This window comes from Pogona vitticeps, chromosome 3, assembly GCF_051106095.1.
Source record: "Pogona vitticeps strain Pit_001003342236 chromosome 3, PviZW2.1, whole genome shotgun sequence".
NCBI lineage: Eukaryota > Metazoa > Chordata > Lepidosauria > Squamata > Agamidae > Pogona > Pogona vitticeps.
In genome coordinates, this window is record NC_135785.1 from 15,542,021 (window position 1) to 16,557,500 (window position 1,015,480).

At 41.4% G+C, this 1,015,480-nt stretch overlaps 8 protein-coding genes and 2 long non-coding RNA genes across 33 annotated transcripts in view; 7 read left to right on the forward strand and 3 right to left on the reverse strand.

Moving 5' to 3' along the window:
* Positions 1-61,031: 61,031 nt before the first annotated feature.
* SPATA16 (spermatogenesis associated 16) lies at positions 61,032-255,473 on the forward strand. The gene is made up of 10 exons (XM_020793822.3): positions 61,032-62,092; positions 104,707-104,852; positions 142,567-142,656; positions 167,327-167,411; positions 188,290-188,437; positions 191,757-191,903; positions 192,693-192,805; positions 213,495-213,659; positions 218,032-218,115; positions 255,161-255,473. The coding sequence occupies exons 1-10, from the start codon at positions 61,490-61,492 to the stop codon at positions 255,281-255,283; spliced, it is 1,704 nt and encodes a 567-aa protein (XP_020649481.3). The 5' UTR covers positions 61,032-61,489; the 3' UTR covers positions 255,284-255,473.
* Positions 255,474-270,776: 15,303 nt separating this feature from the next.
* On the reverse strand, positions 270,777-329,162 carry ECT2 (epithelial cell transforming 2). Of its 16 annotated transcripts, none has more exons than XM_072996203.2 (27): positions 329,027-329,162; positions 324,381-324,546; positions 322,849-322,928; positions 322,661-322,753; positions 322,023-322,205; positions 320,293-320,382; positions 319,434-319,541; positions 316,876-316,949; positions 316,590-316,720; positions 314,858-314,973; positions 314,648-314,710; positions 312,082-312,304; positions 311,622-311,966; positions 310,430-310,566; positions 308,987-309,106; positions 308,455-308,523; positions 305,829-305,939; positions 304,381-304,477; positions 301,106-301,187; positions 297,617-297,695; positions 293,059-293,178; positions 281,629-281,767; positions 279,620-279,774; positions 277,764-277,871; positions 274,573-274,719; positions 272,833-273,076; positions 270,777-271,886 (listed from the first exon to the last, which is right to left on the reverse strand). In XM_072996203.2, exons 2-26 carry the CDS (start codon positions 324,517-324,519, stop codon positions 272,846-272,848), a joined length of 3,240 nt encoding a protein of 1,079 aa, XP_072852304.2. In that variant the 5' UTR covers positions 324,520-324,546; positions 329,027-329,162; the 3' UTR covers positions 270,777-271,886; positions 272,833-272,845. The 16 variants fall into 16 exon arrangements, with proteins under 16 accessions (XP_072852304.2, XP_072852302.2, XP_072852303.2 ...); XM_072996201.2 differs by having other exon boundaries at positions 324,390-324,546; positions 328,961-329,106; XM_072996202.2 differs by having other exon boundaries at positions 311,649-311,966; positions 328,961-329,106.
* Positions 329,163-341,981: 12,819 nt separating this feature from the next.
* Positions 341,982-374,979, forward strand: NCEH1 (neutral cholesterol ester hydrolase 1). 3 transcript variants are annotated; one of them, XM_072996199.2, is made up of 5 exons: positions 341,982-342,043; positions 358,987-359,218; positions 366,138-366,207; positions 371,545-371,716; positions 372,849-374,979. In XM_072996199.2, the coding sequence occupies exons 3-5, from the start codon at positions 366,170-366,172 to the stop codon at positions 373,464-373,466; spliced, it is 828 nt and encodes a 275-aa protein (XP_072852300.2). In that variant the 5' UTR covers positions 341,982-342,043; positions 358,987-359,218; positions 366,138-366,169; the 3' UTR covers positions 373,467-374,979. The 3 variants fall into 3 exon arrangements, with proteins under 3 accessions (XP_072852300.2, XP_020649460.3, XP_078245778.1); XM_020793801.3 differs by lacking the exon at positions 341,982-342,043 and adding an exon at positions 342,172-342,624; XM_078389652.1 differs by lacking the exon at positions 341,982-342,043 and adding an exon at positions 352,593-352,705.
* Positions 374,980-420,117: 45,138 nt separating this feature from the next.
* On the forward strand, positions 420,118-438,358 carry TNFSF10 (TNF superfamily member 10). Of its 2 annotated transcripts, none has more exons than XM_020793817.3 (5): positions 420,118-420,443; positions 428,546-428,686; positions 430,166-430,223; positions 432,558-432,662; positions 434,295-438,358. In XM_020793817.3, the coding sequence occupies exons 1-5, from the start codon at positions 420,315-420,317 to the stop codon at positions 434,747-434,749; spliced, it is 888 nt and encodes a 295-aa protein (XP_020649476.3). In that variant the 5' UTR covers positions 420,118-420,314; the 3' UTR covers positions 434,750-438,358. The 2 variants fall into 2 exon arrangements, with proteins under 2 accessions (XP_020649476.3, XP_072852299.2); XM_072996198.2 differs by lacking the exon at positions 420,118-420,443 and adding an exon at positions 427,106-427,308.
* Positions 431,464-432,188, forward strand: LOC144587938 (uncharacterized). Its single transcript, XR_013543198.1, has 2 exons — positions 431,464-432,009; positions 432,062-432,188. It is a non-coding gene; the product is annotated as an uncharacterized LOC144587938 (long non-coding RNA).
* A 3,961-nt stretch (positions 438,359-442,319) lies between the features above and the next one.
* On the forward strand, positions 442,320-470,677 carry GHSR (growth hormone secretagogue receptor). The gene is made up of 3 exons (XM_020793825.3): positions 442,320-442,510; positions 444,711-445,605; positions 459,701-470,677. The coding sequence occupies exons 2-3, from the start codon at positions 444,846-444,848 to the stop codon at positions 460,006-460,008; spliced, it is 1,068 nt and encodes a 355-aa protein (XP_020649484.2). The 5' UTR covers positions 442,320-442,510; positions 444,711-444,845; the 3' UTR covers positions 460,009-470,677.
* An 8,349-nt stretch (positions 470,678-479,026) lies between these two features.
* FNDC3B (fibronectin type III domain containing 3B) lies at positions 479,027-830,410 on the reverse strand. The gene is made up of 26 exons (XM_020793802.3): positions 830,064-830,410; positions 748,130-748,268; positions 730,619-730,694; positions 648,781-648,857; positions 634,096-634,339; positions 628,738-629,034; positions 590,097-590,155; positions 581,753-581,910; positions 580,242-580,301; positions 571,829-571,967; positions 565,693-565,746; positions 559,472-559,596; positions 558,073-558,247; positions 555,100-555,186; positions 546,755-546,893; positions 545,578-545,649; positions 544,759-544,877; positions 543,607-543,712; positions 540,301-540,479; positions 538,666-538,779; positions 537,947-538,096; positions 534,451-534,731; positions 526,587-526,799; positions 502,920-503,086; positions 498,718-498,845; positions 479,027-481,666 (listed from the first exon to the last, which is right to left on the reverse strand). Exons 2-26 carry the CDS (start codon positions 748,238-748,240, stop codon positions 481,355-481,357), a joined length of 3,642 nt encoding a protein of 1,213 aa, XP_020649461.3. The 5' UTR covers positions 748,241-748,268; positions 830,064-830,410; the 3' UTR covers positions 479,027-481,354.
* Positions 830,411-830,706: 296 nt separating this feature from the next.
* On the forward strand, positions 830,707-918,955 carry LOC140706068 (uncharacterized). 5 transcript variants are annotated; one of them, XR_012085795.2, is made up of 3 exons: positions 830,718-833,385; positions 840,598-840,793; positions 918,090-918,955. It is a non-coding gene; the product is annotated as an uncharacterized LOC140706068 (long non-coding RNA). The 5 variants fall into 5 exon arrangements; XR_013543200.1 differs by lacking the exon at positions 918,090-918,955 and adding an exon at positions 899,031-900,838; XR_013543201.1 differs by lacking the exon at positions 918,090-918,955 and adding an exon at positions 876,458-878,300.
* On the reverse strand, positions 918,531-958,695 carry TMEM212 (transmembrane protein 212). 2 transcript variants are annotated; one of them, XM_072996196.2, is made up of 4 exons: positions 958,479-958,695; positions 936,207-936,266; positions 933,169-933,492; positions 918,531-924,174 (listed from the first exon to the last, which is right to left on the reverse strand). In XM_072996196.2, exons 1-4 carry the CDS (start codon positions 958,632-958,634, stop codon positions 924,154-924,156), a joined length of 561 nt encoding a protein of 186 aa, XP_072852297.2. In that variant the 5' UTR covers positions 958,635-958,695; the 3' UTR covers positions 918,531-924,153. The 2 variants fall into 2 exon arrangements, with proteins under 2 accessions (XP_072852297.2, XP_078245779.1); XM_078389653.1 differs by lacking the exon at positions 918,531-924,174 and having other exon boundaries at positions 926,358-933,492; positions 958,479-958,663.
* A 45,015-nt stretch (positions 958,696-1,003,710) lies between these two features.
* The window catches only part of PLD1 (phospholipase D1), a 132,215-nt gene continuing 120,445 nt past the window's right edge, over positions 1,003,711-1,015,480 (forward strand). Inside the window, exon 1 of the mRNA XM_072996193.2 lies at positions 1,003,711-1,004,115. The gene's annotated coding sequence lies outside the window, so the exon portion shown is untranslated. The remainder of the gene's footprint in view (positions 1,004,116-1,015,480) is intronic.

Below are 1,015,480 nucleotides of genomic sequence, written 5' to 3' on the forward strand. Positions count from 1 at the left end.
CATCCATGGTCATGTCTAGGATACCTAGGGCCAATTGTAATAGTGTTTTTCAAGGCATTTAAGGGGTGGATTTGCTATTGCTCTCCCCGCTCTCCTCCAAGGAGTTTCCATGGCCAGGCAAGGATTTGAACCCAGGTCTCCAGAATCCTAGTCCAACACTCTGTCCACTACACCACACTGGGTACCTTAGGATTCATTGCCTGTTTTAAATGTCCATGCTTTCCTCTGTTAATAACATCACTTGACAAGTTCCTTTACCATTCACGTCATGCCATGTCTGTCTCAATACGAACATCTTTCATCCTCAGTTTTGTTCCTTTTCCCCCAATTGCCACCTGCATTTTCTTCTTCTTTCATATTGGGTTGTAAGACTTTGTTCATATGGGGTTGCAGGACACTCAGATTTCTACACACTGGCCAAAATCCTTGAGGACAGGGGGAAGCTTTAATGGCCGGAAATCGTGGCAGATCCCTGCCAGCAGCCCCAATCCAGCAGTGATTTTTTGGTAATTAAAGGCTACTCTTCATCCCAAGGCTACCTGAATGTCTTCCTGCGGGCAAAAGGGAGCCTGAGGAAGCTTTGGAATCTCAAACGTGAGAATAGGAAGCATCTAATTAATTTACTGGCAATCGTTGGTGATGCCATCAGCTTTCACCACAAAAAAATTATCTGAGCAGGATTTAGGAACACATTTTTCATAATGTGAACATTTATTTACACATTTCAACTTATTTATACATTTCTCCCAGTGTTAAGTCATATTTGTGTGGTATTTTGTTTCAATTGTATGCAGTTTAGCCATTCACATTTTAACCTGTTTACATTGTTTTACACGTACCCATCCCTCCAAAATGCCTCTAAGCCGAGCAAACTTGCAGATTGCCGGGGCAGCTTCACAATGAGATGGCCATGCTATTTTTTTTCTGGGATTTATAGCAAAAATAAAAGCAGAAGAGTCGTGCCACTTTAAAATATAATAAACTTATTTCAGCGTGCACTGCCACGGATTGCAATCTGCTTCCTCAGAAAGCTCATAGCAAGTTGTGTTTCTTCTGGCTGCCAAAAATTTCAAGATTTGTGAAATGTGATGGTCAAGTTTATTGAGTTTCTCAAACCTCTTTGTTTTGCACTGGGTTGCGGGGCTTCATACTGACCCCAGATGTTCTAGGACTGCAATTCCCAGAAATCCTGGCCGGCACAGGAAGTGGTGAAGGCTTCTGGGAATTACAATCCAAGAACATCTGGGGACCCAAGGTTGGGAACCACTGAGCTAGTAAACCAGCTGAGGAACCAGAAGTCAGGATTTCGATTCCTAACTGTAAGTCCCAAGAGAAGAGGAAGCCTGTTCGGCTTTCGACAAGCTTCATGCTCAAAGAATGCCCTCAGAAAAAAAGGACTGGTAAACTACTTCTCTATATCTTTACTGGTATTCTCTATACCTAGAACAACCGTAAAGGATTGCCACAAGTCAGAACAGACCTAATGGCACATAATTATTATGAACTTTCATTTTCTCTGAAATTTGCTGCACATTTTTCCTAATGCACATGTTTTTGCTACGTGCACAGTCTCTTATATCCAAGAAAATTCTCTTCCATCCTTTCATGCCTGTCTTCTTCACTTCTGGCACCTGTCCTGTTTGCTCAGGGAGCCTAGATTCTTAGTCTGTGGTTCTTTACTAGAGAATCAAACTTTGTTCTTTTAATACTGGAAGCTGCCTAGGATCTTTCAGGAGAAAGGAGGCATCTAAATATCTTAAATATATAAATAAATATAAAAAATTAAGCTGAGTTAACTCTCTCCTTTTTTGTGGCTATCTACAGGCTGATGTGTGGACGTGGTGGCACTGCGGGCTAGACCGCAGAAGCCTGTGCTGTAGGGTCAGAAGACCAGCAGTCGTAAGATCGAATCCACGCAACGGAGTGAGCTCCCGTCGCTTTGTCCCAGCTCCTCGCCAATCTAGCAGTTCGAAAGCATGTAAATGCGAGTAGATAAATAGGTACCACCTCGGTGGGAAGGTAAAATGGCGTTCCCTAGTCACGCTGGCCATGTGACAACGGAAACTGTCTTCAGACAAGCACTGGCTCTATGGCTTAAAAAATGGGATGATCACCACCCCCTAGAGTCAGACATGACTGTACTAAAAAATGTCAAGGGGAATCTTTACCTTTACCTTACAGGCTGATGAAAGCACAGATGGCAACATGATCTTGGCTTTTCAGCCTTTACCTGATTGAGGAATGCTGCTGCTTTGTTCTCCATTTTAATGTGCGTTCATTACATCCCATTCTTCTTTGATTCCAAGCAGGGCCGAGCCTATTATTTGGCAGAAAAAAGGCCACCATCTCAGGTATTAGATTACTGGTGCCATAAAAGGACAGCAAGTATTGTTAGTACAGTAATTAATGTAAATTTGTCACTAGGAACAATTTCTTGCCTCTATCGCCAGAGTAATTTGGAGGGGTTTGGATACTATGCACCTTTGCCTTCAAGGTGGAGCCTCTGCCTCTGGTTGCAAAATGTTTTGGGCCAGCCCAGATTTCTAGGACCAGGAAGTTACATACATGAGAACACAATCCTTCAAATAACCCCTGCTTCAATCCAGTTAATTATTGAGAATCTGAATTGAGTCCTGAAATGGATTCAAAGCCACTCCAGGATGTGTGTTTGCACATGTACACATGTGTGTGTCTCATTAGCATAAGTCTATATTTTGAATGGTTTTTCATCAAAAAGAGACTGGATTTGCATTTTCTTTGCAGGAATCTTAGTCCCTGTTTGATTTACCTCCCCACCAGAAGGTGACTAAAGGATTAAATTCTTGTATAAGGTTGCCTAGTGATGGTATGTGGGCTGCAGTTCAGCGTCTCTCTCTTTATACATTTGTGCAGATTGATGTCAAGTGGCTGCCAGGCCCTTTTTGGCCCTTTATCGTAAAGGAAGGGAAAGCATAGCTGATAAAATATTATTTTATTTGCTGGAGTTGGCAACAATCCAGGATGGTGTCCTCCTGCTACAGCAAACCCAACCGAAATGAGCAACACAACAACGGTATCGTGCAGTCTGTGCACTTCCTGCAGTAGATGGTGCCCTTTAAATCCTAGCAGTTATATGGAGCTCCCTAAATTAATAAAAAAAGGGAACGATTCCTTCACTTCCTACAGCTATGTCAAGTTTATACAGAACATTTTCCATTTCCAAGAAGAGTCTTAACTGCTACAAGATGTCTCCTTTGGAATATTGCTCAAATGGCTGCAGGTCAACATATTTTCTTTCATATAGGAATTCCAGAAATGGCAGCTGTCATTAGGCACCCTTCAGTCTCGAAAGACCATGATAACGCGCTCCCTATGAGTGTCCTCTCCAGAGCACGAAGCCTGGGTAGAATAATATGGAGGATAGGCTGTTACCCAACCAGCAAATCTCCCCTCTCCACGTCACTGAAATAGTCCAATGGAAAGGCAAGAGCCAATACAACTGGTTCCAGCTACGTCGCAGGAGTTGGCAGAATGACACGATCTGCCTCCGGGACTCCGGCTCCAGATTTCGCCTCTAGGCTAACTCCTGAAGCCTTTTCCATGAGTGGATATAGCCACAAGGCAGTGGAGGTTTGAAAACAGCACAGGTAGACTAGGATGTCTGGGAACTGAATCTTAAAACAACATCTGAGAACTCAAAGTTAGGAACTAATGAACTACGTGGAATTCATCTAAACAAATTCAAAATAGTAGAGATACTCCCCTATGTTTTCTAGGAGATGCCCTCCAGTATCTTCTTTGGAGCCAGTCTCACCATTAGAAGCAGAAATAGGCCAACATTGATCTTTTCTCCAAATGCTTTGGTTTGGTTTGGTTTTTCTGTTGCTGCAAGTAGGAACAGCAGCAGCAAGGATGTTGGCACCATCACTACAATGTTTTGTTTGCCACAATGCCTTGGATTGTTCTGAAGCTGCAATCAAAGCAGTGGCATTTTTAAAGAGAACATTCTGCAGGGAGATCTCTGTTTTTAAATGAACGATGAAAAAGGAAAAAAAAACTCAGAAATTTTCACAGCAGGGGAAAATGTATTGGAAATTTCCTCTTTGCTTTCCTTCAAAGTTATTATGAACATTTTATAAGACAAAATAATGTATTCGATGAATGAACAGATAATGAGGGGAAAATTACTAACCATTTGTCCATTGCTGCCGTTACATTTTCCAGACTATATATCTGTCTGAAATCTCTCCAAAAATAAATGAAATGGTGCCATCATTTTGAAATATATTCATCTGACTGTCATAAATCATTGGTTTTATGGAAACATGGATGTGAAAAAATCTGCCAACCTCATTTTGTTGCATTTCTCAGAATACCACTGGCATTCTCAGAATTATAGGATGATAGAACCGTAGGGCTGGATGAGAAGCCAAGGGTCATCGAGCCCATCCCCTTGCCCATGCAGGAAATCCTGACCAGAGGTAGTCATGACAAACAGTCATCCAGCTTAAAACCCTCAAAAGAGGGAGAGTCCACCAGCCTCTAGGACAGTCCATTCCATTGTTGAACACAGCTACTCCAAATATCTCATCTTCCACATGTGTGAGCAAAGGAATGAAAGTGAGCCGTCCTCACAGACATCTAAAGAAGAAGCAAATGAGGGTGTGTTGTGGGGGAATTAATCAAACTGGACGATGATGAATGCATGACTAATAAAGCGATAGAGGTGTTTCTAGCAGAGAGGACGAAAGACTGGGGGGAGGAGTCAGGAGAGTGGAGATGGGATGAGGTTATAAAGGAGGAGAAGAGGGAGAGAGGGGCAGATGGAGGGAAGGAGGAAAAGAGTACACAGACAGAGGAGACAGGCGCAGAGAGAGAGAAGATCATAACATTGGTAAAGAATTTCCCGAACTTAATGAAGGAAGATGGTTTGTTGCCTCTACCAAAAGAGATAGGAAAGGTTGGAGCGGGTGAGCATCCAGGAGGATGGAAACCGGGAGTGGGTTTGGCTTCTCGCCCAGCGATGGACAGAGGGACCCTTGGTGGAGCCAGCCCTTTCCTACCCAGGCTGGAGGGTTCGGTGGTGGTCCATCCTTGCTGCAGGACTACCTGCTCAGTACTGACTGTGTCAACCGTGAATCAGAACGCAACCATTCATTTTGGGGGGAAGAAACAGTAAAACCCAAAGATGTGGGACCTGGGGTGAAACCCAAGAAGTATAACATGTTAACAAACGAAGAGTTACCGGACCCGTTTGGTCCAGAGTTACTTGATGGAAAAGTTAATAGAACTAATCCTTTTTTGACCATTACTTCGACTCCGGCTGTAATTCCTGCCGAATCCCTTGGCCCGCCCATCCTAGAAAAGGAACCCAATCACAACATGTTTACTGAAACTCTCCTTCTTTGTAATTGGAATCTCTTGGTATGGAACCTAACCCCAGGGCCCACAGAAAACAAGCTTGTTCTCTTCTCCATTCTATAGTTCAGATATTTGAAGACCTTACTATGTCACCTCTGAGTCTTTTCTTCTTCAGGCCAAACACATCCAACTCCTTCATCTATTCCTTATAATGTTTAATTTCCAGATCTTTTCCCATCTTGATTGCCCATCTCTGGACACATTCCAATGTGCTGATAACCCCTTCTTACAATGTGCTGCCCAGGAATGGACACACATGAAATGTGACCAAAACAGAATAGAGTTGTCCTTGATCTGAACACTATAGTAGTTTTGATGCAACCTAGAATTCCAGCTTGGCTTTTCCTCACCTCCCCATGTTTAGCCTCTGATGTACTAGATCTTCACATCCTTTTGACACATACCACTTTCAAGTAAAACATCATCTTGGTGTCTTGTCTTGGCCATTTCTGAATCAAATTCCAGGATTTCTTTCCTGCATAGAAGCTACTGCATATTTCTCTGTATTTTAGTTTACCAAATCTAGCTGTTTTTGTACGCAGTGTTCCTAGTGTATGCTTTTTAAAATAATCTGTATCTTTGCATACATTTCTCCATGGATTAAAGGTAACTTTGTGCACATTTTCAGCTACACAAATTATAGGTTGATGTCTCTTTTTCAGGTGAATTAATGGTTGTGTGTACATGATTTCTTCATTAAAACAATCTCAAGAGTGTATGGGTTTCTAACATAAGATTAACCTTTATTCTATTGCCAGTCACAGGTGACTTCAAATGGATATTTTTAATGGAGAGATTTAAGGCCAATTAATTTATTTTCCACCACTAGTAGAATTTGTATGTCCCCTCTTTATTACTATATTCCACAATCTATTTAAACAGTTTTTAATTATTGGAGTACATGTATTTGTGTCTTTCCACATTTTCACAAGATTAAGCTCTGCTTCTAATAGAATTTTTTAATTTATTTATTTATTTATTTATTTATTTATCTATTTATTTATTCATTCATTCATTCATTCATTCATTCATTCATTCATTCATTCATTGGTTTGTTTGTTTTTACTGTCAGTGTGTTTGATCCTGAAGAGGGTGTTAAGAAATATAAACTGGAAGCTACATTTTGAACATCTGCACTCCATTCTTCAGTGCTATGTCTTGCAAATTAATGGGCTATACCTAATTGTTAGTCCCAGTTAGACTAAAATGAATAGGACACATTAAGGCAACTGTTATATAAATCCCATTGATTCATTGTGATGACACTAACTAGGACTAAGAATTGCATTTTTAGCCCATTATATCTGCCCATTCACTTTGTGTAGCTGCATAGAAACTAAACTGAGGCATATCACAAAAAAAGCAAATGCTAACTGGAAAAGACAATAATGCTAGGAAAAATGGAAGGCAATAGGAGAACAGGAAAGTCTAGTGTGAGACAGGTTGAAAAAAGAAGCCACTGCCTTTAGCAGAAGACCTGAGCAGGCGTGTTAATGATGGACCTTTTGGAGTTCATTCATTCATTGGATCGCCATGAATCATAAACTGGATCTCATGTAGCAAAGGGCCAGAGGAGCTGACTAGTGATTGAATTACAGTTTGAATTTCTCATGTAGCCATTTCTTTCCTGTCTCACCCATGTGCTAAAGCACACATACCACACACACACCCCAGATCCTCTGAAATGAGTGTCTTAAAATATACAGCTGCCAGAATAAAGAAGAGAAAAGGAGATGATTTAGTACAAGGCAGGTGTGATTTCTAAGAGGCACACAGGTGTGGGGAAATATGCTGAATTCTAAAAGAATGCACAGCTAGTAGTCTGTAATTTATGGCCATGCTGTCAGTGATTCCTAGTTTTGCATCTCTTTTTAACTTTCTGGCATGGAAGAAATCAGTTCATCACATTACTGATTACTGTTAGGGAACATTACCACAGCTTGATTCTTCATTAAAGTATCAATAATCTTTCCAACACCATTTGCCCCAGAATCTCCCATTAAATTACAGCTTTAATTGTCTGCCTCCACTGACAGATAGGTAAAATGCAGAGCTGGCAACTGCAGTAATTGAGAGCATTTTCTTAATGTGGCATTACAGTGCAGGTTGGATTCTGCCCCCCCCCCTTTTTTGATATATGAGAAGCTGACATAAAACTTTGCTTGAGTGACATTTCTAGTATAGAAGGCTTCTGATATAGCAGGCAACATTGAACCGGCTGTGCTGATTGGCTGTCACCTGGCTTGGCACTGATTGACTCAAGGCCTTACATCCCCACATAATAGTGAAAAGGAAATTGTGGTTAAATTCAAGCTAAATTCAGAATTGGTTAAGATCTCATACAGTGGTTCCTCGCTTAACGACGATAATCCGTTCCAGGAAAATCACCGTTAAGTGAAAACATCGTAAAAAGAAATTAAAAACCCCATTGAAACGCATTGAAACCCGTTCAATGCGTTCCAATGGGGTAAAAATTCACCGTCCAGCGAAGATCCTCCATACGGCAGCCATTTTCACTGCCTGTATAGCGAGGAATCCGTCCCTAAACACACCGGGGAGCCATTTTAAGCACCCGGCAGCCATTTTGAAATCCTGACAATCAGCTGTTTTTGATCCACATAAAGCGAAATCGGTTCCCGAAGCAGGGAACCGATCATCGCTAAGTGAAATTCCCCCATTTAGACCATTGTTTTGTGATCGCAATTGCGATCGCAAAAAGATCATCGTGAAGCAGATTCATCGTAATGCGGGATAATCATTAAGCGAGGCACCACTGTACCTTTTAATCCACCACGTTTCCCCGAAAATAAGACAGGGTCTTATATTAATTTTTGCTCCAAAAAACCTCATTAGGGCTTATTTTCAGAGGATATTTTATTTTGCAGTTATGTCATATTCTTGTGGTTGCCTCACAATGCTGCACAATGCTTGGCCGAGGTTTCACTTATTTTGGGGGTTGGGCTTATATTACGAGTATCCTGAAAAACCATACTAAGGCTTATTTTCAGTTTATGTCTTATTTTGGGGCAAAAAAGGTAGTTACTAACATTTTAAGATTTTTAATATATTTAATAGATTAATAGATTTATATATACACACATATACATACATATATGTATTTCTAGGTAGAGAAGGCTCAGAAATAGTTTATCATTCCGTTCCTCCGGGGACGTCCTGAGACTGCGCAGCTTGCCCATGACTGCATAGGCTGGCTCTTTTCACAGATGTCACAGTGGAGAATCGAACTGCCAGCCTCTGGCTCTGCAACCAGATACCTAAACCAGTAAGCTATCCTGCCAGCTGCAACTTGAATTTCAGAGCTGACATTTGAGCAGAAACAATTTTGGTAGGAAGGGAAGAGAAACTTCACTTATGTTAAAGCTAATTCTCTTCTGGTTGAACACTGAGACATTTTCGGACAGGTTGCCTGGCTGACAACAGCTTGTGCTCAATTATATCTCTCTGGTTGTTTCGTTTTATTAGGTTTGCTAATGTTTCTGTGCTGTTTTTAATTAAGGAAATGCGGGTGCCGTAACAGGCTTCTTAGCAATGGATTACATGAAATACAAGGCTTTTTGTAATTCAGCTTTTCTCTGATGCTATTGAAAACCCCTGTTTATGCCAAAGTTCTAAACCATGTTATCCTTTACCGTTACCTAGCAATGCCACTGGGCAAGTGTGAAAACAGTCTGGATATTTCGAAGCTTGAAATTGTTATACTGATTCCACGAAAATGCACGTATGTTCATGGGGGAGGCTCTTTCCTTATTCCAAAGATAAAGATAGGCATGCAGTTTTCGAGACTGCTTTTTAGCATCTTTTAAAATATGTAGAGATTTTAATCTGAATGCCTTTACCAACTTGAAATCAGAACACAAATTCATTGAAAGGTGTTTAACTTATGTCTTAAAAAATTGTCAGGCACAGATTCTATTTGTGCACTACCACCTAACTCTTGCAGGACTGGTCAAAGGCATCTTATTGCCTGTGGTGAAAAATAGAACGGCTCAAACATCCCACATATCAAAGAACCTGGCAATTCAGTCTTGCTTTGACTGTGGTGAAAAGGGATGTGGTGGTGCTGTGGGTTAAAATGCAGAAGCCTCTGTGCTGCAGGGTCAGAAGACCAGCAGTTGTAAGATTGAATCTACACGATGGAGTGAGCTCTCGTTGCTTGTCCCAGCTTCTGCCAACCTAGCCATTCAAAAGCATGTAAATGCAAGTAGTTACATAGGTACCACCTCAGTGGGAAGGTAACAGCTTTCCGTGTCTAGTCGTGCTGGCCACGTGACCACGGAAACTGTCTATGGACAAAATCTGGCTCTACGGCTTGGAGATGGGGATGAGCACCATGCCTTAGAGTCGGACACGACTGGACTAAATGTCACGGGAAACCTTTACCTTGACCCACCATCATACTTGGTGCTCCCTTAAAACTGCAATAGGGTTTGTGTTGTGTGCAGAGACAGGGGTTGCTGTGGAGGCTAGACTAGGGGACAATGGGCTGGTTGCCTGCAACAGACAATTCTGTCCAAAAGCAGATGGGACTGGTCCTTTAACTCCCCCACCCCCTGGGCTCTGCTGCCTGGGGAAACTATCTCACCATTCTTAATGGCAAGACTGGCTCAGAGCAACAGTTATAGAAGGGACCTCTAGGAACATCAAGGTTAGCCCAATAGTTCAGATAGCACTTCTTCACTTTTACAAAATCTTCCAAGTCAGGCATGGTTGCTTCTTCTGATGGCATAGAGTAGTGTTGATCTTGATGGGGGTTGGAAAGACTGGATGCTTCTCTTGAACGTCACTGCTGCATCACTGCTTTCTCTGAATCCAGTTAGGAGCACCCTCCCACTAAAAAAAGTATGGCAAGCGAAGGTTGCTGTTCTTCCTCTTCCTTCTGCACTTGCCTTGCATGTTTGATTCCAGGTGAATCAGGAGCAACAAGAAAAGATGCTATAAACAGCAAATGACCTCAAACAAGCCCAGTTTAATCTGATTTCAGATGCTGAGCTGAGTATGGTTAGTTCATGAATGGGTGACTATTGAGCAATGCCATACGTTGTGCTGAGAATAGGTTGTAGCTCAGCTCTAGAGCATGTGTTTTGCGCACAAATGGTTCAGGGCTGGTTCTTATAGTCTCCTGTAGGATAGAATTCTACCTTAAACTTTGGGGAGCTGCTGCCAAAGAGTCAACAACACTAGGTTAGAGAAATTTTGTGATCTAACTCAATGTGGGAGAGTGTTTTCTCTCCCCAAAGGCAAAGGCAGGGGGTTCTGGAGGCAAGCAGTGACCCTCCCCCTGAAGTGTGAACCTCAGAAAGTAGTAGTTGCTACGTGTCATCAAGTCAACTCTGAGTTGAGGCACTCCTATGAATGAGTGCTCTACAAAATGTCCTATCCTCAACGGCCCTGGTCAACTCTTGCAGACTTGGCTTCCTTGAGGGAGATAACCCATCTCATATTTGGTCTTCCTCTTTTCCTGCTGCCTCCTATCTTTCCCAGCATTACTGGGGGGGGGGGGTTTCGAGATAAATCCGCCTTCTCATGATGTGCCCAAAGTAGGACAGCCTCAGGTTCAAAATTTTCACCTCCAAAGATAGTTCAGGCTTGATTTGATCTAGGAAGTGCTTGTTCGTCTTTCTGGCAGTCCAGGGTATCCACAAAGATCTCCTCTAGCACCTCATTTCTAATTAATAAAAAAATTTCCTGTCAGCACTTACCACAAAACACGGTAGCCTACCTCAATTTTTTGCCAAGGTCTACTCAACAAGGAGTTGAAACTAGTTTTGCCTCACAGTCAAGTATCTGCTGTTAACTTGTTTGCAAGCACGTCTTGACTATGTCCAGACTTCTGTGTCCTATCTTGAGTGATTGATAGCCATACATCTAAAAACATAATGTGTTAATTGGGCATTAGATTAAACCAGAGGTGTTAATCTAATGCCCAGTTCAATGCTATCAACTAGGCTGAGGCATTGAATCTAAAAACGTCTATATTGGAGGTTGTGTGGTGGTGAAGATGTGTTGGGGGGATGATTTAAAAAAACACACATAACTGTGGTGCTTCTTATCCTTGGCATATGTGATCAAGAACACTATAATCACATCATAATTATGTATCATACCTGAGAATTTTCTATTCATCCTACTTAGAAGTAATGCAATGTGAGTCACTGAAATTATGAAACTAAATTGCCATTTTAATTCTAGGATATTATTACCTCGACTTGCACAGCACCAAGAGATATGACTACGAATTATATTTTTAAAAGCATGTTTCTATTTACGCAAGCTTTTGAAAGGGAAAGAAAGGAGACGTGAAATGATTTAGTGGCTCATTGTTCGAAGCTGGTCTTCTTAGCACTGGGTTACTGGAGGTCAGGAGACGAGGTCATCCTGTGGTTTTGTGTTTCCCCATCTGTTCTCTCTGTTCTGGTGCCTTGCCACATCTTGCCGGCAACAAAATTCTGGTGGAGGTCGGAATCCAGCGATCTGAGTGGGTGATATCTATCAATCTCACGCCATGCACAAGCACTATTGCTAGGCAACAGAAGGCAACACGGCCGCCCACATCCTACAATTTCCTCCTGCTGATTTACTCTTTCACTCTTAATATATTAATTACACCAAACTTTCTTTTGTATACTTTGGGTGCCAACTTTGACAGATAAGAGTCTTTGTGGACCAAGAGCCCTTCCCATCATAAACGACAAGGGATGGCCATTGGGGTTGGGTGTCAGGGACACAAAATGCTTCAAAAACCTGCCAGTTGCCAATAGAAGGTCAGCAACTTGGATGCCTTTAAAAGGGGATAAACTTTAATAAAGAATAAGGTTATAAATGCTGATGCTGTCATGATGGCTATATACCACATCCAATATCAGAGAACGAATGCCTCTGAATGCTAATTGTTTTATTAACTTAAGTCAAAACTCTTGCATCGTTTTGAATTATTGAGTTAAATTCCTCTAGTTGTGCAGCAGAAGTGTAGGGATTCACAGAGCAGAATAACTTCAAGTTCCCTTTTTCTCATCAACTGGCACCCACAGTTTCAATAACTCACTTTGAGACATCATTAAGAGAAAGAAAAAAAACATTTTCTTTACTTAAGAGTTCTGAACAGATCAAACAACAAATTAACAAAACACAGCCGCCTGCAGCAACAGACCTCAACAGACCCACTGATAGCAACATACTACAGAGAGGGGAAAAGCTCAAAACGAAAGAGGTGGGCCTCTCTTTGAACTCAGAGACAGGTAAGGCACCATTGGTCAGTGTTATTAGTGATTGACAGTCACCACAGCCCAACAAGGTCACTCCCAGACAAACCTACCAAAGCAACATGCAAGACTGCAATACAGAAAAAACAATGATAGAAAAAATTGGATTGAATCCACAGCAACTCCTCTCTCTGCACACAAGACAAACCCTATTGCAGTTTTGAAAGAGCACCAATCTGCCCTTTTAAAACTTCATTAAGGATTCCACTGTTGGTCAGCCAGTGCTGGGAGGCTTTCCAGTTACCTTGGCACTGGCTGGCAAGCAGTGATGTTATTGCCTGAGGTGGGGGCAGCTCCAACAGCATGCAACTTCCTGCATGCGAAGTAGGAAGCACTTGCTCTGATTTTGGTGCAGTTTAGTAGCTAGGACGTGAAGGATGCAAACATCATCACATTATACAAGAACAACGGAGACAGTGGCATCTCTCTTCTCAGCGTTGTAGGGAAGCTGCTGGCCTGTGTTGTGCTGAAGAGACTCCAGGTGCTTGCAGACAGAGTCTATCCAGAATCACAGTGTGGATTTTGAGCTAATAGATCCACCACTGACATGGTATTCTCCCTCCGACAGTTGCAGGAGAAATGTAGGTAACAGCAACAACATTTCATAGATCTCACAAAGGCCTTTGATTTGGTTAACAGGGATGGCATTTTTAAAATCCTTCCCAAGACTGGATGTCCACCTTGACTTCTTAACATCATCAGTTCCTTTCATGAGGAAATGAAGGGCATGCACTGTAGTTTTTGACGGCTCAACATCAGATCCCTTTGACATCCGAAGCAGAGTGAAACAGGGCGGTGTCCTCACGCCAACCCTGTTTGGGATCTTTTTTGCTGTCATGCTGAAGCATGCCTTTGGAACTGCAACAGAAGGTGTCTATCTCCGGACTAGATCAGATGGAAAGCTCTTTAATCTCTCTGGATTGAGAGCGAAGACCAAAGTCCAGCTGAAATGCATGCGGGACTTCCTTTTCACCGATGATGCAGCCATTGTTGCCCACTCTGCTGAAGACCTCCAACAACTCATGAATCGTTTTAGCAAGGCCTGCCAAGATTTTGGATTAACAATCAGCCTGAAGAAAACACATGTCATGGGCTAGGGCGTGGACTCACCTCCCTTTATTACCATCCCCACACAAGAATTGGAGGTGGTTCATGACTCCGTGTACCTTGGCTCAATGATCTCTGACACTCTCTCCCTATATGTCAAGCTGGATAAACGCATTGGCAAAGCAGCTACCACATTCTCTAGACTCACAAGGAGAGTATGGCTTAATAAGAAGCTGACGGCATATACCAAGATCCAGGTTTATAGAGCCTGTGTCCTGAGTACACTCCTGTACTGCATGAGTCCTGGACCCTTTGTGCATGGAAGGAGAGTAAGCTGAACATGTTCCATATGCGTTGTCTCTGACAGATTTTTGGTATCACCTGGCAGGACAAAGTTTCAAATAAAGCAGTCCTAGAACGAGCTGGAATTTTTAGCATGTATACATTACTGAAACAGCAACGTCTATGTTGGTTTGGGCATGTTGTGAAAATGGCTGATAGTTGGATTCCAAAAGATCTCCTGTATAACTAGTGCAGAGAAATCGCCCTAGAGGGAGACCACAGCTGCGATACAAGGACATCTGCAAGCGGGATCTGAAGGCCTTAGGCATGGACCTCAACAGATGGGAAACCCTGACATCTGAGCATTCAGCCTGGAGGCAGGCAATGCAGCATGGCCTCTCGCAATTTGAAGAGACCCTTGTCCAGCAGGCCGAGGCAAAGAGGCAGTCCCTAAACCAGCAAAATCAGGGAGCGGGGGAGGGGACAGATTGCATTTGTCTTCAGTGTGGAAGGAATTGTCACTCTCAAATTGGCCTTCTCAGGCACACTAGATGCTGTTCCAAGTCCTCTATTCAGAGCATGTTATCAAAGTCTCTCGAGATTGAAGGATGCCTAATCTAATCTAAAGTAGCTGGTAAGGTTCCCAGCACTGGCTGAGCAGCTAGACCTATGTAATGCAAGGAAGCACATTAAAACAGGCCATGTGCTGCAAGCTGTTTTTTTTTTCCTGTTTGCAGGTAACCCACAGTAAAAACCTTTGCTGAGGGTTATTGAAAATTGTGGTTCATGCCTTAGAACAAACTATTATTTGTGCCAATAAAGGCTATAATGATCATTATGAGAGATTTCAGGCTTGCACATCTTTCTGGGGGAATAGAATATCTGCAAAGCTCTCCTCCAGTACCATATTTCAAATGGTCAGCTCTCTTCACTGTCTAGTTTTCAGATCTGTACATAGTAATTGCAAAGACAGTTGTGTTGGTGATCTTAGTCTTGATCTCCAGTGAACACTTGCTGGTCTTCTCTAGCTATTTCATAGCTACTCTCCTAATCTCAGACCTCTCCTGATTTCTTGGCTATAGGCTCCTTTTGATTTGATTATTATTAACTAAGGTATACAACATTTTCAAGAATGTCAATTTCTCTGTTGTTTATGGTACATACTGTTTTTCTGTAGTCATTTTTAAAATCATCTTAGCATTCAACTGCTGTCCTGCTTTTGCACTTTCTTCTCTCATCTTCATCAGGAGTCATTTCAGGTCATTGCTGTTTCTGCCAATAATATAGTATCATTTGCATTTTTTAATTATTGATCTTTCTTCCACCAATTTTCACACCACCTTCATCAGAACCTAGTTTAACTATCTGTACGCGTTCTGAATAAAAAGTGAACAGATAGAGAGAGAGATTACCATATATTTCCATGTATAAGACAATCTTTTTCTCTAAGATATTTAGATTAAAAATTTACAGTCATCTTAAACATGGAAATAAGGTGGGGGGAAGAATCAAAGCGCTTTGCTCCCTGCTTTTCCCCTCCACTTTCTTTGCAAGGAAGTGGAGGGGGAAAGAACTTTCTTGCAAGGAAACTGGAGGGTGAAATCCTTTTCCTTGCTTTCTTCGGAAGAAAGTGAAGGGGGAAAGCAGGAATGTGATCCATCAAAGCAATTCCTGCTTTCCCACTCCACTTTCTTCAGAAGAAACTTTCCTCACAAGAAACTGCTTTTCCCCTCTACTTTCCTCACAAGAAAGCACTTCATTGCGAAGAACGTGGAGGGGAGATGCACTTTCTTCCAAAGAAAGTGGAGGGGGAAAGTACTTTCCTCGCAATGAAGAGGAAAGAGCTTTATATTCTGCTTCCTGAACTCCATTGATTCAAATGAGCCCGTTCTAACTTATGTAAAGTAAGTCACAGTCAGAATGACTTTTGAATCAGTGGAACTTATGGACAAGTTGACTCACCAAATCCCCATTGATTCAGTGGGCCTACACTAGTGCAATTTACTACGCTAAACACCAAGATTTGGCCATTGTATCGTTGGAGCAACAGGCCAAGCTGAGTGCTCCTTGATTTTCTTTTCATCTTGATGTTCTAATGGGTACCATTGTGTGTTGTCTGTCAGCTGGCATCCTTCTGGGTGCCATAGCAACCAAGAGCAAACATTTCCTCCTTGTATTATATGAACTGCTAGTGCCTGATGCATGCACAGCTTATGATTTATTTATTTCCTGTGCCTTACAAAATTAACAGACGTTACCACCCCATCAGACAGAAATGACAGGATAACAAACAAATGTCATATTGACTTGGAAGTTTCCAATCAGGAAGCCACTGAAACGTATCCAGGCAGAAAAATGCCAAAACCACTGATAGCAACCATACTATAGCCATCAGTTAAGAACTACATTTTGGCTGCTCTTTGATAGTGCTCCAAATCAACAGCCTCAGGCAGCCGCCTCACTGAGGTGGGCTAGCTCAGCCTTTCTGAATTTCCAAGTGACTGTGAACAAGCAAAAAACAAAACGCTCTGTTTTCATTTTCCACTAACATAGGTAAATATTCCAGAATCAGGATCAGGCTACCTGTAGCAGTCAGGAAGAAGCAGAAAGTGCTAATGCTAGCCACCTCCTCTGAAAAATATCTAAGATTTTTTTTCCTTCTGAATTGCAAAAAAAAAAAAAAAAAAAAAAAAAAAAAAGGTCCCCAAAATTTCTTGGCCCATAGTAGTCGGGGGAGGCCACACGGAACACACCAAATGCAGTCTTCATACATTCTGTGCCAGAGAAGGGAAAGACATTTAAAAGGAGGAAGTAGATGAAATGAGATTTGTCTCTACTGTCATGTCGGGCAAAAACCACATTGGGCCAGCCAACATGCTTGTTTAGCTGTTCTCCAACCCTGTTGAACATGTTGTAAAATTTGAACGTGTTTCAAAGGGAAGTTGCCCCACCTCTGAGAAATTCAATAACGCCATTTGGCCACAGTTCTAGATTTTTACAGAGAGGAGGAACGCTATTTTTTAAAAGAGAAAAACCTGTCAGCTTTGTGTGACTGTGTAATGAAGTCATATTTCTGAAAGATGTCATAGAACATATGTGTTTTAAGCTCCTTCTATCACAACATACACCAGATTTACTTTTTTCCCCTTCACAGTGTCTTTCCATACATAAGAATTGATCTCTATGGAAATATGGCAATCGTATATTAACAGTATTTATGTGCTGTCTTTATAGCTGGAAGACATACCTTTCTCTGTCCTCTTGAATTCCACTGGCCCTGCAGAGCTACAGAGTTTGACAAGCCCATATAAAATTCAGGATACATTTTTTTTTATTAGGTTATTCCCTCCTGCATGTTTTCGGCAGGATGAGAGTCTTAGACCTGGAAAAGCATGATATGCTTCAGAACTCCTGCCAGCAGTCTAATGAGAAAATGATACCAAGCTCCTCCTGAATTATTGTAGAAAATGTTTTGTGGCTTAATGGTTTTGTTTTGCTGCTTAATGATTTTGTTTTTCTTTAATGTTTTTGAAAGCTGAAAGGGAAATGGTGGAATCTTCATGTGATGGTTTGGGTTGCCAACTTCTTCACAGAAACTGCTCTTGTACCTGTGATAACAGCTTGGCAGACAGAAACAAAGCAGGTGCTGTTTTTTTCTTAGTATGGAGATTGCTGGTTGTGAGGATTTCACTGGATTCCTTTCTGCCTGCTTTTACAAAGGGATTCAGTCATCTTCACAAATTTTGAGAACCTTCCAGGCTTTTAGCTACCCTACAAAAGGTCCATGGGCTCATATACTAAGAATTCGAAATGCCCTCTCATATTGCCAATATGAGTGATTCTGAACGCTGGATACCCTTCCTTAAGAGGCTGGAGCTGATTGTTATCAACAAAGCTACTTACCCATAATGGAACCAGAGTAATCATTAGTGGTCTTACACAGTCATTTTAGACTTGGGAAAAGGCTGGCCTATAGTTTATGTTGCCTTAGAAAATACTCTCCACTCATTTTCAAATGTACCCCCCCCCAATAAAGTGAAAGATAGAAGCTTGATGTTTATGGGGGGGGGGAATTAAAACTCAAATTTTCAAGTGTGTGAATAGGCTACACATGGGAAAATGGGATAGGCATCAGAATGTATCCTAGTATTGCATGACCAGTCAAAAACTGAATTTCTTAAGGCATTACTAATAGGAAAGGGCAGTCCAAACAAAAAAGTTATAACTTTTGAATTAGTTCTTTAATCAGGACCATATTTGGCCAAATGATAGTAAACTGTATGGGCTCTCTCCGTGCCGAAGGCAAAAAGAATGGATAGCTACAGTTAAAGTTTTAATTTAGATTTCTAAAAAAATCATCTCATCCCCATCTTGTTTGCCACCATGGCCTTTTGGGGAGGGGCTCATCGTGAAATCAATAGTTGTTTCCCAACTAAAGCATACAAAACCACATATATTATAAGAAACTGCATGTAAATTTCTGTGTGATTTTCTTTTTTAAAAAAAGTTGGCTTATTCAGAAATGGAAGAAAGTTAAGACTGGGAAAATGAGAAGCCATAGCCAATTCTTATAAACAAAACTAATGGCCCATCACATGCCATCAGGGTAATTATCAGCATTCCTACACAAACATTTCAGATCCTATACAAGGGTGGTTTAGAGCTGATGTTACCATAGAAAATATTCTCCACCCATTTACAAATTCTACCACCCCTAATCAAGTTCTAATTTTGTAAGCATTCCACACATGGACAAGTCTACGTCTGATCTTGCAAGATCAGCCAAAACAGCACCCCACAAGCTATTACAGAAGAAATATGCTGCATTCATAAACCATCCCATGGGTTGCTTTGTTTTTAAAGGATTGAATTGTAATAGGATATTACTTCATATTTTGCTAACTCGGTAAATTCTTGAACTACACAGAGATATGTCTTAGTTGCATGTGCAAACATTGTCTCGGTTGAGAACAACGTATTAGCACCTATTGTACGTATCTTGTATAGAGCATTGTTCCAGGAGGTTTTCGGAAACAATGCAGGAGAAGCTTAACTAAAACTCATTCATGCCAAAAAGAAGAGGAAAAAAAGAATTAGAGGAGATGAAGCATCCCTGAGAACACACATAGGCAAATGTATTTAATATGCTTTCCAACTACCATGGCCTTCACATTCATTTCAAGAAATAAAACAGACCCCCTATATTGCGATAGATTGATTCCATCTATTGAAATGAGTGGCAGAACTTGTACTTTAAGACACCCATCTGCACATTGGGGCAAGTATACATTTTTCTGATGAAATAACAGCAGACAACTGTCTGGATAGCACAGTGGTTTAAGTCTTTGTCTGCGGAGCTAGAGGTTGGGAGCTTGATTCCCCACCATGTCTCCTGTGAGTAGAGCCAACCTGTGTGGCCACGGGCAAGCTGCACAGTTCCAGGGGATCTACAGAAGAAGGGTACGGTAAACCATTTCTGAGAATTTTCTATTTGGAGAACCCTGGGAAGAGTCACCATGTCAGAACTGACTTGACAAAACATGATTATTGGTCATTATAACAGTAGAGTACAATTCAGTAATGGAACATATGAAAACATAAGAAGAGCCCTGTTGGATCAGGTCAAGGGCCCATCTAGTCCAGATTCCTGTATCTCACAGTGGCCCCACCAGATGCCTCTGGGAGCACACGAGACAAGTAGATACCTGTCTCCAGAAACCCCTCCCCTGCATCTGGCATTTTGAGGTATCTTCCTTTTAAGCCTGGATATTGTACATCCCCACCATGGCTTGTAACCTGCAATGGACTTTTCCTCCAGAAATCTGTCCAATCCCCTTTTAAAGGCATCTAGGCCAGATGCCATCACCACATCTATTCCTTGTGTGCAAGGGGCCCTGACATCTCCAAATTGTCCTGAGAAACACCTCTGACTAGAGAGCTATCAGATGAGCTAGGTCAGGGATAGGATTGAACCACAACAGGTTAGAGTCAATGGGAGTTGTAGTCCAATAATATATTGACAGAGTCATGTTTCCCGGACAGAAGTGTGACCTGCTATGAGGCAGCTTTCTAGGTTTATACCTCTGAGTTCCATAATGCTGAATATAAATATCTTTTGAAATAAAAGGGATGGAGATATTGAATTGGTTAGTTAGACTATAAAATGTATAAAGTATTTTACCTTCCAGTTTGCTAGTAAATTCTTATTGTATTTGACAAGCAGTTGTAAACAAAATTTCTCTTGTCTTCTTAAATTGCATGCTCCAAATGAGTTTGGGCTAGTTTCTCATCTCAGATGCATATAAATCAGGTTTAAATTGAGCCACATGCATTTAAAACTGGTAAGATTAAGAGGAGAATTTGACCTGTTTTATTCCTTCAGTCAGGTCAAATGTAGGGAAATTTCTCTCTCCAATGTTTTCTCAGTCATCCAACCAAGGAGCTTGATGTACTGTACTCAATAGTGTTCCTTTTCTGATAAAATGCATAGTTATATATAACTATATATATATAACTATATATATATAACTATATATATATAACTATATATATATATAGTTATATATATAGTTATATAGTTATAGTTATATATAGTTATATCGTTATAGTTATACAGTATATATGGCAATTCTCTTAATACGGCCTGCAATATGCATTAACACTTTTTGTTGTTTTGTGCTGTCAAGTTGGAACCAACCCTAATAAGGCTTTCAAAGTAAGTGAGACCTTTAAGGGGTGTTTTTCCCAGTTCCACATACCCTGTGAGCTTCCATGACTGAGCAGAGGTCCAAACCCAGTCCTGGTCTGTCACTCTATCCACTACACCACACTAGGTATACCTCTAACACTTCTTCTTGTTGTTGTTAGTCAATCAATCTCACATGTGGTCTTCCTCTTTTCCTGCTGCCTTCAACCTTTCCCAGCATTATGATCTTTTCCAGAGAATCCTGTCTTCTCATAATGTGCCCAAAGTAGGACAGCCTCAATTTCAACATTTTTGCCTCCAGAGATACTTCTCCTTTATTGCTTAAGACCTACTGAACTCAACTGGAACTTGCTATTGCAAGTGTTCATGATCAGATTGGCAAAAGCTGGAGTCCACTGAGAATCTAGGGAGGCCATACCCCACAGACCTGCTTGTCTGCATGCTTCTTCCCCTGAAGTTTGGGCAGCACTGATAAAAAAGCTGAAGAGAGAGAGAGAGAGAGAGAGAGAGAGAGAGAGAGATTATACTCTGTGTTTGTGGAACAATTCTTCATGCCTTCTTCATCTCCAGAACTGCTGTTTCTATAAAAGATTTTTTTTCGCCTTCTGTTTTCTAAACTTCTTGCAAATGGAGAGTTGAATCATGTCAACTCTTTTGATTCCCCACAACTGTCCCTTCAGCATACTGCACACTTATATGTCCACATTACCTCACAGCTGATACATGCATTGAGAGGTCAATATAATTAACTGCCTTGGGTCCTTTTTTTTAAAGGAGAAATGTAGGGTAAAATCATTTCAAATAAATAACAAGTAAACCATAAAAAATGGAAAACATGGACAGTGTTTTGTATAGTGGCAGGAATACTGAACTAGTGTTTGACAGATCAAGATTCAAGTTCTTGAGATTTTGGGAGATGTTGAGGTAGGCACTTTCTATCTGACTTACCTCACAGTTGATGTAAGAAATCGCTAAATAGCCCAGTAGGTATCTGGCTGTGGAGCCAGAGGTTTGGAGTTTGAATCCCCGCTCGACAGGGGCTGGACTTCATGATCCATAGAGTTGCTTCCAGCTCTGCAGTTCTAAGATTATTCTTCCTATTATAAAGTGAGGAACTGGGGAATCTACCTTGCACTTCTTGGAGGAAAGGTATGATATTAAAATTACTAACAAATAGCTGGTTGGATAGCTCAGTAATCAGAGTACCACGCTGTGAAGCAAGAGATTTATGTGTGTGTATGTGTGTGTGTATGTGTGTGTGTTTGTGTGTGTGTGTGTGTGTGTGTGTGTGTGTGTTTGTTTGTTTGTTTATTTATTTATTTGATTGATTGATTTTTACCCCGCCCTTCTAGACAATGTCTATTCGGGGCGGCTTACATCAGTTAAAACAAGTTAAAAAACATATAAAATGCATTTATACTAATTAGTTCTAAACAACAGATTTCCAAGATGGTGGTATACAAAAGAAAGAAAGGAAAAAGAAAAAGATAGAGAAAAAGAAAATCACTTAATTGACTGGGGGGTAGTCCTGTTTAAACAGCCAAGTTTTTAATCGGCTTTTGAAAACCCCCAGCGAGGGTGCCAGCCGGATTTCAGTGGGGAGTGTGTTCCACAGCCGAGGGGCGGCCGCCGAGAAGGCCCGGTTTCTAGTTTTCTCCTTCCGGGCCTCTCTCGGCGTCAGGCCCCTCAGCCGTCCCCGCTGGCTATGTCGGGTGATTCGGGTAGATCTGGGCGGGAGGAGGCAATCTGCCAAATATTGAGGTCCCAAACCGTTTAGGGCTTTATATGTAATCATTAATACTTTGAAGTCGATGCGGAAACGAATAGGTAACCAGTGCAGTGCAGCCAGGGTAGGGGAGATGTGCTGATATTTTCTCACCCCACTAAGAAGCCTGGCTGCTGCATTCTGGACCATCTGAAGTTTCTGCAACAGCCTCAAAGGCAGCCCCATGTAGAGTGTGTTACAATGGTCTAATCTCGAGATTACGAGCGCATGGACTAGAGTAGTGAGGGCCGCCCCATCAAGATACGGCCACAGCTGGGCAATCCGCCATAGATGAAAATAGGCGGAGCGGACCACATACGCCACCTGGGTTTCCATGACAGTTTGATTCTGCAAAGGAAGGATTCCCCAGGTAAACAGCCAGCTGATGTAGCCTTGGGCAATCTGCAGAGTACCAGAGTACTCACCACTTCTTTAGCTTTAGTATTATAAGGCAGGAAATATAAGTCAAACAGCAACATTTGCTCAAGAGGACTAGATAGAGTATGGGAATCTGTGTATACCTCATGTACCTGGAGAATGTATTTATTTACTTGACCAGTGATGACTTAAGTTCGCCTGTGAGAGACTGAAAGCCACATGGTGGATGAATTAGGATATGAGCTTGCATCTTTCCCATCCAAAGGGAAGGCTTACAATAAAGAAGCCATGAAACAATCAGAAAGGAGGCAAAATGTGCACAGGAGATTCATTTCTTTTCTTGTATCTTAGGTCCCCACTACCCGTCATTCTGTCTATAATGCTTGCACTTCTTTGGAAAAGGGTAGTACCGTGTGTCCCCGAAAATAAGACAGGGTCTTATATTAATTTTTGCTCCAAAAAAAAGTAGTGGGGCTGAATTTCAGGGGATGTTTTATTTTTTTCATGTACAACAATCTACGTTTATTCAAATCCAGTCATGTCATCTTCTGGTTGCTATACGAGTGGTGGAGGGCGGGCTTTCACTTAACTAGGGCTTATTTTTGGGATAGGGCTTATATGATGAACATCCTGAAAAATCATACTAGGTCTTATTTTCAAGTTAGGTCTTATTTTCAGGGAAACAGGGTAGCTTTTTGTAAACAACATACAGATGCTATGGGAAATAATAATAATCCCAACACCCAAGAATATTCATCGAGGGTCAAATTGCCTACTCATTTATGCCAAGCATTCTGACTAAGATATGGGTAAGGTCAGAACCCCATTCGTTGTGGAAGAGACATTTACGTGGGCAAGGATGCCAAATGATTTATGCAGGAAAAGTGAAGGGCAGACGGGGGGGCATTTGCAGATGGGCATGAAGAAGAGCCAACTGTGCCCAGTTAGGCAACTGCACATGTCTCTCCCTCTCTGCACCCAAAAAAAGCTACCTGCAGTAACAGTTAGTGCTGTGCCAAAATTTAATCTCATGAGTACTTTAGCTAATAGCATTCAAGGTGATAACAAAAGAAAAAAGCATTCTTGGAAAATCATTTCAGAGGAGAAGAGATTTCTGAGAAATTCTCATGGTTGACGTTCTGGATTCTTATACATAAGGGTACTGAGAATCATGTGTATGTCCCATCTTTCACTGCACAGTCATCTGTAGCTTCCCTGGCTTAAATCTGAGAAGAAAATGGCAGAAGGTAACTTCTCCTGCATGGATGGCTATTTAGGATCAGGCAGGATGGGCAGCCTGAGAAACTGTGAGGTGTTGAAAAAAATAGGAAAAATCAACCTAACACCTTTGACCACTTTGCTCTTTTAGGATAAGCTAAAGAAAATGTAGCCAAACTCTAAAGCAGTGGTTCCCAACCTTGGGTCCACAGATGTTCTTGAACTACAACTCCCAGAAACCCTGGCCAGCACAAGTAGTGGTGAAGGCTTCTGGGAATTTGAGTCCAATAACATCTCTAGGGACTCAAAGTCGGGAACCACTGCTCTAAATGGTCTTGGGAAAGAAGCAAAACATTTGGGGACCTCTTTCAGCAGGGCATAAACTTTTGGAAAGCTGGAGGACATTATGACACAGCATTAGGTTGATCTTTTTGTTTCTGGAGCTAGATGCAGAAGAGACTAAATTTATCTGAATTGGCCCCTCAAATATGTAACATTTAGGAGATCCCAGGGAAAATGCTAAATCCCAAAGAACAAGAAGTACTAAGCCAGAATTTATCAGGTTATCTTTCTTTTCTTTTTTGAAGAATCAATTTGAGGTGGTGTTTTTTGGGGGGTTTTGTTTTTATTTTTGTTTTTTTTAGCTTTTCTAACCCCATGTTATAAGTGAGCCAGGACTTACAAGGTCGAAGTACTGGGACTTTTAGAGTTGGAGGGATTATATCACACACACCGGGTTCCCTATTCCTTCTAAATTTAGTTGTGATCCTCAGAGTAGCTGGGAGAGAAATGGATTTTCCCAGGCATGGTATATTGTTGCAAGCTATCATTACAGAATGCAAAGTATTTGAAGGTGATTTGGTCTTGAATAGGCAATTTAGAACCATTAATTTCACAAGAAACACTCCTCTGTTCTTGATATGTACTGATCCAGCCATCTGCATATGCAGGCAGCTCTTATGGTGTGGGTTGATTATGGGAGATCATTATCATTTGTACATAGCTGTAGTAATATTAATTGTGTGCCGATTCAGACATAGTTTACCATTCCCTTCTTCCATGGGTGTCCTGGGACTGTGCAGGAGGCACAGCGGGGAGTCAATGTGAGGGTCCGTTATTCTTCGCCTCCCCCTTTCCCAATAAAACCTCAGACGCATTTAAACCAAACAACTTGTCTTCTTTATTTAACTGTGGTAACGGAATAGAAACGTCAATTAGGTTGGGGATAAACTTCTCCTGTTGAAGTAACGGTTCATACAGGGGCACCCAATCTTCGTCAAAAGGGTTACTGGACTTCGATGCCCATGGACCAGCCTGAACCTGGGAGGGTTCTTCGGGATCGAAGTCATCTCGCTCCATCGTCAATAATGGGGTCGTCTCCTCGAGCCCTGCATATCCCCAGGGTGAAGCTGCTGTTGCCCCGAGGGTTTCCCAGGGTCCGGATGATACCCCAGCCTCCTCAGCTCCTCCAGATGCCATCGGGTCTTTTCTTCTCTTTCTCTCTCTACCCGTTTCTTTTCCTCAGCTAGCTTTCGCCTCCACTCACGGGTCTCTCTTTCTCCCCAGTAAGAGGGACGGACCCGAGCCTCATTCCTCCTCCTCTCCTCAGCCTCTTGCCTGGTCATACACACCTGTTCCCACTTGCCCGACCAGGGATCCTGGATTGAGACCCATTCCCATTCGCCTTCTCTCCCCGCCTGCCTCAGACTGACTTCCCCCTCAGCTCCCTCTTCTGGAACTTTCGTACCCCTCCCTGCCCAGACTAGAGGAGTCTGGGTCGCTATGCTTAACCCTTTCATACCCTTTTCTAAATCAAAGGTATCCACTGCCTGGTGCAGCATCCGTGGTGGAAAAGGCTTGGGTGCGGTCTGGGTGCCCACGGAGGCTCTAGGGCGAGACGGCACTCCTAACATCACTTCACGACCCAGGGAACGGGTGTCACACATCCCCCCCTCCAAGAGTGCCGTCCGCTCTTCCTCGCTGCGCGCCCACGGACCCTGCCGAGAAAAATAGTCGACATTAGTATGCTCTTTGCCTTTTCTATATCTTACTTGAAAAGAGAACGGTTGTAGAGCTAAATACCACCGAGTTAAGCGTGGGTTGGTCTCTTTCATTCGTTCCAACCACTGTAGAGGGGCATGGTCGGTGACCAGGTCAAAGGGAGCTCCTAGTAAATAGTATTTAAGACTATGTGTGGCCCACTTGATGGCTAAAGCTTCTCTTTCGATGACAGCATATCTTTGTTCTCGGGGTGACAGCTTACGACTCAAATACAACACCGGGTATTCTACCCCGTCTTTAACCTGTGATAAGACAGCTCCTATACCCCGATCTGATGCATCTGTAAAAAGGGTGAAGGGTATATCAAAATCGGGTGCAAACCTAACTGGTAACTCACAAATGATTTCTTTTAACGTCTCAAATGCTTTCTTTTGGGAAGGACCCCATATTACTTTTACCGGGGCCTTTTTCCTGGTTAAATCAGTTAGCGGCGCCGCTATAGAAGCAAAGTTAGGCACAAACTGGCGGTAATAACCTACTAAACCTAAAAATTGCTGGACTTCCTTCTTTGTCCTGGGTTGGTACCACTTGGATATTTTAGTCACTTTCTCCTCCTGGGGTTGGATTTCTCCTTGTCCGACTTTGTAACCCAGGTAATCTACTTTGGGCAGCCCAATTTTGCACTTCTTGGGATTAACCGTCAAACCTGCTTCGTGTAGCCTTTCCAGTACCCTTCTAAGGTGGGCTAGGTGTTCTTCCCAGGAGCTGCTAAAAATTATAATGTCGTCAATATATGCGGCTGCACAGTCTTGTAAGGGTTCCAACACCCGGTCCATTAATCGTTGGAACGTAGCAGCTGCCCCATGGAGCCCAAACGGCATCTTCTTGAACTGGAATAAACCCTTAGGGGTACAGAAAGCCGTTTTCTCCTTATCTTGGGGTCTCAAGGGGATCTGCCAATATCCCTTTGTTAAATCGATCGAACTGAGATATTTGGCCCCTCCCAGTTTATCTAACAAGTCCCCTACTTTGGGCATAGGGTAAGCATCGAACCGGGATATGGCATTAACCTTCCTGAAGTCAATACAGAACCTAAGCGACCCATCAGGTTTAGGAACCATTACAGGGAAGCTTCTCCAAGGTCCATTGGATGGTTCTATGACCCCCAGTTTAAGCATCTCATCAACTTCTTGGTTAATTACCCCAGTTATGTGTCTGGGCCAAGACCTTCCACTAACCCTTACAACATTGCCAGGGGGTGTTTCTATAGGGTGTTCCACCAACTGGGTGCACCCAGGTACTGAGGAGAATACTTGGGGAAAGTCTTCCTTCAACTGCCCTGCTTGTAATTTTTGCTCCTCTGACAAGAGGTCTCCTACTACTATATCCCCTCCGGAGGTCAAGTCTTCCCTTTCGGGGCCCAACTCGTCATCGACCTCGGTCCCAAACAACACTTCTCTGTCTATCCACTCCTTTAACAAATTTACGTGGAACACTTGAGTTTTCTTTTTCCTATCAGGGGTCTCTATTTCATAGTCCACTTCATTTAATTTTCTTAGTACTTTGTAAGGTCCGTGCCACTTAGCCAAGAACTTGGAAGTCTCTGTGGGTAGGAGCACTAGTACCTTTTGTTGGGGTTCGAATTTCCTAGGACGAACCTTTTTATTATAGTAACCCCTTTGTTTAATCTGCGTTTGCCCCAGGTTCTCTTTAGCCATCTCCCACGCCAATTGTAAGCTATTCCTCATCTCAACTATCTGTTGGAGGGCCCCTTGGGAACGATCTTCCCCTTCTTCCCATTTCTCTCGTATTAAATCTAGTATCCCCCTGGGTCTTCGGCCATATAACAACTCAAAGGGGGAGAAACCCGTGGAAGCTTGGGGGGCCTCCCTAACTGCAAACATTAATGGGGCGAGGAAGGTATGCCACATCTTGGGTTTTTCCATTGATAATTTCCTGAGCATACCCTTCAAAGTCCGGTTAAATCTTTCGACTAGCCCATTGGCTTGAGGATGATAAACCGAGGTTCGTAAAGGCTTAACCCCCAATAGGTCCCACATCTGTTTGAAGGTCAGGCTCATAAAATTAGAGCCCTGATCTGTTAAGACCTCTTTTGGAAAACCCACCCGGGAGAACATTTCTAACAATTCTTTGGCTAAGACTTTAGCTGTAGTGGATCTCAGGGCCACTGCCTCCGGGTACCGAGTGGCATAATCAATGACAACCAGGATGTACTGATGCCCCCCCGCTGATTTGGTTAGCGGACCTACAATATCCAAAGCTATTCTGTCAAATGGCCTATCTACCAGAGGCATAGGTATGAGCTCTGCCCCTGGTCCCGACTTGGGTTGAGTTATCTGGCACTTGGCACAGGACCTACAGAACTCTTCTACGTCGTGGGCCATCCTGGGCCACCAGAACCGCTGTTTCACTCTATCCAGAGTCTTTTGGGTGGCTAGGTGTCCTGCCACCGGTAAGTCATGAGCCCAATGCATTACCCAGAACTGCAGGCCCTCTGGGATTACCAGTTGGGATTCTTCATCGTTGCCAGCCTTGGTTACACGATACAGCAAACCTCCCCTCAATTCAAAGCCTTGCCCCCCTTCTGGGGTGGTCCCTTCAGTCATCGCTTGCTGCAAACAGCTGTTAAGTCCCGCATCATCTTGTTGGAGGCATCGTATCTGGTCTCTAGACAAATTCATCACTTCTAAATCCCTGGCCTCCGTTTCTTCCTGAGCCCAGCCTATTTCCCCGGGCTCCTTAGCCAAATTGCTCAGTCCAGGCCAGTCTCTCCCTAGTAGCATTTCTCGGGTCATACCGGGCACTATTCCCACTTCCATGTCCCTTTTAAGGCCATCTACCTCGACCTCTGCCATGGTAGTCGCATATTCTTTCACATCCCCATGGATACACCGGATTACAGTGATCTCAGGTAAAAGTTCTCCCTCTAGCTCCTTTACCAGCGTTTTGCTGCATCCTGTGTCCACTAAAGCCTTCTTAGGATGTCCATTTACTCTCGCTTCTACTACCCAACCCGGGTGATTCTCCTCACCCACCTTGGTCATCCCGGTGCAAGCCTCTGCCCACGCACACTCAGTCACTGGGCAATACTTCCGAATATGGCCGAACTGGCCGCAGCCGAAGCAAGCGGTCATCTTCTCCTTCCCTAGGTTCCAGGTCGCCGCTTGTTTGGAGGCTGCCGGGTCGTTTGTCACCGTTGGTCTTGTTACCCTCGTTCCGACTGGGTTTGCGTATTCAATGCGGTCGGGTGTATTCTTTTTGGCCCCCGTCTGCGCCGCTCCGCGAAAATCCGCCTGTTTGTTAGCGTCCGCCATTTTCTCTCTCAGTTTGGCTCCTTCTCCTTGTGGCGCACTTCTAGTTTGCCACGTGTCCTCCGCTTCTAAGTAATCTTCCAGCAGTGTCACAGCGCCCTCTAGGCTGGAGGGTTTGTTCTTGATGACCCAGTTCCTAGCTCCGCTGTTGAGCGTGGATATTAACTGTTCCATAATCACGATTTCTACGACCTGCTCTGCTGTCTTCCCCTTTGGTTGTATCCACCTCGTGGCGTTTACCCTCAACTTTTGCGCTAGTGTCCTGGGGTGTAACCCGGGCTTCAATTTTAGTCCCCGAAATTTCCTCCGGTAGGCCTCCTCGTTTAAGTTGAGGGTATTCAAAATGGCCGTCCTTACCACGTCGTAATCTCCCGCGTCTTCTGGGTCTAGGGTATCTACTATTTCTTGAGGTAACCCCGTGAGGTATGGGGTCAGTATTAGTGCCCACTGATCCTTTGGCCACTGCGCGGAGATGGCGATCCTCTCAAACGTGTGTAAGAACGCTGCCGGGTCATCCTGGGGACCCATTTTCTGTAACTTAACCGGGGGCCGTGTTGCTATGGGTTGTTTCAGTCCTATGCTCTCTGAAGGCTGATTTCCCTGAGGTGCTTTTAACTGTTCGATTATCATCCGCTGCTGATCTGCTAATTGTTTCAACAAGACCTCCTGCCCTTCTGTTATACGTTGCATCCATTTTTCTGCGTCTGTGGGTTGCGGGGGAGGCCCCACGTGCTGGGCGCCAGTATGTGAGGGTCCGTTATTCTTCGCCTCCCCCTTTCCCAATAAAACCTCAGACGCATTTAAACCAAACAACTTGTCTTCTTTATTTAACTGTGGTAACGGAATAGAAACGTCAATTAGGTTGGGGATAAACTTCTCCTGTTGAAGTAACGGTTCATACAGGGGCACCCAATCTTCGTCAAAAGGGTTACTGGACTTCGATGCCCATGGACCAGCCTGAACCTGGGAGGGTTCTTCGGGATCGAAGTCATCTCGCTCCATCGTCAATAATGGGGTCGTCTCCTCGAGCCCTGCATATCCCCAGGGTGAAGCTGCTGTTGCCCCGAGGGTTTCCCAGGGTCCGGATGATACCCCAGCCTCCTCAGCTCCTCCAGATGCCATCGGGTCTTTTCTTCTCTTTCTCTCTCTACCCGTTTCTTTTCCTCAGCTAGCTTTCGCCTCCACTCACGGGTCTCTCTTTCTCCCCAGTAAGAGGGACGGACCCGAGCCTCATTCCTCCTCCTCTCCTCAGCCTCTTGCCTGGTCATACACACCTGTTCCCACTTGCCCGACCAGGGATCCTGGATTGAGACCCATTCCCATTCGCCTTCTCTCCCCGCCTGCCTCAGACTGACTTCCCCCTCAGCTCCCTCTTCTGGAACTTTCGTACCCCTCCCTGCCCAGACTAGAGGAGTCTGGGTCGCTATGCTTAACCCTTTCATACCCTTTTCTAAATCAAAGGTATCCACTGCCTGGTGCAGCATCCGTGGTGGAAAAGGCTTGGGTGCGGTCTGGGTGCCCACGGAGGCTCTAGGGCGAGACGGCACTCCTAACATCACTTCACGACCCGGGGAACGGGTGTCACAGTCAAGCTCACAACCACTGGCTCAGCAGCCAGACATCTAACTCACTGAGCTATCCAGCCAGCTTACAGTAATAATAAGCCTTCCTCAAAGAAAGAAGTGGGATGCATTATCCCACATCCAAGAATGAATATTAGGAACTGTATAAGAGACAGACAGCTGTGTTGACTCTTGCTAAAATAAAGTCAGCTCAAAGAAAGATGTTCAAGGTGCCATTTCAAGTCAGATATCGAAGGAAGGAAGGAAGGAAGGAAGGAAGGAAGGAAGGAAGGAAGGAAGGAAGGAAGGAAGGAAGGAAGGAAGGAAGGAAGGAAGGAAGGAAGGAAGGAAGGAAGGAAGGAAGGAAGGAAGGAAGGAAGGAAGGGGAAATCCCAATTGGAGTTCTGCAAAGCTAATTAATGCAAATATCACTGTACATAGTGTATAATGTTGGAAAGATGCTGCCTTCAACAGATGTGCCCACATGATGGGTTTGGGAGAATTTCCCTTTACATAGCAACAGTTCATGTTTCTTTAGCGGGGTCTGCATCATAGTTTAATAAGAACTGTTCTGTAGGCTGCTTCAAGGAAGGGATTATTTTCTGCAGGGAGAAGAGCTGGAATCATTTATTCAGTATGTCTTTCATAACCCTCACTCTTTTCTTATTTGTATAGTCTTTTGCATTGTGGAAATGGTAAGGTTATCTCGGCAGGTAACTTTGTGAGGTACATTTTACTGGATAATGCATAGCTTTTTTAAAGTATATAACCCTCCCTCCAAAGAGATCAAGACATTGAAATGGTCCCCTGCCCTTTCCCAAAGGACCAACACAGAGACACTGGCCTGAAATCACCAGGTGAATTTCCTAACTGAGTAGGGATTGGACTTCATACCTTCCCAGTACTAATCTGACATTCTAATCCAGAAGTAGGAAGACTTTAGCCTTCAGCCTTCTAGAAGCTGATAGATCCTAGCTCTCACCAACCCATCCAGTGTGGGCATGACTAGGGTGACAAAAAGGGTTGTTCAACAATATCTGAAGAGCTATATGTTTCCCACCTGCTTCTCTAACCATTGAATCCTACTTGCTCTCATATCACATTGGTATACAACCCACTTGCCCCCTGTATCTAAGCTATGGGTGTCACATCCTTCAGTCATCTACCACCCCAGGCATTTGATAAATTGTTAACTTTAATTTTTGGTGGTTCTCCTTTAGTAAGACTTCTATCTGCAACAAGAGCTCTTTAGCTGGAGCCCTGAAAAGCTCTCTGAAGAAGTCTGTGAGATAGAACCATCTGCAAATCAAACTCTAAAGTTTCATGATTTCCCTCATCCTCCCCCCTGCCAGTGGATTAAAAACAAACAAAAAAAAAAACCCCACAACCTTAAGATCCTTGGAAACAATTGCAATGTACAAGTAACTCTCCAAACACGAGAAAACTCAGGAAGACTTCTCTCCCCACCATAAGCAGTATTCCAGTGATGTGCAGAATCAAGTTCTCTCATTAATAAGATTCTGAAGTCATGGGAGTGTTGATGCCTGGAGGGGAAAACAGACATGGTGGTGAGTCAGAGCAGCACAGGAATCCCCATATAATGAGGATGACCATTCTCTTTGGGGAGTTCCAGTCAAATGAATATCTTTCTAGATCCAGAACTTTTTAGACAGTATGAATAATGTGGTCATTAAAAAAAATTAAATGGGTGAAAGAATACATATTGTATCTAAAACTCAGCATTTTAAAATCATTTAAAAATCATCAGAGATAACTGGCCAGAGCAATTATCTTGGTGCTAGTACATTGTTGTTGTTGTTGTATATGCTATCAAGTTGCTTCCAACTTAAAGTGACCTTATGAATGAGCAATCTCTGATATGTCCTGTCCTTAACAGCACCTGCTCAGTTCTTGTAAACTCAAACCTGTGGCTTCATTTAGGGAATCAGGACATCTCATATTTGGTCTTCCTCTTTTCCTGCTGCATTACATTAGATAGTGGGATTTTAGCCAAACATGTCTTTCTACAGTAGAGTATTCTTCCATTGACTCCAGTACCAACGAAAGGCCAGGTTTCAGGATAGATTTTCCTAAAATACTTTGCTTCTCAGAAACAGAGTGCCTGTCCTTTTGTTAAACAAAGACTATGCCGAATCACATGGCATGTTTATTTTATTATTTTAATTCTTAACTCTTTCAACCTGCAAAGAATACAGGACATGTAAATGGCTCTTTCCATGGGCACCTGTTGTCTAGAACGGGGAGGATGCACAATTTTGGCAGTGAGGGACCCCCAACCTTTCTTCATTAGATACCTCCTATTTTCTCCTCCTATTTCACCCTAGTAATCAGTCTCTAGGGTAGGGTACTAGTAAACTCCAGGACTGGTAAACAGCTTGGAGTCACATGGTGGGTTTTGTGCCTATGTAGAAATTTGATCCGGCATCTACCTATTTGTAGTCTGATATGCCAGCCTTTATAATTTAATGACACTCTGCCTCTTGGAGAATATCAAAGGGTCCTGGAGACAAGAGCAGTTTTCAGTACATCACAAGAAAAAATATCAGCCCGTGAATTGCTGTGAGTTAAGGAGTCAGCGGTTGTACTCCTCACCATGCAAACAATAGGATTCTGGCCCATTTATTCAGTTTCATTTTTCACTTCCTATCTGTGCTTTCTCCCAGTATAGGGATCAAGGAGGCTCACAAATAATTATTTAAAAAATAAAACTACATATAAAACTAAAATCATAAGTAATATTATGTAATATTAAAAGACCAAAGTTTTTTAAAAAAACTCTCTCTCTCAAACACACACACACACACACAGACAAAAGGAGCAGTACGATAGATGGCATCTGTCATTAAAACTACTTTTTCTGCTGTCTAAATCGCTTGCTGGAATCCTGCCTTTAGAAAAGGTCTTTGCTTGTCAGCAGGAATACATGGACAGGCCAATATTGCCTTCTGTAGGAGGTTTTACTACATGGGAGTAGCCATTTAATTTTTTTTTTTAATCACCGTTTGTCATCTTGCTTGCAAGAATTAGACTTCACTAAGAATGTCTGCAAATCTCTGGTCCCTGAGACATTAAGCAATAAGGGTCATATACTTTTGCAAGCCATTTGGATTATCTGTCTGTATAAAAGTCAGTGCCCGAGGAGCTGTCAAATGATAATGGAAACAAGAAACAGTATCTGGGATGAGTTCTGGTGAAGAGAGACACGGTCTACAGAGAAGATCGGAATCAATTCGAAAGGGCTCCCAAGAAATTCCATGCAATTCAGTAAAGGCTAAATGCTCTGCATGTAGGCACATACTTCTACTGTACAACTGAGGGTCTATGTTATATTTCGGGCCTTTCATTCATACATATACCAGTTATCATTTATGACAGGCAAACTCCTGCAGCTTGCATTCTGATTGACTTGCCATTTATAAGCACCATTGGAAAATGTGAAGATATAATATCAGGATTTCCAAATTGGTTTGCTTTGAGGGTGAAGAGGATCCAATATGAAAGTCAGTGCAGTGTGATGGAGTGCTGAAAGGTGATTTTAGAGAAGTAACTTCTCCCTCTGCCTGAGTCATGAAACTCATTAGATGGCCCTGGGCAAAACCCTCTATCTCAGCCTGACCTAGCTTTCAATGATAAAAGGGAAGGAGTAGAGTCGTGTATTTCCACCACTAGAGGAGGTATAAGTGAGGTATAAATATAATAGAGTCACAATGCAGATGGAGAATCTTATCAGCTGTCCTGATGTCATGGATGAATCACATCTCAGGAACTGCATGATTGTTTTAGAGCTAATTGGTTGGTTGATAAACTTCCCATGAATATCCCTCTCTCAGTCTTAATTTGGCTTTGTGAGCACCATTTTAATGACATATTATCTTGCCCTTGGGTGCACTGGCCATATCTCTTCTTATTAGGGAAGGTAGTCCTCCATTATTCTTTTTGAAAATGTCTTCCATGTGAAGGGCTATTCCATCCAACTCTGATTGAAGGATAAAGAACCATAAGGAGAAAGATTGGGAACTGGAATTTGAAAGCAGATTCAGCAGGATTGGTCAACTGCAGTTCTTTTTAAAGTACACAAATCTACACCTAGGTTTGTATCTGTACATGTAAGTTTGCATAGAAAATCTTATACACAGTGACATCCTCTTTTGTACTCCTTTCTGGTGATTTGTGTGTGGTGGCGTTATGGGTTAAAAACCACAGAAGACTCTGTACTGCAAGGTCAGAAGACCTGCAGTTGTAAGATCGAATCCATGGGACGGAGTGAGCTCCCATCACTAGTCCCAGCTCCCGTCAACCTAGCAGTTCAAAAGCATGCAAATGCAAGTAGATAAATAGGCACCACCACGGTGGGAAGATAATGGCATTCCATGTCTAGTCGCGCTGGCCATGTGACCACGAAATCTTGTCTTCGGGCAAACACTAGCTCTATGGGTTGGAAACAGAGATGAGCACCGCGCCCTAGAGTCGGACACAACTGGACAAATTGTTAAGGGGAAACTTTACCTACCTTGCACTTGGAGCATATGTTAAGACCTTATGGTATAATTCTGGATTAAAATACCTATTTTTTTAATTGATCATTAGTGTCAGTGATAAATACAGCAGATGCAATTTCAAAATACCTGCCTTGTGAGCTGAATAATACATTCTGTACAATCCATCATTGGAAGAGGTAATACTTCAACTGCTGAAAGCATCTGATTTTCATAGTAGGAGCTAGTTACACTGCCCATAATGTGCAGATTAGCTCGCTCTGTTTTATTATAGATCTTCAGGAACTAAGCAGCAGTTTTTGTTTTGTTTTGTTTGCAAATTTCTCAGATATTTAAGGTCTGCTAGAATCATATTTCTGAAGCACTCGTGTGATTTCAGCTATAATGACACTGTTTATAATGTATTGTTTAGTTTTCAAGAATTCTGATCACATAGCACAAAGTAGGCATATATGCAGTATTTGCTATTATCTGTGATTTCAACTGCAAGAGGGCCATTTTCACAGGCAAAGGAGCTTGTCTTAAACTATACTCAGATATTTGTTTGTTTATTTATATATTTATTTTTACCCCACTTTCTTCTTAAAATGACCCAAGGCAGCTTACATCATTAAAATACAATATTAAATCTAACAACAATGAGTATACAAATACTAAAAAGGGTCGAATTTGACCCAACTCCGGGAGGCAGTGGAAGATAGGAGGGCCTGGCGTGCTCTGGTCCATGGGGTCATGAAGAGTCGGACACGACTAAACGACTAAATGACAACGACGACGAAAAAGGGTCGAACAGGTACCATACAAAAACATAGGCAACACCAAAACACATTCAAAGCAGTAAGGTACAACCATCCATTTAAAATCCCCACTTGGGCAGCCAGTCACAGAGGGAAAGCCTGCCTGGGGGAAAAAAAGGTCTTCACCTGCTACAGAATGACAGCAAAGATGGGATCAACCTATCCTCCTGTGGGAGGAAATTCCAAAGTCAGGGAGCAGCAACAGAGAAGACCCTCTGTGTTTCAAGCCAAAACGGAGCTCCATGAGTTAGCTATCCGGCTGTTGTTGTTGTTTAGTCGTTTAATTGTGTGAGACTCTTCGTGACCCCATGGATCAGAGCACGCCAGGCCCTCCTGTCTTCCACTGCCTCCCGGAGTTGGGTCAAATTCATGTTGGTCGCTTCAACGACACTGTCCGACCATCTCGTCCTCTGTCGCCCCCTTCTCCTCTTGCCTTCACTTTTTCCCAACATCAGGGTCTAATGTAGCTATCTGGCTACAGAGTCAGAATTCCCCATTGTGCTTCCCAGAAGAACAGCTAGCCTGTGTATCCTTGGGCAAACTGCACAGTTCCAGAATGCCCCCCAGAAGAAGAGAATGGTAAACCACTTTCTGAGTATTCTCTCTCCAGAAAACCCTGAAAATGGTGACTCATAAATCAGAACTGACTTGACGGCATACTATTCTTATTGTTTTAAAAGCAGTAACTTGTAATAAAAGTTAGGATTTTGCTAATTTTTATAATAAAAGTATACCTATGAATGTTTTGCTCTTAATCTAAGACAGCTATTAAATTTCTTCTGCACAAGAAATAAAACTCGAGCAACTCTTTTCTTTTGCATTTGAACATTTTTTCTCCTCCTGCTTCCAGCGAGAGACATGTTTTTAATAGTTCCAGACGGAATACACAAAGCTGATGCTGAACATTACTAATTTTCAAAGTAGATTTCTTATCGCACAGAGATAGCGACCACAAGCATTTAATGAACCAACGAGAGATTTCTCAGTCAAAGCCAACATGCTAAAGCCTCTGACCTCTCTCGGTTGGTGTTTTGTTTTGTTTTTAATCTTTGACGTCAAGATGGCCAGAAATATAACAAGTACATAAATTTAGGTTTGAAATAATGGCTATATTAATATGTCCAAAGTAATATTCTCAGCCACAAGCCTGATTGACAATAAGACCAGCTGAGGTTATTGCCTGGTCCTTCTCAATGGATTGATTCTGGGATAATTAATTCAGCTGAAATGTCTTTCTCAGATAACTACTTTTTCAGCACAATCTCAAGCTCAGTTTCACATTCGGGAAAAGCCAGCCAGACTCTCTAGGGTGTTTTGACATATAAAAACAGCAATGCTGCTTGAAGTGAACCACACTGGCCCAACTATAGAGCTTATCAGGAAAATCCCTGTCCTCCAGAATTCCAGGTGAGCATCTATCAGCTGTCTTGATGTCATGGATGAATCATATCTCAGGAACCCAAATGGATTTTGGCTTCTAATGGCAGGATAGCTGTAGCATATAATGTGATCTGTGATGTTAACCAATCAGCATAAAGGGCTGTCTCTTCACCTCCATTTCCCACGGGATGTGCAGGTGTTGTTGACCATCGTCCTGATGTTGTGTCTTAGCTTCTTATCACCTCTGGCCAAGTCAGCTTCATGGAAAATTCCAGCTCGCTCTAGGAGAAACAGCTTCTCGAAGCATCTAGTTATGCTAACACAGACCAATATGGATTCCTTCTACACAATTCCATGACTACAAATCCCATTCAGAAATTACATTTTAGCCTTAATAACCTAAACCATGACATGATCCTGTGTGACTCAGGCTACGTTTACATGGCCAAATACTGTGAGAACAATTCAAACCGACTTTTCTCCATGTGGCCTGTTGTTTTGCTCTTCAAAAGGATAAGTATCCATGGTATTCCAGTGACATACTTACTGAGTGTGATATTTTGGACAAGGGGAACGTCCATTCCAATGACTTTTCTCCCTAGTTGCCCTGGAGTATTTTTAATTTTAAAAAAATCAACTACCAATTTTAGAGCTATCACCTCATCGCTTACATTGATAAACTAGTTTAGCACCACATCACCTTTATGTAGAAAAAAACCACAGAGACAACATTTATATGAAATAGAAACTCCAAGGAACTACAGCAGACTACTATGTTTCCATGATGTGTTTGTATGGAGAACTTTGGAAGACTCTCCCTTTCCACTAGTGGCATGCAACACTTTAAACAGCTCACTGGCTTTGCAATGGACCATAAAAGGATTACCCGGGATTGGCAGAGGGTGTGATCAAAGGAAGGGGGCAGATAGCATGGATAAATCTGCATCACTGGCACTGAAACAATCCACATTCTCAATGTGATCGCAAAAACATAAAACACGTTGCAATCAAGGTGCAACAAAGCCAATTGCTCTGATTCAGCCTGCCAGTGTTGGCGCAACCTCAGGCAGCAGTGGCAACTCACTTGGATTTTGTTCCTGGGCTCCCTGTCATTACCCTTTGTGGGCAGATGTTGTCCATCGTCAGCACTAAATTCATCTGCCACTCCGATTCACTTCAGTGTGTAGAGTGGCAGGGCCACCATCTTGTCTAGGCAACAAAATGACTTGGGCTGAAAGTGGGAGAAGGCCAGATCAGCCAGTATTTCCTCTACTAAGTTACCAAATTATGCTGATCAAACGGTAAGCCTTGTGATGCTCCATCCTCTAAAACATGTGCATGTGTCCCACTCCAACTTGACTTCTTTCTCTTCTGTTGCTAACTATTCAGTCATTCTTGGCCTTCAGCTCTACCCAGCATGGCCAGTGGTCTGTGAAGATGGAAACTGTGTTCCAGCAATATTTTGGGGCCTCAGCATTCCTCCAGATCCTGTCCACTCCTAGCATAGAGGATGAGCCAACCCAAGTAAGTTCATGGGTTCTTGACATTCCATGCCAGAAAAAGGGATTGTGGAATTAAAGGAGAATCACTATCTCTGTGGGAAGATAGGCAGAAATCATTCTGCATTCAGCATTTTTAGCAAAATAGTATTGGGTTTCCACTTGACCATTTGTGTATGGCTTTCTCAGTTGTTCTAACAATTGAGTTTGAGGGCCATAGTGTCATCACTAGGTGAATGAAATTGTTGTGCGGCAAATGGATTGGCTAATGAGATTCAAAAAACCTAGATCAACCCTCAGGGCCTGGGCTTCACAGAGAGAGACCACTGTGACCAGGAATGAACCAAAAGGCAACACGCAAGAGCACAGCTTATTAATCAGCAGCCTCAGACTCCACCTCATTCAGCAGTTCCCCAAGTGTTGCTCTGCTCGTGTAATCTTGTCAGGATATTACCCTGAACTACATGCATGGGATAATAGTTAACAAAAAGTTATAGGAGGGAGCTATTATCCTGCATGTGAGGTTTCCACTGGTTGGCCACAGCCTACATAAGTCTTCCATTTGATTCAGCAAATGCCTCTTGTTAAGTTCTTAATCTGATAGTGAGAGGTATGATTTAAAAAGAAATACTCCCCATCTTTGCAGGAGATGAAGAGTATTATCTCAAAATGCCTTCAGTAGCTTGAATATATGGATACGTGCTATATAAATACATTATCATCATTACCATGATCAATTTAATTCCATGTATATTTCTAAGTCCCCATTATTTCCACAGATCCAATTACAAGAAAGAAGATGACAAGTAAATGCTAGGAAACGCTTCTGGAGAGTAAGGGCTGTTTGATAATGAAACCTCTTTTGTCGGATTCTGGATGTGCCAGGGATTCTTTAGTCATGGATTTTCTGTATCAGCAAGGAGTTGGGCTAGATGCCCCTTGAATCTATTGCCACCCTACAATTTTAACTAGTCTACAATGTTTTCATATACAAGCTCTTTTTCCCCAAACATACAATTGGGAGCACAGTGTGTCCATGCAAAATTAAACAGAGTCTGATTATATTACAAGCAAATCGATTGGGGGGGGGGATGGACGCAAAGGTTGAGAGAGGTCTTAGGTATAGAAAGATAATTGAGTCTTCGTTTTGATGAACAGTACATGAACTGAACCAATATCCAGGCCATATGAGTCCAACCCAAAGATGGCCCACATAGCCCAAGAGTGTTCTGGTTTTTTAATGTCAAGTGATTGCATTAATCTTGACTCACACTGTAGAACCAAAGGCCAGTTTCATCAACTATTTTGTAAGGTGGTGTTTGGGTTAGATGAAGATAATTCTTTTCTTGTTCAGGCCATCATTGTATGGTTTTAATGAAGCAGAGGTTCTACCTTCTAAAAGCATTACTCACATTAGCAGTGCTCAAGAAGCCCCCTTGGCATTCTCAAAGAACACGTGTAAGAACAGTGGAAATTTCCCCACACTGTTGCACCCACTGGCCATGGCTTGAAGCATCCACATGTAATTGAGAACAAAAGCTTCATACATGCACAGCTGCACATCAGACCCCCTTCACGTTGACACTGAGTGGGCAGTCACCAGAATTTATGGCCAGAAGGTACATAAGCATGCAGGGTACCATGGGCAATGCATGTGTTTTTGCTACCTCTTTATATATTCAATGAATGTATGAGGATTTGATCTGAATATCTCTACTTCTACATGCCAAAGCAGAATGAGTAAAACAGGACTCTGAAACATCAAGACTGCATAACCTTCTAATGGTGTTACCAGTTGATTGGGAATAGTCACAGAACCTTTACTCCAGTCTATTTCCCAGGTAGCCAATATGATGTACAGGAGTTCACATACATGATCATCACTTGATGGCTCTGTATATCACCCAGCAATGAATATCATGGGAAAGACCCTTCACAGGTCATATTCAGATGGAACTTTCACATCACTTCACATCCCTTCAGGCAAAGGCTCTTCAGCGCAGTCAGTTCACACATTCAGTTGTGAGACATCAAGCCCCGTATAATCAAGACACAAGAAACCAAGTGAACCAAATGTAAATGTGAACATAATCCTGACAACAGTAGAAGAGTGGGCATGCATGGAGTTTACCATCTTAATGACTATGCTGATATCTCCCTCTAGTGGCAAACCTTCATCCACTCAAAGCAATATGTTCCTAGTGTTTATTTTGTTTAAAAAAAAACATAGAAAACAAAATAAATTGCACTTTCCTCTTCATGTACAGGAGGTAAGCATTTTTAAAAATGCTTAAAATTTGCCATATCCCCATCACAAAATATCTGAGCACAGAATGTGGATGCAAAGATAATAGAACAACGTTATGACACAACTGTGTACAACATGTGATAAAAGTGACCTGTTTTCGATCTTTCCTCCCTGCGCACCATCCCAAAAACCTTACTGAGTTTCTGTTTCAGGCTCTTATTCCCAAACAGTGGCCATGAACATACTCCTGGCTCTTAGAAACAAACAGGCAAACATGTTTGACAACAGGATTGTGCTCCTGGTGGCACACCCATGATGAAATAAGGAAACATGCCAGAAATACAAAAGTACAACAAAGATTTATGCAAGAGTTGTGTGGCACAATGGTGTTCTCATCAGAAGAGTCCCACTGGATGTTGTTTTTTAAGACCAAATCCATGCTGGCAAATGGATTCTGGAAGTTATAGTTCAAAAAAACTAACTTTTCATGCTCCAGTTGTGACAGTTCTTAATTATGCTTTTAACCAGCTCTGCTCATGTTGCTAACCAGCTGAATTTATACACATGTTTTCAAAAATTTAGCCAACTAGTTCAGCTTTAACCATCTGAACCAGAACCTATAAATATTACTTTGGCTATATGGCAGGTAGATTCTGGAAACTGTAGTCCACAAGTGACATTTCTAAGTTCTATAGAAAAGATGAAAGAAATGGAGAACGTTATAGTAGAGATTCTTGCTCAAGCAAAATAGTTGAAATCCTATTTGCCCAAGCACATCAGGAGCAGGTTGGTGATATCATGAGCAGATATTTCCTTTTTTCCCCCCCTTCAGCTCCCGTATAATTCCTTTCATTGTTTGGAAACTGTGGGAGCTTTAGGATGCAAGGAGGAAGCCTTTAATTATTGAAAACCACAGTAATGTTATTCTGATAGCAACCATTTCCAGTAACTGGTGACTTTCTCCTCCCATCCAGTTTCCACATGACAAAATGGGAGGCCCTGGGAGGCACAGGACAGAAGTAGGAAATATTTAATTTCTGAAAGTTACACCCCCCCTCACTGCTCATGGCATCATCTGCTTTCCACAGGCATAGTTGTATGAATAGGATTTTAGCTGACATCTCATACATGTTAAGAAATAAGAACCACTTCCATTTAGATTAGGAAATTCTTTTCAATGAGATTCATACACCATCTGTCCCTAGTTTTTCACCCATTTTAGTACCCTTTTAGTTCTCTACCCCATCAAGAGTGATGCAATACTGGTACTCTCCAGTGGCAAAGCAATTGTCTTCTTAACTTGCCTGAAAGAAACAAACACACTTCCATGCCTCTCCTCTAGGAAATATGGTAACAAGTCTGTGAAGGAAAGAGAGATTTATTCGGGATTTTCAAATTGACCTCACCGGAGTTCAAGCTTGGAAGTATTAAAACATTTATGAAAAGCAGTTATGGAGTCTGAACAGTATCCTCTCTTAAACATTAATGTCTAGGTAATATTAAAGGTGATTTGTTTTAAAATGGGGAAGGAGCCTGCTTGGATTAAGGCCCAAACACCTGCCAAGTCCTACTGGTCTTTTTAAAACCTGTCAAGGAGTCTCAAAGAATCCAGGCACAGAGGGGAGAGCAAGGCCAGTGAAAACGAAGCCAGACTGAAACACCCATATGGCAAAGCTACAGAAATGAGGGTGAATGTTTTTTTAAAAAAAGAAAGGCAAAGAGGAAAAAAATGGACAAAAAGACCTAGCCACCATGATAGAATCACCTTCCAGTCTGCTGTGATGAAAGGTCCACCATAGTTTGTTTAGACTGGAACATTATCCTGCCTCCCTTGGTGTATGCATGCCTTAGAATAGTGAGGGAGGGGATCTAGGTTTCAACTATTTCTTCAGTCAGCCTTATACAGTGAAGCAATTTTGCGGCAGTTAACAGGAGAAAATAATAGGTTAGGCAACCCGGTGTTTGGAGGATGGTATGAACCACGACCAGCATAGCTAATCGTTGATATTTATTAAAAATGTAGTCCAACATCGCATAGAGGGCACTGGCTTGCCTGCCACTTACCGATATTAAAGGAATACTCAAGTATCCCATTATTCAATCCAAAAAGTGGTGGATTTCTGCTGGGAAAATATTCACCTTACAAAGAGAAGGGGAATAGACGTTTGCGGTGGAGATATCAAGAGAGTTTGTTGAGACGTTTCAAAGACCTTCCTAAAAAGTAATTGAATGAGACTGCACTATAAGTGGGAATCTAATAGACCTAGGCATTATGCCTACAATCTGACTTGGGTATATTCTAGAGCTGGGGGTATTCGGATACGAATATCCCCGCACAAGTGGAGTTAATGAGGGTCCAGCCCCATGGAGCCGGATGGTCCACTTGCCAATCCACCGTGGACGCGGACGGCACGATTCTACCAATGGCTCCGCAGTGTGCGATTCGCTCGCCACTCCTGGCAGGAGCGGGAGGACAAGCGTCACTACAAGGTCGAAGAGTGGCAAGCGGTTTTTTGGGTTTGTCTTTCATTTTGTGCCCATCTCTAGTTGACAAATATTCTGTCACATTCTGCTTCTAGCAGAAGTTGAACCTCTAGCACTGCAAAATGGAATGCAATATTCAAGGATTACCGTTTTTACCATCTTGTCCAATTTAAATTCTGTTGACTTTGTTTCAAAGTTTGGAAGTTATACAGTAACAATTTGATGTTTAATATGCCACTTTCGGGGTAAAGGGGACATAACAATGGTTGTTTTATGCAATACTATGATTGATTAGTAATGCCATTAATTTTTTGACATAACAAGTAAATGTTACATTAGGTTGGCCATCGGGGCCACTTTTCTCTCTTGCATTTAATTGAAAAATAACACTTTCATACCATTTTACTAATGTATTACTTGTGTTAGTATTTAGCAATAATGTTCCAGAGTCTGTATTTTTCACTCAGTACACCAGGTTTGCTAATATGAAAACTGCTATGTTTCTCTTTCATTCTCTCTCAATCAAGTAACTTGCTTGTTCTTCGCTTAAGGTTAGAAATAAGGTCAGGTAACTATTGGATTTTACTTTTCAAAAATGTCAGGAATCAGGAGCTGTAGTTTGCAAAAATCCTGAGTGTAAGTCAAAACTGGTATGGTGATGAATACTCATGATAGTTTGTTCTGATTTTTTAATTATTTGATGATTTTATTATTGTTTCCTGTGTCTCTGCCATTTGTGTGTGTGTGTGTGTGTGTGTGTGTGTGATTTGTTTACTACCCAGAATACTGTCTAGCACTAATGGGGCAGTATATAAATTAAATAAATAAGTACATTTTTAAAAAGATAAATAAGGAAAGTCTAAACCATTTAGATTTGTACCTCCTGTTAAGATTCTGGCTTTATTATTAAAATATCAAATCAAATGCTTCTTTTATCCCTCCTCCTTGCCTCTGTTTTAACCCTGGTTTTGCTTTTGGGGGGGTTGCAATATATTGCCCACTGAAGAAATTTAAAAAGCTTGTCCACAATTTTGTGCATATTTTGTTAAGTCTGATAAAGATATTGATTTCTGAGGATTTTTTATATTTTTATAAAATCATGGACCACTACTGGCCCCTCCCCTTATTAATGATGATTACCAGTGGTCAAGCAGACAATACATTCAGCATGTTTCTCTAAAAGGTGCTCCCATAAGTGAAAAAGATGTCTATCTTAGCACCAGATTTTCCTTAAATATGTACCTTGTGTTTAGATGCTTTGTTGTGTGATTGGCCACTGAATGGTAAACACATTCTTAATTTTCAACTATTGAATATAAGATATCTATGAAAAAAACCCACTTGTGAGATGGGAAATTGGTTAACATTTGAGAAAATGCATTCTAATGAAGGTCTACTTTGGCACTGAAACTACCATCTCTTCTGCCTTCTGGAGTGTCAGGGGAATGGGCAGTTGTTCATGGAATGTTTGGTTTCAAATTGCAAGCATCTTGTTTATTTCAGGAGAAATAACTGAAGAAACCAACTGGTTGAACCAACAGCTCTTTTAGTTATGCCTCAAGAGGTAAGACAAGACAGAGGTACTTAAGAGTCATCCACCTACACTACAGTTCTTGTTCTGGCACAGTGAGTAAATGTGGGCATTTCAAAGATTATACAGATTTATTGCTTTATTTCTCAGTTTGGTTTGTATTCTGTCTCTGCCCCCACCTTTTTTTACTGTGATTCCCTACCAGTCATAAAATACAACTATTTCAATTAAAAGTCTAGCTAAAAAAACTCCACCAGTACGGCATTTGGGATCTCTGAGGAAATATATTGGCCTGGGTGTGGTGGAGATTAGAAAACAAGAGTTGGGATTGTGATGCAGAATTTTAAAAGACCAAGTTCATAAAGACAGGTAGCACGCTGTAATTTTTATAGAACTACATTGTAACTAGGCAAGGCTGAGGCTGAGGAGATTCCCACATGGTCTCTTCTCTCAAACAAGCCAGCCTTAGAAGGTTATTGAGAGGATAAAGAACAGAGGAGAGTAGTATAGTGCTCTCAGCTCCTTAGCCTCTGAGGCTTAGTTATTGTTTAGTTGTGTCCGACTCTTCGTGACCCCATGGACCAGAGCACGCCAGGCCCTCCTATCTTCCACTGCCTCCCAGAGTTGGGTCACATTCATGTTGGTAGCTTCAATGACGCTGTCCAACCATCTCATCCTCTGTCGTCCCCTTCTCTTCTTGCCTTCACACTTTCCCAACATTAAGGTCTTTTCCAGGGAGTCCTCTCTTCTTATGAGATGGCCAAAGTACTGGAGCCTCAGCTTCAGGATCTGTCCTTCCAGTGAGCACTCAGGGTTGATTTCCTTTAGAATGGATAGGGTTGCTGTCTTTGCAGTCCAGGGGACTCTCATGAGTCTCCTCCAGCACCACAATTCAAAAGCAGGCTTAGAGAAACACCAAAATTCAAATAAAAGCTAACACAACATTAGAGAGCAAGAGAGCGAGAGAGAGAGCAATAAGTCCAAGACATGGCAGTTATGCTGAACATGAGGCATTGGAAAAGACAATTCCAAGGTGATCTAAGGGAGGCTTACTTGATTCTTTTTCACTTGATTCTTTTTCACAGGACAGCTGGTCTATATGTTTTTCTCAGTTATTTTACAGCATTACTGTTTATTGTTCAGCAATTTGCAATACAAAAATTGTGGCTGGCCCATCTCACATTGACTGTATATATGATTTTTTGCTCCCAAATGAGTGGACACATCCCGGGCTGCTGCTGATAGTTTTATTGCAAGCCCAGTGATTGGGCCCCTGGAAAACAGCTTCTACAAAGATAGATGACAAACATCTTAGAACAATATTATCCAGAGATTGTAAATGAAAACATTGAGAGAAATACAGCAACAGTGACTGAAACTGGGTTGCTTAGCACAGTAAATCACAAGGATGTTGGCAGGTCTTTGGGTCCGAGTCCTGAGTTCAAGTCTTTGGTACCAACTCCTGAGTCCCAAGCTCTAAATCCAATCTCCCTTAAAGTGATCCTTCCACTTGTCAGGGAATCATACTGCACTAGCCCCTAAAAGTAGCTGCCCTACAGCTGGACCAAAAAGGTCTAGCTTGGGCATGGATCAAGGGTCAGGCTACACAGCACATTTCCCCATATGTTGTGTGATTGCTGGGAAAGAGACCACAGTGGACTGCTCCAGAAGTGGTCCAAATTATGATCTATTTTTCTGCATCTTCACATCCTAAGTCTAAATTGTATTTTAATTGTATTTTAGTCATTTTATTGTATTGAATTTTAATTATTGTAAGATGCCCAGAGACCTCTGGGTAGAGTGGGCGGCATATAAATAAATAAATAAATAAATAAATAAATAAATAAATAAATCTGTTCTGTGTGATGCTGTAAGAGTTTGCTGTAAGAGTAGCAGCCATCAATATTTATTACTTTAACCATCTTCAGGAAAAGTACTTCCCCATAACTGTAGCTGTTGGAGTGGTAGCTGTGTTAGTCCGTGCAAGCATATCAGCAAGAAACACAAACAAAAGAGATGAAAGGAAGAAAGACAAAGACATTGTGGCAGCTTTAAGGTGCCTCAATATCTTCTTCTTCTTCTTCTTCTTCTTCTTCTTCTTCTTCTTCTTCTTCTTCTTCTTCTTCTTCTTCTTCTTCTTCTTCTTCTTCTTCTTCTTCTCCTTCTTCTTCTTGTTTCTTGTTGATATACTTCTTCCATAACTCCTGCATCAGGATAAACTATATGCCTCAGAAAATAAATAATTATCTTTTCCTCATGTATTTAATATTACATTTTCCAAGTACCACATTCCTTATTATGCTACATGTGGGTTTTTTTGTTAACTCCCACATACGCTTGAGTTCCTATTTGTCAGATAAAGAAAAACTCAGAATAGTTGTCACTAGCACATACACTGAGCATATATAAGCGTCATATGACAGCTGAGTTATCCCAGTTCTGAAGTCAATGATAGCTACTAGACTGCTCTGTCAAAACGTACTCAGATTAGCAGAAAGAGGGAAAAAATAACAGTTCTAAACCTACAACTATGGAGATAAACTTCTCCCCTCTTCCCCCCCCTGCCAATTTTATCTTCATAAAGTTACTTTACCTAATTTAATAGTGTGTAACATATCTAATTATCTACACCAAACTTTGCTGGTTTGTTTTTTATATTTGTAGAAATAACGGCCGAGGGAAAAGAAGCAAATGTCCTGCCACCCATCAAATTTAGCAAATTTTAAAATATTGCCACTTACTATCATCTAGCTTACAGGAAAAAAAATCGCACTATAAAATTGTTTCCAGTAATCTCTTCCTGAATGAGACAAACAAGGCTTTCTTGGGCTTAAGGAATGAAGATGCATGTTGTTTTCCTGAGTAAACACTCATTAGGTGTTTTTTTTTAATAGGTTGTGGGGGTGGAGGCAGGGAGAAGAGATTCTAATGTTTCTAATATAATGACCTCTACAGTCACTGGAAAACTACAAAACAGATTTCTTCAGATCTCATCCACACATTGTTCTGAATGAAGTGAAGGAGCATATTATACCTAGTTAAAATGTTCCCCATACTAAAATAACAACAAAAATGTTGTTTCTGTGTGTCCAAATGTAATCTAATGTCTGCAGACATGAGGAAGAAAAGTTTAATACAGTCTTCTCCGATGTAGATCTTTTAGAAACAGCTAAATTACAATAATAATCATGTGCTGTCAAGTCGATCCTTACTTACAACAACCCTTTCCAATGTTTCCCAGGTAGAGAATATTCAAAAGTGATTTGCTATTCAGTCCATCTGGGGGGATCCTTGAGACTGTCCAAGGCCACAGAGGCTGGCTTTTCTTGGATGCACAGTGGAGAATCAAAGTCCCAAATTCTAGCTCCATGATCAGATGCCTAATTCCAGCCAGCTAACTCTAAATTAACTGAAATCAATCCATTAATCAACCAATTAATAGATTTAAAAGTGGATGATCAACTAAAAATTCTGTTCCTCATCCACTTGTTAATCTAATAGGCTGTGAAACATGAGTTTCTCAACATCCAGTTGGTACTCTCAAATTCTGCACTGTAGGGTCTTATGTCATTTTGCAAGCCAAAAGAAATTCCCAAGGTCCCATCTCCTACTAAGGAACAAATTAAAACAAGGTAATTTGGGAGAATCTCTCCACAGAGCTTCCCCAGAGAGAAAAATACTTTCGTAGCCATTTTGAAGGGTAGTTCAGCTGCCCCCTCCCAAGGCTACAGACACAGGCGTCTGAGTCACCTTCCTGCCAATTGAAATTCCAGTGACAACATCTTGTACCCCTTTGAGCCTGGTGGAATTTTCTGGGGAAGGTTGTCAAATGAAACATTACTGCATGCAAACGTAAAGGTTACAAAATCATGGGCTAAAGCAGAAGCATTAGTCTGCGACAATGTTGGCGTCCTTCCAACTGTCTGCAGGAGCTGAAAGGAAGGGAAGGGCTAAAGGGGGGGAACTACTTAAGTGAACAGCTGTGGCTGGAGACAGAGGATTTCTTTTCGGAAAATTTAAGGTGATACAATGGAAGCCTCTTTGCCTATGGTGTGGCCGTGCACACTCATAAGATTTGCTCTGTTGGACTAGACCAAAAGGTCTGCCTAATCCATTGGTTTGTTTCCGACAGTGCCCAGTGGCGCTGAGAGGCTAATAAAAAGAAATGGGCAAAAGTTGGACACTTTCCTCTGTTTATGTCCCTATCTTTCATTTGGAGGCATGTTACATGTGGATACAGAGATTGGATTAGTTATTATGGATAATAATACTGTTGAAATAAGTTGTCCTCCAGAAACCATCCTAATCCTTCTCTAAAGCATTTCAACCTGGTGGCCGCTGTGACACCTCAGAGAATTGTAAATTGCACATCTTGAAAGTACATGGCTCGGTTGTCCTCTTTGTGTGCAGGCTTTAAAGTGTGTGTGTGTGTGTGTGTGTGTGTGTGTGTGTCTGTGTGTGTGTGTGTCTGTGTGTGTGTCTGTGTGTTGAAACCTGCAAAACCAGCAAATTAAGTGGCTTTTTAAGGCAAATGAAGCAAACTATTTTTTTCTACTTCCAGCAGATTATGCTGATGAAAACTGCTCTTCTAGAGCACTGCACTGAGCTTGGATACCCAAGTTTGGAGACTGGCTGTAACCATAAATGCACAATAGAGACGGGTGCAAACTGCCAGTTCAGTGGTCCATGCCTGTCTGTTTATTGGCATCTGGCACTTCCCAGCCCCGCCTCTTCCAGTGAGCACCCACTTGTAGGCTGTGCCCCAGCTTCCCTGCCCACCTTCTGCAGGAACTGCCTCTGAGTGGGTGCCCGCCAAAGCGGGTAGGGCTGGAAAATGCCAAACACCTGTTTAACTAATAAACAAACCAGGATAAACTGCTGAACCAGTTTATGAATAGAGACCGTGCCCATCTCTATTGCACAATTAAATCCAGCTTCGCCTAGTCCTGCAGTGTGACCTTGCTGTGGTGGCGCATCCTAAATTATATCTTACATAGATTTTTGCAATGTACTCTAAGGGGGGGGGGCACCTTTGAAGAGTGATCAGAAACCTCAGCTGGTCCAAAAGATTGCAATCAAGTTTCTGACAGGGCTCGTTATAGGGAATATATAATTCCTCAGGAACGTCAGGTCCACTGGCTGCTGGTCCATGTCTAAGCCTAATTCAAACTGCTGGTTATTTATTTATTTCAAATATTTGTATACCGGACGACTTAAAGACATGCACGACTCTGGCCAGTTAACAATACGAGGTAACCCTTGCATGTCCCCCAATCACAAACACCCGTATAGCAAAGTAAAAACAAATTGGAAATTAGAAAATAACCCAGGAAATAATCCAGAACACTAACAAAGGCAGTGAAGATAAAAATAAAAACAAATCCCACTAGAAGCTCAGAGAAGGATTTCTGTGAACGCTTCCTTAGAAGCTCTGTCATCAGTATCTCTTAAACGTAGGCAAGCCTGTTCCAAAAAAATGGGAAAAGAACCCTCCCCCTCTGCTGAGGAGCAGAGGAAGTGTCCAGTTTGTTGATATCATGAAGGGGCTTGCTTATTAAGCCACTTCATGATATCGGGAATTCAAAACAAGGAGCTGGGCCAAACTTGAGCACCAGTATGTCATTTGAATACAAGAATCACATCAAATGGCATATCCCACCACACCCCAAGTAACCCTATATAGAAGCATGTTCCAAAATGAGCAGTATAGACAAGCCCTAGGATGCGATGTCTTATATTACTATTTATATCACGAACAAACAAAAGCAGGGATAGCCAAGTTGGCACAAAACGAATTCAAAAATCCATACTGAAGTGATATATTTTCAAGCCAGCCAAAAAGGTAGAAAAAGGTATGTAAGTTCTATATACAGTACATGATAGACTTGCTTTCAAAAGCTGAATATATAAACTAACAAGCACACAATTCATCCAAATTGGGGGCCCTTTCTTTAAAGGTGATGCGCTTTCTGGGTTTTTTAGTGAAGGAAAAACTGGCCACCATAAGACAAATCTAGCTGTCAGTTATCTGAGAACACAGCACTTGGAAACTGGCCAGCAGAACTGAATAGGGACCTGATCAAATACAGCTGATTAGTATTCACACTTTACAGATACAGAGCACCAAGGCAGAAAAATAAGCAATTAACACAACACTAGGTTTGGCAACTATTTCTGGTCCCTTGAAGTTTTATTTTCTCTGGTTAGAAACACTTGGAGTTAGTTAGTTAGAGAGCTATCATTGGATCTCCCTCTCTTTTCTACCCACCCCTAAATAACACAAACAACTCCTCTTTGTCCCTTAGTGCAGTGTTCCCAACAAGTGTTTTTGGACTTCAGTTCCCAGAAGCCTTCACCACCAGCTGTGTTGGCCAGGCTTTCTGAGAATCACAGTCCAAGAATAGCTGGGTTGTTGCCTTAATGAAAATTGTAATCCAATGGTGTGGGGAAACCAGAGTCTCTGTTTTCCTTTTGTTTCTCACTGAATGCTTCTTATCCTTCCCACTCCTTTTCCATGGTGATGTCTTGTGCCATGGAGAGAGTGAATCATGTTATACAGAATGACATGAAGACACGGCATTTTATTTATTTCTACTACAGAATGTCTACTACACCTTTCTGCAACAAGAAGGCTTAAAAGGATACTAGCAAGGGCAAGCCTACTGTGTACTCAGAAGAAAATCCCGGGGAGCAAAGAGTTACTTTCAACTATAAATAGGCATGAACCGCTTTTTTGGCAGTTCATGACACTTTGTATAGTGGCCAAACAGGTGTTCGGTGCTTCACAGCCCCACCTCCGCCAACAGTTTGTGTCCATCTCTACTTTCAGATAAACATGTACAGAACTGCAGCCTAAAAATAAGAAAATAATTTTTAAAAGGTAAAGGTTCCTCTTGACATTTAGTCCAGTCATGTCTGACTCTAGGGTGCAGTGCTAATCCCCGTTTCCAAGCTGTAGAGCCAGCGTTTGTCCAAAGACAGTTTCTGTGGTCACGTGGCCAGCCCAACTAGGCACGGAATGCCTTTATTTTCCCACCAAGGTGGTATATTTATCTACTCACATTTTTATATGCTTTAGAACTGCTAGGTTGGTAGGACCTGGGACAAGCGATGGGAGCTCACTCCGTCGCATGGATTCGATCTTACGACTGCTGGTCTTCTGACCCTGCAGCACAGAAGCTCCTGCAGTTTAACCCGCAGCGCCACCACATCCCTAATAATATAATAATCACACACAAAAATAAAATAAGTATAGATAGCATTCTAAAAAATCCAGATTAATAAAAATGCATGCAGTATGATAATTAAGCAGTTTGGAAGAATTACTTTTTAGATTACAACTCCCAGAATCCCCCAGTCATTATTGACATAGCCAATACTTCCAAGTTCTGTAGAGAGATAATTTTATACTCTCAGCTCAATGACCCTTCTCAGCCCACTAGATTTACAAACTATAGAAGGCTTCCTCTTGAGACGTCCATGTCTATAACCACAATACTTAAAGTGGAATTACTGGTGAGTGGGACTTTTTATATGGTAATATACATTATTCCTGTTGCTTTATATACGGTATGATAGATATTGAGGAAGTGATTAATTTGCCAATATCATGAAGTGGCTCTCTTCTTAAGCCACTTCATGATAGCAGAAGTGGCTTGCTCACATGCTCTGGAAATTGACCAAACCAGAGCGATATTATTTGCACCAAAATAGTGGAAACCCCCGACAGAGTCTAGAAAGGTGGAGGTAGGAACACTCTAGGTACAATTTGGTTTCCTCTAGCAATTATGTTGTGTGACTGTTGTCAAAACCCATCCCCACAGCAATCCAGACAGTCTGTTTGGTCGCTCACACCCACTGTTACTTTCAAAAGTCTTTTTAAAAGGGCTTTTTACAGTCCATTGTGCTGGATTTTTTCAGGTTCTAGGCAATTCTTTTATCAATATTGAATAAAAAGGGAAGTATTCTTTGGTTTCATCTTTTGTATTTCTATCATTGTAATATAAGAATTGGCCAGCAGAAAATATTTCCCAGTATTTTTTCTGAGTAGTTATGACAGCATACTAACCATTCATGTGATCAGAGCCAAAAATAACATTAGCAGGAACCTGGCTACCAAGAAATATTGGGTTCCTTTTACAACATAACATGCTGGGCACTGGCTGAAGCGCCAGAAATATCCTAGTTCGTATTTTAGGAACAATTGGCAAAATTCTGGTGGCTACTTCCTGGTCCCAGTTGCAGAAAAAACTATGAAAAGAATGCAGATGGAACAGAGGGAGAGGCCAGTGAAGTTCAATGCATTGAATCCAACTAGATGGTATGTTTTTCACATTTTTTTCCAAGTCACTTCCTCAAGTGGTCAAAGACATCATTGCCCCGTCATGTGAATTTCCTCACCTACGTATTCTGAAATTAACATGCTTCCTTTTGTATTAGTCAAAGACCTGCTTAATTTGCAAGTCTGATTACTGAGACATGAATCCCTGAGGAGCTGCTGTTTTGAAAGAGAAAACGACTTCACTTGAGAATACTCATTCCTCTTAAGGCCTAGTTTGGCCCTTAAGTTTAATGAACGTGTGGAATAAATGCAGTCACGATTTGAAGCTGACTGGATTTTTAAAATTTAATTTTCAAAAATTTCATGAACACCTGAACATTTAAAAATAAAAATCTATTCAGCTTCAAATCCATACCCGCTTTTACCCTGCAGATCCACACACACACACCCCGTCGTAAGACCCTTCAGCCATCCTTTAGCTACTTCTCACTACCAGGTGCTTAAAGATGCTTTTTGAAGGTTTCAGGACTTCTGCCCTTCTATTTCAGGAGATTCCAGGGTGTGGGTGTGCATCTGTCAATTCTACGTGTATGAATGCTTCAGTGCCCTCCTACCCGTTATCACTTAGATTACTATTAGGCAGCAGTAGCCAAGCAGAAGAATTCCAATGCTTACCTTGAAAGATCACCTGAGCGGAAGCGTCCGGATAAATTACATTGTACACAGCGCCCTGGCATTCTGTACAGTCAACCTGTCAGAAAACTGCCTAATTCTGTTGGTGGAAGTGTGAAAGGATTATGGGGTGTGACGTAGAGCACTTCTGTTTCTTTTCCTTCCGTGAAGCATGAACCTCTGATGACCACAATTAGCTTTACAACCCCTTTCACATGCTGTATCTATCAGGAGAGCCCAAATTTTGGGGGAGCTGAGATCAGCTATTCTTTCCTTTCCCCCAACTTTCAACTGGTTTGGTGTAGCCTTACTTTCTTAAGAGAAAGCAAGAGCAGATGGCTTCTTTGAGCTCAAGGGCTGTATTCCGTGTCAGAAAAATCTGTGGTGGCCACATTCCACTGGTGGGCAGGAATAAAGAGTGAAGGGTAAGACCAATATTCCAGCATGCTTTAACTTAAAGCTTTACTGTGAGTAACTGAGCCCTGGGATAACCTTTATATGCAAGGGGAGGAAGTGCATGTAAATTTGGGGTACCACCAAAGGATGGTGTCAAGTGGAAGAGCATGTGACCATCTGCAAAAAGCAAGGGTTTGGTTCCACAGCCAGTCTAAAGCCAGGTTGCTATTCAGTGGTAGAAACCATGCTTTATAGCAGAAGGCCCCCATATCAGAGTCTAGTTCAAGTGCTTCGGGTTAAGGATGCCTCAGGACTTCATTCCACGCACACTTTAAAACAAAGCAACAACACCTGAACTTCCCAGACTAATATCCTGATAAGAATGAAATTATCCATTCCATTTTTAGAAGTCTCCAGATTTTACTGCATGGTTCTCAGCTTGGACAATATTTGTCGTTGTTGTTGTTTAGTTATTAAGTTGTGTCCAGCTCTTCATGACCCCATGGACCAGAGCATGCCAGGCCCTCCTGTCTTCCATGGCCTCCCAGAGTTGTATCAAATTCTTGTTGGTAGCTTCGGTGACTCTCTCTCTCTCTCTCTCTAGGAAACAGTTCTGGTAATTGTTGTTGTTTAGTCATTAAGTCATGTCTGACTCTTCGTGACCCCACGGACCAGAGCATGCCAGGCCCTCCTGTCTTCCGCTGCCCCCCCCGGAGTTGTATCAAATTCTTGTTGGTAGCTTCGGTGACACTGTCCAACCATCTCATCCTCTGTCGTCCCCTTCTCCTCTTACCTTCACACTTTCCCAACATCAGAGCCTTTTCTAGGGAATCTTCTCATGAGATGGCCAAAATACTGAAGGATCTGTTTTTCCAGTGAGCACTCAGGGTTGATTTCCTTCAGAATGGATAAATCTGATCTCCTTGCAGTCCAGGGGACTCTCAAGAGTCTCCTCCAGCATCACAGTTCAAAAGCATTGATTCTTCGTGGTCAGCCTTCTTTATGGTCCAGCTCTCACTTCCATACCACAGGAAAATATACCACAGTGCATATATATATAACTGCATTTGAAGGCAAAAAGCATATGTAAATATTTATTTGAGGGACAAAATGTGTTGAAATATATGTGAAGAGTTTACAAGCAGGTTTTTGTGCAGTTTTTAATAATGGCAACTTGATGCTCAAGCAGGATAGAAGTTTATAGACCAGTCCTTGTGAAACTTACAGGAAATAGAGTGATTTATAATTTCAGATCCCATTATTTCTATCACTGATAAGGAATATTTCTAGATATTAACTGCACTGTGTTGCTGCCAATCATATGTTCTACTTGGCTAAAGAGATCAGTGGTCTTATTTTAGTGTTCTTTAGGAATTGGTGCCTGAATTTTTTTGCGTTTTTTGTTCTCCCTCCCCTTCTTTTTGTTTTACCTCTCTTTAGATTGTAATTCTTTCTGGAGAATTCCAGTGTGATACAGTGTTTAGCGTATTTGGCAGATCCAGTTTCTGGGCTCCCCCGAACCATGAGATTTATTAGATAACTGCAAACCAGTCACAAACACATGAAATGAGAGCTTGCAAATGCCCCTTCAATCCCAAAGCTTCCTGCTAAATAATTGAGAGACAACTCCTAGTCCTCTTTCTCCAACTGCTTTTATGGTTTTCACCACACAGGAATAGGGGAGGAAAAGTTTGTTTCCTTCCTTCCTTCCTTCCTTCCTTCCTTCCTTCCTTCCTTCCTTCCTTCCTTCCTTCCTTCCTTCCTTCCTTCCTTCCTTCCTTCCTTCCTTCCTTCCTTCCTTCCTTCCTTCCTTCCTTCCTTCCCCTTAAAATTTTTGCATGGTATTCATGGATGATACACCTTACCCTATCACCTAAAATGATAGAGTCAATATAACCTCTTCAGAATCATCTTACTCTCGTGCTGCTGAAGGTATCGAGACCAAATTGCCAACATGCACTGGATTATGGAGAAAGCCAGAGAGTTCCAGAAAAACATCTACTTCTGCTTCATTGACTATGCAAAAGCCTTTGACTGTGTGGACCACAGCAAACTATGGCAAGTCCTAAAAGAAATGGGTGTGCCTGACCACCTTATCCATCTCCTGAGAAGTCTATATGTGGGACAGGAAGCAACAGTTAGAACTGGATATGGAACAACGGATTGGTTCAAAATTGGGAAAGGAGTACGACAAGGCTGTATATTGTCACCCTGCTTATTTAACTTATATGCAGAATACATCATGCGGAAGGCTGGACTGGAGGAATCCCAAGCTGGAATTAAGATTGCAGGAAGAAATATCAACAACCTCCGATATGCAGATGATACCACTCTGATGGCGGAAAGTGAGGAGGAACTAAAGAACCTTGAAATGAGGGTGAAAGACAAGAGTGCAAAAAACGGTCTGAAACTCAACATCAAAAAAACTAAGATCATGGCCACTGGTCCCATCACCTCCTGGCAAATAGAAGGGGAAGATATGGAGGCAGTGACAGATTTTACTTTCTTGGGCTCCATGATCACTGCAGATGGAGACAGCAGCCCCGAAATTAAAAGACGCCTGCTTCTTGGGAGGAAAGCAGTGACAAACCTTGACAGCATCTTAAAAAGCAGAGACATCACCTTGCCAACAAAAGTCCGAATAGTCAAAGCTATGGTTTTTCCTGTAGTGTTGTATGGAAGTGAGAGCTGGACCATAAAGAAAGCTGACCGCCAAAGAATTGATGCCTTTGAATTGTGGTGCTGGAGGATACTCTTGAGAGTTCCCTGGACTGCAAAGAGAACAAACCTATCAATTCTAAAGGAAATCAACTCAGAGTGCTCATTGGAAGGACAGATCCTGAAGCTGAGGCTCCAGTACTTTGGCCATCTCATGAGAAGAGAAGACTCCTTGGAAAAGACTTTGATGTTGGGAAAGTGTGAAGGCAAGAGGAGAAGGGGACGACTGAGGATGAGATGGTTGGACAGTGTCATCGAAGCAACCAACATGAATTTGACACAACTCCAGGAGGGGGTGGAAGATAGGAGGGCCTGGCGTGCTCTGGTCCATGGGGTCACGAAGAGTCGGACACGACTAAACGACTGAACAAACAAACAAACAAATTCATGGATGATACACCTTACCCTATCACTTAAAATGATAGAGTCAATATAACCTGTTCAGAATCATCTTACTCTCCTGCTGCTGAAGGTATCAAGCCAACCATAAGAAGTGCACACTCTATCTTTTCCAATAAGAAAAATATTTTCAAAAAAGCTTTTAAGAAAAAGTAAAGGTCAAATTACAAAGACTGTGACAGGGTCATTTCTGAAAGCCCAGTTTCACAACATGGCCGTCAGAAGTGTCAGAGTGACTTAGCTGCAGGTGGTCTTTTAATGTGACCCTGGTCTTCAGCCATAAGAGAATGTACCGAAAGCATAACTACACGTGTGATTGAATAAAATAGCAGAAAAACACGAGGCTGGGCCGTCAAATGTAGTATTTAATCTGGAAGTATTTTATATTAAAAAAGGACTGCTTTTTCTCCTCAGAAATTTCTTCTCTTCCCTCCACCACAGCCCCCCTTGCTAGAGTGGAGCATGAAGGGAACTAAAATTAGATTGTTTTAAAAGGCAGGAGTACAGCTGCACAATTTCCTTTCCCCACCCCATTTTAAATGGGTTTTCAGCTGGCACTTTTCCATTTGGAAAGGGCTACACGTCTTTGCTGCAGTATTTGTCGTTATTGTGACCCATCATTGTCAGTCCAAGCAAAAAAAGAAGAGTTAATTCTTAAAAACACACAAAGATCAGGATGCTCAGTCGCAGCTGCCAGATAAAGGCACTTTGGAGAATGCAAAGTCGATTTGAAAGAAATTGCTCTCAGCAAATAATATTTGGTGGCCATCTCTCCTTTTCAGTCTCAACATGCTATATTCATTATGAACCTTTTAGATGGAAAGGAAGAGTCGTTTCTAGTTTATAACTAGAATTATGCCTTCAATGGCATACAGCTCACAAGGAATGCAATTTTACAGGACAACTTTTCTGAAAATAAAGAATGGTCAATTTGAGGGGAAAAAGTGATAAGGAAAAGTAAGTTCATCTGACAAAGAAAAAGATTTGCTAATAGTTGTTTCTTAAAGTTGTCAAGTGATTTCTTTCTGTAAACATATTGCATCTACAGAACAGTTGCTCCATATGTTTAAAGTGGCCGAGATTGAAAAGGTCTGGGTTTTGGACTACAACTCCCAGACTCCTCAGCCAGCATAGCCACTGAATGCCAGAAGTTACAACAACATGACTGCTACCCACAAGCCAGTGGCTCTTCTCCATTATTGTTTCCAGCAACTACTGTAATATTTAGTGGCATATTTCATCTACTTTTTACATGGTGTTCAGCTTTTCCTTGTAGGTCCTTGGTTCCTCTTTGGTGCATCTTTTCCATCTTCACAATTATTTCTTTTTTTATTTATTTCTTTTTTTAGTCAATAAATCTTCTGAAATCAATGTGCTATGGCCTGCCCTATATGTGGCTCTTTAAAAGTGCCAGTTGTCTATGATGGTAGATACAGAAATAAATGACTGAAGAGCATATAGCTTGTGGATGCAACCCACCCAACGTAAAGAGTTCCATTGATTTCAATGGGGAAATTAAGGGCATGCATTGACATCACTGAAACGTTAGCAATCCTGCTTGTGGTAGGGCCATGGCCTTTATTGTGCAGAACATGCTTCCTCACCATCCTCGAATCAATCTATACATTACAGAGACCGTGCCATTAGGAGAGCAAATTCCTTACATGCTGAAAGCATCTGATTATCACAACAGATACTCTTCATAGTTCCTTTAACTTGCAAATTAGCTTTCTTGGTTTTGTCCTCTGTTGAAATCACATCTCTGGATCACTAATGTTGGATTAGCTACAATTATAAATTGCAGCGTACAAGTTGGCAGTCAGCTGGATTCAGTCATACTGTGAGATACCTGGATATATGAACTCCTGGATAGCTCAGTGGTTTAGGCATCTGGCTGCAGAGCCAGAGGTTTGGAGTTTGATTTCCCCACTGTGCCTCCTTGACAGCGGCTGGACTTGATGATCCATAGCTCTGCAGTTCTAAGATGATGATGATTATTCTCATGGCAAAGGTTATATACAGAGATCTTTTCCACATTGCTCTAGTATAGACCCCTCAGGCTGGTTCAAGCTGAAACCGAACCTTCTAGCCATCTTAGGGTCTCAATTTTGGCCACCCGGAGTTCCCAAAATACTCACACCTCCTGTCTCATGACACCGTTGTTCCTAGCTTTTATTTCTACATATCTTTCCCCATTTTAAATGCTGAAATATATCTGCCTGGCAGTAAGAGCTTTAAGCTAAATTATGCTATCTATCTATCTATCTGTCTGTCTGTCTATCTATCTATCTATCTATCTATCTATCTATCTATCTATCTATCTATCTATCTATCTATCTATCTATCTATCTATCTATCTATCTATCTATCTATCTATCTATCTATCTATCCATCTATCCATCCATCCATCCATCCATCCATCCATCCATCCATCCATCCATCCATCCATCCATCCATCCATCCATCCATCCATCCATCACTTCCCATAACAACTTGATAAGGCAAAGTAATGAACTGGTATGGGCCTATAGCATGTTTATTTTCCACACAACAATTACTTCACAGGTTAACTTCAAATAACTCCTAACTCTGCCTCTCTGTCATATACATAAGGCAGTGTTCTGTCTGATTATTCTGCTCACCCAGGCCATCCTATGGGCAGAACATTTAAGGAGCTTACATGGGGTGTACCTCCTTGTACATGAAGAGCCCAATTATACTAAAAAGGTGTGCTCTTCAGTCTCTACCTGCACTACAGAGATCACGCTGAAGCTACCAAAGAGATGGGTGCAAACTACTGGTCTGACAGTTTGGCATGGTTTGTTTCCCAGTGAACAGCTGATCTGTGGTTTGGCACCCCGGCCACTCCAGCAGGGATCCAATCCGTGGCAGTGCCCCAGCTCCTCTGAATGCTGATTCTAAGGAGGCACTCACTGGAGAAGGCAGGGCACTGAACCGCAGATCCGATGTTCAGCCGGCAAATGAACTGCACTGAACTGCTGAACCAGATATTTGTGCCTATCTCTAATTGCAACCTTTTCCTAAAATCAACCATAATTCAGCTCAATGTCCCCATTAGCTCCTCACAACAACCTTCTGAAGGGACACTACCCTGAGTAATGGTGTCTGACCAGAAGTCACAAGAAGTCCATGTCTGTGTAGGTATCTGAATCTAGCTCTCCTTTTTCTAAGGAACAAACCAAATCTGTTCAACATACAAAATCTATACAAACAATATTAAAGAAAACAAAAGGAATCCTGCAGGTTGCAGGAGGAGTAGGTTATTTCTGTAAGAAAAGGAATTAAATATGTCTTGTACAATGCCTACAGTACAATAACTCTTTGGGCACCGTACTTATTTTCTTCTGTACAAAAGGGGATATAATTCTGAAGTCTTTAAAAGACAAAAAAAAATCCTTTTGCTCTTTGCAAACTATAAGTGAATTGGCACCATTTGAAGCCAACAGCTGTACGCAAACTGAATAAAACATTTGCTTCACATCATCTATTTGCACAGCTCAGAATTGTAAACTTTCTCACCTTTCCCTCCCCTCCCCCAACCCTTACGATTTTGTGTCTAGCGCCTTATATGAGTCATGGAAGCAGCGATCAACAAAAGTTTTGAGAATGTCACAAATGAAGTATGTCGAAAGGAGAATCTTGCTGAAGAACCAAGAGGAAAAATACATCGGCAAAATGATATTCTGGAAGCTTTGCAAGAGGTTAAAAGTCCCTCAGGGGGAGAAATCATAGAAAATGCAATGGAGAAACGAAAAGCTGAGAAGAACAGCAGCAAGGAAAAACAAAGTAATGATTTAGACAGGTTGAGCCTTAAACGAAAGTCAGAAAGTGATGAAAAACCTCCTGTGAGAAAAGAGCCACGCCTGCCGGAGCCAGAAAACCAGCCCATTGCAGTGTTTCTGTCTCACATCCCCTTGAAGAACCTCATAGAAGTAGAATCAAAACTGGTCTACGTGGATGAGGAAGAGGTTACTTATGAGTTTCTGGATCCACAGGAGACCACCAGTGCAGAAATAAAATGCCCGGGAGCCATAAGCATGGACTCTCCAATACCATCTGATGGGAGTGTTCTCCCACAGATGGACAAATGGCTTCACGTCTCTCTGAAGGATGCCAGTGCTTGCTATAGGCAGAAGAAATATGCTATGGCTGCAGGACAGTTCAGAACAGCTCTTGAGGTAAGAGACCCAAGCTTGACAAGCAAAGTTGTTGAGTAGCTATGACTGGGGTACCACACTTATGGTGCCCACCAATTCTCCTGTCCTTGTGTACTTTTACTACACAAGGAATCCATGTTCCTTTTCATGAGGGGGACTCCAGGAGGGAAGGCCTTCTGAAATGAGCCCTTTGGCCAGAATTTTATTAGATTTATTAAGCATATATACAAGCAATTGTGCAAGATAGCCAACTTATGTGGTCTGCATCTGTCATGCTCCTCTGCTTCCTTGGTCAAGGAAACAGTTGTGCACCTGGCCCAGTAAAATTGCCATTACCTACATGGTTTTTCCCAGTAACATTCTGTTCTTTATGTTCATGTAGCCCTAAACTTTGACAAATGGAAGACAGAAGCCCATTTTGGGCAGTCATTCATACAGAATTAATACATGTTGAGGTCGAGAAAGAAATACAGATTTGATACTCTTTCAAAACTTTTTAAATCAGTAACTTTAGGGGGTAGTTAGAAATCTAACATCCTCTAATTCAGCCTCTTCAGAACATTTGTAATAATGATGATCCAGTTCTTCCTCTAAGGAGCTCAAGATGACCCCCTTCCTACACCTTAAAAACAGCCCTGCAAGGTATATTAGGCGGAGAAGTAATTACACTAGTTATGCTATATTAAATATGTACCACTTTGAAGCTGAGTGGTATTTATAGATGGATGTCTGTCATGGAAATCCAGCATCCAAAACCAAATGCAAAATTAATTTATGAATAAATAAAGTCATTCCTTCAAATCTGTATTCCACTGAGAGACACTAATGGCAGCTCTTTATTTTACCCAGTCCCCATGAGATATGATAAGCTGAGAGGTTATGGCTTGTACAAGATCATCCAGGCAGCATCATGGCTGACTGAGGATTTTCACCTTAGTTTTCCTGGAAACAATCACACATGCTGTCTAAATTGCTGACAACACCTTTCCAGCTTTTGTGTGTTGATTCTCCTTTCTATTAAATCTTAATTTCATTTATTGGGGGAGCGGGTGGTTGCTTGGTCCTACCTCATGCCAGGGGAACAACTACTTAAAATATGTATGTACTACTTTCCTACAGAAAGCTCTCAGTCATGCAATAAAAACTGCAGGCACCTATTTACCAAAAATTCAAACAATAGAGCTATTACTGAAAGACCAGGTTTTTCAGGGGCAACCTGCTATTGAAGCAACATCCTACTGTACCTCTTTGTTGAGTAGCTCCTCCAATAACTGGAACACCTTGCTGGTAAAGAGAGGAAACATAAACCCCACAGTAGTACCGGTAATTTCAGTATGCTGAGGTGGAAAGTGTTGATTTTTCTACCTACAACTCACAGAGTTCTCCAGTTCATATGGCCATTCTGAGAATTGTAGGAATATTTTGAAGCTCTCAGAAATGGAATTTCATTCCTGGCACTGGGTTTCTCTCCAGTAGCTCCCAGCTGGAGGGAACTGACTGTTTAGAAGTTCTGGGTGATCTGGGTCTTATCCATGTACCTGAGGGAATAATTCGTGCTGCTTGTTAAGATCATCAGAAGGGACACATCTTTGTATATTATCTTCTGGAAGGATGAAACTTACTATAAAAGGAACAGTGGGTTCTGCTGCCTTACTCTTGATAGGCATGCCCAATCCACAGATGTGAGGAATCCATGTTCCTTTTCATGAGGAGGACTCCAGGATGGAAGGCCTTCTGAAATGAGCCAACTGCTGCCTCTTTCGTTCCAGTCTTCCATTCATACATGGTACCATTTCTGCTTGTAGGCTTCTGGATGCATCTTGCCCTAAACCAGTAGCAGCTTATTGTAGGTTACATTCTGAAATGCTGGTATTTATGGAGAGTGGGTAATAGTATGCTAATTTGTCTGAAATCATCTGCGTTGCAAGGTTGGCAACAAGCTCCTCCTCTTTGTTTCAGGCCTGTGTCTGTGCTATCAGAAAGGTGGAAAAGGTCAAACAAGGGATTAACTAAAGCACAACAGCGGAGGAGGGGGTCACTGTTGGTCAAGTGACATCCATAGCCAAAACAAGGAAGCCTTTGTTGCTTTTCCCATCTTAAAAAAAACCCAATGGCCAGCCTTGGAGGTGAAACCAGTCTAAAACCTAACCATCACCACCACCACCATCATCTTTGAACTGGGGAGCTAGAAGGACCCTATGGGTCATCACGTCCAGCCCCTGTCAAAGAGACACAGTCGGGAATTGAAATCCTAATCACTGGCTCTGCAGCCAGATATCTAAACCACTGGTTCTTAACCTTGGGTTACTCAGGAGTTTTGGACTGCAACTCCCAGAAGCCTTCACCACCAGCTGTCCTGACTGGGGTTTCTGGGAGTTGCAGTTCAAAAGCATCCGAGTAACAAAGGTTAAGAACCACTGATCTAAACCACTGAATTATCCAGCAGTCAGTTCACTACCACTTCGGCTACTGTCCAATACTCCATATAGAACCACAGGTTCCCAGTTCCTACTCTACTACTCTATGATATGATGAAAACTTAGAAAACTGATTTAATGGACTATATATCTCAGAACTCCCCAGTCTGAGGATTCTGGACAATGCAAGCCAGCAAAATAATTTTTCAAAGTTCTGGACACCGTATTTTTCCATGATTTTTGTTTAAAATCTTTAGACTAAAAATTGAGGGTCGTCTTATACACAGTAGTAAGATGAGGAGAGAACAAAAACAAACAGAGGGGAAAGCAGGGATCAAAGCTCTGCAGGATCACTTTGATCTCTGCTTTCCCCTCCACTTGCTAAGCCCCACTTAGATTTCTTAATTTTGGGTTATAAAAGGGGGGGGTGTCTTATATATGGGGGTGTCTTATACAGAGAAAAATACGACACGTCAGTGCCAGCACCTGTTCATACCTAGAAACTGAGTGTCATCGTACCTGGGTGGATTACTCAGATTCCCCCCTTTAACCTTTCTTTCTCAAGTTTATGAATCTTGAAAATAAAACTTTGTCCAAAGGTCTGTCAGGGAATTCTTAGGATCCCTGAGTTTCCACAGAGGGAGAGAGAAATGACAATATCTTCTTAAGGGACTTCAATGCGTGTTCAGAATTTATTCCTTCCAGGTGCACGTTGACTGGAAGCCAAGGCGATCAGCATTTACAGGAAAGCCATCATAAGGTTCCATCTCGCGTTCTCTGGTGCTGCCAATCTGATCTAATTATATTGGAAATCCTTTCTATCATAATGTTGTAACTCCTACTGTGCTGTGGCTCATAATAATCACATAATGGGTCAGGATTTAGGCATAATCAGATTTTAGCTTCCCTGTCATGTTTCTACAATGTTGCTATAAAACTGACATAATCGCCTAAAAAGGAGGGGAACAGCACCCATTATTTAAACATGTTTATCAAGTTGATGAATGGCAGTTTGCTCTCCCCATCTCTCCTGCTAGATATAGACATAGATATGTTCCTTAACAATGAAAAATAACAGAAATTGGATTACCACTGCTGGGAACAGGGCTATGATAAACTATCATGCTCATGTGCAGATTCAGCCTTAATGTTAGCATCATGCTCTCTTAATCATGGGCGATTGGCTTGTTAAAGCGCTAGCACTCCCCAAGCTGAAGGCCTTATCCAAAGTAGAGCTTGGGAAAGTTGACAACTTTCTGAATTTTCCACCCATTGACTCTTACCCGCTATGGTTGGGACTTTGGGTTTAAATGCCTGGTGAGGTTTTTGATACCATTGACCATGGTATTCCTCTGGACCATTTTCTCTGTGATGGGACTTGGAGGTACTGTTTTACAGTGGCTGTGGTCTTTCCTGGAAGGGAGAACTCAGAAAATGGTGCTGAGAGGCTCCTGTCCGATGCTTTGTCCTGTGGGGACCTTCAGGGTTCTGCTTTGTCCTCCTTGCTTTTTGACATGAGAGACGTCGTCTGGAGTTTTGGGGCTTGGTATGCTGATTCTGATGATACCTATCTCTATCTCTCCTTTTCATCTAATTGCAAGAAAGCTATCTTGGTTCTAAACCAGTGCCTGATATCAGTAACGGGCTGGATAAGGGCAAACAAACTAAAACTTAATCGAGACAAGACAGAGGTCAATCAAAAGACAGATCAGATGAAGGAATAGGGATACAATCTGTACTTGATGGGGTTACACTCCCCCTGAAAACTTGGATTCGCAGTTTGGGTGTACTCCTGGATTTGTCCCTGAGCTTGATGCCCAGGTTTTGGCTGTGGCTTTCTGCAGGAGTATTTTTGCACAATTAGAACTGATCTGCCAACTGCACCCTTTTCCTGGAGATGTCTGATTTGCCTACGGTAATGCATGCCTTAATTACATTCTTGTTGCATTACTGTAATGCAATCTATGTGGGGTTGCCTTTGAAGATGCTTCGGAAATTTCAGCTGGTTCAAAATGCTGCAGCCAGACTTCTGACTAAGGCCAGTTATAGGGAGCATATAATACCCCTGCTATAAGAACTGTACTGGTTACCAATCAGTTTCTGGGCCCAACTCAAAGTGCTGGTCATTACCTATTAAAGCCCTATATGGCTTGGATCCAGGCTATGAGAAGGATCGTATCTTCCCCTTATGAGCCTTCTCAGCATTTGTGATCATCAGAAGAGGCCCTCCTCTTGATCCCATTGCCACTACAGGTACGGTTGTGGGGACAAGAGAGTGGGCTTTCTCTGTGGCAACTTGTAGGTCATGAAATGTTTTCCCTCAGGAGATCAGGCTGCTCCCCTCCCTTTTGTCCTTCTGCCCACAGCTGAAGACCCAACACTTTAGGCAGGCTTTTAACAATCCTAATCAAATCCCGGAATGCCATTTTAGTTCAGATAATCCTTAATGTTTCAATTGTATTTTAATTATTGTATAATTAAATAGGGCTTTTAAAAATGTTTAGCTTATTATATTTTTAGTTATTTTAATACAGTGAGCCATCTTGGGTCTCCCTATCCGCAGAAAAGTGGCCTATAAATAAAATAAACACATGGGAGAAGAAAAAAATCAGAAGAGTCTCTTTCTTTCGTTTTCAGAGCATTTGTGGCTTTCCAAAAGAGAGCCTCTGAAATATGAAAGATTCAGGATTCCAATGGAGAGGTTGCTGGTTTATTTCCTATTACCCTGCTTTTTTGGCCTTTTATTTTATTGATGTATGGAAGGATATCCCACCAGTTTCCTTTATTGTTGCCTGGATTTCCTGGCTGCCTGACCTTTACTCTGTGGACTATTGCTGGATTGAAGCTATTGAAGTGGTAGAAAATGATTATATTGTAGCTGGAGGCTTCTGGAATTTTCAGTCTAAAAAGGTGACATTTCCAAGATCTGAGCAAATTCACACTGGCAGCCTACACTGGAGCATAATCCTCTAGAATACCACATCACAGTCCCTCAGCTTTGCAGTAAACATCCAAGTCCTCACTTCAGTTATCTAGAAATACTGGCAAATTCAGGCCTGGCCTGAATGTCTGGCACCTTCAGGCATCTGCCAAGGCATGATATCCTGAGTGGACCCACCAAAAGTGCCTGGAGTCCCTGTTGGGTGGCTGAGCCTGGGAGGAAGCCATTTTAAATTCCTCGCAGGGTCTCAGAATGGTGCTGCATCAGGGGCAGCGTGGAATATATTTAAAAGATGGCTTTCCAACTGCTACCCTTTGCTACTGCTAGACAAGTCAGAGAGCATGGACAGATGACAGCATTTTGCCAAGGACTTACTCATTTCTGGAGGCAGGTCTGAGCAAGTGTTTACAATCTGCAAAATCAAGCTTGCCCCCCCCCCCCAAAAAAAACTGTTTCTACAGTGTAGTCGGTGAAACTTGTGTGCAAAAGAAGAACCTGGCTGATACAGAACCAGGGCCAAGTGTTAATTCCAACGAAAGTAGATCCATTTAATGAATGGGATTTGTCACCCCTTATTTAAATCTCATTGATTCAGTGGGTTTTCTCTAATTGGAAATAACCATGGAATTGGTTCATTGGAGCTTGCTTTATGTTTGACCCATGTCATTGGTCCTTCTTGGTCAGAGCTGCCTGCTCTAACTGTAGAACTGACCCAAGACATTTTCTTGTCTGAGGTAAAAGAACTTACGGCATGTTCTATTGTACAGAAATGCAACCGGACTGCCTGTTGAGAACTACCTCATCTGTGGCACCTGGTGTTCCCCACCACAACTGGGGCATTTCTGAATGGGCTGATACAGGTACCAATGGTGGGTTGCAGAAGTGCTCACCCTTTCAGAGGCAGAGCTATGTAGCAATTACTAATAATTAACAGCAGCATTATTACATGGTTCAACTACTAAAGGACTTATTTTTATCTGGGTTCACTCTCAGTTATATTACTGCCATTTTTAATGTCCTTGAAACTTGTCATAAATTATAGCTATAATAACAGTGTAAGCATAATAGTGTCCTTTTCTGGCAAAGTAGACATTTTGCATGCACGCGTGCGTGCATGCGTGCGTACGTATGTACATACGTACATACATACATGTGCCTGGTATGCATATGGTTCAGGTAGTTGTGGCATCTAGGTGTGTGCAAGGGGAAAACTTTAGTATTTCTTTCACTTCCTTGTCTTTTGTGGGGCTCCTCTTTCAGTTTCCTGTTCTTTGGGGTACATGCCCTTTTGGTAAACCTGAAAGAAGCCAAGTGTCTCTGGTTCTTTCATTTCAGATTTCTCATTCTGGTATCTGATGCTACACCCAGGTTAGGTCTACAGAACCCTCCAACCTAGTCCAGAAAAAGCAGGCGCAAGGCACGAAGCGATCATCAACAAAAGTCAACAACAGCAGCAGCAAATGAGAAAGAAAAATCAATCATCCACAGACCTACACAGGCACTAACAGTACTTTAAAGTCCACATTTATCATCACATTACCATAGTCATCTTCCTCATCGATTCATCATGAGGAAACAATATAGGTGAGGGAGAGAAATCATCATCCTGATCATAATCAAAATAAAACACACATATATGCACAACTCCAGATTCTCACCCAAATAGCTTCAATCCAGCAGCACAGACGGTAGTCCACCAAGTAAAGGACAGGCAGCCAGTCACTCCAGGGAACGATAAAGGGGACTGGGAGAAAATCCCCTCAAACATCAATCAAATAAAAGGCAAAAAAATAAGCACAAAATTTCATACGAAATATGAAAGTCTGTAATTTTTGTTTACCTTTCTTTCGAAATCCTGACTCTTTCATACTGCAGAGAGTCTCTTTCCGAAAGCCAGAAAAGACTCCAAAAACGAATTAAAGGGATTCTTCCAGGTTTCCCCTATTTGGGCTGTTCCCCTATTTTGACATCTGAGTATGACTCTGGGGGAAGGGGAATCTGATACTGTACGTTTTCTTTCTCTAGAGAAGGGAGAGACAAGGGCTGGTAATTTTTGATGGCCCCACACCCTCACAAAGCTTGGAAGTAACTAATTAAAAGTAAATTGTTATAAGCAACTAATTACTTGTAATTAATTGCTTTTTGAGCAATGAAGAAATGACTATATTATCCAGACTTCACTCTTTAACAAGGGATAACTTCTCTACTTTTGTGCTCCAAAGATGATTTCTAATGTTTATGATTACTGGGGTGTGATCTCACTCAGTCACAGAGGAAAAGTTCAAGCATTGGCTTATGTTCTCTATTGTGCTGTGTCGTAGATGGAGATCTTTGAACTGCAGGGCTCAAACGGACCATATGGATCATCATGTCCAGCCCCTGTCAAGGAGGCACAGTGGAGAACTGAACTCCCAGCTTCTGACTCCACAGCCAGAGACCTAAACCTCTGAGTGTGGTGGAACCCCCACATCACGCCTGTCCATCATGGGAAACTCAAGGGCAGGAACCTATGAGAGGACAGGAGGGGCGGAACCAAGAGGACAGTTAGTTGAAGAGTTAGTTAGACAGACAGTTAGGGAAGAGAGTTGGAGAAAAGAGGTTGCAGATAGGGAATTGAAGAGAAAGTTAGGAGATTGAATTGAGAAAGTTATGACAGAGATTGGAAAATTGGAAGGCTAGAAAGAATAGCAAAGAGTTCAAATGCATAGAGAATAAGTAGATGGTCAAAGAATATTGTAAAAGTAAGTAAGAACACATACAAGCCCAAGTGAAAGCAAATGATATTTATTATTCTAAACATCTGTGATTTCTCCTGTGTTTTGCATAACATCTATAAAAACAATAAATCTGTTGAATTGGCAGCACGTGTCTTAGATTTCTCTTTTTGGTATTGAGGGAATAATATCTGGTGGCAGTGTGAAGTGAGGACTGGCATCCAGAGGGTGGACTTGTGTTTAAGGGAAAATAAACAAAGGACACGGGGTGTACGTCACACTGAGCAGTTCTGCTAACGAAGGGAAAGGAACGACCGAGCGTTTTTATACCATGACTTTGCAGCTTGTAGCAACCAAAGGTGTTCTCCAAAATTACTTGAAATTCTTTGCTTTTATTACTTCTCAGGAAGAAAAAAAAATACTTCTTGTTTTTAGGAGAGAGAAAAACTAACTGCAGCCTAATAATTTGGGTCTTCTTTGTGCTCATAACTAAGGGTTTTGAAAAAATTATCTTCCACGCTCCATGGCTCCTCATATTATTGTTCTGCAGCCTTCCTTGGTAGCAACTGCTAACCTTTACCCCTTCTAAAAGCTCAGACTTTTCCAGTTTGCAGACACGCCACCTTGTATTCCGTGTGACTGCCGGTTGCAATGTACAGGATGTGAACAAGCCACTTTTGACATCTAGCCTATTTTTCACCCTTTGACAATTAGTCCCACAGGGAGGCGACATTTGAAAAGCCCGTGCGGTTTTTTTTTCCCTAGCACTTTTGAAAACATATCTAGCCTGCTGGGGACTTGGCATTTACAGCTGTATGACCAGATCCTTCTGTGTACAGCAGCACACAAGGTAGTGCCATAAATTGTAAAATATGCACCGCAGAAGGCCATAGGCAACATCAGAACCCATTTTGTCACCTCCCTGTAAGCTTCTTGATGGCTGCTATGTTTGTATGATGTTGAAAATGTAACTCTGAACCTTTGGAAATGTGCCCTTTCTGGACCACAGCTCCCAGAATCCTTCAGCCATCATGACCAATGACTATGCTGGCTGGGGGATTTGGGGATTTGTCTCTTATACACATAGGTACATGAGAACTTCTGTTGTGGTGCCTTGGGTGCAAATTATTTATTTACTTACTTATTTATTTCCATTTCTATGCCACTCCATTAGTGTTACCAGTCTCTGGGCAGTTCACAATATACAATGATAGACTAAAACACTACATTATAAATTTAAAAAAATACATTAAAATACAGTAAATCCTGATTGCTACCCTGTTTCCCTGAAAATAAGCCCTAATATGATTTTTCAGGATGCTCATAATATAAACCCTACCCCAAAAATAAGCCCTAGTTAAGTGAAAGCCCGCCCTCCACCACTGTACAGCAACCAGAAAATTACATGACTGTATTTGAATAAACGTAGATTATTGTACATGAAAAAAAAATAAAACATCCCCTGAAAATAACCCCTACTGCTTTTTTGGGGGAGGGGGATTAATATAAGACCCTGTCTTATTTTCAGGGAAACATGGTAGCTAAAACTGCCTTTTAATAAAAAATACATAAATTAAAACCCATTTGAACATTCCGGGACAATATTCACACTATTATGAATGAATTTATTTATTACGGTCAGGTGACCAGCCCATAAAACATATTTATGGTTAAAATATACAAAATGCAGTTTAAAAATATGCAGCCAATTCATAAAACATATCATGTGGCTAAAATATACAAAATGCAGTTTAAACATATAAAATCAGTTCATAAAACATATTATGTGGTTAAAATACACAAAATGCAATTTAAAAAGGTGTACAGCCAATTCATAAAACATATTATTTGGTTAAAATATAAATATTTCCTTCCTTCGGTTGGGGCCACAACATTTCACACTAGTAGAAGACAGCTTTATATATATAATGGAGTCTCAATTAGCTTCCTAAAAACAGAGAGATGTGGTGCCTATTGGACCTCTGTAGGAATTTTATTCCAGAGGAAAGGGGTCATGATTGAGAAAGCTCGCTTCTTTGTCCTGGCTTATTTTGTCCCCCTTAGGTATTCCAATTCTTAACATCAAGGACTGTGAGGATTGTGTGGGATAGATAATTATTTTGTGGGAGAGACATAAGATATCAAGGTCCTAAACTCTTAATGGCTTTATATGTTATAGCCAGTGCCTGAAATTCAGCAGGGAAACTAACAGGGACCCAAGGAAGGTTGGCGAAGACTGAGGATAGGTGTCCATAGCTGCTGCTACAGTGGACCCTCGACTTACAGACGGCTCGACTTACAGACTTTTCGAGTTACAGACTTCTCTGGCTGCAAAATTTAGATTCGACTTGCAGCCAGAGAATCGACTTACAGACCAGAAAAAAACCAAAATGGAATAAAAATAGAATAAAAACCACTGGTTATGGGATTAATCGGTTTTCAGTGCATTGTACGTCAATGGAGATTCGACTTACAGACTTTTCGACTTGCAGCCACCATTCCAATACGGATTAATTCCTTAAGTAGAGGGTCCACTGTACCTGTAATTAGTCTGGCTGCTGCATTTAGGGCTATGTTAGGGAGAGGAAGGGGGGGATAGGCTGTGGGGATGGGTGGCTGCCTATCGACTCACCGATCAGCTGATCAGTGGGCCGGTAGGCATAATGGGAAAGCCATAGGAAGAAAGGGAAGGGTAGCCTTCCCTCTCTTCATTTGGGAGATGAATAAAAATGGGGCAATATTTGCCCCTTCGTATTTGTCAGGGTCTCTGGAACCCACGAATATGAAGGGATGAATATTTAATGAATCAGCTATTTCTGACGAATGGCAGGATCCGTTTTTTTTTCATTCGTCTCCATGTCTAGTTGCAATTCTCTACATTTGAATGAAGAAAATGTTTTTGTCTGAAAGAATGAAGCCACAAAGTTCATGGAGGAGTTCCAAATGATGGTTGGAAACTGTCTTAGTTACGGTAGTTGAATACTGTGGCCTCTGTTGGTGGCCTTCAGTTTATTCCAGTGTCTTCTGATTGCTTCCTGACAGCCACCAGATTGGATTCCCTGTTTTCCTCCATCTGCTCTCTAGCCTTCTTCATTGTTGCTCCCTCTCTGCTGTCCTTATGCCAGGAAACATAGATCTTTTTTACCAGGCAGGCCTTCAATATGTAAATTGCTGCTCAGGAAAGGATTTTAAAAGAGGAAATGTATTTTCATCTTTTAAATGTGTTTTTAAACTTGTTTCAAAACAGTTTTATTTAATGCCTTATCAGTAGCTGAAATCCTGTTGCTTATCTGTTCATACAGGAGGCAAACAACGTAACATTCATTTGCTTCTAGACAGCAGTTAACATTTGTCACTGTAATTGGCTTGGTATGTGCTCAGGTATCCCAGTTAGAACTCATTAAATACTATCTAAAAATGAGTGAATGTTACACTGTTTGCTTTCTGCATGCATAGAAAAGCAACAGGTTTCAGCCACTATGCTTAGTTGTTTCTAATGGTATAATTTATTATCTGTGTAATTGTCTTAATATTTGTGTGTTTAAAAACATTTGTAAGCTGCAGGGAGAAGAGGGGGGGTAGAAATTACTCTAAAACCTTGCTCAAGCATTATCACCTATTTCCATCTCTCTTTCTCCTCTCCCTCAACCTGTAAGGTTTATATTTTCAAACTGGGTGGGGTGTTTTGCTGGGTTGAAAAGGACTGATAAAGAATTATGTTTTAATTTCAGTCAAATTTTGATTCTGCACAATACTGAAGTGCAACAGTAAATAAATACAAAGATCCTTCTGTAAATCAAGAGCATATGATTATCAGAAATATTGTGAGCATTTCTGAGCATATACAGAAAAAATTGATGTTACTGAATAGCTACAGCCTCTGGTTTACATCTGTATAATTCAAGAAGCGTACTTAAAAGTAGAAATCAAATCCCATCATGTACAGAAAGAGAAAGAGAGAAACTCTTATTCCTTGTTGTACCTTGTTCTGCTACTAAAACTCGGGTGGTATCTTCTTCAAATCCTCCCATCCTTGTATTTTCAAAGTAAGCCTGTCTTCTGATTCCTTCCCCCTCCCATCTTTATAAAGGCAGTTCTTGTACTTTACAGGATACTTTATACTTTGTATAAAGGCAGTTCTTGTACATGTGTATTTCTTACACATACACACATTCTGTGCTTATTTCTATCTGTTTCTGGCTGCTCCCATGGAACAGTTTTGGTTTCATGCCATAGCCAAAGAATTTAAAACAAGAATCCCACCATCATCTGCAGTTGTTGCTGCTACAAGCTGTTCCTCTTCTCCTACTCCTGCTGTGGCTCAGATAGTGTAGCCCTCATTTCTGGTTTAATCAATTTCCATCCTAGTGCTAGAGATGGGAAAAAGTGGCAGTGGTGGGTTTTGGCCTACATCTTCCAGTATCTCACAACCGCAGCATGACCACTGGCCATGATGGCTATAAGATGGTGTACATCATAGGGTATGTCCAGATGGGTATATAGACTGATATTTGGATCACTGTTGGTATGGTTTGGTTTGAACCAAATTGTGCCACTCAAATGTGTTTCAACTTAGATTGACCAATCCTGATGCTTTTTAGAGCTGCCATGCACCTTTATGACAAAGGACTAGGGAGTGTATTCTTTTTGGTGCACTTCAGTGCACTCCTAATTAATTCATTGTGCAGCCTGTGTGGACAGTTTGCTCACATTCAAATGGAGAGATGGGTGGCATTATCTGAGGTGACAGACCTTTGATGCAATAGGTGGGTTGAACTTGTGACAATAAAAGAGAGGACAGAGAAACTCCCTTCTCTATTTTCTTCTTTTTTGAAAATCATTTTAAAAAAAACTACTACAGTGCAATTCTAATACCATACTAGGTGGACACATAACTCTTTCAATATGGCACTTACTTTATTTAACAACAAAAGGATAGCCAGTGCAGTCTGCTGAATGATTACTGTGAGGAAAGGCAGGGAAGGGGGCTATGTTGACTCCATGGGCTTCATCCTCACAAGGCAGCAACGCCCCATCCAATCCCCAGAGGAGGAAAATGGTGGGGTTACTTCCCTTCCGTCTATCTCTCCAACCTTCACCCAATATTTTCCTCTGATGCCAGTACTGCTCACACCGCTGTCTCCTTACTCAAGGGTAAACTTTACTCATGAGTAAACCTGATAAAACCTTACTTTTATAAACTGGGTACCCTTAAAGATGAGTAAACCTGCAATTCAAAGGCCTGTGTGGACCTTTCTCGTGGGGGCATGAATATCTCCAGTGTGAATCTGAAATGACAAGATCTCTCGTCTTTACAGAAGCAGCACTACAGGAAAGCCTCCTTTTCCAACCTGCCTCTTATTTGCACAGTTCCTTGCTGCTCTGTTGTATTATGGTAGGATCTCTGCTGTTCGAAATAGCTTAAAAGGTGTATTTTGTCATTCTGAGTAATCTAGTGCTCCCTGGAGGCTGTGAAATGGCCCACTTGTTGTGTGTGTGTTTATCAAACCATGTTCTCCATCTGAGGACCAAAATGTAATTAGCTGCTGTAATTTATCCCAAGAGGGAATATTTCCTCATCACCTAACCTCAAGAGAGGCGTTAGCTGCTCTTATGAGTAAGCAGGCTACAGCTTCCTTATGCAATAATTCATGTGTCTCTAAAACGTTTGATCTTTTCCTCTGTAGTCTAACATTGATTAAGTCTCAAAGTATAACAGCAAGGACAGAGGAGAAAGGTCTAAAATTCTATGACAAAATCCCAATTTGAGGGCAGTGGTAGGAACACATCAGCTATGTTCCAAAACTGTGGAAAGTGTCTCTGCGTGTCCATGCTTACACATTGATGCTCAGGCATCTATGCTCATAATGACTGAAAAGTACAGAAAGAAAAGAATCTCCTTGGATTCAATAGTCATTAGCATTTTTACACCTCATTGCAGGATGAAAGAAAACCACACCTCAAAAATTTACACATTTATGTGTCTTTAGGGGCATTTATTTTGAGAAATAAAAGCCAGAATCTTGTTACAAGTTTCAGCTTTGCAACCATTAGACTTCTGCTAGCAGACATAAGTTTTAAGATTCTGTTCATTGTATACACATTTTTAAATGCTGGTGACTAAAACTGGCTGGGTGCCTCAATGATTTTGGAGTACCTGAGGTTGGGAGTTTGAGTCCATCCTTGTAAGATGGGAACCAGCCTGTTAGCCTGGGGCAACCTATATGGTCCCTAGAGCAGTGGTTCTCAACTATCAGCGTTTCTTAACGCAAATCACGGTTTTAGCAGAGTGATTTGCAGTCCAAGCAGTCCAGAAATAACTCACACACAGTCCAGCAGCATTTCCTTCAGCAACGTGTATTTACAACAGTATTTACAGTATTCTGGCAGCATAACATGTAGAAGTGATCTTCAAGCAGGAAGAAGATACAACTGACTGTACAATTCACACATATATACATATACAGGACCAATCAGATCACACATTGCATCATCCCTGAGTTGCATCATCTATGAGTTGCATCAGCTCTGCTGAGTCATCCTGACTCAGTTTTAACACACTTGATCATTATGGATTCTCATTAATACACTCCATTCTGCTTAGACCTGTAATTTTCCTTGACATCAACCTTGGGTAACCCAGGTGTTCTTGGGCTGCAGCTCCTAGATGGTGGTGGTGAAGGCTTCTGGGAATTGCAAGAGTACCTTTGGGGAAGTTAGCATCAAAAGAGGAAGATTTCAAGGGGGTTCTTTGTTACCAGGGACGTGGTGGCGCTGCGGGCTAAAACCGCAGAAGCCTGTGCTGCAGGGTCAGAAGACCAAGCAGTCGTAAGATCGAATCCACACGACGGAGTGAGCGCCCGTCACTTGTCCCAGTTCCCGCCAACCTAGCGGTTCGAAAGCATGCAAATACAAGTAGATAAATAGGAACCACCTCGGTGGGAAGGTAACAGCGTTCCGTGTCTAAGTCGCACTGGCCATGTGACCACGGAAGATTGTCTTCAGACAAAACGCTGGCTCTATGGCTTGGAAACGGGGATGAGCACCGCTCCCTAGAGTCGAACACGACTGGACAAAATTGTCAAGGGGAACCTTTACCTTTACCTTTACCTTTGTTACCACTGCTGTTTGAAATCTCACTAATCCCCATGTAAATAATTGTAACTAAAATTGGATCAGGCTGCCTTATTTCAGAACAAGCGGGGGGGGGGGGAATCAATAATCTGTTATACATGGATGACGTAAAACTATATGCAAAAAGTTCCATGGAGATAGAATCACTGTTAAACACAGTGCGAATATTTAGTGAAGATATTCAGATGAAATTTAGAATTGACAAATGTGCAGCTCTTTCTGTACATTGTGGAACGATCCAAAACCAAGATAGAATAGAGTTTAAAAATGGCATTATTATAAAATCACTATCAAGTGATGAAAATTTTAAATACCTTGGAATATTAGAAGTAGATAACATCCTGCACACAAAAGATAAAGGTCTGGCCAAAAGGAATACATCAAAAGACTGAGGAAAATCTTAAAATCAAAATTGAATGATGGAAACAAGAATCAAAGTCGTAAAGACATGAGCATTTACAGTAATTTTATACCCATCTGGAATAATAGATTGAACTCAAAATGAATTAGGATAATTGGACTGAAAAACACGGAAACTAATGAACATGTATCACGTGCCGCATCCAAAAAGTGTTGTGGACGATTATGTTTACGACGAAAAATTGGAAGCCATGGATTACTGAAAATATAGCAGGTAGTAAAGGAGGGGGAAAAAGAAGACTAATTGATTATATTAGTGCAAGTAGAGAAAAATTACTTAAGACAGTGAAAATGGAGAATATTTTGAAAACAGCAAAACAGAGTTTCAATATAAGAAACAACAATTTGAAAATAAATTAAACAGCTGGAAAAATTCTGGGTATTGTATTCCAAAACCTAACAGGCTCTGGTCAATGTCCATAAGGACCAAAACACCCGCGTGTGATTTATAACATATGTTGCGGATCACTAGAATTTAGGATGTTAACTGAAGAATTGCTATGCTTCTCTAGTTCTTCATGTCGGGAGACATAGCTCAGGATGAGCAGCACACAAGAAAAAGAAAGTCTGAATTTTTTTAGTCTGTGTCTTTAAATCTCAGATGACTTTCTCCCCAATTCCCAGCCAGAGTTCATTGACTCATTATGAAGCTGTTTGTGTTGCTCCACGTATCAGAATGGGTCCAAGTTCATGGACCTTCTTGGTCCCTTCACTTGCTTGTGGCTGTTTTATACGCTAATGTCAAGCCTATCACACAATTTAGAACAAAGCAGGGAGTGGAGCACCACGGCCACAACTCATGGGCCTTCTTGATACACAATTCCTGGTAGCACTAGTCCAAAGCCAGAGGCAGGGGCAGAACTCCCTTCTCCCATCCCTTGCTTGCTTTACCTCAGTGAAATCACAAGAGTTCATTCCGTGGTTGCAAGTTCTGGCTCTGAAATCTCTGAGAATAAGATGCAGCTGCCCTGCATTCATTATTACTCAACTTAGTCATATTTAGGGACATGGTGGTGCTGTGGATTAAACTGCAGAAGCCTCTGTGCTGCAATATCAGAAGACCAGCAGTCGTAAGATTGAATCCACGCGATGGAGTGAGCTCCCGTTGCTTGTCCCAGCTCCTGCCAACCTAGCAGTTGGAAAGCATGTAAAAATGCAAGTCGATAAATAGGTACCACCTCGGTGGGAAGGTAACAGAGTTCCTTGCCTAGTCGCGCTGGCCACGTGACCACGGAAACTGGAAGAGGAAGGGGGACAAGGCTGCCACCGATCTCCACACAAATTATTGCTCTGTGGAGAGAGAGGGAGAAGGGAGAAGAGAAGATTAGAGAGAGAGCAGAAAGCCTGAGAGGTGACAGGAAATATAGACAAGGGATGGCAGCTACCCCTGAATGAGGAAGGGAGGAAGACAGGAGACGCAGGAGTTTCCAACAAGGGATAGGTGGAGGAAAGGTGCAGGGTTTTTTTTGGGGGGGGGAGCTGGACTCAACATCCCTGCTGTGGCTGCCTCTCTTCAAGTCCAACACACCCACCAAGCAGGGAGACAAAATTTAAGCAGGGTCATGGGGGAGGGCATCATCACTGAAGCATGATTTATGAACAGTTCCTGAGTCCGGTTATTTCTCCTTAAGAGGGAAGCCGAAGTTGGGCTTTTTGGAGTTACAGTATTGTAGGTAAAACACCTTCTGCGGTGAATAAATATGTTGTTGTTGTTAAGCATGATGTGACTCCCATGATAAGTTTGGAGCTGGGATGGGACTCTGATTACAGCAAAGAACCGAGTCACATATTAACTTTACCTTTTCCTGCCAAACTAGTAGTTTGAAAGCATGTAAAAATGTAAGTAGATAAGTAGGTACCAGCTCGGTAGGAAGGTAACAGCAGTCTGTGCCTAGTTGCACTGGCCATGTGACCACAGAAACTGTCAACGGACAAACGCTGGCTCTATGGCTTGGAAACGAGGATGAGCACCGCGCCCTAGAGTCAGACACAACCGGACTAAATGTCAAGGGGCACCTTTACCTTTACCTAATCATATTTAGAAATCTTTTTTACAACTATTATCTTCTTTAAAATGGAAGTGAGCACCTTTGTCAGAGCAAGGATAGGATAGTCTTGTGTTCTTGCAATTCTTTGGGGACCATGCAGATCACCCCGAAATATCATAAAAGGAAGCCATGCCCTATTTTAATAAATTGGCCCTACTCTTGGAATTGCAGAGACCTTATGGATCATCGAGTCCATCCCCTGTCAAGTAGGCACAGTGGGGAATCAAACTCCCAACCTCTGGCTCCACAGCCAGAGACCTAAACCACTGAGCTATCCAGCATATTGCTAAAAAAAGGACATGGGAGGTATTTTGTGGTATATTTATATTAGTTAGTTTCCTCAAATCTTCCAGGACCAACATCCCCCCCCTTAATAGAATAACAGAAGGCTAAAGAAGGGCTAGGATCCACAAAAACAAACTTAGGGGGCCCTCAGGCCAGGGCTGCACTTTACCCAAGCCTGCTTTAAAATTATTATTATTATTGGACACAGGAAAGAAGATAGATTGCCATTTTGAATGCTAGGAAATGCAGGAGGCATGTATATATGTATGTACTGTATTATTTATATGCTGCCTTTCTCCTCACAGGAGACCCAGGGTAGCTCACAACACCTAAGTCTATAAAATAATCAACAGTTTTAAAATGCCATATAAATATCATATGAAAAACAATTAAACATATATCAAGATTAAATACAAATTTAAAACATTTTAAGAAACAGGTATGAGACATCTGCACTTCCTATATTCCTCAGTAGATAGACCTGTATATATATATATATATATATATATATTTGCCCCACGGAAATAAAAAGGCCTCGGCTTGGCTAAACTGTGTGAGAGGGAGCTGTTAGCAAGATGTTTGGGGCAAGAGATCTCTCGGCAGTCAATTAATTATACTGATAAAGATGGCATACGAATTCTAGAAAGGTTTCCATGTGCCATAAATCTCTCCCAGAATTAAATTTTACACTCTGTTGTCCTGAAAATAATCTCCTCCAGGTCATTAAACAAACAAATGAAGTAAGTTAATGGTGGGTATGTTACTTTAGAACCTAAAAGAGCTCCAGCTGTATCGCTGAGCCGGCCGCTGCAGTTTGTCTGAGGGATATGAAATGAAGATCTCAAATAAAGTGTGATTAATTCACCAGAGGGCCATCGAGAACTCTTTTCATGAGCTGGATTAATTCCATAACTTGCAGCTGGTCATTACGGGCTCTGCTGATGTGATTGTGAAATAAACATCAGTGTTTCTCTGTTTGTTTATTTTTAAATGTAGTCTCAGGTTTTAGCTTAACTCTTTACAAGAGTTATTGGTACAATATTATTGTCCTAATCTGAAAAACAATCAGAGGTTTGGAGGTTCCTTTTTTTAAAAAAGATATTTGTTCCCATTGCAGAATCTGAAAACGAATTTGTTGCCCATTCTTACTGCAAGGCTGGAAAAGCAGTGACTGGTTGTTTGGCTTGGAACTTTGTTGTTAGCCTGCATTATCTTTTATAAAGAATTTGGGATGGGTGGGATGATTGGCTAAATGACAGAATCTTCCTGTGAAAATGCTCAAAATAATTCCATAGAACATCCTTTAAAATAAATCTAGAGCACTCTTAAAAAATTGCCTTTTGTAATGTAAGAAGTAAGGGGCAAAATCCAGGTATAAACTTTGGATGCTGGAAATAATTCATATAAATGAATCGAAATCTTCCGATCCCCGCTTCAGGTTCTGAAGCTACCTATTCTCCCTTTTTTCTGGGGAATACTGTGGGAACCTCAGGGTGAGGGAGAGACTTTAATAACTAGGTGCCAATCCCAGCGCAGTGATCCAGCCATATTTTTTTTTTCACCATTAAAGGTTCCTCACCCTCCTGAAGCTCCCAAAGGTTTCCTCTGGGCAAAACAGAGTTGGGGGGCAGGAGAGATAAGAAACTTCCAATTAATTAGAATTAAATACTGTATTTCCAGTACTTGGGTCCAATTTATGCTAGCATAACTGCACCAACAGGATTTTGCTCAGTGTTTCCTAAATTGCACAGGCCAAGTAACTTATTCTTATTTGTTACACTACCTTTTAAATGTTGCATCATGTTGCAAGAGTTTCTGGATTACAGTCTGCTTCTTCAGACTCATGATGTACAATAGTTAAGCCACAAGTTCATGTGCATAGGAACTCTGTATCCACAGAGTCAATATCCATAGTTTCACTTCTCCACAGTCTTACAAGGACATCTGCAAGCGGGATCTGAAGGCCTTAGGAATGGACCTCAACAGATGGGAAACCCTGACATCTGAGCGTTCAGCCTGGAGGCAGGCGGTGCATCATGGCCTCTCCAATTTGAAGAGACCCTTGTCCAGCAGGCTGAGGCAAAGAGGAAGTCACGAAAGCAGCAAAATCAGGGAGCTGGACAGGGGACAGATTGGATTTGCCTTCAGTAAGGAAGGGATTGCCACTCTCAAATCGGCCTCCTCAGCCACACTAGACACTGTTCCAAGTCCTCCATACAGAGCATGTTACCATAGTCTTTCAAGACTGAAGGATACCTAATAATAATAAAGTCTTAAAATATTAAAAATATTAAATGGGGAAATACCAGAAATATTTATTTATTTATTATTTTATTTATTTATTTATTCAATTTCTACCCCGCCCCTCTAGACAAGGTCTACTCGGGGCGGCTATTTCCACAATGTCATTACCAGTGAGAAGTGAGAACTGGACCATAAAGAAGGCTGACCACCGAAGAATTGATGCTTTTGAATTGTGGTGCTAGAGGAGACTCTTGAGAGTCCCCTGGACTGCAAGGAGAACAAACCTATCCATTTTGAAGGAAATCAAGCCTGAGTGCTCACTGGAAGGAAGATCCTAAAGCTGAGGCTCCAGTACTTTGGCCATCTCATGAGAAGAGAAGACTCCTTGGAAAAGACTCTGATGTTGGGAAAGTGTGAAGTCAAGTGGAGAAGGGGACGACAGAGGACGAGATGGATGGACAGTGTCATCGAAGTAACCAACATGAATTTGACACAACTCCGGGGGACAGCGAAGGACAGGAGGGCCTGGCATGCTCTGATCCGTGCGGTCACGAAGAGTCAGACATGACTTAATGACTAAACAGCAACAATTACCAGAACTGTTTCCTAGAGAGAGAGAGAGAGAGAGACAGAGAGAGAGAGAGAGAGAGAGAGAGAGAGAGAGAGAGAGAGAGAGAGAGAGAGTGTTATGTTTAGAGTTTCATATTATCTACACCCGAGCACTTTGGCATCTGCAGGGGAAGGGGGCTGGAACTGATCCTCCACGGAATATCACATTCTTTTGGTTCTTTTTGAGGAGAAAGGTGGGAGATCCTTGTCCAGCAGGCCGAGGCAAAGAGGCAGTCACAAAAGCAGCAAAATCAGGGAGCTAGACGAGGTACAGATTGTATCTGTCCTCTGTGTGGAAGGGATTGTCACTCACGAATTGGCCTTCTCAGCCACACTAGATGCGGTTCCAAGTCCTCCATGTAGAGCACAATACCACAGTCTCCCGAGACTGAAGGATGCCTATTCTAAGTTTTTTAAAGAATTGAATTAATATAGGCACTGCGCTAAGAATCCCTGATCTTTATTTAATGCTGTAGATTCACACTGGAATTTGTGGATGTAACCCACTTAATTTTTCCTCTCTCTCTTCTCCCTTTTTTCCACAAAAGTTGCTTTGAGATCTGTAAAAGATCTTGGAACAATGTAAGTGGCTTTTGTGTGGTGCCATTTCTGATGTCAGATTTGTGCGTTTATATTCTTTTGCATAGTCATGCCCTTGTACAAGCAGTTCCTTGTAATTCATTACACTCAAGTTCTGACAATTTGGAATTATATGTGTCCAGCCTTAAGCCCTGTATTTTTCTGATTCATATAGGGCACTTCTTTGTGCCTGAGCTTCCCCTGTATTTTTTTTAAGAGGAAATAGATCCAAGGGTATCAACAGTAAAGTACTCCAGCCCGCATGGAGGCCGTTTATTTTTTGGCTCTGCTAGGAGGATGCAAAAAGCTCTCTTTAAGTAAACTGTCATGTGACCAGCACCTGTGGCGCCTATATCAGCAGCAAATGTTTAACAGAAACAGAGACGGGATAATGACACCATCAGCAGTAGCTGCTGCCGACTCTCATGAAAAGAGAATGGCAACACTTACTTTTGTCTACAGTGAAAAGTTTTCAAAGCAGAGGAAGTTAGTTAATAGACAAAAATATCTCTTTTCTTAGTAGAAAAGGCAGCTATACCGATTACTTTTCAAAACTCAAGCACACAAAAGCAAGGAAATGCAAGCCAAGCCAAGCCAGCAAATTCTGTGTGACAATCATTGTGCATTGTATTATTTGTAATGCACAATGATTGCTGCGCAGTTTTTATCAGCTTTGCTTGCACTTTTTTCCTATTGTACATTTTTGAAGAATTAATGGATAGAGCAACATTAACCCTTCAAGTAACTGAGGGTTACTTTACCAGTAATGGCTACAAGCCTATCTATACTACTGGAACCCCACATCTAAGTAAATGAGCCTGGGCTCCAAATGTCGAGGGATCAATCCATACTAAAGGGAACAGCCAATTGTGCTTCCCTGCATTCCAGGTTTCAGCACCAGTAAAAGCTCCACTGATTTCCACTGTACTGAGATTTTGGGTCAAACTAGGTAACAGATTTAGCATATTAGAGGTGCTCTGTCAAGTGATGGAAAAGCTATTTGTCATGGCACATGGGTTACCTATGTATCTTGAGCTTAACATGTTTCAGTCAGTGATTGGACTGGTTGTTGAAAGGCCAACACAGGCTGAATTTGTACATATGTTCAGTGAGGTACATATTTCTGGGGAATTCCCATAGTGGCAGGAGAAATTAGATGAATTCATCATCGGGAACACACATTTCCTCTTAATGTATAATAGTGCCTTTCTCTCCTTGGCTGCTAACAAACTCTCTTTGTTGCTGGGCAGGGCTGGGGAGAGTAGATTGCATTCTTTCTCTTTCCTTTCCCCTCTTGGCCTACTTTCCTCACTGCACAATGATGAAAAATCCTACACAAGCCAGTAGGGAAGGAGAAAATGCCGTCCTACCAACACGGACTAAGGTTGCTAAGCCACTGTCTCTAAGGCACCACACTTCTCCTCACATTCTGAGCAGACCGCCTGCCGCCACAGAAACAGGCAGCGAGTGGCCCCTAAACAGTTTCTTTTGCTTTTTTTCCCCAGAGTGGTGGTTCACGAGGCCAGTCAGAAAAGTAATGTGTGGATATACATTGAGCATGCTAGGCAAAGTGGGTTGCTCACATGTACGGCCTTCTTTTCTGTGGACATGGAAGGTATTCTTTCCATTAACCGTGCCTTTCTGCTGGATAAAGCAAGGAAAGTTTCTAAACATTCATTTTTCAGACTACAGTTGTCAGAATTCAACAGCCAGGGGCCATATGGTATGAAGTGTTCTGGGAGGTTTCTCCCTCTTTCAAGGCATAAAGGAATTCACAAGTTCAGAGCAGCAATAAGGGAATTTTCTGTCAATTCTTCATAGAGGATGGGGACATCCTTGGCGCAGCTGCTGACCATGTTCAAACTAGAAGTGGAACCCTCAAAAAAGTAGAGGTTTAGGACTTCCTAATTTAAGGTTACATTATATTGCTAATCAATTGAGGCATATTTCAGATGTTATGTCTTAGCCTAGCAAACTAATTTGGCTAAACATGGAAACACGTGAAATTATGCATGAATTTGGTAAATATTCTCTTCAGACAAGATAATATAAATATAGTAAAAATATTAGAAAATCCCTTCCTTGGAAACGTGTTAACAATCTGGAATCGATATAGAAAACTACTTATTCCCCCAGTTTCCCTCATTATGTCCAGCAAGTAACCAGAAGACCTAAAAAGGCTGATTGTGTATTTGCTAATGAAGAGACAAGTTTTTTAGAATAAAGGATTGGTTAGTAAAAATTAAAGAATAAAAAATAAAAGACGTTTTGGATCAAGATGACGTTTCCTGGTACAATATTATTAAATTAGAGCAGTGGACAAAGAATTGAATAAAAAGGAAAGGTAAATGTAGGGAAATTACAAAGTATGAGGAAATTTTGCAATAGAAGGGAAGTGAAAGTCATAACAAGGTAGTGAAGGGTATATTAAGCATAATTTATAATAGATATTGGAAGCAGATGATCAGGAGGACTTATTCAAATCATTATGGGAATTTGATATGGGATAAGAAGTACCTTCCAGTGCATGGAACAACATATGGAATATTAGAATACTGAAATCAACATCAATAAGAATAAAAGAGATTTTTTATAAAAGATTTGGTGACGTTCTTAACCCCAGTGGAACTTAATCATATAGAAGGCAATTATTCTAAAATATGCTGGACAATATATCAGAAAACGTACAGATGTTCATATGTGGTCAGAATGTGAATATATATTGAAATGTTGGCAATTGGTTTTTAAGGAAGAAAATGAAATAATCAATTTAAATTTAGCTGTATGTCCTAAAATAGTGCTTTAACCAATAATTGAAAAGGAGGCAGGTTATTGGACAAGTTGTGGACTGGTTTCTAATTTGCTAACAGCTGGGAGATTGATTATTGCCAGGACCTGGAAAACGGCTCATAATATCTTGTTAAATGAATGGTCTAGAGAAGTCTGGGATATAGCAATTAACCACCAATTCACATGTGATATAAGAATTAAGAGAGGGATGTGTCTGTAGACTTATGGGGAGCATTTATTGATTCTGTAGTAATAAAGGGACAACACTCAACTAGGAGTCTATACAATTTTGGAAGGGGAAGGAGGGTTCCACAAGGGTTAATGGTACCCTTGTGGTGTTTTTCCCTAATGGTCCCCAGCGCTGGTGTACACTATGCATGTGGATTTTTCTTTATTTTATTAATTAGCTCTTTTTAAAAATTGTATGTGTATATGTTTTATGTGTTGTTTCTTTTTATTTGTGTTAAAATTAAAATTGATAAAAGAAAAAAAATATAGCCTCCTCGTGATTTCTTGTCTTAAAAAACTCTCAGTGTTTAGTATGGGATGTGCAACTGAGAATAACTGGGAAGCAAGACAATTTTTTAACTTAACCAAAAAAAAAATATCCCTGAATCCATTATTTATCACAGTGTTACCATCATTATATTTTAGGTGGCAGTGTCAAGGAATTGATTTTTCCACACACCACACTTCTTTCTGTGTTTTATATTCTCTTTTATTGCTGCAGGAGTTTTATTTTATTTTTAAAAATCATTATTATGATCTATTTCCCCATCCTTGCATTCGATAGCTGAATTATCAATCTAGCCATCTTTTTTGGCATCTCCCCTTTGTGCTATCATGCTCAGCATGGCATGTAGTTTGGTTATTTCTCCTCCAAAAAACTGGTTCCGCACCTCTTTTTAAATTATTTGATATTATTGGCATTGCGTGTGTGTGTGTGTGTGTGTGTGTGTGTGTGTGTGTGCTTGTGTATCTATGCAACCACATGTGCATGTGTTCACATGCCATTTTAATGTAATTTTATTACATTTTTACTGTGTGTTTTTACTGCTATTCGTTTTGTAATAATATTGAATATTTAATTTTTTATTTGGTCAGTTATTATATATCCTCGTCACTATGTTACTGTTTTTGTTTACCTTGTTATAAACCACCCAGAGTGACCTTGGTTGCCAGATGGGCAGTATAAAAATCAAATCAAATCAAATCAAATCAATCAATCAATCAATAATCTGAGGATTCTCCGAATTTTTTCAACCACATGTTCATAAGTAGAAGAATTCTCCCTTACAAGAAGGTAAAAAGAACTGGAACATCTTGGGTGATTTATAATTAGATCTCACACAGTGTCATTTCTGTCTCACACAGTGTCATTTCTGTTGTGTAAAGATGCCACCAAAAAAGATTTCGGCATCCAATGTCCCATCAAGACAGGAAAGGAAGTTTTGCTAAGATGATAGGCTACTGTTTCATTGTACAATAAATGTATAATCGTTGTGCTGATGGCTGTACACAACAAAATTATGCACTTTGACTCCCAGAGCTTGGTCCTCAGAAAGATCGAAGACTGAGTCAGTCTTGAGCTGCATCTCAGGATCAAACCCAGATCAAGAGCTGAGGCTTGACTGAAGTACTGCAGTTTAATCACTGTGCCATGGGGTTGATAACTTCTTGATATTGTTGCTGTTGTTGTTGGCCATGGCTGGGCAATTTATGGCCTTCCGGCCTCCAGGTTTTCTTAAATTTCAATTCCCAACAGCTCCAGTCACCAGGAGGAGGAGAGGAGCTGCGATCCAATGAAATCTTAGAGGGCCACGAGTTTCCCATCCTTCTGGCAGGGCAAGGAGTGGGCAGCTCTGGGGATGCATGGGATATATTTCCAGCCTTAGGATCCCCCCGAGATCCACATGAGCCCCTCCAGATGAAAGCAGAAAGTCATAGTCACATTTTTCTTTAAATCTGCATTCTGAAAAAGGATTTTTAGGTTTATTTTTACTTTTGCTAAAGCAGTCATCCTCATGCCAGGGAGAGATTCTAAAGGGAGGGAAGCCTTGTGTATGTGCGCACACATGCACACACACACGGACGCATGCACGCACGCACGCACACACACACACACAAAATGTTATGGTGGGGGATAGTGAATTATATTGTTGCTATCTTTGTAAGAGGCTGCATTAATGAGAAAGGTACAGCTGAGGTACCATTGTCAGGGCTGAGACATAAGGAGAAGTCTGGAGCAAAGCAGGATCTGGGAACCAGTAGTCAGGTCAAGAGAGCCATCTAGATCAGGGGGCATACTGAAACAAAGGACCAAAAACCAAAGAAAAGCAGCAACAGCAGCAGCAGCAGCAGCAGCAGCAGCAGCAGCAGCAGCAACAACAACAACAACAACAACAACAACAACAACAACAACAACAACAACAACAACAACAACAACAACAACAAGAAACAAAGACGACTCAAAGACTCAGGACAGAGGACCAGTCATGAACTAGAAGGGAGGAAGAAGCTGGGAGTTAGAACCAAGGAGTATTCATATTAAAGAGGAAAACATTCAGAATTAGAGGGCACAAAAATCAACCCTGAGTGCTCACTGGAAGGACAGATCCTGAAGCTGAGGCTCCAATACTTTGGCCGTCTCATGAGAAGACTCCCTGGAAAAGACCTTGATGTTAGGAAAGTGTGAAGGCAAGAGGAGAAGGGGACGACCGAGGATGAGATGGCTGGACAGTGTCATCGAAGTGACCAACATGAATTTGACCAAACTCCAGGAGGCAGTGGAAGTCGGGGGGCCTGGCGTGCTCTGGTCCATGGGGTCATGAAGAGTTAGACATGACTAAACAACAACAAATAGAGTATTGTGCCTCAGCATTGAATTCTTCATTTCACATCCCTCTTCTGAGCAAGTCTTATGTCAGCCCTGTAAGGCAGATCATTGTTGAGGCCACCTTGTCAACCTACAAGCGAGACAAGATTTGAACTCATAAGCCCCTGGGTTATACCTCTTTACCTTCGAATATTGGCTTTGCCTTCTATATAGAATCTAGAGAGAAAAACCTAGCCATAGATTCGACTTTTGCAGAGGCAACAGAGCAACAAAATGTGCATTTAAAATGGACAACAAAGAGTATGTTGGTTTGTAGATGCATAGTGTATTTTGTTATATTTTTACTGACATGCCCAGTCTAAAAGTTGGAAGTGCTGTGCAGAGCAGTACGAGGCAACAGTGGCAACGAAGCATGAAGTACCTTGTATTCCAACACCTTGTTCACAAAGTAACATAAGTAAGAGATTTAAAACTCATGATTAGGCACTGATTCTAATTAGCACTTTGATGCCTTGGAAAAAATGGCAAATAAGTGGTGCCTCGCAAGACGAATTTAATTCGTTCCACGGTTAATGTCATCTTGCAAAAAATTCGTCTCGCGAAACGCGTTTTCCCATAGGAATGCATTGAAATCTAATTAATGCGCTTCTATGGGCAAAAAAAGTCAGAACAAAGTCAAATTTGGTTTACAAAGGGTTTATTAAGTGCTCTTTAAAGCCATACATATTGTGCAGATGATTTCAAAAAATGCAATCAAAAAAACTTAACTTTTTAAACATAATAGAAAAACATTTAAAAATCAGCAAACATGAGGCAGGAACAAAAAACGGAAAACATTCGTCTTGCGAAGCACAGCCATAGGAACATTCGTTTTGCGAGTCATCAACCCCATTGCCAAAACCATTCGTCTTGCAAGTTTTTCATCCCGTGAGGCATTCGTCTTGCGAGGCAACACTGTACAGTGGACCCTCTACTTACGAAATTAATTCGTATTGGAACGGTGACTGCAGGTCGAAAAGTCTGTAGGTCGAGTCTCCATTGACCTACAATGCATTGAAAACCGATTAATCCATAACCGGCCATTTTTGTTCCGTTTTTGTTCCACTTTGGTTTTTTTCTGGTCTGTAGGTCGATTCTCCGGCTGCAAGTCGAACCTAAATGTTGTGGCCAGAGAAGTCTGTAACTCAAAAAGTCTGTAAGTTGAGCCGTCTGTAAGTCGAGGGTCCACTGTACTTGGTTTTTTGGCCTTTGGCTTTGGGAATCTCTTGGGCAGCATGCATAGCTCTAGGATTCTGGAAGCTTATGTCCTAAAATCCTAAACATTTTTCATCCCTGGTCCTCATCTTTTGGTTCCACTGGCAGGGTTAAAAGCTGAATTGTCTGTATTTTGCCAGGTTATAATCTGGCAATGCTATCTTGACTTCGGTCACCAAGAGACCATTTCAGCCATTATAAAAGGGTTCAGTTCATCAGTTGGCAGATCCCATCTCTGCATTTGTTATGAATGTCGAGTTTCTTCATGGAGTCTACTGAATCCATGAAAGTATGTAACATGTGTCATCTCTCACTACCTACCTCACTAGTTTGCACACCATTGGCACCAGACTAGGGAAAAGGGGACCTGGACCTTGGTAAACTCAATGGTCCCTTTTCCTTGCTCAGGCCCATCTCCTTCTAACTATCTACACTGCCCACTTACCTCTCCTTCCCAAATGGGCCTAATCCATATCATAATTCCAGAAGGCAGGACAAATGGAGGCTGCTATTTCTTCTGTGTACTTTTCACGACTTCTGCTTTTAGTGTGGGAAGGTGATAAGCAACAGCATTAGCTGGGGGAAACGTGGCCATCCTGGCAGCAGGATTGAGGAGTTGTACTACCAAAAAGTAACTTTTGCAAACTTGGTTCACAACGCATCTTGTGCTTTGGGGAAGGGACTGGATAGATGGTGTAGCGCTTCATCCTGCTTTGGCTCAGGTAGAAGATTATTTGCATGTACCAATGGGAGCTGTTGGGAGGCGGAGCCACGGAAACTAGAAGGGAGGGGTGAGTTAGAGTCTAGTTCGTTCAGTCAGAGAGACAGTTTTGAGAGAACTAGAGAAGAGAAAAAGAGTTTGGGGATTTGAGGCACAGAGTGTGTTTAAGGAGTGATTAGTCAGAGTGTGACCTGTATTAATTAAGATGGAAGAGGTTAAAGTAAAATACTGAAGCTTTGTGTAACTTTAAGAATGTGCTTAAGAACTAGTCCTAAAACAACCTGTAATCAATAAACCTGTTTCTGTTTAAAAGTTCAGTACTGAATGGACCTCAGGCTTTCAGAGGAAGTATAGAGGTTGATAAAGAGATCAACTGGTGGTAGCGTGTTAAAGGGCGTGAGCTCTGTGTTTGGTGAAACAAGCAGGGGCCACGTGAGTAAACATCACAGATGGTGTCAGAGGGACCCTCCCTGAGTTAGTTCATGTCCATACCCTGGTGACTATTTGCAGTTAGCTTGGTCTCTCCATCCAGGTTCATCCATACTATGACCAAGAAAGTAGCAACCAAGGTTGATAGAGTTTGTTAGGGCGGGGGGTTGCCTTTGGCTTGTCCTCTTATTAAAAAGGATCAGGGCCCTCCAAGCTCATTTTGATGCCTAGGGCACAGCTGCAGACGGCAAGTTATTTTTGCACACAAGGCAGAACATTCCAGATACCCTATCCACCCTGGCAATGAAAACACAAGAATAAAATTAAATACAAACAGTTTGTTGTGCTTTTCCGAAATGTCAAAATTAGCTGCCTAAAGCGGCTGCCTCGTCTCCTCTAATGATAGGACTGCTCTGGCACCAGTAGTCTTCAGTTGTCACCTTGTCACAGGTGAGGCCATGACAAGTGCCTAACAATGCTGACTTCTTGGTATTGGTCCCGGCAAACTCAGTTGAAAAATGCCAGGAGGAAAAAAAGAATCTTTCCCCAGTTGGATTCTACATGCTAAGCTCCATGTCCCCGGTGAGCTTCATGCCACAGAGCTTGTTAAATTCATTTACAGCAGGCATGGTCTTGCACCATACAATCTGCAGTGTTCTCCTTTATGCCATCAAGTTGCTTCTAACGTATGGCAACCCTTTCTGGGGTTTCCTAGGTAGAGAATACACAAAAGTGATTTCCCATTTCCTTCTTCTGAGAGCAGCCTGGGACTGTGAAGTTCGCCCAAGACTACTCAGGCCAACACTTCTCACAGGAAGCACAGTAGGGAACTGAACTCCCAACTTCTTGCTCTGCAGCCAGATATCTAAACCACTGAGCTATCCATTCAGCATGAATAATTCAGCATGAATTATTCAACCTCTAATAAGTCCTAAACTTGCGAAAGGTATTTGTTTAGACAACCATTTGGTGGCCATGACATCTGGGAGATTCTGGGAAGGAAGAGAACAAGCGGCAATGGAGTCCTTGGTAGGTTATGGAACTGCACTGTTGCCCAATTATGTCAGTTTCTGGTGCTGCCCCTTTTTTTTGCCTGAGACAATGTTGTGTGAGCAGGGCAGGTGAGTACAAGTAATGGGATCTCCTCTACCACTCTCTTTGGGGTGCATGAGCCTTACAGTATCTAAGGCTCAAAATAGACAATGCTGTTAGCTCATCAGTAGAAGTGGACCTCCTATGATGGATTCCATTTACAGTATATGTGTATTATAGTCCAAGTTTGCTCAGTTCTGCGAGCTAGAAATTAGCTTGTTTTTGTTTTGCCATTGGGAGCTAAGCAGAAGCTTTGTTTGCAAGCAGGGCTGCACAGTTATAAAGGGCTGCCAGCATCACGTCTCTGAAGAGGAAATGTTTTATCACCTTCTGATTGCAAAGCTGATGCCTCATCTAGTTATTCTTGCAACTCTCATTAAATTATCAACTTGCAGCCAAAGTACCTCCAGCCTAGACTGCCCATCAGGAGATGCCACATTGATAAAGCTGGGGGTGTGCTATTTGTGCCAGAAGCAAATGGATAATATTTTGAAGAACACTGGGGAGGAGGACCTGCTAAGACAGAAAATTCGTGGACTGAATTGGGAGACATTTTATCTGCAAAGACAGAATGGGGGTGGGTGAGTGGAATTGTTATTAAAGTACTTTACTACCCTTTAGGTGATTTGTATAAAGACACAGTGGCAGGACATGGTGACAGCTGTTGCCAGAAACATCTGTTATTTTGTAATGTCAGAAGATGAACAACAGTGGGAGGTGGGGAGAGATACTATTGAGAGAGACAATGAAAGGTGTGGGAGAGCCGTCTGGGATTTTAGGCTCTATTCAGGATGGGGGGGGGGCTCTTTTTCCCTTAGTTTGATTGTTTGCTCATAATGCATCTGAGATTGCTAGCTTTCTGCAGCTGAATGGGTAACAACAGCTTTTTTGGAACAATGCTTGTATAAATGGCAGAGGAGGCGTGTGGAGGGAGCCAGCTGCACACCTAATATCACATCCATACGCCACAAGGGTGTACAATAGTGAATCAAATCTGGCACATACATACGGCCAGACATACTTGCCAAAATCTTGTAGATTTTATTCCAGATTTCTGTATAATAGGCAGTTAACACTTTAGGGAGAATTTCCCTGTGTACTTGAAGCGAATTTCAGAACTAATTGGTACACAACTGCTACCTGAGGTGAGAGGGCAATCCTCAGGCATCTCAGGTGTGAGGCTGCAATCTTATTGAGTCTTAAAGTGGAGCTCTGGACTCCACCTTCTCTTTGGCTCAACTCATCAGAGCCTTCGGAGTGCTGTGGGAAGCGGTTGGAGACTGGAACAAGCATTACACAAAGGGAGAGACGTAGTGCTTGCCGTTGACCAGAGAGAGAGACTGGGAAGCTGAGTGGTGTAGTGCAAAGGGCTAAACCAGTGGTTCCCAACATTGGGTCCCCAGATGTTCTTGGCCTACAACTCCCAGAAATCCTGGCCAGCACAGCTAGTGGCAAAGGTTTCTGGGAATTTTAGTTCAAGAACATCTGGGGATCCAAGGTTGGGAGCCACTACACTAAACCCTGGGCCTGGAAGAGTTAGTTCATGGAAGAGTTTGGAAAGATCCAGTTTGATTGTCAATGAGCCTAGTATTGTTTAAGCTGTGAAAATAAAGTTTGACTGTTCTGTGTTTTTAATCTTTACCTGATTTGGTCAGGGTAGCTATTGGATTCCAGCCACGTACTGACAGAGCAAAGAAAACACATGGCCCTTTTCTTTGGTGGAACTTTTTAATTTCCTTTAGGAGCTCAAGCCTGGGTTCTGGTGACGAAAAATAAATTGGAGCATAGAGGCCTCGGGCATATATGAAGTGAATGCCAAAGGGATGCATGGCCACAGTCATCTTTTCTCTAGACCACAGTTGCAAGCATATCCCAGCTAGCATCGCTAGTGGCCACATCAGCTCAGGCCTCCTCAGAACTATAGTCCAAAAATTAACTTTACCTTAGAGGTCTTGTTTAATGAAAGCCTGCAGACCACATTCCACTGGGGCGTGAGCCTGGTTTCCTTGCAAAGTGAGATAGGTATTCTATGAACCTGAATGCCAAGTCAACTATAAATTGCATGATTTAGACAAACTGATTGTTTCTCCCTTGTAAAAATAAATGAATAAATAAATTTAAGCACTGCATGTATAGTGTGTATATATACATATAATGTAATGCCACTTTTGCACTTTCCCTTGTTAAAAATAAAATTAAAAGTCTCATAAATTGTGCAGGAGATAGCAGAAATATATCATGTTCATTTTTTCAATGACTGGCCAGTAAGTGATGTCTATAAGTGTGTTTTATAGAAGACCTGCACAAATGTTCTCAGTTCTGGACATAGCATAGGCATCCTTCAGTCTCGAGAGACTATGGTAACATGCTCTGTATCGAGGAGTGTCCTCTCCAGAGCATGAAGCCCGGGTAAGGTAATATGGAGGATAGGCTGTTACCTAAGCAGCAGATCCCCCCTCTCCACATTGCTGAAATGGTCCAATGGAAAGGCAAGAGCCAACACAACTGGTTCCAGCAAAGTCGCAGGAGTTGGCAGAACGACACATGCTGCCTTCGGGACTCCAGCTCCAGATTTTGCCTGTAGGTTAACTCCTGAAGCCTTTTCCATGAGTGGATATAGCCACAGGGCAGTGGAGGTTTGAAATCAGAGTTTTCCTTCTCCATGGCTGATAGTCCCACCTACCTGGCCTGCTCTCTAATAGTGTGGAAGTATGATCCGACCCTTAAAACTTTCCTGCCTCCCAGGTGTATGCAGTTCTAATTGGCTTTCCTATTTACCATATTAGGGTCAGACAACGGAGATTCTTGACAATGGAGAGGAAAACATGTATGCAAATCATATATAGAATGGATGCTTCCTAATCTTTCCTAACCTCTATCTGTTACATTGACTTTAACCCCTGTCTGCCTACATCTTCATGAAAGGACTGCCGGAGAATGCCTAGGTATCACAGTGTCACAGAACACTCCTGCTCCTCATTTGTTAGTATGGACTGGTTCCGCTACCTGCATTTTTGGATTGTCCGTGTGCATGTCACTTTGTTGTGGGGACTGTCCTGATTAACAGCTGTACTTCCAAAAGTACTACTGTTCTTCAGGTCGAGATTTGTATGTCCTTTTTGATACTATCCTCAATATGTGGGGTTGTTATTGCAATATTTGTCTGCACAAATGAGCCAGCAAAACTGGAATAACAATCTCTATGCCTAGATTTTACAAATCAAGATCCAACTCTGCATCACCATTAAATGCCTTCCACAACACAACTCAGCCAGACCTTTTTACTACAATTCTAGAATCCTTCAGGCAGCATCATCACTGTATTTGCTGCCTGGGTGGTGGAGAGGTGTTCTGGGAGTTTTAGTTCAAAATATTCTAACTAGTGAGTACTCCGGAGAGCAAGCTATTATCATGCAACCTAGACTTTCAGCTCACCCGATGCCCACCCAGCTCATTGAGAGCGCAATAACAAGAGCAAACAATAAAATCCTCAATGACAGCAATTGTGGAATGGTTCGCATAAAAGCTAGTTAATTTAGCTGTTCTTGGATGACAGCTGCATGCAGATTTAGTATAGAATTAACATGAAATGGAAATTTCAAGACATTGTGCAGGAAGTTATTTACACAACTCTCATTAACAAGAAAGGCAAGAATTTTTTTTTAAAAAAAACACAACAACATAGAATTCCTGCACACTCAGCTGAAAATACTGTACCGTGTTTCCCCGAAAATAAGACAGGGTCTTATATTAATTTTTTCTCAAAAATGCATTAGGGCTAGTTTTCAGGGGATTTATTTTTATGTACAACAATCTAGTATGTCATCTTCTGGTTGCTGTGGATGGAGGTGTTTCACTTAACTGGGGCTTATTTTTGGGCTAGGGCTTATATTACGAGCATCCTGAAAAATCATACTAGGGCTTATTTTCAGGTTAGGTCTTATTTTGGGGAAAACAGGGTATATGTCACATGGTTTGCTGAAATAATGAATTGAATAAAAAGTATGGAAGTTGGACAATGAGCACTGATAGTCATAAGAGCCAATTTGCTTATATTTTAATATATGTTTATGACACACACAAAAGTACATGCTCTGCCTTTAACTAGTGCCTCATCATACTGGCTTTGTGTCATTTTGCCTGGAAAACAAGATTGAGTGGCACATGCAGTAGTACTACGTGTTTGATACATTCCTCTTTGACTAGAACATTACAGTCTTTTTTGGATGAAGACCTCAGGGTAAAAAAGCTAGCAAGTAGCAGCGAGTAGCTTGCCATATTTGAGACAGTATTCCCTAAAGTTGCCTTCCATAAGAGGCACTTCTTGAAATCAAATTCACATCTTAAAACTCCTGCATCCTTCAGAAACCACTAAAGAACATTAATAGGAGCCATGAATGACCACAGCAAAAGTATATCAGGCCAAATAAATAAATAAATACATTTTAAAAACATAGAAAACAAAAACGTAGTGGCAACTTAAAGACTGTGAGCTTTTCTGAGCATGTCCACTGCCTCAGACCACAAAAGTTCCTATAAAAATATAGCAGTTAGTCTTTAATGTGCCACAATGTTTTTGTCTTCTTTATTTATCTTTAGCCTGATATGCTAGCACAGACTAACATGGTTACCCCTTCTAAAACCACAAAAAACCACATCTGTTCTAGCATTCTGGCAGTAGTGCCATTGGTCAACCAGATACATATGGGAAACCCACAACCCAAACATGACTAAGTTCATCTCTGTTTATTCCCTAGCAACTGGTGTTCAGAGCCATGTGGCTGCTGGTACTGGAGGGAATGTATATCCGTCATGAGTTACAGCCATTGGTGCCTGTATTATCTTCCATGCATTTTTCTAAATGATTTTAAAAGCCATCCAGATTGGCAGCCAGTGCTAGGTTGTATGGAAATTAATTTCATCATTTAAATAGGTACTGTATGAAGAAGGAAAGGTGGGAGTCCCAGGAGAGGTCTGGATGGTGTCAGTTTCCTTTCCAGTCCCTCACGGTAGGAGGAAACTTTCCAGTGCTTGAGGAAGACAACATTTGGCCAGCTTCCCAGCCCACCCACTGCTGTTCTTCTATCTATAACAGCTTAGCAATGGGTTTATCCCTTGAAAACTGTGTTCTCTTTGTCACATCTTTATTGGCAGCTTAGGCCTTGGCAAGATCCATTGTTGAATTTGGGGTAAGCATACCTAGCCCCATTTGGGGACTGACCATTCATGGAGGAACCTTCTCAAGCCACGTCCGCCTCAGCAGCAATCAGTCTAGCCTTATTCCCAGGTGGCAGGAAAACAACACCACGGCTATGCATCCATGTGGACTCAGACGTCCTGTCACTCTAAGGTCATTCCAGCTGATAGGTGGGATACAGGAGGATCAGGTTGGCAGGCAGGTTGGCCAAACTCTGTATCATTGCCCTACACTGCGCCAGAGTTCCTCTCCTATAGCCAATGAAGATGGGGCCATATTTCAATTCAACATTTTTAAAAAATCAATTTAAAACACTGATGTTTCAGCAGGCCTTCCCCTCAGCCAACTCCTAATCTTCCCTCTTCTTCCTCTTTCTTAGTTTGTCCCATCTTGTCTAAAGTTTTTCCCCTATTTAAAATTGTTTTAATTATATTGTATTATGCTTGCTGTAAGCCTCCTAGATGGTCTCAATGAGACTAGATAGGTGGGATATAAATAAAATAAATAAAAAAATTAAAATAAAATAATAAAAATAAACATTGTTTTCAGTGCAACTGCTTTTCTCCCAGTGCAACTTTGGAGGTAGGAGCACTAGGTGACTTTGCTTCTGTTCATTAGATTACATCAGAAACTCCCTGAAAAGGCAACTAGTCACAGTACCCAATTTACTTGTAACGCCTTATATCCAGACTTTCATCACAGTCCTGGAGAGCTGTTTAGTCTTCCCAAAAGATCAGTCAACAGTATGCCAGCTAGTGATGCCGAGTCTAATCTGGTGCTTGAGATTCAGGTTCATCGTTTTCTTCTCACATCAAAGAACCTCTGGGGGCAGGGAGGAACCGGCTCCTCAGATGCAGCTTTTAACAGTTTTTGCTTCTTTGAAAGGCTTTCAAAGGATAGTGGTGCTAAACCAATATTTCAAATTGGTAAAAATAAAATAAAGGATACCTTTTAAAAGTGTTCAAGGGCAGGGCTTTAACATAAAGAACCCAAATGATTCTATTTTTCTCACTAGCACATAATAGTTGGCAGTTTCCATTCTCCAGTTTCTATAATTTTTTGTGGGGCTGAGCTGGGGTTTGTCTTATAGAAGTGCATTAATGCTGCACTCACATGATCCTTCTCCCGTAAACCCCCCCCCGCAGGAAAAAAAAAATCCTGACAAGGCCTTTGCACTCACTGAAGTGTGCAACAATAATTTTCTGGCACTTTTAGTCACATATAGTATACATCTTCCGTAGCGAGGCACATCTGAGGAGGTACAGAACGGCAAGAGTAAAGTTAAGAGCACTGAATTCTTTCTATATGACAACCAGGTGATGCAGGGACTCTGAAATAAAGTTGTGTCTCATATGGCCCTCTCTTTTTTTTCCCTGACAAAGCTCAGATAAATTGAAGTAATTAATCATATATAGCCTTTACAGAGCACATTTCAGGTGTTGAAAGCATTTCCTCAAGCTTCAGCTAGAAGAGGTTGTAACTTTACCCCGATCGGATCCAGCAAACCATAAAAAGCAGGAGAGAGGGACTGAGAGTTGTAGCTCTGGCCCATGGGGTCATACTTGCCCCCTTAAAAGGAGGGAGAATAACTCAGCTTGTTAAAAATGGGAAGGGGGTGTTAAAAACGGAGAGCATCCAACATGTTTAAAAGGTGGCTTGCTACGCATAGTACTTTGTTCTCTGGACAAAGCCAGTCTTGTCTGATTTCAGAAGCTAAGCTGTGTCAGGGCTGGTCATTACTTGGTAGACAACTGGGAAACAGACAGGTTCTCCAAGAATGGCTAAGAAAGAATCCTGTCTAAAACTACAGAGAGGGACTGAGGCCCATGTGAAGTGCCCTAGCCTTTTGAACCCTCTGGGACTCCACCCCTACTGAGAAAATAAGTGAGTCTTTTGGCCGACCTTCCATTCTTGCAACATAGGAAATATAAGAAGCTGAATTTTGGCATTGCTCCCTCTATCCCTATATTGACACCTCATTCAGCAGCAAAGGGTCTTATTTTCATTATTTTCCATGCAGAAGTTCTTGGGTTCAACCCTTGTTATTTTTAGGTAACAGATGGTGAGAAAAAACCTTTGCCTCAGAGACCCTGGAGAAGCTGTACCAAAGAAAGATAAAGGGAACAGGAAACATCCTGTATTTGTATTTACGGATTACTGAGATGATATATGTGAAATACTCAAGCATCCAAAGAGCACTGTGTAATCCTAGGTATTAATAGTATTGAGAAAAATGAAACACACCTCCACTCCAGCTGGATTGGTATCCACCCAAAATATATCTACTGAAAATGAGGTTGAGAGGTAAGTTGTTGGTCAATGTAATGATATGAAGTCATGGATAACTTGATCTCCATGAATCTGACTAATTCCCCTTTAAAGCAGTCTGTGCTGGTGGCCATCCTTATAAAACTAGAGCATTTGGTAGCTTAATTACACAGTCAAAAGAACTCTTTTTATTTATTCAATTCAGCTTCAAAAGATTATTTTACACTTTCATTACAAGATGTATAGCTTTATATACATGGCACCAGAGGTAATGTAAAGTCATCATGATAGTCACCATGAATAGCTTTGGCAAAGAAAGTCAAATGGGGGCCAAAGTGGATGGAGGTAATGTTTAGGAGAAAAAATTAACTCTTCCTAAAATGTATTTTAATTAATGTATCGAAATTAAAAGACGCCTGCTTCTTGGGAGGAAAATGATGACAAACCTAGACAGCATCTTAAAAAGCAGAGACATTAACTTGTCAACAAAAGTCCACATAGTCAAAACTATGGTTTTTCCAGTTGTGATGTATGGAAATGAGAGCTAGACCATAAAGAAAGCTGACTGCGGAAGAATTGATGCTTTTGAATTGTGGTGCTGGAGGAGACTCTTGAGAGTCCCCTGGACTGCAAAGAGAACAAACCTATCAAATCTGAAGGAAATCAACCCTGAGTGCTCACTGGAAGGACAGATCCTGGAGCTGAGGCTCCAATACTTTGGCCATCTCATGAGAAGAGTCTCTGGAAAAGACCCTGATATTGGGAAAATGTGACGGCAAGAGGAGAAGGGGATGACAGAGGACGAGATGGCTGGACAGTGTCATCGAAGCTACCAACATGAATGTGACCCAACTCCGGGAGGCAGTGGAAGACAGGAGGGCCTGGCGTGCTCTGGTCCATGGGGTCACGAAGAGTCGGACACAATGAAATGACTAAACAGCAACAAAAATGTATCTTCCCCAGCCCAAGGCTTGGAAATTTCTGAAAGTCTTAAGCCTGTTGTTGTTCACCCCCAAGGTTTGGAGGGGTGTAAACCCCTTCCACTCTACCTCTCCAAAACACCAAAATGGCAAATAGCACCCCTAGAAAACACTGGATGGTGGGAATGTTTCCATTCTGATTCTATTTCAGGAGTTCCTGGGTTTGGGAGTTGAATTGATGTGGTCCTAAGGGCACAATTGGGTCCTGGGGCACCTGTGCAATTTGCCCACATCTGCCCTAAGAGAGACAGGCATAAACAAACATGAGCCACCACTTGTTTCCTCCGTTCGGGAAAAACAATCTGATCCATGAAGGTCAGGCACCTCACTTTCTAGAAACATCTTCTGCCTTTGCTGTGCTCACAAAAGGAAGATGTGGAAGAGAGAGAGAAATTACTATCTTCCTGTGGCACCATTTTAGACTGCTCCATATAAACGGAGAAAGAACCTTAGCCTTGCATTCAAATTTCAGAATGCTTTTAAAGTACGCAGTAATAAGGTGATTATTCTATATTAAATTCCATGGGAGAAGCACACAAGATGAAATATGAAAACAAGCCTATTTCATCCTTAAAGCATTCTGCAGGCCACTTTTCACATGATTCCCTTCCATTAACTGAGAATTAAGAACAGAAATTGCTCCCTCTTTTTATTATTTTTCTACTTATGTTCTTCCATGGTGTTCTTGATGGATGGATTAAAGCAGCTTCTTCTAATCTGAATGTTCTCTATTATTATTGGGCTGGGTGGAAGGTGGGGGGGATCATAAAAGGTATTCTCATATTTTTATTTCTTTGAGCATGACCTTTTTCACTGACTAAGGGATATGCAAATTAGACTTTCAATATGATCACTGGGAGAAAATGATTCTAAAGGGTCCCAAGATATATTTTCCCCCTTTAATTCATACTTCATGTGCTGTAATATGTTTTTTTGAAAAACTCTCATAATAGGCAATAAATAGCACCTTCAATCAAGGTGTATTGGGTCAGCCAGCAACTGTTCTGGAAACAAACTTTTAGTGTAGAATGTAAAACTCACAGATATCAGCAGTGAACTGGCAACAGATATGCCACATCTATCCATGGTGTAGTTTGTTTGTTTATCTGTTTCAGTCCTCCTTCCTCTTTAAAAAGGACACAAGTCAGTTTACATCAATAAAAGACAATATTTAAAAGCTAAAAACAGTTAAGTATACAAGTATTTTAAAAAAGAATCAAAGAAATACCACACTAAAAATGGCAGACAAAACCAACATCAAATACACATTCAAAGCAACAATAATCCACTTAAAAACCACACTCAGATTTCCAGTCACTAAAGGAAGGTCTGCCTAAAGAGAAATGTATTTGTCTGCTTGCAAAAGGACAGCAAAGATGGGGATCACCCTGGCCTCCAAACTCTTAGAGCAGTAACAGAGAAAGCCCTCTCCCATGTCTCCAACTTACAGTTTGATTCACATAATAATAATAATCATGTGCTGTCAAGTCAATTGTGACTTATGGTGACTCTTTTCAAGGGTTTTCAGGCAGAGCATAGAAATATTCTTCTTCTGGGGAAGGCCTTCGACTGTGTAGCTTGCCCAAGGCCACACAGGCTGGCTCTGTTTGCAGGACGCACAGAGGGGAATCGGACTTCCATACTTAAATCACTGAGCTATCCGGCCAGCTTGAGTCACATACTCATATTCAACTCTGTGAGATGATTCTAATGTGAAACCGTAAAACAACCTTTTAAAAAGGGGGCTAGTTGTGGGATATTTCTGTAGGCATTCTTCAGTCTCAAGAGGCTATGGTAACATGCTCTGTATGGAGGTCTTGGAACAGCGTTTAGTGTGGCTGAGAAGGCCAATTCGAGAGTGACAATCCCTCCCACATTGAAGACAAATAGACTGTCCAGCTCCCTGGTTTTGCTGGTTTCGGGACTGCCTCTTTGCCTCAGCCTGCTGGACAAGTGTCTCTTCGAATTGGGAGAGGCCATGATGCACCGCCTGCCTCCAGGCTGAACGCTCAGACGTCAAAGTTTCCCATCTGTTGAGGTCCATTCCTAAGGCCTTCAGATCCCGCTTGCATATATCCTTGTATTACAACTGTGGTCTCCCTCTGGGGCAACTTCTCTACACTAATTCACTAATTCTCCATACAGGAGATCTTTTGGAATCCGACCACCAGCCATTCTCACAACATGCCCAAGCCAACGTAGACGGCGCTGTTTCAGTAATGCATACATGCTAAAAATTCCAGCTCGTTCTAAGACTACTCTATTTGGAACTTTGTCCTGCCAGGTGATACCAAAAATGTGTTGGAGACAACGTATATGGAATGTGTTTGACTTCCTCTCCTGCCATGCACAAAGGGTCCAGGATTCGCTGCAGTACAGGAGTGTGCTCAGGACACAGGCTCTATAGACCTGGATTTTGGTCTATGCCGTCAGCTACTTATTAAGCCATACTCTCTTTGTGAGTCTAGAGAACATGGTAGCTGCTTTCCCAATGCTTTGGGATATTTACATTGGACGAATCAATAAGGCCCAGTCAAGAATTTTAAGAAATGTTTAAAACAATTTTTTACCATTCTGCACATTGCAGTCTAATAGGATATACTTTCTGGAGCAGTATAACAATATTTATAATTAGAACATCTTTTGGTATCCACATCATTGACCTTTGGCTACAAGTGCCACAGCGACTCTTGGAACTGGAAGTATTAATTGCATCACCAGAGAAACTGAATCCAATAACTATAGTTTATAAATATCTGTCATAAAGCACTAAATATGAGGTTAATGAAGTAAGAGCAGAGGAATAAAGAATCAGATTTTTCTGGGTGAGTTTGCCAGTGGAACTTTGCCCCAGCTTCAATATTTAAAAGTCTCTTTATATTTAAAATTATACTTCCTTCAGCACAAATTGTTTTTTTGGAATATTGGATGGTAATATATTTATTTAAAAAGAAATTGGCCACCTCAGCTAACTGCTGGTGATGCAATATAGGCCATACTTCCTTGAGGCATTTAATGTGAGCATTCCCGGAGGTGACCCATTATGACTGGATTTATTCCAGCAAATTCTTTTTCTATCAAAAAAAAAAATTGGTGTTTGTATTTTTAAATGGCAGTCCTGTGGCTTTGAAGTTCACGGGGCATCAATGTGCTTAAAAGTGCCTGCAAATCTGAATCTGTTAGGATGACCCTACTCCACCCCAAATTTTCATACAGTTGCACTCCTACAATGATGACTTATTCCAGGGCTCCTGTAGCCTGTGAGCCAGGAAGAGAGAGAGAAAGAGAGAGAGAGAGAACATTCAAATTAACTTTAGGAAAGAATTACTGTACAGGATTGTTTTAAGCTTATGGTAAGTAATAATTTACAAAATCCTTGGGGCATTACAAATATGAGATGATCTGGAAATGTAATCTAATCAGCACACAGCTCTGTATTATCAAAATGGCTATTTAAATCATTACAATTTGTTTTAAGGAATGTTTATGGTTTATTGCCTAGGCAACCCTGTGGGAGAGAAAAGTCATTAATAAACACTTCTAATAAATAAATAGTAATAAGGTATGTTTTCTTTCTTTCTTTCTTTCTTTCTTTCTTTCTTTCTTTCTTTCTTTCTTTCTTTCTTTCTTTCTTTCTTTCTTTCTTTCTTTCTTTCTTTCTTTCTTTTTCTTACAAGCTCTGCAGCAAAGGCGCAGCTTTAGGAAAGCCTTTTGAAGCCTCTCCAAAAGATATCTCAAGCATTGCCAGTTTTATCGAAACAAAGCTTGTAATCTGCTACTTGAAGATGAGAAAGCCCGACCTTGCTCTGAATCATTCTCACAGGTAAAAACAAAACAGGTAAAAAGAATAAGAAAAGGGTGCAGTAAACTTTTCAGAGAAAGACTTATTTATGTATTTATTTATGTGATTTCTATACCGTCCATCTGGCAGCCTAAGGCCATTCTGGGCAGTTTGCTACAACTAAAGAGTAACAACAACAGAATCCCCAAACATTAACCGCATCAATAAATTATAAAAGCACAGAACAAAATAACATAAAATATAACAAGAGACATAATAAAATACAATACAGTAAATAACATTAAAACATGGTGGTAAATTAGATATGACATTATCAGAAGCACTATTGCCTCAGGATGTTATTTGATCTAGAAAGGGCTGTCTAAATAACCAGGTTTTTAGTAGTTTTTTAAAAGTGCTTAGTGAGGGAGCCAGGTGGAATTTGGGTGGGAGGGTATCCCACAGTTGTGGAGCTACCTCTGAGAAGGCCCAGTTTCTGGTGGCTGTTTTCTGGGCCTCTCTAGGGGTCAGAACTGCCTGTGATTATCTTACTGGACAGGGAGACCTAAAAAGAAGGAGGTACTTGACTAGATATCGAGGTCCCAAACCGTTCAGGGTTAATACCATTACCTTGAAGCTGAAACGGAAGCCTAGATAGGTGGGATATAAATAAAATAAATAAACAAACAAACAAACAAACAGGTAACCAGTGTAAGGTGGCCAAAGTGGGGGAGATGTGTTGGTATTTTCTGACCCCACTCAGTAGTCTGGCCGCCATGTTCTGGACCTGTTGTGGTCTCCGTAGCATTCCCACATAGAAGTCATGCAGTAGTCTAGTCTCAAGACTACCAATGCATGGACCAGCATGGTGAGGGCTACCAAGTTGAGATCGAAGGTTTTAGCCCTTAGTCAATTTCAGCTCCTCTTCAGAACCACTATTCTATCAATATTATTCCCTATTAAAGGCTATGTTACCAACAAGACTAATGTTTTTAGTGACCTGATGGTCAATTTGAAACTCCAGATACACTATATTGCTGGCAGTGGTTTTGGGGCAGGGACAACCAAGAATATCAAAACTTCATTTTCCTCTTTCCTCACCATCTTTTTTTTTTAAGGTAGAGAAAGAAGGGATATAGATGTGCTTAAGGAATATAGATGCAAAGCTTGTAGAATTACGCAAGGCAACGTTGCCTGGATTTATTGCAGCAATGAAAAGATGGATACCTTGATGAATTTTGATATGATTAGGAATGATTATTGAGTTTCCTTCTGGAATTAACCCTTAACTGGGATAAATTCCAGCTGTGACAGACACCGGCTTTCTGAGCTCTCCCTAGAGGTCTATAAAGTTCTGCAGGGCTCATGGGGAGATATTGAGGCATCATAATCCCTGACGTGATAGACTTATCCTGAGATTTTAGAGCAGTTTCCAAATATCTGATAATCTATATCTATTACTATTTGTTTTTCCCTGCTTGGGGCGGCGGCGGGGATGTGTGGAATCCTTATGGCAGAGTTCAATTGTACACTAAACTGATTTACATTTAGGGCTAAACTAGCTATTTAAGGAATTGAATTTACATGGTCATTTAAAATAAAAAATAAAAAGCAACCCCATCTTGGCTGCAGCAGCTAGAGGAGAAGTGCAATGGGTATAGAAGAGATAATTTAACTTATGTCCCTTGCTGTCGTTTTAGAGGAAAGCTCTTCCTAAAGCCGCCGTTTGGCTCAGGAAGCAATGTTCCATTGGCAGCAAGAAACTGGTTGGAAAACACTCATGCTATTAAGACATTGACGATTATAGACCTTGACCAACAATTGGTCTCTGAGCAGAACTGCCACCAGTATTGCTTTGAACCACTCGGTGGTCTGGAAGCTCAGTCCTTCAAACTTACGCCAGGTCTCTTCTGCACCATTTGGTGCTTGGCACTCTCCATACATCAAGGGCTTTAGTGCTGGCATTGAACTCTGCTCCAGAAACAGCTTGGAAGTAACTTGGACCAATAATGTCAGTTGCAATTGAGTCTTGTTTCCTAGCTATCTGGTTACTAATAGATTGCTAGGTTACATTAGAACAAAACCAACAAAGATCCTGGTGGCATGTGAAATTTTTATTTGGCATAACTTATAATATGCTCCATGCATCAGAAGGATTGGGGCGCAGTCGAGGAAAGCTTATGCCACATAAAGCCGCTCAGAGTGGTCGTATAGACCAGTGGGCGGGATACAAATCAAATAAATAAATAAATTACTCTTTTACAAGAGACTTGAATGGTTTTGCAGCAACAGCTTACACTTGAACCTGGGTATGCATCTAAACATTTCTATGTTACATTCATGATTGTAACTTAATGAGGAATAACCTCACTCCTTTGGCTCTGCCATTTCTATCATTTTGGAGGGCATGGCCTCACTCAGTGATATCAGAGGAATATCACAGGGTTCACCTGCTATCTTTGCCAGAAGGTCATTTTGTTCTTTGTTGCTCTGAGATGAAAACAGGGCAGACAGGAAGATGGGGTCCGTTTCATTCCACAGCCTGAACTAGTGGCTCACAACATTCAACCATTTTTTTTTTTTTGCTCATAATGGTTTGAAGTACAAATGTATCACAGCCTTCAGGTTTTTTAAAAAAACAAGTAAATAAGCCACAAAGCAAAATGTTAGTTACTTTTGAGAAACAGGGATTGTGCTTAAGAAATTGCAATTAGCATGGTATCTGTCTACTTTGGGGACTTCAAATCTATAGATGCAATTAATTATTTCTTAAAAGTAGTTTTCCAGGCTCTGGAAAAAGACATGTATGATGATAACAGAAGTTTTGAAGATGGCGGCAAATATTTAGCACCTGGACATCAGATTGAGCAGACACACTCCGCTGCTGATCCCCAGGACACAGCTTTCCCCTCAGCTGTGAGCCATCGTAAAGATTAGAGACTTGGTTGGAGATAGTCTTAAAGGGGGGATTAGACAAGTTCATGAAAGATAAGACTATCAAGTTGTTGCTAATCATGGAGGGGGACAAGGGGATGAGTCTCCCTGTCAGTGCGCTGTCCTCTTAGCCCCTAGAAGCAGAAAGATAGGAGAGGTCAGGATAGAACTGACAGACTTAAACTCTCCAACCAGACCAGATAAGCCAGATTCAACCAAAGGCCCGGGAAGGAAGCAACTGACAGAAAGGGAGGGTTCAGGAAAGGAGATGGCTATAAAGGAGGGTGTGGGGAAGGAGAACACGAGAGAAGAGAGAGTAGTGGCAGAGCTGAGTGGAGAGAAGGAAAAGCAGTCCAGAGAAAAAGGAGAGAAGGAAGGAGGAGCGAAACCCATACCCAACTTGCCTGATGTTTGGGAGTGGATTCTGAAGGAGGATCTCTGGAATGGCAAATGGGTGACATTGATGGTCCCAGAGACAGAGGAAGAGAGACGAGGCTGCCATCGATCTCCACACAAATTATTGCTCTGTGGAAAGAGAGGGAGAAGGTAGAAGAGAAGATTAGAGAGAGAGCAGAAAGCCTGAGAGGTGACAGGAAGTATAGACAAGGGATGGCAGCTACCCCCGCATGAGGAAGGGAGGAAGACAGGAGACTCATGAGTTTCCAACAAGGGATAGGTGGAGGAAAGGTGCAGGCTTTGGGGGCGGGGGAGCTGGGCTCAACATCCCTGTTGTGGCTGCCTCTGTTCAAGTCCAACAAACCCACCAAGAAGGGAGACAAAAAATAAGCAGGGTTGTGGGGGAGGGCATCATCACTGAAGCATGATTTATGAACAGTTCCTGAGTCAAGTTATTTCTCCTTAAGAGGGAAGCCAAAGTTGGGCTTTTTGGAGTTACAGTATTGTAGGTAAAACACCTGCTGCGGTGAATAAATATGTTGTTATTAAGCATGATGTGACTCCCATGATAAGTTTGGAGCTGGGATGGGACTCTGATTACAGCAAAGAACCGAGTCACATATTGACTCCAGTACTTTACCTTTTCCTCCCAAACTAGTAGTTTGAAAGCATGTAAAAATGTAAGTAGATAAATAGGTACCACCTTGGTAGGAAGGTAACGGCAGTCTGTGTCTAGTTGCGCTGCCATGAAACTGTCAACGGACAAACACTGACTCCATGGCTTGGAAACTAGAGATAGACACAATTTGTCAAGAGCAACCTTTACCTTTAATATCAGAAACTCGATGCCTCTGAAAGCTACCGTATTTTTCCGTTTATAAGACGACCCCCCCTTTTCTAACCCCAAATTTGAAATTTTGATCGCTGCTTTCTCTGCTACTTCCTAAACCTGGGGCTTAGCAAAAGAAAGGTAAAAGCAAGGATCAAAGGGCTGCACAATCCCTTGGGCCGCTGCTTTTCCCTTCCTTTTATTAAGCCAAGGAGATGATTGCTGGAGGAGGCGATCGGGTGGCAGCGGAAGCCCCAAGAGTCACCTGAGCCCGGCTGCTTCTTTGCCTCAGTCTCCGCCTCCTGATGCTGCCTTCCATGTATAAAATGACCCTCAGTTTTTTCTCTAATTATTTTAGGGGAAAGTGTCATTTTATACACGGAAAAATACAATAGTTGTTGGAGCACATCAGTAAGAAGACCCATTTACATTGAAGTTTTGTGTAGGAGTATCCGTTAGGTACCTAGCTGGCTAGTACAGATTCAGAGAGTACTAGAGTAGATAAACCTTTAATCTAAACCTTCAGGGATCTTTACACTTTTTTAAGTCATCCTGAAATATACAAAACTAGCTGTTCCTGCTTTAAAGAGTGAATTTCATTTCAAGAAGTACCTCTTATGGAAGGCCACTTTGGGAAATACTCTTCAGAAAATTGCAAGCTGCTCACTGCCGCTTGCTGTGTTTTACCCTGAGGCCTTCATCAAAAAGAGTAGACAAAGAGGAATGTCTTAAACTAATAATTCTGCACATGACAGTCAACCTTGCTTTTGTGGCAAAATGACAGGAAACCAGTATGACGTAGTCCTTGTTAAGTAGGATGCAATATATAGTATGTATGTGGTATGTGGGTGTTATCTTCTGTTCATACACATCATACTTCACACTTGTTGAAAAACAGCCCTGACCATTGCTTTGTGTTTGGGTGAGAAGTGGATAACTGATGATAAAAGGACTTGGCTTCTGGTATTTTCCATTGTGTGGTTTCACATTGTGAATGGTAGTGAGCACAAGAGGGTATCCTGTACACCATGTTGACTGCTGCCATTGGGCTGCCCTTTGCTATGTAAAGCCTGGCATCCTTTTTTCCTGCTGGCAATATAGGCATGATATTGTGAAGCTATATTGGGGCATTTCCTGTTTTTTTTTAATTATAGGTACAAAAGCACAATATCCCACATTCATAAACCAGAGGTTTTTGAAAAATTGAATCTTATTGATGATGCATAAAAGGCCATCCTGTCTCATTTCCGTCCTTGCTGGACTTCCCATCAATTTAAACACCTTCCGTTAAAGATCTCATTAGGGCTTTCGAAAGCTGCTCTGATTCCTTTCTGAAATGTTTTGTTCATTTTCTTTCTCAACCTGTGATTGCTATCTGTGCTTCAAACTGCTGTTATGTGCATTTTTGTTTGTCTCACCACCAGTTGGCGTTTTTTTCATCAGTTTTTTTGTATTTGTTTTGACTTTGTGCTGAAGTTGTAAAACACTCCAGATATTCTGATAGACAAAAAGTGTTATGACTATAAAAAAAAATACTGTACAAGCACAAATTCTTATGGGGCATTCTCTCCATTAAGATACATGAGAAACACTGAGATACATGAGATACATTGAGATACATCTAGTTATCTACTGTCATTTTCCTTCACAACTACCAGACCCATATTTCAGAATAATGCTCAAAAGTATAGGCTGACATTCTCTATATTAATGCACATTGTTCCTGTTGTTTCTTTTAATCATATTATTCCTTACAAGCAGTCTTTAAAGTTCTCTCTCTCTCTCTTTCTGCTTTTGCCTGGTTTTGTGTCTCTCCCTTGCTGGAATCTGTACAGACCTGGACTTCAAAAGATTGGAATACCAAACAGAGGTCATAAATTATTGCACGTGTGAAATGCAACCATACAGCACTGTCTCTTAGAGTCTAGCATGAATGTTTTATTGTGTTAATATCTGTGTTCCAGCTCATATGTCTAAAGAGATGGATGAAGGCAGCCCAGGAAACCTTACATTAACATATGGCAATCTTTAAGATGCCACAATGTTTTTGTTTTTGTCTCTTTTTTGTTATTCTTTTGTTTTTCCATGAGAAATCATGGGATATATGAATCCCTGCATATCCTGTCTGCATCAGTTTCATATGTCATAAACGGTCTCTTTCATCTGATTGCTGCCTCATTCTGTAATTTGTTTTAATATCACAGAAGATTAGCATTACATGCAACATTCCCTAGTGTACGTGTATTCTGGGGACATATTCTCCCAATGGACAAATGTTTTGCAATTGTTTTGTTCATATACGCATTTTTACAGAATCTGTCTGCTGTACATTTTTTCTTTTTCTCTCTTCTCAACATTCAGAGAACAATCACAACATTCAGAGAAGGTCAGCATATTTCACAATTGCTGGTGCACACTGTGTGAATCCAACAGGGTTCCGGCCCAGGTGTTTTGCTCAGTGGTACAATTGGGAGCCATGCAATTATACAGATGAGCCTGCCTGGCTGCATCACAAAGTGTTACCTTGTTACAAATTGCTCGCCCATTAAGTGGTTGTAAGAGGTAAAATGGAAGATGCTGGGGAATAATGGCCAAATTCACACTTCTTGTTGTTCAGTCGTTAAGTCGTGTCCAACTCTTCATGAGCCCATGGACCAGAGCACGCCAGGCCCTCCTGTCTTCCATGGCCTCCCGGAGTTGGGTCAAATTCATGTTGGTAGCTTCAATTACACTGTCCAATCATCTTGTCCTCTGCCGTCCTCTTCTCCTCTTTCCTTCTCACTTTCCCAACAGCAGGGTCTTTTCCAGGGAGTCTTTTCTTCTCATGAGATGGCCAAAATATTGGAGCCTCTGCTTCAGGATCTGTCCTTCCAGTGAGCAATCAGGGTTGATTGCCTTCAATATTGATAGGTTTGTTCTCTTTGCAGTCCAGGGGACTCTCAAGAGTCTTCTCCAGCACCACAACTCAAAAGTATTAATTCTTTGGTGGTCAGCCTTCCTTATGGTCCAGCTCTCAGTTCCATACATCACTACTGGAAAAACCATAGATTTGACCATGCATACCTTTGTTGGCAAGGTAATGTTTCTGCTTTTTAAGATGCTGTCTAGATTTCTCATCGCTTTCCTCCCAAAAAGCAGGGGTCTTTTAATTTTGTGGCTGCTGTCACCATTGCAGTGATCATGAAGCCCAGGAAAGCAAAACTTGTCACTACCTCCGTATCTTCCCCTTCTATTTGCCAGGAGGTAATTGGACCAGTGGCCATGATATTACTTTTTTTGATGTTGATTTTTATGCTCTCTTCTTTCACCCTCATTAAGAGGCTCTTTAATTCCTCCTCACTTTCTGCCATCAGAGTGGTATCATCTGCATATCGGAGGTTGTTGATATTTCTTCCGGCAATCTTAATTCCGGTTTGGGATTCCTCCAGTCCAGCCTTTCGCATGATGTATTTTGCATATAAGTTAAATAAGCAGGGGGACAATATACAGCCTTGTCCTACTCCTTTTCCAATTTTGAACCAATCAGTTGTTCCATATCCAGTTCTAACTGTTGCTTCCTGTCCCACATATAGATTTCTCAGGAGATAGATAAGGTGGTCAGGCACTCCCATTTCTTTAAGGACTTGCCATAGTTTGCTGTTGTCCACACAATCAAAGGCTTTTGCATAGTCAATGAAGCAGAAGTAGATGTTTTTCTGGAACTCTCTGGCTTTCTTCATAAACCAGTGCATGTTAGCAATTTGGTCTCTAGTTCCTCTGCCCCTTCGAAATCCAGCTTGTACTTCTGGGAGTTCTCAGTCCACATACTGCTGAAACCTACCTTGTAGGATTTTGAGCATAACCTTGCTAGCATGTGAAATGAGTGCAGTTCTACAGTAGTTGGAGCATTCTTTGGCACTGCCCTTTGACACTGGGATATAGACTGATCTTTTCCAATCCTCTGGCCACTGCTGAGTTTTCCAAACTTGCTGGCATATTGAATGTAGTACCTTAAAAGTGTCATCTTTTAAGATTTTATATAGTGCAACTGGAATGCCATCACCTGCACTGGCCTCGTTGTTAGCCATGCTTTCTAAGGCCCACTTGACTTTGGTCTCTAGGATGTCTGACTCAAGGTCAGCAGCCACACTATCTGGGTTGGCTGGGATATCCAGATCTTTCTGATATAATTCCTCTGTGCATTCTTGCCACCTCTTCTTGATGTTTTCTGCTTCTGTTCGGTCCCTACTATTTTTGTTCTTTATCATGTCCATCTTTGCACAAAATGTTCCTTTAATATCTCCAATTTTCTTGAACAGATCTCTGGTTTTTCCCTTTCTATTATTTTCCTCTATATCTTTGCACTGTTCATTTGAAAAGGCCCTCTTATCTCTCCTTGCTATTCTTTGGAAGTCAGCATTCAATTTTCTGTAACTTTCCCTATCTCCCTTGCATTTTGTTTCCCTTCTCTTCTCTGCTATTTGTAAGGCCTCATTGGACAGCCACTTTGCTTTCTTGTATGTCCTTTTCTTTGGGATGGTTTTTGTTGCTGCCTCCTGTACAATGTTACGAGCCTCCATCCATAGTTCTTCAGGCACTCTGTCCACCAAATATAGTTCCTTAACCTGTTCTTCACTTCCACTGTGTATTCATAAGGGATTTGGTTTAGATTATACCTGACTAGCCCAATGGTTTTTCCTACTTTCTTCAGTTTAAGCTTTAATTTTGCTATGAGAAGCTGATGGTCAGAGCCACAATCAGCTCCAGGTCTTGTTTTTGCTGACTGTATAGAGCTTCTCCAACTTTGGCTGCAGAGAATATAATCAATCTGATTTCGGTATTGCCCATCTGGTGATTTCCATGTGTAGAGTCGCCTCTTGTGTTGTTGGAAAAGAATGTTTGTGATGACCAGCTTGTTCTCTTGACAAAATTCTATTAGCCTTTGTTCTGTTTCGTTTTGATCTCCAAGGCCAAACTTCCCTGTTCCTTTTATCTCTTGACTCCCTACTTTAGCATTCCAGTCCTCTATAATGACAAGGACATCTTTCTTTGGTGTCAATTCCAGATGGTGTTGTAAGTCTTCATAGAATTGGTCAATTTTAGCCTCTTCATACTAACTGAATTCGATTCACACTAACTGAATTCAATTTATAACAGGAGGATGCAGAATAAATCTGCTGTCCCTCTGCTTTATCACATTACTAAAAGCAGGTCAGCAGAAGCTGATACATACAGGACTTTAATATGAAACAACTCAGGGATGCAACATAGATAACATAGGCAGCAACTGAAGCATAATCAATAGATGCATTTTTTTCCAAAGGGAGGGAAAAAGAAAAATATATGATACAGAACATTCTAACTATAAATAGCACTCAGCCATCCGTTATGGAATCTTCTTTTTCTTTTCTCTCAACTTGCAACTCTCCTTGCTGCATTTGAATAGTTTGGTGGCAATTGCGGCTCAAGGCTGAGTCAGATCTTCATTTTCTGTTTCTGTTTGCTGAGTGATTCTTTGTTTCTCATGGGTATCTTAGCATCCTTGTGCATGTTAGCAATTTTAACTAAACTCGTCTCTTGGAGGAAGTTTCAAAGATACTGCGATACATATTAATAACAATCTAGGGAGGTAAAACAAGAAAGATAATCTTGTTTAATTTTATTTCCACACATACAGAGAAATGGCCCAGCCAAGTATTACCCATATTTATGCTTCTGCTTCTGTAGCCTCAGATGAACGAGGAATCTCACTTAAAGATGCTAAACAGCAAAACAGCAAAGTATAATAAATGTATTATCATATACAGCTTAAAAAAATCTGCCACATACATAACATCATCTGTGTTGATAGATATATTATCAACAAATGTTACTACGTGCTGCCAAGTTATCTCTGACTTATCCTATGATCCTATGAACAAGCAATGTCCAAATGTCATATCCTCAACTCGGGTCTTGTAAAACCAAGGCTGTGGCTTCCTTTAATGAATCAATCCATTTCTTAGTCTTTGTCTTTTCCTACTGCCTTCAGCTATTCCTAACATTATTGTCTTTTCTATAGAATCTTGATTTCTTGTGATGTGCCCAAAGTATGACAGCCTCAGTTTTGTCATTTTTACCTCGAGAGATAGTTCAGACTTGATTTGATGTAGGACCCACTTGTTAGTCTTTCTGGGTGTCCGCAAAACTCTCCTCCAGCAGCATATTCCAAATGAATCAATTTTCTTCCTGTCAACTTTCTTTACTGTCTAGCTTTTCCAAATCCATCATAGCTACCCTTGCCAGTCTCAGTCTCCTCCTGATTTCTTGGCTGCAGTCTCTTTTTGGACTGAGGATTTAACCAAGGTATACAAAATCTCTTAACTATTTCAGTTTCTTCACTGTCAATTTTAAAGTCACACATTTCTCCTGTGGGTGTATCTTTGTCCTCTTTATGTTCAAAGCAGTCCTGCTTTGGCACTTTCTTTTTTCAGGTTCATCAGAACTTCTGTCAAGTCATTGCTGCTTTCTGTCAATAAGACGGTGTCATCTGCATATCTTAAATTATTTACATTTCTTTCATCAATTTTGATTCCTCAAATTACCCTTTGGTAATTGTCTGGATGAAAATGTTCCATTGCAATCCACTTTAGTTCACTAACACCAAAACATTCCATTCCTTGCTTTACACTTTCCAAATTCCCTTGATTCATACTTCTCATGTTGTATATTCCAATTGTGTGTGTTGTGCAGCATCAGACTTTCCTTTCACCTCTGTGCATGTCAACCACTAGATATTCCTTTGGCTTTAATCTAGTTGCATCATTAGTGACACCGCTATTCATACTTGTCCTTTGCTGTTTCCCAGTAGCTAATTGGGTGGTTTCCAATGTGAGTGTCTCATCTTCCAATGTTATCTCTTGTGTCATTTTGGACTGTCTTATCATTGGGTTATCAAGGTCAGAAAGCTTCAGCAGTGGTTTACCATTGCTTTCTTCTGCACAGTACTAACAAAAGCCAGTTGTTGTCTGTGAGAGATCCTCCACCAGTGATATTCAGCTGTTGCTCAGTAACTGGCCTTCAGAAGTTTCTCCACACAAGTTTCAATTGTAACTATCCTTTCTCTTCTGTTGGTGTGTCCATTAGTCCTGAATAGGGCAGGTGCATCTTAGTCTGGTGCCTCAGTGGTGACAATTCCACCTTGAGTGGCCCTGCTAGGAGTCCAGGCTCATAATGGAGCCTAGCCTCCTAATGTCCATTGCCTTCAGCTCCTCAAACATGTTAAGGTGTGCATCCAAGAAGGGGTTATTAACAAATACTTGTGCAAATTTGTTTTAACTAACAGCCTTTATCAGATCCTGCATGAGATGAATCTGAATCCCGGGGATGGGGGTGGGTGGGAGGCGGGAGGCAGAGAATTGCTTGCAACTCTGCATGAAAATGTCTGAAGCTAGCATAAGATCTTTCTATTCTTGAAGAATTTTTAAGAATCCTTAAGAAAACTATTCAAGTGATCAAAATCAAGTATGTAACAGTCTAGCATCTGTTCCCTAATCTCATCGGCCAGAATGTGTGCTAAAGCAATATCTATTAGGAGTTAAAAGATTGTTTCTTTCAGAAGAACATACAAAGATTCTGAATCTTGCGAAATCTGTCAGGGAAGGGTGAGGAGCTTAGCCAAACACTAATCTACATTACCATCTGGTGTCAATGTCCTGTTGTCTTATTTTGGATATTTGCCATGATTGCTAGCTTGATATTTTATTGTTAGCTTGAAAAATGAAATGTTCTTTTCTTTGCTGGGTCCAAAATTATGTCTCGAATGGGACAGATTGATAAAGAGTCAGTCACCTCAAGTACAAATGTTGAATTAGGACATATGTGTTCTTTACATACTGTACATCAACTGAGGGTTGAGGGGGTGGGAAAGCAGAATTTCAATTTGGGAAGGGTCACAGTGGCTGCAATTCTGAATTGGGTGGAGCTAAAACCAGTAGGGACAGGACAGGGCTATGTGTGGTATATGAAGGGCCATAAAAAGGCAGAACAGAGAAGATGTAATTGCACATTTGGTTAGGAACGTGGATTGTATGAAGCAGATATGTGGCAAGAAAAAAACACAATACTGCAATAGAAATGAAGAGGGTGAATATTTGGGCTTAGTTATGTTTGTTGGCCAGGTTCTGACCAAGTGCAGAAAGATACATGTACTGAGCAGTAAAGATGCACAGCACTGTTGCTGAGTTGCAATTATAATAACAAAATACGTAGATGTCACCACCACCCTCATCATCTTAGAACTGCAGAACTGGAAGGGACCCTATGAATCATCAACCAGACCCTGATAAAGAGGCACCATTACCAGCACTGCTCCATTGTCACACCCTAAGAACATAAGAAGGGCCCTGCTGGATCAGGCCAAGGGCCCGTCTAGTTCAGCTTCCTATATCTCACAGTGACCAGATGCCTCTGGGAGCACAGGAGACAACTAGATACCTGTCTCCTGATACCACTCCACTGCATCTGGTATTTTGAGCTACCTGTGATGGACTTTTCCTCGAGGAATCTGTCCAACCCCCTTTTAAAGACATCTAGGGCAGATGCCATCACCACATCCCATGGCAAGGAGTTCCACAGACTAACAAGATGCTGGGTAAAGAAATATTTTATTTTGTCTGTTTTCATTCTCCCAACACTCAATTGGAGTGGATGCCCCCTCGTTCTGTTATTGTGTGAGAGGGAAAAGAGCTTCCCTATATCCACTTTATATATCCCCTGCATAATTTTATATGTCTCAGTCATGTCCCCTCTCAGGTGCCTTTTCTCTAGACTAAAGAATCCCAAACACTGTAGCCTTTCCTCATAAGGAAGGTGCCCCAGCCCAGTCATCATTTTAGTCACTCTCTTGTGCACCTTTTCCAGGTCCACAATGTCTTTTTTGAGGTGCGACGACCAGAACTGTACGCAATATTCCAGGTGTGGCCTTACCAGTGTAAAAAAAACTATTCAAACCAGGTAATGGTTACCCAGCTAGACGGAAATCCCATAGACGTCAACATTGTACAGGTGTATGCCCAATTAAAAATGCCAATGAAGGTGACGAAAACTCAGTAAATAGTAAATTCTATGAAAAATGATCGAGTGATTATAAAATTCTTGAATGAGTATAAAACATACAAAAAAGTACCACCTGTGTTTCATAATGAAAGGTTTTAAATTTTTGAGTTAAAGCAAGGAGTCTCCCAACATTTTGCTGGAATATATGGACCAGGAACCCAGAGAAGAAATTATCCAATTTTGTGCAGAACTCAGAATCAACAAAACTACATTCGAATTACAAACAGAGATCCGAACAGGAAATGTGGATCATATTGGAAATCACAAGCGCCTTAGAACTTGGTTGAATGAGCAGAGGGATGATGGCCATGCAACAAAGGTCAGAAAAGACATAGTTGGCAGCAACTTCCTTAGAATGGAGAAGGTAACATGCCACAAAAATGCTAATTTGGTTTTGAGAATGCACATTCTGCAGTACTCTGTATTCTCAGTTTCACTGCATGATATGGACTTGGATACTTTAATAAAGGTAAATTCCACCCACCCCTCCCAAAAAAGAGGTAGATCCATTGGGCCCCGATGGTAACAAACAAACAAAAAAGGAATAAACACCTTTTTAAAAAAATCATAAAACATCTAAAATGAAAAAAAACCTAGAATATTTGTGTCACAAAATGAGAAACAAAAAGTACAGATTGTATCACTGATCATTTGAGGCAAAATAAATGGGGGGGAGTGCAAGTTAACATCTGGATCAAATACGTACATCTATTTCCCTGTGAGGAAAGATTGAAAGAACTAGGCATACGTAGCCTTGAGAAGAGAAGATTGAAGGGAGATGTAATAGCACTGTTGAAATATTTGAAAGGTTGTCATACAGAGGAGGGGCAGGATCTGTTCTTGATCATCGCAGAGTGTGGGACATGTAATAATGGGCTCAAGTTACAGGAAGTCAGATTTCAATGGAAAATCCAGGAAAAAATCGTAATTGTTAGAGCAGTACGACAATAGAACCCATGACCTCACGAGGTGGTAAGTGCTCCAACATTGGAGGCATTCAAGAAAGAAAATGAACAACCTTCTGTCAGATATATGCTGATTTGGGTTTTTGCATTGAACAGGGAGTTGGATATGATGGCTTTACAGGCCACTTCTAATTCCATTGTTCCAGGATTTCTAGGTTCCTTTGAAGAAGGAGAAAAACATTTTGGATGAAGGACCTGCCAGGCTAGTTTGGATGCAGACAATGCCACTATATCTAGAGCTGCTACTGTACATCCAAAGTTGAAAGAGCTGTGATGATGTCCACTCTTTGGAAGGAGAAGAACAAGAAAAAGAATTGGCAGTTTGCATATTGGAAACACACAAGGAGACAGCTTTAATCTCCAGAATTTCTGGTTATAAGCATCTTGGAAAGGTCCATGTCTGCCATGGGGCTTTCTGAGCTCTTGCTTAGTAAATCACTTTCAACAATTGTACTGTATCCAAGTACAAGAAGTAATTTGCCATGTGGAAAGAGCTGCAGTTCAGGACTTTCTCCAAGAAGCTAATGCCAGCCTGAAAGGGGTTTTTTTAGCACCTCGAGTGAAATGTCAACATGATGTCTCTGGGTTACAGCTCACTTTTCACAATGCCAGATGGAGATGGATCTTGGGAACAAGGAAATGGCACTGCTTCTGGAGTCAACTGCCTGACAAAACTGATGCATGTTGCTTCATGGCATGGCCAGTCCTGACAAAACTGATGCATGTTGCTTCATGGCATGGCCAGTCCTTATACAGTAGATGGCCCTATTTGTATGTGCAAGTGAATATCTGTACATAAAGAAGCATACAGTGGTGCCTCACTAGACGATGACCTCACAAAATGATGAATCCACATGACGATGAGGTTTTATGATCGCTATAGCGATTCGCAAAACAGTGACTCCAATGGGCGATTTTTGCTGGACAATCTTTGGGTCCCTGCTTTGCAAACCGATTTTTGCAAGACGACGATTTTGCCACTGATCAGCGCTTCGCAAAATGGGTGTTTTCGGGACCGATGCTTCGGGAGGGCAGCCATTTTAAAAGCTGATCGACGCTTTGCAAAATGGCTTCCCTATGGGTGATCTTCGCAAAACGACGACGATTTTCCCCATTGGAACGCATTAAACGGGTTTCAGTGCATTCCAATGGGGAAACGGTTTTCGCAAGATGATGTTTTCACTAAACAGTGATTTCTATGGAACAGATTATCGTCATCGTGCAGGGCACCAGTGTATTAGATCACAACGGATATTGGTTTCCAAGCCTCTAGGCAACCTTATTGATTCTTGAATACATAGAGCAATCAATGAAATAGAAGTGCTGTGATCAAGCAAAAGGTGGAAGCATGTTTATATGTTTGATTTCCAAAGGAAATCATGTTTCCTTTAAGGAAATCAACCCCGAGTGCTCATTGGAAGGACAGATCCTGAAGCTGAGGCTCCAGTACTTTGGCCATCTCATGAGAAGAGAAGACTCCTTGGAAAAGACTTTGATGTTGGGAAAGTGTGAAGGCAAGAGGAGAAGGGGACGACCGAGGATGAGATGGTTGGACAGTGTCATTGAAGCAACCAACATGAATTTAACACAACTCCGGGCGGCGGTGGAAGATAGGAGGGCCTGGCTTGCTCTGGTCCATGGGGTCACGAAGAGTCGGACACGACTAAACGACTGAACACACACACATGTTTATATGTGCCACAAATGCCAGATCAAGAATTTCAGAAGTACAATCAGGTGTGCATTGACTTGCATAGACAGATGTTATCCGGCTGTGCTGTACTGATATTCATCTAAGGCTCATTGAAATTGGTGTCCATTTCCACGATGTGATATACCTAATAAATAATACAATAATCATTATATGCCATCAAGACAATTCTGACTTATGGCACCCTTCTCAGGGTTTTCCAGGTAGAGAATGCTCAGAAGTGGTTTACCATTTCCTTCTTTTGGAGGCTCCCTGGGGTTGTACAGCTTGCCCAAGGCAACACAGGCTGGCTGTACTTGCAGGAGACACAGTGGGAAATTGAACTCTCAACCTCTGGCTTAAATGTCCAAGTCACTGAGCTATCCAACCAGCCTGTGATATATCTAGAGCTGTGGTTCTTAACCTTTGTTACTTGGATGCTTTCGAACTGCAACTCCCAGAAACCCCAGTCAGCACAGCTGGTGGTGAAGGCTTCTGGGAGTTGCAGTCCAAAACTCCTGAGTAACTCAAGGTTAAGAACCAGTGATCTAGAGCTTGGGAAACTTCCCTCTTTTTTTGGACTACAACTCACAATGGCAATGTTGGTTGGTGGATTCTGGGAACTATAGTCCAAAAAGGAACTTTTTCAAACTCTCCTGATATAAAAATGTATTGTTAATAACGCATCTATAGTCGGGTTATTTCTCAATTATCCCAGGTAAGATGTTCATTTTACGCCTTGAATATAGTATCTACCCTCCATTCTCTGTACAGAGCAGGAGCCATATTCAGTCCAAAAAATAGATAACATTCATCAGTGTATACCATTTAAATCTTCCAAGAAAAAAAGAAAGATGTCATAAATCAGGGCAGGGGGCGGGGGGGGGCAGAAAAGAAAACCTAGAAATTGTGAACCAGTTATAACAAGCATCCAAGAATGTAAATCAGCATGCAATAAATTCTGCAAAGGGTATTTTTCACATGGATTTTCTTTTGAAGGGAAGGAGAGAATGGTAATTTTAATAAACAAAATTGTGCTTTGTACACAAAGCTATTAAAAGAAAGATTTATACTGATACAGGTCACAATCTGCTGGGAAAAGCATATATTTCTAAGCCAGTCTGTTGCCATGGGTTTGGATGGAAATATCTTGTTGATCAATTTTGCATAAAAAATGGCAAAGCCTGCAGACAGGGAAATTATGACTGGGGGAGACCTTAGCATTTTACCAACTCTGCTAATGGGCAGATTCTTCATTAGAAATATAGAATTAATCTTTGGCCAAGAGCAAAACCATCTAAAATTTATCCTCAAGATGAGCCAGAATTTCTCTCTTCACAACTCTGTAACATACGCATCAGGATAAATTGCATCCTGAATTCATTGTTTACAAGGCTAATAAATCCAGATGGATCAGCATGATCCATAATAAGCATTCTCTGGTGAGCCATAATGTTCTAAAGTAAAACAGACTAAGTGTAATCCAGTGTGTTTGCCCCACTGATTTCATTGATCAATTCATGGTACATCTACATCTCTGTCATTGAAAGAAATTAAGTGCAGCTGAGGTTTATGCATATTTTTAGGAACAGACTGGATTGAGTTCAGTGGACTGGAAACACCCTCACCCACCCACACCCACCCCACAATTACATGATCGCAACCCAGTTTTGGTCCATTGTTTTCATTTATTGCAGAGACTGAAATAGCCTTTGATAAGGTAGAATTTCCAAAAAGTGTTAAAGGTACGCAACTCAGCCTTCATGGTAAGGCATGTCCCAAACCTGTTTCTCTGCTTACTCAGATAGGTAGCCCGCTTTTAAATGTGCTGTTGTGCATTCAAACTGTAGTCAAAATGGATCAAAACATTCAAAATTAATCCCCTTTCCCCCTCAAAGGAGAAATGGAGATGCTATTTGTCTGTTGTTAAGAAAATGTGAGCTGATTAGTCAGTTTGAAATGCAGCCAAAGTAAATACCTACAAGTTTACCCCATTTTTATTCCATTGAAACGTGTGCCATATTTGAGAACCCATGACATGAAGAATACTTCATTCTCTACTGAAACATTGATATCTGCCTGTTGAAGCTTCTTGTATAAATAACCATTAATCTCTGAAGTCTGGCTAGATGACTCTCTTGCAGAAGAAATACAACTTATGTCCAGCTTCTCTCCTCATACAATTTGATCTAAGACAAGAATCACAAACTTCAGACTTCTATGACTTTAAGCCCCAACCAACAATCCCCCTTGCTTCTCTCCCCCTTGCTTTGTTTAGCACCTATCTGAGGTCCTGAACCACTGAGCCCCATGGTGCAGTGGTTAAACTGCAGTACTGCAGTACTGTGGTGTCGTTGTGGTGTGGTGCTAGAGGAGACTCTTGAGAATCCCCTGGACCTCAAAGAGAACAAACCTATCCATTTTGAAAGAAATCAACCCTGAGTGCTCACCAGAAGGACAGATCCTGAAGCTGAGGCTCCAATACTTTGGCCATCTCATGAGAAGAGAACACTCCCTGGAAAAGACCCTGATGTTGGGAAAGTGCGAAGGCAAGAGGAGACGGGCATGACAGAGGATGAGATGGTTGGACAGTGTCACCGAAGCTACCAATATGAATTTCACCCAACTCCGGGAGGCCATGGAAGACAGGAGGGCCTGGCATGCTCTGGTCCATGGGGTTACGAAGACTCGGATACGACGTAATGACTAAACAACAACACTGCATTAAGCCTCTGCTTACAACATGAGTTTGAGCCTAACAAGTTCTAGTAGCCAACTCAAGGTTGACCCATTCTTCCATCCTTCCAAGGCTGGTAAAGTGACCACTCAGCTCACTGGAGGCAAAGTGTTCCTTGCATAATGATGTTATAAACCACCCAGAGAGTTCTCAGCAAACTATGAGGCTGTATATAAATCGAAACAATCGATCAATAATAGTTACTCCAAACCTTGCTTGCTATTTTGTGATATTTTGGCAGTAATAAATGTTTCTGGCTATACCATTCTAGGAATTGTACTTCAAAAAAGTAATTCATCTGTTTATGCATTTTGTCTCATTCTTATAGGCTAACTGGATTGTTGATTTTTAAATTTTGATATGTAACCCTTCAAGGATACTTCTTCGATGTATCCTCAAAGGCTTTCACGGCCAGGATCTGAAGGTTATTGTGGGTTTTTCGGGCTCTTTGGGCGTGTTCTGAAGGTTTTTCTTCCTACCGTTTTGCCATTCTCTGTGGCCAACATCTTCAGAGGACAGGAGTCAGAACTTTGTGTTCTACCTGAAAAACAGACTGCAACCATTTCTTCTTCAGTTTTTGGTTTATGTGCATTCATTCCATCCATCCATCTACTTGCTAGTCTCTCACATTTTCTCATAAGAGTCAGAAAGCGGCTTCCTAGTTCCCAAACAATTTTTTTAATTGGTTTTAAAGGAAAAAAGATATAGCTGAAGCTTCACTGAAGAAGTGAGAAAATTCATGCCACTTCCCAGTCGTCCTCCAGCCTCCTCAGAGAAAACATGGGCATATTGATGCATGTCAATAGCAATCATAAAACCTACACAAAAATGTTTTTGCATGTGTCTTCTGATATATATATCTTTTTCTCCAAGGAGAAACACATTGGATAGAATTTGATATCAAATGGGTATAAGGTAATTGGTTGTGCTAGCAGGACTATAATAAATGCATCAGAAATTAAACTTAATGAATTACTACAGCATCTATATAATTCCAAAAGCAAGATGGACAATCACTGGTTCTGATGTCTCGGTGAAAGTATATCCCAGTTTGCAGTGTCTAGAGTCAGAGCAGAGAAGATTTTCAGAGGGACAGGGGTCTGTTGTTTTAAAGCAAACTTTTTCCTCAGAAGGAGGAGCAGCCGTGGTGGGAACAGAAATGATACAAACAAAACTCACAAGACATTTCTTTCTCACAATGCCCTCCGTTGTGAAGAAATTAACAAGGTTTGGGTAATTGAGAAATTAGAAATCCATTTATTCTGCTGGGAAATCAGTTAGCTGCATACTTCACAAACAAGAGAGAAAAGCAAAATCTGTCTGCCCATATTGAGTGTAATTCAGGACGCTGAACTGGAGGCTCAAAAACAAGGCTCCATACCTGTTTTCCAAAGGAGAGCAGAAAAACAATCTCCTTGTTCCCTTTCATAGTTAATGAGTCCAGAGCTGGTGGAAAGATTTATCTGTTTGTTTTTAATTCAGAATAGACACTCTTAGTCTCTCTTTCTCTGAATCTCTCAGAGGAACACACAGGCACATTGCCATATGCAACAACCAGAAGGGCAGAAAATGCCTTCCCTATCTAAAGGGGAGGGTGACTTGTTATGGGTGGGCAGACCATGGGTATACTTCCTTCCCACCAGGATGTAGTACCTAGACATGGGCATTCGTATAAGTAAATCCTTGTCCAGTTGTTATTTGGGCTGGGGAAAGAAATCCACCCTTTGTACCTATTTAGAATTCTTGATTTAGAACACTGTAGAATCTTTGGTACTTATGCAAGCAAAGTACAGCAGTTTAGTGCTGTGAGTATATGGATAAGGTGTGAGTACGCTAGGGTCTCAGTATTTAGGTAATTACAGAAAATGTACATTTATTGCTCTTTTAAATTGATGCAAAGGTAGTGAAGGAGGAAGAAAACCCAAGATTTGATTACACAAGTCCCTGAAAGTGGGACTTTCTATGTGTGTAGGTATGCTGCTGGCTATTGTGCTGCTGTGTAGTTATCTCCCCTTAACAAACAACAACTGCTAACTGGCTTATTTGGAAAAGGAGGAAGCACAGGAAGTGATGGGATTTTGAGGTATAGCTAGCTGGTCTGCATAGATGGCTCATGACTGGGGCAGCCTCACCAAGATCTTGGGCCCTGGCACTGCTCCGGCTAGTCTGATGTGTAAAACATAAGGTCACTATCATTTGGCCAGCTGTGCAACAGATTTGCAACTGATTTCTTGACTTTTACACTCTGATATGGACTCTGTCTGTCTCAACCCCTGACTATTGGCTCAGCCTATCTCTGTGCTACCACTGCCCGGCCTCACCATTAGCAGCTCTACCTTACCAGCTTCAGTAGGCACCTACTATTTCTGGCTGGGCTGGTGTGTGTGTGTATGTGTGTGTGTGTGTGTGTGCATGCGTGCGTGCATGCGTGCATGCGTGCATATGTGCTGCTTGGTCTTTGCTATTCCACTTTGCTCTTTGTCTTTGTAACTATCATTTAAAATATTCCTTAATATTGTTATATCTGGCTGTTTCTAATGTAACCCACTTGAAGAACTCCTGGAGCTCCAGAAAATTGCATAGAGGTACACCCTAACTGATGGTCAGCAGATGTAATGTTAACCCTCCTAAGTCAAGCCCCTTGTTGCGTTGTAGACTCGTGCCAGACTCCTATTGTTGTTTGCTTAAGGTTTGTGTATCTTCCCATTATCTAAGTGTGGCTATATTGCAAGGTGTTAGAGGACATATCATTTGGGTGCCTGGTCACATCTCCAAGTGCACAGTGAAAATGCACCCCCACACCTTGTTGTGGCAAACTGTGCCAAACGTACCTGAACACTCCAGGCTAAAATAAGGGTTTTGTTCCTGGATAGATTTCATGCCTAAAAATTAGCAAATAATTTTCTTTTTTCCAAACACCACTTTCCACTCCACCATTATTGCTGCACATGAGTGTAGCAATGATCCAGTGCTGGCACAGCAAACCAACATTCTATAAAGCAATTCTAAAAATGGGGGCAGCCAAAATACAAAAAAAATTAGAATTTTTAAACTGGGCTTCAGCAAATCCAGCAAAGGTGTAGCAGACGGTCTCCTCTTGCTCTTTGCCATATTTGGAGAAGGTTGAGCAAAGGGGTTTCATGTTATGGTGTTTTTTTTTTATTACCATCTTGGGCTCACTACCATTCACACTTGACAAAAACAGCCCTGATTATTGCTTTGTGTTTGGGTAAGAAATGGTTAACTGGTGAAAAAAGGAATCAGCTTTGGGGATGTTCCCTTGCTTGGTGTCTCTTTGTGAATGTTAGTGAGCACAAGAGGAGAACCTGTAGACCACCTTGATTGCTTGTTTTCAACATTTAGGCTGCCTTTTGCTGTGTAAAGCTTGGCATCCTTTTTCCTGCTGGCAACGTGGGCAAGATATTGTGCAGCAATATGGAGCCATTTTGAATCATGAGTACAGAAGCACAACATCCCACATTCATAAAATGGAGGTGGTGGTGGATTTTTCTCTCTCTGAAGAATTCAATCTCCTCTTTTCTTCCTACCCATCATGTTTTCCATTGCCTCTCCTCTCCTTGCAGCTGCAAATGCTTTGTGACATAAAAATGCGTTCGTCACAGTAGTCATATGAGCCAAGTTTTGAATGCCAGTGGGGATAGATTACTACTAGAATGATGGCTAATGCTTGAAAAGTCACAAAGCAGGTTGTTGTAAGTTAGCAGTCTCCTGTGTATATGAAAAGTAAAAATGAAAATAAAGACCCTTCCTAAAACTAGGGGTCTCTTCTAGATACTTATTTGTATGATTTGTTACTGTCTGGCAAAGGCACAGTCTCCACAGATGAACCGGGTAGCAGTCTCATGAAGTGGCAGAATGGACTGTACAAAAAGAGATGATGAGTTTTCAGGAATCCTCTGTGTACAAAGGAAGTTCCACAAGCAAGAAATTAGAATCAGAACCGTTTCCACCACTGGGTGCTTGTTTTGTGGACACGTGTTAACCTTCCACATGGGAAGCATACATAAATGGCATTTCCGTCTGTATAGTCTCAGGTTACTACAGCCCACTCTGTATCACCTCAGGAAGCTTCCACCTCATTGTTCGGCACATACAAAGCTCGAAAAAGCTTCCTTTTTTCTTTTTTTTCTTTTTTGGACCATGCCTCTCAGACACCATGGATCTTGAAGGTTCTGGGAGCTGTAGTCCTAAAAACGTAACTCTGCTAAGCTGTGTTATGTATAGGAGGTTTGTTTCTTTGTATTGAAAGGCTACCCTTTGTAGTTAGGGTTCTTCTGCTGGAGTTTTGTTTACAATCTGGCATGCTGCCTGGAGAAGGTGTAGCTGGGAGGGACCTTTCTGGGCAAGGGTGACTGTCAATCTATCGAAAACTAACCAATTGTTCCCTCCTGTCTCTGAATTCAAAGAGAGCCCCGCCTCGCTGCTCAGTGCTTTTCCCCTCCCTTTAGTCTGTTGAAGTCTGTTGCTTAATGTATTTCCAACTGTAAAGAAAATGATTTTTATTCCTTCTACTATTAATGCCTCAGAGTGAGTTATAGAGACTGTAAGTGCCAGTTAATGGGGAAGGGGTGGCCTCCTCCAGTGGTTTTTAACCTTGGGTTACTCAAGTGTTTTTGGACTACAACTCCCAGAAGCCTTCACCACCAGCTGTGCTGCTGGGGTTTATGGGAGGTGCAGTTCAAAAACACCTGACGAACCCAAGGTTAAGAACCACTGGTCTACTGTATGGACATTGGAGCTGTTCTGTTCTGTGAATCCCTACACGTCTGCTGTGCAGCTAGAGGAATTTAATTAAAAATTCTAAACTCTGCAACATCATCACCTCAGAAGGGGTGGGGAGATTCTCACGTATAACCCTCCATGCCCTTCATTCAGGAATTACAAATAAGAAGGGCAACAGAAATAGTTACCTCTGGGGAACAGAGATTATAGATTACTGGCTTTCAGGAATCTATTTTCATGTGGCCCCTCGGATTTTCTCACTGTATCAATTTCTTTGGAGTTGGACAGTCGACATCTACAAGAAGCTGTAAGAACAGAATGATGGCCTAATAGGAACATTCTTTATTCACATGCACTAGTAGCTTTTGCTGTGAAGAGGTGATGCCTAGGTGTCCTTCCTCCCATCCACTTTCATTCTTTTTCTTTTTTTTCAAAATGGAAGGAAAGATAATAAGGCCAACACCGTATTATTTTAAAGGTTTCTGAGGAGATGTCAAGGGAAAAAATGAAAATGTCAAAAAATGGGTTGATATACTGTATTACTTACAGGCTGCTTGGCTTAGGGAAAACTGACCAAGTGATTTACTGAAGGCATTTACGGGACAGTCTTTAGATTACAGGGAAGATAAAAAATAAATGAAAATCTATTTTGTGTTTACTTTAGTGCAGCCATTTAAGAGTGGCGGGAGGGGAGCCTTGCAAGTTGACAGATCTGATATTCATGGGAGAATCTGACTTGCCTATTGCTCTTAATTCAAAGTTCTGTGTGTGTGGTTGTATTGTGCACCCGTGAATATGGATCCACATATATGTTTGTCTGCATAATGTACAACTAGATATTTGACACACACAAAATGACAGAGAATGAATACAGATATCAACCATCAAAACCGTCACTGGATGCGTGCAACATTTTATTCTTCTCTTTCCCCATTAATGGTTCATTCTGCATAGAAAATTAAAGTTTCTGAAGCATCTCCCTTTTTATTACCTCCCTCCCTCCCTCCCTCCCTCCCTCCCTCCCTCCCTCCCTCCCTCCCTCCCTACCTACCTACCTACCTACCTACCTACCTACCTTCTTGCCTGTCTGCCTACCTACCCTCAACAAGAAATTGCAATATTCATGTGTCATCTTTTAACAAACTTTTCAATGTGATCCATGTGGTAAAATTAGAAAACTACTGTCATTAGTGTTGTTGTTGTTGTTGCTGCTGCTGCTATGTGCCATCACATTGCCTCTGACTTATGGCAACACTATGAATGAGTAACCTCCAAAAAGTCCCGTCCTATATAGCCCTGCTCAGCTCTTATAAATTCAAGTCTGAGGTTCCTTTAGGGACTCAGTCTATCTCATATTTGGTAGTCTTATTTTCCTGCTGCCTCCCACCTTTCCTAGCATTATTGTCTTTTCCAGAAAATCCTGCCAAAGCAGTTTCAGCATTTTTACTCCCAGAGGTAGTTCAGGCTTGATTTGATTTAGGACCCACTTGTTTGCCTTTCTGGCAGTCCAGGGTGTCCACAATGCTCTCCTCCAGCACCACATTTCAAACGAATCAAAAAAAATTCACTGTCAGCTTTCTTAACTGTCCAGCTTTCACACCCTTATATAGTGATCAGAAATACGAGTGAATGATTTTGATCTTCTAACCTTTTTCACTAAGGTTTTTCTTTTCTCTTCCTCAAGAAGAACCTCCCTTTAGTCTTCATAGGCTTTTCTTCCAAATGATAATTGACAGCTTTCCAGTCTGAGAGCCAAAGAATACCATACATGTAACCTACCATTAGAGCTGAAATTAAGGGCCTGATCACACATGGCAAATGTTCCCCACTTCTAACAATACCTTCCGTACCTCTGAATCACGTGGTATATATACCATGGCGATCATTCTAATGTGTTTTAACATTATAGATTCATTTTCTCCTACATGAATTGTTATGGATGGCTACACCATGGTACCAATTTATTTTCTTTCCTGTTTTCTGGGGCACTGCAGGCCCTTACTTCAATATGTCAGGAAAGGGTTGAGCCTCAGGAAAGGAGTACAACAAGGTTGTATATTGTTCCCCTGCTTATTTAACTTAAATGTAGAATACATCATGCGAAAGGCTGGACTGGAGGAATCCCAAACCGGAATTAAGATTGCCGGAAGAAATATCAACAACCTCAGATATGCAGATGATACCAATCTGATGGCAGAAAGTGAAGACTTAAAGAACCTCTTAATGAGTGTAAAAGAGGAGAGCGCCAAAAAACGGCCTGAAACTCAACATCAAAAAAACTGCTCCCATCATCTCCTAGCAAATGAAAGGGGAAGATATGGAGGCAAGTTTTACTTTCTTGGGCTCCATGATCACTGCAGATGGTGACAGCAGCCATGAAATCAAAAGACGTCTGCTTCTTGGGAGGAAACTAATGATAAACTTAGACAGCATCTTAAAAAGCAAAGACATCACTTTGCCGACAAAGGTCCGCATAAAGCAATGGTTTTCCAGTAGCGATGTATGGAAGTGAGAGCTGGACCATAAAGAAGGCTGACCGCCGAAGAATTGTGATGCTGGAGGAGACTCTTGAGAGTCCCCTAGTATGCAAGGAGAACAAACCTATCAATTTTGAAGGAAATCTACCCTGAGTGCTCACTGCAAGGACAGATCCTGAAGCTGAGGCTCCAATACTTTGGCCATCTCATGAGAAGAGAAGACTCCCTGGAAAAGACTCTGATGATTGGAAAGTGTGAAGGCAAGAGGAGAAGGGGACAACAGAGGACAAGATGGTTGGATAGTGTCATCGAAGTGACCAATATGAATTTGACCCAACTCCGAGAGGCAGTGGAAGACTGGAGGACCTGGAGTGCTCTGGTCCATGGGGTCACGAAGAGTCAGACACGACTTAACAACTAAACAACAACAATGAACTTCTCAGTGTAGAACTCGCACTAATGGGGAAGTGTAGAAATTGATTGATTGATGGAATGAATGAATGAATGAATGAATGAATGAATGAATGAATGAATGAATGAATGAATGAATGAATGAATGAATGAATGAATGAGAACTGGGGAGATTCGAAACGGCATTAGGCAGTGGAATTTCTTAGTAAATCTAAGGAATTAGATGTGCAGCACGGGATCCCTTAAGTTGTTTTATCTTTCAGCACACAATTTTGGCCAAAACCCACTAGAGGGTACAAAAAGGAGCTTTTAAGTAAAAAAAACATTGTTCTTAAGGAAAATATTGGTTGGGATGGGGTGGAGGACATATGTAATCCAGGAGTGGGCATATGGGGTTCCTTGTTACCCAGTCCTGCTCTACAGAACGTATCTTTCCATTCCAAGGTATGTCTCAAGTTGAAAGGTCTGTTATTTCTTTACACCTTCCACATGATCAGGGCTAAGCACAGGATTTTTTTTTTCCTATTAGGAAAAAAACTGATAAGAGTTTAATATAATTATGGACTACATAGAGAAAATGAACAGAGGTAATTTTTCTGTCTCTCTTTTTTAATACTAGAGCTCAGGTTCACTCAATTTAAATGATTTGGCAGTCAGAATAGTCTGTCTTACTTAATGGGTAATTAATTTTAAAAACTTACTGCCGCAAGATCTGACTTTTATGTACATAAGATTCTTATGTGCGTAAAATCCATATGGAAATCAAGACAGGTCCCAAGAGTTGCTGACCTTGATGGGGTGTTAGACTAAAGGAGCAAAGTCTGTCAATATCTATTAATAATTATGGCTGAATGGCGTCTCCATGTTGAGAGGCCCTATGCCACCAAATCCAAGTTGCCAGGGCAAGGGGAAAACAATGCTGGGACCTATGTGTCACTGAGAGGCTACCTAGAAACACCTGATGGGCCATTAATGGAAACAAATGGCTGGACTCAATTATCTCTTCTTACTCTGTGGTGGTCCCATGCTAGCAGATAAGGTCACACAGGTGAGAAGAGCACTGTGCAATTATCGGTGTTAGCTGAAGCTCCCTTTCCAGTGGAAGCAGGAGGAGACATGCTCTCTGCTGCCCCCATGACCTCTACCCGTATCTCCCACCAGCACTGTGCAGGAATACCTATGGAAGAAGAAGAGGAAAGCAGTGGCTGCCACAACTGTGCTAAGTTGTTTTGAATTTCCAGTAGTCACCTGGTGGCCTGAAGAGCGTAGTTTCTGGGCGGCAAGCTATTTGCTTAATACCTGCATTTTCGTGGCTAAAGCATTTCCAGAAAGGTGGCCCATGAGGTCTCCAAATACTTAGGCAAACAGACAGCCTTGCAGTAGCCATGCTCCAAAGGCAACCTGGCAGACAGTGGTGCTTCCAGATAACCCACAACCACCAACACCATTGGTCTCTTCTTCCCCATCCCGCAATAATTGTTTCTGGGCAGTGACATGCATGGGGCAGGCAGCCTTCTGCTCCACGAGGCAACCACCTCACTCTGGCTAATGGCTGGGCTGGCTTGGAAAATATTAACAGGAGCAAAGCAGAAGCCAACTACCTGTCCTTCAACAGAAACCATTTTCTGCACTTCCCAAGTTTCTCAAAGGCTTTATGCAGCTGATTCAGTTTTAAGCTCTTGTAGCTTTTGCAACATGTACTTGTTCTGAATGCTCACATTCTGGACATTTCCCACACAGCCAGATGGACCTTCCATCTGCTCTCTTGCTTAATGGTTAGCTTCACTTATTAATCCCTTCTTCTATAACACCCAGTTTTTGGTAACTGTCTGGTATTTTTTTTAATACTCACATACCAGAACTAGAGAGGGAACATGCATTAAGGAGAGTCCTGTGGTATTTTATTGACCTTGGAATTCCAGGATACTGAGGGTTAGCAGTAGGGTTAGGGTTAGATTTCATAGAAGGGTTAAATGTACACATCTTATATTTCCTGAAGCCACTGAGAATTTCAATACTGCCTTTGTCTAAATGGGGCCAACCTACTGAAAAGTGGAGATCATCCGTTCCACTTTTTAGTGCCATCATTTGTTAAAATTGGCACAGGACTTTTTGTATCCCAGTACATCCCATTAGCTGGGGGGGGAGTGAGTACCCCAATAGCAAAAATCAAAAGATCTGTTTGGACAATATTTGTCCCAGACATTTTTAAAAAAATAATTTCTTTTTATCTGTTGAAGAACATGGAGAAATTGTTCAGGCATCTACAGTCGTGAAAGTACCTGGCGCCCCAGAGGACACGCCCTCTGCCTTCTCAACAGGCAGAGGTTTATCAGGCAATGGGGATTTGGGCATGCTGGAACTCTGGATTCAGAGGCTTTGGAAAGTCTTGCCAAGTCATTTCCCTCTGAGTAACTTACAGTTTTTGCCCAGACCAGGACTCTGGCCATTCCATTGATCAACCCACAAGTTCCTTTCTTTGTTTATTAGAATCCCTGCCCACGACGCCCAGAGTTCAAGGAGCTGCACCATACTTGCAGAGAGCTTGTTGATGGAAGCTGCTAGTCCATCTTTCTGCCAGGAATGTGATTCCAACAAAGCTTTCGGCTGAGCAGTCATACCTACAAACCAGGCTTACCTCCCAATGACTGATCACCCAACAAAGTGAGCTAATTGTCAAACTGCATGAAGTGTACAAAGCTCGCGCTGTGACAATCAGGTATCTTTCAGCACCCAAAGAATTCCTCCTAAAGGTGACCTACTTTGACCGTAGAACAAGATGGCCTTTCCTCCTCCACTCACCCACCCCCTTTCAATCTGGAGGATGGTGCACCTGTCCAGTCTCATTGAACCGGCCTCTGCACCTCGGCCCTTGTTGTCACCAAAGTAAAGCTGCACCCCAGGATGAATTTGGGTTGGGTTAGTTTGGGTTGTTTAGCCTGGGCAGAAATGGTGACACCTCCCTCCTCTATGACTGGCTTCTGAAGTGCCTCACTATATTTCCATGGCTTTTACTCTTTTGTTAGTAACCCAGATAAACAGGGGTGGTAAATTAAGGACCCTGGTCCTACTTAGCGTCCTTCACTTTTGGCAGAAGCCACACTGCCCCTAGTAAGGGCTTCTGCTTGATTCATTATGTATCAGGCTGGGCCTCATCCTTTCTGTCTCCTTCCACTTCCAGGAGGAAGGTTTCAGTTTTAAAAAAAAACACCTCAAAGTGATGCAGCACATCAGTGCTACCCTGATTGTTTTTTTTTAATTGCTTCTTCCCTCTGCTCTGTGATGCAGAAGAAGGAAATTTTTAGTTTCTCTGCATCACTATTTATTTTACCAATTTCCTCCAGTCATTATATGGTTAAGATGTCTGTTTAATTCACTAATGATATGGCGATATTTTCACATAGGAAAGGACACTTTCTTTGGTTCGATCCCTGTAATACGATGTACTGGAAATGACCCAAAATGGAGAAATCCTACCCATACCAAAAAAGTGACAGCCCCAGATAGGGACCAAGAAGGTGCAGGTAGGGACATTTTGGTTCACTCCAGCAATTAGCATCATCTGGTCACTGGGAAAAGGAGTAAACCCGGCTGTCCAAAGAGTGGGACAATGCCCATCTGATCATACCTAAGTTTCTACCTGTACTTTTCCTGTGCTGGCTGGTGAAACAGCTCATGAAGAAAATAATGCAAGTGGACATACAGGTACATGAATCATGATGAGGCAGTTCTCTGAGCTCTAATAAGATTAATTAAATCATACATAAATAATGAAATAAGCAATCAACGTTTCCGCAGATTAACTGGCCCTGGGAAAATGTTAATTAGATGTACAAGGACATTTCCATAGCACTTCTTTTCTTTTCATTTTTTTCCAGCAGCAAGCAAAAATACAATTGACTTCTTATCCTAGTATCATTCTCTCCTTTTTGTGAGGTTTTGCTTATATTTTCTGAACTTTTGAAAAGTGTACCTCTTTTCTCCAGTGGAGAAGTGCATTTCTCTGATTAAAAGAAGGAAGGAAGGAATACATTTGATCCTTCTACACTGCGAAGCTCATCCCCTTGCTATACCGTTACACTACATTTTCCCCTTCCTTTCATTCCTGGGGGACGAGTTGGTGAGCCATTGCTTCTAGTTTTTCTTGAGACTCCTGAGACTAAACTACAGAGGCTAAACGTGGCCAGGGCGCACTTTGAACAATCAGCTGGATAAACTCTGAAACTATCAAATAAACAATAGTAGCTCACAGATTCAAGAAAGATATTAAGGTATTAGGAAATGCTCTCATCTTCATTCATAGAGAAGAGAGAGAGCACATACATAGATCTCTTGGTGATTCAGAGAGAATTGGTCTGAACAGGGGAAAGCCTGAAAACCAGTTTTATCAGAGTTTGGTACAACCTTGGAATAGTTGTTTTTTTCTGGACAGCTCAGTTGTTTAGATATTCAATTCCCCATCATGTCTCCCTAATAGGGACTAGACTTGATTATCCATAGAGTCCCTTCCGGTTCAGCAGTTCCAAGACGAAATTATTATACAGTGTATGTCTGTACATCTATTCACACCTAACAGAGCTCATGTCTAAGAGTACGATATGGACAACTACCAGAAGATGATTGACTTTTCCTGCCATGCTGTTGCTTAGCTGTGGTGCAGCCAATAACCCGAGCGGGGAAGAGGGGATCAGTATAGCTATTATGAGTTTGCAAAAACAGTAATCACTGTAACAGTCTTTTGTGATTGTCCTGGAAATCATCCAGTTTATTAGCAGGTTAGGGTCAACAGGCTTGCCAGTATGCTTACCTTTAAAATGCCCCCTCAAATCTTTTATCTGATTTTTAATTTTTAACAAAAGAAATGTCTTATCCGTACTCTGCTGTGACTCACTACTAAATAGAATCGACCAGGAAGTAGACAAAGTCAAATATCAGGGATTGGTATAAGCAATAACACTGGGGTGTCATCAAGTCAATTGATTTCATTCTCACAAGGGAAAAGTAAACATTTTAGACAGAAACACATACTTGTTTTAAAGGAAGAGTACAGAAGTACAGGAACAAAGTTTGCTTGCAGATTCAGTTCTTTGAAATTCAAAATGATTACCTGAACACCCTTCTCCTTTTCAAAAGAATTATGTCTTTACTTCTTCTTTAAAAAAAAATAAGAAAATGTGTGTTTATCAGATGGGAAAAGCGATAGAAGCCCTTGTTCTGGAGAGCTAAGTATGCAACTAGACAGCCGAATTATCTCAGCCTGGATGGGTGTTTGCTCATTTTTAACAAAGTGTCTTCAAGCGTCAGGACAACTCTTCAAACATTCAGCACATCCTTAATTTACCTATCTGTATTTCATTCATTTTGAACATACTTCTTGCCAAACTGAAGGTTCTTAAAAGGATCAAGAAACAGATAAAGAAAGTAAGTCAGTTTTACTGACTTTTCCCATCATGATGACTGTTTGAATCACTGCTGTGTTTGACTTTTATGTCTTCAGAATATTATCAGTTTATGAGTTTGAAACTACCTGCTCAGACTAGGTTTGTGTGGAAGACGTAGGGCCCTGTTTTAAACATTAGCCATCAACAGTGATTTAATGTAGCTAGGATTGAAGTGCTGGTTTGTTTTTCATTTGTTTGTTTGTATGATTGATTGATTAACAGGGACAATGACAGCCCATCAACATCTCTCAGGCTTCTTCAGTTTAGATACAGTCCTGAAAATATTTAGGGGGGAAGAGAGAGATCTCCCTGGCAGTAATACATTGCTATGAACAATCCTTGTTATAATGCAAGCTACTATGACTTTGTTTGAATGGGCAATTAAACTGAGGAGTGATTAGATTCATACAAGGACTGTTCCTAGAACCGGTTTGTTATCAAAGATCAATAGCTTGATTTTGGAGATTCTCTCTGGGGTACAGCTGTGGACACTGTCTTGATGCACACCTTAACTTCAAAATCCACCTTATCACACTGGCCGTGAGACCCCAAACTGAAAGTCTTACATTAATTACTGTATTTTTTGCACCATAAGACTCACTTTTTTCCCACAAAACAGGGGTGTGGAAAGTCTGTGCGTCTTATGGAGCTAAGAAAACAGATTATATTTTCCTGTTTTCTTCTCCTAAAAAATTGGTGCGTCTTATGGAAAGGTGCGTCTTATGGAGCGAAAAATACGGTAATTCTTCTGGGAAAATCAGTGGTGCTTATATGTGCTTAGCTTTGCATGAACTGTATCAGTGGGAACAAACTAGATCTGATCTGATCTGTGCGACCTTTCATTATTTCCCAACAACCTTGGAGAATTTCCTAAAACCAGCTTCAGTATTACCAGTACTGGGCCAGTACCGTGCCTTTGAAAGGGAAAGTTTAACTCTTCTCCCTAAACACAGCCATTCTGTAGAATCTCCTTCAAAAGTTGCAATTAACCAGGGCAAGAGAAAGGCAGAGCATAATACCACTTAAGGACCAATGTGGTATAGCAGATAAGAGGGTCAGACTGATATAAAACTATTGTTTATAAAGATCTAAGTTCACAATAATAAAGGGTTATGAAGGATGATTTTACAAAATGGAGTAATTTACAAAATGGAGTATAGGCAGTAAAGACTAATAAGGGCGTAGGTCATGTTGGCGTCGCATGATAGGTAGAATGCAAGCCTTCCGCCGTGACCGGATTGGTCAGAGGGATAGAGAGGGAAAATATGTGTTGGGTATAAAAGCTGTTGTTTGTGTATTGTAACGGCAGAGACCATACCTGCCAAGGTGTGCTCTCTCCATGCCTGCAGACATGAAAATAAAACCTCTTACTACTATCCTGGTGTGAATATTTTCATAAGAAGACTAGGATTTATGATACGTAGGTTCAAATCCCGCTTGGGCATGTAAATTCATGGCGATGTCGAAGCCATCAAGCACTCTTTGAACATCTCAAATACCTTGAAAGCTATTTTTTACAGGGGATAAAAAAAGATGGGGGAGTTTTCCCCCCAGAAAAAAAATGGAATTTTTTGGAAATTTTACATCTCTAGGATTGCCATAGGTTGGAAGTGACCTTACATCCCATAATACACACAGCCAAACAATACCACTTACTCACTTCATGTCTAAAGGTGCAGGAGAGTTATTGCGTCAGGGAATTGATATGGGAAGAAAACTCTTTTAAGAGGTAGCACATTATTCATTACTCACCACTACTCAGTAACAATAACATGTCATATTTCAAATGCAGGTGTAGGTCATATACCTTTATTTGAGCACTTAAAAAAATAAAATCAAACAATCAGCAAGTTTTCATGGGTCAAGTCCATTTCCTCAGGCCATGAACCAATGTCTTGTGAATGGTGCAGAAAAATTATAACTGAGAATCCCAAAAGCTCAGGGCAACTGTTTGTGCCAGGCTTGCTTCTTAGAGGTGAGTTAGAAAAAACACAGGCTGCGTTGGAGGTGTGATATTCAAACCACACCCAGGTAGCTGATGATTGGATATCACACACACACACCCAGCACCACAAACAGAGAATTACCAGGTAATATGCATGCTCTCCCCTGCAATACAAATAACCTTATTTTAAAACATTGAGTACCTATTTGGCTGAGGAACAGGGCAACACAAAAATCTGGAGTCTTCCATCAGGGAATTGGGGTTAAAATTTAGCAGAACTAATTGGAGCCAAATTAAAGCCAAATTAATATATTATCCGGGTGTTTTGAGTAGGCAACTCCTCCAGTTTGCAGTCCCGCTTGGCCAATGTTAAGAGTCCCTGTTGTATCCCTGGTGGTGCTGTGGATTTCTTCCCCCACCCCTTGGTATCCTTAATGGTTCCATTAAAAGCAAAGAAAGCCATGTGGTCCTCAATGCAGGTGTAGGGGATACCATCTTTTTAAAAAAATAAATCCAACCATCAGCGAGCTTTCGTGGGTCACTCTTTTTATGTCACTTTTCAGTTAAAGGTAAAGGTTCCCCTTGACAATTTTTGTCCAGTCGTGTCCGACTCTAGGGGGCGGCGCTCATCCCGCTCTTCAAGCCATAGAGCCAGCGTTTGTCCGAAGACAATCTTTCCGTGGTCACATGGCCAGTGTGATTTAGACACGGAACACTGTTTACCTTCCCACCGAGATGGTACCTATTTATCTACTCGCATTTGCATGCTTTCGAACCGCTAGGTTGGCGGGAGCTGGGACAATCAACAGGCGCTCACTCCGTCGCGTGGGTTCGATCTTACGACTGCTTGGTCTTCTGACCCTGCAGCACAGGCTTCTGCGGTTTAGCCCACAGCGCCACCACGTCCCTTTTACTTTTCAGTTACCCTTTTCAAAATAAAATGTACTAAAACAATACAAAAATAGGTGTCAGCCCTCCACTGTGCTCCAAACAGAATCTTGGCTTCCATTACTGATCTTCACAAGATCAAATAAGACATAACTTAAAATGCACCTTTGCATTTAAAAACACACACACACACACACACACACACACACAAACCAGTAGATTTCCATGACCAAGCAGGGGTTCGGATTCAGGTTCCTTAATCCTAGTCCGTCAGTTATTAGTGACAAATTTCAGCATCATGGAATTTGAGTAAGCAGGCTAATCCTTTGGTTCTGATAACAAACATTCCTCGGAAGCTGCCATTCACATAGCTTCCATTCCAAGGCAAGTAATAACTTGGGTGACCTATTTTTGTCATACTACAACAGAAAAAGAAACCATGGCATTTATCACCGCTGCAACCACCATCTATGAAAAACGACCATATACCCCCAAATGGCTGCTACATGCATTTTTTTAAAGGTACATAAAGGAGTGAGAGCTTAGGCCAAATAAAACACGTGAGGCTTTAATGTGCCTTGTTATTTCAGCTGCAACAGACTGCCATGGCAAGCCTCCTGGAAATTAATTGCAGACATACATTTAGCATTATGTCTCGCTTGGCCTTCATAGAGAAATATGTTTTCAGGAATCCCAAGGCTTCCTGAGAATACAATTTGAATGGTAACGGCTGTGTATGATGATCATTGCAAATGTTCTTATATAAACACACTTCCACATTCTATAAAAGAAAGAGGTGACCTCTCCCTCAGTCTAAAGACTAAGGCTGAATCCGGATAAGACAGAAGTTCTGAGGGTGGGTGCCCCCGTGGTAGGTGGCTTGGGTGGCTCTCTCACATTTGGGGGGACCACCTTGGCCGCGAAGAGTGGGGTCCGCAGCCTCGGCATATATTTGGACCCGACGCTCACCATGGAAACTCAGGTGGCGTCGGTAGTCCGCACCGCATTTTTCCATCTTTGGCGGATTGCCCGGCTGCGACCCTATCTCGACATGGGGGCGCTTACTACCTTGGTGCATGCGCTCGTAATCTCAAGATTAGATCACTGTAACGCGCTCTACGTGGGGCTGCCTTTGAGGCTGAGACGGAAACTTCAGGTGGTGCAGAATGCGGCGGCCAGGCTCCTTACAGGAGTGAGAAAATATCAACACATCTCTCCAACGCTGGCCGCATTGCATTGGCTGCCCATCTGTTTCAACTTCAAAGTTTTAATGCTTACTTATAAGGCTCTAAACGGTTTAGGACCTCCTCCCAACAAGGTCTACCCGGATCACCCGCGCAAGTCAGGAGGTGAGGCTGAGGAGCCTGACGCCGAGAGAGGCCCGGAAGGAGAAGACACGAAACCGGGCCTTCTCGGCGGTGGCTCCTCGCCTCTGGAACAATCTCCCTCCGGAGATTCGAGCGGCCCCCACGCTGGGCACCTTTAAAACCCAATTAAAAACATGGCTGTTTATTCAGGCCTTCCCTCCAGCCAACTCTTGATTTTTTCTTACTTTTCCTTTTTATTTTTACTGCTTATTATGTATTTGATTATTATGTATTTGTCTATGTTTTATTATTTGATTTTATATTTGGAAGCCGCCTAGAGTGGTCCGGTGGGCCAGATAGGCAGGGTATAAATAAATAAATAAATAAATAAATAAATAAATAAATAAATAAATAAATAAATAAAGCTTACAAGATTGGTTAATTTTAAGGAGAATATATACAAGATGTTTTATAGGTGGCATATGACTCCAGAAAAATGGTCGAAGATGTATACAGATATATCAAATGTGTGTTGGAAATGTGAAGCACATGTGGGAAGCTATTATCACATGTGGTGGTCATGTAGAGTAGCGAAACAGTATTGGAAAAGAGTACATGCTGTGTTGCAAGAAATATTGCTTTGTAAGGTGCCATTAACCCCAGAACGGTTTTTTATTGAGTATGATACCTGATAACATAGATAAGACAAAGGAGTATATAGTTATATACATAGTCACTGCAGCCAGAATTCTTTATGCCAAAAATTGGAAAAGTCCGACGGTACCAAAACAAGAAGATCTCATAGAGAAGATATGGGAAACAGCGGAAATGGACATTTTATCAGAAGTGATGAAGGACTGTCCTTTACAAAAGGCAACTGAAAGATGGGACTTATTCTATAAATGGATTGAGTTAACAGACAGCGTATGAAGAGCATACATTGAAACGAGATCTTAAATCTGGAAGGCAGAAAATAGTAAAAAGAGTAATTTGGAATTTTGATATGGCAATATGTATAGAAATGGATGTTAGTATGTTATTGTTTCTCCTCTTCCTTCTTAACCTCAATTCCCTTTTCCCTTTTTGTCACCCCTTGTTAAAAATAAAAATTAAAATTAAAAAAAAAGAGAAGGGACTGGAAACAGGTGTAGGTTATGCCTACGGAGCTATAATTAGAAGGGTGTTGTGGGTTTTTCAGGCTCTTTGGCCGTGTTCTGAAGGTTGTTCTTCCTACAGTCTCTGCGTTCCTACTCCTGTCCTCTGAAGATGCCGGCCACAGAGACTGGCGAAACATTAGGAAGAACAACCTTCAGAACACGGCCAAAGCGCCTGAAAAATCCACAACAACCATCAGCTCCTGATTGTGAAAGCCTTCAAGAATATAATTAGAAGGTTTGTCAGTAAAGCCGTATATGGCTTTATAGTACCCTTCCAGCCGGAGTAACTTGGCTTTAACAACACTTCTGGTTTCCGCTTTGTGCTGTCAATTTTTGTGTGCATAATATATGCTTATTATCACAACCTCAAAATGCAGATGACAGATAACAAAAGGCATTATTACAATAATGCATAACGTCTTGCTGATTTTTATATTCTCAGTAAACGTGGGGGAACATATGCTCACGGGAATTTTAACTGCTGCCTCTGTACCCGGCAAAGCTATGAATGAAATTACAGTTATGATACAGCTTTAATAGACATTTTAATAATGCCTGTTCGTCCATCTCAGCTGTCAACAGAATAGATGCAATAATTCATTGCTGGGTATTGGGAGAAATACAATCTCTATAGAACGGCTAGAAGAAACGTGTGCATGCACGCTATCTGCATGCTATCCAGAGTTAGGTGTTAAATTGTCTCAAAACAATATGTCACTTGAAGGCTTTGACGAACATATTTTTGCTTTCTTTTTCTGAAGGAGCATTATTCTAAATCCAGCCTATTTCCGTAACCACCTTCGTCAAGCTGCTGTGTTCCGATGCTTAGAGAGATATTCCGAAGCTGCAAGGTAGGGTTGAGCAGCTTTCCTTACACATAATAGATTCACTACTGCTCCCTCCCACCCCCACCATTTTGTCTGTTATTCCCTGAAGAAGCAAAGGAGAATGGTTGAAGTGACAAACTGCGTCATTCTGGAAGTTCCTACATTCCCCCCTTCCTCTGCCATTTCCAAACAAACAAACAAGTACAAATTTGCCACATTCAACATTAATCTCCAATCCTTCACCTTAAAAAATAATAAAAGTGGTACAAGCAGGAAATGTTTAATTAACATTACAAAGTGCCTTTGCTGAATAGGCCAATCCACATGAGCATTGCAATGGGCTGACAATAGGTGAATGTTGACATTGATGTTTTATTTCCTGTGTGGCTGTCTTAAATTGAATTGGCTATCTAAGGCAGGGGTCGTCAACCCCCAGTCCGCGGCCTAGTGCCAGTCCGTGGGCTTGCCGAAACTGGGCCATGGATACAGATCTCCACCCCCATTTGTGGTTTTCTATTTCACTTTCTCGCCTCACTCTCCATGGTTAATGACATGCTGATTCTTCATCACCAGACTATATGTGTGTGGTATCTCTGTAAACCACAAGGTTCCCCCCAACCATGCTTATACCTCTCATTTTTATTTCCTTTGTGGTTCCCTAGTTTGACTGCAGATTTTCTGGTTCTCAGAGTCAACGTCCAGATTTGCTATTAGAGAGGAAAAAAGCTCTTGCTCGTTCTTCATAGGAAAGACTGTCTTTTAACATTTGATTTTTCAAGCCTCATTACATGAATGCATCAAAATGAGGTCCAAAGTAGTTTTTCTTCTTTTGTAGACTCATCAAATGGAGTTGATCTCCATCAATGAACTGAAGTTATGTCTGTTTGTTCTACCAGTAAACAATTTAAGAGTACAATCTTATGTGAGACATAAGACTCAAAGAATTCAGGAGAACTTATTCCCAACTACAGTATGTTGGACTGCAGCCTCGTCTAGTTCTTGAAAATGGCAAAGAACGTAATTTGGCATAGTGTAATTACAGTTGTTTTAAAAGTAACAAGTATTCCTCAAAATTGTTGGATTTGAAAATATTTGTTAATATTTAATACTTGAATCCAGAGATTTGCAGAATTTCATATGGGGGAAAGAGGTATTCTGAAGGTCAAAAGCATTTCCTACCACAATTTAAAAATATAAGATATTTTTCAGTGCACTGTCAAAATTAATACCAGTACTGTATATAAATGGAGTACACAAATGTCTACCTCTATCCATTGTTGAAAACAAGACAGTAGGCTATAAATTCTTAAGTATGACCATGCTGGGCTCTGCTTGTGTTCCTTGGGCAATCTTAAAATCATTGCAACTCAGCTGAAATGTGGGAAACAGCATAGACTCCCACAGTACTTGTTGAGGATATCAAATCATAAAACAGTTGTGGAGGAGTTTCTAAATTGGGTTTGTTTGGATAGTGGGAGAGAGATGGATGAAATATTGTGAGGCAGACTCACAGTCTGACAGAAAAGTTAGTGATTTTTTTCCACAGCTACGATAGAATCCCAGGGGGACTTGGAAAGGAAATGGCACTGAGGACTTGTGCAAGAATTACAGTGGGAATAACACAGCCTTAAAGAAGGAACTGGAAAAACTCCATAGTCAGGAAATAAGAGGGCAGGTCCTCTTATGGATTGAAATTTGGTTGAGAACAAGGAAACAGAGAGTGGGTGTCAATGGGCAGTTTTCGCAATGGAGAGAGATGAAGAGCGGTGTGCCCCAGGGACTAGTGCTATTCAACCTCTTCATAAATGACCTGGAGACAGGGATAAGCAGTGAGGTGGCCAAAATTGCAAATGACACAAAAATTTTCCGGGTGGTGAAGACCTGAAGGGATTGTGAAGAGCTCCAGAAGGGTATCTCCAAACTGGGAGAATTGGCAGCAAAATGGCCAATGTGTTTCAATATAATAAAATGTAAAGTAATGCACATAGGGGCAAAACAATTTTTTATCAGCTGATGGGTTCTGAGCTGTACATGCTGGATCAGAAAAGAGATCTTGGTGTGCTAGTGGGCAGCTCGATGAAAGTGTCAACCCAGTGTGCAGTGACAGTGAAGAAGGGCAATTCCATGCTAGGTATCATTAAAAAGGGGATTGAAAAATAAAACAGCCAACATTATAATGTCATTGTACAAAATGCTGGAAAGACAGCACCTGTACACCTTGTGTACAGTTCTGGTTGCTGCAGCTCAAAAAAGGCATAGTGGAACTGGAAAAGGTGCAGAAGACAGCAACTAAAATGATTACTGGGTTGGGGTATATCCCTTGTGAGGAAAGGCTACAGTGTATGGGGCTCTTCAGTCTAGAGAAAAGGTGCCTGAGGGGGGACATGATTGTGACGTATAAAATTATGCAGGGGATGGATAAAGTGGATAGAGGGAAGCTCTTTTTCCTCTCACGCAATACCACAGCCAGGGAACATCCACTCCAATTGAGTTTTGGGAGAGTGAGAACAGACAAAATAAAGTATTTCATTACTCAGCATGTTGTTAGTCTGTGGAACTCTTGCCACAGGATGTGGTGATGGCATCTGGCCTGGAAGGGGATTGGACAGCTTTCTGGAGGAAAAGTCCATCGCAGGTTACAAGCCATGATGGGGATGTACAATATCCAGGCTTCAAAGAAAGGTACTTCAAAATGCCAGGTGCAGGGGAGAGGTATCAGGAGACAGGTATCTCGTGTGCTCCCAGAGCCATCTGGTGGGGCCACTATGAGATACAAGAAGCTGGACTAGATGGGCCCGTGGCCTGATCCAGCAGGGCTCTTATGTCCTTATGAATATTAAGGTTAATGTGGTGACTGTAAATCAACAGCCATATCCAAACTGTCTGCCTTTGGAATTAAGAGTCAGGAGGCTAGGCTGGCCCCATCTTTACTGTCCTTCAACAAGCTGTTGAAGACCCTTTTGTTCAGGAAAGCTTTCCTCAAATGACTGGATGCCTAAGTGAAGTTTGTAATGGATTGTTGTGTCTTCCTGCTTTGAATGTCTTTCGGTGTTGTATATGTTTTTTAGTATAGCATTTGTACTGCAGTCAAAACCTGGGTTCAATCCCAGGTAGCCGGCTGAAGATTCACTCAGCCTTCCATCCTTCCAAGGTCAGCAAATTGAGTGCCCAGCCTGCGGGGTGGGGATGGGGGCAATGCATAGCTTGCATAATTAAATTGCAAACCACCCAGAGAGTGCTTTAAGTGCTATGGGTATATAAGCAGTACTCTTATATATATAAGCAAACTGTGATTTCAGTAGATCATAGTTCATTACGTTTGATGTAACAGCAAACTACAAATTGCTAACAAAAAAGGAGGCTCTTTCTTTGTTTCAACACTTGAATGGAGAGGTATAGAAATGGGAGTGCACCAGAGCTTGAAACGTTACCTGTACAAAGGAGTTCCTGATATAGTAAACTTTTGACTTTTTGAATTTTCGTTTCTCAAAGATTACAAGAATAGTTATTTCACTTTAAAAGAATATCTGGATGTTACAAGCTGTGGGGCTGTGGGACAACCCCCCCCCCCTTTCTTCCTATATATTCACCGTAACACCCACAACAGGGAGAAAATGCAGCAAGAAGCATGTGATATTCCTCCTTCATTTCCTACAGTTACAAACATTGCAAGGGGGTCCCTTGAATCACGGAGTATTCTGTGGACATCTCTATCACTGTTTCAGCCACTGTGTCATATTTAAGTGTATATTCCTATTCAGGGCCTTTGATGTTATACAGTATAGTCATAAAGTTTAGTTGTCTCAGGCATTTAATTTGGAAATCCTTTTGAAAATAATTGAAAGCAGCTGGTGATATGCCCCTGCCCAGTCTGCACAAACATTTGGAATATTTGTTGGATAGCTTAGTAGCTTTGATATCTGACTGCAAAGCCAGAGGTTGGGCGTTTGATTCCTCACTGTGCCTTCTGTGAGTACAGCTTGCCTGTGTGGCCTTGAACAAGGTGCACAATCCCAAGATGCCCCCAGAAGAGGGGAATGGTAAACCACTTCTGCGTATTCTCTACAGTGATGCCTCGCTTAACGAGTGATTCATTTAACAACGAATATGCATAGCGATGTGTTTTTTGCAATTGCAAAAGCGATCACATAACAATGTTTTAAATAGGAAAACATTGCTTTGCGATGATCAGTAAGCTGTTTCGCTTACTGATTTTCGCATAGTGATGTTTTTTCTAACAGCTGATCGGCGGTGCAAAATGGCCGCCAGGGAAAAATGGCCACCCGCAGTGTTTTCGTGCCCTTTCCTCGCTTACCGGGCAGTGAAAATGGCAGCCGTATGGAGGATTTCCGCATAGTGGTGAGTTTTTTGCCCATAGGAACACATTAAATGTATTTTAATGCATTCCTGTGGGCTTTTTTGTTCCGCATAGCGACGAATCCGTATAGCGATGATTTTTTTGGAACGGATTATTGTCGCTATGTGGGGCACCACTGTACTTAGAAAACCCTGAGAAGGGTCACTGGAAGTCATAATTGACTTGACAGCACATGGTTGTTATTAATATACTAACAGAAGAGAGGAGAAGTCCACATGGACCTCAAGAGCAAACTGAAAGATGAAGAAACTTGACCAGAAAATGAAAGCAGTTAGCATCCGTTTGTCTTTGTGCAACAGTTGGCTAGAAGGATTTCTTTCCCCACAAACGTGCACTTTAAACAACCTAATTCAATATACTGTAACTATATTTCTGTTATCTGTGTAAATGGAGTAGTCTTGGATCAATGGAACCTGCCAAAATATCACAGCTGTAATATTCTGTGAGAAAGTCAGAGCAGACGCATCTCTCCCTGTGCTTTCCCACTTAAAGAACCATTTTTATTGCAAGCTGTGTGTGCCACCTCAGAGTCTTCAGTATCAAGCCTGCCTGTCATTTGCTGAGGGTCCATCAAATTGTGTTTACAGGTCTCCCTGGAGCAGAATTAGGCAGTAGTTTGGCAAACACATGTACACTGAGATAATGGGAATGCAGGGATATTGAAAGCTACTTTGAAGGGAAGGTGAGCATATAAGAGGGAGAAATACTTAACCTGGGGCCAGCCCTCCCATTAGGCAGGGTGGAGTGCTGCCTCAGGTACATTTTGGGTGTAATGAAAAACCAACACATTTTTCTTGTTCACTTTGTTGATCTTTTTACTCCCAAGGAGGGGGGGGGGCTTATGGAGTTTTCTGCCTCATGTGCAAAATATTATTTGTTTGACTTTGTGGCATATATATTTTGACATGGGTGAGTGGGGGCACTATTTGCTGTTGTTGCCTCTGGCAACAAAACGTCTTGCACTGACTCTGGCTTAACGCTGCTCATTTTTCTGAGGTATTTTTTTTTCTTTTAGCCTCAGTTACTTGCACTTTTAAAATCTCGTTGAGTGAAAGTTTAATTACACATTTGAAGAGAGGAAAAGCTGAATGAGGGAAAGGATTAAGCACCTTGCTGTCCACCATACTCATTCACAAATAACCCCTCCCCCACATATCAGTATTGATAGGGAATACCATATTTCTATCAAAATACCTGTGGACTTCAAGAAACCCCCTTGTCAAGAGGCCAGGGATGAGAAAAACTTTGATCTTGGTAAGCAAGAATTCTCAACAAGAGAAACTTGATAACAACAGTTAAATGTTACTCTTGGAAAAGGTAGATTTTTTTTCCATAAGATTCTCTCGTCCTCTCCCCACATTCTCTGGAATACGTTACAACTTAAACTGATTACTGGGATGCACATGCTGGCCCTACCTGCTCAGTACCTCCTTCCTTGGCAGGATGAACACCAAGGTATACAAAACAGCTCTACTCACATTGGCTTGAATATGAGCAAAGCTATCAGCACAATTAGGAATCCTGATAAAATTGGGCTCTCAGTCACGCTTGGATCTCTTAAAGGCAGAACATTTGTTCTTCTTAATGTGTCTGGTTCAGCACTGATGTTGCCATTGTTTTTCCTGCCATCCATAAGACATTCCTCTTGTCTCACTTATTACAGTGACTTTCCCCCTGACCTTTTGTACCTTTCTGACACTTCCTAAAAGGGATGTTTGGGCATGAATCCCAATCAACTTCATAATCTTTCATGGCTAAGTAAGAGAACTGGGGAGGGGAATGTCTGCTCAGAGTTGAACAGGCATTGAAGTGAAGGTAAATAGAACTGCCCTGCAGACTTTGCTGCCAATTCAACATGCTGCTGTTGACGTCTAAACCCCCAGTAGCTCATTGAAAACTTTTCTTCCCATGTCTGTCTACTTGAACACAAAGATCATCACTGAAGCCCTTTCTCCAGCTGCTTTTTCAAAACAAGGTAAAGAAGGTGGCTACAAGAAAAAGAATATTTCGGTGGCACGACCCTGTTCATAGAATATTGTCCACAAACAGACTCACCTAGTGTCTACTTTATGGTCTTTTTGATGGCAAGTTTTGGGCCCTTTATTGTCTTTGATAGTTCATTGTCTATGAACTATTTTATGGCTTTTAGATCTTAGCATTCTTCTGTTTGCTTTTGTGTTTATGTGCTACAGTGTTTTTAATCCTTCCTAATGGATTCATCTCAGTTTTATAAAGTCCATCATTTCATCATTTTATCGCTCGCTCGCTCTCTCGCTCTCACTCTCTGTCTCTGTCTCATACACAAACAGACACACAAACACACACACATATTTGTATTGCATATCATCTTGAGGATTCTGGTTGCTGGACAGAATAATTAATCACTCAGTCAGTCAGCCATATCAATCAATAAAGAAGGAGGTAGAGAATGCAATGTAGCAACAATAGCACCCATTTCACCATTTCCTCCATCATCCATCTCAGAGACTTGGAGCCCCAGAGGTAAAGCCTTGCATCCTGAAGCTTTTGGCCAAACTCGCTGACCGGTACAGTTTGCTGTCGGCTTTCTAGTGAGCTACAATGGCACGCAGTGATGTGGTGGTAATTGTAAACATGGAGGTCCTTATCTTGTACACCTCCCACCCCCACCACCAAGACAATCCATAAATGCAGGCAGCTTGAGCAGTCCATTTAAACAATTGAGGAGCATATTTGTTCTAAAGTTAACAGCTCTTAAACACCATGCAACTCTCAAAGCGTCACAACAGGGATAATTTTCAACAATATATTGTTTCTGGGAAAATCCATTTCTTCCCCAGGTACTGTGAAGATTTTTGCTAAGCTCAGAAAGAGCAGGGAAGCTTGAGAGGTGGCAGATGATGTTACAGCCCCTGCTGCTCAGAAAGTCTCAAGGCTTTGACCTCCTGAGACCTAGCTCCGCTACACAGCATGCTGGTGACACCATATCACCCTGAGTACACTTGAGCTTACCAGGTTTGGGGAGCTAAGCAGGGCCAAACAGGGTTGATATTCGGATGGGAGATCACCAGGCAAATGCCAGAGATATTGAGGTCGGGCTAAGGAATTATCCTGCCTGAAACCCTGAAGTGCCAGTGACAATCAATGTTGGCAACACAAGGCTGGATGGGCTAATAATGTGAGTGGGATAATAATGTATGTGTCAGTATCTGGCAGCTTTCCTGTGTTCCTATATGTAGTGGCTTTGCCTTTTCTTAGCACCATCTTCTGGAAATGTTGTGTATTTCAAATAATTTCTTTCCAGAACTCGGGAGGTAAGGAGACCTCGGCAGTGGAGAAAAGGATGAACACTGATAACCAGTTTGATCAGCAGTAAAGGAAAGGAAAAGGAGAGTGATTGAAGTGTTTTCTTCAGATGTGGAACTCAGAGTCACTGGGAGCATAACTGGCTGAGACCTCTATTGTTCTCAGGCAAGAATCCCAAAAACGCCCCCCTGCAGATTAAACCTAAAGCAGCTACTGTTGACATTCATCAAGATCGGCCATAGCCCATAGTGGAGCCTGCATGCATTTGACACCAGTGTATGATGTGAGTCCATATCCCACAAAATACCAGTTGCTTATTTCTATCCCAGGCTCATTAGGCTTCCAACAGTACAAGTCATTATGAGCTCAGAAACAATTGACTCAGACTGAGATGGGCCAGATATTCCAACTGTTTCGCTTATTGATTCATTTTGCCCCCTCTAAGCGATACGTTGAGCAGAATCCTCTTTGTTCCTTCTGCTTGTGCCGTCGTCTACTGAGTGAGCCCAAGGAGGTGCCCAGTAATGTGTCTTTCACAAGCTTAAAAACTATCCAGCCACTCATATGATGAATTGGGGAGTGAGTAAAAGGAACAAACACAATTCTATCTGTTATCTCTGTTAGTGCACTTTATGTCCGTAGAATTTGTTCATAATACCAACGGCATGCAACAGAACACAGATGGTACTTTAGGGTCGATTCCAAGGGCAGTAAGGGCTGACTCTTTGTCTTTAATAGAAACTGCCATATGTGATCAAAACAGGCTGGAACCCATGGAATTTTTGCTGGGGGACAAGAGCTGATCTTGGTAGTCACCATAGCCACATCCTCATGGAAACTCCATTGTCACCCTCCTTGAATATACAAATTTATATTCCGCCTTTCTATATTCCTAGAAGCAATCACTAGTTAAAAACTCTGTCGTAGAACATAGGAATTCCAAATCAACAACCTGCACATTAAATCTCGCTGCTGAGTTTACAGAAGAGATCTTGGAAAAGTTACTTTTTGGATTACAATCCCCAGAACCCCCGGACAGCATGGCTACTAGCCTGGCTCTTCTCAAAGGTCAGCAGCATGACGGCAATTCTATCCCATGTTTTTACCTGGGAGTAGGCACCCAGGTAATCTCAGGGTTGAACTTATTGTCACTTACTTCCAACTGCACAGGTTCGTCTTGTGAAACACATTGACCTTTAACGAGAGATCTTCAGCTTGTGGAAATTCAACCTCCAGCATTTAATTAGAAATGCAAACAATCTTTGCAGAGAAGTGTTACCATTAAAACACAAAGAGCCTTTGTTCATTCTACTCGGCAGAGCAAAAAGGGCTTGTTGATTACCCAATTTCTCTGGTCAATGAAGTTATCACACTTGCACGCACACATACACTCACAAACGTCCAGGAGCTACCTATATTTCTCTCCATTCCCACAACCACCACTGGAGGTAAATATGTGGTTACTATTACATGGAAGGTTTCTTTTCCCAACCTCTCACCCTTAAATGTTTGGGACTGCAGTTCCCACCAACATGGGGGCAGCAGAATGAGAGCTGTCTCCATTGAGGAGCTGAGAATGGCTCGTGTAGTTCCTCATCCATTGTTTCCTCCTCGCAATCGAGGTAAGCTGTGCTGAGATATTGCAACTGATTCAACATCATCCATTTATGACTACGAGTCAAACTAGGTGAGACACCACTTCCATAATTAGAAGTGGACACCATGTTTGACCTCCAGGCCTGTAGTTGCTTCATAACTCCATGCTTGACCAACCAGACATACAACTGAAGTTCACATTTATCTCTCTAGGTGACAAGCCCTCTCTCCCAGTTTTAAATGGAGAGTAGAATTTATGCAGAATTTTTTAAAAAACAAACAAACAAATGAATTTATCAGATGTTGATGTGAGGAAAGCTTAAGTAGATGTCTTTTATCTCATAAGGAAGCTCCATTTCTAATAGTGTGCTAGCAACAATATCTAATTTGACCCTGAAAGGAGATTTTAAAGTTGGTTTCTTGTACCTCTGGTTTTCTTAACTATAGCCTGACATTTTAACCCATAGATGCCAGCCTGTAACCTCAGTCTGATCTCTTGATCTAATTTCAAAAGCCCTCTGGGAACATTCAGTTCACAATTCTGCAAGAGAAATATGTTCCCTTCTAACCACCCTGCTGGTTGGGTGTAAGAGGGAGTAAAAGTGACACTATTAATAGGATAGTAGAAGAAGACAGAGAATGTGCCTCTCTACTGCTGGATTCAGTCCCGCCTATGGTTGGCTTACGGGGTGGGATGGGAGGCTCTACAATACTCTGATGCATTGTGGCCCTCAAAACAAAAACAGCTGCCGATGATGCTTTAACCACTAGATTGCACTTTGTGCTATTAGCACCATACCACCCTCAACTCACTTGATCTTGTCTGATTTTGGAAGCTAAGTAGGGTAAGGTCAAGTTACTGCTTGTGTGGGAGATCGTTAACAAATGCTAGGCGCCTCCAGGTGTGGCGAGGAAAGAATCCTTCCTGAAAACCCTGGAGAACCCTTACCACTCAAAGGGGGCAGTCAGACAGCTTCACGTGCAAATCGCACTGGAAAGGATTCCTTTAACAGGAGTGATCTCCCTTAGAGTGGCCCTTCCATCTGCAAGGGCAGTGTACCCCAAACTTGGGCCTCCATATGTTCTTGGACTATAACTCCCAGAAGCCTTCACCATCACCTCTGCTGGCCAGGATTTCTGAGAGTTGAAGTCCAAGAACATCTGGAGGCCCAAGGTTGGGGACCACAGGATCGGTCCATCCCAGCCCCCAAAAGAAGACACTCTGCTGAAGAAGCCGTGGGGAATGTGAGTATTAGTTGTTGTGGGTTTTCGGGCTCTTGGGCCGTGTTCTGAAGGTTGTTCTTCCTAATGTTTCGCTAGTCTCTGTGGCTGGCATCTTCAGAGCACAGAGTGCTGTCCTCTGAAGATGCCAGCCACAGAGACTGGCGAAACGTTAGGAAGAACAACCTTCAGAACATGGCCAAAGAGCCCGAAAAACACACAACAACCATTAGATCCTGGCCGTGAAAGCCTTCGCGAATACATTCAACATGAGTATTGTTTGATCACAAGGAAACAACTGGGACTGCCCGTCCTAGCCATACATAAGAACCTAAGAAGAGCCCTGCTGGATCAGGCCAAGGGCCCATCCAGTCTAGCTTCCTGTATCTCGCAGTGGCCCCACCAGATGCCTCTGAGAGCCCACGAGACAACTAGAGACCTGTCTCCTGATACCTCTTCCCCTGCATCTGGCATTTTGACATCCCATGCATAATGGCTGAGGATGCTGAAAGAGGCCCAGAGAGAGAAAACAAGAAATCAGTCCTTCTCAGCGGTTGCTTCTCAGCTCACACCTATCATCCCCTGCCCCTTTTGCTGGGGATTTTCAAGACACAAGGCTGGCCTTACAAACCATGTCATCTACGGAGTCCATTTAATTTGATGCTAACAGCTGATCATATTATTGATTACCGCCACCTTAAATGTTTAGGTATTTTAGAATACATTTAGGTATTTTAGAATGTATTTTATACTGTTTGAAACTGTTATATTTTGTTTTATAATTGAGTTGTTCTATATGATTTTTCTTTTGTTACTTTTATGTTGTGAATCCCGCAGAGTGGCTGCAGGCCAGATGGGTGGTATATAAGATGAACAAACAAATAAACAAATAAGCAGATTGCACTGCTGGATTGTGCCAGAAGCAGTCGAAATTGTGATCTGTTTCTCTGTGTGATCACACCTCCTGAATAAAACAGCTTCCTATATGCTAGGTTTTAAGTCCACATCCCTATGTAGCCGGCCAAAGATTCTGGCCATACCTGTCTCCTATCTTGCCAGCTCCATCTCCCTCTGACTTAACGCTGTGAATGGTAATAAATCTATAGCTGTCTTGAACTCTCTTTGCAAGCGATCAGCTCTGACGTTTTATCATACAAAAAGAAGCCATTGAGAAGCAGCATAAGGGTGTCCCACAAGGGCCTGAGCATGCTGTTTCAGTAATGTGCATATTCCCAGGTGACTTGAACAGTGTGAGACTGGACGGGAAAGATAAATAAATCTCCTGCAGGGCACCAGGACTTTAACTACCAGACCAGGGTCTCCACCTTCTTTTCGTACAGTAGCCAGCATTAAAACAGAAAGCCATCTTGGCATAATAAGCTATAATGTTTTTATTGCAAAAGCAAAATGTCACAGTGAGAGAAATATTGTGCAAGACCAACAATAGCAGTCCAAAGAAAAGAAAAGGACTTAAAAAATGACAGTCATCATGCTGTGCAAGAAAAGCATAACCTGCCCTAAAGTAAGACATAATGGATAGACTGCAAAAGCAGCAATCTTGAAGTGACAAAGCAGCCAGGGAACATAAAGAACAGTGAGTGTTAAGGACAACATGGTGCGCCTTCTTGATCCTTTCTGTCTAACAAATCAAGTGACGTGTTGCATTTAGTGTGCATGCTTTAGAAGCAGCAAATGGTATCTTTTGTTTTTAAAAGTTACTTATTGTGGGAGGTGTAACCCTGGGTGGTTTAGCATGAGAATCACATCTGAAGCTGGAGGAAATCTTGTATTTTGTTTAAATAAGATCCAAGTAAGAGCAATATTTTCACCGGGAAAAGATGCTGGGAAGAAAACAGTTAAACTCTCCCCCGAATATGCTGCAACCTGGATAATTGTCATCTCCCATCCTCACCTGTCTGACTGTATTTGCATTCGTTTTTAAAATATGTTACAAGTCACATCTAGCTTGGCCCATATTTTTTACAAACCGTGAAGATATATGAGGTCCATAGCACAGTAGTTAAACTGCAGTCCTGCGGTCAAGCCTCTGTTTACAATCTGAGTTCAATCATGATGGATTCACTTAGCCGGCTCAAGGTTGATTTATCCTTCCAGCCTTGGTAAAATAAGTATGCAACTTATTAGAAGTACTATGTGTAAGGTTGGTGATCAACCTCAAAAGCAAGAGTAAAGTAAACAAACCTGGTGTGACATCCACCCTCATGCCCCTTTCGCTTGACCTTCAAGCCTCAGAGCACACAAAGGCAAACACTATCCTCTTTAACACTGCTGCCACCAGGTGATCCCTAAATCACCATTACCTCAGAAAGATTCAGGTCCACTCCTCAAGTTCTTTTAAATAAAACTTTGGTTTATTGATTACAGGGATTGATTCATGAATATCTTCAGTAACTAATCACATCTCAGAATTTCCCAAACTACACACTCTATTACTCTCTCTGACTTTTTTCTCTACTGCCTGCCCCTTACATTTCTCTTCCTGACTACAGACTGACTCAGGCTCCACCTCTTATAGCATCTCTCTCAGCTCCACCTCTCAGCAGCATTAATATGCATGAACCATTATTACATAACAAACATAAACAATTACATAATATAACATGAACCATAGACCTAATAAATAGAGAACACTACACCTGGCTAGGTGTCACATTCCTGGAGGTTACAACAGCAGAGTCCAATAAGCCAGTCCTATGTCAGGAACTCAGGGAATGCAGAGCCGATATCCAAATACGAAAGCCAACTCACACAACGTAGTCCAGGGTCAGAGTCCAAAGCCAAAATGCACAACATAGTCCAGGGTCAGAGTCCAAAGCCAAAACACACAACATAGTCCAGGGTCAGAGTCCAAAGCCAAGGGTCCAGGGAACAAGGTTCAAGGTTGTCAGGAGCGTGGGTGCAAGCCAGAGGTTTGACTTGTTGCTTCCACAGATTTTCAGCCATCTGAGAGCTGTTTATATAGTAAAAACAGCCCTTGAACTGCTGGAAGTCTTTTCATCCTGTCAGAACTCGGGGCTAGTTGATCAGATGTTTCTATGGGCAGCCTTCAAGTGATCCTCTGAGTTTTTTGTCATAAGTCTTCCCCGAAGCCTGGCCCTCAGCGTGTCTACTGGGGGAGGAGAATCTGGAGGCGATTCAGGTGTTTGTATCTCTGATTGCTCAGCATTCTCATCAGCTACAGTTAACCCTTCAGGTTCCGGATCTTCGGCTGCACTCATGAGACTAGGCCATATTTTTGATGGAGATTGGTTTTTTTTCTGTTGAGGAGGGAGGTCAATTCCTGGCCAAAGCCAATGGACAGAAAAGTAGAAGAGTCATATGGAATTTTTGTCCAAATATTCGCTTCCAAGAGGAAAACAGCAGTATTCTCGAAGGCTTTCACAGCCGGGAGCCAATGGTTGTTGTAGGTTTTTTGGGCTGTTTGGCTGTGTTCTGAAGGTTGTTCTTCCTGACATTTCACCAGTCTCTGTGGCCAGCATCTTCAGAGGACAGGAGTTAGAACTCTGTCTGTGCTCTGGTGCAGTTTTGTGGGATAGTTGAGTATTTATAGCTATAGAATCAGCTTTTGTCCTGTTCAGGAGATTGGGTGATTGGAAAGTTTGAAACTCAACAAAACTTGGCTTCCAGCTCTGAAAAATATGGCGTGCAAAAGGTCAACGACCTCCACCCAGCCACAAGGACCGGGGATCACTACACACAAAAGACCAGCTAATGACACCCATCAATCACAGTAATGGATAATCTCTCCTCCTTATCACAACAATACACCCACAACAAGATACACTCATCACCCATCCCCTGAATAGGACAAAAGCCTATCTCACAGCCATAAATACTCCACTCCCAAGCAAACTAAACCAGAGCACAGAGTGCTGTCCTCTGAAGATGCCAGCCACAGAGACTGGCGAAACGTTAGGAAGAACTACCTTCAGAACACAGCCTAAGAGCCTGAAAAACTCATAACAACCATTAGATCCCGCCGTGAAAGCCTTCGTGAATACAATTTTTATATTACTTTTCCATATTTTTTCCCAGTCATCAATATTGTGCCCTATATTTTGCGCCCATTTCCATGGTCAATTCTTAATGTAAATGGAATATTTTTGTAAGAGGAGCTTTCTGTGAATGAGCCTTACACCTGAAGTCTAACAGCTTGTTTCACACAAATGTTTATTATATCAGAGAGAAACAGGACTTTGTCCTATGGATACAGTGCTAGTACTGCCATCTCTGCTTTGTTGCATGCCCTTATCATATTTTCTTACACTGTTAGGAAATAAATTACGCTAACAGAGATAATGGGCACATGGTTGTTTGTTCATTTTGTTTGTTAGATGGCTAAACCAGTGAACTGATTGCACAGGAGAGATATCTTCGTCGTCGTCTCCTTGATTCTCACTATGTTTCAGAAAAGTTATTTCATGCACCAAATGTTATACTTTTTCTTTCTTTCTTTTTGAGGTGTGACAGATCTATTTTATCTGACCTGACTTGCCCTGAGAAACATTACTTATGTTAACTACAGTTCCCAGAATCCTCCTCACAACCATGGTGGATGGGGCATTCTGGGACATGTCTTTTTCCAGACTCTGGACCTGGCTACATGTAACAGATTTTTAGTGTAGGCAAATAAGCAGGGAATCTTCTGAGAAAATAGCAACCTAATTCTAAAAGTACACAAACATCAGTGTTAGATGTCCACAATAAAGGCAAGGGAGTGCAGACCTTGGCTGTTGTGCCTTGCATTTTCAACTATGTAACATAGGGTTTTACTCCACCCAGTGGTCAGACAGAGCAGAAGAAATCCACATGTGAAATCTGGGCTTTCCCACTAAGGTGATGCTCCAGCTTAAAGGCCTTTGCAGTGCACAGGGGCCCTGTTTTTTAAATACATCTTCTTCCTTGGAGGTGTTTTATGGAACCAAAGCCATCTTCAGTTCTTGTCCCTGCCAGGCTGTCAAGTGTGTGTCTTCTTAAGATTTCATGAGTGGATGCTTGGAAGTCCATTTTTGATTCTAGGTGCCAGGCCATGGACTGAGGACACTTGAGGTAGAAATCTATTTAGACATAAGCAGCTTTGGAACTGGCCAGCACCTTTATGGGAGACCATTTAAGAGCACTTGAATGCTCTGACAGAACTGCAGTTCATGACTTAGACTTTTGAGCCCACTTACCTTTCTGTGTTGCTTCTTACAAATTGTCTGAGGGCCTCACTAATACCAAATATTAATATAATGGGTCTAAGTCCAATGTTACAAAAGTGGAATTTGACGTGTGGCATAGATGTTTCCCTTAGACTTGCCCCCCCTGAAACCACTGTACTGTACTTCCCCAAATCCACACCAAATCAACCCCAAGGATCTGCAGAACAATCTGGAATAAATCTGTGGACCCATGGCAGTCCAAGGGCCAGACTGCCTGTCAGTGGTGTCTGTTGGATTAGCAGAGAGAGACTATTGACTCTCACCCATGATTAATTAATGTTGAGAAAGGCAATCTCCCAGCAAATGGCACCTGCAATGCCTAGCTGGAAGGAAGGCCCATTCAAGGCCAAGCATTTGGGGCCTGGCTGACTGTGAACAGCCATGCACCACCCATGTTGGCCAACATGCCTCTCCAAAGCAGTGTGGGCCATACTGGTGAGAGTTACCATTTCTTATCACTTACACTCCACCACCTTAATGAGTTGCCACTCTCTATCTAATGGGAAGGTTATCAGGTCAGAAATTCTGATGCTTGAGCACATTCCTAAGAGGCCCATAGTCCTTATAGACCTCTAGGAAGAAGCCTGATTGAATTTAGTCAGACACCAAACATTTATCCCTAAAAGGATTAAATTCCAGTAAAAGGATTAATTCCAGTTATCATTTCCAAAGATATCAAAATTCATTTGGATGTCAAGGTAAAAGTTCCTTCACCATTGCAATAATTCCAGGCAGTACCAGCTTCATGCAAGCTTTATTCCTCTATATTGCTTCTGTGTTCCATAAGGATAAAATCACTTCAACGTTGTTGAAAACATGGAACATTTTGAGAAGTTATAAGCACATTTCAGTATCACAGAAATTAGTCTTACAGCTGTGAAGAAACTATAGGTGCAAATAGTTAAAAATATAATTCAGAATTATCTTGATAGGCTCCAGCACTTGTCTGAAACAACAAAATGAAATTTACCAGGGAGAAGTGCAAAGTTCTATATCAAGGAAAAAGAAAACAAATGCACAGTTATAAGATGGAGAATATTTGGCTCAGTAATACTATGAGTAAGAAAGAACTTGGAATTGTTATAGATCACAAGCTGAACATGAGTCAACAGTGCAATGTGGCTGCAAAAAAAAAAGGCAAATGCTATATTAGGATGCATTAAGAAAAGTATAGTCTCCAAATCCCATGAGGCACTTGTTGTTGTTTAGTCGTTTAGTCGTGGACCCCGTGGATCAGAGCACGCCAGGCCCTCCTGTCTTCCACTGCCTCCCGGAGTTGGGTCAAATTCATGTTGGTTGCTTCAATGACATTGTCCAACCATCTCGTCCTCTGTCGTCCCCTTCTCCTCTTGCCTTCACACTTTCCTAAAATCAGGGTCTTTTCTAGGGAGTCATCTCCTCTCATGAGATGGCCAAAATATTGGAGCTTCAGCTTCAGGATCTGTCCTTCCAGTGAGCACTCAGAGTTGATTTTCTTTAGAATGGATAGGTTTGTTCTCCTTGCAGTCCAGGGGATTCTCAAGAGCCTCCTCCAGCACCACAATTCAAAGGCATCAATTCTTTGGCGGTCAGCTTTCTTTATGGTCCAGCTCTCACTTCCATACATCACTACAGGAAAAACCATAGCTTTGACTATGTGGACTTTTGTTGGCAAGGCAATGTCTCTGCTTTTTAAGATGGTGTCGAGGTTTATCATCGCTTTCCTCCCAAGAAGCAGGCGTCTTTTAATTTCGTGGCTGCTGTCACCATCTGCAGTAATCATGGAGCCCAAGAAAGTAAAATCTGTCACGGAGGCACTAGTTCCTTTTTATTTGGCACTAGTTAGGCCTTATCTTGAGTACAATATCAAGTTACGGACACTACACTTTAAGAAGGAGGCAGATACACTGGAACAAGTTCAGAGGAGAGCAACAATTAAGATCAGGGAAGCAGAAATCAACCCCTTAAACCTTAGAGCAGTATGGCCATGGAAGCAAATGCTTCAGGAGGTGGTGAGTGCTCCAACCCTGGAGGCATTCAAGAGAAAATTATCCAGCCATCTGTTAGATATACTTTGATTTGGATTCCTGTATTGAGCAGAGAGTTGGACTCAGTGGCCCCTTCTAACTCCATTATTCTATGATTTTATGAAGACTAAACCTAAGTTGCAGGCAAATACCTAAATCAGATTTCAATCCAAATCGCAGGAGCATAAAAGGTACAATAAAACAATAACAACAAAAGGTCTAAAAATCCAGGAACCCGCAACCTCAAAAGGCAGAGAATGCATTTCTTAAATTATCATTGGTAAAAGTAAAAATATATGAATGTTAAAAATAATATTTCTTAAACTTTAAGCATATTACTGGACACGCACATAAAATAATTAACGATGTTCTCTATCCAGTCAAGCCAGTCATGTGCCGGTATGTATCTGTGGAGAAAAACCCATGACGTCTTTGCTGCTCTTTCCTGTTGCTTCGTGTCTGCCTGCTATTTGTGTTGTTGGCATCCAGTGTATATGGCATGTGTGTGTCTCTTGCCTCCCCATATTTATATTTGTCTCAGTTGTTTCTATTTCTCTTGCACCTGCTGTAATAGCAGATTGGTTCCATAGTATTTTACTTGGTTGAGCAAAGTGCAAGGAGCGCAAAGTGCTTGGAACAAGGAATACGTCTCAAGTCTGGGGCTTCACAGCCACAGGAAGACCTTCAGTGACATCCCAGAGTGCAGTACAGTGGACCCTCTACTTAAGGAATTAATCTGTATTGGAACGGTGGCTGCAAGTCAAAAAGTCTGTAGGTCGAATCTCCATTGACCTACAATGCATTGAAAACCGATTAATCCCATAACCGGCGGTTTTTATTCTATTTTTGTTCATTTTGGTTTTTTTCTGGTCTGCAGGTCGATTCTCTGGCTGCAAGTCGAATCTAAATTTTGCAGCCAGAGAAGTCTGTAACTCGAAAAGTCTGTAAGTCGAGCCGTCTGTAAGTCGAGGGTCCACTGTAAGTGAGAGAAATGGTGGTAGACAGAGGCCACCTGAGCACGGACATACCAAAGCCAACTACAGTTGACACACTCATTACATTCTTTTGTCTGTTCTCACGATATGGCCAGCCAGACATGGCGTCAATGTTCATTTTGTTATTTTTACTTCCAAAAATATCGACTTTTTGCAACAAAGCGGCGCTTATTCCCAAGGAAATATGTTCAGGGTAGCAGAAGGAAACTTAATTTTATTCCTGTAGCCTTGATGATACTGTGATTTGAATGAGTTTAAAATGCAAAACTGTACATACTCAAGAGTATTTCCCCTCCCCCTTCTTTTGTAATCAGGGTTGGCAAACAGAGGTATTTTTCCCTACATTTTTTTAAAAAAAATCAAATGCAGCAGGAATGTAAATGTGATTGCAAAGCACTGAATGGAAAAATGTTGGCAGGGATGGAAAGACAAGAAGAACGTCAGCTGTGTCCTGCAAAACTGGAGTGATAGGTATGGGATGTGGTTGAACCCACTGAATCCAGAGTCAGATATTAAAAAGCTGCAACACTATATGCAATCTCAGGAACACCTTCCTCTGCGATTCTCCAGCATTAAACTAAAAGCATTTGTTTCTTTTTCTGGAAGAAATCATGGATGGACTTAAGTGGTTTGCCTTGCAGATCATCTCTGACTAAAGATCCTATATAGCAAAGGCAAGTTCCCTTGACAAACAAGACCCGCCAACAAATGTCATGTGTGATCTCAGGCAAATCATTGAAGAGTCAATTCAGGAAGCATTTCAATAGTCCCTCTTGGCTCCACTAAATTGTCCCTTTTGTGACTTGTAAGCAAATCTCTCTGGTTTGAAACCCCACAGAGGGTTTCAAACCAATGTTGTAAGAAATACAAGGCTACTGAGTTGCATGCCCTCCACGCCTTCTGCCTTCTTTGCCCAGCTCTTTTACACCTACATAGACACCCACATACCTGCCATTATATTTATATAATATTACTAGCGTTACTAGGTCATCAACACTCCTTTCCTGAGGATTTCATGGCCAAAACCTGATCCCGGGGAGCAAGCTATTGATATCATAGGAACTAGGCTTTGTTGCTCCCCAAGCACTTTTGTGCTGCTGAAATGTACTGAAAATTCATGCTATTGACATTCAGCAACAAACTGGGGAAATGGTCTTTTAAAAAGAATATAACTTTTAATGACTTTTTCACTTTTCGGTCAAATTTCAGCAGCTTGTGGTATGTTTCACAAGATGAAAATGACTCCTAAGCTCACCAGATGCCTAATTTAGCTCTTGCCCTAAGTTGTCAGCATTCAGATATTGCCTAACTGAGGGCACATTGCAGGGTCAGATTCAACAGTTTGCAGTAACCTGAGATCAGCATATTGTAGCTCCCAATCTTTGTTGCAAGAGCACAGCCATTTTCATGTTGTGTAGACCTCCAGAAAACATCTGCATCAGAATAAGCAAGTTCTCAGTTTATAAAACTGGCCTGTGAAATGATATGCTGGCAATGGAATGGTGAGAAACTGTTGATTTCATTATCACAGGGGCAATAAAGCTGCTCCAGATGAACCGTCCCCCAGCTTAGGTTCAGAACCTTGAATAGCTCCTTTAAAATAAGACAAAAACATGGAGCAGATCCACCTGCACCCCTCCAATGAAATCAGAGTAACCATTTTCTACTGCTCGGCTTCATCAGTGTTCCTCAGATGTTGGTCTTTGGTCTACACGAGAACTGTGAAATGTCCCTCAGCATTATAGCTACTATCAACGAATTCAAGAGATGCCTGCATCTGTGCAAGGATATTGATCTTTTTCTGGGTTTACCATGGAATATCTTTGCAATATTCTTCCTCCACTATACCCAGACAACTCTGAACCATTTGTGATTTAAACCCTCCGTTTCCTTTATTTTCATTTCGACATATCTCATTAGGAACATAATGCAGCTTGAGAAAACATGTTCTAAAATGGTATTACTGCTAGCTTGGGATTAGGCTTTTATAACACATGTAACTGGGGAGAAGATTCCAAATTCAATTTACAGTAATGTCAAGGAGCAATAAATATTTCGGTGGCGGTAGAGGGGGGTTGACGGCCGACGACGTACTGATAGGAAGGCATCAACAAATAAACTTTTTGTGCTAGTAATTAGGCACACAAGATTATTATATGTTTAATTGACTAAAGTGACAATTTGGAATTACATCTAGTTGCATTTAATTGGATTTGGAACCTCAAGAGGGAAGAAAACTGAGAGGGGTATTGGAGGAGCAGCCATAAAAAGCAAACTGATTTTCTGAAGTCTGTTAAAGCCTGCATTAATATCCATTGCACAATAGTTTTTAATATCCTCCCAGTCTAATAAGAGCAATGTGGCAGTTGTTGCAAACATTCGGGGTGCTAAAGCATTTTCAATTAGTAGCAAAATGTGCCATCTTCCTTGCAGCCCCCCTTCCTCCACCACCCCATAATGACAAGGGTAATTTAATCAAAGGTGAACTATGTCTGGCTTTTCCACCAAGTCAGATATTCTTCTCTAACACCAGCATCACACTAGATCAAGCATTCCCCCACTGTCTGCAACGGTATATAACGTGTGAGAGTCCGTAAATAGTTTAAAGCGAGCCATTCAAGAATAAAACATTTTTTAGTGGCGATTAAATATTTGTACACAATAAAAAGAGAAAAGAACATCAATGCTTAGGGTCGCTTCTTGCCCACCCCCTTACACAAAGACAGTTCTGGCACATAATAAACTCTCTTCCTGGAATCTCCCAGTACATGCTCCTCTTTCAATGACTAATCGATATGAATATATGTTAATACAAATAGATGCATCTATACAGAACTGTACCGTGGGCAAGGTAACCAGGGTTTTGACTGACATTGCCAAATAGATACGTATTTACTGTTGGAAGGGTATGGCCCTATCCATTGATATCTACTGTAAGCCTGCCTGTCCTCATATACTGCTTCAAGCTGCTCCTTCCCAGGCGGAAAGAAACACCAGCAAGCTGACCCAGTGTGCAACCAATATGGCCATTATGTGCCCAGACCCAGGGCTTTGCCTGCATTCCGATGTCCTTTCTCTATGTGTATCAGTGTCATGTCACCCAAGTGTAACCAAATAGGGCAGCAAATGGCTATTTCCAGTTCTGCACATACAAATAAGCCTTAGTCTAGCTACTGGGTGGAGACATAGCTCAGTGGTAGCGCATATTTCTTGCATGCAATCAGTTTCAAATTCATTTGCTGGAGTCTGTAGGTCAGGCTGAGAGAGAATCCTGAGTGAAATCCTGAAGAACCACAGCCATGAGCTGTGATTGTTATCAGTGGAGTACTAGATAGACCAAAGGCCAGACTCAAAAGGAGGCAGCTTTTCTATCTATGGCCAAACCTACAGCAAGTGTGAACTATAAAACTGTGAACTGACTTGGCACAGCAACTCTGAAGATGCTTCACTCAGCACTTTGATTGGTGATTTGAAGACATTGGGGTGTGTGGCTGTATCCCTGGTGGCCACGCCTTGATCATCATCCAGATTACTGTAGGATATGGGGAGAGGATCTGGCTACTTGTTTTTGCTGAAAAGTTCCTTTGGCAAGAAAGCATGGAATTGTTCTGTCGTGAACCTATTCCTGCTCCATTCCAGTACAGAGTGGGAGGAATTGGCTGAAAAAGGAAGAACTGTGGGGCAAGACACGGATGAACAGTATATGGATCCAGGCCCTAACACCAAACTTCAGCCTGTTAACCAGGAGCCTCATGAGCTAAAGTCACATGAACAGGGGCCTAGATAAAGCATCTTCTGAGTCAGATTATTCTTAATACTCATCTCTCTTTAGACCAGAACCTCCAGACATCTCAAGAACTGACTGACCTGCTAGGTTCCAAAGGAGAGGGCTGTCACTCTAGAGGTTTCTGATCTTCAGGAAGCAACCAGAAACTAGGTAGAATAGGCTACACATTGCACCCATTTGTGTGCTTGGAGTAATTCATGATGCTACAACTCCAGCCAAACGTGACGCACCTGAGAAGCATCCTTGGTGTCGATTGTATGCTATGGGCTTTGTCATCAAGGCAGGATGTGATCTCCCTCCTCAACCAGGTTCTTATACTGTAGCTTCACTCTGTAGTCTTTTCCCTCTGAATTGTCAGCTGAGGGCTAGGAAAAAACACCTCAGTGGGTCATATTTGCTCAGATGCCACCAATTACTATCCAAATTACTGTACTTCTTTGGACAGTTACTTCCAAAATGCCCTAAGGCAGTATCTTTTCTGAACTCCCTTCCAAGTACCTCTGGTCCTAGACTTCATGAGTTGCCCATACTTTGGACACAGGAGCTCTCCCCCCCAAAAAAGGAGGTGAAAGGCACACTCTGTGGTCCTTGGCATGCACAGCTTCCATCCTGGAAAAACAAAAAGTAGCATGAAGATCACAAATGTAACGGCATCAATGTTCCAAAGTTCTGTGCTCACAAGGCAAAGCTGTGGAGTGCTGTGGTTAGATGGACTTCAAGGCCTGCAACAAAATGTCAAGGGATACCTTACCACCTTGAATGAGTTCAGATCTCCAGGGCTGGATGAACTGCATCCGAGAGTACTGAAGGAACTGGCTGAAGAACTCTCAGAACTGCTATCCATTATTTTCTTGAAATCATGGGAAACAGGTGAAGTGTCAGAGGATTGGTGGAGAGCCAATGTTGTCCCTATCTTCAAAAAGGGCAAAAAAAAGAGGAACCTGGGAACTACAGGCCAGTCAGACTGACATCAGTCTCAGGCAAAATTCTGGAACAGATCGTAAAGCAGTCTTTGTGCAAGCACCTAGAAAATAATGCAGTACTAACTAGAAGCCAACACGATATGTCAAGAACAAATCCTGCCAAACTAATTTGATCTCGTTTTTTGATTAGGTAACCTCCCTGATAGACAGAGGAAATGCTGTAGATGTAGTAGATCTTTACTTCAGCAAAGCTTTTGATAAAGTGCCTCATTATCTCCTGATTAGCAAGCTAACTAGGTGTGGGCTGGATAGATCAAGTGTCAGGTGGATACACTATTGGCTACAAAATCATACTCAAAGGGTGATGATTAATGGGTCCTTCTCTAATTGGGAGGAGGTAACTAGTGGGGTACCCCAAGGCTCAGTCCTAGGCCCAGTGCTCTTCAATGTTTATTTTTATTAATTACTTGGATGGGGAAGTGCAGGGAATGCTTCTCAAATTTGCAGATGATACAAAATTAGGCAGAATAGCTAATACCCTAGAAGACAGAAACTAAATTCAAAATGACTTTGGTAGGATGGACCACTGGGCCGAAAGCAACAGAATGAAATTCAACAGGGATAAGTGCGAAATACTGCACCTCAGAAAAAGAAACCAATTGCACAGGTACAAGATGGGGGATACCTGGCTCAGCAAAACTATGAGCGAGAAGGATCTTGGAATTGTCGTAAATCACAAACTAAATATGAGCCAATAGTGTGATGTGGTTACAAAAAAGGCAAATGCTATTTTTGGTTGCATTAATAGAAGTATAGTTTCCAAATCCCACAAGGTGCTAGTCTCCCTCCTAACTGTTAGAGCAGTACGACAGTGGAACCAGTTACCTCGGGAGTTGGTGAGTGCTTCAACACTGGAGGCATCCAAGAAAAACATCGATAATCACCTGGCAGATCTGCTTTGATCGAGGCCAACAGGTGGTTGAACTTGTAGGTCCCTTCCAACTTCACTTTGCTATGATTCTATGAATGTTGCAGCGAGGAATGCTTTGGTTTATAATTCAAGCCACTCCACCCCCTTTCCCTCTCTTGTGTTGATTCCAGTAGTTGTGATGCCTAAACAATAACATTTCTGTGTTCTAGCCCAAGACTCTATATTTCATTTTAATTTTTTGTACAATGATTTGGCCTTTATGCCACGAGCATGCCACTCTTGTAATCTCATCCATCTTATATCCTTTCCTCAATTATTCTACTTGCTTATTCTGTTTCCATCCTTAGGAGTGCCATGGTCGCTGATTACATATACTGGCTGTCTGGAGGAAAGGAGCAGCATACCAGCAAGCTCATCAAACTGTATTGGCAGGTAAAAATTGATGACCCAGCTAGGAAAGAGGTACCCGTCCTGGTGTTAGAACCTAAATGAAGGATTGGTGCTTAAAAGACTGCCAGCTAAGGTAACTCTGGGGCGTATCAATCAAGAGGCCATTATAGCACAGTAACGTATTTATAATGAAGGAGATTTTTCCAGGATTAATTTTAAAGGTAAAAATCAAGGTTGTTAACCCTTGGCTCATACTTCAGTTTTACAGGCTACTGTAAAATTTGATTGCTGATAGTGTATCATCACCAGTTCTAGCTAGCTAGCTACCTACCTATCTACCTACCTGCAGAGCTGGCTGGATAGCTCAGTGGTTTAGATATCTGACTGTGGAGTCAGAGGTTGAGTGTTCAGTTCCTCTTTGTGCCTCCCTAAAGAGCCAGCCTATGCAGTTATGGGCACAGTGCTAGGTTGCTTTAAACATAGGGAATGATAACACACTTCGACCTATACCCTGGAAAGGATCGCCATAGGTTAGAAATGACTTGACAGCATAGAATAATAATTATTTTCTAGCTGCATCTTGTGCCTGGAGGGGATGGTGCTTCCCAAACCCTTGGGGTGAATAAGACCCCTATTCAGTTTATGAGCCACTCATGTGTGTGAGTGTGTGTGTGTGAGAGAGTGTGTGTGTGCATGTATGTGTAACACACACTAAGGTGCTGCTCTAGATTTAGATACATCAGAAATTCCTGACCAAATTGGCCTCATATAACTTGTATGAGGTCCACGTCAAAGGAGAAAGGCCAGACATTGTTCTGGAATGATGCAAAGTCATTGTATTTGTGGTCCACAGCCCAAACTGAAACAGAGGGAGCACAAATCACAATGGCCACTTTCGTTTTTTCCTCTTTTTTTCCTTGTTTTCTCGTTTATATATATATAAAAGGAGATTTTAAAGGTGTCCTAAATAAATATGATATCTAATTAAAAGAATGGTATAGAGAGGTTTAATATAAGTATTGATAAAATAACATGTAATATTAACATTAAAGGAAGGTTGATAAATATTTGGGGAGAATTTATTGATTTTGTATTGATAAAAGGGAAGGGAGGTGCACCTGCCCAAAAATCAAGGTAATTTTGGAAGAGGAATAGGTATCCATGGAAGGAGGGAAAACTGGTTATATCTCCAAATGGTCCTGGTCGGAGGGAGTGCGATTTGTGTCTTCAACAGGCCTGCTCGGCTCTGGTATACCCAAGCCTGTAGTTTCCTAGATGGAATCAATCCATCTCTCTCTTTTTGGTCTTCCTCCTTTCTTGCTCATATGAAGCAAGAAATGCCTGGTGTTCAAACTGGATTCCAAAAACATAAACCCTCAATGGCATTTTGCAAGTATCCACTGGCTGCAAGAGTGCAGCAGAGAATTTCAGAAGAAGATACGTCTGCGCTTTACAGACTACAGCAAAGCTTTTGTGTGGATCATGAGAAACTATGGATTGTTCAGGAAGAAATGGCTGTGCCTCAATCCACGATTGTCCTGATGTGTAACCTGTATTGTGGACAAGAAGCTACCGTTCAGACAGAATATGGACAGAATGGTTTCCTATAGGCAAAGGTGTCAGACCAGGGTGGAAGAAACTTCAGTAATTTAATATATGCAATTCTAAGTGAGCAAAGACACTGTTAGTTATGGTACATGATTTTGCTCAACTGCATATATGGCATCAGTGGTTTAGGTATCTGGCTGAGGAGCCAGAGGTTGGCATTTTGGTTCTCCACTGCGCCTCCTTGACAGGGTCTGGTATTGATGATCTATAGGGTCTCTTCCAGCTCTGCAGTTCTTAAGATTATTATTATTTAGTTTGCTTCAAGTTTGTGAATGGCCTTTGGAAGATAAACATGGGCCTAAAGACTAACTCTTATGGCTGAGGCATGTGTTTCTGAAGAAGTTCTGTTCTGGGACAGAAAGCAGTCTAGTCTGAGGAAATAGATCTTGTAGCGAACAGCCCTGCCCTCATCTGTCCGTCACAGCTGAGCAGTGGAGAAGGAGCCAATGAGTGGATGGAAGGCGGTGCCAAGGGGGGAGGGGGCTGGATATAAAGGCTGGTGTACGGAGATTCTGTGAGATTCTGTGAGTGAGAGAGATTCTTGTAGTGAGAGACAGTGTGAAACTTAAAAGTGAACTTAGAGTGAGTTAGAGGCCTGTAAGAACGCTGAATGGAACAGAGAGTTGATAGAGCTTTAAAGTTAAAGTAGAAGCGATTCAAATATAAGTGATTAGCAACCTGTGATTTACCAATTGAAAATTAATCAGATGTTAACTTCCCTGATCAAATAAATGACTTAAGTTTTGAAAGCACACATATCTCCTTGATTAAGTGGTATTAAAGCAGTAATATCTGGTGGCAGCGAAGAAGGAAGAAGAGCGAGAGCCTCGTGAAGGCCTGGGGGGGAATAGGGGCTTCAGAGGGGATCGCCACAGATCTTACCTTCAACATCTTATTTTATCCTAAGCAGGGAAGAAACCTGCCTGTCACTTGCATATGCTAGCATTTTACAAGGGAAAATGCTCTTCCTCTTTTGATATTGCATTCACACCTCCCTCATTCTCTTTTTGTCCAAGTGTCCCCCTTTTACATTTCTGTTCTAGGTGCAAGAGTGTCATTTCATTGTGTCCGACTCTTCATGACCCCATGGAACAGAGCACGCCAGTCTTCCAATGCCTCCCGGAGTTGGGATAAATTCATGTTGGTCGCTTCGAGGACACTGTCCAACCATCTCATCCTCTGTTGTCCCCTTCTCCTTTTCCCTTCACATTTTCCCAACATCAAGGTCTTTTCCAGGGAGTCTTCTCTTCTAATGAGATGGCCAAAGTATTGGAGCCTCACTTTCAGGATCTGTCCTTCCAGTGACCACTCAGGCTTGATTTCCTTCAGAATTGATAGGTTTGTTCTCCTTGCAGTCCAGGAAACTCTCAAGAGCCTCCTCCAGCACCACAATTCAAAAGCATCAGTTCTTCGGCGGTCAGCCTTCTTCATGGTCCAGCTCTCACTTCCTCACTACTGGAAAAACCTTTGCCGGCAAGGTGATATCTCTGCTTTTTAAGATGCTGTCTAGGTTTGTCATAGCTTTCCTCCCAAGAAGCAGGCGTCTTTTAATTTGGTGGCTGCTCTTACCATCTGAAGTGATCATGGAGCCCAAGGAAGATATTTCTTCTAGCAAACTTAATTCCAGATTGGGATTCATCCAGTCCTGCCTTTCACATGATGTATTCTGCATATAAGTTAAATAAGCAGGGAGACAATATACAGCCTTGTCATACTCCTTTCCCAATTTTGAACCAGTCAGTTGTTCCATATCCAGTTCTAACTGTTGCTTTCTGTCCCACCTATAGATTTCTCAGGAGATAGATAAGGTGGTCAGGCACTCCCATTTCTTTAAGAACTTGCCATAGTTTGCTGTGGTCCACACAGTCAAAGGCTTTTGCGCAGTCAATGAAGCAGAAGTAGATATTTTTCTGGAACTCTCTGGCTTTCTCCACAATCCAGTGCATGTTAGCAATTTGCTCTCTAGTTCCTCTGCCCCTTCGAAATCCAGCTTGTGCTTTTGGGAGTTCTCAGTCCACATACTGCTGAAGCCTACCTTGTAGGATTTTGAGCATAACCTTGCTAGCGTGTGAAATGAGAGAAATTGCATTCATTCATTCATTCATTCGTTCGTTCGTTCGTTCGTTCGGTCGGTCGGTCGGTCGGTCGGTCGGTCGGTCGGTCGGTCGGTCGGTCGGTTGGTCGGTCGGTTGGTTGATTTGTACCCAGCCCATCTGGTCTAAAAGACCACTCTATAGTAAAAACTGTGAAATAATACAAAAAAATACAAAAAATTACATAAATCATACTGTAATAAACACAATACAATGACAGAATGGAAAATACATAAGGAGAGAATAAACAGAAAAGTCAGATATTAACTGGAGGGAAGACCTGAATGTATGGTAATTGGAGCATTCTTTGTCACTGCCCTTCCTTGGGATTGGGATGTAGACTGATCTTTTCCAGTCCTCTGGCCACTGTTGAGTTTTTCAAACTTGCTGGCATATTGAGTGTAGCGCCTTAACAGCGTCATCCTTTAAGATTTTAAATAGTCCCACTGGAATGCAATCACCTCTACTGTCCTTGTTGTTAGCCATGCTTTCTAAGGCCCACTTGACTTTGGTCTCTAGGATGTCTGACTCAAGGTCAGCAGCCACAGTATCTGGGTTGTCTGGGACATCCAGATCTTTCTGTTATAATTCCTCTGTGCATTCTTGCCACCTCTTCTTGATGTTTTCTGCTTCTGTTAGGTCCCTACCATTTTTGTCCTTTATTATGTTCATCTTTGCACAAAAGGTTCCTTTAATATCTTCAATTTTCTTGAACAGATATCTGGTTTTTCCCTTTCTATTATTTTCCTCTGTATTTTTGCACTGTTCATATAAGAAGGCCCTCTTGTCTCTCCTTGCTATTCTTTGGAAGTCTGCATTCCATTTTCAGTAACTTTCCCTATCTCCCTTGCATTTTTTTCCCTTCTCCTCTCTGCTATTTGTAAGGCCTCGTTGGAAAGCCACTTTGCTTTTTTATATTTCTTTTTCTTTTGGATGGTTTTTCTTCCTGCCTCCTGGTTACAATGTTACGAGCCTCCATCCATAGTTCTTCAGGCACTCTGTCCACCAAATCTAGTTCCTTAAATCTCTTCTTCACTTCCACTGTGTATTCATAAGGGATTTGGTTTAGATTATACCTGACTAGCCCAGTGGTTTTTCCTACTTTCTTCAGTTTAAGCTTGAATTTTGCTATAAGAAGCTGATGGTCAGAGACACAATCAGCTCCAGGTCTTGTTTTTGCTGAGTGTATAGAGCTTCTCCATCTTTGGCTGCAGAGAACATAATCAATCTGATTTTGGTAATGCCCATCTGGTGATGTCCATGTGTAGAGTCGCCTCTTGTGTTGTTGGAAAAGAGTGTTTGTGATGACCAGCTTGTTCTCTTGACAAAACTCTATAAGCCTTCCCCTGCTTCGTTTTGAATTCTAAGGCCAAACCTACCTGTTGTTCCTTTTATCTCTTGACTCCCTACTTTAGCATTCCAGTCCCCTCTAATGAAATAACATCTATCTTTGGTGTCAGTTCTAGAAAGTGTTGTAAGTCTTCATAGAATTGGTCAATTTCAGCCTCTTCAACATCATTGGTTGTTGCATAAACTTGGATTACTGTGATGTTGAAAGGTATGCGTTGCATTCGTATTGAAATCATTCTATCATTGTTGAGATTGTATCCCATTACAGCTTTTCCCACTCTTTTGTTGATTATGAGGGCTACTCCATTTCTTCTATGGGATTCCTGCCCACAATAGTAGGTATGATAATTGAATTCACCCATTCCCGTCTATTTTAGTTCACTGACACCCAGGATGTCAATGTTTATTCTTGCCATCTCCTGTTTGACCACATCCAGCTTCCCAAAGTTCATAGATCTTACATCTCAGGTTCCTTTTCTTTGCAGCATTGGACTTTCCTTTCACTTCCAGGCGTGTCCGCAGCTGAGCGTCCTTTCAGCTTTGGCCCAACCACTTCATTAGCTCTGGAGCTACTTGTACTTGTCTTCCGCTCTTCCTCAATAGCCTGTTGGACCCCTTCCAACTTGAGGGGCTAATCTTCCAGCATCATATCTTTTAGCCTTTTGTTTCTTTTCGGGGGGGGGGGTTATTGGCAAAGATACTGGAGTGGCTTGCCAATTCCTTTTCCCAGTGGATTGTGTTTAGTCAGAACTCTCCACCATGACCTGTCCGTCTTGGGTGTCCCTGCACAGCACAGCCCATAGCTTCTCTGAATTATTCAAGCCCCTTCGCCACAACAAGGCAACAAACTGTGTAGGGGTCTCAACTTCTTATGGAAAGACAAATGTTGGAGGAGTGGGGGGGGTGTCCTGCATCCTTGCTCCCAGCTACTTTCACTCACAATCAAAGCTCGGAAAATTTAGCATTTTTGACTACAACACGCAGAATCTTTCAGGCAGTGAGGCAGTTTCGCAAACACCCTTAGGCAATGGGGTCTGCACCACCACAAAGAAAAAAAAAGCATAGGAGAGAGGAAAGGGATTCTAGTGCACTAATTCTGACCTAGGCAATCAAAACTCATTCAAGAGAAAGAAGGCCTTCATTTAATTATCTGCACGATAAACACACACACACTCCATCAGAATATTTCCACAAGAAACACAAAACAAAGCAAAAGCAAAAAAAAAAAAAAAGACTGTTTGGTAAATTAGCTGAGCTGGATAAATTCTGGTGTAGAATCAAGCCCTGATTATGAGCTGTAGATTGTGGATTAGGTTATATGCACACTAAGGTGTAAAATCACCAGTTCATCTCAAAGCCATCATCTCCATGGGACCAATATTGACAGAGGCTAAGCTGTTGGCATTGTCTGTCCGTTTTAAACCATGATCTTTCCCCAAGTCTGGGTTCTTTTTTGAAAGAAAGAAATCCTCTGTTTGAGAAGCGCTTCTAATCCTTTTGTCCTTGGGGAGAGAAGAAGCAGAGCATTTAAGTAGCAGCCCTTTTTGCTAGGCACTGGCAGCTGTGTGAAATTGATGAGGATCATGAGTGTAGACCTGCCTGGCCTCATGCTTCTGCTAGCGCTAGAAGGCAAATCCTGCTGTAGAGACATCAGCTTCTATTAAAACCTGTTCTTAGGGCACTAAAATGATACCATTGTTCACTAGCCAAACATCTTGCCCGCTCATTTAAAGAAAAGAATAGAATTTTGGGACACCATGAACTATATTGATTATCGGTCAGTTAAACCTAACCTTGGGCCATGCTGGTTGGTGGATTATGGGAGTTACATCCCCATACCTTTAAAAAGCAATGTTTCCAAGCTGTGTTCAATCTCAACAGTCAGTAATAAACTCTCCAGTGAATAATACGCTTGGATTATGGATCCTACCTCTGGGCAATCCCCATTTTAGCTGTTCTTCTGGGGTCAAATTGTAGATTTTATTTTTAAAATGTCCTGTATGCCATCTTTTTCTCTCTCCTGATTTCTGCAATTATTTGGATTTTTCCTGCAAATAATAGGACAGCATGTCATTCGTCGATGCTGATGTTGGGAAAGTGTGAAGGCAGGAGGAGAAGGGGACAGCAGAGGATGAGATGGTTGGACAGTGCCATTGAAGTGACCAGCATGAATTTAACCCAACTCTGGGAGGCAGTGGAAGACAGGAGGGCCTAGCGTGCTCTGGTCCATGAGGTCACGAAGAGTCGGACATGACTAAACGACTAAACAACAACAACATGTCATTCGTAGAGGATTTCTGTGATATTCCCATGGGTCCATAGAGGGAATGTGGCAGGGTATCTGTCATCAATAAAAACTGATGGCAGATCCAACAACCACCTCATGAAAAGCCCACACGGTATTCCAAAATGCCATTCTTTATGTATCTACACATACCACCAGCGTACACAGCTATTTTACATGATTCCTTGTTTTATACAGCTCTATAAAGTAGGTTTGTGTGAGAGGTTGGCCCAGGGATGCCAAGAAAGCTTTATGATTAAGCTGGGATATTCTTCATATACTCTTTAAAGAACATGCCCAGTTCTTTTGTTTAACCTCAGAGGGCTTGGTTCCAGCCCCCTGATCAGCTTGTTGCCCTCCTCTGAGTTTGTTCCAGTTTGTCTGAATCCTTCTTAAAGTGTGGTGTCCAGAACTATATACTATACTCAAGGTGAGGCCTAACTAGTGCCAAATATGAGACAACTAGTACTTCATGGGATTTGGAGAATATTCTTCCATTAATGCAACCTAATATCACATTTGCCTTTTTTGCAGCTGCATTTTACTGTTGGCTCATATTTTGCTTGTGGACTACAATAATTCCAAGATCCTTCTCACATGTAGTATCACTCAGCCAAGTATCCTCCATCCTGTAACTGTGTGTTCGTTTGTTTTCTTTACGTGTAGAACTTTGCACTTATCCCTGTTCAATTTCATGCTTTTGCTTTCAGCCCAGTGCTCAAACCTATCAGGGTCTTTTTGAATTTTTGTTCATAAGCCTTCATCTGTCTTTGTCTCTGAGTTTGCATCTCCCCTCTCCCACCTTCCAATTCAGTTTCAAGCCCAACTGATAAAGTTCTTCACGATGATGGCCAAACGCATTCTTCCTAGTTCACGTGAGGTGCAACCCATTACTTAAGAGCAGTCCATCTTCCAGGAAGCAAAGCCGATGGTCCCAAAATCCAAATCTCTCACATTGGCACCACCTTTGTAGCCAGCTGTTCACCCAGAATATTTCCCTTTCCCACTCCCTAGTCTGGTGTCTCAGCTTTGACCCTTCTGCTTTGGTCGACACCAAGAGAAGCCCAGGCGAAGGAGGCTAACCTTCTGATAGCATTGTTCCTGGTTTTTCTGATGCACTCAGATCCCCTTAAGCACTTCAAAGGGGCAAGAGGGGGAACTGAGGGGCCCTGCTGAATCTGTGAAGTGTGTTGAGGTGTGGAAGCAAAAAAATCTCTCAAAATCAGATGGACACACTTTCTGAGAGCAGCGCTTTTCTGTCCACAAATGGCAGATCATGAAGCCATCCTAAAATGTAGAATTCAGTAGCATAAGCTGTAGTGATGGGGTCAACCTGCCTATTTATGAAAGAAAGAATTGAACATATTCATAAGGAATAAGACTAACCTAAGTTTTGTGTTAACTCTCGCACTGGAGCCATCCACATCCCTCTGAATACTAGTAGCTGAAGAATATGAGTGGGAGGGAAGGTGTTATTCAGCTCACATCATGCTAGTGAGTTTCCTGTATCCAGCTGGCTGCCTATTGTAGTCCAAGAATGCTGCACTAGATAGGCCTTGCTCTGATCTTGCAAGGTTCATACTTTCTTATGTTCTTTAAAAGGTATATGAAGAATATATGCTTATTGTTACACTCCTTTTAGGTTATTTTTATTTCCTACCGATGGGAACAACATAGAATGGCATAGTGCACTTTCCTCGTTTCCCCATTCAGTAGTGGTTATTCAATGAATAAAACATCCCGTGTACAATAGCTGAGAACATCTCGCTTATCTTCCATTTTATACTTCCACTAATATAGGTCACGTTGCATATCAGCTTATTATTTAGGTTCTTAAATGTGTTTAATAACTTAAGACGGCAGCTGTATTTCTGTACATGGTGTAGTTATTTTAAAACTGGTCTTGCAGAACAGCCAAAAATATATCTTTGTGTTCCGCTAAGCACTAAAAGGCAAAACCGCAACGGCTTAAGAGATTTATTTTAAAGTTCAGGGAGTGTTAGATGCTACAGCAAACTGTAAGTGTATTATTATAGAGGAAAGAGGATCCAGACTTAACACCTCTTCGATCTAGCAAAGGAGATATGTATACACTGGTAGACTTCCTTTGTAGATTCCTTTGTTTTATCAGGAATTGCCTGAACAGAGTGTATGTGGATCCAGAGGGGCATCCAGAAAGCATCTGATGTAGGTCCCACTTGTATGATCATCGTCTTGGATGGTGATGTTCATTTCCCGCATGTGTGGGAATATGCATCCCTATTCAGAGTTTAAGGTGGCTGGACAGCTCAGTGGTTTAGGTATCTGGCTGTAGAGCTAGAGGTTGGGAATTTGATTCCCCACTGCACTTCCTAGAAAAAGAACCAGCCTATGTAGCCATGGGCAAGCTGCACAGTCCCAGGGCACCTCTAGAAGAAGGGAATGGTAGACAACATCTGAATACTCACTATCTCAAAAACACTGGAAATTGTTGCCATAAGTTGGAACCAACTTGATGGCACACCATTACGGGATACTCAGTGTAGTGCATTGGACAGAGTGATGGGTTAGTACTCAGGAGGCCTGGGTTCAAATCCCTGCTCAACTGTAGAAGCTTGCTTGGAGTGTGGACCTGGTAAAACCACTCCTTAAATATCTCACTTCTCACAAGCCCTGTTAGGGCCATGATAAGTGGGCTCTGACTTGACATCACATCACATTACATTCAGAGTTTTAGGCTGCCTGCGGACTGTTGTGTAGGACGTATGCAAATATATTTTAAAGAGTATATGATGATGACGATAATCTTACAACTGCAGAACTGGTTCATCAAGTCCAGTCCCTGCCAAGGAGGCCCAGTGAAGAATTGAACTCCCAGTTTCTGCGCCAGATAACAAAACTACTGAGTTCTTGATATATGAAGAAAACATGTTTATTGTATTGCTCTCCTTAGGTTATTCAGGGTTTCTGTTTGATATTCTGGTGCTTAAAAAGCCTCACAAGGAAGGGAGAGGGAGAGGAAAGATCAGGGTGGGGGAAGGAGCATCATATTTCCCAAATGTACATCCCTGGAGGTGACTTCCTATGTAACAATAACTTTGTGTAGCATTATTAGCACTCTGGAGGGGCTGCTATTGGAAGAAAGGGACAGAGAAGGAAATTTCTGCCAAGCTAGTTGCACATGCATACATGCCTCATGAGTAAGTGATGAAAGAAGACAGGATTCTAAGAGGGACCTTTCCCTCTTGGGATGGAGGTGTGCAGATTCTTAGAAATCCCATTGCACCCCAAATTAATATTTTTATGTAGCTCAGTCCAGGATGTATCCAGGTCTCTATAGGATGCCATGGCATGTTGCTGCAAAGTCCTTTTTGGCCACCTTAACCACCAGCCACTGCCTTGATGCCTTCCTACCAGGCAAGACTGTAATAAACTATCAGGTTGTGTTACATGGGAGACGGACACATTTGAGGCCCAGTGAATCAGGAAAATACAGAAAAGCTAAGTAGACAAGTTTCATTTATATTACAATTCTTGTAATTCTACAAAGAAGACCAGTTCTTTTTCAGGCCTGCCATTCACCATTCCTTCACTGTAGCCCAATGGGGGAAAAACCTGGTTCAGGATCAAACTATAAGTTACAGATCATGAGAAACTGAGATCGCACTAGCTTTCCAGAGGCTCGATTACCACAAACCCTCATGTGGGAACAACCACAATTGCAAATGAAGGCCATACTAATGTTTCACAAAGCAATGCAAGCTGTCTGTGATTATCAGACATCTTTCAGCATCTAGGAATTCCATTTTCCGATGACAAGCAATCTGGAAGTTATAGTTCGAGCCACATTTACTTCAGGATGGAAATGAGCTGGACAGGATGGATAATCTTCACTTTCAGATGTTCCTGACACTTCACTTGTCTCACCTGATATTCTTCTACTTCCGCAGGGCAAGATCGCTCTCTCATAACTGTAACTAAACTAAACTCCCATTAGCAGAAGAATTGCAATTACAATGCCACAAAAGATGTGCCATAATCTGTCAATAAGCAGCAACCATACAGGCAATGCAGCTATAACATCATGATAGCTAAAATAAACTAATTACAAGGCCTTTATTATTTGTAACTGGTTACTTCCAAGCTCTGTTTGTAACAAATACCTATGGGAGACTTGACCTTCCCTACTCCTTCACCCAAGAAGTAAAGACAAAGAGCTGAATCCCTTTATTATTTCCTATCTGATATTCTAGCAGTTTGAGGATGCCTGGGTCCCATTCCTTTCTCCCACTACACACCTCCTGCGTATCCTATCTTCCCCCTCATGCTGACATCTCTGTTTTCATGTCTCCCACCCTCCTTGAAATAGGTTATCCACCTTTTTATTTTAGCTCATTCTCCATGGAACCGAGAGCTCGCCTATCTTAACAGTAAAATGCCAGGACAGGCAAGTCCGACCTTGTGCCTCTAGTGTTGTTGCTGTGCATGTTTGTCAGTGATAAGTAAGAAGTCTGTGCGCCTTGGGCTTTGGCAAAGGTCAGAAACCCTCAGCAATCTGATTGCTGCTCTGATTGTCTCCTGGAGCTTGTAAAGAAGAAGGAGACTCTGGAAAGAGTTTTTAGAGCCGTGGTGCCTTTGTTTGGGGGCACTTTTGACACAAAGCCCGTAGCCTTTTCTTTGCCACCCTAGACATCCCTTGGAAACTGAGAAAACCCAGGGCTGAGGAGAAGTACTTGTCTGGCTAGCACATGTGACTACCTCAAGGCACCTTCTCCTCCCCAGTTCCCAGACCGGTTTCGAATGTAGATATCAAAAGACTCCATCCTTTCTCCCTTTCTGCTTTGTGTGTTTGCAGCTGCCTCTCAGAACACCTTGACAGTCAGAGGTAGGCAAATATAGCCCTACCTGCAGCATCCAAAGTCCATTTTGGCGGGGACCCAAGTCTACATTTAATTCTTCCATTATCTCTTATGAGGGAGGACATTTGAGGAGGAATATGTGAAGAGGAGAAGGGATTAATCATAGGAAAGACATATTGCCTTGAACATCTGCCTTGGCCTGTTATTCCCTTGTTGTTTTTATGTTTCATCAAGTTGCCTCTGACTTACAATGACCCTATGAATGAGTGCTCTCTAAAATGTCCGGTCTTCAGCAAGCCTGCTCAGCAATTGCAGACTCCAGCCCATGGCCTCTTTTAGGGAGTCAATCCACCTTGTATTTGGTCTTCCTCTGCTCTTGCTGTCTTCCATTTTTCCTGGCGTTATTGTCTTTTATAGAGAATCTTCATGATGTGCCCAAAGTAGAACAGCCTTCATTTCAGTGTTTTTGCCTCCAGAGATTGTTCAGATTTGATTTGATTTAGGACCTACTTGTCCATCTTTCTGGCAGTCCAGGATATTCTCAAAGCACTTCTCCAGTACCACATTTTTTTTTAAAAAAAAATCAATTTTATTACCTTGTAACCAAGCCCAAATATCTGGAACAGAAGCAGCCACATATGGCTTATTTTCTCTTTCTCATTTTCACCAACAAACCAAGCCCTCTGTTATCTCCCCTTTGTCAAACCTTAGAGTTTTTTCAGGGCATGGCATATTACAGTCTGTAATACGCCATGCACACCCATAGTAGCAATTAATAGGTTGCTATGCACATTGTATGGTTGTGTTGATACATCCTTCTCAGTCAGTAGACGTTGGCAGTGTTTGCTAGGGCCTCAGCGGGCACCAAGTCACCTGAAAGGTACTGGCAAGGAAGAACATCACAACCTGGTTGCCCCTGCAAAGGGTCAGAAGATATTTTGCCATTTGAGGCAAGGCAGGAAATGAGGCCATCTACCCGTGCAATGCAAGGTACATAGTAGCCCAAGACAGCCATGTGGTGTTTGATATGTAAAAATGTGATACGATGCTTGCTTTCTGTTGCCTTTTTCCACTGAGCTGCTGGATGGCTCAGTAGTTTACTTATGGGGCCAGAGGTTGGGGGTTCAGTTCCCTCACTGTGCCTGCTTGGACTCGACGATCCATAGGGTCTCTTCCATCTCTGCAATTCTATAATGCTGATGTTGCTGCCAACATTCAGCAGTATAATCTACTGCTGTATTACAGTTACACCATTTTCAGGAGTCTTGTTCAAGTTGGTGCGGCTTTGAATATGTTATTGCTTGAGTTTACAGAGTCCTGTTCCATCCAGGAAGAAAGAAAGATTGCTTTGCTTTGCCCTTCAGCATAATCAGTATCTCGACCAGTGGACAATCTGCTGTGAATATTATCTCTCCTGGAAAGATAGTGCCATGAGGGTTGTGACCTCCATTTAAGAGATACTGGTTGAAATCCTGTTTGGCCTGCTTACGTTGCAACTATACTACTGGATAGCTCAGTGGGTTAAGCACTTGCATAAACCAAGTGCCTAAACCAAGCCAAGGGTTGGGAGTTCAGTTCCCCACTGTGCCTCTTCTTTGGGGTTGGACTCAATGATCTATAGGGTCCCTTCCAGCTCTGCAGCTCTAAGATGATTATTATTAAAGTAGGCCTGCTTGAGTCAATGGAACTTACAGAGGAGTTCACCTATCAAATCCCCACTGATTCAGTAAGCCTACTCTAATTCAACTTAACCCACTAAGCCTCCGTGTGGATGAGATACCTGGAATAAAACCATATGTACTTAAAAAAACAAAATAACTCTCCTTGTTCTGATTGCAACCCATTTATAGACTCAGTATTTTAGGATCATGAAGACTAGCTCACACATTAAAATCTGGAGGATGATAAAGCAAACAGCAGTAACATATGTGGCTGATACTGTGCAGAAAAAGCGGTTCATACTCTCCATGGTGATATTTACCAGCCTCTCAGCTCTTGCTGACCCCCAGAGGTGACCTTTAATTGAGGATCCATTCCAAACCAATCACAGTGTTTGTGTTGCTCAGACTGGAGATGTCATCCAGATTTTGTTGGCATGACCCTACCACTACTGCTACCAGGGTATCAAAGTCTGGTTACATGAAAAGTGAGTAATGCAATATAAGTGCTAGGAAAAAAACTTGTAAACTACAGAATCTTGTAAGGTAAAGGTAAAGGTAAAGGTTCCCCTTGACATTTTTAGTCCAGTCGTGTCTGACTCTAGGGTACGGTGCTCATCCCGTTTTTCAAGCCGTAGAGCCAGCGCTTGTCCAAAGACAATTTCCATTGCCACGTGGCCAGCGTGACTAGGGCACGCTGTTTTACCTTCCCACCGAGGTGGTACCTATTTATCTACTCGCATTTACATGCTTTCAAACTGCTAGGTTAGCGAGTAGCTGGGACAAAGCGACAGGAGCTCACTCTGTCGTGTGGATTCAATCTTACGACTGCTGGTCTTCTGACCGTGCAGCACAGGCTTTTGTGATTTAGCCCGCAGCATCACCACATTCTCACAGAGTCTTGTACATATGGTCAAAAGATCATGAAGCTTCAGAACCTGCGATATGTTCGTAAGTAGAAGAAGAGTACAATCAGTGATCAGATTGTAAGCACAATATTGATGTGAGTCTCACTTTCTGGGGTTGATGCATACTATGGCAGTACTGAAAGTGACCCCCACCCACCCATCATGTTTGCCCACCCCTCCTTTGGTCTGATTTAGGCTAAGTAGAGTGGCTACGTCGGGCAACAGATTTAGTGCATCATGAAAACGTTATTTCCTTTATTATTATTATTATATGTTTAGTGCTGAGGAGGAGAAAAGGAGCCTTCTGGATTTTAATGTCTTGTGTGCTCACAAGAACTGGACTGTTTTAGCATCTTGACTCATGGCAAGCTTTAAGCTGGCCCTATCTAGACATAAAAGCCACCTGTTTTAGCTTGTAGCTTCTGCTGTGCAGTGTATTTTTAAAAGGGTAGGTTTTTGCCTTGTTCTCACCGTCCTGTGTGTTTCATTCCCAGGAGGAATTGCATAAGGGCAAACAGATCAAATCACTGTTTTCATCGGAGGCAGCTTTCGCCTGAGAGAGAAGTGGCATAATGCACAGCAAAGTACCTGTTTATGTCCATTACAAAAGAGAAGACAAATACCAAATTACCTCAGCCTCTCCATTCCAGCCAAGCAGAGACAATTGTCTCAGCTTTCGGAAACATTACTCAGATTTACTCATAACTTCTTGAGCAATTTTACATTGCCAAAGGATGACCTTGAGATCCAAAATATTGTCTGTTCAGTCTGCCAGTAAAAACAGCGAGCGGTAATTTCTCAGTTCCACGCTGAGATTTTCCTGTTAGTCACTCCGGGATGAAAACCTTCACCTTCTTCCTTTGCCTTTGTCAATTTGTCCCCACTAAAAGCAAATCACTGTTAAAAAAAGCGGCCATTTGGTTAAATTTATCTCATCAACGATCTCTCCAATTAATGTGCCGTATCATTAGACACAACACCACCTACCAAAAGTAAAAAGAAAGCAAAGATGGCTTTTTTTTCTGAGTTTAGATATAAGACGTAGAACACAGCACACAGAAGATGCACACCATTTTGTTGCTGCCACCCAGAGCTAGCTTGCATTTGCTGGGGGATTCTGGGAGCTAAAAAACCATAAAAACCAGTGAGAGCGCCTGATCACATGAGGCAAATGTTCCCTAGTTGTACCCTCGTTAGATCGTTGTATAAATTTCTGGTCACACAACGCATGGCCATTATCGCATCATTTTCCCAGCCAGCAGTGTAGCTGCAGTTTATTTCCCCTTCACCGGGAGGGTCATGTTGTTTTGTTCTGATGACGTATCGAAACATGCCTTACCAGTATTGCATGTGTGAACATCAATCCTACTGGGGAAAACAGAGATGGGAGAGTGGCCAAGACCAGGCCCACCCAGCCTTTGCTAGCAGAGGGAGAGAGGGAGGGATGGGTTAGGGGCTTTTTACTTTAATATATATTAAATATATGAAGTAAGGGACTGCACCGCCCCAGGAGACAAGACAGAAAATAAATCAGTTCCATGATGTAGCCAGTCATAACATTTCAAATGGGAAGAAATTAATCAGGAATATTTTAAAAAAATGAGAAAGTTCATCCAGGTATATATATGGCTATGTCCCTGCCATCTGCAAAATGTAGTTGAAGATCAAACGTACAAATCTGATGGGCATACAGCTTGGATGTCCCACAGCTAGGCACACAAAAAAGTGATACTACGGAAAGTTGCAAGTGGGATGGGCAAGCCCTGCAGCAAAATGTCGCAATGTGCGGCGTGCATCTCCTTGGGATTCCCACCGTCCAATCCCACTCCTCCTTCCAGCTTGTTTCCAGTCCTTCAGCATTCCATGCCTGGAGCACGAACTGTTTTGTGGGTTTGAAAAATCAGAGAATCATAGAAGGGTACTGCTGGAAGGGACGCTAAGGGTCACAGCGTCCAACCCCTGGTGAAGGAGCAACCCACAGGTAAAGTACTCCTGACAAATAGGCTTCTAACCTGTAATTCGAGAGTGCCCATCTCCCCCATGAAGGCAGTCCCTTCCACTGTCAAACAGTTCTTGCCCTCAAGAAATTCTTCCTAATGTTTAGGTGAAAACTAATTTCTCATACTTTGAATCAATACTATTTCTCCATCCTCTCCATAACACAGATCTATCATTTCCTTGTTCTTCCTGGTGATTGTCCCCTCCTTCTGTTTTCTATACATGCTCCCCCCATAACCTTCTTTGGAATTTGTGTCCATGTGCTATTGAAAATGATTGGGTTTCCCTTATCCTGGAGACTCCATATCCATATAGTGCCATTTAGGACTAGACAACCATAAGTGTTCCCACTGGAACATTGTAGCTGTGGTGTTTACCCAAATCTCTTACTCTTGACCATTCGTTGCTATGGAAAGACTTTCGTAAAGGAAGGTTGTTTGTTAGTCAGACCTTTTGGGTGACAGGCAGCAAATAAGTTTGAAGTGATCACATTCTTTGCCTTCTTCTGTTGATCTTCTTTGGAACATTATACAAATTACACATACTCTCTCTTCAGTACTTAACCATTGCTGTGGATTTTTTTATAGCTATTGGCAGGTTGTATGTGTATATTATATTGACATTGTTAGCCACTTGCCTCGCCTCCCTCTCCTGTGTTGACTGCATCTCAATTTAGAATGCCTGCACAGAGTTTGTATTTCCAATTTCATGCGTGAGTTCCCCAAGTCACAAAACATTTGGCATGTGTCAACAGCAGATTCAGTGTTATTCTAGTCTCTATACTGGCTCCCCTTCTAGACATAGTTCAAGGTTCTGGATATATATGCTCTGGGCTGTGCACATTCTTAGTTCTAGGGAAAGCAACAAATATAGTCGCAAGTGCAAGATCCATTTTCAGAATTATATGAGTCCACTGGCTTGTTTTTCAAGAGATACTCTTTCTAGTCCTAACTGATGTGATCATGAGCTATACAGTGGTTCCCAACCTTGGGTCCCCAGATATTCTTGGGCCACAACTCTCAGAAATCCAGTCCAGCAAAGCTAGTGGTTAAGGCTTCTGGGTGGTTTATTCCAAGAACATCTGGGGACCCAAAGTGAGGAACCATTGCTATAGTATGAAAGCAAAGCTTGCTCACATCTCAAAAGCCAGGGAAATGGCTAACAGTTCAGTGCCTTGGAGAACACGTGTTTTTGGAAAGGGGAAGGAGAGATGTTGAGCAAAAAAATAAGCTCCAGCCTCCCGTTGGTCAAATTAAAAGTCTTCTACTGATTGTTCTGTTTTTCAATTCCAGGAAATGTGCACATAATTGTGCTTAATCTTTAATATGCCATTGGAAACCAATCCAAGATAAGAGTCTTTTACCTGGACCGAGAAGATCTGATGTCACTGTCACAGGCAATCAGCCTAAAACAGTTCACATCTTTCAGGGTCTATTACCTAGTCTGACCCTAGAGTTGGTATGTCATTAGAAGCAGAGCTGTCTTAAAAGATGATCATGCCTACATGTCCCTATATGAGCTTTCCTCTGTTCACATGTTGCAGCCTTTGCTGGTTCAGACACAAATCTTTGAAATAACATGCTTGAGAGGAAACAGTGTAATAGCAGGATATGTGCATTTCCCTTAACATATCATTTCATCAAGAATTTTAACTTGCTTCAGAGGATAGTTGTAAAGATAATAGAGAAGGAAACACCATGTACAAAAGCTGGAACAGGCATAGGATTACTAGTCATCCTTCAGCTATATACCTGCAGTTATTCCTGTATGGGCATTATAGAGCTGAGGAGAAATGCACTAGCCCTGCCTCTTTAGTCACTATTTCTGTCACCTTCTGCATGCAACAGGGAAGAAGCATCTTTATTCACAGGACTCTAAATGACAAAAAAACCTTAATTTTCCAAGATTTAAAATTGTGCAGAGAGTCTTGATGGGGAGAGGAGGATCTATCTTTTACAAAAACCATCCTCTAACACACACACGGGAAGGGTGGGGAAGGAGTGATGGAAAGATGGGCCATGTGTTGCCCATTGTTGGCCTCAACATGTTTGTAGCATCATTCGTTTGGTTGAGTGAAATGTTCACCTATGAGAATGCAAGGATGCCACCAAACGCATCAATCCCTGAATCTTTTTACCTGCTTTGAGGCTTATAAAATTATTCAGGGCCCCTAAGTGCATGGGCACATTTCTTTGCATCAGAAGAGAACCCTTTGTTTGAATGTATTCTTATTTTTATGGGCTCTCCGGATTTTTATTCTGCCTACAACTCTCATCGGCCTAAGTGAGGGATCATGGACGTTACAATCCAAAAACATCAGGAGGACCACAGTTCTTCCCTACTAAAGAGCTGTATTTGGAGTGCTATCTGGACAATCTCTGGCTTGAAGTTAAAGAACAGAAGTCTTGAAGATGTGCTGGATGGCGATGGTGGTTTCTTCTTAAATTATAGCATTTTTAATTTTATTTGTAAGTTCTGTTTCTAAATTTCCATCTATACCTATGTTAGTAATTATCATGAGGGCAAGATACTCAACTGTTCAAAATGGTGCCCACTGTTGTGTCTTCAATTTTTTTTTCCTTTCCACCTCCTTTCACACATCCCGAGGTCTGAATCCTTACTTTAAACCTGTATTTAAAATCACTCATCCAAAGAATCAGACATGTTACAGTTTTGCAAAACAGTTTTGTTAGACTGTCCTAAAGGAGGGAAGGTCAGAACCAAATTTGGGATATTTTAAATAGGCATTTCTGCAAAAACAAATAAAAGAAATAGTTACACGGAAGGTGGACCTGAGAAAGGCCTCCTTGTCTCTTGTGTTTCTGCTGGAGTTGGAAAAGTGATGCTGCACCTCATCCTAAATTCATTCATTTATTTTAATGTAGTTTAATGCACAAAAGCAGATGTACCAGCTTGGAGACGAAGGGAAGCATGTGGCAATCAAAGATCATATACTCTTTTTAAAAAATAAAAAAGTGGTCACTGGCAGGACACAGCATTCCTATCATATGACATCATGACATGCCCACCAAGCAACAATGTGCATGCCTGCCCACATTGTAGTGTCTCTCACCATTTGTATCAATATGAAAAATTAAAACAAAGTGTGTATGACAAGTGAGGTTGTGCCTGTTTGTAGCTAGCCCACAGCAATTACATGGTATTATTAAGGGTAAAGGTTCCCCATGGCAATTTAGTTGTGTCTGACTCTAGGGATTGGTACTCATCTCCATTTCTAAGCCGAAGAGCCAGCGTTTGTCCGTAGACACTTGGTCATGTGACCAGCATGGCTAGACACAGAACGCCATTGCCTTCCCACCAATGTGGCACCTATTAATCTACTTGCATTTGAATGCCTTTGAACTGCTAGGTTGGCAGGAGATGGGACAAGCAACAGGAGCTCACTCTGTCCCCTTTTGATCAATAGCCCAGTGGCACAGCAGTTTATCCTGCCACGCTACCCTGTATGGTGTTATCACAAAGTTGGAATTTAAGCAATAGAGAGGAAGCAAATTTCCAACCTCTGGCTCTACAGCAGGATACCTAATACCCATATTAGCAAAATGCAAATGTTCTTTTGGTTTGGTCTAGTTGGGTTTTTTGATGATGCATTTTCTGTTTTGTGGCCATGTGTTAAGTAGTGGCCTTAAAAGTAGACTTATTTGGGTCATAAAAGCATTTGCCTGTCCATTATACTGTGTGTGTGCTGCTTTGTCTCTGGATAATCCACATTAGAAACAACCTAAATTTAAATCAATTCTCCAAGCTTTGAACAAAATCTCTGGTGATATAGATATGACCTTCAGAGAAAGTAAAACTCATTTTCTTTTTATCTTTGAGATAATTTCTCTAATGCCTTTATTCTTCCTATTGAAAGCATAGGCTTGCCACAGTGAAAACTGTTTACAAATGTTCTTTTTCTACATTAAAATTGATTTTCAGAGGGTAAGATAGGCAAACCATTCTGGAATTAATTTAACTTTCTCTCTGATTAATATTCATCCCCCAAATATGTTATCATTGCATGACTGTGCAATTATTAAAGGGGAAATATCATTCATGGAGGTAATTATTTTTCGTTTTCCTCTTTATTTCCCCCCCTCTTTTTTAATAGCAGCTCATTTTTAAAAAAAAAAAAAAAAAGCACACCGTCTGTATCGTATCTTTCTTCCTTTTTCTAAAGGCTATGATTGAGGAAGCCATCACGCGAGCAGAATGCTTCTCGGTGATGTACACACCATTTGCAACTAAAATAAAGGCTGAAAATATAGACAAGCTGAAGGAAGGTTTTACCAAAAAGCATCCCGATTACGTGGAATACATCTATACAGGTGACATTTACTAACATTTACAAATGGGGCTTTTTGTGGTTTCCAGACAGAATTAAGCATTTTTACATCCATTGATTTTGATGTGATTGAATCGTGTTTTTTTCTTTTGGGACTTGACACAAGATGCTGCCTTATACCAAAAAAAGAGAGATCATTTTTCTGTCTAGAGTAATATTGTCAACTCTGCTATGATTGGCAGTGACTGTCCTAGTTATCAGACAGCACTCTTTTCTAGTCCTGTCTGGAGATCTCTGGTCTTCCATCCTGGTTAGGATGACCCTGACCCTGGTTAGCTTCTGAAGTCAGACAATTCTCCTCAAAGTAGTGCAGTGTTCTGATTTAGGTTTATGTAACCATTTCACCATTTATATCTGGCCTAGAGAGAGACCTCAAAAATGCAAAATGAACACCAATTCATAAGTCACTTGTGGGTCCTAACATTTGGCAGAATGACATGGCTGTCTCAGGCAACAGATATTGGGGGAGAAGGCAACAAGGCAAGCATGCTTTGCCTGGGCAGAGTTTCTTTGCTCTCCCTCCCAGGATAGTGCGAGACAAAGGAAATCTTGCAAATGCAACCTGAGAGGGTAGGGAGAAGGAGTGCCCTAGTTAAGTGCACTCCTTTCTCCCTCCTTTCGGCCTCAACGCACCCGCCCACCCTAGGTGCTAGTGTTAGTTTCCTGGTTGCCTTTTGGGGCTGGATAGGAATTTTTTTTTGACCCATCTCCTGATTGGCAGTGGGAGGCAGGGATTTTTTTGCCTATCCCACACTGGCCGAGGGGCATGGGCCATTAAAGGGTAGAAATCAGGACAGTCACACTGGCGGGTAGTGTGGAATGAACAAGGTTCGGTGAGTCTCCTTGCAATCACAGGTAATGTTATAGCACACCCAACGTCCCAGTGCTGTGGATCATGAGATTACAGTGTGCGGGGCGAAGGATGCACTGAGGCCACACCTGGGCCAAAGGTCACCAGTGGGATTGTGGCTCGGGGTCCGGGGGTGGTCAAACGTGGACCAGCCGGGGTCCCGCTGTCTTCAGGACCGTGAGACCTCAGGGCATGGGACTCCCCCCTTTTTTGGGATAAGGGGTCCACTGAGAGCCTGATGCATAACCTAATTCTGCACTACAGCAGCCTTCCCCCCCCCTTTTTTTAACGGTTGTTTATAATGGTTAACAGTAAAGTGTGGCACAGAGTTTATCCACTACAATCCTCTCAACTCATTACTATTCTGGGGTAGGAAGGCAATGAGAATCAACATTAATAGGCTGAGGATTAAAAATGTGTAAATCAAATGACCTGCACTCTGTTCCCTAAGCGAAGCCACCACACCCATGTGTGGATACCGTCTGGAGCCCCCTTTATATCTGGTTAGTCCCGTTTTGCCCTTGGCAAAAATTGAATAGGCCTTGAAAACAACAAAGGGGATGAAGCAGTAGTTGATATCCAAGAACATTAAACGCTTCCCTGAGCAGTCATTACTACTACTTTACATAACTGGGAGCTCCGAAGGAGAAAAAAATGTGGTTAATTTAGTGGCTAATACAAAATAAAGCTGAAAAGGGGTGAAGGTCTCTAGTGATGGGACAGCCCCCTGAAGTGGGACGCTGCCATGAAAGAGGAATTGGTGGGCTAAGGCAAGGCAGCCCAGCCAGAGCGCAAAATAAGAGGCATCTCAGGTGGGCCTTTCTGAGAGGTGACACGGAAAACAAGCACCTCCATAAATGAGTCGAAAGCTCACATTGAAGTGAATATATTAGCCTTTAACACAATACTTTTTGTATCTTTGGCTTCTGTTTGCAGAACCAAGTTATTTTTATGAAAGTGTTCGCAGTTCTGTACACACTCACTCACTCAGATGGGTATTGTATCATGTAGAACTGGGATAGTTGAAGTGTGGCGTTCAGATGTTTTGGGACTACATTTCCCATTACCCCCCCTCCAATCTGAATAAAGAAGGATGTCAGGAATACTGGGAATTGCAAGCCAACTTCTGAAGGACCACATTTTGCCCACCTCTGCTAGAGGGCATAATCTTTCACTCCAGTATGCACTGATGGGAGCCATTGTCCTTATAAACATACCAGTTAAGCTGCCCCGGGGCCTAAATATATAGCTGATTGCTCCCAGGCAAGTATAGCATCCCACCATTCTCCAAAAAGCAGGAGTGAGGAACCACTGACCTGGAGGTCAGATGCATCCGGTAGTGGCCCTGGGTCTGGCTTGTGGTTTTTCCCCAATCATGAGACTTGTAATGGGGAGGGTCCCATTGACACAAATGGGACCTTTCGTTCTAAATCACACTGTTGTGCAGGAAGGCACTTCTGAGGGCATGGTAGCTAAGTTAAATAACTAAGTTAATTAAGTTAATTAATTACCTAAGTTAATTCATGTTCTGCCACCACCCATGAAAATCTCTCCCCACTCACATACACAACAATGAAGCTGGCAAAGGAAGGCAGAGATTAGTTCACACAGATAGAAGCTTTTCCCTCCCTGAGCTTGATTAAAGCACAAGGAAGGTTTTCCGGGGGGGGGGGGAGAGAAAGAGAGGATGAACAATGGGGAGGAATAAAGAGAAGCAGGCAGGTAGGGAGAGATATGCAGAAGGAAGTGGACAGTGCTCACCTGGTCAACATTTCACTACAGCCTACTCATTCCTAATTCCTGTCCTGCCTACCCTTGTTACATATTCAGTCCCCAAAGATACTCCCCAAAAGGAACAAGGACAACATTTTTTAAAAAAAGAATTGCACATTCCTGTTATAAAATGAAGCCCTCACAAGTCTTTCTTACAGTACCCAATGACCTGCTGTGACTCGAAGTCCCACAGGGCATGGAAGCCTAGAGAGAATGGGGGCCACTGGATTTAAAAAAGCTGCTTTTTGATAACTGCAAGGACAGTAGAGGAAGATGGGGGGGGGGGCTGAACCACCATGGGAGGCCATGGAGACTGTAGAATCCACAGCCAGAGGTGATGCAACGCCCCTCCCCCGAAGACAGGAAAAAGAGTTTAGCAGCGACGCTATGGGAATCTCTACAGCAAGTGTACTGAAGAATTGTGTCCACAACTTGAAACTTGAATGTAGATGTCCTTAGCTGTTTCTGCAAAAAAAAGAAAAAGAAAAGAAAAGAAACCTAATTTGTTAAAGTATTACCCTCAATTATATTTATAATATTTTAATCCGAGACGGCTTTGACTTTTAAAGTTGCTTTCTGGAATTTAGAACAAAAATATGAAGACTGTCATCTTACACATTTCAAAGAAACCACTTGCATAATAATGGTAGTAGATATTCCTCCTCTTCTTACCTTTCAGACCCTCATGGACTACACACTTTGCCACAGACAGTTGACTGGTATAGTCCATCTCCACAGTCTTATTTGTTGACACTGGGTTTCAGAAACAAAGAGGTCGGGAAGTTCCTAGAAAAGATGTCTTGTAGGAAACTGCCAAGCTTCTCAGGTAAGCAGTGTGGGTCAGGTTCTGTCTGTTCATTCGCTTGGATTCATATTTGGATTGTATGTACTGCATTTGCTGGCATATAAGACTACATTTTTGCCCTGAAAAACATGCCTCCAAGTGGGGGGGGGTCATCTTAAACACCAGGTGCACTTCAGTTGGGATAGACATAGCTGCCCATAGTGGCCTTCCGATGCTCGGCCGGTGCCCATAGTAGCCTCCCGGTGCCTGCCCACCTCATTCTACATACTGTCCAGTATCACACGGTACCCAGCGCGGCCACGGCACGCATCTGCAGCAAGACAGGGGTGCCAGCGTTTTCGACGTGACTGGCCCGTTCTGCTCGACGGGAAGCAGCAGTGCTCCGGCCCGCCCTTTGTCTACGCAGACCTTACACATGCGCACTTGCACACTTGTGCCGGTCATAGGGAGATGCAGGGGAGGGCTAGAGGCGCTGCAGTCATGCTGCAGCCGTACAATGGTGACAATGAATATCACCTTTTATTTGGTGTGTGGAAGGTGTACGGAAGAGGGGGTAGTCTTATATGGCGAGTATATAACAAACTCTATATTTTGAGTGGAAATGTTGGGGGGGTCGTCTTATACACCCAGTCGTCTTATTCGCAGGCAAATACGGTATGTATGTATGTATGTATGTATGTATGTATGTATGTATGTATGTATGTATGTATGTATGTATGTATGTATGTATGTATGTATGTATGTATGTATGTATGTATGTATGTATGTATGTTTTTAGAAGCAAGTGTGACTTCTTTTAATTCCTTCTAGAGCACAAAGCCCCTTTTAGTCCTCTTACTAAAGAAGAGGCAGAGAGACACTTGGAGACCATAGGAAAAAGAATTTTGCCAATAATGGATTTCATTAGAGGCACCAAATTAACTGTGAGTACAATTATCTGTTTTGGGAAGGCACCTCCCCACCTTCTGGCCATTTCCATCATATGCTAAGGACTCCTTTGCAGTCAAATAATTAGGTGTCTTGGTCTTGATATATCAGACCTAACCTGAATTGTCCCTGATAGTCTGCAACAAGGATAAAGTGTTTGGGGCCAACTGCAAATTTTGGCTGTGCCCTTGTCAAAATGCAGTATTATTCTGGCAAATTTGGAAAACATAGTCATATAATCTAGAAGATTTAATGTTTAGCCCCTGAAGCAGTACCTCCTTCCAGTGCCATAGCTTCTATGGAGCTAAATTCAATTTTAGTCCCAACAGACCCGTTAAAATGAATTGGATTCACTGGTCAACAACACTACATAAATCCTATTGATTTCCATGGGTCTACTCTAGCTTAGGCTAAAATTGGATTTTGTCCAGTATGTCTTCTTCCACTACATCTAAAATAGATGTGATGTTTCTGATTTTTATTATTACCAATATCCTGTATATCTATTTCAAACAGCCAAAAATGCAGTATACCTATAAAAGCAGCTATCAGCTAAAAGCAAGAGTTTAAAAAACAAAAATCAAATGCAGCAATAAAAGCCGACCCTGCACCTCCTAAAGGATAAAAGAAATAGGTGAAAGGATTCAACTCTTTGATGGAGTACCAAGAACTTTGTCAGATAGCAGAAAATCAGCAAGAGAGCTATAGAATGCCTGAAAACTGGGATGGAATCAATAGTTTCTTAATAGTAGAACTTTGGGGTATACATCAAGGGTTTCATTTGACAACATGACCATGAGAGCCCCCTGTGACAAACCCAGACCTACTGGGATATGTCACACAGTTACACTAAGCTGCCACCAACCATTCCCTTTAAGAAGTCACACAGACCAGGGATGGATTTTTAAACAATAAAAAGAATAAGGTTTATTTTAAATACAAACAGGGTAAATAAAACAATCAGGTGAATCAGATAAAGTAACGTGGCTTAGTTTCACTCATACAAGCATACAGTTTGGTTCACACAGAACCTTAAGTTAAAGCCCAGACCCTGAACCTATCAGTTCTGGCTAACCAACAGACACCTGAACCTATCAGGTTGGTACTCTGACACACAGTAGTACCCTGTCTGACACACAGACTCCCACACCAACTCCTTCTTCCCAGCTGCTGCTTCGTCTGCTTAGCTTCTCCACACACGCATCACATATTTATACAGTACAGCCCCTCCTCCTGATGTCCCGCCTTCCACTCCCCATAGGATGGAACTTTCCCTCCAAACCCATGACAGACAGGTAACATCAGTGCTGTATGTAACACCTCCCCTCTTTAAAAGTTGTTTTGTAGGGGGAAAGCTAAGGTGCTTTTCACCAAAAAACAACCTGTATAAAATACACAAAAACAGTTATACATACCATATTATACTTACTCATACTTACACTCCAAGTTAACCATAGCAAATATGCATTTAAACATTTTACCATATACAGTACATCAATTTACCTTTATTAATACAAACCAAATTCAAAACCAGGTACATTTTACTTTTTATCAGCATTATATACACATAGTCCATGTTCTTTCGCCGTCTTCATTCTTCAGGTCTTCTTGATAAGGCGTCAGCAACACAGTTCACTGACCCTCTGACCACCTTCACTTCAAAGTCATAGTCCTTTTTGAAGTTTCCTACTCAGGTAGGACACTGGATGCTGGTCACCATTCTCATCCTCCTGGCACAGAACTGCTCCTACCCCGCTGTTAGACGCATCGGTGTAGATGATGAACTCCCGGTCGAAGTCTGGAGCGCGCAGGACCGGATAGTTGATTAACGCCTCCTTCAACCTCTGGAACGCCGCCTCACAGTCGCTGGTCCACGGGATGCGGTCATCAGCCCTCTTCCTCGTCAGATCGGTCAGCGGAGCCGCAATCTCGCTAAACCTCGGGATGAACTTTCTGTAGTAGCCCACCAACCCAAGAAATGATTTGACTTTTTTCTTGGTGTTGGGTCTAGGCCAATCACGAACAGCTTCTATTTTGGCCTCCAGGGGTTTTATCATTCCTCCCCCTACCATGTGACCCAAGTATTTTATTTCTGGGCTACCCAGCTGACACTTGCTGGCCTTTACTGTTAGCCCTGCTGCACTTAACCTTTGCAGCACTAACTCCAGGTGTATCAGGTGATCTTCCCAGGTATTACTGAAGATCCCTATGTCGTCAATGTAGGCCACTGTAAAGTCACTGAGCCCTGCCAAGGTCTGGTCCATCAGCCTTTGGAATGTGGCTGGTGCATTTCTGAGACCAAAGCTCAGGACTCGAAACTCATAGAGACCAAAAGGGCTGCAAAAGGCAGTCTTTTCTTGATCCCTGGGATCAATTCTTAATTGCCAATATCCCTTTACCAGGTCCAATGATGAGATGAACCGACAACCCCCTATGGTTTCAATCAGGTTGTCTAGCCTGGGCATTGGGTAGGCATCAGGAGTGGTTACACGGTTTAATTTCCTGTAATCGACACAAAACCTAATGCTCCCATCAGGCTTGTCCACAAGGACTATCGGAGAGGACCAAGGACTAGAAGAGGGGACGATTATGTTCTCCCTAAGCATCTCGTCCAGCTCCTTCCGCACCTTGTCCCTATAGGGTCCCGTTACTCGGTATGGGGATACTGCCTGCGGGGGTGCATCCCCTGTGTGGATCCGATGCATCACTCCCTTCACTATCCCCGGCTTGTTGGAAAACACCTGTTGATATTTGCTAAGCAGCATTTTTAGTTCTTGCTGCTGGTCTTGGGTGAGTGCAGGACTGATCTTTACCTCCTCTGGGTTGTATTTTACTTCCCCTCTACCCTCCCAGAAGGGTAATTCCGCTTCCTCACTCTCAGCTGCTTTTATCGCGAATAAAACCCTCTGTTCCCCTCTGTAGTAGGGTTTTAGGGCATTCACATGAACCACCCTCCTTGCTTGGTTCTCCTCCTGCTCTATTAGGTAGTTCAGGTCTGACATCTTGGAAATGACCCTATATGGTCCTGCCCATTTGAGCTGCAGCTTATTCTCTCTGCAGGGCCTAAGCCAAAGCACTTCCTCCCCTGGGTCAAAGTGCCTCTCTCTAGCTTTGTGGTCATACCAAGTTTTCTGTCTGACCTTCTGAGCTTGCAGGTTTTCTGCTGCCAGCTCTAGATTTCTCCTTAGGTCATTCATCAAGGTGTCTATGTAAGTCACAACGTCTTGTGGGTCATCCTGGGTGATCTGCTCCCAATTTTGTTTGATCAAATCAAGGGGCCCTTTCACCCTTCTCCCAAATAAAAGTTCAAATGGACTGAACCCGGTACTGGCTTGTGGCACTGATCGATACGCAAACAAAAGGGATTGCAGCTTCTGGTCCCAATTGTTTGGATTCTCTGCCAAGTAAGCCCTAATCATGCGCATTAGAGTCCCATTGAACTTCTCAGTTAACCCATTACTTTCCGGATGATAGGCAGTGGTTTCTTTGTGCTTAATTCCACAGATTTGCCATAAGCGTTTCATGAGCTTTGATGTGAACGATGCTCCCAAATCTGTGATTATCTCTGAGGCAAATCCCATCCTGGACATATACCCTACCAAAGCATCGGCCACTGTGTTAGTTTCAATGTTAGACAAGGGTATGGCTTCAGGATACCTTGTGGCATGGTCCACAATTGTTAGGATGAACCTGTTCCCCCTCTTTGTGGCCTTGGGCAAAGGTCCCACAATATCCACCCCTATGCATTTGAACGGAGTGTCAATCACAGGCAAAGGGCACAACTTTGCTTTGGTCCTGTCGCGGTTATTCCCCTGCCTTTGACACACATCACATTGTTTACAGAACTCCCTGATCTGCTTCCCTATGTCAGGCCAGTAGAAATTCTGTGTGATTCTCTGCTGTGTTTTGTTCACTCCTAAGTGTGCAGCAAACATGTCAGAGTGCCCCCTTTGTAAGATCATGGGGCGATACTTTTCAGGTACCACTAGCTGACTTCTGATCCCATCTCCCCCTTTTGAGATATTCCTCAGGGTCTCTCTATATAAAATCCCCTTTTTCTCCAGAAATCTCACTGGGGTTTCAGGTGTTAGCTGGGCGTCAGTCACCTGTTCAAAACACTTTTGGAGAGTGGCGTCTGCCTTTTGCTCTTGTCCAAATCTGCTGTCTGTGGTTAAGGTTTCCACCACAGCTTCTGAACTCCCCTCTGCTTCCGTCTCTGGCTCATCATTACCCCCTTGAACTGTCCCCGTGGTGGCTTGTGAGCGTGTAATCACTAGCACCCTTTTCACATGTTCAGCCAGGTCATTTCCCACGAGCACGGCTGCTGGCAGAGTCGATGAAATCGCTAGCCGCCAATCTCCCCTCCAGCCTTGAAAGTTGACAGGTACCTCTGCTACTGGCAGAGAGATTACCTGCCCCTCAATCCCTGCCACCTTCATGCTCTCATTTGGTATTATAAACTCCCTAGGGATGATATCTGGATGGCACAGGGTTACCTGGGAACAAGTGTCCCGCAGCCCCCTATACTGACGGTCAAGTATCCCTACGTCCACCCCTGCTGTCTCAAACAACTGGGAATCTGTTTTCACCAGCAAGCAGCGTTTTACCTCCACAAGAGGACCATTTTCCTCAGCCTGATCAGCAGAGGTAGCTGTTCCAGACTGAGTAGTCATGGCAACAGGCTCCCTCAGTGACACTGAGCATTGCTCTTTCTGGACACAGAACACAGCTTTTGGCTTGGTCCCACTAGAATTCTGAGGCACCATTCCTTTTAGCTGCTTTAATTTCTCACACTCTGAGATTAGATGACCCTTTCCCTGACAGAAATAACATTTTCTGGTGTATTTTGATTCTCTCTCATCTTGTTTTGGTTTTCCCTCCAAAATCTGAGGTCTTAGTTTCATGTCTGAGGGCTTCCCTTCACCATGGGCCCCTCCCCCTTGCTGGCTTTTCCCTAGTCCCTGAGAGTACTTGCTGTAGGTTTCTTTGGGTTTACCTACAGATTTCCCCTCACCCAAGGGCTTTCTTATTTGGGAAATAAAATCCGCGATCTCTGCGGCTGCTGCCACAGATTTCGGTTTCCTTTCCCTCACCTGGAATTTCAATTCCCCATGCAGGACTGAATAGAACTGTTCCAGTGCTATCAAATCTTTAAGCTGTTCATAGGTCTCTGTTCCCTCCTGCGATAGCCATTTCTCAAGCAGCCTCACCAATTGGGCCCCCACTTGGGTAAAAGTCTGCTCTGGCTTCTTGGTTAGGGACCTGAATCTTTGTCTCAGCTGCTCTGCATTTATCCCATGTCTGGCAAACACCAGTTTTTTAAACTCTGCAAAATCTTTCATCAGTTCCTCAGGCATCTCGGCATAAACCTCAGCCAGGCTACCACTGATTAAAGATCGCATGATGGTCATCTTCTCAGTTTCCCTCACTGAGAAGTCCACAAACGCTCTTTCCACTAAGGAAAAGAACACCTCAGGACAATCTCCCTTGTGGTACACAGGGAATTTCTTCAGGTCAGCTTTAGACAGTTGGCCTCCCTCAGAATCCCTATTGTTATTATTGTTCTGGTTCATCATTTCCAGTTTTCTTAATTCAAACGCCATTCTTTCTTTTTCCAGAGCAATTTTCTCTCTCTCCCTCTCCATTTCCATTCTCTCTCTCTCCAATCTTTCTTCCCTTTCCAATCTCTCTATTTCAAATTGCCTTTGTTTCTCTCTTTCCCTTTCCTCCATTTTTTCTCTCTCTAATCTTTCCTCCACTTCAAATTGCCTCATCCTCAGTTCATGCTGTTGGGCTATGAGCAATTTTCTGAGTTCTGGGTCTTGCTCTCCTGTGCTGTCACCTTGCACTGAGCCAAATTCATCCTCAGAACCTTGGTCAATCTGGGGGTCTTTCACTTTACTCATGTCTGCTATCTGGCTTCGAGTCAAGGGCATAATCCCCCCTCAGAACAGGCTGCTTTTAAAAGTCAAGCCTCAAAATAAAACGACCACTTTTTTCCTTCTTGCCTCAGAACCAGCTCTCCTATAGAGATTGCTGCTGTTCTTCAGCACTAACTTGCAACAGTATCGAGTCAGAGCCTACCCCCCTCTGCTGGGCCTCTCAGCTGGCAAGCTAGCTCACTGTTGCTACGCAGTTTTGCCTCAGCTTTTTCCCGCCAAAACTAGGCTGCCTCAGAGCACCTTAATCTAAGTCTCCCCAGTTGGCACGTTCTTCTACTAGCGCACCTCCCCGTGAGGTACACCTAGAAGATTACCTACGCGCCTCAGACTGTCCCTGACTAGACCCCCCTTGCTCTGGGCACACTTGCCAAGGCTTTGCTGGACCACTGGACAACTGGACCAGTCGTATCCCACACGCTGGACACCAATCAATGTGACAGACCCAGACCTACTGGGATCTGCCACACAGTTTACACTAAGCTGCCACCAACCATTCCCTTTAAGAAGTCACACAGACCAGGGATGGATTTTTAAACAATAAAAAGAATAAGGTTTATTTTAAATACAAACAGGGTAAATAAAACAATCAGGTGAATCAGATAAAGTAACGTGGCTTAGTTTCACTCATACAAGCATACAGTTTGGTTCACACAGAACCTTAAGTTAAAGCCCAGACCCTGAACCTATCAGTTCTGGCTAACCAACAGACACCTGAACCTATCAGGTTGGTACTCTGACACACAGTAGTACCCTGTCTGACACACAGACTCCCACACCAACTCCTTCTTCCCAGCTGCTGCTTCGTCTGCTTAGCTTCTCCACACACGCATCACATATTTATACAGTACAGCCCCTCCTCCTGATGTCCCGCCTTCCACTCCCCATAGGATGGAACTTTCCCTCCAAACCCATGACAGACAGGTAACATCAGTGCTGTATGTAACACCCCCAAATACAGCAGGTTGGGTTACTCTCCTTTGAGAAGGCACCATGTAAATTAAATCTAAGGTGCAGAATAGTCTAACTGCGCCCTTGGATGGTTTCCATTTTAATTGGGGGTTGTTGTTTTTTTAATTTCCACAAATTTCCACTATATTCTAGCTATCAGGCCTTTGCCATAACAATCTAGGAGATGGGTTTACTGGTAATTTGTGCACACAGGCCTCGTTGAAAGCAATGGCATAAATCTCCCAGTACTCTTCTATACGGGCATTGTTGGAAGTCGTAGTGGGTTCTTATTGCATCCTTTTAGTGCCATGGGACTTTAAAAGGAATGGGAACCTGCTGATCTATAGATGTTTAGATTACAGTTGTCGTAAACCCAATCAGTGGGCTTGTTGGCTAGGGCTGATAAGCTGAAAGGAACTATACTCCAATCCCTGTTTTTCATACCAACTAGTTGATCTACTATTTTTAATATTTTGTTGTTGTTATTTAGTCGTTAAGTTGTGTCTGACTCATTGTGACCCCATGGACCAGAGCACACCAGGCCCTCCAGTCTTCCACTGCCTCCCGGAGTTGGGTCAAATTCATGTTGGTAGCTTTGATGACACTGTCCAACCATCTCGTCCTCTGCCGTCCCTTCTCCTCTTTCCTTCACACTTTCCCAACATCAGGGTCTTTTCCAGGGACTTCTCTTCTCATGAGATGGCCAAAATATTGGAGCCTCTGCTTCAGGATCCGTCCTTCCAGTGAGCACTCAGGGTTGATTGCCTTCAAAATTGATAGGTTTGTTCTCTTTGCATTCCAGGGGACTCTCAAGAGTCATCTCCAGCACCACAACTCAAAAGTATTAATTCTTTGGGGGTCAGCTTTCTTTATGGTCCAGCTCTCACTTCCATACATCACAACTGGAAAAACCATAGCTTTGACTGTGCGGACCTTTGTCAGCAAGGTGATGTCTCTGCTTTTTAAGATGTTGTCTAGGTTTATCATTGTTTTCCTCCCAAGAAGCAGGCGTCTTTTAATTTGGGGGCTGCTGTCACCATCTGCAGTGATCATGGAGCCCAAGAAAGTAAAATCTGTCACTGCCTCCATATCTTCCTCTTCTATTTGCCAGGAGGTGATGGGCCAGTGGCCATGATCTTGGTTTTTTTAATGTTGAACTTCAGACCAATTTTTGTGCTTTCCTCTTGTACCCTCATTACGAGGTTCTTAATTCCTCCTCACTTTCTTCCATCAGAGTGGTATCATCTGTGTATCTGAGGTTGTTGATACTGTATTTCTTCTGGCAATCTTGATTCCATCTTGGGATTCATCGAGTCCTGCCTTTCGCATGATGTATTCTGCATATAAGTTAAATAAGCAGGGAGACAATATACAGCCTTGTCGTACTCCTTTCCTAATTTTGAACCAGTCAGTTGTTCCATATCCAGTTCTAACTGTTGCGTTCTGTCCCACATATAGATTTCTCAGGAGATAGATAAGGTGATCAGGCACTCCCATTTCTTTAAGAACTTGCCATAGTATGTTGTGGTCCACACAGTCAAAGGCTTTTGAATAGTCAATGAAGCAGAAGTAAATGTTTTTCTGGAACTCTCTGGCTTTCTCCGTAATCCAGTGCATGTTAGCAATTTGCTCTCTAGTTCCTCTGCCCCTTCGGAATCCAGCTTGTACTTCTGGGAGTTCTCAGTCCACATACTGCTGAAGCCTACCTTGTAGGATTTTGAGCATAACCTTGCTAGCATATGAAATGAGAGCAATTGTATGGTAATTGGAGCATTTTTCATGTTAGATTTGTTCAGTTGTTTTTTAAAACTCTAACAATTTAATATTCTTAGTTTTTAATACCGTTTTTTGATACGGTAAGCTGCCTTGTGTCCTTTTCAGGAGAAAGGCAGGATATAAATATCTTAAATAAATAAGCATGGGATTGCAGCTTCAGTCATGACTAACCTAAAACCCATAGACATCAATGCTATTCAGCCACGATTAAGTTTCACCGGATTGTGCTTTCCTTCTCCCAAGTCTATTGTATTGTACACTATTTGTCATAATCTTGTCAGGGCTTATTTAAAAAGCGCATTGCATTACTCATTATGTCTTAGCAATCAGGTTGCCCTTAACATTATTGTTGCTCCAATTGTGCAAGTCATTTGTTTTGTTGTGTATTATTGGCACATTGCTTTGCCATTACTGGCAGCCCAGAAAAAACAGGGATATACTCTCTGATTCTGATACGGCACCTTGTAATTTATTTTGTAAACCCAAAGGGGAAAAAAAAATCCTCCCACATAGGATTTATAACAGAATGGCATAAAACTGGAAAAATTGCTATCAAAGTTCTCCTAAAATGTCATAAAATGTCCTGTATGTGTAAATTTTTGACAGTAGCTATGTATTATTCATTTCACCTAAGTAACAATGAGGTGTTACCTGACTTTTAAAAGCCTTTATAATTACTAATTAGATTACTTGTAAACCAGTAGCGCAGATAACTATGTTACTTGTAACTAGTTACTGCCACATTCTGACACTTGTACACTGCTCAGATTCCTGAAAAATGAATCATGGGTTTCAAATATTTTAATACATATTTTAAATGGTTTATTTTTATATGTTGTTAGCCGCCCAGAGTAGTCAGTGGACTAAATGGGTGAGGTACAAATTCAATCAATCAATCAATCAATCAATCAATCAATCAATCAATCAATCAATCAATCAATCAATCAATCAATCAATCAATCAATCAATCAATCAATCAGTCTAGTGGACAGGAGAGAAGCAAAAGAGAAAGAGATGTATTCCACCCTGCATTCCTTAGAATAAATTGAGTAGGATAAATATATGATCAAATACCGCAACGTGTACTGCTTATATATCACCCCATAGTATTTAAAGCACTCTCTGGGCAGTTCATAATTATACAGGCTACACATTGCCCTGCCCACCAGATTTTACCAACCTTGAAAAGATGGAAGGCTGAGTAAACCTTGAGCCGGTTACTTGGGATTGAACCCTGGGTCATGAGCACAATTTTTGGCTGCACTACAGCAGTTTAACCAGTGCACTATTAATTTGCATGCAGAGCGATGGACCATTCTAGTAGCTATAGACCTCCATGCATGGAGGGGCCTTTCATTTTTCTATATAATAAGAACGTGTTCCTCAAGTACTCTTGATTACATGGGGAAAATATTCTGGCTAGGGGAAAAGTAAAAGGGTGATGTGTAGTCGTCGATCTAGAGCAGTGTTTACCAACCTTTTCTGAGTCACAACCTCCTTTTATCATAGTCAGGTTACCTGCACCCCTTCCACCATGTTTTCATAAAAAGGTATTTTTAATTGGGTCATCCATTCTCAGAATCTAGAAGCTTCTTTTGCCATAATAATCCAAGTTACTGATACATGCATATACGCACCATTTTAACGTCCTGCTCCAAAATGTCAAGGAAGAAATAATTTAACAAGGGCTACACCCCACCCCACCCCAGAAAATATTTTGCAAAACCCTTGGGGGTCACGCCTCCCAGGTTGGAAAACACTGATATAGAGGGAGGGCAACCGAAATGTCCAAGGAGAATTGGTGCCTGATCTGGAACTGACAGGTAAACATTGTATAAATTGATTAAAGAAATAAATTGTCAATAAATATGAATTATATCCATGGGCCACAACCAGCACACAACAGAAAAATCCTCAAACGCAGTATCGTAGAATCATAGAATAATTGAGTTGGAAGGGACTTATAAGGCTATCGAGTCCAACCCTCTGCTCAATGCAGGAATCCAAATCAAAGCAGGTCTGACAGATGGTCATCTAATTTTCTCTTGAATGCCTCCAGCATTCGAGCGCTCACCACCTCTTGAGGTAATTGGTTCCATTGTCATACTGCTCTAACAGTTAAGATGTGTTTCCTGATATTCAGCCTAAATCGGGCTTCCTGTAGCTTTACTGTAACCATACAGTACCATACTGTGTTTTTTTTTTTAAAAAAATCATAGTGTTACACATTACTCAGCTATCTTCAAGGATGAAGGCAGGATGCAAAATGTTTTTAATAGGGAATAATTAAATACCATTGGTTCAGTATCCGAGAGACACAGAACTAGATACAAAGCTAGGTTTTATGTAATACATAAAAGGTTTTACATAAATTTTCAAAGACGCACATGCAGAGTGAGTTTTAAAAGATGCTCCTTTTCTTCCCTCATAATAATAATCATGTGCTGTCAAGTCAATTCTGACTTCTAGCAACCCCTTTTCAGGGTTTTCCAGAAGTGGCTAACCATTTCCTTTTTCTGGGGGCGCCCTGAGACTGTGCAGCTTGCCCAAGGCCACACAGGCTAGCTCCACCCACAGACCATACAGTGGGGAATCATATTCACAGCCTCTGGAGACCTATACCACTGAGCTATCCAGCCAGCTTCTTCCCTCATAGACACCAATTTTATTATAGTTTTTCACTTAAGGTACACCATGGATTTAGAGGTACTTCTGCTTTTGATTAATCATTATCATTTTAGAACAGCAGAGCTGGAATAGTACGAAAGGTCAAAACTAAACATGTGGATGGAATTCATAATACAATCTTCTAATTATTCTCTGGGAAACAATGGGAGGGAAAAGTGGAATCTCTCTGTGGATAAAAGAAAGAATTTGGCATTTAGTTTTCAGTCAAAAATGACCATGTCTTCAAGAAGGCTTTTGATGGCGCGTGCTGGGGAGAAAGAAGAAACAGCTTAGGAGTGCTGAACTACAAAATCATATGACTTACAGGAAGTTTAGGGCAAGGTAGGCAACCTGGAACTCTCTGGCGATTTTGAGCTGCCGCTCCCATGAATCCCAGCCATTGGTCAAACTGGCAGGAGTTATGGGGAGCTGTAATCCCAAGCATCAGAAGGGCACCAGATTGACGTTCCCTGAATTAGACAGAAATGCATCTAATATACAGTACACTCAAAAAGAACAGAACCTATCAGTAACATAGGACACCTGTCTTCCTTTGTAAACATCTTTTTACCAAACGATCATCAAAGGTGAGCAACCTGACCCCAAAACCACATTATAAAGCAGTCTGGAGCTAGCAGTACAAGATACAAAGTGCTTTTCACTCCCATCTAGGCAGGGATGAAATTGGGCACTTCTGTTTGCTGTGAATGTCATTTAGTTTAAATTATATTTGCAGCTATTATTTATTGGCCTTAATACACATCCTGTGGAAGAATGTGCTTTATGAAATACTTTCTTTCATATTACCTGTTATCAGCTCTTTGGATTTCACTCAGATTTTTAGAAAAGGGTTGGTGGAAGGGAGGAAACATACTTCGGTTGAAAAGAGGCAATTATTTTCTGTACGATCCGAAAGGCTTCGGCTCGCTTTCTGTTGAAAGATGCTGGTGGAAGAATCTCAGGACAAGAGAGAGAGAGAGAGAGAGAGAAAATGAGAGATGAAAGCTAATTATCTGATCTGGTTCTGAGAGCTACCTAAGCCAAAGTGTTTGAAGATATAGACTGTTGGCAAAGTCAGTCTTGTAGACTTCAAGCCCATCATATCTTTTGAACCAATTTGTGAACTGGGGTTCGCATGGAGGATGTAGATGCAAAGTGGGGCAGGGGGAAGTCTCTAGCCAAAAACAGGAGCAAATTAAGGGCATGATCCAGTCAGTCCTTCAAATATAGATGTACACACGGAATGTCTTTTTTCATCTTTTGCCCTTCATTGAGTATGAGTAGTGTCAAGAACCCTGCGGTGCACCCAGCCCTGGTAAGTCTGCCTGGGTAAGCTAAAACCTCCCTGGAAGTTACTGAAGCTTGGAAGCACTCTAAGGTATTATTCTTGGAATTACAAGCCAAAATATTAGCTTTTCTCATCTTAAGGAACATTTTAGTTCCATCTTTTGCTTACTGCTACCAAAGTATGAAACTAAAAGATTGAATATGAATATTTCCATTCGATAAATAAAAGACATTCACCAGCACCTTCAGATTGAATCCAGACTTATTCATATCTCAAATAATAATAATCATGTGCTGTCGAGTAAGTTCTGACTTATTGCAACCTTTTTCTGGGTTTCTCAGATTGAGAATATTCAGATGTGGTTTACCATTCCCTTTTTCTGGGGGGGGGGGCTGGGACTGCAACTTGCCCAAGGCCACACAGGGTGGCTGTACTCACACGGGGCAGAGTGGGGAATTGAACTCCCAGCTAGATACCAAAACAACTGAACTATTCAACCAATGAAATGAATTGAGATTTATGTTTATCATAACTGTCCATAGTCCTAATGATATCAGTGGGTCTACTTGAACCTGAATCTAACCTACTGGTTTAGCAGTTTCTGGTTATAATCAGACAGAAATGTGCACTGGGTTCAGAAAACTCCCGATCCCTGAAGCTTGAGAGGTGTTTGAGGCAAAGTGATCTCCCTCCAAATTGCTCTGAAGTCTCCCCAAATCTTTCTGAGAGGTTTGAAAGCAAAGAAAGAAGCAGATAGTTAGCATTCACAAAACCCGAAATATATTCTGCCAAGTTCTCCCGTAAAATGCAAGGGTGAGGAAGAGACAGAGGAGATGGATGTTTCCAACTGGGGAACAAGTCTGTAAGAAAGCTTCTTTTCTATCCTAGTACAGTGGTGCCTTGACTTACAAACTTAATCTGTAACGGAATGGCGTTCAGAAATCAAAACGTTTGTAAGTGAAAGCACCATTTCCCATTCAAATGCATGGGAACGGGATTAATCCATTCCAGCATTTAAAAAAAAACCAAATAAAATAAAAAGAGCAAGTCCCGCACTGGGACTGCAAAAAAAAACAAAAAAAAAACCACACACACAACCACAAATCCAAAAACAAAACAACACTGCACAGAAACATAACCCCCCAATCCAAACCCGCCCACCAAGAACAGTTTTTTAAAAAAGGAAAAAGCAGCACCTTACCAGTCCGAAGCCTCCTGGGCTTCCACTGCTGCTGCCAGGAAGCTTCCACCACCCACTGCCTCCTGCTCTTCCGGAGCCCCAGCCTTCCCTCCGGGCAACAGCACTGCTCACTTCCCAGCCGGAGCCCAGCCCAGAATCAAGCAGTAGGGACGGAGCCAGCGCAAGAAGGCAGAGCCCAGCTGGAAGGCCATTTGAATTTCCCGGACTCCTGCCTCCCGGCACTGACTCTGTCCCTGCTGCTCGCTTCCCAGCCGGGCTCTGCCTCCTGGAGTCCAGCCAGAAAGTGAGCAGCAGGGATGGATCCAGCACTGGAAGCCAGAGCCCAGCTGGGATCCTTGCCTCCTGGCCGAACCCCCCCCCCCACACATCCCTTTCCCGAACCGTTGGGGCGAAAGAGGTACAAAGAAGTAGCCTCTTCGCCACCAACGGTTAGTATATTTGAATTTCCCACCCCTTTTCCCTGCCTTTTTTCCGTTCGTAAGTCAAAGCTCCATTCGCAACTCAAAGCAAAATTTTGCGAACGGAGCTGTTCGTAAGTCAAAATGTTCATAGGTCAAGGCGTTCATAAGTCAAGGCACCACTGTACTTGCCTTCTGAGAAGAATATAGGTTGAACTGTTTGTCTATGTTTCTCTGTAGCAGCAGAGGAAGTTAGTTTAGGACATTCTTTTCCCCTTCCAACCAGATGCCTACACTTAAATTCAGTTTCATTTGTTATGGTGGACATCTGGCAAATTTTGCAAAGAAAGATTTTTGCTGACTGTTTTCAGCATCGTTTCAAAGACTTTCTTCAGCTTAAGTCTCTGAGTCCTTGGTAAGCAGATGAAAGTATTGTGGCAAATCCAGAGCTTGGGGAAAGAAATATACTTTTTTAGACTGCAGTTCTCAGTGGTCATCTTGGGTTGGAAATTTTGAGAATTTTAGTCTAAAACGGTAACGTTTCCAAGTTCTGTTCAGTGCATGAGATCATAGTAGACCTCATGGTGCAATGGAGTAGGGAGCACTTTTCTTTTCATTTTATCTACCCTTCTTCCAAGCAATGCAAAATGCTGAAGAGATGCATGTTGGCTGGCTCCTACAAGAGTCATTCATTCATGTCATTACTGGCCTGTTCACTGTGGGTCAAAGTTGGCTTGTTTTACTTTTCTCTTTTCTGTCTTACACAAAGCACTGCCCACTTTTGTTGTGGTTAATATTTTTGCCGTTCCTTTTACACACACACACACACACACACACACACACACACACACACACACACACACACACACACACACACACACACACACACACACACACACACACACACACACACACACACACACGCAGAGCCAACAAATCTTTCCTTAGCCCATTTCATTCCTATTGAAAGGCCATTTTCAGAAACCTTATGCCGAGTTTGTTTCTTATGCCCTTGTTCCCATTTGTCAGGCATCCAGCTATTTCCTGTGCTAAATCATCCAATTCTGTCGGCCTAAAGCCTTCATTTAAGCTTGCTATTTACTTAACCTTCACTGTACCAGGATGAGGTGGTTTCAGCTTCATCCATGGCCACTTTATTATTTTCTTTACTGCAGCTTAGTCGCCTCTTGAACTCCACTGTAGCTCAGGTAATTCTCATCATGCGCTCCATATCCCTGTGGGCTCTTATTGCTGCCAGAAACGGTTATTTACACTTTCTTTCTGCATTTTTCGTTGCCACTGAAACACAACTCCTGACAGGGTCCAACCTGCTATAATTCCTGCTTTCTCCCCCTTCTCATTAAAGATGGGAATTAGGCTGAAAGTTATTTCATCCCTTAGTTTCTGGGCCACTGTCGGTTTCTCAAATATTGCCATGTCTATTGTTCCCTAGCTTGACCGACTTACCCAGCTGGGTTTTGTTAGCACTGAGGCTCCCCACCCTTATTAAATGGGCATAGCAAAAAGAAAGAGGTTGTTTCTGCACTATGCTTTTCCTATATATGAGGAACTTTGTGTGTTTATGTAAAATAGGAGAGAGCGATGTTCTCTCTAATTATCCACCAGTGCTGGGCAGGGACCCACTCAGCCTAGAAGGAATATCGGGGGAGAGCATTCAAAAATATTAGCGGCCCATCTACACTCTGATGTGGTACAATCCAGACTGTTACCACCAACAAAGAACCAGGATCAACACGGGAAACATCCCATTTGGGTACCCTAGGGAGATAATGTATATGAACATTTATAAAGAGATAACAAATTACTAGCCCTGCTGCCTAGTAGTTTGGCCTTTGGTTTATTCCAATGTTCTGCAATGTGGAGAACAGTTGGTCAAACCTAGGGGAACTGTGGCCCTTCAGATCTTAATCAACTGCAGCTTCCATCATCCTGTGACTTACCTGGCTGGAGCTGATGGGATATGGAGTCCAACATCATCGTGAAGCCCCAGCTCCCCCTACCCACTGTACATACTTTAAGAAGAGTGAGATACATCAGTGGAGAATAAATCTAAAGTTTAGAAAAGGTAAGGTACAGTACTTTATATCAGAGCTCTCAAAATCCACCAGCCAGCATGACCACAGAGGGATGCTAGCTGAAGGATTCTGGGAGTCATCATCCAAAAAGTAACTTTTCCAAATCCTGTTCATTGGAGATATTGTTGCTTTTCGTTCGTTCATTCGTTTAGTCGTTTAGTCTTGTCCAACTCTTCGTGACCCCATGGACCAGAGCACGCCAGGCCCTCCTATCTTCTACTGCCTCCCGGAGTTGTGTCAACTTCATGTTGGTTGCTTCGCAGACACTGTCCAGCCATCTCATCCTCTGTCGTCCCCTTCTCCTCTTGCCATCACACTTTCCCAACACCAGGGTCTTTTCCAGGGAGTCTTTTCTTCTCATTAGATGGCCAAAGTATTGGAGCCTCAACTTCAGGATCTGTCCTTCCAGTGAGCACTCAGGGTTGATTTCCTTTAGAATTGATAGGTTTGTTCTCCTTGCAGTCCAGGGGATTCTCAAGAGTCTCCTTCAGCACCACAATTCAAAGGCATCAATTCTTTGGCGGTCTGCTTTCTTTATGGTCCAGCTCTCACTTCCATACATCACGACAGGAAAAACCATAGCTTTGACTATTTGGACTTTTGTTGGCAAGGTGATGTCTCTGCTCTTTAAGATACTGTCAAGATTTGTCATCGCTTTCCTCCCAAGAAGCAGGCGTCTTTTAATTTCGTGGCTGCTGTCTCCATCTGCAGTGATCATGGAGCCCAGGAAAATAAAATCTGTCACTGCCTCCATATCTTCCCCTTCTATTTCCCAGGAGGTGATGGGACCAGTGGCCATGATCTTAGTTTCTTTGATGTTGAGTTTCAGACCGTTTTTTCCACTCTCCTCTTTCACCCTCATTACAAGGTTCTTTAATTCCTCCTCACTTTCTGCCATCAGAGTGGTATCATCTGCATATCGGAGGTTGTTGATATTTCTTCCTGCAATCTTAATTCCAGCTTGGGATTCCTCCAGTCCAGCCTTCCGCATGATGTATTCTGCATATAAGTTGAATAAGCTGGGGGACAATATACAGCCTTGTCGTACTCCTTTCCCAATTTTGAACCAATCAGTTGTTCCATATCCAGTTCTAACTGTTGCTTCCTGTCCCACATATAGGTTTCTCAGTAGATAGATAAGGTGGTCTGGCACTCCCATTTCTTTAAGAACTTGCCATAGTTTGTTGTGGTCCACACAGTCAAAGGCTTTTGCATAGTCAATGAAGCAGAAGTAGATATTTTTCTGGAACTCTCTGGCTTTCTCCATAATCCAGCGCAAGTTAGCAATTTGGTCTCGAGTGCCTCTGCCTCTTCGGAATCCAGCTTGTACTTCTGGGAGTTCTCGGTCCACATACTGCTGAAGCCTACCTTGTAGGATTTTGAGCATAACCTTGCTAGCGTGTGAAATGAGTGCAATTGTGCGGTAGTTGGAGCATTCTTTGGCACTGCCTTTCTTTGGGATTGGGATGTAGACTGATCTTTTCCAATCCTCTGGCCACTGTTGGGTTTTCCAAACTTGCTGGCATATTGAATGTAGCACCTTAACAGCATCATCTTTCAAGATTTTAAATAGTTCAACTGGAATGCCATCACCTCCACTGGCCTTGTTGTTAGCCAGGCTTTCTAAGGCCCGCTTGACCTCACTCTCCAGGATGTCTGGCTCAAGGTCAGCAACTACATTGTCTGGGTTGTCCGGGATATCCACATCTTTCTGATATAATTCCTCTGTGTATTCTTGCCACCTCTTCTTGATGTCTTCTGCTTCTGTTAGGTCCCTCCCATTTTTGTCCTTTATCATGTCCATCTTTGCGCGAAATTTTCCTCTAATATCTCCAATTTTCCTGAACAGATCTCTGGTTTTTCCTTTTCTGTTATTTTCCTCTATTTCTTTGCATTGTTCATTTAAGAAGGCCCTCTTGTCTCTCCTTGCTATTCTTTGGAAGTCTGCATGCAACTTTCTGTAACTTTCCCTATCTCCCTTGCATTTTGCTTCCCTTCTCCTCTCTGCTATTTCTAAGGCCTCGTTGGACAGCCATTTTGCTTTCTTGCATTTCCTTTTCTTTGGGATGGTTTTTGTTGCTGCCTCCTGTAAAATCTGTTCTTCACTTCCACTGTGTACTCATAGGGGATTTGGTTTAGATTATACCCGAGTGGCCCAGTGGTTTTTCCTACTCTCTTCAGTCTAAATTTGAATTTTGCTATGAGAAGCTGATGATCAGAGCCGCAGTCAGCTCCAGGTCTTGTTTTTGCTGACTGTTTAGAACTTCTCCATCTTTGGCTGCAGAGAATATAATCAATCTGATTTCGATATTGCCCATCTGGTGATTTCCATGTATAGAGTCGCCTCTTGTGTTGTTGGAAAAGAGTGTTTGTGATGACCAGCTTATTCTCTTGACAAAACTCTATTAGCCTTTGTCCTGCTTCATTCTGAAATCCAAGGCCAAACTTTCCTGTTGTTCCTTTTATCTCTTGGCTCCCTACTTTAGCATTCCAGTCCCCTAGAATGAGAAGAACATCTTTCTTTGGTGTCAGTTCTAGAAGGTCTTGTAAATCTTCATAAAACTGTTCAATTTCAGTCTCCTCGGCAGTGGTGGTTGGTGCATAAACTTGGATTATTGTGATGTTGAAAGGTCTGCCTTGGATTCGTATTGACATCATTCTATCATTTTTGAGATTGTATCCCATTACAGCTTTTCCCACTCTTTTGTTGACTATGAGGGCCACTCCATTCCTTCTACAGGCTTCTTGCCCACAATAGTAGATATGATAATCATCCTAGCTGAATTCGCCCATTCCTGTCCATTTTAGTTCACTGATGCCCAGGATGTCGATGTTTATTCTTGCCATCTCCTGTTTGACCACCTCCAGCTTCCCAAGGTTCATAGATCTTACATTCCAGGTTCCTATGCAGTATTTTTCTTTGCAGTATTGGACTTTCCTTTCACTTCCAGACACGTCCACAGCTGAGCGTCCTTTCGGCTTTGGCCCAACCACTTCATTAGCTCTGGAGCTACTTGTACTTGTCCTCCACTCTTCCTGCTGCTTACCTGATAATTTATTCTGACATAAAGGAGATGAATCAAGAAATTTGCATCTGCTGGGGGTCTTATCTCTCTTTCAACTTACTTTACCTTTGTTTAATTTACAGTGGACCCTTGACTTACAGACGGCTTGACTTACAGACTTTTTGAGTTACAGACTTCTCTGGCCGCAAAATTTAGGTTTGACTTGCAGACTGAGATTTGACTTATAGACCAGAAAAAAACCAAAATGGAACAAAAACGGCCTGTTACGGGATTAATTGGTTTTCAATGCACTGTAGGTCAATGGAGACTTGACTTGCAAACTTTTTGACTTGAGAACCGCCTTCCAATACGGATTAAGTTCTCAAGTCAAGACCCCACTGCATTCCCTTGAAAGTTGAATGAAAGAGCAAGAGTCCCAAGTGGTTAGATGGACAGAAAAGCAATACCCTGACAGGAACAAGCGGCTGTTTCACTGACTGCATCCAAGCTGATCAGCACAAATTTAAGTTCAAGGTGTCTATGTAATTAAGTTCAAATCCTGTCACCTACTAGTTTCTTGAGGTTTTGCTTAATTCAGACTGAAGTAATTCAGCAGGTTCACAAAGATAACGAAGAGAGCTATGTATTACAGGAAATTTTACCCCCCTCAATCCTAATAATATCAGTGAAATTGTTCAAGAAGGGTTTTTTTCCATCTCTGCTATAGAAAGAGGATTCTAAGAAACTGTCAACAGCAAAGAACCTACATTCTTCTTGCTATGAGTGTTGCATTTGCAGATGACAATCGTTTAAAAGATTTGGGTAAAGGATGTCATCTACAGTAAAAGGATTATAGAGATTCAAGGCAATAGATGCAATTGAAAATATTTCTAGTGTAATGTGAATTCACTGAAGAAAGCAGCATGGATGTGAAAAGCAAATTCAAAAGCTCTAACATCCCTTTGCCCATAACCATAGATTGTCAATATCAGGTTAATGTCTACTATAATTTCTTTCAGACGAGTCATGAAACCATGACTGACTAATATTACTTATTTAAACAAGCTACAGTTGCCATTAACCATAGTTTAGATTTTGGTTGATAATAGGCTAAACTGTGATTAATAGAAGTTATGAGTGAAAGTGAGAGGAGGGAAGCAAAGGAAAAGCACCAGAGTACAAGGCTTGCCAAGATTTATTCAAATGGCACTCAACAGTAGTTTGTCCAGATGAGCAAATGAGGTCCAATTGTGAGATGAGAAAGGCCAATTTGTCCAATCTGTTACATGATAGAGTGGAATGTAAACTCTCAAGCCTATCTCGTGTCTGTCCTCTAATCCGTTTGGTTTTTCTTTCAAACTCAGGAGAGTTTCTGTGCATGTTCTGGCATAATAGAGAAACTGCAGCATGCCAGCCTCCTTGGCCGAGTGCATCGTGTCAAGGAGCAGACCCAAGTCATCAATCAAGGCATGGCTGAGCTTGCTACCCTTCCCTACCTCCAAGATATCAGCCAGCAGGATGCTGAACTGGTAAGTATTCCAGTCTGTCTTTTAGTTCTTGTTCTGGCTTTGGTAGACAACGAGGGAAGAAAAGCAGAACATTTTTATTTTCTTTTGGCATTCAAAAAACATATTGGCTTTCAAAACATGGACACAGCATTTTGGCGGAGCAAGCGCTTAGACTAGAAGATGCATGTTGTGAGCAGAGCAAGCCACACTTAAGTTAACTTGTGGATTCAGCTCCTGAATATGGAAAGGTTAGCAGAGCACACTTTCCCCTCTGGATAGAAATCACATCTTCTGATTCCAAGAAAATAAGAAAAAATGCAGGATAGTTGAGTGATTTAGTTATCTGGCTGGGATTTCAATTCCACACTTTGACAGAGGCTGGTCCGTTCCAGCTCTTCAGTTCTAAGATCAGAGAAATACATTGAGATAGGAAAGATAATAGGAATCATAGTTTTAGTTGGCTATGATGGTGTGGTAAGATGTGTCCTATGTCCTTTCTTAGAAAGGACCAAGAAGAAAATGTGGGAAGGGAAAGGAGTGACATCAGCAACCCTAAGGACATCACTCTAGGTTGAAGGAAGGTCAGCCTAAATCCGAGCAGATAAAGAAGAGTGTAGGAAACCTGAGGCTCTCCCTTTCTTTATGTACTCCTTCCCATGCAGATACATGCACATCTTTTCAGTGCATTGCACGCAGTCATCTCTAACAAATGTAAAAAGTCAAGGGGCATGATTACATTTCAAGTGACTGCCCTCAAGATTCTACAGGGGAGGGAGGTCTTCAACCAAAACGTATTCTGAGACCAGGTACGTTAGAAGAATTGGCTGCCTTCCATTGTATAAATGCCACAATACAGAGAGTGACAAAAATAAGGTACCACCCCACTAGAAATAAAAGTCAATCAAGGGGCTTTTATTATTGGAGCTAATACATAGGAGGGAAGGAATGTTTGCTCAGTGTACTCTTCCCTGTGCATGAATCTTACAGATTCTTCAATCTATGCTACCAGTCTTTTTATCTCGGGACTCCCAACATCTGGTTCATTCATGTTATGCATTTCCCCAAATCATCCTGAACCTATTTCTCCTGCAATATGACATTTTTACTAGAGCTCTTCAACAAACTGCACATTCCAAAATGCCGTGGGTTGGTGCCATTCATCTTTAAAGTGGTATCGGCCCGCAAAGATTGGGTAGTAGAAGCACCCCTAACCTAAGGTTATTGCAAATTTTAAGGATCGGAATGGTTCACAGCTGACACCTTCTTTTGCAACATTTCCCCCCCCCCAGCTTTTCTTTTGACATGAGGTGGGGGAAAGAGGCATACTGTCCTGTCCTCTTTTTTGACAATCAAGATGGTTGGTCACCCTTCTATCCTCCTACCCAATGTTTCATGTGCAGGTGTGAATAATCACACACACTTCTTTATTTTAAAATCCACATTCCTGAATAGCTGTGCATGAATTTAGCAGTCCTGAGGCAAGAGCAGCAGAATCTTCCCCTTTCCCCGACAATTGCAGTGGGCTGTGCTATAAACACAAAAGGATAAAGCCTATGTGGCCTTTCCAATGTCTCCTACTTTGACCACTGTCATAGCGCTATGCACTGTATGTGACTCTTGACTGCATCATAAATATAGAAAATTCTGCCTTTCATTAATTAAAATGTGACCACAGAGCAGCAGTGGCATGTAGAAAGAAAGTATACAGTACAACCACGTTGAACGATAAAGAGAACTATAGGACTAATTCACAACTCCTACTTAATCTACAGTTCATCTTAAGTATCATATTCACTTACCACAAAGGAGCTGAGACTTTGCAAGGAACTCATGTTAGAATCAGGAGCTCCGCTTTTGAAATGCTTGTTCTGCTTATCAGAGCTTAGAGTGCCATTAAGATATGAAATCAGATGCTGAGAAACTGGTAGTGCAATCCAGCATTCAAAAAGAAACATGGCCTGTGTGTCACTCTAGACTTTGATTCAGCTTTGCTGCAATTTGATTCATGGCCTGTATTATATTTGAATTCACAATCAGTGTTCACACATGGGCATCAAAATGATTTAAGAGTTCACTATTCATACTGAATGTGGTTCAAGTTGCATTCCAGTTCACAGAGCTCCCCCCCTTCTTTCCTTCCTTCCTCTGGTCCTGCCTCTGCTGATCCCTTTATGGCTCACTATGAAGCCACTTTCTTAAAAGCTTGACACTACTTTGTTTCTCAAAAACTTTTCCATAGAAAAATAACATGGGAAGGCACTTAACAGTCTAAGAGTACAGACCATCAACAGTTTGAAAAGTAATTTTGCCAAATACATCATAAGTTACACATCAGAATGATTCCATAACAGGGATCTTTATCACCTTCCCCTTCCCATCCATTAAACTTTTTCCTTACTTTCAAGTAACACATGCAGGAATTACTTCATCTCTGATCACATATGATTTTTAACTATGGCATGATAAACTAGTCTATTTTCAGACCAGTCAATTAAGCAATTAGGAGCACTAGGCTTTTGCTCCACAACCAAACGGCCTCTTCACGTGATCTGAAGCTCACTATGTTTGACGGGATTCAGAACTAGCACCCTGTCCCCCACACTAATGTCACAGTGCTTTGTCCCCCTGGGTCTGAACATCTTGCCCCAACTGCCTACAGCACCAAAACACCACCTACAGACACATGCCTCATCTTTACAAGACTGTATCACAACTAACGACAGAGAAAAAGGTCTTTTTGAATCGTCCCAGCCTGAAAAAGTGGAAGCCTCCCAGCAGCAGAGTTTAAAAAAAAAAGGGCTGGGCCAATTTGAATCAGCCTTTGCATCACACAGTCAGTTAAAAAAAAATACTTCAGATTTGCTCATTTTATAACCAGAGCAAATCCCGCGATATTTGGCCACGTAGTTGCACTCTGACCCAATAAACCATTTTAAACGTATATGCACAGAAGTTAACTGTTCGATGCAAATAAGAAGTGGCTGGTGTTTTTCTCCCTCTGGGAAGGGTGGCAGCCCAATTCATACATCATAGCTTAATCACTTGCTGTGAAAACATTGCTTAAAAATCAGCTCTTCCAACTGCAAACTTCCCATTCTGGAGAATGCAGTGACCTTCTGGAGGGTGGAAACCAAGCAGGTCTCTGGAGGTGTGTCTGGGGGGTTTGTTTGCTTTTTGCAGTGCTTCCAATCTTTCTTTATCAAACTCAGCAGTGTCAGAAGCCCATTGTGAATATTCACCGATGAAGAAGCTCATCTTTCTTTAGGCATAACAAGCTGTGATGCAGCAGTAAATCCATGATCAGTATCCCCTGCAGTTCTGATTTTCTAAAGTTGACATGAAGCTAGAACTGGAGAGACCAATTAGAGACTGCCGCGGTGGGGGTGGAGGCAGGGGGACAGGTAGCATTTATCCAATTCCCTTACATTCTTCCCCAAATTTAAAACCATGAGCGTCCACATGAAATCCACAGTGATTATTCAAAGCAGCGCTTGGAAACTTGCACTCTTTTTGGACGACAACTCCCGGAGGTGCTCAGCCAGTGGCAGGGGGATAATGGGGGTTCACGTCCAAAAAAGGGGAATCTTTCTAAGTTGTGTCCCACCCCTAGATGAGTGTGTTCATTATTACTTCCAAGCAGAATGGATGCTGCTTCTGTATGAAGAAGACCCTCTAGCTCAGCCTTCCCCTAGCTGGCAACCTCCGGATGTGTTAAAGAAAGAATCCCATCATCCCCAGCAAGCATTATCATGCTCCTTGTCCCAAGACATCTCCTGTCTGGGAAAAGCTGCTGTTGGGCAAATTTGTGGTGCTTGTTTTTATCTATTTGACGGTTTTTGTGAAGCATGTAAAATGCTCCCATGGGGTTGAAATGTGTAGCTCTGTTTACTTAGTTATTTAATAAATAATGGACAATTATGGATAGAGTCCAACCGGTGATGTCCCTTTGTTTCATCATCCACTTGGGCAAAAGAAAATATTGCAGCAGTAGAAAGGTAAGCCTGCCATCAATGCTCGTATCAAAAGTAGTAGGAGTTAACCATGCATTTAATTTGTCCTCATTCATATTCTGCATGACTATTCTACATTTTTATAAAACATACTAATTAAGAACCTGCCTGTTGTAAACCCTAAAGGCTATATTCTAATAGTACACATTTTCCAATGTGCATTTCCTTTATTGCTGGACATTATGCATTCCAGAATAAAATGAGGCAAATGCGGATGAGCCCCCCCCACCTCAGAAAAGGTGGTGGTGCTATGCATTGTGTGCAAGCTGAGCAATAAAATCATCAGCGTACAAATGGTTTTTTAATTAGGTTTTAATCTACGTATTTAGAGAAGTTATTTCTGTGTGAATTCCCTTCCGATAATTTTTATCTTGGTGTCACAGCTGCAGTCACTAATGGCAGATGCCACGGACACCCTCGAAGGAAGGAAAAGCGATAAAGAGCGTGTCTGGAATAAAATTCAAAAGGTAAGGGAAAAAAGTCAACGCGGAAGACTCAGTAGAGATCTCTGTTGCCAAGAATTAAAGGTCTGTCTGAGGGGATCACATCCGTTCCGAAGGGTTGTGAAAAAGTTTGTCACATCAACCTTGTGGAAGGTTTACCTTGGCAAATTCATGACCAAACCACTTATCTTGAAAAGGGTTTTCTTCCTTGCATCCATAGGCTCCCATCTTCTCAGTCCCTCACTTTCCGGGCAGCCTCCTGAAACAGCACAGACAAGAGGCTTGTGATTATTAGTGGACATCTTCCTACAGCTGTCCTGAGCAAACCTGAAAAACTGGAGTAAAGACAGTGCTGCAAAATTAAAGAAGCTGAGAAAAATGAAGCAATCCAGAGAGTAGTGGAGTTATGCTGTGACTGTCTCAGAAGGTCACAACCTAGCCTCCTCACAACCCCTAGTTTGCACAGTATGGCCAAAGAGAGAAAATTTGAAGCTTCTTGTTTCCATTCGTTCGTTCATCTAGTCGTTTAGTCGTGTCCGACTCTTCATGGCCCCATGGACCAGAGCACACCAGGCCCTCCTGTCTTCGACTGCCTCCTGGAGTTTGGTCAAATTCATGTTGGTTGCTTCGCAGACACTGTCCAGCCATCTCATCCTCTGTCATCCCCTTCTCCTCTTGCCTTCACACTTTCCTAACATCAAGGTCTTTTCCGAGGAGTCTTCTCTTCTCATTAGATGGCCAAAGTACTGGAGCCTCAGCTTCAGGATCTGTCCCTCCAGTGAGCACTCAGGGTTGATTTCCTTTAGAATTGATAGGTTTGTTCTCCTTGCAGTCCAGGGGATTCTCAAGAGCCTCCTCCAGCACCACAATTCAAAGGCATCAATTCTTCGGCGGTCAGCTTTCTTTATGGTCCAGCTCTCGCTTCCATACATCACTACAGGAAAAACCATAGCTTTGACTATTCGGACCTTTGTTGGCAAGGTGATGTCTCTTCTTTTTAAGATGCTGTTGAGGTTTGTCATTGCTTTCCTCCCAAGAAGCAGGCGTCTTTTAATTTCGTGGCTGCTGTCTCCATCTGCAGTGATCATGGAGCCCAAGAAAGTAAAATCTGTCACTGCCTCCATATCTTCCTCTTCAATTTCCCAGGAGGTGATGGGACCAGTGGCTATGATCTTAGTTTTTTTGATGTTGAGTTTCAGACCGTTTTTTGCACTCTCCTCTTTCACCCTCATTACGGATGTAATGTTTCCATTAACTGCTGTTAAACTTGTCTTCTGAAATCCTAAACTGTGGTTAATCTTCACTTAGTTTGGTTAAAATGAGGCAACCGGTTTGAAAAGAACTGGCTCTATAGGGGCAATATGGCCCCTGAGTGTGAGTGTCCTGACATGTTTGAAAGGGGCCACAGACTAGAAACCCACACCACCTTATAAGGTTTTGGGAAATTTTTCCAACCCCACCTATATGCTGCAGACTGATCCTTGGACCTGTTCTATGTATTCCTGAGTTTACCTTCCCTATTAAGAGGAACATCTAGAGGAAAATTGGAGAAACCATACGACCCTCCTATTCATTGTCAAGCACTCTTATGCTACCTGTGTATACATCTATGCACACAAGCCAGAGAGCAGAATCTAGAGAAACATGACTGTAGTGAACCCTCGGCTATAGAAATAAACTGAGACCTGCACTCAGCAGTCGTTAGATATTAAACCTAACATTCTTGTGTTTAGTCAGTTAAGAAGATCAAGGTTTCTGGAATTAATTAAAATAGATAAATGCTGGAGAAATGCAATGGGATTTGATCATATTTTAGCATGAGTATTCACCAGGGGACTCATTTAAACCATGGTTCCAGGACTTACTGCCTCCACAGCACAGATATCTGAAAGAGATAAGAAAACTACCATGACTTGTTTTGTTTGACTAGCATCTCATAATACCTATATGGAATGCTTTCTTATGCAGAAAATGTTGTGATCCGTCCTGGGAATACCCAGAGAAGCAAACCATATTCCTTTTCTGTCTGTTTCATCAAGAGATAAAGGATGCAAACACAACAAGCCATTTTGAAGCTTTCCTCTGTCTGAGCTCTCATATGTGTACTAAGTCCAAGGAGGAGATCTTTAGAAATAATAAGAGCAACTCGTGTTTTGTTATTGATTTAATTAGTGGCATCAGAATAAATACAAACTAGATCAGATATCCTTCAGAATCCTTCTGTCTGCAGATAAACTCATAACCATTTCAAGAAGGCTACCACCGGCAACATCTATGATGTTTATACTGTACAGCAGTATTGCTGTGCCTAAAGGTTTCTGCAGGATTAATGAATTCATTAATTGATCTGAGATGTAAAGCTGAAATACGGCCATGTCGGCTGGGGGAATCCAGGTGCTATACTCACCCAGAGTAGTGCTGTGACACTAATGGGAGTGGGATACTGATTGATTGATTGATTGATTGATTGATTGATTGGTTGGTTGGTTGGTTGGTTGGTTGGTTGGTTGGTTGGTTGGTTGGTTGGTTGGTTGGTTGGTTGGTTGGTTGGTTGGTTGGTTGATTGATTGATTGATTGATTGATTGATTGAATAAGCAAACCCAAAAAGTGATTTTTGTAAAGCTCTGCTCTTGTCTCCAGTCATGCTAGAACTCATCACTTGATCTGGGATGGTCAAGTGTCCTATGTAATGGGGAGCAACCTTCTAATTTGGGTAACCTAGTTCAAATCTGGTTTGAACTGCGAGAAGGGAGTTGTGGAAGGGGCTCAAAGTTGCCCACCGATAGTTGACCCTTGGACGGCAGGTGGAGGAAGCACATAGATCACCTGGTCTCAAGGCATGCCTATTGCAGTAAGGCGAGTTTCCTTTCCATTTAAATTTCAGAAATTCTTTCTCAGTTTGTTCACAGAAATATAAGCTAATACATATCAATTCCTCTTTTTTTGTGATGCATAAGTAGGGATGGGGAGATATGTTGGTTTGGCTTTTATCTGCATTCACATTTAGTTTTGTTTTCATCTCACTGGATTTTTAAAAAAACATCAAAAGCGTGCTGCTTATATATACTGCCCAATAGTGCTTCAAGCTCTCTCTGGGCGGTTTACAAGTTAATTACGCAGGCTACACATTGCCCCCCCCCTCCAGCAAGCTAGGTACTCATTTTACTGACCTTGAAAGGATAGAAGGCTGAGTCAGCCTTGAGCCGGCTACCTGGGATAGAACCCCAGGTCATGAGCACAGTTTTGGCTGCAGTACAGCGGTTTAACCACTGCGCCACGAGGCTCAAGGCAAGGCAACACGGATGATATAATAGAATGAAGAAATGTCTGGATCATTGAACATTCCAATTCCAGGAGATGCCAGAGTTGAAGATTTAAAAAATTGGAAAAACTAACAAAATACAGGACCTGGCAACTGAAATACTCGTATCTTGCTTGTGGATGAAACATAATTCACTGGCCCACCACCATCATCAGGGCTTTGGGAACAATATCAGGACATTTCACACAGTGTTATAAGCAGTCGCAGATTTTAGAAATAATGTCATCAAAGCTGGAAAAAAAAACTTTTCAGAGTTTTCTGGATAGTGTGTACTCAGATGTACAGTAGTTTTATACTTCCTTCTTCTGGAGGTTCTTCTTCTTGTCCAAAACCACACACACCAGCTTTTCTGGGAGGCACACTTGGGATCTGAATTCCCAAGCGTTAGTTCTGCAGCCAAATACCTAACTCACTGAGCCTAGTTTCAAAAGTTGCTTGTGAGCAATCAGTTCAGCCAGATCTTTGACAAGAACAATCCACCCCTTCCCTATTATCCTACTGGATGGGAAGGAACATATAAAGAGTGGTCAGAAAGGCTAGAAAGAAGAGAGAGAGAGAGTAGAGTGGTGGAGAGAAAGAAGGCAATGGACTTGCCCATCTTTGGCTCATCCTTTCCCGCCACTATTAGGCATCTCTCAAGAGGTTAGTCTCAAAGAAAGACAGCTATTTGGGGAAAAGACTCTTGTTATGTAGTGGCGTGAGGGTGGAACCTTTAACCTGAGGATCTAAATCTGGCCCAGTTGTTGTTTAGTCGTTTAGCCATGTCCGACTCTTCATGACCCCATGGACCAGAGCACGCCAGGCCCTCCTGTCTTCCACTGCCTCCCGGAGTTCTGTCAATTTCATGTTGGTTGCTTCGCAGACACTGTCCAGCCATCTCATCCTCTGTTGTCCCCTTCCCCTCTTGCCGTCACACTTTCCTAAAATCAAGGTCTTTTCCAAGGAGTCTTCTCTTCTCATGAGATGGCCAAAGTATTGGAGCCTCAGGTTCAGGATCTGTCCTTCCAAGGAGCACTCAGGCTTGATTTCCTTTAGAATTGATAGGTTTGTTCTCCTTGCAGTCCAGGGGATTCTCAAGAGTCTCCTCCAGCACCACAATTCAAAAGCAGCAGTTCTTCAGTGGTCAGCCTTCCTTATGGTCCAGCTCTCACTTCCACACGTCACGACAGGAAAAACCATAGCTTTAACTATTCGGACTTTTGTCGGCAAGGTGATGTCTCTGCTTTTTAAGATGCTGTTGAGGTTTGTCTTTGCTTTCCTCCCAAGAAGCAGGCGTCTTTTAATTTCGTGGCTGTCCACATCTGCAGTGATCGTGGAGCCCAAGAAAGTAAAATCTGTCACTGCCTCCATATCTTCCCCTTCTATTTGCCAGGACGTGATGGGACCAGTGGCCATGATCTTAGTTTTTTTTTATGTTGAGCTTCAGACCATTTTTTGCACTCTCCTCTTTCACCCTCATTACAAGGTTCTTTAATTCCTCCTCACTTTCTGCTATCAAAAATCTGGCCCAGGGTGGTATACAAATCTGGCCTGCAAAAGATTCAGGTCCCCTGGCCCCTGTCAAAATCATACACACACACACACATCCAAGCTAGTAATGAACAAAAAAACTTAAATAAAAATAAAAAGTAAAAGTCAGAGATAGTGGGGAAATCTTTTCCAGCTCCCAGCCTTCATTCTCCTTCATTTAGGTATCTGCATGTATAAGGGCAAGAAACAGTAAAGATTGCTGCTCTGCTCTAGCATTTGGAAACCTATGCTTCACTGGTACTTTGACACTTGTACTCCTCTCCACCTCCCTCTTTCTCTAAAGAGGAGAAGGGGAAAAGGAGGCATGTTTGCTTCCCAGCCAAAGCCCTGGATGGGAAAGCTTTGGCTGGGGCCCTAGGGAGGTGTAACAGAGCTACCTTATTCTGAATCAGACCATCAATCTTTCTCTAGCCCCCGGTTGTCAACAATTACGGGCAACCAGGCCTTTGTGGGGTTTCAGACAGGGTGGGTTTCCTCCTAGTCATTCATTGCTGATCCCTGTTATTCATTGGGTTCCCTTCCAAGTATGAACCAGGCCGAATCCCACTTAGCTTCTGAAAGAGGATATGAACAGCAACATCGAGAGCAATACGGCAAACTAGATTGGAAAATTTTCCTTCCAATAGTTGCTGTCCAGTTGCGAGAACTTTTGACAAGGTGAGGGGCAACATTGCAGCTTGCTGTTTCTCCCCTCTACACACACACACACACACACACACACACACACACACACACACACACACACACACACACACACACACACACACACACACACACACACACACACACACACACACACACACACACACACACACACACACACACACACACACACACACACACACACACACACACACACCATGTTTCATCCGGCTCACATACGTGCGTATTCACAGTTGGTCAAAGGGATCCAAGTGGGTCCTCATCCTACATGGGGTGAGCAGGCAATTGCCAGTCAAGGTCCACCCTTTTCTCTTTATTGCTACCAAATTAATTTACACGTGTTGGAATAAATAAGCACAATTTAAGCCTGAGCCATTAGTGTTAAATGGAGAGTGTTGATACTGCCGTCCCCCACCTCAGGAAGTCTGGCTGCTGAAAAAGCAGCAGCTGTTGCACTTAATGAAAAACATTCAGCCTTTTCCTCTAAACCAGCAGAATAACTATTTCCCAAACAGTATGAAAGGGGGCTGAGAGAATTCCTGCAACATGCCGTGAGTTTTGAAAGCATTTTGCATCACTCAGCAGCCTGAGAGTCATAGGGAGGAAAGCATAGACAAAACACATGGTTACAGACAAGAAGGCCTTAAAACCTTTTCTGTAGGAATTGTTTTTAGAGTAAAACTGTGTCACATTGATCCCTGCTTTTTTTTTCCTTTTCAGTACATAATAGATAGATCGACAGATCAATAGATTGATAGATAGATCTCCTGCCACTGAGCTTAAGGTGGTGTATACAACTCATGCCTTCTTTATGTATACAATAATTATGTGGAGTAGGTCAAATTGAGAGACTGTGTAACTACCTCCAGGCCCACCAGTAAATTTCATGGCTCAGCGGGGAGTAGAACCCAGCTTCCCCCTCCAATCCCCAGTTCAGCAAACCACTTCACCTCACTGAAGAGGGAGTCCTTTGTGCAAATAGGAGGAAAGAAGTAACACTTTTGCTGCCAGCTGACCGTTCCATTCCCTGATCCCTGTTGTATGACTATTTCACCCTGTTTAGCTGGCTAGATAATTTAAATAGTTGGCTGCAGTGAAAAAAACAACAGAAACTGCAGCCAAACTGTGGTTGCATGGTGGGTTTGAAATCATTAAGAGGGTCACAAATAAGCCATAAAACATGGGTGAGGAGAGGAGATGGAAAGTCATGGAGGAAGCAATATATTAAAGAGAAAAGTGGAAAGGCAAAAAGTCTTTCAGAAGGGTTTTTTTTTAAACCTTATGCACTGAATCATGCTGTGCTGCAGAAACTGAGAAAAATCTAAATTTACTATGCATGTTATTCATGGAGACATTGAAAGTGTCAGCCACTTGCCATGTGTTGTTATGTGCTGGCTAGGCACTTCTGTTTACAGCAACCCTGTGAATTAGTGTCTGCCAAAGGGTCCTATCATTCAGCCTTGCTCAGGTCTTGCCAGCCTCAAGACTGTGGCTTCCTTTTTCAGCCATTTCATCTTATATTCACTCTTCCTCTTTTCCTGTTGCCTTCCAATTTACCCAGCATCATTGTCCTTCCCAGTGAGTCGTATCTTCCCATGATATGTTCAAAGTCAAATAGCCTTCATTTAATCACTTACAAAAGAAAGAAGAAAACAAATCATACTAACAACAAAACAGCTCCAAGAAAGAGAGGGGCCAGAATCCTATTGTATTTACACAGTCGAAATTGGAAATTGTATAACTGGTATGTGTTCTCATCCCAGTTGTCTGTCCTACACTCGGGCATATCCAGATCACATACTGAGTTGTGCAGTGAGCATTTTGGATAGCTCCTTCAAAGTTCAGATTAAAACTCAACACCGATTCACTGCCACACTGGCATCAGGGCAACCACAAGATTCCAATGACAGTAACAAACACAGTGCTGTTCTCCAACACCTTTCCACTGCTCTCCTCCCCAATGCGTGCCAGCTAAGGCAGCTGCTTCACTCTGGAAAAATCATTAGTGGAAAGACTGGTCCCAGGGATAGGGATAGTCTTCTGTAAGCACAGTTACCTCCCCATAAAAGTGCTGCTGATGGGAAGGCCCTCTTATTATAAAACATATTGTACCATGGGCTTACTGGGCATGCTCACTCATATTGCAGATGCAACACATGCAGCTCATAGAAAAAGGGCTCTCTTTGTACGTTGTGAAGTCAGTTGGATTGCTGCCCACAGCCAAGTAAGAAAAGATTAGGGCATTGGCCACGTTGAATATGCGTTGAGATGTCCATATCATACAGCTGCTGAACATGCAAAAACTCACCTTGACTTCAGTCAAAGACATCATCAGAGCAGTGGAAGCTGGTCAGTCTAATTTCATATCGGCAATGACTCCTGTCTGTGTCTGAACTTTATAGGAACTATCCAGAGTACTGAAAGTATTCTGGGGAAAGGGTTCAGCACCTTGGTCAGCACCTGCAAAGTTTAGACTAAAACCTGGAGCTGGCTTACTAGTGACATGGAACCTGAGTCACCAACTTGGAACTGCATAAGAAGTAAATGAACATGGTTAGAGTTATTCCACAGCTGTGTAGCTCCACAGGAACATCACTACATAAGATGCAGTACACCAACTACACATTCTGAAAATAGTTTGCTTGCAGACCAAGGTCCAGATGGTGTACCTATTGCTCTCCCCATTATTCAAACATAAAAGTACTCACTGTTCTAAAAGGAATGTGTGCTCTAAGCAGCTAGATATTTAGTACCTTTGTCCCCCAAAAAGAATGACTTGGGTAAGGAGGTGACAGACGATTAACATTGGTTCAAATCTAGTTCCCTTCATTGCTATCTATCCAGGCACATAGGTAGGTGGAAGAGGCACATTATTGCTCCAGGGATTCTGAAAATGCAAGAAGTAAGCAAAACGTATTAGAATCTGCAGGTGTGCTAAACCTTTAGCTCTGGACAATTTTCACCTCTTAAAATCAAGTGTTTTTTTCTTCTACTTTTTTCCTGCCATCTTTAACCTCTTCTACTAGAGGTTTCTAAACCTCATGCACCAAAATTTAAAAACAAAAAACTTATTCTGAGTGAGTTGTAACTATTTTTGACCCTAATTAAAATGCACCAATTATGAGTGTGTTCATGTACACACTTAGTCTTTCCTGACCCAGATGATGATTCCAATGCCTCACCAAGGAGCTAGCAACCAGAATATGCTGCTTCAGGGTTGTTGTTGTTTTAAATTTTGTTAGATATTTTTATTGTTCTGCCTTTCTTCCCTAGTGGGGACCCATGGCAGGATAAAAACACTTAAAATCTACAATTAATTAAAGCAAACTAATTGTATGCAAAACCTTAATATGCAACCATATAACAACATTGGTTGAAATCCTGTTACTTAGCATAGTAAGTCACACTAGAGTAGGCCCACTGAATCAGCTGGGATTTGGTAAATCAACTCTGCCCTACATTCCATTGATTTAAGGGCCTAACTCTAGCTGTGACTATGCTAAGCTACAGGATTCCAGCCATTATTTTAAAACTATTGATCAGATTTCGAAAGATCTCCCCATCTGAGTTGCCTGCTGACTGGCCCCAAGCCTCTCTAAAGAGATAAGTGTTCAGCTGCCATCAGAAAGGAAGGCGCCAACCACACCCCTTGAGAAGGGGAGTTTGTTTACCTGGGAGTAGCCTTTTCCCAAGGCCTCATAAGACATGCCTGTGAAAGTGGCAAGACCAAGGTGCATTTCCTGAGGATGAGGGGGCCTGTGCAGAGAGGTATAGTCTTTAGATAGGTTGGACCTGACCCATGTTCTTGTTCTTATGTGTTGCCAATTCACCTCCGACTTATGTCAATCCTATGAGTGAGAGATCTCCAACATGACCTGTCTTCAACAGCCCTGCTCAGCTCCGGAGATAGTTCAGCTTTGATTTGACCTGGGCCCCACTTCTTGTTTTTCTGGCTGTGCAGGGTATTTGCAAAGCTCTCCTCCAGCACCACATTTCAAACAAATCATTTTCCCCCTGTCATCTTTCTTAATTGTCCTGCTTTCACATCCATACGTAGTGATACCCTTCCCTGTAGAGGGCAGGGGAACGAGTTCTCTACCAGGTCCCTGTACAACTGCAATTTCTCAGCAATTAGCATTTAGGTAAATTGCAGGAAACAGAAGGGGAAAATATGGAGGCAGTGAGAGATTTTACCTTCTTGGGCTCCATTATCACTGCAGATGGAGACAGCAGCCACGAAATTAAAAGACGCCTGCTTCTTGGGAGGAAAGCGATGACAAATCTTGACAGCATCTTAAAAAGCAGAGACATCACCTTGTCAACAAAAGTCCGAATAGTCAAAGCTATGGTTTTTCCTGTTGTGATGTATGGAAGTGAGAGCTGGACCATAAAGAAAGCAGACCACCGAAGAAATGATGCCTTTGAATTGTGGTGCTGGAGGAGGCTCTTGAGAATCCCTGGACTGCAAGGAGAACAAACCTATCAATTCTAAAGGAAATCAATCCTGAGTGCTCACTGGAAGGACAGATCCTGAAGCTGAGGCTCCAGTACTTTGGCCATCTCATGAGAAGAGAAGACTCCTTGGAAAAAACCTTGATGGGAAAGTGTGAGGGCAAGAGGAGAAGGGGACGACCGAGGATGAGATGGCTGGACAGTGTCATCGAAGCAACCAACATGAATTTGACACAACTCCGGGAGGCAGTGGAAGATAGGAGGGCCTGGCGTGCTCTGGTCCATGGGGTCACGAAGAGTCAGACACGACTAAATGATTAAACTACTACTACAATGCAGGATTATTATTATTATTATTATTATTATTATTATTATTATTATTATTATTATTATTATTATTATTATTATTATTATTATTATTATTATTATTATTATTATTATTATTATTATTATTATTATTATTATTATTATACAGAACCTAACGTCTGTATAAAAGGCTGCACCTTGGGTGAAATGGTGGCTTGCAAACAGTGCACCAGGATACAATTAAAGTGATCTTGTACTGATAGTATAAAGATGCTTATCTAGACCAGTTCTCGTTTCGCTCAGCAAAACGTGGTGTTATAAACATGGCTGTGCAGTTTTATCTTTCCCATCGATTCAGTGTTAATTCCATGCAGCACCTGCAAATTCCAGTAGCACATTCATTTGGGTTACAACCAAACCCCACATTAGACAAGCTCCTACACTTTTTATGTGGGTTCAGAATACACAGAGACCCTGGATGGGATTTTTCAACAAAGGACACTTTCCTACCCCAAACACACAGGCGAAAAGTGTGGGGAGGAGACATCATCCTGTAGAGATCAGGGAGGACATCTCCGGGACTCTTTGGGAGTCCCATGGTTGGGAGAGGTAAGCATCATCTTGCCCCCACCCGGAGAACCTATGGATGTGGCAATCATTGCCAGAGGGGAGACTGAGACAAAGAAAGCACACTGAGCTTTGAATTGCATAAAAGGTACAAATGTTAACTTACAGGTGTAGATTAAAATTTTGTACAAATCACTATTTTTTTAAATAGGGGGAGAAGGAAAAAGAAGGCTCTATGTGCTGAGCAAGATAACAATTTATTGTAAGCCCAACAAGTTTCTGACAGTAATCTTTCTTTAGGGGCACTATAAGCAAACATATATAAACAAGAATAGAGGTAAAGTATGCAGTGGTAAAATATTTTAAAACACACAGTAAAACACAAAACCCAATAAAAGCCATGAAAACCTCCCAGATTAGGTGTTTGAAAATCAACCAGGCACTATTACTTTTAAAACCTCAGTAAAAGGCCAAGTGCTAAGACTCAAGCAGTCAATTAATAATTAAAGAACCAAACGCGAACCAATGATTTCGCCTACAAAAGCACAGCCATACAAGAGCATGCCAATAAAAACGGCTTACCTTCCAACAGCCACCACAGCATAGAAATATTTTGCATAACTGTTGCAATGAAGCATGCCTCCCACAAAATATTTTGTATGAAATAGGTAAAGGTAAAGGTTCCCCTTGACAATTTTTGTCCAGTCGTGTTCGACTCTAGGGGGCGGTGCTCATCCCTGTTTCCAAGCCATAGAGCCAGCGTTTTGTCCAAAGACAATCTTCCGTGGTCACATGGCCAGTGCGACTTAGACACGGAACGCTGTTATCTTCCCACCAAGGTGGTCCCTATTTATCTACTTGCATTTGCATGCTTTCGAACCGCTAGGTTGGTGGGAGCTGGGACAAGCGACGGGCACTCACTCCGTCGCGTGGATTTGATCTTACGACTGCTTGGTCTTCTGACCCTGCAGCACAGGCTTCTGCGGTTTAGCCCGCAGCGCCACCACGTCCCCCCTATGAAATATAGCCCTTCAAATGCCCATGTGATCAAGTAACCAAAGTTTTGTTTTTTAAAAAAAAGCCCCCTGAGACCCTGTATATATAGGTAAAGGTAAAGGTTCCCCTTGACATTTAGACTCTGGGGTGCAGTGCTCATCCCCGTTTCCAAGCCATAGAGCCAGTGTTCATCCAAAGACAGTTTCCATGGTCACGTGGCCAGCACGACTAGACACAGAACGCTGTTACCTTCTCACCGAGGTGGTACCTATTTATCTACTCACATTTTTACATGCTTTTGAACTGCCAGGTTGGCAGGAGCTGGAACAATGGATCACAAATCATCATGAACCACCATTTTTCAGGTTTGTGCCCATCTCTACTTAGGAGCCTTGTGGCTCAGTGGTCAAACTGCAGGACTACAGTCAAAATTCTGCTCCCAACCTGAATTTGATCTCAGTGGATCCAGGTAGCCAGCTCAAGCCTGGCTCAGCCTTCCATCCTTCTGAGGTCTGTAAACTGGAGTATCCAGCTTTCTGGGAGCAGGGGGACAATATGTAGGCTGCATAATTAAATTGTAGACCACCCAGAGATTGATTTAAGGCCTGTGGGTTGATATAAAAGCAGCACACTTTGCTTTTGCTTTATATATTTTTGGGTGCAGGACTCAAAGCAACTTAGATGTGAATTTAGACTGAGACTGGCATGGAGAAGAGAGAATCAGTGTGTGCTGCTGTCTTTTTTTGATTGCAGCACCCCCGAAATTGCAGCACCCCCGTAAGCCTGTTAAAACCAGCTGGCAAGACCCTCTGGGTTGCAGCCTACTGCCTATTTTGATCTGTTCGTCGCATATTGCAAGACAATTATGTTTTACTAAAATATCTTCATCTGAAAAATGCAGCGCCCTCTTGGCTTTGAAATCAGCAGAAGGCTGCCCATCAGCAGAAGGCTGCCCATGGCAGAATAAAGAAATACAGCAAACAGTCACGCCGTGTGAGGCTGGAGGGGGGGGGGTAAGGCAAGGAAAGTGCTTCTGGGTGCAAAACGAGCACGGCCCTATTTTCTTTTCTGGAGCGCTAGAGGATATGCTAGCAACATACTGAGTGTGGGTGGAATCAAGAATTTTTTTTCTCTTCAGCACAGAGGAAGCCAGAAATTGTGGCATTTGGCAGGCTTGATCATCTGCACCTCTCAGGGCCAAAGTAGATATGACAGTAAATGTGTCTTTGCATTTAACATACATTTTTTCAAAAATGAAAATAGCATCAAGCTGAGAGCAGTACTGCTGCCAGACATCTGTAGGCCTTCAAGCATGGAACAGCTGTTACCCACTCCAGCACCAGCCTGGCCCTTGGCTTAGCATTTGGGCCACCACTGCCTCCTCTGACTACTGTGGATACTTTTTGCTTTCATGACTTCAGGCATTGTGTTTTGGGCAGTCTAAGGAGGCAGCCAGCCAATGGTCAAGCAAGGGCTCACTCCCCATTCAAAAACAATGCCACTGGCTAATAGGTAGACACATCCAGTGCTATCGGTCACTCCCAGCACACAGAGGTTGTTTTTTGAAATCTTGGTTTCAGCAGACGTGCTGAATCAATAGCATTTATGTAAATCTTGACTTCTCATTACCGGGAGTCAAGTAGGGGGGTGGGGTAATGCTAAAGTAGGGAGTAGAGAGATAAAAGGAACAACAGGTAAGTTTGGCCTTGGAGTTCAAAACGAAGCAGGGCAAAGGCTAATAGAGTTTTGTCAGGAGAACAAGCTGGTCATCACAAACACTCTTTTACAACACAAGAGGCGACTCTATACATGGACTTCATCCGATGGGCAATACAGAAATCAGATTGATTATATTCTCTGCAGCCAAAGATGGAGACGCTCTATACTGTCAGCAAAAACAAGACCTGGAGCTGATTGTGGCTCTGATCATCAGCTTCTTATAGCAAAACTCAAGCTTAAACTGAAGAAAGTAGGAAAAAACCCTGGGCTACTCAGGTATAATCTAGACCAAATCCTTTATGAATACACAGTGGAAGTGAAGAACAGATTTAAGGAACTAGATTTGGTGGACAGAGTGCCTGAAGAACTATGGATAGAGGCTTGTAACACTTTACAGGAGGCAGCAACAAAAACCATCCCAAAGAGAAGGAAATTCAAGAAAGCAAAGTGGCTGTCCAATGAGGCCTTACAAATAGCAGAGAAGAGAGGGAAAACAAAATGCAAGGGCGATAAGGAAAGTTACAGAAAATGGAATGCTGACTTCCAAAGAATAGCTAGGAGAGACAAGAGGGCCTTCTTAAATGAACAGTGCAAAGAAATAGAGGAAAATAATAGAAAGGGGGAAAACCAGAGATCTGTTCAAGAAAATTGGAGATATTAAAGGAACCTTTTGTGCAAAGATGGACATGATATAGGACAAAAATGGGAGAGACCTCACAGAAGAAGACATCAAGAAGAGGTGGCAAGAATACACAGAGGAATTATACCAGAACCATTTGGATATCCCAGACAACCCAGATAGTGTGATTTCTGACCTTGAGCCAGACATCCTGGAGAGCGAAGTCAAGTGGGCCTTAGAAAGCATGGCTAACAACAAGGCCAGTGGAGATGATAGCATTCCAGTTGAACTATTTAAAATCTTAGAAGATGATGCTGACACTCTTAAGGCACTACACTCAATATGCCAGCAAGTTTGGAAAACTCAGCAGTGGTTTTTCCTACTCTCTTCAGTTTAAGCTTGAATTTTGCTATGAGAAGCTGATGATCAGAGCCACAATCAGCTCCAGGTCTTGTTTTTGCTGACTGTATTGAGCTTCTCCAACTTTGGCTGCAGAGAATATAATCAATCTGATTTCGGTATTGCCCATCAGGCGATTTCCATGTGTAGAGTTGCCTCTTGTGTTGTTGGAAAAGAGTGTTTGTGATGACCAGCTTGTTCTCTTCACAAAATTCTATTAGCCTTTGCCCTGCTTCATTTTGAACTCCAAGGCCAAACTTCCCTGTTGTTCCTTTTATCTCTTGACTCCCTACCTTAGCATTCCAATCCCCTAGAATAAGAAGAACATCTTTCTTTGGTTTCAGTTCTAGAAGGTGTTGTAGGTCTTCATAGAATTGGTCAATTTCAGTCTCCTCAGCACTGGTGGTTGGTGCATAAACTTGAATTACTGTGATGTTGAAAGTTCTGCCTTGGATTCGTATTGACATCATTCTATCATTTTTGAGATTATATCCCATTACAGCTTTTCCCACTCTTTTGTTGACTATGAGGGCTATCCTATTCCTTCTGCGGGATTCTTGCCCACAATAGTAGATATGATAATCATCTGAATTGAATTCGCCCATTCCTATCCATTTTAGTTCACTGATGCCCAGGATGTCAATTTTTATTCTTGCCATCTCCTGTTTGACCATATCCAGCTACCCAAGGTTCATAGATCTTACATTCCAGGTTCCTATGCAGTATTTTTCTTTGCAGCATCGGACTTTCCTTTCCCTTCCAGGCATGTCCACAGCTGAGCATCCTTTCGGCTTTGGCCCAACCACTTCATTAGCTCTGGAGCTACTTGTACTTGTCCTCCGCTCTTCTTCAGTAACATGTTGGACGCCTTCCGACCTGAGGGTCCCATCTTCTAGCGTCATATCTTTTAGCCTTTTGTTTCTGTTCATGGGGTTTTCTTGGCAAAGATACTGGAGTGGCTTGCCAGTTCCTACTCCAGGTGGATTGCGTTTAGTCAGAATTCTCCACTATGACTTGTCCGTCTTGAGTGGCCCTGCACAGCATAGCCCATAGTTTCCCTGAGTTACTCAAGCCCCTTCGCCACAACAAGGCAGCAATCCATGAAGGGGAAACCTTCTGGTAGAAGAAAACAAACAACCTTTAACTTTTAAGCGAGGTCTATTTCTAGCTACACAGCTTGCATCTCATATGTTTGTGCCCTATTGCAGTCAGCTTCAATGAATCGTGGAAATATTTGGACGGAAAATTGAGCACATAATATATGCACAGGATCTCTCATGTCCCCCACATCAGAGAACTTCAGGCTCCCTGGGAAGAGACAATAGCAGACTACTAGAAGTTTAAAGCTACACCCTCAGTCCTTTTTTGATTGACAAATTCTGCCACACACCCTTTCTATCTCTGTTTCCCTCTTTTATCTACCAGCCAACAGCTTATGTCCCTTATAAGATGCTTCTGTTGAGATAGGCTCATTCTTGGCCTGAAAGCTCTCTTTCCTCATTTCAAAGAAAGATTTTGTTGTTTTCTTATCTTCCAGCAGATTTAGAGCCACTTTCTACCCTAATACTGCTTGCTGCTTTCGGGGAAATATAAAAATTGTTCAGGATAAAAAAAACACACCCAAAACTCTCCTTTAAAGTGTTCTTAATTCATCTTGTTGGTTGAGGAGCATTTCCACAGTTCAGTGTCCTCAGCTTAATCCAGTTACCTTAGGAAGACACTTGGTTGCTTCCTGACAGGGCTTCACAAACTGCAGGGAAAATATTTAACTGTTTGTAATTTCTGCACATTATTGCAGACTAATATAATAGCATATTTGTTAAATGTGCACCGCTCTTCTCCTCTGTGGCTAAATGAACCATAGGCTATCTCCTTTTCTGTAGTCAATTTGGAATTAACATATAATGCAGAATAATTGACTTGTCGGCCACCCAGCCATTTACCGAGTGAATTATACCTTTCATCTTTTCCCAATGTGGGAGGATGAAAAAGTGCTTTAAAGTTTCTTCCTTTGGTGTGGAGCAGAAAGCAGGAAGATCCAGGTGCTCTATCTTTATAGCTGTGTTGTGAGGATTTAAAATCGGAAAAAAGAGGAAATATAAGACTGATTATAAATACCCTCTAACCAAAGCTCTTTGGTGACACATGCACCTTAGGAACCAGAAAGCAATGGGTAGGAGGGAAAGCAAAACAAAACAAAATTAAAAAATCAAGACCTGAATATTGTAGCAATTGCACTAGTATGTATCGTATTCCATTCTTCAGAGTAACCTGGTATTAGAGCCAGGAAATCTCCTGCACAACAAATCCTTGTTTTGGTGGCTGGTCTTTTGACCGTAATACTGTAAATTTTTATCTATCTATCTATCTATCTATCTATCTATCTATCTATCTATCTATCTATCTATCTATCTATCTATCTATCTATCTATCTATCTATCTATCTATCTATCTATCTGTCTGTCTGTCTGTCTGTCTGTCTGTCTGTCTGTCTGTCTGTCTGTTCGTTCGTTCGTCCGATTTGTATCTACTTCACTGCCTAGCGAATATGATTTAAACCAGGCTTGTCCAACCTTGGCCCTCCAGATGTTCTTGGACTTCAACTCCGAGATGCCTTCAGCACCACCTCTGCTAGCCAGCACCACCTCTGATGGCCAGGATTTCTGGGAGTTGAAGTCCAAGAACATCTGGAGGGCCAAGGTTGGACAAGCCTGATTTAAACTTTGCCTTACAGTTTCTTATTGTTTCTCATTTTCTCTTCTTCAAGACGGATCCAAAATATTCCGCTGCTTGAGGTGAAGTAGGAAGTGCTAGACCTCTGCAGCTCAAGTGAAGGCACATAACACTAAAAGCCAGCCAAGTTATTTTGACACACTGGGCAGAAAAATCCCACAGATAATACTAAACTAGATGGCCTAGTTGTCACGCGTCCCCTGGCAGAACCCGCCTCAAAGGATGAACAGCAGGATGACCTATCTGGGAGGGAAGGAATATGCACAGAAAAAGGTTCTCAGGGTCTCAACTCTCCTCCCACAGACACAGAAGACTGAGGTGGTGACTGCTCATTGCAGTGAGGGCCCAATCCTAGGTGATGGTGGAAATCCTAAACCCAACAAAAAGTGGTGACTCAGAGTGTAGGAGGACCGAGCAGAAGTGAGGTGAAGTGACCATCTCTAAGGACAGTCAGGGCTGAGCAGAATTGGAGGAGGGCCATTCCTTTAGAGACAAGGGGCAAATGGAGAAGGGATTAAGCATCTCCCTCCCGCACTACCCTGGCCCCATGCCTGTCTGAGGTTGCTTTCAGACTTAAAGAAAGACACTGAGAGATCCCGTCACAAGAATTCCGCTTCCTTTTGTAAGCTCAGGTCAGTAGTAGAAGAGAAGGAAAATGGGAGAACAATGTGCGTCAACAAACGGTAAAGAACATGCCATATTCAAAATGCAGTAGAATGGATGACGCATGTGATCTGTTTTATTCCGTACCTTTCTATTGTGAGGCTTTAGGCCAAGGTCACACTAGCAAAATGTTTCCCAGTTCTTTCTCACTGATTTTGATGTTGTGTGTGTCTGTGTGATCAGACAACACCCAGCCATTACAGGATCTTTTGGTGTGCCTCCATACTATCTCCAAATCAAATTCTGCTTGCCGAGAGGCTTCCACTTTTTGTTGTTGTGGGATTTATTGTGCAACAGTTTTGCAGTGGCATTCTGTGCCTACAGCTGTACCAATATGTCTTCCGGCCAGCTGCCTTGTGTTGCTTCCCTCGGTTATGTCATTTGCCTGTATGTGCCCTTTAATTCTATATATATATATACAAAGGCCAACTCTGGATATCTCTGCTGCAAGCATCACCAACACAACAGAGACATTTGTACCCATCTAAAAAATGTTACCAAAACATCAATGTAACGAAATTTATTTTAAAAGGGAAGGGGAAAGGGACCCTCAAAGACATAAACAACCCAGAGGGAATTATTCCAGTACTGAAGTGTTGCCAGTCAGTCATATCACATCAAATTTAGAGACATATTACAGTGATTCAAAAATGGCAGAACACACACCCTGTCACATGACTCCAATGCTCAACTGCTCAGGAAGTAAAAGATGTGAGAAAACATTGGGACATCATTTTGCTGGTGTGACCACAGCCTTACTTAAGACCGCAGATAAAAATTTTTTTAAAAAAAACTGTTCTAAAAACAACAGGAAGCTATTCGTCATACCATTTAAACTCACAATAAAGCACACCAAGAACCACAAATGAGGAAGACACATATCTCGGGCCTCTAATTTTAAAAAGCCGAAATAAAAATAGGTTTTGGCGACAACTGAAAAGCAGGCAGATAACAGATTATTTGGCTTCATTTCCCCAGGATGAATAATTAATTTTGTTCTTCAGTTTAGCCTCTGTGGAATCTAATAAATGACAAGTCTCTTATTGACTCTTAAGAGGACTTGGTTGCTCTTAAGGTTTTGCAGCCTTCCTTTTAATCATCAGGATACAGTGAGACCTACAGTAGTACCTCCCAAGACGAATGCCTCAGGCAACGAAAAACTCGCAAGACGAAAGCATCTTGTGAGTTTTAAACTGCCCTGCAAGACGAAGATATTTTCGTCTTGCAAGGTACATTTTCCCATAGGAATCCATTAAAATTTAATTAATGTGTTCCTGTGGGCCAAAAAACTCTGAAAAAGTCACTTACCAGGTAGGGAGCTGGGGAAGCACCATCGGAGGACTGGCGGGGGTTCCCCACAACCGCGATCACCGCTTTCAGACGTCCCCCGGCAGTCCTCCGATGGTGCTGGGCAAGGCTCTGGAGACTTCCCCTGCACCATCGGAGGACTGGTGGGGGACCTCTGAAAGCAACAATCTCAAGTACAGGGGACCCCCAGCAGTCCTCCAATGGTGCTGGGCAAGCCTCTGAACGGAAAAAGGCAGGGGGAAAGGGTGGGAAATTCAAAAATAGTGCTGGAGAAGTCTTCAGAGCCTTGCTGAGCATCATCGGAGGACTGCCGGGGAACCTCTGAAAGCAGTGAGTGCAGTTGCGGAGGACCCCCGCCAGTCCTCCAATGGTGCTTCCCCAGCTCCCTACCTGGTAAATGACTTTTCCAGAGTTTTTTGGTCCATAGGAACACATTAATTAAATTTCAATGCATTCCTATGGGGAAACGTTACCTCGCAAGACGAAAATTTCGCAAGACGACAGGACTCACGGAATGAATTGTTTTCGTCTTGCTAGGCACCACTTATGTTTTATTCACTCCTTCTATAGTTGAGTAGTTTAGATATCTGGCTGTGGAGCCAGAGGTTGAGAATTCGATTCCACACTGTGCCCCCAGGGAGAAGAGCCAGCCTGTGTGGTCTTGGATAAAGCTGCACAGTCCCAGGATGTCTCCCCCCCCCCCCCGGAGAAGGGAAGGTAAACCACTTCTGAGTATTCTCTACCTTAAAAACTCTGAAAAGAGTCACCATAAGTCAGAATTTACTTGATGGCACATCATCATTTTAAAATAAAAGGAAGAAACTTATTATATTTCATAAAGTTTCTAGTCCTTATGGCACCCAAGCAAATCTTAATGAGCCCATATATGCTGCTAACATAATTTTTTTAAAAGGAGGTGACATTGCAACTTCTGAATACTGTATTCCAGTCTTTAGAATTTCTCTGCTGATCTTTGCAGCCGGTCCATAACAACTGACCAATTTATTTATGCCACAAACTGCATCTTTCTCTCATTCTTGGCAGCCTGAGCCTCCCAGGAGCCCTCAAGATCCACCTCTGGCTTCCAAAACTGACAGTGTCTGCAGTACAGTTATGAGCTGTCAGTGCTGAAATCGGAAGCACCAGGGAAAATTTATAGGCAGCGTAAAAGGAATTGGATTTAATATCAAATTAAATAGCACAAGGAATAAACTGCACTGAGCCTATTATCTGTTTACATATTTCATACTATTAAAAATCTCAATTTTTACGTCTTGTGAAGCGGTCGTTGCACTTAGGACCTGGCGCCCAGCAGATGTTTTGTGAGAAAGGGACACCCTCGCCGCAGACGGTACGCCTCGCTTGCCAAAAATTACCTGAGGTCTCTTCCAGAGAGCACCATCTGTTCCGCTTGGTGGACAGAAAGCCAAGCCAAGCATTTGACTCTGGCTGCCATTCGGTAAATGAGAGTTATGCACTCCGTTACCGTGGTCTTGCCTTTTAAGCAAACAGTGTCCTCGGCCAATGTACAAAATTGCACAAGCAACTTTGTAGTGGTTTACAAAATAAAATAAAAAATAGCCGGCCATCTTGAGCTCTAGGAAGAAAACCAGTCACACTTGTCCAAGGAGCCAGTGTTATCTTTGAAGCTTTCCTTTTGTAATTTACCCTCGTTCTGTAAGTCCAGATGTTTTTCCTCCCCACCCCAATGGTATTTTCACAATATGCTGACAGATAAATCATGCTGGGAGGTAGCGACGGCGAGTTGCACAATTGAGTAGACTTGTTAATTCAGGTCTCTGTAATTCTAGTATAACTGCAAAAACACTATTCCCAATAGTTTTCTTAAGCTTCACAAACTGCTCCCAGTCTATACTAACCTGAGGTTAAACTCATATAATTTTTATTCTGTCATCTTCTTTCCTGCCTTCCTTCCTGCCTTTTTACCTAATCCATCAACTTAGCCTGAAGTCTCCAGTGGGAGCCAGGTGAGAGAGGAGCATCCTCCTCACGGATATACAGTATGTATAATACTATTCTGCCTTTTGCCAAAGCTGCATATTATCCTATGGAAGTAACATAAATGACATAATCAAAGAAGAAATGGGAAATTCATCAAAGAGACTTCTGCACCCCCTGGAATCCTGAGCAACATTTAAATTAATATAAGGTGAGAAACAGCTTAACTGGTCTCTGAGGAAATGAAACAAGCCCTAGTGCATCATTTCATGAGAGTTCTTAGCTTCTGCCCAGAACGGAAAGCCTTCCTAGCACTGATGCTTTGCGGGCTTCCTTCTTAAAGGGTCAAATTACAAGTTACAGAAAATATCAGCTATGAAAACATATTACGTACCTTCAAGGTACACAATTCCTTCAAAGCATAATCCGACTTGCAACTGAAGCCCATGTTTACCACATGATGCCCAGTTTTTAAAAAGCAAGCTAATTTGCAAAACAGTACTTGGCAATCGGAACATTTTTAATCACTTCAGGGAGCTCTAATTACATGCTAAATATATGGTCTAGCTTGGACCACAGACATAGTATGTACAAGAGATATACATATAAGAGATGAAAATTTGCCATGCCAGGAGTACCTCCAGAGCTGCCATGTGATGTGCCTCCCTTTGTTGTTCTTATTTAGTCATTAAGTTGTGTCTGACTCTTTGTGACCCCATGGACCAGAGCATGCCAGGCCCTCCTGTCTTCCACTGCCCCCCGGAGTTGTGTCAAATTCATGTTAGTAGCTTCAATGATACTGTCCAACCATATCGTCCTCTGTCATCCCCTTCTCCTCTTGCCCTCACACTTTCCCAACACCAGGGTCTTTTCCAGGGAGTCTTCTCTTCTCATGAGATGGCCAAAGTATTGGAGCCTCAGCTTCAGGATCTGTCCTTCCAGTGAGCACTCAGGCTTGATTTCCTTCAGAATGGAGTGCCTCCCTTTACATTCCTGCAACTTGATATTTGCACAAAATATTGGCACTTGTTACTTAAAGGAGAGATTCAAGACTCATTACAAGCTTGACGTGCTGAAGGTCAGTCTCTCTAAGTCCCTCTATGGTGCCTGTGATTATTCAGATCAGATCACAGCTGATGTGAGTAGCATCTCCCTAAAATTGTGTCAAGAGTATCCAGGCCAGCTCAATCCATTTTCTATCAATCCATTTTGTTGCCTGTGGGGCAGTAGCAAACAGTACTTCCCTTCCCCCAGGTTAAGCACAGCACTAATCACATTATTTTGATTCCTAAGGTAGAAATCTTTAAAAATAAAATAATTGTGATCAGGTTCTCTTGAAGCCAGAAGCAGTCCCCTTCTTTTGGTGGGAATAAGAGTCAGAGGTGATTTTAAAAATTGAACAGAATCCTCATTTATTCTCGGTAACCGCAACATCAAACAACTCAAATGGATCAAACGTACTTAACTCTGGTGAAATCGTGTAACCACGGACCTTCACATCTGGAGTAAATATATCTCTTCTCACATCGGGGCCTGACCAAAGCGCTCCCAATCTGTCATTGCCCACAAGGGCATGCTCCAGACCACGCAAACCGTTCCACAGCAAGGGTGTCTCGCCCAGTCCCCTTCGCACAGTGGTAGGTTGAAACGGGGACTGGGGCAAATCACCTTCCTCCCCCACACTGGTTGCGGGGGTAGACCACTACTGTCCATTCTAGTGGTTCAATCGTCACATTGCCCGGCTTGGCTATGGAAGGATCTGGGAGTAGGCCTCTGCCTGTCTTTAGATTGGGGAACTCCTTTATCAGCCTACTGACCCCCTCTGCATCTCCCTCATCTCTGGTCTGTACAGATTTATCTCTCATGCCTTTTGCGGTCCCATCCGTTATGATTCTAAATTCCCGTGCCACTTCTTCCCCTTTTATAATCTCCTCTCATACAATGAGGTCTAACTCCTCCCCTTTTTCATCTGCTAAGCACACTTAGTATTCCTCTCCTCTCTCTCATCCCTCTCTATCTCGACCAAAACTCCCTCCACGCATCCCTGGTTCTCTTTTGAGGTTTGCTTCGGTGAGGACGACACACTAATGTCTCCTCCTTCACAATAATAAAAAACACATTTCCCACCTTTCTGGCAATAATCATCAACAGCCATTTTATAACACCCTAAAGCAGCTGAGGGGGATGTGGTGGCAATGTGGGCTAAACCGCAAAAGCCTGTGCTGCAGGGTCAGAAGACCAAGCAGTCGTAAGATCGAATCCACGTGACGGATTGAGCTCCCGTCGCTTTTCCCAGCTCCCGCCAACCTAGCGGTTCGAAAGCATGCAAATGCAAGTAGATTAATAGGGACCACCTCGGTGGGAAGGTAACAGCGTTCTGTGTCTAAGTCGCACTGGCCATGTGACCACGGAAGATTGTCTTCGGACAAAACGCTGGCTCTACGGCTTGGAAACAGGGATGAGCACTGCCCCCTAGAGTCGAACACAACTGGACAAAAATTGTCAAGGGGAACCTTTACCTTTACCTTTAAAGCAGCTGAAGTGGCTCCCTTATTCCACCTTGTGAGCAGTAGACAAAATTAGCTAGATAGGAAATAGCCTGACCTGATATAAGACACTTTCCAGAGTTGCAAGAAATCTCATACAAAAACTTAGCTCTTGTATAGACCAGGCCACTTTATTTATTTAAATGTTTACACACTGCTTTTTGGTTCCATGTCAGCTAATCAAAGTGGCTTACACACTTCATTTTAAAAAGTAATCGTAAAATTTCTGCATGTTTAAAAGAATCAGTTGGGTTGGAAAAAGCAGCCACAATGAACAACAAGAAAAAGCTGATCACAATAAAAGCATCTCAGCAAAAGTGGTAAATGTTTGGAACTGTTTCTGAGGGCTCTCAGGGAAGGGGCTAAACAAGGTGCCACTATGAAGAAAGCCCTGCCCCATGTATTTGCCAAGCATACCTGAGAAAGTGCAAAGATGTAGAGCTGAGCTTTTCCCCCAAAAGGAGACATCTACTTTCCCTCAGAGCAGTTTCTTCCCATTTTAAGGAAGAAATATTTTCATCAGAAACAGCCCGATCTATGTGACCGTGGCGTTTGCAGCTTCAATGAAGACCCGCTCTTTGATATCCCCTCAGTTGCTACCTGCCAGCTGTGTTTCTTCAACCTGACATCCAGGTCTCGCACTTTGAAGACCTTTCCACAAAGTAAAAAATAAATAAAAATGCCAGCATTTCCCTAGGAGATGCATCATCATAGCTTTTCTCCTTTTTGAAGGCAGATAAGTGGGCATGTTTAAAAGGCAAAAGACAGGACAGGCTGGCATTCTCTCTCACCCCCAAATTTGCTTTTTTTAAAAATCAAAGAGGCAGGCAGAAAATTATAAAACAGCACTATAACTGCCAGGCAGATGTTTTTTGTGTGTGTTTGGGGTGTTGTTGTTTTTAAAATTTCTACTGTCATATCAAAAGATGGAGCTGTGTGTATTTTATGATTGTTCCCATTCTGTTCATATGATAATTTGATGCTTGTACAGGCTGGCTACATATAGCTTAATTACATGGTTTAGTTTGCTTCAGTGGTATGGAAGAAATATCATCAGATGTAGTGATGACATAAACATCAATTTTCACAGCCAAAGGTTCCTACCAGCTTTCATACACTACAACATTATAATTCTGAAGTTATTCTGATTATTCCAAAGTTTCATTTTGACAAATGAAATAAAAATTATACTGCTGCATCTTGATGTAAAGTACTAGGAATGGGATAACATAATTAACCACTTAAAAATGTGCCGGCTTGGTATAAAATCGTAGAATCAAACAACAATGGAGTTTGGAGGGTCCTATAAGTAGAATAAGGCCTTCAAGTCAAACCCCTGTCCAACGCAGGAATCCAAATCGAAGTACATCAAAGCAGATATGACAAAGGGTTGCTTCGCACCCTTATTGCTGTCCTGAGAACATGTATAGAATGCATCCTGCATATTAGTGGTTTTGAGCAACCATGTGCCAAAACAAACAAACCAGCCAAGAAAACAACCACACAGCCTTCAAATTGCAGACAAGGCAACATTTAACATGAAACTATCTTTTAATCCTGAAGATTGCAGAGTGAGTTTTCTTGCCTTCATTCTGCATATGCTTCGGTTTCCAAACATTATCTAGTACCATCCTGGAGTAAAGGGACTCACTATTCATCCACTCCAGGGTCAACAGGGACCATATAGTACTCAAAATGGCAGCAGCCAACTTTTGAATTTGAAACAAAGCTTTAGTATAGAAGAGGTGATGTTAATAAAAAAGATAGACAGAGTAAGAAGTCCTTATAATTACAATATTGTTGGACAATTATGAACTGTGCGATTGACTGCACAACTGCAACATGAACTGTGCAATTGATTGTACAATGCTGGCTGCCTGGGCTTAAAGCTTGACAAACTTCCACAGATGTAACTTTACATAATGGCAACTTAAACAGGATTTCAGCTGTTGAATGCCAGGCGTTCCAATCACATGGGAGAAGCCAGAATGTACGGAGTCTTACTCCTACATGCATCACCGGTTCAGAGCCAGAGGGATGCTGTATCAAGTTCTGTTGTGGCTTGTCCCACACATTTGTCACTAGTAACTTCCAACAAGTGGGCCTTAGAAAGCCTGGCTAACAACAAGGCCAGTGGAGGTGATGGCATTCCAGTTGAACTATTTAAAATCTTGAAAGATGATGCTGTTAAGGTGCTACATTCAATATACCAGCAAGTTTGGAAAACCCAACAGTGGCCAGAGGATTGGAAAAGATCAGTCTACATCCCAATCCCAAAAAAAGGCAGTGCCAATGAATGCTCCAACTACCGTACAATTGCACTCATTTCACATGCTAGCAAGGTTATGCTCAAAATCCTCCAAGGTAGGCTTCAGCAGTATGTGGACCGAGAACTCCCAGAAGTACAAGCTGGATTCCGAAGAGGCAGAGGCACTCGAGACCAAATTGCTAACTTGCGCTGGATTATGGAGAAAGCCAGAGAGTTCCAGAAAAATATCTACTTCTGCTTCATTGACTATGCAAAAGCCATTGGCTGTGTCGACCACAGCAAACTATGGCAAGTTCTTAAAGAAATGGGAGTGCCTGACCACCTTGTCTATCTCCTGAGAAACCTATATGTGGGACAGGAAGCAACAGTTAGAACTGGATATTTTTTTTCCCCTCCTATTTTCTTTCTTTTTTCCCCTGCCTATTGTCCCCTTTTACTATTAGAATTTTTTTTTTTTGGATTTTTGAATTTTTTTTTTTTTTGATTGGAAGAGACTAAGAGACATTATAGGATGCTGGAATAATCTGGTTTTTTTTTCTCTCCCTAAACACCCTACTTTTTTTCCCTCCTGCCCATTGCCCTTTTTTTCCTTTCCCCTCCCAATTCCCCTCCTTTTTTCTTCTTTTTTCTCTTCTCCTCTCTTTTTTCTTCTTTTTTTTTTTTCTCTTTCTTTTTTCTTTTTGGTAAGGGGGGAAATTTTGGGGAAAACTCTGTTTTTTTTGTTTGTTTGTTTGTTTGCTTGTTTGTTTAATTTCTCTTCCTTTTTATTTTCTTTTTTTTAATAAACAAAGAACTTGTGTGTTTGTTTTGGGTTTTTTTTTCTTTCTTTCTTCCCTTTTTCTAATTATAAGCATGTGTTTTACAAGTATGTGCACACATATATGGGTCAAGGGGGGGGAAGGAGGGAAAAGGAAAGAGAAAGGGGGGGAAGTTTTGGTTATTGTTATTGGTTTGTCTTGTTTTGTTATTGCTCTGGATTGTCCGATTAAGATGGGATTGAACAAATAAAAAAAGGAAGGCATTTGGATATATATATGTGAATAAATATATGATGTGGGGTGAAGGGGAGGTGGAGGTTCGGCTGGGGTCCAGACTGGTGGGAGTGGCGTCTCCCCCCCTCCCAGATCGCGTGTTCAACATTAGTGAGACGCGGGGAAGCTGGAGGGAGGAAAAATGTTTATATGTAGGGAGGAAGGGTAGGGATAGAGAATTAGAAAGAGGTGAATTTAATTTTTTTAGTTGTTTTTGTTTATGTTTTGGGAATTGCACAAAGGGACCAACTAAGAAGCAAAAGATTGAACAGACATGGGGAAAAACATAAGAGTAGCCACTTTAAATGTGAAAGGCCTAGGAGCTGTATTAAAGAGAAGGAAAATAGAATTATTATTAAAAAAAAGTAGAGTTGACATTATCTATCTACAAGAGACACATCAATTAAAGGATGGAGTCAATGAATTGAAATTGCAAAATATACATATATATGAAAAAACCTTTGGGACATCCAAATCTAGAGGGGTAGCAATATTAATATCTAAACATTGTGAATTTATAGTAAAAGAAGTAATAAAAGATAGTAATGGTAGATATTTGATAATCCAAGGACAAATGGGGGAAGAAGAATACACATTAGTAAATGTGTATGCACCAAATATGAACCAAGGAGAATTTTACAAACATGTTATTAAAGAAATGGAAAAAGTTAGGAAAGGATATGTGATTATGGCAGGAGATTTCAACATGGTCTTAGATAAGTTGAAAGATAAATCTACACATAAAAAAGATGAATTGCATAAAAGGGATACCCCCCTAAGTAAGATAATAAATACTACCGATTTGAAAGATATATGGAGAGAATTGAAGGGAGATGAAAGGAGGTTTACATATTATTCTGCGGTACATAAAAGCTACTCTAGAATAGATTTTATGTTTATATCACAAAATTTAATTTCAAAAGTAGTAGACACAAATATTAATGTGATAAAGATAACAGACCATGCATTGATGGTGATGGAAATAAAAGTGAAGAAAGATTATAGAGAAGCTAGGAGATGGAGGATAGACTCCAATATTCTTCAACATACAGAGGTGATAGACAAAGTCAAGAAAGAATGGTTGGAAATATGGTCATTTAATGAAGCGGGTGGGAATAAAATAGGTGTGTTATGGGACACCATGAAAGCTGTTATGAGAGGAATTGCTATAAGAGAATCTTATAGATTAAAAAGACTGAGAGAAGGAAATGTAAAAAGGATTGAAGAATCGTTAAAGGATTTAGAAACTAAATATTTTATAGATAGAGACAATAAAAAATTATTAGAGATACAAGCTAAAAGAAAGGAATTGGAAAGCTTAGAACTAGAAAAAGTACAGAGGGATCTGATATACACTAAAAGGAATTTTTTTGAACATAGTAATAAAAATTCAAAACTTTTAGCTAGAATGGTTCATACCAAAAGAACAAAAAACAACATTGGTGTGATTAAAGATAAAACAGGAAAAAATTGCAGTTTAATGAAAGAAAAATTAAAGATTATACAAGATTTTAATCAAAATTTATATAAAAGTAATAGCGCATCAAAAGAAGATATAGAAACTTATATTAAAGAAAATGTTAAGAGTGAAATATCAGAGAACGATAAAAAAGACTTAGATAAAGAAATAAAAGAGGAAGAGATTATAGAGATAATTAATAAACTAAAATATGGTAAAACCCCAGGTTTTGATGGACTAGGTCCGGAATACTATAAAACCTTTAAATCAATATTGATCCCTAAATTAAAAGTGCTTTATAATGAAATCTTGGAAGGAGAGAGGATACCAGATTCATGGAAACATTCATTGATAACTCTTATCCCAAAACCTAATAAAGATCTAACAGACCCAAGTTCATATAGGCCTATTTCTTTACTAAATCAGGATGCAAAGATATTTACAGCAATACTTGCAAATAGAATTAATAAATTTATTATAAAATATATCAAAGAGGATCAGAATGGTTTCTTGAAAGGTAGGCAAATGGAAAACTTAACAAGGAGGGTTTTGAATATTATACACAATATAGAAAAAAATAAACTGAAGGCAGGCATTTTATCATTAGATATATTTAAAGCATTTGACTGTGTGGAATGGCCAACATTAAAGACTTTGTTAAAGGGTTGGGGTTTTGGAAAAAAGTTTAGGGGGATAATAGATCAATTATATTTAGAGAATACCTCTGTAGCAATAGTTAATGATGGGATGACAGATCAAATAGCTCTTGGCCGAGGTACTAGGCAAGGTTGTCCTCTCTCTCCAGTTCTGTTTTGCCTGGTTATTGAAATGTTAGCAAATGTAATTAGGAACGACGATTTAATTGAAGGTATAGGAGAAAAGAAGACAAAGATTAATTTATTTGCGGATGATTCTTTATTGACAGTGAAAAACCCGTTAGAATGTATAGATAAAATTAAAACACACTTAGAAAAATTTGGAAAAATAACCGGATTAAACATAAACTGGCAAAAATCTGACTTAATGTTGTTTAATTATAATAGAATAGAACAAGAAAAGTTTACTGAAAAACATGATTTTAAAATATGTAAAACAATTAAATACTTAGGAATAGATTTAGCGAAAAATATTCAAAAGATAAAGGATTATAATTATAACAAACTAAAGGAAGTAATTAATAAGAAACTACAAGAATATGATAAGTTCAAATTATCTTGGTTTGGAAAGATTGCATTGGTAAAAATGAAAATTTTACCAAAAATTAATTTTCTATTCAGAATGTTACCAATGCAGTTAACAGAGGATGAGTTGAAATATTGGCAAGGAATAGTTAACAAATATTGTAATGAAGGGAAGAAATCTAGAATAAATAAAAAGTATTGGTATAAAACAACAAAAAAAGGTGGTATAGGTTTGCCAAATATAAGAAACTATTATTTAGCTAACCAACTGAGGTTTATTGGTGAAATTATATATAATCCGGAAAGGTTAATTTGGTGGGAAATAGAATCATCAGAACTACAAGGAAATATAGAAAAATATTTATTTGCTAAAGGTAAGAAAGATAAAATAAGTCAAGTTAATAATCCCTTTTAAAAGACACTGTTAAATATATGGTATAAGTATAAAAAGAATTTATGTTCATCATACTCTCCATTTAGATTAGTGACAGAAATAGAAGATTTTCCTACCAATATGAAGGTGTATATGGATCTATTTAAAGAAGAAAAAGTGATTAGACTAAAAGATTGGCTGTATAAAATGAGATCGATAGATCAAATGAAACAAGTATTTCAAAACAAGACTATTTCATGGTTGAACTATGCACAACTGGAAAGATGGACTAAGGAATGGGCAAATAAATATAATAAAGGTAGAGAGCACACAAAATTTGAACAATTTTTACTTTCATATGAGGACATTCAGATGACTGACTCAGTAAAAGGTACAGTAAGTAAAATTTATTCACTTTTTAATTTAGAGGAAGAAGAAAGTGAGAAAGAAGGATTGAAAATGGTGTGGGAACAAGATATTGGGAAAAGAATAAATGAAGAAGAATGGAGGAGGATATGGAAAATGAGGATTTTAAGACTGATGTCAGTAAGAATAAAGGAAAATTTTTTTAAACTTAGTTTAAGATGGTATTTAACACCGGTAAAATTAAACAAAATCAACACCAGTCATCCGAATGTCTGTTGGAAATGTGAGAAAGAAGTTGGTACATACTTTCATATGTGGTGGGAATGTGAAAAGGTACAAAGTTTTTGGAGACAAATTTTTAAAGAATTAAGTTGTATCTGTGGAAAAGATATAGAATGTAAGGCTGAGATTGCTTTGTTATCAATATATGAGAATGTGGAATATGACAAAATGATTAAAGAATTGATAACTAATCTAATAACAGCAGCTAGATTGATTATTGCTAGACAGTGGAAATTAAAGACTGAATTACAAATTGAAGAATGGTATAAAGAAATATGGAATATAGCATTAAATGATAAATTAACTTGTAATTTAAAGATGAAGAAAGGAGAGTTGAAAAAGAATAATTTTTATGTAATATGGGGTAAATTTTTGGAATATGTGTTAATAAGGGGAAAAGGGAGAGCTCCAAATCAAGAATCTATGCAGTTCTGGAGAGGAGGACAATAGAAGAAGAAGAATGAGAAGAAGAAGAAGAAGAAGAAAAAGAAGAATATGGCAAGAGGTCCCGTATATGGTGGTGGGGAACACTGTTATTGTGTTGTAAGCGTATATGTTTTATGTATATGATTTTTTTTTTGTTATAGTTAATAAAAAAAAAAAAGATTGAAAAAAAAAAAAAAAGAACTGGATATGGAACAACTGATTGGTTCAAAATTGGGAAAGGAGTACGACAAGGCTGTATATTGTCTCCCTGCTTATTTATTTGCAGAATACATCATGCGGAAGGCTGGACTGGAGGAATCCCAAGCCGGAATTAAGATTGCAGGAAGAAATATCAACAACCTCCGATATGCAGATGATACCACTCTGATGGCAGAAAGTGAGGAGGAATTAAAGAACCTTGTAATGAGGGTGAAAGAGGAGAGTGCAAAAAACGGTCTGAAACTCAACATCAAAAAAACTAAGATCATGGCCACTGGTCCCATCACCTCCTGGGAAATAGAAGGGGAAGATATGGAGGCAGTGTCAGATTTTATCTTCCTGGGCTCCATGATCACTGCAGATGGAGACAGCAGCCACGAAATTAAAAGACGCCTGCTTCTTGGGAGGAAAGCGATGAGAATTCTTGACAGCATCTTAAAAAGCAGAGACATCACCTTGCCAACGAAAGTCCGAATAGTCAAAGCTATGGTTTTTCCTGTTGTGATGTATGGAAGTGAGAGCTGGACCATAAAGAAAGCAGACCGCCGAAGAATTAATGCCTTTGAATTGTGGTGCTGGAGGAAGCTCTTGAGAATCCCTGGACTGCAAGGAGAACAAACCTATCAATTCTAAAGGAAATCAACCTTGAGTGCTCACTGGAAGGACAGATCCTGAAGCTGAGGCTCCAGTACTTTGGCCATCTCATGAGAAGAGAAGACTCCTTGGAAAAAACCTTGATGTTAGGAAAGTGCAACGGCAAGAGGAGAAGGGGACGACCGAGGATGAGACGGCTGGACCGTGTCTGCGAAGCAACCAACATGAATTTGACACAACTCTGGGAGGCAGTGGAAGATAGGAGGGCCTAGCATGCTCTGGTCCATGGGGTCACAAAGAGTCGGACACGACTAAACGACTAAATGAATGAACGAACTTCCAACATTAATGCAGTCATTAAGAATTGCACAACTTCTATATCACTTCAAGAGGGGTTTTACATGTCATTCAAAGCAATGGACTGGATTCAGAATATCAACATGAATACAATGAATTGTCTAGGATGCAAGATTGGTAGAAGGATAGGCATATAGTTTATTAAGAGCTGAGCCAATTTTTTTAAACAGCAGAAACAACTGCTGTAATTCCTCCTGCTCTTCTTCTATAGCTGACACTTTTTAAAAATGCACAATTATGTAACTGTAGAACAGGGATAGCTGGCTGGATAGCTCTGTGAGTTAGGTGGAGCCAAATGTTGGGAGTTTAATTCCACACTGTGCCTCTGTAGATAATAGCCAGCCTATATATCCTGAAGCAAGCTGCAGATTCCCAGGGCACTGTTGGAAAAACAGCAATCTTGCATGCACTAACACTGGGCATCAGTGGGAGATGGTTTTTGCAGCCTAATGTGATTGTCCCTTGCTACTAACTTGACTGGTAGAAATTTTTCGTCACCTCTGGCATTTGAGGCTCACTCCCTTAGTCTTCCTGTTTGTTAGCTTGCTTCCCTTGTCGATTACTGTTTTTTGACCTCCGAACAAGCATGGGAGGCTCTTCCACATGGTGAAGACCCCATATTCCCCCCTTTTTTTATTCTGCTGACTTTAACTACAGATGATAACTGCTTCTAGTACTTTTATCATGCAGCATGCAAGTTTATGTGGAAAAGAATCTAAAGGGGCAGGCAGGGCTGAGACAGAGCTGATCTCTCCATGTTTTCTCTGAGTTGTTGTCTTTCTATCTCATACTCTGCTACACAAAATTCTCTAATAATCCTCCCCATCAGAAAGAGAGAGTGGTAAAACACTTCTGAGTACTCAATACTTAGAAAACCCTGGAAAGGGTCACCATAAGTCAGAATTGACATGATAGTACATAATTTTTATTATTATTTGAACAGAGTTAATAGAATTATATCAACAGAAATAGGTTTTCAAAGTATCTTAGAAAGAATCTTTTTTTAAAAAAAATAATCAACTACCTCTTATGAAAAGAGCAAATGGAACTTCTAAGAAAGTTGATAACAATAAAATGAAAGCTGCAATCTTAGCTCATCAAAGGCTATAATTACGTTTTAGTTTGCACCTGGAAGGACAGAAGAGAGGGTGGCTGTCAAGTGAACACCTCTAGAGATGGCAGCCTATAAACAGGGCACTGCTGAGACAGAAGGACCAGTTCATGACTCCTTCTTGCCTGAGCTTTACTTAGAAAAGAGGGGCAATGAGAGCAGAGCTCACAATGAAGATCTTAACAAACCCAGCACCTTGATAATGTACCCTTCTGTTGCTATCTGCATTTGCTATCACTTGTAGGGTTGCCAGGTCTCAAGGCCCTCGTTGACATCTCTGGGAGTTGCTCTGATCCCTTGGCTTTTGGGAAGGGATACACAAATTACAGAACAAGCAAAGCTGGAAGAGAAGAAAGTTTGATTTGTGTGTATGAGGTATCATTCAAGCCTAGATACCCTTCTGTCTCTGTTCTGTGCTGGTGCCAGGGCTCACTGACTCTGCGCAGAAGTATTTGTACGTGTGCTGTGCTTGTTTCTGTCCCAATCCTTGCCTGGCCATCACAAGGGCCTCTCCCTTCCTCCCACCTGTCTCAGATTTTGGAAATCTCATGGAAAGGGATGCTGCTGACCGGGCAACTCTAGGTATGTTAGCAACAGCATTTTTGCATATACAGCCCTAAAGGTACAGGCCTGTAGCAGTCAAGAAAGAACAGCCGCATTGAGTCGTATTTTTTCAGTCTGAAATCTAGGTTCCACATTAACGTCTGAGTGATAACGTTCATTTGATTTTACTTTTTGGGGAAAAGGGAGTGAGCCATTTGCAGCCTACGAGGACCTGGTTTTTTGTACTGGTATCTTAGATCCAAACCAATAGTGTGGCTTTGTGTATAATTAATTGCAAACTCTCAACTAGCTCAGTTTATCAGCTTCTTTGAATTGCTGAAAACGGTGATGGGTATGAATAAGCATGCATGGTGATTACATGTAGCTTTGTAGGACTATGGGGAAGGGAACATATGTATATAAGGTGGTGCTGGTTTTTTAAAAAAAAACACTTTAGAACTGTTCATGAAATGGAGGGCAGAGGCGGGGATCGGCATTTCAATATTCCCCTTATTAAAATAATTATTGGTTTGTTCTTGAAGGAGATGGATGGCACCGGGAAAAATATTGTTTTGCATTCTTTATTTTTTTACTGAATCCTCTGCTGAATGGTATTTCTCAGGAAAATGTATTTATTCAGAACTTCATTTTGATTTAATAGAAAAATGGCTCCTGCCATGGCAGTGTGGAATGCACATTTTTCTCCCTGCGCTGACTTTCACCCTGAAAGCGCCGGAAGCTCCCAACTCTTCGGTCGGCATTCTCTCCTTATCAGCCAAACTTGCTCAAGATTAATTCTCCCAGCGTGTCTTCCTTTTAAAGTGGCTGTTTTTCAGTGCCAGTTAAAGACAGCATTTTGATAAATTCCCAATGGTAGGGTGCACAAGCTGAATGAAGGCACTATCATCAGGCTATCCTATGTCGGGAAAATAACACGTGCCTCATGAAGAACCACTTTGTCTGAGTGAATGAACACACACACACACACACATGCAAACACACACATACACAGCCTCTCTTACAACATTATTTGTCAAATGAGGTAGATAGTTCTATTTATCTCATAGGGGATCAGGCCATGCAGGGGGCAAAAGGCCACCTTCTGTATTGAAGAGGAGATTGTGGGTGGGTTGCATAAACAGATTTTTTTGTAAACAAGGAAGATGTACTTATAATGGGCCATGATCCAAGGATTGTTCCAACAAGCTCCTGCTTTAAAACCACACAGGAACTGCACCTATGTGCTTTTGTACACAGATGAGACCCCTATCTTACAGGTCCGAGTCAGTTTGAAGGACGTTGAATGACCTTTGCCTTCAAGCAGGGACCACTTCAGAGTCCAACTGTGTGATGGAATTTGTCTTTCGGGATTTGCCGTGATTGAAATGCCAAACGTGATGTAATGGCTTCAGTCTTGTTTAACTTTGTAATATGGAAGATGATATTTCTACTACTTACGTGCACCTTCTCAAAATATTTCTCTTACTGTGTTCTTTCAGCAACTGCCATGTGCTTTAGGCCACTAGTTCTTAACCTTTGTTACTCAGATGTTTTTGGACTGCAACTCCCAGAAGCCTTCAACATCAGCTCTGCTGGCTGGGGTTTCTGGGAGTTGCAGTTCAAAAACACCTGAGTAGCAAGGGTTAAGAACCACTGCTTTCGGCAACTGATTTTTTTTAAAAAAAATTCGGTTAATTCAGCTGCTTATCTATTATGTTAAAAGGTGTGTATTGGGGTGGAGGTGGGTGGGACTGATTTGGTTGCTTTGTGGGAGGCCTAGCAGGTAGAGTTTGTGACTGTGTTGGTGGACCACTGAACTATGTGGGTGCTGGTTGGTCTTAGTTGGACACAGCTTGGGACATTTAATTCATGCTGTTGTGTTGTTGTTGGCTGCTTGCCTGCCCCGCCCCAAAGTGCCCACGGGCCCTCTGCTGTCAAGAGCACCTGTGCGGCCCCCACCCCGTTCTGTTTAATTTTGCAGGTACCGGTGGGGGTTTTTCTCCTTTGACAAGGAGAATTCTGTGAGGGTTTTTTAAAAAAATTATGTCTTGCACTTCTCCCCACCCCGCTAGACGGTTGCCGGTGCTTCCTCCCTTCTCCACTTCATCCTGGTGGTGGTGGTAGTGAAGGAGCCGGAGGGGTTTGTGGCTGGCGACGAGGGCTCGTGCGCCCCTCCTCCTCCTCAGAGCCCCAGCTGGGCTAAGGAAACTCCTGGGTGGCTTACTCAGGCTCCACTTGGAAAAATCTGATGCGGCCCAGCCTCACCCAGATTCTGCCTCCAACGGCCCCCAGTTAAATTGAGTTTGAGACCCCTGCTTTAGAGTAATCAGAATGATAGAACTGTAGAGCTGGAAGGGACCTCAAAGGTCCTCAGGTCTAACTCCCTACCAAAGCAGCACATCGTCAGTTAAAGCATCCCTGACAGGGGGACACCTAACCTCTGTTTCAACACCTCCCATGAAGGAGAGTCCACTGCCTTCCAAAGGCAGCCCATCCCACTGCCAAACAGCTCCTCCTGTCAAGACATTCTTCCAAATCTTCAAGTGAAATCTCTTTTCTTGTAATTTGAATCAATTACCTGAGAAACTACCCTCTGGAGCTGCAGAAAACAAGCCAGCTTTCACATGACAGCTCTTCAAATATTTGAAGACGAGTATCTTTTCTTCTTGAGGTTAAGCATACCAAAACTCCCTCAGCCATTCTTCACAGAGCTTGATTTTTATAGACTTTTTTACTATCCTGGTTACTCTCCAGCTAGTTGATATTCTTCTTAAACTGTAGTGCCAAACTGGACACAGAATTCCAGATGCAATCTTACCAAAGCAGAATAGAGCGGCACTATTATTATTACTAATTAGGCAGTACAACTGAGACACCAATACCTATCTGTGAAATGGGAATAGCAGAGGCCTCTTTGTGACAGAGTTTTTCCCCAAAATAATAATGCAGTCTTTATAGATTCATCCTTTTTATTGTGAAGGGAGAGTCATCCATTTAAACAAGAATTCTGACTACTATCAGGTTGGTGGATAATGCATTGTTTGACAGCCGCTGTTCTTTGATGTTTGCCTGCAGGTTGGAATAATAGAAGATTTTTTATACCAATTAGAAGATAGTTTCTTAAAGACCAAGAAACTCAGAACAGCGAGGCGGCAAAAAATGAAAATGAAGCGGCTCCAAAGTGAACATCCATGTTAGGCCAATTGGGGGGAAAGGCTCCCATCCTGCACCAGAGATGGCAAGAGGGTCATTAATATTGCAGGAATTTGACAGCTGGGACAACAAAGGCTGGCCTTCGAATTAATGAGGTATCCCTTCCATATGGCTCCTCTTTAGTAATAAGCTTCTGCACTTCATTAGCCTCATCTGACAGGAATAAATGCTCAGAAGATGCTTGACTAGATTCTTATGCAGAGTGGTCTTATTTATTCAAACCTGGTAGAGAATTCGGTAATCACTGACATCCTTTTTTAAGACCCAGTCCAACTCACACAGGCTTCTCAGCCGAATTAGTGGGTCTTTTTCAGGAGATCCAGCTATGAAGTGCACCATCATATTTTTTTAAAAAAAATCCAGAATTATGCAAAACAGGCTAACCTTTCTACTGAAATTTCCCATGCTTAGAAAAATTATTTTACAAGAAGATAACTTCCAGAATTCAGTAGCCCACCTAAGAGGAATCTAGTAATCTTAAAAAAAAAAAATTCAGTTTTCATTTCATGGACATACACATCACACATCAGAACAGAGAATGGCTGTTTGCTTTCCATCATGGCATCCCAACATGTGGGCAATGACTGTTCAGCCCATGTCCTGCTGAGCAGCCCAGCAAACATTTGTTGACCTACCAAAAAACACCCGCAGGCAGAAATCAGAATGGACGTTTTGCTGAACTCTTGTTGATCTTGGCAGCTACATTTGGCTGAGTGGGTAAGGTTCAGTGCAGCCCCAGTGGAGATCCAATGATGGTACAGGATGCCAAGAGGTACCCAGCGGAGCAAATAATCAGATGTATATAAAACCCACTGGAACCTATTCAGAGCTTCCCCACCAACAAACCCCAAACACGGGCAGAAAGGTACCAACACTATACTGGAACTAGCATAGTACATTTCCTCTAATTGTCGTCAGTGGTGGTGGTGGTGAGGGCAGGAAGCTGATTCTTCGCTTCCTAGGGCTGTCATGCCAGCAGTTGCCCAGCACTTGCAGTTTCAAAGCCAAAACCTGAGACAGGGAACAGGCTTCACCGCAGAAGCTTCTGCCCTTTATGCCCATAAACCACCCTTCCTCTCAAAGGAAGGCGTGCGTTGATAGACAAGGAAAACCGATTCCACACCTGATCAAGGTGTGCAAGCTGTCTTCTGAACGTGGAAGCAGCTGGTTACAAGAGGCATTGTAAAACCCTTTTTAGGTTTAAAAGGCTGCAACTAAATAACGTTTGTTTGTTTGTTTGTTTGTTTGTTTGTTTGTTTGTTTGTTTGTCCGTCCGTCCGTCCGTCCGTCCGTCCGTCCGTCCGTCCGTCCGTCCGTCCGTCCGTCCGTCCGTTCATTCATTCATTCATTCAAAAGCAACACAATGGGTGAAATTCAGTTGTGCAGGTCCACATGAGCCAGCAGCAAATCATTGCTGATTAAAGGCAGCTTCAGACTGCCCCCAACTTGTATACAATGCAACACAGCTGCACGTACCCAAATATCACCAAAGCTTTGAATCAGTGGCAATTTGCTGCTGCTGCTGCCGCCACCATCACTGTTGTGTACATGAAGCTATACAACAGGATTTCAGCTAAATAGTTGTAAAGTTGCTTTTAGAGTAATGAATAATGTCTAATTATTTTTGAACATCACATTTCACATAGTAAGGCCTTTTAGAGATATTTTGAAAGGAAAATTTCAAGCTTTAGGCCATTTTCTTATCAATCCTAAGAGATAAACAAATATAATTCTCTTTACTCTTTTGGACCAGAATCCTGTCGAGGATTTATGCCAACATAAATTAACTATATCAATGACAAACATAAATTGCTACTAATTAAGAATTTGCTGCTCAAGTTCCTTATTGTGTGCCTGTCATGTAACTTGGTATGCAATGAGGAATGCATGTAATGTGACTAATTAGCAGCAATATGCCACCATGATTTACAAAATCATACTTGAATTAGCGTAAATCCCTAACAGGATTTTAGCCTTTGATTTACATTTGCAATGTGCCGTATCAAGGCAGGCCACTACAGGGAACCAGAGAATATATTCCTGCATTTTTCCATAGTGTCTTAGTAAGGTCAACTCATTAATAACATGCGCCACAACCAATTACTTGTAAAAGCACAGCAATTAACAATATCGACAACCAGACTGCCCCCTTTCAAATAATGAGTGATACAATGTATTTTTTTAACACTAAAATTTCAATCTATGGCCGCCTCCTACTCAGACATTCACCTTGCCAGTCCTGCTGAGCTTCAGATCATTTTCATCTGTATATTCAATAGTTTATCATTGAGTTCAGCCAGTTCAAGCTTTGGGAACACAGCTTGATTCCCCCTTTCTGATGCCTATGGCTTTTCTGCCATGCACTGCTAGAATATATTTCTCCTGAAGCCCAGCAAGATTTTCACAAGCTCTTAAATCAAAATCCATGCAAAGCAGATGAGCCCACCAGCATGATAACATCTTGATTTATGCAACTGTGACTCAAAGAAATTGTATAATGGAATCAAAAATTGATCAAATGTTTTCTGCATAATCTAGGCTATTTTGAGCTCGCACATTCTTCTGAGAGTATGCGGCAAAGTATATGGTACTATGGAGGCAAAGGTAATTGAGCCAAGATTTTTGGGGGAAATGGAATTTTATGACAAGCATCCCATTTTGATGAATGCAGGTAAGGTTAAATTGGAAGAATAACTTGCCAGGTCTCTGCCTCCTAAACATTTCCTCGTTATTCAAACCATTGGGTTGTAAGTAAAGCTCAAGTGGCTCACGACACCTCCCACATCATTGAGTTTAAAGTCAATCTTTTCTTCCTTAGTTTCTTTTAGACGTACAGTAGGACCCCCTCCCCAAATCCACAGGATTGGGATTGGCTGATTCGCTTATCCACTGCCTGAAAATACCAAATAAAACCCCCAGAAATATGTATTTTTATATGTATTTCCAGAGTGTACTTACCGGAACTAGTCACTAGAGACAGCCGGAAACTAGACAATTTATAGTGTTTGATACCTCCATGTTTTTTTGGCATCTGTGGAGCAGGGCTTGGAAACAACCACCCATGGATATTGCAATCCTACTATATACTGTTGTAAGAAGCTAACTGCATGTTCTGACAATCTATTGTGTCAGTTTTTATGACAAACAAGTTAAATACAAAGCAGAACAACAGGTCCCAAGAGTCATGTAGCCTAGGTCGTCTCAGCAAATAATGCTGCAAGAGTTGGTCGGTTTTTTAAATCAGCATACCAAAAAGAATCACACAAATGTCTTGAAATAAAACAGGCATGGGGCAAGCTATGTTCCTCCAGATGTTGCTGGATGCAGTTCCTCACATTCTGCAGTATTGGCTACACTTGATAAGGTTGTTGGAAGTTGTAGTCCAACAACATCTGAACGGCTGCACTTTGCCCACCTCTGATCAAAAGAGAGAAGGGAAAGGGTGGAGAGGAAAGACCTATGCGGCTACTTATGCATCACTAAAAGATAGAACTCCTGGATAGCTCAGTGTTTTAGACATCTGGGTATAGAGCCAGAAATTGAGAGTTCAATTCCTGACTGTGCTTCCTTGACAGGGGTTGGATTTGAGGATTCCAGTTCTGCAGTTCTAAGATTGTTGTTGCTAAATGCATCAGCAACAACAACAAAAATGAGAACACACATTTGTTGAAAAATTGCCATCCTGGAGTAAATTTTCGAATAACAACTATAATTTAAATAGCAACATATTTCACCACGAAGATTGCAACTGTGGCCTGCTCTGCCTGTTTGTGCAGCACCAACCGACACCAGCAAAACAGAGGTCTACTGATGTACTGGTTGGTTGCCACACAGGTGGCACCATAGGCATTGGGCACGTACGTTGTGTGGGCCTGCTTCTGAGCCTGTGACAGAATGGTCCGAAGCAAAGACAATTCTACCAGATATTTTGTAGAGACCAAAAATGAGAAGGCAGGTTTCTGAAGGCAGCAAGGTCCTCCAGAAAAACAGAATTCTCTTGTTTTGCTGATAAAAGTATGTTAAATGTCAGAAGGAAAATGGGTAGAGTGGGGGAGCCAGTCCTTTACACGAGAGGCTAAGCCTACAAAATGCTGGTGAAGAAAACAAGCGTGTGACAAGACTAAAATTATAGAAAGGCAAGGGTGGGGGAGGTGCGAACCTACGGAGAAGTCAAATGATTTGCCTAGTGGAGGCAGCATGAGGCAGAGAAGAAACAGGAACCCCAGAGGAAAAAAATAGGGCCGGGCCGCAATTATAATCAAAAGAAGAATTCAGAAAAATACATAAGCCCACACATGCTGTTATTAAGAATAGCATCTGGCAATCCTCTCAGAGGCACAAGCCTTCCACATCCTTTTAATCTGAAAGTCGGGGAAGGTGGGTTCCTTTCTTCCACATTCCCATTTTTAAACAACAGCCACTGTCACAAAGACCAGATTTAACTGTGAGCCCTTTTCTTCTTACAATCCATCATCGGGCAACACCAAAACTGGGACGCCTTTCTGCCGTCTGTGAGAGATAATAATAGAATGTATTACCCTGACCTTTTCAGTTTCGCCTGGCAAGGCTATTGGGAAGCCTTTTCTCTCCTCCCTTCTTAACCACCTCATTAACCTGGGAGGGAAAGGGGAGGACTGGACAGACAATTAGCCTGCAGCATATTAAAAAGGTTAACACTGAACGACACACTCTCCAGCCCGTCTCAGTCACGATGGGTGTTAGAGAAAACTGGTATCATGTTCTGCCTTTATAAACGACAAATGCCTCTTACATGTTTCCTTGGGTGGCCATGCATCCTTCTTTGTAGAGGACTGTGCTCGTTGTTGTTGCTTTTTTTAAAGTTTGCAGAAGATAGTCATCTGCTTTGAGGCAGTGTCTTTTATTTGAAGGATTATCAAGTCCAGGCTTAAACTTAAAAGATAAAAAGGAAGAGCAGGGACCTCCAAGCTACCCATCAATAGCTGAACAGAATATCGAGCAAGCAGTACTGGTCACAGAGTTCCCATTATGGTGAGATACACTGTCTTTCTAATTAAATTTCAATAATTATATCTAAATGTGTATCTATTTGTACAAGTTAAGATATGCTAATTCTATGTAACTCGGTGTCCTTCTTTGGTGAATCACACGTGGTTGCCCGATGCAGGACACTTCGCCACCAACTCTAATAAGCACTTAAATAAATCGAGCACAGAGGAGTGTTTCTTTATGGCACCATTTTAAAGAAATGAACATAGCTAAGATATAAAAAATATCTAGAATGAATTAAGTGATGACTTTTTGGTTCTTACAACTCTGTATGTACCAATGAAAGGTCCAACGTTCAACCAGGTCTTGGAGGAGAGTGAAATAGTCCTTGAATAAACAATCTTGAGTTATTGGCAACTCCCCCAAGTGTCTCACATCTATGAGATGGCTGGACAAAGCTCAGAAGAGCATGCCTCTGCTGTCTGAATATGGGAGGATAAGGTGATGAGGATGATATTCTATCATGCGAATCCAAAGAAAGTATTTAAATTCATGGGTTCTGAAATGGTCTGTACAAGTTTCAGTAGAGAGCAAACACCACCAACATTCTCTGTATTTCTAAGGCTCAAACCCCAACAGAAATTAAAATAGAATTCAGTGATTGGCATTTCTTCACAGATGAGTGCTTAAACAATTACTTTTGAAAATTAAGCCTGGGCTTACCTTCCAAAGAACAATCACAAACCAAATGGCACTAGAACACAAGATGTGGAGGGGACTCAAAAAGTGCATGCTGGTATGAACAAAGAAACCAAGGGAATTGACAAAGCATTTAAAAGAACCAATCGGTAAAACAAGTAAAATACAGTAAATTATAATGTTACAGGAGAGGGGGGGAATTAAAAACATTACAAATGAAAACTACTGGATAAATATAATCTAAGACAATTTAAAAGCATGTGTTAAAAGATTTTTAAAAAACACAATCCCCCTATTAAAGCCTATTTCTTATCAGCCAGGCGCTTACTACAATCCAATCTAAAAAAGAAATTCTTTTGCCTGCCTGCCAATGGCCATATGCGAGCTTTTGTGGATCAAGACCATCCAGTTTGCAAGGTGTGTACCAGTGTGGAGAATTTCAAGTCCCAAAGTTCATGGCAAGAAGATTTTGCCAGGCATGTCTTTCTTAGATGGAAGTCAGGAAAGATGCAGGCCACATTAGAGCTGTGGTTTTAAAGTTACAGCTGAGGCAGCTGTGCAATCATTGGATATCCCCCCCCCAGTTCTTCAAAACGTGCAGGTTATACACACACACACACACACACACACACACACACACACACACACACACACACACACACACACACCTACCTACCTACCTACCTACCTACCTACCTACCTACCTACCTACCTACCTACCTACCTACCTACCTACCTACGTATTTGGCCTTTCTTTGAAATGGACATGTTTCTACTTAACTAGGGAGGGGGAGATGACACAGAAAACCTGAGTCCTTCATCTGGGAATTGGGATAATAATTTAGTAAACTCACCAGATTTGGCCAATTCGAGTCACATTAAAGTCAAAATATTTTTACCTATTGGTTGCAGTCCTGCTCTGCTGAGTCCATGTGTTTTCTTCTCACTCTCCTGACAAAATCCATCTTACCCTGAATGTTCTGGACTTTAAATTCTTCACACTGGTTCTCGCCTGATGAAGTGGATGGTCCTGAGCCACAAACACTCACAGACCATATGATTTTTTTAGTGGTCTATAGTAAAGGTATTTCTTCCATTTGCATTTTGTAATGACCGCATGGCTCCCCTTTTATTTTAATACAGTGGTGTCTCGCAAGACGAATGTAATTCGTTCTGCAAGTAGCGCTGTCTTGTGAAAAGCGGCGTCCCATAGGAATGCATTGCAATGCATTCCTATGGGACCCTCGCAAGACGAATGCATTTTTTTCATCTTGCAAAGTATCAGTCTTGGGGGGGGGACCGTCTTGCGAAGCATGGCCATAGAAGAAGCCGTCTTGTGAGGCACCATAGCGATTGAAAAAGCCATTCGTCTTGCGGTTTGTTTGTCTTGCGCGACGTTTGTCTTGCGAGGCGCCACTGTAATTCAAAGTAGATCTCAGCCTGGTGGCCTTCAGATATGCTGCTCCCTTGTGGCTAGATGTTATGCCTATGGCCAATAAGGCTGCGGATGATGGGGTTGGAATTGAAATCATCTGGTCAGCAGCAGTTTGGAGAAGGCTGACGTACCACACTAGCAGCATTTCTTGGTATGTTTTCCTTTCCTTTCTCACTCCTGAATCACAAAGTCTGCAACTTGTTATAAGAATCAGGTTTATACCTCCCATGACCTGTTTGCTGAGGCTGTGATATTGGTTTTCTTTTTTATACATCACTGTGATAACCAGAGTTCATTGATTTATTTACTGGAGCACTCCTTGCATTAGTCTCAGCACTTAAAGCTGTGGACTCTGATCACTTCTTCGGTTTGGCCAATCTGAACAGGAAGCCAAGAATCGGCGCTGACTGAAAATCTTTAACACTCTGATGTGGGCTCAGTCTCTTGACACAGGAGATAAGTCCTGTATTTCAATAATTAACCAGTTCTCTTGGGATCTGTTTCCTAATTCAATTAGCTCCTTCACTGTATGCTCAAATTGTCAGCAATCTCCTTCAGATCCTGGGATCTTAGTACGTTTATGTACTGCCACAAACCAGATTACACAGTGAATCAGATTGTCCACCAGATTTCATTACTGAAAACCTAATTGAACCCATATGCAAATTGTTCCACTGTTTTTCTGGAAAGCAAATAAGAAGTACAGTTAGATTAGGCATCCTTCAGTCTCGAGAGACTATGGTAACATGCTCTGAATGGAGGACTTGGAACAGCGTCTAGTGTGGCTGAGAAGGCCAATTCGAGAGTGGCAATCCCTTCCACACTGAAGACAAATACAGTCTGTCCCCTATCCAGCTCCCTCATTTTGCTGGTTTCAGGACTGCCTCTTTACCTCAGCCTGCTGGACAAGTGCCTCTTCAAAATGGGAGGTAGTAGGCAAGCAGTCTTGAAACATCAAGACTGCTTGTCTACTGAATTAATGTTGGAGTGCTTTCATTATGGTACAGTATTCTGGTTTTGAATTCTGAAGTGTAACGGCCTTCTGGATCTAATTGTTGATTTAATGCACTGTTGATCCCAGAAGCTGGTCATGTAGTCTGAATCAGGAAATTGCAGAAAATCAAACTTCATGATTTAACTGCTGTGGGTAATCCTTCCAGTGATGCAGATCACAACAGTTTCATACAGTCATTGTGTTCATCGTTGCTGTGGCCAGTATGTCAACTGGTGGCTACAATTCTAGTAACAAGCCTCTGCATACTTAGCTAAATTGGTATTTAGATAGCACAGCAAGCACTTTCCTCCAATACGTACTGCATTTGAATTCTGACCCACATAGCTGTTGTTGTTGTTGTTTAGTCGTGTCCGACTCTTCGTGGACCAGAGCTTGCCACGCCCTCCTGTCTTCTACTGCCTTCCGGAGCTGGGTCAAATTCACGTTGGTAGCTTCGATGACATTGTCCAACCATCTCGTCCTCTGTTGTCCCCTTCTCCTCTTGCCTTCACACTTTCCCAACATCAGGGTCTTTTCCAGGGAGTCTTCTCATGAGATGGCCAAAGTATTGGATCCTCAGCTTCAGAATCTGTCCTTCCAGTGAGCACTCAGGGTTGATTTCCTGCAAGATGGATAGGTTTGATCTCCTTGCAGTCCAAAGGACTCTCAAGAGCCTCCTCCAGCACCACAATTCAAAAACATCAATTCTTCGGCGGTCAGCCTTCTTTATGGTCCAGCTCTCACTTCCATACATGACTACAGGAAAAACCATAGCTGTGAGTATGCAGACCTTTCTCAGCAAGGTGATGTCTCTGCCTTTTAAGATGCTGTCTAGGTTTCTCATCACTTTCCTCCCAAGAAGCAGGCGTCTTTTAATTTCATGGCTGCTGTCACCCTCTGAAGTGATCATGGTGACCCATGATCCCATGGTGACCCATGATCCCATGATGACCCATGATCCCAGTGACCCACATGGTAGAACCTGCCAAGGTTTGCTCTTCAGTGGTACAGTCCTTGAGCGCAGAGTCACGTCCATGTCTTTATGATGCTGCAAAGATTCACAGAAGGTTCATGGCTAGTTACCATTATAAACCTCACCTCCATGAAGTAGTCTAATTTGTTTTTATAGCCTTCCTATCTCCTTATAGAAACTTTCATGAATTAAAAGGTTGCGAATATATTATATTCCACACATTCGCACTGCTTTAAAGTTACATCCCATGGAAGTTTCTCTCCTTTGAACTCAGGCTCTCTGCATGAAGTTCAATTTGTTCTGAGCTAGTATCAGTAAAGGAAATATTTCATATAAATTTCCTTCCAGCCTTTATTCTGTCTTCTTTGGAGGACATCATTTTATCTTACAGAATTTACTATCTCACTCTGTAGTGATGGCTACTAGCTTAGATGGCTGTAAAATAATGTTTAATATGATGAGATTATAATTAAAATATTTGTAATGTTTTAATATGATAAGCTATGTAATTATTTTTTACAATGTTAGGAAAATCAATAGAGTGAAAGAATGCAGCAAAGTATCACGGAAAAGGGCAACTAGAACAGTGACCAATGTCTCTGTACTCTGCAAGTTTGTTGCTGATCAATTTATTGCCATGACATATTTGTCTGTCTAAATATTCAAAGGGCATCTACAGTTTGTGAACATTCAAGATTAGCCTTTCCAAACTCTTCCACGTCTTTTTGATCTCTGAGAAATGCTCAGGCCTCCACATCAACCCTTTATACCATTCTCCAACCCCCTTTGTACATAGAATTGAACTTATAATTGAAAATGAACACAACGTAAAAAATAAAAATAAGCAGCAAAGCCTTTTCCTATCACGAAATGTTAACAAAAAAACCTTTCTGTTCATGCCAGAATTTTGTTTTGTACATTTTTTTTCTCCTTCATGAAAATCTCAGTCTCACTTTGCCAGCTTGGGAACCAAAGTCCTAGATCATCAGGCTGGTGTTGGGCAGGGAAAAGGATGTTGGATTAAAGGGACCTTAATTGGATCCAGCACTGGAAAGACAGCAACTTTTTGTATGTGGAGCTTGGAGAAGTTAGTTTTTGGACCATCACTCTGAAAATTCCCTAGTCAGTAGCCGTGCCAGCTGGGAAATTCTAGGAGTTATGGTCGCTTTCTAGGGCAGAAAATCACTAGGTCCACCAATTTTTGTAGTGAATCTCTACGACATTCTACCAAGTAGCTCTTAGTTGCTGGAGCCTTCACAAAGAGACTGGTGAAACCACCAGCAGGCCAGGCTTTCATTCCGGGTTCCTTATATTGAGCAAGAGTTGGATAGTCTTCACTGGATGATTCTGTTAAACAACACTCATGTTATGTATATCCTGTGGACCTGAAGCAATCAGTGTTTAAGGACACAGCATTACTGAAGAAGATTTGCCTTTATAAACGAGAGGAAAAGGGAACAGGGAACAGCCTCAAAGCAATAACTTGCTATTACTTTTGCTGTTGCAGGGATTGGTGACGCAAGAGATTGGGTCAGACCTGCCCACCTTCAATCATGCCCTTCATTCACCACAGCAATTCTCTTATAAAAGCTTTTAGGGATAAGCATCATGAAGCTCCTGACATTACTCCTCTCCTGCTAGGTAACTGTGAAACGCGTAGGTCATTTTTCTACTTACACTGCCTTATGAACAATGCCAAACAAGGTAGAATCACACCCTGTTGCCTTTGAATTTTCAGGATGTAGATTAGACGGACATGGTTTTCTTTTAGGGTAAAACAGGGAGATCTCGTCTATATCAGAGGAAAGTCTAATTAAATCTGAGATGGTCTCGCCTTGGGATGGCCTGCCAAGCATAATGGCCATTTTTAATGAGCTCTGGATATAGTTTGAGAAAGGCTTTCACCAGCCATTTCTGTGAAGTGTTCCATCTAATATGGCTTCCCAAGTCGCTGAGAGGTCCTGCGTAGACAGTGGATGCCAACCATCTCAAAGAACCCCTACGCTTTATTTCATAATAGAAAACCAGAAAGAAAAGAAAATTTAAAATATGCCATTCTTGTTAGGAACGCTGTAGCAAATTAAATTGAAAAACAGATTCAAATCCTGGTGGTTCCTTTTTGCCCTTCACTGAGATCTAACTGAGGAGTTACTCGCCATAAAGTAACATGCCGAGTCACTGAAGCAATGTTAGACACTGCTGTCTCACCAAGACAGATAAATCTGAGCAAGATAATAGATTTCTAAAAGAGAATTTTATATTACGTTCCTAAGCTAACATGGCCTACAGACATTTGGCTTCTGCAAGAGCAAGAACATTAGCTGTTCAATAATCAAAGAAAGGAGAGGAGTTTTTTTTTTGGGGGGGGGGGAATCATACTGGAGTACAAAGTGCAAGGTTTTGAGGAAAGCAAGCCAAGTAAGTAAAGGAATTAAAAACACATGGGGGCCCCCAAATAGAGTACATCCCTGAGGACACCCTAAGCTGCCTATGGCTCTTTGACACAATCCTGATGCGAAAACAAGTCTTCAGACCAAAAGTAGGGATCCAACATTTTTTTAAAAAATGGATGTAACTTTAAAGCAAGTCAGACAACCAGCCTAGTTAGATTGAAAAGGAGACTAAACAATTCACAGAAGAAAAGACCATCAACAAGTCTTAATATATGCAATCTTACATATATTCAGAGACAGCATGTAGCTCATTGGGTCTAGATTTGGTCTAGATGGGCAGGGTAGAAATCTAATAAATAAAATAAAATAAATAATGTCCTCTTATCCTACTTGGGGTGTCCCCAAAAGGAGATGGTTGTCCATTAATATAGATAAGCCTTCGGTTTCATCCACTCTGTCTATGTTCAGTAGACTGTCAATGATAACTCCTTACAACTATGGACTGTTAAGTTCACAGTATTTTCCCCCACTAAATAATTAGACTGTGACCACTTGTGCTTTGCTAGTGTCATCGACTCACCTAGCAGAATCTTCTGACCTGGAAACAGAGCTAAAGGTGTGAAGCCTGTTACTTTTTAATTAAGAGCCTGATCCATTCACCAGTCCACTTGTAACATACAAAAAGAGTATAGTACAGAAGATAGAAACCAGCCCAATCAATTCTGCTTATATTTACATTCACCCCAGGCAGTGACACTGCAGAAGGAACCGAAATATTATCTTTACCATCACAGAGGAGCAGAAAGCATGTAGGCGCTTGCAATCCAATACAGTCAATAAATCACTTCCTCTTTAGGCAAAGAGAAGGTTTGCATATTTATAAGGATACTGATGCTGAGAGATGCTTAGTTTTCCCCACCCCCCAGCTCCAGACATCAACAAGTGGCAAATAGGTTCTCTCATTTTGAAAAGGTGGATGAAACAGAAAACCCAGAGCCATATTATTTATATTCCACTCCATTCCACTCTAGAAAACTCTATAACTAGGTTAATGCTAAGCATGCTATGCTTTTCAGATGAGGAAAAAGGGCAAGACAAGTACATACAGCAACTCAACATTTTCTTAAGAGACAGAAAAAATTTAAGTGAAAGGAGACTCCCTCCTCTGACTCGGGTTCATAAAAGCTACCAACACATTTATCCTCTCCAAGTTGCTCCTTGGCAAGGGCAAAGAGGACTAGAATATCCCATGGACTTCATAAAAGTAAATTTTAGAAGCAAAAAGTTAGCTACTATGCATTCGGATCTAACATAACCCTGGCAATCTGTTGCACGGCTTTGCATAAGAATTGCTGAAGTTATTTTACTTATAACCATGTGGTAGTTGGTCCACTCTTGCGGTTCAAAATTCTTCTGCTTTAGGGATTTTAAGCCACTTCACACATAATAGATTTTGAGCAAGGAACCTATACAGAGGAACCTAGATGTCTCAAAGCTCAGAACCATCATGACTGTACTTGCATCAAACACACACTTTCAATTGGAGAAGTTCTATACCTAGGCAATCCAAATACTATGGCAGAGAAATCTACAAATTGTGCAACCTGCATAATTATATCAGTTAGAATTTGCATAATTTCTCTCACTCCAGATTTCTGTGGCATCATTTACATTGTTTTTGCTAGACAAGAGTGAGACAAATACAATGGAATTTTATTCAGCCACTGTTCTCATTTCTGTGATTTCCCATCCCCTTTCAGTCACAACAGGAAACCAGCTTTCCAATTCAAAAACAGGTTAAGAGTCTGAGAAATGAATTCTGCACCACATTCACTCACAAAAACTAGAAACCTGCTTTTCAAAAACAAGTCAAGAGTCTTTGGAAGATAAATTCTATACAACTTTTTGTGCTTTCTCCAAGTCCCTACAGAACAAAAGCATTCACACTTATGATGAAAGTCAGAGGCTGTGAGCTTAGGGGTCTTACGTAAGACTACATCAAGGACTAAACTCCAATACTAATACTGACCCAAAAGAAAGGAGGTTTTTGTCCTAATTTTAATAGAGCAAAGCATCTGCTTGTAACGTGCCTCACTACTGAGATGCTTCTTAGGCATTAATTTGTCTCTGGAGAACACATAATACCATGCCATCTGCAGACAGTACACACACCTTGTTCAGCATTTGCTCCTTTCAAATGATATATAAGCAACAAACAGAACACAATGGAATTTCTATTCCCATTCTTATTATACTCGAAGCCCCTTTGGTTTTAACAATCTCAGGACAGTACAGACAAAAATTAGGAATCTCCATGTGATCTTGGGAGTACATACAATTTTCTGGGAAGTCAGCTTGAATCAAATATAGCCAGGATGAGTCATCTAGGCTTCTTAGAGCTGAAAGACGTACCAGAGCATTATGAAAGTTCTGATACCTTCCTCTTTTCAAATTAAACCCTGATAACAGTCCATACTTAGGACCAATTTAAACACTTTCTGGCTTGCTTGCTTGCTTGTGGTAGCACAATTCTCTTTGGAACAGTATTTCAGTATTCTCCAAATAGAGAATAATTTCTATGAAAGTCGTGCCTTGTGTTAGAACTTAACAAAGGTCAAACATACTCTAGTGATTTTCATTTTGAGGAATACTTCTGTTACCCCTTCAAGAGAGAATAATGGAAGCCAGCAGAACAAGCACTAGGTTGTCCTGAACGATGGAAGAATTGCTAATCACAAAACTATATACATGGTGTTTTTAGAAGAAAGTAATCACTTCCAACTAGTTTTATTCACTGTTTCTACCTGAACCTGGTCATTCATTCATTCATTCATTCGCTTTATTTTAAACAGCAAACAAGTGTGATAAATAACTCTTTCAGCACAAAGAAAGCCATCATAGCTCTAACACATGACATTGAGAAAAAGGTAATCCCATGACTATTCCCATCTCCACAGAGAACGTACAAATGAGTCACTGTACTGTAATCCATAAACACCTCAGTACCACGCAGTGAGAATATATATGCCTCTTCAAACAGTACTACGAACTTTAATTAAGATTGAGTTGACTGAACATCTAAGCAGATCAGTGAAGAAATGAAGACAGAAATCTTTCAAACCAGAATTCCAGCCAACCAGCCCACCAACCTCACCAGAAAGGCTTCTTCCCGTAAAAGGTGAGATTTTGATATCACAGTTTGTTACACGGCCCAGACTGCAAGTAGAAAAACAATTAGACTCTATGTATATATTTTTAAAAAGAAAACACTGCTCATATTGGGACCGTGGTGTCTAAAAGCAGTGGCTTAATTTCTCCCACCATGAGATCTTTTTCATTGCCTCAGCCAGTGCCCTATTCGTAGGTAGAATGGAAGGCTTTGGATCGAGTTAAACCTTTAGAACTTTGTTGCGGGTCAAGAAACAAAACTAATGGGTGCTTATAGCAACAGCATCTTTTACCACACCAAGCCAGTCAGTGTATTGTCAACTTTGGTAACTTGGCCTTCACTGAAGTCTTATTAGTAAGTTGTTTGAAAACATTTGCACAATACTTCTCTAACGTTTCACAACTACTGACATTTATGGGTCATATAGCCAGACCATCGCAAGAGAGCTTCTTGACACTATCCATTCCTTTTAATCCAATGTAATTTTTATATTGTCATTTCAGTCTCGGGTCTATCCTTTTTCTCTTTTGACTACAATGGAAATTAATGGACTCCAAAATAATACATTATTAAAGCCAACCAGAAATGTTCAGTGGTATTTAGGCACTACATTAGCAATAATGGCCAAATTATCAAAAGCATAGAAAAACTTAACAAAAAATCCAAAGGAAAAATGCTTTCACTATATATATTTAAAATATATAGCTAGGCATATAAGTGTCATTGATTAGATTTTACTTTATTAAGAAGCCAAAAACAGTTGAATATTGCCAAGGTTTGGAATAAATGTTATTTGAGTTCGTGTAGCAGCTCTCAAGATGGAATCCATGGGATTAAACATCTAAAATAAAGTTGACAAACAGTTCAGTTTATTCACAAAGTTTCCATCAGTATAGAATTTTTAAAACATACAAAAGCAATAAAGTGACACAATTTATATGTAGGAATCAGTGGCAATCTAAGGTTGAGGGAATGGGAAATTAGAAGTCCTACCGACCATCTCTCCCAAATAAAAGCAGTGAGAAATAGTTTAATATGTGTAGAAACTTAATTTTACAAAGCGAGTGTAGGAATATATTACAAAAACCTGATTATTTTAAAAATATTTGCACTGTAAAAGAAAAATACTAGAAGTATATGAAAAACCGAGTACTGTAAATGTTTGAGGAGTTTATATGAAAACCTATGAATAAAAAATAGCTGCAGATACTGAAGTCAGATCTATGTTTTCACTTCTACATGGCAATCTGTGCATGAAAAGTATATTTTAAAAGTGTTCTACTACTTTTGAAAAGATAGCTGATTTTTAAGATAGCTTCTTTTAAATGGCCACCACTCAAAGATCATAAATAAGGTTAACCTCCACCATCTGGAGAATATTCAGGCATCTAAAAACCTGCATCTTTTTGGAAATTTTTTAAAAGCTGTACTTTAAATATGAAGCAAGTTTTTCACTTTAAGTATTGGTGCATCCAAGAGTTATGAATAAACACCAAGACTATTTTAAAAACAAAATTCACCATCCACAGCCAGCAGAAACATCTATGAACAATTTTCATGTTTCAGTAAACAATTCCATGTAATAAACAATGTAATTTTATTCACAAAGTCTTTACACTGAACAGAATATTTCCATTATGCTGATAATGCAATTTGTACAAAGGGGGTGTTTATATCCCCCACCTGCCAAACCAAAGTCCGAAATCCGCCAACTCTTGGTGATCAGCTTAGTGTTATCTAAACATTTACTAATTACCACTAAGTGCTAACTAAGTACCATCATTCATTGTCAGTAAAGGGTTGTTGGGAAAGCTACTCCAGATTTTGGTTAGTCAGTTTTCCATTGCAACTCAATTCTGCATCCAGTTCATATCAAGTGAGTAGTTGATCGACTTAAGGTATGACTCCTCTTTTCAAACACTGATGGCAGGCTGATCAAGGAAGGAGAGTGGATGCCCTGTTAAAATAAACAAACAAACAAAAATGCTGACAATCTGATGTAGAGATTAACTACCCCACGTGTGTGGGGAAGAAATTCAAATAAATTCAAAGAAAGAAGTAAAGTGAGATCTTCCCCATGTTAAAGAAATTGGGCCTTTAAGGTTCTGGTAAGCTCTTTCAACATTGTAGAGAGGAACATATATACATTCTATCTGTGTAAAATCAGAAGTTCCCTTTAGACCTGTGAAACTTATATCTTAAACAAATAACATTTCTTTCCAGGTTTTCCAACCCAAGTGAGCCAATGAGAGCTAAAAATAAGAATTTAAACTGCCACTTAATCTATATAAGAATAGTTCTGTCCAAGCCTCCCAACAAAATGACTGAATTTCTTTTAACACAGAGGCAAATAAAACCTTTGTGGACTAAGCCAAATATTTTATTTCCATATACAGCGACATTCAGGACTGTTTAAAATTCTTGACCGAAAAGGTTATTGAGCGTCTTCTGAAGGTCACTTTGCTTACAGCCTTCAGGATAAACATCTGCCAATGATGATGCAGATCAACAGCACAAAAATAAAGCATTATATAAAACTTGTAAATAGGAAGATTAGGAGCACATACTTAACAACAGCGGCTCTGACCTTAACTCAAAAAAGGTACAGGACTAAGAAGATCAGAGCCCAAAATCAGTACACATTTTTTAAAAAATATCTACATTTTAAATATCAGAAAACATGGAAAGAAACCCACAACAAACCAGCATTTATGATGATCACACCTTGCCTGAAAGAGGTAGTGAATTTTTTTAAAAAAAGGAATTTCTAGTGCCTTGTGCTAGGAGTGAGGAAGTCCACACCAAACCAGAACCCAGAGGAACTTGAATAGATTGTGCACTTCATCTGAGGCAAGCCACTTTTGTCTGCAACACGTGCCCAACAAAGAGGTGAAGGAGCTCACTTTGGGTAGCCCGCTATTCATCACCCACTTCATCACTGCTGGCAGCTGGGCAACTACTGGCCACAGAGTAGCCATTTAAGTTTTCAGAGCTGGAAGCAATTCTTCCTTGGAGACCACGCGAAGCACAGAGCAGAAGTCGAGACATAGCACTTTGGGAGTTCCCATCAACAGAGTTGGAACGATGTACGCTAGAATAATTTTTAACTGGCCCACTTAAACTGTATGTGGAAGAGGAACGAGTCATCTAAAAACATGGGGGGGGGGGGAGGGAGACAAAGTTAACCTATGTGTTACATATTAAATCCTAGTTTAAAGGTAACTGCAAATAGGTAACTGGGGAGGAAAGTCAAAAAAAATTCTGAAAACTGTTTGCCAAAGGCTGCTTAATTAGTCCATAGGAGAGCCAGCAAGCAAATTAGAGATAGCCAGGCTTACAATTCAGTCTTAGCCACTGCCCTACACCACTTTCCAAGCCCACAGTATGAGTGATTAAATTCTATCTGCATAATCATTTCCAAAATTATACAGCAACCTATTCAAAGACCAGCACCAAATTCATCATGGTAATACTGATTTTAAGTCCAACTTTCACTCTAAGAGAAGCTTTATCCACATCTTTGGAAAATAACTAACTACACGGAGAAGGGGAAGAATAATTTGAGCATACAGCCTATAAAAGATCTTCATTCTCACTCAAGAGTATTGACGCTTCCTCCAAGAGGCTCTCAAGCCACTGTCAGAGGGCAAACTAAACAGAGACCGGTTGCCAATTGGACACAGTTCTTTCACAATATTGAATAAAACCCTTGGGAACTGAGACATGGGGGAGTGAGTGAAGGAAGAAATTCTCCCAAGCTTTGCAGAGTTAAGCAGTTTTCTTCAGAAATATCTTGTCCATGCACTTCAAATAGTAGGCTGTGTGACAAGATGGAGGAGCCTAATGTGGTTTTCAGAAGACAAAGAGCCTTCCCACTTCAAGAGCAGAGGAGGCATGAAGGAAACCCCCTGAAGCTTATGGCCCTGTGTGAAGAAAGGTAAAACTTGGTTATGCATGACCTGGTCACTAGAAGAGCCATGGGCCATGCTCAGGCACGTGAAAAGAAGCTGAATACAACTTTCAGTGGCTCACCACCATTTACCATGGTATAACACTAAGTACCATTCCTATAAAGAGATTAAATCGGCAAATTTCTCTTGGGCTGTTTAGACTGAAGTGCTTCATGCCATCTTCGTTACTACCTGTTCTAAGTGTTAGCTTCTCTTACTTTACTGTAACAGTCCTGTTTGCTGCAAGAAAAAATATTGTATTCCTGAACTATCTAGATCAAATGTCCCCTAACCTCTTCTGATCCCAACGAACACACATGCACATTTTGGCATCAGTGACAGAGGCATTTCCTGTGCTTACATTATTCTTTAGTAGCTGTAAAGCCCCCTGCAACTATCATAGCTAAGTATTTGTTTAATGCTTTGTTCTCTCAAAAGTATATATTCAACCATAAGGGGAGAGATTTCCGTCTACTTAACACAGTTTCCCCAATATCTCCATTATGTGTGCTTCCTTTGGGTTGACATTTATAATGCATTTCTCTACTGCAGTTGATAAGATCTTTTAATCGCATCAAACACACAGGTGTTATGACTTCAAAGAGATTAACAAACATGATACAATAAGCTTCATTACTTTAGGAGCACAGTTAACGAGTGAGCCTTTAAGACTTCTCTAAGCAAGTCACTTACTGCTAGGGATGAAGTACTGGCAAGACGTCCCCCTAAGTAACTTTCACTCATTGTGCCAAAATTCTTCCCTTCTACATTGCTATGTGCCATCAAAGCTCTCCGGAGTGCTCTCTTTGGTGTCTTGGAAAAAGAGAATGCTCGAGTAACCTGGATAATTTGACAAGAGTGACATTAAGTACACTGTAGACAAGATAATGAAGTTCAGTCACATCTTTTTTTAAAAATGAAATCAACTGCAAGTTTTTCAATACCTTTACACTGAGCTTTAGCTATGATATGGTCTCTTGCACTTCCCCCCCCCTCCAGCCATGGAGTAAGTAAGGTAATAATCTCCATTGCCATAAAGAGGAGCTTAGCACCTACAAAGAACTGAAGACAGTTCCATTATAAATACTAGTAAGAAAAAAATATATTAAACTATTCAACCAGGACAACTGGGGGTTGGAGGCAATAAATAGCTGCCCACGTCTTTTGGCCAGGATGCATAGCCAGGGCCATGGATGAAGTAGTAAAATCACCTCATTACTTCCTTACCTCCAGTACTTCACTGTCAATTATGACTGCTCTGTAAGTCACTTTTTAAACATATCTTAAAGGATAGCCAATTTACTATGGCATACCTTTTCAAAAACTTGAGTCCACTTCATCAGATGAATGAAGTGCTTTCCTGCATTACAGCAACTGGAATCTGCAACCCTGAGACCAAAAGCAGCTCTCAAGGCTTGTCTCTTTCTCTGGCAAAAATGTGTGAATTTCAGCTACTTGAAAACCTCCAGGAATGGCATATGTTGCTGGTTATAGACCCCATGCATCATTTAATAACTCAAATGCCTGTTTTGCAAAACTGGAAGTGGACGTCATGTTACAATAATAATTTTGTGCCATTAAGTTGATTTCAACTTAAAGCAAGGTTCCCTGGGCATAAAGTACTCAGAAGCAGTAAGTCTACAAAGATTTTCTCCTGAGAGGCATAGTCGGGAACTGATTCCTTGCTTCACAGCCAAGTACTCCAAATCACTGAGCTAATGCCAGGTATGTAAACAGGTAAAAAAAAACTTACAGGTGGAGTCTGCCTGCACAACTGGGATGACATAATCAAGAATGGCAACTTGCTGTTGATTAAAGGCTTTCTTTTGCTATTTTGCATGTTTTTGTTGCATGGTATTTGGATGTGCTGTGGACATGGCGAACTGATAAAGCCTTGCAGCAGCAGCAATCTGCCAATGCCAACATTGTCTTCTGTACTGTGCAGGCAGAGCGGTGCAGTAGGATTTCAGCTACCGCATGTGTGTGGTATGAATACATAAATTTTAGCACCCCTCGAATTTGCAAAAGGTTGCATCAGAAGACAATGAAAAAAATGCAGATTATGGCGTCTTTCTGCAATATTAACATAGCTATTCCCAAACACCTTCCATATGAGCCTACCTGGCAGTTAAGATCTAACCAGGGGGCCCTTTTGAAAGAGCCGTCCCTCAAGGAGGTAAGAGGGATGGCTTGTAGACAAAGGGCCTTTTCGGCAGCTGCCCCCAGACTATGGAATGCCCTCCCGACTGAAATTCGTCTGGCGCCAACATTGATGACATTTCGGCACCAGGTCAAAACCTTCCTGTTCCAGAAGACTTTTCATTGAAATAACATCAACTGTGGGTCCTGATAGCAATTTTAATTGTATTTTAATCATTTTATCTTTTATTGTACAGTGGTGCCTCGCATAGCGAGGTTAATCCGTTCCGGATTAACCTTCGCTATAGCGAAACATCGCTAAACGGAATAAAAAAAGCCATAGAAACGCATTGAACTTCGTTCAATGCGTTCCTATGGCTTGAAAACTTATTGTTAAGCGATGTTTCTCTATAGCGCCGCCATTTTCGCGCCCTTGGTAAGCGAGGGCAGGGCGCGAAAATGCGGCGTGGACCTTCCAGCGGCCATTTTGGAACCGCCGATCAGCTGTTCTCCCCCGCTTCGTTGTGCGAAAATCGCTAAGCGAATCGCTTAGCGATCATCGCACAGCGAAAAATCGCCATAGGGGCCATCGCTGAGCGAATGCTCCAGCGATGGCCCAGAGTGCCTCGTTAAGCGATTTCATCGCTCAGCGAGGCACTCGTTAAGCGATTTCATCGCTCAGCGAGGCACTCGTTAAGCGAGGCACCACTGTATTTTAATTGAATTTTAATTGTTGTAAGCTGCCCAGAGACCTTTGGGTAGAGTAGGCGGCATATAAGTTAAATAAATAAATAAATAAATAAACAAACAAACAGATTTTTAACCTAAAAATATTAAGGTGATCCTAGTGATCTTAGTCAAGCCCTCAGACTCTGCATCACAAAATAGGAACACAGACAATGTTGAGAGAAAAAAAATAAACATATGCACACACACCAATGCTTGAAAGCTCCCTTCAAAATTGTGGGCTAATATGAAGTATATCTGTGCAAAGGTAAGAATAGCATTTGTCAACAGGCAGCATTCTCTTCAATGTTACAGAATGTGTGAAAGTCTCCTTTCAAACTTAAAATGGTTTATTTCACTAGAACATTTGAAATGACTATTTGTATTCGGTGAGAATATGCAGTTTTTGGTTTTACTTTTTCTGTGTGTAATGACTGATAGAATTTTTACTATGAAAGGAAATGTTATTATTTCATTATAAATAAAATTAAGAAAAACTATGCTGGGAATGAAGTTGCTTGGATTTTGTCTCTGGGAACAGTTAATGTAAGGAGGTGATTTCACAATACCGTTACAGTGGTGCCCCGCGTTACAGTGGTGTCCCGCCTGACGACAATAATCTGTTCAAGGAAAATCACTGTTAAGCAAAATTGTCACCAAGCGGGGGGGGAGAACCCCATTGGAATGCATTGAAAACCGGTTAATGCGTTCCAGTGGGGAAATACCTCATCGTCCAGCGAAGATCACCCATAGAGAACCACTGATCAGCTGTTTAAAATCACTGTCTTCCAAAGCAGGGGTTCGGAAAACAGCCATTTTGCGAAGGGAGGGAAGCCATTTTGCGGAGCCGGAAAAAACATCGTTTTGCGAACAACTAAACATTGTTTTGCGAAGCAGGCATCTAATCGACGTAAAGCAAAAAAAAACCCATAGGAACCATTGTTTTGCGATTGCTAGTGATCACAAAAAACTCGTCGTCAAGTGGGGCACCACTGTACTTTATTAGTCATGCCTCTTACCTTTTTGGATGTCTTTTTTATGGCCCGGGATGCTCTACTCAATGTGCTATCCATATCTTTTGTATTTACTTCAATGGAATCTGGATCAGTTGCATAAATTAGATCTTCCTAACAGAAATAAATGTTGAGAAATTACTTATACATAAGAAAATAGCTTAAATATCCACATTGAAAAAAATCAAAATATAAGCCCTTAAGTTTCATCAGCAAAGTCTTAAACATATAACTTGCATTGAAATATGTACATTAGATGCTACATACTATAGATGCAAGTGCATCCACACAAAATTTACAAAATAATTACTACAGATTATTTTGCTGCTTAGCAAACAAGCAGGAATGAACAAAGTTCAAGTCTTTACTGCCACCATGTGGGATTTTTACATCACTGTAAACTTATCTTTTTTTAAAATGGGCTCCTTTCTATCCAAGGAACAAATGTAAGTCATACCACTTCAAGACAAGAAAAGATAGTTTGTGATTTGAAGTATAACAGAGTAAATAAATCTAGATGTCATTTATAAATCCATTCCAACCTGGAGATGGGATCTTGCTACAGAATAGCAAAATCCATACAGTTTCATTTTTCAATTTGTAGCATACAGTACCTTTATTTAACCCATGAAAGGCTTCAATATTTCACTCAGCAAATGCTACTGTTTCAAAACTAACTCTGCTTTGAGATCCAAATCCAAAAGAATCCCATAGAACTCAGCAGGACCCAATCCGCTACGATGCCTCTTATTAAAACAGCATTTATTGGAGCAATCCCTTTTCACAAGAAGAATGAATCATTTAATTGGTTCACCAGGAATCCAGTGGCTAAGATTTTTTTTAATGCCTTTAAGTCTCATATCCTTTTTCAAATCAACCTCAAGGCAACTTAATAGATTTACATAATGTGTAAGACAATAAAAACAATAAAAGCAGCAGTAAGCATTCAAGTACCACAGATTAAAAAGGAATAAGAAATTAAAAAATAGTTATTAAAAACAATTTTGTCTGGTGGCATCTAGCAAAACAAGTTAGTGAAACATCAACTTTCTTACTCTCATTGCCCAAAAGCCTCCAGGAAAGGATGCCTTATAGCCCCATTTCAAGTAGTTTACTTCATACTAAACAGGGCAGCTAATGAAGCATCTCCAAATAACATTAGTTTTACACACTACTGAACTCCCAGTACAGATGCAACAGAACTTGTAAAGTCAGTATCTCCAAACATGTCATGTAAACAGAACCACTACTGTCCCTATTACACTGGTGCCTCGCAAGCTGATTGCCTCGGCGGACGAAAAACGCGCTAGACAAATGGGCCCGGCGAGGTTTTTGGTGCCTCACAAGACAATTTTTCCTATGGCGGTTTTCCACAAGACAAATGTTGACATTCACGAGTCCTGGGATGGTGCAAGGGAAGCTCTGGGGAACCCCCAAAGCCAGTGATCACAGTGAGGGGACACCCCCCCCCGCCAGCCCTCCGATGGTGCTTCCCCAACTCCCTACCTGGTAAGTTACTTTTTTTAAAAAAATTCCCCATAGGAACACATCAATTAAATTTCAATGCATTCCTATGGGAAACTGTGCCTTTCAAGACGAATTTGTCTTGCGAGACACCACTGTCCTTTGAAACAACAATAAGTTGTCATGTGTTAGAATGGCTTATAGATGATTTTAGATAGTGTGGACTTGCCCATGTTCCAATTTGCCATTCTGCACTTGTTTATTAGCATTCCACTAGTACCAAAATGATATTGATAAGATTAGTCATCATATGCATCTCTCCTACATATCAGATCTATGCATTAACAGAAGAGGGCTCACAGAATTGTCTCTCCACAACTGCAATACAGAGAACTTACAGCATCTGCTTTACATATTGTGTTGGCAACATGCCGACACAGCATCTTCAGCCAGTCTTCCTTAGGCGGTTCTTCAGTTGTTATCTGGAAACTGAACAACAAGTTGGTCTGCTCTGTCGGTGGCCGCACAACCAGGGCAAATGCTTTATGGCAGTCTGCAAGGAGCCGCAACAGTGGTTATTAGAAAACCTTCTCAACAACTTTGGACTGAAGGAGGAAATCACTGCTAGGGTTTCACTAGGACAGCTCTGAGATCAAATTTTACTAGTCTGGAGGACAACAAACAAGTCTGCGGGCACCTTAAGTACAGAACCAACCTTTTGTACTCTCCTCTTGGTCACTCTCCCTAAATCTTCTGTGTGGCTAGGGTAAAAAGTCTAAAGCTGCTTCTTGTTTTTTGTGGTGACAAAGCCCCTCTATAAGAATCTACACTTTTGGAGCAGCTCCCATCTCTGCAGCCAACGGTGGGTAACCTTTTCCTACCCACAGAAAACAAGGGACAAAGTTCAGCAAGGCTCTGAAAGATATAGTGAAGCTGCTGGTTGCTTTATTTAACCATTATAAATCGGATGTAAGACAAGGTATAGAATCTCAGGGGATGAGGTCAGATTTAAAGCCATGTAAGCAGAATAAAAATAAAAAAGCAAAGAAGCCACAATACTGAGGCTTCACTGCAGAGAATTTGGAAGCAAAAAATGGATTTCTGTTTGGCACGCTTTCAATAACAGAGGTCAAACCCTTTAGGTTTTGTCCCCTTCCCCAGCATACTACAAACACGACAGGTGTTTGGGAGTCATTCCCTGAATCCTAACCACTATTAGACTTCAGGTATGGTGACACACTGATCAAAATGATCCTGCATGTTGTTCCTTGTATTGAGGGATTTATTTTGCTCCTTTAGTGTCTATCAGCTTAACGATTGGAGCTGAAGAATCTAGAGACAACTATAAGGTATTGTGAATATCCTTTCCCTGACGCTGAAGTGTAATTCCTTGCTTCCCTGCTTCAGTGTTTTAGTTAGCTCGGGATAACAAGTTTTCGTCCCTTCTGCACTTTTTCTTGACACCAAGTCATCCAGTGGTGAGCTTCTTGGCTGAGCAGGAAATTGAACCTAATTCTTCCTAGTGTTTCTGATGGCACGATCACCATTGTAACTCATGCTCCCTTTTTGCAGAACACTATCACGGAACAAAAGTAAAACGAAAAACACCTGGCAGACTTTTCAAAGCCACTTCACCTGTTTTTAACTAGCATGATGAGTTTAAAAATCACCTTGGTTGGAGTCATGAACAGTAGAGTCCCATGCCAAACTCACACAGAGGAGGAATTTCCAGATAAAGAGGGTGTGCATATGATGCTGTATCACTTCCCTGAACTCACATTAGATTTAGGTTTGCACTGAGTATATCCATACAAAGACTGCCACTTGATACCGAGCACTATTTCTAAAGTTACAGGACGAGGATCTTTCCAGCAGCATATCTTACTCCTCTGCTGAGCACTGTTGCAAGTTGTGGAAATTAAGACAACGTTCTCCATACAATGACACAATATTGATTTCATTAGGATTTTTAGAATCATACAGATAACATAATCTAGAGAAAGTTGTGCATAGATTTTAAGAAAGGAATATGAGCTTAACTGCTGCTTCAGATTAAAGTGTTACTCACACAAACCTTTGTTCATAAAGGTCAACGTGCCCACATGTTACGTTCTACTTTTAGACAAGTGCTGTGTCAAGGCATATGAAAACATTCAATGTACTCTAAAAGCTTTGAAAATAAGTTTGCTCAAAGTGCTCAAGTGCAAGCTCAAAGCTGACATTTGACTGCCTTGTCTCACTACTTTTAATGGTTATTTACAGTTCCATGACCTCCAGGTGAAATCTTTTTGGAAGAGATCTTGCAAACCAGCCATGCCAAAACGTTTCAGCATTTCAAGTCATCATTCCATGTATGAGTTCTCAAAACCACCCACACTACCCTTGATTCAGATGCAAATGTTCAAACCTTCTGTCTCTCGGATATCTAGTACTTTCTTGATCTGAGATAGGGGCATGAGGCTGATGTGCTTGAGACAGGCTGGGGGTCTGGTATGACCATGTGGACTCTTGAAACCACCAATGCCTTTGTGCCGTTTCCTTGCAATCTGTTAAAAAAATTAAAAGAACAGTATGGAAAATTAACACCAATATTCTCTGAGACCTTTCAGTGACAAGTTTAGCAAAAATCATGAACAATTCCAACATAAAGATTTATGTTTTGGCTTAAAACGGCACGTTCCCCAGTTCTTACAAGAAAGATTTGCAGTTTTTATGTTCCTTTCCACACCAAATGCTGAATTCCAGTACAGTACATCTCTCTCCCCTCTTCTAACTTGTACTTGTAAAATGTTCCAGAACTGCATATGGCAAGGGGTATGGCATTGCAACAGGGACCTCTAATTAAGGATGTTAATTTCCTCCTGCTGATATGTGCTGGATTACATCTGACCAATTCTGATAGAACTTTGAGGTAAACAGACTTGTGGCTAAGAAGATAACATCTTGAAGATCTCTGGTTTGGTGTCTGTTGTTGTTTAGTCGTGCCCGACTCTTCGTGACCCCATTGACCAAAGCACGCGAGGCCAACCTGTCTTCTACTGCCTCCCGGAGCTGGGCCAAATTCATGTTGGTTGCTTCGATGACACTGTCCAACCATCTCATCCTCTGCCGTCCCCTTCTCCTCTTGCCCTCACACTTTCCCAACATCAGGGTCTTTTCCAGAGAGTCTTCTCATGAGATGGCCAAAGTACTGGAGCCTCAGCTTCAGAATCTGTCCTTCCAGTGAGCACTCAGGGTTGATTTCCTGCAAGATGGATAGGTTTGATCTCCTTGCAGTCCAAAGGACTCTCAAGAGCCTCCTCCAGCACCACAGTTCAAAAGCATCAATTCTTCGGCGGTCAGCTTTCTTTATGGTCCAGCTCTCACTTCCGTACATCACTACAGGAAAAACCATAGCTTTGACTATGCGGACGTTTGTTGGCAAGGTGATGTCTCTGCTTTTTAAGATGCTGTCGAGGTTTGTCATCACTTTCCTCCCAAGAAGAAGGCGTCTTTTAATTTCATGGCTGTTGTCACCATCTGCAGTTATCATGGAGCCCAAGAAAGTAAAATCTGTCACTACCTCCATATCTTCCCCTTCTATTTGCCAGGAGGTGATGGGACCAGTGGCCATGATCTTAGTTTTTTTGATGTTGAGTTTCAGGCCATTTTTTGCACTGTCCTCTTTCACTCTCATTACAAGCTTCCTTAATTCCTCCTCACTTTCTCACTTTCTTTGGTGTCTACATTGTGCCAAATGCCAAAATGTGCACTTAAGCATAAGGCACATCAGTCTGCCTGTGACCACTGCAAAAGCTAATGGCAGAAGAACAGCCATTCACTCAAGTCAAGCAATATGTTTCACAAGTGTAGATTCATCCTATCTTACACCAAGCATCAGTTCCAATACAATAAGTTTAAGTAGTCAACTGAAATGCAGCATTTACTCACTATTAAATTCTTTTTTTTTTGCTTTGCTTTAAAAAAAATCTGTTTTATGAATGTGAGACATTGTGCTTCTGTATCCATAATTCTAAATGCCAGAAATGGCCTCATATTGCTGCACAATATCGTGCCTATGTTGCCAGCAGAAAAAAGGATGCTGAGTTTTACACAACAAAGGCCAACCTGAATGTTGATTTTAGCAGTCACAATGGTGTGCACAGGATTTTATTTATTTGTTTGTTTGTTTGTTTGTTTGATTGATTGATTTTTACCCCGCCCCTCTAGACTACATCTACTCTGGTCGGCTTACATAGGTTAAAACACATTAAAATAAACATATATAATACAATTATTACAGTTAATTCTAACCAGCACGTTTCCAAGATGGCAAAACTCAGAAAGAAGAAAAAGGAAAAAATCACTTAATTGATTGGGGGGAAGGCCTGTTTATATAACCACGTTTTTAATTGGCTTTTGAAAACACGCAGCGAGGGTGCCAGCCAGATTTCAGTAGGGAGGGTGTTCCACAGCCGAGGGGCGACCGCCGAGAAATCCCGGTTTCTAGTTTTCTCCTTCCGGGCCTCCCTCAGCGTCAGTCCCCTCAGCTGTCCCCGCTGGCTATGTCGGGTGACTCGGGTAGATCTGGGTGGGAGGAGGCAATCTGCCCTCTTGTATTCACAGAGTTATTAAGCAGGAGAAAATACCAGAACCTGACTCCTTTTTTCATAAGTTAATGACATCTTACCCAAACATAAAGCAATTGTCAGGACTTTTTCTACAGGAAAATATTAGAGCATTTAATTTATCCCAATCATATGAGTTAGACTAATTAAAAGTCATTTAATGTCAGAAGTTACTGTAGCAATATGCTGTTTATTCTTGATAGCCGCTTTGGCTTTTAATAAATGAATTAAATGATTCTGCGCTATTTATTCTATATCAACATTTTAAAGAGAAGACCTAGTTATGTGGGGGGGGGGGTGGAGATCTGATATCCGGTCTCAAGTGTATTGCCTACAAATTTCTAAGCATTTTCTTGCCATATTCACTATGATGACAACCACATTAGATTATTTAAATAATGCCTACATGAGACTAACTTTAAAAAGTATCTGAAACGTCCGCAACTTGCGAAACATTCTTCCTGAGTGCATAATACTAATAGTACATTGGCTCCAGTGTCTTCGAATTTGTTTTCAAGCTCAAGTCAATGTGCATTTATAACCTTGGAATAATCTTAGATCTGTGTCTAGCAGACACAGTAGGGAACAGAACTTCCAACCTCTGGCTCCACAGCCAGATACTTAAACTACTGAGCTATCCATCAGTTCTCTTGTCTGTTTGGGGCCTATGGGGTCACTAAGCCATTGAAATGCTATAAAACTATAAAATGCTATAACAGTTGCAACCTGGATAACTTAAACAGCATCTCATAACATAGACTTTCCACACACTTTAATATTCAGGTGTGGTTCATATCCCACATCATATTTCAGATGATGGTGAGTGTAATTGGCAGGACTTTCCCAGTGCTAGCACTTATGCTGTGAGATTTCTCCTCTAAATAAGAGCTGAACTTTTTCACTGTGCGCCATCAGAAGATGCATAAAGTCCATACTCTTCCTCTCCCTTACACATAACTCAACAGTGATTCCATGCAACTGGAGCAGAGAGAAAAACAGAAAGTGGGAAAGTGGGGCTACTCCATCAATTCTGGTGGGAGAATATGTCTTTCATCTCAGTCGGCTATTGTGACATGTCTACAACTTTAAGAGCCTGAGTGTGCTTTTTCTTTCCCCCTGCTCTAGACTTCCCCTTTTGTCCTGTACCTTAACTAAAGCTTGAAGGCAAGGACTAACTTGTTTATAAATCATTCTGTGATTTTTTTTTATTTTTTATTTTTGTTCAGTGGTGCTTAAATCAAGAAACAATACTGTTTAGATACACATTTCAGTTGGATACTCTGCTAATCTGGTTGGTTGACTGCTTTGCCTGTTCTTTTACACTGAGGCTATGCAATTTTATCCAAATGACTTTTTATGACTGTCAGCATCTTTGAATCTTTTTTAGAGGCAGAAAGGAAGAATGTTTTAACCAAAGCCTAAGGACTAAGAAGTTAGAATTCGAGAGAGAGAGAGAGAGAGAGAGAGAGAGAGGAAGCGAGGTAAGGGGGAATCCAAAGATCCTGCATCTAGTCAAATCCAATATAATCCTGGCAATTAAAGCTCATTGGGCCATCTGGTTAGGTATTTAACATCACTGATCAAGACCTAGGTTCAAATTAACACAAGGCTATTTAGGGCAGATTTGTATTGAATATTCTACTTTCCTAATCGTACAACTTGCATTTACTACAATAAACATGTGCTTTATGGTTTCTCCCATGCTAGACACAGATCTCTGAAACTTGATTAGTTTTTTTCCCCCTAGCTCAGTATCTTTCCAACAGCAATTATTGGTTATACTGCTTGTATGGACACTTTATGTGCACATTTTCTATAGCCTAAGCAGAAGCAAAACAGAGTTACTTGACACAGCCCTATTATTTATTCACATTAAAAACAAATAAGCCCCGTGAGCACTTGAGTGGTGCTGAGTCACAGCCTTGAGAACTTGAAACCCTGCCAGGACTGTAAGCAGCACCAAGGGACCCACTGATTTAGTTGAGGTACACAAGTGTAACCAAGATGCATCAATCCCCAAGATGCAAAAACTAATCTACTGTCTTCTCTTACTTGGCCTGTATCAAGTGGGCATTAGGGATAGCTAGATTATAGACGACAGGGGGGAAAGGAGGTTGTTGAAGAAACATGAAGTAGTTTTCTTTTTCAGGATCACAAGCACATTTAATCACAGAGTTACAAGAGCAGTTTAAACCTAAATTGTGAGGTTTAAAAAACCAAGTTCATGAAACACTAGATTTTAGAACCACATTACCTTCTCCCAGGCAGTGTTCCTGACTAACAGAGGTTTCAAACCTATGAATGGTCATCTAAGAGTAAAACCTCATTGCACTTTATTAGCCTATACTGTAACAGATAAAGGAGCATGCTAAGTATTTAATATATTAAATACACTGATATGGGCAGGCGATTCTGTTGAAGCCCTGGTTGGTCTCTGGAACGAGGAAATGGCCAAGGTTGTTGACACAATTGCTCTTAAGTGTCCCTTCCTATGAAATAAGAGTCAAGCTGTCCCCGTCCCCAGCTGACCAGGGAGCTGGAGGTGATGGAACGAGTGAGATGGAAACCAGAGTGATGATGGCAGACAACTTGGAGGGAATCTGACCCAACACAGGATAGGGCCTATCAGAAGGTCTATTTTGTAGCGGTGGAGGCAGCAAAGAAATCAGTCCTCCCTGCTACCATTGCGTCTGCACAGAGTTCTCCAGCAGAGCTCCTTCAGGTCATCAAGGGCCTATTACATGCTGGCCAACAGGAAGAGAATGCTGACCACATGTCTGCTGTAAAAAATCTGCTATGAAAAATCTGCATGACAATTCATAAGCAAAATCTCTCAGATCTCCTCTGACTTGGATGCCATAGTTGATATGGGTTATGTGGCCTCTTCTTATCCTGTGCTAATGGACAAGTTTAATTTTTTGCAGCCTGATGATCTGGGCGGAGGATAAAGGAAGGCTACCGCTAGCCTGCTTGACCCTTGCCTTTCCTGGCTTGTAAAAGTTGCCAGAGAGGGACCGGCCAAGTGTGTACAAGGAGCGGTGAATGTTCCTTGCAGCAAGCTAGGATCCAAGCATAGTTAAAGGAGGCCTCACCAATGGTAGCCAGACCATTGTTGAAAAAACCCTCCTTGGAACCCACCGCACTGGATAATTATGGATCAGTCTCTAATGTTCCATTCTTGGGCAAGGTTGTGGCTTCTAAACTCTGGGGTTTCTGGATGAGATGGATTATCTAGATCGCTGCTTATGCAACACAGACTGCTCTGGTCACCTTGGTAGACAACCGACACCAGAAACTGGGCAGGAGTAGTTTGTCCCTGTTGGTTCTGCTAGACTTCTCAGTCGCTTTTGATACCATCAAGCATGGTATCCTTCTAGGCCATCTCCCTGGAATGGGACTTGGAGACACTGTTATACAGTGGCTGCAGTCCTTCATGGAGGGGAGATTCCAATTCAGCTCCCTGGCCGTTTGCCTGTGGGATCCTTCATGGTTCTGTTTTGCCCCCTATGCTATTTAACATCTACATGAAACCACTGGGAGAGGTTGTCTGGGAGTTTGGAGTCATCAGTATGTGGATGACACTCAACTCTCTCCATCCTCCCATCTAAATCCAAGGAAACTGTTTCAGTTCTGGTGTTAGTAATGGAGTGGATAAGGGCGAATAAAGTGAAACTTAATCCAGACAAGACTTAATCCTGGTCATCTGAAAGGCAGATCAAGGAAGAGGGATGCAGCCTGTGCTGGATGGGGTTACTGTTGTTGTTAAGTCATGTCTGACTCTTTGTGACCCCATGGACCAGAGCACGCCAGGCCCTCCTGTCTTCCACTGCTTCCCAGAATTTGGTCAAAGAGTGGGGTTACATTCCCTCTGAAAACACAGGTGTGCAGCTTGGGGGTGCTCCTGGATTAGTTTCTGAGCCTGAATGCCCAGGTCTCAGCAGTGGACATATATGCCTCTTCACAGTTAAAACTGGTGTGCCATGGTGACACATGCCTTAATTACATCTCGGCTGGATTACTGTAACATGTTCTGTGTGGGGCTTTGTTTAGAAAATGCAGAGGGTTCAAAATGGTGCAGCCAGATGGCTAACTGGGGCTGGTTACAGGGAACATACAAGGAACATACTATAAGCATTGGCTGCTGGGCCATTTCCAGACATAATTCAAAGTATTGGTTTTAATCTATAAAAACCCTAAATGGTTTGGGTCAAAGATTTCCCTCTATGAGCCTGTCCAGGCATTAAGATCATCAGGGGAGGCCTCCCTCTTGGTCCCACCAAGCTCACAGGTGCCTTTGGAGGGACAGAGCTTTCTTTGTCACTGCACTTTTCGCTCCAGATAAGGTTAAAAAAAGAGAGGTTACTTACCTGTAACCCTGATTCTTTGAGTAGTCATCTGTGAATTCACACTAATGGGTTAACGTGCGCATGCGCAGAGCAGTCCTGGAATTTTCTAGAGCTCAGGCACATGGTGCCGGGATATTATATTTTATTTTATTTATTTAATTTATATCCCGCCTATCTAGTCCGATGGACTACTCCGGGATCTCCCCCACACTGCCTATAACTCTGCCCCGGCACCAAGTGCCTCAGTTCCATAAAACTGTCCGCCAATGCGCAGCATGCCAAAAGCACACGTGACGGCCAGCAGGGAGGAAGGGCGGGATGTGTGAATTCATAGATGACCACTCAAAGAACCAGAGTTACAGGTAAGTAACCTCTTTTTCTTTTTTGTGGTCTCTGTGAATGCACACTTTTTTTGGTTAGGCATCCTTTAGTCTTGAGAGACTATGGTAACGTGCTCTGTATGGAGGACTTGGAACAGCGTCTAGTGTGGCTGAGAAGGCCAATTCGAGAGTGATAATCCCTTCCACACTGAAGACAAATACAATCTGTCCCCCGTCCAGCTCCCTGGTTTTGCTGCTTTCAGAACTGACTCTCTGCCTTGGCCTGCTGGACAAGAGTTTCTTCAAAATGGGAGAGGTCGTGATGCACCGCCTGCTTCCAGGCTGAACGTTGAGATGTCAGGGTTTCCCATCTGTTGAGGTCCATTCCTAAGGCCTTCAAATCCCGCTTGCAGATATCCTTGTATCACAGCTGTGGTCTCCCTCTGGGGTGATTTCCCTGCACTAATGGGTGATTAGCAAGCTGACTTACCAGGTGGCGGGACATCACAAAAGGACAGATGCTAGGACAGCGCGGCCAACAGCAGCTTCAGCTTTGGCCCAGACGGTAATGAGCTGCAAACGTGGATGGCGTGGCCCATGTGGCTGCTTTACAGATGTCTGTCAAGTCCACTCCTCTGAGGAAGGCCGTGGAGGAAGCCACAGCTCTAATGGAATGGGCCCTTACGGTTCATGGCAAAGGAGTCTTGGCCAGCTCATAAGCCAGGCGGATTGCAGAAACTATCCAACGAGAAACTGTCTGTGAAGAAACCGGCGAACCCCTTGACTGTCCGTGGAAGGAGAGAAACAACCGCTGGGATGAGCAGAAGGCGGCAGAGCGAGAGACACAGTATTTCAAGGGCTCTCTTAACACCCAGAGAGTGAATGGCCTGTTCCAGATTAGATGTAGGGGACAGAAAAAAAGGTCAGCAGGACTACTGGCTGGTTTAGGTGAAAACCTGAGGCCACCTTTGGGAGGAAAGATAGATCTGGGAACAGAGTCACCTTATCTGGTGAAACTGGAGGAAGGGTGGATCGACTCGAAGGGCAGCAAATTCATTAGACCGCCTTGCAGAGGTAACAGCTAGAAGGAATGCAATTTTCAGTGACAGGGTCTTATCTGATGCGGTGACAAACGGCTCGAAAGGTGGACCCATGAGCTTGTTGAGGTTGCTGGATGGACCATTGAGGATGAGCTTGCTGGATGAGGTTGCTGGATGGACCATTGAGGAGTGGGAGGTTTGGAAGGGGAGGCGCAGATTTTTCAATCCGCACAAAAAAATCTTGAGCGTTGGATGTCTGAAAAAACCCGCCGCCTCAGAGGAAGGTGGATGGTGGGCCCCTATCACAGCTACATAAACCCTGAGAGTGGAATGCGAGAGGCCCTGACGAAAGAGGAAGAGGAGGAACTGCAGCACCGCATCCAGTGAGGTAGGCAGAACAGGACAACCATGTGCAGAGGAAAATGCCAAAAAAGCCTTCCATTTGCAAGGATACGTGAGGGTTGTGGAACTGCATCACGCATGCCCGTGGACATCAGGTACTGTGGGAGCAGCCTCCAGGCTGTGAGGTGCAGAGATTATAAGTCTCGGTGAAACATTGTATCATTGTGTAGGAAGCAGAGGTCTGGGAGCAGTGGGAGAACCATGGTTGGTGCAGCCACCAATGAATGGCAGATCCTCAGTCCTGGCACAAGCATCATTGCATATGCCGGCTGACCTCAACCAAGCGTGTTGCCGAAGAGATATCACTGAGGTAACTTGTTTGGATGCAGCAAACTCTGTGGAGTTGGCAGTGGTAAGCACCCATCGCCGCCGAGTAATCAGCCAACCTGAGTACGAAAGATGCTAAGGAATAAATCCGCCTACCAAGGATATTCAATTTTCGACCTTCTTTGTTGATAGCTATGGTGGTCGACTGGTTCCTAGCCCTATTCTGGGTAGCATCCACTACAAACAAATTGGGAAGAGGATGCTTGGAGAAAAACTCTGTTCCAGAACCATCTTGTACAAGTTTTCCACCATTCTGGGTAGCTGATAAGGGGTAGGCTTGTCCCAAGGTTCTTTGGCAAGTTTCAAAAGAGAGGAAGTGAAAGCCATGCGAAGAGGAAGGGACTGGTCCTTTGTAATGTCCTCGTACACTGTCCACCTCCTCCGCAATGGGCTGATCCACTGCCAGATCGTTAACTTTAGCAATCCTGCGTATCAGGTGCGAATAGGATGTATAATCCTCCGAGGGAGAAGGTGGGTGGTTCTCCGCAACCTCGGAGTCTGGCATGTTTAAATTTGGAGATGAGTCTTTCTCAGGCTCCACAGATGCATCTGAATCAGATGTGTAAGCTTCCTCCAGCCCGGGAGATGGAGTGAGTGCTCTGGGCTCCCGAGAAGGCACATTTGAATGGGGAGGACAGTCAGGTAAGAAACCCTCCTTGATGCCAGGGGAAGGGGTAGCTGGGACTGGTTCTGCAGGAGGGCGTTGTATAGGCGCCAGCACCGAGCGATATCGAGCAGCCGGGGTAGAAAGGGCGGGCTCCCCTGATGTTGGTCCATGAGCCCTCAACCCAGGGTCTCATGAAGGCTCACCTTCCATATAGTAGTATACGCTCGGAGGTTTTCAATGTCGAGGAGGTGACGGCAGAGGAGAATAGGAGCCATAATAACTGGACCACTGACAAAACCTGTAAAAGTCAGAGTCATAGGGCGCTGGGTACCAACGATGACCGAGCCCAAACTCCTCAGGCTCAAAGAAATGCCGATAGTCCTCCCAGCGAGATCTGGAGCGGTCTCGTCATGGTGAGAAGTCTTCCGGCCAGAATCGCCAATGGTGATAGCTCTCGGGCTCGGGCAGCAATTCCAGATGGCTTGCCTTTTGCCTCTTCTTTCTAGGCAACTCGGCTAGAGAGGCAAGTGGAGATGGAGACGCCTGTCTTGACATTGAGCCCGGGCTAACTTGCGCCACCGCCTGTACCTCACCAGAGGCATCCGTCCAGTCCGGGGAGAGGGACAGACGCGGAGATGGCACAGTCAACAGCCTGGAGCCCGCAGTATCCTTATCACTGGATGGCACACTCAGGCTGAAGGAGTCTCTCCGCAGTTGGGGCCGAGACGGTGGCAATGGCAAGGCAACAGATCGTGGGCCCGAGGGCTCCCGGGGCAATTTTCTCTTTTTCCTTGCTGTCGAAGCCAAGGGTTGTTTCAATACCAATGCCGAGCCCGTTGACTTTGAGCCCGAAGACGATGCCTTCACAGATTTTTTAGCCTGCTTGGGCGAAGAGGCTCCAGCTGACTAAGTCTCACCCGGAGTAGCCTGCGGTGGCTCCATAGCCAACTCTCGAGAGGGGCAAAGGGATTTCTCCCACAAAATATAATGTAAACACTGGAGTCCCTGCTTTAAGGGGCCCAACGAGTCCATAAACAAGTCCAAAAAAGACGAACAGGGAAACAAATCAGTTGTATGCTCTTTTGCCAAACTCACAAGCCAAAAGGGATGGTCAACAGTCCAAGGTCATAGAAACCGGGAGGTCCAAGTATATTATAGGGAAGAAAATGCTGCACAAAAGCTCCGATTTGCTGCTACAGCAGTGGCAGAAATGGAACTGAGGCACTCGGTGCCGGGGTGGAGTTATAGGCAGTGTGGGGGAGGTCCTGGCACCATGTGCCAGAGCTCTAGAAAATTCCGAGATTGCTTTGTGCGGGCGCAAGTTAACCCATTAGTGTGCATTCACAGAGACCACGAAGAAGAACTGTTGTTGCAACACTCTGTGCATCACTTTGCTTGCATGGAAAATTAAAGTAATGGTTGTGTAGTTACTGCACTCCTTGGCCTCTCCTTTCCCAGGAGTTGGAATGTATATTCAGCATTTTCAGTCTGTGTGCCAATGTTTTGTTTTTCATATTTGTTGGCACATTCTTGTTAGGATTTTGACAGATTCAATCTCTCTGGCTTGAAACAATTCTGTTTCAAAGAAAACCTGAATAATACTTTCTGTACACAGGAGTAAGACTTCACTGCCCCGGATGAGGATGCAAATGTGTTCGGTTTGCATAATTTATACAAGCTGTAAAATTCAGCCCCATAAATTCAGGTTTATCTTTATCTTCTTAGCATACAGCTTTGATTATGTCAACAATGCATTCAATACATATACAGTACATGCAATTTCCCCAAGAATTCATGCAGAATGAAAAGGCATTGCTGCAAGGCCCCTTCTCATTACTTCAATGACAGCACCTTCCCAGCTTGCTTTCTCTTCACCACAAAGATTTTACTGCCGATAACAAGACACAGTAGCAGAAAGTTGTTCTGTTTTTCCAACTAATCCCTCCCAGTACTGAACGACAAAGCATTATGTTTGTAGAAATAAAGTGCTCCCTCCGTGTGACAATTTGTGCAGTAGTTCTTACCAGCTGAATGAATGCCACATGTAGTGGAATGCTTTCTGTCAAGACAAGAAAAAAAGTGTTCTTCGCTGTCCTTCACAGAGTATAAGTATTTGGGCTGCTATTTATTCCTCTGAGCTGGAAGTCATTCTAGAATGTCACAGCCAAATGAATATCTATAGACTTACCTCCAGGCAGTCGTTAAAAAGGAAAAGAGTGACCTGTTCCCCTCTGTCACAAAGGTCATCACCAAGTGCAACCGTTTCCAGGCGCTGAATTAGACTTCGGTGAGATGACAAGAGATTGGCCTGTGGAGAAAAGAAACACATTTTAAAAAGCAGTAATTCAAGAGGTTGCTGCATCACTACAAAATAATGATGAAACAGAGTGATCTTTCAACCTGAATGATTTCTGTCTTATAGTGCCTGCTTTGTTAGTTGTTGTACAATTAGTGTATTCTGCGGATTAAAGACTCTATCCCAGCACTGTAAGGCAGATAACAAACATTGTGGATTTCTGTATGAATTAATTCACTGTCCCAAAAGTTCAAAATACACAGGATAAAATGAATCTATGAAGAAAATGCTGCCTGCTCCAAGTGTTTTTAAAGCTCCAAAAAGGAAATCTCTCAATTACTAACAACACCGTCCTGTCTCTAAATACATTAGGTTATGGGTGGGAGTAGGGAAGAGAGAGAGAGAGAGAGAGAGAGAGAGAAGATTCTCTTACCACCAACATTTTGTTTTTCTGCCTCCTCTTACCAGTGAGTGGCCATCTACATATAAAAATAGCCATTCTGAATCAGAGCAAAGATCTATCTAATTTAGTGCCCCGTTCTCCAAATAGTCAATTAGTTGCATATAGAAAGCCTACATGCAGGACTTTATTGGACTATCACCCTGTTACCAGGACTTGGAAGATTATTTTTAAAGGGAACTGTTGTGTGTTGCTCATTACTTTGTGACAACCAACTTATTTTTATTATTCCTGTTCCCTCTAGCATCCAATCTTGATACTGTATCTTGAAAATACAGTGGTGCCTTGACTTACGAACATCCCAACTTATGACCAATTCAAGTTATGACCAGCTCCGGCCGCAAAATTATGCTTCGACTTGCGACTGGCACTTCGAATTACAAACAGGGAAAAAAAGGTGGGGAAGGAAGGGAAATTGAACTGCTTTCAGTTAACTGTTGGTCAGCAAAGAGGCTGCTTCTCTGTAGCTCTTTCGCCCCAGCAGTTAGTGTGGGTTCAGAGAGAGACTTCGGACTGCCTGGTACTGTACTGTACTTTTTTTTGCATTTTTGTTTTTTAAAATGTTTGCTTTTTGGATTTCTTTTTTAAAACAGAGAGACTGCCTGTTCTGGGTGAGTACTGTATGTACAGGGTTTTTGCCCGTGAGTTTGGGCTGGGGGGGGGGGTATGTTTCTGTGCTGTGATGGGTCTTGCAGTGTGTAGTTGTAGCATTTTTAGTCCCTGCTAGAATGTGTTTTTTTTAATTCTGTGGCTCCTAGGGTTTGTGTACTGTGATCTCTCTTTTGTTTTAAAAGGTGTTGGTTTAAAATGTGTTTTAGACTCCAAAGTCTCTCCCCCCATTGTCTTTTCTCTCTCTTTATCCTCTCTTTTTGTGCTTAACAGCACAAACCCTTGTCTGAGGGGTTTGTGTGCCCCAGTGATGACTTTCTTTCTTTCCTCTTTTTCCCATTGTTCCTTCCCTCCCTCCTTTCCTGCCCTTTTTTTAACCCAAGTCATCTTAGGTTTAAAAAAAGTCTCCCCCTAGAGGTAGTGGACAGATTAACCACTTTTCCATTACAGTGGTACCTCGACTTACAAACTTAATCCGTATTGTAATGGTGTTCATAAGTCGAAATGTTCGTAAGTTGAAACACCATTTTCCATAGGAATGCACTGAAAACTGATTAATCCATTCCAGCTGAAGAAAAAAATCACCAAAAAATTAAAAAGAACACTCCGTGGCTGAGGTTTAAGAAGAAAAAAAACCCTCCAAAAACATAAAGAAAAGCCACCTCCGTTGCTGAGGTTTAATAAGAAAAAAACCTCCAAAAATAAACAGCAAAGCCACCAACAACACAGCACAGAAACATACCCGCCCCAGCCAAAACCCACCCAGAACAGGTTTTTAAAAGGAAAAAACAGCCACTTACCTCCCTGGAGAAACACACACACACTCTGAAACAGGAGGCTCTCCCAAGCCAATGATGACAACAACACACTCTAAGACTGCCAAAAGTGAAAGAGCTACAGTACAAAGCAGCCTCATCGCCACCTACAGTTAGAAATCTGAATTGCCCGCCTTTTTTCCCTGCCTTTTTTCTGTTTGTAAACAGAAGCTCTGTTCGCAAGTAGAAGCAAAATGTTGCAAATGGAGCTGTTAGTACAGTGGTCAGGGAACAGGAGTAAATTACCCCAAATGGGGTAAAAATGAAAATCCTGGGGGTAATGGGGATGGTCACTGCAGGCATTTTACCCCCAGGCATTTTATTTCTGACAATGCTGTGTGTAGGTGAGCATTCCATCATGGGGAGAGTGAGCCCTGGCGAGGAACTGCACAGGGCACCTGTGTGCCCTCCTCACCTCCAAAGTGGGGGGAAGGACAGTGGACCAGGCCAGCTGGACTCTTTGCCCGGCGGAGCCCTGGCCAGGGCTCTCCTTCCTGCCTGCGCCCACCTGCCCAGTGCACTGGCAAGGAGGCCCCCTTCCCACCCCGCCTCCCCTGAGCTCATGGCCAGTGGACCTGCCAGCCCTGCGATGCCCGCCTCGCAGGGCTGGTAGCTCTAGACTGGCTGCCTGGACGGTGGCCACAAGTCCCGGGCGAGTGCAGGAGGGGCAGGGGTCAGCCGTGTACGGCAAGAGCCGGGGGGGGGTTAATGTCAATGTAAATAAATTGGGGAGGGGGTGTAAAAGGTAAAAAAGTTCCCTGACCCCTGTGTTAGTAAGTCAAAACGTTCGCAAGTAGGGACGTTCGTAAATCAAGGCACCACTGTAGTTCCTATGGGAACGAATGCTTCAACTTGTGGTCAGCGCGTTGAGATACGACCAAAAAACGGCCGGAAGAGATTAATCGTGTTTCAGTACATTCCAATGCGAAATAGTGCTTTGGCTTACAACCGTTTCGAGTTACGACCATCTTCTGAAACGGATTAAGTTCGCAAGTCGAGGCATCACTGTACTTAGAAAAATACAAAAGACTACATGAAACAAGACTTCCCCTGTGGTTTAGGATTAAATTGCATTCAGCTTCAAGATCCTATGCCAAAATACTTTAAAATGTTATTTAAAAGTAACTAGTCGGACACAACTTAACAAATTAAACAACAACAACTGGAAGTAACCAAAGAACAGTGATCACTATTCCAAAGTAAACAACTTTGTAATTTTTGGTGTCTGAAGAAGTGAACTTATTTATTTAAAATATTTTTATCCCAGCTTTCTCCTTAAAAAGGTCCAAATCCGGCTTACATAATCAAAAGAACAATATTTAAAAGAAAAAACACTAGTATACAAATATTGAAAAATAAGTAAACAAATATTATATTAAAAATGGCAAATAAAATCAATACTAAAACACATTTAAAACAACAAAATACAACAATCCATTAAGGAATCTATCTAAAAAGAAAGGTCCTTGCCTGCTTGTGGAAGGACAGCAAAAATAGGACAAGCCTAGTTTCCTGTGGGAGCGAGTTCTAGAGTCTGGAAGCGGCAAAAGAGAAGGCCCTCTCCTGTGTTCCCACCAAGTGCACCTGTTCTGGGACCGATGAGAAGGTGGTGGGACCGATATGAAAGGCCTCCCCACTTGTCCACGAAAGCTCACATTAAAATATAGCAGTCAGTCTTGAACCCTTTTGCCTTCTTTATTTTTTTGTTTGTAACTAAGTGCCAGAATCCTATTATTTACTTATGTTGGCACAGGTTCAATGGCATATATTCCAGTGGTGAACTGCCATCAGTTGAGAAGTCAAAGCTTCTATTTCTTGTCACATACCAGTCATACAACAGGCATACAACAAGAAATACAAGCAACAACTTCTTTATTAGCAAAGATTTGCATGCTGTTGGACTTAACACCAGTATAAGAGTTCTGGCTATGAATATATCACTTTTGAAACATAACTTAGTTACATCTTTGTTATCCCAAAGTAACTCATTACATGTTACACGTAACTAGGAACTTCCAAAAATTTGCCTTTTGCTTACATTCCCTAGCAACTGACATTAAGGGGCTTATAGTGGTGCCTCGCATAGCGATCGCTCCGTATAGCGATGAAATCGCTATGCGATGGACTTTTTGCCATCGCAAGAGCGATTGCTTTGCGATGGCCCCTATGGAGAAAATTCGCTTTGCGATGATTGCGGGGAAGCAATCATCGCAAAGCCCCCATTTTCGCACAGCTGATTGGTGGTTCCAAAATGGCCACCGGGTAAACAAAACGGCCACCCACTGTTTTGCCTCGCTTTAGAGGCACCGAAAATGGCTGCCACAATGGAGGATTTTCGCTTAAGGTTAGTTCTGAAGCCTATAGGAATGCATTAAACACGTTTTAATGCGTTTCTATGGGCTTTTTAAAATCGCTTAGCGATTTTTGCTGCACGGATTAACATCGCTAAGTGAGGCACCACTGTATTGCCCTGGTGCTGGAGGTAATGTGCACATACTATGATAGCCTTATCTCAAAAAAAGATCACATCCCAAACATACTCAGCCCCAGCTACATCATTACTTACTGGACAGCCATCTACTTCATAAACAACATCAAAAATCTGCCTTTGAGCTTCTGTTTTTCTTTTATCTTCATTAATGTGCCTGGAGAAAAATAAAACAGAACAAGCCTTCACTTGCTAAGGTTCAGATACGGGATGAAAAGAACAGCCAATTATTTGATTCACATGATAAGTGAACATCAATGTAGAAAACTGCTGTACAGCATGAGTATATTTCTGTGTTCATACATCTCCTGAAAAAGTTTCCTTTCAGTAAGTCAACCGCTCCTAAACTAAAACAACTGTAAGAACTACATATTACATTTCTATTTTGCCCTTCTGCCAAGTTGCTCAGGGTCACATGCTTGGCTCTGCCTCATCACACTGTATCCTCATTAACTTTGGGAAGTAGTTAAACTAAAGGATAAACTAAAAGATAAATGATGGCCATAAGATACCCAGTGAGTCTCACGGTTTGGCAAGGATGTAAACCGAGCTCTCCCTGTCCTAGTCTGACATTCAAACCACTATATCACATCTGAGCTCCGTTAATAATTTTCCATTAACAACTTGTACAAGAAACTCCAGTCTTGCAGTATCATAGAAGAATGCACAAACACCACTATAGCATCTCTAATCCACAATCCAGTTCAGCTGTGGAATTAACACTCATCTTTAAAAGTCCTAAAATCAGTCTAGTCAGGTTCGATTTGTGAAAGGTACTGTATATACTGTACTGAGAATTAAGAAATGGGACACAAAGGATTTGTTTAAAAGGCTAGAAATGACATGAACTCTCTCTTTCTACTCCTGATTATTCTAATCCTTTTTCACTGCCATATATATAGGTAGATACAGATTCAATTATTCAAAACAACCTCCAGTTTATGAATGTGGAATACACTATTGTACTTTGCATCCACAACTCAAAAAGCCAAGAAGTGGCCCGGTATTGCTCCACAATATCATTTCATGTTGTCAAGAGAACAAAGGATGCCAAGCTTTACATAGCAACGTGCAACCTGAACATTGACAACACTAATGTCAGTAGTCAAGATGGTCTACAGCAGTGGTTCCCTTTTTCCCAACCGTGGACTGGGTTGGGGGGGTGACACACTCGCAGGGAGGGTGTGGTGCACCCACAGGGGTGTGTGGTGGGACTGCAGGGGGCAGAGCGGGAGCACATGCACTCGGCACGCTCGCAGAGGGGTGCTCATGCACATGGTGCACTCATGGGGCGTTCACGTGCATGCACATGGCACACTCGTAGGGGGGCTCACACACATGTACACAGCACACTCGCGGGGGGGAGGAGATCTGTGTCCGTGGCCCGGTCCTGCCTAGACCATGGACCGCTGCCAGGTCACGGACCGGGGGTTGGGGACCCCTGGTCTACAGGATACCTTCTTGCACATTATCATTCACAAAATGAAACCAAACAAGGGGAAATCCCAGTAGATGACTCCTTTTTTCATCAGTTAAGCACTTCTCATCTAAACTCAAAGTAATTGTCAGGGCTGTTTTTTGACAAAGATGCATGGTTCCTTGAAGAATGCTGATTTGCTCTGCTGCAAAAGAACATAGTGCAGTGATAACAGACATGTTGCCACTGCTTTTTTTTCTTTCGTCTGCTTTTATAAACAAATCTAGAAACATTTATCTACTGCATATCCCTTTTCCAGTAGATCCCAATCCATCTTCTATTCACCCCACTCTAGCTATAGGTTAATATGCCACTCAAATATATATTGCAATGCCAAGTATTTAAGAAAAATGTCCCTGTGGGGCATTCCATAGCCCATCATTTTCACATGAACTTTTCTTGCCTTGAGCAATGAGAGGCAGTTTAGAATACCTCCCATAGCCTTGAGAAATTCTTGCACCAGAAGAAAAAGCACTGACAAATGGTTTCTTTCCTTACAAGATTCTCAACAGTAATGAGTAGCTGTCTATTAAATAAAGCATCTTTCATTATAAAATGAAATATCAAAAAGATATTCCTTGCCAGAAGCGAGGAATGTTAAGTTTTCTAGGTGAATCAAGTGTTCAGGACTTATTGTAATCAATCCATTCGGAGACTGAAATACTGTTACTTTTGGCACAACATAAAGTTCACCTGTGAGCATAAAGACAGAGGATATTCATTTGTAGGCATCCTCAAGAGACTATGGCAGGAGTGGCGAACCTTTTTGGGCTCGCGTGCCCAAACTGGGAAAAAAACACAAAAAACAGGGGGCAGTGTACCGCCACTGCAGACCTGGAAGTGGTGGCGGCGGACCAGAAGTGGCAGTGGAAGGGGCAATCTCGACACGGAAGTGCCTCAAGACTCCACTTTGGATCCGCTGCTAGCACTAGGGTCTTGTACGCATGCACTAGACTAAGCCCTTGCAGAGGTGTTGTTCTCCTCCACCTCCTGCCTGCACCCAGCGCTGCCCCCTTTTCCTCTCCAGTGCCACCTGGGACTTTGTCGCTTTAAGGGAGGGAGGGGGTGTCCTACATCATTAGAGGGAGGCAGAAGGCAAGTTATTTTCTTGCATTCCTTTGTTTCCATCCACTGGTGCTCGCAGGATTCAAGGGAAGGCACCATCTCCTTACTACCCCCCCCCAGACATACACCTTCTCAGGTTTGGCTGTGCGGGGCGGGGGGAGTAGCGATATGGTGACCTATGGCTCGCATGCCGGCAGAAAGGGCTCCGTGTGCCAGCTGTGGCACGTGTGCCATAGGTTTGCCATCACTGGACTATGGTAACATGCTCTGAATAGAGGACTTGGAACAGTGTCTAGTGTGGCTGAGAGGGCCAATTCGAGAGTGACAATCCCTTCAACACGTAAGACAAATAAATCTGTCCCATGTCCAGCTCCCCGATTCTGCTGGTTTCGGGACTGCCTCTTTGCCTCGGCCTGCTGGACAAGGGTCCCTTCAAATTGGGAGACGCCATGCTGCACCACCTGCCTCCAGGCTGAACGCTCAGATGTCAAGGTTTCCCATATGTTGAGGTCCATTCCTAAGGCCTTCAGATGCTGCTTGCATATATCCTTGTATTGCAGCTATGGTATCCCTCTGGGGCAATTTCCCTGCACTAATTCTCCATACAGGAGATCTTTTGGACTGAGGATATACACTGGACATTACATATGCAATTGGATTACAAAAACAATTGTACAGTTCTCCCCATGACCATTGCACAGCACACATCTGGAATCACTTTCTGAACAGCACTTCGACCCTACAACACTTTTCACTACCAGAACTGTTCAACAGGATTTCCACCAATACATGTAATTTCATTTCTTTTCTTGGACACAGAAGTATAACTCAACATCTAATTACTTCCTCACCATAGCAGTCCTGCCATAGCTTTCTAAATTTTGCTTTCACAAACACAAGTGAGAAATATACCATGTGACAGACTGTAAGAAAAGTACATGCATAGTCAATAGGCCACACACATTATTTCCAAACTAACACTTTCAAAACTGGAAAACATTCTTCTCTAGATTGCATTGACTTACGTCATCACTTCCTTCAGAGATTCAATGGCTCTCTCTAAAGTTGTTTTGTCAGGATTGTCTTCCGCTGTGTGCTTTTTAATGTCTACAATAGGAAAATACTCAGAGTATTACTTTTCATAATGCCAATGTGTTTGGTATATCTTTGTTGAAGAGCCTGTATTTTTAGAGAACTTCTGAAGAGGCTGCAGATTTTAAAGAAATCTGTGCTCTAAGCATGGCATGTGGTTTTTAAAATGAGGGCTACAACAACTGATACCCACTAAAATCACTTACCTTTTCAAAAAAAATTGTACATCCCTAGTTTTCATGGTTCCCTTTTCCCAATAACTCTCCTACACAGTCCAGCCATCCGTTATTTTACAATACGGACAAGTGGACTCAAATTTTGGAAACTGTAATTTATATCACTTGAGAGCTCTGTTTGATAACTCTGGTTGTAAATCAGAGAACAATTGTTTAATCAAATTATTACTATCTCAGTTATCTGTAACTCATGACAGGACTTGTTTGAGTGGGTACTTTTTTGCTTTGATTTCCTTAGTCACTAATTGCCAGGTAGGTGGGACTCATCAGCCTTGGGAGGCATCCCATCTAGGAGAAGGAAAACTCTGATTTCAAAGCTCCACTGCCTTGTGCCCATATCCACTGATGGAAAAGGCTTCAGGAGTTAACCTTGAAGCAAAATCCGGAGCCAGAGTCCTGGAGGCAGTTCGTGTCGTTCTGGCAACTCCTACGATGTCGCTGGAACCAGTTGTATTGGCTCTTGCCTCTCCATTGGACTATTTCAGCAACATGGAGAGGGGGGATTTGCTGCTTAGGTAAAATCCTATCCTCCATATTATTCTACCCAGGCTTCGTGCCCTGGAGAGGACACTCCAGCTTCGCATACAGTGTTGAAGCACTAGATGCTGTTCCAAGTCCTCCATACAGAGCACACCACCATAGTCTCTCTAGACTGAAGGATGCCTATGAGTCAATGATTACCTGGAGATAGGAATGGTTTGTATATGAATTTAACAATTGACCTGTACTATAGTTCTTCTGGTACAGTGGTGCCTTGTTTAGCAATGTTAATCCATGCAGGAAAAAACGTTGCTAAGCAATTTCATCGCTAAACGAATTTAAAAAGCCCATAGAAACGCATTAAAATGCCATTAATGCGTTCCTATGGGCTTCAAAACTAACCTTAAATGAAAATCCTCCATAGGGGCAGCCATTTTCGGTGCCTCTGAAGCGAGGCAACACACCGGGTGGCCATTTTGTTTTCCGGCGGCCATTTTGAAACCACCAATCAGCTGGCCGAAAATGGGGGCTTTGCGGTGATCGCTTCCCTGCGATCATCGCAAAGTGATTTTCCCCATAGGGACCATCGCTAAGCTATTGTTTTTGCGATCACTTTAACCCCGTCGCTAAGCGATTTCGTTGCTCAACGGAGCGATCGCTAAGTGAGGCACCACTGTACTTTCTGTTTATTCTTAAATTTAAAAAATATATTCTTAAAAATATATTTTTTAAAAAAATTAGTTTCATGGCCAAGAAAAGATCTGGAAGTATAGACTAGTTTTACGGATGAATCATTGTAATTTACATAATGTCCACAAAGAAACCTGATAAACGACATTTAAAGTTTTGCGAAAGGTCTACAACTTTCAGACATGTTTCTAAGCCTGTTCTGAGGGACCAAAATTAAGATGGCTAGAGGATGTATAGTAGGGACTAGTCTATTATACAAGCACAGGAGGAACCTAAGTAGAGAACCTAAGTAGAGACAAGAGCAAGTTCACATCTTTTTTCCCTGTAGCCAGTTGTGTCTTCTCCTAACCATCAGCTTGGATCACTATATAAATGCTATAATGGCATTAGACATTAAACACTCAATATAACCTCCATAGGATGAAGGAGCATGCCTCGGAGGATTGGATGATGCAGATGGCTGTATTGTTGCATGCCATTCTTGTGAGCCTCCAGATACATTAAAAAGAGTTCCCAGTAGGACAAATTAGAGAGCACATGTAGCATATTTTTAGGAGAGGGACTCTCTCAGGTAAGGCAAGATGCCTGCTTACTACAGCATGTGCTTTCGTTAGCTTCCTGTGTTTCATTCCAGTAAGCTTTGTTCTGTGACTGTTCATTGGAGGATAAATATAACCTAATCTGCAAGCCCGGTTGCTGAAGCATGCCTTTCTGAGGAAACTGTGTTCTATAAGGGGAAAATGTATTCACTGTAGGAAATAAGTATTGAGTACTGTCGATAGCGTAACAAAAATATGTTCATTCCCCATGTTATTAGCTCATGTAATTTTATTAAATGTTATCGTTTTTGTTTTTGTGTTTTATTTTAAAGTTTATAGTTTCTAATGTTTAGTATATATTTATCCTTTTATATTATTTTGATGTGTATTTTTATTTTTTAAGTTATTGTTGTTGATTGTCTGTTTTGTTGTTGTTGTTGTTTTGTAAACCACCCAGAGTGGCTTTGGTAGCCAGATGGGCGGCATACAAATCAAATGCATTAATCCAGCTTGATGGAGAAATTATAGCTATAATTGCATGTAAAAGACTATACTTCAAATATACTAACAATGAATTTTAAAAGTTGCACGATACTTTTTAAAAACTGTCCAAAGTGACATTCCATTTTGCTTCTTCTTTTACACTGGGGGGTTTTAGGTCAAAAGTATACCACCATAAAAATGTTGCCTACCCTCTGGGAACTTAAAACAAGAACGGGTCTAGAACCAATTGTGATTTACAACTAGACTAGACTCACTGAACCAGTGGAGGTCACATAAGTGTCAATTCACTATTCAGTAATTGAATCAATGGCTAAAATCCTGTTAGTAAGCCTACTAAGTCACAATTACAGTAAGTCGGCAGAACTAATGGAACTTATGGAGGCGCTGATTCACCAAATCCCCACAGAGTCAACTGGCCTACTGTAGTTGCCATTTACTACAGTAAACAGCGGGGTTTTAGCCATTGCCTTTATTTTAGCAGTCTAGCCGCCTAGAGTGGTCCTGACCTGACCAGATAGGCGGGATATAAATAAAATAAAAATAAAATAAAATAAAATAAATAAATAGCAATTTGATGTAGGTCACAATACTGAAATACTCTCCACCCTTATAAGAATCTTTTCCAAATGGCATAAAATTTCTTGTAATTTGTTTGGCTCTCCCCAATGGAAGCAGCTTGAGTAAGATCTCAAATAATTTTATCTACAGAAGTTAGTGAATTTTTTTAAATCAACTCAATAAACACACCTACATACCTACCATTTAGAAGAAGGGCAACACTAGGCAGCCTCTGAACAGGGCGGATGAGGAGTTCTGCCAAACTCTGGCGCCCACATTCTGGTTTAGCTTGATTTATCTGTTGAAAGAAAATTAGTGGCATTATTTAAACAATAAAACTTGGGCTTGAACATCTTAGTCCTTGTCACTGTTAAGTGACAGGTTCTTTATTTTTTAAAGTTTGTTCTCATATTTATAGGTGACTGAATTAAGCTTTGAACACTCACAATCCAGATATGTTCTCTTCAGCTGCTAGTAGCTTGCTAATGGATGCCGTAGGGAATTTAAATGACTAAATCAATAGCCTGGAGGACAAGCACTCAGCACCACTGCTTATTCCCATTCTTTATCAAGGATAACAGCTGCAGAGGTCCTGCCACATCCCCTTTACAACTTTTTAAAATATTTTGAGACGAGAGAAACGGAACACTAAGACTAATCAATCAATTTAATTAAAAGTAAAAAAAAAAATCAGTCATCTTCTCAGCTAGCTCAGGTACCAACATTTGTATGGCTCAATGTACTTCAGAGTGCAGTATGACCAGTATTAGAACCAATATGACCAGTACCATCAATTTTGATCTTCACCAGCCCCATGGAACAGACATCTCTATGTTCACCACTAGCTATGCTGGCCAGGACTTCTGGGAACCCAAGGTTGGGAACCACTGCTCTAACCTGATGGAATACACTTCATCCTCATCCCTAACCAGCATACTCAACAGAAAAGGAAAACTATTTACAACACATGGAAGAACAGAAGGTGCACACCCCTGCATTAGATCAAAGATAGTCTCATAATAAAAGATAAATTCAGCTTAATATCAGACAAAATAATTGTTTCCCTGGACTATCAAACTACAATCATGTTCTCAAGTAACTGCAGTCTTACAGATTTCAGGCTTAGAAGTTCTACTTTGCTATGCTGTTAACACTAGAATCCACCCAGCGCAGCCTAGCAGAAGATAAGGGATAAACTAGATGTGAGATGCGGCCTCAGGGATTTAGTTATCTATTTATTACACCGCAAGAGCCACACCATGGAATATTTTTTAAATACAGATATACATCTCAGTTACAATAAACTAAAAATCATAACTACCTAAATTAGGAAAAAAAAGCCTAATCTTTTGTTATTGCCACTGGTGGGGGTGAGAAACATTTGCCAATCTACTGTAAATCATCCGGTGCTCTGCCAGTAAACCCTGGTGTACCTTCTGCCTACATTGTTCTAAAGGCATCAGAATCATGTTCTTATGCATTAATAAAGATCAAACCTCTACCACTGATTTTAACACTGAACCCGGTTAAACAAGACAAGGTTTTATTTTAGCATATTGGTGCCCAAATTGTTGTCTGTTTCTAAATTCAAATCTTTAAGAAAGTAGCACATAGCATTAGTCTGGGAGATTCAATGAACAAATCATTACCTTTAGGAAAGCATGAAACCTTGGCTTCTGTTTTTCACACTTAGTGATAGTTTCTTTGCTCATTTCGAAGAAGTTTACAAATGGAGGGTATGTTCTCAGCAAATCTTTTGACTGAAAAATATAGAATTTTCATTTACAAGATGCATGTAGCTGAAGGAAATAACAGCATTAAAACATATTGGTTGTTCAAATGAAAGCAGCTCCAATCAAACACTCAAGTAACTCAAATTACTGCTAAATCAGCCAAGAAACTCTTCCACGCCAGCTTGATATTTTAAGGTCAAGTTGTTCCTTGCTAAGCTGTTGTCAATTGTGTATGCTACTGCAATGTACCTTTCTTGCCAGCCCAACAGCTTTAGCCATTGAAAGATGCTGAAAGAGCAGTGCTAGCCTGTAATTGAAATAAAACACTTTGCCTAAAGTTTTTACACGCACACAAAGTAGAAACAACCTTAAACGACCTTGTAAGTCAGACCATTAGTATATCTTGGAAGTACTGTCGACACTGAATGGCAACAGCCCTTCCAGGTTTCAGATGGGAATTTTTCCTACTCCGACCTGAGACATAGAAGACTTGGCCTCGAACCTGCTGCAGGCAAGACAGATGCTGCATCACAGAACCACATTCAAACGTACCTTGGCACAAGACATGGGTGTGTGCTTTTCTAAATTTCTTTCTAACAGGAAAACCTGTCAACATTTGAGCAACATTTGCTCCTATGCTCGTTTACATAATCTAAACCAATAATGCTCTTCTGGTTAAGACTAGCATAGCCAAGGAAAATCAAATTAATCTAGTAAACTAGATAGAAGGATACTTCTAAGGAAAATGCCCACACATAGGTTATCAGACTCTAAATCATAAAGAACAGTTCAGTCAGTTGGAGCACTTGGCTGCAGAGCTAAGGTTTGGGAGTTGAATTTCCCAGTTTGCCTCCCAGAAAACAGGCAGCCTGTATGGCCTTGGGCAAGCTAGATGGTCCCAAGGTACTCCCAGAAGATGAGAATGGTAAACCATTCTGAGCATTCTATGCCTAGGAAAGCCTGGAAAGAGTTGCTGTATGTCTGAATTGACTTCACCGCATATTATTATTATTATATATAACCATACAACCAAAAGTGAGAGGGGAATCCTTGTGGGGAAATGGTAGATACCCCTTTTCTAGGAACAGTACCATGCAAGTTTCAATATGCATTTTATAATGCCATCACAGTTAACTAATGACCAGTATAGGCTGATGGCTGTAACGTTTACAGAGTGCAAGGATATTCATTGTATGCAATCAGTAAACACCCAAAGTAAGAGTTAAAATTGTCCCAGGAAAGTAATGTTATATTTACCTACTGTTTCAAGCAAAATAAAAACAAAAACATCATGACATCTTAAAAACTAACAGGTATATTTTGATGAGAGGTTTTGTGGACAAGTCCACTTCCTCAGACATAAAAGTGGGGTTTACATGATGTTGCTAATGTCTCAAAACACAGAATATTCACAAGTCCACTACCACAGAAATTCATCATGCATGAGAGATTGCAACAGTTCACTCTTTCCCTTAAAATCTTTCATTCAGGAGGGATCAAAAACACAGAATAAACCAACAGCACAAAAGCAAAGCTTACACAACAGTCTAGTACATGTCCAAGACTTAATATGTAGCTGAACTTTGCCTGCTGCCATATTTCTAGATACATGTGCTTAATTCCATTAAGTCAAGATAGTTTACCCAAAGTAATGATGGACAGCCTTTCACTTGTTATCTAAGTACAACTCCCATCTGTACCAGCCCTGGAACAGTCAATGATAAGGGAGCATGCAAGTTGTGGTCCTTTAGAGCACTGGTTCTTAACCTTGGGTTACTCAGGAGTTTTGGACTGCAACTCCCAGAAGCCTTCACCACCAACTGTGCTGGCTGGGGTTTCTGGGAGTTGCAGTTCAAAAACATCTGAGTAACAAAGGTTAAGAACCACTGCTTTACAGCAGGAGTCCCTAAACCCCGGTCTGCGGCCCGGTGCCGGTCCATGTGACCTTAGCTGGACCGGGCCGCAGAGACAGATCTTCTGCCCTCCTGCACACACTCCACCCCGCACACACACCCACAGTCCCTGCCTGAGAGCACACGCACCCTTTGCACATGCACGCGATGTGTATTTGCGCTTGCGAGCACCCCCTGCCCCTTCATGCATGCATGCAAGTGTCTGCACACCACACGAGCGGCCCGTTCCTTTGTGCATGCATGAGAGTGCCCATGCGCCCACACGAGCAGGCACTGACCCTTCACGCATATGCGCGAGCACGGAGTGGTGCCCAGCCCCCTGCACACAGAGCCCATTCCCCTCCCACTGGTCCGCGGTGTCAAAAAGGTTGGGGACCACTGCTTTAGAGGGCTAGAAGTTGTCCATCACTGGCTAAGCAGCGACAATAGTAAAAGACTGCATCCCAACGTTGTCCAGCACTGCTCAGACAAACAGCATACTGTAAAACTGGTTGAAGCTGCATGACCAAGAGACCCCTTTACAAATGTTGGAGAGATTGCAGAAATGCATATGAATGCATTTGGCCGTTTAGTCATCATGGCACCAACTAGTCACAACAATCAATCACAGTAAGGGGAACAGAACTTACATATTTCAGTATGACATCACCAATGCTTTTGCCTTCAGTCCAGTTTATCATAAGGTCCTCAAGGTCCTCCTAGAATACAAAGACAACACATTGCCATTTTCTTCAGGTACTTATAATACATAAAATGGAAGAATCTTTAATGGCCAACACCCCCTAACTCTCAAATGATTTCTAATTCGGTGCCACATTTGGAAGCAGACTGGGAGAGAAATAAGTATTCTTTTATTTAATATCTCGTGTGATGAGTTTCAGGGAGTTCACTAAGGGCCACACTTAGGAGAAGCACAATGTGTTCTGTAGAATGCTAAGCCTAAATGCTTACAATCAAAAATCTCTGATCACCAAAGGTTAAGCAAACCATCACGTTTTAAATGATTTACATAATAACACCGGAATTTCTCATAATTCTCCTAAGTGTTTAACCTGGCATTTATTTTATTTCATTCTTATCTTTATCAACTGGCCCAAGCATGCTGACATTCAGCAGTTAAGAAGCGCAGAAGATTTACGTTGCATATATTTGAAAGACAACCTTTATCTTAATGTGCACATCAAGGATGTCAGGAATACTGCCAAATATGGTTTTAATCTCTTCTGGTGCAAGGATGGGGCCTCCAACCTGCCCTTCTTTTTCCAACGGCACTTGAAAAACCTGAAAAAAGAAAGCAATACAGAAGACAGAACTTTTAAAATGTCCTTTTAAGATAGTGAAGACCAACATAATTAGAACTGATCTTAGCAAGGCAGATTCATGTTTTTACAGTAGATATATTTGCCCTATACATATACAGCCACTGATAAACTGAAAGTTCCTGGGTCATATGGGCTAGGTCAGTGGTGGCGAATCTTTTTGGGCTTGCATGCCCAAACTGGGGGTAAAAAAGACAACCAGGAGGCGTTGTGCTGCCGCCGCCGCAGACCTGAAAGTGGCGGCAGAAGGGGGAATCCCAGGCACGGAGGTGCCTCGAGACCCCACTCCGGATCTGCCGCCCAACACCAGCTGCTCCAGATCTTGACCTGCCTCCTATCCAGGCACCAGCACCACAGTTGCAGCTGCCTCAGTTTTGGCTGCGGGGGGGGGGGGGGAGTAGCGATCCAGCAATTTATGGCTCCTGTGCCAACAGAAAGGGCTACGCGTGCCAGTTGTAGCACGCATGCCATACGTTCGCCATTGCTGGGCTAGAAGGATCAACAATGTCTCATGTCTTATTCCCTCCCCACTCCCAGCTTGTGAATAAAAACAAGCTGTTGTAGAACTTATGGATATACTAGAAATAGTAAGCATGTCTATAAAATAAAAGTGACATCCAAGTCTCTAAACACACTGAAAACAGACCCAGTAAAACAACTAATGTTGAAGCATTAATTAAGATGAATCTGTAAAAAACTGATTGGGTGTCTGGGTGGGAAACCAATAGGAACCCCACGTAAAAGCCTGTTTCAACGTACACATATGTACTAGGCAAATGCTAGCCACTCATCAGCTGTGGCTCCCTAATCCTCTTCATCTTGATAGGCTTCCAATGGTACCCATGGAGCAATATTTGATGACTGGACATCTCCATTAATGAAAAGGAACAATTATTGCCACCCTGAAATTCTCAGAGATCAATTCCTGAGTGTTGAGAGCTTCCCAAAACAGCACGAAGGTACAGCAAAGAACCTCAAGAAGAATCAAGAAAAATCACTCCCCTCCTCTTCCATTAGCCAAGGGATCTAGTAGATCTAAAGCAACCCCATGACAGGTATATTATTACTTGATTTAACATATCCCATGTCTTTTCAAGCTTGCGTCTCTTATTCTTCAACTTTCACCAGAAAACACACATAAAAATATTCCTGCCACACAGATGATGACTGCTACATGACCATTTTATGCACCAATCCTTGAAAGGATCGTCGCAGAAAGTGATGTTACACAGTTTTGCAGCAAATTCTTAAAGAGTTACAGAAAATACAGCTTGTACCAACTTGCCTGGATGATGGTTGTCAGGATATCTACATAGTTGCTTTCTGTCTGATAGAGCTCCTTTGCAACCTGCCACCTTGCAGACTGCTTTGGAGGAAGAGGCGTGGAATTTTTGGATGGCTTTGCACATGATTTTGGAGTTTCTGTAAAGGAAGGAGAAACATTATTGAAAAAGTGAGAGGTGCTTTTTTGTTGTTTTTGAGCAAACAGGAAAACCACTGTAGATACCAAGAGATAATCTTAAATAGACACTTCCAATGAATATTAATCTATTTTAATGGGAAGACTAGCTATAATTCCATTTCCAAAGTTGAACAAAATAAACAGCCAAGGAAACCCACTAAGATGGCTTAGAATGCCATCATACACCTTCAGTTCTGTCTACCAATCCTCTCTGCATTGCCTCGTTATAAAATAACATCATAATAACATGAACTAGAACATATTAATTACTGAAAAGAAGTCTTTCATTCTGTTCTTACCTGAGAGGATTAATTGCCAGAAGTTTCAAGACTACAACAAACTAAAATTCTAAATGGCATCTGATCTAACTAATTTAGTTATCACCAACACTGTTAACAGTGTAAGTGAAGATCATATGTGAGTATGATTCAAAAGATGGTTTACATCTTGTTATTAACTCTCCCCACAAAATATTACATTTGCTGTTAGAGTACTAGTTCATAAAAGAAATACTCTCTGGGGAGGCATGAAGAAATTCTGAAAGTGGAAGACTGAGATTTTATCAGCTTAAATTTTTTTTAAATTTTCTAATTGCATACCATAAAATCAATTTAAATATTATGCATAATTTTGAATGTGCAATTTAACTTTTTTGTTGTTGTTAAAACAGGGATAAGGAGGCATAAGGGCGTCTCCAAAACAGAAAAAAGCATGTGATGTCAAAAAAGTTTAGGAACCACTGTCTTAAAGTCTTATTCTTCATTGGCTCTCTCACAAGTTTCTTGCACTTGAGTACTAACATCTGCACAAGTGGGAGGAAGGGTTATTTTCATCTGTGAGTTGTCTGCACCTCTAGAGTTCTTGAGATTATTGCAAATTTGATTATTTTCAAGTCAGCTTGGGCAAACAACTTGAACTTCGGTTTTGGATATAAGAACTATGCCCCATGTTATGCTTTGCACTGCCTAAATGGTGACTGCCATCTAAAACATTAAGAAACTTGACTTATCATCACCTTCTGCTGTTGTTGGTAAATCTCTACCTGGATGATGTTCATATAAGACAACACCTTTCAGAACTGGAAAGGAACAGCGCCTTATGGAGGTGTCCTTGCTTCCCACTGGGAAATCAATATACTTCTGAAGATTCATTTGAGATGCTCCATTAACTAGGCTTTCAGATGGCTTACTGCTAGCTGTCTTGATGATTTGTTGACGTCTTTCAAGAAAACTTGAAATGTTATCCAAAGATATACAATTGCGACGTCTGCATGATTTTCTCCTCCTCCGACTAAGTCTAACAACATGAGAGCTGTCTTTCTGTCTATCAGTACACATGCTCCTCAGTTCTATCTTTTTCCCTGCATAGAAGGGAAAAGCCTGTTATTGACATAAACGAAGTGATTCAGTAGCGGGGTCTTTTTTTGGATTTTTGTTCCAGGACACCTAACATAGACTGAGCAATTTTAGCTGTACCTCCATTAGTCAAACTTGATTCTGGTGTGTTGGAAATATCAAGCAGGGATCCCATAGAAAGGGAATGTTCAGCCGATGGCCGTTTCCGAGGTGGGAAAGGGGACATGTCAGTCTCCCTGGTCAGCTGAGCAAGAGTCTCTCTTAAGCGACGTCTCTTCCGATTGCTATTTGGAGTATTTAGAGAAAGTTGCGAGACAGATGTTTTCAGCTCAGAACTGTCAGGCTGTAACGAAAATCAAACTTTCAGTACAGTAACTTTATTCATATCCTTCGTCTTAGAATGAGGACTGTGCACAGGTCCCCAATTCACTTCTGGTGCAACTTCAGTTCCCCATACTGGAAACAATTTGACCCAGCACTGCCCAGGTTTCATCCACCCTGAAATGGACCTATCGAAACATTAGGGTTTCAAAGTATTTGGAATAGTCCCATTCACTTGATCAGCAACACACAAACAGCTGTAACTTTGGGGCAGCTTTACACAGCATCATGAAACTTAAAAACAGAATAGACTTCAAAGGCAAGAATCACCACACAAAACTTTAGACATGATGCTTTATAGGGTTTGGGGCCAGCCACCTTCAAAATTCTCTCCCCCATCCTATGTTCTACACTGTCCCTCTTACCTTTCCCACATGAATATTTACAGATAGAATCTGGCATCTACATCTTTCAGGACACAAGGAGAAAGCTGGTTCCCAATAGTGTTTTTACTAGCCCAGATTTCTGCTCTTTGACTGATCATAGCCTCACATGTATGTATGTATGTATGTATGTATGTATGTATGGATGGATGGATGGATGGATGGATGGATGGATGGATGGATGGATGGATGGATGGATGGATGGATGGATGGATGCGCGTGCGTGCGTGCGTGCGTGCGTGCGTGCGTGCGTGCGTGCATGCGTGCGTCACTTCATCCCCCATGGGGACACAAGGCACCACACCAAATTAAAACTATATAATAATCAACAGTTTTAAAATACCATAGAAACTATATAAAAAAACAAGCAAACCTAGATGAATATAGAAAACAAGAATAAAAACAATTTAAATATTTTTTAAAAAATTTAACATCTCCAAGTTTAATAAATACAGCATTCATCAGACCCTTATTGCTCAAAAGCCTGCCTGAAAAGGAAAGTCTTTGTTTGATGACAGAAGGACAGAGGGAGGGGGGTAATCTGGCTTCTTGGGGGGACTATAGCATTCCAAAGATGGAGAGCAATCACTAAGAAGGCCCTCTCTCTGTTATGTCCTTATCAAATGACTGAGAGGAGGACCTTCAAAGAAGATCTTAAAAACCAAGAAGGCTCATATGGGATGATGCAATCCTCCCTGGACCCAGGCTGTATAGGGCTTTATAGGTAAAAACCAGCATTTTGAATTGGGCTTGCAAACAGACTGGAAGTGAAGCTCTTGCAATAAGGGAGTTATATAACCAGTGCCAGTCAGCAGTCTGGCTTCAGCATTTCGAACCACATAGAGCGCATTGCAGCAATCCAAACAGGATGTAACTAAAGGATATATCACCATGGCCAAATCGGGCACCTCAAGGAACAGGTGCAGCTGGTGCACCAGCTTTCAGTCTGCAAATGTACTCCTGGCCACTGCTGAAACTGAGGCATTCGAGCTCAGAGTTTAATCCAGGAGCACACCCAAACTGTGAACCTAACTTTTCAGAGGGAGTGTACACCATCGAGTACATTGTACGGAGAAGGTACACTTGGGAACTTCAGGTTACGTTGTGGTTCCTTGGAGCAACAGGGGACAAAGTGGCTCAGGTTGGGCAACACTATGGAAAGGTGCTGCTTTAGCTTAATTAAACACTCAAATCCAGCAGAACACAAACTTTCAATATACACAAATTCAGCCCAAAAATAAACTATTAAAAAGAAAAATCAAAGCAGTCTGCAACAAGTGCCCTATCTGAGGTGGAAGGCTTAGCCAGGTTCAGGATAAGATATCATGCAAGAGAAGATAAGCACCAGGACCCTCCTCAGAGACCCTCCCCACACTCTGAAGAATGTGGGAGATGTCCTTGGTCTCCTTTGGGGGAGTTGTGAAGCTGTCATTCTTTATCTCTATTTTGTCATTTGTTGCTACCTCTGTGTCTACCATATTGGTATTGTTGCTTTTTGTTCCCCTTTCTCTGCTTTTCAGAACACCTTTTTCAAAACCATAATATTTTTAGCCCTCCAAATTCCCAATTTTTCTGGTGTGATAAGGGATAGTCTCATTCCACACTGAAAGCAAATCAAATTTCCTTGCTTTGATTTGGGGTATCACTGAAATAACACAAATACTCCTGATCTGAGCTGCAATTGAGCAATCATTCAAAGCCAGTACCCAGCTTTACCATCCAAAGCTCTAGGCTGACACTGCAATTTTAACAAATTATGAGCATCACTTTCAATTTGCAAACAGAAAAAAATATCATTTTATGTTGAGATTTCCACATTAATAGATAAAGGAGTAATGCAGCTCTATTATATAATTTTAAAAAGGCACAAATCTAACAAAATCCCATGCTAAAAGTCTAGATTTCCTTCGGCAGCTGCTCACCTTTTCAAAAAGATATATAGATTCTCCAGCTCTGGCATCCATCTGAATGCTCCCCCAAAACCACTAAAAGATGACAAAAGCATTTTTACATTAGTACAAGAGTCTGTCATCTCAACATTAAAGACGAGTGCACTAGCTAATTTATTAACAATGTTAATAGTTTATACAAAAAGAAAGATTACGAATCCAGTGTATTCTGTTAAAACTGACCTCCTGCTTTACAACATAAAGGTTTTCTGATGGTTCAAATGGAATGTCTTTGACTGTGTTTTCTTCGACTATGAGGTGAGTGCACTTTTCATCACCGACAGGCAAATATTGTCCACCTACAGCCAAAAGAGGACAGATAGGATTAATCTCTTCCTTCCTAAGCCCTATTCTTAATTTTCAATATAATCAATGCAGTAATGTGAAGAAAAATAAATATGGTCGTAGTACTATATCCCATTGGGAAATGGACAAAATATAGTTCCCAACAACCATTTACAAAATTTCATTTACAGACAATAAGCATGGCAGACATGGATAAATTCAGCAGATCTGACAGCCATTCTCTCCTATACATATTACAGAGTACACCTCACCAGAAATGTTCTGGCATTTTTTTTTATTTTTGTTTGCTTTACAATGTTTTAAAAAACACCTTAAAATCATGATTTTAACAAAGCAAGATTGCATGCTTTCCTCTAAAGGAATATCAACAGTTCTCCAGGATTTACATTAATAACAACAATTTTTTTCCTGGGCAGCAGCACAAGGAATGTAAATATAGGCAGGGGATGTATATGAATGTTAATCACCTCTGAGATAGAAATATTTGTATTTGCAATGCAGACAATCACTAAATACTAGGTAAAATCCAGATGTAATGGGCTGTTCTGTGATATTGAAACTTTTTAATTCTCAAGAACACAAAAGTGCCCATCTGTGTAACTGCCTCTGAAAATACATACAGTGGTGCCTCGCTTGACGACATTAATTCATTCCAGCAAAATCGCTGTAGAGCGAAATCGTCGTCAAACGAAATTTTAAAAAAACCCACTGAAACACATTGAAAACCGTTCAATGCGTTCCAGTGGGCTAAGTACCTGCTCGTCCAGTGAAGATCCGCCATACGGCAGCCATATTTTTGTGCCTGTCTAGCAAAAAAAGTCCTGAAAACAGCGGGGGGGGGGCATTTTCTACAGCTGGCAGCCATTTTGAAACCCGACAATCAGCTGCTTGCTGATCGTCGTAAAGCAAAAAATTGGTTCCTGAAGCAGGGAACCAATCAACGTTAAGCTAAATTCCCCCATTTAAACATCATTTTGTGATGGCAAAAACTTCAACGCTAAGCGGATTTGTCGTAGAGCGGGGTAATCGTCTAGCGGGGCACGACTGTACTAACATGCCATCTGCAGTAAACACCCAATATTTAGACCTACTTTAGATGGTTAATAAGCGTCCTAAAGTCAAAAGCAAAGCATATGAATCTACAAATGGGCAAAACCTACTGACAGTGGACAGCTTACTAAACACACCGTCACCTGCTGTAATATATCTGCAAGTACAAACATTAAGGTCAGTGCAAGGTCACCTACGTTCCTTCTAATTTTCAGCCCTGCTGGGAAAGGCTCCATCTCTCGTGCGCACAACTCCACTCACCCCCCCACGGGATTCTGATACAACCAGAATCAAAGGACCTGAAAATGATAGCTGTGGGTAAGCATAGGAGGAGGGGGAATGCTGAACGCAGGGGGCACATTCGCACACCTTAGAGGGAACCTTGGTGATAACAATAAAGAAAGGGTGGAACTCTGTCTCATCAACACCATAAGGACCTTCTGGCTACACACAATGTATCTCACAATTTCTACACCAGTAACAGTTTTTTCCATGTTCAGGTAAAAAGTCAAGAGTATCTCACAGCATTGTTTTATCACAAGAGCTCTTTCATACTTACCCTGCATTTCTGTCATTTCTTCCATATTCTTCTTCTCATCATCAGAGAATCCAAAAAAACTTAACTTGCAGTCCTGGAATGGGGGAACTTTAAATTCCTTCCTGAATTCCTCATTTGCAGCACAGAAGTCACTAATAAAGGAAAAGGAAAAAAGAGCATTTTCAAACCATCTGCACTTTTGCTATACAAAGCAGCGTTTCTGTTCACTGTCATGCTGATCGAAAGGAAGGACAAGTAGCAAATATCAATGCTACACAAGGCCTCACTTGAGAAAGTTTATACATACATGTCATTTCTTCTTTCCCAAGATTTATAAATCCACTCTGCTTTCATGATTGGTGTACCTAGACTCACAGCTACCTGTAAAGCAAGACAGGAACAGACAACAAGGCGTATTCTTTTATATCTCAGGCATTTAAACATGCACAAGAAATGAAACTGATTAATCCAGAAAAGATCTTTGCAAATTATAAGGTAATCAATTAGCAGTACTGACTAACAGAAAAGATCATCAGTTTGGTTGAGTGGGTAAAAGCCAACGCTCTATACTTAAAAACATTTTTTGTTAAAAAGCTTTTAGAAGATTTTTAACAATTTATTTAAAGGCAGTTGCTGCTGTTTTTAATGCCAGCTTAATTAAGAAAACTTTGTGTGTGTGTGTGTGTGTGTGTGTACACACACACAAAATTAATAACATTGAAATCAAATGCAAAAAATAGATCTTCCTGGAACTTTCTCCTCTCCATAGCCGTCTACTTTTTGCATTTGATTTGAATGATATTAATAGTCTCAAAGATATTTTTTGTTGAAATAGGAGATAGGACATCAAATGTGTTAACTAAATGAGCCTGCTCACTCGCAAAACCCTAAACCTCTCTTTTAAAAAAAGAAACCACAGGCAAGTATCACCTTTATGAGTAGCATTTGAATTGTGACACACATGTACATGTACATGTATGTATATTGAAGATGTTCAAAAGTAAGGCCAAATCAGAAAGTAGCATTGTATCAAGCTCACACTTTCCTCTCCTTGAATGAAAAGTTTAGAAGCTTAGTAACATACGAATGCCTTATATGGAGTCAGACCATTGGTCCACTGTCGTCAACTCTATCTGGCAATGGCTCTCAAGAGGGGAATTCTTCCAGCTTTATATAAGAATGCTGACAACTGATAGTCTGCATGTAATACTACTATTGAGTTACAGCTGAGTTCTCCATAATTTCTGACTCCACATGCAGGCTACAAGATTAAGGACTTGGAGTTATATATGTAAGATACATTAAGGTTTTGTTTAGCTGCAAAATTTGGTTATTTATTTATTTATTTATTGTCATTGTAAGTATGTACACAGTATACCCATACAATGAAATTCACAGACACCCAGAGACCAGACACATGCACACACATAAAATTCCCCAAACACTCCCCACAACTAATTAGTGTATACATAGTCCATCTGAATTAGAACAATATGAAATGTGAATTAGAAGTGAATCTACTTGATTTAAGTTTCCAAAAAGGGCAGATTTAATTCAATTTCATTCAATGATTTATATCTACCCAAGTTTTCAATAAATGATTTACTTCTATCCACCATGATATTTGGAAATGAGCCACCTCATTGTAACCTGGATAAATGCATCATGAACTTAAAAATGAACAAGTTCATTATTTGATTAGGACATAAACAGAAGAAAAACGCACACTTGCCCATGAAAGACTTTAAAAAAATCTTTTGCCCATCAGTAAACTTTAAAAAAAATTCAAGTTATTGTTTTAACTTTGATGGATTGTACATGAGAACAAAACAAGACTATAATTATTTATCAGTTGATGGCCAGCCAGCTTCATAAGCATTATTTCAGTTCAAGATCCCTAATAATAATAATTGTGTGCCACTGAGTTGATTCCGACTTATGACAAGGATCTGTAATAGATATGGGTCCCTATGAAAAGAAGTCAAACACTTTTATTCATTAATTATATTGTCAGGAGAGGAAACGGTGACAGAGCATGTGGTTTGCATGTAGATGGTCCCAGGCTCAGACTCATGCAGCTCCACAAATGGGTGGGGAAAAAACTCCAGACTTGAAACCTTGGAGAGTCACTGGCAGTTTGATGCAGAAAAACAGTGGGCTAGATAGACCAATGGTTTAGCTCAATATATAGCAGTTTCTTATATTCCTAAGTATGCAAGTTACTAAATGAAACATTTTTCACTTAAGTTTTATAGAGTTCTTCCTGACCTCATATTCTTTCAAGAGATCTTGCAAAATATTATGTCCATCTCTTAAATCTTATCATTATGATCAAGAGCCTGAAATTCAACATTATTCCATCCTGCACATATATCGGGTAGGAATGCCTTCACCTCCGGCTGATGGAATTAAAATTTAAGATATCAAAGCAAGTATTAAAGAAAGAAAGAAATCACCTAAACAACACTAAAACCCCTATGGCTTTTCATAGTAGTGGGGAAGAAGTAGTGATGGGGAAGCCTGAAGAACATAACAGCCCTGAAAAGCGGGCAAAGGTATCAGCAAATACAGTACTAGATGTGCAGTTGTGCTCACAGAGATAGATCAGATGCAGACCTGAGCATATTAACCCTGCATGAAAGCCTAGCAGCTATGTATTCCACATACCGAAGTTAATATTTTCAGGCAACTTTCCCTTGCTAGGTTACAGCCAGATCACCACAGCTTTTAAACTCTTCTATTTCAGACATCTGGACATCACTAACATCTACATTCACCAAATACTCACCAACACATGGCTTCTTACATGTGCTCCAAAGAAACCTTCTGCACCAAACCCCCAAAATTATAGTGGAATTTACATACTCTGAATTTGTCTCCTTGTGTAGAATTTGCTACCAGATGAGTAACTTTTGAGCTGAAATCCCGTCGAATAATGCCTCCCATATGGTGTACCAAAGTGACCATTTTAACCTATGAACAAAGTTGGAGTGCAGTTTATTTTCTATTCATTTTTGAATTACTGTTAAATGCAGCTACTGTGCTAACTAGAACACAAGCTTAATATGCCTTTTTTTCCTGGCCTAGTTCTTCAAACTGCTCTGCTATGGAGGATCGACAGTATCCCACAAAACACTAAGGCTAGATGCTACTAACTTTTATATATCACACTGCATTCATGCTCCTTGCAGGAAGATCTCATAGTGGAATACACAGTGCTATGTCCATGTCAGTTTCACAGCAGTACAGTACTGCAAATAGGACCAACATGCATCACTCAATTGAAGATTGCCCAATAAATTTCAAAACTGAATGGAAATTTGAACAATCAATATCCCTACCTCATATCCAATATACAATGTATTACGTAACTGGATTTTAGAGAAAATGTATACTCCTGGATATCTACTATCCTATACAACTGGGAAAGTTGGAGAAATTGAATTTTTGTTCACTAGCTAAATACTCATGTAACACTGCTACAACTGCTGGATAGCTCAACGGAGAAGTTGGGAGGTTCAATTCCCCACTGTGCCTCTCCTGACAGAGACTGGACTCAATGATCGAGAGGGTCCCGTCCAGCCCTGCAGTTCTAAAATTATTACTATTAATCAGTAGTGTGATCAAATAAAATGTCCAAGCACTTGCTATACACTCTATCCACCAACTTTCCAATTACTATCTGAAAGCAGAGGTAAGATGTGTGTAAGTAAGACTAACGTACCAGTTCTTCTTTCTTTCTGAAGCCTGTAAAGCACAACACAAGATTCAACATGCTTGTACAATACAGCGGGCGGCATGAAAAAGGCAGAGGCTGAAACAAAGTTAAAATGGCTAGTTATGATATTTTCCAAGAAAAAACAGCCACATCTATCTGTTGCTGCAGCAAGACCAAAGAGCCTTGAGGCATTTCAAAGATTAGTAATGCGTAAACATTTGAAGTTTCTTTGCTATTTTCATCAAAAATCTTAGATAATTTAGCTAATATAAGTGAAAACCACAATTCTGTAGGATTAACACTACAATGCATGGATCAACAACCCCAGCTCATTAATAGTATGGCAAAGGGGGTTGCTTCCCAATAGGTTCTTTCCATTCTGCTCTGATTAACATCCAGAAATCTCAATATAAGGCCATCATTGGCTTATCAATGGCTGCTTGTGGAAGAAATTCCACATAGATGACTATGCATGACCTCCAGTATTGGAAACATAAGTCTCACAGTAACAGGGTGCCACTACATTCATGTTCCATTTTCAATAGCATCTGTTCAGCCACTGCAGGAACAGAATTCTAAACTAGAAAAGCTTTTATTTTACCCAAGCAGCCTTACATTCTTAAGAGGTGAAGCCATATACACACAGTACAGCAAGAGTAGATAAAAATTAATGTGTGTGATTTTAGAATCCATTGGATTTAAATCACAATTTACATTTAAATTTTTTAACTTTAAATCATGATTTAAATCAATTTGAATTTGAAACCCTAAATACAGTGGTGCCTCGCATAGTGAGGTTAATCCATTCCGGATTAACCTTCACTATAGCGAAACATCGCTGAACAGGGCAGGAAAAGCCATTGGAACGCATTAAACATTGTTTAATGCGTTCCAATCAGCTTCTTTACTCACCGTTCAGTGATGTTCCGGGATGGCCGGCAGCCATTTTCGCGCCTTCCCCTCGCTTAACGAGGGCGCGAAAATGCTGCACACGGCCATTTTGGGGCTTCTGGTGGCCATTTTGGCCGCCGAACAGCTGATCGTCGGGGCTTCGTTTTGCAAAGATCGGTAAATGAAACGCTTACCGATCTTCGCAAAGCGAGTTTCACCCTATCTAAAAGTCGTTGAGCGATCACATTAGCGATCCCAAAAAAGGGATCACTATGCGATTTCGTCGTTGTTCGGTGCGCTCGTTAAGCGAGGCACCACTGTACAAGTTTTGTCTAGTGACAGATTCTTTGGGTTCAATAGCCCAAATATTCCTTGCAGATACTGTATGATGATTTGCAGTATTTGTCTCAAAAACAAGCTAAAGGTTTGTACTATACTTGCACCTATGTAGCCTCAATGGAATAACTGTACACATAGCAAACATTTCAAGAGTATTCCTCAAAGCTTCATTGTTCAGGATTTTCAGAAATCTTTGTGTATTTCTGTACATAAGAGTATGATAATGAAATGGAAGCCAAGGAAATGTATACTGACTGCTGTTTAATTGATTTATGGTGTCATAATTTATTATGCTTTTACTGGTAATTTTGTAAAGCTTTATCATTTCTGCTTGTTTATAAACCACCATAGATTACCTTGAAAATCTATGTGGAATTTCTTCTACATAACACTCAAGTAAGAAATACATTTTTAAAACAATAAAGAACCTTTACCGGGAATTAAACATATGCATGCTTTCTGTCTAAAACAGAAGAAAGCTATTTGAAGATCAGCTGCATTCTTACCTCGCCTTTTCTGGCACACTGCAATACTATTGGGGGACCAAGGACTCGACAGTCTGCCTTGCACAAGTGATTGAAAATGGAATCTTGAAAGTCTGTTGTCACAAAAACCGTCTCGAATTCTGGTGACTCAGAATCTTCATACTCTTCCACCGATTCAGTCTTTATGAAAGGCACTTTAATTTCCTTCAGGTATTTAGGAAGAATTCAAATGTTATTTATACAATATAGCCAGTATCAAATTACCCATCTGTCCCTGAATTGTTTCAGAAGGGTTAATCCTTTTAAAAGTATTTATTGAAGCAACCATTCAATTTGAAGCTAGTTCAACAGATATGTGATTGTTTTTCTCAAACCGAAACAAGTTGTAATACAAATAATTCAAGTTCCATTTCATAAGTATGAGATACATTACTTTAACAATCACAGTAACTCATAAATTCAGAGCACATGCCAACATGTGAACTATTTCAAAACTGTTCCAAGTTTCAGTTTAACTAGCTTTTCTGTGCACCATTTGCTTCTCGTGATTTTAATCTGATCCCTTTACCAAATGATGAAAGCAGTGATTCTCCCACGTCCGCCTCCGATAGTGCAACATGCTGCATGCAGACACATACACACAATTGCCCCCAACATACCATATGTATAATGCTTTTTATTAGTTTTTCTTCTGTTTTACCAGAACTAGATTCCTTTATCTTTATTACTGGAACTTCCATTATCCTAATGGTCTGCAGAAGAGGAGAACTACAGCATGAGAATGAGATTATAAGACCAAATCCCAATTACAACAAGACTTTTCAATACCAAAAATAATTCCACTTACCTCCAAAGCTTTCTGAAGCTCTTCACATTTTGCAGCTTCTTTAACTAGAACAACTCTGGTTTCAACCTGGGGCATTTCCTCTGTATATTAGAAGTGGGAAAATAATTATCATCCAAAACGTATTACAAATAAATTATTCACAGGGCTTTTTCAATCTTCATTCTCAACAAGTGGTAAAGATTTAGGAGAAGAAACCTATTCTTTCCAATCACATACAGTCTCTGTACAGAGCTTTTATTCCCAATTTTTATTTCTTTTAGAAAGTAAAGCTATTCAAGAATAATTCTTGTGATGAAATAGGAATCACCTTGCTGTCCTCTCACTACATTTAGAGAAAATATAGGCTACTCACTGGGCAATGCAGAAGTTCCTTATGCAAAAGTCACTATGGATGACAGGTATCTACTCAAGAACTAACTACAGAAGCAGAGTTATAAGTGTTCTGCCAAGAAGCTAGATTTCTGCTTCTTTTTCCATGGCTTAATAAAGCTACCCACTATCCCAGCACACACAAATGCAACAAGAAGTGTGCTGCAGAAAGGTTTCCATAATTCCTAATTGTTTAAGGCAAAAGAATGCCTTCATTCTGTTGATATGCCCCACTGCCCCACCTGAGGATTGTCTTCTACCCCTACTGTATCAACAGTAGCACCACTATATTCCTTTAAAACAGGGTGTGTGTAGAGCTCAAACACTGCTGTTAACACACACTTTTAAGTTTCATCAATTTTCTGGAAGTATGATCCAACTTGTGGGGGGAGGCTTATGATCCCCATAGGTAACTGGGTCACACAAAAAACTTATTCTTACAGCTCTGTAAAGATCAGTTGTCGCTGTGTAAGCCATCTTTCAGGGAATATTACCTGTCATTACTGAAGATAGCTAACAAAAAACTAAGGAACCTGTTTTCCAAATACAGTTTGAAAACGTCCATCTCAACTATCATTAAAGTCTTTGTGTCTATTTCCTCTTTACCACCTGAATATTTCTAAATGGTGGTTTTTCTTTCTTCAAAGAAAAAGCTAGTGTATGTCCCACCACTACCTGAGGAGTGATTGATGCACATAAGATAATCTTCTTGATAATGAAATCTTGATTATAGGATACATTGTTCCAAGGAAACAACCTCCCAGACCCCATCAGGCAACAATTGTGCACTTTCTTGTTCAGATGGCCTGCTCTTCAGTGTATATTCAACTTTATGAGTGTAGCTTTGACACTCACTGATTTTTAGGATTTGCTACTGTCATTTTTACTAAAATCAGCAGGTGCAGGTCTCCACTGGGAAGCCCAAAGGCAAGATAGCAATACTTTAATTAAATAAAATATTTCTGTAACTACAATGCCTGCATTACATTTTTATTTTGTATAGGTACAGGGAGCTACAAACACATATTGTCCAATAGTATGCAATTCACATTCTAGAATAATGAAAGTGCACTTTGTTTAGTATTACAGCATTGCAATGACGATATACTACAGGATAATCTTAATACAAGCAGCCACAGTCTAGCTTTGAAGTAAATGCTGACCTCTTTTACCTTCCACATCTGAAGCAGATCGAATGAATATGTTATCCTTGGAAGTTTCTGTAATTTTGGAGTCAAGAATAGAAGTGTCTGCCAAGAGACTCCTCCCTGTATCAGACACAAGTGTACTGTTGTCAGCCATGGTCAAAGTAACATTTCCCTTCTTCAGCTACAAGAGAAATATGCAATAAGGAAAATGTCAGGAAACACATACACATATTTATCACAAATATCAGAGGATTGGATTGACATGTTATCAACTGGCCAGTTACATGCAGCAAAAGCATTACAAATTGTAAACCAATGTCCAGACTTGCTAATGGGCTGGATAGGGACCGGTAAACTGAAGACAAATCCTGACAACACAGAGGTCATGTAACTACGTGTTTTGCACACTTGATAATCTGGTGTTCTCTAGAGAGGCTTATATTTCTCAGCACTGAACTCTACTAACATTGGTGGCTGGGAGTATATTTTACTGTCTTCAACAAGTTCATCAGCTATGATCATTCCTGGTTAGGGAAAGTATGGCCACAATAGTTTGCAATCTGATTACACTAATCCTATCAGGAGATTATGAGTTTCATGTAGGCCTGCACTAATGATGTCAAGCAAACTTCAGCTGGTATACAATACAGCATCTCGAACTGCAACCACCAGTACAGCCAAGAGGCAGCATCACATCACACTGATTCTGAAGGAGGTGAACTAGCTGGCTATTCACTTCTAAGCACAATTCAAGCAGCAGATGCGTACCGTTAAAGCACTGCACATCTTTAGAATCAAATATCTACAGCAGAAACGTCCTCTATAATATCTCCACATTACTTAAGTTGGCAGTTTACAATAATCTCCCAGATACCTGTGCTCCAGATCTTTTGGCAAGGAATTGTTAGCCCCAAAACCCACTTGTTTCCATGTAAACAAAATGGCATAATTCATCACACCACAAAAAGGAAGCTTTGCAGATCAAATGTTATTTGACCAGCTTTGTAAAACCTAGCTTTGCTAAATTTAGAGTAAAAACCAGGTGCCAAATCTGGTCTGCCCAAAAAGAGCATAATCATCATAACATGAAAAGCATAAGGACAAAACATTTCTTGAAACCATTTTTCAAACAATATTTTAAAGCTGCCACAATATCTAATTGCCAAGCAAAAAAGAAAAGAAAAAGAAATTAGACATGACCCTGCAAATACTGTATTATAAAAGGCTTGTTTCATTCATTATCTACAAAGTATGACAATCTTTTTTTAAAAAAACTCTTCTTTCCTGCAGCCACAGAGTATCTTCCCATTTCAGTATCTTCAGCCTACTGGAAACTCACAAGCTGCGTGAACCATGTGCTTAGAGTAGCAAACAAGTACCATGGAGCTCAACAACAAAGAACCTGCTTTTTCAGCAATTACCAGGCATATGAATTAGGCCTTATTCACAAGCTCAGTGAAGTAGAATGTCAGTGGACAATGGAGCAAAGAGAGGCAGTACCCCTGGTGATGAGATCAAAGCTTCCTGCAGCCAGATTAAAATCCACCATCGCTCAGTCTCTAACATTTCTTTTATGAGATCTATTCCACCACATTCCAACATTTCAGGTCATTCAACAGAATATTTCCCAAATCAAAAACAATCAGATGTTAATTACCATTCCACAAAAAGTTGCATTTGCAATGTCAAATGCCTACCTGCAGTTTTTCCAAATCTCTTTTTAAAGTATCATTGAAAGTATCCTCTTGAAAAACAAAGCTACATGTCAAAAGAATCTAAAGGTTATATAAAAAAAGAAACAGACTCGCTTTGCCAGGATAAAAGCCTAAGGCACAGCAACAATTTGAACACTACTCTCCCAAGCAGACCCAAATCAAAAGCAATGTTAGTAATGACAGAGATGTATTTATTTATTTATATCCCGCCTATCTGGTCTTACGACCACTCTTCCCAATACTAACATTTCTATATGTCAAGAACAGCCAATAAACGCATGCCAGAGCCAATGCTCTAATGTTAAGCGATGCCAACAAAGTATCACTTGAGAGATTCATGAAGTTACACAGCTTCCTGAAGAGACACCTGGGCAGGATTGCTAGATATCCTTAACTCTTCGATCCTAGAGAGTAGCTCTGGTGGGAAACTCAAAATAAGCAATAGTTAAGTACTTGGTAGGATATAAAAATTCACAAAATTGTCAATACAAGAACTAACTTATTCCAAAATATATAAGTCCTACAGACTCTAATATTTTGTATGCTACCCTGTCTTTTGGAGAACACATATGGCATAAGCAATTTCAGACCTCACAGCTTCAAAACATATCTTACTTCAGGATGTTTGTTCAGGTAATTAATATCTGCCGGTAATAGTGCATTTAGACAGCCTTTAGAAAGAAGAGACAGATTCAGGGACAGTTATCTCAAAGCCATTATTAGCCATGCAAGCAATGGTTCATTACTAGCCATGAAAATCTCTGCATTCAGAGAAAATGTCTCTCTGGGGCTAAACACGGTATTCCTAGAAAGCTTCCCTCAGGTATCTTGACTGACAGCTGTCAGAGAAAAAAGCACTGGATTACATAGACATCTGGTCTGATTTAGAGAGTTGATTTAGGAAGTCTATCACACCCATCTCATTTGCAGGCACACACAGAAAGCATTTTAAGTATCCAATTAAAAATGTGGTTGCAACACACATGTATATAGTACAGTCAAACAACTAGGCAGTAACAATCAAGTTCTTTTATTTGTACTGTACAGAGAAAGGCAATGATAAATCACTTTTGAATATTTATACCTCAAAGACCCTACAATGAGATAATCCAAAATGAAATGAGATAATGCAAAAATAGGAACTACTCAAAAGGAAACCATGGATAGGAATATTGCTATGACACAGAACTGGGACATGAAATGTGAGACATAAGAATAAAGGTAAACTTGAAACTGTAAAAACAAGAAAAAGATAATCTAACAATCTAATAATTAGGGTAAGTTACAGGGATGTGCCATTGTTGCTTTCTTTGACTCCAAATTCTACAAAAATTCTCCAGGAAAAATTCTGAGAGTTCCAGACAACAGACCCACACCTGCAGACTCCTACATTTTGTTCACCTGGACCTCCACATTGTCATCCAAAGGTCCATGGCAGTTTTGGGCTTTCCTATATGTTATCAACGTACAGAAGAAGAAGAAGCAAAGTCTGTGCATTCTAGGTCCTTGGGAGGTATCGTCTGTAGGGCTTCTAGGGCAGCTAGATTATGATATCCAGGAACCAGTAAATATTCCTAAACAATTTAAAGGCCATGTAAACAAATCAACTTACATTACTACATTCAGTTGCTCAGGAACCAGAACTATGGATCGAAACTGGAGATATTTCTTTGGATCATAGAAGAATGCAGAAAGTGTGCTTCCGTGATGAAAAGAAAACCCTTAATGGATGACTGATAAAAAGTGCCAAAAAAAGGTAACTTTTTGTTGACAATAAAAGGAAATAGTTTAAAGTCTCTATCTTAGTTCAGTCATTAATCAAAATGGAGCCTGGCAGACACAAAACAAGAAAAAGACAGAGACTTGAAAGACCTACTATGAAAAAACTAGAAAAGATGCTCAAGTGTAATCATGTATCACTAAGGTCAAAGATCAAGATCATCCTTACTATGGTATTCCGCATTACTATGTATGTGAGAGAAAGCCAGACAATAAAGAAAGCTCTCAGAAAACAAATCTATTCATTCAAAATAAGTTATTGGAAGAGAGCTCTTCAGATACCATGGACAACAAGGAAGACATATAAATGTGTTCTACATCAAATCAAGCATAAAATCTCACTAGAAGCTAAAATGCCTAAATTGGAGCTATCCTATTTTGGATGTACAGTACTGGACATAAATCAACCAACAGAAACCACACAGAAACCTGTCTCCAACCATTTCAATCTACCAGGACACTCTTCAGAAGACATGAAAGTTGCTATTCTGGAAAAGAAAACCTACAGAATAAGAATACAGAGAGAAACGACAGAGATAAAATGTATATGCACGATGGCCATCCATATAAAGTGATTGAATATAAGCCTAGGTTTCTAAAGTGGAAACAACAATAAGGCTGGTCAAACTGGAAGGCAGCCAGGAATGAGAAAGAGAAACATTAGATGGCTTGGCTCCGGCAAAGGAAGCCAGAGCTTTTTGTCTGCCAAAACTGAGCAGGGATGTTAATGAGAGGAGCTTTGGAAATTCAGGAATGCAGAGGGTCACCACTTTCCAGGAAAATGTTACACCAAGAAAACACAAACACACACAGACACACAGACACAGACACACACAAAATTTTGTCAGGGAAAGAACCAACCAACGCTTCAAATCAAGCCTCTTTGAACCTGGGAAGTTACTTTTCGGACCACACAGACTACAGTCACAGGACTGGAAAAAACTCTAAATCTAAAAAGTAACTTTTCTAAGGCCTGCTTTCCAGAAGAGCCCCCCTCCTTATTTCTCATTTCCGCAGGGAACCCTCCCCTGGCGCCGTTATCTAACCGCGTCTAACCCGGGCCCCTTTCCGTCACCGCTCCGGCCCCGGCCTTCTCCTCACCATCCAGTCCTTCTTTCCTCCTTCAGGAGAAAAAACCCTCACTCGGAAACCACCCGCGACACGCACCAATTCAAAAAGCGAGCGTCCGCTCCCCGCCTGCCGCTCATTGGCTGGCTTGACCAACGGAGGGAGAAAGACGGGGCGAAGCGTGGTTTTCTTGGGGAGTCCTATTGGTAGATATTTCCAGTGAGGGGGGCGGGGCTAGACGTCCTATCATGTTAGGCGCCGCTCCTCCTTTTGCCAGCCTCGGTCGTGAATCGCTATGGTTACCGGCTTGTTTTTTTGGAAGGTTGGTTGAGCGGCGACCTCTTGGAAAACGTTTTGCTATTGGTTGAGCTGGACCGCCTCAGTGGCTCTTTTCACTTCAAACCCGCCCTTGCGGGACGAAACTCACCTGAGGATTGGCTGATGCAGATTTAGCATGTTTTTTTTAAAAATCTATCTTTTTTAACGGCTGGTCCAAATATAAGGGTCTCTAGATACTGCCCTTTATCATTCGCCCCTCAGGGGTTGGCGGGTTCTTCCCCTCACCGAGCAACAGTCCGTCCGAAGCGAAGCTACGCCCCACCTTTGGTGTCCGTTTAAAAATACTATCCTAGTCTCATTCTGGCCACACCCCTTCCCCGCGCAAGGAATCTTGGGAAGCGTAGTTTTATTTAATCAAAACACAGCTGGAGAGGCTTACGAACTCTCTTCCATTCTACGTTGCGGGAAAGGCCCGTTCCTTATACATTCTCAAGTTACATTTGAGTGCTTTAGGCGCACGTGCTCCTGAGTAAACACTGTGTTTCTCTTTCATCCTTTGCACCGATGAAGTTATCTTGGCTGCAAAACATTTGAAAAGTTGTGTGTGTGTTGTTGTTTTTTACAACAACGTCTAGGTTTTCTCAGAATTGTTTTTTTTTTCCAAACTGTGTTACGTTTTTGCATAAGAGATCAATTCTATTCAACAAGTAGGAACTCATTCAAAGTGAACATTTTTACGATCAAATTCAGCCACAGTAGAAAACTTAACTGGTTTTTTTTTCTTAGCATCATAGGGCAGCCACGCTAGATAGGCAAGATTAAAATACAGTAACAAATGGTATATATTTCCAATCTGTACAAAACTGAGTGAAATTCAGATTACTATTAGGTATGAGTTCTGAATCTGATTACTGGAGTGACTGAATCATCTGTTAATTGTACAACCCACCGCGCAGACTTTTGCAACCTTAGCTATAGTTTCACTTGAGTCAGAGAGAGGAGAAAAGGGATATAAAAGATATCAGGTCTACCTAGATAACGGTTTAAAATTTGCGAAATATGTGGTTTGTGTGAATTTCCATAAAATGTGTGGTACAACGGGACAGTGGACCACGGTTTCCAACAGACCAGATTGGCAGGGACAAAGCACCTTGGTCATAAGGGATAGATGAACATCTTCCCTCTAAAAAGGCTGAAGGCAGAGCATTGAAATGAGCCAAGGTAAAAGCTCTCCAGTGCCTTTTCAATTGTACATTGTAAAGATAATTTGTTGGGATAAAGATCTTACTGTGATTCCCAGCCACTGCGTAGTCTGATTCTGTATCACAGAGCCACTTCCTAATAGTTTCTTTGGTTCTCATAAATCTCAAATGTAACAGTGTCCAAGGGGGACAGTAATAAATATCATTTTAGAATAGAGCCTACATATATTAATGAAGCCTCTATATATTTATTAAGATGTAGTCCTCACTTCGTGTAATAAGAATTACTCCAAAGTAAACATCCTATTCTGAGATACACATTGCTGTTTACTTACCATATTTATATTTTAGCCTTTCCTGAGAGAGAAGAAGTTTGGGGGAAATCTACATTTGTGTATTTGTATATTCCACATTTCTCCTCACAACAATTTTATGAGGCAGAATGAGTTGCAGGATAATGATTAAGCTTCATTTCTGTACGGGAACTGAATTCTCAATCTTAATCTAACATTCTGATTGTTAAATCCATCATACTGGCATAAGTGAGATATGTTTTAAAATAAATATACATATGGTCAGATTATGTGGCTGCATTCATACATCTACTGGTAAATCAGTCCCATTTAACCCAAATCCTAATTCTATGGCATGTTTTCTTGGAATTAAGTTGCAAAGATCTCAAGAGTGCATGGGTTTGCAGTGTTCCAAATGCAGACTTAGAGTAGCCACATTCCCTGGAGGAGTCTAAGAATTTTAGTCCAAAATACTGTGCTAATTTTTCCAGGCTTGGCCATTGTATTCACGGGGGGGGGGGGGGGGGAGAAGTTATTGGTTCACTTACACAAAACAGAGTACTTATCGATTCTAAAAAAGTAATTGTACACAGAAAATGAACAAAAGGCTAGATTAAACCATTTTTATTTGTAAGGCAAAGCACTATGTCGTGAACCGACAGACAAGCATAGAGGACAGGTGGTGTTAACTAGGCATTCCACAAATTACACGGCTATAGCTGGTGCAATACTAACTGCTGAAAGATACTGATGGCATTTGGTCTCCACCATTGGCAGAGCTGGGGCTGGGCCAAACCCAACCATTAGTTCAGTGCTTTATTAACCCCAACATTGCTGTAAAACTGAAGTTAAGGTGAATGTTATACATCTGTTAATGGCATCAATTCCAAACCCTAAAATAAGTACTTTCAAGGTCCTCATGTAGATGTTGAAAACTATAGGAAATAAGACTAAGTGGACCCTATAACAAATGGCATACAACCAAGCAGTAATGTTTCAGCACAACTTTCTAGAAATGGTCCTCCAAATACAAACGCTATGCTCATGGGACCTATGAAAACTAGCCACTTGTTGGTCTGAGTTATCACAACCCCTGAATTTTCAGATTCTTTGGGCTGTGGCTGTGAGGATTATGAAAATGCCTCTTGAAATTGTGCAATATGAAATGGGTCAAAGTACTGAATGATTCTTTATTGTTCATGCATTTCAAAAGTTTCTACTCCCTTAAGCTTATGTGTGGGCCATCTACACAACTGGTAAACAATAATTGCAAGTCTGTGAAGCAACTGCACTTAATGACCTGTTGTATATCAGGTCAAAGAAGATGTAAAATGATCTTCAGGACTAGGTCATGGAGAATTTTTATTTTTTTATTTTTCTCTGGGGTTGGCATTTACCATTCCCAGTTTTGAGAAAAAGGAGATCAGGAAGACAAACAAAACATGGATAAACTATCTTAACCCCATCCACCTATTCTGAAGTATATAGTTATATTTTCTTGCTCTCATTTCAATGGTATCCTGAAGCTGATATACTTAACACTGATCTCGCTCAGCTAGATCCACAAGGATGTTTCAGAGATCATTAACGGAACTCTTTGAATCATAGATCAGAAGACTCTGGAGTAAAGGGGGGAAATCCAGATTCTTTAGTTTATGCATATGTAGCCTACATCTGATTGCTAGTTCCAACTAGAGGAGACTATTTGAATCAATGGGATAAACATGGATCATGTTCAACAGATGATTCAAAGATTCACTTCAGTTGGGAGTAGGGCATTTAAGCCTATATTTCTGAGGAGAAAGCTATGCATTTCATCCATTTCTAATTATCAAATATAAGAATGCTTTTATTGTCTGAAATCCCGAGGGTTGAGTTCAAATACCTAATAAAGCCAGTCTTGTGTGTGTTTCTTTGCAAGTCTCACCAGTTTTCTATTAAAATTAATGTTTCTTCACAGGCAAATTTATAAGGTGGAATTTATCTCTTAAGAACATGTACAAATGAGCACAGGGAAGTGTTTGTAATAATACAATATTTACTATGATCTTGACTCCATGGCTGTGTTACAATACTAAAATCCGCAACATATATTATATTCTCTATTCATTTTCTTTTCGGGACCCAATCATAAAACATTTTCCAACTTTCCTTAACATATATTCTCGGGTTCTCATGTAATGCCTCCGACAAGCTATCAATTTCTGCAATATCTAATACTTTTTTTAAACAGGTCCTCTATCTTTGGATTTTCCTGATTTTTCAATTTTTGGGGCAAGATTAAACTTGCAGCTGTAAATATGTGGAGCAACATATATTTAATTTTTTTAATCAATGATTTCCTGGCATTATATTCAGTGGTTTAAAAGCTATTTTCAATTGTGTAATTTCTTGTGTAATATCTTTTATCTGTCTCCAAAATCTTTTTACTCTATCGCATGTCCACCACATATGGAAAAAAAAAGTCCCAGGTTGCTGAGAACACTTCCAACATGAGTTGTTTTGTTTTGTTTTAATTTCCTCCCCCCCGTATTTGTATTCCTTTGATTGTTGTTTCTTTGTTTGTTGTATAATAATAAAATTTAGAATAAAAAAAGAGCATGTACAAATGTGTAGCACAGTGGAAGGGAAATGAGTCAAGATCCTGTGATTTTGCTCAGTACTTTCTCACATTCTGAGCATATCTTCATCCTTAGGCATGCTAAATACAAACCAGAGTTTGAAACAAGGCGGACAAGATGTTAAACTCAATGTCATTTGGTGCTTTTTATCAATTGTTGTTAGGGGGAGGGGTTGACCAGAGAGAAGGTACATAAGATATTATAGGCAGAGGTCAATTCTAAGTAACACTTTAGTTGATTAAAATTTAGGTGGCTGTGCTTAGTGGTCCATTGAATCAATGGGACTTGCATAACTCTTCACTTAACAAATCCCATTTGTTCAAGGAATATGCTTGGGATTAAAAACTGGATTTAGTTGCTGATATTTAAGTTATGATTCATACTTGTTCACCACAAATTGTGGCTCCAAGTTCTTATATAGAGGGTCAGCAAACCATCCTTTGCTGATTCAAACATCACCACGATCAATGTTTTATTGTAAAGAGAAGGCTAAGGGGAGGGGAGGGAGCATGTGAGCATATAGCTAATTCCTAATCCCCCAAGCCGCTAGCTGAACAGGACTTTTCTGTCTTGTCTCTCGGCGTTCTGCTGTTTCTTCACCCATGAGCTGTGAAGATTCCACCAGCCAGTTATTTGCAAATGCATGCCAAGACTAGCACCAAGAGTTGGCATCATTGTGCATCTGTTAAAAGACAGATCCAGAGGGCGATGATACATCAATTAATAGTTAGTAACAGTGACAGTGAGGAGCATATGGAGGTTCAAAAATCCCAAATCCTGAAGCCAACTGTGCCACCAGCAGCCATTTTATTTCCTATGCACCATGTGCAAGGGCTTTTCTTTCAGTGCTTTTGTTTCTGACCACAATTGTTTCCTGAAATCATAAGATAAAAGACTTGTCCAAAATAAGGGCTTGTAGTAACCCTACAGAGTGACCTTCTCTTGGAGGGGGGGGGGGTAGGTCATGCCCTTCTCTTGGGGTCACCAAAGAGAACCAGGAGCTTAACTAACACCAAGTAAATCCCCTCTTACCGTGCCATTCAGCACCTATATTTTGGCTCTCATACAGGTTGCATCAGGCTTCTAAACAGAGCACAAGCTTTTCTTCCCATTTAATCCATTAAATACCTTTCGACATCTCTGAAAGTTATTTTTTTTTTAAAAAAAAGCACTAATAATTGCTTCAGACACTCTGGCAAAGCAGCAAAATATAAAATTAACAAGCTTTGCCTTATGTAAGACTGGTGGTTCTTTTCTGCCTTTTGGATCAGGAAGTGGAGGCAATGGATGATTAATCTTAAAGCAAAGAAGTAGGGTATGGAAAACTGTACATGAAACATGAATATATTCCCATTACTTAAGCAAAGGCATAAAACTGGCTGAACCTAATGCTTTAAAATTTTCTTCTCTTTACTTCTCTCTTGTACGAAAAAAAAATCTGTGAGCTGGAAAGGACCACTTCTTAATTTATTCATTCCTTTTATTGATAAAGAACCTATAGGTTTTCTTATAGTACAAACATAAGGGGGGTGATATTAAAAGTACACTGGGTCCAATTTCCAATTTTTATGCTGAACCTGAATACACTGGCGAGTATTAAGTTCAGTATTTATATGTCAGACTACGAGTGTGGAAGCTGCTGTGGTAATCTGACAAGAGACCAGTTTGTGCCTACTTGGGCACCTAATCAATTCACACTAGCAGCTACCACATTTGTTCTTCCTGGTGCAATGGTTAAACTGGAGCACTGGACTCAAAACTCTGCTCAGAGCCTGAGTTTGATTGTGGTGGATCAGGGTTAACTCAGCCTTCCATTGTTTCAAGATTGGTAAATTGAGTTCCCATCTCTCCCTTCTCCCCCCCCCCGTGTGTGTGTGCATGCGTGCACAAGCGCATTAAGTGCTCTGAAGCGGTATATAAGCAGCACACTTTGCTTTGCTTTTCCAGGCAGTATATGCATGAATACTGAACAGGAAACAGGCAACTGAGTAGTTATTGCATATAACTTTGCAGTCCCAGTTCTTACAAATTTATGACACTCTTCAGGTACTCTAGAGCAGGGGTCTCAAACATGCGGCCCGGGGGCTATTTGTGGCCTGCCAGATGATAGTTTGTGGACCCCGCCTTGGCTGCCCCCCCCAAAGTGCCCACACGTCCTCTGCAGTCAAGAGTCAAAAATAGCATCACCTCGCTCACCGGCTCTCTCCCAAAACAGCGCCTCTTGCACCCTCCATCTGGAAATGCAGCCTGCCAGCCAGCCCACCTGTCTGCCGGCTGGCAGGCTGCAGTTCCGGATGGAGGGTGCAAGAGGGCTGTCTTGGGGGAGAGCTGGCGAGTGAGGTGCGCTGCTGGCCCTTTTCCCCGAGCACCTGAGCCACCGCCTAGCGATGCCTGACAGTGGAGCTCGCTCCCGGCCCATCCTCGAAGAGCACCTCCAAGCCGCCAACAGCAGCTGCCGCCGCCTCCACCTCTTCCAGGGAAGCGGCTCTCTAGCTCTCTTTCTCTCTTGGCACCCCCAGCACCAGCCCTGTCAGTAGTCGCCTCAGCACCCGGTGGTGCTTCCTCCTCCTTGTCCTGCTTCAGCTGCCTCGGCTTTGGAGGGTGCCTGGGCTCGCCTCACAAAGTTTGCTCCTCTGTTGTGGTGAGGGTAACTGCTGCTGCTGAGTGCATCTTTTTTTGAGGGGGCCCTCAGAGGAAGGTTGTTGGACCTCCGTGTGTGCGTGCATGCCTGAGTGTGCGCACCTCTGGGCGGCCCACCCCGTTCTGTTTAATTTCGCAGGTACCGATAGGGGCTTTTCTCCTTTGGCAAGGCAATTCTGTGAGGTTTTTTAAAAAATTTTATGTCATGCCCTCCTCCCCCCCTGCTAGGCGGTCGCCATCGCTCCCTCCCTTCTCTGCTTTTTCGTCCTGCTGCTGCTGGTGGTGGTGGTAGTGAAGAAGGATCCGGAGGGGGCCGTGGCTGGCAACAAGGGCTCGCAGGCCCTTCTCCCTCTCCCTCCTCCTCCTCGGAGCCCCAGCCGGGCTAAGGAAATTCCTGGGCGGCTTCCTCAGGCTCTTGCTCCGCTTGGCGGAAAATCTGATGCGGCCCAGCCTCACCCAGCCTCTGCCTCCAGTGGCCCCCAGGTAAATGGAGTTTGAGTCCCCTGCTCTAGAGCCATGTAAAACAAATGTCCGAGTTAGACATGCCATCCTCTTTGAGCATTTCCATTGCCTTCTATATGTGAAGAGAGACATTCTGAGGCCCTCTCAGTCTCACGAGGAGTGCTATGCAATTTGAGACCCTCCTTGGCCAGAGGAGGCTCTCAACTTCAAGAAATCATCCCATACATACAGAGGTTGTCAGCAATGCATAGAAAGGGTTCAGGGCAAGCTCAGAATGCTACAATTTGAAGAAACTTCTTATGTCATTTCTCTTGACAGTCAAAGTTCATCATTGTTATCACTGCTTCGAACTTTCAATTAATTCTTTGTACTGTTGTTATGAAGTGACCAGGAAAAGAATTACATGGAAATACTCTCTGGTTCCCTCTAGTGGCCAATTGTGATATTGTACTCTGGAAATACAGGGACATGGTGGCGCTGTGGGTTAAACCGCAGAAGCCTCTGTGCTGCAAGATCAGAAGACTTGCAGTCATAAGATCGAATCCACATGACAGAGTGAGCCCCTTGTCAAGGAAAATTACAGGCCTGAACAGAATGGAGTATATTAATGAGAATCCATATTGATCAGGTGTGTTAAAACTGAGTCAGGATGACTCAGCAGTGCTGATGCAACTCAGCGATGATGCAACTCAGGGATGATGCAACATGTAATCTGATTGGTTATGTATATGTATACATCTGTGAGTTGTACAGTCAGTTGTATCTTCCTGCTTGAAGATCACTTCTACACGTTATGCTGCCAGAATGCTGTAAAATACTGCTGTAAATACACGTTGCTGAAGGAAATGCTGCTTGGACTGCGAATCACTCTGCTAAAACCACGATTTGCGCTAAGAAATGCTGACACCCCTGTTACTTGTCCCAGCTCCCGCCAATCTAGTGGTTCGAAAGCATGCAAAATGCAAGTAGATAAATAGGTACCACCTCAGTGGGAAGGTAACAGTGTTCCATGTCTAGTCACACTGGCCACGTGACCACAGAAGATTGTCTTCGGACAAACGCTAGCTCTATGGGTTGGAAACGGAGATGAGCACCGCTCCCTAGAGTCGGACACGACTGGACAAATTGTCAAGGGGAACTTTTACCTTTACCTTTTTACTCTGGAAATACAAATAAAACTGTAGAAGATTTTTTAAAGTGTATTGCCTCACTACTGCGGATTGCTAAGGGAACAGGACAAAATTTCTTTCAAAATGCCTTAAAGTTCCCTTTAAAGCAAACTTTGGAAAAACACCTGGAGTGTTAGCTCATTACTTCTAAGTGATGGTGAAACTCATTAAAACTAAAAAGGACTGTTGTAACTGCTACTTATTTTCCATGTAGGCCAAGAAGTAATTGAAAACAGATTACAGGTTACAGATATCAATGTTATTTGTAACTAGTTGCTTCCAGACTGTGTGAACAGAGTTAGCATATTCCCATCCCACACACATAAATAAAACATCCCCTGAAAATAAGCCCTAATGCATTTTTGGAGCAAAAATTAATATAAGACCCTGTCTTATTTTGGGGGAACACGGTAGCTAACTGCAGTCAGAATCATAAGGGAGTAAGAACAGCTGTGCTGAGTTTGGCTAAAGACCAGTTTAATAATCCTAAAAGCCATAATTTATCTAATTGTCTTATAAATTTGTCAAAGCTGGCATCCGTCATAGGTAAACAATCCTCCTGGATCTGAGCAGAGTTCCTTCTAGCGTTCATACAGTCCTTGTAAAAGGAACCTGTGTTAACAACTTTGGATCAGTAGCAACTTGTTACCATTCCTGTTGGCCTGTTTCTGAAAATGTCTTAGCCCCAGCTACTAAAACCTTACAGTTACTGTTGCTTGTACCACCATTGCAAAATACATGAAAATGTTCAAGAGGCAAGTCTGGCTGCAATTCTATGAACAAGCATTTCTTATGAGTATTCATTTAGTAAACAATCTGAACTGCCATAACAAAATACTTCTCCAGAGAACTCCATCAGCTTGGCACTTGCAAAGAGCACCAGGAACTCATGCTTCCACCCATGTTGGGATGGGTGCCAGTATGACTGGAAGAATGACCTCTTAAAGGAAGCTTCCATGTTCAGAGGCAGTATACTAGAATACCAGATACATTGACCAGCTGGTATGGGAGGCCTTGCTTATGGATCCTCCTAATGCACTACTACAGTGGTGCCCCGTATGACAACGATAATCTGTCCCATTGAAATCGCTGTTTAGCGAAAATATCGTCTTGCGAAAACCATTTTCCCATTGGAATGTATTGAAACCCGTTTAATGCATTCCAATGGAGAAAAATCCTCATCGCTCTGCAAAGATCGCCCATAGGGAAGCCATTTTGTGAAGTGCAGATCAGCTGTTAAAATGGCTGCCCTGCGAAGCATCGGTCCCGAAAACACCCGTTTTGCGAAGCCCCGATCAGTGGCAAAATCGTCGTCTTGCGAAAATCGGTTTGCAAAGCAGGGACCCAAACATCGTCCAGCGAAAATCGTCCATTGGAATCACTGTTTTGCGAATCACTATAGAAATCACAAAACCTCATTGTCATGCAGAGGTCGTCATCTAGCGAGGTACCACTGTATGAGACTTGCCTGCCCATCCTAGCCTCTGTGGGTTGATATGGAATATATTTTTCTATGCTTTGCTGCTTCCACATGTCCCAAAGGTTATTTCTAAAATTCAGTTCTAGCAACCACCTCTATCTTGGCCTTTTATGTCAGAAACTGTCTTGGGCTTTACATACGACACTGGCTCTCTGGCAAGTTACTTCAACCAGCCCGCCTTGCTAGTCGATGCCAGGGATGTCGGCAAGTCTTTAAGGTCCAATTCCCAAGTCCGAGTTTTTAGTCCAGAGTCCCAATCCTCAAGTCCGAGTCCCTATTAAAAACAATATTTTTCCTCCAGAAGAAAAGGGAGCGGGTTCCAAGTCATGAGTCAAGTCAGAATTATTGGGGTGGGGGGAGAATGAGTCACATTCATTCATTCATTCATTCATTCATTCATTCATTTGACTTATATCCTGCCCATCTGGTATATTCTACCACTCTGGGCGGCTTTCTCTCATGCATGCACAATCTTGCTCATGTGTTTTCGTGCATATATGCACTTTCTCTTACGTGTATTCTCTTATGCATGCACTGCACAATTTCTCTCTCCCTTTTCACTCCTTCACAGTCCTGTTGAGCATGCCTGCTTTGGGAGAGCAGGTTAAAGCTGAGGGGCCTTTCACCGGAAGAGGTGTATGTCTGTTTTCCTTGTAGTCTCTTTGGCCACATTTTTCCCTCCTTAGTTCTTTTCTCTCTGTGCACAAAGAAAGGCAGTGGGATATGGTAGTACTAAATTAACCACCCATGTGACTCTTCTTTTCCCCCTTTCTCACTGCTCACACTAACCACTACTAATTATTAATATTGCGTCCTCTTGTTGTTCCTTTGAAAAGTACTAAATTACAACTATGATCATTACAAGAATATAGTAACTTTGTTCCAAACTTGTTACTGTAGAAGGTAATTGTATCAAGGATATTACATCCAATTTGGCCTTCAGGGACCTTCTCTATTCCGCTTTCATTCTATACAGCCAGAAAAAGCAGGAGACTTACATTTTTTCCTTCTCAGGACTTTGCTGCATTTCTTTAAGGTGTCTCTTCTTCTTTTTCATGTGAGCCTCCCAATGACTTCATCATATAAAAAGGAGAAGGCTCCTGAAGAGCCAGATGAGTCATATAGCCAGAATGTGACCAGTACACTAAAAACCTGCTTTCCTCTTGGCAGAATAAAGTGTTACATGTCCTTGTGACCTTCGGTCTGGATCTATTGACTTTGTTCATTCCCTGTTGGTCACCAGTCATACCTAGTTGAACATGAACATGTCAGACTAGTTGTTTCAGTCAACAGGAAAGTTGGGTTTTTCTTTAGGTATTCTCTTGGGAGGGGGATCTAGGGCCTCTGAGCTTAGGAAAGTATTTTTATTTTCAAGGAATTTGTCTCCCCATATGAGCCTTCTTGGTGCTTAAGATCATCAGAGGAGGCATTCCTCTCAGGAGGGCTTCAAACTGAATTAGAAGAGGGAGATGCACACTCATTGGAAAAGAGAGATGAAAATGTATGCACCATAAGAGGAGCAGAGCAAGAATGCCAGGAGTGTTGGAAACAAACAAGAAGAACTTGAAACGTGGCTCCCAGCTCTCAAAAATACAGCGTGCAAAAGGTCAACAAACTCTACCCAGCCACAAGGACAGGGGATCACTACACTCAAAAGACCAGCTAATGACACCCATCAACCACAGGAACTGATAATCTCTTCTCCTTAGCACAAGAATACACCCACAACAAGACACACTAATCACCCATCTACAGAAAAAGACAAAAGCCTATCTCACAGCCATAAATACTGTACTCCCAAAGCCAACTACACCAGAACATAGAGTGCTGTCCTCTGAAGATGCCGGCCACAGAGACTGGCGAAACATTAGGAAGAACAACCTTCAGAACACGGCCAAAGAGCCCAAAAAACCCACAACAACCAGAACTGGAAATCTTCTTTCAGGAGGGTAAATACAGTAAGAATAACTGAAACTTGGTGAGTTGATTCCCATGATTGGCATATGGAAGCTGAAGGATATAAATTGTTCAAAAAAGAACAGAAAGAAAATAAAGGGAGGTGGGATTGCACTATAGGTCCAATACATAGTTCTGCACAGAAATACAGGAGGAGAAGATTGATTGTCCCATAGAGAGCATCTGGATTAATATAAATGGGGCAAAAATAAATGAAACATGGACACTGGAGCCTTCTACTGAACACCCAATCAAGAAGATGGAGATGAGACCTTTGAAAAACAAATTGCAACAATGTCAGGCGGGGAATGGGGAGTGGGAGAGAGAAGCAGCAAACTGAAAGCATAGTAAGGTTATAAATGGAAATTGACATCTGGACACATGATCTAAACTTTCTGTGAATGCAGAATCTAAACTTTCTGTGAATGCAGGAGTGAGATTTTACAGGGTCTGGCAACTCTGCCATTCCAAAATAATAATAATAATAATAATAATAATAATAATAATAATAATAATAATAATAATAATAATAATAATAATAATAATAATAATAATAATAATAATAATAATAATCTGTTAATAACAAGAGAAAGAATTGCTGCATTGCAGCAACCTAAGTGTTTGCGGTAAGAGCCATCCATTCGGAAGCACCCTTGTATGTTACCTTCTGCGAAGCTGCTTCTACGTTCTGCTGTCCTGAGTCTCACCTGTCCTGACATGTTGCAAGAATGGTTTATCATTTACCAGCAAGCTTCTGTGGTCAGACAGGGACTTGACCTCTGATGTCCTGAGCCCTAGATCAACACAGTAGCTGTTGCACCACACCCGCCACCAAACGCACTCAGGTGTCAGATCTAACCGAAAGGCTACAAAATACAGTAAGTGCAAGCTTCCAGAATCTCCAGCTCTCTTCCTCAATCTAAGAGTCACCAAAAAAGGGATCCCGAGATCTCAGAAGCTTGCACGGGTCTATGCTCTTCTTCTTCTTGGCCTCATGAAAGTCCCACCCGTACGGTATGGCTGTGGAGATGCTACTTAACCCGGGGGCTACTTAACCCTTTCAGGGCGGGCTTCGGCCGGAGGGAACCGGAGCTGCACCTCCCGGCTTTGGCCACGAGGGGGTCTCCTCGCGCGGCTCCGCGTCCGCCCAAACGAAACCAAACAATTGCAAGGACACGAGGCTGGCCGGAGCTTGCGGGCGAGCCGGGGAGGTGGGGGGGGGGAAGAGAGAGAGAGAGACGGAAGAGTCAAGACTTCCTCTCGCCTCTCCCCTCTCTGATTGGCTTGGGGAGGTTATGAAACCCTTGAATGGGGCGTCGCGAGCCACCTTGGCCGCAAAAAAAAAAAAGCCACCCGGTTCAAAAAAGCGGCGCTGCCGGCAGGCGAAGGCTCCGCGGAGGGAGGCGAGGCGAGGCGCCGGGTGAGGGGGCAGCACCACCACCAGCAGGAGCAGCAGCATGAAGTCGGCCGCCGTGGTGCTGGCGGGGCTGCTGGTGCTCGCCGCCTATTATGTCTACCTGCCGCTGCCCAGCACCGTCTCGGACCCGTGGCACCTCATGCTGCTGGATGCCTCGTTCAGGGTGGCTCAGAAAACGGTAAGGAAAGGTAGCCCGAGAACGGATCATCCCTCCTGCAGCCCGGGCGGGGTGCCGTCCTCCTGTTTGTTTGTTTTTCCCCTCGCCTTCCATTGCCCTCCCCGTCGGTCGGTCTGCCAGGCGGGCAGGGGCGAGTGGCTTTGCCCGCCGGGCGATGCGCAAAGCGGAAATGCCTCGCCGGCTGGCGGGTTTTTAATACCTCCCCCGGCCGGCTTCCCTCAAGAGGAATTATCGGCGGGGGGCTTGGATGCAGGGCGCCTGGCAGCTCTTTGATGGGGATGCGGCACTCGAGCCTCTGGCGAAGGGCGGGCAGGCGGGCGAGGGAGGGAACCGGGGCGCCTCGAAAGGGCTCCGCCGCCGCTCCCCCGTTTCTCCCTTCAGAACTCCTCGCGCCCACCCGCCCCTTTAAACCGGGCTTGGCTTCGGTTCCTAAAAAGCGACACACGCTCTCCCCCCTCGCCTCCCGCAGAAGCGGGGCGGGAGGGGGGGCGACCACAGGGGAACTCCCTTCGGAGCGCAAAGCCGGGTTCAGCCCTTTGGGGCGTTTTTTCCAAGACCCGGCAAACGATGCTGTCCGTCCTTCTCCTCCCCTTCCCCTCCCCTCCCGTGCTTGGTCCCTCGCTGGCTCCATCTTTTGAGGCTTAATCTTTCAGACCCGCCTCAGCTTTTCTCTCCCCCCCATCAGCTGCAGAGGAGTGGGCGTCAAATGCGCAGCTCTGAGGCCTTGGCGGAGAGAAGGGCTCTTCTCTGGGAGGGCGGTGGTTTAGTAAGGCTGCCCCCCCCAGGGTGGGTGGGGGGCTGGGAGACGGGGCGTGAAGTATAAGGGGAGCCGACCTGACCTGACCTTCGGTGACTTTCAGGGCCTTGGCCAAACGTGAGTTGCAGAGTTGAAGGCAACACCCCCCCCCACAAGACAGTACAAGGGCCATCGTTTGATCCCTCTAGAAATGCACTGGCCTTCCAGGCCCCCAAAGAGGTCTACTCATAAGTAAGCTTTGATGAGGGAATTTCTGTGGAACCTAAGTCATTGGCTGAAATTTCTGTTGCTCCCCATAGTGAATCACCCTCAAGTAGGCCTGTTGAATCAATGGGGGATTTGGGAAGTCAATTCCTCCATAAGTTCCCTTGATTCCAATAGGGCTACTCTTACTGTGAACCTCTTTAGGATAGTAGGTCACAGTTAGAATTTCCCCTATTTGAATCAATGGGTCTTACGGAAGAGGTGACAAACCAGGTTCCCACTGATGCAGTGGGCCTCTCCGTGTTAAGCAACCGGATTTTGGCCAGTGGCTTAGAATTAAATCCTGTTGGAATTCCCCCTGCAAAGCTTACTTGTGAGTAGGCGTACTTAAAACTACATTCTTTTGAGTCCGGAAAAACTCAAAAGAACATGAAGGCCAAAGTAAAAAGATGTGACAGGTATGGGTAAAATATCTTGATATGATATTATCCAGTTAGAGCAGTGGACCAAGTACTGGGTAAAAAGAAATGATAAACATAGGGGATTTACAAAATATGAAGAAATTATAATACAAAAGAAAAGCACAGGTGAAAACAAGGTAGTGGAAGGAATAGTAAAACAACAACAACATATAATTGGAGGCAAGACCTCTGGGCTGGTTGAGGACCTGAATGCAGCTGCTTGCTGCTCTCTCGAACTCCCATTTATGAAATAAATGCAAGTGTATTTCTTCTTTACCACTCCCCAGAATTTGAATTTTTCAGAAGTGCCTTAGGAGAAAGATTTTGTTTGTTTCCCTGCGTGGATTGTTACCTGCTATACTCACCTGCAAAAGAATTTGTAAGCTCTGCTGGCCAGCCATCGTCTTTCAGTTTTCTGTTTACGTCTCTCTCTCTCTCTCTCTTTGAATGTTGATAAGTTGTTTCAAGGACACAGATAACGGAACCAACAAAACTAAAATTCTTAGCTTATATGTACTTCCTCAACTGTGATATTTATGATTCTGGAAAGACTCTGCCTGACTGACCATCTGCTCCTTAATATTTACAACTTGGAAATATGATTATTAACCAGCTGGACACTCCTAACCCCTGTGCTAAATAGTGACTTAAATATGCAGAGAACCCTGAAAAATAGTTATAATTGCTGAGATTGTTGGAGTTCATCTTGAAGACCTGCTCTGCGATCTAGGTGCCTAAGGGAAAGTTGGAGGATTGGAATAGAAGACTCACTATCAATTGAAATCCTCAAAGGGAAAAGGAGAGAAGAAAGAGGAGGAAGAAGGGAGGGGGAAAATTGTTTAAAGACTAACATTAACTAACAGGTTAATCTTTTTTCCCTCCCAAACTAATAATATTAACAAGTAACTAGTAACACATATTCAGAGTTTCTGAACTCTTACCCTAAAGCCTGTGGTATTTGGATACAAAATATTCATTTTTACTTCCCTTTTTCTTAACATTTCCAGCTGTTAACAAACTTATAGTGCAAGGGAGAAAAACATTAATTCTGTATATTATTTTCTGTTATCTATGTCATGCTATTACTAAAGTGTGATTGAAACAACCTATTAATAAGAATACCTGTGCAACACTAAATATTGAGAATTGAAATGCTCTGTTGAATACTGAGTATTGCCAGAGAAATGATTTCCAATAAGGGAAGTAAAGTAGTTAAGTAATTGATTTATAACCAGAAAAGAGAAAGTATTGACAGTGTTGCTATTTACAACTGGAATACTAAATATTGAGAAACTGATATAAGAATGACACAAAGATCTAGAATTAACAAAGTCACTTCAGAGGAAGGAGATGATTTTGGAATATGTTCAGTAAATCTTTTTGGGGGGGAAACAAGATTTGATCAACATGAAAGTAATGCAAATATCAGAGCAAATTTTAAAAATCTGAGAAAGAAATGTAAGATGGATATTTTAACCCTGAAACAAGAACTAATGACAGGATTAACTGAAATAAATAAACAAGTTGAACAGTAGGCAGAAAAAAAATTGATACACAAAAATTGGATAGCAAGAATTAGAATTGGCCCAAGAAGTTCTAAACCAACAGTTACAAGCTGTCCTGTACCTCCAATATTTAAATTGAAAGATTTAAATATTGGAGGTACAGAACAGAAACTATAAACTGAAATTCAGAAACATCCCAGAAGACGTTGGAAAAACAGATTTAGAAGAGGAACTCTCTACATGAATACAAGACCATATTTTGATTGAAGAAGGACTACTAGACTGCGACCAGAACTTTAGAATTAACTCTAAATTTGCAATAAAGAATAAAGTGTCAAGAGGTATCTTAGTTAAGATTACAAAAACTAGATACCTTTATATTATTAAAACAAAGAACCAACCCACTGGAAGTGAGTGGGATAGAAATACAGATATTTTTCAAGATCTCCTATCAGACACATTGAGGGAAAGAAAAACATTTGACTTTCTTTCACAAGAACTTAAAAAAACAAAAAATAAAATATTTCTGGAAAATTCCCTTTGCACTGGAAGTGATGTTCAAAAAGGGGAAACATATTATACTCAACCTAAATCAAGCCAAACAATTATTTGAAGAAATTTCAAAGAGAGATAATCCAAAGACAGCACAAGAATTAGAAAAATCAGGAAATTCATTACCTAGGAACCAATATAAGATTGATACCATGGGAGATCATAATCCTGTAAAGAGGACATGGAGGGAGGAAGGAACTAGGAGAAGATAAGAGATTAAATGATAACTTACTGATGGAGGAGGATATTCTTAAAAAGAAAAAAAATACTTTTTTGTGTTTTATTTTTTATTTTTATTTTTCAAAATAAATATAGCAGATGAACTGATTACAACTGTTTGGGACACGAGCAAAGTATAAGAGGATGTCCATTGTGGTAAAGAAAAAAGAGAAAACAATTGAACAAACAAGAAAATTAATAGGTAAAATCGGCCTGTTAGAAAGACAAAAGAGTGATGCCAAACAGTGAGAGAAATCAAGAAGCTTAAAGGTCAACTGGATCTTTTACAAACTGAAGAGATGCAAAAGAAACTCTTATCTCTCAAGCAGAAATATTTTGAACATGCAAGTAAAGCAGGTCGATTTTTGGCACAATGTTTAAGAAAGGAAATGGAGAGAAAAAAGATAACAGGTGTGAGAACAATAAAGGGGATCACATATATGGAAAAAGAAATTCAAGAACAATTCATCTCCTATTTTACACAGTTATATAAGAAATAAAAGCTGTCAGAAGAAAGAATTGAAGAATATAAATATTCCAAAATTTTCACCCGAAAATAGTGACATTTTGAATCAAAAGATAACAATCCAAGAGATATACCAGGCAATAAGAAATCTGGAAATGGACAAACCACCAGGACCAGACAGATTGACAGCAATCTATTACAAAAGATTGCTTTTGGAACTTTACAAGGAACTTGTAATGCCCCTAGAAAAAGTAATGAACCAAATAAGTGGAACAAAAGAACAGACATCATCTTGGCAGGAAGAATATATAACATTGATCTACAAAGAAGGTAATGATGTACTACAACCACAGTCATACGAATCAATCTCCCTACTTAATGTGGATTACAAAATCTTTGCCTCAGTAATGGTGATCAGACTCAAGAAATGTATTACCAAAATAATACACTCTGATCAGATGGAATTTGTTCCTAAGAGATTCATGTGAGATAATGTAAGATTTGTAATAGACACGATAAAGTACGTAGAAAAAATAACAACAAACAGGATTTATGTTCCTGGATGCAGAGAAGGCATTTGATAATATTTCTTGGAACTTTCTAAGTAAAGTTTTGCAACATCTTGAATGTGGTGCAAAGTTTGGAAATAGGATTCAAGGAATTTTCAGAAAATAAAATGCAAAAATATTAATACAGTAAATGGGGTTTTAACAGAGGGATTTATTATTGAAAAGGGAACTAGACAAGGTTGCTCATTATCACCATTGCTGTTTATCTTAGCAATAACGTTTTTTGCAACCAAAATAAAATAAGATAAGACCGCCAAATTGAAGGACTGAAAATAGAGTTCAACTTAAGAAGTTATGGTGATGATGTGGTTTTATCTATTTCTAACTCCTTAGGTTCAATGCAATGAATAATGGAACAAATAGCAACGTTTGGACCCTACTCTGACATTAAAATTAATAAAACAAGAACCAAAATAATAGCAAAAAAATTTAACAAAACAAAAAGAAAATGATCTTACAAAACATACAGAGCGCAAAATCATGGCTAAACCAACAAAGTATCTAGACATTTATTTAAAGAGAAAAATATCTGCTATAAAAATGAATATACCCAAATCAACCTTTTGTTTCAAATGATTCCAATTACAATTGAAGATCAAATATTAAAAGACTGGCAAAAACAAATAATACACTTCTATGAAGCGGTTTAAAAACTAGGATAAGATTTTAAGTACTACGGGATGAAAAGAAAAAGAGAGAGCTGGCAGTGCTTAATATTAAATTATACTACCAAGCAGCAGTTTTAATATGGATTATAGGTTGGGTAAAGAAACCAAATGACAGGTTAATGAAACCAAAGTGAAGGCCTACATAATCTTTTATGGATACAAAAAGAACTAAATCTTGTTATAAAAGCCCTATAATTAGGGATAGCCTCCTGAAAGCATGAGACTTTTAAAAATTAAGGATTAACCCAATAATGTCTCCAATAATGCCACCCACAGATGCATACTACAACAAGCAAGAGAGAATATGCCACAATTTTATAGCTTTTCAGGATACGATAGACTCACAAGGGTGAAATAATTCATGTCAAGTAATAAAAGAAGGAAAAAAGATAAGCAAGCTATCCTATCATCAGTTAATTTCAAGATATAAAGAGGCGACACAAGACAATAGGTGAAGATTAAGAAATTTAACACATTTTGAGAGAATAATTGTACAAAAAAATCTGAGTGACTATTAGGACATATCTATAAGTTACTACTTCAATTTGACACAGAAGGGGAACCAGTCAATATCAATATGTTAAAGTGGATGCAAAATCTAGGAAAAGAGATAATTTTTCAACAATGGGAAAGATTTTGGACAAAAAACATAAAATTCACCGCTCATCAAAATCTAAAAGAGAATTGGTACAAAATGTATTATTGGTGGTACATAACACCAAAAGACATAAAAATATGGATAAAAGTTATACAGCTCTCAGCTGGAAGTGTCAGGAATAGAGATGGGGATGAAGCGCGAATTGAACCACAACCCCCCCCATGACACAAGCAACAACCAAAAATTCATCATTCCTCCGGTCTTTTTTTCTTTCTTTCTTTTTCTTTCTCTCAAGAGGAGGAAAAGCATGGATCAAAGCAATTAGGCTGTGGGATTGCTTTGATCCCTTTTCCCCTCCTTTTGCTAAGCCCCCTTGAGCAAGAAGGGGGAATGCAGGAATCAAAGCTATCCTGCAGCATTTTCATCCCCTTTCCCCTCCTTTTGCTAAGCCCCATCCCTTTTGCTTAGCAGGATCAAAGTGCTGCAGGATTGCTTTGATCCCTGCTTTCCCCTTCCACTTGCTAAGCCCTGCTAGCAAGTGGAGGGGGAAAGCAGGGATCAAAGCGCTGCAGGATTTAAATTTCCTTAAATGAGTTACAATATTATTGTGTAGTTTGGCCTGTTTCTGATGGAGAGTGCTTCTGATTCGAATCACAAACTTCTCACCTCCCATGCTGTGATCCTTATCACCTTCGCCTTGTCCTGTGCCAGCTGTTTAAAAAAGTTGTTTAACCAGCCCTGAATTGCAGCTGTACTAACCCTCTGAGTAGGCATGTATTAGAGGATTGCATGCCGAGTGCAAACATCTGGTCTCCCTTTGTTCTCTGCCAGTGAGAAGGCTAACCTTGCTAGTCCAGTTTTGTAAAATTGATAATCTTAGCAAGTTATAAATAGAAGCTGTACACACCTATGTTAGCCTTTCATTTTTTTGAACAGAAAGTTATATGTCTTGCCTTCCTTGAAAGCCAGAAGATGTTTAAGGCATTTGTGTGGATAGTGTTTTGAAACAAGTGGTGCTTGGGGGTAAATGAAAGACCCCTTTTAATGTGTTAAGCCAAATTAGGACCACATTTAAGAGTAACAACCAACAAAATGCTGGGGTTAGCTAAACTGTCCACATAATAACTGAAACAGCCCTGCTCTCTGGGGAATTCTGGGAGTTGTAGTCAAAATGCATAAATCTTCACACCTCTAGTACAAACAGTGTCACTGATAAAGCTAGTTAACACTTTAAACTGTATGTACAGCATGATACAAACATTTCAGGCTTCATAACAACATGGCATGCTTTTATTTTCCCCCACCATGGATTTACCATCTGCTCAACAACTCCAACTCCACAGCAATCTAATAAAGCATGTGAGCTGTACAGAGAGTCTGTATGGTATACAGTAGTTGCATTGTTGGACTGGAACATGGGAAATCTAAGTTGTGCTCATTGCAAAAATGTCAAACTCGGTGGGTTCGATCACACTTTCTCCAGTTGACCTACATCCCAAGATTGTTGTGAGGATAAAGTAAGAAGGCTGAGTAAACATGCAAACATCTAGCCATGAGTACTGCGTCAGCTCACTGGAGGAAAGACATAACATAAATGTAACTAATATATAAATACATCATATAGTAGTTATTACAGCAATGAACTTTGAATTAGCTTTTTGAAAGGGATGCAATTTTAGACACCCTTCTGAAGTCTGGTTTAGCCCTATGCAAATAGTGTTAGTGCATGTGACCACTACATATGAGGAAGGCTGCATGTGAGCAGAGACAGGCAGGTAGACTGTCCCAAAAATTCAGTTGCATCCTCATTCCTTTCCACAGGTATCAATATGCAGTGCAGAGCTCTCCCCAAAGGCTCTTTGACATTTAGAACCTATCTTCCCAGGGTTCTATACTGCACAGAGATTCCCAAGCTTAGCAGAGGCTGTCAGCTGCAACCCACTGATGCAATGGGTTGCAGCTGACACATGAAACTGTCAGGTCATTCATTCACCTTGCCCAGTTATGGTTATTTTGACTAGCAGTAAATCTCCTGATTAGGGATGTGCCATTGTTGTTTTTAAAAAACATAAATTCCCAGGATTCTCCCAAGAAATCCTTAGGCAATGTTTCCTGGGAGGAAGTGATGCAGTGGTTCCTAGGAGTGGTATTTCTTCCAGAGGTGTTTAAGAGCAGCAAGACTATCCCTCCCAGGAAGCTCTCTGACAGGAAGTGAAGGCCTATGATGCCATGGACTCCTGGAGGACTAGGTTCTGGGCCAGATGAGTGAAATGAAGATGTATTCACGAAGGCTTTCATGGCCGGAATCTAATGGTTGTTATCACAACAATACACCCACAACAAAAACAAACTGATCACCATAATCACCCATCTGAAAAGGACAAAAGCTGATCTCACAGCCATAAATACTCAACTCCCAAACAAACTGCACCAGAGCACAGAGTGCTGTCCTCTGAAGATGTCAGCCACAGAGACTGGCGAAACATTAGGAAGAAGAACCTTCAGAACACGGCCAAAGAGCCCGAAAAACCCACAACAACCATGAAATGAAGATGTCTGTAGATGTGTGTCTATGAACTGAAACTTCCAGAATTTTGCCTGGGGAATTTTTGGATAATTCTGGGATTAGTTTTGAGCATTCAGCAGGAGACTTTCCCCTCACTTGCACCCCAGAGACTGTTGCTTAGAATCCCCCACTGTCTATGCTGACTGTGGGATTCTGGGAGCTGTATCACCAAGAAAGTAACATTTTTTAGCCATGCTGCTATCCTGATTTTTTTTAACTCAACATGGGCCCTTTGCATACATGTGCCCTGCTGTTGAGCTTAGGTTCTTCACTGTTGGAATAATTTCCATTGACATCCTTAGAGCTTACCTCTGAGTAAACATGCAAACATCTAGGCTCTGTATGTGAACAAACGTAAGCCTAAGCTTTGACTCTTTGTACTGGGGACCTATAAATACTGGCCCATTGCATACAGTCTTTGTAAGAATTAAGGTGTGTAAGGCACTTTGGAAAAATACTATAATCATGCAACGTGGTTGTCTTAGGATAATTGTTAAACTTTTTATTTGTTTGTTTGTTTAAAATATTTTACCCGTCCTTTCTCCCAGCATGGCTCACATAATTAGAACCACAATATTACAAACTAAAAATAGTAGATTATTCAAATGTTTATAAAGAATTAATAACATTATGTTAAAAATATAAGGTAAAATCACTGTGAAAACCAGATTTAGAAACAATAAAACATGAACCATTCTGTTTATTGTCTCCTAGATAGTCTGTCACTTTAGTTGTTTTCACATTTTTGGGTCAGTAGGGTGTTGACATGAACTGAGCAGACAGTGTGTAAGCTCTGGAAAGAGAACTTGCTTCGCCAACTCGTTGAAGAGTTCATTAATTCTGCATTCCATCTGCAATCGTGGTCTAAGGGTTGCTCCTGGGAGCCTCAGGAACAAGGGTGGCTGGTAACAGCCATAGTTATTAACCTCTCTTAACCTCTGTGTCAAGTGCCTTCTTGAACCTTGAACAATTGATCGTAACATTTAAACCAAAGCTGTGATGTTCAAGGATAAGCCAGAGGTTGGAACCATCACTGCTTGGGACTACAAGTCCCCAAACTCCCTAGTGAACGAGCAAATAACTTTTCCAAAGGACGTGATTCTCACAGACTAGGAAGGGAATGCTTTTTGAAATCCCCACCTCCATCTGCAAGATTGTTACATCCAATAACCCAACCTGACACCCAGCAGCTTCTTTGTCCTGAACGAGAAAACGCATCCGAAACTGGATTCTTCTTCTCTCCCTCCAGCCTAATCTAATCCCAGAACAGAACATCTCTGTGCGTCTGATGAGCTGTACAACAATAAGCTGGGTTGCCTTTGTCATGAAGCAGAAGTCTTAATCTGTTTTGTTCAAGGATAAGGTGGCATGGCAGGGAATCAGAAGCGCACAAGCTATTTTGGTTCCATGCCGTTGCTGTAACAGAGAAGGAGGGAAAGAGGCAACTCTGTTAGGGAAATTGACCATAGTACAGTGGCAGAGCACACGGTCCAAGGTTCAGCTATCTCCAGATCAGGTTATGAAACCCATTGGTAGTTAGTGTTGCTAACTAACTTGGAAAGGTTAGAAGAATCTCCCTGGGATTCAGGGAGAAAGTGCTTGCAAACAGTTAGCTATTGCTTCACCTTGTTTGTTCTCTCAGAAATGGGAAGCCTCTGTCGTGTTGCTAATTAATCACCCAGGCATGGATGAGAAACGTAAGCCCCGGGGGTTGAATCCAACCTTCGTGGAGTCCCAGTCTGGCCATTTAAGTCAGTAGCAACTCATTGGTTTCACTAGTATTATATAATGCTTCCTCCGGTGCATTAGTTTGTTTTTGCTATGTTGTTCCTGTTTTGGAATTTTGCTGTATTTGATTATGGTTTTGATTGCTGTAACAGGCCTGCAGTGGTCCCTGGTCACCAGAATGGAAGAATATACGTGTTTCTGTGAATAAAGAAATGGATGGGTGGAGACTTGAACCCAGGTTTTCCTCCCCCCCCAGTCCAGCACTCTCATTAGTATACAAAATTATGTACTGTAGTTACAGCCCTAATATTGCCATTAGTTATCCAGTGTTTTAAGAACCAAGAAAACTTGCTCAAATTTTGAAAGTGACTGGAGTACTTTAAACCAGCCACTGCCTTACTGGGTTGTTATGAGGATAAAATTGGAAGGGGTATGTGACTTTGAGGAAAGGCAGGATATTAATGCTCAAAAGAAGCAACAGAAATGTTAACGCGTGAACCCACGAGGATCTAGCAGAGTGCTATTTTGGGTCCTGATGGCAAAAATAACTCACAGCTTCTTCAAGCATGACATGTGTATTTACAGCATACGTATATACATATATACAGAGCAGCAGCACAACAGCATGGAATCATCAGTAGAAGAGGGAAGGGGTACATCTCTGCAGAGTTCAAATATATAAACACTAAAGCACCTGCCCTTGCCCTGTCAGAGCAGATGTTGCATCATCCACCTGTCCAGAATCACTGTGACTCAGCATTTTACACACCTGGATATCATGGCAGCTCATTAATGCTTCTGTTCTGTTCAGGCCTATAAATTTTTTAATACTCTGACATAAGTATAGAGGCAGTGTTAATAATCAGTTTGGGTGGAAGAAATATTAGCATTTTTCAAGTACTATTTATTTATTTACTCTTTCAGCTTGGATACTCATACTGCAGTCACTCTCTGGGCCGTTCACAACACATTAAAACACATTAAGGTCACATTATAGTAAATGAAACCAAGTACAGTACCTAGCAATAAATACCATCAAATAGATTTAGAAACCTCCATCCCTTGCTAAAACCGATCTGAAATAAATTAAACAGAAAGTAACAGCAAGCAAAAGAAGCACAAATATTAAAAACAGCACTCTCTCGAGGAAGGGGGCAGCATGAGCTGATTCAGGTTAGTTGGGAGGAAAGGAGGTTTAAAAGAGACATTATTTTTGAAAATTGGGAGTTGGAAGGAAATAAAAGACAGCTAAGACATGAAATGGAAACAACATGTGCAACTCCCTGACCACCCTTGTCTCTGCTGTCTTGATCTCCCAGTGATTCTGAGCTAGGGCCACATGCTACGTCAGGATTCAATCAGTGGCCTTCCTTCCTTCCACATTCTCCCTCCCCTAAAACAGGACTGTGATGGTTCAATTTCTCCGCTAAATGAATGCTCCTAAGAATGTGTGTCGGTCACACTTTTATGTGTTGGACCACCAATCCCATCCCCTTGGGTGGGTGGGTGGACAAAGGTGATAAGGAAAGGTTTGCTTTTGGATGTGTTTCTGAAGCGTGTTTTGTGTGCGGTAAAGAGAATTGGCCAGTTGAGGAACCACTCAATATTTTCATGCATTTTCGAATGGCTGCTTCAGCAATAAGGACCGGTTAGCCTGCTGCTTTTGCATGTGGAGCAAAAGGACCTTTGATAACCTTGGTTGAGTGACAGAACACATTACGTAGGTGTTTGAAATGGTATTCTGAGCTCTGTGCAGGATGACATGACTCTGAGACAAAGGGAAAGGGGCCTCGGAATGAAAATTTGCACTATTTTTTTTTTGCACTAAATAGGAGACTAACTGCTCAGTTTCCTGTGGACATGATTTCTCAAGACCTTCTTCCTTAGACAGGAGCTGCAATTCTTCTTGAGTTGCATTTGTCTTGTGCTTGAGTAGCTAAAATGCCTTTTTCAAAGCTAATGTAAGTGGCCATCCTGTACTCTCTTACCTCATTTTGTTCAAAGGGATTTTCTTCTGGGGAAAAATGTGTATAGGTGTTCACTTTCAAGCGGGTGCTCTGTTGTATTGCCCTTTTGTGTCACACATTTCATGACTGACGGATACTTCTCTGAAGCATGACACCCATCGCTCCCGCCTTTGGACAACATCAGCTGGTTTCATGTTTCTTGTAATGTGACAATTGAACTTTTACCTATATCTAGCATGGACTTTCAGTCTACTGCTCTTTGCTGTAATATTTGCTCCCATAGGGTTTGGCTGGGGACAGAGAAGACCCAGGTTTTTCTAAGCCGTCTAGCTGTGTAAGTTGCGCAAAGCATATTATTATTATCTCCAAACAAAAAAATTATATTGTGCCTCATATTACCAAACAGCTCTTTCCAAACTGCCCCCTTAGGATTTATGGTTCAGACTTTCTTGTCTGTGTCTGTGTGATGACTGAAAATTATCTTGGAGGGTGGGAGATTTTTGTTCTTCAAAACTTATATATTTCTTGAAGTGTTTGGAAACTGCCTGCATTCTTACAGACACCGGGGCAGTTGTGTATATACGTAGTTGGAAGAGCAATAGTGGCAACAGTAAAAACTCCCAGAACAGAGAAAGGCAGGAAAAGCCAATAAAATAGATGGAATTAGATTGCCAAAATGCCTTGACAAACAAAAAGGTTTCGATCTGGTCCTGAAGCAATTATGTTCTGTGGCCTCAAGTCAGAACGGACTATTTATACTGGTCCTAATAGGTTTTTCAAGGTCAGCGAGTGGTTTTACCTGTTCCACACACAGCCCAATTAGTTTCCATGGCAGAGCTAAGAAATCGAACCCAAGCCTCCTGAGTCCTGGTCAAGGTTTCCTCTAAAGTGTGCGGCTGCATGAGCGCACAGTGCTATTCCTCCCTTGGTCCAACATTCCTACACCTCTACGCACCCACATTCCTACACCTCTACGCCCCTTTGGTTCCAGTTGTGACAGAGCCCCATGTGCAGCAACCAGAAGAAGATGACATGTATTTGAATCAATGTAGGTTGTTGTAAATCAGACCTGGGCAAAGTGTGGCCCAAGGGCCACATACGGCCCGTGAGCCGCTCCTGTCCGGCCCGCGGACAGTTGTGAACATCAAAGCCATTTACAGTGGTGCCTCGCTTAGCGATGTTAATTCGTGCCAAAAAATCGCTAAGCGATATTAAAAAGCCCATAGAAACGCATTGAAACCCCTTCAATGCATTCCTGTGGGCTTAAAACTCACCGCTGAGCGAAGATCCTCCATAGCGCCACCATTTTCGGTGCCTCTAAAGCGAGGAATCTGTGCCTGAAAACAGGGGGCAGCCATTTTGTTTACCCAGCGGCCATTTTGAAACCGCCGATCAGCTGTGCGAAAATGGGGTCTTTGCAATGATCACTTCCCTGCGATCATCGCAAAGTGAAAATACCCCATAGAGATCGCAAAAAATGTGTCGCAAAGCAATTTCATTGTTATACGGAGCGATTGCTATGCGAGGCACCACTGTATAGCTTTTTGTCTAAAGTTGATCAGTTGCTTATCTTTAACATACCACAGAAAACCTCTTTAGTATTTGTGAAGATTAACGAGCTTAAAATAAAAACAATCATAACATCATAACATCACTGTTTCATTTTATTTTTAAGTAAAGTTGGTTCGGCCCCCAAACACAGTTCAAATTTTTCATGTGCCCCCCCTATATAAATTAATTGCCCACCCCTGTTGTATGTGAAAAATAAAAATAAAACATCCCCTGAAAATAAGCCCTACTGCGTTTTTGGGAGCAAAAATTAATATAAGACCCTGTCTTATTTTCGGGGAAACACGGTAAAAGCAGTGGCATTTAATTGCCCATTCAGGATCAAGCCATGCTATAAAATCTAGCATTACAATCAGGATAATGCACAACAATATATTGGTACTAGGGAAAAAAAATCTATCTCTCCCTCCCCCATCTCTACCATGTTTCCGTGAGGATTGTAGTTATGAGAGCACAGAGTGCTGTCCTCTGAAGATGCCGGCCACAGAGAATGGTGAAACGTTAGGAAGAACAACCTTCAGAACACGGCCAAAGAGCCCGAAAAACCCACAACAACCATTAGATCCCGGCTGTGAAAGCCTTCACGAATAGACTGTAATTACAGTGGTGCCTCGCACAACGGTCGCTCCATAGAGCGACGAATCTGCGCAACGATGCCGTTTTTGCGATCGCAAATGCGATCGCAAAACGGCACCTACATAGGGGAAAATTCACAGAGCGAAGGTCGGTAAGCGGTTCGCTTACCGACCTTCGCTTTGCGACCCGCCGATCAGCTGTTCCGCGGCTTCAAAATGGCCGCCGGAACAGCCGAAAGGGGCCGGGGCGCAGCGTTTTCGCACCCTTGGTAAGCAAGGGGAGCGTGCAAAAACGTTGCGGAAGCCCCGAAATGGCTGCGTGCAACCATTTGGGGGCTTCCGGCAGCGTTTTTGCACGCTCCCCTTGCTTACCAAGGGCGCGAAAACGCTGCGCCCCGCCATTTCGGCTGTTCCGGCGGCCATTTTGGACCCGCCGGACAGCTGATCGCAGCGTTTTTGCGCCCTCGTTCAGCGAGGGGAGGGTGCAAAAATGGCTGCCGGCTATACCGGAACATCGCACAACGGTGAGTATTTGGCCAAATTGGAACGCATTAAACCATGTTTAATGCGTTCCAATGGCTTTTTACTTTCCGTTGAGCGATGTTTCACACAGCGAGGGTTAATCCGGAACGGATTAACCTCGCTGTGCGAGGCACCACTGTATGTTTAAAAAACAACAGGTACACCTGAGAGACCTGGCTTTTGATAATGTGCTTTGCTTTTTAAAAAAACTAGCACTCTGGCTCCCATAAGCCCTGGATCTAGTGCACCGCCATCTAGCATGTGCCCACACTTCCATGGTGGCGAAAGGGCTTATTGGCTTCCATGCCACAACCACACATATTGAAAGGCATTATAAAAGTCATTGTTCTGTTTCTTTGGAAGGAAGAGAAAGCTTGTGCCTTATCGGCCATTGTTACATTTTGCTAGAATGATTTTCTTCATCCTGCTTTCTTTGTTCATGTCAAGAGCACCACAGTACAATTAATAAATATAGCAGATAATTTTGAGCCAACTCCAGTTGTGACTTACTGTGTTAAAGTTAAGTCAGAGTTAGAGCAGGACCATTTGAATCAGTGGAACTTAGGGACTCACCAACTCCCTGGGCCTACGCTAGTGTGATTTACTATTCTAAGCAAGAGGGTCTGGGCCAATGTGTAACACAGCTTGGCAGGTTTGTGACTTTAATGCAACTTGTAGATCTCATGACCATGAGCTTGGTGGAAGGAGTGCTCTTTAATATCTGTTTTGAAAGTGGTTAGTCAGTCAATGCTCCTTGCATTACAGAATCTCTGCTAAAGTTTCTAACTTCCTCTTTATTTTTCACTACTTCCCCTTTATGTGCTTTATTTTTGTTTTCCAACTTTTCAGACCCTCTTACATGTTCAAAATCTCAAATCCTGGACATGTTCAGTATGGCATGCCAGCTTCTTCTAGCATCTGAGCTTTGAATCCTGAGAGAGCAACCAACCATTCAGCTGGGCATCCATAATGTATGCCTTAATGGTGTCTTAAGCTGCAAAAATCACCCAGTTAAGCTCTTTGCAATCAAGACAGCATTCTGGAGGTGCTATATGTTCATTCCAGAGATCAGAAATATGTCCTTTCCAGGAGAGTATAATTACATTTTATGCATTCTAAATCTCTCTCAATTTCTGTAAATCTTTATCAGCCAGGTGGTTTTAGAGTATTTATATTGTAACCAAATTTATGTTCAGGGACTATAAAACAAAGAATGATCAAGGACATAAAATACGCTTATCCACGTGGCAGTAATTTTCAGCTTGACTTTCTACCTTTTGTAGTCTTTTTTTTAAAATTTAGAAGCAAGAAGAAAGCACAAAAATAAATGGCCATACTAATCAGCAAACAATGTTAAATGTTTATATGGGTGTTTATATTCTTCTTCCTTCTTTCAAACCTTTCCTCATTCACATATTATCTTTTCCCCCTCCTAGTGCAACCTGGCTCATTCCCTGGGACTCGGACATCATCTGAGACTTTTGAATTTTGTGATTTGTTCCTTCGACAAGCTAAACACCCAGTCCTCGGAAAAAGTGAAGATAACAGATACTCAGTTTGATGGCGTAGAAGTCAGAGTATATGAGCCTTCCACAGGAGGAAGAGAGAAGACACTGAGACGCGGTGTGGTCTATGTTCATGGAGGAGGATGGGCATTAGCAAGTGCAAGTATGTGGTCTAAAAGGCACCATGATTGTATTTTTCCCCTGTTCCTATTCTGTGGTGGGATGAGATACAGTATATAAATTTAATGAAAGAAGGCGTGAGGTCAGGATCTGCCTACTGATAGGCCTCTACTTGATCGGCAGTGGATCAGACAAGGTTTCTGACTACCAGCTGCCTAACAATTACAATACGTAAATATGAGTTATTTTTCCTTCTAAAGAAGACTATGCAAAAAGGAACACTAAAAGAGTGTAGGAGCCCAAGAGTATGTTTTTATATGAAGGGATGTCCAGATAAAAACTGTAAAGGATAAATAATAGAACTTTATTTAAAAAAAACAGATACAATGATGACTAAATGTGGGCCTTCATGGATTATGTCCACTTCTTCAAATGTTGGAGTGAAAATTTATGACTGGTATATTTAGACACAATCCCATGCCTTTCAGCTGACCAGGAGCACCTCTGTCTTGTCTGGATAAAATTTCCATTTTCATCCAGTCCATTTTTGACATCTGCCACTGATCTAAAACTCAAACAGCCTCCTTGGATTTGGATGAAAAGCACAGAGATAGAGCTGGAGATACCAAACCCCAGACATCCAGACAGCTTCTCCTAGCAATTCCATGGAGGTGTTAAAGAGCAGAGGGGACAAAACAGAACCCAACGGCCAGGGTGTTGAACAGGAATCTCCCAGTTCCACCTTGAGTCCTCCCTTCCAGGAAAAACTGAAGCCACTGTAAAACAGTGCTTCCAAGTCCCATCCCAGAGAGGTGGCCCTAAAGGATACCATGGTTGATGGTATTAAAACCTCCTGAGAGGTCTAGCAGAACCAACAGGGATACAGTTCCCCCATTCAGTTCCTGGCATGGGTCATCCACCAAGGCGACCAAAGCAGTCTGTCCCATAACTAGGCCTGAAGCCAGATTGAAATGGGTCTAGACAGCCTATCTCATCCAGGAACCCCTGGAGCTGAGGAGCCACTACCTGTTCTAGCACCTTGCTCAAGAATGGAACAATAGAGACTGACTGGTTAGAGAGGGGGATATTCGTAAATGAATATGAATATTCCTGTCCCAGCAGCACCTAATGATGATCTGCCCCACCCACTCCCAACCAGCCCATCTACTCTTGTGCCCTGGCACCACCAGTATCTCATTCTTCCTGCCAGTTGCGGAAGTAGCTCCTCCGTCTCCATGCTCGGCTGGCCAGTTCAGGCAGGGAGGATGAGTCTCCCCACGTGGCTGCTGAATGGCCAGCTGAGCAGGGAGACAGAGGAACTACTTCTCCAATTGACAGGATGAATGTAATGCTAGCAGTGCCAGGACATGTGAGTGGATGGGCTGGTTCGGGGTGGGCAGCCCCACCTTAGGTGCAGCTGGGATGGGAATATTTGTATTTGCTTATACTGTACCTCCATTAAACATCATACAAATACTTCCATTTCAGGTACAGTGGTGCCTCGACTTACGAACTTAATCCATTCCAGAGGATGGACGTAACTCAAAATGGTCGTAAGTCGAAGCACCATTTCCCATAGAAATGCATTGGGACACAATTAATCCATTCCAGACCAAAAAAAAATCACCAAAAAACACTGCAAGCCCCATCGGAACGCATCGGGGCAGGAAAAAAATCACCAACCCCCCCCCCAAAAGCCATGCAAGCCCCATCGGGACGTGCTGGGGCTGAAAAAATTTTTTTAGAAAAAGAACTCAACAAGCCCCATCGGACCGCGCTGGGGCTGAAAAAAATCACCAAAAAAAACCACACACAAAACAGTAAGCCCCATTGGAATGCACTGGGGCTGGAAAAAAACATACGCACCAAAACACACACACAAAAATCACAACACAGAAACATAACCCCCCCCCAGCCCAAACCCACCCTGCAAAATCCTGTATGTACTCACTCAGAAGCAGAAAGCAGCACCAGGCAATCCGAAGCCTCCTCTGACACACACTCTAACTGTTAGGGTGAAAGAGCTAAAAAGAAGCAGCCTCTTCACCAACCAATGGTTAGTAATCTAAATTCCCCACCTTTTTCCCAACCTTTTTTCCAGTCGTAACTCGAACCTCCGGTTGTAAGTAGAAGCAAAATTTTGTGGCCAGAGCTGGTCGTAACTCGAAATGGTCGTAAGTCAGGACATTCATAAATCGAGGCCCCATTGCAATTCATGGAAATCGTAGAAAAGTGAAGTTGTAAGGGGCCTACAAGGCCATCAAGTCCAACCCTCTGCTCAATGCAGGAATACAATCAAAGCATATCTGCCAAGTTATTATCTAAGGTTTTTTTTAAAAATGCCTCCAGTGTTGAAGCACTCACCAACTCCCGAGGTAACTGGTTCCACTGTCGTCCTGCTCTAACAGTTAGGATGCTTTTCCTGATATTTAACCAAAATTGAGCTTTCTTTAAGTTGAGCCCATTGTTGTGTGTCCTGCCCTCTCGAGAACAGATCTTGCCCCTCCTCTGTATGACAGCCTTTCAAGTATTTGAAAAGTGCTATCATATCACCCCTCAGTCTCCTTTTCTCAAGGCTAAACATGCCCAGTTCTTTCAGCCTTTCCTCATAGGGCTTGGTTTCCAGCTCCCAGATCATCCTTATTGCCATCCTCTGAACTTGTTCCAATTTGTTAGCATCCTTCTTAAAGTGTGGTGTCCAGAACTGGATACAATACTCAAGGTAAGGCCTAACCAGTGCTGAATAGAGGGGGACTAGCACCTCGCAGGATTTTAAAACTATACTTCTATTAATGCAGCCTAAAATAGCATTTGCCTTTTTAATAGCCACATCACACTGTTTGCTCATATTCAGCTTGTGATCTACGACAATTCCAAGACCCTTCACGCTCGTTCTTTTGCTGAGCCAGATATCCCCCATCTTGTAACTGGTTTCTTTTTGGTTTATTTTTCCGAGGTGCAGTACTTTGCACTTATCCCTGTTGAATTTCATTTTGTTGCTTTCGGCCCAGTGCTCCATCCTATCAAGGCCATTTTTAATTTTGTGTATGTCTTCTAGGGTATTCGCTATTCTGTCCAATTTGGTATCGTGTGCATATTTGACAAGCATACCCTGAACTCCCTTATCCAGGTCATTAATAAAAATATTGAAGAGCACCAGGCCCAGGACTGCGCTTTGGGGTTCCCCACTTGTTACCTCCTCCCAGTTAGAGAAGGACCCATTAATCATCACCCTCTTATGATTCTGTAGCCAATAGTGTATCCACCTGACACTTGATCTATCCAGCCCACACCTAGTTAACTTGCTAATCAGGAGATCATGGGGCACTTTGTTAAAAGCTTTGCTGAAGTCAAGATCTACTATGTCTACAGCGTTCCCTCTGTCTATCGGGGAGGTAATCTGATAAAAAAAAAAGATCAAATTAGTTTGGCAGGATTTGTTCTTGACAAATCTATGTTGCCTTCTAGTTATTACTGCATTATTTTCTAGATGCTTGCACAATGACTGCTTTATGATCTGTTCCAGAATTTTGCCTGGGATTGATGTCAGGCTGACTGGCCTGTAGTTCCCAGGTTACTCTTTTTTGTCCTTTTTGAAGATAGGGACAACATTGGTCCTCCTCCAAACCTCTGGCACCTCACCTGTTTCCCATGATTTCAAAAAAATAATGGATGGTGGTTCAGAGAATTCTTCAGACAGTTCCTTCAGTACTCTTGGATGCAGTTCATCTGGCCATGGAGATTTGAACTGGTTCAAGGTGGTAAAGTATTCCTTGACTACAGTATTTGTTTATCTATCCCTAGCTGCAATCCTGTTCCCCCCCCCCCCCCGCCACTTGCACTTCCAATTTGTTTGGAAGTTCATGGTCTGTCTCATGGGAAAAGACTGAACTGAGTTATTCATTACTGTAAGATTCAAGGGAAGCTTTTTTCAACAATTGTCTTCATCACTGCCTCCTTTAGGCGTGCTTGGATCCAGCCCAGCTGCAAGGTGGTATTCATCACTCCTTGTACCCACTTGACCAGTTCCTCTCTGATAACTTTTATAAGCCGGGAAGGGTTTTATAAGCCATGTCCAGCAGACAAGTGGTAGCCTTCATCTCTCCAAGGGTCCTGCCCACATCGTCAGGCTGCCAAAACTGAAACTTATGCATTAACACAGGACAAGAAGAGGCCATATTTACATCCACAGGACTTGTATCATCTACAGCATCCAAGTCAGAGCAGATCCAAGCAATTTTGCCTGCAAAATACAGATTCTTCATAGCGAGCTACAGTATGGTCTGCATTCTCTTCCTGCAGGCCATGATGCAATAGGCTATTCACCACTCAAAAGAGCTCCTCCAGACTGTGCAAATACAGTGGTGGCAGAGAACAATGACAACTTTGCAGCTGCTCCTGCCGCTGCCATAGAGTAGGCTTTCCAATGGCCCCTAGCCTGTGTTTGGTTGGATTCCCTCCAAATTTTCCGCCATCGTCTCTCTAGTCAACAACCCACCGAAAATGTTCAATTCCAGTCCCCCCCCCAAAAAAAAAGATATGCCAAGGAATGCAGTAACTACAAAACCATTTCATTCATTTCCTCTGCAAGCAAAGTGATGCTCCCAATGTTACAACAAAAGTTTTTACCTTATATGGAGTGAGAAATGCCTGATGTTCAAGCTGGATTTTGAAAAGAAAAATATATTGCAAATATCTGCTAGCTCCCAGAGGGCACTAAGGAATTTCAGAAAAAGATCAGTCTGTGTTTTATAGACTATAGCAGGGCTTTTGGCGATGAACCAAGAAGTTATGGATAATTCTGAAAGAACTGGGTGTTCCTTAGCACTTGATTGCCCCAACACGTAACTTGTACTGTGGACAACAAGTTGCAGTTAGGACAGAATATGGAGACACAGAATGGTGCCCTGTAATTAAGACAAGGGTGTATTTAATTTCCTTATTTTCCAGTCTGTAATCAGAGCATAGACAGGAAACTGGACTAGATTCAAATGACGGAAGAGTGAACATTGGTGGAAAGAACATCGATTTAAAATATGCAGATGATACTTTCTTACTGGCAGAAAGCAGCAATGATTTGAAATTACTTTTGATGAAAATGAGCAAAGAAATTGGCAAAGCAGAACTGCAGCTGAATATGAACAGAACAGATTAGATTAGGTATCCTTCAGTCTCGAGAGACTATGGTAACATGCTCTGAACAGAGGTCTTGGAACAGCGTCTAGTGTGGCTGAGAAGGCCTATTCGAGAGTGACAATCCCTTCCACACTGAAGACAAATACAGTCTGTCCCCTGTCCAGCTCCCTGGTTTTGCTGGAACAGAACAAAAATCATGATGAAAGAAGAACTATACATCTTTAATATTTAAAATGAAGAAACTAAAATCGTTAAAGAGTTTTGATATCTTAGTTCAATTATAAGTCAAAAAAATAAATCCACCCAAGAGTGAGATTCAGAACAACAGCAATGAAGGAATTATAAAAGTCCATCAAGTGTCAGTATGTCTCAATGAAGACCAAGATCATCCATACTCTTGTATTCCTGATCATTATGTACAGGCATTAAAGCTGGACAGTGCAGAAGGCTGACAGGAAAAAAACTGATTGCTTTGAAATGTGATGCTGGAGAAGAACCTTGTGAATACCCTGGACTGTTAGAAGGACAAGCAAGTAGGTCCTAAACCAGATCAAGCCTGAACTAAGTCTGGAGGCAAAAAATGACAAAACTGAGGCTGTTGTACTTTGGACACATCATGAGAAGGCAAGATTCTTTGGGGGGAAATGATGCTAAGAAAAGTTGAAAGCAGCAGGAAAAGAGGGAGACCAAATGTGAGATGGATTGATGCCATCAAGGAAACCACAGTTTATAATAGCTGAGCTGAGCTGCTGAGGACAAGACATTTTGGAGATCCCTCATTCATAGGGTCACCATAAGTCAGTGTTGAATGAATGGCACCTAACAACAACCATCAATTACAAATTCCTAGACTAATAATCTCCTCAGAAGCATCCTGTTTCTTAATTCTTAGACTACACCCACATCTCCTCTGTTTTTCACTAGGGTTCTTGTGATAAAGACTGGGTTCAAAAGCCCACAATGTTTTATAGGCCTCTGCACTAAGGCATCTTACCTCCAGGGCTAGGAAGTAGCAAGTTACGGGCCATACAGTTGCATGCAAATAGTTACTTCGTGAGTAAAGAGAATATCACATAACTATATTTTAAAAGTAATCTAGTCAGTAGAATTCAAGTGATTTTACATTGGTATTGAGCAATGTGTTCAACTTCATTTCATAAGTTCCTTTTAAAGGTCATTTTAAGGCATTTTAGAAGCATTATGTAACAAATCTTTTTCATGTTTTATGCTATTCTCTTATCAGTTCAAAGTTTTCTTTTTCTTCCAGGTAATAGAAAATAATAAGCAGAATAAAGAAGAGTGTGATGAGTTACTTTTTCACCATTGTAACAAGCAGTGACAATTAGTTATTTTTTTAAACATTGTAATGAGTATTAGGAATGAATTACTTTTTAAAAGTATCTCCAAGTTCTCATCTGTTCCCCAAAGAGGAATAAAAGTAGTTGACATAGTTAGATGAACTGCTGGATATTTCAGTGTTTTAGTTATCTGGCTGTGGAGCCAGAGGTTGGGAGGTTGATTCCTCACAGTCTCTCCTTGACAGGGGCTAGACTTGATGATCCATAGGGTCAATTCCATGATGATGATGATGATGATGATGATGATGATGGATTACATAAGCAGTGACACACCTGCCCAAATGTTAGAAATAAAAGAAATAGTAATATGTCTGCTGCAGATATTTGTGTGAAGTAATGAATCCAATATAATGACTGGGATTTCACTTTAATTTCACATTTGGGTCTTGAAGGCTTGATGGAACGAATCTGACTGTATGTATCATTAATGTTTCATTGTTTCCCATCACTGGTCCTCTTTAATTCCAGGAGGAGGTTACTATAATAATCTCTGCTTGATTATGGCGGAATCTCTGGATGCTGTGATCGTCTCAATTGAGTAAGTAGACTGTGAAGAATAATATAAAATGGGTACATCTTGCTTTTTAATTGCTTTGAAAATCTTGGTGTTTAGGAAGGGGGGGGGATGGAAATTGTGACATGACACTATCATCAGTGATTAAAGAAAGAGATAATGAGCTCCAGCAGTCTGGGGACAACATCATTCTGTCCACACAAGATGGAAGGCTACTCTTGCAATGCCCACCCCGAAAACATTTTCTTAAAAAATTGTGTGTGGGAGGGGTGTTTAAGTGAAAAAGCTCTCTTGTCCCCTCTAGTGCCCCCGCCCCTTTCTAAAAGGAGATTTCAAATATGCTGGAGATGCTTCACAACATGACAAAGTGGCCTCTCATGCCCACTAGAAGGAAAAATGCAGAACCAAGTTTTCCTTTAAAACAAAAAGTTTGGCTGTTGAGGGGGGAACCAAAGGCGCTGGTGTGCTTCATTGATGTCTGCATGCATGACAGGGCAATTAGGAAAAGACAGCCTTGTGGGAAATAGCCCTGCTATCAAACAATATGCAATATATTTCATTTTGATGTTGTGGTTATGATCCTTGTGCAGGAAGTTCCACATTAGGTCATTCCAGAGACATCCAGACTGTCACTGTGCCCACTTCCATGGTACAGGGTGGTCCTCCCTGTACCATTAAAGCTTTCTCTTGTGGAACAAGACAACAGGCTACTCTGAATACACTAACCTACCTACCAGTGGGTTAGCTGTCCGGCTGTGGAGCTAGAAGCTGGAAGTTCGATTCCTTGCTGTGCCTCCTTGACAAGGACTGGACTCAGCGATAGCCATAGGGTCCCTTCCAGCTCAGCGGTTCTAAGATTATTCTAAGATTTCGTCTTAGAAGTCGAGCAAAATTATGATCATTATTTGGATTGACAGGAATCTTGTGCTGGCATGAGGCAGGAATCTCATTTGAAACCCTGATTTTCTGCTACCAGTCCCAGTTCATAGCTTGATGTCTCTCTCTCCAGTTTAAGCACAGCTTCTGGTGGCCAGAATCCTACAGGGGATTATGCATGTGCAACTGAAATTGCATAAGACACGGTCCCTTTCCAGGATAGATAGCACTCAATCGTGGTTTACTATTCTCTTCTTCTAGGAGCACCCTGAAGCTGTGTAGCTTGCCTGACATTATACCAGTTGATTTTTTCTCCCAGGAGACACAGTGAGGAAATGAACTCCCAACCTTTGGCTTCACAAGGCCCTGACGCCAAGAGAGGCCCGGTGGGAAAAAAACTAGAAATCAGGCCTTCTCGGCAGTGGCCCCTCGCCTTTGGAACAACTTACCTGTAGAGAGCTGCCTGGCTGTGTCACTGAGGGCCTTCAAGACTAACCTGAAGACATGGCTATCCAGGCAGGCCTTCCTACTACAGCCATTACCTAGCCCATCTCCCCTTTTCTTTTATTTTTTTTCTCCTTTGTTATCTTTTTTTTCTTTCCCATCTTGGGCTAATTTAGATTTTATCTTTGTTTATTTTTTTATATTATGTGTAAATTGCCCAGAGTATACACATTCTAGATGGGCGCTATATAAATCTAATAAATAAAAAAATAAATAATTTACTGAGCTATCCAGCTATTCATGTAGGCACCACTTAAAAACAGGCCTGTTTTAAGGAGCTGTGATAGTCCAGTGAAATCTGATGGTCCTTACTGGATAGCTCAGTAATTCAGGTGTGGTAAGGAGTTTGATTTCCTACTTTGCTTCCCCGGAAAAGGGCCACCCTGTGTAGCTTTGGGCAAATCAGCACAGTTCTAGGATGCCCCCAGAAGAAGAGACTGGCAAACCACTTCTGAGTACTCTTCACCTAGGAAACCCTCAAAAGGGTCACTATGAATCAGAATCGACTTGACAGCACATAAGCGTAATTATATTTAATTCTCCTGCTGGTTGATGCTGTTGTATTGATTCTGCTTCCTGCTGCTCCTTTGTTGATTATGCACAAAATAACCTTCACTAACAAAGAGGGCCTTTTCTCTCTTTTTGTCACTCTTTTTTGCTGCTCCCTGCATTCTTTGATAATATCACTTCCAATGGTACAAGCAATTAACTGAGAGGATATGCCATAATCTCATTGAAGAGATTCCGGAGGAAAACCACTTGTTAGATTTGGTCCCTCAGAGAAATCTTGTGCTCTTTTGGTTTACTCAGTGTCTCCTCCTTCTGAGCTTTTATCTTTACAATGTGCTTATTGTCTTCTGTCTCTACATACTGAGCTTTCTGTTATTTATCAAAATGCTTGGTAGAAATATATCTTGTAGCGCAGCGGTCCCCAACCTTTTTGACCCCACAGACCCATTGGGGAAGGCAGGGCACCCCCCCCGTGCTTCTGCGCATGCATGAAGGAGCAGGAGGGCACTCATGTGGGCAGTTGTGCGCATGTGCAAAGGGCGGTGTGGTGCTCATGCGAGTGTGCTCATGTGCATGCAGGACACTCAGGGAGCACTGTGTGCATGTGTGAGGGGTGGGGAGTGCTCACATGGGCGCATGTGCATGCACATGCGCAAAGGAGCTATGGGGGGAGTGCTTGCACGGGGGGAGAGAGGTATGTCTCCACGGCCTGGTCCAGCTCAGGCCATGGACCAGCACCGGCCCATGGACCTGGGGTTGGGGATCTCTGTTGTAGTGGAAGGATGGAAATGTCAATTGATAAATGTTTAAGAGGTTCTTCTCTTAACCAGTCAACCAGTCGTTTTTTTTAGAAAACATCACAGCTTGGAAATAATGCTAGATAATTCAGTGGTCTCAGTTTCTGGCTGCAGAGCCAAAGGTTGGGAGTTCAATTCCCCACTGGGCCCTCTTGATGGGCTAGACTCGATCCATAGGGTTCCTTCCAGCTCCGTAGTTCTAAGATTATTATGAATGTGTTGCAAGTAATAATATTGCCTATAACACCATGCTCTTCTTTTTTACAATAAGGGTGTAATTCTTTTTTCGAAAGTGACAAGGACTGGCAACATTGTTATGTACTGTAATATATAATGTTTACTTATTAATTCTAAAATGTTGTCTTGATAGAATATTGGGGGAATTTATTTATGTATTTATTAAATTTTTATGCTTCCCATCTGACCGATGGTCAGTCTGGATGGTGCATAGCAATGACAATAACATTAAAAAAAGATAACACAAGCGAAGTACAAAAAGTTGGCCATTTTTGTCTTTTACAGCTCTTTTTTCAAATGGAAAGGAACTAAAAAGTAATATATAGTATGTGATTGTTGCAGTCATTACTTAAGTAATGCAATCGTTTGGTGTGGGGTGTTTTTTTTTTAATGTTCCATGTTCTGGGAGACGTGGGGTGTGGAAGGAACACTGGTACTATTCAGTCAAGGATGAGCAACTTTTGGCTCTTGAAATGTTATTTGACCGCAAATTTCATCATCCTCATCATTGATTATTCAGGCTAGGGCTGATGGGAACTGCCTTAAGCCATCCCTTGACAAGGGAGGCTGAACTTGAGTATGAGAACCTGGCTACTTTCCTTTCTTCTCCTGTTATAAAGCATCTGCCTAAACTGTGGATCCTATAACTATGTTAAAATAGGAACCTAATATCTGCAGTGGAATGGCACAAAAGCTGACTAAGGACAGCATCCGTTTCTGACACAGCAGATTCTAGAGGAAACCTATATCAAGTTTTTCCCTCTCCCTTGGGAGAGGAAGGAACTAAAAAAACAAGGTCATTAAAAGAAGGCCTTTAAAATAGTGTGTGGGGAACCTGATTTTGTTTCTCCTCCGCATCACAACTGACTTCAGCTTGAAGTGGCCTCTTGCATCCACCGCCATCTAGCGGCAGTTTGTGTTTCAACTGTCCAGTGTTCTTGCTATTATCAACAGATTATGATTTTAAGTGAAAATTAGACTAGATGTAATGCACCCTCCAGGAGGCAGTGAAAGACAGGAGAGTCCGGCGTGCTCTGGTCCATGGGGGTCACAAAGAGTCGGACACGACTTAACGACTAAACAACAAAAGACACCATCTCATCTCCAACTTAGGATCCCTTAAAGTTTCCCTCTCCCTCTCCATCAAGGGTATGGAAATTTATTCCACAAGCATCTCAGGACTCAAGATTGACCCTGCCCCTGTCTGTTTAACCTTCCACTTTCCATGCCCTCAGACTTTTGAACTACAACTCCTAATTATCCCTAAACTAACCATGGCCCTGGGATATGGGAGCTATGCTCCCAAATAGTTAAAAGGCTAGTGATGGCTGATCTGCTTGATAAAAGCTAGGAAGTAGAGGTTGATCCAGATACAGTGGTGCCTCGCTTAACGACATTAATTCGTTCCAGAGAAATCGCTGTAGAGCGAAAACGTCATAAGGCCAAATAAAAAAGCCCATTGAAACACATTGAAAACCCTGAAAACTCACGCATTGAAAACTGAAAACTCACCCTCCAGCGAAGATCCTCCATAGGTGTGGCCATTTTCACTGCCTGTAAAGCGAGGAATCCGTCCAAAAACACCAGGGAGCCATTTTAAACAGCCGGTGGCCATTTTTGAAACTCAGTGATCAGGTGTTTGCTGATTGTCGTAAAGCAAAAATCAGTTCCCGAAGCAGGGAACTGATCATCGTTAAACGAAAAAAATACCCATTTAAAACATTGTTTTGCGATCACAAAAACCTAATCGTGCAGCAATTTCGTCGTAGAGCAGGACAATCATTAAGCAAGGCACCACTGTAATAGATAATCCCTAGATGCCATTGCCCTACATCTTAAATTTGAACTTGGTGAGAAGGCTGCAGTAGGGTGAGCCCTTTTCCTATGAACCCCCCTGCTCCTTCCCCTTGGTGGTTTTCTTCTTGCAATTGGGTGGTTTTCATTTTTATGGCTTCCACCCCCACTTGCTATTCATTTCAGGAACTAGCTTCCATGACCATCCAGAGAGGTTGGAGGAGGTGGGCTTGGTTTACCTCCCCCCATTCTGCATCCTTCTGCCTACAAAAGAGAAGCCTTTCCATGCATGCATTCTGTACAGGATTCTGGGCATGATGCCCAGAATCCTTTCTAAGGCTTTTGTAAAATCGCATGGTACCATCAGAAAGAGCAGATTTGTGGCCAGTTTATTGGGAAATTAACTTGTCTGGACCATTCCTCTCACACTCCCCATGGTGATTCTGGACGGTGTAGTAAAAAAGTAACATATAATCCTTGTGCTGGATAGGGAGGCTGTTGCTGTAGCACTAAACCTGGAAGAGCTGGCCAGCCATAGAGCATCTTTCTGCTCCAACACTGGGGAAGGGGCATCCTGGAAACCAGAGACAATGCTCTAAAAGTACAACAGCTTCCCTTCTTTAAACATGTCTTCTTTTTGCAGGTACAGGCTGATGCCCAACGTCCATTTCCCTGTGCAGTTTGAGGATGTCCTGCATGCCACAAAGCACTTCATGCGCCCTGAAGTCCTAGCTCAATATTCAGTGGATCCCAGCCGAGTTGCAATTTCTGGCGATAGTGCAGGAGGAAACCTGGCAGCTGCTGTGTGCCAAGAGGTAAGCGTTTCAGACTCCCACTGGCCTGTTTAGGAGAGCCACGGCTCCACCATGAGCCACCAGTAATGTAGTTGTGAATTCAGAAGTGCAGATTCTCTTTATGAGACTTACACACACACACATGCTCTTTCCTTCCTGATCAGGCACGAATCAACATTCACACACTTAGATTATGACTTAGCTGCAGTTGGGGTGTGTGGGAAGGGAGGAGAAGCAGGAATCCGAGGGGAAGGAGGAACCTGTCATGCAGAGACTAGCTCTCCCCCTGCTTCTACAGTTCATAATATGTAGAGGCAGCAGTAGCTGCACAATTTTCCTATTACTTTCCCCCATGCTTCTAGCTGCCCTCTCCCATTTCCTTTTGCAAAGAAACTGCATAACTTCTGCAGTGCTTTTGTTTGACATGAACAGTCGAAACTGATGTCCCTCCAATTCCACTTCCTCAACCACTGACTGAAGTCCTCCCCCCCCCCCATGTCCATTAGCAGGAGTCCCACATTTTATTCTCTCTGCCTTTAGGCATGAATACTAGGTTCATTCCCACACATGAGACTCCATCTGACTCTTGCATTTATTGATGCTTATCCATTACTGCTGTCACCGAAGCGACCAGCATGAATTTGACCCAAATCCGGGAGGCAGTGGAAGACAGGAGGTCCTATCGTACTCTGGTCCATGGGGTCACAAACAGTTGGACATGACTTAACGACTAAACAACAACAACAACAAATCCATTACTGCCAGGAATGACACACATTAGGAAGGCTTTCCAGGTGTTGATTAGGTGCAGGTAAGCTCATCCCCAGATCTCTTTCAAGAATAGTGGAGGTAAGAATAAGATCGTTTTAGCTACAATCCTTCAGTACAGTGAGAAGGTATCAGACTGACTCGGGTAACTGTGAAATGCAAGGGGCCTTCTGAAGAATTTACCAGAAGAGATTAAGTTTATTTGTGGTCTATAGGAACTACTCTTCTATGAGAGCAGAATTTACTGTAGGGAGGCTAAGCCTTTTGAGAAGCCTTTTGGAAGGCAGCCTAGGAAGGAAAAAGCAAACTTTCCAAGATTCCTTTGAATTATTTAGAACTGTATAAGACCCTGAACTATGAGCTGTTCCCTCCCTTCCTTCTACAGATGAGTCAAGAGGAGAATATCACCAACCGGTTTAAGCTGCAGGCTCTCATCTATCCAGTCCTTCAGTCATTTGATTTTAATACCCCCTCGTATCAGCAGAATGAAGTCACCGCCATCCTCCCCCGCTTTATCATGGTGAAGTTCTGGATTTACTATTTGAATGGAAGCTACGACTTTGCCCATTCCATGGTGGCCAACAACCACACTGCCCTTGACGTGAGCCAGGTTGGGCCTTTCAGAGAACACCTTGACTGGACTTTCCTCTTGCCTTCAAGGTTCCGAAAAAACTACCAGCCCGTAACACCTTCAGCAGGGGAGGCAGAAATCATCCAAGCCTTACCGGCGCTGCTAGACGTCCGCGTGGCTCCGTTGCTGGCCGAGAGAGAAGTTCTCCGCCTTCAGCCAAAGACTTACATCCTGACATGCGAGATTGATATCCTGAGAGATGATGGGCTGATGTATGCCAAGCGGTTAGAGAAAGCTGGGGTGGAGGTGACTGTCGACCACTTTGAAGACTGCTTTCATGGGTGCATGATCTTCACCACGTGGCCGACCGATTTCTCTGCAGGCCATCGCACGAGGGACAGCTATATCAAGTGGCTGAGTCAAAACCTGTAAAAAAAAAAAGACCCAGCAGCCTACAAACAGACATGCACACAAAAACCCCAAACTGGTTCCAGAGTTATGTGCGCCCCCTCCTTATGCAATCTTGTGCCAGCTGTTGAAGGAACTTCGTGGTAAAATATCAGTTGCAGAACTGACTTGCACAGCCTCTGTGCTGCTATTTTGTGAAGAAAGGCAATTTGTCTCCATCATGATCTTAAATGTACTGTAAGGCCTGATCAGTATTTTTGAAATGTGGGTTGTTGTGGTGGTTGGTTGGTTTGTTTTTGGACTACAACTCCAGCATGACTAGTGGTTCTGGCAGTTGTAGTCTGAAAAGAGATAATTTCCAGGCTTTGGATCTGATCTATGCGTGCAGGAGAAAGAGAAAGGTTCGTTAAGCTGTTTCACTTCAGATTTCAAGATATTTTAATATTCTTCCACATAAAACATAAAACGCCCTTCAAATGGAACGCCAATACATTGGCTGGAAATATTCTATCTAGTTCTCTGCCTACAAGGTAGGGTGGCACTTTAACCCCTACGATAAAGTGGTGCAGTTCGTTATACGCTACCATTCTGCAGCATCGCCAGGTTTGAGTTTCCTTCATATTGTGGGCCTGTAATGGCCAAATTTCAAATTGTGTTTAAGTTTATTTCTTTCACAGTTAATCTTTATTAACTTCAAGTAACCTACTAACTGTTGCAATTGTAAACTAGCAGCCCCTCGTCTGCAATGTTCCATCATGACCAAATTTGAAGAGGGGTGTAGCTACTTGCAGGCAACACCGTCAATGGTTTTTAACCCAGACTAGAAGGAACAGTTCATACATAAGGGCTGCCCAATGTGGGAAGCGACCAACCCAATGTAGGCCTTCTACTGCCTTTGTGGTGTGCTTTACACTGCCTGATCCCCTTTTAGATTTTGGGGCAGAGAGCACAAAGAAAAGGTTCACCACGCCTGAGGAGACCTTTCCTTCGCTTGGTGGGTAACAAGTTGGGCAGGCCTCATAGAAATGGAAGGAACTCCACCATATCTTATGGTGGTGGTGGTGGTGGGGAATGTTCCTATGTATAAATTCCAGAAGAGTCTTTGGTGGAAGAAACGGCTTGGGAAACTGTAGTCCAGAAAAAGTTACTTTCTCAAGATTGACACTTGCATTTTAAGCAGGGAAGTAAAGATCTCTCTTTACCACCTAGGAAAGGAAGGATTGTTGTCTTGACATTTGACTGACTCTAAAGGAGGGTAATAGTATAACAGTGTAACACATGTTCTACATGTAGAAGGTCGAGAGTTGAAATCCCATTGTCTCTAAGAAGGGCTTGGAAATATGCATATCTTAAACTCTAGACAACTGCCACTATTCAGTGTACATATGATGGACTGTGCTGTTGTTGTTTTTAATTTAACCTGAGGCAATTGCCCTCCCTTGGTTGCCTCTTAGCCACTTTTTGTCCTGAGATCAGTGCAGGATGAGGCTTCCTGGTGGAACTGTGGAGCCTTCTCTAGTAAACTGCATGATGTTAACATGTTTTGTCTGCTATCAAATCCTGTGATGAATGATAATAATAATAATAATTGTGTGCTGCCAAGTTGATTCCTAGGTGTAAAGCACTCAGAAGTGTTTTACCCATTTCTTCCGAGGCGCGCTCTGGAACCATGTAGGTGAAACGGCCTGGGCCTTCTTCAGGCAGGCACTGTACAGAATCAGGCTCTCAGCCTTTGCAACCAGGCCCTCCAACTCACTGAGCCATCCAGCTAGCAATACCTAATCTTTAATTCATTAGACTAATTCTGACCATCATGCGACTGTAAAACGTGAACTTGACATTGGGACTATATGAGGACTATATAAAATAGCCCCTCGACTCTTGATTTATGAGAGGGGTGAGCAAAATGCAGTGCACGACATATAGGCAGGCAGCCCCTAAAGTATTTTCACACACACCCAAAAAAAGCCCTTTGTGCCTTGGAGGAGAGGAGGCATCAGAGGAATATCACTGTATTTGACCCTATCATATCCTCTTTCTTCAGCTTTCTTCAAAAACAGCTGACATCACAACATCTTTTAAGCAGAGTGTTATACCTGTTTCTCCCTTTTATTTGCTGTTATGCCCTCATGCACTTTTTACTTTTGCTGCTTACATCTCTGAATTATTAACGGTAAGTATTGAGAAGATTCTACAGGAATAAGGACATATTTCAACATATAATGTGTTTACCCCTTAGGTTTGGATGAACTCTCAGCCCTCTGAAAATTTTGGACTTCAGTTCCCTGAAGCCCCAACCACAGCATGGCTAAGAGAAAACAATTACAAGAGTTCTGGGAAAGTCAAGTTATCTCCATCCTTTCATGTGGTATATATGTCTGGATGAATGAGAGGACCTGAAATTAGAATAAATTCAGGTTCCAGACCTTTAATACATTTCTAACGTGCCTGATACGTTTGAAAATTTACACTGCATTAAATTAGTCCTCTCTTTATATTCGATTTCCAGATATGCATCAATGCAGTTGTAACCTAATCGCATCCAGTGTTTATCATCAAATGAGCAGGCAGAGTCAGCCTCCAGTGACAGCAGTCAAATTTCCTGCCCCCACATCTGCCTCCTCCAGTAATTATATTTGAAATTAGAAAACACTGTGACCACAAATTAAAGTGTAAGTTGGAGTGGAGCACTTACAGTACTTTGATTTTTTTCTCTCTTAAAAAAAGAATCACAGTGCATTTCCAAAATAAAGATGAAAGGAAGATAATAGGTGCTTCACTGCATCATGGGATGATCCAAAAAAAAAAGTGCAATTGTTTTTCCCCATTTTCCAAATAAAGCATTATATTACTGAATGCATTATCAAGCAACACGCACACTTCCCCTGGAATCCTGATACACTGCACATGCACATCCAAGGGCACATTGTGCTCACTGAGAATCGCCATGCAACAGATTAAACAGTAGAAACAGAATCTAGCTTTAACAAGACAGACGTGTGTACTAATTACAGTGTTTGGCTGGGTCTCAAGAAACAGAAGGTTCAGGTCCTGAATCAACAATGAAAATTCACTGGGTGACTTGGTTCAGCCACTCTCAGTCTGACCTATGTCACAGGCCTGCTGAGTGAGAAACTGGTGGAAAACAAGAGCCATGTACACCACACTGAACTGAACGGAAAGGCAGGATAGACAAAAGAAGAGTCAGCTGATCTTTATTTCAGATGGATCACAGCCTGCATTTCTGCCTTCCTACGATGATGTTCAGGAGGGAGGGTGATATATCACCAGACAGCTAATATGAAAATCACATAAATTATAAAATTGGAGGCAAAAGATGGAGAAGCTCTATTCTTTCTGAAGAACCAACAGCAGAATATGGGTACATACCATTAAATGTTAATATCAACAACTAAAGCAAAGCTGAAGATGAACACTAAAAACACAATACCAAAATGTAATATAAGTAATATTCCCAAAGTATTTAAACACTGTAAAGAGCAGGTTTGCATTATTAAGCTCAACTGAACACGAAACAGAAGAACTGTGGATTGAAACTAGAACTATTGTCAGGAAATAATGCAAACAAAGTGTTCCCATAACCAAAATCAAAGAAAAGCTTTGAAACTAAAAATAGTTAACAGAAGATGAGACGTAAAAGGTGCATTAGCCACCTCCAAAAAGTCCTATCATTAACAGCCTGACTCAGCTTTTGCAAATTAAAGGCTGCATCTCATCTTGCTTTTTTTCCTGTGAATTTTGTCTTCTCATTATGTGTCCAAACCACTACAGTCTCAATTAAACCATTTTGATTCTAGGGAGAGTTCAGGCTTGATATCTAGCATCCACTTATTTGTCTTTCTGGTACTCCATGCTATTCATAAAGATTCTCTCCAGTCATACTTTTCAAATTAATCAGTTTTTTAAAATCTGAATCCATTTTTCATCAATCAAAATTGTAACTGCACCCTAGAAATGGGTGTCAGCGTCCTGTATTATATATTTGCCTAGAGACTGAACAGAAAGATGAACTGTACCCTCGTCTAGTACAAGAACCATGGAACTATGGAAAATCATCTCGTTTCTTTATATTCTTTCTTGCCATATATGGAGAGATAGATGTATGGTGCTTGATGTTCAAGCCAGATTTGGAAAAGAAAGAGGCAGTGGAGATCATATAGTAAGTACAGTAGTGTATGAAATTATTTGTGGGGGTGAAATCCATCCATGCTGTATAGATTACAATAAAGCCTTTGACTGTGAAGATCATTAAATGTTATGGATCCTTCCAAAATAAAAGTGCGTGCCACAACAGATGATTGTCTTAAAGTCTGAGTAAGAGGTGACTGTTGGGACAAAATATTGAAGAACAGAATAGTTTCCAATTAGCAAACATGTATTTCTCCTCATTATCTTGGTGTAATTTATCTCCCTATCTGTTACATGTGTATGCTGAACATACTGTGGAAAAAGTCAAATTAGATTCAGATTGAGGAGAAATTAAAGACTGTATTTCATCTCTCTTTTCTATTCAATTTTTATGAAAAACATACAAGGAAAGCTGGAGTATATGATGAAAACTGGTGGAAGAAACATAAGTAACGTTGTTGTTGTTTAGTCATTAATTTGTGTCCAACTCTTCATGACCCCATGGACCAGAGTACGCCAGGCCTTCCTGTCTTCCATTGCCTCCCAGAGTTGGGTCAAAGTCATGTTGGTAGTTTCAATGACACTGTCCAACCATCTCGTCTTCTGTCATCCCCTTCTCCTCTTGCCTTCCCACTTTCCCAACATCAAGGTCTTTTCCAGGGAGTCTTGTCTTCACATGAGATGGCCAAAGTATTGGATTCTCAGTTTCAGGATCTGTCCTTCCAGTGAGCACTCAGGGTTCATTTCCTTCAAAATGGATAGGTTTGTTCTCCTTGCAGTCCAGGGGACTCTCAAGAGTCTCCTCCAGCACCACAATTCAAAAGCATCAATTCTTCGGCAGTCAGCCTTCTTTATGGTCCAGCTTAAGATATGCCAAAGACCCCATATTTATTAGCAAAAAAGGGTTAAAGAGGACAGTGCAAAAGCATGGTTGGAAATGAACATTAAGAAGAAAAAACAGTGCATACAGAAGAATTAGATGACTTTAATGTTGACAGTGAAAAATTAAAATTATTGATTTTCTATACCTTGGTTGAAACATCAGTAAAAATGACACGTGAAGCCAAAAAATCAGAAGACTGAGACTCAGAAGAGCAGCTTTGCAGAAGACTAGGAGAGATATCACATGAAAGTAGAAAACTGAGCTCCTCATTAATGCCTAACGTCCATCTGTTCTGATGGTTAAATCCTTCACTTACCCATTTTAGTTTCCCACACCGGCTATAGGCAAACAGATAAGACTTCTCATGACAACACAGACACAGATTTTCAGACTAAAAAGCTTTACAACTTCTGCAAAATGAAGGTTTTTAAAAAAAAAAATTACATTTTCCTTCCTCCACAACACAGTTAGCTGTAGTATAATCATTTGTCTTCTCCAGTGATGGCAGGCAGCAACAGGAAATGATGCAAAGTTTGGTTGTGAAATGAAACCACAAGCCTTTCCTCCTTGGCTTTTTAGATAACACCTACAGTATTGTGTTGCTTTTAAAAATAGCTGACATTTTAACTGGTTTTTCAACACTGACCATGCTGAGTTCAGGATTTGTATTCCAGAAACCTACTCATAAGAGTGGTGTGTGTACGTAATTTCTGCTAGAATAGGTAAGGCAAGCTGGTGGTACTCTTATCTGCTCACTTGGTTAAGGCACAGTCCCAATAGAAACAAGATGTATTGGGTCTCCTTTTATTAGATTGTACTGTGGTAAAACTATGAGGCTCTGATAGCCTTCTGCAAATATTCTTTACCTAAGTCAACAAGACATGCTTCTCAGTAAGTAGCCAACTTGGTGCAGTGGATAGATCGGGGGTCTCCAAACTTTTCAGAGTGAGGGCCACAACATATATGTTTCAGATTTTTGAGGGCCGAACGCGCACACCCGTACACGTGCACTCCTGGCCTCCTACACTCACCCGTACGCCTGGATTAGAATTCTGGGTCATCTGCACATGTGTACTCTGCTATTTGCACAGAACATTAAAGGATTTCCATAACCTTGTGATTTCAAACAGAATGGAATGCCCATCTATTTTGGAACTGTTTTAAAATTGTACCAACACAGAGATGCTTTTGTAGTTCAATATATAACAAAGATTTGCATTGTTATGCTGCAGCTGATGAACTCCTGTGCAGGACCCTGACCTTTCTGGATGATGTAGTTCTGTTTGGAGGAGTTCTGAATGGTAAAAAAATGTTCAGTGTTCCAAATATAGCAGTTTTGCCCCAAAAACAAGCCAGAGTTGGTATTTTTGAACTCTGGATACATAGGGGAAAAACATTGAGGATGCTGGCCACAGAGACTGGCGAAACGTCAGGAAGAACAACCTTCAGAACACCGCCAAATAGCCTGAAAAACCCACAACAACCAACATTGTAATAGTTGTGCCAGCAGGTGGCGTTCTGAAAAAATGTTTTTAAATCCATGTTTTAAAAACTGCCCTGTGTTGACTAGAGACTGCTTAATGCAGAGTCTTCAGTTCTGATGTGTCTTTAGGCAATATAGAAACAACCTCAGTCTCAAAATATTTCTTGATCTCAAAATACTTTAAAAAAAAAAAAAAACAAGACTCAAGCAAAGCAATATAGGTGGGGAGAGAGAGTATCTTTTAGAAACAGCCACTATGCTTCAAAAAAAAGAACTAACAGTGAACATCTGGGGGCCGGTGTTCTGATGCTCTTTTTCCTTTGCTGCCATTATGTGTGGGTATGTGTGCATTTCCAGTTTTGATCAGAGAAGCAGTGTTGAGATGTGGTTTTTAACTCTTTCAACCTGCGCTGTTTCCTTTAATGGAATTGCTTGCCTCTCAAATATACAAACACTGTGTGTGTATGTGTGTGAGTGTGAGGAGTTTGATTCCCCACTGTGCCTTTCAGGAGAAAAGACCACATATCCTGGAAAAGTTGCCATAAGTCAGAATCAACTGCACAACACATAGTTATTATAATCAATTAACGTAATGATAATTCCCAGAATGTGGAAATTTAGACAATACAAAAATGTGCTGTTCTTGAGGACAATGAGGAACAAACCATGAAAATGAGCAGCAACCTTAATCCTTGAGGTCACCGCAATTTTTTCCTCTCAGAAAAACATTTTTCTGTTTGTGTTGTTCTTATATATTGTTAAAGCAACAACAATATTGTTATGTTTTGTTTAGCCACAGGCTGTGACAGTATTAGACACAACAGCACCAGATGAAACAACAATACACGTTCAAAACAGTGAGAGGAAAATGGTAAGAAAACCACAAACTAAGGACAGGCCAAAAAGAACAGAAAATCCTAAAATTCTTTCCATGAGCCATTTTTCTTCATTTCCAAGAGTCCCCCTTATTCCCATTTGAAATCCAGCTTCAAACTGCACCTGAGCCTCATTCAGGCATTACAATTTGGATAAACTCAGCATAGCTAAAGAGGACTGCTGTACCCAGTTTCCCCTCTCTGTCCTCCACATGTAGGAGGGTGACCAAAGTGGTGATGGTGGGAATAGGCCCTGAACAGTCCCTTCCACATCTAGTTTAAAGCAAAATAGGGCGAAAATGGTGGAAGAGTTGGAGTCTGGCTACACAGGAGTTTATCTTGCTCTGGAATGGTTGGGATCACTCTAAAAAAACATTGACTACATGGCGTTCTTATTACAGCATTCCAACCCATCCTTAATGGAGTCCTGTCCATCACAGATTAGTCTAAAGTTGGGATCTTCTGTTTACTTGGAATGAATAGGATCAGTCCAAAGAAACACAGCTTTCTTGCTGTGAAATCTTCTAGATGGCTTCACTGTGGAGTTGGGAGTGTGTTTTTCCTACTTATGTCTGTGGTGATCTGCAGACATGGGTGGGGCTTGTCTCTGACTGTGTATAACACCCTCCAGGCTATTTTGAAGTTGGGAAAAAGGCATTTTTGTTTTAATATTTTTAAGACCACCATTGTGCATTTTAAGACCACCATTATGCTGTATCACTTTAGCGCTATAAGGGATAGGGTTGCGGATGATGTCTTAGCTTACACTTATTGACTGCAAGTTTTGCAAAGTTGCTGTTGCTTAACAACTGTCAATTAAGACTAAATAGCGCCATAGTAAAGTCAGCAGTAATGTTTAAATTTTTTATTTATAAAATACAAATACTATGAACACATAAAACTTACTAAATACATAAACACAAAATAGAAGTGCACCCTTCACCCTAGAGACCATCATACCTTACATACTTATGCTCATCACCTTCTCTTTTATCCACCCCCAAAATCCTTCCAAGAATACACATATTCATTACATATATGTTCATTACATATATATTTATACATCTATTCATGTTTAATTTTTTAAAGATGGAAACATATTTTGGAAATGAAGAGGGTCAAAGATTACGGTTCTTGAGCAACGGAAACAAGTGCAGCTCTATGCCACTTAACAAAAAGGAATTTTAAAAAAGGAGGAACACAGGGCTGAAACATGGTACTTCATAACCCTGTTTTGTGCACAAAGTAACCCCAGCATTAATGCCCACCCACAAACAAATGTAAGCAGGCTGCTTCCAAACCAGATGAGAGCTATTTCAAAAGAGAAGGCAGTACATGGAGGGAGAGAACGGGAGAGGCACATTGCAACCAAAGAGACCAAAATGAAGCAATCTAATGCCAACATGTGGTTGACTAGATCAGTGATTCTCAAACTTGGGTCTCCAGATGTTCTTGGACTGCAGCTCCCAGAAATCCTGGCCAGCACGACAAGTGGTGAAGGCTTCTGGGAACTTCAGTCCAAGAACATCCATCCCAATTTGAGATCCACTGGACTAGATCACAACTACAGAGGTTACAGGAGCGATTTCCATGTGAACGGAAGGAGCAATCTAATCAAGCCCCACTGTTTCAAACTATTCCAAAGCAACCCGGACTGGGGTTGCTTTGGAATAGTTAATGTAGCCATTCCCTTATCATTCACAAACCTGGATAAGTCCTTAGTAAGGTTACCATTTTGGACTACAACTCCCAGAAATCCCCAGTTGTAAAAAGCAGCAATCCCCAAACAGAAATGACAGTGCCAAAATAAGGAGAGTGATTAATTGGAAAGGAGCACTGGGGAGCAGAATCGTTTGTAAATATTCAGCACTGGAAGTGTTCTCTGGTGACCTAGACTTTGTGCTGTTGCACAAAACTGCTGAGTAAACTCTCTAAAGTGCTGACAGTTTGGATTTTAATATATAAACAATCTTCTTTTTTCAAATCCCCGCTGTCTGGAAGAAATGATTCTCAGCTGTGGTAAACAAGGCTGGCCCACAACGTTTAGCTGCCAGAGACAAATAACAAGTCCATCTACAGAAGGAAACCAGGCTAGTAATATAGTTTGGGCAGGAGTCCCACTTAAGGATGAAGACAGCCACACACAGCTTGGCCCTCCAACAGAGGAAAGAGGCTTAGGGACTCAGCAGGAATGTCCAGGGGCTGCTGTGCTTGCCACCTCCCAAACATCTGCCACCTGAGCAAGCTGTTTTCTGTAACTACAAGAGGTATGATTCAAACACACAAAGGAAATAGACTTTATTATAAGAATTTCACTTATACCAAGCTAGTTATTTGGAGAGGCGTGATGCTTTTTGCTGGTACGATAGGCTGTTGAGTTGGGGATCCGGAGTTCAATTCCTGACTGCAGTTCCCAGGAGAAAAGCCAGCCTATGTAGCTTTGGGCTACACAGTCTGCTGCACAATCTTAGAGCACCTGGAAAAAAGGAGATATTTTCCCACTTCTGGGAAAATAGAAAACTCATGAAAGGGTCACTTTAAGTCAGGATCAGCCTGACAGTGCATAATTGATTATAACAGCTTTCTACATCTAGCAGGAGAACTGGAAGAAGACAGATGGGAAGGAAATAAACTAAAATGACACCGAAGAGTAGCAGGCTATATGCTAGAGGATGGACAGAAAGGATATGGCTTTTGTTCTCTGGCTTCTCACTAGTGCCCCCTGTAGGCTTTCTTGACTCTTCATGGAAAGCGTCATTAAACTACTCTTCTGTTCCAACACTTCCTATTCATCGGGTTAGTCCTGGTGCTAAGTGGAAAATTTTTACTACATTCTGCTGGTGAGGACAACTCTCCCACTAAGGCCAATGTTCTAAAAAAAAATTCCCTACCTAGTTCTTGCTTTTATCTGTTTTGCATCTTCAGTCCTGCCTGAATTAAGTCACAATGCAGATTGAGGATGGAACTAGAGTGTTTGGATGTGCATGCATGCAAAGAATGGGAAAACTTGCTGGTGGGCTGGCATGGTGGGAAACAGGGTGAAGCGACTCGACTTTCAAGGAAAAGGGTGGAGCAGGAATTGATTCAAGTAATACAACTGGAAGGAGAAGTGAATGGGAGAGTTATTCAGTGGCTAAGCATTGCACAGTCTGGTTATATGGATGGATGTGAGAATACAGTCTTAGGTATACTGTGCTGTTTCTCAATCCTTCTCAGTTAACTGCAGGCTTAATAGCTCTTCCAGCCCCAATGGTTTTATGGCTCCCCTGACATGCTGTGGCCCTACAGGGGTGTGCAAAAGGTCAACTGGAAACTGCATGCAGCCCAAGTCAAACACAACCAAAACTAACAGCCAGCTGCAATTCAAGAAATCTGATAATTTTTTTAAAAAAAATATAAACAATATCCAGAGTGTGTGAGGTTGCCTTTTGAGCACATTGTCTGCAATTTCCAAATACAAATAGAATTGGCAATGTCCTGTTGTGTTACATGATCATGCAGGAACAACTGCACACATGCCCTCTCAATTCCAGCAGGGCTCCCTTTGCACATCCAGTCTTGCTTTGCTTGTGAGGTTGGTTGTACAATTCAGGACCTGCTAGGGTGGTGAAATGCTTCCCTACTGCACATGCTCAGAGAGAGGATACCGAAGTGAAAGGCTATCCTATTAACTGCTTCTTTCTTGCAGATACAACATGGAGATCCTGCTAGATATGATAAACTGGACATAGAAACTGATATAGTAATGGTAACAACATTATAACTGCTGGGTATCTTTAGGTTTAGAGGTTGGGAGTTCAATACCCTACTGTGCCTCCTTAACAGAGTCCGAATTTGATGATTCCTTCCAGCTCTGCAGTTCTGTGATAATGATGATGATGATGTCTACTCAGCAGAGAGTCCTACTATTGAACCTAGTCCAGAGGTTTACGGGGTATAAATAACATCTGAGCTGCCAACTAGCCTAGAAACTGCTTTGTTTTTGTGTCTCCGACAGCCACTTAGGCTGTAGAGAGCTGCTGGCAAGTCCCAGCTGGTAAGGGGTTAACAGGTTTGGCTTTGAAATCTGAGATGTTTTATAGATTTTCTCAACCTTTTTTATTTACAAAAGGATATAAACAATGGCCAGCCACAGGGGCCTCAGAAATTCTAAAGAAGGAAGCTGGGTGTTTAAAAATACCTTCCCAGATAAACATAGCCTTCTGTCATGCATGCAGTTTCACATTTGTCTGCTAAAACTGGGCAGTGAAAACTCTTGACCTTCATATACATCTATAGTATCCAACTTTGTAGTTCCAAAACAAAAAGATGCTGCAGATGAGGTGCATTTTTTTCCTGTGTTCTGTTATCATTTGAGGAATGGATAAAGAAAGCTGGCCCATTCACTTTTGAATTCATCAGTATCTAACAGACTACCAGTGTCTTGGACTTTGTTACTGTACTTGTTTTCAAGTGGGGAATTCCAGATGTTTAAGATGTTGCCTGCATGTCTCCTGACTGTAATCCTTAGAAAAGTTGCCAGATCCTTTGCTTGATCTGTGAGATTAAAACTCCCTTTATACATACATTAAAATGTGTGATTGTTTGCCGTAGCACCTTTTCATAGGATTTTCACAGGTTTAAACTTCTGTTTTCCAACATGCCCTAAAAATAAGATAGTGGCATCAGCTGGAGAGGAACCGATGTGTTCAGTCAACGCTTTTCATGTGAAAGCCACCCATTCTAGTTAAACCAATGCTTTCTTTTGTTGCTGGTTCTCAGCAATCTATCCAGACATGGTTCTGTGTCCAAACAAATCAAAGGGGTACAGATTGTAGCCAGGACCCAAAAAATATATTTATAATGCACTGAGGAGGGGATTATTAGTACCATTGGGTGTGGTGGTTAGAATATTAGACTTGGGAGAACCAGGTTCGAATTTCCACACTGCCATAAAACGTAGTGGGTGATCATGGATCTGTCAAATCTCTCTCAACCTAACCTACTACACATAATTTTTGAGGATAACGTAAGGAGGCAACAAACCATAGATGCTGCCTTCAACTTATTGGGAGAAAGCACTGCAGAGTTTTGAATTTTTGGCTGAATTCCTCTAGTTGTGCAGAAAAGGATAGGGATAGCAGAACAGCTTCGTGTTCCCCAGAGTAGTCCTCTCCTTTTCTCATTAACTGGCACTTACAGTCTCAAGAACTCACTCTTTAGATATTATTAAGGGGAAAGAATTAGAAACATTTTCTCTACTTACAGCTTTGAACAGAGCCTACTGACAAACATGACTGCTTTCAACAAACAAATTTCAACAGACTCTAGAGAAGGAAAAATGCTCTGAGCAGAGAGGTAGGGCTCTCTCTGAAATCAGAAGAAGGGAAGGAACTATTGGTTAGTGCTGGATAGATTGACAGTTGGGTAAAGGTAAAGGTTCCCCTTGACATTTAGTCCAGTCGTGTCCAACTCTAGGGGGCGGTGCTCATCCACGTCTCCAAGCCGTAGAGCCAGCGTTTGTCCGAAGACAGTTTCCATGGTCACGTGGCCAGCACGACTAGATACAGAACGCTGTTACCTTCCCACCGAGGTGGTACCTATTTATCTACTCGCATTTTTACATGCTTTCAAACTGCTAGGTTGGCAGGAGCTGGGACAAGTGACGGGACTTCACTCTGTCGCTTGGATTCAATCTTACAACTGATCTTCTGACCTTGCAGCACAGAGGCTTCTGCGGTTTAACCCACAGCGCCACCACATCATAGATTGACAGTTACCCCAGCCCAAAAAGATCCATCCCAGTCACACCTTCTCCAGGCAGCATGTGAGGTTGATAGAAAAGATAGAACATGAAAATAAAAAGCATAGTTATTGTAAATTATCTATACGACCCTAATTCTATCTTCCCAGCCCTCCTCTGCCCCAAATGATCCTGTCCTTGTGTTATTTCCAAACTCCCCCAAGCTTAAAGGTTCCTAGGGAATTGCTTTCGTCAGGGGGAAGCCATTAGGTAATGGGATGCAGAGGAAGTCTTTAATTTCTGAAAATCACCATGGGGCTAACTTTCCTGGTCATGACAATTTTCTGAAAACAGAATTATAGTAGGGAAGAATGTAGGTAAAAATCATTCTGCCTTGACTATATGTTGTAGCTTGAAACAGGATTTTCCAAGCCACACTCCAGCCTAAGAAGTGAGCTGGACTCAGAAAACAGTGTGCTGTGCTTACAATCAGGCTCAGTGGGTAAGCCTGGGTCCATCACGTGATTAAAGTGCATAGCTTAGCCTATTCATAGGGTCATAACCTAGAGCAGGGGTGGGCAATTAATTTCTATAGGGGGGCCACATGAAAAATCTGAACTGTGTTCAGGGGCCGAACCAACTTTACTTAACTTTACTTTACCACAGTTCTCAGCATATCTACTCAGAAGGGCCACTGAATTCAGCATACTACTTCCAGGTATAGGATTGCAGGGTTTGAGGAACAAAACAAAGGGAAGGCCGTGGAAGGACCAAATCTGCCCTCACTTTTTGACAGACTTACGTGGCCACCTAAGGAAGCCGTGGTTGGCAGAGATGCAGACCAGTGGCAAAGGGCTGGAAGACAAAACTCTGTGCGCCGTACATAGGTCTCTGTCTCATCAGCTAGCTAGCTGCCCTCTCAGCCTTACTGAAGTATAGATTCATCTGCTGGGCCCGGTCAGCTTCTGAATCTGGAATGGTCGGTGGGGGTGGGGAGTCATTATATTGGTGCCTCAGGCAGCAAAACGTATTGGGCTGGCCCTGGGAAGGAACTTTTCTAACCAGCTCCTTTCTCCAGTCCGTGTAAACACTGGTACCTTATGAACTGCTGGATAGCTCGACAGGCACTGGAATCAATGATCCAATGGGTCCCCTCCAGCTTTGCAGTTCTAAGATGAAAATAATCCTATCGCCTTCTCTTTTTACATCAACAGGTCTGGAAAAAGTGGCATAGTGGTAAATTTTGAAGTGTATTTAAAGGGTATTCATCATGATAGTCCTCATACCAAACTCCTTCCCCATATTGAGACTCTGAAAATAGAAATGGTTTTGATGTTCAACTTGTTCAGTGAGAGAAATCCAGTCTGTCTTGGGCTTGAACAAGTGCTTGAACACCGGATTGGAACGATGACCGGCGGGCCGGACAGGAGCGGCTCGTGGACCGTATGTGGCCCTCGGGCCGCACTTTGACCAGGTCCTGCAATCCCTACCCTTCAGAAAGTTCTGGGGCTCCATTCCTGTGATCCTGGATCACAACAACAGGAGAGAATAAAATGCAGCTTGTGGATTTTGGGACCTCTAGTTCAACCCTCAGTAAGTACACAATTAACTCACACAAACAAGTCATAATGGCAATTACTCATTTCACCAGAAAAAGGGCTGAGCCTCCTTTCTCAAGCAAACCTTTTCAAATACTGTAGACTTAAGTTTCTGTTTCCCAGAACTCTTTATGCACTTTCATTTTCGATCCTTCTGGAATACAGTACTTGGCTAGATATCAAACTCTGCTGTAAACAAGTTGAACACACCTTATGAACTCTTTCCTCCCATTCTGTCTGTTATTATTCGTCTGTGTTTGCATTTCTTTTATTTTTTTTTCCAAAAGAAAATAAAGACAGGCTCTTATTAACTACATTCTATAGCTATACCTATTTCTAGTGACAGTATTTGAAAATGCAAGGTTGGCTTAATGTATTTTTGAACTTGTTTGAATTGTCTGAAAAGGAGTTTAGCCATACGCAGTAGATGTTGGACTCTGGAAACACAGCCTGTACTTAGTTAATTGCCTTCTGAACAGCAGATTTAAAACAATTAGGATACTGCCAAACATATCATTAGACTGTAGTGTTTTTTTATCAACACAAGTAAAACAATGGATAACTGATTATTAATTTGTCATGAGCTGAACACTTCTTTTGAGCCTAATCTCTCTGTACAAGGCCACATATTTCCAGTAATTTGAAAGGTTTTTAAGTAGAGTATGTTTACATTTCTCTTTCTTAGATACATATGTTAACATGGGGAGAGAAGTTGAGTGTGTTAAAAAAAGGCCAAGGGCAATGCCTCCAAGAGGTTAGACTCCTATTCCAAGCCCGGATTCCTGGTAGGGTCAACCCAAGGCAACAGCTGAGACACCAGACTAAGTTGTATCCACCTCTTCAAGAGCAAGGGCTGCATCAGCAGAAGAGAATAGATAGTTACAAAGGTGATAGCATGGAGACACTTCTGGAGGGCAGCTACTGGGCAGCAGTGGTAGCTGAAGGTGATGCTTGTGGAGGATCTTTGACAAAAAATGGCACTGATATTGAAGCTAAATTTTGTTAGTACAGCACAGAAGGAGGCAATGGAAAACATTGCTGAACCTTTCTTACCTTGAAAATCCTATGATGCAAAGTGCAAAGTGCAACAAGAGATAGTGCTGGAAGATGAGACTCCCAGGTAAGAAAGCACTCAATCGGCTTCTGGGGAAAAGCAAATAACAAATACAAAAAGTGCTGTTGCTAAAAAGCCAAAAGGATATCTAGTGGCTGGCAGGCACAGAAGTGAAAGGAAATTCTGATGCTACAGAACACAAACAATTGTAACATGGAAAGTTAGAAATATGAATCAAGACAAAACAGAAATCATAAAACAGGAAATGTGCTTGGTGTTGGTGAACTAAAGTGGGCTGGTATTGGACATTTTCAGCAGAGAACTACAAAGTATTCTACACTGGAAATGACAAATCCAGAAGAAATTGAGTGGTTCTAATACTGAGGCAAGATGTAGCACAGGCAACTAAAGGGCTATAATGCAAGGTCTTACCAAAAACTATCCTTCAGACTTCTAGGAACACCTATCAGCATAACCATAATTGAAGTCTATACTCCAACTACAGATACTGAAGATGTAAACATTCAAGAAGAAATTGATTGCACACTGAAGCAACACATTCTTATCATCATAGGTGACAAGAATACAAAAGCAGAAAAGCAAAGTCAAATGTTGTTGGAAATTTAGGCTTTAGGTCAGAAACAAAAGCAGAAATACTTGTAGAATTTATTGAAACTATATGCTTCCAACTGCCAGACTATAACTTAAACAATATTTCTGAGGAATTTGAAGTCTTCCTAAAAAACTATTACTAAACTCAATTGACCTTTAACCACAAGAACCGTGGACTCAAACCAGATATATTCTTAGGGAAGAATGCAAAAAGACAATTTATATAGTAAAAAGGAAATAAAACTTAGAAGGATGGTGGAAGAAACGCTTAAAATTGCTAAGGACAGGTGATAAGCAAAAGTAAAGGATGATGGATGCTTTTTATCTCCCTAGCTGTGCAACACATATGCAAAACATATACAGAAAGCTGGACAAGATTAATAAGAAGGAGGGGTGAAAATTGATGGAAGAAACAATTTAAGATGACATCATTGTACCCGCAGAAAGCAGTGATGACTTGAAATTACCTTTGGTGAAGTGTCAGAACAGAATTGCAGTTGAACATTAAGAGGATAGAGAGCATTACTTCTGAAGAACTACGCAACTTTAATTTTGACAATTAAGACATTGAAGATTTTAATGAGCTTTGTATCAATCCAAAAGGAGACTGAAGCCAAGAAATTGTAAGAAGACTGAGACTAGGAAGGGCAGCGATGAAGGAACTAGAAAAGATCATCAAGTGTAAGGATGTGTCACTAGAGACCAAAACCAACATCACCCATGTTATTGTATGCCCGATTTCTACATGCAGATGTGAAAGCTGAATAGTGAAGCAATCTGACACAAAAATATTGTTTCATCTGAAACATGGTGCTGGAGGAGAGCCTTGTGAATACCCTGGACCATGAGAAAGACAAACAAATGGGTCCTTGAACTTTCTCTGGAGGCAAAAATGGCAAAACTGAGATGCTGGCAAAGGTGAAAGGCGGCAGGAAAAGAGGAAGACCAATTATGAGATGAATTGATGCCCTAAAGGAAGCCATAGGGTTGAGTTTGCAAGAGCTGATCAGGGCTGTTGAGGACAGGTCATTTTGGAGATTACTCTTTCATGGAGTCATCATATGTTGGAAGCAACCTGATGGCACATAGTAACAACAACATGAAGATCTCCCAGTTTCTAGTCATCACCGATTAATTATACTGCTGGTTTACCTTGTGACAATCATCCACAGTCAGCCTAACCTACTTCACTGTGAGGCTCAAGTGGGGAGATGGAAAGCCATTTATGATGATAAGCAGAAGAGTGAGGTTTTGTGAGTTGTTCTCCAAAAAACACAAACCAGCACACCTCTAGTAAGTAAGAATGAACCAGTGGGTGTAAATCTAATAAGAATATGAGTTTCACAAGTGAAATTTGTAGTCAGTCTGCCTAATGGTAGGGCTGATTCTGGCACAATTGCTTGAAGAAGACAGGGAGGTTGAAAACAAAATGTGATGTCCTCCCACCATCAAAATGGTGATTGCCACTTAGCTCGGAAAGCATATAGTTGAACTATCTCACAGCATTTGTGTATGAAGTGCGACTACATGCAGGAGATGCTCCCTAGCTGAGCAAAATCCAAGTCCAATCTTACACTCCCTCCCACTCCACATCTGCTTTATTTGAAACTTAAAAACTGATCAATACCTAGTTGCAACTGCCTGTTATGCCTTTGTTAGGTAGAAGGGTAGTTAATAGGCCACTAGGCCAAGGATCTTTGGTTGATGTTTCATCACTGGGAGCTAATGATTAGAAGATGGTTTGCCTGAGGAAGGGGGGTGGGTGAGTTAATCTTTCCATGATTTTGAATGGAATACCCAGCAGAGTTCAGAAAAGGCTAAAAGAGTCCTTCTAAGGGGAAGAGGCAGATAAAGTTCTGGGGGAGAGAAATACCACCACACATTTTGTTTACAGAGTTGGAAAGGTTCCCTTTTTACCTACCTATCCCCAACCAATATGGCCAGATTCCTGAAGCTGAAATTGTGAAAACTCTCCTCAGTTAAAAAAAAAAAACTAAGAGATAGCTGTACAGAAAGATGGAAGGCAGAGTACTCTTGGAGTTCACAGCATCAGCCTCTAAGGCCTGATGGGAGTGGGAGTGGGAGATAGATTTCTTGCCTCTTATGAGTTCTGTACAAGGATATCTGCAAGTAGGATCTGAATGCCTTAGGAATGGACCTCAACAGATGGGAAATGTTGGCATCTGGGTGTTCAATCTGGAGGCAAGTGGTGCAGCATGGCCTCTCCCAATTTGAAGAGACACCTGTCCAGCAGGCCAAGGCAAAGAGACAAAGCAGAAAAATCAGGGACCTGGACAGGGACAGATTGTATTTTCAGTGTGGAAGGGATTGTCACTCTTGAATTGGCCTCCTCAGCCACACTAGACGCTGTTCCAAATCCTCCATACAGAGCATGTTACCATAATCTCTTAAGACTGAAGGATGCCTAATAATCAATCATCATGAGTGCTGACTCTTTCCCCTGATGGTCTTTCCATATATCTACAAGCAAGACAAATACTATAATGCTGTAAGTGTTAATGGTCTCTCATTCCTCAAAAACCCCACACCCAATATCACTCCCTAGAACTTCTTACTATTCAGCAAAAGAGCATGCAACCATGTTCTCGTTGACTATTTCTATGGCACTTCTAAAATAACCTTTACTTTTATTCATCTAATTTCTGCAAAGCATATTACAGTTATTCCCATTTCACAGACAGGAGGGAAGTAGGTCCATACAGCTCAATGCATTGGGGAAATGTTGTGGGAGGGGAAAGTCCACAGGGTTTGCTTAGTCATACTTTCTGAAATCTAGTCATGTTACTATTATACAAGGTTCATTGAGTTGACTGAATTTCTGGAGGAGATGACTCACCAAATCCCCACTGATTCAATGGGCATATTCTAGTTGTGATTCACTACTGGATTTCTACCTGATGAAGATGATGAAGAAGATGATGATAATGAAGATGATGATGATTGCATATCTTCAGGTCAATTCTGACATGGCTACCATTTCCAGAGTTTTCTACATAGGTAGAGAATACTCAGAAGTTATTTATTGTTGTCTTCATCTGGGGACATCCTGGGATTGTACAGCTTACCCAAGGCTAAACAGGCTGGCTCTTCCTGTAGCTGGTACAGCGCAGAATCAAACTGCCAATCTCTGGCTGTGGAACCAGATACCCATCTCACCTTCCTTTGCCCAATGAACTCAAGACAGTTCCTCTCTCTTTGCCTCAGAAGACCCTTGTGAGGTAGATCAGGTTGAGAAACAATGGTCTAAGGTTCAATTAGTAAGTTTCATTGAACAGCCTTCCCCAACAGGCTGTCCTCTGTGAGTTGAACTACGACTCCCATCATGGGTAAGATGATGAGACTAGTAGCCAACTCAGCCACTGGGCTTTCCAAGACCAACTTGGAAATTCAGCAGCTGAAATCCTGTTTCTTAGTGTAAGAAGTGGCACTACAGTAGGCCTACTGAATCAGTGGGGATTTGGTGAGTCAACTCCTCCGTAATTTCCACTAATTCAAATAAGCTTACTCAAGTTATGACTTACTTTAGCCAACAAGATTTTACCACTGGTTTGTAATGACTCTTGCTGGAGGGAAATTGTTGTTCCCTAAACATTGTGTCTTTTTAAGCATGAACCAACCGTGTTTTTTTTATTTTCTTGTGCATGTTTGCTGCATCCCACAGCAGTGAAGTTCCCCATCACCCAGGGGTCTTCTAACATCCCAATTTCAAAGAGAAATTCTCACCTTAACAGTCTTGTGTCTTTCACCTTCAGTTAAGCTATTTAGTTTGGACAAAGTTTATTTAATGGAGGATTTGTGTTTGCTTGGGCTAGATAGGATGAGACAGGGAAGCAAACAAATTTGCTGAAGACATTCCAGCTTTTCAGGGCTATGAATACAAAGAAATATTCAACAATGAGTAAGTTCGTATGAGTTTCTGTTTGTCTGGGATATGTCAATATACCCCTACAAAGAAGAAAGCTTACCTGTTTTCAATGGATTGAGGACCTTGCAACTGCAACACCAACAATTTTTGAATGCATGGCATGCATGGATGGATATAAATATTTATCATCATAATAATATTACCCTTCTTGTTTATCACACTGATGGTGTATGACCAAGGGCCAAACCTAAACATTAGGACACAAAATCTAAACGTTTGAGGTGAGGTGACATACTTGCAACATTTTTAATTTCAGGAAACAAATTAGCAGCGATTCTCCATTGGTTGTTGTGGGTTTTTCGGGCTCTTTCTCCATTGTTTTAAATTGGTAGCCAAAGATTTTGACATGACTCCAGTTGCTGAAATTAGCAGAGGGAGGAGAATAACCTGGTCTTACTCCCCTATTACTTTAACTTAATGTTTTGGTACTTAGCAGTTTTTGTACTTACTGTACTTTTGAGGTTACTTGTTGATGCAACTCCCACTTCTGTAAGGTATGTTTTCCCCTGTTGTTTATCCAGAAGTATGATATCCACCTTATTAAAATCAACAGTTCTATCCATAATAACTTGCTTGTCCCAAAATAGTTTTGAAGTTTCATTTTCTAAACTTAGAGGTGGCTGGAATTTAAAATAAGGAGGAAAAGATGTGAGTAATCCATTAAATTTAGTCATCTGCTGAAAAATATTAGCAACTTGCTTAAACAATATAATCCATTGATGGTAACTTAGGGCATATGGTATTATGAATTGTTTCTTTAGATTTGTAGCAGGCCGTACGGATACCACCTACACTTTGGTTTAGAATTATTTTCTGATAATATCTTAGTGCAAATAACTCGGTCTTGGATTGCACATATGAATCCCTCTGTTTCAGCTTAAAGACACTCTTGTTTAAGACACAAGTTTGATTGTTACTTATCAATATCATACTTCATATTTGGGATCCTGTCCATGTAAATTTTTTAAAGCAATTTTAAAAATTGCTTTAAAAACCATCTGATGAATGGAACCATGCTCCCATGGGAGCAGTTTCAAAATTTCATTACTTGATCCATACAGAGATTCTTGAGGTCAACAAGCCCATGACCACTCATGCTCCATGACAATAAAGGTGCTCTATATATGCCTTCAGACAATGCCACTGGGCTTTTGACGTAAGGACTCAGTTTTTCCTATTTAAATTATCAAGATCACTGTACTTCCAGTCCACAATTCCAAAATATGTTAATACTGGGGTTGGCCAGCTATTAAAAACAGTCATTTTAGCATCTTTAGTCTATCAAGGTACTTTTCCTGAATAATGATTTACATTATTTGTGCTTTATATTGAGATTTTTGTGGATGCCTAGATATTTATAGTTTTTTTTTTTTTTGCTTCTCTTACCATTGAACAAAATGCCCATTAGTGAACTCATAGATACTGCCATATGAAAATTATTATTTTCATGTGGATAATAGTATATTTATCAGCACCTAAACTCATATTGATATCTGCTCTGGTCCATGGGGTCAGAAGAGTCGGACACGACTAAACGACTGAACACACACACACTGTAAAACTCAACGGATGTTTAAGAGTCTACTCAGTTTATCAAGAGAGGTTGCAAATAACATATACATTAAGTGGGAAACATTAAGGCCATTTCTCTGATAATTAGACTTGTAGCCTTTTAATGCTATCAGATATTTACACAGGGGATTTAAAGCCAGGCAGAACCAGAAGAGGCTTAAAGAATAATCCTTTGGGGGGGGGGGTGAATCTTCTAATAAGGATGCTATTAGAGAGGAGGTCTCTGTACCTTAATTTTGTCTTCCACTTCATCATGAGATTAGATAGTAAAGTAGATAGATTAGGCATCCTTCAGTCTTGAGAGACTGGTATCGTGCTCTGCATGGAGGACTTGGAGCTGTGTCTAGTGTGGCTGAGAAGGCCAATTCGAGAGTGACAATCCCTTCCACACTGAAGACAAATACAATCTGTACCCCATCTAGCTCCCTGATTTTGCTGCTTTCGTGACTGACTCTGCCTTGGCTGCTGGACAAGGGTCTCTTCAAATTGGGAGAGGCTGTGATGCACCACCTGCCTCCAGGCTGAATGCTCAGATGTCAAGGTTTCCCGTCTGTTGAGGTCCATTCCTAAGGCCGTCAGATCCCTCTAGCAGATATCCTTGTATCCCAGCTGTGGTCTCCCTCTAGGGTGATTTCCCTGCACTAATTCTCCATACAGGAGATCTTTTGGATCTCATCATTATCATCAGCATCCCCATTATCATCATCACCACCATCACTATCATTATGATGACTACTGTACTTCTGACATTGTGCAATGGTCTCTGTCCTTTCTCAACAATTTATTACAGTCTTTCATAATAGAACATAAATTTAAAATACCCCTAAAAAAACAAAAGGCAGCATTTTATGAATTTCTTGTTACACAAACTTTGGGGGGCTTGGGGATTTTTTCTGATTTTTCATCTTCTTAGAACAACTGTACCATAGATAAGAGGTGCTTCCATCAGCTACTTTCATTGTAGCGTGTTGTGTGTGTATGACAAGAATTTAGTTCCTCATCCTGTCCTGGGCCATGATCCATGGCATTTCCCTTTCACTAGCTGATGTCTTTTTTGCCATTTGCATTTTGATAGATGATTGACACTTTTGCAAACATCTGATCACACCCTGAGTCCCTTGCTCAGGTTGCACCAAATGTTAGCCTTTATCTTTATTTATTTATTAGTTGCTGCACTTCAAAGTTCCAAATAGGGCTGTCATCAGTCATGCTGGCTAGAAGTGAATGTTGTCCAAGATGGTACCGTATTCCATCTGCAGAAGCTGGACATCTTTATCGTCCCTTCAGTGCTGGCAGTGGGACAGCATCTCCCATGACATCAGAAGATACCTTAGAAGATTGGTGTGTGTGTGTGTGTGTGTGAGATCATGGCCCAGCCACCTCTATTCTCCTAACACACCTTCCTGTTATCTCTGCCACCTGAGGCAGTCACCTCACACTGTCTCATGAGCGGCCAGGCCTGGGTGAACATTTTTCACTTTGACAAATGTAATGTCCTTTCCTGCTCATTTCTGAATTAAATGTCAGGGTCTCTAACTTAAAACAAGGTCATTTAGGGGTTCCCAATTTGTCCCCATTTTACTCTCTCTCTTGTCTTCATAATTCCCCATTTTATTGTGTAAATGGCCAAATTCTCTCTAAAATGGTCCCTTGAGGACAAAAACTTCCTTACAACACCTATCTAAGTTAACTGCCTTGGAAACAACTAAGCAGGTTTAGGCAGCATAAGGGGGGGATATTTTAAAATATACTGCTATTTTGTTTCAAATGTCTCCTATAGTTATTTTCTTCATGGTCTTTTCTGATTTAATTAAGGGAGCCAAAACTACAGGATAATTGCCCTGCCTTCCAGTGCCTTTGTTTGCAACATAATTCAAAGAAAGCACTTTGAAAGTGACCTGAGCAAAACAGATCACAAGGAAGCCATTTCATTGGCTAGACCATTTGGCAAAATTAATTGCACACAGCAGGACATAACGGAAGGCCCAGTGATGGTGATGGCAATGAAGTTAAATAAATCTCAGACAGACTCCTGTGAGCATCCAGCTCGCTTTTTCTCTCTCTCTTTCAGATCAATGCTTACTCAAAATATTAAACTGCTTGTGAATGGAGGGACAGGAGAATGATTCAGATGATCTATACCTCCAAGATTAATGTTTCTTATCACTGAGATGGTTGAAGTTCACACTAATAAAATCAACTTCTGCTGGGGGAAACAAAGCCATTTAGAATTAACACAGCCATCTTATTTCAGATCAAACAGCCATATTGAGGGAGGAAGCTGCTTTATGCCATACCCATCTTTTTGACCCCAGAGGTTCATTCATAGTCTACAACCCACAAAAGTGGAACATCTTGAGAGAAGTCCCATCTGGGCTCACTGGGCAAAACCGTCTTGCATAAAATTACATGGTGCAAACTAGATGATGTCATCATATGGTGCCAGGAATACTTAATTTACACTAATTAAAAGTGTCCTGTCTAGTGTGGTGTAGTGAGTGGAGTGATAGGCTTAGGACTCAGGAGGCCTGGGTTAGAATCCCCATTTGAATGGACCTCAACATATGGGAAACCCTGTCATCTGAGTGTTCCGCCTGGAGGCAGGCGTTGCATGACAGCCTCTCCCAATTTGAAGAGACCCTTGTCCAGCAGGCCGAGGCAAAGAGGAAGTCACAAAAGCAGCAAAATCAGGGAGCTGGACAGGGGACAGATTGGATTTGTCTTCAGTGTGGAAGGGATTGTCACTCTCAAATTGGCCTCCTCAGCCACACTTGACGCTGTTCCAAGTCCTCCATACAGAGCATGTTACCATAGACTTTCGAGACTGAAGGATGCCTAACTAATTAACAGAACTGGTAAAACCACTCCTTCAAACATCCCACTTACCTTGAAAGTCCTAATACAGTCCTTATAAGTCAGTTCTGACTTCATGGTTCTATAACATAACAAACTCCCTTCAGTTTCTGGGACTCGTTAAGCTTCTCTTCTGCCCCAAGAAGCTTTCTGAAACCTTGGGACAAGGGAGAGGGAGCCTTTAACAGACAAAAATCACCACTGGATGTTCCCCAGCAGAATCAAGACCACAATACAGCAACAATTTCTGACTACAGTATTAAAGGCTCCTGCCCATCCCAAGGTTTCTAAAGGCTCCCTCAGGACAAAAGGGAGCCCTTGGGATTGTCAGGTCATGGTGTGGAAAAGGAATAGAAAGGTTTTACCAAAGCTAAGAGCTCCAAAATACCAGTAGGTGTCAGGGTTGCTGCTATCCCAAACTTGGAAATTTTACTTTTTGGACTACACTTCCCAGAATCCATCGCCCAGAATAGCCAATAGCCCCATAAACTGAGGGATTCTGGGATAGATAATTCAAAAAGTAAAATTTCCCTCATTGCAGTATGCTACCCAACTAGATACACTAAGGTGCCTCAGGTGAAATATTCTTAGCATATTCATATGAGCCTACCCAGCAGTTAAGATCTAGCCAGGGGGCCCTTTTGAAAGAGCTGTCCCTCAAGGAGGTAAGAGGGATGGCTTGTAGACAAAGGGCCTTCTCGGTAGCTGCCCCAGGACTATGGAATGCCCTCCTGACTGAGATTCATCTGGCACCAACGATGCTGATGACATTTCTGCGCCAGGTCAAATCCTTCCTGTTCCAGAAGGCTTTTAATTGAAATAATATCAACTGTGGGTCCTGATGGCAATTTTAGAGTATCTATTTTAATTGCTTTATCTTTTTATTGCATTTTAATTGTTGTAAGCTGCCAGAGACCTTTGGGTAGAGTGGGCAGCGTATAAGTTAAAATAAATAAATAAATAAATAAATAAATAAATAAATAAATAAATAAATAAATAAATAAATAAATAAATAAATAAATAAATAAATAAATAAATAAATAAAGTGTAAACAATAATAATAAAAAATATCTGTCTTTAGTGAAATAAAAATGACATGCAGATGTGTTGCTGTTAAGTGTCATCAAGGACCCTATGAGATTGAATGAGCTCCAAGGGATCTCTCAAACTCAAGTCCGTGTTTTGTCTGCCTCTTTTCCTGCTTCCTTCACCTTCTAGGGTCATTGTTTTTATATTTATTTACTTACTTATTTAAAATATTTTTACCCCGCCTTTCTCTTAAAATTGTCTTTTCCATGATGTTCCCCACGTCCGAAAGCCTGTTTGCTTCCAGATAATTTGAGCTTGCTTACCTTTAGGCTCAAGGGAAAGATAAGAGCAGAGATTCAAAGGCTCGAAGCCTTGTAAAAAGAGTGTGAGTCTTGCGGGAGAGACCTTCGTGTTTCTATGACCTAGACAAATAACACAAAAGAAATTGATCTGAAAAGATATTTAGATGATGATGTCATTGAAACATCTTTCCATGGTCGAAGTATGGGCAAGAGATAAGGGAGCATGACAGGAAAACAGAGTAGTAGATCCAAACACCAGATATGCGAGCAAACTGGCCAATAACTGAAAGTTTCCCCCCAAATGCCTGAAAAAAACAGTGGGCCTCCATTTGCTCCTTGCAGGCTAGTGGTGAGTGAAATATGTTCTTCCAGATGTTCTTTGATGGCAGCTCCCAGCAACCCTCCCCATTGGCTATGCCGGTTCCTGTTGATGGGAAATTCAGTTTAACAGCTGTTGTTGATGTGACATGCTGTCAAGTCACCTCCAAGTTAGATGACCCTACCAATGAATGATCTCCAAAATGTCCTCTCCTCATCAACAGCCCTGCTGAGCTCTTGCAAACCCAAGGCTGTGTTTTTCTTGAGAGAGTCAATCCCTCTCATATTTAGTCTTCCTCTTTTTCCTGCTGCCTGGAGGAGCACACTTTACTCAAGGGGAGGAGGCAGGGTTTAAGCTCTTTCATCCCTGCCATTTTCTCCAGCAACAAATCACCACAATACTTACCATATATAACTTTAATTCTGTAAGCCACCTTGGATCCTTTTAAGGAGAAAGGTGGGGTAGAAATAAATATGTAAATTTACTTAAGATGCAGGGAAAGGTGCTCAAACGGGCAAACTGCTGCAATGACACCATCCCGCTCCAATAGGGCCAAAATACAAAAAAGATTGACTCTAAGAAAACAAGATAGCCTTAGCCAGGCCTGTATTGTATTGTGACTTTCTTGCTTAATTCTGTTGCTGCATGAAAAATCAAAACACTGCTAGGAGGTGCTTGAGCATAATTTGATAAAGCACAACTGTGATACAGGGAAAGGGCTGCAACACATCTGATAGCAGCAAGAGGCCAGGCTAACAGCTGCAATAATCACAATGAGGCTTCTCTTGGCTTGCGTGGAGGACCTGTTTAGCCTCCTTCATGAAGCAGCCTACTGGGATAGTCACAAAAGGAAAATACCCAACCATGGAGTAGGCATCCTCCAGTCTCAAGAGACTATGGTCACTTGCTCTGAATAGAGGTCTTGGAACAGCATCTAGTGCAGCAGAGGAGGCCAATTCAAGAATGACAATCACTTCCACATTGAAGACATATACAATCTGTCCCCTGTCCAGCTCCCTGATTTTGCTGATTTTGGGACTGCCTCATTGCCTCGGCCTGCTGGACAAGGGTCTCTTCAAAATGGGAGAGGCCATGATGCACCGCCTGCCTTCAGGCTGAATGCTCAGAGGTCAAGATTTCCCATCTGTTGAGGTCCATTCCTAAGGCCTTCAGATCCCGCTTGCATATAGTCTCGTATCGCAGCTGTGGTCTCCCTCTGGGATGCTTTCCCTGCACTAATTCTCCATACAGGAGATCTTTTGGAATCCGACCATCAGCCATTCTCACAACATACCCGAGCCAAGGCAGACGTCGCTATTTCAGTATAGTGTACATACTAAAAATTCCACTCGTTCTAGGACTACTCTATTTGGAACTTTGTCTTGCCAGGTGATACCAAAAATCCGTCGGAGGCAACGAATATGGAAGGTGTTCCGCTTCCTCTCCTGCTGTGCACAAAGGGTCCAGGACTCACTGCACTACAGGAGTGTGCTCAAGACACAGGCTCTACAGACCTCTATATGCCCACCCAAACAAAAGGGAAACACCCATCCAAACAGTCCAACCAGTTTTGTGGAGGTGGACGGCTCCTTAGTTTTCCTTTTCCAGACAACTTGTTTTACTGGCAGTTTTGGACCTATAAAAGGAAGATATTTTCCAACTGTCCTTTTGTGATGATGATAAAGTGGGTCCAATAAAGCAATTTCAGTCTTTCATTGCAGGGTAAAGTCTTCAGCATATTTATATGCCTATAATTCTGTCTTACTCAGAAGTTCCTTAATCAGCACGTATTCCAGTAAGGATTCCAGTTGCTCAAAAAGCAACTGTGTTAGTCTTTCTCAGGGTGTTGACAACATTTTAAAAAGAAAGGAATTAAAAACGCAGTCAACATATTGTCGCACTTTAAAGACTACCGGATTTGTTGCAGTGTGAGCTTGCATGGATTAAAACCCACTTTTCCCAGATCAAAACTCACACTGGAACAAAACTGGTCGAAGGAACTGAATCACCATCCAGGCATGAAAATCTCCTTAGGGTCCCATGTGTCAGAGGGACCCTGACAATATACTGTATACTAAAACACTCACTCTCATCGATCCACCAAGGTCCACTGTACGCTGCCCATCCTGGAAAAAAACCCCAAACACACCTGTTTTTGAGATGTTAATAAACTAATAAAGGTAATTAGGGAGACCGAGTTGACAGAGCAATGGACTACAGACCTGAATCCAAATCCAGTTTAGCAATGAAAAGTCACTAGGGAGATGGAAGTGATAAAAACATTCCTTAAATGCTTCACTTGCATTGAAAAACCCCATCAGGATTTCTGTAAGTTGGTGCTGACTTACCACAACTCTCTCTCTCTCTCTCTCTCTCTCTCTCACACACACACACACACACACACACACACACACACACACACACAGAGAGAGAGAGAGAGAGAGAGAGAGAGAGAGAGAGAGAGAGAGAGAGAAAGACCACCCTTGTTTTCATTCAGCTAGCATTAAAAGTTCACAGAGTGGTAATACAAAGCGCCAGAGACTGGAAAATCAGTGAAAAAGGTTTAACACATTAATTGTGAATGATCTTGAAATTGCCTTTTTAAAAAATAAAATACTGTATACTGTTGGTACAGTACTGTTAAAGTCAAGGGCATATTTTCCAAATGTTTCCCAAATGTTACACTTTGCAAAACAGGGATAGCATGTCTGCCCATCTCCTGAAAATTAATGTGAGGATTTACACTTTGCTTTGAAGCCAAAAGTGATGTTTTGGGAGTATTTTATTTCTTGCCTTTTTGTTTCATTGCATATAAGAGGGAAATAGACCCTTTACAAAGAGGTGTGATTCACTTCGGCAGGCCAGGCAAAGGTTACATCCTATTCTCATCACAGAAGGCAAAAGAGAAACCTAAGGGGGAGGGGGAATCAAACATCCTGGAATTCAAATCAGATTAGGGTGTGTGTGTTGTTTTGTGAGTTTCCCTGAGTATGTTAAATCCTGCTTCCAAGCCTGGGGGCTGAATATGCTAAATTTTCTAGAATATTTCTGAACTTTTCCAGTTCAGTCTAGTAATGTAGCCTTTTCATCTAGACACACATTTCATGGCCTACAAATTAAATTTCTAGGAGGATGTGCATATTTCTAACCTAATAGAAACGTGAGGAGCTGTGTATGAACTGGAAATAATCAGCACCCTTTGATTCCTCTCATAAATATCCATCCAGATAATTAATATTGCTGAATGTGTCTGAATTGCAGCTGTTCTACACAACAAAAAGTACAACAAGGTGAGAAACAAACATTTTAGTTTTGTTTGCTTTTATTTATTTATTTAATTTATATGCCGCCCACACTACCCAAAGGTCTCTGGGTGGCTTACAACATTTAAAATACAATAAAAATTTGTAACAATTAAAATACAATTAAAATATATTTAAAATTGCCATCGGACCCACAGCTAATATTATTTCAATTAAAAGCCTTCTGGATCAGGAAGGTTTTGACCTGGCGCCGAAATGTCGAATTTCAGTCGGGAGGGCATTCCATAGTCTGGGGGCAGCTGCCGAAAAGGCCCTTTGTCTACAAGCCATCCCTCTTACCTCCTTGAGGGATGGCTCTTTCAAAAGGGCCCCCTGGCTAGATCTTAACTGTCGGGTAGGTTTATATGGAAGGAGGCGGTCCTTCAGGTATCCAGGGCCCAACCCATTTTGAAGAAACGGTTGGAGTGCTAGAAGGCCAGGGCAAATGGCTGCAAAATAAAATGAAATGCAGATAGAGAAGGTGTTCTGGAAGGACGAGCTTTATAATTAAAGTGAAGTAGCTTCCCTGAGGGAGATACTGGAGAAGGAGCAGTGGTGGTAGCCCCTTGGCCTTTCCTGCTTCACCTCAGCCACTCCCATCCTCCTGAGATGGTATCTCAGCTCTAGCGCCCTCGTTGCTTCTTACTGAGCTGGTTCCTGGCCATCTCACCTACTTTCTTCCTCCCAGTGTGTCAAATAGTGCTTCTACAAAAATAAAAAATAAAAAATAACCCTGACCAAGGGAGCAAGGAGAGGAAGAGGCAGTGAGGCCAGGCCAGCAGCATTCCAAGAAGCATGGTGTGTGTTCTTGTGTTGCTTTGCTCTCATGCCACATACAGGTGCCACTGCTGCTGCTGCATGGCAGCATTTATTAGGACAGGTATCAAGCAGGGACTAGGCAGAATAATGAGCCTGATAGGGCTGCCAGATCAGCACCATTCCACTCCCTGAGATTTCAGGCCAAAATCTGAGATAAGAGGGTGAGGTAAATTAGATATTGGAAGAGTGCCTTTATCAGTGGGTTTCCATGGCTGAGTGTGGATTTGAACCCAGGCTATCATTTTGTTGTTTAGTTGTTCAGTCGTGTCCAACTCTTCGTGACACCATGGACCAGAGCACGCCAGGCCCTCCTATCTTCCACTGTAGTTGTGTCAAATTCATCTTGGTTGCTTCGATGACACTGTCCAACCATCTCATCCTCTGTCGTCCCCTTCTCCTCTTGCCGTCACACTTTCCCAACATCAGGGTCTTTTCCAGGGAGTCTTCTCTTCTCGTGAGATGGCCAAAGTATTGGAGCCCAGCTTCAGGATCTGTCCTTCCGGTGAGCACTCAGGGTTGATTTCCTTCAAAATGGATAGGTTTGCAAAGGGGACAAGTCATTTTTATCTTTCTCACTATTGTTAAAGTATTATGAATGAAAGTACCAGATATTTCCTTAGAGAACCTCACCAAGATTTACCCAGAATTCAGGAAACTTAATTTTTAAACTAAACTCCCCATAATCCACTAGATTTGAGGATTGTGGGAATGATACTCAAAGGCAATAACTTTGGATCTCTTTCCCCAGATTCTTTTCCCCTGTGTGTCAGAGGTGCATAAATGATCCTGTTTACATTCTGTGAAATGTGGGTGAGTATAATATTTGCATGTGTATAAAAAAAAAAGCCCATTTTACTATCATGGCAACAAAACCTCCTCTCTCTGTGTGTTCAGTGGGAGGATCCTGGGCCGTACTGCAAAACAATTTGTTTTCGTTCTGAATTGCACAAAACACTGATAATTTTGTCTTGGGTGGTTCTTTTCAGCGTGGTGTTTTCATGCCCAGTTTTGACCTCAAAGTCCTAAATAAGGAAATCCTGTTTGGGAGGAGATGAGGATGAGACTGTTTTAAGGATCACATCCTGAAGCTTGGTATTTGGTGAATGTCTAAATATTATCAAATGAATTTTTATTTTTTTAAGGGAGTGAAAACAAAGCATAGCCAACAGAACGGGAAACAATACAGGAAACAAGTGTTGAGATGCTGGGATTAATAATATTCTCAACAGACAAATAACACAAGACTAACCCAAAGGGAAACAACACGAGAAGTGTTATGGAAAGGGGTTGTTAACATCTTGGCATCTGGTTCTAACTGTGCCCTCTGGATTGTTTTTCAAATAAAGTTATAGATTAACTTGGGATATCTAGACTAGAAGCATGCTATAAATTCAAACAGTATGTCTTGCATGCTTCAGTCTACACGCCATTATTTATTAAATGGCAGTCACATCTTTTCCCAAGGAGTATAGGAGCTACACACATTTCCCACTCCCCATTCCATCCCATGTTGTAAAGTGTACCACTAGAGATACTTCTGCTTTGGATGGTTCTTGTTTATCCCCTTTGAGTTCTCACAGTGCTCTTCTGGCTCTGTCCAGAACATAGCAGGTAGCTTTATTTGGAGCCATGCTGAATCAGCTCTTATTAAAACACTCCACCTTCTCTGTGTTCATGTTATTAAGTTTACACATACAGTTTCTTAAACTCACAACAAATTATTGAGGTAGGTCAATCTGAGAGACAGGGAGGGGCCCAAGATCACTCAGTGAGCTGCAGAGGAATTTGCACTGATATCTCTCAAGTCCTTAATTGTGCTCCATTTGTTGGGGAAGCGATGGAATTTTAAATTTGAAGCCATATTACCTCAAGGGAAAGGTCTGGGGAGATACACACTGGGAGAGAAGAAAGGGTCAGCAGCCAGAACAGTGGTAAATGGAACTAAACGTTGACTTTTTATATGCCACCCAATTGCATCAGACTTCTAGTGACCCCTAATTTGCATGGTATTAAAAATATTTAAGGACTGGTTCTACCATTCCCGCAGCCCTCTGCAAGTTTCCATGGCCAGACAGGGATTGGATGCCAGATTTCTTGAGTCCCTGAGGGAATGTGGCCTCCACTGAAGAATTCCGCCCTTTCCTCAAAAAATTGGGTCCAATATGGATCTTGGAATATTTGTTACAGTCAACAGGGTTAGCTTTGCCTCCCCCCACTCTAACAGGCAGATGAAGAGTAGAAGTGGAAAGTGCGTAGAAACTGCATTTTATTTTGCAGGTTGGATGTGGAGAGAAAGAGATGTCAGACTAGAGATTTGAATGCACTGCACTGGAAAGCCAAATCAGAACCATTTGATTCGCTGTCTGTATTATATCTGAAATTGCAATCAGTACTTATGCAGGTGCCGTGGAGGACCTCACCCTTCATACTGGATGCAATGCAAGTTGCATTCCAGCCCACAGCCCCCTTTCTTTCCTTCCTTCCTCTGCTGATCCTTCCATGGTTCACTGTGGAGCTGGTTTGTCATTTAAAGATGACTATGTTTCTCAAAGACCTTTCTATAAAAAATAACATGGAAAGGTACTTAGTCTAACAGTACAGGATTTCAAAAGTTTTTACAGTTATTTTGCAAAATACATCATAAGTCTCGTGTCAGAATGATTCCATAACAAGGATAGCCTCCTTCCTCTTGCCATTCCTCCCTCTTTTCTCTTACTTTCAAATACTGCATGCAGGATTTATCTCTGGTCACATAGGGTTTTAAACTATTAGCATTATAAAGTAATTCACTTTCAGACCTGTCAATGAAGTCATTAACAGAATTAAGCTTCTGTTTCACAAAATGGCCTTCTTACACAACCTGAAGCTTAGCGTGTTTTACAGGGTTCAGGACTAGCGTTCAGTCCGCCCACATTAAAGCTATGGTGCTTTGCTTTTTGCATGTACCCCTGGGCCTGAACATCATGCCCCAACTGTTACCAAAACACCACCTACAAACATGCCCCTTGCATTTACAAGAACATACCACAACTACCTACCTGGGGGAAGTATTTTCAAATGGTTCTGGCTTGAAAAAGTAGAAGCCTCCCAGCCTGAAAGCAAACTGTTTTCAGAGTTTTTTTAAAAAATGGATCAATCTGAATCAGCCTTTAGATCATCTGGCCAGTAAAAAATACTTCTAATTCACCCATTCTATAAGGAGAATCAATCCCACAGTATTTGAGCACATACTCAGACTTGTAGTAAATTGCTTGTGCTCTCTGCAAGTACTAACAGCTGTTTCTGTATTGCAAAGCATCTCACCCACTCTGAATCCCCTGGAAAAGGCCATAGGTAAAGGTAAAGGTTCCCCTTGACAATTTGTCCAGTCGTGTCTGACTCTAGGCAGCGGTGCTCACCTCTGTTTCCAACCCATAGAGCTAGCATTTGTCCACAGACAATCCTCCTTGGTCACGTGGCCAGCGTGACTAGACATGGAACACCGTTTACCTTCCCACCGAGGTGGTACCTATTTTTATCTACTTGCATTTTTGCATTTGCATGCTTTCAAACTGCTAGGTTGGCAGGAGCTGGGACAAGCAACAGGGGCTCACTCCGTCGCGTGGATTCGATTTTACGACTGCAGGTCTTCTGACCTTGCAGCACAGAGGTTTCAGCGGTTTAACCCACAGCGCCACCACATCCCTAATGGAAAAGGCCGTAAGATACAATAAAGATGAATTTATTTTCTCTGCTTTCATCAACAGGCATGGCGCACTACCCTAGTTCAGAGATGTTGAACTTTGGCAACACCCAGAATTCCCAGCCTATACTGCCAATGATAAAGGACTGTGGGAGTTGTAGTCCAAACAATCCAGAGGACCGAAGGTTGCCCATCCTTGGCCTTGCTATTTATTTTGGAAATTGAAGAATGTAGTTCACCTCTCAGTGATATAAGCAGATGTTATGTTTCAACCTTCTCACACAACCCAAAGCCATTTTCCTCTTCATACATTACTGCCGCCCAGTTCTGTACATGACTAACATCTCTCACAGCTGATCTCACACACTTCCTTGCAAAACATCTGGTCCAAGACTCTGCTGTCATCAGCGTTGCTAATTTCCTGCACAGTCAGGATTTCACAATTAAACACAGATGTATTCTCTACCATAGGAAACACTGCACTCATTACAGTCCAAATAAGTGTGTGTGTGTAAGAGAGAGAGTGTGTGTGTGTGTTTCTAGCCCATCTGGTTATTGCACAGCTACAGCTGTATCCACATCAGTTACACAGCTCTCAGAACTATGAATGCTTTGCAGCCTGATTATTATTATTATTTATTTGCCACATTTGAGAGTCAATATCCATGGCTCTACTCTTTCCCCCTCTCCTGTACCCTCTCAACAGCCTTGTGAGATGGGCCAGTCTGTGAAAGTGCAACTATCCCAGTGAATTTCTTAGCTCAGGGGATCTGAATCCAGGACTTCTGAGGCCAACACTCTGACTGGGTTGATACTGAGGTGAAGCATGTTTGTATCATTGCCTGACAAAACAGGCTTAAAGTATCAAACGAGACAAGTGGGCTGGGAAACGCACAGCAGCTGTATGTAAATAAATAATGAGTGCAGCAGAGTTGCTCAGTCAGCAGCACCCTTTCCCTTAAGATTGGAGGGTGCCCTTCCCAAACTTGGTGCCTCTGCTGCTATGGTGTGTGCAAGCAGAAATAAGTCTCATTGTCCCTTATTGCCAGGAAAATGTATGGTAGAACCCCTATATCTGCAGGATTGGTATCTGCAGTTTCAGTTATCCACAGTCTACTGCAGCTCATTAGAAGGACAGATCCTGAAGCTGAGGCTCCAATAATTTGGCCATCTCGTGAGAAGAGAAGACTCCCTGGAAAAGACCCTGATGTTGGGAAAGACAAGAGGAGAAGGGGACAATTGAGGACAAGATGACTGGACAGTGTCATCGAAGCGACCAGCATGAATTTGGCCCAACTCCGCGAGGCAGTGGAAGACAGGAGGGCCTGGCGTGCTCTGGTCCATGGGGTCACGAAGAGTCAAACATGACTTAACGACTAAACAACAACTGTATCCCCATATACAACATGCAAGGGAGCTAGGCAAACTGTTTGCCCTTTTTAGTTTCCCAAATACCGTAGATCCCTGTGGATCTATGGTATCTTAGGATGTCAAGGGCAGTATTCCATGGTGGAACCCTGCTAGCAGAACTGCAGATTTCAGCAGAACTTGGGGGTGGGTGATTCCCCCATCGAACCCTTCGCTTTTAAAAATAACTTTTGGAATACAATGTCCGTAAACCTACAATTCTGCCTGGTGGATTATGGGAGTTGCAGTCCAAAAAGGTAACTTAGTTTTCTCTTTCTGTGTCTCAGCAGATCTCCCTTGATCTACTTTTGAAGCAGATTAACTGGTAATGCCTCATGCCATGCATGACAACTAATGGTGCTCTTTGTGCAAACAGACCTTATTGAGAGAGCAGAATCTTCTGAATATAAAGCATCTGCAAAATATAGGCCACTTGTATGAAATGTAGGGCATTTGTCACATATTTCTCTGGCTCCAATTAGCACAGTCTTTTAGGCAGAACCGAAAGCTCCTTGCATTATTTACATGATTACGAAGAATAAGCCAAAGTTGTTCAACCAAAAGATTAAACTGCGATGAATCATCATTTTCAGTCCATGTGCTGTGCGAAAACATGCATTCCAAAGCAGCAGTGTGGAAAAGAGACTTCCAAATACATTTGGTGTGTCCTGTGAATTCAGATCAGAAAAGAAGAGCATTCCCATGTTGTTGTGCACCTCATCTTACACATAAACTAAACGTTTGCTTGCTTCTCCTCCACTTCCTCCAATGGCATGTGGCAGGAGTCAGAAGCAGGGGTATCATGGATCCAAATCAGATATTTGTGGGATCTGAATCTAGACCTCTGGGATTTACTTGACTTCTCTTTCCCTACAATATTATTGGTGGTTTCCAAAGGTTTGTATGGTTCTCCCGCTACTTGGCAAGAGCTATGATTTATCTCAACTTTTTGCCTCCCCCCTTCCCACTCATCACTGGAATGCGGCCTCCTACAACTGAAACGTTTGCTATGAATTGAAAGAGCTTCCATGCCTTGTGGAGTCATAGTATATTGTCAGAGTTCTTCCAGACCAGGCTGACTTATTCATGGAATTTTATGTTGAAAATTTAGTTTAATATGTGTTCTCACGACATAAGCAGAGTTAGGAGATATCAGGTCGCATAGACACTGTAACAGCGAGAGAGTAAAATTCAGCTTAGTCTGTTTATACATATACAAAGAACATAGACATCCATCTGGTAGCATAACATAGCATGATACAACACATACTGTACCATAAAAATAAGTGATCTGACTTACAGTAGATAAAATGTCCCCTTTACACATGACTTATATACATTCTTGGGACAAATCAGAAAATGCATTACTTTATTTTCTACTTACATAAAGCTGCATCGTGTACAACAGCTATACAATATCAAGTCCTAAACCTTGGTACTCAGACCTTAATACATTCAGTAAATGACTCAGGTAAAATCAGTCATTTTACTTTCAACTATACGACATTTATATTTAATGCATTTTGAGATCAAAATCCCAACATTTTATGGAGGATCTAGATGGAGTTGTTTTCTACTAGGTAGCCTCTCAGTGCTTTCCCAGTGCTTTCTTGGTTTCCCCCACCCCCTAAAATCTGTTAAGGAAGAAAAGATAGAATAGCAATAGATAGAATAGATAGAATGTCAGTCCATATACTAAAAAATAAGGGGGTTGCAAATTCCATATTTGGCATTAATTAAAAAAAATATGCTGATTCATTAGAACAGGGATTCTCAACCAATACATGTAAGACTTTGAAGTACTGTGAGTGGGATATGGGGTTTTCATGACAGACACCAAGAATGGGTTCCTCCTCAATTCCCACGTCCTCTTGCTGGTAGGATGTGCGATCTCCTAACAACCCCACCTCCCACAGCTTATCTTGTTCTTACCTTTTGGCAAAAGGGACACCATAACTTTGGTCACTCAGTGTTTTTCTTTATTCCCCTTTCCTCTCACCCACTGTCGTTTATGCCAGCTCCCGTCACTTGTCCCAGCTCCTGCCAAACTAGCAGTTTGAAAGTATGTAAAAATATTAGTAGATAAATAGGTACCACCTCAGTGGGAAGGTAACAGCATTCCGTGTCTAGTCGCACTGGCCACGTGACCACGGAAACTGTCTATGGATAAACGCTGGCTCTATGGCTTGGAAACGGGTATGAGCACTTTGCCCTAGAGTCAGACACAACTGGACTAAATGTCAAGGGGAACCTTTACCTTTGCCTTACCTCACCCACCAGCATACCATTTGTGATCGATATAACAATGGAAGAAGCATATATAAAAAAGAAAGTGGCCTTTTTGTTTCTTTCATAGTGGGATCTATGATGCTGAGAACTGCTGCATTACAAGAAACTCAAAAGTGCTACTAGAGTCCTTCATTATGAGCAACTAATAATAACAAAGCAATGAGTATGATTTTGGAGTCTTCTAGGTGTCTTCTTGAGTTAATATTCAGCAAAACCAAGCTGGGGGAGGGAGTGGAAAAAAAACATGGAAGTGATATTAAAAAAACAACAACTGGAAGTCTGCAGCCTATAACAATAGTCCTATTCAGGCATTATAATTGTCAGTGCTGTGAATATCTTAGATGGGGTGCCTAACTTCATCCCTCTGTCACTGCATTCTTCACAGTTTCAGCACTAATTCTGAAAATAAAGCTGTGTAGAGGCTAGATTTAAGCAAGAACCCAGCTTTTCCAATGTTTTTGCCGATGAGTAGAGCCTGCACACAAGTAGGAACCTGTGATTCTTATGCAATTCAGACAAAATCTGAACACTTTCCCATCAAACAACAAAGCAGAGCTCACTTTTTGATCTGTCTGCTCAAGAGTAAACTTTTGTGCAATGCCTTTTTGGGCTGAAAACCACAATAATATAAAGATAATCATGTGCTGCCAAGTCAATTCTGAGTCATAGAGTTTTCCAAGTAGAGAAATCTCAGACACACACACACACACACACACACACACACACACACACACACACACACACACACACACACACACGTGCACGCGCAACGCACACACACACACACACACACAATTTTAATTCTCTCTCTCTTTTCCAGGCAGAAAGATGGATATAGTGCCTAACTTAAATAATCCAAGTGCTTTCTATGCATGATCTTCTCGAAATCCTTACAAAACAGTTCCATTAGAGTGATTACATGAGAGCCAATGTATCAACGGTGCTGGAAAAAAACCCAGGAAACGGGTCAAATGCCTGCTCAAACACAGACATTCACTGAATGACACTCTTTTAATGCCTCACATACAGTGAAAACCCTATGAGGATCGTCATAAGTCAGAATAAACTTGATGGCACATAAAAACAAGAGGGTATCCTTTGTCTGAATAGCTGTCAAATGGCAGTTTTCTAGCCCGAAATAACTCAGACTTGATTTGATCAAGGACCCACTTGTTTTGTCTTTCTTGTGATCCAGGGTATCTGTAACGCTCTTATACAGCACCATATTTCAAATCAATCAATTTTCTTCTTGTCAGCTTGCATTAATTCAATTCAATTAGGCATTCTTCAGTCTCAAGAGACGATGGTAACATGCTCTTTATGGAGGAGCTGGAGTGTGCTCTTCAGATCACAAAGCCTGGGGAAAAATAATATGGAGGATAGGCTGTTACCCAAGCAGCAAATCCCCACTCTGCACATCGCTGAAATAGTCCAGTGGAAAGGCAAGAGCCAATGCAACTGGTTCCAGCAATGTCACAGGAGTTCAGCTTTCACTGCTATACAGTACATAGTGATCGGGAAGACAATAGTGTGGGTGTTCTTGGTCTTGATCTCCAGTCACACATCCTTTAACTTTATGATCTTTACTAGTTCTTTCATTGCTGTCCTTCGAAATTTCTTGGTTGCAGTCTCCATTTAGACTGAGGGTTGAACCAAGGTATATAAAATCATTAACAATTTCAATTTCTTCATTGTCAGTATTAAATTCGTATAGTTCTGTTCAAATGCAGTCCTGCTTTGGCATTTTCACAAGTAGTGAAAGATGGTGTCATCTCCATAGACTATCTATGTTTCCCCCGCCAGTTTCACCCCTCCTTCATCTGAATCTCGTCTGGCATTCTGTACGATATGTCCTGCATAGATTGAATAAATAAGGGGATTCTGAAATTCTTTCATGAGCTCCAGTAGCCAGCGGATATTTGCAATATGATCTCAAGTGTCTTCATTTTTGGAATCCAGCTTGAACAGCAGGCATTTCTCGCTCCATAGGAGATAAAGGTCTTTGTTGTAATACTTTGTGCACCACTTGCTTGCATGGCAAATTAGAGCAATGATCCTAGAGTTACTATACCTCCTTTCTTGGAGACTGGAATGTATATTGTTTCCAGCCCGTGGACCATTGTTTTGTTTTCCATATCCGTTGGCATATGAGTACTATATAAAAATTTTGAAGATTCAGTCTCTGTGGCTTGAAATAGTTCTGTTGGTATTCCATCCCCACCTAAATGAGAGAAGGGCTCATGGATTTTCTTTAACTGTTCATACGCTTGTTGTGGGTTTTTCGGGCTCTTTGGCCGTGTTCTGAAGGTTGTTCTTCCTGATGTTTTGCCAGTCTCTGTGGCCGGCATCTTCAGAGGATGCCGGCCACAGAGACTGGTGAAACATCAGGAAGAACAACGTTCAGAACACGGCCAAAGAGCCCGAAAAACCCACAACAAACATCAGATCCCGGCCGTGAAAAGCCTTCAAGAATACATTGTTATTTAGGCACCCATTTAAAAAGCTTTAAATAGGAGCAGAAGGAAATAATAGGTGCAAATTAGAAAAAATGTTGGAGGCAAAAATCACAAAACTGAGGCTGTCCTACTTTGGGCACAACATGAGAAGGCAAGAAAAGACAATAAGGCTGAGAACAGTTGAAGACGGCAGGAAAAGAAGAAGATCAAATATTTATTTATTTATATTTATACCCTGCCTATTTAGTGGCCAAGCCACTACTCTGGGTGGCTTCTAAAAAATCAGATGAGTATACAGAAATAATTTTTAAAATGAACATATAAAAAGAAAATCTCCTAATGAAACCTCCAGTCTATCATATAATCCAAGATTCAAGAGTGGTGAACCATGGTCCGGCACAAACTTACTGCAAAATTAATATCACAAAGGAATGAGGTTTGTAAAGATAAAGGTTCCCCTTGACCATTGAGTCCAGTTGTGTCCGATTCTAGGGGCCGGTGCTCATCCCCATTTGTAAGCTAAAGAGTCTGAGTTTTTCTATACAGTGGTACCTCAACTTATGAAAGTCTCCACTTGCGAAAATTTTCAGTTACTAACGGCTCCATTCGCAAAATGTTGCTTCAACTTGCAAATGGAGCCTTGACTTATGAATGGGGGGGGGAAAAACTTTCCTGCCCCTTTTTTGACCTAAGTTCATCTTAGGTCAAAATTCTCCCCCTAGTGGTAGACTATGGATTAACCAGTTTTGATTAGTTCCTATGGGAACTAATGCCTCAACCTGCAAACAGCGCCTCAACATATGAACGAAAAACAGCCAAAACGGATTAAATGGTTTTCAGTGCATTCCTATGGGATATTTTGTCTTGAATTACAAACTTTTTGACTTATGAACACTGTTCTAATATGGATTAAGTTCGTAAGTTGAGGTACCACTGTAGACACTTTCCATGGTCACGTGGCTGGCATGACTAGACACAGAATACCATATCTACCCACCAAGGCAGTACCTATTCATCTACTTGCATTTGCATGCTTTTGAACTGGTAGGTTGGCAAGAGCTGGGGCAAGCAATGGGAGCTCACCCCGTCATGCAGATTCGAACTGCTGACCTTTTGATTGACAGCCCAGTGGCTCAGCAGTTTAACCTTCAGTGCCACCCATATCTCTTTTGAGGCTTGTAAAGGCGTGGGTAAAAACCCAGGTTTTAACTTGCTTCCAAAAGCTCAGGAGAGTGGAATCTAATTGCACCTCCACAGTAAGTTCCAGAGTGGGGTGGCTGCTACCGAGAAGGCCCAGTTTCTGGTTGACAACTTATAGGACTCTTTTGAGCATCAAAACTTATAGGACTCTTTTATAAGCATCAAAAATTGGGAGGTATGGGTGGACAGAAGGATGACTGGAGGGACAGGTAGCAATGTCCTAAACCAGGGGTCCCCAACCTTTTTCACCCCGTGGACCGGCTGGGGAAGACAGGGACCTCCCTGTGTTCATGCGCAAACACACACACTCTCGCACATATAAGCACATGGTCATGCGCATGCGCAAATGGCGGTGTGGCGCTTGTGCAGGCACACGTGTGCTCATGAGCTGCACTTGTGTGGGCATGCATGGGCATGCATGTGCAAATCAGCTGTGCAGGGGTGAGTGCATGGACGGGGCAGGGGCAGGACATCTGTCTCTGCAGCCCGGCCTGGCTCAGGCCACGGACCGGCACCGGGCCACAGAGCGGGGGTTGGGGACCTCTGTCCTAAACTGTAAATTGACATTAATACCTTGAATTTTGCCCAGATGAATACTGGCAATGAGTGCAAGTGGGCCAGGACAGGAGAAATATGCTCAAATTTAAATGTATTAGTGACCAACCTAGCTGCCGCATTTTGCATGTGCTGCAATTTCCGAACCGCCTTCAAGGGCAGCCCCATGTAGAGAGCATTGCAATAGTCAATCCTCAAGATTACCACATAGGAGAGGGATGGATTCCCTAAAGGAAGCCTCAGCCTTGATTTTACAGGAGCTAAACAGTACTGTTCATCTTGGAGACCTCTCATACAGTCCAGGCAACACTACCAGATATAAACCTGGAGTAACTTCTGACTTAAAATCCATTTGGCTTTTACAGATATGAAATCAGTGAACAAAATGAGTACAAATCTGTATGCATGACTTATGTTAATCTAAAAATGTCAATTAGTAGCCTCTTATTTATTTCGTAATTGACAAGCTTTTGACCTAGATTTTTAGCGTGACTGGGCTTGGGTGTTAAGCGGTGAATTCGTACTAACAATTTCGTCAGATGGAAGGCAAGTAGGAGCAAGTCTTTAAGAAGCAACTAGACTTGACAGATAGTTAGTGTGGTGATGAGTAAGCGGCTGCCTTATTTTTTGCGCTCACTGCTTCTAACTCCTCACCAGCCTAAACATTTTGAACAAAGCCGTTCTCTATATGCTGACTCAGAAACATGAGCCATTGAATTCAATGGAACCTCAGATACTGACTTGTAGGCACTTGATGAAGTGCACCTCCTATCAGACCTATCAGCCAGCACAGCTAAGTATGAGACATGATGAGGACTGTAGTTCAGTGCATTCCCACACCTGGGTTAATAATATACTTTCAAAATGATTCCCTTCAAACTATATAACATACTCATCCAGAGACAATCATTTCATATCATTCACTTGCCAGTAAGAGCCTGTTTGTTCCAAGCAGTTTACATTTTTCAGAACAAAATCAGTCAGAGGTCAACTGTGGCACCAACTGTGGCATTTCTTGAAGCTACAGTCCTATTAATCAGTTGCATGAAGTCAAGAGCTATGTATTCATGAAGGCTTTCACGGCCAGGATCTAATGGTTGTTGTGGGTTTTTTGGGCTCTTTGGCCATGTTCTGAAGGTTGTTCTTCCTAACATTTCACTAGTCTCTGTGGCCGGCATGAGCACAGAGTGCTGTCCTTTGAAGATGCCGGCCACAGAGACTGGCGAAACGTTAGGAAGAACAACCTTCAGAACACAGCCAAAGAGCCCGAAAAACCCACAACAACCATCAAGAGCTATGCATTATGGGAACACAGAGGAAAAGAGAAAGAATGTAGATTGAGATTTTTAACAAATGAAGATAAATGTTTGCATCCGTCCTTTCATAGAGGAGCCATGCACATCTGTTGCAGCAAAAGAACAAAATATCACATGACACCTACAAGAATATTAGATTAATACAGCATTGCTTAGAAATAACTAATTACAAGTAACGAGATTAAACAGTCATGAGGTGAGTAGTTAAAAACTTTCAGTAAAAGTAGCGTAACAAATAACTAGAGAATATTTAAAATGTAATAAATATTGCTTTTCAGTTACTTTCAGAAATTCCTTTTACATGCATTTCAAGGCATTTATGGAAGCATTTTGACAGAATTCTTTTTAGGCCATTTTCCTATTAATCCTAAACACTAGTGTTTAGTTTTGTATTTTGTTTTTACAGAGTGCAACATCAGAATTGGTCACTAGAGGCAACCATAAAATACTGCTTTGTATCTTTTTGTAGTTAACCACAAATCAATTATGAAACCAGAGTAATCATAAAGACAACTTCATAATAACAATAACTGTATGCTGTCAAGTCAATTCAGACTTTTGGTGACCCATTTTCTGGGTTTTCTAGGCACAATGTACTCCCTTTTCCTGAGGGTTCCCTAAAACAGTGCAGTTTGCCCAAGACCACACAGATTGGCTCTTCTGGATGCACAGTGGGGAACTGGATCCCCAGACTCTCGCCTTCTCTAACTCACAGAGCCAGCCAGCCAGCTAGGCAAAGAAAATGTGGTTCCAAGAAATAGTGTACTTCAGTAACTTATTTTTAAAATATAACCAGTGGTGGGATTCAAATAAATTAACAACAGGTTCTATGTCCTAATGATAGATAGATAGATAGATAGATAGATAGATAGATAGATAGATAGATAGATAGATAGATAGATAGATAGATAGATAGATAGATAGATAGATAGATAGATAGATAGATAAATAAATAAATAGATAAATAAATAAATAAATAAATAAATAAATAAATAAATAAATAAATAAATAAATAAATAAATAAATGCCAAGGACATTTTTTTAAAAAAGGTACCACATAAGCAACAGTCTTATGTGGTACCTTTAACTTGAAAAAATCATAGTAAAATTAGGACGGTTGGGTGTTTGACTGAAGCGGTCTCACCCCAAAACTTTTTCCCTCTGTGTCCTGCCCTCATGCCTTGTCAATCACCCCGCCCTCTGCCTAGAGGCCACGGGCTTTCCTCCAGTGACGTCAAGGACTCATCCTCCCCCCCTTTCCCCCATTGACGCCTCTACTCTTTCCAGGACTTTATTTCTCTCACCCACACCCCACCTCAGATGGCTCAGTGTGGCGCAGGAAGGGAGGAAGCTAATTACACCCCCTCCACCCCCCGCTCATCGCTGGTCACCTGGCCCCTCCTCCTTCATTCATTTCAGGCCAGCAAACGGTTCTAAGAATCAATAGTACATTTAGGAATCGGTTCTATAGAATAGGTGCGAACCTGCTGAATCCCACCTCTGAATATAACATTCCCATTATGAGATTGCACTCCTTCTGGACGCGCAGGTAGGCAGCCTTGAGGTCCTCCTTGATTCATCTTTATCACTTGAGACTCAGGTGAATGTGGTGGCTTAGAATGCCCGGGGCCATTTCTGATTGGCTCACCAGCTACAACAATTCCTTGACAGGGACAACCAGGCGATGGTCATTCATGCATAGGTAATGTCCTGGTTAGGCTACCGTAATGCATTTTGTGATGACCCAGATACTGCAGTGACATTGGTCATCAATACGCTTCTGGTCTGAGATCAAGGAGAGGATGATAACCTACAATGCTCTAAACAGCTTGGAACCTGGACACATGAAAGAACCCATCTCCCTGTATAGGGTGCCCCAATTACTAAGATCTGCCATGGGGTGAGGATCTCCTCCAAGTCCTACCATGCAAAACAATCCACTTTTGCAGAGATACGGAGGGCTTTCTCAGCTGTTGTTGTTCTTCTTGTTTAGTCGTTAATTTGTGTCTGACTCTTCATGACCCCATGGACCAGAGCACGCCAGGCCCTCCTGTCTTCCACTGCCTCCCGGAGTTGGGTCAAATTCATGTTGGTAGCTTTGATGACACTGTCCAACCATCTCATCCTCTGTCATCCCCTTCAACTCCTGCCTTCACACTTTCCCAACATCAGGGTCTTTTCCAGGGAGTCTTCTCTTCCCATGAGATGGCCAAAGTATTGGAGCCTCAGCTTCAGGATCTGTCCTTCCAGTGAGAACTCGGGGTTGATTTCCTTCAGAATTGATAGGTTTGTTCTCCTTGGAGTGCAGGGGACTCTCAAGAGTCTCCTCCAGCACCACAATTCAAAAGTATCAATTCTTCGGCAGTCAGCCTTCTTTATGGTCCAGCTCTCACTTCCATACCTCACTACTGGAAAAACCATAGCTTTGACTATATGGGCCTTTGTTGGCAAGGTGATGTCTCTGCTTTTTAAGATGCTGTCAAAGTTTGTCATCGTTTTCCTCCCAAGAAGCAGATGTCTTTTAATTTTGTAGCTGCTGTCACCATCTGCAGTGATCATGGAGCCCAATTAACTGTAGCATCCCTATTTATGACTGGTGCCAACACGAACTTCGTTTTGATGCCCAGTTAAAACATGTCAAGCAAAATTCAAAGAAACAAAACAAAACAAAAACAAACATGGGGCACCTTAAAAACTATTATATTTTAATCTGACCTTTCCTTTACACATCCTCTTCGTCAGACATAGGGAGACAGCATTTGAATTTTGCCTGATACCCTTGCCCAGACTTACACGCCTCCCTCTTGCAAAACTACAAGTTAAAACATGGTTACTTACTCCCCAAGGCCTTTGGGGATTAAGGGAGGAGGCTATGGAGGCTTGTCTGTGGTTATTGGATTTTTAATGCATGTATATAGTTTTAGATGCTTAAACTTGAAAGCGAAGTTGTTGTTGCTTTTAATAGCACAATCTTTCATTTGATGAAACGGTCGGTGGTACACAGAAGTGAAAGCGCCGCTGGACCTTGGAAAACCAACGCAATGGAGAACTGCCATTGTGGATTGGGAGAAAGCAAGGTTTCCTGCCTGCATGCGTGCATGTTTCCAGTGGAAGGGCTCCTCGCCCCCAACTTTTGCAGGGGTGGCAACCTCCCCCCCCCACACACACACACCCCACAAGGAAACTTGGGAGACCCGCCCCGTTGCCTGAAGTGGGAGGGGAAAGAGGATGAGTTGGAGGCGTTTTCAAAACGGAGCCCTGAGGTCGCCTTCGTTCCGCCTTGCAAACGAAAACAAACCAACCCCCTTCCCGACCGCCTTTTTTTGTCCCCACACGCCCCAGAGAGAGAGAGAGGGAGGGATCGCCAGGCTCCCTCTCCGGCGGGCAGACTCCGAGGCCGCGAGTGTGCCTGCCCGGCCGGGGTCCTTTGTCCCCCTGCCCGGTCCACGATGCAGTCCGGCGGCGGCGGCGGCCCCGGCGTGGCGCTCAGCTGCGGGCTGGTCTTGGTCTTCGCGGTCCTGCTCCAGACCATCTGCGTGGCCATCACCTTCCTTTATTTCACCAACGAGCTGCAACAGGTCAGTGGCCGGAGCCGTGGGCGGCTTTTGCGCTGGCGCTGGGGGGAGCCGGCTTTGCAAACAAAAGGAGGAGGATGCCTCGCGCTTTGCCGGGTCTCCTCAGGAGGAAGCCTCGCTTGCATCTAGCGGGGCTTACTCTCAGGGAAGCGGCTCGAGCCCCGCAGGCAAGCCACAATTTAAAAAAAAATTCCTTTTCACACTCGGACATTGTACGTTGCAGGTGCTTTGGTCTGGCATTATTCAGTGGGAATCCCTGAATTCAGGACCGGATCGAGGCCCCCCGATTCCTTTTCCCCTCCTCTGCTAAAAATTGCTGAGATTTCTTAAATTTTGGGGCTGAGCTAGACCAAAATTCGGTGTGTGTGCTTGTTTTTTTGCAAAGATCGCTGCAGAGTGATTTTTCGATGGGCTTACTTGGGAGTAAATTTCAGAGGGGATTTTTGTAATCTTGCTCCCAGGAAGGGCGTGGATCTTACGAACAACTGTTCGTCTTGCACGCTTTTAAAAAGCAGCAACTATGATTAACCCGTTTGCTTCCTTATCGGACAAAGACACAATGGCGAAAGTTACGAAACGGGATCATTTTGCCTCAACTCCGGAAAATCTGGAGTACCGCTTGCTATATGTTTTTGCAGTGAGTGCCATACATTTCAGGAGCCCTAACTTCAGAGTAAGCCTCTCCTGAATAGGATGGAAGCCTTGTGAGTGCCTATTTGTCAGGAATTCCGCAGAGCAAATTTGCACAGCTGCCTGCCTGGAAGTAAATATTCGCTAGACTTCCTTCCGAGGAAGCGCCATCGGATCATGAAGAGCTGCTTGTAATATAGAAGGACGACTAAAATCCTATGAACATCCTGTTTCTGCCGAGAGTAACTTCCCATGGGAGGCTTCCATTGAATATGTATTAAAAGCCCCTTTGCCTTTTCCAAATTTGGAAAAAAATTACTTACTTGGAGTTGGATTCTCAGATTTCCCCCAGTCAGTGTGGCCCATAACAAATGGGCACCTCTTTATTTCCCCCCTATTTTAAATGTGGGCTTTGAGTAATAAATGATCTGAAGCACTAAAGAGGAATCTTAAATGCACATCTATTGGGAAATGAAGGATTTCTTCAAGTTCTCCCCTTTTCAGTTCTTTCTCACTTCCCAACACTTTTATTTTCATATTGTAATTAAACTTTGTGCTATGAACGAACAGTCTTCTATTATGATTCTCCCTCTCCAGAAGTTTCCTTTTCAAAAAGGGGGCAAAGGAGAGAGGAGTAATTTTGGATTTGCTTTGTTGGGGGAAAACTGGATCCAAACATGCCTTGCACAACTCGTTTCATATCATGTTTCTTTCTCCTAAGTCATAAAAAGTGACCTTTCTCAGATAACCCCTTTTCTCTAACAATGAGTGATGATGGGTGAATTCCCTCTGCCTAAATTTGGAACTGTGTGTAGGGGAAACCTGTAAACAAACCTTTTGAGGATTGTTTCCAGGAAGAGCGCATGCGTGCTGATGATGCCACGTGTATGCTACTTTGGGGGATATGCAGTTTGGGGATATGCACTGCCTTAGATCAGCCACCAGGAAGAGATGCTTAGAAATCTAACCTCTTTCCCTTTCTTGAAGAAAAGAAACAAGTTTACATTTGGTCATTGAGTACTGATTGCATAAAACTTGTTGGTATTGTTGCGTTTGACAGAAGGATAGAAAAATAGCACAGCGAGTTTTCGAAAGTCTGGAAAGAAACCATGGGATCAGGTATGCTTCTGGAAAATATTATTTATTTGCAATAAAAGGATTTCCCAAATCTGTTTGTAAGTTATTTGCCATGGCGGTTGGGAGATTGTGGGGACTGTAGTCTAAAAGAGGAACATTTCCTTGTCCACTTTTCTTTCACCCAAGGAGGAATATAAACAGCAAGATAATTTTAAGATGGTGCCAGGATTGCCCTTTGCCGGACTAAATTGCAGAGGTGTCATAAACCACTCCCTCAGCCTCCACTCTGCAGTATGGAGTTAACAAAGACTAGTTGGATGTGCAGTTATCAGTTTCATTATAATTTAAAAAATACCATTAAGAAATAAATTTCAAATGTTAGATCATCACTAACATCCTAGGATTTCCCTCTTGCTTTTATGGGTATAGCGTTCACTTCTGCTCCTGGAAGAGGAAGCCAAAAGCATCAACCACCAGGAAGTTTTGTTTCCCCACATTCTTGTTTTTAACCCTGGCTTGGTGTTTTCCCAGTCTGTGTTTCCTGCATACCGGAAAGAGTAGGAAGGGCTGGATAAACCAGTAATTCATCTTGGAGGTACCTTTATACATTCCATTTTAAGTTATTAACCAGACTACTGTACTTCTTCTTTCTTCAGCTCCTTCATCATAAAAGAGTGCAAGTTTGTGAAGCTTCAGCCATTCTTTATAAGAACAGTGCTTATTAACATATTTTAGAGAAACATGGAGTTTGCCATCTTAAGAATCATCATGGTTTTCATTCTTTTTCTTCTCTTTAAAATAAATAAAATCCTCAACATCAATATTAGCAGACAAAACATTCCAAAAATGGGTGGTGAAACTGGCAGATTTTAACACATTTTGATACAGAATGTTGCAGGCCTGTTCCTTGCCTTGTTTCATTTAGAACCCTACTTCTATAGGGTGGAGGAGCAAGGATTTTTGTTTAAAGTAGACTTTGGAAGGGCTAGCTGGATAATTCAGTAGTTTAGGCATCTGGCTGGAGAGCCAGAGGTTGGGAATTGGATTCCTTTCTGTACCTCTTGTGAGTAGAGCGGGCTTGTGTATGCCTTGAGCTAGCAGCAGTGTCCCAGGATATCCCCAGAAGAACCAAATAGTAAGCCATTACTGAAAAGAGTTGCCGTAAGTCAGAATTGACTGGGCACTGGGTTGTTATTAGAATGTGGAAAAGTTACCTGGCTAGATTCCCAGAATCTCTCAAAGAACATGGCTGGAGATTCTTGGGAGTTTTCAAAAAGCAAAGAAGCAGAAAAGTAACTTCCCTTCTCTGCTTTAAAGTAGCAAGAACTTCCTATGTTGGTTGTCTGTTTCTTAGCTACGAAATCCAAGCTCTGTATGGACTCTGGTGCAGATAGGCCGCCAGATTGCTTTCCACATGTTTTAGACCACAGATCCCATCAGTCCTTGTGAGCACAGCCCGTGACCAAACATAATGACATTCCAAAGCATCAAGAGGCCAGGAGATGGTATAAGCCCTCTGAAGTGTTTAATACAGCTTTCCGTCAGGGCTGTTTTAATAAGGACCTGCAGTAAAGCTTTCTCTTACAAAGGAAAGAAGGATTTCTTCTTATTCTCTCTCTCTCTCAACAAAATCAACAATAAACCTCTTGGAAACCTTTGGACTGCAGCTTGGCATGGAGTGAAATAGGCTGGAATTCCAGGAAGGTCGTGCTGAGTAATGGCTGATAGTCTTTAAGGTTGACTGCACGCTTTGTAGGTTGTTGCTGCAGCAGACAACAGACCCAACATTGCTGCTTTCTTGGGAATTCATGCCCTTGCTCTTAAAGCTCTTAACTGCCTCTTTTCTAGGTCATTTATTCAACCCTTTATCAGTTTTTTGTATATTTTTCTGAAACTGTTTACTTGCATACCTAGACGCTTTATTTTTTGCCTGCTGTTAGCAAGAGTGAAACTGTAGCTCTGTCCAGAGTTCAGAATCAGCTGTTTCCTGGTATAAAGTTTCTTTGGAGCAGTGTGAATGGCTGCATCAACGTGCGCTCAGTATTTCTTCAGGGCGAAGAAACCCTTTATGTATGGTGCAGTATAGGAATGAACTATTGCACACGCACAGAGGGGTCCTATTTCACAATCAGATGGATCTGAGCAGTGGTTCCTATTTGAGAGGGTGGACTTGACTACCCCAGGCTGCTCTGTTTGAGCTGATGGGCAACGCTGGCTTGGGGATTCTGGGAACTGTAGTCCACAAGTAACATTTACCCAAGCGCTGTTCTTCAACAGCTATGCCCATGCTAAATGTCTGGATTCCAAATCTGTTCCATTTAGATTCTTGAAGCTATTATTTATGGTTCAGAGTATATTCTGGAACTTGGAAAAGTTACTTTTTCAGCTTCTCTGCTCATGCTATCTAGGGGGTTCTAAGTGTCTTAGTCCAAAGTAACATTTCCAGGTCTTCGCATTTTCAGACTACCATGAAAAGAAGCGGGTGGGTAAATTTAGTTTTGGCAATGTGGTTGTAGCCTCTTTGCATTTTGATCTGGTTCCATCTGTGTCTTTAAAACTGAGCAGACAAAAAAAAAAAATCAACAACCAGTGAGATTTCTCCCTGCTAGGCACCTTTCCGAGAACCAACCTGCAACAGAGTCTCCGGTAATTCTGCACATTGCAGACCATGTTACCTAAATAGAAAGCACTGCTTATCGCAAGAGGGTTAACTCCTCCGTATAGTGTTACAACTAATTGCAGAACTCTTTGTGGGCTGAAGCAGTGGTGAAAATAACCAGCCTTAACTGAAATGTGTCACAACTGTTGGTCTAGAAATGAGAAGGAGGAATTTACAACCGTGTGGGTTGGATCAGTGACTTTCATGTCTGGTTATAGAGAAGTTGCTACCAACCCTGTTTTCCAGAAGAGTTGACTTACCAGTCCTTCATCCCACGCTATCTGGAGATGATGGGCATGATAGAGAACACACTTCTGCAAGATATTAAATGGGGGAAGCCTCCTTCTTGCACACAGGCAGTGGATCTACAGGCAAGTCTGTTGATCTGTTGAGTTTGGTGTCCTATTTTTGGACAAAAAAACTGCCTGCATCTCACCATATGTTTAGATTCTGAGGTTTTCAAAAGAGATTTATTTATCAGTGGGGGCTTCCTGATAGGAAGCAACACGTTCCTTAGTCTCGGCAGCTTCCTCTCTAGGTTGGCTTTGCAGAAGTCTCTGCAAGTCTTTGTGGGGAAGGGGAATACGGATGCAATATGTATGTGCATGACAGCACTTTACACCTGTTGATGTGCATAAGCTGCAGCCCTCATTTGCAGGTTGCCACATTTCCAGTCATAACAGTTCTGTTTTTATATTGCTGCCTGCTGAAAAATCTTAAGGTGCCTTTCTGTGACATACATCCTATATATTTGATATCTTCCTTTTATTTAAAATGGCCCGAGATACAGTAAAAGTAATTTTTTCTCTAGGTGTCTTTTGTAGTTAGACTCTGCAGAAGAATTTAGAGTGTGGGAAATTGTTCAGTAGATGGGAAAGAAGAAAATTAATGCAAGGGGTGTTCTCATTTTGATTTTGAAGCATCAAGAAATACCCAAGGAAAGGTGTGGCTTTCAAGGGCTGTGTATTTTCTGGGCCAGTGGTTCCCAGCCTTAGGTAACAGGTGTTCTTGGACTTCAACTCCCAGAAACCCTGGCCAACACAGCTGGTGGTGAAGGCTTCTGGGAATTGCAGTTCAAGAACACCTGGGTTACCCAAAGGTGGGCACCACAGTTCCAGCCCAAAGCTGACACTAGATTGGAGTCCCTTGTCGTGGCCTTGTCCTTTCCTTTCTGCCCAGGATTAGTACAACCTTCTGACTCATATGTTGTGAGAAACCATCCACAGTCTCCAGAGGGCAGTAAATTTTCCGCTGCTCTGTCAGTTCTGAGATGAAATCAAGCCATAACAAGCCAGGCAAAATTGTTCGGCGACTGCCTTAAGCTTATTTCACAGTGAAGAAGAAGAAAAGTTAAAAGTACTTATGGTTTTAGGCTTTTTATTATGTAATCGCCCTGCATCGGGCACTTTCAGAATGAAAGTTTCCAGAAAATCTGCCTGCATGTCCAGTAGCTATACTGAATGGGTGATTCTGAAAGTTTATTTATTTATTTTGATTTGTATACCACTCATCTGGCTGCCAAGGCCACTCTGGCCGGTTTACAACAACTAAACAATAACATAATCACAAAACTCAACAACATCCATAAAATACGGTGGGGTCTTGACTTGAGAACTTAATCCGTATTGGAAGGCGGTTCTCAAGTCAAAAAGTCTGTAAGTCAAGTCTCCATTGACCTACAGTGCATTGAAAACCGATTAATCCCGTAACAGGCCGTTTTTGTTCCATTTTGGTTTTTTTCTGGTCTGTAAGTCAATTCTCAGGCTGCAAGTCAAACCTAAAGTTTGCGGCCAGAGAAGTCTGTAACTCAAAAAGTCTGTAAGTCAAGCCGTCTGTAAGTCAAGGGTCCACTGTATAAAGGTGCAAAACAAAGATACCATAAAACACAACGAAAAATAAAACAACATGAAAAGCACGGTGGTAGATTGGATGTTACGTTATATGTGTGTTGTGTACCATCAGGTCACATCTGACTTGCCGTGGCCGTAATGTGTTTTTTTGAAGGAATGTGAGATATTTAAAGAGTGGTTTTACCATTGCTACCCCCAGATCATCAAGTGTAAGGATGTGTCCCTGAAGACCAAGACCGAGATCATCCACACTCTTGTATTTCTGATCACCATGTATGTGTGTGAAAGCTGGATAGGAAAGAAAGCTGACGGGAAAAAATGGATTCGAAATGCGGCATTGGAAGAACGCTTTGCAGATCACCTGGACTACCAGAAAGACAAGCAAGAGGGTCCTAGATCAAAGCAAGCCGGAGGCAGAAATATTGAAGCTGAGGCTGTCCTACTTTGAGCACATCATGAGAAGACAGGATTCTCTGGAAAAGACAATAATGCCGGGCAAAGTGGAAGGCAACAGGAAAAGAGGAAGACCAAATAAAATAAATGGACTGACTCCTAAAGGGAGCCACAAGCTTGACTTTGCAGGAGTTGAGGAGGGCCGTTGATGACAGGACATTTTGAGATCACTCATTCCTGGAGATACCATATGTCAGAGGTGACTTGACAGCTCATAACAAAGATGTTAGCCTCCTTGAATCTTTTTTTTTTTTAAGGAGAAAAGAGGGGTATAAATAAATAAATAGTGTGCCTTTTTTTTTCTTGCCACTAAAATCCATGAAGGAGGGAAGGATAGAATCGCTGCAGAGTGTCCTTTGATTGGTGGCACCGGGAACTGTCCAGCTGAAAATACCCTGAATCATCTTCAGTCTGGAGCTTGACCCTCATATTGCTACTTTTCTTTGGCCACGATGAAGCACAATTTTAGACATCCCAAATTTCCAGTTTGTAATCTGTGCTGGATACAGAATCTGAGTGATTGCTAGATTTTTATATCTTCGCCCTGCAAAAAAAAGAGGATGAACTATCAGCCCTATATTCTCCCAAGACACAGTTAGGCACTCCACTATCTTTTGAACCCTGTTCTTTTTTTTTTTTTTAAACTCCTTTCCCTTTCTTGTACTGAGGGAACATTCTGTATACAGTAGTACCTCAGTTTACGAAATGAATGCGTTCTATGGGATGTTACATAAAGCGAAAAATTCGTTAAGCTGAAACGCGGATTGCCGTAGGAACGGGGGTGCCGTTACAAACCTTCAGGCACAATGCATCCTAGGGAAACGTTCTTCGTACTCTAAAAAAAAAAAAAGTAAACCGAGGCATTATTTTCAATGGATTTTGCTTCGTAAACTAAAAATTACATTCGTAAACCGAGGGACGACTGTATAGAACTCTTTAAAAGAGTTAGTGATATTTTAGTTTTTGCAAGTATGGTGCTGCACATGCTGGACTGGGATTTGGAAAATGAAAGGTTCCAGTCTCTACTGAGGCATGAAATTTGCTGGGCGAGTTTGTGCAGTAAGGTTTTCTCCTGACCTACCGCATAGGGTTGTTTTGAAAATGGGGATGAGAAGAGAGCCACGTATTTACACCTTGAGCTTCATGGCATGAAAAATTAATAGAAATGTTTAATAATATATATATTATTATAAAATATTGTGGAACTCTTCCCCATTAGATAGTATCCAAGCACAAAAAGGAGAACAAACAAGTTAAATTGTGGAATATCTTTTGGGTTGACTCAGGAAACTGCAAGGACTTTGCTACCTATATATATTTTTTTCTTCTGATAGTTGCATCTCTGTAATCATTTTATATCTTTCTGTTCCTTGTGATGCATTATTCAACTAACAGTTGCTCTCGTTTGCAATAAATAAATGCCTTTCTACCTGCAGCTTCGCAGCACTTACTCCGAGAGCAACATGGCTTGCTTCACCAGGGAGAACTTTTTCCTGGAGGACCTGGATCCGTATTACAGTGAAGACAGTGACCCCTGCTGGCAAGTCAAGCGGCAGCTCTCAAGATTAATTAAGAAGGTACTTGTCTTAATGACATCCACATGAAAAGAAGACACTTGACATTCACTTACGATAAACATTCCAGCTTGGCATCTTCCAGATGGGTTAGGTGATGACTCCCATCTGTCATCTCCTGTTGGTCGGGGAGCCAGTGTGATGTTGTAATTACAGCTGGGGTGGGCAATACAGTGGTGCCTTGCTTGACAAGGATAATCCGTTCCAGCAAAATCGCTGTAGAACGAAATCCTCGTCAAGCGAAATGAAAAAGCCCATTGAATTGTATTGAAAATGGGTTCAATGCGTTCCAATGGGCGAAATATCTCAGCATCCAGCTAAGATCCTCCGTAGGGTGGCCATTTTCGGGTGCCTTTCTTGCGGAAAAGCCTTCCTAAACACAGCAGGGAGCCATTTTAAACAGTGGGTGGCCATTTTGAAACCCAACGATCAGCTGTTTTCTGATCGTCATAAAGCGCAAAATCAGTTCCCGAAGCAGGGAAACGATCATCGTTAAGCGATTTTTGCCTATCAAAACATCGTTTTGCGATCGCAAAAGCAATCACAAAAACACATCATTAAGCGATTTCCTCGTCTAACGAGGTAATTGTCAAGCAGGTCACCACTTTATTAATGAATCCGGAGGCCCTATTTCTGCCCCCAGTGGCCACGCAGGGCCCTGAAATGTATATAAAAAAGAAACAGTGAGGGAGGAGGAGGAGCAGAACAGCATAGGTTGCCTTGTTCATTGGAGAGAAGGTAGAGTATAATTAACAAATAATGCACATTGCTTTTAAATTGAGAAAACCAACCGAAAAAGATGTATCTGAAAAAGAGTCTGTCACTCATTAAATAATCCTGTGCTGTCAAGTCAATTCTGACTTATGGCAACCCCTCTTTCAGGGTTTTTCAGGTAGAAGACACTCAGTAGTGGCTTACCATTCCCTTCTGTGCAGCTTGCCCAAGGCCACACAGGCTGGCTGTACTTGGCAGGAGGCACAGTGGGAAACTGAACTACCAACCTCTGGCTCTGCAGCCATATAGCTTAACCACTGAACTATCTCTCCACCTTCTTGCCAATTAAGGTGTCACAAGAGTGCATTGTGAATCAGGTAGGGTACTCTTAAAAAGCTATGTGCTGCTGCAGTAGAAAGTCACACATTCGTACTATGGCACAAATCTCAGCAAGCCGCAAGTATGAAGTCTTCTTCCCTTAAACTCCAATCTTGGGAAATTTTCAAAATCCTGGTTTGGTGATTCTGAAATATAGTTCAGTTTTTTTAAAAAAAAATCTAGTTGATGCACAGGGAACTTCAATCCCTTTGATTTTAAGTTTTAACTTGCCCGTCTTAAATAGCAGTTGGTCCCTTGATGGACCTTGATTTCCATTCCTTCCTAGAAGTTATTAATAAGCAAGAAGCGGGACAAATGCTGCATGCATTTTTTCTGTCAGCCTGATTTTGTCAGGGGGAAAAGCTAATCCGGTTATCCTTGCACTTACAGATGATGGCCAGGCACCGAGCAAATGAAGCAAGCTCATCGGGAGCATCCTCAGCAATAGGTATGGAAGCCGTGATGTGCTCATCAGCTGTGTTTGCTACATGCTTTTTGATGGACAGGATGTGAACACCTGTGCTGATGCACCACAGAAGTGAGGAATGAATCTATTAGAAGTGCGATGATTAAATTTACTAAAACTCTGAGCATGTAGATTGGCTTTAAGAGGCATTGATGTGCTTCGGGTAGAAGGCCTGGCTAAAGAACCTTAAAACTGGAATGAGAAAAGCTCAAGGACATGTCTGTTGGCTGGAATGTCTCAGGTTTTATTCTTGGATCCTCAGAGATCCAGTGTGGTGTAGTGGATAGTGTCAGACTAGTTGGGCTATTTATTTAAAAAACATTGTTACCCTGCTTTTCTCCTATGAAAGGACCCAAGATAGCTTACATCATTAAAATACAACATTAAAGCTAAAAACAGTGGATTATTCCTATATTAAACAAACAAATAAAATTATATTAAGAGCATAACTAAAACAGAGTTAGAAGCAACAACTGCAAACCATCTCATTTTGAAACCTTTCCTAGACAGCCTGCCTGAAGAGGACGGTCTTCGATTGTTTGCAGGAGGACAGCAATGATGGGGCCAGTCTGGCCTCCCATGGGCGGGAGTTCCAGAGTCTGGGAACATCAGCAAAGAAGGCCCTTTGCATGTTTAAATAGTAGGAGCCTCATGGTGTAGCGGTTAAACTGCAGTGCTGCAGCCAGAACTCTGCTCATGAACCAAGTTCTATCCCAGGTAGTTGGCTTGAGATTCCCTCAGCCTTCAAAGGTCGATAAATTGAGTACCTTTCTTGCTGGGAGGAGGGGGGCAGTGAGTAGCCTGTATGATTAAATTGTAAACTGCCCAGGTAAGACTTTCTACTGCTTTAAGTGCTATGGGACAGTAGATAAGCAGCACACTTTGCATTTTTTAAAATATGTGTGTGTATTTTTCCAGAAGATAGATAGATAGATAGATAGATAGATAGATAGATAGATAGATAGATAGATAGATAGATAGATAGATAGATAGATAGATAGATAGATAGATAGATAGATAGATAGATAGATAGATAGATAGATAGATAGATAGATAGATAGATAGATAGATAGATAGATAGATAGATAGATGGATGGATGGATGGATGGATGGATAGATAGATAGATGGATAGATGGATGGATGGATGGATGGATGGATAGATGGATAGATGGATGGATAGATAGATGGATAGATAGATGGATAGATAGATGGATAGATAGATGGATAGATAGATGGATAGATACGTACATACATGAATACATACAGTGGTGCCTCGCAAGACGAATGTAATTCATCTTGCAAAAAAATCGTCTTGCGAAAAGCGGCTTCCCATAGGAATGCATTGCAATGCATGCTTATGGGAACCTCGCAAGACGAATGCATTTTTTTCATCTTGTGAGGCAGCAGTCTAAAAAAAAAAAAAATCTTGCGAAGCACGGCCATAGAAGAAGCCCTCACTGCTGGTTTAATCAATCCCCATCCTAATGCTAGAGATGGGGGAAAGTGGCGGATTTTGGCGTACATCTTCCAGTATCTCACAACCACAGCATGACCACTGGCCATGATGGCTGTGAGACTGTGTGCATCATAGGGTACGTCCAGATGGGTTTATAGATTAATATTTGGATCACTGTTGGTATGGTTTGGTTTGAACCAAATTGTGTCATTCAAATGTGTTTCAACTTGCGAAGCACCATAGCGATCGAAAAAACCATTCGTCTTACGGTTTTTTCATCCTGTGAGGCATTCATCTTGTGAGGCACCAATGTAGGTAGGTAGGTAGGTAGGTAGGTAGGTAGGTAGGTAGGTAGGTAGGTAGGTAGGTAGGTAGGTAGGTAGGTAGGTAGGTAGGTAGGTAGGTAGGTAGGTAGGTAGAAAGAAAGAAAGAAAGAAAGAAAGAAAGAAAGAAAGAAAGAAAGAAAGAAAGAAAGAAAGAAAGAAAGAAAATGGTTGAAGATTCTGGACTGATAAAAAGGAATGAATTCTTCATATAGCACATAGTTGAACCCCAACACCCCGGAGCTTGGAATAGTTACTTTTTGGGCCACAGCACCCAGAATGGCAGCTGGCCATGCTGACTGAGAATTCTGGTGGCTGTAATTTAAAAGCAACTTCCTCACACTGTATGCTAATGAGAGAACTATGAGATAAATTCATGGAGAATAAGGCTATCTATTATGGCCACTGGTCACCATAGATATATGTTGCTTCCATAAACCCAGAGTGTAGACCTCTCTCATTGCTACAGCAGTGCTTTGGCTGTAACCGTAGTTGACGTTTAAATGTGGGCCTCTTTCTTTTTTCTTTCCATCTAGATCCCACTGCAACTGAAACAAGAGGTGCCTTTCAGAGTGTCATACCCAGAGTGGCCGCTCACCTGACGGCTAACCCAAACAGAAAGAGTGCTTTAACCACACAAAGTAAGACATGGTTGTTGTTTGCTTGTGTACAGAAGACCTGTTGGGTTTATTCCTATTCTAGCTTGTTCATGGTGAACAGATCCCATCCGTGCTTGAATATGCACATTCCCTGTTTACCCAGTTCTCCCTCAACTGGAGGAAATTGTTCTGTGAAAATGACCAGAAAATGGACTAGTGGCCCAAATTCTGTGACTGATTTTTGCTTGCTTACGTGAAATTGAAGACGACTTAATAGCAAATGGATGCTCGTTAACAAGGTACAGTGGTGCCTCGCTAGACAGTTACCCCGCATGACAGTTTTTTTGCTAGACATGGACTTTTTGCGATCGCTATAGCGATTCGCAAAACAGTGATTCCTATGGAGGGAATTTCGCTGGACAATGTTTGGTCCCTGCTTCGCAAACCAATTTTCGCTAGACAACGATTTTGATAGCTTCCTCCGTGCTCGCAAAACGGGTGTTTTTGAGACCTAAGCTTCGCAAGACAGCAATTTAAACAGTTGATTGGTGGTTCACAAAGTGGCTTTCCTATGGCCGATCTTCGCTAGACAACGAGAATTCTTCCCCACTGGAATGCATTAAACAGGTTTCAATGCATTCCAATGGGGAAATGCTTTTCGTTAGACGATTTCGTTAAACAGCGAATTCAGTGGAATCGTCTAGCGAGCTACCACTGTACTGGTTGCACCTTGGGAATTCCACGGATTCCCAAAAGAAGGAGGGAAGAGCTAAGAGGGCATGTGTGAACGACCATATCCAGCTGCTCCATAGCTTTGTTTTAATTATTTTACTTATTCCAGCCTCCTGAATCATTTCCAAGTGAATGCACAATGGGTGGTAACGCACGAGAACGCAACCAGCCTCTTGTTAGTGAGTGCCAGTTTCCCACAAAGAGTTGCACAGGTTTTTTTTTTAAAGCAAATATAAAATGGCCGTAGGCTTCTGGTCAGTCTTTCATTAAAAGTAGCCAAAACTTTGAAAAATTGCCTTTTTCAACTATCCCTTGGTCCCCCAGATAGTAAATAACTTTCACAAGTTCTGAGAATAATGACTGCAGATTTGTTATTTTCTGGTTCACTTCTTTGCAGGGTTTGCTGGTTTACAGAAGCTTTATTATATGCGAAAACTAATCAATATTAAAATGAGTTAAGTTCAGTAGTATATTTTTATTTATTTGCTACATGTCAATCAGTAAATTGGCATCATCCTTAACAGGATCTAGAATTTGTAGCTTCCAAAATTATTATTATTATTATTAAAAATATTTTTACACAGCCTTTCTCCTTAAAAAGGATCTAAGGCAGCTTACATCATTGAAAGACAATATTAAAACTGAAAATAAATATTTAAAAGGAACAAACAAATACCACTCTGATAAATGGTAAAGTAGCACTAAAAAACCTAATTAAAGCAGTAATACATAAAAAATCTAAAATGGCATCCAAGCTCTGGCCATTATGGTTTGTAAAAACTCTGGAATGAAAGCTATCAAGAATGAACAAAATGCAGATTTTCAGTTTCTTAAATATACCTTAAAGTTGTGGAATTTTTTTCTTCTATGCTTTATATCTGTCTGTCTTTATCTATCTATCACAAAATAACTTTTGTCTTTTTTTTTTTTACCCAACCATAGATATTGCACTGGGAAGCAATCTTGGCTATAAAATAAACACATGGGAGTCATCCAGAAGAGGGAATTCTTTTTGCTACAATGTAGATGTGAGAAATGGGGAGCTTGTCATACGACAGACAGGCTTCTATTATATCTACTCTCAAATATATTTTCGGTTCCGTGAACCTGAGGGGGTAGAACCTGATTCAGACCCTGGCTCAGATAGTGTCCGGAACCCAAAACAAATGGTTCAGTACATTTCTAAGTTCACTGACTACCCAGACCCCATCCTGTTGATGAAAAGCGCCAGAACCAGCTGTTGGTCCAAAAACGCAGAATATGGACTTTACTCGATATATCAAGGTGGCGTCTTTCACTTAAAAAACAACGACCGGATCTTTGTCTCCGTAAGCAGCAAGGACCTAGTAGATATGGACAGAGAGACAAGTTTCTTTGGGGCTTTCCTCGTCTTGTAGAGAAAGAATCCACGAAGCTTTGATAAGGAAGGATGGGGTGAGCAAAGTGTGTGTTGGATAACAATTCCCAGCATTCCTTCTCATTGGTTGTCCTGGCTAGGAATGATGGGAACTGCAGTCCTGCAAGTTTCTCATTTCTGCCGTGAAGGAATTGTGTGGAAGAGGCTACAGGGAGAGGATGTTAACTAGTGTTTTCTGCCTGGAGCAGCTATGGACACCTGTTGACCAGTGCCAAGAAACAAATGAATCTCATCAGTTTGGGCAAGGTTCCTTTCCATGAGGAAAACCAGACTTTTGGATTCGCCCTATACACAGGACTTGTAAGAAAGGACATGAGGTCCCTGAAGCATTTTTAAAGAAGCTTTGATTCTGGAGGGTTTTACAGCCTCTGGTCCAGAGACCCATCTCAACCAATATGCTGCACCTAATGCCTCATGGGAAGCCATACAGAACAAGGCCTAAGGCTTGGCCTACATCTGCACACAGCATTCCTCACTCTTTCCTTGTGTCTCTTTCTGGCACAGCAGATCACCTTTGCTGGAGTGTGGCTGCGATCTGTGGTAACATGACCCCTCAAGATTTGGATAAGAGTTATGCTTGGCTAAGTTCTGGCCATTATAAACCTTACCATGCAGAATGACGAGCTAAAAAGTCACATGGAAGTAGACATGGCCACTCTTAACTGTATGTGTCAAATCACCTACTGGAAAGCTGATACCCTTCTTGATGTGTTGCTAATCTTTACACCTTTCAAGCCCATGACTTGTTTCATTCAGTTTGTGACATGGTATCAAGATACTCTTAAAATTTGCTGCTTACTTCTGTCATGCTGGCAGTTTTGCAGAAAAACCAAGTTTACTTTTTTTAAAAAACATTGCAGAATAATTTCATTGTTTGGCTGACACAGAAGTGACTCTTTTTTAAGTCACAGGACTAGAACTCTTCTACCTTGGCCATGCAGTCCCCCTTTAAAACAAGACTCCCTTCTGTGATATTCTCTCTAATGATGTATGAACAGCACTAGCAAAAATATAGCCATGCTCACTTTCACAACCCATTCTGAGCCTAGTAAAAGATAAACACTGGAGATAGGGTTGCCACACTCAGCAAGCCTGAGCTGCAGAAATAACCAGATTTTTCATCATCTGTGCACTGCTGTTGAAGACAGAGAAGCAAGGCTGAGTGAAAAGGCAGGTTACTCTTTAACGGTGCTAACTTTTGTCTACAAAGTTTATTTTTTTAAGTGTTTTATTCCGCCAGAAGCGTCTTTTTTATGTCTTTTTGGTAGCAGGGAGAGACATTGTCAAGGTAGGAAAGCAGAACACAATTACTTAATTCAGTTCTGATAGCACCAAATGGAGTAGTCATGTTTTGACTAGCTCCCTGTCTCATCGCTGTGTCGGCACCATGTGAGCTGCGAGGGCCTTTGTACTTTCCAGATTAACATGGAAGGGGAAAAAATTGAAATCAGTGCTTCACCTGCAAAGTGCTCCCCACATGTGCAACTCTTTCAAGGGTTCTTTCATATTCTGAAGTTGGCAGACTTCACAATGAACACTGTAGGCACAAATTAGCAACGGAGTTCCTAAGACCCTTCGTTTCAGAAGAGCGCTTTGAAAGGAAGCGACACTGGGAATGATTCAGTACCAAAATGCACCAGTGAGAGAAGGTTTGCAGCTTTTCACTCAGTAGAGATGACTACTTTTTTTAAAAAGGCTAACAGATCATGTTTTAGCAAGTGTTTCAGTGCCTATGGGGAAGTGATTTCTAATTCACTCAAGCTCATGATAAAATAAATCTGTCGGTCTTAAAGGTGTTGCGGGACCCTTTCGGTGGCCAATGCAGGCTCCTCCAATCGTTTGTAGATCGTATGCACCAGCCTTTTGCCTGCTGTGGAACAAGGAAGCTTGGAAACCCACCCACCAGAGGAAATGGTTTGAGAAAGAGAAATCTGTTGAGCAGGAAAAGAACTTTTTTCCCCAAAACAAAGTCATCTGGGTGAAGTACTGGCAAGCTTGCATAGAATATTGATGAGCCACTGTGGATAATTTGCTTGCTTTCTGTGGTTCCTAATTCAGTTTCCTTAGCATATATTTGTAATGGATGGAAGCCTGCATCAGTTTTATTCAGTTTGTCACGAGATCAGCTTTATTTAGGCTCACAAGACTTTTCAGCAAAGCAGGATTAGGTGGGTTCTCCCTGCACTCGTCTGTCTGTGCCTTTCTAGTATTCACTGGTCCTGCTCCCTCAGGCTTATTGGTAGCAATGGTGAATACCCTGCTCCAAGGAAGCTGCCACTCTAGCAATCCCATAATGCCCAGAGAAAGTATTCCTCTGGGGCATTGCGGGAAAGCTAAAATTACAGTCCCCCTGCCCTGCCAACTTGTTGCAGTGAAAAGAACCTATGTGCAAGGAGAACAGGCAGGATTGCAGATCTGGCCTTGGAAAAGCCTCAAGGTCTGTCCTCAGCAACCATCTAAGAATGCCACTGTACCTCTCTCTTTTTTTAATTGTTAATTTCCATGTTCTTTCCCTGGATCTGGAGGGCAGCCCTTGCTGACCTCCAATCTAAAGCCATTTCTCCGCTGGGTGTCCTTTTATTTTATGGCCAAAGGATCTGCCTTCAACAATTCCGTGTGGAGATACACCCCTGGTGGAAAATGCTGATTTTTCTGTGAGCCAAACTGTGCTTTGTTTCACTGATGCAGGGAGGCTGACAGTGGAGATGGCAGGGAGTCCCTTTACGTACCCCTTTTGCTGTTTTTAGATTTAAAAATGCTAAATTGGCGAGGATTCCCTGAATGTCTGGCCTGAGTGAAAATTGCCATGTTTTTTAGTACTCTCTTGGAGTTGGTTGGAGCAACATGACCCTTTTTACCCACCCACAAACACTTCCTGGAAGCAGACCTAGAATAAAATGACCCTGTTGGTGTCTTTCCGCTGCTACTTAATCATTATTGTAGCTCAGTCTTCCCTGAGAGAATTTCAGGGTGGCATTTAAAAATATAACAAGAACCGAAAGGGTTTTTATTCAGTTTCCATTATTAAATCTACAGCATCATCCTGGGGATTTTATCCTGAGAGTTACTCCTCGTGAACATGGGAGTTTTATTTGATCATGTTTGATCGCTTCAAAAACTATTAATTTCCATTTGTAGCAAATTTTGTTATGTGTTGTATGTTTTTATATTTTTTCAGGGGGTGATAAGTTGCAAAAAAATCAAGTGGACAAAAAAATTATCAAATGGACAAAAAAATTCAAGTGGACAAAAAAAGTGAAATCATTTCAGGGACAAATGATCACTGATTTTGGGGGGGGGGGTGATTTTACTCCTGGTTGGTGCAATATCCAGTCAACAGCATGCCCGGTATCTGGTGAAGTACCTCCCTGTTCGTGGGCAAACATCTGAAGGCATATGTGCTGGACGAGGCTTTAGGCTCAGCCCAGCATGATAAATAAGCAGCAATCAAGCGCAGAGTTCGACACTCAACAGAAGCGCTGCAACCTACAGTGTTTTGTAAAATTTTTCTTCCTGTTCTATACCTGTGCTGTAAAAAATGGATTTTGATATTATTTTTAATAAAAGTTTTTCAAGTTTTTTTAAAAAACCAGGTAAGTTTGTCTTTTCGTGATCGGTACAAAAAATGTCATGTGGTTCCTCTACTGGCCAATTCTGATATTGCACCGTGCCAAATAAGATGAAAGCAAATGGAACCAGCTCCAAACTGGCCGGGTCTCCTTTCACCTTCGACCCAGAGAGCAATATTTGCTGTTCAGAATTGGTGACAGAATGAGTTAAAACAATTTTTCCTATCAACATGGCCTTGTGAGTAACACCATGGTTACTGCAAAAGTACTAGTTGCAGAAAACGAGTTACTTCCAAGTTAACTAGTCTGTCAATATGGTAAGATTTTGTGGAGAGCAAAAAAGTAAACATAATTTGTTCTGCCTAATATGTTGGTTCTTACTTCCTGCTCTCTCTTACCAAAAGAACAGCAGATACTAGGACATTTGAGTTTTCAGTGCTGAACATAAGAGTTCTTCAGTATCATGTGAGGGAGCCTCAATCTGTATAGGTGTCAACAGGTTTACTGCCCACACATCCTCAACAGTGCACAAACATGGCGATACTGCCCTTCACTTTCTCGGCACCCCTTTGCTCCAAATTATAGTGCCCTGGGGCTACTTTTAATCACTCGCTCGTGGGTCTCAAGGCAACCAAGGAAATTGCTTTGCTTTCACCCCAGCGAAGCATTTTGAGGGCACCAAGTGAAGGCTTTGCTTTCCAAAAATCTCTGCCACTGGGATGACTACCTGTGATGGCCATTTTAGGAAATGAAAAATTTCCCATGGCCCCAAATGGCTTCCCCACAATTCAGAGACGCCTCGGGATCTTCGGGTGGGAACTGGAATGTATTTCTGAAAACCTGTAGACAATGCGGCCCGTGCAGCATAAATGAAAGTAGCAGAATTTCGGCTGCTGTGTTTAATGTGTTATCTGCAACTATGCCTGTGGGGTGGGACTGATAGGAAGGATGGAAGAGTGGAGGCAAGATAATTCTGTAAACAACTTTTCAATACCTTAAAACTTGGTATGTACCACCCGCCTTTCCATTGAGCCCGAAGCTGCATATACAGCTCTTGTCCTCACAATGACCCTGTGAATCAGATCAGGCTGGGATCTTGCACACCACCAGTGGGTGAAGAGTTTCCTTTAACACTCATGGGCACCTGCACATGGCCGCTTAAGACCCATTTCAGCAGCCTAATTGCTTCCACTCTGGTATAATTGGAACAGGATTTCACCTACTGCTGCTTGTGTGGCCTGGCTGTTCATTTCTGTTCTCTGGCCATAGCATTTTTTTAAAAAAAAAAGCAGCATGAGCACATAGTGTTCTTGTGAGTCCATGGGGCTACGGTAAACCATTAGGACACAATTTGTAGAAAAGCATGTGCGGCAAAAGCAAAAAGAGTTAAATTCAGTAACCAAATAAGTCCAGCTCCCATTTGCTTTCTCAGGAACTAATGGAAGTATTTTTTGTTTGTTTGTTTGTTTGTTTGTTTGTTTGTTTGTTTGTTTGTTTAGATAGATAGATAGATAGATAGATAGATAGATAGATAGATAGATAGATAGATAGATAGATAGATAGATAGATAGATAGATAGATAGATAGATAGATAGATAGATAGGATTTCCCCCTCTGCCCATCCTCCTTGCCACCTAGTAGTCTTTTTTTTAACGACTGGATGAATAAAATAATGTTTCACAACTTACGTTCAAACATAGTTCTATGACAACAAATTATGAGGCAACAGGCTTCTCTGGCACTGGGGTAGAGATGGGTTGAGAGAGAGAATAATAAATGAAAGGGATAGAAGTTACTTTTGTAAAGGAAAACTTGCTGCCAATGTAACTTCCTCCCAGAAGTAATGGGAAGAATAGGAGAGGACCGTTCTTTAGTTTGGTTTGAGCAGAGAGTGTCTTTAGGGGCAGCATTTCTCAACCCCACTCCCCCAAGGCACACCGCTGTGGGGGATGTGAGATGCATTTATTAAATTTTAGGCCACAGTCTAACTGTCACCTCTGGCTGAGGAAAGAGGCCTTTAGGGTTGCTGCCCACAGTTTCCGAGGCCCAGCTTCTGTTAGTCCATGTTTTGCTCCCCTGGGAATTTTAGATTATTATTATTATTATTTCTTTAAAGCGAACATTTGCCGGCTCTGATCTGTGTTACGTAGGATCAGTATGAGTCAGTAGGGAACACTGGCAGGAGGACATGGGGTCTGAGGGACAGCGGATGCTTAACAGTTTACTCGTTGTTATGGAAACCATGTGTTCCACCTAGACTAGCTCTGTGCCATTGTTTTTCCCAGAGATTCTCACTATCTCATGTGATGTCCAAAATACACTACCCTCAATTTAGTCATTTTCATTTGTAAAGAAGTGTTGTTGTTTAGTCATTAAGTCATGCCCAACTCTTCGTGACCCCATGGACCAGAGCACGCCAGGCTCTCCTGTCTTCCACTGCCTCCCGGAGTTGGGTCAAAGTCATGTTGGTCGCTTCAACCAACCATCTCGTCCTCTGTTGTCCCGTTCTCCTCTTGCCCTCACACTTTCCCAACATCAGGGTCTTTTCCAGTGAATCTTCTCTTCTCACGAGATGGCCAAAGTATTGGAGTCTCAGCTTCAGGATCTGTCCTTCCAGTGAGCACTCAGGCTTATTTCCTTCAGAATGGATAGGTTTGTACTCCTTGCAGTCCAGGGGACTCTCCAGAGTCTCCTACAACACCACAATTCAAGTTTTCCAGCCCCTCTCACCAGCTTCTCAGCATACTGCTGATGCTGTGGCTCAATCCTCACCAGACTGATTTCATCCTGCTGCTGCTTCTCCTCCCCTTGGTAGCTGTTTTTTCCCCAGGTAATTCCCCCCCCCCACAACTACTACAACCCTTGGGCTTGCCCAGAATATGTGCTTCTCACTAAGCCTGGGGAAAAGTTCCTGTTTTGAATGACAAATCCCAAAATCCCCTAGCCGGCCGGTTTCTTTCCTCAGCAATCCTTTTTCAGGAGCTCCTTCTTTGTCCAAAAGTCTGCAAATTAGCACACAGTTGTCCAGCCAGACCTCCTTCAGCAGACTGACCTGCGGATCCTGCCTCACCCTAACAGCTCACCACATCCCGCTCTTTCCAACCCACATCCACCCTTTTTGCTGGCTGCGCTTCCTTTTTGAACCTTTGGAACAACTTATTGGGGGGCGGGGGGGGGCTCCTTTCTCTCCTCTCATCCCTCCAGGGCAAAAGCAACTTCGCTTGAACCATGACTGGGATTTGGGGAAGAAGTCGGAAAAGGCTGAAGAAGTCCTACTGCTGGATAGCTCCGTGGTTTAAGTACCACTGAGCCGGAGCCAGAGGCTGGAAGTTCGATTCCCCGCTATGTGCCTCCTTGGCCGGGCCTGGACGCGATGATCCATAGCGTCCCTTTCCAATCTTGCAGTTCTAAGACTATTTTCATGATCATTTGGGATCGGATCGTCGCCGCCTCACGTTGCCTCATTGTTGACAGTGGGTCTACGGTAGGAACGATTAACGTGGGTTCGAGCCCTTACAACGCCCCTCTAGTCTGCTGTTTGTGGTTGTTGTTGCTGCTGCTGCTGTTGTCGAAGGCTGACTTTCTCCGGGCGCTTCGATGTATTCGCATCTTTGAGGTGTTCGCATCATCTGTCGCTCCGGCGCGCCGGGACGCCTTGGGGATCGAGGCCGGAAAGGAAGGGAATGAATGCAGGAGCGCGATGCCAAATCTCGGCTCACAGGCGCCTTGACGCGCCCACCCGCGGCCTCCCCTTCACCCAGGGACACCCCGACCCTACCTCAGCCACCTTATATACAGACCTCCTTCTGAGATACCTCCCACCTCGCCCCTGACGCCTGCGATCGTCTCTCTCTCTCTCTCTCTCTCTCTCTCTCCTGAGGGGTGATCGGGGGATCTGTTCGCCCTCTGCACCCAAAGGCGGCGGCGGCGGGGGTGGGGGGCGGCAATAGAGGCGGGGGGGCGAGGGGGGGCGGAGCCGGCTCTTGCCGCCGCGCCGCTCCGCCGCCTTCCAGACGACCGCCGAGCCGGCAGAGGGGACGTGGTGGCGTCTCGACGGGCACAGGCTTCAAACGCCGAGAGTGGGTTCGGATCCTGCCTTCCCCGCCGGGCAGGTGTCTGGCGCTCCCTTCCTCGCCTATTGAGAATGGTGGTGCCTGGGCCGTATCCTGCCAGTAAGTTCGCCCTTCCTTCCTTCCTTCCTTTCGTCCCGTTTGCAAGTCCTTCTTCTCCTCAGATTTTGGCAGCGCCGCTTGGAAGTCCCGGGGGGGGGCGATGGAGGAAGCGCTCTGCACGTGCTCGGCGTTCCTCGAGTCCTCCCTTCTCTCGTCCTCCCTTTTCCGCGGCGCCTTGCCTGGAGCCGCGTGGACCAGGTCCTTAAGGAAACCTGCATCGGCTTGGCAGCCGCGGGGGGGGGGGGGGGCAAAGCAAGCGGATCGCGGGGTTCCCCCCCCGAGTTTCGCCCCAAAGGGAGCCGGTTCTGCCAGGGGGGCCCCGGCGCCGGTAGGAGGAAAGGTGGAGCTGGGACGCAGACCTTCCCAGGTGAAGGGAGGCCGAGGCGTGGGTTCGGCATCTTTTCAATACTGTATTTTGCAAGGCAATATTTTGCCCCCTTTGCCCGTTAGATCTCTGAACGGGAAACGAGATGCCTGACTCTGCCCCGAACAGCTTTTTGTTTTTAAAGAACTATAGTTACAGCGGCTAATAGGGGAATCCCATCCCTTTCAAATAAAGGTTGCGATCCCGTCGTCCTGTATGGATACAAGGAAGTTAAGTGTCAGAGAGTTCAACGGGGCTTTCTCCCGGGTGAGAAGTAGGCAGGCGAGGCGCCGCTTCAGGATTGCGAACTCGCTCTCCCAGCCGGGTGTCTTGTCGCTCAGCCGCTGTTTTGTAGCGATGGTCGCTTTGCTGCGATGGCTGGTGCGCATTGCTCAAGGGTGAATAAACAGTGGCGGTGATAAAAACATGGGTGGCTAAACACGCAAACACGTGTCTTTGATGCGAGTTGAAAAGTTCCAAGTAGGTTCGGAAGAGTTTTGCAGGTGAGTGACTGCGTCGCCTACTCTATGCCTGCTTTCCTTTTCTGTTTTTGTTTTTTTTTTAATTTCCTGCATGTATCCGCCACACCTTTCATTCAAAATGACAGTCACGTGGCACCTTTAATATTAACAGATATATTACGTTTTTCTTTATTATGATTAGTTGCTTTGCTGACAAATGATCTGATCCTAAGTTACTCTTCTTCAAAGGGCTCACTTAGCTTGTTGGTGTGTACCTCCTTCTTCACAACAGTCCTGTAAGGTAGGGCTTATGAGCAAAAAATGACCAAGCAAGTTAGCCAGTGACCTGGGCAGGTGCTGAACTTTAATCACTCTGGTTAGTCCAGCAGGTGTAATTCAGCCTTCACACTTCTCTTTTTGAATATGTCTCGGGTTTGAAACCCTACTGGCCCCCAGCAATAGTGGCTGAGAACAATGGGCGTTGTAGTCAAATGGATCAAGACGGTGTTAGGTTGGGAAAGGCTGCCCTTGTACCATTGTACAACATGAACACTGATGATCTGGTGTACCTGTGGAAATCAAAGAGGGGAATTCCTAATAATAGTGGTGATCGTGGTGTGTGTCTTCCATGCTGTATGTGGCATGGCTTGAACGTCCAAATGGTCTCTATCAACATTTTCTCTAGCTACCTGTGCTCTGGGCTGGAAGGGGCAGATGGCATGTGCATAGAAGATCTCACCTTGGGAAAGGAAGTTAGTCAGAGATTTTACGGAGTCTTTGATGTTATGGCCCAGTTCCCATTCATGTATTTGTTGCCCGAGTGCTGCAGCATCCATTGGGTGATGGTTTGTGTATGTAAATGGACCACCATAGACAGAGATAGCGTGTTGCATCCTCCTCCATTTTCACAAGGTCAGACATTGTTGCAGCAGAGAGAGAGAGAGAGAGAGAGAGGGAGAATATCTTGCAGGACTGAGAGTACATGTTTTAGATGTCTGAGAGATTATAATCCACAAGTGCTCATGTGAAAATAAAGCTGTTGATTTTAATGGTGCCACAAGACATTTTTTTGAAAAAATTGACACACTATAAATTGTAATTTTTTCTGAGGGGTGCTTTAGGAAGCCATCTCCGGCAGCTGGCAGACATCACTGAATGTGGAGTGATCAAGCAATAAACTTTACATGTGAACTAACCTATGAGTAATTTGAGGCATTCTTACAAACTGGGGAGATTTCTCTTTCGGATGGCTTAGTTAATCAACTGCGTATTTGGCCTCAAGGGAAGTCGGAGTCTGTAATTCTGCTTTACCTTGATGTATTTCCCCCCCATGTTGTTCATGACTTAGTTTGGTTTCTTTCTTTCTTTGTATTAGAGCACCTGCCGGGTACCTAACACCCCTTCTTACCGCTGCCGCTATTGCCTTGCTCCTCCCAGACATGATAAACAGCTGATGTGACACCCCCCCATGGGATTACCAGCTTAAATGTGTCCGGTTTAGACCCTAGGGATGTGCAACAACAGCAACCTGCCGTTTGTCATGGATTACGACAATGACACGTGGCCTGAGTACCCTCTGCATCTTTTCCCTGTGCCACTGCTCACTGCCGTCACCGTCACCTGCGGACTCCTCTTTGTGATTGGGATTCTCGGAAACATGATGACCATGCTAGTGGTCTCCAAATTCCAAGATATGAGGACAACCACCAACTTGTACCTTTCCAGCATGGCTTTCTCAGATCTGTTGATCTTTCTGTGCATGCCCCTGGATCTTTTCCGCCTATGGCAGTACCGGCCCTGGAATTTTGGGAATGTTCTCTGCAAGCTCTTCCAGTTTGTCAGCGAGAGTTGCACCTATTCCACCATCCTCAATATCACCGCCCTGAGCGTGGAGAGATATTTTGCCATCTGCTTTCCTCTCTGGGCCAAGGTGGTGATCACCAAGGGCAAAGTCAAGTTGGTTATTCTGGTGCTCTGGGCAGTCTCTTTTGTCAGCGCAGGCCCCATCTTTGTCTTGGTTGGGGTGGAGCATGAGAACGGGACTGATCCATTGGACACCAGTGAATGCCGAACCACAGAGTATGCGATCCAGTCGGGGCTCCTGACTATTATGGTGTGGACATCTAGCATCTTTTTTTTCCTACCTGTGTTTTGCTTGACTGTCCTTTACAGCCTCATTGTGAGGAAACTCTGGAGGAGGAAAAAAAAGGACATTGGGCCGAAGACATCCATCAGGGACAAGTACAACAGGCAAACAGTGAAAATGTTAGGTAAGGGGGTCTTGACCTAACCCATAATGATTCTGTAGATCCAAAGAGGTGAGGTAAGGAAGGTAAGTGGCGTCTCCTTTTGAACCAGCTGCCTTTGGTGTATAAACATACAAGGTTTGGAGTTACAGAGAAAGGCTCTTCCAGGTGAAGCAAGCTAAACAGCTTGTGCATTCTCACAAAACTTGGTGTGTAATGAAAGCCTCAACTCGTGCATTTTGGATTGTTTACGGCAGTGGTTTCCAACATTGGGTAAGCCAGGTGTTCTTGGATTGCAACTCCCAGAAACACCAGCCAGAACAGTTGGTGGTGAAGGCTTCTGGGAGTTGTGGTCCAAGAGCACCAAGGTTGGGAACCACTGGTTTAGGGCACAATGACGACACAGAAAAGGGAGATCAGCTTCGGTCCAACTTCTAGCCTCCACACGTTCAAGCATACAGTCTGCATTGAGTCTGCATGTGTAAAGTAAAATGTTCATAGTTCCTGGGGTCTGGTGCAGTAGAAAGGCGTGCATTGCAGACTGCACATTTTAGGGTTTCCATCTGTTTGAATTCACACATGTTCAAGCGTTTGTATGTGGGCTCCATGCAAGTAGTACAGAATACATGGAGGTTAGGGGCTGGATCAGTAGGCTGTAGCCTGCACCAGCTTCCCTGGTGAAGTTAATACCTCCCCTCCCCAAATTGAGATATTACAGGTAAAGCTCTGGAACATATGGAATATTACTGGTATTGTTAACAATGACAATAATAGCTAGAGGTTGCGAAAGTTTCTCTTTCTCTCTCCCTCCCTCTCTCTCTCTCTCTCTCTTTGGACTGTAACTGCCAGAATTTCCCAGCCAAAATGGCCACCAGCCATTGAAGGATTTGGAGAATTGTAGTTTTATAAAAGCAACTTTTCAAAGCTCTGATAATAATAACCACTACGTTTCTGCAGCCAGACAAAAGAACTTACAACAAGTCCTGCAGCATTAGAGTAAAACTGGGCAAGCATCTTAACACAGTATTTTGCAAGGCAGGTTGAGAAGGTGATAGACTAGAAGAGGATCCTGTGAATGGATCAGCTCAAAGGTCTGTCTTGTTCAAGGAAGTAATAATCATCTGAAAGCAATTATCCCAGAACTTGGAAATATTGCTTTTTAGATTCTCACTCTTAAAGTCATCCAGCTAGTATAGCCAGCAGTGGCAATGCTGGCTAGGAAATTCTGGCAGCTGTGAGCCAAAAAGTAACTTTTACAAGTTGTTGATGGTCCTCTCATGCAACCATGGGCTTGTCTACACAGCTCAATCGGAGTGGGCTGGAGTGGAGTAAATAGGGTCATTTGAGGTTGGGTAGGGGTTGGGTATGCCATTTGGTGCAGTCCTTGCACCCATATGGTATATACAGCACAAGTGACCCTATTTGGCCCACCTCCCTTATGAAAACAACAATGACTACAGCAATCTCCCTCCTTGCACTTTCCTTCTTCAGGGAAGAAGCTTTCAATTAAAGAAAACATTCTAAGCTATATAGCACATCAGTACTATTTTAAGAGACTTTGGGGAAAAAAAAACTTTTACTGCTTTTCTCTACCCTTCCACAGAGGGGAAAAGGAAGTGTTTAATTTCCCAATATTGTGAAGGGGCTAAGCTGTCTTCTTAAGTGGCTTAATATTGGGAAACTGAAAGGAGAAGGGTAAATTAAAGCCACAAACTCTGCTTTGGTTCAGTACCAACAATTTCATGTTCTGGAAACAAACCAAAATGGAATTATTCTACCTGCACCTAAGAAACAGTAGCCTCTGATCTTTGGTCACCTGGAAAAGGAGCGAACCTGCTCATCCTTGCAGTGGTCCAAACAGCAAGACAAATGTCCGTCTGATCACACCTTGATATTCATAGGGAATACATGGGATTATTTTAGGTCAAAAGAACATGTGACTGATAGGCCGTTTTCTGTCTCTGTAGCTCTTTCTTTTCCAGAAATCAACTGGAAAACACCAGTTCCAATGTTTTCAGGGCAGGTAATATTGTACAGTGCTAAGGATTCACAGGACTGGTCCTGCTGTCTCACCAGCTTCTGTGCCTTTAAGGAAGGCACTATTTTTTCTTTTCTCCCTAGGTAAAGGTAAAGGTTCCCCTTGACAAATTTTGTCCAGACGTGTTCGACTCTAGGGGGCGGTGCTCATCCCCGTTTCCAAACCATAGAGCCAGTGTTTGTCCGAAGACAATCTTCCGTGGTCACATGGCCAGTGCGACTTAGACACGGAACGCTGTTACCTTCCCACCGAGGTGGTCCCTCTATTTATCTATTTGCATTTGCATGCTTTCGAACCGCTAGGTTGGCGGGAGCTGGGACAAGCGATGGGCGCTCACTCCGTCGCGTGGATTCGATCTTACGACTGCTTGGTCTTCTGACCCTGCAGCACAGGCTTCTGCGGTTTAGCCCGCAGCGCCACCATGTCCCTCCAGCGCCACCACGTCCCCTTTTCTCCCTAGGCTGCAGAATATTTTGATGCAGGACTATACCAATGTATTTACTCAGATGTGAAGAACATACTGGTGCCAAGGGGCTGAGAACTTTTTAAAAAATTTATTTACAGGATTAGTGGCCATCCATCTTGCCAGAGTCCATTAGGCTTCATCCAGTTATAAAAAAACACCCTATAAAGGCCCATTGCATTCAATGGAAGAGTTAAATAGTGTATGTGCTTAAGTTTTCTGCCTGCTTCACTTCAAGCAAGCACTGCTGAACAACAAGGGTTGCACACTTATTTCAAGAAGTATGCACAAGTTCAGGCTTCAAAAGCCTTCTATTAAAAATCAATGGGATTTACGAGGATGCTGAAAATTGTTTGGATCATGTCTTTGTCCTCACAGGGGTGTCCAGATAGCCCTACCTGATTAGAATTGCATGCTTGCAGGAGGCAAGTAGCCCATTAGCTCCAAGGCTGTGCAGACGGGCTCCACCCTATTTTCTCCATCTTGGTAGCTCTTTGCCCTGCTTCTCTGCCAATCTCGAGTCCTCACTCAGTCGGGAACCCTGGCTGATCAGGGTTCTGACTCGTGGTAGAGCCCACATGCAATGCTGTAGCTCAAACGGGGCTTGCAGGAACAGATTGTCAGTGTTTGCTTGCTTGTTTAAATTAGAAGGGGCAGCCCCACATCATCTGCCAGCTGCTCAGCAACTCTTGTTCCTGCAGAGCTTAGTTGTAATCCTTATCCTATACTACCTAGGATGGGTGGATGAATGGATTTTTCTAGCAACACTATATGGCTGGAGCTGTCCCCCTTGTAATATCACATTGGAAAACGTTTGGCCTTGAAAAGTCCCATAAACTCTACAGAAGATCTGCCCTCGGTAGAGATAAAAAGTGCAAGAACTGATGTGCTGATCTACATAAAGACACTTGCCTGTGTTGCTTTGGTGACTCCTTGGTGACAAGCTGAGATCATGCTGCCTCGTGGCGCAGTGGTTAAACTGCTGTACTGCATCCAAAACTGTGCTCACGCCTCCAGGGTTCAATCCCAGGTAGCCGTCTCAAGGTTAACTCAGCTTTCTATCCTTCTATGGTCGGTATAATGAGTATCCAGCTCGGGAGGGGGGAGGAAGCAATGTGTAGCCTGCATCATTAACTTGTAAACTGCGCAGAAAGTGCTTGAAGCACTATGGGTCGGTTTATAAGCAGCACGCTTTGCTTTGCTTGCTGTCTGCACTTCAGACTCTGTCACGACATTGCTGTTTACAGTTTTATTACTGCGGACGTTAGCCTCCAACCTGAGATGTGTGACGGGCGTCAGAGACAGCACACCTAACTCTACCTCTCCTCCCACCATTGGGATATGAAGTCCCAAATGGGGCTTAAATGTTTCCCCGTAAATGGTACAATTTTATTTGTGGGCAAGTCACACATACCCATTGAATGATTCACTTTGGACGCTTTGGCTCTTATGTATGTATATCCCCCACTAGGAGAAGGAGATTCTTCAAGGACATCTTATTTGTCTGCCAATATATGTCGTCTTGCCCCTACAGAATAGGGAAGGGCCACCAAGCAGGAAACAACTGGCAGTTTACAGGAGCAGACGGGGGGGGGCGCTCTCTGCAAGGCATGTTCATATGTGCTTAGCACCCATCTGCAAATGCACCTAAACATCATAGAAGGATGATGTGCAAATTAAATCTTTTACCTAACAAAAATGAAAGAAAATAAAATACCAGAATCTGGATATAAGCCACAGCATGTGGTCCTGGGTAAGCAATATGTAAATTATTGGCACCCATCTATGTTACAATCTAGCTGGTTCGTCCATTGTAGCACGAGAGAAACCAGAGATTTTGTAGCATCTCTAGGATGAACTGCTTTTAACTTTTCAAAAAGTGCTTGTGTGTCCAAACGCACGTCTTCAGCTGAACAGAATGGCTGTGTGATGGGGGAGGTTTAGCCTCCCCCTCCCCCACTCATCAAGAACAGCCAGTCCATTCATCTGAAAAAGTGTGTTGGGACTCACCAGAGTTTATGAACAATAAAAATCAATTAATCTTAAAGGTGCTGCAAGACGTCTGGTTTTCCCTTCTTTATCATGGGTGTGTGCACAGACAGATTTGTGTAGGAAAGAAACTATATACAGTGGTGCCCCGCATAGCGACGTTAATCTGTTCCGGATTAATCGTCGCTATCCAGAAACATCGCAATGCGGGGGGGGGAACCCCATAGAAACGCATTAAACTTTGTTTAATGCGTTCCTATGGGGTGAAAACTCACTGTTATGTGAAGATCCTCCATAGCGCCGCCATTTTCGCCGCCTCAGTAAGCGAGGAAATCGCGCGAAAATGGTTGCAGTAGCCATTTTGGGCACCCAGCGGCCATTTTGGAACTGCCGATCAGTTGTTCCGCAAACATCGCAATGCGAAGATCGGTAAGCGAAACGCTTGCCGATCATCGCAATGCGATGTTTTGCCCATTGAAACATCACAATGTGATAGCATTAGCGATCTCAAAAAATAGATCGCTATGCGGATTCATCGTTAAACGGTGCGCTCGTTATGTGAGGCACCACTGTATATAAAAGTATAGTTTTCTGCCATTCTAAATTAAAAACTGAAATGTTAAAAATCTATGTTGTGTCAAGCGATCATAGTTTCAGGATGTGGTCCATTGGCATTTATATAGGCCACCCTTATGCATGGCTGCTTAACTCATAAGCCCTACTGAATTTAATGGGACTGAGTCCCAGGTATGTAGCACTTGCCAACACCCCCCACCCCAAGCGTCCCCATTCAGCCATGCCTCTCTTTCCTACCTATTTCTGGAACTGTGGGTGGAGAAAATAAATCTGACACAAGAAAGCCAGAAAGGCATTTTACAATAACTAAAATGGTACGCTATATTTTTCATCACCAATATTTTATAGATCAGTTATTGCCCATCTGATCAATTTAACTTTAAGTACTTAGGATGGTCATCCAGTTACTCAACATGATGTTTTTCTGATTATGGGTGTGTAGAATTGTGCTGTCATTTTACCAATAAAGCAACTCTTCTATAAAATCCGAAAAGAGTTATTTCTTCCTATGAATGTCATTAAATCAACAGAATGGATAAGGTCAGTCAGGAGAAACATGTGGCTGTCAAAATGATTTTGGACTGTAATTTCTATGATGGTTTACAACTGGAATCCTATCCAGGATGATGGGTAGCAAGAGAATTGATTAATTTTGACCTAGGATAATTCCCCCAGCCCCAATATCTACCTTAATAATGGGAAGAAGTAAATGTTTAAGTTATATTGAATTCTAAGCTTAAGAGGAATATAGATTTGATCCATCTGGATTTTCCTACCAACGATGTATCATTGTGAGCTATCTGTCTTGTAATGTAGAGTTTTGGGCTGGCTTGGTCTTGAATATGCCATTAAGATATGTTAGCCTTACAAAAGACCTGTTCCTGGAGGAACCAGTGTCCTTTGATATCAGCAACTAAATTATCATTGTATGAAATCTTGGTGCAGTTCAGCTTCCTTTCTTAGCTTTATGCATTTGAAAATGAAAGAAGGAAATGACCAGTGCAAGGAAGCAGGAAACATTATTCAAGAAACACAATATAGGGCAGGATCTAGCGAGAATTGAACAATATTCAGGTTGTTGTCCTGAATAATTACTTACCCAGTTACTTACCCAGGTATAAGACCTATAGAAAAAGGAGGATTTCTCCCCCATTAAATATTGTAAGAGGGCAGACCATAATATTATCAAGGGTAAGCTCCATTGAACACAGAGGGACATACAAAAGAAACTTTCAGTAGAAGAAATCTGGGCCTCTGTACACAGCTCTCTTGCTGAAATTAGTGAGGAAATAATTCTAAGGTTTGCCTGGATCATGCACGAAACAGCAGAGAAACTAGGTTCTAGTTGCATAGAGAGACAGTTTTGTGCTCATAGCTGAAGAGTATGAAAAAAGAGAGAGATTCTGACATGTTGTTCGATTCAAAGTATTAAAAAGGAACATTGCAAATTTACTGTAACATGGTAAGGGTGGATTTTTGTTCTTGCTTTAAAAAGGGCATTGCTCTAATGAACTACACAGGTATTATGGTTGATTTGTTTATCTGTGATTTACTTTTTGGCTGCCAAGAGTTTTGCAGCTGGTACTCTGTCAGGTAAAGGTAAAGGTAAAGGTTCCCCTTGAAATTTTTTGTCCAGTCGTGTTCGACTCTAGGGGGCGGTGCTCATCCCCATTTCCAGGCCACAGAGCCAGCGTTTTGTCCGAAGACAATCTTCCGTGGTCACATGGCCAGTGCGACTTAGACACGGAACGCTGTTACATTCCCACCGAAATGGTCCCTATTTATCTACTTGCATTTGCATGTTTTTGAACCGCTAGGTTGGCAGGAGCTGGGACAAGCGACGGGAGCTCACTCCATCACATGGATTCGATGTTACGACTGCTTGGTCTTCTCACCCTGCAGCACAGGCTTCTGCGGTTTAGCCCACAGTGCCACCACGTCCCTAACCCTAACTCTGTCAGAGCATCCAGTTTTTCTGACAAAAACTCTCAGAGCATCCAGCGCCGTCCCAATGGGAGGGCATGGTGTGATTTTTTTTTTCAAAAGGCGTTGTTTTATAGTAATTCTGTGTGGACTGCCATTTTTAAAGATTAACATGTGGGTATTCTCTCCAAGTCCAGGAACACTCAGTTTCAGTTCCATTTTGAAAAAGGCAAACTGTATACGCTGCTGGGATGCTTTCTGCTTTATAATCTCCGAGGCTGGTCCACAATTAATGAAAAGGAGCTAGACTAACCTAAGTACTCAGCTCAAATTAACAGCATTGTCTTAAACATATCTACTTGGAAATAAATTCCAGGTCACTGTATACAGGATTGCAATCTTATTTTGGGAGGAGTCATGAATGGCAGGAAAGGAAGGGAAAGATCTCTGTGGTATGAAACTGCTTTATATATGATTGGTTTTTAAAAATCAGATGAATCAGAAAGTGCCAGTACCTACAAGAGCAACCACTACTACTTCTACTAGAGACATTACTCTTCATTCTTAAGCGGTAAATGGAAATGCAATTGTTGCTCCAAACTGGGGTGGGTAAAGTGCACCCCCCCCAAAAAAATATCCAGCTATCACCCGTCCGCACTAATGGGTGAATGAGAGAGCTGGGAGTGAATAATCCATCTGAAACTGACATGTTTAAACCATTCAAACATTGTAAAAACCAGTTTTAAGATGTCTCTTCCCCCTCCCCCAGCACTACTAAGCAAATAGTTCTGTCTCTGTTTATAAAAGCAGACTAAAGAATGTTTTTAGCATAAGTTTAAATGTGAGGGAAGAACACATTTCTAAAATCAAACCAAGTGAGGAAAAGGAGATGTGGATGTTGTTTTTTAAGCCTGTCATAAAATGCCTTTTTCATTTCTAAGTGCACAGCATGCCTCTTCCAACAATTATACATTTTCAACAACAGCAATGTGCAACCATGTAATGGGAGCGACCTTATTACAGAAAATTGCAGCTAAAAGCAGAAATAGGTGTCTTCTATAGATAGTCTGAGAGTAGAAGAGAAAACTCTTCAGAGGGTAATACAGTTGAGTGTGATTCACAGCACAAGAGTTTCCGTCAGCTCCCAAAAGTTACAAATTAGCTTGCACTGTTCGATAATTGGCTTACAAAACCTAAGTGTGGTATTCGTCTGAGATCTAATTGAACAAAAGCCTCCCTGAATCACATATCACCAACAGGAGTGTGCTTTCAGCTCTAATTACAGAGGCTATCTATAACGTTCTGTTGCTATCGTTGCATTCTACAGCCCTTAGCCATCTTTATGGTTGCAAGAAGAAGTAAAAGACACTTCTTGCCAAAAGTTATATTCTTTCTTTTGAAGATGAAAATGACAATGAAAGGAAAGGTTTGTTTCTGGACTACAGGTCCCAGAATGCCCCATGCAGCATGGCCAGGACCTAATTTGCCTGGGGTTTTCTGGGAGTTGTAGTGCTCCCTCAAAGCAAATTTTATAATGTCTGCATAAGCCTAAGCAACAAGGATCACTCTACCCTGTTGTCAAGGTATATAGTCCCGGTATTTGGGCCCCGGAGATACCTCTTTGGCAGTAAAAACAGGATTGTAATAAACAGGGTAATTAACTAAAAGCAAGTATGGCCAATACCTTTATAAGACCATTAAAAAAATGCAAACATAAGTTATCTTTCAGCCTCATAAGGGTCTTCATCAGGCTGGGCACTACGGTACTGTGGGTGGTGCAGAAAGAGGTCCCAAAAACATGGCAGGATGTGCAGTACACATTCCTTAGTTCAAAGCAAGGGACTACAGGCTCAAGTCACAGGCATGCATTTGATTGTACCTTCGGGGTTGATTGGGATGGCTTTGACATCTGGCATGATTTTCTTCACCATGCACAGCACTGTGGTATGCAGTCTGATGAAAATCAATACCCAGCTTCTGTTTGCAATTTTTTAAAGTGATCTAATAAAGTTATCACCCGCTCTTGCCTTTGATTTGTGTACAAGGCTTTTTAAAACTGAACTGTAGAGTAATTAACCATTTCACTGTCATTTCGTGAAACTGGACATCAGTTGCTGTGCTCCAGTAAGCGTTAAGTCCTTTCCTGCTTGTTGTTCACCTGAGCCCAGTTTGTTAGATGCATTGAAGAGGGCAAAGGTAGATAGGAATGTCTCTGTGCATGTACAGCATAGGCACAGTGAAAAGAAAGGGGAATTTATTTTTATGTTTTGAAAGAAACGGCAAAAAAGGTCAAGCAAGCCTGTCGCTGTATCACCTGGAACTAGGGTTACCAGATCTCAGGGCACCAACTGAAGCCGTAGTCAAAATTGCAACATTTCCTTTGGTTTCCTGGGAGGGAGAGACCTCTCAGGACAACTTGGCTGGCGGGGAAGTAAATCAGGTTGTTAGTTTGTTTGCGTATTAGGTGTCTTTAAGATTTGGACACCCAGATAATCAGGGAGGCAGGTTACAAGGAGTCGTTTCATGTCTCTTTTTCAAGATTCCATTTAATGTGTGATTTCTAGAAGAATATAACAGTTTATACAGTGGTGCCTCACTTAACGACATTAATTTGTTCCAGCGAAATCTCTGTAGAACAAAAACATCGTAAAGTGAAAATAAAAAAACCCATTGAAATGCATTAAAACCCGGTTAATGCATTCCAATGGGCTAAAACCTCACTGTCCAGCGAAGATCCTCCATACAGCGGGCATTTTCAGTGCCTGTATAGCGAGGAATCTGTCCCTAAGCACAGTGGGGAGCCATTTTGAGCACCCAGTGGCCATTTTGAAAACCCAACGATCAGCTGTTTTGATTGTCGCAATGCGAAGAATCGGTTCCCAAAACAGGGAACCGATCATCGCGCAGCAAAATTCCCCCATTTAAAACATCATTTTGTGATCGCAATTGCGATTACAAAAACATCGTTGTGAAGCGGATTAGTCGTAATGTGGGGTAATTGTTAAGCGGGGCACGACTGTAATTATAATGTGTCCTTCCTTCTTCATATTCTCCTTGATCAGCATTGGCAGGTAGATACGTTAACGTCTATCCACAGTGCTGCCCCTGCAGTTCTTTGTCCTGCTCTTCCCAGCACTATACTTCTCATGATTGAAGGCTCTGCAGAAAATGTGCATTAGAAGATGGGCCTATATTAAAAGAAACACTCCAAGGGGCTTGTTACGGGCTTGTTTGACAAATTCAGAAGCTGTAAATCCTGCGTTTGAGCCTCAACCATTCAGCAGGAAAGGAAGAAAGAAAGAGCAAGATTTAACATTATGGACATGACTGATTAGGTGGTTGAAAAATGCTTTCAACTTGGACTCAATTTTCCAGCCTGGTAAGAAATGAACAAAGGGAAGGAAGAAATGTATTTATCACTCTCCTCAAAAGTTTAATGGGAAGGAGAACTTTTTGGCAGCTCCCTGATGACAGAGTGTCCGCAGCAGACAGTTTTGGCTAGGAGCACATGCGTTTTTTTTTGCTTTTGTTTGATGACCAATGGATACTTTATTTTTTTATGCTCCAAAACTTTTACTGGGTGATTTATGGCGGCTGCTTTTCTGGCAGACCTGCCCTGAGGCAGAAGGGTGAGATCGGCAGCAGTGCTATCTGGAGCCTCGGCAGACATTTTTTTCAAAGTGGCAGGAATGCTCCACGAGTGGCATGTGAGCGTAATTGGTGCACGCAGAGTAGACAGCTAAGAAACCACATCTTCCTGAGGCCATTAAAACAATTAGGACATTCAGAATTCGGGGTGGGTGGGGGTTAAGCACCTTCCTCTGACAGCCATGATGTCGTGGCTTCTGCTCCTCAAGAGTCAGAGCAGCAAATGCCATTTTCTTGGCCAGCCTTATACTTTTGTTGTTGTTGTTGAGAAACCTTCTCTTCATTGCAATATTTTGCCACCAGCACCGTTCTTGGGCTGTACCGAGGGAAGGAGGAGGGGGTCAGAGCCCTTTAGAACCATGGTTCCCCAGATGTTCTTGGACTACAACTGCCAGAAACCCTGGCCAGCACAGCAACTGGTGAAGGCTTCTGGGAATTTTAGTCCAAGAACATCACTGGGGACCCAAGGCTGGGAAGCACTGCATTAGATCCATGACCTCCCCATTCTGGTTCCATTATTACCTTCAAAATATTGTCAGTGAATATTGAGGGTCAGTGAAGGAAAAGCTACTTTTAGAACTAGAAGACCAACTGTCTCTTTGTCAGAATTCATGTAGGAATATTTGAATGTCTTCACAAGATTCCTGTTATACAAACTCCCTATCATCATCATCATCATCATCATCATCATCATCATCATCATCATCATCATCATCATCATCATCATCATCACAGGTATCTTTATTGATTGATTTGATGAAAATTGTTTGTATATACAGAGAGAAGTAGACATGCTCACACCCAGACACCCTGCTCTAAGAGAAGTTTTTCCTTGCCCCAAAAAGTCTTTTCCTGATATTGGTATAGAACAGTGGTGGGATTCAAATACATTAACAACAGGTTCTATGTCCTAATGACAAACAAACAAACAAACAAACAAACAAATAAATAAATAAATAAATAAATAAATAAATAAATAAATAAATAAATAAATAAATAAATAAATAAATAAATGCCCAGGACAGTGGATCCGATGAGGGTTTCTTCCACAGTGGTCTCCCAGCGGTATGCGCAAACAGTGTATCTGTTTGGGCATACCGCTGCTGTTACCCTCACTATGGGCATATGCCAAACACACACACACACAAACGCACACCTCACAGTGGGTGCTTATGACCAAGTTTGACAGAGAACTGACACATCTCTCCTTCCCTTTACCTCCTATTTCACCCTATAACTCACCAGCAAAATTTGCTTCCCTCCCCTTTCCTGCTCCTGAAATGACTGATAGCCCTGCTTGTTGTTACCTGGAGGCCGCCTTTATGCACCTGTTGTGGAGTTATTCCCTCCCCCCACACACACTTCCTTCTGGCTTGGAAGGTATGGTCTCTTTTCAATCTGTCACCACTCCACCTCAACCCCACCACCTAAATCAGTCCTTCAGTTACTGACTCCTCTGAGGTCTCCTCCTCCTCCATCTTTGCCCTCCACCCCGCACCCACCGCTTCTCCTCACCAGTTGCTTTGAGGGGTGTTGGTGTTGGTGGAGGCGCTGGTGGTGATGATGGCTTCCCTCAGAGCCCTGGCAGGCTCCACCTCCCCCACTCACCCTCAGCGGCCGCTTCTGAGAGAAGAGTTTCAATTCCCCTTATCTATTTATATGTTTATGTGTTTTCTTTTCTTGGACCTGGATATATGGCCTTCAAGAATAGTAAATCTTACTAGTGTTAAAATACTGATAGCTGTCTTCCTCCTTCTAACAGAGTGGGCCATATGTGTGCCATTTGTCTCCCAAAATTGTCAGTTTTGAGGCAGGAGGAAAAGTTCTTTGCTATTCTAAATGAGGCTTGGAGGTTTGATCTCTTTGTGGTGTGAGTGACTTTTCTATTGCATACTTGCTTGCGTGGATCAGTGAGACCGTCACTGGTTCATGCATTGGATATTCTCTCAGATATTTTTAAAAAAACTGTTTCTAGGCAGAGCAACAGTCTTATGTGGTACCTTTAACTTGAAAAAAATCATAGTAAAACGAGGACGGTTGGGTGTTTGACTGAAGCGGTCTCACTCCAAAACTTTTTCCCTGTGTCCTGCCCACATGCCTTGTCAATCACCACCCCTCAAGGAGTCATCCTCCCCCCTTTCCCCCCAGTGATGCCTCTGCTCTTTCCAGGGCTCTGTCTCTCTCACCCCCACCCCACCTCAGACGGCTCAGTGTGGCACGGGAAGGGAGGCAGCTAATTGTGCCCCCTTCCCCCCCGCTCATCGCTGGTCACCTGGCCCCTCCTCCTTCATTCATCTCAAGCCAGCAAACGGTTCTAAGAACCAACAGTACATTTAGGAACCGGTTCTATAGAATAGGTGAGAACCTGCTGAATCCCACCTCTGGTATAGAATATATATTTCTTTTAAAACTTTCAGCAGCTATCTTTCTACCAAATCTAAGCTTTTCACACTGTTTTTAAAACGCCAGTGGGATAAAACCATCATCACCACCAGCATAGACTAAAAGTTAGTGCAATGTAAGAACCGGAGGGGAAGCTGGGGGAGTAGATAGGGTCACCTCCCCCTCTAACTTTTTTCCCATATTGTATTTTCTGGGGGTTCTTCTTGTTGCTGGCTGTGGTTTCCCAGATGTATGTTTGCCATGGAGAGATAGCTGGGATAAAATGGTTACATGGGGAAAGCAGCCAACAGACAAGGATTGTACATTTCCATTCCTGTCTCCTGCAGTGGTGTAATGAAACTGGGCCCACAGCGTCAAAGCTCCAGGACTTTATGAGCAGCAGGGAGTATGGCATCATCTGCCACCACCTTTAGGCTTCCCTGATCCCTCCGAGGTTAGCTGCAATCCTGGCAAGTAGCAGGGAAAGAAATGGGTTTACCAAGAAACTGTACAGTGTGTTACTCCAAAGTATTTGAGGGTGATGTGGCTTTGCATGGGCCACTAGGAGCCATTAACTTGGTAAGAGATCTGTTCCACAACAGTGGATATGCATCAATCCAGCTGTTTTGCATGCCTGAGCTGTCCTTTTGGAGGAGTGGCCATGGAGACAGTCATGATCAAATATCTGCATTTCTAAATGGACCATAACATCCCTGATCTTCTGTTTCTCCCTATTACAATACCAGCTCTTCACTGCTTCCAAAGATAGATAACTAAGAGTCCCCGGTCAGCCACCATTGCCTTGGATGCCATCTTATAGCAGTTCTTAAAATCCTACATAGAAGGATTTTATGTTTCGTTTCTTTAATTTCCCATCTTGAGAATGTATCTATCCACTAGTTAGTTGATTGTATTATTAGATTTTAGTAAGTATATTATTCTATTGTATTTTATCGTTTTTTTGTAAGCCGCCCTGAGTAGACTTTGTCTAGAGGGGCGGGGTATAAGTCTAAATAAAGTAAAAGCAAAAGTAAAGAAAAATTAGCAAATTTCATAATCTCTGTAATGTACACCTCTGGTCTCTTTCTCTTTCTTTCTAGCTGTGGTGGTCTTTGCTTTCATCCTCTGCTGGCTGCCCTTCCACATAGGACGGTACCTATTTTCCAAATCCTTTGAAGAAGGATCCTTGGAAATAGCTGTCATCAGCCAGTACTGCAACTTGGTCTCGTTTGTCCTCTTCTACCTAAGCGCTGCCATCAATCCGATCCTATACAATATCATGTCGAAGAAATACCGGAAAGCAGCTTACAAGCTCTTTGGAATTAAGCCGCCCAGGAAGAAAAGACTCTTGGTAACGAAGGAGGGAGGATCCCACACTCGGACAGAGTCCAGTCTCATAGAAACATGACAATGTCAGCTGGTTGCGATTGACAGCTGAAGCCATAACATAAAGGGAAATGTGTTTTGGGTGAACAGGATGCTGTGCTGTTACTGTTTGTTTTTGCATTTTCTCTCCTCCAGGGTTCAAATTGGCTGCAGTTTCAAATGCAGAGGGTGATGGCCACGAAAAAACGTGAAAAGTGATGAGCAGATTATGATATGTTGCTGCTGAAGGCTTGGTTAGAGGTTGGGAAAATAGCAGCTGTCTGGGAATTGATCTTGGATGAACATGCTGTCCTTTCTTGTATCACCTGGTTGGGTGAGACTAGGGTAGTGGTAGGCACATGATGGTGTTCGTCAGGGTTTAAAATCCTTCCCTGCTGTAAATTACCCCCCTTGGCTGTCTATGCAGTAGCAGAAGCCGCAGGGAGAAAGACCTGGAGGGTGGGGAGGCAAAGATCTTAGGTGGCAGGTTCTCTAACCAGGTGCCCCACTCCACAATCTTTCAGTTTGGGATGTGTGTAGATGAAGATGGGCACCCGAGACAGAATTTGGATTCTGGCCCCTGCCCAAAAGTCTTACTTCCTGAACCAGATCTCAGAACAGTGCTGGATTTCTCTCAGTTTATTGTGTGGGGGAATCTCCTGTATCCATGTTGAGGCTACCCCACTGAGGATTGGCTCAGGATCCAGCAACTATGGATCTGTCCCACTCGGTCCCTACTCATAAGGCAGGACACACTCAGGAGTGTGGTTTTCTGTGCACAACGGATGTTTCTACAGTTTTATTGTCATTAATCCATCCCCTTTTGGTAGGGTTTAGTTGCATTGGGATATCAAGCCTGAGTGCTCACTTGGAAGGACAGATCCTGAATCTGAGGCTCCAATACTTTGGCCATCTCATGAGAAGAGAAGACTCTCTGGAAACGACCCTGCTGTTGGGAAAGTGTGAAGGCAAGAGGAGAAGGGGCCGACAGAGGATGAGATGGTTGGACAGTGTCATCGAAGCAACCAACATGACTTTGACCCAACTCCGGGAGGCAGTGGAAGACAGGAGGGCCTGGCGTGCTCTGGTCCATGGGGGTCACGAAAAGTCAGACACGGCTTAATGACTAAACAACAAAGTTGTATTGGGACACAGAACTGTTTCAGGGGCATGGAACTGATAAAAAATGGACTGCTTTAAGAGGCTAGGAGATCTGGATGGGATGGCTCCTGGTTTTTTTTTCCACCTTGTCACCTTGTCTGACAATTCTCTTGAAACTGTACAACAAGTAAAACAGTTTGTCTGGCAGACCAGTACCACGTCTGATCATCCCTTCCCAGAAAGTTGAGCCAATGTAGCTCCCTCGTTTTCTAGGGAGCCGCAGGGGGTGAATTGTATGAAACAGCCAGTAGAACAGTACTGACAGAAAAATCTGAGGGAGCCCAGTCTGAAGGCCTGCTCTGTTGTGTTGATTTCACCAATAAATCTCTCTTCTGTGCCGCTACTGCCAGTGCCATGAAGGCATCTGATAGAGGTCAAAGGTCCATCATGTTTTGGTCCCCAAGAAGAAAGTAGAACCCATTTGATAATCCATTGTGGGACTGATATTTTGATATATTTCACCTGACACTTTGCAAGTAAAACAAACAAACAAAAAAAAACCCCTGAACCATCTACCTGCATTGCATACCTTTCAGTTTGTGCACTGGAGTTGGATAGGATCCTTGTACAGGTGAGACTGAGGCTGCAGCTACACTTCACTGACGTTTGATTCGCAGCCTGTATTACGGCTGAATTCACAGTCAAGTGATTGCACAGGGACTGCAGATTGATTTCAGAGGTTCAGTGCTCATACTTGATGTGATGTGCTTTGCATTTCGCCCACAGCCCTGTCTTCTTTCCTTCCTCCCTCTGGTCCCACCTCTGACAATTCTTTTATGGTTCACTGTCGGCCACTCAAGAGTGTTCCAGAAAAGGTGGCAGAATACCATGGTTCTTCTTCATGTCTCCAGAAATACCACATACTACAGGCACATCTTTTGTCCCATCTGGGTTGTTTCTGTTTTGTTCATATTTTTTAAAAAATGTTTCTCATCCAGAAGTGATCTAGCACTTAACTAGTATATCAGTACTAGTTAAGTGCTAGTGCACTTTATCAATACTAGTGATAAAGTGATGGTGCTAATTCCATATATGTAAGAAATAAAACAACAACAACAACAACCCAGAAGATGATCATAGGAAAGAATGTAGGGATGGGTCCTGAATATCATGCCCCAACTGCCTACATCATTAAAACACCATCCATAGACATGCCTTCCTAGTCTTTACAAGAATCAACCGATCATACAGGAAAAGGTCTGTTCAAATAATTTCAGCTTGGAAAAAAATGTATCCCCCAGCAACAGAAAGAGAAAAAAAAAGCCATTTTGGGAGCAAAAAGGGCTAGACCAAATCAAATCAGGCTTTGCATCATATAATCAGCAAAAAACAAAAAGCAAAATAAACTTTGAATAGACCTGTAATAGAACTGCAGCAAATCCCACAGCATTTGATAACGTAGCCAAAGCCTCATACCATTTTTGCTTCACCCTTGCCTTTTCTGATTTATAAAAGGAGCTAGGTGGGTAGGCATTGCAGTGAACATCTGCTTTCAACAATGGAGAGGGGGGCTCCTGTGTCTAAAAGAGGCAGTAGTGAGATCAGTTTTTCTAAATGCACCCTAAAGCCCACTGCAGTAGGCTGATAGTCTCCAGTATTGCGGCTTTCTGCTTCTCTAAGGATTTAATGAATTTCCCCCTTGTGCAAACAGAAGCACAAGAACTGCACATGCACTGGACCATTCCATGCAAGACCCAGGAGAATATTAGGTCATTTCCTGGCATTTGTGCTTTTGTATCCATGATTCAAAATGCTAAGAAATGGTCTGAAATTGCTGCCTGTGGTAGATTATCTAGATCCATTATGTAGATTATCTAGGTTTCAGAACTGGTTATGGACCAGACACTGCTTTGATCATCTTGTTGCAGAAATCTTCCTGGAGAGAGGGAGTTCCTATTAGTTTTGTTGGTCCCCTTAGTTGGTTTTCATACCTTCAATCACAGGAACTGGAAGCACTGATTTATGGAGGCTCTGCACTTTTCTCGAGAAGTCAATTTAGAAAGCAGCACTTGAGACACTGCAACCATTGGTCCTATGGTGTTCCTCAGGTTTCCACAAAGTTTCCCAGGTTCTTTGTATCCTAAAGCTAATGCATGAAACTACTGGCAAACGTTGAGGTCTAGTGGCATCGCAGTATGCTGATGATGTACAGCTCTACCTCTGCTTTCCATCTAAATCCAAGGAAACTGTTCAGTCTGTTCTAGATCAGTTAAAAAACACACACAAACTCCATTTTATGAGTGTGGGATATGATGCTTTTGCATCCATGATGCAAAATGCCAGGGAATGGCCAAATATTGCCACACAATATTATGCCCACATTAACAGCAGGAAAAAGGATGTCAAACCTTAAATATCAAAGACCAGCCTAGATGTTGATGACACCCATGTCAGCAGTCAAGATGACCTACAGAATACCTTCTAGTGCTCATTAACATTTCTTCTAGGCATTTTGATTACTTTGTGGCTCCAAGCCATTGATATCTAGAGAACTGGTTGAAAAACAGCTCCAACAATTGCTTTGTATTTTGATGAGAATTGGTTAACTGGTAAAAAAAAAAAAAGTCAGGTTTGGTGTCTCTTGCTTGGTGTCTCTTTGTGAATGGTGTAGCGGTCACGCTGAAGCCTCTACCAACTCAGGCCTCCAGGAGTGCTCACTCTTCTTCTTCAGTTGCTGCCACCAATCTTATCCAAGATTTAAAAAGACAAGTGTTGTTTCAAAACAAAAACTTGTTTATTGGTTTAACAAAATAAAGTAAGTAAATCACAAAATGTTAATCAAGGTCTCGCACTCACTGACACACACAGACTCTTCCCTCACTGACTGTTTGGCTCACAGGCCCATAGACACACTCATCACTCACTCTCTCAAAATCTCTCTCTAATCTTTCCTCTCTCATCATACACCCCTTTATATATTTCAACTCCTCCCCCTTCTGCACCACCTTACATCCCCTCATTGGCTGATGTTCCACTGCCCAGCTGTGACGGACAGGTGAGGGCAGGGCTGAATGCTACAAATGGTAGTAAGCAGAAGAGGGTATCTTGTAGATCATCTTGATTGCTGATATGGGTAGCGTCAACATTCAAGCTGCCCTTTGCTATGCAAAGATTGACATCCTTTTTCCTGCTGGCAACATGGGTACAATATTGTGCAGCAATATTGGATCATTTTGTAGTGTTTTGAGTCATGGATACAGAAGCACAATATCCCACATGCATAAAACAAAGGTCAAATGAAGAACTGATTTTGATAGCTTTTTAAAAGGAAGGTTTAAGCATACATAAACTACACACAAATTCCACCAGCAATGTCCCTCACCCAGTGCTAGAGGATCCTGGAAGATGAGCGTATGATCCTTAATATGGTTGCTGAGGAAGGGCAGAAAGAACCAAGAATGCTGCTGCTGTCCTTCTGTGCCAAAGTATTTTGAAGGACTGTTTGCGATTCAATGAAATGGTGAAACAAAACTGTGAGTGAGTGTAACCTATACAACAGACATACAGTACACACACTTTAGCCTCTCAGGCAAACTAACGTTGCCATACCTGCTCTGCAGAATGCAGACTTTCTGATTTCAAAACCCTTGCTCTACAAACATGTTGCCTCCATAATTTCCAAAACATGTCCCATCATCTTTTGAAATAAAAAATGTGGCAGGGGACAGAAAGTTAGCATAGATTTTCACTTGAAATCAAATAAAAAGACTGACCATGACAAAAGGCAGGAGTTAAAAATCAAATCATTTGAAATGAGCAGTTGGTAAGATACCTTACAGATACCACAGCCAGCCATAAAGGCAAATAAGAGGGTGTTCAATTAAGTCAAGTCTGAATTCTCACTAGAGCAAAAAATAAGTAAATTGAGCCTATCCTACCTTACATATAGAGAGAATTCAGAAATTATTGGAAAATACAATATTGCTTGGGAAAGTGGGAGCAAGGAGGAGGAAAAGAGGAAGATCTAATATGAGGTGGGTATATTCAACAAAGGAATCCACAACTGTCAGTTCTGGAGGACCTGAGCAGAACTTATATAATAATATCTTTAGATTTTTTTAAAAAAATTATCATGCAATTATATAGTGACAAGATGGGCAGAATAGAGACTATGGCAAGATATAGGAACAAAAGCGCTGCTAATATAAAGTAAGACCATATTCAGCCATAAAGCAAAAAACAGTAATTTCGCAGCTTAAACAAATGAGCTTCTGAATATTTGTTCTGTATCCCTTCTTAATCTTTTATTATTTTCCATTTCTGTTTTTTTAATTTTAAGATTGTTTTTCTGCCTTGAGTTTTATTACCAGACACAGAATCTCCTTGTAAGCATGATTCTGATAAGCCTTTTTGGCCAGGAAAGAGTTAAAACTTTAGCTAAGAGTCAGGTAAATGTTTCCTGATTGACAGTCATAAGTACAATTTGCCTTGAACCTGGAACTGATTTCTCCTTTGAAAACGTATGCGAGGATACTGTGTGGTTTCAATCTTGAAAGAATGTTTACAGAAAATACATGGCTAAATATCTCCTTTTTCTGGACAATTGCCACTCCATTACTTTCTTTGAAGCAAACCTGGAGTTTTTACTCTTTAAAGAAAACCTGTCTTTTCAGTCTGCTTCTGTGACCTTTCTCTCTCAATATCTCCCTCACCTTGCCTATGAATTTCTACAACGTTTCATTTGACAAAGTTCCTACTGATTAGCTGGCAGTATGCATGCTCAGTCTTATAACAAAGTGGTTGTGAAGACCTTTTTTGAGGATCAGTATTTCAGACCCTGCAGCCTGGATTGTTTCCAAATAAAAAAGATTGCTGAGGCCAACCATTCTCTTTTAAGATACGCTGATAAAAAAGGCTGGTCTTTTCGATTTATGTGATTTATTTTAAATCTGAGAATGTTTAGCATAGCCTATTTCTGAACAGCGGAGACGTTTTAAAAGGGATTAATAACTTGAAAACCCTTTGCCCAAAACGTTCCCACACTCAGCACAGAGCAAGAGCAGAATGTCTGCTACCACTGTGCCAAATTTTGTATTGATCTGAAGCCCAGTTTCCAAGTTATAATTCTTTTGTTTAGGCTGCCCACATTCTTAGAATTTCCTTGTAAATATATACACATATAGGTATATGTGTGTATGTCTGTACATACATACATATACCTATGGCCTAATTATTATGCTCCATGTACAGAGTACATGATGGGAACGAAGGGCAAAAGGGAAAAGAGGGTAACAACTAACAATGGGGTTTTAGAATATCAGTGGGATGATCAGTCAAAGCACTAGTTATATAGCTATATTTTTTATCAGCAATTATATGGTTGTGCTGAAGCACAGTTATATCAAGGAATCATAGAATTAGAGTATAAGGCAATCAAGTCTAACCCTCTGCTCAATGCAGGAATAAATAAAATCTCTTTTTAGCTATAACTCTATGCAAGAGTATGGCTAAACCTAAAGTATTAATATATATAGGCTGAAACCCAGCAGTAATTCACAACTAGAGTAAGCCTACTGATTCAATGGAAATTACAAATCCTCACTGATTTAATGGCCCTAGTCAAGACGTGACTTACTATTGGATTTCACCCAGTGTGTACTAAGAATCCTTGGACCTTATTTAATCCTTTTGAGATATGTTGGAATCTCTGAATACAAGCCAGTTGTTCAGAAACAGCCACAGGTATGACTAAAATTTGTTTATTTAAAACTTATTTATGTTTTCCTTGACATAGCTCCACCTCAGCAGATTTATCTAAATGCTGAAACTATTCTTCAAAAAAAAAAGAAAGAAAAAGAAAAGAAAGAAAGAAAGAAAAAGAAAAATTTAAAAAAACAACACCTTCCATTTTATGAATGTGGGCTATTGTGATTCTGTATCCATGATTCAAAATGGCCCAACACTGCTGCACAATATCATGTCTGTGTTGCCAGCAGGAAAGAGGATGCCACATTACATAGCAAAGGGAAGCCTGAATGGTGATAACACCAATGGCAGCAGTCAAGATGGTTTACGTGATACCCTTTTATACTACCATTCAAAAAGTTACACCAAGCAAGGGAAAATCCCAGAAGCTGACTCCTATTTTCATGAGTTAACCATTTCTCACTCAAACCCTAAGCGATTGTCAGCGTTGTTTTTCAACGAGTTTGGCTCCTGATCCATTTCCAGGTACAATTCAAAGTCCTGGTTTTAACCTATAAAGCCCTAAATAGCTTGGGTCTAAGCGATCTCAAGCACGGCATCTCCTTTTATGTACCTTATCAGGGAGGCCCTTCTCTCAGTTCCACCATCTTCACCAATGTGTTGGGTGGGGACATGGGAGAGAGCCTTGTCTGCTGCCACTCCCAGACGCTGGAACTCCCTCCCAAGGGAGGCTAGGCTGCCCCCATATCGGTTGTCCTTCTGCAAGCAGATGAAAACCTTTCTCTTCAGGCAGGCTTTCCCTTAATGACTGGCTGTCTGAAAGAGGCATTTAAATGTGCTATTGTGCCTTGTTGCTTTGTACGTGTTTCTGGTGTTGACTTTTTTTTTTTACAGTTTTTGTATGGTATTTGATTCTTTTGTAGTATTTGTATACTTACTGCTTTAAGCTTTTTAAAAATGGTCTTCTACTGACAATGAGTCCTTTTAAACGAGAAAGGTGGAGCAAAAAATTATAAACAAACAAAACAGCATCCTCACCCACTTCCTCAGCAACCATAAACAGAAAGCTTGCACGTACAGAAAGGTCTGCCTGGCAGACAAAGGATGACAAAGGAAGATTTCCCAAAGACAGAATCCAGCTACAACCTGCGGAATGTGCTGCAGGGAGATTTGGATGTCAAATCCTGACCTCTGCTCCCTCTGCACAATGGACCTACGCGTGGACTCACCCAAGTTCTCATTCTGGACAAGTTCTGAACAGACCATGCTAGCTTCTAATCATAGAGTCATAGAATTGTAGAGTTGGAAGGGACTCCAAGGGTCATCCAGCCCAGCCCACTGTCCATGCAGGAAATCAACAGTTGAAATATTCTTGGGAGGTGGCCATTCAACCTCCGCTTGAAGATCTCCATTGAAGGAGACTCTACCACCCTTCGAGACAGTGGTGTCTATTCCCTAACAGTCTCGGTGTTGGGAACTTGTTCTTAATGTTGAAACCTCCTTTCTTGTAATTTGAATCTCTTACTTCTGGACCTATCCTCTTGAGCTGCAAAAAAACTAAACAAACAAAACAAAAAAACCCCCCAAGCCTGCTTCATCTTTGGATATGACAGCCTTCCATATTCTTAAAGATGACTATCGTTATTCCCTCTCACCCTTCTCCAGGCTAAACATGCCAAGTTCCCCCAGTCTTTCCTCATTGGACTTGACTTTTTAAAAAAGGACTATTAGTGGTGGTGGTGGGTTTATGGGTGAAATCTGCTGATTCGTTGTCTTTGGGGAAAGAGGTGCAATAGAGGTGGAAGAAGCCCACCTTCTCTAGATTAAATAGCAGACTCTGAAGCAGAGCTACGGCCAAGCTCTGGAAAGCAAAGACTCTTAAAGAAGCAGAACAGAATAGTCCTGCTTAGAAGGAGTTCAAAAATTCAGCAGAATACTGCATTTCAGTTGCATCCGAGTGAACGATTATTTGTAATTCCTTGACAAACTCATAAAACAGGGTCTCCTAGCAGAACTTTTGGTTATCTCCCCATCCTGTTCATATTTAAAGGCGCATTAGGTTTTGCCTACGGATTTCTGTACAGCTTTAGGAATCAAACAACCTTGGCAGGAAAATATTTCAAAGGAGACTGGCATAGCAACGATGATGATGGGTGTGAGTGTCCAGACATTTAGCATATAAATGATTTAGTATTTTAACAGCCCTGTAGTATTACAGGCAATAAAACTGTGCCTAAATGCAGAAGTTTGCATTTTTTTTTTTTTTTTTTAAAATTGAGATTCATTAAACAGACAGTATAGGTCTCATTCAGATTCACTACCTAGCATAAGTGATGTTTTGCAAGGGTCGTTAATTCTGAGAGAATCACACAGTAAGGTCAGGAGAGAAAGGGAGTGAACTGGAGTAATAGAAAAGAAGAATTTAATGCCATAAAGAGTGGAATAGACTGCCTTATGCCTTCAGCAAATAGAGCCCTTCACCTTTAGCTGTGAGACCACTTGTGGCGCAGAGTAGCTGTGAATCATCTTTAGAAAAGAGCCTCGAAAACACAACAGTCTCTCAAGCCGAGTAAACAAGTTTTTTTTTATTTTTCTATTTTTGTTTTACATTTCCTTAATCATCAGTTTAGAAAAAGAGATTGATTTTGCCAGATAGTTATTTAGTAAAAAAGGGAATTGAGATACGGATAGTACAATGGGATACATCGTTTCCTTTGCTAATGCTTACTCCCATTTTCTTACCTCAATATTTCGCTTGGAATTCTGGGAAGCCAAACTTTATAAAATGGCGGCACCACTCACCCAACAATGCATAAAGATTTGCACCTGGGTGTTATGGCTTCTCATAAGCAGGACTATTGGTAATGTATAGGGTCCCACAGTTTGGGCCTCTTGGAACCAAATGGAATAAAAGCAAGGAGAGAGGAGCTCACCCCTTCTTTCATCCTCAGCGGACTGGAGAACCTTCCCTCTCCATGAAAACTCTCCATATGGTTTGAAACCCATCAATAAAAGCGGAGTTCCACTTCAAACCTGATTTTCATGTGTTATTATGCTTGTTATACGTTGTCAGGTCACTTCTGACTTAGGGTGGCCTAAGAATGAATGACCTCCAAATGGTCGTTTTTCACTTCTAAAGGAAGTTTGGATTTGATTTCATCTAGAATGTGCTTATTTCCCTTTCTGGTGGTCCTTGGTAGGACTAAAGATCCCCTCCAACACCCCATTTCAAATGAATAATATATTTTTACACCCTTACACAGTAAGTGAGAGTACTACATTATGGGTGACCTACACCAGTGGTTCTTAACCTTTGTTACTCGGGTGCTTTTGAACTGCAACTCCCAGAAACCCCAGTCAGGACAGCTGGTGGTGAAGGCTTCTGGGAGTCGCAGTCCAAAACTCCTGAGTAACCCAAGGTTAAGAACCAGTGACCTACACCTTGGTTTCCAAGGACACTTCTTTAATCTTAAATTTGTTCATAGCCGCCCTTCCGAATCTCTGTCTTCTAATTTTGGGCTGCAGTCTCCATTTGAACTGATGCCTGAACCAAAGTATATAAAATCTCCGACAGTTCCAGTTTCCTCATTGACAGAATTTAATGGATGTAATTCTCTTGTAGTCATTTCTTAATGTCAGATGTAATCCTCCTTTTACATTTTCTTCACCTACCTTCATCAGTCATTGTTTCAAATCATTGTTAGTCTCTGCCAATAATACGGTGCTATCTGCATATCTTACATTATTGACATTTCTTCCACCAAGTTTCACTCCCCCTTCTTCTGAATCTAACTCAGTTTTTTTTATTAGATGTTCTGTATGCAGACCGAACAGATGGAAAAATAAAATGCATCCTTGCTTGAAATCTCTGCAAATGGCAAAAGCATTGTTTCTCCATGTTCTGCCCTACCAGTACCTTCTTGTCCAGAGTTTAAATTATGCATCAGGACAAAAAGATGTGACACATCAATTTCTTTCAGACCTATCCATAGCTTTTCATGATTTAAATAAATGAAACTTTACAGTGACCTGTAAAGTGACCTGATTTTCTTCCCAAGTTCTTTGGCACATTCTGGTAGCCAAGGAACCGTAAACTGGCAATATGATCTCTAGTACTGCTTTATTTCTGAATTCTATTTGAATCTCTAGCATAGTTTACTTCATATATAGTGAACGACTTGGCTGCAAAATCTTGAACATCAGTTTGCTTAAGAAATTAATATATTTACTGGACTCTTAGGCATCTTCTTTCTTTGTGATTGTATATTTCCTAATGGTGGCCCCTTGTTTTTCTTTTTTCAAGTTTGTTTGATACATTTTTTGTAAAAATTTTGATAGATTAGGTCTCTGCAGCTTGAAATAGCTTTGGTACTTCATCTATTTCTGGTGAAATGTTTTAATAAAGTGCTTTGAGAGCAGCTTTCACTTCCTTTTCTTAACCTGAAGTTTCCTCATAACAGATTTTTTTTTAAAACAAAAATTCTATATTGGCCATCTGGTGTTATCCATGATTGCACTCTATATTAGGCGGTCTGAAGCAGTTATTTGCAAAACAAATTGTTGATTTCACATCTGAGCAACTTTACAATAATAATTTCATTTAGATCTGTGTCTCGTCTGTTCCTCTGCCATTTTACACCACACCCTAATCCTGATCCCCTTTCCTCCCAGTCCCACCCAATATTATTTTTTTTTAAAAAAGAATCTGAAACACAGAAAAAAAAATTACTAAGATCAAGTGTAGTATAGCCATAACATTAACACTTTAAATCTATTAAAATGCAACATTCCTCCAAAGTGGAACTGAAAAAAGTGAATGTATTCATTATCTGCAATTTAGGAAGCACTAGCCTGGTGTCTCTTTCTCCACACACAGACATATACGCCGTATTTTCTATTTAAAATATCCCAAGCAATGCACAGTATAATCTTACTTGCAGAAAGTAACCCCAAAGTTGTTCTGACAGTGACGCATTCAAAATCAATCTCTTGTCTGTGCCAATATAACATATAATTGGTTCAGTTTTTACTGGACAAGACTGATGAGTCTATCTTTTATCCCAACAACAGTCATTGATTTGTACTTGCTTGATGGCACACAAACATTCATCCCCACTGGTTCAACGTGAAAAGAGAAAACTACCTTTAAAAGACGAGGCAGACCAAGAAGGAAGTACAATCCGTTCACTTATTTTCTGCGCAATTGATTTTTACATTGTTACTTGCTTGTATTGACATAAAAGGCACTATCCCTTGCTGTTCCTCACTATAGGCAGAAATAGATTCAAATGAACACCCCCTTAAGGCAGAAGGGGGCAAAGAACACATGGCTTGGAAATGTGGTCCAAAGATCATATTGATAAAATAGTTTTAACACCTTCTTACTTACATAACAAAGGGGAAGGAAGAGCCGGTTGCCGCTATTTATGCTGTTGATCAAAGGGGCCAGGGCTTACATCTAGGGTGAGTACATTTGGGCCCCTGCCCAGGCCCCACACCTGAGGTAAGGTAAAGGTAAAGGTTCCCCTTGAAAATTTTTGTCCAGTCGTGTTCGATTCTAGGGGGTGGTGCTCATCCCCGTTTCCAAGCCATAGAGCCAGCGTTTGTCCGAAGACAATCTTCCGTGGTCACATGGCCAGTGCGACTTAGACATGGAACACTGTTACCTTCCCACCAAGGTGGTCCCTATTTATCTACTTCCATTTGCATGTTTTCGAACCGCTAGGTTGGCGGGAGCTGGGACAAGCGACGGGCACTCACTCCGTCGCATGGATTCGATCTTACGACTGCTTGGTCTTCTGACCCTGCAGCACAGGCTTCTGCGGTTTAGCCCGCAGCGCCACCACGTCCCTCACACCTGAGGAGGTTCCCTCCATTCTTCACTGTTGCAAACCCGTCTGTTTGCCAGCCTCTCAATCTGGGTTGGAACTAGGAAGGGGCAGAAACCGCTGGGTCTGTGCCGGTGGCTTTAATGGCCGAACAGGGATTTGGGGCTTCGAAGCCCCACTTCCTCTGGCTGGCGCCCACTCAGAGGCCACACCCAGAGGAGGTGGGGCAAGGAAGCAAGGCCACTGCCTCCAACCGGATAGGTGCTGGAGGGGGTCGAGGCTTTGAAGCACCGCACACCTGTTCAGCCGATAAACAAACGGGCACAAACCTTGTGGGTTCAATGCCCATCTCTGGTTGGAACTAATGAAGTTAGAAAAGAACAGTGAATGCAAGAAGGAAAAGCACCAGCTGCCACTCCCTGCTTGCTTCACAGTCCTTCGCCTGCCCAGTAAACAAGTGAAAACATTGATACAGAAGGAGTGACAATTGGGAGAGCTTGGGAGAGTTCCTTTTGGACTATGCCTCCAGAATACCTTCCCTGTATCTTTACTGTCAAAGTGTACGCCGGCTTGCCTGGGAGGATTCTGGGAGCCCTAGTTGAAAAGAAGCATACCCCCAAGCTCTGGTAAGGGCTACTCTACTTATCATGGCTTTCCAGATACAAAGAAATGGGTTTCAATCCTGGAACAACTGTGTTTATCTATAGACCACACTCTTCCATTTAAACAGGGTTTAGACAAAGTCCTTTCTTCATCTCACATGGATTTAATCGTCTTGTGTTTGGATATAATAATAATAATAATAATAATAATAATAATAATAATAATAATAATAATAATAATAATAATAATAATAATAATAATAATAATAATAATAATAATAATAATAATAATAATAATTTGAAGCCCTTTGTGCAGCAGGTTTGTGAAACGATCAACAAACAAAATCAGAAAGAGACTAAAGCTGCAATACTATAATCCCAGGGAAGGTGTTTCAGTGTCCGCTGACTACTCCGGAGACAAGGCCTCTCCAATGAAGCTATGAAAAGCACATTATAAGAGGGCAGGATTCCCTGGACAAGACAATAGTCCTGGGAAAGGCTGAAGGCAGCAAGAAAAAGAGGAAGACCAATTACAAAATGGACTGATCCCCTAAAGGTAGGCACACGCTCAAGTTTAAAAGAGCTGAGCAGGGCTGTTGAGGACAGGACATTCCTTATTCATAGAGTTGGAGATTGCTCATTCATAGAGTTGTCATACATTGGGGTGAATTGACGGCACATAACAAACAACCTTTCAGCAACTCTTAATAACTAGATTTCCTCCTGTTACCTCCTAAGGGCGGGAACACCCTTAGTAACCAGTGTCAAGACACTCACCATGATGGATCGTCTATATTTATGTAACAGTTCTTTCCTACCTCTTTGTGTGTAAATACCTTCCTGATGTCAATGCTGCTATGACTCTGGAAACATGTAAGTTGTATATTCCATGCAATATGTAAATATTTAGGAAACGTTAGCATAGTTTTTGTCTCTCCACATTAAATATTTTATTTATTATTTTTTTTAATTTTATTTATATCCTGCCTATCTGGTCGGGTCAGGACCACTCTAGACCACTCTATATAGTGTGACTATACACCTTACTGGGACGTGGTGGCGCTGCTGGGATGTGGTGGTGCTGCGGGCTAAACCGCAGAAGCCTGTGCTGCAGGGTCAGAAGACCAAGCAGTCGTAAGATCGAATCCACGCGATGGAGTGAGCTCCCGTCGCTTGTCCCAGCTCCCGCCAACCTAGCGGTTTGAAAGCATGCAAATGCAAGTAGATAAATAGGGACCACCTTGGTGGAAAGGTAACAGCGTTCCGTGTCTAAGTAGCACTGGCCATGTGACCATGGAAGATTGTCTTCGGACAAAACGCTGGCTCTATGGCTTGGAAACGGGGATGAGCACCGCCCCCTAGAGTCGAACATGACTGGACAAAAATTGTCAAGGGGAACCTTTACCTTATACACCTTACACTCCATATGGAGGCAGCCACCACTGGAACTTGTTCCCCCAGGCACCTCTATGAGTTGCAGGGAATCCTTGGTACATTGGGTAACTTTTCTAACAGTCAAAGAAGTGGCATGGAAATGTTCTAACATGTAAAAAAAAATGACATGGAGATGAGGGGGCTGCTGTATTTTCTGCTGGTTTGAGGATTCCTGGCCCATGATTAGGTTTGGAGAGTTCTTGCTGTATAAGGGGACTAGGAGTCCTTGAAATTAAAAAAAAATCCCATCCTTCTGATTTCCCACAGGGAATTATTAGCATTTTGGTAATGATTCTTCTATTCAGGACATAAATTTTAGTTTCACAGTATTTTTCAAAATGACCATACTCCTTAGTGGGAATTTATACCAGTGCAAGTGTAATTCTGAAAATTGCAGTCGTGAATTGCCACTAATTAACCACTCACATTTCTGGTTGAACTCCAAATCATGTGACTGGCATGCAACTAGAGATGCAAGTGGCAAATCATTAATTAGTGACAATACCGTGCCACGATTTATGCTGTGGTAAATCCCCAACAAAGTTTTGTTTAATCCCACTGTTTGTGACAGCAGATGAATAGTTCACTACAGCATTTTTCAGAGACTTAGTGAAGACAGAGGGCCAGGCCTAGTTATATACCTGCAGGTTCTCATTGACTCCGTACCATCAGTGACTAGGTTGGGGAGGCAATCTTGTTTCCTTCAGCAGTTTTGGATTAAAACTCCCTACGTTCATGAGCTATGGCTATAGCACCAGCTGGTCTCCCATGTTATTTGCCCTACGGAAGCAGAAAGGCCAGCATCAGCTTATATACAGCCAGACACCATGGCTCAAAGAACGTCCACTTCTGCTTAAGCCTTGTATACCACTGAGTCTCACACTGTGGAGGAATTAAATGCTGGAGAAGGGAAATTTAGCCTCATTGTTTCTGGTCCTTCTTGCCTTCACTCCTAAAGCTGGCTCTGAAAACACTCAAGTACTGAATATCCACAGTGCAGGAAAAAATTGATAACTTAATTCAACAACAGCAGCCAACAGTTGTTTTTTTTACATAGTGCTTCTGAGCAGTAGAATGAGCAAATTCAATAGCAGCACCTGGATAAGTTTACGAATATTCTTCACTTATCTGTGTGCGTATGTGTTTTGAGTATATGCATGTAACAGAACTGGGAACTGTTTTAGGTAGATAATGTGGTCGAAAGATCAAATAGGCGGGATAAATAAATAAATAAATAATAAATAAATAAATAAATAAATAAATAAATAAATAATGTGAACATCTTCCATGGATGGATGGGAGCACCACTGGTTTGCTTTCAACCAGTGGTTCCCAAACTTGGGTATCCCAGTTGTCCTTGGACTGCAATTCCCAGAAACCCCGCCAACACAGAGCTGGTGGTAAAGGCTCCTGAGATTTGCAGTCGAACAACACCGGGGTTACCCAAGGTTGGAAACCACTGCTCTAAACCCATTAGGGGGCACACCTCCTGCAGCTGTGAGCTGAGCTGAGCTAGAATTTGCTTTTTAAACAAGCTGCATGGAAAGCACACATTTTTTTCATGAACATTATGAGCTTCCGAACTGCTGATTCAGCACCATCTCTCCTGTACTTCATAACAATAAAGATTGCTACTAGGGAATATTTTCAATAGGCGGTCTGCAGTATAGACCAATTCAAAACGAAGGATTTTGATTGACAGATAATAGCACCATAGAAGGAGTCGTGCAATCAAGAAAGAATTAAAACATTTATTGGGCATAAATATATTACATATACACTACAGATACAGTTACATACATAGTGTAATAATTGCAAAAATCTATACATTAAAATTGGTATGGCAGTTTTAATAGAATGCATATGAAATCGTTAAAATTTACAATACAAGAAAACGTATGATTATTTCTCTCAAAGTTGAAAAGCTTGGAATGTATGTCCTATAAGTGAGGTAAAAAAAAAACAAAAGAAAAAACTAAACCATTCATTTATTTATTTTTGAATTTAAACAACTGTGCAAGGAAAATGTTCAGAAACATTCAGTTTAGGGCACTTTTTCCATTGTAACAGTGAATACTGATTTACTGTTGCTGACAAAACAGGATTAGAAAACTACAACATTTCAAGTTCATAAAGGACGAAGGCAGATAATATAAAAATGTATCTTTTCCTTTTAAATAGTTTCTTAAAATATTTTCCCCACTTTGTATTTTTACAATTTCTTTATAGTCTACACAGGATCGGGTGGGGTGGGAGAAGAGGTTTGTTCTACACAGTTGATATTCATTAGGTCAGGAAAGACATAGAGGGGAATACAAAGCAATCAACAAAACTATTGTTGACTGCTCTCCATGAAACTAGAAACAGGAATGGTCTGAATTCATAACACATCTATTTTATGGCTCTGTTAGAGAAGCTAATTCTACAGAATCTCTACAGCAAAAATGGCAGTGTATGCAAGTAACCACTAATTTGATTTGACTTGATTTGATTTACTGGGGGTGGTGGGTGGAAAGGGAGACTTTGGGTTCTAAAACTACAATAAATATATGCAAAAACTGTAAATATTTCCTTGATAACAAAAGTATTGACTTTACTTGTCATTATCTCACCTACAGAATTACTCCCTATGTTTAAAACCTGTGGCTCTCCCAGGGTTGTTCAACTGAAACTCTCACCATCTGACACCACTGGCTGGAGCTGATGGGAGATGTAGTCCAACACCATTGGAAGGGCCATGCATTGCCCATCCTTTTTCTTCCAGGGTCGGATCCAAAGTAACAGAGCAACCCTATGCTCCTTGGAAGGTTGACTGGCAAGTCTGCTGGATGTGCAGACCACCCCCACTGAGTCTGGCCACTGAGATGTAACTCTGGCCACAGAGTTGGAGGCTCCCTCTCTGGGCAGTGACAGACCTTTCTGACCTTGAGAATACTCCTTTGGTGGTGCTCTAGTAACGGTGGAGCTAAAATGTCAATCTGGAGGCATGTGGGGGGGGGGGGGACTGATGAACCACAGGTTGATCCCATGCTCTCTCCTTACCTCAGCATGCCCCCAAATTAAGCTAAAAAACCATGATGTTCTGACAACTATCATAGTTATTCCTCTTATTGCACACAAAGGGAGAGGAAAACCAGTGGCGATGATGGGGAACCAGCTGCCCCCCAATCCCACCCAGAGCAGCCAGTGTCTGGGAAACGATGGCAGCTCTTGGCCTGGTGGGAGAATGGATTTGTCCATCAGTCTATGTTTTAATTCCATTCAAGTCAATCAGAAATCAGTTACGCTTAATTTAAGCACCACTGTTTTCAACAGGATCAACATATGACTAACTTTAGTTGGGGACTTATCTTGAAATGTACACATCCAAATTTGCAGAGCACCTAACAAATGTTTCAGTAGTTTACTTCTCACTTGTTAAAAAGTGTTGTGCAGAATTTTAAAAAACTATATTTTACTGTAGTGGAGGTACAAAAGCAAGGCAAGTATTTTGAGCTGGTGGTAGATGGAAGGGGACCTGTATTAATTTAGGGGTGTCCCAGTGGTCAACGTTTGAAACTTCTTGACTCTGATCCAAAGAAGTTTAGCTGAATCAGAGGACCTTTAGAACCAATGAAATTCCAGTTACTAACTTTTCCTACTAATTGCTATAAGATTTAAGCATAATTAATATCCCCTCTCCCCTTCTTTAGGACTGCTTTTAAAAGACAAAAGGGAAAAGGGAAAGAAATATAATATTCACCCACCAAAATAATCTTTATGGAACATGTCTGTTTCAGATTACCCAAGTTTAAATTTATAGAAGAATGAATTTAAATTAAAAACGACAATAATACAACACCGCAAAGAACATTTGACAAGCCGTGACATTGGCTAAAGTGAAGGAGGAAGGGGAAGAATTTAGCACAATACCATTAGTTTGCTAAGCAAACGTATAAACTAACAATAATCAATAACAAAATACAGAACCTTTGTACTAGTTTGCTACATCTAGAGAGGCACACAGAATAATTCATCAATCTCAGAACATTCTTCCAAGAGATGGTCACTTTTTTTTCTTTTTTTGGCTACATGTAAACTTTTCAGTCAAGAGAGCACAGGCTGATCAGCTCCATTGCTAGAGAAAACCCATAGAAAGAATAGCCGTTACCCAGCACAATGCTTGGCGTAGGATGCCAATGTGGGTGGGTTCCTTTTTACCTTTTTTTTTGGCAATTAATATACTAAGATACTCCCATTTTTTAAACGTACAAGAAACTGTAAGAAGATTAATAATACTAGGAATGCTTCTGGGGATAAAACATTTTACCTACATTACACTTATATAAAACAAAACAAAATAGAAATATAACATGCTACAAGGGAGGGGGAATTTAGTACATAAGTACACTTTTTATTGTTTATTTTTATTTTTATTTTTTTTACAATAAATAATAAGATTGCACTGTAATTGGCATTTAAAGTACTGTATGCAGTATATAGTATAAATAAACCTAAGGGAAAAAATAATGTTGGTTGCCCCATTGCTTTGGTTATGGGAAGATATGCGAGCGTACATGATACTGTATCATAGCAAACACAGAGGACAAAAGAGCTGTGATGCAAGCAAAACCCAAAGTAGCAAAAATATACAATATGTCTGTTTTGTTTAAAAGCAAGGATATACCAAATGTGGGGCACAATCCTCTAGAATCTCTCCTGTGCATACACTACTAGAGCAGGATTTACCCTATGGCAGTTCTCATGGGTAAGGTCTACGGAAATGGGAGGAGGGGAGTTGCACAGTGAAATGTTTCTCTTGCTCAACGCAGTAGTGTGCACATGAAGGATGTTCCTGGCTGACTGCACCCTTGTGTCTGTTGCACTCTTGGAAATTACTTGCACCTCCTGCTCATCAATATCCCTGAGGCACTTGAACATTGCTGACACTATATAAATAACCCAATGACTCAATGTTTTGTTTGTTTCCTAGAAATAACGATCACGGACTGGATTGAGATGCACATTTGGGCCACTGATGTAAAAACAGACACAATGTCCTTAGAAAGAAATGAAACTGAATTCGCAATGGGTCATGGATGCTGCGATCAGAACATTTGTTTAAGGCTGGAGCTAGATATTAGGGACTACGCAAGGCTGAAAGCAGCAGCTGCACACCTCCTGCTTCTCTTCTTCTCTCCCTTGGTAATGTTGACCGGTACAATACACATGAATGTGATGCCAATGCATTGCAACATCCCATTTGCCCATCACCATTCTTGCAGGCAGTAGCTAGCTACTAAAGCCAAGGTGGACTAAACCAAGTCTTGCCATGCATTGACATCGTGTTATGTGTCTTATAACAGTGTTTGGACAAACAAGGAAATGAAGAAAGAAAGAAGGCATGCAGCAGCGACACATCCTCGGGAACATCTAGTACCTAAGGTCAGCTTGGAAAAGTTACTTCTTGGACTATAGCACCTAGAATCCATGAGCTCATGTTGTGTCTAGCACTGCTGGCCAGGGTAGGTTCAGACTGTAGTCCAAAAATTTTACTTTTCCAAACTCTGCCTAAATTGTCTCTAATGAACTTATCCCAGTTTCGCCAAAGGGTGAAATATAGACAGACTTATTTTTATCACCTTAAGCGGCTAATCAAAAGATTATTCATGTCGAAAGGTAATACTTAATATAAATAGCAAAGGCAGCAAGCTTTCACCAGTTCTAAACATATAAATCAAGATGAATATAACAAATCTAGTGATTAGATTAAAAGTAAGTTTATATACAAAGGCAAACATACAAGTTAAAAGCAGCTTTAAAAAAAACAGCTGGACATGGGAGTAACTATTGCACAATGCCCTCTTAAAATTACGGCTATAAAATAAAGAAAATAGTAGAAACTGTAATGCTTTGTCATTCATAAAATTACCTAGCTATCGCATTTGTTATACAGGCAGTTCATAGAGAGCAAACAGTTGGAACAGAGACATCACTATTATTTTTTAAAAAGGCTTCATGTTGCAAGATAAAATTACTCTAATTGAAATGTACTAAATATGTAGTTAAGTATGTGGCTGAGTTTTTTTTTTAAAAAAAAAATTACCATGGAGAAGAACCAACAGGGATGGGGTAGGAAAAAAGAGAAATACAGTGGATATCATCATATGCGACGTTGATAATTACTGTTTGCTAAATGCTGGATATTGCCAAATGCCACATTCTGGCTGCACACAATTACATACTGGTGGTTAAGGCTTGCAGACGCAAAAGAGCCAAAAGCGTATTGTAATGTAATAAACTTGCAATTTAAAGACTGTAATGATTTTAGCAATACAAATAAACAAAAACAAAAATGTAAAGGCGATTTGGTTATATTTCTGAAACCTCTGGGGAAGTAACAAACATTGCAGATTTGTTTTTAAGCAGAAGGAAAAATAAAAAATAAATGCACAGTATTTGCTTTTGGTATCTGCCTTCAACAGCTCTAACCATTTCCTAGTCTTTAATTTCAAAAATGATGCAGGTGAGCATCAATACATGTTTTCTAAACAGGACTATCCTTCCTCCACAGCCCCCAGTAATCCAGGAAAATAATGTATAAAATGTACTGGAAAATGCCACTAGGGAAAAAAAAAAAAGGAAACAAAATGAAATACCAGAATAAAACATGGGGACTACAATGTGTAGCATTTGTTAAAAAGATACCTCAAATGCTTGTGTGGACTCTTTTTTTTTTTTACTTCATAAACAAATACTGTAGTATAAAGGCAAATAATATAGAGACAGTCGCGAAGCCAACGACCAGGAGGGCTGCAAACTGTTCGTCAGAAGGCATCATGCTTTTTGTCTTGGCATCGTCTATCCTTCCCATTTCTCCTGGAAGCATGAGCTCGCTGCGCTGGAGCATAAAGGCAACAGATGGGCTGAAAGGTCCGTTAAGTTCTTGTGAGGTATCCGAGCACCGTCGGCAAACACACACGCGGAATCTGTAGTCGGTGTTTGTTTGGAGGCCTGAGATTTGGAACGAGGTCTCGTCTCCCTTGTATACCTTTCAATAGCAAACAAAAGGTTTATCAAACTTAAGTGCCTCTAAAATGCCCATGACTAACAGCCTATGCCTTTTTTTAATTTTTAAAAAACATTCCAAGATGGGGCACAGACAACTTGTCCATTGAAAGCCAACCCATAAGGACACTGATAACAAACGGCTTATAAAAATCTGAAGTAATGTTAAAATCACATGTATTGTATTTTTCTGTGTATCAGACACCCCCATGTATAAGACGCCCCCACTTTTCTAATCCAAAATTAAGAGATCTAAGTAGGGATTAACAAGTGTAGGGGGAAAGGGATCAAAGCACTGCAGAATCGCTTTGATCCCTGCTTTCCCCTCCACTTGTTTTTCTTCTCTCCTCAGCTTACTTTCGTCTATAAGATGACCCTCAATTTTTAGTCTAAAGATTTGAGACAAAAGTATACTCTTATACATGGAAAAACACAATTACTCCTCGAAACAGACAAAATTTTCCCTATCACATTGTCACTTCAAAATATAGCAGGGAAATAATATGTAAGTCTCAAGGCCCAATTGGATGGAATAGTAAGTGCCAGGTTCCCACCCAAAATGGTATGCTCACAAAGTGTTCCTCCTCTTTTCCATCATGTGTTGTTACTATACAATATACAGTAGGTATGTTTGATTAAGAAAACACACATGCAGCATTGCATTCCATACAGATGACAACTACATGTAAAGTCACAGTATGCATTTCTTTAATTGTACATGGTAGGGAGAAAGAATGAACCTTTGATACATCATTGGTTTTCCTGGAAGCAGTGGAAGGTGATTTACAGACAACTATGTTACGTACAACAGATGATGTATTGGGCACATCCTAGAGCAGCAGTGGCGAACCCATCGCACGCGTGCCACAGCTGGCACGCAGAGCCCTCTCTGTGGGCACGCAAAACGTTAAGTCGCTGGATCGCGACCCCCGGCAGCCAAACCTGAGGTGGTGGCTGCAACTGTACTGCTAGCACCCTAGCAGGTGGTGGGCCAGGATCCAGAGCAGCTGGTGCTGGTGGTGGCGGGCCGCTAAGCTATAGGTAGTGACGGGGTTGGGCACAACTGGAGTGGAGTCTGGAGGCACCTCCTTGCCTGGGATTCCCACTTCCGCCGCCACCACTGCTGCAGCCACTTACTACCCACTGGGTTGGTGTGCCCCCCCCTCAGTTTGGCTATCACTGTCCTAGAGCAACAAGCAAATTCAAAATTATGAAAATATGCCACAAAAGGCTTGTAGAAAGAACAATGCAGCAACCCTCTCTAGTCTATTTGCTTCTCAGCCATTTCCCTTATCCCAAAGAAATAAGACTTGACCATTTATCTGTATTTCTGGAAGAACAGTGGTAGTGTATAACTGCTCATATATCAAAGACAACAGGGCATTTATTTACAGTGACTCAACAGATTTATCAGTGGAGTCAATGAAAATTCCAAAAGCTGACTCGGTTATTTTCTGCCAAATGGAAAGATACTTGTCCGTTGGTGATAGTGATCAAACATTAGCACAGCTAGGAACATTTCACTCAGGTTTTTTTTATGCCATTCTGTGACAGTGGATAGCCATGAGTTACACTACACAACACAACATGTGGAGTTTCTGAAGCAAGAAAGGTTACATACATTCTTTGCTAATTCGCAGTAGAGTTGATAGTCAAAAATAAAACACCCCCTTGGAATGAAATAATTGATAATTTGGATGTGCAATCCATACTTAATTGCCATAATTGCAAACAGGGAATAATAAATGTGCTCTAAGCACCAATGCATCAAATTTGAAAATCAGGAATTACTCATTGCTAAACTGAGACTATAGTGGAGAAATTATTTCTTTTACTCAAAGAACAGCAAGTGAATAGAGACAGGCTACTTACATATAGATGATAGCTAGGAAAAAAATGCAGAAAGTTTCTCTTGGGTGTATTTACCTACCTTATGACTATGATTATGATGATTATAGCTAAGATTTCAGCAATTCACTCTAATAAATAACAGGGAAGTTATGACTCAATGAACATGAGTCACTAAACGGAAGAAAATATAAATCTGCATAATGCTGGGCATGGGGTATTCAGATGTGGATGGCAGAAAAAGTCAAAAGGGAGGTAGCAATAACTTCTATAAGCAAAAAACAACTAATTTAGTTTTAGTAGCAAGAAATAAGTACTCAATATTTTAATATTGAAGTGTCAACTGTAAGTCATGCACTGCTTAAATGATCTAACATGTGCTCTCTCTGCTAGCTAACACCATGACTTCATAACAATGGTGTTAATGGAACAAAGCGGATTGTGTATTTGTACCTGTATATTGTCACCCTGCTTATTTAACTTATATGCAGAATACATCATGCGGAAGGCTGGAGTGGAGGAATCCCAAACTGGAATTAAGATTACAGGAAGAAATATCAACAACCTCCGATACACAGATGATACCACTCTGATGGCGGAAAGTGAGGAGGAACTAAAGAACCTTGTAATGAGGGTGAAAGACGAGAGTGCAAAAAACGGTCTGAAACTCAACATCAAAAAAACTAAGATCATGGCCACTGGTCCCATCACCTCCTGGGAAATAGAAGGGGAAGACATGGAGGCAGTGACAGATTTTACTTTCTTGGGCTCCATGATCACTGCAGATGGAGACAGCAGCCCCGAAATTAAAAGACGCCTGCTTCTTGGGAGGAAAGCAATGACAAACCTTGACAGCATCTTAAAAAGCAGAGACATCACCTTGCCAACAAAAGTCCGAATAGTCAAAGCTATGGTTTTTCCTGTAGTGTTGTATGTAAGTGAGAGCTGGACCATAAAGAAAGCTGACCGCCGAAGAATTGATGCCTTTGAATTGTGGTGCTGGAGGAGACTCTGGACTGCAAAGAGAACAAACCTATCAATTCTAAAGGAAATCAACCCCGAGTGCTCATTGGAAGGACAGATCCTGAAGCTGAGGCTCCAGTACTTTGGCCATCTCATGAGAAGAGAAGACTCCTTGGAAAAGACTTTGATGTTGGGAAAGTGTGAAGGCAAGAGGAGAAGGGGACGACCGAGGATGAGATGGTTGGACAGTGTCATCGAAGCAACCAACATGAATTTGACACAACTCCGGGAGGCGGTGGAAGATAGGAGGGCCTGGCGTGCTCTGGTCCATGGGGTCACGAAGAGTCGGACACGACTAAACGACTGGACAAACAAACAAACCTAGGGGAACACTCAAAGTCCATTTACTTCCACACAAGTGTGCTGATAGAGATTTTTCTCTCTTTTTTTTCTCTACAGTTTAAGTGGTGACTCTTCTTTGTCTAAAGGTCTTATCAATGGAAGTTTTACTTCTTGCACTTCAAGTGGACAAGAGTGCTCCCAGGGCTTGTACCTAACAAAACATGTTATCCTTTTAAGGTGCTACTGGATGTGAAAATATTTCCTTCAGACGTCTTGTCTCCCAAGGAAGTAGAAAAGTACACCTTCTTCCCACATTGGCCAAAAACCTGTTGGTGTAACTGGTGATGATAATCTATGCTGTTTAATTTGATATCATTTAATTTAAAGCTTCCTATACCCTCTCAAGTTCCCAAGGCTCCCTTGGGCTGCTACAAATAATTATGGAAATACTCTAAATCAGTTGGAAATGCAAACAGAAACAATCCGTAATGCTGTTATTCAGAAGAAAAATATTGAATAGTTCAAACCTTGTGTCTTACCGCTGCTTCTTGCTCTGTGGTGGATGTTAAAGTGATGGCAATATAGATGGAGGACGAGTGGCATTTGCATTCTAGAATCCAGCTAGTAACATTCGGGTGTTTTTCTTAATTACGAACCAATTACAAACCTTCCAAGCTTGCTGGGGGGGGGGCAATGTGTAGCCTGTATAATTAAAAATTGTAAACCGCCCGGAGAGTGCTTGTAGCGCTATGGGGCGGTATATAAGTCCAATAAATAAATAAAATAAATAAATATATAACTGTATAACTGTAGTGAACCAATGAGGTATAGTGTAGAAAGTGTCTGGGCATGATTCAGGTGACATGGATTCAAATCCTTGCTTGATCATAGAAGCTCACTAAGGTAAACTACTCCTTGAATGTGCCACATACCACAGAAACTCTACCAGGGTCACCATGTGTCAGCAGTGAACTGCTAGTACAAAACAGAATAGCAATTAAAGAGCAGTGCCTTTAAAGAAGTAATTTTACATATTTTCATATGTATATACATATGTGTGTCCTGCCCCCCCACAATTACTTTGACTAGTTTTATTCCCTATTCTTTGTTCGCTCATATGTATTCCAGAAGGTTTTCCTCCCCTATAAACCTTCTAAGTTCAACAATCTGACCTTTGTTTAGTTTTCTTCTGTGGCCTAAGCTTCATACTTTCCTACATTCTAATGGCTGTATTTTTAAAAAATTAATTCAGTATATGAAAAAAACCTTTCTGTCGACTCCAGGAAAAAGGAAGCTGCTTATATTTCACTGATGAAAACGGCCAGATGTGCTCCCTATACAGTAGTCTTGTCCTACAACAGAGGTGCATGTTGGCACACACGTGTGCAATAGGTGTGAGGCCTTAAGCTTTCTCCCACAGCAATCAAGACCAGCAGCATATATGCATATGTGGGTGATGAAGAAAGCTGCTGTGGGATTACTGAGAGAGTGGTGCTTCCCTGTCACCTTTAATGATGCTGCTTGGGAGGCGCAGAGAGGACTGCTGCTTTGGTTTGCTGTGGGGAAGATTTTGCAGCGCTGGCTAAAAGGCTGTAGAGCAGCCCTGTTGAAATTCTCTTTGGAGGGGGTGGGTGGGCTGCCCTTTCTTTGCAGATTCCTACTCTTCTTTCCTAGTGTCTCTTTGATGTACACTGGCGGCGGCGGCAGCAGGAGGCACCAACAAAGGGGTTGCACATCAGCCTTGAAGGGAATGTATATGTGCCCTCTAATTTTTCGTGTGCAAGCTGCTATGGTTTCTTGCATACAGTTTCGAGAATTCACCTACTGATAGCTTTCCAGGACACAAGGAATAGCATCAGTTGCCAGGCCTCCATCCACTCACCATCTGGACACAGGATCTGCAGGCCATTCCTGATTTCACTCCTCCTTCCAGGTCGAGCTGGCTCATCTGCATCCAACCCATGCTAGAGCTAGAAAATTTTCAAAATTGCATCTTCCAGAATCACCAAGGGCCATGTGGGCTGAGACATTCTGGGAACTGCGATCCAAATAGTATCTTTCCTAAGTGTTTTGCCTGTCCCAAGAATGATCAGACGCCAGAACACTTAACGATTGAAGGATGGCTGTCCGGCGAAACCAGCAAGCTTTTGCAGCCTAGTGAACACTTATAGACCTTATTGGCAACACAGGTCACAAATATTTCTCTTTAAACATTTTGTTTGAAATTTGCTAACAGTACTCTGTGTGGGGCACTTAGCTACGTTTTTCTTTTAACCTAAACTGTATTTACTTGATTCAGAGCCCATTACTCAGAGCCTCTCAGCTCAACTGACACAAGAACTATAGACAAGATAATTCTTCCTCAGTGGCAGCACAACAAAGTACATACGTGACAGTAAATTTGTTTTCCCCATTAAATGCTCATGGCGAAGCAGCAGGAACTGATGATCTTCCTTCATAGTGATTCAGTATACACTATTTTTGTATGATGTTTTTCTCTGCAGCAAGACGCTCTAGTACAATTGCCTTCATTAGCTCATATGAAAAAGCATGTTCATTTTTCTTCTGTCTGTCCCTCTACGTCTTCAGTGAAGTTCAGTGTAAATCAGTGTGGTACATTTGGGGATATCCACTCCCTTCTTGCAACAATCCTGTGAGTTGGTGGTGATGATGTTGAGGTATTGAGAGGCACAGAAAATGACTGGCCCCAAATCATCCTGTAAGGATCAAGGCTAAGCAGGGATTTGAACCGTATTCCCCTCAAGTCTCTTTCCCCAGTCCAGCTCTCACACTCTATTGATTCTCTCCAGTTTTTAACTCAGATACACCAAAACACAGGAACAACCCATAAGAATAAATACTGGGACTCTCAGCATGATTTTGTTTTCCAATTATGAACCAGCAATATATTGAAACTTGTCATGATAAATATAATCTGTCCACATCACTTTTTGGATGTAGTGCATGAGGCATGTTCATTAGTTCCCTGTTTTTCGATCCAGTTCATCTAATTCATTTTGGGTCCATTCTATTAGTTCAGCTGGGTATCTAATTACTGGAACTGCCCATGTGTTTATGGCTTTGACTGTATTTCCACCATTTAATTTTGATTTTAAGATTTTCTGCAGTCTATTGATATATTCTAGAGATGAGGGATATTCGTATATAAATATGAATATCCCCGCATGGCTGGACTTAATGAGGGTCCACTCATGCATCCACTGTGGTGGCCTCGCTCATCCTTCCAATCCCTCCTGGAGTGCTGGTCTCTTCCCACTCAGCTAACCACTCCAGGCAGGGGGGAGGGAGGATGAGTCTCTCTGCACGGCTGCTGAGTGGCCAGTTGAGCAGGAAGAGAGCGGGACTCTGGGAGTGATTGGAAGGATGAGCGAGGTTGCTGCTGCTGCCAGATGAGTGAGTGAACAGTCCGGCCCCAGAGGCCGAACCCTTGTTAAGTCCAGCTGCGTGGGATATTCGTATATGTATACGAATATGAATGCCTCCATCTCTAATATATTCCTTTTTTTGTCACGGAGGATTGTCTGCGGACAAACGCTAGCTCTATGGGTTGGAAATGGAGATGAGCACCGCCGCCTAGAGCTGGACACTACTGCTTGTAGTAGTGTGGGCGGCATATACGTTAAATAAATAAATAGATAGATAGAGAGAGAGAGAGAGAGAGAGAGAGAGAGAGAGAGAGAGAGAGAGAGAGAGAGAGAGAGAGAGAGAGAGAGAGAGATAGTATTCCAAGGTATTTATAATTTACATCATTTGATAGTGATTTTATAATGTCACAATTTTTAAAACTCTATTCCATCTAGTTTTTTGATCTTGCCACATTGTATAAACAGCTGCACAGTTCTCAATTCCAAATTTAATTTGAATATCTTCACTAAATATTCGCACTGTGTCTATCTCCATGGAACTTTTTGTATGTAGTTTTAGGTCATCCATATGTAACAGATGATTGATTTTTCCTGTTTGTTCTGAAATATGGTAGTCCAATCCAGTTTTATTTAAAATTATTGACATGGGGATTAGTGAGACGTTAAACAGAAGAATTCCTTTGAAATATGTCTTTTGATAATAACTTCCTCAATTTCTTTACCATAGGCTATTAAAATAGTTTTCCATTTTTTCCATGTTTTTCTTGAGGAACCTCTGAATGTTTTTTACTAATCCCCCCAAAATTAGGCAGATGTTGATCCAGCTGTGTGGCACTGAGTCAAATGCCTTGTCTATCCAGGCCATGTTAAGATTTGTTTTTTGTCTTTTTTCATTCTTTAGTGTCATTTAATCAATAAGCAGCTAATCTTTTGTGCCTCTGAACTAAAGTTCCCTTTCCTATCAGTTGAGGATAGGGATGATATATTATATAATTGATCTTGCAAGTACTCTTGTGAGAAGCTTGAACATTGTTGGAAGGCATGTAATTGGCCAATAATTACTGGTTTCAGTCTCTTTTCATGATCTTTTAGTTTCACAAATGTATGGTCTGTTGTCATCCAATTTTCAGTTGTAGAATTTTGAAGTGATTAAATTGCACTGCTATACGTTGATGGAAACTTGTGAAATGTTTTAAACAAAATCCATGCAGCGCACCTGGACCAGGTGCACTCCAATTTTTCACAGCCTTTACTTGTCTCTTAATTATTTCAGTTGTTATTAGGATATCATCTGTATGTTTTCCTTGAGTTTCTTTCTTTCATTCATGAGGTGTTTTTGTTATTTAGGTTTTCCCAAATTTCTTTCCAAAATGTTAGAACATCCTCTTAACAATTCTTTTGCTCTGTATTTTCTCTTCATGATTTATATGTTAGTTATTTTGAAATTGTGTGTTTTCTCTATGCTGTTTCAAGCATCCATCATAGCTTTCAATTTTCTTTATTGTAGCTGTTACCCACTGTTTTAATTCTTCCATAGTTTCAACAACTGTTTTCCTCTCTAGATCATATATTTTGCATAGTCTGGCTTTAACTTTTTCATTTTTTAGTTTTGTAGCTTTCAAGTGCTTTAAGTTGCTAATGTCTGGACGTAATTTGTTTATTTTTCTTTCTGGCTAAATTTTCAATTTTGGGGAGCCATGAGTTTTCTGGGGTTTTTGCAGTTTGTAACCAAGTTCCATGGTTATTATGGTAGCTGTGCTATACATGAGCTGGTTTGTTTCCTTTAGTGTGTTGGTTGGGATTGTTATGATGACAACATTTGCATCATTCAGTAGACCTTTTACTGGTTTACTTTGTAATTGGCGCAAATTGGGGAGCCTTTGTCTTTCTGTGTTCTGGCTAATGTGGGTTACTATTTTTCCCTCAGTGACGCTTTCCGTTCTGTCAACTCATAATTTCTGGGTTGTTCCATAAGTTGTTCCTCTATTACGTTTTCTTTCTCTACTGTGTCTACCTCTACCCTCCATTTCCATATTGCGGTTATTGTTCTGTGTTGGTTTTGCTACCTTTTCTAGTTCTTGGAATTCCAGTTCTGAGAACACTTTACTCCGGATGATAAACCTTCTCTGGTCCATGAATCACTGTTCAGTTATGTCACTACTTGGGTGTTTCCATTTCCAAATTTCCGTCATTCTTTTTTTTTTTAAATCATGGGCTGTTGGGTTTATTTTTGTAATAACATTTCATAATTTCTCGATTTTCAGTGAGAGTCCAAGTTTTGCATTTATGTTGTTCCAGTAGCAGCAGTCTGTCCTGGTCCCTCAACAGGGTCTGCTGAGTCCTGTATCCTAGACCTTGAGATCTCACACTCCATCTACCCCAGGCATGGAGATCCATTTTAGACAAACCATAGATTACTGTGTCTTCTGAATCATGAACTGTGCTTGATCTTCATTAAGGTTAATTAAAACGAGTCAGATTAATACATGGTGTTTTGAAGTTTTCTTCTAAGAAATAATGGTTAGGATGAGCAGCTATTTGTCATAGTTCAGAAGACACAACAAGAGGAAATAAATTTAAAAGGGAAATGAAATTTTCTGATCTTCTCACAGCCATATCGGCTGTGAAGGTGGAGAACATAAGAGCCCTGCTGGATCAGACCAAGGGCCCATCTAGTCCAACTTCCTGCATCTCACAGGGGTCCCACCAGATGCCTCAGGGAGCACATGAAACAACTAGCTACCTGTCTCCTGATACCCTTCCCCTGCATCTGGCATTTTGAGGTACCTTCCTTTTAAGCCTGGAAATTATACATCCCCATCATGGCATGGAGCACATAAACCAATGGTTTCCCATGATTTCCTCTTCCCACAATAAGCCATGATTTAGCATTATATTTGAATGAAGTAATTAGAACTTACTTTTAACTAAGGATCTATTGTGTGTGCTGTTAGTTTCAAAATCTCTCAGTTTCTTCTACAGTCATGCCCCGCTTAATGATTACCCCGCATTACGGCGAATCCACTTCACGACGATGTCTTTGCGATCGCAATTGCGATCGCAAAACAATGTTTTAAATGGGTTTTTTTCGCTTTGCGAAGATCGGTTCCCTGCTTTGGAAACCGATTCTTCACATTACGACGATCAAAACAGCTGATCGTTAGATTTTCAAAATGGCCCCCGGGCACTCAAAATGGCTCCCCGCTGTGCTTAGGGACACATTCCTCGCTATACAGGCACCGAAAATGGCCGCCATATGGAGGACCTTCGCTGGATGGTGAGTTTTTAGCCCATTGGAACGCATTAACCGGGTTTTAATGTGTTTCAATGGGTTTTTTATTTTCGCTTTACGACGTTTTCGCTCTACAGCGATTTTGCTGGAACGAATTAACATCGTTAAGCGAGGCATCACTGTATTTCTACACATGTGAAAAATTTACTCTGTTTAAAAAAATCTAGAGAAGTGTGATAAGTTCATTAAGTCATGCTGGGATTTTTCTATCACCAGCTGGAAACAATCTCTTGCATCAAGGATGAGGAGTCCAAAACTCCATAACATGCCAAAGGTTCCTCATACCTACTGTAGAGCCTTAAACTCTTCTGCAAAACATCCCTGTACCTACCAAATCCAAGGAAGAGTTCTATCAGAAGAAAAGGCTCCATTATTCCCACCATCCCCTTTTCTGTCTCATTACACAATGTTGTAAGCCAGAAAGTAAATAGTGAAAGCAGAAGGCCTTAAGTGGCTGTAGCACAATTAGGCTGACATATAAAATAAGCCACAGCCAATTAACTGTACTGATATGAATTTTAACCAATTAATTAAGCACTGATTATGAGAGATTAGTTTATTGTGATTTTATTCAAATAAAACGTATCTTGTCCATAATCTGAATAAGCAATCCAAGCACACTAATGTAAAGTGTAGCATGAAAAAAAAATTAGGCATTTCCAGCATTGTCTACGTAGCACCTTAGAATACACAGAATCATGTTTATATGCATGTGTTTTACCTTAGAGACTAGGGTGAAACACATACATATAAATATGAACATAAACATGCATCCACTCCTCCTCTTAGAGATGTAATAGTTATAGACCTCAGCTGGGAAACTGATCCTGGAAATTCACATATACCATATTTTAATAAAATATCCCCAAAGAGATTTTTTTAAAAAATAGAGACTGATAGCCAATAACAGGATTTCGGCTTATACACTGGGACATTTGTAGTGCTGCCCCTTAAAAACAACTGAAACATAAACCCTCTGTTACAGCAACTCCAATGGCTGCCGATCAGTTACTGGGTACAATTTAAAGTGCTGGTTTTAAGTTATAAAGCCCCAAACAGCTTATCTCTAAGACCACTTCTCCCTCTATGAGTCTGCCTGGGTGTTAAGGTCATCAGGAGAGCCCTTTCTCTCAGTCCCACCACCTTCACAGATGTGTCTGATGGGGACACAGAAGAGAGCCTTCACGGTTGCTGCATCCAGACTTTGGAACTCCCTACCACTGGAGGCCAGGCTAGCCCCATCTTTGCTATCCTGCAAACAGGCAAAGTCCTTTCTCTTCAGGAAAGCCTTCCCTCAGTAACAACCTGTGCGTGATTTTTGAGACTGTTATGCATTACTGCTTTGACTGGATTCTTAGTACAATTGGTTTTCCATTTTTGTGTTTCCCATTTCTCAGAGTGACATTTTTAAATTTTTTTGTATATTTATTGATCCTTGCCTTAATGTTGCCTGTTAATGATGTAAGGTGTTTCCTTATTCATTGTTCATAGTTTTTAATAATGTTCATAGTGTTTAATAATGTTATCTTTTAATAATGTTAACCACCATTGTATATTCACTGCTTTCAACTTTAAATATTGTCTTTCATTGTTATAATCTGCCTTGGGTCCTTTTCAAAGAAAAGGCAGGGTAAAATATTTTAAATAAATAATAAATAATAAATCCATATTATAACATCTCAATTCCTCTGTAACTTAATTTTCACTGAATTGTTTTACAGATATAAAAGTTAAATTCTGTAGCTATCTAATCTTAACCAGACAGTTGAATAGTTATGTAATTTGGGCAGCTATGGGATGCAGCAAACTGATACAAAAGCCACATTTAAATCCTACTCCCAGACAACTCAAAATTCAGCTTTCCTCCCAGATCTATTTCTGGGATTCTTCTCCCTATTTCTGCGACTTTTTTCAGACACTGCTCAAATTAAACTACTTAAGCTAACACTCACAACCTTGAGGGCTAGAAACATGTTTCAGACATACCTGCACAGATTCAGAAGATGTCAAATTTTACACCTTATACCAAATTTTGCAGTTGTGTGGTTATACTAAGAACATAATAATACAGTCCCAGTCCTCTTGAATACAACAGAGAGGTGTTGTACAACTATAAACACAAGGATTTTAAACCTTGCAAAGAACAGTGGTATATTAAAGGGGATATAATATAAACTGGGCAACCACAGAGAAGTGTTTACACAAACTGTTGCACGTGCCAACATATCGGAGCTGGGATATTTACTGGTTACAAGTTCTGGCAAAAGAAAACACAGTGTCTACACTTAACTTTAAGGTTCAAGTCACACCCATAGCAATCTTCTGTGAGAGAGGTATATTTATGTAACCAAACAGTTCTCAGGAAGGAAAGATAACTACCCCACTCAGATTGTAGTTGACTGGGCGACATGTTTACTGCTCCCTGAAACTTTCAAAAGAAACTTGTCTATGATGTTAATACAACTTCTCGACTTAGCAAAGTTTATTAATTAGGCAAGTTCAATGTGAAAACTGTCCTGAAAACTGTCTCAAACTCAATCTACCTGGGGGCCGCTGGAGACAGAGTCTGGCTGAGGCTGGGCCGCATCAGATTTTCCGCCAAGCTGAGCAAGAGCCCAAGGAAGCCACCTGGGAGTTTCCTTAGCCTGGCTGGGGCTCCGAGGAGGAGGAGGAGGAAGCACTGTCGGGCGCTGAGGCAGCTGCTGGCCGGGCTGGTGCTGGGGGTGCCGAGAGAGAAAGAGAGCCAGAGAGCCGTTTCTCTGGAAGAGGTGGTGGCGGCAGCTGCTGTTGGTGGCTTTGTTGGAGGCACTCTTTGAGGACGGGCTGGGAGCGAGCTCCGCTCTCAGGCATCGCTTGGCGGTGGCTCAGGTGCTTGGAAAAAGGGGCCAGCAGCGTGCCTCACTCACCGACTCTCCCCCAAGACAGTGCCTCTAGCACCCTCCATCCGGAACTGCAGCCTGCCAGCTGGCAGACAGGGGGGCTGGCTGGCAGGCTGCAGTTCCGGATGGAGGGTGCAAGAGACGCTGTCTTAGGAGAGAGCTGGCGAGCGAAGCGAGGCTTTTTTTTTTACTCTTGACAGCAGAGGATGCATGGGCGCTTCAGGGGCAGGCAAGTTGGGGGCCACAAACTATCATCTGGCGGGCCGCAAATGGCCCCTGGGCCGCATGTTTGAGACCCCTGCCTTAGAGGGTTTCCTTATAGCTGTGCAATTATAAGTACCTGGTAATGCCTAATGAAACTTGGATATACAGTGGTGCCTTGCAGAACGAGCGCCCCGTAGAGCGATGAATTCGCTCTACGAGGACGTTTTCGTGATCGCAAACGCGATCGCATACCAATGGCCCCTATGGCCGAAAATTGCAGAGCGAAGGTCGGTAAGCGGTTCGCTTACCGACCTTCACTTTGTGCCCCGCCGATCAGCTGTTCTGTGGCTACAAAATGGATGCCGGAAGCAGCAAAATGGCCACGTGCAGCGTTTTCGTGCCCTCATTAAGCGAGAGGAGGGCGCGAAAATGGCTGCCGGCCATAGAGGAACAACGCTGAATGGTGAGTAAAGGAGCCTTTTGGAACGCATTAAACACTGTTTAATGCGTTCCAATAGGCTTTTCTGTCCTGCTCAGCAATGTTTTCACACAGCGAGGGTTAATCCGGAACGGATTAACCTCGCTGTGCGAGGCACCACTGTACATTACATTAGCTGCAACATCAGGTCTGACTATAAGGGCAGTTCCACACAGAGAGCACGGCAGAAGTCTAGCCACAAGATCTAAGTCTAGGAATGGAGATAGATGACAAATCAGCTTTTTTTATTTTACTTTTTAAATAAATTTCATTTCTAAAGAATAAAAAGACAATTGACCATATTACAAATAGTAAATACAAAGTTATTCCCCACAATTCTCCAAATCACATATATACCATTTCCTATCACTATTTAAAGAAACATCGACCAACAATCTAAATTTCTTTTCAATCCACATGTCTCAAAGTCTATTTTGTTGGCATATTTTAATAATGGCTTCCAATTTTCAGTGAATTTACATTGGCTTAATCTAACTTTATTAGTCATTTTTTCCATCAGCAATGTATGCCACATTTTACTTGTAAGCACTTGCAATGAGAGATCTTGGGCTTTCCCCCCAATTTTTAGTGATTTCAGATCTTGCGGTGCCTATAAGATTTGCAATTAATTCTTTATATTCGACAAATCAGCTTGTTAGTAAAACTACCTGGGTGCCAATGATAGCTTAAAATCAAGGAGTATTGCCAAGCTACACTCAGAAACTGGCATAACGGTTCCTCAGAGGCTGAGAAACCCCTCAAAAGCCTCAGTAAATAATCTGCAACAAGCATTTTGTTGACTGCTTCTATTTTACAAACAGGCTTTTGGGTATTGTTTGCAAACAGATTATCACAAACAGCTGCATGTGGAAGCAGTGCATTGAAAACCTGAACAACAACCACCTAGCTGTAGTAGTAATAGTAAATGTGTAGTTCTTATCCACAAGGTTGTGTGCTCAAGTGTTTTGCAAAAATTACTCTTTATCAGAGCACCAAATTGTTACTGAATAGGCTAGGTTTGCACAACACCCCTGCAGAGACATGCAAATGTACACCTTAGACTGTTTTAATTGTCTCCTCAGTGACCAGCTTTCTGAGAAGGGGTTTTGAATGGATTGTTGTGCTCTGTTGCTTTTAAATGTGTTTTTGGCAATGATTTTAACTACCATTTTAACATAATACAGTACTTGTTTAATTATTTTTAATACTTTCTATACTTATTCTTTTTAGCATTTAAATACTGTCTTTTTAATGATGTAAGCTTTTAAAGGAGAAAGGTGGGATAAAAGTATTTTAAAGAAATATGCAAACTAAAAAACTAGCCAGGCCAAAGAAATGGATAGCTTAAGAACTGGGGGGGGGGGGGGGGAGAGAAAAAGTCTTGGTTTTCAAGGTCAGCCAAGCCACCCAAAAGGAAATGATAGGAATATATCTCCATTTTGATTCCTCTCGCTGTGTGATTTAAGGAAAAGATCCTTTAGTAACTCTTCTCATCCATCAAAGAATCCCTGCAAATACTCTCTGCTCTGCCAGTATAGACCTTTTCAGAGCAGCCTGGATCTCAGAACCCTCTCAGCCATGTGAGTTTGGTTCTTTTGAGCCTCTATTTCTCCTCATATATATTTTTATAATCTATTGTCAGCATGCACAGGGAAATATAAATTGAAATAAGAAAACTCATATTGGGTGAAAATTCCTCTTTGCTCTACCACGCCAATCACAGCATGTTCTTGGTTATTTCATAACTTTAGAAATACATGCATATTATTTATCCATCTCCCATCTAGTACTTCTAGTTAATTTCTTTTTTAGAGAGCAATCAGGAGACTGCCAATATCCTCAGCACTGCTAAGATACAGCTGGGGCATTTATTCAAAAACGTACAGAGCAAAGGAACAGGAGGAAGAGGAGAAGGAAGGAAGAAGTTTTTAAAAATGTGTGTTTGAAGACAGAGGGGAACGATTTAATCAGTACTTAAGACAGCAGACAGAAGGTGCCCTGTGGCTATAACTAGTTTGCATATTTTTATTTTCTAACACTCATCCTCTGCATAACAGTCGCATGAATTTGCTGGACATTAGGCCCACAGCTGGATATTATGTTGCTCTCCTTCTGAGAAGACATATATCTAATTTGCAGAGTGATAATAGAATAAAACATGAAGGTGAATTGAGAAGATCTCACAATGAATCTTAGAAAGGCTCAGTGACAGAAATATTCTCCTGCTGGCATATAGTTTCCCTTATTATCTTTGCATTTTAATATGAAACTGGGAGCATCCTAAGGGTCAATACAAGAAGAACATCTGAGAACTAGTAAAGAAGATTTGATAGCATGTACACTAACCTGCAAACAAATGATTTCCCCCCTATTCTGGATCAAGTACAGGAAAAAATTACTTGCATCGTTTCATCAAATGTGACATATAAGAACATACTAAGAGCCCTGCTGGATCAGGCCAAGGGCCCATCTAGTCCAGCTTCCTGTATCTCACAGAGGCCCCCCAGGTGCCTCTGGTAGCCCACGAAACAACTAGATACCTGTCTCCTGATACCACTGCCCTGCATCTGACATTTTAATGTACCTACATGCTGGGTAAAGAAATATTTTCTTTCGTCTGTTCTTATTCTTCCAACACTCAATTGGAGTGGATGTCCCCTGGTTGTGGTATTGCATGAGAGGGAAAAGAGCTTACTTCTATCCACTTTATCCATCCTCTGCATCATTTTATACGTCTCAATCATGTCCCCCCCCTCAGGCGCCTTTTTTCTAGACTAAAAAGCCCCCACCTCCTCATAAGGGAGGTGCCCTAGCCCAGTAACCATTTGAGTCACTCTCTTCTGCAACTTTTCCAGTCCCACTATGGCATTTTTGAGGTCTAGTGACCAGAACTGTACGCTATTCTCCAGGTGCCGTCTTACCATTGTTTTGTACAATGGCATTATAATGTTGGCTGTTTTATTTTTCAATCCCCTTTTTAATGATACCTAGCATGGAATTGGCCTTCTTCACTGCCACTGCACACTGGGTTGACACTTTCATCGAGCTGTCCACCAGCACACCAAGATCTCTTTTCTGATCCATCACATACAGCACAGAACCCATCAGCTGATACAATATCAGGTTCTGAGCTATCTGACGGATCACAAAATATATATCCCAGGAATGCTACCGTCAACAAAAACCTCTACTTCAAAGCATTGTCTCTGATATTTCCGTGGGTGTCTCAGACATTCGCAGCTATTCAAAGAAGTCCTGCAGAACTTAGAATCTGCAATGATGAATGAAGTCCAATCAGATGTATGTAGCAGGGCCAAGCATGCAAAATCGACAAGCAATGATGCAACCCTTATCTGGTAAGTTTTGTTTAACTTTCTGGGCCACATGTTGCACCAGTTCTAAGACAAGACCTGAAGCTAAACTTCTAGAAGAATGATGAATCTCCTGATATGTCAATTAAAGAAAAAAAATCTTGAACAAGGTGTATCAATTTTTTATTTAAAACATCTCTCAGTTCCCCCCATGTGAACTGCAGAATTTAGACGGATACCTGGAACTCCACCTCTAGGAAAGAAAGTTACCCTAAGGAGAGGCAGTCGTTTTAGGTCACTTTTGTGTAAAAGAATATATATTTTTTCTTACCTGCTTGTACTCGGACTCTCTTCCAACGAGGATCTGCAGAATATAACCGACAGGATCTCCCTTCATGGGAAGTACTGCTTCCCACATAATTTCACAGGCATTTCCTTCCAATGGTCTCACTCGAGGTGCTAAAATATAGATTTCTACAAATGAACTGGGTGAAGCATAAGGAAACACTGCAATAAATACCTAAAGAGGCAGCTGTGTTATCTGTTGCAACCTCTACAACAATGGCGATGACAACAACAAAGGGACTTTGTCGTAACATTTAGTTTAAAAGGTTTAATTCTTTGTGATCTTTTGTGAATTACAGTTTATTTTGTCAAACACACAGGATTGTAATCCACAGAAACTCATGCCGAAATAAACCCGTTAGCATCAAAGTGGTTTTGTTAAACATACGACAACAATTATTTATCATTTTCTTCCTCTACAAAGTTTATTTTAATTTGGAAAAATATATTTAACATATTTTACTTTATTTCTTTCTTAGAATTAGAATACTACCAAAGATAGGTCCAAAAAAACACCAATCAGATTGAGCTAAACTGCAGTCAGGGCTACCTAAGGTATTTTGCTGCCTGTGGAAGGGACAAGATTCTCTCTCGCGTACGGGCGCGCACACACCTTTTAATATTCAGTGAGCTACAGAGTGCACGGTATACAAAGCTCTATTTAGTTCTGTTCTCCCTTCAACATCTGCTGCCTTAGGTAGCTACTTCACCCTGCCTCATGGTAGAACTAGGCCAGAATAACTATTTATGAAGTAAAATAACAATAAACCAGAAATTTAAGAATCAGTAAGGTCAACAAAGACTGCCAATGTAGCTCAGTGGGCTGGCACATATGGCTGTGGGGACAGGGGCTTAAAGTATGAATCTTCTTTGTGCCTCCCAGAGAGTAGCCAACAAAGATCATGTAGGATGTGTCTTGCAGACTGAATTATGTGCGCTTCCACTTGTGTGGTCTTTGGGAAACAGCACGGTCCCAGAAGAAGGACTGAGAAACCACATCTGCATGATTTATAGCTGGAAAACCCTACGAAAGTCACCATAATGTAAGAATCGATTAGATGGCATATAATTCTGAATTAATGTGAAACACATATTTTGTAGGAGAAAATCCCTTTGCTAAAGAGAATCATTTAAGTTTCGGGGGGGGGGGGGAATTATCAACTTTTGATAATTCTGAATATATCCAGAATAAAATACAGTATAAGAAAATCAAAGCTATTTGAAATGTAGCATTTAAAAAAGATCATGTAAAGTGAGATGGGCAGAGAATAAAGTTCATACAGAACTACTAGACAGAACTAGAGAGGACATATGGAAAAATATCCTTCCACATTCCAAAAAAGAGGGGGGGGATTGCCTTGAAAATATATAATAAGAATTAAAGAAAAAAGCAACAAAAGGTTAGATATTCAGACATAAGACAACTAAAAGAAGAAGGGGGAAGGGTCCTTTTAAAGGAGAAACACGGGATAGAAACATTTTTAAACAAACAAATAAACAAACAAACAAAAAGGTGGGAAGATACTCAGATCTGAAAAAGACTTTTACATGTCGGAAAAGGGTGCTGAGCTGTTAGAAATCTACCACTACATGAAAACACACGTGGGATTAGCAGTGAGTTATTCAATTGCTCCAAGTGTGAAACTTAATCCACTGATGCCAAGTCAACACCTACCGTAATTCACAGCTGTTCTCTTGTTAGAAGAGTGAAAAACAAAAGATGAAAGGGACAGAGAGAGAGAGAGAGAGAGAGGGAGGGAGGGAGGGAGGGAGGGAGGGAGAACCAAGCTGTGCTGAAGAAAAATGTTTTTCTAATAATAGAAGAATTTTTGTTTTTTTCTTCTTAAAAAATGTGTTTTTTTAAACTTCTGAGATGGCAGAGTACTATGTTCCCAATGGCAAGAGATAAACACAATTTACTTTCTTGAATTTATCTATTTGAGATTACAGTTCTGATCTGCGATATATATTCTGGCCATGAAGGAAGCACAATTTGTTATCAGAGCCCGTCATATGCAAAAGCTGAGTGTCACTCTGGGGGCAAAAAGTCACTGGATGTTGTTCATCAACTACAGCAGCCTTTGGGCTAAGCCATCTTTTTCTTTTCTTTTTCTGGTGAAAAATGCAAACCAAATTCACAACAACATTAACAAATATTTCTTTTTAAAGAAAAAATATGTGCTCTCCCCCCCTCCCTGGTCTCCCCTCTCTGCAGATGTGATAAAAAGATTTAAAATAAAAATAAAAACACTTTGCTCTTAGAAGCCTCCAGCAGAAGGGGCAGGAAAACATTTATAAACAATGGGGCATCTGGGGCAGAGATCTGAGGGCACTTTTATCATCATCAGTAATAACAAAACAAAAATAAAACCCATTTTGTCAAGTTGATTTTTAGTCATGGCAACTCTTTCTAGGATTGTTTTGAGGACAGAGTACTTAGAAATAGTTTACCATTCCCTTCTTCTGAGGGCACTCAGCTTGTCAAGACCTACACTGAAGAAGCTGGCTCTATCCTTGGGAGGCACAGTAGGGATCAAACTCCAACCCTCTAGCTCCATCTAACTCACTAAATAATCCAGCCCAGTGGGGACTTATGGGCAGAAAAAACCACACTGTATTGTCTACAAGCTGCATATCCTGTTCAGTACACCACACTCAACAATAAGCAAAAGCAGAAAAACAGCACTAAACCTCTTCTAAAGCAAAGCTCTTCCAGACACAGTAAAGGGGAGCAGGTGCAGATTAGAAAAATGAGGACAGGACATGACCATATATGTTGTGCTGAACTCGTAGGATGACTGATGGAATTATAAGTACCTGTTCACTTTGGATAGATACCCATGTGCAGTTCTCGCATCAGTCCTATCTATCTATGTGATGAATATGTTTCCTACTAAAGGAGTGAAGAGTGGTCTTTTAGGCCAGATGGGTGATGTATAAATAAATAAATAAATAAATAAATAAATAAATAAATAAATAAATAAATAAATAAGTAGATAGATAGATAGATAGATAGATAGATAGATAGATAGATAGATAGATAGATAGATAGATAGATAGATAGATAGATAGATAGATAGATAGATAGATAGATAGATAGATAGATAGATAGATAGATAGATAGATAAAGAGAAGAATAAGAATTGTTGTATCATGCTTCCATCAGCAAGCTTTAGAATGCTGGGCCTCTCATTGTTAATGTCCTTTTCTCTAATGGGAGAAGAGGACATTAGCTGAACATGTAGCTATCAGCAGTATCTTTTTTCTGTTTCATAGAATCTTAGAATTATGGAATAATTGTGTTGGAAGGGACCTATAAGACCATTGAGTCCAATTCCCTGCTCAATGCAGGAATCCAAATCAAAGCAGATCTGACAGATGGTTGTCCAATGTTCTCTTGAATGCCTCCAGCATTTTCCTGAATGCCACCACCTCCCAAGAGTATTGGTTCCATTGTTGTACTACTCTAACAGTTAAGGAGTTTTTCCTGATATTCAGACTACATCTGGATTCCTGCAGCTTGAGCGCATTATTCTGTGTCCTGCACTCTGGGATGACTGACAACAGATCCTGCCCTTTCATCCAAGAGTTAGGTGAATGGGGTTCTATATGGATCAGGAACATAGTGTCAGAAGCAGCTGTAGGCTTTCATATTCCCCTCAACCCTCTGCTAGGGTACCAATGCAGACTTGGTCTAACAGGCCTGCAATTTATATTACAAAACAAGGATGGGCCTGCAAGCACTATTTAGATGTCCTTTCCAAGGGGGTAGAGATATAAATCTACTCCATCAGAAACAACACAGCCATGTGGCACCTTAAAGACAGTAGGTTTTATCTGGCATAAACTTTATTGGACTGTAACCCACCATAGTCCATGAAAGCTTATGTCAAATAAAACCTGCTCATCTTTCAGGTATGACATGACTATTTGTTATTTTTCAATATTAATTTAGCCAGATCTACATTCTGGAAGGGTGCTAATGCTAAAGTCCCCCTGGCCCACATACTAGAGTCTTAAACCAGTAGGGAGATCTCCACTTCCTAAAACAGAAAGTAAGTAATGCTGATCTAATGATCAAGGCTCCTCATGGTGGGCTACTGTGGAAAAATAGAGTAACACTGAATGCTGCACTAAAAATGCATTATTAGTTATAGTAACGAAACATCAGAGAAGCATCTTGTTTACCTTTGATAGCAGGGGGAATGGATTTGGTTGTACTGAAGGTAAACACTTCTGAGAAAGGTCCTTCCCCAGCATCATTGACAGCTTGTATTCTAAAAGCATAGCAGGTAAATTCCATCAGTCGCTGTACCTTGTAGGTGTGACTTGGTCCCCTATAGATTGGAATAAACCTAAAAAACATAAGAATAGAAAAACCTGAGATGGCCATTCTTCATTGTTACACTTAAAAACATGAGAATGTGTTCTATGAATATTTCGGAAAAGAACGTTCTGTTCACTGCTCAGTTTCTATAACATGCATTAAATTAAAGCTTTATCCTACTCCCAGTATTAGCAAATCTAGTATTGCAAACATAGTTTATTGTTGCTACACTATGTTATGAACCAGACCTTTTACTTAAGACTGGCATGCTGACAAATATTAGCTCACTGTGTTTATCAAGTTACAAATGCTTGACCTCCAAACCAACTCATTTTTCTGAACATGATGTGTGGTACTGTTTGGACCTGGCTCTAGCAATCAGATGGCCACTTCACCTGCATGAACAGCCAGTTCTTTGAATTTTCTGCACTCCTAATAGTAACAGCAGGAACACATATAACTGAATACTAATGTTTCCAAGAATAAATCTAGGTTTGCTGAATTTGATCACAGTACAAGGGTTTCCAGGACTGGTCTCAAGTATACAACAGCTCAAGTATACAATGTCTAAAGCCGGGGTCTCCAAACTTTTCAGTATGAGGGCCACATCATATATTTTACACATTCTCGAGGGCCCAAGGAGCAAATCGGGACCCAAACGATCCCCCAACCCCACTGTCTTTGCAAATATAGTGGTGGTGAGGGATTGCTAGGGTCCCCCTTCCCTCCTCTTCCTATGCCTGGGTTGGATTAAAAGGCAAGGTGGGCCAGATATGGCCTGCGGGCCATAGGTTGGAGACCCCTGACCCAAAGCATAGCATAATTATAATAGGGATGAACAGAAATATGAATGTTCAATACATCAAATGTACTGTAGATGTGAAATTGGTTTCCTGCAAACTTTGGGAGCCAGCCTTACAACACAAAAGCCCCACTTCTGGATAGCTCAATGGCTTAAGCATCTTGCTTGTGGAGCCAGAGGTTGGAAGTTCGATTCCCCACTAAAATTCTTTTTACAGAGGCTGGACTCGACAATCTATAGGATTCCTCCCAGCTCTGCAGTTCTAAGATTATTATTATTATTAAATTACTCCCTTTCCTTATAATGCTAAAGTATGATTTGATGCTTACCACAGTTTACTATAAATATCTTCCTCTTCAGAAACCAAGCCCTTTCTCCAAACTTCTGTTAGTGTTTTCTTAAGACAGAATTTGAACTATTTGGGCTATTCTTCATCAAAGGGAGGGAAAATTCAGAATGGAAGGGGAGATATCACAATTCCTGAGGTGCCATCTGACTGGCAAAACCACAGGATCAATGCAACAGAATTTTTGGTGGGGTCATCAGTCCTGATGGTGTTCTTATGTGGTATCTTAAGATCAAAGAGCAACACAAAGGTGTTCAGCCTGTTATATGTGGCAGAGATGCCCTCCGATCCAGTTGTTCTGGTGCAGATTTTTTTTTCAGAAACAGAATTAATCACATGGCAAAAATTTATAAAGTCACTAGATCTTCTGTCCTTATATGCAGGCAGTGACAAATAGCTAATTCATAAACAGTTGGTTATCTTTTTATGTATGGCAACATGTTTGGAAATTGTCACAAATGGAAGGGAATTTGTAATGCACACAAAACATTGTATGCACAGAGAAACAGTATATGGCATGTTACTCTAACGGAAAAAGTAACACACAATTCAAATTACTGAAACAACAGATGTTCCCTATGGGGGAATTTCGCTTTCCGATGAATGGTTCCCTGCTTCGGGAACCGATCATCGCAAAAAGCAATGATTTTTTAACAGCTGATCGGCGGTTTCAAAATGGCCGCCCGCTGTGTTTTCGCACGGATTCCTCACTGCACAGGCAGTGAAAATGGCCGCGCTATGGAGGATCTTCGCTGGACGGTGAGTTTGAAGCCCCTAGGAACGCATTAATCTGGTTTCAATGCGTTTCTATGGGCTTTTAAAAATCGCATCACGACGTTTTCGTTCTACAGCGATTTCGCTAGAACGAATTAACGTCGTGATGCAAGGCACCACTGTATATAACAATGACAAGATTTATTTTCCACCAGCCTCCTATGCCAATCTTTGGCGTGATATTCTAATTTGATGCAGATTACAATGATGCGAAGGTAGTATAACAGATTACACCTTTCCAGTGAACTATTTTGTTTTTATTGTTGTTTCCATATTCTTTCAATAAAGGTTTTTTTAAAGAGATCCACAGAACCAATTGAGAGGTTCCAATGCTCTCTATGGGGCAATCAATCACTCTTGAAACTGGGAGTTGGGTGAACATGTGGCCATATTTGAATCCAGACCCTTATTTGAAGCAATATAGTCCCAACAAGCCTGCTCCTCACTTTCTTACTAAGAGTAGCCAGTACATCTCACAAACATATGCTTATATAATAATGACAACAACCCCCCCCTTCACAAACCACTGAATCTTGAAAAAGCTATTCACTACTGATCTACTACTAACCTGTCTGGTTTCAAATGTAAGAGGCAATGGGAAAACCCATTGTTATCAAGGCTAATTATCAAGGAGCCTTCAACCCTACTCATGTAGGTATAAATTAGTAAAACTTCTGTCTGGTCAATACCTTAGTATCTGATGCTATTTAGAACATCTTCTGCCAAGAATCATACTTCCATATACATTTGTGAACATGTGCATATTATGTGTTGCCAAGCCAGAACCGACTAATGGTGACCCTTATAGAGCTGTCAAGGTAAGGGAGATACTGAAGAAATAGTTTAACCAGTGCTATCCCACCCATGAGTTTCCTAAACTGAGCAGGGATTTGAACCCAGGTATCCTGAGTCCTAGTCTATTAATTTATCCATTTCACCAAATGGGATTATAGTCCATCATAATTGCCTATCCATTTCAAACGTGTACAACCTTTCTTAACCTGAGAATTACATATGCCAATGGTTTAATGTTTGAGGTCCTCACAGCCCTGTACACACACACACATATGCACAAAGCCACATGTAAGCAATTTTGATCCAGATTGCCTTTTCTTTTGCTTATTGCAGGTAAACCTTATAGAGATAGTAACACTAGAAATTCTGGGGAACAAAGATCATTGTTTTTGTCATCCCCACTCATTTTTCTTACACAACACTCTACCAGGAAGGAAGAAACAGTCATAAACAACCCTTCCATAGAAAGATGGGCAGCACTGGAAGCAACCTATTGTTTCCCAATGTCATGATCAGTTTCTTTTCAGCACTGCTTGCATTCATTTATCTCATTCAAGCAGACTCATTTATGCTGACAGCTACATATGACAATTCTCACCTTCACTGCCGAGTCCTCTGAAAGAGCTTCTAGAGACATATGGTTGACCACTGCTGAAAATATATTGCTGGACTAGATTTACATTGATCTGTTCCAACCAATCAGTTCTTATTAACTCTGAACATAATTATCAGCTAGTAAGTAATCTCTCGGCATCTAACATGACAACTGAGCTTTAGAATTTGGATGGGGTATTTCACAGAAGCTCTATACAGTCAGCAAAAACAAGACCTGGAGCTGATTGTGGCTCTGATCATTAGCTTCTTATACCAAAATTCAAGCTTAAACTGAAGAAAGTAGGAAGAGCCACTGGTTTAGTCAGGTATAATATAAACCAAATCCCTTATGAATACACAGTGGAAGTGAAGAAGAGATTTAAGGAACCAGATTTGGTGGACAGACTGCCTGAAGAACTATGGATGGAGGCTCGTAACATTGTACAGGAGGCAGCAACAAAAACCATCCCCCCCAAAAAAGGAAATGCAAGAAAGTAAAGTGGCTGTCCAATGAGCCTTACAAATAGCAGAGAAGAGAAGGGAAACCAAATGCACGGGAGATAGGGAAAGTTACAGAAAATGGAATGCTGACTTCCAAAGAAACAAGGAGAGACAAGAGGGCCTTTTTAAATGAACAGTACAAAGAAACAGAGGAAAATAATAGAAAGGGAAAAACCAGAGATCTGTTCAGGAAAATTGGAGATATAAAAGGAACATTTTGTGCAAAGATGGACATAAAGGACAAAAATGGCAGGGACCTCACAGAAGCAGAAGACATTAAGAAGAGGTGGCAAGAATACACAGAGGAATTATACCAGAAAGATCTGGACGTCCCGGACAACCCAGATATTATGGTTGCTGACTTTGAGCCAAACATCCTGGAAAGCGAAGTCAGTTGGGCCTTAGAAAGCATGGCTAACAACAACAAGGCCAGTGGAGGTGATGGCATTCCAGTCAAACTATTTAAAATCTTAAAAGGTGACCCTGTTAAGGAGCTACACTCAATATGCCAGCAAGTTTGGAGAACTCAGCAGTCGCCAGAGGACTGGAAAAGATCAGTCTACATCCCAATCCCAAAGAAGAGCAGCGCCAAAGGAAGCTCCAACCACCGTACAATTGCACTCATTTCACATGGTAGTAAGGTCATGCTCAAAATCCTACAAGGTAGCCTTCAGCAGTATGTGGACCAAGAACTCCCAGAAGTACAAACTGGATTTCGAAGGGGCAGAGGAGCTATAGACCAAATTGCTAACATGCGCTGGATTATGGAGAAAGCCAGAGAGTTACAGAAAAACATCTACTTCTGCTTCATTGACTATGCAAAAGCCTTTGATTGTGCTGAATACAGCAAACTATGGCAAGTTCTTAAAGAAATGGGAGTGCCTGACCACCTTATCTACCTCCTGAGAAATCTGTATGTGGGACAGGAAGCAACAATTAGAACTAGATATGCAACAACTGATTGGTTCAAAATTGGGAAGGAGTACAACAAGGCTGTATATTGTCTCCCTGTTTATTTAACTTATATGCAGAATGCATCATGTGAAACGCTGGATTGGATGAATCCCAAAGTGGAATTAAGCTTGCCGGAAGAAATATCAACAACCTCTGATATGCAGATGATACCACTTTGGTTGCAGAAAGTAAGGAGGAATTAAAGAACCTCTTAATGAGGGTGAAAGAGGAGAGTGCAAAAAAAGAAAAGGTCTGAAGCTCAACCTCAAAAAACTAAGATCATGGCCACTGGCCCCATCGCCTCCTGGCAAATAGAAGGGGAAGATATGGAGGCAGTGACAGATTTTACCTTCTTGGGCTCCATGATCACTGCAGATGGGGACAGCAGCCACGAAATTAAAAGACGCCTGCTTCTTGGGAGGAAAGCGATGACAAGCCTAGACAGCATCTTAAAAAGTAGAGACATTACCTTGCCGACAAAGGTCCAGATAGTCAAAGCTATGGTTTTGCCAGTAGTGCTGTATGGAAGTGAGAGCTGGACCATAAAGAAAGCAGACCGCCGAAGAATTGATGCTTTTGAATTGTGGTGCTGAGGAGACTCTTGAGAGTCCCCTGGACTGCAAGGAGATTAAACCTATCAATTCTAAAGGAAATCAACCCTGAGTGTTCACTGAAAGAACAGATCCTGAAGCCGAGGCTTCAATACTTTGGCCAGCTCATGAGAAGAGAAGACAACCTGGAAAAGACCCTGATGTTGGGAAAGTGTGAAGGCAAGAGGAGAAGGGGACAACAGAGGACGAGATGATTGGGCAGTGTCACCGAAGCGACCAACATGAATTTGACCCAACTCTGGGAGGCAGTGGAAAACAGGAGGGCCTGGTGTGCTCTGGTCCATGGGGTCATGAAGAGTCGGACACGACTTAACAACTAAACAACAACATTTAACAGGAAGCCCTGTTGTATTCATACTGGCTTCATCTGGTGTCCAAATTACAATGTTAGGGAACATCCAACTATCCTTTCCTCTCTTACACTTGTCTCTACCCACACAAGTACCTTTCTACTAATATGTCAACCAGTGGATAGGAACTTGCATGATGCAAGACAGTGACAGTGATATTTTGAAATCCTTGATGCATCACTACCAAGGTTCCCACTAAGATGGGCATGCGTGCGTGTGTGCACGACTCCACTTCCCTCCACGCTGCTGTCTTCCTCCTCGCATAGTGATTGTGTTAGGTTCCGGTTACGGCAGAACCCAGCATGTGGGAGGGGGAGTTGCGCATAAATGTGGGGGTGGAGTCACACGTGAGAGAGGCGGAGACCCATCCAGCAGGGCTGAAAATTAGAGGGTATGTTGATCACCACACAGTCTTACAGAGACTGATGTTTAGTGAACACAGCTTTTCTTCCACTGAAACTGGAGAAGCAATGAGTTTTAACTAGAGGAAGAACTGTCCTGACAATTAATCTTAATTACGCCTGGAAAACTCAAGTTGTGATTAAAGCAATAAGAGGAGTTTCATCTTGATTACAAACATTTAAGCTTCAAAGATAGCTGATACCTTGGTTAAATTTGTGCAATTCAATTAGAGCCTGAAGTAGGCATTTTGTATTCTTTGACCATTTCTCCTTGTAACATTTCAAAGTAGGCTTGTGGGCTGAAGCCCAGACAAGGAAGATACGTGTGTGTGTTTGCGTCTGCGTGAATGCTGTGTAATTTACTGGAAAAGCAAGAAATCTTCCAGGAATAAAAGGATCTATACTAATTTGTAAAGATTATTCCAATGCATTACATCAGTCCTCCTTAAGACGTATCCTCCAGAATGGATCGCTAGAATTATTACCATAGCATAAATGAAGGTACCATGATTGAGTGGCAGCCAACCTAAGACCATCTTATACAAGCAGAATGAGATCTGAACCAGTGACTTCTGGGAACAGTGCCACACATTACTAAACTGTGATTGGTGTAACAGTATACAACCCAAACCACAGCACCGTATGCAGAAAAAACAACAACCTGAAGGTACCGTAATTAAGATCAAAGCTGATCCTGAAATGAGTTGGATAACTGGGATCCTCATTGCGTGTCTATAATTCCTTCCACAAGAATCCCACTGCATATCTCTCTCTCTCTCTCTCTCTCTCTGTTATTATGGCAAAGAGTTGGCACAGACAAAAATCAACATTTCACCAAGCCTGCGAGCAACCCAAGCATTTCAGACTTCTCCTTCTGTTAGTATTTGTTGGGGAATTCAATGGTTTTCAATGTGTTTCAATGTGTTTTTAAATTTCGCTTTACGACATTTTCGCTTAACAGCGATTTTCCTGGAATGGATTATCGTCGTTAAGCGAGGCACCACTGTATCTAAAAAGAATTCAACAAATATTAAATTTAAAATGGTAAATAAAATCAATACTAAAGGCCTCTACTACCTCTGATTGAACTTCCCGATCTTCCTTGGTTGGGTTTTCTCCTAAATAGGCAGGAATGGGGATTCAAGTCACATTACCTGCTGTCAAGTCGGACTTCAGTTGCACCGGTGACATGACTTGTTTTTTTTCCTCCAGAGACTTGGGCCCATCTTGCGACTTGGAACCCACCCACCTCTCCCTTTTTTTGGGGGGTGGTGGTGTACTTGTTTAAAATAAGGACTCACATTTGGGACTTGGGACCAAAGGCTCAGACTTGGGACTGAGACACAAAGATTTGTCAATATCCCTGAGAATAGGTGAAATTGTTCGATTTCTCCCAAACTGGGCAGACCTCACTGTCTGGTAGTGGAGGCCTGATATTTCCTAGCTAGAGCAAGTGTTATAGTACTCTGATTAGGCCTTGACAGAAGACCACTGCTTTGCAAATTCTCTGTCCCAGGGAACAAAGCCCCTAAGGTTTACTATTTGCTTTTAAATATGAAGCATCACCAATCATTTGTACATAAATTTTTGGATTCCGGGACAACAAAGACTAACATGTTTCATTTGGCAAAGTCTTTCGTGGGCTCTAACCAACTTCCAGATACCATGAAAACATGCATAAATTGGTCATCTTAAGGTGCCAACGCATGCTTTGTTGCAACAGACTATTATGACTCTCTACCCGCCTTTGATTCTAGGAGTAGTGAATTTTAAACGTCTAAATAAGCCATGTTTATGGAAGAAAACACTGCTACCCAGTGAGCAAGGAGGCAATACCCAGAAATATTGCTCACCTTGTGCCTTTTTCCCATTAGCAAACAGAAGCCGTCCCATTCTCTGGCACTCTTATGTTGTATAAAGTAATAATGTATGTGTGTGTACACAGAGAACAGTGTTCCTAGAAAGCAACGCTCAGGAGATAACAAAGTTGCCATTTTGCAATCAACACATTTTAAACTTACATAAGGTTCTTCCAGGAAACTAACTGCCTGCATAGCACCATACTGAATTTCCTTTTGACGTTTAAAATGTTCAAATTAGACCTGGGAATTATGAAGAGAATCAAGGTTTGCTTTGTTCTTTATGCTTGGCTTTTACATATTTATTGAGGTGTTTCTTTTTTTTTTTTCCTAGGGAAGATTTCCTATTTTCTGACAGATCTGCCTTCATACGAAAGCCAGTTATATTTTCAGTTTTTTAAAAAAGCAACTGTTGGGCAATTTCAGTAAAAAGGTAAAGTGACTGTGTTATGTAAAGTGATGTACATAAAACAGAGTATTCTGCTTTACCACCTGAGTGGAAATGGAGCCATGATTTGTATTCCTAATGGAAACGACAGTGGTGCCTCTCTTTGCGACTGCCCCGCACTACAATGAATCCGCTTAATGATGATCTTTTTGTGATCGCAATTGCGATCACAAAACGATGGTCTAAATGGGGGAATTTTGCTTCGCGATGATCGTGTTCCCTGCTTCGGGAACTGATTCTTCGCAAAATGATGTTTTTTTAACAGCTGATCGGTGGTTTCAAAATGGCCACCAGGTAATTAAAATGGCTCCCCGCTGTGTTTAGGGACGGATTCCATGCTATACAGGCAGCAAAAATGGATGCCGTATGGAGGAGCTTCGCTGGACGGTGAGTTTTTACCCCATTGGAATGCATTGAAGGGGTTTTAATGCGTTTCAGTGGGGTTTTTATTTCGCTTTACGATGTTTTCACTTAACGGTAATTTTCCTGGAATGGATTATCGTTGTTAAGCGAGGCACCACTGTATACCGAAAGGGAAATGAGAGGTGATGAAAACTCTTTAATATTCTAATGAGTTAAACTTCTGACCCGCAAATGTTTTCTTCATAGTGCAAGCAGTAGGACCGTTGAAGCTGAGGTTTACGCATCTTGAAAAGTAATAGGTCTCAGTAGTTAAATAAGATTATCACTACAGGAGAGTAGACAACAAACATTTCACACGTGCTCTTAAAAGAAGTGTCCAACTCTTCTTCTTTTAAAGGTCCAATTTTGTTTATGGGGATAAAAGAAAGAAAGAAAGAAAGAAAGAAAGAAAGAAAGAAAGAAAGAAAGAAAGAAAGAAAGAAAGAAAGAAAGAAAGAAAGAAAGGAAAGGGAAAGGAAAGGAAAGGAAAGGAAAGGAAAGAAAAAGAGAGAGTAGTCCATGCATACCCCAGGAAGCTAATAATCATCATCATGTGCCATCATATCAATTCTGACTTGTGGCAATCTTTCTCAGGGTTTTCCAGGTACAGAATACTATATACAGAAATCATTTCTTTCTTCTGGGGGTGCCCTGGCAGCTTATAATTTTTATCAAAGATTTTTTTAAAAAAATCAGTAGTGAAAACAAGTCCATAAGTTTAGAAAACAAGTTTTATTGTTTTTACTGTTCAAGTTACTTCTTTTAAAACGCTCTTTTTTGTTGTTATAACATGTTGCATAATGATAAAAAAGAAACAGAAGGAAAACAATTTATTAAAGTGTGGAAGAGCGTGAAATTCTGAGCATACTTCAAATGGAAAAAATGGTGACTGTCACATCATTGTATGTGCATATATCGAATTCTCTTGAATCCGTCAATGACAGCATACCAACCGGAGAGTCATAATTGCTGCTTTTTCACAATGTGAACAGTGTAGTAAGAGTTCTACCAGGTGCTAACTCTTTTAACAATGCAATGTAACCAACCCCTTCTCAAACAATTGGAGTGAAAACAAGCAATTTTACAGAGTCAATATTTAACAAACAAATATATTTCCCCACTGACTCTCCAGTGTCAGGTGCTACTGCCATTAATCAAATGCTTACTTTGCTTACTGAGAAATTTTCCTGAATTGTTCCTATTTAAGTTACCCTTAGGTGTTTTTTAAAATAATTCTTTAATGCTGGGATCCCCAACTCCTGGTCCATGGCCTTGGCAGGATCGGGCCATGGAGACAGATCTCCTGCCCCCCCGCACGCACGCCCCCCCAATACACACAGAGACACACACACCTGTCCACGCACGCACGACTCCCACATCCACACACAGATGCCCTGCCCACTCACCCACGCACACATAGATGCCCTGCCCACACACACACACACACGGGTGTCCTGCCCACCCAGGCACAGATGCCCCCCCCGCACGCATGCTAAACCATTCCCGCGGTAGGGGACCACTGCTTCAATGGACATTATTGTTTTCATTCTTTTCTTGTTTTATTATTTTACTTTATTATTTATTATTATTTTATTCAAGCTATTAGTTGTATCTGTTTTTATCGTAAGCCATTTCAAGATTTTAAAATGAAAACTGGTTTGGCTATTAGGACAAAAATACTCCTCAGTAAATAAACAAATACTCTGAAGCTATTGTAACGAGGCACATAGCATGACACTTTCAATCTGGTTGTTACTCAGAACCAAGGAAACTGTAAAACCTGATTCTACAATTGTAGAATGTTACTCAACCATTGTTATCTTACCATTGTCTATAATTCACATACAAGAAAAGCTTGTAAGGGTAAAGTTCATGAATGATGACTTTAAATAACGCATCTGATTAACATTCATGTTAATCTATCATTGTTTTACCAAAGTTCTAGGTCATTGAGCTGTTGTATACAGTACTTGAGACCAGTCCTGGAAACCAGTGAGTTTTTTTACACTCATTGACTTTATTACCAGTCACAACCTTGATGCCATGTATAAACATTTGCCATATTATGTCTCCTTCTGTCTGATGAAGTGGATTTGTCACGAAAGCTCACATTAAACAATTTAAGGTGCCACTGCATATTTGTCTTTTTAAAATTTTTATTGTTATTTTGTTTTCACCTGACTGTAAGTGGTTCTCATTTACCTACTCATTTGTTTTCACCTGATTCTGTAAGTGATCCTCATTTATTTTCCTTAAACATGAAGGACATTAAATCACTGGAAAGCACAATTGGCCACAGCACATACCATATCGCTTTAGGTAGCAAGTGTTTTGAAGTTAGCCCACCATCTACAATTCTAGTCTAAGATGGTGAATCTAATGAAAGTTGCAGAGATTGTGCTTTGGCATAGTTCAGCGGGTCGGGTCTACAGGTGTTGTGTGGTCATCCTGGATTCCATGTCCCACCTGTTCCCATGGGCGCACCATCAGAAGCTGCACCATGGGCTTCCCTGTCCCGCCTCTTCCTCTAAGTAAATGCCTGTAGGAGGAGGTAGGTCATGGAATCTGGGGCAACACACAACACCTGTGGACCCGATCTGCTGAACCGCACTGAAGTGCTAATCTCTAAATGTAACTGTGCTTCATTGCTCTACAGCAGAGGTGGGGAGCCTCTGGCACCCCAGATATTTCAGATGACAAAAGTCACAATCTCTCACCATTGGTCATTCTAGATAGAAGCTGTATCAAAAATTAGAAAAATGCTCTCTGCCTTGCTCTTTAGTCTTTTGTTACCTAGAAAAACTGCTCAAAATATTTCATGAAATTGCACTGTATGCGTGAGACTTCAGAACACATTTCCCTCTTTAGTCAGATGATATAAAGAAAGTTAGTCAACGGCCACTATTAATTATATGATCAAACACAAACACACACACATGTACACAGATATGTACTAAAAAGTGGTGCCAATTCATGATGTATCATGTAAATAATACTTTTTAATCAAATAGTGCATCATTACCTTTTTGTCATTGCTGCTTAATAAGTTTGGCTATTTCAGACTCAATACTATAGCAACCATATGGCTCAGCCCTAATTGCTAATTTCCTTTCCTTCTCTGCTAGCCAAAGCCTTCTAGTATTTGCATACTAATTATTATGAATGAATATGATAATGTACCTATTTTTATATTTTTAAAAATCCATTTCTAAAGTTCTCCAAGTTGGACGGAAACCAGACACTGCTGTTAAAGTGGGTGCTAATAGTCTTGATTCAATTAAGGGTGTAAACCATTTTCTAATTAGACTGCTTGAAAACCGGTGATAACTGGGTAATAGATGTATTTATCAGCAGGCAAGACATCTGTGTATCTTTACAGCTTTGCATACAAACTGCTTATATCCAGAATACTTTTTTTCCCCAGAAATTGCACACTGGGTCCCACAAAGGGAACTGACTTAGGTGAGCAATACCACCACCGATTATCGGCCAAAAGTTAATTAACCCAGCCCTTAGAAAAACCAATGGCTGTGTGGAAGGGTGTGATTTAAAAGCCTTGGGCAGCAATAATGTTGATACCAGCTGGAGGTCAAGGGCAAAGGATGCCAGGTTTTGGTATCAAAAGCTAGGGGATGGAATAGTGACCATAAAAATAAATATATGCCTCAACTATTAATAAATCTAATCTATTTGATACCATATAATTTTTTTACAGTATCTTACAGTAAAAGGGATGTCCATGTATACACTCTCCTTGGTGGTAATCTGTATGTGGTTTTGGTGACTAAGTTCTCTGTCTTCATAAAATTGTTATTATTGTTCATGTTCATTCTATATCCCCAGTGTGAACGCTACTCTTGGATACACACCTTAATCTGGTGAGAGGGTCTGAGTATGTCCTGGAAATCAATGTTGTTCATGCTTTTCTATACTTCAGTTCAATCAAGACCTCAGAAGGGTTTTTAACAATTGCATTTTTCAGAGGTTATAAATTCATAGGATCACCATAAATTTGAAATGACTTGGCAGCTTATAACAGTTCGTATTTTCTAGTGAAGTCTCTGTGGGCTACTTTAACATACCATTAAAATTTAGATGGATTTTAAAAGATGTACATTTTACATTTTTAGGATGTGTTTTGTAGGTTATTTGCTAACTAGTTTGAACTTTAGAAATGGCAGGATAACTGTTCAACATAACAAAACTAATAAGTGTTATAGCTTAAGTGCGTCGCCCATAATTCCTTTCACAACAGGTAAATGAATGAAGATAAGCAATTAACACAGGAGCAGAAGCAGTAAGAAGAAAAGGTCACGGTAAACATGCCCAGTCACGATACTATGTTATACACACACACACACAAACACACACACAAAGAGAGAGAGAGATTCTAATAAACAACTCAGAAGTCTTCCCAGGTTAATCAGAAAACCCACAAGGGGAAAACACCAAAAACAGAGGTGGGAAGAGGTGAGTAACAGCATTATCTTACAAAACAACCCCAGTTCATTGCACATATTATTTTACAGGTCACAGTCAGAATGCAGCAACATTTTGACCTTTCCTATGAGTAACAAATGGCTTGATTCAGCTAATGTTTGTAAGGGCAAATATTAGCTATTGGCACAGATAATAATAACTAGCGTACTTTTCTCATCCTTCCCAATCGTAACAAGTTAATAGTGTATAAGTGCCACTGTGTCATTCTACCCTTGTCCATAAAACTAAAACTAAACACTTTGGTTACCATAATGCAATATGACCACCCAAAGCAGACGCATCACAGTTGATGCTTGGCTCCATTATTGTAAAATGTACTCAGATCAAATCAGGCAAATTGTGTTTCCACTGAACATTGTTTATTTGGTAGTTGAAAATAAGGTATGTTACAGTGAATTATGAATATGTTCACAATTCATAGAAATTATAACTAATTCAAATAAATTATTCATTTTTTGCCTCTTAAAATAAAGCAGCAGATAAACTAATGAAACTTCTATTATCAAGAAAATGTTTCAAGGACTACAATCCAATTTGTTTCTCATATTTGTAAAACTCCACTTGATTATTACAAATTTGGCATTTAGGGGGTGCTAAAGGCATTTTCATTATGTAGTTTTGTTCCAGTCTGCTTGGAACACTACCTGGGCCGTGCAGTGGGGCATAGTAGTTGAGAGTGTTTGACTCATAGGTAGCTGCTCATGTCCTCACTGATCCATGAAACTCACTAGGTGGCCTTGGGCTAGTTATGCTCTCTCTCCCTCAGCCTCATCTATCTCACAGACTTTTTCTAATGAATAAAAGAGGAGGATGAGACAAATGTATGTTGCTTTCAGCCCCCAAGAGGAAGAGGAGGATATAAATGTAATATGTAACTATTAATTTTTAAGGCCGCCCAAAAACATAGTTAAAATGGGTAAACTGGAGAGACCCATAGGGGTTCTATTTCAAAATAAAACAGCATTTTCTTCAAAGGGTCTATTTATTACCCCAAACTTGCAAACCTTGGTTTTGCTATACAGTAAAATCCCTGTAATTAGTAATTCCTAAGACAGCTACGCTTCTACTAGAATTTTAATATAGATTTTAATACCCCGCCTAGCATGGGGAATGCATGTGACACCACTATTTGATAAGGGTGAAATATAAGCTTTTCCATTCATGCTTTTACTTATTGGGCTGGGTATTTAATTATTTAAACCAGCCTTTCTCAAGCTCACATCCTGTGAAGTTGTTGAACTATAGTACCCTAGAGTGAGCACGGCCAGGTTGATAGAAAATGACGGGGAATTAAAACACAACATATCTGGGCAGACCTCAGGTTAGGGAAAGGTTGATTTTAAACTGTTGGTGTTGCTATCTAATTACGTGTTGTGTTTCATTTGTTAGGTTTGACTTTAAAGAGTTTTTAGATTAACATGTTCATTTTGTAATTGTAAAGAGATTACTTTGATTGCATCTTATGTTTTTAACTATGCTAACAAATTATGTTAGGTTGGCTTTCCTCTGAAAGGCAGCCCAGAAATCCTGGTAAAAAGGAAGAAAATTTTAAAAAAGTATTCCATGAAAGCATTCATCATTATAATCCCTCCTTCAAGAATATAGAACCTGACTGTTGGGGACCTAACAATTGCTGGGTCCTTAAAACTGTATTCTATGACTATAGCTGTTTTGTACACTGGCAATAGATTTCTAACCCCATGAATTGTGAAGTGATCCACAACCTCCTCTTATTTGATTGTACTGGATGTGTTTCAACTCTTAAGTCTCAAAGATGCAGATCCACCTTATTACATGCTCTGTTGATGCTTAGCTGTCCAGTTTATGAAATAAAGAAGAAATGAGACTGTTAAACAAAGCTGGACTCATCATTAACATGTTTCTGTGGGCTGGAATGATGCCATCGTAGGGAAATGGTATGAGTGATAGACACAGTTGCTCCTGACTTGTAAACCACTGCTCCTGAATGTGTTCTTTATGAACTCCCTGGTGTTCCAGTGAGCCCAGAGTGATGATGGATCAAAGCTGATGTATACAGTGATTATGGAGGAAGATATGCAACAAGTCAGCAAAGTGGCTGCCTATGCAGTGTAGATAACCACGAATAATTATAATACAGTGGTGCCCCGCTTAACGATTACCCTGTTTAACGATGAAATCACTTCATGATGTGTTTTTTGTGATCACTATTGCGATCGCAAAATGATGATTGAATGGGGTTTTTTCATTTCACGATGATCGGTTCCCTGCTTCGGGAACCGATGTTTTGCTTTACGACAATCAGAAAATAGCTGATAGCTGGGTTTCAAAATGGCTTCCAGCTGTGCTTAGGATGGATTCCTCGCATTACAGGCACCAGAAAATGGCCGCCCTATCTTCACTGGACGCTGAGGTATTTCGCCCATTGGAACGCATTGAGCAGTTTTCAATGCGTTTCAATGAGCTTTTTACTTTCGCTTGACGACGATTTCATTCTACAGCGATTTTGCTGGAACTGATTAATGTCATCAAGCGAGGCAACACTGTAGTCCCCTTATGAGGTTGCCGATGTGTGAGTCACTATGGCCAGACTATCTCTGTCTAATAATGGTTTTAGCTGCCATTCCAGCTGAGTCTGGTAATATGTGCTCTTAGTCACTGAAGCCACTTGGGAATCCAGCAATAGAGACAGTTCCAAGGCACCACCAGGAAGCATGCTATATATATTAAATACAAGCTCATCAAGGACAGGTAGGTTACCTAACTCCCAGACCCAGGAACCACCTACCTACAAAATTTCTGTCTTTCCAGGATTCAGCTTCAGTTGCTTAGCCCTCATCCAGCCCCCTGCTGTGTCTAGGCCACAGGACACATTGCAAATAACCAAATCTGACTCAGATGTAACAAAGAATGACAGTTGGGTTTATCCACATACTGATGACAATTAACCCCAAAGACTACGTATTTGCAGTAATTCCATAAAATTATTTTCCAAAAAAACCCACTAGGGACAAGTTTATGTCCTGGGACATCCCAAGGGTCACAGAAACGTCTCCCAATACCCATCTCTGGAACAAGTCTGGCAGCTAGGAGTGGAATGCCCACTGTGACAGTGCCCTCTGTCCCACTCTCGTGAAGCCAGTCCAGGAGGACATCATGACGAGAGGTATAAAAAGCTACGAGATCAAGGAGAAGTAACAGCTTTCCACTATCCTTTTTTTTTCTCATCCATCAGGGCAATCAAAGATGTTCCTGTTCCGAAATCAGGTGTGAGTCCAAAGTGAAATGTGTCTAAATCTGTGGCCACCAGGAGACTCTGCACCATCCCTTTCAAGCATTTGGCCTCAAAAGGGAGTATCTGCAACCAAGGGAGGGCTCTTCCAGGAGCAGTTGCAACTGCCTTTGAAAGATCACTCGCATCCCTCTCTGTGCAGATATTCTACAATCCCCCCACCATTGGCTAATCCTTAGAAGCCAAGGTGCACAAGGTTCAAGAGGGTACATTGATGGCAAAATAGCTGCAAGGCTCTTGTTCATGTTCTCAAGCCGCATGAACTGAAACTGACCCACCAAAATCAGAAAAAAGATATTGCCCATCTGTCCATATAGCGTTTCTTATGAAAATCATCATACTTAAGAGAACCAAGGTGGCAGACTCCTTTTACTTATGTCTGCTCTTTCAATGGAACAGCAATCTTTTAATCTTATATTACTCTTAGGTAAGCAATAACATTTCTGAGCAACCTAAGGACTACTTCCAGTACAGTGGTAGCTCGCTAGACAGTCACCCCGCATGACGGTTTTTTCGCTAGACATTGACTTTCTACGATCGCTATAGCGATTCGCAAAACAGTGATTCCTATGGGGGAATTTTGCTGGACAATGTTTGGTCCCTACTTCACTAACCGATTTTTGCTAGACAACGATTTTGACAGCTCCCTCTGCGCTCGCAAAACGGGTGTTTTCGGGACCTAAGCTTCGCAAGACAGGTATTTAAACAGCTGATCGGCGGTTCGCAAAGCGGCTTTCCTATGGCCGATCTTCGCCAGACAACAACGATTCTTCCCCGTTGGAATGCATTAAACAGGTTTCAATGTATTCCAATAGGAAAATGCTTTTCGCTAGACAATGATTTCGCTAAACAGCAATTTCAGTGGAACAGATTATCATTGTCTAGCGAGGCACCACTATACTGGAAATGAGAACAGTACTAACATTTAATCTGTGTTAAACCAAAGTTTAAGGGCACTGCAATGTCTAAATACAAATACTACTGTGAAAAGAAACTATGCATAAAAAAACCAAATAACGTTATGTTCTGTGTTTTTAAGGCCATTTTTTGGTATCAAAATAGATAACATCAGAGACTCAAGAGATTTACTCCTATTTTGAAATCAACGGGATTTCAGAGTGTTCAGTTCAGAGTGATATTGTTGAAATACATGTAATTGCAGGCAGCAACGTTAAAATTAATTCATACTAATATTTATTACTGGTAAAAGCAGTACTATAGTAAAATAGTGCAAAGGAACGCATGTAAGACACATTTGCCTGTATTTTAAATGCTTGGGAAAACATTTTCCTTTTAAAATATTATTCCAGAGACACCAGATATAAACCACAGTAGATTTCTTAAACACATTACAGGGAAAAAAAGGATTTTGTGTAAGTGGTGAAGAGGTTAAGTAGTATATAATTTAGATTAAAGGGAATGGAAACTTGTGTTTATTTACAATTTAGTGTGACAGAATATGCTCTAACTCAGTGCCTGAAGACTTCTGACAAAACATGCATATTTAAAATATATGATACACTGAAGCAACAAATAGTAAAACAAGTTATTTCATTTTTTTTAAAAAGAAGAATGAAAATCTTCCAATATCTGCAAAACCATAAAGATCAGCCAGATCAAAATGCTAGTTATTGGTTTGTTTAAAATCAAAAGGGCACACGAGGCGTTCCAGAGAACAGTATCACAGAACCACAGAACTGAAGAGCTGGAAATGACCCCAAGATTCATAAATTCCAACTGCCTGACAAAGTAGGAAATCCATATCTAAAGCACCCCTAAAAACTGGCCCCCCAATCTCTGTTTAAAAACTATGAGGGAGAGTCCACTGCCTTCCAAGGCAGTCCATTCTACAGTCAAGCTGCTCTTACTGTCAAGACCTTCTTCGAGCATTTAGGAGGCGTGTCCCTTTTCATAATTTGAACCCGTTACTTTGGGTCCTGCTCTCTGGAGCCATAGAAAACAAACTTCCTCACGCTTTCAAGTGACAGCTGATCTAATATTTGCCATTCTTCAGGCTAACCACACCTAGCTCCCTCAGGAGTTCTTCAGAGGACTTGGTTTCTAGACGTTTTAACAATCCTGGACAACCTCTTTTGGACGTATTTCAGCTTGTAAATATCCTTCTTAAACTGTAGTACATGGAACTGGACACAGTATTCCATGGAGGCGACAAAAGCAGAACAGAGTGGTATTATTACTTCCCCTGATCCAGACCTTTTAGTTGTGATGATGCAATGGAATATTGGATTTGGGTTTTTTGCTGCCTCATCACACTGTTAAGCCTGAGTTTTATTAAGACCCCAAATCCTTTTCAAATGTACAGCTGCCAAGCCAGCTATCATCTTATATTTGTGCATTTGCTTTTTCCTGCCTAAATGAAGAATTTTACAATTTCCCTCTGTTTAAATGCATTTTCTTTGTTTTGGCTCAGTTCTCCAATTTATTTAGGTCATTTTGAACTTTGATTCTGTCTTCTGGAGTATCATCTCTCCCTCTAAGTTTAGTGTCATCTGCCAATTTGATAAGCATCCCCTCCACACTCTCATCAAAGACATTTCTAAAGATGCTGAACACCACCAAGCCCAGGACATTACTAGGTAGTATCCAACTTTCACATCTCTCCAGCATCACAAGGGAACCTTTGTAATTAAACTCTTTTGATTGTGATTCAACTATTTAACGATAACATTTTTCTGGCAAGTTTGGGGCTAAAATTTCATATGTGAAGTGTCTAGCTTTCCAAGCTGTATAGAAAAGTAGACTTGCATCTCCAGCTACACCTGAACTGGTCCCAGGGCTCAGTGGCTCTCCATGAAGATGCCTGCCTCTCTATTGTGTGTACCATGTCAGCATATCAAAAAGCCAGAACTGAAGAGAAAGGCCTAGGGAAAAGCTCATTGGTTCATCCACGTGCCCATCATGTAGTTTAGAGAAAGGCAAGGAGTGGACTGGTGTGTGTCTATTTCCAGAAGTAGTTCTGGCCCTCTCCCAACTCTGTCCTGTCCTGCTTGTGACATCAAAGGGGTCCACCCCTATGACAGGAGGAGTCCATTTCCTCATTTCAGGTTTTGGCCCTGAAATCTCAGGTAATGGGCTGCTGCTGACCTATGAATTACACACAGGCTTTCTTTGCATCTTAAACTTCCGTGAGTCAGCGAGTGAAAGGTCGTGCACATTAACTTTATTCCCATGTAGTCAAGGAACCTTTGAAATAACTGGCAGAGCAATCCATAATTAACAAGCTAATTAAACTGCACCACTTAAGGATGGGGTCTTGGGAATGCCAGTGAGCTTCCAAGAAAAGTCAAACTTACATGAAGGCTAATAACTGTTATAAAAAATTGAAGCCCCACAGATCAAGATTAAATTGTTTGACCTCTGCTTTTTTTAAAAAAATAAACCTTTTATGCTCTAGAAAACGTCTGTCCTATTTTCAGCACTAGGCTTACATGGAAGAAATCATGCAAGCTCCAAAGAAATGTGGGAGTTTTGTTTGCAACCTTGCCTGCAGACTGTGGTCTGTGTGACTGAGAAGAGACATTTCTGGGCAGAGGTAACTGCATATCTATCTATCCAGGACTAACCGATTGTTCCTTCCAGCCTTTGAATTTAAAGAGAGCCTTGCCCATCTGTTGAGTGCTCTTTCCCCCTTTTTCCTGGGTTGGTGAAAGTTGTTTATTTGCTGTTGACCGGTTCACCTGGTTGCTGAGTATGAGTGCAGTAAAGAACACAGCATACACAGGTAAGCATACACAGCATAACATTTTCAAGCAACTATAAGTTAACCAATTTCTTTTCTGCTTTCTTCTCTCAGAGTGAGTTACTGAGACCTTAATTGCCCATTAATGAGAAAGGTGTGGACTCTGGGGAACTTGTAGCTATTCTTCCCTGTGAGTCTCTGTACTTCTACTGCATAGCAAAAGGAACTTTATCAGAAAATTCAAAACTTGGCAACGAGAAAAATTTCTCAGTGTCCTTCTGCTTCAAAGAGACAGATCTCTTGTTTCCAGCGAGACCAACACAAAGCTGAAGCAAGAGATGCAATTATAGGTTTCCTAGAGAGAGTATAATAAACTGAGAACAGATAGAAATTTGCTGTATGCCCACCCTCTGAAGCTTCCTTGTTAATGAAAGTTCCCAAATGCAGGCTCTGCTATCAACGAAACATCCACTTGTGGAAGCCCTTCTGCTGAGCCCTGTTGCTGTCAGAGAGAAGTAAGATTTAAAAGCCCACTCAATGGTCTACTAAGAGTCACCCCGCTCCACAAATCTACATAAGAAGGAATCAAAGCTATATGCTTTGCTTATAGAAGGTCACCAGGAACTGTAATAGGCATTTTAGTAAGAGGAATACAAAACCTGGATAATTTCTGCCAGTCACTGTTGACAGTATAGGCTAATGGCGACCAATAACAAAAGGGACAATATTACTATATTTATTATTACAATAAATACCTAACAGAATCAGGGAGTTGGTTAGAAATAGAGATGTCCACAAGGAGCAATCGCAGGTAATAGTTCCATAATTTCCCTTCCCACACGATCTTTTCCCACAATTGCTGTAAGTGAAAATTATGAAAGACAAGACAAGACAGACCACAACTCGACAGAGGACTAGGTGGACAAGGCCACAAAGAAAGGGAGAGGATCATGTGATTTGTAGGCCCATGAGACCCCAAGAGAATTTCCCCCCTCCCACTCCTACTAAAGGTAGAAATTGTTCCTACCAAAGCCTCCTAAAAGTCTGTTCTCAAATGAAGCATTATTTCTTCACATTTTTATTTAATGCTGTACGGACTAGTTTTGATACCAGAGTGAAAGGTTTTTAGAGTGGTTTTACAACACTAGCCCCATTGACTTCCAATTTTGCAAGAAAGCCTATGGAGGGTCTGGAGGAGGAGCGGACAGCTGACCCTAGACTTTCCAGAGTTGTCCACTCCTGCTTTAAAGAGAAAGATGAATGCTCTGTATTTGCTCTGAAGCTTTCAGTCATATTTCTTGTCTCTTACCATTTTTTAATTTTTTTTTTTAAAAAAAGCAGTTTAAAGTAGGGACAAGACAACTTGCCAGGCAGAAATATAATTTAATTCTGTTCAATTACACGTTGCTGCAAGGAACGTAAAATGGTCAGGCATGGCTTTGCAACTAAGCATGTGTTTTATTAGTCACGATTTTCCAGCGGGGATTGACAGTAACTGGATGCCTTCTAGTGTTTCTTTAGAAAGAAAACAACAGGTTGTCAAGGGCAAGAAGCCATTATGGCTTCAAAATGGCTGCAAAACCATTATGTCTACTTCTAAGACCAACCTTGTTATCAGATATAAATGGCTACGCGCTTCTGCCCATTCAGCACCTTCTTCTCTCATCAAGGCCTCAACCTTTTTCTTTTCCCATAACATACTGCTGAAGGTTCTTCTCTGGTATCTCTATGACTGTTGCATTTATTTATTTAAAACTGGCACCATATTGTCTTCAGAAGCAAGTGGAGCACCTTGCGCGGAGTTCAACTACCGGTGCCACTAACACCTCTCAGGCTCTGATGTTGCAGGTGGCCACCTCGAGGGAGACCAGAAAGTCTATGACTAGGATCTTGGCCATTTTTCTGGTGGTCATCTCATTGTAGAATGCTTTACCAGTAGAGGTGTGCCAGGCCCCTTCCCTCCTAATATTCAGAAAGCATACAGAAACATTGCTTTTCAGGGAGGCATTACAGGATATCTTCCCTTTATAATTGTTTGTAATTTCATCTTATTTATGGTTATATTGTGTAGTTTACATTTTGTCCATTACCACCATCTTGGGTTCTTATTTATTTATTTATTTATTTATTTATTTATTTATTTATTTACAATATTTTTTAGCTGCACCATTGCCAGTGGCTTCTTAGGAGTGTTGACATCTTTACATTATTATATTTTGTGGGCTGGGTGAGAAATAGTTGTCCTTTATGTTTGAAATCTAAAACATTCAGATGGCCACGCATTTTGGAACCACTGTATTATTAGACCAAGCCCTCAGCTTCCCCGTCCTCCATCCTTCTCTTCTCAAATACAGTGGGGTCTCGGCTTACGAACTTAATCTGTATTGGAAGGCAGTTCTCAGGTCGAAAAGTTCTTACGTCGAATCTGCATTTCCCATAGGAATGCATTGAAAACCATTTAATCCGTATCTGCTCTTTTCGTCCATAGAAACTAATGGGAAGCTGCTATTCCGCCTTCTGCCACTAGAGGGGGATATTTTTTCTTTTTTCCTTTTAACCTAAGATGACTTAGCTTTAAAAAAAAGGGGGAAAAAGAGTTTGTAACTCGAATCTAAGTTCGCAAGTTGAGTCCATATATTCCTATGAGAGCGGTTCGTAAGTCGAAACGTTCGTATGTCGAGCCGTTCGTAAGTCGAGACCCCACTGTAACTCTGCAGTTAAGAATTAAAAATGACCCCCTTAGTGCTTTCAGAGCCACCTTTTTGGACAAACAGAGAAAAAGGACTTCACAATCTTGCACCAACTTTGGAAAGACCAGAAAGTTCAGTGCAAAGCACATGTTTTGTGTGTAGAAGGTCACAAATTTAGTTGATGGCATCTCCAGGTAGATCTGGAAAAAGCCCTGTATGAAAATCCGGAGGGTTTAATTGGCTTCCAATGAATGTTAATAAAACAAGGCTAGAAGGTTTGACTTAATATAAACTCTTTGTTGGTTTGTTTATATAAACTCAATATCAACTCTGTTTCTGTATCAATAATGCAGGGCTCTCTAGTAACAAAGTGCCAGTGGAAAGGATGAAGCTATTAAACTGTATACAAATCATCTAATCCATGGAGTCATAGACCCCTTGATGCAGACATTAGTTAAGCACCTCTTTTCTGACTCACAGAAAGATGTATTTCAGATAAACGACAGCAACAGTGATGTATTCTCTCTTACCTCTTATTTTTGTCCTCTATCTGCAAGATGTACACCATGTCATCAGCGGCATGCTGTTTGGAACTGCTCTCCCCCCATTTCAGCTTCAGACTTTGAGGACCTGCTGCAGTACACTCTAACCGAGGAGGTAAGGGTGGCAATGGCCTTGTCTTTGCCTTAATGTAGTGGCTAAAAGGTCCCGCTCCAATCTCATTGACAGCCTGAATCCGGATCCTATATGTGGAAAAGAAGCAGTAGTTTTAAAAGCTACCTTATTCTGTAAGTTAATTCATTTCCCTACTCATACTCAAATAGTACAAAAAGAACTATAGTCAAGCCTTGTTGCTATAAGTGAGAAATATGCAAGGAACATTCAGACGTATCTTTTTAAAGGGGGGGGGGTATAATTTAATGTTGGCTTAAATTTAGCTGGTACTCTTTGGTCTAATTTTTCATTCATAAAATGTAACAAACTACAGGACAAAAACAGCTGAAGAGCCCTACTTCGACAGAAATTACACTTTGCTGATAATTATCTGCAGTAACCCAACCGGATAGACGTTGCATTTCAAAAACAAATGGAAGGAGTACAACAGGAGCTAGCCACTGTTAAACGGAGCTGACCATTACTGCATGGCCTACATAATATAAAGTTAGCACAGACAGATGGCAGACTTGGCTAGCCTAAATATACATGATCCCTGCATCATTATTTGTTACTTTTTACATTCTGCTTTCAAACAAAAATACTGGATAAGTCCAGCAGAGTTTGCTGCTTATCCAATAGCCCCTAGAAAAGGCTATTCAACGTGTTTTAGGACTGAATTACATTAAAGAAGGAAAGGTACATGAAAGAAAGAAATAACTCTCATTATGCCAACAGACTGCCTTAATACAAGTTCTTTGATCCCAACCTTTCCCTTCAAATCTATGTCCCTCTAAGCTCAATCACAGCAAATGCAAGAAAACAGGTCTTTGGTAATGGTTAAAGTGAATAAGGACCTCATATGTTTCCCTAGCAACCATCTTTAACTCTATGGAGGCACCCCTCATTCAGAGGGGGCTGGTTTGAATGGCAAACCTCAGTGATTCACACTCTTCTTTACTATGCTTCTGAATCATGTACATAATGTAAAAGGTGCTCGTGTCTTTTACATACAGAACCTGAAGTTGAAACTGTAATCAAAGAAAGAATAAGTGATTTCTTTCCCCTTTCACTTCTGTAAAACACCCGATCCATTCATGAGAATTACACTTCCAATGGAAGTACGGTCCATCATTAGCAACAGAAACTTCTTTGTATACATTCTCAAGCTGAAGAAAACTGACATGGCCACAGCCATTGATGAGACGGCACTCCAGCTGGTTGGAAAACATAGTAGTCGAAATTTGCAGCTCGCTCTACATAACATATCTATCCAATATATCTTTTGCTAGCTATATGTTTCTGTGCCCAATACATTGTAGTGCTAATTTTAATGGCATAAACAACTTTAAACTAGGATATCTGAAGGACCATGCAATCTCCTATGTACCAGTTAATCACAAAAATAATCATAGCTTGAAGAGACCTTACGGATCATGAAGTTCAGCCTCTGACAAGAAGGCAAAGTGGGGAACCAAACTACCAAACGCTGTCTCCACAGCCAGATACCTAAACCACTGAGCTATCCAGCAATTCATTTGTATACTCTGGTCAATATCCAAGACAATATCAAGTCAATATCCATATTCCTCACCTTTGGAAGTCAGAGGGAAGCTACTACCTGGAGGTCTGTTTTGTTTTGCATTCTGTTTGCCTCATGTACCAAAATGTCATTATTTTTGCTGTCTCGAACTGCAAGGGCAATTAACACGTGGATGTTGGAAGATCAAGCTACTTGGAAGCAATGAAGCACATTTTTCTTCTTCTTCTGGAAACCTCCATATTTTGTTGGGTGCTGTCAACAATCAGCAACCTAATCACTGAGAGATGCTTAGCCACAGAAAGCAGCATCCATTTTGACACTTGTTAAGTTGGCCCAACGTTTTGTTTATTGGGAAGCAAAAAGCCCCTGATAATACTGATTAACTGCCCAATTAGACATTTTGCTTTCTTTAATGGACGGAAGACGCTTCTCCTCTATCCAAAGCAGCCAAAACCCTCCATCTGATGACTCTTGGCAGTGACAAGGTTATACTGCTTTCCCCAGTCATTTAAAGTAGCCCATCATTCATGTAGGGCTAGCTCAAAATGTTAATGGCACATGAGGCTGCTGTAAATTTCCAGGAGTAAGCAGTTCATTAGGTACACAGAATCAGCTGAAGTTGTAGGGGAAAGCAGGTGGAAACACAAAGAGAAAGAGATCTTGTGGGTTTTGGAAGGTTACAGAAGAGGACTTAAACTTTATACACTGGTTATCAATCTAATATGAAACAGGAACAGGTGGTGATTTTACACTGAAGTCTTGCCATATTTTAGACATGTTGGTTTAAAGCCCCCCCCCCCGGTCAAGGATGGCCAAACAAAAAATTGCTGGTTTTATAACTATCTATATATACTCCATTAAAATGGGTTTTGTTACTCCATCCACCCTTCAATGCTCCTTGCTTTCATTGTTGTTTCTACATTTTATGGACTTCTTGGAAAGCTTATCTGAAGTTTGGGATAGAAATTTGTCAAATTAATTTAATGGAAGAAAACTAAATAGACTTGGCACTCAACAGGCAATGTTACCACTAGCTTCTTAGCTTGCAGCAATTCACTGCCTAAATGGTTGTAGATCCCTTCGTAACACAGCCAAACAGCCTGAAAAACCTAGAACAACCATCGGATCCCGGGTCGTGAAAGCCTTCAAGAATTCACTGCCTAAAGTTGCTCTGCTGACATCACACCAACACAAAATGGCAAGAGGATTTTGGCCAATAAATAAGGAAACACACATGTTAAGGATTATATCCTGCTGTTATTTCCACTTAGAGGAGACCCACTGGATGAATGAACCTTGCTAAATCATCCACTGTCTCAATAGGTCTCCTCCAGTTGGAACTAACAATTGGATTTCACCCTGTGGCTTCTCTAGTTCATGTTGTGTGCTGGATTTTGGAATTTTCTTAATCTTCAAATCTGGAACACATATGAGTGTAGAAAGCTAATTTTATGTCTCTTCATAAAACAAGCTTGGGCTTCTGTACTCTGGTTATATGGGAAGAAGACAGACAAATGGATCATAATGGGAAGCAAAAAAACTCCACTACTTTCCCTCCTCGTGACAATCCTCATCTCAGAATATTGGGATAGCAGTTACCAGCTCAAGGGTTCATTCACCAATTCATTTATTTTATTTTATTTTAAATATTGTTACCCTGCCTTTCTCTCCATAAGGACCCAAAGTATCTGGCTGCAGAGCCAGAGTTTGGGAGTTTGTTTCCCCACTGTGCCTTCCTGTGAATAGAGCCAGCCTGCATAGCCTTGGGTAAGCTGCACAGTCTTAGGATGCCCGCATAAGAAGGGAATGTTAAACCACTTCTGAGTACCTGGAAAACCCCAAAATTGGTCATGATGAGTCAGAACTGATTTGATGGATTATCATCATCATCATCATCATCATCATCATCATCATCATCATCATCAACAACAACAACAACAACAACAACAACAACAACAACAACATCCATCAAAATGGACAATCCAAGGAGCCAAGTCCAGCACTGGTATCAACATATGACAAGCTGATAAAAGAAAACCAACATGTTAGGATGTGATGCCCAACTAGAGTACATCTGCTAAGTCAATTACTGAACAATAAAATGAATTCTTGAGTAAATTATATTGACTCAATGGGCTACTCTAGCTGGTGTAGCAATTAGATAAAGGCCAATCATCCAGCAGATGTTGAGTAACCTAATTCTACCACAGTTTTGGCTTGCTTGAATTGACTGTGGCATTGTACTTCTTGTACTGCAGACAAGAAAAATAATGCAGCAGCAGTGTTATGCCAGAAACCCTTTCCTAATGTTCGGAAGTGAGAGCTGGACCATATAGAAAGCTGATCGCCAAAGAATTGATGCTTTTGAATTGTGGTGCTGGAGGAAACTCTTGAGAGTCCCCTGGACTGCAAGGAGAACAAACCTATCCATTCTAAAGGAAATCAACCATGAGTGCTCACTGGAAGGACAGATCCTGAAGCTGAGGCTCCAGTACTTTGGCCATCTCATGAGAAGAGAAGACTCCCTGGAAAAAACGCTGATGTTGGGAAAGTGTGACGGCAAGAGAAGAGGGGGACGACAGAGGATGAGATGGTTGGACAGTGTCATCGAAGCAACCAACATGAATTTGACCCAAATCCGGCAGTGGAAGATGGGGGGCCTGGCGTGCTCTGGTCCATGGAGTCACAAAGAGTTGGACATGAGTAAACGACTAAACAACAACAACAACAATGTTGTCCATGGACCTCACAAACTATGCTGAGGCACCAGGAATCACTGTAAAAATGCCCTGCTAAATTGGGCTAAAGGTACATCAAGATCAGAGCTGCCTACTCAGAGGGCCAGATGGTGTCCATCCTATCCCATGTACACAAGCTGATTGAACTGGCAATCAAAATTTTACTTCCGCAATGGTAATGGGATATGATCCTCCACCATACCTGAGGACAACAAATGAATTTTGGGACAGTCTGTTTGGATCACTCTGTCTTCTGAGTGAAAAAGAATGACCAAGAGGCTCGAGAGGAACATCTCTTCCCCCCACACACACACACCTGCTGCCGGAGGCTGCTGCCTCACCCTACCCAACAGTTGGGCCAGCCCTGCAGTTGATGCCTCCGCAAGTCCCATGAGCAGGACATATAGGCAGCAGCCATCCACCGCTGTTTGCCTTCCTGACCTACCAAATGATATGCACACCATCTATACATAATGCTTCCATTTAGTTACCGTGTTTCCCCGAAAATAAGACAGGGTCTTATATTAATTTTTACTCCAAAAAACACATTAGGGCTTATTTTCAGGGGATGCTTTATTTTTTTCATGTACAACAATCTATATTCAAATATAGTCATGTCATCTTCTGGTTGTTGCACAATGGTGGAGGGCAGGGTTTCACTTAACTGGGGCTTACTTTTGGGGTAGAGCTTCTATTACGAGAATTCTGAAAAATCATACTAGGACTTATTATCAGGTTAGGTCTTATTTTCGGAGAAACAGGGTTTTATGGCTAATGGCCCATCTTTCAAGCACACCTACCACAATGATTTATTTGTTTGTATCTTGGAACCTTTTGAATAATCAGTGCCAGCAATATATTTTTAACACTTGGTGCATGAGGACTGTATAATAGTAGCAATCAATGGCTTGTGCCTTAGTTTTGTGTGGCCCAGACAGTCCACTGGGAGACACTGGATGCAGACTCCCTTGGACTTGAACCAGGGATTGTGAGGTTCATATTTCTAATCAACTATGAACTCTTTGGATAACCTTAGGCTGACATTTGATCAAACCTGATAAAGGTCATGAAGCAGACAGCAAGTGACTAATAGACAATAACTGCCAATAATGAATTCTGTGTGCACTACCCTGTTCCCTTCTGTTATTAAAACTAATTTGAATTTAAGAGCCATTATAACAGAGGCCTGAGGACAGGATGACTTTGAGCAGTTTTAGAATTTCAGGATTACTTTTGCCATCTGACCCTTCACCTACTTTCATTCCTAAACTAAAATAATTTTTTAGGCACCCACAGAGAATTATAATCATTGGCAAGTAAAGCAGCCTATTCATCACCACAGGCATATTAACAAATATGCACACTTAATGCCTTTTGCTCAAGATCTGAAAAATGAGCATACTGTACAGCACTATGAAGCATCATTCTGCTCTGGAAACATTTAATTGTTTCCTATTTTTAGGGTGTACATCGTATTTTGTTTAATCTTTGTCGATTTATGATATAATAGCTGTTGTTTTCAAGCAATTCAAAGCAAAAAAATAAAAATAAAGCCAAAGCATTGTATAAATAAATGACTGTTAATCATTAGTGAGACATTTTAAGGCTACTTATCATAGAATCATAAAATAATGGAATTGGAAGGGTGCCTATAAGGCCATCAAGTCCAACCCCCTGCTCAAGGAAGGAATCTAAATCAAAGTCTATTTGACAGATGGCTGTCTAACTTTCACTTGAATACCTCCGGTGTTGGAGCCCTCACCGCCTTATCCAAAAACTGGTTCCATTGTCACACTGCAGTAACAGTTATGAGAAGGATCCTGCAGCCTTTTGCACCAGAACAAACACTTAAGGAAGAGATGCTAATTCTTAATTCCAGTAAAATGACAAAGTTTATTGCTATTGAACATATCTACAAGGGTTCCAATCAGGCTTTTTGTTGACAGAGAGAGGAGATATCCATAAAAACAATGCCTTTGTTTCATACTCAAATCTGTCAACTCCATCTTATCTTGCTAGCAGTCTACATTCAAGAACAATGGGCATCACCATTTGCCCCCTCTTTTTTACTACTTGCTTTCTTCCCACTCTGAAACATTATGCTATGTAAAGCTTATACTACACATTGTATACTTATACTATACTTTATTTTATAGCTATTTTTTCTATGTTTTATACTCTCTCTATCTCACTCTGGGAGGGGTGTACAATAGAAATGGGAAATATATATATTTCCCATTTCTATTGTACACCCCTCCCAGAGTATCAGTTCGCTAAGCAGGAGATATATCACTTAAATAAATAACTATATTTGCCTCATGAAGAATTCTGGAGTTCTTGCAAACTCACTTTGTGTATAACTGATCCAAAAAGTATTATTCAACCCCAAATGTTGGTTTTGTACATGGGAGTATTACTACTCATGGGCTACACAGCTCCTTTTTTCTAACACTGAAATTTTGTGGCTTAGGGTGGTAAGTGGCAACTAGAGTAGATCTATCTGTATCTGAGGAACAGACTCACCAAATCCCCACTGATCCAATGGGTCTACTCTAGTGCAACTCACTACACTAAGTAACATGAGTCCAGTCAACATGTTTCACCACTGAATGCATGGCAATAATGATGCAAAAGAAACAAGATGCTTCTTCTCTATTTACAACATTTACACACATCCCAGCTACAACGCACAATCATTGAAGGCCCCTTGCATGCTACCAGTGGAAACAGCCGAGAGACAGGCTTGGACCTACCATTTTATCATGGTGAGATGGGGACCATGTCAAAGGGGAGAGGAAGGGGACAGAACTGGGCACCAGGAGCAAATGATTGCCAAGGAGATTTATTGCAACTGACCACATTTCTGGGCCATCATCAGAATTTCTAAAAGTTACTTTGGGGTAACCACATTTCCTAGCTGTCATGGCTGGGGTGGTGGTGGTGGGATACCACAAGATTCCAGTGGCTGTTCTGGCTGGGTATTTTTGGAGATGTAGCCCCAAGCTTGAAGTCTACTGCACTGGTGGTAAGTAGGTATCATTTGGATTTTCTCCACTAACATGTCTTCACTGGCAAGCAGCACTAGGGACAGAAGAAGTCAGATCCTGTAAAAAGCCATTCTAATGGTAAAAAAGGAAGTATATCCTTATGGCAGTAAGAGCCCACTGCAAAGTAGTTTCTGGCTTTATAACTAGGTTTAGGTTTTCCTATATAAAAAGTGCAAGACATTAGATTCCAGAAATTCAATGAGTACATTTATCTATGTATTTTAACTATAGATTAACATTTGCTCCTTATTCATTAACTGGGGTTCCTAACAGGTTTCCAAAAGATCTGTTGCTTTACAGACTAAATTACTGTCTAGCATTTTCTGCAAAACAATCTATTAAAATTCCTTGTAATGAAATGCAAGCTTCTCAAACTCCAATGAAGAAAGCAATCATTTTAAATTACACTTACCGGAATGTGGTTTCTGGAAGCAGGTCATTAATAACGTAACTCGTGACATTACCCACTGGAATGATAACATCGCCAAGATCAATGTTGTAAGAAGTAATCTCAGACCCATTATTGCACGGTTCTTCCCAGTTCAAAACAAGGCACACAAAGGGTGATAGTGGATAGGCATCCACGTGCTCTTCTTCAGAGACAAAGAGGGTGGTGACAGCATCAGGTATAGATGCTGGGGCTCTGCAGGTGACAAGGTCACTGTAAGGTCCTGCTCCTGCTTGATTTATTGCCTGGAGAATAAAAGATGCATTTCCATTAGCTCACATGCAGATCACGCCCAATCAGCCATTGGCACTGTCAGGCCACATACTTACGACTGTGAAGTGTGTTGCAAAATCAGTCACACCAAACCAACAAAAATGGATAACTATTTAATGTCCTTTAGTGCACACGAGCTAAAATGTCAATGCACCACTTGAGAAGTCATGCCTTCATCATATAATGACCTTCACATCTTTAAACAAATTTTTCCCCATCATTCTCTCTACTTAACATTTACTAATATTCAACTATTAATACAGGAGGAATCAATAATGAAGCATGATTATTCTAGCCCTTAAAAAAAAGAAAGAAAGCTGGCATTTATAGTCTGTTCCTACACAGCAGAATCTGTAATATCTAAGTGACTTAGACTTCCCAATACCTTTTGTGAGGCTCGTCTGAGAATTATTGTATCTGACGTAAGAATTATATTCCTAGTCCAACCTTCCTTAATCTTAGAATCATAGAAAAGTGAAGTTGGAAGGGGCCTACAAGGCCATCAAGTCCAACCCCCTGCTCAATGCGGGAATACAATCAAAGCATCTTGTGCACTCTGATTTTGGAAAATAACCTTCAACATTTTCCCCGACCACATAACCCTCAGCATAGAGCACCAGGTTGAGGAAGAGTGCTTTATATCATTAGGATACTGTGGACAAAGTAGATCCCTCACTGCCAAATCCACTGGATCAAGCATGTTTTCTCCTGGGGAACTATGAAGGGGGGGAAAAGAGCCAGAAGGAGGGCTGAAGAAAGATAAGCATCCTTCTGCCTCTTGCATAATTCCTATATTTGCTAAAGACAGCGAATGGAGAGAGGGTAGCAACCTTCTTTTCCTGGGCACTCAGATTTTGAGCATTTGGAAGAGGAAGTGTTCACCAGGAGAATGTCAGCTGACAACATTTAGATTTTCCTTGAAGTTGCTGATTATCTTGGCCTGATGCTGGTGTAATATAAACACAGTTCTCAGACTTCCCAACCTAGGTTCCCCAGATGCTCTTGGACTAAAACTCCTAGAAGCCTTTACCGCTAGCTGTGCCGGCCAGGACTTCTTGCAGTTGAAGTCCAAGAATATCTGGGGACCAACATTTGGGAGCCACTGCTCTAGCTGTTCCCCCCTGTCCCTGTAAGGGATGATCTTTGATAGCATCCATAACATCTGACTTGAGGATCTAGTAGACCAAATGCCATTCACTAATGCCATTCATAAGAACTTTCAGTAAAGAGCTCTCATCTTCCTTTCACAAAGGAGATATGTAATTTTTGCAACAGAAGACAGTAGAAGAGACACATGGCCCTCCTTGCCCCGTTTTATAAAAAATTATGATCTCTGCCTACCTTCAGCTACAAAATCATAGTCTGGGAAAGAGACATTCATTCTTATTTTGTTGTTTTTCAGTGTTTGCACAAGAAGACAATAGCATTTATTTTAGCCTTGCAATGGCATTTTAAAAAAAAAGAACACCGCAACACAAAAATCAACTTGAATCAGGGAGATTATTTTTGAAAAATCCATCTAGCTGTTAAAGTGATTTTCTGTTGTGAACTGTGCTATGTTTGTTTGCATTTCTTCTGTTTCAGAAAAATCTTGCTTGAAGGGATCTGTGGTAATGCTACTCATGCTTCCTCCCACCCTTATTGGACAGTTTCCTTATCGTAACTGATGGAAGCTTCATTTGCCTCTTGCACAGCAAGCCAGCTTTACTTTCCACTAGTTTAAGTGACACAATAATTTTCTCTCAGTTCAGAAGACAACAGTTTGGAGATAATGTTTATACCTGTGACTCAGACTTTGCTCTTAAAATAAAGATAATATATCTCTTTTTCCAACCATATAAAGTTATCAAGGAGTAGGAAATGCATTGCCTTCCAGATGTTGTTTGACCATTATGATGGGCCATGACGGGGAAAGCACAGCCTACAGACTGCATGCAAACCCAAGACTATTTTCTTTTGGATACAGAGGAATTGATTTCCCCCACAATGGAATTTCTTTTTCTAAGTATAAAAGGGTGTTTTGACTATTCCTGGACATCTCCAGAACTGGGGAATGTGCTGAGTCCCATCACGGACTACCCCTCAAATCTAAAGTGGAAAAGGATGATCAGTCACTACCACTAATTAAAAAACAAAACCAAAACAACCGTCTGATCTTGTTGCAACCCTCTGGGATGGGTTCTGAAAGTGAAAATTTGGACCCTATCTCCATCAAAATTGCTCATCCCTGCTACTGGCTGTAATGCTATGTCATGTTAGCCAAGACAAAAGAGGGCTAGAAACCATTCCCATGAACAACCGCAAAATAAGAGTGGATGGAGAAGTTCAAGAGAAGGATTCTGAATTTTTCTCCCTCTCCTGCTTTGTCTCCTCAGTCACTCTGTACCCAATAGGGCTCTTCCATGACTGCTCTTGCTTTAAAAGGTTGGTCAAAGCTTCAGCTGGACAGAAGTTTGGTCCCATAGCCTTGTGTTGCTCCCTGTTTATTTAAGGAATAAATGTTATGCATTCTGCATGAGAGAGCTTCATTTACGGGAGGTGGGTGGGTTTGCCTCTACACTTGGTCCATTTAAAATATGCAGTCAACCGAGATTCTTAGAAGATTTATAATAATACAATCATTTTGATGTCTCAAAAGCCCCTCATTTCTATGACAATCCATGGGAATGAAAGCTTAGAATGTAATATGTCGTTATGTTATATGCCATCAAGTCACATCTGACTTAGAGCAACCTTGATAGGAATTCCAAGATATACGAGATATTTAAGAATTTGTTTTATCAGTGCCACCACCCAGCAAGTTTCAATGGCTCAGCAAAAATTCAAACCCAGATTTCCTGAGTACTAATTGGTCACTCTATCCGCGACAACACCTTGGCTGTTGATCCTAGATGTCTAGAATTCTCTTGTAAATCGACCCAAACCCCAGATGTGGAAACATCACTTCTTTGGCTTATAGCTCCCAGAACCAAATTCACACCCCTCCCTCGCATTAGCATAATCACAGACCATGCTAAGTGAGGTTTGCTAGGCCCTGTAGTCCTAATATATAAATATTTCCAAGTTCTGCCCAGATCATTATTTTTATATCACAACTCCCACATCATTTCCGTCAGCTTATAAAAGTAAATTACATTACTCCTCATCTCATTTTGCACCAGAACCAAAGCAAAGGGACTTGACTTACCTGCAGTCTGCAGAAATAGTGTGCTGCGGCTGACAACTGACCAATTTCAAAGGAGTTCCCTGTGCCACTATACACCAGTTCTAAAGACTCTTGCTCTTCTCCCCACTCCAGTCTATACTCTGAGATGTCAGCACCGAAACTATCTGGACTCTGCAAGACATATACAGAATGTTCAGTCATGATAGTACCGAAGAAGGTCTTTATCCAGGGTTAACAGAAAGGAAAGAAGGGTTGTTGTAGGTTTTTTGAGAATACAACGAAAGGAAAGAACTTTGGGGAAAAAAAAGGGAGAGATCTTCATGGCTGTCCATATTTGAATCAGCTGGATGGCTGGGGTTGGAGCTCCAGTTATGCTTTAGGAGAGTTCAAAAACTACAAAGATGTGAAACTCCTCAGAGAAATTCAGCAAGAAGCTGATATCTAAGGAAACTCAGTCTAGCTTAAGTAACACAGTTTTAAGCCACCCGAGATTGGACTGGAGCAGAAGTAGGGATACTTCAATGTTGCTGCTTCCTGACATTCACATTGAATCGCTTCTGCTGTCTGGAGATTAGCAAGGTCAGGCCCAGTTATTACTTGGATGGGAGAAGGCCAAAAAAAAAACAGGATGATATATTTCACTGTGATCACACCAGGATTCATTCTGAAGATGGATATTCCTAGCTTAGTTTATTTAAGGTGGGGGGAAACCTATGGAAAAGAAAAAGACCGCTGCTTACCTCCCAGGTTACAAGTACACTCGTGTCTGAAAGGAAATTGATGCAAGGAGGTCTACATTGCCTGGGGGGGCCAGCAGTTGTTGTGATTTTTGTGGCTTCAGAATAAGGCCCATACTATGGAGGAGAAAATACATATGTAAATACACACTACATACTATAAATTAATATCTACATCTACATGTATCTATACATTCATCACAGTGAATGTCCAATATTGATTGATTGATTGATTGATTGATTGATTGATTGACTGACTGACTGACTGATTGATTGATTGATTGATTGATTGATTGATTGATTGATTGATTGATTGATTGATTGATTGATTGATTGATTTGATTTGATTTGATTTGATTTGATTTGTATCCCGCCCATCTGGTCTATGTCTGAAACATAAATACGCACCAGGGAATCCAGGCAAACACAAACCAACAACTTCAAACATTCAAAGGTATAATTTCACCATTTCAGACATCACTATCCCTGCCAGCTACATGATGAACTGTCCATGTTATCACATACAGTAGGACCTATTTTCAGACCATGGCTAAGTGAAACTGTGGATATCAGTCCTGCTGATATGGGGGTCCTAATGTACTTGCAGACTATGCATTTTTGACACTTCCAGTGGCACACACTGGAAAACACATTTACAAATAACAGCACACATATAGAACACTGTTACACATGTATTTAATAATACTAAAACATTCATCGTGCTAGCCCTCAATGACTTCTCTTAGTAAATCCACAAATGGAAGTAATTTCACACCTAAATTAATGGCCCTGGTTTAAGGTTTTCCTCATTTTCCTTCTGATTTATTCTGCAGGTTGCAAAAACCTCTCATCCAACCAGATTTATTTAATCAATTTTCATGCCACATTTCCAACAAAAATGGGGGCTCAAGACAGCTAACAATAATGAAACACAGACTGAAAACAAAATATTGATGCAATATGGACAGGAATAAATAAAAAACATAATAAAAAACAAAACAGTGCCACATATAGCCAGCAACAATCAATTAGAGTCCTTTCAACAGCAGGCTAGCCTGTATGCCAAAGGCCTGTGACATTCCCGCAGTAAAGTCAGGTGATGACAGAAGCAGTCAAGCAGCCTGCAGCCAGAATTCTGTTAGGTTTACACAGAGCAAACCCAGGATTGTGTGCATGATTATTTTGGTTATCTGTCAAGTGACAGATCATGCATTCAGTTCTGTATTTGGTTGACACACAGCAAACAGCCAGAAAGTTGTAAAAGCTATTTGCACAGTTTTCCCTATGCATATGTGAGTTCCCAAAAGTATTCTGGCCACTGTTTGCAAGATACGGAGGAAGAGAGTCAGTATGTTGCTGTGGTTCAGGAGAAATCAAGTTAAAATCAAGCCATGAAGCTCACTCAGTCTCTGTGGCCCAGTTTCATTTTTTCTTATCATGATTTACCTCACAGGGTGGTTAGAGAAAGGAAAACAGGCGGTGAGGGGTTGAGGGGAACGTGCAACATAGGCTACCTTGAGCCCCTTGAAAGAAAGGCAAGATAACAACATCATGATTTTATATATCCTTGACATCACTGCAGTTTCTGCTGTGGCTTCCTCAAAGGTAAAACTATAGAAACAAGGCTGGATCCCTTACCCCTCCATCATTCAAAGCTCTCACTCTGAAGTGATACGTTGTGCCAGGCAGGAGATTGCTGACAGTGCACTCCAGGTCGGGACCATGATATACCTCCGACGCTGCTGATTCTTCCGGTCCAGTCATTTCCATGCTATAGGCAGAGATATGACAACTACTTTCTGATACAGGGGGAGCATCTGGAAAGAGGTGTCACAAAAAGATCAGCATGAACACTAAGGTTGCAAGTGGGCATCACAATGGCCAAAGGGATGGGGAATACAACACCAAACATTTTTGTTGTGGTTCTGATCATGAGGTGTTCCTGCAGGAAGAGCCAAAACTGAGGGAGATGGTCTAGGTCACAGGTAAATAAGCTGATGCCCTTCAGGAATTCCATATTTGAGGTTCCTAATTTCTGTGTACTGGCTATACAGTGGTGCCTCACAAGAGGGATGAAAAACTCGCAAGCCGAATGGTTTTGGCGATGGGGTTGATGACTCACAAGATGAATGTTTCTATGGCCGTGCTTCGCAAGACGAATGTTTCCCATTTTTTTCCTGCCTCATGTTTGCTGATTTTTAAATGTTTTTCTATGATGTTTAAAAAGTTAAAGTTTTTTGACTGAAATTCTTGAAATCATCTGCACAATATGTATGGCTTTAAAGAGCACTTAATAAACCCTTTGTAAACCAAATTTGACTTTGTTCTGACTTTTTTGCCCATAGGAACGCATTAATTAGATTTCAATGCATTCCTATGGGAAAACGCGTTTCGCAAGATGAATTTTTCGCAAGACAACATTAACCGCGGAACGAATTAAATTCGTCTTGCGAGGCACCACTGTATTTGCTGGGAACAGAGCTCAAAAACATCATCATTGGCAACAACTCCCAGAATTTCCCATCCAGCTGTGTTAGCTGTGGAGATTCTGTGAGTTGTTGTCCAAAAGGAAAAACATTTCTGTCCTTCTGGATGGGATGAATAAGAATTGTATTCCAAAACACTTGAGGGCTCTAGCTTGCCAACTAGGAGAGCCTGATGGAAATTCTGAGCAGGAACTGTCAGGGTTGCTTCAGTGTGGATGCCGATGTTCTCCAAAAGCAACAGTCATGAAGGTTATCCATCCCTGGAGATCAACAGGCTGTCAAAACAGATGCCAGGAGGGATAGTTTTCCTTGTGTGAGAGATGGAGTCCTTATGGATGATGGAACTGCTCCTCCCTGGCCCTCCAGTCTAGACTAGCACCGGATCAAGTATCCAGGGAGAAAGAGCTAAGACAGCACATACACCCCAGCTCATTCACTCATGTCTTAGTAATACACACCAAGCCAGTCCTTACATCCAGAAATCATGGATGGTGTGTGTCTTATTATGGCCTGATCTGGCATTCAGCAGCAGTACCAGCAGACTGGAGTGTGGAATGACAGAACAACCTGATCTTGAGGGATGGTGGAAAGACCAAAACATGAGACAGATTTCAAGCATCTATGCTGTCTTTCCCTCACTCAGCATGTCTAACCCTTAGCACTCTATCTCCCTCTGCTTGATATAACACAATAGGAGCACCCCAATTCCCTCCCCTCATCTGAAATTCAACCAGGCACATATATAGGTATTGGATGAGCAGCAAGTGTAAAAAGCATAGCAGGTTAATATAACATTCCCCACCAAGTATAACAACAATTTCAGGAGAAGCCACATAGAATTGCATGGAACACAGTGAGGTATGTTTAGTTCCTTTTAGACCAGCAGCTACATTAGGGCATTTCTCTGGTCATAATCATACTATCTAACCTCCAGACACTCAAGGTGCTCAGTTCTCACCTGGTCACCACACAATTCCGCCCTTTGGACCCTGGCTGAGAACACAGGGATTCTGAAGGCCATCTCTAACCCACTCAGCCCATATTCCCACTGGTTGATTCCACAAGACCTTGTCTTTCACCCAAGATCTCTGTTCCCATTCACTTCATCACATATGCCCTGCCCCCATGTCTCCTTGAAGTGGTGATCAAAACAGCCGACTCTGCCCCTTTTATCCTCAACCTCCCAGGCTGCATGTATGCATGTGAGTGTACATAAGTACATATGTACATACTTACATGTATACATACATACACATGGAAAAATTGACCGAACAATTTGCAAGTGTTTGATATACTGGTCAAAATCCTGTTAAAGCAAGTTACTTGCTTTAACAGGATGAAGTTAGCTCACAAAATCCTCATTGGAGAAGTTAGCTCACAAAATCCTCATTGATTCAGCGGGGCTGCTCTAGTGCAATTTACTATGCTAAGCAACAGGATTTTGGCCACTGTGTTTTGGTGTGTGTATGTACAGACACGCACAAACACACTCTTCTGAAGAATAGACTAAACAACAATGTTTTGTTATGTTATGTGCATATGTGGACAGAAACACAAACACTAACTTGAATAATCTGCTCACCCTTATCAAATTTGACATTATCTTTTCATATTAAATACTGTAAAATATACCTTTTATATGAGTAAAGATGCAATTGTATGCATAATTACTTCAGAAATAAATCTCAATAAAATTAGTGGGATTTGCTTCCTATGAATATGGACAGAATTAAGATATAAGAGTTTTAAAGCACTTTTTAATAAACTGTTACTTCAGTTAATCTTCTGTTAAAAGAAGAAAAACAGGTATATATCCGTTGAAGTTGGCACGTGCATTAAAGCTGCAATTTTACAACTCCCTACAGGTATAGAGCAGTATTGCCCCTTTCCCCTGAGAGATACCAGTGGAATACCTCTTCCGAGTAAAAAAACATTCCCTTATCTCTTTCTGCCTCACCTATTCTACAATACTTTGGATCTCTATTCTGCCCAATTAGTGAAGACACAGTGCTCTGGGCTATTTATCCCCCATTAACTCAAATCTTGGTTTCATCTTTAATTTAAACAGCATTCTGAGTCAACTAAAAACTGCTAAAACACACTGAGTGTCTTGTGTGGTTGATAACTTAATTGTCTGTAATGGGCGCTGACTTTTTTTTGAATGTACCCTTTAGTTAAAACAACTATTTTGGAGGGAGAAAATCTTTAAAAGAAGAGGAAACTAGATCACTTTAAAGATCTAATGCTTTAATCTCAGTCTGCAGAGCAAAGCATTAATGTAGCGATTTGAAAAGGAAAAACCTCCTTAGGAACAAACTTGGAAATGTCTTAACACTCCTAGAAATGATTATGAAATCTCTCGCACATTCCTTTTCTGCGGCAAACCACAAGCCTCTAGTGACAATCATTTACTCTACCATAATCCTTAATCATTCCATGCCAAGTCCTTACAACATACCCCATTGCAGCTGCACCTCTTTATGCTTTGGTTTCCCTAGTATTCGGGGTGGTTGACACTGGCCCGGAGCAACGCTGAGTGTATGAACAAGTAAACTTTCAGAACACTGGGAGGAAAGAAAAAAGAATGTGAATCAGATGTAAACCTTATTTGCGTTATATATGTAAAAAACCCAAACCCTTCTCTATACATGTAGCAAGTAACCAGTAGGTGGCAAAAGCTAACCAAGTGGACGTGGGCATTTTGTCTCCTCTTGACCTTTCACAGTGCCCACTTGCTTTAAAAATTGCTCTACTTCCACCTTCTTTGAAGAAGTTAGTTAGTTAGTAGTCGTTGCTTCCCTTTTTGGAAGGAAGTAGCTAAATTTTCGGGCTCTGTTCCAGAAAGATGAACAGCATGGAGTTCTGTAACCAATGTTTGGGGTGTTCTCCTGAATTCACTGAATAGTTTTTTTTTAACTTAAATATGAATTTCTAGAATATTTTCCCCTGTTTAACAGGCATAAACTTGAGTAATAGCAAGCACTAACAGTAGAACTAGCCTACTGACATTTGCCAGCACAGACTATTACAAATCTTTACAGCTTTGGGATTTTCTACTGTAACAAGTATACGTGTGGAGGGGAGAGCAGAGCTGTGTGTAGTGGCTCTGCTATGACACCCTCAGTAGCCCCGCCATCCATACAAAGGGGCTACTAAGGAGTCCAGGGTATGGTATCTGCTGTAGCTTAACGTTTCATTCAAAGTTTCTGAAGAAGTGAATTGTAATCTATGGGAAGCTCACAATGAAATAAATGTGTTAGTCCTGAAGGTGCCACAATCCTTTCATTTGTGTTTGTTTTTATTACACACAATACAGAACAATATTCACTAATAAGCTCAGCCTGGCTTCTCTTCTTTAAGAGCCTTGTGAGATGAGAATGGGAAGAGAAATGTACCGCCCTGAGGTCTGAAAGGAAGGAAAAAAAATATAACTGGCAACTAAATAAATATTCAGATCAGTTCATGAGATAGCTGGATATATATAGATGGATAGATGGAGAGAGAGAGAGAGAAGCAAAAACAATAATGGAGGGCATTAGAAAAGCTTTCAATAGGTATGTGATGGTGATGGGGAGCAGAAAGGGACTTTTCCCCATTAGATTATGCTTACCTGACTGTGTCCACCCGTGCTAATACAGCATGCCCGGAGCTTATACAAAGTGCCTGGTTTCAAGTATGTACACGCACATTCTGTAGCAGATCCTCTGTAGACCACTTCCCATTGATTTGCTGTAAAGTTAATTAGATTCACTCAAGCAACTGACAAACAACCGCTACAGGACCAAGGTACTATTTTGCTGTCATTAAGTCACAGACCTTTCAGTGATGAATAGCAGATGGGTGCTTTATGGGAAGAAACTATATATGGACCCTTCCCAACAAAGCCCTTTAATCTGCTGAAGAGAGGGATGTAAAGCAGTCACTTATTACAAAGACATAGGTGGAGATTTCCTTTTGTATTGTGAGATTCTTTTTTTTATTTGCCATGTCTAAAAGGCATTATCTTTTCTTCTGTGCGCATATATCATGCAAGATTAAAAATAAAAGCAAAAGCTTGAAAATTAGGAAAATTCAGAGCATGTAAATGGGAACTAATGATTTTGGCTCCTTGACAAATATATTGTAAATAGAAATGAAAGAACATAACTTGGCAGGGGTATTTGCCAGACGTCTATTTAGTAACATAATTTCTGTGAGGAACCATTAATTTAAAGATTTCAACACCATGGCTATTTATACAATTTATTTATCAGTAGATGTCCGTAATAAAATGTCTCTGGGGTAACAGATTAAATTTATTTAGTTGAATCCTAAAATACAACCTTTTCCAAAGTATTGTTACAACTTTATTCTTAACTGACCATACTCAAAATGTTTTTTCCCAGTTATGTATCATTAACTTGATTAAACATATATTTGTTGAATTTACCTTCAGAGCTTCCTTCTGAAATTTCTAAAAGATAATTCAGGATTTCTGAACCACCGTTATCCTGAGGAGGATCTGTTAAAAAGGAAAAAAAGTTAGCAAGCAAGAGAAAGGAGAGAAAGCAATTCTTTAAATGTGTACAGGTTAGGTTCAAAATCTATTGTTTTTGTCAGCAGTGGATTCCCTTCAATGTTGGGACTGGTCTTTAAAGAGTGATTTAACTCAGGCTGTCCTACTTCGGGCACATCATGAGAAGACATGATTCTCTGGAAAAGGCAATCATGCTGACGAGGTGGACAGCAGCAGGAAAAGAGGAAGACCAAATGCAAGATGGACTGATTACCTAAAGGAAGCCATAGGCTTGAGTTTGCAAGAACTGAGCAGGGATGTTGAGGACAGGACATTTTGGAAAGCACTCTGTCATAGGGTCATCATACGTTGGGGGTGACGTGATGGCACATAATGACAGCAATAGCAGCAACAACAGACATTTAGAATTCCTAAGCAGAGCCTCCTTTATTTCTTGTTAGGTGACTCGTCCACTCTCCCTGTGATTTGCCCTTATTCTGGAAGAGAATCTGTCCTCTTAAGCTGGCTCTACCACCAGTCTTAGATTGTGTACGAACTCCAATTTTTAATGTAGCTACACTGATTACATTTTGCTCAAATAATACATTTTACTTCCAGAAGAACACCTGCGAAAAGCTTTCTCTTCCAGGTAGTGACTGTTACGTTAGAACCTAACCACCCCTGGCATCTCTAGAGCCAAATTCATAACTCTTTTTTAAAAATGTTTTTTTAAAAAAATTCATAACTAAAAAATAAAAAAGGAGAAAGGTGACAAATCAATAAATTAAACATGCTGCATTTATGGAGTGCTGTTGAGAGGATGCCATACTTATTACTACCACTGCTTCTGTTCTGAGGTTATCAAAACCGGCACCTTTTTTTCCCTTCTTCAAGATTCAGTCTCTTTCTTGCCTTCTAATTCCCTTCCACCCCATCCTTGTTATGACCCCAGATGCTCACAACACATTCATAGGAACACACATGACGAAGACAAAAATCTCAAAATGGAACAGAGAAGACAAGAAGCCTCTACAAATATCCTCACTGTTTTTAAAGTTTGGGATGCGCAATGGCAAAGGACAGTAAGACAGAAAGAAGAAGGCATTCTTACCCCATTTGACAACAAAGCCATGAGATGTGATTGGCCCTTTAACAGCAGGTCTGGTGGGAGGTCCTGGCCTGTCCGGGCTCGTTGTGCAGACCAAGACATCACTAGGACTACTCTTCCCTTCTACGTTGGAAGCAATTAACTGGAAGAAAAGGATCAAGATTATCTATATCACAAATCTGTGTGCCAAAGTACTGTGAAACAATCTGGATAGCTCAGTGGTTTAGGTATCTGGCTGTGGAGACAGAAGTTGGAAGTTTGATTCCCCTCTGAGCCTCTTGACAGGGACTCAGTGATCCATAGTCTTCCTTGTAGCTCTACAGTTCTAAGATGATGATGATCGACAGTTGAACCACTGGAGGAAGGGGGAGGGGAGGACTCTGTCTTCTACAAAAACACACCTACATTTTGATTTTAAAATCCAGAGGTTGTTAGACATTGCCTCAGCAGGCCTCTGTAATGCCAGGCTCTGCAACACACTGGGAACAAATCATAGGAAGTTAATTGGACTGAAGTTTCGTTTTGTTTTTAAAACTGGCCAGATGCTTCACAAGAAACGCTGGCTATATTGGAATGAGAACAGAGCTTGGGGTGCTAATGTTAAGCCGTAGAATAAATTTAATTCAATAATACTAAAGCATTACAAACATTTCATTATTTTTTTAGAATGCTTTAAACAAAAATAAAATGTGATTCTTCATTCATTAAATGTAAAACACGGAAGTAAAATTATTAGGAATGGTCAGCAATGTATTGAAGTGCTGAGGAATGTTAACAGATGCCACTAAAGAATTACAATAAAGCATTTCATAAATGTTCCTGAAAACTCTAAGAAATTACGGCCAATGAATTATTTTTTCATGAAATATCTCCAAATTCTAAGCTACAAGGTGGACCTGTGGTTTTGCTTCATGTCATCCCAGTTAATCCAGGATCTGAGTCTGAACTCAAGCTTTGTATGTCGGATAATTTCTTGACAAATGTGGTTTAAGATACAGATACTTTGTAAAAAGTGCAGTGTTCCGGTGGAATAAACTATATCTCTGTTCCAAACCCAGAACAAAACTGAACAATAAAGAGTAAATAAAAAAAACAATAATCTTTCAGGTAGGTAGGTCTACACAGAAGTTTCAAGAGGCAACAAACCAAAGCCAGTTCAACAGCTGAATAAACTTCTAAAACCATATGGAATTAGCAATCAGGATACCTGGGACCAAGTCCCTGTTTGGGCATGGAAATTCGTAGATGGGTGGGCCATTCTTTCAATATATGTTTTACCTTAAAAACCCTATTAGCATTGCTGTGAGTTGGAAATGCTCAATGGCACACAAGAACACTATTTTCTATCGCCTTGAGCAAGCACATAGGACATGTTGTTTGTTTTAATAAGTGTGTACGTGCACCCAAAAATTTGATATAAACGTCATATGCATTAGTATAACACGCACAAGAAAAATGAAGAATACATTCTTTAAAATGTTAGGGTGCCCTCCTGTGACAAGACCCTAAAACTGCAATGTAAAATTAAATCTGAACGCCGATATCCACAAGGAATAGCCATGTTAATATGCTGTAGATTGGAAAGAACAAGCCCTGTGAAGTGTTATGCACTGCAGCCTTCTTCAGTAAGATCTCAGGATGTCACCTGTAGACCCAACATAACATAGTTGATGGTGGGACAGCAGATAGCGATGTCTGAGAGAAATGATGCTATTAGCATTTGGTCCTTCACAAAACAGTCGATTCCAATACAAATGTCCTGACAGGAAGTAAGTCAATTGACATAGATAGCATGATAAGAAACCTTGGTCCTGATGCAAAACTCTGGTAATGCACTGGAACTTAACTACCGCAGCAGCCCCCCCCTCTCTGCTTTAGTATCAATGACAAACAGAGATGGGCACAGACCAGTTTGTCCCATTTCATAAACGCAACAGCGCCTCCTCTGCCTCAATCAGTCACTTACCAGACTCAGCGTGTTAGTTTCCTACATCTCCTCAACTGATCTTCCAGTCCCAGCAACATATCAGGCTTCTCTGTCCCTCCCTCTTTCTTGACTGATCTCCCACTCAGACAAAAGGGTGGGGCAGAGAAGTCTGTGCTCCTGCTGGGGACTGGGAGATCAGTTGAGGAGATGCTGCTGGCACTGGAGGATCAGTTTGAGCCAGAGGAGACAGGGAGGGGACAAACTAGGACAAACCAGTTTGTGCCCATCTTTAGTGAGGTTTACTTTTAACATTTTTTTAAGACTGCAATTTCTGAGGTCTGATGGGTGTCCATTTATTCTTTTCCACAGAGATTGGCCTGTGCATATAAAACACAGAAGGGCACGACTTATAAAAGACACCATTTGTAAAATGCTGTCAACAATGCACCCTTTGCATTCTGTACAGGGCAATATCTTCCTATTGATTTTTGAGCCCACTTCAGTCTTTCAGAAAGGCATCGACTTACATTGAGGCCTTGCATGCAGAGATATACATATAGTTTTAAGCAATTAAACAAATTACTCAGCCAAGGAAGATGATAAATCAATCTTTCAGGAGGTGAGGCTGAGGAGCCTAACGCCGAGGGAGGCCCGGAAGGAAAAAACAAGAAACTGGGCCTTCTCGGCAGTGGCTCCTTGCCTTTGGAATAGCCTCCCTTCTGAGATTTGTATGGCCCCTTCACTGGGCATTTTCAAAGGCCAACTGAAAACCTGGCTATTTAGGCAAGCCTTCCCTCCAGCCACCACTTGATTTACTTTGTTTTCTCATCTTGAGTCCTTGTCTATTGTTGTATTGCTTGTTTTATATTTTATATTGTTTATTTTATATGTTGTTAGCCGCCCAGCGTACTCAGTGGACTAAATGGGCAGGGCACGAATTCAATAAATAAATAATTTCAAAAAACACATGCATAAAGCTGCTCTTATCAATAGCCTGATCTAATAAAATAACTCTCCTTTTGTAGGCATCCTTCAGTCTCAAGAGACTATGGTATCGTGCTCTGTATGGAGGTCTTGGAACAGTGTCTTGTGTGGCTGAGAAGGCCAATTCGAGAGTGACAATCCCTTCCACACTGGAGACAAATCCAATCTGTCCCCTGTCCAGCTCCCTGGTTTTGCTTGTTTCGGGACTGCCTCTTTGCCTCGGTCTGCTGTACAAGTGTCTCTTCAAATTGGGAGAGGCCATGATGCACCGCCTGCCTCCAGGCTGAACGCTCAGACGTCAAGGTTTCCCATCTGTTGAGGTCCATTCCTAAGGCCTTCAGATCCCGCTTGCAGATGTCCTTGTAACGCAGCTGTGGTCTCCCTCGGGGGCGGCTTCCCTGCACTAATTCTCCATACAGGAGATCTTTTGGAATCCGACCATCAGCCATTCTCACGACGTGCCCAAGCCAACGTAGACGGCGCTGTTTCAATATTGTATACATGCTGAAAATTCCAGCTCGTTCTAGGACTACTCTATTTGGAACTTTGTCCTGCCAGGTGATACCAAAAATGCGTCGGAGACAACGCATATGGAAGGTGTTCAGCTTCCTCTCCTGCCGTGCACAAAGGGTCCAGGACTCGCTGCAGTATAGGAGTGTGCTCAGGACACAGGCTCTATAGACCTGGATTTTGGTGTATGCCGTCAACTTCTTGTTAAGCCATACTCTCTTTGTGAGTCTAGAGAACATGGTAGCTGCTTTCCCAATGCGTTTATCCAGCTCGACATCTAGGGAGAGAGTGTCAGAGATTGTTGAGCCAAGGTACACAAATTCATGAACAACCTCCAGTTCTTGCATGGAGATAGTAATAGAGGGAGGTGAGTCCACGCCCTGGCACATGACTTGTGTTTTCTTCAGGCTGATAGTTAGTCCAAAGTCTTGGCAGGCCTTGCTAAAATGATTTATGAGTTGTTGGAGGTCTTCAGCAGAGTGGGCAACAATGGCTGCATCATCAGCAAAGAGGAAGTCCCGCATACATTTCATTTGGACTTTGGTCTTCGCTCTCAATCTAGTGAGATTAAAAAGCTTTCCATCTGATCTAGTCCGGAGATAGACACCTTCTGTTGCAGTTCCAAAGGCCTGCTTCAGCATGACAGCAAAGAAGATCCCAAACAGGGTTGGCGCAAGGACACAGCCTTGTTTTACTCCGCTTCGGATGTCAAAGGGATCTGATGTTGAGCCATCAAAAACTACAGTGCCCTTCATTTCCTCATGAAAGGACCTGATGATATTAAGGAGTTGAGGTGGACATCCAATCTTGGGAAGTATTTTAAAAAGTCCGTCCCTGCTAACCAAGTCAAAGGCCTTTGTGAGATCTATGAAGGCCACAAAGAGTGGCTGTTGTTGTTCCCTGCATTTCTCCTGCAGCTGTCGGAGGGAGAATACCATGTCAGTGGTGGATCTGTTAGCTCGAAAACCACACTGTGATTCTGGATACACTCTGTCTGCAAGCACCTGAAGTCTCTTCAGCACAACACGGGCCAGCAGCTTCCCTACAACGCTGAGAAGAGAGATACCACGGTAGTTATTGCAGTCGCCCCTGTCGCCTTTGTTCTTATACAATGTGACGATGTTTGCGTCCTTCATGTCCTGTGGTACTCCACCTTCTCTCCAGCAAAGAGAAAAGAGTTCATACAGCTCAGTGGTGATGATCTCTTTACAACACTTCAAAACTTCAATGGGGATGTTGTCCTTTCCAGGTGCCTTGCCAGAGGCAAGGGAATCCAAGGCTGCTTTTATTTCTGCTAAAGTTGGTTCACTGTCCAGCTCTTCCAAGAGAGGCAGGCACTCAATGTTATTTAGTGCCTCTTCCGTTACTACATTCTCTTTAGAATATAGCTCAGAGTAGTGCTGTACCCAGCGTTCCATCTGCTGTGCTCGATCCTGGATGATCACGCCTGTAGTAGACTTCAAGGGAGCAGATTTCTTCTGTATTGGACCTAAAGCCTGCTTGATACCATCATACATTCCCTTGATGTTACCTGTGTCCGCTGCTATCTGTATCTGAGAGCAGAGCTGAAGCCAATAATCATTGGAACATCTCCTGGCAGTCTGTTGGACTTGGCTACGAGCAGCTCGAAGAGCCTGCAAGTTGTACTCACTAGGACAGGCTTTGTATGCTGCTAGAGCTCTCCTCTTATCCTCGATGGCTGGAATCAGCTCCTCTGAATGGGCTTCGAACCAGTCAGCCGTCTTTTTGGTCTTCTTGCCAAATGTGGACAAGGCAGTGTTATAAACAGCGTTCTTGAAGTGTTCCCATCGTTCAGGTGCATTCGCATCAGCCGGGCCTGGAAGGGTTTCCTGAAGCGCTTGGGCAAATTCCTCCACTTTTCTTTGATTGCGAATCTTGCTGATATCTATACGTGGTTTTCCTTCCTTTTTAGTGTGATACAATCTCTTTGTTTGCAGTTTTATTCTGCTACACACCAGGGAATGATCAGTGTCACAATCAGCACTCTGGTAACTGTGTGTGATCGTAATACTAGATAAGCTAGAACGTCTAGTGAGAATCAAATCAAGCTGATGCCAATGCTTCGATCTTGGATGTCTCCAGGAAACTTTGTGTTGAGGCTTTGTATTAAAGAATGTGTTGGTGACACAAAGACCATAATAACAGCAAAACTCCAGCAAACGTTGGCCATTTTCATTCATCTTCCCAATGCCAAAACGGCCTAGACAGGTGGGCCAAGAGTTGTGATCAGCACCAACTCTAGCATTAAAGTCTCCGAGAATGAACAGCGGCTCTCTCTCAGGGACCTTTTTGATAGTAGCTGCCAAATCGTCATAGAATTTGTCTTTGACTTCTGTTGTGGATGACAGTGTTGGTGCATATGCACTGATGAGGGTGACCAGTCCCGCTGATGAGTGGAGCTGCAGAGACAGGATTCTTTCACTCCCCACAGTAGGTGGAACAATGGATCTCAGCAGAGTATTTCTGACCGCAAAGCCAACACCATATTCCCTGGTCTCGTTCAATGGTTTTCCCTGCCAGAAGAATGAGAAGTTTTTTTCTTTGACAGATCCCATGTCTGGCAATCTCGTCTCTTGCAGGGCAACAATGTCCATCCGCAGTCTACTCAGTTCAATGTCGATAACAGCTGTCTTGCGCACGTCGTCTATTTCCTGCAGGTTGTCAGAAAAGCCAGGGGTCATTGTCCGAACATTCCAGGTTCCCAACTTTAGGGCAGATGTTTTCTTTTGATTGTTGCGTGGTGCATGGTTATTGATCTGTTTTTCGGCTCTCTGACCATCAGAAGTAGTCCCTGGCATCATGCTCTGTGCCAATCGAGCAAATCATATAACCAGTAACTGCTAGTTCCTGTGTTATTTCGACACTGTATGCAAAGCTGGAGTGTCCTCTCCAGAGCACGAAGCCTGGGTAGAATAATATGGAGGATAGGCTGTTACCCAAGCAGAAAATCCCCCCTCTCCACGTCACTGAAATAGTCCAATGGAGAGGCAAGAGCCAATACAACTGGTTCCAGCGACGTCGCAGGAGTTGGCAGAACAACACGAACTGTCTACGGGACTCCGGCTCCGGATTTTGCCTCGAGGTTATCTCCTGAAGCCTTTTCCATGAGTGGATATAGCCACAAGGCAGTGGAGGTTTGAAATCAGAGTTTTCCTTCTCCTAGATGGGCTGCCTTACATGGCTGACGAGTCCCACCTACCCGGCCTGCTCCCTAATAGTGTGGAAGTATGATCCTACTCCTGAAACATTCCTGCCGCCAGGTGTAAGAAATACTATTTGGCTATCCTATTTAGCAGATTAAAGTAAAAAAATAGAGTGAGAGGATTTCGCGCGCCGTTAGGCGCGCGCTTCTGCAGGCACTAATTTAAAGCCAAAGCCCCGCCCCCTCAGACCATGTGGTCAAAGGGTCAGCCTACCAGGAAGAACTCACCAACTAAAATGGCCCCCAAGCACAGCTCCCTCCTGCCTCTGCTTCCTCTTCAGGAAAGGGGCTTAGAGCTTCTGCAGGCACTAATTTAAAGCCAAAGCCCCGCCCCCTCAGACCATGTGGTCAAAGGGTCAGCCTACCAGGAAGAACTCACCAACTAAAATGGCCCCCAAGCACAGCTCTCTCCTGCCTCTGCTTCCTCTTCAGGAAAGGGGCTTAGAGCTTCTGCAGGCACTAATTTAAAGCCAAAGCCCCGCCCCCTCAGACCATGTGGTCAAAGGGTCAGCCTACCAGGAAGAACTCACCAACTAAAATGGCCCCCAAGCACAGCTCCCTCCTGCCTCTGCTTCCTCTTCAGGAAAGGGGCTTAGAGCTTCTGCAGGCACTAATTTAAAGCCAAAGCCCCGCCCCCTCAGACCATGTGGTCAAAGGGTCAGCCTACCAGGAAGAACTCACCAACTAAAATGGCCCCCAAGCACAGCTCTCTCCTGCCTCTGCTTCCTCTTCAGGAAAGGGGCTTAGAGCTTCTGCAGGCACTAATTTAAAGCCAAAGCCCCGCCCCCTCAGACCATGTGGTCAAAGGGTCAGCCTACCAGGAAGAACTCACCAACTAAAATGGCCCCCAAGCACAGCTCCCTCCTGCCTCTGCTTCCTCTTCAGGAAAGGGGCTTAGAGCTTCTGCAGGCACTAATTTAAAGCCAAAGCCCCGCCCCCTCAGACCATGTGGTCAAAGGGTCAGCCTACCAGGAAGAACTCACCAACTAAAATGGCCCCCAAGCACAGCTCTCTCCTGCCTCTGCTTCCTCTTCAGGAAAGGGGCTTAGAGCTTCTGCAGGCACTAATTTAAAGCCAAAGCCCCGCCCCCTCAGACCATGTGGTCAAAGGGTCAGCCTACCAGGAAGAACTCACCAACTAAAATGGCCCCCAAGCACAGCTCCCTTACTAACTCTCCTTAACTCCTTACTAACTCTCCTTAACTCCCTTACTAACTCTCCTTAACTCTCCTTACTACCTTTCTATTTCTCATGTCAACAATTCTACAGTCAACTGATAACTTCAGATGGAGTAATATTACTACTTAGTTTGCATTACATAATTTGGGGAGGTGTTTTTAGTTGGCTGACCTGTTATGCCTACCTAACACAAATTTCTTGTTTCCTCCAAACTAGGCCCCTTACAGCAGATTTTTACATTTTCTAATCATGATACCAAAACATTTTACTTCAGTGATAATACTGTCTACCCAACAATTAGGAATTATCACAACGCTAACCAGAAATATTTCATAATCACTGATAATCACTTTAGAATTTTTAGGGCAGAGTTCCATGTATGCCTGATGGCCAAAAATGCAGCTTCGTCTCAGGTCTTACTTCCCTTCTCTCCTGTATGGTAACACAAAACGTGCGACAGAGCACCACAATATTTGGAGTCCTCCTGCAACGGTCAAGGGCATGCAAAGGAAAAAGCAGAACCTACCCTAAATTTATATTGTGTGCTTCTTTTAAGATTTTTCACAGTACAGGTATGATCTTCTCCAGTGTACTTTGGGTGAAATACACTATCCTAGGGTAAAAACAAGAATAGAAGTTAAAGAACAAAATCAAACAAGTTAAGGACCACTCTCAACAGTTTCGCACTGCCATAGCAATAATGCACCACTTCTATTCAGACATTAGGAGCTGCTATTGTATAATGCAAATGGGTTATTATCTCTCTGCAGTCAAAAACTTTTTCCCCTTTAAATCTCTTTCGAAATGTTCTGAGTCACATTTATTTTCAGGCCCATAACGGCATCTGTGCAGTAGTTAAAGGCTCAGCAGGGGTTAGGGAAAGGAATGCATAGATCTAAGGTTTGGACATGAGCTATCAAACCACAGCTTGGTGTCCCAAGTGAGCCAGCTGGATGGCCATTCAAAGGGGGGGGGGAACAGTTACTTTTAGGATTTCAGCTTCCTAATTCCCCCAGTTTCATGTAGGTAGAGAAATTCTGAGAACTGTAGTCTAAAAAAAAACTTTTATAAGCTCCAGGAAAAACCTTGGCAAACTTAAGCTGGCAACCTTAGAACTAAAATCGAGCACACCTATTAAAACTGTCTTTGCCACTTGTCATCTTTGTCCTGGACTACTCTGGTTTTAATTCCAACTGATTTCGCTACCACCAAGCCAACATGCAATTGTTCTATACAGTGATGGGGGCTCTGCATGTGTAGCACAGAGCTAGGTTTCCTCTAAACCTAGTTTCCTCTAAAGCCCATCTTGCAGTTTTAAGGATATCCCTTTACTCTGAGAGGCAAACTGGCTCCCTCTTGTGCCGAGAAATGACATCTCAAGCACAGCACAATGAATTTTCATTTTGAGAGAGGCTCTCACTTGTTTCCCAAGTGCACAGAGGAGGAGAAGGCTTGGCTCAAACTAGACACGCTAGTGAGCCTGTCATTAGAAGCAAATTAGCTTGCTTTTGCTTTGTGATAGGAGAATTGGAAAGTCAGTTGGAAGTCAACACAGACTTTATTTACCACGTATTGCTCAAGCACAGAGTTTTAAAAGGAATTGCTTGCTTGGGAAGAAAACATAATAGCAAGGAAATATGCACCTCCTTTAACATGTAATTATGATCTTTATAAACATGTAGACTTTTGCCAAGAAAATGAAGCAAGTCCAAATATTTGGGTGGGAAAGCAGGGCGGACAGCAGAATAATTGCAGAATATATCACATCTCTGGATCAACAGCATGAGCTACAGCACCATCAAGTATGGAAATAATAAATTATGGTCTGTCCCCCCCACTCCAGCACAATGGGAAAAATCAGGGCAACATGCCAGCAAAGCAAACAGACACAAGCTGTCATCTGGGTGTAACTGCTTGTTTTTGTGCTAGGTGAAAAGATTCCATTGGAGCAGATGGTTCACAGAGGCCTGTACAGTACTCATCCTGATGCACTAAAATGGGCAGAAAGAACTTCTCTTGGATGCTTTGTGCTACAGGCCTTTCCACGGTTTCAGAACAGATTTCCCCAGTGTAGTTGTGCACTGTTGGTTATACTGCAGTAAAATGCCAGAATGAGATTGCAATCAACTGCATAAATTGGGGAGACCCATTTTCCCCCATTAACTCACAGAGCTGTGAGTGGATGACACTCCTTACACATCTGGGTGTCATCACAATCGCACACCTGCAAGTTAATTGAGAATTGCTTTCCAGGGAAAATTACTAATGAAAGGGAACTATAATACAGAGTGTCAACACATCACTGTAAGCTCCAGAGTGCTCAGAACAGCTTTTAGTGATCTGACTGCATGTATCTGGGGCTGGGACACAAATTGTCTCATTTTTTTTGGGAAAGGCACAGAACTACCTTGGGACCCCTTCAATACTGGATGCTATGTAATATCATAGCAAGATTTTATCCATTTTTAAAGGTTTTATATAGAAAAGCCAAAGCACGGCATTTCACCTTGGCATGTTTGACAGGCAAGACTTTGGTTCACAGATTAAGTATTCTGGGTCAGATGAAATTTTGTTAATTTAAACCTCTGTTTACCATGGGTTCAGAAAACTCTTTCATAAAAGCAACGCAAATGTTCTTGTCGTGCTAGTTACTGCTACTGCTATCGTTATTGTTGCTGTTATTTGTATACCACTTTCCCCCTCTTAGGGGACTGAAGGTGGCTCAGAACAATTAAAACTATACAAAAGTCAACAGCTTTAAAATATCATAAATATTTCATAGAACTATAACCTAGCAATTATGCATATATCAATACTAAAAACAAAAGTAAAAACAAATTTAAAAACATTTTTAAAAATCACTAAGTTTAATAAATATAGCTGAGTTATGACATACCCTTAGTCATAATGGGGCTTTGAGTCTCTTCAACTGCTGCTCTACTAAATAATAAAGAGGATGAAAACTCAACCCCTTTCCCTTCAAGCTAGAATAATCACAGGAATGTCCAGAGGTACGGATCTTAAAACAGCTACATGATACCTCCAACCAAACACTGCAGTACAGAGCAAGGTCTTCTTCAACGCTACTTCCAGTCAAGGGCCATGCCTTGGTCCAGAATACTCCATTCTTATTCTACCCCGTCTACTTTTTTGTTTTCTGCCCCTCCAGTCCTCTGTGGAGTGTTCTCCTTTCTCACCGAGCCTTGAGTTCATGAGCTGCTAAATGATAGGTAGACTTTTGCTGAAGATTTGGGCAATTTGCTTCACTCCTGCCTTGTAAATTTTCTTACATAGCGAAGATATAAGGAGTGGTAAATATCATCAAAGAGCTCTGTGCACTTTTCAGGGGCTGAAGAGAAAGGGAAATCTGATGGGTCCCTTCCTCCAATGACTGACTCCTCTTTCGGACACATATGAAAAAAAAAAGGCAGGATGAACTCCTACAATTCCTGTTAGCTCCAGATGTTTCTGGATCCAGATGTCTTCATTGGGAACTTACATTATCATCCTCCTGCATTTCCAGAGTGTATGAAATTACTTCTTCTGGTGTGCAACCTTCTGCTTTATTCCACTGTAAGGTGATCCATGTGACTCCAGCCCGGACGAGCCGTGGTGCCGAAGGGGTCTGAGGAATATTTCCTGATGTGTAGCAGACAACTTCTTGGCTAAAGCCACTGTAAGAGCAGCAGGAAAAACAAAGGGTGACCCAGAGGCCAAGAACACAACAGGAAATACTGAGTGTCTTGGTGATGTGTTCATCAAGTAGCAACCTCCCCAGCCCACATAAATTTTGCTTTCTACATGCACATTATATGTATTCTAAATTATGCACAAAATCATAGTAATAGGCGGTGGTGCAGATATAGGGCTCTGCTTGTTTCACCTCAGATTGAACCTTCATTAGATAACAGGGCAGATGAAGGTGACAGTACTGCTTTCTTCAGAGCAGAGGTATTTTGCAAATTAAAGACAGAACAAAAAAAATCGGAGTTGTTGTTGTCTGGAGAATGTTGGTCCAGAGCCTCAGTTCTATAACAGCTAGTTTTATCTGGTATCCCAAATGACAAGGAAGCTGCAGAACCAGTCAAACATTCCTGTCCTTTGGCTACCTAGAAGGAATTCTAGATCAATATATATCCTTTATATTAGCTGTTAATCCTCAGAGGTCTGGCTGCTTCTCTGCCTGAATTACATCTGCATTACTTCTGGAATCTTATTTTAATACTTTGGCACTACTTAGTTGTTTCACCAAGTACCATCCCGGAACTTGAGCTGAGCTATGCTTTGCTTCCTCTTAATAATCCCTGTTTAACCCTAACTGATGCACTTTTATTTTCAGCTGTGAATTCAATGCCAAAATGCAGGTACAGTGGTGCCTCACTTAACGACGATAATCCCTTCCAGGAAAATCGCCGTTTAGTGAAAACATTGTAAAACGAAATTAAGAACCCCATTGAAATGCATTGAAACCCATTCAATCCATTCCAATGGGGTAAAAATTCACCATCCAGTGAAGATCCTCCATACGGCGGCCATTTTCGCTGCCTGTATAGCAAGGAATCTGTCCCTAAACACAGCAGGGGGCCATTTTAAGCACCCGGCAGCTATTTTGAAACCGCCGACCAGCTGTTAAAAATCGTTTTGTGAAGAATCGGTTCCCGAAGCAGGGAACTGATTATTGCAAAGCGAAAAAACCCTATTTAACCATCGTTTAGAGATCATCGTAGAGCAATTTCGTCATAATGCTGGGCAATTGTTAAGTGAGGCACCACTGTATAAACATCTCTGCAAACACACAAATCTGCCTGCTGTGACAAACAGGATGCTGGACTAGGCAGGCCTTTGCTCTGACCCAGCTGGATGCTTGTTAACGGAGTCTGTATGAAGCAAGGACTTACCTAATGCCTATGTCATTCTGAGCTGCTAATCGGAATGTGTAGCCCACAGCTGGACAGAGCTTTGTCACCTTGTAATGTTTTTGGCTCCCAAAGTAACATTCTCTGAAAACATTGCTCCTTTTTCCCTGAAAGAGGAAAGCATATGACTTATACAAATTCATATAAGGGGCTTTTTCTTAAGAGCGCAAATGTTTGATTTTCTGCCTGTCATCATTGTTAGAGGCACATACACACACGGCACTTCCTACATATCTGTATATCTCAAACCAAAACTGTTAACAAATGATCTAACATACAAAATTCAATTTCAGATTCAGATCCTGGATTAAATGGGATAACATGAAGCAAAACCCCAGGTCTTTGTAAGCCTGAGGTGAATTAAGCTAGATGCATTAAGTTACCTATGCCAAAAAGGTAATTTAACATTCTTTCTGCGTACAAAGCTGGGAGATTGTCTGAAACAGTAATCCCAGCTGCATAACTGTAATGTGCTCTAGTGAGGCTACATGTGAAAAGCATTAGGAAACTTCAAAAGGTCCAAAACACACCAACCAGATTCTGATAGGTGCTGATTACAGGGAACACATAACCCCCCCCTCCCTTACCGCAGTTCCTCTGTCTGACAATTCATTTCTGGGCACAATAACCAATTCAATCCTAAATGGCTTGTGTCCAAGCTACCTCAAGGACTGCAACTCCTTTCTTGGGTGTTAAGATCATCAGGAGAGGCCTTTCTCTCGGTCTTGCCAGTTTCATAGATGTGTCTGATGGGGACCCAGGAGAGAGCCTTCTCTGTTGCTGCCCCAAGACTTTGGAACTCCCTCCTACAGGAAGCTAGCCTGGCCCCATCTTTACTGTCCTTCCGCAAGCAGGCAAAGTCCTTTCTCTTCAGGCAAGCTTTCCCTGAGTGTTAGGCTCCCTGAGTGAGATTTTTTTTAAATGTATTGTTGTGCCTTACTGCTTTGAATGTATTTTGATGTTGCTTTTGTTTATCATTTTTAGAGTGGTATTTGTTTGATCCTTTTAGTATTTGTATACTTACTGTTGTTAGCTTTACATACTGTCTTTTTACCATGTAAGCCACCTTAAGTACTTAAGGAGAAAGGTGGGGTAAAAATATTTTAAATTAATAAATATGTTGCTTCTCATTTAGAAGAAATTGTGTTTTTTTTTCAGAACACTCAAAACTTCAGCTCTATAGAAGAGCAATATATAACATTTATACCAAACTATAAGAGTCAGATGATTAAGACAATGGCAAAGGGAGTGGGGCAGTAGAGAACCCCCAATCAGTATGGATCTGGTCCCTTTGTTCTTTATCGGCTCTCTGGCTGCCTTATTTATTTGTTAGTGAGTTGGTTACAGTTATATCCTGTCTTTCCTTCAATGAGTTCAAGTTGTACATCATTCCTTTCTCTCCACACGTTTAACTTGCAATAACCCTGTGAAATGGGTCTTGACAAGAAAGGGTGATGGGCAATCTGGGAGTTGTAGTACCATAAAAGTGACTTTTGCAAACCCTGCATTTTAGAGGTGAAAGTGGTTTAATTAATGCTCCTTGCCAAACCTTTGCAACATTTAACTGACTGGTTGCCAGACTCACTGAGACCAGATTGCCATGTTTATTTGAATATACATACACAATAATTTTTTTTTACAAAAATCATCAATTGAATAATACAATGGAGAACAAGTAAATTCACACACAAATACAACAAAAGAATATTTTGCCAGACAAACCAGCTCCTTGAGTGGTTTGCTCAAGGCTCAAGCAGCTTTTTCAGATTTATTTATTTAATTTATTGAAAAATATTTTTACCCCACCTTTCTCCTCAAAGGAACCCAAACTAAAGATGACCTCTTTAATTTCATTACTTAGAAAAAGCTAGTCCATACACACATACATTTGCTACCACAACTGACATTTCATATTTCTAAGGCTAACTTTGAATTGGCTTCTATTTTAAATGTCTTACAATAGATTATATTTCATGTTCCACATGAAATCACATCAGAGACCCAGCTGATATTTTTAATTAGCTAGGCATTAATTGCTTGGAAATCTTCCTGCTCTCAAAATAACAGACATTTGAGTACCTGTTGCTGTTCAGGAGAATTTGAACCAAGCAGGTCCATGAACCTTACAGATTTCATAGAATTCTCTGCTGCTTTACAGATTACTTTTTCTATTTTATGTCATGTTGAAAAAGATTGGCTTATAATTGCCTTGCAATGTACATCCCATTTCAGAGGGAATGAAAATAAATTATGATAATTTACCAAGGTCAGGGGCATCCTCTTTTTCTCATTTTTCTCTGAAGTCATAATATCTGTCACTAAATATTGCCTATTACCTTTGTAAGATCAGTATTCCAAGGACTAACTAATTGGAAATGCACAATATTGTACTCTGATTCTGTTATAATAAATAATGAAGTATCCACTGGACTTTAAAAGCAGTTAATTTGCAATTCCAGATCACCAGACATCCACCAGTGGTTTTCCCTGTGCAGCATCTCATATGCATGTTTTTCCAAAAAACATTTGGATCTCTGCCAGGGAGAAACAGCTACAGGGAGCTATAAGTACAGAAACTGTGGATGCAGAAAGGACAAAGTGTGTATCTATGCAGAGTCACTTGTATCTGCTACACACATTTACACAAGCAGAGAGAGACACATCTTTCTTCCACTATCTAAGGGTTGCAACTATACGCTCATGCACCGTGGGATTTACTACAGTTATAAAATGGATGAATTCGTAACTTTTTTACTGATCACATGATGCAAACATCAATTTGAATCAGCTGAACTCTTGGGGCCTGATATTTAGACACCATGGGAATACCCACCCTTGCGATCTGTCCTGAGCATCCCTGATTTTTTTTATTTATTTGAATAAGCAAGTTCAGCACTGATTCATTGCATTGAATCCTGTTTCCCCGAAAATAAGATCTAACCTTAAAATAAGCCCTAGTATGATTTTTCAGGATGCTCGTAATATAAGCCCTACCCCCCAAATAATTCCTAGTTAAATGAAACCTCGCCTTCCACCAATGTGCAGAACTGTGCAGCAACCAGAAGATGACATGACTGTAAAATAAAACATCCCCTGAAAATAAGCCCTAATGCGTTTTTTGGGGCAACAATTAATATAAAACCCTGTCTTATTTTTGGGAACACACGGTACTAGTTTACACTGAAAATATTTTTTAAAAGCAAACCATAAAAAGATTGGCAGAGGCAAGAACATGGAAATGTATGGAAGGAGGGAGGGAGGGAGAAAGGGGTGCATGTCTGTGGATTGAAATGTGGATCACACTGTAAGGATCCATGTCCCCTGTGTGAACAGAAACAGAAGAAAGGCTGAGAATCAAACCGCAGTGAAGTTGAATCACTCTGAATTGGCAGTGAAGTCATAACCTTAGACATAGAGAAAGGGGCACAGGTGAACTATCCACAAAACCTTTACCAATAGAATAACAGGGGGGGAAAGATTTCCAACCTTCTTCAGCTAGGCTTTCACATCCTGTACAGCAGCGGTCCCCAACCTTGGGCCTCCAGATGTTCTTGGACTTCCAGATATCCTGGCCAGCAGAGGTGGTGGTGAAGACTTCTGGGAGTTGTAGTCCAAGAACATCTGGAGGCCCAAGGTTGGGGACCACTGCTATACAGGACAATCTATCATTAAACATCTAACGTCATGGATCTCGGTAACTGAACACATTGAAGACATACTGTTACTGCTTATTGTGCGTGTGTTTTTAATGATGTTATTAGTTTGCCACCTTGGGAGATTTTTTTGTCATTTAAAATGCAGATAAAAGATTGCAACAAATAAATAAGAAATTCCTTGTCCACAAAATACTATAGCCTTACTTTAAAGGAAACATTACCAGGATTCTCCTACGCCAAGCCTCTATTAGATTGTGTGTTGCTTCACACAATCTAATAGAGGTTTGTCCTAGGAGAAACAGGAACAAAATCTTGGTAGGGGGGATGGGGAATACATGCAGTGGCCAGAATCCTGCTATTTCTCTGGACATGAGTATCATTATTGTTTCAATCCCCTTCACGGATTGCTGCCTTGTCGTGGCGAAGGGGTTTGAGTAAGTCAGGGAAGCTATGAGCTATGCCCTGCAGGGACACCCAAGACAGACAGGTCATAGTGGATAGTTCCGACCAAACGCAATCCACCTGGAGCAGGAACTGGCAAGCCACTCCAGTATCTCTGCCAAGAATACCCCATGATCAGAAACAAAAGGCTAAAGAATATGATGCTGGAAGATGGGCCCCTCAGGTCTGAAGGCATCCAACATGTTACTGAGGAAGAGTAGAGGACAAGTACAAGTAGCTCCAGAGCTAATGAAGTGGTTGGGCCAAAGCCAAAAGGACGCTCAGCTGTGGACGTGCCTGGAAGTGAAAGGAATGCTGCAAAGAAAAATACTGCATAGGAACCTGGAATGTAAGACCTATGAACTTTGGGAAGCTGGAGGCGGCCGTACAGGAGATGGCAAGAATAAACATTGACATCCTGAGCATCAGTGAACTAAAATGGACAGGAATGGGTGAATTCAATTCAGATGATTATCATATCTACTATTGTGGGCAAGAATCCCGTAGAAGGAATGGAGTAGCCCTCATAGTCAACAAAAGAGTGGGAAAAGCTGTATTGGGATATAATCTCAAAAATGATAGAATGATTTCAATACGAATCCAAGACAGACCTTTCAACATCACAGTAATCCAAGTTTATACGCCAGCCACCAATGCTGAAGAAGCTGAAATTGACCAATTCTATGAAGACTTACAGGCTTCTAAAACTCATGCCAAAAAAGATGTTCTTCTCATTATAGGGGATTGGGATGCTAAAGTAGGGAGTCAAGAGATAAAAGAAACAACAGGTAAGTTTGGCCTTGGAGTTCAAAGCGAAGCAGGGCAAAGGCTGAGTTTCGTCAAGAGCCAGACATCCTGGAGAGTGAAGTCAAGTGGGCCTTAAAAAGCATGGCTAACAAGGTCAGTGGAGGTGATGGCATTCCAGCTGAACTATTTAAAATCTTAAAAGGCGATGCCGTTAAGGTCGTCTTTTGGCATATTTTTTGGAAAACTCAGCAGTGGCCAGAGGATTGGAAAATATCAGTCTACATCCCAATCCCAAATTAGGGCAGTGCCAAAGAATGCTCCAACTACCGTACAATTGCACTCATTTCACATGCTAGCAAGGTTATGCCCAAAATCCTACAAGTAAGGCTTCAGCAGTATGTGGACTGAGAACTCCCAGAAGTAAAAGATGGGTTTCGAAGGGGAAAAGGAACTAGAGACCAAATTGCTAACATGCGCTGGATTATGGAGAGTTCCAGAAAAACATCTACTTCTGCTTCATTGACTGTGCAAAAGCCTTTGACTGTGTGGACCACAGAAAACTATGGCAAGTTCTTAAAGGAGCGGGAGTGCCTGACCACCTTATCTATCTCCTGAGAAACCTATATGTGGGACAGGAAGCAACATTTAGAACTGGATATGGAACAACTGATTGGTTCAAAATTGGGAAAGGAGTATGACAAGGCTGTATATTGTCTCCCTGCTTATTTAACTTATATGCAGAATACATCATGCAAAAGGCTGGACTGGAGGAATCCCAAACCGAAATCAAGATTGCCAGAAGAAATATTAACAACCTCAAATATGCAGATGATACCACTCTGGTGGCAGAAAGTGGACTCCATGGAAAATACCCGGATGTTGGGAAAGTGAGAAGGCAGGAGGAGAAGGGGACGACAGACGATCTGATGGTTGGACAGTGTCATTGAAGCTACCAACATGAATTTGACCAAACTCGGGTAGACAGTGAAGACAGGAAGGCCTGGCGTGCTGTAGTCCGTGGGATCACGAAGAGTCAGACATGACTTAGCAACTAAACAACAATAATATATTTGGAAACAATTTTGATTTAATATCCCCCCCCATGGATGGATATCTGGCTGCAGATCCAGAGTTTGGGAGTTTGATTCCTCACTGTGCCTCCCAGGAGCAGAGCTAGCCTCTGTGGCCTTGGGCAAGCTGTACAGTCCCAGGGCACCCCCAGAGGAAGAGAACAATAAACTACTTCTGCATATTCTCTACTGGAAAAGGGTAGCTATAAATCAAGACTGACTTATGGCCGCATGGTTATTATTTTATTATAAAGCAAGAATACACATTTTACCGAGTAGTATCACTTACCTCATCCCATTCTAACAGGTAGCTGGTGATTTTTGAACCGTTGTCAATAGGGGCCTATATGTGAAAAGAGAAGGACAGGATAGAGCTTGTTAAAAAAAAGCTTAGAAGAATCAGATGCTCTGAAATGTGTACACCTAGAAGTTCATACGGTTGTGGCACACGGAAGGTTGAATTGATCTCCGCTATGGATCCCGCTTACATATTTACGGTTGTCATTTATTGTCTCTTTATTTTAAAGCAGTGTTTCCCGAAGTGCTAGTGGTTCCCGTCAGTGGCGGCATCACAGCAGGAGGAGTGGCGAGGGGTGTGGGGCAGAGCAAAGATGCCCAAAGGAGGCAGAAATGGAGCCAAAAGAGCAACAACAGAAGGACCACCACAACTGTCAGCTTGGTGAAAAAACAAAGAGAAGCTTTTGCATTGCTCCTGGCTGGCTTGATGGCGTACCAGGGAGCAGGGTGCTAGGCATGGCACACACTTTTTGAACCCCTGGTTTAAGAGGCTTTCCTCCCCCCTCTGATGTAAAGCTGAGGCCACATTGCACCAGCTGAGAAGAAAGTCTATGAGGGAATGATCAAACCTGGACAATTTGGGCCAGTTTTAAAACAACTCATCCAAACTCTTTCAAAATTTATTATTATATAATAATATTAATATTTAAAATGAGTGGAAATGTTACAGAAACCCCTAACTTTCTGAAAGGAAAACCATAGAAAACAAAAACTGAACGCCATGACAGAGTTTGCCTCGTTTGTGAGAAGTAGGTGTTAAGAGAACAGGAGGGACTGAAAAGCCCACTGCTGGGAAAGTGAAAGAAAAGCAGGCGGGTGCCTGGGCCCCCTTACATAAGCAGGCAAACTGAAAGAAGTCTTGGGGGGGGGGGGTTGGAAAGGTTCACGATAAAGACCCATAAGGCACGGAACTTCAACTTGAGCCTAGCATTTGGAAAAAGATTTGCCTGATCTAGCATCTGAAATTACCCAAAATCTGCAGAGTCGTGGAACCAGAGAGGGAAGGTTGGCTCCAAGCCAACTTTATTCATTTTCCCCGTTGGCCCTACCTATCCACAGTTTTTCAATTTTAATTTCCAGCAGGATTTTCTGCAGTTCATTAATGAATGTACCTCAAACCACCTGCTCCGAATTTCTTTCCTTATGAGTCCACATGGCTGTACTCCCTCTCCTTCCCAGCTGTGAGTATCCTGAAATATTTGCTGAATAAGAATGAGCAAGTCTCAGGGCTACACATCACATGGGGCTACCTTCTCTTACCAGAAAACAGGTTTAATGCTTACTAACCCTGTGAAGAAACTTTTTAAAAAATGCATGCAATGTATGCAATATAGCTTGTACTTCTCTCTTCCTTTCCGCCTGAGCAGGAAAGAGAAATGTGTTAACAGCTCCTTTTTGTTTGGAGGAGGACAGAGCAGCCTTCCCTTATCTGCAGCAAAGGAAGAGCCTACATAAAAGAAGGAAAACTTTCAGATGGCGGCAGAGTGGAAATGTTGGTGCTTATGGGAACAAGCTTCTTCTTAGTCATAGCAGTCAGTTGTTTTATAAAAACACTCTGGTAACAGACAATCAAAGAATAAGAGTAACGACAGGTTACTCACCTATAATTATAGTTCTTCAAGTGGGCTTTTGTGATTCACACCCTGAGTAATCCGCACATGCGCTGAGCCTTGTCGGAATATTCTAGAGCTTCTGCGGTAGCAAAAAAACACATTAGTGTAGACTCATCCCCTTCAGTATATGTACCTTGGCGCCAAGACTCTCCCTTCAGTTAGGTCAACCGCCACAAAAAACAAGCATGGAGGGCGTGATAGTGGGGAGGTTGGGTTTGGGATGTGTGAATCACAGAGGCCCACTCGAAGAACTACAATTACAGGTGAGTAACCTGTCGTTCTTTTTCATGGCCTCTGTGAATCACACTAACAAGCTGTCTTATCCAGAGGACGGTGTCACACCAAGATAGAGGATAACACAGCACATCCAAAGAGAACATCAGATTTCTGCTGAACGTCCAATCTGTAGTGCTTGATGAATGAACCCGGACAAGACAGAGGTCTTGAGGGTGGGTGGCCCCTCCATTAGTGGCTTGGGAAACTCCCTCTCTTTTGGGGGAGAGTGACTCACCGCGAAGAGTGAGGTTTGTAGCTTAGGGATCCGACGCTCACCATGGAAACCCAGGTGGCGTCAGCGGTCCGCTCCACCTATTACCATCTGTGGCAGATTGCCCTGCTGCGTCCCTATCTTGGTGGTGGAGCCCTCACCACTCTGGTCCATGTGCTTTTAATCTCAAGATAAGACCACTGCAATGCGCTCTATGTGGGGCTACCTTTGAGATTGATGTGGAAGCTTCAAATGGTGCAGAATGCGGCAGCCAGACTACTTAGTGGAGCAAGAAAATATCAGCATATCTCTCCCATTCTGGCTGCATTGCATTGGCTGCCCATTCGTTTCCACATTGATTTCAAAGCGTTGATGATGATTTATAAAGCCCTAATGGTTTAGGACCTCGATATTTAGCAGAACGCCTTCTCCCACCTAGATCTACTTGAGTCACTCGTCATAGCCAGGAAAGACGGTTGAAGAGCCTAACGCCGAGAGAGGTCCAAAAAGAAAGAACAAGAAATCGGGCCTTCTCACCAGTGGCCCCTCAACTTTGGAACAGTTTGCCATCAGAAATTCGCCTGGCACCCTGTTTTTAAGAGCCAATTAAAGACCTGGCTCTCTAAGCAGGCCTTCCCTCCTATCAATACTTGATTTTTCTTTTTATTTAGTTTTCTTTATTTCTTTCCATCTTGACCAAATGTTAATCTTCTTAATTTAAATTGTTGTTTTAACTGTATACGTATATTGTTTTTATGAATGATTTTATGTAAGCCACCCTGATGGTGCAGGATAAAAATCAAATAAATAAATAAATAAATAAATAAATAAATAAATAAATAAATAAATAAATAAATAAATAAATAAATAAATAAATAAACAAACAAACAAACAAACAAACAAACAAACAAATAAATAAATAAATAAAATATGGACGGCTGTGACCATGTGGCAGAGGTGCAGATGTCTGGAAGGGGAACACAGTGAAGAAATGCTGTAGATGTTGCCACGGCCCTGGTAGAATGAGGGCAAACAGATTGTGGAGCTGGCAGTTAGCTGGTAAGCCAGGTGAATGGTGAAAGCAACCCATTTAGATATCCTCTGAGAGGTCACTTGAAGCCTTTAGTAGGGAGTTGCTAGCTGACAAAAAGTCGAGCTGAACGTCTAAAGGGTTGCATGTGGTCTAAGTAGAAAGGAAGAGTCCTCCTCACATCCAAAGTATGAAGGATTTTTTCCTGAGGAGTAGATGGAGACAGGAAAAAAGACGGAAGAGCCAACAGTTGTGACAGATGAAACTGGGAGACAACTTTGGGCCAAAAAAGAAATGTCTATAAACAGCTTGACCTTATCTGGATAAAATTGGAGAGAAGGATAATCAGATCACAAGGCTGCAAGTTTACTGCCACAATGTGCCAACGTAATAGCAATGAGGAATGTAGCTGAGAAGATCTGCCAGATTGTTGTCTTGACTGGCTACGTGTATTGCCGTGAGGCAGATATGATGGGCTAAGCACCATTCCCTTAGGTCAACAGCGAGATAAAGGAGGTTTGGGGAGTGGATGCCCCCTTCTTTGAGAATGTAATACATCGTGGTGGTGGTGTCTGTGGTGATTTGAACCATTTTGCTGGTAAGATGGTTTCTGAAAGCCTTGCAAGCTTTTATTACTGCTAAAAGTTCCAGCTTGTTGATATGGAGCAGTTTTTCTCCTTGTGACTACTGAGCATGAATTTGTAGGGATTTGCAATGAGCACCCCAGCCCATGAGACTGGCATCGGTGGTAACTTCCATTTGAGGACGTGGTTGTTGGAAGGGCCGACTCATGGTAAGGTTTTGAGTAGAGTGCCACCAGGAAAGCTGGGTGGTGGGTTTTGGAGTGACTCGTAATAGGGCATGTGGTGGGTCTGTTATCGTCTTTTTGGGGATGGTAAAATAACAAAAGAAAAAAAATCTCGGTTTGTCTGTTGTATCGGTTCTATGGCATCTTTGAGTAGTAGTGTTTGCATTTCATCTTGCAGGGCTTGTGATGGAAATGTGATGATGTGCGATGATAGAGGGAGCTGATGGAATTGTATGCGGTACCCGCTTCAAATGATGGAAAGGACCCAAGCATCTGTGGTGATGCTTTCCCATGCAGGTTAGTGTTTCCAAAGGGAAGCAGGGAAATTGTGAGAATGTGATGGGATCTTGGCCAGCTGGGCATCAAACATGATGTCTGGGCTTGTGGTCATTGTGCCTGGTTGTGGTTGGCTGGTGGGGTTTGGCTCATTAAGGTTGTTGTTTGTAGTAAAGGCATGTAGGATGTTTGCCTCTGAGGTTCATGCTGGGATTTTTGGTAGGAATTGTAAGGGCAGCACCACTGAATGTGCTGAGGGCATTGCTGTTATGTGGGCTAGACTCCCCAACATCTAACAGATGTTCTTTTCTTTCGGACATTTTCAAGGATGTAAACCGTTTCAGCATTAAAAAGACCTGCTCAGTTGAATGGGAGGTCTTCAATATGTGCATGCGCATCCTCAGCAAGGCCAGTGGTTCTGAGGCAAGTGAAATGCTGAAGTGCTATAGAGGTAGCCATTGATTTAGCTGTGGCATCAACAGTATGTCTGGCAGACAGCATTTGTTGTGTGGCAACTGAGAGCCCTTCCTGCTGGAAGGTTTGAGCCAGCACCTTTTTATCTTCAGGAAGTGCATCAATGAATGTGGGCATATTGTCCCAAAGGAAACATTGGTATGTACCTATGGCTCCCTGGTAGTTGGCAACTTTCATGGTGAAGGTGGCAGAAGGATATAGCTATCTGCCCATGGTGTTGATGTGCCTGCTATCTTTATTAGACGGTATGAGGACTTGTCCGTGTCGAGAATGGGATTGCGAAGTCTCGACAAAGATTGAATTGGGGGCTGGCTGTTTTTATAGAAAGACAGCTCCCAGGTCATGCACTCTATAAAGATTGTTGATGTGCTTCGACACAGAGTGAGATGACACTGGTTTTGTCCAGGAGTGCCTAGGAGCTGCTGAGGAGAGATGGAAGCATAGAACTGTGAACTGGTGTGGTGGTATCTTTAGAGACTGGATCGTAAAGATGATCCGCTGGTTCAGTTGGGGGGTCTATGGATTTGTAGATCAAGAGATTTAGCCATGCAAACCATCAGTTAGGCATAAATCTGAAAGTCCTCTGATGGAGATAGAGGGTCTGCGTCTGCGAGATCAGAATCTGGAGATGTTAACAATATGGATGGCGTTTGAAGTCTGGAGCCCTGTTCAGACTGATCAGCCTTATGTTGTGAGTCAACTGATTGACCATCAATATCGGCATGAAGAGGCTGGGCCTTGAAATACTGGTGCCGATGCTGAGCTGTGATGTTGATGGTGCATCCATGGACAGTGGTCGGTATTGAGGTTCGTCAACCAGCATCAACATCAATGGGTCGTACACAGACAGGGGTCAATATCGAGGATCGTCGACCATTGTAAGCATCAAAGGTGCACCCATGGACAATGGTCGATATCGAGGATCATTGATATCAGAACCATCATCCAAATGGTGATGAAACGGAGGCTGCTGTCAAGCTGACTGTCGAGGTGGTAAGCGCGTCAATGGACCACATTGTATGACAGTGGAATAAACAGATGCTGGTGACACCGAACGGTTGAAGAGTTGACTTTCTTTCTTCTTGGATAAAGACTCACAGAAGCAACATGGTGGTTGAAAGAAACTGAAGGAAGAGTCTTGGTGCCAAGGTACATATACTGAGGGGGAGGGGTGTATACTAATGTGTTTTTTTGCTATCGCAGAAGCTCTAAAATATTCTGACAAGGCTTCACGCATGTGCGGATTACCCAGGATGTGATTCACAGAGGCCATGAAGAACTTATACTTCTCTCTCTCTCGAGTCCAATCCCATTTCTAGTCTCCAAAGGAGTAGATGCACTGAAGCAATTACTGACTGGTAGATCAATATTTGCATAAATCCCACTGATTTATTGGGTCCACTCTGTTAAGTTCACCCTTAAGACTTTTACACAGCTTACCTTCCATTGCAAAGTCAGGGAGTTTTTGGTCCTGTGTGAAGGTTTGGGTGGGTAAGGGCACTCCGGAGCACAGCTGTGCGTGGTGAAGCTAACAGGTTCTGAACACGATCCCTTTACTGAATTGTACACTGCATATACCCTGAAACAGGAAACAAAAACCCGAGATGATAAAAATGACACTGATTTGACTCCCAGAGGCATCTGTTGGGGCCACTGTGAGATACAGAAAGCTGGACTAGATGGATCCTTGGCCCGATCCAGCAGGGCTCTTCCTATGTTCTTACTGAAACGAAGCAACTGTGGAACCCTGAATGGAGGACCATTAGGATTTTTTCATGGAAATGTTAATAAGTAAGTAAATAAAATTTTATTACGCGGTCATAGACCCGATTGTACAAAGATAAAATACATAAAATAGTATAAAATCTTGCTATAGCGTTTTGCAAGTTCTCATAGCTGAAAATAAAACTTAGCCACTAACTGTGTCATTATTTGATTCCCTCCAGTCAACAATGTTAATATTTAAAAGTTGCAATAGTAGTATGTGGCAATTGCACTGATGTGGTGTGTTTGTGCATGTAAATGAAACATAATAGATTTAATATACAAGGTTCTCAAAGTTAAGTACATAGGAATTAAAACATCACCATTAAGCTTGCAACTAGAGATAAGCACAAACTGAACCACAAACTAGAAAATATGACCCACTATACTGGTTTGTGGTTTGTTTCATGACCTAGTTCGGAGATCCGGTTTTGCCGAGGGCACCCACGGAACTAGCAGTGGCAGCAGATGGTGGCAGTGTGATAGAAACACATAGCCTCCCTGGCAGATGAAAACAACGTACAACATAGCTGGCACTCAGAGGAGAAACGTTCCACCAAGGTACATGATCCTTTATGGTAAGTAGTGTTTTCACAGGATAGTTTAGTAGTCTGGAGTCCAGAGGTTGGGAGTCCAATTCCACTCTGTGCCTCCAGCAAGAAAAGCCAACTGCCATGGCCTTGGGCAAGCTCCAATGTGCCACGGCACTGCCAGAAGAAAGGAATGGTAAACAACCTCTGTGTATTCTCTACCTAGACAACCCTGGGAAGGGTTGACATAACTCAGGATTGACTTGATGGCACACAATTACTATATTGGTTTTGACAGCACAATGGTTTAGGTGTCTGGCTGTGCAGCCTAAGGGTGGGAGTTTGATTCCCCATTGTGCCTCCTGGAAGAAAGCCAGCCTGTGTAGTCATGGGCAAGTGTACAGTCCCAGAGCACCCCCAGAAGAAGGCAATAGTAAACCACTTTTGAGTACTGCCTAAATGGAAAGGGTCACCATAAGTCAGAATTTGCAAAGGTGCATCATCATCATCATCATCGTTGTTGTTGTTGTTGTTGTTAAACAGTGAGCAATTGTAAGACCCACCTCAGTGCATTCTCTTATTTCCTTTTCTCTCAATTTAGCTGTTGTTGTTGTTTAGTCATTTAATCCAGTGGTTCTTAACCTGGGCAATAATGCCCCCCAGGGGGCGATTTCCTTTTTCAGGGGGGTGGTAGAACAAAAAGGGGCAGCGTGGGGGCGCTGGAGCAGAAGGGGGCGGTAGGGGGCGCTGAAGCAAGCCAAACCTGTGAAGATGGCTGCAGCCTTTTTACAATGTGCATGAATATATATTTTCCTCCTATCTTAATTTAGTTTCAGAGTTTTTGTCTTGAAATTTTTAGTTCCTGCATTTTATGCCCTTTTTATATTTCTTTTTGAGTCTTAAAATTTGCTTGCAACTAAATCATTAAATGTTACTTTTTGGGGTATTTCATTTTCTTGGAATTGAATTTGTTTTCAGGGGTCATTGGATTTAAGTGTCTTAAATAAATAAACAAACAAACAAATAAATAAGATATAATAAGAAATAAGAGGGGGGCGATGATAACTTCCTCAATGGCTCAAGGGGGCGTTTCTTTCAAAAAGGTTAAGAACCACCTTTTCCGACTCTTCGTGACCCCATGGACCAGAGCATGCCTGGCCCTCCTGTCTTCCACTGCTTCCCGGAGTTGGGTCAAATTCATGTTGGTCGCTTCGATGACACTGTCCAACCATCTCGTCCTCTGTCATTCCCTTCTCCTCTTGCCTTCACACTTTCCCAACATCAGGGTCTTTTCCAAGGAGTCTTCTCTTCTCATGAGATGGCCAAAGTATTGGAGCCTCAGCTTCAGGATCTGTCCTTCCAGTGAGCACTCAGGGTTGATTTCTTTTAGAATGGATAGGTTTGTTCTCCTTGCAGTCCAGGGGACTCTCAAGTGCCTTCTCCAGCACCACAATTCAAAAGTATCAATTCTGTAGAGAATTTAGCTGTAGAGAAACTTTTATTTCATACTACTCCCAGATTCCACCTTGGCTGAGCTACCACCCACACTGAAATGTGACTCCAATGAATATAGAATTTGACTACAGGATTTATAAATTTTGCCATGGCAAATGTTCCGTTCTGAGCAAGTTCATTGTCACTCAACTTTAAATGAAAAAAGCCCTTCTTCCAGAATATCTGCCAGTTTTCTTGTATCTGACGGCTGGTAAGAATTAGAGAAACCAAATTTGGAAGCTTGGCTAAATAGCATATTAACAGCAGGCACATGTCAGAAGCCCAAAGCCAAGATATATCAGTTATCATCCACAGGCAACTATTCAAATTGGACAGAATTTCATGAAAATATAACTAGCACAAATCTTGTTGCATAAGTTACACATATAGAAGGGTAATCACAGTGCCAGGATGGTAGATTTTCAGTAATCAAAGGCCTTCTTCTGTCTTGTCCATTTTCTGAGGAATCCATTTCACTGACTGGACCCCATGGAACAGAAGGAGAACTCTAACTACCCGAAATCTCTGCCAAGAGATTTTAGGTAAAAACCTCCTCCTTCCATCCCAAAGTTCCCACAGCTTCCATGCAATGACATGGATTACTCATGGGTCAGACAAAGTATGTGACAGAAGGAGGACGTTTTAGTTACTGAAAATCACCCTCTGCATGTGATGCCATAACTCTTCCACAGGAATAATTTATACAAGGGGACTTTGGCTACCATGTAAAATCCTTTGGTCTCTCAGTTTCCTCAAGATGTATTGACTCATTGTAGAATTCTTTTGTAATTCCAAATTCAAATGGTGGGGATATTCTACATCTGTTCTTTGCTGGCCAGAATGAAGATGATCTGTGGACAGGGGGTTCAAAAGAAGAAATCACAGGTTTAGAGCACTACTTCTTATTTTTAGATATGCTGTAACTCTTAATTTCTATTGGGGTGTGAGACCAAAGTAACTAGGCTTTACTCCGGGAGGAATGAATCCAGAAGGATTCTTGAATTTGGGTGATTTCCTAGTTTCTACAGCTGGTGAACTTGTTGACACCATGACTGATTTGTGGAATGGAATGATCACCTGGGTGACTGACACAACCTCTCCTAAGTATCTTCTACATGGGCGTGCGAAGCATGGGTTTCCCGTGTTTTCTGTACTGCTGAGGGGAACAAAATATTTTGGAAGAAGACTACAATGATGGGACAAATCTGAAGAACTTGGTCCCATTATGGGATGAAGGCAGTGAATACGTTCTTTGCTGCCACCACCACTTTAGCAAAATCTTATCTTCCAGCTCTATTCAGGCAACTGAAGAGTCCTGTTATTCTAGAATCCAGCGTACTGATGAGTAACCCTCAGAAGTTATCTGTGATAAATTCCCCAAACATTATGCAGGAAAATCAATCACAATTAAGGGTAAATTTGAGGAGGCAACTGAAGCAACTTCTTTTTGTAGAAATGGTGGAGGAATTATGTCTATGTGTTTAGCTGAATAAATAGGAAGTGAACTGTTACAATGCCACCTTGGAGAGATATAGGACAGCTACATTGAGAAAGATATTATTTATGTAAAATGTTGAAAAGCTCAGCATTTTAATCTCATACATCAGACAAATTTATATGTACTCTTCAGGATAGTTTATCCCTGTGAAAATGAAAGCCCTGGAAATACTATCAATGTTGAGAACACCTAGACCAAGGATGACATGCTGACTTTCTCTCTCTCTCTCTCTCTCTCTCTCTCTCTCTCTCTCTCTCTGTGTGTGTGTGTGTGTGTTTGAGTGAGTGAGTGAGAGAGAGAGAGAGAGAGAGAGAGAGAGAGAGAGAGAGAGAGAGAGAGAGAGAGAGCTATTTCTTGGGATGGTTTGAATAACACCCTCTTCCTTTGAATAGCCTCAATTTATGCTGTTTTTCCTTCTTATATATCAGATGGTTCTGTTTTAGACATAACTCAAATCTAAAAATCTAGCTGGCTGATTTTCCTGCTGAAACATGGTATATATCATCTAGTTTACATCTACTGGACACCTTTGTAAGGGTTATGTGAACATGAAAGCAAACAACACAGAGAAACACAATCTACTTTGGGATGAGACAGCATCTCCTCCAGAGATGTTCATCTCCTCCTTGACCCAAATCAGCCATTGGTCACATATGTCTGTGATCTGTGGTGGCAGAGGAAAATGTGCAGCTGAAAGTTTATGGCATGGTTGGAAAAGTTATGGGGAAGTGAGATGTTCATTCCATTCTCAGTCTAGTGCATGCCTAGTGACTGGTTTGAGAATCTACCTTGTTTTCACTTGTTTCCTGTGGTGTACTGACTAGTGCATTCTAAAGTGCAGGTATTTGTCATGACGTATCCCATAGGTATAAAATTAAGGTGAGTTCAGAAATGGAGGCTGGTATGTAAATCTGTAGCAACAAATCCGTTTAAACTAGCCTCATTAAAAGCCAAAAAAAGAGAGCTAATTCTGTTGCTTATACACTGCCCCATAGTGCTTCAAGCACTCTCTGGGCTGTTTACAATTTTAATAATGCATTCCACACATTCATCACCACTAGGGAAAAGTCTTCAGTAGAGTGAATGAGTCTTTATTACACATTCAAAACCAAGGCATCTCGCTGTACTTTGCATTACAATGTAGAGAAGTCTGCAATTGTACCTGTGGCTGGGGAAACCCACCCCAGCACTGTTACTATGGGACCATAGCTAAGCTCAGACTTGAATGGCAGATGACTCAATCAGATCCCAGAAATCCACTTGTGTGAGCCCTAGCTCTATAACACCACTGCCTTCTTTGGAAGCTGATACCATTTGAGGAAAGTGTCCATTTATCAGCTCATCAACACATTCATGTGCAATTATAACCTAAATCCAACTGTTAGTCTCAGCCAGAATAGACTCACTGAATCAACAGTCACTTTGAAAGTGAACACTTGTGTAAACTCCACTGGATCTACTCATTAGAACAAACAATTACATTTAGATCTTAGTGATTATCAATATTCTTAATTCTCAGTCGTGGTTCAACCACAGGTGGGACTGACATGTACTGAAAATTAGCAGCATGCTGCTCTGTCGAACAAAGCAAATGGTGTCCCACAGAGGAGAAGTGGAATGAAAGGCAGAGAAAACATACTGAAGTTTACCATTATCTTCTAAACAACAAAAAGAAATCCATTTAAATAGATTTTTTGAAAAGGATTCTGAGCATGAGTTAACAAGAAATAATGGTCTAAAATATAAATTAAAATGTTAAAAACAGAATTGTTTCCCAATATTTGCCAGAAGCTAGAATGCAATGAAAAATAGCTGAACAAACATGTAACACCATTGGAAAAAAGTAACATGACCTAAAAAACAAAACACTCTGTTTGCATTAGATCTCTAGTTTCAATGAAACGAATAAACATATTTAACTGAACACATTTCATAACAAGAGGACAACCTTACAAAAATATACATATTAATTCAAATGTTATTCCTTAATGTTTATATGATCAGTTGTATCCGCAAGTGGTAATGTGTCAAATCCACATGCCTCCATCTGTTCTACATTTAGGTGGTGCTGGTGGGCTTGCTCATAAGCAAATATGGAGATGAGAGTTTAGAAGAAGATATAAAACATACAATGCTCTGCATGCAGATGGTGCCAGGTTCAACCCCCCAGCATTTCCAAGAATGGCAGAAAAAATGGAAATCCTGTAGAGCTGCTCCCAGTCAGCGTCAGTACTGGGTCACATGGACCAAGAGCCTGACTCAATATAAAGCAGCTCTCTATGATCCAGTGCCAATTGTTTGAGACAATCGTTGTAGGAAATAGTTGTTGTGGGTTTTTCGGGCTCTTTGGCTGTGTTCTGAAGGTTGTTCTTCCTAACGTTTCGCCAGTCTCTGTGGGCGGCATCTTCAGAGGACAGGACTCTTATGAAGATGCCGGCCACAGAGACTGGCGAAACGTTAAGAAGAACAACCTTCTATGCTACAATTCAACTAAATATTTATGGTGTCATAATTGCAGCAAATTGTGCCAACAAGCCACTGACCAAAAAGTACCTAACTGAATTCCTAGCCGTATGTTGAGGAACTGATGTGCAACAGGGAATTCAAGTATAGATTTGTTAACTATTTGCTGCTCCAACTTATGCCACTGCACTTGTGTTTGCATGAACATTCAATGGGATTTTGGCCTACAGGTACATGTCGTTTAGTCATTAAGTCGTGTCTGACTCTTTGGGACCCCATGGACCAGAGCATGCCAGGCGCTTCTGTTTTCCACTGCCTCCTGGAGTTGGGTCAAATTCATGTTGGTAGCTTCAGTGACATTTTCCAGCCATCTCGTCCTCTGTCATCCCCTTTTCTTCTTGCCTTCACACTTTCCCAACATCAGAGTCTTTTCCAGGGAATCTTCTCTTCTCATGAGATGACCAAAGTATTGGAGCCTCAGCTTCAGAATCTGTCCTTCCAGTGAGCACTCAGGGTTGATTTCCTTTAGATTGGATAGGTTTGTTCTCTTTGCAGTCCAGGGGACTCTCAAGAGCCTCCTCCAGCACCACAATTCAAAAGCATCAATTCTTTGGCGGTCAGCCACCCTTATGGTCCAGCTCTCACTTCCATACATCGCTACTGAAAAAACCATAGCTTTGACTATGCAGACCTATGTTGGCAAGGTGATGTCTCTGCTTTTTAAGATGCTGTCTAGGTTTGTCATCGCTTTGCTCCCAAGAAGCAGGCGTCTTTTAATTTCATGGCTGTTGTCACCATCTGCAGTGATCATGGAGCCCAAAGAAGTAAAATCTGTCACTGCCTCCATATCTTCCCCTTCTATTTGCCAGAAGGTGATGGGACCAGTGGCCATGATCTTAGTTTTTTTGATGCTGAGCTTCAGACCATTTTTGTGCTCTCCTCTTTCACCCTCATGATGAGGTACTTTAATTCCTCCTCACTTTCTGCCATCCTAGTGCTATCATCTGCATATCTGAGGTTGTTGATATTTCTTCCAGCAATCTTAATTCCGGTTTGGGATTCCTCTAGTCCTGCCTTTCGCATAGGTACATAGCTGAACATAAACTGCTCATCAGGTCACACTTCTCATGCAAACCTTTTTGCTGCTGTTACTACGCTACCCTTCACTTACTCTCCTGGAGACTCACTGATTTATTCACATCCATAGTAGAGAGAAAGGGCAAATAGTTAATAGTTACTGGTTAATAGTTACTGACTTACATCCCATTAATTGCAATGGCTCTATTATACGCATGATCTAACAAACCGTCTTGAATCTAAACAAACATTCATTGTAATATGTATTCTATAGCAGCGATTTTCGTGTTACATTGGGTTTTGTATGTTTCTTGTATTCTTGGTTCTCCTGAAAAAAAGATGTAGGGATTGAGCCACTGTTGAAATTTGAGACACAGAATTATATCCTGAAAATGTTTACCATATTTCATTCTTCCTTCTCAATGCTCAGTCAAGTTAGCTTGGTACAAACTGAGAAATGTACAAGCAAATTCTTAGCGAAACTGCATTACCAAGTTTTCATAAACAGAAACAAGAAGGGTATTGTCTTATCTTTATTCCATAACACACACAGCCTTTTTCTTTCACTTTAAAATCAATAATACCATAACTAATTTCAAAACAATGTAAAAACACACCCTAAAAATACAAGCAGAGGCCACAACAGGGTTGAAGTTCTGTGAACTGTGGAAAAGCATATAATTTATCTTTCACTTTTAGTCAGAGAAAAAGAGAACGCTCTCAGCGTTTCTGTATATTACAGTGAATGGCCAAATATGATTTGTGTTAATCACATGTGGCAATCCCAGATCCATTTTGCATTTATTTGAAAAAGCAGAGATACACAGGTAAACATGGAAATGCAGTTGTCTGTGTTTAAGTTCATATGTCTGGAACATGAGAAAATGTATACCTTCAGCAGTTCACAAAATGAACATAGCTTGCCAATTTTCTTAAGCACTGGCTTCCATCATGTTTGGACATCCACTGTAGCATATATAACTAAATTGATTAAAATGATGAACACTTATCAATGATTGTAGCTTACCTAACGTAATATTCTGTTGCTGGCCTAAGGTCTTTCAGTTTATATTCCAATTCTTCTCCACTGGAAAAGAAAACAAAGTGCAACAAAGCAGTGTCAAGTTAAATGGATATTCCAAAATCCAACATGTAGTCCCAGCTACAGTAGATTTGTTGGATCAATGGTAGAATAGTAAATTAACCTTTATATAATTCCTATTAATTCAGTGGGTCTACAATAGTTTGTGGTTCCTACTAGATTCAAGTCATATACTGTATATTCTACCTAAAGATCATACAAATCAACAACAATGTTTTAGAAAGACAGCCAGTAGTTTCAAGACTTGCAAAATATCAATTAAAGACTACAGTCAGTATCCTATTGCTAGTCTCAACTAAGAATACACCCACTGAATCAACTAATGAACAGTAAATCAACACTTACTATAAATTCCATTCAGTCAATAGTCTACCTTAGCTCAATATAAATAAGATTAAAGTAAAACCTGTATCCATTTGGATTTTATCAAGTGTAGCACTGAAGATATAGAAGTGACTGCAGCTATTCAGCAAACGTCCAGTTATATTGGCCACATGCCTGGTCACACAACTGCCACTTTGCTAAATAGGCTCTCTGTTACTTCAATATTCACATGATAAAGCCCAGGACAATAATAGCCAAAGCATTCTAGAGCATCTCTGAGAATCCAGCCAGCAGGTTCCTTCCTTTCCTTAGATGGGCAACACTTATTTGTCCAAGTTAATTAACAGCTTATCTGAAAACAAAGTTTGCCTGTCGGGAGAAGGACAAGAGAGAGGAAGCCAACATGGCTTCCTAGAAAGTGCATCCTACAACCTAGGAGCAGTTCTTGAAAAATCTTTCTCTCACATCAACCCCCAAAAAGCCTGTGTGAATGGAGGCATCAAGAAAGGGGCCTCCCCCAGAAGATCTTAAAAGCTATGGAGGCTCATATGATACAAAATTGTCCACTAACATATTCATAAGTGCAGCCTGCATTACAGGTGTCAACCTTAGTGTGCCCAGCCACAGCACTTGGAAGTGGTTGTGTGAAGCAGACAGTTATGTAAGATATAGCAGAATTTCTCTTGCACGTGGCAGAAGCAGGCAGGAATTTCTCATGAAGAGAAACCCTGTACAGTATGTCTCTAGCCCTCTTATGAAAAAATAGGTGACATCCGAAGAAATAAGTGCTCTCAGATGCAAGACGATTTCATAAATGTTGCAGACAGCACAGTAGTCAACCTGGCATGTCCCCAATATTCTAGTCTGGCAGTCTCAGGGGTATGTATATATCTGTTTAGCAGATTAACTTTTCCAGCTGGTGAACACTACGGAAAAATCTGCTGGAAGGAGAGATCAGAAGGAGGAGGAAATGGCAAAGTAAGTATAAATGTGACTGTGTAAGAAAGAATGTGTTCAACTCTGGAAAAGCAAGGACAGTCATTTTTCTTTACACTTCAGATTTTGAAATATATGTATGAAACAGCAAAACACACACACACACAATGATCTACCTGTAAATCATTTTGTACTTTCCATCCCTCCCTTTGTCTGATAAGGCAACTTCGTAAGTACAGGTATAAGGCAAACCATTGCTGTGTCTCTCCCCACTTAAAAGGCCATTTGGAGGTGACCACGTGAGCAGAACTGTTCTTGCTTGAATATTCGAAACCTTAGAAGAGAAAAATAAGTTTTTTTTTTTCCTGTTAATATCAAGATGCATACTGGAATTTAAATGTACAGATATGTGTCCAGGAGAAACGTACATATAGACAAAACACATCACCCATATGATGGCAGCACTCTTTTCCTTGAAGGGAAAAGAAAGCCCACAGGTACTGGATTCTAAGGCAAGTTTATTGACCCCATTCATTTCAGAATATTTATGGAAGGAAACTTCCCTGTATTACAGCCAATCCCAAATAATTTTAGAAGCAAAGCCAAGTTGGGCCTGGTTAGCACTTGAACAGAAGACCAGTAGAGACTAGCAGAGACATCTGAGTAAGTTAGATATAAATCCCCTCTAAATCACTGGAGAATTTCTGCCACTCAGAGCTGACAGTGCTGCTCTTAGAGGGACCTCAGAGTCTGCCTCAGGGTTAAGGCAACTTCTTTCGTTCATCTTTACTCCTTACAGTTACAGAAACTTTGTTCTCCTGAAAAGCCTCTCTGAAGCACCAGGGAGCCCCCAGAAATTATACGAGATGCAATACATAGAAATAATGCGAGATGCAATATATAGGAGGACTATTGAGATGAGTATAACCTCCAGTGAGGCACGGGGAAACTTTCTTTGGGTGACCTTCTACACATCTTTGGATCCAAGTCATTCTATTTAAAGGGAAAAAACATCTGGAGGAGAGAGAGAAAAGCCTGAATGGTACACTTAAAACATATGGCCAATAAAAGCAGTGGAGACAATAGTGGCATTAAACGGTGGAGTCTCAAAAACACCTCATGATTTTTTAGAAGTTCAAATTGGCTCAGTGTAGGAATGTGGCAGAGTTCTTCTGCCTCCACCGGAATCCAATCCAACATCCAGGGCTCTGATGGCCCAGAAGTGCTTTCAAAATATACCCAAAGCCTGATGCATTCCAGCAGGCATTGTGCTCTTTTCTGGAAACAAACATAGAGGCTAAACGTAGCACTGTGCAGAGACTGAGCACTTTGTCCCATTCTTGGCCTGTCCTACAGTGCTGATTACGGCTCACAAAGCCTTATACAAATATCTGAAGGATTGCATCTCTTCATATGCATCTCTCTGGATGTTAAGATCATTATACAAGCTCTTGTTCTGGCCAGTGCCATAAGCATATGTAATGAGGACACAAAAGGACTTTTTGGTGGCCAACAGGAACCACTCCAGCTGTCACTGTGTTTATTTCAGATACATTTAAGATTTAAAATGAATGTCATATACTATATATTTTCACATATTTTTCCGATGATTTTAATCTTAACATTTTCTTCAGTTTACCTATGCTTACCTACAAAATGTATGCATCTCATGGAGTTAATGAGTGCATCTGAAAAGATATGGGATGATGCATTTGTTCGCTTCTAACAAGCTTGCAAGCTTGGTTTTGCTGCAACAGATTAAAATGGCTATTTTTCTATAAATATAGAAACTCCACAATATAATCTATATTTTACAGCAGGGCTCCCCAAACCCAGGTCCATGCCCCATTGACGGTCCATGGCCTTCACAGGACCAGGTCGCAGACAGATCTCCCGCCCACATACACGCACAGGTGGCCTGCCCACGCATGTAAGCATGCCCCACTCACCCATGAATGTGCCCCGCTCACCACACATGTGCGCAAGTGTGCCATGCCCCCCCCCGTGCACAGACCCCACCCCCCAACAGGTCCGTGGTTCGCAAAAGGTTGGGGACCACTGCTCTACAGCAGATCATGCAGTAACTATCATCAGTTTTTCTAGAGGCCATGGCACTTTGACTTGAAACAAGAACGTCTCCAGATTTCACTATATTTGTTACCACTGTTCTGATGCAGTAAAATATACTGATAGCAATACTAATCCTTGCCTCCAAACATGCTAAGTTACTACACTTTTTTTATGCACGCCTGGACTCATAGCAGAATCCATTCTAGAACACAAGCAAAGGCCAGTGGAACCATTTTGTACCTCACCTTAATCGTCTGCCTTAAAACTAAATAGTTCCACCAGCCCAACTCTACACTTACATAGCTGAGGGTGAAATCAAATATGGAGGAAAAGAAAGATAATTATGCATTTCAAAGTCCTGGTTTGCTTATTAACTGTTTTGTCGGGATTCAGTATCTACTTCTTCTTCACCATCATCATCGTCGTTACCAGTATAGTAACAACAACAATTTATTTTCAAATCAGATCTGATTACCAAGGTTTTCTAGGCAAAGAATACTTAAAAGTGGTTTACCACTCCCTACTACAGGGCCCTTTGGAATTGTGCGGCTTGCTGTCCCCAAGGCTACACAGGCTGGCTCTCACTGCCACCACCACACCCCAGAATAAACCCTACCCATAGCTGCTAATAAGTTGAAAGAGAAGAAGGTGGGCAACATGTACAGATACTGTGCCAACACTGTAGTCTCACACATCATGACTAGTTGGGACCCTGATAAGAAGCACACATATTTTGTGTCAAGCTGAAATCCTGAAAAATCTTTCAAAGAGCCCAGAAGCTATTATTTGCAAGTACAGCTAAATCTCATCCATACCAAAAGGTCTATAATGCTGAGATTGTCCAGAAATTACTTTCAGAACAGAAACAATTACAGAGGTGTAGGTGAAGTGTATCATGTGAAAGAAGATTTCATGTAGCATTAACATTTTTCTCAGCTTATGAAAAATGAGAGATTGCTTTGAAAATCTGGACTGATTAAAACTGGCATCATATTAAGTCTCTAGCAAAAGCTCCTCAAAATCAGACAGTGCAATTAAAATGCCTCAGGTATCCTAATGGGACGAAATGGTAGCCAAGAATAAAGATGTTTACAGTTGAGAAAACAACATGCCATATCTTATATCAATTACACATTTTAAGTTAAAAGAAATGAAGAAAAGAAGGAAGACATTCATTCATAGTAGATTTTGGGGGCAGAGATATATACTACTAACTATAAAGAGAGGGTTCCCTCCCCCACAAATGCTTTTATTATGGACACATAGTTGCATAACTGTTTTGCATAAAATCAGTCTGAGACTTGGAACTTAATGTACTACATCCAGCCAATGTTCTATTGGAATGGTTTCCTTTCTTTACGATTATTACCGAGGACACACGTACCAATGTCGAACATATGGCTAAACACTACAATGAAAGATTTTATCCTTTTATGAACTTTAATCTGTCCTAAAATCTAAAAAGTACAATGAATAATGATTCTTACTGGAAGGTCTTGGAAACTAGGAAGAAGAGCAATAATATCACAAATGAAAGAAGGAGTCATTTATACTATTCCTCTTTCTAGAACAGTGGTTCCTAATCTTAGGTAACCCGTGTTTTTGGACTGCAATTGTTCTACCAGGGCTTCTGGGATTTGAAGTCCAAGAACATTTGGGTTAGCCAAGGTTGGGGGCCACTGTTCCAGATGATGAAAATTCTATTTATTGATATGGGTGTAACTGTGTGGGATTTTTCCCACGGTTTGGGGATGGGCTAGTTTGTTCATTTTCCAGCAACTGCACAATGTAATTGCCAGCAAAAACCAGGGAGTTCCCACTCATACCTTCTGGCTTCATGTTGGGGCTACTGTTTTTAAAGTGCAGGTAAGATGTGTGTGAGCGCTGGGATCTGTCGCTTTGCTGAAATCACCTAACGACCTTCAGAAATGGGAAGCTTCCCTGCCATTTGCCTTGGGGGGGGGGCAAGGGAAGGAAACTTTTGAATTTTTTAAAAAGTTGCTCCTAATGCATCAACAATGCTTTGAAAAGGTTTTTTTCTTTCTTTTCTTTTTCCAAAAGCTCTCTCAAAGTATTGCTGATGCACTTTGTCAGTCTGGATCAATGCAAGACTTCCTCTCCCTTTTTCTCCAAAGGTGAGTGACAAGGAAGACATTAATTTCTCAAGTTCATTAAGTAGCTTCCTCCTCCATGTTTGGCTGAAACAATCAGGAGAACTCGGAACCTTTCTCTTTAAAGGGAAAGAGATCCTGATCATGATAAGCAGGTTTGCTTGAGGTGTGGTGTCATCCATATGCGTTGCCTCTGACTGATTTTTGGCATCACCTGGCAGGACAAAGTTCCAAACAGAGTAGTCCTAGAACGAGCTGGTATATTCAGCATGTATACATTACTGAAATAGTGACATCTACGTTGGCTTGGGCACGTTGTGAGAATGGCTGATGGTCGGATGCCAAAGGATCTCCTGTATGGAGAATTAGTGCAGGGAAATCGCCCCAGAGGGAGACCACAGCTGCGATACAAGGATATCTGCAAGCGGGATCTGAAGGCCTTAGGAATAGACCTCAACAGATGGGAAACCCTGACATCTGACCATTCAGCCTGGAGGCAGGCAGTGCATCACGGCCTTTCCCAATTTGAAGAGACCCTTGTCCAGCAGGCGGAGGCAAAGAGGAAGTCACAAAAGCAGCAAAACCAGGGAGCTGGACAGGGGACAGATTGGATTTGTCTTCAGTGTGGAAGAGATTGTCACTCTCGAATTGGCCTCTTCAGCCACACTAGTCGCTGTTCCAAATCCTCCATACAGAGCATGTCACCATAGTCTTTTGAGACTGAAGGATGCCTAACTAAGGTGTCATCAATCACTGCATGCCCCAAATGAAATGCCTTATCTCAAAATGACCTTGTTAAGCACAATATACACAATTCAGGCTGGAATGATTCAGTCATCTTGTCACACTCCCTGAGTCCCATCCCAGGAAGTCCCAGGTTTAAACAAAGAAGAAACAAACATGTAATATGAACTTTGTCTAGATGGGTTGAATAATATTACGTAAATTAATACTGTTGCTGTTGTTGTTAGTTAAGTATACACTTAGCCTTTTATGAGTAAGGTTTGAAAGCGCCTCGATGAACTAAATTTATTGGATTGGCATTTCTTTCCATTGATAATTTTATTTTCTAAAAGGCTGAAGTGGGTCCTTATAGCTTATGTTGGGAGGATTTCTTATAAATATGATAATAGAATTACTCTTATTTAAACTCTTTCGATTCAAAAAAATTTTTTGAGTGCTGCTTTGTTATGTTTTGCCATTCAAAAACTGGAAGCACGATGCAGTGAGCATATGCCACAAGTTACAATTTACTCCTCATAATCTGTTCCAAGGAATTCTTTCCCTTTGTGTACACTTCACTTTTCCCACAAAATCCCAATGAAATAAATAAAAGCCATACTATTGTATAATTCAGAACCATTTCTATGAAGCCTGGATTCTAAGTAGATTACCATATATCTGCATCATTTTACAAGTGCCTCACTATCTTTTATGTTTAAGGTAGAGATTGTGGCCAGTAAGATATGTCACTGGACTGCAACTGACATCAGCCGGCACACCAACAGTGAGGGACAATGCAGGTTGCAAACCAGACGTTGCCCATGCCTGATTTAGTCAAAGGTTTTAATCATTCACACACGTAGTTACATCAATAATGAGAAAAATGTGGTAGGCTGACAACATGTAACCCCTCTGGGGCTCCCACTGCTACTTCCAAACCTTCTCCATGCACATAAACTTTTCTTAAAAAAATTATTTCATGCTGGTTTGCAAAATGGTCACTTTAGCCTTGAGATGGCGCTATTAGTCACTGGAAAGCGGGGGGGGGGCTTCAAATGGCCAGTTGTACCTTCTAGGAACTGTATTAACTATTTCAGGTCATTTCTGCACCTCATTCATAATATAGTTCCATAGGGCCTTTTTCTAAAAAGCAGAAGTGACTGACTGGTTAAATCCACTTCAGAAAACAAGTTTAGCTTACTTTTATGGGAAACAAGAAAATTTATTTATTTATTATTTGCTTAATTAAAAATATTTTTACCCTAATTTTCTCTTTAAATGAGCTGAAGGTAGTTTCATGCCTTTCATGAAATAATGCCAACACACACCTGAGCTTAACTCAAGACAGGACCAACGTAGTAAGATATTCTTGGAATTCAGGTCATAATAAAGGCTAAAAAAATATTTTTAAAATGTTGGATTTACCCTTTAAAGTATCCATGTACTTTGGAAATAAAAAGCATTATTTAAATAGGCTTTTAATGTTTAAAATAGATTTCATGGTCAATTTGGTAAATTGCTCAGAACGCAATGGGGTGAGTGTGAGTAGGATATAATTTCTAATGAACACAGCAAAGATGGACAATTTTATTATTGTCCTATTACGCATGACTAGTGCCTCCACCAAGAGTCTCTGTCTAGGCTTACACTGATGCTACAGGACTGATTAATTGCACAAGAAATTTCATTGTTTTATATGGTTGCAAATTACACAGATTTTACTTCCTCATACTCAACGTGCTAGCCTATGGTGAAGAAGAGCAAGGGAACCTCTGGACTGCAGGGCAGATACAGCCCATACGGTCTTCAAGCTCTCTCTGCTATCACCTCTAATTAGTGATCAGACATGATATGACATGAAGGCCAGGAAGCCATTGCAAGGAAGTCATTATATCATACAAACAAATAGAATGCAGGACTAGATCAGCCTTTGGTCTGATCCAGTATGGTCCTTCTTAAATGTTTCTCCTTCTGCTTCTCTTGGTTAAGGCTTTTTAAGCAAAATGCTAAGTTACACTCTGTACTACTATTTCTACAAAAGCACTAATGATTATATGGTGGGGATGACTCTTGCATTTAGATTGTACTCATCAAATGTAAGATGGCAATATAAAGTTACAACTGATGGGAATACTGAGCAGCCACTTTGCTTACATATGGGATGAAGTCACAAGTAAAGTATGCAGGTCAACTGCAAATACATGCCAGTAAACCTTCCTACCAGACAGCTACGTTACATAATCTCCGAGTGCCACACATGTGAAAGGAAACCTAGGAATAATATGCAAAGAATGTTGCTGAGAGCATTTTATATGTTTATGAGGACTATTTTTTGCATATCCAGTTGTTTCGAAAAGCTAAACGACTAATGGTTTAATTGTATGAACTGCAGGAGCAAATAAATGTGGAAGATAAGGAGCCGCAGCTATGCCTAAGCAGTACCATGGCTGTAGTCCTCAAAAGGCCCAGAGAGGGCAGAAGATAAGTGCAGACATGCTTCAGACATAGGTATTTGCTCTACTTGGGACTAAATTTATTTATTTATTTACTTATTTGTCTAAAATATTTATATGCTCTTTGACTGACAACGCCTTCACACATTTTAAATAAAAAGAAGTTAATGGGCTCAAGCGTGATGTTAAAATATTGACTCAAGATGTTGAAATAGTGGAATGTCAGGATATTAAGATGTGGTTAAGAGCCCCCTTCTTTAAGCAGACCTACCATGTGCCATAAACCCTTGCTCAAGAGCACTTGGGAATCCTCTAAAACAGGTTTCTGGCACAGCCAAATGGGTACAGGGGGAAAGGAAAAGAAAGTCCAGATGATACTGAGGGTGAAGCACTACTAAGTGTAGATTTGGGGATAGTGCTCTATAAGGGTACCTGAGTACAGTGGTTAGACCCCCAAGAACTTGTCAGGATATTGTAATTCTGTAGGCCTGAACCTGGATTAAATATGATATTAATCAGCTTCCATAATGAACAGATGTGTGACTGCTGAGTCACTCCCCCAAAGTGACCAGCTACTGTCATTCCTACCCTTCGATCACGAGGCAGGGAAGAGGATGGCGCAGGCCTGTTTTAAAAAACTCGCATTGAGCCAGGCCTGCCCATCCTCTCGCGAGGCTTCTGCCTGTCCGCTTTGCGGAGCGCCGTTATGTGTTTGTTTATTTATAACTCATCAACTGCCTTCTGCCCATCCAAGTCCTCCAAACAATATACAATGAATGTTCTATTTAAATATAGACATTAGATTCATATGATATTTATAAATATTAAAACTTTCTTTAGAAATAGATTAGTGGTACTTTTTAAAAGCCACAGGTCATACACAATAACATAATTTTAGTCACTGGAAACTCAATACGGAAGGAACCTGAGAGTTCCCCAATCAAAAAAGCTGGTACAGAGAATGCCTTGTCTCATACAGGCGGACCAACCTAGCTTCTGGAGGTGGTGACAGATGGAACAGGCTCTTAACTGGAAATGTCAAATCTGGGGCAGGCTTCTATGACAGGAGGCAGTCTTTCACAAGCCCCAATAAAAGTAATATACACGTTATCTGTACATTATCATATAAAATAAATGAATAAATAGCCCTACCCATCACATACCTGTGGTTTCTCCATTCCAGAAAGAACATCTTGAACCCTTTTTGTTTCTGTATCACACTCTGTCCAAAAAAAGAAGGGGGGGGGAAGACAATAAAAAATCACAGTTACCATCAATAATAAAGAGTGCAAAACAAATGCTGGATTCTCCTGCAAAAGTTTGTTTTTGTCTGGTTCATAATCCTGGCATTTTAACGTTTTAACAAATGCCTGGGATAAGACATTGGTTACACGCTTAATCTTTGGCCGCCTTCTGCATTTTAGTGGCCAATTCCCCCCCCCTTCATCTGGGGAGGCTGGGGACCATTCAAAACATGGCACAACTGACCCCTCATGTCCCCTAGGAGTTTTTGAGCCAACTCTTTTCAAAATGTTTTTCCAGGAGGTAGGGAAGCTGGGAGGTCCCTGTAGTGCCGAGGGAATATTTAGGCACCCACGGGCCTGCATACAGCCCACTAGGCACATGTTGGCCACTCTTGGCTTACAGTGAATGGCAACAATTCTCGTTCTTTCTTTCTTTCTTTCTTTCTTTCTTTCTTTCTTTCTTTCTTTCTTTTCACAGCCCTTTTAGGAGCTCTTCTCAGGTTCCAGGGCCCCCTGCCAAACAAGGGAAGTCTTTCGTAGTGTGGAAACAAGGATACAACACAAACAGCTGAATCTGTGGCCTCCTTCAAATGTGTTGGGGCCCCACAGGTGGGCCATATGGCTTCTGTGGAGATGCTGGGCAGTGAACCTGGCACCTTTAGCATATAAACCTTCTGCTCTACTGTGTAAGGAATTGCCTCTTGTCTAGTGAACCGAGAGCTGTGACAGTAGATTGTACATATAACCAAGGCAGTGACTGAAATGGAATCTGAACACAGGTCTATCAAGTCTGTATTTAACCTGTCATACAAGGGGTTTCAAATAACTTAGCTTTATGTCTTATCTTTAAGAGACACAGCCACTTTTACCAGCTGTGTCCATCTTTAAAATGATCTCATACCTTGGTGACTGTATCATGTAATTTATAGGTGAAAACTTCAAAACAGTAATCCATAATTAGGCAATTTGATCTACTAATCATAAAATAATATCAGTTTGCTTGAGCAATTTAAATACATATATGATTGCACTTAGGTTTTCCCTTTTGTTTTTCTTCCAGCTTGGCCTCAGTGCTCGGGTATGAGCAATTTTACACTCGCACGGAAGAAAATTTGCAAATGAAGAATGGTGAGGAATAGCTTTCTAGTACAAAAGATGTACAGTGGTGCCCCGCTTGACGATTACCTCGTTAGACAAGGAAATCGCTTAATGATGAAGTATTTAATGGGAAAAATTGCTTCACGATGATCGGTTCCCTGCTTCGGGAATCAATTTTTCGCTTTACAACGATCAGAAAACAGCTGATCATTGGGTTTCAAAATGGCCACCCGCTGTTTAAAATGGCTCCCCGCTGTGCTTAGGACGGATTCCTCACATTACAGGCACCAGAAAATGGCCGCCCTATGGAGGATCTTCGCTGGACGCTGAGGTATTTCGCCCATTCGAACGGATTGAGTGGTTTTCAATGTGTTTCAATGGGCTTTTTAAATTCGCTCGATGAGGATTTCGCTTAACAGCGATTTTACCAGAATGGATTATCCTCATCAAGCGAGGCACCACTGTACTAGTATGCTGTTCACACTTCTGCTTTGTTCATGAATGGCTATTGAGTTGGTTCGCTTTTAACATTTCCTATCCAAGCTGAATCCAGTTCCAAGCAAATGAAACAACTCTGATCTGGCAACCCGAGGGTTCAACACACGTTGGTTATGGTGAAAATAATTTGCTCACTGCAGGCGTAGTTTAGCACAGGGTGGAAAATACAAAACCTGCCCTAAAGTGCAGCGATCACATAAAACAGCCTTAAAAATATATATTCAACAGTTACCTAATACCGAAGAAGAACAAACTTGAGTTTAATTTCCTGACAACTCCAAGCCTGGGTTCAAACCCCTAGGTTTCAATACCACATCAAAAAAATCTTACAGGCCATTTTAAGGTCATTGTTATTTTAAGCAACCCAAACTCATCCATCAGCATTAAGATTTGTACAGTATTTTAGAGCTTTCATTGCAAAGTATCGGTCCTCTTGGAATACATTCCTTACTATGCCAAGACAACATTATTCACATAAGTGAGACACGCATGCATGAATAATGTCTATACAGTCTCAAGCCTTCAAAACCCACAAACCATTGCAACCATTAAGCCAAACACACAACTGGAAACCTTTTATTGACAGTTATTTAAAGCCCCACTATAGAAGGCGACCCAGATGAAATTAGTTAGAGTAAGCTGGATTTGCCCCAGAAAAACAAAAATGAAAACAATGCTCATGGTTTTGCATTTGTCAAATCAATATCACATTCAGTGTTGTCATTCTAACTATTATAAAGATAGACCCAAACAAAATCCAGTTCATACTCTATGCTGGCTCACTACCAGAGCCCCTCTCTCCTCCTACTCTAACAATATCTATTTTGGAATTTTATTAAAAACATATTTAATAGTTACAGTGCAAATATTTGGGGCCGCTAACAGTGCCTTTTAAACCACAGTCAACATAACTTAAATTGCTACCTAATGGACCTAACACAGCTTCTATATTTTTGAGGAGGGGGGGAGGGTTTGAGGGAATTAGATATCCCTCCTTTACTATAGCTATTCTTTTGTAGTTATTACATCACCTTAGCTGCCAGAAGCTGCAGCTGAATCATTCTTGACCTTTAATCCTTAACATGTGGACCCGATTTTCCTTCTTTAGATTACTTTATAGCAAGGATTCCGGTCACACTCAGTAATGAGATGAGATAAAAATAAAACCACAAAGTTCAATGAAATTTCATTTCCCTCTCCATGTGGAAAAAGTGACAAGTTTTCCACAGTAACTAACCTTTGCTTTGACCCTTTTCGTGTCAACTATGACTAGTATACTCCAGCTTAGGCGCGGGATAAGAATAATAAGATATGGGGACTATAAAATAAATATAGTGTGGTAATATCAGAACTTTAAGGGGAGAAAAAGCAGAATTCTAAATATACTAACCAGCAGGGAATTACAGACTCTTGTAACAACTTCTCCCTGATATACATCCCTCCATCTGGGCCCCCTAGCATGATTTATCAGGGCCTGATATAAGCCTGTAACATGGGCCTGTTTCTTTAACTCTGTCTAACTGGTATTTACAGCCAGATGTGATGACAGGATATGCATACATACATTACTTTGTTGTTATTTAGTCGTTACATTAATTAAAAGGTAAAGGTTCCCCTTGACATTTAGTCCAGTCATGTCTGACTCTACAGTACGGTGTTCATCTCCATTTCCAAGCCAAAGAGCCAGCATTTGTCCGAAGACAGTTTCCGTGGTCACATGGCCAGCGCGACTAGACACAGAACGCTGTTACCTTCACACCGAGGTGGTACCTATTTATCTACTCACATTTTTACATGCTTTTGAACTGCTACATTACTTAGAGTGTTACATTACTTGCAGTGTTAACTGACACATGCTCTTTAGACATCATGCCTTTCCTCTGGAAACAAGTGACTGTTTAGATATCGTGTTTTCCCCCATAAACTTTTATCACCTAGAGTGCCAGTTCTTCTTTATACCTAGGAAGCAACGGTCTGACTCACATGTGTCCCATGGACTTTAAAAATCCTAACCACACTGGCTCCAGCTGTCTCTTCCAGCCCCACTGTCCCTGACTATAATCAGAGATGGGGAAAATAACTATGACTGTACTTACCCCTGTTCCCTGCCACCAGTCAAAGGGCACATCTAGCTGGTTCCTTCTGCTCAAGGGAAACCCTTGGTGAACAAAGAACTGTGGGCAGGGCATGTTCTCTTCTGTCTTGTAGAGGTACAAGCTAAATAAATTTGCACTGACATATCTGATCACCTACAACAAGGAATGTGTGTTGCTCTATATACTGCTGGACTGCAGCTCCCAACCAGCTCTAGCTAGCAGAGCCGAAGGTTAAGAACGACAATGAATATTGCAATGTGGAGTGCAGTGCAGTAACACTTGGCAGAGAACATGTTCCCTAATCTTATCCTAGAAATTTGCCTTAATTTTTATTTCCTGCTAATAGCTTTTAAGTCAGGCCTGATCCAAGACATTTCTGTGCCTAAAGAGAAGGCCAGGATGGTACCCCACTGCCTACTTGAGACATTCATCTTAATCTCCCCACATATTTCCTTCTTGTGTCATGTGTATTATGTGGCCTGCTCTCCACCCTATCAGCTAGATTGCTACCCTCTGGTGAAGGATGGTATCTTACTACCATTGTTGGTGTAATTTGCCAATCTGGCTGGCTTCTAGGTATGCAGAGGAGATAAAACTAGAGGCCAGGAGAAATGAGTTGGGAGCATTGTCACATCTACTCTCCTCCACAACCCCGTCATGCAACATCTGAAGCATAGAATCATATAATCACTGAAGGAGCCTATGAGGCCATCGAGTCCAACCTCCTGCGCAATAAAGGAATCCAAATCAAAGCGGATCTGACAGATGGTTGTCCAATTTTCTCTTGGACGCCTCCAGCACTGGAGCACTTACCACCTCCCGAGGCAATCGGCTGCACTGTCATACTGCTCTAACATTTAAGAGGTTTTTCCTGATATTCAGCCTAAATCTCACTTCCTGTAGCTTGAGCCTGTTTTTATGCACCCTGCACTCTGGGGTGATAAAGAACAGATCCTGCCTGATTAGAGGGCTGGTTTCCTGACCCAATGTGCGAGTAAAAAATTCCTCCATTGCTTTTAGGAGAAACAGAGGGATAATATAGACTTTCTCCAGCTACAAGCTTCCCAGGCTTCAGAAGAAAATGGGAGACCTTTATATGACCCAGCAGCATAGGAGTAGCTCTCTGGGGTCTCCTAATTTTATAAGGATACTGTGGTCTCCTTGTACTGTGGGGAATGTATGCATTCCCCACATTCCCTCTCAAGAGCTAAAAGGTTATATAATTCTTATCTCTAAATATACACAGTTCATGAACAGAGGAAGGGAATGGGATTGCCCTCTTCTCTAGCAGGTTTTGGGGGCAACATCCCCTTTGCTCCATTCATGCGACATCCTCCAGATCAGCAGAACTGTTCAGGGGATCTATATGTGACCTGCAGCATTCTCCTCCTGAGATTCACAGTAGTGGACAGTTGATGGAAAAGTCAATAACTGTCAATAACTCCTTCCGAATCAAGAGTCAGGCTGCAGTATTATGAAACAGCTTGAGGTACCATTTCCTATAATTGTAATATTTCTTGCAACAAACAGTTTCAGAACATCTCATCTATCTAAAGTTTTCCACCGAGTGAATGCTACCTGTAATGTCTCTCTTCTGCTTTTACACACACTCGTCTTCCATTCCACTACAGTGTTTCTGAAAGGCATGGAATACAGTCGTGCCCCGCTTAACGATTACCCCATATAATGACGAATCTGCTTCACGACAATGTTTTTTCAATCGCAAAACAATGTTTTAATGGGCTTTTTTCGCTTCCTGATGATCGGTTCCCTGCTTCAGGAACCGATTCTTCGAATTACAATGATCAAAACAGCCTATCATTGGGTTTTCAAAATGGCAGCCGGCTGCTCAAAATGGCTCCCCGCTGTGTTTTTGGATGGATTCCTCGCTTTACAGGCAGCGAAAATGGCCGCCCCTATGGAGGATCATCACTGGACGGTGAGTTATTCAGCCCATTGGAACGCACTGAATGGTTTTCAATGCATTTCAATGGGCTTTTAAATTTCGCTTTATGATGTTTTCGCTCTACAGCGATTTCGCTGGAACGAACTAACGTCGTTAAGTGAGGCACCACTGAAATTCAGAGCCAGCACAGTAAAGACATGAGCAAGGACATGTGGTTCAACAGGTTATACCCGCTGAAACATGTGCACCAAGCGGCTGCACATTTAAAATAAACCACACAAAGGCAGTATAAAAGTGATGAGGAAAACTCATGAAAATGAACTTCTAAGATGTGCACATTCCTAATTCCATCTACTGTACATATATTGATATCTATACCCTATGCTTGTTAAACATTCACTCACCAGCAGAGGTCAGCTGAGAGTTAGAATCACATTCTTGAAGTGCTAAAGCTAGGAATCCAGTGCAGTGAAAGCCTAAGCAAACTCCAGAAAACTTATGAAAAATGGGGTGCTCTTCTGATAAATGCAGCCATGAAATCTAATCTTTGTATATTATAAAATGTCTTCACGGAAGTGAGAAAACTGTGCATTGTTTTCTGAACAGCTTTTTCCCCCTTACAGAATGTCATTACTTATGCTAGTTTAAGTGGGTGAACAAGACCACTCAGAAGGACTGCAGAAGCACCGCATGCAAAGCACCTGCACTCTTGAACAGAGGAAGCCATCAGCCTCCTTCCTCTGGATGTGAATGCCTTATGCTGAAACTGTCTAACTCATTACTGTCTATTCCATTACCTGGGCAAGAGCTTTCCAATACTGAAATAACAGATTACTCTGATGAGTGACATACAGTTTACAGTTCCACTTCAATCACAAAACGTGCAGACCCTCTACATAAAAAAATACTGTATATACTTGACAGAATATTTCTGAAGAGAAAATGCTGCCATATGACTAATGCAATTGCTGCATTATATAAACATGGAGTTCCATTTTCAGCTGGGAAGCAAAAGGCGGGTGGGGTGGAACAGCAGTATGGTCTGAAGATAATTTAAATAGGAATTTCCCTTGCCACTGAATGTGATCCACAAAGCAAAACTGCAATGTTTCTTTTGAACCCAGACAACTACTTCCCAAGATTTCTGTCTCCGATTAATGACTTTGGCTCACTTTAAGGTTACCAAATTAACTGGCAAACTGGTAACTACATATCCAAACTCTTTTCAGTAACGGTTGTATAGAATAGAGGTTTATACAGAGAAATCAAAATATTTAGATCTCTATATCACCAAAACAACTGGAAATGATAGATAACCTTAACTTGGAAAAGATTATAGCAAAGATTAAAGTGGAGTTGTATAATTGCTTATGCCTATGGAGAGTCTATGGAAACTTTCTCCCTCATAATTTCCCCCAGATTATGTATTTACAAGCCAATTGTTTAAAAAGTGATTATTGCTGTGAGTAAGCATCAATCCATGTACTGCATAGTCAAGCATTACAGCTCCAGGTTGATCAGGAAGGCCTTAACCTCCCAATCAGTGGGTATCTAACATGCAGTTAATCCCTGAAGAAAAGATTTAGCAGTTTGCTTCAGCTGCCTTGAATAGGAGTGGTTGACTTATCCCTACCCCAAAGCTATACTATTCTTGGCTTGGATTGTTTTAAATATGTTGCACTACACTCTCACAGTGATATCAATTTCTGGCCACGTTCTAAGCAATGGTTAAGAATAGAGATGGGGGTATTTGTATACGAATACCCCCCGCACAGCTGGAATCAACGAGGGTCCGGCCCCTAGGGATGGACCATTCACCCACACACCTGGCTGCAGCCCCTCTCTTCCTTCCAATCACTCCCAGAGAACCGCTCTGCTAACGATTCAGCAGCCTAGCAGAGCGATTCGTCCTCCCTCCCATTGCCAGGAGTGGCTAGCCGAGTGGGGTTCCGGGAGTGATTGGAAGGAAGAGAGGGTTAAGTCCATACAAATGTGTTAAGTTCCAGATGTGTTAAGTCCATACAAATACCTCCATCTCTAGTTATGACCCATAAAAGCCTTAATCCAGCCTGGATTCAGGCTACACAAAATATACTACCATATGAGCCTTCCTGGGTTTTAAAATGTTCAAGGCTCTTCCCTCAGCCCCACTGAAACACTCTCTCTCTCTCTCTCTCTCTCTCTCTCACACACACACACACACACATTTCCAGGTTTTCAGGGAGACAGGGTAAGTTGCTTTACCGCAACTGTAGTTTTTCAATGTTCACCTGTGAATTCACACACATGTGTTTTACATCTGTGCAGAAGGCAGCCTCGGAACCTTCCAGAGATTCAGGAGAAACAGTCCACTCCCCTGGCACTACTGCACACGGCCATTCACTCCTTAACGATTGTCATTTTGTTCTCTTTCATCTGCCACAGGAAAGCACCTGGTTCTCCAAAGGATCCCATTCTCCACCACCAGAGACATCTGATTTGGACTCAAAGGAGATGCAGCAGTCCCCTCCAAAGTCTTCTTCTCAAATTTTGTCTACTCCTGACTCAGTAGTAGGAGATGCTTTTCCCCTTTCTCTCTTGGAGGACCTCAGGACCTATGCCAATCTAATCATAGACATGGCTCAGAATCTGCACATCCACAATCAGTATCAGACCCAGTCTTTGGCAGGGTTAATAAAAATACACCTGTTCAAGTCCAACTCTTTATCCTCTTTACATTCACTGCTTATGAAGATATCAGGAGATAAATCATCCTCCATTTCATCCACTTTTAGACATATCAAGAATCTATACAAGGAGGAGAAGGTGTGGATTTATTTTTTTAAACACCTTCAGCCTTGTAGAGATTACTCATTCAAAGGCTAGACTTCACTCTGTCTCTACTCCCTTCAACAAGAAGGGCTGCAAGTTAATCACAAAATCTATTCTACAGCATCCCTCTGTATAAGAATTGCCAATTTTCAGGCAGATAAGGGAACCTATAATCAGTACATCTGGAAAAAGCTACCATCTATCCAAGATAGCCTACCAGAGGATAAGAAAATCCTGGCTGCCACTTTACAGCAGGAAGCTTATACTTTAGTGACCCATCAGATTCAGTTGTCATGTTAGATGCAAAAGCCATATGTGTCATTCACAGAGACTTTGGCAATGAAGCTGTGTTAGCAAAACCAACAAACAGTCTTGTGACACCTTAAAGAGTAAGGTGTTTGATTTGTTACAGACTGTCCTAAACTGCAGCCCACTTTGTCAAATACATATTTGTCACTGCCTCACATATGATATACTTGTTTGGGTGGAAGAGAGTAGTTGGCGTGACAAGGCAATGAAATTGCCTCAGAAAACAATATTTCATAGAGTAGACAGTGATTAGGGGGCAGCACATCTTGGCATATGTGATCTGATTAACACTTTTTGTGTGTGTTGAAAAGTCGATTCCGTCATAGAAAGTTAAACTAGAATGTTTTCTGATAATAGCAACAGATGTAATCTGTATCTCTAAAGGAAATCAAAACTATGTTAATCACATGACTTTTTCTACTACTCCCCTTGCAAAATTGGATGGTGGTGTACCATTTGTGGAGAATTTCTGTAATATTCCCATTGGATCTGTAAATGTTTGCCATTAGTAGAAACTGATACCAAAGAATGGTAATGATCTGACCAGAGTACCACCAGAAGCCTCTTTACATGACAAAATGTCATTATTTACATGTACCAGTAGCATACATGATAATTATACATGTTTTAACTCTTCCCAGTGGACCTCAACAGATGGGAAAACTTGTCATCTGAGGGTTCAGTCTGGAGGCAGGCGGTGCAGAATGGCCTCTCCCAATTTGAAGAGACACTTGTCCAACAGGCCGAGGCAAAGAGGCAGTCCCGAAACCAGCAAAACCAGGGAGCTGGACAGGGGACAGATTGTATTTGTCTTCAGTGTACAGCCTGCAAAAGATCAACAAGCTCTACCCAGCCACAAGGACCAAGGATCACTACACACAAAAGACCAGCTAATGACACCCATCAATCACAGTGAGAGATAATCTGTCCTCCTTATCACAACAAAAACACACTGATCACCATAATCACCCATCTCCTGAAAAGGACAAAGCTGATCCAACAGCTATAAATACTCAACTCCCAAACAAACTGCACCAGAGCACAGAGTACTACTCCTGTCCTCTGAAAACGCTGGCAACAGAGACTGGTGAAACATTAGGAATAACAACCTTCAGAACACAGCCAAAGAGCCTGATAAACCCACAACAACCATTAGATGCCGGCCGTGAAAGCCCTCGCGAATACATTGAAACAAAATGTGTTCAAGCCCTTGGGTCCCTGCAGAATGAATGTGATCACTGTCCAAGCCCAGCAGTATCTACAACTCAAATGAATGGACTGTGCTGCTGCACTAGATGACTTCACACATTCCCATCCTGTTTTACAGGGCACAGTTGGGGGCAATTTGTCCAAAACAATTTCCTTCACAGTTCAGTTTGTGATGCTCTTGTGCCATATTGAGCCTCTTGAGACTCAAGAGGAATGTCAAATTGGGAAGAAAAGTGAAATGTCCCCAGTAGAAAACAGTCTTGTAAAAATGTTAAGCTGCTTAACACAGATTTCAGTGGTGGCCTATATAGCATTGAGTCTTATATAAAATATGTTGCATGCCGGATTGTTTTCAGCAATTGTGCATCTCACAGAGAGATGAATGCTGATGTTAATTATCCAGAGTTACATTGGTGAACATGATGTGAGCCTGTTCAGTAGTGATGATCTTGTAGAACGAAGTTTTAACCACAATGAAATGGATCCTTAAAAACTTGTTTGGGTCAAAAGCATCCAGATATTACTAAAATATATTCTTAGAAACTCTAATTACTGGAAAGTCATGCTCAGACTTTTAACAATGCCACTCGAACAACTTAAGTGCATTACTGTAAAGAACTGGAAAAAAATAATATCCCAGTATGCAAAAATGGATTCAGTATTTACTAGCTTAAACAGCCAAAAGCTATACTGTGCCAAATTTCAAAAAGAATGAAAAATTCTAGCAATACATTTTATTTAAGTATATGACAACTGCCACATGACCAACATACACCATGCCTGATTCTAATATCCCCAGCTGCTTCTGCTTATTTATTTTATCAGTTAATTCATGGCTAACTATTCAATATCAAACTTGTTTCCTAAAACGAGAATACTTTGTGAGAGGGGGAAAAACCCAGTTGAGTGAACTGTGATAAAACACACTTCCTGTTGCACTGAAAACTGAAAATAATAGAATGTTGATTTTCTTTTAAAAGGACACTAAATTGGGATCCAATCAAAATTAGCAAAAATAAAAATAAAAAGAATGAAATCACTGGAAGTTTAACACTGACGTTTCTTACGCAACATCAGCTTTCAGTAAAGATGGGGGGGGGGAAGAGACCGAATCTCCAAACCCAAAACATTATTTATTACGTTTCTTTGACTGAAAGGTGCTTTTACAAACTAATGCAATTTTTACAAGGCCTACGTGCTGGCCTAGATCGACAAGAAAATAGAAAAGAACTACCCAAAGTCCTAGGGGCTGGATTGTTCTATTAGACATACTCCCCCCCCCCGAAGTGTCACACGTTGTAACAAGAAGGGAGAGACACCATCTGTTGTCTTAATGGTGCAGAGACACAGAAGGAGTCAAAACTCTGGAAAGCCACAAAGGTGCACAAAAACGGCTTTCCAAATGAAAGCAAATACAGAATACATCTCACAACAAGGGTCAACAGAGAAAGAGAGAGTGCTAATTTTAAAAAAATGAAAGAACTCTCTCTTAATACAACCTGAATGGGCTTCTGAACTGTGTTTAGGAGGAGTAAAGCTGGAGGCATTAGAAGTCAAGAAAATGATTTAATGTGATTAGTCTGGTGTTTTGGAAATCACTTCTCTAACGTGAGAAGTCTTGCATCTTTTTAAATTTAGAAGTGGTGAGAAAGCAGTAGATGAAATGCTGAAGACTCATCAGCTTCTTGCATTTACATCCAAGATTGTATTAGCAGTTACTGCTAATTTATTTTAATAGAACTTCATTTCACTGGAGTACGCTTAGGATTAAGACTTTGCAGTTCAATAGCATAAGCTGAGGATTTCTAAACGATTTTCTAGTGAACTCAGAGGAGTTTCTAAGAAGAGTATTTAGGGTCTCTCACTGGATAGGTGAACTAGATGCAATGATAAGGAAGGCATATATATTCTATGCATCTACTTCCATGATTCATATCTAAAGCAGAGCTCGGCTCTTTATACAAACCCTTGCCATGCTGGTGTCCTTTAGGTATATTAAATTGCCAATCCACATGGCCATGCACTTCTGCAAGCCACCAGCTAGGATGCTCTTTACAAAAAGGTGCATGCAGATGAAGGCACGAAAACCTCTGCCTGCTTCGTTTCACTGCTTTAAGCCATAGGCAAAGTATGGTACAGTTGCACTGCAATTTCCAGCATTCTTTATCTTGCCAATGGCTATAGTTCCCAGGGCTGTTGGGAGCTGCAGTCCAAGAACATCTGGAGACCACATTTTGCTCATCCTTGCTTTATGCAATCTAAAGGAATTTTCTTTCTGCTGTATCCAAGCTGAGCAGGAAGTGGTGGGGGTTGGTGAGGGAGAGGACACTTAAAACAGCAGAGTTTGAGCAAGGTCACTTAAGGTCTCACTTCCCTTTTTTTCTGTTAAAGTGTAGGCTCTTCTCCATCCTGCTATTTTTACAACTGTTATGAACAAATATGCTATTGTACATCCTATCTGGTTTGACTTGATAAAGTTATGAGACTCCTTGTTCATCATTGCTGATTTTTCCCTACAGCTAGATAGAGATGGTAGGATATGTCCTAGACATATTCTCAGTGCACTAGGATACTTCCTGAATGAATGAATGAATGAATGAATGAATGAATGAATGAAAACCATCAAATCACCCAATAACTTTCTGCAGCATTATGTAATCAAAGGGCAGTTGAGGGGTTCCTCAGCAGTCAATGTGAAAATAAGAATCCTGAAAAGAGGAAGTTTCAAAGCCACTGGCTTAGAAAGTTTCACCATATCAATATTGTGGAGCACCTTTCCAAGGAACTACAAATGACCCCATTTCTATCTTCTGCCAGCTGATGAAGGTGGCTTTTTTCTCACAGACTTCTACCATGCTTCAAGCAGCTGATGTTTTGTTTAAAGGCTGGTTGTTATATCTGATGTCTACTTCTATTACATTTTTACCGAATGTATGGTTCATGGCTGCATGATGGAAATTCTTATGAAAACGAAGCAAATAACTATTATGGAGTCAGCTCTGCAAGAAACTGATGAATCATTTTTTTAAAAAGCTTCATTTCCATAGCTCTGCTATACTACAGGCCTGCAAGTTGCTATGCACTTATGGCAACGTCTTCAAGGTATGTCAGATGTCCAAGGAATGGTTTACCACTGCCAACCCATCCACGCCAATGAATTTCCTTGGCCAAGAATTATTTGAACTCTGCCCTCCTAGATCCTAATCCAAAGCCCTATATACTACATTACACTGGCTCTCAACACCTCTCCACTCTTCATAAATTATAGCCAATGTATTTTTTCTTCTTCTGCCATTTGAGAAATCCTTTTAAAAGTAAGGACAGAATGTATTGCACATACAAAGAGTAAAAAAAAGCGCAAACCCCAAAGTTGCAGTTCCCACAAAAACTGGTTTTTATGTTTGTTCCAACAGCAGCTGTTTCATGCAAATTGTTTGAATTGCAAGGCCTCAAGCCAATTAAAGTATCATCATTGTAAACACAAGTTAAGGGCTTGTTCTCACTCTTTCTCAGGGAAAAAAAGGGAAGGAAAGGAGAAAAGGAAACAAAGAGGCAGAAAGTAGGCATCCAGCTAGACATTTTGTGGCTAGTGATAGAAAATAATATTTCAGTACTGTACTGCCCTATGCCTTTAAAATGACACCAAACCTAGGGCCTTGCATGCTGTTTACAGCACACTGAAACACAGTCCACATGTGCAGTGTGAAAACCATAACATAGTCTGCATTCTGAGAATTTATTCAAGGTTCCTCAAGGCTATATATAACCAATATGAACAATGGTAGGAACGCTGTGCTGGTCTCACAGAACCACAGACTCCAGTTTGAAAGACAAGAGAGCCTGTCTAGTCATGTTAACTCATGACTGATCCAAACCATAGACCCTCATGTTCCTATGATCTTACGGCGGCTAGCTGCCAGTGGTGTGAATTTGGCAATTCTTACATACTTAACCAGAAAGCTGAGCTTGAATGACCTTTTTATTCTGCAACAGCACAATAAAATGCACAGCCTGAGGTTCACATTCCTGGAGGGAAAGAGGATAAGACTGTCCCTGTCTTTCCTACTTTCCCCTCAAACTATCATACTTCTATCATACTATGGTTTTTCCAGTAGTGATGTATGAAAGTGAGGGCTGGATCATAAAGAAGGCTGACTGCCGAAGAATTGATGCTTTTGAATTGTGGTGCTGGAGGAGGCTCTTGAGAGTCCCCTGGACTGCAAGGAGATCAAACCTATCCATTCTAAAGGAAATCAACCCTGAGTGCTCACTGGAAGGACAGATCCTGAAGCTGAGGCTCCAATACTTTGGCCATCTCATGAGAAGAGAAGAGTCCCTGGAAAAGACCCTGATGTTGGTAAAGTGTGAAGTCAAGAGGAGAAAGGGACGACAGAGGATGAGATGGTTGGACAGGGTCATCGAAACTACCAACATGAATTTGACCCAACTCCGGGAGGTAGTGGAAGACAGGAGGGCCTGGTGTGCTCGTGTCCATGGGGTCATGAAGGGTTGGATACGACTTAACAACAACACCATACTTCTATAGGAAGCCTTTCTCCTACAATATCTGGTCCATTCTATTCAAAGGAACATAAAGATGACAACAACGATGATTAAATAAAAGTTTTACTGGTATCATATAACAGATACAAGTTTTAATCAAAAAACTAAGTATCAGTTAAATATTGGTGTAGTGTGTATGCTGTTCTTAATGTCGTGGTTCCCCCCCCCCCAGCTCTGATGATGTTATATCAGAGATCTGCAATATTGTTCCCATTGCCCTAATGACTATGGAGATCACTGAAACATGTTTCATAAACAAGCAAGTTTGTTTGTTTGTTTGTTTGTTTGTTTATTTGATTTATACCCCGCCTATCTGGCCCACCGGGTTATTTTTATCGCCAGCTCTCTGCATTTTGATAAATTTTCCAATTCTTTTTATTGGAATCCCCTGGAATTGCAAAGTCAATTATCCAGACATTTCTTCATTCTATTACTGATCTATTATGTTCAAGGTCCCTGCCTGGAAATCTCACAAGCCATTTTCTGAAACCTTCTCCACCTGTTGGCCCCACAGATTCTTGGATGCCAGCAGATTACATCTTTTATATAATGGCCAGTGTATTAATTTTGCAGCATTATCATGTCTAGCTTTGTACTTTGCATAGTCTTTAAATATTCACAGTTGAGGTTTGACACAGTTTTGTCCTTTTCTTTGCAAAGCTGGCATTTTCTGTTTACACTAATTTCTTGTATCTCAGCTTTCATGACATTAGTTTGAAGTGTTTGTTCATGTGCAACCAGTATCAACCCTTCAGTTTCTCACTTGATGGTCCCCAGTTTTAACCATGCTCAAGTTAAATTATTATTATGTTTTCCATCAGTATTTCTCAAATATCGTCCATGACGTTATTTATTCTTCCAGCTGTTTAATTTATCTTCAAATTGTTGTTTCTTATATTCAGTCTTTGTGTCTGTTATTTTCAAGAGGTTTTCCTTTTTCACTGCTTAAAGTAATTTTTTTCTATTATTAATATGGTCATTTAGGGATCTTTTTTTCTTCTACTACTACCTGTTATTTGTACACACAACATCCAATTTTCTGCATTAAATATAAACTGTCCACATCAATTTTGGATGTAGTGTGTGATGTGTGTGCGTTAATTTCTGTATTTGTGTCCAATTTTTCTAATTCACTTGGGATCCAGTCTATTATTCCAGCTCTGTATCTAATTACTGGAACTGGCCATGTATTTATGGCTCTAATTGTATTTCCACTATTTAATTTTGTTTTTAAATTTTTCTGCCCTTTTTTGATGCATTCCCTTTGTGTCAAATCTTTAACCTTTGTATGTAGATGATTATCTGTATCTAGTATTACTAGATATTTATAATTGGTATCACTTGATAATGATGTTATGATATCAACATTTTTAGCTATATTCTGTCTAATTTTTGTAACTTGTTATCTTGTATACTGAGAACTGCACATTTGTCAAGTCCAAATTTTGTATGAATATCTTTGCTAAATATTCACACTGTATTTAGCATTGTTTCTCTCTTGGTGGGACTTTTTACATAAGTTTTAGATTATCCATGTAGAACAGATGACAGATTTTTCCTGCTTGATCTGCAATATGGTAGCCCAATTCAAATTTATTTAAAATTATTGACAAGGGGATTAGTGAGATGTTAAACGGTAAAGGCAAAGAATCCCCTTGAAATATTACTCTTTAAGTGTTAGCTTCCTTGATTTCTTTGCCATAAGCCATTACAGCAGTTTTCCATTTTTACATGATTTTCCTGAGGAACTTCTGAGTAGTTTCTACTAATCTCAAATATTTTAGGCAAGTGTTAATCTAGCTGTGCGGCAGTAAATCAAATGCCTTTTATACTCCACCCACGCCATGTTAAAATTTGTATTTTGTCTTTTTAAATTCTTTAGTACCATTTTGTCAATTAGCAGTCAATCTTTCATACCTCTTGACTTTTTAAATTGGTCTTTCTGCTCAACTGGTTATAGAGGCTTTTCAATTAAATATGTATATATTGATCTCACAAGTATTCCAAGTGCTCCTGTGAGTAACTTGAACATTGACAGAAGGCATGTGATTGGTTGAAAACTACTAGGTCTGTAACTCTTATCTTGATCTTTTATTATCATGAATGTTCAACAGTCTTCAAGCCGTGGAGTTTGAAGCAGCTGGTTGAACTGCACTGGTACGTGTTGATGGAGACTTTTTAAGTGCTTTAACCAAAACCTGTGCAGTTCATCTGGTCCAGGTGCACTCCAGTTTTTCACATCCTTTATTTATCTCTTAATCAAAGGCAGTGTTGCAGGCTTCCCTGCCCTGCTTCCTTGTCTGATTGGGCGGCCCCTGGAGAAGGCAGAGGAGAAAAACCTGTGCTGTGATCTGTGCGTGGGCAGTCATGCTGGGGAGGGAAACACACATCTCCTGGGGAATGGGAGAGCGTGCAGAGGAAGGGGGAGAGTTGAGTGTGCAGCACACACGTAACGCCTGTGCAGGTGCGTCCCCAAACTGGGCCAAGCTGCAAAACTGTGGTTTGTGCTCACCTCTACAGTGGTGCCTCACTTAACAGCAATAATCCGTTCCAGGAAAATCGCCGTTAAGCGAAAATGTCGTAAAGCGAAAATAAAAACCCCATTGAAACGCATTGAAACCCGTTCAATGCGTTCCAATGGGGTAAAAACTCACCGTCCAGCGAAGATCCTCCATAGAGCGGCCATTTTTGCTGCCTGTATAGCGAGGAATCCTTCCCTAAACAAAGCAGGGAGCCATTTAAATTACCCGGTGGCCATTTTGAAACCGCCAATGAGCTGTTTAAAAATCATCATTTTGCAAAGAATCAGTTCCCGAAGCAGGGCACCGATCATCGCAAAGCGAAATCCCCCCATTTAGACCATCGGTTTGCAATCGCAATAAGATCATCGTAAAGTGGATTTGTTGTAATGCGGGGCAATCGTAAAGTGAGGCACCACTGTACTCTTAATCATTTCAGTTGTTACTACAAGATCACCCAGATGTTTTTCTTGGGTTTCTTCACATTTGTCTTTAATTCAAGTTGGTATTTCCCAATTTATTTATTTATTTATTTATTTGTTTGTTTGTTTGTTTGTTTGTTTATATGTGTTACTTATAGTCTGCCTTTCTCCCAATAAGTGGCTCACAGCAGCTCACAATATTAAAAAGAACAGAATTAAAAGCACAATAAATTATACCTTAAAAACAATTAAACTATAAAACTAATTAAAATATACTTAATAATTAAAATATATAAAACATTAAAAACTATCTTAAATTTAAAAAGGTCATGATTATTTAAAGCCTGCCCTCAAAAAGTGGGTCTTTGGATGTCAGGGAAAGGATAAAACGGAGGGGCCAACCTGACCTCTCGAGGGAGAGGATTCCATAACTTGGAAGCAGCCACAGAGAAAGTCGTCTCCCATGTCCCCATCAACTTGGTCAACTACGCTGGCAATGGGACTGAGAGGAGGGCCTCCCCTGATGATCTGAAGCGCCAGGAAGGCTCATGTGGGGAAATACGGTCTTTCTGGTAGCCTGGACCCAAGGGCTTTATAGGGTTTTATAGATAATGACCAGCACTTCGAAATCTCAGCAGACCCTCTTGACATGGGCCTAATTTTGAACTGCTTATTTTGAACTGTGTTTTCTCCTAGTAATTTATAAAATAATTGTTGGTTATTTCAACATTGCATATTTTCCCTATATTGTTTTAAGTCGACATCATACGGTTTAATCTTCTTTGCTCTAGCTGTTACCCATTGTTTCAATTGTTCCATAATTTCAAATATTTTTTCTTTTCTAAGTCATATTTTTTGAATAGACTGGCTTTTTTTTTTTTTCATTTTTAAGATTTATGTCTTTCCAGTGTATGAACTTGCTACTATCTGGACATAATTTGTTTATTTTATTTTCCAGTTGAATTTTCCATTTTGGAGTTCCAATTATTTTCTGGGGTTTTTTCTTTTTTCTTTTCTTTTCTTTTCTTTTCTTTTTTTCTTTTTTCTTTTTTTTGCAACCTGCAACTGAGCTCCATGGTTATTATGGTAGTTCTGCTATACATGAGCTTGTTTACTTACTTTGGTGTGTTGGCTGAAACTGACTTGATGTAGCTTCCGTAAATTTCTTGTCTTAATGTTTGGTACACTGCAGTTTTTGGACCCTCCATATGTTTGAGGTAGCTTTTTGATGGAAACAGTCTAACCTCTCTGCAATACTGGTATCACATTAGGCATGGTGAGGTGACCCATCTCTGGTCCCAGATATTGAGTGGAACCTCTACTTACGAACGTCCGTACCTACAAACGATCCAATTTACGAACCACTCCGACCGCAAAATTTTGCTTCTACTTGCAGCCGGAGCTTCAAGATACGACTGAAAAAGGCAGGGGGAAAGGGCGGGAAAATTCAAACCGTTGGTGGCAAAGAGGCTGCTTCTTTGTAGCTATTTCGCCCCAACGGTTAGGAAAAGGGAGGCTCAGCCTCCCGGACTTCCAGTGCTGCTGCTACCGCCACTGGAGGCGAGCCGCTGGACCATCCCGACTGGGCTCAGCCTCCCAGGGTTTTAGCGCCGTTGCCGCAGGCTTTCCCGGGGTTTGCCGCAAGCGCCGCCTTTCTCCCCCCTGCTGGGTGGCTTCTCCGCCGCCATGGGAAGCTTTCCTGGGGCTTGCCCCAATTGCCACCTTTCTCCGCCACCATCCACTGCCTTGCCAGGGTTTCCGTGCCACCGATGCAGGCTTTCCCAGGCTGGTAGACTGGCCCTACCGGGGGAGGGCTTCCCCTGGTAGGGCCAGTCTACCAGACTTTCCCCGGCTAGTAGACCAGCCCTACCAGTGGAAGCCCTCCCCTGATAGGGCCGGTCTACGAGCCTGGGAAAGCCTGCATCGGCGGCACAGAAACCCTGGCCCGGCAGTGGTGGCTGGAGCCCAAGAGGCCTCCTGGCAGCGGTGGTCGCGGCAGTGGAGGTAAGGTGCTGCTTTTTAAAAACTGTTTTGGGTGGCTTTTGCAGGGTGGGATTGGGCTGGTGGGGTTATGTTTGTTTTTTATTTGTTTTGTTTTTTGCAGCCCCAGGGGCTTTACAGTGGGGTGTTTTGTGTTTTTGTGTGTGTGTGTGTGTTTTTTTCTTCAGCCGGAACGGATTAATCGGTTTTCAATGCATTCCTATGAGAAACGGTGCTTCTACTTAAGCATGTTTCAATTTACGGCCACAGTTCTGGAACGGATTAAGTTCGTAAGTAGAGGTACCACTGTACTATGAGGAGAAGGTACTGTTTTTTTTTCTTTCTGTCTGCAAATCGATCCATTCATCCTCCTTTCCTTGCGATGGCTAATGGCTGGGAGGGTAACAGGTTGGAAGTAGTAAGACTTTAACTCAGTGGTGTTAAAGCCTTCACCACCACCTCTGCTGACCAGGATTTCTGGGAGCTGAAATCCAAGAACATCTGGAGGCCCAAAGTTGGGGACCACTGCGTTAACAGACACGTTAAGGAGACACTTAAAAGTACAGAAGCAAGGCAGGCCAGAATTACTGAGACAGCACATGTGAAGGGCTGTGTGTGAGTGCTGAAAGATTGCTCTCTATGCAGAAAACTAAACCGGGGGGAGGGGTGGAAGACTACGAAGACAACTGGCAGATTAAAAAAAACTTCTATGACTGACTTTGAAAGGGACATCCTTGGATAAGAGAACTTCAAAGGCAGAAAGCCACAAGAAACCACTGAGTTACAGTACACCAAGAAGTCTAAATGTTACCATCTGTTGCTTGAATTGGAACAATATACGTACAATTCTAATAATTTGCAAGAATAATTTATTGGAATAATAATTTACTGTAATGATTTTAACTGCTTATAAATAACAGATTTCAAGTTTTTATGGTCATGTTTTATTTTATGTTAATGATTCTAGTTGAATTTGTTTTTACTTGTCTTAATTATAATGATTATAATGATTCTAAGCCACTTTAAGCACTACACAGTAATGGAAAGATTGGGCAGAAACAAATTAAAAAAAAACCAGAACAAAACAGTAATCTTTCACCGTACAATCACATTTAAGTTGGCCTGGCTTGGCAACAGTAATCCATGTCTTAATTACATTGTGTCTTGACTAATGCAATGTGCTCTAGGTGGGTCTATACCCTAAAGCAGTGGTTCTTAACCTTTGTTACTTGGATGCTTTTGAACTGCAACTCCCAGAAACCCCATTCAGGACAGCTGGTGGTGAAGGCTTCTGGGAGTTGCAGTCCAAAACTCCTGAGTAACCCAAGGTTAAGAACCAGTGCCCTAAAGTGCCCAAGATCTCAGGTGGTGCAACATCTGGCAGCTAGGCTGTTAACTGGTGCATAGTATACAGACCACACAACACTGAAACATGTTTATTGTCACCATTTTGTCCTCCCTAGTGTCCTCTTATCAAATATGCCCTTTTACAGTGTTGTGATGGGTGGTGGTGGGAAGCAGCCATTCATGGTGGAAACAGCTCTGCAAAGTAGCCTTCTAATTTCAAGTGGAAAAGGAGGAAGAAAATCTCAGAGAAAAGTGTCTCCTTAGACATACTGACTCAGTATATTATTATCCTTCTTCAAGGTTCAGCACCTTTGCCATACCTCCCAACTGCTAGATTTTTGAGAGGTCGTCGCTGATAAATTTTGTAACTACTGCAGATGCTTCTTCCTTCTACATTCAGTAATCAGCATATAGTACTATACCCAGTTCTAGGAAACAGGTGAATGTAATGCCGTTCCTGTCGGCTAGAAAGGGAACTAGGGAACCTTGGTGCTAAGTCAGAGTTTGGGAGCTCAATTCTCCCATGTGCCCCCTGGAAGAGAGCAAGATTCTTTAGCTTTGGGCAAGCTGCAGACTGTAGTGCCGCCAGAAGAAGAGAATGATAAACCACATCTGAGTACTCTATACTTAGAAGACTGTGGAAAGGGCCACCGTTGGCCCATAGTCTTAAATCAAAGTTTAGGAAGCAAAGCTAACTGGCTCCATTTAAAGACAAGACGGGCATGCAGAGTCCTCAGCCACTTCATTAGTAAGCATAAATATCCTAACCTTTACCCTCTAAAACTTCTCTGAATTTTCTCCTCCTTTAAATTTGTTTTTTGAAGAGAGTATATTTTCTGTCAGATTGGTTGATAGAATGGTTAAAATCCTCATGGCAGGATTAAAATCCTCATGGCAGAAAATTTTAAGCACACTTTCAGTCTTCTAAGACAAAATAGTACACACAAGAAACAAGATTCATACAAGGTATACTAGTCAAGAGCATCGCCACTGGAGAGTGTTCTCCTTTCTTAATTTTATCATGGAAAGCCGATCAGAAATGACTGAAGAGAGGACTTAGGTACCCAGTAGTTGTAAAATCATGAAAGCAAGCAAATGAAAACAGAACAAAAAAACCAAAATATCCACAAAGACTTAAAACAGAGCACATGCTTTTGAGAAGCACGCCGTCAAGCAGAGGTTAAATTAATTCCATGGAAGGCCATACTATGGCATGGATTGGAATGAGTCCAAGGTAATAAACCCAAAAAAAAAGGCATGGGGTACCGCTACACCAACAAGTGAATGGCAGAATGGCAAAACCTAGACATTACTCATGAAATAAATAAAAGGATGACCTGAAAAAACTTACAAAGAATTTTTGAGGTTTGTTTCTTCCCTCTTTTGTATTCCTAGAACTTTAAACTGAATTTATTAGAGCAGGGATGCGAGCAGTGGGCCGGGTGTGGTTTTCCCAAACATCCCCCAGACACTGCTCACAAAGCTTCATAGTGACATTTAGGAAGCATTTTTCCATGTTTCCTGAGAGGGCCCATCACCCTTGCCCACCCTTTCAAATGTGCAGGTTTTTTTAAAAACAAAATATTGCCCTTAAAGGTCTTTTGGGGGAGCACCCAGTTTAAAAAAAAAGCTGTAGGAAAAAGGTTGTTGGTGTGTGTGTGTGTGTGTGTGTGTGTGTCTGTCTGTCTGTCTGTCTGTCTGTCTGTCTGTGTCTGTGTCTGTGTCTGTGTCTGTGTGTCCCCCGCGCGCGTGCAGAAGTCTAAGGTCAAAGGATAAGTGTCTAATGCTCCTGGACTCTGTGTGATCAAGTGGATTTCAGAATAAACTCTGTTCGAGATTACCCATCATATAAAATTAGAACACAGAAGAAATCAAAGCACACCAGAGCGAAGCAAAAACAAAACCATGGTTGCATTACAACAAACTCAGATCCAAAGATGTTTCAGTCCCAGGAAACTTTTCTGGACATGTGTCAATGAGGACAATACCATACTATACAATGGAGTAAGATAAGAAGAATATATGTTGTTCTGTATACACTCCATACACAGGGTGTTGCCATGATTAGCAGGGCCAGACTTGGACTCAGAAGACCTGGGTGCAAATCACCACTCAACCATGAAAGTTTGGGGGTGACCTTGGACTTGTGAAGACCTAGCCCACAAGACTGCTGTAAGCATAAAGTGGAGAAGTGGAGAGCCACGTAGACCACCTCTTTGTGGGAAAGCGGTGTGTGTGTGTGTGTGTATGTAAATTTTTTATAACATTCTATGAGGATGTTTCATATTGCTTACTCCTTTTATATCATTTGTTATGACATAAAAGGAGTAAGCAATATAAAACATCCTAATAAAATGTTATAAAAAGTTAAGCTCTTACCCCAACAAATGACTTTATTGGTAAATAATAATAAGTGTGTTCTATAGATCATTCCTGTACTCACAGAGATAGGAGCCAAGGCAGGATTTCCTTATTCATAGCCTGCAGTATAAACGTCCATCTCATTAGAAGCCTGACACCTGTGCCCACACTAAATACATAGTCCCCAATTATTCCTTCAGGTAAAGGCATCTCCTGCTATTCAGATCATTAAATGTACCAACCCAATTTGATATTTAATTAGCCATTTTGTGAGATGAAACCTTCCAATCTGAAGTTTCTAGCAATCTCTGAAAAGTCCTCAAACCCGTGATGGCTTTCTCATTTCAGCAGGCTAGCAGGTTTTATGATTCTTTCCATTCTTGCTTATGAACACTCCGGCCAAGGCTAGCTATGCCTGAAGCCACAGAGGGGATAAGGGATTTTGCAGTCCAAGGCCTTGGACCATACAGGAATTTTCAACTGTGCATGGCAAAGCGCAGACTCAAGATGGACCTCATAATCCATAATCATTGTGAAGACTGCTGCCTGGCAAAGAGGAATTTAAAATGCTCCTTCCTAGTACACAGATGCAAAGTTTTGAGCAGCAGGCAAATTACCAAAGGCAATGAAAGGGAAGCTGAAAAGTCCAGACTAGTCTTTTGATTCCTCATTCATCAACTGGAAGAGCCACTTGGCTTTAGTGGGAAAAGGAAGGGCAAATTGTTGTAGCTTCTCCAGGGTAGACAAGTATAGGCTAACAAAGAGGCCTGAGCCAAATCATTATACCATGAAAAGAGAAAGTTGAGTTTATTAACCATACGAACCCCAAGCTACACACTTGGTGAGGCTGAAGCCATAAAAGTCTTGCTGTGAAGCTAGATGCTGAGTTAAGAAAACTCGAAATTTGAAGTGGATTATGAGGTCCAGGTAGTCATAAATGAACTGACTCATAATTGAAAGAAAGAAAGAAAGAAAGAAAGAAAGAAAGAAAGAAAGAAAGAAAGAAAGAAAGAAAGAAAGAAAGAAAGAAAGAAAGAAAGAAAGAAAGAAAGAAAAAGAAAAGAAACAGCTAAAAGGTATTGTGTGTAATTTGGTTTACAGCTGAGTGGAGCTTTGAAATTGCAAGCATTCCATCTGCCCACCAGCTGCGTATTCTAATCCCCTTTAATAACTTTAGCTTGCACCACTCCATGAGAATCCAGTGCTCTTCAAAACTTTTTTTCTCTGTGTTCACAGCCAGGATTGTTGCAATGTCTGCTTTTTCCAAATACACATTTATCTTCAGTGAATGCTACATATACTTGCCGTTGCCCTTGATGCCTCCTCAGAAGCTTTATGCTGGAGCACCTGGTGCTTACCTTTCAACGTAAGTGTTGGGGCCAGACTGGAAGCAATTATACCCAAATCTGGAACCGAAGGAAATGGCAATCCTTTCTAGGGAACTAAATAATAAAGCATGTGTTTTAAAGAATTCATTCTGTGTTCTCTAGGATATCCAAAGAAATTCCATAAAGGCATACTGTAAGTCATCATACACGCTGAAGATTTGGTTTCTGCCTTAGGTCTGTTTTCTATGGTCCTATGGTTAGGTTGTTGTGAGAAGAAAATCTACATTGTCTGTCTACCCCCCCCGCCCCTCCTCACACGTGTTCTATTGCAACTGCTATTCAAAGGTCCATCTTCTGTAACACAGTAAGCACCTGCCCCTTTTGAGATCACACGGGCTTGCCAGGTGGTCTCCGTTTTTGGTCCTAAAATTTAAGAGAATGAAAAAGATGCTGACTTGGCAAATTTGCGTACAACTAAAGAGAGAGGGGCATCCTGATGCATGGAGAAAAAGAGGACTACAGTGGGGTCTTGACTTGAGAACTTAATCCGTATTGGAAGGCGATTCTCAAGTCAAAAAGTCTGTAAGTCAAGTCTCCATTGACCTACAGTGCATTGAAAACCGATTAATCCCGTAACAGGCTATTTTTGTTCCATTTTGGGTTTTTTCTGGTCTGTAAGTCAATTCTCAGGCTGCAATTCAAACCTAAATTTTGTGGCCAGAGAAGTCTGTAACTCAAAAAGTCTGTAAGTCAAGCCGTCTGTAAGTCAAGGGTCCACTGTAAAGTCAGCAGTGCAGAAAAAAACCAACCAGTGATACTCAAGGTAGCGACCCCAACCTCTTTTTCCCTTACATATTTAAGATACTCATGAAGCATCACACGTTAGCACAGAATAAAAAATCAGCAGCACAAAGCAGTGTCAAAGAAAGGCAGAACTCAAAGCCTGCACCAACAGGACTTGTGTGTAGCTCTGTGGCCTTCCACAATACTGTAGGGAGGGGCATCCTCTGCCCTCTTCATCTTAAAGGAAAGAAATGGATCTACACAGAGATGAAGCAAACTTTCTGTGGGATCAGGTTCAGGGAGAATTTGGCTTCCTGACTCATGTTAGAGCTTGTGTGTAAAGCAGATTAAACAAACCAGTTTCTTCTCCCAACAACATTTTTAAACATGGTAACAGTAAGAGCAGTTCTACTATTTGAGCAGATTTTTTGGGGGCACCACTGCAGAGAAAGCCGCTGGCCAATTGTTAAATTTATTGTTACATTTTTAGCACTAGGGAAGATGGGCTGCCATTCTGGAATTTCTGCCTCAGGCACCCAACTTCTTGGGCCAACTCTTTAAGAAAGTCCCGCTGTTTCATCACAGATTATACTTTTTGGAAGGATATATAAAAACATAGCCTTGGCCAAACATCAACTGTATGCGAGGCAAGCCCCAATCCAAACAAAGATGTATCTTAAAGCTACTAAACAGGAGCTCTCCTTATAGCCAGTGATTTATTCACAACAGGGAAATCTCTTCCTTTATACATAGGCCTGCAACCCACAGCTCTCAGTATTGAACCCAGGCCAACAAATGCCTTTCCTTTCCATGTGATCATCCATGACTGTAGGAAACTAGTTTTCCTGGAGAGCCACTGCTGGCTAAAGACACACAGCAGCATGAAGGGACAACATAGTGCCTGATGCACCATTCAATGGGCAGAAGCCAACAAGTAGTCAGATTTCTTAGATTGTAACAGACACACGATTCGAATGGAAGACATTCCCACTCATATCTTGCTCTCTGAGGCCCCTAGATCAATTCAAAACTTCACAAGGATATTGAATAAATGAAAGGTGGAGGGAAAAAATCACTATGGTGAATTTTATTCTCCCTAAAATAGAATAAAATAAGGAAGCTAAAGCAAGTAAGAAAAATAAATTAAAATGGCTGTTTAGGAACTTGCTGTAATCCCTTTTAGGGCTACATGAGATACACTAAGAATAGGAAGCAACTAATTTCTAGGGAGGAGGTGTATGTCTAGCATTAATTGATCATTCCTTCCAGCCTTTGAATTCAAAGGAATTCCTGACTCTCTGTGAGTGTTTTTTCCTCCTCTCTTTCTTCAGCGGGCAGTTGTTTGTTTGATGTTAATCTGTTCAGCTGGTTGCTAAGTAGGTGTGTAGAAAGACAGCATACATGTCTGTAATTTCAAAAAACTGTAAAGAAATGTTTGCTCATTTTTCTCCTACAAATGTCTTGGAGTAAATTATTGATACTTTAAGTGCCAGTTAATGAGAAAAGGCTAGACTCTGGGGAACTTGTAGCTATTTTCCTCTGTGGGTCTGTAGTGCTCCTGCTACATAGCAAAATGCCATTTTGACCAGAAATTCAAAACTATGCAACAGTTTGCTTCCCTCTAATGGGTACGATGCTAACTTAAATGCTCAAGAATAATACAGTCTAATGATGAAATTCCCTTTTATTTTAAGCCTCTATTATTGCAAGCATGTATGAGGTACAGTATGTATGGATACAAAATGAAGATGCAACTATCAAAATACTACCACTCTAAGTCACCAGCAAATGCCAAATACAGCACAACTACCGTATTCCAAGAATCACTGTTGGTGAATTAAGCAAGTCTGAGAATAAAACTTTCTAAATGCTGCACCCATAGAACTGAGTAATAGAAATCAATAAGGGCCTTTCCTTGAATACTTCTCAATTCAGTGTTTTCATTCACTAGAATCAAATTTGGACTTTTTGTTCTTCTCTATCCTAAGTCCAGCCAGGGAGCCGATAATGTCTGTAGCCCCTTTACTCTGAAGTCTGTAACTCCATCTGAGCTTGGGAACCCAATGTTTCTCCTTCCATTGGGTGATGTAGTGTGGAGAGTCTCTCTATAGCAGATATCCAAATCCCTTGGGGTCCATTGGCCTCCCAAGATAATTTTCCATTGTCCTTCCTAGCATTCTTTCTTTCTTTCCTACATCTTAGCCCATGTTGTCCACGACAATGTGCCCTCTCTCCATCCTACAACTGAACCATCCTGGTGCCTTATTAAATCAACAAGATCGATGTCCTTACATGCGGCATAAAGTTTCACTCTCTGCTAAACAACCCATTGAGGCGATTAGGAAGACTCCATCTGTGGCACAGCCCAGGTTTGTGTGCTCAATGGCAGGCGCTCCATGCCTTACAAAAGAGGTGCACAAATGTGGTCTGTGGCCCACACATACCTGTAGTTCTGCTCTTTTGCATGAAAGCTCATTTTCTGCCACTACTAATGAGAAGGCAAATGCTTTTCCTTTAAAATGAGGTTGTCTTCTATGTGCCTCTAGTTATTGTGAAACAATCTGCACCCGTTTCTGGAGTGTTCTGATTTAGCCACATTGACACATGCCTTAGATGCATCCTGGTTGGATTACTACAGTATAAAACACTCTACATGGGGCTGCCCATGGAAAGTAGGAAACTTCACTGGGTGCAAAATGCAGCAGCCAGATGGCTAACTGGGCTGGACACAGAGATCACACAACCCCTCTGTTATAGCAGCTCCAATGGCTGCTGATTCATTTCTGGGCACAATTCAAAGTGCTGCTTCTAACCTATAAAGCCCTAAACAGCTTGGGTCCATGCTATCTCAAGGATTGCACCTCCCTTTATGAGCCTGTTCATGGGTTAAGATCTTCAGGACAGGCCTTTCTCTTGAACCTGCCAACCTCTCAGATACATTTGGTGTGGAAACAGAAAAGAGCTTCTCTGTTGCTGCTCCCAGACTTTGAAACTCCTGCCCACAAGAGCCCATGCTGGCCCCATCTTTGCTGTCTTTCTGCAAGCAGGCAAAGACCTTTCTCGTCAGGCAAGCTTTCCCTGAGTGAAAGGCTGTCAAGTGGAGTTTTTAAAATTTGGACTGTTATATCTTACTGCATTGAATGGGTTTTGGTGTTGCTTATGTTTTATGGTATTGTATTCGTTGATCTTTTTAGTACTGTATATTCCTTGTTACTAACTTAAATACTATCTTTGTTGTAAGATTCACAATTCTTTTAAAGGAAAAATGTGGGTTAAAAACAAACTAACTAACTAACTAACTAACTTTTGGAAGCCTCAGGGAAGCATGATACTACTTGTAAAAATAGTGTATTGGCATAATTTTGGTAAATGTCTAAACAGAACTATGTACATTTTACACATTCTTAATGGGCCTACAAACAAATAAGCCATTTGTCTCTGCTGGAGGGAAGGTGGAGTACCACAGGACATGAAGGATACAAACATTGTCACATTGTACAAGAACAAAGGAGACAGGGGCGACTGCAATAACTACCGTGGCATCTCTCTTCTTAGCATTGTAGGGAAGCTGCTTGCAAAACCAGGGAGCTGGACAGGGGACAGATTGGATTTATCTGCAATGTGGAAGATTGTCACTCCCGAATCAGCCTTCTTAGCCACACTAGACGCTGTTCCAAGTCCTCCATACAGAGCACGTTAGCATAGTCTTTCGAGACTGAAGGATGCCTAACTAAACTAAAAAACTATAAATTCCCAAATAATCCATCCTTTACTGTCATTGATACTTTCCTTAAAGAAGGCAGAGTCACCATCTATACATAGACTGGTGCTCCTGTCCTGAAGGGTTAGATCATACAAATGAAACAGAACATCCAAACTGTGTGTGGGAATGTTTCCTCTACTGTGCTAAAACACATGGCTGCTGCTAGGCGAACCACACAGCGTCTAAAGGATTAAAAAATATATATAAAAAAACAACAGAGGTGAGAGGAGAAAGGGATATTTTTTGTTCTCTGTTGTCACTGACGTCACAGGCACTATCCAGTAGGTTTTCCCAGGATGCTTATACAGTGGTGCCCCGCTAGACACTTATCCCACTAAACAACAAAATCACTTGATGACAACTTTTTTGTGATCGCTATAGCGATCGCAAAATGATGTTTCCAATGGGTTTTTTTGCTGGACGTGGAATAGGTCTGTGCTTCGTGAACCGTTTGTTCGCAATACGATGATTTTTACGACATCGCAAAATGGCTTCCCGCTGTTTTCCAACCCATGCTTTGGAAGATAGCCATTAAAAACAGCTGATCGGCGCTCAGAAAATGGCTTCCCTATGGAGGATCTTCGCTGGACGATGAGTTAATTTCCCCACTGGAACGCATTAACTGGTTTTCAATGCATTCCAATGGGGATTTTTTCGCATGACGATTTCGCTGTACAGCGATTTCAGGAGAACGAATTATCGTCATCATGCGGGGCACCACTGTACTACAACTGCAGTAACCACACTATCTAGAAACAAATCACATTTGCTCAAAGAGAAAAAAAATCCATTTGAATACTAGAAAACTGCATTTTCCCTACAACAGGTGCACTACCGGTTGGAAGAATGGTTTCTGCAACAACTAGATGACATGCTCACTTTGCAAAAGAATTACCGTCCGGAAAAGCTCACAAAATGTCATAAAAGTTTTTCTGCAAGCAAACCACTGTCTCCATTCAGAACTCTTCCACTGCCACTAAATTCAAATTCTTCCTTGTACTGCAAGCAGAATCCAGTCCCAGGGAGTTTCAGCACCAGCTATGTATAGGGATCCTGAAGCACCATTCCTCAGCAGCTTGTGTGGCAACAAGACTGTTGTTGTTTGACAGCAACATGCCTGCCAAAATCACATCGCAGAAGCTGGCTCTCCAGATTGCTTCGGAGATCCAGACGGAGGCTGCCAGCTGCCATTTCATACACATGTCAGCTAAACTGTAGACCTCATCTACAAATACCAAATACTGTTTTTGCTTGGTTTTCTTTTTTAACAAACCACACACTGCCGCTTTGTAGATTTGCATGTAAAAGCCTATCATCTCCTGCATTTTATCTCTCAAAATACATTTCCACCCGACTATATTTTAAACAGTAACAGAGATTCATTCTTGTAATCCAGAATGCAAAGAATTTATCCCTTATTTGCCAAGCTTAGACTAATCCAACAGTTTAAAAAAATGTAATTTGCCTTAAATACAACAGGTTGATTTTCTGCTATTTTCTGTTGGTTTACTGGCTAACTTATTTTTGCTTTACATTATCAAGATAGAGTCCTATTAAACAAGGCTAACAAATTAGGAACCAGTTTCTAATCCACTTTTCCTACAATGGCTCAAATCCTGTTGTTCAACATCGTAAATTGGATTAAAGTAGGCCCACTGACTCAGTGGAGGTCTGGTGAGTCAACTCCTCTAAATTCCAAAGATTCAAATGGGCTTACTCTAGTAGTGATTTAATACACAAAGTAAGTTGCAACTAGACTAAGCTTTTTTGAATCCACTGAACTTTTGGAACAGTTAACTCACCAAATCGCCACTGATTCAGTGGGGCTATTCTAGTGCGACTCACTACACAAACTGACAGGATTTGGGGCAGCGAGTCCAGTGCTGCCTTCCTCCTCTACTTCATCCTCGCAACAACTTTGATGTTGGGCTGCCCAAGGTCAGTCAGTATGTCTTGTGGCCAAATGAGACTTTGTACCAAGATCTCCTAACTCCTAGCACAATATTTTAAGAACTAGACTGCACTAGGTCTAACCAGTTCGTCTCTGAAACCAAGGTACCTCAATCCAAAGCGCTCTTGAGTGGGGCAAACTGCCATATATTTTAACAATAAATGTCAACCTACACCAAAAGGTGTGTTTTTGGATCTCCTGAAGAGTCACAATTTACCCTAGCCAACTTCCTCAAATATCCAGTTGAAAGAGTATGCCTAGCCTAAAGCCAAGTAGTTTTCTTATTATTATCATTAGATGTCTTTAGTAGAGGCTGCACAAATGTTAGGGATGCTCCATCACAGGCAAGAAGTGCTCTATACATCCTATACAGTGGACCCTCGACTTACAGACGGCTCGACTTACAGACTTTTCGAGTTACAGACTTCTCTGGCTGCAAAATTTAGATTCGACTTGCAGCCGGAGAATCGACTTACAGACCAGAAAAAAACCAAAATGGAACAAAAATAGAATAAAAACTGCCAGTTGTGGGATTAATAAGTTTTCAATGCATTGTAGGTCAATGGAGATTCGACCTACAGACTTTTCGACTTACAGCCACCGTTCCAATACGGATTAATTCCTTAAGTAGAGGGTCCACTGTAATGGTCTTTTCAAATTCTGGTTCTCTACCACTTTAGGACCTTCATTACTGAAGATTCCTGGCATTATAATACTAATCTTTGGTGGACAGTGCACTCAATTATTGTGACCTTATTGTTTTAGTTAACCCTAGCTCTCACCCCGTCCCCACCCGAGCTATGAAATGGGGTTTTTCGACAACGTTTTTCCAAGATTCTGCTGAGACGTCTATTATATGCAGAGGAAAGACATACAAAATCATTTCAAGGAAAAGACAGCTGTCCTAAAAGAGGCTATTCAAACATTCTTCTTTTGGTGAAATTGGCTCTTGATCGCAGAGAAAAGGCTTCCATAGCTTTGGAAAAGCATATTCTTAGCCTTCAGTGGAAAATTCCTCTTAATTTCTCCCTTCAGAATTTGCAGAGAATTCAGGCCACAGAGCTGCAGACATTTATGAGTTTCCTCTTTTTGCAGTGTGACCTGGAACCAAACTTTACTTAACCCAATTTCAAACTGCAAGACGGTCATTTCTGAACCACATTTGAAAAGGGCAGTATTAGAAATACTGAAATAAAGGATTCACTCTTTGCTCATAAACACACCAATTTAATTAGAGTGGCTTTTCTTTTTTTTGGTATTGTTCTCTCTTCTTTCCTTTGTGCAATTTTAACTTAAAATCACTCTTTGGCTGACCCAGAGAATGTTCCAGGGAACCTGACTTCACTCAGTTTTTTGGCATTTTTCAGTCGTGATCATGCTCCACAGCTGTGTGGCCTGTATAACGACCCAGAAAATATAGCTGCAAAATATCTCACCACGAGAGCTAGGATAGAAGAAAAGAGGTCTAACTTCTTTTAGGAAAAACATAGCTGAACCAGTAAGATACTTCCATGAGGTTGTGTGGCATGACCTGCTAAAGAATTCTTGAAATGCCAAGACTGAGTACCCTACTCAAGCATATACGTATTCATAACCAGATGCTACAAATGTCTCTCTATTTTCACACCACTTCTTTTTTGGAAGAACAGAGAGTAATTTCCAGTATTTCATAATGGATACTATGTTCGCCGCAAAAACTGGATGGAGAATTAGAATAAGGCTTTGGACCACTTCACAACTGGCAACGTATTATCACTGTGGTTTCTGTCTCCAGTCAGAATTTTGTGCTCTAGATCTAAAAATGCTCATTCTGCTCTGTTGTGTCATCATCAATGGGGTGTTGTAGCTCTGTGAGTATTTACAGGCTCTAAAAACATGAAATGACCAGAGTTCACCCTACACAGTGAGGTAGTTGGGTGTTTTTTAAAAAGCATATCGAAGCAACCAACATGAATTTGACACAACTCCGGGAGGCAGTGGAAGATAGGAGGGCCTGGCGTGCTCTGGTCCATGGGGTCACGAAGAGTTGGACATGACTAAACGACAACGAAAAGGCACATAAGCCTGGGCAGACATCGACACCGACATCCACCAACTCTAAAAAGCCAGAAACAAATCTTTAGGCTCAGTGGTTGCATTAGTGCCGGTGAAGTATAGCCAAAGTGTCTGCTCCCACCTTCTCTGGCTTTCACCGTGATTGCCTGTGAAGCTAAAACAGGTCTTTCTTACATCATGGACAACAGAGCCTGTACACCTTCCATACGGATTTCACAGAAGAAACTGGACAACTCCCCATGTTGGTACTCTTATCCAGGTGTCTCCTCACAGGTGAGGAGTACTGTAGTATCATCAATACAGGAGTCCTACAGATATTGACAATATAAATGAGCTTTGTTTAGGGTTGTTCTTTGTTGCTATTATGTGTCGTCAAGTTGCCCCAACTCATGGAGGCCCCATGAATGAGTAATCTCCAAAATGTCCTGTTCCCAATGGCCTTGCTCAGCTCCGGCAAACTCAAGCCTATGGCTTCCCTTAGGGCGTCAATCCATCTCATATTTGGTCTTTCTCTTTTCCTCCTGCTTCCAACCTTTCCCAGCATTACTGTCTTTTCCAGAGAATCACCCCTCCATCCATCTGCGTCAGTCAGGCTGACTACTGGGACTAGTAAATGCAATCATGTATCCCCATTCTTCGCATGCCTTCATTGACTCCCTGTCAATTCCCATACTCAATTCAAGATGATATTTATGACCTATAAAGCCCTTAACTGTTTAGGACCATGATACTCCTTGGAACATTACTCCCAGAATTTTTTCCCAGAAATCAGCTACCCATTCCACCTGTTCCTCTCAATTCATGTTGTTCAAAGTTGCCAGTCAATAAATAGGTACCACCTCGGTAAGAAGGTGATGGCGTTCCGTGTCTAGTTACACTTGCCACTCCCCCTAAGAGAGGGGGGGGGAGGGAGAATTTAGATATAGATGCATAAAAATAAAGGCAGCTGAACTAACCCCACATGTTAATACTGGTCGCTTTTGAAGGTCTGAAGCTCCAAGGAACTCATCCAGTTCTCTAGGAGAGCTAATTTTCCAAGGAATTCATACCAGGCAAAACTAGGAGAGCTAGTTTTGCCTGGTATGCTCATGGAATAATGAGTTAGAAGGCAGCAGGAAAAGAAGAAGACTGAGCATGACATGGATTGACTCAATAAAGGAAGCCATAGCCTTGAGCCTGCAAGACCTGAGCAGGTCTGTTAATGAGAGGACCTTTCAGAGGCCATTATTAGTTCACAGGGCAGCTGCAACTCAGAAGGAACTTGAAGGCACAGAACAACATATTTTGCAGCATGAATATTGAGCTAGACAATATGGGTTAAAAAGAAAAGGAACTTGGTAAGCAAAAACTAAACTAAAGAAAATCATGGCACAGTTTGCTGGCTTCAACTTATTATCAATAAATTTCCAAAAGCAGATTCACAGGCGCACATTGTTACGAGAGGCTAAAGTAAATAAATGCCGGTGTGTGCTATTTTCCTTTAAAGAAGGGAGAAGTCGGTGACTCTTCTAGTTTGGAGAGAGAGAGAGAAATAATTCTAAAAGAGAACACGTTCATTTGTGTACTTGAAACTTTAGCTTTAAAAACAAGAGGCTGGAATCAGCAGACAAGGCCAAAGATTTTCAAGGTGGAGGGGTGGGGGGAAGAGGGGAGACAAGAAAGGGAAACCTTTGTAGCGCTGACCTACAGGACGTTATTGATGTGAGTCATCACCACCAGAAACAAAGGGGAGCATTGTGAGCCCAGGAACAGGTGTGCTACTGGATCATCTACACAATCAGAAAGAGAAGAAGGCCCCTGGAACAGTGACATCTGCAGCAACGTCTTCTAACACTATGCAATGTCCACACACCTGTGAGCTGTCCCTTAACTACACCTTAGGATTCAATCCATCCCTGATATCAGTATTAGGATATCCTGCGTGCCACTCAGTAACAGGTTTACAAGGACAAATAAACCCCAAAACAAAGAAATAAAAAAAAGCAAACAAACAGCTTTTGGCCTGAATCCAACTGGGTATTCAAACCACTGAATAACTGATTGGCTTAAGTATTTACTAACCATCCAGCAATTGATTTAATGGGTCTACTCTGCAAAATGGATCTGGGCTTCTGTTGTTACGAACAGGAAGGAAACTACCTTCCACCAGGTCTGTCTGCTTGTTTTATCCAATAGCCCAGTGAGGAAGCTTATTATTATTCCTGTTTCACCAGATGACGTACTGGTAGGTTTCGACTTCCCAAGGGAGAACAGTTCTAACAATATGAACACCAAGCAGCTTCATAAAACTCTATAATGGCATTTTCCAGAACTTCAGGTTGACAAGAATTGATGAAAATTCTGCTTTTTACAGATATATTCTGCTCCCCTTCATGGAACTGTACTTGGGGTGCTCCCAAAGGCGGCAGCAGTCAATATTTTAACAGATACTTCAGTTTTTGGTTAAAACATATTTATTATATAATGCCAGTCAATGTTTTTATAACTTTTATGGACTGTGTCTGGTATATTTTGAATAAAAATAATAATGTGCCATCAGGTTAATTCTGACTTATAATGACCCTTTTCAGGGTTTTCAAGGCAGAGAATACTTAGAAGTGGTTTACCATTCTGTTCTTCCTGGAGTACCCTGGGACTGTTGTAGCTTGCCCAAGGCCACACAGGCTGGCTGCGCTCACAGAAGACATAGTGGGGAATCAAACTACTAACCTCTGGCTCCGCAGCCAGATGTCTAAACCACTGAGCTATCAAGCCAGCTCCCAAAGGCATAGAAAATAACAACAAAATCTGTTTAATTCTCTAGCATAAATATACACAGCAAAATCACTAGCTGAATCAGAACTACATTTCCCAGTGTCCCCCAGCAATGATTGGCAGATTCTGGGAGCTGTATTCAAAAAAAAAGTATGTTTCTCAACTTTTAGGCAGAGTTGCTATTTCAAGATATGGCTAATGGTTTTCAGCTTTCTTCCTCCCTGAGCTTTGTTGGACCAGTAATATAAGATACATTGGGTATTCCCAGTGTTGTGTAGTGCAGTGGTCCCCAACCTTGGGCCTCCAGATGTTCTTGGACTACAACTCCCAGAAGCCTACACCACCACCTCTTCTGGCCAGGATTTCTGGGAGTTGACGTCCAAGAACATCTGGAGGCCCAAGGTTGAGGACCACTGGTGTAGTGGATAGAGTGATGGACTAGGACTATGGAGGACAGGGTTCAAATCCCCACTTGGCCATGGAAGCTCACTGGGGAAATGGAACTGGTAAAACCACTCCTTGAATATCTCACTTACCTTGAAAGCCCGATTAGGGTCGTTATAAGTTGGTTCCAACTTGGCAGCACAGAACATACACACACAATTGTATCAGATACCATTTTTAAAACACAGCACACTTAGTGGTGTACCAGTTGTGCCTTCCTTGCACAGCTTGTCCAAACACCGGACAATCTGAGCAATTTTCATGTGCACAAGCAAACAGAAGAGGTACCAACCAAACCATTGTCTAGGCACTTTATTTGCTTAATGCCTCCATTATCTCTTTAACTGCATGGCTTAAGCAAGTGTGTTGTGTCTGGGAAAAAGGAAGCTGTAATGTAGTTGCTGGCTTCAAAGTATTTCCTTTCATCTCTTCTGATGGTGAAGTGGGTGCAGATCTGGAAGGTGACAAAAGAAACATGCACGCACTCCTGTGTATACATGGATGTGATTCTCCCATCCTCCTGCCAAAATCGGCTGTTAAACGAACCAGCACGAACCACTGAACCAGAAGTTTATGCCCATCTCTATAGGTAAGCAGTATATAATCAGGTAGGAGATGTCAGCATAGTCTACCTCCATGTGAACGATGAACAGTCATTCTCTAAACAGTGATTCTGAAATTTAGAGTTTAGAATCTGATTTAGAGTTTTATCCTTTTCTACTGCTTTTACTTTAGTTTTACACTGCATTATTCTTGGTTTTCTGGGATGTGGTGGCACTGCGGGTTAAACCACAGGAGCCTCTGCTGCAGGGTCAGAAGACCAGCAGTCGTAAGATCGAATCCACGCAACGGAGGGAGCTCCCACTGCTTGTCCCAGCTCCTGCCAACCTAGCAGTTCAAAAGCATGTAAATGTGAGTAGATAAATACCACCACGGTGGGAAGGTAACAACATTCCATGTCTAGTCGCGCTGGCCAAGTGACCACGGAAACTGTCTACGGACAAATGCTGGCTCTACGGCTTGGAAACGGGGATGAGCACCACCCCCTAGAGTTGGACATAACTGGACTAAATATTATGGGGAACCTTTGCCTTTACCTTATTCTTGGTTTTCTATCTTTTATCTTTTTATCACATAGTTTAGTCTAGTTACTCATTATTGACAGAAATTCAGTTATTGGGCAGCTGAACAATGTAACAAACAAACAGCTTCTCAGTCTGCCTATTTGCCTTTGTAAGAAAATATACTGTGTGCTAAAGGAGTCTAAAATGATTTCTTAAACTACCATCATTTGTCCTCCACAAACCAGGGCAAAAGCATATCCAAAGACAGGCAAAACCTGATTAAAATATTGTTCTGATGTATTAAGAGGGGGAGAAAGGTGGACTCAACATTCATCTACGAAATTCACCAGGAATTTGCATAAAAGCCAAGTACTTATGCTTTACCAGGGACAAAAAACAATTCATAAACCTCCAGCACTGCTTTAGTGAAGGGTCCAACTGGCTGCAGTTTGGAGGACAAGGTCTGCGCATAACAACAAGCTGATGTTACTGCAAGTCGTCCAAATCACATTATGGCAAATTTCAGCCGCCACATGACATAAACAAAATGTAAATAATACAACACAGCTGGACTTGAGTGATAACTGGGCATCACTTCATGGCTACCAGCTACTCTTATGCCATGAATATGTCTAAAAAGCACCAGATTTCACTCAATAAGCTTATTTTGGCTCCTAAATGGAACAGATCTTTTTCTTTTCTGAGCTTTACTGTTTGTTTCTAGTCTTCAAGCCTCCACAACAATCTGCACCCTTCTAGGATGAGCTTCTTTTTGCCATTTAGAAACATGTGTAAGGAAGAGCAAAACTCAGCGGAATGGCAAAAATTAGCAGAATATGGTGCTAGGGGCGTTGCCATTAAACAAGAATATGGGAAGCAACTGTCTATGAGAGCAGACTAGTTAACCTATTCTTGTCTACTCTAACTGGTGGAGGACTCTTTGGAAAATGCCTTCTCTATCATAGTTACCTGGTCTGTTTCCCTGAAAATGCCAGAAAAGTTGAAAGTTGGGAACTTATGCACATGAAGTTTCTCTGTCATTTTTTGCATGGTGCTTCCCCTGAGCTAAAAGGTTACTAATACATATATATATATATATATCCTAGTAATACATGGCTTCTTCAAAAATAAACCTTCAGAACACAAGAATGCTTAGCCACAGCCCTGCAGTCTATACGGTCTCTCCACATGCACTGCATCTATGGCCTTTCAACGCACTTATCTCACCCCGGACTATGTTTTTAAATAAATCCTGAAAATCTTAGAAAGGAGTTTTAAAAACGCATGGGTGAACTGTACCGTGCAAATCCTGCTCGTTTGATTTTGGGCTGCTTCTTGCTCTGCGTTCAGATTTTTTCATGGCAGGCATGCCTCCTCCTCCAACTCCTCCTCCTCCCCCATTTGCAGCTCCATTGTGAGTTTTGATGGTACCATTGTACACCGGCGTACAGTTTCCTAGGTGGCTCTTGTAGATGGACGAAGGAGGGCTGTTCAAACGGTTTTGGCGATCAATTTGTCTGTCTTTGATTTTTTTGTGCTGTGGTTTGTTGTACTGATCTTCCCTGGTTATATAACTGGACATCCCATATATAATTTCTGAAATTACAGAGAACAAAAGAAATTCCATTAGCTTTTACTTATCGCAGAGAGGTACCCTATGGTTCAGATGTCACACTAAACCATAGTTTACCTCCAAAATAATAAGTCACAGAGATCTCCTTGTTGTAAACTCCCTGATCTTCAGGAGGTGCAAGTTTAGAAGCTTTTCCTTATTAACCAGTTGACTATGTCATTTGAACACTAAATTGTGAAAAACTGAAACAGCAGTTAGTAGGAAGAAGGCAAATTCAAACAGCAATTTATGAAGATGGCTTGTTTTAATCAGTCATCGTTAGAAACTAATCACAGTGAAGAATTTGGGAACAAAACTAAACTGCGGTTAATCCAAAATTGAAGTGAACATTTCTAGTCTCCTTCTTGCAGTCACACCAGAAGTAGTATGTGAACCTGAGGTGTGATATAGCTCCTCTGTAAACAGTCTTCCCCAGTTCTGATGTGCCAGACTACAACTCCCATAATCCCCGGGAAAGGTATGTCCATCTATTACTGTCTGCAACCTCTAGAGGGCAGTTAAACTGGAAAATCCTATGCTAAGCTATGGCTTAGTGTGGCATTCAAATAAGACCTATGTATAATAGATCTGATAAGGAGCATGTTTCCACCTTCTCTCTAAAACAACAGTAGGCTGATACCAACAGAAAAAAAGTTTCATCTCAGTAGGTCCGAATACACTGCAGTGTCAGCTTGCTATTTAGGAAACAATGTGAAAACTAGAGAAGAGCAATTATTTATTCCTGCAATAACTTCAGGAACAAACCTTCACCTGTTTTAAGAGGATTGTTGCAAATCCTAACATGGATGCACTAAACATAATTTCTTAGAACCAATATCCTATAGATGTTACATTTTTTCCAAATACATGCCGCGGGCCAGGGCCAGTGTCTACACGTTGTCAGTTCTATACACATTTTGCAACAACAAAAAAAGTGATTTTTCAGAGCTATTAAACATCTGTTGCAATCTGAAATATTTTTCATTTCAGGTTTTCAAAGTTAATATAAACCAGAAGTCTAGAAACTCACATGGCTACAATTAACATTTTGCAGTATGAGACAATCCTGATAATCAAAAACCATTAAAAAAAACAGCAACAAAAGACGTGGCCATTCTTTAATCTGAAAATGTTCTGCCAAGGAAGTACAGCCAAGAACTGCAGGTGACCAGAACAGATGTTCTGTCTTTTTTTTTTCTTGTTAGAAGTTACAGTGAATTGAAGGGTCCCCTTTATTGCAAGTGAATGTAAAGATAATTGAAAACCAGATGGGCACAAATTTGAGTATATTGCGTTGTTATTTTTTATGCTGAAAAGCAGTCTAATAATATATTATAATAATTGAATGCCATCAAGTCAATTCTGAATTATGGTCACCCAGCCAGCTATAAGTTTAGCAAACAACTAATCAATTTTCTTTAGCTGACACAGCCAGCAATTCATGTACGGCTGCAACTGTATTGATACATCCTTGTCCTTAATTTACTCCAATACTATCCCGAAAAAATGGCCAAAATCCTATTGGTTGTCACAGATGAATCATGAAACTCTCCAAGGCTAACAGACAAGGTTTCCGGCGCATGCCTGTTTCATATTTAGTCATGTACCCAATTCTGTGACCAGCACATTGTTAATTAACGGCATTCAGCTGTCACCTTCCACAATCTCTCCATAAACACCTAGAGCAGGGGTCTCAAACATGCGGAACGCGGACCATTTGCGGCCCGCCGGACAATAGTTTGTGGCCCCCATCTTGCCTCCCCCGCGAAGCGCCCACATGTCCCCAAGTCAAAAAAAGCCTCGCCTTGCTCGCCGGCTCTCTCCCAAGACAGCGCCTCTTGACCCCCTCCATCCGGCACTGCAGCCTGCCAGCCAGCCCACCTGCCCGCCTGTCTGCCGGCTGGCAGGCTGCAGTTCCGAATGGAGGGTGCAAGAGGCACTGTCTGCGGGGACAGCCAGCGAGTGAGGCGCGCTGCCGGCCCTTTTCCCCAAGTGCCCAAAATGCCGCCGTGCGATGCCTGAGAGTGGAGCTCGCTCCTGGCCTGTCCTCGAAGAGCACCTCCAAGTTGCCAACAGCAGCTGCCGCCGCCACCACCTCTTCCAGGAAAGCGGCTCTCTAGCTCTTTTTCTCTCACCCCCAGCACCAGCCCGGCCAGTGGCTGCCTCAGCATCCAGCGGTGCTTCCTCCTCCTTCTCCTGCTTCAGCCGCCTTGGCTCTGAAGGTTGCCTGGGCTCGCCTCGCAAAGTTTGCTCCTCTGTCGTGGTGGGGGTAGCTGCTGCTGCTGAGTGTGCCTTTTTTGAGGGGGCCCTCAGAGAAAGGTTGCCGGACCTCCGTGTGTGTGTGTGTGTGTGTGTGTGTGTGTGTGCGCGTGCGCACACGCACACGCACACGCACGCGCGCGCACACACACACACACACACACAGAGTTAATCTAATTGTGTTGTGTTGTACACAGGGTCTCAGTCTGCTTTAGCAAAACAATACTGGATTTCCATTTTGATGGCTAGGGTTTGGCCCTGGGTATTATCCTAACAACAAATTTGAAAGAAATTAAATTGTTTTTTGGCAAATAGGTTGGCTAATGAAATAGAAAAGTTGGAGAAGTCCCCTGACACTACCTCTCATTTCATGGAATCTGAATCATCAGATTCAGAAAAATAAGCTTTTGGACCATAGCTTCCAGAACCATTAGCCAGCCTGCAGACTGGCCATGACAGCTAGAGAATTCTGGGAGTTGTAGTCCACACACTTAAAGATTATTTTGGAATAGCTGCCACATTAGGCTGCTACTGATCTCTGCTAATATATATCATTCTTATAAATGATATAAAGACTGGTGCTCAAGCCTGGGAAAGACATAACAGTTCACTGCTTAGATTGCTTCTTCTTACACTTCAAGTTATATATATATGTTTGGAGTGGGATTAAGGATTACCCTGTTATCCTCAAGGACCACCCGACAATGCAGCGACCCCTTGCACATTCCTTTGAAGGAGAAGGGCTCAAGCAAAAACAACAACTATAACTCCTGCTCTGGTTTTGAGAAGTCACTGGACATCTGATATGACAAGGGATGTAAAGGTGCTTCACCTCCATTAGGGAAAAATCAGAGCCTCGTATTTGTTTTTTACACTGGCCACTACCTCCAGGGCATGACCTGCCAGATCAGATTTGTCTTGCTAACCTGATCATGGTTGGAGAAATTCATGCAGGAGAGAAAAAAGAAGTGCTAATCATAGACATGAACTACCACAACCCCTTAGGATGCCTTTGGCTTTAACCATCCCTGAGAGAGATTTGTGTCTACTTTTTAAAAAGTACTCCAAGGAAACAGATTCATAGCACTCCACAAGCTTATGAAGTTCTGGAATCCTCCAACGCATTTCATCCAAATTCACTTCCTACTCATCTAGATTGGGAGTGGATAAAGTGCAGCCCTCCAGATGTCTCAGAACTGCAAATCCCAGTATTCCTTCCCACTGGTTATGCTACCAAAGATTGATGGGAGCTGCAATCCAACTGTATCTGGAGAACCAGCCATTCTGCACACCACTTGATGCAGACCACTTATTTTTATCCTTTCACAGTAGATGAGACTCTCTGAAGTTCATAAAATGAACCATAGACATCGCCCTAGCAGTCCTTCCACCAATCAGACCAGTAAGATTAAACAAGACTGCCATCCACATCATGGCAAAAGTCATCCACCGAGCAAGATAAGGACACCTGAGCAACAGGTAAAGTAACACCCACACCCCATTCCAAATACAGAAACTGACTAGAATGGCAGCTGAATTTTACTTTAATAATGGTGTCCCTGTCACACTTCAGACAAAAGGTTATTTTTAGGAGGTCCAAGATGCACTGTTCTGTCATCCAGCAAAGGAAAACAGCCAAGGAATCCAAAGGAACAGCTTGAAAGATGCCTCCACCTGCCCCCCACTGTTGTCTGAGATACATCACCTCAGCCTGTACAACAGGTAGGCCAGCTTCCCAGCTAAGCAGAGAAAGGGAGAAGCAGCAGATAAAGCAGAAATTTCAACATACAGTGGTGCCTCACGTTACGAATGCCCCGTTTAACGATGAAACCACATTACGATGAACTTTTTGCGATCACTTTTGCGATCGCAAAACGATGTTTCCTATGGGGGAATTTCACTTTGCGATTATTGGTTCCCTACTTCGGGAACCGATTCTTCGCAAAACGATGATTTTCCAACAGCTGATCGGCGGTTTCAAAATGGCCGCCAGGAAAACAAAATGGCCCCCCGCTGTTTTCTGGGACGAATTCCTCGCTGCACAGGCAGCGAAAATGGAGGATCTTCCCTGGACGGTGAGTTTACAGCCCTATGGAACGCATTAAACGGGTTTTAATGCGTTTCAATGGGTTTTTTCTTTTCACATTGTGATGTTTTCATTCTACAGCAATTTCGCTGGAATGAATTAACGTCATAATGCGAGGCACCACTGTACTATTTACCTCAGAGAAGAACACTGAGCTTCTCAGAGAAGTTTCAGGAGGATGGGGAAAATACCTGTATGCATCTTGATGGCACAATCAAGCTTGTGGCCAGGCACTAGATCCCCAGCATCTAGCAAATTAGTCACGGCTAATTACGTAAAACATTACATGAACACCAATAAGATTTTGGTCAGGATGTTCTTCTCGTCCATCTCCTCAATGTCTCTCAGAGCCTGCAAGCTTCTAATAAAACTATAAAGAGATATTCCTGAGCCAAGGGCACACTCTTTTTCAGGCTCGGAGATAAACTCCAAATTTTGGTTGAAAATCTCCTCTTCTGGTACTTCAAAACCACAGACTGAGATCTTTGCAAAAACTGCAAATATTAAAACATGTTCCGTATTCTTTTCCCTTTGGAGTTGTGGAATTATTTCCCACAAATATCGAGTCTCATTTAGTTTTAGATCCTCCACATTTTTATTTTTCATACCTCACATAATTCTTGTAACAATAATTATCATGGGGAAGGGGACACTTGAGGTCTCGTAGACCACGTTGGAAACCTCACAGTATACAGCTTACCTTGCTCTCCATAGATTGTAGGAGGAAGATGATGCTGAGGAAAAAACTGGGGCGGCATATCTCCAGGCCCAGTAACAGGTGGATAGAACGCCGTATGAGAGTTATGTATGAAATGGTGGTGGTGGGCCAGGTATGGCGGTAGGTGGTGGGTTGGTGAAATGGCAGAAGGATAGCTGGGAGGGTAACATTCAGGAGACTGAGGTGTGACCACCACTCTCCGAACGCCTGTGTTGTCTTCTATTACCTGTTTTTAAAAAAGAAATACAGAGGGAAAGGAGGCAGTCAGATTTTATTTAAGTGGTATCTTTGCTCCTGTATAATATGCACACATTTTATTCCCATAACATAAAATGTAAAAACCTTTTCATTGTTAGAAACAATAAGATCTATGTCTAAATATATCCAGTGCCAGTAACATTGCTCACGGCAGACATTCAGGCAGCCATACTAATTATAGTACGGCATTTTGTAATTGCTCTAACAATGAGATTTTGAAAAGAGATCAAAGAAAAACTAAAATACATGCCCTACCAGTCCCTTTAAGGGACAAATCTTGCCTTTTGCATGAATGCCAATACCAACACAGCTGACTCGACAAACGGCAAGCAACATTAGATTTATTCACAACTTTCAAATATACAAAATCCAAATGTTTAAAAACTAGGCAAATGAGAAACTAAGGCCTAAAGCAAGTTAAATTAAGCTATGTTAACATTAAAATCTAACTAGACATTACAGCACTGAATGTGAATTTAAACATGAATTTACTGTCTAGAAAGTGAATTTAAAAAACACAAAGGACAGCAGAAATTGGAAGTGTCCAGTTAGAGGTAAGATAGTTATCCCAAAGAGTTATGGTGAAGGGGAGTTAAACAAGAATACCATGACATCATATCTCAGAAGTAATGTAATAAGTAGGAATAAAGATACTTGAACAGTGTAATACACCATGTTAACATACATTGTTAACATACAACTAACATACATTAGCTACTTTTAAAGAGCATATTGAGAGGTACTGTGACAGAGATAGGTTTTACGCCATTCTCTTATCAACCCCAAGATTCCCCCCCACTGAAGAACGAAAGAGAAAAGTAGTGAAACAATGCACCCATTTACTATTAAACATTGTGACAAGTAATAGCAATGGACTGTCAAACATCACATTGTCCAGTATCCTGTTTTGAGATGGGAACAAACTACGCTTCAGTGGTCTGGCCTAGTGCCCGCGCAGATATTCTGCAGGCGCTGGTTACTTGCCTCCCCACTTCCTCTGTGCAAATCACCCACTCACCGGTTGCAGTGTGCTTCCCTCCTCCACCTTCTCCATGAGAGAAGTCCACTCAGACAAGGAGGCAGGGCAGGGAAGCCTGTCGTGCTGCCAGTGGGTAGACAATCATGCAAGAAAGGCAGAGGAACACGCCGCAGCTGGCGAGTGGGCAGAGGAGGTCAGGAAGGGAAGCATGCAGCGCCTGTGGAACATCTGTGTGGGCACCCTGCCAAACCACCAAAGTGCAATTCATAGCCATCTCGAATCCTATTCCATTACTCCAATGGTGTAATGAGACTGATGTCACTGGCAGCAGCAAATTGCCGCTAATCAAAGAACTCCTGCTTTAATTTCAGATTGCATTAAACTTTGCCTCATTGTGCATGAGTCCCAATTAAGAGTGGTCTTAACCGACCAGATAGGCGGGATATAAATAAAATAAATAAATAAATGCAATCCAGTATCAAAGCAGGAAGTCTTAAAGTAGAGGCAATCTGCTTCTTCTGGTTATACGGGCAGGAGCAAGAACAGAATACTGGCCAACGAGGAGCAGAAACAAATCCGCCAAGCTCTGAGGAGGCACACAGATAAGTACAGGAGCTCTTTCTGCCGTTCAGAAATTAGCTCCTCTCCAAGCATTTTCAACTTCAGCTAGAATGTCAATAAAGGAAGCAAAAGGCTGAGAAGAAACTATCTTGAGGGAAAATGGGCCTCCAGAAGATAAGCTAGCAGCATCATAGGTCAGCACCCTTGGGCGTCTACCAAGACCCTTCAATAGAGCACTGTTGCTGATAATCTCTTGAACTATCCTGTTCCAGTTCTTTCTTTGAACTCCTGACCATATAGCTGCCTTCTGAATTCAAAGCAACAGGATGGCAAGGCAGGATAGCTATTGCCGTATTTTGCTTGTCTGTTCCCTCCTTCCGGATGAGAGTGGAAGTTTGGTCCAGAGAGAAAGAAGGAAGGTGAAGGCAGGCTGATTAAAAGTTGCAGTGGAAGGGGGGGAAAAGAGAGAAAGTGGCATGTTTAAGGCCAAAGAACTGCTACCATCATGTCTACTTTAGCCTACTAAATACTGTATGCCGATTTTAAAATGTCATTGGGTTTAGTTCACACTTAATTCTCTCTCTGTTGCAAGAATATACTTTCTGACCAGATCATGTACAGAGATTCTGGCAAACCATGGTAAATTTGTTGAATATGGGTATGTTGTAACAGGCAATGGGTAGCTTCAATGTTTACAGCTATATTTATGATGTAAACCTAGTTCTCATTGTCACTGTGGAAATTAATAAACTCCATGCCTAAGCACGCTGGAAGAGATTTATCCAAAACTTTATAAAGAACTTCTACCTACACTGCAGGCTTAGATAATATTTTATTTAACTTTACAGGTTGTTGCTGTCCAATATTTTTAGTTGTTGAGCCATATGATTACTCTCCCTCATTTGTCTCAGGAAACACGGTCTGAAGTATGTTAAAACAGAGCTGAGCTTAAAATGAATGTCCTTGCTGTGCATGGAGACTTCCACTTTCTCTTTTGGGGTGGGGATCATCTGTGAAACAGACAAGACTTGAGATGTCACCTTACAAAATTGGTTATCATTCTGAAAATTAAGAATATTATTAATATCTTCCATGTCTTAAATCAGAAAAAGTTAGTAGTTCTCAGCCTTTCATATCTCAGGTTCCATCAATTACTTTCTTGAAAACCCTGGCTGCCACCATGATGGAGACAAAAAGCTCACTTCTCCTGAAGAAGAATTTTATATGTTTTCAGATATTCTGCTATTGTATTTATCTGTTAGAGTTAAATTTTAAGTTTGCAGTATTGTTGAGAATAAATGCCTACACACAAAATAATTCCATTAGTTGAAGAGAATCTTAATGCTATAACATTGATTGTGAATGTTATTGCTACAATCTCTGTAAAACACAGGTGGAATCCTGATTCGAAGTGGGATATGCGTATTCCTCTCCTGGGGGAGAAAAATACGAATACGACCACCACAGCTGGCCAGGTCCCTTCGACACCCCCTCCCCCAGAACTGGCTGGCAGCCATCATTGGTTAACAGCACACCAATCACAGAAGTCGCCTAGCCAGTGCTTCCCCACCTCCCTGTGCTGCTGACCACTCATCAGCTGAGCAGGGAGACTCATCATCTCACCTCCTTGCTGGAGTGGTCAGCAGTACAGTAAAGCAGGGAAGTGCAAGCCGGGCTACTTCTGCAATTGGTGAAATGTTACCAATGATGTCTGTGTGTGTCATGCAAAGATTGATGAGTGGACTGGGCTGGTGGGAATGGACCTCCTTGGCACCTGTGGTGCCACGCTTCATATTCATATCACCTGGGATACAAATATAAATTCCCATGTCTAATCCTGTTGCTTAATGTAGGAAGTTGCCGTAGAACAGGCCCACTAAACCAGTGGGGATTTGTGAGTCAACTTCTTATCTTCCATTGATTCAAATGGGCCTGCTCTAGTTGCAACTCATTTTAGTGTAGCAAGTCACAAGTAGAGTAGGACCATTTGCATCAGTGGAAGTTAGTGAGGAAGTGACTCATAAAATCCCAGCTGAGGGCCTACTCTAGTGCAACTTACTACACTAGGATAGCAGGATTTCAGCCATAGAATAACAAATACAAACTTGAATACTATGCTTAGGAATACATATTATTGCTCTAACTAACCCCATCCCAACTACCCCAAAATAATAATACATAATAATTCCATAATTTCACAGAAATAGTCATAGCAGTCTGTCTCAGTACTTTTCCCTACCAGAACTTCCATAACTTATGCTACAAAAATCCTGCTTTCTGCTTAAATACTTTTGCACCCCACTAGTGGTTCACATTCACTGTCTGAAAATTATGAGCATGGGATTTTCTACTTTTCTTCACAAAGTGGAATGGATTGTGGCTTTTTAACCGCTTGAAAGAAGGAATGACCTTTGAAGGCAAGACAAAACACTGGACAATCTGAGGGATACTGAGAGGAACAGCTGGGTTTGGTCAAAACAAACTGTTATTTTAAGGGACATAAATGAGTGACTAGCCTTCACTAAGGGACATAGCAGACTTCCCGAACTAAGTAGCAGACCTCTGTCTAAGATACACTTTCCATACACAAAGTTCATAGCATTCAGGCTTGGCTCTCTAGTTAGCCAAAGTGAAGCTATTCTCTTGAGAGATGTCGAATCATGCCCCGCCTTGTTGAGCTGGCCACCCTTACTGCTTTGAAGAACTTTCCTCACCTGTAAACACCTATGACGTTTGCTAAAGACTGAAAGCAGTATTGGGCTCTTTGAAATGTGACAAGATCCTATGGGAAGCCCAATTCCTGCCTCAACTCCACCCTGAGCAGCCTCCTCACTCTTTGCCTTGGCAGAGGCCAATCCCACAGACATGAAGCAGATGGACAGGCTGTTCAGATCCTGACAATGCCCGGATGATTCATTTGGAGGAGACGTTCAGAGCAATGCTTCGCAGACAGAGTGGCCAGGGAGAATCCCTGTGGCAGGGCAGCACAGGCAGCCTCTGTGGCCACCTTGCCCACATTATTTTGTTTCAAAGAAAGGCATTTGGGACTAGACTGTGGTGGAAGGAAAAGTGGAAAAGTGGCAGCAATGGTGGGAGAAACTGGAGTAGTGGCAGCAATGAGAGGAGGGTATGCTCTCTGCTAATTGGGAATTAGAACTGCGGTATCCATGGGGGACTGGTTTCAAGTCCACCCATGGATGTCAGAAATTGTGGATATAGCAAACTCTATATATCACATAGTCTCTGGTTTCCTTCAGTGGCCAGTTCAAGTCATATATCTTGGAAACATGTATTTCGGGGAGTGGTTATTTAATATTTTCAGGCAGAAGATAAGTGAAACAATGGGTACTGATTCCACAGATGTGGTCCTATTGTATTATCTAAAAGAGAACAATTTGTATTTCTGCCCATTTAGGGGTATACATATATTGCAGCACAAGACATGCATGGTAAATTTCCAGTTGATCTGCAACCAGTCTTATAATTGGTTGTTACCAAAAAGTAAACAAACAAACAAACATTCCAGCACAGGGTACCAAATCATACTACAGTGGGGTCTCAACATACGAACGGCTCGACATACGAACGTTTCGACTTATGAACCGCTCTCATAGGAATATATGGACTCGACTTGTGAACTTAGATTCGAGTTACGAACTCTTTTTTCCCTTTTTTTTAAAGCTAAGTCATCTTAGGTTAAAAGGAAAAAAGAAAAAATATCCCCCTCTAGTGGCAGAAGGCGGAATAGCAGCTTCCCATTAGTTTCTATGGACGAAAAGAGCAGATACGGATTAAATGGTTTTCAATGCATTCCTATGGGAAATGAAGATTCGACTTACGAACTTTTCGACCTGAGAACTGCCTTCCAATACGGATTAAGTTTGTAAGTCGAGACCCCACTGTATGGGCTCATCCATATCATTATAGTTTACAATTGTTAGCAACAGTTCCCCAGGTTCTCAAATATCTGTTTTTTTTTCTACATGCTTGAGGGAGGAAGGGAGGGGGAAATTTCCTCTTAAAGCAAGCTACATGCTCCCATGCACCTTGTTCGCAAGCACAGTCTTCTTAAAGCCCAAGTAAAAGTAATCAAACAATGAATCTATGGTTTGCTTAGCATGATGTCCCATCTTGGCAATCTGACTTGCTCCTCCCATGAATACACAGAGAAACAATCCACAGTTTGTTAGTTTCTTCCTCTGGCTTGCTGAAGGACAGAAGCCAGGGTATTGAGCCTGACATCATACCAAGCAAACCACATACGGTTTATTAAACTGCTCTTGCTTATAGCCGCCTCAAGACAGTTTGCTGTCTGAATCAAAGGGCAAGATAGAGTGCATCGTCATCCACAATTTCATGGAGAAAGTTGACTGAATTTTGCAGGTGAATGGCCCACTATCCCCCAAAAGATCGAAGAGCAAAAGGCTACCTTTGTAAGTGTGGAGAAAGCAGTATGACACACATGTCTTTGTTCTCCAAGGACCTTGCACTCCGACCCATCCCTCCAATATTTGCTGTCTGAGGCAGCTGCCTCCTTCAACCTAATGGTAGGACTGGCTCTCCCCATACTTGCAGCATCTTTGATAAGCCAACATTCAAAAGACTGGGGCTTATTATTGCATGGAAATGTGATTCCAATGTGTTTTGCAGCTTAAGGATGTATGCAGAGTCTTCACCTGTCAATTGCTAATAAATTCTTCCTTCTACCACAGGACACAAGCCAACATCTGACCAGTTGTCTTCTTGCTGACTGTTTTCACAGAACCTGTCTAGCCAATGAAGCAGGCCTTTAATACTGAGCGGGTAGCAAAGGCAACGTCAAGTCTTAATACTTCATGGTTGTCAGGACTGGCATCATAAAATGGAAAAAAGGATTTTATGCCTTACACTTAATAGGGCCTGTTATTTCTCCACAGGGGTATCTGTTTTCAGCGCAGCTCTCGCGTCGTACGTTTTTGAGGGCCAACCAAACCAAAGTCAAAATATGTTTTCGTTCACAAACTGGAATGTTCTTATTTCCTTTACATCCTTGTCATCATGGTGCCAAAACAAACAGATGGCAAATTAAACGATCACTCAATAATCCCTATTAATTACCAACATCACTGAGCTCAGGCAAGAGCAAACAAGGGAAATACAGCTATTATAACATCAGCACCAACAAACAAAAACAGGAAACAAAAGCAAGCGACTACTACGTGCTTCAAGCTCTGATTTGGTATGAAGTCATTTGCAAAGCAGAACATTCGTTTTCCACATGGTGGAAAAGTACATTTCAACTCAATGGAAAAGTTAAAAAAAAAAAAAGGAGATAATATATAGGTTTTCCTACCACTGGCTTACCAGCTGCTTTATTTAGATGTAAAGACTTATTTCATGACACTCGGCTCAGTAATTTAGAGCAGTCATAGGCTACTGTTGGCTGTGGAACCATGCTGGAACAGAGAACAGCTTGGAAAATTTACTGGGGCAGGCGGGAAGCGAGTGCTACAATTCCCAGAATCCCTAACCAGCATTTTAGGGAGTTCTGGTCCAAAAAAATAAAAAGGAAACAAAAACCCAACTTCTCCAACTTCTGGAAAAGACAAAGCCGCCTTCTGCTAGGTTAGACTGTTTCATCTTTCTGGTCCAGTACTGTCTACACAGACTTCTCAGGTGCCAGATAAAAGTCTTTCCCATGACTTGTTAATTAGTTAATTAATCAATCATTTTAAATACATTTAAGTACATTTCACATCTAAGACACAAGCTCTTCCACTGATCTACAGCTCCAGGCAATTTTATCAAATTTAGATGAATGGAAAAAAGAGAGGTTACCTACCTGTAACCATGGTTCTTCTAGTGGTCCTCTGTGAATTCACACAAGTGGGTTGTTCTGCGCCTGCGCAGGACATTTCAGAACTTTCTAGAGCCTAAAAACCATTTGACAATGAGACATCCCCCCTTGGAACGCAAGCTCCGCCCTCCAATAGTCCCCTCAGTGCCTTCCATAGTCCGCCGCTGTCAAAGTAGTCGATATTAAAAGACAACATGACAGACAGAGGGGAAGGAAGGGAGGGATTGTGTGAATTCATAGAGGACCACTAGAAGAACCATGGCTACAGGTAGGTAACCTCTCTTTCTTCTTTGTGGCCTCTGTGAATGCACACAAGTGGGTGGCTGACAATCTCACTTACCGGATGGTGGGACGTCACGGTAGCAGAGATGCCAGGATTGCCCTGCCAAATGCAGCATCATTTTTAGCTCTACACTGAGGTGGTAATGCTTCACAAAGGTCGATGGACTGGACCAGGTTGCTGCTCGGCAGATGTTCGGTATTTCTATTCCACGATGCAGAACAGTTGATGTTGACAGTGCTCTAGCGGAATGGGCTTTTTATTGATCAGGAGGTGTTTTTCATAGGCCAGTGATATAGTTTGCATCATCCATCGAGATATTGTTTGTGATGAAGCTGTAGTGCCCTTGTAAGGACCTTGGAAACATATAAATAAACTTGATGACTTTCTAAATGCTTTTGTCCTGTTGGTGTAGAGAGCCAAAGCCCTTCGGACGTCCAGCATATGGAGCATGCACTCGATGGGTGAAGAAGGGGATGGAAAAAACATTGGTAAGATTAATGGCTGATTCATGTGAAATTCAGAGACTACTTTTGCAATAAATGACACATCAAAGTAAATAGTTACTTTATCCAAAATTGTAGGTATGGTGGGTCTGATAGGAGAGCTGCTAATTCACTGGCTCGCTTGGCAGATGTTACTGCCACCAAGAAACCTGTCTTCAAGGACAACAGTTTTTTATTACATTCAACCATTGGTTCGAAAGATGGTTTAGTGAGGGAGTTTAGAACGAATTGTAGTGACCATTGAGGTATTATTTGTTGTTTTGGGGTCGAATATTTTGAAGACCTCTCAAGAATCTTTTCAGAGTCGGGTGTGAAAAACGTTTTGCTGATTTCGAATGAGAAGGTTGATGGGCTACAATGGCCAACATATAAACTTTTACAGTTGAATAGGATAGTCTCAAATTAAAGAGATGGAGAACAAAGGTGAGTATTGCTTTAAGGGAAATTGGTATTGCAATTAAGTTATTTGATTCAGTAAACTTTGTGAAAGATTTCCATTTATTCTTGTACTGTAGAGCCTTTGCGTGGATGGTTTTTTGGGCCCGATCTAAAATGTTTTTGAAGGTGGGAGTATCCTCCGCGCTGTCAGATTCAGGGATGGGATGTCGGGATGAAGGACTGATCCGTTGTTCTGAGATAACAGGTTCGGTATCTCTGGTAGGTGGAAGATATCTGTCGCCATAGATCTCAAATGGGTAAACCATGGTTTTTGTGGCCACCATGGAGCTATAATTATGGCATCTGCTTGTCATTGATTGATCCGGATGACTGATTTCTGGATCAAAGGAATTAGGGGGAACATGTATAGTAGTTCTCCTTTCAAATTTATCATGAAGGCATTGCCCAGTGATTCGAGATCAATGTCTACTTGAGAGTAGTATCTTTGACACGTGGTGTTGCAAAGAGGTCTATGGATGGGGGTCCTCTCCAATATCAGATGTAGGTTTTGGAAGATTGGTATGTGATTCTGTAGATGTAGATGATATCGAGGAAGTGGATGGAGAATGTTGTCATCTAGATGCTGATGTTACTGGTAATGATTGTCGAGATGATTGAATTGATTTCGATCGTGGTTCGATGTCAGTATGAGAAGGAGGACCTGAACAGGAAACTTGTAAAGATGGTTGTTTTGATCGTTTCGATCTCTTGCTTGGTGTCGGTATTTCTGACGCTGAGGCAGGTCTTTTAAGTACAGGTCTCGATGAAATGTGAGTCTGTACTGTAGCTGGATGTTGTGGCCAATGACGTCAGGTTGTAAGAGATGGTGATCTCGACACAGAATGTCCCAGAGGTGAGGCATAACATACTCTCCTTGTTTGTTCATAATGCATAGCATCAGGGTACATCCCTGGATAATACGGGTAGTAATATTGGTGCCCGTGATGGTAGATAGGTATTGGGAAATATTGTTGATGTTCCGGGTAGAAATATTTGTGTTTGTGTCGAGGGGCCTATCGAGATGGAGAGATATGCCGCCTTTCCCCCTTGCGTTTATGTGGAGACTGTTGGGACGATTCCCGAAGCTTTCTCACTCAATGCCCACCATGATGATTGAGGGCTCGAAAGGGCCAAGGCCGGGGTGGAATGGATCTCAGCCTGTGAATGGCCTGCATTAGGCAAAAGGCTAGCCACTGATGGAGCAGCCTGTGCCGACGTTAGAGCATGTTCATCTCTATCGGACATTGAAATTTGAGCCTCTCTTGAAGATTCCTCCAAGATAGGTGATGGAGGAATAGGTTGCCGTAGTTCAATGTTTGTTGGTTTCAAATGCTTTTTTGATTTAGATGATTTGTCTTTGTCTTTCTTCTTTTTGTCTGAATGAATTTGGGTTTTGGAAGTGATCGTGGAGCTGGATTTTGAAGAGAATTTAGATTATCCTTTTTCTTTTACAGACATTGGAGTCGGGCTTGATATCAAGTGAGTTGTCGGGCTCGACATGGATTGGGCTGGCTCTGGACGTGGTGAGGTAAGTGTCTCCATGGGTGAGTGAAGAGATTTCTCCCACAAGTATGATATCAATCACTGTAATCTAAGTTTTATAGCAGGTTTTGTTAACTTCTTGCATTTAGGGCACAACTGGGTTTTATGTTCCTTCCCAAGGCAAAAAAGCCATTTGTCGTGCCCATCTGTAAGAGGAATTTTTCTTTCACAGACAACACACCATTTAAACAGTCCCTGAGGGGCCATAAAATGGGAAAGAAAGGAAACTGTTGATGTGGGGGGGTGGAGGGAAAGAAAAACATGGGAAGCTGGAAAAAATTGTATTGTGGGGAGAGAAATAGGTGCTAATCACAGGGGGGGGTATAAATAATAATAATTGCAATATATCTAAGAATTCAAATAATGTAAAATGGATATAATTAATGAGGAGATACTCTCTGTTCACTCTAGTGTGCTCCTATATGTCTTTCCAATGTGGCGGGGGGAAAGGAACTGAGGGGACGATTGGAGGGTGGAGCTTGCACTCCAATGGGGGGATGTCTAACTGTTTTTTAGGCTCTAGAAAGTTCCAAAACATTCTGCGCAGGCACAGAACAACCCACTTGTGTGCATTCACAGAGGCCACGAAGAAGAACAGAAGTATTTTCAATTGGGCAAAGATTTATGATACATGTCAATGTTCTATCCATCCTTGGAAATTTGTATTAATGTGGTTGTTATATTCAAGAGGTGTGAGTATACCATACCACTTAACACTCATCCTAGATTATTGAGTGTACAAAACACTATGATAATCTCACAAAGAATGTCACTACACTGTAAAGATGCAGTTAAGAAATAATCTTAAAAAAAGGTAAATTTTAGGCAGAACTTAAATTAGAAAAATCTGTGTTATTATTTAATTATAAAAGTTATGGAACTTAAAATTACATTTCAATCCAAGAGGCAGAGAGTATATCTCAAAATACATCATTAAAAAGTTTTTTTAAAAAAGCAATATAGCTTTTAAGTATATTACCGGACACAAATGAAAAATACTCTAAGTGGTCATTCTGCTAAGCGAGTTTAAATCTATAAAGGAAAATACATGATTTCTATGTGGCTGCCGCAACTGCTGTTACTACTACAGTGGTGCCTCGCATTACGACATTAATTCGTTCCAGCGAAATTGCTGTAGAACGAAAAGTCGTAATGCGAAAATAAAAAGCCCATAGAAACGCACTGAAACCCCCTTCAATGCATTCCAATAGGCTGGAACCTCACCGTCCAGCGAAGATCCTCCATATGGCGGCCATTGAAAACAGCAGGGAGCCATTTTATTTACCCGGTGGCCATTTTGAAACCGCCGATCAGCTGGAGGAAAATCATCATTTTGCGAAGAATCGGTTCCCGAAGCAGGGAACCGATCATTGCAAAGCGAAAAAAACCCATTCAGACCATCGTTTTGAGGCTTCGTCGTAATGCGGGGCAATCGTAAAGCGAGGCACCACTGTACATGACACCAGACATTCCTTGATATCTGTGTTGTTGATACCTGGTGTGGGGGGGGACATGGCGTGTTGCATCTATCTTTTGCTTCCCTATATTTATATTTCTCTCATTTGTTTACATTTCCCTTCAACTGTAAATAAATGAATTTTGCTGTTGTAGGAACGTGCCGATCTCTGTAACCGGTCAGAATATTTGTAACAGAAATTTCTATTTATTTATTTATTTATTTATTTATTTATTTATTTATTTATTTATTCATTTATTCATTTATTCATTTATTCATTTATTCATTTATTCATTTATTCATTCATTCATTCATTCATTCATTCATTCATTTGATTTATATCCCGCCCATTTAGACCACATCTACTATGGGCGGCTTACAGTAAAAATATCATAAAACAATTAAAATAACAATTAATATTAGTATAATTCAAGATGGGAAAAGTATAGACTGAAATTAAAATAGAAAAGTAAAAATCAAGTATTTGGCTACTACATAAAATACTTGTATACCACCTTTCATCCTGTTTGGATGATACACTCCATCTTCAAAATTAAGAATTAAAAGCAAAATTAAAAATTAGAACAACCTTAAATGTACACATGAAATTTGCCTAGGACCCAATATACTGAAATATAAGTGTTGAGCAAGTTAGTCTGAGGAGAATTGTTCTATCACCAAATTACTACTTCTCTGCTTCCTATGATGATACCACTACCCATGTTGTAAACTTGCTGGGGTGTTTTTAAAATGGGTGTTTGATGGCTTGTGAGGGGTGTGGATTCAGCTCAGGTCATGGGGATAACCAACACAGAAGTACTAAGTAACACTATTATCTATCTATCTATCTATCTATCTATCTATCTATCTATCTATCTATCTATCTATCTATCTATCTATCTATCTATCTATCTATCTATCTATCTATCTACCTACCTACCTACCTACCTACCTACCTACCTACCTACCTACCTACCTACCTACCTACCTACCTACCTACCTACCTACCTACCTACCTACCTACCTTCCTTCCTTCCTTCCTTCCTTCCTTCCTTCCTTCCTTCCTTCCTTCCTTCCTTCCACCACCCAGTTTAGTGGTGAAACACTATTCTGGGTGGTGAAAAAAAGAAGTACTAAGGAAAACTAGCAAAGACGATAAAATAGCATAACACATAAAAAGCAGAAAGATAGTGCACATTTATCACAAAAATGCAGATCATTACATCTGATCATTCAAGGTAAGCTAAATCTAAAAAGACACACATGAACAGGAAGACATTATTGGCCTAAATATTTCTTGGACTGGCCTGGATGCAATATAACATCACTGTTTAGATCTACCATATATAAAATCAGAATAGCTATGAAAAATCCAGCCTCCAGGAGGAAAGAAAGTAGAAGTCGTCCTAATACATTAATTGAAAACCAGTTTTCAAAGACAACATCTCTCCAGGTGAGCAACAATATGGGAGTACCGCTACATTCAGATCTTGCCCACAAACTTTCCAGAGCATCTCGTTTGCCCATGTGGGCCAAAGGTAATACATTATGCAAACTCTACTTGTGTAATAAATGTTCCATTCCAAATATAATGATCATATCAATATATATTTATTGTATTGCATTTCATAAGATCTGATGATGCTCATTGCAAGCAAAGATACTGGACAAAATTGCAAGATACTAGACAAAATTGCATTGGTAGAGCCAAATCTACTGAATTCATGGATTTACATAAGTTATGACTTACCATTTAAAAATTTATGCAAAGGGGCTAGCAAGAATTTGGTTAGAATTCTAACCATTAAAACATATAGACTGTTTTGAAAACTTCCCATACCATATTTTTAAAACTTGTAAAACGCTGATTCAATATGCAACGTATCAGTTTTAGTCAGAAGTGAACATCATTTTCATGTGTAACATCTATGAAATAATAACCCTTTTTAAAATATGGATGCTTGATAAATGTTTCAGCCAAATGATAGCCAGATGAGTAAGAACAATATGGGTTCTACCATTCGGGGTAACTTTCAAGCTACTATAAATGATCAAAGCAAGTCTGTGTAAAGGTGGGTAAGTACTGTGTTACATGCGATCAAGTTGAAAGCAAGTTATAGCAATCCTAATGGGGCTTTCAAGGTAAATGAGAAATTCAAGGAGTGGTTTTAGCAATTCCACCCCACCCTCCCCCTTAGCTACCAAATTATAATGCAATGTTCTTGGCTTACTGATAGCATTCTGTAGCAAAAGTGAATGCTTGAAGATGCTAATTACACAAAACAAGGAGAGAAGATGCTCCTCTAAATACAGGGAATGCTTGTTTCTCTCCCCAGCTGGACTATTTAAAGGCTCCATCACTGAGCTGGAAAATAGCAAGGTCTCTTAAAGTGAATATTTTGGGTGTTTCTGCTTCACAGCCAAAGATCCCTACAAAACAGTTATCTTGAAGATGTTTCTTAGATGCTGGACACTGAGAAGAAACAACATTAAAATCTTGGTCTTTGCTGTGGAGATACACCTATTTTCAGGTTGAAAAGGCAGCCAACCCTCATTCACATTAAAACAATTTAAGACATGAGTGGACAGCCTAATGCTTAATAAATGTAATGGTACTCTTGCTTCTGAAATTTTGACTGTGTTCACAAATACACACGCACACACAGAGAGTCAGTCAAGCCTACCTTTCACAGCCATGAGGACTAGAAGCTTTTGTTTTTTAAAAGGGGGAAAAGCAGGATGTTGAATTCTGCTATGAAAACCACACACCCCTGCAGGTATCCAAATACTACAGCTGAAGAATGAACATACCTGTGATATATAACCTGGAGGCACATGTATGGGAGGAATAGATCCATTGGGTGACATCATGGGAACCTCTGCAGGTCCTGTCAAGAAAAAGAGAGGAAAATTAAATAACCAAAGTCCACTTTAGTCCACTTTAAGTCTACTTTAAGCCTTTTGCTTTAAATGCAACTGTCTGCCCGAACTGGAATCAGTCAACTGAATTAATGGGACATACACAAGTGTTAGCATATTAAGGTGACTTTGATTCTAAAGGCTACTTTCACTGGGACTAGCAATTGGATGTAGTCTGATAGATTGTGCTGAAAGCCTGTAACAGCAATTGAATCAGGTCTAACATATAACATTGTGCTATTTCTTAGCAAGGAAAATGAAGACCCAATATATGTTTTTTAAAATCCACCCTTTTACACTGAATACATCTCATTTTGGAACCCTTATCACCACCCAATTATGCCAATGTATTTCCTGATCATAATTGTTTTTCAAAGGGCTTGAAAAATCATTTTTCAAAGGGCTTAAAAATCATTTTTCAAATGGCGCTTGAAAAATTTGCTTGTCCACTCGTCTGTGACGAGTGAAAAATGCTGCTTGACAAGCTGCAGCTCCCTGCCTCCTTACCCTTTGCCCATCTCTCTCTCTCTTTCTAATCCTGCAGTCCTCCCCTCCCTCCTCCCATTGCAAAAGGAAAACTACCCTCTTCTCACGAGAAGAGAGTTCAAGCGGCACATACAGATATAGCTCTGCAGGAGAATGTAGATTAGTCCCATGCTGGAGAATATGAAGATTCCCTGCTCCCAGTTTCAACCAAATGAGGAGGGAACCATGGCTCCTTAAGAGGTCGGGCGCTTTTGCTTTCAGTTTTATTTTTGCTGGAGACATTCGAAAGAAAGGCATTCAAAATATAAGCTTCATGACCCCATGGGCACGCAGGTAATAAAGCAAGCCAAGTCTCAGGGTATAAATCAGTGATTCCCAATCCCAATGAATTGCAAGGCTATAGTCCGGTCATGTTGACTGGTGAAATATTTGACTGGTGAGACATTCTAAAATTTTTCAAGCCCTGCTAATGTACAGTGGACCCTCTAAGGAATTAAGGAATTAATCCGTATTGGAATGGTGGCTGCAAGTCGAAAAGTCTGTAAGTCGAATCTCCATTGACCTACAATGCACTGAAAACCGATTAATCCCATAACCAGTGGTTTTTATTCTATTTTTATTCCATTTTGGTTTTTTTCTGGTCTGTTAAGTCGATTCTCTGGCTGCAAGTCGAATCTAAATTTTGCAGCCAGAGAAGTCTGTAACTCGAAAAGTCTGTAAGTCGAGCCGTCTGTAAGTCGAGGGTCCACTGTACCAGTTTTGAAGGACTAGAGCTTCGTAGAGAGCTCAAGTGTGTTTCCCCGAACTAGCCTAGAACTCTCAGGTTCTAAACATCTGGTTCTTATATGCCATCAAGACACATCTGACTTATTGCAATTGTAATAGAATCTTCAAGATATTTAAGGAGTTGTTTTACCATTCTCACCCTCATAGTGGGTTTCCATGGCCATGTGGGGATTTGCACTCAGGTTTCCTAAAACCCAGTTCACCACTCTGTCCATTGCTCCACCCTGGCTCTCCAGTTCTCAATACGTTAACCAACAAATCACAGGGTTTCACAGACTGAACCTTTGACAGTTCGAGAGGCATCAAAATGCTCTTAGACATGTAGCGCAGATACACTCACATAAACCTACAAGGTCAGTCAGGTTTATTATCCTACAGATAGATGAATCGATCTGGAGAAAAAGTACTTTGCCTAACGCAACCTAGTGTGTTCATGGCAGACACAAGATTCAAACTAGGGACTTCTTAATGTGTAACTTGGTAACCCAGCCATTATGCTGCCTCAGCCCTTGAGGTACATATTAGCGCTCTATGTGCAGGGAGTGACATTTGCAAAGGACTGCAGATGTAATTTCAGTCTGAGACAATAAAACACAACATCCACACATAAGAGCCTGCAAATTTCTCTTAGATGTAACAGTCAATCTAAAATAATTGTCCTTAGGGAACTCAGGTGGTTACTGTCCGGTTTCAGCGATACATTTTTCCTGTTGCACTTTCTGAAAAGAGCCAAGTGTAAATTTGCATTAATAGTTGCTGAGGAAAAAAAAACTACTTTAAAGTCAAGAAGCAAAGCAAATTGCCATTTGAAGAGACTGCATGCTTCCTGGCTCACCAGCGTAGATAAACGTTTCCTTTATGAGAGACGAGTCAAGTTTCCAATCACACTCAATTTTACATACATAAAGAACTATCTCAGGAACATATGAAGACCACGAAACTCATTACCTCAGCAGTTCAGATTAACCAAGGAATGTGGTTATATAAGCAACAGATTTAAAGTTTCCACTCAAAACTCCAACCTTGGATGTGAAAGTTCCTTTCTGAAGTATCAAATGTAAATATAGCGAAGCATGTGTCATAAGCGTTAGGGTCCTGAGCTATATAAATCTAGGTAAAATGGAAAATAGGAAGCTATACAGGGAACTCTTTAAGAACTCCATCAGCCTTACTTATATAGTGGGACTAACCAGAATGTTGTAAGTCATCCAAGATTCCAAGCCTAGAAGTCAGACTAAAGGCTGAGTTTTTTATGTGCACACAAGTTTCATCTTTATTTTTCATTTTTCTCTCACACATCTCCCAGTGCATTTAATATAGTGCTTCACTTTATCTACATCATTACTATTGCTATGGAAAATATAAATTAAACAGGAGTCACTAGATGTACCCATAAACATGCCTCCCCTTAATGAAAATAATTTTAAACAGTTAAAATGATTCAATTCAAAATAAATTGGCAAAATAGTTATTCAGGTAGAAAAATGTATAATTTCTCAAAACGTATAGTTTTATATTTCTAAAAGAGCACTCAATGGATTGATGGCAATCGCAAAGCAACACAAAGAAAAGCTGCTTTCTTTTCTTGGAAGTACAAAAAAAAACACCTTTGGGTCACAACAATCTGAAAGAAATTCATCTTCTATACAGTATTTGGCTTTGCAGAAGTTTGTCCACATAGCATTAAAGCCCAATTTAGTGTCAACGTAAGAACAGGTTTATTTAGTTCAATTGGTTTTGATGGGGTTTTCCATTTCTGCTTACATAGTTGTATCTGTTTGATACCATTAGAATTCTATGTACAAACAACAAATATCAACATTCCATAGGATGAAGCCATGGCAGTTAAAGTGATATAACTGTGTAGTGTGAATACATTCATTGTCATTAGGACAGTAGCATGGCACCCTATGAACTCTAGTTATCTAGCATGATAGTTGCCCATTTCAACTCTTGATATAGTTTGGCCTGGTTGGAGGTGTAGCACTTAACTCAAGAGTAGGGTCAGTCATACAGTGGGGTCTCTACTTAAGAACTTAATCCGTATTGGAAGGTGGTTCTCAAGTTGAAAAGTTCTTATGTTGAATCTGCATTTCCCATAGGAACGCATTGAAAACCATTTAATCTGTATCTTCTCTTTTCCGTCCATAGAAATTACAGTGGAACCTCTACTTAAGAACTTAATCCATTTTGGAATGGTGTTCTTAAGTTGTAACGTTCTTAAGTTGAAGCAAAATTTCCCATAGGAATGGACTGAAAACCAATTAATCCGTTCTGGCTGTTTTTTTGTTATGTAGAGGTGTGTTCGTACACTGAAGCATTAGTTCCCATAGGAACTAATGCAAAGCTGGTTAATATGTACTCTACCACTAGGGGGAGATTTTTTTTTTAACCTAAGATGACCTAAGGTTAAAAAAAGAGCAGGAAAGGTTTTTTTTTCCTGTTCTTATCTTGGATTTCTGTTCTCAAGTAGAAGCAAAATTTAGCAAATGGAGCTGTTCTTAAGTTGGATTGTTCTTAAGTAGAGACGTTCTTAAGTAGAGACCCCACTGTAAGTAGTAGAGCCAATGGTGAAGGATGGTCACTGCAGATTAATAACATCTGTAGAACCATGAATTCCATATCTCAGATGTAATGGATCTAACTTTTCAGAAGCAATCTCTAGTGAAATGGGTATTACTGGATACTAGATGTGTTACGTGCCTTACAAGTCTTACACAACCTATGGTATGGTTTTCAAAGTACAGTAAAAGATATTTAATTAAGTACTGTAGTTTTATCATGGCTTCCCCCAATGAGTTTACACAGTCAAGTGCGGAGTTGAACCCAGACCCCTGGACTCCAATTGGTTGTGTAATACTAGTGACTATTTTGTCTAGTTACACTCCATCTCATTCACATCCCCATTAGGATAGGCTGGTCATTGTAGGAACCACAGCTGTAAAAATTCCTCCCAAATTAACAAACACAAGGAATATTTTTACAATATATCTTCACAGTTGCTAATTGCTTTGACACTTTAATTGCACTAGTTTTGAATGTGTTCTAGAAACATCTGCTTGTTGGTCATATAAAGCAATAGACACTTTTCAGGATGCAGCTGAACTTGCACAGAGCAGGCTGTGCTGTCTGTAAATGTCTGAAACACATTTTTTTTTAAAGTGGGGGCTGCATTTTATCATCAAATTTGTACTGCAGAAGTAGACTCTTAACCTCAGGTACGACCCTCAGCCTGTTAAAATCATTTGGGTAAACCATTTTACAGAAAGCTGGACAGGTGAATGATTTACTGCTATATGTTTTCTTCGCTGCTTCAAGTTCAGGGCTCGGCAAATGACTTTAACATACATTTCATTTCTCATCTCTCATATCAAAACAAAGTGAAGTGGTAACCGTGTATAAGACCTACAAACCATCTCTTCCTGGGACAACTCATTGGAGCTATTAAAATACTGTTCTTGGCAACATAGACTGAAAAAATATGTATTAAAGTTATGGAAAGAAACAGTGCAATTCTATTGCTTAAAGAAACTAAATTGCTGGTTTTATTACTGTAGGTTTTTAAGTTTTTTTTTTTAAAAAAATTTAATTTTACCTCTGTCTTTCAATAGCCTTGCCAAACAGGTTTACAAATGAAGACTGGTCATTTAAAATAATATAATGTGCAATCAATTTCCTAACTGGACACAATTGCATATATAGAGAGATTTGTGTGAAACATATGTGGAACCCACCCTCTCACTTAGTCTCTATTTAACCTATTTATCTTTTTGCCATATTTATAACCTTATTCTTTTGCAATGAATTTAATTATGGCTGTCAGCAGAGGCAGCTGACCTCTTGGTGCAGAGGACACTGAGAGTCATAGTCCCATCGCCCATTAGTTTATATAGAGGGCACCTCCCAAAGAACTATGAATCCCTGGAAGCACCATGACAGGAGTTTTTCTTTCTTTAATTAACAACAGGAAGCAAAGAGCCGATGCAGGCTCAGAGGCAGGTCCTTTGCTAGGTGAGCAAAATAAAGGTGACTAATGGAAGTGTGTGTTTGTGGGCTGAAACCGTCACAATTCTGTCTGGGGAATGATCAGATAACTCTGAGAATTGGAGTCCAAAACACAGAAGGAGAAAAGTTAGCTTCCCATGTCAGGCAGTGAGAAGCATCAACCTCCACTTCTAAAGTAACATCTGGACAACTTACGAAGAAATGTATGAGAAAACAGAATTATAGAGCATTTCACATATTAAGAGTTATAAGAGAAACAAACAACAAATCAATTATTTCTTTGATTCTGAAAGTGCCCTTATTAGCATGGCGGAGCAATTACACAGTCTGGTTGAGTGAATGTCCAGATTAGATTGGATCAGTCCCTCAACATTCTGCCTGATAAATCACCCATTAACCACTCCATTTTAATTTCCAACTCCTCCTTTTTAAAATATTTCCTTCAAAAAATAATCAGTATTTTTTGGGGGCAGGGCATAGATTATTATCTTGTTTGCAGGAGTGTCTATACACAAATTAATTAAATCCTTTTCATTTACTTTCTGTCACATATGAAACCTGGACTGTTTCTTGATGTGTTTTTCACACTCTGAGGAATCTGACTGACTTTGCACATTAACACAGCGGTGCCTTGCTTGACGAGGATAATTCATTCCGTTGAAATCGCTGTTAAGCGAAATCCTCGTCAAACAAAACAAAAAAGCCCCTTGAAATGCACTGAATCCGGTCCAATGCGTTCCAATGGGCTAAATACCTCAGCGTCCAGTGAAGATCCTCCATAGGGGCGGCCATTTTCGGTGCCTGTAAAGCAAGGAATCCATCCTGAAAACACAGCGGGCAGCCATTTTAGAACCGCCGATCAGCTGTTTCTAAATCGTTGTTTAGAGAAAATCGGTTCCCGAAGCAGGGAACCGATCATCGTTAAGCGAATTTTTACTATTAAAACATCATTTTGTGATCGCAAAAGCAATTGCAAAAACTTCATCGTCAAGCAGTTTTGTCGTTTAACGAGGTAATTGTTAAGTGAGGCACCACTGTATTCTAGCATGTTGCTAGATTCTTTTCTTCATGTAGAATTCTACATAAATTCATTTTAAAGGCCTTTCTCATACCTGCTGTGTTATATTTAATTTTATATCATAGCATCTCAAACAGCATTTTGCTCTTTATAATTCCTTAGCAAAAAGAACAATAAATACAGCCTTTAGAGATAACATGCAGTCTCTCTTATGTGTCGTTCTAGCAACACAAGTAGTTTTATGACATTCCGAAAAGAGTCCAGATCTTCTCTGTTTAGTATGCACTCTCCAACAACTGGTTAACCTTCACCTATTATCTATGGCTTTGTTACAAAAGTGATGGTTCTGAAGGCAAGCTAATGGTCAGCATAAAACTTTCACATACATTGCTTAATACCATCAAAAGTAAATACAGTAGGTCCCCAGTATCTATGGGGATCAGTTCCAAGCCCCCTTGTTGGAATTTGAAAAATGTGAATTATAGCGAACAATATTTTAATAGCGAACACTAAACATTAGACATGGGGACGAATATAAAAACCATTGTGATATTTGTAAAATATCCCTGATTCCACAGATATTTGTTGTTTCGTATTCTTGGGGTCCAGAGACCCCAACGAATACGAAGCAACAAATATAACCCTTTTATATTCGTCCCTTCATCCACTATTTGTTTATGCCCCCACAGATCAGCTGTTCCTCAGGGCATAAGCAGAGAGAGATTTTCCCTTCGGGCAGCTTGCTTAGCAAGTGGAGGGGGAAAGCAGGGATCTAAGCCCTGCAGTATTGATTTGATCCCTGCGAGAAGCTTAGCAAGTGGAGGAGAAAAGCAGTGATCAAAGTGCTGCAGGATCACTTTGATCCCTGCTTTCCATCCTCTTGAGGGAAAGCAAAAAAAAAAAAAAGACCCTATGAATGATGAATGATTTGTTCTTCCTCAGGTCACTGGGGGAGCAATTTCTGGTTCATGGGTCATCCAGTTTGGCCCTTCGTCCCCATCTCTACTAAACATATCATGGTCTCTGTCTTCCTCTAGTGGCCAGTTCTAGTAACTTCATCTTCAGAAATATATAGTTCTAAGATTTTTCTTTTAATATTTTTAATATTTTCAGGCCATGGCTAAGTAAATCAGCAGATATTAATCCTGTGGATATGGAGGTACCACTGTAGAAGCAAAAGTTTCCAGTTTCTATTTTACTTTTGTAGTACAGCAGGACCCGTGTATCTGCGAGATCAATAATCACTGACTCACTTATCCACAGGCTGAAAATACATACTAAAAATATTAAATGAAAATATTATTACAAATACAGATGTAAGATATAATTATCAGTCTGCCCACTAAAAGCAACCATTGGCATTTTGCCTGGCCTCAAGGCATCTTCTCTCCAGAGCAGTATACATCTTGTAAAACACAGAGCTGGACTGGCTGGTGAGGAAGAGTGCATGCCAAAGATTTCCCACCTCCTGCCCCTTCCTGTCTCCTGGCTAGTCCTTTCCTCAAGCCTCCCAGGTAAACAAGGAAATGGATCACTAACTGATTTCAAATAAGAGAAACTTGCAGTGCTATTGAGATTGTATGAGTGTGTGTGTGTGAAGGAGAAAGAGAGAGAGACCCCAGCACCTTGATGAAGGAGGGAAAATTTCAACTTGGCTCTTCTTACTCACAAGGCCCCGTCAAGATAAAATCACAGGTATGGGGGGATGGGAGTCCTGGGTCCAACAGACTGTTAGCTATAATCTGCACTTTTCACTAACTGCAGGGGTGGGTGGATTTGGAACCGATCCCCTGTGGATACGGGGTCCCTACTGTAGTAGTTAAGATGGAGAATACATAATACATACCTTCTTGGCAGTGGCCCCCTAATTTGTGGAACTCTGAACCAAACTATCTCCCATCCCTGTAGGATTTCAAATGGGCCTGACAAAGACTCACCCTGTCAGTTTTCATAGTCAACTGGGGACATGAACTTGGATTTTCCAAATCCTACTCCAGTATTCCAAACACTATACCACCCTGGCTCTCCATATTGGTCTATGACTTAGTTAGGATCATACTGGTCCTTCTGTGCTTAGGTAAAGGTTCCCCTTGACATTTAGTTCAGTTGTGTCTGACTCTAGGACACAGTGCTCATCCCCGTTTCCAAGCTGTAGAGCCAGCGTTTTGTCCGTAGACAGTTTCCATGGTCACGTGGCAAGCGTGACTAGACACGGAACACTGTTACCTTCCCACCATGGTGGTACAGTGGTGCCTTGCTTGACGACGATAATCCGTTCCAGCAAAATCGCTGTAGAACGAAATCGTCGTCAAGCGAAAGTAAAAAGCCCATTGAAACGCATTGAAAATCACTCAATGAGTTCCAATGGGCGAAATACCTCAGCGTCCAGCAGAGATCCTCCATAGGGCGGCCATTTTCCTGTGCCTGTAATACGAAAAATCCATCCTAAGCACAGCGGGGAGCCATTCTGAAAACCTGACGATCAGCTGTTTTTGATCATCGGGAAGCAAAGCACAGCGGGGAGCCATTTTGAAAACCCGACGATCAGCTGTTTTTGATCGTCGGGAAGTGACTGTTGGAACTATTGGGACTGTGTGTGACTGAAAGGAGGGCCCGCAACTCCGGGGGAAAGCACGCCAGGAGAAAAGCCGTGCCGTGGTTTGTGCACGCCGTGGCGTTTTGGCAAAGGCGGGTGGTTTTAAAACCTGACCGGGATTGCCTGGCTGCAACATTTCTTCCCTTTTTTGCCTCTCCCCCTTTGCTGCCCCTTGTTTTAGTGAGGGCTTTGGCATTGCTTTGGGAAAGGCTCGGATTCGCTCTCTCCTACTGTCGTTTTTACCTCCCCCCCACTTCTCGGAGCGCTTTAATTCATAGCCTTTTCATTTGCCTTGCCTTGCCTGTTGGTTTTCGCTTGCCGCCACAGCGGTGTTCTGCTCCCTACTGCTGCCTCTTTGTGCCATGCCATTTTGGTCTCCCCCCCACACACTTCTGTGAGCTCTTTACTCTATAGCCCTTGCCTGTTGATGTTGACTGGCTGCGGCTCCTCTCCCATTTAACTCTTGCTGTTACGGTTGTCTGTTGGTCCCGCCCACCCCTTTCTTGACTCCCTTGCTGAGGAGGCAGCGAATTTTTCTCCCCCCCCCTTGTTGTGACACATGGCCCCAGTCTCTCTCGCTTACTGGCTGTTGCCACGTGGGCAGCTAAAACTAGGTACCTGTATGGCAGGGCAGTCATTTAGGGAACCGATCATCGTAAAGCGAATTTTCCCTATCTAAACATCATTTTGCGATTGCTATTGCTATCGCAAAAACCTCATCGTACAGCAGATTCATTGTACAATGAGGTAATCGTTAAGCGGGGCACCACTGTACCTATTTATCTACTTGCATTTGCATGCTTTCGAACTGCTAGGTTGGCAGGAGCTGGGACAAGCAACGGGAGCTCACTCCGTTGTGTGGATTCGATCTTACAACTGTGGGTTTTCTGACCTTGCAGCACAGAGGATTCTGTGGTTTAACCCACAGTGCCACCACGTCCCTCAGGTGCTTAGGTACTATCTGTCTTTAATAGCCTGTTTTTGTGTGTTCCCATTGCTTTTATGGTTGTTTTAATTACTTTTAAATCACATTTTCTAGTTTTGAGTTTTATGGCACAGTAAAAAGGTATGCGACTATATATTATAGTATACAGTCACATACAATATAAAAAGGTATGTGACTTTATACCTATAAACGTTATGTGACTTTCAGCTTACTGGGTTTCTACTATATTTGTTTTTCAGTCATACTGAAAGCTACCTCATGTCCGAATATTAGTCAAAAGGTGAGATAGGAAACAAATGAACAAGGCTTTTAAATAAACACATAGCAAACAAATAAATACTTTTGGGACATCCAGAATTTGTGAATTTCACATTAGCATGGTGTACTACACTCTACCCATATAAGCTTTAAAAACTCAAGGGTTTCTGATGAGTTTTTGGCAGAGCTTAGACTGTCCATGTCGTCAGGAGGAATTACAGCCATCATAAAAAATTATCTAAAGCTCTGGCCCCTAGGCATAAACTCAGCAATGGCTAAACAGATGAAAAGCTTGCCCTCATGAGACTGCACACCACCACTCCCTGTCCCTTGCAAAGCACAAATGAACAGGGTGTTGACTATATCCTACAGGACAGTACCAATTCACAGACAGAGTGTTCAGGGTGGTCCATAAATATTCCTTCATGCAACTCAAAACAGACTGGTGCAACCAGTAGAAAAATGGCTATTGGCATGTGATTCAACAAAATAAGACTACTGTATAAGGTGGAGTTTTGGGATGTACAGTGGTGCCTCGCTAGACGATGATAATCTGTTCCACTGAAATCACTGTTTAGCGAAATCATTGTCTAGCGAAAAGCATTTCTCCATTGGAATGCACTGAAACCTGTTTAATGCGTTCCAATAGGGAAGAATCGTCGTTGTCTAGCAAAGATCAGCCATAGGAAAGCTGCTTTGCGAACCACCGATCAGCTGTTTAAATCGCTGTCTTGCGAAGCTTAGGTCCCAAAAACACCTGTTTTGTGAGCGCAGAGGGAAGTGTCAAAATCATTGTCTAGCAAAAATCGGTTTGCGAAGCAGAGACCAAACATTGTCCAGCGAAATTCCCCCATAGGAATCACTGTTTTGCGAATCACTATAGCGATCGCAAAAAGTCAATGTCTAGCGAAAAAAACTGTCATGTGGGGTAACTATCTAGCAAGGCACCACTGTACTCTTCTTCACATCACTGGGAACAACAGGATGTTGGCCATCAAACAGTGTAAGTTTATCTGGTTTGCTTTCTATGGTCCATAAAAACAGTGGAAAAATGATGAAATGAGTAAAGCACACTGGAAGAAAGTTAGTTAGTTTGCTTCATGTAGAAAGTTATTCTGGGACAATTCCATCATGTAAAAAGGAGGGTTTGGTGTTGGATTGCAGCCAAAATAAAACCAATCTCAAATGCAGGCTGAATATAAGAAGTGTGTTTTCGTTTAGATGAAGAAAACATGCAGAACTAACTGGTCTATTTTGGCAGCTTTTCTGATATTCTTCTTCTATCTCCCCATATCAAACATGCACTTTTTGCTTAATGTCTTGTGACACCGAAATGCCGTCATTTTCTACATGGATTATAAAATCCTAACCAACATGCAACTCACTAACATTACTTCAGTGATGCCATTTAAACAAGAATTCCTCCTTGCCCTCATGAACTTCTGGTTCAGAAGAACCTCTATACAGTATCTAGCCTATTCTGAGTAGCAACAGTCATAAACAATGAAATGGTCTATGAATTAGTTCAGCAGCACGCTAAAACACAAATGTTGAGCACAAGCAAGCTACTAAGGTAATTTCCCTATATTGCAGTCATTTTCTCTGCTACTTTCAGCATTGCAATGGATATCAGTTCAGGTCTGTCTGAAAATATAAACAAATGCTCTCATGGGTACAAAGGAAATCTAGCAGTGCCGTCAATTGTATGATGAAATCTGAAGTCTTTCTGGTCATGATATTAAAGTTGCACTCACAGGACATTGAAGATAAGAAAACAAAAGGTTATTCAGCTACTGTGGCTCACAAACTTAAACTTTATCCAGTACAATCAACCCACAGTGTAACTATGGAGCCTTATCTAGGCAAGACATCACCACTTGAAAGATACCTGTAGGTTGACAGAAATAGAAGTTCAAGGTTGACAGAAATTTTAAAAGACCCCAGGGGGAAAAAACCACATGGGACCCTGATACAGCTCAATACTTAGCGCAGTCAGAAGTCATCGACTGTTTACTAACTGCTTGGGAGAGAATAGAGGGCATTGATCAGGAGCACTCTGCACAGCAACATTGTGGTGTTTTGGTCCAAATCTCACACTTCTGCTAATTTGGGGGCACAATACAAGTCTATTACAAAATTATTTTCTTCCAGGATAATTATGTAACAATGAACAAGTATAGAAAATGAAATGATAGTATACCATTATTTAATAGAATATTAAACTGGACTGGAGCAATCCAAAACCGGAATTAAGATTGCCGGAAGAAATATCAACCACCTTAGATGATACCACTCTGATGGCAGAAAGTGAGGAGGAATTAAAGAACCTCTTAATGAGGGTGAAAGAGGAGAGCGCCAAAAATGGTCTGAAGCTCAACATCAAAAAAACTAAGATCATGGCCACTGGCCCCATCACCTCCTGGCAAATAGAAGGGGAAGATATGGAGGCAGTGACAGATTTTACTTTCTTGGGCTCCATGATCACTGCAGATGGTGACAGCAGCCATGAAAATAAAAGACACCTGCTTCTTCGGAGGAAAACGATATCAAACCTAGACAGCATCTTAAAAAGCAGAGACATCACCTTGCCGACAAAGGTCCGCAAAGTCAAAGCTATGGTTTTTCCAGTAGCGATGTATGGAAGTGAGAGCTGGACCACAAAGAAGGCTGACCATCGAAGAACTGATGCTTTTGAACTGTGGTGCTGGAGGTGACTCTTGAGAGTCCCCTGGACTGCAAGGAGAACAAACCTATCCATTCTGAAGGAAATCAACCCTGAGTGCTCACTGGAAGGACAGATCCTGAAGCTGAGGCTCCAATACTCTGGCCATCTCATGAGAATAGTAGACTCCCTGGAAAAGACCCTGATGTTAGGAAAGTGTGAAGGCAAGAGGACACGGGAATGACAGAGAACGAGATGGTTGGACAGTGTCATCGAAACTACCAGCATGAATTTGACCAAACTCCGGGAGGCGGTGGAAGACAGGAGGGCCTGGCACACTCTGGTCCATGGGTTCACAAAGAGTCTGACACAACTTAACTACTAAACAACAATTTAATAGAAGACTACAGTTCTGTACGGCTGCTGAACCAACATCCCAAGAATATTTGTAATTATTCGCTAAACAATTCCAGGCCTTAATGTGGTAAACTCAAAGCACTGCAAAGTAGATCACTAAAGACAGTAGGATTCAATGCTTCAAAAAAATAAACCCCTCCAGTTTATGAATGTGGGATACTGTGTTTCTGTATCCACAATTCAAAATGGCAGGAAATGGCCTGGTATTGCTGCATAATATTGTGCTGCACTACCAGCAGGAAAAAGGATGCCAGACTTTACACAGCAAAGTGGAGCCTGAATGTTGGTAGGAACAATGGGAGCAGTCAAGATGGTTTACAGAATACCCTCTTCTGCTCACTACCATTCACAAAGTGACACCAAGAAATTCAGAATCCAAGAAGCTGACTCATTTTGCCATCAGTTCACCACTTCTCATCTAAACAGAAAGCAATTGCCAGGGCTGTTTTTCGAAGCGTATGAATTCAAGTTTCAAAGTTATAATTTTTTGTTTGGGCTGCCCCCATTTTTAAAATTGTCTTGTAGAATGTTGATTTTCTCTGCCAGCACAATAACATCACTGCACTCTCATGTAGTGATAATTAAAAGATTGAAAGGGTACTGCTATGAATAGGAAAATGTGAAATGTGAGTATGCCACTTAAACAGTTTTTTTAACTATGACTCTACATCTGCAGATAAAGCCAATATATGTATTTTAGAGTAAAAAAAAACTTCTAAACGGAACATAAAACAGTGGCAGCACTCTTGTGATGTATTCAATAAACCTGTATTCAAGCACAGCACCTGTTCTCTCCCTTTAAAATAAACCCTCAGCACAGTAGAGAAAGATTTTATTTACTAGTTATTACTTATTTGTTACATTCATAGCATTATAGTGGTGCCCCACTTAACGATTACCCCGCTTGACGACGAATCTGCTTCACAATGATATTTTTGCAATCGCAAAATGATGTTTTAATTGGCTTTTTTTGCTTCCCGATGATCGGTTCCCTGCTTCGGGAACCAATTCTTCGCATTACAGCTGATTGTCGGGTTTTCAAAATGGCCACCAGCTACTCAAAATGGCTCCCTGCTGTTTTTAGGAGGCATTTTTCGCTGCACAGGCACCCAAAAATGGCCGCCCTATGGAGGATCGTCGCTGGACGAGTAGGTATTTAGCCCACTGGAATGCACTGAGCGGTTTCAATGCGTTCCAATGGGCTTTTTTATTTTGCTTGACAAGGATTTCGCTCTATAGCGATTTTGCTGGAACGGATTATCCTCATCAAGCGAGGCACCACTGTATTGATCTCTTGGCCCCCACTTTGTTATCACAACATCCCTGTAAATTAGGGTCAGGTTAAGACAGCATGACTGGCCCAAGGTCACTCAATGGAGATATTGAACAGTGGGGTTGCTAGTCAAAATAAATAGTACTGGAATACTTATGCTAAAACTGTGGCGCAGTACCAGGAGGACTCATAGGTTATCAGCATTCTCTAAAGGCTTATGGGAGGCAAACTTTGGTGGTCCCAGCAAGAGAGAATCAAATCAACTTTTATTAACACATTTCCACCTTGAAATCTGTATCTTAGTCACAGTACATTGTACAGTATGGACTTACAGCATGGCTTGAAAGCAGTTTGATAGGAAATATCCTCACATGCTACACAAGCAGCAGCTTGCCATTTTGGAGCCCAAACTTTGCATGGCGACTTTTACAGCTCTGAGACACCTCCAGCTACGAAATGAAAGGTTGTGGGGGCTCCAGAAGTGCTGCTGCAAAAGCACTAGCCAAAAGAGTATTTCACACTCTTTAACATATTGAAAATAAGTCTTCATCCCAGAGCAATATACCAGCTGAGCTACGCTTTGTAAATCACATCTGTCTAGACTCTAAGACAAGAGACAAACATCTGTCTAAAGTCAGCTAACTGGATAGTGAATACTGGTAAAAAAAATCAGGTCAGCTATTGAAAGAAGCTGGGGGGGGGGGAAGAGTCCATAAAGTGTGCTTTAAAAAACCAGCTTTATCAAGTTAATCCACTGCCACACAAATCTGGCACATGTCTCAATAAACAGTAACTAGGTAAGTAGTGATTATTGGATGACATCTGGGACAACATGGACCTTTAGAATTAAGATTTTAGGGAGGAGGGAGAAATCCACCAGTCATAGCACTTGTGTGACCTTTCTCTATCACAGCATCAGAGCACCTTTCAAATATTCATGGATTACGTAATGTCTGTATTTAAAGTTTGTACTCCCACAAATATGCTTGGTATGCATGCTCGTTTCAAACCTACGGAATAAACTGGTTTTTGCATCAGTGCAAGTCACATACTTTTATTCTTTCCCCCATATGTAGCTCCACTTCCCATATCTATTTTCTGCTACAACAGATCAAGGTCAGTTGTTTGTTTATTTGTTGTAGTTTTAAACCACCCACTAACCAAAGCTCTCTCAGCAGGGTACACTCACTGCTCTCTGGATAGTGCACAACACTAAAGTAAAAGAAGAGGAGCAAAATACAAACCCAAGATACAACCAGAAAGCACAAAGCAGATGTGCTATGAAATGTGTGTTCTTTTACATACAACCTCTCAGAAACATAAAGAATTCAATGACAAAAACACAAGTAAGTCAGACCACTGTAGAAAAGTTGTTAACTGGATGGATGTTGTTATTTCTTATATCATTCCTGTTATCTCTGTTTCCTACCAGGGGTAAGATGCCATCATGGCAATTTCAACCTTTGCTGTGGCAATTCTTTAAAACACACACACACACACATTTAACTGATATTTTATTTGTGTGTGATGAACAGCATTTTAAGCTACAATGTTATAATTGTGTTTGTTTTATTTTGTTTTACTATTGTTAAGTCTCCTTGAGTGTAGAGGTGGGCACAAACCAAAAACAAACCAATCAAACCAAGAAGTTTGTCAAAAACTGCTGGCTCCTTGGTTTGGGTTTGCCAAAACTGATAAGAACATAAGAGGAGCCCTGCTGGATCAGGCCAGGGGCCCATCTAGTCCAGCTTCCTGTATCTCACAGTGGCCCCACCAGATCCCTCTGGGAGCCCATGAGACAACTAGAGACCTGTCTCCTGATACCCATCCCCTGCATCTGGCATTTTGTGGCACCTTCCTTTTAAGCCTGGAGATTATACATCCCCATCATGGCTTGTAACCTACGATGGACATTTCCTCCAGAAATCTGTCCAATCCCCTTTTAAAGGCATGCAGGCCAGATGCCATCACCACATCCTGTGGCAAGGAGTTCCACCAACTAAACTTTTAAGTGATTTTGATGGTTCGGATTTGCCCATTTTCTTCTCCTCCACCCCACTGCCTAACCCCTCCCAGTGGCGGCAGCAGCATAGCCTTCCAGGAGCCCAGGCACTGCCTTCTGTGCATGGACCGGGGGCCCAGATGATCACCCTGGCCAACTGGGATCCCGGAGCATGCACAGAGCATATGCAGTGATAGTAGGTCTGGCTCACAGAAATCAGGCCATTATATCTGCATAGGCACACGCTTGCCAACTGACAAGCATGCCATGTGCAGAGACAGCAGGCTGAGCTTCCGGAAGGAAAGCTGGGCTAATGTCTATCAAGATGGCAGCTGTGGAGGAGGAAGAGGAGGAGCCAGCACAAGGTAGGGAGGTGTCATGGGTGCAGCTGAAGACCTGGAACCAGAAGGGTTAACTGAGGCTGAGGAGAATGCTGAGCATTAAGAAACACCTGAATCGCCTCCAGATTCTCCTTCCCCAGCAGACAAGCTTCGGGCCAGGCTTCGGGGAAGACTTATGGCAAAAAGGTCAGAGGATAGCTCGAAAGCTGTCCACAGAAACATCCGTTCAACTAGCCCTGAGTATTGACAGGATGGAAAGGTTTCCAGCAGCTCAAGGGGCTGTTTTACTATAAAAACAGCTCCTAGTCAGCTAGAATATCATGGAAGCAACAAGTCAAAACCTCTGGCTTGCACCCATGCTCCTACAACCTTGAACCGTGTTTCCTGACTCTGGACTCTGACCTTGGACTATGTTCTGTGAGTTGGTTTGACAGGAGGCAACAGTGACAGTGGGAAGGGGGGCAGGCTGGTGGTAGAGGGGGGTTAGTTTCCCCTCCTCCCAGGCACAAACGCTTTTAAAAAATTAATTGGCTCATGGTTCACTTTTTTTTTAAAGTTTGGAAAGTTTGGGGTTCATGGGTAACAAACCACCATCTTCCTGGTTCGTGCCCATCCCTATTTAACTGCCATTTTCTGAGTAATGGGTTGGATGTGTTGCAGAGTTTTGAAATGTTGGTTAACTTTCCTCAGGTGTTCAGTGGAAGTGCAGGGAATCACAGAGTAAAATAGCTTCAAGTTCCCAGATAGTCCACCCCCTGCATATTAACCAGCACTTATAGTCTTAATTACTCACTATGAGACATTATTAATAGAAAAAAAAACTTTCATTTTCTTACAATTGTGAACAGATTAACATTAAAGTAATTAACAACATGGGCTCCTTTTAAAGAACTCTGGTTCAATATACTTTAATATTTCCTACCAACCAATATACGTGGACAAAAACAAAACAAAAAAACAGACTGTCTGAGCCAAAATTTAAAAAAAAACTCTCAGCAGAGAGGCAGGGCTCTCTTTGAATTCAGAGATAGGAGATAACTACAGGTGGTCAATGCTGGATATATTGAAAGTCAGTCATTCGCAGCCTAGAAAGATCCCTCCCAGCCAAGTAAACTACAGACAGCATGCGACGTTGTAACAATTCCAACAGGAGGCAGAGTATAAAATCTGTAAATCAAAAGACCTTCAACAACAGGGCACCCCACTGAGTGTAGATAACTTAAACAAAAGATTAGATTTCAAAGATTCCCCACATCCAAGGATAAAGAACATTCTGGCAGTGATGTCTATATCCAGTGCATAATTTAATTGTGGAACTCACAATCATAAGATGCAGTAAAGGCTACCAGTTTGGAACAGTTTTAAAAGAGGATTAAACAGATTCATGGAGGATGGAGCTATGAGTTAGCTACCTCTCATGGTGGATATATACTCTCTGTATATACAGACTGACTGGCCACAGAATAAATAGACTTCTGCAGTAGGCAGTTCTCTGGTCTAATTCAACATGGCTTTTCTTACATACCCACGAAAAAGTTTATTACTGTATTACTTATTAAGGTTACCAGCTTAAGTTCCATTAAATTCAATGGATCACCTCTAAGAATCAACTGAAAGCTAGATCAGTCCACATTGTCTCAACGAGTATAAATCCATTTGTTGTTAATAAGGGTGCCTGGGAACGTCTAGTTACATACAATTCATAGTGGCATACAATAACTTAGAGAGGACTTGAGATTTAGAGACACAAAGGATAATTCAATTTATGACTTTTTGCGAATTCTTTAAAAGGTACAGTACAGCTTTGGCCAATAAAAACATTTTAGTTTCAAGCGTTTGCTTTCATATTTGGGGTGAGTACAGCCCAAACCCCATCTGTGGTTTCATGGCAATTTGATGGCAAGTAGTATCCAAGCAGCCAAGAACATCACCTCAAATATCCAGTCGTGGGTACTACAGTATGTCCTGTCCAGTCACTCATGACTTAATGGCAACCCTAATAGTTTTTTATCTGGGATGTTCAGTTCCTAGCAAACACTGGGCCAACTTCCTATTCCAACAGGAAACTAGGCCAAAGCTTGGCCTACTCTAGGCCATTAAGCCTTCCAGTCCACCAGGTAAGCACACTTTAGGTGCGGCTCTGGTAGGTGGAAATCCAAAATTCTCTATTTGGAGTAAAAAGGACAAACAGCCATGGCACATAACTTTGACCCTCATCGCCCCCTAAACCAAGCCCACTATATAGGGTTGTGGAGAAGATAAACAGCATTATTCTATGCACACTACCTAAGATTGGGATAAAAAACATGGTAAGTAAATACAAGAAAAACAAACACTCCAGGAAGGGGCAGAAAAAGTTATTTTCTTTCAAACAGCACACATATTCTGCAGTCTGGTAATGAACATTTTCCGACCACTCACAACATTTTAAAAATGTCACCAAAAATCTTATATGTTGCTACAGGAAAGCCTATTTAAGGCCTGGGCAGGGTTGGGGTACAGAAGAACCATAAAGCCAAGATTCAAAAGTGGAACAAACAATGTAGTGTTCTGCAGACACAGATGTTGTGGGTTCCAAGACTCCTCCAGCTGTGCCTCAGCTGAATTTCACAATTATCTCTGCTCAGAAATACAGGAAGAACTTTCTGCTCCCCCCTCCTTTATCCCTGTTTTCCAACTCCTTCTATTCCCCACTTCATAACTAGCCATCCAAGTTTATCAGCCTTGATCCTCAAGTCCTCCAGTGACTGCTTCCAAATGTTTTGCTAACATCCTGGAGGAATATGTACAACCATTTAGTGGCTGCTGAAGAAATTAAGTATGCATAGTAAAAATAGAGAAGAAAACACAATTTATTATTCTGAAGCATGTCTCATCTCGCAATTCAGGAAATCACGGTAACTGTGGTCCTCCAGAGGAAGGAAGCATGAAATGGTAATCAGGATTCAAGACTACTACTGCAGGAAATTGTTGGCGCACAACATCTAGCTTGGTTATTTCACAGAGCAAGGTGAGGTTTTTTTGGAGCATAGACCGTAACACTGTGTTAAAGTGTATAAAAAAGTAGCCACAATTGCAAGGGCTTGTATTCCCCCAGTTTGGATGAGAAAGGAGAAGAAAAAGCTTTTCTGACATAGAGCCTGGGGCAATAATGGTACACTGAAGTTCATGTTTCTCATTTTTTATGTTTATAATATTAATAAATAGACATTTAAGCACTACATTTTTTAAAAAAAGGTGGAGGGACAGGTGAACATGACATGCTTCTGGGAATAAAGTGAGGGAAAAGCATCTAATTATACAACCCACCCAAGAACATACTGGGCCTTAACTATAGGTGAGCATCTCTGGCAGTCCAGTGGGCATTTCCTACCCCATCAGACCCTACACCAGCGATGGCAAACCTATGGCAAGCGTGCCACAGCTGGCACACGGAGCCCTTTATGCCAGCACGCAAGCCGTAAGTCGTCAGATCGCTACTCCATCCCCACCCCTGCGCAGCCAGACCTGAGCAGGCAGCTGCAGCCATGGTGCTGGCGCTTTGGCAGGTGGATCCGGACCAGCTGGTGCTGGCAGTGGATCCAGAGTGGGGTCTCGAGGCACCTCCGTGCCAGGATGCCCCCTTCTGCCACCACTTCCAGGTCTGCCGCCGCTGCAGCACACCGCCTGCTGTTTTTTTTCCCAGTCTGGGCACGCAAGGCCAAAAAGGTTTGCCATCACTGCCCTACACCATCCCAATTTATTAACCTGTCAGTCACCAGAAGATCATGTCCATTAAGAAAACATCATACATTTCCAGATCCACCTTTTTAAGTGGGTGGATCTTTGCTGAAAGAAATATTGGGAGAACACATATTGTTTCAAGGGAGAATTGTCACAGTGAAGAGTCCTAGAAGTGCAGTTTTCCTGTCCCTCGATATTTTTTTATTTATTTATTTTAGGGATGATGGTCTTGGGAGCCACATCATTTCAGCCTTAGCCACCAAAAGAAACCCCAGTCAAAGAAACATTGGAACAAACAAAAGCTTATTCACAACCCCAGGGTCTCAAAACATGCCATTCATTTAAATGAAATTATTCCACTAAAATAAATATGATAGATCAGCCAAAATTACATTATCAGAAAATAACAATAGCATCAACAAAATTTAATTTCTCTAATAAATTCCATCTGTCAAATAGGTAAATCCTTTAGGTTGCATCTTAAAGACGGGGGGAGGGGGGGAATCTGGCTATTTTTCACATTGAAGAAAACTGGAAGTTCAGTTCCTCACTGTGCCTCCGAAGAGGGAAGCCAGATTGCATTTTGTTGCTGTTGTTGTTTAGTTGTTAAGTCATGTCCAACTCTTTGTTACCCCATGGACCAGAGCACACCAGGCCCTCTTATCTTCCACTGCCTCCCAGAGTTTGATCAAATTCATGTTGGTAGCTTTGATGACACTGTCCAACCATCTTTCTCTGTTGTCCCGTGGCATAGTGGTTAAACCACTGTACTGCAGCCCAAACTGTGCTCACAACCTGGGGTTCAATCCCAAGTAGCGGCTCAAGGTTGACTCAGCCTTCTATCCTTCCGAGGTCGGTAAAATGAGTACGCAGCTCGCGGGGGGGGGGAATGTGTAGCTTGCATAATTAACTTGTAAACTGCCCAGAGAGTGCTTGAAGCACTATGGGGCGGTATATAAGCAGCACGCTTTGTTTTTTTGCTTTGCTTTTCCCCTTGCTCTCACACTTTCCCAACATCAGGGTCTTTTCCAGAGAGTCTTCTCTTCTCATGAGATGGCCAAACTACTGGAGCCTCAGCTTCAGGATCTGTCCTTCCAGTGAGCACTTAGGCTTGATTTCCTTCAAAATGGTTTGTTCTCCTTGCAGTCCAGGGGACTCTTTCCTTCAGCACCACAATTCAAAAGCATCAATTCTTCGGCGGTCAGCTTTCTTTGTGGTCCAGTTCTCACCTCCATACGCTACTACTGGAAAAACCATAGCTTTGACTTTGCGGACTTTAGATGGCGAGGTGACGTCTCTGCTTTTTAAGATGCTGTTGAGGTTTGTCATTGCTTTCCTCCCAAGAAGCAGGCGTCTTTTAATTTTGTGGCTGCTGTCACCATCTGCAGTGATCAGGGAGCCCAAGAAAGTAAAATCACTCCCAAGCCAACTACACCAGAGAACAGAATGCTGTCCTCTGAAGATGCCGGCCACAGAGACTGACGAAATGTTAGGAAGAACCACCTTCAGAACACAGCCAAAGAGCCCGAAAAACCCACAACAACCAAAGTAAAATCTGTCACTGCCTCCATATCTTCCCCTTCCAAATCCCAGGAGGTGATGGGACCAGTGGCCATGATCTTAGGTTTTTTGATGTTGAGCTTCAGACCATTTTTGGCACTTTGCTCTTTCATCCTTATTAAGAGGTTTGTTAATTCATCCTCAGTTTCTGCCATCAGAGTGGTATCATCTGCATATCTCAGGTTGTTGATATTTCTTCCAGCTATCTAAATTCCGGCTTGGGAGTCCTCAAATCCAGCCTTTCGCATGATGTATTCTGCATATGTTAAATAAGCAAGGGGACAACATACAGCCTTGTCATACTCCTTTCCCAATTTTGAACCAATCAGTTGTTCCATATCCAGTTCTAACTGTTGCTTCCTGTCCCACATGGAAACACAAGGGAATTATGTAAGAATGCTGTTCGCGGACTTTAGCTCTGCTTTTAACACCATTATACCCCACAGATTAATAGACAAACTTAAAGATCTTGATTTTCCAGATTCTATCTGTCTGTGGATTTTGGATTTTTTAACAAATCGTCCACAAAGGGTTAAACTGAATGACTACATCTCTACTGACAAGATACTCAGCACTGGCACTCCACAAGGCTGTGTCCTTAGTCCACTACTGTTCTCCATTTATTCATCGGATTGCACCAATAACCATCCCAGTAATAGGATTATCAAATTTGCAGACTATACTACACTAGTAGGACTTATCTCTGGGGATGATGAGTCTGCGTATCGGGACGAGGTATTACAGCTATCCCGCTGGTGGAAAAAAAAACAATCTTTTATTTAACATCCAAAAAAACCAAGGAATTCATAGTGGACTATAGGAAAAAAGAGCAGACATTCAGCCACTGTATATAGATGGAGTTTGTGTGGAACAGGTGGTTGAATGTAAGTTTCTTGGGACTATCATAACAAAGGCAATTCAAAGGGTGATTAAGACAGCCCAAAACATCATTGGCTGTTCACTCCTCTCTTTGGAAGAATTGTATAAGAACAGATGTAAGAGGAAGATATCTAACATACTGAAAGACTCCTCACATCCGGGATATCAGCTCTTTAAACTATTACCATCAGGAAGGAGATTCAGGGTATTGAAAGCAAGGACAAGCAGATTCAAGAACAGTTTTTACCCAAGTGCAGTATTGAGTTTAAATGCGGGGCCATAGGTTTTTGGTGGAATTTTAATTGCTGAGAGAAAACGAGGTATCTATATTTGGATGGTGAAAGTTGTGTATATTTTAATTTTTTTTTGTAGTGTTGTCCAGTTTTACCTTGGGGAAGAGCACCTCATTTCGTTGCACCCACTTGTGAGCGCAATGACAAATAAATTTCTTATGTCTTATGTCTTATATAGATTTCTCAGGAGATGGATAAGGTGGGCAGGCACTCCCATTTCTTTAAGAACTTGCCATAGTTTGCTGTGGTCCACACAGTCAAAGGCTTTTGCATAGTAAATGAAGCAGAAGTAGATGTTTTTCTGGAACTCTCTGGCTTTCTCCATAATCCAGCACGTGTTAGCAATTTGGTCTTTAGTTCCTCTGCCCCTTCGAAATCCAGCTTGTAGTTCTGACAGTTCTCGGTCCACATACTGCTGAAACCTACCTTGGAGGATTTTGAGCATAACCTTGCTAGCGTGTGAAATGAGTGCAATTGTATGGTAGTTGGAGCATTCTTTGGCACTGCCCTTCTTTGGGATTGGAATGTAAACTGATCTTTTCCACTTCTGTTGCCACTGCTGAGTTTTCCAAACTTGCTGGCATATTGAGTGTAGCACCTTAACAGCATCATCTTTTAATATTTTCAATAGTTCGAGTGGAATGCCATCATCTCCACTGGCCTTGTTGTTAGCTGTGCTTTCTAAGGCCCACTTGATTTCACTCTCCAGGATGTCTGGCTCAAGTTCAGCAACTACATTGTCTGGGTTGTCCGGGATATCCAAATCTTTCTGATATAATTCCTATGTGTATTCTTGCCACCTCTTCTTCTTTTTTTTTAATTTTTATTTTTTAACATAAAGGGTGACAAAAAGGGAAAGGGGACTTAGGAATTTATGGGGAAGAGGAGAGACCATAACATGCTAACAACCATTCTGAACTTATTGCCATATCATAGTTTTAAATTGTTCTGTTTTCTCTTTTCTGCCTTTTAGATAAAGTTCTCATTTTAATATATGCTATTTACACGTTGCCTGTTAATTTGGTCCATTTGTTGAATAGGTCCCATCTTTCTGTTGCCTTTTGTAGGGGGTAGTCCTTCATGACTTCTGATAAAATGTCCATTTCTTCTATTTTCCGTATTTTTTCAATAAGGTCTTCTTGTTTCGGTATCGTCGGACTTTTCCAATTTTTTACATATAGAATTCTAGCTGCCGTAACAATGTACATAACTATATGTTGCTTTGACTTATCTATGTTATCAGGTATCATACTCAATAGAAACAATTCTGGAGTTAATGGCACATTACACAGCATTATTTGTTGTAACATAGCATGTACTCTTTTCCAGTATTTTTTCGCTATTCCACATGACCACCACATATGATAATAACTTCCCACTTGTGTTTCACATTTCCAACACTTATTTGATACATCTGTATACATCTTTGACAGTTTTTCTGGGGTCATATGCCACCTATAAAACATTTTATATATATTCTCTTTAAGGGTATTCTTGCCACCTCTTCTTGATGTCTTCTGCTTCTGTGAGGTCCCTACCATTTTTGTCTTTTATCATGTTCATCTTTGCACAAAAGTTTCCTTTAATATCTCCAATTTTCTTGAACAGATCTGTTTTTCCCATTTTCTATTATTTTCCTTTATATCTTTGTACTGTTCTTTTAAGAAGGCCTTCTTGTCTCTCCTTGCTATTCTTTGGAAGTCAGCATTCCATTTTCTGTAACTTTCCCTATTTCCCGTGCATTTGTTTCCCTTCTCTTCTGTGCTATTTGTAAAGCCTTGCTGGACAACCACTATGCTTTCTTCCTTTTCCTTTTCTTTGGGATGGTTTCTGTTGCTGTCTCCTGGACAATGTTATGAGCCTCCATCTGTAGTTCTTACGGCACTCTATCCACCAAATCTAGTTCCTTACATCTGTTCTTTACTTCCACTGTGTATTCATAAGGGATTTGGTTTAGATTATACCTGACTGGCCCAGTGGTTTTTCCTACTCTCTTCAGTTTAAGCTTGAATTTTGCTATGAGAAGCTGATGATCAGAGCCACAATCAGCTCCAGGTCTTGTTTTTGCTGACTGTATAGAGCGTCTCCATCTTTGGCTGTAGAGAACATAATCAATCTGATTTCAGTGTTGCCCATCCGGTGATGTCCATGTGTAGAGTCGCCTCTTGTGTTATTGGAAAAGAGTGTTTGTGATGACCAGCTTGTTCTCCTGACAAAACTCTATTAGCCTTTGCCCTGCTTCATTTTTAACTCCAAGGCCAAACTTTCCTGTTGTTCCTTTTATCTTTTGACTCCCTACTTTAGCATTCCAGTCCCCTAGAATGAGAAGAACATCTTTCTTTGGTGTCAGTTCTAGAAGGTATTATAAGTCTTCATAAAATTGGTCAATTTCAGCCTCTTCAGCATCGGTGGTTGGTGCATAAACTCGGATTACTATGATGGTCAAAGGTCTGCCTTGGATTCGTAATGAAATCATTCTATCATTTTTGAGATTGTATCCCAGTACAGCTTCTCCCACTCTTTTGTTGACTCTGGGGGCTACTCCATTTCTTCTATGGAATTCTTGCCCACAATAGTTGATATGATGATCGTTTGAATTGAATTCACCCATTCCCATCACTGATGCCTAGGATGTCAATGTTTATTCTTGCCATCTCCTGTTTGAGCACATCCAGCTTACCAAGGTTCATAGATCTTACATTCCAGTTTCCTATGCAGTGGTTTTCTTTGCAGCATCGGACTTTCCTTTCACTTCCAGGTGCATCCGCAGCTGAGCGTCCTTTCAGCTTTGGTCCAACCACTTCATTAGCTCTGGAGCTACTTGTACTTGTCCTCCGCTCTTCCTCAGTAGCATGTTGGACCCCTTCTGACCAAGGGGCTCATTTTCCAGTGCCATATGTTTTAGCCTTTTCTTTCTGTTTATGGAGTTTTCTTGGCAAAGTTACTGGAGTGGCTTGCCAGTTCCTGCTCCAGGGGGATCACATTTAGTCAGAACTCTCCACTATGACCTGTCCATCTTGGGTGTCCCTGCACAGCACAGCCCATAGCTTCTCTGAATTACTCAAGCCCCTTTGCCACGACAAGGGAGCAATCCGTGAAGGGGACTGCATAGCCTTGGGCAACCTGCACAGTTTCAGAGCATGACCAGAAAAAGGCAATAGTAAGCTACTTCTGCCCCCTATTTGGATGCCCACCTTAATGTGTTGAGAGGTGTTGTGTGTGTTAGAGAAGCAGAGAGCTATGCTTTCAGGAAGCTAGACTCCCTTTATGAGCCCAGATTCCTAGCAGGGTCCCCAAAGACAGAATGGTCACAGCTGGGAACTTGACAATGATGTCTCCACCCTCTTCAGGAAAAATCGATGTATCAGCAGAAGAGAATTGATAGTTCTAACGGTGATGGAAACTTGAGAAATTTCTGGAGAGCACCTGTTCAACAGCAGTGGTAGTTGAAGGTGGTGCTGATGGAGGATCTTTCACAGACAACAATAGTGACACTCAACCTAACTTTTGTTAGCACTGTGCATAAGGAATGGAAAACCACTGCTGAACCTCTTGTCTTGAAAATTCTATGATGAGACAGTCCAAACTGAAACAAGAGATAGTGCTGGAAGATGAGACTCCCAGGTTGGAAGCACTCAATCAGCTACTGAAGAAGAGCAAAGGAAAAGTACAAATAGTGCTGTCACTAATGACATGACTGAAAGGATGTGTAGCAATTGACGTGCACAGAGGTGAAAGGAAACACCAATGCTACACAACACACACAATTGGAACATGGAGCATGGGAAGTATGAATCAAGGTAAATTGGAAACCATAAAGCTAGAAATGGAATCACTACAGTGCTTTATACATGTGAAGATTCATAGTCATCCAGGTGTGATTATCTGGAAATTGAGTCATGGCAACTGGACTTCTTTCTTGTTAGGTCAAAACGTTTCACTACTCATCCAAGTAGCTTCTTCAGTCTGAGGAGAGTTGGTAGGAGATCCTTTTGTCCTTCTAATGAGCCTATTCAGACCAGGGGGAAATGAAACCAATGTGGAGGATATATCAGGGATCTCCTACCAACTCTCCTCAGAGTGAAGAAGCTACTTGAGTAGCTAAATGTATACTTGAGTAGTTAAATGTTTCAACCTAACAAGAAAGAAGTCCAATTGCCATGACTCAACTTCCAGATTGCAGTGTTTTGTGTCAGGGACCTAAAGTGGACTGGAATGGGACATTTTCAGTGAGACAACTACGTACAAAGCGTTTTACTCTGGAAATGACAAACTCAGAAGAAATGGAGTGCCTCTAATACTGAGGCAAGATGTAGGCAACCAGGTGATATGAGGCGAGATCTGATTGTCTAATAGCCATCAGATTTATGAGAAACCTTATCAACATAACCATCATTCAAGTCTATGCTCCAACTACCAATGCTGAATATGAAATTGGAAGCTTTTATGCAAGCATCCAAGGGGAAGCTGACATCATGTGCTTAAGCTATTTATTCTGCATATATTTCTAATTCTTGCTATGTGTTTAGCCATGCACTAATATAGATTATGGTACATTGGTGGTCTCATATGCTTGGGAGAGATAGAATATCTCATATCATATGCTTGAGCAAGGAACTAAATAAATACAGTACGCATCTGTATGTTTCCAAAACTGGATATAATGTGTGGATGAAATGTAGCCGTTCTGTGAAGAAAAGGCCTTGCCATGCAAATCAAGCAGTCAAGTTTTAGGATTTTTACTTAAAATGTTATAGGAGAAATTGGAGCAATTCAATTTTGTTTGAGTGAAGACAAATCATTATGGCCTGATCTGGGTGGATTTTATGGCACCACTTATGATCTAGTGGCTTCTGAAACAGATCTTATTTACAGATATTTGAAATTATGTGCTCTACCCAAGGCAAGTGGCAGATTTTTTTTCAACTCAGTACTGCTATGGGAACCTTAGAAAATGAATTAACATACCACTATAATTTATAATGTACTGTGAAATGGCTATAAAATTGTGTGTACAGATGGGACAATTAACTTTTTCTGCAGACCAAAAAAAAAAAAAAAGGGCAGTGTAAATTCCAGCCGGTATTTCAGTGCCTCTTCACTTACTTGTGAATCTGTATTTTTCCCCCTATTTTTCCTCCGGATTTAACTACAATGTGTAATAACAATTCCTTCTCAATTAGCTGTTACTATAGAAACAATAGAGTTGTTTGCACAGCCACCTCTTCCACCAAATACTTTGCAACAAGTTACTCCTTGTTTCCCTTCCCTACCATGGGAAGAACTGCGATCTTGGAGCTCAGGACAGAGATTCAAGTGTCTGCTAATCCTAGTTTTAAAACCAATTTCCTCCGTGGCTTTGGAGGGATTCACATAACTTCCCCCAGCTTCTGTTTTCCCATCAGCTGAAGAGAGACAACCACACCAGTGGCACACTGGTGAGAATCAACTATCATGAAAGGAGGTGAAATATTTAAAAAGTGAGCAAGCAACATTCTGGAAAACAAAAACACTGTTTATATACATAATTCACCTTTACACCTATATTTACAGAAATGTCATTCTATTTGCAATGAACTGCACTATTTTTGAAAGAGGCTGGGTAACCCTATTAGCTAAAAATAGTTCAATCTTTAATAAATTGTGATGTGTAAATTTATCCAAATAGAAATCATTTCAGACACAATTTGGAAAAGTTTGAGAATTTATAAAAGAGTTTTTGAAATAAAGTAAGACTGATGAAACTGAGGCTCCGATACTTTGGCCATCTCATGAGAAGAGAAGACTCCCTGAAAAAGATGCTGATGGGAAAGTGTGAAGGCAAGAGGAGAAGGGGATGACAGAGGACGAGATGGATGGACAGGGTCACCAAAGCTACCAACATGAATTTGACCAAACTCTGGGAGGCAGTGAAAGACAGGACAGCCTGACATGCTGTTGTCCATGGGGTCATGAAGAGTCGGACACAACTAAACGAGTAAACAACAACAATCAATGAGCAATATAATCTTATATCCTGGTTCTGCCAACTAAAAGTTATGGATATGTTTAAAATTATGCTGATGCAACAAAATCAATATGTCATTTTCATTTGTAAACTTCAATATTTCTCCCAGTAACTGTCAAATACTCTGTAAGAAATTCCAGGAAAATCAGTGACACCTCCCTTGTTAACAAAGGCTGTGGTCACACCAGAAAAGAGTCCCGCCGTTTTCTCATATATTTCACTCTATGAGCAGTTGCACATTATAGTCACGTGACATACATCCCGGGGTGTGTGTTCTGAATTTTTTAATTACCACAACATTTCCCTAATTTGATGTGATATGACCAGCTATACTTCGGTACTGGAATATTTCCCTGTGAGTTGTCTATGATTCTGGGGTCCCCTTTTCCCTTTTTTAAAAAAGAAATCATTACATTGATGTTTCAACAACATTGCCTTGATGGGTCTGAGTCTCTCTGCTTGATTTGTGCCTTTTGCAGTAGAGAAGCTACTCTACCACAAGGTCCTCAAGAGGAAAACATGAAAGGGCTCAGGGGCAGGAGCACCATCTGGAGGAAGGCGTGCAAATAAGTGAAGCACAAAGGCCAATGAGACAAGTTTTCCAATGCACGGACACTCCACTTGCTAAAAATAAAAAATGAAAGGGTCATGCAGGCAAACAACATCACTGGCAGAAGCAACACAAGGAAGCTTGCCAGAAAAAGTATCGGAACAGCCATGCACATAGGGTACCACTGCAATTGTTGTGCAGTAAATCCCACAACAAAAAGAGTGGAAGCCTCCCAGTGGGCGGGATCTAATGAGGAGATAGCACACAGCGATTGGCGTGACTGCAGCCAAACTCATATAAGGTAACTCTCAGTGGGTTAGTATGAGACAGATATGCAGGTGTACTCTAGACTCAAACTGCTTGCTTAACATCGTTGAATTTTGAATCCCAAGTTAGCATCAGCAGAATCAACCAGATTTATAAAACAGTTTGGGGCTCTCTTTATGTGCAAGTGTACAAATAAGTGCACAGCAGGTAACCTTCAAGGTAGGCAAAAACAATATTGTTACTAAGATTTCACTATCCTCTCCTGATCTAAAGCTGATACTCAAAAGACAACCCACAGGAATAAATCTTGCAATGACTATGGTGCTCTCTTGAGCTGTTTTAGTTTTTTTTGTTTTTGGATTTTTTTAAAACAGGAGGTTGAAATTACTCTTCCAAGAATTATTGCAAGAATTGTAATGTGTTTTTTAAAAAGGTGGATGGGGAGATTAAGAACATGTTTGCCATGGGGGCATGGAGGCGCTGTGGGCTAAACCGCAGAAGCCTCTGTGCTGCAGGGTCAGAAGACCAACAGTCATAAGATCGAATCCACCCGACAGAGTGAGCTTCCGTCGCTTTTTTTCCCAGCTCCTCGCCAACCTAGCAGTTCAAAAGCATGCAAATGCGAGTAGATAAATAGGTACCAGCTCGGTGGGAAGGTAAAACGGCATTCCCTAGTCATGCTGGCCACGTGACAACGGAAACTGTCTTCGGACAAGCACTGGCTATACGCCTTGAAAACGGGATGAGCACTGCCCCCTAGAGTCAGACACGACTGGAATAAAAATGTTAAGGAGAACCTTTACCTTTTACCTTTACCTTTGCCATGGTAAAATCAATCCACAACTTGGTACCTAAATAATTTCATTTGGATTGCTTACCACTCCATTAGATAAGGTGACAGAAACCAATCTATTAGTTAGCAACAGAAATTATCCATGGACAGAAACAAAACATCCATGAAAATTTAAATTTCATATAACTTCTTTAAAAGTAAGTGTTAATTAACACTATCAAAATTTCAGCCAGGTTATCGGAGAAAGTTCATCTGCTGTACATTAGGAAGACACATCTTGAGTAGAGCAACGTAATCTTGCCATTTCTGTTTGACTGACGGGGGAAAAACTTTAGAAAGACTGTGACTGGCTTAGCAATGTCTGAAAGATTTCAGTCTCAAGCTCTGAGAACAAGAGGAACCATTCAGCCCTCACAGAAAACAGCAATATGCTCGCAGTTTGCAAATACAGATCTGTTTGGACAGTATGAGCAGCCATCCACTCAGCAAACACCAGGATTCCTGCAGGTCCCCAGCTTGAAGAACCAGACACTGTGGGCCTCTAATAACCCATTGGGACAGGCCTTAGGATAGAACAAAAAAGCCTTTAATCACAAAACCTACAGTTCAATAAACCCCCACAGTTTTTGCCAGGTCTCCAGTGCTATTCATTTTTTTCTGACCGAATTTTAAAACCACAAAAACTAAAAGCAGATTGGAAATACTCTGGCATTCAGCTTAAAGTGAAACTAACTTGGTTAACATCCTCAAAAGAAAAAAAAAACACTTTGAAAGTAAAGATGTGGATCATTTTTATGAGCCTTGGCGATACACAACAAGCTGCTTACTGCAGAGTAGACCACTGGATTCATCCAGAGTCTCAGAAAGACTTACATCCAAACTGCAGCTGATGGCAAAACAGGTAGCAAACAGAGATCAAGAGATGAAACTAGACTATATGATTAACACAACATTGGAAGGAGAGAGATCTCAAGAGGCAGAAACTGTCTGTTTATTCTAACAGGAGCTTGTCTTGACCTGTGCTTTGCAAATTGCTATTGTATTGCAACTGGTCTTTGGGTGATAAGCATGCCTTTGATCTGTATGCTTGCATTTGTCTTAACTTGTGATCTGATCCAAAGTGGCACAGAATGAATTCTGTGCATTCTTAGAAGTACAGTAATTCCGCTCAGAATGATTTGTTCTTAACCAGTTTGCCTTGAGGTTTTTGTTTTCTTGGCAGAACATGAATGAAGGTCCGTAGATTCCCGACATGACTGGATTCTGACTTCAGGCTTGTTAAACCTTTTTCCCCCAATGATACTGTGGTTACTGTAGTCTCTCTCTCTCTCTCTTTCCCATGGGTAGAAGGATACAAGTGGGAGGGAATGGGATGCAGGTAGTATCAACATCATTCAGAATTCATGAAAACCTAATTGTTATGTTGAAACATCGCAGGTGTTGCAAAGTCATCCTGTCTCCTCATGATCTCTGACTGCATAACCTTGGTCAAGTGACTAATCATGGAAGAAGAAAGGAGCAGCAGTCTCTGAACGAATGCAATGGGTATGAAGCCAACAATTAATTTCATTGGAAGAAGAAATTCTGACCCTCCAGACTTTCTAGCATCTGCTTGAAACTAAAGTGAGCATGCTAAACCAACAGCATACTGCTTATATATCTACACATAGCACTTAAAGTACTCTGCACAGTTTATAATTTAATTATGCAGGCTACACATTGCTACCCACACACACACACACACACACACACACACACACACACACACACACTGCCCCAGCAAGCTGGGTACTCAATTTACCAGCCTTGGATGGATGGAAGGCTGAGTCAACCTCAAGCTGGCTACCTAGGATTGAACCCCAGTCATGAGCAGAGTTTTGACTGCAGTACTGCAATTTAAGGGACATGGTGGCGCTGCGGGTTGAACCGCAGAAGCCTATGTGCTGCAAGATCAGCAGACCAGCAGTCGTAATATCGAATCCGTGTGACCGAGTGAGCTCCCGTCACTTGTCCCAACTCTTGCCAACCTAGCAGTTCGAAAGCTTGTAAAAATGCGAGTAGATAAATAGGAAGGTAACGTCATTTCGTGTCTAGTCGTGCTGGCCATGTGGCCATGGAAACTAAGGCCAAATGCCGGCTCTACGGCTTGGAAATGGGGATGAGCACCACCCCTTAGAGTTGGACACGACTGGACTAAATGTCAAGGGAACCTTTACCTTTACCTTACTGCAGTTTAACCACTACGCTATGAGGCTCTGTATATCCTGCAGAATTCTAGTTCACAAACTCTTAAGAACTAGTACAGCTTCAATTGTTGTCACTTTACTTGTAAGCCTCAATGAACTTCTGTAAAACATTATGCACCAATATAACTGATAAACTACACTAATACACATGGAACAAAAATATTCCATCAAAATGTAGGCTTTTTTTTTCACAATACAAATTATTTCCATAGAAACCCTGGAATGTCATTAAAATGACTCACATTAAAAAAAAGATGCTCATATCTGCCAAGTTTTATGCAGGGTCACGTCAACTCTGTTTAAACAAACTGCAGCTTATATGCTGACATCATCTGCACTAGAAAGTGACCTTTTAAAGCAAGTTAAAACTCAGGTTGTATTAGATTACATAAGAGGCTGATTTACATACACACACACACACACACACAGAGCATAACTATCAACAAGCCTCAAGATATAACTGAACTCCATAAACCAAGAAAAAAGGAAATGCTTTTGTATTCCCATGTAGTACTAAAAAATAAAAGAGAAACAAATCCAAAAAGTTTCAGAAAGGGCAAAAGTCCACTTCTACTTTCATGCTTTAGGATACAAGGTCAAAAGAGAACAAACAGCTGTTTGTATTCCTTCTGAAAATCCCTCTTCATTTTTAATCATAAGGAAGTATTACTCAAAGAAATTGCTAGTTACATGAAATCTACTCTTTCTTTCCCTTTGTTGGTGTCAGAAGCACCACAGTACAACTAATAAATATATCAGATAATTTTCACCCAAATTTAAAGTGGATTTTGATCCCACACCCTTTCAACCAAATGCAGAAGAGAACTGTTCTGTCCCTCCCCAAGAAAGGCATCTAACATGTTTCTTAAATCCAGAGAACTGCATGCCAACTCTGTGCATACGTTCCAGGCATTTTCTGAAAATGTCATGGTTCTGGGACAAAGTTTTAGAACAAAGCTTGCTTCATTGCCTCTTTTCGTGGACTAAATCTGGCCTTGGAGACCGTTTTCTTACGAGCGTATCTCAAAATGCCATCTGCTCTAGAGCCAAAAGAAGATTGCCCTCCAGTAGGAGACAACTTCAATGACTGTTTCCATTGATAAATTAAACTTATGTGAAATAATAAATTAAACATACGTGATTTTAATAGGATCTGTGCTGCACATTTGTTTAAGATGGTAACAGAAATAAACAATCCAGAAAGCAAACTAATTCAGCAGAAGTGCATGGCCCTCTGATTACAAAGCCTTATTGAAGCAAAACAAAAGAAAACCAAACCTAACAAATATTCGTGATGTTGGGATATAGAAACAGTCCTATTAGAAGGTCAGTTTAAAAAACGAGATGACTGTTGATGAAAAAAAAAGTTAGATATTAAGCAAAAAGACTTTGTGACACTCCCTGGAGATGAGTAATATATTCTCCATAGTCTGCATAAAGGACAGAGAGCAGCCATACTTTTGCCATGACAACCCAGTAACATAATGCAAAGTGTTGCTTAGCAACACAACAGAACTCTTTCGGGCTAAAGCGGTAGGATTAATTTGCTCACAAGCTTAAAGGCACAATTTTCTGTCCCCAACAACCTACAAATCTGAACTTAAACTACAACATTATTTTCTTAATATAAGGCCTTTCGCCCCACTGTCTATAGGGTAAGAGAAGGGAAGTATAAAGTCTGTTCACTGGAATAAATGTTCAAACAGGATTCTCAGCCTTTTGTAAAATAATCCCATTTCATTTGATTCTCAGAGCGTTTGTGGACAGCAGTTTCTATCCAATACTTAAACAATGTAAAAACTAATTTAAACAGCTTTAGCAAAATCTCAAGACTTTAATCCATATCTTGAAGCCAGTAAATCTCACGATCTCTAGCAGGTTTCATAATTAATCATGACCTGGTGTATTTGTCCATATTGACAAAGTCGCTTTTGTAACAAACGGCCAAAAAAATGAAAAATCAGATGAATGTGGCAGAGAAAATAAGAGCATTCTTTAGATGAGAGATTATGTAGATTATACCAAATGGGAACCAGATTTCAAAATTTTTATCTCAGAGCCCTTTTTAAAAGCCCCTTAAAAATGTGCAAAGTAATCCAAGTAATTTGATGTTTACAACAGTATCATACTAACCCACTTACAAAAACAAGCTTATATTACATACGTCTTGTACAGATGATTTTGAAGGCAATTTGCTATCTGATAATTACCTTCTCTGGCAGCCACTGTTCCATTAGGCCTATGCCAACTATGAAAGGAATCCAAAGGTTCAGAGCATGTCAAGCACCTGGACATAACTTCCTTCACATACGGTTATATATGCCTCCATTATCTTGGGCCTAATTTGGTGCTGTTATTCCCAGAATGGAACTCCCACATAACTTCCAAACAAGCTGCTTCATGTTTTAAAAAAATATTTTTGTGAGCGAAATCCAGGTTCCCTGAGCAAAGAAACCCAGGATCCTCAGATGGACAGAAAGTACTTCTGAAACAATTCAGTTGCTCATTTCATCATCTCTAATTCACGCCACACAAAAAGCAAATAAAGTGGAAGCCCATATAAAATATGCATATGTTTATGATTCTCAACTCTATCTTGTTTGCCTAGGACCTTTGATGTAGCCACTTCCCCTCCATATTAACACACTCAACAATGTTAGTCTGTAACCGAACCTTTAAAAATACATTAAAAGCAACTGCATTACTTGTGTTTTGTTACTTCTTTGAGTAATGACTAACAAGCTTGTTTGTGTTTTAAAATGTCAATGATAAAATGTTTCCTTTTTCTCCCTTTTCTCTATGGCAAATAATATTTATTTGCTACTTCCATCATCACTTTTCGTGGATATTTTTAGCCAGTGGGAGCATTTTTAACTCTTTAAACTCTTAAAAAATCTTTATACTAGGGTTAAAAGATGACAGTTAATTCTATGTCACCTCCACTGAAAAATACCTTCCCTTCTTAAACCAAAACTAGTGTCAGAAATTTCTACAGAACACCTGGGAAAAAAAGCTTTTCGAACAACTGACAGTTTTATTAATAAGGTGTGCAGGTTGTTTGTATGCCAGAAAGCAAGATCCACAGACAAGCCAGCCGTCTTGTTAACAATATGGTTATCACTTTTGGGAGACTTACCAAACTACTATTAGACTTTATAGAGATGCTGCTTCTGTGACTGGAGCTTTTCTGAATTGCTTTAAAAAGTCAAATGCGGGAAGTAGTGGGAGAACACAGGAATCAAGGGTGGGGAAGGGCTATGTTTTGAATAAAAATCCCAAAGTCTAAAATAATTTACTACCTGGTGAGTGAATCAAATTTTACTCCTGCTGACTTCCAGCTTGATGCTGTGACAAGACAGAGCTCCGTCCCCTGGGCTGAATTCTGACCTGTTTGGGACCCCCCAGGGGGTTAAAACCACCTCAAAGAGGTGGTGAAATGGGGGAGAAGCTTGTTGATCACGTGGGGATGGCGGTTACCCCCGTTTGATCCAGGAAACTCCCCAATCAATCTGCGGGCGGAAACAAGCAGCTGACAGCTCGTTTGCAAGTCGTCTGCAGCCAGCAATAGAGAAGAGATAAATCAGCTAATTAACATCATAGATACCACTGGGTAAAAATATTTTATAACTATACTGCTTTATGACTATCCCTGGACAAGACAATCCCTATAACAGGAATAATGTCTCTTATTTCCACCACTTATAGAGCAGTGGTGAATCTAGAGAGAGGGAAAAGATGCAAAGAGATGCAAGGAATATTAAATTGAACACTAAATAGACATTTAATTATACTTCCAGGAAGGAAGTTTTGTATTAAATTTGGCATTAGAAACTTAAATCCTTCTCTTAAAATCATAATTAGCTAAACAACTCTAGGAGTTAAACTTGCCATGTTATGGCTATCTAAATGTTGATGAAAAGCCCAGAACACATGACCTTGAATACTCTATGGCAGCCCTAAGATGGGAATCTGTTTTGACTCTCCTTTTTTTTTTCTGAGAACTGACTGAAGCATTGACAAATTAACTCTAGAAAGTCTAACAAAGACAATTCATCTTGGAATATATCTCTGGCTAATGTGGACCTATGTGGACCAATAAAAACATTTGGATCTATCCTGGACCGCTTCTGGGGCTGGATTCCAAAAGACATCAGGCCATGAATCTGAGACTGGATTCGAGTTTAACCCAAAAGATGATCAAACTATTAAAGTAGACCTATTGAAGCAAGTATTGATGAAATTGGACTGGTTATTTTAAGCAACTGGGCAACTTTCACTTGGAATACAATTACTTCATATTTGGAACATAATGCTACAACATGGAAATTTTGGGGATGAAACAAAATTTGCCCTTCAAGCAATTTTAGATATAGTGAGATCTCGCTACAAAGAGGCGAAACTATTAAATGATCTGTTTAGAAAGGATTATAGTGAACAGGAGACAGGGAATAATGAACAAGGAAATGAGAGGATTGTGGATGATGTATGCCAACCAAAGGATGGGCTGGAGGAAATCAGAGGAGAAAATTTAGGAGATCTAAATCTACCCTGAAGCCCAGGAGAGTCTTAGGTGTGCTAAGGGAAGATAAGGGGAGAGAACCAGCAGATTTAATTAAAAATAGCCTGGAAAATATATTGTATAAAATGATCTCAGATGGTAGAAGGGATAGCAGAATTTTTAAAGACATAGAAATAAGAATTGGGAAAAGACAAACAAGAGAAGGAGTAACTTAGAAAGATAAAGGGAAAAAATATTAAGGTGGCCTTCAATGCTGAAAGCATGTATATACCTAACTTCTGGAATTTTAAGAGGACATATCTTAGAAAAGAGAATCAAACTGAAATAAGAGATCACTAATCAGGGTAAAGGCATAACATGGTGGTTCTTATGGTAAATTGAAGCTAGACATAAGAAAGAGGTAAAACAAATACAGTAGTGCTTCACTTTATGATTGCCCCGCATTACGACGAAACCGCATTACGACAATCTTTTTGCAATCGCAATTGTGATCGCAAAACGATGGTCTGAATAAGGGTTTTTCACTTTGCGATGATCGGTTCCCTGCTTCGGGAACCTATTCTTCGCAAAACGACAATTTTCGGACAACTGATGGGCGGTTTCAAAATGGCCACTGGGTAAATAAAATGGCTCCCCGCTATTTTCTGGGACGGATTCCTTGCTGCACAGGCACTGAGAATGGCCATCCTATGGATGATCTTCGCTGGACGGTGAGTTTCCAGCCCACTGGAACGCATTGAAGGGGTTTCAATGCATTTCAATGGGCTTTTTATTATCGCATTACGTTTTCGTTCTACAGCGATTTCACTGGAACAAATTAACGTTGTAATGCGAGGCACCCCTGTAGTACTTAATTAAGATAGATATGATATTGATATAGTCATGACAAGAAAAATGTGGAGATAGAAATGGCTATATGGTACCCCAGATTGTATCTTAAAAAAGCAGAGATCACTTTGCCAACAAAGGTCCGCATAGTCAAAGCTATGGTTTTTCCAGTAGCGATGTATGGAAGTGAGAGCTGGACCATAAAGAAGACTGACCGCTGAAGAATTGATGCTTTGAATTGTGGTGCTGGAGGAGACTCTTGAGAATCCCCTGGACTGCAAGGAGAATAAACCTATCCATTCTGAAGGAAATCAACCCTGAGTGCTCACTGGAAGGACAGATCCTGAAGCTGGGACTCCAATACTTTGGCCATCTCATGAGAAGAGAAGACTCCCTGGAAAAGACCCTGATGGTGGGAAAGTGTGAAGGCAAAAGGAGAAGGGGACGACAGAGGATGAGATGGTTGGACAGTGTCATCGAAGCGACCAACATGAATTTGACCAAACTCCAGGAGGCAGTGGAAGACAGGAGGGCCTGGTGTGCTCTGGTCCATGGGATCACGAAGAGTCGGACAAAACGTAATGACTAAACAACAGCAAAACTAACTTGTATAAAAGACCAAAGTGAGGTAAGGATGCATACATTAACTAGCCCTTTAAAGATTTTGACTAGTGTTAACAATGTAATTGTTTTTGTTTTTTGCTGTTTGGATAGCTCAGTGCGTTGGGTACCTGGACACAGAGCTATAGGTTAAGTGTTTACTTCCTCCCTGTGCCTCCTGGGAAAAGGGCCAGCCTGTGTAGCTGTGGGCAATCTACAAAGCCCAAGGCACCCTCAAGAAGATGGGAACGGTAAATCACTTCTGGGAATTATACCTAGAAAAGGGTTGCCATGTGATGAACAGCACATAATTATTCTTATTTATGTCTTGTATCCCATTTTGTTCTGTCCCACAATTGCAATCATAACTAGTGTGCATATAAACTATAGCTAGAATACTATATGCATCATGCCAAATAAAATTACTACCTTCAAGGGCGGCAGAGGACTCTTCACTGTTTTTGCTACACCAAACCAACATACATGGCAACTACCTTGCATACTTTACCTCACTGCTGACAGTGTAGTACGGGATACACAATGGTATTATGTCAATGAAATGGAGTTTATTTGCCTGCCTAGCACTCCAGTAGTTAGCCTCTATCCAGAAAGTATTGGCATGCCACCAATTTTTTAAAAAAAGATTAAAATTAGCTTCCTGTAATGAAAAGAAATCAAAGGTAGTTTAAAAACCACAAACGTTAACTGAATGTCTGGTATTCCAAGGCCAGTCTACTTGGAACACTTTTTTTCCTGACGCAGACCACAATCATTTACATTTTTTACTAATCAATACATCTTCTGTAAGCATTTCATGGTGCAGTCTGTATCACTACTTTATGCTGAACTAAAATTCACACAGAAAGTGCCATTAAGTTTTTTTTCTGCAGGGAAGAAATCTCAGTTTTCATTTTATGTATGGTGAACTAAAGACAGATTACTGAAAATTGGAGCAGGATAGCATATATGCAAGAATTTAGAAAGCTCTTCTATTTTTTGAACTACAACTCCAAAATCTCACAGTTAGCATCACTGCAATATTATGAAAACTAAAATCCCCAAAATAACTTTTTCCAGCTTTGCACCAGTGGTTCTTAACCTTTTTGAAAGAAACGCCCCCTTGAGCCATTGAGGAAGTTATCATCGCCCCCCTCCCCATGGTGATGATATCTTTTTATTTGTTTGTTTGTTTGTTTGTTTGTTTGTTTATGACACTTAAATCCAATAACCCCTGAAAACAAAATTCAATTCCAAGAAAATGAAATGCCCCAAAAAAGTAACATTTAATGATTCAGTTGCAAGCGAATTTTAAGACGCAAAAAGAAATATAAAAAAGGGCATAAAAACAAACTGCAATGCAGGAACTAAAACTTTCAAGACGAAAACTCTGAAACTAAATTAAGATTGGAGGAAAATATATATTTATGCACACTGTAAAAAGGCTGCAGCCATATTCACAGGTTTGGCTTGCTCCAGCGTCCCCCTACCGCCCCCTTCTGCTCCAGCGCCCCCCTACCGCCCCTTTTCGTTCTACTGCCCCCCCTGAAAAATGAAATCGCCCCCTGGGGGGCATTATCGCCCACGTTAAGAACCACTGCTTTGCACAAAACACCAGTAGTCATAAGCGGCTATCATTTGGAGTCCAGAAACTGACTGAGTAAGAAAAGTTCCAGAGAAGAGGTCCTAAGCAACAAGGATGGATTACTTAAATACCAGCAAGAAGAGAAGAAAAACATAAAAATGACTTATCTGAAAGATATGGCTAACATTCATGAAGCTGTAAGAATTGCCCCAAGTTAGCTTTCTGTAGCTGGGGGAGGCAACTCTCCACTCAAACTTCTAAACAAAACCTGTTTTCTAGCACTTACTACAAGCCTATGTCAAAGTACCCTTATTGTAGTATTGCTTTTCAAGTATTCCAGCACATGTTCAGTTCTTTACTTTGGAACTTTCAACTCAAAAATATAAAAGAGTAATCACTGCCATTTGGACAGACCACTTTACATATACAGTGGTACCCCGCTAGATGACGACCTCACAAAATGACGAATCCGCATGACGATGAGGTTTCACGATTGCTGTAGCGATTCACAAAACAGTGATTCCAATGGGCGATTTTCACTTGACGATGATTTGATCCGTGCTTCGCGGACCGTTTTTTTGTGTTTTTTTTGCAAGACGATGATTTTTACTGCTGATCGGCGGCTTCGCAAAATGGCTTCCCTATGTTTTTGGGACCAATGCTTCGCAGGACAGCCATTTTTACAGCTGATTGGCACTTGGCAGAATGATGTCCCTATGGGTGATCCTCGCAAAAGCAGGCGGGGATTTTTCCCCATTGGAACGCATTATATGGGTTTCACTGCATTCCAATGGGGAAACGGTTTTTGCAAGACAATGATTTCGCTAAACAGTGATTTTCATGGAACAAATTATCGTTGTCATGCGAGGCACGACTGTATATTGTCTATACTGTATACTGTAGCTAGTTACTCCCTACTTTTGAAGGCAAAAGTTTTTTTACTGTTGTAGGTTTTTCAGGCTGTTTGGCTGTGTTCTGGAGGTTTTTCTTCCTAATGTTTCCCCAGTCTCTGCGGCCGGCATCTTCAGAGGACAGTTAGAATTCTGTGCTCTGTTCTGACTCCTGTCCTCTGAAGATACCGGCCACAGAGACTGGCGAAATGTTAGGAAGAAAAATCTCCAGAACACTTCCAGACACTCTGAAAAACCTACAACAATCACCAGATCCCGGCCGTGAAAGCCTTATACAAAGTTTTATTGATTTATTCGCGAAGGCTTTCACGGCCGGGATCTAATGGTTGTTGTGGGTTTTTCAGGCTCTTTGGCCATGTTCTATAACTATACACTTTTTTTAAAAAAGTCACTCTGAGAAATGGAAAACATAAAAATGGAAAACACGAGTAGTACTAAAAATCCATTCAAAACAGTAATGCATAACAATCTGTCTAAAAATCACACACAGGTAGCTGGTTACTGAGTGAAAGCATGCCTGATGAGAAAGATTTATTCAGAAAGATAGCAGAGATGGGGCCAGTCTGGCCTCTTGTAGGAGGGAGTTCCAAAGTCTGGGTGCAGGAACAAAGAAGGCTCTCTCCTATGTGTCCCCATCAGAAACACCCATGAAGGTGGTGGGACTGAGAGAAAGGCACTCCTGATGATCTTAACAACTGAGGCAGCTGGGGGGAAAAAGCTTGGTTTTAATAGGGACTTAGATGTGGGATGTGGTGGTGCTGTGGGCTAAACCGCAGAAGCCTGTGCTGCAGGGTCAGAAGACCAACAGTCATAAGATCGAATCCACCCGACAGAGTGAGCTTCCATCGCTTTGTCCCAGCTCCTCGCCAACCCAGCAGTTCGAAAGCATGTAAATGCGAGTAGATAAATAGGGACCACCTCGGTGGGAAGGTAAAACGGTACTCCCTAGTCACGCTGGCCATGTGACAACGGAAACTGTCTTCGGACAAGCGCTGGCTCTACGTCTTGAAAAATGGGATGAACACCGCCCCCTAGAGTCGGACACAACTTGACTAAAAATGTTAAGGGGAACCTTTACCTTTAGATGTGGGGCTTGGTGTTTGGGGCTTGGATCCAAAGACTTGCCAACATCCCTTCAGAATAGTGTGTTGCACTAATGGGGTCGTAAATCAATCAATCAAACAGTCAGTCAGTCAGTCAGTCAACCCATATTGTGTTTCTTCAAAGTATCTGAGTTGTATTTGAAAACATATATTTCAAAACAATAGTCCAATCAGGCCATACCTCCTTCTTTATAATGTGGTGGTGATACAGTAAGAATGCAACCTAGCCCAGACTTTTGTTTTCATAGTGACTTCATTTTTAAAAGATTTTGCTTAAAAGAAAAAAAAAAGACAGCTTTTGAGGTTGTTGGGAGTAGTTGAGAAGGAACAAGCTGAAGTTCACTTGCTTACCAGTGTTGCTGTGGTCATCTGCTTCCCAGCTGTTTCCCTAGCAGTTTCCCCACTCATGCCCCCCCTGCTTCCCCCCCCCCCCCCCCGCTTATCCTTCAGACTCAAGAGAGAAATAGGAGAGGTTTACAAGTGTCAATCTTACATCTTTCAACACACCAGGATAGATGTTGTTTATGAAGTTGTGCAATGGATATACCTTCTGCAGGAGGAAGAAAAACAGGGATGGAGTGCCTTGAAAGCGACAAAGTGACCAATAAAACTAATTTCCATGGAATTGCAAGGAAGTTGAAATTGTGTTTGTAAGGTTTTGCTCTCTGACTTTCTGTAAAAGCCTGAACATTGTGAAATAATCTGACTTTACAGTCTTCCAGAAACTGAACTTGCTGGCCAGAAATTGTATCTCCAGCAGCTGTTTGTCGTGTGGCTTATTGTATTTCACATCAGTTTGTTTTTACGTAAAAGCTTTTAATTTCTTATTTATTTTGGCAATGGCTAATCATCCATGGCTTGGAGTTTCTGAAAGCAGGGGTGGTGTGGAGTTTTAAAACAAATAACTGGTTGTGGATTAGCCCTTTTTGACCCACATCTACCTGACCCCTAGGCTGTAGACTGTTAGAATTTCGGTGTCAATGTGCATATGAACATGATACCCTCAACCTTGATGTTAAGCACAAGCCAAAATGACCAGGTCACACAAAAATACCTGGCTACCACTAAACTCATAATGGGAGATGGAGATGCTGACATGACAAGCTGATTTTTTTTTCTAGTGAGGAGTGTGTTTATTCTGTGCCCCTCTTGCATGACTCCAAGTTTATGTCCCAGGTCATCAGCTTCCTTTCATGTGGGCACAGAAATTGGTCACCTGAAATTGAACTCCTTTCTAAGGTGTAGCTGCTTTTGAAGTCTTTTGGGTGTCAAAAAACCTTGCAAAAACATGCATATTCAGCTCCTTTTTTTTTTTGCAAGAATAAATCTTTACCTAGTTTAATAAAGGGAGATATTTCTGCATTCTTAAAATGGAGGAGCTCTTTGGAATGTTGTGGAAAGTTGCCCGAGGTGTAGATTTTTGAGGATGCTGAGCTTGCAGTCTCAGATAATGCACCCTGAGGAAGAAATCATCTGAATACAGTGGAGGTGGGGGTGAAGCACACAAAATCCTTTTGTTGTTACATGTTGTGAGCCTCTGCAGATCCGAGTGATGGTTTGCACTTGAGCACTTGTCCACTTCATTTTACTTCCCCACAGCCACAATAAAATAAAATTCTGTTTCACTTTACGTCATTTCTGTTATGGCTCTGTATGCAGCCGTAATCATGGTTTAAAGCTCACTCTGTTTCTCAGACATCCAGATTTGTAATCCCTGACTTGAATGTGGCTTGTTCAGCAATCGATTGGTGTTTCTTTTAAATACTAATTTCTGGTTCTTACCTAACAAGCAAATAGGAATAGGAGAAACTGAAACTGAATTACTTTTTCTAGCTGTGTGAAAGGAAGGAAGGGGCCGGGCTCAAGCCTGAGGTTTTGCTGATGCTCACACAGCCTAGTGAACATAATGGAACACTGTAGGTTGGTGTCAGATTTCAGTCGAATCAGTGGGACAGACTTTGGATAACCCTGGATGCATTTATGCTCTAAATGTTCTACCTTCGCGAGAGTGGTTAGAACTGGTGATTAATATTCAGAAATGAAAAGTACAGTCAAGGATAAAGCTGAACAATCCTTGAAAAACAGACAAGAGAGCAGATTGTACAGTAAACAGGAAAACCCACTTCAACATCAGTGAATTGTCAGAAGGTGAGGGAAGCTGAGCTGTGAGAGATAAGCAGAACAGACATAGGAACATGATCAGGAGCAGGAAGTCTAGGAGAACTGTCTGTATATCATGGCACTTGACTGGTCCTTTTTTATGTCAATTTACTACATTTTTTATCCCATCTTTCATCTCAGGAAGTCCTCACAACTGTCTTGTAAGGTACATTAGGCTGAGAGATGTGCAAGGTCACCCCTCATGCTGTGTGGTGATGCAGAATCCAGACCTCTGCTATCATTATTTGGCAGTGTAATCATGACAAAGACTAAGAGGTGATATGTTCCTGGCTTTGTATATGGCCTGAAGCTTGTGTATTTCTTTTAGTTCCTGTCAGTAATCAGTTTTTGGAACCTAACAACAAATAAGCAAACAAACAGATAAATATACATCTCCCTCCTCCTCTTTAGGGCAGTGTCCATGTGTTGTCCTAAAATTAGCAGCCACTTGACAAATAAAAAGTAAAGCATTACCAATATGCAAAAATAGTTATTTGGTTCTATATGTATAAAAAGTGCAGTGATCAAAGTAGAAATGAGGATTTCTGAACCTGCCACCACTGTCACCACCACCACTACCAAAATAAAGCAAATTAAGCATTGTTACCTTACATACACTCACAAATGACCAAATAGAAAAAACCTCAAGGCTCATTTCTGAAAACCTGTTTCAATAAATGCCACTAAAGATGTTAAATTAGGTCACTGCCAAGGAAGGAAGATTTCCTTTACAAACCACTCATTTTAGAACTAAGGGACAAACAAAAGAATAAAAGCATTTTTGTGTCATTTGTAGGCCACATTTTTCCCAGTGAGGGGCCCCAGATCAGCTCACAATGTTAAGCTAAGTACAGTAGTGCCTTGCTAGATGATGATAATCCGTTCCACTGAAATCTCTGTTTAGCGAAATCATCGTATAGAGAAAAGCATTTCCCCATTGGAATGCATTGAAACCTGTTTAATGCGTTCCAATGGGGAAGTATCATCGTTGTCTAGCGAAGATCGGCCATAGGAAAGCCGCTTTGCGAACCACCGATCAGCTGTTTAAATCACTGTCTTGCGAAGCTTAGGTCCTGAAAACACCCATTTTGCGAGCGTGGAGGGAGCTGTCAAAATCATTGTCTAGCGAAAATCGGTTTGCGAAGCAGGGACCAAACATTGTCCAGTGAAATCCTCCTGTAGGAATCACTGTTTTGCGAATTGCTATAGCGATTGCAAAAAGTCAATGTCTAGCGAAAAACTGTCATGTGGGGTAACTGTCTAGCGAGGCACCACTGTAATAGTAAAAACACAGGTGTGTCACCTGTTTTGCTTTAGTACACAAGGTCAGATTTTCAAGAGAAAATATTTGACATACTTAATTTGGTATCTGGTAAAAAGGTATCTACTGCTGACACTGAAGAACCAAGACTTCAGTAATGCCTACATGATGTCCCACTTCCCTGTTTAATCAAAGTTTGAGCAGAAATCCTCCAAGTACTACCTGCAGAAAACTGCTGACTCTGTTAATTGAAATCAGCATTGACAGCAGGGATCCTTTACATTCTTATCTTGAATCCAATCAACAACTCTGTCAGACAATTTGGATTCCACCAAGATAGAAACAAATATTTACTTTGTCTGAGGAGGGCATGAATACATTTACAAGCATTCTGTTATTCTGTTTATCACTTATGTTGCCTTGGTAGGTGGAGAGAACATGGGAGTGGAGAAACAAGTGAATGACCAAAGTGAATGATAATATGTGAGAAGTTTGCAAATGGACAACCCATTGTAGGTTGAGTGAGTAGGAAGTGACACATTTATCTTACACATGGGTGCTGTCAGAGAGTGAATTCTTAGTCACTGAGATGCTGTGTCCCAGCTCGACTGCTTTTTGCCCCGCAAGTGGTATCTTATCACTGGGTTTGTGTTGCCAAATGAATTGTGGTGCCAGATGAAAGTGTAGATAGCTAGTACTTACTTACTTACTTACTTACTTACTTACTTACTTACTTACTTACTTACTTACTTACTTACTTACTTACTTACTACCCCGCCCATCTAGAAGCAAGCCACTACTGTGGCTGGCTTACCAAAAAAATAAATTAATACCAAAATGTAAATTAAGACGAAAACAACAAACAAAAATGGAACATCCCCTCTCCCCAAATAACACTGTCTACATCTAAAAAGCATAAATCTAACTCCCAAGATGGTGGCAACAGTAACATTTCTTAAACAATAGACATAACTGTACTGTACCATTGCTGGACTTATGATCACAATACAGTTTTATAACAAGTGGCGGTGTGGAAACACACAGTGTCATATTGCCATATCCCAGAATAAGTGATCCTATACATTATCAGGGATGTGGTGGCGCTGTGAGAGACATGGTGGCGCTGTGGGGTAAACCGCAGAAGCCTGTGCTGCAGGGTCAGAAGACCAAGCAGTCGTAAGATCAAATCCACACGACAGAGTGAGCGCCCGTCGCTCGTCCCAGCTCCCGCCAACCTAGCGGTTTGAAAGCATGCAAATGCAAGTAGATAAATAGGGACCACCTCGGTGGGAAGGTAACAGCGTTCCGTGTCTAAGTCGCACTGGCCATGTGACCATGGAAGATTGTCTTCGGACAAAACGCTGGCTCTATGGCTTGGAAACGGGGATGAGCACCGCCCCCTAGAGTCGAACACGACTGGACAAAAATTGTCAAGGGGAACCTTTACCTTTACCTTTGCTTTTACCTTATACATTATCAGTGAAAGGAAAAAAATACTGTTACTGGAGGGAAAATTTTCACTAGACAGCTGGGAGGTACATAACACAGTAAAAAGAGTTAACAATATTTATTTATTCATTGGCTATAATTATATACAGTTCAGACATATCAGAAACTCATTGCTTTCCATACACTTACATAGTCTGTGCGTGCAAATATAAACAAAGATATTAAAAAACCAAAACGTAGTGGCCAAGGCAGAAACATTTCCCTTAAAACAAGATTTTTCAACTGACAGATCATTCTGAGTCACAGCATAACTATTCCATCATATCGTTGAAGTAAATTCATCCTTCACGACAGCTAAAATGCAAACACCACACCTAGAGTACTCTAAAGAGAATGACATGGATTGCAGCTGTATCCAGTTAAAATAAATAAATAAATAAATAAGACAGGGAGTTGGAGAGGAAAAAGAAACGGCAATGTACTGTACACATCTGTTCCTTGTGGGAAAAAGAGACATGCTGGTGTTTTGTCAAAATGCTTCTATTAGTAATGAACACAGCTGTTTTGTTCGATGTTGCAATATTTTGCTAAAGTAAACCAGCTCCAGACAGAGCTATGCCACGCTGCTTCTCTTCAGCCACAATGTGTTCTGTCAAGGGATATGCCATGGCGTTTGAAGCATTTTCATTACAGCTGTTTCTACTGACAACACCCCAATTGCAGACAAGAAAGCTCTGCTTTCCTTCAGTAAGATGTACTGCATTCTGAAGTCCACGGTAATTTTACTTAATTCAACTGTTATATATATTAACCTCCTTTCTTCTATGACTAAATTCAAAGTGCCATAATAGAACTATCAGGTGGTCCCCCTTCTAGATCTAAAGCTGCTTGGAAATGAGGGATCATAGCTCAAGCATCAACACCTCCCAGGATCTTCTGGGCACTGTAATCCAGAAAAGCAATTTTTGCAAGCTCTAGAGCAGTGGTCCCCAACCTTGGGCCTCCAGATGTTCTTGGACTGCAACTCCCAGAAGCCTTCACCACCACCTCTAATGGCCAGGATTTCTGGGAGTTGAAGTCCAATAACATCTGGATGCCCAAGGTTGGGAACCACTGCTCTAGAGTACATGCTTCACATGCAGCAAGTCATAGGCTCAAACCCTGGACTAGCACTTCCAGCCAGTTTTTCTAAAAAGACTTATCCTGCTTTATCATCCTTCTCTACACTTGAGGAACAAGTCTCTTCATCTCAAATACTTGAGACAAAAATGGGCAAGCTGAGAAATTCTTCCACTCTTCCGTCTGTTATTGAAAAGTTGTGGACTATGAAGGTGAAGTCACTGTTGATGCTGGTGGTACTAAACTGAAACCTTGTCATCGCTGTGAATCTTTGACAGGCATGAAGATCCAAAATATTTGAAAGAGACCAAAGCTGACATTAAAATGGATATCCTGTGTGGTGCAGTGGTTTAGGATATCACATAAGGACTCGGGTGTGGATTCGGATTCCCACTTGGCCATGAAGCTTATTAGATGACGTTGGCCCAATCGTAGTCTATTGGCCTGACCTACTTCACAGCTCTGATGATAAAACGGGGGAGGAAGAGAACCATTTACTTGAGCTCAGAGAAGAAAACCAAGATATAAAAGTAATAAATAATTTTTAGTGGAGGTGGGATCAGATAAGTTGCAAAAAAAAAATGTCACATTTATATGAAACAACTCTCAGACTAGTCTGTAAACCAAAACATAATTCTGTTCTCACTGTGAACTACTTAGGAAGGGAATCCACCACTCCCACTCTTTTACATACCTGAGTTGCAACTTTAGACAGGGCTAGTTTCAGAGGACTGCCCCCAACCCACAGCTCAGTTTACACCCTTTGTAGAACTACACAAAACCAAGCACAGAGGCCCTTTGTGTTCCCCTTCCAGATGGTTGTCTTTGCGTTGGCAGAGGCCTCCGAAGACCCCTTTTCTATTGAGAGCAAATGTAACAAGGAGGATTATCTTACAGCAGATACAGTACAATATTATGGCCACAAGATCACCACTGTCAAACAGAGCAAGATGTGTGTGAAACCTGGATTTACACAGAATGCAGGGAAGCCATGCAACGCATTCAAGCCTTGTTGTTTCGCTACTAAGACACAACGGGTCCACCTGTAGTTATTTCTGGAAAACAGCTGCATTCTTTGATGTTGCTCCAAAGCATCACCCCATTGCATGCACACCCTAGCAGTTACAGTTAACTCATGCAAGCATTCTAAATTGCTATGAAGTCACATTTGTTATAGGAAATTACTCAAGAATCCCACAAACTCTCACCCTATTTCCAGAAACTGAAGTTTACAAATTCCTCAGCAGAGAATTATATTTTATTCATTAAATTTTATTAAATGCACTCTCTTGAACTGCAACATGAGACCTCCCAAGCAGTAAATTCTAAGCATAACACCAGACAACAAATCCCAGTATCGCTAGAGCCACAACAGCTAGAAATACCACTGAATTACTTTAACTGTGTTGTGCTGGTACATTCTAAGGCTAATACTATACCCCCACATCACACTAATGAAGAGCATCTTTGACAGCTTATAGTTAGGGTATGAGGATATATTCTAGGTAAATCATATACATGAAAAAGACCCTGAATAATTTCCTACAAGGAGACCTAATTTCTGAATCACTGAGCTATCCAACCAGCTAGATATAACTCAATTTAGAGCAAATTGAGTGCCATCCTGAATTGGCAGAGACACGTCCACCCAGGCAGACTGGGGAGGGAGGTCCAACAGGACTGAAACACAAGAAATACTGTCAAGCGACAATTATGTGGAAGCATACATTTAACTAGATTGATTAGATTGGCCATTTACAAAGTATTGTCAATAAATATCCTAACACGGATGCATTAATTAACACCCAAAGTGTGACTTTAAAAAGGCAGTGCAGTGCTGCTTAAGGTGGTTATGATCTTAAGGTGGTTATTTTTTAAAAATTGAGATTTGAGAATCCAGCAACCATTTGCTAAGAAGTAACATTTATGAAGAACAGCCATCTGCATTTCAGTGTGATTGGCGGGGAGAAAGAGAACCACTTCTACTCTGCTGGGAGAAATATGGGGTGGGGGGGCTGGACCCAGAAATTTACTGGGTTTCATTCTGGAAGATCAACCTGGATAACTTATTGTGGCAGAGTATAGCAAAATGGAGATGAGCACCGCCCCCTCAAGTCGGACACGACTGGACATTTGTCAAGGGGAACCTTTACCATAGCAAAATATGAAGTTTGACAACCAAGATCAAAGGATGTGGAAAAACTCTTGGACTACAATACCCAGAAACCTTGGCTAGCATGGCTAGTGTTGCTCAAGAAGTATTTTTTATTTCTGCTCTTAACTTTTCCACTGGAGCCAGACTCCCACCCACCCACAACTATCTCACATCAACTCCCCTCTTTTTTTTTTTTAGATTAAACATGCTGGCTTCCTATTTTACACCTGTGCCATTTATACCAGCCCTTCCAAGACACATACAAGGTGGAATAAGACCCCTCCCCTGTATTCTACCTTTACATCCACCCTGAGAAGGAGTTCAATCTGTGAAACACTTAAGTAACCTATGGGGTTTATGTTTTATGCCTGAGCAGAGATCTGAATCCAGGAACAAAGGAAACTGCCTTATAAAAATAAATAAATTTTAAATTAAATAACTGTGTCAGACCATTGGTTATCTAGCCATTCCTGTTAATTCTGCCTGACATCAAATTCTCCAAAATCCATTCATAACATTACCTAGAGTACCCTGGTACACACTAATTCTTATTTATCTCAGTACTAACAAGACCCAATCCTACTTAGCTGCTGAAATCGCATGAAAGCACTGCATTCAGATTGGTACAGAGCAAAGAGCAAAGTGAAAGGGACGTCTTAATACAGCACAGGCTGCCATGCAGCGGCAATGGGTTTATGAAAACATTGAGCAAAACAGACACACATTAGATGCAAACAAGGCAGCTAAAATAGAGGTAATGCCATTCCAGCAGTGCAAATAAGACACTGTTGTTTTAATCTGATAACAGCAAAAGCAGACATTAAAGGAGAGGCAATTTGTGAAATGAGACATGAACCAGCAGCACAGAAGGGTCACAAGAGTGTTTCTGACTCTTATTTGTGTACGTGCTAGCTTAAATGTTAATGATACCATAAAACGCCCTGCATTCCATCTTGCTGTCCCAATGCAAAGGTGACATTTAACCTTCCATCACTTACACTACTATAAAATGCCAAAGTACAGGGGAAAAACCAAAATGAGCATCATTTTTAAGGGGGCCCTGAACAAGCCCAGTGCTGCAAACCAAGCACCCCCTTTTATGGAAACGTGGCCACTACTTATTACCTAGTGTACAAGCATCTTAGGGTGGAGCATGGATAAACAGACACAAATACATTCTTATTCTTATACACAGAATGTGGTCATTTGTCCTCCAATGTTTCTCTCATTCTGGAAATGGTATCACCCGATGGTTGAGAACTGGGGCATATTTAACCTCAACTATGTGTGAATTAGTTACTAACAGCAGTGGAGGAGAGAAGTGAGACTGCTTCCATCATTCCTCCATTGCCTTTATCTACCTTATGACAGCTATGGCCATGAGAAACGCTTAGATGTGGGATATGGCTAGCTCCCCAATATAAAGGACTGCTGCTTACCTGAAAAATCTCAGCTGATCTTTGCTGGCACCGTCAAGCAGTGGTAAAACTGACCTCTGACACCAGGTTTACAAAGCTTTCTTGATGGTAACTTTCTCACCATCAGAGATCTCTTCCATCCAAAGCCGATCAGACTCATCAACTCATGCTGAGATTCATTAAGGTCTTCCTTTTTATATCAGATTTGGTCTCCAGGTGAAGCTAAGTTTGTTTCGTTCCTTGTTTCTTTCACTTCTTAAAGAACTGTTTTTAAATGTTTTATTGTCATACATTATTGTATTGTATTGCATTGCCATTAGACACTTTAAGAACTGAAGTACCTGAAAAGGAGGCTGCATATTAAATTGGCATTTAAAATCAAATAAAACATAAACGCACAAGCATTCCTTAGGCCTCTGGTTCTAAGTATACTTTTAATTTGGGGTGTTATTCATTGTTTGTATGTTTATTAAAAAGAAAAATGTATCTTGAATTTTCTTATTGGCTTTCCCAAGGCATTGGGTTGGCCATTATATGAAACAGAATGCTGGATGCCATCTCCCAGGGACTCTTCTTAATTGTCCAATACACAAGGTGTTGCTGCTTCCAGACTCTGGAATTCCTCCCATAGGAGGCCAGACTGGCCCCATCTTTGCAAAGACCTTTATCTTCAGGTGGACTTTTCCTTAGTGACCGGCTTCCTGAGAGGGGTTTTTGAATGGATTTTTTTTATTCTGCTGTTTTTAAATGTGTTTTTATTATTGATTTTTATTACCATTTTAATGCAATGCTTGTTTAATTCTTTTTTTAAAATATTTGTATACTTACTGTTTTTTAGCATTTAAATATTATCTTTTAATGATGTCAGCGGCCTTGGGTCCTTTTAAGGAGAAAGATGGGATGAAAATATTTTTAAAAAATAAATAATATCGTATAAATCTCTACACCACCGTTTCCCAATCTGGGGGTCATGACCTCCAAGGGGTCACAAACTGTTTTCTGGGGGAGGGAGTCACCGCAGTTATTTTTAGCTGCCGTTATTTGTGCATTTATTATATTAAATATGTTGTAAACAATCCTGTTTTATTTTAATCCTCTTGACCCATAGAGGCAACCTAGAGTTCTCAGTTATTTCTGTACTCCTTTGGGCAGATTTTCCTTTTACCAATGAACATCACTCCAACCTCCTTCAAAAGAGCTGCTTTTCCTTGTTTCTCTCTGCTCCTCTGCTTCCACCTTAAAACGATTGACATCAGCCCTTCGGACTTGGATCAGGAGCCTGGCTCAGAGAGGCCTGAATAAGGTGAGAGTGCAGTGCACACCAGGAATACCGATGCCCAAAGTGGTGGCAGGACTGAAAAGTTGTTGCTGCAGTGGCAGCAGTACTTTTTGATCCACCTGAGTCTCCTGCTCTTCCAACTATGGCGGTGGTGGCACAGGGAAGGGAGAAAACTCCTTAGTGGGCAGATGCCCTGCCTGAGTCATGGAGAGGGAAAGCAAGAGGAGCACAAAGGTGAGGGACAACTGCAGCTGGGTGGGGCACAGGTTGGGGCCCAAGGGGCTAAGTATTTATTTGGGGTTGAGGCCAAGGGGTTCTGCACTGAGGTGGCTTTTTGGGACAGAGGATACATGAAGGGAGGCTCATCAAAAAATAAATTAAACTCAAAGTGTATTCTCGAAGGCTTTCGTAGCTGGGATCTGATGGTTGTTGTGGGTTTTTCAGGCTCTTTGGCCGTGTTCTGAAGGTTGTTCTTCCTAACGTTTCTCCAGACTCTGTGGCTGGCATCTTCAGAGGACAGGAGTCAGAACAGAGCAAGGGTCCACCCCCCCTTGAGGCCAGACCGTCCACTCACCTTTCTGCTCCGTGATCTCTTCCTATCATTCTGGAACTCAAGGTCGACTAACCACTTTGACTCGTCATCCTGCCTCCTGCCAGGAGTGGCTAGTCGACCTCGAGCTCCAGAGCAATAGGAAGGGACCATGGAGCCCGAGGCAGCAGCAGAACAGTGAGTGGACAGTCTGGCCCCAAGGGCCGGACCCTGGCTATGTCCACCTGTGGGGGGGGTATTCATATACAAGTATGAATATCCCCCACCTCTAACCAGAATTTCACATCTCATGGGACACAGATATTGCGCGAAGACATCCATTACGGGATAAATTCTACATTATATTATAAAAAAGGAGCAACGATTTAAAGAGAGGTCAGCTTACGTTGCCAGGTCTCACGGTGCTGGCTAGAATCTCAGGAAGTTTGTTACGTTTTTCCCAGACTCCAAGCAGGGATAAAAATTTGAGGCCAAACAGTGCCGGTAGAGCAGAAAGTCTGATTTTTATATGGCCACTAAAGGTAAGCAAATTATTATGTCAAGCAGACCCAGTAAGATCTTCATTGTGAGAATATGAGCTAGAGCTTTGACCAATGGCTAGTTTTACAGGAGAGCTTGTATGAGAAAAGGATAGAGAAAGCCAGCTCTGCCCTTCCACACCCCACCCACAAAAGTGGATTTCAAGAATGCTAAAGCTATCAATTTCTGCCATGTCTTCCCTGCTTGGGCCTCCAGCCATAAATTCCTAACTTCCCCAGCTTTCATAATATCCAACTGCATATAATAAAATGATGTGAGTAAAAAGCTTTTAAGGGAAGAACAATCTTTTTTTAAACAAAATCTATATAACAATTCAGACTAAATCATGACATAGGGATCAGTGATCATTTTATTACTATTATATTAATATTATATTAACGTTATAAAATAATATAATAGTTTTACTGGGGTCTCTCAGTTCAAATCAGAAACATGGCAGTTGGAAAAGAAGTGATTAATCCCCCCCATACCATTTCGCAAATGAACACTGACTGCTTAAACTGCTATTTTGCCCCATTATTGGCACAGACACAACATTTATCAAACATGGCAAACAGCAATTTGTGAGGGTGATGAGGTGAGTGGGGAATGGAACAGAGAATGGGGTTAAAACATCTTCCTCAGCGTAATTATTCTTATTTGAATGGCTCTACTCTCTGCTGTTTGTTTTTTGCAAACAGCTAAGTGGAACAGATCACAGAATTGCGTTGCCATATTTAGTGTAATATTTAGTATTAAGTTGATTTATTTGATGTTCAAATAGCTAATAACTAAGTAATGCAAGAATATGAAAACTGATCAAGAATTGTCTCAACACACAGGAACAGCATCTCCCTGGTCCACACTTGAAACGTTCCAAAATTCCCTCAAGAGTTAAGATTTTTAAAATATCCAGGCTGATAAACAAACTTCAAGGGATTCCTCTGCTCAGAGATAGCCTTCCCTCAGTAAAATAGAGAGGCTATTTAGTTTTGTGATGGAATGCAATTCTTACAGTTTCCCATCCAAAGAATCTTGGCATGGCATAGGTGGTGATTTTTTTCCAAGAGGGTGGGGATGATGTTACTGTTGCTGGTGGGTTTTCTTTCTTCCCCCCCCCCCTCAACTCCTCCACCCACCAACCATGTGTGCAATGTTCTGACAGTTGCCTTTTGCAAAATACTGACTTCATTTTATGCACACAGCAGTTGACACAACAATTAATCTATCTCAAATGCTGGCTAAAAAACAAATCCTACCACCCTGCAGAAACTTGGCTGGTAAGTCCAATTTTAATAGACAAAAATACTGCTTCATGCTAGCTACAAATTAGGAACTCTTTTTCAACATGAGAACACTGTTAACATTCATTCTATGAAGACTGAAAGCATCCATGGTGAACAAATACATGTAAGCATATTTGCCTATCTTGTTCAGTAAAATATTTTCACATTCAAAAAATTCTATAGAATGCAACCTCCAGTTTTGCTTACATAACAAAACTGTTTCTTTCTATTTTGCTAGTATCCTGCTCTGGCCACTCAGCCATGGCCAGAGGATTGGAAAAGATCAGTCTACATCCCAATCCCAAAGAAGGGCAAAGCAAAGCAAAGCAAAGCATACTATACTGCTTATAAACCGCCCCACAGTGCTTCAAGCACTCTCTGGGCGGTTTACAAGTTAGTTATCCAGGCTACACATTGCCCCCCCCCCCCACCCAGCGAGCTGGGTACTCATTTTACTGAATTCGGAAGGATAGAAGGCTGAGTCAACCTTGAGCCGGCCACCTGGGATTGAACCCCAGGTTGTGAGCACAGTTTTGGCTGCAGTACAGTGGTTTAACCACTGCGCCATAAGGCTCCTGCCAAAGAATGCTCCAGCTACCGTACAAATGCACTCATTTCACACGCTAGCAAGGGTATGCTCAAAATCCTCCAAGATAGGCTTCAGCAGTATGTGGACCAAGAACTCCCAGAAGTACAAGCTGCATTTCGTAGGGGCAGAGAAACTAGAGACCAAATTGCTAACATGTGCTGGATTATGGAGAAAGCCAGAGAGTTCCAGAAAAACATCTACTTCTGCTTCATTGACTATGCAAAAGCCTTTGACTGTGTTGAATACAGCAAACTATGGCAAGTCCTTAGAGAAATGGGAGTGCCTGACCACTTTATCTATCTCCTGAGAAATCTATATGTGGGACCCGAAGCAACAGTTAGAACTGGATATGGAACAATTGATTGGTTCAAAATTGGGAAAGGAGTACGACAAGGCTGTATACAGTGGTGCCCCACTTGACGATTACCCCATTAGACAATGAAATCGCTTGACGATGAGTATTTTGTGATCGCTACAGCGATCGCAAAACAATGTTTGTATGGTTTTTTTTTCGCTTCACAACGATCGGTTCCCTGCTTCGGGAACTGATTTTTCACTTAATGACAATTTTAAAACAGCTGATTGGCGGCTCTCAAAATAGCTCCCTGCTGTTTTGCTGACCTCATTTCGCAAGACAGGGAGCGGAAAATGGCTGCTCTATGGAGGATCTTTGCTGCACGATCAGGTATTTCCCCATTGGAATGCATTGACCGGTTTTCAATGCATTTCAATGGGTTTTGTTGTTTTTTGCTTGACGACGATTTCACTTAACAGCGATTTTGCTGGAACGCATTATCGTCGTCAAGCGGGGCACCACTGCATTGTCTTTCATTCTATCAGGAGATAGATAAGGTGGTCAGGCACTCCCATTTCTCTAAGAACTTGCCATAGTTTGCTGTGGTCCACACAGTCAAAGGCTTTTGCGTAGTCAATGAAGCAGAAGCAGATGTTTTTCTGGAACTCTCTGGCTTTCTCCACAATCCAGTGCGTGTTAGCAATCTGGTCGCTAGTTCCTCTACCCCTTCAAAATCCAGCTTGTACTTCAGGGGCTTCTTGGTCCACATACTGCTGAAGCCTAACTTGTAGGATTTTGAGCATAACCTTGCTAGTGTGTGAAATGAGTGCAATTGTACAGTAGCTAGAGCATTCTTTGGCACTGCCCTTCTTTGGGACTGGGATGTATGCTGTTCTTTCCCAATCCTCTGGCCACTGCTGAATTTTCCAAACTTGCTGGCATACTGAGTGTAGCACCTTAACAGCATCATCTTTTAAGATTTTCAATAGTTCAACTGGAATGCTATCACCTCCATTGGCCTTGTTGTTAACCATGCTTTCTAAGGCCCGCTTGATTTCACTCTCCAGGATGTCTGGCTCAAGGTGAGCAGCCGCACTATCTGGGTTGTCCAACACATCCAAATCTTTCTGGTATAATTCCTCTGTGTACTCTTGACACCTCTTCTTGATGTCTTCTGCTTCTGCAAGGTCCCTGCCATTTTTGTCCTTTATCATGTCCTTCTTTGCACAAAATGTTCCTTTAATATCTTCAGTTTTCTTGAACAGATATATGGTTTCCCCCTCATTTATTTTCCTCTATTTCTTTGCACTGTTCATTTAAGAAGGTCCTCTTGTCTCTCCTTACTATTCTTTGGAAGTCTGCATTCAATTTTCTGTAACTTTCCCCATCTCCCTTGCATTTATTTCCCTTCTTTTCTCTGCTTCAATCCTTAGGACTTACCATTCAGCAATCATTTCAATGGGTCTACTACATCTGGAACCCGGAGCTGGATTTAGGTCCAAGTTGCAAAATATGGAGGGGAGAATGACCCCCTTAAATGTGGACATGTAACTTAATTATTCTCTATATTCTGTTATCATATAGTTCTGAAAAGGAAAAACCCAGTGCTAGCAAAATTCTTTCTGTGTAAGCACACACACTCTAAAGTCAAAATTGAACTTAATTCAAGTTTGTTCCCTGACCTACAACTCTTCTTGTGTGTTCTAAAACAAAGCTATCAGAAATCAAGTTTAAAATGTTTGTTTAAGCTCTAAAGACAATTAAACTGTTACGTAGAAATTTTAAAAAGACCATTATTTGAATTATTCTCTAATTGCACACAATTGTAGTTACTACGGCTGCATGAATATTCCACCACCTGAAGGAACTGGGCTTATCTCTGCACATCTAGCTTGTTGCTCAGTAAAGCCATTATGTGTACTCAAAGTCAAGAAAACACACATCTGAACTCTCTGAACTGTGCCTGCAATTCATTTTCTGAAAAGCAATTTGCCTACTAACCCGACAGCAAAACAAACATCATTAGTTACTGCTCATTTCCTAAGACCATTGTTCTTCGGAACCTACTGAATTACCTACATGTCTTATTTCATACTGAGTGAAAAATATTTTAATCAACAATTGGTTGCACTGCTATTTGTGGAATAAGGAGAGTAAATGAAAATGTGATTGCTTATCTAGCTTAAATGAAGCATAAGTACCAAAAGGGATGTGGGAAACCAGCAAAAAGCTGGGAGAGAACAGGGAACACACACATACCCAATAAAAACCACAACCTTTTATATCTGGGACCTGAAATGAATATTTTTAAAACAAAAAATATATATTATTGGGGGCACACATCCCCCCCACAAAAGCATAAATCCCTCTGCTAGGGTCAAGATACTTCACATCTGGCAGTTCCCATTTGTCCCTCTGGCTTTCCTGAAACCCTATTACTCTCAGGAACTTTTCCCAACAGTTCTGTTTAATCCAACTGACTGTGGTGACCGATATGATTTCGCTGACATAGACATCCATGAAGTCATCCCATCAGCCAAAGCCACAGATGAAATCATGAGGATTGCCACAACCAGATGAGATGGCAGGCTATGGGCAATGAAGTCAAACAAGAAGAGAAAAGACTCTGAGAAGGGCACTGAAACAATATTATTAATGTATTCGCGAAGGCTTTCATGGCCGGGATCTAATGGTTGTTGTGGGTTTTTCGGGCTCTTTGGCCGTGTTCTGAAGGTTGTTCTTCCTAACGTTTCGCCAGTCTCTGTGGCCGGCATCTTCAGAGGACTGCACTCTGTGGTCTGGGCATCTTCAGAGCACAGAGTGCTGTCCTTTGAAGATGCCGGCCACAGAGACTGGTGAAACATTAGGAAGAACAACCTTCAGAACACGGCCAAAGAGCCCGAAAAACCCACAACAACCAATAATAATAATACTCGCTAAAACGGCTGAGCCTAGTGTAGCCCCTCAGATGTTATTGGACTAAAACGGCTAGTATCCCTTGCCACTGACCACTGGCATTGGCTGACTGGAGCTGCAGACCAACAACATTTGGAGGGCTTTGTTTTGTCCATTGCTGGATCAGTGATGGCAAGAAAAGACAAGCTTTCTTCTGGGCCGCTTACCCTGAGCAATCTTTGTTGCCTGCTATAATCAGTCTTCTCTGGAAACACTTTGGGAAACCATAGCAGATGTTACATGTTCCACAAGTCTTAAATGCACTTTCAGAATACTGAAAGGCCCAAACCTCTCCAAGTCTTTTCCTGCTTTTTTAAATAATAAAGGAAAATTCACACAATATAATGGTAATTTAACTTATCTGGCAGACACATCACAAGACTAGACACATCACAAGACCAAAGATAACCAGCAGCTCCTCCTTCTTTGCTGCTTTCTTCTCAAAATAAATTACACTGAGTAACACCACGTCGGGGACGTGGTGGCGCTGCGGGCTAAACCGCAGAAGCCTTTGTATGCTACAGGGTCAGAAGACCAGCAGTCGTAAGATCGAATCCACACGACGGAGTGAGCTCCTGTCACTTTGTCCCAGCTCCTCACCAACCTAGCAGTTCGAAAGCATGTAAATGCAAGTAGATAAATAGGTACCATCTCGGTGGGAAGGTAAACAGCGTTCCAGGTTTAAGTCCCGCTGGCCATGTGACCACGGAAGATTGTCTTCGGACAAAACGCTGGCTCTACGGCTTGGAAACGGGGATGAGCACCGCCCCCTAGAGTCGAACATGACTGACTAAATGTCAAGGGGAACCTTTAACACTAAAAAAGTACTGTACTGTAAAATTCTGTCAAAGAAGCAGAGCATCTGCACAACGAAAGATTCCTCTAGAAGCACCACAATTTTAACAGTTTTAAAGTAGCCACATCCACAGACAAATAGAGCACATGAGCTATGTCACCACATAGATGATCAGTATTTCTTGTGACCACGTCTTGTCCGACTGAATTCCTGCCATGCCCAAAAGGCTCAAGGAGTGCCAACTCTCTTTCCACTGCAAAAAAAGAGGCTGATTTTACAAAACACATCTTAGGGGAGGTGGCAAATGAAACTGCAGTATAAAGATGTACAAAACACCACAAGTGTATAATAAAAACAATAGAATCTAAGCAATTTAGCAAGATTTTTTAATTTTTAACACTTCCAGTAAACATATCAGGGATACCACTCTAGCATCATATACTGTATTTATGTTCCTCCATTTCATTGCCTGACTTTCATTTATTTATCATATTTCTATCCTTACTATTCTTTGTCTAAGAAGTTCAACAATGATATATTGTTTTCTCCACTCAGCATTTTGTCTTCACAACAGTCTCATGAGGTAGGCTATATGAAGAGACAGTGAGTCATAGCTGAAGTGAGATTGGAATCTGTTTTCCAAGGCATTCATACAGCCTTCTAATTCATACACCAGCTAATACAGATGTCAAAATGTAAAAAATGTTGGGAGGATTTTAGAACTTGTCATATGATGAGTGTGTCAAAGTAAATCTCAAGAACAAGTGAGAGAAGAAGTGTGAATGCACTGAAAAAAATGCACACTCAACACTGATGCAAGTTAGTTTGCCTTTTTTCCTAAACTAGACAGTCCGAAACACATCAGCCTTTTGCTCACAGGAGAGTTGATCCACTCACTTGAAATAGAAGCAGAATACGCTGAATTGGTGGGATTCAATAACAGTAAGAAGAATTCCACTGTGCAGATTTGATTATTCAAATAGTCTAGGGCCTAGACTGTAGGCATTATAAAGGTTCTTCAGATAGCCTAAAGCCCAGAGACATGATTAGGATAATGGCTAATCCTAAACTACATACCATTTCTCTTTGTCTTAATGATAGATTGTGACATCAATGCTTTGTATGTTCCTTCGATCACATGACGTGTCATATAAACCTAATACATCGTTACCAGTAGGGATGTGCACTAATCTGATTGTTCTAATTTGGAATTCAGATACAGAATTCATAAATTACAGCCTTTGGACTCAGAAGGTTGAAAAATTCAGACTTTCCAGATATCCGAAACTCTGTTACAGTCAACATCAATTCCATATAGTCATTATTCCCCCCTTTTAAAAACTCACCATGTTTGGCCCATTGTCTGTGATAAACAGACCTTGCTTTTCAGGAGCTAGACTCCACTGCTGCATCACATCCCTCAAAGCATCTTGAATCCTGTGAGCTGCATGGGTGTCCTCTATCACAGCACATTCAACAGGTACTCTGCCATTGTGTGTTGCCTAATGCTTCCACCTCCCATCAGTGTCTTGTCAAGGAGATAGAGACACATTTTGCACTGTGGTTGGTCCAGATGTTACTTTGTAAAATGTGCCACCTGTATCCCAGCCAATTTCTGCTGTACCAGTTGCCCACCACCCTAAAGCTACAAAATTTGTCATTTTATAGTAGTCCCTGCGGCAGACCAATAGCATCTCTCAAAAGTACAGCATTGAGGCACTGACATCATTCAAAGACAATGATGGTTGTGATGAGAGTTGCAGTCCTCTTTCCAGTCAATATCCTTATGGCCTCCTACACACAGGCACCAGAAATAAACACAGCAATTTTTCCATTCTCTTTTAGATCTAAAAGCAGAAGGCACTACCTAACAAGATGGCATAGCCTCTACCAGCTTTTTTGGAAAGAGGGAAGGGAAGGGAAAAATCAGCCACAGAAAAGTAAAACATGATACTCTCGTTTGATAACCCCATGTTACCTGACAGCCACGTCAGTATAATGCAATATTTTATTTTAAATGAAATAGGTTTTAAGTTTTGCTGGCTTTTTTTGGGTGCAATTACTTTCTGCAATTTCATTTCACAATTCTTCCAACTAATTAGTCACCAATTAAGCATATTCCACTTGGCAGCTGATTGATTTAATAGTTCAAATTATATGAAGTTTTACCCTGGGGAAAAGGGGGGGGGACACTTTTTTCTACATTCTTACTGTATATGGAAAAAAACAGTAAAAGGTTGGCATGAATCAAACGATATGAGTCATCCAAGAAAGATGATGTCAGAGATATAGTTGTGCCTAGCTAGCATCTCTGAAAAATAATCACAGTTGGAAGTACAATACACACAGAGAAATTAAAGTCAACAGATGTGTTCTTGAGAACGCATCATGTGAATCAAATGGTATTGAACTCAAGTTGACTCCCTTTAAGGAGCTGCCATGACACAAATAGGGAGGCTCCAGTTCTGTCTGTCTCAGACAGTTGAAAAATTACCTTTCTGGATTACATACCCTGAATCCCCCAGCTGTGTCATTCTGGCTGGACAAGGCTGAGGATCTTGGTCCAAAAACTGTGGTCTAATTCTAAACAATTGTGCTTTATCATGAACAAGCAGGTGGCCCAAATCCCATTGTGTAACTATCCCACAAGGATGGAAATGATGTAAATCACCGCTAATTAACAAGTCCTAGTCATTACACATGAATTACTGTAACATCTTGCTATCTGTAAGAAGAGAATTAAGTTATAATGGGTCTTTTAGACCAGATGGGTGGGGTATAAATTAAATCAAATAAATAAATAATTGTTAATTTTGTATATAATCTATGTTTTATATAAATTTTGTTTTCATTTCTGTTGTACAGTACCCAGCGTAGCAATTTGCTAGATGGGCAGTATATAAATGAACAAAATAAAATAAACAGTTGGGTGGCTTGATGCGCAACCAGGAGTACCGGCAGGTACATGTTAATTAGCAGCAATTTGCCACTGGAAGTTATACAATTTCCCTCCACTAGCAAAATTACACAACATAATTTTGGCCTGTGTGTTGGTGTACACAGCTCAGTCATACCTCCTTCGAATCTTTTGCAAGCCAGAACACAGAACTTACATCTGTAATTTATTTACTGCAACAGTCCACCAACAGAATCCCAGTTCATAAATTACAACAATCCCAAATTCTTGCTTATCCTGCTGCATAACTATGGCATGTAGGGTCGTCTCGAACTTTGTTTTAGTAGACTCAGGCTCGGTATTGGTCCTTCTAATCTAGATTAGCTCTTGGTTCCTCCTGTACAAATCTGACTACAGAAAGCTTCTTATTCGTCCCAGCTCCTGCATGGTCAACGAGGTCATCCTGCCTCTAAACTATTCTTTCACTCCAGCCCTTGATTCCAATATGACAGCTGCCTCTGACTAAGCCCTTTGAAACAGACACAGAGCTTGGTGTGTTTGGTCTGAAAATTGATTCATTGCTATTAAATGTTAAAAACTTGGTGAATAAAGTTCTATTAACTGGCCAGAATCCTATTAGATATTTACCCACACAGAGCAGCCACGGCAACTTTAGTGATTCTTGCATATGCATTAATATCCAATAGCATTCTGGCCAATATTATTTACTTAATGTTGCACCATTCCATTTCCCTCTGAACTCACTCTCTCTCAATGTACACAGAAATATACATGTCTGCATTCTTGTAACTCGTAATAGTTAATTCATCTGATGAAATGAACTGAAGTCCACATGAGCTTATGCTGCAACGAACACACTGCTACAACTAACACATGCTTATGCTGCGCCTAATCTGGATCTATAAAAATGACCACTGCAATCAGGCTCCATATGATAAGCAGCACAGAAGAATCACAATCACTTGCAAAGACCCATTAAAAAGCCGCAAGACCAAAGTAAGGAACTAGAGATAAGGCAGGCAACTTTCCTTGTGGATCAATACTTCAGGTGAATGGAGGCTTTAGTGTTTAATTCATTTCTCATGGTATGTAAAGCATTTCTTAGTGTAGTGGCAGAGAACTAGAGTATGCTCGAAATATTGTAATTCAGGCAGAAAATTCCACAAACCTCAGCTTCACCTTCCCTGGGAATTTGCTACCCTTTCACAAAATCAGGCACATGGGGAGACTGCCTCACTCTGCCTAATAGCAGGGCCCTGAATAAAATTATTGTTATTAATCAATCTTCAATGTCAATTTATACTGAGTTTTCAGTAGTTGCTAAAATATAACAGCTTCCATAAGCTCATCTGGTGCCTTTAAAAACAAGCAGCCCTGTAGAATATGATTCTGAAATTTCAGGAGAACCCACAAATATTATATATATGCTAAAAAATATCACACATGAAATGTGCAGCAAAGGCTGTATAATCAGGGAAGACATGCTACCCCTACCCCACCATACACCTATACAAGCCATAAAGCTTTGAAAACAATTTCCACAATCTTTTATTTTAAAAAAGGACTTTGTGGCTGTATTTTTATGAGCTTTGTTGATAAATCACATCTTGAATAAATGCATTAGCTGAACCCAAAAAGAGATGTGAGTTTGTTAAGAGTCAGAAACACGGATTTTGAACTCCTACCAGTTTATCACCGTCACATTTGTACAGAAGCACCTCTGCGCTCTTTCCCTCATCAGCCTTTATAAGGGGAGAATGTGTCACATAACTCTATACCATCGTTTTCTTATCTATACTACAGAATACTTTCTCCAAATCCATATTTTCCAAAACTTTCTAATTTATTTCTGAGCCTTCACCCCCCCCCCAACTGGTGAGGCCCACAGGGTACATGCAGCCTTATACACCCCTCCTGAGCTCTCCAATGCCCCCCTTTTGCAAATAAAAGGGAGAAGCATGCTTTCAGAAAACTCCAGAGGGTACGATTTTTCCCAAAAAGGCATGTCCTCTCACAGCTAGCCATCTTCAAAAAGTCCCACTTCTTTAAAAAAAAAACTGAAAGCTTGAGGGGTGATAGAAGTGTGGTACTTCACAAAGGACGAGACTCTCCAAAGTTACCCCCTCTTCTGTTTGACATAAATATAACCATGCCTTAGATTTAATGTTTATATATAGGCCTCGTTATGGAACAAAAATTCTTTTGGACAAGCTGTTCGCCAGGAACTGGACAGGGTCGGTGTGCTTCTACTGGTTCTGCAGGATCTCTTGGTGGCTTTCAATACCAATAGCATTCTTCTGGTTCCCTTTCATCCATCCATCCATCCATCCATCCATCCATCCATCCATCCATCCATCCATCCATCCATCCATCCATCCATCCATCCATCCATCCATCCATCCATCCATCCATCCATTCATTCACTCACTCACTCACTCACTCATTCATTTTTATCCCACCTTTCCCCTTGAAAAGGAACCAAGGAGGTCTACAACATTGAAAGACAATATTTGAAGTTGGAAAGAGTGAGTATACAAGCTAGGGTGGATTTGATTTAATTGATCACGATTTAAATTTTTTAAAAATTGATTTATTAATGATTAAAATAAAAACCGATTTTTAAAAATTTAAATCATGTTTTAAATCCATTTGCCTTTTATAAATCATTTATTTTTCTCCACCCTGTTTCCTACATGGGATGGGACTTGGAGTTTCCCTCTTACCATCGCCTTGGTCCTACCCAGAGGAGCTGCTTCAGAAAGTGTTGCAAGTGACTCCTGTTTTGATGCTGGTGCTGTCCTTGAGGCTTGTCTATTATATTACAGAAGAGACACATGAAACTGCTGGGGCAGGTAATTTAGAATTTAAGGATTCTGATTATAGTCAATTCTCCCTTTTCTGGCTAAACTCTAGAAAGCTTTTCCAAATTAATGTCTGATGTCACTATATGAACGAATGAGAGTAAATCAATTTAATTTTAATTCTAATAAAACAGAGGTGTTCCTAGTGTGTTGGAGAAAGAGTAGGTAATTGGAATTCGTTCTGTGCTGGATGAGCCTACACTCCTCTTGGACTCAGGTTCACAGTTTCTGTGTATTCCTGGATTCAGTTTTCAACGTGCATTCCCAGGTTTCACTGCTATCTGTAAGTGCATTTGTCCAGCTAAAACTAGAGCATCAACTTCACCCACTTATATCACCTTGAAAACATATACTTAATTACATCCCACAAAGACAAAATCTGCATAGATTTGCCTTTGAAAAGCATTGAGAAATTCTAGAATGTCAAGACCTTAACAAGACTGGTTACAAGAAGTACATAAGTCCTTTGTTATAATCACTAATACTGATTAATATATCTTGATTTCAGATACAACTCAAAGTGCTTGCTATAAGCTATAAAGCCCTATAAAACCTGGAACCCAGATATTTAAAAGGCTGCAGTCTTTCACAATAATCTATCCAGACTCTGATCCTGCACTGCAGTGAGTCCTGGACCCTTCGTGCACAGCAGGAGAGGAAGCTGAACACATTCCATATACGTTGTCACCAATGCATTTTTGGTATCACCTGGCAGGACAAAGTTCCAAATTGAGTAGTCCTAGAATGAGCTGGAATCTTTAGCATGTACACATTACTGAAACAGCGCCGTCTACATTGCCTTGGGCATGTTGTGAGAATGGTTGATGGTCGGATTCCAAAAGATCTCCTGTATGGAGAATTAGTGCAGAGACAGCGCCCCAGATGGAGACCACAGCTGGGATACAAGGATATCTGCTAGAGGGATCTGAAGGCCTTGGGAATGGACCTCAACAGACGGGAAACCTTGACATCTGAGCATTCAGCCTGGAGGCAGGCGGTGCAGCACAGACTCTCCCAATTTAAAGAGGCACTTGTTCAGCAGGCTGAGGCAAAGAAGTCCCGAAACCAGCCAAATGAGGGAGCTGGACAGGAGACAGATTGTATTTGTCTTCAGTGTGGAAGGGATTGTCACTCTTGAATTGGCCCTCTCAGCCGCACTAGACACTGTTCCAAGACCTCTATTCAGAGCATGTTACTACAGTCTCTCCAGACTGAAGGATCCCTACAAGGGGATCCAGATTCTACCCAGATCCTAGAAGGCCCCTTTCTCAACCTGAAGACACATCTGGGAGAACATAAAAGAAAGCTTTATTCGGAAGCACTCCCAGGCTCTCCTCTTTGTCAAGGAAAGCTAAAACGGCCACCTCCCTGTTGTCTTTCAAATGGCAGGCAAGAACTTTTTATTCAGAGTGGCCTTTGGCATTTGAGTTACCTTATTGCTGAAGTAGGGCGTTGTTTCATTTTACTGAGGTGTTTTTAAATTCCGTTTTATACCTGTCTTTTTACGTCTTCACCGTACTTGTTTTTAAATCTGAGTTTTACTGAGAGCCATTCTGAGTGCCATATGTTGACCAAAAAAAAGACATTTAATAAATAACAAAATAAAAAAATATTCCGCTCCATTAGAATTAATATGCAGGTATTCTAGGAGGAAACTACTGCCTGGATTGTTTTATATAAAAGCAAAAATCTGTGTAATTGTTTCGCTGCAGACTAGAGTAGAATAGAAGACATATGAAGTTAAGAAGAAGAACAGGGCTGGCTGAATTTACTGTTTGAAGAAATATGAGCATTGGCTTCACTTAGGCAGCTGTATTTACCCTCTTATAAGCAACACAAAAAGTGTACCATAAACCTGACACTACAGGGTGATGATCCCCAGTGTCTGCAAGAGTTTGATGGTACTAGACAGTCATATCTAGATTATTTCTTTGCCCAAAGAGCCCTTCTTCAGGATATAGGATGCAACTCACAGTTCCTCTTGATGGAAGGTTTTCTACAGTGGAATGTCTAAACTAGAGACTAGGTTAAGACACAAATAAACTACTGTCCTGAGCTATTTATGCCATCTTAACTTGAGGTTGTTGCTTACTATAATTTGACGGTTTGAACTAACTCTCAGTGGACAACAGTCCCTTTTGCAAGCAAGCCAGCACCATATGGCTACAGCCTTCCAGAGGGCCCACTGCAAAAAAATTTGCCCCTTCCCATTTGGATCAAGGCATTTTCTTTACAGTGTGTGCAAAAAAAATCATAGAACTTCTAAAACTAACAGATTTATGTCAGTACAGTATGAGCTTTCAAGGATTACTAGTCACATCCCCAAGCGCATAATCCATGAAAATTCACACTGAAATAAATCTGTTTTTCTTAAAGGTGTTTTTTTGTTTTTGTCATGCACACTGAAAGTAACAGGGCTTCCTCTTTGAAAATCTGCTTAGGACAAAGGTGATGTCAGCTGAGGATTACAATGCAAGATGAAGCCAACCATAATCTAATGAACAGAAGATTGAAACATACGGCAGGATTAGTTGATTTGCAATCTTTCTTTGCTTTTCCAAGGGCTCTATCCTGTAAGATGCTGGGCCTCCTCTGGCATCCCACCAGAAAAGCACTTAAGGAAGAGTTGCATTGTAATCCTCTGGATCAGCTTCGTTTGGACAATGCATATGCCTCAAATACAACATGAACTAAAAAAATGCCTTTGCAGTATTCAAAAGATAAGTACACTGAGAATCCTGTAATGTGGAGTCATCCACAAACTGAACCATCTAAATGGGTTTCAACTGCAGTTATAAAGCAACGTTGACTGCTACCATAATGCAGAAAGATATTTATGCAAAGTTCTGTATTTTTTCCATGTATAAGACGGCCACATTTATAAGACACCCCCCATACACTTTTCTAACTCAAAGTTTCTTTCTTTGCAAGAAACTGGAAGGAGAAGGCAGAGATCAAAGCACTTTGATTCCTGCTTTCCCCCTCCACTTTCTTGTAGGGAAAGTGCTTTCCTCCTCCACTTTTTCTGATAATAAAAAAAGAACATTATATGCTAACATAATCTACTAGTTCAGATGCACTACATACAACCTTGGAAACTTTACAGACTATAACTCCCAGCATGACCTAGCCAGCATGGCCAATGGCATATAATGGGTTTTTTGGGGGTTCTGGAAACTGTAGTCTAAGTAGCTCTTCCAAGCTCTGGGTGCATTTGGGTTTAAAGAGTGGTTCATACTCTATACCTATGGTTCCTAACCTTTTGTTCCCAGATATTCTTGGACTGTAACTCCAAGAAAACCTGGGCAGCACAGGCAGTGGTGAAGGCTTCTGGGAATTTATTCCAAGAACATCTGAGGACTCAAGATTGGGAACCACTGCACTATACCATATCATAGCAACATATGCGTTTAATTTTCCTGCGTCATCCAAATATTTTGATTAGTATCGTCAAGCAAAATTGTGGGTATGTTATATAAAACTGGCAAAAATATGGTGGATGAAAGATAGGCAAACCAGTAGCTCAGCAGATTTTCAAACAGGCCTTCAACCAGTTCAGCAGAAGCTGCTTGATCATGTGTGTGTGAAGCAGTGCACTACCCTGGCTGAGGCCTGAATAATGTAGAATCGCCAATTATACATGGCTCCTCAAGTCATACGACAGGTAAGCCATGCATTACAGAGTTCAAGCCAACAGGTTTCTCTGTACACAAACTACTCTGGTGGGTACAACTCATGTATTTGGACCCTGGCACGCAAGTCCCTGGACTTACCTTTTCTGAATTCTGCTGCCATTCCATCGGAAATTACAGTGCACAAGACATGATATTTTATCAGTTTGCTTTGTTTGTCTGTTTTGGCTTGTGCGCCCTCCTCCCTGCCCTTCCAAGGAAAAAGTGATCATGGCTTTGCTTTTACCATCCTCCTAAAGGGGCAGAATCTGAAAGTTTGCAGCCTTTCTTTCTTATCCTGCGAGTGATTCATCTTTTCATCCCTCTTTTCTGCAGCACTCTATAACTGCTCTGTTCTGCTCCAGTTGTGGGAGGCCACGTCAGCAGGAAATCATGCTGGTTGCCAGGTCACATACATGACTGTCTGGAGAGTTAGCACACAGCCCATGCAGTACAGAGCGTTGCTTCTCTCCCTCCCTCCCTCTGCTTCTCTCTGTCTCTCTCTCTCTCTCCTTTTCCTCCTTCTTCTACACTTTCTACAAATGAAAAAGGCTGTGAACGTCTGTGAACGTCCTGGAAAAAAGCCTAATGCTATGAATGTGCTGGTTGCTACTATGTACATATGGGGGGAAATCTATGGCTTCATATTGACTTTATGTTTGAAGTTTCCATATTCCAGAGTTCCAAAATTATTTCCATTCACACAGAGAATCTCCCCAAATATGTACTGTACACCAGCCAAACTGAGATATTTGGGGGGGGGGGGGGAATTAATAGAAGCCAAATCAAACTTTGCTGTTGCTGCTGCTTCCAAAAACACTGCTACTAGCTCAGGACAACTAGCTTAACCTTTTTACAACTGCATCAAATAAAGAGAATGATTAGGTTTGCCAGCAAACCTAAGATGTAATAATAGAGGGAGGAAGTTAACAATTATACCAATGGGGTAAGGAATCAAGCTGATATTCTCTAGGCATTTGGGTCTCTCTCAAGAGAAGTTACATGTTATTTTTAAAATTAAAATAACAGAAAAAAATGATCCGTATGGCAAGGAAACTGTGCTGCTTACAAGTTCTGCATCATGGCAATATAGAGTGTATTTTAAGTGCCACTGGTAACTCCTATGCTCTTCCTACTAACCAGAGAGACCAAAAAATATATATGTTGTGTACTACAACTCCCATATTCCTCCAGCTGGCACTGCCAATGGTCAGGCTGAATAGGCAGGCATAAAAATGTTAGCCACCACCACAAAGTAACTTGTAGGAGGTCTGGTAACAGCCACTAATGATTTGGCTCGGTTTTCCTTTTAATTTGCTTTCATAAGAACCTTCCATTTCTGAAATCACAACACACAAAGACACATATCTGTTCCTGGACGTTTTGCTCATCAATTCTATGTTCCCAATGACCATCTCTTCTTTCCTTCCTTTTCTCAGTTCCAGTCTTCAATACAAACTACCTGTTTTTCAAATACTTCTTTAAGAGCTATATAATCCACTGGAAGGAGAGCCATCAGCCATAGACAGACAGGCCAACAAGATGTTGGAAAATGACTCTGCCCTGACCCCCTAAAGTTAGCACCCTGCCAACAATTATGTATTTTAATAAATTTCACTGCATACCTCTTGTCCCTAGGTTACTTGGAAAGTCAAACGTCAGCCCAGAAAAGATGGAGGCAAGTGCTTCTGTAAACCAGGCATGAACAACACACAGTTCAGAAACAGGCTGTACCTTCTCACTTTATGGCTCTTGGATCCCCATCAGTAAAATTCATTCATTCATTCATTCATTCATTCATTCATTCATTCATTCATTCATTTTATACCCCCACAGAAGTATAGTCTGTAAAATATATTTATATTACAAACAAGAAGAGATACACTTATGAAAGCCTCCAGGAATCATGATTTTCTTCTAAAGGAAGAAACAACCTTGCTCTAACTAGCTTTCTCTGGTTTTTAAAATCAGAAATGTATTTCTAGTCACTTGAGGGTTTTGGTAGGAAACCTCCTAAATTTCCAGCAGAGTTGTCAAAACTGGACAGGAAGTTTCAGGAAAAAAGTTGCAGGCAACAGGAAAAGAGGAAGACCAAATAAGAAATGGATTGACTCAATAAAGGAAGTTACAGCCTTGCACTTACAAGAGCTGCGCAGAACTGCTAACAGCATGACTTTTTGGAGATCACTGGTTCAAAGGGTTACTGTAAGTCAGATGTGACTTGATGGCACATAAAAAGAATGGAGCCGCTGAAGCTGCCCACTTGTGTTGTAACAGTATGTGGGTGGCACCACATAAGAAGAACATCAAAGAAAAAAGAACATGCAAAAACATGTACTAACTAAACACTCATCAGACTTCCAGACACATTTTGAACATCCATGCCCTCCTTAGTGGAATAAACTATTCAACATCTAACAAGTAATAGAACACTGAAATCAAAACTCTCTTGTAATTCAGCCTCCGGCAAAGCAACTACCCACCAGGTCCCAATGTTCAAATCATTAACATGGCTACCTTGTTGCACAGGCACTGCTCCTTTCAGGTTGGTTAATATGCTTTTAATACACGGATGTATGGGGGAATCATGACCTTCTACTAGGTTTGTAACGCCAGATTTAATTGATGTGGAAACATTGGGAGGGAACAGGAAGGTGGCAGAATGATTTTCAGCAGCAAGAACAACAAAAAGCGGAATTGCTACTGGAAAATCTAATAAATCTGAGAAGAAACCCTCTAATGCAATGCAGTTATCTGTGGAAAATCATATACTGTATTATAAATCTTCTTCTTACCCAGTGGCTGGCCATCTTGAGCTATGCTCTAACCTGCTGACAAGGGCATGTCTATCAACCAGATATGTGGATTAATGTTTCTTTCTAGGAAGAACTATGCTTAATTAAGGTAGGTCAACTTGAGCCACAATTGCTTTAAAATGATGCAGTGTCCTGGTGTGGTTTATTCCAACAAGGCAGATCCAGTTTAAGAACATTGAGGAATTTTAAGAAGGCAGTAAACAGAACTTACCCAAAAGAGCAAAAACCACAAATGCTGTTGTTGCTTTTCAGATTAAAATAAAAACACACACAAAGAATCATATGGAGTCTGCAAGGAGAACAGACATAAATATTTTGGCTAACACAGCTAGGGCCATTTGGATAGGAACACAGGACAAACACAATCATATGTTGTTTGGACAGGACTACAGACCTCCAAGGTAGCTTTGGAGGCAAAGCTTCTGATACTGCATGGAACATTTGATCCACATAAGAAACTAAAATTTAATTGCACTTGCACACCAGACAATCACCAAGGCAGCAGAAGATAAGCCAGACTAGCTTTGCTATTCTTTGTTTAGCAACCAAACTAATTAGAAGACCATGAAAGTCGAAGGCTAAGATAAAGGAGAAGCTTGTAACTGAGTAATTCAGGTTCTCTGGATGTTTTCGAGGCCATTTAGACAAATCTAATCCATTTTATTTAGACTATTATCTCTCCCCATCACTTCCTTCTCAGAGTAGAAAATAACAGCTTTCTACTGAAAAGAACTTTCTATGTGGTGGCGCTGCGGGCTAAACCATAGAAGCCTGTGCTGCAGGGTCAGAAGACCAACAGTCATAAGATCGAATCCATGCGACGGAGTGAGCTCCCGTCGCTTTGTCCCTGCTCCTTGCCAACCTAGCAGTTCGAAAGCATGTAAATGCGAGTAGATAAATAGGTACCACCACGGTGGGAAGGTAGAACGGTGTTCACTAGTCACGCTGGCCACGTGACAATGGAAACTGTCTTTGGACAAACGCTGCCTCTACGGCTTGAAAATGGAATGAGCACCACCCCCTAGAGTTGGACACAACTGGACAAAAAATGTCAAGGGGAACCTTTACATTTACTGAAAAATCATGACAAGGTTTATTTTCTCTTTAATATAATCAATGAGCTGAGCAAAAGGTTAAGAGTGGTTTCTCTGCTAGGTCATTATCTGTCAAGCAGCACATAGTTACGTTAGTAAGATGTAGTTGTCAGCAACTGCTAGAACTGACTCTGCAGTCTGAACAGACATAAGAATCAGAACAACCAGGAGAAGTTATAAAGTGAGTACAGCATGTGGACTGAATTGTATACAGTATAGGCAAGGGCCAAGCTACAGGGTGCGTGCACATATTTAACCTACAGCAGTAGTTCTACACCACTTATACATGCACTATGGATGGAACAAGTAGGAGTACTGGTGAAACATTGGCTTTTAAGAACAATGACTAAGAACCTGCCCTCCCTCACCCTATGTCCTTCCACCACTGTGACACATAATCTACTGCCTAACATTATGCATCCGTGACCTTCAACATGCAAGTACTAACTTTTCAGATGCTCAGCATTTTTCCTAATATATCATTCTCCCTGCCCAACAACATATCATAAATCCCTGTAATCTTGTTGTAATGTAACATATCGTAATACCTTTGCAAAAAAAGTGGGCTTTTTGTTATTATTGCAGTGGGACCCCGGTTCTTTGATGGACTGGCAGAATATGAAGGAGGTGTGAAAGGTCAAGAACGACTAATCTAATGTGAAATCTACCATTTCCTCCCAGTGTCTCCTCAATGAAAACTTTGGCTCATGTTCTGGTCATTTCCTTCCTTGATCAATGCAACACATTTTTCCCCTGTATATTCCCTTGTGGAATCTCAGTCTACACATAATTATCTAAATCAATGCTTCCCCAGATATTCTTGGACTACAACACCCAGAAATCCTGGTTAGCACAGCTAGTGGTGAAGGATTCTGAGAGTTTTAGCCCAAAAACGTAAGGGGACTCAAGGTTGGAAACCATTGATCCAAAATGGCACCATCAAACCATTCACTTTTCTCATTGCCCAGAGCATACTCCAGCTCTCCCCAGGTACCTTGAGTGTCTTCCCTCTTGTTGTATCCAGCACCAATACGCAAAACTATTGAGGGTTTTACAAGGTCCATATTTCTGCCTACTCACAATATTTGCTTCTTCAGCTGTTTACCGAGCCAAAACATTCTGTGCTTAATCTACTCAGTCCTTTCCCCCCTTCACATTCTATCCTCAAAAACTGACACTCTCACTTTGAGGTCTCCTCCCCAGTTGTTCAAACCTTCAGATTTAAACAAACAAACAAACAAATGTATTCTGTGAAATCTTAAACCTTTCATATGTCTATGACAAGTAATGAATGGCTTTCTAGCCCCATTTCAAACAGTCAGGTGAGTCAGAAAGCAATGATAGAGAGAAATGAATGTGTATACCCATATAAACCTGCCAGAATACAGTATTACAATTTGCCAAAGAAGCCCTCCTCTCTATAACCCAGTGTTGAAAGCAGTACATTATATGGGTGCATCTGCATTACAAAGTTATGTCAGTTTGACACTACTTTAAATGCTAAGAAATCCTGGGATTTGTACTGTAATGAGGTTGTTAGAATTCTCTGTGGTAATTAGGGGAGTACCCTAAAACCTTCCATAGAGAATTCCAAGTACCCCACTAAACTAAACCCCAGGAATGCTTGAGATGTAGTCACGACAGTGAATAGGTAGCAAGCATATAATCATGTAGTACAGAAAAAACTTGTTTGCATAGGCAAAAGAGGCTCTTCTTGACTGCAAATCCCAAGTATAGATTTCTGGCCCCTGGAGGCCCAACGGGTACCAACACTGTCCTCCTTTCAATGTCAAGTCTTACGTTATTGGTTTGCAGATGTTCTGAGAAACTTCTTGTTAAAAGTTCAATTATTTTTAACCATGTCTTTATTAAGCCTGTCCCTGCTTTGAGATCTTCAGATACAAGGTGGAGCAGAAATGTTTTGATTAATAAAACTGAAACGATTCTTCACTTGTTTCCTGTAGTAGGAAAATCTCAACAACATTTGTGGGGAAACATGGAAATTGTATTCAAGGGTAATATTCTGAAATATTTCTGAAAAATTTCCTGGAAAACTGTAACAGGGAAGATGGAGCAAGTTTCTTTGCTGCGGCTCCAAAAACCAAGACTTGAACCAATGGATTCAAATGACAAGAGAGGAGATAGCAAGTGCAATTTGATAGTGGATCATGACCGAATTTTAAGCAGAGGCCGGATGGCTATTTGTCTGGGATGCTTTAGATGTGGATTTCCTGTAAGGGCTTGAGTATGAACTAGAGGATCCATGGTATCTCTTCCAATGCTACAATTCTACGACTATGCAAGTCCACAGCTAATTATCACTACACCTTTACACCTGCACAATTTATTGTGAATCTGAGATAAAATAACAGATCTGAAAATCTTTGGCAAAAAAATGTTGAAAAAGCCAAAATGGTCATTTCAATCTATCAAAATCCATGTGCGTATCAATCACCAGAAGCCTTTCACTATAGCTGATGCTCAGTTCCAGGTCTGTTAACACTATCCTGATCCCATTAGACCCTACCAGAGAAACATTCAGGGGAAAAGAACATGACTATTATCTGGCATATAATATTGGGACGGCCTGCATGTCTATGGAGTTCCAATTACATCTTCAAGATAAAGCAGCTAAAATTTTAAAAAAAGAGAGACTGGTTTGACATTCCACCACAATGTCACAAATGCCTGCAATATCTGTAATATATTTTTACTGGTTGAAATTAACCATCCACCATAGTGATCACAAAAACCAATAGTTTTGCAGATTTTTGGTCCCACAAGGCAATAGTCTAGAAAGGCTCCACTGTATACCTATTTCTAATGCTCAATGCATTTATACTCCACCTTTGACCTTAAGGCTAGCTGTATCCTAGAGAAAGCATCAGCTGTAGGGTGGTTGTGCATCCTACTTTAAAGAGGACAATGTGAAAACCTATCAGGTCGAAATCTGGTTGAAATATGAGGAACTAATGAAATAGAGACCAGAGGCTTTGAACTTGCCAATAAATACTTAACCTTAACAGAGAGGTGGTTACTCTTAACCATATACTTTAAGTTGTGGTAACATAAAGTATGGAAACAGGGATGAGCACTGCACCCTAGAATCAGACACGACTGGACTAAATGTCAAGGGGAACCTTTACCTAACATAAAGTATAACCATGATTAAAGAACAGCAAATGATACGATTGTAGAGTTGTAAGCAACCAAATCAATCATATGGTGATGCAGGCTTTCTCCAGTTACAGATTACTGGATAGATGGCTATCCAACCTCTTTTTACACACTGGATAGGAAAGAGCATCCTCAGTTCTACAGCCTATACTTGAACCTGTAACCATGCTGAAAGTATGGATGATATTACGTCTCTGATGTATGCTCGCATTTTGAGTTGCTGAATTCCAGTATAATGATACTTGTAATGTAAAAAAACAAATACTAGAGTTTAACAGATTTTGATTTTAACAGCAACTACATTTATTTATCCCATCCATGCTCAGAAAATACGGCTTTATTCAGTTTACAACTATCAAAACGGAAGTTGGCTATTGCAGTTTTTAAAAATGGAGGGAAGAAAAGGAAGGAAAAATATTGACGTATGTAGCACATCTCCAGATTCCATGTGAAGTTTTGATCAAAGTCATTAAGTAATGCCACTCCCAGACAGAAGTTCTGAAACTTTATGTGGAAGATTCCAACTATACACAGTCTGGCATCCAGCAATTTTTTGTCATTTCTTTAAAAAAAAACTTTGGATTGAAAGGGATTCGGACTGCAATAGGAGAGACACCACTTCTAGAGGAAAAAAGTACTGTAGTTTCACATTCTGGATCAAAAACCGACTAGGATTTTGATATATACATAACCACCAGGTCAACGATAGAAAGTGGAAAGTAAAATTTACACTGGCCTAAATTTATATGGGCTGTATGACTAATTTCGAGCCCAAGTCTTAAAGGAGCAAGAGCTTGCTGTGTAGCAGCCAGGCGGGCCAATGCACAATGAGCCTGAAGGTAACCCACTGTGTCTATATTGAAACACAAGATCTCCCTCCTTCACAAAGGGAATGTGTGTTAAAACTGAGGAAATGTAGAAATTCGGAACATTAACACAAATGTTTTTCATTAAAAATCAATCAACACTACAGCCAGGCTACCAACTGTGGCTAGAATTTGACTGATCACAGAATGTCACCAGCTTTCTAGACTAAGAACTGGAAAAGAAATACAAAGAAAGACTCAATAAAAACATGCTACAATGAAATATTGTAATCTTAAACACATGTGCATAAATGGAATTTACAGAGAGACTTTCTTCTCTTAATCTGAGGTGTAGCTGCACTACATAATTATATTAGTTTGATGCCATTTTAAATGTCATGGCTCAAGAATCCTTGGAGCTCCAGTTTTGTGAGATATTTAAAATTCTCTACTATAGTTCACAGGAGTGCATGACAGCTCTTCGGAAGAGAGATCCAAGAGTGTCACCAAATTACAAATTTCTTGATTATGATGATGTGTTGTCAAGTCAATTCTGACTTATGATTACCCTTTCCAGGGCTTTCTAGGTAGTACTCAGAAATAGTTTACCATTCTCTTCTTCTGGAGGGGGGAACTGAACTCCCAACCTCTGGCTTTTCAGCCAGATGCATAAACTACTGATATATCCAGCCAGATGCTACAACTGTATAGTTCAGATACATCCTACTGTGACACACACAGAGGGAAACACTTGGAATAAGAAACTACATTTTTGTGCCTGTTTTAATCTTTGTGCATATGCATGCCCTCGCCATTTCATCATTAAATATTGACTGCACAATAGTATAAATATTGTCTTAGAAAAAGAATTTAGGACCCGACACAGGCTAGCACACAATAGACTTAGACACTTGAGCACCATGCAAAGATTGTTCCAGAATGTAGGATCAAATCCAAAAAGCTCAGCAGCAAGAACTGGGATTTCACCAAAAGTATTAAGAGGAAATGCATGATGGTATGAAGTATTAAACAGGTGGACAGATTGTCTCAGAAAGGGGTGCATTCGCCATTAGGGTTTTTATACACAGGTTGGATGTCAACCTACCATGAACACTAGAGCAGCAGATTTTCTGCGCTGGTGTGGTGCAGAACTAGATTACAATTTGGAGCTTGCACCCAATGATGATTGATGCAAGACCTTGTTTATCTCTCTGTTTCTGAAACGAAATCCTGAATCAGGTACATAGGTCCAGGTGCTGACTAGGATTTGGCTAATGTCACTTCTTCTTGGAGGCCACATGAAATGATATTAAATTGAAATTTATTTTAAAGCAATAATGCATCAAATTATGACTAGGTTCTCAGCACAGATGGGTGTTTTGCTCCTCCTATTCACATTTTCTATATTCACACCCGCAGGGACCAATGAGCAAACCAGAACAGAGTTCCAGCCCAAAATGCGCACTTTCCCAAATGGAGCAATATTCCAAAACGATACACGTGAAAATGGGAAGAAATGTAGACCAAAAAAAAAACCCATATGCTACAGAAAAGCCACACAAAATGCACACTGTCCTAGATTACTATGGGGAAAACAGCTTGGGAAAAAATAATATTCTCAGAAAAAGTGTTATACCAAAAAGGACATTTAATGAGAATTGTGCACAATAATTCATTGTCTTCTAGAAATAAGATTCTTACACTAGCGAGTACCTGGGCCAATCTAACATAAGCCAGAAAAAAAAAACTGAAAATGATCAATGCACCCAACTCCTTTTCTGCGGGAACTCTCTGCTTCTGATCTTAGTAAATGAAATATCAAGTCACAGGCACAAGTCAATTTCATTAGTTCCTTTTTTTATTTCTACTTTACGTGAAAACTAAAAAGAAAAAAATGAACACATAAACGGGTTTCTTTGATGAGACATTCTTACTGCAGGTCACGACTGAATTGCTCCTTTCTTAATACTGAGCTCAAACGATTAGTTCTTCTGCTTTCATGATCACTGGTTTCAAGCAGAAAAAGAATATTAAAAAAAACATAGCTCCTGGGTAGACTTATTTACTATGAATGACTCACACATCATATGCATGACTGCTACCACTACCTCTCCCCAGATATTGGCAGCATTACAGGGAGCATTTTTTTTCCTTCCCCCAAGGTGTGAGCTTTACTTAAAGAGTTTCACCATTATAGCAAGCAGCACAAACCTGCTTTTCTTCAACTTTAGCCCAGAATCATACTGTACATTGATCAAAAACATTTCATGTGGGAAAGGGAGGAAAATCCAACCTGACATTTACTTTCTGGCTTTTCATGTCTTTCTTAGGGGACAAATTCAAGACATATAAGGTTACTAAGACCTGAGATTCTCTACAATCATATGTAACTGAGTGTGTGAACTTAAAGTCCTTAACTGAAATTTTTCCCCTCAACCACAGGCTCACCAGGTGGTCATACATAAGACAGTAGTCTTTCAGTCTCAGCAAAACGGGGCAATGATTTATTTTTATTTATTTTATTATACTTTTATCCTGCCATTCATCAAAGTAGTTAATGATGGTATATAATTATAATTTCATCTTTCCCGTCCTTTACATCCTCACAACCGTCCTGTGAAGGCGGCAAGACAGCCAGACCGAAAATAACCAGTTCACTGTCTTCCAGTGAAGTTCATGTCTGAATAGAGATGTAAAGCCTTTGACTTGACGCTCAGAACCTTACCCACTACATCACACCGGTCCTCACTGGGATCCTTACCAAGTTTACTGATGTATGCAAAGCTCCAGAAAATGATTAGTCAAAGGATGTCTAGTCCAGACAACACGTTCCCAGCTGGCTTCAGAGGCTCACTTCCTGACAATGCTCCACCTTCAACGCTATTATGTAAGCCTGCTATGCATCAGTCAGGCAGTCCTTTCAAGATTTTATCCAATGTTACATATCTGTGCTTCAACATAATCAGTTCTCCTACATCTTAACTATATAAAATATGCTTATGAACTGTGTTAACATTATCTTAAGACGTGCCAGTTTGAGCACCTTCAATGTACACATCACAGTGATGGAACTCCATCTTTGCTCAGTGACACCTTACACTTGGGAAAGAACTGTGATGTTTAAAGAATTATGAGCCAGGAAAACGACTTTGGTTGCTTCAAATGTAGCACGATGTATTATCAGAAACAGGCCCATCCATCTGTCAAGCTCATATCAATCAGCACAGAATACCCTGGTCCTAAGAATGAAGTACCATGCAGATGTTTGCACAGCAGAAAAATGAAGATGATGAGAGCAAGCAAGTCACCAGTTACATACAGAAGGGTAAATGACTTTCCAAATTCAAGAGTAAATGGGCCAAGAATTGGCACAGCATGGGGATGCAGGACATACAAGCCTTTCACATAGAAACCACAGCAGAATAATAAAGTTCAAAGGGCCTGGTAGGTGGTCTAATCCAGCACCGTACTCAAGGCAGATGATGCAGAAACAGAGCATCCTCAACAGGTTGGATCTGAAGACCTCCAGATCCAACAAAAACAAATTACCACCATGGGACAATCAATAACTCTGTAATAATCTCTTTGTGATATCTTTGTATGCCACATACCACATGATGATGCCTGAAGTATTGACGGTCTATCAAGCTGAAAAGTGATACTGGAATGGAAGTTGAATTAAAAACATTTTACTTCTTTTAGTGACAAATCTCATCTAAAATGTTTACAAAGCTGAAATATTTAGGACTGATAATCTGAGTGCTTCAGGTTTATTAACACGGCTGCCTTATAGCCAGGGAAAGAACATAACGCGAGTAACAAATCCATAGGTAATTAACCAAGAACATGAAAAGGTATTTGCAGCATTATACAGAAATACACCCGTGTAGAGTCAGTCCCCTTTACCTTGAATGCACTGAAGAGTTCCATCTTCAGCCCTTATCGTAAAAGTTTCACCTGGATTGACCTGAACAAAAATGACCTGCCAAAATAAAAAGACACTGATATTAAAATCTTATTCAAAACATATCCACTTTGTTCAGTTTAAACACATTCCTCAGAAAATAGTTTGTCACACAGTATTTTAGAAAAAGACATTACTTTAATGAACCTGATGCTTTCTCATTATTAAAATTATGCATCATTTTTATATATCTTGAAAACATCCTTTCATTTATAGCTTCATTTCAAGCTGTCAGTATACAAAATAGCATGGGGCAGAGGGTCACACACTAAATAGAGTGGTTGTGTGTACTTGTACTCTTGACAACATAAATTCACTCCATGCGCACTGCTTTTTGACAGAGCATGGCCAGACAGGCTTAGAAACAAACCTATCACTGTGGTCCTTTGCACATATACGAGTATGTCCAGACACATACACAATTAGTCAAAATAAAAACCATTTCACAAGACATAGCATCTTCCTGTATTAATGACTTGGCAGGCACAAACAGGGGGAAAGAGCTATTTATAGTGACTGTTTACAATACCCAACTTAAGAAGCAGCAGTATCCTGATCACAGTGTGAAGCTGTCTGTGTTTATTTTTAGGCAGTGTCTGAAAGCCTCATATCCTAAAGGCAATTTTTCCCCTGAAATCAAAGGAAGAGCAGTGCACAATCACCACAGTTCTCAGGCAGTGCATTAGCACATTGTACGTGTAAGATGAAGTAGTACTACATAGGTTTTCTGACCTCTGGAGAAGGGGATAAATTTATGTTTTCTTTTTAACAACTTCAGCCATCTCTTTTTAGATGTGTTTTCAAAAGTTTGTTTAATCCTGAGTGGGCTATAAAAGTAGAAGCACATCTGAATTATCAACAGGTAGAGTCACAGCGGCAAAGCAGAAAGAGATTCTGTGTCCCAGTGGCATCTGTCAAATGCATTTCTTATACATGCCCTTATGTAGGGAAAGGGAAAGCACTGCAAGCTGAAGACATGTTATAGTTTCTGTGACACAGCATATGCCTTCCAAACCCAGGAGCCCCAGGTTTGATCCCTGACATCGTCTACGGAAAAAAATCAGGTAAAAAGTGATGAGGATGCTGTTTCAGGAGTGGAGAGTCCGATCTCTGCACTAAGTAGCCTGAGCTACTTACAAAGGGAAGCGCCACATGCTTGAATGTACAATACATGTGCACTCATTGTGTACAATTGTGTGAATGGCTGATGGTCGGATTCTAAAAGATCTCCTATATGGAGAATTAGGGCAGGGAAATTGCCCCAGAGGGAGACCACAGCTGTGATACAAGGATATGTGCAAGCGAGATCTGAAGGCCTTAGGAATGGACCTCAACAGATGGGAAACTTTGACATCTGTGCGTTCAACCTGGAGGCAGGCGGTCCATCATGGCTCTCCCAATTTGAAGAGACACTTGTACAGCAGGCTGAGGCAAAGAGGCCGTCCCGAAAGCACCTAAATCAGGGAGCTGGACAGGGGATAGATTGTATTTGCCTTCAATGTGGAAGGGATTGTCACTCTCAAATTGGCATTTCTCAGCCACACTAGACGCTGTTTAGTTATTTATTTATTCATTAAATTTATACCCCGCCCCTCTAGACCAAGTCCTTCATACAGAGCATGTTACCATAGTCTCTCGAGACTGAAGGATGCCTAATCTAATCATTGTGTACCACTCCCGGGGTCAATAAAGTTTAGAGCTCTTTATCCCATGCTCAACAGAGTTGTGGTATCTGTCCGTCTAATTTTAATTTTTATTCCACCCAATCAGTAGTGAAGCTACCACCACTCTGGGCGGCAGACACAACAAAACATAACAATAATAGAAAACTAAATTTAAAAAATCAAAAGAAAATGATTCTAAATTCCAAGACCATGATAAGCATGATCCTAAAGATACAGTAATCAAGAGAGCTACAAAGGCTGCCAAAACAGAAAATAAAAAATCCATGGGAGGCAGGTCAAGAGGGATACATAACATTATTTTGGGGCCAACTACAGAAAGGCTTGGGAGAACATCCAGGTCTTTAGTTGCCTCCTAGACCTCAGGAAGGATGGGGCTAGCTCCACCTCTGGTAGGAGGGAATTCCAGAGTGAAGCAGCTACCACTGAGAAGGCCTGGTTATGGGCTGTAGACTTCCAGGCCTCCCCCAGGGTGGCCCCTCGGAGCATCCCCATATAAGAGGTATGGGTGGTAAAGCTTCTCATGTTCTCTTCCCAATGACCAGAACAACTTACACATTTGCCCTGTGGGGAAGTAGGGACATTCAAGAAAATTAACCAGCCAGAATCATGACACCAGCTGTTCCTTACTGCAAAACACAATGCTGCTGAGATATGGTGAGGACCAGTCCCTCTTTGTTGCAGATAGCACCACTGCTACGCAAAAGAGACACCACATTTTCATCAAGGTCATAAAGTCTAAAGCCACTCCCCCCCCCCCCAGTGGTTACATGGTGGCCTTTCGAAATGCAAGCCTCACACCTCGAGTTCCTCTTCTTTCTATCTTGTATAGATGCTAACAAAAAATATGATGCCACTATGATCTGTTTCCCCAAATGACAACCAATAAAATGAGACAGACAAATCTTAACCACAGTGCTGTCACCCAAAGGCTTTTATTTTGATCATCAACATTAGTAGACAGAGGGGAGTGCCATGAGTCTGTTTTTTTTTCCCCAACAGTGTCCATGCATGTTTGCAAATTTCTAGCATACCCTTCCCCAACCTGGTGCTCTCCACCTATGCTGAACTAAAAAGCCCATCATTCCTAGCAAGCAGGGCCAGTGTGGGAACAGTAGTCAAAGGAGTTGGTGGGTGCTGGCTTGGAAGATACTGTTGTAATTCTAGAATATTCTTTAAAATACATTAAAAACCTTCATCAGCGAATACAGGACATTTTGCTTCCCCGACGCAATGTTTGTTCTGGAACTAACACAAAAATAGTCCTAGCAGAAAACTATAAGCCACCCAATAAGAAAGAATGTCCCAAATTTCAGACACTTGCCATTTTCAGGTTTTTTCTATTAACTCTTATGTACCAGAAAAGGAACTTCATACTCTCAGTCTGGTCATGTTGCAGAATACATACAGGAGTAGATCTGCAATGTAGGCATTCTATAATAATGACAATGATGTAAACAATGCCCTCAAATTTTGGCCACCTACCAAGTACAAGGGTGTTTTTTTTTAACCTATAAAACAAGAAACAGTTGGAACTGAAAACATGCCCTAACAAATCTACAGCTTTTTACAAATTTTTGTTCCAGAAAATGAAATAAATTAGAACACAAAAATGTCCCATGGCCATTTTTTGGCAAACCATGACCTTGAAAAGCAGAATGGATCTATTTTAGTTTTCAGTAGGTTGGAAACATTTTTAGGGGGAGAAACAGTAGAATTTTGGGGAAGTTCGCGAAATACAAGATACATAAGATGTAACTTTTCTGCTGACTCTAACCCTCGCCTTACTGCTATGCACAGTTAGAACACATCAGAATTCCAACAGGCCCATAAAACAGGCCAGGAACTCAAGGCAAGTTTTTTTTCAATTTTTATCCTGGTACAAGCAGGTAAAAAATAAACTCCTGGGACAATAAAAGCTACCCGTATTTGCCACTGGGTTACTCTTTGTCTCAGCCAATATAATGTCTTTGGACCAAAAAAAAAAAAAATGACCCATGCCTTTTTCTAGAGGAGCAATTTATGACCCAGAAGAGCAAAATTTTTGGAACGCCCTGATTGGTATAAACAATAAATTTGGATCAGGGGGACAGTTATCTCACCAGAGGTAGTTTTACTATTGTGGCTAAAAATGTTCCACTATATAAGTTACATAAGGTGTCCTTTCTCCCTCACGCTCTGTGAGCTTCCTAGCTCTGGGCTAGGAAACACACTGTATTCTGAGAACATAAACACTCTCATAATACTAGATGTCTTTTTGTTGCCATGATTCTTTCCTAAGCATGAAATACAGGAAATCCATCAATCATTTTGAGCCACTGAAAAAAACCTGACCCCATGACATGACACCCCCATGGCAAACTTTACCTCAGAATGTCAGCTTTCTTTTGCCACACTGGCTTTGAATTATGCAGGTTTGAAACTGACAGAGCATGTGACTTAACATTTCTAAGATCCTTCTGAAATCTTCATTTCTCAGGGTTTTTTTTAAAAAAAGAAGTCCTTCTGAGATTACAGTAGGGCTAGAAGGTACAGAGATATCTTTAGCATAAAGGTGATGGCCTTCCATAGAGATAGGGAGGAAAAGATCCTGTTTGAGAACTAACATCAAGATGTTTGGGAACTTTGAACCAAAAAGAAAAGGGGGGGGGGACACACAAAGCAGAAATTACTGCAGAGCATATATTAACTTTGAAATAATCATAATTCTGCCAGAGTCCTTTGCCATGGATAAATTATAAGTTCTGGAAAGGGAAAATACCAACTAACCTCCACATTCTGCTAGGTCTGCAGCAACATTTTAACAAGACACTGATTAGGACAGACAGGGACAGCAAAGCCATCACAATCAGGATCCCAGAAGAGATAAAAATAAACCGATAAAAACCAGTCCATCCTCCAACCTCGGCTCAGTCATCAGTTAAAAACATCTGCCCTCTATCCTCCGAATGTCTTTGAATGACAAAGGTCATCGCCTCCTTCAGATAAAATCCAGGACTCAAAACAAAGTGATATTGCTGGGAAAGCTGAAATGTGTGTCTTTCTTTAAAGATATGCCTCCTATTTTAGATTACAGGTTTTTAAATATTTGAGCTTTTCACTTTTCAAAGTTGGGACTCTGCTCTCTAGAAATTAAACTTTAAACCCTCTTCTTTGACACGCAGACCCATATTCAATATACTAATTCAAAGGAACACTTGTATTTTCCTCAAAACAAGATATACTAAGGCTCAAATAGAACTTGATTAGATCACACCATTTGGAGCTCTATTGAGGGAAATGCATTCTGTCCATGCCCAAAGGCACTCTTAACTATTACCACCCATGTTACCTCAGAGGTGCTTACCAGAAGGTATTGATAGAAATTACTAAACTCATGGGAGAGAAGGCCACATCTTTCCCCAGCTTTTATTTCTTGCCAAGATTCCAGCCTGCTGAGTCACTATGGCAACCAGACAGTAATGTGGAGGGTCACCTCCAGACAATGGACTAGTTTCAGCATCCTAATGCTCAATTCCCACTTATGACAGATGCAAAAAAAAGAGGAGGGAAACCATCATCGTCTTTCACAAGTCTGCGATTTCCCTTGTGTCGCAATGCCAAACGGGTTCCATCAAAAAAAAACACGACAGCTTATCTGTTTCACTGAGGGCAAGCAGAAGACCTTTGCTGATTCCATGCCTCAGTTGCAATTTAACAATGGGGAGCAGAGCATCTCCTGACACTTCCCTGACAACCAGCATCAGTGTGACTGTCAAGATATTTTTGCTTCAAACAGTCCTGAGATAAAGAGTCCTGAAATACAGGCAGATTTTTATGACACCTAAAACCGTTCTCCTTAATATAACGGACAGACATGCATACATAAAATATAAACACCTCCTCACTAGTGAACAATACAAACCATAATCCTGAAAATAATTTTATTTTTTTATAGCCTGCCTGCAGGTCTAAGAACCAGTTTTTTCCAGCAACAATGCACTGGAAGAAAAGGGATACATATTAGCCCTGCTTACACAGAGAAATAAGAACACAGTTGTGAGAAAGCCTAATTAATTATCCTATCTTTATCGTGTTCCTCAACATGATTCTTCTCCTTCATACACTACCCTCATGGAAATGAAAGAGCATGGTTGGCTCAAAGTCATCCAGAGAGCCTCATGGCTAAGTGGACATTTAAAACTGGATCACAGTTAAACATTTTAACCACTGTGCCACACTGCTGAGAGCTGGTGAGGTGCAATTCTTAGAGTTCTCACCTCTTTTGAGCTCTGAAATTCATCGAGTAACCCCGAACAGGTCACACTTCCTCAGCGTGACCTACTCACGAAGTTATTATGAAGATACACTGGGTAGGAGGAAGAACACCATCTTGTACATCACTTGTACCCACCATGAATGCCTCACTAAGCAGGAGTGCCCAAAGGATAACATGTTTAAAATTATGTTTGAGCTGAGCTCCTGGTTTGTTGTTTTTGTTCAAAGTCAACAGTCTGAAAATGTTGACGTTGGCTTACAGTTCTTGTCTCCCAAGCATACTACAACAGAGCACAGAGTGCTGTCCTCTGAAGATGCCAGCCACAGAGACTGGCAAAACGTTAGGAAGAACAACCTTCAGAACATGGCCAAAGAGCCCAAAAACACCCACAACAACAAGTTCTTGTCTTGTTTGAGAGCAACAAGTCAAGCTACTGTTTACTGAAGCTATTCATAACGTTGGGGCAGCAAAGCAGAAGCAATCAGACAGTGCACATAAGCATGGAGCCTGTGAGTGGTCCACATATTTCAGTTAGTGACTAGGATGTACGCAGGTGACTAAACAAGGATGGATACTCTAAAAGAAAGCCACTGGGTGCACACAAGGACTAAAGTTGTTCCAGCTGAGAAGGCTGGCCTAAACAGTGTCCACACTGCTTTAGCAAATCAAGTGAGTTGGCTCCTGCAACCTAACTCTTCAGCTGCCTGAAGTAGTGGTACTGAAGTGTGGCCAAGCAGGCCAGACTACATCCTCTACCATCAATCTGCCTCAAAGGGTAAGGTTCCACATCCTATTGCTGGAGTCAAGAATTAAAGGCCTCCACAAAATAAAGCTTGGAAAATTTACTTTTTCAGACTACAATTCCCAGAATGAAACAACCAATTCATTTTCCCAAGCTCTGCCTGCAATCTTACGAAGAACTCAGTTTCTCTGCTCATGGACTCCTGCATTCCTTGGAATCCCTCTTTCTCCCCACCCCGAAAAACTTCCATATTGCTTATGCTTCTTAATGAATAGGCTGGCCTTAATATTAACCCCAGAAACTCTGGGCAGCATAGCTGGTGGTGAAGGCATCTGGGAAGTGCAGTCCAAGAACACCTGGTTAGCCAAGGTTGGGAATCACAATCTTATTTTAAAAATCCCTTCATTTAAAAATAAACCAGAGTCTGCTAGTTCAAAAGTCAGCAGGAGAACTAAGCATTTGCTTGTCCCTTCATGTGGAAAAAAGTCTTTACATATTTGGAAGCTAGCCTTGGATGGAGAGAGACTAGTACTTTTTCCCTGCCATGTTGGTTTTCAGACGTCAAAATATTAATGATATTTCTAAAATGTCAGGAAGCAAGCAAATGTTTCATGTCTTAAATGGTATGGTCTAGGAACAAACACTTCTTCTCTTTACAATACTCCAGTAATACTTAATGTGCAAGAAGCTACACAGTACATGCACACATGCGCACGTACACATGTATTTTTCAAAAGGCTATGTCTCAATATCTTTCTAAACTCACAAGGCTATGCTTTATTTCATCTGTTGCACAGGAGGGAATGAATGTTACTAGTGAATAAATTGCATCTCCATGAGCAAAAACAAAATCTGTTTAATTCTTGCTCCTATTTACTATAGGATTAACTGATCCTGCATGTTTTTCCAATAGAGAAGCCTTCCAAGAAACAGAGCACAACTGTTGCCATGTCCCTTGTTTGCACAAAAACTTTGTCAATGGATAACTACTGTATAATTGGTGCAATTGCTCCACTGTCATATACTGCAAAAGGAGAAGGGTTGAACGGTCATGCCTAATAGTGTTCAAAAAGTGTCACCTTAATCTATTTATAACTGGATCTCCTTTTACCAAACAGGCACAACAAATGAGTTTAAGATGAAGAAATGTGTAATTTGTGTGGGCAGTAGGAAGGTCTGAAATGGAGAAATATGACACCACCCAAGTTTGGCACTTTGGGGAAAAACACTAGAACATTTTCATAATGTTCTCTTTCAGGGTGCTGTAATTTTGCAAAATTCAAAAAAGCAAAACAACAAAAGCACAATATACCAGGGTAGTTCTGTTAAATTTGTGTTAACAAATGGTAGCTGCTTTTTTTCAGTCTTAATTTTCTGCTTTAACAACTGGGATATTTTTAGACTATTTCTTGTGGCTTCTGTCTAAATTGTTTCACTGAGCTACCCAATGTGTTTTGATAATTTTATTTTTCATTGCAAACCACTGTGAATATTTTAACTGAACAATGGTATATACATGTTTTAAGTGCCTAGATTTGGAAAATTAAAAAGGAATTCCTTACATTTATTTCCTTTTGTTCCAGGCTGATGGGCAAACAATTTAGTAATAATTCTAATTTTCTGCGTGTGCAAGGAACTCCATGCTACCATGAACATTATCATAACTTTCTGCAGTGCATGGCTATTAAGGAATGAAACAGCAGACAGTACAGGCAAAGGAAAGCAATTATTTAGGAATGGAAATGCTGGAGAACTCTAACATCATGTATCAACCAATACCAATGGCCTATCTGCTATTCCTGCAGTAGGTTTACAGCTTGGCTAGCAGGCATGGAGGGTATATACAGGAGTGCTTCTGCACCTAACAAAAGCAGTGTTGGAAGTGGGAGAGAACTGTTTCAGCTGGTCAATATGAGATAGGTATGCAGTTGTAATAATGATCAATGTATAAAAGCTGATCCAAATGTACTGGCTGTGAACAGGGATACTTACAAGTCTCATATGAAGCCTCTATGCAAGCCTCATTCACTGTGGATGGGAGTAATCTTTGTCAGTCACTTGTGATTATAACTGCTTGAGTTTTGTTTGCAACCTTGCACACTGCCTGTGGTTTGTATGACTGGGGGGGTAGTTTTCTAAGCTGGACTGATTCGTTTTTTATTCTTTCTCCTACAAATGTCTCAGAATGAGTTACTAAGATTTAAGTGCCAATTAATGAGGACGTGGTGGTGCTGCAGGTTAAACTGCAGAAGCCTCTGTGCTGCAAGGTTGAAAGACTTGCAGTCATGAGATCGAATCCACACGATGGAATGAGCTCCCGTCACTTGTCCCAGCTCCAGCCAACCTAGCGGTTCAAAAGCATGCAAAATGCGAGTAGATAAATAGGTACCGCCTCGATGGGAAGGTAATGGTGTTCCGTGTCTAGTCGTGTGGGCTACGTGACCACAGAAACTATCTTCGGACAAACGCTGGCTCTACAGCTTGGAAACGGGGATAAGCACCGCGCCCTAGAGTCGGACACGACTGAACTAAATGTCAAGGGGAACCTTTACCTTTACCTAATCAGAAAGGGATGGACTTTGGGGAACTTGTAGCTCTTCTCCTCTGTAGATCTCTGTGCTTCTGTTGTGTTTCAAAAAGAGAATTTTACTAGAACTTCAAGACTCTGCAACAATTCTTATGTTTGTCAACTACAGTACTTTTGACTTCATGAAGCAGAAAAGTCAACTCTGAACTGATTTCTTGTAAAGTCATCATCCCCACACAAGTCAAGATTCCAACCCACTTGCTATACGAGAGAGACACAGAGAGAGAGAGAGAGAGAGAGAGAGAGAGAGAGAGAGAGAGAGAGAGAGACTACATACATGCTTCTCTGTCTTCCAAATAGCTGCCCAATGCCTACTGGTCTCATAAGAAAGCACTTTGTAGTTGAATTTTATTTCTGACCCACTGCAGTTTTGTGGTGTTGCCACTAAGACAATCACTGTAATACTTCTCACTTTAGGAATGCAACACATATATATGCAGAAGAATTTCAAAATGTATGCCTTTAGATTTCCTTTGCAGGGTTCCCCACCCTGCTTTTTGGAAGACTGTAGCATCAAACAAATGCTGCTTGTCTATCCTGAAACTGTAGCCTTCTCAAAAGCTAAAGGAACCATTTCTGAACAGAAAAGAAGGGGGGCTGTTGGAAAAAGCTAACAACATACTTTTCCTCAACACTATAATCAACCAACCACAGTCTCAACCTTGGAATTTTCCTCCTGTTTCTTGTGAAGAGAGGGCTGGAATGTAAATCTTACAATGAAAATTCCTCACTTGACTCCCTGTACATATAGCTGACTACAAATTAACGAACTTGCTAACATCCTTTTGCTACACTGACTATCCAATCCAAAGTTTCCCAGCATAAGCCAAACCAGAATTATGGCCATTAAGCAGTGACCATTCAAGGCCCTGAATTCAATATGTATATGGGATGCCATGTTTATTGTGGCTTACATTTGCTATTCATGACTTTGTAAGAAAAAGAACTACCAATGGGAATTTACAGTTTTAATTATTAAAGTAATACTCTGTGATATCTTCCTTCTTTCACCACACTCCACAATGAAGACTTGTAATAGCAGTACAATATAATATTTTATTATGGTCATTGACCAGCAAAAGTAAGCAACATTATTTAAATTAGGAAACATAAAATCAATGTAAAAACACTAAAACAACTATATACATATATATATAACTACATTCATACATCTTATTAGATATCTCCTGCCTTCCTATCATAAGCCTTGTCTATGGGCTATTGTAACTTGCATAGAATGACAGACTAGAGCCCATATGATCATTAAGGCCTCTACGTATATACAGTGGTGCCTCGCTTAACGATGATAATCCGTTCCAGGAAAATCGTTGTTAAGCAAAAACATTGTAAAGCAAAATTTTAAAAACCCGTGGAAACGCATTGAAAACCGTTCAATGCATTCCAGTGGGCTAAAAACTCACCCTCCAGCAAAGATCCTCCATGTGATGGCCATTTTCTGTGCCTGTATAGCGAGGAATTCATCCCTAAGCATAGTGGGGAGCCATTTCAAGCAGCCGGCAGCCATTTTGAAAACCCAACGATCAGCTGTTTTTGATCGTCATAAAGCGAAAATCGGTTCAAGAAGCAGGGAACCGATCATCGCTAAGCGAAATTCCCTCATTTAGACCATTGTCAGGACAGCTGGTGGTGAAGGCTTCTGGGAGTTGCAGTCCAAAACTCCTGAGCAACCCAAGGTTAAGAACCAGTGCTCTAGAGAATCCAAATTTTAAGCCACAAGGTAGGCATCAGGTTCTTTTGGCAGAAGGAGGGAACTAAGAGAGGCAAGTAGGAGATGGCTACACAACAACTGTCATTTCCTTAGTGTACCCAGCTTGGGAGAGCTGCAGTTCAGCCACGAAGCACATGTTTTGTGAACATACTATTTTAAATTCCTGGGATCTCCAAGTAGGGCTTGCCTGAAATCTTAGTGAGATCGTGCTGGTCAGACTTGAAGACACTGGGCTAGATGGGTCAATGGTCTGATTCAGTATAAGGTAGCTTCCTGTGTTCCAATAGCTTGGAATGCCGTAACTCCAAGTGATGCATCACTACATACGAGACCCTGAGACAACATCGTCACCGCATTGTGTAGCCTTAGAGCCCATGGGCTGGCAAATCCCAAGCTTCAAAGTACCTGGCCATCAAGTTACGCACAGTTTTGGGCTGCATGTGACAACATTGGGTTAAGCAGTTAGGTGGATGCTTCATGTTATGACTGGGAGGGATGGTTAGACATAAAGTAGGAAGATTTTTGTTAAATAAATCATGACACTGTGTCATATATAATATGCTGTTTATATGATGTTGCATTTACCTAATTTTCAGACCTGCTAGGGACCAGATGATTTTTATTATGTCCTATGTAAAACCTTAGAATTCAAAAAGGGTGTACCCCCCCCCCTCAAATGACTGTATGTTATACGGAGGGCAAATTGTGCCCAACTGCACCACTTTGTGTCCTAAGCACAAGGCTATTTATGTATGGATGCTGGGTGTTGATGCTGAACTTGCTTCAGTTTTTTCAGTGCAAATCATCAGCCCCGACTAGACATGGGCAACACCACCACCTGACTGTAGCTATGCCCCTAAAAAAGATTCAGAGCTTGGAAATATCAATTTTTTTAGACTGCAGCTGACAGAACCCCCCAGCCACCATGAAGGATTCTGAGAATCAGTGTCCAAAGTAGTACCTTTTCCAAGCTCTGTATTCTGTTTGAAAGATGAGCCAGAATTCTGTCCGTTAGTTATGCCAGCACAAAGGCAATGGCATAAGTGGCAGGTGTGAACTATGGGTAGTTAATGAATTGCTTCTTCAGTCCCTATCATGCACCAATGCATGCAATGATGGGCAACAAGGAATACAAGTGGCGACTTGTTAACTAGTCTGCAGTCTGATGCAATAATTTATGCCACAGGACCACCCTAATTAACCAATAAATTTTGGCCAGATTTTAAAAAAAAACATTTCTGTGAAACTGTACATTTTTTCCTTCTGAGTTTCTGCACTCCATTCCTTTCCCACCCATACTCCTGGGTTTGGGTGTTATGCAAAGATTCTCACATGTAGTCATACCCCCTTACTTTAGGGAATTTTTTAAAATGGTGTTTTGCTACTCTGAACAGAATAGCAGGAACAATCCACACAGAGGGACCCTTTGAGTGAAATATTCCGAGAAAGCAAAAACAACGTGTCTCTTGATTTAAGGAAGCTCTGTAAGATGGGATGGACCACCCTACTCACCAAGTTGGCTACCCAGACACTTCTGATTCTTAATATACTTTGCAGGTACACCTAATTGTGGGGGGAAAAGCTTCCCCAATACACAAGAACACCCCACTATTCAGCGTTGTTTCTTCCCTGGCATCTGCCCCACATTCTTTATCAACATTTTCTCCGCAGGAACAGCAAAGACAGGAGGAAAAACCATGAAACACATTTTCCAGCCAACACCCCCTCAGCCTTCCCCTCCCACGCCAATCACATAGGAAGAAAATGGACGCTGTGCACGCCTCTCCTTCAGAGCTTTCCTAGTGCACCATGACATCAACTCTGAAGAAGGAGCCAAGTTTAGAGCACTATCTGGGAAAAATAATGTTGGGGCGCATTGTGCTTTTCTTTGTTTATGTACAGTGACTGAGAACAGCTTGGTGGTAAGCAAATTCGCTTAGAAGATTTATTTCTCAAGTCTTCCAAACATTTTTTTCTTTTGCTTTTCACATCCTGGAACTACTTCAGGACCTACATTAGCTTTCCATGATAGTCAGTTAAAGGGATAGTTGGTGATTTTTCTTTTCATTCTCTCTTCTTCCCCTCACTGTAAAAGAGAATTCATTGTTTCCAAATGCTATAATTAACCCAAAATGTAGAGCATTCACTTGAAAATTAAAAGTACACTGCTGCAAAGGAAGGAAACCAAAAGATATTGTATACTCAGGCATATCTTCTTTACAGCTAGACTTTAAGAGATTCTAGAGAGCCCCTTCAGATTTTCTATGAGGATACAAAGAACACATGTGGGCGAGGGACATGGCCACAGTCTCCACACTGTATGCATGTTTACTTGAAAATCTGAAGGAAAAAAAGAGCTTACAGGCGTGGATTTTCCTCAGACCTACAGGCCGAAAGTTGAAGCTCACTGCTCCTTTCAGGGGAATCGTCCAGATTTCCATCTCTATGTTCAATCAAAAACTCCTGTTAGCTTTCTCTGTTCTTCCCTCCACCCCCTAAATCTCTTACATATTGAATTCCCAAGGCTTACAACCATCAAGAAATAGTGAGCCCTTTGAGTAAGGACCTGTTCAGCCATGTTAGGCAAAACCACAGTTACCCAAGACCGCCAATCTCAAAAAACCAACTAGATACACTATTAGGTACCTACCACATTCATGATTGTGTCTCATAAGTAAACATATTCAGCTTAAAGGAGATAAGAGAAGTTGTTAAAAAGAATTTTAAAAGCAAATATCCAAATCCTTCGTGAACCTGTATTTTCACTTGAAAACAAGACCCATTCCTCCAGTAGAGTAACTAAGTAAAACTGTATCCAGGCACTACCGTTTTAAGCCAGATCTGAGATTTATTTCCTGAGCAGCTATATGTAAAGAACAAACTCTAAAGATGTAGTTACTGATGGCAACAGAATTGGAGATGAGGAAGAGATAAAGGGTTAGAACAACACCCAGCAATGACGCTATACTATAAGAAATGGGTAATGTTAGGTTCTTTTTGAGACTATACCTCTCAGAATACCCCAGCCATAATGCCCCCTGCTCATGTTGGCTGGAAAATTTTGGGAATTGTAGTTCAGAAGTGGAACCTTTCCAAACTCTAGCTAAGAGCCTCGTGGCGAAGTGGTTAAACCGCTGTACTACAGCCAGAACTGTGCTCACGACCTGGGGTTCAATCCCAGGTGGCCGGCTCAAGGTTGACTCGCCTTCTATCCTTCCGAGATCGTTAAATGAGTACCCAGCTCACTTGGGGGGGGGGGGGCAATATGTAGCCTGCAGAATTAACTTGTAAACCGCCCAGAGAGTGCTTGAAGCACTATGGGGCGGTATATAAGCAGCACGCTTTGCTTTGCTTTAAATAGCATACCAGGTCATAAGCATCATGAACTCAGAATAGAATTGGCATGTCAGTAAGGTTAGAGTTGAAACACAGACAAGGAAGCTCTCCTCCTGTTTGAATGTTATCGTCCACAGAGTTAACTGTCAATAAGAGGGAAAATATGGTAAATTGCAAGCATGTCCTTAGCAAAGATTATGATGCATGCTTGAAGTCCCATCCCCAATAATTTGGACAGGACCAGGAAAAACCTCTTTAGACTCTCAAACACCTTGCAAACTGGTCGATTCTGGGAGTTGGAGCCAAAATAACCCAAACACCGACAAGCTCTGGATTTGGATTTTGGTTCAAAAAATCACAGAGGGAGCCTATATGGATAGAGCAGGTTCCTCTCTATAGACATGCCCTCCAGATGTGAGTGGCAAGGAAGTAAGACCAAAAGGGCTGCAACAATCAGCCTAGCTGTTGTTGTCCAAAAGCTATTAATTGATCCCAACATAAGGATTCTGCAAAACTGACAAAACCAGTAACTCATATTCAAAACTTTTCAGAGCCTCTATGTTTTGAACCTGCAAGTTTTAAGAGAAACAATCATCCCAGCTTAAGGTGTCTCCCTCTGATAATATCATACCAAAATAATGTGTTTTAACAGGACTGTACTGAGTACTGTATCTGTACTCAAAGAAACATTTCAAATGTAATCTTAAACTATCTTGATTCATTTTGTACTCTCAAGCACAGCAGTTGAGGTTTGCTGTTACTTTCTCCAAGAAATATTCAATATGTTCTTTTAACAAAGAAAAGAGACTGCAGCTCCATACCAATATACTGCGCCAAAGTTTTCAATATATATGTACCTATTATACTCATCTCCTCTCTAACTAGGATTTTGGCTATTTTTGCCTCTAGTGGATAGGTAATTTGCTTTCATTGCCTACATTTTACATCTTGTTTTGAATATCACCCAGCTGAATAGAAGTTACTTTTTTTAAAAAAAAAGTGCCAGCTGACAGTAAATGGAAAAGGAAGAAAGAGGCTGTTGACCAAATGCAGTAAGAACAGCTGCAAAAAGTCAGAAGATGAACGAGAATAGAACGATGAACGATGACTCAGTGGCACAACACATACTTTGCTTTTAGGAAATCCCAGATTCATGGGAAATGTTGGCCATCAATTTGCACTTCAGATTTCAATTTTCTCCCCTAAAATATTGTTTAAAATAATTTATGTGTAAAATATATAAAATGTTGCTGTGAAACACCAGCTTCTATCACAAATGAAGAATGCACTAATGTAGAGCAAGCATGCATGTTGCCTATACATAGATAAAATTAAACCTCACATTGTTAGAGCTCGGGAAAACTCCTCCTGAAATCTCACAGAACTACTGGCAGACAGAGCAAACTGTTTGGGTTACTTGGACCAAATGCTTCAGCTTCAGAAACTCAACCAAGTGCTATTTTGGACACACTCTTCTTAGACCACTATAGAGATTTACACCCTGACAAATCTGGGTTCTTATTATACTTTTTCCCCTTATAATGTTTAGAAACAATTATATAAAATCACAATAATGTATTACATATAGAATTTTTCCTTTAACATAGTTCTTCTACTCTCACAACAAAAGGCTTTGCTTCTTTGAAAAACAATTCGGGCAGCCAACACTGCTTCTTCATTGACATCTCCAAGAAGACAGAACTCTTGGTTAGTTTGTCCAACAACACCAGAGCTTATCAAAAGGCTAGTCCGGGTCTCAAAAAGCCTGAGGGCTACCATTCTGAAGAACACATTACTATGTTACATCACATTCACAAAATTGCCTTGTCTGTATTCATGTAACGTCCAATTTGCTTCCATTCATTCAACGTCTTTGTCTAAGATTAAGGAAGTACAGATAATATTCTGATTATGTATAGGGTATATTCTGGTCAGGGACTGCAAGGCAACAAGGCTTGATGTCAAACTGAATAGCATCTCTTCGATCTTCTCTGTAGAATGAGGAATGACCATCTGCTACAGCCTGACTGGCAAATTATGCAGGTAAAAAGAAGAAAATCACGTTCACTTCTCCCAATCCAACCTCTCCTTGTTTTGCTGCATTTTGTATCTCCCTTCACAAATGGGCCACCTAAACCTGAAATGAGGAAAATTAACAAGATATGCTCTCTCGTGATGTAGAACATTAACACACAAATGCTATTCTTTGGTACAGCTGTAAGGCAAAGGGGTACAGTATCTTGCTGAAACGAAGCCGGTCTGGGTATAGATGAGAGACCCCTTAGACCAGACCTGGGCAAAGTGCATCCCAAGGGCCACACATGGTCCGCGAACCGCTCCTGTCCGGCCCATGGATAGTTTTGAACATCGAAACCATTTATAGCTTTTTGTCTGAAGTTGATCAGTTGCTTATATTTAACATACCGCAAAAAAACCTCTTTAGTATTTGTGAAGATTAACAAGTTTAAACTAAAAAACAATCATAACATCACTGTTTCATTTTATTTTTAAGCAAAGTTGGTTTGGCCCCCAAACATAGTTCAGATTTTTCATGTGCCCCCCCCATAGAAATTAATTGCCCACCCTTGCTTTAGACACTCTACACACACTACTTTGAATGTGATCAGTGGAGGGAATATTAGTGAAATAAATACACATCAAGCAGACTAAACTCTTCTCTATTATTATTACTCCTCTCTATTATTACAGACTTTATTTTACTTAATGGTGTGGCTGGTGCTCAAGAGAACTGGTACAGATTGGATCTGATACCAATAGCAGTGGTATGTATAGCAAACCAATTTTGGTTTTTCTCCCTTCCTCTTCACTACAATTCCCTAACATTTAACGTGTTGCTGAACTGAAGAATATCCTCTTCTTTTGTCTCATCAAGCTTCTACATTACTGTCTTTGAAAATTTTGGGGGGTAGGTGAGTATGGCCTTTACCATTTATTGAGCGACCAGGCAGAATCCCACTGGCCCTAATGGACCAGCTTTCACTGCTTCTTACCAAGCAGAAAACAGAATTGAGGTATTCAGTCAATACTGTCTTAAAGTATTACCATTTATGCCTTCCAAGTCATTTGAAGAAGTGCAAGAGACATAAAAACTTGCTCACCTGTTGTGCTCCATCTCCATTGACTAAGTGAGGCATCATAGCTACCTCCCCATTCAGCAATGATGGCAACTCCAGTGGGATTTGGTCGGTCATCATCATTGTGACGTACATTCATGGAGAATTTTCCTCGGCGGGCCTCCTGGAAAAATAATCAAAAGGGAAATTTATTTATAAAATATATTTATAAATGTAATTCTTGATTCAATATCAGTAAAAGCTGGGGTGCTTCTAGATCAATGTTTCCCGGCTCTAAGAAATCGTAGCTCTTTTCCTGTATGTGAACAAGTAGAACTGCACTTGATTTTTTATATCAGTGGACATGGCACAATTTCTCTTTCTATATCCTACTATGTTTCATCCGTTCCAGTGCAGAATTTTGTAAGTGGCATGGTTTTCACCTGGATAGATGCCTCTGGAGTACATCCACCAAAGCTTTTGCAATGGTAATCTTTTCTTCACCTACTTTTAGTTTGTCATTAAACTACCGTTAACCTGCTTTTCCAGCTATGTTTCACTAAATGTTAAAATAATAGCAATGTATCACTTACACTGAAGTGTCATAGTAACTAGAGCATCATTATAGCGACAAATGCAATATTTTAAAAGATTTTTGCAGTCATCACCATGTTAGCAAGGTGGCTAAAAGGAATAACTGGGACAAGATTTTTAAAACAAAATGTCCTAAATTAGCACGGTATAATTTTCTCATCATTTACTTATAAAACCAGAACTTTTTAAAAAAAAGTTGTGTTACACTAAGTATAGTGCTACATTGATACAGTATTAATTTTAAAAAATCATTTTTAGACATATTTCCAATCACCACTACTAACCATTTCCTTAAACTGAGGGTGTAAATGGAAAGATTTTGTACAATATTGGCCAGAATTCTATTGATGTTTGTGTAACTTACTGTGACTCTAGTGGTAGAGAGCATTTCAGTTATGGAAATAGACATGCAGCTAGGCAGGTAACTGTAATGTATCTCATCAGCCAGCCACAATTTGCCATAGAAAAGTACACAAAACTTACACAGATACAAAGGTATCCTTTGTGTACCTTGGCTCAATGATCTCTGACACTCTCTCACTAGATGTCAACCTGGATAAATGCATTGGCAAAGCAGCTACCACGTTCTCTAGACTCACAAAGAGAGTATGGCTTAATAAGAAGCTGACGGCATATACCAAGATCCAGGTCTATAGAGCTTGTGTCCTGAGCACACTCCTGTACTGCAGTGAGTCCTGGACCCTTTGTGCACAGCAGGAGAGGAAGCTGAACACCTTCCATATGGGTTGCCTCCGACGCATTTTTGGTACCACCTGACAGGACAAAGTTCCAAATAGAGAAGTCGTGGAACAAGCTGGAATTTTTAGCATGTATACATTACTGAAACAGTGACGTCTACGTTGGTTTGGGCATGTTGTGAGAATGGCTGATGGTCAGGTTCTGAAAGATCTCCTGTATGGAGAATTAGCACAGGGAAAGTGCCCCAGAGGAAGACCCCAGCTGTGACACAAGGATATTTGCAAACGGGATCTGAAGGCCTTAGGAATGGACCTCCACAGATGGGAAACCTTGACATCTGACACACAGAGGCAGGCGTTGCATCACGGCCTCTCCCATTTTGAAGTGACCCTTGTCCAGCAGGCTGAGGCAGAGAGTCAGTCCCGAAACCAGCAAAATCAGGGAGCTGGACAGGGGACAGATTGTATTTCTCTTCAGTGTGGAAGGGATTGTCACTCTCGAATTGGCCTTCTCAGCCACACTAGACGCTGTTCCAAGTCCTCTATTCAGAGCACGTTACCATAGTCCCTCAAGACTGAAGGATGCTTAATCTAACACAGATACCAATAGTATCCTGGCAATGTATCATAAAATTATAGGGCTACAGGAGTATATGCAGTGGCTTCCTATTTTGAAATTTTTGCAGTATATAATTGGAAACACATTTATCAGGGCAATAAAAAAGCAATAAAATTGCATCATCTAGAAAGATTATACTGAACTGGCTGGAGTTCTGCAAGTATACACACAAGGTTTTTGTAACTTACCACAGCTAACTGTGCCTAACTGAGGTGGTGCTGGGGATGTATTTTGGTTGTACAACTGGGCATATGATGACCAAGATGCCCCGATGTCTCCTCACTTAGCCACCATTAGCCTCAGCAAATTATACAGACACCAACAAGATTGTGGTCTGTTAAGCTATAAATGTTTCGGGTGCTATACAGGTCACTGCCAGATAGGTCACTGCCCAATCCATAACCATGTCTGTTGAAGACAGAAGAGCTGCCAGAACAGCATCCAGTTTTGTTATTCCTCTACCCTTTGTCAACCCTCACACACATACGCAAAACCCGCAGGATACTTCTAGACCACATTTTCATCACAGTCTCTGAATACTATATTCACTTAAATCATTGGGGGACGTAAACACATCATTCACAGCTTGCAACTCTTCAATGCTATGCTTTGGATTCTTCTGTCTTTTTTTCTAACCAAAGAAAATCAATTAAGGAAAAGTATGGAATAACTTCATAATATTTTTAAAACGTGAGTGGCAAAAGCCCTCACTCTAGAAGCACCTGCAGACAGGCAGAAGCAACATGACAAGAACTCAATGATCTGTCACGTGGATCCCAAGGTATTGTGTGAGTGAACAAGCCTCGTGATTCCATGATAAATGCCCAATTTAGAGATTGCCCTGCTCACTTCTGCCAATCAGGTTCCAAATCTTAAGCAGATTTTTCTCCCTGCATGTAATCATCGGTGTTCATTTTTCCTGCATAATACTTATAGATTCTGGACTAAACAAGGGTGGGCAACATAGACCCACAGCATAAATGAAATCTCCCCACATTCCTTGAAGCTCCTACCTTAACAAAAGATACACACAGAATGATGGCTTGTTTTAGAAGAGAGGTATGCTCTTGGAGCCCTCTGGGAAAAGAAATTCCCTCTAAAACACTGTGCATACTTTCCATATGTTTTATTTTAACATGAAAATTTGATTTTCCAGCAGCTGGAAGTGGAGTTTTCCATTCTGAGGTGTTGTCATGCCTATCAGTTTTAGTGGCACATGGCAGTAATGGAAATACAGCCGCAGCAAAATTAAATTGCCTGCCAACTCACTGAAGTCAATCCGTGATTTAGTCTTTCCTCGTGTTACAGGAACAATAGATGCAGACCTAAACAAGGGCACAGACATGGGCATGCATGGAAGCCCTGCTCCTCAACATCCTGCACGTTTAGCTGTGTTATAGAGTTTCATACTTTTAAACTAATTTCATGCGGACCCCGTCATATACAACATGAATGCCTCAGGGCAGGGTGGACAAAGTGCAACAGAATTCCCATAAATCCCTGTCTCCATGCAGCATAAATTACTGTAAACACTGTTCCCTGTGGAAGAGACGACTTGCTGTGGACAAGATCAAGGTCAGAAATATTCCGCATGGCCTCACTTGGAAGCTGGGCTTACTTGTAAGTATAATGGCCAATGCTGATTTTAGACATCCATAGGAATATAGCAAAGGAAAAAATGTATACAAGCCTAAGTCAAAGGCGCTCTGTAGTCAGATAAATAAAATTTACAGATGATTAGATGCACTATATTGGTCAGAATTCTATTGGCAATTTTTGTTCGCATCACTCAAATTTCCTAAGCCTTTGCAGCAAACTGGCATTCATTAACAAGATGCTTGCTGCATTATTTGGCATGTGCATGATTAGATGCACACTTAAAAATGAAACCAGCATCTTGTTAATGAGCAGCATTTTTCTATGAAGCCTTATGCAATTTCCCCTAATGCATACCAATAGTATTATGGCCATTATTTTCTTGGATTGTTAACACTGTTCCTAATCCATATGCAAAAGTTACAACAGAAAGGTATCACACCTTTGCCACAACAGGCATGAACAAGAAAATTATTCAACACCTAATATCTACACATATTTCATAATCGAAATCTCTTCACCTTGCAAAAATAGATGCAAGAGGAAGAACTCATTTCCCTAGAACCTCCCCCATTTTCCTGAGAATATCAGGACCATATTAAAATAGACCAAAAAGACTGTATTGGGATCAGGAACTAAAAGCATGAGACAAACAAATTAGAATCTTGTCCACTGGTAGGTGACCTGCAATGCTAGAGCCATATGCGATCCTTAGTCAAAACTCATAAAGCTCTCATCTAAACTTAAAATATCTTGTCATGTAATCACTTCAAATCCCAGCCTACCAAGCAAGAAGTGAGATAGGAAAATAGGGAAAGAACAGATGAATTAGAGAGAAAGTGCTAGAAATAAAAAGGTATGGGTTCACTTAATCCTGGTCCCATCCATCAATGGCTTCAGCCAAACTCAAGAGAGAATATGGTCTTCAATAGGAGAAAGCTGCCTATATGGCTGAAAATGACTGAAGAATCTTAATTCAAGATGACTTCCTGCACGTCAAAAATGACACCTAAGCTAACACTTTGGCCCCAAGCCACAGAGCATTTATCTAATACAAAAAGAAGGATTTGAGTCAACACCAGTAAGTTTATAAAGTTAAGGGGGAAGTACAGAATTGTATTATGTCGACAGAAAGCTAGAAAATCAATACTGGTATTCAAGATTGGCCTTGCATTATCATGTACCTAAAATATGGTACCACCCTATATTTTTCCCCCTTTGGTCCCATCTGTCGAAAAATTGTAACAAACTGTTAGTGTCAATCACAATCACTCAACTCACCTGCAACTATGTTCCCAAGCATTTCCCATTTCCTAAGTTGCCCATCCCAAATTTAATACTTTTATTGAGCACAAAGGAGTCCATCCAAAGACCCCCTCTTGCCTTGTTTTAACAAGACCTTCCACAAATCTACAGATCATGCTGGAGTTTTGTTTTTATATTTAAGACTTATTTTACTTTGGGGGTGTTAAAAGAAGGATTCTCAGAGCTCATGTGGAAACACACACTTCTATTATTTGCCTAAACTTTAGAAAAATAAATTAGGCACTGGCTCATGGCATCTTCAAGAACACATCAGTATGTTCATGATGGTCCATCAATCACGCTAAAAAAGAGAGGGGACTATTTTTAAAGGAAAGAAAAACAGCTCTCTCTCTCTCTCTTTCCTTGTACTGTATTGAGCCAGTCAGTCAGAATTACAGGCATTCCCAGTTCACTCCTGTCTTGCTCATAAAAGTTCATTAAGAAGATTTTAAGAGACTGTAAGACTGACAAGCAATCTTGTAAATGCATTAGAAGTGTCTCCAATGGGACACAAACCAGCCATCCTTAATCAGGAAGCTTGATGTTCTAAAACAGGCATTTCTCTGGTGCCAAATACTGCCATGACAATTGTTACAACTACAGAAACAGATGTGAGAGAGGCAACAGCCTTGTCAAACATCTGTATACTTTCACTGGGCTATACCAGGCATTCAAGTAAGAGCTTTGTCAATTCAAGTGCCAGCATGTAAACAGCAAAACATTAAGAATGCAGAAACGAATAGTGGTTTCTAGCAGACAGAAGGAAAATAAAATGAACCAAATAAAGACTAAATAGTTTTGATTAAAAAAGAAGTTGCAGCTGCATGAATTGCAAAATACTTATTCAAAGACCAATACAATTAAGGCTTTGCTTTTTCTTTTAAGTTTTAAATGCTTGGACTTGATTAGAACTGCATTTAAATAGGTTGCTTATATTTAGCTATACACAGAAATACCTATTTTCTGTAATTGTCCACTTCAGTTCAGGAAATAGTGAACATTTTACAGTGGGGCCACTTAAATCTTTGTATGTTAGATCCATCGCAAGCCAACTATTTTGCTGTTTGACCCTCAATGTAATCAACATGCATGTCAAATTGATAATGCAATATCCAATGGCCCAGCAATTAAATGACGTGCTTTTTAAAATAACACAACACAAATTAAATCAAGATGACAACAAACAAAATATAAATTAGTTTCATACAGCAAAAGACAAGTTTACCCACAGAATGAAGCAGCACTTTTCCAAGAAACACCCATTTATGTTCCGCTAACCTGAACCAATGAGTAAAATAATGGATTGTGCTTTAGTTTGAAGGAAGTTTTGCATACCAGAATATATCTTTTAGAAAGACCTGTCTCCTAGAAGGTTATGAATGAAGCATATATTTTAATTCGAACACATGTCAGGAAACCTTTCTTCTAAATTACTCTTTCCTCTAAACCAGTGGTCCCCAACCTAAGGACTTGGGGGGGTACTGTACTTGTTATGCACTAGATTGTTGCTTCATAAAGTAAATGGTGAGGAGGAGGTGAGCTGCAATTGAAGCTGTATGTCCTGTTAGATCAGCAGTGGCTTAGAACCTAATAGGAGCACAGGCTCCTATTAGATTCTAATGCCACAGGCATAGCCGATCTAGCAGCATCAGAAGGGGCGCAAAGCTCCGCCTCCTGTTAGATCAGCAGCGGCATTAGAACCTAATAGGAGCACACTGACAGGAGGCGGAGCTTCACTGGCCCGCTCACCTCCTGCTCACCGCTCATCTGTCACGGTGGCCCAGTACTTCAAGGACAGGCACCGGGACCGTTCCGCGGCCCGGGGGTTGGGGATCCCTGCTCTAAACAACATATCCCCCCAAAACCAACATCCTGCAATTCACTCTGACTTTTAATTAAGGTTACAATACAATAATAACTGGAATAATTCTCATTAGATTGGACTGAGGTTACATCTTTGTTTGATTTATTTAGTATTTTTCCCATCTTGCAAAATCATTTAATTAATTAATTGTTATAAATTTTTCTTGAACTAGTTATCCTTTATTTTGTACGCCGCCTAGAGTGGTCGAAATGACTAGATAGGCGGGGCATAAATACAATAAATAAATAAATAAATAAATAAATAACTAAATAACTAAATAAATAACTAAATAAATAAATAAATAAATAAATAAATAAATAAATAAATAAATAAATAAATCTGGATATCGAAACACCGTTTCTGGCTAATTCTTTTTCTGCCAATTACCCATACAAGAAAGTAGATTTGTCAGTACCAATGATCAATGTTACAGTAAATATCAGTGCAGGTTGGGCCAACAATGGATAATAATAAAGCAAAATGTAGGTATAGCTAAGAAGAAATAACTCAGCATTGTATTGAACATAATGATTCAACGACTACATGAAAAGCTGAGTTACTAACGCTGAAATGTGCTAAATAAAACAGGTTAATTTGTTTTTTTAAATGGTGTGAGACAGAGACATGCACAGTTTAATACGTATTTTTCCTAAAACTATGTGTTAACTGTTCCTTTACAAACTCATCCCTCCTTATATATGTCCAGTATTACTGACAATAATAATCAGTTGACCTTAATTTTTCTGCTTGTGATCAGCTACTCTCTTTAAATAGCAAATCTCTAGATCTGTTTCAGTACCAAACAGACTTCAAATACAGGCAACACTTCCTGACATACCTTGAGGTGCTAGCAATACCTTCTGATAAGCACAAACATAGACAAGAAAAAACACTTGATGTGTCTGAGGAGATGGATTAAAATCCATGAAAACTTGCCCGGAAATAAAGCTGTTAGTGTTTAAAACTGCCACAGTACTTTGTTTATTTTTATTACACGTTCTGAAACAAAGTAGCTCAACTACCTCTTAAAAAGCACTGACACAAAAGGCAAAGTGACAAGCTACAAACATTTTATAGTGTGAGTCATATAAGCTACAGGTGTTTACCCCAAAACGAATCCAATAAAGCAGAAGTGATGAAAGTGTGTTTCTCCATCAACCCTAGCCCAAACAGGCATGGATGAGAGATTACGGGCGTTGAGGTCCAATAACATTTGAAGTGCCACTCTTTCCCCACTCTTGACACAAAGTGACCACACAAACGGTTGAAGGGGAAAAAAGGAGCTTCACAGGGGTGTCACAAGTGACACAGTCCATGTTTGGCTTTAAAATATTCTGCCATCTTCATGCAACATGAAATGGAGTTATAGACAGAACAAAACATTGAGAGCAAATCTCAAAGTGCCCATCTTGCTTGGCACCTGTGTATTTCCTTGGCCCTCAACTCATACGTGTAGTTGGGAGGAACGGGCATGGATGAACTGGCCCTCGACCAGCCAGAGAACGTAGCTTGTTATACAGAAATTTATCTGGTTTAATGGGAAATAGATAAACCAACTATCAGCCACTACAGGGTTCAGACATAACAGTAATCGAATGACAGAAGACCTGTAGTTTCTCTAGCTTGCTCCAGCTGCTTGTTGTGGTACCTGAATATTGATTCTTAGCGGCAGAACAAGAAAAGTCTGACAAGGAATGGATGACATGAGTAACAATAAACAGAATCCTACCTGTTATTTAATGGCACAAGCTGTAACAGCAGATTGCCACTAGTTAACACATTGCTGTTCATGTTCCTTATTGCACATCAGGTGCACATTTGGTGCACAAGGAAGATTATAAGGACTGACTTCCTAAATAAAGGTTCACACCACTGTCCTTATGCAGATGTAACCCACAGGATTCAAGTCAATGAAATCCATTCATAAACCAGTGATGGAATAAATAGGCAGATGGGGTGGTCTTGTGTATCTTTAAGACCTTGAGCTTTTTCAGGTGGAATTTCCAATATCATGATTCACGAAGGAACAAAACCATACCATTTCATTCCCCATGAATACAGATACAAGAATGACTCATGTAGCAAGGAAAGATGAAGACATAAAAAAAAAAACAAGTGCATTTGTAAATGAGACAGTTTTGTGCCACAGTTGGAGACCTGAACACCAGGAAAGCTGGCAGCAACAGTTCATGCAGAAAAAGCTCTCCAGATAGTAGTGGTGGCTTGAGGAATGCACACAGCTGGATGGTCAAGGGACAAAAGAGTCTGGAATTTGTCTTCTTCGCTGTTGTGCATTCATTAGCATAGTTACATCACATCTGCTTCAAAGTCTCCTTAGTCCTAAAAGATTTCTTTGTATACCTAATTGCAAGCATGGCGTATTAATATGAAAGCAGCTAAAGAAGACAGCCTTACTTATACAGTAATAGCCCTACATAGAAGGATGTATCTTCTGTAAACAGTCCCAATTGCTGAAGAGCTACTGTTTCCAAATGAGATGGGGAAGCATAGGGACCAGGCAGCAACTGGAGAATAATGTAACATTTGGCATTTTAGGAAAACAAAATAGCAAGGCTTTGATACAAAGGTGCTACATTCAATATGCCAGCAAGTTTAGAAAACTCAACAGTGGCCAGACGACTGGAAAAGATCAGTCTACATCCCAATCCCAAAGAAGGGCAGTCCCAAAGAATGCTCCAACTACCGTACAATTGCACTCATTTCACACGCTAGTTTGCTCAAAATCCTACAAGGTAGGCTTCAGCAGTATGTGGACCGAGAACTCCCAGAAGTACAAGCTGCATTTCGAAGGGGCAGAGGAACTAGAGACCAAATTGCTAACATGTGCTGGATTATGGTGAAAGCCAGAGAGTTTCAGAAAAACATCTACTTCTGCTTCATTGACTACGCAAAAGCCTTTGACTGTGTGGACCACAGCAAACTATGGCAAGTTCTTAAAGAAATGGGAGTGCCTGACCACCTTATCGATCTCCTGTGTTAGCACTGGATATGGAACAATTGATTGGTTCAAAACTGGGAAAGGAGTACGACAAGGCTGTATATTGTCCCCCTGCTTATTTAACTTATATGCAGAATACATCATGTGAAAGGCTGGACTGGAGGAATCCCAAACCGGAATTAAGATTAACAAAAGAAATATCAACAACCTCCAATATGCAGATGATACCACTATGATGGCAGAAAGTGAGGAGGAATTAAAGAATCTCGTAATAAAGGTGAAAGAGGACAGTGCAAAAAATGGTCTCAAGCTCAAGATCATGGCCACTGGTCCCATCACCTCCTGGCAAATAGAAGGGAAAGATATGGAGGCAGTGACAGATTTTACTTTCTTGGGCTCCATGATCACTGCAGATGGTGACAGCAGCCACGAAATTAAAAGACGCCTGCTTCTTGGGAGGAAAGCGATGATAAACCTCGACAGCATCTTTAAAAGCTGAGACATCACCTTGCCAACAAAAGTACCATAAGTCAAAGCTATGGTTTTTCCTGTAGTGATGTATGGAAGTGAGAGCTAGACCATAAAGAAAGTTGACTGCTGAAGAATTGATGCCTTTGAATTGTGATTCTGGGGGAGGCTCTTGAGAGTCCCCTGGACTGCAAGGAGATAAAACCTATCCATTCTAAAGGAAATCAACCCTGAGTGCTCACTGGAAAGACAGATCCTGAAGCTGAGGCTCCAATACTTTGGCCATCCCATGAGAAGAGAAGACTCCCTGGAAAGTGTGAAGGCAAGAGGAGAAGGGGACGACAGAGGATGAGATGATTGGACAGTGTCACCGAAATGACCAATATGAATTTGACCCAACTCCGGGAGGCAGCGGAAGACAGGAGGGCCTGCCGTGCTCTGGTCCATGGGGTCATGAAGAGTCGGACATGACTAAACAGCTAAACAACAAATAGTTCCCCAAACTCAAACAGTATTTGCCAACCATCAGTGAACTAATGCCAATATTTTAAAAAAAACTTTCTTCAACTGTGGAGAAGGTAGAGTGCAGGACAAAACCATAGGGTGCAAACCTAAAATATGAAGCCAAGAAAATGACACTACTGCATAGTGTACCATCATATTCCTATATCCTACTTCCACAGAGCCTAAGTAAGCATAACTTTCTTTGGGAATGCAGTCTGGAGAAATAAGGTTCAAGAATAAAGTAAATAAGGGATTCTGCATCTGATGGAGTAGCCATTGTCAATTCTATCCCATTTCTTGTAACAGCACAAAACTGTACACAATCTGTTTAAGAGTAGGAATACTGGGATGGGTGTACAGAACAAATGAAAACCACATTTTAACCCTAGCTATACGAAATGTATGCTTTCAGTCCACTAGTTTGCTTCTACCATGCAGTGTGGATGTGATATAATCAGCCTGGCTCCAGAAACTAAACACACAATGAGTTTTGACTCAGTGTTCCTAGATTTTTGATTCTTCCTGTGTTAGACATTTCTAAATCACCATGCCTTTAAAACCCACTAACAATCATGTAACACTCAATACCAAAAGCATATGGCAAAATGCAAACTCTTAGCAATTGATAATCCATCAACGTACTGCCTCTGTGTACATAAATCTAGTCCTCTGGAAAGCCAACTACATTAGTGATCATCACCAAGTCTTACAACTGTCAATGCCACAAATGAATTATAAGGGCCCCAATAGCATAGCATAGGCATCCTTCAGTCTCGAGAGACTATGGTAACATGCTCTGAATCGAGGAGTGTCCTCTCCAGAGCATGAAGCCCGGGTAAGGTAATATGGAGGATAGGCTGTTACCCAAGCAGCAGATCCCCCCTCTCCACATTGCTGAAATGGTCCAATGGAAAGGCAAGAGCCAATACAACTGGTTCCAGCAATGTCGCAGGAGTTGGCAGAACAACACATGCTGCCTTCGGGACTCCAGCTCCAGATTTTGCCTTACCTGTATATACAATAGCCCCGGGTAGGTGGGGTTCGTCAGCCATGGAAGGCAGCCCATCTAGGAGAAGGAAAACTCCAGTTTCAAACCTCCACTGCCTTGTGGCTATATCCACTCATGGAAAAGGGCCCCAAACCAGTTTGGGAAATGCAGAGCTCGAAAGCAATCACACAAGTGATGCCCACTGGGCTGACCTTTTGCACCTGTCTGTACACCAGTTGTGGAATCAGGCATATGACCCATCAAACAAAGGAGAAAAACCACTGTGATTGCCACTGCATGCTTGGTTTTTCTCAACAGGAATTTGGCCTTAGTATAAGAAACAATACAGAAGGATCTGGCACGAGACTAAAACACATTTAACTTTTCTTCCACATTATACTTAAGGATTTGACAGCACTGACCACCCTGAAGAAGTCTCTCTCCATGCTGTGCCATTAGTAAGTTTTGTTCCCTAAGCCATCATCCATTGCACACAATTATTTTGCTGCTGATAACCTGGGAAGGACTCTTCAAGAGACCAGATTTAAGGCCAGCACCTCCGCTGGCAGTTCTTATATTTTGCTGTTATCTGAAAGTCAATTTTAACAATTAACTTTGGTGCAAAATCCAACATTATATGAGCAGAGTTGCTAAGGACTGCAAAATAAGCAATCCTTTCCCTTTCCCTCTTCTACAGCCTGCTGCACACACCTTAAAACTTTTAAGAATATCCCAACCCTGTAGGAACAGATCTGGGAGAACATGGAGGCTACAAGGGAAGGATGCATTTGATCCCACAGTGACATCTGTTTTGATGGCGGAAGGTTCTTCTATCATCCCCTCTCTCACCCATACTCCCCCCCCTTTTTTTGCAGCTTCGTTTTGCTCTGTCTAACATTCCCATGAGTTTAGTTCACAAAGGTCAAAGTAATTAGGCAAAAGGCTGACATTCCAATAAATTCTAACACCGTTAGGCAGATAAATGGAGTAGCACAAACACCCAACGCTGCAGTTAGTAAGCACATCAGAAGATGAGAATTTGAGGAATGAGAAGAACAGTTTTAAGTGGCATTAAGGAGTGTCCTGTTTCACGAGGCAGACCAAATGAATTGAACACTTCTGAGGCTTCTGGCTAGATTTAAGAATAAAGTTAGCAAATATTCCTTGTGCTGAGGGCAGCCTTGTTCGGTGAAAATGCACTTTCAAACCCCAGGCTTCTTTGGTATCTTTACTTAAAAATAAATAAATAAATCAAATAAATAAATAAATCTTTACTGTCCACAGATCAGAGAAAAACAGGAAGTCACAATTATCAACTTTCAAGTGGCACGTGAACTGACTGACAAACAGAATACATTGGAAATAGTGGGCTTCTGGAGTTTACATCAAAAGGTTACACGAAAGCTAAACTAAATCAGACTAGAAGAGGAAAAAGAAGAGCAGAGAAGCATTTTTAATACAGTTGTGTTCAAAATTATTCAACCCCCACTGAAATTGAATGTTTTGGCCATTTTGACATTGATTTTGATCATTCAGTCATCTTGCTTACATTTACATGAAAGAGGCACTTGTAGGTCAGAGAAATATAACCTTAAGTTTATAATGAAATAACCACAAATGTCTTTTCTGTGCTCACATCATTATTAGTTTTTATTCAACCCCCAAGTGACATTCAATCTTAGTACTTAGTACAACATCCTTTTACAGTTAGAACAGCTTTTAAACGTGAAGCATAGCTTGACACAAGTGTCTTGCAGCGATCTACGGGTATCTTCGCCCATTCTTCATGGGCAAAAGCCTCCAGTTCAGTCAAATTCTTAGGCTTGCGCACTGCAACTGCTTTCTTTAAGTCCCACCAGAGGTTCTCAATCGGATTTAAGTCTGGTGACTGCGATGGCCACTCCAAAATGTTCCAGCCTTTCCTCTGCAACCATGCTCTAGTAGACTTGGAGGTATGCTTGGGATCATTGTCCTGTTGAAAGGTCCAACGTCTCCCAAGCCTCAGGTGTGTGACGGACTGCATCACATTTTCATCCAATATCTCCTGGTACTGAAGAGAATTCATGGTACCTTGTACACGCTGAAGCTTCCCTGTACCTGCAGAAGCAAAACAGCCCCAAAGCATTATTGACCCTCCGCCATGCTTCACAGTAGGCAAGGTGTTCTTTTCGTCATATGCCTTGTTCTTCCTCCTCCAAACATAGCGTTGATCCACGGGCCCAAACAGTTCTAATTTTGTTTCATCAGTCCACAGAACACTATCCCACAACTTTTGTGGTTTGCCCACATGACTTTTGGCATACTGCAGTCGACTCTTCTTATTCTTGGGAGACAGCAAGGAGGTGCGCCTGGGGGTTCTGGCATGGAGACCTTCATTACGCAGTGTGCGCCTTATTGTCTGAGCTGAAACTTCTATACCCACATCTGACAAATCTTTTTTCAGTTCCTCAGCAGTCACACGGGGACTTTTCACCACTCTACGCTTCAGGTAGCGCACAGCAGTCGAAGTCAGCATCTTCTTTCTTCCACGACCAGGTAGCATTTCAACAGTGCCCTTTGCCTTGAATTTGCGAATGATGCTTCCTATGGTGTCTCTTGGTATGTTTAACTTCTTTGCAATCTTCTTATAGCTATTGCCCTTCCTGTGAAGACAAATCACCTCTTCTCTTGTCTTCCTGGACCATTCTCTTGACTTCACCATGTTTGTAACCACACCAGTAAATGTCTAGAAGGAGCTGAGTATCACAGTCATTTTAAAGCTGCCTAATTGGTGCTTATTATGCTTGATTGGTGCTCGGTGACATCCATAGGTGTTTTCAATACCTGTTCGAAAACACCTGAATGAACCTCTCTTCTTCAGAGTGGTAGTCTTTAAGGGGTTGAATAATTGTGGCAATGAAGAAACCACAAAAGAAACATTTACTACTGTATTACATAAACAATTGATGTTATTTTAGTTGCATTTGGTTCTTTAAAACATCCTTGTAGGATTTCATTCTGAATACAATTCCAAATGTACACTATAGTCCCTAAACCCCTTTACAGCATTGGGGGCTGAATAATTTTGAACACAACTGTATTTGCTAACAAGTAGAAGTATTTGCCAACAAGAGAAAATATTTGTATTGGTGAACTGCGCTCCCCCATCTCAATTTAACACTGAGTTTGACCTTGCTGCTATGACCTAGTTTACCAACCCAGAGAGTTAAAAATTGTCATTTTAGCAGCGGAACTCCTTGCAACATGTACTTCTCCAATGCTTTCAAAGGCCTGTTCTTTGAAGACATCGTAGCGACTGCAATGGGAAGAGGACCCCAAGTGCAGAAGAGACGATACCTGCCTTGCTCCTCATACTGTTTTGCTGCTGGACATGCCTAGTCCCCAATGAAAATGGCACTCTGCCTCCACTGTTTCTTCAGCTGGGACTATGACAGTGAAAAAGAGGGAAAGCAGTTGCAGGGGGAAGGGAAGAATAAGGAGAATAAGTGTTAAGAAGCCTCCCCTTTCTCACTTTTGAGTTTTATCCCCTCCTTCCTCATAGTCCCTCTTTTCAAACCACAGTCTCTGCAGCTGCATCTTCGAAATGACTCCACAAAGAATAAAGAGAACAACATGTAATGTTGGACCTGGCATAACATCCCATCGACATTTGCTCTCCATCTGCATAATTTGCACAGCCTATGGTGTTTAACTTCTTGTACAGCAGAATCTTAAGGGCTTGGCTTTGTTTCTTAATACAGTACTTACTGTAAAGCATTAATGTTATAGGCTCTTCCAGGGAAATGGAACACTTGTTCCCAAGCTGAGCTGAGATATCCAGCCTGTAAGCACATTTTTCCCTACAGATACCATGGCTTTTCCATTCACATATCAGCTACATGCATGAAATCCATCGATAACCCAACAGGGAAATTAGAAGTTATGAGAACCATACTCACCACCTTAAGCTCCCTGGATATCAGTTTTTAAAATAATTCTTAGGTAAAGGACATAGGATGCTGCTTGGGGGGGGGGGGCTCACGAAATACTTTTTTTAGATCTGTCCAACAGGTTTACTTATTATTGGCTTGGAAAAAGTTTGGGCTTTTAAAGTTATAAATCTCAGAATATTTCAAAATGCTGGCTAGGAGATTCTGGCAGTTTTAATTTTTTTTTTAAAAAAGTGACATTTCGCAAGCACCGAATTACAACCAATCTGAAAACAGTACGCACGTCTTGCTCCACAGTTTTGTGCATCTTCGCAGCAGCACAAGCCAGTGTGTACGGGTGTGTGAGCACTGACAGAAAGTTTTAGTAAAATGTGCCAAAATCAACAGCAATATTTTCCCGCAACACCATTTTTCTTCCTTCCTTCAGTATGGGATTCTTTCATTTCAGTCACTCTTAAACTGACCTATGGCTGAAGTCATATTGACAGTGAGTAGCACATTGTATTATTGTGGGAAACCACTTCACACAAGTCTCTCATTCAAGCCAGGCATTCAACAATAGCCATTCACAGAGATTTCAGAGCAGCCACTAGAATAAAGCACCTCTGGCTATTAGCTGGAGGAATTTCTGAGGCAGTGGGAATGTGGATCCACTGTAAATGCCACAATCGCCTGGATTTCAGGATAAAACAAAGTGCTTTCAGTGGCAAAGATGAAGACTTCCCTTGTCTTGTCATAGCTTGTTATCATCAAAAACAAACAACAGAAGTAATTTTTCATCTCTACTTGCGAACACTGTAAAAAAGAAATATTCATGGTGTGAAGAGGTACATTAAGATAGCAAGAAGTGCATTAACAAAGTATATGTTAGAATGACAACAAGCCATCAAGGTGATTTCAGCCTATGGTTAGTCTTTTTTTACAGGGTTTTCAAGGTACAGAATACTCAAAAGTGGTTTATCAGTCCCTTCTTTTGGGGACAGTCTGGGACTATGCAGCTGGGCCCAAGGCTACAAGGCTAGTGAGCTGAACACCCAACCTCTGGCTTCAAAGCCAGGCACCTAGCTCATTGAGCTATTCACGAGGGGAAGCCATTTTGAATACCACAGAATTAAGAAATGCTGATCAAGCAAATGTGAGGCAACACATTTTCCAGATTGAGAATCTTCTTGTTAACTTCAGCCTAAAGACAGAATTCCAGTTGTGGTTTTATTCTCTTATAGATGCCAATTTTTCTCCTTATTTCTCCGTCATCCCCTCAAATAAATATGTTAAATTTGAAAATAAGATAGTGCCAATGACTTACCTGAAATCCCAGCATGAGGTAAGAATATATCCCAATGCCCTTAATCAGAACAAATTGATAAACTACTTAGCAATTACCTTACATGAAACATTAAGTATAACAAACAAACAAACAAACAGGTTGTTGTGGGTATTCCGGGCTGTTTGGCCATGTTCTTCAGGTTTTTCTTCTTAATGTTTCACCAGTCTCTGTGGCTGGCATCTTCAGAGGACAGGAGTCAGAACTCTGTGCTGACTCCTGTCCTCTGAAGATGCCAGCCACAGAGACTGGCAAAACATTAGGAAGAGAAACCTTAAGAACACGGCCAAACAGCCCGGAAAGCCCACAATAACCATCGGATCCCAGCCGTGAAAAACCTTTGAGAATACATTAAAACAAACAAACTGCTTGGAAGAGACCATTCTCTCATCCTTAGCTAGCCACCAAACAAACTTTTCTGGCCAAGTTAATGTGCCATTAAACCTGTGTCTCAGTTTAGTTGTGACAGGATAATTCTGTGTTCCGTTCTGCAGAACTAAAATAAGTATATTTGATGGGGAAGTTCTGTCACTCATCAGCTTCTAACCTGCTTGATCACCAGGGCAACAGAAATCAGAAGCGTCTATATACAATTCCCTGCAATGATTAAGCAGTACACCTATTTAAAGGGTGATTTTGAGACACTACCTAGAAAACTAACTCTCCTGCAGTTTTATGGGGAGGGGACAAACGTACAACCAAGCACTGTTAGTTAGCTGGAAAGCTGCTCGGTGGCAATAAGCCAGGAGAAACAGATGCTCATCCATCAGTATGCCCACTCTACATTACTTGGGGCAGTATTCCCCCAGTAGTTACTGGTTACTAAATCATGAATAGGCTCTTTGTAAATTATTCCCTCCCTTTCAAATCCTAACTTTGGAGTTAGACACTTTCAAGGTGAACAGAACCCGAAGGGGAATCAGTGTTTTGTTAGGAAGAAACAGCCAAGATAATTTCAGCAACTGGGGAGGAAAGAGTTGGGAGAGAGATTGGTAGTTTTTTTTTTGGGGGGGGGAGGAATCTGTTTATCATCTCTCATAGATACAGGATTAGCACCTTGTTCACATCCTGACTGTAATGTTACTTTGGTGAAAAACACAAAGCATTCACTTGTTGGATTTGTACCTCTGGGGGGGAAATCCTGAATACATTTAGCAGTGGGGGACCCATATTACTAAACTTGTTTGTATAATAAATTTGTCACTTTGGATCCAAAGAGCTTAGATTTTTAATTTAAATGTAGGGCATATGGCTCGGACACATGAGAACAAGCTATTTGAGAACATACTGTGTGAGGACCAGGGCATATATAGCTAGCCTTTACAAGACTACTATAAGATCCAAGAAATTAACCCTTATTCGAAATTAATACTATGTAGACACAACTGAGCATAAAATTTCAAAACACTAACATAGCAGAATTCATTGTCCAACACAGAAAAACACTCCTTACTCACTTTTTTCAAGAAAACCAAATTTATCCCTCATACCATTACAAAATATTTGGCTTTTCCAGTAACTATCTTTCCATGGAAGAACAGAACCAGAACTTTAATCTCAAACGTGTTGTGTACCAAGTTGTCTTCTGTGCATCTCTGAGATCTTTTTTCATGCTTATGTTAGACACCTTTCCTTCTTTCATGTTCCTCCACTGGTTGACACAAAACTGCTTTCTCTAACTTGGTACCCTCCAGATGTGTTTGGATTGCAACACTATTCCCAGACATGTTCACTGGCCAAAACTCATCTGGAGCATGACAATTTGGGAAAGGCTAGTAAAGAACATGGCTTGGGTGGTACCTAAAGATACTATGGTGGGAGCAAGAAGGAAGTTTTTATGACACTAGAAACCTAGTAGTAATCTGATAGTAACATAGGGGATCTGGCTCATACAGATGCAAAACTTTGGCCTATCTACCCCAACACTGTCAATTCTAACTAGCCAACAGCATTCAAAGTACACTAAATAGGCCTGATCCTGCTTAGCTTCCAAAATCAGCCTAGATATATTGTATTCAGGATGGTATGGCAACAATGTACATTTTACTTGAAATTATCGCAATGTACATGGCAATGATGTTCAGCCACAATGAGATGTACATTATAATTACTTCATTCTAGGTTCCTGAGTGTTCCGAGGCTACATGAAAGCAGATATATCTATTATTTATGGTATGCTGCAATATATGCTCCCACAATACACCAGCAAAACAGGGGTGAGCAAGGGCATGAAGAGACCAACAATGGGTGGGAGAAATATAAGGCCAAAAAATTAAACTGTGGAATGCTTTCCAAATCATTCCCATCACACCCTCAGGGAATATTAAAGGGTTGCACACATGAAAGATGACAGCTTCCATTTGAAGCTCACACCTTTTGGCACATGAGAAACTATAAGTTATGTCAGCATCACTCAATAACTTCATTTAGCAAATGTACAACATGTCAAAAACTGCACAGAAAACAAGTCTGCCAGCCTAAACTATAGTTGTCAAAAGCAATATAAAATTCAAATTAGAGTTCTCTTCTAATTGTGTTATGCAAGACAGACTACATTAGCAGGCCTCCAAATCCAGTTAATAAGATGTTAAATTTAGAATCATGGTGCTCCAGTTCAGGCAATGTGGCATGAATAAAACTGGTTGCAGGCTGACACTCACAGGGCTTCTATAAAATTTACAAAAATAGGAGACACATTACCCTTATGAATAACACTTCCTTCTACTCAGGCAAATCACCTTCATCTACTTTTCACTGGCAACACGCCTTGAAGCTTTTTAATAGGAGATTCTGCACTATCTCATAGCTATAACCTCTCATTCTACATAAACTAAAAGAGCTCTCCTTTTCTTAGGCACAATAGTATTCTTTTCTCTTTTCTTTCAAGTTCCCTTCATGATTTAATGCCAACTTCCCCCCACCCATCTTTAAAAAGGAAGAGTAGAGAGAAGTATCTACTACAAGTATATCAAATATCTTTTTTTTTAGTTCCAAAGATCCATTCACAGGCCAATGGTAGCCTTGCATGCAAGTTAGTTAAACAAGCCATGGTTTGAAGCTGGTTTGATGAAGAATAGACCATAGTTTATTCTAAAGCATGGTGAGGGACTCTTCACTCTCTAGATGCTTTGGATAACAGCTCCTACAATTTTGTATACTGGACCAGGATCAGCAAGGCTGATATACAATGTACGCCATAAAGCTGGTGGGTAAAATATTCTACATCCTTCTTTTTGAGCTCATATGTAATGATAAGCCAATCTTCATAGAAAATGAAATTAAACTGCCATGGTAATTCCACAACCATATAGAAAATTGTGTTGGGGGGAGTCACTTCAGGTATGATCAGCATCACAACATTCAAATAGGCTCAGTGAGGTAAAAGAGAAAAGTTTTCCGGAAATTTTCTTAATACTTTATTTGTCTCCACAGAAAATATTTTATCCTATTTTCTACTTATCCGTAAACAATTTACATTTAAATTATTTGTTTCTTAAATATTTACAAATAATAGGAAAAAGTCTGTATCATTTATCGTTTAGGCCACATTACATGTACTTTAAATTCTTCCTTCTCAATATTTCAAATGTACATTCATACTCAAATTAAACATGAGTTACTTCTTTTGCCATTTTTAATTTACTAATTGCAAGTAAAGTGAACACGCTAAATTAGCTCATTTTCTTGGGAAAATAACATGTCTGAACATTTTTTTTCTGGAAAAAAATTCATTCAAAGTTTTTAAGATAATGTGAGTGACTCAAGCATGTTCCTCATTTAGGTGCACTTCCTGACCCGGTGTTGTACGGCTACTTCAGTTCCTCAAATAGCTTCAGAAGTTGGCTAGAACTGGTAGATACCTCCAGAAGAAAAACATCACTGGCTGCGTGTGGAGGATCTGGATTGAGGCCTAAAATTTCTCCGATGACTTCAGTTTGCAGCCAGCTCAAAAATGAAGTGGCAATCAAATTAAATGAAAGGTCGTTATTCTCAAAATCCTCAATATCCATTTGTTTCTCACACAGATGGGGGAGGAGGAAGCTAGCACATTCTTTCCAGCAAACCAGTAAATCCCAGAGTCACAGCCCCCTCCTTTCACGTCTGCTGATAAACATGTAACCACTGCAACATGTTTCAGGGAAGCCCTCCAACCCTCTGTAGACAGCTGTGTGCATCCTCTTAATGTTCTACTAAGGAAATGCCCTCATTCTTAATGAATTCTGAACAATATTTTCCACCGCCTCGAAGACAACACAAAAAAAACAGAACAAAACTTGTGGCTGAAGTTTCACCTCCTCACGTTTCTTATCACCCACCATCCTCAAATATCTGTCAAGAACATTCTGGCAATCATTTGAGAGAGTTTTAATTTTCTTTTCATTAAAAGAAGATGAAGAAAACTGAAGGCAATAAAACCCACATCAACATTAAAATAATGTGGGCTGAGCAAAGCTTTAGCTAGTTGCTAAGAATATATAAACAACAACACAAAACCCAGCAATTAAATGCAATTTTTGGAACAAGTGGTCCTTGTCTGCTCCACAACAGATCAAAATTCCTGTTTATTCACCAGCTAGGTGTCTGAAATACCGTACTATTTAAAGTCACTCTTTGAAGTTGGTGTGTCACTGTTATTTCTGTACAGAGAAGGAAAAATGAATTTCCTCATACGTATTTGACAACAGGGATCATTCCTATAGCACTATCAGGTGACATGATGGTCTGTAGAATATACCGGAATCCACACTTTTCATCTCTTAAAATGAAATCCAGTAAAAGATAGAATAGGTACATTTACACATCACGTGAACCCATAATTTGCTTGAGACCTATTTCTAACTCACCTTTTCTCTGCCATTTTGTGTGCTTCCATTTCCATTTAGAGAAAGTAGTTAGAGTAAGAAGCCAGAGACAAGCCACAGTTGCAGATTTACACATCACTACAGGCCATGATTTACGAAGCCAGAGTTCGTAAACCATCATGAAATTAGGGTGTGGACTATTCGCTCATGCTGACATATTGGCTCCCTCCCCCTCCGCTTCTCACTACCATTCTGTGAGGTCAGTAAGGCTAAGACAATGTGATTGGCTCAAGCTTCACAGGCAAGTGGGGATTTAAATCCAAGCCTCCCATATCCTATTCCTATAGTCAGAACAATACACCACACTGGCTAATGTATTTAGACGGACTGCAAGTTGTAGCCCTACCATTCTTTCACAGTGGTTTCTAGAAGACACAAGGTTAAATAAGGCTTATGCTTCTTCCTGTTTTATCTGTTTCATAATCATAGAATTAAATTTCTAGAAAGGACTCCACGATTTGTTTATTTATTTTTCATTTATTTTATTTTATTTATATGACATCTCTTTCCCTAGAGGGGATCCATGGCTCACAACAATTAAAGCTACAGGGTAATCAACATTTTTTAAAAAAATTTCATAAAAACTATATTAAAAACAATTATATATCAATATTAAAACCAAAATTAATTTAAAAATAAAAATCTCTACATTTAATAAGTATCGTGTGCTCAACAACAGGAATAGGTGTGTCCTGATTACTGCTGAGAGCTATAAGTAGCAGATGTGAGTTCTGGTTGCTAACTCCTAACAGAGCACAGCTGAGGAATAAAGCTGAGGCAGACTCAGGGAGCTTGTGACCAGAGTGGGTGAACAGGAGTTTGACAGGAGAGAGATCAGAAGGAAAGTTCTACTGGAGGAAGGGACAAAAGAAAGCATGAGACCAAGGAGGTGAATATTTTTAGATTAAGAAGGAACGTAGAGTAACCCCTAGAAATTCCCCATTCAGAAGCATTGTGTGCTTAGCTTAACAGCAATGGGTGTGTCCTAATTACTACTGAGAGCTATAAACAGCAGCTGTGAGTTCTGAGAAGGCTTTTTTGATTGCTGATGTCTAAGAGAGCACAGCTGAGGAATAGTATTTCCAAGACCCTTATCACCTAAAAGTCTGCTTGGCAATGGAGGACAAGAGAGAGGGAACCAACCTGGCTTCTCAGGGCAGGACATTCCAAATCCTGGGAGCAACCACTCATTAAATTGAATATCCTACAAATACAGGAATTCCAGAGCTAAAACATTGCTGACAGATGACCATCCAACTGTTGTTCAAAAATATCCAGTGAAGGAGAGTCCACCAGCGTCTGAGACAGTCCATTCCACTATCCAACAGCTCTTAATCTCAGGAAGTTCTTCCTAATGAAGAAAATCTATTTTCTTGTAATATGAAACCATTTGTTTGGGTCTATTTTCTGGACATGGTGGGTGTCTCTAAGAGATGTGGTGGTGCTGTGAGTTAAACCGCAGAAGCTTCTGCGCTGCAAGGTTGGAAGACCAGCAGTCGTAAGATCAAATCCATGCAACGGAGTGAGCTCCTGTCACTTGTCCCAGTTCCTGCCAACCTAGCAGATTGAAAGCATGTAAATGCAAGTAGATAAATAGGTGCCACCACGGTGGGAAGGTAACAGCGTTCTGTGTCTAGTCGTGCTGGCCATATGGCCTCAAAAACTGTCTTCAGACAAGCACTGGCTCTACGGCTTGGATATGGGGATGAGCACTGCACCCTAGAGTTGGACACGACTGGACTAAATGTCAAGGGGAACCTTTATCTTTGCCCTCTGGACAAGTGGTTGCGAAACTTGAGTCCCCAGATGGTTTTGGACTACAACTGCCAGAAATCCTGGCCAACACAACTAATGGTGAAGTCTTCTGGGAATTTCAGTCCAAAAACATCTGGGTATCCAAGGTTGGGGACCACTGCTCTAGAGCCACAGAAAACAAGCTTGCTCCATCTTCTACAAGACAGCCCTTCAAATATTTGAAGATGGCTATTACAGTGCACCTCAAACGTCTCTTCCCTAGACTAAACATTCTAATTCCTTCAACCAACCTGACAAGACTTGGTTTCCAGACCCTTTACTATCTTGCTTACTCTCCTTCTGAACATGTTTCAGCTTATCAATAAGTGTGGTGCCCAGAACTAGATGTGATATTCCAGGTACATTCTACCTAATTAGACTTTGCATTGTTCTGAACAGTTGTCTATAATTTTCCAGTAGTCTGCCTTGTAAACAGCTCTGAATCTAAATTTGGTGAAGATCTATGTGTGTTTGTGTGTTTAGTCGTTTAGTCGTGTCCGACTCTTCGTGACCCCATGGACCAGAGCACGCCAGGCCCTCCTGTCTTCTACTGCCTCCCGGAGTTGTGTCAAATTCATGTTGGTTGCTTCGCAGACACTGTCCAGCCATCTCATCCTCGGTCGTCCCCTTCTCCTCTTGCCATCACACTTTCCCAACATCAGGGTCTTTTCCAGGGAGTCTTTTCTTCTCATTAGATGGCCAAAGTACTGGAGCCTCAGCTTCAGGATCTGTCCTTCCAGTGAGCACTCAGGGTTGATTTCCTTTAGAACTGATAGGTTTGTTCTCCTTGCAGTCCAGGGGATTCTCAAGAGCCTCCTCCAGCACCACAATTCAAAGGCATCAATTCTTCGGCGGTCTGCTTTCTTTATGGTCCAGCTCTCACTTCCATACATCACGACAGGAAAAACCATAGCTTTGACTATTCGGACTTTTGTTGGCAAGGTGATGTCTCTGCTTTTCAGGATGCTGTCCAGATTTGTCATCGCTTTCCTCCCAAGAAGAAGGCGCCTTTTAATTTCAGGGCTGCTGTCTCCATCTGCAGTGATCATGGAGCCCAGGAAGATAAAATTTGACACTGCCTCCATATCTTCCCCTTCTATTTCCCAGGAGGTGATGGGACCAGTGGCCATGATCTTAGTTTTTTTGATGTTGAGTTTCAGACCGTTTTTTGCACTCTCCTCTTTCACTCTCATTACAAGGTTCTTTAATTCCTCCTCACTTTCTGCCATCAGAGTGGTATCATCTGCATATCGGAGGTTGTTGATATTTCTTCCGGCAATCTTAATTCCGGCTTGGGTTTCTTCCAGTCCAGCCTTCCGCATGATGTAATCTGCATATAAGTTAAATAAGCCGGGGGACAATATACAGCCTTGTCGTACTCCTTTCCCAATGTTGAACCACTCAGTTGTTCCATGACCAGTTCTAACTGTTGCTTCCTGTCCCACATATAGGTTTCTCAGGAGACAGATAAAGTGGTCAGGCACTCCCATTTCTTTAAGAACTTGCCATAGTTTGCTGTGGTCCACACAGTCAAAGGCTTTCGCATAGTCAATGAAGCAGAAGTAGATATTTTTCTGGAACTCTCTGGCTTTCTCCATAATCCAGCGCAAGTTAGCAATTTGGTCTCGAGTTCCTCTGCCTCTTCGGAATCCAGCTTGTACTTCTGGGAGTTCTCGGTCCACATACTGCTGAAGCCTACCTTGTAGGATTTTGAGCATAACCTTGCTAGCGTGCGAAATGAGTGCAATTGTCCGGTAGTTGGAGCATTCTTTGGCACTGCCTTTCTTTGGGATTGGGATGTAGACTGATCTTTTCCAATCCTCTGGCCACTGTTGAGTTTTCCAAACTTGCTGGCATATTGAATGTAGCACCTTAACAGCATCATCTTTCAAGATTTTAAATAGTTCAACTGGAATGCCATCACCTCCACTGGCCTTGTTGTTAGCCAGGCTTTCTAAGGCCCACTTGACTTCGCTCTCCAGGATGTCTGGCTCAAGGTCAGCAACTACATTGTCTGGGTTGTCCGGGATATCCACATCTTTCTGATATAATTCCTCCGTGTATTCTTGCCACCTCTTCTTGACGTCTTCTGCTTCTGTGAGGTCCCTCCCATTTTTGTCTTTTATCATGTTCATCTTTGCGCAAAATGTTCCTCTAATATGTCCAATTTTCCTGAACAGATCTCTGGTCTTTCCTTTTCTGTTATCTTCCTCTATTTCTTTGCATTGTTCATTTAAGAAGGCCCTCTTGTCTCTCCTTGCTATTCTTTGGAAGTCTGAATTCAAGTTTCTGTAACTTTCCCTATCTCCCTTGCATTTTGCTTCCCTTCTCCTCTCTGCTATTTCTAAGGCCTCGTTGGACAGCCACTTTGCTTTCTTGCATTTCCTTTTCTTTGGGATGGTTTTCGTTGCTGCCTCCTGGACAATGTTACGAGCCTCTATCCAAAGTTCTTCAGGCACTCTGTCCACCAAATCTAGTTCCTTAAATCTGTTCTTTACTTCCACTGTGTATTCATAAGGGATTTGGTTTAGATTATACCTGAGTGGCCCAGTGGTTTTTCCTAATCTCTTCAGTCTAAGCTTGAATTTTGCTATGAGAAGCTGATGATCAGAACCGCAGTCAGCTCCAGGTCTTGGTTTTGCTGACTGTATAGAGCTTCTCCATCTTTGGCTGCAGAGAATATAATCAATCTGATTTCGATATTGCCCATCTGGTGATTTCCATGTATAGAGTCGCCTCTTGTGTTGTTGGAAAAGAGTGTTTGTGATGACCAGCTTATTCTCTTGACAAAACTCTATTAGCCTTTGTCCTGCTTCGTTCTGAACTCCAAGGCCAAACTTCCCTGTTGTTCCTTTTATCTCTTGGCTCCCTACTTTAGCATTCCAGTCCCCTAGAATGAGAAGAACATCTTTCTTTGGTGTCAGTTCTAGAAGGTGTTGTAAATCTTCATAGAATTGTTCAATTTCAGTCTCCTCAGCAATGCTGGTTGGTGCATAAACTTGGATTATTGTGATGTTGAATGGTCTGCCTTGGATTCGTATTGACATCATTCTATCATTTTTGAGATTGTATCCCATTACAGCTTTTCCCACTCTTTTGTTGACTATGAGGGCTACTCCATTCCTTCTACGGGATTCTTGTCCACAATAGTAGATATGATAATCATCTGAGCTGAATTCGCCCATTCCTGTCCATTTTAGTTCACTGATGCCCAGGATGTCGATGTTTATTCTTGCCATCTCCTGTTTGACCACCTCCAGCTTCCCAATGTTCATAGATCTTACATTCCAGGTTCCTATGCAGTATTTTTCTTTGCAGCATTGGATTTTCCTTTCACTTCCAGGCACGTCCACAGCTGAGCGTCCTTTCGGCTTTGGCCCAACCACTTCATTAGCTCTGGAGCTACTTGTACTTGTCCTCCGCTCTTCCTCAGTAGCATGTTGGACGCCTTCCGACCTGAGGGGCCCATCTTCCAGCGTCATATCTTTTAGCCTTTTGTTTCTGATCATGGGGCGTTCTTGGCAAAGATACTGGAGTGGCTTGCCATTTCCTACTCCAGGTGGATTGCGTTTAGTCGGAACTCTCCACTATGTCCTGTCCGTCTTGGGTGTCCCTGCACGGCATAGCCCATAGTTTCTCTGAGTTACTCAAGCCCCTTCGCCACGACAAGGCAGCAATCCATGAAGAAGAAAGATCTATAATATTCTTTTAATAAAAGACTGGGTCCCTTTGGTCAGTACCAGACATGCAGAATATAAATGTTCATATAAATACATATTAGCCATGGCTTTCCAATGTATATACAAAACTCTACAAGTGAAATGTTACTCTTGCGAATCAAAACACTGGTTATACATTTCCTTCCTATGTTAAATTTTGCCAGATGTGAAGTAGGTATATAAAACTATTTTTAAAATGCCATAACTCTTGCTGTTTCAGAGTTCAAACACTTCCTCAACAGAACTGTTCATCCAGCTAAATACTGTAATGTTTACTACAATCAGTTAAACTGCTTATATTTGAATATGAAGTGGGGGGACTTGTAAAGAAAAAGTGGCTGAAATCCTGTTCCACAGAACTTTTGCTGTCTAAATCTGATGACTTCATCAGCCTTTCCTCTTTTTTTTTTTCATAAGGACTCCCCATCCCGCCCACTCCTAAAGGTCCCAAGATTCCCTTGGGATTCTTTCTGTGATAGAATCTTTAATTTCTGGAAATCACTGTTGCTCCCATTCTAGCTCTCTTCAATTAAATGAAGATGGCTTGTGGTCAATCATAGTATTAGAATGCATCTATGTATAATCCTCACATCCATACAGCCCAGTGACCCCAACAACTGGATGGAGTTCAAGTATGTTTCCCTGCAGCTCTGCAGTCCCACCCTTGGAGACAAGGGTCAAATTACACATCCACCTTTAATATGCTGCTTCAACAGTGGCCAATTTTGTTCCAATTCAAAACTAGGCACGGGGGTAAGAGGCAATTTCTTTTAAAACCCTACCACAGAGGCAATGTCTCTTACATTCCACCATGATGTGGTTGCTTTACACAAGCATGATGACAAAGAGTCTCTGCTGAAATGAACCTTATTTTCTTATGCAAACTGCAGGCATGATGTGGAGAAGGGATGGAGATCAGGATCATGGTGGGGTGAAAAGAGTAAGGTCTCCATGCTGTGATGGCTAACCAAACTGGATCTCCCAGGCTTACCGTTCAGCAGGAAAAGGGGACTGGCCTAATACCTAGCCAAGCTCCATAATCTTTGCAAACACCAGGAATCTCTCCTTACTCTTTCCATCTCAAATGCAATTGGCTATCAAGGGTTGCAAGTAGAGATGGGGGTATTCGTATACGAATACGAATATCCCTGCACAGTTGGCGAAAACGAGGGTCCAGCCCCATAAGGCCAGATGGTCCACTCACCAATCCACTTGGTGGACACTTCCATAGACACCGCGATTCTTCCAATGGCTCTACAGATCATGATCTGCAAGCCACTCTTCAACCTTGCAGCAAGGTTTATCCTCCCGTCTCCTGCCAGAAGTGGCTAGCCGATCACGATCTGAGAAGCCATTTCAAGAATCACGGCATCTGCAGCAGCGGCAAATCGGTGAGTGGACCGTCTGGCCCCATGGGGCTGGACCCTCGTTATCACCACCTGTGCGGGGATATTTGTATACGAATACCCCCATCTCTAGTTACAAGGCTGATGCAAAGATCCTCCACTCTCCCTGTGCAACAAAATATTGATCTTCCAAAGCTCTGACTCAAGCAGATATCTCCCATAGACTACAAAGGCACTCCCTTCCCGCTTCAGACTCGTGACCACTGTGAAACATGATAAGACATGAGGTGGTAGGGCTAGGTTGCTCCACTCCTTGCATGTGATTATCCGCAGGGATTCTAATGCCTGATATAACAACCCTGGCATAGGCTGCAAGCCCTTGTGTTTCTGGCAGGCATTAGTGAAGGCAGTTCCTTGAGGCTGCTCATGTCCAAAGAAAGGGACCATCTTGACCTCCACTCTTTTTCTGACATTATTTCTAGGAAAGAAAAAGGGATGTGTAAGAACATAAGAAAAGCCATGCCGGATGAAAGGGAAGGCCTATCTGGTCCAAAATTTTGTTTACCCAACAGTCCTATTCCGTTTGAAATATAAGTATTTCTAAAATCAGAGTCAGTAAGTGTTAAGTGTAAGCATTGATATAGCCTGCAAGTTCAAGAGAAACAAGTATTATGTCTTGTCTTCTGGCACATTCGCTCCTGACACATACTAAGGATTCCAGGTCCTAGCTTCTGTTTCAGAATCAATGTTTCCTTCAACACTGAGTTTCTGTTTTAACATGTTAACAACCTATGCCAGTATCAAAATGCAAACTCAGCACTATGGGGGAAAAGAAAGAAAAATTATTCCCAACCTTTATTTGCTCAGATTTCTCTTCAGGTTCTTCTTGTGCCACACATCTTAAGTACTGATTTGCTTATAAATTTGGCAACACTGTGGAAATGTTTGAAGAAATACCCTTGTTTTTTTCTCAGGGAACTTATGATCTGTTTTTTTAAAAAGCACACAGAGGTTGCTGACATGGAAAGTCTAAATTGGCTAACATTCATTATCTGTGCAATTCCTGCAAAATGGTGGGAAGGTGGGCCATTTGCTCCTTTCAGCTTTTAAAAAAAAACTTTAAAACTGAATGATCACACCACATGCTTTTTAGGAGGCCCTAGCACCCTTCTTCAGCTTCTTCAAACTGTGCCTGAGATTTTAGCAGCAGCTACTGTTCCTAAACTCCTGCAAACATCATCGTTACAAATAGGACTAGAAACTTGAGTGTTTTGTTTGAAATGGGAAAACTGCCTGTGATGATTCTCAGGGAGCAAAATTCTGTCTCTAAGACCATATTTCTATGTTCCCTGGAGTTTCTGATGAATTGCAACATTCAAATAGCCCAAGACGAAAATGGTGATGCCCAAGAAATGGCAGGAAGCTATTTCAGATTTTCAGACCAGTGGCGTCATGGCTTCACGGACATGACTCATCAGCTGAACTTAAACACTTGTTAGAAGGCAACATCAATGGAAGCATTCAAGCTTTTTTGTTGTTGTTGTTATCTAAAACTGATGACTTCACAGGTCTAAACCTTCCCACAACACCGAGGAGTTACCAGCTCAAGTTTCTTAATGAGCAACAAAGTAACCTTAACAAGGTCCATCTGCCTCCAAGGGGATTAAAGTTCTTTATTAAGACATTTTTAACCGTGAAGCAGCTTCCTGTCCTTTACTGCAAATGAGAAAGAACAAGGCAGACAAAGCAATTGAGGTAATGCCAAACAAGTCCAATCTGGAAACAAGCCAATGAGGGGGCTGGCGGGGCAGAGGAGAAGAGGGAGAAATCTATGCTCAGGATCCAAGCTACTCAACACAGCCAATTTAAACAGCTCAGACTCAAAAGGAAGGAATTGGGTTGTTTATACGTAATACAGTATATAGCAGGGGTTTTCAGCCATTGCTCTATTACACTCTACTAGTCAATTTGTCAATTAATCCTACCATGATCAGAGTTAAAAGGCCAATTTTTTAAATAATGAAGCCATTTAGATGTTTATAGGTATTCTTTATATCCAGCAGAACTTGCCAGAATCCCAATTTCTAATTTACAGTATATCACAGAAGTGAGTACACCCCCTCACATTTCATAAATATTTTAGTACAGTTGTGCCCCGCTTAACAATTGCCTCGCATTACGACGAATCCGCTTTACGATGATGTTTTGCAATCGCAATTGCAATCGCAAAATGATGGTCTAAATGGGGTAATTTTGCTTAGCGATGAACGGTTCCCTGCTTCAGGAACCAATTTTTGCTTTACATTTTGAAAATAACTGATAGTTGGGTTTTCAAAATGGCCGCCGGGTGCTTAAAATGGCTCCCTGCTGTGCTTAGGGCTGCCGTATGGAGGATCTTCACTGGATGGTGAGCTTTTACCCCACTGGAATGCACTGAACGGTTTTCAATGCGTTCCAATGAGGTTTTTAATTTCGCTTTAGGATGTTTTCGCTTAACAGCGATTTTCCTGGAACCGATTATTGTTGTTAAGCGAGGCACCACTGTATATCTTTTCATGTGGCAACACTGAAGTAACAACACTTGGATACAATGTAAAGAAGTGAGTATACAGCTTGTAGAACAGTGTAAATGTGCAGTCCTCTCAAAATAACGCAACACATAGCCATTAATGTCTAAACCGCTGGCAGCAAAAGTGAGGACAACCCTAAGTGACAATGTCCAAATTGGGCACAAAGTGTCAATATTTTTTGTGGCCACCATTAGGTTCCAGCACTGCCTTAACCCTCTTGGGCATAGAGTTCACTAGAGCTTCACAGGTTGCCACTGCAATCCTCTTCCCCTCCTCCATGACGACATCACAGAGCTGGTGGATGTTAGAGACCTTGCACACACCCACCTTGCAATTTGCTTGGCCAGTCCATCACCTTTACCTTCAGCTTCTTTAGCAAGGCAGTGGTCGTTTTGGAGGTTTGTTTGGGGTCATTATCACGTTGGAATACTGCCCTGCACCCCAGTCTCCAAAGGAAGGGGATCCTGCTCTGCTTCAGTATGCCACAGTACATGTTGGCATTCATGGTTCCCTCAATGAACTGTAGCTCCTCAGTGCCGGCAGCACTTATGCAGCCCCGGACCATTACATTCCCAACACCATGCTTGATTGTAGGCACAACACACGTGTCTTTGTGTCCAGTTGCTCATTTGGGTTCATGCCTATGAACACAACCGGTACCACATTTAAGAGGGGCAATTTGTCACCAAGACTTATCTCCTTACACATGTGTAAACTAGCACCAACTGGCCACTGGCACCAAATTTCTGATTCACTACAATGCAAAGCTACCTAAATATACAAAGTTTTTTTTAAAAAATATGACTCTTGTCTGATATATCAGACATTACTAAAACACTCCACTCTCTTAAACAAAATTCTTGGCAAGAAATATTGATCAGCAGCATTTTTGTTTTCAACTAACAACATAACAGTGAAAATCATTTTTAGGAAAATCAGGGTGGACAACTATTTAGAAAGGAAGGGACTTCTCCCCCCTCCCAGCTCTCCTGAAAAATGTTTGTATGCTGGCACTAAAGTGAGGAAGGGATCAGTTAGACAGCCCGATGCAAAAGATCTTTTCCCCTCCTCTTCTCAGCTGCAGAGTTGCAAGAAAGCAGCACATGAATTACTAATGAAAATGCCAATTTAATAAAATAGAAAGGTATATGTGTGGATTGGCCTAACAAATCTTAGGAAGATATCTTGAAAGTAGTATAAACCTAGAGCCTGAAAAATTACATATTTGAATTATACCTCCATTAACTAGAAACACCAGGGGCATTCTTGGATTTGTATCCTCAAAATAGGAACCTTTCCAAGTTCTCCCTAAACATCTGTATTTAAATAATGAAAAAATACTAAAAACCATAGTCATGGAACATTGAACTCGATAATGTTTGGTTGGGGGAGTAAGGCTGCAGGTGGTGGTAGCTGTGAAACAGAAAGCTGCAGCTTAGTTTACCATTTATAACCATGCATATATTAAATGCACAGGTTTAGTATCTGCCCATTTGTGAGGTTATTCATTTACAGATTAAACCACATTTTGCATAAACCCAATCACATGGTTTTCAAACTGTGGGTTACATTCATTCATTCATGCAACAACCCCACCGCTAACATTCCTGTCTTCCAGCATCAGTAATAGCAAGACAGCAACTCATAATCAGATTACTCAAATGCCAGCCATTTGAAGGCAGTCATGCTTCACTTCGGTTCCTGTGAAAACTATCAAGAAACCAGCAGTTGTAATTCCAGGTAGTTATATCACAGCTATGAGCTGCGTATTCAACTCTGCTTCTGATTTTGAAGGCAGAGCACATACTACAGCATGCAACAACAATAACAGCAATTTCTGAGTCAGAAGATAATGCACACTAAAAAGGCTCTTGATACAAATACAATGAGCTATGTTCAATTTTAAACCCCGATGAGAAAAAAACACATTGATATCAACGATACTTGGATTGGTGTCCACTATCAAGCTCTGTTCTTATCAATGGCTCTGCTCTAAGTTGTCTTAAAACATAGTATAGCCCAGCAGATAGCTCAGTGGTTTAGCTATCTGGTTGTGGAGCCAGAGACTGGCAGTTCATTTTCCCAGTGTGCCTCTTTAATAAGGGCTAGACTCAATGATCCACAGGTTTTCTTCCAGCTCTGCAGTTCTGAACTTAACTTTGAAAATGCAGCACCATCTCTCAAACTCTGCACATATTAAATATCAGAGGAAGCTGTTCCTTAACAAGTTAGGGTACTGACACATCAAGCTACAGTGGACCCTTGACTTACAGACGGCTTGACTTACAGACTTTTTGAGTTACAGACTTCTCTGGCCGCAAAATTTAGGTTTGACTTGCAGACTGAGAATTGACTTACAGACCAGAAAAAACCAAAATGGAACAAAAACGGCCTGTTACGGGATTAATCAGTTTTCAATGCACTGTAGGTAGACTTGACTTACAGACTTTTTGACTTGAGAACCACCTTCCAATACGGATTAAGTTCTCAAGTCAAGACCCCACTGTATAAGCTATATGCTCTACACTGATTGGCAGTAGTTCTTGCTATTTTATTAAAAGTCCATGTATATATTAGTACCGTTTTGTGGCATGCCTTCTTTCATGTTAACTTTTACATTTGGTACCTGGTCCTTCCATCCAGCCTTCATTTTAAAAAAATTACTCTTAGATTTCAGGCACAAGTTTTTCACAACCCTATCTGGAAGGAATTGAACTTTTCCAAAAAAGCATATGCCATATCACTGAACTATAACTTGCATAGACCCAGTCTTGAGCACTGCTTCAATGTTCTTCAATGCCTATCTGCAACCAAAAAACTCTTCTGACCTGGTAGAATGACACTGGTCTTTGATAAAACCTACATCCATGCCCAGGGCTCTCAAAGTTGCTCAACATTTTCAGAGCATAGAAGTGGAATATAACAGCCACTCCCACCCAACAAAGGCTGGAATCCAGAGGTAGGACAAGAGGAAGTGGGGAGCAGCTGCTCTCCATTAAAGGCATAAGGTAAACAAATGTTCTGAATTTGTTTTCATTAAAAAAAATCTACCAAAGTCTCACTGTGTTCAGCACAGTGGTTCTCAAATGTATATCTCCAGATGTTCTTAGACTACGGCTCCCAGGAATCCTGGCCAGCACAGCTTGTGGTAAAGGTTCCTTAGAGTTGTAGTCCAAGAATATATAGGGACCCAAAGTTGGGAACCACCATTATAGCATCTAAAACAAACACTGCAAAGGCACATTGTGCATATCCCTAGGAAACAACATAGGCTGGAACTCACCTTTGTGGACTACAGCTCCTTTTTGTAGTTCAAAAAAGTAATTTTTTCAAAGCTCTGAGAGAGAGAGAGAGAGTTCCGCAACTGGGTAAAATACAACTTAGCTGATTCTCAAGCTGATAACTGTTTGGCCAGCTGTTGCCAGTGACAGTAGAGAGCATTTGGTTATCAGTGCATTCCAAATACAGTACCTGCTGCTATTCAGTGGATGGCTCAAAATCTGAGTTCTTCTCATTTCTTTTCTCCAAAATCCAGAACAGCAAACATGAATGTACAATTTGGTAGCCAAATACCTAATATCACACACTGAGTCTGGTAGATGTTCTGATTTTTATGTGCTGGGATGAGTTTTAAGCAGCATAAACAATAAATTACTTCCAAAGCAGAGCAAGCAACACAGACTTTCTGAGAACACCTGAACCCACGTAAATTTACCTTACAGCATACTAAAGTTCAGTCAACTCTGAATTATAAATAATGTGTAAGAGACTCAGTCAGCTAGTTTGTAAGAAACATAAGGAAATATAAGACACTGTGGGCAAACAATAAATGAGCCCCATGGCACAGTGGTTAAACTGCAGTACTTCAGGCAAACCTCTGCTCAAAGCCTGAGTTCAAACCTGATGCGTTCAGATAGTCAACTCATGCTTCCATCCTTCCAAGGTTGGTAAAATGAGCACCCAGCTTGCTAGGGGTCAAAGTGTTCCTTGTTTAATTATGTTGTAAACCACTCTAGAAATATATGGCAGTATGTAAGTTGAAATAATAAACAAACCAACAATAGCTCTTTAATAGGAGCTAAACACTTTGACTCAGATCATTTCTGTGTTCTGTTATTCCAAGCATATTCTGTTATAGCCCACAATAGGATTCTGGCTGCTTTGTCCCAAAGATACATTGAGTTTCTAATGAGAGATCTAGAAACACTATGATGTCAACCTTGAATCTTTTGAAGTAATACAACCTCATCTATTTAAGGATAAATCCCAACTTCTCTACCAGACAAACTACCCAGCCACAAAGGGTGTTCAAAATTAGTCCTTCTGGACCCTGCTAATTATTCCAGACACTTATTTAGCACTTACAGAGTTTCACTTGAACTGGACATGAAGAAGTTGGGCAGTCACCAGGCCTCTCCGAGTCCTAAACATATCACTTGCCCAGTCTCTGTTAATTATGCCCACCAGCAAAAGGCAGTTGGCATAAATCTACCTGGTACAGTTAAAAAGCATTGGAATTGATATTTCATCCCAAGTTGTGCGCCAAGTTGCATGACTTGGTGCACAACAGCCTATGCTAACTTCATAACTTGCAACAATTTCCCAACAAGATTTAAGCCAACTATGTTAACGCCCATATACATTCTCAACTGGATTTTAGTCAATGCCAGGTAAATAAATGTTCAAGGACTGCAGGCTTAGAGACTGACGTCCAAAATCAAGTCACGATCTCTACAATAAATATTGGACAGCTTTTATATAATAATAATAGCAATAATAATAAATAATCTTACCCTGTGGAGTATCAAGTCCAGTGCTTCTCAACAAGGCACAGTAGAAATAATGCTGCCTGCTTTCCATTCAAAATAAGCTACAAGGGGATCTTGGAAAAGCATCTTCAAAATCAACCCCTTTCCAACCTACAAAGTTGCAAGCTCTGAACATTGTTCAACAATAATAGCTCTGTTTGACATGATTCTCATGGCTGGAGTAAACATGGGTTACTGCTTTATCTGTATATTTTTACTATTTCTGTAGCCTTCCCTAAAACCTATGAGGCAGGAAAATGTCTTAATACAAAAAGCTGCAAGAGAGAAAGAAAGCTATTTATAATACAGAGCTGGAAAGTACCTATTAGCAAGTACGTAGGGTGGTTTTTCCTCTCAGGAGCTGTAATTTTATAAAGCAACAGATACTTAGCAGAATTACAGAATTTGAGGGATATTCACAAGCACTGTTAATGGACTTGAAAGCCATGTTCCCACTTACAAATCTTTGATGAAGTCGAACTTAACACAGAAACGATTATCCTAGCAACAGATCGTGTTAGGAAGATCTTGAACATGAGAAGAAGGGGAATCCCAGCTGAGTTTCCTAATGTCAGACCTTCATTTTATAGTCTGGGTGATATTACTGCTTGACAATCCAAAGACTTATTGACCAACAAGAAGCCTAGATAGACCTCACTGAGCAAATTCTCACTTTCTTTAGTTTACTCAGAATGTTCACCTGACCCTTACAATGTAAACAGGAGTCAAATGTTAGAAATTAAATAAAAAAATGGAGCCAGAGCTTGGAAATGTTCATTTTCTGGCCTACAAATCACAGAACTTCCTAAACAGCATGGCTATTTCTGAGACTATAAATCTATTAAGGAAAGTAATTTGTAGATTGCAGTCGTTGCTTTTTAGAGAAAAAATGTTAAATAAAAATTTAGCCCCCAATGTGGATTTCATTTACATCCAATAATGGTTCCAAAGGAGCTCAAGGTGTCACACATGATTCTCCTTCAAACTTACCATGTTATTCTCAGTAGCATAGGCTGAAAGCTGAATAGCACAGGATGAGAGCTCAGTGACTTGGATATTTGACTGCAAAGGTTAAGAGTTCAATTCCTCCCTCGGCCTCTCAGATAAAACACCAGCCTGTGTACGCTTAGGCAAGCTGCACAATCCAGGAATGCCATCAGAGGGAGGGACCTGTTCACCACTTCTGAGCAGTGTCCATCTTGAAAACCCTCTGCCATACATAGAACTGACTTGATGACACACAATTAATATTATTAGGATCGGCAGAGAGACATTGAGAGGCCCAAGGTACCCTACATATAAGTGGGATTTTCAATTCCTGGTCCTGGCTTGAGGAATCTAAACCAATATGCCAGGGGAAAAAAAGGCTCTATGTAGCAAGATCCCATCTGATCCTCTCTTTCAGGTATCAAAACGTTTTTCATCAATCCGGACCCTTTGTGCAAAGTTGTCTTGCCCTTGTAGAATACCTTGGGTCCAAAATGCTCACAATAGTTCAGTATCATGCCAATATCTCCTCATTTCACTGTGGTAACTCCAAAAACATTCCTTCTGCGTGTCCACAGGAAATTGTGTGGAGGCTGTTCCAGACTTAGACCGATTTTGGAATCAGGAAGTTATTTTACTGCTGAACACAAGTAGAAGGGACAAGGTCACAAAGCCCATTTGTCATTCCATGGCTCTAGGCAGGGAGGGGGGGGCAACATCTAAAGTCTTCTTTTTGTTCGGAAAAGGAGAATTTGAGCAAGAAGGATAAAGGATAAACAGTGGCTGACTCAGCCTTGGATTCCATTAAGTAATTTACATGCATGAGCCACACACTTGCAGGATCTTTTTTTTTTTTTTAGTTCATCTAATTGGTCTCACCACACACAAAAAGTAACAAACGAAGTTTCATGTGATTTCTGCTTTAATAAGAGGCAGGCATCTGCCAAGTACACCCAGCCGTTATGAAATAAGTTTCCTTCCTCTGCCACCTTAAATATACTTCTTAAAAACATATGCACAAACATGCACAGACAGAATTGGGAAGGGCAGTTCTGCTGGAAAAGTAGCATTCAGACTTCTTGAGCAGAGGGAACTGCTTTATCTCAGGTCGTACTATCATCACCTAACTCCTGCATGAGCAGCATGGGGCTCTCTAGATGTTGTTGGACTTAATTTTCCCATCAGATCTTGCCACCATAAGCAGTAGTCGAAGGAGGACTAGGAACTGCCTACCCCTGATGAAAGACTAGGATTGTATATTCAGGATGTCAGGACAGAACCTGCAAGTATTCTAATGGGTCACGTCCTTCCTAAGCCTGTTCTTTTCCACCTTGGAAACAGACGTATTTGAAACCCTCCAGAGCTATTACCTGTAACTGCAGACAAGACTGAACCAGAATATCCAGAAATCCAAATCTATACAAGGCAATCTCCTGTGTTCTTCCTCAATACAACACAACACAACACAGTACTCTTAGAACTGCAGAGTTGGAAGGGACTCTATGGATCATTGAGCCAGCCCCTGCCAAGGAGACACAGTGAAGAATCGAACTCCCAAACTCTAAAGCTACCCAGCAGTTCCTCTATGTAAATGAAGGACAAAAAAAAAACTTAATAGCTTTTTCCGCACAAGTATTTAGCACTTCCACATTGCTGAGTCAGGGGACAGTAAGGAGTCCCATGGACAAGTTAAAGGAAGAAAGCTTTGCAACTCATCTTCAGCCACTGCACTGGAGCAGCTGCCTTCGTAAGACATCAACTACAAGCAAATCCAACGGAGAAACTGCTTTTGATTCTGAAAGCAGACCATTTTGAAAACAAATCTCTATGGAAAGGTAGAGAGGTTTCCCACTCTTTCAGTGCAAATTCTAGTAAAGCGCCTTGGTAGGTTTGGATATCCATGTTTAGAAAACAGCATGTAGTACACCAAAACGTAACCTGCACCAGATCCTTTGTGTGCCATCCAGGTGCCTATCACACTTGTAACATAACGTGATTAGTGACTATTTTCTAAGGTGGATGCAATTAGGAAGAAAAGGTCTGTCATTTGAAAACGACACCTCCTACTGGCCACAGTGGTCATGGGAACCCAATCCCATGGTATTCACTCCAAGGCGGAGTGAAGAAACCTTCTGTGCTTTTCTCCAAAGCAGAGTCATTCTGCAACTGGAGGAACTACACTAAAGGCTGAAGCCTAACAGGTGAAGCTAGTGCAGTTCCAAAGTGCAGTTCACCTTTTCCTCCTAATTGCCTAAACCTTAGAAAATAATGTCACTTATCAAATGATATTGCAAGTGTATCAGCCAGAATATTTAATAAGATACACACATATACATATTTGCCACTGTTAAACTATCAGGGCATTTTCAGCTCCCATATTCCTCCAGGCTAAGAGCTAAGGGAAATTCATCCCTTAGCACTCTGAAACGGACTGCTCACAAAATATTGGAACAGAGCATCAACACATGCTGTAAGTAATCTGAATAGGGCAGCAACAGTCAGACAGCCTCAGTGTGCTTTTGGCTTTTCTAGATCTACATGCAGCTTTATAATTTTAGACCTTCTGTCTTCTTTCATGTCTTACTCCTTCCTGTTCCTCCCTTTTAGTTAGAAAAGCAGATCTGGATACACTGAAGACAGTTCTAGGGGCTTCCATAACCAAATCTAAGAACCATTCCCCCTGTATTATCCAAAGTTGAACTCTTGTGTTACTAAACAATAAGTTTTTCCTTTTGCTTAAATACCATTCTTCAGGCTAGTCATTTCTATTCTACCCAAGCTCAGTCACAGACAGCTGCACTCTGCTGGTTGATACCAAATAATCCTAATAGCTTTTGGATGTACAGTATGTTCCTGGTTGCTACCACCTCAGTGCATGATGAAAATCCCACATGTTGTCCTCTTGTGATATGTGTAGCCTGGGTTGTTCTCTGCCAGAGCACTGCCTATTGTTACAAAGTAATGTCATATTTTGAGTTTGAAGCAAAAGACAGAAGAATCTCCTGTCTTTAGAATTCTCCAAACGATCGGAGTGCTTTGAGGTCACACGTGCACCAAATTCCAGTTTACTCACTACTGTGGTGCTGCCTTAATTTCAGCTCCTCCATGAGAATAAAAACAACTTCATACACAGAAGCTTGCATTTTCCAAGTAGGAGGATGTGTTCCTGTTGCTCCATGCTACAAACAATGGTAGCAGTTATTAACGTATTTTTAGAAGCAGCTCTGCAGTGTGCTTTTTCTGAAACTGACACCAGCATATGGTCTGCAGACAATTTGCATAATAATAGTGCACTGTATTATTTTTATTGTTTCCAGTATATCGGAAGAATATTATTTATAGATGAAGGTTTTATATACACTCGCTCAAGTTTGGTAGCATAAAGTAACACCTGTGGAAAGTTACAAGAATTGACACCTAGATAGTCTGAGCATTTGGGTGCACAACTGCACTACCTATGGAACTGCTTTGCCTTGGTGTAAATTTTGCAATAGTTTGAAAAGCAGCAAGTTACACAGGCATAGCTGTGCAAAAGAATTTTGGCCACTAATTAAGAATGTTTACAGCAAACCGTAAAATAGAAAATTATGTATATGTTTTTCAACTTTAAAAAAAGGCCCCATAAAACCATCCCCATTGTTGTTTAGTCGTTAAGTCATGTCCGACTCTTTGTGACCCCATGGACCAGAGCACGCCAGGCCCTCCAGTCTTCCACTGCTTCCCGGAGTTCGGTAAAAAAAACACGCCATCCCTACATTATGGCAAACCTTGTACGTATAACATGAGTTAGATGTGTATGGATTCCTTTTACCATTTGCAAAAGCAGCTAAGCCACACATGCTGGAAGGGCAACATTTCCAACGATGGGCAAACCACAACTTGGCCACCATAAATGCACCTCTCACTGGCACTCTCCTCTATCATCTCCTTCTGTTCTCCCATTTATCCATTTTCTGATTTATGCAAACCCCAGCTTTCCACCAAAACAGAACTGGAAGTTGTGGTTTGAACTTTGTGTTCAAGTCTGTTTTGCAGACAAACTAAGCTTTGAAGAAAGAAGGGAACATGAGCTATTCTGCGCATACAAGAGGAGAAGAGCACGTGTTCAAGGCATGGGGCCAAAAAGCTGAACATTCTTTGGGCTGCATCACTTCAGCCAAGCTCATGAATGATTACTCTTAAAATAATTAAATAGGCCTATACATGAATCAAAGAAGTGCAGCTTTTTGCTTCAAAACAATGTTTGCAGCTGGGTAGATCACCATGCTAGCTCTTTTCACACAAAATTCAGTCTGGGCCAATGTGAAGAGTAACCATGTTGTTGTTTCGTCGTTAAGTCATGTCCGACTCTTCGTGACCCCATGGACCAGAGCACGCCAGCCTCCTCCCCCCCCCCCGTCTTCCACTGCAATCCGTGAAATGGCTTCTATTTTTTTTATATTTTTGACTATTTGCTTTAAAGTAAACAGGTATTATGACCTTTGTTCATAAGCCTGCTCTTATGAAAATGTCTATATCTATCTCAAGGGCAGGACACAGGATCTCCCCAGATGTTTCTGGACTGCAAGATCCATGATCCTTCATCACTGGCTATGACAAGAGCTGATTAAACTTGTCAGCCAAACACAGTTGTGGCAAAACTGCCACAAACACTTTAGCAGTCCTTGCTACGCTGAAAGTCCTTCAATTTTCTAGCTTTTTTTCCATATTTAGTTTTGTTTTAGACAAGGAGTGGGTGGCTTAGGAAACAAACGGAAGGTTTTTTTTAGAACTTCTGGACATGAAATGCCACAATGGGTAAAGGGGGGGGGGGTACAGTCATCCAATGCTGATCCATACAAACCTTAAATAAATATGAGAATGCCATATATTTTTTTCTGTAAGCGTAGGCAGCGCACGTAGCCCCGTCTTTCTCTGTCATCTCTTTCTGCACATATTGAACAACCAAGATGGAGTCTGAAGAGGAGAGATGCATGCTCATGTGTGCACTCTACATGCACGCAAGAATTTTCCGGGGTTCCTGCCCACATGTGCGCAAAAAGCCGTCCTTTTCTACTGAAGAAAGAAGTAGGCAAGGAAGCTAGGCACTCTATGCATGTTGATAAAACTGGCTTTCCAATCATCTAAATAGGGCAATGCTATTGAAATAAACGTTTTTTATTCACAGTTTTATCTTATAAATATCAAATTGACTTCTTAGACACTTCTAGTCAGAACACCATCTCTTTTTTCAAATTCAGAATACTGTACTAACCCAAATCTAATGGATACTCCCAACTGGTAGAGACCCTCTGAATTGACTGCTGATTAGTAAATCAACTCTTCTATGAAAATCCCATGAATTCAATCAGTCTACTCTAGTTGGGATTACAAATCAGAATTTGGTCAGTGTTCCCAACATTATAGAACACAGTGTGGATGAACTGTATCAATGCCTACATTAATCTAAAAAGAAGCACTAGCTTGTTTTAACCAACTTGAACAGAAGCTCAAAGCACTCTGGGAATCTCTAAAGATGCAGAAAAGATTAGGGGAAAAGAAAAAACAGATAGCATTACAACACAAAGCTGGCATCGCCACCAATCAATTACAGCCAGCAGTGTATCTCAACAGAAAAGTTAGAACAGGCCGGAATTAAGTACAATTGCTCACTGTTTGGCCAATTAGTTCAACACAATCAGTTAACATAATATGATTTTCTGTCTTTCACAAAGATTTCTTATGTAACAAAGTGTCATTCTTTACTACAAGCCAGTGGAATAATTGCATAACATCATGCTAAATTAACATTTTGGCATGCTTTTAGTTAGTAAAGGCTTCAAAAATATACCCTGCGAACATTTATAAGGCGTAAAATAAGAAGAAACAGAGGTGGGGGGGGTTGAATATAAATTTTCAGGCAAATAAAGATCACTCTCACATAACACTAGGTTAAAACTTACCTGGGGCAATGGGTCAGTCAAATTACTAATACTTAAGGCATTAAATTATTAGAAAAGTACCAAATTGATTATATGGGATACTAGCCAACATAATTCAATGGATATTTTTTCCAAGTTGGTATGGCTAGGATGTACTCTTATAGTCATTAGAAAAGCACAAATACCTCTAGCTGCCTATTATAAAACAAGTACAGTGGGGTCTCTACTTAAGAACGTCCCTACTTAAGAACAATCCAACTTAAGAACAGCTCCATTTGCTAAATTTTGCTTCTACTTGAGAACAGAAATCCGAGATAAGAACAGGAAAAAAAACCTTTCCTGCTCTTTTTTAAACCTCAGGTCATCTTAGGTTAAAAAAAAAATATCTCCCCCTAGTGGTAGAGTACGTATTAACCAGCTTTGCATTAGTTCCTATGGGAACTAATGCTTCAATGTACGAACGCACCTCTACATAACAAAAAAACAGCCAGAACGGATTAATTGCTTTTCAGTCCATTCCTATGGGAAATTTTGCTTCAAATTAAGAACATTTCAACTTAAGAACACCATTCCAAATCGGATTAAGTTCTTAAGTAGAGGTTCCACTGTAGTTTCTATGGACGGAAAAGAGCAGATACGGATTAAATGGTTTTCAATGCATTCCTATGGGAAATGCAGATTCAACATAAGAACTTTTCAACTTGAGAACCACCTTCCAATACAGATTAAGTTCTTAAGTAGAGACCCCACTGTAACATTTTAAGCAGAGATGGACAAAGCTTCTTTCCTAGATCACAATTCTCAGAATACTAGGGTATTCTGAGAGCTGCAGCCTAAAAAGTAATTTCATTCATTTTAAGCCGAAATGTCTCTTTTTTTAAAAAGCACGTTTCTCTCTCTCTCTCTCTCTCTCTCTCTCTCTTTCTCTCTGTGTGTGTGTGTGTGTGTCTGTGTGTGTGTGTGTCTGTCTGTCTGTCTGTGTCTCTGTGTGTGTGTGTCCCCAGTACAATCTAATAGAGTAAGACTGCCAAAGTGGTACACAGTTGCTGGGGGATTAGAAAAGAAAGAAATTGAGAAATTTTGTGCAGACAATAGAAAAGCATGGTATACCCACTTTTAATGAGGCAGGACCCAGAATTTAATGAAGGAGGGCAGGATCCAGACTTCAGTGAAAGAGGGCAGTTATAGGGCACTTCCCTATAACTAAGAAACAAGTGGGCCCTGCTAAACTTTGATCTCAAACAATGCCATAATAAAGATCACAAGGTAAAAAAAACCCAAAGTATAGCCTTGTCCCATGCAGCTACTGGCAATGTTCAGGTATTGCTAACTGACAACATTTAGGCACAATCACAATTATTATTATGCACTTTACAGTGGACCCTCAACTTACAGACGGCTCCACTAACAGACTTTTCGAGTTACAGACTTCTCTGGGTGCAAAATATAGGTTCAACTTGCAGCCAGAGAATTGACCCACAGACTGGGGAAAAAAACAACAAAATGGAACAAAAATGGCTGGTTACGGATTAATCGGTTTTCAATGCATTGTAGGTCAATGGAGCCTCGACCTACAGACTTTTTGACCTGCAGCCACCGTTCCAATACAGATTAATTCCGTAAGTCGAGGGTCCACAGTACTTGAAATAAGAATGTATGCATTCCTGAAGCCAAGCTTTAGCTGAAAAAAATGACAGGTATCCTGAATTTCAATAGGTGTGTGTTACTCACTCACTCACTCACTCACTCACTCACTCACTCACTCACTCACTCACTCACTCACTCACTCACTCACTCACTCACTCACTCACTCACTCACTCCTTGTAGTCAAACTGCTAAGTGTTTTGGAGCCACAATCAGTGACTGTGTATACAACAGACTAAACAAGAAGACCATCGATCTTCAGTGTTGATATTTAATGGCAGTCAAGTTTGAACTGAAACACGATTAGGACTGTATCAAATTCCAAGTGTTACCAGTCTATATGGTAGCGAGTCCAAGTTGTGCTATTAAACAAAACTTAACTTATCGCACATTCATATTAAGAACAATAATCAACATCATAATTTTAAGTCACTGTTTTGGAGTGATTTCTGCCAGGCTTCAATATTTCCAAAGGAAAATATTTAGTGGGATGACATTTAATTCATGGGCAAGCATCTAACCTTTAGACTAAGGGTTTCAGAAGTCTTCTTTATCTGGTGATAAAGCATTAAACAGCTTCGGCAACAGCTTCTGTGGTTCATTATTTTAAAAGATATAAGAACACTTATAGCCCTTGTTAACACTTAGCTGCTTTTACAAATGCCTATCTTCACTACGGATACATTTGGATGCATTGTCACTCATGTTTGCTTGAAAGGGTTCTCAAAAAAAGTTCAAGAAATACAGTCCTAGCTATGCCTCCTGTCCCTGTAAAGGGCCTGGATGCTTCCCTGTTCTGCTAACATCTTTGCAACTGGAGACTCTAGATGGAGCATCAGCCATCATCAGCTACAAAGAGGCACATCCATGGAGGACGCATACAAACCAAGAAAAGCAATATATGGGCTAAATGTTTAAGAATGATTCAAGACATACGCCTTTAGAAACCAGAAGGAAGAGGAAAGAAGCCAACATTTGTGAGAACATCTGTGATCTGTGGGATGCATTTGAACATGCATCCACCTCAGTTCTGCCTTCCCCTATTCCTGCAGAGAAGGGAGGAAAAGAAAAGAAGGAACTCATGTTCCCAGTATTCTAAGAATAGATAAGGCGTGATGAAACGCCTAGACCGGTAAGGGTCACTGATGCTAGAGTACAAAAGGAGAGCCACATTGGATCCTTCTAATCAAAACAAAGGGGTGATTTTATCAGATCTGATTGTTCAACTAAATATGCACCATAAAATGGATGAAAGCTACAAAGCAGTGAGAAAGTCATTAACTAAGTAGCAGTGCAACCTTGACTAAAGTGCCAAATGTACACATTATAATGTATTTCACTTGGTTTATGCAACCTCTTCCTTCTATGCTTTTCTATCATAAAATCATGCCTTTACATAAAATGTCCTGAAAAGATCATTCCATATTTGTCAATACAGAGACCACAGAGTCCCGAGGTCTCTAGATCTTTGAAACGCCTCATGTGTTTGAACCAACCATTAAGGGCTGATTAGACTGATGTAAATAAATTTGGTTATCTCTGCTCCCCATATAAACTGAAAATAACACCACGTCTGAAGTTCTTGTTAGTTCCAAGCAACTCTAGAACATCTGTATTCTAACAATATTAATTAAAGCATAATATACTAAGTGATGCACTGTCAGGCACAAGCAAACTTAGAAGTCAAGTATAACTTCAAGATAAGTGTCGTCGTCATCAAACTGCTCACCAAGACTTAAATATGACAAAAAAATTTACTTTGTCTCAGGGAAACTATATTCCAATATTTCTTTATTTTTTAAGTATAATGTGTGTCAGCCTAATGCACTTGGATTTGTACATATACAGCACATATTGGATAAGGCTTATTGATTCTTGAGATACCGTTTACAAATGAACACTTATCAGTTCTCTTTTATTCTTGTAGGTTATGAAACAATAGTGCAATTCCATGCCAATTAAGCATCCTAGCATATTACATTTGCAACTTTATGCAGTGGCCCAGTAATGTGCAAGAAAAACTTTACCAGAACATGTACAGTGAAGGCACTTTTTAAAAAAAAACACAGCCTAATTAGGAGAAAATATTACTGAATGTGCAAAAGAGCACTGAATTGATGATCAAGGATCAGTAGTTTGTCGAGAAATATAACCTTCCTGAGGTTCTTTGAGAGTGAGAAGAAGTGAGAAGAAGCACATAGATGGGAGACAACTGGTAGATATTCTAGACTTCAAAAAGGCTTCCAGATTTTGTGAATAAATACATCTCATGATTACTGAGAACTGAGGAGCGTTTGAATTAAGTAATAGCTGGTGAACAAAGAATTTAACCAATAAGAAGCAGAGGGCAAGGAGTAAATCAAGAATTCGCAAAGTGAGGAAAGAAGCAGTGGAGGGAGGGCAATGATCTGTACAGGGATGAAGACAATATTAAGTTATTAATAGCCAATGTGAAGGAAAGAGCAACCTGTGAGGTAGCTACATTTTGCAGATACACCGTATCACCCAGAACTGTGAAATCTAGTCAAAAAAGTCACAGAAGCATCTTTCCAAACAGGGTGAACAAATAACGTTCCTCATGTATAGGCACTTGTGAGTCACCTAAATAAATAAATAAATAAATAAATAAATAAATAAATAAATAAATAAATAAATAAATAAATAAATAAATAAATAAATAAATAAATAAATACTAACCTCATGTGTGTGTCCTAACTGAGGTCTAAAACAGCTTTGATTAACCAGGAATTATCTTGTGAATGGGGTGGACAACTTAACAAAGAACACACTCCAAGGGTGTTTTTTAAAGAAATCAAATTGTATGTTGTATTGGGAAATATTAGGAGAGGAAGTGAAAATAAAAAACTTAACTACAGCTGTAGTCACCCATCTCAAAGTGTATACGAAAGGCAATCAAAATAATCAAGGATTACAGCAGCCCCTACCTGGACATGCAAGGATACATTTAGGTCCTTCCAATGGGAATGAGGATAATACATGATAAAGAGTAATACAGTTACAGGGAGACATGATAGAGAAAGATCAATAATATTTGACATAAAGAGACTTGACAGGTTTTGACAGATCACCCAACAAAATTCATCAGCAGCAGGTTAGAAAAAAGAATAGTCACAATAGCATAACTCGCTTTATTAAACAAACAGTGCATGGAACACTGAGGTGTGCTATTGCAAATGGCCTTAGACTAAAGCTTGGAAATTACTGGTTAGAAATTAATTTGCTACTCAGAATTATTTATAAATGACAATTTTAAAATCACTGGACAAAATCTATATCATTAGTTACAGTTAGAGTAAACCCACCGAATGAACAGAATTTAGGATAATACGATAATTCAATAGCTAAAATCCCATTGTGCAAATACACCATCATAAGAGATATGTCACCTGCAGCCATAAACTGCTGTTAATTAAAGAGTCTCCAGTTCTTACGTTCATTACATAGACATAATTTCATTGTGCAGGAGTCGGATGGCTTTGTGCGTGACCCAGAATTGAAATGGAAACTCTTTGATTGTCGGCAATCTAATTTATCTATGAATCCAAAAGATAGCACCCTTCTGGATTCTTGCATGATTTAGACTGCCACTACTTAAAGAGTCCCCTCTTCGATTCCACTTCACATATGAAGTCAGCCAATTGGTATGCAATGACGTTATATTTAAACAAGGAGGAATTAAATGGAGGGATCTTTAATTAGCAGTGACCTGCTGCTGCAGGTGATGTTATATTATATCTTGAAAGATGGTATATTAAATCAAAAGATAAAGTAAGACCTTGAAATTCTGCTTTAATTTGCCGTTTATACTGTAAGCAAACTGGAAAGTGTGATGAAGTATAGTTTTGAGAGGAGGACAAATAGATAAAGGATTGGCTCTTTCTCTTTTCCATGACTTAGCACAGAAGAGCCCAGCAATTTCTGTCTTGTACCTCCGCGCACACATGCGCATCCTGCAGCACTGCTTGGATTTACATGTGACCTGGCTCCTTCTTCACCTCACTAATTCCACAGAAAGAAAAACAGTGTGGTAGCTCAGCTCAGTGCAACAGAAAGGCCATCAGAGGGAGCTTTCATTACCATGATTAGGAAGGATGTGAGAAATTGGCTTTTTTGCAGTAAGAACCTGATTGTGCAAGTTTGCGAGGACAACACAACGGCCATGGCTCCATCCTATAGGATGTAGTTTGATATGGTACTTCAAATTCTCTCTTGTAATTCAGATTTCTGGGTACCTCACCATAGGATTCCATAAGCTGGAATGCTGACAGTTCAAACTGCTATAATAGGGGCAGCTAAGTATACTCAGTGTGTACATATGCACCCCATGTACCCTGCCTTTTGGAGTGGCTTCCTTTCTACTCTTCTGAGAAATGCTTATGGTGCAAGAGTAGGCTACTGTTGAAGCCTAACATCATGCCACAGCTAAACTGAGGAACTTCTTACCTTTCCAAATCCATCCTTTATCTTTGCCTGGAGTAGCAGCCATTATCTCTCCAAGTCAGTGGTTCTCAATCGTGGGTTCCCAAATGTTCTTTGACTACAACTCCCAGAATTCCTGGCCAGCACAGCTAGCGGTGAAGGCTTCTGAGAGTTTTAGGCCTAGAACACCTCAGGACTCAAGGTTGGGAACCACTGCTCTAAGTGCAAGGTCAGTTTCTACCACCAGCTTATACCTCAGCCAGTCAGCACTGAAAGCGAAGAATCATTGGCAGATTAAACGCTAACAGCCAACCTGCCTCTCCACACATAATTAAGCATTCATGTAACTAACCAGATTGCAATCTTGTTAAGTCTATAATTTCATTTTAAAAAATCAATTCTATAACAGGCCAAGCAAACAAAAACGCCTGGTTGGAATATCCCAGAATTCTTTGCTTGTACAAGTCTTCTCCTGGTTCCACTGAAGACAAAAGGGGCGCATTTCAAAACAGCATGCAAGAAGGCAAGAAAGGCAAAATGCAGCCAAGGAAGGTGGGGTCAGATATATCATCTAGCCCAGTGATGGTGAACCTTTTGGAGTCCAAGTGCCAAAATCAGCAGGTGTCCCCTGGAGAGTGGTCAGGGGGTGCCTTTCCCCCCCTCCCAAAATATAGGCAGGGCCCTCGCCTGGGCTTCCTCGGCTTCTCTCCACCCCGCTTGCTTACTCTCCTGTGCCACCGGTCCCACAATCAATGGGCAGCCAAGCACAGCTCCTCCTTCACCTCCTCCTCCTCCTGCTGCTGCTGCCACTGCTGCCTGATCACCTCCTCCAGCGCCACACGCGGATGCCCTTCGGGAAGAGGATGAGGCAGTGGGGTGAGCTTGAGTTTTCTTTCCAAGAAAGTGACAGATCTGTTATGTGCCCTAAAGCTACTTCATAGCCAGAAATGAGCAACTCCTAACTGACACATCCACCCCTTGAGTTCTACACACATTGTGAAGAAAAAACAGAAAATAATATTAGGAGAGAGATTCCAACTGTGTACTCTCTTTGTGTTACAGCTGGCCCATTAGCACAATTCCATTCTAGATGGAACTACAAAGAAAGGGTATTCACTGAACTGATTTCTTTAGTCCAAAATGCCCCTTTTCAAGAATCAGAGCCGATTGCAACTAAAAAGAAAACAAAGGCTATATCGAAATAGAGTAGCCAAAAACCTACTGCCAGTTTACACCTGTGTGAAAAAAATAATGTAAATCCTGGAGGCAAATTGCTGCTTGTTAGGAAGACGCTGGCTGTCCTTCTGAGTGCACACTTGGAAGCAACACCTTGCTGCTACTTGCCTCCAACACTTATACAATCTACCTTGTTGTTGTTTAGTCGTTAAGTCGTGTCCGACTCTTTGTGACCCCATAGACCAGAGCATGCCAGGCCCTCCTGTCTTCCACTGCCTCCCAGAGTTGGGTCAAATTCATGTTGGTCGCTTTGATGACCCTGTCCAACCATCTCGTCCTCTGTTGTCCTCCTCTTGCCTTCACACTTTCCCAACATCAGGGTCTTTTCCAGGGAGTCTTCTCTACTCATGAGATGGCCAAAGTATTGAAGCCTCAGCTTCAAGATCTGTCATTCCAGTGAGCACTAAGGGTTGATTTCCTTCAGAATGGAATAATCTACCTTAAAAGGTAAAGGTTCCCCTTGACATTTTTAGTCCAGTCGTGTCCGACTCTAGGGGCGATGCTCATCCCGTTTTCAAGCCATAGCTGCCTAATCCCTGGCCACATAATGCAAAAGTGGAAATCTGGAGAGGACACATGCTCAGACTGGCACAGATCTCTTGGGAAAAATATTAGCATAATCTCTATCGGCACATTCGTGTATATTTTACTCATAAGTCTGCCTCCATGGGGGTCCTATTCTCCCTCTTCATTGAGGCACACAGAGGCGACCCTTTGTTGTCAAAGGCTATGCCAGGGGAGCACATTTTCTAATAAATTTTATGAAGCTGGTGAAGCTTCAAGTACGACTCTGGCCACACACCTCTTAAATTTGAGAATGTTGAGAGACTTGAGAAGAAGAATGAAGTAAAGTAAGTAAGCAGTTGCTTTAAATTTCCACAAGTTCAGTTCCCCCTCCCTCGTACATCTAATTTTTTTTCCTCAAGAAGGGCTCTTGGCCACATAGTCATTAATAGCTGGACTTTTCTAAACATGGATACAAAGCAATTATTACTTGATGAATTCCTGCTCATAGCTGATAAAGGTAGCAATCCCATCTTCCCCAAATCAGTGTTGAACTGTAGCACCTTTGAGAAAAAGCAGCTTAAACTAGTTCCAGTCCAACATCTTTCCCATTAAGTATGAAGCTAAGAATAACTAAGCATGATAACATTTTCCCCTCTACAAGGAAACTCCCATTTCTGTCTCAGCCTTGTCATCCTCTTAACCATGTTCTCCTTTTCCCAATTTACAGAAGTTGAAAGAAAGATCAGGAAGTTGTTACCTGCTTCACCCGGTTTTCTCAAGGTTAATGACCTTTTCTTCTTCAAAATCACACGGTTAAAAAACAGAGGCTTACAAATAAGCTGAAGGAAGGAAGGGCAGATGGCTGAAGGGACAGAACTGCCAGCTCAGATAGGCACTGGATAAACAATAGACTTGGCTGGGGTCAGAAAAAAAAATTGTGCAATGGCCCACAAACTGAAGAAAATTAAACAGTTGAGCAGGAATTTTCATCAAGGTCTGAGCCATGCTGCGGGCCCTCTCCTGCAGGCTAGAATCATTATAAGGAGTAAGGCTACTGATGTGGAACTTCACTGTGCTTGTGGCTAATTAAAAAGGGGTGCAATTTAGGAAAGGCAGGGGGAAAGTGGCTTCTCCCTCACATACCTTGAGTTTCCCACCATAGCTGTGTTCACATGCAAGAGTAAGCCAGAATTCTGGAGGATCGTGGTTCACTGTTTGTATTACACCCTCATGCCACGTACACTCATGCACGCTGGATATTCACCCATACGTAGCACTTCCTGTCAGCAGTAGAGACTAACCAACAGAATTGGACCATCTCGGTCTTCAGAGGCTGATGGACTACAATGCCCAGCCAGAGCCTGGCATGTTTTCTTAAGTAATTTCTCATATTATTCATTAGACAATCAAATACCACTCATAAAAGAATGCAATAATTCTTGAAAATTCTTGTCAAAATACTTATAGAAATTGTGTTTTAAAAAATCCTTCAAACATAACTTGCATTATACCTACAAGTAACTTCACAGGAATTTGATACAGCATCTGGCTTTTGAAATGTAACAGCTGCAACCCTGTTGCCCAAGAAAGTGACATTGTCAATAACTACTTTACCTGTACAGTATTCGTTACATCCAAGCTCTGCTGCTCTCACTTTCCTGATTATTGGCTCGGCTAGATGGGGTTGATGGGAGCATGAGAATCCACCCATGTTTCCCACCTCTTGGCCTAAACTAACAAAGGATTATGACCAATTTTCATAGAGATAGCTAGATCAGCACATAAAAAATAAAAGCAAAGCAAAGCAAAAACAAAACCAAGAGGTGTATTCTGGCAGATTTATTTTGGTGTGACCTTTCAGTTTTGACTGAAAAAAATATATATTGCAATTCACAATAGCTCACACTAAACTAAATCTATGAAATGTAAAGGTGTTCACAAAGCTTTGTTTCGGTTCCACTGTTCTGAAAACACTAAGAAGTATAAACCAAGGCCAAATCCAATTTGGCATTCCAGCCAGTAAGGAGCACAAGAAACCAGGAAGGAGCCCCAGAGTTCAGACAAGAGACTGTGCTTTCAATTTCTGCTCAATTTAGCTACTCTGTTTGGCAGCAGCAGCCGAGCAGGAACAAATGAGCTGAGTTCATTCACCTTGTGAACAACCATCCAAGATTCTTCAAAATGTTGGCTTACCAACATGTGAAGATGTGCCCAATGTGATGGTGATTCTCCTGGAATACCTGATTTTTTTCCGTTGTGGGGACAGACCAAAACCATTGTAAACACAGTGGCTGAAATCCTGTTCCTTAGCATAGTATATCATCAACTACAGTGGTGCCTCACTTTACGATGTTAATTCGTTCCAGCGAAATCGCTGTAGAGCAAAAACATCATCAAACAAAATGAAAAAATCCCATTGAAATGCATTGAAAACCCGTTCAATGCATTCCAATGGGCTGAAAAACTCACCGTCCAGCGACGATCCTCCATACGGCGGCCATTTTCGGTGCCTGTATAGTGAGGAATCCGTCCTAGAAAACAGCGGGGGGCCATTTTGAAAGCCGGTGGCCATTTTGAAACCCGACAATCAGCTGTTTGCTGATCGTCGTAAAGTGCAAAATCGGTTCCCGAAACAGGGAACCGATCACCATCAAATGAAAATCGTCCATTTAAAACATCGTTTTGCGATCGCAAAAGTGTCAACATAATGTGGATTTGTCATACAGTGGGGTAACCGTCCAGCAGGGCACGACTGTACAGCAGATCCACTCACTGTGTCAGTGGGATCTGGTGAGTCAATTCCACTGTAACGTCCACAGGTTCCATGGGCCTGTTCTAGTTGCAACTTACTGTGCTAAGCAACAGGATTTCTGCCACTGTGCGTTTTCAGTTTTATCTTAAAAACATCTCCTCTGGAGCTGCAATCCGTTCTTCCACTTTATGTCTTTGAGGCAGGATGTAAAACTGTCTCCTTTAATTCTGCTTTTTAAATTGTTTGGATTATAAGAACTATGATTATAACAGTTTTATTATATTTTCAGCCCAAGTGCTATTCTTTATTGGAAAAAAGAGGACTGAAAAGTAAGAATAAATAAGAATAAATATATTTTCAAAAATATCTTGAATATATTTAATGACAGGCCTTGCAAAACCTACCTAGCAACAATAGTTCGCACATTAGTGAGGCAGGATTGCAGTATCTACAGTGGATCAGCTCCGAGTTCCCTCCCTCACAGAGACCGGGAAAACTCCAAAGCAGAGATGGGGATATTCGTATGCGTAAACAAATATCTCCCCGCAGGTGGAAATAATGAGGGTCCACCCCCATGGAGCCGGACCGTCCACTCACTTTTCGGCCGCTGCTGCGGGCGCAATGGCGTCTTCCTATCGCGCTGTGCTCCGCAATGGATTAGCTACTCCTGGCTGGAGGCAGGAAGACAAGCCTCTCTGCCAGGCCGCACAGTGGCTAATTCATTGTGGAGCACAGTGCGATAGGGCCGGCCCCTTGTTATTTCCACCTGCGGGGTGATAATTGTATTCGTCTACGAATACCCACATCTCTACTCCAAAGTGTCAAACTCTATATATTGCATGACTCTCTCTAGTGGCAGTTCTGGTAAATAAAGGCAGGAAATATTTGCACATTTTCTGGGAAGTTTTATTTAGTGTTTTTAGGCAGCAAATAAGTGACTCAGCAGATAGAGATCCCACAAATGGGTGGGGGGGATTTCCTACTGTAAACTGAAAAACAGACTACTGTAATGCTCTTTATGTAGGGCTGCCCTTGAAAACAGTACAAAAGCTTCAGCAGATACAAAATGCAGCAGCCGGACTAATGGGACACTATATAAATCAAAAAAATCGAATAAAAATAAATAAAGCAGAAGTCTTCTCTCCCTGCACATCCTCTTAGACAGTAGCCACCTTCTTTACTGGCTCCTGTTTAAGCAGCAGTTCTGTTGACTTTTCTGTCTGTGCCATAAATGGTTTCATCTGCTGATTTCCAGTGGCCAAGAAAAAGCATGGCAGCAGACCAGACTGGTCAAGAGCACACACACCCTGTGCACCTATTAATTAAGGGCCAAAAACGCACACCTTTATAGCTCTGAATAATGAAACAGGCCACACAGAACAATTAACAGTTACCAAAAAGAAGAAAAGAAAAAGCTGAAGCCGTTCTGTAATGTGGAAGTGGCTGAAATTGCTCCAGTGATTTCTAACAACTTCCCTCTCATTCACACCTATTTAAGTTATTATTCCAGACCACATAACGGCTGCTTAAGCTATCAGAGTCTGTCCCCTTTGGTTCCATCACCCGCCTGGCTCTTTTTTCAACAAAGTTGCATAACTTACACAAACAGATCCATTTCCTGTCTGCTGCGCCAAGCAATTTAGCAGACCTCTATGATCTTTCTGAGATCATTTTGGAAAGAGGAGGGGGGGAGAAACCTGGGGAGGGGAGGGATGGAGAGACAGAGAAAGAGAGACTGAGACACAGAATCCAGACTTGGCTTCCAGGAGGCGGCGAGCTTTGAAGTTCAATTTAAACGAAAATAGGAAATCAAGTTGACCAGCCCAGTCCCTCTCCTCTCAGCCTAAGGCTTCATTTGCAGAAAAATGCATTGCCTTATGAGGAAGATCCAGAGGCTTTTTGCCTCCTCTCTCACTCCAGTGAATCAGTATTGGGTGAGTCACAGAAAATGTTTGCAGGTTTAAATAAGCAAAGAGAAATTTTAAAAATCAAGTTATGCATTTTAGCAATTGGTTATTATATTTAACACAAATCAACTGACAAAAAAAACTAAGTCAGCAAAAAAACTAAGCCTCTTAAAATAATAGTTTTTGGCATGGCAGACAGAAATCAATGTTGCGTCTCACAGCACCTACTCAAACCAGGAAATTATGCAAGAGCTAGCCGTGACTAAGCAGTGCTGCAAATAAGGAGCAAGTTCAGTATCCTGTCCCCTCCCCCTTATAACTCAAGTACTGTAACTTGTTTTCCATTTGTTAGACAGTGTCATCTCTGCTTCTGAAGGTAACTTTTTCAGAGGCAGCCACTGAGAAGATCTTGTCTCTTCAGCACTACTTGCTATGCTTTCATCTCAGCTTGGACATAGAAGGGCCTCTCTTGACCTTAGGGAGAAGGCAGGTTGGAACAGAAAAAAAAGCAATACCTCAGGTCTCCAGGATCCGAACTATTTAACATTTAGAACAGAATCACTAACACTTTACACAATATACAGAAGCAAACAGGCAATCTTGTCAGACAGCTAAAACATAGTCCCATGAGTATTCCTCTACTAAAATCCTCAGTGCTTCAATGCAGCACATGTAGACATTTGTTGCATTATACTGCAGGAATCCAATCCTAATGGAACCAATGTGTGTAATGAAAGTTATGCCCAGAGGTCCCCAAACTAAGGGTCTCATGTGTTCTTGGACTAGACCTCCTGGCAGACTTGACGACTGGGCATAGTAGCCAGGAGTCTGGGCCCTAGCTGTGGGAGCCACTGCCATACTCAATGTCCTCAGGAGCAAGTGCTTATGAAATATGAGACAAATTTGAATCAGTTGTCTCCTATCCATTTGGTTATTTAGACATAATGCTAGAGGAGCCTCAAGATGCAAACCTATTTCTCAAAATATCCACCCCAAAGAAGCTGAATCTATACTATTTTTTCCAGCAAAATTAATTGAATTACCTGTTCCAAAGGCCAGGTTTCTGGACAGTACCTTAAAAATCTGTGATCAACTAGCCATGTTGGTTTTATTCCACTACAAAGACCATAATATAGAAGCACTAGCCATTAGGTAAAGGTAAAGGTTCCCCTTGACAATTTGTCCAGTCATGTCCAACTCTAGGGGGTGGTGCTCATCTCAGTTTCCAACCCATAGAGCTAGCGTTTGTCCAAAGACAATCTTCCGTGGTCACGTGGCCAGCACGACTAGACACGGAATGCCATTACCTTCCCACCGTGGTGGTGCCTATTTATCTACTCGCATTTTGCATGCTTTCGCACCGCTAGGTTGACGGGAACTGGGACAAGCGATGGGAACTCACTCCGTTTTGTGGATTCGATCTTACGACTGCTGGTCTTCTGACCTTGCACGTCAATCAAGTTATGTAATGGTTCAGTAACCATTACTAGTTGTTTACTTTTACATACCCTCAAAACTTTGTCATTTGCTGTGCTCTGGCCCTATTATAGTCCCAGCAGATATAGTTGTGCCCTGCTGGACGATTACCCCGTTTAACGACGAATCTGCTTAACGTTGAAGTTTTTGCGATCGCAAAAGCAATTGCAAAACGATGTTTAGATTGGGTTTTTTTGCTTCACGTTGATCAGTTCCCTGTTTCGGGAACCGATTTTTCACTTTACGACGATCAGCAAACAGCTGATTGACGGGTTTCAAAATGGCCACCGGCTTTCAAAATGGTCCCCCGCTGTTTTCTAGGACGGTTTCCTCACTATACCGGCACCAAAAACGGCTGCTGTATGGAGGCTCTTCGCTGGATGAACAGGTATTCAGCCCATTGAAACACAATGCATTTCAATGGATTTTTTTTAATTTCGCTTGACAATGTTTTCACTCTACAGCGATTTCGCTGGAACGAATTTACATCGTCAAGCGAGGCACCACTGTACCTTGTGCTACTGTAGATGGGAGGGGGGATCTCCTGCTTATTTTGATGTTTTATATTTGTGGGCTAGGTTGATTGAGCATTTTAGCTCACCATTTGTCTATTAGTCCTGTTCATGAGGAGTGAACACACAGGTGATCATGTACAGTCTCCTCCTGATACTCCGTACTGCTCAAACCAAGAAAAACCAGCCCCACATTTTTGTCAACAAATAGAAAGCTGTATAAATCAAGACTTTATTTCCTTTCTAGTAAACATCAAAATTGTTTCTTGGAGCCCCTAGTAGATATTTAATGATAAATGATTATCCAGAAGAACTGTTTATTTTTTAATGTTCCATCTGTAAAATTAAGATCATATGGAGCGCAATTATTTCACAGTTCATTTTTTCTTTCTTTCCCTGAACTGGAATAAAACATATGCTGTTTTGCTCAGTGAAGAACAGGAGTGATGAAATCCTGCAGGATTTGTTTTATTTTTGTTTTCAGAACTCAGACGTTTGAAAAACAGTATACTTTTAGCACACAAATGATAAACTACTCTCTACCCGGCAGGGCCACATGGAGGTGGATGGTGACATTTCTAGACTTTTGTGAACAAAAACAAGTGGATCATAATGGATCAAACAATCGGATCACAATTCAGAAAAACTGAAATGACCATGAGGTCTTAATCTGTTAAAATGATTTAGCACCTAATGAAGTAATGGTTCTGTGCCAGTGATCTACGAACATCTAACAGAGTATCTATGAACACGGGAGGGACTGAATCCCTGGAAGGAACATATGCTGATATATGTCCTGTAAGTCAATTTTCCCCATCAGACTCCTAACAGGAGTCACTGGATGGTATCATAACATCCACCTTGCTACCAAACATACAGTATTTAATACATTTGAATTTATCCTATTAAATGAATTCCACGTGAATCTAAAGGCAGGGGTACCAAAATTTCAGAGCCTGGAGGTAACATATTAAAGACAATGAGGTTACTTGTAAGACACTGTTTCGGGGCTAGGCACTCAAGGCATAATGGTGTAACTATTGCCAACTAGATACATAACTAGATACATCATTATTTTTCCCTAAGTAATACGGAATATCAGTTTGACGTTTTTCCTTGCTACTTTTTGAAGGGAAAGATACTGAGTGCCTTTCCCCCTCAATTTTTAGATCAATCATTTATTTATTTTATTTATTTATTCTATTTATATCCCGCCTATCTAGCCAATTCGACCACTCTAGGCGGCTTACAACAAGGGGTACAACAATGAATAAAAGCAGTTTTACATAAAAAAACATTCAACAATAAGGTTTAATACTGGAGAAAGAAAAGAAAAGGGGAATCAGGGATTAACTAAGGGGGGGAGGCCTGCCGAAACATCAATGTTTTTAGTTGATTTTTGAAAATGCCCAGCGAGGGAGCCGCGCGAATCTCAGGAGGTAAGTTGTTCCAGAGGCGAAGAGCCACCGCCGAGAAGGCCCGGTTTCTTGTCTTTTCCTTCCGGGCCTCCCTCGGCATTAGGCCCTCAGCCTCACCTCCTGGCTCACGCGAGTGACACGGGTAGATCTTGGTGGGAGAAGGCGTTTACTTCTTGAGGGTGTTTTTTCCTTTTGATTTCATTTAGTTTTTAAGCTCAAAAAGAACTAAAAATAACAAGATATGCAGTTAGTACTACAATGTTGTTGTTTTGCGGTGTTAAGAGCAACAATTGACTTTTGGGGGTTTTGTAATAATTCACACAACAAATTACATTTTAGCAATAACTTTTCAAGGTTGGCCAAAACATAATTTTTCATCAGTTCTCCCCAATATTTACAACAGTAGATTATCAATGCCAACCTTGTGCTATTTGATTCCTTAGCAAAGAAAACCCATTGTTTACCTCAAGCCTGTTTGTTAGCACTAGTGTACGCACATTGTGACCAGACATGCTGAAACAAGTATTGGATTGAGATGGTCAAGAAATGTGTTGGGCTTCCATTTTTACACAAAATTACCACATCTGCAGTACCCAAACTTCTGCATAAACCTGCATATCAATATACACATTTGCCTGAAGTTTGCTATTCAAGTGTAGAATTTTTACAAATGCATAAAGCAAAGAAAAACATGGACAAAAATGTGTACATTAAATAAAAATGTAATTATGAAGTGTTATACTTTGTAAAGGAGGAAACTGATTGTAAAAATAGCTGCATGCTGGGAAAATATACATTCTAAAGAAATTTACATAAGTGTACATACAGTATTATTGTATTTCCATGTGGACATAAATATCAACTCTAAAACTGATATACAACTAGGAAGAAATCTACATAAGTTAAGAGAAAATATGTAAAAATGAAGTATTATCGTTTTTTCCCAACCTTGGCATTATCTATGGAATTGTAGCTAGTGGGGTTCCTCTCTCCCCCCCCCTCCTCACTCCACTTAGAGGCATCAATGGTGGAAGGCATTTGTGGGTTTTATTTTGCTTTTAGAAGGTTCGACAAGGGAGCCATACATTGACTGCTTGGCCCAGTGGTCGACGAGGACTGCATTATCCTACTTCAGAGGAGTACTCATGGTAGCCTTCTGTGACAAAACAGAATCCTATGACAGTTCAAAAGATTATTATCGTGGCATGTTTCCATCAACCAGAGCAATCTACCATCCATTTTCACAGGAAATTATTCTAAATGTCAAACATATTGTTTTTACATTGAGGATAAAATATATTGACAACATCCGTATATGCGTGCATGTGTATGTGTGTGCTGAGATTTTTAAAACAATACATTCTGATGCTATTTACATCATTTTAGTGCATCTTTTATGAAAACCTTTAGAACTGAAAGGTTTATGCATTTTAATAGGATTTCCGTTCATACAAGAGTAGACTATTCTTTTCCCTTTCTCTTTCCTATCTTTATCTGTTTAAAACCTTTAATCTCAAACCCCCAACTACAGGAATACTACACCTTGAGGGAGATTTTATTTGTCTCAGGTATTTTTCTTATTCTCTGGATCAAACTCAGTTGGAGCAGACTTTGTGAGTGATGCAGAGATACTGGCTCCAAGTAAGCTTGTACAGTTTCCACTGGAGTAGGAAAATAAATCCGATTCCCCCCCCCCACACACACACACATTGCCAACAGAAGCACTGGAATCCTCCACAATTAAACTGAAGTCAACTTGGGGCTTCTGCTCCCCACTAAAGAATTTCAAAAAGTCCCTTTTGAGGGATCGGAGAAGATGCAGGAAAGGTCTAGAATGATGTGCCATGACTAGTAGATAGTGTGCCCCCTCCTCCCACTGCTTTTCCTTGTCGCCCATCTCAAACATGTTTTCATGAGCCCCAAATTCTCATAAGAGACTTTCAAGGATTATCAGGGGAGTTACATGTGGAGAAAGACACACACACACATACAAAAAACCCAGTTGTGTGAGCAGATTTCCATGTGCACAGCTTTGGCCAGCACCATGTATGAAGCTAACACATGTTGGACACATTTAAACAAACTCAATTTCTGAGTACCAGCTTGAGCCTCTTCCTGTTTTGAAAGCTCTCTTTTATCCTGCCCCTCTTCCACCCCCCCCCCTCGCTCAATAATCTGGGCACCATTCTCTCTTCCCTCTCCCTCATGCACACAGGCTCCAACCAGACATTAAAAAGCATCGTGAGTCATGATTTTCATGCGTTTATTTTTCAAACGTCCATAACTTTGAGAATTTTGCAGATTTCAGCAAACGGGTAGGCAAGAGGGGTGAACGGACTGGTAAACAGTCCTGCTGAACTTGGAGATTGCACAAGAGGCTGGCTGAAACCAATGACAAGAGCCCAGGGGTGGAGAGGAAGACAGCCGGGTAGACTCCGCACTTCAGTGAGCAGAAGCTCAAACGCATCAAGAATGACTCGGTGCAGTTCCTGTAAAAATCTATCAGCTTCCACAAGATCTGAAGAAGGGGACTGTCCCTATTATTAGGAAGGGTGAGGTTGCATGCCGCAGGCAGCAGATTTTATAACACCATTACATGCAATATGACACAGAGGAAAACAGAGGCACCCTCTCAACACACTTATTCTTTTACAAAGGATTACAGCCTGCAAGCATGTGTGTGTGTGTTCGAGGGCACACAGGCATACACTCTAGTCTATCCTGTTTTCAAAGGGATCTGAACTTCAGCAGAAATTACACCTGGCTGTAAAGATTTCATGGCTTCTATTGGGATGGCTTGTTGCACTGCATAGGAAGTTAATGTGAGTCAATTACATAATAAAGGGATTAGTCAAGACTCACCATGAGGTCTGTAATGTTGAAGGCACCAGAGCATTTCCACCCAGCAAGGCCTGGCCCAGGCAGCTGAACTCTAACAGGTGAGGCTTACCCCTCTGATACTACAGCTCAGCTTTTTACTGCTTATTATGCTTTTCTATCACTGCAGATGGTGACAGCAGCCACAAAATTAAAAGACGCCTGCTTCTTGGGAGGAAAGCGATGAGAAACCTAGACAGCATCTTATAAGACCAGATAGGCGGGATAGAAATAAAATAAATAAATAAATAAATAAATAAATAAATAAATAAATAAATAAATAAATAAATAAAAAGCAGAGACATCACCTTGCCGACAAAGGTCCGCATAGTCAAAGCTATGGTTTTTCGTGATGTATGGAGGTGAGAGTTGGACCATAAAGAAGGCTGACCGCCAAAGAATTGATGCTTTTGAATTGTGGTGCTGGAGGAGACTCTTGAGAGTCCCCTGGACTGCAAGGAGAACAAACCGTTCTTAAGGAAATCAACCCTGAGTCCTCACTGGAAGGACAGATCCTGGCTGAGGCTTCAATATTTTGGCCATCTCATGAGAAGAGAAATATCCCTAGAAAAGACCCTGATGTTGGGAAAGAGTGAAGGCAAGAGAAGAGGACGAGATGGTTGAACAGTGTCACTGAAGCTACCAACATGAATTTGACCCAACTCCAGGAGGCAGTGGAAGACAGGAGGGCCTGGCATGCTGCGGTCCATGGGGTCATGAAGAGTCAGACACGACTTGACTAAACAACAACAAATGCTGTTCTAGGTGCAAAAAGAAAGGTAGAAACCAAGTAGATAAAGGTGCACAAGAAACCAGAGATAGGCTGTGATTTGACCAGGGACAGTACCTTATTCTACAAAAATTTGATAAGGCACACATACCAATGAACTAGGGGGCATGAAACCTAGAAAAGAGTAGCTTTGTAGGCCTACAACTAAATACTGTCACCTGAAACACTAAGATTTACTGTGACAATAAACTTATACCACAATGAACATACCAATAAATTTGGTTCCGCAAAGCTGTTAGATATTTAAAATAACAATAAAGTTCACTAAGGCTTATAAGTAGACATTATCTTTGGAGACAAATGAGCCTTTGTCTCTAGAAAAAAATTGATAAGAATAAGAGCACACGCTTCAATTCCATCTTCTGCAATTTGAAGTTAATCCTCTTGTTTCTGCTAATCAAGTTGGCAAGACTATATGGGTCCTGCTTTTCCCTTTGATGTGTCACAACTAGGTTGCAGTTTTCCTCACAATGAAATTTTTCACAAATGGAAGAGGAAAGAACCTGATATCAGTGATGTAGCAGTAAATTTGGAATTGCATGTATTTATCTTATCAGTTCCTATAAGTCAGCCCCCCACCCACCCACTGGTAAGGAGAGTCCTAAAATGCAGTTAGTTGGACTGATCCAAATCAAATAAGAAGTACTGTATGCCTCTTGTAGAGTCAATGGCTCTTAATTGCCCATTCAAGACCCAACAACCCTCAAATACAGTGGGGTCTTGACTTGAGAACTTAATCCGTATTGGAAGGCGGTTCTCAAGTCAAAAAAGTCTGTAAGTCAAGTCTCCATTGACCTACAGTGCATTGAAAACCGATTAATCCCGTAACAGGCCGTTTTTGTTCCATTTTGGTTTTTTTCTGGTCTGTAAGTCAAATCTCAGTCTGCAAGTCAAACCTAAATTTTGCGGCCAGAGAAGTCTGTAACTCAAAAAGTTTGTAACTCAAGCCGTCTGTAAGTCAAGGGTCCACTGTAACTGCATTAGAACAAGGATCGCTTGCAACAATATATTTGTTCCTGGTAAACTCATTTCTGCCTCAGCAACTATGAGGACTGTAAAGCTTCAGGGGAACTAGTACAGTCGGGGGTGTCATAGCGCCTACTCAGAAGATCTTGGAACTTAAAACCTGCAAGTTTTGGTTCCACTACACCACTGCCTGGCATAAACAGGTCCAGCAGAGTTCACCAACATTACCTATTCCTTATCTGTCTTTTGCAACAGATCATCTCCAAAGCTTTTTTCAAAGGTGTTTGAGAGCTACAATACAAGCAACATGTTAATTTTGGAAGATCATCAGTTAAATCCATGGTTTAACTTCTGAGTTTAAAGTGGCTCCAGTGGTTTTGCAGAACACTATGCAGACTCAAGCAACACAGAAAGACCTCCTCAAAGAAACTTAGGTAAAAGTTTAGCGTAATTGATAATCTACTATTTTGCCTTTAATCAGCAAACCACTGGGGGGAAAAACACTCCTCCTTTCTCTCTGCAACAATCTTATTTATTTATTTATTGCATTTATATGCTGCCCATCTAGACATAGTCTACTCTTACAAATACCTAAAGCTTTCACCTTTATGGGGGGGGGGAGAGAGACTTCATGCAGATTCTTAATCTCTTTTTTGACTTCCCTTTGACTGACATTATTGCAATAATTTGCACCATCAGTAGTTGGCAGAAAGAGGACTACCATAAAAAATGGCCAATTTTCTTTAGCCAGTAACACTCCAGTGATTGAGAACCAGCACACCATTCTGAACACACCTGATCAAGTCCTCTTTGAAAACCAGGCAGTCAGGCCTGGTTAGTACTTGGATGGGAAACCACTAAACAATGCTGGCAAGAATATTTGATCCCCAATGACTCCAGGTAACACCAAATGATCATCTTATTTGAGACCCTTAAGAGCCACTGCTGCCTGTCCGAGTTGGCCATAGGAGGCCACACGGACCGACAGTCTGAGTCTGTATAAAGGCAGCTGCCTATGTCCAAGAAGGGAGAGAAAGGATGCACTCATTAGCGAAACCATTCTGTCATACAACAGCATCTGGCTTCACAGCGTTCCATGTGCTGCAGACAGAAGCTGCTGTACCTGTTTAGGTTCTCCATAGAATAGAAAGCTGCATGGTGATTCTAACTCACACTGATGAGAGCCTTCTGCAGGCATTTGTCATCCAATGCACAGAGACCTGCAGAGCTGACTGGATAGGGCAGAGCCAAGAAAAACATCCTCTACTACACCGTGTTCCTCATCAATCTCATGAGTTTGAATCACTGATAAAGCTAATCTGCTGTAGCTGGCTAATCACCATTTGACAGGTAAAGAGTCTGACAAAAAAAAAAATTTAAATGGCCTCTGCCACTTTTTAGTAGGTCCACCCATAGTCTAAGGCAGCAGTTCCAACCTTGGGTCCTCGGATATTCCTGGTCTAAACTTCACAGAAGTCTTCACCATTAGCTGTGCTGGCCAGAATTTCTGGGAGTGGTAGGGCTGTAACATCTGGAGACCTAAGGTTGGAACTACTGCTCTAAGGTGATTACCCAATACCCAGCTATCACCTCACCAGCAAACTCAATCACATAGCCATAGGCAAGACACACTGAGTCCCAGCTTCAGCTTCGTATCTGCAATATGGCAATCATATACAGGGTAAGGGAATGTTGCAAGAATGAATGAGGTAAGAGCAACAGATAAATGTAGGTGAATCTCTTTGTTCAGAAAACCAGCTACAGTGGCCCCCTAATTTATAATGTCTTCCCCTACTTTTCAACCACTCCAGTGTTACTAATGCTCCACCACCACCACTAGCATCCACAACTCAGTTTTATGACATCTGTGGCTAGCACAACGCTGGCAGGAAATGTGGGAACAGAGGAGGGTGGAGGTAACAGAGGGGGAGAGAAGGAGCAAACAAGATAGCATAGGAGAGATGGAGGAAGGGGCAAGACAAAGAGCAAGCAGGATGGAAGAGGAAGAGGTGTGTGTGGGGCAGCCAGAATCAAATATATATATTTGACTTCTGGCTGCCAAGCCCACTCTGGGCAGATAACATATTAAATATGAACAATTCAAAGCAATAAACATAATAGTTATAAAATCACAACAAACACAACCAACCAACATTTTAAGTAATAATAATTGAAATAATATAATAATATAAGTGCTAAGTCCAATCACTGTATCAGATTTAAGGTCTGGGAAGGCCTGTAGGAAAAAAAAAGTTTTTAACAATCGCTTGAAAATTCCCAGTAAAGGAGGAGGATTTTGTGCAGGAAGTTATTCCAGAGCTGAGGAGCAACCACCGAGAAGGTCCAACTCCTGGTTCTGTCTTTCTCTCTAGGGTGAATACTCTCAACCGCCCGGCCTGGAAAGATCATATAGGATGGGCAGATCTCGTCTGGAGGTGGTGTTCTGTCAGGTATGGAGGTCCCAAACCACTTCGGTCCTTATAAATTAGCACCATCACCTTGAAGCTGGCACGGAAACAGACAGGTAACTGGTGTAGGACAGCCAGGGTAAAAGAAACATATTAATATCTCTTTACACCACTCAACAGTCCCACCATGTTCTGAACCTGCTGATGTTTTTGGAGCAGCCACATGGGCAGCCCCACGTAGAGAGCGTTGCAGTAGTCTAATCTCGAGACTACCAGTGCATGAAACAGCATGGTAAGGGACCACGTGTCAAAGTGGGCAATCCACCTTAGATGGACCACAGATGCTATCTGAGGCTTCATTGACAGCGCTGGGTCCAGGAATACACCCAAGCTGAGAACCTCATCCTTAGTAGAGAGAGTAGTCCCCCCAAAGGAGAGGGAGGAACCCAATTCACAGACGCTACGGGCACCCAAGGGGATGTGGTGGCGCTGCGGGTTAAACCGCAGAAGCCTCTGTGCTGCAAGGTCAGAAGATCTGCAGTCGTAAGATCGAATCCACCCCATCGCTTGTCCCAGTTCCTGCCAACCTAGCGGTTCAAAAGCATGCAAAATGCAAAATGTGAGTAGATAAATAGGTACCACCACGGTGGGAAGATGTCTAGTTGCACTGACTACGTGACCACGGAAGATTGTCTTCGGACAATGGCTAGCTTTATCGGTTGGAAATGGAGATGAGCACCACCCCCTAGAGTCGGACACAACTGGACAAATTGTCAAGGGGAACCTTTACCTTTGGGGCACCCATCCGCAGGATCTCCATCTTGCCAGGGAACCAAACCCCAACTTTACTACTAAAAGTTAGATTCTACTTATGATGGCGTGCTTTATGACCATCACTGGGAAAATATAAATCCCACATACAGGTATCTGCTTAACACCTAAATAATAAATTGTAACTCTATGCCAACAAGTCAATTTTCAGATTGGATTGTTGTGCTCTTTTACTTTAAAATCTAACTTTAAATGTAAATAGGAAAGTATACTTGAGACAATTAGCTTTGGCTAAAGAAACTTTCATTTACAGTGGTGCCCTGCTTGACGACAATAATCCGTTCCAGCAAAATCACTATAGAGCGAAATCGTTGTCAAGCGAAATAAAAAAAAACCATTGAAATGCATTGAAAATCGGTTCAATGCGTTCCAATGGGGGAAATACCTGCTCGTTTTGGGAAGATCCTCCATAGGGCGACCATTTTCCGATGCCTGTATAGCGAGCAATCCATCCTAAACACAGCAGGGAGCCATTTTGCACAGCGGGGAGCCATTCTGCGACCTGCCGATCAGCTGTTTTAAAATCATTGTAATGCGAAGAATCAGTTCCCGAAGCAGGGAACCAATTGTCGTTAAGCAGAAAAAACCCATACAAACATTGTTTTGCGATCGCTATATCGTCGTCAAGCGATTTTGTAGTCTACCGGGGTAATCGTCAAGCGGGGCACCACTGTACCTAAATAACATTGTTCATTAGGGATTCAGAAATGAGATACATTCAGATACAAATTTGCGCACTTTTAAATGTGTTTTTAGTATCGATTTTATTCACCATTTTAAATATAATATTTGTTTATCTATTTTTAAATATTTGTATACTTATTGTTTTTAGCTTTTAAATATTGTCCTTTTAATGATGTAAGCTGCCTTGGGTCCTCTTTAAGGAGAAAGGTGGGATACAGATATTTGAAATAAATAAACAAGTCTACAAAGACATGACAACCCATTTCGGGGGCTCCTAGCTACAGAGTACTCAGAAGAGGTTCACCATTCCCTTCTTCTGGGGGCACCTTGGGACTGTGCAGCTTCCCCAAGGCTGGCTCTCCTGCTGGGAGGCACAGTGCAGAATCGAACTCCTGACACCTAGTTCCAAAGCCAGATGTTCCAACTTAGTGAGCCATCTATACAATTCCCCCCCCCCCAGACTCCCATCTGCTCTGTATCAGAGTGCACCCTCAAAATGCAACCAACCCTCCCCTGCAGCTGCACATTCCAGCTAAGATCAGCGGCTGCCTTTAGGGGAGTCTGCTTATGCCACTTCTGGCCTCAATAAGTGCAATTCCAATGAGCAAGGCAAAGCTTCTCAAAATACCTTAACTTGAAAGCTATGGATAGGCCCTAACGAAATGAATTCAGCTTGCAGGGAGGCACACAGGTCTAGCCCTTGCCCTCTTTCATTTATTTAAATAGGATGGGCACCATAAAAGTTCCCATGAGACCATTCTCACTGTTTGCAGTACAACTCACTCCCATATAAATCTGCTTTCAAGCTGCAGTCTGAACTTTCCCTCCTGGGTGATGTTTCAAATTCAAGAACAAATGCCTTTATTTTAGCCATCCTTTCTTCCTAGCGATCCAGTCCCCCAAAGAATCTCTTTTCCAGTTTGCTGAAGAATTTATTATTTTGAAAACTCTAGCACACAGGCAGTGACAGTAGCTTGAAAAAAGAAATATTCAAGTCTCACATGGGGGAGGGGAGAAGAAAGAAAGACAGAATGTTGAAAGGCTATATCTGTTTTCAAACAGGCAAACATTCCTGCCTGTAGATGGCTGTAATCACTGTATATCTATGGGCTCTTATTTCTCCTTTGTTGTTTGAAAAGCTTCCCTCTTCCCACATACCTTTGGTCTCTAGGGACAGATCACGCAGGGACACTAAATCTGAGCCATAAACAAGTGAGCTTTTGATACAGGAGACCTTCTGTCAGAGAGGACTTTATATAGCTATCTATACCTTGCTAAAATGTAAGAGATCCTCAAACACACAGACACACAAAAAAAAAACCCTTCTAAAGATATTTATTACAACAGCACGCGATTGCTCAGTTGCAAGTATTAAGAATCACTGATCATTTCATTCAGGTTTAGAATCATTAAACTCAATGAATGTTGTGGTCTATCTTCACTAGATTCATATCTTGTGCCAAAAACACACATTAAGAACAATTGTGCAAACAATCTGTTACACCCCAAAACCAAATGGAATTAGGGAAGGGGTAGTTCCAAGCATCCATATTTTAAATTTTTCAGTTGCACATTTACTCGTAAGCATTTGCTACTTCACTTGAAGCTATATCCAGTTTAGATTAGCCTTCTTCAAGATGGCAATGGTAAATTAGGAAACCAGCATTGTGTAGCACTCTTTTTGTAGTATTATGAACAAGAATGTGCCAACAATATGGAGTAGCAGGTGCTTATATAGAAAAACATGGAATAGTATCATTAAACAACTCATGTACTTCATTACAGGCAAAGGTTTCTGATCAGAAGTGTATGCCACCTGTCCTCAATGAAGCGACCAGTGATAACTGCTTCTTTTTCTTCCCTCTTTTGTATATACAATAAGAGCTTTTGGATTTTACCACTGAAATCCTGAACATAGCTACAAGGAACAAAAGTCAATGGATTTTTACTTCCACGTCATTCACTGAGGGATCATGGGTGCCAGGATGCAACCTCAACATCAATTACTCATAAATTGGTATTGATTTCAAGCGGGAGTTGTTTACTAGTAAATAGTGTATTACTGAAGCCCTGTAATTACCTACTTATGTGGTGGTCGCCACAGGCATGCAGGAATTCAATGCAAGCAACAGCCTGCAATTCCATTCCAAAGGCTGAGCACATTGAAACTATTCCATCTATTCTGTGTCAGCTCACTCTAGCTGGCCACGGAAGCAGTGAGACTACTCTGTCCCAGACCAGCACAGAAACCAAGAAAGCTGGCAAAGAAAGGACAAAGCACTCCATCCCTGCTATATTCGCTTGCTGTATTTCTGCCTGAACTTACAGGAAGCAAAACACCTTTCTGAGCATCCATTTGGCTCGTCCAAAAAGCATGAATTAGTGGTCTGTGCTCTCCTGCACTTCTCTCCAGAGCATAAAGGAAGCACAATTTCAGAAACTAAGCAATGTCAGACCTGGTCAGTAGCTGGATGGGAGACCACAAAGGGGCTCCAGGTAGATCAAGGAAAAAATCCCATTTGTAACCCAGAGATTTAATAAGCTTAAAAAGGAACCATCTCTCAGATCTCAACAAGCTTCCAAACTTTTTATGTTAACTATAATCATTTCAGCAATTCCACACAACATGCATGCTCTCGGGAACAATGCTCTGGCCACAGAAGATGAGTCCCACCATCCTTCTCCATTGATTTGTTTCATGGAATTATTGCAGCATTTTTACCAGCAGGGAGGCAGAAAGTGAGATTTTTCTGCCTCACGTCCCTCAGTAATTCAGATCGGCCTTGGATACTGTCTACCTGGACAATGAGAGGCAGAGAGAGATCTTCTGCTCCCCCTGAGGCAGGAAAACATCTCAGGCCCATGCTGCCTGCAACTCTACATTCCAGTGAAAAATCACTAATCACAGGCAAGACTGTTTTAAGAGAATCTTCCTACTGAAAACCTGACAAGCTTTCAAAGTGCCCTGGAGTTTACGGGAATAAACATTGAAAGCCATCATACTGTAGCACAGACACAATTATATTGGTGGTTAAAAGTGTTTATTTCATTCCTTTTCTCTTTAAGGTATAATCTTATTTGGTGAAAGAGCATATTTTGCATGTCAAATAAGACTCCTTAAAAAGAGCAGACATTCCTTTTCTATGGCTACTTTGTGTTCCAGACATGAGAGGAATACATACTGCAGCCTAATGACAGGTATGGATTTCTCCATTGTTTTCCATGCATAGCAGAATCTTCTGCAAAGGCGGGGAGAAAGGATTGATACCTTCCAAAAGAATAGAAAGTTCCTTCTCCAGATGAATTAATCATAATTCTTTCTTTCTTTTTCTTATCAGTAAAGATAACGCACAGATTATCACTGCTTTCCTTACAGGTCATTTACAGCTATGACATCCCTTATTGCCTACGTCTTCAATGCCAGGGACACCTCCCATGGTGTCTTCCAGGGTCAGGCCTCTCCCAATTTGCTGTTCTTTTGTTCTCCTTGATTCTTTTATCTTTGGGCATATTTTTTTAAAATTATAATTAAGTATTTTGCTGGCATGCTGCAAAGTTAAGCACAGACACTGGCACCTTAATGATTCCCAAAGGATGTCATTGGATGTTTCCAGCTTCTACAGAGGCAATTTTAGAAAATAAAGTTAGGAGTTAACTGAGTCTCCTGGTAAGGAGTATTGTCAGGAGGCATTCCAAAGAGGTTAGAAGGGCTGTGGGAGACTGAACAGGTATTTTTGCCTGTGGGATGTGTGTGTATAGATTTTTCCTGGTTTTGCGTAGAAGGAAGTGAATTCATTTCTTGTGTGAGGCATATGTAATCTGCACTGTATCTTTGCCTGTTCCTCTGTGCATTACCTGGCTACCTTCTGGGAAATGGATTTTTGCCCTGCTTTGCAGCAGGAAATACATGTTATGTGGCACTACAGGTGCAGACCATATTTCAGTACTGCACTCAGTTTCTCCACCAAGTTAACACTCTCTGAGTTTCCCTAGCTTGCCTTCTGTGAAATGGATGTGAGAACAAAACAAAACAAAAACAGAAGATGCTTTGGATCTCAACCCTCCACTTCTGCCTTTGCTCTCCTTGAGCAAGTTAACTTCTTAAACAGCTTCACCTGTTTACCTTCTAGGAGGTGGATGCCTTGTGACTGACCACACCCACCTTAGCAGCCATTTTGTGAACAGAAAAGCCCGAATCCTCATAGCTATTTTCTTACACCACCCATGATATACTCTCAAAATTCCAAATATGTCCACCAGCTCAGTGGCACAATTGCTACAACACAGGAAGGGCTAAATAGGACAGAGTACTTTCTAAACATTTTACCTCCTTCATTTCAAATATTAAGACCCAGAAACTTGCATTTGTCTTCCTTTTAAGATTAAAATCCTGCCCAACTAATGGTGCAAATGGCCACCACCAGGCATAGTCAGAATCTTGGCAAACCTTGGCTACATGCCAACTCATTGGAAGAGTTTGATCATATTCAAAACGTCTGCCAAGAATGCAAAACTTATATTAAAATTTTATATTTAATATAAAACTTATATTAAAATTTTGATTGTGGGACAGGAGGAATTGCTTTCCTTCATTCCACAAGTGAATCGAAATTTCACTGAAAGCCATCATTTATAAGGCCCAATAAAATGGTACAGTTACACGTCTTCTAGACAGTAAATATTTCAGGTATGGTTTGGAAAACTTTATAAAGAAATGTCTCATCACTATCCCAAGAATGACTTCAGAATACTGGCTGAGCTCACCCATTTTTAAAATGGCAAGTGATTCAATTTCCATGAGAGACCAGACATGAGTTATGTTAAGAGACGAAAGCCATCTGACCACACCAGTCAGTGGGCAAATTTTGTACAGTACTTCTGGATCACCAGCAGTGCCTTTTTGCCAGAACAGAACTGTGATGCAAAAATGGGGTAGGGGACTGGAGCAGGATACAGAACTTTTTTTAAAAAAAAAAGGATGGTGTACAATGGAAAGTTGAATCAAGTATTTGGGAAACTGTTGGAGTCAAGGATCTGACAGACTGTGGAATGTTCCTAGCAGATGGTGGCATGAGCAGGGAGAAACCTCGCAGCATATAAAGCAAATCTGCAAATACTGGTGGAGATAGTGTATACCAGCATGGCTGCTGGACTCATGAATTATGGAAGCTCTGTTGCAAAAAGCTAATTTTTCTAATCTCCCTATGGATACCAAAATAGCTATGTCTTCCAAGGATTAAAGAGATGAGTGTAAACAATCAGAATTCTGAGACAAGCCAACTCACATACTGAAAGATAAAAAACTCAATTCCACTGTGCCAAAAGAGAGAGAAAGAGAGTAAAGCTGACTTATACAGTACCAGCTCTGGCCACTGGTCCAGCAAGCCCATTAACACATATCTTATCTGACAGCAATTCTACAAAGATGTATTCACAAAGGTTTTCACAGCCAGGATCCAATGGTTGTTGTGGGTTTTTCGGGCTCTTTGGCCGTGTTCTGAAGGTTGTTCTTCCTAACGTTTCGTCAGTCTCTGTGGCCGGCATCTTCAGAGGACAGCACTCTGCTCTGGGCTCAGAGCACTCTGTCCTCTGAAAATGCCAGTCACAGAGACTGGCGAAACGTTAGGAAGAACAACCTTCAGAACATGGCCAAAGAGCCTGAAAAACCCACAACAACCAATTCTACAAAGATCTTTCTTAGCCTTACATAGAGATTCTGAGAACAGGACCCAAAACCTTTTGCATCCAAAACATGGGCTCTACAACTGGGCAAAAGTTCTCTTCCTTCCTCCTACATGTAACGAAGGGCAAGGAACTAACCAGAAGCATTGTATATGACCAGTAGAACTTCCTTCCATCAATGTCTGAGGTTTTAGCCAACTACTTTCACAAAGATCTTTAACAAAAAGTTACAAAAGCGTATCCCTCAGACAGAACTGAAATCAAAGGTTCTTAGAAAGCTGATTTCTTCATTTAGTGTCATATATTGCTGCTTCACTTCTGCATGATCACAATGTTGCCACATTAAACAACTTCATTTCAAAACATACATTTCTTTGCTGCTTTGGACCAAACTTCTGTCCATCTTACTAAATGTTCTCTTGATAAACCCCCAAAAAAAGCCAACATTCCTGTGAGTATAGGTATACTCAGGACAAACTAAAAGAGTAAGATTTCAGAGTACAGTGCGGCCAGCCCTTCAGCAGTACTTTGCTCGACATGTTCAATATTGCCTGATTAGAGGAACAGAAAAAGAAACTACAGAAAGCACGCTGATTAAAAGAAAAGATCATATCTTTTTGGCTAACAGCCCCTCCATCCAGGAAAGAGGAAGAGTTAGGCAGCTAGTTATTCCAAAACAGGCTTCATAAAGGCTGAACCAACTAGTACCAAGGAATTATATCCCACCTTGCCTTAAACTGGTAACCTCCAGAAGTGTTTAGACTGTAACTCTCATTTACCGCACTTAAGATGGCCCACTGTGAGGGACACTGGGAAATTGAAATATTTGACTATATATTTGAAAAAGCAAAAAACAAACAAAAACTTATCAACCATACAAAATCCAAAACCCTATAGTAACCCATTTCTGTGGCACTTTCCATGTGGTTCAGTATACCTCCATCTTACAGCACTGCAAGCCTCTGTGACAGCCTGCATGAGCAGAGACACAAGAAGAACAGTGATTTTAAAAATAAAATATATTAAGATATCTCATCTCCCTGTAATGATGCAGAGTAATGTCACTAGAAATGCATGGAAGCACTTCCTCATCAAGTCTGCCATAAGCACATGAGAAAAATGTATGCTAGACCAAGGCTATGTAGTTGAGATTCTGGGCCAAACTGGAGTCATTGAAATCAGTGAGATCTACATTACAGTTTCTTAATAAATCCCATTCATTTCAATAGGTCTAGTTTTGACCAAAACTGGGTCTAGTACCGAGCTGACACATCAGCCAACCAGAACTGTTTGAAAAACCGTGAAGCAGGGCATTAGCACAACAGCACCCTCCTGCTCCGACCCCCAACTACTGATACACAGAAGCATATCACTGTGATAGCACACCACTATCACGACAGAGAGCTGCCCCAGATGTATCCAACCCTTCTAAAGTCATCTGAGTTAGTGGCCACTATTATATTTAGTGGCCACTATGTGAGGACATGCTTCTGTTCTAAATCTCTGATCATACAACCACAAAGGTGGGCGGAGAAGGCCATCTGCACAACAGTTTTACCAATAAACTGCCACAGCACTGCTTGTTTGGAAGCTTTGGCCTGAAAGGGTAGATAGGAACACATTAACAGCACATTGAAGAATGTCAAGGAAGTGTTTTTGCACACAGCTGTCTCTTCTCCCATGATTAAGGAATGGAGATTGCCATCTAAAAGCTGACCTCTGAAGAATTGATGCTTTTGAGTTGTGGTTCTGGAGAAGGCTCTTGAGACTTCCCTGGACTGCAAAGAGAACGAACCTATCCATTCTAAAGGAAATCAACTCTGAGTGCTCACTGGAAGGACAGATCCTGAAGGTGAGGCTCCAATACTTTGGCCATCTCATGAGAAGAGAAGACTCCTTGGAAAAGACCTTGATGTTGGGAAAGTGTGAAGGCAAGAGGAGAAGGGGACGACAGGGGATGAGATGGTTAGACAATGTCATCGAAACTACCAGCATGAATTTGACCCAGCTCCGGGAGGCAGTGGAAGACAGGAGGGCCTAGCGTGCTCTGGTCCATGGGGTCATGAAGAGTCGGACACAACTAAATGACTAAACAACAACAACAACAAAGAGATTGAACTGCTGCATGCTTCGAAGGGGCTCATAGACCGTACTGAAGTTTGCTACCACCAACTTCAAGAGTACAAACTTGGCCCTTTGAAATAACTCTTGGGCTCACAGACCCACAATTTCCTTTCACATTGCTTTACATACCATTTCCCCGAAAATAAGACCTAACCTGAAAATAAGCCCTAGTATGATTTTTCAGGATGCTCGTAATATAATTCCTACCCCCAAAAAATAAGCCCTAATTAAGTGAAACCCCGCCCTCCACCATTCTGCAGCATTGTGCAGCAACCAGAAGATGATGACCTGACTGTAACATAAAACAAGCCCTAATGTGTTTTTTGGGAGCAAAAATTAATATAAGACCCTGTCTTATTTTCGGGGAAACACGGTACTTCACAGCCTGGAATTTTAAAAACATGTTTTCATCATTTCATTGAAAACAGTTGGCAGAAGACGAGTTAAATACAAACAGAAAAACACATTTAAGTAAATTAAAGCTAAATTAATGGCCTATATAACTTAACATGCAAACCATACTTCTGTCTCTATAATACAGTACTGATAGAACTGGATTGTATCTTCTAAAATAAGTCAATGTATTTCTTGTCATGTCTCAAACCGATGCACTCTCTCGCTTTTGCAGCCATTTTCATGCCTCCACGCAGGAGTGCTACTGCTTTATATTTATTGCCAACTACTTTGGCCACAGTCAGCCCATATCAAGCCATCTCATGGGGATCAGCCCATGGAAAACCATATTCGATTTCTGCACTTCAAAGCACCACATTCTTACGTGCTCAAGCTATTTCTGCCTGAGATTCTTCTGAAATTCAGTTACTACTTCATGTAGCAGCATCACACACATACCCCAAGATGCTGTGTGACTTTTATACTTAAAAATATAAAATGCATTTAAATTTAAAATAATTAAATTGGAATTAATTAATTTTCCATTCAAGAGTATTAATTTACATGTAAGTATTTTTCATTGGTGGTCATTTTTGGGTAGCCTAAACATCTGGAAAAAAGGAACCATGCTAGCCTCAAATAGTCCTCCCCTCCTCTTGGCCATACTTTTCCAGATTGACCAATCCCTTCTTAGGGATGATGATGATTCTAAAGAGGACCACTTCCTCTAATGCAGGAGAGTACCCACTGATATGCAAGACTCTCCTTCTCAGAAAGTCTCTCTCCACAGAGAAGGCAATGTAAACATGGGAAGAGGGGAATGGAGCCACAGACATAACTTTCTCTTCTTGTCTGGAAGTTTGAGTCATGGCAACTGGATTTCTTTCTTGGTCAGATGAAATGTTTTGCTACTCATCCAAGTAGCTTCTTCAGTCCGAGGAGAGTTGGTAGGACACTGAAGAAGCTACTTGGATGAGTAGTGAAACGTTTCATCCTAACAAGGAAGAAGTCCAGTTGCCATGACTCAAACTTCCAGATATCCTCACCTGGATGACTGAGGATCGTCACAGATATATCCCTTTCTTTGTGTGTTTAGGCTACTTATTCCGATAATCTCTGGATAGAACCACTGTTGCTTTATATTGTGAGGAAGACCATTCTAAAGAGAAAAGCAAAGAGGTCTCTAAGCCTCCAGAAGCCATTTCGGGGAGAATGAGACAGCGACTTAGCATATTAACAGCAGCAAAGCAAATTTTCAATGGACTCATTTACGACCAGCATAACATATTGCTACTTTATGCAAAAATAAACAAACAGTAGGCCCAGTCCACTACCACTACAAACACAAGTCCTTAAAACAGTCAGCCACAAATATTTTTATGTACTGTATTATATAAAGCTATTTATAATACAAAAATGTCCTATGCTTACCTCCCACAAAGTACTGCTGCCTTCACAGTGCCTTCCTAGTCACCCAGCATACAAGCTGTTCCAACATCCACTTCTAAATTGTACAAAACATTGATATCTCTGCCAGAAATTAACAATGTGATTTAGGCATAATATTTGCTGGACTCAACATCCCCAGTCCCAACTCCTACTCTTGGGTTACAGTCCTTCATCCACTTAACTGGAGTTAAAAGTCACACTGAACTGAATAGGCTTCACTTCTGCAGAATCAAAGGCAAGGTGGCACTGTTAGAAAAACAGCATTAGTGACCCTCAACATAACTAGAGTGAGGCAACTGGGACTTTGAAGGGCTCTAATATTTACAGAACACTAAAAATCACTGTGGAGAAGGTGCAAATCTGACCACCCCACAACATATATGCAGTCTCCAGATATTCTGCCCTGGGCAGAGGGAAATACAAAGCAGGTGGGCTTAACATGGAACCACTTCATACACAGATGTTCCACTCTCCTCTCCCCACATGTGATAGCCTCACATGACCTACACTTAACCAATAGGGCAACAAAGCCCTGGGTGCCAAAAGTGGAACTTAGAGTTCTGATTTTGATACAGTAGTACCTCAGTTGCTACCAACATGAATTTGACCAATATATATGTTGTGTTGCACTGGAAGACAGGAGGGCCTGGCATGCTCTTGTCCATGGGGTCACAAAGAGTCGGACACGACTTTATGACTAAACAACAAAAGTACCTCGGTTTATGTACGCCTTGGTTTACAAAATTTCTGGTTTATGAATGGAAATCAATTCAAAATAGTTCACGTTTTTTCCCAGTTTCTTTCGCTTCGCCTGGAGGTTTTTAGCGCCGCCACTGTTCCTACGGCAATCTGCATTCCAGTTTACAAATTTTTCGCATGACGTAACATCCCAGAGGACGCATTGATTGCGTAAACCGAGGTACAATTGTAGATCAGAACAGAACCACTGCCTCCTAGTATGCGGGTGTATTCCAAGCAGAACAAGTTTTCCTCACATTTTTCCAGTGTTTTTTCCAGGCTATAATAGGAAAAATTTCCACAGGGCGGAGCATTCAAGCATGTAAACCATGAGCAGCAGTCTGAAGCTGTAGACATCAGGCAGATACCAAAGAACTTAGAAAAACTAGACCTCAACTATGTCCACACCATTTGGGTCTCACAGAGACGCCCTACGACATAAGCATAATCAGAAAGAAGTGAAGCTTTTTTTTCCTGCTCTTTCCACATATTTTTGCCAACCAGTTAACTGAACACGGACTTTCTCATTCTTCTTGCTTCCTCCTACTGCACTGCAAATATCTTTATTATTCCTCTTGTAAAAGGGGTTGGGGTTGGGAGAAAGAAGATGTACTCAAACCCATTCAGCAAGCTAAATTCTGGACTCTGTATTCTTGCCTCCAATCATTAAAAATCTCTTAAGTGAATCTTCCAGTGCAGTTCAACACAAGAGGTTCAGGCACCATGATGTATTCAATACTGACTACTCAAGTAGTAACCAAATAATAATAATAACCTTTGAATTTGCAGAGCTGGAAGGGAGTCTATGGCTCATCGAGCCCAGCCCCTCTTAAGGAGGTACGGTGGGAGAAACTAAACTCCCAACTTCTGGCTCTGCAGCCAGAGACCTAAGCCAATGAAGGTAAAAGTCTATCAGAAATGCACACTCAGAATCACTCCTTCTATCGGAAATGATACCTGAACAGCTCATAATGTTCCATTTCAATTAACAAGCATGCATTAAGTGTGACTTCATTAATTTAAAATATTTGTATACTTCCCATCAGCAGATTGCAAAATAGAACAGATTACAAGAACAAAGTAAACTATAAATAAAACAAAAAAAGTTATTAAAATGCATTAATGTGCTAAAAGATATTTTAAAGTCTATGAGGAAAAAGCACTAAGCAAGACAACCATGCTGGTGCGAGGCCACAGATAAGGCTCCCTCACCAAGAAGCCTCTCTTCCCGGTTGTCTCAGATGATCCGAAACACTGTGGATAAGAGAGAACACAGCACGATTACTAGGTGCTTTCTTAACCAACGGGAGCTGCAGTGGTTCCCAACCTTTCATCCTCAGATGCTCTTGGACTAAAACTCCCAGAAGCCTTCACCACTAATGTGCTGGCTTAGATTTCTGGCAGTTCTAGTCCAAGAACACCTGGGGAACCAAAGCTGGGGACCACCAGCCTAACCTGATCAAAAACACTTTCTTGCTCCTGTGAATTCCTGAGCCTTCTAGATCAAAATTGGGATCTAGCATCATCCCAAAAAAGCAAACTCAATACTTTAAGGAGAATAGAACCTCAGCCATAAAAGACTGAACACCATCTGTCAGAAGACAAACCTATCTTTGGGTTGTCAGGATTCAGTTTCAGATTGCTGGCTGGTCACCTAACCCAGTACAGATTCCAGACAATGGCTTAATACTTCTCCTGCAAAGAAGAGATGAGTGTCCTCAGTATATGGATGGCATCTCACCCAAGTTCCCTGAATGACCTCTCCCAGAGACTTGATATACTAAAGCAAGCGGGAAAACATTTTATAGGAAAGCCCTACAGTTCAGTAGGAGAAGGTAATGCTCTTAATTTCAAAGGTCTCAAGTTCTAATAAACATTCTGCCACTCTGTATAGATGTGATGAGCCAGAAAGAGAGCCAGCTATGGGCTAGATCCTGACCCCAATACAAGGCAGTTTTACACTTCACTGCCAGATTAATCGCTTCCAAAAATAGACTATTCCTCATACTGTACTTTCAACAGACCCTCCTCTACTGTCTGCGAAGTGTTAGCACTTGAGTATTCTCTATCCTCCTGCTCATCCAACACAGCCCGCCCCGTCCTCAAAACTGCCCAGGTCGCACCAATGTCAGCAGATAACTTAGCAGAAGGAAAGCAGAATAAGAAAGACGAAGGAAAGAGTCTGCCTTGAGAGAAAACCTTTGGCCTGAATCCAAGTGGAATGAATTTCGCTTTGACTGGAATGCTAGAAGACATCAGTGCAAAGACCCAAATTTTTAAAAACATTTTCCTGAAGGGAAATGGGGTTGAGGAAGAGTGAAAACCATGCATTTTGGAGATGAATGTTTTTTTTCTCTCTTTCTTTCACAAAGCTTATTTAAAAGGAAACAAAACAGCATTCCATTTCCTTGGTAATATGCCATTTTGTAAAAAAAAAAAAGGGGGGGGGGAGAGAGAAATGCGTCTGGCAAGGGAAATAAAAAGTTTCCAGAATTGCTCCCTTCATTTTGCCAGTGGCGTCAGCGAGGAAGGGCGGGGCTCCGGGAAGACGGGCGAGAGGAGAGCCGTCTGTGGGTCTCGGTCTCCTCTCTCCAACGTGCCCCCTGGATCCAGACACTTTGGAAAGACTTTGCCCATGTGGGGTGGGGGCGAAGAGAGGGAAAGATCCCCCTCCAGCTCTTTTGAGGCTGCAAGGAGGACCTTGCCGCGCCGCCGCCGCCGCCTTGGCTGGCTTCACCTGAAAGGCAGACATCATCCTTCCCAGCCAAGCTGGCCAGAAGGGGCCAGACGCTACGTTGCAGCTTGGCCCCAGAGCAGCGGCTTTGGACCCGGCCCTTGCCAATCTCCCTCAGCGCCGGGCGGCGTCTTTTCGCGCCAGGCGGTCGTCGCTTCCCACCACCAACTTCCCCCACCTAAAAAAGCCACTTTTACAACCCCGCTTCTGGGTAGGAGGCGGAGGTGGAACCAGAGACCCCCATTTTCCCAGAGCCTTCCCTCGTGAAAGAAAAAAAAAGCTCTAAATGTCACCTCAGCAAAAAGCCCATCTTCCGGAGGGGTTTTGCACGGAGGAGGCCTGCACTGCACTTACTGTACAAGTTTTGCTGGGCGGGGGGGGGTGCTTTACCTCAGCAAACGGGGTTTGGAGAGAGAAATGGGGTGGGGGGGCAGCTGAGGATGGGGGGCCTATGTTTGGTCAGAAGTAAGAAAGTGTCAAGCAGAAGGGGCAGCCGCAAGGAGCCTGTCTGGATTACTAGGTTATGATGGTGGTGACTCGATTCTCCACCCAGTCAAAAAAAAGGGGGGGGGGATCCGGTTGCAGATTTTTGCACTAAGGCTGGCTTCTTCACAGATGAGCTCAGCCGGCAAACCGCTCTCTCCTTCGCTCTCCCCCTGCCTTAAAATAACAATAATGATGATGATAATATGGGGCATCACCAGCCAGCATCTCCGCCTTTGCATGCATTCAAGGTCGCCCGGCGCCTGCCTTCACCCAAAATCCGCCAAACTTCTCCCGCTGCTCCCAACTGTAGCCGCTAGACAACCAGAGATCGGCTGACACTGTAGGGGTGGTGGTTTTATTTTATTTTATCATCTTCCCCCATCTTCAAAACACTCCCGCCTCCCTCCACGCAGTTAAAGAGCGGGGTTGGAGGGGGGGCTGCTTTCCCCTAAATATGAGAAAAAGGGGGCGGGGGAGAGAAAAAAGTAAGATGGATCTCATAAGATTTTTTTTTTAAAAAAAAAGGCACCGGCAAACAAGAAAAGGGAAATTTAAAAGGGAACATTCCCCCCCCCCCGGAAAAAAAAACTTCTGAAGTCAGTTCCTAGGGCTTCCACCCATCCCATCTCCCTATTCTCCTTCCTTTCCAATCGTACCCCTTGGGCTTCAGTAGCCCGCAGACCAGAAGGATCGCTACGCAGGGATCTTTACCGAAAAAAAATTTTTTTTAATTACAAAATATATACGCCGCCCGCCAAGTTCACATTTGGAGTTTCCACTCTGAAACAAAAGGAATCCGGATTAGGAGGAAGGAAGGGCGACCAAAAAAAGAGAGAGAGAGAAAGGGGGGGAAAACGCACTTGGGGAGAAAAGGAAGATGGCTAGGGAAACCTAGATTTCTGGTCGCCTTCTAGCCCAGGGGCACGATAGGGATCTACCCGGAATCTTTCCTTTGCGTTTCCAGATACCGGGAGAAGTGGGTCGCCACCCGTTTCGTGCCTGGCATTTTTCAGCTCCAGGATCTGGGGAGGGAAACGAGGGAAAGGACAAGCCGAGGCGAGGTGCTTACCTTGTGCTGGAAACGGGGGGGAATAACCCAGGGGAGGAAAAACCCTGCCTTGCTTTTTCGGAGGGGAGGTGAAGCCGTGTCTCTCTGAGCAATCGCCGCCCGGTTTAGTCCGCGAGCGAGCCGGAGTCGCTACCAGAAGGGTTGGAAAGGGGATTCCGCCATGTCAATGATGTCGGACCACATGGGGATTTGTGACCAGCCCACATACCATACAGTCTGGATTAGAAGCTACTGTGGGAAAAAGGAGCGAGCGAGCGTCAGCTGAGAAGCGGGAGGAGGCCGGGCGGAGAGAAAGCAGGCGGAAAGTCCGGAGTCGGGAAGACTAAGGGGCGGATGGGGGGGAGGGAAGGGAAGGGCTGAGCGCTTTTGCAAATGATCAACGCCCTACGCTTTTAAATTAATTAACACAACGCTGCCCACTCCACTCCCCCTCCCTTAAGGCTGAGGAGTTTATACCAGCTGTTCCCTCACAAGACCAAGGACGTTTCCAATACTTTTCAGGATGCCGCCCCTCGGCACGCTTAGGCAGAAGGGTGGTTTTAATTGGGATTTCACTTCCGAGGTCGCGTCCTCGAGGCTACTAACCCCTCAGTCTGAGGGAGCTAGCTGACTTCCAAGCACACACCCATAGAAAGGGGTGGGGGGAAAGGGTGAATCCTTCCTCTTGAGTAGGTGTATAGAGGGGATGAAAATGATGCTGGGGAAGGCGGAAGGCAGCAGCAGGCAAAAAGACTGCTAATGAGATGGATTGACTCAGTAAAGAAAGCCACAGCACTCAGTTTGGAAGACTGAGCAGGGCTGTTGTTGGAGGTTATTAATCTAATCAGGTTGCTGTGATTTGGAAGCAACTTGATGGCACATAATAACAAAGTTAATGGTGAGGTTTTGGATTTTTCAGCCCATGATCATACTTACTTGAGAGTTAGTTATGCGCCTTCAAGCCAGAAGTAACTTATAGGGCCCCAAGGTTGAAGAGGGGAGCCTATTAATAGCTACCCGCTCTTCGAGGCAACTACTGGATAGCAGCAGTAGCTGGAAGTGAGACAGGCGGAGGAGGCTATGACAAACTAACATCTGTTAGTATTGCAAATGGGTGGCAATAGTAAACCCCTACTGAATTTCCCTTACCATGAAAACCCTATGATGAAACAGTCCAAAATGAAACAAGAGATAGTACTGGAGGAAGAGACTCCTAGGTTGAAAAACACTCAAGCAGTTACTAGGGAAGAGCAAAGGAAAGTCTAAAGTTATACATAACACACAATGTGGAATGTGAGAAGTATGACTCAAGGTAAATTCAAAACTGTAAAGAAAGAAATGGAACATATAACGTTGTAGTGTCTGGTGTCAATGAACTGAAGTCAACTGGAGAGGGATATTTTCAGTGAAACAACTATAAAGTTTGGAAATAACAAACTCAGAAAAAAAGCTGAGTTGCTCTGATACTAAGGTAAGACATAGCACAAGCAGTAAGGAAGTATAATGCAAAATCTGACTGAATAATATCAAATCAGACTCTGTGGAACACCAGTCAACATAACCGTAATTAAAGTCTATGTTCCAACTACTAGTTTCGTTTCATCATTTCGTCGTGTCCGACTCTTCATGACCCCATGGACCAGAGCACGCCAGGCCCTCCTGTCTTCCACTGCCTCCCGGAGTTGTGTCAAATTCATGCTGGTTGCTTCGCAGACACTGTCCAGCCATCTCATCCCCTGTCGTCCCCTTCTCCTCTTGCCGTCACACTTTCCTAACATCAAGGTCTTTTCCAAGGAGTCTTCTCATGAGATGGCCAAAGTACTGGAGCCTCAGCTTCAGGATCTGTCCTTCCACTGAGCACTCGGGGTTGATTTCCTTTAGAATTGATAGGTTTGTTCTCCTTGCAGTCCAGGGGACTCTCAAGAGCCTCCTCCAGGACCACAATTCAAAGGCATCAATTCTTCGGCGGTCTGCTTTCTTTATGGTGCAGCTCTCACTTCCATACATCACGACAGGAAAAATCATAGCTTTGACTATTTGGACTTTTGTTGGCAAGGTGATGTCTCTGCTTTTTAAGATGCTGTCAAGGTTTGTCATCGCTTTCCTCCCAAGAAGCAGGCATCTTTTAATTTCGTGGCTGCTGTCTCCATCTGCAGTGATCATGGAGCCCAAGAAAACTACTAGTGCTTAAGAAGAAGAAATTGAAAGCTTTTACATAAATATCCAAGAGGAAATCAGTCACACACTGAAACAAGGCATGCTTATATCCGTAGGTAAATGGAACTCAAAAGCAGAGAACAAAGCAGAAGCAAATGTTGTTGGAAAATTTAGCCTAGGGGGATGGATATGAAGCAGGAGAATGACTCATAGAGTTCTGTGAAGCCAACAATCTGTTTATTACAAATACATACTTTAAACAATGGAACAGACAGCAATACGGGTGTTATACCCATTGTAAACTGTTCATATCCAACTTTGGAGTAAATATGTTCTTAACTGGAGAGAAGAACTGTTTGAGCTTCTCATGCATACACCATAATTATTATTGGTAGAAATGGGCACAGAAATTCCAGGGGGAGATTTTTTTTAATTATTTCTTGGTATACATGCACAGAGGATGACTCTGCTTTGCAGGAATAGTTTTGGCAGAAGTTCTTCCAAAATCTGGGTCCCCTGCCTTAATTCCAGGTTTGGAACCATGGTGGCCAAGTTGGGAGGAAATGGGAACAGAGAAAGAGAGACAATCCCAGACCAATTGCTGGTTCCAAGCCTTGACTGTGTGAGCTGCTTCACTAGATCCTTAGTTCTTGTGATGAGGCTCTCCAAGCAACCTTGGAATCACAGCAAATGTAGGCTATTCAAGGGGTAGATTGGATTAGTTTCCAACTTGGGAAGGAGGTATTGTCTTGTGTCCTATTGCTTTATTGCTTCCTCATTTTGGAGAGCTGAGAGATAAGATGTTGCTCAATTTTACAGCCCTTTTGTATGTCCTCAGTCTTTGCTTTGCATGCCCATTTTCTGCCCTCTCCTTCCATGCTTGAAATTGCAAACTTTCTCCACAATACTCATGGTGCTGTTGGATGCTAGCCATGGAAAGAAGAAGAGAACAAGGAAATGATATGGATGACTGTTGTCATTCTGTTTCCTTCTGTCAGTTTTGTAGACATATTCCCTCTGCGTCCCCATTTCCTACAGTCGTACTAGTGCTAATAATAAATTGTCACTATTATTATACGAGAAGAGATGGGCAAGACTGTACGAGCAATGAAGTGGAAGAAAAGAAAGACCAGTGAGAAAAGAAAGAAAAAGTAGATGTGAGGAAGAGAAGAAAAAGCACACAAAGGTAAGGAGTGGCATTGAAGTGTTCCGAATACTTGTGAAACTAAGGTCTTTTTCTAGATATATTTCACACACTCACTGAACTCCAGTAGCAAGTAACAACTAGAGTAGACCCATTGACTCAATGGAATTTCCACAAGCATTGACTCAACAAATCCCCACTAATTCCATGGGCCTGCTCTAGCAGTGACTTCATACTGGATTTCAGCCACTGTGTTTGTAAATCTTTTTAATTTGTTTCATAACGTTTATATATATGATACAACTTTTAAATAGATGTAACCCCAGCTGATTGTAACAAATCTATTTATAGCGTAAAAGCAACACCTTTCATGAAAAGTTACTAAATGCTAGATGAGTGGGCATGGGGTTGTTATTTCAAGGAGAAGACACTCTGCACATGCTTAGAAATAACATAATACAGAAAGTCATATTTGGGATTCCAAATACTGACTTTGAAGGCCTACAACATCCAAGAATTAAATACTATGTAGTAGCAGTTACAATACCTGTTCTGTGTCATCAAGACAATGAAGAAATTGTGTGACACCCTGAATAATGTCTTGGCAAATTTATTAATCTTTTTTTAAATGCATCTGAAGAAGTGAGCTCTGGCCCAAGAGAATGATGCTATGCTCATTTTTCAAACTGTCTTGTTGTTATGTCCCTCAAGTCTCTTCTGACTTATGGTGACCCTATGAGGTGACCTCCAAAACATCTTACCATCAACAGATCTTGTACACGTATAGGAAGCCACAGCCTTGAGTCAATCCATCGCCAGTTTGGTGTTCCTTTTTTTCTGTTGCCTTCAACTTTTCCCAGCATTACAGTATTTTCCAGTGAGTCTTGTCTTCTTATGATATATGATAGTCTCAGTCTGCTTATTTTTTGCTTCTGGAAAGAGTTCCAGCTTGATTTGATCCAGGACCCACTTGTCTTGTATTTCTGGCTATCCAAAGTGTCCATAAAGCGCTCTTCTGGGACAATGTGACACTCTGAAGGAAAATTAACACACTTCTTAATCTTCATTGGGTGCATCTGGTGGAGTGGATACTGGTTCTTAGAGTCTGATGCTTTAATTCCACACACACACCCAGAGGTCCCTTATGATGTATTAAATGTTAAAGGACCACAAGACCTTTGTTGTTGTTGTTGCAGCAGACTAACATGGCTACCTTTCCAGAAACGGTGGAGAGTGAAAATTATTTAAAATTGTGTGGTGGACAAATTCTTCACTACAGTGTGAGAACAGGAAATGTTTTACTCCACAGCTCAGTGAAGAAAATGTGTATGCTTTTTTCCCAACAGCGGAAGAGTCATTCCACTCGTCTGTCTGAATTAGTCTTAAATCTTACCCACTACCAATGCAACAAACAAGAGCAACATCTAAATCAGGGTGGAGGGGCTCAGGCCGTTGTACCAAATCCAGCTAACGTGGTGTCCCAATCTCTAGTTCTCTGGACTAAGGTGAGCCCACCCACTCACCAATGACACCATAGTTTGCTGGTTTCTAGTGGTGTGCATATTTATGTTTTTGGGCTACACCTGTCTGGTTCCTGGGGCATTCTTAGGGTTGTAGTCCAAAAGCAAAAATATGCACACCTCTACTCTTCACCAGCTTTTCTGGGTTTTTTCCATTCTAAAACAGGGAAATGCCTTTCCCAGGGCTTAGGTATTGACAATAAGAGTTTTCAGCTGAAATATGCCAGTTTATTTGGTCCCATCATTTTGCCTTTGGCAGAATTCTACGAAATCTAGTTGAAAAATTCCTTGACTCAGCTAGAGGAAAGGCAGTGTGTCCTCCATATGTATGTGGTTGGTTCTGCAAACAGAATTTGCCATGAGACACAGAAATGGGCACACTCCAAGCTTCATCTCCCTTCGTTTTCTGTTGAAAGGAAAGTTTTAATGAGAAAGACTTTTAGATGTTTTCAAAGAAACAAAACAAAATTTACTAGCTCCCACAGATAAGCCTGAAATGATTTAGTAAGTCTCTGGGTGACATTCCAGAAGCCACTGTTAGTGAGTTAGGTTGACCTCTAACACTCAAAGACTGATGTCACTGTGACAGGTTGCAACTTCTTCCTTTTGGCTGCAAGAAAAAGCTAAATAAGCACATAGATGAAAGGGAGATTTGCTCAGCATGCATAGTTTTCCAGATTGGGAGGCAGTTTTGGAGTAAATTTGGCTTGGGTACAATTTACAGATTTTCTTATTAATACAAAATTATATGAGCCTGTCATTGCCCAGACCAATTTCCTACAGTATCTATAATAATCCATTCCCTTCTTCTGGAGACACCCTGGGACTGTGGGGCTCGCCCAAGGTTACACAGGCTGGCTATATTCACAGGAGATACAGTCGGGAATCAAACTCCCAACCTCTGGCTCTGCAGCTATCTAACCAGCTTACAATATCTATAGCATCAGAATATTTTACAGGGCTTCTTTATCTCCCCTTTTATTTGTTCCCTTCATAATTATTTCTTTATGTTTCTTTATGTTGTCTGCACTTGGCAGGTTTTAGAAGAGAAAGAACCAAGATGGGTATTTAATTTATGAAAGGCATGTTAAACCTTGCTATAAACATTATAGAATGGCTATTAAAATACAGTAGAGTGTGCATGTGAAAGACCTAAAAGCAGCACTGGATTAATTTTAGATGCTTAAAATTACATTTTGCTTAATGCAGAAAGGTAGGGAAAAAAATCCCCACTGGATCAGACCAAAGGTCTTTCTCAGGACTGGATAATGTGTTTCTCTTCAGCTGTTGTTGAATTCTGAGTCCCATAAATTCTAAGTAGGAAAGCTGCTAATAAGGTTTGACAGGAGTCATAGTTTAGCAACACATTCACCAGCCCTTATCCTATCTAGTCTAGTTTCCTGTTTGCTTCAGCAGCCAAAGAAATATCTGAGAAGCCCACATGCTGGATATGAGCACAACAGCATCCTCCCACTCCCATTGTCTCTGCTATGCTTCTTCTGATGCTGAAGGCCAAGATATAACTTGATGGTGTTGGTGCTGGTTTACAGGTCTAACTCTTTCTCCAGTTTTTGCTGCCTGAGGGCTCTTCTTTTCCTCAGTAGAATCAGCATGACTCATCAATTCATCAAGAAGTGTCTTTGTCATAGAGAAAAACATTTTCCTCTAGAAAAAAAGGAAATGGCTTCCTCTCTGCCAGAGTCCAGATGCTGCCTTCCAGAACCAATAGATACCTGATTTTGTTGGCCATTGAGAGCCCTGAAGGGAAACCCACCAGACCTTTGAATGTCTCTACGTCCTGTTGCTGAGCTACAGTCATTAAGACCCATAAAGTGTATGAACCCCTTATCTCAGTACTATCTCTTTTCTTTCCTAAGTGGCTTGGCTAGACCAGTGGTTCTTAACGTGGGCGATAATGCCCCTCAGGGGGCGATTTCATTTTTTCAGGGGGCGGTAGAACGAAAAGGGGCGGTGTGGGGGCGCTGGAGCAGAAGGGGGGCGGTAGGGGGGCGCTGGAGCAAGCCAAACCTGCTAAGATGGCTGCAGCCTTTTTACAGTGTGCATGAATATTTTCGCTCTATAAGACGCACCTTTCCATAAGACGCACCGATTTTTTAGGAGAAGAAAACAGGAAAATATAATCTGTTTTCTTCGCTCCATAAGATGCACAGACTTTCCACCCCCCTGTTTTGTGGGAAAAAAGTGAGTCTTATGGTGCAAAAAATACAGTATATTTGCTTCCAATCTTAATTTAGTTTCAGAGTTTTTGTCTTGAAATTTTTAGTTCCTGTATTGTGGTTTGTTTTTATGCCCTTTTTATATTTCTTTTTGCGTCTTAAAATTCGCTTGCAACTACTGTTAATCATTAAATGTTACTTTTGGGGGGCATTTCATTTTCTTGGAATTGAATTTTGTTTTCAGGGGTCATTGGATTTAAGTGTCATAAGTAAATAAATAAATAAATAAATAAATAAATAAATAAATAAATAAATAAATAAATAAATAAGATATCATCACCGTGGGGAGGGGGGCGATGATAACTTCCTTAATGGCTCAAGGGGGCGTTTCTTTCAAAAAGGTTAAGAACCACTGGGCTAGACAACCCAAGGGCTGATGTTCTCAGCTATGGTTTTGTTGTTTAACCAAACCCTTCCCCTTAGGCAAACAGACCCTAGAAGGAATAAATAAATACATCTACAGTTGCACACTACCTTTACTACAACCAGCTAAAACATCACAAACATGTGCAAGCATCTTGAGTATTCCGGAACTCTTTATAAGTTAGGTGGTACAACGGAGCCCAAGGGACAGAGAGTGAAGTAGGAAAGTCCAAAGGTTAGGCTAGATATTGCAGAGGTGAAGTCTGCAATTCAACTTATTCCAAGAGGGTGGTTACAGACTAAATAGATCACTGGTAGATATACAGCATCAGATTACACCTAGCTGTGCATTCTAAGATAAAGAACTGATAACCAGTTCCTGAAAACAAAAATGTTGGTTGCAGTTCAGAGAGTTGTCTACTGCCTGGGGCAAAGCACATAGGTTCCTGAGTCAGCATAAAACAGAAGCATAAAGAAACATGACACTCTTTATAAAAACAAATCTTACAGAAAGACCAAATTTAAGGTGGTATACTGGATTACAAAAAAAAAAAAATCAACCAAGTCAAAGCGGTGAGCACTACTTGAGGTTAAGTGGCGAGTGGTAGGTAGGTAGCATGGTAGGGAATGCTGGGGCTTGTTAAAACATCTGGAGGGTACCCTCTTGGGGGAAGCCTGCTCTAATGCATGTCTTTGTTTTTCACATATAGTTTGTCCTGTGAAAGAAGCCAAGAGGTGGGGCTGGGAGATCCCAAAGAACCAACTGGGCCAACAGTATCTTGCATTATCATTTCTTATAATTTCTCAATTTTTGTGTTTACTGATGTCTTTTCAAAAACGTCACATTGCCTAGTGTAGCACGGAATAAGGAAGGTCTAAAAGCTGCATAAACAGTGCTTTTGCCAATTTTCAGCTGAATGTTGGAGAGCCAAAAGAGTTTTGAAACATTTGGGTACTTTCCAAATCCCCAGATGCTGCTGAACTTCAGTTATGACTTCCACTTATTCTACCAAATGGAAAATCAATAATTGTTGAGTTGTCTGATTTTAGTGTACCTCTCTATATAGCCACACACTCCCCTACAATAAAGAGTTATTCTGTTTTAATACTGAAACAGCTGTGTAGGGCACTGCTAGATTTAAATCAAGAATCTGGTACCTTACCCCTTGTACTATTAAACAGCTGTAAGTATTGGCCAGAGATCTGACATGCTGCAGTGCTGACCAATAATGGTCAGAAAGCAACATTTCTGCTCCTAAATGCAACCTAAATAGATGAGCTAGTAAGAAGGTTGAGTGGTATTATTAGGGTAACCATACAGACTTTGGGACCTTGCCATGCCCAGACTGCTAGCTATGTTTTTGAACCTAATCTCAACTTGACCTTGTTTTCCAACCTGCCTCTGGCACTTCCAATCACTATTTGCTGCTCTGTATATTGACTTCAGCTCAACCTACACATTCTTCTGTCCCCTCCCCCTGACTGCTCACAATTCTGATCCCACAGAGCCCTGACAATCTGGAAACCACAGAGGACAATATCACAATGGCCAAAATCTTGTTACTCCATGTAGTAAATTACACTAGAGTAGGCCCATTGAATCAGTGGGGATCTTATTATGCCACAGTAAGTCACAGTTAGAATAGGCTCATTTGAATCACTTGAACCAATGTAGAGGCTGACTTAACAAAGCCACATTGATTCAGTGGCCCTGCTGTAGTGTGATTGACTGTGCTAAACTACAGGATTTTGGCCACCGTACACCAATCTCTGAGCAACAACCATGTTGACAGGCTCTTTCCTTCTGCTCACTGAAAACTCCTTAGGATCTCCTACAGTAGATCTTCAGGACCAAGAAGCTTTGTGTTCCAGGCTTCATAAGTGTGAAGAGATGAAGAAAAGGCTCTTTACCCCTACTCTCCACGCCCTACTCCCAATCTGTGTATTACGCCTAGTTTAATTCTGTTAGTTCGCACTCCATAATTGAGGGAATACATATTATACATAAGCTCTATCTGGGCATCTAGACCTAGTAAACTTTATTTATTTGATTTATATATTGCCCCAGTTAGGGGAATGTGGACAAATTTTTCAGCCCAGTCCCTTCCCCATATGTTAAGAGGAAGGTCCACTTCTCGGATGTAATTGCATTCACATGACTGCTCCATGCAGTCAGGAACCCAGATTAAGAAGGCTTTTTGGCTATGTCAAGTCAGGATTAGGGAGAGCAAGGCAGCTTTGGGGTATCACAGAACAGTGGCGAATTGTTAGCCATTTGATTTGTGATTGTTACATTTTACCAGCAGGAGAAAAATACAATAATATTACACAAAATACAGTAGCTACTTGTTTTAGCTAATGTAAGAGGAGCTTGTGGGATTTTCAGACTCCTGTGCCAAAATTAATTTGGCTGGCTTTGATCACCATGCATCTTAAGCTGTCTGCTCTTCTGCCTCAGGCCACAAAATGCCTTAGGCCACCTTCTTTGTGGCCTGATCACATCACATTCACTCGAACTCTGCTACTGGTCTGCCCTATGAACAGGGAAGTAATGAGTGGAGGGGGCAGGGCTTTCTCTCCCTCCTTATCTACAACTTTTGAACAGGGCTCTCAGATCTAATAGAACTTGCTCTGCATCTCATAATTCCTCTGCAGACCCAGAAATACTGGTGACATTTTTTGTTTTGGGTTCAAATTGAAACGCATCATGCCTGGGTGGATTTTTGCCAGCTGTTATTACCATAGGCTTTAAGGCAGTAGAAAAGTTTTAAACTCTTGCTTCAGACTTCACCACACTGACAAAGGGCTGGTTTACATCAGTAATCTTCAACAAAGTTTGACAGAACTGTATTGTATGCGGCCTTGACAAAACCAACACAGAAACAACGCATTTCCTTACACCTGACTTTACCAGAAGGATGTAAACACATGTAGTAATTACACGTTTTATGTTTAATTGGTAAGTGCTCCATACTTTAAACCTGTTAAAATGGTGATCCTAAATATGCTTAATAGGAAATAGGCCCCATAACATATGGTGGGACCTACTTCTAAGTTTTCACATAGTTATTGGTTTTACAGAATATGATACAGTAATCTTGCATGTGTTTTAATTCCTTATTCCTTATTTTCAGCAAATCTCAGTAACAGTGAAGATGAATGAAAGGTAGACGTGCCTTGATGGGATTCACAGACTCCTAGTGATGAATACCTTGCAGAAGAATCCAGAATCGTCATGGTGACTAAGCCCTACAGAGCTAGGACCTGGAAAGAACTGCGTGAGGAATCAGCCTTGTGCCTGAGCTGGAAAATTAAAGACTCATTGGATGGGTAAGTGCAATAGCCACTATTTTAATATCCAGCAACATCAAATAAGCCTAAAATGAAACTGTCTCCATTTGTGTTATTACCATAAAAATTGTTTTTCTTCCCATTCCTTTTGACACTGGTGGTTTACTACAGTTATTTTTCAGTGCTGCCTAATCATATGTGCACATACAGAGACAGAAAGGAATAAATTATTATAGGTTTCATATTATCTTAATATTAAATAGACCCTCCTGTTCAAGTTTATTGCAACTGATATGCAAGATAGAGTAGGGATTAAACAGGTCACATATGCAGAAGACTGGGAGAGATAAATTGGGGTCACTTCTGTTGTTCCTTTCTCTATATTATCACAGTCAGCTGAAAAAAAAACTTCATATTGATTCCACATTTATTCCAATTTCTTCTTCTGTCCTCTACTGTTTCCCTTTGTGAAGTTTTAGACCATATGTTCCTCACATGTCATGTCCCTTGCCGTGTCAGAATTTAGCAAATTGTTTTTAAAAAGTAATTCGATCCAGGATAATCCCAGGCCACAGTGTACATAATTTCCATCACAGTTACAAGAGAAAAGAGGAACTTTCATGTTTCTTAAAAGTAACTAAGTACTGTTGGTTTTTAGTTACTGTAAAAAAATGTCTCTGGTTCCTGCAAGCCGCTGGCTTGTAATACAAAAGACATTCTTCCCCCTGTCAACCTCATCAGTCATTCAATCAGTCAATCAGTCAATCAGTCATTCATTCATTCATTCATTCAGTCAGTCAGTCAGTCAGTCAGTCAGTCAGTCAGTCAGTCAAATACATACATACATACATACATACATACATACATACATACATACATACATACATACATACATACATACATACATACATACATACATACATACATACATACATACATACATAAAACAGCTCACAAAGCAGCAATAGAAACCAGCAGTTTAACCCGGTGACATTCCTCTGCCAACATTTATGAACAGGCTACCCCTATGGCTTATAAAGGTGATCAAAATGTTATACCGCAATGGACTGATGTTGTATCTTGTTAAGTTTTAGCATCATGTAGTTATAGCTTTGTAATTGAGAAAAGAAATGAATGCTAATAGGCCGGAAAGGAGTCATATTTTGTTGCAGAACTGAACTAATATTGGTAACTTTTCCAAGATTTTTCCAAATCTACATTGTATTTGTTACAGCATTTAATGAATATCTGTACATTTCTCTCATCCTCATAATCTCTGTCCATTGGCAGCCATTCCCATGTCTGCTGCAGAAGACAGCTGAAACAGTGGATATTCTCCATCAGCTCAGGGGTTTGGCTTCGTCCCTCGCTGACCAGTTTCCATTCATGCTCGTCACTATAGGGACAATTGCAATCATATAGAATTAATGCTTCTGGTTTGCTTGTTTTCTTTTCCTCCCCCAATCTCTTCTTCCTTTTATGTCACAAAGGAGCCTCATGGCACAGTGGTTATATGGCAGTATTGTTCACAACCCAGGTTCAACCTCAGGTAGATGGCTAGAGATTCACTTAGCCTTCCACCCTTTTGAGGCTGATAAACTGAGTACCCAGCTTGCGGGGGAGCAGACAATATGTAGTCTTCATTATTATATTGTAAACCACCCAGAGAGTGCTTTAAGTGCTGTGGGGCAGTATATAATCATCACACTTTAATATCTTTTATGTTATAAGGCTGAATACAGAATGGCCCTGTTTAATGGATGTAGAGCTAGAGACTGTTGTAATAGAAAGGAGTGTGCCTCAACACTTGATTGTCCTGATATATAACTCATACTCTGGACAAGAATCTAGTATTAGGACAGAATATGGAGAAACAATGGCTTCTTATAGGCAAAGGTGTCAGACAGGATTATATTCTATCTCTGCAGAACAAACCATACAGAAAGCTAGACTGGATTGAGATAAAGACGGAGTGAAAATTAGTGGAAGAAATAGCAATAATTGAAGATATGCAGATTTTATTTATTTATTTATTTATTTATTTATTTATTTATTTATTTATTTATTTATTTATTTATTTATTTATTTAATATCCCGCCTATCTAGCCAACTCAGGACCACTCTAGGCAGATGATATCACATTACCGGCAGTAACCATCAATGACTTGAAACAACCCCTGATGAAGATAAAAGGATAAAGTGCCAAAGCAGGACTGCAATTTAATATTAAGATGATAAAAATCATGATTACTGAATAACTATATAACTTTAAAGTGGACAGTGGAGAAGTGCCATACACTGTATTTCAGTCATCAAAACATAAAAAGGCTGAAATCTGAGAGGGCAGCAATGAAGGAACTAGATAAAATAATCAAATGCAAGAATGTGTCATTGGAGAACAAGGCCAACATTATCAACATGATTGTTATTTCCAGTTACTATTTGAAAGCCTTACATTGAGTAAAGACAACAGGAAAAGGTTAGATTAATTCAAAATATGGTACTGAAAGAGAGCTTCAATGATACCCTAGACTAGAGCCAAAAGGTGGAAGCAATTTGATCGTCCATAACAATGATAGAAGCAGCTTCAAGAGCACTTAGGAATTATTTGCCAGTTATAATAACAGTAACAAATAGTGGCATATAAGTAGAGGCAAACAGGCGCCCCTGGCTGTGGAGCCAAGAGGTGGGGGTCCAATTCCTCTCTGTGCCTTGCAGGAGAATAGCCATTCTATTCTTCTCTGACCTTGGGCAAGCTACGCAATCCCATAGTGCCACTAGAAGAAGGAACAGATAAACCACTTCTGAATACTCTATACTTAGGAAACCTTGCAAAGGCTCAGCATAAACTGAACTAAACGTGCTGGTGCATAATTATTGTTGATTAACAGTTTTCATCTTTGAAGACTATGGCCAATATCCTATTGGGAACATTGTTCAGAGAATGACTGTTTCGGAAGCGACTGTGACTATTTGGTGACATTCTTGTTGTGTGACTGACAGCTTGCTAAATAGCTTCTGTAGGTTCTTCTGCTACATTTGTTCTACTTGCAGTAACCCCAATAAGATAACAAGTCTAGGTTGGCATTGTACCTGGACATCCTGCCAATGGGGGGGGGGAGGGGAAAGTTACTTGCATAGATACCTTAAAATAAAATTATTTTCATACATATCACACCTTTATTTCAAATGGTCTCCCTGACCATATGTAAACCGACAGCTCTTAGCATTATATACTTTCAGGGCTCCTCTGGATGCAATGTTTATATGCCAGCAACTTGTCATCAGAAGAAGTGTTTTACGTAGCATAGGTTGCCTTATTAAATATAAAAGCAGATTTGCAGAAGCATGCTTCCCCCAACCCAGTAATATTTTTCAGCTTTGTTTTCATGAAACAGCTGGAGATGAAAACTATAATGCTAATCTTATCCAGTTGCTCCTGGTTGTATCATACATTCAGGAAATTCATAATTAGGCCTTTATATCCCCAGTGTTTCCCCTCCGGCACTCTGCAGCTTTCTCCATTTGTCTTCTTCGCTATTAGAAGTACAAACAAGAGGGAGGGAGCTGAGTTCCAAGGAAGGATGGCTACTCTTAATTGTAAAAAATTGTTCCAATATCATTATATCATAACAGATTTCCTGCAGCTCTGTCTTTTTTTAATATACTCATTTCTACCTAGTTTTGTGTATCCCTTTCCTCATTTGATAGTCAATTTCTATTTTAGTAGTAATTTAGTGCTTTTAACATGTGTAGTACATATGATAAATTATCAGTTAATGGCAGGGGAAAGCCTAATATGAAGATGCTGAGTTAAGGCATTTGCTTAATTGTGAACTGCCCAGGACCTTTTTCAGAAACAAAGCTTGCAAACTGGCTCATCCCCATTTCAAATTCAGATACCTTTTAATCATAGATCCTTTTGATAAGAGATGGGGAAAGTGGCCATGGGAGAAGTGAAGCCCCATTCTCCTTCCAAAATTGCATTGACGCTTGCAAAAGTGTAGGTCTCTTCCCCTTAAGACATATTAATACACAGTCAGTGAACTCTCCCTGTGTATCTGTAAATATTGTTTTACTTCTCAAGCCCTTCTTAACTTTAGTATCAAATGTTAAAGTTGTCATGTACATCCCAAACCTTTGCATACCATTCATTTAATTGAAAATTATACATTGTTTCCCAGTTCCTAGAAACAATTCATCTTGCTGTTGTTAATAAATTAGAAACGAATCATTTTGTTGCCCAATTGCGTTGCTCCCTATCAAATACTGTATTGATAAATATTTTAGGACATACCTTTAAATTTAACTTTGCTATTTCATTTTTTTCCTTAAAAAAACAATTGCCGAAATTTTAGTAAATTCTTGCATTCCCACCCCATATGTAAATATGTGCCCACTTTCTGACAATCTCTATGAGACATCATGGAATAATTAATATCTATTTGATTTAATTTCATCAGAGTAGCAGTTTTGGTGTCCTAATCACTGCCCCGTTGGTTAAAATTGAAATTTAATGAGTTTGAAATTGGAATATGTGAGGAGAAGTTGGAGGAATAAGGAGGAATGCCTTGATGACAGTCATACGTGTTGCACTATGATCAGTTCTCAATAATGTTTTCTGTATGCTAGGAAAAGAAAAGCTATAGGCAATATAAGTTCTGGAGGTAGATGGGTTTGTGCTGCTCCAGCAGCTAATTTTGACACCTTTTAAATTTCAGCATTCTAGGCCAAAGACCCAGTTGCCTCAGCCTAGTCATGAGTCTGTTTCTAAGTTAGTCATACAGGCATCACTGAGAAATCATACCCTGGGAAAACACAATACTTCTGCACGGCCAAGCCACAGATGTTTTGGTTCTGGAGGCCTATAGCAAGATGCCCTCTCATTGCACCAAACAAATTAGCAGCTAAATCCTAGGCCAGCACTGGTGGTGGGCACCCAGAGGCAACAAGCTACCAGAAGAGACATCGAGAAGATATTGAGTCATAGCATCAATATCTGCGGCCATCTAGTCAATAGAGTAGTCTATTGACTAGATGGGTGGGATATAAATGGGTGGGGTATAAATTATTATTTATTTAATTTATACCCCGCCTATCTGCTCAGAACGAGCACTCTAAGCGGCAATAACTCTAAATTCAATAAATAAATAAATACATTCCTTGTTGCCTCTCCCCCGCAGCATCTTATGCCTGAGTTGTCTCACTTTATCTAATAGCCCTGCTATCTTGCAAAAAACTGTATAGAAGATGCAATCTTTTGTTATTAATATAGCTCATCTGGCTACATACAATAAGTACCATGTGTTCATACTCCATGCAGTTTACCATCTGCGTCTGAAACATTAAGCAATGAACCAGGAATTCTCCCATTCAAACCTTATCTCTTTCTGGAACTCACAATGTGGCCTTGACCAATCCACTGTCTTAGATTTAGTCCACCCACATTTGCAAAACAAAGAGGATAAGTAATACCAAATTTCCTTATAATCAGCTTGTGTATGTGTTGAGTGAGTTTAATGCTTGGAAATTCTATATAATGTTAAATATCATTGTCAAGGCTGAACAGTAGCTGGGACTAAATGTCATTTCTTTCCCAGCCACACACTCTTTTTTAGATCAACAAGTAGATCATAGTATCTGGAATTTGCTTATTATTTTACAGTGATGTCCCGCTTGATGACGATAATCCATTCCAGGAAAATCGCTGTTAAGCGAAATTGTCGTCAAGCGAAAAAAACACACATTGGAATGCATTTAAAACCGGTCAATGCATTCCAGTGGGGAAATACCTCATCATCCAGCAAAGATTGCCCATAGAGAACTGCCAATCAGCTGTTTAAAAACGCTGTCTTCCGAAGAAGGGGTCCGGAAAGCAGCCATTTTGAGAAGGGAGGGAAGCTATTTTACGAAGGGAAGCCATTTTGCAGAGCCGGAAAAATTGTCATTTAGCAAACAAACGGTTCGCGAAGCAGGCTCCTAATCGACGTCAAGCGAAAAAACCCCATTGGAACCATCGTTTTGCAATCGCAATAGCGATCACAAAAAACTCATTGTTAAGCGATTTTGATGTCATGTGGGGTAAGCATTAAGCGGGGCACCACTGTATCTTTTTTCACCTTTTTATATGCTCTGTTGTATAGCCGTTATTTTAAACTTCGGCTGTTAACAGAAGTGCAATATATAAGTATGGCAAAGAAATAAAAATATCTATTAACTATTGATTAAATTATGTTTAGAACAGTGGCTCTCAACCTTGAGTAACCCTAATATTTTTGGACTGCAGTCTCCAGAAGCCTTCACCATCAACTGTTCTGGCTGGGGTTTGGGAGTTGCAGTCCAAGAACACCTGGGTTACCCATGGTTCGGAGCAACTGCTCTGGAACCACCTTGCCACAGCACTACAGTGGTGCCTTGATTTACGAACTTAATCCGTCCCAGAAGATGTTCATAAGTCAAATCAGCGTTTCCCACAGGAATGCACTGAAACCGATTAATCCGTTCCGGCTGTTTTTCGTTCTTATGTCAAGGCACGGTTTGTAAGTCGAAGCATTAGTTCCCATAGGAACTAATGCAAAACCGGTTAGTCTGTCCTCTACCACTAGGGGGAGAATTTTTCTTCTTTTAACGTAAGATGAACTTAGGTTAAAAAGGGGGCAGGAAAGGAGGGAGGGAAGGAACAATGGGGAAAAGAGGAAAGAAAGAAAGAAAGAAAGAAAGAAAGAAAGAAAGAAAGAAAGAAAGAAAGAAAGAAAGAAAGAAAGAAAGAAAGAAAGAAAGAAAGAAAGAAGGTATTCACTGGGGCACATAGACCCCTCAGACAAAGGGTTGTGCTTTTAAGTAGAAAAAGAGAGAAGACAGGTGGAGAGAAGACAATGGGGGGGGGAGAGTTTGGAGTCTAAAACACATTTTAAACCCACAGATGGTAAACTCACACATTTTAAACCCACACATTTTACAACAACACATTTTAAACCCAGCAACCAAGAGACTAAAATGCATTTTAGAGGCCAACAGCCAGACAGACCTTTGCAAACAGTTTTCTGATTTTAAAACTAACAGCCAGCACAGAAACAAACCCCCCACCTAGCCACCTAGCCCAACCCCAAGCTGCAAAACCTTTGTACAGTAAATATAGTGTACTCTCCCAGAACAGGCAGTCTCTCTGTTTTAACAAAGAAAGTAAACAATCCAAAAATAAAAAATAAAATAAAACGCCAAAGAAATTACAGTCCGTACAGTACAGTACCAGGTAGTAGGCAGTCTGAAGTCTCTCTCCGTATCCACACTCTCTAATCGCTGGGTCGAGCAAGGTAGCAGATAAGCAGCCTCTTCGCTGGCCAACGGTTAACTGACAGTTCAAATTTCCCGCCTCCCTCGCATTTTTTCCGTTCATAAGTCAATGCTCTGTTCGCAAGAAAGCAAAATTTTGTGAACGGAGCTGTTCGTAGCTCAAAATGTTTGTAGGTTGGGACGTTCGTAAGTCAAGGCACAACTGTATTTCATGATGCTTCATTTTCTCTTCCTCTCTCATATTGTGCTTCTCTAAATGTGTTTATCCTACCATTTTAGATTTGGCTTTCTTGAATATTATTTCCATAAAGCAAATAACAAAGGGAAAAAGACATCATAAAGCAATGTATCAAAGTTTTGAATTTGAAAGGGCAAAATTTGCTTTTACAGCTCTTTTTCTACCAGTTCGCAATTTGACAAGTTGATACAACAGCTGCCTCATATTCATTATTAAAGTTACTAAACTGCAAAGATCCAGCTATATAAGCCAGTGTTAACAAGCCTTGCTACCTCTTCCCGGAATGACAATGATCCATTAATTGCTGTGGTTAGTGTATAGTTTTCAAGACAACACTGTTCATAATATCTATCTTCTAATCTTCATTTCTATCACTGTTGATGTAAAGTTCCTTGAAAGCTATATTAAAAGCTCACTGTAGTATTCTTAACATCAAACAAAAATGACCAATACTTATACAGTGGTGCCTCACATTATGACGTTAATTCGTTCCAGCGAAATCGCTGTAGAACAAAAACATCGCAATGCAATTTTTAAAAGCCCATAGAAATGCATTAAAACCAGATTAATGCATTCCTAGGGGCTTGAAACTCACCGTCCAGTGAAGATCCTCCATAGTGTGGCCATTTTTGCTGCCTGTGCAGCGAGGAATCCGTGCAAAAACACAGCGGGCGGCCATTTTGAAACCGCCGATCAGCTGTTAAAAAATCATCGCTTTGCGATGATCGGTTCCCGAAGCAGGGAACCAATCATCGCAAATCGAAATTCCCCCATAGGGAACATCGTTTTGCGATTGCTTTTGCGATTGCAAAAACATCAGCGTCAAGTGATTTCGTTGTCAAACGGAGCGCCCGTCTTGCGGGGCACCACTGTAAAGCATTATAATGCATAGCCATAACACAGGAAATGTAATTGTCATGTGATCTTTAGTATTTTTTGATTGAGAACTAACATACATCTCAGTCTTATGCATATTAATAAGCACACCATAATGGTAAAGCAACTACTTCTATGTTGGATCTGTTTTGTGCATCTGATCTGTTTATCTTGTTTAGAAAAGTTAATGCATTAAAAATGTTGGTTTTGAAACATTGTCTTTGAGATGCATCAGTTGGCTTGTCGTCAGCACAAAAATGAATTTTTTATCATTGGCACATGTAATCTAACATATTATTTCCAAGCTTTGCTCTATGACTTCATTTAATTTGCTTGCTGTTAGGAATGCATTAAACTACAACCTTACTGCAGCTAAAGCAAAGCAAAGTGTGCTGCTTATATACCGCCCCATAGCGCTTCAAGCACTCTCTGGGCGGTTTACAAGTTAATTATGCAGGCTACACATTGCCCCCCCCCCCAGCAAGCTGGGTACTCATTTTACCGACCTCAGAAGGAGAGAAGGCTGAGTCAACCTTGAGCCGGCTACCTGGGATTTGAACCCCAGGTCATGAGCACAGTTTTGGCTGCAGTACAGCAGTTTAACCACTGCGCCACAAGGCTCTTTGGCCAGTCCATGATGAGTGTACAATTAGTGGGAATAAGAGGAAAAAAAGGTTCTTCTTAGTGGCCATGCAGATTGTTCAATACTTTACCTTATGACATGTCACCCTGGCTTCCTTTAGTTGTTGTTGTTGTTTTTTGCTGTAGACTACTTTAATCCAGTTAACTAGTTAAAACACTATTCTTCAGCAAGCATTTTGTATGTGGAGTGCAAATCAGCCTTCATTTTATGCATCCTTATTTTAGAAAGTTCTTACCTACAGGAGCCTTTTTTCCATTGTATGCTCCTGCTTTTCTTTATAGTGCTATTCTTTCCATTTGGACTGAGAGAGATCTCTAAGTTCCATTGGGCTGAACAGGATATACCTCCAGATAAAATGATATATAATTTTTACTGTTTATGGAATTAAGGGTTGTTGGGTTTTTTTTATATTCTTGTTAAGTAGGCCTGAGTAATGGAAATGAATTGGAAGAATGAGGGACATAGAATACAATTAATATGTTTGAACCAAAGCCCAAAATGGGGGCAGGGGTTGTCCTAAAATCAGCCCACAATGACTGTGCTGGAATGAGAATGCTGTGTGTGTCAAAAAAGAGTTCAGTCTGGCCAATGAAGGCTGCAGGGGTGGAGGAACACTGTGTCATCTCTCAGTGTTTGAACTTCATGACTTGAGGTACAAGGAAAGGACGACGATCCTTGCCAAATGTCTATCTACAAAATTTCCATCCATTGCGCTTTGACTGCAGATAAAATGGAGTATGGAAATCCATTCCTTTTGAGACACTTCTTTTTTTAAAATATAGTAAGCTTGAAGAAGTTCCCAATCTTATCAATAAGACTCCTATACATTTTTTTTAAATGAGGTATGTAAAATTTAACTCTGCAGAGGAAGCTATACTCCAGATCAGTGTCTTATATGAGGATGATCCATTACTGCTTTCTCTCAAAAGTTAAAAACATATAGTAAAAATTAAGGTAACATTATGACCAAACTTGAAATATAGTAGTCCTTTCTTCCAACACATCCGTTTAAACTATTATTCACCAGTATTTTAGAGGCACGGTGGCGGTGGCCAAAGCTGAAAAGGATGCAATAGTAAGGAGAATGCCTTACTGATATGTCTCTGGCCATCTAGGCTTTGGGTTTTGAGTGACACAGTGGTGCCTCGCTTAATGATGACCTCGTTCTCGTTAAACGATGAATCTGCTTTACGATGAGGTTTTTGCGATCGCAATAGCGATCGCAAAACGATGTTTAGATAGGGAAAATTCGCTTGACAATGATCGGTTCCCTGTTTCGGGAACCGATTTTTCGCTAGACAATGATTCTAAAACAGCTGATCGGCGGCTCTAAAATGGCCGCCTGCTGTGCAAAATGGCTCCCCGCTGTGCTTTAGGACGGATTCCTCGCTTTACAGGCACCAGAAAATGGCTGCCCTATGGAGGATCTTCGCAAAACGAGCAGGTATTTAGCCCATTGGAACGCATTGAACGGTTTTCAATGCATTTCAATGGTTTTTTTTTTAAATTTGCTTGACGACGATTTCACTTAACAGTGATTTCAACAGAACGGATTATCGTCATCAAGCAAGGCGCCACTGTATATGTCTCTCTAACAGAGACATGTATCAGAAAACCTAGAAGAAGGCAGGCAAAAGGTTCACCAACTTCTTTTCTGGAAAATATAATCCAGTCTCTGGCCAGGATTCCATCTCAGTTTGATGTGAGGCAGCCGACTTTCTCACTTCTGAAACTCCACCTTAAGCTTACTTGCTCTCCCATAATTCAGGAATATGAAGATGAGAGTAGCTGGCTTTATCAGCCATCTACCTCTTTTCCATAGGATGCTGCCTGAAAGAAAGTATTTGTTCCAACACAACTGAGGATTGGAATATATGTCAGTTTTGCTTTCTCCCTCATTACATTTTCTAAAACCTCAGGTTATTTGGGTCCAGAAGAGAAGGAAATTTGTTTTTCTTTTCTTTTCTTTTTCTTTTTCATTTCTTTTTTTTATAAACTGTTTACATGTGAACTGAAACAAAATACTATCTCATGTACACAGACTACTTTCATGTCCGTATTCTGAGCATGAACAGAACCATGGTATATCCACCCATTTTTCATATGTATGTCATAAGTGAGCAGACGTTTAAAAAATAGAATGGCAACCCTAAATAAGGAACATCATGGTTGTGTATGAAGGAATTAAAATCTATACAAAGATTTTAAAGAGTAAATCACTCAAAACCCAAAACCTAGATGGCCGAATATGTGAATTCAGTTTCTTCCACATCAAGATTTTTTTTTTTTTGAAATCTCAAGTTGTAATATGTAGAACTCGGAAAATGTATATAGATTCTTATTCGATATTAACTGGAAGCTAATGCTCACCCACCCTTACGCACAGCAAATGGCAGAAGCTAAATTATGTCAATAGATGTTTTGCCTTAACATTGCAAACGACCGAAGCAAAGCATTTCAAACTGGAAGAGTTTAGATGTATCCAAATTTACGCAGAGCTGCCACTGCATGATTGTTGTGTACAATTTGATGATTGGAGCTCTGTCAGAGTAATTTGTTCCTACACTGGAATATGATGAATATTGTCCTGGGATTATTTTCTTCTGTATAATTTTAAAATCCCAACTTTTAAAAAAAATCCTACAAATTAAGAAAAAGTTTGGATGCTTTTGGAAGAAAACCAGAGAATCATGCATCCTTACCATATATAAAACAAGTGAAGTTTCAGTGAAAATGCCTTTCTCAGAAATGTTTTTCCAATATGGGGGGAAAGGACTGGCTGTTACATTTCTGCCTGTCATACCCTATTCAAGAAACAGGGGTCCACTCATTTGTTGATAGAGGTAGCCAGCTAGGCAATTTATTTCAAGTGCAAAAGACTCACAGAATTAGTGTTGGAAGAGAGACCTCAAATGTCATCTCTTCCAGCCACCTGCAGATGTGAGAGAAATCTCTACCTTTCCTAACACGTAGTCATCTGGCTTCTACTTATAGAACTGAAATAGGGGAGAGTCTACAAATATCCAAGGTAATCTTTCATTGATGAATAGCTTGTATTGTCAGGAAGGTTTTCCTAATGTTCTACTAGGGTTTCTTGCTATTTGAATCCTCTGATCCCCGCTCCTTCTCCATGTTGCTTTCCAGAGCTGGCTGTTTCCTGAATGTCTGCCTCTGAGGGTCAAGGATAGAGCTATAATAGAATTTAATAGAATAAAATTTCTTATAATGTCTTATATTTTGTCAATTTGTAGAGAAAAAGACTAAGCTGAGGCTTATGTACTTGGGCATATCTTGAGAAAAGAGGAATTACTAGAAAAGACAGTCATGCTAGGTGGCCATTTAAGCATTGTTTTGAAAATTCAATTGATGGAGAGGCCATCAGCCTCTGAGACAGTCCATTTCGCTATTCAGTAGCTCTTACTGTCAAGAGGTTCCTCTTAACATGAAGGTGAAATTTCCTTTCTCATAATTTCATTCCATTAATTCAAGTCCTACTTGTCAGAGCTACAGAAAACAACCTTATTCCATATTCCATGTGAGGGCTTTGAAGAATGGTTATCATATCACCTTTCAGTCTTCTCCACTCTAGCATGTGAGCTTGTCCTGAATAGTCTAATAAAAGAATGGGTGACATGCAGTCGTCGCACTGGAGCCCAAATGCAGGTCTTAACACCACTACCACCCTTTTGTTTTGCTCATAAAATCTCCTTCTGCCCTCTAGTGAGTGGGAGGGTAATTTTGCCATGTTTTGAAGGGCCTCCAGCCCTCTTGGACCTCCCACAGCCCCCAAACAACAAGGGGTTTCTCGGTATACGTACAGTACTCAGAGGGAATTTGCCAATCGCTTCTTTTGACGGCACTTCTGAGATTGTGCTATTTGCCCATGGTTACAAAGGCTGGCTCTTCTCCTGGGAGGAAATGAGGGGAACAGATTGAACCCCTAACCTCTCCAGATACCCAACTCACTAAGCTATTCAGCCAGTTTTCATTCCTAAGTATAAATGTGTTTAGGGTCGCAGCCTAAGAGAAGGAGGAGCGGAAGACAATGAGAAGTGGTGAAAGTGACTCATGCTCAAGCTCAATAGCCAGCAACAATCATGAGTAGCAGCAGAAAAGTAACAGCCCTAATGTTTCTCCTTCTTTAGTCCTGAATTAGTTATGATATAGATCCCCTTGTCAAATGTTATTTCTCTAAGAACTGTGTGACATGACGGATAAAATGCCAGACTGACAGTTGACTCTTATTTTAGCATTGGTGACAGGGCACAGTGTCCTTGACTACTCCTGAAGGCAGTGAGCTAGAGATGAGGATGAATTTAAAAAATAGCAGTTTGTTTTGATCCATTACTTGTCAAGATTAACAGATCAACAAATACAAATATAAGAATATTCTTTGATGAATCAATGAATCAATCCGTTAATTCATCTGCACCCTGGAAACAGCAGCAGGCAGGAGTTCTACAAAAATTGGCCCGCTGGACTGACGTAACCCAGCAGGTAGGCAGGCAGGCAGGCAGGCCTTAGTTGGCCCAAGGAGGTGACTAGAATTGGCAGCAGGACTTCTGACTGAGGGGCAGGTTTACATGCTGGCAGGCAAGTAGGTAGGTCTTTTTTTTTTCCAGGAGGACTTGAGAGTGGGTAGGTGGGCAGGCAGCCGGGCAGAGAGGCGGGCGCAGGCAGGCGGTGCGTTAAGGGAGAGACTGTCATTGGAAGAAATAGCTGTCCTAGTAAAAATGAAAGGATGGAAATGAAATTAAAAAGGGGGGAAAGCAATATATTGTGACACTTGGAAAATGATTTATTGCCATGTGGTCAAAATTCAAAGAAGAAGTAAGGTGGATTTTGATCCATGAAAACTTATAGGGATATAAACATGTTAGTCTTTAAAGTTCTGTAATGTTTCGCCTTTATCTAGCTCTTTTTCTTCTATCTATCTTTTCTCTCTCTAATTTTGACAGAATATTCAAATGTTAATCTTTTTGGACTACAACTTTCAGAATCCCCCAACCAGCATGGCCACTGGCAGTTATACTCCATAGAAATAACTTTCGAATGCTGTCGACATTTGTTGCTTCACTCCACCTAAAAGTAGGTTCATCCCCACATTTCTCCTTCAGGTGACTTAGCTGACTACACAATTGCATCAGCCTCTTTAGGATAATCTTTGCTACTTGAGTCTCCTTCTTGAGAGGAAGGCTGGATATACACTAGGAAAATGAATACATAAATAATGTGGGTAATTTGATGTTGGTTGAATTTGATTTTCCAGCTACTCTTGTTTTTGTGAACAGCCAATGTGGTACAGTGTGGTAGAGTGATGGACTGGGACTCAGGAGGGTTCCGTCAAATCCTTGCTTGGCCATGGAAACCTAATGGAAGGTGCTACTTGTAAAACCGCTACTCAAAGATGTGCCTTGAAATCCCTGTTAAGGTATTCCTGCTCTACATCAGATGCACCATTATGGCTCATAATAAACAAAGGTTGATTTTGTGCTTCCCTCTGTGATTTTATTTGTTTTACTTTTTTAAAAAAAGCTATGTGTTGATTTTCTTTGCTATTTACTTTGATTCTGCTGGTTTCTATTGTGAGGAAAAAGGCAGATTATAAGAATTTTAAGCAAACAAGCACAATTATTTTTTAAAAAGCTACATTCAGGTCAAATTATCCCTTCAGCTAACTCTGTGCAGCTTTTTTGGATGTCAGCTGCATCTCTCTCTCTCTCTCTCTCTCTCTCTCTCTCTCTCTCTCTCTCACACACACACACACACACACACACACACACACACACACACACACACACATGTGCACACCCACCCATGTGTGTATACATGAAAGAAAAATGTGAGTTATGTCAACTTATTGCCAGAATTGGCCCGAGCATGTATGCTTACAGGAAACATAGAGCAGGAACAACAAACCTTCTCACACTCAACCCTTTGCACTATGTCCCTCAGCTATATAATTTAATTCTGATAATCCTCCAAAAACTCATGGAAGGGAGAAGTAATAGTTCCAGAGAAACCATTATCTTGGCTTTTGCAAGATAGAATTGCCTACAAACATTTGTTAGTGTGACAGCCTGAACTCACTGGGTCTGGAAGCCTCCACTCTGGCCCCTCAGGTTCTTTCAAGCAATCCAGTAGTTGAGCAACACTTTGTACACTGGGACTGTTTCTCTTCCAAGCACTTATATCATGACATAAGAGCTTTCTGCTCTAAAGCACACACAAAAGGAGTCTTTCTTAAGGTTTCCCATCCGCTTGCATGGTTTCTTGTCCAACAACTGGGATGTTTAAGGAAGCAGCTGTCCTACTTCCCCTCTCGCCAACATGCACACGATTCTGGGAGTATCCACCTGTGCTGTCGTTTCTCTGTGGCCCCAGGGGATTATTAAACGATTCTTGTTTACTGCAGGGAAGCTGCTTTGAGCAAAGTGAAAGATGGCCAACAAACTCTTAAGTAACATGAAAGCCAGCGAGGAGCAAACACCTGGACCTGATCACATTTGCTACCTGTCTCAACTTGACATGGAGCCCGATCCTGACAAGAACTCTCGCCGCCACCACTCCACACACGCCCCAATCTTGATTCTGCAGAGAACAGAAGAACAGAAGAAAACCCCAGCTGGATCAGGCCAATGGCCCATCTGGTCCAGCTTCCTGTATCTCACAGAGGCCCCATCAGGTGCTCTGGGAGCACACGAGACAACTAGATACCTGTCTCCTAAACCCCCTCCTCTGCATCTGGCATTTTAAGGTACCTTCCTTTGAAGCCTGGAGATTATACATCCCCATTATGGCTTCTAGCCTGCAATGGACTTTTCCTCCAGCAATCTGTCCAATCCCCTTTTCAAGGCATGTAGGCCAGATGCCATCACCACATCCTGTGGCAAGGAGTTACAGAGACTAACAAGACACTGAGTAAAGAAATGTTTTCTTTGGTCTGTTCTCACTCTCCCAACACTCAATTGGAGTGGATGTCCCCTGGTTGTGGTATTGCGTGAGAGGGAAAAGAGCTTCCTTCTATCCAGAATGTCTGTAACCAGCTAAGCTCTGGGCAGACTGTGCTTTAAGCCTAACAACTCACCTGGACACTCGCAAGATCATTCAGCTGTAAAGCAACAAGAAACTGTTGCAGCACATTCTGTATGTTTAAGTGCACCATTTTCTTCCTCCAGCTGGTATATTTGCACTTAATACTGAGAGCAAATATTGATCTCTCGCACAGAATAGTCAGTGAGAGGAAGAAAGATGGCAAGAGGGAAAGAGATAGAATGGGGAGAGCTTTGATTTCCATAACCATCCTCTCAAACAGATACTCATGACAGGGACTTTTTGGTGGCACGATTGTGAAATTCCTTCAGCTTCAGACATTTGTCAGACTTTTTCTTTTTCATTCTTTTTACCATACAGATGTATACTAACAATAGTTTTGCTTAGTGACTCTTTTACTGTGTATTTTTTTTATTTTGCATTTTGTCCTATCAGCTCCTGGCTTAAACTTAAAAAAATTGGTCAATTATTTATGTATATTTCAGTTTTTCACTCTTGTGGGTTCATGGTCAGAAATGCACAGTAACGTGTAAATTGAATCAGTCAAACAAATCTGTATCTCGTATTAACGCATAATAAGGAGATTGGGGGCAGTAGTATTTATATTTTGCTTCAGAAGCCAAAAATATTCATGGCCTGTCTTCCTTTCCTCCTAATTTTTTGGCAGAAGTGCTGTTGAAGTGTACTGAGAGTACATGCTACGCTATGAGGATCATGGGCTGGCCCCAGCCCTGCTGTTGTCCCGTTCAGTTTGAAAAGGCAAGGCTAATTGCACCCACAAAGGCTTTAAGGTGATCCTCCAGATGTTGTTGGAGTGCAACTCCCTTAAGCTCTTACAACATCAAGCAACATCTGCTTAATGTTGCTATCTTCTGCTCAACCCTGCTCCAGGCCAAAAAGTTGTTGAGCTTAAAGGTGTATATTTAACCTACATTTCCAAAAAGCAAGTCTCTCTCTCTCTCTCTCTCTCTCTCTCTCTCTCTCTCTCTCTCTCTCTCTCTCTCTCTCTCTCTCTCTCTCTCTGTGTGTGTGTGTGTGTGTGTGAGAGAGAGAGAGAGAGAGAGAGAGAATGCTCCAGATGTCAACCAGCATGAATGGAAGGGGTTTATGAATCACCCCCCCCCCCCGTAAGAGACCCAGCAGACCTCTATTGAATTTAATCCCTTTACATCAAAATCCATGCACCCTTTCCCAGCTGGGTGTAGAGATTGTTACATAAACAATTGGAAGTATTGGAAGTAAACAAGAAACTGCCCCAATGGATCTTTTGGATGACAATATAGGTACATCAGAAGGGTCACAGAAGAACAAAGTTTACATAATCTAATGTTCTGCTTGCCCTTTCACTGTTCCAAGGACAAAGAGGGTTTCAGTCTTGAGTAATAAAGGCCGACTAAGCACAAACATATTTTCTAGAAGAGCACGCTTTAGTACATCATTGGATTAACCAACCACAGATTATTTTGGGTTGTACATCATGAGAATGAATGATGCAGAAACAGCAACTGAGGATGTTCAAAACTATAGTTTAAAATGAAGAATTAAAATGGCTCTGGATTCCCCCTCCCCCCATGATCCTTAGTTCTGACACCATCCGGGATAAACACTGAACTTATCCTGATGATGACTTTATTGAATCAATGATCCATGCAACAATAAATGTTCTTACCAAACCTGGACCATTATGAATTTTGAGTTTAGTATCGGATGTTCTGCTCAGCCAAAACATCTGCAGTGACTTCAAGAGACAAATTTTTGTAAGGAAGATTTTTTTAAGCAATACTGTATTCTTTTTGAAATTTTCCTCTGAGTGTTTTGCAAATCTGTAGTCAAAACAGGAGGAGAAACCTAGTTTTGAAGGATGTCAGCACTTTGGGTAGTGCCCATATTTCCAGAAATCATAAATCTGCTTCTTTAAATTATTTTCTGCTTTAGTTGCTCACATTTGTTTATTGTTAGCATTGCAGTGTGTGTTGCTCAAGGGACAGAGTTTCACTGAAAACCCTTAAAAAATGATTTTGAAGAACACACGTTCCGGCCTTGTATATTTAAAAACAAAATATATTGAAAGGAAAGAAAACAAAATAATTCAAATAGCGAGGGACAAAATCAGCTACAATCCTTAGTTTGCTTGGTGATTAATGAGACAACTTTACTCACCCTCTGTGAGTCCTTTATGGCTATTGGGGCACAGCCATACCACAATCCCAGGATACCGCCCGCCTCAGGCAACCTACTCTTGCCTTCCTTGTAAGTGTGGATGCCTGCCTGCCTATGTCTGGGTGGATTAATGCCCAATTCTTGCCTCTAGTTCTGCTTACCATTCGCTGTTGTACCTTCTGCCCCACCAATCACAATGGGCAGCAGCTGCCACTGTTGTCGTCAATATCATAACCTCGTTAGTTTTGGCAGATGATAAAAATCTAACCTGGTTCATTTCTTTCCTGTCCTGTAACTGTCAAATGCACAGAAAGGCTGCTTTAAAAGATATGACAATCTTGATTTTTGCCGTGTTATCTACACTACCCAACTGAAGCAATGTGATCCTGGTTTAAACACCACGGTTCAATGCTATGAAATCCCTGGATTGCAGTCAACTGGCAGACTTAGAATTCTTTGCTGCTGTACAGGGGACTGTGCTACAGCTCCCTGGTGGCGAATCTTAAATGTTTTCAAATAAACAACATCTAAAGTAGTATCAAACTGTTATAACTGTGTAGCGCAGATACTCTCCTGATTCTCTTAAAGGGGAGGTAAAGGTAAAGGTTCCCCTTGACAATTTTTGTCCAGTCGTGTTCGACTCTAGGGGGCGGTGCTCATCCCCGTTTCCAAGCCATAGAGCCAGCGTTTGTCCGAAGACAATCTTCCGTGGTCACATGGCCAGTGCGACTTAGACACGGAACGCTGTTACCTTCCCACTGAGGTGGTCCCTATTTATCTACTTGCATTTGCATGCTTTCGAACCGCTAGGTTGGCGGGAGCTGGGACAAGCGATGGGAGCTCACTCCGTCGCATGGATTCGATCTTACGACTGCTTGGTCTTCTGACCCTGCAGCACAGGCTTCTGCGGTTTAACCCACAGTGCCACCACATCCCTTTAAAGGGGAGGGGTGGTCTTATATCCTACAAAAACTACCTTTCTACCAATTAGATTTGTAACTGTTTTTTCCAAACTTATTAGAGCAGGAATTAACAACCTGGCATTGTCTTGTAGAGCCTATATGGACACAATTGGCTCCATTACGCCTTTGGTTGGTCTTTAAAAAATATTTTATTTTATGAAATTGAGATAGAATCATAAGCATTCCTGCTTTAAATGTAAAACATATGATTGTATGTTCTCTGTTTATCCCAACTTCAGTGATAAACATGAATATGCAATCACTTGCTTCTGTTCTTTCCATTAAAATTCTGTCAAGATCTCTTTTTCTACACATGTTTCACTCTAGTGTTCTGTGGTACATCAAGGGTTTTGCAATATGGACCAGCCAATTTCCCACCCACCCACCCCCGGAGCTGAACATCTTTGCTATGGTTTCTATAGTTTGTAAACAGCGTAAGCAAATGCTTAGTGTGAATGCATTTTTTATCTCAGCCCAACACATACTGTGATCTTTGGCACAGTAACAAAAAAAGGGTTAGGCACTGAAAAAAGTTATGTTATGCAAGCTGGATTTGTAATCTTATAAAATGTACCTGCTACAATTAGCCACTGAAAGTTACACAAGTTCTGTTCAGACACTAGTAGGCTTCTAGCCACTGAGCACGAGTAAAAGAAGAGAATTGTCATTACCTTTTAAAACATGATTCTGTATAAATTATTACTATGGGTTTTTCATTTAAATTTTAGTCCAGTGCATCTGCTTTTTGATTCAAAGTTCAAAGTCCAAAATCATGAAGTCCAGAATTTTTGTGATAATAAATCATGGTAAAAAGATAACACAGGGAACAGGTAAGGTATCTGAAGCAACCTGTAATTTGTTTTTATTCTATGCTTTCATAATTGCTATATGTGTATCACTATTTAATAACACTTTCCTTTTTTAATTTCTCTAACAAGTCCATGCCAGCATGCGTTTATCAAAATCATCTAGTGAGTCCTGTGGCACAGTGTTTAAATTGCAGAATTGCCGTCAAGCCTGTGCTCATGGCCTGATTTCTATCCCCACATGTTGAAGTAGCTGGTTTAAAGTTGAATTCAGCCTCCCGTCCTTCTGATGTCAGTGAAATGAGTACCTAGGTCTCTGGAGGGCAAAGTGTTCATTCCATAATTATGTTGTAAACCAACCAGTGATGCTCAAGCACTATGGGGTGGTATATACAGTCATGTGAAAAAAGAAAATACACCCTTTTTGAATTTTATGGTTTTATTAATCAGGACATAATAAAAATCAGGTCCTTAGGAGATCTGAAAAATCAGGTAAATACAACCTCAGATGAACAACAACACATGACATATTGCACTGTGTCATAATTTATTTTACAAAACTAAAGCCAAAATGGAGAAGCCATGTGTGAAAAACTAAGTACTGTACATCATATGATTCAGTCCCTCTAGCAGCAATAATTTGAAGTGATTGTTTTATCAGTGTCTCACATCATTGTGAAGGAATTTTGGCCTACTCTTCTTTACAACTTTGCTTCAGTTTTTTGAGGTTTGCGGGCATTTGTTTAGGTACAGCTCTAGTAGGTCCCACCACAGCATTTTAATCAGTTTGAGGTCTGGACTGGAGATGGGGGTATTCGTATACAAACTCCGCAATGGATTAGCCACCCTGCAGAGAGGCTTGTCATCCTGCCTCCTGCCAAAAGTGGCTAATCCATTGAGGACAACAGTGCAATAGCAGGGCTCCATCAAGCGTGCATCCTCAGCAGAATGGTGAGTGGGCAGTCTGGCCCCATGGGGCCGGATCCTCATAATTTCCACCTGTGGTGGGATATTCGTATACAAATACAAATAAGCCCATCGCTAGTTTGGACTTTGAGTCATTCTGTTGTAGATTTGCTGGTGCTGATCATTTTCCTGTTGTATTATCCAATTTCAGCCAAGCTTTAGCTGTTGGACAGATGCCCTCCCATTTGACTCTAAAATACTTTGGCATACAGAGGAGTTCATGGTCAGCTGAATGACCGCAAGGTGCCCAGGTCATTGTGCTGATATGCCGTGCTTGGTTTTCTCCAAACGTGGTGCTGTGCATTATGACCAAACATCTCCACTTGGGTCTCATCTGTCTAAATAACATTGCTCCAGAAGTCTTGTGCTTTATCCAGATGCAACTTTGCAAACTTAAGCTGTGTTGCCATGTTCTTTTTGAAGAGAAGAGGCTTTCTTCTGGTAACCCTTCCAAGCAAACCATACTTCTTCAGTCTTTTTCTAATTGTACTGTCATGAACTTTAACATTTAACATGATGAGGCCTGTAGAGTCAGAGATGTAATTCTTGGTTTTTTTGCAATTTCTCTGAGCAGTGCACATTCTGACATTGGAGTGAATTTGCTTGGATGTCCACTCCTGGGAAGATTGGCAACTGTCTTGAATGTTTTCCACTTGTGAGTAATCTTCCTCATGTAGAATGATAGACTTTAAATTTGTATTCTCGAAGGACTTTAAATTGTTTGAAAATAGCCTTATAACCCTTCCCAGATTAATGGGCAGTAACAATTACTTCTCTACGATCATTGCTGATGTGTTTCCTCCTTGGCATTGTGTTAACACATACATGAATGCTCCAGCAAACTGCTAAAACTTCCACCTTTATAAGGGTAGTCACACTTGATGATGATCAATTACTTAAGGACAGTTGGTTAGCAGAACCTGGCTGCTACCTAGCCTCTTAATTCCTACAGAAGCAGGAAGGGTGTACTTAGTTTTTCACACCTGGCTTCTCAATTTTAGTTTACTTTTATTTCATAAATCATGACACAGTGTAACATGTCATGTGTTGTTGGTCATATGAGGTTGTATTTTCAGACCTGCTAAGGACCAGATTATTTTTATTATGTCCTGATTCGTAAAACCATCACATTCAAAGAGGATGCACTTTCTTTTTCACGTGATTGTATGTCAAAACAAAACCAACAACAATAATCTGTCAAAAGCAAAAAGGAAGGAAAAATATTGAAATGGCAGAAATACTCTGTGGCAAGTTACTCTTTTGGACTACAGCTCCTGAGTGGATTTGTGGATTTGTAGTCCAATGAATAATGCTTTCCCTCTCTGTAGACAGGAAAGGTTTCATAGTTCCTCTTTCCGCCTTTTCTCTGTTCCCCATAAACCTTTTTTGGCTATAACTTTTTCCTGTTTAAAAATTCTCTTTTGGGCAATCAGTTTGCCTACAGCATGTTGTTTAGGTCTAAAGAAAAAAAAATGGTGTGGACATGTTCTACTATCAGTTCTGTGTCTGCCAACCATTTTGGCCTATAATTTTTCAGGAATGCTTTCAAGTTATATTTAGGATAGCTAAATTTAGGATAAGAAGAGGGCTGAGAACACTGCATATAGGAATGCTTACATTACTGGCTTCACTAGCAGTACATCCTACACCAAGTAGAGGGGCATTAGAGTTCTTGCTGGCAGACTAATATAAAGCTTTATTCCCAGACTTGGCTGGTGGCACAGAAAAACAGACCAGACAGAGAGATATATATATAAAGTAATCAGCGATGTTTGGATTATAACTGCAGAATTAGACACTTTCCTTAATTAAGGCCAAGCCAAGTGCCTTTGCTGTATGAAGGACTGCAGTTTTGACAGTTAATTTCCAGACATTTTGGCCCCGGGAGAGTTTGCTGGTCTTTATTTACAACAGTGTAAAGCTGTCTGTTCCCCAACCTACAGACTGCCCCATACAGCAAAGCTCATTTAGAAACCCATGGGAGACATCACTCTTGCCCTTGTATACAATTCACATGACCAGCAGAATGCCAGGCTGAACTGCTTCAGGATGCAGGCTGACCCATGACATTATTTAATCTTTTACCATGTAAAAACAAAATCCCTGCATATGGAAAACCAGCATGGCTTGAAGAAGCCCAACTGGAATTTGTCTTCATAATATGCTAGATTTTGACAACCAGGTTTTTGTTTCTAATACTGTACAGGGAAAGCATTCAGATATTCCGTGCCTCAGCCTACAGTTTGATATGGTACAGCCCTACAAGAGCTGGAAGACATGACTGTACCAATTATCTAATTTTGGATTGTGAGACTCAATTTAAACGGAAGCTAGGATGGTTTGCTCCCTATATTTTAAATCTTGTTCCAATTTGGTGAGAAAGATAGGAAATTAAACAAACAGTATTTTACTTAATGTTCAGCCCACCATGGTTTTAAAAGTCTTGGTTTCCCCCAAAAAACAGTGGCAGTGTTTGGCCTTGGTCTCCGGTGGCACATCCATACACTTGAGGATCTTTTCTAGTTTCTTTGTAGCTCCCCTTCCAAATTTCCCCATCCTGGATGCGCATGTTCATGTGGTGAAGCCATTTGAGTGTGTCAATGAAGTTTAGAGTGATATTATCAGGCAGCTAGACTCTGTTTATGAGCCTGAACTCCTACTCTGGTGGAATTGTCAAAGCTGAGACATTGTACTAAGAGTCATCCATTCTAGTCACATCATGAGAAGAGAACTGATAGTTCCGGTGGTAATCAAGGTGGAGAAACTTCCGGAGGACAGCTGCTGGGCATCAGCAGCAGTAGAAAGTAACAGTGACAAAGTGGCAGAGTGACACTTGCAGTAATGGTAAACCACTTCTGAATAGTGTATACTTTGAAAACTCAACATCAGACCATTCCATTATTTAGACTCCTAATACAGTGGTGCCTCGCTTAGCGATGTTAATCGGTGCAGCAAAAATCGCCGCTAACCGAAAACATCGCTAAGCGATTTTAAAAAGCCCATAGGAATGCATTGAAACCCCTTCAATGCGTTCCTATGGGCAAAAAACTCACTTTTAAGTGAAAATCCTCCATACGGCGGCCATTTTCGCTGCCCGGTATGCGAGGAATCCGTCCCAAAACACAGCGGGCGGCTATGTTTTTTTTCCGGCGGCCATTTTGGAACCACCGATCAACTGTAGGAAAAAGATCACTATGTGATAATCGGTAAGCGAAACAGCTTACCCATCATCGCAAAGCGATTTTTTCCTATTTAAAACATTGCTTTTTTGATTGCAAATTCTTCGTCGCTAAGCGGTTTCATCATTAAACGGGCGCTCGTTAAGCAAGGCACCACTGTAACTTGTTTGGGTGTCTCATATCCTTCATGTCAAGGAAAACCTTACCATCCAGAAAATAATTAACAAATGTCCTCTGGAGCTTTCCTTGTCATCAGAAAAAAAAGACAGAAGGTTCACAAACTAAGTGTTCAGTTTTTAAAAAGAATTATTACTGTTATTGTTTATTTTTTAATGAGAAAAAAAGCAGCTGGCATAAAAACATGCTTAGGGACAGGGTACTTTATTCTTTTTTCCCCGCCCTGCAATGTTTCTGGAAGATTTGCTGTTGCAAAATTGGAATACAATTTCGATGGGGTTTTATACCATGCTTCTATCTGCACTCAGATACCTAGTTTTTCTGCAACTAAGTTTAATTGAACTTAATTCAGGATTAAAGAGAAGCATGTCCAAAGACCTTAAACAAAGCCAGCTAATATTCCCAGGGAGAATATTACAGTAGTCTCATTGGGCTAAGCAATATTTTCTCTGATTTGGAAAATGAAAAATATAACCAAGAGGAGCATTTCATCTTGAATGCCCTAGCCTTTTGACTTCTAAGGAAAAAGTGTTTTGTTAGCGAGTTTTGACTGTGCATGTTTTTGATGGCACGTGTGCATCCTGAAAAGCCAACACACACATTGCAAAGACCTACCAGAGATAATGGATCCACAGTGCTGCCTTGATAGTTACTGGCAGAGAATGAAAAACAAATAGCAAACAGGAAAAGAAAGGTTAAACTAAGATTAAGAAAATTGCTGCATTCAAGGTCATGTGACTCCTGGGAGAACAGTAAACCCCCTTCTTTTCTAAAACAGGTTTGAAAAATCTGATCAAGAACGAGTAAAATACAAGTTGTTTTTTTTTTTCATTTTGCAAGAGGAAAAAGATCTTCCTGCTCTTGTTTAGATAACTCATCTTTTTTGCTCATTGAATTTCTATGACACCCCTTGAAAGAAGAGTGTGGAATGATGCCCCTCTTCTCTCCACCCCCTCAATACAAAGAAAACAAGATAATAAAGAAGGACCAGGATGTTCCTGGAAGAGAGGTCTCAGCTATAGTACATCCTCCCACATGAAGTTCATAATATGAAGAGAGAAATAGTATTAGAAATAGGATACTTCAGCAACTAGTCTTAGAGCGTGACTACATGGCCGAATGCTGCAGGATCTACTTCATGTTTAAAACGGGAGAACCTGAAGTATTTTTTACTGACCGCATGACACAAAGGCTTGATTCAAATTGGCTTAACTCTTTTTGCTACCAAAGCATTTTTTTTCTCTGCCACTGGAAGACCTCTCCTTTTTTGAAGCTGGAGATATTTAAATAGGCTTTCTCCCATGTGGCTAGTTGTGATACGTGTTAAAACTGTGTTTTAGAGGATTTTTATATTGTTAACATTGTTCTGTTTTTATTCATGTAAGCCGCCCCGAGTAGACGTTGTCTAGAGGGGTGGGGCAATAAGTCTGATAAATCAATAAATCAATACATCAATAAATCAATAAATCAATCATTCAATCAATCAATCAATCAGTCATCAATCAATCAATCAATCAATCAATCAATCAAAATATGGAATGGGGGTCTCTGTAAGTGGTGTTTGATGATAAAGATACTTGGGGCATGATATTGAGGCCTGGGCAGAGGACATGCATAACCAAAGCATCGTGATATTAATATGGACGGTCATGTCCATGTCCTGAATTCTGTCAGAAGGCCTTTTCGTTGTGAAGTAAAAGGCTTAGTGCTGTTAATTACTTAACTGGCAGATCTGAAAGTATCATTAAAATCACCTTCCCCTTCCTGTTACTCTTTCCCCTTACTTTGAAGTAACACTTTGAATTACCTCATCTCTGGTCACATATGGTATTAAACTATTGGAATGATAAACTTGGAATGATAGTTCCTGCATACATTACTTCAAAGTAAGGGGGGGAGTAATAGATGGAAAGGGACAGGTGGAGATCTCTGTTATGGAATCATTCTGATATGTGAATTATGGTGTAGTTTACAAAGTTATTGTTCTGTACTCTTTGACTCTTAAATACCTTTCCATATAATTTTTTTCCATTGAAAAGTTTTTGAAAAGTGTGGTAGTCTGAAGCTTTAAATGAGAAAGTGGCTTCATGGTGAACCTTATAAAGATCAACAGTGGAAGGACCAGATGGAGGGAAGGAAGGAAAGAAAGAAGGGGGGCTGTGGGCTAGTATGCATCTTGCATTGCATCTAGTAAGAACCGTGAACTCTCAGATTGACCCACAGCCCCTGTGTGAGCACACCGATTGCAATTTCAAATATAATGCAAGTTGTGAATCAAATTTCCAGTGTAGTTGCCCCCTTAATAAGTAGGCCCTACAGCTGACAGCCTATGGCAGATGATCAGTAGAAGAAATTAGTTAAACTGTCTTGCTCTCCTGAGATGGACTTCTGCTCTGAGGTGAACTAGAAGCAGCCAGTATGGAGTTAAGATTAAAATGATGGTCTGATTGCTCTCTAAGTAAGGAATGTGCATGTGTACCATTTTTCTTATTTGTTTCAGGCACCAACACATATACAGCCGGCCTTGTCAATGTAATTTAAATACACAGGTACCCCAGAATAGTCTTCAGCTCTACACACCCTCTCTTGCCTGGCTTTATGCCTCCCTTTGGTCATCCAACTTTCACTAACCGCCTAGAGTAATCTTAATTGATTAGATAGGCGGGATATAAATAAAATAAATAAATAAATAATAAATAAATAACCTTTCCCTCCCTTTCTGCTCCCTACTACAGTCAGTTTCAGACAAGGTATACTTTATAGACTACCTTTCATTAAAAAGAGTTCCTTAACAGTTCCTTAACATCTGATTGCCACAGGATGAACTTTTCATAATAGTTTGAAAATTAGCTTATTTGTTTTGTGATTCACCTTCAGACATAAAAACAGGTTTAGTCTGATTTACTAGTCATAAAGGTGAGCTGGAATCATATCTGAAACAAAACTACTTTTAGTCTGCTAGAAAATGGAAGAAGTACACAATTTTGGGCTTTCCAGCTTACAAAGGACTGAAACATTTCATTTTCATTGTACAGAAAGGCCACTGGTGTTTCCTAGAACTCAGACAAGAGCTATCTAATACTCTGAGAGGAAAAACCATAAAAAAAAGAACATTAGATGATAGAACAAGGATATGGATCAAAAGAGATAACACCAGCCCTATATCCTGGATTTGTGGATTTTTTTTTCTACAAACTTTGTATAACCTATTCTTCATTCAAATTAAAATCTGAAGCATTAAATGTGGCAATTTCAAACAACCTTCCAAAGGAGATTATGACTGCCTTTCCATGCCTTCTGACATCACAATGGCAGGTATTTTTGTCAGCAATAACATCACACTGTGTCTATCAGAGCTTACTCATATTAAGAATATATATGTGTATATATTTAAAAATGTAGCCTAAGAAGTTGGAAAGTCTTTTTAAAAGGAATTTGTTCTTGCTATTTACTGCTTTTTGCCTGTCCTGAATTGTTTACCATTCAGGTTTCCTGCATGATCTTGATTATAGTACTATGAGAGAGGGGAATATAAAAGCATCTCCTTTGTGATTTTCATTATGCACTATGCATATTTCTAATATGCCCCTACTATGTCTCTCCATACTCCCCTTTCCCCCCCAAGCTGAATAGCCCTGTATGTTACAAATTTATAATCACTCAAGAGTTGCAACAGCCCAGAGGTAATTTTGATTGCCTTTTTCTACACCTTTCCGAGGTTCTACAGGGTTCTTTGACATGTGTTAACTGGTGAGCAGAAATCTACAAACTTAAAAAGGAGAGAGAGAAAGAGAAAGGCTTTGAAGTGCCACCTCATTCATTCATTCATTCATTCATTCATTCATTCATTCATTCATTCATTCATTCATTCAAAATACTTTTTACTCTGCCTTTACTCTACCTCCCCCTTCCTCCTTAATTTTGGCAATATGTTGACTAACACAATTGCCTCTTCAGAAATGTACATATTAATCCAATGTGGTTGCATCATGTCTAAAGGTGTAATGAAACTGGCAAGTTTGTCTCCGATCCTTTCCCCAATGAGCTATAGCATGGAATTGGCCATTTTTACAATGGCCACACAATAGTGCAGTGCTTCCTCTTGAGGTTCCTAGTTAGTCACCTCTGCTTCAAATATCATCACTGCATGTGAAATCAGGACTTCTTTTGTTTCACTCTGACTCACAAAGCTGCCTGTGCTCTTCCTGGTCTGTCTCTCCTCCCCATTGTTAAAGGTCTGGTTGTAAAATTGGAAGCAGGAAGCTGTCTCTTACTTATGTAACTCTGAGGAAGGTAAACCAATGGTGACAGATATCAGTGATGCTCAGCCTTTGGTATCTCACATCCCACCACTCACTGTGCCAAAGAATACAAGTACCACCATAATAAAAACAAGAAGCCTGCTTTTCCTAAGAAGAACATAGCTATACCAACAGTCATTCTGTTATTATATAGATAATCTATTGTAAATTACTGAGACAGAAAACAAAGGATTTGAGGTGTCCAAATACATGTTGACAAGCAGATAATCAGTGACAGACTGCTCTGTGAGATATGGTACCTCATAATATAATAATAATAATAATCTTAAAACTACAGAGCTGGAAGGAACCCTATGGATTATCAAGTCCAGCCCCTGTAAGGAGGCACAGTAGGGAATCGAACTCCCAACTACATCACTGAGCTATCCAGAAGTCCAGGATGATACGGAGATTGAGGGAAAGTGGATTCCTAGCCATTTTTATGGAGACTCTCCATCTTAGCCACGGTGTTCTATGCCCCACCACTGGTACATGTGAAGAGCCAAATACACTTGGGATGCAGTATAATTGGCTCTTTTGTCCCTGGAATGCAGTGTTCTTATTCTTCCATGTTAAAACGCTGAGAGCAAAAGGAACTAAAAAAGAGGTGTTCTCAGGCATATCAGAATTCACAGGATTCAACACCCACCCATTTCCTGAATATCTCCTCCTCTCAAACAGGAGGGAAATTCCATGCCAGTTACTATGCCCAAAGCTGTCATCATTCATTTCTCTCATGTCAGGAAAAATGGACAGAGAAAGAGATTTTTTAAAAAAACAAATGGCTGTAATATGAACCTACAAAAGTTAAAAATTCCTTCCCTTTTGTCCTGGAGGAAGGCGTAGTCTAACTGTTGTGGCTTTTCTCTCTTGCGCTTCTTCATCTTCCTGTGAATATACTGTAGATGAATATAAATGGATCGATGAATAAAACCAAGGAAATATTCATCAAGCCATATTCATCCTGATTTAAAAATTTACAAATATGGATCAACAAATATATGACGAATTGCCTATATCTTTCAGAAAAACTGATCCTCAGTGGCCATCCTAATATAAAGAGCTGAAGTTTCTTAAATACTATGCAGACAAATGTAAGATTAAAGACTGCCAGTGCCTTTTTTTCTGCCCAGCCCTTCATTACAGATTCCTCACCTTCTTTCTAAGTCTGAGATATCCATGGGGCCAAGTAAGGTTAAAGGTGTCTAATGCCCTCCCTTTGCACTCTGTTCCCTAGGCTGTAAAGCGCATCTGCTTTGCAAAAGTGGCAAGTTTGAAAGCTATCAAACAAATGCCGCACAGCATTGTTTATCCTGTCATGCAACCTCTAATCATAAGCCTCTCCCAGGGCTGGCCAGATAACATGGACAGTATCAGCCCTGTCATTATTGTGGAAAGTAATCCTCTACAGATTGAAGAGTTCACAAAAACCACAGGGGCAGTGGTTTGTGTTCCTTGTTGTAAGAAGGATTGGGGATGCTTATCTGTTCTTAAGGATTACATTTGATTATGGATAAAATCTGTTTTTGATGGGGAAACTTTGCTGACTCGGCTCTGGACTGTTCTGCCATGTTGTGTTCTTGCTGGAAATGCCCTATGCCAGAAGCAGACCGCGCCCATGTTCAAAGCTTGAGCAAATGTTGTTTCCCCCTTGAGAGTGGGACAAGACCCACAGAGGTGCCTTCAAGGCTGCAACACGCACATGCAGAAACATAGGCAGCTCCCTGGTAATATTAGTCTACCAATTATAACACCCTGGAGGCCGGCCTTCTAAAATAAATTGGACACTGTCTCACCTGGGGGCCATGTCCTGCACAGACAACCCAACCCTGTCTAACCTCTTTACAGTATTTATTTTAATTTATTTATTGCATTGGCTTTATATACCGCCCCATTAGTGTGTTGCACTATTCTGAGTGCCTCGTGACAAGCAAAGGAACAGATAAATAACAAATATATGTGAAACTATAAAACCATCAAAACAAGGGTAATCTAAAGACACATTTCTCAATGAGAGCATAAACGGTATCAGGCAGAGTTGTTATGGAAGGGCTCCTTAAGAGCAGTGTTTTATGCTCCCTTCTGAACGTTAGCAGGGAGGGGGCCAGGCATAGCTCTACCAGCAGCTGGTTCCATAGAGTTGATGCCACCATGAAGAAGACCCAGTAGAGGACATCCAAGCCTCCCTTAGAGTGGCAACACGGAGGAGGAAGGATCTGGTGGGTTGGGCAGATGACATTGGGGAGAGATGCTCTGACAAATCCTTTCCCTCTGGCTGTCCCTCTCATGTCTGAGCCCCTCCGCTTTTCTAGAAAATGCAGGAGTTAGAATTGGGACTAAAAAGTCTGATCATGAGCACAGGATAGCAAACCAACCTGCTTAATAATAACAATGATGTGGCATAAAGTCGATTCCAGTGCTTAAATCCAAGGTCTCATAGTTAAGGCTTATTGGTCAGAAGATCATCATAAATATGTCCAGGCAAAGAATTGTTACCCATTGCGTATTACGAAACAGAGAGAGTTTCGTAATACGCACAGTGCTGCAAGCAAATTGAGATTTCATAGGAACTGGAGCAGGGGTTTTGTCCTTCTGAGACTACTACCCATCCCAACCAGAACTACTCCTCTCCTTCTGTCTGTCCTGACTCACACCAGCTCCAGGAATTGTGAAATTCAGGAACAGATTGCTCTGCCTTTGTGCTGGCTGAATCTAGGCTCAGGGGTTGTCAGTGGGGGCCTGAATATCTTAGGGTTTACAAACTCAAGAGACTCTAGTTTTCCAGTTGTGCCTGGTCATGGCATCTCATGGCACTAGCTCCGAGTCTCCGTTCTAGTCTTAGGTTATTAGAGGCCCATCCATTTCTTTATCTATACAAGCTGAAATAGTTTTGTATCTGTATGCTTCTTCCAATCACCCATTCCCTCAAAATTACTCATGGTGGATTTTTTAAAGTTCTTGTGGGTGAGAAATAATCATCTTCTGAAAGAAACAGAACTGGCTTGAGTGTGAATTTTGAGTTTTCAGGGCAAATTTTCTGAGATGAGCTATTCACAAAGGTCAACTGTTCCCTTATAGCTGTTGTGGGTTTTTCGGGCTCTTTGACCATGTTCTGAAGGTTGTTCTTCCTAACGTTTTGCCAGTCTCTGTGGCCGGCATCTTCAGAGCACAGAGTGCTGTCCTCTGAAGATGCCGGCCACAGAGACTGGCAAAAGCCGCCTAGAGTGGTCCTGAGTTGACTAGATAGGCGGGATATAAATAAAATAAATAAATAAAATAAATAAATAAACGTTAGGAAGAACAACCTTCAGAACACGGCCAAAGAGCCTGAAAAACCCACAACAACCATTAGATCCCGGCCATGAAAGCCTTCACGAATACATTGTTCCTTTATACTTGGTTACCTTCGATTACATGTAGGTTTGCAGACATATTTGGAGAAGACACTTACTAAAATGCTTGGAAATAAACAGTATTGAACTCAGGTGGGACTCAGTGTTTGTGAATAACATGTTGACTTGAATTCCATGCCTATGCTTTAAACATAGCCCAAATCAGGTCTTCCATTCATTTAACCATTTATGTAAAGCAGAAGCTTCTCGGACATATTTTTATCAGGTGGTCATATGGACTTAGCATGCCAGTTTCCATCATTGATGACATAGTAACTCTTTGTGTTAATGTGCTTTTCATTCTATATGACCTTATCCAATAGATGAGGGACTCACAGTAAGGGAAAGCACCACTGATTTTGTGGTGTGGTTTGTTTGTTTGTTTGTTTTTGCACTATGATAAAATAAAATTATTACAATATGATAACATTATTTTATGGCCCCCAGAATAACTTTCCAGATGTCTGCAACCTTCCCCTTCTAAACTGCTTCAACAGTACAAGAGAGATACTGCCAAAAAGCAAAGACAGGACGGAAATTTGTCATGGAAGGCAACAGACGGCAGCCTTTCATCTGAAAGTCAGACCTCCAAATGATCATATCTGTAGAAAACACAATAAGGAAAAAAGATCTGAGAGTTAAGGAATATTATGACATCCATATCCACTCTGTGCTAATCCTCTCCTGCTGTCACCTTTGTTTGCAGAAGGTTCAGACCTCAAACATCCACACTCTTTACTAATACAAAAATATCATGCATAAAAAAGAAAGAAAAATAATTGCAGTAACTAGAAAAGCTAATGCAATACCAGGCTGCATCAGCGGAAGGGAAGTGCCCAGATCAAGGAGAAGCAATGTTAACAGTGTATAATGGTTTGTTCAGACCTCTCCTTGAGTACTGCACTGAGTTCTGGACATGCGATTCAAGGAACCTGAATGCAGAAAAGCTGGAACATAGCCAGGCAAAGTGATAAATATTGGAAATGATCCAGAAAGCAGTCACTATGAGAAATGGTAGAGGGATCTAGGCTTCTTTAATCTGAATAAGAGAAAATTGAAGGGAAATACATTACTTTCCTCTAAATATTTGAAGGGCTATCACATAGAAGATGGAACAAATTTCTTTTCTCCTGTTCTGCAGAGCAGAACCCAAACTAATGTATTTACATTTTCAAGAAGGGTAATTCTGGATTAAACACTAGGAAGAACTTTCTGATGGTGATGGCTGGTTAAGAGTTGGATGGGAAGTCTTAGAAGGTGGTAGACTGTCCTTCATTGGAAAGTTTTAAATGGGTTGGATGGCCATCTTTCTGGTATGCAGTTATAGATGTTCTGCATTAATGAGAGGCAGGTCTTAATTCAGCCTTGAATTCTCACATTTGAAGGGGGCCACATTTTTTCCCATCTTATAGAATCATTTAATTAATTAATTGTTATAATTTTTTTTTAGAACTTGTTATCCTTATGTTGTAAGCCGCCTAGAGTGGTCGAAATGACTAGATAGGCGGGGTATAAATACAATAAATAAATTAAATAAAATAAAAATAGAAACAATTCCTAACACATAACCTTACAAAGTTTGTTATGTAACTCAAACAATCCTGATTTAGCCTATGTTTCTCTCATATTGCTTCTATGGCTGTAGCAAAAAAAAAAGGTTGGGAATTATTATTTTAGAACCATTAGTCATTGTAATCATCATCATCTTAGAACTGCACAGCTGGAAGGGACCCTATAGATCATCAAGGTCTGCCCCTGTAGAATTGAACTCTCAATCTAAACCATTGAGCTATCCAGCAGCTCAAAATGTTTTCATCTTACTTGCAATGGCTTATCAGTGTGTGGAATTTGGATTTGGAAGAAAAGAAGAGAGAAAAGAAGAGAATAGAGCACTCAAACCTGGAACACGTTTGGCGATAATATGTTCCAGCCCCCTGTCCTGGGGCACTGTACACGCTCCCGTCTTCTTCTTTTACACTCTACCCCCTGTTCTGACCCATTGTCTTAATTATAGCATGTCGCAAGAAAAAAAAAGAATCAGAAAAGAATAAAGTAGCTTATGTTTACACAGTTCAGAGAGTAAAATGATAGCCATTCTTTTGAAATAAGATCATTGGCCGGTCTTATTTTTTATAACACATAATACAAGTTAATAAAAAGCCAGCACTGGGGAAACAAAGACTAGGGATGTGCAGATTTTATTGGCTTCAAGGAAACTTTCATTCCAAAATGAAGTGCAAGTTGCAGTCAATGGCAATTTCACATAATTAGTTTAGGGCTTATTCACACATGCATATATATCATTGGCTGTCAGAGCACTCCTGGCAAATTGAAGGGGAAGATATGGAGGCAGTGAGAGATTTTACTTTCTTGAGCTCCATGATCACTGCAGATGGTGACAACAGCCATGAAATCAAAAGACGCCTGCTTCTTGGGAGGAAAGCGATGACAAACCTAGACAGCATCTTAAAAAGCAGAGACATCACCTTGCCGACAAAGATCCGCATAGTCAAAGCTATGGTTTTTCCAGTAGCGATTTATGGGAGCAATAGCTGGACTATAAAGAAGGCTGACCGCTGAAGAAGAATGGATGCTTTTGAATTGTTGTGCTGGAAGAGACTCTTGAGATTCCCCTGGGCTTCAAAGAGAACAAACCTGTCCATTTTGAAAGAAATCAACCCTGAGTCCTCACTGGAAGGACAGATCCTGAAGCTGAGGCTCCAATACTTTGGCCATGTCATGAGAAGAGAAGACACCATGGAAAAGACCCTGCTGTTGGGAAAGTGTGAAGGCAAGAGGAGAAGGGGACGGCAGAGGATGAGATGGTTGGACAGTGTCATCGAAGCTACCAACATGAATTTGACCCAGCTCCAGGAGGCAGTGGAAGACAGGAGGGCCTGGCGTGCTCTGGTCCATGGGGTCACGAAGAGTCGGACATGACCTAACAACTAAACAACAACAACAACAATCTGAGCACTCTGTGACTTGTAGCAGAATGTGTATGTTTCTTCCATTAAAAAGAATATCATACTGTGCAGAGAGGGATCACCACGTGAGGACTCAAAGGCTCTGTCAAAAATTCTGGGACTTGAGAATTAGGAGCCTCCTTATCTGAGGATATAATGAGGTGACAGAAATGAAAGCACAAGCATCTGTTTAGAGTTGAGTGGCCAATGTTTAGGGACCATGGGACCTCCATGGTACCTTCCAACACATCAAGACTGCAAACTAGAGAGGTGCTAGTATAGAGAATTTTCTTCACATGTCTGTCTCAAGACATTTTGCTACCTGAGGAATGGCAGCAAATTGTGTCCCTACCCCCAAGTTCAAGATCCATGTCCTTCAAGGTCAGACAAGTTCTTTTGAGACTGAAGAAGAAGAAAATCTCTTGGTGGCAAAAATGTAACAACAACAAATGAATTAACTATTTATTATGATATAACTAATAAATCCTCTATTCTCCCATTTTACTGGGTCCCTTCCGCTACAATCATATACACTATGCATATATACCAATGGCCTAAATATTGGATTTCACATGTCTGGTGAAGTGGACTGAAATCCTTGAAAATTCATAGAACTAAATCTGTTAATCTTAAAGGTTTGTTTCTGATTTGCTTTTTGTTTGTTTTGTTTTCATCATACGTTCCGAAACAGATGCAGAAAAAAATGGTGACAGCTTTCTCATCTCTTGCATGAGTGGGTGGAAAAATTCTTTTAAGGAAAGTATTTGTTTCATTTATATTTTAAAATTGAATGTAACTGAAACGTTCAGTCTCTGCAAACAGAGAAGCTACACTGCATATTTACTGGAGTTTGATACCATTTGAACTAACCTAGCTTTACCCAGGATTTGGGAATTCAGTAAAGCACTTAGAATCCTCTCCTCTAGCATCTTCTTATACAACAGTCCTTGAGCAAAGGATTCTATGTACCTCAACAAATTTCTAAATTCAGGATAATTTAGTGTGGAGCAATAACACTTGAAGTGCTATCAAATTGCTATTAGGGTTAATGTAGAAAATGTTCTCAGAGAGGCCAGACAGAAACCTTCATGATCTCCGGTCTAATCTTGACAAGCTCAGTCTATCAAGCCCAGCCCTATGTCAAGGAGGCATAGTGGAGAATCAAACTTCTGAACTCCCAGCCTCTGGCTCCACTGAGAACTCAGCAGTTCTGGGGTTTGTCTGTTTTAAAGACTATTCTGTCCAAGTCCTCCTTGTACTTTCCTAGCTGAACTAGGATAATTTTTACAATTAATTTCAAAATACCAGAATTGCCGTTAACCTTGATTTCCCATTCTTTCAGATCTATGATACTAATATGTGTAAAGTACTGCAAATCATATATAGTAATAGATCAACACTTTACTGATGCCCACAAGCATTCTTTGCTTTACTGCAGTCATCAATGAAGACAAGAAAAACACAATCTAAAAATCATATTTGTTGTATCAAAACTGCTTTTTTTGCAATGTTTTACTAACAAGCCCATGCACAATGTGTATGTACACACTCTGTGTGCAAAAGTACATGAACACTGATTTCTACAAAAAAATGGGGGGGAGGGGGCAGAGGAGCATCACCTTGTTCATAATGGACGAGTTCCACTTTGGAAAAAAAATGCAATCCAGACCTCCAAACTCTATAGAGAAATAAAGCTCATAAGAATTTTGGATTCAGTCTAAGTTTGTTTGCTGACATCACAGATGCTACCAACTCCTCCGATTTAGCCAGCCCCAAAGAGACACAAAGTTCGCTCTTTTGTGTAACATCTTAATAATGAAAGCAATACTTTGGACAGCAGGGTGATATTTTAAAACTATATTTCCAGAATGAAGGCTCAAATACATAACTACGTACAAGCCGTTGGTCAAGGACACAATGATCAAATGCAACCACAAGCTGCTACAAGTAAAGAAAAAACCTTCACATGGCTAGTGGGTCTAAGATGACTGTCAGATTTCAAGCACTGAGTTGTAATGAATTCCAATGAAATAATGATGTGGTGGCTCTTTTTAGGGTTTTCCAGGTAGAGAATATTCAGAAGTGGTTTACCATTCCCTTCTTCTGGGGGTATCCTGGAACTATGCAGCTTGCCCAAAGCCGCACAGGCCGGCTCTTCTCACAGGAGGCCCAGTGGGGGAATCAAACTCCCAACCTCTGGCTCCACAGCCAGATACCGAAACCACAGAACTATCCAGCCAGCTAATTCCAGTGAAAGCATTGTGATAATTTCCATTAATGTATGTAGAAAATAACAGAGAGCATTTATGTAACCAGTTGTCATTTTCTTTCTCATATATGTTTTGCCCGAGGTCTAAATTAAAGATTTACCCTAGCTGCAGTTGAGAGGTTACTGTCAGTGGTAGACTGTTGTTATGTGACATCAAGTCAGAACCAATGTATAGCCGCCCTAATGAGATATTTAAGGATCTACGTTCCACATTGTCCCAATGAATTTCCATGGCTAAGCAGGTTCTCAAATGCAGGCCTCCTGAGTCCCAATTTGTTACCCTGTCCTCTATACCACACTGGGTATCAGTGGTAGGAATTAGATTTGGTATGTAAGTTCCCCGTGTATAGATTCCTTCCTCCAATCAACCACTGGTGCTGGAATAGGTGGTACTCAAGAGGCTAAGATATGTGGAAGCCTCCTGACCCACTCGGAATACAATAAAGGCATACAGTTCAGGGCCCACCCCGCCCCCTATATCATTCAGGAAACATTCCAGCCCACTTTGTCCCCTGGGTCCATTTACAAACTCATTCATTTGTAAATCCCACTCAGTCCTAATATTGTAATGATCTTTCAGTAAAGTTTAATACACAAAGCTGCATGAGAGGAAAAAGAATATTCCAGAGTACAGAAAAACTTTCCAAATTGTGATGCGAAAGGTTTGTCTTTTCCTCACAACTCCACAAAATGGTTGGTTAAACAGCAGCAAGGGGATATATATGTTGAGCTGTGGTCTCATCCTGAATCTGCCCTAACGTCTCTGTGGTAGGAGTGCCCAAGGGAAATTTGGGCCTTATTGGGGAGTTCAGTTGTCATTCTGTGATGCCAGCAGTTCAGTCTGCTGTATTATTTTTAATTTCGCCTTTCCTCAATTCAAGTTGTTGACCCTATAAATCAGGGGTCCCCAATCTTTTTCACCCCGTGGACCGGCTGGGGAAGACAGGGACCTCCCTGCGCTCATGCGCAAACACACACACGCTCTCTTGCACAAATAAGCACATGGTCATGCGCATGCGCAAATGGCTGTGTGGCGCCTGTGCAGGCACACGTGTGCTCATGTGCAAACGGCAGCACTGCACTTGTGTGGGCATGCATGTGCACGCATGCACAAATCAGCTGTGCAGGGGTGAGTGCATGGAGGGGGCAGGGAAGGACATCTGTCTCTGTGGCCCGGTGTGGCTCAGGCCACGGACCGGCACCGGGCCACAGAGCGGGGGTTGGGGACCTCTGCTGGCTCCATGTTTGCTGTCCCTTCCTCAAGCAGGTGAAACCTTTCTCTTCAGGTAGGTTTTCCCTTAGTGACTGGCTGTCTAAGTGGGGTTTTAAAATTGGGATGATTAATATTTTGTTGGTTTAATCTATTTTAATAACACTTGAGGTGAGGGGGATGCAGGTGGGCAACACTAGTGAGCCACCTGTCCTCAAGACACAAATATCAGGGAACTGGGAGGAAGATAACTTTTTGCAGGAGCAGTCTGGTGCAGCTAAAAGAGAGAGAGAGAGAGAGAGAGAGAGAGAGAGAGTTCTCTGAGGAACAACTGGAGAAGGCAGAGTCAAGAAGAATAAAGGGACAGGACCGGGAAAGCGTGGGATCATTGCCTGTCTCTGAAGAAGAGGACTTAAGGGGGATGCAAGAGAGAAGCCATCTGCTGTTTTTGGGTTTGTTTACTTGTGACAGGAATCTGATGACAGAGACTCCAGCCACACGCTTAGACAAGGGTATGGTGGTTTGGATGCTATCACAGTCCTAGAGAAGCAAGCAACAGGTGGAGATGATCTGCAGCTAGTGCCTGATCCTCTTTTGCTTATCCACACAAGCCTTCCCTAAAAGGGCTGCTTCTAGGATCTCTCCTCTTCTTCCACCTTTCCAGAACATGGACTCCAGGGAATTCCAGTGATGTTAACTGGGGCCCCAAGTTTGCAAGTGACATCGAAGGGACTATAATTCACCCCTGTGAGACTGTAGGGGGAAAGGCAGGGGAAAGTGATACTGAACCGCTAATAAAAGCCAATAAGCTAAGGTGGAACCCACTAAGTTGTTGCTGGGGAACCCTTTCCCTGCTGGTGTCACAGGGAAGCGGGGCTGGTGGGGCACACATTTTTATTTGAATTTTTAGCATAACAGACTGTATATTCAATTCTTTTTAAATATTTGAATAATATATTGTTTTTTAATTGATGTAAGCCACCTTGGGATGTTTTCATGTAGAAAGGCAGGGTAAAATATTTTAAATAAATAGATATGGATGCCAGATGGAATTTGAAGGATCCATTGTGGTGGTGGTGGTCTACTCCATAGTCTTCTGGAATTGCATAAATACCCTTGGTTCAATCCATCTTTGCACATTTATCCTATGAGAAACCACACTGTTGATTGAAGCTGCATGCAAAAGATTCTGCTCTGGACGACAGGGAAAGACAAATGGCTGGGTTTCTAATATGAATATATTTATAGGCCTGTGACCCTAGAAGCATCACTTCCTCTGCAGATCACAAGGGCCAAACTTTGTTTTCGTTTCTCAGATTAGTAGAAAGCTTCCCAGCAAAAGTTCTCAGAGCAATCTGCAAGGATATAATTAGAATCAGCCAATTTAAAAAGACAAAATTAACATGCCCACACTTGTTAAATGCATTTGGAAACAGATTATTAAAAACTATATGCACTCCCTGTTATTGACATGTGGTCTTTTTGTACAGAACAACAAAATAATAATTAAGTAAAATAATTCAGAATTATCCCAGTAATAGCGTTTCAATCTGTTGTCAGTGCTGAAACAAACTTTCTCTGTGCCATATGTAAATTTGAAAAAAATGGGCCCCTTTCTAAGAAAAGCTAGTCCTAACTAGAGTAGACCCATTGGCCAAAATCTTGTTTTGAGCAGCTCAAGGCTGCACCAGTGATAGTGGGCTATTGTGTGGCATAGTTCTTTACTGCTTGATGAAACACCCAGCACATTTATGCTGGCATAACTTCAGTCCATACTTATGTAAATCTGACTGATTCAGTGGGTCTTCATGGGAATAGGAATTAGAGCACATTGAGATGGCTTTATTGTTGCTATCTGAATAGTTTTGGTGCTGTTTGGTTCAAATCAAATTACAGCAGCTACATATGTTTTGACTTAGAGAACAATCCATCCTGCCCCTTTTTAGAGCTGCCCTGCTCTTTTTTTTAGCACAGCGCTAGCGCTATAGGGGTTTTTTTGTCATGATTCGGAGTGATCTTTATTATTTATTTATTTATTTTATTTATTTTATTGGATTTCTACCCTGCCCATCTAGACCAAACGTCTACTCTAGGCAGTTTACAGATTTAAAAACAAAAAAGCCAATAAGCATATATTATAAATCCAAGGTTGTGAAAGTATATGAAATTAAGATACGGCAGGAGAGAAAGCCTGCCCAAATAGCCAGATTTTAAGTTTGTTCCTGAAAACACCCAGAGAGGTAGCCAGGCGGATCTCCACAGGCAAGTTGTTCCAAAGGTGAGGGGCCACTGTTAGCCTGTTCTATAGCACATGTTGATCATTAATTCACACCAAAATAAAGCAATGGGTGGTGTGATCTGAGGTGACACCCCTGTGGCATATTTGGTGGATTGTGGTATTGAAATTGATGATGGAGACCCTCCCCCTACATTTTCATCTACTCTCTCATTTTGATTTTTTTTATATTTTCCAGTTGATATAAAACAATATACATTGATGGTATTTTAATTGTACCATGCTAGGTAGATAGATGCATTGCTGTTTCGCTATCTCACTTTAAAACAAAAGGGTTGCCTGCTGAATAATGACAGCCATGAGAAAAGGCAGGGAAGGGAGCAAGAAGGGGAGTGTCATTAATCAAAATGGAGACAATTGAAACAATCCAAAGACGTGTCTGGACCCTTCTCATGGGAGAAAAAATATCGATCAATGTGAATGGAAGGATAACTCAAGTGAGAGATAATATGTGTGTTCAGTCGTTTAGTCGTGTCCGACTCTTCGTGACCCCATGGACCAGAGCACGCCAGGCCCTCCTATCCTCCACCGCCTCCCGGAGTTGTGTCAAATTCATGTTGGTTGCTTCGATGACACTGTCCAACCATCTCATCCTCGGTCGTCCCCTTATCCTCTTGCCTTCACACTTTCCCAACATCAAAGTCTTTTCCAAGGAGTCTTCTCTTCTCATGAGATGGCCAAAGTACTGGAGCCTCAGCTTCAGGATCTGTCCTTCCAATGAGCACTCGGGGTTGATTTCCTTTAGAATTGATAGGTTTGTTCTCTTTGCAGTCCAGGGAACTCTCAAGAGTCTCCTCCAGCACCACAATTCAAAGGCATCAATTCTTCGGCGGTCAGCTTTCTTTATGGTCCAGCTCTCACTTCCATACAACACTACAGGAAAAACCATAGCTTTGACTATTCGGACTTTTGTTGGCAAGGTGATGTCTCTGCTTTTTAAGATGCTGTCAAGGTTTGTCATTGCTTTCCTCCCAAGAAGCAGGTGTCTTTTAATTTTGGGGCTGCTGTCTCATCTGCAGTGATCATGGAGCTCAAGAAAGTAAAATCTGTCACTGCCTCCATATCTTCCCCTTCTATTTCCCAGGAGGTGATGGGACCAGTGGCCATGATCTTAGTTTTTTTGATGTTGAGTTTCAGACCGTTTTTTGCACTCTCGTCTTTCACCCTCATTACAAGGTTCTTTAGTTCCTCCTCACTTTCCGCCATCAGAGTGGTATCATCTGCATATTGGAGGTTGTTGATATTTCTTCCTGCAAGCTTAATTCCAGCTTGGGATTCCTCCAGTCCAGCCTTCCGCATGATGTATTCTGCATATAAGTTAAATAAGCAGGGGGACAATATACAGCCTTGTCGTACTCCTTTCCCAATTTTGAACCAATCCGTTGTTCCATATCCAGCTCTAACTGTTGCTTCCTGTCCCACATATAGGTTTCTCAGGAGATGGATAAGGTGGTCAGGCACACCCATTTCTTTTAGGACTTGCCATAGTTTGCTGTGGTCCACACAGTCAAAGGCTTTTGCATAGTCAATGAAGCAGAAGTAGATGTTTTTCTGGGACTCTCTGGCTTTCTCCATAATCCAGCGCATGTTGGCAATTTGGTCTCGAGTTCCTCTGCCCCTTCGGAATCCCGCTTGTACTTCTGGGAGTTCTCGGTCCACATACTGCTGAAGCCTACCTTGTATGATTTTGAGCATAACTTTGCTGGCGTATGAGATTAGTGCAATTGTCCGGTAGTTGGAGCATTCTTTGGCACTGCCCTTCTTTGGTATTGGGATGTAGACTGATCTTTTCCAGTCCTCTGGCCACTGTTGAGTTTTCCAAACTTGTTGGCATATTGAATGTAGCACCTTAACAGCATCATCCTAAAGATCACACTAAAGATAACCTTTTAAGCACATACTAGGCCACTTCAACACCCCCTGTCTGGAAATGCTCATGGATACAGGCCTTTGTCTGTTTTGAAAAATACATATATTGATAGGTATTATTTACATCCCTCTATATTTTGTCTAAACTCCCTATATTTCAAAGTGCTTGACAGGTATATAAATCCAGACAATAACATATGGAATGTACTCACTATATGTAAGTGACAAATGCCATTTAATAAGGCAAATTGGTCATATCATGTGTTTTTGACTTCAGCTCCCAGCAGCCTCAGTTAGAATGGCAAATAATAAGGACTATGGGGATTGTAGTCTAAAACATCTGGAACACAAGATTTTCCTGCTGCACTTTTAGACACTACACTCTATGACTAGAATCCTGTGCTGGTGTTTGGTGTACTGTAGGATGAGCAGTACCATAAAACTCTCATATATCCCAGAGGCTATAAATGCAATCAGTAGCACCATCTCCCATTATCTGTGAAATCTTGTTGCAGTGTTTCTGGTTCCCTCCCTGCATATGTCAGTCAGGTCACACGTTGTGGGACATAAGATATGAAAATTTGAGAACCACTGTTTTATTCAAGCTTTACCCACATGCTTGTTTCACCATAGCAACAATCAAATAAAAGATTAATCAACCAACCTTCCCCCTCCACAATTAAGTGCCATGCATTTATATGGGTTCCTTGTTGAAGTCCGTTTGGCCTCCTCCCTCTCATCCTTCAAGAGGATGCTGAAGATATTTTTGTTTCAGGAAGCATGAAAGAGCAACCTCCCTTAAGTTTCTCTTCATACAGTATGTGCTCTCTGAAGTTTGCCATCATTTGGGGGGGTTTATTTGCTGTAGGGTTTTATTTCATTGGTTTTCTTGGGTGGTTACAGTTATTGTCTATTTTATCTTTGTGAACAGAGTAATGTCTTACACTAAGTCAGTGGTAAATAAAGAAATGAATAAAATAAAATAAACAAGGCTAGAATCCAATTGAAGACTCTTGCCAATGTTAAATCCACCAGTGTAAACTTCAGTGGCAAACTGCTGCTAGCTAAGAAGTTGGCATTCCCATGTTGTTGTGTGCCCAGTCACATGACTCATATAGAACACCAACCACAAGCACCAACTTCTTAACTAACAGCTATTTGCTGCTGAGATTTACAGAGCTGGACTTCCTGAGGGATGCTGATGATTCTAAATAAGAGGGTTCTGGCCTTTATACTCGAGGTAATATATTAATTGTATAGTATATAAATATTATATAATAGATTATTTATTGCACTTTGTCTCAGATGAATTCAAGGCATTGTGCATGGTCTCCTCCTTCACATTTGGAAGAGGGTGACTGACCCATGGTTTCACAGCTCTGTAAGGACTAGTACCAGGATCTCCCATGTCCCAATTTGACATTTAACCACTAGACTACACTGTCCCTGCACATAAGATATTTGTCAGGATTCAAATCAGTTGAAACCAAGTTGCTAATTAACCTTTTATCCAGTCAGTTGCTGGTGTGAAACTGGGGTGTGGGTGGAGTCTTGATATTTGTCAGGTTGCGCAGCTATCTTTCCAAGTGATTGTGTTATACACCCATCCTGTTACCCAGTCTGTAGAAATGGATGAAGTTCCACAAAAGCTTGCATTCAAATATAACAATGTTTAAAATGTCATGACATTTTTTTTGTCTTTTTCATTTTTCTTTTGCTTGATATTCGTCATGAGCGTTTGAAGCAGTCTGGGCCACAGATCAAAACAAAATTGTTTATTTCTGCAAGTATAAAATTACCCCCGGACTAGCATTAAATGTGAGCTTGCTTTTTTTTAAAAAAAGCCATGAGGTTAATAATATCTACCTATTTACCAATAAAATAACTGAGGGGAGATGATTTAAAACAAACCAGGTGGCAACCTCATAAGAAAACTGACACACTTAAAATGTTGAACATCAGAAGCCAGTAAGAGAGGGCCCTTCCCTTTGAAGCTACATGGGAGCTTTTGAACAACTATAAAGAGCAGTAAAGATGAAACATTGGTCACATCCTTCTTCCCAAGTACTTAAAAGAAGTGTGCATCGTGGTGTTTGAGCATTTCCTGGTGTGTTAATGACAAGATGCTCTCAAGACATCTGAGGCCAGCTGGAACTTAACTGCCAGAACATGTCCAGCTGGATGGCGGAGGGAGGAAAGACAGGGTTCCATTTGCTGGTATGAAAGGCAAAAATACAAAGCGGGAAGAACTAATTACTTCAGTTCTGAGGAATTAAAAGTTGAATGGCCATGTCGTCATAGTGACAATACTTTGTTTCTAATAGGTTTTTGCTTTTCCAGAGTGGTTATCAACACAGTAACTAAAAAGAAACAGGACTGGCACTGCTGGGTTCCACAGAGTCACATGTTTTGTAAGTTGATTATCCACTCAGATTTTCCTACACATCCACCATAGAATGATGTGGATTATCTTTCTGGTGCCCCACAGTTTGATGTGGGGGACGGTGGTTTAGAAAATCCTTTTCTAGCCAGTAAGATATGTTTTTCTGCGAATTTATTAATAGCACTCAATATAATTATTTCCTCACACTTGTATATACTGGCTGAAATCCAGCAGGAAAGTCACAAGTAGATAGGCTTATTGAATGAGTAAATCTTACAGTGAAATTGACTCATCAAATCCCCACTGATTCAATGGGTCCACTCTAGGTGTGACTTACTACTGATTTTCAGACCTTGTGTATTATCCCTTGGGTGGAGAAACTTTTGGCCTCCAGATGTTTCCGCCTCATCAATTCCACCCAAGCATAGCCAATGGTAAAAGATTATGGAAATGTGAAGCAAAAATATTGGAGGACCAAAGTTTCCTGTCTTAATTAATTAAACCAAAAGTGTAGAAAGTGAGATAATCCCTAACATGTAAGATTGTATATCATTACACGAGTGTAGACTGGAGAGTGAATGTGGAATTTTGACCCCTTGCACCTAATGTGCTCTTTCTTGTACAATATCTCTTAAAGTCGGCTGTCCGGGCTTTTTCACAAGTAGACCTATCAGCTTTCACAGCATCATCTGAAGTTTCAGGGAACAGTGGTGTTCTCTCCAAGTCTGGAAGAGGAGAGAACTCTTAGTGTGAGTGGTACTGCAGTAGGAGAAACTTCAATTTTTCAGGAAGATACAACTTTACAGCCTGGATGCTCATCTCCATACATTTCTAGTTGGTGCTAGGTCTCAAGGACTCACTGCAAAACTGTTATGAAGTGCGTTACGCTTGTGCAATGTTTGATGTACAACAATGTTGTACATTTAAAAAAACAGAAGTGTTGGCAGCAGTGGTACAGATCCTGCAGGGGGAACCCATATGGGCTGGTAGTGAGCATGTGTCATCCATGTGGTAAGCCCACATCGAATTCCTTAGCAGGAATGGGTGCAACCACAGCATCTGCTAGGTGCATTTTACTGCTATACTTCTATATTATCAGTCAATTTTTACTACATTCTAGGCCATTTTTACAATCATGTGGATGAAAAGCAGTTCCAGATACGTTTCTAAACTCTTCCTGAGCAGCCCCCATGACATCACAATGATTTGCTTTCTTAGCTGAGATTTTGGCCCTGAAATCTCAGGAAAAGGATATTGTCGACTTAGCAACCCTAATTAGAGTTCACTCAGACATGCATAGAGAGAAAGTTAGGTTGCAATAACACTAGTCCTTTCGGAGTTGGCTGATGGGGTCTAAACTGGGTTGCTTGAGGTCAGGAGGAGGAGTGATATGCCATTTGGTGCGATCTGCACCTCCAAACGGCATACTGACCACAAGCGACCATATTTAGCCTGGTTCCTTCCACTCTCAATTTCCAGTATTGTTTAGTGGCTTAATAAACAATTTGTCTACAAACTGAACATTTCTCCCCTTCTGTGGAAGAGAAGAAGAAGTGAAATGATTATTATTTGCTTCTGCTAGAACATCACTGATATGCTGAATTATTTAGATTAAAAAAATTGGTTGTTGTGGGTTTTTCGGGCTCTTTGGCCGCGTTCTGAAGGTTTTTCTTCCTAACGTTTCGCCAGTTTCTGTGGCCAGCATCAGAGGACAGGAGTCAGAACTCTGTGCTCTGGTGCAGTTTGTTTGGATAGCTGAGTATTTATAGCTGTGCGGTCAGCTTTTGTCCTTTTCAGGAGATGGGTGATTATGGTGATCAGCGTGTTCTTTGTTGTGGGTGTATTGTTGTGATAAGAGGGAGAGATTATCTGTCACTGTGATTCATGGATGTTGTTAGCTGGTCTTTTGCGTGCAGTGATCACCAGTCCTTGTAGATGGGTAGAGTTCATTGAACTTTTGCAGGCTGTATTTTTCAGTGCTGGGAGCCAGGATTTGTTGAGTTTAAAACTGTATTCCTTTTTGTTGAAGCTCTGCTGGTGTTTGTGCTTTTCAATGGCTTCCCTGTGCAGTCTAACATAATGATTGCTGGGGTTGTCCAGTACTTCAGTATTTTGAAATAGAATTTAGGGCATGTTCAGCTACTGTCGATTTTTCCGGTTGTTTTAATCTGCAGTGTCTCTCATGTTCTTTGATTCTGGTGTGAATTTTGTGGTTCCAATATATACCTGTCCACAACTGCAAGGTATCTGGTATACTCCTGCAGTGGTGGTGGGGCATCCCTTTTGTCCTTTGCTGACCGTAACATTTGTTTTATTTTTGTGGTGGGCTTGAATACTGTTTGTAGGTTGTGTTTTTTCAAAAGTTTTCCCATACGGTCCGTGACCCCTTTGATGTATGGCAGAAATACTTTATATGTGGGTGGCTGTTTGATGTTGTTTTCAGTTTGGTGTTGTTTTCTTGGTTTGATGGCTCCTATGATTTCATTTTTGGAGTATCCATTTGCCTGTAGGACCCAGTTCAGATGGTTGAGTTCGATGCCGAGAAATTGAGCTTCACAGTTCCGATTTGCACAGTCTACCAGTGTTTTGATTATGCCTCTTTTTTGCTGTGGGTAGTGGTTGGAATTTTTGCGTAGGTGCCGGTCTGTGTGGGTGGATTTTCTATAGACCTTGTGTCCCAATAGGAGGTCAGTTTTGCATACGACCATGACATCTAAGAAAGGGAGCTGACCCTCTATTTCTTTTTCCATGATGAATTGTATATTTGGGTGGATGCTGTTGAGATGGTTTAGAAATTCCTCCAGTTTTAATTCACTGTGGTTCCAAATTGTGAAGGTGTCATCCATGTATTGGAACCAGACTGTGGGTGCGAAGGGTGCTGAAGCCAGGGTCTGTTTTTTTAAATGTTCCATGTAAAAGCTTGCTATTACCAGGCTGAGGGGGCTCCCCATGGCCACTCCATCTGTCTGTTTATAGAACTCATTATCCCACTGAAAATAGCTGGTCGTTAGGCAGTGTTGGAAAAGGGCCTTGATGTCTTCTGGAAAGATCTGCTGGATGAGTGTCAAAGTGTCCTTTATCGGTACCTTGGTGAATAGGGATAATATGTCAAAGCTGATCAGTCTGTCCCCGGGGCTGAGTTCTAGGGTGCTGATCTTGCTTATGAAATGTCCTGAGTCTTTGATGTAGGATGAGGTTTGTTTAATGTGGGTCTGTAGGAGGGTGGCTAGGTATTTTGCTAATCCATATGTCGGGGAGCCGATGGTACTTACAATGGGCCTGAGTGGGATTGAGTCTTTGTGGATTTGGGGGAGTTCGTATAGTCTTGGTGGGAGAGCTTCTATCTTGCAGATTTGTTGAAGGACGTTGGGGTGCAGGGAGCAATTCCTGATCAGCATGTTTGTTTGTTTTGTGATTTTGTTGGTGGGCCCCGTTTCAGTTTTCTGTAGGTGGTAAAACGTTAGGAAGAACAACCTTCAGAACACAGAGCCCAAAAAACCCATAACAACCATCAGATCCCAGCCATGAAAGCCTTCGAGAATACATTAAAAATATTCTTTGCTTTGTGTTTAGTGCTGATTAAGAAGCTGCCTGTTGTCATGGTTTCAATCGGTACTTTACAAAAAGGAAAATAAAATTTAAAAAATCTAAGTGATTCAGTACATCTGCAATGGTCCAATTGAGGCAAACAACAACAACAACAACCACTTCCCCTTCTCCTCTGCAGATGGGGAAGGAAAATGTTCAGTTTGCCGATACCCTGAAGTGGCTTGGTTTTTAAGCCACTTCAGGATATTGGAAATTGACAGTGGAAAGGACCTTTGCAGTTTTGATATCTGTAAAGCTTGGTTTTGATCCATTTCCAGTGATTCCATGCACTGGAAATGGACAGGTAGAGTGCACCTACCTGGCCCAAAAAAGTAGAAGTCCATCACAATGGCTCAAAAAGGTACACCTAGGGATGCTCTGGGGATGATTAGGTTGACTCTATCTATCAGGTTGTCTGATCGCCAGATGGAAAAAAAAAGAATCAACTAACCCCTTCTGCAGTGCACCAAAGAGCAGGACAAATGCCCATCTGATTGAGCCCTAAGATTGGTAGGCACAATCTTGATTCCACATCTAATCATGTTTATTGTAAACAAAAGATTTATACAATGCTAATGCATGTGGTAAGATGCCTCCTCTTTAGCAGCTAATCAATTGCCAAAAGCTTTCCTGAATTTACCTGCTGGCAGAAGGACAACAGTTAGGGTACCAGGTTTGCCTCCATTAACGAGGAATTCCAGAGCCAGGAGGCAATTACCAAAAAGCCCCAGAGAAACAGGTAGAAATCTTTAGCTTTCTTGAACACAGGTAACACTTGGGGTAGGGGATGTACACCTCATTTCTAGCCAACTTAGAATGATTTTTACCAGGTCCAGCTTTACAGGATAGAACCACCCTGACCATTAGCTAGGGTGAGGCAGGCTCAGATGTCAGATCACTGCGGGCATGGCGAAACAGTCACTACCACCCATGTACTGCTGCCTAAGCCTGCCCCTGCTGCTGTCAGACTTATTTATTTATTTATTTATTTATTTATTTATTTATTTATTTATTTATTTATTTATTTATTTATTTATTTATTTATTTATTTATTTATTTATTTATTTATTTATTTATTTATTTATTTAGCTACCTGTCACTATAATGTCTTGCCACCTAGGACCCTCAGAGCCAGGAATTAGTCACAAAGCCATTTAAAGATGCAATTACATAGCAGTAAAGGTGTGAATGGATCCACTGTGAAGAAGCACCCTGGAAGTTGGGTTTCCCCAGATAAATTCACTTTAGCCAACTACACAGGAGCTGGGAGGGAGGGAGGAAAAAACTGGCAATCTGCCTTGTTTGCAGCTTGTTCAGCTAGCTCTCAAGTGTCCCTCCAGAACTGCAGTAGGAAAGCCTACCTCAGAGTTACTTTAACAAGCTGCAAACTGTTATCTAAAGCTGCTGAAGATGCAAAGAGCTACCTGGACAAGCAATTTTGTCCCTGCTCTCTGCTGACCCCTCACTCTGTTCCTCCCCTTTTCTCTTAGCTGCCTAACCAGCACTTACCCTAGGCCCGAAGAGAAGAGAAAACACAAGAGGTGCTCAGTTGAGGGAAAAGGACACCTCAGCAAGTGCCCCTTGGCTTACTCTCTCCTCACCTTTAACTAGGAAGCAGTGAGAGGTGGCTTCTGTTTGCCTATTCAGCATCAGCACAAGTGATTACACTTCCTGGAATGATGCATTTGGTTGGGGACAAGTAGAAGCCCCAGATGTGGAGGGGGAAAGCACAAACGGAGACAGGATTATTCCACACTGATTCACATTAATTTGTAAGCAATGCAGTCAGTACAAACCGGACCATCCCTATCTGGGAGCATTCCCTGCATCATTTGTCAGTGTGGTTGTTCCCTAAGTATGGAGGTGGGAAGGTAAGGAAGCCATCTGAAGAAGAAGAAAAGGAGTGGCACTTCCTACCTCCCCTCCCCTCCTCATCCCCATTCCCTCTGCATGCCACTGTGTCGCAGTGGGAGGTGGTGGTGAGCTGCACTTCTTTTCCAAGAAACAGTGGAATTGCTTGTGCCAGCCTTGGTACTGGAAACAACCAAGTCAAAATCTGGCTATGATTTTTCCTAGCGTTCAAACAATGTGAGGCTGAAATTGATACCAGCACTGTCAAAGAGTAACAAAGATAATTACTTTCTGGGTTTTTAAAAACCCGCTTCAGTAATATTTTGTTGTTGCTGTTGTTGCTTTGCACTGTTGGCGATGTTTGGGTCATAAGAACTTCTCAGATTAGAAGTTCCCAATTTAGTGCTAAGTTACTAAAATAAGAAGATCAAAGAAAGCAAAAAAAAAAATCCAGAACAGAAGATCATTTCTAAAGGGGTTCTTCAAGATTTCTGAAATGATTTTTATCGATTTCTTGAAGAGAGTCTGATTTATTAAAATGAAGAGGGGGTGTGTATTAAAAAACAAGTGTACACAGAAATCTGCAGTCATTAGATACCAGGTACCACCAAATGGGGGGAGAAGACCAGTACTCTTTCTGGATGACCCCTGAGACGGAAATAGGTAAGCCAGTTTTGCCCTGTGAAATAGGCAGGTGAGACATTTAGCAAAAGCTGAGCAAGAACCATAGAAATATTGTCTGTAGGAGCATTAAGCTTAACTTGTACATTTGTAAAATAAATGCCTCTAAATCGGGGTGTCCAACCTTTCACCTTCCCTGGGCCACATTAGAAGATGAAAATTTGGTTTGGACCGCACATAAATTTGATTTGGGCTGCATGGGGGGGCAGCCCTAGCCATCCTCCACAGCCCCGCTCCAAGCGCTTACCGGCAGCTGCGATCTCAGACAGCAGAGGCTGCCAGCTTTGACTCCGGTGGCTTTATGGGGCCGGGAGGGGGTCCACCTATTAACAGGGACGGCGCAATGCAGTCACACTCACACAGCCCGCCTCTCCCCACCCCTCCAGCTCCTTCCTTCCTTCATTCCCTCCCCCCCCCCAGCCGCATTCCGTCCGCAAGTGCCAGCAGTATAACTTGAAACTTTGGAATTTCTTTAAAAATAAAAAATTGCACTGGGCCACAGGCCGCAGGTTGGACAAGCCTGCTCTAAATCTTCCATCTTCAAAAGAGAATGAGACCCTGTAAAAACTAATTCTGCAGCCTGTCACAACAAAAGGAATTATTTTATTTTATCATCTAATGCCAGTGTGTTCTAAATCATTGAGGACTAGGATGTGGGAAATTTTATTAAATTAATCTGTGAAAATTTACATCTATTTTTTTCCTCTGTGGACAATTTGCCCGAAGAATTTCTCTATAGTGAAATGTGGAACAAGTTGTGTCTGTTCTAACTAAACTATGTGGGTTTCTTTACTCAGGTAAGTGCTCTTAACCTTTTCTAGGCATCAGTTCAATTCCACAATAATAAGTTCCATATTGCAGATCATCTGAAATGATCCACAATATGGTCATGTCTCGGGAGAAGCAGAGAGAACAAAGTAACTTTGCAGTAGGCCCAGCTTTGCATTGGGTTTAAGACTGTTATGCTTTTTAATGTTAACTGTACCAACCATATGGTCTTTATTCAACTGATTTCCTTCCAACCAGAAAACAATTAGTGATGTGGGAAGGCAGGAGGTGGAGAATTAGGGATTTAAATGTTTTAAATACAGCCCAGTATATGTTGTCTCTGTTTCATCTGTAAATACAATTAGTAGCCTGTCCCCCTCCTTTCAGTTGGATTCCTGCAACTACAGATCTGATCATTGGTTTAAGCTTCCGTTTAAAAAAGACTCATGTTCTTTTGCCTACTACCAAAGACTTCAGTGATGGATCAGTTAATGAATATCTGTCGCAGGAACTAGTCTGAAAGAATCTTCCAATGTGAGGGACTGTATTGTCATGAGATTGTCATAGTGTATAGTATTTGACAGAAAACAACAAGAGTGAAAGTTTGGTGGCTAGGAGTTTCAGAACAAGATCAAGGCAGGATTGCCTCAGGCTTTCCAGGAAAAAAAAACAGGTCTTATTTTATCCCCACCACCACCACCTCCAATCCTTAACCCCTTTCTATTTTATTTGTTGTTGTAAGAACCTTAAAGTAACGAATCAGTTCCTTATGATGCCTTTTTCCCTCCTTCTCCCTGTCAACTCCATTTCCCTTAATGGTGTGTGTTTTTCAAAGTCTGCAGGAGAGGTGCCAAGAGAGTGTCTAAAGATGGTGCTCACGCATGGCCAAGCCTCAGGTGGCAGATGGCTTTAAATGGCATATCCCTCCCTGTAAGCAGCCACCATGACAGCTAGAGTAGACTATGTCTAGATGGGTGGCATATAAATGCAATAAATAAATAAATAAATAAATAAATAAATAAATAAATAAATAAATAAATAAATAAATGAATGAATGAATGAATGAATGAATGAATGAATGAATGAATGAATGAATGAATGAATAAATAAATAAATAAATAAATAAATAAATAGCTGCGTTGGCCAGTCTGAAAAAGAGGCATCTCTTGGCTCCTATCATAGCAGGAAGCAGCAGTGGCAATACTGGGAACAGAGGCAGCTGACTAGAAAATGACCTAGACTACTCTTCCCATAGGCATTTTTAATGCTGTAATAATTTATTATTTAGTGCTTCATTTTGTTTCTTTTAATACTTTAAGCCACCTTGGATCCTTTAGGAGAAAGAAAGCATAAACATTTTTATAATAAGTCATAAATAAATAAGAGAGAGCCAGGCTTTGATGGGGTGCATGCAACTGCCTCTGTGGCAACAGTAGTGTGTGTGTGTGCATAAGAAGTATTGTAGACATCTGAAGCATGATTATTCCTACTTGAAAACTTTCTTAATTCCCCACCCTAGGGATCTGCAAAATAGTAATGATGATTTGATGTGTTGTGAACCGCCCAGAGAGTTTGCACTAATGGGCCGTATAGAAGGTGAAATATACATAAATAAGCGTAGACTTGCAATGTGGGGGGAAAGCGCACACTACCTCAGGCGGCAGGAAAACTTGGGCTGCCCTCATGAAGTCCAAAAGGCACCGAAGACAAACTGCTCCTCGTCTGTTCTCTTGGAAGCCAAGGAATTGGGCAACTAATGTACATGTGTTACCCTCCTTCCTTTGGGATACTTCGACACTTCGTATTAGAAATGGGGTATTCGTATTTGTCTCCCGGGGAGACAAATGGTTATTTATTTTATTTATTATTTATTTATTTGATTTATATACCACCCATCTGGCAGCAAGGCCACTCTGAGTGGGTTACAACAAATAACAAAAAACAACAGAGTAATAGAATAGCAAATAGGGACGTTCATACAGAGGGGTGAAAAATCAAAAATCATAAAGTGAAGTGAGAATAAAATTATAATACAATAAATACAATTAAAAGCGTAGAAAAATAAAAACATGGAGCATGGCAGTATGATAGAAGTTATATAGAGAGAGATTCGTCTGGCGCCGACACTGATGACATTTCGGCGCCAGGTCAAAACTTTCCTGCTCCAGAAGGCTTTTAATTAAAATAATATTAGCTGTGGGTCCGATGGCAATTTTTATATATATTTTAATTGTATTTTAATTGTTTTGAATTTTTATTGTATTTTAAATGTTGTAAGCTGCCCAGAGACCTTTGGGTAGTGTGGGCGGCATATAAATAAATAAATAAATAAATAAATAAACAAACAAACAAACAAACAAACATTATTGAACATTATTGTATCAGAGTATATGAATGTTGCCCTTTGGACCTACGCCCCAGAACCAACCAGTCCACTTACTGCTCACGGTATGGTGTGTGCAGCTGCCGTCATTTGCACCTCACCCATTATGGAAGTAGCCCAGCTGTTGCATCCTCATCTTCCTGCATTGCTGACCACTCAGCAGCTAAGCAGGGAGACTCATCATCCTGCCTCCTCACTGGAGTGGTCAGCAGCGCAGGGGGTCAGGGAAGTGCCGGGTGGGCTACTTCTGCATTTGGCATGGCATGAATTATGATGGCCGCGTGCACTGTGCCACAAGTTGTAAGTGGACCAGCCCATTCTGGGGTTGGGGTTTGAGTCGAAAGGGCCTGGCCACTTGTGGTGGCAATATTTGAATTTATCTCCCCCAGGAGATGAATACAAATATCCCATCTCTACTCCCTATATTAGGCTGCCTTTGAAAAGAAGCTAGGGACGTGGTGGCGCTGTGGGTTAAACCGCAGAAGCCTGTGCTGCAGGGTCAGAAGACCAAGCAGTCGTAAGATCGAATCCACGCGATGGAGTGAGCACCCATCGCTTGTCCCAGCTCCCGCCAACCTAGCGGTTCGAAAGCATGCAAATGCAAGTAGATAAATAGGGACCACCTCGGTGGGAAGGTAACAGCGTTCCGTGTCTAAGTCGCACTGGCCATGTGACCACGGAAGATTGTCTTCGGACAAACGCTGGCTCTATGGCTTGGAAACGGGGATGAGCACCGCCCCCTAGAGTCGAACACAACTGGACAAAAATTGTCAAGGGGAAACTTTACCTTTACCCTTTGAAAAGAAACTGGAAAATCCTGTCGTCCAAAATAGGGCATCAAGGCCAATAATGAAATCTGCAACAAGAGAGCATATTGCTTAAGGATCTGGATTCTTTTTTTTCCCCTTCATGTTTTGTTATCTGTTGCGTTTCACACTGCCTTTTTATTAAATGCTGTGCAAAGCTGCCAGCAAAAAACAAAGCAACAAGACATTTGCCCTGTATATGGGTTCATCACACGCTCTCCAATTCATCCAGCATTGACTTAGAAAAAGCCATTCCGGTGCCCTTGCCCTCTGGAATACTTTGCCCTGGAGGTGAAAGTGTTCCCCCAAAAGGTTGTGGACAGCAGGTAAAACATTAATAAAGTTACCAATAAAATCTGTAAGATCGATTGAAACAACAATCAGCTGAAAGGAGAGTGACACTGTGGTTGTTCCAGTTGGCTGATGAGGCTGAAGTCCATTCAAAATGAAAACATCGTTGCCCATCAGTAGAAAATCATCACAAGCTTTCTCAGTGGCTTCATCTAGGGAAATGCTTTGACAAGCTGAAGACCATCAGGCTACCAAAAAGCAACCAAATTTTGCAGGCTAGCAGTTATTTCTTTATGCTTTCAAGAGAAGCCAGAAAATGTTATCTTTCTTTTGATACACTTTTGAAAGGATTATAAGAAATTGCTTAGGCAAAAGGGAAGAAAAACACTTTCCATTTTGAAAACTGGAAGAACCTAAGGCGAGGTCTTCCAGAGAAGAAATAACATAAATTTTTGATCATATTCAAGAAAGGGCATCCTGGCAGTAAAAATATTTATGTAATTACAATCAGGCTTGGAATCTGAATCTCTCATTTCAGTCATATTTTAAATGGGGAGCTACATTTAAAACTGTGGTTTCAAGTACCAAGGAGTCGCCCATGTCACTGGATCAGAAATTAGGGATCTGATTTCCAGTATCCAAAAGTGTAACATTTTTTGATAGGACATCAAAGTTTTTGCTTCAGACACTGATAGATACCTAGGGTTGCCTGCACAGTACAATCCCATTTCCTGAGATTTCAGGGCCAAACTTTGAAATCAGGAGGCAGATACTTATGATGCTTTAGAAGGGTTGGAAGGCTGGACAGAATTGTTTTTGGACCAGGTGATCATGAAAACAGACACACCTTGGTGAGCAGGCCTAAAACCCATGGAGCCAGGTAATAATCTGGAGGTGGAGAATCTTCATTGGTGACTATAGAGACTATACAGGTGATCATTTACGAGATAATCTACACGGCAGTGAATGTTAAAATATACACAGAGGCAGGTCGACAACCTCATATCCTCCAGTATTTCATAGATAAAAATATGAACAACACCAATGAGTTTGATACAAAAAAAAAACACGCCTCAAAGCAAGAGTAGAAGGAACTCTAACACAGGGATGCTGGATTTGACAGTGAACAGTTTTCACCCCAAAGAGACGTGGTGGGGCTGTGGGTTAACCGCAGAAGCCTCTGTGCTGCAAGGTCAGAAGACCAGCCATCGTAAGATCGAACCCATACGACGGTGTGAGCTCCCATCGCTTGTCCCAGCTCCTGCCAACCTAGCAGTTTGAAAGCATGTAAAAAATGCGAGTAGATAAATAGGTACCACCTGAGTGGGAAGGTAACGGCGTTCAGTGTCTAGTTGTGCTGGCCATGTGACCGCAGAAACTGTCTTCGGACAAACGCTGGCTCTATGGCTTGGAAACAGGGATGAGCACCGCGCCCTAGAGTCGGACATGACTGGACTAAATGTCAAGGGGAACCTTGACCTTTATCTAGTTTTCACTCCAGACTAAACGATTCCCGGGTGCTTTGTACCATCAGTGTCTGTTTGCGTTGCCCTTCTCCCCCTGTCTTCTTTGCCTCCCCTGCCCCCATTTCATAGAAACAGCAAGAAACCCAAGGTGAGTATGTTACTGGTGCACACCACTTTGTGTCATTGCTTGAAAACTAATGTCCTACACACTACAGATGTGCATTCTTTGGGCAACCCAGGTAGGACAGTATTACACCGAAGACATTTCTTCTATTTGAAGGTACAGAAGACAGCCCACTATTTGATAGCTTTCTCGACTCTCCAGTACACATTTAATTTAGCAACAAAGAGTCTGAATGTGGCCCATTAATAGTTAGCACTTGGGCAGGCAAACAGGTCACCTGCTCACAATTTTCCCTCCAAGGATTTTGGCTGGAAATCTTGTAGCTTAGCATAGTAAGTCACACTGGAGTAGGCCCATTGAATCAGTCGGGATTCGGTGAGTCAACTTATCAATTGATTAAAATGGGCCTATTCTACAGATGTGACTTACTACACTAAGCAACAAGATTTCAACCACTATATCATTTCAAACCTAGTCATTGCTTTTACTTCTATATTTATACATATACATCAGAACATAATGTTATTTTATTAAAATCAGTGTGCTCTTTTGACCTCTTTCCTCCTCCTCCTCCTCCTGATAAGATCTCTACCCGAACATGGGAAGAGGCAAGCTGCTCTCTTACCTCCACCTTCTGCTTCTGTGACTGGCTTGAGTTGCTTCATCCCAGACCCTTGTCCCCACTCTCCCTTTTTCCAACTGCTGGTCAGCTTTTAGAGCTGGGGAACCCATTTATCTGCAATTTCACTATTCGTCTCTTGCTGCAGCTTTTGACACCCTTTGAGAAGCAATCAAGGACAACCCCTGTTGTTTTCTAAAAAGATTACTATTCAGAGACACATCATAGGCCACAGCTCATGACGAGGGTAGGTGGACAACAGTCAGTATTGGCAAGATTATTTCTTCTTCCTCCCTTCTAAGTGGGATTTCAGATAAGGAAGGTGTTTATGTATGTACAGTATGTATTGATTTTGACCACCTCTTCCTCCACTTTGTACAATGCCTTGATTTTTACAGCTTTCCCCATCTTTTCTTCTAACCTAAAAAAAAAAATCTCCATCAAGAAGAAAAGATAGAATTGCTGCAAGGGAATGTCTAACTACAAAGTGATATAAAGACTCATCTGAAAGTGTTGTAATACAGACATGGCTAGAATCCTGACAGAACAGAGAAAAGGCTTGAATGAAATAAGTACTGGCCTCGTCTGAGACTAATTCAAAGCAAATGTTTCATTTGTGTCCTCAGATGTTCTGTCTTGTTATTTTAGTATGTTTTGCAGGACTCCGAACTGTCTAGCTTTGGCCCAAGCGTGCATTTTCTAGAAGAAAGGCAGTATACAAATGCAGAGAGATGGAAAACTGGAATCTGTTGCAGTAACGTGTGAGTTTAGAGGTGAGGCACCACGCTTTCACACACAGTGTCCTTTCAGTGCTTCGTATGCCCCTGTTCCTTCTGGACAGCCATTCCTCGCTCTCATCACGTACTTCCCCAAGGAGGTACAAAACTGAAGTGTGTGCTTGCCAACAGTTGCTTAGACCATCGTCTGCAGGCCTGCTGCATGAAATGCAGTACTTTGCAGGCAGTGGTCAGATGTCCCATTGTGTGCCGTTTTCCTTGTGGTGGTGGTGGTGAAGGACACTGAAATTCTAATTCAGGCCCCACCGTTAGACAAGGTGAAGAAGACGTCTCAGGCATTACACTTTAGGTATCATGGAAGGGAGTGTATTTTAATTCTGTAACAGGTATGTGCATGAGCACTAACACACTAAGTGATGCACAGCCTCTCTCTTCAAAGTTTGCAGCGAAGAAGGACCATTTTCAGATAGGCTAACCTATTTATATGGCACCCGTTTCCACCACTAGATCTTGTTTCTTTTTTTGTTGCTTTTAACATCTGCCAAATGATTTATCCAAGCATGTGGCAGCAAAGAAGAGCCTCCAGCAACATGTAGGCAGGGCCAGAGAGGCAAACTTAATACGAGAACAGAGTCAGGTCCAGTACCAGCAAGCTTATCCTACCTTTGAAAGCTGCCAAGGACACATTTGGTATTGAAGCTGCCGCCCTGGGCCCCTTTTTCTTTGCTTCTCTGAGGGGTTTCAGGTACAGTAGCTGCCATTCTAACTGCACACTGCCCTCTCAGAGCGATGCTTCATTACTCCAGTGTTATTAGTGCTTTCTAGTTAGGATGGTTGTATATCACTTCAACTACCTGAGGAAGTTAATTTATCTAAATAGCAGTGGCTAAGGAGCATAAACTGTGGTATCGTGCTTGTGTGCTTCTTAGGGACATCCCATCTGGTGGGCCACCATGAGGACCAGATGTTCAACTAGAGGTGGTTTTAGTCCGATCCGGTACGCAGACACCGTTCAAAAGTTTGTGGCAGGTTGTCCAGCCTTGCTCTGTTTGTTGGTAAGGAAAGATCTCTGCTATTTTTGTTGTGGCAGCTTAAGGACACATAGATTTATTTTAGTGTGAGCTTTGAGCTTTTGTGACTTACAATCCGTTTCCTTGGGCACTTCCTCCCTATGTATTTGAGGAAGTAGATTGTAATCCGCAAAAGCTCACACCGAAATAAATCTCTTAGTCTCGAAGGTGCCATAAATCTTTGTTTTTATTTTCTGTTGTACCTGTTGAAGCATATTTACACGTCTCTCTGAAAACCATATTTGTGACACACATTTAATTACAAATATATGCTTTGAACATGCTGTGGTAGGTAGGTGAGTAATGCAGCATTGGTTTCTAAAATAAAGGAATAACACCCACAGGGACCTTCTGTAGCTTTTCCTTTGAGGCAATTGCAAAGATTAGATTTCTGCCTCTTTGAGGACCATGTTATAACTTCCAGTTCATTCTCTTCTTGAGAATGTGGTGTCACCATATGTTGTTGTCATGTGTTGTCAAGATGCATCTGACTTACAGTGACCCTAATAAGGTTTTGAAGGTATGTAAGATATTTTTATGAGTGCCACACCCACTCCTGAACCAGGTATCCTAAATCATAGTCTGTCACTCTGTCTTCTACACCACAGTGGCTCTTTGTTACCGCATAGCTGGTGGAATTATCAGCCTTCTAGCCTCAAAAGCCATTAAGCAAGCACCTTCAGTTTGTTCCATATCTGTTAATCATCAGTGCCCATGAGCAAGTAATCAATGTAAAAGACAGTTACTTGGACTTATGTGTCAGATTTTCCTTATGAAAGTATACTCAATTGCCAATAGAAGGAAAGTGAGGAGACATCAATGGGACCTCTTTACATAAGTCTTGCATCCTTCGGACTGTTTTGTTTGCAGGTTAAACTGATGAGCCAGTAACTGAATAGAAGCTTGGATCAGACCCCCTTGCTGGCTATGGGGCTCTAGAATTTGTAGTCCAAAGAATAATTTTATAGAAGTCCAAGTTGAATGAGCTGAAAGTGGTCAACTATTCCTGGTAATGGTTACCTACTCTCTTTTTCACACGGGGATAAGTGACTGTATGAACCGTAGCAAGAACAATAAGGTAACAGATGAATATTCAATCCCATTTTTAGTCCCAACTGGACTAAAACTAGACCCATCAAATTGGTGGAATTTATATACATGTTGACTTATCCAAGTCCCATTGATTCAGGACTAACGACTGGATTTGTGCTCTAAATTTGTTAAAAGAAGTTCACAGCAGCACCATACACTGGCCATTGAATAGTTGGTGCCAAACAACAAGGGAGCAGGCAAAAATGATCACCAGGGATGGTGGTAGTCCAACATATCTGGAGGGGACTGGGTTGAAGCAGATTGATGGAAAGGAAACCTGCAGGATGCATCTGCACTCGACAGTTGTAACATTTTGATCCCATTTTAATTGTCACAGCTCCATCCCAAGGAATCCTGGGACTTGTAGTTTGGTGAATGAATTCTCTGCTGGGGCGCTCAAACGCATCCTGCTGAACTGTGCAAAGGATTCTAAACCCCTCAGCAAACTAAACTACAAATTCCAAGATCCTCTAGAATTGGATCATGGCAGTGAAAGTACTGTAGTACCAGACTGGTGTAACTGTGGAGTGTACGTAGTTATACCACCATCCTCTACACCCACTAACTCTACTAGGGAGCTCATCCTGCCTCAGGATATTTTTGCAGTACCTTTCTGCCCATGCTAGGCGATGTGGCAGCCCAGTTTCTCCCCAAAGAACTGCATCGCTAGACTCCAAAAAAGAGAAACATACCAGCAAGAGGGGGAGAGAAAGAGGGAAAAGGAGAGGAGAGGGAGAGTGCCAAATACTTTTAAGACCAGTCAGAGCCTGAATTAAGAGACGAAGAGAAATTGCTTAAGAAAAACAAACTGATTCTTGGCCAAGAAAGCTAACACTCAATAAGGAAGTTGGCAGTGCCAGTCTTGGCCTCAAGGGCAAGGCCCAGCTGCCCAAAGAAATGGTATCATAGCTTATTTGGCTTCCTGTAACCTGCAACCTGAGTGAAAACGGATCACTCCAGGCCACGTCCTGCACACCATAATGCTAATTTGTTCTTTCTGAAATCCTTACTGTTTGTAGGCCTTCCCTTAGCTATACGTTTATCCATATTACCTCAGGTGCCTCGTGTATAAAAACAAACCAATCTTTCTCTGCTAGGGTGTCATTACTGAGGGTGTGACTTCACTGTGATGTGATTCACAGCATGTATTACATTTGAATTCACAGTCAGTGCTCACACAAAAGTGAAGGATTCAGGAGTAAAGATGGACACAAACCAGGAAAATGCCAAATTGGGGTGGTTCGTGGCTACCCACAACCCATGAACCCCAGAAAAACAAACTGGTTCTGGCTCTTGGGGAGGGGATCGTAATATCCCCCCCTTCCCACTGCCCTTGTCATGTCCTTACACAGTCGTACTGCCCAGGACTGCTCTCTCTGCACATTTGCACACCTATCAGCTTCGCTTCTAGGATCCAGGCCGCTGTTACTGGTGATGGTCGCAGCAGCAGTGGTAGCAGCAGCGGCAGCAACAGTGGTGGAGTAACAAGAACAGGTAGCTTTCCTCACTGCCCACAAACCAAAAACCAGTTCAGTTTTTTTATTGGTTCATTGGTTTGTGGTTAGTTCGTGGAACCATCACGAACCAAGATTTTTCACTTTTGTGCCCATCTCTAATTGCCACAGGGTGCCCATCTCTAATTACGGCACGGCATGCTTGCAGGAGGTCATGGGAATGGAGAGGGAGTGAATTCATGGCAACTATTATGAAAGTTGCCCATTTAATTGATACTATATCTGTGTCTCATCATTGCTATTTATACCACTGGTTCAGAACCACTGTCGTAGACGATTACAAGTTATTGTGTTCCTTATTAATATGTTCTGCAGCAATTTCAGTCTTCAGAGTAACGACATGATATAAATCAACAAACTTGTTGCTGACTATGGAACACCTCAAGCTTGTAGAACACCCAAAATGTAGACATGTGTGCATTTTTAGAGCCTGCCTGTTTGCTTCTCCAGGAATGTCATTTCTTAACCTTAATTACAATATCCATTATCTAAAGGTGATGCATCTATGATTTCAGCACAGACATTATAGTACTTAATCTGTGTGATGAACTAGCTTTGTAGTTACACCTCATCTGTGAATGCTCAAAGACTGCACAAACAGATTACAAAATTAGACATGACAAAGTGGCAAAATTAGTACACTGGTCATTAATGCAAAAATTATAACTTCCCAGCCTCCAAAAACCCATGGGAATATCAGGTAGAGAAGGTGTCAGAAAATGAGTAAATCAAGATCTGGTGGGATTTCCATATCCAAACTGGTAGACACCTTGAATGTAACACACCAGACATAGCAGTGATAGAACAAAGAAAGGCCTGGATCATTGACATTTCAATTCCAGGGGATGCCAGAGATGAAGATAAATGGGAAAATTAATAAAATACAGATATCTGGCAATTGAAACATCTTGCTTGTAGATGAAACACCCTTCAGTGGTCCCCATCATCATTAGGGCTTTGGGAACGATACCAAGGAATTTCACACGGTATTATAATCACTTGCAGATCTCAGAATTACCCCCTCAGAACTACAAAAATGGCAATATTAGGAACAGCATATATACTACGTTGATATTTAACAGATACTTAGGTTTTGGTTAAAACTTGTATCTTGCACAATACCGGTCAATGTTTTTATAATTTTGATTGGCTTTGCCTAATATTTTTTTTTAATTATAATAACAAGAGGAATGTATAACAAATAACTGCCATGGAATTTTATAAAATATTATAATCAGCTGCAGAGCTCTGAAATAACACCATCAGAACAGCAAAAAAAGGCAGTATTGGGAACAGCATACCTATGACAGCAATAAATATGTCACTGCCTCGTGGCGCAGTGGTTGAACTCCAGTAGTGCAATGAAGATTCTGCTTACCACCCGAGTTCAATCCCAGGCTCAGGTAGACAGCTCAAGATTGACTCAACCTTCCACCCTTCCACAGTCAGTAAATTGAGTACTCAGCTTGTGGAGGTGAGGGGCAATATATAACCTGAAAAATTAAATTGTAAACCACCCAGAGGGGGCTCTAAGCACAAGGGGGCAGTATATAAGGAGCACGCTTTGCTTTCTTGCTGCTACCACTTCAAAACAGGAGAGGGAAAAGATTGGGGGCAGTTAAAGGTAGGGAGAAGAGAAGGTGAAGGGCTTCAAAGATTTGCTGGGGGGGCAGAAGAATATCACGATACCCAGGAAGGAGCCCAAAAAAACTTTATGGAGAGAGGATTCCCCCCCCCTTAGAAACCAGAACAAAAGTTTCCTTGCACTCACTACAGAATAGGTGGGTTGTTTGCTTTTATGTCCCCCTCCTGGAAGTTTGTTAGGTAGGGTTTTTTTCCCTCTTGTTTTTCCTTTTCTTCCCCTTCTTTAGGCTCTCTGGAAGTGAGACGTCATAGTTAAAATTCTTTTGGAAATGACCCCAATTGCATCTTAATTTTTTTTTTGTTAAAAAAAAGTCCTGGTCATCCTTTCTCAGAGAATAGAGGCTTCTTTCTCCCCTAAAGGGCCTGTTTTTCACGCCTGCATGTACGTACACACTATCTTTAATACCCCATTCCGAAAGGTCACGGAAGAATTTATTTAGCAAGGGCTACACCACATATAAGGAGATCTGTGGACCACCCCATAAAACACTTAGTGATGCACACACCCCCTTTGGTGGGCACAGCTCCCAGGTTGGGAGACACTCTTCTAATGACTAGTCAGAAAACTAAGCCTGTTAAATGCAAGACATTTAGATGAGAAAAATAAACAGGTATGCCAAAAAGATGTATTTAACCACTGGGGGAAACACTTCTTTTAAAAGGATATTAAAGTTATCTTCTGGGATGACTCCAGATTTGGACATAACATGGAAGATAAAAGAACAGGGAGAAATTCTTAGGTTCAATTGTGCAATGACCCTATTGTTCTATGCTGAATCCATCTGTCTCATGCTGCCTTCTGCCCATAAAAGAGACATTGGAGGTGGTTTAGATACTCAGGATGGGCAGATTTACTCCTGTGTCAGAAACCCCAAGTCACGCCTGTCCGTCATATGGCGCTCTAGGGCAGGAGCCTATGGCAAGACAGGAGGGGCGGAGTCAGGAGAACAATTGGAGACTGAGGGGGTTTGGGGTGAAGAGGTTTTGGGGTGTTAAGACAGAGAGTGGAAAGTGGGTGTGTGTTAGAGAATAGATAAGAGATAAAAGCAATAGAAAATAGACAGTCATAAGATATTGTTATAGTGGTTAATGTGAATGAATACGAACAAGCAAACGCGTAATCCTATCCAAGTTTAATGAGTGAACAATAGAAGAACATCTATGACTTTACTTCTCTGATTTACCAATCAAGCTATAAATAAACCTGTTATATTTGGCAGCCCAGGTCTAAGAAACATATTTGGTACAGTGTCGATAAAGATCCACTGGTGGCAGCGTGTAAAGGGAGAAAATAGTACATTGTGTCCGAAGATGGACCTGTGTTTGAGGTAAAACAAACAGGGGATACTGGGGGAACACGGCAGCTCCCTTCCTGCAGGAAATACCAACTGACATGTTTGCATACTTCCAGCAGGCATTTTTTTTACACCATCTAAATTTCAGCAGAAGAAGAAGCATTGGTTCAAGGCCTTGATAGGTCGCTCAACATGGCATATATGTCTACGTATCAATAGAGGTTGTTCTGTATCAGTAGATACTGTGTTCATAAAACACTTCTGTTAGGTGAGATCTAGCTTTTGGAATGGATAACACACTTTTAATCTGTGGTTTAGTTCCCCTGCTGTCCTTTTCCTAATTTACCTTTGCCCTTCATTATAGAAGAAAAGAAAGACGATGAAGAAGCAGCAGCAGCTGGCCTCTCCATGAAGCTTCTTTGACCTTAGCATTCCTATCGGCCACGTATTCTCCAGAAAGCGGCCACTTTTGGCACCGTTAGGTTATCTGTTTCCCTTGCAACCAGGAGGGTCTTGTTAAGGATTGAGTCAACGAAAGGCAAACATTTGTATTATGTCTGTGTAAGTCCCAGGGAGATAAAGCCAGGCTTTTCAACTAAAAATTCCCATACCCTCTGCTTCAGCATTAGCAGTTCAGAAGCACTTGTATACTTAGCAACAGACACTTGTACAATCTCACTCCTATACCTGGAATATGTCATGTTGGCTCGGTGGAAGATAAGCGTTAAGAACAACACTGAGGAAGGAAATAGAACCAGCAAAGTGAGTCTGTTCAGTATATATATATATTTTTTTTAAAAAAATGCAGAGGAACATATGAAGGTGGAAATAGTTATAAAGGCTCAGCTCTAGTTTAGCTAGAGGGGTTCCTATTTATGCAAAACTCCAACGGAAACATGGAATGCCTCCATGTATGACAGCTCTTCCATGTATTGTTAATACTGTGGAAAGTAAGAGGAGTTTTCAAGTTCTCCAGGACTCTTTGTTAGGTGACGATGGTATAGAGCTTGACATGAGGATGAATGGTTCAACTGTTGGGCCATATACGATGCCAGGCGCTCATAAAGCTGAATGGACTTTTAATTCCACATGAAGCAACAGTGACACACACATTGTTTTGTTGTCTTTCCCATTCTGCAGACAAAAATTGGCTGGTTTCCTCCCCCATCCAACAGCTGCTTTTGGGGGAAACACAAGCTTTGATTGTAGGGCTTGAGCACAAAATAGCTATCAGCAGTACATCTGGCCCATTTTTGGAGCTATTTGCCTTAATCCTAATTTTTATACCATCTTTATCTGATGAAGAGTCCCAGAGAACTCAAAAGCTTGTCCAACCTCCGATTTGTTCCCACTGTAACTGCGGAACTGCCCCTTCTTTGCAATAAATGCAAAAACATGCCTGCACATATTGTTATTATTATCTTAACATTATTATTATCTTATACAAAATGTTCATCTAAACAGTTTCCCCCCTGATTTTGTTGTTGTTGTTGTTTGTTTGGATGGATGGAATGGCTTAGAGCTCACCCGATTGTCAACCAGGTTGCTGACATCTTGAAGAGTAATTTGGAATGTTGATGTATATGGTCAGCTTGAATTAGTTTGGACTATTTGCTTGTTTGTTAGCCAAACGTAATTTCTAGTTAGCTATCATGTTCTGGCACTTGTCAGCCTCTGTTCCTTGGCTATCGTTTTAGGAAACCTGGGGAGTGATGGAAACTCCCTGCTTTTCATAGTTCCTGCAGGCATTTCTCAGGCTTGGCTTGGCTCACGGCCCAGCCCCCAGCTGACCGGGATCCCTATCTAAACCTTCTGACTCAGCCTGGGCCTGTGTGTTTCCTGCTCTTGTTTGTATGCTTTTCGCCTAGCTTTCTTCCTAACTTTTCGGTGCTGCTGACATAGAGATTCAGACACTGGGGGTGGGGGGACTTTCATTCATTAAGGCATCCTTGTCTTAAGGGCAAAGCAAAATACTGGGCAGTAAATATGGCACTTCCAGTCTTTGACATGCACAAGGGGAAGATAAGGAGTGGGGTTAGGGGTGTAAATTTACTGGATCTCTCAATTTATTTCCCTCCCATCAGATTAAAGTAGTGCCAGAAAGCTCTAAATGAGATAGACATGTTTTACATCTCCTCTTCCTGCTCTGCTATTAGCTTTGCAGTGAGATTAAAATAATAAGGTATGCCACAGAGAGTTCCACCTGTTAGGCTAGTAGAAATTTTTCGATGGTCAGAGATTGCATGAACACTGGCGGAAATAATTGCAACTTCCTAAGTTGCCTTTAAGAGGTTTTGGCTGGGAAGGGACTTTTCTGGGCAGAGGTGAATGTCAATCAATCCAGTAGCATACCTTTACCATGCTGTTCTACTCAAGTCTTCTTTTCTTACTCTTTTTAAACAGACAGTCTAAAATTTAGAGTGAGCCATGTAGTCAGTCAACAAGTCATGCAGTAATGTAGCCATGAATCAGTTAAGCTCAGCCACGTAACCAGTTACTGTAATATTTTCCTGTTTGTTTTGATCTATGGACAATTGGGAAGAAATATAGCATTTTTATTCTTTTCTCTTACCAGTGTCTCTGACTGAATTATCGAGACAGTAAGTGCCAGTTGAGGAAAACTAACAATAAGGGGTGGTCTATTGAGGGGAAACCTGAAGTTAATTCTGCTCTGTAGGTCTACAAACGTTTTCTGTTGCATAGCTAGAGGTTATTTTTAAGACAATACATTTCCACACTCTGCCAACAGAAGGTTGGACTAAATAGCTATTTTCCCAGAGCCATTATTCCAAATGCAGTCTACATACACATCTTGGGCTGCTTCATAAGAAAAGCACATTGTAAGATCTGATCACAGATCTCCCTCAGGACAATTTAGCTCTTGAGGTTGGGCAAAGGGGAAGGCAAGTGTAAGCGGGAGACTTGCAGTGAAAATGCATTAGGTCAGGAAATAGTTAAGCACCTCCTTTATGCACTTGTATCCTGTCTCTGTAACAAAATTCGAAGACACGCAAAGGTGGGCCTTTTGAACACATACTTGGTTATGATCTAGAGACAGCCTGTTTCCTGCTCTGAGATTAGTAGCCCATCATGCTGACACGGATGCTGCCCTTCAGACTCTATCCATCCTCTTTTTGGGTAGTAATCACCCCATTATCATCACTGACAGGAGTGATAAATCTGTCAGCATCTGGACTCAGCCAACTGTTTCCTCACTTACTAGGAGCAGTTCAGTTCTGCCGTAGCCTCGAGGCAAAGAAAAAGTTGTTTTCTGAAACTCCACTTCCTGATACCGGCAAAATAATAGCCCGCACACCAGCCATTAAGAGATCTGTGGGAAGGTCTCCTGATTGACTGGCAAAGGTTATTAATGCAATAAAGTAGCTGTAACACAAGACTCAGTAGGTCAAAATGGCTGCGGAAGGGATGGAAGCAAGCAAGCATCTGCTCACATGTGGTTTAAGAAGCTCTTGGTCCACATGTGTTCATCTCTTAGCTCTGTGTCTCCATAGGCAGTACATCAAGTTTTCAAGGTGGCAACGAAAGATGCTGTGAACTTGATGTTTGAGTTTCTACTGAAAAACAGAGATTTCATATTTTGCCCATTTCTCTTCAGGCAAGCTTTCCCTCAGTGACTGGCTGTCTGAGTGGAGTTTTTAAATGGGTGGTTGTACTTTACTGAGTTGAATATGTTTTGGTATTGCTTTTGTTTACCATTTTTAGTGCGGTATTTGTTTGATCCTTTTAAGTACTGTACTTTTTAGCTTCAAATATTGTCTTTAATGATGTAAACTGGCTTGAGTCCTTTTTAAGCAGAAAGATGAGGTAAAAATATTTTAAGTGAATGAATGAATGAATGGATGGATGGATGGATGGATGGATGGATGGATGGATGGATGGATGGATGGATGGATGGATGGATGGATGGATGGATGGATGGATGGATGGATGGATGCCCATGAGTAGGGTAGGCATAATAATGAAGTAAACATTTATTTTATTTTATTTTATTTTATTTTTTGCTATATCTTGTCTTTCATGACAATGTACTTGCTTCTCCTCCTGCCTATTTGAGCCTCAAAACAATCCTGTGATGTAGATCAGGCTGCGGGAATGCAACTGGCAGATGGTCATCATGTGAGATTTGTGGTTGACTGAGGATATAAACCCAGGTATCCTGAATTCAAGACCAACACTCTAGTCACCACACTATACAGAAATACATATATGTATATCCCTGTATAGTTTGGTGACTAGAGTGTTGGTCTAGGATTCAGGACAAGTGTACACACACACACACACCACACACAAACACACACACACACACGAACACACACACACACACACACACACACACACACACACACACACACACACACATACGGATATGGGTGAATATATGGGTGAATCACTCCCTATAATTATTAGGAGGCTATTGACTCAATGACTCAAATCCAAAGGGAATACCCCCCAATCCCCATATTCCTTGTAATTATAGATACAGGATGAGCCAGGAGACTGGGAAGATACTGTGGCCATAGATCTGAGACAATTAACCTTTGTGATGCAAAATGCAGCTGTTGGTCTCTTCTCATAAGAAATTAAAAACAACTCTACCACAACTTTCATATCTAAAAACCTGATGCCTTCCAGATTAGAGCTTACTTATGTATACAAGCAACATTTTGTTGATTGCGCTCTCTCTCTCTCTCTCTCTCTGTGTGTGTGTGTGAGAGAGAGAGGGGGGGAGAGGGAGAGGGAGAGGGAGAGGGAGAGGGAGAGGGAGTAGGAGAGGGAGGGAGAGAAAGAGAGGGAATAGCCACCTTAGGAAATAATATTGGTTCTCCTGTCGGGCTCACAAAGCAGCAAAATTGTGTTTGTTTACTCAAGCATGAGTGTCTGAAACAGATTCTCTGATTTAATGCCCCAAATTAGCGGCCCAACGTCTGAAGCCTCCCTTTAGCCACAAAAGGTGAATTGATGCCGAAAGGAATCATGCCAGCTTTTATGCCCACCCTGGTGCCACACGAGTGAGTCACAGGAAGCATTTCCACAGGATGCTAAACAGACATCAGCTGGTAATATCTCCTGGTCAGTCACATAGCCTGGCCCGGAATCTGAATAAACAGTCCACGGGGTAAAGCACCTTAATTAATTTTCCATAATTAAAATGTTTAAAAAGCTTTCTGATGCCATTCCTGTTTATCTGACTCACAGCCAACGTTCACTGGGGCGGAAGGGTGGGCGATTAATCCTCACTGGGGTCCAATTAATTTGCCACTTCAAAAGTGAAAAACACTCCGTAGACGGTGATGCTGAGAGTAAAACTTTGCTGCAAAGAAAGAAGTCTTTTTTAAAAACAAAAAAAAGAATGTCTTAAAAAGAGAGAGAAAGAAACAGCTGACATCTTTTCCTTTGCATGCAAGTCATAATATGGGCAGGGCCAGAGAAATGAGTGCTCAGTTGGGTGTCTTATGGGACAGCTGACCTACATCACACCTTTTTTGTGGTGTGTGTGTGTTAGCATTTATTCCACTTATTCATTGCTACTACAGCCTCAGTGGTAGAGTATATACTTTGGAGGAGAGCAAGAAGGTCACATGTTCAGTCCCTGTAATGGGGGGGGGGAGGTCAAGCATGAAATGATGGGCAAAATCTTTGACCCAAGGGAGCTGTTATTAGTCAGAAAATATTTGGCTACATCAAGAAATAAACTGCACAGCCTGAAAGTTACCTCTGATGCACAACGTTTGAAGTGACAAGGACAAAACCACAGCCTTTTCGCAAACAAAAATAATACAGTGTTTCCCCATGTAATAAGTTAACTCTTTATTTTTATTGGGTTATATTAATAGAACTCTATTCCGTCAATTGCATGTCACTTACTTTATTAAGATGGATCTTGCCTGCTCCCACAATAGATGTTGTTATTGTTGTTCTATGCCATCACAGTCATCTTTGATTTATGGTGGCCTGTGTATAAGTGATTTCCAAAATGTTGTATCATTAACAGCTCTTGCAAACTGAAGGCTGTGATTTCCTTTATGGAGTCAATCCATGCCATAATCGGTCTTCCTCTTTTCTTGCTATCTTCAGCTTTCCCCAGCATTAAAGATTTATCCAGCAAGTCTTGTCTTTTCATGATGTGGCAAAGAAAACCGCCTCAGTTTCATCACTTTTGCTTCTATAGAGAAGCATTTAATCTAGAACCTATTTGTTTGTCTTCCTCCAGCACTATATGTATTTCAAACAAATCAATCATTTTCCTGTCAACGACTAAACAGCAACAACAATACAATAGTGTGGATGATCTTGGCCTTAGTTTCCAGTGACATATCCTTACACTTGATTATCTTCTCTAGTTCCACTGTAGCTGCTCTCTCTAGTTTTCTTCTGATTTCTTGGTCGTAGTCTCCATTTGGTCTGATGATTGAGCCAAGATATACATAATTTTGAATAATGTCACTTCCTTCATTGTCAATATCTAACGTAACTTATCTCCTTTTGGGTCATAATCTTTGTCTTAATATTAAACTCAGGCTACTTCTGAACTTTCTTCTTTCACCTTCCTTTCAAGTAATTGCTGCTTTCTGCCAGTATTATGGTGTCATCTGAATGTCTTAAATTATTGATGTTGCTTTCTCCAGTTTCACTGCTTCATTTCAATCTAATACAGCATTCTGTACAGTATTATGTGGTATGTTCTGCATACAAATTGAACAGGAAGATAAAATACACCCTTGTCTGACATCTTGGCCTTTGGGAAATTCACTTCATATTGGCTCAAAACCAGTAATTAGTTGCAACTAGAGTAGGCTCACTATATCAATGGTGCTTTGGTGAGTATGTTGCATAGATTCAATGGGCCTACTCTGCTTGCCACTTATGGATGGATTCCAGCCATTCTATCCTAACAATAGCTTCTTGTCCACGATATCTGGATACTTCAGAAGAATCAGAAGGGAGAAGAAGCCCAGGTTCACTGACCTGTAAGAATCTACACTAAATATCGGTGTGAATTCATTACAGATTAGTTGCACCAATTAATATGTGAGCCCAGTGAAAAGCTGGAAAATATAACATGGGGGGGGGAGGTAATAAGGCTAAAATGCAACTCTACTTCCATGCATGAAATACATCATTTTCTTTCTTTCTTTCTTTCTTTCTTTCTTTCTTTCTTTCTTTCTTTCTTTCTTTCTTTCTTTCTTTCTTTCTTTCTTTCTTTCTTTCTTTCTTTCTTTCTTTCTTTCTTTCTTTCTTTCTTTTTAACAGTTTTAAAAGTGCAGAAATGCTGACTGGACTGACCCTGGAGTTATTTATTTATTTTGAATGGGAGAGCTGCATTAACTACGTAAGCATTAGTGACTGAATCACAGCACAAGGAGAGAGGCTAAAACACAGTAGCACTTGTGTGGAAATGTTAAGTTTTGGTAGTTCCTCTCTACTCCTTTATGTTAACCCTCAAGGGCCTTTTCTGGAAATGTCTGTCAGTAGCAATATGTTCTTTCATAGTTTGTTAATAATATACTAATTAAAGCAGGATTAATGCTGACATGTTCTTGATGAACTGCAATTATATAATTTCCTTCCAGGCTCATTAAAATCGTAAAGACCTTGGATTCAAGTGTGATTACCTGTTCAGTCAAAACCAATATCACATCAACATTTTGTGGGGATGTTTTGAAAAGGGGTTTGCCCCCCAGTCTGCTTAATTTACCTTTTTTTTTCCCCTTCTGAAAAAGGTGTTTATTTAACTATCACTTTGCAAGTCTTTTTCTGTTCCTGAAGGCAATTTTCCCTGTTTGCAAGTGAAACTTAATATTTCATTATGATGATAATGGCTCATGAAGTGTGGTAAGTAACTGGCCCCATTCAGTAAGCGGTTATCTTGCATCTGGATCCAGTACTCCCAATCTGCATTTTGCACCTGGCTTTGTCTGGCAGACTTAAGCGCTCTAGTGGAAAAACAAACCAAATAACTCCCATGAGCTAATTTGGTGACTGAGGGTCAAACTAGAGGGCACGTTTAGCATATTTTCATAGGCAATGCTTCCTCTAGTGGTGACAGATATCTGTCACAGTAAGAGATTTTCTTCATCTCTGTATCTTGTATTGTGATTAGTTACTGGAAGATACACAATGGCTCAATTTGCAAGTCCTTTTAGCCTCCAGTGTTTCTGGGTAGATTCTTCAGTGAGCACTGGGATAGAAGAGATATGACTTGTTATTTAAATCTCCACTCTCCCAAGCTCTGTTTTGGTGTGTAGGCATCATTCAGTCTCGAGAGAACATGGTAACGTGCTCTGAACAGAGGTCTTGGAACAGCATCTAGGGTGGCTGTGAAGGCCAATACAAGAGTGATAATCCCTTCCACACTGAAGACAAGTACAATCTGTCCCCTGTCCAGCTCCCTGATTTGGCTGGTTTCGGGTCTGCCTCTTTGCCTCGGCTTGCTGGACAAGTGGCTCTTCAAATTGGGAGAGGCTGTGATGCACCGCCTGCCTCCAGGCTGAACGCTCAGATGTCCAAGTTTCCCATCTGTTGAGGTCCATTCCTAAGGCTATTCTTTGGTATTAGCTATAAAAATTAATAGGGATGTGGTGGCGCTGTGGGTTAAACCGCAGAAGCCTCTGTGCTGCAGAGTCAGAAGACCGGCAGTGGTAAGATCGAATCCACGCAACAGAGTGAGCTCCCGTTGCTTGTCCCAGCTCCTGCCGACCTAGCAATTTGAAAGCATGTAAATGTGAGTAGATAAACAGGTACCACCTCAGTGGGAAGGTAACGGCGTTCCGTGTCTAGTCGCGCTGACCACGTGACCACGGAAACTGCTCGCTCTATGGCTTGGAAATGGAGATGAGCACCATGCCCTAGAGTCGGACAGGACTCGACTAAAGGTCAAGGGCAACATTTACCTATAAAAATTAACCTTCAGCAAATGTCTTGTTTTCTCCTAGATAAAAATCAGCAGAGCGTGACTTCAGTTTGAGACAACATTACCAAGATCCACCAAGACTACGAACAGGTCACATCCACTTTCTATATGTGGTCTGCTTCTCTACATAAACTGGTTTGGCTCAATCAGTCACACATATTGGGCCAACCCTCTAGAATTTTACTTCAACACTGGTGACAGAGCATCCTCCTCCACCACACGTGGTTTGGCAGCAGGATAGTTTAGGAGTTTAGAACAGGCCGCCATTGCCTCGCCACCACCTTTTGACCCATGATCTCTGCGACCTGAGGCAGCTGTCTCTCTGTGTGACAACAGAGCTGGTATTGACATTCTACGTGCCTCTTCCATGCACATTGTGGCTGTTATGCGCCATCAAGCCATCTCTGACTCATGGCAGCCCTAGGAACGAGGGATCTCCAAAATGCCCTGTCCTCTACAGCCCTGCTCAGCTCTTCTAAACCCAAGCCCAGGTCTTCCTTTAGTGAATCAGCCCATCTTGTATTTGGTCTTCCTCTTTTCCTGCTGCCTTCCACCTTTCCCAGCATTATTGTCTTTTCCAGAGAATCCTGCCTTCTCATGATGCGTTAAAAGTATAACAGCGACAGCTTCAATATTTTTTGCTTCAGGATATAGTTCAGGATTAAATTGATCTTTCTGCCACTCAATCATTTCCACAAAGCTCTCTTCCAGCACCACATTTCAAACAAATCATTTTTTTTTCTTTTCAGCTTTCTTTACTATCCAACTTTCACACCTCTCCATGGTGATCAGAAATACAAGAGTATGGATGATCTTGGTCTTGGTCTCCAGGGACACATCCTTACACTTGAAGGTGGTGGTGGTGGTTGTTTTCATAATTCTTTCATTGTTGCCCTTTCTAGTCTCAGTCTTCTGATTTCTTGGCGGCAGTCTCTACATGAATACAAAACCAAGGTATACAAAATCTAAGTATTTTAATTTCTTCATTATCAATGCTAAAGTTGTAGACTTTTTTCTGACATGATATTTGTCTTCTCAACCTTCGTGCACATAGACGTATTCTTATTCATTTATTTATATTTGAAAGGAAGCTAAAATAACCAGTTTGTTAAGGAAATAAAAAACAGGTAGAAGGTGAAGAAGAAATGGATACAATTGCTCTTTGGATCGCTGTATATGACCTGCACTCATGTGCAGTGAACAAATAATAATAATAATAATAATAATAATAATAATAATAATAATAATAATAATAATAATAATAATAATAATAATATAATTTATTGTCATTGTAAGTATATACACACTATACCATACAACGAAATTCACAGACACCCAGAGACCAGACACATGCACACACATAACATTCCCCAAACACTCCCCACCCACTAGAAGTCCCCCACTAAAAATACAAACATGTACACCTCAGGCCAAGTAACACAGTCCAACTAATTATTCACTACTGGTGGTCTTTAAGCTCATTATTAATTGCAATTATAGCTCTGGGATAAAAACTATTTAGAAAACGTGTGGTCCGAGTCTTAATTGTTCTATATCTTCTGCCAGATGGTAACAGTTCAAAAAAGTTATAAGCAGGATGGGAAGAGTCTCTCAGGATGCTGTGTGACTTCCTCAGACAGCGGGATGTGAAGATGTCATCCAGGGTTGGTAGCTGGAGCCCGATGATATTCTGGGCAATTTTAATGGTTCTCTGTAGAGCTTTTTTGTCTGCTACAGAGCTACTCCCAAACCATGCCAGAATGCCATAAGTTAGGACACTCTCAATGGTGCTACGGTAGTAGGACAGAAGTAAATGCTGTGATAAATTTAACTTCCCGAGCATTCTCAGGAAATACAGCCTCTTCTGTGCCTTCTTTATTAGCATGTTGGCATTTATAGTCCATGAGAGGTCCTCTGAGATGTAAGTACCCAGAAATTTAAAACTACCAACTCTCTCCACTTCCTCACCGTTTATGTACAGTGGTAAATGTACATTTCTCTTCCTCCTAAAATCAATTATGAGTTCTTTAGTTTTTTTGATGTTAAGTGTGAGATGATTTTCTTTACACCATAGTATCAATCAAATGGGGCACATATGGGGATGGGGTGGGGTAGTGATGGTGGAGTAATGACCCCAAATGCTTGATCCAGGTTATCAAGCTCTTACGACTCAAACCCTCTGCAAACTGAAGCTTCATCAAACAGGGCAAATGTTTGCCAACCAGGATGGGTGCCAGAGTCCTTTTATAGCCATCAGTTTGTGCTGGTGAGCAATGGAGTCATTTAAAAAAACACACACACAACTCAGGGGTTTCCTCCTTCCTAACTCTCCCCCTTACCTCCATGAAAACAGAAAACACGGCTAATATTTATTAGTTCTCTTGAAGTCAGCCGTATAACATCCCCAGTTCACTCCCAGTTCCGAGTATCTTGAGGGGCGAAGGAGTGATTCAGTTGACTTTTCCTTTGATCTCTGGTACAGCTGGCGCGCGAGAAGCCCATGGCTAGAGGTTATTTTTGGTGGAGTGAAGTCACCTTAATTGTAAGCACCTTTCTGTCAAATTGGAGCAGGCCTTCCCACAAGGCCGGGCAAACCTTTTATATGTGCAAAAAGTACACTGTATTTTCTTTTTTCCCCCCTGTTGCAGCTGCATGTTATGAGAACCACATTCCGTGGACCCTACTTTTTCACTCAGCTGTTGTCTTCTTCAAAGGCTTTTTCTGTTTTGTTTTAGGAAAGTGTTGCCGTTAACAGACAGCCTTAAAAACCTTTGATCATGGCAAAGGAATCCCCCCACCCCCGCCCCAGCAATGCTGACTTCACCATCTCCCTTTTCTTGCAACCCAGTATATGTTGGCTACACATTTATTCTTAGATAAGATTACAAAAACACACCTCCGTGTATTATGATAAATGCAGATAAATGCTACCTTCTTTCAAGTGGTTCAACTTTACATCCAACTGACCCACTGGCAAAAGATGAGAGGGGAGAGATGAAGTCTTATTACTGATGGGCAGTTGCTGGAAAGCTTGATGTTGGCTCAAGTCAGGAAATCATTTATATCAATAATAAATCATTAGCAGGTGTCCCAAGGAGGGAATAAGGATTTTTAATGACATTTTTTTCATTTAGATTATTATATTAAATCTAGTTTACAGGATTAATGTTTGCAAACAAAAGACCAGGAATGCTTATATCTGGACAAAAGCTTAGAAGAAGAATATTGTTACTGGGGAGATTTGCTTAAATGGACTCTAGCAAGTAACGTCAAGGAAATAATAGCTTATTTTAGGCCTGATTGATACATATAGAGTCAAAATAGTAAAGTGGAATGTGTATTCCCTATGATATACCAATTTCCCCTCCCATTGTAGTATATCCTCAGAATGCTCAGATTTGTACATTAAACCCATATTTACCTTCTATTGCTCAGTCACAAGATTGGGAAATGCAAGATGATATTGGCGAGAAAACTCTAATCCTATGACAACTTGAGTTTCAACACTCATGGAGCACCTTTTTGAAGAAGAAGAAGAAGAAGAAGAAGAAGAAGAAGAAGAAGAAGAAGAAGAAGAAGAAGAAGAAGAAGAAATTGTCTACATTGACTCTCAGATGAGTCATAGTCAAGGGTGGAGATGAACAGATCATCAAAAACAGCGAAGAACTATTTGCAGTGAAAGTAGTAAGTACTTTGGGACAAAGCTGGGAACTCCGCTGTTAAAAACGGAATCACTTGTGTTATCATTACTTTGCCCGGAAATCAAGATGCTATGATTACCATTGTCATAGCAAGGTCAAAGAAATCTGTTGCATTGAGTGTTGGGAGCATTGCACCTGCAACACTGAAAGATGCAGAAAGGGGCTCTGTTCTTCCCCCCCAGGAAAAGCCCTCAAGCTGCTCCTCCCATTTCCAACAATAGTGGCAGCAGATGACATGGGTTTTCCTCCAATTGGTTTGGCTGGATGAGCATTTAGAATAATTTTCTGAGTGTCATTTTTATATGCTTAAAGGCTTGGGAATTAATTTTATTGTATTTGCTGCTTTTCAATGTCCTTTTTAAGGCTACAAGCTCTTGAATTTTTAGAAAGTAATTAAAATATTCTTTTGGGCACTTTATTGTATCCTTTCTTTTCCTGACCTATTTCCCTGCAACTTAATATATACTTTATATATTTTAATGTATTTTTACCTACAGTATTTTCACAGCTGTAAGATTTTTGCATGTTTTAACTACTCTGAAGTATTTTTGTTCTTATGGCACAGAATAAATATAGAATAATAAACCTTGTAGAATTAGACAAGCTGATGTTGCCTGGAATTATTGCAACAATGAAAAGACTTATACCTCGATACCCAGATGAATTTTGATATGATTGGAAAAGATTGTCTGATTTCATTCTGGAATCAATCCTAAATAGGATAAATGCCAGCTGTGATGGACACAGGTTTCCGATTCCCCCCCCCCCCCGAGGTCTTTAAAGTTCTATAAGATTCTAGCGGAACTGTTCAAGTGTCAGACTCTCTGAACTGATACTTGTCATCGTCATTTAGTCGTTTAGTTGTGTCCGACTCTTCGTGACCCCATGGTCCAGAGCACGTCAGGCCCTCCTGTCTTCCACCGCCTCCTGGAGTTTGGTCAAATTCATGCTGGTAGTTTCGATGACATTGTCCAACCATCTCATCCTCTGTCGCCCCCTTCTCCTCTTGCCTTCACACTTTCCTAACATCAAGGTCTTTTCCAAGGAGTCTTCTCTTCTCATGAGATGGCCAAAGTATTGGAGTCTCACCTTCAGGATCTGTCCTTCCAGTGAGCACTCAGGGTTGATTTCCTTTAGAATGGATAGGTTTGTTCTCCTTGCAGTCCAGGGGACTCTCAAGAGCCTCCTCCAGCACCACAATTCAAAGGCATCAATTCTTCGACGGTCAGCTTTCTTTATGGTCCAGCTCTCAGAACTGATACTAGTGCTGCCTGAATTTGCTGGACTGCAGCTTCCTTTGGAACCAGAGAGCATTGCTTATGATGAGGGATTATAGGATTCATACTATAAAACTTCCAGAAAGCAGTAGGTTTTCTGTCTCTCCTGTATGGGAAACTGTTGAATCATGTGACAATTACATGGCTTTATTTCATACTTAAATTGTCCAGATCTGTTCTTCCTCTAGGGTGACAATTCTGACATTTCTGAAAAACTCTACCCAGCCAAGGCGAAAGTCTTCTTTTACCTGGCTCTTTGCTGCAGTGCAAAAGTCAGACTCATTTTCAGATTTCAGGTGCATTCTCCAACATCATTTCTCCTACATGACTCTCTTAGGGAGCAAAAGAATAAGGGGGAAAAATCAATGTGTAGGCTCTGAAAATTCAATGAAGCAGCAAATGGAACTGAAATGGAAAAGGATCAAACATTTATAGAGGGATGAGATGGTTTTCCTGGACAGTAAGCATCAACTTGAAAGGGTAAAGAGGTAGCTTCACATGGCCCCTGAGTGGATATTTTCTCATTTTCTTTGAAGTCCTTATGTAACATTCACTATTTGCTAATACAAATACTGCTGAACGCTTTTCAAGGTAAATGGGTCATTAATTTGTCAGTCAAGTATATACTGTATGGCAAAAAGGCAAAAGACTAGGGGTGAAGTTATAATCCTTCTGATGAACTCATACGTCTTGGGCAGAACGTGGAAATAATTAATTATTTCCGGTGCAAATGAGTCATGCAATGAGCGGTTCCAAAGTTACAGTAAAAGAATGGTTATAAGTAGCCATTACGTTATGTGCAATGTGTAACATTCTCTAGTCACTTGAAAGGGCATTTTAATGTATTGTTAGAGTTGTTTTGACAAAAACCCTACACATAGCAAGAGAAGTATTCATGTTTTGTCTTTCATGTTCACAGGGAAACAAACCTGCTAATCTCCAAGATGCCACTATATTTTGCCTACCCCCTCATTTTTGGCCAACATATTTTGCTTTTCATCTTTTGGTACATCAGACAAGAAACAAAACCAAACAAAATGTATAAGACAAAAACAGTAATGGGTCAAATGCATTGCATGATTGGAGCAACAATAATGGCCATGACAACTTAACTTTGGGAAACTCTGTTTTGAACTGCAAAGCTGCATTTAATTTGTTTCTGCTTTTAGAACTCTGGTAGCTTACCACATGGAGAAAATTAGCACAAAAATCTGGGAATTCCCAGCCTCTCCCTTGACAAATCCTGACGGATAAGCTCTATCATCTTATTAATGAGCTGCTGTGATGCTTTTTACATATTTCAGTAAACAAATCTACAGACCTTTTCTATGTCAGCTCTATTTCTGCCCAATGAATTTAATTGGCGAGTAAAACATAGCAAAGAAAAGCATAGGAATGGCTCCTACCCCTTTGGCTTATGATTTATTTATCTGTTTAGTAAGTAAAACAGGGCTTAAGACCAGTATCAATGCTGAAATCAGGACAGTCCAATTTAGTGTGTGACTAACCCCATCTTATCCTCTGTAATTCCCGGGTTCTGTTTTGGTAACTCATTATAATATTGATGTTATGACTGTGCAAATTCGTGGAGACCACACAAGCAGATCCACATGGTTACAGACATCGCACCTCCACATAAAAGCTGCTTAATGTACACACATCCCTGGTTCTCACCTGGAGGTGGGAAATGACTCAAAATATACATGGGAGGCATGGTAGATTGGCCCAGGCAATTAAAAAAAAGAAGACGCTCTGTTACTTCAAAACATCAAGGGCTTTGGTCTTTGCCTTTGCGCAGCAACAGCTTGTGATCTTAAATTTAACTGCACTTGCAACAGTTTGTTTTGAAAGTTACCCACCGGCTGCTTGGATGAAGCTCTGCCTCAATGCTGCTCATCATGGAACTTTGCATTTTAGCAAGACTCGCACTGCCTACGTGCATTGAGTCCCCTAGAAACCTTTCCCTTTAAAATCAATCACAAAGTTTATTTAACTGGGTATATAATAATTGCATCGAATAGTTTTTGAGCAACCACCACTTGCAGAATGGGTTTCCCAACCAGTTATTAGAAACATACCAACTAACAAGTTCCGTGCTGTGTTGGCAAATCGGTTAGCTTCAGCTTTACCTTTTTTCCCTCTTAATTTTAAAGTAATATGACATGATGTTTGTATATGTGTTTAAAATTTCCCAAAGATTAGTGGGGAGGTGTTGTGCTGATGCCACTGGTGATAGTTCTCATGTCAGACTGTCATGCATGTGTTCATGCATGGGCATCGTGGCCCTTCAGATATGTTTTGGTTACAACTCCCATCAGTCCTAGCCAACACAGTAAGTGGTGAGGAATTATGGGGCATGCAGCCCCCAAACATTTGGAAGAGCACAGTTGCCCACTTCGGATATAGAAAACTCATACACACACACACAAAAAAAGAATGGTTTGCCCCAGCTGGAGTAGGGTCTGTGGAGTCAACTGCTGCAAAGTGAGTAAACATATCGATCACATTGATTCAGTGGGTCTGCCCTAGTTGAGACTTCCATGTGTGGCCATATTGTGTAACAGTCCACACAAACAACAATCAGGTCACAGCTGTTTCCAGGGGCATCCGCTTGATGAGGTAACATTCAGTTGGGCAACTGCTGCTGCCTTTGTGATCCTAAAGAAGCATGGAATTTTTTTCCTTGTCAGTGACGTCCGTAGATGAGTTTAGCGCACTTCACAAGAAAGACCTTACCCCTAAAGAGACCCATTGTCTGCATGAAATACTAACACAGCTGCATTAGAACAAAGTGAGTAATGGTCAGTTTTGGCCCTCCGGATATCAATTAGAGATGGGCATGAACTAGTTCATTTCAGTTTGTCCCAGTACGTAAATACAGCAGCACAGGTACTGCTGTTCCCCTCCCCACCACCACCTCTGGCTTGATCAGCCACTCACCTGGCCCGGCTTCCTTGATCTTCCACAGATCTTCCGGTCCCGACAACAGCTCATGCTTCTGTGCCCCTCCCTCTTGGCTGATCTGCCACTCAGACAAAAGGGCGGGGCAGAGAAGTCTGTGCTCTTGCCCCTGACTGGGAGATTAGCAGAGGAGGTGGGAAAAGGAACCAAGCCTGGCGCCTGGTGAATGGCTTGATCAGTTGAGATGGCGGGAGATGGGAGCAGCGGCACCTTTATAGACTGGTACAATATGGGATGAACCAGTTTGTGACCATCTCTCCTGGTAACTGTAAGCTGTGATATGGATGCTCTTCAGATGATAGGATGATCTGTGCAGTAAGCTCCTTACTTCACATATTGTGACTGACACACATAAAAGTCATTGTGCAGAGTTTTTTTTTCAAATCACTTCTCTATATCCTATATAGCCTGTATGTAAGCCCTCATACAATTGTGCTTCCCTTGACAAAAGTGCTATCAAGTTTTTAAAGTTGTTTTTAATGGTTCTTTTTATACCCCTCACCTACCCAACTGGCAGGGCATAAATATTCTCAATAAATACCTTCCATAGCTATTTTTTGTAGCTATGAAAGTATCTGAAAGTCACTTTCCATGTTCTCATTCCAAAAAAAAAAAAAAGGAAGCAAGCTGGGCCGGGTGAGGGGCTGAATCGGCTGCGGAGGTGGGGGGAGAGGAGCAGCAACACCTGTGCTGCCGCCTTTACAAACTGGGACAACCTGGGTGAACTGGTTCGTGCCCATCTCTAGCTACAGCTCCTAGTAGGGTCAGGACCTGTTCGTACAGAGCTGCATCCAGTGATTCACAGATCCACTGAAGCTTTTCAGTTCTCCTCTGACAACGACCAGGCAGACACAAACACAACTTTAATCCCCTTAGACACTAGGAGATCTCTGAAGCGTGAGAGCGTATGATCAGATCTAGCCCAGCGTTTTGTTCTCTCAGAGGCCAAGCAGATACCCCTACGAAGCCCACAAGCGTGACGTGAGCACAACAACTGTTCCCTACCTGTATTCCCTAGCAGCTGATATGCAGAAGCCGTTGTAAGATGAAAGGCGACTGCTGTTGGAAGGGGAAAGGGCCCACTGTCATCCAGGTGCATTGAAAAAGACCCTCTAGATCAGTGTTTCCCACATCGTCTGCCATGATGCCCTGGGATGCCACTAAAGCCAACTAGGGACACCACAAAATCCTCAGAAATCCTTCTATGGAATCAGTGGAAGTACTACTCAGGCCAGGTTTCCCCAATCCCTTCTCCCCCACCCCAAAGTATCATCTTGGGGAACTGTGGCTAGTGGTCAGTAAGTCAAGGATCGAAAAAGTTTTGGAACCACTGCTCTAGCTCCTAGCCACTGAACACAGAGCCGTGGATAATGATGTAGAATGAAACATTTGTGCTACAACCCTATATCCATGTGTTTAGGGGCACACCACATTGAATTGACTTCTGAGTAGGTATCCTCAGAGCTGTACTGTTATACGAGCAAATCAAGTGACCTCTAATCTTGTTTTGATGACACTGTTCAGGAGTCTCAGAGGAGATATTCTCAGACGAATCCATGTTCAGAGTGTATTTCTTCCTCCCTGCAAGGAAACAAAAATAATATTTGTTGTGAAGCTTTCATATACTTGCTTCTACAGTTAAATGCAAATTATGCACTAGCAACCAAATATATTTGGAGTCCGTTATTTCAAGCCCCCCATAATTTCATCTTAGAAACCGTGCATAGTTAAAAATGCTAAGCCACATATAGCCTTATGTCGACTTGTGCCTAGAATCACTCTTTTTCTGGATCCCATACCTTTCCCATCTGTTGCTATCAACTGCATGCAGTCCCTTGCACACCAGTCTCTGAGTGAGGTTCAGAGAAGAGGCGAGGACTGACGGATGTGAATTAGAAGGAACCCACAGGTTCTGGGATTTCCTGTAGAATAGCGGTTGTTGTTGTTTAGTCGTTAAGTTCTGTCTGACTCTTTGTGACCCCATGGACCAGAGCACACCAGGCCCTCCTGTCTTCCACTGCCTCCCGGAGTTGTGTCAAATTCATGTTGGTCCCTTCAATGACCCTGTCCAACCATCTCGTCCTCTGTTGTCCCCTTCTCCTCTTGCCCTCACACTTTCCCAACATCAGGGTCTTTTCCAGGGAGTCTTCTCTTCTCACGAGATGGCCAAAGTATTGGAGCCTCAGCTTCAGTATCTGTCCTTCCAGTGAGCACTCAGGGTTGATTTCCTTCAAAATGGAAGAATAGTGGTAGGCAATCTCAATTCTTCCAGACCTTTAGGGGCTGCAGAGTTCCCGCCAGACAACGGTGAAACTAATTGGAAGGTCACTTCCAATTTAAAAAATGTTTTAACAAGAACATTGTATGTTTGGCAGTGGGTTTGGATTTGCTAAAAGCAGTGTTTTTCCCTCTCTGGGGGCTACAGAAACCGCCAGGGGCCTGTGGCTCACAGCCAACGTGATTCCTAACACAAGAGGCTGCTAAGATAATGGCAAGATAGTGTAATTGGGAGTGAACAGTAGGAGAGGGGTAGGTAAAAGAACACAGGGAGAGCAGCAATGAGAAGAACCAGAGATGGGAAGGGGGTTCCTCTCTCTTTTCTTGGTAGTCACAGATGGGCTACATATATTGTTTCTTCTCAATCATACATGATCTGTCCTCATCTTTTGCTATAGTATTTCCTCCTTGCCCATATGTACATGGGGTACGTATAAATCTCTGCATTTTTTCATCTACGGGTAGAAACAGACTCTAAAGAGAAGTTGAAATCCTGAAGAACAACAATAAAAATGACACTAACTAATTTGCAAAGCATGGGCGGGGGTGAGAAAAGCTTGTCCTATGCACTCAGATGCTTTCTGCTATTAAGGAATTATCTCTTCCAATGATGGATTATCTGTAACATTTGCTTTTTCCTACATCTGTGCCAAAAAAAGTCTAACTAAAATGACAAAAGGGCTGGAGCAATTGTCTTGTGACAAAATGTTATAATTTGTAAGCTTTATAGTTTAGAAAACAGTTACCCTAAAGGTGAAGGTGGTAGTGTATATGACTACCCTGGCTGAGGGATTCTGGGTACTGTAGTCCAAAAAAGTAACATTTCCAAGCTCTAAGTAGACATTATGAGCAAGTAGGTAAAGTGCCACCCCCCTTGCATGATACTATGATGTGGGGTCATCTAATAAAACCCAATAAAATGGGAATACGCACAGATACAGTAAAAATGACTTCACACAGTGTCATTCGCTACCACAGATGCAATGATAGCTGCCAACTTGGGAAAAAGGATTAGACAAATTCACAGAGACAAAGGTTATTTATTTATTTATTTATTTATTGGACTTATATACCACCCCATAGCGCTACAAGCACTCTCCGGGTGGTTTACAATTTTTAATTATACAGGCTACACATTGCCCCCCCAGCAAGCTGGGTACTCATTTTACCGACCTCGGAAGGATGGAAGGCTGAGTCAACCTTGAGCTGGCTACCTGGGATTTGAACCCCAGGTCGTGAGCACAATTTTAGCTGCAGTACAGCATTTTAACCACTGCGCCACAAGGTTACCCCTAGCTGACTATAGTCATGACTGTCATGTATTATTTCGAGCATCAGAGGTATTAGGTCCCAACTGCTGGGAAAGTACGAACAGAAAGACAAATCCAGAAGGATCTTGTTTTAAAGAAGTCCTGCTTGAAGGCTTCTTGAAGGCAGCCAGTTGGCTGCTGTGTGGGCAGAGAGCCTCTTGCCCTGATCTAGCATGGCTGTGTTTATATCTCATGCTACGCTCTTTGCCTTTGTCAGCAGAGTGTGTGGGCAGCTGTGTTTAGTAGTCATCTCAGCCTTCTGAAATATCAGAGTGCTCCTGTCACAGGGTAGCTTTCTTTGACCCTTTGCAAACTGATGATATCCAGACTTCTTATTTAGAAAAGCTAGAAAAACAATTAAAACTGTTCAAGAAATACTAGATTAGAGCTTGGATAAGTTCCTTGTTGGACTATTACACTCAGTAATAATATCAGCTGAGGGATTCTGGGAAATGTAGTCCGAAACCTCAATGTCCCCATGTTAAAATTGATTTGCTCATGTGGGACAGCATTGTTTACGCTTTTTAGTTCCTGGAGGCTTGCCAGGATAAAGTTTGAAAAAAAAAATCCTGAGCTCTCTCTTGCTGTGTTGAGTAAGTCTTTCCCGCAACCTCCTTCCAATAATTAAATGAAAACAAGCTGGATGGTTACATTTCACGGAGGAGGAAGCACTTAGGGAGGGGGGGGGAGAGAAAAAGGTGGTCAGCACAAAGGCAGCTGGACCATGTCTGGGGTCAGTGCCTCTGGACTTTTCCTCCTGCTCCAAGGGCTTCAAGAATGCAGACAATGCCGCTACACGTTTGAGTTTGGCACTTAAATATACAGGGTCACTAAATAAATCCTCATTGGAGGACTGGCACATGTCCAGGCAGCTCCATTAAGTTTACGGAAGAAAACAGAACACTTTAGAAGAGCTCTTAAGAACCTAAGCATTAGGGTCACGTAGAAGTCGTTGTGACTGAGCTGACGGAAGTCTTCTCATGCCTTAAATCAAGAGATCTTTCAGGTGATCCAGCTCTGTGCGCACCCATGAGCATTTGGAAACTGGGTGCACCAAACTCCCACAAAGTAGAAATTGTAAGGACTGTTTGGTCACATTTCCGGCTGCTGAACTAAACTGCACATTGTTGCATGTGCAGCAGGACCAGAGAAGTTATAATTAATTTCTATGCCCCCATGTTGGCTAAAAGGGCCCCCTGAGATAGCTCAAAGGTAAAATTTTACAGGTAAATTTTAAATGCATAACATGATCTTTTGCTCATCGTTTTCTAGTAGGAATAATTTACGTAGTTGTAAATAAAGGAAGAGAGACTGCAAAATTAATGCTGCAGATCTCAAAAACATCAAGTTTTCCACGTGAGGGCCGTTGACTTCAGCACCCAGTATCTGCACACCCTATTCTATCCCAAATTGTTCAGATAAAACTATTTATGTCAAAGTCTATTCTGCATAGCTACGGCCCTAGCAAAATTGAGAGATGTGGTACTGCAGGCTGTCATTAGGAATTTGCAAGAAGATATGGGTGGATGTAGTCAAGGGAACCAAGAAAGAATAAATTAAAGAAGAGAAACTCCCACATAAGTTTATCTGTTCACTTAGGTCAGGATCAAAGGGCTTGTTTTGTTGCACAAGAAGTGGCCTTGTGAAGAGGCCCATTTCAGTCCTTGTATCTAGGCTCTGGAATTGTCACTTGACTGCCTGTTTCGCTCCGTAATGACTCAGTAGTTAGACAGTTGGTAAAACACCCTGGGCCATACCCTGTCGTTCCATCAGGACAGCACAATGCTTGGCCAGATCTTCGTTGGTGGAGATCATGGAGCAGACTTGTTCACAACAATAAAGGTAAAGGTTCCCCTTGACATTTAGTCCAGTCATGTCCGACTCTAGAGGGTGGTGCCCATCCTCATCTCCAAGCCGTAGAGCCAGCGTTTGTCCGAAGACAGTTTCCGTGGTCACGTGGCCAGCACAACTAGATGCAGAACGCCATTACCTTCCCACCGTGGTGGTACCTATTTATCTACTTGCATTTTTATTTGCTTTCAAACTGCTAGGTTGGCAGGAGCTGAGACAAGCGATGGGAGCTCACTCCGTCACGTGGATTCGATCTTACAACTGCTGGTCTTCTGACCTTGCAGCCCAGAGGCTTCTGCGGTTTAACCCACAGTGCCACCATGTCTCTATGTTCACAACAATAGGGCAGCTGCAAAGAAGCATGGGAGGCCTCCTCCTTGTGCAAGCTCAAGAAATGGTGGTCTGCTCATACAGCAGCTGTTGAAACACTCAAAAGGATTGCTTTTAAAAAATCCCTATTTAATTTGGGATTAGCCTTTTTTGAATGTTTGTAAAAATGGGCAAATATGTGACACATGCGTAAGACCAGATGAATTCGATGGGAAATCATGTTTTGGGGAGTGGCAGGGAGTTATTACTCTTCCACCAGGGGTCCATTAATTTCAACGCAGATGTGGAATCAACTCAAATTGATTCCCCCTATGTAAAGGCCTCTGTCCACATTAATCAGCCATTTGCCCCTGCTGTTGTGTTAATAGGGGAGCAAGGTGGGTATGAAGCCTGGGCACCAGGTAGCTGACAGGAGCCCCCTGCTGCTTGCTCACTTGCCCAAATCCTCTTGCAGACTCTCCAACAGGATTTTGCCTTTTGTTATACATGAAGATGGCTCTTTGAGATCAGTGGTAAGTGAATACACTCTTAGATCTCTCCAGGCCCTTACAAATGGACTCATCTAAAAGCATGAGCAGGAGACAATTCTAGCCCCACCCTCTACTTCTTTGAGCAAGGAAAGACGGAAGAGGTGACGCTCTGCTTCTTGGGGGAAAAACAAGATTCCGGATATTTTTAGGATTCCCCAGTTATGTGGACATAGGGGGACTCCACATGCAGCAAATGCTTTCTTCTCCAGACATTCTGTATGCCCATAAAAATAAGGAAAAACAAAGGCGGAGCTACAACTTGCCCTGCTGAGTCTTTCAAATTAACCAATTTTTTTTGAATGTCTGAATAGTGCAATCTTACCTACTGCATGTTATGCCATGCTATGCATTGTTTATTGTTTATTGCTACCTTGTTTGCAATTTTTTAAATATTCTGATATGACTAAAATTGCAATCTCACAGACAGAGGTCTTTACTCAAAAGTGGGTGCTCCTATAGTTTACAACATATATGGTACTGCATCCTTAATTGGTGTTTTATAATTTGGTTTTATAATTTTGCTAGACTACTACAAATCTTTGCAATAACCATAAACTAAACACCTTAAGTTATATAAAATCTGCTGTGCTGTTAACTGGTCTCGCCTCATTTCCAGATATATTATATACTGTTTTTCATTATGCAATCTTTTTTTGCTTTAGTCCAAAAATCAAAATAAAGGTAAAGGTAAAAAAAAAAAGAAGGAAAGGAACGTGAAGATAAATGTTTTGAATACAGTTAGTAAAAAAATAATTGTTCCCACTGAGTACTGTATAGTTCTTCACATTATTATTTTTATCCAGTGCTATCATCTGAATATTATGTTTATTTGTGAGAAGCAGTATAATCTGCCTTTTCATAATTGCTAAAATCCTATTGTAGTTCATGTAAGCTTTGCATAATTTGCATAGCTAATTTCAATTAACTGACAAGGTGCTGGGGCACATCTCAGCTGTGCAACAGGGCCTGTAACCAGATACACAACCCAGAGATACACAACCGAGAGGTCCCTTTTCAATTAGCCACAAATAGCTGCAACAAGTTACACAAAGCTTATGTGAATACCACTAGGATTCTGGCCAATGTATGCAGATGTGGATGGAAAGAGTTCAGCACCTGGGAAATGATGATGGAAACCCATAGGCTCTTGCACAAGTAATTGTGATGGAACATGGAGAAGGCATAACAAGGCAGAAGCAAAGGGAAAGATTGAGAATCTCCTTTCTTTTCCTCTCGTCCCCCCCTCTTTTCTCCTAAATTTAATCTCAAGGTGAAAACATATGCCAGGCCTGTGATGATTTACATGAAAATTACATAGGAAAGGGAAGCAGAATGTTAGGGTAGGACTTTTGGGAAATGACAGCTAAGCATGACAGAGAAAAGCTGAAGGGAAGAGAAAGAAAGAAAGAAAGAAAGAAAGAAAGAAAGAAAGAAAGAAAGAAAGAAAGAAAGAAAGAAAAGGCAGAAATGGGCTAGAGTGGGGCAGAAACGCTTTGTCTGGGGATTACAATATTCTTCTCAGGATCACAAAAACCCTGCTATTTCCATAAGTTTCATATTTGCATTCCTCCTCACACTCATAAGGAACACTTGTAGAAATTATCACAGGCCTCCTACAAGGCTTGTTGAGTTGCAGGGATATAGTTTATCCTTCAGACATTCTTTAGCTGAGCATTATCACAAGACTTCCATGGAAATGGTTTGTTTCTTTGGTGTGTTTGTCAGTGTGCTATCAGTGTCCTGTTAGCTTAATCTTCAACAAGTGTTTACATTTTTCCTCATTTGAACCACCACAAAGGAACTGCAGGCCTATCGCTCGGACGCTGAAGCATAACATAACATGCGTCGGAGTAACATCTTCTGATGCCTGAACTAAAAAAGCCAGAGCAGATGTTCTCGGAGGCCACCCCTTTGAGTCAATCACCCTGTTGAAGCAAGGGCTTCAGCCGAGGTTAAGTGAAGTGCAAACCCTTCATTACTGGGTTGATTTTCTCTTGCAAGCTGAGACAGCACCAGTTCAGTAACATGCTCCAGGGAGCCCAGTGTTAACCTCTGCTCTCGGCATTCTGGTGTCAGGCCATGGAAGGAGTTAACTCCATTCATGGCATTTGCTCCGTAGGTTGTGTAATGAAATGCTACTGCTTTAACCCTTACGGCAATTGACAAAGAGAAGGATCAATGAGAATTCTGAGCTTGCCTCAACAAGAGGCGCAAAGCAACACAGCCTGTGCATTAGTGTTGGAAAAATTCAGCAGATCTCTTGAGGACTATTGCTCAGTGGTATAGTACATGTTCTCTATGCTAAAGGTCCAAAGTTCAACCCTTACCAATTCCAGAGAATTCCAGCTCCCAAGAATCTGGGCCAGCACAGCTAGCGGTGAAGGCTTTTAGGGGTTTTCGTCCAAGAACATCTGAGGACCCAAGGTTGGGAACCACTGGCCTAAATGAACCAGTGCTCTCTCTTAATGTATTCATTGTAGAAGTTTAAAGGGAAATATATGGTGGCACGCAACCTATTACGTATGCCTGCTGCTGAAACAATTGCTGTAAACCTTGGTGAATTGGTGCAAGATAGAGAGTTTGCACAAGGCATCTGCTGTTTTGTGTGCTAAGTTGCTGTGCAACAACAGATATCTATACTCTTTTCTTGTGTCATTTCTCCAATGAATTGTTTGCCAATTGCATTATTCTGCTGCGTATCACTAATAGGATTTTTGCCTAAGTAACCGTATCATGCGTAGAATATCTGACCCCAACAGAATACAAGCCCAACACTAATTTCCTAGCTGTTTTCCCCCCTAGTGGGCTCAGGATGATTCCTGGATATTGTTTAAGTAGTTGGGAAGCACAGTTAAAGGAAAGGTTTAATATTCCCCACCCACCCAGTCCTCATGTTCTATCATTCGCTTCTTTCCTCCCTGCTTTATATAAATGTGGCACAGTGTGATTTAGGGATGGACTTCCATCTTGTCTAGTTGGGCTGTAGCAGGCAGTGCCCAGAATCCTCTTGACAAATGTGCAGAGTAACAGCCTTGGGGGCAGAATGTTTTGTGATTGCTCCAGCAATCTCCAGCTTGCCATTACGCAAGCCAGAGATCACTTCCTAAAAAACAACAAGGCTTACGTATGTGCAAGGGGTGGTGGTGGTAAAGACATTCTTGAACAACTGGCGCAAAGAGAGAACTGCACATGTAATGAGCCATTGCATGACTAGAAAAAAAAAACATCCAGTCTTTGGGCCATTGTATTTTAGCGGTCGTGCGACCCCACAGAGTTCTTAGTCTTTCAAGCACCTGATCATATGCTGTTTAGAAATCAAAACATTCATTCATGTGAGACTCTAAATGTACTGTCCCAATATACTTAAGCTCCGTGCTTGGTTTCAAACATAGGAACTGTTCCACTGATGTGCATCTTCCAGGGCTGTCGAATAGGTTAAAGAGGTGCTGAAATCCTACCGCTGGGCCCAGAAGCATTCGCGGAAAAGATCAAGGTGCTTGATCTTGAAGAGTCAGTTAAGGTCTGCTCTAATGAGACTAATGAGGAAGAGAAAAGGTAGGAACAATATAAATGAAAAACATGGAAGATATAAAAAAACCTGTCTGGATTGCCAACTGTTCCTCCTCATTTTAAACACCCATCTCTTTAATTAATTGAATTTTCATCTGCCACATGTAAGACAAACCTGAGAAATATCATGTTCTTATTAATATTAGGACTTCCTAACATCTTTCTAATCTGGTATCTGATCATGTTTAATGTACTGTGGTGGGTTTAACTATAGATTTATTTATTTATTTATTTATTTATTTATTGGACTTATATACCGCCCCATAGCGCTACAAGCACTCTCCGGGCGGTTTACAATTTTTAATTATACAGGCTACACATTGCACCCCCCAGCAAGCTGGGTACTCATTTTACTGCAGCCACCAAGGAATCTTGGAGAGGTTGGTTCTTTCTGGAGAGTCAACCCAGGTGTGTTTCCCCTACAGCAGAAAATTAACCCCTGGGCTTTTCTGGAAACATGGCTACCCACACCTGTTTAGCAGATAGCAGATTTACTGCTGGGACAAAAGTACAAGAGAGCAATTATATAGTATTCTTTTAAAAAAATAGTTTAACCAAATGGAAGGAAGGAAGGAAGGAAGGAAGGAAGGAAGGAAGGAAGGAAGGAAGGAAGGAAGGAAGGAAGGAAGGAAGGACAATGCAAAACTTCATCATGCATTTATGCACTGAACTTAGCAATGACTTTCCTGGCAGCCATTAATACTCACATTAAGGTGTCCAAAGTAGAAAAACCTTGCTGTCAGTTTGACCACTGTAGCCAGAGATGCACAGAATATGGTGACGCCAGAGCAAAAATCTACTATGTGTAGGGCCAGATGATACCATTCATAGTTCGATGGATCTTTGCAGGCAGTAGCAAACTTGCCGTAAGGGAAAGGGAAAACAATGGCATAACCAAGGTAGTTTGTACCCGAAACCCCAGCAAAAGAGTAGTAGCAATAAGGTCCAAGCAGGATGGAGGCAATAGCAATAGCACTTTGAACTGGGGAGATGATTATATTTAATACGGCAAAGGCGAAACCAGCTTCCCACTAGAATTGAAACAGAAAATTACTGTCACTGATGGCAGTCAAATGATGAAAACCCTATCGACAAACAATATATTTCTAACTGTGTCCATTGGAAATGAACAACCTTTCTCTTGTATTCGGAATTTTAAAACTTCCCATTGCTTTTATTCTAAATATGCTATATACAGATTTTGGTAAGTTATTTACAAACTGAAATAAAAGTCTGCCCATTTGCAGTAGCCAAAGTGAATAGGTACGGCCACACCTAACGCGGAGAGGGCAATATTTATTTCTTTACTCATGAATTTAAGAGCCTTTTATATTCTCTTTCACCTCCCCCCCCCCCGTAAGTTGAAAGCAACTTGCATTTAAAAAACTAATAGCTAAAACAATAAAATAATCAAGCAAAGTGTGTCCATTTAAAAACAACTGTGTCAAAAATTCACCAAAAATCAAGGGTAACAAGTACAATGCTAACCATAACAGTGAGAATGTTAACAGTCTGGAAAATAATGGCAGGGAAACAAACAGATCTTTATTTGAACCTAGAAACACAGAACATTGGGAGCTTGCCCAGTTTCGAAGTGGAAATACGTAGTTGCAGAAGGCAGGCAACATCCCAGGGAAGGGATGTTCAACACACCTGCCATGTTTTATTTATTGAATTTGAGGACTTAGCAAAAAGAGAATGAGTATGGATCTATATCCAGACTTTAGGATTAAGTATTCAAGCAGGTGGGTCTGGACCTCACATCTTTTTTTCTTTAAAATCTCAAGTTCTTCCCATGGAGAAAACTGGAAATTTACCGCAGGTATGTTTATTAAAGAAGCAACAACAACTTGTATTTGTTATGTAATACTTGTCAATGCTTTTATAATTTTGATTGACTGTTTCTGGTATTTTTGAACAACAACAACAAAAACAAAATACAGAGATCTGGCAATCAAAACATCTCACTCGTGGATAAAACGCACTTCAGTGGTTCTCGTGATCATCGGGGCTTTGGCAACAATATCAAGAAATTTAACACAGTGTTATAAACAGTTGCAGATCTCAGAAATCACACCATCAGTGTGTGATTACAAAAAAGGGCAGTACAGTACTAGGAACAGTGTACATATTGTGCCGATATTTAACAGATACTTAGGTTTTTGGCATAAACTTTTATCTATTATATAATACCAGTCAATGTTTTTATCATTTTGATTGACTGTGTTTGGTGTTTTTGAATAATAATGTTCTCTTATTGCTAATGCCAGTAAAGGTAATACTGTATTAAGAGGGCATTCAGAAATCTGTGACTATACTATAATCTACACTATAATTTCATTTTAAATCAGAGCTTTGTAGTCTTTGAGAGAGGAGAAGAATACTTCTCCTTTGTCATGTTACTCTTCAGTTTCCTTACATGAACCGCCCTTCTCTTAGACAGAGTGAATCAATTGTGACAGCAGGCTGGCACAGGTAGTCCATCCCTTTCTGCCCTGCATACCCAAAGCTAGCCCATTGTCCACAAAACAAGTGGAAAATGGTGTTGACTGCCATCATCTTAAATCCTCCAACGGCAGAGCTGGAAGGGACTATATGGATCCTCAAGCCCCTGTCTAAGAGGCATAGCATGGAATGAAACTCCCAACCTCTGGCTCCACAATCAGAGACCCCAAACCATGGAATTATCCAGCAGTTACACCTGATCTTTTTTCTCAATTTGAAAGCTAAGCATGATGAGGCCTGGTTAGTACTTGGACAGGAAATACCACGTGTCTTCAGGTAAGGCTGGGGGGGGGGAATCTGCTTTGAAACTCTGAAGAGCTGCTGCCAGCCAGAGCTGAAAATATTGGGTTAAATGGACCGAGAGTGTAGCTCCATAGACACCAGCTTCCTCTGTACCTTCACTAGCAGTGATGTAAGATTTCATTGCCAGTCCAAGAGTACAAGGAATTGGAAGCATGCTGTCTTGTCCTTTGCCCAACCAAGCTCTGGCCCCTTGGAAAGTAGTGGAAGGGGGCAAGAGGCAAGAAGCAGCAGCACCAGGGGGCTCCTGGTGGGGAATATGGTTCCTGTTGTCACGTGGGCCTTGACAAAGGCCCTGTGAGGCTGCCCTCCTCATTCCAGGCCTGGACTGGTACCTCCAAGGAGGTCATGAGAATATTTCCAACACTGCTCTTTGTTTTTTAAAATCTTATGGGACATAGTAGGGGAATCTGGCTTTATTTCAGCTGTGAATCTCATTTTGTGCTGTTGCGTGAGCAGAATAACAGGCAGAAATAAAGAGTGGGATGTGTCATGTCGTGGAGAAAAAACATTTTAAAAATGTCAGATGCTTATTACTATTATTTTTTTTCCACAGAAAAGGTTATGTGGCCAAACCCAAAATGCAAAAATCCTGCAAGGCTCATGTTTTGAAGATGAGGGTCCTATTTATGCATTTACCATGTATCAAAGAAACAGAAAAACAACTTCTTACAAATTCCACCATTTGGATGGGTTTTATAGGTTTTAATAGTGTTCCCTTCCTTCAAGACAGGAAATATCTTTGGATCCTGCTTGGTCTTATAAATCTGTTAGAATGTTTTAAATTGTGCCTGTTCTGAGCCCTGTATTCTTTATCTGATCCTTAGCTTGTGGTAGGAAAAAAATGTGCTTTTTCTTTTTCTAGGGTCTATGTCTGGATTAAGACCACTTGCCTACTGCCTAGAATATGACACTGTATAAAATAACCAGATAAATTTACCAGGTATGTCTGGGTCCATTGTTTTTCAGCCAGAGCAATGAGTACACCTGTAATAACAGCCTGTAGACAGAAGGGAAAACATATGGTTACATGCCATAAAGTCAGTGATGTTAAGAGTCCTTTGTTCCATCTGAAGTATTTTGCAACAGACATCTTTAGAAACTACCACAGAAGGAAACAAATCCACTAATGTCAGAAGATATTTGGGTACAGGCAAGCACAGGATCTGGCACAAGATTCTGCAGGCAAAGATATTTAGAAAACAGACTGGAATCTATCAGACCTCAGTAACAAATTAGCCTACTTCTGTGCATGGGTAACAGAAGTGTGCTGATTTGTAACTGAGGTCAGCTAGATCCCAGACAATTAAAAATAACAATAAGATACTGGCTCTTATTTAATATAATAGGAAGACAGATTGAAATAGATGGTTCATAATAAAAAATGCAGGAATATGTGGGATCTGTAATGACCAGTGCTTGGAAGTTACTTGTTAAATCTTATGGGTTCCAAACTGTCATGTATTTGTTTTTCCAAGAAAGTATGAATTAAACTTAAGGGATAACTAAAGGTCTGGTTGCAGTTTAACTTTAAAGTAATATTTAGAATTGGAGGGCTATGACTTCATAAAACTGGGTTTGGTGTTGTATTGCCTTATTTCATTCATTATTTGCTCGGACCTCTTGACATACTTCTGGAGGGGCAATGCCAGCCAAATAACTGATTTTTTAAATAGACTAGGTTTCAGGCAGCCGATACTAATCCTGCATGATTCATCAACAGCTACACCCACTTTTTTGGTATGTGCCGATTTATACCACAAGGCGCTAGCATATTCTGCTGTGGAGTGGCACACAACAAAGCTGTTGTTATTGTTTGTGGGTGCTCACCCCAGTCTGACTGACCCGGCCAGGTTTCCTAAGAAGGTTATTTCTGGCAGCAACTTTCTATTTGGTGTTTAGACAGTGTTTTTGTAGGTCAGGGTTCGATCCAGATTGATTGCCAGATATTTTGGGACAAGGCAATGTTCCAAAATCTTGCATTGCCAGATAACTCGGAGCTTCCTCCCTGCTTCTCTGTTCTTTAAGTGGGATTTGGGGAAATGAGGGACCTGGATACTCAGCAGCTCCAATCTGAAACTCAGCAGGCTAGATGTGGTCCAAAGGATGGCGGCTTCCCTTTCTTAGAATGTGATTATAATGTGGCAAAAGTAAGGTAAATGTCTTTCTCTTGGATGAAGCACTCAAATCCATGCTCATGGGATATGATAGTCATATGGGGGGGGTCACTCTAATATCTGAAGAAGTGGACTTGAGTACAAATGTTTACATTAAAATATAACAGTAAGTCTTTAAGGTGCCACAATGTCTCTTGAGGTTGGTTTGTTTTTTGTCTGATACAGATTAACACAGTTACTTCTTTGAAAGAAGCAAGTGTAAATGTCTATCACTCAAAATATCACCATCATGAATTGATAGATTACTTTGTATGGATGTGAAAGCTGGACAGGGAAGAAAGCCAACAGGAAAAAAGATCAATTTATTCAGAATATGGTGCTAGAAGAGAGCTTTGCAGATACTCAAGGTCCTAAATCAAATTAAGCCTGAACTCTCCCTAGAGGCAAAAAGGATGAAACTGAGGTTGTCATACTTTGGACACATCGTGAAAAATGCAAGATGTGTTGGAAAAAAAGCTTTGATGATAGGAACAGTTGAAAGCAGCCGGAAAAGAGGAAGACCACATAGGAGACGGATCAATTCTATAAAGGAAGCCGTGGCCTTTGAGTTTGCAAGAACTGAGCAGACCTGTTAATTACAGGACACTCTGGAGGTCACTTATTCATGGAGGGTCACCAAAATTTGGAGGTGACATGATAGCAGATAACATCAAGAGAAATATTCAAATACCTCATGTATTTGCTTACTCCATGTCATGGTAATCGGCAATATAAAGCTGGAGAAGAACGACGTGATGTAATGGCACTACGTAACATGAACTGAAGTTCTGAAAATTCAAAAGTCATTCGCCTCTACTCATTGCCAGCCTGTTAATGCAATCAACTCTTTGGAGGCCAACCTCCTGTCACTTTGGAAGCTCATTACAAGGTGTCCTGTTCCGTTTTCCATGCCACTTGGTCTCACTTCCATCCTCATACCAAAACTCTGACTTCAGCAAAACCAACCACTCCTCGAAAATTCAGGTTCTGAGAACTTCTTTGAATTTTGCAGCTACTTGCCAGGATGCTTATGTTATCACTGGGTGGTCACTGTCTGTGTTACGAATGCCACCATGGACGTTCATTAATGGATATCCCTGTTCCACTTGGTTCGGTTTTTCATCCCCGTCATATGCACTGCATGTTGTTGTTGTTGTTGTTGTTGTTGTTACATGCTGACCAGTCAAATCTGACTTAGAGTGACCCTAACAGGCTTTTACGGTCAGTGAGGTATGAAAGGAGTGGTTTTACCAGTTCCACTCCCCCAGTGGGGAGAGATTCAACCCCCTGTCTCCAGAGTCCTAGGTATGCACTATATAAAAACCTAAATATTGGCTTAGATATTGTACTGTATTCCATGTATCTGAAGTAAATTGTTATTCATGAAAGAGCACATTGGAATAAATTTGCTAAGTTTAAGGATGCTTCTGTTCTTTTTTTTTTTTTTTCTAAAAGTAACTTGGGTCCTTTTTTATTTTTCATTTCATTTTATTTTATTTTATTTTATTTTTGAAAACTGATATGATTTCCCTTAATATTAAATGAAGGGGATTGGGATATAAAGGCATTGCCCATCATGGCAAACCTATAATCTATTTCCTGTTTGTTTCTGTTTGGACTAAACAGCGATACAACCGCACAGGAAACTCCCTTAAAAATCAATTGAACATGGGTCAAGAGCAAATGGCCACTGGCATCTTAGATCTCCCATACAGAACTATCCCTGGATTTAGGATCTTGTGATTTAAAACATTTAGGATCTTGTGATTTAAAATGTAATGGATTCTTCAAAATTAATAGGGTTGCAAAAAAAATCTCTCAGATAATAGTCTCTGTTTGTTTGTTTTTACATTTTTCCCTTGAATTACAAAGAGCCATGAACTATGTCTAGGCTGCCTCAGAGGAAGAAGAAAAAAAAGCTTGCCCAGACCCTTCTCTCAATCCACATTCCAAAAGGTGCCGGAACACCCTTTCTGAGCTGGCGATGTTGCTTCATAGCCAGCGATAGCAGGTGTCACTTAATACGTTCACTTTTCATTCTTTATAATGGGAATGCCATTTCTGTCTGCACAGAATATGTAGGTTTCCTGCCATTCTGATGGACTACGTTGCACCTGTAGCTTGTGAATATCTGTCCAGATGAGGCTAATGCACGAACTGTGTAAAATCCTACCAAAGTCATACCTGGCTGTGGCTTAATGTTCCTCGGCTCCGTTTTTGCTATGACTCAGCTCCCGATTGCTGGTTGAAACACAGCTGGCCCTTCCATTAGCCCCTGTGAGGCAGTACCTTGGGTTGGAAAAGGAGAGCAGATTTCCTCCACTGATCTGACAGTGCCCCTGCTGGCCACTGTGCAGCACTGCACTGTGCAGCTCTTCCAGTAGTGGAAGGCGAATGGTTACCTCTTGTTCTGTCCCATTCATTCCCTTGGCAGGTCTTCTCCTCCTCCTGCTCTGCTTGCTTATTTATGTGAGGAGAACAGTCACTATCTTGCAGTCCTCATGCAGGCAGGCAGAGGTTGGCACCACCATATCCTCCTCAGGTCCATGGGATAGCACAAACACTGTCACCACAAAGTTCTCCTTTTCAAGAGGAGGCTAAGAAGAGCCGGCAGATGCCACCATGGTCATGTTTTCTATCTCCTTCTTGAGTAGGAAAATGTGAAGAATGGGACAGGGAAGCTAATGTCCCTATCGATGTACCACCCCCCTCTTCCTACTGAACTGCCAGGGATCATAGGATGGCATTGACAAACTGGTAAACCAAGGTGTTGAATCTGAATTGTTGCATGCTGTTGTTGAAAAGTTCCCTTCTAAGTTAATGAATGCACTTGATTTGTAGAATCCTTTGTCTCCAAACATTATTAGGAAAGGGGAGGAAGGTCACCCTGGGAGAATGAGTGGGGATCACGGACAGTGACTGCCATCACCACTCTGCCCTGCATGAGCCAACACCAGAGGTGAAGGCTATTCTTTGCTTCTCACCTCTAGCTGAGAAGAGCTTTGGGTATCACTGGGTACAGAACTGTCATTACAAATTTGTGCCAAAAGATTTCCAGTTCAAAACCTCTCTACAACCATGACTTTACTTAGCAGTATAATTATGTTAAATTACCCTTTCTGATCTTTTGGTGCATGGTGCAGTCTGGAAAACTTAATATTTTGATTACAATTCCCAGAATCTTGGTAGACTCTGAGAACTGTGGTTGGAAAAAAGAAAGCGACTTCTCCCTGGTCTGGGAATGGAGAGCTGAGATGCACAATGACTGCATTCTGAAGGCTTTTCACATGTTCAGTGCATAGAAGTCTGAAGAAGATGGGAATCAAGATAGCATGTGCTGTCCTAGCTTCTGACTTTCCTGAATCCAGGTAAATATAACATAGAGTGTCACCACTGTATTTGCACATGGTCAAGGGTCAAGTCAAAAAAGGGGTATCCGCTTATGTGCATGGCTAAAAAAGGGGGGATGTATCACCAGAAAAGAGAGTAGCAGCAGAGGACTTCATAAGTACATATATATGACTACACATCTACAGAGGAAAAGGGAAAAATAATTTATTTAGATCTCACCATAGTGGGGAGAGCTGTGACCAAATCTGTACCTGTTCAGTCTGCTGTCCTGATCTAATTGTTCACAGGCAACTATAAGGTCTTGTGCTCTTTTCTTATTTTATCATTTTATCAAGGTAGTAGGCACACCTCTGAACATCAATAAGAAAAGAACCCAGACTTGGATCAAAGGATGCTCATCTACAAAGTCAAATGAATGGGTGACGTCAAGGAAAGCAGAAGTGATCTAAGCGATGTTTTTACAACAGCTGATCGGCGGTTCCAAAATGGCCACTGAGTGCCCAAAAGGGCCACCGCAAGTGTTTTCGCGCCCTGCCCTTGCTTACCAAGGGCATGAAAATGGCGGCACTATGGAGGAACTTCGCTGAACTGTGAGTTTGGGCCCCACAGGAACGCATTAAACTAAGTTTAATGCATTCCTATGAGGTTTTTCGATCCGTTTAGCGATGTTTTTGCATAGCGACGATTAATCCGGAACGGATTAACGTCGCTATGCGAGGCACCACTGTACTGCAGTTGTTGCTAGGTCAGTCCCATTGACAGGAGAATGTTAGGATCTTCCCTGTATTCACCAAATACAAAAACTGATCATTTAAGCCAACTTGAATGTTAACTCTGAAAACTTTGGAATTCTCATAGTACCAGAAAATAATCAATAACTCATGTAATGATAATTTTCTTTCTAATCGTGGTGCATGGAGGTTGATGGCTGACTAAATTAATATGTCATCTCCCTCCATGTTTTCACCATATATACAATGAAGGTGTGAAAGGGGCTTTATCAGCTCAGGAAAAAGTAATAGCAGAAATATAATCATTTATTTTCCTTATTTAAATTTTGTTTAAAACCTCTCTAGATCTAAATCTAGAGGTGTGGTAATCATAATTTTTAAAAATTGTTAATTTATAGTGAAACAGGTAGTAAAAGATTGCAATGCTAGATTTATAATAATACAGGGTAAAATGGGTTTGGAAGAGTATACTTTGGTTAATATTTATGCACCTAATAATAAACAAGGAGATTTTTATGACATGGTTATTAAAGAAATGGAGAAGGTAAAGAAGTGTTATGTTACTATGGCAGGGGATTTCAATATGGTTATGGATAAGACAAAGGATAAAACTTTTTATGATTGGAATGATGTTCTCCAAAGAAATACAATATTGAGCATGAATGTAAAAAATAACCACCTGAAAGATATTTGGAGGGTAATGAAAGGTGATGAAAGAAGATTCACTTATTTTTCAGCAGTATATAATAGTTATTCCAGAACAGATTTCATATTCACATCTCAAGATTTAATTCCTAAAATAGTTAATACTGAGATTAATTCTATAAAAATAACAGATCATGCTTTGATGTCAATGGAGATTGAGATTTAAAAAGATGATAAAGACTAAAAGATGGAGAATGGATATGTATTAACATTTTCCAGTACTCAAAGGTAATAGAAAAGATAAAGAAAGAATGGTTAGAATTATGGAAAATTAATGAAGCAGGAGGTACAAAATTAGGCCTGTTGTGGGACACAATAAAAGTACTTTCAAGAGGAAGAACAATAAGGGAATCCTGTAAACTGGAAAAAAATTAAGGAGATAAATATGAAAAAACCTGGAAGAATTGAGAAATTTGGAAAGCAAGTTTTTTAAGAAAGAGATAGAAGGATATTGGCAGAAATTCAGGCAAAGAGAAAGGAATTAGAAAACTTAGAGATAGAAAAAGTTCAGAGGGATTTGATGTATATAAAGAAGATTTTTTTGAATTTAGCAATAAAAGCTCAAAATTATTAGCTAGAATGTGCAAAAAAGAAGATTAAAAACACAATTGGGGTAATTAAAGATAGAACAGGTGAGATATGTAATATAATGAAAGATAAATTGAAGATTTTTCAAGAATTTTATCAGAAATTATATAAAGGACATAATGTACTGAAAGAGGATATAGAAAATTATATAAATTAGAATTTTAAAACTAAATTATTGGAATGTGATAAAAGAATATTAGAAGAAGAGATTAAAGAAGAAGAAATTGCCAAAGCCATTAATAAACTGAGAAATGGAATGGTAAAACACCAGACCCTGATGGATTGGGTCCAGAATATTATAAACATCTTAGTTCCATTTTGATACCTAAGTTTAAAATGTTTTATAATAAAATATTGGAAGGAGAGACAATGCCACCTTGGAAACACTCATTAACGATTCTTATTCCAAAACCCAACAAGGATATAACAAATCCGGGATCATACAGACCTATATCTCTAATAAATCAAGATGCTAAGATTTTTAGTGCTATATTTACAAATAGATTAAATGGATATATAGCAAATTATATTAAAGAGGATAAATGTGGCCTTATAAAGGGAAGACAAATTGATAATTTAACTTGGCGAGTTTTGAACATTATATATGAGGTAGAAAAGGAAAAAAACAAAGGCAACTGTTTTATCACTAGACATATTTAAGGCCTTTGTGTGGAATGGCCAACATTAAAGCTGTTTATAAATGGTTGGGGATTTGGTAGAAGATTTATTGGGATTATAGATCAATTATATTCATATAATACTTCAGAAGTAATAGTTAATGGTGGTTTAACAGAGCAGATTTTTCTAGGCTGAGGTACAAGACAAGGCTGTCCACTTTCACCAATATTGTTTTGTATGATTATAGAACTGTTAACTAATGCAATAAGAAATGATGAATTAATTAAAGGATTAGGTAAAAATGATGCAAGTAGGATTAATTTATTTCCTGATGATTCATTATTAACTATTTAAAACCCATTAGAAAGTATGGATAAAATTAAAAATCATTTAGAAAAATTTGGGGAAATAACAGGATTAACTATTAACTGGCAAAAAACACAAATAATGAAGTTTAATTATAATAAATATGAAAAAGAAACAATTGTAAATAAATATGGTTTAAAAATGTGTAGCTATAGTAAATATTTAGGTATAAATTTATTTAAAGTAACTCAAAAATCAAAGAAGCAAAATTTTAACAAATTAAAAAGTGATATTAAAGATAAATTACAGGAGTATTCTAAATTGAAACTATCGTGATTTGGGAGAATCGCTATGATCAAAATGAAAATATTACCAAAAATTACTTTTTTATTCAGGATGCTCTTAATGCAATTAGAAGAAGAAGATTTTAAGTATTGGCAGGAATTAATTAATGGATTTTGTAATCAAGGTAAAATATCAAGAATAAATAAAAGATATTAGCATAAGGCTCAAAAATGCAGGTATTCCTAATATAAAAATTATTATATAGCAAATCAACTAAGATTTAGTGGAGATATTATATATAATAAAGGAAGGTTAATTTGGTGGGATATGGAATCCTCAGAAATAAATGGAAATATTGAAAAATATTTGTTTAATGTAGTAAAAAGAAATACAATAAATCAGGTGAACAACACTTTTTGAAGAAACATGTTAAATGTCTGGAACAGATATATAAAAAAGTTATGTCCCTTTACTTTGCCATTAAAATTAGTGATCAAAATAGAAAATTTCCCAGCAAACGTGAAGGGTTTAGCTGATTTGTTTAAGGATATAAAAGTTGCCAGATTGAAGGATTGGATGATTAAAATGAGACTGAAGGATCAGATTATAATTAAACGTTAATAAACTATCATGGTATAATGATATACAATTAGATAGTTGGACAAATGAATGGTTGAAGACTAATGGCAAATGTAGAGAATGTACTAAGTATGAACAATTTCTATCATCACATGAAGACATGCAGAAAGATGCTTTGAGGAAGGGAGTAATAAGTAGAATTTATAACCTAATTTTGGAACAAGAGGAAAAAGAGACTGAAATAGAGGGTTTGAAATCAATTTGAGAACATGATTTAAAGACAGAAATTAAAACAGAGGATTGGACAAAAATTTGGAAGATGAAATTTTTAAGATTAATGTCGGTAAGAATGAAGGAATTTTTTTAAAAAAAATTAGCTTAAGGTGGTACATGCTCCAGTGAAATTGAACATAAATTCAAACTATTCTAAGGCCTGTTGAAAATGTGATGAAGAAATTGGCATGTACAGTGGTGCCTCGCATCGCTGTGTGAAACATCGCTGAGCGGGGCAGAAAAGCCCATTGGAACGCATTAAACATTGTTTAATGCGTTCCAAATCGGCTGAAAACTCACCGTTCAGCGATGCTTCTGGGGTCCGGCAGCCATTTTCGCGCCCTCCCCTCGCTGAACGAGGGCACGAAAATGGCTGCGATCAGCTGTTCCGCGGCTTCAAAATGGCCACCGGAACAGCCGAAAGGGCCGGGCGCAGCGTTTTTGCGCCCTTGGTAAGCAAGGGGAGAGCGCGAAAACGCTGCGCGCAACCATTTCAGCAGTTCCGGCGGCCATTTTGAAGCCGCGGAACAGCTGATCGGCGGGTCGCAAAGCGAAGGTCGGTAAGCAAACCGCTTACCGACCTTCGCTCTGCGATTTTCGCCCATTGGGGCCATCGCTGTGCGATCGCATTAGCGATCGCAAAAGCGTCCTCGTAGAGCGAATTCATCGCTCTACGAGGCGCTCGTTGTGCGAGGCACCACTGTATTATCATATGTGGTGGGAGTGTAAATTGATTCAGAAATGTAGGAAACTGATTTTTAAGGAAATACAGTATGTGATATATTTGGAAAAGATATCAAGCTTAATTCTAAAATTGCTTTGCTGTCAATTTGTAATAAGATAGAACTTGATTATTTAATTATTTATTTATTCTATTTATATCCCACCTATCTGGTCAGTTATGACCACTCTAAGCGGCTCAAAGAAATTGATTTGTAATTTTAGGACAAGTGCTAGAATATTAATAGCTATATTCTGGAAAGATAAAAATGATATTAAATTAAAGATTTGTATAATGGATGATAAATTGACTACTGAACTTATGATGAAAAGAGGGGAAATAAATTTAAATATTTTATGCTATTTGGGGTAGGTTTATTGAATTTGTATTAGTGAAAGGAAAGGGGAAAGCCTCTAAGAAACAATCAATACAATTTTGGAAAGGCGGTTCGTAATAAAAGTATTGCTCCAAAGGGTCCTGTGGGTATGGGGGTGCACTTTGTTTTAGATTGTATTAATAAGCATTTTGTATTCTTGTATTTGTTTTGGAAATTTAAAAAAAACAAAAAAACACGAAGTGACTCAGAAGAATCAAACCAATAGGGTGAAAACCTTCAAGCGCACAAAGAAAACAGTTACATGTGAACAAAAATACAAGGGAAAGCCTTGTAACGATCGTCAAAAATACAAGAAAATTAATGAAAGTGTAGGTATCCATCAAATCAACTGTTAAATGTGTTTGAGAGCCTTGTAGAAAAAGCGAGGAGGCTCCAAATTATCTGTTGTGAAGTATAAGCTTTGGCGCCCCCTCACTTGTTGAAATAAGGGAGGGACCAGAACTGAGAAATATCCTGTCTTTCGTAACTATCCTTGAAACAAAGACAGTGCTGGAACCAGGCAGGAGAATCTATGGTGAGACTACAGTTCTGGACCCCTAACTTCATATTATAGAATCACAGAACAATTGAGTTGGAAGGGGCCTATAAGGCCATTAAGACCAACCCCCTGCCCAATGCACAAATCTAAATCAAAGCAGATCTGACAGATGGTTGTCTAATTTTTTATTGAATGCCTCCAGTGGAGAGCTTACCACTTCCCAAGGAAATTAGTTCCATTGTCATACTGCTCTAACAGTTAAGAAGATTTTCCTGATATTCAGCCTAAATCTGTCTTCCTGTATATTGAGACCACTATTATGAGACCTGCACTCTGGGATGATCAAGAACTGATCTTGCTCCTCCTCAGTATAACTATCTTTCAAGTTTTTGAAAAGTGCTTCCCTCAGTCTTTTTTTCCCCTCAAGGCTAATCGTGCCCAGTTCTTTCAGTCTTTCCTCATATAGCTTGGTTTCCAGTCCCCTGATCATCTTTGTTGCCCTCCTCTGAACTTGTTCCAGTTTGTTGGCATCCTTCTTAAAGTGTGGTGTCCAGAACTGGACACAGTACTTAGGTAAAGGTAAAGGTTCCCCTTGACAATTTTTGTCCAGTGGTGTTCGATTCTGGGGGGGCGATGCTCATCCCCGTTTCCAAGCCATAGAGCCAGTGTTTTGTCCGAAGACAATCTTCCGTGGTCACATGGCCAGTGCGACTTAGACACAGAACGCTGTTACCTTCCCACTGAGGTGGCCCCTATTTATCTACTTGCATTTGCATGCTTTCGAACCGCTAGGTTGGCGGGAGCTGGGACAAGCGACGGGCACTCACTCCATCACGTGGATTCGATCTTACGACTGCTTGGTCTTCTGACCCTGCAGCAGCACAGGCTTCTGCGGTTTAGCCCACAGCGCCACCACATCCCCTACTGACACAGTACTTAAGGTGAGACCAAACCAGTGTGAAACAGAGGATTAGTATTTCACAGGATTTGGAGACTTATACTTCTGTTCATGCATCCAAAAATAGCATTCACCTTTTTTGTAGCCACATCACACTGTTGGCTCATATATACAGCTTGTAATCTACAACAATTCCAAGATCCTTCTTACTTATAGTATTACTGAGCCAAGTATCCCCCATCTTGTTACTGTGCATTTGGCTTTGTTTCCCCCCCCCATATTGTCATACAGGCATTCCGAATGTCAGTTATGTTTCGTAAATTTAGAAGTACAGTGGTGCCCCGCTTGACGATTACCCTGGTAGACGAAATCACTTGATGACGATGTTTGCATGGGTTTTTTTCGCTACATGATGATCAGTTCCCTGCTTCGGGAACCAATTCTTCACATTACGACAATTTTAAAACAGCTGATTGGTGGGTTGCAAAATGGCTCCCCGCTGTGCAAAATGGCTCCCCGCTGTTTTCAGGACTGATTGCTCGCTATACAGGCATCGGAAAATGGCTGCCGTATGGAGGATCTTCACAAAAGGAGCAGGTATTTCCCCCATTGGAACGCATTGAACCGGTTTTCAATGCATTTCAATGGGGTTTTTTATTTCGCTTGTCGACAATTTCAATCTACAGCGATTTTGCTGGAACGGATTATCACTGTCAAGCGGGGCACCACTGTACTCATTATCCCTGTAGACAGCCACCATAGATAATGAGAGTACAAAATTCAGGTAGCTGGATCAGTCCGTACGAATGCATGATAGGCAGATCTTTTATAAAGTTAATGGCTCTTACCTGCCCGTTCAATAGGAACTCATCCAATTTTGCAACATAAATAGGGATTGTGTTGTTAAGTCATTAAGCTGTGTCTGACTCTTTGTGACCCCCATGGACCAGAGCCCGCCAGGCCCTCCTGTCTTCCACCGCCTCCCGGAGTTTGGTCAAAATAGGGATAGCTTGTGGCAATGTATGGTTCCTGAGAAAATCCATTTCTCTCACAGCTTTTGTGAGAACTGCAACTAAGCTTAGAGGGAACAGAGTATCTTGAAGGGTCTGGCAGATGATCTCATAGTTCCTGCTACTCAAAAAGAGCCCAGGCTTTGACCCAGCAAGGAATGGCTTCACTACACCCTCGTTTATAGCCTCGGATGAGGATGTTCATCGTTTATTGTTTCAAGACTGTTATTTTCCAAAGAAGCCTCCTGAACGTTGACAATTTTGCATTTTGTTTTGTTTTGCTTTTGACAGCTCCTCCAACTTCCATTGTTTTAAAACACAGATTTTCACATTCATGGCCGTTTACAGCAACAACAAACTAAGCCTTTGAGTAGATTTCTTAAGAGACTAAGCCTGAAATTATAATTTTGGCAACACCATACCATTAAAAAGTTCCCATGAACAAAAGCAGAAACATCTGGAGTCACGAGTGGTTGTTGGCAAATTTTATCAAGCAAAAAAAAGGGGGAGGGCTTTGCAAAAGAGCTGAGACAGTTTCTAGCCAGAATAAATAATACAACAAAATAAGAGCATTGTGATGAGCCATTGCAGCATGTGAGGAGGGCCAAACCTTGTTTGCTGACAGCTTTTCCAACCAAGATTACCTGCACTTACACATATGAAGAAGGGAGCAAAGAGAAATGGACTGAGAAAAAGCTATTTCAAACTTTGCTGGGACAGCTTCAGCCAGAGAGTTTTCACTACTAGATGACCAGTTTTCCATTTTCCTTCAAGGGAGTTTGCTTCCAACCCAAATTTCTTGAAACCGTAGTTTTTGGATAAGTTTTAATTGTTGCTGTTATGTGTTTTTTTCCATGGTCTTTGCCAGATGGTTTTCATCTATAAAGCCAAGACTTAAAAAATATTATAAACCACAGGCCAGTGGCCAATGATTTGGATGGTTATTTTGAAAGGAGACATAACAGTTACTTAACAATCCCAGAGCAGGTCCAAGGTTTTGATGCTCACATTTAAGGTAAAGATAAAGGTTCCCCTTGACATTTAGTCCAGTCATGTCCGACTCTAGGGCACAGTGCCCTTGATTTTAATGCTTTGCTCCATGTTTTGCCATCATTTAGATAACTGTTCGTTGCTGTTTGTTTTTATTTTATTAATGCCTTAATTTTTGTTAAGTTATTATTTATTACAGTATGTTTTAATGATTGTTGTAAACCACCCAGAGAAGTGCTTCACACTAAGGGTAAGGTAAGGTAAAGGTTCCCCTTGACAATTTTTTTGTCCAGTCGTGTTCGACTCTAGGGGGCGGTGCTCATCCCCGTTTCCAAGCCATAGAGCCAGCGTTTGTCCGAAGACAATCTTCCGTGGTCACATGGCCAGTGCGACTTAGACACGGAACGCTGTTATTTTCCCACCCAGGTGGCCCCTATTTATCTACTTGCATTTGCATGCTTTCGAACCGCTAGGTTGGCGGGAGCTGGGACAAGCGACGGGAGCTCACGCCGTCATGTGGATTCGATCTTACGACTGCTTAGTCTTCTGACCCTGCAGCACAGGCTTCTGCGGTTTAGCCCGCAGCGCCACCACATCCCTCACACTAAGGGAGCAGTATATAAATCCATCCATCAAACAAACAAGCAACTATAATTCTGTGTCTCCCAACTATACACACTCTTTCTCTTTTCTTGGTTGGCCTTCCCTTCTTAGCCTTCTCTTTTTGACCTTCACCTCTTCTTCTGGTTCGCTTCCCTTTGCTAAGTTTTTGTGTTCACCGAGATTATTCCCCTGAGATGGGCAAACATGGAACTTTTCACTTTCTACCACATTTCAGATTTTTAAAAAAGAAAAGAAAACCTCCACATTCCTCCTGCTCCAAATACGAACAAGGTTGCTATCTTCATACATTCTTCCCAAACAAACTGAATTGAAATTCTCCCCTATCTGCACCAATTAAGCTGAATGGGTACAGCTCATACTGCCACAGAGACATCGATGTTATATATGCCTGCTATATTGGTGTTAAAACTGAGGAGCCTCTTCAAAAAAAGAAAAAAAGAAAAAGGAGGAGCCCTCTTGTGATTGAACACTGTTGTTGTTCCATGCCATCAAGTGGCCCTTGGCTTATGGTGGCCCAATGAATGAGCGATCTCCAAAATGGCCTGTCCTCAACAGTCCTGCTCAGTTTTTGCAAACTCAAGTCTGTGGGTTCCTTTAGGGAGTCAAACCATCTCGTATTTCGCCTTCCTCTTTTCCTACTGCCTTCCACTTTTCCCAGCATTATTGTCTTTTCGATAATCCTTCCTTCTCATGATGTCCCTATAGTAGGACAGCATCTGGTTCATCATTTTTGCCTCCAGAGGTAGTTCGTCCATGATTTGGTTTAGGACCCCCTTGTTTGTCTTCCTGGCAGCCTAGGGTAATGGCAAAGCTCCCCTCCAGCACCATATTTCGAACAAATAATTTTTCCCACTTTCCAGCTTTCATATTCATACCTGGTGATTGGAAATGCACGGGTCCAAATGATATCAGTCCTTAAATACTCAACTCCCTGGGTCTACATGATTTTTAAAAATTTTCAGATTCTTTCTCTCCAGAGTGGGAAGGAATTTGTGAGTTTTGTTAAAAGTCACATCAAAGACAAAAATGCTATCAAATTCTCGTCCATTCCCTACCGTTGTCTTCTTATTCTGCAGCATCTTCTTCTCCGGTGACCTGGCTGCTTCTACTGTGGAGCAACCTGTTGGTGCACTGTTGTGACTGAAAACTACAAAGCATAAAGCACAGCTTGGAAAGTTACTTTTAAGAATAATGAATACAAGAACATGCTGAGACCATGCATTACCGAACAGTAGTAGCCAGATTCTCTGAGCCCCAGAAAAATCATCTTGCCACTTCCCAGTTATGAATGACTTCTGCATTCTAATATACATTATATGGTCATATTAGAAATAACTTTTCAAGCTGTGCATCCTGGTTTGTAGCCTTGTCAGGAAACCCTGATTAAGTCTCTACCAGGAACTCACCAGCTAGTTTTAGCTCTATCTTTTTTTTGTCTATCAGATTTAGAAACCACTGCACCTCTATCAGATTAAGGCACCTGCAAGAGATGGAACATGGATCAATTCTAGCAGCATATGTGATGGAAAGGCAGATGAAAGTACCCCTAGCTGGTTAGCAAGAGTGTTTCTCTTCCCACCTAGGACCAAAAATGGATGTACATATGTAGTTATTATACAATAGGCCGCCTGTATCCATAGGGGATTGGTTCCAAGCTCCCCATGGATACTGAAAACTGTGGATAATAGTAAATGCTATTAGCACAGTAAAAGAAATAAACCCAGAAAAAATATTTTCACAATGTATCAACAAGAATACATAGCATAGTTTCTGGTTCCCTATAATAGCCAGTTCTGGTAAATACATCATGAAAATACATACAGTATTTCTAGTTTTTTTCTTTTAATATTTTCAGACCGTGGATAAGTGAAACTGTGAATACTGATCTCACGCATACAGCGGTCCAACTGTATTTGGATGAAAGCTAGTGTAGGGTAGTGGGTAAATTTGATGGACTAGGACTCAGGAGATCTGGGTTCAAATCACCTCTTGCATATGGAAACTCCTTGAGCAAACCACTCCTTGAAGATTTCACATCTCACAAAAACCCTATAAGCTTTGCCATAAGTAGCATTTGACTTGACAGCACTTTAGCAACTTATTTGGATGGGGAGAAAAGTATGTGAGGAATTTTCTGCTTACATAACAAAATGACATGGCTGGTTTAGGGACTATTCCCCTTGGGTAACTTGTTGGACCTTTTGTTGTTCTGCCTCAATCCTTTTGGGCTCGTCCTGTACAACTCTAATCCAAAGCATTTGCTCAGCACAGAGGGGAAAATACAGAGCCAAGAGAGGATCTGATTTGTGAAACAACTCTGTGTTCCCATCCACGTAAATTTGTCCCCAAACATTTATGTACACTGATTTCTTGCTTGTCAACAGTTTGGGGAAAGGGCTTACAAGGGGAACATATCTCGACAAATTGGAGCCTTGGGTCCACACCAGACAAGACAGTGACCCTTATATCTAGAAGCAGTTCTTCCTAATGCAATGAAAAAGAAGTGATCATCAAGGTGTGATTCTAAAACATGTAAAAAAGCAGAAGCATGGCTGCCATTAGAACGATCACTGGAATTTAAACAATGGCTTCTTTTGCATGTCCATTCTCTGAAGATGTGCGCAACAAAGAAGATCAATTTGCTAGGTAGAAAACATTGTAAGAGCAGAAAAGACTGGTTCATTGTTTCCTCTAGTGAGGCCCTGACTGTCTCTTTTCTTTTCTTTTTCAAGAAATGCAGGAAAGTATGCTGGGGAGCTGTAAAACCACAGAACTCAGAAGTCAATACAGATTGCAGTATGGGTGGTATGTGATTTACAGCTTTGGGTTCTTATAAATATACAGCCTTACTGAATGTCTGTCAAAAGCATTCATTTCCACCCTCTCATTTGAGCTGCCTGTATCCCTGCCATTTCGATAAACAGTATTTCACTGAATCAGCTCTCATGGCCACATGAAAATTCTTCACAGTGCTTCGTCTCACCACAATATTCATGGGGGAAAAGCCCCAACCAAAGCAATAAGGAAATAGTTCACTCATCTATAGAACCACTGGCTTCAGAAGGATTACATTGCTAGTTTCACAAAATGGTATATTGTTTTGTGCAGCTAAAGTCCCTATTGAGTTCTGTGGCGAAGTCTTTGGAATGCTGCACGCCTGGAAGAGAATGAAACTTGAACAATCAAGATACTCTTCCATTTACTCCAAAATCCTGCCTCCAGGAAAGACGCAGCAAAAACTGTATGAACTAAATGTTTTGCATGGTGGGTTTTTTAAAAAAGAAGAAACTAACTGACATCAGCTTGCTTTTAGCATGAAATGGGAAAGAACTGTTCTTACTTTGGCTTTCCCAAGCTATCCATCTGGGGCTCAAATTATGTGTTACACAGATTTTCCTATCTGTGTGTGTTTAAAAAGAAGAAGAATCGGAGCAAAATAAACTAACCCCTGTTGACGGAAGAAAAAGAGACAATTCTCCAGTGAAAAACACTAGGATTTCATGTGCTTAGCTAACATCATGTAGCTGCTGGTTTTTACTTCAGTGTTTTCCCTGCCAAACCCAATGCAAACTGTGGAACAGATAACCAGGGTACTTGCACCTTCAGTGTGCACTTTCCAGGAGTTTGGAAAAGAGGCAGGAAAAGTGGGGCCCAATCCATGGACAAGCCATGTGGTGCTGAATACTTCCTGACACTTCAACTGGAGACCAAACAACCGCAGGGAGTGGTGACCACAGCATTAGATTGGGGGAGTGGCCATTCTACTTGACATCTATTGTCCCCCTGCTTATTTAATTTATATGCAGAATACATCATGCGAAAGGCTGGACTGGAGGAATCCCAAGCTGGTATCAAGATTGCTGGAAGAAATATCAACAACCTCCAATATGCATATGATACCACTCTGATGGCAGAAAGTGAGGAGGAATTAAGGAACCTTGTAAGGAGGGTGAAAGAGGAGAGCGCAAAAAACGGTCTGAAGCTCAACATCAAAAAAAACTAAGATCATGGCCACTAGTCCCATCAACTCCAAGCAAATAGAAGGGGACGATATGGAGGCAGTGACAGATTTGACTTTCTTCGGCTCCATGATCACTGCAGATAGTGACAGCAGCCACAAAATTAAAAGACGCCTGCTTCTTGGGAGGAAAGCGATGACAAACCTCGAAAGCATCTTTAAAAGCAGAGACGTCACCTTGCTGACAAAGGTCTGCATAGTCAAAGCTATGGTTTTTCCAGTAGCAATGTATGGAAGTGAGAGCTGGACCATAAAGAAAGCTGACTGCCGAAGAATTGATGCTTTTGAATTGTGGTGCTGGAGGAGACTCTTTAAAGTCTTCCGGACTGCAAGAAGAACAAACCTATCCATTCTAAAAGAAATCAACCCTGAGTGCTCACTGGAAGGACAGATCCTGAAGCTGAGGCTCCAATACTTTGGCCATCTCATGAGAAGCGAAGACTCCCTGGAAAAGACCCTGATGTTGGGAAAGCGTGAAGGCAAGAGGAGAAGGGGACAACAGAGGGACGAGATGGTTGGACAGTGTCATCGAAGCTACCAACATGAATTTGACCCAGCTCCGGGAAGCAGTGGAAGACAGGAGGGCCTGGCGTGCTCTGGTCCATGGGGCCATGAAGAGTCGGACATGACTAAACGACTAAACAACAACAAGTCCATGAGTGGAGGAACCAACCCTGTCTTGTACACCTCTATTGCAAAATATTAATAATCATCATCTTTGAACTGCAGAGTGGTTTGCAGACCGCGAGCTCCAGAGCAATTGGAAGGGAGCGCGCAGCTCATGGCGAAAGCGGAAGGTGAGTGGACGGTCCGGCCCCAGGAGACTGGACCCTCGTTATGTCTGCCTGTGCTGGGGTATTCATATTCGTATACAGATATGAATACCCCCATCTCTACTCCCAACCTCTGGCTCTGCAGCCAGATACATACAGTACCTAAACCACTGAGCAGTTCTAAGTGAACTCTCACAAGACATCTTTCTCAGGATTCCCTGTCCTTTGATTGCCTGCTTTGTTTAAGCCAGCACATCTCTCACCACACGAGACAGGGATTCTTAGATGCCTAGTCATGCAGAAAATACTGCAGAGAAGATACATTATCATGTAATGAATCTTACTTTGAATTATGAAACTATGAAAGTCTCTCTTTTTTGGGAAGGAGGGAGACACTGTTATTACACATTTGCAATAACCAGATTCATTTTAACAAGCAGATTAATTTCATTTTCAGCAGCACCAGCATAATTGCCTAACTCAGAGTGGAGACAATACTCCAAGGTCTATGGCAGAACTTCTTCCTAACACCTGCTAATGATTCTTTTAATTGGTGATTGGAAAGATCCATGCAAAGCCTCTGCTATGCCACTATATGTCTTTCCTCTGCACTGTGGTAGATAAAACAGAGCAGTTTGTAATTTGCAGTGTCTACACTTTAAGGTTTAGAGAGAAGAAAGATGTCATAGTGGATATTTCTTAGAGCTGAAATGCTGGGGCATTTGCAGCTACTTCTAACTTCCTTATTCCATCCGGCTTTGGTTGCAGTTCTTACAGTAACAAGAAGATGGTTTTTTTCCCAACAAAAATACTTGTGCGCTGTTGTGAGACTGGAGGTGAGAGCACTACCACTCTCGCTGGAATGCCGTCGCTCCCTCTCACTGCAGAGAAGGAGATTCAGACCATGCCCGCCTCTCCTCCTAGGAAAACTTAGCCGCAGGAGACAGACCCCGAAAAATAGAGAGGGAGATGTGGAAGCTGACAGTTAGAAGAACTGGGGAAGAAACAGCAGGAAGAGAGCGGAAGCTGAGGGTGGAGATAGAGGTGGGGTTTGTTGTTGTTGTTTGGTCGTTCAGTCGTGTCCGACTCTTCGTGACCCCCATGGACCAGAGCACGCCAGGCCCTCCTGTCTTCCACTGCCTCCCAGAGTTGGGTCAAAGAGGCGGGGTAGCAGATATAAAGAGAGTGGAACACTCTCCCTACCGAAATTCGGCTGGCACCCTCGCTGGGCGTTTTCAAAAGCCAGTTTAAAACTTGGTTATTTAAACAGGCCTTCCCTCCAGTCAATTAAGTGTTTCCCCCCCCCCCCTTCTTGAGTCTTGCCATCTTGGAGATGTGTTATTTAGAATTAATTGCAATAATTGTATTTTTATATATGTATTCTTGATGTGTTTTAATCTATGTAAGCCGCCCCGAGTAGACGTTGTCTAGAGGGGCGGGGTAAAAATTGAATAAATAAATAAATAAATAGATAGATAAATAGATAAATAGATAGATAGATAGATAGATAGATAGATAGATAGATAGATAGATAGATAGATAGATTGATTGATTGATTGATTGATTGATTGATTGATTGATTGATTGATTGATTGATTGATTGATTGATTGATTGATTGATTGATTGATTGATTGATTGATTAAAAGGAGAGAGGAGCAGTTGCCACCAGGTTGGGAGTTGATATGGATGCAGGATCCATGGACAGGCATATGGGAATGACTCAGAGTGCCCAGAGAGGAGGCAGATTACCAGAGACGGAGAGAAATACAGTACCACCAAACCCTCTCACTGGGGCGAGGTGGAGGCCATAGAGTGGAGGAGGAGGCTAAGAGAAGAGAAGGACAAGGTAGAAAGAGAGAGGCGTGAAAGACTTGAATGGAGGGTGAGGGAAATGAAGATGAGGGAGTACCAGGATGATCATGGCAGACCTTCACCTGCACCCAGGACCCCATCTGGTTGGACAACCGAGACGATGACACGGTCCCCTTACTGGAGGCAGAGACAGGACCCGTACTAAACACCGATCTGTCACTAGACTGGCCCGAACTCTGGAGCCCTGAAGGAGGAAATCCTTTCCAAACTGAAGATTGGAAACTCCTTCCATCTGTTGTTGGAAGGAGACAAATGTTGGACTGCTTTTGCAGACCCTGGTTATTTGTTAAAAACCCCAATAAATGTTACCCTTGTTTTGAAACCTCGCAGATCTGCTGATTTATTCAAACAAAGACAAGAGCCCAAGATTGAACACTCAGAGCTGTTCCTCCTGTAATACAAAGTACTTTGGGGTGACTTGTGCTCCAAAATTCTGAATTTCTAGTAGAAGCATCTGTTTTGTACAAGGTAGAAGTACAGAGACCCATGGAGGAGAATAGTGATAAGTTCCCCAAAATCTGCCTGATTTTCATTAACTGGCACTGAAAGTCTCAATAACTTACTCTGAGATGTTTGTAGGAGAAAGAATAAAATACGTTTCTTAGACTTGTGTGTACTGCTTTTTTTTTTTACTGTACACATGCTTGGCAACTAACCGGACTCATCAACAGCAAACAAAACAATAGCCATCAACAGACTAGAGAGACGGGAAAAGCACTCAGCAGGAAAGCAGTGCTCGCTATGAATTCAAAGGCTGGAAGGAACTATTGATTAGTGTTGGATAGACAGACAATAACCCCAGCCTAGAAATGTCCCTCCCAATCACACAAACTACAGATAGCAGGTAAGGTAGCAAACAAAACCCCAACCACTTGGTCCTGCGCAAGTAATTAAAACCCATTACCATTGCAGAAGACTCGCTCCTGGTGGAGATGAAAGCTGCAAAAAACTGCTTGTTAATATAGATTGAGGGTAGGTGCCTGCAATTTTTTTCTGAACTTTCTATGGCTCTGGGTCTCTCCTGATGAACATCTGAGTATCAACATGGTTTACTACACTGCTGCAGAAAATCATCCAGAGCTGTAGGCAGACAGATGTAGATCCAACAGTTCGTTTTCTAGTTACAGTCAACCCTCAACTTACGAATGTCCCTACATATAAACTTTTCCATTTACGAATGGCTCCGTTCGCAAAAATTGGCATCAACTTGCGAACAGAGCCTCGACCTACGAGTGAGGTTGAGTCTCCATTCGCACGTCAATGCCATTTTTTGTGAACGGAGCAATTGGCGCCTTCGGAGGTCTCAAAGGGCTTTCCCCCTGAAATCGGAGGAAGCCCTTTGAGACCTCCGAAGGCAAAAAGGCAGGGAGAAAGGGCTGGAAATTCAAATTTCCCATCCTTTCCCCCTGCCTTTTTGTCTTCAGAGGTCTCAAACAGCATCCTCCGATGTCGGTGGGAAAGCCCTTTGAGACCTCCAAAGGTAATTTTTTGAAATGTTGGAATGGATTAACTCTGTTCAAATGCATTTCAATGGAAAATGGTACTTCGACTTACAAACTTTTTGACATACAAACGCCGTTCCAAAATGGATTAAGTTCATAAGTCGAGGTACTACTGTAGTGATAATAACTGTCCTGTTGCTCTCCACTTCAGTATCACAGAAATACAGCATAACAGAAACATCACACTGAAACTTTTATAGTATGCAAATTAAGAATGGCAAATCTTTTCATCATCCAGAGACGTTCCAGAAACCCAAACTTTCTCTAAAATGAACTAGCCACTAAGCGAATCAACAATACACTTAAACATCCAGGTCGGAGATTAGTTCTGCCTACCAAAGCGCCGCTCCAGATGGGAGAAGCAATGCGAACACTCCATCCGACAAACCAAGGCTTATAGGAAAAAACAGGAAAGAAGGCAATTATTCCAGAGATGAGACTTAAAACCCCAAAGGAAATAAGTATTCTTCCAGTGATTGCAAACAGGTTCATTTTGAGTCTCTCCTCATCTCTCTGTGTTTGACTTGTGCTAATGTTTTGCCGTAAAAGCCAGGGTGACACATACCATGACACACACACAGAAGTGTCTTGGAGACAGTAGTCAAGGTTCTTTCTTGTTACTTTCCTTCTCAGATGAAACACAGTTTAGCTTGGAGCACTGCTGCATCAGAGTGCAGGGCAGTGAAAAGGAGTCAATGTGAAGTTCTACCACGTTGCAAGAAGAATCACACAACCCCTCCTCTCCTGATACCAAAAGCTCAGTGTGTGCAGGAGGAAATCTATAAGAGCTTTCTTGAGCCCTTTCCCTCCCTTTTCCTCTGCTAGTCCTCAGCTGGATTCCTCTGGTGTCCCCAAAATACAAGCCTGTCCTTACCCTTCATCAGTGGTGTAATGGTCAATTTGGAACTGGGAATGCTCATCCTGATATTCCCCACAGCCGGCCTCTCCGAGTTAAAAAAAAATAGGCAGCTTCTTCAATCCCTACCAACAAATGAAGAACGGGTCTTTTGTAAAGCTAAAAGCTTTTAATAACTCAATCAAGAACAAACCTGCCTCAAATACCTTGCCCTACAAGAGGGACAGCTTGCAGCAACATCCTGCTCCCAGGAAAATCCATTGATTTCCCAGTCATTGTGAGGATTGCAGCTTAGCTCAGGAGAAGCAAAGAGAAGCCTGATGGGGAGTGGTGAATGATGTCACAGTCCTTGATGCTCAGAAACTCCCAGAGCTTCAACCCTGCAAGGCCTGGCCCTCCTACAGCACTGCCTTATACAGAGTGACTCAATGGCCAGCTCCCTCTCATATGGCCAGTCCCATCATTAGGCACAGTGAAGCAGCTGCCTTAGGTAGGAAGAGCTGGTGAACAGTACTTCCTGCATGTTCATCCTGCATCTCTTGGCCTTTGTGGTCCTGTGGGGGAGAGAGCTGCCTGGGCAACAAAAACAACAACCATAATCACCACCACCACCACCTTAGAACTGCAGAACTGAAAAGGACTCTGTGGATGTCAAGCGAAGTGCTGAACATCTGGCTCTGCATCCAGATGCCTAATCTACTGAGCTCTCCAGCAATTTCAAGCTCTGTGGGAGATTCTGTCTCACCGGTGGCATTGAAGGAAGAGATTTAGTACCATCTTCTCATCCAGTCCGTTCACTTATTTAGTACCATCTTCTCATCCAGTCCGTTTACTTATTTAGTACCATCTTCTCATCCAGTCATCTCCTCTACATGGAGTGAGTGTGGGCACCATCCTGTCCTTTATCTCAGATAACAGCTTGTCTGGAGCCAGGCTTGCCGTTGACCTCCTGGTAAGTGAGTCCCACCAGGAACACTAGCAGGCACACACCATAGCTCTCCAGAAAAAAAATAAGCCATCAAGCAACCCATTTGGAGGTGTACAGCAATAGGTATGCAGCGGCTTTGATAACATGCATGCATTGTCTGCAAGAGTCACACATGTTGCTTTGAGTGTGGCAAACCATGCACCATTCCAAAAGTTGCTGGGTTCGTTTTCTGGACTACAGCTCTACAGAATCCCACCTCCAGCAAGACCCAGGGCCCATATGCTGGTTTAGGATTCTAGTAGCTAGAAGACTAGCTTTTCCGAATCAGATTCCTCTGAGGATCGTCCTTCACCATGTGCAGCCAAAAGATGAATGGTGTTCAAGGAGTTTCATAGAAATAAACCCCAACTGCACAGAATTGGAGCAAGTTCAGAGGAGGGCAACAAGGATAATCAGGGGGCTGGAAACGAAACCTCATGAGGAAACACTGAAACAACTAGGTACAGTATGTTTAGCCTTGAGAAAAGAGGACTGAGGGACAATATGACATCACTTTTCAAATAGCTGAAAGGCTGTCATACTGCCTGTACTTGATCATCCCAGAATGAAGGGTATGTAATAATGGGTACAGGAAACCAGTTTTTAGTTGACTATCAGGAAAAAATTTCCTAACTGTTAGAGCAGTACAACAATGGAACCAATTACTTCAAGAGGTGGTGAATGCTCCAGCACTGGAGGCATTCAAGAAAAATGTAGACAATCACCTGGCAGATATCCTTTGATTTGTATTCCTGCACTGAGCAGGGGATTGGACTCGATGACCTTACAGGCCTATTTCAACTTCATTATTCTATGATTCTCTGAGAATAATTGGGGTGGAGGTGAAGCAGGTTGAGACATGTTGCTGCCGGCAACAGCAACCTCATATTCAGGAACAGATTATTATTATTATTATTATTATTATTATTATTATTATTATTATTATTATTATTATTATTATTATTATTATTATTATTATTATTATTATTATTATTATTATTATTATTATTATTGTTATTGTTGTTGTTGTTGTTATTGTTGTTGTTGTTGTTGTTGTTGTTGTTGTTGTTGTTGTTTACATATTTACATATTTACTTATTTATATCCCGTCAATTTAGACCAAAGTCTACTCTGGGTGGCTAACAACAATATTTTAAAATAAAATAAAACAATACCAAGGGAACTCCAAGTTTAAAGTATTAAATAAAGCTGAAACAGAATGGAACATGGTCTGTGAAAACAAGGAGAGATCACGGTGTTCTGACCCTGTGTTCAATCCTTGGGTACAGATACCAGTAATTAAGGATTTTAGTGTAAAGCAGTGAACTTAAGACACAGCCCAGCTTAGCTTCACTGATTTATTGTTTAAATAACCCTCTTGCCCATTTTCCCAGGAGGAGTGACCACTCACGGGTGTACACAGCGTTATTGCCTCTCCGGCTGACTCACAGCCATCATTTCCAATTAGGCTCAGCAGGGCTAGGATGAAAACCCCACATCCTTTATGTCCAAATAATCCAATAACGCTGTCAAGAACGAAAGGAAGAAAATGAAACTGCGCTCTCTGCTTGCGATCACACTCACCTGTCATTCATGGATAGAAAGGTTTTGTCAGGAGAGTCTCTAAGGAAAGGTTGCTTGCTTGAGGTTTAAGTTTATTGTCAGTTCTCTTGCTCAATAGATGAAGCTTCTCTCTTTCTGTAATCATAAAATAACAGCTACGCTTACCCGTGAAAGCAAACAGGGAACAAAAATATAAAAGAGGAAACAGGTTTGCATAGAATGTGTACATCCTCATTTAAAAGTATTCTTTCCTCTCCTAAATGTGGGCATGGAAATTATTCCATTTAAATTAGAGTAGCACTGTTGTCATCTGCAGTCATCTCATTACCGACTAATGGTGACTCTACCAATTAGTGACCTCTGAAAGATCCTGTCCTTAACAGCATTGCTCAGATCTTGCAAACTAAAGGCCACGGCTTTTTGTTGTTGTTGTTGTTCATCTATCTCATGTTAAGACTTGTTGCAGAGTTTTGCATTTTGGTTAAATTCCTCTAGCTGGGCAGCAGAAGTGTAGGGATTCACAGAGCAGAATAGCTTCAGTTTCCCCAGAATAGCTTCAATTCACCCCTTTTCTTCATCAACTGGCACTTACAGTCTCAATAACTCATTCTGAGGCATTACAATCAGAAAGAAGAAAAACATTTTTCTTACTTACATTTCTGAATGGATCAAAAACCAAACTAACAAAACTAACTCACGCGACTGGGATAAATGGACAGCCATGTGTCCTTCTTTATAGAGAATAGCCACAGATCTCAACAGACTGACTGCTTCCAACAGACTGATTGCCTCCAAAAGACAAAAGAGAGGGAAATGTCAGTGCAGGCTCTCTTTGAATCAGAAGCGAGGAAGGAACTCTTGGTTAGTGCTGTTAGTGATTGATTGTCACCCCAGCCCAGATTATAAGTGAGGGGAAAAATAAGCGTACAGTGTACTGGAGATTTAAAAATGCACTCAGTGTTGTCTAATCTGAGCTCCCGTCGCTTGTCCCAGCTCCTGCCAACCTAACAGTTTGAAAGCATGTAAATGCGAGTAGATAAATAGGTACCACTATGGTGGGAAGATAACAGTGTTCCGTGTCTAGTTGCGCTGGCCACATGGCCACGGAAACTGTCTACGGACAAATGCTGGCTCTACGGCTTGGAGGCGGGGATGAGCAAAGAGTCGGACATGACTGGACTAAATGTCAAGGGAAACCTTTACCTAGGCTGTTGTTGTTATGTGCTATCAAGTCGTCTCCGACTGATGGCGATCCTATGAATGAGTGATCTCCAAAATGTCATGTCCTCAACTGCCCTGCTCGGTTCTTGTAAACTTAACCCTCTAGCTTCTTTTAGGGAGTTGAGCAATTTCATATTTTGTCTTCCTCTTTTCCTCCTGCCTTCAACTTTTCCCAACATCATTGTCTTTTCCAGAAAATCCAGTCTTCTCATGATGAGCTGAAAACAGGACAGCCTCATTTTCAACATTTTGCCTCCTGAGATATTTCAGGCTTGATTTGATGATCTAGGACCCCTTGGTTGGTCTTTCTGGCAGTCCACAAAGCTCTTCTCCAGTGTCACATTTCCAACAAATAAATTCCTTCCTTTCAGTTTTCCTTATCGTCTAGCTTCTGCACCCATACACAGTGATCGGAAATACAAGTGTGTGGATGATCTTGGTCTTCGGTGACACGTCCCTTCCGCTTGATGATCTTTTCTAACTCCTTCATTATCAAGTCTTGGGCTTCGTCTGAGTTCTTGGCTGCAGTCTGTACCCAGAGTAAGCAGGAAATAATAAGTGCAAAGAAGGCTACAATGACAGAGGTTGGGAAACGGGGAGGCAAACGGAAAGAAGGAAAGAGGACCTCGCCAGAGAGAAGGTTTGCCTTTGTAAAACTAGTGGTACCACTAGGGGCACTCGTGAAGCGTGTCTTTATAGCCTGAAATACCGAGACAGCAAAATGCCAAGGCAGAGACACTGAATACCTTCAACCACACCAATGTAGTTTGTTTATCAAATATCTCTTTGTTAGTTAGCCGGTGGCATGACAAATGTGCAGCTTCTGTGAAATGAAGGTGCACGTTGTCTATTTTCAAAACAAGGAAACAAACAAAACTCAAAAGAATTTGTGGCAGTAAAGCTCTCTCTCTCTCTCTCTCTCTCTCTCTCTCTCTCTCTCTCTCTCTCACACACACACACACACACACACACACACACACACACACACACACACACACACACACACACACACACACACACACACACACACACACACACACACACACACACACACACACACACACACATTTTCTCCCTTAATCCTTCAGTGGTGTTTAGACAGGGCAAATCTTTAAATAGAGGACATGACTGAACAGAAGACTGGCGCTCCTTCAAATGGAGGACTATTCTCTATAAAGAAGGACACACGGCTGTCCATTTATCCCAGCTAATTACCAGGTGATTTTTGGTGATTTCCAGAAGGAGCAGCCAAACAAGATAGATAAAGGTGAGTGAGTCAAACACGTGTATGCCCTATTTGCGACAATGTGTAGCCTGTATAATTACAAAATTGTAAACTACTGAGAGAATGCTTTGAGCACTATGAGGTTGGTATATAAGCAGTATACTTTGCTTTTACTTTGCTCTTCTCTCTCCTGCACCGTCTCCCCATCACTTTCTGACATTTGCTTCTCATCTCTCATTTCCTTCCTCTAAAGCATATTGCTAATAAAGAACAAACTTCTCTTTCCAGAGGTCTGAGCTGATTCGTAGTGAAAGGAGAAAACCCTTTGGGTGCACTATGGTTATTATGTGCTGTCAAGTTTAAACTGACTTACAGTGTTCCTAACAGGGCTTTCAAGATAAGCTAGATCTTTAAGGAGTGGTTTTACCCGCTCCACCTCACGCCCAGTGACTTTCCATGGCTGAGCGTGGATTTGAACCCAGACCTCCTGAGTCCATCCTTCTCTCCACTACACCACAGTGGATATCCTCAGGTTCACTATACATGTGAAAAAAAATATTTAATATACACTGATTTGCCTGTAAAGCTAATCTGGCCATTGGTGGCGGAGCTGATCCATACTTCGTATGTAGAAATGTTCCAGGCAGGGATAATTAATGGTCGAAGCAGAAGGAATGGCTCCCACACACACCCAATTTCAGAGTGAGATCCTGCTCAGACGACAGGCCACCCTTTTCCCTCAGCTTAGACCTTGGCACATCCTGTCGAAGTTAAGGTTGGAAAGATGACCACCTCGGTAATGCTTATAAAATACCTGACAATAAGGCATATAACAGGCAGATTTGAATAGTGGTGTTTGATTTGTAACCCAGAACTTGTGCATTTGATGATTCCTAAACACTGTGACTGCCGTGTACATGTTGGGTATTTTTCTGTTACATAATTTTTTCAGTTTTCCGCAGCCTCCCTAGAATTTCAAAACACAGACCAGTCCACACTTTTCAAATGAATGTTAACCCAGTATTTTCAGACTCAACCATTCACTGCTCTTTTTTTTTCTGTGACACACATACCTGCAGACAGTCTTCTCTTCAAAATTATTTTTAAACTTATCTCCCGTCAACTAGTGAGTTAGCAAAGTGAGCCCTGTGCAGAACAATAGGTTGTGGTGACTCCACTAGAAAATTATCTAACCCAAAAGACTTACACATGCTTGAATAAGCAGGCCAGATGCACAGGACACCGCCTCTTTAAAGACATGGAAAGATCAAGCACAGATAGGAAATGTAATTTCATGCCTGCCGTGTTATGATATATGTGTGGGGTGGCGGGGACACACTAGTGGAGAGAGGAAAGAACTATTAGCTCATTAATGACTTAGCATTTGCCCTCCAATTCAATGTGTACATTAGCATCACGCGATCAAAGAGGTTGGACCTCTGCTTTGGCAGTACAGATTCAATCATCCCTTTAATACTTTCCTCATGACTCGTCTGAACCTCTATCATAAGAAGATCTTCACAGATGGGGCTTGGAAGGATGTATCATCTTCTTTGCTCTTGACCTTAACCTTCCACTAAACTCATATACAGACCTTAAAATGTCAGTGACTAAGAGATGACCACATGGGAGGTTTGAATCAGAAGAAAATTTAGTGGTTTGAAAAAGTGACCTTTTCATGGTCAAACTAAACAATGCATTTACCTTGTTTTGAGAAGAGATGCTTCCTTCGGCTGCTGAAACATGTCTGTTTGTATTTGCCATGCTTTTGTTTTGTTTTGGAAAATAAAAACAGGGATTTAATTTTGCAAGTCTCATTGATGGAGTACATGTCTCTGCACTGAAGTATGTATTTAATGAAAAGAAAATCATAGGCCAAAATCCTGTGCATAATGTTTGTGGATGCCTCATATTACTGACAAAACATAGCAATTACTTGAGGTGACTTCTTTAAAGAAATTTAAAGAAAGTGCAAGAGCAGGATTACAGTTGATGAGCTTTGCAGTTCTAAGATTATGAGGCTTATGATTATTTGTTTGTTTGTTTGTTTGTTTGTTTGTTTGTTTGTTTGTTTGTTTGTTTGTTTGTTTTTTATTTATTTATTTATTTATTTATTTATTTATTTATTTATTTATTTATTTATTTATTTATTTATTTATTTATTTATTTTCATTTTTGTGCTATATTTTAGTAAAGAGACCCAATACAGCTTTTTAAAAAGTTTTTAAAAGGTGGAATAAAAAGTACAGTAGGTCACATTTTTAAAAAATAGTAATTTAAAACATACACAACTTAAAGCACTTGAAAAACACTACTTAAAAAGTATTAACACAAAGCATTCCAGAGTAAGCCCCCTTTTTTCTGTCCAATTTAATTGCTAAAAGCCTCCATTAAAAACAACAACAACAAGGTATTTACCTGTTACTAAAAGGACAGCAGAGAAACCATGAGTGTCCATACAGTGGTATTGCCTATTACTTAACAAAGGACAGAGAAAAATCTGACAGAAAAAGAAATAATTTAATGCAAATTCTGGTGTCGGAGGAGAGCAGTGCAAAGCTAAGTAAAGTATACTGCTTACTGTATTTTTCCGTGTATAAGACTATACTTTTGTCTAAAATTTTTAGACTAAAAATTGAGGGTCATCTTATACACAGAAGTAAGCTGAGGAGAGTACAAAAACAAGTGGAGGGCAAAGCAGGGATCAAATTGTCCCTGCAGGGCTTTGATCCCTGCTTTCCCCTCTGCTTGCTAAGACCCATGGAGTTTAACAAAAGGAGGGGGGAAAGAATCAAAGCAATCCTGTGGCTATATAAGGGGGAAAGGGATCAAAATGATCATGCAGTTGCGGGATTGCTTTAATCCCTTCCCCCTACACTTCCTAAGCCCCACTTAGATTTCTTAATTTTGGGTTAGAAAAGTGGGGGGCATCTTATACATGGGGGCGTCTTATAAATGGAAAAATATGGTATATATCTCACCGTAGCACTTGAAGCATTCTCTGATTGGTTTACAGTTTTAATTACAGTGGTGTCTCACTTTACGATCGCTCCGTTTAATGATGAAACCGCATTACAATGAACTTTTTGCGATCGCTTTTGCGACCGCTTTATGATGTTTCCTATGGGGGAATTTCGCTTTGCGATGATTGATTCCCTGCTTCGGCAACTGATTCTTCGCAAAACGATGATTTTAGAACGGCTGATCAGCAGTTTCAAAATAGCCACCGGGTAAACAAAATGGCTCCCCGTTTTTTTCTGGGACATATTCCTCGCTGCACAGGCAGCGAAAATCACCGCCCTATGGAGGATCTTCGCTGGACGGTGAGTTTCCAGCCCATCGGAACGCATTAAACGGGTTTTAATGCGTTTCTATGGGCTCTTTAATTTCGCTTTACGATGTTTTCATTCTGCAGCGATTTCGCTGGAACAAATTAATGTCGTAATGCGAGGCACCACTGTATGTAGGCAACACATTGCCCCCCCACACACACACACAGTGAGCTGGGTACTTAGTTTACCAACCTCAGAAAGGTGGAAGACTGAGTTAGCCTTGAGCTGGCCACGTGAGTTCATAGGAATTGAACTTAGGTCATGAGCAGAGTCTTGGCTGCGGTACTGCAATTCAACCACTATACCATGAGGTTCCTAACACAGATACCATGAATTATCAAAAAAACAAATATATGGATTCCAGATTCAACCAAGCTGGCTGGATAGGCAGTGGGACCTGGCTGAGGAGTTGTGGGTCAGTAGTCTGGGTGTGGGGTTTTGTTTATTTAGTTAGTTAATTAGATACAGTAGTTAATTAAACATGTATAGCCTGCCTCAAATCACAGGATCTGAAGGCAGGTTATAGAACTGTGTAAAGCAATTTAACAAGATATTTAAAACAATTTAAACCAAGGAGCACAAAATTAAAACATCCAAACATGAAAAACCATTGTGATAAAACCTACATCATGATCCAAAGGCTCTGATAAATAAGTACATCTTGACTTGGTCCCAAAATGACACCAGTGTCACTGCCAATTAAAGCCTTCATGGGGAGGGCATTCAACAGCTGGAATGCTATGTGTCTCCATACAATGAACTGTTCTCAGTGGTGGGACTTGGAGGAAGGCCTCCCCAGCAGAACATAGTGATCTAGCAGGCTTACATAGAGTGAGGTTCTCCTTCAAATATCCAGGTCCTAAGCTGTAGAGGGCTTTATAAGTCATCATCAACACCTAGAACTCAGACTGGAAGCAAACTGGCATCCGGGAGGATAAAAACCAATGATATTTTAAAATCAAATTGATTTAAATAGTGATTTAACTTAAACAATTTAAAAATCTTATTTTTATAATTTAAATTATGATTTAAATTAGTTTGATTGAAATCAGATCCACACCCAATTGAAAGCCAGTGCAAATCCTGTCAGGTGTCTGGGCAAGCTCTGCGATCCCAGAGCAGATCCAGAAGGAAAGGTTGCTAAACTGTTGAGTATTTAATACTTAAAAAAATCCTGGAAATGGATAAAATTGACTTGGTGGCACAAAATTTATGCAAATCAAGGCTGAACGCTCCTTGGAAGGGAACATGTCTAAAAGGAGGCGATCACAATTTGGAACTATAATGAGAAGGAAAGAGTCACTGGAAAAGACAATCGTGCCAGAAAACGTGGAAGGCAGTAGAAAAAGAGGAAGAACTAATGTGAAAAGCATTGACTGAATAAAGGAACCCCCAGACTTGGCTTGCTGTTAAGGATTCATAGAGCTGTTAAACCTCAGAAGCAACTTGATGGCAGATTAAAAACAACTTTTTGTATATATTGGCTAGTTCACAGGTTTAGGTCTCTGGCAGAGGTTGGGAGTTCAATTCCCCCCTGCGCTTGACAGGAGATGGACTTGATAATCCATAGGGTCCCTTCCAGATCTGCAGTTCTGAAACTATTCTAAGGTTATGCTTTTTTCACCATTCACAGCAGGTGCTATATTCATGAAGAACACTAGGTGTCACTGTACATCAACAGAATTGAGATACTGTACAGTACATACTGTACTCCCATTCTGCAGTCTTTACTGGTAGCCTATTATTCTCTCCCCCACCTCGCTTTCTGAGCACAACGTCAAGTAGATCAATTAATTTTGCATCTTTTTATGACTTGGCTCACATCTCCTCCCTTCAGATATGTGCAAAAACAAGTATCTTTCCCTCCCAATCATTTCCACCGAAATTCAACTTGTTCTTGTTCAAAAATTTACTTAAACTCTATTTCAAGAGTTGCATTATATTGCAGCGAGTGACCCCACTGATTCGATAATTCTTGGATCTGGCACACTGCACCAGGATACTACCAAGAATTTATTTATGAGGCAGGAAAAAAAAATCTATTACTGTATTATTATTGCTATTATCAGAATTATTGTCTAAGTTTTGGTTCTGCTGGCCATTTGATTTCCACTTATTTGAGGAAGGGCAAATTTCTGGGACATGGAGTTCCCCATGGCAACAGAAAACGGAAAAGATTGTAACCTTGTGAAGTGACGGATGAGTCATCTTTGTTCCTATTCTAGACACACTAATCGTATGGTGGGGCGGGGGGAAAGACAGCCTCTGTTTGCAGAAATGGCTCAAGAATGTTGCTGCTTGAGTCAGAAGATTCCAATTTCGCCTTTACAGGTACGTGTGTAAAAACAAGACCAGACCATTTCTTTGCTTTTAATTGCATTCCCAGGCCTGTCTGCCTGAGGCAGCAACATCACACGGAGTGGTGAAGTGAAGATTGAAATTAAGGTAGATCATCATCATCATTTTAGAACTGCAGAGGTGAATGGGAATCAAACTCCCAACCAGATGCCTAAGCCACTGAGCTATCCAGAAGCTGCTGCCATCCCCTTAATGCTCCCATGTGCCCAGTCAATTTAGCAGTGTTGGGTATTGGCTGTTGAGTGGGAATGGATTTTGACAGCAACCATTTATTGTTGTGATGTTTAAGGTAAAGGTTCCCCTTGACAATTTTTGTCCAGTCGTGTTTGACTCTAGGGGGCGGTGCTCATCCCCGTTTCCAAGCCATAGAGCCAGCGTTTGTCCGAAGACAATCTTCCGTGGTCACATGGCCGGTGCGACTTAGACACGGAACCTTCCCACCAAAGTGGTCCCTATTTATCTACTTGCATTTGCATGCTTTCGAACCGCTAGGTTGGCGGGAGCTGGGACAAGTGACGGGAGCTCACTCCGTCGCGTGGATTCGATCTTACAACTGCTTGGTCTTCTGACCCTGCAGCACAGGCTTCTGCGGTTTAGCCTGCAGCGCCACCATGTCCCTTTGTTGTGATGTTTATTGTAATAAAAATTATTTTGAGATAGCTTGATGTTTTGAGAAAATTATTTTGGGGCCGCTAAGATCCGTTAGCTTTACAAAATACACGTCGTTGCTGCTGCGGCTGCTTCTCCTTTTGCTGCTCCTACTGGAGATGAAAGCTGCCAGAACTGGTTTGTGAATATGAATCAACCCAGCCGCTTGCATTCCTTGGGGTGCTCGGCTGTCAAGAGGAGCACCTGTGTGTAAACATGTGTTATGTGGCCGCTGTCCCCAGAATGCCAGAACTGACTCCTCGTCAGCTATGAAAGTCGCAGTTTAGGTGTAGTTCAATATTTCTTTTATAGTTTGTAAAAAAAAATGATGCTGGTTGCATAATCCAGAAAGGGTGTGTGTGCATGTATGCATGTTAACTCCTGTCTTCCACCTGCACCGTTCTTTCAATGCTGAGCAGGGACAACACACTTCCCACCATGAATGGCCAGTGTGGGTTTCTTGTTGACCACAACAGAGCTATGAATAGAACAGATTTTTTTCCCAGATGTTTTGAGCCTTGCTTATCAGCCTTGCGGTTGTCCCCGATTAGCAAGGACATGAAGTGATGCCTGCCTTATAGTGAAGCCATTCACAAAGAGATAGCCGTGCTAATCTGTTTCATGAAACAAACACTGAAAGGCCTTTAAGATCATTAAATTTACTTCAGCCCAAGGTTTCATGAATTCCAAACCACTTCTTCAGAAACAGCGATGGCAATCAGTAGACCTTCTTCTCTCCTTTTCCACTGAAAGATTACGTCAGCAACCAAAGGGGTAATAGTGCACAGGAATAATCTCCAAAATATGACAAAGGGTTGCTGCGTGACATTGTCAAACAGCAAACCTCCTCTTATCATTACAGAAAGAGGAACTCTGCATGAACTCCTCCTGAACATCAGATCAAGGACAAGGATAATTAAATTCGTAATGTTGAATGCTTCTGTTGCCACACCTAAGACAGAAAATCAGCAGGAGATGTAAACGGTCATACAGTCTCAACCAGATACAGCATGACGCCATCCTGAGTCTTCAAAACAACCCTACCATGACCATCAGAGAGACAGACAAAGGAAAAATGGTTGCTGTCATGAACACATATAGGATGGTGAGAGACAACTAACCAGCACCATGTTTTATTGAACCCTATGGAAGGACCCACCCGTTAAACACTAGAAAGAATTCAATGAGGTAATGAAAGAGCTGCAGACTGATATATGTGACCAAATCCTATGGGACACACCATAGGAGCCCCATCTCTATACTACCAAAAACATACAAACTTGGTTACCCATTGTAAGCAATCTTGACATCATCCCAGTTGGGATAGCCAGACATATGGGCTCTATCCCTCAAACCATTTGCCACTAATGGTCCTAACTATATGGGGGGCATGCCTGTATATGCCTTAGTGTATCCGTAGCACTAAACACAATAATGATAATAATAACTGCATGTCCTTAAGTCAGTTTTGACTTACAGTACGTAACCCTTTCCAGGGTTTTCTGGGTAGAGAATACTCAGAAGTGGCTTATCATTTCCTGCAGCTTGCCCATGGCTATCCAGGCTGGCTGTTCTCCCAGTAGGCTCAGTGGGGAATCAAACTCCCAGACTCTGGTTCCGCAGAATTTGGGAGCCAGATACCTAAACCCACTGAGCTATCCGGCCAGCAAATGCAAGAACAGCCAATCAAATAATGATCTTGTCTTTTCATGACATCCTGGTGGCAAGGTTGGCCCTCTAGGTAGTCACACTCCAGTTTTTCAATTCATGTGATTTGTACAGAGAAAGATAGCAAAAAATAAATATCTTGTTTCTTTATTAATCTAGAGGAATCATTGGGAGACCCAATCTGGACTGGGACTCTAGCAGAGTAGAAGAAAGGGTTTTAAAAACATATCGGTGTTAGCAACATCTTTAAGCAGAGTCCAAAAAAAGTAAAATTTCCATGTTCTGCATTCTGCCCAGTGGTAGAGCATGCTCTGAAGCTGCAGAAACAAAGGAAAGGGACCATGTATATTTTACAGACCGATGGGGTCTTTTACATTTAAATTTCATTGGCTTTTCAAGTCACAGGAATTAAGTCCTGAGCTATGTAAATTCTACTAGGAGTAATCACTCCATCTTGAACTGTCAAAGGATACATTTTGCCAAGCTTAAAGTTCTCCTTCAAGTCTCAGGAAATATCTACTGTATGTTTCATTAGCACACAAAGAAGCCAGCAGCCAGAGGATGGTAGTGGAGAAACAGCTGGTGGGGGGGATGCGCATGGGCCCACTGTGTGCCATTGGAATGATGGAACTAATGGAGTACCAGTGTTCCTGTTGCATGTGCCTCCCTGTGTGTCATGGACATAGGAGCCCTAGCAGGAATAACAATGACAATTGATGCAGCTGCTGGTCTCATTTTGCCACCTGTCTGGATGCCCAAAAATGGTTTTACCCCCCTAGCTCTGAATTGCTATGCTTTCTGGTTAACCAGGTTTCACCTGTATTCTGGGCTAATTTATTTGGATTCTCTCCATATCCATTTCCAACCTCTAAAGACAGGCTACTGTGAGCTATTTTGACTTCCTTCCCAGACAGATGAACATCTGTAGAGACGAAAACAACTCCTGCCTTCAAGAGTTCTTCTTCCTCTTAATAAGTGAGGAGTCAGCAGCAGCCCTTGTGAGTGCAAAATATCTTCCAGTGAGCTGTGACTTGCAAAAGCACAAGACTGGCAGCTAATTTGTCACAGACTGAAGCCTGCACCATGTGGGACCCACCAAGACAAACACAGACTAGTATCAGCCATGGTTTAAGAATACTTGACACATCAATCCAGCTTTTATTTTAACATCATCATAGGCATCCTTCAGTCTCGAGAGACTATGGTAACATGCTCTGTATCGAGAAGTGTCCTCTCCAGAGCATGAAGCCTGGATATAGTATGGAGGATAGGCTGTTACCCAAGCAGCAAAACAGACTGGCAGCAAAATCAGATGCTTATCAGGACCATAAGACACTGACATGGGTGCATTTTATTGCAGGGTCTAATTAATTTATGGAACTCCTTGCCACAAGATACGCAACTTTGTCACAGCCCCAGTTCCTTCCTCTGATGCTCATTCTTGTCTTCCTGTTTGATTTTTGATCACAAAAAGAGAGGTGGGGCAGAGGCATTCCACAAAAAGCTTCCGAGGCTTGAAACCAAAGCATTTTCAACCTTATAAAATAGTTAAACCAATTTAAGATCAAGTTTACCTGTAACCAAGTGGGGCAGTATGTTGTTGGATCACAGTGTCGGAAGACTTCAAAAATTCAGGTTCTGTCTAGCTCAGTGGTTCTTAACCTTTTTGAAAGAAACGCCCCCTTGAGCCATTGAGGAAGTTATCATCGCCCCCCTCCCTGAGGTGATGATATCTTACCTACCTACCTACCTACCACCTACCTACCTACCTACCTTGTCTCCCCCCCCCCCCGGGTGCGAGGCAGCGCTTCACAGGGCGAGGATGAGGACCCAAGAGACCCTTTCCTTCCACCCGATCCACACTCAGTGCTCCCCTAAAGGAGAAAGGCAAGACGTGGCAGGTAGAAAGAGCTGGATCATCTGGCAGCAGCACCGGATCTACTGCCAGCACTGCGGCTGCAGTCGTCTTCACAGGTTTGGCTCGCTCCAGCGCCCCCCTACCACCCCCCTTCTGTTCTTTCGCCCCCACACCGCCCCTTTTTGTTCTACCGCCCCCCTGAAAAATGAAATCGCCCCCTGGGGGGCATTATTGCCCACGTTAAGAACCACTGGTCTAGCTGACAGAGGTATTAACATTTCTTGTTCACCAAACATAATGATAACAGAAACATCCTGACACTAAATCAGCCATTTAACATATGTAGTGTGATAAGAATCTGTTATTTTGACTTAAGACCTGTGAGGACAGACTGAAATGTACCATCCATGTGTATGTTTCCCAGCATTTAAGAAACATCCCCCCCCCCCACAGCTCCCTCCCTAAAACAAGAGAGCTATCCTTTGAAAACAGAGAGAGCTGCAACTTCAGAAGTGATTTAGGCCTCTCTGGCTGTGGATCCAGAGGCTGCAAGTTCAGTTCCCCACTGTGCCTCCTTGAGAGCCACTGGACTCAATGATGATTAATAAAATACCCTTGCTTCTGCTGCTCACTCCGGGCATCAAAAAAGGTCCAAGCACTGTGCCTGAGAGGCAGAGACAGGGAATCCACTTGATCCAGAAGTGAGCAGCGCCGGTTGCAACCTGAAGACACACTGTTTGCATTACACAGGCTGCTTACAAAATGCTCATAACCATGTTGATTAGCTGGGGGGGGGGGGAGTCCCAAGCATTGCCTTTAGCAGAACCAATTAAAAGAAGAACAAAAATAGCAGAAGTGCACAGTGATGGTGTTTGAGGCATTGTGATTAAAAAAAAACACAACAATGAGCCATGGTGTAATTCTGGAAATGTGAAAAATGTAGGAAATGATAGCATAAATCACACACTTTTCTCTCACGTAATTGTACACATAACAGGGGAGTGTGCTATTTACGTACAATGGGGCTCATGCCATAAATTTGTGGTAGATTGTGTTAAATGCCCTCAAGTTGCTTCTGACTCATGGCGACGCTAACAGGTTTTTTCAAGGCATGTGAGCTATTTAAAGAGGGATTTTAACAAGTGCTGATCCACCTCCCACCCCCCTGTGAGGATATGAACCTATATTTCCTCAATGAGTTCAAAACAGCGATTATCAAACCCATGGGCAACCAGCAAGACAAGATTAAGAGGCTGCTTTGGTGCTAATGGAATGGAGGCCAAACCTACCGTTTGTGCAAGGGGTTGCTGTTACTTCACTGTGTTTCATGGGAGCAAGAACCATGAACACAGCCTGCAAGTCAGAACCAGCCATATTTGCAGATTTAAGCTCCCTGAACTGTCTGTGCAACAAGGACATTTTTTGGACCTTTTTCAACCACATGGAACAACAAAAGTGGACCCACACCATGTTTTCCTCGATGTTCTTCGTTGCTCAGCATCGATGTTTAGGAGTCATCAGAAAGCGTCTGTTTCTGAACCCTGTATGTACAGTATTTGCTGTCCTTATCTTTCCCACTTATCTGTGCTTCGGATAACATCAGACAGAAAAGGACTTTCAGGAACAGAATTCAAATGTTTCAGCAACTAGCCCACTATCCTCAGGCATGGTGGGCAGAAGAGGACGCTCAGTTGCCATTGTTGAAATTAATTTCAACTGCCAGCCCAGTCTACTACTCTGCATCAAACAGAGGAGGTCCATAAGGAATCTGGGCGGGGTACATTTCTCACAAAAGTCAGGATCTCATGTTTGTATGTTTCAAAGGTTGAAAGCAGTGCCTTCTGCGTGGCTTCTACGAACTTATGGCAAAGTTTGCATCAAAGAAAGGCTCATTAACATACAGAACAGGACTGGGCAAAATTCCCCCCCCCCTTCATCTTGGGGACTCTGCATCCCTTTTTAAAAAAATGTCTCTTTGTGTCTGTAAACAGTATGAAAGACAACTTTTACAATCTTTCCATATCTGGGGTCTCCTAGCATTCCCCCCACCCCAAATGTCAGGGTTGTAACACGGCTGAGGGGCCTAACGCTGAGAGAGGCCCGAAAGGAAAGAACAAGAAACCGGGCCTTCTTGGCAGTGGCCCCTCGGCTGTGGAATAGCCTCCCAACGGAAATCCATCTGGCTCCCTTGCTGGGCGTTTTTAAAAGCCATTTAAAAACCTGGCTCTTTAGGCAAGCCTTCCCTCCAGTCAATTAACTGATTTTCTGTTTCTTTAACTACTCCATCTTGACAATGTATATAGAAATAAGTTAGCAGGATTTTACTATGTATGTTGTATCGCTGTGTTTTATTCATGTAAACTGCCCCGAATAGACTTTGTCTAGGGGGGCGGGGTAAAAGTCCAATAAAAGTTTTTTTTTTAAAAAAAGTTTAACTCACACTGTTTCCTTCACACTGTATTTTATTTATTTAATTTCATTCCCCAATACATGGCATTAGGGACTTCTAAAGTTTTTTAAAATAAGAATTAGGAGAAAAAATTCAGGGGATAACATAGGTACCGAAGCTGGTGTTGCCCTCCATCTTCGATGGATAGGTGGCTACCCTCATGGCTTCCCTCAGATTTCTGAAAGTTGTCCGCCCTGAACTGGAAAAACCACTGAACTGATTGATGCTCAGAGAAAAGTATGTGCTGAGTCTATCTTGCTCACTAAATTCCTGTCACCCAGAGAGAAATGGGGAAAGACACCTTGAAGACTGACAGGCACAACCTCAACCAGCAATGTTGAGCCCCATGAAAATGGAGGAGAATGTGGTGCCCCCCAAAAGATAAAATTTGTAATTTCATGACAAAAGGAGAATTAACAGGGCTGACAAGTGTTGATATTTGTTTATTTGACTGATAGATTGACTGACTCACTGATTTAAAAATGTACCTCATCCATCTTGTGGCCAGGCTTACAAGATAGATATAAAAGAAAATAATAATCAAGATAAAACATCAAACACAAAAAATGCACAAATCTATACTAACTACTGTATATACTGTATAAAAATACCTGATACAAAAGATGAACGGAATTTTTCCAGAACTAATGGGATCTCAATAATGATGAAAACAATGTTGAAACAAAATTAATCCATAGTAAGGCTTTAGAACTTCTTCACGGATTGCTGCCTTGTCATGGCAAAGGGGCTTGAGTAACTTGGGGAAGTTATGGGCCATGCCGTGCAAGGCCACTCAAGACGGACACGTCATAGTGGAGAGTTCTGACTAAACGCAATCCACCTGGAGTAGGAACTGGCAATGCCACTCCAGTATCTTTGCCAAGAAAACCCCATGATCAGAAACAAAAGGCTAAAAGATATGACTCTGGAAGATGGGCCCCTCAGGTTGGAAGGCGTCCAACATGTTACTGAGGAAGAGCAGAGGACAAGTCCTGTACAAGTAGCCCCAGAGCTAAGGAAGTGGTTGGGCCAAAGCCGAAAGGACGCTCAGATGTGGACGTGCCTGGAAGTGAAAGGAAAGTCCAATGCTGCAAAGAAAAATATTGCATAGGAACCTGGAATGTAAGATCTATGAACCTTGGGAAGCTGGGTGTGGTCAAACAGGAAACGGCAAGAATAAACATTGACATCCTGGGCGTCAGTGAAGTAAAATGGACAGGAATGGGCAAATTCAATTCAGATGATTATCATATCTACTATTGTGGGCAAGAATCCCACAGAAGGAATGGAGTAGCCCTCATAGTCAACAAAAGAGTGGGAAAAGCTGTAATGGGATATAATCTCAAAAATGACAGAATGATGTCAATACGAATCCAAGGCAGACCTTTCAACATCACAGTAAACCAATTTATGCACCAACCACCAATGCTGAGGAGACTGAAATTGACCAATTCTATGAAGACTTACAACACCTTCTAGAACTGACACCAAAGAAAGATAGGATAACATCCTAAAAAGCAGAGACATCACCTTGCCAACGAAAGTCTGCATAGTCAAAGCTATGGTTTTTCCTGTAGTGGTGTATGGAAGTGAGAGCTGGACCATAAAGAAAGCTGACTGCCAAAGAATTGATGCTTTTGAATTGTGGTGTTGGAGGAGGCTCTTGAGAGTCCCCTGGACTGCAAGGAGAACTAACCTATTAATTCTAAAGGAAATCAACCCTGAGTGCTCACTGGAAGGACAGATCCTGAAGCTGAGGCTCCAATACTTTGGCCATCTCATGAGAAGACTCCTTAGAAAAGACCTTGATGTTAGGAAAGTGTAAAGGCAAGAGGAGAAGGGGACAACAGAGGATGAGATGGTTGGACAATGTCATCGAAGCTACCAGAATGAATTTGACACAACTCCGGGAGGCAGTGGAAGATAGGAGGGCCTGGCATGCTCTGGTCCATGGGGTCACGAAGAGTCGGACACGACTAAACAACGACAAAGGCTGTAGAAAGGCCTATGTGAACAGCTACATCTTAACTTGTTTTCTAAAAACAAATTGGGAAGAGGCCTGTTTATTTTCCTAATACTCATCAGTGGATTCACCTTTTGAATTTGGTGTCTTGTAACTTTTGGCACCCTGAGGCAAATCCTAATTACTCCACCCTAGCCACAGCCCTGGAGATGAATGGTGTACTCTTACAGTAAAAAGAAGGAATCGGCTGCCAAGAGGGATTTCTACCACACCCAAGCAGCAAGACTCTTTCCATGCCGAAAATACCTCTTGCGTCATTCCAGCGTGGAATGGTCACTTTAGGAAAGTCAAATGGGAGGAGGGCAGAGGGAGAAGAGAGTACAGATTTGTATAACATGTGCATATGCTAATCTGTATGAATAAATGCATGTTTAGAAATAGGAGTTTAAGCAGGAATTTAATACATCACAATGAGGAAGACTGTGACTGTGTAATTCACGTACAGCCTTAGGGTGCTGTCCAGTTGATATTGTGCAACAATATTGGTCTGGAGTTTTGAATTGTAGCTACAGAAGCACAATATCCCACATTCATAAACTGGAGGTTTCTTGATTAATTCAATTTCTTGGCTTTAAAAAAAATGGAAGTTTAAGTATACATAAAGTACGCACAAATTCCAACATCAACCAACGGCTGCTGGCAGTGAGGTCCTCAGCTCACCTTTCCACAAAACTGGCTGAGTTTGTGTGCCTATGCTAACAATTTTCTAGGTCCTACACTCTAGCACTTTTCTCTCCCACATGAGTCGTAATTCTGACAGACACACCTGTATTGCTGAGTACTTGCTCCTGTATGTTGTGATTAGGAAGATGGACAAGAACAGGTACAACTGTCTAATGCTAATTTGGCACCAGCTCTTTCTTCCCATCGTAAAGTGTCTGAGACAATTTCAGAACTATTTTGAAAACTAACACTACTCAGCAGTTCCTGAAGAAGATACCTGGAACATTGTGGGATATGCAGGTGTGAGCAGTGATGCGGGCAGAGCAAAGGCCTTGAATGGATAAGGTATCAAGCTCAATACCAGATAGTGTTTTTTCAAGATTTTTCAGTGTTTGGGCTGGAAAGAACTACTTGGAAAACTGTTATCAATCAATTTTGACAGAGGTGTACAGGGCTGGCCAGAGACAATTTTTGCCTGAGGCAGATCAACGAAGTATGTCCTCTACTCACTCACTTCACAGTATGAAGCCAAAACAAAAACAAAATCACCTGTCTTCATCCCTGCCAATAAAAATACAACCATAACAATGTCATATTGTCATGAGAACAACGTATAATTTTCCTGTCCTTTCATGAGAATTAGAATTTGCCACCTTTCTCTTGTCTAAAGGCAGGGCTGGTGTGCCCAAGACTCAGAGTAAGACTCTTAAGTCTTACTCTTAGATCATATGTTCTATGAAGGCAGGAAGATGCTGGATCACAGATGCAAAGAGTAGAGACTGATGCAGATAAAAATACAGTACGTTAGTTCTGTACACACAGCCTAAGAAAATGCAAGAGTCTAGAAATAAGAAGTGGTTGCATTATAATATATATCATTCTGTTATTCTCAATGGATTATAAGTAACTCCTTAGAAAACAAAACTAAATTAGATCTTCATGTCGCTGTAGATGAAGATCAAGATTATCCATGCTATGGTATTCACAATTAATCTGTAGGGATGTGAAAGCTGGATTTTCAGCTGACTGGGGGGAAAAGACGGATTCCTTTGAAATAAGATACCATAATAATCATCATGTGGCATCAAAACAAGTCTGACTTATGGCGACCCTTTTCAAGGTTTTTCAGATAGAAAATATGCAGAAATTATTTACGATTCCTTTCTTTAGGGGGTATCCCGTGAATTTGCAGCTTGCCCAAGGCCACACAGATGGGCTCTGCTTCCCAGAGGCACAGTGGGGGAATTGAACTCTCAACCTCTGGCTTGCAACCAGATATCTAAATCACTGAGCTCTCTGTCCAGCTCTTATGGATACAAAGGACTGCGGTCTAGCGTGCACTTGTTTCTCTTTCCGGGAGTTTATGGGATACTATGGACTGCTGGAAATAGAAACAAGAGCATGCTAGATCACATTGAGCCTTAATTCTTCCAAGAAGCAAAATGACCAAAACGAGGTATTGCGCATCATGAGAAGGCAAAACTCCTGAGGAAAAACAATAGGGTTGGGAAAAATGGAAGACAACAGGAAAAGAGGGTGACAAAATGTGAAATGGGTTCACTCAGTAAACAAAAGTACTTGCCTTGAGTTTGCAAGAATTGAATAAGATATCAATGACAAGACTTTCTGGAAGTCAGTAATTCATAGTGTCACGGTATGTTGGAAGTGATTTGATGGTGCATATCAACAAAAAAACATGATGTCACTATTCACTGATGGTATATGCGTGCTTTCTCTCTTTCGCATCCAAAGGAAACCAGACTCTCTAGTAGTGCAGTTGAACTTCTTCAGAAACAGAAGTGGTGAGTCAAAGCGACAGACCTCAACAGAAGAAGTCTGGTTTCAAATCCCTCCCGAGCATCAACATTGGGAACCATCACCATTAGATTAACACAGGGCCAGCGCAAGAAATTCTGCTGCCTGGGGCAGAGCAGCAACTGGCACCCAACACCCATCCATATTAAAGTACTGTACACAATATCCAAAGCCAGTTTCGGCAACTAAAGTACCACAAGCTTCCTTCTTGACCCATGGCAGTAAAAAATAAACAGCAGCAATGTAAATAAGTAACAATTTGTTTTTGTCATGTGACAATCAGGATAGGGTGTGCACAGTCTAAAGCTATCTCACAGCACTGTGTGTGAGAACCAAAAAAAGAGGAGCTAGCTATGCATGCTTCGAGGAAGTGCTTGGAGTTAGGAAATACTGTAATCGCTAATAACACTGAATATGAAAGGTTAAAAAAATATGACTGCAATTTTTTTGTGGAAGCTACAACCATGAAACAAAGTGGGACCTGCTCCTGAATGAACAGGTCCAAGGGCCTGCTGCTCTCAATCCTGTGCAGGCCTGCATCTTGACAAAGGGGCGACCATCAGCAACCACTGTGTATATTGTCTGTTGTTCCTTTCAAGAAAGGCGTGTGCTGTTTGTACTTAGAAACAGCAATATCCTCCTGGATTAAACAGACAAAAGCACTAGTGTCCTAATCCTTTTTGCCATGGAGACATTCTTGCAAAAAGCTCACCAAAAAGAAAAGAAAAAAAGGCATGTCATCCTTGTACAAAAACATATTCCAGCTTCCCATCTGGCATAGATCTTCAGCAGGGTGAGCAAGACAGATCTGGCCATGATGCAAAAACAGTGCAAATATTCCTGCCACGGTGGATTGGATTTAAATCAGATTGATTTAAATGACAATTTAAATCACTAGTGAGTAAGCACTCTATTAGTTCAAAAAAACCCCCTAAGATCATGGCCACTGGTCCCATCACCTCTTGGCAAATAGAAGGGGAAGATATGGAGGTAGTGACAGATTTTACTTTCTTGGCCTCCATGATCAGTGCAGATGGTGGCAGCAGCCACAAAATTAAAAGACGCCTGCTTCTTGGGAGGAAAGCAATGACAAACCTCGACAGCATCTTAAAAAGCAGAGACATCACCTTGCCGACAAAAGTCTGATTAGTCAAAGCTATGGTTTTTCTTGTGGTGGTGTACGGAAGTGAGAAGGCCATAAAGAAGGCTGACTGCTGCAGAATTGATGCTTTTGAACGGTGGTGCTGGAGGGGAATCTTGAGAGTCCCCTGGACTGCAAAGAGAACAAACCTATCCATTTTGAAGGAAATCAACCCTGAGTGCTCATTGGAAGGACAGATCCTGAAGCTGAGGCTCCAATACTTTGGCCATCTCATGAGAAGAGAAGACTCCCTGGAAAATACCCTGATGTTGGGAAAGTGTGAAGGCAAGAAGAGAAGGGGAAGACAGAGGATGAGATGGTTGGTTGAAGCGACCAACATGAATTTGACCCGACTCTGGGAGGCAGTGGGCCTTTGGTCCATGGGGTCACGAAGAGTCGGACATGACTTAACGACTAAACAACAACAAAAAGCACTGTATTTGAAAAATCCAATTTAAATTGTTAAAAAAACCCTCTGACTTGATTTTAAAAATCTAGTTTAAATAAAAAACACTGGCTTCATTTAAAAAAAAATCTGATTTAAATAAAAAAAAATCTGATGTTTTCATTTCCATCGGATTGTTTTAACGAAATGCTTACTGACTAGTGACTTAAGTCAAATCCACCCGGGTTCCTACACCTCTGATCTAAGTGAGAGCCTTCTTCTGAAACTTGCTTCAAGCAGAAACGCTACCTGAGCATCGGGTCAAGATCTGTAGAACATTGGTGATTCTTCGGCACTGTGGTGCCCAGCCTGACGAAGCCTCCTGCGAAGCCGAAAGCTAGCTTATGTTCGCAGATCATTACTGTGCCCTCCCAAAGGACCAGCCCTTTTCAGATCGCAGGCGCCTCTTCTTCCTTCCTTTCTTCTGGAAACGTGGCTTTCTCAGGCACACGACCAGAGAGGAGAAACTTCCGGGGAGCGCGCAGGTGTCCGCAAAGGTGCAGAGAGCCTACTACGCTCAGCCTGCAGACGCGCTCCTTTTTTGGACTACAATTCTCAGAAATCCCAGCCAGCAGCGCCATAAAAAGTAGTCCAAAAAACCCTAAATTTTCCAAAGTGTAGTGAGGCTCCCCCAACATGAGCATCCTAATGCGCCCAAGGAAACCCAAAGGTCCCTGCAACCAACGGGGCTACACACCTCCTCGGGGGCGAGCCTCGCCTTGCTGGTGTGGACCCGCTGGCCCCGCCCCGTCCAGCTTGGCCCCGCCCCCGCCCCCGCCCCCGCCGCGCCTCGCCCCTCCGGGAGTTTGGTCGGAGGAGTCCCTTCCCCGGCTCGTCTCTTTGCACGGGCGGAAGCCGAGCCCGGCTTCTCTACGCGCCACATACTGTACAGGTAATCCTAGCATTTTTTGCATTCTGTCTCTCGTTTTCGGCCGCTGGGGAATGAATGGCATGAATGGACCCGTCTGGAGCATGTGCGACGGTGCCCTTCTCTGGACGAGAACCTTTAAAGTGCCCTCTGGGGGTGCGTACAGCGTCGTTGTGCAACTTTCTGGAAACTTTTACTTAAAAAAAAGAAAGCCTTCTGCCCCCAGGTATACCCCTGGTGCGAGAGACATACATTCGGAGCTTTGCGGATTCGTTCCCATCGTTATTGGGCGGGAAAACGTGGTAGCTTCTCTTGCTGGGCGCACGGAATTTTTAGGCACTGGATTGCGATGGATCCGTCTTCTAATCTCGTTTCCTGGCTAGCCAGGAACTTGTTCTTAAATGTTTAAATACAGTACGTCTTCTTCTCTTATAATGTGCCTAAATAATAGCCAAATATTTTAAATAATTAAAAAAAAAAACCAGCTAGGACCAGGAAGTATTATTTGCTTTGGTTTGTTTATGTACCTGTCACAGCTCAGAATCCTCGCTTCTTCTTTTTTTAACTACAGTTCCCTGAGTTAGTGGGGGGATTCTGGGAGTTGTAGTCCAAAAAAAAAAGCAAGGTGTCCAAGTTGCTGTTACTGATCCCGGGAGGCTGAGCGGTCCCACATTCTCCACTTTGTGTATCTCTTTTGTCAGGGTAGACATCCCCATGCTGTGGGACCACACTTAGAGGTAAAGGTGACTGTTTACTCCTGAGGATCCCCAATGAGAATAGTAGGAGAATAACACTGTGCATACCACTTTATCTGAGACAGATGCCCTTCCACGCAGCAGACATAATAAGTATATAGGAAGCTGGCCTTGTGTTGAGTCAGCCTCACCCTGAGTCAGATTCTTTAACCCTGTAGTCCTTGCAGTCTTTTCCAGTCTCTGCCTGCCAGGCCAGCCCGCCTACCATTAAGCTACAGACCTTCCACTTCATAGCCTCCAGCAGACAGCCTTTTGCACAGCTTGTCAGCTGACCCTTTTCGCTCAGGGGTGGGCAAAGTGTGGCTCTGGGTTTGCATGTGGCCTCCCAAGGTGGTCTGGGTGTCCTCCAATGGCTCCTTATTTTTCCTGGATGTTTTAAAAAAATGAATTGCATCACCTTGAAGCCTGCTGCAGCATATGTTAGCTATTTAAATACGTCACATTTCACTGCTTAACACCAAACAAATGGCACCCATTTTTCAAAGCTAGAAGCTGATTTCTGATCACTTCCGCTTCAGGCAACAAACCACAGTTAACATGAATCGTGGCTTAGCGTGACATCAAAATGCCACCAGTGTGTGGCAGCAGCTTACATTCTGGAATTCATAGCAGCCAATCCTGCAATCATGAGGACTAATTTCTTGGAGTGGGTAAAATGGATGTACAGGGGCTGCACTGATCTGTGGCATGGGAGGTAAATTGAAACTCTGTATACAGAAGCTATATACAGTTGCATTTGAATTCCAAGTGATGGAAGTCACCAGCATCTATTCTAGATCTTGAGTGAGCACCCCAACAACAGAATGGTGGTGGGCCACCCTTTCTATAACCAGGTGTGTTCCAGTAACTTGAGACTACAGCTCCCACAATCCCCAGATCTTTGGTGTTCCTACTGAGGTGTAATCCACAGCATCTGGAGCTTCTTGCAAGGCAGTTCTACTCCAGCTGTTTCATTAGGTCCTCTTTTTCTTTTTCTTTTTCTTCTTTTTGTTAAGGCAGGGCTTTGCAGAACTGGCACCAGACGTTTCCTGCCTGAGCTGAGCAGAGCCGGTGGCATAGGATGGAGCCTCATCCAGCTCCATAGGAGACAAACATGTTAGCAGTTGACTCTTGCTTCAGTTGGGATATCATTCGCATTGCAACTGAGTAGAGCAGGTTAGCTTAGGGGATGTTCTTAGTCCTGTTTTCCCAACAAAGAGTGAAAGTTTTCTCAAGAGAAAGGAGGAGGACAGATTGACACTCTCCCTCTCTGTCTGCTAAGGTGCCTGACTCACTCTTCCTAATGATAGGGTTGTGTCTGGACTGTCTTTGCAGTCACAGGAGGCTTTTCTTTTCCATGTGATTTGCATGTTCCCTGATCTGGAATATTGGGGTAAAACATCACCCTTCTCGGAACATGAGCTACCCTTGCTGCTTTGTATCACTGAAATGCCTTCACTAAAAATATTCTACATTACATTTGTCATATTCAATAAACGGTCTGGTTGCCAGCATGGAATTTGCATCTGAAAGAGGGCCAATTTCAGGCTTTTACAGGGGCTTCAGACCTAGTTATTCTTCATCCTTGTTACTGCAGCCTGTTCGCCTAAAAACAAGCACACATTAAAGGACAATGGTATGAATATGGCCAGGAGGTGGAGGATAAGAGACCACGTAGGAGATCTCTTGCCTTGGTTATGAATGCACTACAGTAATTGCATGTACGTAAACTTGAATATTGCAAGGTGGTCTCCATGAAGGACCCCTTTCAAGACTACCTGGAAGTGCCAGCTAGTGCAGAATTGAGTTTTTCAAGAGCGAGACTGCAGGATATATTTCATCAACTGCTTCTGTATATCAATTTCACTGGAACGTGAACAGGAGGGTGCTGTTACATTCACGCCATTGGCTTCCTGCAGGCATCTGAAGGGTCATTGTGTGAACATACTGTGTTGGTGCATTTCCTGGTGAAATTCCACGTGGCAGTTTGAGATTTCAAATGTCTAATGATGTGTCAAACTGGTGCAGTTCAGTGGGTTGGAGTGTCTTTAGGTTGTGCCAGTCTTACCTTCGAGTGTCAATGGCTGAGGGGGAATCAAATCCAGAGTCCAATCTGTCATTCCATCCACTAAACCAGTGGTTCTTAACCTTTGTTACTCGGATGCTTTTGAATTGCAACTCCCAGAAACCCCAGTCAGGACAGCTGGTGGTGAAGGCTTCTGGGAGTTGCAGTCCAAAACTCCTGGGTAACCCAAGGTTAAGAACCAGTGCACTAAACCTTGTTGGGTAGCTCTATCTAATATTGCTGGTACAAATAAACAAACAATACCTGTCCAACATGTTTCAAAACCTGTGTTTTAAAATTTGACTTTTTTGGTTCCAGGAGCCCCAGTGTAACTTGACACCTGATTATAACCAGAAGACTTAATCCAATCCAGTTTTATAGTTTTCTCTACATCATGTAACTAAGAGTGTACTGCATGGCTTCAAAGTATGTTTGTGCTTTTATTATCTGTTTTATATATCTATATAACAAATAATAAAAGCACAAACATCAAGCCAGCTTTTTCTCTTCCACCTGTTCTGCCTAATGCATGTTATATTTTAAGCTAGTTTATTACGTGCTTGTAAGTAAACTAATTTTACAGCTGAGGAACAAGCTTTGTATTTTACCTTCAATTTTATGTTGTCAAAGGGTACCGGGTGGATTAGTCAATTGTAAATAGGTGTTCTCATGCTCAAGCAAATAGTGCAATGCAGATTTTGTCTGTGCCTTGGGTAAACACTTGGGCTAGAAGAGTTTTATTTGCTTTGAAGGAAATTGCCATGGATTAATCATATTGGAGAATGTGTTGCTTGATTTAGAACTTTTATCATTCCCTGAATATTGTAGCATAGTATATGTGACAGTCAGCAGGGAAGAACGAAGTGCATTTTGATAAACAAATGTTTTATATGTACACCTCCACCTGTCAGACTGGTGCATGAGCTAGGGTGCTGTACTTCACTGAATACCAAATCACAGCTTGGAAAACCTTTTGTATTTCACCAGTGAAGGGAGATAAACTAGGGTTAACACCTGGACCACCTGCTGGCTGTCATTCTAGGTTTTTTTATGCTGTGCCCATGGGTGGCAAAGGGAAGCTCCCCCTGTCACATCTAAAGGAGAGACACCCCCATTTTGAGTCCATGAGGTGTCCCAAGCATGTTGACGAAACATGGCCATGATTTTTGCCTAAAGTGGTATGTTTCTACTTGGATCCACTGTGCAGTTGCATCCAGGAAGTAGATGTGCTTTAGCTGACCACACAGAGTTAATGTGCTTTAGCTGACCACACTGGTGTCATCAGAGGGGAGAAAACTGGCACTCCGCCTTGTTTGCAGCTCATTAAGTTAGCTCTGCTTTGGCCATCTAGATTTGAAGGAGGCACCATTAGAGCAGAGCTACCTTAAAAAAGCTGGAAACAAGGCTGAGGCTCAATTTCCTCCTCTCTTCTGCCTATTCCATGCTCTGCTTCTTTTTTCCTTTGATCACTTTAAAAGTTTTCAAAGAAACTGAACAGGAAGGGAATAAGAAATGAAACAGACCCAGGTACCAGATTCGGCGAGGAGAGAATTCCAAAGAGATCCATCCCCTTTCCTCACTGCCCTGCCTCTCTCACTGCTGCTGTAGCCTGCAGGAATGGCTGAAAGCCTCTCCACCTTGGCTTAAGTGACCACACCATCTGACCCAGTGTGAATGCATTTGATTCCAAAAATGTAGCAGCCCCATCAGTGGAGTTAAATACTACAGATGGAGGGGAATGACTCCAGGCTGATCTGTATTGACTTTTACATCATGTGGTCAACATAAAATAATAGGAATCTGACTGATCCAATCCTAAAGCATTTCTTGCATTATTTATTGATGTAGTCACTCCCTTAGATGGGGCTTTGCATCAGTCTTACCTACATTTAATAGCAGGCACTGCCCATACTTCAAACTTAGGAGATAGAAGGCGTGGTTGCATCTTGTGATGATTTATTGTTTTATGGTTGTGTCGGCGTAAATTGCAGCAAAGTATTTTAGTGGAATAAGTGGGGGTGAGCCCGAGTGTGTAAGTCTTCTAAAATATAACAAAGAGGAAGCTGTGCTTATTTTCTTCTAGAGGGTGTTCCATAAGTCAGGGGCTACTACAGAGTGTGGACAGTACACATAGCTGAAGGTTATTAGGACATACTCTAATTATGGGTTCATTATTCTTTTGTAATGTAATTCTGGGTCCATCACTGTATATCATACTTTGGCAACTTGCATCTTTTCAGTTGTCCTAGGAGTACAGCTCCCATCATTCTTCACTATTTGATATGTTGATTAAACCCCTTGCTAAAAGCTGAAGTCCAACAGCATGTCCAGGATTACTCAGTAGACTATAGTGAGTTCTGAAACACTAAGTGCTCCAATGCTGGAGGCATTCAAGAGAAGATTAGTCAATCATCTGTCAGGTCTGCTTTGATTTGGATTCCTGCATTGAGCAGTGGGTTGGATTCGATGGCCTTATAAGCCCCTTCCAACTCAATTTATTTGTGATTCAATCATTCTATGAAACTTCAGAATCTACACTGTACTTAGGGAGGTGTATCCTCCAGCTGAGAGACAGTGCCCTGTAGTAAAGGTGTGGGTCATGAAGGTGAAAAAATGGCATGCTAGCTGAGTGATTCTCTTCCCCTGCTCCCCCTCCCCCACCAAGTTACTAAACTGGCTTTATGGAGTCACGGACATGTAACTTTTAAGCCGAAACTCTTCTAAAGTGTTTTTTGGTGGAAATGATTCTGATTGTTAAGACAGAACTTCCTCCATTGTTCTGCTGCTGTGGTTGCAACACTGTATATGTGTGCCAACCCATGGATCACATGCTGTTCATCTTCAATGAACATAAACCACTGACTTTCGCCATGCGGAAACATGATGGGGTGTGCAGTTAGAAGGAAAACTGCTTGGTAGATGTCTTGAAATATGTGGCCACTAACGAGCGTGCAAGGTCAAGGAATCCTCTAAATTGTCTGGTTTGACTTGAGTTACAGGACTATTCGGGCAGCAGTAATTCATTTAAATGAATTTACATACCATTTCTACCTTGGGGTCCCCTCCCGTTCCATGTAACTAGAGCCTGCTGGATAGGCTGTTGAGCCATTCTGAAATAAGGCTGATAGGAAAGCCTTTTCCACTGCACTTGAGGTAGGAGGCTGGGTGTGAGGGTTCTGGGCAAACAGCTCCTGCCACGGCTTGTTGCCACCTCTTATTTTGTGCCTGAGGCCTTTGCCTCAGTCTTCCTCATGGTAGGCCTGGATCTGCTCCGTTGAGTTGATCAACTTTATAGATAACAAGCATGAAAAATCTGAGGGCAGTCATGATTATGATGATTAGGATTACCTGTAAGAGAAGCATTGCCTCTCTTCTGAAAGGAAGAAAAGCCACTTGCCTAGCTCAATGGGTTGGAGCACCTGGTTTTGATTCCGCACTGTAAATCCTAGAAGAGCCAACCTGGCCAGCCTTGAACAAGCAGAGATAAAACTGGCTGTGATAATATTCTCACCTTTCTCCTAAACTGCGTATCTGCTAATCAAGACTGGATGGTGTACAGAAATGTGAGGTCCTTTATCTATCATGCTTTGTTCTGTGATAGTTGTTTCGACTGGATTGGAAATAACCTAACACCTAATGTGGTACATTCCATGTGGAGAGAGGCAGTGTGTGCTTTCCTTCCTGAGAAGCAGGATGAAATGTCTGTGAACACAGGCCAGCATTCTATGCCTCATTAGTATTTATTTCCTAGGGGTTTAAGAGCATGCTGTTGGCCATTACAGATAAGGTTTTACATGCACAGTCTTTGAGCATTCCATCCAAACCAGTGAGAGACCTTCTCGGCTGAGGAGAAATCTGAAGTTTGGTCTATACAGTCTAAGATGGAAACACTGAGAAATGATATGCTTTGGTTGAATAATAGAATCCAGACACATGTTTAGAAGCTTCAGCTGCCTGCATGCTGGTTTTCACTTGATACACAATAATTAGTGCTTTGTTAGTAATGTTATGTCTATTGCGCCACTCACATGACAAGGGATGGGCAGGGGAAAGAGGCAGGTGCTAATGTACCACAACAGATGATGCCTTAGCCTTAGAGATTTTTTGCTTAGGTGTTGCTTAATCGCTTAAACAGGTTTCAATCCTACCTTGAATAAACAAATATAAATGAGTAGGGAAATCTGGGGGATGTAGTCCAAAAAGAAGAGAACTAAAACAAAAGACCCTTATGCTTAGACTTTTGCGCAGTGTAAACACAAGGGTGGATGATACCTTTATTAGACTACAAATGTCTCAGGAACAGAAACTACTGTACAGTATCTGTTGAGTTCTGTAGGACCCTTCATCAGGCTTGGCACTGTAGACCAGTGGTCCTCAACCTTGGGCCTCCAGATGTTCTTCAACTACAACTCCCTGAAGCCTTCACCATCACCTCTGCTGGCCAGGATTTCTGAGAATTGAAGTCCAAGAACATCTGGAGGCCCAAGGTTGGGAACCACTGCTGTAGACATGAAGGGGTGAAGAAGCAGCAGAAGAGTTCCAAAATGTATGATTCTTGTTTAAAGCAAGTTCCAAAATGGGGTCTGTAACTTGTAGAATCAGTTCAGGGTAACAGGTTTCAAGTTTTAGCCCAGGTTGTGTAGATTTAATTGGTCCTTCTATAGCAGATTGTAGAAGGCTGTCATGATGAATGAAGTATGCAGTGCTTACAATCTGTAACATTACCACAGGGTGAGTAACAGAGGAAGGGGCAGGAATATGCAAGAGCTTCAATTATGTGAATTGGGGATTAAGTAAAATTAGCGCATGGGGCTTCTCATTATCCCCAAACTCCCTACATTCCATCTGTAGGAAATCTGTTGCATGATTGTATTGTGCGGGACAGCTCTACAATAACACACTCCTGTTCATGTGGTTCACTAGTGAGTATCCAGGGGTATTCTGTCTTGTGCACTGTAGCTGATATATTGCCATTATGGCTGATGGCATAACTGGGTAGTCAGAATAAAACTGTACAGTGTAAGCAATCCCAGTGTAATAGGTGCAGTGCTCTGTATGATGGCCAGATAAAATTCGCTTCCCATGGAAGAGCCATCTTCAGCTGATCTTGAACTTCGGCAGCTCTACTTACCACTCCTCCCTCCTCTGGTTTATCATTTTAGATGTCATACTTGTTCAACCCCACCCACAGTGAAAACACACCTGTATTGTACGACAAGATTACGTGGTGTGTTCACATGGGTGGAACCTTCGCCTTAGTCTGATAATCTTTCAGCAGTATGTTCTGATCCCAGCTAATGTGAAAGGGACAGTTCAATGTATATACAGCAGAGTCTGGTGCAAAAGTTTATTGAGATGGAGTTATGGCTCTGTATCAGAAGGCATGCTATGCAGGCCGTAGGCAACAGAGTTTGGAGGTTATGGGTTGCATTTCCCAGAATCTCCCTGCAAGCACGACCACTTTGATAGAACTGTTCAATAGCTCAGTGGTTTAAATATCTGACTGTGGAGCCAGAGGTTGGGAGTTTGATTCCTCACTGTGCCTCCTTGAGAAGGGATGGACCTAATGGATCCACTCCAGTTCTGCAGTTCTAAGATTATTTTAGTTCAAAAAAGGAAAATTTCCAAGGCTTTGAGAAGGTCTGGTGCTGGAGGAACCTGTGGCTCATGAAAATACGGTATGTTGGACTCCAACTCCCATAAGCCCTAGGCCTTGCTGATATAGATGCTGGGAAAGACACTTCTTTAAGAATAAAATGTCAGGAAGCATTATTGTGCTCAACACCAGACACTTTGGATTACATTTTCACAGACCTTTAGTTCAAGAACATCTGGGGACCCAAGGTTGAGAACCACTGCTTTGAAGAATAATACTTTAACGTGGATGTGACAAATCAGGACAATGTTATGAATCATCAGGACTGGCTATAGTTCTCTTTCTTTTATTGTGCAGTTCGTGTAAAACATTGTATGGCTGTTGAACAAATATTTAAATTATGTATTATATACACTATGGGCACACCCCAACTACAAGGATGCAAAATGTGAGCCAGCTAGAGAATTTTGGTTGGTAAACAATTTAAAAGTGCTTTAAATATACATACAATTTGTTCCAGTGGTAATGGGTTTATATGGTCTTAGTTCTATCCTTGGCAAAGCTAATAATACATCAATGCATTTTTTTCAGTTTATTTATGAGATTTGACACCTGTCAAATGTTGATTCAAATTAGTAGAGATGAGGCTCCTCATTCTTATTGCATGTCAGATTATTATTATCTTTTTATAAAACTGCAAATTTATTCTACTTGTGCCTGGTACTTTCCTCGAAGGTCATCACTACAAGCTTCACAACAACCGTATATGAAGAAGGTTAAGCTGACTGGTGGTGCTTTTCCCAGGGCCATCTGCTGAGTTTGATAGTTTAACCGAAATTTATTCTGAGATTCTGCCTCTCTGGACAGAACACCAGTTAGTACTCTTGAATATCAATGGTTTGAGCCACTAGGTGGCATCCAGAGATTTTGTGTAAGGTTTATGTAAAAGAAATACAGGTATGCCATTAGTTGGTTGATAGGATTACAGATGCAATTCCCATTTTAAAGTTGATTTCCTTTTCACACCCACCCACCAGGAGCAGATAGAGAGGCCACTTAATAAATGGGTCTTCCTAAAAAGGAGAGCACAATATTTTTATACTCTAATTGACACTGGCAGATAATATAGACGTATTAATAATGTCAGTAATTTAAATGGAAATGCATCTCATCATAACTGGAAAAATGGTGACCAGATAACATTGCCTGTGCATCAGTTCAGCCTGCTGTCCTGTTGTCCTTCTTGATAAGGTCTTGCTCCCCCATCTTGCGGTTCTTGTCTCTGCAACTAACTTGGATGAGACTGTTTTTCAAATAGAGGACTGTCCTCCACAAAATGTGACGCAGGGTCACCCTATAAGATGGACACATGGTTGGAAAGAAGGCCAGCAGAAGTAAGTGGGCTTCCTCATGCTCTTCAGCACCTCTTGATTCAACTTTCTTTAGGAGATTGTCAGGAAGGTTTGTGAGAACTCTGTGCACCCACTCAGCCTGCTTGCTGCCTGGCTGCTATATTGATGGACAAAGTCAAGGCCGCTAGTCTTCCTTCTTGCCATGCTTTATCTTCAAACTGCCCTTGAACCTGACTTAAAAGTGACTTCACTTTTCTATGATTCTGTTGTATTCCTGCCTTGAGCAGGGAGTTGGACTTGATGGCCTTGTAGGTCCCTTCCAACTTCTCTTTTCTAGGATTCTTTCTGGGATTCTCTTCAACCTGTCCTTAGTGATGTAGGACTAGACCCAAAGCTAACCATTCTAACACTTGCAGCTAGCAGTACTTTCTCTCACCTTGCGCCTGTGTGTCCATTTGTGTAAGCCCCTCACCCAAGAAAACAGAGGATATTGCAGTGGCTCTCTCATAAAATAAAAGTTTATGTTTTCAGAAAAAAAGAAAGTTAATAAGGGCTGGGAGGTGTGGCCAATTCTTTTCCTAACACTCACCAGCAGACTCGTATAGTATTTTGGGACCCCTTTGATAAATAGTACCCCGGGTTAAAGCCCCAGTGTTTTCATCCTAGTTACAGCCCTGTGTAAGACACATTTAATTACAGTGGAGTCTTGACTTGCGAACGGCCCGAGGTACGAACTTTTTTTCTCCGTCCGCAAAAATCGATTTTGACTTGCGAACGGAGAATTGATGTACGAACCAAAAAGGGAAAAAAAAGCAGGAGAGGCGGGGAAAGCGGGAAATTCAAACTGCTGTCATTCATCCATTGGCCAGGACAGTGCCTAGGACCTCCTCCTCCTCTTCTTTCCCGCCGCCGCTGCTATGGCAGCGGCTGTTCCTGCCTGTGCTCTGGCTGGTGGTGCTGCTGCGTTTGCAGGCGGCTGCCTCTGGGCGGGCAACTCGGAGCCCGGGCAGGGAAGCCGGTGCAAGCCGCCGCCGCGTGGTCCTCCACGTCTCCCGCTGCTGCCGCCGCCAGCATGCCGACCATCAAGCGGGAGCGGCCGGACCGGGAGGAGATGGCGCTGGCCACCTTCAACCAGCCCATGGTGACCCTGCCGGACTGTCCCCTTGGCGGCCGCCGCCATCCCCATGGTGACCCCGCACCCGCCGGCCTAAGAGCAGCTCTTCGCCGCCGCTGCCGCTGCCCATCACCACCACCCACACCTGCACCCGCGTGCCTACCTGGACTTCCACGCCGCAAACCCCCAGGCCCCCCACTCTCACCACCACCCGCACCCTCTCCCGGGTGGAGAGACCGCCAAGGACTGGAAGAGGAGCATCCGGCACAAAGGTACAGTGGGGTCTCTACTTAAGAACGTCCCTACCTAAGAACAATCCAACTTAAGAACAGCTCCATTTGCTAAATTTTGCATCTACTTGAGAACAGAAATCCAAGATAAGAACAGGAAAAAAAAACTTTCCTGCTCTTTTTTTTCACCTTAGGTCATCTTAGGTTAAAAAAAATTCTCCCTCTAGTGGTAGAGTACGTATTAACCAGCTTTGCATTAGTTCCTATGGGAACTAATGCTTCAATGTACGAATGCACCTCTACATAACAAAAAAACAGCCAGAACGGATTAATTGGTTTTCAGTCCATTCCTATGGGAAATTTTGCTTCAACTTAAGAACGTTTCAACTTAAGAACACCATTCCAAAACGGATTAAGTTCTTAAGTAGAGGTTCCACTGTAGTTTCTGTGGACGGAAAAGAGCAGATACGGATTAAATGGTTTTCAATGCATTCCTATGGGAAATGCAGATTTGACCTGTGAACCTTTTGACCTGCGAACCGCCTTCCAATACGGATTAAGTTCGCAAGTCAAGACCCCACTGTATTTATATGGTACGTAAAATACAATTGCAATTTGTTTACAAAACTATTTTTACTAGGCCCTTTCACAGAAGGGGAGCTTGTTTGCTGCTGGAAGAAAGTAGAAAGCCCAAACCAAAAGTAGAAAAGTAGGGAAATAACATTTTTGGGGCAAGGATACTGTAGTTCAAAGTGTTCCTTTCTTAGTGTTATGGTCCCAATCAAAATCACACTTCTCTTCTGTTAACTGCCTGATTCCAGGGGTGGAGATTCACAGATGAATCATGAAGTACAGGTGATAATTTTGTAGGGAATTGTCTTGCTCGCTGTGGATTTATGTATGAGCTTTGACTTACACGTGCACATTTTTATTATGTTTCCCTTTGCTTTTTGCGTGTGCTTATTATGGTACGGATAATGAATTTTGGACGGAGATTGTAAGAAGGAGCAATAAACTGCTTTCTTCTTCACCATCCAAATACAGTTTATGGATGAGGAAACAAATAAGCCCCCAAACACTAATAAATCTTGCATCCCGGTTTGTTTATTTGTCTCTGCTAAAAAAAAAAAATAGATGGTGAGATAGAAGTGTCATTGTGGCTTTGTCTAGATTGGGCTTTTGATTCTTAGCATTCTTAAAGGTAAAGGTTCCCCTTGACAATTTTTGTCCAGTCGTGTCCGACTCTAGGGGGCGGCGCTCATCCCGCTCTTCAAGCCATACAGCCAGCGTTTGTCCGAAGACAATCTTTCCGTGGTCACATGGCCAGTGTGATTTAGACACGGAACGCTGTTTACCTTCCCACCAAGGTGGTCCCTATTTATCTACTCGCATTTGCATGCTTTCAAACCGCTAGGTTGGCGGGAGCTGGGACAGGCGACGGGTGCTCATTCCGTCGCGTGGATTCGAACTTACAACTGCTGGTCTTCTGACCCTGCAGCACAGGCTTCTGCGGTTTAGCTCACAGCGCCACCACGTCTTAGCATTCTTACTAAGAAGTAAATTTCCCTAGAATCTAATAGAGACATCTCAGCGTGGCTAGAGCTTTGGCCACATAGTTTCATTTCAACTGCAGCTGTATATTCCAACCCAGATCTTAAAAAAGTTATTTTTTTGGATGACCACTTCCAGCATCTCCATCCTGGCTGGTAGATCTTGGGAACAGTAATTTGGAGGGGGGAAAAGGTATTTCCAACCTTTGGTCTATGCGAGAAACCCCATTTTTATGTTCTTCTTGTGGTGCTATTGATATGTGATAACAATGGTAGGAAGAAGGAAGTAGTAAATTTCTCTGTGATTTGCAGTTGATCATCACGAATTTTTGACTGCTGATTAGACATTGGGGTAATTATTATTTCTAGAGCTTTGCAAGTCCTAAATTAAACTGCTGATGGGATGGCTCTGTTTAGGAGGACTGTGAACTCTGTTCTGATCTGATACTCACAACAAATTTTCAGAGTTTAGAAGAACCCCTTCATTTGCAACATTTCACAGAGTCTCTCAGGTGGCATGGTCATGCAGGGTGGAGGACTCTGCAGTTTGTATTCTAAGTCATGTTTCCAAGGGCTAGGTTTCCCAGACCCAATTGGCTGCACCAGTGCTGCAGCATCCACTGCTAATTTTGGCTAGAGATTCTGGGAGTTTTTAGTCCAAGAATTTCCAAACTCTTCAAATAATTAATTCCCAGGAGCTCAGTGGTTTAGGTATCTGGCTTTGGAGCCGGAGGTTGGGAGTTCTAATTCCTCACTGTGCTTCCTGTGACTAGAGGCAGCCTGTGTGGCCTGGGGCAAGCTGCACAGTCCCAGAATATCTGCAGAAGAAGAAAGTGGTAAATCACTTCTGAGTAGAGATGAGCATGAACTGGCGGTTTGTGCTGGTTTGTTCATTGGCTGAACCTTTGGTGCTTCAAAACCCTGCCTCCTCCAGCAGGCGTCCACTCTGAGGTAACAGCCTGGCTTGCTTGCCCTGCCCTGCCTCTTCTGGGTATTGCCTCTGAGTAGGCGCCTGCTCTGAAGCGCCAAAGACTTGTTTGGCTAATAAATGAACTGGCACGAATCGCTAAACCAAGCAGTTCATGCCCATCTCTACTTCTGAGTATTCTCTACCTGGAAAATCCTGAAAAGAGTTACCATAAGTCAAAATTGGCACATGATTATTATTTAATCTGGTGGTTCAGAGTTGCCCCTGCTCCGGGCCTTCTTTTGTACCAGATTCTGGTCAGTGGAGCTTTGCATTCCAGTAAAAAAACCGTGTAGATTCCACAGGCCTGGGGTCTGACCATTCTTCCTTTGCAGAAGAGAACAGGACGGGCTTGGGCCCCGGAGGACACTTGCAGATTTGAGCACACACAGCAGAAGAAGGGGAAGGGAAATCACAAGTAAACAAAGGAAAATAATCTAGTGTTATTGCACAAGCTTTGGCTCAGTATGCTTACATAAAGTAGGCTTACTATAATAGTGCTGAGATAATGGGCTAAGTGGGATTTACTTACGTGTAATTATATTTGCACAACTTGCAGTTGCGACTGTAGCTCTTTTATTTGCCATCCTTGGTGACTCCTTTCCCTCCTAATTTCCAGTTGGGTCTTTGTTAAATGAGCACTCTTCTCTTTTCAGTTCAATCTCAGCTCAGCTCTGTTAGATCAATTGTGACAAGTGTGAGGTGTTTTAATGAAAACAAAGATTTATGCTGGAGGTTCTAATATCTTCTCAGTTTCAGCCTTGGAGTCATCCTGTAGGAATACCAAGAAAGTGCAATACTGAGAAAACAGAGCCCGGAGTGTTAGTAGAAAGGGTTGGCTTCATTTTGTTAATTATAAATGAACTGGGCAGGATTATCCATACGCATTAATATTGGGTGTGTGTGTGTTTAACTTACCACTCATCTAGTGACAAGCCAGTATTCTGGGTGGTTTACAACACACACAAACACACACACACAAACACACACACACACACACACATTATAGCCCTCCCAAACACCTTGGAGGTGATGGTAAACAAAATTATAACTCAAACTTAATGGGTCACTGAGATTGTCATGGGGGAAGATGATCTTAAAGGCCTCCTTGAAAAGCTAAGCTTTCACACGCTTCCTGTAGGTCAAGAGGGAAGAGGTCTGGCATAGGTACACAGGCAACCCATTCCAGAAAATCATGTCCACCACTGAAAATGCCTGATTCCTGGTGGCCATTTTTTTTACCTCTCATGGGGTAGCCACGCAAATAATGAAGCCAAATAATGAAGGTTGCCCAGGTACACTATCTTAAGGAGAAACACTCCAAAGGTAGTGAAGTCCCAAACCCTTTATACATCAATTTGCAGTTACATTGGTTAGAATCCTCTTGCTTAGCTTAGTAAGTCACAGGTAGAGTAGGCCCATTTGAATCAATGGTACCTATGGAGGAGATGACTCAGCAAATCCCCATTGTTTCCACAGGCCTATTTTAGTGTAATGCACTATGCTGAGCAACAGGACTTTAGCCAAAAAGTTGTTACTGTTTACATTAGAAAACTGTATGGTTAACAAAAAAAATGAAGAAAATATGTGATATAATACTTTTCTGGGGGAAATAAATAAATGTCCTCATTAAAGGTAAAGGTAAAGGTTCCCCTTGACATTTAGTCCAGTCATGTCCAACTCTAGGGCGCAGTGCTCAGTTCCGTTTCCAAGCCGTAGAGCCAGCGTTTGTCCAAAGACAGTTTCTGTGGTCACATGGCCAATGCGACTTAGACACAAAATGCCGTTCCCTTCCCACCATGGTGGTACCTATTTATCTACTTGCATTTGCATGCTTTCGAACCGCTGGGTTGGCGGGAGCTGGGGCAAGTGATGGGAGCTCATTCCGTCACATGGATTTGATCTTACGGCTGCTGGTCTTCTGACCCTGTAGCACAGAGGCTTCTGCAGTTTAACCCACAGTGCCACCACGTCCCTTTAATGTCATCAAAAATGCTCTTTTGGGAGTTTAAGGTACCTTTCCCAATCTTGTACTGTTCAGATGTGTAAAAACTAAACAATTTGATTGCCAGGTTCCAAACAGGGAAAGAGTATTATTTTTTTCCTTCCCACAGCAAACTTTTCTGTACAAAATGGTTTTCCTGGTATGCATTGCAGAACGTCTCATGGGATTTCTTGGAAATTGCACAGTCAATTCCCCCCCCCCCGGAAAAAGTGCCAAACTGCATATGATTATTAGAATTCGAGAACAAAGTGACATCTTTCCCATGCAAGATTCACCCAGAAGAGGCAGAAGAAATGCCAGACTGTGCAGATTTATTTTGATTCATACACAGGTTACCAAATTTCCTGCACAGGATTCACTGGAAGGGACATCAATCACTAAGAAAAAGACTTTTTTGAGTACTTATTACATCCACAGTCTAGATGTTCAGCTGAATGAGGAAGCTGACTCCTGTAGTGGGAGAATAAATTTTAGTATTTTAAATGACACAGGGTGTGTGTCATATTTTTGTGTCTGTGTGTGCGTGCTCGCTTTGTTGTATCTCTGTTCAGGCACTATCATACATAATACATTACAAACAGTTGACACAATGTGTTTCCCAGGGAACCATTTGGAGATACAGTGGTGCCTCGCTTAGCGATGTTAATCCGTGCAGAAAAAATCGCTGCTAAGCGATAACATCGCTAAGTGAAAATAAAAAGCCCATAGAAACACATTAAAATGGTGCCTCTAAAGCGAGAGATCCGTGCCTGAAAGCAGCGGGCGGCCATTTTGTTTACCCAGCGGCTATTTTGAAACTGCCGATCTGCTGGCCGAAAATGGGGGCTTTGCGATGATTGCTTCCCTGCGGTCATCACAAAGCACTGTTTTTATGTGAGGATTAAAAAACAAAAACAAAACAAAACAAAACAAAAGGGACTCCTTCTAATACAAGGTATACAATCCAATCTACCATTTCAGGATTTTTCCACCTCATTGGGCTGACCATGTAGAACTGATTGTAAAATGGTTTAAGAGTGAAATCTTTGTCATTAAAGTTCTGTGATGATAGAGAACTGCAGGGACCCCTGGCAAAATCCTCAGCATGTTAATCAAATTGCAGTTCCCCAAATCCATGATGGTTAAACTGATAGGAAACCAATTTGCAGCATTGTTTGTGTGTGTGTGTGATTCCTTTCGTTTGTGTTCTTACATGATTAGTTGTATATACAGAAAACTGTGTATGCAGATATTTTATTCATGTTTACAGAAAAGACTGGTCTTCAGGCATTACACCAGAGTAAAATAAACTATCACAGGTAAGAGGGAGAAGGTCACACATGCCAGCTTAGCCCCAAGTGCTCCTGAACTTTTTCTAACCTCTCAGGTTTATTAAACACAGTGAGAGGAAAGGATTGTGCAAGCAGGGCTAAGAGTGAAAGATAGCTCGTCTTAACATCATCTAGTCTAGTGAGTTCATAGAAGATTTGGACTTCTGTTTTCACAGTTCACTTCGATGTGAAAGTCTGTGAAAGGAAAAAAAAAGGCTCCCAAAAGAAATTACAGATCTTTTTTTCTTTTTCTTTTTTTCAAATTACGGGACACGTAATTTCACCCTGTGTAAAACGAATGGGTCAGTGACATTGAAAATATGATCACTCCTAAGGAAAAATAAAATGCAGTGGGAAGAAAGGAACAAGGATAGTCTTGCTACTATCCTTTCTAAATGCTACCCCAAACGGAGCCCCTCTCCTCCACCTCCTCATATTAATTACAGCGAACAGCTTTGCTACAGGAATCTGCCCTTGAGTTGCCCTATAGTTTTGAGAAACTAGCCAGCAATTTATGGCACTAACTTAAGATTTCTGTGGGAAGGAACTTTTGTATGACCTCAGTTGGCAACATGGCTTAGAGCCTCTGGACACTGGGTTTTTGATGTTCTCTGTCACATAAAATTGTGAAGTAAATGTGGACCATCATAATACTATCCTTTTAAACTTTATTCTTACCCCAGAGGATTTTATTCCTTTGAGGACACAAGTAGCAACACGTTTGTCTGGTTAAACGCCCCCCATTGTCACCTTGGCTGTCTTTGTTACAATGGTGGGAGTGCGGGAGATCCTTGGAATATTCTAGATTGTATTCAGTTATCTGGGGAAAAGAGAAAGGAAAAGAGGAGACCATTTGTTTCTTATATACTAAGCAGACAGCCTAGCCTGTGGTGATGTTCGTTGGCAGTTGTAGGTCTGTGACTTGGGTACCTGGTCGCAGAGCCAGAGGTTGGGAATTCAGTTTGCCTGGTGCTCCTCTCAGGAAAAGGGTCAGCCACATAGCCGTGGGCAAACTACACGGTGCTAGATTATCCAAAAGAAAGCACTGGCAAACCATTTCTGGTACTTAGAAAACCTTGAAAAGAGTCACTATAGGTTGGAACCAACTTTCTGACATGTAATTGTTATCAAGACTTTAAAGATTCACCCGGTAGGGTTTGTAACAGAAGCTGGATGGTTAGCTCAGTGAGTTGGGTGTCTGGCTGTGGAGCCAGATGTTGGGAGTTCTATTCCCCATGGTGCCTCCTTGGAGAATAGCCAGCCTCTGTGGCCTTGAGCAAACTGCACAGTCCCTGGGTGGCCCCAGAAGAAGGGAAGGGTAAACCACCTTTGAGTATGCTTTCCCTAGAAAACACTGAAATGGGTCATTGTAAGTCAGAATTTATTTGATGGTGGATGTCCGTGCATGCATAAACACACACACACACACACACACACACACACACACACACACACACACACACACACACACACACACACACACACACACACACACACACACACACACACACACACACACAAAGCATGTCTAGGATAGCAGCCACTATAATTCCTGTTATTGTGCAAAACCACATTTATCAAAGAGCAATTTGTCTTGCAATCTTTGAAGGTTTGCAGTATTTGCTGTTTTGTAGCCTGTACTCTGAAGCACTCTCATTTTTCAGCATGCTTTGTAAATGATACAAACAGCGCCTTTAACTGTTTTTTCCAGTGGTTTTTTTTTTTGAGACCTTTTCCCTGTTTTTGTTTTTCACTGAAACAGATTCATTCTATCCTGGAGGACCTGGGTGCAGTGCACATTGTCCTCCATCGACGGCACCTACAAAAATAACTCCTTGCTTTAGTGAAAGATGAATGCATGATGTTGAATTAGCAGATAGCTGCAGCGCTGGTAGAATTATGCTTGTAGTGTTAAGAAAGAAGCAATTTTATACACGGGAAAACCAGGATGAGGGGTGCTGAATGGTAGTGTGCTTTTAGATATAGCAGTAATGTTTGGCAATAAGCATCATGCTAGTCTCCACAAGGTCCTGAAATTCACCATATGTCCATGGGCTAGGTCAAGTCATTTCCTCTCAGCTTTCCCATCCTTGTGGGGTTATTGTCAGGATAAAGTGGGGAGGGAGAGGGCCACGTGTGTGTTTCCTTCTGCTCGTGGTAGGAAAGGTGTGATTCAAAGGCACTGAGTGGACAAACAACAAAATCTCATGAGGCCACAAATTGCAATCAGTATCTATGCTTTTGCCACATAATCTGCATTCTGGAAGCCTTAGGTTTGCTAGATGTAAAGCTGGAGAAGGTGGTAATATTTTTATATCTCTCAATGCAACAAAAGGTAACACAGCCATCACCCACCTCTTTACCCAGTTTCCTGTCGTTGATCAGATAAGTGGCTTCCAAGGGAGGAAATGGGCAATAGGTGCCTTGTTCATCTTAGATCAGGAAATTTAAGGATCAGAATGTAATGATCAGATGAACTGGCTGGATAGCAGCTCAGTGGTTTAGATATTTGGCTAGAAAACTAGAGGTTGGAAGTTCGATTCCCCATTGTGCCTTCTTCAAGCAGAGCTAGCCTGTGTAGCCTTGGGCAAACTGCACAGTCCCAGGGTGCCCCCAGAAGAAGGGAGTGGTAAATCACTTCTGAGTACTGTATTCTGTTCCTAAAAAACCCTGAATTGACTTGATGGGACAAAGTTATTAAATTGGTAGGATAGCTTAGTGGTTTAGGTATGAGCCAGATGTTGGGAGTTCAATTCCCCACTGTGGCTCCTAGGAGTGGAACCATAAACATTTGCTCCAACAGTGCTAACCGTCGTGACTATTATTGTCTGTCTGACTTTTCTGTCTGGTGCTGGAAAAATCATATGAGGCAGACACTGGAACTGGCCCATTTGTTTATCCAGGTGCAAAACTTTGAGTGCTTAATTCTTAAAACGTCTGTTTATGACTCCTTGCGTATTAGTGCTGAATCCCCTCCCTCTGGTTCTTTACCTTTACCTTCATGCCAGGCAGGTACAAGATGGTCCCCTCCATGCTGGGATTGTTCTGTCTGTTGAATTTGGCAGTGCAGGTGGGTGGGAATTTTGGTTTGGCTTGTCCTTTAAGTCAAAAGCAACCCAAAGTCAGTATTCAGAAGAAGGTGATGTTTAGAAAATTCACATTCAGGCGGTGAAACTGACAGCTTCCTCTGTCTCTACAGTGAGAAATGATTCTGTGTAAGCTTCTCTTCCCCAGAAAACTTCCTTCTAAATAAAGATGAAATTGAAGAACGCTTGCCTTGAGCAGAGTAGTAGCATTTCCTACTTCACATGCTGACACTTGTGGCCAAATTTTATGTGCATAACAGAATGAAAGTGGTTTTGTGCTCTGCATGATCCTCGTAAGAGTGACATGAAAGAGTGATTGTTTTGGTGGCTTGTTGAGGGCTAGGAGCAGCGAATGCAATTAAAGTATTGCATTTGCTGCTCGTATACTGAGTACCAAATGCAATTAAAAATTACACTTGGAATAAAGGAGAAGGGGGGCTTTCCCCTCCTACCTTTTCATTTTTCACTCTGTGGCTGTTAGAGGAGAAAGTGCACAGTACCAAAATGGGGAAGGGATAATACGCTCATTCTGTCTGTGGCTGTTTCCTCTATTCCCCCTTCAAACACTGGGCTTGACACAGAGGGAGTGGTTTCCACGCCATTAGGAACTTCATAGGCTGAAGGCTGTTGTGGGCTGGATTTTCCCTTAAACTGCCTCTCTGGAATCAGCTCTGAGATATATGAGCTGAAGCACTTAGTTAAGACGCTGCTTTTCCGGCATATGAAGAGTCCCTCTGTGCTTACTGTTATCCTTATGAGCTTTGGCGTGGACGTTTAATTTAACACAGAAGGAGAGTTAATTATTGGAAGAAGAAGAAGAAAAGAAACATAACAATGGGGCAGCTCACTCTGTCGGGGCGCAAGGTTAGTAGTCTTCGAACTTCTAATCTTACGTGCTAAACATCATATTGTTGCTTTCTACTTATTTCCAAGCAAATATGGAGCAGCTGATAGCGTAGAGCTGTCAAGACCTCCGCTTTCTGCCCACAAACAGGCAGGAAATGACTTTATTTTATAAGGTGTTTCCTCTATTTTCATAGGAAAGGAAAGGTCTCTTTTAATATAAATTGTACTGTGATCTGGAATTAGAAAAAGAAGCTTCCTCTTAAAGGTACCTCTACTTTTTGCGAGTCCCCAGATCTCTCTTAAGACTGACGTCTCGGTACACCTTTCACTTTGCCTTTAATTTGATTTCTCTCAGACACGCTACAGTGTGCAAAAGTTTAAGAAACAAAGAGTGAAAGTGTGCTCTTGGTTCTTTTGGCAGTGATTTGTCTTAAAAATTACATAATGGAGTAGGAAGCTTTTTAGAGCTGTGCAGTATAGCCTGTATTTTCAGATACAGCGAAGAATAGATGCCAGCTTGTTCCTGAAATCAGCCTTGGCGGTATAAAATGCACAAGCATTTAAGTCTCACAAAGGTCTAAGTCAGTCAAGGATAATCAGCACGATGTAAGACTGGTGGACAATGTGCATGGCTTTCTCCATTAAGAGACAGTGTGGTGTACTGGTTAGAATGTTATGCTTACCAGTGGACCTTTTCTCCTTTATTCTCTCAGTGTAACCTTTGCCACAGGAGAAGAAATATATGCCAAGGTAGGAAGTGGTAGAGGCTGAATACAGATGCAAACGAAATTGCCAAGGCTGAGGAAGGGTGATGGACTTTGGAGGTGTGATGTAAAGGCAAAGATAGGGGATTGACAATCAGAGATTATTACCAAGGTGATTTGTATCTATGGTGTTAGTGAGTCAATTTATACAGTCTTCGGTCCTGTACCTCATCAGCTTGTGCTTCAAGGAGTTACCGGTTGCTGCCTGGCCTAAAAAACTCTTTGCATCAGATCTGCTTGATCACAATAATCCTTGATTACACGTTGAGTGCTTTTGTTACTCAGTGTGTTAAACAGCACATAACTGTTTAACACAAGAATATAAGTATCTAGAGCGGGACTTGCTAATATGCAGGCCACAGATCACAAGAGGGCCATTTTCTTGGTAGCTGTAGAACTGAAACGCATCTTACCTACACTTTAGGCTTTTTAAATAAATGACAATACTTTGGGTGTACAATCTATTCAACAGGCCTAAAATGCCACGAGGTCTTTTTAGTCACATACCCAAGTATCTGACTTGTCAACATACCTGGTATGTCAGTGCCATAACCAGACATCCCCATGCAGAACGTGTCTATGTGTATGTGCGTGCACATATACACGGAGAAAGATTACTTTAAGAGAGTCATGTACTTTTGGGTTTTGTGAACAGATTGTTATCTTGGCAATAGTTTCTTCTGACAAATGCACTCAATGTGTAATCAAGGATTATTGTGATCAAGCAGGTCTGATGCAAAACCAATGTGATTTCACCTTCTTTTATGAGTCCCCAGGTCTGTTAGTTCTTCATCATGGGAAAGCTAAACCCAAAGAGCAGTTGCCTGTGGGATGCATTAGGGAACATCACTTTGTGAGCATCAAATATATATGAATTAAGGCTGGAGATAATTGACCCAGCAGGGAGTTGGCTTAAATAATTCATACTTTTCTTACAAAGAATGTTGAACTTTAATGTTTATCAGAAAGTGTAATCATTGAGCATTTCGTCCCTCAGCCCTCTCTTTTTCAACTGTTGCAAAAAGCATGCTGTTCATTTATTAGTCATTTGAATGCCGTTCCTTTAATAGTGGTGTACTTTTCAAAAGCGCAACAGAAGCCTAACTTTATCTCTTGTTTACTGCTGGACCTGAGTGAATCTGGAATTTCCTTTGATTAAAGAAATTGGCCAAGAAGAGTTGGATACATCTTTTCCATGGTTTGTTTCTTGAACCAGGGCTGCCCAGGTTCCAGTTTGGAATCTCTTTGCCAGCTTTACCAGTGCACTGTGTCTTCAGGTCAACATGCTAAAATGGATTTCCCATCCTTTATGTGCATTTGTTTCTCTTCTAAGTGTGAGTGCCAGCTTCTCTGTTGTTCAGCTAGAGTGACATCATTAATGGTGATAGGCAAGAGTCAAATAAGGACAAATGAGAGAAACGAGAGATCAACGCTTTATATTTTCATGAACAACAGCTGGGAGGAAAGGGGATGCAGATCTGGCCTATTATCCTGGGGAGAGTTTGATTCCTTCCTTGGGTCATTTTTTTTAAAGTAGCTGTCCTAACCCTTCTCTGAAGTCACTGTTTGCCCCTTTAAAAAATACTTACGTCTGCTCATTTACAAAAATGTTGCTCTCTGATGTAGAGTAGCAAGAGAAAGTCTGGCTCTTGGGAAAGGGCATTTCTCCACAGAATGTTGTGGGCAGCCATTTTGTTTTCAGTGATGGCCATGTGGTGTATCATTGCAAGTCGTGGGTGGACCTATGCAAAGCAAGTGTAATTTCAGCCATTTTGGCATGCTGTCCATGTGCCACCTGAAGTTCTTAATTTAAGACTGTACATGTGGAAGGTGGATAATCCTGGTTTTGCATATATATTGTGCCATCTGTGTGTGTGTGTGTGGGGGGTAGGTTGTTTACTGATGGTGTTACTTGTATGAAAGTACCACTCTTGGGGTTGTTTTTCTCCCCTTTTCTCTACAATATTCAGGATCATTTCACCATTGGTGCTGCAGCAAGCCTGGATTTACTATTAGTGTTATTCACCTGTCATAGTAAGCCCATGAAGGCTTACTTATTGAAATGGTGATGTGCATGATAGTGCGTTTAGGGCATAGAACTTGATTACACCAACCATTGCATGAAAGGATATGTAAACAAATCACAATAAAGCAAAGATTACATCTAAACCAAATACTGTGGTTAGGTAAAGGTAAAGGTTCCCCTTGACATTTAGTCCAGTCGTGTCCGACTCTAGGGCACAGTGCTCATCCCCATTTCCAAGCCATAGAGCCAGCATTTCTCCAAAGACAGTTTCCATGGTCACATGGCCAGCACGACTAGACACAGAACACCGTTACCTTCCCACCGAGGTGGTACCTATTTATCTACTCACATTTTACATGCTTTCGAACTGCTAGGTTGGCAGGAGCTGGGACAAGCGATGGGAGCTCACTCCGTCATATGGATTCGATCTTACGACTGCTGGTCTTCTGACCTTGCAGCACAGAGGCTTCTGTGGTTTAACCCGCGGCACCACCACGTCCCTTATAGTACTGTGGTTAATTGCTTCCAAATAAGCCAGTGTTTGGAAGCCAACGTCAAAAACCTGCTTAAATCTGACATCTGATCCTGTCTTGTTGGGAGTCAGGAAACATACTTGGAGGTTTTGCTCCAGACATAATAGAAAGTTGTGTTTGATTGCAATTTCATCCCCCCCCTTGGGTATAAGCAGGTGTGAAATGGGAATGATCAGGCTCCTGGTGTCAGCACCCTCTTTGTACACATCATCTTTTTTCCCCCAGCCAGGACACATATTTCAGAGGCATTTGTAGCTGATCTTAATTCATGACAAGTGTATGTTACATGTGTTATGTACAAACAGATCATACGCTGTATTGTATTGTATTCTTACATGTCAAACATCTTGGCTGCTTCTGAACGTACAGTAATTCATATGAAGCTACTTCCCTGCAATATGTCTGTTGTCTGCTTTGGATGTCCTGTCACTTGAAAGAATGTGGAGACACTTCACCACTAATAGGCAGAAAAAAATTAGATGGCTTTTTTAAAAAGCCCAAATACCCCTATGATTATATAAAATCATAGCATTGGAATGTTCCAGCGTTATAAAAAATACTGTGCTGGGCACACATTGTAGTTGGAAGGAAGTAGTTTTTTATTTTTTAAAAAGCAGTTCGAATAGGTGTTTTGTTTTGTTTTTACATTGGAGATGTTAGATATTTATGGTCAATTTGGACAGGGTAGATCTGATTTAAATCAAGATTGAGATTTAAAAATCATATTTTTTGGATGATTTAAATAAATAATAGATTTTTAAAATAGAAATCATGATTTCAATTGCGATTTAAATCAATTTGATTTTTTTAAAAAATCATTGATTTTTACCTACCCTACCTTTGTAAGAAGGTGTTCTAACAGTTATATCAAATTGATGAGAAAGAAATATATAAAATATATTTCAATAATGAAATTTGTTGCTTGCATAATAAAGATGCAGACTGTTTCCTGAATCTGTTAAGGCCAGTTAAGCGTTCCCCACCCCAGGAAAAACAAAACAAAACAAAGTATACCACCAAAAAAGAAGACATTGACCTGCATAAAAATGCATGTGCACATTTATAAGTACCATTTGAGATCGAATTGCTGTAATTTAAATAGGAAGACGATGTATCTTGCCATAATGGAAAAAAAGGTCATCATGCGTCATGTGTTTATTCAGCTTGCTGTCCACACATTGACTGTGGATGAGTTATGCAAATACTGTACTTTTACACTTTCCTTGCTCTGTTCCTTTTAAAATTAATTTTATTTAATTAATTAGTTATTCTTTTTTTAAGGATGGGGAAATATCATTTCTGTTTGTTCTACTCATGAGCACTTTAGATTAGGCATCCTTCAGTCTCAAGAGACTATGATAACGTGCTCTGACTTGGAACAGCGTCTAGTGTAGCTGAGGAGGCCAATTCGAGAGTGACAATCCTTTCCACACTGAAGACAAATTCAATCTGTCCCCTGTCCAGCTTCCTGATTTTTCTGTTTTCGAGACTGCCTCTTTGCCTTGGCCTGCTGGACAAGGGTCTCTTCAAAATGGGAGAGGCCATGATGCATCACTTGCCTCCAGGTTGAACACTCAGATGTCAAAATTTCCCATCTGTTGAGGTCCATTCCTAAGGTCTTTAGATGCCGCTTGCACATATCCTTGTATCGCAGCTGTGGTCTCCCTCTGGGGCGCTTTCCTTTCACTAATTCTCTATACAGGAGATCTTTCGGAACCTTACCATCAGCCATTCTCATGAGCACTAATGAGAAGAAATGCAGGGTATAAATACATACCTGTTGAGTACATTATTTATCATAATGATTAAAAGCTACTAGAAGACAGGCTGATTGAAGAGTTTGATTCCAGAGATTCTTGCTTCGTGGCCTGGTCAAAGAGCAGCAAGCGTGGAATATGGACAAAATCAATGTGGGCTGCTTTGTTTGGCCATTAGCATTACATGGTGTTTCCTATTTGGAGGGAAGTCCTAACAGTCAGGAAGGGTAAGAGAATGAAAAATAGACAAAACCAGGTAATATTATGGCTCATAATGCAGCATTATGAGCTTCATGATAGCCATTCAAGTTGCTCTTGTAACAGCTGGAGCTGTGTGGAAATGGCTAGGATTTAGGTTTATGCGCAATCTTTCTTGCAAGGCCTAGCTTATTCCCAAGCAAAAATCAAAACATGACTTTTATATCTGCAGTGTCTTTTTCATGCTTTGAAGAAGGATAAGCTTCAAACAATTTGTAGTTATTTCTGTCTTTTGGAAACTTGGCCATCCGCTTGTGACATTCAGAAAGTATTCCCATGCCTAAGTAACTCATTTTTTTGCAACTACCGTCTTCTTTCACTTTAAGTATGATGATATCAAAGGGTGACCCTTTACAGAATTAGTACAAGGGTGAAGCAAGAGTGGAATTCTACCAAGGATGGAACCTCATAGAAGCCAAGCATTTGCTCAAACAAACAAGCACAATGTATTCACAAAGGCTTTCACGGCCGGGATCTAATGGTTGTTGTGGGTTTTTCGGGCTCTTTGGCTGTGTTCTGAAGGTTGTTCTTCCTAACATTTCGCCAGTCTCTGTGGCCGGCATCTTCATAAAAACTTGTGTATTTTAATATGAGCTTTGTGGATCAAGTTTACTTCCTGTTTGCTCAGTGTTATACTTCACGGCAATGATCAGTCATAATGTACAACAAACGTACCGTTCTTATCACAGCTGTTATGTCATATTGCACTGTGCCTCCCAGACTGCTCCCAATAAGCCTACGTAAGAGGAAGTAAGTTCTGAGTCCAGTGTGTTTAAAGTTTAGCTGTCAGAATGATATATGGCACTGAATTTTCTTTTCCTACCATGGCTTTCCTTTGGTTGACATAAAGCCAAATTAGAAATGGTTTTAGAGATCTCTGTTGAGAATCTCCACCATATTGAGGTTTTGTTTCCTTGGGAGGGGGGGAATTAATTAGCACGTCTGTAAGGCTGCTTTAATGACTGGGAGAAAGATGGGTGAAAAGTGTTCAACTATTTCCTCTCTAGCCCCTTTTTCCTATTATCAGGGTGGGGATAAGGGAGGGCAGATAAAAGTTCTGTACTACTATTGCTTCCCCAACATGAAGTTAATAATAATAATAATAATCTGCCAACAGGTCAATTCTGAATTGTGGCAGTGCTTTTCAGGGTTTTCCGGGTAGAGAATGCAGAGAAGTAGGTTACCCTTCCCTTCTTCTGGAGCATCCTGGGATTGTGCAGCTTGCCCAAGGCCACACAGGCTGGCTGTACTCTCAGGTGGCACAGTGGGGAATCGAGCGCCCAGCCTCTGGCTCCATAGCCAGATATCTAAACCACTGAGTATCCAGCCAACTGAAACTAATAAAACTGAGCATGTATTATTTGACTTGGAGAAAAGGTGTGTAGGTAAATACAGTGGAGACCTATGCAGGTCACAATTGAGTGTGAGAAAGTAAAATGAACCATTAAGTCATGTCTGATGATGTTTTGTGAGAATTTAATTCCATGCCTCTTTTCCAAATAAAGTACTAAGATATTTGCTGGTACCAATGTGAAGCAGAAGAAGCAACGTTCTGAACAACTGAGTTGCCGGCAGGCTCTTCTTCACCAGGAGTGAGAGCATTCTTGAGTAATTGAATTAGAACCTGAGAAAGAAAGAGGTGTAAATACTTATTTCCTATGTGATATCAAGACCTACTTGTCCCAAAATTCCTTGTGCATAGATGGGGGGCAGCTAGAGGGAGGGACAAGACACCATAATAATCAGGGGTACTGATCCCAGGGCATCAGCAACCAAACCTGTGGCAACAAATCACTTCCAGTTTATGCTAATCCTATGAATTAGTGATCTATCAGTAACAGGATTTTTTAGGTTCTCGCAAATGCGAAGGCTGTGGCTTCCTTTATTGAGTCAATATGGATTCTGACTGGTGTTACAGCCAGTGAGTGCTTGAAGGGATTAACTGCCAGAGAGAAGTTCATTAAAAGTTCTGTTTCTCCAAATGTAGTTTAAAAACCATGGTATGAATGCCTGGATATCTGCAATAATTATTACAGTGGTGCCCCGCATAGCGAGGTTAATCCGTTCCGGATTAACCTTCGCTATGTGAAAACTTCGCTAAACGGAACGGGGAAGCCCGTTCCAAATGGGCACAAAACTCACAGTTTAGCGAAGTTTCCAGGGTCCGGCAGCCATTTTCGGTAAGTGAGGGGAGGGCACGAAAACGCTGCACACGGCCATTTTAGGCGTCCGGTGGCCATTTTGAAACCACCGAACAGCTGATCTGTGGGCGTCGCAAAGCGAAGACTGGTAAGCGAAACGCTTACCGATCTTCGCTATGGGAGTTTTGCCCATTGGGGCCAACGCTATGCCTCCGCATTAGCGATCCCGAAAACGGGATCGCTATGCGGATTCGTCATACGGTGCGCTCGTTAAGCGAGGCACCACTGTATTTTTAAAATGATTGCATTGACACAAAAGTGAAAGAAAACAGTTATCTCTCTTAAATTTATGCTATTTAGGGAGCTAAGTCTGCCAAATATTGGCTTAATCTATCTTTTCTTCATTTTACACTTCCCAGGTAGTTTTGATGGAGACATGGTGGCGCTGCGGGTTAAACCGCTGAAGCCTCTGTGCTGCAAGGTCAGAAGAGCTGCAGTTTTAAGATTGAATCCACGCAATGGAGTGAGCTCCCGTCGCTTGTCCCAGCTCCCACCAACCTAGGGGTTTGAAAGCATGCAAAATGCAAAAATGCGAGTAGATAAATAGGTACCACCTCTGTAGGAATGTAAACGGTGTTCCGTGTCTAGGCACACTGGCCACGTGACCACAGAGGATTGTCTGCGCACAAACACTAGATCTATGGGTTGGAAAAGGGAGATGAGCACCACCGCCTAGAGTCGGACACGATTGGACAAATTGTCAAGGGGAACCTTTACCTTTACCTTTTAGGTCGTTTTGTGCCTTTCTTCAACAGTGAGTGGGCAGATGGGAAGAGAAAGACACATGTACTTTTGTCGTTCCTACAACTTTATTGCTGGCTGTGTTGCTGAGGCTGACCAACCAGATGGTAACAAGGTGTGGGATGGGTGGCTGTCTCCCGTACTTGCTGCCTGCGTGACAAAAGTTACATAAATCTGAGTTTCAAACTGGTTGCCGTTGAGTTCTTTCCCCAGCTCACGATCCCCCTCCTCAGTGCTGTGGGTGTTTTCTCTCAATTAAAAGTAGATGAAACAACATAAGTGAAAAATTATATAATCAGATCTCAGGCATTGCTCTTCATTTGTCAGACAAGTCACCCACTCTGCCTGTATTTCATAGGTATTCTAATCCCCGAGAAACCATCTGTCTAAACAGATGGAAGAAGTGGGGGGGATGTTCTGTGGTCTCCGAAATATGCAAGTGTGTTTATGTTTGGGCCATGTGTGAGAACAGAAGATCTCCAAACACCTGGTGGACAAGTGTCTCCTAGTTTGATCATATTTAACACATTCCCTCCTGTCTTGAGTAGTGGTGAAGAACAAGCCAATTAATGCTAACTGGATTTATATATGCCTGATGCTCAGAAATACATAGATAGAGCGTAAGTTGGAGGCAAAGGATGTGTATTCCTGCAGGGCAATAAATCCTGCATGCTATATCCAGTAATTGTGTGTTAGTCCTGATACTTAAGTGAATTGACTGCTCTGTCTGTGTGCATGTTCATGCTCCCAATGCAAACTGATGTTTCTTTAGATTTACAGACTGTCTCAGCTTAAAATAGTGGTTTCCCAACTTTAGTCCTCAGATTCCATTGCACCTCAATTCCCATTGGTTAGAGATTCTGGGCTTCTCTCCACAAGCAATACTGAGTATGCAATGGGATGAAGCAAAATCAGCCCTTAAACAGAAAATAATGGCAATGGAAAGACAAGTAGATCTCGGTAGATGCCCTAGCTTTAGAGTGATAGACACGCACAAACATCGCTTGCTCTCCATGGCCTGTTTATCACAGCTTGAGACATATAAGTTTAGGAAAGCCTTTGCTCTGGCTAGATGTGAGGTCTTTCCCTCAGCGGTGTTGGAAGGCAGGTTTAAGAAGATCCTGAGGGAACAGAGACTCTGCCCTTGTGGATCTGGTGAGATAGAATCCATTGAGCATATGATGCTCAGATGTAACAGGCATAGCAAGATTCGATGAAAATATATTACACCTCTCTTAAAAGACATGACAAGCCAATCGGACTCGGGCTACTGTAACCAATTGTTAATTGATCAAAATCGGATTTCTACAGAACTAGTAGCGAAATTTTGGGTGGAATGCCATAGTAGCCAGAATAGATAGCCCAACTTAGACATTGGTCTTACATTGTTATATTTGTAGTTTTATTGCATTTTGCTTATTTGATTTGGCTTTTTGAAGTACAGTGGTGTCCCGCATAGCGACGTTAATCCGTTCCAGGATTAACGTCGCTATCCGGAAACATCGCTACACGGAATGTAAAACCCCATAGGAACGGAGTTTAATGCGTTCCTGTGGGGTGAAAACTCACCGGTAAGCGAAGATTCCCCATCCGGCTGCCATTTTCGCTGCCTTGGTAAGTGAGGGCAGGGCGCAAAAACGCTGCGGGCAGCCATTTTATTCTTCCGGTGGCCATTTTGGAACCGCGGATCAGCTGTTTTTAGAACATCACAATGTGAAGATCGGTAAGCGAAACGCTTGCCGATCATCGCAATGTGATTTTCACCCATTGGAATCATCGCAATGCGATCGCATTAGCGATCTCAAAAAACGTGTTGCTATGCAGATTCGTCATTAAACGGTGCGCTCGTTAAGCGAGGCACCACTGTATATGTCAGTATTTGAAGTTCTGCATTTAATTTTGTTTTATGTATATGGCTTGATGCTGTAACAATAAAAGTATGTATAGAGATTCTGGAAACTGTAGTCTGGCAACTTCTGGAGACCCAAGGTTGTGAATTACTGTTTTATACAGTAAAATAACTTCTTCAAAATATCCAAGGGAAATCTGCAGGAATAAGGAAACCATCTCTTAACAAATAACCAGCAACAGATGTGACAAAAGAAACCATGGTTCCTTCATTACAGTTTCTGCGGGATTTACTAAACTGCTTAGGCTTCTGGGATCCTGCGCTGGAAAAAGACTGAACATCACATCACATATTGCGGTTCATTGATTATATGATGATAACATAACATAAAACATAAAGTGACTGATTTGACTGTAGCAACAGATTCCCTGTAATTTCAAAAAAGAGTTTGCACGCATGGAACAAAGATACTATAGTAAGAAATTTATTGGCCAAAATATTGCCTACATACACTGGGATAACACAAACAATATAACTTTTGGAGGTAAATTGTCTTGAGGTAAGAAATCTTCATAAACACTACGTATTACATACTGAACTATGTGACTCAGCATGCAACCAATAATTTCAACACTGATGTCTTAACGATGCAAGAGAATTTTGGCCATTACCTGTTGTGTCTAGTACTTTCCCTCTCCTGTACCTTCAGGTCAAAATTAGGAAAAATTTTAAAAATATGATCACCAGTTTTCTACAAAGTTGTTGAGAGAAGTGAACATTGGCTGCAATCTAACAATCACAGTCTCTTTACAACTTGCTATTTGATGTAATGATATCATATTCTTTTAAAAGAGTGATTTATAAAATATGTGATCATCAGTGCACTGAGAAGTAGCAGTTAGGACTGTCATATGTAGCCCTGCTCCTCCACCAGCATATCCTGCAATAGCTAGTTCAGCTGTAACACCTGAATAGAGCTATATAACCTTTTATGTAGTGATACCAGATAATTCTGTATGATTCATTAATGTTGGTAATCCCCTGCCCCCCATATAGTCAGCTGAGGGAAGTGCAGAATTTGAATATTCAATTACATCGAATCAGTTAAGTTATCTAGTAAGAACTTCTGTTCATTTTTGTTAAAATTAGACATGATGGTGTCTGATTATGCATATGAATGTAATAGAGGTGTTGAGACAAGTATTTCTGTAGAGGAATAATCACAGACTGAGAGAGGGAGGGAGAGTGACATGA

Coding starts and splice junctions, on each gene's coding strand:
- SPATA16 (XM_020793822.3), top strand. CDS start 61,490: ATGGAAGCAGCGATCAACAAAAGTTTTGAGAATGTCACAAATGAAGTA. Junction 167,412..188,289: donor TCATCAAACTGTATTGGCAG/GTAAAAATTGAT, acceptor CTTTTTCTAAAG/GCTATGATTGAGGAAGCCAT. Junction 218,116..255,160: donor TCTGGAATAAAATTCAAAAG/GTAAGGGAAAAA, acceptor GTTTGCCTGCAG/GTTGGAATAATAGAAGATTT.
- ECT2 (XM_072996200.2), bottom strand. Junction 279,775..281,628: donor AGATATCCGAGAGACAGAAG/GTTTGAACATTT, acceptor GGCTCCTTGCAG/ACTGCCATAAAGCATTTGCC. Junction 274,720..277,763: donor TAAAAAAGACATCCAAAAAG/GTAAGAGGCATG, acceptor CAAATTATCCAG/GTTACTCGAGCATTCTCTTT.
- NCEH1 (XM_020793801.3), top strand. CDS start 342,487: ATGAAGTCGGCCGCCGTGGTGCTGGCGGGGCTGCTGGTGCTCGCCGCC. Junction 342,625..358,986: donor TCAGGGTGGCTCAGAAAACG/GTAAGGAAAGGT, acceptor TCCCCCTCCTAG/TGCAACCTGGCTCATTCCCT. Junction 359,219..366,137: donor ATGGGCATTAGCAAGTGCAA/GTATGTGGTCTA, acceptor CTTTAATTCCAG/GAGGAGGTTACTATAATAAT.
- TNFSF10 (XM_020793817.3), top strand. CDS start 420,315: ATGCAGTCCGGCGGCGGCGGCGGCCCCGGCGTGGCGCTCAGCTGCGGG. Junction 428,687..430,165: donor TCTCAAGATTAATTAAGAAG/GTACTTGTCTTA, acceptor TTGCACTTACAG/ATGATGGCCAGGCACCGAGC. Junction 432,663..434,294: donor GAGTGCTTTAACCACACAAA/GTAAGACATGGT, acceptor ACCCAACCATAG/ATATTGCACTGGGAAGCAAT.
- GHSR (XM_020793825.3), top strand. CDS start 444,846: ATGTGCAACAACAGCAACCTGCCGTTTGTCATGGATTACGACAATGAC. Junction 445,606..459,700: donor GCAAACAGTGAAAATGTTAG/GTAAGGGGGTCT, acceptor CTTTCTTTCTAG/CTGTGGTGGTCTTTGCTTTC.
- FNDC3B (XM_020793802.3), bottom strand. CDS start 748,240: ATGTACGTCACAATGATGATGACCGACCAAATCCCACTGGAGTTGCCA. Junction 559,597..565,692: donor ACCTGTTAGAATGGGATGAG/GTAAGTGATACT, acceptor TTCCTCTTTCAG/GGAAAAAGGAGCAATGTTTT. Junction 544,878..545,577: donor TTCAGAAGGAAGCTCTGAAG/GTAAATTCAACA, acceptor TTAACTTTACAG/CAAATCAATGGGAAGTGGTC.
- TMEM212 (XM_078389653.1), bottom strand. CDS start 958,634: ATGAACCTGTTTGCAATCACTGGAAGAATACTTATTTCCTTTGGGGTT. Junction 936,267..958,478: donor CCATCTGGAGCGGCGCTTTG/GTAGGCAGAACT, acceptor TTCTGTCTACAG/GCTGTTATTACAGGTGTACT. Junction 933,493..936,206: donor AATGGACCCAGACATACCTG/GTAAATTTATCT, acceptor TTTCAATTCTAG/TGGGAAGCTGGTTTCGCCTT.